This window comes from Somniosus microcephalus, chromosome 1 (assembly GCF_052327205.1).
Source record: "Somniosus microcephalus isolate GS21.2 chromosome 1, FLI_Smic_1.0, whole genome shotgun sequence".
Taxonomy (NCBI): domain Eukaryota; kingdom Metazoa; phylum Chordata; class Chondrichthyes; order Squaliformes; family Somniosidae; genus Somniosus; species Somniosus microcephalus.
This window is the reverse complement of record NC_140987.1, coordinates 31,690,855-32,844,287: the sequence shown is the minus strand read 5'-3', so window position 1 is coordinate 32,844,287 and position 1,153,433 is coordinate 31,690,855. Positions and strand designations below refer to the sequence as shown.

Below are 1,153,433 nucleotides of genomic sequence, written 5' to 3'. Positions count from 1 at the left end.
CCAGCTGCTCCTGCACGGTAACCCTCCTCCATCACCTTCTCCCAGCTGTTACTGCTCGGTAACCCTCCTCCATCACCTTCTCCCAGCTGTTCCTGCGCGGTAACCCTCCTCCTCCATCTTCTCCCAGCTGTTCCTGCGCGGTAACCCTCCTCCATCGCCTTCTCCCAGCTGTTCCTGCACGGTAACCCTCCTCCATCGCCTTCTCGCAGCTGTTCCTGCGTGGTAACCCTCCTCCATCACCTTCTCCCAGCTGTTCCTGCGCGGTAACCCTCCTCCATCGCCTTCTCCCAGCTGTTCCCGTGCGGTAGCCGTCCTCCATCGCCTTCTCCCAGCTGTTCCTGCGCGGTAACCCTCCTCCTTCACCTTCTCCCAGCTGTTCCTGCGCGGTAACCCTCCTCCATCGCCTTCTCCCAGCTGTTCCTGCGCGGTAACCCTCCTCCATCGCCTTCTCCCAGCTGTTCCTGCGCGGTAACCCTCCTCCATCATCTTCTCCCGGCTGTTCCCACGCGGTAACCCTCCTCCATCGCCTTCTCCCAGCTGTTCCTGCGCGGTAACCCTCCTCCATCGCCTTCTCCCAGCTGTTCCTGCACGGTAACCCTCCTCCATCATCTTCTCCCGGCTGTTCCCACGCGGTAACCCTCCTCCATCGCCTTCTCCCAGCTGTTCCTGCGCGGTAACCCTCCTCCTTCACCTTCTCCCAGCTGTTCCTGTGCAGTAACCCTCCTCCTTCACCTTCTCCCAGCTGTTCCTGCGCGGTAACCCTCCTCCATCACCTTCTCCCAGCTGTTCCTGCACGGTAACCCTCCTCCATCACCTTCTCCCAGCTGGTCCTGCGCGGTAACCCTCCTCCTTCGCCTTCTCCCAGCTGTTCCTGCACGGTAACCCTCCTCCATCACCTTCTCCCAGCTGTTCCTGCACGGTAACCCTCCTCCATCACCTTCTCCCAGCTGGTCCTGCGCGGTAACCCTCCTCCTTCACCTTCTCCCAGCTGTTCCTGCACGGTATCCCTCCTCCATTGCCTTCTCCCAGCTGTTCCTGCGCGGTAACCCTCCTCCATCACCTTCTCCCAGCTGTTCCTGCACGGTAACCCTCCTCCTTCACCTTCTCCCAGCTGTTCCTGCGCGGTAACCCTCCTCCATCGCCTTCTCCCAGCTGTTCCTGCACGGTAACCCTCCTCCTCTGTCTTCTCCCAGCTGCTCCTGCACGGTAACCCTCCTCCTTCACCTTCCCCCAGCTGTTCCTGCGTGGTAACCCTCCTCCTTCACCTTCTCCCAGCTGTTCCTACGCGGTAACCCTCCTCCATCACCTTCCACCAGCTGTTCCTGCGCGGTAACCCTCCTCCTCTGTCTTCTCCCAGCTGTTCCTGCATGGTAACCCTCCTCCTTCACCTTCTCCCAGCTGTTCCTTCACGGTAACCCTCCTCCATCACCTTCTCCCAGCTGTTCTTGCGCGGTAACCCTCCTCCTTCACCTTCTCCCAGCTGCTTCTGCGCGGTAACCCTCCTCCTTCACCTACTCCCAGCTGTTCCTGCGCGGTAACCCTCCTCCATCACCTTCTCCCAGCTGTTCCTGCGCGGTAACCCTCCTCCTTCACCTTCTCCCAGCTGTTCCTGCGCGGTAACCCTCCTCCATCACCTTCTCCCAGCTGTTCCTGCACGGTAACCCTCCTCCTTCACTTTCTCCCAGCTGTTCCTGCACGGTAACCCTCCTCCATCGCCTTCTCCCAGCTGTTCCTGCGCGGTAATCCTCCTCCTTCACCTTCTCCCAGCTGTTCCTGCACGGTAACCCTCCTCCATCGCCTTCTCCCAGCTGTTCCTGCGCGGTAACCCTCCTCCATCACCATCTCCCAGCTGTTCCTGCGCGGTAACCCTCCTCCTCCACCTTCTCCCAGCTGTTCCTGCACGGTAACCCTCCTCCATCTCCTTCTCCCAGCTGTTCCTGCGCGGTAAACCTCCTCCATCACCTTCTCCCAGCTGTTCCTGCACGGTAACCCTCCTCCATCGCCTTCTCCCAACTGTTCCTGCGCGGTAACCCTCCTCCTTCACCTTCTCCCAGCTGTTCCTGCGCGGTAACCCACCTCCTCCGCCTTCTCCCAGCTGTTCCTGCGCGGTAACCCTCCTCCTCTGCCTTCTCCCAGCTGTTCCTGCATGGTAACCCTCCTCCATCACCTTCTCCCAGCTGTTCCTGCACAGTAAGCCTCCTCCATCACCTTCTCCCAGCTGCTCCTGCACGGTAACCCTCCTCCATCACCTTCTCCCAGCTGCTCCTGCGCGGTAACCCTCCTCCATCACCTTCTCCCAGCTGTTCCTGCGCGGTAACCCTCCTCCTTCACCTTCTCCCATCTGTTCCTGCGCGGTAACCCTCCTCCATCGCCTTCTCCCAGCTGTTCCTGCGCGGTAACCCTCCTCCATCGCCTTCTCCCAGCTGTTCCTGCGCGGTAACCCTCCTCCTCCACCTTCTCCCAGCTGTTCTTGCTCGGTAACCCTCCTCCATCGCCTTCTCCCAACTGTTCCTGCGCGGTAACCCTCCTCCTTCACCTTCTCCCAGCTGTTCCTGCACGGTAACCCACCTCCTCCGCCTTCTCCCAGCTGTTCCTTCGCGGTAACCCTCCTCCTCCACCTTCTCCCAGCTGTTCCTGCACAGTAAGCCTCCTCCATCACCTTCTCCCAGCTGTTCCTGCGCGGTAACCATCCTCCATCACCTTCTCCCAGCTGTTCCTGCGTGGTAACCCTCCTCCTCCGCCTTCTCCCAGCTGTTCCTGCGCGGTAACCCTCCTCCATCACCTTCTCCCAGCTGTTGCTGCGCGGTTACCCTCCTCCATCACCTTCTCCCAGCTGTTCCTGCGCGGTAACCCTCCTCCTTCACCTTCTCCCAGCTGTTCCTTCGCGGTAACCCTCCTCCTCCACCTTCTCCCAGCTGTTCCTGCACAGTAAGCCTCCTCCATCACCTTCTCCCAGCTGTTCCTGCGCGGTAACCATCCTCCATCACCTTCTCCCAGCTGTTCTTGCGTGGTAACCCTCCTCCTCCGCCTTCTCCCAGCTGTTCCTGCGCGGTAACCCTCCTCCATCACCTTCTCCCAGCTGTTGCTGCGCGGTAACCCTCCTCCATCACCTTCTCCCAGCTGTTCCTGCGCGGTAACCCTCCTCCATCACCTTCTCCCAGCTGTTCCTGCGCGGTAACCCTCCTCCTTCACCTTCTCCCAGCTGTTCCTGCATGGTAACCCTCCTCCATCACCTTCTCCCAGCTGTTCCTGCGCGGTAACCCTCCTCCTTCACCTTCTCCCAGCTGTTTCTGCGCGGTAACCCTCCTCCTTCACCTTCTCCCAGCTGTTCCTGCGCGGTAACCCTCCTCCATCACCTTCTCCCAGCTGTTCCTGCGCGGTAACCCTCCTCCTTCACCTTCTCCCAGCTGTTCCTGCGCGGTAATCCTCCTCCATCGCCTTCTCCCAGCTGTTCCTGCACGGTAACCCTCCTACATCACTTTCTCCCAGCTGCTCCTGCACGGTAACCCTCCTCCATCACCTTCTCCCAGCTGTTACTGCTCGGTAACCCTCCTCCATCACCTTCTCCCAGCTGTTCCTGCGCGGTAACCCTCCTCCTCCATCTTCTCCCAGCTGTTCCTGCGCGGTAACCCTCCTCCATCGCCTTCTCCCAGCTGTTCCTGCACGGTAACCCTCCTCCATCGCCTTCTCGCAGCTGTTCCTGCGTGGTAACCCTCCTCCATCACCTTCCCCCAGCTGTTCCTGCGCGGTAACCCTCCTCCATCGCCTTCTCCCAGCTGTTCCTGCACGGTAACCCTCCTCCATCGCCTTCTCCCAGCTGTTCCTGCGCGGTAACCCTCCTCCATCGCCTTCTCCCAGCTGTTCCCGTGCGGTAGCCGTCCTCCATCGCCTTCTCCCAGCTGTTCCTGCGCGGTAACCCTCCTCCTTCACCTTCTCCCAGCTGTTCCTGCGCGGTAACCCTCCTCCATCGCCTTCTCCCAGCTGTTCCTGCGCGGTAACCCTCCTCCATCGCCTTCTCCCAGCTGTTCCTGCGCGGTAACCCTCCTCCATCATCTTCTCCCGGCTGTTCCCACGCGGTAACCCTCCTCCATCGCCTTCTCCCAGCTGTTCCTGCGCGGTAACCCTCCTCCATCGCCTTCTCCCAGCTGTTCCTGCACGGTAACCCTCCTCCATCATCTTCTCCCGGCTGTTCCCACGCGGTAACCCTCCTCCATCGCCTTCTCCCAGCTGTTCCTGCGCGGTAACCCTCCTCCTTCACCTTCTCCCAGCTGTTCCTGTGCAGTAACCCTCCTCCTTCACCTTCTCCCAGCTGTTCCTGCGCGGTAACCCTCCTCCATCACCTTCTCCCAGCTGTTCCTGCACGGTAACCCTCCTCCATCACCTTCTCCCAGCTGTTCCTGCACGGTAACCCTCCTCCATCACCTTCTCCCAGCTGGTCCTGCGCGGTAACCCTCCTCCTTCACCTTCTCCCAGCTGTTCCTGCACGGTAACCCTCCTCCATTGCCTTCTCCCAGCTGTTCCTGCGCGGTAACCCTCCTCCATCACCTTCTCCCAGCTGTTCCTGCACGGTAACCCTCCTCCTTCACCTTCTCCCAGCTGTTCCTGCGCGGTAACCCTCCTCCATCGCCTTCTCCCAGCTGTTCCTGCACGGTAACCCTCCTCCTCTGTCTTCTCCCAGCTGCTCCTGCACGGTAACCCTCCTCCTTCACCTTCCCCCAGCTGTTCCTGCGTGGTAACCCTCCTCCTTCACCTTCTCCCAGCTGTTCCTAGGCGGTAACCCTCCTCCATCACCTTCCACCAGCTGTTCCTGCGCGGTAACCCTCCTCCTCTGTCTTCTCCCAGCTGTTCCTGCACGGTAACCCTCCTCCTTCACCTTCTCCCAGCTGTTCCTTCACGGTAACCCTCCTCCATCACCTTCTCCCAGCTGTTCCTGCGCGGTAACCCTCCTCCTTCACCTTCTCCCAGCTGTTCTTGCGCGGTAACCCTCCTCCTTCACCTTCTCCCAGCTGCTTCTGCGCGGTAACCCTCCTCCTTCACCTACTCCCAGCTGTTCCTGCGCGGTAACCCTCCTCCATCACCTTCTCCCAGCTGTTCCTGCGCGGTAACCCTCCTCCTTCACCTTCTCCCAGCTGTTCCTGCGCGGTAACCCTCCTCCATCACCTTCTCCCAGCTGTTCCTGCACGGTAACCCTCCTCCTTCACTTTCTCCCAGCTGTTCCTGCACGGTAACCCTCCTCCATCGCCTTCTCCCAGCTGTTCCTGCGCGGTAATCCTCCTCCTTCACCTTCTCCCAGCTGTTCCTGCACGGTAACCCTCCTCCATCGCCTTCTCCCAGCTGTTCCTGCGCGGTAACCCTCCTCCATCACCATCTCCCAGCTGTTCCTGCGCGGTAACCCTCCTCCTCCACCTTCTCCCAGCTGTTCCTGCACGGTAACCCTCCTCCATCTCCTTCTCCCAGCTGTTCCTGCGCGGTAAACCTCCTCCATCACCTTCTCCCAGCTGTTCCTGCACGGTAACCCTCCTCCATCGCCTTCTCCCAACTGTTCCTGCGCGGTAACCCTCCTCCTTCACCTTCTCCCAGCTGTTCCTGCGCGGTAACCCACCTCCTCCGCCTTCTCCCAGCTGTTCCTGCGCGGTAACCCTCCTCCTCTGCCTTCTCCCAGCTGTTCCTGCATGGTAACCCTCCTCCATCACCTTCTCCCAGCTGTTCCTGCACAGTAAGCCTCCTCCATCACCTTCTCCCAGCTGCTCCTGCACGGTAACCCTCCTCCATCACCTTCTCCCAGCTGCTCCTGCGCGGTAACCCTCCTCCATCACCTTCTCCCAGCTGTTCCTGCGCGGTAACCCTCCTCCTTCACCTTCTCCCATCTGTTCCTGCGCGGTAACCCTCCTCCATCGCCTTCTCCCAGCTGTTCCTGCGCGGTAACCCTCCTCCATCGCCTTCTCCCAGCTGTTCCTGCGCGGTAACCCTCCTCCTCCACCTTCTCCCAGCTGTTCTTGCACGGTAACCCTCCTCCATCGCCTTCTCCCAACTGTTCCTGCGCGGTAACCCTCCTCCTTCACCTTCTCCCAGCTGTTCCTGCACGGTAACCCACCTCCTCCGCCTTCTCCCAGCTGTTCCTTCGCGGTAACCCTCCTCCTCCACCTTCTCCCAGCTGTTCCTGCACAGTAAGCCTCCTCCATCACCTTCTCCCAGCTGTTCCTGCGCGGTAACCATCCTCCATCACCTTCTCCCAGCTGTTCCTGCGTGGTAACCCTCCTCCTCCACCTTCTCCCAGCTGTTCCTGCGCGGTAACCCTCCTCCATCACCTTCTCCCAGCTGTTGCTGCGCGGTAACCCTCCTCCATCACCTTCTCCCAGCTGTTCCTGCGCGGTAACCCTCCTCCTTCACCTTCTCCCAGCTGTTCCTTCGCGGTAACCCTCCTCCTCCACCTTCTCCCAGCTGTTCCTGCACAGTAAGCCTCCTCCATCACCTTCTCCCAGCTGTTCCTGCGCGGTAACCATCCTCCATCACCTTCTCCCAGCTGTTCTTGCGTGGTAACCCTCCTCCTCCGCCTTCTCCCAGCTGTTCCTGCGCGGTAACCCTCCTCCATCACCTTCTCCCAGCTGTTGCTGCGCGGTAACCCTCCTCCATCACCTTCTCCCAGCTGTTCCTGCGCGGTAACCCTCCTCCTTCACCTTCTCCCAGCTGTTCCTGCGCGGTAACCCACCTCCTCCGCCTTCTCCCAGCTGTTCCTGCGCGGTAACCCTCCTCCTCCGCCTTCTCCCAGCTGTTCCTGCGTGGTAACCCTCCTCCATCACCTTCTCCCAGCTGTTCCTGCACAGTAACCCTCCTCCATCACCTTCTCGCAGCTGTTCCTGCGCGGTAACCCTCCTCCTCCGCCTTCTCCCAGCTGTTCCTGCGCGGTAACCCTCCTCCTCCGCCTTCTCCCAGCTGTTCCTGCGTGGTAACCCTCCTCCATCACCTTCTCCCAGCTGTTCCTGCACAGTAACCCTCCTCCATCACCTTCTCCCAGCTGTTCCTGCACAGTAACCCTCCTCCATCACCTTCTCCCAGCTGTTCCTGCGTGGTAACCCTCCTCCTCCACCTTCTCCCAGCTGTTCCTGTGCGGTAACCCTCCTCCATCACCTTCTCCCAGCTGTTGATGCGCAGTAACCCTCCTCCATCACCTTCTCCCAGCTGTTCCTGCGCGGTAACCCTCCTCCTCCACCTTCTCCCAGCTGTTCCTGTGCGGTAACCCTCCTCCATCACCTTCTCCCAGCTGTTGATGCGCAGTAACCCTCCTCCATCACCTTCTCCCAGCTGTTCCTGCATGGTAACCCTCCTCCATCGCCTTCTCCCAGCTGCTCTCGCGCGGTAAACCCCCTCCTCCTCCGCCTTCTCCCAGCTGCTCCTGTGTGGTAACCCTCCTCCATCACCTTCTCCCAGCTGCTCCTGCACGGTAACCCTCCTCCTTCACCTTCTCCCAGCTGCTCCTGCGCGGTAACCCTCCTCCTTCACCTTCTCCCAGCTGCTCCTGCGCGGTAACCCTCCTCCTCCGCCTTCTCCCAGCTGCTCCTGCTGGCTCCTCTCTTCTTTGCTGCTCCCCACCCCCCACCCGCCCTCATCCTCCAGCACCAAAGCCAGATCTACCAGGCCACCCATGGCTGCAGCAAGACTGTTTCCAAAGCAGAAAGAAGCTGTCCAGCACCAGCGCAAAGTTGTTCGCGGAAGTTAGAATTCACCAGTGGAACACAGAAAATAGCCCCCCAGAAAATATAGAATTTATGACATAAAAACAGGCCATTCAGTTCAACCAGTCTGTAATGGTGCAAGTACTCCTGATCACTTTTACCCACCTAGTTCTCATATCATTTTCTCCCCTCTTCCTTCATCATAAGACATTTCTGTCTCAACCACTGTGATAATGCCTTTGTTAGAACATCAGACAAAGGTATTAACACATTCACATGCTGTTATTGGATAGTACGATTTCATTCAAGAAGGGTTTCTGCTTTCATTGTTATGACTGACATTTCTTTTCTCCGCTGCAGTAATGTAAGGACCACTTTATTTTTTGCCATATTTTAATGAGTTGGCGAGGATACAAATGTGAAAGTGTTCTCTTAAGTTTCCAGAAGTACTTTTATGTATAAAATTAAATAATTTCTTAAATTGTAGTTATACTGCAATTACCAATCTCAAACTGCGCAGAGCAATGCAAAGCCATGAGGTCAGGGTTGCACTGATAGTTACTCATTTGGCCAGATCACAGTAAGATGAGCTACAGAGGAGGTCTATGCCTTGCATCCTTGAGCACATATGTCAAGTTTTGCTCCCCAGGCTATTAATTTTAATGATAAGACAGAGTGAGTGGAAATGTCTGTACCCTCATAATGTTAAAAAGATCCCATTGCAAAGTTCTAAAAGTTCCAAGACCATCCAATCATCCCGCCTGGGCACTTTTGACAGGTTGCTCCATGCCAGGCCAGAGTTACACTGCAGTCAGTGTGAATTCAAACTGGTGTGAAGCAGCTTCCTCAGTGGGATCTCATACCATTTGGTCTATAGTGCACTCAGGCATCAGACTGGGATCTGACACCAAAATTATACTGCTAATTTTGTGTCAGTGCCAACCTGAAACCACTTCACACTGCGATAGAGAAATTGCAGGTTTAGAGTTGCTGGAATGACAACGAGCCTTGCCTGAGCCATGAAAAGATATCAGGCCGAGATTGGGAATAAGCTGCAGCAAGAAAGAAAGAACTTGCATTTCTCTAGCACCTTTCACAACCTGAGGACGGCCCAAAGCACCTTACAGCCAGTGAAATACTTTTTGAAGCGTAGTCACTGTTGTAATGTAAGAAACGCGGCAGCCAATTTGCACACAGCAAGCGCCCACAAACAGCACGTGGCAATTGACCAGATCATCTGTTATTAGTGATGTTGGTTGAGGGAATAAATATTGGCCAGGACACCTGGAAGAACTCCCCTGCTCTTATTCAAAATAGTGCCACGGGATCTTTTACATCCAGCTGAGAGAGCAGACAGGGCCTTGGTTTAACGTCTCACCCGGAATATGGCACCTCCATCAGTGCAGCGCTCCCTCAGCACTACACTGAGAGGGGGAGTCCAGAACCAGGGGTCACAGTCTAAGGATAAGGGGTAAGCCATTTAGGACAGAGATGAGGAGGAATTTCTTCACCCAGAGAGTGGTGAACCTGTGGAATTCTCTACCACAGAAGGCAGTTGAGGCCAATTCATTAAATATATTCAAGAAGGAGTTAGATATATTTCTTAAGGCTAAGGGGATCAAGGGATATGAGGAGAAAGCAGGGACAGGGTACTGAATTTGGATGATCAGCCATGATCTCATTAAATGGCGGAACAGGCTCGAGGGGCTGAATGGCCTACTCCATCTCCTATCTTCTATGTTTCTATGTTTCTATGTCAGCCTAGATTATGTGCTCAAGTCCCTGGAGTGGGCACTTGAACCCACAGCCTTCTGACTCAGAGGTGAGCTTGCTACCCACTGAGCCACAGCTGACACCCATGTCTACTTAACATCAGCTCCAGAAAAAAGGTGGCTGAGGGGTGACCTCGTCGAGGTCTTTAAAATTATGAAAGGGTTTAATCGGATAGACGTAGAGAAGATGTTTCCACTTGTGGGGGAGACCAGAACTAAGGGTCATAACTATAAGATAGTCACTAATAAATCCAATAAGGAATTCAGGAGAAACTTCTTGACCCAGAGAGTGGTGAGAATGTGGAACTCGCTACCACAAGGGAGTGGGAGATGCCTTTAAGGGGAAACTAGATAAGTACGTGAGGGAGAAAGGTATAGAAGGTTTATGCTGATAGGGTGAGATGATGTAGGATGGGAGGAGGCTCCTGTGGACCAGTTGGGCCGAATGGCCTGTTATTGTGCTGTAAATAATTGTAATTCTATGTCGGTAATTTGTGCCTCTCAAGTTGTTGGTACTGAAAGACTTTGGTGTTGTCATTCTGCTTCATGCACCACTGAGCAACAGGATGGAAACGATCTTTTTCAAACGACTGGGGCCAGGAAATTCAAAAGGAACCAGTCTGCCAACAAGTATAGGACGGAGTTACCTGGAATGGCAGGGCAGGATTGCCAGAGCTGGTCCGTGGGCTACAGGGTGACCGCCCGTGTAATACGGAATTGCCATGTCGGACGAGGCCTGAAGGCCCTTCTCTATCAGGGCACAGACTGTTGGAAATTTTCGCCAGAGTGCCTTCCACGGCCACAGCCCCTTTGCACTGACATAAACTGACCAATGCATAAAGCACTTCAAGGGATGTTTGCAATTATAGAGGAAAGTGAAAGGCAGACAGAAATAAATGGTAAAAGGGTGAGGAACAAAAAACAAAGGGCCAAACTAATTCATAAAAAATGTGAGCATAAAAAAAGCCTGAGGGTTTTATACCTTAATGCGAGAAGCATCAGGAACAAGGTAGATGAATTAGCTGTGGAAATAGAGGTTAATAATTATGATCTAATTGGGATTACGGAAACATGGTTGCAGGGTGAGCAGGGCTGGGAGCTTAACATACAGGGGTATTCAGTATTTAGGAAGGATCGACAAAAAAGAAAGGGAGGAGGGGTAGCATTGCTAGTAAAAGAGGGGATAAATGCAATTGAAAGGAAGGATATTAACTCAGTTAATACAGAATCTATATGGGTGGAGCTAAGAAATAGCGAGGGGCGAAAAACATTAATAGGAGTGGTATATAGGCCTCCAAATAGTAAAATAGAGGTTAGGGAGGGCATCACGAGGGAAATTAGAGAAGCGTGCAATAAGAGCACAGCTGTCATCATAGGTGACTTTAACTTACATATAGATTGGACTAGCCTAATCAGTAAAAATAATGAGGAGGAGGAATTCCTTGAGTGTTTAAGGGATGGTTATCTGGATCAATATGTCGAGGAACCAACTCGGGAACAGGCTATATTGGACTGGGTACTGTGCAATGAGAAGGGACTAATCAGTAATCTTGTTGTACGGGGACCCTTGGGTCAGAGCGATCATAACATGATCGATTTCTCACTCGAAATGGAGAGCGAAGAAATTGACTCAGAGACTAAGGTCCTGAATTTAAACAAGGGGAATTATGATGCCATGAGACGGGAACTGAGTAGGTCTGATTGGACAACGTTCCTGAGAGGACTGGAGGTAGATAAACAATGGCAAACATTTAAAGATAGAATGACAAAATTGCAAAAATTGTTTATACCAATCTGGCATAAAAGGAAATCTAAAAAGGTGACTCAACCGTGGATAACAGGGGAAATTAGAGACAGCATAAAATCCAAAGATAGGGCGTATAAAATAGCCAAAAAAAGCGCCAGAGCGGAAGATTGGGAACAGTTTAAGATAGAGCAAAGGAGGGCAAAGGGCATGATCAAGAGGGGCAAAATAGCTTACGAAAACAAGCTGGCGGAAAATATAAAAACTAACTCCAAAAGCTTTTATAAATATATCAAAAGGAAAAGACTGGTGAAAACCAAAGTTGGTCCATTGCAGTCAGATACGGGGGAATATATAATGGGAAATAAGGAAATGGCAGATCAACTAAATGCATACTTTGGGTCAGTCTTTACGAAGGAAGACACAAAAAACCTCCCTGGGATATCGGGAAAAATAGGGACATTGGCAAAGGAGGAACTGACGCAAATCAATATCTCTAAGGATATGGTGTTAAGGAAGCTAAAGGGATTGAAGGTGGACAAATCCCCAGGGCCTGATAACATGCATCCTAGGGTACTGAAGGAGGTGGCCCTAGAGATAGCGGATGCACTAAGGATGATTTTTCAGAATTCATTAGACTCGGGAACAGTGCCGATGGATTGGAGGGTAGCTAACGTTACCCCACTATTCAAAAAGGGGGGTAGGGAAAAAACAGGTAATTACAGACCTGTAAGCCTTACATCAGTTGTGGGCAAAATGCTGGAGTCCATCATTAAGGATGAAATAGCGGAGCACTTAGCAAATGGGGACAGGATAGGACAGAGTCAACATGGATTTACAAAGGGTAAATCGTGCTTGACTAATCTATTGGAATTTTTTGAGGGAGTAACTGGTAGAATAGATGGGGGAGAGCCAGTAGATGTGGTGTACCTGGACTTCCAAAAGGCCTTCGATAAGGTCCCACATAAAAGATTAGCATGGAAAATTGAGGCTCATGGGATAAAGGGGAAAGTTTTGGCGTGGATAGGGAACTGGCTGTCAGATAGAAAACAGAGAGTTGGAATAAACGGCTCATTTTCTGAATGGCAGGCAGTAACAAGTGGGGTACCACAGGGATCTGTCCTGGGCCCCCAGCTGTTCACAATTTACATTAATGACCTGGATCAGGGAGTCGGATGCAGCATTTCCAAATTTGCAGACGACACTAAACTAGGAGGTGGGGTGGGCTCAGAGGAAGAGACCAGGAAGCTCCAGAGCGATTTGGACAGACTGGGCGATTGGGCGGATAAATGGCAGATGCACTATAATGTGGACAAGTGCGAAGTTATCCACCTTGGGTGCAGGAACGGGAGGGCAAATTATTATTTAAATGGCAATAGATTGGGAGAGGGGGAAGTACAGAGAGACCTGGGTGTTCTTGTACACCAGTCACTGAAGGCGAGCATGCAGGTGCAACAGGCGGTCAAGAAGGCAAACGGTATGCTGGCCTTCATAGCAAAAGGGTTAGAATACAGGAACAGGGATACCTTGCTGCAGCTGTACAGGGCACTGGTGAGACCACACCTCGAGTACTGTGTACAGTTTTGGTCGCCTCATCTGAGGAAGGATGTTCTTGCCATGGAGGGGGTGCAGCGGCGATTCACCAGGCTGATACCAGGAATGGCGGGAATGACCTATGAGGAGAGACTATGTAGTTTAGGGATGTACACACTGGAGTTTAGAAGATTGAGAGGGGACCTCATAGAAGTGTATAAAATTCTGACAGGTCTAGACAGACTGGATGCAGAAGGAATGTTTCCCTTGGCGGGTGAGAACAGAACTAGAGGACATAATTTAAGGATAAGGGCTAAACCATTTAGGACAGAGATGAGGGGGAATTTCTTCACTCAGAGAGTGGTGAACCTGTGGAACTCATTGCCACAGAGGGCAGTGTACGCCAGCTCATTAAATATATTTAAGAGGGAATTAGATATATTTCTACGGGCAAAAGGGGTTAAGGGTTACGGAGAGAAGGCGGGGACGGGATACTGAATTAAAGGATCAGCCATGATCTCATTAAATGGCGGAGCAGGCACGAAGGGCCGAATGGCCTACTCCTGCTCCTATCTTCTATGTATCTATGTATCTATGTACTTTCTTGTCATTGCAAATCAAAAGGAATGTCTAAATAAGCTTTCAGCTGCTAGCAAGTGGGTAGAACCCATGGGTGATGGCATTTTACAAAGTAGCTTTCCAACAAACAAAAATGGTATCGGGACGGTGCAAGAATGAATATTGAAATCAGTTCAATCAATGCTTCATTTTATTACAGGGATTGCGGCTGTTTAAGAGGAAGTGGTGGCGTGTCCGACATAAAATTACACCAATATTAAAATACAACGTATGAAGGTCAATATTAAACATATTCTATTGAAGCATCCATCGGGACGTTAACTCTGTTCCTCTCTGAGTGCCCCCAGCGTTTTCTATGTTTTTGTTTTCAGATTTCCAGCATGTTGCTCCTGTTTTAACGCCAACTCGGTATTTTCCTCTTGTGTGTAACCGGCTCACAGAAGTGAGTGTAACGCGAGGCAAGTGGCCCATTGGCGGTGCTGGTATTAATAACTGGCAATAATTACAATTAACACGGTTACTGTCTCACTCCCACCATGAGAGGCTGAGTTCCTGTGCAGTGAACTAAACAATGAAATGAATAGATAAACTGCAAACGATGGGGTTTTTTTCCGAAGGGTTTCTGTTACTTGGTATTCACGTTTTAGAGTTTATGAATTAAAAAAACAATTGCACTGAATTATTCATTCAACACCATCATCGGAATGCAAACGAATACTGAGACTAATGCCTATGTAACAGATTTGAAAGCGTAGTGGTGATTGCAACAATGTAGAACTACAAAATAGATATTAACGCATTTTCAATAAAAAAATACACTTTACTCTCAATGCACATAAGCAATTTATCAGGATTGCTGAACCGTTTTATGGTTTTGATAGATTTAGTTAAACAAAAATAACTACAGTCGGTTTAACAGATAATATTTTGTGTTAAATTCTTACTGGGAGACACGAAGCGAGGTGGCGAGGAGCCGCCACCGCCGCCTTACAGTAATATAGTCTAAAGACTGCATGACGCTGGGTTCATTAAAACTGGGCCAAGTCTGAGAGGTAAAGGGAGAAAAAAATAAACCCACATTCCGGATTATCGTGGGAATAAAGCTCGCCTGCGGTAACCCGGCTTCAAACTTTTACAACGAAATGTCAAAACACTTTAATCCCACTACATGATAAGCAGCAGCACCAGACTCATTCAGAGGAGTCCGCAATACTGCGCTCTTTAAGTTTATATATAACGTGCCTGTCTGCCCAATGGCTCAGTGAGTACATGGCAATAGTCATTAAAATTCCATTCGACAGCATAACTTTCCACTGACGTTTTATTGAAGGTACTTTCAAGTGGCAAACATTTTTTTTCACCAAAATGTTTATTTCACCAATTAGTATTCCTGGTCCCAAGCAACAACAACAAAAAATCTTTGTCTTGCTGCTTACCAGAAAACGATCAATATGAGTTGTTGATTTTTTTTTCTCGTTCTTGTTTTTTTATGTGCCTCCCAAAAATTAAAGACAGCATTAAGCATTCGCCAAAAGCCTTCTTGATATGCACAAGGGCGTTGATCGTTTAAAGCATGGAAACAGGAGTTACAAATTAATCGTTTCCATTTAGCGTCTGCAGTTCCTGGTGACTTTCAGAGAATGCAGGAATACATCGCTACATGCACATTGCCTTTAGAGTGCGAGGGTCCTCCCTGCCCTTCCAACTCAGTGATCTATTTGATTTCAATCTCACTATCCATTTTAAAGTGTTAGATCTAGTATTAACAATGCTTCCAAGTCTTTTCTATCAAAGGTGCAATAAGGAATATAACTTCATATATATGTATATTGTACCTTTGATTAAAAAAAGAGTTGTAAGCATTTTATGCTCGTTTAAATAATATAAATATATATTATATCTTTGATAAAAAAAAGAGTTGTAAGCATTTTATGCTTATTTAAATAATATGTATACCTTTGATAAAAAATTGTAAGCATGTCAATGCTCATATATTATTATATGTATATATATTGCACCTTTAATAAAAAGAATTGAAAACATTTGTAATGCTTATGTATTTATAAGCATTAAACAGATATATGGATATGTACATTTTTGGTTTTCTCAGTGAACATTTTTGGGAAATCTGTTCAGATCCATCCCCCCCACCCCCCCCCCCCCCCCCCCACCCCCCACCATCTCCAGTCTCCGGCTGATTGTTACTTGCAGTTTGGTTCTCGCATACCACTGTTGTGTTTACGGATTTTAACTTTACTAGAAATTCTGCAGATGCAAAATAAGAAGCTTGATCAAATGGAAGTGAAGTTAGACTGGTCTGCAAAAACGGCTTCTTGTCAATTTCACAACACGGTAACTCACTACGAATCATTAGGAGAAACCGAGGGTATCAGGGGTTGGGTGAAATTGCAAATCAGCAAACACGCAAAGTCGGTTGCAATGGGATACTTGGCTCTCCTGCACTTTCTAATTTCGGCATCGTGCACATAAACCACCAATGGAGCGTCGCACATAGCAAACGAATAAAACGTTAGCAAAAAAAATAAATCGTGCTTTGTTTGAGTGAATCCTTTTTTTCCCGGTTAGCACATTTGAGTGCAAGACATTTTGATCTGCTTCTGAGATTATCTAAGGCGCGTGTTTCTGTGCCACATTTAAACATTAACTTGGTTGTGTTTTGTACTTGATTGAATAATAAAGCACGATTTTTTTCTGAGTTTTGATTTGAAATCGGTGTTTGGACTTTATGTTTAAAAAAAAATAAGCAAATATTCGTTTTGTTTTCCAACTCGCCAGCCATATCTTGCTTTTCTCTATTTGTTTGTATAAAATAAAGTTTGAAAGCACATCAGAGAGAGCTAGAAGAGTGTGTAACAAGAGAATGGCCAAGTGACCCTTGGAGCTGATTACATGTAATTACCTGGAGCCTCAGCCTGTCCGGAGACTGCGAGGGGGGAGTGTGGGGGTGGGAGGGGGGCACCTCGTTCAGGGTAACTACAATGGCGAGAGGGGATGGGAGGAGGGGTTAACAAGGGATAACACTTAATACTGTAAATATCTTTTCAAATCGAAATAGTACAGAGACTACAATTCTACTCTGCTGAAAGTGAAAACAGAGGGTACAAATTCAGGAACAGTGAGCTATAAGTTTGTTTATAGTTTAAAATAACTTTTTAATTACAAACTTTTTTTTTATTTCGTGAAGCCAATCACTATAAATTTTAAACAGGAAAACTTCAGGCATTTGATAATTAGCAGTCAAGGTATCAGCTATTTTAACTCTCAAATGTATATTATTGCTTGCAAAGCGTTGCAGCGATGGATTAGCGTAAATAGGCTTTTTTTTTCCATCGGCCTACTTCTCATGTGCAAAGCAAATTCGTCAACTCAAAATGATTTCACCAACGACCCGTTTGCTGTGTTGGGGAATGCTGTGTATTAGATCACTGCAGTGAAATCTGAGTTTGAACAAACGAATGACAAATATATAAATACATATATGTATATAATTTTTTAAAAATAAATGTTAAAATGCTTTGGCTTTGCTTTTCGGGTGCAACTGCCCAACTGCCTGGAAGAGCTTGTACAATTTTTGATCCTGGCTGGCACATCGTCTCTGCTCGTCCTTACACACTTTGTTAAAAGGTTTTGATTCAGCTGTGTGCTTGTGCATTTAGCAATTTACTCGTTACAAACCACAATTTAGACAGACAGACACATATTGGGTTACACACGGTCATGTATATATACCTATAGATTGGCGTTCGTGTATATAAACCTATAGAATGCATGTGGTTTTATAGCTTGGGATAAATAAGTTCAATATGATATTAACATTTTGGTGTATCTATTCACGTTCGACTCGCAGTCACACATTGAGCAGACTCCTGTCCGGGTGTGTTGAGAACTCTGTAATGCAACAGATAGGAAAAAAAAGTTTACTACAAGTCAAGTACATTTTATTTATCTCAATAAAGTTTCACTAAACATTACCCATCCCGCGGTATTCTGTCAAACAAAACAATTACAGATGCAAATATATTGTGATTTACAAGCCCCTCTCCAACATGCGCCCGTCCAGTCACGATGTTAACCGGTTTTTTTTTAATTCTTAAACAAGGAAAAACGAAGTTTTAGGTTTCAAAAGACAGTGTTGCACGTGATAGCACAAATTACAAACGATTGTCTCTTTTGATGTACCCCCGAAGACTGGTTGTGCTAATAGCAACAGTGAGGATGCTGAATATGTATTATGAACAAGTCAGCGACCCACACACAGTTCCTTTCCAATTGAATAAACTGCCACATGCCTTATATCCGTGTTCAGAATAAATACCATAAAAAGCGAAGCATCCTCACCAGCCGGTGCATGAATAGGATTTGCACTTTTCGCTACACCGCTATACTCTGGTTCTGCTGCACCCAAAGCGGACGGCTTCAACCACGCAAAAATAAAAGGTGTTTTTATTGCAATTGCAGAAAATTCTCGTTAGCAGTTGAAATATCTTGTACTGAGATTTTTTAAAAATCAAGCATTGAACATAAAACGGCCCTAGGTATAAATTTACCAATTTCCCCACGCGTTATTAAGCAGAGTTTCAAATTAAAAGACTATTGATATGTTAGGACGCGAGAGAAGTGGGGGGGGGGGGATAATCTTACTGTATGGTAGCGTGCAATTAAGATAGCCCTGACTGCATTTTGTTCACAATCTCCTGGCGCTGAACTGCGCCACCCCACGAGAACAGTCGGCAGCGCATCTCAATAATTCATCCGCACGCAATACCTGCTATCTCTTAAAGGGACCGTTACTTTTTGTATGCCTGTAGGTGGGTTCAGAGAGGCGGATCCTCTCATCCTTGCTCATATTAAGTCAACATTCGTTCTCTGGCCGTTCCTTTAAACTTTTTTTTAAGATACAACAAGACAAAATCGTGCTCTTAAGTATCACCGTTACTAAAAGCACCATTGCGCCAAAAAGTGATGGGGCACGAAATAGAGTCACATCACAGAAGCAGGCCTGTGTGGGTTTTTTCTCCAGCTAGGCTAACCTCACTCACTGGACAGAATTAGGGCATCGATCTCTACAGGCCTGCATTCCACACCTAGATTTCTGGGCGTGGAATTGAAGCATATGGTTGTGTAGATCCACGTCCAAAAGCTGTTCAGCATTGAGCCAAGAAAAAAAAACTGTTAAGCAATCGGCCAAGCTTTTCATCTGAACTATACTCAGAAGAGATTTTTTTTCTCCCCCCTGATTTTTAGAACAGAATCACAATTTTGAATTTTAATTTTGAAAGGCACTGAATTCTATCTTAATTCTGATATTGGCCCGAAGGGTCGAACCTTCCATTATCGCGTTACCTAAATAACAATTAGAAAGGATGTATTTAACTATGCTAAATAGCCTACATATGTGTGTGTGTGTGTGTGTGTCTGTGTCTGTTTGTGTGTAGCTATATATATTAGATAGATAGATAGATAGGATAGATAGATGTAGATAGACACGGACAGATAGATTGATTTTTAGATAGATTTTTAGATAGATAGATAGATAGATAGATAGATAGATAGATAGATAGATAGATAGAGATAGCACATATGATATCTAGCGAGAGAGGATATCTATGTGTATTTATAATGGTTATATTTAAAATCTCACTTTGCACAGCCACCCTACCAAAATAATAGTGTTTCCTTTTTAAGTGTCGTCCCAAGCTTTTTGCCAGAAGAAAAGCAGTATATTTTTCTCACCGTGCAGTATTTTATATATTTTTCCATATTATATATATATTTATTTCTATTGATTGGGGGAATGTGATTATCTTGGTAATAAAGCGAAGGTGGTACGCGCAGCATCTCGCGTTATGTGCATTTTTTTTTTAATGTATTATTATTCCAATCTGGCCAAGTCTGGGAACAAGTAATGTGAATTGGGAAATCGCTTTTTTTGACAGTTACATGTTTACACTTTTTAAAGTTGATAAACTAAAGTGAGGTGATTATGACCATCGCCTCCTTCTGTGCCGTAAATGTCTATGATTCTAGATTGTCCTGCCATGTTTTTAAACAAAACCTGCACCTTTTCGTTACACAAATTAATGTGAAGGAGGTTGCAGCCCAACAAAGATTTCACCGAATACCGATACATCCACAGTCACTCCGATTCTTTTATTTCTTTCTCAATATACCATTTCCTTGAATTCGTTGCAGCCCAGTTTTAATTTGAATTGGTGAAATCTTTAACACGAGTCTCGCTTAGAAAGACGGAACGAGGTTAAGGCGTAAACGCTGAGCTTGCTGGTAGATTGTATATGCTGGGAAATAGTTAACACTTATTGTAGATGGTGCAAGAAATGCACGTGCAGTCACTGTGGCATTGCAGTTTTTTTATTTCTTCGTTAACAGCATTCGGAATGATGTTTCAAGTGCATTGTTTTTTCGAGTAGCAACTGAAAGGGAAACGTTGAATGTTCAATTGCAGAAACATTAGGGTCTCAGCTTGTTCATTCCATAAGTACATTGGGTGTATTTTTGATGAAAGATGAGAATTGCAGCAACGAGTGGCCCATTCCTTTGTGGCTGCGTAGCCCTGTGTGATTTGTAGGGCAGTGGGCTATGTGGCCGGCTCTATTTGCTGTGCAGAATAAATGCTCTATTGCATATTGCTGGCAACACTCTGTCTGGAACAGTCGCGTACGATGCCACAAAAAAATTGAATTTCAAGCAGTGTACTTAACAGAAAACTGAATTTACTCATGGTTATTTCAAGTCCAAACATGCCAGGTGAATTATGCCAAAGATCAGGATTTCTACAATCGGCAAATACTGTTTTTTTAATCCCTTATTTAATCATACAATTCTTTTGTCTCCTTTTTAAATGTAATATTCCGTTTAAATAGATGGTCCACGCCCCTCGCACTGCTACAAGTAACGTTTTCACAATTTTGTTCATTCTCGCTTCACTTCATATATATTGCACATTATACACTTGTTTCCCGTTTGCTACTTTGTATAGCAAAAAAAATAAATGTAAAATAACAAGGATGATTTGTATATATCTTTATTGATGATTGAAACTGCTAAGTAAGGCTTTCTATTGAAATAAATGCACCAAGCTGCAGTGAAAAGCAAACTGCACTTTTTTTTTAGAAACCGGAGTTTGGGATTTTCCCAAACCGTATATACTAAGAAGCCAATTTTCCTGGATGGAGATATACGATAGGGACACTCAATTTGTTCCTCCATCTAGGGTTTTTGTGGGTTGGACTGGCTTAGAAAAAAGAGCCAAAATAATTAAAGCAAACGGCAAGTAGTCCGTTGCGACCAGGGTTTTAGTGATAATTGAGATAAAGATGATTATAGACAAGGCATGTTACTTAGTTAGACGATGACACTCAAGCAGGAATAGAATAAACCAGTGCGGCTTTAAATTACTTCAATTGATGATTCCTTGCAGAAGTACATATTAAAGGCACGAGGCATCTGTTGACGGAAAAGAGTAAAATAGGCCCATCTATGCTGCAATATTTTGGTAGTCTTCATATTGGCCACGACCAATCTCACAGGATGCTTCAGTATCCTGCCAGTTTTATTTTTCCAGAATTGTGACAGAAAATAGGGACGAATACGGAATCAGCTCGCCCACCCTCCTCCGAACTGAAACACATTCTGGCTTATTTTGTCACCAATGATGAGAGAATGAAGTGCCCACATATACTGATGCATCCCAACCTGCATTATAGCACACAGATATAAAACAACAAGCCACCAGATCTTTCCCTGATCCCTCGAACGTCTATCTGCAGAATCCCGTCTCCCTGGGCATCTTAAGGACGCTGCTCTTGGCTGGGCCCGTTTGGAACTCTGGAAAAGAATCAAAGATATTATCCTCTGTGAGGGTTTTACACTTAGTCCACGCCAGTTATTTTCTATTCAAAATCAAATCAAATTTGATGTCGTAATCTATTAATCCAAGATTCGCTCCTTGGCCCAACTCTGGTTAATTTTCGGTCTGGGAAAGGAAATGATGGTTAGAAAAGTGGGTGTTATCTAGTTCTGCTTTCTGTTTTGATCCGTACCGTATCCCCAGTAAAATACTACTTTATTGTCTTTTAAACTATTTCTATCAGGGAATAAAATGTTCTCATAATATTAATGTTTACTTCCCTCGGTGAAAGACATTTAGGTAGTGTCCTAAACCAGTGCTTGTTTTGTGATGAAATGCCTCCCCCCTGTTTAACCACAACATTTCCCTTTCACGCTCCCATCAGATCAGTTACTTGCCCAGTGTTGAATTTGATCAGTTTCCGTCGCGCTAAATCGATCAGCAAAAAAAACAGGCTATACCAACCTCTGAAAACAAGAGTGAAGAGAGAGAGAGAGAGAGGTGTAGTTACTTTCATGCACGCTCGGCCGATTGCATTTTATTAAATAAAAAAAGAGAAATCTAGCTGGTGGGAAGGAAGGAACGAGATAGAAAATAAAACTGTTCGCTCGACATCTTACTACGACAGGTTTTGCACGTATTAATATGCTTACAGGTTTTGTTTGAATCGTCATGAATTAGGTGTCTCCAGGCTCTTGTTCTAAAAACAAAAAATAGTTATCTTTTAACGACCTTTTCAGAAACAAATCTTTCAAGATGTATGCGAAGAATACCTGTTTACGAGATTTTTTTTTTACACATTGTTAATTTCATGATGGAAAAGAAATTGCAAGCCAATCCAAAAGTGAGCCTCGGCAATTAGATAGGTAAACAAGCCAAAGAAGTTTTTAATGCTGAGTCTGGGGATCCTCCCCTTTCGCAGCCCCATTGGCCACCAGGCACTCTGACGACATATATTAACCCAAGCTGCTCTAAAGATGTAGCTTTACATGGAGATCAAACTCGGAAAATCCGGCTGCTGCTCAACCTCGTCGTGACTGGATCAAAAGAAAAATATTGGAGCACGATTGCTAATAAGTGTGTTTGTGTGTGTGTGTGAGAGAGAGGGAGAGAGAGAGACAGAGACAGAGACCGGTGCTGAATCCTTCCCCAAATCCGTCTGAAGAGGAAGAAGATTATTTTGTGTTGTGTTCCTTGATGCTGCTTGCAGACACCGGAGCCCAACACACTTTCTGGTTTTTTTTTTAAAGAAGGCTTCTTTTTTTTCTCTCTCCAAGTGACATTTCTTTAATGCAAAGGGGGAACCCATCCAGGGAAAAGCTGCACAATGGAGGAAGTCGATTGTAAGTAAAGCACCGCGATATTTAAAAGCCTAAAAAAAAAACATCCTTCACTAGAGTTGGTCAAGAACAAACTAAAAAAAAGGTGCAATATCTGAACAAAATATTGCACCGTTTGTGTTTTCTGTGGTTGTATTCTCTCGATTCTTCCAACAAATTGTGGAGAGGGACAGAGAAAGAGACAGGACTGGGGGAAAAATTGGCTTCCAATCGAAAAATGAGTTTAGTTGGAGGATTCCCTCATCACCCTGTGGTACACGATGGTTATCCTTTCGCCGCGGCGGCAGCCGCTGCAGCCGCCAGCCGCTGTCATGAAGAGAGCCCTTACTTCCACGGCTGGCTCATCAGCCACGCCGAGATGTCTCCCCCCGACTACACAATGGCGCCGTCCTACAGCCCCGAGTACGCGAACGGCGGCGCCGGGCTCGACCACGCGTCGTACGGGGGCGTTTCGTCGTCGTCGGCGGCGGCGGTGGCGGTGGTGGGCGGCCGGCCGACCAAGCGCAGGGGAACGGCCAACCGCAAGGAGAGGCGCAGGACTCAAAGCATCAACAGCGCCTTCGCCGAGCTCCGCGAGTGCATCCCCAACGTGCCGGCCGACACCAAGCTCTCCAAGATCAAAACCCTGCGTTTGGCCACCAGCTACATTGCCTATCTTATGGACCTCTTGGCCAAAGATGAGCAGAACGGCGAGACGGAGGCCTTCAAGGCGGAGATCAAGAAAGTGGATGTAAAGGAGGAGAAGAGGAAGCGGGAGCTGGTAAGGACGATTAAGATTCCTCTTTTATTTTTTGTAAGAAAAAAATCAGGCGTTTTGTCCAGTCCACATTACATTTTATTTTGGACCTCGTTTTTGTTTTCAATTGTGCAGTCAAAAGTCTTAAACCACCAACTGGTTGGTGTTTGCATGCCACATTATTTTGTCACTTTCAAAAAGGCGCGTTAGGCTTCACTGTAAACAGCAAATAGATTAGAGAATGCGGTAGGATTTTTTTTTAACTTTTTTTTAAACACGAAATAGGCCCGGACGAAATGATTGCAGGCACTGTACCGAGTCTCATTTTGTTACAGGGTTTGGGCAGGCCTGCAAAGGCTGGAGCAACAGCATTTTTTTTTTAAAAAAAACAATATTTCACTGGCAGCGAGTTAGTTCTCACTATTCTGAAGTCATTTCCAGAATTTCAATCCTATTTTGTAGGGGGTAGCATTTTCGCAATCTGTCCCTCGTATGGTAAGGTGAAAAGCCACTATGAAAAAACAGTTGTTGTGGGAGGGTACAGCTTTGGGAACATTAGCCCCGAGTTCTGGACATTTCAGTTTAACTCAGTCCGGATTTAAGAAGCTTAACTATTGAAAGAATATTTGCAGCTTAAACGGGCCCTCCCTTTCTCCCGCGCCTAAGGCCAATTTACAGTAACTCTGCCGAATACTATTTCGTCAGTTAGCAATTGTTTTTTTTGAAGCAAGTTTTAAAGAAACTTAATAAATACTATTGGCTTCTGCTACTGACACTGTTCCACGGGCAAAGCTTATTAACACCGAGGAAAATATGGTAAAACGACCACGGTCATAGGCTAAATGTGGAAGGGTTTACTCGAAAAACACATACTATCTGAAAGCTGGAAATATAGATGGCTTGATCGTGGCAGCAGATATTCCACAGTAAGTTTTCTGAGAGGGAAATAGAGGCGGAATCAGCAGATTCTGCAGCAGAACCTAAGCCATAATTGCTTAAAATACCCATTTTGTGTGTGTGTGCGTTTGCGAACAAGTTTTGTGAGGGGGTAGTGTCGAAGAAAGTGTATGTTGCGGGTGCATTTCTTTTTTTTAAATTGCAACGGGGCGGGGTTGCATCCTAAATAACCGTCTTGCATTTTTTCCACTTTTTTTTCCGGCTGGGATTCGGCAGAATGAAGTTTTGAAGAACACGGTCAGCAGCAACGACAAGAAAACAAAAGGGAGGACTGGCTGGCCGCAGCACGTCTGGGCTTTGGAACTCAAACAGTGAAAGTTTGAACCTGAACTTAAGAAGGTGGGGGTGTGGAAGAGACCTTCCAGATCTGTTTCCCCAAGTATTTGTCACACAAACTTACGCACGTCGACAGAAGCTATATATGTTCAGAATCAACTTTATTTATATGTGCAATTTACCCCACCCCAGAGAGAGAGAGAGAGAGAGAGAGAGAGAGAACGGATTGCTGGAAGAAAAAGCATTTCACATTTGGAAGAGAAAGGCTAAGTTGGTAAGGGGTTGTATTGTTTCATAGTAGATGTGAATTTTTGTTTCTTCCCTTTTTAGTGTTAAAAGTTTATAGCACGCAGACACACACACACACACTAAAAGAGTACTCGATAAAGAATTATGTATGTGAAGTGTATCTTTGGAAGTGCCTTGTGCGTATTTTGTTTGGATATAAATATGCAAGGATTTATTTCCTAACGTTGTATTGGAACGAAAAGTAGGTGTGCCAAAGTGCAATTTGGTCATGTTAGTGTGCAGTTTATAGTCATGTGTTGTTGTGTTGTGGTCATGCAGTATTTCGTTCGTTTATTTTCCAATAATTGTTTGACCTGTGCACTTCCGTCCTGCAAGTGGAGATTAATATTCGAGATGTAAACGTTGTAATTATTGTCAATAAAAAAAAACACTTTTTTAACAAAAAAAACCATATACATATACATTTGCATCATTTCGACTTGAGTCTACCGAGGCGAATAGATTAAATTGAGGGTAGGTCAATGAAAAATTACGTTAAAAAAAATTGAGAAGACAAATAACTATGATATTCGCCCTCGATGAAAGCACGGCTCGCCCGACTAATCAATAAATTCAAGTCCCAATAATTATCTTTAAATGATTGCCTTTCGCAAACGAGGGTCGTTCAGGTTGCAAGGCTGAATGTTTTTTTGCTAAGAGCGCTAGAATTACTTTTGTTTTAGTACTTTAAATCGCAAATGGCAGACGTCCAACACATTAATTAGAACAGATTTGTAAAGATTTCCAAACATTCCCCGGCGCTGAGTAAGCTCCTTGTCTGAGGGACGTGAACTGATCCCTATAGGATTTTTAAGCACACCCCCCCTCAAAAAATTAGAACAATTTGTTATTTAATAAATGGACTGAATCCCTATAGGTTTTTTTTAGCCAAAGAAAATACAATTAAAAAAAAAAAAATTAATGTTAAAGCTCAGGGTTATGGGATGAACAGAACATTGAATAATCAGGAGTTGATAAAATAGGGACAAGCAGTCATCAAATCAGCCTGGTCGGATTGGACTTAAAGATTGACCCCTTTCTGTGGGCCCTACCACAACATGAAGCCTCTATATTAAAAAAAAGTATATTTACTTGAACCTTTGTGGGGAGGCGGAGGAGGCGAAATGCTTAAAATTGCTAAGTTTCAAGTAGGCCTATTTTGTTGGCATTCGATGGCTTGAAAGAGATTTTTTTTTCTCGGCTTTAACTCTCGCTGTTAAGATGGCACTGATAGTTTTGTGAAAGAGAAGATTGTTTTTGAAGTTATGTGGGGTCACCTTTGACTTCTGACAGGCCTGAAATGCAGCCGGTGGAGGAGCGATAGTCAGGGGAGCAGTACAGAAACTCACAGCAGTGTTGGTAACTCCACAAGTAATGCACTTTCTGACCCAAAAAAACCAGCCCTCCTTTAAACGTGTGTGTGTGTGTGTGTGTGTGTGTGTTCGGTGTTAACGTCTTAAATGCCACCAGTCGTAAGGAGCCGGTTTGAGCGCTTGCAGGTTTTAAGGCAATTAACAACAACAAAAAGTCAATCGTGCAATTGATCATTTCAGAGCGTTTCCCCCATGCTCAGTAAGTTTCCTAAGTCACTGTGTAGTGAGCCGCAATGTCTCGGTGCTTGCGCGCCGTGGCTGTATCACTATCCCCCCTCTCTCTCTCTCTGTTTTTATGACACGCACCGCCAGTTCGGGTAGGTACATCTGCAATTGCCCATAAAAGATAAGAGGAGCTTTACACCCTGGTGCAAATAGGTTACAAAGGCAAAGGTTGCGGGGTTAACAAAACTGGCTGTGGATGGGGAAAAGTGGTGTGCCCTAAAGGGTCATATTTTATGTTTGCCGTGTTTACATAGAAGTGCATTTGTTGCCAATGCGGTCGATGGTTGCAGTCTGTCTCCCAATTTACAAGGGGACTTTGATGCTCTTTCCCATCCCCTACGTGGCCTTGAGTCACCCCCTTATATGCTCACTGTGCTTATTTTATAAAACTCGCCTAAAATGCTTGAAGATCCCGGTTGAACACATTTTCACCAATTGCAAATAACGCCCCCCCCCCTCCCCAGCGTGGGCTATTGTGATCGAATTCTTGATGGTGGATTGTTAAATGCAGTTCACGGCGGCTCGCTGTCTCTTTAACAAGACACTTGCATTTTTTTTTCATCATCAATTCTCAAAACACATACAATGTTCACACACGCGGAATATATCAGCAAAGGTTTATTCTGAGGAGTAAACTAAAGCGACACAATAGGCGTGTAACTGTGGTCAGTGTCTCCCCAGCCATTTTAAAATATATACATTGAAATCCCCTTCCCCCCCAAAAAAAACTCCACTGTACCCGTGAGGAAATCCATTCTCACTGTCAGCAACAAAGGTGCCCACTTTCCTGGATGCCGAGGGTTGCACCCGAGAGTTAAAATACCAGGCTTCAAAATTAGATATTGTACAAAGTCGTGTAGATCATGGCTTGCACTGTACCTCATGTGTTTATTTTGATTAATCCCTTTTTAAACAGCACTGCTGTTCCTGGGTGCCACTAGGCTGACACATTATGGTTAAGCCTCTGAATAAATAAACAGCAGTCATTTCCTGATGGCCCATATAGCTACTATATTTCAAAAATGAATCAAATATATTCTTTAAAAGAGAGAGATAGGAAGTAAGATTATAGATAGATAGATTATTAGTACATATAATATCTAGCAAGAGAGAGGATATCAATAACATTGTATAGATATAGATAGATAAATAGATGGATAGACAGATATGTAGATTTTAGATAGATTTATTAATAGTACATATAATATCTAGTGAGGAGATATCACTATATATGTAGATAGATATATAGATAGATTGGTAGATAGACTGATTAATAGTACATATAATATCTAGCGAGAGCGAGGATATCAATAACATATGTATAGAGATAGATAAATAGATAGAGATATATAGATTTTAGATAGATTGATTAATAGTACATATAATATCTGGCGAGAGAGAGGATATCAATAACATATATATAGAGATAGATAAATAGATAGATAGAGATATATACTTTTTAGATAGATTGATTAATAGTACATATAATATCTGGCGAGAGAGAGGATATCAATAATAATATATATGTATAGATATAATTGCCAGCTCCTTGTTTAACGGAGACGCTGCCTTCTTTAAAGCTATCATGTGCAGGGTAAAAGCACTTGGGTCCTAGACATGTCGGAGCCGAAGCAAATGTCCGATTTGACGTTAAAAGCTAAATGGTGCAGTGAGAGGTTGTGCGGTAAATTGATGGGCTATCGGGGATGTCAGTGACATGGTCTCGATACAACATGTGGGCTTGGTGTTGCCCACAACATATTTACTCCAGCGGATGGCCCCCTGCATTCTCCACCCTCCCCGCCCCATCCCTTCCCCCCCCCCCCCCCCCCCTTCCACCCTGGGCATCTCTTTTCAAAGAGTTAGTTGGCTGAACGACTAACCCGGGGCTGTCAAGGTCACATTCAGGCTTTTTTTGCCACTCTTATTTAAAGCAGAATCTCTCTCAGCCGCCTCGTCCTTCCCCGCACCTCCACCACCAGTTTAGACCACAACTAACATAACTGAATGCATTTGTGCTGCAGCTGTTACAAGTTCCATCTGAAAAGTATTCCATGCAACCACCATTAGCAATATAGCTCGTTGTTTGATTTGATTGAGGATGTCTTTAATCTTACTCAAGATAGTTCAACTGGATCTCACGTACCAAACATCAGCAATCGTATTCTTTTTCGGAGCCGCTTTAATTGAAGAATTGGATGTAGAATCTGATTATTGAAGGATGCATTTTAAATTTAAGCACGAATTGTTCCCATTCTAATTAATATTATGCTCACTGAGTCGTCAGATTGTAGAGGTGCAGCAGATTAAATAACCTGCGTCTTGTTTCTGGAAGTTTCTCGTCCATTGCTACCTTACAGTTGCATAAAAGATGTCCTTCAATGTCGCTGTGATGTTAATGGCCTGATGAATTCAATGGGTATATGCGGCAGGAACTCCCGCCTTTGAGCAGACTCGAGTTAAAATTTGCAATCGTTTTGCATTTGCATGGGTTCCAGTATATTAGACAACCCACAGGCCCACAAAATCGACGCAGTTACCCTAGGCAAACCAATAGATGTACATGCCCACAGCACACTGGGGCACAAAGGGGACGACCTGCATGCTATAAGGAAAAAGAGGTGCATAATCTGAAGTGTCTCACGTCGCACGATTTGGGACTGCCTGTTGGCGTGTTTGAGCAAAATAAGGTCGGACGGAATATGCAAACCGCGGCAAATGAATTGACTTGTTATTCGCAGAGAAGTTGAGACGTTTTGATTAATTGGTTTTAAATCATAATTACGTCAATTGGTGGGGCCCTCGAACAACCATAATCTCCCTTTTTTTTTAAAAACACAGGCCTAATATTTTTTTTTTTTAAAGCCTCCAGCTGGGAGTCTGGATCACCGGACCTGTAAACAAGACCTGCTCCCCTGTAGCAAAGAAAGCAGAATCAGGCCGGGCCACCACAGTCTTACAGTGGTGCCTTTTGTAAAATCGGTTTAAAACGCCGATGAGTTATAGCATATAAACAATGGTACTGACTGCACGCAGCAAATTGCTCAGGAGTTCAAGAGATGCAGGCTGATGCCATCTTCTAAATGGCTGGAACTGTTTTTTAAAATAATGAGAATTGACATTTATGTAAAGGATGTTTACACAGATAGCCTACGCGTTTGACTATAGGGTGATATCGTTACAATTAATCACATGTGACACGTTTAGTAGTGAATGTTACACAGGCATTTGATTTTAAATATAGCACTTTATTATATAGATAGATACAATACTGTTTCCTAATAACTTTTAGTTCTGAATAGGCCCCAGTAGGCTGAAATGGTTGGCGGGTTTTGAATATAAACGCTCTTCGCAACTTACATCATCTTGAAGCTAATTGGAGAAACAATGGTGTCCTATCTCGACCTCCTGTCTCTTGTTTTTGTTGGGGACATCCACAGACTTTGCCCCTCCGACACACAGATCCCTGAAGGCATACCAATTGATTAGCTTTAACATGATATTAGCAGGTCCCAATGGCTCCAATAAGCAGATAATTGCTGATAATTTGTTATCAGTGTCAAGATGGCGTCAAAGATAGACTCAGGGGCCATTCCCCTCCGATTGAAGCCTCAGATAATCCTTGACCTTGGGACGACCTTTGGGTTGATGCCAGGAGAAGAACCAAAGAAATAAAATTGACCTTACAAGCAGGTGGTTCATTCTCCTCGCTTCCATGCAAAAACATTAAAGACAAACATTGCATACATGTAATTTAAGCGGCTGTGCGGCTTCTGACTTGAACACACAGCTCTGTTTAAACCCCAAATCGTTTCGATCCGATAGTTAAGTTGCATCAAATCCTTGCGTGTTTGGACATTTATTTATCTCCAGTTCGGCCCCACTACAAAAAAAAACCCAAAGATTGCAAAGTTGTTAGAATTCTACAACTGGCAAGATTCAAACAATCTTCTATATACGGCCGTCCTCCGACTTTCCCATTTATCCCCATTGGAAAGCAATAGATTCTGTTCCTCGAGGCAGTTTTTCCGACTTTGTTCGCAGTATTTTATATTGTTGGCTTAAAGTTTGATCTTGCGACACCGTACAAGTTCTTATTTCTGGTATTACAGCCATCTGGGAGTGATTACTGTGCTCAGCCATCCCCCCCGGTTGCATTCTCTATCTTCCCAAAGTTGCCTATAGACATGTTGACGTCAGATCAGACGGCCAGGAGCCATCCTGTTCTCGAATTGGGTGCAATCATCCCAACTCCTTCCAGTTGGAGGCATTGGATTTCAAAATACGGAATGCGGATGCGAGTGTGTGTGTGTGTGTGTGTGTGTTGCAGAAATATACCAGTCTAGGCTAAATTTGTTCCATCGCCGTAACTGGGGGAGTGCAGTGCGTGCTATGTCTTCCTTAGCGACGTTTAAAGGCAATTGCAAGTGTTTGTGTGCGAGAGAGAAAATGTGTGCGTGAGTGAGAAAGCGAGAGAGAGAGAGAGTGTGTGTGTGTAGACCAAATGTGTGTATATATATATATGTTTGTGCGTATGGCTTGAGAGTGTGTGGTGTGTGTGTGGTATGAGTGCGTGTGTTGTGGTTTAACGAATCTATGTGTATATATAACGTGATATATATGTGGGTACATATAATGTGTGTGTATACTGTGTGTGTATATTATATTATATACTGTGTGTATATATTATATATATATACTGTGTGTATATATTATATATATACACAAATAGACTAGACGTTACATATCCAATTGTTTAAGCAATATTTTTCTGTGAAACAATTCTTGGGTAAAGAAAATTGACTGAAATTAAGGATTGTTGCGACGTGATTCATATGTTTCCAGTAGAATGTCGGTCTCCACGGTGAGTCTGAGCAGCACCGGTGGCTTTATAGAAGGCATTAAAGAAACGTGAACGACCCGGTCTACATAATCTTGTTATGGTTGGCAAGCTTTCATTCAGTGCAAACGTAGGTGACCTCAGCTGTAGACATAACCCTGTCTGGCAACGTAAGTCTGGAACTGCCACTTTTATTTAAAATGATAAACCGAGAGTCGTTCAGTGGGGCGAGGTAGTGACTATTGTGATATATTTGTGATAGTCAAATGATAGCATAACACTAGCTGCTGTGCATCTCGAAATTCCAAGTTTGTTTTTGAGTTTTGCAAGGTGAAAGAATGACACACACCAATGTGCCCATTTTAAGGGATTGAAAAGCCTCTATACAAGAAGTCTATACCTGGAGGTAGGTCCCTTTGTTAAAGTCCCCGAGTTTCATTACTAGATGTAAGATGGTGGCCCCTTGTCCTTCCTTCCATTTTGAATTGGCTTCCTAAAATTATGAGCGAGAGGGACTGGTTAATTGTGACGAATGAGGTACTCTCCTTAAAATAGATTTTGGGAGCCTTCAGCAATTTGCATTCCAATTATAAAAGAGACGGCAATCAGGTTCTTCTAGTAAATAATGTTTTTGAATGAATGAATGAATTAAGCTGAGGAAAAAAGAAAGAACGGGTACCTTAACTGATCGCTTTGCTGGGATGTCCTTTATCGAAAAACACATTGCTGAACTGATTCTTAGTCTGACAGATTTTTATGAACAGCTTTTGTTAAGTTTTTTAAAAAATGAGCCAAGGTATATGGAAGCCGACTTGTTTTATGGCCTAAAATGTCTACTCTACTGACCACCCAGTATTTGCCTCATATGTAAAATATTGATAGCTATGGCGATAATTACAGATCCGCCAAATAATGTTAACAGTCCGCGTTAATTATACTTAGTTCGACATTCACGTTGTTAATTATATCCTTGGGTAATCTTCTCTAAACTGTCTGTAATTTGGTGAAAGCAGTTAGGGAAATGAAAAAAAGTAAATCCTAATAGTGCATTATCCAAAATTACAGATATCTGGATTTCGTGCAGTGGTATTATTAGGTGTTTGTCTTCAATGAAGTGAAGGCTGACGAAACAATTGTTCATCATAACCGGACTGGAATAGAAACAAGATTGACTGTGCCAGCATTAAGTATGCAAGGAGCAACCCTGGGGTCAGATAACGATTTCCATATATCAGGACGTTGCCAGGAATGTGCTCATAGCGGGGCTGCTGAATATGTGGAGTGGAGTGTACATGTGATCACAAATGTCTGTATGGGTGTTCTGATCGAGTGACCTGAATTAATTTCTATTGTTAACTCGTTAAATGTCTCTCTAAATATATATAGATATACGCTCACTTGAGGCGCCACCTCTGTAGTCATTTAATGAGTTAACAATGGAAATTTTTTATATATATATATATAGAGAGAGAGAGAGAGAGATTTGTAAGAACAAATCTAATGGGAGCCTGAAAAATTATGAATTATATATTATATATATATTAATATACTTGAGACGCCACCTCTGTGGACATTTAATGAGTTAACAATGGGAATTAAGTTCTATATAGAGAGCGCTATTTGTAACAGCAAACTAATAGGAGCCTATATATATACTTGAAGCGCCAACCGTATGGACATTTAATGAGTTAACAATGGGAATTTACATAAAGAGAGAGCTATTCGTAAGAGCAAACCTAGTAGGAGCCAGAAAGCACATCTATTTGGGCATTGCATCATCCACAAAAACATTGGGTATCATTTGCACTGGTGTATGCAATTTTGGTTACATCTTAATAACTATTTGCGCCAAACGTTAGATTTCCAGAATGCGGTTTGTGATAATGCGGTCAACGGGGTAGGCGAATGAAAATCTAACCGGAGTCCCAGGTCCGTATGGAAAATGCCGAGGGTTTGGCCGGGTGTTAATCCCTGATGGGCCATTGAATGTACAGCCGCGGGAGAGTGGAGTTGGACGCTGTCTAGCAGTGGGTGTATGGTCTGATATTCAGGAGATGCTGTGTTGTGTTTTTGGAGAGTCTGTCTCTAACCTATGGCGCTGTCAGTGTGACAGATCCCAGCTGGATCGGAGGCCTTGCCGCTACTGTATGTGAGATTGGGTTTCCGCACTGTCCTGTACGTCTCCACAGCCCTTCTCCCTTCCAAAGCATATCGTCGCGGGCAAACCAGGCTGGTCTGAAATCATCAGAGGAGGAATTTTATACCCAAACACCCTCACCACGCCTTCCACCCCTCATCTGACCGGACCGGGTTCTTAGTTTATTCTGGGACATTCGCGCGCTCTCTTTCCTGATATTTTGTTTTCAACTAATCAGCAAAATGAATTTCTGTTTCCGAAGTGAGACTCAGATTAATTTGGCCTAAAGATCACCTTTTGTTCTCAGTTCTAAGGTAAGTCGATCGTCGGCAAAATAACAAATTGTATTTCTGCACATATGCCTATGTGTGTGGGTGGGTGTTAAATTACATTTGTTGTGGCACCATTCGTTGCCCTTGGTATTTTCTGATTGTAATGAGTCGCTGTGCTTGACCGGGAACCAGTTTGGGACAGAATCCGACTTTTCTACGTAGTGTTTCCGTGTGTGCATCTTAATCGTGAAACCTCTTCAAATCAGAACCAAAAACAAACAATGGAATGCCTTGAAATCACTCTACTATTACACAGAACTCGCCAGGAATGTGAGCTATTATTTATATATATAATATATATGTGTGTGTGTGTGTGTGTAATGTACATACCATATGTATGTGCAAAATAAAGAAAAAAGAATGTTGCATATACATGTAATATATGTGATATATATGCCATACATGTGGGTCTGTGCGTGTGAAATATACATATATGCCATATATGTGTGTGCAATATATATGCAATATATATGCAATATCTGTGTTTGCAATATACATATATATATGCCACATATATGCAGAAAGGCAAAGGTTAATTTAAGAAAAAAAAGTTCAACTCTATTGTTAAAAACCGTCTTTGTATGAATGGCAAACAATGGCTTGTTGAGACTGAAAGTGAAATGCTTGTTACTCGAGCATTTCAAAAAGAGTCTCGGAGGACAAGTCGTTCAAGCTCCATTAGACGCTTTTCACTTGTGTACAACAGGGACGCGCTCCTGCCAATTTCTCTTTTTTTTTTAAAAATCTGTAACCCACAAAGCCAAAGGCTGCGAGCCGGTGTTGGGGGAAGCTGAGACAAAGCAACAGCCAACTGCAGTGGACGTGGGGGGGGGGGGGGGAGGGAGAAATACCCTCAACATTTAGCCGGTAACTTGCTTGGAATCTGAAGCGGCGATAATGCTGGGCAGGGAAATACATTTGAAAAACAAACTGAAAACATGATTTACATCAGTGTGTGTGGAGGAGAGATGAAGAGATTACACTTGGCAACATAAGCAAAGAGAGTTTCTTCATTTTCTTCCTGGGTGGAAATTTAATTTGATTTTGATGTTAGAACAACAATAAGCGCGCATATTTCTCATTAGAATAGAGGAGCACCTGATTGTGAAAGTGTAAAACAAAATAGTCTCATTAAACATCAAGATACTTCCCGAATTGTCCCCGAAAAACTGAACACGCGGCAGGGAAAACCCCTCTTTAAAAATCGACCTTTCATATTTTGCTTTGCACAACTCGTGTTTTCGACAGGCACGGTGAAACAGATAGGTTCATTGTAATACACGTGCACCTAGCATTTGAACACATTCTTTTGTTACATATTGTTTCTCCCTTGATGTCTATTCAAAAGGCCAGGATAACGAACCAGACCTGTGATATATATATATATTTTTTTATATATATATAAAGACCCTTTCAGTCCTGCGATACGGTGGAGACCTCCCAAGTGGTCGAGGCCTGGGTGTCACAGCCAGTGATTCTGCAGCGTGTCTGTTTTCAGCCCACGGAGCCAGATTCAGTGTTTGTCAATGGATTTTTTTTTGGCAATAACTAAATAGTAAACATTTTGACAAGAAAAGTGGAGCAGCGCATCGAACACCACTTGAAACCCCTTGAAAAGACGGAAACACATATTTCATTGTGGGAGAAAATATATAGGAGGGTTTTTTTTAAACTGTGTCACAAATGTTTTCAGTACCAAGAAAAAGGATTCGTTGATTAATAATTTTGATAACAAGTGCAGCTCGAAGTACTCGAATGAAAGTTTCGCCTGCATTGATCCTCCTTTCGTTGTGTGAGCACTTACATTTCAACTATTCTATTCCATGTTGGTACGGCCACAGGATGCTGGTTTGAAATACGCCCTTAATACTTCATACATAGTATGTCATAAATATTTAAGGATGGGCGTTATAGGAGTGCAATATTCTAACTAATGTTTGAAGTCATGTATATGCAGAATAAACAATAATATTAGTATCTAACAGATGGAAATTTCCCCGCATTTAAAACCCTTCATATTTTACGGTTCATGTGTTTGCAGGTTTTGTGCGACTACACTGTTCAAATTATACTTTGCATTTACTGGCTTTTTATCTTATATAATTTTAAAAACTCCCTTTGAACGAACCGCATTTGCCTTACAGTCTGAAATCTCCGTGGCGGTTTTCCTAAATAATCCAATGTGTGTGCACCGTGTTCCAATTCAAATTTCCGTAAAATGTAATGCAATCGCAGCAAAGAATATAACTTGCAAGGAATGGAGAGTCGTTTATTTCGAATTAAAATAATTGGGTCGGATTTGTTCAGTTGTGGGATGGATGGCTCTGCTGACGGGTCGGTGAATTAGACATGTCTTGCTGCTGTGCTGGGACGTTTCGACACGGTCTCGCCGTTGCAGGCCTCGGAGTTGGTTTGAAGGCCAGAAATATCTTTTGTGCTTGCCTTTCATTTTCTGTAGGAGGCAGAATGTTCGGGGGACTGGGGGAGATCACGGATTGACACTCCAAATTCGGGACGGTGCGTGGCTGTGACTTGATGGGACAGACACGAGCAAGTGGCTGCACAACAAAAAAACATCAGACAGGTTTGTGTCTGGGACTTCTTAGAATCGTTACAGCACAGGAGGAGGCCATTCGGCCCGTCGGGCCCGTGCCGGCTCTCTGCAGGAGCACTTCAGCTAGTCTCACTCCCCCGCCCGTTCTCCATGGCCCTGTATTGTTTTTTTCCTTCAGCTGCTTATCCAATTCCCTTTTGAAAGCAGTGATTGGATCTGCCTCATCAGCCTTTCAGGCAGTGTATAACCACTCGCTGGGTAAAAATATTTCTCCTCAAGTCGCCTTTGGTTCCTTTGCCAATCGCCTTAAATCTGTGTCCTCTGGTTCTCGAGCCTTCCGCCAATGGGAACAGTTTCTCTCTATCTACTCCGTCTAGACTTATTCCAAATGTGGGCCTCGATGGTTTTCATTGCATTGTAAAGGGGTTAATATTTGGGCCTCGTTTGCTGGGCTCGATGGTCAGTTCTATTAGTTCCCTAATAGTTCTGTTGGTTTTACTAAACGTTCAGGACTGACACTCAATGACCCCTCGGTCGTTTAAGTCCACTTTCTATTATTCCATTCGGAAAAACGCTAGACGCCGATAATTGTTAGCATGCCTAATGATATATTGAATACTTTATCTTTATTTGTTCGACATTGGGACGTGGTTCCAATCGGCTATAATAATTATCAAACATCAAGACAGCTTATTCCTCATGGAAGGTAGACAGATGGTGAAATCAATCAGAATTAAAGCCAGGGGTCTTTATTCTCTATTTAAAGTCGTGTCGGGTACCTGGGCAGTCTGGAGGAATAAGGCCAGAATAAAAGAAAATCGTTAGGCTTGTTTTAAATGCAAGTACAGTTTTCAACTGGGGCATTGAATATATTTAAGGTGGAGATAGTCAGATTCGTGAATGGTGAGGGAGTCACGGGTTATGGGGAGTGAGCTGGGAAGTGGAGTTGAGGCCAAGATCAGATCAGCCATGATCTTATTGAATGGCGGAGCAGGCTCCAGGGGCCGAATGACCGACTCCTGCTCCTACGTCTTATGTTAAAACAACACTGGAAACGCACCTTTACGTCCCAATATCGATAAGCACTCTTCGTTTTCCCCGATGGACTGAAAGGTTGTTCGGAGAAGGAATGGTCATTAAAATGAATCAGATGCTGGGTATGGGTGTAACATTACTAATGTCCCGAATGGGTGGATGTGGAAGAAATCTAAACAATTCCAAGAATAACAAGGTGAAAACACGATCCAAAAACAAGGTAGAGTAAGAATGAAAAAATAGACATGAAAAACTGGTGTAAGTTTCCACACAACCTAATTATATCTGGATAATTATAGCTGTACTGCCACTTGTCATTTTAATTAAAAATGCACTGTCCTGTGTCCCGCCTGTCTCGTGTATACTGGAATTTGTTCTCTTAGACTGTCATCTTAGCAGTAAAAATAGGACTGCATCTTTTTGGCATAGGATTGAGGGAACCTTGCAAGTATTAAACCTAATAATCTTTAACTATACTGTACAGTTCAACGGCCTGATTCAGGTCACTGCACTTTGATATTTTAGCAATTCAGCAGAACTTGTGTACCAAGCGCTGTCTCTTAAATGACTAGTTACGTAATATTTCAGTTTTAATAAAGACTGCTGTAACAAAAATAATGTTGACTGATTGAACGAGGTAGTCAAAGGCTCCAAATGACGGTTTCCCTCACTAACAAGAGAAAATGCTTTTTTACTGATTAAGGCAGTGTGGGGTTTTTGAAGATTTCAGTTCCAGACATCAGTAACCTAGTCACACAAAAAAAGATTCTGATTACAAGCAACATTGGAGCTAAGTAACCCGGCTTAATGGGCGTTAGATCTGTAACTTATTATGAAAACCCTGTACTTTGTGATATTTATAGCAGGAACTAGCGGCATCTAGTGGCAAACGTAGGTTATGTATCGCCTTTAGCGTGGTCATTTTATATGTATTTATTATACAACGAGAGAGATAATGGCGTCGAATCCCACTTGAAATTAAAAAGAACATTGCCGGGGCGCAAGCAATTAAAAGTGGAATGCACAAGCAGCTTAAAGTTAACGACTTCAATGACTCTAACGATCACTAACGGTATTCCGATGCGAATTTCCTAATCCGTGCGAAATGTTCCCGCACATGCAAATACCGCTGGCATATCAGTTTTGTTTTGGTTTTATTATTATCTGTAAGATTTTTGGTCGATTGCACGGATTTACTTGCTAATCAATATCAGTATTAAAACGTGATATATTTGGTAAGTAAAACATGTTAATAACTGGCATCAGTCTAATGTTATTAGCGGTGCCTGATAAACATCGTTATCAGATTGGATTGTGATTTTACACTGCACAGTATCTCTCCACATAAGTTTACATATCAACGCGCACGTAAACACAGACATACATGGAACCAGACCATTATAAATGCATGTAGAAATAGATAGATGCATACAGACTATGCAGACTAGACAGACACATGCACACAGAATTACATTCACACACAGGTACAGATATACAGGCATAAATACATTACAGTGCTAAAATACTTCCAAAGGTCAACCTCGTGTAATAGAATTCAAGATCCAAACACGGTATCTCTGCAAACTCTTGATCCAAGGAGAAATAATCCCAATTGTCACGTGCTCGCAAAGTCTAATAACTAGAGACAGAAACGCGTTTTGAAAATTCACTATAAAAAGATTCTGTATAAGTTTTGGTTAATATATTCGTGTTTTGTTTCAATTATTTAGATGGGTGTAGAATGAATAATACCTATGTTTAAATACAGAACTACCTCGGTTCAGACATTGGTATATACAGTCAGACATAGACAGACATGTCCATACAGAGGTAGGGACATATATATGCATACATGAATGTCATTTCAGTTACGGAGAGCAGGTTCAAATTCTGAATTAATGCAGTTGCAGTGAATAAGAATGCATATTTTACCACTTGCAGACAGCGAGATTGTTTTTTTATATGAAGGACAGACTGAGTAACATTGGAAAGGAACTGACAAGTAGAATGCAATTTGAAACTCTTGAGAAATACATCTGGAGGTAAATATAACTCGGAGACTGGCACACTTTCAAAAGGTGCAGCGCCTGTGATGTTCAAACTAACGCGCTCCGCATCGCTTCGGGTTAGTGAGGTGAACGTTAAGAGGTTGTGCGAGGATTAAGATTTAGGAGTAAATGGTGTAAAGTCTGAAGGCGATGTTGCGGAGGGTGGTGGTTAAGCAAGGTTAAGGTTATAGAGCGATAACATTTAATAGGAGAACCCGTGTTGTATAACTTATAGGCAAGTCAGTGTCCTCGGGGTCTCAGGAATGCGAAACACGTCTGCGTTCGGCTCCGGAAATGTGAAGCAGGACATATCACCAGACTGATAGAATTTTAAAAAATGGTTAAAAAAATCAGCACCAAGTTTGGTTCTGCTCACCCACATAACAGTCACTGCATTGTTTGTGTGTGATGCACTTTGAGGCGCTTCCCAGAGATATGATGAGGCGCTGCATAAATGGGGCTTTCTCCCAATTCGTGCACACGCATGTTCTAGCGCTTCCTTAAATAAGGTACCTAATTCAAAATTAACTCGTTAAAACTGGACTTTCCCTTTGTGTTAAGCTTATTACATTGTTTTGAAACAATAGACTCAAAATGGACGATCTCGAAAATGCCATCCGGAGTAGAATATGTTGCAGTTAATTATTTCCCGTACATTCTGCATACAAAGAAAATACTGTTCAAGTGCCCGTGCAATTGTTTGTAAACTGATGTCTCTAATGTTAGCGAAAAAACGTGCAATGCATTTAAGACGAGAATCCTTTTTATAAAAAAAAGTCAAGACTACACAAAATTCAATGTGTAGACAATATAAAGTTGGCAACTTTACACAGAGAGTTGGATCCTAATCAACGCATTATTTGCCTAGAGATAAAATACCTTGATTAGGATTATACTGGGATCAAGATCACTATAAACTGCAGGTAAAAAATCCCCCAGTTCAAAGCTTGTGTCAAAGTTCATTCCGTAATTCAACCTGAAACCGAAAAGAAAACGCGAAATGGCTTAACGAAAACTTTATTTTATATACTTCTAAAGCAGGCTGTTGTAATTAGACGGAGAAGGAGTGGAAAATAAATATTGTTTTGTTTATAGTCAGTAAGCCTGCGATAACGGGGCACCTTTATTCCTGGATCACGAGTCTGCCTTAAAGTGCCATGTTTGGATTCCATGAAACGGGAGTGGAAGGGAAGTGAATTTAGCAGGTTGGAATTGTACAGCTGGATCAGAAACAGGCTTTTGATGAGAGCCGCCTTGTGTACGGGTTGCATTGTATATAGAAAGGGGGGAAAGTGGCTGCTCAATAGAGAACGCGTACAAAGAGATTCATATATAACCAAGTTCCATTAAATAAATAGATGTGGTCATATTGTAAATTTCACGACACTGTTTACACATTACCTCACGTGGCTGTTACAGCAAGGATCAAAAACGGCCAAATCCCGAGAGTCAGGTCGTTCGCATTCGAAACTGATATAATACACATTTTACACAAAAAACTGTTAAGAACACCATATAATCACCGCGGCTCCAGCAATTACAAATCCGCCTGTTATTATTGCCTAAAAAGAATACGAGCGTGACCCTTATAAACCCTAGCCTTTCTACTAAGCAATTAATCTAAAGCCAGCGATATACCCCCGCTGAATGTGCACGATACAAGGCAGATATTTTAGTTTTAGGTCTGGATCGGCGAGGTTTGCCCAGCTGAAGGCATTTGTTGTTAAGTCCCACTCTCAAATAAACGCGATTTCACAGCACCTTGGCCTCATATTCAAGTCCAAGAATCTCTGCAATGCTCATAGTGATCAAACAAGGTAGCCGGTTACGGCAATAAACTAAACACTGACAGGCAACCGCTTCAAAGCGTGAGCCTTACTGTGGAGAACATATTCCAGAATAAAAGGGAGCTTTGGGTTTGTTTGGATTTTTTTGTAGAAGATCATTGCCATAAAACACAAAACTGAGATTACATATAGCCCCAAAATGTCTCCTACATTACAACAGTGACTACACTTCAAAAGTACTTCATTGGCTGTAAAAGCACTTTGGGACGTCCTGAGGTCGTGAAAAGCGCCATAGAAATGCAAGTCTTTATTTCAATAACACAATCACTTCCATCTTTTGATATTATTAATATTTACATTTTGCAGTCTTAATTCGCCCTCTGCTTCCCCGTCTATTCTTGAATAAAGACTAGTAGTTCCGCTGATTTGTCTAAGATACTGATTAACAGCCCTTATTTAAGACCCCTTATTTCCTAATTCTTAATTTAAACCTGGGATGTCTCTTTCACGGTCCCAACACGTCAATGGAGCTCAGTGGTGGTGTCGCTAATTCCCATATCAGGATCCTGTTCCCGGAGCTATGCGCGATCGGCTTGTTTCCTTTAAGCTAAAACTTAAAAGGAAGAGAAAATAAAACCTTAAGAGCAAGTTACAAACATGTCGCACGAGAACATGGCGCGCCGTGGAGTTTGTCGCTCTCTCAAAATCGAGGGCGCGATCCTGTACTTCTCCCCTTCTGTCAAACTCCTAAGCAGTCTTGCAGACTGGCTTAAAACAGTGGGGTACCCCCTGCCAAGCAAGACATTGCATCGGCCTGGCAGAATAAGATGCTCAACACAAAAAAAAACTGACTGAAAGGGCGGTGGAAGCAGATTCAATAGTAACTTTCAAAAGGGAATTGGTGTAAATGCTTGAAAAGGGGGAAATATGCAGGGGCTACGGGGAAAGAGCAGAGGAGTGCGCGATTAATTGGACAGCGCTTGCAGAAAGCCGGCACGGACACGATGGGCAGAATGGCCTCCTTCTGTGCTGTGTGACTCTTCGATAATGGCAGCTCGAAGTTCATTTTAAAGACGAACTGAAAGGGAATATAATAATGTCCCTTCTTAACCAATGCCAAAATTTTAAAAATCCATCCATGTTATTGTCAGTGCGTCTAGCGAACTTACTTCTTCAAACTGTCAGCAGGTCTGTTGATAGCCACACAGGTGTGCATTGTATTTAAGTGTGTCTGTTTCAGCATTTATATATCTCAGTGCACAACATAGCACCAAGTTCACCTCTAGGTATTTATTGAATGACTGCTTTACAGTAACACAAAATCTAATAACCGTTGCTGCAACGCCAGTAAATTCAACGATTCATCTGCAATGAATGAGTCGGCAAGTTCCAATTTCCTCATCTTAGTGGCTCTTGCTCTTTTGCCACAGTTTTCTCCTACGGGTCACCGCTGTACGGGATCTCTGAGGGGAACAGACAGACAGTCTCTTTGTCTTAAGCACGTTATGCCACCGCGCAAAAGGAATTAAAATATTGCTTTCCGAAGTTTATTTGTCTTTTTTTTCCCTCTCTCTCTCCAAGCATTTCGATTAAAGGCAAAAAAAAGGGGGCAGGATTTCCGAGGGTGGAATTCCAGGCGTTAATTAGCAGGGCACGGGCGCCTTCCACTGTCTCCGCTCAGAGACCGTAAATTCCTGTAAAATGTAAACAGTTCTCTTTTTTTTTCTCCTCCACACCCAGAACACATCAGGCAGCATTTCTACAGCGATGGATCTGCTGCTTTCAAATTGCACCTTCTTACAGTCGAAGAAAGCCATTAAAAAAAAGAAAATAAGTAAAGCGAAGCGGAAACCGGATCCCAGTGTTAGAGATGTAAGTGCATCTAATTTGAAAAGGGGCTTTCTTTTATTGCAGGTTATTATTGTCTATTCCACTTTTTAATAACCTCAAAACTTTAAGGAAAACATTTAGGTAAGAGTCTTACCCAGCCTCTCAGAAATAGCTCAAAGAGCTTTACATATAATGAATAACTTTGAAACGCATTGACTGTTAAGCAGGCAACTTGATTCGAATATAGTTCAGGCAGTGTGTCGCTTCATAAAGCGTCTTTCTCTTTAGTTGGGGGACTGGCTTTTGAGCAGTTGGCTATCTCCCACCAAACCTGCTAACAACATCATCTACAGCAACCCGAGTTTATTCTACCGCCTTAAGACAGTAATTGAGTTGAAGTACAAAGTGGAAGAATACCGGCTCTGTACAAAACAGCTATGGTGGTGCGCCACCTACACAGATTTTAGTGAAATCTCCTATTAATTGTACCAACATGTGTTCGACTGCAGGCCTGAAAAGTTCAATGCACTTTGTGCAGTTAGCAGGGCTGTGCATAAACAGGGAGGGGTCATACACCTTGTTATGTCTTTAATAGTTACTTTTATTTATTTGACGATCAATGCATCAGCAACCTTCATGAACTAAGGCACTGTAAGCGCAAAGGAGAGAGGAAAGAGCTGTTTCTGACAACCCGCATCCTGATCTAAGTTTCCTCTTGTTTAAGTTGCCCTTTAAATATCTCAATTCGACCAATCGAATTCAACGATATAGAGAGATTTTTTTCCAAAAAAGGGTGAAGGGTAGACTATTAATTAATCTACCAATACACGTCAAATAATGACTGCACTGGGAAAATGTGATGTAAGACAAGTGGAAGTTTGCTGGGATAAACGGAGAAAAGGGCAAACGATGTGAGGATGGGCTTGACTGAAAATAAGAATCATAGATATTTACGGTACAGAAGGAGGCCATTTGGCCCATTGTGTCTGTGCCGGCCGTGAAAGAGCTATCCAGCCTCATCCCACTTTCCAGCTCTTGGTCCGTAGCCTTGTAGATTACAGCACTTCCAGTGCATATCCAAGTCCTTTTTAAATGCGTTGAGGGTTCCTGCCTCTACCACCCTTTCAGGCAGTGAGTTTCAGACCCCCACCACCCTCTGGGTGAAAAAGGTTCTTCTCAACTCCCCTCTAATCCTTCTACCAATTACTTTAAATCTATGCCTCCTGGTTATTGACCTCTCTGCCAAGGGAAATATCCACTCTATCTAGGCCCTTCATAATTTTTAAAAATCAACGAACTAGGTGGAAAATCAAGGCATGAAAACCTCAGCAAAGAGCAGGTTTAAGAGAGGCTGTGTTGAACACAGCAGCGATAGTGGCCTGTCATTACAGCGCCACCCATCGGACTGCTGTAGCCTTTATTACCCAAGGCTGCAATAAATACAACTAGCAACATAAGTGGGGTCAACTGCCTGGGATTCTGTGTGATATAAAGTTAAAACGAAAATTAACTACGCGACTATTTAACGTTTTTATTAAGGGTCCGCTCTCCTTATCACTGACTTAACCGGTCCCATTACTGAACATGACGAATTGAGTGGTTGGCTAATGGAGTCATCGTAGAGTAGCTTGTCTTCAACTCAGTTCTAAACTTAAATTAATCTGCAGGAGTCGAACAATGGGTGGGTTTTCCGACGGGGCCTGCTAGAATTACGGTTCAGTTTTCAACACAATCTTTGATTGTCAGAGTGAGGAATGCTTGCAATAAATAAAATCCGAGGTCTGGAGCCTTCCCAGCAACATTAATTAAATAGCAGGTAGATGTGTCGCGTTTAAAATTTCATCTTAAAGGAATGATGAAGCAATAACCGTGTTCCTTTTCAGTCCTCTCCCTCAATTCGTTACTTATTCCCCAGTTATACGCTGGCGCAATTATATAAACCCTGGTCAAGTGGGTTTATATTATCATACCTAATATTTCTATATAAATAAAATAAGTCGAAAGAATATATTGTGTCATTTACCTTGTGTATGGAAAACAATCGTGGATATCTGACACTTATCCCACATCTTCATCCGTGTTTTATCGCTTTTCTTCCCCTTGCAGTTCTAAAAGAAATGTATTATAGTTACAACTATATCTATAATGTATTCAACAACTATAATTTTGTTATAAATGCAAGGTGTTGTCGTATAGGTCTGTCTCCTACAGCCTCGTTATGTGTTCGCAAGTACATCAAATCTAGCACATTTTTCGCACTTAACGTTCATTCTCCCAGCTCAGATGCAAAAATGATAAACGACTTTTATCTATTAGAGCGAGAAACACACACAAACACACAATAACTGTGTATCGAAATCACTTGAGTTGAAATCCTGTCTGAAATATGCTAGATTTGATGCACTTGCGCCCGCTAGCCTCGACGTTATGTCTGAATCTGTGTGTGAATGATTTTTTTTTAAATCAAAGAATGATTAGTACATTCGGCCAAACAAATATGAACCGCCGATAGACTCCCACAGGCGTTGTAATTGAGCAAGAGCAATTTATTCTGCGGCTAAACGCGTTGTAGGGCGTCGATGCAGCAGTCATGCTTTGAGTGCGCCACCGGTCACTGAATCAATGAAGCAGTTTCCCTCTCCTGACTAATGTAAGGGATTTTGTGCAATGGGTGAATTGCATGAATTTAATTAGGGGACGCATTCGGCAGTTCAGAACAAGGCAGTTTGCGATTCTTGGCTTGGTGGCATGGACGCATTTCAGTTTGTGTTTCAAACTGAACCAGCCTCTTGTCTCCATCGAACTTGCCACCGACGAATATTTCGGCCGATTCTGCCTCTGATAAGATCGGTGATACAAAAAAAGAAAAGCGCTCAGCTTCTTTTTGACGAGGTTTTTTTTTGCTTTTATATGTTTCTTTAAAGCATCGCCCGTCTGAGATTCTAACTATTAAGGGGCAGGAAAGCGTATAGTGAAAAAATAAAATAAAATGGAACAAATTCAGATGTGTTTATTTAGTGCGTGCATCTCATTTCTTTCGGGTTCTGTGGTGGCAGTTTTCGGGATTTGTCACCGTGAGGAATAGTCCAGTCGTCCTTTAGTGATTTTAAAAGGGGGGGAAATAGTCGTCTTTAAAGAAAAAAATTGGCATTTATACAGCTTCTTTCACGATCCCAGGACGTCCCAATGCGCTTTTCTTTTGATGTCTTGTCACGGTTGTAATGTAGGAAATTTTGCAGTTAATTCGTTTAAAAAACCCAAGCGATGCTGTTCGCTGTACTTATAAAATACACGATCAAATGCAATATTTCAAAGGAATTATGCTCGGCATAAATTTCCTGTGTATTTTTTTAATGCAATTATGTGGAAGTGCCAATTCGTGCTTTGGTAACTGTATTTACCATGTCCTGGACTTCTCTGGTGATTGATTCAATCTTCATGCCATGTGATTATTATTTACTGACCCTTCTGTTCATTTGGTAGAGAGGCTTCACTTTACCAGCTGAGGCATGTGTCCTCCTTTAACCGACGTTTACAGCTTCGTGACTCTCTCATCGGTGTGAAAAATCCACCCCAAAAATATCTTTAGAAAATCGCGGCATGACAAAATACAGAGGCAATTAACAGGCGTAACATCTCTTGGTCAAGTGTCGCGGTGAAATATTTGATTAAAACTGTCTAATGCCATACTGCAGTCAGGATACTTCCGTTTTGAACAATGTTACATAGAATGTACAGCACAGAAACTGGTCCAACCGGTCTACGCCGCACCATAAATGATCATTCCGTGTATACAAATCATGGACCATGCCTTCTCTCCAATTTCTCGGGAGAAATTTTCCATGGGGTATCTCCTGCTAGAACTTGGGTGGATGGAAACCCTGGAGAAATGGTGCATAGGGAAGGGTATATGTTTTTTTGGCATTTGCACCGTTTCTCCAGAGGTTCCGCCGATATTCCGCTGGCGAATTCCTGCAGGAATTCTAGGCATTGTTCACTGATCAGATTAGTTCAACTGCTCATGGTGATAACTTCGAAACTTTCCCCGTTGTGCGGGCGGGGTGGTGACTGTACATACCATGTCCTGGGACTTTCTGCCCCAGCGCTCTCCAATTAACGGCGGTCTGTAAGAAAGGCATTTTCTGCTTTTATTTCAGATTTCCAGCATCCGCAGTATTTTGCTTCTGTAAGGAAGGGACTTGACTCCGGTTTTCTGCAATAGGTCAAATTAAATCTCGCAGTGCAGGTCGCAGGTCGATAACATCTCAAGTGGATGTGGAACTCGTCCTTTAATACTTCGCATTTTTTTTATATAACTGAAATCAATATCCGTGCATTATTCCCCTTCCCCCAAGAAATTAAAATTCGCAGCCCACAGGAAATGTTATAAATAAAACCTTAAACAAGGCATAAAGCTCATTGGAGCATGAAGAATTGATGAAGAGCGACAATTGATCTCAGGAAAAGCTACACTGCTAGACTCTGAATCCCAAACTGCAGTCTGTGTGTATTTCCTTTCATTTGACTCTTCCGTCGACGGAACTTTTTTTGTTGCAGTTTATACGAATTGAAATACACCAATGACCACATTCTGGGTTGACGTCCAACGGGATACTCGCATCCGGTGTGTGCCCCCTGCCCCCCTTGTATGGGTTGTGGGAGACAGGCTGGTGGAATGGGCGGACATGTGACAGATGAAATTTAACCAGAAAAGTACAAAGTGATACATTTTGGTACAAAGTATGAGGAGAGGCAATATAAACGAAAAGGTACAATTCTAAAGGGGGTGCATGAACAGAGAGACCTGGGGGTATGTGTGCAAAAATCATTGAAGGTGGCAGGGCAGGTTAAGAAATGGAGGCATAGTGTACAAAAGCAAAGAAGTTATGATGAACCTTTATAAAACATTGGTTCGGCCTCAACTGGAGTATTGTGTCCAATTCTGGGCACCGCACTTTAGGAAGGTTGTGAAGGCCTTAGAGAAGAAAAGATTTACAAGGATAGACTGGAGAAGCTGGGATTGTTCTCCTTCGAGCATTAGAGCAGAGAAGGTTGAGATTAGATTTGATACAGGTGTTCAAAATCATGAGGGGTCTGGACAGAGTAGATCGAGAGAAACTGGTCCCATTGGCAGAAGGGTCAAGAACCAGAGGACCCAGATTTAAGGTGATTGGCAGAAGAATCAAAGGCGACATGAGGAAAAGCATTTTTATGCAGCGAGTGGTTAGGATCTGGAATGCACTGCCTGAAAGGGTGGTGGAGGCAGACTCAATCGTGGCTTTCAAAAGGTAATTGGATAAGTACCTGAAGGAAAAAAATTGCAGGGCTATGGAGAAAGGACGGGGGAGTGGGACTAACTGAAGTGCTCTTGCAGAGAGCCGGCACGGGCTCGGTGGGCCGAATGACCTCCTTCTGTGCTGCAACCATTCTATGATTCTATGGGAGCCCATAAAAACCCTCCTGCCATATAGGACTAACCACCCTATTGGCTGGTCTAAATATGGTTACGGCCATGGACAGAGCGTTCACTTCGTGGCCTGTTAGATTGTTAATCAGCCTGTGAATCCTGCCATTACTTCACTCTGAACTCCAAGGGAAGAGCGGGAAGATACTGATGATGACAGCCGGGAGAGCATCTAATTGACCGTGCATCTGATTCATTCATATTCCTACTTTCAGTCACCTATTTAACCAATCCCAACAAATTAGGAACATAAAAACAGGAGTAGGCCATTCAGATCCTCCAGCCTCCTCCATTCAATTAGATCATGGTTGAGCTGTATCTAGGGGGTATAGCTACCACTGAGGAAGAATGCAACATAATACAAGACGACATTAGAAAACTTGAGGACTGGGCAGTTAAATGGCAAATTAACTTTAACAGAAATAAACGTGAGGTGATACACTTTGGTAGGAAAAATAGAAGCATCACCTATACCTTAGAAAATAAGAAACTGAATGGGGTAGAGGAGCTAAGGGATTTAGGGATGCAGGTGAACAAATCATTAAAAGCAGCATCACAGGTCAGCAAAGCAATTAAAAATGCTAACAAAGCAATAGGACCCTGATCAGGTCACACTTAAGAGCACTGTTCACAGTGCCGGTCTCCAGACTATAAAAAGGACAGAGAAACACTGGAGAAAGTGCAAAACAGATTTACAAGGACGGTACCAGAACTGAGAACGCTTGAACAGGTTGGGGCTTTTTTCTTTAGTAAAGAAAAGACTTGGAGGAGACCTGATCGAGGTCTTTAAAATGCTGAATGGGTTGGACAGGGTCGATGTGGAGGGAACGTTTCCACTTGTGGGAGAATCCAAAACTAGGGCCCATAATTACAGGATAGTTACTAATAAATCCAACAGGGAAATAAGGAGAAATTTCTTTACTCAGAGAGTGGTTAGAATGTGGAACTCGTTACCACAGGAAGTGGTTGAGGCAAATAGCTTAGATACTTTCAAAAGGAAACTAGACGAGTACATGAGAGAAAAGGGAATATGCTGAAAGGTTGGGATGAGGTAGATGGAATGGGAGGAGGCTCGTGTGGAGTATTAACACCAGCACAGAGTGGTTGGGCCAAAGGATCTGTTTCTTTACTGTATAGTCTATGTAATTCTATGTGATTCCATCTACCTGCCTTGGTTCTGTGTCCCTTAATATCCTTACTTAACAAAAGACTATCAATTTCAGTTTTTTAAATTTTCAATTGACCCCCAGCCTCAACTGCTTTTTGAGGGAGAGAGTTCCAGATTTCCACTAACCTTTGTATGAAAAAATGCTTCCTGATTTCACCCCTGAACGGCCTGGCTCTAATTTTAAGGTTATGCCCCATTGTTCTGGACTCCCCCCACCAGAGGAAATAGTTTCTCTCTATCTACTCTATAAATCCTTTAAACATTTTAAGCACCTCAATTAGATCACCCCTTAATCTTCGATACTCAAGGGTACAAATTGCCCATATATAAATTGGGAATCTACATATCAAAGTCAATTGTAATTACTGAGCCTTTCATGAATCTAATTTGGTATAAAAGTCAACACTTAGCATGAAGGTTACTGAGTTGAAAACAACATTTTGGTTTTGTATTGATTGGTACTGAGGTGTGGAATTTCGTGAAATTGAATCATAAAGTATATAATCGTCATACATATTTTGTGTAATTATATTAAAATATTGAACAATATAATTGTTGGAAATATGAATACAGCATTATACAGAATAAACAGTGTTTCCAATTAGGGATAAATCATTGCTACAGTTTGTAATCATTATTCTAGGTTTACAACACAGTGCACAGTTAAGAAATTAAGGGACTCGCATTTGTTTGTTTTGGAATGAACTTTGAACCTTTAATTACAGTAACTAATTACAGGATTGACCCACACCAAACGTACCTTTGCTCCTAATTTGCTCCACCCTTGTCCCTGCAGTGTTTCAGAACTGCTCCTAAAGATACAAATGTGTGGCTGCCCTTAAGCACTGCATGAATGTGGCGATTATGATGGTCACCTTTCCCATTCCCCCTTTCACCAACGCCCTTTAGTGTCCTTTTTCTGAACTATAATGAGAAGGAAAACGGTCCTACAATTATTGTGGGACGGAAATTAGGACTGAATTCTTACAGAAAGTAAAATAAGGCTAGCGTTCGAGATGACGTAATAACGACTCACTGCACACTTGGTTGTACATAAAGCAAGGCTTTAATCAACTTGTAACAAAACATGGAGGTCTAGTTAGTAGTCACTAGCTTCCTGTTTCCAGACTGTCTCTGGCCAAGGTGGGCCCACGCCCGAGTATTTATACTCCTCGGGTGGCGCCCTCAGCTGGCCGTTCAGTAGTACTTCTTGTAGAAGTTGCGATTTATGACACTCAAATTAAAGATCATTTCTAAGACTTAAACATTCTTCATTTGTCATGGGTCCCGTCTTGCTATTATCGATTATGTTGTCCTATGAATCCTGGCAAACAGCAATAATTCAATGAAAGGGAAATCATTCAATGTAGTTTATATATTAAATAGTGCGTATAAGAACATAACAGAATAACGTAAGAAATAGGAGCAGGAGTAGGCCATTCGGCTCTTTGAGCCTGCCCCGCCATTCAATAAGATCATGGCTGATCTTCGACCTCAACTCCACCTTCCCGCACTATCCCCATATCCCTTGGTTCCCTTAGTATCCAAAAATCTATCGATCTCTGTCTTGAATATAGTCAACGACTGAGCCTCCACAGCCCTCTGGGGTAGAGAATTCCAAAGATGTACAACCCTCCGAGTGAAGAAATTTCTCCTCATCTCAGTCTTAAATGGCCGACCCTTTATTCTGAGACTGTGAGCCCTAGTTCTAGACTCTCCATCCAGGGGAAACATCCTCCCAGCATCTACCCTGTCAAGCCCCTTAAAAGTGTTATACGTTTCAATGATAAATCCGTCAGGGATGGAAATGTCTGTGTGAGCAATGTTTGGGAAACTACCGGGAACAGAGCAGTGGGTGGTGGAGGCAGACTCAATCATGGCTTTCAAAAGGAAATTGGATAAGTACCTGAAGGAGAACAATTTGCAGGGCTACGGGGAAAGGGCGGGGGAGTGGGACTAGCTGAATTGCTCTTGCAGAGAGCTGGCACAGGTTCAATGGGCTGAATGGCCTCCTTCTGTGCTGTAACCATTCTATTCTATGATTCTATAATAACCAAGGGACAGTCTGCATTGCTACATATTGCACTCATTTGACTGACGCTGTTGATTTTTAACAATTAATTATCGGGATGTGAGCATTGCTGGCAAGGCCAGCATTTATTGCCATCCCCAGTTGTCTTAAGACGAAAAAGAGAAAGACTAATATAGTGCCTTTCATGACCTCAGGATGTCCCAAAGTGTTACAGCCAATGAAGGAAATGTTGCAGCCAATTTGTGCACAGCAAGCTCCCACAAACAGCAACATGATAACAACCAGATAATCTGTTTTTTGTTGTGTTGATTGAGAGATAAATATTGGCCAGGACACCGGGGAGCGCTCCCCTGCTCTTCTTCGAAATCATGCCATGCGCACTTTTATGTCCACCTGAGAGAGCAGACGGGGCCTCGGTTTAATGTCTCATCCGAAAGACGGCACCTCCGACAGTGCAGCGCTCCCTCAGCACTGCACTGGAGTGTCAGCCTAGATTTTTGCGTTCAAGTCTCTGGAGTGGGTCTGTGAACCCACAATACTTCTAGACTCAGAGGTGAGAGTGCTACCCACTGAGCCATGGCTGACACTGGCAGAGCAGGTGATGGTGGCCCTTCTTCTTGAACTGCTGCAGTCGCTAATGGGCCCTACATTATTTTCCTATCCTTGTTCTTTGTAGCGTTTTGACAAAACTGAGGGACTTGCTAGGCCACTGCAGAGGGCAGTTAGTGTCACCTATGAGTGTGGGACTGGAGTCACATAGAGGCCATACCAGGTAAGGAAGGCAAATTTCCTTCCCTAAAGAACATTAATAAACCAGTTGGGTTTTTACAACAAAGTAATAACTTCATGGTCACTTCTACTGATACCAGTTTTTTATTTCCCAATTTTTAAAAGTGATTTCAAATTCTCAAAACTGCCAGTTGAACTCATTTGCTCTGGATTATTAGCCCAGCAACATACCACTGCACTGCCCTATCCGTGTGTCTGTTTTTTGTGATTATTGTTGATAAGGTTCTTGCCCATTTGATTTTCAGTGTTTCTGGGACTTTTGTCCTTGTTGACAATGGGACCTGAATTCTACTGGATTTGTTTTCCTGCAATGTACAGGAAACTCTCGTTTAAAAGGCACCTAAATATCCGGAATTCTCTATTAACCGGCAAAATTCACACTCCGAAAACAACACCTCAATAACCGGAAATGTTGCCGGGTCCGAGTCTCCCGCGGTGGCTGAGTTAGTCAGTGGGGGTAGTTCTCCAAACTGCCACTACTCGGCTTCTTGGCGCTGTCGGAAGTCCGAACACCTCAATAACAGGAGTCTGACTCTTTGGCCTAGAAATTCGGTTGGCTTTGCGCCCAGTTTTCGCCCAAAGAGGGCTTTTGCGCCAATAGAGGAGTTCGCGCTGATATTCAGCGCTGCAGTAATGGCGGCGGTAGCCGGTAGCGCAGCGCCGGCACCGATGACGTCATCGGTGTGCGCAGTGCCCCGGTTCCGCCCCGATGCCGGCCCGAATCCCATATTCAGCTGCCGCCGCCTCCTCCGTGGCGGTCGCTACTTACATCCGGAGACCAGGGCCTTACTGCAGCCTTAGTGGGGCGCATAAAGGTGGAGGTGCGGCCGGCCGCTTTTTCGGCGGCCGCCTGCCCGCACCTCCTTCCCCGGCCTCCTCCACCACCCCCCCCCCCGCGGCATTGCCGGCTGCTTTCCGCGAGCCCGGCACTTCTCCGTGGTGCCGGGCTCATTTGCCGGCACAATCCAGCGGCGATCTCCCCGTTGCAGGCACCTCCACCTTAAGAGAAGGAGGAGGCCTGCAGTACCGCAGCCTGCCGCACCGCATCGGGTGGCGCAGCGGCGCCTACAGCGCTGAAATTCAGTTTCAGCGCCCCAAGCGGGGGCGGGCACACCCTGGAATAGCGCCCGGTTCCGACTTGGGGCGCAAAAACCGAATATCTGACGGGCGCAACTGGCTCCGCGCTCAGCGCTAACTTTTGGGCGCAAACCAGCTGGCGGGCCCAAACTGAATTTCTAGGCCTTTGTTTGTTAAAAATAGCCTCGGTAGCTAACCCTCTCCGTCATCCGGAATTTGTAATCAACCGGCACCATCCCGGTCCCGTCGGTGCCGGATACCAAAGAGTTTCCTGTATTCAGGAAACGGGGATACCTCTCCCCAAGGCCCAGGTGATCACCACCTGAAGCTTCACTGAGATGTATCCCAAATAGATAGGATCAGAGAGCGTTCACGAGCTCAACTCCAGCCTGATCACTGTGAGAGTGTTCTGGCTACAGGTACACAGGGGAGGGGAACCCCATTCATTTTATACTTCATCTATACTGCTCTCTTACCTTTAAATAATCGCTAGCACAATCTTTGATCTTACAGTACAATCTTCTAATGTGTCATTCTAGTGCATTGCAAGGCAGCTTCCTGCTATCAACTGTATTGACCCTATGCAATCCTGAATGAACCTGTTGCATGTAAAAATCTGGTTACCTGCAAACTTTTGCACAGGGACTTATTTTGAACCAATGGAATTTTATTGACTATTTCCCCTCTCTCGGCTGGAACGCATTCATTAACACACATTTTAAGCGTCCCAAGTAAATTTCAACAAACATGTCCATCTTGAACCTCTTATAATCCCAATTTTGAGCCCATGTGTTCTTAATTGTAGTTTGTTTTATTCTGAGGGTGTAAAATTGTGCCTATAACTGATGGGACTGTATTTAAAAAAAAGTTGAGATACAGTTAAGGTACAGATCTAACTGAATGGAGGAACAGTTTCGAGGGGCTGAATGGCCTATTCCTGTTCCTAAGTGTTGTTAGATCAGCATCAGTGCTCAGTAAAGGATACCGGCACCAGCCTTTCTCTGGCTTTATTTCAGCTGATTGCACATTGCCCAGCCCTTGTGAAAGTATCGTTTTAAGATATTAAGAAGCTGCCCAATAAGCAGACGTGGACCTCTGCTCAGACTGGCTAACGGTCAGTGCAAGGGAAGAAGGATGACAACAAGATGAGTGTAGCATCAAGGAGCCCTCGTAAATCTGAAGTCAATGGGGATCGGGGGGGAGGGGGGAAACTCGCCACTGGCTGAAGTTATACCAAGCACAAAAGAAGATGGTTGTGGTGATTGAAGGTCAATCATCACAGCCCCAGGACATCGCTGCAGGAGTTCCTCAGGGCAGTGTCCTAGGCCCAACCATCTTCAGCTGCTTCATCAATGACCTTCCCTCCAATATAAGGTCAGAAATGGGGATGTTCGTTGGTGACTGCACAGTGTTCAGTGCCATTCACAACTCCTCAGATAATGAAGCAGTCCATGCCCGCATGAAACAAGACCTGGACGACGTTCAGGCTTGGGCTGATAAGTAGCAGGTAACATTCGCGCCACATAAGTGCCAGGCAATGACTATCTCCAACAAGCGAGAGTCTAACCGCCGCCCCTTGACATTCAATGGCATTACCATCACCGAATCCCCCACCATCAACATCCTGGCGGTCACTATTGACCAGAAACTTAACTGGACCAGCCACGTAAATACTGTGCAGCAAGAGCAGGTCAGGGGCTGGGTATTCTGTGGCGAGTGTCTCACCTCCTGACTCCCCAAAGCCTTTCCACCATCTACAAGGCACAAGTAAGGAGTGTGATGGAATACTCTCCACTTGCCTGGATGAATGCAGCTCCAACACCACTCAAGAAGCTCGACACCATCCAGGACAAAGCAGCCCACTTGATTGGCACCCCATCTACCACCTTAAACATTCACTCCCTCCACCACTGGTGTACCGTGGCTGCAGTGTGTACCATCTACAAGATGCACTGCAGCAACTCACCAAGGCTTCTTCGGCAGCACCTCTCAAACCCGCAACCTCTTCCACCTAGAGGACAAGGGCAGCAGGCACATAGGAACACCACCACCTCCAAGTTCCCCTCCAAGTCACACACCATCCTGACTTAGAAGTATATCACCAATCCTTCATCGTCGCTGGGTCAAAATTCTGGAACTCCCTACCCAACAGCACTGTGGGAGTACCTTCACCACACGGACTGCAGCGGTTCAAAAAGGCGGCTCACCACCACCTTCTCAAGAGCAATTAGGGATGGGCAATAAATGCTGGCATTGCCAGTGACACCCACATATCATAAAAAAAGAATTAAAAAAAAGACAACCTGTAGTCTTGGGTCGACTGCCCCTGTTGATCTGATTCTACTGTCTCGGGTGGTGCTGGGCGATCTGGTGAACAACAGTGGAAAGGGAAGCTATACTGGGGACTGCCCCATCCCTGACCAGTCAGCTAGTCAATCCACATCAGCGTGGAAGTAGGGAGAAGCGAGACATTTATAATTGGGGTAGGTACCTGTAAAGCACCGAGTGGAACATAAAGAAAATCGGCAAAGTATTCCAGTCCGCTGTGAAAAATATTGAAAACATGATACAATTAAATTGTCATTAAGACAGTCTTTTTTCCATCAAAACTGGTTAACTTTTGTAACTGTTTTGAATGTCTCCCAAAATATTTATGCTGTTGTCTATTTACAAACTTTTAGGAAGTATTTTACTCGGCAAGTATTATTTTTAGATTTTAAATATATCATGTTATTTATGAGAAAGAGGACATTGTAAATATTCCATCATACTTTTAAAAAAATAATTATTGGAGGACCATTGCTGTTTGGAAAGTTCTAAATGTCGCTGTTATAATTGCAAGGATTTACTCGAAATTATTGCTTTTATTAATCACAATTTTTAATACAAAAATATTAATGCCCATGGAATTTGCTTGGAATGGATGTAGCCACATATTAAATTCATATTTACTCTGTGCTGCAATACACAGGGGGTACGGATATTAAGTTGTAAACATATGATTATGAATTGAAATATTACTTTTTTCATGTGGTGATTTAAGGTGCATTTACTCCAGCCAGCCTCCAGCCAACTAGCACCAGGAGAAAGCTCACTCTCCGGGTAGAATTTAAATGTTTGGAGAGAAGACCGGGAGTGTCTTTCGCAGTCTCTAAATATTTTAATCTACCCTGCGCACGTATATATAGAAAGTGCTGAGGAAATACAGGGTGAATCCACTGTTAAACTGTGTTGACTCCGCACTGAAGTTATGCTCCATACGTCAAACTGGAGAGATGTGATTCCTTCAGAGAGGCAATCCTCAGGCCTTCCGGCTTCAGGACAGTTGAGACTCAGATTAGCAACTCGATTCCCGAGTTGCACTTCGTGGTAACGCTCACGTGAAACCACTTTGTACACGCAGGACTGGAGAATTTTAGCTATGAGGAAAGGTTGGACAGGCTGGGGTTGTTTTCTTTGGAACAGAGGAGGCTGAGGGGAGACTTGATTGAGGTGTATAAAATTATATGGGGCCTAGATAGAGTGGATAGGAAGAACTTATTTCCCTTAGCAGAGAGGTCATTAACCAAGGGGCATAGATTTAAATTAATTAGTAGGAGGATTAGAGGGGAGTTGAGGAGAACTTTTTTCACCCAGAGGGTGGTGGGGGTCTGGAACTCACTGCCTGCAAGGGTGGTAGAGGCAGAAACCCTCATCAGTTTTAAAAAGTGCTTGGATAAGCACTTGAAGTGCCGTAAACCTACAGGGCTACGGACCAAGAGCTGCAAAGTGGGATTAGGCTGGATAGCTCTTTTTCGGCCGGCACAGACATGATGGGCTGAATGTCTTCCTTCTGTGCCGTAAATGATTCTATGGTTCTGTGATAAAAGTGAAAGTAGAATCGCCCACTTTCAGTGAAAGGATAATTGCTTTCTTTAAAACATAAGCACTGCTTGGCCGCTATGAGATCAGCGGAATAAGATGATGTAAGTGCTTATTCAAGATTAAAGTGGTAGCAAGTTGAGGTTATGACTGAGCAACGCTCCCCCTTCCTCAGTAACGCACAAGGATACTATTGAATAAGTGGATGGAAAGAATTAAAAGGAAAGCTCCTATTGAGACACATTTGCTTTCTATTTGCAGCATGCACACATGTACATTTGTAAAGTATAATGAAAGAAAAACAGTTATAAACTGGACTCTTGCTGGGTTATGGGTTCCACGGGCACTGGAGAGTGCTCTGGCACCTTGTCCAATTGTTCATTCTTCATGCACGAACCCAGATAGTTTCCACTTGGTCCTGTCCTTAATGAAGGCACTCTTGTAGCGGGGCGGGTTATTGAGCAGAAATCGGGAGATGGTCAGATCAGTATAAGATAAAAAAGCAAAATACTGCGGATGTTGGAATATCAGTTCTGACGAAGGGTCATCGACCTGAAACGTTAACACTGTTTCTCTCTCCACAGATGCTGTCTGACCTGCTGAGTATTTCCAGCATTTTCTGTTTTTATTTCAGTATAAGATAAAATGGGTTGGAGGACAAAATAAAACAACCTGAAGGCCTTCCTTTATGCAAGCCTGGCTCAGTGGGTAGCACCCTCACTTCTGGGTCAGAAGTTTGTGGGTTCATAGTCCCACTCCAGACACTTGAGCACAAATATCTAGGCTGACACTCCAGTGCAGTACTGAGGGAGTGCTGCACTGTTGGTGGTGCCGTCTTTCGGATGAGAACACACTAAGTCTCTCTCAGGTGAATGCAAAAGATCCCATGGCACTATTTCAAAGAAGAGCAGGGGAGTTATCCCCAGTGTCCTGGTCAATATTTATCCCTCAATCAACATCACTAAAACAGATTATCTGGTCATTGTCACTTTGTTGTTTGTGGGAGCTTGCTATGCGCAAATTGGCTGCTGCAGTTCCCACATTACAACAGTGACTACGCTTCAAAAAGTACTTAATTGGCTGTAAAGCACTTTGGGATGTTCGGTGGTTGTGAAAGGCGCTATATAAATGCAAGTCTTTCTTTTCTATTCTGTCTTATGATTAAACTGTCTCACTGTTTGTCAGGCTGAAGCATTGGGCCCCCTTCCTGTATGTGCCTGGACGGTGCCACCTCCCCCCCCCAACCCCTCAATTGTTTTTTGGGACAAAGTACATGTAAAATTTACTAAGCAATGTTTGCAATATAAAAAAAACTACTCCAACAAACTTCAAGCACATGACAAGACCACTTCAGTACCTATACAAGGAGGACGGGTGAAAATGGGGGTGGGGTGGCGGGGTGGGAGGCCTTGAAACTTGTTCTTAATTGTATTTCTTTTGCCCCCATTACCATTAAAATCATCTGGAATAAAAACATAAAACATTCTGTAAATACCAAGCAGGCCAGTCAGATACTGAAATAAAAAGATAGGTCCGGTAGTATTGGGGAATTTAAATTCAGTTAATTAAATAAATCTGAACTAAAAAGCTAGTATCAGTAATGGTGACCATGAAACTATCGGATTGTTGTAAAAAGCCCATCTAGTTCACTAATGTCCTTCAGGGAAGGAAATCTGCCGTCCTTACCCGGTCTGGTCTATATGTGACTCCAGTCCCACAGCAATGTGGTTGACTCTTAACTGCCCTCTGGAATGGCCTAGCGAGCCACACAGTTGTAACAAAGGGCAATTAGGGACCGGCAATGAATGCTGGCATTGCCAACGACACCCACACCCTGTGAATTAATAAAAAAAACTGTTTCAGGCGTGACCGCTCACCGGAATGTACCTGCGAAGTTCACATCTATTTCTCTTTTAGATGCTGTGCTTCCCCGGAATTTGCTCATTCATCCTAGATTATCAACGTTGATTGTTTATCTGTATAGCTATACTGTAAACGAATGGTTTTAAGAGCAGGAAAAAGAAAATAATGTTAACATAAAAATAGTAAACAATTTATTTTATCCAAGAGCAGCTTTGTGTTGACATCAACAGAGATCTTTTAGGATGGTTTGGCTTGTACCTCAGTTAGATCTTCAACCATCTTACTATTACACAGGATTACATGTTTTTTTATTCGTTTATGGGATGTGAGCGTCGCTGGCAATGCCTTCATTTATTGCCCATCCCTAGTTGCCCTTGAGAAGGTGGTGGTGAGCCACCTTCTTGAACCGCTGCAGTCCGTGTGGTGAAGGTGCTCCCACAGTGCTGTTAGGGAGGGAGTTCCAGGATTTTGACCCAGCGACGATGAAGGATCAGCGATATACTTCTAAGTCAGGATGGTGTGTGACTTGGAGGGAACTAGGAGGTGGTGGTGTTCCCATGCGCCTGCTGCCCTTGTCCTTCTAGGTGGTAGAGGTCGCAGGTTTGGGAGGTGCTGCCGAAGAAGCCTTGGCGAATTGCTGCAGTGCATCTTGTAGATGGTACACACTGCAGCTGCAGTACGCCGGTGGTGGAGGGAGTGAATGTTTAAGGTGGTGGATGGGGTGCCAATCAAGCGGACTGCTTTGTCCTGGATGGTGTCAAGTTTCTTGAGTGTTGTTGGAGCTGCACTCATCCAGGCAAGTGGAAAGTATTCCAACACACTCCTTACTTGTGCCTTGTAGATGGTGGAAAGGCTTTGGGGAGTCAGGAGGTGAGACACTCGCCGCAGAATACCTAGCCTCTGACCTGCTCTTGTTACCACAGTATTTATGTGGCTGGTCCAGTTCAGTTTCTGGTCAATGGTGACCCCCAAGATGCTGATGGTGGGGGATTCGGTGATGGTAATGCTGTTGAATGTCAAGGGGAGGTAGTTAGACTCTCGCTTGTTGGAGATAGGATTACATAGGATATACGGCACAGAAACAGGCCATTTGGCCCAACCAGTCCATGCCAGCGTTTATGCTCCACTCGAGCCTCCTCCCGACTTTCCTCATCTAAATCTATCAGTGTAACTCTCTAACCCCTTCTCCCTCAGATGCTTGTCCAGCCTCCTCTTAAATGCATCTGTACTATTCGCCTCAACCACTCCCTGTGGTAGCGAGTTCCACATTCTCACCACTCTTTGGGTAAAGACATTTCTTTGAATTCCCTATTGGATTTCTTGGTGACTATCTTATTGATGGCCTCTAGTTATGCTCTTCCCCACAAATGGAAACATTCTCTCTGTATTCACTCTATCAAAACCTTTCATAATTTTAAAGGCCTCTATTAGATCACCCCTCAGCCTTTTTTCAAGAGAAAAGAGACCCAGCCTGTTCATCCTTTCCTGATATGTATACCCTCGCATTTTTGGTATCATCCTTGTAAATCTTATTAATCCAAGCCCTTCTCGTCAGGCTCAGTAACTCTTCAAAGCCAGTACTAATGGTCTCATCAACCTTATCCTTTAAAACAGCAACAAAAGACATGGTTAAAAAATCAGCACAAATAGACCAAAGAAAGTTAGAATTCATTCCAATCTTTTAAAACTTATTTTAAGAAAGTGGTACTTTTTCTTTAATAGTGACCCACCTACAATATTGATTTTATTATAACTTACTTAGTAAATAGTACGCGTTTCACTTAAGTTGCTTTAAACATATTGGCCCGGAATTTGTGGTGGGTTCGCTGTCATTACCCCTCTGAAACTCTCCGCAACTTCAGGATTTAGCGAATGAGCATCTAAACGCGGAAATTGTGGAGTTCCGGTCAGTCATTCACTGCTCCGACACAGACTGCACTGTGGAACTCCCCATAGCCGGCAATCAGTGAAACTGACGAAAACTTTTCCGCGTTAGTATCCCTGCTAAATACCCCGTTAAATGTTAAGCCTTGTTGGAATAGGTGTAACTGGGTTTTTAACAGCTTATTGACTGCTAAACAACCGTTCTGGCCCTGAAAAACAAATTTTTATATTTGTGGCATGTCAAATTTCTCCATTATGCTAAAAAAATGTTTTAAAGTTTGTTCATGATATTTCAGCTTCTACCTTAACCCCATGTCTATGTCCCAATCTTTGTTTTGCTCTCTGTAACTTTTTTTAAAGTACAGATAATCAGTGCTTTTCATTTCCTGGTTTGCTGTCTGTGAGAATTATTCAATGCGATTGGCTGCTTAGATGGCTTGATGACGTCACTACTGCACTGTGCTAGGAATCCCCTTTTCAAAGCGCATCAAGATCTCTGACCGCAAATTACGGGCCATTATATAACATATTAACCACGTTAGATTGGTTGAATCCATGACTGACATAGCTCACAGCATCCTTCAAGATCGTAAACGTTAAGCAGGCCAGCATTACTGGGTGCGTTATTTTCCAGGTGTCAGTTGTGCCTCAGTGGTAGCATTTTCACCTCTAAGTCCAAGTCCCACACTAGAAATTTGAGCACAAAATCTAGGTTGACACTTCAGTGCAGTGCTGATGGAGTGCTGCACTGTTGGAGGGTGCTGTCTTTTGGATGAGATGTTAAACCGAGTCTGCCTTCTCAGGTGGACATATGGCACTATTTCGAAGAAGAGCAGGGGAGTTCTCCCCGGTGTCCTGGCCAATATTTATCCCTCAACCAACGTCACTAAAACAGATGATCTGGTCATTACCTCATTGCCGTTTGCGGAAGCTTGCTGTGAGCAAATTGGCTGCCACATTTCCTACATTACAACAGTGACTACACTTCAAAAAGACTTCATTGGTTAGAAAACACTTTAGGACTTCCTGAGGTTGTAAAACGGGCTATAGAAATGCAAGTACTTTCTTTCTTTTTCTTATCCAACTCTTTGTTGTTTAGTGGTGATTAAGATTTTAAAAAACTGAAAATGCCAAAAATCAGAAGCAAAAACAGTAAATGTTGGAAAAGCACAGGACACAGGACCAGTCAAGAGAGAGAGAGAGAGAAAGAAAGAGAGAAAGAACGAAAGAGAGAAAGAGAGAAAGTCCTGTCATTTATACAGCACCTTTCACAACCCCAGGACGTCCCAAAGTGCTTTACAGCCAATGAAGTACTTTTTGAAGTGTAGTCGCTGCTGTAATGTAGGGATTAATAAACCTTTTCACATGCAGATGTGCATCTCCAGCATTTCTCGATTTTCTTTCTGACCTTCTTTGCTTGTTTGGCACATTATAATTTCCAAGATACATATTTACTGATTATGCTGCGCTCTTGCTTTGGATCGTAATAAAATTAATAATCTCAGGAATATGACTGTGTACTCTCTATTTATTTTTGGGTGCGTATTGCGGATGTTATTTTAGGACCTTAAACGAGCAACGTGACAGCAGTATCTTTTTTTAACAGGATGTCTTGCTCTCATTTCCTGCACTAAATCCAAGTTTGCTTTTATTATTCCAGTGTTTTCTTGAGAATTATCTGCCAAAAATCATTGGAATTCTGCTTGATCACAACAAACAGGCAGCAGCTGCCACTTTTGAGAACCTTTTCAACCCTCTGGTTAATTCTTTAAAAACTTCTGTTATTGACACAGCGCCACCGTTACTCTCTTTATAGTGAGAAATAGCAGCCAGCAATCTCTCGTTTCCCTACACTCAGTACAAACAAATCCTGATAACTGAATAGCTAGTTTGCCAAGAGATATGTTTGTGGCTAAGGATTTTACTTGGACAAGGATTTCTATTAACCTCAGCTAAACGCAGCCAATTTGCATTTTTCGTAGCACAGTTTTAATCCTACGAACTGCAAATCAAAACCAAAAAAAACAAAATTTATGCAGACATGAAATCTGAGGAAAGAGCTTCCAGTTAGATAAATTACTTCATGTACTGATTATGAAATTCTGGAGAGCTGTACAACTTGTGGGTTTTGCTTAGGATTAGTGTCAGACGTGACTCAGTTGCCAGAACTCTCGCCTCTGAGTCAAAAGGTTTTGGGTTCAAGTTCCACTCCAGAGACTTGAGCACGATATCCAGGCTGACACTCCAGTGCAGTACTGAGGGAGTGCTGCTTTGTCGGAGGTGCCGTCTTTTGGATGAGACGTTAAACTGAGGCCTGTTCTACCCTCTCGGGTAGATGTAAAAGATTCCATGGCGCTCTTTCGAAAAATAGCAGGGGAGTTTTATCCCTGGTGTCCTGGCCAATTCCTCTACCAATATCTAAAACAAAAGCTTATCTGTTCGTTTTACATTGTTGGTTGCGTGACCTCACTGTGGGCAAATGCGCTACATTCACTACACTTAAAAAGTACTTCATTGGCTGTAAAACGCCTTGGGACGTATTGAAGTTGTGAACAGCATTATATAAATGCAAATCTTTCTTTCTTTTTAGGATGTTAAACTATGCTTAAATGGGGAATTCTGTACAATGATGATGACTGGGAAGTGATTCGGAATTGTGCAATTGAGTTAAAGTTATGTTTACATGATGTCAGAGGTGATCTGAAGATTTTAAAGTTCTCACCCTTCTTCTCAAATCCCTCCATGGCTTCACCCCTCCCTATCTCTGTCACCTCCTCACGCCCTACAACCCTCAGAGATCTCTGTGCTCCTCCATTTCTGGCCTCTTGCGCATTCCTGATTTAATCACTCCACCATTGGCGGCCGTGCCTTCAGCTGCCTGGGCTCTAAGCTCTGGAATTCCCTGCCTAAACCTCTCTGCCTCTCTACCTCTCTTTCCTCCTTTAAGATGCTCCTTAAAACCTACCTCTTTGACCAAGCTTTTACTCGTCTGTCGTAATATCTCCTTATGTGGCTCTGTGTCAAATTTTGCTTGATAATCGCTCCTGTGAAGCATTTCATTACATTAAAGGCGCTGTATGAATACACTTCAGTGAGATTTAAGGTGGTCATGGAAAAAGACAAGACGGCCCGGAAATAAGGGTTCTAAATTGGGGGAAGGCCGATTTTAATATGATAAGGCAGGATCTGGCCAAAGTGGACTGGGAGCAGCTACTTATAGGAAAATCCACATCAAGACAGTGGGAGACTTTCAGAAGGGAAATAGAGAGAGTACAACGCCAACATGTTCCTGTAAAGGTCAAGGGTGGGACCAACAAGCAAAGGGAACCTTGGATGACAAGGGATATACAAAAATGCATTAGAAATAAAAGGGGGGCTTTTGGCAGTTACAAAAGACTAAAGACGGAAGAAGCCCTAGAGGAGTGTAAAAAGTGCAGGGGCATACTTAAAAAAGAAATTAGGAGGGCGAGGAGGGGCCATGAAATAACACTGGCGAGCAAAATAAAGGAAAATCCTAAGATGTTTTATAAGTATATTAAGGGCAAGAGGATAACCAGGGAAAGGGTAGGGCCCATTAGGGACCAAAGTGGCAATCTGTGTGTAGAGCCAGATGATGTAGGCGGGGTTTTAAATGAATTTTTTGCATCTGTGTTCACTATGGAGAGAGACGATGCAGACATAGAAATCGGGCAAGGGGACTGTGACATACTTGAACATATTAGCATCGAGAGGGAGGAGGTGCTAGCGGTTTTAGCAGGCCAAAAAGTGGATAAATCCCCAGGCCCGGACGAGATGTATCCCAGGCTGCTGTGGGAGGCAAAGGAGGAGATTGCAGGGGCTCTGACACAAATTTTCAGAACCTCTCTGGCCACAGGGGATGTACCAGAGGACTGGAGAACAGCTAATGTAGTACCACTATACAAGAAGGGTAGCAGGGATAAACCAGGGAATTACAGGCCAGTGAGTCTAACATCTGTGGTAGGGAAATTATTGGAAAAAATTCTGAGGGACAAAATTAGTCTCCACTTGGAGAGGCAAGGATTAATCGGGGATAGTCAGCATGGGTAAATCATGTCTGACAAATCTGATTGAATTTTTCGAGGGGGTGACTAGGGGGGTGGATGAGGGAAATGCTGTGGGTGTGGTTTACATGGACTTCAGTAAAGCTTTTGACAAAGTCCCGCATAGGAGACTGGTCAAGAAGGTAAGAGCCCATGGGATCCAGGGTGCCTTGGCGCGTTGGATCCTAAACTGGCTGAGTGGCAGGAGGCAGAGGGTGATGGTCGAAGGATGCTTTTGTGACTGGAAGCCTGTGTCCAGTGGGGTACCTCAGGGATCGGTGCTGGGTCCCTTGTTGTTTGTGATCTACATAAATGATTTGGATGAGAATGTAAAAGGTATGATCAGTAAGTTCGCAGGTGACACGAAAATTGGTGGGGTGGTAAATTGCGAGGAGGAAAGCCTCAGGCTACAGGACGATATAAACGGGTTGGTCAGATGGGCGGAAAAGTGGCAAATGGAATTTAACCCTGAAAAGTGCGAGGTGATGCATTTTGGACGGACAAATAAGGCAAGGGAATACACAATGAGTGGTAGGACCCTAGGAAGTACAGAGGGTCAGAGGGACCTTGGTGTACATGTACATAGATCTCTGAAGGCAGCGGAACAGGTAGATAAGGTGGTTAAAAAGGCATATGGGATACTTGCCTTCATTAGCCGAGGCATAGAATATAAGAGCAGGGAGGTTATGATGGAGCTGTACAAAACGCTGGTGAGGCCACAGCTGGAGTACTGTGTGCAGTTCTGGTCGCCTCACTATAGGAAGGATGTGATTGCTTTGGAGAGGGTGCAGAGAAGATTCACCAGGATATTACCTGGGATGGAGCGCCTCAGCTATGAAGAAAGACTAAACAGGCTGGGGTTGTTTTCCTTGGAGCAAAGAAGGCTGAGGGGGGACCTGATTGAGGTGTACAAAATGATGAGGGGCATAGATAGGGTAGATAAAGAGGAACTTTTCCCCTTAGTAGGGGGGTCAATAACAAGGGGGCATAGATTCAGGGTAAGGGGCAGGAGATTTAGAGGGGATTTGAGGAGGAACTTTTTCACCCAGAGGGTGGTTGGAATCTGGAACTCACTGCCTGAAAGGGTGGTAGAGGCAGGAACCCTCACAACATTCAAGAAGCATTTGGATGAGCACTTGAAATGCCATTGCATACAAGGCTATGGACCAAATGCTGGAAAATGGGATTAGACAGGACAGGGGTGGATGGGCGGCGTGGACACGATGGGCCGAAGGGCCTCTTTCTGTGCTGTAAAACTCTATGACTCTATGACTTCATTGCTGGAGATTGCTGAAGCTAGCACTGTACTGCTATGTTAACAGACCTGAACCACCCAATCAACACAATGCAACCAAAAACAAAACAAAATTACACTTTTAACTGAACTGGCGTCAAATATATACAGATAACACTTGAGCAATTCGCCAAAACACAGTCCTCCGAAATTATCATGTGCAAGAGGTAGAAAGAGACGTAGAGACGTGAGGTTTGCAGCTGTTACTGCTGATGAGGTGTCCTGTTGCGAGCGATGGAATATCTTGTTGTACGTTTACTCCTAAGGCTACAGAGGACTAATCCGCAATTATTTTAATCCCATTCATCCTCGCCCATTCGCTACTTCTTCAAGGAGTTGAACTGACATTTTGATTGACATTACTGAGCACCATACTTTCCAGAAGAGTTGTCATGCCATTCGCTTAATAGCCTGGAGGTTTCAAGTGATTAAGCGTTGTAAAGTTTCTTTGATTTGCAGACATGACTGAGGAAAGCATTCTAATTTGTAGCATTATAACATAATTCCGTCACCTGAATTCAAGATTGCCTTCCAGATTCCATCATTTACATAATTGGTTTCTGGTGGTTATATGTTTAGAGATGCCGGGGTGTTACTTAATGTTACAGAACTACAGACCTGTTAGCCTCACATCAGTAGTTGGGAAAATGCTGGAATCTATCTATCTATCTATCTATATAAAGCGGTTCCTTACGTTTTGTCTGTCCGGCTATACGCTCGAAAGTTATACAGCGTACCTGCGCGCGCGTTACCTCCGAAGAAAGCTTACCCTTCCAGGACGGTCGTAAGTGTATTTACTTTTCGGTCGGACGAAAATTGTTCGCCAAAAACTTTTTATAAGTACTTTCACTTTCATCTTTGAAGGTATTAAAAGGTACAAATGTTGCCCGGCAGCAAATTCACAGAGGGACACAGAGACGGGCCCGAAAGCCTGGGACTCGATTTAAACCGCCCGGCCCAAAACAAGATTCAAGATTCAAGATTCAAGATAATTTTATTGCCATATGTAACTAGTACAATGGAATGCTTACTCCCCACTCACTCCCACAATACAAGCATATAATATAAAAGCAAAAAAATAAAAATAAGTATAAATAAAAACAATAAGCAAATAAGCAAAAGTATAGCAATAACAGTCCAAGATGCAGGATATGATGAATAGTACAAAAAAGCCTCAATTACCACTGGAAATAATAGTAATGTAATATGATAAATATATGGTAATATGAATATAATATATATATTTACATAAACTATAATATATGGGGCAGTGCGATTAGCAGTTCAGTAGGCGCACTGCCTGTGGATAGAAACTGTTCTTAAACCTGCTGGTCCTGGTTTGGATGCTGCGGTACCGATGTCCGGACCGCAGGAGGGAGAACAGTTTGTGCCCAGGGTGATTGGAGTCCTGGATGATGGAGCGGGCCTTGTTCCGGCACCTGGTCTGGAAGATCTCCTCGATGGACGGAAGTGCACACCCGATGATCTTTTCTGCCGTATTCACAACTCTCTGGATGGCTTTCTTGTTCTGTGCAGTGGTGTTACCATACCACACATTGACACCACTCGTCAAGACACTCTCTATGGTGCCGCGGTAAAAGTTCACAAGCCACTGTGTGCTTATGCCGCATTTCCTCAGGCACCGTAGAGGGTAAAGGCGCTGGTGTGCCGCCTTCAGCATAGCCTCAGTATTATGGTTCCAGGCCAGGTCATCAGAGATCTGCAGACCCAGGAATCGGAAGCAACTGACGACTTCCACTGGTGTCCCGTCTATGCTGATGGGGCGATGGTTCCCTCGGTGGCTTCTGAAGTCCATGATGAGCTCCTTAGTTTTGCCAACGTTCAGGGCAAGGTTGTTGTCATTGCACCATCTCATCAGCTGGACTATCTCATCTCTGTACTCCGTCTCGTCATCGTTGCTTATCAGGCCAATTACTGTGGTGTCGTCGGCAAACTTGATAATCCGGTTATTGCTGTGTATGGCTGTACAGTCATGTGTAAACAGAGAGTACAGCCAAGGACTGAGGCAGCAGCCTTGTGGCGCTCCGGTGTTGAGAACCAGAGTGGATGAGGTGTTGTTCCCTATTTTCACCACTTGAGGCCTACCAGTCAGGAAATCCAGAATCCAATTGCAGATGGGGGTGCCCAGGCCTAGGTCCCTCAGTTTCAGGACCAGCTTGGAGGGAATAATAGTATTAAATGCAGAACTGTAGTCAATGAACAACAGTCTGACGTAAGTGTCCCTCCTGTCTAGGTGTTCCAGGGCAGTGTGTAGTGTTAGGGAGATGGCATCGTCCACAGACCTGTTCGCCCTGTATGCGAGCTGGAACGGATCCAAGGAATCGGATATGATGCTGCTTATGTGTGTCATGACCAGCTTTTCCAGGCACTTCATGGCTATGGATGTTAGAGCCATGGGACGATAGTCATTGAGGCCTGTTACCTTGGTCTTCTTAGGTAACGGCACAATGGTTGTCTCCTTGAAGCACACTGGTACAACAGACTGCTGCAATGAGATGTTAAAAATGTCCGTGAACACAGGAGCCAGCTGGTCTGCGCAGGTCTTGAAGACACGGGGTGAAACCCCGTCCGGGCCAGCTGCCTTCCGTGCTTTCACCCTCCTGAAGGTTCTCCGGACCTCAGATTCAGTCAGCTGTAATGTGTAATCCTCTGGGTGGCTGGGGGTTTTGATGGCCGGCTCAGTGTTCTCCCTCTCAAAGCGAGCATAAAAAGTATTCAGTTCGTCTGGTAGGGAGGGATCGGTGTTGGTGACTCCCGCTGAGCTCCCCTTGTAGTTGGTGATGGCCCTTAGTCCCTGCCACATGCGTCTGGCGTCAGAGCCTGTAAGAGCCATAAAAGCTTAAGAAAATACTTTAAAATAGTGGTTAAATGGCATAATAGTTAATTTACCTGACCGACTTATTGTATTAAGAAACCCCCTATTTTCTTGCTCCAGTAGTATAGTCCGAGACACCCCCTTCATTCTTGCCACAATGGAACAGTCCCTAAGCCACACATGGGTGCAGCCATTTTACAGTTTAAACTGCACGTGGTTGAAGGAGGCAGAAGTTGTGAGGTTTGGAGCAGTACAGTTTTTGACCGTGTTCGTTTATACGTGTTTGCTTTGTAATTCCGTTTGTTAAGTGTTATAGTAAACAGTTTAAAAGACAAAGCTACGTTTGGGAACGTTTTATTTTGACACGCGTCTACTCGTTGTTAAAAACCCCACAGCTCAGTAGCTGCCTGTTTGGAAACTAAGAAGCGCCACTACAGAGCCCCTGCCATACTGAGACTCTAGTTTGTTCTTATAGTCTCTTTTTGCTGCTTTGATAGCCTTTCTGAGGTCATACTTGGCCTTCTTGTAGAGTTCGGTGTCCCCTGATTTGAAAGCGGTACGCCGTTCTCTTAGTTTGTTGCGGATGTCTGAGTTCATCCATGGTTTGCAGTTAGGAAATAAACGGACAGTCTTGGTAGGAATGCATTCATCCACCAGTCTGTTAATGTATCCAGTAACGTGACCTGCGTACACATCCAGGTCTGGGTTCTTGAAAACACTCCAGTCCGTTATTTCCAACCCGCCCTGCAGTTGTAATTCTGTGTCCGCTGTCCAGCTTCGCACCGTTTTTACTGTTGTGGGTGTGCTCTTTAACTTCTGTTTGTAAACAGGAAGTAGGAGTACGGAAATGTGGTCTGATTTGCCGAAGCCCGGCCGAGCAATGGCACGGTAGGCGTGCTTTATTGTTGTATAGCAGTGATCTAGAGTTTTTCCATTTCTTGTCGGACAGGAGATGTGTTGAAAGTATTTCGGCAATACTTTCTTTAAACTACAATGGTTGAAGTCTCCTGCAATGATAGGAACTGCCTCGGGATACCAGTTCTGAAGTTTACTGACCTCACTGTAAAGTTCACTCAGTGCAGCGTTTGCATCAGCTTGTGGCTGAATGTAGACTGCTGCCATGAGAATAGCAGAGATTTCCCTCGGTAAATAAAAAGGGCAACACTAAAACAGCCCTGGCTACACTGGGCTCCCCCAGCTAGTATATGAATATAAATGAATACTTTGTATTCTGTGCACACGTAAAGCTGAGCCTAAGGAAGATCTTTTGGTTTCCTGCCTTTGTCATGTGCAGTTTTCAGAAGGTAGCTATTGCCTTTGACTCCCATGCAATATGTTTGTTAAGCCATGAAGACGTCATTTACATCACGTGATCAACACCTTCCTGTGGAATCAGTCAACCTGGAGATGGGACTGTTTGAGCAAACACTATTGTCTACTTGGAACTCACCATGCATTTTAGGCCGTTCAAAGTCTAATGGATCATCTGGGCCTTTGGGCTAGAGAGAGAGAGAGAGAGAGAGAGAGAGAAAGGCTGACCCACAAACCAGGGTTGGCCAGAATGAAACCGAACCAAAAGAAGTGCAGGCGGATATCACACACTGTTGGTTTTCACTGGTACTGGAGTAGACTAAATTTAAAAGACATGGTTGCTTCTGTTGTCATTGTCCATAAGCTTGTGCTGTTCTGTATGTGTCCAATGTGTTAACGTTAATATTACATTTTTGGATCATTTCTGTCCTTATTCTAGCTGCTTTGGCTTCAGAATGTCAGATCACTCTCATAGGTGAGGTCTTGGCTCCTCACAGCCTTGAGAGTATCTTCATTGGCCCTGATATCTATGTTATCTCCAGTAACATGGCCAGGATAATGAACAAAAAAACCTTTCTTTAAACATTTCTTCGGCTACTGGGCCTTTCGCTTGCTTCCACGGAATCTTTTTTCATGCCTTTGAAGATCAGCAGAACATCACAACATCAGACCTTGTTTCAGAATATCAACTGAATTAATTGAACATGGATGAACAAGTGAATGATCAATGGTACAATACACGTCTATCTTTTAAAGACTTACCCAACAGTTATGGATTCGAATAACTAGCAACTGAATTCAAAAGTAACTTCCAGACATACAGATTTGGTATATTTGGTTTGAATGTGGCATGGCTCCTCCTGCTGTAGCTACCAAAACAACAACAACTTGGATTTATATAGCACCTTTAACGTAATAAAACATTCCAAAGTGTTTCACAGGAGCGTTCTGGAACAAAATTCAACAGCAAGTCACATAAGGAGATATTAGGACAGGTGACCAAAAGCTTGGTCAAAGAGGTAGGTTTTAAGGAGCGACTTAAAGGCGGGGAGAAGGGTTGAGTGTCAGAAAGGTTTAGGTAGGGAATTCCAGAGCTTAGGGCCCAGGCAGCTGCAGGCACGGCCGCCAATGGTGGAGCGATGGAAATCGGGGATGCACAAGAGGCCAGCATTGGAGCAGCGCGGAGACCTCGAAGGATTGTTGGGCTGGAGGAGGTCACAGAGATAGGGAGGGGGGTGAGGCCATGGAGGGACTTGAAAACAAGGATCAGAATTTAGAGAACGTTGCTGGACCAGAAGCCAATATAGGTCAGCGAGCACTGGGGTGATGGGTGAAGGGGACCTGATGCGAGTTAGGATACAAAAGCAAAAAGTTGCATCATTTTGATCAAGTTAGGCTGAGGACATGGTCTTGAAAGCTGCTGCTTTCTTGTTTAACCTCTTATAAGATTCTGACTAATAAAGGAAACACTACCAAACCCAAACAAGAAATTTAAAAAACAGCCATCTAGGATTGTGTGAGTCTTAAAGTGTGCAAAGTCTCCGTAGTGCAAGAAAGAGAGCCTGGTCACAACTACCAGCTCATAGGGAATGTGAGGCTTGCTTACGAGAAATGTTCTGTTGTGACTGGGACAGTCCATTGGAATACTCTTAAATTAGACCACAGCGAGCTGGGAAAGATACCTGAACCATCACAAGCACGTTTCTTCTTTCAGATTGTGCAATCCAATCTGAATTTGTGGCAGCAATTTCTGCAACAATTATGTATAGCTTGGCGGAGAGATGGGTGGAAACACGGGAAACAGCTGTCTAGGGCTTACACTAATCTTCCACCGAAGTTGCAACGAGAGATTGGGAAAACCACCACAGAAATTAATGCCGCTTAATCTCTGTCATTCCATAGTGAGTGGGATAACACAGCACGAGACAACATTTCATCCAGTAAGAGGCCAATTGCCAGCAAGGTCGTGACCGAGCAGATGGCAGTGTGACCGATGATGGCAGTGTGGCCGATGATGGCAGTGTGACCGAGCGGATGGTAGTGTGACCGATGATGGCAGTGTGGCCAATGATGTCAGTGTGACCGAGCGGATGGCAGTGTGACCGAGCAGATGGTAGTGTGACCGATGATGGCAGTGTGGCCGATGATGTCAGTGTGGCCGATGATGGCAGTGTGACCGATGATGGCAGTGTGGCCGATGATGGCAGAGTGACCGATGATGGCAGTGTGACCGAGCGGATGGCAGTGTGACTGAGCGGATGGCAGTGTGACCGATGATGGCAGTGTGACCGATGATGGCAGTGTGACCGAGCGGATGGCAGTGTGACCGATGATGGCAGTGTGACCGAACGGATGGCAGTGTGACCGATGATGACACTGTCACCGATGATGGCAGTGTGACCGATGATGGCAGTGTGACCGATGATGGCAGTGTGATCGAGCGGATGGCAGTGTGACCGATGATGACAGTGTGATGGACGATGGCCGTGTGACCGATGATGGCAGTGTGACCGATGATGGCAGTGTGACCGATGATGGCAGTGTGACCGAACGGATGGCAGTGTGACCGATGATGGCAGTGTGACCGATGATGGCAGTGTGACCGAATGGATGGCAGTGTGACCGATGATGGCAGTGTGACCCAGTGGATGGCAGTGTGACCGATGATGGCAGTGTGACCGAGCGGATGACAGTGTGACCGACGATGACAGTGTGACCGATGATGGCAATGTGACCGATGATGGCAGTGTGACCGATGATGGCAGTGTGACCGAGCGGATGGCAGTGTGACCGATGATGGCAGTGTGACCGATGATGGCAGTGTGACCGATGATGGCAGTGTGACCGAGCGGATGGCAGTGTGACCGGTGATGGCAGTGTGACCGATGATGGCAGTTGTTGAGTCTGTGTTTACAAGTGCAGTTATTATGAATAACACGACACAGACAACAGAGAGTAACTAAACAGGTCTTTAGTGATTGAGGGTCAGAGCGGGAACTGAGATACATATTGCTCCACAGGGTTTATATACTGGTGTGGTCACTACCGGTACTACAATGTACAGGAGCTGTTAAAAAGTAGTCCTTCACCTTAAGGTATCCTCTTAAGGTAGTACAGGTTACATACACTACAATTCCTCCCCTTTTAGCTTAACAGTGGACACCCCATTAATACAGTACATGAATATATATACATATATACAATTTACACACGATGAATATTCAAAGGTTCAGTCTCTGAGGAGGCTTCCGGATCCGTGTAGGATAATGCCTTTCAGGGATCTCTTGTTCCCCTTGCTGGGGTGACTCATTCAATTGATCTTCTATGGATTCAACATCATCTAATACAGCCGAGTCTGAGGTAGATGCTACAGGCTCAATAAATTCTTCAACTGGTGTCTCTGCCGCAGACATGGGGTTGACCCTTGTTCTTGATCCCACAAGTTGGTCAGCATGACGTCGTATTACATTCTCCCCAGTGCCTACCGTGTACATCAAAGGCCCCTGCCGTGCACAAATTGTTCCAGGTTGCCATTTATCATTTCTATAGTCCCTGGCCAACACTGGTTGACCTATTTCAAAACTCCGAGTGGCCTTTTCATTTATGTGTTGGAATTGCTTGTGTTCAACTTCCCGTCTCACATTGGGTTTTAACAAATCCAACCGGGACCGCAACCTTCTGTTATAGAACATGATGGCAGGGCTTTGATTTGTCACTGCATGCATGGCGTTTCGATATGCCATTAGGAAATTGTCCACCTTGTGTTGTAGTGGAATATGATCTTCACACATGGCCTTTATTGCCTTTTTGAATGTTTGTACAAATCTCTCGGCCAACCCATTTGTAGCCGGATGGTATGGGGCAGATGTATAGTGTTTCACCCCATTCTTTTTCATGAATTTCTGGAATTCTTCTGACACGAACTGTGGTCCATTGTCTGAACAAATTTGCTCGGGCAATCTATTCCTCGCAAATATAGTTCTGAAGACTGCAATCGTCTTCTCAGTGGTAGTGGTCGACATCTTGATCACTTCTGGCCATTTAGAGTGTGCGTCTACTGCTATCAAAAACATGGAATCCATGAATGGACCTGCAAAGTCAATATGCACGCGTTGCCATGGAGCTGAAGGCCATTCCCACGGATGCAGTGGTGCAATTGGAGGTGCATTCTGAACTTTTTGACACCCTGAGCAGCTTTTTGTCAGGTCCTCTATTTGTTTGTCTATACCTGGCCACCACACATAAGCCCTAGCAAGGCTTTTCATCTTGACTCCCCCCAGATGACCTTCATGCAATACTTTTAAGACTCTCTCCCGTAATTTAGGAGGAATAACCACCCTTGTTCCATACATCAGTGTTCCTTGACATACGGACAGCTGTTCTCGTCTGGCTGAGAATGCTGGTAACAGTGGTTCGCCATGTGCTGGCCATCCCTTTACCGTCAAATCGTAGACCCGAGACAGTGTCGGGTCATTTCGGGTCTCTCTCTCAATACCCGCATTGGGGACTGGCAAGCATTCGATGATGGTCGAGTGGAATATCTTGACAGGATCAACTGCCGGTGCCTCTTCCGCTATAGGTAGTGTCAGGCGCGACAGCCCATCAGCATTACCATGTTGCTTTGTACCTTTGAACTCAATATCGTATTGATGTGCCCCTAGGAAAAGGGACCATCTCTGAAGCCTCTGTGCCATCATTACCGGAACACCCTTCTTAGGATTGAATATGGAAACCAATGGTTGATGATCTGTCAGCAGTGTAAACTGTTGTCCGTGAAGGTAGTGGTTAAATTTCTTCACTCCCCACACGAGGCTGAGGGCCTCCCTATCTATCTGAGCATAGTTGTGCTCAGCGGAGGTCAATGATCTGGATGCAAAAGCGACTGGCCTTTCTGAGCCATCTGGAAACCTATGTGAGAGCACCGCCCCGATACCATACGGAGATGCATCACAAGCCAACCGAATAGGTAGCGTTGGGTTAAAGTGAGCCAACACTTCCTTAGACGTGATCAACGCCTTGCTCTTCTGAAAAGCCCGCTTACAGTCATCGCTCCACTTCCATGGTATTCCTGTTTGCAAGAGGGTGTTTAGTGGGTGTAACACCGTAGATAAATTTGGTAAAAACTTGTGGTAGTAGTTAACCAGCCCGAGGAACGACCTCAACTGTGACACATTTTCCGGTGCTGGAGCCTTGACTACTGCCTCAATCTTGTCAGGGGACTCATGTAACCCCTCCTTGTCAATAACGTGGCCGCAGTACGAAATTTGCTTCTGAAAAAACTCGCATTTCTGACGATTAGCTCTTAGCCCATATTCTTTCAATCTGATGAGCACCTGTTCCAAATTCACGAGGTGATCACTATCGTTATCTCCTGTAACCAGGATGTCATCCAAGTAACACTGTGTCCCTGGAATTCCCTGCAAGACCTGTTCCATGGCCCATTGCCAAATAGCCGGAGCCGATGCCACTCCAAAAACCAGCCTATTATACTGATATAAGCCCTTATGCGTGTTGATCGTGAGATACTGTCTCGACACTTCATCAACTTCCATCTGCAGGTACGCCTGCGCCAGGTCTATCTTGGTGAAGTGCTTGCCGCCAGATAGCGAAGCGAAGATATCTTCAATCCGCGGAAGCGGATATTGCACTGTGTGAAGAACTGGATTAACAGTGACTTTGAAATCACCACAGATGCGAACCTTCCTAGGTTCACCAGGCGTGTTGCTCAACGATCGCTTCATGACAGGAACAATGGGTGTAGCCCACTCGCTCCAGTCCACTTTGGACAGTACTCCTGAACGTTCTAACCCTTCCAGCTCTGCTTCCACAGCAGGTCGTATCGCATAAGGCACCGGTCTGGCTTTGAAAAATTTTGGGCTTGCATTTTCTTCAACCTTGATGGTTGCAGTAATTGCTTTCAGTGTCCCAAGTCCCTGTTGGAACACCTCCTTAGCATCGTCGAAGATTTTGGACAGTTGTCCAGGTTTGACGTCGTCCTCCTTACTGGCATCCACAGTCAGTGCTCGTATGGAATGCCAATCCAGTTGTATTTTCCAGATCCATTCACGTCCTAGTAGTGGCGGACCTCCCTCAGGTAACACATATAAGTCCATTTTCTGACTTTCTTTACCATTGTAGATCACGTTTACTTTTATTTTTCCTTTGGGGTATACTTTTTGCCCCGTGTATGTTTTCAATACAATCTTCATATCCCTCAGGGGAATGTGCGAGAATAACCTTTTGTAGTCTCGCTTATTTATGACCGTTAAGGCCGATCCTGTGTCCAATTCCATCTTCACTTGGACTCCTGCTATCTTGAGCATGACCCAGATAGTTTGGTTGCCCACATTATGTATCTTCAGACAACCCAGTTCCTTGCTGCTGGAGTCTGAATCAGTCTTCTGTTCATCCGAACTGTTCTCTGTCACTTTATGTACTTTTTTGTACTTCTCCTGCGGTGACTTTTTGCTGTTGGTCTTCTTTCCTGACTGGCAGACTCTCGCTATGTGACCAAGTTTGCCACATTGCCTGCATGCTTTGTCTTTGAACCAGCACTGGTTCTGGTCATGCGTTGTCCTACCGCAACGATAGCACTTTACTGCACCCAATGCCATTTCATTGGTGCCGAATTCAGGTGGCTTTTGCTGTATTTCCGCAGCTCCCCGTGCTGCTGCTTCGTACGATACGGCCACGCTGAAAGCCTTGTCCAGTGTCAACTCTTTCTCTGAGAGTAGCCTTTTCTGGGTTCCTTCACTCAGGAGACCGCAGACGAATTTGTCCCGTAGGGAATCTGCCAGTCCTGCTCCGAACTGACAGTGCTTTGATAGCTTGCTTAATTCCGTAAGGTAATCAGCGTTACTCTCATCTTTATGCTGATTCCTCTTGTAGAATTTAAATCGTTCTGCTATCAGCAGCGGTGTAGGGTTTAGGTGCTCCTGCAGGATAGCAACAATATCCGTGAAACTTTTTTCTACTGGTTTATCTGGGGTTATCAGGTTCCTCAATAACCCGTACGTCTTCGCACCCATCAAGTTTAATAGGGTTAGTGCTTTCTTATCATCCGGCACTTCATTCGCTCTACAATAAACTTCGATGCGTTCCACATAAGTGGACCAATCTTCCACATCGTTGTCGAATGCAGTAATGTTGCCTGTTTTTGGCATCCTAGCTGAGTTTTTTCTTTCCCTTCGGATATTATTATTTATTTATTTTTTTTAATTTAAGATGGCGGCTCCCGCGCTCGTCTTCTTCTCCGCTGGCTCAAGATGGCGTCTTTGCCCGCGCTGCTGCTGCCCGCGCCTCACAGCGGTCCTTCCTGCACTTGTTTTTCCCTGTATGTGCGCTTCCTTGAGCTGCTGTTGTTGTTGTTGTTGTTGCCACGCCGCTTTATGCGGTCCTCGTGGCAATGGAGCGCCTTTCTGGCTGCTGCGCGTCTCTGCCCCGCGATTGCATGTCCGGCCCCTGACACCGGCTGCGGTCTTGTTCTCCGCCCTCTATGCTTTCCTCCCCTTCTCCCTCCAACAAGCTCGGCCGTCTTCCCCCGCGCCGCTCGATCGGGCTTACCCGCCGCTGCCTTAGAAGGGTTGCGCACTACCTGTAGCCAGCCCTTATGCTGGACTTCGTGGCCAGGAAACCAAGCCCAGTTCTCGATGGCCTCCCTTGCGATGCACCGCTCTGCAGGATGCTGAGGGCGGATGCCCTTGGTCGGCGCCCGTGTTCCAGGACGCAGCCTCCTTCCAATGTACCCCAGATTCAGTACTGGGGGAGGTGATGCAAAACTGCTGCTAGGTTCGATCAGACTCGTCACCACTGTTGAGTCTGTGTTTACAAGTGCAGTTATTATGAATAACATGACACAGACAACAGAGAGTAACTAAACAGGTCTTTAGTGATTGAGGGTCAGAGCGGGAACTGAGATACATATTACTCCACAGGGTTTATATACCGGTGTGGTCACTACCGGTACTACAATGTACAGGAGCTGTTAAAAAGTATTCCTTCACCTTAAGGTATCCTCTTAAGGTAGTACAGGTTACATACACTACAGCAGTGTGACCGATGATGGCAGTGTGACCGATGATGGCAGTGTGACCGATGATGGCAGTGTGACGGACGATGGGAGTGTGGCCGATGATGGCAGTGTGACCGATGATGGCCGTGTGACCGATGATGGCAGTGTGACCGATGATGGCAGTGTGACCGATGATGGCAGTGTGACCGAGCGGATGGCAGTGTGACCGATGATGGCAGTGTGACCGATGATGGCAGTGTGACCGAGTGGATGGCAGTGTGACCGATGATGGCAGTGTGACCGATGATGGCAGTGTGACCGAGCGGATGGCAGTGTGACCGAACAGATGGCAGTGTGACCGATGATGGCAGTGTGACCGATGATGGCAGTGTGACCGAGCGGATGGCAGTGTGACCGATGATGGCAGTGTGACCGAGCGGATGGCAGTGTGACCGAGCGGATGGCAGTGTGACCGATGATGGAAGTGTGACTGAGTGGATGGCAGCATTAAAAAAACAAGCCTGAAGGCTTTGTGTCTTAATGCGAGGAGCATTTGTAATAAGGTGGATGAATTGGCTGCGCAAATAGTGGTAAATGAATACGATTTGGTTGGGAATACGGAAACATGGCTCAAGGATAGCCAAGACTGGGAACTCAACATCCAGGGGTATTCGATGTTCAGGAAAGATAGGCAAAAAGGAAAGGGAGGTGGGGTAGCATTACTGGTTAAAGAAGGGATTAACACAATTGTAATGAAGGATATTAGCTCTGATGATGTGGAATCTGTATGGGTAGAATTGAGAAATACTAAGGGGAAAAAAACATTAGTGGAAGTGGTATATAGACCTCCAAACAGTAAGGCGGAGGTTGGGGATGGAATTAAAAGGGAAATTAAAGAAGCGTGCAATAAGGGCACAGCAGTCATCATGGGTGACTTTAATCTACATATAGATTGGGCCAACCAAATTAGTAACAATACTGCGGAGGAGGAATTCCTGGAGTGTTTACGGGATGGTTTCCTGGACCAATATGTCGAGGAACCAACCAGAGATCAGGCCATCTTAGGCTGGGTATTATGTAACGAGAAAGGATTAATTAGCAATCTTGTTGTACGAGGCCCCTTGGGTCGGAGCGATCATAATATGATCGAATTCTTCATTAAGATGGAGAATGAAGTAGTTGAATCAGAGACTAGGGTCCTCAATTTAAATAAAGGAAACTACGATGGTCTGAGGAGCGAGTTGGGTCGATAGGCAATGGCAGACATTCAAAGACCAAATGGATGAGCTACAGAATTTGTTCATCCCAGTTTGGAATAAAAATAAAACAAAAAAGGTGACTCAACCTTGGCTAATGAGGGAAATTAGGGATAGCATAAGATCCAAGGAGAGGACATATAAATTGGCCAGAAAAAGCAATAATCCTGAGGATTGGGAGCAGTTTAGGATTCAACAAAGGAGGACAAAGGGATTAATTAAGAAAGGGAAAATAGAATATGAGAGTAAGCTTTCAGGGAACATAAAAACTGACTGTAAAAGCTTTTATAGATATGTGAAGAGAAAAAGATTGGTGAAGTCAAGCGTAGGTCCCTTGCAGTCAGAATCAGGGGAATTTATAATGGGGAACAAAGAAATGGCAGACCAACTAAATACATATTTTGGTTCTGTCTTCACAAAGGAGGACATAAATAACCTCCCAGAAATACTGTGGAACATAGGGTCTGATGAAAGGGTGGAACTGAAAGAAATCAGTATTTGTAGGGAAATGGTGCTAACAAAAATTGATGGGACTGAAAGCCGATAAATCCCCAGGCCCTGATAATCTACATCCCAGGGTACTTAAGGAAGTGGCCCTAGAAATAGTAGATGCATTGCTGGTCATCTTCAAGAACTCGATAGACTCTGGAACAGTACCCATGGATTGGAGGGTAGCTAATGTTACCCCACTATTCAAAAAAGGTGGTAGAGAAAAAGCGGGGAATTATAGACCAGTAAGCCTGACATCAGTAGTGGGGAAAATGCTAGAGTCCATTATAAAAGATGTAATAGCAGAGCACTTGGAAAGCAGTGACTGCATCGGAAAAAGTCAACATGGATTTACAAAAGGTAAATCATGCTTGACTAATCTACTGGAATTTTTTGAGGATGTAACTGGTAAAATAGATAAGGGAGAACCAGTGGATGTGGTGTATTTGGACTTTCAGAAGGCTTTCGATAAGGTCCCGCATAAGAGATTAGCGTGTAAAGTTAAGGCACATGGGATTGGGGGCAAGGTATTGAGTTGGATAGGGAACTGGTTGGCGGACAGAAAGCAAAGAGTTGGAATAAACGGGTCGTTTTCCGAGTGGCAGGCAGTGACTAGTGGGGTACCGCAGGGATCGGTCCTTGGGCCCCAGCTATTCACAATATATATTAATGATCTGGGCGAGGGAATTGGATGTAATATCTCCAAATTTGCAGATGACACAAAGCTGGGTGGGAGGGTATGCTGTGAGGAGGATGTCGTGAAACTCCAGTACGATTTGGACAGGTTGGGTGATTGGGCAAAAACGTGGCAAATGCACTATAATGTGGATAAATGTGATGTTATCCACTTTGGTGGCAAAAACAGGAAGGCAGGTTATTATTTGAATGGCAATAGATTGGGAGAAGGGGAAGTGCAACGAGACCTGGGTGTTATTGTGCACCAGTCGCTGAAGGTAAGCAGGCAGGTGCAGCAGGCGGTTAAGAAGGCAAATGGTATGTTGCCCTTCGTACCAAGAGGGTTTGAGTACAGGAACAAGGATGTCTTGCTACGGTTGTACAGGGCCTTGGTGAGACCGCACCTTGAGTATTGTGTGCAGTTTTGGTCGCCTTACCTGAGGAAGGACATTCTTGCCATGGAAGGAGTGCAGCGAAGATTCACCAGGCTGATACCTGGGATGGCAGGAATGATGTATGAGGAGAGATTGTGTCGATTGGGCTTATACTCACTGGAGTTTAGAAGATTGAGAGGGGATCTCATCGAAACCTATAAAATTCTGTCAGGCCTGGACAGACTAGATGCAGGAAGGATGTTTCTGATGGCCGGGGAGTCCAGAACCAGGGGTCATAGTCTAAGGATAGATATACCTATCAATTCATCCAATGAAAAGCGACGAGTTAAGAAAGTAACTATAGGTTTTTATTGGCTAAATAACAGAGCCCACCCTCGTGGGTGATCGGATCCAACAAGGAGGAATGCCAGCCAGTCGACCACCTTTATACCTGGGCAGGTAGGTGGAGCCATGGGCGGGGTCAGCAGTGGTCAGCCAAGGTATAACAGCGTGACAAGAGGCGACCTCGTATAGTGATACAACAGTGTGAACAGTGATAACCATAGAGTAATGATATAACAGTGATAACTATAGTGTAACGATAGTGAACAATAAAAGTGGTTTACCACATTCACCCCTTGTTTAGATTTGAGTCCGGCGGGGTGAAGTGTACTACCAGTTCTGGTATGTCAGTCTGTCCGGAGGCCCCGTAAGCCTTTCTGATCGTCGCAGCGGCGGTGTTGCGTTATCCGGTGTTAATGCTGGTGTCTGCATGGTCGGCGAAGGCTCGTGGGGCTCCGGCATGCCGTCTACCTGGGCTGGAATTTGGGGGGTGGTTGGGGGGGGGTAAAGGTGGTGTCTCCGGAATGCCCGAGGGTGCGAGGTCTCGTAAGGAGACTGTGTCCTCCCGCCCGTCTGGGTATGCCACATAGGCGTACTGGGGGTTGGCGTGCAGGAGGTTCACCCTCTCGACCAGGGGGTCCGTTTTATGGGCCCTCACGTGCTTTCGCAGCAAGACGGGCCCCGGAGAGGTCAGCCAGGTTGGTAGCGTGGTTCCCGTAGTCGACTTCCTGGGGAAAACAAACATTCGTTCATGGGGGGTGGCGTTAATGGCAGTGCAAAGTAGTGACCGGATGGAATGCAGCGCTGCCGGGAGGACTTCCTGCCAGCGGGAGGTTGGGAGGCCCTTAGACTTTAAGGCTAAGAGGACGGCCTTCCATACAGTCGCATTCTCTCTTTCCACCTGGCCGTTCCCTCGGGGGTTGTAGCTGGTGGTCCTGCTTGCAGCAATACCTCTCGCTAGTAGGAACTGACGGAGTTCCTCGCTCATGAAGGAGGAGCCCCGGTCCCTATGTATATAGTTTGGGAACCCGAACAAGGCGAAGAGGTCGTTCAGGCATTTAATGACCGTGGTACTGGTCATGTCTGGGCAGGGGAAGGCAAAGGGGAAACGGGAGTACTCATCAACAATGTTGAGGAAGTACACATTACGGTCAGAGGACGGGAGGGGCCCCTTAAAATCGATGCTCAAGCGCTCGAAGGGGCGGGTGGCCTTGATCAGGCTTGCTCTGTCCGGCCTAAAGAAGTGCGGTTTGCACTCGGCACAGGTCTGGCAGTTCCTGGTCATGGTCCTGACCTCCTCGATGGAGTAGGGCAGGTTGCGGGCCTTAATGAAGTGGTAAAGTCTGGTGACCCCGGGGTGGCAGAGGTCGTTGTGGAGGGTCTGAAGTCTATCAATTTGCGCGTTGGCGCATGTAATTCGTGATAGAGCATCAGGGGGTTCGTTCAGCTTACCTGGCCGATACAAGATATCATAATCGTAGGTGGAGAGCTCGATTCTCCACCTCAAAATCTTGTCGTTCTTGATTTTGCCCCTCAGCTTGTTATTAAACATAAAAGCGACCGAACGCTGGTCGGTGAGGAGGGTAAATCGTTTGCCTGCCAGGTAATGCCTCCAGCGTCGTACAGCCTCCACGATCGCCTGGGCCTCCTTCTCGACCGACGAGTGTCGGATCTCAGGGCCCTGTAGGGTCCTTGAGAAGAAGGCCACCGGTCTCCCCTCCTGGTTAAGGGTAGCGGCTAGGGCGAAGTCGGATGCATCGCTCTCCACTTGGAAAGGGATGGACTCATCCACCGCGTGCATTGTGGCCTTAGCAATGTCTCCCTTAATGAGGGAGAAGGCTGCGCACGCTTCCTCCGTAAGGGGGAAGGATGTGGACTTCATGAGGGGTCTGGCTTTGTCCGCATAATTGGGCACCCATTGGGCATAGTAGGCGAAGAGCCCCAGGGTTCTCTTCAGCGCCTTTGGACAGTGGGGGAGGGGTAACTCCATGAGGGGGCGCATTCTTTCGGGATCGGGGCCGATGACTCCGTTCTCTACTACGCAGCCGAGGATGGCAAGGCGCGAGGTGTTAAACACACATTTCTCCTTATTGTAGGTGAGGTTCAGCCGTTGGGCCGTACGGAGGAATCTTTCCAGATTAACATCATGGTCCTGCCGGTCGCGGCCGCAGATGGTGACGTTATCTAGATAGGGGAACGTGGCGTGCAGCCCGTTCTGGTCAACCATCCGGTCCATCTCCCTTTGGAAGACCGAAACCCCGTTGGTGACGCCGAAGGGAACCCTAAGGAAGTGGTAGAGGCGGCCATTCGCCTCGAAGGCGGTATACTGGCGGTCCTCGGGGCGGATAGGGAGTTGGTGGTAGGCCGACTTAAGGTCGATGGTAGAGAATACTCAGTATTGTGCAATCTGATTGAACATATCAGATATGCGGGGAAGGGGGTATGCGTCCAGCTGGGTGTACCGGTTTATGGTTTGGCTGTAGTCGATGACTGTGGTAAACCACTGTTTGTATTCCACTGTGTACATGCCTGGACATGCCTCGGCTGACTCCTCCCACAAGTCCTAGTTAAAGGTGACTGCTCCCCAGCCCTTTGTATTTCTGGACCGGTCGACCACTCGAGGCAGACCTTCATTCTTTTGTTAATAAAAGCCTTTAGTTACTCTCTTAACTCTCAGTCTTTTATGAGTAATTGATAGCGCATCAATTTTATTAACAAAATTTTTATAATGGAGAAGACCTCCGGAGAGACTCCAATACACTAACTTTTAATACACCTCACCCCGCCGGACTCAATTTTAAACAAGGGGTGAATGTGGTAAACCACTGTTTGTATTCCACTGTGTACATGCCTGGACATGCCTCGGCTGACTCCTCCCACAAGTCCTAGTATAAAGGTGACTGCTCCCCAGCCCTTTGTATTTCTGGACCGGTCGACCACTCGAGGCAGACCTTCATTCTTTTGTTAATAAAAGCCTTTAGTTACTCTCTTAACTCTCAGTCTTTTATGAGTAATTGATAGTGCATCAATGACCAGGCGGTTTTTATTGCCGGTCTTAACGACTACGACCTGGGCACGCCAGGGGCTGGTGCTCCCCTCGATGATGCCCTCCTTCAGGAGACGCTGCACCTCAGAGCTAATGAAAGCTCTGTCCCCGGCGCTGTACCGCCTGCTCTTGGTAGCGACGGGTTTGCAGTCGGGGGTGAGGTTAGCAAACAGGGAAGGTGGCGGGACCTTGAGGGTGGATAGGCCGCAGGTGTTACGCGGTGGGCGTTTTAAAAGCTGCTGGTTGTCGACTGTGAGTGGGGGGAGGGGTCCACCGTATGCTAGAGTGACACTTTGGAGGTGGGATTGGAAGTCCAGCCCTAGTAGGACGGCAGCGCAGAGCTGGGGCAGGACGAGGAGTTTAAAATTTTTATACTCCGTGCCCTTAACCGACAGGGTCACAACACAGTAGCCACTGATGTCTGTGGCGTGGGACCTCGATGCCATCGAGATCCAGTTGCGCGTTGGCCGGACAGTGAGGGAGTAGTGGCTCACCGTGTCTGGGTGGATGAAACTCTCCGTGCTTCCGCTGTCGAACAAGCAGGTCATGGCGCGGCCGTTTACTTTGATGTCCATCATGGACTTGGACAGGTGATGCGGGCGGGCTTGGTCCAGTGTGACGGAGGCTAGTGTATGGCTGAGCGAGCTGCTGTAGTCTGCGGGTGAGGCGGTGGTCGGGTCTGGAGGCAAGGTGGCGGTCGAGTGTGGTGGGTAAAATGGCGGCGCCCACGAGGTTGGACAAAATGGCGGAGAAGATGGCTGCCCCCACAACTCACATGAGGCACTGCTGGTGTCGGTTGCCTGGATCAAAGATGGCCGCCCCCATAACTCACACGTGGGGATGCTGGCATCTGTGGCCTTGATGGAAGATGGCCACCCCCACAACTCGCATGAGGCACTGCTGGCCTCTGTTGATCTCCCTCTGCAGGCCTTAGCAAAGTGGCCTTTCTTCAGGCAGCTTGAGCACGTCGCGTTTCTCGCTGGGCAGCGCGCCCTCGGGTGTTTCGCCTGGCCGCAGAAGAAGCAGCCGGCGGCCCGATCGCGGGGCTCCGATGTCGCAGCCGGTACCGGGGGTGGCGGTCCCGATCGGGTCCGGGACGCCGACGCTGAGGTAGGTCCCAGGGGCGGCGCTGCGAGGGGTATTGCGGTCGGGGTTGGTCCCGAGTCCCAGGGTCGCGAATTACAGTACCTGGAGTGCGCCTCGAGGTCCCGATGGGCCACTTCTAGGGAGCGAGCGAGGGCTGCAGCTGTGTTCAGGTCGAGGTCCTTTGCTTCAAGCAGTCTTTGCCGTGAGTAGTCGGACCGCAGGCCTTTCACGAAGGCATCGCGGATATTATCTTCAGTATTTTCTGCCGCTGTTACCGCTTTAAAGTCACAGTCCCTGCCGAGTGTTTGTAGCGCCCGTAAAAATTCATCTACAGACTCTCCTGGCTGTTGCGGGCGGGATCTTAGGAGATGTCTGGCATACATGGAATTTACCGGGCTCTGGTACTGTTGTTTCAGCAGGTTGATGGCGGCCTCGTATGTAGTAAGGTCCCGGATGAGTGCGAATACTTTAGGGCTCACTTGGGCAGTCAGAACTCTTAGCTTGGATCTCTGAGGCACGCCGGATTCTCCCAGGTAGGATTCGAAACAGCTCAGCCAGTGTTCGAAGTCGAGGGCTGAGTTTGCTGCCTGTGGGTTTAGATCCAGGTACGGTGGTCGGAGGGCTCGCAGCCAGGCCGGCTGCTGTGGCTGTTGTAGCTGGGCATCTGGCTGGTCGTTTGGCTGGTCGTTTGGCTGCTCAAGTAACGACATTTTAAAATTTAGCCAATAAAATTGATATACCTATCAATTCATCCAATGAAAAGCGACGAGTTAAGAAAGTAACTATAGGTTTTTATTGGCTAAATAACAGAGCCCACCCTCGTGGGTGATCGGATCCAACAAGGAGGAATGCCAGCCATTCGACCACCTTTATACCTGGGCAGGTAGGTGGAGCCATGGGCGGGGTCAGCAGTGGTCAGCCCAGGTATAACAGCGTGACAAGAGGCGACCTCGTATAGTGATACAACAGTGTGAACAGTGATAACCATAGAGTAACGATATAACAGTGATAACTATAGTGTAACGATAGTGAACGATAAAAGTGGTTTACCACAAGGATAAGGGGTAAGCCATTGAGGACTGAAATGAGGAGGAATTTCTTCACCCAGAGAGTGGTGAACCTGTGGAATTCTCTGCCACAGAGGGCAGTGGAGGCCACTTCATTAAATATATTCAAGAAAGAGTTGGATATATTTCTTCAGGCTAAAGGGATCAAGGGATATGGGGAGAAAGCAGGGACAGGGTACTGAATTTGGATGATCAGCCATGATCTCATTGAATGGCGGAGCAGGCTCGAAGGGCTAAATGGCCTACTCCTGCTCCTATCTTCTATTTTTCTATGTTTCTATGTCACCGATGATGGCAGTGTGACCGATGATGGCAGTGTGACCGAGCGGATGGCAGTGTGACCGATGATGGCAGTGTGGCTGATGATGTCAGTGTGACCGATGATGGTACTGTGACCAAGTGGATGGCAGTGTGACCGATGATGGAAGTGTGACCGAGCGGATGGCAATGTGACCGAGTGGATGGCAGTGTGACTGATGATGGCAGTGTGACTGAACGGATGGCAGTGTGACCGAGCGGATGGCAGTGTGACTGATGATGGAAGTGTGACCGATGATGGCAGTGTGACACGAACGGATGGCAATGTGACCGAGTGGATGGCAGTGTGACTGATGATGGCAGTGTGACTGAACGGATGGCAGTGTGACCGATGATGGCAGTGTGACCGAGCGGATGGCAGTGTGACCGATGATGGCAGTGTGACCGATGATGGCAGTGTGACCAATGATGGCAGTGTGACCGAGCGGATGGCAGTGTGACCGATGATGGCAGTGTGACCGAGCGGATGGCAGTGTGACCGATGATGGCAGTGTGACCAATGATGGCAGTGTGACCGAGCGGATGGCAGTGTGACCAAGCGGATGGCAGTGTGACCGATGATGGCAGTGTGACCGATGATGGCAGTGTGACGGAGTGGATGGCAGTGTGGCCGATGATTGCAGTGTGATCGATGATAGCAGTGTGACCGATGATGGCAGTGTGACCGATGATGGCAGTGTGACCGATGTTGGCAGTGTGACCGATGATGGCAGTGTGACCGATGATGGCAGTGTGATCGATGATGGCAGTGTGACGGACAATGGCAGTGTGACCGATGATGGCAGTGTGATGGTCGATGGCAGTGTGACCGATGATGGCCGTGTGACCGATGTTGGCAGTGTGACTGATGATGGCAGTGTGACCGATGATGGCAGTGTGACCGATGATGGCAGTGTGACGGACAATGGCAGTGTGACCGATGATGGCAGTGTGACCGATGATGACAGTGTGACGGACGATGGCAGTGTGACCGATGATGGCAGTGTGACCGATGATGGCAGTGTGACGGACGATGGCAGTATGACCGATGATGGCAGTGTGACCGAGCGGATGGCAGTGTGACCGATGATGGCAGTGTGGCTGATGATGTCAGTGTGACCGATGATGGCAGTGTGACCGATGATGGTACTGTGACAGAGCGGCTGGCAGTGTGCCCGATGATGGCAGTGTGACCGATGATGGCAGTGTGACTGAGCGGATGGCAGTGTGACCGATGATGGCACTGTGACCGAGCGGATGGCAGTGTGCCTGATGATGGCAGTGTGACCGATGATGGCAGTGTGACCAAGCGGATGGCAGTGTGACCGATGATGGCAGTGTGACCGATGATGACACTGTGACCGAGCGGATGGCAGTGTGCCTGATGATGGCAGTGTGACCGATGATGGCAGTGTGACCAAGCGGATGGCAGTGTGACCGATGATGGCAGTGTGACCGAGCGGATGGCAGTGTGACCGATGATGGCAGTGTGACTGATGATGGCAGTGTGGCTGATGATGGCAGTGTGACCGAGCGGATGGCAGTGTGACGGATGATGGCAGTGTGACGGACGATGGCAGTGTGACCGATGATGGCAGTGTGACGGATGATGGCAGTGTGACCGATGATGGCAGTGTGGCCGATGATGGCAGTGTGACCGAGTGGATGTCAGTGTGACCGATGATGGCAGTGTGACCGATGATGGCAGTGTGACCGATGATGGCAGTGTGACGGACAATGGCAGTGTGATCGATGATGGCAGTGTGACCGATGATGGCAGTGTGACCGATGATGGCAGTGTGACCGATGATGGCAGTGTGACCGATGATGGCAGTGTGACCGATGATGGTACTGTGACCGAGCGGATGGCAGTGTGACCGATGATGGCAGTGTGACCGATGATGGCAGTGTGGCTGATGATGTCAGTGTGACCGATGATGGCACTGTGACCGAGCGGATGGCAGTGTGCCCGATGATGGCAGTGTGACCGATGATGGCAGTGTGACTGAGCGGATGGCAGTGTGACCGATGATGGCACTGTGACCGAGCGGATGGCAGCGTGCCCGATGATGGCAGTGTGACCGATGATGGCAGTGTGACCAAGCGGATGGCAGTGTGACCGATGATGGCAGTGTGACCGAGCGGATGGCAGTGTGGCTGATGGTGGCAGTGTGGCCGATGATAGCAGTGTGACCGATGATGGCAGTGTGACTGAGCGGATGGCAGTGTGACCGATGATGGCAGTGTGACTGATGATGGCAGTGTGGCTGATGATGGCAGTGTGACCAAGCGGATGGCAGTGTGACGGATGATGGCAGTGTGGCCGATGATGGCAGTGTGACCGATGATGGCCGTGTGACGGACGATGGCAGTGTGACCGATGATGGCAGTGTGACGGACGATGGCAGTGTGACCGATGATGGCAGTGTGACCGATGATGGCCGTGTGACGGACGATGGCAGTGTGACCGATGATGGCAGTGTGACCGATGATGTCAGTGTGACCGATGATGACAGTGTGGCTGATGATGTCAGTGTGACCGATGATGGCAGTGTGACCGATGATGGCAGTGTGACCGATGATGGCAGTGTGACCGATGATGGCAGTGTGACCGATGATGGCAGTGTGACCGATGATGGCAGTGTGAGTGTGACCGATGATGGCAGTGTGGCTGATGATGTCAGTGTGACCGATGATGTCAGTGTGGCTGATGATGTCAGTGTGACCGATGATGGCAGTGTGACCGATGATGGCAGTGTGACCGATGATGGCAGTGTGACCGATGATGGCAGTGTGACCGATGATGGCAGTGTGACCGATGATGGCAGTGTGACTGAGCAGATGGCAGTGTGACCGATGATGGCAGTGTGGCCGATGATGGCAGTGTGGCCGATGATGGCAGTGTGACTGAGCAGATGGCAGTGTGGCTGATGATGCCAGTGTGACCGATGATGGCAGTGTGACCGATGATGGCAGTGTGGCCGATGATGGCAGTGTGACTGAGCAGATGGCAGTGTGACCGATAATGGCAGTGTGGCCGATGATGGCAGTGTGGCCGATGATGGCAGTGTGACTGATGATGGCAGTGTGACCGATGATGGCAGTGTGACTGATGATGGCAGTGTGACCAATGATGGCAGTGTGACCGATGATGGCAGTGTGACCGATGATGACAGTGTGACCGATGATGGCAGTGTGACCGATGATGGTAGTGTGGCTGAGCGGATGGCAGTATGACTGGTGGTACTAAGGCGCTAGACCTAGGCTCCAGTCTCTTCGGGGGCGTGGATTCCAATTCCACCGCTGCCGTAGTTTGTGTTTATTTGTTATGCTGATAGATTTAGATGAGGAAGGACAGGAGGAGGCTAGTGTGGAGCATAAACGCCGGCATGGACTGTTTGGGTCGAATGGCCTATTTCTGTGCTGTATATCCCATGTAATCCTATGTAAAGGTCAATTTTAATCCTCAGATCATACAACTCTACAAGTGCAGATTAGCACAATCGTAGATCATAGGGAAGCAAAATCTGCTTGCAGGAATTAATGTTGAACCATTCCGAGAGAACATGATTCTATAATATAAAAGGAAATATTTGTATTTATATAAAAACTAATGAAAGGTCATTGACCTAAAACTTTGGAATCCCAACCTGAACCTGCCTACAACCCAGGTGGGATGGGGGATGGGACAGGGGGTGGGACGGGGGCGGGGTGGGAGCCGGGACAGGGAGGTGGGGCTGGGGCGGGGACGGGATGGGGGCGGGATGGGGTGGGACGGAGTCAGGGACAGGAGGCGGGACGGGGCGGGACGGGGGTGGGGGCAGGACGGGGCGGCGGGAGTGGGGGCGGGGACAGGGGCGGGGGCAGGGACAGGGGCGGGGGCAGGATGGGGCGGGACGGGGCATGGACAGGAGGCGGGACGGGGGTGGGGGCAGGACGGGGGGGCGGGAGTGAGGGCGGGTGAGGCGGGGGGTATGGGATGCGGGACAGAGTCAGGACCGGGGGGGCGGGACGAGGCAGAATGGGGGCGGGGGCAGGGGCAGGGACGGAGGTGGGACGGGGCGGGATGGGGCAGGGGCGGGGACGGGAGGCAGGACATAAGAACATAAGAACATAAGAAATAGGAGCAGGAGTAGGCCAATCGGCCCCTCGAGCCTGCTCCACCATTCAATAAGATCATGGCTGATCTGATCCTAACCTCAAATCTTCTATCACTCTGCATCCACCCGAACCCATGTGATCTCCCGGGAGAGGCGAAAAACCAGATAAAGACCCAATGGCCAATTTGGGAGAAAAAAATCTGGGAAATTCCTCTCCGACCCATCTAGGCGATCGAAATTCTTCCAGGAGATCACTCTGTCCCTATATTTTCTACAGTACTTACCTTCTGTAAAGGCGATCTCCACCCCAGTCAGGAACAGGAATAAAACCATCTCCTGAAATCTAACAGAATTAGAACACAGTAGGAGCAGAACAAGGCTACACGGCCCCTGGGCCCGCTCCACTACCCACAGGGCCATGACCATTCCGAACCCAGACTCATGTCCAATTTCCTGCCCGCTCCCCGTAACCCTTTATTCCCTTTACTTCTAGGAAACTATCTATTTCTGTTTTAAATTTATTTAATGATGTAGCTTCCACAGCTTTCTGGGGCAGCAAATTCCACAAACCTACCACCCTCTGAGTGAAGAAGTTTCTCCTCATCTCAGTTTTGAATGAGCAGCCCCTTATTTTAAGATTATGCCCCCTAGTTCTAGTTTCACCCATCATTGGGAACATCCTCACCGCATCCACCCGATCAAGCCCCTTCACAATCTTATATGTTTCAATAAGATCGCCTCTCATTCTTCTGAACTCCAATGAGTAGAGTCCCAATCTACTCAACCTCTCCTCATATGACCACCCCCTCATCCCCGGGATTAACCGAGTGAACCTTCTTTGTACTGACTCGAGAGCAAGTATGTCTTTTCTTAAGTATGGACACCAAAACTGTATGCAGTATTCCAGGTGCGGCCTCACCAATACCTTGTACAACTGCAGCAATACCTCCCTGTTTTTATATTCCAACCCCCTAGCAATAAAAGCCAACATTCCATTGGCCTTCTTAATCACTTGCTGCACCTGCATACTAACTTTTTGAGTTTCGTGCACCAGGACCCCCAGATCCCTTTGTACTACAGTACTTTCCAGTTTCTTGCCATTAAGATAATAACTTGCTCTATGATTTTTCCTGCCAAAGTGCATAACCTCACACTTTCCAGTATTGTATTCCATCTGCCAAATCTCTGCCCACTTACTTAGCCTGTCTATGTCCCTTTGCAGGTTTTTTATGTCCTCCTCACTCACTACTTTCCGTCCCATCTTTGTATCATCTGCAAACTTTGATATGTTACACTCGGTCCCCTCCTCCAAATCGTTAATATAGATTGTAAAGAGTTGGGGACCCAGCACTGACCCCTGCGGAACACCACTAGTTACTGGTTGCCAATCTGAGAACGAACCATTTATCCCAACTCTCTGCTTTCTGTTAGAGAGCCAATCCTCCACCCACGCCAGAATATTACCCCCAATCCCGTGATTTTTTATCTTGAGCAATAATCTTTTGTGTGGCACCTTGTCAAATGCCTTTTGGAAGTCTAAATACACTACGTCCACTGGTTCCCCTTTATCCACCCTGTATGTTACTTCCTCAAAAAACTCAAGCAAATTTGTTAAACATGACTTCCCCTTCATGAAACCATGCTGAGTTTGCCCTATTAAATTATGTTTATCCAAATGTCCCGTTACTGTCTCCTTAATAATGGACTCTAACATTTTACCAACCACAGATGTTAGGCTAACAGGTCTATAGTTTCCAGCCTTCTGCCTACTACCCTTTTTAAATAAGGGTGTTACATTAGCAGTTTTCCAATCTGCCGGGACCTTTGCTGAGTCCAGTGAGTTTTGGAAAATTATTACCAATGCATCCACAATCCCTACCGCTACTTCCCTCAAGACCCTGGGATGCAAGCCATCAGGTCCAGGGGATTTATCCGCCTTGAGTCCCATTATTTTACCAAGTACCACTTCCTTAGTGATTTTAATCGTATTTAGTTCCTCCCCCCCTAGAGCCCCCTGTTTGTCCAGTGTTGGGATATTCTTAGTGTCCTCTACTGTAAAGACTGATACAAAATAATTGTTCAGTGTTTTTGCCATCTCCATGTTTCCCACCATTAATTTCCCGGTCTCATCCTCTAAGGGACCAACATTTACTTTAGCCACCCTTTTTCTTTTTATATAACTATAGAAACTTTTACTGTCTGTTTTTATATTTTTTGCTAATTTACTTTCATAATCTATCTTCCCTTTCTTAATCAATCTTTTTGTTATTTTTTGCTGTCTTTTAAAGACTTCCCAATCTTCCATCCTCCCACTAGATTTGGCTACCTTATATGCCCTTGTTTTTAGTCGGATACTATCCTTAATTACTTTACTTAGCCACGGATGGCTATCTTTTCTTTTACACCCTTTTTTCCTCAGTGGAATATAATTTTTTTGGAAGTTGTAAAATAACTCCTTAAATGTACACCACTGGTCATGTACCGTCTTACCCTTTAATCTATTTTCCCAGTCCACTCTAATTAATTCCGCTCTCATACCTTCATAGTCTCCTTTATTCAAGCTCAGCACGCTTGTTTGAGATCCAACCTTCTCACCCTCTAATTGAATATGGAACTCAACCATGTTATGGTCACTCATTCCAAGGGGATCCTTTACTAGGACATTTTTAATTAATCCTGTCTCATTACACAGGACCAAATCTAAGGTTGCTTGCCCCCTGGTCGGTTCAGTTACATACTGCTCAAGAAACCCATCCCTAATACACTCAATGAACTCTTCCTCAAGGCTGCTCTGCCCAATTTGATTTGTCCAGTTAATATGATAATTAAAATCCCCCATAATTATAGCTGTTCCCTTATTACAAGCCTCAACTATTTCCTGATTAATACTCCGTCCAACAGAGTTGCAACTGTTCGGAGGCCTATAGACTACACCCACTAGTGTTTTTTTCCCCTTATTATTCCTTACCTCCACCCAAACTGTTTCACTATCCTGCTCCTTTGACCCAATATCATTTCTCTGTATTATAGTGATTCCTTCCTTTATTAACATAGCCACCCCACCTCCTCTCCCTTCCTGCCTGTCCTTCCTGATTGGCGGGGTGGGGGCAGGGCGGGGACAGGAGGCGGGATGGGGCGGGGCGGGGGCGGGGACGGGAGGCGGGACGGGGGGCGGAGGCAGGGACAGGAGGCGGGCCTGGGATGTGGACGGGACGGGGGGGTACGGGAGGCAGGACGGGGCGGGACGGGGGTGGGGATGGGAGGCGGGACGGAAGGCAGGACGGGGGTGGGGCAGGGACGGGAGGCGGGATGGGGCGGGGCGGGGGAGGGACGCGGGCTGGACGGGGGCGAGACAGGGCAGGCAGCCATCCCGCTGTCAGGAGGAGACACGTCAATTTAATTATTTTAATGAGGTTGGAAGCCTCTTCAACTTCCATTTTGAGTTTAACTGTACACACTTTGTAAAACCTGACAGTTACAGCAAGGCGGCGACTGCTGCATCTTGGAGGTAAATGTCATTACACCTATCCCCTGGATCCAGGGTACCTGATTAACCCACCCCCTCCCCCGCGATTGGAGACCCCCTCAGACTTCCCAGACTCCCTCCCATCCCCCTGTAACATCCATGTGTAATTGAGACACGGACTGCAGGAGTTGGTTATAACAGGTGTTTACTGAATGGAGACAAAACTGGAACTACTATACAAAAAGTTACTTCACAGGCTTATATACCGGGTTGGTCACTACTGGTACTGCAGTATACAGGGGCTGCAGAATATAGTTCCTTCTTCAAAGTACATACACTACAATTCCTCCCCTTTTAGCTAAACAGTACATAACATTCGATTAATAATTAAATAACATATTTACATTTACAGTTGCTATATACATTAGCTGAAGTTAAGCAATTATAAATTCAGTCTTTGAGGAGGCTTCCTGATTCTGTCCGGATAACGCCTCTTTGGGGTATCAGGTTCTTCTGGCAAAGTTGATTCGGGATCAACGTCGTTGTTTGGTTCGTCTGCTTCCAATATCACCGAGTCTGCGGTAGATGCAATTGGTACTTCAGTTTAATCACCAGGTGTATCGGATCGTGGTGTGGATTTGACGTTTTCCAGTGACTCTAGAATCTGGTCAGCATGGCGCCTTACAATGCTCTCTCCAACGTCCACGGTATACATTAGAGGTCCTTGCCGTGTGCAGCTCGTTCCTGGCTGCCATTTCTCTGTGCGGTAGTCCCGGGCCAAAACTGGTTGACCTATCTTAAAACTCCTGGTAGGCCTTTCATTCATATTCTGAAACTGCCTGTTCTCCACATCTCTTCTGATGTTTGGCTTAAGCAAATCCAAGCGGCATCTTAGTCTTCGATTGAAGAACATCATGGCTGGAGTTTGGTTGGTAACCGCATGTGTCGCATTCCGGTAGGCAAACAAGAAGTTATCCACCTTGTGTTGTAGGGGTATGTCTTCATTACACATTGCCTTGATAGCCTTCTTGAATGTTTGAACGAACCTCTCAGCCAATCCATTGGTGGCTGGATGATATGGGGCGGATGTGTAATGCTTAACACCATTGTTCTTTAAGAACCTCCGGAACTCTTCAGACACAAACTGTGGTCCATTGTCGGAGCAAATCTGCTCAGGCAGCCCATTTCTGGCGAATATGGTTCGTAAGACTGTGATGGTTTTTTCTGTGGTGGTTGAGGACATTTTTATTACCTCTGGCCACTTTGAATGTGCATCCACCGCAATTAAAAACATCGAGTCCATAAATGGACCAGCAAAATCAATGTGTACCCTTTGCCATGGAGGTGAGGGCCACTCCCATGGGTGTAGAGGGGCTTGTGGTGGGGCGTTTTGGACCTTCTGGCATCCTGTACAGCTCTTGGTCATCTCTTCGATTTCTCTATCGATTCCCGGCCACCACACAAACGCTCTGGCTAAGTTTTTCATTTTTACCCCTCCCAGATGATCCTCATGAAGCTCATTGAGCACTCTATCCTTCAATTTGGGTGGAATTACTACTCTGGATCCACACATCAAGGTTCCTCGGCACACTGACAGCTGTTCTCTTCTCGGCGAGAATGCTGGCAACAGTGGTTCGCCATGTGCTGGCCATCCCTTCACCGTTAAATCATAGATCCTGGAGAGTGTCGAGTCATTTCGTGTTTCCTTTTCTATGTTTGCATTCGTCACAGGTAGACATTTGACTGTGGTCGAGTGGAATATCTCCACAGGATCCACTGCAGGTGCTTCTTCCACCGTCGGCAACGGTAGGCGCGACAATCCATCAGCATTCCCATGCTGTTTAGTTCCTTTGTACTCGATGTCATATTGGTGTGCCCCTAGGAAAAGGGACCACCTCTGTAGCCGTTGTGCTGTCATTATCGGGACGCCCTTCTTAGGGTAGAAAATGGAGACAAGAGGTTGATGATCAGTTAGTAGAGTAAATTTCTGTCCGTGCAGGTAGTGATTGAATTTCTTCACCCCCCACACCAGGCTGAGGGCCTCGCTGTCAATCTGGGCGTAGTTACGCTCGGCTGCAGTTAACGAGCGTGACACAAAAGCTATCGGCCTCTCTGAACCATCAAGGGATTTATGTGACAGTACCGCTCCAACGCCGTAGGGAGACGCATCACACGCCAGTCTTATCGGTAGTGATGGGTTGTAGTGAGCCAATACTTCTCTTGAAGTGATCAGGCCTTTACACTTCTGAAAGGCCCGCTTACATTCATCGCCCCATTTCCATGCTACTCCAGTTTGTAGCAGGGCGTTCAGTGGGTGCAGAATTGTGGACAAATTCGGCAAAAACTTATGGTAGTAATTCACCAATCCGAGGAATGACCTCAGTTGCGACACATTTTCAGGCGCTGGAGCCTTAACTACCGCTTCAATTTTGTCAGGGGACTTATGTAACCCCTCTTCATCAATCACGTGGCCACAATACGATATTTGTTTCTTAAAAAACTCGCACTTGGGGCGATTGGCTCGTAGCCCATGCTCTCTTAGTCTAGTAAGCACCTGCTCTAGGTTGGCAAGGTGTTCACTGTCATTTTCACCTGTCACTAGGATGTCGTCCAAGTAACACTGAGTCCCCGGAATCCCTTGCAGGACTTGTTCCATCGCTCTTTGCCATATCGCCGGAGCTGATGCTACTCCGAATACCAGTCGATTATACTGGTAAAGACCTTCGTGAGTGTTTATTGTGAGATATTTCCTAGAGGATTCTTCAACCTCCATCTGCAAATATGCTTGCGCTTGGTCAATTTTTGTAAAACATTTCCCTCCAGATAGTGAGGCGAAATATCTTCTATCCTCGGAAGAGGATACTGTACTGTGTGAAGGACTGGGTTCACAGTCACCTTGAAGTCCTCACAGATGCGAACCTTCCTTGGCTCCTCAGACTTATTGTTTAACGTTTTCTTCATGACAGGAACGATGGGTGTCGCCCACTCGCTCCAGTCTACCTTAGATAACACGCCTGCATTCTCCAGATTCTCCAGCTCTGCCTCGACGGCTGGGCGAATTGCATACGGTACCGGTCTTGCTTTGAAAAACTTCGGAATTGCATTCTCTTCTATTTTTATCGAGGCGGTTACACCTTTAAGAGTTCCCAGTTCTTGTTGAAATACCTCTTTAGCGTTAGCCAAGATTTTTGACAATCGTCCAGACGTGACGTCATCATCCTTTTTACCAGCCACCGTCAGTGCCTGAATGGAGTGCCAGTCTAAACTTATCTTTCTGATCCATTCACGTCCCAATAACGGTGGTCCACCATCTTGCAGTATGTACAGATACAATTTCTGTATTTCCTTGCCGTTGTATTCGACAGGCACCCTTATTTTCCCTCTGGGGTATACTTTCTGCCCCGTATATGTCTTCAAGACAATGGATGTGTCTTTCAAGGGTATGTGTGAGAATAGCCGCTCGTAGTCTCGTCGATTCATGATGGTCAGGGCTGATCCTGTATCCAATTCCATTTTGACTTGGGACCCTGCTATCGTGAGGGTGACCCAAATGGTTCGGTGATCCTCTTTTGTGATTACGCTGTGTAGTTTGAGACAGCTTAGTCTCTTGTTCCCGGATTCACTATCGCTCTTCTGGTCTTCGGAACTACTGTCCGTCATCTTTTGTACTTTCCTGTACTTTTCCTTAGTAGTCTTTTTGTTGTCGTTAGTCTTCTTCCCGGACCTGCAAACTCGTGCAATGTGTCCCATCTTTCCGCATTGCCTGCATGTTTTGTCCTTGGACCAGCAGTCCTTCTGGTCATGGGTTGTTCTGCCGCAGCGATAACATTTTTCAAATCCCCGTGTCATTTCATGGGTGCCGTATTCCTGTGGCTTTTGCTGTATTTCCGCAGCTCCCCTTGCTGCTGCTTCGTACGATACTGCCACGCTGAAAGCCTTATCTAGCGTCAGCTCTTTCTCTGAGAGTAACCTCTTCTGGGTTCCTTCACTCAGGAGTCCACAGACAAATTTGTCCCATAGGGTATCTGCCAGTCCTGCTCCGAACTGGCAGTGCTTTGATAGCTTGCATAGTTCCGTAAGGTAATCAGCATTGCTCTCATCTTTATGCTGATTTCTCTTGTGGAATTTAAATCTTTCTGCTATCAGCAGCGGTGTAGGATTTAGGTGTTCCTGTAGGGTATCAACAGTTTCGTTAAAACTCTTCACCATCGGTTTGACTGGAGTGATCAGGTTCTGCAATAGGCCGTACGTTCTTGTGCCCATTAAGTTTAGTAGTACCGATGCCTTTTTCTCATCGGCTATCTCATTTGCCTTGCAATATACTTCGACTCTTTCCACATACGTGGTCCAGTCTTCTATTGCATTATCGAAGGCAGTGATATTGCCAGTCTTCGGCATCTTGGAGATCTAAGATGGCGCCTCCCGCGCTTTGCCTTCTTCCCCGATTGAACAAAATGGCGCCTCCCGCGCTTTGCCTTCTTCCCCGCTGGATTAAGATGGCGCCTCCCGCGCTTTCTGTCTTTTCTGCCGCTGCTAGCGCTGTTGCTGGCGTTTTTATGCCTTGATGGCGACGCCCTATGGCCTTTGCGCACTTCCCCCCCGCGCTGCTGCCAACGCCGCTCTCCGCGGTCCCCGTGGCAAACTGCAGCTCCTCGCGGCTTTCTGCGCTTCTAATTTATTTTATTTTAATTACTGTTCCCGTCGTCAGAGCAGACCCTATGGGACACTTTCCTCCCTCTTCTCGGGTCTGTACGCTGCCCTGCTTCGTAGCACCGGCCGCGCCCTGTGTGCTCCACCCTCTCTCTCTCTCTCCTCTTCCCGACAACGCTGCTCGGCCCCGTTGAAAAGCCACCCGATCGAGCTCTAGCCCGCCGCAGCCCAGGAAGGATCAGTGTACTACCTGCCACCAGCCCGATTAGCTGGAACACCATAGACTGGATAACCAAGCCCAGCTCTCGACAGCCTCTCCTGCAAATCTTCGAATTCGATGAATCAGAGGGCGGTTGCCCACGGTCGACGCCCGTTTCTTCAGTTTGTTTTTTTTCTTTTTGGATTTCTTCCTTCTGGCCTCGACCTCTAACAACTTCGCTTCAGGGATGGATCCCCGTGAGGTGGTGCAGAACTGTAGGTAAGTTCGGATCTGTTCGTCGCCAGTGTAACGTCCGTGTGTAATTGAGACACGGACTGCAGGAGTTGATTATAACAGGTGTTTACTGAATGGAGACAAAACTGGAACTACTATACTACTATCTGAACTGGGCTGGCTGCTTGTGGGGAAACAGAAGCCTTGAATACAAATCATGCCCTGGCGTTAGAGTCGGCTTGGCCTGCGGGAAACCTGGCCTCCCGGGTTTCCCAACCACCTCGGAAACCGCCCCCCCCCCCCACTCGACCGCCCCCAACCCGCCTTCCCCATGAAAATCCAGCCCACGAACTCTGTTTCTCTCTCCACAGGTGCTGCCCGACCTGCTGAGTATTTCCAGCATTTTCTGTTTTTACTTTAGGTTTCCTGCATCTGCAGTATTTCGCTTTTCGACTTGGATTTGCCCTTCATGTCCTTGCGATGCCCCAAAAGAAACAAGAAAGCAAGAAAGCTGCCCAATTAGTCCCACTCCCCCATCTCTTTCCCCACAGCCCGACAAATGTTTCCTTTTGATGGTGATTGTGTGGGCGGGGGGTTGTGGGGGTAGGATTTAGATGCTGCAATAGTTATAGCATCAACTGGTCCTTGTCAACTATGTGAACTGTGTGGACTTTCAGCTCAGCAGATAGTCCTGGAGCCGGTCTGGTTGAGGGAGTTTGCAGTGGGTGGGAGGCTCGTCTGCATGAAGAGGCCGCATACCTCCCAATGTTTATCTATCTCCGTGCACGGCCTGTACATCACTCGCTTCTGAAATTTGGCGCTCTCGCCTCTCAAAAGGCTGTTGATGCTGAGGGTCAATTGAAAATGTCAAAACTGAGATTGACAGGTTTTTGATGGGCAAGGGGATTAAGGGTTATGGAACCAAAGGCAGGTGAAAGGAGTTAAGAAACAAATCAGCCATAATCTAATTGAATGGCGGAACAGACTCGAGGGGCTGAATGGCCTACTCCTGTTCCTGTGTTCTTGTGACTGGCAATTGTCCACATAGAAAGCATTTCTATAGCGTCTTTCATGACCACAGCAATCCCAAAGCGCTTTACAGCCAATGAAGTACTTTTGAAGTGTGGTCACTGTTGCGATGTAGGAAACATGGCAGCCAATTTGCGCACAACAAGCTCCCACAAACAGCAGTGTGATAATGACCAGATCATCTGTTTCTATTGACGTTTGCTGAGGGATTAATATTGGCCCAGGACACCAGTGAGAACTCCCCTGCTCTTCTTCGAAATAGTGCCAAGGGGTCGCTTACATCAACCTGAAAGGTCAGGCCCGACCTCAGATTAACGCCTCATCTGAAAGACATCGCCTAAGCACTTCACAGCCAATGAATTAATTTTTGAAGTTTGGTAATCGTTGTTTTTGTAGGAAAACATTGGCAGCCAAATGACAGCAAACCATAACTGTTAGCAGATGCAGCGTAATATTTTTTCCTGATGTACGTTTCTACTAGTTACATTTCCCGGCATTTAGCTCTCAAAAGCACCTGATATTTATTCGGCACAACAATTAACCCTTAACTTCTGCACATGGATCTCGACAGGGTGAAGGATAATTTCAAAGGGGGAGAAATTCATTATCGCCCAGGAGTGTGCGCTAACTTTGGAAAAGTTTGAGATTCAGCGCCAGGCGCTAATGAATCTCGCTGCACGCAAAATTCAGTGTCATCGCTCCAAGAAAGGATGGGGGTGCTAAATCAAACGCTAACAGCCTAGCTCAGTGGCGTTAGACTCCAAGCGCAAGCCAATATCAGTTGCAGTCTAATCGCAAGTCATCAGTGCCACAGGGTCTTTCCAGTTCTTAAAGGGGAGGTTCATTGATGCTGCAGAACCTCATTCTCGGCATTGCTGCCTGTGCATTTGTGTCAGCGAGCAGGAGCAGGCCAAGCCCAAGGAGTCGAATGACTCAACCAGCTGTACTCATGGCAGATTCACACCCCAGGGAGAGAGCCCGCAGATATTCGGACCAAGCATTGGAGGAGTTGATGTCCGCTGTGGAGAAACGAAGGGCGGTGCGCTACCCGGCAAGTGGCAGGAGGCCCTCACCGTGAGTCTTCCACGCCATGTGGAGGGAAGTTGCCCATCTGGTCTCGGGTAGCACTGTGGTCCCCAGGACCCACACACAGTGCAGGAATAAATTTAACAACCTTACTCAGGTGGTCAGGGTCAGTAAATGCCTCAACAAATGCTACATACCACCATCTGAACATCAGTCTGCACACACTGCCCAAAGCACCACACCCCCAGCAATCTCCACCTACCAACACTCACACCCACATCTTACACCTTGCACATAATGACAGCTATTCAACTATGGCAGTCACATCACCCAAACACATTGCTCCACACTCACTCATAAACTTTCCTTTCTCTTGCAGGCCAAGGTGGCTCACAACAGGAGGGAGCAGGAGCGCACAGGCGGGGGACAAGCTGACACCCAATCACTGTCTGAGCTGGAGAATAGAGTGCTGCAGATTATTGGATGTCAGATGGTGGGTGCCGCGGCCACTGGTGGCGTTGACCCCCTTGGGGCCAACAACGGTATATTCATCCCTACTCTTTCTTCTCACATCCCACTTCCCCCTCACCCCACAAGCCTTTCGCAATTTCCAGCCAATCATGCTGTACACATGCATTTCTCCCTTCCTGCCCCCCTCCCCTCACCTTAACCCGACTCTTGTGCCTTTATGCTTTAAGATAATGAGCAAACAGCTGAGCAGCCTGTCCCTGAGGGCACCGTAGAGAGCAAGGGGGGAGAAGAGGAGGAGGAACACACCACGTCACTGCATGTCTCACCCACAGGCACCATGCGTTCTTTAGAAGCTTGTATAGTAGCGGGATCTGCACAGGGTGAGGCATCGGGGATGAGTGGGCTGCAGCAAGGCCAGGGGGAAAGGGTAGCTCAGGGGCCAGCTCCCCGGAGGGCGAGTTCTGCTGCACAGGACTCAGATGAGGACCTCGATGGGGAGACCTTTAGAGGAAGGGTGATGGGCATGCACACGGAGATGATAGGTGCAATGGCAAGGGTGCCCGAGAGCCTCTCGGCAATGGTAAGGAGCATGGAGGAGTCCGCCTCCAACATTGCACAGAGATCTGCACACACCATGGAGCCCTTCATTTCCAGCCTGCAAAGGATGGTAGACTCCCAGAGAGACCGTGGCAACCTAGACTTGATGCCGCGTGTGATGGGCAATCTGGCAGCTTCCATTGCAGCATAGGCGGAAGTGATGTAATGTCTCAGTACTGTAATGCAGACTATGGTTGGTGCCATTCAATCTCAGACTGCTCTCATGCAGTCTCAGCTTGATGCCATGCAATCTCTGACTGCTGCCATCGTGGCTGGGTCGACCACCGTCCACCGGGGTTTTCACGGCGTCGCAGCAGGCCAGCAATCCGTGCTCCAACAGATTGCTAGGGATGCTGAGGTGCTGCCCCGGGGGGTGGCAGTGGGTCAGTGGAGCAGGAAGCTGCTGTCCTCTCTCAGGATGACAGCCTTCCTGCTCCCACCACTGCCGCTCCGCCATTGCCCTTGTCGCTGCCTGTCATCCAGCCAGCCCAGACTGCTGCCGCCTATGATGAGGTGGTGCAGTCTACAGCCGGGCTTTCCAGGCCCAGAGCTGGTCGAGGGCGTCCTGCAAGGCCATCTGAAGTCTCCCGTACGGACACTCAGCAGCCTTCCACCAGCCGTGCTGCAGCCACTGGGCCAACACTTCGTAGGAGCATCTAGAGTAGGCAAAGGCACAGTAACCGAGGGCACTAAGGGATTGCAAAAGGGTGAATAGCTAATATTGTTGTTGTAAAGATGTGTTCACTGATTATTGATAAGTTTATTAATTCACTTTGGATAATTTTGTACTGTCTCTCATTTCAGCTGTGCGCTGTGATATGGCCTGCGACAGGGATGGAATGATGGGGATGTGGTGAGCAATGGGGATCTGGGTTGAATTTACTGGAACCACAGTCTGATGAGACGGTCACGGACCGCCCTTACGGAAGGCCAATTGAGTGGCTGCCTCCTCCCTCACTCCTGTTCCTCCTCCTCCTTGTCCTCCTCATCGTCCTCGTCGTCCTCCTCTCCCTCTTCCTCCTCCTGAAGTGGTCCCGCAATCCCTGCTGGCAATGGCTGGGCCCTCATGGTGGCCACATTGTGGAGCGTGCAGCAGACCACGAAAAGATACACCCGCTCTGGCGAGTACCGAGTGGTCAAGGCAGCGGACCCGTTGCTTGAGCACTCCGATGGTCTACTTGATGATGTTCCTGGTGGCAGCATGGCTCTCATTGTACGAGTGCTGGGCATGAGTGTTGGGGTTGCGGAGGGGAGTCATGAGCCAGGTGGAGAGCGGATAGCCCTTGTCTCCAAGCAGCCAGCCGCGAGCTTGACATGGCATCTGTAAGCGTGTTAGCACAGGATGAAGGCATCATGGATGCTGCCAGGATAGCGGGCATTGACATTGAGGATTCGTTGTGTGTGGTCACACACCAACTGGATATTAAGTGAGTGATAGCCTTTGCTGTTGCGGAAGATCTCAGGATTGTTAGGCGGTGCCCGCAAAGCCACGTGGGTGCAGTCAATGGCACCCTGCACCATGGGGAATCCTGCTATCCTGGCAAACCCACATGACACCGAGCCACATAAGAAGAAATTAGGACAGAGCTTGGTCAAAGTGGTAGGTTTTAAGGAGCGTCTTAAAGGAGGCAAGAGAGGTAGAGAGGCGGAGGGTTTAGGCAGGGAGTTCCAGAGCTTAGGGACTAGGCAACAGAAGGCATGGCCACCAAAGATTGAGTGATTATAATCAGGGATACTCAAGAAAGCAGAATTTGAGGAGCGCAGATATCTAGGGGGAGTTGTGGGGCTGAAAGAGATTACAGAGATAGGGAGGGGTGAGGATATGGAGGGATTTGAAAACAAGGAAGAGAATTTTGAAATCGAAGCGTTGCTTAACCGAGTTAGGACACGGGCAGCCGAGTTTTGGATGACCTCAAGTTTACGTAGGGTAGAATCTGGGAGGCCAGCCAGGAGTGCATTGGAATAGTCAAGTCTAGGGGTAACATAGGCATGGTTGAGGGTTTCAGCAGCAGATGAGCTGAGGCAAGGGTGGAGACAGGCAATGTTACGGAGGTGGAAATAGGCAGTCTTAGTTATGCTGCGGATATGTGGTCGGAAGCTCATTTCAGGGTCAAATATGACACCAAGGTTGCGAACAGTCTGGTCCAGCCTCAAACAGATGCTGGGGAGAGGGATGGAGTCGGTGGCTAGGGAACGGAGTTTGTGGCGGGGACCAAAGAAAATGTCACACTCGCCTCTGAGTCAGAAGGTTGTGGGTTCAAGTCTCACTCCAGGGACTTGAGCACATAAAGCTAGGCTGACACTCCAGTGCGGTGCTGAGGGAGTGCTGCACTGGCGGAGGTGCCGTCTTCTGGATGAGACATTAAACCGAGGCCCCGCCTGCTCTCTCAGGTGGACATAAAAGATCCCATGGCACTATTTCAAAGAAGAGCAGGGGAGTTCGCCCCGGTATCATGGCCAATATTTATCCCTCAATCAACATGACGATCAAATCTCCAGCCCACCTGCCCGGGTTCCAACCAGTGGGGGAGGGTGCAGCCAACGACAGCTCATTCTGGGGGTCGGATTTCCAAAGAATCTTCCTCCCATTCATTCCCATTGTGTAGAAGTCCCAGCATTTCAACCATACATTCACTTTCTCAGCTCCCCTTGCCCTCTCTCTGCTGAATTCATTACCCTCCAGTCCTCCCTAAACCTCTCCCTCTGTATAAACTCTCCTACCTATATTCATGGTCATGCCCTTGACTTCACCATCTCCTATGGGTCAATCTAACTCCAGTGGTCTCCTTCAATGAAGAGGCCAATTCTGACCACTTCCCACATATCGCCCACCACCTACAGTCCACCAGCCCCTTCCAACCACACTTCCTTCTGTGTACGCCCCTGGAAAACACTCTCCTCCAAGTCACTTTCAATTGCATTTTCAAACTCTGAACGGCTTTGCCTTTGGCCCTCCATTCACTGCAATACCTCTACAGCTGTCGATTTGCTCAACCACCTCCCCACCTCCACCCACATTAAAGGCACTATATAAATACAAGCTGTCATTGTTGAAACACCTTCTCAATCAACCGAGGTCCAAATTTGGGTAATTAGAAAATGTAAAATACAAAACTATTGCGAAGGAATTCGAGAAAACATTAAAGAACATATTTACATGGCTTCTTCAGAACATAAATAGGTTATTCAGCTCTATATATTGTCACCAAGTTCTTCACCTTCCAACCCTATTACACTGTTTAGTTGAGTGACAGTCAGAAAGAAAGAACTTCCATTTATATTGGCCCTCAGGCGTGCCAAAGTGCTTCATGAGTGGATGTGGCAGGACTGCAGAGCTTTGATCTGATCCGTTGATTGTGGGATCGCTAAGCCCTGTCTATAGCATGCTGCTTCCACTTTTTAGCATGCATGTAGTCCTGTGTTGCAGCTTCCCCAGGTTGGCACCTCATTTTTAGGTATGCCTGGAGCTGCTTCTGGCATACCTTCTGGCTACACTTCTTATTGAACCAGGGTTGGTCCCCTGGCTTGATGGTAATGGTAGAGTGAGGGATATGCCGGGCCATGAGGTTACAGATTGTGGTGGAATACAATTCTGCTGCTGCTGATGGCCCACGGTGCCTCATGGATGCCCCGTTTTGAGCTGCTAGATCTGTTCTGAATCTATCCCATTTAGTACAGTGGGAGTGCCACACAACATGATGGAGGGTGTCCTCAGTGTGAAGACGGGACTTTGTCTCCACAGGGACTGTGAGGTGATCACTCCTACCAATACTGTCATGGACAGATGCATCTGCGACGGGTAGATTGGTGAGTCAAGTAAGTTTTTCCTTCATGTTGGTTCTCTCACTACCTGCCACAAGCCCAGTCTAGCAGCTATGTGTTTCAGGACTCGGCCAGCTCAGTCAGTAGTGGTGCTACCGAGCCACTCTTGGTGATGGACATTGAAGTCCCCCACCCAGAGTACATTCTGTGCCCTTGCTACTCTCAGTGCTTCTTCCAAGTGGTGTTCAGCATGGAGGAGTACTGATTCATCAGCTGAGGGAGGGCGGTAGGTGGTAATCAGCAGGCGGTTACCATGAGACTTCATGGGGTCCGGAGTCAATGTTGAGGACTCCCAGGGCCACTCCCTCGCAACTGTATACCACTGTGCTGCCATCTCTGCCGGTGGGACAGGACATACCCAGTGATGGTGATGGAGGAGTTTGGGATGTTGGCTGAAAGGTATGATTCTGTGTGTATGACTATGTCAGGATGTTGCTTGACTAGTCTGTGGGACAGCTCTCCCAATTTTGGCACAAGTCCCCAGATGTTGGTGAGGAGGACTTTGCTTCTGAATTACTAGTCCAGTGAGGAGGTACATAGATACATAGAAGATAGGAGCAGGAGTAGGCCATTCGGCCCTTCGTGCCTGCTCCGCCATTCGATGAGATCATGGCTGATCCTTTAATTCAGTATCCCGTCCCCGCCTTCTCTCCGTAACCCTTAACCCCTTTTGCCCGTAGAAATATATCTAATTCCCTCTTAAATATATTTAATGAGCTGGCGTACACTGCCCTCTGTGGCAATGAGTTCCACAGGTTCACCACTCTCTGAGTGAAGAAATTCCCCCTCATCTCTGTCCTAAATGGTTTAGCCCTTATCCTTAAATTATGTCCTCTAGTTCTGTTCTCACCCGCCAAGGGAAACATTCCTTCTGCATCCAGTCTGTCTAGACCTGTCAGAATTTTATACACTTCTATGAGGTCCCCTCTCAATCTTCTAAACTCCAGTGTGTACATCCCTAAACTACATAGTCTCTCCTCATAGGTCATTCCCGCCATTCCTGGTATCAGCCTGGTGAATCGCCGCTGCACCCCCTCCATGGCAAGAACATCCTTCCTCAGATGAGGCGACCAAAACTGTACACAGTACTCGAGGTGTGGTCTCACCAGTGCCCTGTACAGCTGCAGCAAGGTATCCCTGTTCCTGTATTCTAACCCTTTTGCTATGAAGGCCAGCATACCGTTTGCCTTCTTGACCGCCTGTTGCACCTGCATGCTCGCCTTCAGTGACTGGTGTACAAGAACACCCAGGTCTCTCTGTACTTCCCCCTCTCCCAATCTATTGCCATTTAAATAATAATTTGCCCTCCCGTTCCTGCACCCAAGGTGGATAACTTCGCACTTGTCCACATTATAGTGCATCTGCCATTTATCCGCCCAATCGCCCAGTCTGTCCAAATCGCTCTGGAGCTTCCTGGTCTCTTCCTCTGAGCCCACCCCCCCTCCTAGTTTAGTGTCGTCTGCAAATTTGGAAATGCTGCATCCGACTCCCTGATCCAGGTCATTAATGTAAATTGTGAACAGCTGGGGGCCCAGGACAGATCCCTGTGGTACCCCACTTGTTACTGCCTGCCATTCAGAAAATGAGCCGTTTATTCCAACTCTCTGTTTTCTATCTGACAGCCAGTTCCCTATCCACGCCAAAACTTTCCCCTTTATCCCATGAGCCTCAATTTTCCATGCTAATCTTTTATGTGGGACCTTATCGAAGGCCTTTTGGAAGTCCAGGTACACCACATCTACTGGCTCTCCCCCATCTATTCTACCAGTTACTCCCTCAAAAAATTCCAATAGATTAGTCAAGCACGATTTACCCTTTGTAAATCCATGTTGACTCTGTCCTATCCTGTCCCCATTTGCTAAGTGCTCCGCTATTTCATCCTTAATGATGGACTCCAGCATTTTGCCCACAACTGATGTAAGGCTTACAGGTCTGTAATTACCTGCTTTTTCCCTACCCCCCTTTTTGAATAGTGGGGTAACGTTAGCTACCCTCCAATCCATCGGCACTGTTCCCGAGTCTAATGAATTCTGAAAAATCATCCTTAGTGCATCCGCTATCTCTAGGGCCACCTCCTTCAGTACCCTAGGATGCATGTTATCAGGCCCTGGGGATTTGTCCACCTTCAATCCCTTTAGCTTCCTTAACACCATATCCTTAGAGATATTGATTTGCGTCAGTTCCTCCTTTGCCAATGTCCCTATTTTTCCCGATATCCCAGGGAGGTTTTTTGTGTCCAGGCCTCTGGATTACTAGTCCAGTAACATAACCACTATGCTACTGTTCCTTGCAGTATTAGAAGCATCACATCTTGCCTATCACATCACGACCACTGTTTGAGTGAGTGTCCTTCAATGTACTCGTACATTGGGAAAAAAAACGTTTTCAGTCTACATGCAGTTCCAGGTATTGACCACCAGGTGGCATTAGAGAGCAATTTTAATTAAACAAATGAAGGAATATATAAATAAATATGTGTCTTTGTTTCTTTCTTTTTCTCTTCTTTGTCAACCCACATGCAGGTTATATTCTTACTCAAAATTGACATTTGGCTAAATATGATCTTCCGACCAGTTAGAACCATAGATTCATAGAGATTTACGGCACAGAAGGAGGCCATTCGGCCCATCGTGTCCGTGCCGGCCAGAAGAGAGCTCTCCGGCCTAATCCCACTTTCCAGCTCTTGGTCCGTAGCCCTGTAGGTTGCGGTACTTCAAGTGCATATCCAAGTACTTTTTAAATGTGATGAGGGATTCTGCCTCTACCACCCTTTCAGGCAGTGAGTTCCAGACCCCCACCACCCTCTGGGTGAAAAAAGTTCTCCTCAACTCCCCTCTAAACCTCCGAACAATTACTTTAAATCTATGCCCCCTGGTTATTGACCTCTCTGCTAAAGGAAATAGGTCCTTCCTATCCACTCTATCTAGGCCTCTCAGAATTTTATACACCTCAATCTAGTCTCCCTTCAGCTTTGTCTTACATAGAAACATAGAAGATAGGAGCAGGAGTCGGCCATTCGGCCCTTCGAGCCTGCTCCGCCATTCAATGAGATCATGGCTGACCATCCAAATTCAGTACCCTGTCCCTGCCTTCTCCCCATATCCCTTGATCCCTTTAGCCTCAAGAAATATATCCAACTCTTTCTTGAATATATTTAATGAACTGGCCTCCACCGCCCTCTCTGGCAGAGAATTCCACAGGTTCACCACTCTCTGGGTGAAGAAATTCCTCCTCATTTCAGTCCTAAATGGCTTACCCCTGATCCTTAGACTATGACCCCTGGTTCTGGACTCCCCGGCCATCAGAAACATCCTTCCTGCATCTAGTCTGTCCAGACCTGACAGAATTTTATAGGTTTTGATGAGATCCCCTCTCAATCTTCTAAACTCCAGCAAGTATAAGCCCAATTGACACAATCTCTCCTCGTACGTCATTCCTGCCATCCCAGGTATCAGCCTGGTGAATCTTCGCTGCACTCCCTCCATGGCAAGAACGTCCTTCCTCAGGTAAGGTGACCAAAACTGCACACAATACTCAAGATGTGGTCTCACCAAGGCCCTGTACAACTGCAGCAAGACATCCTTGTTCTTGTACTCGAACCCTCATGCTACGAAGGCCAACATACCATTTGCCTTCTTAACCACCTGCTGCACCTGCATGCTTACCTTCAGCGACTGGTGCACAAGAACACCCAGGTCTCGTTGCACTTCCCCTTCTCCCAATCTATTGCCATTCAAATAATAATCTGCCTTCCTGTTTTTGCCACCAAAGTGGATAACCTCACATTTATCCACATTATAGTGCATTTGCCATGTTTCTGCCCAATCACCCAACCTGTCCAAATCGTACTGGAGTTTCACGACATCCTCCTCACAGCTTACCCTCCCACCCAGCTTTGTGTCGTCTGCAAATTTGGAGATATTACATCCAATTCCCTCGTCCAGAACAGCTGGGGTCCTAGGACCGATCCTTGCGGTACCCCACTAGTCACTGCCTGCCACTCGGAAAACGACCCGTTTATTCCAACCCGTCTTTTTTTATGATTCATTCACGGGATGTGGGCGTCGCTTGCAAGGCCAGCATTTATTGCCTATTCTTATTGCCCTTGAGAAAATGGTGGTGAGCCACAGTCTTGAACCGCTGCAGTCCATCGTAGCAGTTTTTTTTGGTACGACAGAGTGGCTTGCTAGTGGCCATTTCAGAGGACAGTTAAGAGTCAACCACATTGCTGTGGGTCTGGAGTCACAAATAGGTCAGACCGGGTAAGGACGGCAGATTACCTTCCCTAAAGGAAAGTAGTGAACCAGATGGGTTTTTACAACCATCCTGATAATAGCTTTTTATTCCAGATTTATTTAATTAACTGAATTTAAATTCCCCAACTCACGTCTCCAGATTATTACGATAGCAAAATACTGCAGATGTTGGAAATCCGAAATAACAACAGAAAATGCTGGAAAAACTCAGCAGGTCAGGCAACATCCGTGGAGAGAAATTTGAGTTGACGTTTTGGGTTGAACCCTTCTTCAAAACTGGCCAGTTTTGAAGAAGGGTTCAACCCGAAACGTCAACTCAAATTTCTCTCCACGGATGTTGCCTGACCTGCTGAGTTTTTCCAGCATTTTCTGTTGTTATTTCTCCGGATTATTAGTCCAGGCCCCTGGATTACTAGTCCAGTAACATAAACACTGTGCTACCGTACCTGCGAGTTCCAAAGAAAACAACCCCAGCCTCTCAGTTCTGTAGAAGGGTTTCGACCCGAAACGTTGACTCTATTTCTCTCTCCACGGATGTTGCACTGGCCTGCTGAGTTTTTCCAGCATTTTCTGTTGTTATTCCAGCCTATCCCATCTTTCCTCATAGCTAAAATTCTCCAGTTCTGACAACACCCTCGTAAATCTCCTCTGTACCCTGTCTAGTGCAATCACATCTTTCCTGTAATACGGTGACTAGCACTGGACGCAGTTGGTCTCACCTCTGAGATTAGGGCCTGTAAATTTGGCCACACATCACCTGGTGTTTTTTGGGGGGGACGCTAACTGGCCTACTAAGTCCTCAATATGGCGGGCAGGAAGTGCGAGCACATTTCCGTCCAGAATTGTTCCAGCCGCCTGTAAGATCTTAACGATCTCTGAGTTCTTGGACAAGACACCAATAGGCAGCAGCCAGTATGTTTGAGCAATAGATCAAGATTTATTAAGCATACAACATAATATACTTAATATTAGGCGATAGTTTTAACGAGTAGCTTGCAGCCTTTGGTCTCTGGAACCTCTTGGACACAGATGACGTCGTCTTAAGCCTGTTCCTTTGTCCTCGCAGTACGTCTGTGTGAAGTTGTTCTTTGAGTATCGAGGTTTTAACCCTTTTCTTATCAACAGTTTGTTTGGCCATTGCCAATATATGGTCTTTAACAAAATCACCTTTTTTAATTGGTTCTAATGGCCAAAATACCATTGTCACTCAGACTAAGGTAGCATCCCGCCTTGCCAGTATTTTTCCACCAACTTTGCCATGCTCAGTGTTATCTTGTTTATACTTTTTCACCCCATTGGAATTTACTTTATCTCTTTCATTTCTAGCCTCCCTGGTACAAGGCCTTTACACCAAGGGCCCATATCAGCGCTGTCTCACTGGTCTTGAGGTATCCAAACTATCTCACTTTAATCTACCAGATAAATACCTTATCTCCATGATCTCTTTCATTTTATGTCCTTATACTAATTATTTTTAAAATATCATTGCAATTAGTTTTGTTAAGCGAATTCTAAGTTCTATACAGCATTATAATATGTTATTTAATGATTTAACCTTCACTCGCAGTCTGTGGCTGGTTGTTATCAAAACTTAGTCAAAACTGCTTTTGACTGTCTGCAGCTACATTTTGAACAAGTCTTAGCTTTTTAGTTACCCAGGAGTAATTATGGGTAATATTATTTGGTCAATGGCTACACTTGAAGTTATACATATGTGATTCTCATCTGCTAAATATCTCTAAATATCAGCCTTTTGTACAGCCATATTGGAAAAGGATGACAAAATAAGCGCCCCGGGCCCACGGCTGAAGCAGGAGTTAGCCTCTTTGCCGATGCAAATAAGGGGCCTAACACCTTTTGGAGGCCCCCCACTTCAAGACTGGTTTGTCCTGAGGCACCGGCTGCACTCGGTAACACCAGACCCTCTGGCAGACAAGGTACGTTTCTCACAGTTACTTACCTGGACGTGGAGGCCGGAGGAGCAGGCGCGTTCCACCCAACCCTACATTTAACAAAAGCTCACCGCCACTCCCGACGCCCCCCCCCCCGCCCCCCCTGCCTCCTATTCCTATAATCCCGACCTCCTCTCTGCCTCCACTATCCTGGAAGGAGAAGACAAACTTGCATTTATATCCCACCTGGATTCCAGACCTTGGTCACCCTTTCGATGAAAAAGAACATTCTGACATTGGTCCTAAATTTACTGGTTGCCAGTTTGAATCCATGTCCTGGCCACCTTGTCTAGTTTCTTGGATTATCTTGACTGAGGCAACCTATCCTAAACAAACCTCCACGAATTTCCATGAGCTGCATTGGGAAAACCCACCAAAAGATAGAAAACCCTCCTTATTACTTAGGATACTTCTGGGGGGATGGGGGAAGATCTGGAGACAGGCCTCAGATCGTAGCACATTGTTGGTTTTTGTGATATCCGAGTAGTAAGGTCCAAAACTGAGATAAGCGAGATCTTAGGAACCAAACCCAACTGTTTAATTATACGGTGTAGCAGAGACACATCTCTTACAGGCTGCAAGCAAGACACAGTGGCCTAGAAATTCAGTAAGGTGCTGCCAGCTTTGCGCCCAGTTACCGCCTAAAGAGGGCTTCTGCGCCAATACAGGAGTTTGCGCTGATATTCAGCGCAGCGGTAATGGCGGCGGTAGCCGTTAGCGTTGCGCCGGCACCGATGACGTCATCGGTGTGCGCAGTGCCCCGGTTCCGCCCCGATACTGGCCCGATCCCCATATTTAGTTGCGGCCGCCTCTTCCGCAGCGGCCGCAAACAGCGACCAGAAAACGGGGCCGTACTGTAGCCTTAGTGGGGCGCTTTAAGGTGGAAGTGCGGCCGGCCGCTTTTTCGGCGGCCGCCTGCCCGCACCTCCTTCCCCGGCCTCCTCCACCACCCCCCACCGCAGCATTGCCGGCTGCTTTCCGCGAACCCGGCACTTCTCCGTGGTGCCGGGCTCATTTGCCGGCACTATCCAGCGGCGATCTCCCCGTTGCAGGCACCTCCACCTTAAGAGAAGGAGGAGGCCTGCAGTACCGCAGCCTGCCGCTCCGCAGCGGGTGGCACAGCGGCGCCTAGAGTGCTGAAATTCAGTTTCAGCGCCCCAAGCGGGGGCGGGCACACCCTGGAATAGCGCCCAGTTCCGACTTGGGGCGCAAAAAGTGAATATCTGACCGTCGCAAATGGCTCCGCGCCCAGCGCTAACTTTTGGGCGCTAGCCAGCTGGCGGGGCCATAGTGAATTTCTAGGCCAGTATTTCTAACTGCACGAGCCAAGATGGAGGGTTCAACTCTGAGTCATACCCATAATGCAATGCCACATTACCTTAATAACTGGTGTACCATGACCCATTACCTTAAACACTGGTGAATGTGATACCTTAATCTTTGGCTCCATCTGGTGGATAACTTAAACATTACATCCCAGATTACTATATCCCCCCCCTCTTAAGTTTACATTAATTTCTTAACAACATTCTTAAAAAGTCCCATAAGGAACTCCTTTAACGATAGTCCATACTGAACGAATCTAGCAGGTCGTTATCAATCTCTCTGGCAGCTTGCAAGCCCTTGGTGAACGTCTTACAGTCAAGTCCCTGCTTGGTTGTGGTAGAGCTACCTGCTGCTCCTGAGCAGTACTCAGAGTATCTGACTCTGCTACGATGGTTTCCTCTTGACGAAGGGGTCCAGGTGGAACTGGCTCTCTTCATGGTGTTGGTACCACCGATGCATTTGAATAACTGGGGGCCAACTTGTCCTCCGACATCTCCTCTGGAACCTCCAGTTCGATTTCCCCTTGTCTGGTCAGTATCTGATCTACATGTCTGCGTACTACCTGACCAGTTCCCACCATGACTGTATATGATACTGGACCGGTCATTGAGTCTATGACGCCAGGAATCCATTTTGGACCATAACTGAAATTCCTGGTAAGGACCGCATCTCCTTCTCCAAAACTGCGGCTCTTTGTCCTTCTGTCATGGTTCTCCTTTTGTTTGATTTGTCGGTTTTCCACCTTCCTTTTTAGGTCTGGGTGACCCAGGTCAAGAGTGGAGCGTAGTCGACGTCCTAACAACAGCTCAGCAGGAGAGAGTCCTGTGATAGATTGAGGTGTTATTCTGTAGCTGAACAGAACTCATGACACCTTGGTTGCCAAACTCCCTTCCGCACTTTTTTTTCATCATCTCCTTAAATGTTTGTACGGCTCGCTCCGCAAATCCATTTGAAGACGGATGATATGGAGCTGAGGTCACGTGCACTATGCCATTGTTTCTCATGAACTCTTTTGTTTCTGTACTCACAAAACACGTGGCATTGTCACTTACTACGATCTCCGGTAGCCCTTGATTACTAAAACTCCTACGCAGGCAGTCTATCGTAACAGTAGATGAAGCAGAATTTACAGGATACACATCCATCCATTTGGAATGTGCATCAATGATTATGAGGAACATCTTTCCCATGAATGGACCCGCATAATCTACATGTAATCTTCTCCATGGTTTATCCGGCCACTCCCAGGGGTGGAGAGGAGCCGCTGCTGGTGCCTTCCTGTGTACTTGACAAGTGCTGCATGTCTTGACTAGATTTTCTATCTCCTCATCTAGCTTTGGCCACCACAAGTAACTCCTTGCCAAGGCTTTCATACGCGAAACTCCAGGATGACACTGATATAGTTGCCCTAGGATAGACTGTCGTGCTGGCTGTGGAATAATCACTCATGCTCCCCACAACACGCAACCATCCTGCACACTCAGCTCTGTCTTCCTGACACTGTGTGTGAAATCAGTCCCTTCCAGATGCTGTGGCCAAACCCTCATCACATATTCTCGGACTCTAGACAGTACTGGATCTTTACCGGTCCATGTCCTTACTTGTTCTGCGGTCACAATTGCCGTGTCCGTGTCCTCCAACATCAAAACTCTGTCCTCTGGAGCTGCATGGATAGGTGTACCTGGCAGTGGAAGACGGCTCAAGGCATCTGCGTTCCCATGGTACTTGCCCGCCTTGTAAACGATGACATACTCATATGCCCTCAATGTCACTGCCCACCTCTGGACCCGGGGTGACACCGTCTGTGGTACTGCTTTCATTTCATTAAAAAGAGATAGAAGAGGTTTATGATCGGTGCATATGGTGAACTTCCTGCCATATATGTACTTGTGAAACCTCTGTAACCCAAACATTACTGCTAACCCCTCTTTATCTAACCGGGAATAGTTTTTTTCCGCTGGTGTCAGAGTTCGAGACATAAACCCTATTGGTCTTTCTGTGCCATCTTCCAAGCTGTGTGAAAGAACCGCCCCCACCCCGTAAGGTGAAGCATCACAAGAGAGAATGATGTCTTTCTCTGCATTGTAGTGAACCAGTACATCCGAGGACAGCATCAGTTTCTTGGACTGTTCAAATGAAACCCTCTGTTCCTCTTCCCACTGCCACTGTGTCTCCTTATGCAGAAGTTTGTGAAGAGGTGCTAACACTATTGCCAAGTTAGGTAAAAATCTGTTATAATAGTTTAGCAGTCCCAGGTAAGCATTTAACTCAGTCACATTGGTAGGAGCTGGGGCCTCCTGCAGTGTTTGTACCTTCTCCTTGATTGGATGGAGCCCTGTGGCATCCACTGTGTCCCAGGAACACTGCCTCATTCCCCAAGAAAGTGCACTTACTCCTCTTGAGCCATAACCCAGCCTTATCCAATCTTTGTAGTACCTCTCTCAGAGTGCTCAGATGCTCCTGGTCAGTTTGTCCCATCACCAGAATATCATCCAGATAGATTGAAACATGTGGGATCCCTTGCAGTACCCCCTCGATAGTCCTCTGGAAAATAGCTGGACTAGATGAGACACCGAATGGTAAGCGGTTATAGGTAAACAAACCCTTGTGTGTATTTATGGTTACATACTTCTTGGATTCCTCATCTAGTGTAATCTGCAAGTATGCATGACTCATATCCAGCTTCGTGAATTTCTTCCCTCCAGCCAGGTTCGCAAAGAGATCCTCTGTTTTGGGAATAGGATACTGTTCCAGTTTAGACACCCTATTTACTGTCAATTTATAATCTCAATTCAATTCAATTCAATTTTATTTGTCATATATGCAGCAGACGTGTGTACTGCACAATGAAATGTTGATTTTTACGAGTCCTCCCAACATTGGAATAAATATGGCATAACAATGATAAAAAATACTAATAGAAATACTAATAGAAAGACAGTAATAATAAATAAAACAACAGTAATAAATAATAATAAATTAATCGTTCATGAGTCTTATGGCCTGGGGGTAGAAGCTGTTTCAAAACCTGTTGGTACGAGACCGTATGCTTTGGTATCTCTTACCGGACGGGAGCAGGGCGAAGAGGTTGTGGCTGGGGTGACTCGCGTCTTTAATGATTCTCAGGGCCTTCCCCCGGCACCTCTCGGGGTAGATATCCTGCACAGCAGGTAGTTTAATTCCTATAGTGTGTTGTGCAGCTTTCACTACCATCTGTAGAGCCTTGCGGTCTGTGGCGGTGCAGTTGCCATACCAGGTAGTGATGCAGCCAGACAGGATACTCTCGATGGTGCACCGGTAGAAGTTGGTGAGAATCTGGGGGGCCATTCCAAATTTCTTCAGTCTCCTGAGGAAGAACAGGTGTTGGCATGCCTTCTTGGTTACAACGTTGATGTGATGGGACCACGTTAAGTCCTCCGTAATGAATACACCCAGGAATTTTAAGCTGCTGACCCTCTCCACCTCAGCCCCTTCGATGTAGATTGGGGTGTGTCCCTCCCCCTGCCGCTTCCTGTAATCCACGATCATCTCCTTTGTTTTGCTGATGTTGAGGGAGAGGTTGTTGTACTTGCACCATTCTCCTAGGGCTCTTACCTCCTCCCTGTAGCCTGTCTCATCGCCATCTGTGATCAGGCCTACGACGGTAGTGTCATCAGCAAACTTGATGATGGAGTTGAAGTTGTGCGTGGCCACGCAGTCGTGAGTAAACAGGGAGTACAGAAGGGGGCTGAGCACACAACCCTGGGGAGCTCCCGTGTTCAGGATCAGTGTGGAGGAGGTGTTTCTGCCTATTTTCACCACCTGGGGTCTTCCCGTCAGGAAGTCCAGGATCCAGTTGCATAGGGAGGTGTTAAGTCCTAGCTCACTGAGCTTGTTGACAAGCTTGGAGGGGATAATGGTATTGAATGCTGAACTATAATCAATGAACAACATTCTCACATAGGTGTTCCTCTTATCCAGGTGTGATAAGGCAGTGTGCAGTACAGTGGTGATGGCATCATCCCTAGATCTGTTTGGGCGGTAGGCAAATTGGAGTGGGTCCAGTGTGTCAGGTAGTAACGAGTTGATGTGGGTTTTGACCAGCCTCTCAAAGCACTTCATGATGACAGAAGTGAGTGCTATGGGGCGGTAGTCATTTAAACAGGTTAATTTTGTTTTTTTGGGGACTGGAATAACCGATGTCATCTTGAAGCGGGTGGGGACTACAGACTGGTACAGTGAATGGTTGAATATATCCATAAACACGGCTGCCAGCTGGTCAGCGCATGCTCTAAGGACACGCCCAGGGATTCCATCTGGACCGGGTTCTTTGTGGGTGTTCACTCTCTTAAAGGTCTTGCTCATGTCAGCCACGGAGATTGAGAAGACCCGGTCGTCCTGAGCCGCGGGCGCCCTTGTAACAGGCCAGTTGTTGTTGGCCTCAAACCGGGCGTAAAAAGTGTTAAGCTCATCTGGGAGAGAGGCATTGCTGGGCATGACACAGTTGGGTTTCCCTTTGTAGTCTGTAATAGATTGTAGTCCACTCCACATCCTTCGCGAATCTGAGCTATGATAGTGTGACTCCACTTTGTCCGTGTATTGTCTTTTTGCATTTTTGATGGTTTTTCTGAGGTCGTACCTTGATTTCTTGTACTCATCCATGTCCCCAGAGTTGAATGCGATGGACCGTGCTTTTAGCATAGCACGGATATTGCCATTTACCCATGGTTTCTGGTTGGGAAATGTTCATACAACAATCCTCGGAACAACGTCGTCTATGCACTTGTTTATGAAACTAATGACTGAATCTATATATGTGTTGATGTCATTGTCCGAGGCATTCCGAAACATATCCCAGTCAGTGGAATCAAAACAGTCTTGTAACATAGCGTCTGATTGATCCGACCAGTGTTGTAGAGATCTCATCACAGGCTTTTCCTGTTTTAGTTTCTGCCTATAGGTGGGTAGCAGCAGGATGGAGTCGTGATCTGATTTGCCAAAGGGAGGGCGGGGGAGGGCCTTGTATCCATCCCGGAACGGAGTGTAAACGTGATCTAGTGTGTTCTTGGCTCGCGTTGGGCAGGTGATATGCTGATGGTATTTAGGCAGTACTTTCTTTAGATTGGCTTTGCTGAAATCGCCAGCCACAATGAATGCAGCCTCTGGATGGGAAGTTTCAAGCCTGCTAATGATCCCATACAGCTCGTTTAGTGCCCTATTTGCGTCGGCCTGTGGTGGAATATACACCACTGTAATGATCATGGATGAGAACTCTCTCGGGAGGTAGAAGGGTCGGCATTTGATCATCAGGTGTTCAAGATCAGGTGAACAAGAAGATGTAAGTAGTTCCACGTCGGAACACCAAGAATTGTTGATAATAAAGCATACTCCAGCCCCTCTATTTTTCCCCGAGTCCTTTGTTCGGTCTAGCCGGTGAATGTTGAATCCCTCTGGTTGAATGGCCGAAGCTGGTGTCGATGGATCAAGCCAAGCCTCAGTAAAAATCAAGACATTGCAGTTCTTAATGTCTCGCTGGAAGGTGAGCCTCCCTCTGAGTTCGTCCAGCTTATTGTCCAGTGACTGCACATTCGCCAGGAGAATACTCGGAAGGGGGGGCTGGTTTTCACGTCGCCTCAGCTTCACTAATGCACCTGCTCGTCTGCTCCGCTTGCACTGTCGTCGCGTCCTGATCACAGGAATGAAGTCAGGTAAGCAGGTGGGAGGGTAGATGGTAGTAGCAGCAGAATCCCAGTTCGAAAAATCGGGGGTAGGTCCTATATCTCCGGACGATCTTATGTCCAGAAGTGATTGACGGTCGTAGCGGATAAGTGAAAAAACAGTACTTACAAAATTGTTTAATAATAACAATAAAATAATAAATAAAGTGGAAAGTTGTGGACGAGCTCGTAAAACAGCGGCTACCCTCACAAGCCATACAGGTCGGTTAAACAGTAGAATATTTTTTAAAAAACAACTAAACTACTAATACTAAAACTAGAATGCTAAATACTAAACAGTAGAATACTAAAAAACTAACAGTACGATATATTAAAATACAACATTAAATACATTAAATACAACATTAAAATACCAGTTGGGGAGCTCATAAAACAGCAGCCATACAGGTCGGTTAAACAGTAGAATATTTTTTAAAAAACAACTAAATTACTAATACTAAAACTAGAGTGCTAAATACTAAACAGTAGAATACTAAAACCTAACAGTACGATATATTAAAATACAATATTAAATACATTAAATACAAATAAATAAATTAAATACAACATTAAAATACCAGTTGGGGAGGAGCTCGTAAAACAGCAGCCATACAGGTCGGCACTGATGTCATAATCTCCACAGAGACTTACCGAATTGTCCGGTTTTAAAACAGGTACAATGGGAGCTGCCCATTCTGAACATTTCACGGGTTCCAGAATGTTCTCTCTCAAAAGACGGTCAAGCTCAGCCTCTACCTTCGGTTTCATGGCATACGGCACAGGTCGTTGTTTAAAAAACCTTGGCAGTGCCTCCTTGTCTACATAAATCTTAGCTGGGGGGCCATTAAATGTGCCAAGTTCTTCCTTGAACACGTTCTCATGTTCAATCAACACTTCTTGCAAAGACAATTGTTTGCCTCCCTCTAGTTGATTCATTGCTCCCCAATCTAATTTAAGTTCTTGTATCCAGCCCCGACCTACCAAGTTTGGTCCAGAACCCGATACTACAACTACAGGTAGCTGTTCCACGGTGTCCCTGTGTTGCACAGTTACAGTAGCTGTACCCAATGCCGCCACTCGTTCACCGGTATATGTTTTAAGCTGCATAGAGCACGACTTTAACTCTGGAACTTTTGCACGGTTCCACAATTTTGAGTACTCCTCCCTGTTCATTATGGTCACTCCACATCCTGTATCCACTTCAAAGTTGACCTTAGAGTCATTTACTGTCAGTTACAAAGTGATAGGATCCACTTTTGGAATGTTCTCTACCATACTATGCATTATGAACATGTCATCTTCTTTCTCAGCTTCTCCGCTGATGTGATGTGCTCCCTGTTTTTTCACTTCTCTTCCTAGGTTTTGCTTTCCTCCCCCTTTTGGATTGTATTCCTCCACAGTTGCTTTTGCCCGACATGCACGTTTTATATGTCCTTTTTTCCCACACTTGTGGCACTTTTCCTCCAGGAACCTGCATTCCCTCACCAGGTGATCACCATTGCATCTAGAACATGCCTTTACATGATCACGTTGTGGTTTCTGATGCATATTCAACGTGTGCACAAAAACCTGACTTCCAACTTGCTTTGTAGTAGCCCAGTCTGAACCTTGTATTTCTTTTACATCTCGGTTCGCTGTCTCTATGGCTTGAGCAAGCTCCAATGCTTTTTCATACGTAAGCCCAGTCTCGGACAATAATCTCCTCTGCATTCGATTATCCATTATGCCACAAACCAGCCTATCTCTCAGCATGTCTTTCAGGTTGTTCCTGTAATTGCAATCATGTGCCAATTTTCTCAACACCGCTACATAATCCAATACAGTCTCTCCCGGTTTTCTGTTCCGTGAATTAAATTTGAAACGCTGTACAATCTCACTCGGTCTGGGATTGAAATGATCCTTCAGCAAGGCCACTAAGTTAGCAAATGTTCTGTCTCCAGGCTTTTCAGGACTGCATAAGTTTCTCATTAAACTATACGTCTGACTTCCCACGGAAATGAGCAAAATAGCTCTCCTTTTTCCGACATCATCTATATCATTTGCTTCAAAGAAATGCATCAGCACCTCGCAGTACTCATCCCAGGTCTGAGTCTGAACATCAAAAGCAGAGATCTTTCCTACCATAGCAGCCATGATCGGTTATTCAGCGCTCTTTTATTTCTCTTCTTCAAGATGTGATCTGTTGACCCTCGTCGCCAATATGTGATATCCGAGTGGTAAGGTCCGAAACTGAAATAAGCGAGATCTTAGGAACCAAACCCAACTGTTTAATTATACAGTGTAGCAGAGAAACATCTCTTACAGGCTGCAAGCAAAACACAGTATTTCTAACTGCACGAGCCAAGGTGGAGGATTCACCTCTGAGTCATACCCATAATGCAATGCCACATTACCTTAATAACTGGTGTACCAGGACATTGACTACATGACCCATTACCTTAAACACTGGTGAATGTGATACCTTAATCTTTGGCTCCATCTGGTGGATAACTTAAACATTACATCCCAGATTACTATAGTTTTCATTAAATTGTTTGCTCCACCATCACCTGCTGGGCAAATAAGAACATAAGAAATAGGAGCAGGAGTAGGACATTTGGCCCCTTGAGCCTGCTCCGCCATTCAATAAGATCATAGCTGATCTTCGACCTCATCTCCACTTTCCCGCCTGATCCCCATATCCCTTAATTCACCTGAAATCCAAAAATCTATCGATCTCTGTCTTGAATATACTCAACAGCTGAGCCTCCACAGCCCTCTGGGGTAGAGAATTCCAAAGATTCTCAACCCTCCGAGTGAAGAAATTTCTACTCATCTCAGTCCTAAATGGCCGACCCCTTATTCTGAGACTGTGACCTCTGGTTCTAGAATCCCCAGCCAGAGGAAACATCCTCCCTGCATTTACCCTGTCAAGCCGTGTAAGAATTTTGTATGTTTCAATGAGATCACCCATCATTCTTCTAAACTCTAGCGAATATAGACCTAGTCTACTCAATCTCTCCTCATAGGACAATTCCCCCATCCCAGCAATCATTCTATTTTATTATGACACATTTTATTATATATTTTCAGTGACACCTCAAAAGAATTGATGTACGAAACATTCAGATCAGTCCATTTTACTAAACCTGTCTTGGTGCCAAGCACTCTTTTTAAATTGATTAAATCAAGGGTGCCCAGACTTTTTGCCTTCATGGGCCAGGTAGATGCACATCATGAAGCCCCTACTGGCCACATATAACAAAAAACACCAACCCACCATTACTAAAGTAAATTGAGCTTAGAATCATGGAACGATACTGCACAGAGGGAGGCCATTCGACCCATCGTGCCTGTGCCGGCTCTTTGAAAGAGCTCTCCAATTAGTCCCACTCCCTCCCTGCTCTCTCCCCATAGCTCTGCAAATTTTTCCTCTTCTTGTGGGAACTAGGTTAGACACGAGCCTTTCATCTCTGGGAATTGGATTCAAATCTAGCCCAGGCTGATGTGATGGAAAGAATCCACTGCTGCTGTGAAATTTGGTTTGGGCTGTCGCAATTCAGGTCCTAGCGGACAAGAGTTGACAGCACAAAACTACCCCTCTCACTCAAGACAGGCATCAGGACGGGGCCTGAGAAACATCTCTGAGGCAAAGCAGAAGGAGCTTTATTGTGCCTCCAATTGTGAGATACCTGATCAGAAACTGCCCAATACAAACAATAAGCACCTGAAAAGGAAAGTGTTCCATTCTCCCAGCACTTTTTTCCATTTTTATTCATGGGATGTGGGCGTCGCTGGCAAGGCCAGCATTTATTGCCCACCCCTAATTGCCTTGGAGAAGGTGGTGGTGAGCCGCTGCTGTATACCTCTATGTAGCGGTTTGGTGCAACTGAGTGGCTTGCTGGGCCATTTCAGAGGGCTGTTAAGAGTCAACCACACTGCTGTGGGTCTGGAGTCACACATAGGCCAGACTGGGTAAGGACGGCAGATTTCCTTTCCTAAAGGACATTAGTGAACCAGATGGGTTTTTACGACAAGATTAATTAAGAAAGGGAAGACAGATTATGAAAGTAAACTAGCAAAAAATATAAAAACAGATAGCAAGAGTTTCTACAGTTATATAAAAAGAAAAAGGGTGGCTAAAGTGAATGTTGGTCCCTTAGAGGACGAGACCGGGAAATTAGTAGTGAGGAACATGGAGATGGCAAATACGCTGAACAAATATTTTGTATCAGTCTTTACAGTAGAGGACACTAAAAATATCCCAACACTGGACAAACAGGGGGCTGAGCTAAACACGATTAAAATCACTAAGGAGATGGTACTCGGTAAGATAATGGGACTTAAGGTGAATAAATCCCCTGGACCTGATGGCTTACATCCTAGGGTCTTGAGAGAAGTAGCGGTAGGGAATGCGGATGCATCGGTGGTAATTTTCCAAAACTCCCTGGATTCAGGAAAGGTCCCAGCAGATTGGAAAACTGCTAATGTAACGCCCTTATTTAAAAAGGGAGTTAGACAAAAGGCTGGAAACTATAGACCAGTTAGCCTAACATCTGTGGTTGGTAAAATGTTGGAGTCCATTATTAAGGAAGCAGTAACAGGACATTTGGAAAAGCATAATTTAATCGGACAGAGTCAGCATGGTTTTATGGAGGGGAAGTCATGTTTGACAAATTTGCTTGAATTCTTTGAGGACGTAACAAACAGGGTGGATAAAGGGGTACCAGTGGATGTGGTGTATTTGGACTTCCAAAAGGCATTTGACAAGGTGCCACACAAAAGATTACTGCACAAGATAAAAAATCACGGGATTGGGGGTAATATACTGGCATGGGTGGAAGATTGGCTATCTAACAGAAAACAGAGAGTTGGGATAAGTGGTTCATTCTCGGGTTGGCAATCAGTAACCAGTGGTGTTCCGCAGGGGTCAGTGCTGGGACCCCAACTCTTTACAATCTATATTAATGATTTGGAGGAGGGGACCAAGTGCAACGTATCCAAGTTTGCCGATGATACAAAGATGGGAGGGAAAGCAGTGAGTGAGGAGGACATAAATAACCTGCAAAAGGACATAGACAGGCTAAGTGAGTGGGCAGAAATTTGGCAGATGGAATATAATGTTCGAAAGTGTGAGGTTATGCACTTTGGCAGAAAAAATCAAAGAGCAAGTTATTATCTAAATGGAGAGAAACTGCAAAGTGCTACAGTACAAAGGGATCTGGGGTCCTGGTGCATGAAACACAGAAGGTTAGTATGCAGGTACAGCAGGTGATCAGGAAGGCCAATGGAATCTTGGCTTTTATTGCAAGGGGGATGGAGTATAAAAGCAGGGAAGTCTTGCTTCAGTTATACAGGGTACTGGTGAGGCCACACCTGGAATACTGCGTACAGTTTTGGTTTCCATATTTAAGAAAAGATATACTTGCTCTCGAGGCAGTTCAGAGAAGATTCACTCGGTTGATTCCGGAGATTAGGGGGTTGACTTATGAGGAAAGGTTGAGTAGGTTGGGCCTCTACTCATTGGAATTCAGAAGAATGAGAGGCGATCTTATCGAAACATATAAGATTGTGAGGGGGCTTGATCGGGTGGATGCGGGGAGGATGTTTCCACTGATGGGTGAGACTAGAACTAGGGGGCATAATCTTAGAATAAGGGGCTGCCCTTTCAAAGCTGAGATGAGGAGAAACTTCTTCACTCATAGGGTAGTAAATCTATGGAATTTGCTACCTCAGAGAGCTGTGGAAGCTGCGACATTAAATAAATTTAAAACGGAGATAGAGAGTTTCCTAGCTGATAAGGGAATTAAGGGTTACGGGGAGAGGGCAGGGAAGTGGACATGAGTCTAGGTTCGGATCAGCCATGATCCTATTGAATGGTGGAGCAGGCCCGAGGGGCCGTATGGCCTACTCCTGCTCATACTTCTTATGTTATGTTCTTATGTAATCAAATAGTTCCATGGTCCCCAGTACTGAGACTTGTAAAGTATGTGTCTATACTTAATCCAATAATGAAGAGACAGCTTGGAAGATTCAATGTAGGTCTTTACTTAATACCAACAGGCGGGAAACTGAGGGGAGATCAGTACCCACAGTACTATTTATACCCTTATGGCCAGGAGTGGTACTATGGTATCACTACGCCCTACAAAGTAGTGCTGCCCTGGCCATAGGTTTAAAGTAACATACCTATTACATACACAACATTCCTCCCCTTTTAATTAAAACATACCCGTGCAATTAAGTCAACAGATGCCCCATAACTAGGGCTAATAACATTTGGTAACACAATATACATAACATATTTACATCAAGAGTTGCCTACTTATATATATATATAAACAGAAACATGTTATAGATTCAGTCTCTGAGGAGGCCTCCTATCTCGACTAGGATAACGTCTTTCTCTAGTCGGTCTCGGTGTAGGCGGCAGTACTTCCATCACCTTCATCGCTGGACTCGTTGGTGTCTGATGGCACATCCTGTGCCGTGGAGATCACTGGAGTGCTGAACTCCTCGCAATCCTGAGACCTCTGTAACGACGAGCTGGGCCGTGATTCTGCTGTAACAATGTGCTGAGACGTTTGAGGTAGTGAATCAGTTGGGTTTCTGGACTCCACAAGTTGATCAGCATGTCGTCTGATTATGCCTTCCCCTGTCTCAACTGTGTACATCAAGGGTCCCTGGCGGGCCTTTATCGTACCAGACCGCCACTTTTCATTCCGATAATCACGGGCCAATACTTGCTGCCCCACCTCAAAGCTCCATGTCTGTCTGTCAGGAGCCCTACGAAATACTCGGTTTTCCACATCTCTCCGAATGTTTGGTCTGAGCAATTCAAGGCGAGACCTTAACCTTCTATTAAAGAACATGACAGCAGGGGCCTGGTTGGTCACCGTATGTGCAGCATTACGGTATGCGAATAGGAAGTTGTCCACCTTGTGTTGTAGTGGCAACCTTTCCTCCCCCATCGCCTTGATGGCCTTTTTAAAAGTCTGTACAAAGCGCTCTGCCAGCCCATTTGTAGCCGGATGATATGGTGCAGACGTATAATGTCGCACTCCATTCCTTTTTAGGAATGCTTGAAATTCTTCTGCCACAAATTGTGGCCCATTGTCCGAACAGACTTGCTCGGGCACCCCGTTTCGAGCAAAAATGGTCCTTAAGACTGCGACCGTCTTTTCGGCTGTCGTTGATGACATCTTTATGACCTCCAGCCATTTTGAATGGGCGTCCACTACAATAAGGAACATCGCATCCAGGAAGGGGCCAGCGAAGTCCACGTGGATCCTTTGCCACGGCGTTGAGGGCCACTCCCACGGACGTAGTGGGGCTTGTGGTGGTACGTTCTGTACCATCTGGCACCCTTGGCACGCTTTTGCTACTTCCTCAATGTCCCTGTCAATGCCGGGCCACCAGACGTAGGCTCTGGCGAGGCTTTTCATTTTGACACCCCCCAGATGACCTTCGTGTAAGTCCTGCAACACTTTATGTTGTAATTTTTGAGGGACCACCACCCTGGCTCCGCACATCAATGTGCCCCGGCAGACGGACAACTGGTCCTTCCTTGCCGAAAACGCCGGCAATGATGCGTCACCCTGCGCCGGCCAGCCTTTCACGGTTAACTCGTAAACCCTTGCCAATGTCGGGTCGTTCCGTGTTTCCCGCTCGATACATTGGCTGGTGATGGGCAAGTGTTCCATAACAGCCGTATGATATATTTCCACGGGGTCCTGTACTATCTCTTCGATCTCGGCAGGCAAGGGTAGCCGCGACAGGCCATCCGCATTGCCATGCTGTTTGGTACCCTTATATTCGATAAGGTACTGGTGTGCTCCTAAGAACAGTGACCATCTCTGTAGCCTTTGGGCCGTCATCAGGGGCACCCCTTTTGTTGGATTAAATATCGACACCAACGGTTGATGATCCGTCAGTAGTGTGAAACGTTGCCCATGCAGGTAGTGGTGGAATTTTTTTACACCCCACACCAGACTGAGGGCCTCCCTGTCGATTTGCGCATAGTTTCTTTCGGCTGTAGTTAACGACCTTGAGGCAAATGCTATTGGCCTCTCCGTCCCGTTGGGAAATTTGTGTGACAACACTGCCCCTATACCATACGGGGAGGCGTCACATGCCAACCTCATTGGCATTTTTGGGTCAAAGTGTGCGAGCACTTCCTTTGATGTAATGAGTTGTTTACCCTTTTTAAAAGCAGCCTCACACGCTTCGTCCCAATTCCAGGAGACTCCCTTTTGCAGCAATGAATTTAGTGGATGTAAAATGGACGATAAGTTCAGGAGGAACTTATGGTAATAGTTTATAAGGCCTAAGAATGATCGTAACTGAGATACATTCTCAGGGGGCGGGGCCTTCACTACTGCCTCGATCTTTTCCGGGGACTTATGCAGGCCTTCCTTATCTATAATGTGACCACAGTATGAGATACGTTCCTGGAAAAACTCACATTTCTGCTTGTTCGCCCTGAGTCCGTATTGTTGCAACCGCAGAAGTACTCGCTCCAGGTTAGCGAGGTGGTCGTTATCCGTTTGTCCTGTCACCAGGATGTCATCCAGGTAGCACTGCGTTCCTGGAATGCCCTATAGGACCTGTTCCATGGTCCTCTGCCATATTGCCGGGGCGGACGCCACACCAAATACCAGGCGATTGTACTGGTACAATCCCTTGTGTGTGTTAATCGTTAGGAGCTTTTTCGAGTCCTGTTCCACCGCCATCTGTAAATAAGCTTGACAAAGGTCAATCTTCGTAAAGTGTCTACCCCCAGCTAACGTTGCGAATATGTCCTCGATCCGCGGCAGTGGATACTGTACCGTGTGCAGGACTGGGTTAATAGTTATCTTAAAATCCCCGCAAATGCGAACCTTCTTCGGTTCCCCCGGTGTGTTATTTGCAGATTTCTTTATAACTGGGATGATGGGCGTGGCCCACTCACTCCACTCAATCTTTGTAAGGACACCTGCACTCTCTAAGGCATCCAGTTCTGCTTCCACAGCTGGCCGAATGGCGTAAGGCACCGGTCTGGCCTTACAAAACTTGGGGTTTGCGTCTTGAGCAATAGTTATTTTTGCTGTAATGTCCTTTAAGGTCCCCAGCCCTTGTTGGAACACCTCTGGCGTTTTTGCCAATATTTTCGACAGCCTGCTTGTAATGGTTGTATCATCCTTGGTGGTCTCTACTTTTAACTCGTGTATCGACTTCCAGTCGAAATGGATTTTTCTTATCCATTCCCTACCCAAAAGTGGTGGTCCACCGTTTGGTAGGACGTATAAATAAAGTCCTGGCACTTTTCTGCCGTTGTATTTGTCGTGTCCGTGTGTAGATAAAGACACTGAAGACAGGAGTTGGTTCATAGGTATTTACTAAGCAAGTCTGGGGGGGGTTCTAAAGGATATAAACAATACACAGGCTTATATAACCCAAGTGGCAATTACCGGCATTACGCACACCTGGGGCTCTTAAAGGCACATACACCACAATTGCACTTAAAGGCACATACACCACAATTCCTCCCCTTCTAGCTAACTAGTACATCATATTTTAAGTAATTATTAATTACATGTTATATGCAAAATAATATACATTGCTGTATTAATTCATTATAAGTTAGTCTCTCAGGAGGCTTCCTGACTCGGTCCAGATAACGCCTCGGGGGTGTAGTAGTTTCTGGTGGTGTAGTAGGTTCTTCTGGCAAGTCTGATTCGGCTTGTAGGCCAGTGTCGGGTTCATCGGGTTCCAGTATCACCGGATCGGAGGTAGATATGGGTATCTCTACTTCATCGTTAGATGTATAGCGTGGTGGTGTAGGTTGTCCCTTTTCGGATGACTTGATGATTTGGTCAGCATGGCGCCTTATTATGCTTTCTCCGATGTCCACGGTATACATCAGTGGTCCTAGTCCTGTGCAGATAGTTCCAGGCTGCCATTTCTCGGTACGGTAGTCCCGGGCCAAAACCGGTTGGCCTATCTGGAAGGCCTTAGTTGGCCTTTCATTCATGCCCTGAAACTGACGGTTCTCCACGTCCCTTCGGATGTTGGGCTTGACCAAATCCAGCCGGCATCTTAGGTTTCTATTGTAGAACATCATGGCGGGAGTTTGGTTTGTAACCATATGTGTTGCATTCCTATATGCAAATAAGAAGTTATCCACCTTGTGCTGAAGTTTTATGTCTTCATTACCCATGGCCTTTATGGCCTTCTTAAAGGTCTGGACAAACCTTTCAGCCAATCCATTGGTGGCGGGATGGTATGGGGCGGACGTGTAGTGCTTTACTCCATTGTTCTTTAAGAACTTTCTGAATTCTTCGGACACAAATTGCGGTCCATTATCAGAACATATCTGTTCCGGCAGCCCATTCCTGGCAAATATGGTCCTTAATACTGTGATGGTTTTTTCCATGGTGGTGGAGGACATCTTTATTACCTCCGGCCACTTGGAGTGTGCATCAACTGCGATTAAGAACATTGAATCCATAAATGGACCAGCAAAGTCGATGTGCACCCTTTGCCAGGGAGATGAGGGCCACTCCCATGGATGTAGAGAGGCCTGTGGCGGAGCATTTTGGACCTTCTGGCATCCTAGGCAGCTCTTGGTCATGTCTTCGATGTCTCCATCGATACCTGGCCACCATACAAACGCCCTAGCTAGGTTCTTCATTTTCACTCCACCCAGATGCCCCTCGTGAAGCTCCTTTAGCACTTTATCCTGGAGTTTGGGTGGAATCACCACTCTGGATCCACACATCAAGGTTCCTCGGCACACTGACAGCTGTTCTCTTCTTTGTGAGAATGCTGGCAACAGTGGTTCGCCATGTGCTGGCCATCCCTTCATTGTTAAATCGTAGACCCGTGAGAGAGTCGGGTCATTTCTGGTCTCACTTTCAATGGCAGAATTTGTCACCGGTAGACATTCCACTATGGTAGAGTGGAATATCTCTACTGGGTCTACTGTAGGTGCCTCTTCTATCGTTGGCAACGGCAGGCGCGATAAACCGTCAGCATTCCCATGCTGTTTTGACCCTTTGTATTCAATGTTGTATTGGTGTGCCCCTAGAAAAAGGGACCACCTCTGTAGTCTTTGCGCCGTCATAATGGGGACACCTTTCTTAGGGTTGAATATGGAGATGAGGGGTTGATGGTCAGTCAGCAAGGTAAATTTTTGTCCGTGTAGGTAATGGTTGAATTTCTTCACTCCCCATACCAGGCTGAGTGCTTCCCTGTCTATCTGGGAATAGTTACGCTCAGCTGAGTTCAATGAGCGTGACGCAAAAGCTATCGGCCGTTCCGAGCCATCAGGGAATCTATGGGACAATACCGCTCCTATGCCGTAAGGGGATGCATCGCACGCCAGTCTGATTGGTAGTGATGGGTTGTAATGAGCCAAAACTTTCTCGGATGTGATTAAGTCTTTACATTTATGGAAGGCACGTTTACAGTCTTCGTTCCATTTCCAAATCACTCCTGTGTGTAGAAGATCATTAAGAGGGTGTAGAATAGTTGATAAGTTCGGTAAAAATTTATGATAGTAATTTATTAATCCCAGGAATGACCTCAATTATGAAACATTTTCAGGTGCTGGGGCTTTTATAACTGCTTCAATTTTTTCAGGTGACTTATGCAACCCTTCCTTATTAATTATGTGGCCACAATATGATATCTGATTTTGGAAAAATTCGCACTTGGGGCGATTTGCTCGTAGGCCCCGTTCTTTCAGCCTAGTGAGCACCTGCTCCAAATTGGCAAGGTGCTCGTTGTCGTTTTCTCCTGTTATAAGGATGTCGTCTAGGTAACACTGAGTCCCCGGAATCCCTTGCAGGACTTGCTCCATAGCTCTTTGCCAGATAGCTGGAGCTGATGCTACTCCAAAAACCAATCGATTGTACTGGTACAGGCCTTTGTGTGTGTTTATTGTGAGATACTTTTTAGAGGTCTCCTCAACCTCCATCTGTAGATATGCCTGTGCCAAGTCAATTTTTGTGAAACGTTTTCCTCCGGATAGTGAGGCGAAAATATCTTCTATCCTCGGAAGAGGATACTGTACCGTGTGAAGGACCGGGTTTACAGTCACCTTAAAGTCCCCACAGATGCGAATTTTTTTCTGTTCCTCAGAGTTATTTTTCAATGCTTTTTTCATGACTGGAACGATGGGTGTTGCCCATTCGCTCCAATCTATTTTGGATAATACGCCTGCCTTTTCCAAATTCTCCAGCTCTGCCTCGACTGCCGGACGTATTGCGTATGGCACCGGTCTTGCCTTAAAAAATTTTGGAATTGCTGCATCTTCCACTTTTATTGAGGCGGTGATGCCTTTCAAGGTTCCTAGTTTCTCTTGAAACACTTCTTTGGCGTTGGCCAAGATGTCTTTTAATCGTTCAGGTATGATGTCATCATTGTTTTTTTCCTTACTGGTCAGTGCCTGAATGGAGTGCCAGTCTAAACGTATCTTCCTTATCCATTCACGTCCCAACAACGGTGGACCACCATCTTGTAGAATGTATAAATACAACTTTTGTATTTCTTTGCCGTTGTATACCACAGGCACCTTTATTTTTCCTTTGGGGTATACTTTCTGCCCCGTATATGTTTTTAAGATAATGGATGTGTCTTTTAGAGGTATATGCAAAAATAGCCTCTCGTAATCTCGTCGATTTATTACGGTTAGAGCTGATCCTGTATCTAGCTCCATTTTAACTGGGGACCCTGCTATTATGAGGGTAACCCAAATGGTCTGGTAATCTTCATTGGCAATTACATTATGTAATTTGAGAGAGCTTAGTCTCTTGTTTCCGGAGTCACTATCGCTCTTCTGGTCTTTGGAGCTACTGTCCGTCATCATTTGTACCTTTCTGTGCTTTTCCTTATTGATTCTTTTCCCGTTAGTGGATTTTTTATTTTCAGATCGGCATACACGTGGAATGTGTCCCATCTTTCCGCATCGCCTGCATGCTTTTTCTTTGAACCAACAATCCCTCTGGTCATGGCTGGATCTGCCGCAGCGATAACATCTCTCGAAACCCCGTGTCATTTCATGGGTGCCGAAGTCCTGTGGCCTTTGCTGTATCTTTGCCGCTCCTATTGCACTGAAAGCCTTGTCCAGTGTTAAATCTTTTCCAGAAGATACCTTTTTTTGTGTTTCTACACTTAGGGGATCGCAGATGAATTTGTCTTGCAGAGAATCTGCCAGTCCTGCCTCGAATTGGCAGTGTAGGGTATCAACAATCTCCTCAAAATTCTTGTCCATCGGTTCGGCTGGAGTGATTAAGTTGCGTAACAGCTTGTATGTTTCTGCGCCCATTAGATCCAGAAGCACTGAAGCTTTTTTTTCATCTTCTATTCCATTTGCGGTGCAAAACACCTCCACTCTTTCTACATATGTGGTCCAATCCTCTATCTTGTTATCAAAAACATCAATATTGCCAAAGTTAGGCTCTGTTTCGTTATCAAAAGCATCAATATTGCCAGACGTAGGCATTTCAAAAAAAGATATGGCGCTTCCCGCGCTTTTTTTTTTTCTCTCTGTAGCAACGATATGGCGCTTCCTGCGCTTTCCCGCCGCTGCTACCGATAACAACGCTGTTTTACTGTGGTTTCCGTTTATTCACTGTTGGAGACTCGTTCCCGACGGAGGTCTAAACGCTGACCTGCTTGCCGCACCGGCCGTCTCCCGAGTGCACCCTCCCAGTCCGTTATTGCTTGCCTCCGATTTCGCTGCCTGTCTCAGCTGTAGAGCCCGCCGCTGGAGCCCCAGCCTGACGCCCAGGAAGGATTAGCGCAGTACCTGCCACCAGCTTGGCCAGCTGGTGAAACCACAGTTTCTATTACTTCCTTGAGTCTTCTGGACGCTGGAGGAATCGATGTCCTTGAGGTGCTGCCGAATTGCAGGTAAGTCCGTTTCCACTTCGTCGCCACTGTAGTGTCCGTGTGTAGATAAAGACACTGAAGACAGGAGTTGGTTCATAGGTATTTACTAAGCAAGTCTGGGGGGGGTTCTAAAGGATATACACAATACACAGGCTTATATAGCCCAAGTGGCAATTACCGGCATTACGCACACCTGGGGCTCTTAAAGGCACATACACCACAATTGCACTTAAAGGCACATACACCACAGTATTTAACTGTTACTTGCATTTTCCCCTTCGGGTAAACTTTTTGTCCCGTATATGTTTTAAATTTAATTTCCGTATCCTTTAAGGGAATGCGTTTGAACAGCCTGTTATAATCTTGTTCATTAATTACTGATAGGGCTGAACCCGTGTCCAGCTCCATATTAACTTCGACGCCTGCTACCTTCATTTTAACCCACATTGTGCTGTGGTCCTCCGTTTTGTCTACACCATATAACTTGAGACATCCCAGACCTTTAGGCTCTGCTTTTGTGCCTTCCTGTGACTCGTCTGAGCTACTGTCAGACATCTTATGTATTTTTGTCCTTGCCTTGGTACTGCTCGGACTGCCCCCAATATTGGGTTTCATACCCGACCGACAAACTTTCGCTATATGCCCCTTTTTCCCACACTGCCGGCATATTTTATCATGAAACCAACAATTACTTTGGTCGTGGGTGGTTTTGCCACAACGGTAGCATTTACCTTTGTGAAATGTCACCTCATGGGTGTCATAGCAGGTTGTGTTTTGTCATATTTGAGCAGCACCCTGTGCTGCTGCTTCGTGGACCGATGCTATTTCAATCGCCTGATCTAGGCTGAGCTGTTTCTTGGCTAGCAACCATTTTCGTGCACTCTCATTTAACATGCCACAGACAAATCTGTCTCTGATCGCGTCCGCCAAAAAGGCTCCAAACTGGCAATGTTTGGACAACCTTCTGAGCTCAGCTAAATAGGCTGCCTGCGACTCATCATTCCTTTGGTCGCGTCTGTAGAAGCGGTACCTTTCCGCTATAAATGGTGGCTTAGGGTTTAAATGTTCCTTTAACGTATCAACAATTTGGGCATACGTTTTGTCTGCTGGCTTTTCTGGAGTAAGGAGATTCCTCAGCAGACCGTATGTTTTTGCCCCCATACAATTTAATAAGGTTGCTACCTTTTTGTCATCCTCCACCTTGTTTACTATGCAATAAAGTTCATGCCTTTCAATATAGGCATCCAACTCTTCTGTGTCCTCAACAAATGCTGACAACCACCCTTCTTTAGACATTTTAAACTGCTGAAGAACTTTTCCCGCCTTTCTCCACTAGATGGCGTTTTTGGTTTTTTAAATTATTTTAAACTGAAGAGAAAAAAACTTTTCCCCTTTTGTCCACTAGATGGCGTTTTTCCCGCCTTTTCTCCTGCTGCTGCTAACGACCTCTCTCCAGCTTCGTTATTTTTGGCCCTTGCAGCTCCCGTTATTGCCACCGCTGCTATTAACAACGACCTTCCCCTCTCGTGGCTTGCTAGTCCTCGTGGCTCCGTTTGTTCCCCAGATCGTCTGCCCGTTCTGGCCCTTGCAGCTCCCGTTCCCCGGGAAGGATTTCAGTTTACCTGGCCCTGGGTGGACTTTTGCCCCGTGGCTGGAGCGCCCATTCAGCCTCTTCTCTCAGCTGCTGCAGCCTCCGCTGGAAACCTCTCTCTCTCGCTCCGTTGCTGCCGCTCCTCCCGAACCCGGAGTGCTGGGCGGCCTCCTTCGGTCGACGCTGGACTCTGCAGGCTGGCTGGTAAGAAGCCTCTCTCCTTCTCTCTCCGTACTGCTGCCATTCCTTTGTTGCACCATGTACTGGTGAGTTCGAACCTTACTCGTCGCCAGTGTAAAGTATGTGTCTATACTTAATCCAATAATGAAGAGACAGCTTGGAAGATTCAACGTAGGTCTTTACTTAATACCAACAGGTGGGAAACTGAGGGGAGATCAGTACCCACAGTACTATTTATACCCCTATGGCCAGGAGTGGTACTACGGTATCACTACGCCCTACAAAGTAGTGCTGCCCTGGCCATAGGTTTAAAGTAACATACCTATTACATACACAACAAGACTAGCTCTTTATTCCAGATTTATTTAATTAACTGAATTTAAATTCCACAGCTGCCGTGGTGGGATTTGAACTCACGTCTCCGGATCATTAGCCCAGGTCTCTGGATTAACTAGTCCAGTAATATAACCACTATGCTACCGTACACCATATAATCCTCACTTTGCTGAGCAGTTAAAAAAAAAATAATTTTGCATGATTAAAATCACACGATAGCACTCTACCCAAACTAAAGCCCCGACTCCAACTCGGGGCGAACGGTGAGCATGGGGGCCGGGAGAGGAAAACGTCAATCTCGCACTGGTTTGCCGTCAGGCTCAGCCCATTTTTACTCCCAGGGTTCAATTAAATAGACGAGGCCCAAAGCCAGCATCAAAGGCATCTGGTTGCAAAGTGGCAATCGGGCGAGGGAATGCTTGCCAGCAAGGTAGGTGAAGTGGGGGGGGGGGGGCGCTCCCAGGTGGTTGTGGGATGCTCAAAGCAGGAGACACCAAAGGATTCCTTGAGAATCACTGGACAGTATTAGTACAATCACAGTGCAGTATTAGCACAATCACAGCGCAGTATTAGCAGAATCACAGTGCAGTATTAGCACAATCACAGTACAGTATTAGCACAATCACTGTACAGTATTAGCACAATCACTGTGCAGTATTAGCACAATCACTGTGCAGTATTAGCACAATCACTGTGCAGTATTAGCACAATCAATGTACAGCATTAGCACAATCACAGTGCAGTATTAGCACAATCACTGTACAGTATTAGTACAATCACTGTACAGTATTAGCACAATCACTGTACAGTATTAGCACAATCACTGTGCAGTATTAGCACAATCACTGTACAGTATTAGCACAATCACTGTACAGTATTAGCACAATCACTGCAGTATTAGCACAATCACTGTACAGTATTAGCACAATCACAGTGCAGTATTAGCAAAATCACAGTGCAGTATTAGCACAATCACAGTACAGTATTAGCACAAACACTGTACAGTATTAACGTAATCACAGTACAGTATTAGCACAATCACAGTGCAGTATTAGCACAATCACAGTACAGTATTAGCGCAATCACAGTGCAGTATTAGCACAATCAGAGTACAGCATTAGCACAATCACAGTGCAGTATTAGCACAATCACTGTACAGTATTAGCACAATCACAGTGCAGTATTAGCACAATCACAGTGCAGTATTAGCACAATCACTGTGCAGTATTAGCACAATCACAGTGCAGTATTACCACAATCACAGTACAGTATTAGCACAAACACTGTGCAGTATTAGCACAATCACAGTACAGTATTAGCACAATCACAGTACAGTATTAGCGCAATCTCAGTGCAGTATTAGCACAATCACAGTACAGTATTAGCACAATCACTGCAGTATTAGCACAATCACAGTACAGTATTAGCGCAATCACAGTGCAGTATTAGCATAATCACAGTACAGTATTAGGACAATCACAGCACAGTATTAGCACAATCACAGTACAGTATTAGCACAATCACAGTGCAGTATTAGCACAATCACTGTACAGTATTAGCACAATCACAGTGCAGTATCAGCACAATCACAGTGCTGTATTAGCACAATCACTGTGCAGTATTAGCACAATCACAGTGCACTATTAGCACAATCACAGTGCAGTATTAGCACAATCACTGTACAGTATTAGCACAACCACAGTGCAGTATTAGCACAATCACTGTACAGTATTAGCACAATCACTGTGCAGTATTAGCACATTCACAATACAGTATTAGCACAATCACAGTGCAGTATTACCACAATCACTCTGCAGTATTAGCACAATCACTGTGCAGTATTAGCACAATCACTGTACAGTACTAGCACAATCACAGTGCAGTATTAACACAATCACTGTACACTATTAGCACAATCACTGTGCAGTATTAGCACAATCACAGTGCAGTATTAGCACAATCACTGTACAGTAATAGCACAATCACAGTACAGTATTAGCTCAATCACTGTACAGTATTAGCACAATCACTGTACAGTATTAGCACAATCACAGCAGAGTAATAGCACAATCACAGTACAGTATTACAATCACTGTACAGTATTAGCTCGTTCACTGCCCAGTTTTAGCACGTTCACTGTCCAGTTTTAGCACAATCACTGTGCAGTATTAGCACAAACAGAGTACTGTGGCGGAGCCACCAGAGGATACAGGACAATTGTTTATAATTCCTTTAACAGCAATGTAGTGCAACCGGGGGCTGCACCGTTAATGTATCTGTTAACTGTACTATGGCTTCTTTCCTTTACTCCGCGTGATGACATCATGCCGCCCATCACGTGATCCCCCAACGGCGGGAAGAACGTGATGGCGTCATGACATCAGTGCTCGGAACCTTCTAGCAGTTCTAGAGAGGCTTTCAACCAGACCAGGCCTATTTGCATTGTATCCAGCAGTTTACTCTTTAACTTCATTTGTTCATTAAATTTTTATTGTTTTTGATTCTCTGCGTCGATCTCAATTCTTCCGCCAGGAGCTTCCGTTTCTACGTTGGTGACCCTGATTTCTTCGAACAATTTTCATTGAAGTTACATCATGGACACGAACGCCGTCACCCTCAAGCTGCCGCAATTTTGGGAGCAACAACCAGCCGCGTGGTTTTTCCAGGCGGAAGCCCAATTTGCAATCTGGGGAGTAGTAGCGGATTCGACCCGTTATTATTACATGGTCTCTGCCCTCGACAGTGCCGCAGCCTCGTGGGTCGTCAGCCTCCTCGGGGGTCCTCTGGATGATGGCAAGTACGAAGCTTTAAAAACACGGTTACTTCAGGTTTTCGGTCTGTCCAAGTCGGAGCACGCTCGCAGACTTATCTCCATGCCCGGCTTCGGGGACTCAAAGCCATCAGAGCTCATGAGCCAGATGCTCACGCTCTTGGCTCGGAATTGGAATGTTTTCTGTTCCGGGAATTGTTTCTCTGCCAGTTGCCAGAGCCAGTACAGACGGCCTTGGCCAATTCTACGATCACGGACTGTGCTGAACTCGCTGCAGAAGCAGATAAAATTTTCACCATCACACAACAATGTTGTGCGGCCACGAGGCGCCCATCCCTCACAAGAGCAAAGCCGACTCCTCCGCCAGCAAGCTGGTGTGCATACCACGCTCGTTTTGGCGCGAAAGCCCGATGCTGCCGTCCTCCCTGCAGTTTTTCCCAAAAAAATAAACCTACCTCAAACCAGCGGTTTCTGAGAAGGGCGACAGGGCCTGAGGGACACGCCGGAGTTGCAATGGCCATCGGTTCCGCAGGGAAGCTCCTTTATATCACAGACTCCCTGTCAGGTCGACGTTTTCTCTGTGATACTGGCTCCCAGTGCAGTATCCTACCAGCGTCGAAGCTCGATCTTCAATCCGGCGGTCACGGTCCCTCCCTCAAGGCAGCCAATGGTGTGGCCATCCGCACGTTCGGAAAGCGTAGGGTCCAGTTGCGTTTTGGCTGCCAGCATTTCGTTTGGGAGTTCATCGCGGCGAAAGTCTCTCAGGCCATCCTGGGGTCAGATTTTTTTTGTGCCAATGGTTTTCTCGTCGACGTCCGGCACTGCCGGTTAATCAACGCGGCCACCTTTCATTCGGTCCCCTGCCACCGCAGCACCGCTGTGTCTTGGTCAGTTGCCTGTGCAGTCCCATCTCCAGATGAATTCTTTCGTCTTCTCGGTGAGTTTCCAGAGCTCACCAGGCCCACATTTTCTTCTTCAGTCACGAGGCACGGTGTGGCGCACCACATTACCATGACAGGATCCCCAGTTTATGCATGGGCTCGAAGGCTGGAACCCGGTAAACTCGCAGCCACAAAGGCGGAGTTCCATACCATGGAGCGCCTGGGAATTATTCGACGATCGAATAGTCCTTGGTCTTCACCATTACACATCGTTCCTAAACCAGGCGGCGGATGGCGACCATGCGGCGACTACAGACACCTGAATGAAGCTACTACTCCAGATCGGTACCCAATTCCTCACATACAGGATTTTTCGGCCCACCTGGCAGGGAATTCCATCTTTTCCAAAGTAGACCTTGTCCGGGGGTATCATCAAGTGCCCGTTCATCCTCAGGACATCCCCAAAATTGCTGTCATCAAGCCTTTCGGGCTCTTTGAGTTCCTTCGTATGCCGTTTGGGTTGAAGAGCGCTGCGCAAGCCTTCCAACGTCTCATGGATTCTGTGTTGCGCGATCTGCCGTTCATCTTTGTCTACCCCGATGACATCCTCATTGCCAGTACCAGCAAGAAAGAGCACATTACGCACTTGCGTACCCTTTTTTCTCATCTCAGCCAGCATGGCCTTATTATCAACCCGGCCAAGTGTCAGTTTGGCTTACAAAGCATTGATTTTCTGGGACACAGAATCACCTCAGGAGGCGCCGTTCCGCTGGCTACGAAGGTGGAGGCAGTTACTTCGTTCCTGCGTCCTCAGACCGTCAGGGCTCTCCAGGAATTCCTGGGGATGGTCAGTTTTTATCATCGTTTCGTCCCCAAGGCGGCCCTGTTAATGCAACTGCTGTACGAGGCTCTAAAAGGTAAATCAGGTAAAGAACCCATCGGCTGGACACCCCAGATGGACCAGGTGTTCCTCAACACTAAGGACGCTTTGGCTGATGCGACCATGTTAGCACATCCGCTTCTAGGTGCAACCATCGCCCTTACCACCGATGCATCTGACTATGCCATCGGGGCAGTGCAGGAGCAATTGGTCAACTGCACGTGGCAACCACTGGCTTTCTTCAGCCGCCAATTGCGAAAAATGAACGCAAATACAGTACCTTTGATAGGGAGTTGTTGGCACTTTTCCTGGCCATCCGTCATTTTCGCTTCTTACTGGAAGGACGCCCATTCAGTTTGCCATGGCCAAGACAGCGGAACCATGGTCAGCTCGGCAACAACGTCATCTTACGTTCATATCAGAATTTACAACAGACATACAACATGTGTCTGGCAAGGACAACCTGGTGGCGGATTGTCTCTCCCACGCAGTCCACCTGAGAATCGACTATGTTGGTTTGGCAGAAGAACAGATGGCAGACCCTGAAGTGCAGGAACTCTGAGTGGTTGGCTGTAAACCAGTTCTGCAGAAGAAGATTGCAGGTCGTCCTTAGGAGCCGTGCGAAGACCCAGCAGCACCCAAGGGAGCCTGTCCACCCAACCAGTCCCACGAAGACTAGCACGCAGTGCAGCTTTAAGGGACCTGTGAAATCTCTTGCACAGACCATTTGCCTGTGGATGATAGGCGGTGGTGCAATGAAGCTTGGTACCCAAACCCTGAGCCACGGCATTCCAAAGTTCCGAGGTAAATTGAGGTCCTCGGTCGGAGGAGATATCGGCCGGTGTGGCTGATGTCAGTTTTCAGGACGCAGGGACCACACTCCTTTGCGACATCTCGATGGGCGCCCCCCGACCAATTGTACCAGTCGAATGGCGCAGGAGAGTTTTCGACGCAATCCACGGTTTGTCGCACCCTGGTATGAGGGCTTCACAACGACTCATAGCAAAGAAGTTAGTATGGAAAGGCATGCATCTCGACGTCCGTGACTGGACCAATACCTGCATGAGTTGCCAGAAGTCCAAAATCCGACGCCCTGTTAAGGCCCCAGTGGCCACTTTTCCAGTTCCAGAGCGTTGCTTCGACCATGTTCACGTGGACCTGGTTGGCCCTCTCCCTTCTTCTCGTGGTTTCACGCATCTCCTCACCGTGGTAGACCACACCACCCGGTGGCCAGAGGCAATTCCTTTGGTTGCCACCACAGCGGCGGACGTTTCCAGAGCCTTCATCTCATCATGGGTGGCTCAGTTCGGAGTACCGGCCGATATCTCCTCCGACCGAGGACCTGAATTTACCTCGGAACTTTGGAATGCCGTGGCTCAGGGTTTGGGTACCAAGCTTCATCGCACCACCGCCTATCATCCACAGGCAAACGGTCTGTGCAAGAGATTTCACAGGTCCCTTAAAGCTGCACTGCGTGCTAGTCTTCGTGGGACTGGTTGGGTGGACAGGCTCCCTTGGGTGCTGCTGGGTCTTCGCACGGCTCCTAAGGACGACCTGCAATCTTCTTCTGCAGAACTGGTTTACAGCCAACCACTCAGAGTTCCTGGCGATTTTCTTCCTCCTCACACGGAACCCTGGTCCGCAGCTCAGCAGCTCGTCAGCCACCAAGAGGCGGCTAAGAATTTCATCCCAGTGCCTACGTCTCATCACGACCTGCAGCGCTCCCATGTCTCGGTGGAGCTTAAGAGCGCCGAATAAGTTTTCATTCGTCAAGATGCTCACAGAGACCCACTCAAACCGTCTTACACTGGTCCGTTCTGCGTCATCTCGTCAGGTGACAAGTCTTTCACAGTCAACGTCGTCGGTAAGCCTGACCACATCTCCATAGACCGGTTAAAACCGGCTCATCTGGATCTGAGCGAGCCAGTCGTCACTGCTCAACCGCCTCGTCGTGGGAGTCCACCGTCGACCGTCGGTCCAGTACAGCCACGGTCAGCTGCTTGGTCACCAGTACCCGTCTCATAGGATCAACCACGGCCAGCCACTTCTTCTCCTACGCCTGCGGCACCATCTCAACCACGGCCAAATGCCAGTTCGTCTTCTAGCGCTCCGTTCCAGTTGCCAGAGTATCGCAGTCGGTCGGACAGACTCGTCAGACCCCCTTCTCGTCTTACCTTTTCTGTTAAAGACAATTCGGGGGGGGGCGTATGTGGCAGAGCCACCAGGGGATTCAGGACAATTGTTTATAATTCCTTTAACAGCAATGTAGTGCAACTGGGGGCTACACCTTTAATGTATCTGTTAACTGTACTATGGCTTCTTTCCTTTACTCCGCGTGATGACGTCATGCCGCCCGTCACGTGATCCCCCAACTGCAGGAAGAATGTGATGACATCATGACGTCAGTGCTCGGAACCTTCTAGCAGTTCTAGAGAGGCTTTCAACCAGACCAGACCTATTTCCATTGTGTCCAGCAGTTTAATGTTTAACTTCGTTTGTTCATTAAATTTTATTGCTTTTGATTCTCTGCGTCGATCTCAATTCTTCAGCTAGGAACCTCCATTCCTACAGTACAATATTAGCTCAGAGTACACTATTAGCACAATCACTGTACAGTATTGGCATAATTACAGTGCAGTATTAGCACAATCACAGTACAGTATTAGCACAATCACTGTACATTAGCAAAATCACTGTACAGTATTAGCACAATCACTGTACAGTATTAGCACAATCACAGTACAGTATCAGCATAATCACAGTACAGTATTAGGACAATCACAGCGCAGTTTTAGCACAATCACAGTACAGTATTAGCACAATCACTGTAGACTATTAGCACAATCACAGTACAGTGTTAGCACAATCACAGTACAGTATTAGCACAATCACTGTAGAGTATTAGCACAATCACATTACAGTATTAGCACAATCACTGTACAGTATTAGCACAATCACTGTACAGTATTAGCACAATCACAGTACAGTATTAGCACAATCACTGTGCAGTATTAGCACAATCACAGCACAGTATAAGCACAATCACAGTACAGTATTAGCACATTCACAGTGCAGTATTAGCATAATCACAGTACAGTATTAGCACAATCACAGCGCAGTATTAGCACAATCACAGCACAGTATTAGCACAATCACTGTACAGTATTAGTACAATCACTGTACAGTATTAGCACAATCACAGTGCAGTTTTAGCACAATCACAGTACAGTATTAGCACAATCACAGTGCAGTATTAGAACAATCATAGTGCAGTATTAGCACAATCACAGTACAGTATTAGCACAATAACTGTGCGGTATTAGCACAATCACAGTGAAGTATTAGCACAATCACAGTACAGTATTTGCACAATGTGCAGTATTATCACAATCACAGTGCAGTATTAGCACAATCACTGTACATTATTAGCACAATCACAGCACAGTATTAGCACAATCACAGTACAGTATTAGCACAATCACAGTAGAGTATTAGCACAATCACTGTGCAGTATTACCACAATCAGAGTGCAGTATTAGCACAATCACTGTACAGTATTATCACAATCACAGTGCAGTATTAGCTCAAAGTACAGTATTAGCACAATCACTGTACAGTATTAGCACAATCACTGTACAGTATTAGCACAATCACAGTGCAGTATTAATACAATCACAGTACAGTATTAGCACAATCACAGTGCAGTATTAGCACAATCACAGTGCAGTATTAGCAAATTCACAGCACAGTATTAGCACAATCACTGTACAGTATTAGCAGAATCACTGTACAGTATTAGCAAAATCACAGTACACTATTAGCACAATCACAGAACAGTATTAACACAATCACAGTGCAGTATTAGCACAATCACTGTGCAGTATTAGCACAATCACAGCACAGTATTAGCACAATCACAGCACAGTATTAGCACAATCACAGTGCAGTATTAGCACAATCACAGCACAGTATTAGCACAATCACAGTGCATTATTAGCACAATCACAGTGCAGTATTAATACAATCACAGTGCAGTATTAACACAATTACAGTGCAGTATTAGCACAATCACTGTACAGTATTAGCACAATCACAGTGCAGTATTAGCACAATCACAGTGCAGTGTTAGCACATTCACAGTGCAGTATTAGCACAATCATAGTGCAGTATTAGCACAATCACAGTACAGTATTAGCACAATCACTGTGCAGTATTATCACAATCACAGTGCCGTATTAGCACAAGTACTGTACAGTATTACCACAATCAGACTGCAGTATTAGCACAATCACAGTACAGTATTAGCACAATCACAGTACAGTATTAGCACAATCACTGTACAGTACTGGCACAATCACAGTGCAGTATTAAAACAATCACAGTACAGTATTAGCACAATCACAGTGCAGTATTAGCACAATCACAGTGCAGTATTAGCACAATCACAGCACAGTATTAGCACGATCACTGTACAGTATTAGCAGAATCACTGTACAGTATTAGCAAAATCACAGTACAGTATTAGCACAATCACAGAACAGTATTAACACAATCACAGTGCAGTATTAGCACAATCACTGTGCAGTATTAGCACAAACACAGCACAGTATTAGCACAATCACAGCACAGTATTAGCACAATCACAGTGCAGTATTAGCACAATCACAGCACAGTATTAGCACAATCACAGTGCATTATTAGCACAATCACAGTGCAGTATTAGCACAATCACATTGCAGTAATAGCACATTCACAGTGCAGTATTAGCACAATCATAGTGCAGTATTAGCACAATCACAGTACAGTATTAGCACAATCACTGTGCAGTATTATCACAATCACAGTGCTGTATTAGCACAATTGCTGTACAGTATTATCGCAAACACAGTACTGTATTAGCACAATCACTGTGCAGTATTACCACAATCAGAGTGCAGTATTAGCACAATCACTGTACAGTATTATCACAATCTCAGTGCAGTATTAGCACAAAGTACAGTATTAGCACAATCACTGTAGAGTATTAGCACAATCACAGGGCATTATTAGCACAATCACTGAACATTATTAGCACAATCACTGTACATTATTAGCACAATCACAGCACAGTATTAGCACAATCACAGTGCAGTATTAATACAATCACTGTGCAGTATTAGCAGAATCACTGTACAGTATTAGCACAATCACAGAACAGTATTAACACAATCACAGTGCAGTATTAGCACAATCACAGTGCAGTATTAGCGCAATCACAGCGCAGCATTAGCTCAATCACAGTGCAGTATTAGCACAATCACTGTGCAGTATTAGCACAATCACAGCACAGTATTAGCACAATCACAGCACAGTATTAGCAAAATCACAGTGCAGTATTAGCACAATCACAGCACAGTATTAGCACAATAACAGTGCATTATTAGGACAATCACAGTGCAGTATTAATACAATCACAGTGCAGTGTTAGCACAATTACAGTGCAGTATTAGCACAATCACTGTACAGTATTAGCACAATCACAGTGCAGTATTAGCACAATTACAGTGCAGTATTAGCACATTCACAGTGCAGTATTAATACAATCACAGTACAGTATTAGCACAATCACAGTACAGTATTAGCACAATCACAGTGCAGTATTAGCACAATCACAGCACAGTATTAGCACAATCACAGTACAGTATTAGCACAATCACTGTACAGTATTAGCAGAATCACTGTACAGCATTAGCACAATCACACAACAGTATTAACACAATCACAGTGCAGGATTAGCACAATCACAGTGCAGTATTAGCACAATCACAGCGCAGTATTAGCTCACAGTGCAGTATTAGCACAATCACTGTGCAGTATTAGCACAATCACAACGCACTATTAGCACAATCACAGCACAGTATTAGCAAAATCACAGTACAGTATGAGCACAATCACAGCGCAGTATTAGCACAATCACTGTACAGTATTAGCACAATCACAGTACAGTATTAGCACACTCACAATGCAGTATTAGCACAATCACAGCGCAGTATTAGCACAATCACAGTGCAGTATTAGCACAATCACTGTACAGTATTAGCACAATCACAGTACAGTATTAGCACAATCACTGTACAGTATTAGCAGAATCACTGTACGGCATTAGCACAATCACACAACAGTATTAACACAATCACAGTGCAGTATTAGCACAATCACAGTGCAGTATTAGCACAATCACAGCGCAGTATTATCACAATCAAAGCACAGTATTAGCACAATCACAGTGCAGTATTAGCACAATCACAGCACAGTATTAGCACAATCACAGTGCATTATTAGCACAATCACAGTGCAGTATTAATACAATCACAGTGCAGTATTAGCACAATTACAGTGCAGTATTAGCACAATCACAGTACAGTATTAGCACAATCACAGTGCAGTATTAGCACATCACAGTGCAGTATTAGCACATTCACAGTGCAGTATTAGCACAATCATAGTGCAGTATTAGCACAATCACAGTACAGTACTATCACAATCACTGTGCAGTATTATCACAATCACAGTGCAGTACTAGCACAATCACTGCAGTATCAGCACAATTACAGTACAGTCTTAGCACAATCACCGTGCAGTATTATCACAATCACAGTGCAGTATTATCACAATCACAGTGCAGTATTAGCACAATCACTGTGCAGTATTAGCACAATCAGAGTACAGTATTAGCACAATCACTGTACAGTATGAGCACAATCACTGTGCAGTATTAGCACAATCACCGTGCATTATTAATACAATCACAGTACAGTATTAGCACAATCACAGTACAGTATTAGCACAATCACAGTGCAGTATTAATACAATCACAATACAGTATTAGCAAAATCACATCACAGTATTAGCACAATCACTGTACAGTATTGGCACAATCACAGTGCAGTATTAGCACAATCACAGCGCAGAATTAGCACAATCACAGTGCAGTATTAGCAGAATCACTGTACAGTATTAGCACAATCGCTGTACAGTATTAGCACAATCACAGTACAGTATTAGCACAATCACTGTGCAGTATTAGCACAATCACAGCACAGTATAAGCACAATCACAGTACAGTATTAGCACATTCACAGTGCAGTATTAGCATAATCACAGTACAGTATTAGCACAATCACAGTACAGTATTAGCACAATCACTGTAGAGTATTAGCACAATCACATTACAGTATTAGCGCAATCACTGTACAGTATTAGCACAATCACTGTAAAGTATTACCACATTCACAGTGCAGTATTAGCATAATCACAGTACAGTATTAGCACAATCACAGCACAGTATCAGCACAATCACAGCACAGCATTAGCACAATCATTGTACAGTATTAGCACAATCACTGTACAGTATTAGCACAATCACAGTGCAGTTTTAGCACAATCACAGTACAGTATTAGCACAATCACAGTGCAGTATTAGCACAATCATAGTGCAGTATTAGCACAATCAAAGTAAAGTATTAGCACAATCACTGTGCGGTATTAGCACAATCACAGTGCGGTATTAGCACAATCACAGTTAAGTATTAGCACAATCACAGTACAGTATTTGCACAATCACTGTGCAGTATTAGCACAATCACTGTACATTATTAGCACAATCACATCACAGTATTATCACAATCACAGTGCAGTATTAGTACAATCACTGTACAGTATTATCACAATCACATTGCAGTATTAGCACAATCACAGTACAGTATTAGCACAATCACTGTACAGTATTAGCACAATCACTGCACAGTATTAGCACGATCACTGTACAGTATTAGCACAATCACTGTTCAGTATTAGCACAATCACAGTTCATTATTAATACAATCACAGTACAATATTAGCACGATCACAGTACAGTATTAGCACAATCACAGTGCAGTATTAGCACAATCACAGTGCAGTATTAGCACAATCACAGCACAGTATTAGCAAAATCACAGTACAGTATGAGCACAATCACAGCGCACTATTAGCACAATCACTGTACAGTGTTAGCACAATCACAGTACAGTATTAGCACAATCACAATGCAGTATTAGCACAATCACAGTGCAGTATTAGCACAATCACAGCACAGTATTAGCACAATCACAGTGCAGTATTAGCACAATCACTGTACAGTATTAGCACAATCACAGTGCAGAATTAGCACAATCACAGTGCAGTATTAGCAGAATCACTGTACAGTAATAGCACAATCACTGTACAGTATTAGCACAATCACAGTACAATATTAGCACAATCACTGTGCAGATTTAGCACAATCACAGCACAGTATTAGCACAATCACAGTACAGTATTAGCACAATCACATTACAGTATTAGCACAACCACTGTACAGTATTAGCACAATCACAGTACAGTATTAGCACAATCACTGTGCAGTATTAGCACAATCACAGCACAGTATTAGCACAATCACTGTGCAGTATTAGCACAATCACAGCACAGTATAAGCACAATCACAGTTCAGTATTAGCACGATCACAGTACAGTATTAGCACAATCACTGTAGAGTATTAGCACAATCACATTACAGTATTAGCACAATCACTGTACAGTATTAGCACAATCACTGTACAGTATTAGCACAATCACTGTACAATATTAGCACAATCACTGTACAGTATTAGCACACAGTACAGTATTAGCACAATCACTGTGCAGTATTAGCACAATCACAGTACAGTATTAGCAGAATCACTGTACAGTATTAGCAAAATCACAGTACAGTATTAGCACAATCACAGAACAGTGTTAACACAATCACAGTGCAGTATTAGCACAATCACTGTGCAGTATTATCACAATCACAGCGCAGTATTAGCACAATCACAGCACAGTATTAGCACAATCACAGTGCAGTATTAGCACAATCACAGCACAGTATTAGCACAATCACAGTGCATTATTAGCACAATCACAGTGTAGTATGAATACAATCACTGTGCAGTATTCGCACAATTACAGTGCAGTATTAGCACAATCACTGTACAGTATTAGCACAATCACAGTGCAGTATTAGCACAATCACAGTGCAGTCTTAGCACATTCACAGTGCAGTATTATCACAATCATAGTGCAGTATTAGCACAATCACAGTACAGTATTAGCACAATCACAGTGCAGTATTAGCACAATCACAGTACAGTATTAGCACAATCACAGTGCAGTATTAGCACAATCATAGTGCAGTATTAGCACAATCACAGTACAGTATTAGCACAATCACTGTGCGGTATTAGCACAATCACAGTGAAGTATTAGCACAATCACAGTACAGTATTTGCACAATCACTGTGCAGTATTATCACAATCACAGTGCAGTATTAGCAGAATCACTGTACATTATTAGCACAATCACTGCACAGTATTAGCACAATCACAGTACAGTATTAGCACAATCACTGTGCAGTATTACCACAATCAGAGTGCAATATTAGCACAATCACTGTACAGTATTATCACAATCACAGTGCAGTATTAGCTCAAAGTACAGTATTAGCACAATCACTGTACAGTATTAGCACACTCACTGTACAGTATTAGCACGATCACTGTACAGTATTAGCACAATCACTGTACAGTATTAGCACAATCACAGTGCAGTATTAATACAATCACATTACATTATTAGCACAATCACAGTACAGTATTAGCACAATCACAGCGCAGTATTAATACAATCAAAGTACAGTATTAGCACAATCACAGTGCAGTATTAGTACCATCACAGTGCAGTATTGGCACAATCACAGCACAGTATTAGCACAATCACTGTGCAGTATTACCACAATCAGAGTGCAGTATTAGCACAATCACTGTACAGTACTGGCACAATCACAGTGCAGTATTAATACAATCACATTACAGTATTAGCACAATCACAGTACAATATTAGCACAATCACAGTGCAGTATTAAAACAATCACAGTACAGTATTAGCACAATCACAGTGCAGTATTAGCACAATCACAGTGCAGTATTAGCACAATCACAGCACAGTATTAGCACGATCACAGTACAGTATTAGCAGAATCACTGTACAGTATTAGCAAAATCACAGTACAGTGTTAGCACAATCACAGAACAGTATTAACACAATCACAGTGCAGTATTAGCACAATCACTGTGCAGTATTAGCACAAACACAGCACAGTATTAGCACAATCACAGCACAGTATTAGCACAATCACAGTGCAGTATTAGCACAATCACAGCACAGTATTAGCACAATCACAGTGCATTATTAGCACAATCACAGTGCATTATTAATACAATCATAGTGCATTATTAGCACAATCACAGTGCAGTATTAGCACAATCATAGTGCAGTATTAGCACAATCACAGTACAGTATTAGCACAATCACTGTGCAGTATTATCACAATCACAGTGCTGTATTAGCACAATTGCTGTACAGTATTATCACAAACACAGTACTGTATTAGCACAATCACTGTACAGTATTATCACAATCACAGTGCAGTATTAGCACAAAGTACAGTATTAGCACAATCACTGTACAGTATTAGCACAATCACAGGGCAGTATTAACACAATCACTGAACATGATTAGCACAATCACTGTACATTATTAGCACAATCACAGCACAGTATTAGCACAATCACAGTGCAGTATTAGCACAATCACAGTGCAGTATTAGCACAATCACAGCACAGTATTAGCACAATCACAGTGCAGTATTAATACAATCACAGTACAGTATTAGCAGAATCACTGTACAGTATTAGCACAATCACAGAACAGTATTAGCGCAATCACAGCGCAGCATTAGCTCAATCACAGTGCAGTATTAGCACAATCACAGTGCAGTATTAGCACATTCACAGTGCAGTATTAATACAATCACATTACAGTATTAGCACAATCACAGTACAGTATTAGCTCAGAGTGCAGTATTAATACAATCACAGTACAGTATTAGCACAATCACAGTACACTACTAGCACAATCACAGTGCAGTATTAGCACAATCACAGCACAGTATTAGCACAATCACAGTACAGTATTAGCACAATCACTGTACAGTATTAGCAGAATCACTGTACAGCATTAGCACAATCACAGAACAGTATTAACACAATCACAGTGCAGTATTAGCACAATCACAGTGGAGTATTAGCACAATCACAGCGCAGTATTAGCTCAATCACAGTGTATTAGCACAATCACTGTGCAGTATTAGCACAATCACAGCACAGTATTATCACAATCAAAGCACAGTATTAGCACAATCACAGTGCAGTATTAGCACAATCACAGCACAGTATTAGCACAATCACAGTGCATTATTAGCACAATCACAGTGCAGTATTAATACAATCACAGTGCAGTATTAGCACAATTACAGTGCAGTATTAGCACAATCACAGTACAGTATTAGCACAATCACAGTGCAGTATTAGCACATTCACAGTGCAGTATTAGCACAATCATAGTGCAGTATTAGCACAATCACAGTACATTACTCGCACAATCACTGTGCAGTATTATCACAATCACACTGCAGTACTAGCACAATCACAGTACAGTATCAGCACAATCACTGTACAGTATGAGCACAATCACTGTACAGTATTAGCACGATCACTGTACAGTATTAGCACAATCACTGTGCAGTATTAATACAATCACAGTACAGTATTAGCACAATCACAGTACAGTATTAGCACAATCACAGTGCAGTATTAATACAATCACCGCACAGTATTAGCACAATCACAGCACAGTATTAGCACAATCACAGTACAGTATTAGCACAATCACTGTACAGTATTAGCAGAATCACTGTACAGCATTAGCACAATCACAGAACAGTATTAACACAATCACAGTGCAGTATTAGCACAATCACAGTGGAGTATTAGCACAATCACAGCGCAGTATTAGCTCAATCACAGTGCAGTATTAGCACAATCACTGTGCAGTATTAGCACAATCACAGCACAGTATTATCACAATCAAAGCACAGTATTAGCACAATCACAGTGCAGTATTAGCACAATCACAGCACAGTATTAGCACAATCACAGTGCATTATTAGCACAATCACAGTGCAGTATTAATACAATCACAGTGCAGTATTAGCACAATTACAGTGCAGTATTAGCACAATCACAGTACAGTATTAGCACAATCACAGTGCAGTATTAGCACAATCACAGTGCACTATTTGCACATTCACAGTGCAGTATTAGCACAATCATAGTGCAGTATTAGCACAATCACAGTACAGTACTAGCACAATCACTGTGCAGTATTATCACAATCACAGTGCAGTACTAGCACAATCACAGTACAGTATCAGCACAATCACTGTACAGTATGAGCACAATCACTGTACAGTATTAGCACGATCACTGTACAGTATTAGCACAATCACTGTGCAGTATTAGCACAATCACCGTGCATTATTAATACAATCACAGTACAGTATTAGCACAATCACTGTAAAGTATTAGCACAATCACAGTACAGTGTTAGCACAATCACTGTGCAGTATTAGCACAATCACAGCGCAGTATTAGCACAATCACGGCACAGTATAAGCACAATCACAGTACAGTATTACCACAATCACAGTACAGTATTAGCACATTCACAGTGCAGTATTAGCATAATCACAGTACAGTATTAGCACAATCACAGCGCAGTATCAGCACAATCACAGCACAGCATTAGCACAATCATTGTACAGTATTAGCACAATCACTGTACAGTATTAGCACAATCACAGTGCAGTTTTAGCACAATCACAGTACAGTATTAGCACAATCATAGTGCAGTATTAGCACAATCAAAGTACAGTATTAGCACAATTACTGTGCGGTATTAGCACAATCACAGTGCGTTATTAGCACAATCACAGTTAAGTATTAGCACAATCACAGTACAGTATTTGCACAATCACTGTGCAGTATTAGCACAATCACTGTACATTATGAGCACAATCGCAGCACAGTATTATCACAATCACAGTGCAGTATTAGCACATTCACTGTACAGTATTATCACAATCACAGCACAGTATAAGCACAATCACAGTGCAGTATTAGCACATTCACAGTGCAGTATTAGCATAATCACAGTACAGTATTAGCACAATCACAGCGCAGTATCAGCACAATCACAGCACAGCATTAGCACAATCATTGTACAGTATTAGCACAATCACTGTACAGTATTAGCACAATCACAGTGCAGTTTTAGCACAATCACAGTACAGTATTAGCACCATCACAGTGCCGTATTAGCACAATCATAGTGCAGTATTAGCACAATCAAAGTACAGTATTAGCACAATCACTGTGCGGTATTAGCACAATCACAGTGCGGTATTAGCACAATCACAGTTAAGTATTAGCACAATCACAGTACAGTATTTGCACAATCACTGTGCAGTATTAGCACAATTACTGTACATTATTAGCACAATCACAGCACAGTATTATCACAATCACAGTGCAGTATTAGCACAATGACTGCACAGTATTATCACAATCACATTGCAGGATTAGCACAATCACAGTACAGTATTAGCACAATCACTGTACAGTATTAGCACAAAAACTGTACAGTATTAGCACGATCACTGTACAGTATTAGCACAATCACTGTGCAGTATTAATACAATCACAGTACAGTATTAGCACAATCACAGTACAGTATTAGCACAATCACAGTGCAGTATTAATACAATCACAGCACAGTATTAGCACAATCACAGCACAGTATTAGCACAATCACAGTGCAGTATTAGCACAATCACAGCGCAGTATTAGCAAAATCACAGTACAATATGAGCACAATCACAGCGCAGTATTAGCACAATCACTGTACAGTATTAGCACAATCACAGTACAGTATTAGCACAATCATTGTACAGTATTAGCACAATCACAGTGCAGTATTACCACAATCACTGTGCAGTATTAGCACAATCACAGCACAGTATTAGCAAAATCACAGTACAGTGTGAGCACAATCACAGCGCACTATTAGCACAATCACTGTACAGTATTAGCACAATCACAGTACAGTATTAGCACAATCACAATGCAGTATTAGCACAATCACAGTGCAGTATTAGCACAATCACAGCACAGTATTAGCACAATCACAGTGCAGTATTAGCACAATCACTGTACAGTATTAGCACAATCACTGTACAATATTAGCACAATCACAGTGCAGAATTAGCACAATCACAGTGCAGTATTAGCAGAATCACTGTACAATATTAGCACAATCACTGTACAGTATTAGCACAATCACAGTACAATATTAGCACAATCACTGTGCAGTATTAGCACAATCACAGCACAGTATAAGCACAATCACAGTTCAGTATTAGCACATTCACAGTGCAGTATTAGCATAATCACAGTACAGTATTAGCACAATCACAGTACAGTATTAGCACAATCACTGTAGAGTATTAGCACAATCACATTACAGTATTAGCACAACCACTGTACAGTATTAGCACAATCACAGTACAGTATTAGCACAATCACTGTGCAGTATTAGCACAATCACAGCACAGTATAAGCACAATCACAGTTCAGTATTAGCACATTCACAGTGCAGTATTTGCATAATCACAGTAAAGTATTAGCACAATCACAGTACAGTATTAGCACAATCACTGTAGAGTATTAGCACAATCACATTACACTATTAGCACAATCACTGTACAGTATTAGCACAATCACTGTACAGTATTAGCACAATCACAGTACAGTATTAGCACATTCACAGTGCAGTATTAGCATAATCACAGTACAGTATTAGCACAATCACAGCGCAGTATTAGCACAATCACAGCACAGTATTCGCACAATCACTGTACAGTATTAGTACAATCACTGTACAGTATTAGCACAATCACAGTGCAGTTTTAGCACAATCACAGTACAGTATTAGCACAATCACAGTGCAGTATTAGAACAATCATAGTGCAGTATTAGCACAATCACAGTACAGTATTAGCACAATCACTGTGCGGTATTAGCACAATCACAGTGAAGTATTAGCACAATCACAGTACAGTATTTGCACAATGTGCAGTATTATCACAATCACAGTGCAGTATTAGCACAATCACTGTACATTATTAGCACAATCACAGCACAGTATTAGCACAATCACAGTACAGTATTAGCACAATCACAGTAGAGTATTAGCACAATCACTGTGCAGTATTACCACAATCAGAGTGCAGTATTAGCACAATCACTGTACAGTATTATCACAATCACAGTGCAGTATTAGCTCAAAGTACAGTATTAGCACAATCACTGTACAGTATTAGCACAATCACTGTACAGTATTAGCACAATCACAGTGCAGTATTAATACAATCACAGTACAGTATTAGCACAATCACAGTGCAGTATTAGCACAATCACAGTGCAGTATTAGCAAATTCACAGCACAGTATTAGCACAATCACTGTACAGTATTAGCAGAATCACTGTACAGTATTAGCAAAATCACAGTACACTATTTGCACAATCACAGAACAGTATTAACACAATCACAGTGCAGTATTAGCACAATCACTGTGCAGTATTAGCACAATCACAGCACAGTATTAGCACAATCACAGCACAGTATTAGCACAATCACAGTGCAGTATTAGCACAATCACAGCACAGTATTAGCACAATCACAGTGCATTATTAGCACAATCACAGTGCAGTATTAATACAATCACAGTGCAGTATTAACACAATTACAGTGCAGTATTAGCACAATCACTGTACAGTATTAGCACAATCACAGTGCAGTATTAGCACAATCACAGTGCAGTGTTAGCACATTCACAGTGCAGTATTAGCACAATCATAGTGCAGTATTAGCACAATCACAGTACAGTATTAGCACAATCACTGTGCAGTATTATCACAATCACAGTGCCGTATTAGCACAATTACTGTACAGTATTATCACAATCACAGTACTGTATTAGCACAATCACTGTGCAGTATTACCACAATCAGACTGCAGTATTAGCACAATCACAGTACATTATTAGCACAATCACAGTACAGTATTAGCACAATCACTGTACAGTACTGGCACAATCACAGTGCAGTATTAAAACAATCACAGTACAGTATTAGCACAATCACAGTGCAGTATTAGCACAATCACAGTGCAGTATTAGCACAATCACAGCACAGTATTAGCACGATCACTGTACAGTATTAGCAGAATCACTGTACAGTATTAGCAAAATCACAGTACAGTATTAGCACAATCACAGAACAGTATTAACACAATCACAGTGCAGTATTAGCACAATCACTGTGCAGTATTAGCACAAACACAGCACAGTATTAGCACAATCACAGCACAGTATTAGCACAATCACAGTGCAGTATTAGCACAATCACAGCACAGTATTAGCACAATCACAGTGAATTATTAGCACAATCACAGTGCAGTATTAGCACAATCACAGTGCAGTAATAGCACATTCACAGTGCAGTATTAGCACAATCATAGTGCAGTATTAGCACAATCACAGTACAGTATTATCACAATCACTGTGCAGTATTATCACAATCACAGTGCTGTATTAGCACAATTGCTGTACAGTATTATCGCAAACACAGTACTGTATTAGCACAATCACTGTGCAGTATTACCACAATCAGAGTGCAGTATTAGCACAATCACTGTACAGTATTATCACAATCACAGTGCAGTATTAGCACAAAGTACAGTATTAGCACAATCACTGTAGAGTATTAGCACAATCACAGGGCATTATTAGCACAATCACTGAACATTATTAGCACAATCACTGTACATTATTAGCACAATCACAGCACAGTATTAGCACAATCACAGTGCAGTATTAGCACAATCACAGTGCAGTATTAGCACAATCACAGCACAGTATTAGCACAATCACAGTGCAGTATTAATACAATCACTGTGCAGTATTAGCAGAATCACTGTACAGTATTAGCACAATCACAGAACAGTATTAACACAATCACAGTGCAGTATTAGCACAATCACAGTGCAGTATTAGTGCAATCACAGCGCAGCATTAGCTCAATCACAGTGCAGTATTAGCACAATCACAGCACAGTATTAGCACAATCACAGCACAGTATTAGCAAAATCACAGTGCAGTATTAGCACAATCACAGCACAGTATTAGCACAATAACAGTGCATTATTGGGACAATCACAGGTCAGTATTAATACAATCACAGTGCAGTGTTAGCACAATTACAGTGCAGTATTAGCACAATCACTGTACAGTATTAGCACAATCACAGTGCAGTATTAGCACAATTACAGTGCAGTATTAGCACATTCACAGTGCAGTATTAATACAATCACAGTACAGTATTAGCACAATCACAGTACAGTATTAGCACAATCACAGTGCAGTATTAGCACAATCACAGCACAGTATTAGCACAATCACAGTACAGTATTAGCACAATCACTGTACAGTATTAGCAGAATCACTGTACAGCATTAGCACAATCACACAACAGTATTAACACAATCACAGTGCAGTATTAGCACAATCACAGTGCAGTATTAGCACAATCACAGCGCAGTATTAGCTCAATCACACTGCAGTATTAGCACAATCACTGTGCAGTATTAGCACAATCACAACACACTATTAGCACAATCACAGCACAGTATTAGCAAAATCACAGTACAGTATGAGCACAATCACAGCGCAGTATTAGCACAATCACTGTACAGTATTAGCACAATCACAGTACAGTATTAGCACACTCACAATGCAGTATTAGCACAATCACAGTGCAGTATTAGCACAATCACAGCACAGTATTAGCACAATCACAGTGCAGTATTAGCACAATCACTGTACAGTATTAGCACAATCACAGTACAGTATTAGCACAATCACTGTACAGTATTAGCAGAATCACTGTACAGCATTAGCACAATCACACAACAGTATTAACACAATCACAGTGCAGTATTAGCACAATCACAGTGCAGTATTAGCACAATCACAGCGCAGTATTAGCTCAATCACAGTGCAGTATTAGCACAATCACGGTGCAGTATTAGCACAATCACAGCACAGTATTATCACAATCAAAGCACAGTATTAGCACAATCACAGTGCAGTATTAGCACAATCACAGCACAGTATTAGCACAATCACAGTGCATTATTAGCACAATCACAGTGCAGTATTAATACAATCACAGTGCAGTATTAGCACAATTACAGTGCAGTATTAGCACAATCACAGTACAGTATTAGCACAATCACAGTGCAGTATTAGCACATCACAGTGCAGTATTAGCACATTCACAGTGCAGTATTAGCACAATCATAGTGCAGTATTAGCACAATCACAGTACAGTACTAGCACAATCACTGTGCAGTATTATCACAATCACAGTGCAGTACTAGCACAATCACTGCAGTATCAGCACAATTACAGTACAGTCTTAGCACAATCACTGTGCAGTATTATCAAAATCACAGTGCAGTATTAGCACAATCACTGTACAGTATTATCACAATCACAGTGCAGTATTAGCAAAATCGGAGTACAGTATTAGCACAATCACTGTACAGTATTAGCACAATCACTGTACAGTATTAGCACAATCACTGTACAGTATGAGCACAATCACTGTGCAGTATTAGCACAATCACCGTGCATTATTAATACAATCACAGTACAGTATTAGCACAATCACAGTACAGTATTAGCACAATCACAGTGCAGTATTAATACAATCACAGTACAGTATTAGCAAAATCACATCACAGTATTAGCACAATCACTGTACAGTATTGGCACAATCACAGTGCAGTATTAGCACAATCACAGCGCAGAATTAGCACAATCACAGTGCAGTATTAGCAGAATCACTGTACAGTATTAGCACAATCACTGTACAGTATTAGCACAATCACAGTACAGTATTAGCACAATCACTGTGCAGTATTAGCACAATCACAGCACAGTATAAGCACAATCACAGTACAGTATTAGCACATTCACAGTGCAGTATTAGCATAATCACAGTACAGTATTAGCACAATCACAGTGCAGTATTAGCACAATCACTGTAGAGTATTAGCACAATCACATTACAGTATTAGCGCAATCACTGTACAGTATTAGCACAATCACTGTAAAGTATTACCACATTCACAGTGCAGTATTAGCATAATCACAGTACAGTATTAGCACAATCACAGCGCAGTATCAGCACAATCACAGCACAGCATTAGCACAATCATTGTACAGTATTAGCACAATCACTGTAGAGTATTAGCACAATCACAGTGCAGTTTTAGCACAATCACAGTACAGTATTAGCACAATCACAGTGCAGTATTAGCACAATCATAGTGCAGTATTAGCACAATCAAAGTAAAGTATTAGCACAATCACTGTGCGGTATTAGCACAATCACAGTGCGGTATTAGCACAATCACAGTTAAGTATTCGCACAATCACAGTACAGTATTTGCACAATCACTGTGCAGTATTAGCACAATCACTGTACATTATTAGCACAATCACAGCACAGTATTATCACAATCACAGTGCAGTATTAGTACAATCACTGTACAGTATTATCACAATCACATTGCAGTATTAGCACAATCACAGTACAGTATTAGCACAATCACTGTACAGTATTAGCACAATCACTGTACAGTATTAACACGATCACTGTACAGTATTAGCACAATCACTGTTCAGTATTAGCACAATCACAGTTCATTATTAATACAATCACAGTACAGTATTAGCACGATCACAGTACAGTATTAGCACAATCACAGTGCAGTATTAGCACAATCACAGTGCAGTATTAGCACAATCACAGCACAGTATTAGCACAATCACAGTGCATTATTAGCACAATCACTGTGCAGTATTAGCACAATCACTTTACAGTATTAGCACAATCACAGTGCAGTATTAGCACAATCACAGTGCAGAATTAGCACAATCACAGTGCAGTATTAGCAGAATCACTGTACAGTAATAGCACAATCACTGTACAGTATTAGCACAATCACAGTACAATATTAGCACAATCACTGTGCAGATTTAGCACAATCACAGCACAGTATAAGCACAATCACAGTTCAGTATTAGCACATTCACAGTGCAGTATTAGCATAATCACAGTACAGTATTAGCACAATCACTGTAGAGTATTAGCACAATCACATTACAGTATTAGCACAACCACTGTACAGTATTAGCACAATCACTGTGCAGTATTAGCACAATCACAGCACAGTATTAGCACAATCACTGTGCAGTATTAGCACAATCACAGCACAGTATAAGCACAATCACAGTTCAGTATTAGCACAATCACAGTACAGTATTAGCACAATCACTGTAGAGTATTAGCACAATCACATTACAGTATTAGCACAATCACTGTACAGTATTAGCACAATCACTGTACAGTATTAGCACAATCACTGTGCAGTATTAGCACAATCACAGTACAGTATTAGCAGAATCACTGTACAGTATTAGCACAATCACAGCACAGTATTAGCACAATCACAGTGCATTATTAGCACAATCACAGTGTAGTATGAATACAATCACTGTGCAGTATTCGCACAATTACAGTGCAGTATTAGCACAATCACTGTACAGTATTAGCACAATCACAGTGCAGTATTAGCACAATCACAGTGCAGTATTAGCACATTCACAGTGCAGTATTAGCACAATCATAGTGCAGTATTAGCACAATCACAGTACAGTATTAGCACAATCACAGCGCAGTATTATCACAATCACTGTACAGTATTAGCACAATCACTGTACAGTATTAGCACAATCACAGTGCAGTATTAGCACAATCACAGTACAGTATTAGCACAATCACAGTGCAGTATTAGCACAATCATAGTGCAGTATTAGCACAATCACAGTACAGTATTAGCACAATCACTGTGCGGTATTAGCACAATCACAGTGAAGTATTAGCACAATCACAGTACAGTATTTGCACAATCACTGTGCAGTATTATCACAATCACAGTGCAGTATTAGCAGAATCACTGTACATTATTAGCACAATCACAGCACAGTATTAGCACAATCACAGTACAGTATTAGCACAATCACTGTGCAGTATTACCACAATCAGAGTGCAATATTAGCACAATCACTGTGCAGTATTATCACAATCACAGTGCAGTATTAGCTCAAAGTACAGTATTAGCACAATCACTGTACAGTATTAGCACACTCACTGTACAGTATTAGCACGATCACTGTACAGTATTAGCACAATCACTGTACAGTATTAGCACAATCACAGTGCAGTATTAATACAATCACATTACATTATTAGCACAATCACAGTACAGTATTAGCACAATCACAGCGCAGTATTAATACAATCACAGTACAGTATTAGCACAATCACAGTGCAGTATTAGTACAATCACAGTGCAGTATTAGCACAATCACAGCACAGTATTAGCACAATCACTGTGCAGTATCACCACAATCAGAGTGCAGTATTAGCACAATCACTGTACAGTACTGGCACAATCACAGTGCAGTATTAATACAATCACATTACAGTATTAGCACAATCACAGTACAGTATTAGCACAATCACAGTGCAGTATTAAAACAATCACAGTACAGTATTAGCACAATCACAGTGCAGTATTAGCACAATCACAGTGCAGTATTAGCACAATCACAGCACAGTATTAGCACGATCACAGTACAGTATTAGCAGAATCACTGTACAGTATTAGCAAAATCACAGTACAGTGTTAGCACAATCACAGAACAGTATTAACACAATCACAGTGCAGTATTAGCACAATCACTGTGCAGTATTAGCACAAACACAGCACAGTATTAGCACAATCACAGCACAGTATTAGCACAATCACAGTGCAGTATTAGCACAATGACAGCACAGTATTAGCACAATCACAGTGAATTATTAGCACAATCACAGTGCATTATTAGCACAATCACAGTGCATTATTAATACAATCATAGTGCATTATTAGCACAATCACAGTGCAGTATTAGCACAATCATAGTGCAGTATTAGCACAATCACAGTACAGTATTAGCACAATTACTGTGCAGTATTATCACAATCACAGTGCTGTATTAGCACAATTGCTGTACAGTATTATCACAAACACAGTACTGTATTAGCACAATCACTGTGCAGTATTGCCACAATCAGAGTGCAGTATTAGCACAATCACTGTACAGTATTATCACAATCACAGTGCAGTATTAGCACAAAGTACAGTATTAGCACAATCACTGTACAGTATTAGCACAATCACAGGGCAGTATTAACACAATCACTGAACATTATTAGCACAATCACTGTACATTATTAGCACAATCACAGCACAGTATTAGCACAATCACAGTGCAGTATTAGCACAATCACAGTGCAGTATTAGCACAATCACAGCACAGTATTAGCACAATCACAGTGCAGTATTAATACAATCACTGTACAGTATTAGCAGAATCACTGTACAGTATTAGCACAATCACAGAACAGTATTAGCGCAATCACAGCGCAGCATTAGCTCAATCACAGTGCAGTATTAGCACAATCACAGTGCAGTATTAGCACATTCACAGTGCAGTATTAATACAATCACATTACAGTATTAGCACAATCACAGTACAGTATTAGCTCAGAGTGCAGTATTAATACAATCACAGTACAGTATTAGCACAATCACAGTACACTATTAGCACAATCACAGTGCAGTATTAGCACAATCACAGCACAGTATTAGCACAATCACAGTACAGTATTAGCACAATCACTGTACAGTATTAGCAGAATCACTGTACAGCATTAGCACAATCACAGAACAGTATTAACACAATCACAGTGCAGTATTAGCACAATCACAGTGGAGTATTAGCACAATCACAGCGCAGTATTAGCTCAATCACAGTGCAGTATTAGCACAATCACTGTGCAGTATTAGCACAATCACAGCACAGTATTATCACAATCAAAGCACAGTATTAGCACAATCACAGTGCAGTATTAGCACAATCACAGCACAGTATTAGCACAATCACAGTGCATTATTAGCACAATCACAGTGCAGTATTAATACAATCACAGTGCAGTATTAGCACAATTACAGTGCAGTATTAGCACAATCACAGTACAGTATTAGCACAATCACAGTGCAGTATTAGCACAATCACAGTGCACTATTTGCACATTCACAGTGCAGTATTAGCACAATCATAGTGCAGTATTAGCACAATCACAGTACAGTACTAGCACAATCACTGTGCAGTATTATCACAATCACAGTGCAGTACTAGCACAATCACAGTACAGTATCAGCACAATCACTGTACAGTATGAGCACAATCACTGTACAGTATTAGCATGATCACTGTACAGTATTAGCACAATCACTGTGCAGTATTAGCACAATCACCGTGCATTATTAATACAATCACAGTACAGTATTAGCACAATCACTGTACAGTATTAGCACAATCACTGTAAAGTATTAGCACAATCACAGTACAGTGTTAGCACAATCACTGTGCAGTATTAGCACAATCACAGCGCAGTATTAGCACAATCACGGCACAGTATAAGCACAATCACAGTACAGTATTAGCACAATCACAGTACAGTATTAGCACATTCACAGTGCAGTATTAGCATAATCACACTACAGTATTAGCACAATCACAGCGCAGTATCAGCACAATCACAGCACAGCATTAGCACAATCATTGTACAGTGTTAGCACAATCACTGTACAGTATTTGCACAATCACAGTGCAGTTTTAGCACAATCACAGTACAGTATTAGCACAATCACAGTGCAGTATTAGCACAATCATAGTGCAGTATTAGCACAATCAAAGTACAGTATTAGCACAATTACTGTGCGGTATTAGCACAATCACAGTTAAGTATTAGCACAATCACAGTACAGTATTTGCACAATCACTGTGCAGTATTAGCACAATCACTGTACATTATTAGCACAATCACAGCACAGTATTATCACAATCACAGTGCAGTATTAGCACATTCACTGTACAGTATTATCACAATCACAGCACAGTATAAGCACAATCACAGTGCAGTATTAGCACATTCACAGTGCAGTATTAGCATAATCACAGTACAGTATTAGCACAATCACAGCGCAGTATCAGCACAATCACAGCACAGCATTAGCACAATCATTGTACAGTATTAGCACAATCACTGTACAGTATTAGCACAATCACAGTGCAGTTTTAGCACAATCACAGTACAGTATTAGCACAATCACAGTGCAGTATTAGCACAATCATAGTGCAGTATTAGCACAATCAAAGTACAGTATTAGCACAATCACTGTGCGGTATTAGCACAATCACAGTGCGGTATTAGCACAATCACAGTTAAGTATTAGCACAATCACAGTACAGTATTTGCACAATCACTGTGCAGTATTAGCACAATTACTGTACATTATTAGCACAATCACAGCACAGTATTATCACAATCACAGTGCAGTATTAGCACAATCACTGTACAGTATTATCACAATCACATTGCAGGATTAGCACAATCACAGCACAGTATTAGCACAATCACTGTACAGTATTAGCACAAAAACTGTACAGTATTAGCACGATCACTGTACAGTATTTGCACAATCACTGTGCAGTATTAATACAATCACAGTACAGTATTAGCACAATCACAGTACAGTATTAGCACAATCACAGTGCAGTATTAATACAATCACAGCACAGTATTAGCACAATCACAGCACAGTATTAGCACAATCACAGTGCAGTATTAGCACAATCACAGTGCAGTATTAGCACAATCACACCACAGTATTAGCACAATCACAGCACAGTATTAGCAAAATCACAGTACAATATGAGCACAATCACAGCGCAGTATTAGCACAATCACTGTACAGTATTAGCACAATCACAGTACAGTATTAGCACAATCATTGTACAGTATTAGCACAATCACAGTGCAGTATTACCACAATCACTGTGCAGTATTAGCACAATCACAGCACAGTATTAGCAAAATCACAGTACAGTATGAGCACAATCACAGCGCACTATTAGCACAATCACTGTACAGTATTAGCACAATCACAGTACAGTATTAGCACAATCACAATGCAGTATTAGCACAATCACAGTGCAGTATTAGCACAATCACAGCACAGTATTAGCACAATCACAGTGCAGTATTAGCACAATCACTGTACAGTATTAGCACAATCACTGTACAGTATTAGCACAATCACAGTGCAGTATTAGCACAATCACAGTGCAGAATTAGCACAATCACAGTGCAGTATTAGCAGAATCACTGTACAATATTAGCACAATCACTGTACAGTATTAGCACAATCACAGTACAATATTAGCACAATCACTGTGCAGTATTAGCACAATCACAGCACAGTATAAGCACAATCACAGTTCAGTATTAGCACATTCACAGTGCAGTATTAGCATAGTCACAGTACAGTATTAGCACAATCACAGTACAGTATTAGCACAATCACTGTAGAGTATTAGCACAATCACATTACAGTATTAGCACAATCACAGCACAGTATAAGCACAATCACAGTTCAGTATTAGCACATTCACAGTGCAGTATTTGCATAATCACAGTAAAGTATTAGCACAATCACAGTACAGTATTAGCACAATCACTGTAGAGTATTAGCACAATCACTGTAGAGTATTAGCACAATCACATCACAGTATTAGCACAATCACTGTACAGTATTAGCACAATCACTGTACAGTATTAGCACAATCACAGTACAGTATTAGCACAATCACTGTGCAGTATTAGCACAATCACAGTACAGTATTAGCAGAATCACTGTACAGTATTAGCAAAATCACAGTACAGTATTAGCACAATCACAGAACAGTGTTAACACAATCACAGTGCAGTATTAGCACAATCACTGTGCAGTATTATCACAATCACAGCGCAGTATTAGCACAAAGCACAGTATTAGCACAATCACAGTGCAGTATTAGCACAATCACAGCACAGTATTAGCACAATCACAGTGCATTATTAGCACAATCACTGTACAGTATTAGCACAATCACAGTGCAGTATTAGCACAATCACAGTGCAGTATTAGCACATTCACAGTGCAGTATTAGCACAATCATAGTGCAGTATTAGCACAATCACAGTACAGTATTAGCACAATCACTGCGCAGTATTAGCACAATCACTGTACAGTATTAGCACAATCACTGTACAGTATTAGCACAATCACAGTGCAGTATTAGCACAATCACAGTACAGTATTAGCAAAATCACAGTGCAGTATTAGCACAATCATAGTGCAGCATTAGCACAATCACAGTACAGTATTAGCACAATCACTGTGCGGTATTAGCACAATCACAGTGAAGTATTAGCACAATCACAGTACAGTATTAGCACAATCACTGTGCAGTATTACCACAATCACAGTGCAATATTAGCACAATCACTGTACAGTATTATCACAATCACAGTGCAGTATTAGCTCAAAGTACAGTATTAGCACAATCACTGTACAGTATTAGCACAATCACATTACAGTATTAGCACAATCACTGTACAGTATTAGCACAATCACTGTACAGTATTAGCACAATCACTGTGCAGTATTAGCACAATCACAGTACAGTATTAGCAGAATCACTGTACAGTATTAGCACAATCACAGCACAGTATTAGCACAATCACAGTGCATTATTAGCACAATCACAGTGTAGTATGAATACAATCACTGTGCAGTATTCGCACAATTACAGTGCAGTATTAGCACAATCACTGTACAGTATTAGCACAATCACAGTGCAGTATTAGCACAATCACAGTGCAGTATTAGCACATTCACAGTGCAGTATTAGCACAATCATAGTGCAGTATTAGCACAATCACAGTACAGTATTAGCACAATCACAGCGCAGTATTATCACAATCACTGTACAGTATTAGCACAATCACTGTACAGTATTAGCACAATCACAGTGCAGTATTAGCACAATCACAGTACAGTATTAGCACAATCACAGTGCAGTATTAGCACAATCATAGTGCAGTATTAGCACAATCACAGTACAGTATTAGCACAATCACTGTGCGGTATTAGCACAATCACAGTGAAGTATTAGCACAATCACAGTACAGTATTTGCACAATCACTGTGCAGTATTATCACAATCACAGTGCAGTATTAGCAGAATCACTGTACATTATTAGCACAATCACAGCACAGTATTAGCACAATCACAGTACAGTATTAGCACAATCACTGTGCAGTATTACCACAATCAGAGTGCAATATTAGCACAATCACTGTGCAGTATTATCACAATCACAGTGCAGTATTAGCTCAAAGTACAGTATTAGCACAATCACTGTACAGTATTAGCACACTCACTGTACAGTATTAGCACGATCACTGTACAGTATTAGCACAATCACTGTACAGTATTAGCACAATCACAGTGCAGTATTAATACAATCACATTACATTATTAGCACAATCACAGTACAGTATTAGCACAATCACAGCGCAGTATTAATACAATCACAGTACAGTATTAGCACAATCACAGTGCAGTATTAGTACAATCACAGTGCAGTATTAGCACAATCACAGCACAGTATTAGCACAATCACTGTGCAGTATCACCACAATCAGAGTGCAGTATTAGCACAATCACTGTACAGTACTGGCACAATCACAGTGCAGTATTAATACAATCACATTACAGTATTAGCACAATCACAGTACAGTATTAGCACAATCACAGTGCAGTATTAAAACAATCACAGTACAGTATTAGCACAATCACAGTGCAGTATTAGCACAATCACAGTGCAGTATTAGCACAATCACAGCACAGTATTAGCACGATCACAGTACAGTATTAGCAAAATCACTGTACAGTATTAGCAAAATCACAGTACAGTGTTAGCACAATCACAGAACAGTATTAACACAATCACAGTGCAGTATTAGCACAATCACTGTGCAGTATTAGCACAAACACAGCACAGTATTAGCACAATCACAGCACAGTATTAGCACAATCACAGTGCAGTATTAGCACAATGACAGCACAGTATTAGCACAACCACAGTGAATTATTAGCACAATCACAGTGCATTATTAGCACAATCACAGTGCATTATTAATACAATCATAGTGCATTATTAGCACAATCACAGTGCAGTATTAGCACAATCATAGTGCAGTATTAGCACAATCACAGTACAGTATTAGCACAATTACTGTGCAGTATTATCACAATCACAGTGCTGTATTAGCACAATTGCTGTACAGTATTATCACAAACACAGTACTGTATTAGCACAATCACTGTGCAGTATTACCACAATCAGAGTGCAGTATTAGCACAATCACTGTACAGTATTATCACAATCACAGTGCAGTATTAGCACAAAGTACAGTATTAGCACAATCACTGTACAGTATTAGCACAATCACAGGGCAGTATTAACACAATCACTGAACATTATTAGCACAATCACTGTACATTATTAGCACAATCACAGCACAGTATTAGCACAATCACAGTGCAGTATTAGCACAATCACAGTGCAGTATTAGCACAATCACAGCACAGTATTAGCACAATCACAGTGCAGTATTAATACAATCACTGTACAGTATTAGCAGAATCACTGTACAGTATTAGCACAATCACAGAACAGTATTAGCGCAATCACAGCGCAGCATTAGCTCAATCACAGTGCAGTATTAGCACAATCACAGTGCAGTATTAGCACATTCACAGTGCAGTATTAATACAATCACATTACAGTATTAGCACAATCACAGTACAGTATTAGCTCAGAGTGCAGTATTAATACAATCACAGTACAGTATTAGCACAATCACAGTGCAGTATTAGCACAATCACAGCACAGTATTAGCACAATCACAGTACAGTATTAGCACAATCACTGTACAGTATTAGCAGAATCACTGTACAGCATTAGCACAATCACAGAACAGTATTAACACAATCACAGTGCAGTATTAGCACAATCACAGTGGAGTATTAGCACAATCACAGCGCAGTATTAGCTCAATCACAGTGCAGTATTAGCACAATCACTGTGCAGTATTAGCACAATCACAGCACAGTATTATCACAATCAAAGCACAGTATTAGCACAATCACAGTGCAGTATTAGCACAATCACAGCACAGTATTAGCACAATCACAGTGCATTATTAGCACAATCACAGTGCAGTATTAATACAATCACAGTGCAGTATTAGCACAATTACAGTGCAGTATTAGCACAATCACAGTACAGTATTAGCACAATCACAGTGCAGTATTAGCACAATCACAGTGCACTATTTGCACATTCACAGTGCAGTATTAGCACAATCATAGTGCAGTATTAGCACAATCACAGTACAGTACTAGCACAATCACTGTGCAGTATTATCACAATCACAGTGCAGTACTAGCACAATCACAGTACAGTATCAGCACAATCACTGTACAGTATGAGCACAATCACTGTACAGTATTAGCACGATCACTGTACAGTATTAGCACAATCACTGTGCAGTATTAGCACAATCACCGTGCATTATTAATACAATCACAGTACAGTATTAGCACAATCACTGTACAGTATTAGCACAATCACTGTAAAGTATTAGCACAATCACAGTACAGTGTTAGCACAATCACTGTGCAGTATTAGCACAATCACAGCGCAGTATTAGCACAATCACGGCACAGTATAAGCACAATCACAGTACAGTATTAGCACAATCACAGTACAGTATTAGCACATTCACAGTGCAGTATTAGCATAATCACACTACAGTATTAGCACAATCACAGCGCAGTATCAGCACAATCACAGCACAGCATTAGCACAATCATTGTACAGTATTAGCACAATCACTGTACAGTATTCGCACAATCACAGTGCAGTTTTAGCACAATCACAGTACAGTATTAGCACAATCACAGTGCAGTATTAGCACAATCATAGTGCAGTATTAGCACAATCAAAGTACAGTATTAGCACAATTACTGTGCGGTATTAGCACAATCACAGTTAAGTATTAGCACAATCACAGTACAGTATTTGCACAATCACTGTGCAGTATTAGCACAATCACTGTACATTATTAGCACAATCACAGCACAGTATTATCACAATCACAGTGCAGTATTAGCACATTCACTGTACAGTATTATCACAATCACAGCACAGTATAAGCACAATCACAGTGCAGTATTAGCACATTCACAGTGCAGTATTAGCATAATCACAGTACAGTATTAGCACAATCACAGCGCAGTATCAGCACAATCACAGCACAGCATTAGCACAATCATTGTACAGTATTAGCACAATCACTGTACAGTATTAGCACAATCACAGTGCAGTTTTAGCACAATCACAGTACAGTATTAGCACAATCACAGTGCAGTATTAGCACAATCATAGTGCAGTATTAGCACAATCAAAGTACAGTATTAGCACAATCACTGTGCGGTATTAGCACAATCACAGTGCGGTATTAGCACAATCACAGTTAAGTATTAGCACAATCACAGTACAGTATTTGCACAATCACTGTGCAGTATTAGCACAATTACTGTACATTATTAGCACAATCACAGCACAGTATTATCACAATCACAGTGCAGTATTAGCACAATCACTGTACAGTATTATCACAATCACATTGCAGGATTAGCACAATCACAGTACAGTATTAGCACAATCACTGTACAGTATTAGCACAAAAACTGTACAGTATTAGCACGATCACTGTACAGTATTTGCACAATCACTGTGCAGTATTAATACAATCACAGTACAGTATTAGCACAATCACAGTACAGTATTAGCACAATCACAGTGCAGTATTAATACAATCACAGCACAGTATTAGCACAATCACAGCACAGTATTAGCACAATCACAGTGCAGTATTAGCACAATCACAGTGCAGTATTAGCACAATCACACCACAGTATTAGCACAATCACAGCACAGTATTAGCAAAATCACAGTACAATATGAGCACAATCACAGCGCAGTATTAGCACAATCACTGTACAGTATTAGCACAATCACAGTACAGTATTAGCACAATCATTGTACAGTATTAGCACAATCACAGTGCAGTATTACCACAATCACTGTGCAGTATTAGCACAATCACAGCACAGTATTAGCAAAATCACAGTACAGTATGAGCACAATCACAGTGCACTATTAGCACAATCACTGTACAGTATTAGCACAATCACAGTACAGTATTAGCACAATCACAATGCAGTATTAGCACAATCACAGTGCAGTATTAGCACAATCACAGCACAGTATTAGCACAATCACAGTGCAGTATTAGCACAATCACTGTACAGTATTAGCACAATCACTGTACAGTATTAGCACAATCACAGTGCAGTATTAGCACAATCACAGTGCAGAATTAGCACAATCACAGTGCAGTATTAGCAGAATCACTGTACAATATTAGCACAATCACTGTACAGTATTAGCACAATCACAGTACAATATTAGCACAATCACTGTGCAGTATTAGCACAATCACAGCACAGTATAAGCACAATCACAGTTCAGTATTAGCACATTCACAGTGCAGTATTAGCATAGTCACAGTACAGTATTAGCACAATCACAGTACAGTATTAGCACAATCACTGTAGAGTATTAGCACAATCACATTACAGTATTAGCACAATCACAGCACAGTATAAGCACAATCACAGTTCAGTATTAGCACATTCACAGTGCAGTATTTGCATAATCACAGTAAAGTATTAGCACAATCACAGTACAGTATTAGCACAATCACTGTAGAGTATTAGCACAATCACATCACAGTATTAGCACAATCACTGTACAGTATTAGCACAATCACTGTACAGTATTAGCACAATCACAGTACAGTATTAGCACAATCACTGTGCAGTATTAGCACAATCACAGTACAGTATTAGCAGAATCACTGTACAGTATTAGCAAAATCACAGTACAGTATTAGCACAATCACAGAACAGTGTTAACACAATCACAGTGCAGTATTAGCACAATCACTGTGCAGTATTATCACAATCACAGCGCAGTATTAGCACAAAGCACAGTATTAGCACAATCACAGTGCAGTATTAGCACAATCACAGCACAGTATTAGCACAATCACAGTGCATTATTAGCACAATCACTGTACAGTATTAGCACAATCACAGTGCAGTATTAGCACAATCACAGTGCAGTATTAGCACATTCACAGTGCAGTATTAGCACAATCATAGTGCAGTATTAGCACAATCACAGTACAGTATTAGCACAATCACTGCGCAGTATTAGCACAATCACTGTACAGTATTAGCACAATCACTGTACAGTATTAGCACAATCACAGTGCAGTATTAGCACAATCACTACAGTATTAGCAAAATCACAGTGCAGTATTAGCACAATCATAGTGCAGCATTAGCACAATCACAGTACAGTATTAGCACAATCACTGTGCGGTATTAGCACAATCACAGTGAAGTATTAGCACAATCACAGTACAGTATTAGCACAATCACTGTGCAGTATTACCACAATCACAGTGCAATATTAGCACAATCACTGTACAGTATTATCACAATCACAGTGCAGTATTAGCTCAAAGTACAGTATTAGCACAATCACTGTACAGTATTAGCACACTCACTGTACAGTATTAGCACAATCACTGTACAGTATTAGCACAATCACTGTACAGTATTAGCACAATCACAGTGCAGTATTAATACAATCACATTACATTATTAGCACAATCACAGTACAGTATTAGCACAATCACAGTGCAGTATTAATACAATCACAGTACAGTATTAGCACAATCACAGTGCAGTATTAGTACAATCACAGTGCAGTATTAGCACAATCACAGCACAGTATTAGCACAATCACTGTGCAGTATTACCACAATCAGAGTGCAGTATTAGCACAATCACTGTACAGTACTGGGACAATCACAGTGCAGTATTAATACAATCACATTACAGTATTAGCACAATCACAGTACAGTATTAGCACAATCACAGTGCAGTATTAAAACAATCACAGTACAGTATTAGCACAATCACAGTGCAGTATTAGCACAATCACAGTGCAGTATTAGCACAATCACAGCACAGTATTAGCACGATCACTGTACAGTATTAGCAGAATCACTGCACAGTATTAGCAAAATCACAGTACAGTGTTAGCACAATCACAGAACAGTATTAACACAATCACAGTGCAGTATTAGCACAATCACTGTGCAGTATTAGCACAAACACAGCACAGCATTAGCACAATCACAGCACAGTATTAGCACACAGTGCAGTATTAGCACAATCACAGCACAGTATTAGCACACAGTGCATTATTAGCACAATCACAGTGCAGTATTAATACAATCATAGTGCAGTATTAGCACAATTACAGTGCAGTATTAGCACAATCACTGTACAGTATTACACAATCACAGTGCAGTATTAGCACAATCACAGTGCAGTATTAGCACATTCACAGTGCAGTATTAGCACAATCATAGTGCAGTATTTGCACAATCACAGTACAGTATTAGCACAATCACTGTGCAGTATTATCACAATCACAGTGCTGTATTAGCACAATTGCTGTACACTATGATCACAAACACAGTACTGTATTAGCACAATCACTGTGCAGTATTACCACAATCAGAGTGCAGTATTAGCACAATCACTGTACAGTATTATCACAATCACAGTGCAGTATTAGCACAAAGTACAGTATTAGCACAATCACTGAACATTATTAGCACAAACGCTGTACATTATTAGCACAATCACAGCACAGTATTAGCACAATCACAGTGCAGTATTAGCACAATCACAGTGCAGTATTAGCACAATCACAGCACAGTATTAGCACAATCACAGTGCAGTATTAATACAATCACTGTACAGTATTAGCAGAATCACTGTACTGTATTAGCACAATCACAGAACAGTCTTAACACAATCACAGTGCAGTATTAGCACAATCACAGCGCAGTATTAGCGCAATCACAGCGCAGCATTAGCTCAATCACAGTGCAGTATTAGCACAATCACAGTGCAGTATTAGCACATTCACAGTGCAGTATTAATACAATCACATTACAGTATTAGCACAATCACAGTCCATTATTAGCACAATCACAGTACAATATTAGCACAATCACAGTACAGTATTAGCTCAGAGTGCAGTATTAATACAATCACAGTACAGTATTAGCACAATCACAGTACACTATTAGCACAATCACTGTACAGCATTAGTACAATCACTGTGCAGTATTAGCACAATCACTGTACAGTATTACCACAATCACAGTGCAGTATTAGCACAATCACTGTACAGTATTATCACAATCACAGTGCAGTATTAGCAGAATCACTGTACAGTATTAGCACAATCACGGTACAGTATTAGCACAATCACAGTGCAGTAGTAACACAATCACAGTACAGAATTAGCACAATCACAGTGCAGTATTAGCACAATCACAGTGCAGTATTAGCACAATCACAGTACAGTATTAGCACAATCACAGTGCAGTATTAGCACAATCACTGTGCAGTATTAGCACAATCACAGCACAGTATTAGCACAATCACTGTGCAGTATTAGTACAATCACTCTGCAGTATTAGCACAATCACAGTACAGTATTAGCACAATCACAGTGCAGTATGAGCAGAATCACAGTGCAGTATTAGCACAATCACTGTACAGTATTAGCACAATCACAGTACAGTGTTAGCACAATCACAGTGCAGTATTATCACAATCACAGTGCAGTATTAGCACAATCACAGTGCAGTATTAGCACAATTACACTACAGTATTAGCACAATCACAGTATAGTATTAGCACAATCACAGTGCAGTATTCGCACACAGTGCAGTATTAGCACAATCACTGTACAATATTAGCACAATCACAGCACAGTATTAGCACAATCACAGCACAGTATTAGCACAATCACAGTGCAATATTAGTACAATCACAGTGCAGTATTAGCACATTCACAGTGCAGTATTAGCACAATCACAGTACAGTATTAGCACAATCACAGTGCAGTATTAGCACAACCACTGTACAGTATTAGCACAATCATAGCACAGTATTAGCACAATCACTGTACAGTATTAGCACAATCACAGTGCAGTATTAGCACAATCACAGTGCAGTATTAGCACAATCACAGCACAGTATTAGCACGATCACAGTACAGTATTAGCAGAATCACTGTACAGTATTAGCAAAATCACAGTACAGTGTTAGCACAATCACAGAACAGTATTAACACAATCACAGTGCAGTATTAGCACAATCACTGTGCAGTATTAGCACAAACACAGCACAGTATTAGCACAATCACAGCACAGTATTAGCACAATCACAGTGCAGTATTAGCACAATGACAGCACAGTATTAGCACAATCACAGTGAATTATTAGCACAATCACAGTGCATTATTAGCACAATCACAGTGCATTATTAATACAATCATAGTGCATTATTAGCACAATCACAGTGCAGTATTAGCACAATCATAGTGCAGTATTAGCACAATCACAGTACAGTATTAGCACAATTACTGTGCAGTATTATCACAATCACAGTGCTGTATTAGCACAATTGCTGTACAGTATTATCACAAACACAGTACTGTATTAGCACAATCACTGTGCAGTATTACCACAATCAGAGTGCAGTATTAGCACAATTACTGTGCAGTATTATCACAATCACAGTGCTGTATTAGCACAATTGCTGTACAGTATTATCACAAACACAGTACTGTATTAGCACAATCACTGTACAGTATTAGCACAATCACAGGGCAGTATTAACACAATCACTGAACATTATTAGCACAATCACTGTACATTATTAGCACAATCACAGCACAGTATTAGCACAATCACAGTGCAGTATTAGCACAATCACAGTGCAGTATTAGCACAATCACAGCGCAGTATTAGCACAATCACAGTGCAGTATTAATACAATCACTGTACAGTATTAGCAGAATCACTGTACAGTATTAGCACAATCACAGAACAGTATTAGCGCAATCACAGCGCAGCATTAGCTCAATCACAGTGCAGTATTAGCACAATCACAGTGCAGTATTAGCACATTCACAGTGCAGTATTAATACAATCACATTACAGTATTAGCACAATCACAGTACAGTATTAGCTCAGAGTGCAGTATTAATACAATCACAGTACAGTATTAGCACAATCACAGTACACTATTAGCACAATCACAGTGCAGTATTAGCACAATCACAGCACAGTATTAGCACAATCACAGTACAGTATTAGCACAATCACTGTACAGTATTAGCAGAATCACTGTACAGCATTAGCACAATCACAGAACAGTATTAACACAATCACAGTGCAGTATTAGCACAATCACAGTGGAGTATTAGCACAATCACAGCGCAGTATTAGCTCAATCACAGTGCAGTATTAGCACAATCACTGTGCAGTATTAGCACAATCACAGCACAGTATTATCACAATCAAAGCACAGTATTAGCACAATCACAGTGCAGTATTAGCACAATCACAGCACAGTATTAGCACAATCACAGTGCATTATTAGCACAATCACAGTGCAGTATTAATACAATCACAGTGCAGTATTAGCACAATTACAGTGCAGTATTAGCACAATCACAGTACAGTATTAGCACAATCACAGTGCAGTATTAGCACAATCACAGTGCACTATTTGCACATTCACAGTGCAGTATTAGCACAATCATAGTGCAGTATTAGCACAATCACAGTACAGTACTAGCACAATCACTGTGCAGTATTATCACAATCACAGTGCAGTACTAGCACAATCACAGTACAGTATCAGCACAATCACTGTACAGTATGAGCACAATCACTGTACAGTATTAGCACGATCACTGTACAGTATTAGCACAATCACTGTGCAGTATTAGCACAATCACCGTGCATTATTAATACAATCACAGTACAGTATTAGCACAATCACTGTACAGTATTAGCACAATCACTGTAAAGTATTAGCACAATCACAGTACAGTGTTAGCACAATCACTGTGCAGTATTAGCACAATCACAGCGCAGTATTAGCACAATCACGGCACAGTATAAGCACAATCACAGTACAGTATTAGCACAATCACAGTACAGTATTAGCACATTCACAGTGCAGTATTAGCATAATCACACTACAGTATTAGCACAATCACAGCGCAGTATCAGCACAATCACAGCACAGCATTAGCACAATCATTGTACAGTATTAGCACAATCACTGTACAGTATTCGCACAATCACAGTGCAGTTTTAGCACAATCACAGTACAGTATTAGCACAATCACAGTGCAGTATTAGCACAATCATAGTGCAGTATTAGCACAATCAAAGTACAGTATTAGCACAATTACTGTGCGGTATTAGCACAATCACAGTTAAGTATTAGCACAATCACAGTACAGTATTTGCACAATCACTGTGCAGTATTAGCACAATCACTGTACATTATTAGCACAATCACAGCACAGTATTATCACAATCACAGTGCAGTATTAGCACATTCACTGTACAGTATTATCACAATCACAGCACAGTATAAGCACAATCACAGTGCAGTATTAGCACATTCACAGTGCAGTATTAGCATAATCACAGTACAGTATTAGCACAATCACAGCGCAGTATCAGCACAATCACAGCACAGCATTAGCACAATCATTGTACAGTATTAGCACAATCACTGTACAGTATTAGCACAATCACAGTGCAGTTTTAGCACAATCACAGTACAGTATTAGCACAATCACAGTGCAGTATTAGCACAATCATAGTGCAGTATTAGCACAATCAAAGTACAGTATTAGCACAATCACTGTGCGGTATTAGCACAATCACAGTGCGGTATTAGCACAATCACAGTTAAGTATTAGCACAATCACAGTACAGTATTTGCACAATCACTGTGCAGTATTAGCACAATTACTGTACATTATTAGCACAATCACAGCACAGTATTATCACAATCACAGTGCAGTATTAGCACAATCACTGTACAGTATTATCACAATCACATTGCAGGATTAGCACAATCACAGTACAGTATTAGCACAATCACTGTACAGTATTAGCACAAAAACTGTACAGTATTAGCACGATCACTGTACAGTATTTGCACAATCACTGTGCAGTATTAATACAATCACAGTACAGTATTAGCACAATCACAGTACAGTATTAGCACAATCACAGTGCAGTATTAATACAATCACAGCACAGTATTAGCACAATCACAGCACAGTATTAGCACAATCACAGTGCAGTATTAGCACAATCACAGTGCAGTATTAGCACAATCACACCACAGTATTAGCACAATCACAGCACAGTATTAGCAAAATCACAGTACAATATGAGCACAATCACAGCGCAGTATTAGCACAATCACTGTACAGTATTAGCACAATCACAGTACAGTATTAGCACAATCATTGTACAGTATTAGCACAATCACAGTGCAGTATTACCACAATCACTGTGCAGTATTAGCACAATCACAGCACAGTATTAGCAAAATCACAGTACAGTATGAGCACAATCACAGCGCACTATTAGCACAATCACTGTACAGTATTAGCACAATCACAGTACAGTATTAGCACAATCACAATGCAGTATTAGCACAATCACAGTGCAGTATTAGCACAATCACAGCACAGTATTAGCACAATCACAGTGCAGTATTAGCACAATCACTGTACAGTATTAGCACAATCACTGTACAGTATTAGCACAATCACAGTGCAGTATTAGCACAATCACAGTGCAGAATTAGCACAATCACAGTGCAGTATTAGCAGAATCACTGTACAATATTAGCACAATCACTGTACAGTATTAGCACAATCACAGTACAATATTAGCACAATCACTGTGCAGTATTAGCACAATCACAGCACAGTATAAGCACAATCACAGTTCAGTATTAGCACATTCACAGTGCAGTATTAGCATAGTCACAGTACAGTATTAGCACAATCACAGTACAGTATTAGCACAATCACTGTAGAGTATTAGCACAATCACATTACAGTATTAGCACAATCACAGCACAGTATAAGCACAATCACAGTTCAGTATTAGCACATTCACAGTGCAGTATTTGCATAATCACAGTAAAGTATTAGCACAATCACAGTACAGTATTAGCACAATCACTGTAGAGTATTAGCACAATCACATCACAGTATTAGCACAATCACTGTACAGTATTAGCACAATCACTGTACAGTATTAGCACAATCACAGTACAGTATTAGCACAATCACTGTGCAGTATTAGCACAATCACAGTACAGTATTAGCAGAATCACTGTACAGTATTAGCAAAATCACAGTACAGTATTAGCACAATCACAGAACAGTGTTAACACAATCACAGTGCAGTATTAGCACAATCACTGTGCAGTATTATCACAATCACAGCGCAGTATTAGCACAAAGCACAGTATTAGCACAATCACAGTGCAGTATTAGCACAATCACAGCACAGTATTAGCACAATCACAGTGCATTATTAGCACAATCACTGTACAGTATTAGCACAATCACAGTGCAGTATTAGCACAATCACAGTGCAGTATTAGCACATTCACAGTGCAGTATTAGCACAATCATAGTGCAGTATTAGCACAATCACAGTACAGTATTAGCACAATCACTGCGCAGTATTAGCACAATCACTGTACAGTATTAGCACAATCACTGTACAGTATTAGCACAATCACAGTGCAGTATTAGCACAATCACAGTACAGTATTAGCAAAATCACAGTGCAGTATTAGCACAATCATAGTGCAGCATTAGCACAATCACAGTACAGTATTAGCACAATCACTGTGCGGTATTAGCACAATCACAGTGAAGTATTAGCACAATCACAGTACAGTATTAGCACAATCACTGTGCAGTATTACCACAATCACAGTGCAATATTAGCACAATCACTGTACAGTATTATCACAATCACAGTGCAGTATTAGCTCAAAGTACAGTATTAGCACAATCACTGTACAGTATTAGCACACTCACTGTACAGTATTAGCACAATCACTGTACAGTATTAGCACAATCACTGTACAGTATTAGCACAATCACAGTGCAGTATTAATACAATCACATTACATTATTAGCACAATCACAGTACAGTATTAGCACAATCACAGTGCAGTATTAATACAATCACAGTACAGTATTAGCACAATCACAGTGCAGTATTAGTACAATCACAGTGCAGTATTAGCACAATCACAGCACAGTATTAGCACAATCACTGTGCAGTATTACCACAATCAGAGTGCAGTATTAGCACAATCACTGTACAGTACTGGGACAATCACAGTGCAGTATTAATACAATCACATTACAGTATTAGCACAATCACAGTACAGTATTAGCACAATCACAGTGCAGTATTAAAACAATCACAGTACAGTATTAGCACAATCACAGTGCAGTATTAGCACAATCACAGTGCAGTATTAGCACAATCACAGCACAGTATTAGCACGATCACTGTACAGTATTAGCAGAATCACTGCACAGTATTAGCAAAATCACAGTACAGTGTTAGCACAATCACAGAACAGTATTAACACAATCACAGTGCAGTATTAGCACAATCACTGTGCAGTATTAGCACAAACACAGCACAGCATTAGCACAATCACAGCACAGTATTAGCACACAGTGCAGTATTAGCACAATCACAGCACAGTATTAGCACACAGTGCATTATTAGCACAATCACAGTGCAGTATTAATACAATCATAGTGCAGTATTAGCACAATTACAGTGCAGTATTAGCACAATCACTGTACAGTATTACACAATCACAGTGCAGTATTAGCACAATCACAGTGCAGTATTAGCACATTCACAGTGCAGTATTAGCACAATCATAGTGCAGTATTTGCACAATCACAGTACAGTATTAGCACAATCACTGTGCAGTATTATCACAATCACAGTGCTGTATTAGCACAATTGCTGTACACTATGATCACAAACACAGTACTGTATTAGCACAATCACTGTGCAGTATTACCACAATCAGAGTGCAGTATTAGCACAATCACTGTACAGTATTATCACAATCACAGTGCAGTATTAGCACAAAGTACAGTATTAGCACAATCACTGAACATTATTAGCACAAACGCTGTACATTATTAGCACAATCACAGCACAGTATTAGCACAATCACAGTGCAGTATTAGCACAATCACAGTGCAGTATTAGCACAATCACAGCACAGTATTAGCACAATCACAGTGCAGTATTAATACAATCACTGTACAGTATTAGCAGAATCACTGTACTGTATTAGCACAATCACAGAACAGTCTTAACACAATCACAGTGCAGTATTAGCACAATCACAGCGCAGTATTAGCGCAATCACAGCGCAGCATTAGCTCAATCACAGTGCAGTATTAGCACAATCACAGTGCAGTATTAGCACATTCACAGTGCAGTATTAATACAATCACATTACAGTATTAGCACAATCACAGTCCATTATTAGCACAATCACAGTACAATATTAGCACAATCACAGTACAGTATTAGCTCAGAGTGCAGTATTAATACAATCACAGTACAGTATTAGCACAATCACAGTACACTATTAGCACAATCACTGTACAGCATTAGTACAATCACTGTGCAGTATTAGCACAATCACTGTACAGTATTACCACAATCACAGTGCAGTATTAGCACAATCACTGTACAGTATTATCACAATCACAGTGCAGTATTAGCAGAATCACTGTACAGTATTAGCACAATCACGGTACAGTATTAGCACAATCACAGTGCAGTAGTAACACAATCACAGTACAGAATTAGCACAATCACAGTGCAGTATTAGCACAATCACAGTGCAGTATTAGCACAATCACAGTACAGTATTAGCACAATCACAGTGCAGTATTAGCACAATCACTGTGCAGTATTAGCACAATCACAGCACAGTATTAGCACAATCACTGTGCAGTATTAGTACAATCACTCTGCAGTATTAGCACAATCACAGTACAGTATTAGCACAATCACAGTGCAGTATGAGCAGAATCACAGTGCAGTATTAGCACAATCACTGTACAGTATTAGCACAATCACAGTACAGTGTTAGCACAATCACAGTGCAGTATTATCACAATCACAGTGCAGTATTAGCACAATCACAGTGCAGTATTAGCACAATTACACTACAGTATTAGCACAATCACAGTATAGTATTAGCACAATCACAGTGCAGTATTAGCATAATCACAGTACAGTATTAGCACAATCACAGCGCAGTATCAGCACAATCACAGCACAGCATTAGCACAATCATTGTACAGTATTAGCACAATCACTGTACAGTATTAGCACAATCACAGTGCAGTTTTAGCACAATCACAGTACAGTATTAGCACAATCACAGTGCAGTATTAGCACAATCATAGTGCAGTATTAGCACAATCAAAGTACAGTATTAGCACAATCACTGTGCGGTATTAGCACAATCACAGTGCGGTATTAGCACAATCACAGTTAAGTATTAGCACAATCACAGTACAGTATTTGCACAATCACTGTGCAGTATTAGCACAATTACTGTACATTATTAGCACAATCACAGCACAGTATTATCACAATCACAGTGCAGTATTAGCACAATCACTGTACAGTATTATCACAATCACATTGCAGGATTAGCACAATCACAGTACAGTATTAGCACAATCACTGTACAGTATTAGCACAAAAACTGTACAGTATTAGCACGATCACTGTACAGTATTTGCACAATCACTGTGCAGTATTAATACAATCACAGTACAGTATTAGCACAATCACAGTACAGTATTAGCACAATCACAGTGCAGTATTAATACAATCACAGCACAGTATTAGCACAATCACAGCACAGTATTAGCACAATCACAGTGCAGTATTAGCACAATCACAGTGCAGTATTAGCACAATCACACCACAGTATTAGCACAATCACAGCACAGTATTAGCAAAATCACAGTACAATATGAGCACAATCACAGCGCAGTATTAGCACAATCACTGTACAGTATTAGCACAATCACAGTACAGTATTAGCACAATCATTGTACAGTATTAGCACAATCACAGTGCAGTATTACCACAATCACTGTGCAGTATTAGCACAATCACAGCACAGTATTAGCAAAATCACAGTACAGTATGAGCACAATCACAGCGCACTATTAGCACAATCACTGTACAGTATTAGCACAATCACAGTACAGTATTAGCACAATCACAATGCAGTATTAGCACAATCACAGTGCAGTATTAGCACAATCACAGCACAGTATTAGCACAATCACAGTGCAGTATTAGCACAATCACTGTACAGTATTAGCACAATCACTGTACAGTATTAGCACAATCACAGTGCAGTATTAGCACAATCACAGTGCAGAATTAGCACAATCACAGTGCAGTATTAGCAGAATCACTGTACAATATTAGCACAATCACTGTACAGTATTAGCACAATCACAGTACAATATTAGCACAATCACTGTGCAGTATTAGCACAATCACAGCACAGTATAAGCACAATCACAGTTCAGTATTAGCACATTCACAGTGCAGTATTAGCATAGTCACAGTACAGTATTAGCACAATCACAGTACAGTATTAGCACAATCACTGTAGAGTATTAGCACAATCACATTACAGTATTAGCACAATCACAGCACAGTATAAGCACAATCACAGTTCAGTATTAGCACATTCACAGTGCAGTATTTGCATAATCACAGTAAAGTATTAGCACAATCACAGTACAGTATTAGCACAATCACTGTAGAGTATTAGCACAATCACATCACAGTATTAGCACAATCACTGTACAGTATTAGCACAATCACTGTACAGTATTAGCACAATCACAGTACAGTATTAGCACAATCACTGTGCAGTATTAGCACAATCACAGTACAGTATTAGCAGAATCACTGTACAGTATTAGCAAAATCACAGTACAGTATTAGCACAATCACAGAACAGTGTTAACACAATCACAGTGCAGTATTAGCACAATCACTGTGCAGTATTATCACAATCACAGCGCAGTATTAGCACAAAGCACAGTATTAGCACAATCACAGTGCAGTATTAGCACAATCACAGCACAGTATTAGCACAATCACAGTGCATTATTAGCACAATCACTGTACAGTATTAGCACAATCACAGTGCAGTATTAGCACAATCACAGTGCAGTATTAGCACATTCACAGTGCAGTATTAGCACAATCATAGTGCAGTATTAGCACAATCACAGTACAGTATTAGCACAATCACTGCGCAGTATTAGCACAATCACTGTACAGTATTAGCACAATCACTGTACAGTATTAGCACAATCACAGTGCAGTATTAGCACAATCACAGTACAGTATTAGCAAAATCACAGTGCAGTATTAGCACAATCATAGTGCAGCATTAGCACAATCACAGTACAGTATTAGCACAATCACTGTGCGGTATTAGCACAATCACAGTGAAGTATTAGCACAATCACAGTACAGTATTAGCACAATCACTGTGCAGTATTACCACAATCACAGTGCAATATTAGCACAATCACTGTACAGTATTATCACAATCACAGTGCAGTATTAGCTCAAAGTACAGTATTAGCACAATCACTGTACAGTATTAGCACACTCACTGTACAGTATTAGCACAATCACTGTACAGTATTAGCACAATCACTGTACAGTATTAGCACAATCACAGTGCAGTATTAATACAATCACATTACATTATTAGCACAATCACAGTACAGTATTAGCACAATCACAGTGCAGTATTAATACAATCACAGTACAGTATTAGCACAATCACAGTGCAGTATTAGTACAATCACAGTGCAGTATTAGCACAATCACAGCACAGTATTAGCACAATCACTGTGCAGTATTACCACAATCAGAGTGCAGTATTAGCACAATCACTGTACAGTACTGGGACAATCACAGTGCAGTATTAATACAATCACATTACAGTATTAGCACAATCACAGTACAGTATTAGCACAATCACAGTGCAGTATTAAAACAATCACAGTACAGTATTAGCACAATCACAGTGCAGTATTAGCACAATCACAGTGCAGTATTAGCACAATCACAGCACAGTATTAGCACGATCACTGTACAGTATTAGCAGAATCACTGCACAGTATTAGCAAAATCACAGTACAGTGTTAGCACAATCACAGAACAGTATTAACACAATCACAGTGCAGTATTAGCACAATCACTGTGCAGTATTAGCACAAACACAGCACAGCATTAGCACAATCACAGCACAGTATTAGCACACAGTGCAGTATTAGCACAATCACAGCACAGTATTAGCACACAGTGCATTATTAGCACAATCACAGTGCAGTATTAATACAATCATAGTGCAGTATTAGCACAATTACAGTGCAGTATTAGCACAATCACTGTACAGTATTACACAATCACAGTGCAGTATTAGCACAATCACAGTGCAGTATTAGCACATTCACAGTGCAGTATTAGCACAATCATAGTGCAGTATTTGCACAATCACAGTACAGTATTAGCACAATCACTGTGCAGTATTATCACAATCACAGTGCTGTATTAGCACAATTGCTGTTACACTATGATCACAAACACAGTACTGTATTAGCACAATCACTGTGCAGTATTACCACAATCAGAGTGCAGTATTAGCACAATCACTGTACAGTATTATCACAATCACAGTGCAGTATTAGCACAAAGTACAGTATTAGCACAATCACTGAACATTATTAGCACAATCACTGTACATTATTAGCACAATCACAGCACAGTATTAGCACAATCACAGTGCAGTATTAGCACAATCACAGTGCAGTATTAGCACAATCACAGCACAGTATTAGCACAATCACAGTGCAGTATTAATACAATCACTGTACAGTATTAGCAGAATCACTGTACTGTATTAGCACAATCACAGAACAGTCTTAACACAATCACAGTGCAGTATTAGCACAATCACAGCGCAGTATTAGCGCAATCACAGCGCAGCATTAGCTCAATCACAGTGCAGTATTAGCACAATCACAGTGCAGTATTAGCACATTCACAGTGCAGTATTAATACAATCACATTACAGTATTAGCACAATCACAGTCCATTATTAGCACAATCACAGTACAATATTAGCACAATCACAGTACAGTATTAGCTCAGAGTGCAGTATTAATACAATCACAGTACAGTATTAGCACAATCACAGTACACTATTAGCACAATCACTGTACAGCATTAGTACAATCACTGTGCAGTATTAGCACAATCACTGTACAGTATTACCACAATCACAGTGCAGTATTAGCACAATCACTGTACAGTATTATCACAATCACAGTGCAGTATTAGCAGAATCACTGTACAGTATTAGCACAATCACGGTACAGTATTAGCACAATCACAGTGCAGTAGTAACACAATCACAGTACAGAATTAGCACAATCACAGTGCAGTATTAGCACAATCACAGTGCAGTATTAGCACAATCACAGTACAGTATTAGCACAATCACAGTGCAGTATTAGCACAATCACTGTGCAGTATTAGCACAATCACAGCACAGTATTAGCACAATCACTGTGCAGTATTAGTACAATCACTCTGCAGTATTAGCAGAATCACAGTACAGTATTAGCACAATCACAGTGCAGTATGAGCAGAATCACAGTGCAGTATTAGCACAATCACTGTACAGTATTAGCACAATCACAGTACAGTGTTAGCACAATCACAGTGCAGTATTATCACAATCACAGTGCAGTATTAGCACAATCACAGTGCAGTATTAGCACAATTACACTACAGTATTAGCACAATCACAGTATAGTATTAGCACAATCACAGTGCAGTATTCGCACACAGTGCAGTATTAGCACAATCACTGTACAATATTAGCACAATCACAGCACAGTATTAGCACAATCACAGCACAGTATTAGCACAATCACAGTGCAATATTAGTACAATCACAGTGCAGTATTAGCACATTCACAGTGCAGTATTAGCACAATCACAGTACAGTATTAGCACAATCACAGTGCAGTATTAGCACAACCACTGTACAGTATTAGCACAATCATAGCACAGTATTAGCACAATCTCTGTACAGTATTAGCACAATCACTGTGCAGTATTAGCACAATCACAGTACAGTCTTAGCACAATCACAGTACAGTATTAGCACAATCACTGTACAGTATTAGCACAATCACAGTACAGTATTACCACAATCACAGTGCAATACTAGCACAATCACTGTACTGTATTAGCACAATCACAGTAAGGTATTAGCACAATCACTGTACAGTATTAGCACAATCACAGTGCAGTATTAGCACAATCACAGTACAGTATTAGCATAATCACAGTGCAGTATTAGCACAATCACAGTGCAGTATTAGCACAATCACAGTACATTAGCACAATCACAGTACAGTTTTAGCACAATCACAGTACAGTATTAGCACAATCACAGTGCAGTGTTAGCACAATCACAGTGCAGCATTAGCACATTCACAGTACAGCATTAGTACAATCACTGTGCAGTATTAGCACAATCACAGTACAGTATTACGACAATCACAGTGCAGTACTAGCACAATCACTGTACTGTATTAGCACAATCACAGTAAGGTATTAGCACAATCACTGTACAGTATTAGCACAATCACAGTGCAGTATTAGCACAATCACAGTACATTATTAGCACAATCACAGTACAGTATTAGCACAATCACTGTACAGTATTAGCACAATCACAGTACAGTTTTAGCACAATCACAGTACAGTATTAGCACAATCACAGTGCAGTGTTAGCACAATCACAGTGCAGCATTAGCACAATCACAGTGCAGTATTAGTACAATCACAGTACCGTATTAGCACAATCATAGTACAGTATTAGCACAATCGCACTACAATATTAGCACAATCACAGTACAGTATTAGCACAATCACAGTACAGTATTAGCACAATCACAGTACAGTATTAGCACAATCACTGTACAGTATTAGCACAATCACTGTACAGTATTAGCACAATCACTATATATTATTAGCACAATCACTATACATTATTAGCACAATCACCATACAGTATTAGCACAATCACCATACAGTATTAGCACAATCACCGTACAGTATTAGCACAATCACAGTGCAGTATTAGCACAATCACAGTGCAGTATTAGCACAGTGTACAGTATTAGCACAATCACTGTACAGTATTAGCACAATCACAGTACAGTACTAGCACAATCACAGTACAGTATTAGCAGAATCACTGTACAGTATGAGCAGAATCACTGTACAGTATTAGCACAATCACAGTGCAGTATTAGCACAATCACAGTACAGTATTGCCACAATCACAGTGCAGTATTAGCACAATCACAGTGCAGTATTAGCACAATCACAGTGCAGTATTAGCACAGTGTACAGTATTAGCACAATCACAGTACAGTACTAGCACAATCACAGTACAGTATTAGCAGAATCACTGTACAGTATGAGCAGAATCACTGTACAGTATTAGCACAATCACAGTGCAGTATTAGCACAATCACAGTACAGTATTACCACAATCACTGTGCAGTATTAGCACAATCACAGTACAGTATTAGCACAATCACTGTACAGTATTAGCTCAATCACAGTACAGTATGATATACCTATCAATTCATTCCATGAAAAGCGACGAGTTAAGGTAGTAACTATAGGCTTTTATTGGCTAAATAACAGAGCCCACCCTCGTGGGTGATCGGTTCCAACAAGGAAGAATACTAGCCAATCAGTCACCTTTATACCTGGGCAAGCAGGCGGAGCCATGGGCGGAGTCAGCTGAGGTATGCCTAGGTATAACAGCGTGCGTGGCAAGAGGTAACCTTGTGTAGTGATAACAACAGTGTAACAATAGTGAACGGTTGTGAACGATAACAGTGGTTTACCACACAGTATTAGCACAATCACCGTACAGTATTAGCACAATCACCGTACAGTATTAGCACAATCACTGTGCAGTATTACCACAATCACAGTGCAGTATTAGCACAATCACAGTGCAGTATTAGCACAATCACAGTACAGTATTAGCAGAATCATTGTACAGTATTAGCACAATCACTATGCAGTATTAGGACAATCACTGTACAGTATTAGCACAATCACAGTACAGTATTAGTACAATCACTGTACAGTATTATCACAATCACAGTGCAGTATTAGCAGAATCACTGTACAGTATTAGCACAATCACGGTACAGTATTAGCACAATCACAGTGCAGTAGTAACACAATCACAGTGCAGTGTTCACACAATCACAGTGCAGTATTAACACAATCACAGTGCAGTATTAACACACAGTACAGTATTAGCACAATCACAGTAGTATTAGCACAAACACAGTGCAGTATTAGCACAATCACAGTACAGTATTAGTACAATCACAGTGCAGTATTAGTACAATCACAGTGCAGTATTAGCACAATCACAGTACAGTATTAGCACAATCACAGTACAGTATTAGCACAATCACAGTGCAGTATTAGTATAATCACTGCAGTATTAGCACAATCACAGTACAGTATTAGCACAATCACTGTGCAGTATTAGTACAATCACTGTACAGTATTACCACAATCACAGTACAGTATTAGCACAATCATGGTACAGTATTAGCACAATCACAGTGCAGTGTTAACACAATCACAGTACATAATTAGCACAATCACAGTGCAGTATTAGCACAATCACAGTGCAGTATTAACACAATCACAGTGCAGTATTAACACAATCACAGTACAGTATTAGCACAATCACAGTACAGTATTAGCACACAGTGCAGTATTAGTACAATCACAGTGCAGTATTAGTACAATCACAGTATAGTATTAGCACAATCACAGTGCAGTATTAGTACAATCACAATACAGTATTGGTACAATCACTGTACAGTATTAGCACAATCACCGCACAGTATTAGCACAATCACCGCACAGTATTAGCACAATCACCGTACAGTATTAGCACAATCACAGTGCAGTATTAGCACACTCACTGTGCAGTATTAGCACAATCACAGCACAGTATTAGCACAATCACCGTACAGTATTATCACAATCACTGTGCAGTATTAGTACAATCACTGTGCAGTATTAGCACAATCACAGTACAGTATTAGCACAATCACAGTGCAGTATTAGCACAATAACAGTGCAGTATTAGCACAATCACTGTACAGTATTAGCACAATCACAGTACAGTGTTAGCACAATCACAGTGCAGTATTATCACAATCACAGTGCAGCATTAGCAAAATTGCTGTACAGTATTAGCACAATCACAGTACAGTATTAGCACGATCACTGTACAGTATTAGCACAATCACAGTGCAGTATTTGCACAATCACAGTGCAGTATTAGCACAATCACAGTGCAGTATTAGCACAATCACAGTGCAGTATTAGCACATTCACAGTGCAGTATTAGCACAATCACAGTACAGTATTAGCACAATCACAGTACAGTATTAGCACAATCACAGTGCGGTATTAGCACACAGTGCAGTATTAGCACAACCACTGTACAGTATTAGCACAATCATAGCACAGTATTAGCACAATCACTGTACAGTATTAGCACAATCACTGTACAGTATTAGCACAATCACAGTACAGTATTAGCACAATCACTGTACAGTATAAGCACAATCACAGTACAGTATTACCACAATCACAGTGCAGTACTAGCACAATCACTGTACTGTATTAGCACAATCACAGTAAGGTATTAGCACAATCACTGTACAGTATTAGCACAATCACAGTGCAGTATTAGCACAATCACAGTACAGTATTAGCATAATCACAGTGCAGTATTAGCACAATCACTGTACAGTATTAGCACAATCACAGTACAGTATTAGCACAATCACAGTGCAGTATTAGCACACAGTGCAGTATTAGCACAACCACTGTACAGTATTAGCACAATCATAGCACAGTATTACCACAATCACTGTACAGTAATAGCACAATCACTGTACAGTATTAGCACAATCACAGTACAGTATTAGCACAATCACTGTGCAGTATTAGCACAATCACAGTACAGTATTAGCACAATCACAGTGCAGTATTAGCACAATAACAGTGCAGTATTAGCACAATCACTGTACAGTATTAGCACAATCACAGTAGTGTTAGCACAATCACAGTGCAGTATTATCACAATCACAGTGCAGCATTAGCAAAATTGCTGTACAGTATTAGCACAATCACAGTACAGTATTAGCACGATCACTGTACAGTATTAGCACAATCACAGTGCAGTATTAGCACAATTACACTACAGTATTAGCACTATCACAGTATAGTATTAGCACAATCACAGTGCAGTATTCGCACAATCACAGTGCAGTATTAGCACAATCACAGTGCAGTATTAGCACAATCACAGTGCAGTATTAGCACATTCACAGTGCAGTATTAGCACAATCACAGTACAGTATTAGCACAATCACAGTACAGTATTAGCACAATCACAGTGCAGTATTAGCACACAGTGCAGTATTAGCACAACCACTGTACAGTATTAGCACAATCATAGCACAGTATTAGCACAATCACTGTACAGTATTAGCACAATCACTGTACAGTATTAGCACAATCACAGTACAGTATTAGCACAATCACTGTACAGTATAAGCACAATCACAGTACAGTATTACCACAATCACAGTGCAGTACTAGCACAATCACTGTACAGTATTAGCACAATCACAGTGCAGTATTAGCACAATCACAGTACAGTATTAGCATAATCACAGTGCAGTATTAGCACAATCACTGTACAGTATTAGCACAATCACAGTACAGTATTAGCACAATCACAGTGCAGTATTAGCACACAGTGCAGTATTAGCACAACCACTGTACAGTATTAGCACAATCATAGCACAGTATTAGCACAATCACTGTACAGTATTAGCACAATCACTGTACAGTATTAGCACAATCACAGTACAGTATTAGCACAATCACTGTACAGTATAAGCACAATCACAGTACAGTATTACCACAATCACAGTGCAGTACTAGCACAATCACTGTACTGTATTAGCACAATCACAGTAAGGTATTAGCACAATCACTGTACAGTATTAGCACAATCACAGTGCAGTATTAGCACAATCACAGTACAGTATTAGCACAATCATAGCACAGTATTAGCACAATCACTGTACAGTATTAGCACAATCACTGTACAGTATTAGCACAATCACAGTACAGTATTAGCACAATCACTGTACAGTATAAGCACAATCACAGTACAGTATTACCACAATCACAGTGCAGTACTAGCACAATCACTGTACTGTATTAGCACAATCACAGTAAGGTATTAGCACAATCACTGTACAGTATTAGCACAATCACAGTGCAGTATTAGCACAATCACAGTACAGTATTAGCATAATCACAGTGCAGTATTAGCACAATCACAGTGCAGTATTAGCACAATCACAGTACATTATTAGCACAATCACAGTACAGTATTAGCACAATCACTGTACAGTATTAGCACAATCACAGTACAGTTTTAGCACAATCACAGTACAGTATTAGCACAATCACAGTGCTGTGTTAGCACAATCACTGTGCAGCATTAGCAGAATCACAGTGCAGTATTAGTACAATCACAGTACAGTATTAGCACACAGTGCAGTATTAGCACAATCACAGTACAGTATTAGCACAATCACTGTACGCTATTAGCAGTCACAGTACAGTATTAGCAGAATCACTGTACAGTATTAGCACAATCACAGTACAGTATTAGCACAATCGCAGTACAATATTAGCACAATCACAGTGCAGTATTAGCACAATCACTGTACAGTATTAGCACAATCACTATATATTATTAGCACAATCACTATACATTATTAGCACAATCACCATACAGTATTAGCACAATCACCACAGTATTAGCACAATCACCGTACAGTATTAGCACAATCACAGTGCAGTATTAGCACAATCACTGTACACTATTAGCACAGTGTACAGTATTAGCACAATCACTGTACAGTATTAGCACAATCACAGTACAGTACTAGCACAATCACAGTACCGTACTAGCACAATCACAGTACAGTATTAGCAGAATCAGTGTACAGTATGAGCAGAATCACTGTACAGTATTAGCACAATCACAGTGCAGTATTAGCACAATCACAGTACAGTATTACCACAATCACAGTGCAGTATTAGCACAATCAGAGTACAGTATTCGCACAATCACTGTACAGTATTAGCACAATCACAGTACAGTATGATATACCTATCAATTCATTCCATGAAAAGCGATGAGTTAAGGTAGTAACTATAGGTTTTTATTGGCTAAATATCAGAGCCCAACTTCGTGGGTGATCGGTTCCAACAAGGAAGAATACTAGCCAATCAGTCACCTTTATACCTGGGCAAGCAGGCGGAGCCATGGGCGGAGTCAGCTGAGGTATGCCTAGGTATAACAGCGTGCGTGGCAAGAGGTAACCTTGTGTAGTGATAACAACAGTGTAACAATAGTGAACGGTTGTGGACAATAACAGTGGTTTACCACATTCACCCCTTGTTTAAAATTGAGTCCGGCGGGGTGAAGTGTACTACCAGTTCGTGTATGTCAGTCTATTAGGAGGCCTCGTAAGCCTTTCTGATCGGCGCAGCAGTGGCAGCGGTGGTGCAGTATCCGACGTTAGTGCTGGTGTCTGTGTGGTCAACGAAGGCTCGTGGAGTTCCGGCATGCCGCCTACAGGAGCTGGATTTGGGGGGAGTGGTGGGGGATAACGGTGTTATCTCAGGGGTGCCCGAGGGTGCGAGGTCTCGCAAGGAGACTGTGTCCTCCCGCCCGTCTGGGTATGCCACATAGGCATACTGGGGGTTGGCGTGCAGGAGGTTCACCCTCTCGACCAGGGGGTCCGTTTTATGGGTCCTCATGTGCTTCCGCAGCAGGACGGGCCCCGGAGAAGTCAGCCATGTTGGTAGCGAGGTTCCCGTAGTCGACTTCCTGGGGAAAGCAAATATTTGCTCATGAGGGGTGGCGTTAATGGCAGTACAAAGCAGTGACCGGATGGAATGGAGCGCTGCCGGGAGGACTTCCTGCCAGCGAGAGGTTGGGAGGCCCTTTGACTTTAGGGCTAAGAGGACGGCCTTCCAAACTGTCGCGTTCTCTCTTTCCACTGGCCGTTCCCCCGGGGGTTGTAGCTGGTGGTCCTGCTCGCAGCAATACCTCTCGCGAGCAGGAACTGGCGAAGTTCCTCGCTCATGAAGGATGAGCCCCGGTCGCTATGTATATAGTTCGGGAACCCGAACAAGGCGAAGAGGTCGTTCAGGCATTTGATGACCGTGGTACTGGTCATGTCTGGGCAGGGGATGGCAAAGGGGAAACGGGAGTACTCGTCAATAATGTTGAGGAAGTACACATTACGGTCAGAGGACGGGAGGGGCCCCTTAAAATCGATGCTCAAGCGCTCGAAGGGGCGGGTGGACTTGATCAGGCTTGTTCTGTCCGGTCTATAGAAATGCGGTTTGCATTTGGCACAGGCTTGGCAGTTCCTGGTCATGGTCCTGACCTCCTCGATGGAGTAGGGCAGGTTGCGGGCCTTAATGAAGTGGTAAAGTCTAGTGACCCCGGGGTGGCAGAGGTCGTTGTGGAGGGTCCGCAGTCTATCAACTTGCGCGTTGGCGCATGTACCTCGTGATAGAGCATCTGGGGGCTCGTTGAGTTTACCAGGCCGGTACAAGATATCGTAATCGTAGGTGGAGAGCTCAATTCTCCACCTCAAGATCTTGTCGTTCTTGATTTTGCCCCTCAGCTTGTTATTAAACATAAAAGCAACCGAACGCTGGTCGGTGAGGAGGGTAAATCGTTTGCCTGCCAGGTAATGCCTCCAGCGTCGTACCGCTTCCACAATCGCCTGGGCCTCCTTCTCGACAGAAGAGTGTCGGATCTCAGGGCCCTGGAGGGTCCTTGAGAAGAAGGCCACAGGTCTCCCCGCCTGGTTAAGGGTTGCAGCTAGGGCGAAGTCGGATGCATCGCTCTCCACTTGGAAAGGGATGGACTCATCCACTGCGTGCATTGTGGTCTTCGCAATGTCTCCTTTTATGAGGGAGAAGGCTGCGCATGCTTCTGCTGTCAGGGGGAAGGAGGTGGACTTCATGAGGGGTCTGGCTTTGTCCGCATAATTGGGCACCCATTGGGCATAGTAAGCGAAGAGCCCCAGGGTTCTCTTCAGTGCCTTTTGACAGTGGGGAAGGGGAAGCTCCATGAGGGGGCGCATTCTTTCGGGGTCGGGGCCGATGACTCCGTTCTCTACTACGCAGCCGAGGATGGCAAGGCGCGAGGTGTTAAACATACATTTCTCCTTATTGTAAGTGAGATTCAGCCATTGGGCCGTACGGAGGAATTTCTCCAGATTAACATCATGGTCCTGCTGGTCGTCGCCGCAGATGGTGACGTTATCTAGATAAGGAAACGTGGTCTGCAGCGCGTTCTTGTCAACCATCCGGTCCATCTCCCTTTGGAAGACCGAAACCCCGTTGGTGACGCCGAAGGGAACCCTAAGGAAGTGGTAGAGGCGGCCATTCGCCTCGAAGGCGGTATACTGGCGGTCCTCAGGGCGGATAGGGAGTTGGTGATAGGCCAACTTAAGGTCGATGGTGGAGAATACCCGGTACTGTGCAATCTGGTTGACCATATCAGATATGCGGGGAAGTGGGTATGCATCCAGCTGGGTGTACCGGTTTATGGTTTGGCTGTAGTCGATGACCAGGCGGTGTTTATTGCCGGTCTTAACGACTACGACCTGGGCACGCCAGGGGCTGGTGCTCCCCTCGATGATGCCCTCCTTCAGGAGTCGCTGCACCTCAGAGCTAATAAAAGCTCTGTCCCCGGCGCTGTACTGCCTGCTCTTGGTAGCGACGGGTTTACAGTCGCGGGTGAGGTTAGCGAACAAGGAGGGGGGCGGGACTTTGAGAGTGGAGAGGCCGCAGGTGGTACGTGGCGGGCGGTTTAAAAACTGCTGGTTGTAGACTGTGAGTGGGGGGAGGGATCCACCGTATGCCAAAGTGACACTTTGAAGGTGGCATTGGAAATCCAGCCCTAGTAGGACGGCAGCGCAGAGCTGGGGCAGGACGAGAAGTTTAAAGTTTTTATATTCCGTGCCCCTAACCGACAGGGTCACCACACAGTAGCCGCTGACGTCTGTTGAATGGGACTTCGACGCCATCGAGATCCGATGGCGCGTTGGCCGGACAGTGAGGGAGAAGCAGCGCACCGTGTCTGGGTGAATAAAACTCTCCGTGCTCCCGCTGTCGAACAGGCAGGTCGTGGCGTGGCCGTTTACTTCGATGTCCATCATGGACCTGGACAGATGATGCGGGAGAGCTTGGTCAAGCGTGACGGAGGCCAGTGTATGGCTGAGTGAGCTGCTGTAATCGGCAGGTGAGGTGGTGGTCGGGTCTGGAGACAAAATGGCGGCCGAGTGCGGTGAACAAAATGGCGGCGCCCATGACGCAGATCCCCACGAGGTCGAAGTTGGACAAAATGGCGGAGAAGATGGCCGCCCCCACGACTCACATGAGGCACTGCTGGCGTCTGCGGCCTTGATCAAAGATGGCCGCCCCACGACTCACATGAGGCACTGCTGGCGTCTGTGGCTTTCCCCCTGCAGGCGTTTGCGAAGTGGCCTTTTTTTTTGCATCCGGAGCAGGTCGCGTTCCTTGCAGGGCAGCGCGCCCTTTGATGTCTCGCCTGGCCACAGAAATAGCAGCTGGCGGCCCGATCGCGGGGCTCCGCTGCCGCAGCAGGTCCCGAGGGTGGCGGTCCCGATCGATTCCGGGACACCGACGCCGTAGGAGGTCCCAAAGGCGGCGGTGCGAGGGGTATTGCGGCCGAAGTCCGGCCCGAGTCCCAGGGTCGCGCAGCACTGTACCCGGAGTACGCCTCGAGGTCCCGATGGGCCACTTCCAGGTAGCGAGCGAGGGCTGCAGCTGCTTTCAAGCCGAGGTCCTTTGATTCGAGCAGTCTTTGCCGTGAGTAGTCGGACCGAAGGCCTTTCACGAAGGCATCACGGATATTTCCTTCAGCGTGTTGTGCAGCCGATACAGCTTTAAAGTCACAGTCCCTGCCGAGTGTTTGTAGCGCCCGTAAAAATTCATCTACAGACTCTCCTGGCTATTGCGAGCGGGATCTTAGGAGATGTCTGGCATACATTGAATTTACTGGGCTCCGGTACTGCTCTTTTAGCAGGTCGAGGGCCTCCTCGTATGTAGCAAGGTCCCGGATGAGTGCAAATACTTTAGGGCTCACCTGGGCGGTCAGAACTCTTAGTTTGTCGGCTTCCGATGGCACGCCAGAGGCTACCAGGTAGGATTCAAAGCAACTCAGCCAGTGATCGAAGTCGAGGGCTGAATTCGCTGCCTGTGGATTTAGATCCAGGTACGGCGGTCGGAGGGCTCGCAGCCAAGTCGGCTGCTGGGGCTGTTGTAGCTGGCCGTTTGGCTGGTCGTTTGGCTGCTCCAGTCCATTCATTTCAAAATTTAGCCAATAAAATTGATATACCTATCAATTCATTCCATGAAAAGCGACGAGTTAAGGTAGTAACTATAGGTTTTTATTGGCTAAATAACAGAGCCCACCCTCGTGGGTGATCGGTTCCAACAAGGAAGAATACTAGCCAATCAGTCACCTTTATACCTGGGCAAGCAGGCGGAGCCATGGGCGGAGTCAGCTGAGGTATGCCTAGGTATAACAGCGTGCGTGGCAAGAGGTAATCTTGTGTAGTGATAACAACAGTGTAACAATAGTGAACGGTTGTGAACGATAACAGTGGTTTACCACACAGTATTAGCACAATCACCGTACAGTATTAGCACAATCACCGTACAGTATTAGCACAATCACTGTGCAGTATTACCACAATCACAGTGCAGTATTAGCACAATCACAGTGCAGTATTAGCACAATCACTGTACAGTATTAGCACAATCACAGTGCAGTATTAGCACAATCACAGTGCAGTATTAGCACAATCACTGTACAGTGTTAGCACAATAACTACAGTATTAGCACAATCACCGTACAGTATTAGCACAATCACTGTGCAGTATTACCACAATCACAGTGCAGTATTAGCACAATCACAGTGCAGTATTAGCACAATCACTGTACAGTATTAGCGCAATCACAGTGCAGTATTAGCACAATTACAGTTCATTATTAGCACACTGTACAGTATTAGCACAATAACTACAGTATTAGCACAATCACAGTGCAGTATTAGCACAATCACTGTACAGTATTAGCACAATAACTACAGTATTGGTTGGTGAGTATTTCTCTTTTTTAGACTTTAACTCTGTAGTTTATAGTTACTAGGGTCTTTTCTGGTGTAGCAGGGACTGTTGGTAGACTATACAAGCGCCTTAGAGATATTTTTAATTGGTGATAGTAAATTAATTTAAATTAAGTAAAGGGAAGGTCATGCCAGGTGAGCCCAGCCCTGTGATATGCTCCTCTTGCTCTATGTGGGAATTCAGGGACCCCAGTGCCCCTGATGACCACATGTGCCAGAGATGCATCCATCTGCAGCTACTAGCAGACCGCATTGAGGCGCTGGAGTTGCGGGTGGATGGGTTGTTGAGCATTCACGATGCTGAGAGGTTCGTGGATAACACGTTTAGTGAGTTGGTCACACCGCAGGGAAGGGCTGCACAGGAAGATAGGAAATGGGTGACCACCAGGCGGAGCAATAGAAGCAGGCAGGTAGTGCAGGAGACCCCTGTGACCATTCCCCTCTCAAACAGGTATACCGCTTTGGATACTGTTGAGGGGGATGACTCACCAGGGGAAGGCAGCAGCAGCCAACTTCCTTGCACTGGGGGTGCTCCTGCTGCCCAGGAAGGGGGAAAAAGAGTGGGAGAGCAATAGTGGTAGGGGATTCTATAGTAAGGGGAACAGATAGGCGTTTCTGTGGCCGTAGACGTGAATCCAGGATGGTTTGTTGCCTCCCTGGTGCCAGGGTCAAGGATATCACTGAGCGGCTGCAGGGCATTCTGGAGGGGGAGGGTGAACAGCCAGAGGTCGTGGTCCACATTGGTACCAACGACATAGGTAAAAAGAGGGATGAGGTCCTGCAGCAAGAATTTAGGGAGCTAGGTGAAGGATTAAAGAGCAGGACCTCAAAGGTTGTAATCTCTGGATTACTCCCGGTGCCACGTGCTAGTGGGTATAGGAATAGGAAGATAGAACAGATGAATGCGTGGCTAAAGGGATGGTGCAGGGGGGAGGGCTTTAGTTTCCTGGATCACTGGGTCTGCTTCTGGGAAAGGTGGGACTTGTACAAGTCGGACGGTTTACACCTGAACCAGAGGGGAACCAATATTCTTGCGGGGAGGTTTGCTAGCACTGCTGGGGGGGGTTTAAACTAACTTGGCAGGGGGATGGGGTACAGAGTGGAGCTATAGTAGGGGGTGATTTACAGCCAAATACAGAGGAAAAAACAAGTCAGCTGGGAAGGCAGAGCAAATATGTGAAGGCAAAAGGGAATATGGCAGGGCTGGAAGGCATTTATTTTAATGCAAGGAGTCTTGCAAATAAGGTGGATGAACTGAAAGTGTTGTTGAACACATGGGAGTACGATATTGTTGCCATCACGGAGACATGGTTGAGGGAGGGTCAGGACTGGCAGCTCAATATTCCGGGGTATAGAATCTTCAGGCGAGACAGAGGGGGGTGTAAAAGGGGAGGGGGTGTTGCAATATTAATTAAGGAGTCAATTACTGCTGTAAGGAGGGATGATATATTAGCGGGTTCCTCTAATGAGGCCATATGGGTAGAACTTAAAAACAAAAAGGGGGCAAGCGCTTTGCTGGGAGTGTACTATAGGCCCCCAAACAGTCAGGGGGAGATAGAGGAACAGATATGTAGGCAAATCTCAGAAAAGTGCGAAAATAATAGGGTAATAATAGTGGGGGATTTCAACTTCCCCAATATTAATTGGGATAGTCAGAGTGTGAAAGGCTTAGAGGGTGCAGAATTCTTAAAGTGCATCCAGGAGAGCTTTTTGAGCCAACATGTAGAAAGTCCTACAAGAGAGGGGGCGGTACTGGACCTAATCCTGGGGAATGTAGCCGGGCAAGTGGTGGAAGTATCAGTAGGAGAGCATTTTGGCGACAGTGACCATAATTCGGTGAGATTTAAGGTGGTCATGGAAAAAGACAAAGACGGCCCGGAAATAAGGGTTCTAAATTGGGGGAAGGCCGATTTTAATATGATAAGGCAGGATCTGGCCAAAGTGGACTGGGAGCAGCTACTTATAGGAAAATCCACATCAAAACAGTGGGAGACTTTCAGAAGGGAAATAGAGAGAGTACAGCGCCAACATGTTCCTGTAAAGGTCAAGGGTGGGACCAACAAGCAAAGGGAACCTTGGATGACAAGGGATATACAAAAATGCATTAGAAATAAAAGGGGGGCTTTTGGCAGTTACAAAAGACTAAAGACGGAAGAAGCCCTAGAGGAGTATAAAAAGTGCAGGGGCATGCTTAAAAAAGAAATTAGGAGGGCGAGGAGGGGCCATGAAATAACACTGGCGAGCAAAATAAAGGAAAATCCTAAGATGTTTTATAAGTATATTAAGGGCAAGAGGATAACCAGGGAAAGGGTAGGGCCCATTAGGGACCAAAGTGGCAATCTGTGTGTAGAGCCAGATGATGTAGGCGGGGTTTTAAATGAATTTTTTGCATCTGTGTTCACTATGGAGAAAGACGATGCGGACATAGAAATCGGGCAAGGGGACTGTGACATACTTGAACATATTAGCATCGAGAGGGAGGAGGTGCTAGCGGTTTTAGCAGGCCAAAAAGTGGATAAATCCCCAGGCCCGGACGAGATGTATCCCAGGCTGCTGTGGGAGGCAAAGGAGGAGATTGCAGGGGCTCTGACACAAATTTTCAGAACCTCTCTGGCCACAGGGGATGTACCAGAGGACTGGAGAACAGCTAATGTAGTACCATTATTCAAGAAGGGTAGCAGGGATAAACCAGGGAATTACAGGCCAGTGAGCCTAACATCTGTGGTAGGGAAATTATTGGAAAAAATTCTGAGGGACAAAATTAGTCTCCACTTGGAGAGGCAAGGATTAATCGGGGATAGTCAGCATGGCTTTGTCAAGGGTAAATCATGTCTGACAAATCTGATTGAATTTTTCGAGGGGGTGACTAGGGGGGTGGATGAGGGAAATGCTGTGGATGTGGTTTACATGGACTTCAGTAAGGCTTTTGACAAAGTCCCGCATAGGAGACTGGTCAAGAAGGTAAGAGCCCATGGGATCCAGGGTGCCTTGGCGCGTTGGATCCTAAACTGGCTGAGTGGCAGGAGGCAGAGGGTGATGGTCGAAGGTTGCTTTTGTGACTGGAAGCCTGTGTCCAGTGGGGTACCTCAGGGATCGGTGCTGGGTCCCTTGTTGTTTGTGATCTACATAAATGATTTGGATGAGAATGTAAAAGGTATGATCAGTAAGTTCGCAGATGACACGAAAATTGGTGGGGTGGTAAATTGCGAGGAGGAAAGCCTCAGGCTACAGGACGATATAAACGGGTTGGTCAGATGGGCGGAAAAGTGGCAAATGGAATTTTATCCCTGAAAAGTGCGAGGTGATGCATTTTGGACGGACAAATAAGGCAAGGGAATACACAGTGAGTGGTAGGACCCTAGGAAGTACAGAGGGTCAGAGGGACCTTGGTGTACATGTACATAGATCCCTGAAGGCAGCGGAACAGGTAGATAAGGTGGTTAAAAAGGCATATGGGATACTTGCCTTCATTAGCCGAGGCATAGAATATAAGAGCAGGGAGGTTATGATGGAGCTGTACAAAACGCTGGTGAGGCCACAGCTGGAGTACTGTGTGCAGTTCTGGTCGCCTCACTATAGGAAGGATGTGATTGCTTTGGAGAGGGTGCAGAGAAGATTCACCAGGATGTTACCTGGGATGGAGCGCCTCAGCTATGAAGAAAGACTAAACAGGCTGGGGTTGTTTTCCTTGGAGCAAAGAAGGCTGAGGGGGGACCTGATTGAGGTGTACAAAATGATGAGGGGCATAGATAGGGTAGATAAAGAGGAACTATTCCCCTTAGTAGGGGGGTCAATAACAAGGGGGCATAGATTCAGGGTAAGGGGCAGGAGATTTAGAGGGGATTTGAGGAGGAACTTTTTCACCCAGAGGGTGGTTGGAATGTGGAACTCAATGCCTAAAAGGGTGGTAGAGGCAGGAACCCTCACAACATTCAAGAAGCATTTGGATGAGCACTTGAAATGCCATTGCATACAAGGCTATGGACCAAATGCTGGAAAATAGGATTAGACTGGACAGGGATGGATGGGCGGCGCAGACACGATGGGCCGAAGGGCCTCTTTCTGTGCTGTAAAACTCTATGACTATGACTCTATGACTGTACAGTATTAGCACAATCACAGTGCAGTATTAGCACAATCACAGTTCATTATTATTACAATCACAATTCAATATTTTTGCAGTTTCAGTGCAGTATTATTGCACTCATGGAGATTTTTCCCTCTAGCCCACCAAAAGATTTTCATTTCTGCGTTAAACAACAACTTGCATTTATATAGCACCTTTAACGTAGCAAAACGTCCCAAGGTGCTTAACAGGAGCGTTACAAAACAATATTTGACACTGAGCCACATATTAGGACAGATGACCAAAAGCTTGGTCAAAGAGGTGGGTTTTAAGGAGCGTCTTAAAGGAGGAGAGAGAGGTAGAGAGGCGGAGAGGTTTAGGGAGGGTGTTCCGGAGCTTAGGGCCCAGGCAGCTGAAGGCACGGCCGCCAATGGTGGGGCGACTAAAATCGGGAAATAACAACAGTCGGGGATGTTCAAACCTTCTGATACGTAAATATTCCAGGATATCTTTGCTAACGTTAGCAATGTGATTATTGTTACTGAGAGCCTTTTTATTATTTAATCCAGGAAAATGAATTACACTCACCACCTAATTATGCTAAACCCAGAGTAAGAGTTAATGTTAAAATTGAACACACGGTGGCGCCAAATTCTAACACAGTCGCTAGTTAGAGTCCACAGCTCTCCTGTGGTTCAGTGTAATTGTAGGAGTTTCATTACTACGGCCCTCAATATTTCGATTTTCTTTGCATCCGAATGTATAACCAGAATAGTCTGCACATTCTCTATTCTCCTGATCGTGCTGATGACCACCTTCCAATTTACCATTTCTCGACTGTCCTCGCAGGTGGACGGAGAAGATCCCACGGGCCACTATTTTGAAGGCGACCAGCGGAATTCTACCCAGTGTCCTTCATACCTCAACCAACATCACTACAAAAAACACAGACTATCTGGTCATTATCACGTTGCTGTTTGCGGGAACTTGCTGTGCGCAAATTGGCAGCCGCCTTTCCCCTACATTACAACAGCGACTGCACTTCAAAAAGTACTTCATTTCTTGTGAAGCACTTTGAGACATCCTGAGGTTGTGAAAGACGCTATGTAAATGCAAGTTCTTTCTTTCTTTCATGGATGTTCACCCTAGCTTGAGAAAGAAGGTGCCACATTCCCTCTGACAATATGGTAGGTGACATGAATCAACTGAGCAGCCTGCGGGTGGCGCTGTCCAGGGAGAGTATAAATACTTGGGCACAGGCCCAGTTTGCGCAGGACATTCTTAACAGGAACTAGTGAAGGACACAACTGGGACTCCATGTTGTAAAACAGTTGATTAAAGCTTTGTTTAACGCTTAGACCAAGTGCCTAGTAGTTTTCTTAAGGCAGTAGGTGATACTTCTTTTCTAACAGGGTCTCGCAGAGCCGTACTGGCTTGTTTCAGTTCCACAGTCTCTTACCATGGTCTCTTGCTGTGATAGTTCTCCCCATTCATATCCTTCTAGGAAATAATATCCCACCCTCTCAAGAAGGCCTCTTGAATGTCCTGGGAAGATATTTCAGTCTTCATAGACTAGTTAGTAAACTCAAGGGCATCAGTTAGTTCATGTTGCGTAAGGTTTTTTATTTAGACCACACCAACAAGAAGGAATAAGGAATACAGATATATCAGGGGTGAGACAAAGACATGAGTCAGTACGATAATTCTGGCCTCTTGCGCATTCCCGAATTCCATCGCTCCACCATTGGCGGCCGTGCCTTCAGCTGCCTGGGCCCTAAGCTCTGGAACTTCCTCCCTAAACCTCTCTGCCTCTCTTTCCTCCTTTAAGACGCTCCTTAAAACCTACATCTTTGACCAAGCTTTTGTTCACCTGTCCTAACACCTCATGTGGCTCGGTGTCAAATTTTGTCTGATAATCGCTCCCACGAAGCGCCTTGGGACGTTTTACTATGTTAAAAGCGCCGTACATAGAAACATAGAAGATAGGAGCAGGAATAGGCCATTCGGCCCCTCGAGCCTGCTCCGCCATTCAATGAGATCATGGCTGATCATCCAAATTCAGTACCCTGTCCCTGCTTTCTCCCTATATCCCTTGATCCCTTTAGCCTTAAGAAATATATCTAACTCCTTCTTGAACATATTTAATGAATTGGCCTCTACTGCTTTCTGTGGTAGAGAATTCCACAGGTTCACCACTCTCTGGGTGATGAAATTCCTCCTCACCTCTATCCTAAATGGCTTACCCCTTATCCTTAAACTGTGACCCCTGGTTCTGGACACCCCGGCCATGGGAACATCCTTCCTGCATCTAGTCTGTCTAGTCCTGTTAGAATTTTATAAGTTTCAATGAGATCCCCTCTCATTCTTCTAAACTCCAGCGAGTATAAGCCCAATCGACCCAATCTCTCCTCATACGTCATTCCTGCCATCCCAGGTATCAGCCTGGTGAATCTTCGCTGCACTCCCTCCATGGCAAGAACATCCTTCCAAGATAAGATGACCAAAACTGCACACAATACTCAAGATGTGGTCTCACCAAGGCCCTGTACAACTGCAGCAAGACATCCTTGTTCCTGTACTCAAACTCTTTCGCTATGAAGGCCAAAATACCATTTGCCTTCTTAACCGCCTGCTGCACCTTCAGCGACTGGTGCACAAGGACACCCAGGTCTCATTGCACTTCCCCTTCTCCCAATCTATTGCCATTCAGATAATAATCTGCCTTCCTGTTTTTGACACCAAAGTGGATAACCTCGCATTTATCCACATTATATTGCATCTGCCATGCTTCTGCCCAATCACCCAACCTGTCCAAATCATACTGGAGTTTCTCGGCATCCTCCTCACAGCACACACGCCCACCCAGCTTTGTGTCATCTGCAAACTTGGAGATATTACATCTAGTTCCCTCGTCTAGATCATTAATATATATTGTGAATAGCTGGGGTCCTAGGTATAAATGCAAGTTGTTGTTTTTGATAGAACCCAAGATAAAGTCCAACATGCAATCACATACAGGCTGTGGTATCGGACATTTTGCCAAATTTTTGACAACCTGGAAGAACGGGTTGAATAACCTCTCCCCTTTTGGATGCAGCAAACCCCAAGGACTCACCAAGCCAATTGTTTTCCGCCATTACTTTCTAGGCTCGGGGGGGATTGGGTTAGAAGATAGCTACAGTAGTGCCAACAACAACCAAAACCCAGAAAAGACATTAAGCTGGTCTCGTCGATGAGATTTCACTTAGGAGGAGGTTTGGAGGCTTCTTGAGAGGTCTCCGGAGGATCTGCGCTGGTCAGCTGCTTCTAGGTACTACAGGCGTAGGAGGGTCTTGAGGGACTAATGGCCTATTCTGCTTCTTAAGAATTCTTATGGTGTTGGTGCTTTTAACGGTTGATCAAATAATGGAGCTAAATATTTTGCAAGGGCCCTTTAACACTGTACCAATCATTCCTTAAAGTTTATCAATTGGAAACAGGGATTAGATGTGACCAGTGCACGAATCCTGCTTATTTTCCATGCCCGAGTTGAAATTTGAGATTTTAAATGTTCTTCCCAGAAAGGTACTGCTCTCCCGGGGCAGAGTTAAACTTTAATACAGCATAGCATATTGCTACATATTTCAATTTACTGCCTTTTTTTGGTAAACATAAGAGCAGCTGTTCCGAGAGGCAGGAGGGAGAGGCCCTCTTTATGGGCAGATTGTATTTGAACAGAAATAAAATACTACAATGCAGGATGAACTCATTCACTTCTTCAGGAAACAAAATGTTAAATGTCAAGTTTTTGAACCACTTAACCCCAAAACAAACAACATACATTCACACAGCAAACATTTTTTATTCATTTTTATGGGATGTGGACGTCACTGGCAAGGCCAGCACTTATTGCCCATCCCTAATTGACCTTGAGAAGGTGGTGGGGAGCCGCCTTCTTGAACCGCTGCAGTCCGTGTGGTGAAGGTGCTCCCACAGTACTGTTAGGGAGGGAGTTCAAGGATTTTGACCCAGCGACGATGAAGGATCAGCGATATATTTCTAAGTTATGACTTGGAGGGGAACTTGGAGGTGGTGATGTTCCCATGCACCTGCTGCCCTTGTCCTTCTAGGTGGAAGAGGTCACGAGTTTGGGAGGTGCTGCCAATGAAGCCTTGGCGAGTTGCTGCTGTGCATCTTGGTACACACTGCAGCCACGGTACACCGGTGGTGGAGGGAGTGGATGTTTAAGGTGATAGAGGGGGTGCCAATCAAGCAGGCTGCTTTGTCCTAGATGGTGTCGAGCTTCTTGAGTGTTGTTGGAGCTGCACTCATCCAGACAAGTGGAGAGTATTCCATCAAACTCCTGACTTGTGCCTTGTAGATGGTGGAAAGGCTTTGGGGAGTCAGGAGGTGAGACACTCGCCACAGAATACCTAGCCTCTGACCTGCTCTTGTTGCCACAGTATTTATGTGGCTGGTCCAGTTAAGTTTCTGGTCAATGGTGACCCCCCAGGGTGTTGATGGTGGGGGATTCGGTGATGATAATGCCACTGAATGTCAAGGGGCAGTGTTTAGACTTTCGCTTGTTGGAGATAGTCATTGCCTGACACTTCTGTGGCGCGAATGTTACCTGCCACTTATCAGCCCCAGCCTGAATGTCTCCTATCAACACCTCATGGCTTTTCATGTACAGTGAATTATTTTGAAGTTCAGTGACTGTTGCGATGTAGGCACACTTCTCTGCCTTGACAACTGAACCAATTGTTTGCTTTGCTATATTAGGTATGTCCTCAGAAAGTCATTATTCAGTTAAGTTAATTACAACATCCAGGCTTAAATAAGAACATAAGTCGTAGGAGCAGGAGGAGGTCATTTGGCCCCTCAAGCTGCTCCGCCATTCAATAAGATCGTGGCTGATCTGATCTTGGCCTCAACTCCACTTCCCTGCCCGCTCCCCATAACCCTTGACTCCCTTATTGTTCAAAAATCTTTCTATCTCCACCTTAAATATATTCAATGACCCAGCCTCCACAGCTCTCTGGGGAAGAGAATTCCAAAGATTCACGACCCTCTGAGAGAAGAAATTCCTCCTCATTTCTGTTTTAAAAGGGTGCCCCCTTACTCTGAAATTATGCCCCCTAGTTCTAGATTCCCCCACGAGGGGAAACATCCTTTCAGCATCTACCCTGTCAAGCCCCTTCAGAATCTTATATGTTTCAATAAGATCACCTCTCTTTCTTCTAAACTCCAATGAGTATAGGCCCAACCTGCTCAACCTTTCTTCATAAGACAACCCCTTCATCTCCGGAATCAACCTCGTGAACCTTCTCTGAACTGCCTCCAATGCAAGTATATCCTTCCTTAAATAAGGAGACCAAAACTGTATGCAGTACTCCAGGTGTGGTCTCACCAACGCCCTGTACAGTTGTAACAGGACTTCCCTACTTTTATACCCCATTCCCTTTGCAATAAAGGCCAACATTCCACTTGCCTTCCTTGGGCTGAGAAGTGGCAAGTAATATTCGCACCACACAAATGTTAGGCAATGACTATCTCCAACAAGAGAGAATCTAACCACCTACACTTGACATTCAAAGGCATTACCACTGCCAAGACCCCACCATCAACATCCTGGTGGTCACCATTGACCAGAAACTGAACTGGACCAGCCACATAAATGCCACGGCTACTAGCGCAGGTCAGTGGCTGGGTATCCTGCGGTGAGTGGCTCACCTCCTGACTCCCTAAAGCCTCTCTACCACCTACAAGACTCAAATCAGGAATGTGATGAAATTCACTCCAATTCCCTGGATGTGTGCAACTGCAGCACCACTCAAGAAGCTTGACACCACCCAGCACAGAGCAGTTCGCTTGGTACGTACCTCTGCCACTGGACTCAATATCCACCCCTTCAGCACCAGCACACTGTGGCTGCAATGTCTACTGCAACAACCTAGCAAACTTATTTCAACAGAACTTCCCAGCTCTGTGACCCCCACCACCGAGAAAAACATAGCAGCAATACCATAGGAACACCATGAGCTCCAAGTGCCCCTTCAAGTCACACATGGAATCATAGAAATTTACAGCACAGAAGGAGGCCATTCGGCCCATCGGGTCTGCGCCAGTTGAAAAAGAGCCTAATCCCATTTCCCAGCTCTTGGTCCGTAGCCCTGCAGGTTACAGCACTTCAAGTGCATATCCAAGTACTTTTTAAATGTGATGAGAGTTTCTGCCTCTACCACCCTTTCAGGCAGTGAGTTCCAGACCCCCACCACCCTCTGGGTGAAAAAAGTTCTCCTCAACTCCCCTCTAATCCTTCTACCAATTACTTTAAATCTATGCCCCCTGGTTAATGACCTCTCCGCTAGGGGAAATAGGTCCTTCCTATCCACTCTATCTAGGCCCCTCATAGTTTTATACACCGCAATCAAGTCTCCCCTCAGCCTCCTCTGTTCCAAAGAAAACAACCCCAGCCTGTCCAATCATTCCTCAGAGCTAAAATTCTCCAGTCCTGGCAACATCCTCGTAAATCTCCTCTGCACCCGCTCCAGTGCAATCACACTCGGATATAATATAGTTGTTCCTTCATCACTACTGAGTAAGGCTATTTAAAAACAGTAAGGCTCACAGAACTGATAACCAATTAGTTAGGCGGATTGAAAATTAGCTTCAATTTCTATAAGAAAAAGACTTGCCTTTATATAGCGCCTTTCACGACCACCAGATGTCCCAAAACGCTTTACAGCCAATTAAGTGCTTTTTGAGGTGTAGTCACTGTTGTAATGTGGGAAACACAGCAGCCAATTTGCTCACAGCAAGCTCCCACAAACAGCAATGTGATTATGACCAGATCATCTGTTTTTATTGATTGAGGGATAAATATTGGCCAGGGGGATAACTCTCTTCAAAATAGCGCCATGGGATCTTTTACGTCCACCTGAGAGGGCAGACGGGGCCTCGGTTTAACGTCTCATCCGAAAGACGGCACCTCCGACAGTGCGGCACCTCCCTCAGTACTGCAGTGGAGTGTCAGAGACTCTAGTCTTTGGAGTGGGACTTGAACCCACAACTTTCTGACTCAATAGGCAAGAGGTGCTGCCAACTGAGCCACGGCTGACACTATCCAGCCCCTCTCGATACAAGAGGTCACGATTAATTAACAAGAACAGTAACACTCAAAGAGCGCCTTTCGCGAAATATCCCAAGGCCCTATCATCAGTAACTCGACTCGTGTGCGGCAGGGGTCGTGTTTTCTCTTATTCTGCATAGTTCAGCGGTCAGTAGAGGGCAGAGCGTCCCTCCCCTCCCCTCCCAATCCAATCCAAAAAAAATAGCTCAGCCTTTCCTACGCCTTGTGAGACTTTATAGCGTTTCTCTCTGGAGGATGTGAAATGCTGTTTGCCAAACTGGCTTTCAGTTCACTGTACGGTCTACATTCTGCCGAGCAAGCTGTGCTTACCAGAAATGTAGCCATATTGGGAAAACATGAAACAGATGTAGCAAAAATGTCTGGACAAAGCTTTTGTTCCAGTTGTTCATACTCCGCAGAGAATGGCTTTCTGGTTCGGTCACCAGACACTCGCATGAACTTAACTCTTCTTCCAAGTTTCAGCTGCAATGGCCAGGGTTGTGGGGAAACAATTTAAAATGAGCACATTGCTTCAGGCTAAGAGCCACAACCTGCAGCCACTATGAGGGAGTTAGAATGACTAGTAAATAACCCCAGAAAGCAAGCGACATTCATTGAGAATTTTAAAAAAACAAACCGGCAAACTTAAAATAGAAAACACGTGGGCCACAGGAAACTTCCGCCTTTTGTAAAATTTGCATTTTTTTATTTTCCTCGATTGGGACGGTTGCAATAGAGAATTCAACAAACTCAGAGAATCATGCCATTCGGCCCACCGTGCCTGTATCTGCAGGAGAGTCCCACTCTCCCTGCTCTTTTCCCACAGCCCTGCAAACATTTTTCCTTTTTAAGTAGTTCCCTTTTTTAAAGTAGATAAAATAACTGATCAAAACACAGAAAGCTCTAAAGGATTGAGGAACAAAGGGGCCTGCTTTGAGCTGGACGGGTGTCAAATCTATCTGATTTGAAACCTGAGCTGCAACCATGAATGCATGTCACGAAGCAGAAAATATATATTTAAGACTCGTAACGAGAGGGAGGTCTCTCAATTCTCCTGTTGTGTGCATTCGCTGTTTCCTTCCAAAGTGCACCTATTTTTGTTCCTTTGCTCTCTCTCTCTCTTCACACGTATCCCCCCTCCCTCCCTGGATCCTGGCTGTTGAACGGAGCTAGTTATTCTAATCCCTGGATAGCTGGGGTGGGGGTGGAGAGGAGAGAAGCGAAGCTGTAAGCCTTGGCTACAACCCGGCCAGCACAAAGCCCCGCTTGTGGCTGTGTCGTTACAAACCCACACCCACAGGGAGAGTCTAGTCGCCGTCCTCAGCTACAGCGCGCACACACACCACTTCAGAGAAGGTAAGTGATCTTTCAACCACCTATTCAAACATTTATTTTCCACATATAAAAATAAATCTATATTAAAATCCTGACCAAAAAAAAACAGGGAAGCAGCAACAATGCATCTTGGCGGCCAGTACTCAAAAGTAAAAAATATATATATATCTACTGCTGCCAATCCTCTTTTAAATCTGCACAATTTAAGATCCTCTAAATGTTAAAAGCAAAGTTACTAATTATTTCCAATTTTGGAAATGAAGATTATGGTTAGGGATTTATTCAATTAGGCTGATTTTTTTTTTAAATCTATATTTCATATATGGGTTGCCATTGAATGTGTTTTTTTCTCATTTTATTTCCCACAAAAGCAATCAAGATACTTATATTTTTTTGCTTTTCATGGAATCTGGATTTCTTCATGAATTGGTAACTCATAGCAACCTCCCTGTCTGACTGAGAATGACTGACTATATTGATCGACCCACACGCCTTTCTGGCATCTAAGATTATCATTCTTTAAAAGGTCTGCTCCCAGTTAATAATATACAATTCAGTGGCTTCTTTCGTTCATAGACAATCACAAGCTTACACCTGAGTCGGTGGATGTGGACATTTAATTAATTGGAATTATTCTTAAATTATTTTTTAAAAATTAAATCTGTGAAATTATTTTGGGAAAGATATTGCAAAAATAGGGAAATGGAAAAATAAATTCAATCTCTATTTTGTCCAAAGATTGCAAAGAACTCAGGTTGTTCTATATCAATGTGATATACATGTCGATAATGGACCTTGCATGTTCTGCCCCGCAGGCGGTGTGAGGAATGAAGAAGCTCATTGTTCTGACGCTTTTGAGCAGCTTGCTCGCTGTTCAAGCCATGCCCGCCAATCGCCTGTCGTGCTACAAAAAGCTGCTGAAGGGTCGAAACTGCCACAATATCCCCGAAGGGACCGAGCACTTGCGGCCCATAGACAAGGGGCTGGCGGACCACTTCTGGGCGGGAGACAACTGTGAGGTGGTCTGCTTCTGCAATCTCCGAGAATTGCTCTGCTGCCCCAAGTAAGTCACTCTCTCCCCCACCCTCCCCCCCCCCCCCCGTACCTTGCCGTTAGGGGGCACAGCGCTAAGGCACTAAACCGTGCTGTGCAAACACCGCCAGGCCAAACCTGGTACACACAACTGCAATTCACCAGTGATAAATACCATGAAATATAGAATAGTAAAGGCACTGAATATTTATCAATTCACGATGAAAGAATGGCTCTTCTCTGAGCAGGGGAGTTCTCCCCCCAGGGGTGTCCTGGCCAATATTTATCCCTCAACCAACATCACTAAAAAACAGATTATCTGGACATTATCATGTTGCTGTTTGTGGGAGCTTGCTGAGTGCAAATTGGCTGCCGCCTTTCCTACATTACAACAGCGACAACACTTCAGAAGTATTTCATTGGCTGTAAAGCGCTTTGGGACGTGAAAGGCACTATATAAATGCAAGTCTTGCTTCTCTATAAAATGTGTCCCACGAATTTCACGTGCATGAATTACTTGGAAACAAAGAGCTCACATTTATATAGCGGCTTTCATGGCCTCAGGACATCCCAAAGTGCTTTACAGCCCTTTTGAAGTGTAGTCACTGTTGTAATGTAGGGAAACGTGGCCGCCAATTTGCGCAGAGCAAGCTCCCACAAACAGCAATGAGATGAATGACCAAATAATCGTTTTTTAGTGATGTTGGATAAAGGGTAAATATTGGCCAGGACACTGGGGAGAACTCCCCTGCTCTTCTTAAAAATACTGCTATGAGATCTTTTACATCCAGCTGAGAGGGCAGATCTAGCCTCGTTTTAACCTTGTTGTTTGAGGGATCTTGCTGTGCGCAAAATAGGTGCTGTGTTTACATAAAGTCAGAGGCCTGGATTTTGTGGTCAGCGATGAAGGAACGGCATTCACCGTTCATCAAGCTTACAGCTGCCCACAGACTTTTCGTGAGCTTTTGAGTGGCAACTTACGGTTCCTAGAGATCATTTCCAGCATGGCGCCCTCTACAGGGGATCTGCGACCTGTGTGAGCAGAGCAAGCAACAGCGTGTCTCCTCAACCAATCAGATTGCAGAATCCTCACTGAGACATGCAGAGTCTAAACCAGGAAGTATCAATTAGAATATTTTAATTCAGTGTAAAATCAGATACAGAAAGCAAAGTAAAGAGAGGGAAAGGAAGATGGGATTAAGAGGGAGAGATAAAAGAGACAGAAGGAAAAAGTAAAAAAAAAGTTTAATTTTATTTAAATCTCCAACAATAATTAAATTCCGAAGGAATGCGATGCCACACTTGTAAAATTACATTTTCAGTGCCAGAGAGGTTGGTTGGCAGTTATTATGACTTAATATGCCGTTAAAAATTCACTTACACCTGAATGCACCAGCTCTAACTTTTTCTGGTGAGTTTAGTGGGTAATTAGTGGCTAAGTTCCGTAACTTCATGCCATTACATGGATTTCAATGCCGAGTCTATCGGCGAGGTACCGGTGGAGCGAAGCTTGTGGAGGAATAGGGCAACTCGGATAGCAACCTCCGGATTTCTGCGTTTAACTGCGCATGTGTGGACTCCAGAAGTTGCTGTCTGATTTACTTCAAAATAACGGCGAGCGCTAATAGCCTCACTGTTTCGCAATGCAAAATCTGGCCCACTGCATTTCACAGCCATTATATACTCATGTCCGCCAGTCCTCTGACTCTGACCTTTTGTGCATCCTCCCCTTCCTTTATTCTTTCAACAATTCTATCTCAAGCTCCCTCTCAAAGTTTCTCCACCTTTAAAAACCTTCTCCAAACCCAACTTTCTTGCTGCAGTTGTACAGGGCCTTGGTGAGACCACACCTTGAGTATTGTGTGCAGTTTTGGTCGCCTTATCTTAGGAAGGATGTTCTTTCAATGGAGGGAGTGCAGTGAAGATTCACCAGACTGATACCTGGGATGGCAGGAATGACGTATGAGGAGAGAGTGGGTCGATTGGGCTTATATTCGCTGGAGTTTAGAAGAATGAGAGGGGATCTCATTGAAACTTATAAAATTCTAACAGGACTAGACAGACTAGATGCAGGAAGGATGTTCCCGATGGCGGGGGAGTCCAGAACCAGGGGTCACAGACTAAAGATAAGGGGTAAGACATTTAGGACAGAGATGAGGAGGAATTTCTTCACCCAGAGAGTGGTGAACCTGTGGAATTCTCTACCACACAAGGCAGTTGAGGCCAATTCATTAAATATATTCAAGAAGGAGTTAGATTTATTTCTTAAGGCTAAAGGTATCAAGGGATATGGGGAGAAAGCAGGGACAGGGTACTGAGTTTGGATGATCAGCCATGATCTCATTAAATGGCAGAGCAAGTGCGAGGGGCCGAATGGCCTACTCCTGCTTCTATCTTCTATGTTTCTATGTTTTCCACCAAGCTTTCAGTCGCCTCTTAATTTCTCCCTCTATAGCTTGCTAGCTGCTCACTTACCTATTACTACTTATTTTTTTCTGTCCCCTCTGTAAAGTGCCTTGAGACATTTTCTACTTCAAACATGCTACATGAATGTAGGTTGTTGCATACAAGGCATTTTTGAGAAACAGTGTAAGGGTCTTTCATTATATATTTCAAATTGACAGCCCATTCATGGTGAACTCTTAATATTAATGATGCTGTCAGCACTTAACCAATTGAGGAATGGCCTTCCTTTAAGTAGAGTTGAATAGATTTGAAAACTTGAAAGGACACAAACAGATTCCGAGCGTATGAACAATGACGGACAGAAAAAGGCTCTCTGGTCCACCCAGCCTGTTGCACACAATTACAATGTTTTGTGCATCACAATATACAGACGTTGCACTCCACCAAAAACCTGGGAGTCACAAAAAAAAACAGAATTAAAAACTCAGCCCAATTTGGGAACAAAATCTTGGCTATTCCTCTCCGACCCCCCTCCCTTAGGCAATCAAAGCCAGTCCAGGAAATCACTCTGGCCCTGATAATGCTGTGCAATATCCACCCTTTTGTACCAGGTGATCTCCGCTCCAACCAGAAACAGGTCCACCTCGCGCTTGAAGGAATTCAGCGAATCACCGTCCACCGCACGAGCCGGCAGCCTGTTCCAGAGGTACACTATTCTCTGGGAAAAGAATGGTAGTCAGAAGTGACAAAATTGCATTAGTTTGGGAACAGCTGAGCAGTAAGTGTATGAAGATCAGACTGTAGGCGATGGTAAACTGCCCTTAATCAGACCTGTGGCAGATAAGCACAGTATACTTATACCCTTAACTATCACAGCGAGAAAATGGCGGGGAATATGTTACAAATTACAGGAAACTCTCGATTTACCGGCACCTAAATAACCTGAAATCTCTGTTAACCGGCAAAATTTAGGAGTAGGTTCAGGTAAGTTTTAATTCATTTTAGTGGCCGTTCCTGGATCGTGTGGCCAGGATCCTGCACCTGTTGCTAAGCAACAGGGACGCTTGGATCTTGTGGTCGGATTCCTGCACCTGTTGCTAAGCAACAGGGACGCTTGGATATTGTGGCCGGAGTTCCTGCACCTGTTGCTAAGCAACAGGGAAGCCTGGATTTGTTGCTCTGCATGAAGCTCTCGTACCTTTTAACTATACCTCTCTGTGATCCGGACTTTTTGATAAACCGGCACCACACCGGTCCCGTTGGTGCCGGATAAAAAAGAGTTTCCTGTACAACACAGGCAAAGATTTGAGTGAAATCATAAACTTCCAAGAGTGAAATTCATGGAAATCCAAATGTCCCAAATGCATATACTTAGCTGGCAATTAGATAATATGCTGTATAAGAACCTTAGAACAGCAATAGTTCGCAGAGGAAATTAATTGGGAGTTGATTGAGTCATATCTAATAGCTCATAAATAATATGCCCAGCATGTTGCAGTGTGGTTTCTATCAGATAACAGCCATGTCGTATATATATGTAGACGGTAAGTAAGCAAACAGGAGACTGCAGATATTGGGGTTTATCCAGTTTTACTGAATTCTCTGAAACTGTATTTTTTTTTAATGTGGGGGTTTTTTTGGCAACAGAAAATTGTCTTACCTGCACCTGGTGAAAATGTAACTTTTATAAATTTAAATATCTAACTGAAGATTTTTTTTGTCTCCAGTTCCACAATGGCTTCTTAAAGATGCTTCCAGCACTCAATAACTGTGATGGTGCTTGCCATTAACTTAACATTTTAAAATCATTTACTCAGATTCTACAATTTTTTATGTTACTTTTCCAGTGGTGATGGTTTTCACCAGTTGAGGGATTCCCTTCATTAATGTGTCAGCCTTGGCTCGGTGGCAGCACTCTCGCCTCTGACTCGGATGGTTGTGTGTTTGAGTCCCATTCCAGGGAAGCACAAAATCATGGCTGACACTCCCAGTGCAGTGCTGACACCGAGCCACATAAGGAGATATTAGTGCAGGTGACCAAAAGCTTGGTCAAAGAGGTAGGTTTTAAGGAGCGTCTTAAAGGAAAAAAGAGGGGGAGAGAGCAATGTACCCCGTAACTTTTTTTTCGTGCGGGACCCCTTTAAGGTGCTGCGTGGCCCATTCACGCTTTAACATTGCAAAAGCCAGTCCCGGGCTGCACAGGACTGGCAGAGAGCTGCGCAGATAGGGAACGTTGGTAGAGACCTGCGCGGCCGCGCAGCTTATAGGGAACTTCGGTGGAGAGGTTTAGAGAGGGAATTCGTGAGCCTAGGGCCTCGGCAGCTGAAATCACGGCCACCAAAAGTTATCTCGGAGGGTTGTGGAGCTGGAGGAGATTAGAGATAGGAAGGGGCGAGGCTATGGAGGGATTTGAAAACCAGGATGAGAATTTTAAGATTCTTCCACCTCCTTCCAACCCGTGACATCGTCTGTCGCCGCCCCTGCCTCAGCTCATCTGTCTCTGAAACCCTCATCCATGCCCTTTCTACCTCTAGACTCGTCTATTCCAATGCTCTCCAGGTCGGCCTCCCACCTTGCACCCTCCGTAAACTTGACCTCAGCAAAAATTCTGCTGCCCGTGTCCTAACTTGCACCATGTCCCGTTCACCCATCATCTCTGTGCTCGCTGACCTACATTGGCTCCCGGTCCGGCCGCGCCTCGATTTAAAAATTCTCATCCTTGTTTTCAAATCCCTCCATGGCCTCCCTCCTCCCCGTCTTTGTAAACTCTTCCAGCCCTACAACCCTCCGAGATCTCTGCACTCCTCCAATTCTGGCCTCTTGTGCATCCCCGGTTTTCATCGCTCCACCATTGGCTTATGTGCCTTCGGCTGCCTGGACCCTCAGCTCTGGAATTCCCTCCCTAAACTTCTCCGTATCTCTATCTTTCTCTCCTTCTTAAAACCTACCTCTTTGACCAAGCTTTTGGTCATCTGTCCTGATATTTCTTTATGTGGCTTGGTGTCAAATTGTGTTTTATGACCCTTCTGTGAAGCGCCTTGGGATGTTTTACTACATTAAAGGTGCTATATAAAGTGCTATATATGCAAGTTGTTGGACATAGTGTTAGTGTGAGGGTCAAGGAGGTTCCCCGCTTGCTGGAACACAAATGTGTGATGCAGTCCAAGCATTGGTAAGCGAGATGCTCACGTACAGCACACTGCGTTCATTAGAAGCTTCTTGGGTTGGTTGCAAACTTAATGTTTTGCCAGTAATGTAGTGCTCCCCACGGTGGATGTTTGCAAGTGGACTATCGCTCAGAAAAGCGGCCAAAAAATGCAATTAATTAAAATATCTTGGATATAAGTAAAAACAATGTAGTTGTGGCTCTGGCTCTAGATTTGCTGCTGGTCGGCCAAGATAGTATGGAAGAACTTGGATGTGTTAAAAAATGGTGGCACGCATACAGAAAGAAATGTTCCTATTCATTTATGCTTCCCCCCCCTTTAAAGGGATATGTGACCCAAACCTGCAATGTTTAAATTAGGACAATTTTCACCAATTGATTTAGTTCAGTTCAAGTCACTTAAGTTCATACTTCAGTTCGATGCTCTCCCTCCCATACCCTTCCTCCTGGTAAAAAGAGACCATAAGATATGAATTACTGTTGCCGGTGTTATCGTATGTTTGGAGTCCATTATTAAGGAAACAGTAACAGAGCATTTGGATAAACATAACTTAATAGGACAGAGTCAGCATGGTTTTATGAAGGGGAAGTCATGTTTGACAAATTTGCTCGAATTCTTTGAGGACGTAACATACAGGGTGGATAAAGGGGAACCAGTGGATGTAGTGTATTTGGACTTCCAAAAGGCATTTGACAAGGTGCCACACAAAAGATTACTGATCAAGATAAAAAATCACGGGATTGGGGGTAATATACTGGCATGGGTGGAAGATTGACTATCTAACAGAAAACAAAGAGTTGGGATAAATGGTTCATTCTCGGGCTGGCAATCAGTAACTAGTGGTGTTCCGCAGGGGTCAGTGCTGGGACCCCAACTCTTTACAATCTATATTAACGATTTGGAGGAAGGGACCGAGTGCAACATATCCAAGTTTGCCGACGATACAAAGATGGGAGGGAAAGCAGTGAGTGAGGAGGACATAAAAAACCTGCAAAAGGACATAGACAGGCTAAGTGAGTGGGCAGAGATTTGGCAGATGGAATATAATATTGGAAAGTGTGAGGTTGTGCACTTTGGCAGAAAAAAATCAAAGAGCAAGTTATTATCTAAATGGAGAGAAACTGCAAAGTGCTACAGTACAAAGGGATCTGGGGGTCCTGGTGCATGAAACACAAAAAGTTAGTATACAGGTGCAGCAGGTGATCAGGAAGGCCAATGGAATCTTGGCTTTTATTGTAAGGGGGATGGAGTATAAAAACAGGGAAGTCTTGCTGCAGTTATACAGGATATTGGTGAGGCCACACCTGGAATACTGCGTGCAGTTTTGGTTTCCATATTTAAGAAAAGATATACTCGCTCTCGAGGCGGTTCAGAGAAGGTTCACTCGGTTGGTTCCGGAGATGAGGGGTTTGACGAATGAGGAAAGGTTGAGTAGGTTGGGCCTCTACTCATTGGAGTTCAGAAGAATGAGAGGCAATCTTATCGAAACATATAAGATTGTGAGGGGAATTGATCGGGTGGATGCGGTGAGGATGTTTCCACTGATGGGTGAGACTAGAACTGGGGGGCATAATCTTAGAATAAGGGGCTGCCCTTTCAAAACTGAGATGAGGAGAAACATCTTTACTCAGAGGGTAATAAATCTATGGAATTTGCTACCCCAGAGAGCTGTGGAAGCTGCAACATTAAATAGATTTAAAACGGAGATAGACAGTTTCCTAGCAGATAAGGGAATTAGGGGTTACGGGGAGAGGGCAGGGAAGTGGACGTGAGTCTAGGTTCGGATCAGCCATGATCCTATTTAATGGCGGAGCAGGCCCGAGAGGCCGTATGGCCTACTCCTGTTCCTACTTATGTTCTTATGTTTCCTACATTACAACAGTGACTCCACTTCAAAAATACTTCAATGACAGTAAAGCGCTTTGAGACGTCCTGTGGTCATGAAAGGCGCTATATAAATGCAAGTCTTTCTTTATGGTTAAATGTTGGTATCACATTCCTCCCCACTATTTTAACAGCGGCTTTAAACCCTTTCAAATAAACTGTAAGGAATAAGGAACTGTGTGATGAAACAGAACCATGTCATAAAAACTTAGAAATGTTACTTCAAAATGTTATTTGGGCATTATAGAAGTCATACAGCACAGGAGGAGGCCATTTGGCCCATCATGCCTGTGCTGGCCCTTTGAAAGAGCTGGCCCATTAATCCCACTCTCCTGCTCTTTCCCCATAGCCCTGCAAATGTTTTCCTTTTCAAGTATCTATCCAATTCTAAATTACTGAGTGAATAAATCAAAGAAGCACTTCCGCCCTGGTTATATGATCAGATCTGTTCTGAAAATGGCTGAAGTTCATCCTCCAAGTTGGGGGGTACATCCAATGTCGAGTTAGCTCTGGTGAAAAACAGAGAGAGTTCCGGTGTGGGCTTCGATTCAGACACATCAATAATGCAACCAGGAAACAGATTCCATACTATATCACCACCACCATCATCAATTCCCCCCTCTTTCCCACCTCCTCCCCTGCCCTTCTATTATACATGCACAGTCTTAATCCTTTGCCTACCATCCAGTGTACTTCAGCTGTAATGTAAAGTTTAAAGAACAATGAGAAATATTTTGGTCACTGATAAAAATCTATATATTCCTTACAAGGATACATGAAGCAGTGCTCCCCCCATTGCCTCAGGGAGTAGCTTGGTCATACAGACCAAGTTTCAACCCTCGGTCAATTAGTTGATTTCAGTTAGGATGGCAGTCAGTGTTAGACTTCCCCTCGTCAGCCCCTGGTGTGTGGACATTGAGCTCGTGGAGGATCTGGCTTAGCTGTGATACCCCCACAGTCAATTGCCTTGGTCTGAGCACTCATGATCAAAGCTTACAGATAAATAGAAACATAGAAGATAGGGGCAGAAGTAGGCCATTCGGCCCCTCGAGCCTGTTCTGCCATTTAATGAGATCATGGCTGATCATCCAAATTAGATACCCTGTCCCTGCTTTCTCCCCATATCCCTTGATCCCTTTAGCTTTAAGAAATATATCTAACTCCTTCTTGAATATATTTAATGAATTGGCCTCAACTGCCTTCTGTGGTAGAGAATTCCACAGGTTCACCACTCTCTGGGTGAAGAAATTACTCCTCATCTCAGTCCTAAATGGCTTACCTCTTATCCTTAGATTGTGACCCCTGGTTCTGGACTCCCCACCATTGGGAACATCCTTCCTTGCATCTAATCTGTCTAGTCCTGTTAGAATTTTATAAGTTTCAATGAGATCCCCACTCATTCTTCTAAACTCTAGCGAATATAAGCCTAATCGACCCAATCTCTCCTCATACGTCATTCCTGCCATCCCAGGTATCAGTCTGGTGAATCTTCGCTGCACTCCCTCCATGGCAAGAACATCCTTCCTCAGATAAGGCGACCAAAAACTGCACACAATACTCAAGGTGTGGTCTCACCATAAATAGTGGTCATTTGGGCGAGATACAAGAGGGTGGGTGCTCAGTACAAAATAAAAATGAGAGGGAACATTGGTGTGGTTGAACTATGCCACAACAAGGAGACAACATCTTGGGCAGAGAAGAGCAATGGCAGGGATAATGGAGAGAATAAAAAAGGATGGGCGCAAAACATGTCCATGAGCGCAGCCAAAGGAGAAAGGCAAAAGGTAAATCATGCTTGACTAATCTACTGGAATTTTTTGAGGATGTAACTGGTAGAATAGATAAGGGAGAACCAGTGGATGTGGTGTATTTGGACTTTCAGAAGGTTTTCGATAAGGTCCCACATAAGAGATTAGCGTGTAAAGTTAAAGCACATGGGATTCGGGGTAAGGTACTGACTTGGATAGAGAACTGGTTGGCAGACAGGAAGCAAAGAGTTGGAATAAATGGGTCTTTTTCTGAGTGGAAGGCAGTGACTAGTGGGGTATCGCAAGGATCGGTGCTAGGACCCCAGTTATTCACAATATATAATGATCTAGACGAGGGAACTAGATGTAATATCTCCAAGTTTGCAGATGACACAAAGCTGGGGTGTGTGCTGTGAGGAGGATGCAGAGAAACTCCAGTACGATTTGGACAGATTGGCTGATTGGGCAGATGCAGTATAATGTGGATAAATGTGAGGTTATCCACTTTGGTGGCAAAAACAGGAAGGCAGATTATTATCTGAACGGCAATAGATTGGGAAAAGGGGAGGTGCAACGAGACCTGGGTGTCCTTGTGCACCAGTCGCTGAAGGTAAGCATGCAGGTGCAGCAGGCGGTTAAGAAGGCAAATGGTATGCTGGCCTTCATAGCGAGAGGATTCGAGTACAGCAACAAGGATGTCTTGCTGCAGTTGTACAGGGCCTTGGTGAGACCACACCTTGAGTATTGTGTGCAGTTTTGGTCGCCTTATCTGAGGAAGGATGTTCTTGCCATGGAGGGGGTGCAGCGAAGATTCACCAGACTGATACCTGGGATGGCAGGAATGACGTATAAAGAGAGATTGGGTCGATTAGGCTTATATTCGCTAGAGTTTAGAAGAATGAGAGGGGATCTCATTGAAACTTATAAAATTCTAACAGGGCTAGACAGACTAGATGCAGGAAGGCTGTTCCCGATGGCGGGGGAGTTCAGAACCAGGGGTCACAGTCTAAGGATAAGGGGTAAGCCATTTAGGACTGCAATGAGGAGGAATTTCTTCACCCAGAGAGTGGTGAACCTGTGGAATTCTCTACCACAGAAGGCAGTTGAGGCCAATTCATTAAATATATTCAAGAAGGAGTTAGATATATTTCTTAAGGCTAAGGGGATCAAGGGATATGGGAAGAAAGCAGGGACAGGGTACTGAATTCCAGTACTAAAGCAAATTGAAAAATGTTGCCAATAATAATAACAAATAGATCAATCACACTTAAAATGTCTTAAATCAAAACATATTAATGTGTGCTCTTCAGAAATAAAGATTTGCATGCCAAACAATTTTATTTCCATAACAGATGTCACTTGTCAGCAGATTCAGTTTTGATCTCCTTACCTAAGGAAGGATATACTTGCCATAGAGGGAGTGCAATGAAGGTTCACCAAACTGGTTCCTGGGATGGGGGGATTGTCCTATGAGGAGAAATTAAGTAGACTAGGCCTATATTCTCTAGAGTTTAGAAAAATGAGAGATGATCTCATTGAAACATACACAATTCTTACAGGGCTGGACAGGGTAGATGCAGGGAGGATGTTTCCCCTGGCTGGGGAGTCTAGAACCAGGGGTCATAGTCTCAATAAGGGGTTGGCCATTTAGGACTGAGATGAGGAGAAATTTCTTCACAGAGGGTGGTGAATCTTTGGAATTCTCTACCCCAGAGGGCTGTGGAGGCTCAGTCGTTGAGTATATTCAAGACCGAGGCCGATAGATTTTTGAATATTAAAGGAATCAAGGGATATGGAGATAGTGGAGTTGAGGTCGAAGATCAGCCATGATTGTATTGAATGGCGGAGCAGGCTCCAGGGACCAAATGGCCTACTCCTGCTCCTATTTCTTATGTTCTAGATTCAGCCTCGAAATAAGTTAAATAGAATTTACCTAGATAATTCAGGTAAATTTCAGGTAAAATAGACAAGGGAGGCATGGTGGCATAGTGGTTAGCACTGTTGCCTCACAGCGCCAGGGACCCGGGTTCAAATCCGGCCTCGAGCGACTGTCTGTGTGGAGTTTGCACATTCTCCCTGTGTCTGCGTGGGTTTCCTCCGGGTGCTCCGGTTTCCTCCCACAGTCCAAAGATGTGCGGGTTAGGTTGATTTGGCGATGATAAATTGACCCTTAGTGTTAGGGGATTAAATACGTGGGGATAGGGTGGGATATGTGTCGGTGCAGGCTCGATGGGCCGAAATGGCCTCTATCTGCACTGTGGGGATCCTGTGATTCTGTGAATAATGAATACCTGGTAACGAGTTACCATAATCTAATACATGAGATTACATGATACTACAAATTGAGTGAACAATGCATTATTAGTTTATAGTCTTACCAGTTAGTCTAGCCTTGAATATACTCCTATATTTCATTTGTTTGTCCTCGTTTGACTGAGTAAATCAAAACTTCAGCTAATCTAGTCTGTGCTGGATTAGCTGGCCTTGGGTAGGACAGTGGCACAATCGGTACAATTGGTTGTTGTGACCCTGTGTTAGAGAAGGGAGAAATCAGTCAGGGTTCCCACTCCTAATCACTATGCAGCGACCCCCCACAGCTGTGTGTGTGTGGATACTGCACAAGGAGGATTGCAGTTGGCTGTGACACCCTAGACAGTGGGATAAATCTGCAAACAATAACCAGCTCCACTCATTGACTAGCAGTGATTAGCACCACTCATTGACTAGCAGTGATTAGCACCACTCATTGACTAGCACTACTCATTGACTAGCAGTGATTAGCACCACTCATTGACTAGCAGTGATTAGCACCACTCATTGACTAGCACTACTCATTGACTAGCAGTGATTAGCACCACTCAGTGACTAGCACTACTCATTGACTAGCACTACTCATTGACTAGCAGTGATTAGCACCACTCAGTGATTAGCACTCATTGACTAGCACTACTCATTGACTAGCAGTGATTAGCACCACTCATTGACTAGCAACACTCATTGACTAGCAGTGATTAGCACCACTCAGTGATTAGCAGCACTCATTGACTAGCACCACTCATTGACTAGCAGTGATTAGTACCACTCATTGACTAGCAGTGATTAGCACCACTCATTGACACAGCCACTCATTGACTAGCAGTGATTAGCATCACTCATTGACTAGCACCACTCATTGACTAGCAGTGATTAGCACCACTCATTGACTAGCAGTGATTAGCAGCACTCATTGACTAACAGTGATTAGCACCACTCATTGACTAGCGCCACTCATTGACTAGCAGTGATTAGCACCACTCATTGACTAGCGCCACTCATTAACTAGCAGTGATTAGCACCACTCTTTGACTAGCACCACTCATTGACTAGCAGTGACTAGTAGCACTCATTGACTAGCACCACTCATTGACTAGCAGTGATTAGCAACACTCATTGACTAGCAGTGATTAGCAGCACTCATTGACTAGCAGTGATTAGCACCACTCATTGACTAGCGCCACTCATTGACTAGCAGTGACTAGCAGCACTCATTGACTAGCACCACTCATTGACTAGCAGTGATTAGCAACACTCATTGACTAGCAGTGACTAGCAGCACTCATTGACTAGCAGTGATTAGCAACACTCATTGACTAGCAGTGATTAGCAGCACTCATTGACTAGCAGTGATTAGCACCACTCATTGACTAGCGCCACTCATTGACTAGCAGTGACTAGCAGCACTCATTGACTAGCACCACTCATTGACTAGCAGTGATTAGCAACACTCATTGACTAGCAGTGATTAGCAGCACTCATTGACTAGCAGCGATTAGCAGCACTCATTGACTAGCACCACTCATTGACTAGCAGTGATTAGCACCACTCATTGACTGGCAGTGATTAGCATCACTCATTGACTAGCATTGATTAGCACCACCCATTGACTAGCAGTGATTAGCACCACTCATTGATTAGCAGTGATTAGCAGCATTCATTGACTAGCAATGATTAGCAGCACTCATTGACTAGCACCACTCAATGATTAGCAGTGATTAGCATCACTCATTGACTAGCACCACTCACTGATTAGCGGTGGTTAGCATCACTCATTGATTAGCAATGCTCACTAATTAGCATCACTCATTGACTAGCAGTGATTAACATCACTCATTGACTAGCAATGCTCACTGATTAGCAGCATTCGTTGACTAGCAATGATTAGCATCACTCATTGACTAGCACCACTCAACTACTTACCGCCAACTGCATGTGTCAAAGCTGAAATATGACCTTGGAAGGAACTGCTAACATTTAATGGACTTTCGCGTGACTGTAACCAACAACCTTGTTCTGTTTCAGGGACATATTCTTTGGACCAAAGATTTCTTTTGTGATTCCTTGCAATACTCAATAAAAGGAAATTGAACAGCAGAAGGAAAACCATTCACCGCCTGGAATCAGATGGCGGATTAAGTGCTGCCCCATGTACAGAATTCTTCAATGATTTTTCTTAAACGTTCATGGAATGTGACCCAGTGCCACCCAACACGAGAGGTGCTATTTCCCGTGAGGAAACATAAAATTATTTTCTATGTTTGTAGACGCGCAAAACGACAGTGTAAGCACTAACATACACTCCGTCATATACCTTTCAATCAACAGTCTTTTGTTGTCCATCTTACAAGACAGTCGTACAATGTTATTTAACAGTCACCAATTCTTTTTTTATAAAAACATTCTGGACGCTAAAAAAAAAACTAGAAATGCACTTAAAATACCGATGTTAATCCGAACTAATGATATAAATCTGTACTGATCCTGCACAGTGTATTATCCCAGCAACTGCTAATTCGCCCATTCCAAAATGTACATCCAGTAACATTTACGAGTGCTGATATTATTTAAGTGGGGTCATAAAACTTAATATAGGAACCATTTAACACCCCATTTTACAGAATGTCTTAGTATACATTGAAGCAGTTTTGTTGTTATGTTGTAATTATTTTACATGATTTAATAAAAGTTTCTCAAACAATTCCAACTACTCGAGGTTTATTTTATTGCACAAACATTCCAACTCTAATTATAAGTTTCTCTATACAGTTGCATAAGTCCTCTAAGTAAAGGAGAGTCAATCTCTTTATATAAAAAAAACTCTGGTGCATCTTCCACGGCGCTGCCTGCAGGCTAAGAATGAGGCTGAGCGAACTGTGGTGAATGTGGAGATAGGGGAGCGAGTGGAACAGTAGGACCGAGGCCTTTCAGAGTTTGGGAGGGCAGCAGAGCGAACATTTGGAAAATCCTAAGCTGGTAGTGAAAGGCCTGGATTGTAAGCAGCAGAAAGCCTGCTGGTAGCTATTATAGAAGTTAGAAATAAACTCTTTGGCCCAGTAATTCGGGTCCCAACGCGTGAGTAAGCACCGTGTACTTACGCGTGGGCCCGAGGGATGTGCCGGTTTTCAGCATGCACAGCGCATGTGCGGAAAACCGGCATTTCCTTTCCTCTGAACCAAGGGGTTCAGAGGTGGAATGCGTGCGCACAGGAGTCTGCGCGTGCGCGCTGAAATTCCTTTTTTTTTTTTTTTTTTTTTTAAACAGGGTTGCCCGTGCGATAAGGCCTCCAGTTTTTACACGAGAAAAAAGCAGACGTAAGTACTTAGTTTTAAAAGGTAAGTGGTCTATCAATTAAAGTTAGAATTTTTTTTCCCACAGGTTTATTATTTTTAAAGACTTTACAGTAAGGTAAGTGTATTTTTAGACCCGATTCGTTAAAAAATTATTTTTTTCAAAAATGTGAATAATTGTTTAAATTAGTTTTTTACAGTTATTATTAGTTCATTTAATTAGTGGGATTTTTAAAAACTTTTATTTGAAGTTTAAGTACTGTTTTGGGCACCTGGAGTTTTCATGAGTTTGACCGTTCTTACTATCAAACTCATGAATGAACTTTGCAACCTCCGATTGGTTGCCCAGTGCTCACGTGATCCCAGCCGGCTCATCGAACTAACTACGCCGCTGGATCACGCAAGCACAGCGCGCCGGGAGCTGAACCGGGCCACTGACAGGAAATCCACGCAGGGCCAGGCTTCAACTGTCGGCGCGCTATGTAAGTGTAGGTCGGGGGCTTGCACCCACGGGAAGCCCCCGACACCAATTTCTGGGCCTTTGTCTTTACGTCAGTCGTGGCTCAGTGGGCAGCACTCTCGTCTCCGAGTCAGAAGGTTGTGGGTACAAGCCCCACTCCAGAGACTTGAGCACAAAATCCAGGCTGACGCTCCAGTGCAGTGCTGAGGGAGTGCTGCACTGTCGGAGGTGCCGTCTTTCAGATGAGATGTTAAACCGCAGCCTCGTATGCCCTCTCAGGTGGACATAAAAGATCCCATGGCACTATTTAGAAGGAGAGCAGGTCTCCTGGCCAATATTTATCCCTCAATCAACATCACTAAAAAAAATTATCTGGTCATTATCACATTGCTGTTTGTGGGAGCTTGTCATGTGCAAATTGGCTCCTGTGTTTCCTACAACAGTGACTACACTTTAAAAGTACTTCATTGGCTGTAAAGGGCTTCGGGACGCCGTGAAAGGTGCAAGTCTTTCTTTTCTTTCTATAGAAATTGAAATAAGGAATTGGCATGATGGCTGTATCTTAGAAATATATCCAATCAGAAACAGTAAAAACATTGAACCAGTGAGAAAGCTCAGTCATGTCTTCATTGCATCAATCAGAAATGTAGAATTATCTCCCCCAAAAGGCTGTGGATGCTGGGTCAATTGAAATTTTCAAGACTGCGATCGACAAGATTTTTTTTATTAGTGAAGGGTAAGGGATCAAAGGCGAGAAAATGGGGTTGAGGCCCAGGTCAGCCATGATCCGATTGAATGGTGCAACAGGCTCGAGGGGCTGAATGGCTTACTCCTGTTCCTATGTTCCTGAGACACGAGCCTACACACAAAGTAGTTTTATAGATAATTGGATAGGTGAGAGGATGGACGGAGATAGCAATATATTAATGGTGGAGGTAACATAGAAACATAGAAACATAGAGATAGGAACAGGAGTAGGCCATTCGGCCCTTCGAGCCTGCTCCGCCATTCAATGAGATCATGGCTGATCTTCGTCTGAGATCATAGCTGATCTTACCAGTTCAGTACCCCGTCCCCGCCTTTTCTCCGTAACCCTTAATCCCCTTAGCCTTCAGAAATATATCCAATTCTCTCTTGAAAATATTTATTGAATTAGCCTTCACAGCCCTCTGTGGCAGGGAATTCCACAGGCTCACCACTCTTTGAGTGAAGAAATTCTTCCTCATCTCTGTTTTAAATGATTTGCCCGCTATTTTTAGACTGTGGCCCCTGGTTCTGTGCTCCCCTGCCATTGGAAACATTCTCTCTGAATTCAGCCTGTCCAGGCCTGCCATAATTTTATATGTTTCGATGAGATCCCCTCTCAATCTTCTAAACTCCAGTGAGTACAAGCCCAAACTATTCAATCTCTCTTCGTAGGTCATTCCCGCCATTCCAGGTATCAGCCTGGTGAATCGCCGTTGCACTCTTTCCATGGCAAGAACATCCTTCCGCAGATGGGGCGACCAAAACTGTACACGATACTCCAGATGCGGTCTCACCAGCACCTTGTACAGCTGTAGTAAGGTATCCCTATTCCTATACTCGAACCCCCTTGATATGAAGGCCAACATACCATTTGCCTTCTTAATCGCCTGTTGCACCTGCATGCTCTCCTTCAGTGACTGGTGCACAAGAACACCCAGGTCCCTCTGCACTTCCCCATCTCCCAATCTATTGCCATTTAGATAATAATCTACCCTCCTGTTTTTACCCCCAAAGTGGATAACCTCGCATTTATCCACATTATAGTGCATCTGCCACGTATCCGCCCATTCCCCCAACCTGTCCAAATCGCACTGTAGCCTCCTGACATCCTCATCAGAGCCCACCCCTCCTCCTAGTTTAGTGTCGTCAGCGAATTTGGAAATATTGCATCCAATTCCCTGATCCAGATCATTTATATATATTGTGAACAGCTGGGGTTCCAGGACAGATCCTTGCGGCACCCCGCTGGTCACTGCCTGCCGTTTATTCCAACTCTCTGTTTTCTATCTGCCAGCCAGTTCTCTATCCACGTTAATACTTTGCCCCCAATTCCATGAGCCTTAATTTTGCATGATAATCTTTTGTGTGGAACCTTATCGAAGGCTTTCTGGAAGTCAAGGTACACCACATCCACTGGCTCTCCCCCATCTATTTTACCAGTTACTTCCTCAAAAAATTCCAGCAGATTAGTCAAACACGATTTACCCTTTGTAAATCCATGTTGACTCTGTCCGATCCTTTCCCCATTTGTCAAGTGCTCCGCTATTTTATCCTTAATAATGGACTCTAGCATTTTGCCCACAACCGATGTAAGGCTTACTGGTCTATAATTCCCTGCTTTCTCTCTACCCCCCTTTTTAAATATTGGGGTAACATTAGCTACCCTCCAATCCACGGGTACTGTTCCCGAGTCAATGGAGTTCCGGAAGATGATCCTTAGAGCATCTGCTATCTCCAGGGCCACCTCCTTAAGTACCCTAGGATGTAGTTTATCAGGCCCCGGGGATTTGTCGGCCTTCAGTCCCCTCAACTTACCCAACACCATATCCCTAGAGATACTAATTTCTGTCAGCTCCTCCCTCTCATTAGTCCCTTTGTTTGCCGATATTCCTAGGAGGTTATTTGTGTCCTCCTTTGTGAATACAGAACCAAAGTATGAATTTAATTGGTCTGCCATTTCCTTATTCTCCATTATATATTCTCCCGAATCGGACTGCAAGGGACCGACTTGGGATTTTACCAGTCTTTTCCTCCTGATATACCGATAAAAGCTTTTGCAGTCTGTCTTTATGTTTGCTGCAAGTTTACTTTCGTATTCTATTTTCCCCTTCCTGATTAATCCCTTTGTCCTCTTTTGCTGTATCCTGTACTGCCCCCAATCTTCCGGTCTGGTGCTTTTTTTTGCCAGTTGATATGCCCTTTTTTTTGATTTTATGCTGTCCCTAATTTCCCTCGTTATCCACGGTTGAGTCACCTTTTTAGGTTTATTTTTATGCCAAACCGGTATAAACATGTTCTGGAATTCTTCCATTCTATCTTTGAATGCTTGCCATTGTCTATCCACTGTCAATCCCCCCAGAAACACCACCCAATCAATCTTACCCAATTCCCGTCTCATACCCTCGTAATTCCCTTTATTTAAGTTCTGGACCTTAGACTCTGATTCAATTTCCTCACTCTCCATCTCGACTGAGAGCTCGATCATATTATGATCGCTCTGACCCAAGGGGCCTCGTACAAGAAGATTGCTGATAAGTCCCTTCTCATTGCACAATACCCAGTCTAAAATGGCCTGATCTCGAGTCGGCTCCTCGACATATTGGTCCAGATAACCGTCCCGAAAACATTCCAGGAATTCCTCCTCCTCAGAATTTTTACTAATTTGGGTAGTCCAATCAATATGTAAATTAAAGTCACCCATGATGACAGCTGTGCTCTTATCGCACGCTTCTCTAATTTCCCTTTTTATGCCTTCCCTCACCTCCATATTACTATTTGGAGGCCTATATATCACACCCACTAACGTTTTCCTCCCCTTGCTATTTCTCATTTCTACCCATACAGATTCAGTTTCATCCGAGTTAATATCCTTCCTTTCCATTGCATTAATCCCCTCCTTTACCAGCAATGCTACCCCACCTCCCCTACCTTTTTGCCGATCCTTCCTAAATATTGTATATCCCTGGATGTTAAGTTCCCAGCCTTGCCCACCCTGCAGCCACGTTTCTGTAATCCCAATCAAATCATACTTGTTTACCTCTATTTCCACAACTAATTCATCCACCTTGTTCCTAATGCTTCTAGCATTAAGATACAAAGCCTTCAGGCTTGCTTTTTTCACACTCTCATTATGAATTAGTTTGGCCCTTTGTGTTTCTCTCCTTTGCTTATTGCTTCTCACCTTTCTACCATCTATTTCTGACTTCATATGACTTCCCTCTTTTCCACTACCTAGGTTCCCATCCCCCTGCCAAATTAGTTTAAATCCTCCCGAACCGCCCTAGAAAATATTACCCCGAGGACATCGGCTCCCTCACAGTTCAGGTGTAGACCGTCCCCTTGGTACAGGTCACTCCTCCCCAAGAACTGGTTCCAATGCCTCAAGAATTTAAATCCCTCTCCCTTGCACCACTGCTCAAGCCACGTATTTAGCTTATCTATCTTACTCTCTCTAAACTTATTAGCTCGTGGCACTGGTAGCAATCCAGAGATTACTACCTTTGAGGTCCTACTTTTCAATTTAGCTCCTAACTCCCTAAATTCAGCTTGTAGGACCTCCTCCCTCTTTTTACCTACATCGTTGGTACCTACATGTACCACGACAACTGGCTGATCCCCCTCCCCCTTCAGAATGCTCTGCACCCGCTCCGAGACATCCTTGACCCTTGCACCAGGGAGGCAACATACCATCTTGGAGTCTCGGTCTCGGCCACAGAAACTCCTATCTATCCCCCTTACAATTGAATCCCCTATCACTATAGCCCTATCCCTCTTTTTCCCGCCCTTCTGTGCAGCAGAGCCAGTCATGGTGCCCTGAACCTGGCTGCTGGTGCCTTCCCCTGATAAGTCATCTCCCCCAACAGTACCCAAAACGGTAAACCTGTTTTGGAGGGAGATGACCGCAGGTGACTCCTGCACTACCTTCCTGCCTTTACCCTGCCTTTTGGTCACCCATTTACTGTCTGAGCTAGCCTTTACCTGCGGTGTGACCAACTCACTGAATGTGCTATCCACAACATCCTCAGCATCGCGTATGCTCCAGAGTGAGTCCATTCGCAGCTCCAGCGCCGCCATGCGGTCCGCTAGGAGCTGCAGCTGGACACACTTCCTGCACACATAGTTGTCAGGGACAGTGTCCCTGATTTCCCACATGGCACAGGAGGAGCATGACACGGGTCTGAGCTGCCCTTCCATGACTTACCCCTTACAATACCTTTTTATTTACTACGATTTAGCTTAATTATTGAATTCTACTTAGAATAAGTTTGTGAAAGTACTCACCAACCAGTCACCTACCTGTTTTCTGGTGTTGTATTTTCACTGCCGCCTCCTGTCCTGGAACCTTTTCCACCTAGGTTAGGCTCCTAAAATAAAATAAATTGAACCTACCTTTTCAACTTCCCCTAACCCCTAAAAGGTTAGAGGAGGTGGAAGGGTGGGAGACACTACACTGTAGTGTTTCGGGTTTAGCAACAGCTCCACCTATATAAGAGTTACTGGCCTCCTGCTCTCCCGACTGCACCAGCTGCTCCCTGGTGACGTCACACACTGATTACTATTTACCCCTCTCCTCTGCTGTTGATTTGGTACGCCTCGCAACTGCCGCCGGTTTTTAAGCCGGGCTCCTCCTCGCTGCTCTCTGCTGCTCCGAGTGGTCGGGCCTCGCAACTGCCGCCGGTTTTTAAGCCGGGCTCCTCCTCGCTGCTCTCTGCTGCTCCGAGTGGTCGGGCCTCGCAACTGCCGCCGGTTTTTAAGCCGGGCTCCTCCTCGCTGCTCTCTGCTGCTCCGAGTGGTCGGGCCTCGCAACTGCCGCCGGTTTTTAAGCCGGGCTCCTCCTCGCTGCTCCGAGGTAAATGGTAGTACGAGCAGCCTTGTTCTTGTGGTAGCAAATAGTGTGCAAATGGATGGTCAGATTCATTTCAAATTCAGAGAGAGGTAGGCATTGGCACTGAGATGATCCGATTAGATTTCAGAAACTTCTATTATATAAATTAAGATGTATGATCATTTGAATAACTGAAGATACAGAACTAAAAAAGAGCCAGTGGTCAGTTCAGTTAGTCTAATTTCAGCTGGAGTGAAAATAGAGCTGCTAACATTCTTCAGGGTTGGGGGCACAGGAATTGGCCAGGAATCTTGCTCTTGATCCCTATCCCATGATTCCTGGAAATCAGGTGAAGGTAAATCAGAAGAAAAGTTGTTGCACTAATCGAGCGTCTTTCATGTCCTCAGGACATCTCCAAGTTCTCCACGGCCAATGAGATATCTTGGAACTGTAGTCACTGGTGTTTGGTCGCAGTAAAGCAACAGCCAATTCGTGTGCAGTAAATCCCACAAACATCAAATGACCGGTTCACCGGTTTTAGTGGTGAAGGACAGACGTTGGCTAGCACACGGAGCGTTCCCTGCTAATCTTCAAACCGTGCGACTGAATCTTTCACAACCACCCGAACAGGCAAATAGGGCCTCGAACATCGTCCACACAGTACAGCACAGCACTCCTCAGAACTGCACTGAAGTGCCAACCTTGATTACATGCTCAAGTCCACTGACCCTAACTGTCATGATCAGGCAATGATGCACAATAGTCTGTAGATGCTCATGTCTAGGCTCAACACATGAACAGCCACTTGGCTGAGAGACTGGAGAGTGACTCGTATCTGTACGACCCAACCACCGCAAGGAGTCAATACATTTGGCTTTATCAGGTGTCACACAAGAGGCTATGGGGATAGTGCAGGAAGGTGGAGTTGAGGTAGAAGATCAGCCATGATCTTATTGAATGGTGGAGCAGGCTCAGAGGGCCAAATGGCCTACTCCAGCTCCTATTTCTTATGTTCTTAAACCCACTTCACCTTTTAAGAGCCGTGGCCTTGAACCTTGAAGTAGATGCACACGGTAATTTTTGCAGCAGTTAAATAGAAAAAAGTTCACAAATGGTGTCTCGATTTGGCTTGTACAAGACTCTCATTTACACAGTCAATTCAACTGAATACCACTCTTCCTCCACAATTGTTGCATGCATCAATCCAGTAAACGGAGTGGGATTTAGGTAGGGGGAAAAAAAAAGGTTGCAGCACATTTCTACTGTTACCTTTCAAATGTTCTCCTTTTCCACACTCAAGCGATTGACTCACTGCAGTAAGCGTTCTTGTTCCCAGATACTTCGTTCAAGCGCCCAGCCTTCATGGCGAGCCTAGGCAGTGAGCATCAACTGCAACTGTGGGAGCAGACAACTTGATCCCAAACCTGTTCTGAATGTCCACACAGGGACACTTTTCACCAAGGATCACTGAATACGAATCAGGAATAGAACTCAGGCTGGCTACTTCCTCTCTTTAGCCTGGGACATTAAGACCATCATAGTCCCCGCACTGCAATCCCAAACAAGATCACCTAACTCAGCGCCAAGAACAAAATCTGGGATCTTTCGGCTCTGAATGGCTCAGCACAACACCATGGAGTACACCTCAACTCTGAGGGACATCATAAGAACACTTCTGTTTTTCTAGTATAGATGAATTTCTAGGGGGCTAAAATTGGTTAAGAAAAATTCTTAATAGAGTGCCCCCCCCTACACCTCAGAATGGAGAAAAGGCCAGGCCAGATTGTAGAGTTAGCTCAGGGCAGCAATAGGACCACTACAGTTGGCCTGTCAACACTCATTAGTTTGGCTCACAACAGAAGGAGGGCTAATGGCAAAATATCAAGAGGGCTTCCAGCTCCTGTGAAACTGTACTCCGAACACAAGTCTGCCTTGAGGAGAGGGGACAATTTCCTTACTTTTTCCTTGATCCATTGCAAAATGGTACATTGAGGTCTTGTTAAAATTGTCACAGAGTTGATCTGCTGGGGCACGTAAAAGACTTGTCCTCTTGTGTCCTACGAAAGGCACTTACCCAACCTGACCACGCACCTACTGCTGAAGGTTAAATCTGAAATGTTAGCTGAACTTTCCCTTTTGGAGCTTGCTGTGCACTTCCAGCAGTCCCCATTATTATTTTTTTTAAATCTCCTTTGTCTTTAGTCACTTTAGAGGGGGAAAAATGGCTCTAAATGCACCAACGTTGAATGAATGCTTTGAATTCAACTTTGACAATTACTAACATTTCCTGAGCTTGCCAAATAACAAAAAGCAGAGAATGTGTGCACATCTGTTTAATGCAAAATTAACAATCATGTCTTAAGTAGCCCGTAAGGTACAGTAGTAACAAACCTATACCTCTGCAACCACACCCACCCCCCCCCCCCCCCCAAATCCCACCGAAGCTGACAAGTGTAAATATTACAAAAATTCTGACAGTGTCATTGTACAGTACATTGTGTATTTATGTGCACAGGGGGAAAAAATTAACACTGTAATCAATCTTAAGAGAATCCCAGTGCACAAAAAGTTCAAACTTTACAATCGATCACCATATTGCAGACAGGACAGCATTTCACCTCCAACTACGATAAATGTTTTTTTTTTTTTGTTTTTTTTTTTTTTTTTAAACAGTACAAAAAAAATGGATTAATAAGCACTACAAACTTCTCAATCACGTGCCTTCTTTTTCCAGAGTCGGGTTTTCTTGCGACGAATTCCCATTACAGCCAAGTAAAAAAAAAACCCAGTTGCCACGACCTTACTGCGACGCAGAGCTGAATTCCTGCGCTCTGCAACATTGCCCATCTTCTGCGTGCGGGGAGGAACTGAATCAATCAGAGCCAGGTGGCTTCCAATAGGAAGGGACAAAAAAAACAACCCAAAAGAGTGAGGAGATCTCCGGCTCCGGGAAAACTCCTTAAAAAAAAAAAGCACCGTTTCAAAGCATCAATTTCTCTTTGAGAACTTGGCCTCATTTTACATCAAAAAAAATACATGAAGGGAATCTGTCTTTTTTGTAGCTCTCAGTTAACTATAACAACATATTCTAGACATTAAAACTGAGATTGGGAATCATAATTGCAAAATGAATTTTTTTTTTATGTTATGCCAATTTCAGCTGATGCTTTTAAAGATTAAAATGCTTAAGTAGAACTAACTTTAGAAGTGGAACTCCCGTCACTGCGTGATCGTGTGATCAATAAAAACAGTTAATGTTTGTTTCAGTGAATGCTGCTGTCAGGTTTCTGATCATGTCTGATTTTGTCGTTCTTCACCATGTAGATAAAATAGGCTAGCGTTTCCTTTTCATTGACTGGAATGGTCCTAAAATGACGACTGATTGTCTGGGGGAGGAAAAAAAGTGTTATTTTAAAAAAAAATTGAATTTATTTAGGCATTTTCATTAGAAGTTGGTGCTGCATGTCACGCTCACTTCAGATACTTCCCTCCCATGCCCAACACGTAACTCTGCTTTCATAGACAAATCTTTGCTCCCAGTGAACCTAAACCCGACCTGTTGTGCATGATCAATTAATACTCTGGGGTTTTTTTTTTTTTTTTTTAAATTATGTATGTACTGAAAATTGTACTGGATCTCACCGTGCACTCAAATCTCTGGCTGCACATAACATACTAACAGATCGTAAGACTTAACTGAAAAAGTATGAATCAAATTTATTAAGCAAGATCAATGAAAGCAAGATTAAAACCCACATTCCATTTAGACTCGGTGCCTCTTTTAAAACAATTGAAGTCTTGAGTAATTGTCATAACTTGTATCACACATCTGTGAGGAAAAGCTTTCCGTGAGACTGGTCTCCACCAGCTCCCAGAGCATATATAGCAGCACGAAGAGGCTGTTAAAAAAAACTCAAGAAACAAGACTACCAGCCTGGGTTGTATGGTTCACCTCCCTTTGTGGTGGCAACTTAAGTTCAAAAGGTATCTTGTTAAAACAAAACGATCAATTGAAAGTTGCGTTCAAAAAGTATCAGGGCAGTCTCCCGGAAACCAGGCAAGAAATTCACACATCTTCAGGACACATCCAAAAATGAGGCCGCCGAGCCTTCAGGACTGGGCAATTGTGTAAGCTAATGTATGGAAAGCTCTGAACCATAATGTATCGTCACCAACAGGAAGGTAGAACCCACACCTTAGCATTTAAAAGAAAACGAGAAAGATATTCACAAAACTTGCATAAATCTATGTTGCAGGTGGTTAAATCAATCACTCGAGTTATCAAGTAGAGGCATTGTAAAGCATACAAGATTATGGGTAACTGCACCATTTTTCGACAGCACCTCCCAAACCCACGACCTCTTCCACCTAGAAGGACAAGGGCAGCAGGCGCATGAGAACACCATCACCTCCAAGTCACACACCATCCTGACTTGGAAGTATATCGTCGTTCCTTCATCGTCGCTGGGTCAAAATCCTGGTACTCTTTTTCCGCCCCCCCCCTTTAACAGCACTGTGGGAGTACCTTCACCACATGGACTGCAGCGGTTCAAGAAGGCGGCTCACCACCACCTTTTCAAGGGCAACTAGGGATGGGCAATAAATGCTGACCTTGCCAGCAACACCCACAGCCCAGGATCGAATATAAAAATAACTATATGGTGTGATGCTGAGCCCCACAGACCATGAAGGTCTCACATTTGAACCTTGGACTGTGCTGAATTAGTTCACAGCAAGGTTGACCACGAGGACACGAGAGCTGGTCTCAGCTAGTCGATGCTAGGGAGGGGAGAAAAAAATAATCAGTGTACTGCACATCTAATTTCCAGCAGGGGTCCCTGGATAGTGATGTGTGTGGACATCAGATGATGAGGGTAGGAGCAGTCTCAACTCTGAATCTCAAAGTCAGTAGTGTAGTGGTTATAATTATAGTTGACCAGTAATCCAGAGAATAAGAATGCAAATCACATCACAGCAGTTTATAAAAAATCTGGTACCATTAAAAGTGACCATGTCGTAGAAACCCAATCAGCTCACTAGGGAAGGGAACCTGCCGTCCTTACCCACTCTGGCCCTATATGTGACTCAAGTCCCACACTGTGATCGACTCTTAACTGGACTCTGACGTGGCCTGGCAGGTCGCTCCATTATATCAAAGTGCTACCATGTAGCAGTTCAAGAAGACGGTCCACCACCACTTTCTCAAAAGCAACGGAGGATTGGGGAATAAATGCCAGCCTTGCCAGCAATGCCCACATCCCAAAAATCAATTAAAAGAAAAGGCAAATAGTCCACCGACACTCATTGTCTAGGCTCATACACAAAGAATGGGGGCTTGCAGTGCTGTTGGCACTCAGAACTCAATACGGGAAAAGGGCGGAAAGTGAGGGGTGGGTGAACAAAAAGGGAGCAACTTAAAGACTAGCATTTATATAAAGCGCATTTCACAATCTCAGACATCCAAAAACACTTTACAGCCAATGAAGTATTTTTGAAGTGTAGTCACTGTTGTAATGTCAGAATGGTCCCACAAACAAAAATGCGATAATGACCAGATAAGCTGTTTTAGTGATTTTAGTTGAGAGATAAATATTAGCCAGGACACCGAGGAGAACTTTCCCGCTGTTCTTCAAAATATTGCCATGGGATCCGTTACATCCACCTGACAGGGCAGACGGGGCCTCGGTTTATCAGCGCCTCCGACAGTGCAGCACTCCCTCAGTACTGCACTGGGAGTGTCAGCCTAGATTATTGTGCTCAAGTTATTGGTGTGGGACTGGAGCCCACAACCTTCTGACTCAGAGGTGAGAGTGCTACCCACTGAGCCACGGCTGATACATCAGCGATTTAGCAATTTAGCTTGAACATACTTCAAGAAGTTTCACTGACCAAGACGGCACATGCAACAATTGGATTAGAACTGGCAACGCATCGTTAAAACGTTCCTGCCTGTGAGCAACACAGCCAGAACATAACTTAAAAAAAATAAACCAGCATTTGACAAGAGGAAAAACACTACCTCTAGTGAAGTTGGTAAAAAAAACACACCAGGCTTTTAGTGTATACACTGGTAACAGATGTAAGGAAAAGGGCTATTTATCTTTACATACACCAGATATGGATTACATAGGATACATACAGTACACGAGCCTCCTCCTGTCTTTCCTCATCAAAATCTATCAGCATAACCCTCTATTCCCTTCTCCCTCATGTGCTTGTCTAGCCTCCCCTTAAATGCATCTACACTTTTCACTTCAACCACTCCCTATGGTAGCGAGTTCCACATTCTCACCACTCTGGGTAAAGAAGTTTCTTCTGAATTCCCTATTGGATTTCTTGGTGACTATCTTATATTGATGGCCTCTAGTTTCGCTCTTCCCCACAAGTGGAAACATTCTCTCTGTATCCACTCTATCAAAATTATTCATAATTTTAAAGATCTCTATTAGGGCACCCTTCAGCCTTCTCTATTCAAGAGAAAAGAGACCCAGCCTGTTCATCCTTTCCTAATATGTATACCCCCGCATTTCATGCATCATCCTTGTAAATCTTCTCTGCACCCTCCAGAGCCTCTATATTTTTTTTATAATATGGCGACCAGAACTGTACACAGTACTCGAAGTGTGGTCTAACCAAGGTTCGATACAGGTTGAGCATAACTTCCCTACTTTGCAATTCTATCCCTAGTGCTTGGTTTGCTTTTTTTATGGCCTTGCTAACCTGAGTCGCAACTTTTAGTGATTTGTGTATTTGTACTCCGAGATCCCTTTGTTCCTCTACCCCACTTCGACTCGCACCCTCCTAGTGATATGGCCTCCCTATTCTTCCTACCAAAATGTAATACCTCACATTTAGCTGTGTTGAACTTCATTTGCCAATTATATGCCCATTCTGCAAGTTTATTAATGTCCTCTTGTAACTTGTTGCAGTCCTCTTCAGTATTGTCTATCCCCCCCCCCCCCCGACAAATTTGGTGTCATCTGCAAATTTAGAAATTGAGTTTTTGATTCCCAAGTCTAAATCGTTAATGTAAATTGTGAACAGCAGTGGTCCCAGCACTGACCCTTGTGGAACACCACTACCCACCTTCTGCCACTGTGAATAGCTGCCCTTTACTCCTGCTCTCTGCCTTGAAGCCAGCTAGCTATCCATTCTGCTACTTGTCCCCTGACTCCGCATTCTCTGACCTTGTTCATCAGTCTATTATGGGGTACCTTATCGAAGGCCTTTTGAAAATCTAGATAAATTACATCTACTGCATTACCCTTGTCTACTCTCTCTGTTACCTCTTCAAAAAATTCAATAAGGTTGGTCAAGCAAGACTTTCCCTTTTGAAATCCATGCTGACTATTCATTACTATGTTTTTGGTTTCTAGATGTTCTTCTATTTTCTCCTTTAGTAGGGATTTCATTATTTTTCCTACCACTGATGTTAAGCTGACTGGTCTAGAATTACCTAGACATGTCCTATCCCCCTTCTTAAATATCGGTATTACGTTAGCTATCTGCCAGTCCTCTGGCACTACACCTTTTTCTAACGAATTATTAAATATGCGTAGTAATGCCTCTGCTATCTCTTCCCTAGATAGTTTTAAAATTCTGGATGCAATCCATCCAGACCAGGGGTTTTATCCTCTTTGAGTTTGATTATTTTATTTAATATATCCCATTTTTTAAAATTTAAATGCACTTATCTCATTACTAATTTCATCATCCAATGTCATGCCCACCTGTTCCATCTCTCTGGTAAATACTGAAGCAAAATAATTTAATATTTCTGCCATCTCTCTATCGTTACCTTTGGTATTATCCTGACTATCCCTTAATGGTCCTATTCCCATCCCAACCTTTATTTTTATTGATATACCTATAAAATATTTTACTATTTTTTATGTTCCTTGATAATTTAATTTCATAGTTCCTCTTTGCCTCCCTAATTGTTTTTTTTGACTTCTCTCCTAATCTTTTCGTATTCTCTCTTATCATGCACTCCCCCTGCTGTGTATGTATGCCTCTTTCGTTACCCTCAATTGTTCTCTTATGGCTTTATTCAGCCATGGAGTCTCATTATTGTTGAGTTTGTTCTTGCCTTTTAGCGGAATATATTTTTCCTGCACTCTGTTGAACACCATTTTAAATGTTCCCATTGCTGTTCTACATCATTGCTCATTTCCCCCCCACCCCAATTTCTATTCTCAGCCCTTCAAAATCAACTTTTCTCCAATCTATTAATGTGGTTTTCGTCATACTTATGTCATTCTCAATTATCATCTTAAAGCATATTATATTATGGTCACTATTACCTATATGTTCCCCAACCTTTACTTCTCTTATCTGCTCTGGTTCATTCCCCATTACTAGATCCGATAGAGAATCCTCCCTTGTTGGGTTTTTTTACATATTGGGTTAGAAAGGAGTCCTGTACACATTGTAGGAACTCCATTCCCTTATCCTCTTTACCTACCTTTTCTGTCCAATTAATATCAGGGTGGTTGAAATCCCCCATGATTATTATTCTATGTTTTTTACTAATTTCTCTAATTTCTCCGCATATTTCTTCCTCCACCTCCCTTCAACTATTAGGTGGTTTGTAGACTACGCCTATTAGTGCGATTGATCCTTTATTATCTTTTACTATCTCTATCCATATGGATTCTATTTTTTTCTTGCTGATATCTGCATCACTTTTTTCTACTACCATTATGTTATCCCTAATAAGTACAACTACTCCACCTCCCCTTTTCCCCTCCCTATCTTTTCTAAATATGTTATACCCTACAATGTTTAATTCCCAGTCCTGATTTTTCTGTAGCCATGTCTGCATTGTGGCTGTCCTCCCTGCAGTCTTTCTCCTTGTCTTCACAGGTAGCGAGTACATTGTACCTGTTGGGGACAGGACCAGTGTCTGCGGAACCTCCTTCTCAACCTCTCCTAAATCCCAGCTGCCCGTCTCCTCAACAGTCACACACTCCCTTTCCTGAACCTGTGCTTTCCTCCGGTCATTGGATAGAAGATGATCAGTTTTACCAACACAAAGGCCTTAACCTCAAAGCCTGATATTTTGAGGAGCTAACAGAAGCATTCCTTTTCAAATAAGCCATAACTAGGTCAAGTGATTTGTCATCATTCAAGGGGCAGGGGGGGGGGGGGGGGGGGGGGGAGAAACATTTTCACCTCCTTCAGAATATTTTAATGCAAAATTGTGGTACTTGGGCTGCAAACTACACAATACCCAGGCAGCATAAACATTTGCAGGATTTGCTGCACATGTCCTGCCCCATCTATAACCAAGTTCAAGAGGGTCTCTCTCCAGCACCTAAAAAATTAACTATTTACAATGTGCTTCACCAACTTTGGGAGGATAGAAATTGATCATTACTCTCACTCCACTCAGGCAGAGACGGTGCCTTGAAATTTTAATATTCTGGGGGTTTTTTCCCCAAAATAATCACAGTCAAGGTATCACGTAACCATTGCCAGGCCCAAGGATCAGATCGGAGAAATACAAAAGCCCCAGAATAATCTCCTTAAAGATCAGGTAGCGAAGCACAAACCGAAGTAACGATGAAGCGGTTCCAAGGACCGGTGGACTATGCTTGTATGGAAGTGGAGCAGATAGCCCATCCCCACCCCGTTTGAAACAAACCAATCTGCTAACTTGGCCTACGATCAGAGTCTGGAGCAACCAGATGACTTTGAGAACGACTGTTGCGAGTAATAAAAGCTTTTTTTTTTAATAAAAGGATTAGTACACAGCCCTGGATTCTACCACTAATATTCTATAAGCTCGACCAAAGCACCGTCAAGAAAGAAGATCTTACATTGATGTCGTGCCTTCACTGCCAATGAACAACTCTTGAAGTCCAATCAAGGTGGTTATGGAGGCAACACAACAGCCAATTTGCAAGTAGCAAGGTCTCAAAAATAGGAATGGGATAAATGACCTGTTAATCGGTTTTATTGCTGCTAGAGAAATGGTTTGGACTCGGGCCCAGGAAACACATGAAGCTTTGCTGACAATCGGAGTGGCAGACCTCATGAAGACACAGGCTTGTTAGGAAATCAGCATAGGTGGGAGGATACAATTTAATGTGGAGAAGTGTGAAGTAATACATTTTAGGAGGAAAAAGAAGGAATGTAAGTATACATTGAATGAAAAGACTCCGCAGGGTGTGTATGAACAGTGACCCCTTGGGAAACTAATCCATAACTTCTTTAAAGTGCAGGTATATAAAAGCATTAAAAAAAGGCCAATAACATTGTGGGTTTTGTAAATAGGGACTCTGAGAACAAGAAGCAAGTGTAACTGCCCTTGACATCAAGGAAGCATTCAACCAAGTATGGTACTAAGGAACCCTAGCAAAACCGAGGACAATAGAGGTCAATTAAATATTAGGAAGACCGAAGCTATTGACTTCGGTTCCCCCCACCCCACCCCCACACAAACTCCATTCCCTAGCCACCGACACCATCCCTCTCTCTGGCAACTATCTGAGGCTAAACCAGACTGTTCACAACTTTGGTGTCCAATTTGACCCCAAGCTGAGCTGCCGACCCCATTTTGTCTTCATCACCAAGACCACCTATTTCAACCTCCGTAACAGCGCCCGACTCCACCCCTGCCTCATTCCATCCGCTGCTGAAACCCTCATTCGTGGCTTTGTTACTTCGAGACTCGACTATTCCAACGCTCTCCGGGCTGACCTCCCATCTTGCACCCTCTGTAAACTTGAACTCGTCCAAAACTCTGCTGCCTGTATCCGAACTCACGGCAAGTTCCGTTCCACCATCACCCCTGTGCTCTCTGACCTACATTGGCTCCTGGTCTGGTAACGCCTCGATTTTAAAATTCTCATCCTTGTTTTCAAATCCCTCCATGGCCTCACCCCCTCACCCCTCCCCATCACTGTAACCTCCCTCCAGCCCCACAACCCTCAGATCTCTGCACTCCTCTGTTTTGTTCTGTTTTTTGCACATGCCCAATTTTAATCGCTCCACTATAGGCGGCCATGCCTTCAGCTGCTTAAGCCCCAAGCTCTGGAATTCCCTTCCGAAACCTCTCCGCCGCTCCCTCTTCCTTCAAGACGCTCCTTAAAACCTACCTCTTTGACCAATCTTTTGAGCACGTCCCAATAGCTCGTGTGTCAAAGTTTGTTTGATAACGCTCCTGTGAAGCGCCTTGGGGTGTTAAAGGCGCTATATAAATGCAATTTGTTGTTGTGGTCAAGTGGGGAAACCTTCCAGTGGCTGGAATTACACGATAAACAGGAAGAGTTGCGATTAATCAAAGCCAAGCAACGCAACCCCTGGAAATTGCTGGAGTTTCTCGGGGCAACACCCTTGGCCCAACCATCTTCAGCTGCTTCATCGATGGCTTTCCCTCTGTCACAAGGTCAGGGCCGATGATGATTCGAATATTCAGCTCCATTCATAACTTCTCCGATAACTAAACAGCCCGTGCCACTGGGATCTGGGCAACATGTAGGCTTGGGCCGACAAGTGGCAGTAACATTTACACCAGATAAGTGCCGGGCAGTGGCAGTCTCCAAAAGGTTAAAAGCTCAGCCGCCTCCCCTGACTTTCAACAGCATCATCATTTCTGATTTCCCCCACTAGCTACAAGGCACAAGGTTACTTGACAGCACCTCCGAGCCCCGCGAGCACCATCGCTGAAGGTCAAGAGCACAAAATTTCATGGAACACTATTACCGCCAAGTCACGCGCCATCCTGCGTTGAGCATGCATCACCCTTCCGTCATTGCCACTGCATCAAAATCCTGGAATTCCCTATTTATTATTGGGGGAGCATCATCACCACAAGAACAGCAAGGCTTCAAGAAAACAGCCCACCACCACATCAGGACAACTAGGAATAAACAATAAAGTGTGCTCTTGCCAGTGTCACCCACATCCAGAGAACAAATAAGAAAAATCAAGAGCACCAAGGTTAGAAAATTTACACAGAGCAATGGTTAGGCCGCAGTTACAGCACTGTGCAGTTTTGGGTGCCCCAGTATAGAAAGGATATTAATGGGCCAAAACTTCGGGTCCCCACGGGTGAGTACGTGCTGGGTACTCACGCGTAGGCCCAACGAAAGTGCCGGTTTCGTGCATGCACGGGAAACCGGAACTTCCGTTCCCTTAAAGGAAGGGGCTCACAGGTTGAAGGCGTGCGCCGGAGAGGCAGCGCGTGCGCCTGGAACTTTCGTTTTTTTTTGCAGGTTTCTCCGGGAGGCTAAGTCTCCAGCAGCTGCGCTTATAAAAAGCAGTCGCAAGGCCTGCTTTTAACAAGGTAAGTGGTGAATTAAGTTAAATTAAAACATTTTTTCCACAGGTTTATTATTTTTAAATACTTTAAAGAAAGGTAAGTTTATTTTTAGCCCCATTAGAAACTGTAATTAATTTTCTCAAAAAATAACTATTTTAAACAATAATTTAAATTTATGTAATTTATAGTTATTTTAAAAATGTGATTTTTTAAAAATTTATTTGAAGTTTTAGTTATGTTTTGGGTTAAATTGTATTCCTAGATTTGACAGGTCTTCCTGTCAAATCTATGAATACAGATTCCCTGCTACCATTGGCTCTCCATGGCCCACGTGATCCCAGGGGACGCTTCGAACTAACTGCGCCCCTGGGATACGCAAGCACTGCGTACCGGCAGCTGGAGCAGGCCCAGGATCGGAATCCCACGCAGGCCCACAGCTCAACGGCCGGCGCGCTAGGTAAGTGCAGGTTGGAGGCTTGCACCCGCGGGAAGCCCCCGACCCGAATTTCTGGGCCATTAAAACCATAGAGATTCAGCACAGATACATCAGGATAACACCAGGGATGGGAACGTATTAGTAACGAGAGACTCGAGATTACCAACACTGGAGCTGGGGAGACGAAGAGGAGATTTAACAGTGACCAATTTAAAATGGTTATGAAGAGAATGAGAAGAGCGATTAGGAATAATTTCTTTATGCCGAGTTTTGTTGAAGCAGGGAATGCTTTGCCACAAGGAGTGGCCGAGGAGACAACACTGCACCTTTCAAGGAAAAAAATGGTTAAGTATGTGAAACAGACAGGGATTAGTTCTAGATTGCCGTAGCAAAGAACTAGCACAGACACAAAGGTTAGTAAATTTCTCCAGTTCTATGATTGGCCGAATGGCCTTTTCTCATCCTTCACTTCATTGGTCACATGTAGTCTATATTTTAAAATTCTATCATACCACCCCAATCACTACCATTGCAGTTCATACATGCCTTGGATTTGCAATACCCAAGAAAAAACTAAATGTTGCCAGTAGACTCTCACCATCCACCCCCATTCATTTTTGTAGCCTTTTTCACCCAGTTAGGTATAAATATTACCCACACCCCCCACCCCAGAGTGAGTAGTGACACCACTGTGTCAGCCAATGAGTTGGAGGCAGGGCAGGAACTGACAGCACAAAGTCTATTTACTCAACAGTGTCTACACCAACTACGGCAAACAGAACTCGTGACCGAAACTGCAGCAAAGTCTCCCGATAAAAGCAGGGTTATTTCCCCAGCAAAATGCAGTGAGTGGAGGATAGTTACATATGACAAATTGTGCGCATAAAATCAATCCCAGTCACTTACAGCAGATTGACGGGGCAATTACCCAATCATCTCCATTCTGGCCAGGACTTGTGGTGTCACCATATGTAGCCTTATTTTTTTTTCCAGCTGAGTAAGATATGCTAAAAAGTTATATTTTAAAACCCAAATTGCGGACTTGGGAAGTGGGAGGTTTTACTAACGTAACTTTGCAGCACCCTATTCGCAATTCAGCATCTATATCTATATCTAGAGTGTCAGCTGTGGCTCAGTTGGCAGCACGCTCGCTTGTGGGTTCAAGCGACGCTCCCTTTAAGCTGTGGGGCTGCGCAGTTGTTTGCCAGTCCCGTGAAGTCCGGGATCGGCTTTTTCAATGTTAAGTTTCGCGTAAGCGCAAAACTGAGTGGGCCGCACAACCTCTTAAAAGGGGCCGCGCACCCCCCCAAAAAATTAGGTGGAACACTGGGTTCAAGTCCCACTCTGAGACTGGAGCACAAAAATCCAGGCTGACATTCAAGTGCAGTGCTGAGGGGGCGCTGCACTGTCAGGGGTGCCACCTTTCGGATGAGACGTTAAACTGAGGCCCCGTCTGTCCTCTCAGGTGGACATAAAAGATCCCATGGCGCTATTTCGAAGAGGAGCAGGGGAGTTATCCTTGGTGTCCTGGGGCAATATTTATCCCTCAATCAACGCCTAAAACAGATTATCTGGTCATTATCACATTGCTGTTTGTGGGAGCTTGCTGTGCGCAAACTGGCTGCTGCGTTTCCTACATTACAACAGCGACTACGCTTCAAAAGTACTTCACTGGCTGTAAACCTCCTGAGGTCATGAAAAGCGCTATACAAATGCAAGTCTTTCTTTACTAGCATCACCCACTCTGCAGTTGGCTTATTTTGCTATCATTGCCTAACACGGGCAAATAAATACTATGGAAACAAAAACATCACCAAGGATGTATAATACCTCAGCTAGCTGAGCTTTATTTAGTCCGGGTCTGGTCTGTAGTTTGAAGTGTCTCTTATAACGCCTCAGTGTATTTACTTGCAATTGAAACAGATCAACCTAAAAATGAAATAAAAAAAAGTTGAGCATCTTTTGGCCAAATCAAGTTGGAGATCATAAAACACAAACTGAGAAATAATCTCAAAATACAGAACTGACGACCGACGGTATGAGTGAGGGGGAAGATTATTTCAGGATGCGTAAATTGAAGAAAAAAGTAAAAGCTTATGGAGATGCACAAGACTTCCTCCAATTCTCCCATCTGCAAACATCTACAGGCCTGAACGGAGCCGCAGGCTTGCGACATCTCCCATCACAAGGTCGCAACCATAGACACGTTGCATCAGGACGTTACAGAGCACAGGCTTGGAAGTGGCCACACAGAAAATGCTGCTTCTGGTCGTGCGCGAAGTCCGTGTACTGGTGAACACTTGTACGAAAGGCTGATATTTAAAGATATTTAGTAGACGAGAATCATATATGTAGAACTTCAAGTGTAGCCATTGACCAAATAATATTACCCATAATTACTCCTGGGTAACTAGAAAACTTGTTCAAAATGTAGCTGCACAGTCAAAAGCAGTTTTGACCAAGTTTTGATAACAACCAGCCACAGACTGCGAGTGAAGGTTAAATCATTAAATAACATATTATAATGCTGTATAGAACTTAGAATTCGCTTAACAAAACTATAAACAAGATAACACTGAACATGGCAAAGTTGGTGGAAAAGTACTGGAAAGGCGGGATGCTACCTTAGTCCGAGTGACAATGGTATTTTGACCATTAGAACCAATTAAAAAAGGTGATTTTGTTAAAGACCATATATGGACGCTGGCCAAACCAACTTTTGATAAGAAAAGGGTTAAAACCTCGATACCCAAAGAACAACTTCACACAGACGTACTGCGAGGACAAAGGAACAGACTGAAGACGACGTCATCTGTGTCCGAGAGGTTCCAGAGATCTAGGGCTGCGAACTACTCGTTAAAACTATCGCCTAATATTAAATATGCTGTATGCTTAATAAATCTTGATCTATTGCTCAAACATACTGGCTGCTGCCTATTGGTGTCTTGTCCAAGAACTCAGAGATCATTAAGATCTTACAAATACATCAGATAGAAGAGTGCTAGTAGGAAATCTTACTCAATTACAATATTTATCCACTTATACACTTGGAAAAAGAAACATTTGCACGGCTTTGGGGAGACAGCAGAGGCAAGGGTCTAATCGGACAGCTCTTTCAAAGAGCACGATGGGCCAAATGGCCTCTGTGCTGTAAGATTCGATGATTCTGCACACACTCATGAACAGTCTATCAGAGGGTCCCTCCCCTTTTAATTATTTGCCCACCACGGCAACTCCTGCTGGGTTTAGGTGCATGAGCACAGCTGCCCCTCCAATAGGTTGCAAAAAGTGGCCATTTTCTCTTCCAAGCCCCGACAGGGCAGTGATCGCCATCAGACTATCCGAGCACGAGGAAGGAGAGCATTCAAACAGCTCGGACACATCCTCACCCAAGGTCCCCCCACACCAACGCACCTCTGGACAGTCACAAGGAGTGGGAAACATGAATCATTAATTTTTTTTGACTTCAAGGCACACAAGTATCAGGTTGGGTCAAATATGGAAACCATGAGCACCCAGTCAAAAGGAACAATTCTGTTCCCAGTACTAAACCACACATCCTTCTGGCCATGGTATCGCAGTGCCATATACAGCTATTGAGCAGTTCTGGAGTGCTACTGAATTACTGCAAAGAAAGTAAGACGTGGCATTTATATAGTAACTTTCACTACCTCGGTACGTCCCAAAGCGCAAAACGGCAAACAATGCAAGTGTAGTCACTGCTGTAATGTGGCCGCCAATTTGCGCACAGCAAGGTCCCACAAACAGCAATGTGATAATGACCAGATAATCTGTCTTTTTAGCAATGTTAGTTGAGGGATAAATATTGGCCAGGACACCGAGGAGAACTCTACTGTTCCCCTTCAAAATAGCGTCACCTGATAGGGCCTCGGTTTAACGTCTCATCCGATAGACGGCACCTCCGACAGTGCAGCACTCCCTCAGTAGTGCACTGGAGTGTCAACCTTGATTTTTGTGCTCGACTCTCTGGAGTGGGACTTGAACCCACAACCTTCTGACTCAGGCAAGAGTGCTACCACTTAGCAACAATGATTCTCCCAGAGAGGCACTGACTCATGCTAGTATACGCTTTCATGGGTCTTCCCTCTCAGGTGGATGTAAAAGATCCCATGGCACTATTTTGAAGAGGAGCAGGGGAGTTCGTTCCAGTGTTCGGGGACAATATTTATTCCACAACGTCACGTCACTAAAACAGATTATCTGGTCATTATTGTTATGTCCGTGTATCTTAATGTTGTGTCCTTCAATAATCAGACAACAGACTGCAGGGAACAATTCAACAGGTGTTTACTGAATGAGGGTTACTCTAGTACTAACTATACAGATCACTACTCAGGGTTTATATACAGGTGTGGTCACTGCCGGTACTACAGTATACGGGAGCTGTAAAAAGTAGTTCTCTCCCTTAAGGTATATATACACATTACATACATTACAATTCCTCCCCTTTTAGATTAACAGTACCATAATACTCATTTAACAATTAACATTTTTAATATACAATGTTATATGAAAATAGTCCATTCATATATTCAGTCTCTGGGGAGGCTTCCTGATTCTTTCTGGATAACGCCTTTCCCGAGTGTCTCGCTCTTGGCACGGAGGCGATTCTAGCACCCTGTCGTCAGTTGATTCATCAGCTTCCAATGCTATTGTTTCTGAGGTAGATGCGACCTGTACGTCGGGTTCCTCACCAGGTACGTATGGCCGAGACATGGGGTTGACTCGTTCCTGTGACTCTAGGATCTGGTCAGCATGGCGTCTCACAATGTTCTCCCCAACATCCACTGTGTACATTAGTGGCCCCTGCCGTGTGCATATCGTTCCTGGTTGTCATTTCTCTGTTCGGTAGTCGCAGGCCAAGACTGGTTGCCCTACATTGAAGCTCCTTGTCGGCTTCTCATTGATGTGCTGGAATTGCTTACTCTCAACATCTCTTCGTACATTTGGTCTGAGCAAATCCAGACGATATCTCAACCTTCGGTTAAAGAACATCATGGCCGGGGCCTGGTTGGTGACTGCATGTGTCGCATTTCTGTAGGCTAACAGGAAATTGTCCACCTTATGCTGCAGTGGAATGTCGTCATCGCACATGGCCTTTACTGCTTTTTTAAAGGTTTGTACGAACCTCTCAGCCAATCCATTTGTGGCTGGATGATACGGGGCGGATGTGTAATGCCTTACCCCATTCCTTTTCATAAATCTTCGAAACTCTTCGGACACAAACTGTGGTCCGTTATCAGAGCAAATCTGCTCTGGCAAGCCGTTCCTAGCAAAAATGGTCCGTAGGACTGCAATAGTTTTCTCCGTGGTGGTGGAGGACATTTTGATCACCTCAGGCCATTTCGAGTGCGTATCCACGGCTATTAAAAACATTGAGTCCATGAATGGACCAGCAAAATCAATATGCACCCGTTGCCATGGAGATGAGGGCCACCCTGTCAATCTGGGCGTAGTTACGCTCGGCTGAGGTTAGTGACCAAGATGCAAAGGCTACTGGCCTCTCCGAGCCGTCTGGGAATTTGTGCGACAGCACCGCTCCAATGCCATAGGGTGATGCATCACACACCAACCGAATTGGTAGTGCTGGGTTGAAATGAGCCAACACCTCTTCTAATGTGATCAATGCTTTGCTCTTCTGGAAAGCTCGTTTACATTCGTCACTCCACTTCCATGGTACCCCCGTTTGCAGTAGGGTGTTCAGTGGGTGTAGTACGGTAGACAAATTCGGCAAGAACTTATGGTAGTAGTTCACCAGCCCGAGGAACGACCTCAGTTGTGACACATTTTCCGGTGCTGGAGCCTTGACTACTGCCTCAATCTTTTCAGGGGTCTTATGTAACCCCTCTTCATCAATAACGTGGCCACAATACGAGATCTGCTTCTGGAAAAACTCGCATTTGTGGCGATTAGCTCGGAGCCCATATTCCTTCAATCTAGTGAGCACCTGCTCCAGGTTGGCGAGGTGATCACTGTCATTTTCACCCGTGACCAGGATGTCGTCCAAATAACACTGGGTTCCTGAAATCCCTTGCAGGGCTTGTTCCATTGCCCTTTGCCAAATAGCCGGAGCTGATGCTACCCCGAACACCAGCCGGTTGTATTGGCAGAGACCTTTATGAGTGTTGATCGTGAGGTACTGTTTCGAGGCTTCTTCTACCTCCATTTGCAGGTACGCCTGGGCCAGATCAATCTTAGTGAAGCGTTTCCCTCCAGATAGCGAGGCGAAAATATCTTCAATCCGCAGAAGCGGATATTGTACAGTGTGAAGGACTGGGTTCACTGTCACCTTAAAGTCCCCACAGATGCGAACCTTCTTTGGTTCCCCAGGCGTATTACTCAACGACCTCTTCATTACAGGAACGATGGGTGTAGCCCACTTGCTCCAGTCCACTTTGGACAGTACTCCTGAACGTTCCAAACATTCCAGCTCTGCTTCGACGGCTGGGCGGTCGCATAAGGTACCGGTCTGGCCTTAAAAACTTTGGGCTTGCATTTTCCTCTATTTTAATCATCGCTGTTATGCCTTTTAGTGTTCTGAGTCCCTCCTGGAACACTTCTTGTGCGTCAGTTAGCATTTTTGATAGTCGTCCAGGTGTGACGCCGTCATCCTTTTTGGCTTCTACAGTCAGTGCTTGTATCTAGCTGTATCTTCCAGATCCATTCACGCCCTAGTAGTGGTGGTCCTCCATCTGGCAATACATATAGGTCCATTTTTGGTGGTTCCTTGCCGTTATATATAACGTTCACCCTTATTTTTCCTTTGGGGTAGACTTTTTGCCCCATGTACGTCTTCATGACAATCTTTGTATCTCTCAAGGGTATATGTGAGAATAGCCGCTTGTAGTCCCTTCGGTTTATGACTGTTAGGGCTGATCCTGTGTCCAATTCCATTTACACTTGGACTCCTGCTATCTTGAGCGTGACCCAGATAGTTTGGTGATCCTCCGTTTTGATCACATTATGTAGTTTCAGACAACCCAGCTCCTTGCTTCCGGAGTCTGTATCACTCTTCTGTTCGTCTGAACTACTCTCCGTCACCATATGTACCTTCTTGTACTTCTCCTGTGGAGATTTCTTGCTGCTGGTTTTCTTTCCCGACCTGCAGACTCTTGCTATGTGTCCTACTTTTCCACACTGTCTGCACACTTTGTCCTTGAACCAACAATCGTTATGGTTGTGTGTTGTTCTGCCGCAGCGATAGCACTTCACTGTTCCGTATGACATTTCATTTGTGCCATATTCTTGCAGTCTCCGTTGTATCGCTGCAGCGCCCCATGCTGCTGCTTCATGTGATACTGCAATGCTGAAAGCCTTGTCCAGCGTAAGATCCTTTTCTGATAGGAACCCAGAAACGGCTTCTTCACTTTGAAGCCCACACACAAACTTGTCCCTTAAAATATCTGCTAGTCCCGTTCCAAACTGGCAGTGTTTCGATAGCTTGCACAGTTCTGTTAAATACTCAGCATTACTTTCATCTTTATGCTGGTTCCTTTTGTGAAACTTAAATCTTTCTGCTATCAGCAGCAGTGTGGGGTTTAAGTGGTCCTGTAGGATTGACACGGTTTTCAAAATCCTTTTCTACTGGCTTCTCTGGGGTTACTAGGTTTCGTAGTAAGCCATACGTTTTTGCACCCATTGAATTCAACAACACCAGCGCTTTCTTGTCATCTGGCACTTCATTCGCCTTGCAGTATATGTCGTCCAATCTTCGACTTCATTGTCGAACGCTGTGATACTGCCACTCTTCGGCATTTTTGGGTGTGGTTAGACTGGCTTAAAATGGCGTCTGCCGCGCTTTCCTTTCTTCCCCGCTGCGGCTTAAAATGGCGTCTCCCGCGCTGCTGCCAACGCCGCTCTCGTGGTCCTCGTGGCAAATGGCGACGCCCTATGGGTTTCATGCGCTGCTCCTGCGCTGCTGCCAACGCCGCTCTCTGCAGTCCTCGTGGCAATGGCAGCGCCTCGCGTTTTCCTGCGCGCCTCTCTCCCCCGTTGACGCCGCTCGGTCCTGAACACCGGCTGCGCCCTGCCCCCTCTCTCTCCCCCGTCGACGCTGCTTGGCCTTTTTCTGTGCCGCTCGGTCGGGCTCTAGCCCGCCGCTGTCTGGGAAGGGTCTGCGCAGTACCTGTTGCCAGCCCGTTTCGCTGGACCACCGTGACTGGAAAGCCAAGCCTGGCTCTCGACAGCCTCCCCTGCGATGCTCAAATCTCCGCTGGATGACTGGGCGGTTGCCCGTGGTCAACGCCCGTGCTTCTGGACTCGACCTTCTTCCACTGTTCTCCAGGAGCGAATCCCTGGGAGGTGATGCAGAGTTGCAGGTAGGTTCGAATCTGCCTCGTCGCCACTGTTATGTCTGTGTATCTTAATGTTGTGTCCTTCAATAATCAGACAACAGACTGCAGGGAACGATTCAACAGGTGTTTACTGAATGAGGGTTACTCTAGAACTAACTGTACAGATCACTACTCAGGGTTTATATACAGGTGTGGTCACTGCCGGTACTACAGTATACAGGAGCTGTAAAAAGTAGTTCTCTCCCTTAAGGTATATACATTATATATACATTACAATTATCACAATGCTGTTTGTGGGAGCTTGCTGTGTGCAAATTGGCTGCCGCGTTTCCTACATTACAACAGCGACTACACTTCAAAAAGTACTTCATCGGCCGTAAAGCACTTTGGGATGTCCGGAGGTCATGAAAGGCGCTATATAAATGCAAGTTCTTTCTTTAAGAGGGAGAATTCTAAAAGGAAAGTCTGAATATACAAGATGATAAAATTGTATTTTGACTTATTTCTAATGGGTATCCCGACAGCTAGGTTTAAAAAGAAATGTTTGTCCTTATCAAGGTGATGGAAGATGGACCAGATACATCAGAATAAGGTTCATTCTATTTGTGATAGTGAGAGTTCTTTTAAAATAAAACAGACGGATAAAGTGAAAAAGTGACAAATGTAGGTGTTAAAATATAAATCAAACGGTGTACTTCAAGTATTTTCAAAAACAGTCTTTGGACGATAGCATTAATGCCACAAATAGTCAACATATCATATACCACCTTTCTCATCTCCTTCTCGAGATCAAAACAGATCACATGGTGAGGCGCTGTTCCTTTCCATTGCATCAAATGTGACTGCAGGAAGTTTACTAATAAATTATTCAGTAAAGCCCTTATGTGGGAAATCTGGAGGGAAAAGGCTGAGAGAAAATTTGCAAATAAGGTCTTTCACATGGCATACCCAACGAGTCGCTGAATCATTCAGATCAGCACAGGCCCAGTTTCAAGCCGTGATCCGTGCTGTGTTCGCCACTCAATGGGGGCAGCAGTTGGCATACAATTGGCCACGGCAGCCCTGGTAAGGGGTGCAATTCGAGCTGGGGCACTACAACTGACCTTGGTGCTGTTGGTTTAAGAGAAAGGTTGGGAAGAGCAGCCAGTGCACATGTTCCCAATCACTTATCCAGCAATCTTGGTTAGATGTGCACGCGTGCATCCCGCACGTCGAATGGGGACGTGGCTGGACTTGGCCGTGATGCCTCCCCGCATTGAGCAGACGCTCGCCATCACGTGAACGATAGCCACCCAAATGAGGTACCAGAGGGAAACCTCCGATCGTGAAGAGCAACCCAGCCAGGAATCAGTGTATTGAGGGGGGGTTGGAAAATTTGGATGTGGGGAATTTGCAAATATAAAATTTTAAAGCACTATTTTGAAGCAAAAAACAAGTACATTTTTTAAAACTTGACGAAAATCCCATAAAAAGCACCCCAACTACCAGTGTTGGACACATTTACCTCTGGGGATTCAGCATCGTGGTCTGGTGAATCGCCCCCATCATCATCACTACCTTTTCTCTTTCTCTTATTTCGCACACTTTGTATGAAACTTTTGTGAAAGTCACATATGTACAGATGTCGGACCTGGAAAATAAATGTAAAGAAAAAACAGCACAAGTTACAATACGCTGTAATCAACTCGTTGCAGAGTGGTGGTTGGGCAAATGTAGTGAGACAGAATTGATATTTTGAACTTGAATTAACATCAGTTTTCCCAAATTCACAATGCAGGAGTTCCCGATACTTGTTCTTTATCTAGCGGGACTCAAAACTGTCAGCTGTATCGTGACCACTAGGGACTATCCTGGTTGGGTGGCGGGAGAAAGAGAGGAGATGGGGTAAGTAGGCGAGTCTCTTTGGAATTAAATTGACTGCAAGATTACACGTCTGGCAATTCTCCACAGCAGTCTCAGTAATCAAATATCTCAGCCAAGCATCACTCCAGAGCACTAAGCAACCGGGCTCATTGATGGGACCTGGAGGGATAGGCCCTTCCTTGGGGACTGGGATTCTTTCCACTCAGACAGCCCTGCAGCTAATGCCGTAACCAGCCACTCAAACTCCTGGATGCATTTGGGTGGCTCTTGCCAACCTACTTAGGTAAGTGGGCTGTGTCCCTACAGCACAAAAGTGTACACTCCATAAATCGGGAAACAGAAATGCTCGAATCGCCAAACCAAATTGAGAAACCCACGCAGATGGTGATGATGGCGCTGCTGCCATGTGAATCTATCACTACCACACAGAGAGTCCAGCCTTTTGTTGGAAATGGCATTGCTACTGTGACTTAAAATCAGCAGTGGATCCTCAATGAGGCCCCTGACATCTTGCAAATCAGAGCAATTAGGTAAAGGCACTGAGGACAAGATTTCCACATCTCTGGCAGTATAACTAACAGGGGCTTAGAATAGAAACATAGAAAAATAGGAGGAGTAGGCCATTCGGCCCTTCGAGCCTGCTCCGCCATTCAATATGATCATGGCTGATCCTCTATCTCAATACCATATTCCCGCTCTCTCCCCATACCCCTCAATGCCTTTTGCGTCTAGAAATCTATCTATCTCCTTCTTAAATATATTCAGTGACTTGGCCTCCACAGCCTTCTGTGGTAGAGGATTCCACAGGTTCACCACCCTCTGAGTGAAGAAATTTCTCCTCATCTCAGTCCTAAATATCCCACCCCGTATCCGGAGACTGTGAATGAAGACACATGTACCAAATAGATTTGCGAGGTTGCGCAGTGATAGACTATGGGACATGTGTGATGGAGATGACTGGCAGGAGGGTCAGGAACCAGGGGAGACAGATTTAAGTTAATTGGCAAAAGAACCAGGGACGAGATGAGGACAATTTCTTTTTTACACAGCGAGTTGTTGTGATCTGAATGCACTGCCTGAACGGGCGGTGGAAGCAGATTCAATAGTAACTTTTAAAAGGGAATTGGATATATACTTAAAGGACAAATCTGCAGGGTGGGCTACGGGGAAAGAGCAGGGGCGAGGGGCTAATGGTAGCTTCAGAGAGCTAGCACAGGCACAATGGGCCGAATGGTCTCCTTCTGTGTTGTATGATTCTAATGACAATTGCCCCGTGGTAAAAGTACAGGACCAGTCGATAATAATATTAGAGAGCAAACAACATAGCTTAAGTATTTTCATGAACTTTTCAACTGATGTGTGGAACGAAATTGAGGCTAGGCAACAAACCTGAAGTGGAAGTTTAAGGACGGAATCGTTCAAAATTTCAAAAACAAAATGATAAAACTTTTAGGTCATAAACCAGAAGTTCTTCTCCTTTTTAAAAAAAACAGTAAATGACAAGTAGTGTGCCACACAATTGAAAGCCAAGACTCCCCACACACAGAGGTGTCAGCCTTGGCTCAGTGGGTAGCACTCTCGTCTGAGTCAGACGGTTGTGGGTTCAAGTCCCACTCCAGGGACTGGAGCTCAAATGTTGCTCTAGTCATTATCATCACGTACAGTATTTGCCAATCCTACTCACTGTGATGTCAATTGTACTGGTGCTTGCCGACGATACTTGCAACGCTGTAGCTGTGATTTGGTTTCTACTTGGCCACAGAATCACAACAACTTGCATTTATATAACACCTTTACCGTCCCAAGGGGGCTTCACAGGAGCGTTCTCAGACAAAATTTGACACCGAGCCACATAAGGAGATATTAGGACAGGTGACCAAAAGCTTAGGCCGAAGAGGTAGGTTGTAGGGAGCGTGTTAAAGGAGGAGAGCGAGGTAGAGCGGTTTAGGGAGGGTATTTCAGAGCTTAGGACCCAGGCAGCTGAAGTCACGGCCGCCAATGGTCAGACGAAAGAAATCGGGGATGCACAAGAGGCCAGAACTGGAGGAGTGCAGAGGGTTGTAGGGCTGGAGGAGATTACAGAGGTGGGGAGGGGTGAAGCCACGGAGGAATTGGAATAATCACAAGCAAGCACTGTGAGTGGGAGCTGAACACAGAACAAGTACAGCGACAACACTACAGGTAGAGGCGTTTGCTGCCAGTTCTGTTCTGTGAGCAATCACAGAAATATCTGCGAGAGATGTCCAATTTTTCCTTCTATCCTTTACACATCAGTTCCATAGGCAAACAGCTCATGTTCAGTGTTGCTTGTTCCTCCAAATATTACTCAGTATAGTAAACACCGCAGTGTAACAAAAAATGGGATGCCCTCTGATCCCGAACAGATCTGCTGCTGAATCTAGTCCTCGTGAAGCAGAAGTTGGTCTTGAGGTACTGCACAGTTCAAGAAGTCAACACTGATAGTAATTAAGCTGCTGTCCCAGACGGTCACTGATGCCAAATACTGTAGTTGACAATACCTGACTGTTCTGAATACTAGAAACTTACAGCACAGAATTTTACAATGGAAATTCCCCCCTGCGATTGTCTAGAAATGTCACAGAGCTTCCCTGTCAGGTAGCGGCTGGGCAAGTACTGAACTCAACAGAGCAGGAAGTTTCCAAGTTTGACTCTAACAGGACCAGACAGACTAGATGCAGGAAGGATTTCCCAATGGCAGGGGAGTCCAGAACCAGGGGTCACAGTCTAAGGATAAGGGGTAAGCCATTTAGGACAGAGATGAGGAGGAATTTCTTCACCCAGAGAGTGGTGAACCTGTGGAATTCTCTGCCACACAGGGCAGTTGAGGCCAATTCATTAAATAAGTTCAAGAAGGAGTTAGATATATTTCTTAAGGCTAAAGGGATCAAGGGATATGGGGAGAAAGCAGGGACAGGGTACTGAATTTGGATGATCAGCCATGATCTCATTAAATGGCGGAGCAGGCTGGAGGGGCCGAATGGCCTACTCCTGCTCCTATCTTCTATGATCCCTGCTCTGAGTGTTAGTTGATCTCTGGTAGGGGAAACACTTGTGGTGATAAAACTGGCCACGACCAACATTTACAGGGCACTGGGGGAAAAGGGACTAACTGGATAGTACTCATAGTTCACCAGAGGCTTGGGTGCTTCAAGATTCTAGAACAACCATATTCTCGAGAGGTGGGAAAACACTAGGCAGAACTCGCATTCCTGATCACTATATAAGTGCAATAGTTCAGACAGGTCAAGGTTTGGCTGCGACACCCTCATGATCAAATAGCTTGCCCGCACTGACTAGCCCGACTCCCGCGTCAGAAACTGCCCTCAGAGTAAGCTTCCAAAGGGCTCTCGCTGCCGACGGAAGAAGATGCCAGCTCAAGTCAGCATCTTCAGGAGAGCGAGGAAAAGAATGATCTCCTTTCCCGCACCGTTCCAAAAACCCAGCACGTCATGCCACTCACTGGGCACACGTGGCAATGTCACAAAAAAAATCATACCTCATCACTCAAATACAGCCGCCGAGCCGGTGATTCAGTAAGGTGTCAGCCGTGGCTCAGTGGGTAGCACTCTCGCCTCCGAGTCAGAAGGTTGTGACTTCACAGTCCCACTCCAGAGACTGAATATCACTGCAGTCGGCCGCCGTTAAACCGAGGCCCCATCTGGCCTCTCGGGTGGTCGTAAAAGATTCCACGGCACTATTGGAAGAGCAGGGACGTTCTACCCGGTGTCCCGACCGATATTTATCCCTCAATCAACATCACACAAACAAATTATCCGGTCATTGTCCTCTGTGGAACCTTGCTGTGCGCAAATTGGCCGCCACATTTCCCACATAAACAGCGACTGCACTTCAAAAGTACTTCAGTGGCTGTAAAATGCTTTGGGACGTCCCGAGGTGAGGATAGGCGCTATAGAAATGCATAACTGCAAGTTCTTTCTTTTTAAAATTATTTCTTAATATCCTGTAGGAATCACTCTGCTTTAACATCCCTTGCGATGCAGTTTAGCCCCTTCCTCGCCTCTCTGTACTGCACCAACTCACAGTCGGCATGCGGTTCCATAAGCCTCATTCAGCTCAAGTACCTCAAACAGGTGGCAATCCATCATGTGTGAGCCTTAGACTGTGTGTCAGCGGGCTATTTGACCACGAGGGCAACACATGCCAAAATATATACCTGGCTCGATGCTCATAACACAGGCACGTCCCATCTAGGCCACTGGTGCATCCAGACCCTGGCTGATTTTCCTTTTACTAAGCACGTCACTGAGGCCAGTTGTATACCCCTCTTACTACCTCCCTCGGTGATACCAGCTTAAAGCAGCACAAATCCAAGAATGGATGCTGGAGCTATCCCGATCTGTTGCGGCTCGGTATCCCCAAAACTGGGCTGAGCATTTACCAACATTGCTGCCTGGGCGACTACTTGACTCAACCAGGACGGCTCTGTGGCCACAGATTCCCCAATGTTAAACTGTAGGTCACACTAGACGTACAATTTAGGCCAGTTTAACACGAGCAGTAAGCGAGTAAAAATGCCGGTCCTCTAAAACCAGGCTGTCGGATAAACAGAACTAAAAATCTGATGCTTTAATTTTTTTTTAAAGATTCTCTGTTGCCAGGTTAAGTCGTTACAGGGTATTGAAATTCACTACATTTCAGGCCTCTGATCGACCTCATGACAGTCTCGTTGCACATCCAGTATAATTGCTGAATTGCAGATACTGGAAATTGTTCATCGCCTCCCCGCTTTATTTACAATATTACTTTGGTTACTTTTGCAGAAGCTGAAAATTGCAGGGGATTTATAAAAAAAGTAATAATAAAACTCAACACTTACGTTCTTGTCGGTTTCCAGCTTGAGTTTCTTCTGTGAAATACTTTTCTGGATCCTCTTGCTGAAGCTGGCGTTGCCGGCAGGGCGGTTGCACCTCTCCCCATCATCAACCAGGCAACAAATGTGGCCAAAACCCGGAGCCCCGGCGCCGCCATCCCGGCTGTCTTCTTCTGTACTGAAACCGTTCATCTTTCCTCAAACCCCGCTTCAGAGAACGGGTCTCTCAACTCAGCGTGTGTGTGTAGGTTCGAGACCGGTGGCAGTACTCCCAGTTCCACAACAACAAAAAAACTCTTTTAAAAAAAGAATTCAATATGGCAGAAAGTGTCTCTTTAACAGCGGGTTAAAGAACTCATGTTGCAACTTTCGCAGTGGGTTTTAATTTCGGGGTTTTTTAAACGTCCCCCCCGCAAAAAAAAATGTAACTCTCTCAACCAGCTCACAATGGCCGTGCAAAGCCCTTTAGAACAATTCTTCGCCTTCTTGCGGCGTCTTTGTAGAAGAAAAAATAAGAGGAGGGAAGAGGAGGAGGAGGAGAAAGAGCAGCACAAAAATTAGCTAGCGGGATTAAAGTGTTTTCATTCAGCCTTGGACAATACAAACCTCGAGCTGGTGGATAAATAAACGTATTGCACACGTTTTCTTTCTCTCAACACAAAAAATGGGGGAGGGAAATAAAAACATACACACAACAAATATTAAATTGCAGGAGGTCCGCCCGCTGCAGGCAGGCAAGCTCTGACTGCAGTGCCCAGGTTGCCTCTGCCCAACAGCTGTTGCCATGTATCAGCGTTCCAAATTGGAACCAGGAAATAATGGCCCCGCGATCGCTACATTGCCCCAGAGTTCCAAATTGGAATCAGGAAATAATGGCCCAGCGATCGTTACAGTGCTAGCGTTCCAAACCCTGCGTCAGTGACGCACCGCGGGAAATGTAGTTCCTTTCGGCGCTCTCGCACGCGCGTCACGTCAACGTGCGTCGGCCGACCGGCGGAGAGAAAAACTACAAGTCCCAGAATGCCGCGCGCAGGGGGCGGGAGGGAGAGAGGGCGACTGGTGCGCACGCGCGTGCACACACAACGCGGAAGAAGTGGTGCTGGTAGTAGGGGGCGGGTAAAAGAAACCAAATGAGCACCAGGATTTTTTTTTATTTTTAAAAAAAACTTTTGCACGCATTTTTTTAACTTTCAAAAATATACTTTATTCCTGAAATTCTGTAAAGGTGCATTACAGTACAATTCAAATGTTATAATTGTCAGTACAAATTAAATGCAGATAATGGCGCCTCATTCCAGTTACAGTGCAGTTTATTATCTACATTTACATTGCATTAAACATTTTTCTGCTACATGAACGCCTCGCTTTCGCTGTTTGTTGCGGAGGGGACGGACAAGCACGAGTAAGGTGACTGGCAGGAAACAAATGCATATTTTTCTTTAATGGTGTGCAGCTAAAAAATTGCACGTCCGATTTGTAAAAAGATGTCGCCGGTTCAGAGATCAGTGCTTTCATTTGTGAGAAAGCCAAATGGCAAATAGAAGTGGCAACAAATGTTGCCTGTGATTCTTAAAAATAAAAATTGTGTGGAGTTTTTTTTTGTTCTGATGCTGTACTGGTGGAGTTTAAATCGCTCCTACAGGATGTGTTCTGTGTGTGTGCGCGCATCATTGGTGTTCTCGTTACTGCCGTGTAATCATTCTCCAGTATCTCTTCCTGTTTACTTTGTTCTGCACCAGACATCCGAAAGCTTGGTATTTTAACAGGTAATACGATTCAGGATTTTGTGGAGCACGTCTGAGTAAATTCTGTGTCAAACCCGAACATCTTAAGTGTAATGCTGTACAATCTACATGTATTTCTGTGAGATCACACGTGAACCCAGTAAATGCACGCAGTTTATGTGAAACTTAAGTTTTAAAAAAGGATCCTGCCCCAGCAACGTAGTAAATCACGATTGGATAAAGAAAATTACTGTAAGCTACAAAGTAGGGAACGTCAAGGCGCGTGAGTGACAATTCAATGCACAATGGCAGAGCAGTGTAGTATACCTCCCCCCTTCCCACTGGCTAGGGCCCCAAACACCCCTTCCAGGTGAAACAGCGATTTACTTGTACTTCTTGCAATCTAATATACTGTATTCGCTGCTCAGGATGTGGTCTCCTCCACATTGGGGAGACCAAACGCAGATTGGGTGACCGCTTTGCGGAACACCTCAGTTCAGTCCGTAAGGGTGACCCCGAGCTTCCGGTTGCCTGTCATTTCAATTCACCGTTGCATTCCCACTCAGACCTCACCGTCTGCGGCCTCTTGCATTGTTACACGTAAGCTTGAGGAACAGCACCTCATCTTCTGATTAGGCACTTTACAGCCTTCCGGACTCAATATCGAGTTCAACAATTTCAGATCATAACTTCGGCCCCTATCATATTTTTATATATTTTTTATCCACACTTTTGGTTTGTGCCTTTTCCTTTTTTCTTCTCTCTCCCACATGGCAGCTGTCTCTCACTCTGCCAGCGCATTTCACACTTCATCTAGAGCCATCCTTTGTCTATTACCATCTCGTCTCGCCTTGAATATCTCTTAATGTCTCTTCACCTCTCACAGAACTTCCCTTTTGTTCTTTCAGCCCCTCCCCCATTTCCCAGCCCCCAAACTTGCCTTTTAATCTGTTTCATTTCCTACTTTTTTCTCAGTTCTGAAGGGTTTCGACCCGAAACGTTGACTCTGTTTCTCTCTCCACGGATGTTGCCTGGCCTGCTGAGTTTTTCCAGCGTTTTCTGTTGCTATTTTGGATTTCCAGCATCCGCAGTATTTTGCTATCGTAGTAGGAAGCGGTTTGGGCCTGCAATACCGTACATCATGAATTACAGTCCTTGCTATGACGCTAACAGGAAGCGTTGAGCACAGGGAAAGAGAAAAACTCGAGGCGAGATATTCACATAGTATGCCCTAGTACTGGGGCAGCTGTCTCAAAGTTGTGCTGCCATTGTCCAGATGCACAAAATAAACGCTGAGTGCAAAAAAAGACATGTACCACATGTTAAAGCCTTTTTTGCATCAGTAAAAAAAAACGACTGGGACTAGGAGCCTATTTGGCAACGAGCACAGTAAAATGTGGGAAGAATAAATTCAAAATCAGGCAAAAGTAGCAACTCACCAAGGCTTCTTCAGCAGCACCTCCCAAACCCGCAACCCCCAGCACCCAGAAGGACAAGGACATTAGGTGCATGAGAACACTATCACTGCCAGGTTCTCCTCCAAGTTATACATTAATCACATATCATTGTTCCTTCATTGTGCTTCAAAATCCTGGCACTCTCCACCCAACAGCGTTGTGGCAGTATTTTCACCACACGGACTGCAGCGGTTCAAGAAGGCTCACCAGCACCTCGGGGCAACGAAAGGTTGGGCAATAAATGCCAGCCTTCCAGCGACGCTCACTTTCCGAGAATGTATTAAAAAGACATGACAAATGAAAATGTAGAAAGGGTGTAAGTAAAATATATTGTATTTTCACTGGGAATACTTAGCAGGCCAGGAAACAACTTGGAAAATAAAAGGAGTCTCAGGCTAAGGGCTGGGCCATTTAAGACTGGGATGAGGAGGAATTTCTTCACTCAGAGGGTTGTGAATCTTTGGAGTTCTGTACCCCAAAGGGCTGTGGATGCTGAATCGTTGAGTATATTCAAGGGTGAGAGAGATAGATTTTTGGACTCTAGGGGAATCAAGGGATATGGAGATTGGGTGGGAAAGTGGAAGAAGAGGTCGAAGATCAGCCATGATCTTATTGAAAGAAAGAAAAGAAAGACTTGCATTTATATACAGTAGTGCCTTTCATGACCACCAGACATCCCAAAGCACTTTACAGCCAATGAAGTACTTTTGGAGTGTAGTCACTGTTGTAATGTAGGAATGAATGAATAATGAATGGCGGAGCAAGCTGGAGGGGCCGTATGGCCTACTACTGCTCCTAATTCTTATGTTCTTATGTTATGAGTTAACGTTTGAGGTGTGGAGCTTTCGCTTTCAGATTTTCGGCATCAGCGGTTTTATTTTTGGTTTGTGCATAGATAGTTTCAGTAATTCTGGTTTGCTCCATCTCCACATTCCCTTTTCCAACAAATCAAGTAGGCACAAAAACTTAACGTCAGAATGAACTCATTACAAAACAGCATATTTTTAAAAAAGTAAAGCGCATCATTCCTTGCTGGCAACTAATTGTGCTTGTAATTATTTTTATAAAAGTTTAGCAAATTGCAACTAGCACTGATGTTGCAAACATAGTCACTAAAAACATAGCAGAATCTTGAAATTAAGCTTTTTCAATAAAACATAGCTGAGAATTTGTACATGTTTTATACACAGATTATTTGGGTTAAGCTTACAGACACACTGTTCTTTTTGATGCGGTGTCATCTCATGCCTCTTTCTGTCTGTGTACAGTAGCATAGTGGTTAGGGTACTGGACTAGTAATCTAGTTAGACCTGGATTTAATGATGTGGAGACATTAGTTCAAATCCCACCACAGCAGCTGGGGAATTTAAATTCAGTTAATTAAATAAATCTAGAATAGAAAGCTAGTGTCAGTAATGAAACTACCATTGGTGGCTCAGGGGTAGAATTCTAGCCTTCCATGTGGGAGACCCGGTTTCGATTCCCGGGCAATGCAAACCTCCAAACTTTGTTAATTATGTTCTTATCATCAAGGAATATAGCGATAGGGCCAGTGAATGGAGTTGAGGCAGAAGATCAGCCATGATCTCATTGAATGGCGGAGCAGGCTCGAATGGCCTACTCCTGCTCCTATTTCTTATGTTCTTAACTTAAAACCCAGTTACTGTATTTAGGCAGACACATTTTATTCAACGTCAAGAACTTAAAAAAAAAATAACATAACATTATGTGACTCATTGGTGTTCCAAAATGCTATGTCTAAGAGAAGTAGGATAGCAGTTTATACCCATGCTTCTTCGTGCAGCCAGTTCCTGATCCGAGACTGATTTGGCACAGTGCAGGCTGTGCAGTCCAATGTGACATCCTACAAGTCCCACAAAATTTTACTTACCCCAAATACAGCAATTTTTCATAAAATCTTCCAGAGGCAGTAAAAATGCAAGTTTCTAAGCAGATTGAACTGGCGTGATATTAAATCACTTGCCCCAGCCTTTACCAGGGCCATCTAAATTAAGGCATGGCATTTTACACTAAGGAGGATGTCATCGACCCACCAATTCAAACTCATAAATACATGTTTAGAATTTTATTCAGAACTATCCATTATTACATTGCTGTGCTTCCTACATTACAACAGTGACTACCCTTCAAAAGTACTTAATTGGCTGTAAAGCGCTTTGGGACATCCTGAGGTTGTGAACAGCGTTATATAAATGCAAGTCTTTATTTTCATTATACACATGTACACATGTACATTCTGAAATATTAAACAGTTATACATACTGGCCAGATTATTTCTCAATAAACTTTATAAATCACCTCTCAGCAACATCTTAAAAGGGCTTCCCATACAATGAATTACTTTGAAGTGCATTGCTCGTTATGAAGCCAAATGCCACAACCAATTGGCATGTATCAAGATCTTACAAACAGCAACAGAAAATCGCCTAATCAGTTTTTGACAACATTGGTTGAGGGAGGAATGTGGACTAGGATAGCAGGTGGACCCCTGCTCTTTAATACTGCCATGGGATCTCTAACATCCACCTGAACCACGAGAACAGGGAGACAGGGATGTTGCAACATCGCAACTGCAGACTTCAATCAGTGCTCAAACTCCTGATACTGGGCATGAACCCACAACCTTCTGATTCCGAACTATTTAGTGAAGAAGCTGACAAACCGGTCATGATTATGCCACAATTGTTGACACTGCAATCCGTGCATCAGGCATCTATCTAACAGATTTATCTAAAATCAATACGAAGAATTTTTAGTTACATTAGGAAAAAGTGGGTGGTCAGGAGCAATGTTGGCCCCTTAAAAACTGAAAGTGGTGATATTGTCAATGACAATGGAGAAATGGCAGGCATGTTGAATAATTACTTTGCATTAGTATTTACAGTAGAAGAGAATAGCATTTTGGAAATCCCAAAGAAACAAATATTGAATCAGGGACAGGGACTCAATAACATTAATGTACGTAAAATAACAGTAATGAAGAAAATAATGGCACTAAAGAGTGACAAATCCCCAGGGCCACATAGTTTCCATCCAAGGGTTTTAAAGGAAGTAGGTGAGCACATTGCAGATGCCCTAACTATAATCTTACAAAGTTTTCTCGATTCCAGAACTATCCTCTTAGATTGGAAAATTGTACATGTCACTCCGCTATTTAAGAACCGTGAAAGGGAAACCAGGGAATTATAATCCAGTTAGCCCAACATAGACCAGTTAATTAAGGATAGGGTGACTGAACACCTCAAAAATTTTCAGTTGATCAGACAGAGCCAGCATGGATTTATGAAAGGTAGGTCATGCCTGACAAACCTGACTGAATTTTTTGAAGAGGTGACTAAAGTAGTGGACAGGGGGATGTCTATGGATGTTATTTATATGGACTTCCAGAAGGCATTTGATAAAGTCCCACATAAGAGAATGTTAACTAAGGTAGAAGCCCATGGAATTGAGGACAAATTATTGGCCTGGTTAGGAAATTAGCTGAGTGGCAGGAGGCAGAGAGTAGGGATAATAGGTAGGTACTCTAATTGGCAGGATGTGACTAGTGGTGTCCCACAGTGATCTGTGTTGGGGCCTCAACTATTCACAATATTTATTAATGACTTAGATGATGGCATAGAAAGTCATATATCCAAATCTGCCGATGACACAAAGATAGGCAGCATTGTAGGCAGTGTAGAAGAAAGCATAAAATTACAAAGGGATATTGATAGATTAAGCAAATGGGCAAAACTGTGGCAAATGGATTTCAATGTAAGCAAATATGAGGTCATCCACTTTGGACCTAAAAAGGATAGAACAGGGTACTTTCTAAATGGTGAAAAAAGCATAGGTCCCTTGCAGTCAGAATCAGGGGAATTTATAATGGGGAACAAAGAAATGGGTGACCAATTAAATACATACTTTGGTTCTGTCTTCACAAAGGAGGACACAAATAACCTCCCAGAGATGTTGGGGAACATAGGGTCTAATGAAATCAGTGTTTGTAGGGAAATGGTGTTAGGGAAATTGATGGGATTGAAGGCCGATAAATCCCCAGGGCCTGATAATCTACATCCTAGGGTACTTAAAGAAGTGGTCCTAGAAATAGTAGATGCATTGCTGGTCATCTTAAAAAATTCTACAGACTCGGGCACAGTTCCCATGGATTGGAGGGTAGCTAATGTAACCCCACTATTTAAAAAAGGTGGTAGAGAGAAAACGGGGAATTATAGACCGGTAAGCCTGACATCAGTAGTGGGGAAAATGCTAGAGTCCATTATAAAAGATGTAATAGCAGAGCACTTGGAAAGCAGTGACAGGATCGGACAAAGTCAACATGGATTTACAAAAGGTAAATCGTGCTTGACTAATCTACTGGAATTTTTTGAGGATGTAACTGGTAGAATAGATAAGGGAGAACCAGTGGATGTGGTGTATTTGGACTTTCAGAAGGTTTTCGATAAGGTCCCGCATAAGAGATTAGCGTGCAAAGTTAAAGCACATGGAATTGGGGGTAAGATATTGACTTGGATAGAGAACTGGTTGGCAGACAGGAAGCAAAGAGTTGGAATAAATGGGTCTTTTTCCGAGTGGCAGGCAGTGACTAGTGGGGTACCGCAGGGATCGGTGCTAGGACCCCAGCTATTCACTATATATAAATGATCTAGACGAGGGAACTAGATGTAATATCTCCAAGTTTGCAGATGACACAAAGCTGGGTGTGCATGCGTGCTGGGAGGAGGATGCAGAGAAACTCCAGTATGATTTGGACAGGTTGGGTGATTGGGCAGATGCATGGCAGATGCAGTATAACGTGGATAAATGCGAGGTTATCCACGTTGGTGGCAAAAACAGGAAGGCAGGTTATTATCTGAATGGCAATAGATTGGGAGAAGGGGAGGTGCAACGAGACCTGGGTGTCCTTGTGCACCAGTCGCTGAAGGTAAGCATGCAGGTGCAGCAGGCGGTTAAGAAGGCAAATGGTATGTTGGCCTTCATAGCGAGAGGATTCGAGTACAGGAGCAAGGATGTCTTGCTGCAGTTGTACAGGGCCTTGGTGAGACCACACCTTGAGTATTGTGTGCAGTTTTGGTCGCCTTATCTGAGGAAGGATGTTCTTGCCATGAAGGGAGTGCAGCGAAGATTCACCAGACTGATACCTGGGATGGCAGGAATGACATATGAGGAGAGATTGGGTCGATTGGGCTTATATTCGCTGGAGTTTAGAAGAATGAGAGGGGATCTCATTGAAACTTACAAAATTCTAACAGGACTAGATAGACTAGATGCAGGAAGGATGTTCCCGATGGCGGGGGAGTCCAGAACCAGGGGTCACAGTCTAAGGATAAGGGGTAAGCCATTTAGGACTGAGATGAGGAGGAATTTCTTCACCCAGAGAGTGGTGAACCTGTGGAATTCTCTACCACAGAAGGCAGTGGAGGCCAATTCATTAAATATATTCAAGAAGGAGTTAGATGTATTACTTAAAGCTAAAGGGATCAAGGGATATGGGGAGAAGGCAGGGACAGGGTACTGAATTTGGATGATCAACCATGATCTCATTAAATGGCGGAGCAAGCTCGAGGGGCCGAATGGCCTACTCCTGCTCCTATCTTCTATGTTTCTGTGTAAAAGCTACGAACAGTGGATGTCCAAAGAGACTTGGGGGTTCAGGTACATAGTGTCATTAAAATGTCATGAACAGGTACAGAAAATAATCAAAAAGGCTAATGGAATGCTGGTCTTTATAACTAGAGGACTAGAGTACAAGGGGGTAGACGTTATGCTGCAGCTATACAAAACCCTGGTTAGACCACACCTGGAGTACTGTGAGCAGTTCTGGGCACCACACCTTAGGAAGGATATACTGGCCTTGGAGAAAGTGCAGCGTAGGTTTACCAGAATAATACACGGACTTCAAGGCTTAAGTTATGAGGAGAGATTACACAAATTAGCGTTGTATTCCCTAGAATTTAGAAGGTTAAGGGGTGATCTGGCCGAAGTTTTCAAGATATTAAGGGGAACAGATAGGGTAGATAGAGGGAAACTATTTCCACTGGTTGGGGATTCTAGGACTAGGGGACATAGTCTAAAAATTAGAGCCAGACCCTTCAGGAGTGAAATTAGGAAACACTTCTACACACAAAGGGTGGTAGAAGTTTGGAACTCTCTTCCACAAACAGCCGTTGATGCTAGATCAATTGTTAATTTTAAATCGGAGATTGATAGCTTTTTGTTAACCAAAGGTATTAAGGGATATGGGCCAAAGGCGGGTATATGGAGTTAGATCACAGATCAGCCATAATCTCATTGAATGGCGCAACAGGCTTGAGGGGCTGAATGTTCCTATATTCAACTTGACTCCTTCCTTACCATGTCTCATCAGATTGCTGAATGTTCCTATATTCAACTTGACTCCTTCCTTACCATGTCTCATCAGATTGCTGAATGTTCCTATATTCAACTTGACTCCTTCCTTACCATGTCTCATCAGATTGCTGAATGTTCCTATATTCAACTTGACTCCTTCCTTACCATGTCTCATCAGATTGCCGAATGTTCCTATATTCAACTTGACTCCTTCCTTACCATGTCTCATCAGATTCCTCTAATGTTCCTATATTCAACTTGACTCCTTCCTTACCATGTCTCATGAGATTGCCGAATGTTCCTATATTCAACTTGACTCCTTCCTTACCATGTCTCATCAGATTGCTGAATGTTCCTATATTCAACTTGACTCCTTCCTTACCATGTCTCATCAGATTCCTCTAATGTTCCTATATTCCAAGAGCACACTGGCTGTCAGTTTATGGACCAAAATTTTGAGTCCAGCCATAGATACCTTCACTGGTTCAGTCACTCTTGTAAGCGCATCCAACAGCTTTTATGTGCAGGACTTGACTCTCACTGCCCAGTATCAACTTATAAGATAGCGTAACCCAGTGGCGAGAACAATACACCCACCTCTTGACATGCATACAAACTGGATATAGCATCTTTCACACGTGCCCTCATGTGCAATTTTCCAATCCTTATGAAGGTGGACCAAGAAAATATTATGTAGGACAAGGCCCGATATGAATTGTTAATCTGTTTTATTTCATAGACAGCAAATCCAAATATAGAGCAACAGTTATGATCGGATTCATTTATTCAAATCAATACAACTTGTCTTCACGTATTAATGCAAAATAGTGAACATCAGTGATTTGTCTTGCTTGATGTAAAATCATTTCAGACCATTAGAATCATAGAATGATACAGCACAGAAAGAGGCCATTCAGCCCATCGTGCTTATGCCGTCTCTTTGAAAGAGCAATCTGATGAGACATGGTAAGGAAGGAGTCAAGTTGAAAATGAGCAGAAAGGACAACTGGCATATATGATAATGTGTGCGTGATTAAATTAGCGAAAGACAAAGGCCCTTTTCACCTCAGCAGCTGATTAAATTAGCAGCTTGAAAACTCATTTACCACAGGCCGAAACTGGGAGCAGCTGAGACTGATGCACCATATAAGGCAATGCACAAACTTATAACCAATCACAAAGCTAAGGGAAATAAGTAGGAGATTTGAATGTATAAAAAAGGATGATTCGATTAAAGCTATGGTACTGACTGAAGAGCTCATGCCTAGGTTTGACTGTATTCTGCTTATCGCACTGTAACATTGAAATAAAGGCAAGACAAGAAGCAAGGACCGAGTCTGCCTATCATTTTACCTGACGGATTTAACTTCCAATTAGTCCCACTCCCCTGCTCTTTCCCCATAGTCCGGCAAATCTTTCCCTTCAAGTATTTCTCCAATTCCCTTTTGAAAGTTATTATTGAATCTGGAGTACTGCGTACAGTTTTGGTCTCCTTATTTAAGGAAGGATATACTTGCATTGGAGGCAGTTCAGAGAAGGTTCACGAAGTTGATTCCGGAGATGAAGGGGTTGTCTTATGAAGAAAGGTTGAGCAGGTTGGGCCTATACTCATTGGAGTTTAGAAGAATGAGAGGTGATCTTATTGAAACATATAAGATTCTGAAGGGGATTGACAGGGTAGATGCAGAGAGGATGTTTCCCCTCGTGGGGGAATCTAGAACTAGGGGGCATAATTTCAGAATAAGGGGGCACCCTTTTAAATCGGAAATGAGGAGGAATTTCTTTTCTCAAATGTTTGGAATTCTCTTCCCCAGAGAGCTGTGGAGGCTGGGTCATGAATATATTTAAGGTGGAGATTGACAGATTTTTGAAAGGTAAGGGAGTCAAGGGTTATGGGGAGCGGGCAGGGAAGTGGAGTTGAGGCCAAAATCTGAATGGCGGAGCAGGCTCGAGGGACCAAATTACCTCCTCCTACGTCTTATGTCCTTATGCTTCCACCACCCTGTCAGGCAGTGCATTACAGACTACTCTCCTGCATTCTAACTTTCTTCCAGCCCTTGCCACTTTTGTTTCTTTTTAAATAAGACTACTAAGGTATTGGCCCAGTAATTCCTGTCACAACGCGTGAGTACGGACGGGGTACTCACGCGTGTGCCCAGAGGAATTGCTGCTTTTCAGCATGCACAGCGCATGCACTGAAAACCAGCATTTCCTGTCCTCTGACCCAAGGGGTTAAGAGGCAGAACGCGTGCGACTGCACAGGCAGCGCGTGCGCAGTGAAATTCCTTTTTTTTTCCAGAGTTGCCCGAGTGTAAAGGCCTCCGGTTTTTACGCGTGGAAAAACCAGACGTAAGTATTTAGTTTTACAGGTAAGTGGTCTTTTAGTACAATTTAGAAAAAAAATTTCCACAGGTTTATTATTTTTAAAGAATTTACAGTAAGGTAAGTTTAGTTTTAGACCCTATTTTTAAAAAATTTATTTTTTTCAAAAATTTGATTAATTGTTTAAAATATATTTTTTAAACTTATTTATAGTTAATATAATCAGTGGGATGTTTTTTTAAAATTTTATTTAAAGTTTAAGCAGTGTTTTGGCAGCCCATACTTTTCATGAGTTTGACAGTTCTTACTCTCAAACTCATGAATGAGTTTCCCCTCCCCTGATTGGCTGCAGAGTGCTCACCTGATCCCAGCCGGCACATCGCACTAACTACGCCGCTGGATCAGGTAAGCACATCGTGCCGACATCTGAACCGGGCCAGTGACAGGAAATACAAGCAGGCCCGGGCTTCAGATGTCGGCGCGCAGGGTGAGTGCAGATCGGGGGCTTGCACGCGCGGCAAGCTCCCGATCCTAATTTCAGGGCCATTATACACAATTTATTTTTCTATAACAGTATAAATAATTAAAAAGCATTTTTACAAACATATGCTGAACTTTTTATATTAAAAGGTCACCTAAAAACAAACATTTAAAAGTCTAGTCTTACATTACAAAAATTAAAAAATACTAATGTTGAAATATATCAAGGATTGCAAATGATCATCAGATATTTTGGGGTTTAAATAGTTTTCATATATACACACGACACACACACAGAATCCCCACAGTGCAGATAGAGGCCATTTTGGCCCATCGAGCCTGCACCGACACATATCCCACCCTATCCCCGTAACCCCACGTATTTAATCCCCTAACACTGAGGGTCAATTTATCATAGCCAAATCAACCTAACCCGCACATCTTTGGACAGTGGGAGGAAACCGGAGCACCCGGAGGAAACCCACGCAGACACAGGGAGAATGTGCAAACTCCACACAGACAGTCGCCCGAGGCTGGATTTGAACCTGGGTCCCTGGCGCTGTGAGGCAACAGTGCTAACCACTATGCCACCGTGCCCCCAGACGTAGAAAATGATGAATCTTATAAAATCAATGTCAAGTAAATAAAGTATGGAAAGAGCATGCATACATCTTTTTTAAATCTCCGTGTTCACAAATTGAGGGGAGGGCCTGCATCGAACAAGTCCTGCCATGCGCCCAGGATTAGGGACTTCCCGATATACTGCGTGTGAGCTGTTGATTGATTGCTAAAACAGGCTAATGAATTACTCATTGTTTAAAATGCTGCCTTTCTCAAGTTTTGTCTTGGGGGGGGGGGGGGCTTTTAAAAAAAAACTTGTGTGAATACACATTACTCTAAAACATAACCATCAACTGTAATAATCTTCCCCAAATCTTGTGGAAAATAGTAAAATAAAATCTCAAAACATTATTGACCAAAAACTGTCAAGAGAGACTCAAAACATTGGGCTCTACTCCTTTTGTGTCACAGACATTTTCAGTAAAAAAAAAGCTGCGACAGGTGCAGGAAGCTGCTGCCTGGAAGAAGTGGAAGCTTCACTTAAATACAGAAATATGGGTGGGGATATCCTGTACATAAATTCCCAACATTCATTCATGCAGGACACTCAACGGACATAAAGTTCACCTCATATAGGTACCTAGAGTTGCTTGGGTCTAGGAAGTCATACAAAAGTTCATTTAAAAGGGCACAGTGATATAAAGACCATTATAGTCCATTTCTGCATTGTTTATTCCATTGGCTCAGTTGGTAGCACCCTCGCCTCTGAGTCTGGTTCAAGTTCCACTCCAGAGACTTGAGCACAAAAAACTAGGCTGACACTCCAGTGCAGTGCTGAGGGAGCGCTGCACTGTCGAAGGTGCCGTCATTCGGATGAGACATTAAACCGAGGCTCCGTCTGCCCTCTCAGGTGGACGCAAAAGATCCCATGGCACCATTTCGAAGAAGAGCAGGGGAGTTATCCCCGGTGCCCTGGCCAATATTTATCCCTCAATCAACATCACTAAAACAGATCATCTGGTCAATATCACATTGCTGTTTGTGGGAGCTTGCTGTGTGCAAATTGGCTGCCGCGTTTCCTACATTACAACAGTGAATCCACTTCAAAAGTACTTCATTGGCTGTAAAGCGCTTTCAGATGTCCTGAGGTGGTGAAAGGCGCTATATAAATGCAAGTCTTTCTTTTTCTTATCTTTGACGCAGGTTCTCATGCATCTTTGTGCATATTGTTCAGGTTATCGTCTCTCGCTTTCTCAGCAGTGCCAGCCTGCACCAATCAGCTTCCCGAGCTCCTCCAGTGGTCTGCTTTTTGTCTCACTAGACATAGAGCCAAAAGGAAAGAAGGAAAAAAAAAATGTCTTAAAAAGGTGACAAAATGAGGTACGGAAGAGAAAGAAAAGCAGGAGACAACAGAACCAGAAAGAGAGAGAGAGCGAGAGAGGGAAAGCAAAACAAAAGACAGAAAGGGAAGCAAAAAATGGCGAGGGAATCAAACACGGGGGAAATATTGAGCAAACCAGAAAAATAAGTGAGACATTGAAGAGGACAAAGAAGAAAGGAGGAATATAAAAAGCATGAGAGAACCGTTGCCACTCCGATGTCAGGCCTCCACTGCCAAGTTCCATACTTAACTCTGTTGAATCCGTGTGTTAATGGAGACACGGAATGCAGGAGTTGATTTAACAAGTGTTTACTGAACAAAGTCTGGAGGTGAACTAACTATACAAGACACTATACAGGCTTATATACCCGAGTGGTCACTACCGGTACTACAGTACACAGGGGCTTCAAAAAAATATAGTTCCTCTTAAAGGTACATACACTACAATTCCTCCCCTTTTAGATAAATAGTACATAACATTTTAAGTAATCATTAATTAACATTTTTACAAGAACAATAATCTACACATTTGCTGAAGTTAATCAATTACAAATTCAGTCTCTCTGGAGGCTTCCTGACTCGGTCCGGATAACGCCTCGGTGGTGTAGTAGGTTTTGGTGGTGTAGTAGGTTCTTTTGGCAAGGTCGATTCGGCTTGAATGCCAGTGTCGGGTTCATCTGGTTCCAGTATCACCGGATCGGAGGTAGATACTATGGGTATCTCTGCTTCATCATTAGGCGTATAGAGTTGTGGTGTAGGTTGTCCCTTTTCGGATGACTCTATGATCTGGTCAGTATGGCGCCTTATTATGCTTTCTCCAATGTCCATGGTATACATCAGCGGTCCTAGTCGTGTGCAAATAGTTCCAGGCTGCCATTTCTCGGTACGGTAGTCCCGGGCCAAAACTTGTTGACCTATCTGGAAGGTTCTAGTTGGCCTTTCATTCATGCCTTGAAATTGCCGGTTCTCTACATCCCTTCTGATATTTGGCTTGATCAAATCCAGCCGGCATCTTAGTCTTCTATTGAAAAACATCATGGCGGGGGTTTGGTTTGTAACCACATGTGTTGCATTCCTGTACGCAAACAAGAAGTTATCTACCTTATGTTGTAGATTTATGTCTTCATTACCCATGGCCTTTATGGCCTTCTTGAAGGTCTGGACAAACCTTTCAGCTAATCCATTGGTGGCGGGATGGTATGGGGCGGACGTGTAGTGCTTAACCCCATTGTTTTTTAAGAACTTCCTGAATTCTTCGGATACAAATTGCGGTCCATTATCAGAACAGATCTGTTCAGGCAGCCCATTCCTGGCGAATATGGTCCTTAATACTGTGATGGTTTTTTCCGTGGTGGTGGAGGACATCTTTATTACCTCCGGCCACTTGGAGTGTGCATCAACCGCAATTAAGAACATTGAGTCCATAAATGGACCAGCAAAGTCGATATGTACCCTTTGCCATGGAGATGAGGGCCACTCCCATGGATGTAGAGGGGCTTGTGGTGGGGCGTTTTGGACCTTCTGGCATCCTAGACAGCTCTTGGTCATTTCTTCGATGTCTCCATCAATACCTGGCCACCACACAAACGCTCTGGCTAAGTTCTTCATTTTCACTCCACCCAGATGCCCCTCGTGAAGCTCCTTTAGCACTTTATCCTGGAGTTTGGGTGGAATCACCACTCTGGATCCACACATCAAGGTTCCTCGGCACACTGACAGCTGTTCTCTTCTTTGCGAGAATGCTGGCAACAGTGGTTCGCCATGTGCTGGCCATCCCTTCACTGTTAAATCGTAGACTCGTGAGAGAGTCGGGTCATTTCGCGTTTCCTTTTCAATGGTAGAATTTGTCACTGGTAGACATTCCACTATGGTCGAGTGGAACATCTCCACTGGGTCCACTGTAGGTGCCTCTTCTACCGTTGGCAACGGTAGGTGCGATAAACCGTCAGCATTCCCATGCTGTTTTGTTCCTTTGTATTCTATGTCATATTGGTGTGCCCCTAGGAAAAGGGACCACCTCTGTAGCCTTTGCGCTGTCATAATGGGAACGCCCTTTTTAGGGTTGAATATGGAGACGAGGGGTTGATGGTCAGTCAACAAGGTAAATTTTTGTCCATGTAGGTAATGGTTGAATTTCTTCACCCCCCACACCAGGCTGAGTGCCTCCCTGTCGATCTGGGCATAGTTACGCTCAGCTGAGTTCAATGAACGTGACGCAAAAGCTATTGGCCGCTCCGAGCCATCAGGAAATCTATGCGATAATACCGCTCCCACGCCGTAAGGGGATGCATCGCACGCCAGTCTGATTGACAGTGATGGGTTGTAATGAGCCAACACTTCCTTGGACGTGATCAAGCCTTTGCATTTATGGAAGGCACGTTTACAGTCTTCGCTCCATTTCCAAATTACTCCCGTTTGTAGCAGTGCGTTAAGAGGGTGCAGAACCATTGACAAGTTCGGTAAAAATTTATGATAGTAATTTATTAATCCCAGGAACGACCTTAATTGTGAGACATTTTCAGGCGCTGGGGCTTTTACGACCGCTTCAATTTTTTCAGGTGACTTATGCAACCCTTCTTCGTTAATGACATGGCCACAATATGATATTTGTTTCTGGAAAAATTCGCACTTGGGGCGATTTGCTCGTAGGCCCCGTTCTCGCAGCCTCGTGAGCACCAGCTCCAAATTGGCAAGGTGCTCGTTGTCGTTTTCTCCTGTTACAAGGATGTCGTCTAGGTAGCATTGAGTCCCCGGAATCCCTTGCAGGACTTGCTCCATAGCTCTTTGCCAGATAGCTGGAGCTGATGCTACTCCGAAAACCAGTCGATTGTACTGGTACAGGCCTTTGTGTGTGTTTATCATGAGATACTTTTTAGAGGCCTCCTCAACCTCCATCTGTAGATATGCCTGTGCCAAGTCAATTTTGGTGAAACGTTTCCCTCTGGATAGTGAGGTGAAAATATCTTCTATCCTCGGAAGAGGATACTGTACCGTGTGAAGAACCAGGTTTACAGTCACCTTGAAGTGTCCACAGATGCGAATTTTTCTCTGTTCTTCAGATTTATCATTATTCAACGTTTTCTTCATGACCGGGACGATGGGTGTTGCCCACTCGCTCCAATCTACCTTGGATAACACGCCTGCTTTTTCCAAATTCTCCAGCTTTGCCTCGACTGCTGGACGAATTGCGTATGGCACCGGCCTTCCCTTAAAAAACTTGGGAATTGCCGCATCTTCTACTTTTATTGAGGCGGTGGCGCCTTTCAGGGTTCCTAGTTCCTGTTGAAACACTTCTTTGGCGTTAGCCAAGATTTCTTTTAATCGTCCAGGTATGACGTCATCATCATTTTTTTTCTTACTGGTCACCATCAGTGCCTGAATGGAGTGCCAGTCTAAACGTATCTTTCTGATCCATTCACATCCTAACAACGGTGGACTACCATCTTGCAGAACGTATAAATACAACTTCTGTATTTCCTTGCCGTTGTATACAACAGGCACCCTTATTTTCCCTCTGGGGTATACTTTCTGCCCCGTATATGTCTTCAAGATAATGGATGTGTCTTTCAAAGGTATATGCGGAAATAGCCGCTCGTAATCCCGTCGACTTATGACGGTCAGAGCTGATCCTGTATCTAGCTCCATTTTAACTGGGGACCCGGCTATCGTGAGGGTAACCCAAATGGTCTGGTAATCTTCTTTGGCAATTACATTATGTAATTTGAGACAGCTTAGTCTCTTGTTTCCGGAGTCGCTATCGCTCTTCTGGTCTTCGGAGCTACTGTCCGTCATCATTTGTACCTTTCTGTACTTTTCCTTATTGACCTTTTTACCGTCAGCGGATTTTTTTCCAGATCGGCATACACGTGCAATGTGTCTCATCTTTCCGCATTGCCTGCATGCTTTGTCCTTGAACCAGCAGTCCCTCTGGTCATGGGTGGCTCTGCCGCAGCGATAACATCTCTCGAAACCCCGTGTCATTTCATGGGTGCCAAAGTCCTGTGGCTTTTCCTGTATCTCTGCAGCTCCTCTTGCTGCTGCTTCATATGATACAGCCACACTGAAAGCCTTGTCCAGTGTCAAATCTTTCTCAGAAAGTAGTCTTTTCTGTGTTCCTTCACTTAGGAGACCGCAGACGAATTTGTCTCGTAGAGAATCTGCCAGTCCTGCCCCAAATTGGCAGTGCTTTGACAGCTTTCGTAATTCGGTGAGGTAATCAGCGTTACTTTCATTCTTGTGCTGATTCCTCCTGAAGAATTTGAATCGTTCCGCTATCAGCAGCGGTGTTGGGTTTAAGTGCTCCTGTAGGGTATCAACAATCTCCTTAAAATTCTTGTCCATCGGTTTGGCTGGAGTGATCAAGTTTCGTAACAGCCCGTATGTCCTTGCGCCCATCAGATTTAGAAGTACCGATGCCTTTTTATCATCCGCTACTTCATTCGCCTTGCAATATACCTCCACTCTTTCCACATATGTGGTCCAAACCTCTATATCACTATCGAAAGCAGTAATATTGCCAGTCTTAGGCATCCTGAAAATCAAAAATGGCGCCTCCCGCGCTTTTCCTTCTTCCCTGCCGAGTCAAGATGGCGCCTCCTGCGCTTTCCCGCCGCTGCCGCTGCTGCCAACGCTGTTCCCGTTGCGACCTGCAGCTTTTCGCGGTATTTCTATTTTTTATAATTTTTTTTTTTATTTACACATATATTTTAAACAGTTTCTCCGTCACTTGGAGAATCGTTCCCATCGGACCCTCTGGGACTTTCCCCTCCCTCTGCTCGGTCCGAACGCCGACCTGCTTTGCAGCGCCGGCCGTCTCCTGAGTGCTCCACCCTCTGTCTCTGTTTGCTTCTGCTTTGCGACTCGCTGCCCGGCCCCGCTGCAGAGCCACCCGATCGAGCCCCAGCCCGCCGCTCAGGAAGGATCAGTGCACTACCTGCCACCAGCCCGTTTAGCTGGTGAAACCACAGTTTTTTTTTCTTCGACCTTCGTCTGAGGAATCGATCTCCTTGAGGTGCTGCCGAATTGCAGGTAAGTTCGTTTCTAACTCGTCGCCACTGTTGAATCCGTGTGTTAATGGAGACACGGAATGCAGGAGTTGATTTAACAAGTGTTTACTGAACAAAGTCTGGAGGTGAACTAACTATACAAGACGCTATACAGGCTTATATACCCGAGTGGTCACTACCAGTACTACAGTACACAGGGGCTTCAAAAAACATAGTTCCTCTTAAAGGTACATACACTACAAACTCATACAAAAGCAAAATACTGCGGATGCTGGAAATCTGAAATAAAAACAGAAAATGCTGGAAATATTCAGCAGGTCAGGCAGCATCTGTAGAGAGAGAAACAGAGTTAACGTTTCAGGTCGATGACCCTTCGTCAGAACTTAACTACCAGGTTCATCAGCAAACCACCCCCTCCCCCCCCACCTTGATCTCCCTCCAGCCATTAGGGCCTCCCCAACCCACTCCTGACCTGTACCCAGCAATCAAGTGGACCCTCTTCCCCACTTTAAATACGGTATTTGCTGCTGCCGGCACATACAGTATGCATAAAATGTTCTCTCAAGCTCCCTGTGAGGAGCTGCACTTGCAGGGTGTGCGTGTTGGACAGTCAGAGCTACAATGTTGTAGGCCCATCTCCGACCTGCACTCACTCACTGCAACTACCGTGCAGCATAGGAATCCGACTACAACAGATTTGCAAACAAAAGACTCTTTAAACAGATGACAGTCTAGATGATGTGCAGAATGATGTTAAGATAGCAGGGAATATTAAAATAAATATGAAGCATACCTATTAATACAAATGCAGCAAGTAGGTTTAAAAAGAGCAAGGGGGAGGGGGTGCCACTGACAGATCCCAAAAGTAACATGATATTAATTGACCGTGAGCAGCAAATATCTATAAATATTTAAAAATCTTAAGCCTACTTCTACTTCTGTCAACTTTTTCCAGTATAAATTCCAATGTCGATATTTATAATGGAAACTGTCAATGTTAAATTGTGATTTTTTTAAAAATTCTAGGCCTGCATTTAGTGCCCATCCCTAATTGCCCTTGAGAAGATGGTGGTGAGTCGCCTTCTTGAACCGCTGCAGTCCATATGGTGTAGGTACACCCACAATGCTGTTAGGAAGGGAGTTCCAGGATTTTGGCCCAGCGACAGTGAAGGAACGGCGATACAGGTCCAAGTCAGGATGGTGTGTGGCTTGGAGGGGAACTTGTAGGTGGTGATGTTCCCATGCGTCTGCTGCCCTTGTCCTTCTAAGTGGTAGAGGTCGTGGGTTTGGAAGGTGCTGTTGAAGGAGCTTTGGTGAGTTGCTGCAGTGCATCTTGTAGATGGTACACACTGCAGCCACGGTACGCCGGTGGTGGAGGGAGTGAATGTTGAAGGTGGTGGATGGATTGCCAATCAAGCGGGCTGCTTTATCCTGAATGGTGTCGAGCTTCTTGAGTGTTGTTGGAGCTGCACTCATCCAGGCAAGTGGAGAGTATTCCATCACACTCCTGACTTGTGCCTTGTAGATGGTGGAAAGGCTTTGGGGAGTCAGGAGGTGAGACACTCGCCACAGAATTCCCAGCCTCTGGCCTGCTCTTGTAGCCACAGTATTTATATGGCTGGTCCAGTTCAGTTTCTGATCAATGGTAACCCCCAGGATGTTGATAGTGGGGGATTCAGCGATGGTAATGCCATTGAATGTCAAGGGGAGATGGTTAGAGTCTCGCTTGTTGGAGATGGTCATTGCCTGGCACTTGTGTGGTGCGAATGTTACTTGCCACTTGTCAGCCCAAGTCCTTCTCCCCCTCCCCCCTCCCTTTTGGGGAAGGGTGTAATTATAGGATGACAAGTTTAGATTGGTTCTTTCATTATAAATGTGATCGGAATTTATAACACAAATATAAACTAAGGTCAGAATGTATGACTTTAAAATAGAGACTAAATTACATCTGGAAGCCTTCGTCCAATTATCCCTGCCATCTAACCCTGCTTCACCTGAAGACTACACTTAATCTTGTCAATCTTCTGTGGTGTTGCGCACTGGAAGTCTAGTACTAAATTCATTTTCCCATGTTCATGGAACAGACCATGGGCAGTCTTCCCAACACTGAAGTTAAATGTCCTCCGTGGAAGCGGGGTGGGGCAAGTACTAAAAGAAATAGAAGTCGCAGATAAGATAGTCACTGAGAGGCTGAAGGTGAAGGAAAACAAGTTACCAAACAGCATTACAATAAAGAGTAATTCAGAAATAGCAGGGAATGCGAGTACATGTGCGTAAATGCACATTTTGATCCACGCTCGATCAGCTCCGATGGACGGGCCACGTCGTCCGCATGCCCGATACGAGACTCCCAAAGCAAGCGCTCTACTCGGAGCTCCGACACGGTAAGAGAGCCCCAGGTGGGCAGAGGAAACGCTTCAAGGACATCCTCAAAGCCTCCTTGAAAAAGTGCAACATCCCCACCGACACCTGGGAATCCCTGGCCCAAGACCGCACAAAGTGGAGAAGCATCCGGGAAGGCGCCGAACACCTTGAGTCTCTTCGTCGGGAGCAAGCGGAAGCCAAGCGCAAACAGGGGAAGGAGCGCACGTCAACCCAAGCACCCCACCCACCCGCCCCTTCAACCACTGTCTGCCCCACCTGTGACAGAGACTGTAGGTCCCGCATTGGACTCATCAGTCACCTGAGAACTCATTTTTAGTGTGGAAGCAAGTCATCCTCGGTTCACAGAATCACAGAATCACACAGAATCACAGAAACCCCACAGTGCAGATAGAGGCCATTTCGGCCCATCGAGCCTGCACCGACACATATCCCACCCGATCCCTGTAACCCCTGCACCAACACATATCCCACCCTATCCCCGTAACCCCACGTATTTAATCCCCCTAACACTAAGGGTCAATTTATCATAGCCAATCAACCTAACCTGCACATCTTTGGACTGTGGGAGGAAACCGGAGCACCCGGAGGAAACCCACGCAAACACGGGGAGAATGTGCAAACTCCACACAGACAGTCACCCGAGGCCAGATTCGAACCCGGGTCCCTGGCGCTGTGAGACAACAGTGCTAACCACTATGCCACCGTGCTGCCCGAGGTTCCGAGGGACTGCCTAAGAAGAAGAAGTAAATGCACGGAGCCGGTAAATAAAGTTGGTGAGCTGCAGGCACAAGTAGCCACATGGAACTTTAATATAAAATAAAAACAGAAAATGCTGGAAATACTCAGCAGGTCAGGTAGCATTTGTAGAGAGAGAAACAGAGTTAACGTTTCAGGTCGATGACCCTTTGTTAGAACAGTTCTGACGAAGGGTCATCGACCTGAAACGTTAACTCTGTTTCTCTCTTTACAGATGCTGCCTGACCTGCTGAGTATTTCCAGCATTTTCTGTTTTTATTTCAGATTTCCAGCATCCGCAGTATTTTGCTTTTGGGATTATAATATAGTGGCAATAACAGAGACCTGGCTCAAACAAGAGAAGGAACGGGCACTTAATATTCCTGTCAACAACGTATTCATAAAAGATAGTGGGTGGCAGTATTGATCAAAAATACTGTTTACAGTACTAGAAAGGCAGAATCTATTTGATTAGAATTAGGGAACAATAGAGGAGGTATTATGCTGCTGGGCATAAACTATAGGCCATCAAATAGTGGGAAGGCGATAGAGGAGCAAATATGCAGACAAAATGCGGAAAGGTGCAAGAACTTTAGAGTAATGATAATGGGGGTCTTCGCTTACCCGAATATAGACTGGGAAAATAAAAGTATAAAGGGAAAAGAGGGGGAGGAATTCCTGAACTGTGTACAAGAGAACAAGCTAGATGATGTGCAGAATGATTCAGTAGAACTCTGACCTATTCGTGCAGCAGCAAACCATTGAGGAAGTGGAGTCTCTCATTTGATGTGCTGATGCAGATATCTTTGGGATGCCAATCTATATCGGCGTTAGGCCTGGTCTGACTTTATTATTTGTTTTTCAAAGATTATTCCTTCATCTCCCTGCATCGGATTTTAACTAATCATGGAGGTCCCCGAAAGATCTTTGTTGAGTCACGGCTTTGAAATAGAAGTATTTTCAAAGATGAGCTCGATCTGTTGCTTCAAGTTCTGACTTCAAAATGCGGCCTCCAGATCTGACTAGCTAATGTTCCGACAGTCACTTCATTCCATCTTCTACTTCTTTGACAGCACCTCCCAAACCCGCGACCTCTTCCACCTAGAAGGACAAGGGCAGCAGGCGCATGGGAACACCACCACCTCCAAGTTCCCCTCCAAGTCACACACCATCCTGACTTGGAAATATATCGCCGATCCTTCATCGTCGCTGGGTCGAAATCCTGGAACTCCCTCCCAAACAGCACTGTGGGAGCACCTTCACCGCACGGACTGCAGCGGTTCAAGAAGGCGGCTCACCGCCACCTTCTCGAGGGCAATTAGGGATGGACAATAAATGCTGGCCTTGCCAGCGATGCCCACATCCTGTGAATGAATAAAAAAAGCCCAAGAAAATGCATTTTAATTTCAAGAAAAGTTTCCCTTTGACCATATTAGCGTTATCTCAAATCTGTTTTTTTTTCCAGAATTGAGAAATGTTTTCACCTCCAATAAAATTCGTTAGAAAGATGAATCTGACCTGTGTATACCCATCTTCAGGCACTATTTGTGCCAATCAGCTTTCAAAGTCTTGGCTTTAATGCTGTATATTCCTGGTGTACATTTGGAAAAATTGCTGATGCTCTTAGCATAGAAAACTTAAATGTTAGTGAGAAAGAATATCTCAGCATACAGTGCCACTGGGTCATGCTAAGGGTATGGGTCCCTGCCAAGCCTAACAGAGGATGTAGTGACCGACTCAGATGCAGTCTGGGCTCAGCCATAATATGCAAATGTTTTTTTAAATTTACAGATAATTTTACTATTGCTGTTGACATTAGATTATTAAATACTAGTTGGAGTGCCCGGCGGTGCCGAGGCTTTTTCGAGGACATGTTGTTGGAAGAGAGAGAGAGAGCGACTGGGGGGGGGGAAAGAGAGCGAGCGACTGTGGGGGGGGGGAAGAGAGCGAGCGACTGTGGGGGGGGGGAAGAGAGAGAGCGACTGTGGGGGGGGGAAGAGAGCGAGCGACTGTGGGGGGGAAGAGAGCGAGCGACTGTGGGGGGGAAGAGAGTGAGCGACTGTGGGGGGGAAGAGAGCGAGCGACTGTGGGGGGGAAGAGAGCGAGCGACTGTGGGGGGGAAGAGAGCGAGCGACTGTGGGGGGGAAGAGAGCGAGCGACTGTGGGGGGGAAGAGAGCGAGGGAGGGGGGGAAGAGAGCGAGGGAGAGAGGGGGAAGAGAGCGAGGGAGAGAGGGGGGAGCGAGGGAGAGAGGGGGGAGCGAGGGAGAGAGGGGGGCGAGGGAGAGGGGGGGGCGAGGGAGAGAGGGGGGGCGAGGGAGAGGGGGGGCAAGGGAGAGAGGGGGGGCGAGGGAGAGAGGGGGGGCGAGGGAGAGTGGGGAGCGTGGGAGAGGGGGGGCGAGGGAGAGGGGGCGAGGGAGAGAGGGGGCGAGGGAGGGGGGGCGAGGGAGAGGGGGGGCGAGGGAGGGGGGGCGAGGGAGGGGGGGCGAGGGAGAGGGGGGGGCGAGGGAGAAGGGGGGCGAGGGAGGGGGGGCACGAGGGAGGGGGGGCGAGGGAGAGGGGGGCAAGGGAGGGGGGGCGCGAGGGAGAGGGGGCGAGGGAGAGGGCGAGGGAGGGGGGGCGAGGGAGGGGGGGCGAGGGAGGGAGGTGGGGGTGAGGGAGGGAGGGGGGGTGCCGGGGGGGAAGAGAGAGAGAGAGAGAGAGAGAGAGAAGAGGGGGGAGAGAGTGAGAAGGGGGGGGGAGAGAGTGAGAAGGGGGGGGAGGAGGAGGAGGGAGAATGGGAGGAGGGGAGGAGTGTTTTGAGGGGGTCAGCGAGAGAGCAAAAAAAATTTTTTTTCAAAAACGGGTGTTAAGAAGATGGGAGGCCATGTTGAAAGTGTTTTAATGTTTTTAAAAAGCTGCCACGGAGAAGGAACGCGCAGTCTGTGAAACCAACAGAATTTTTTTTTTTTTTTTAAAGCTGCCACGGAGAAGGAACGCGCAGTCTGAAACGAACAGAAATGTTTTAATTTTTTTTTAAAAAGCTGCCACGGAGAAGGAACGCGCAGTCTGTGAAACCAACAGAAATTTTTTTTTTTTTAATAAAAGCTGCGACAGAGAAGGAACGCGCAGTCTGTGAAACCAACAGAAATTTTAAAAAAAACATTTTTTATAAACGGGTGTTAAGAAGATGGGAGGCCATCTTGAAAGTTTTTTAATGTTTTTAAAAAGCTGCCACGGAGAAGGAACGCGCATTCTTGCTGAAAACACCAAAAGTTATTTTTTTTAAAACGGCTGTTAAGAAGATGGGACACCATCTTCATTGTGTTTTAACGTTTTAGACATTGTGTTTTTACGTTTTACACATTAAAAAAAAAAAAATCGGTCCTAACAAATAAACACACAGGTGAGAATAAAGATGGCGGCCACTCACCTGAGTTCAGAATGATAAGGCCCGCCCACACACGCACTGATTGGTCGATCGTCATGTCACCGAAGCATAGGATTGGTCAATCGTCCTGTCACTCGACTGTAGGAGGGCCCGGCTGCACATGCGACGAACCCGCCCCCGCCACGCATTGATTGGTCGACCATCGGGTTGGTCGACCGTACGATTGGCCGACCTCAATGTCACTCTATGGTAATGAGTGGATAATGAGCGGAATGTTGAAGGTTTTTCGGATACCGCGGGCGCGATTTTAGGCCGGCCGAAACGTAAATACGCTTAAGACCGTTTTGGAAAGGTAAGCTTTGTTTCGACGTAACGCACGCTCTGTAGGTACGCTCTGTAACTTTCGAGCACATAGCCGGACAGACGCACACCCGAGGACAGACAGAAGGACAGACAGACAGAAGTATCCGTTTATATATATAGATATTCAGCACCCCGATGAAATAGATCACATTGGCCAACAGCTCTCAGAACAGAACCATGGATACCTGAATAGAATCGTACAGCTCAGAAGGAGGCCATTCTGCCCATCGTAACTGTGCCGGTTCTTTGAAAGAGCTATCCAATTAGTCCCACTCCCCTGCTCTTTCCTGCAAACTTTTCCTTTTAAAGTATTTCCCACATTACAACAGTAACTCCACTTCAAAAAGTACTTCATTGGCTGTAAAGATGTCCGGCGGTCATGAAAGGCGCTATATAATTTCAAGTCTTTCTTTTATTTATCCAATTCTTTTCTGAAAGTTTCTATTGAATCTGCGTCCACCACCCTTTCAGGCAGCGCATTCCAGGTCACAACAACTCACTGCGTAAAAAAAATTCGCCCCATCTCCTCTCTGGTTCTTTTGCCAATGACCTTAAATCTGTGTCCTCTGGTTACTGACCCTGCTGCCAGTGGAAGCAGTTTCTCCCTGTATACTCTTACCAAAACCCCTAATATTCATTCATTGAGCTATGGAATAAAAACAGAAAGTGCTGGAAATACATAGCAGGTTAAGTCAGTGTTTGTAAAAACAAGAGACAGGTTATGATGTTGTGGGTGTGTACACTTCATCAGAACCGCTGTAAAAAAAAAACACCAGAATGTTCCTGTTGTGGTCAAGACTACAGGATTGCGACATCACAACACAGTGGTTTGACCATCTTGGAACAGTAAAATAATCCTGCCGATCTGAGACTGGACGCATCTGATATTTAGCAAAGTCCACCTTCTAACTGACACTGTAGATACAAGTCCTTTGTTCCAAAATGGTCACGGTTTCTTATCTCTATGGGATAGGTTTCAAATCAGGAATAATTTGGACTTGCAACAAATTGCATTTATATATCGCCTTTAACATAGTAAAACGACCCAATTCAATTTTTATTTGCCATATGTAACCAGTACAAGTACAATTACAATGGAATGCTTACTCCCCGTGGGGACACGTCAGCTATTAATACAGCGCCGTGTTCAGAAAGTCAATACAATGGCTCCCAGTGGCAGTGGGAGCACGATGTCCCTCAGCCGCTCCGTCCTCCTCGTCACCACGGCCTCCTCCTCACTGTTGCCGGCTCCAAGTGGTGGCCTGCCTCTCCCGCTCACGATCCGACCTCTGGCCGCCATGCCCGGCTCCCCTCCTCCCAATCGGACTGCGAGCTTCCCGCCATGGAGCTGCCGGCCGACGTGCTGCAGCGGGTCGTCGTGGCTGCTGCTGCTGCTCGTTGCGCTGTGCTGCCTCCGCCCGACTCGCCGAACACATCGTCGGGATGTGAATGCTCCGGTCGCCGCGGCCTCCTCACCGTCGCCGGCTCCACGGTCCGGGGCCTGCTTCTCCCTCTCACGGTTCGGCCTCTGGCCGCCATGCTCAGCTCCCCTCCTCCCAGTCGGAATGCCTTCCCGCCGAGGAGCTGCTGGCCGACGTGCTCCAGCGGGTCATCGTGGCTGCTGCTGCTGCTCGCCGCACTGCCCTGCCTCTGCCCGACTCGCCGAACACTTCGCTCCGGTTGCGGGAGCGAGCGGCGAGAGCTGGCCGCCCGAAGCAGGGAGAGCTCGCTCAGCACCGGACTGTCTCGGCCGTCGTCAGCCTACATGTAGAACCTGATGTGTTTTTGGATGATTTTACCAAGGGGCAGCATGTAGATAAGGATTTTGAATTCAATACATTGAGGCAATGGGAAACAATGTCAGCGATGGCAAGAAAAACAGTGCCGTCACTGCAGAAAACAGATTATCTGCCTTTTACCTCACTGCTGTTTGTGGGACCTTAAATGTGTGTACACTGACTGCCATTTCCCTATACAGGTAGACTATCCTTTCTCCAAACTTCCGAAAACCGAAAACCTCTGAACACCAAAAGTTTTTTCGTTCAGCTAAGTCGTGTGCACGACATGACCCGAGTGGCACAAAACATGACAGGAGTGGTCCTCCGGGGCCCAGAACAAGAATTCCTGCAGATTGTCGACACGCCGGCCTTCGCTCTTGATGTTAAGTGTGACTGAGGGAGCTCTGCCTTTCCCTGTGAGCAGGGCAGAGGGTCACAGAGTTCCCTCCTGGGTAGGAGATTGCAGGCCGAGCCGGGCAGTGTGAAGGAGGTACCGGGAGAGTGAACCCGACAATACAGCGGCCCGTCCGATAGCTGCAGCGACCCGTCCGATATGCTGCCGTTCTATCCAAACTTCCGGATAGACCAGCGCCAATGTTGTCAGATACAAAGGTTTTCATCTCTGTATCTGACAACAAACACTGTTGCTCAGCAACAGCTTGTAAACACTCGGCCCGTGGCTTGGAAGCGTCTCTGAAGCTGTTGCTAAGCTACAGAGACGCTTTCCAGAGCCTGCCTGTGAAAAGAATGCTAGGAGTTTCCCAGTCTGAAATAATACCTTCTGAAATCCGAAAATTTCCGAAAACCGAAACACAGCTGGTCCCAAGGTTTTCGGATAAGGGATAGTCAACCTGTAGTACAACAGCAATCGTGCCTCAAAAATACTTTGTTGGCTGTGGAGCACTCGGGATCATACAAGGTGCTATATATAAATGCAGGCTCTTTTCTTTAATATTAAAATCAACAAATATCAAAATCAATTCTCAAGACACCATGCTTGCAGTGCATGCATATTATTGCAAGCCCCAGGCAGACATAAACTAATGACCTCAGAAAATCTCACCCCCCCATGCTTTAAGTCGTGGATTTTGATTAAAAAAAATAAACTAGCCTAGATAGCAATTGCTCAACAAAGAAAAAAAAGACATCAATTAAATATCGATAACTATATCAATTTTTCTTTAGCATGGTTGGTAGTTATTCTGGTTGACTAATCATTCCCAATCAATTAGTCATAACAACAGACCTCCAGACAACAATAACTTGCATTGTATATACAGGAAACTCTTTTTTTATCTGGCACCGACGGGACCGGCATGGTGCTGGTTGATCAAAAAGTCCGTTTTACAGAGAGGTATACTTACCAAGGTACGAAAGCCCCGTACACGGCCACAGGTGCAGGAGTCCCGGTTACACGGCCACAGGTGCAGAAGTCCCGGTTACACGGCCACAGATCCAGGAGTCCCTGTTGCACGGCCACAGGTGCAGGAACCCCAGTTACACAGCCACAGATCCAGGAACCCCGGTTACACGGCCACTAATATATAGTAAAGCTTACCTGAACCTACTCCTGAATTTTGCCGGTTAAGAGAGAGTTTCCTGTAGCACCTTCAACATAGTAAAATGTCCCAAGGTGCTTCACAGGAGTGTTATAAAACAAAAAATTTGACACCTAGCCACATAAGGAGACATTAGTGCAGAAGACCAAAAGCTTTGTCAAAGAGGTAGGTTTTAAGGAGCGTCTTAAAGGAGGAGAGAGAGGTATAGAGGTTTAGGGAGGGAATTCTAGAGCTTAGGACCTCGACAGCTGAAGGCACGGCCGCCAATGGTGGTGCGATTAAAATCGGGGATGCTCAAGAGGCCAGAATTTGAGGAGCACAGAGATCTCAGAGGGCTGGGGGGGTGGTTACAGAGATGGGAAAGGGGCGAGGCCATGGAGGGATTTGAAAATTAGAATGAGAATTTTAAAATTGAGGTTTTGCGTAACCAGGATACCCAGTACACAATGATTAAATGTTTATTTGAACAGTTATTATCACCCACAATCAGTAAATTGTGGGTTACAATATGTGTCCAATTCTGTGCACCGCACTTTTGGAAGGATGTGAAGGCCTTAAAGAGGGTGCAGAAAAGATTTACGAGAATGATTCCAGGGATGGGGCTCTCTTGCCGTGTCGGAGCTCCGAGTAGAGCGCTTGTTTTGGGAGTCTCATATCGGGCAAGTGGACGATGTGACCTGTCCATCGGAGCTGATCGAGTGTGGTCAAAGCTTCGATGCTGGGGATGTTGGCCTGAGCGAGAACACTGACATTGTTGCGCCTATAGACGATTCACAGGAGCATTACAGAATACAAATTGACACTGAGCCACATCAGGAGATATTAGGGCAGATGACCAAAAGCTTGGTGAAAGAGGTAGGTTTTAAGGAGTGTCTTAAAGGAGGAGAAAGAGAGGTAGAGAGGTTTACCCGGTACACGATGAGTAAATGATTATTGCTTAACAGGGAGCCAATGTACCCGGTAAACGAAAAGAAAGACTTGCATTTATATAGCGCCTTTCAGTACCACTGGACGTCTCAAAGCGCTTTACAGCCAATGAAGTACTATTGGAGTGTATTCACTGTTGTAATATGGGATACGCGGCAGCTATTTTACGCACAGCAAGCTCCCATAAACAGCAATGTGATAATGACCAGATAATCTGTTTTTTGTTATGTTGATTGAGGGATAAATATTAGCCAGGACACCGGGGATAACTCCCCTGCTCTTCTTCAAAATAGTGCCATTGGATCTTTTACGTCCACCTGAGAGCAGACAGGGCCTCGGTTTACCGTCTCCTCTGAAAGACGGCACCTCCGACAGTGCAGCACTCCCTCAGCACTGCACTGGAGCATCAGCCTGGATTTATGTACTCAAGTCCCTGGTGTGGGACTTGAACCCACAACCTTCTGACTCAAAGGCAAGTGTGCCACTGAGCCACAGCTGACACAATGATTAAATGATTATTTGAACTTAATGCAGAGAAGTGTGAGGTGATCTATTTTGGCAGAAGGAACAGGGAGAGGCAATATACACTTAATGGCACAGTTTTAAAGGGTGTGCAGGGACAGAGGGTTCTGGGAGTTAATGTGCATAGGTCCCTGAAGGTGGCAGGACATATTGAGAGAGTAGTTAGCAAAGCACATGGGATCTTGGGCTTCATAAATAGAGTTATTGAGTACAAAAGTTATGCTGAATCTTTATAAAGTGCTGGTTAGGTCACAACTAGAGTACTGTGTCCAGTCTGGTCATCACACTTTAGGAAGGATGCAAAGGCCCTTGAGAGGGTGCAGAGATTTACCAGAATGGTTCTGGGGATGGGGGATCTTAGCTACAAGGACAGGTTGGAGAAGCTGGATTTGTCTTCATTAGAGCAACGGAGGTTGAGGGTTGATTACCTGACCAGGGTAAAGGATAGCAAAATGAGAAAAACCTTGACAATGTACAGACTTAGTAAACATAGCCTGGCGATCGAAAAAGGTAGACACAGGCAGACCCGGCTACCAAGAGAGGACAGGATATGCTCTCACTGCAGTCAGGGAGTGGTGGAGACAGAGATGCACTTCCTCACAGCGTGTAGAAAATATCAGGGCATAAGGGAGAATTTCTACCCAAAATTCACAAAAATATGCCCGGAATTCAGAAATTTGAATGACGACCAAAAACTCCCATACCTACTAGGGGAAGAGAGAAATTGTGTAACCTTAGCGGCACACTATGTTACAGCTTGCCATAAACAGAGGGACAACCACTAAATATAAGAAAAGAGTATATACAAATTATATGAATGTATATTTATACACTCTGTTTGTACACTGTATGGATAGATCTGTATTTTTGTGTACAACCATGAATGTTTTTCGATGCTTTGGCAACATAAGATGTACCTTGTCATGCCAATAAAGTGATTTGAATTGAATTGAATTGATTTGATAGAGGTGTACAATATTATGATGGGTTTGGATAGGCTAGATGGGGAAAGGCTGTTCCTACTAGTTGATGGCACAAGCACTAGGGGACACAGATTTAAGGTTTTGGGCAAGAGATACAGGGCTGGGGGGAAGTGAGGAAAATATTTTTTATGCAGCGAGTGGTGAGGACTTGGAACTCTCTGCTGATGGAAGTGGTGGAAGCAGAGACACTCCATGTTTTCAAGGGGAGACTGGATAGGCACTTGAGGGAAATACACGTGCAGGGCTACCGGGATAGAGCGGGGGGAATGGGGCTGACTGGATTGCTCTACATGGGACTCGATGGGCCGTTATGACTCTATGCTTGTGTTTCCCAGACGGCAAAGAGAGGGAGCAAGCGGAAGCCAAGCGCAGGCAGCGCACGTCAACCCAAGCAGCCCACCCACCCGCCCCGTCAACCACCGTCTACCCCCACCCGTGACAGAGACTGTCGGTCCCGCATTGGATTCATCAGTCACCTGCAAACTCATTTTTAATGTGGAAGCAAGTCATCCTTGGTTCGGAGGGACTGCCTAAGAGTTCTGTAGAAGGGTTTCGACCTGAAATGTTGACTGTTTCTCTCTCCACAGATGTTGCCTGGCCTGCTGAGTTTTTCCAGCGTTTTGTTTTTGAAGGAGACTGTCCCAGCTCCCTTTGTTTGGTTGGTTTGTGCAGGTTGAATTTTCCCCTTTCTTTCTGTTTTGGGTTTGGTTGGTTTGTGCAGGTTCAGTTTTCCCTTTCTTTCTATTTTGAGTTTGGTTGGTTTGTGCAGGTTGAATTTTCCCTTTCTTTCTGTTTTGAGTTTGGTTGGTTTGTGCAGGTTGAATTTTTACCCTTTCTTTCTTTCTGTTTTGAGTTTGGTTGGTTTGTGCAGGTTGAATTTTCCCCCTTTCTTCCTGTATCTCTGCTTTGTGCAGGCTGTCCCTGAAGCTGCCCTTGACTCGGGGCTCCCCGCACACTCTCACACTGCGGCAGCCTGCCTGCCCACTGGGCCAGGCCGGGCCGGCACCTGGTCTTTTGTCTCCGCCGCGCTCGAGCGTGACTCGAGCCGCCCAACCGTTTTTTTTTCAAAAATAAACACCTTCATGTTTTTTATTGAATAAAACGGCACCGTTGGGGCGTCACCGCCAGCCGCCGACCAATCGGGTGACGAATCGCCACCGTTTGGAAAATGTGCGCGCGTGGGGGGAGGAGTCGGAGGAGAGGAGGGCGGGGCGGAGATGACGAAATCACAAGTCCGCCGACCAATCGGCTTGGCGGCCGCCTGCAATTCAAACTGGTACATCCCGTAGCGAAGGGGGGAAGAGAGGCTCTGCGTGTGTGAAAAGCGAGCGCAGCCCAACTTGCTGACTAGCCCCGCCCCCTCGCTCGATTGACGTAGACGCCAACCAATCGAGCGTCCCCTTCCCACCTTCGGTACCGCCTCCCGACCGGCCGCCCCACCAATCGAGGCGGACGGCTGGGCCTGATTGACAAGGTGGGCAGCCGGGGAAACGTGTAATCAAGTTCGGTTGACGGGTAGCATAGTGAGAACCAGCGCCCTGTGTCGCTTTGTAGTCCATTGAGGCGTTGTGTAGTGCGAGCCTGGTAGGTAACCCTATGTATATAATAGTATGTGTGCGTACGGGGATATATATATTTTTAATTTTGAAAAAAAAAGCATGCTATTTTACTTTAAATAAAATTTGTAACGACTTTATAAAAAAAATGAGATTAACCGCGAAAATTTGTTGTAGTACAACAACTTGTCTTTTTAAAAAAAATTATAAAGTGCAATAACTTAAACGTTCGTTGTAATTAATGTTGGTGTGTGTGGTGAAAGGGGGGGGGGAACTTGATAAAATCAAATTTTTAAAAAATCGCCCGTGAATGGATTTAAAACATTTTATAAGTTTTAATGGATTTAAACTTTTATTTTAAAGTGTGTGGCTGGAGCGCTCCTGGATTGTTGGGGAAGGGAAATAATAATTAAAAAAAAGGGGGTTCTGTTTGGAAATGGCCGCCTCTCGCTATATCAATGTGTCTGCTTCATGCAAGTGCGCAGTAATTACAGCCAGCCAGCAAATGACTGGCATTTGCATCTTTCCTTCCATCCCCCTGCCCAATCTCTCCTATGGAATGCATTAAAAATACATCTATATAAATTATATTTAAAAAATCTGCAATCGAAATGTAAATGCAATCACTTTTTAAAAAATTTTTCTTGTTGTTTTAGTGAAGCTTGTGCAAAGTGCTGCCCCCTTCCTCCTCTCTCTCTCTCTGATCCATTGCTTGCTCCATCTGCTTGGTATTGTATGTGTGTGTAAAATGGAGGTGGCTGGACGGCGAGGCACTTCCACATCTGCTGCACAGGCAGCCCGCCCTTTTTTCTTTTCTTTCTTTCTTCCCCCCCTTTCTCAGATCTTTTATATTTTTTTATGCATACAGTCGTACTATACATAAATATATATATATATTTTTTTTTTTAAGTTGAATCAAATCATGGATAAAAGTTTTACCTAACGTACAGATGGAATAAATCTTTTTGAGTGTGTGTGTGTGTCTGCAATTAAATTAATCTTTTTAGTTAAATAAATCTTAGTTTGTGTGTCTGCAATTAAATACATCTTTAGAGTTTGCATGTATGTGTGTATATTTAAAAAACAATCCGTTTAAGCTGAATTAGGACAAACTTTCTCAGTTTCGAAAGTAGTATGTTCCATATACTGTACATTAGTTTGACGTGTAAGCACTATTTTTAGATGTATGTAATCTTTTGAATTCTACAGAGCACAACAGTTTCCTGACTCGGTTCGATTTCTGTTGCAGGTGTTTTCCCCCTCGCTTGTAAAGCATAAAGTTCGGTTGAATTATAGTTGACCAAAAAGATTGCAAGAATTTTTTTTATTGGATGTTATTTAAAGAGTAGACGGTTTAGTCTGGTAATAAAAGGGGAAGGTGATAACTTTCACACAATGGATAGAATTGTAAAATGAAAGGTGCGCCTGCATTCTAACCACGCTCAGTCATAGAGACAATTTTTTTTAGATGTAATGAGCAGGTGAGGCATTAACTGTTTGCTTGTCTGGGGTGTATTTTGTTTTTCTTGGGATCCACAATGACCACTCTGCTCATTGTGTCTGCGCCATTCAAAACTAATCCTTTATTCAAAACGAATGTCTCTTTATAGTCTTGTATCACCCTCTGATAGAACCATAGACTTTACGTGAAAGCAGTGATCTGTTTCAGAAGTGCGTTTGTAGAGACTGACTTCCCCCATTTAAACGCATAAAATTAAGACTATCTTGGACTAAATATAAGCCATCTTTGTTTACAAAAATAAGTTGCAGTAGTTGCAAATAACACTTCAAATCAAATCCTCCCAAAACTGCCAGAATATAAATTTTCCATAAAAATTGGAGTGCAAATTGAACCATGTGTCATGATAGTTTTACTGATGTCCAAAATTCACCCCTCAATCAACCCCAAAACATTACCTGGCCATTTATCCCATTGCCGATTGTGGTGCGCTAATTGATTACTGCCATTGCCTACACTTCAACGATAATTTACTGGCTGTGAAGCACTTAAGATGTCCTGAAGGCACACATACATGCAGGTTCATTCGTGCTTAAAGTGACTCGATGTGAAAACTGCTGAAGGAAGAATAAGCAATTACCAAATCAGCTTGGTGACTGTTACTGAACGGAGAGAAACTTCTCGGGGCAACATTTGTATCCTTAAACTGAACTCGACGTCAATGTATATACAAAACCATTACATTTTTTAGTTTTACTCATAAATGTCACTGCTGAACATATTTTGTATTTTGTAGCTACAAACTGGTCATGGTTAAAAAGGATCCCAATAAGCCTCGGGGCAAAATGTCCTCCTACGCATACTTTGTGCAGACTTGCCGAGAGGAACACAAAAAGAAACACCCCGAAGCCAGTGTCAACTTTGCAGAGTTCTCAAAGAAATGTTCGGAAAGGTGGAAGGTGGGGTTGATTTTGAGTTTTACGTTTTGCAACGCTTTTTTCAAATTTCTTTTGTGTATCTGTAATCGCTTAAATAGTTTTCTTTTTAGACCATGTCAGGCAAAGAGAAGTCAAAGTTTGAAGACCTGGCTAAGACTGACAAGGTCCGTTATGATCGGGAGATGAAGAACTATGTTCCTCAAAAAGGGGACAAGAAAAGGAAGAAGGATCCAAATGCCCCCAAGAGACCACCGTACGTACTGCAGTTCAAGTGCTTGAGGTTTTTTTCCCTCAACTGAAATCTTGTGTTTTTTTTTAATAACTTGTTCATTCTTGCAGATCAGCATTTTTCATTTTCTGCTCTGAAAAGCGTCCAAAGATCAAGAGTGAAACTCCTGGAATGTCTATTGGTGATGTTGCAAAGAAGCTGGGAGAGATGTGGTCTACAGTGCAACCCAAGGATAAGCAACCATATGAGCAGAAAGCATCTAAATTAAAGGAGAAGTATGAAAAGGTAGGTGGCACATTTGCAAACTTTGGATGTTATGGGTTTTAGATATTTTGGCAGCTGTAAACTGGGAAAGTCCAGTATTTGATTTAGTGATTCATCCTTTCCCTGCCTCAGCCCTTCTGGGGGTAGGGGGGGAAAGAAATATCTTAGCACAAAAAGTAGAAACCTCCTTTAATGTTAACTATGAAACAACTGGGATTTACCAAAAACTTCTTTCTGTGGGATTTACTTTACTTCTCATTCTTACCTAACATGGATAAGTTAACTCTTCATTTTGAGCTGCAGCCATATTTCCAATCTGGTACTTGTAAAGACTATCCATTGGAAATCATCTTGCCAGATGGAGTAGTTTCAGGTCAAAAAATAAAAGTCTAGTTTCATAATGGGAGGAGGTCCTTAGCCCAGTATAATAGACTGAATTTAAGCCCAACTTTGTGTTTTTTTTTTTCCCCCTCGGGTGCTTGTCACCCTCAGGCCTGACAAGACTACAGGTGTAGGGGTTACGGGGATTGGGTGGGATATGTGTCGGTGCAGGCTCGATGGGCCGAAATGGCCTCTATCTGCACTGTGGGGTTTCTGTGAACTGTGGCTGAGGAGCTGAATGTATGCAAAAGTGATGGGGTGTGATCATCACATCTATAATTTAATTTCATACCTGCGGTTAGGGAAGAATAACTTTATATACCTATATTGTATAGCCCTGCATCTAGCGCGTGAATGATGCGCCACATTTTGACCATTACACTGAGAGCATAACGTTTCGTGATTACTGACCAAGATGGCCATTTGACCGTAGAAATGACTAACGGCCAGCTCCTCTCGGGAATCAAGATCGTGCCTGAAGCTTCCATGCTTGTGCAAAATCTGTGCCTCTCTTGTGGATTTTCTGGGGCCTCTACACATTCTTGATCCATTAGTACCCTTAGTGCCAATTTACGCTTGTGAGTTGGGCCCTGGTATACGACTGCTTCCAGGCCCCAGAAATAGACACGTGGATTCTGCCACATCAACGGTATTCCAGATTATTATCCTTTCTCTCCCAAGTTCTACGAAGCGCAATTCCATGACAACCCCAAATGCCTGCAGCTTCAGTACAATGTTTTCTATTTCCTCACCTGCATGTGTTGCACCACCTCGCAGATCTCCATTGGATCCTAGTACTCGGCTCTGAGTCGGTGCATGTTGGCTGTTCGCTTGCTTGCATACCTTTGGTTTATGTATGGCTTCATTACGTGAGGAAAGGTGTATAGGGGCTTGGAGGAAGTTAGAGTTGGGCACAGACTGATAGAAATGACTATGAATGTGTATGATGCACACAAAGGGAGACAGAAAGATTATGTAGTGGAAGAGAATAGATTCTTTAAAAGAAAAAAATTGTCTCTGCATAGGAGATCTACCAGTATATATTACATAAAATTGGTGCGTTTGATTCACTTGTTTGGGATGGGGTAGTAAATTCTGCAGGTCTCCTAAGTAGTTAGACACCTGCCTGGCAAGTTTACTATGTAGTCCAGCATATTGGTCCGTCAGCTGCGAGTTAGATTTTGATTGCTACCTTTGTTTTGAAACAGTAGCCTAGTAAATCGTTGCTGAAGTATAGGGAAGTAGAATTGAATGCACTATGGTAACTTTTTGTGTTTAATTTTGCTCTCTAGGAAGTTGCAGCATATCGTGCCAAATGCAAGGGTGAAACTGGTAAGAAACCTGCTGCCAAGCCAGCTCCGGCTGCAAAGAAGAAGAAGGAAGAGGAGGAGGAAGATGACGACGAGGATGAGGAGGAGGAAGATGATGAGGAAGAGGAGGATGATGAGGAGGATGACGATTAAATAACTACAGATGTAAAAAAATAAGATCTTTGTCTAAGCTTGATCTATTTTTTTTGCAGAGACAGGAAATGTGAACTCATTTGTAATTTGGATCAATGGCTTAGGTGTAAAGAAACTGTACAAAACTGTGTATAGTTAGTGTTGTATTTTTACACTGCATAGCCAGGCCCTGTACTGTTTTAATTGTAAGTAGCTGATTTTTTTTTTTAAGGCACTGCCTTTCAAGAAGAGAGGGACTCCAGAGTGATGGAATGTTATTGCCTATTTAATGTTTTGTGTGAAATTTCCAATGGCAAAAGTAGTGCGGATTTTTTTTTTCATACAGTTAATACCAATTTTTTGCAACTGGTTTTTGTAGATCTTTTGTCACTACATGTGATTGCTAACTTCTCATGGTTAGATCATGATAAGAATCAATACTTTTTTAATAAAACTGAAACATTATCTTGCGGTTGGTGTTTATTTTTGCATTCAGATTCTAAGATGGGCAGTGTTTAGAGAAAGCTGGACACAGTAAATGCCAACTAACCTGGATATAACAGCAGTGTGTTTGAAGTTGAGTATATAGTTTATTATAATAATACATTAGACAAAAATTGGACCTAGTTTTTAAAAAAAAAATTACATGAGAATTTGTGTGCTTTGATAATTAACTGCATACAAAGGTTATGTTGGAAAGCAATAAAAATAATAGTACCCACACAAATAATAAAGGTGTAGCAAATAGTTTTGTATGGAAACATCATACACCCCTTTGGCTGTGACTGTAAAGGATTTGACATTGCTGTACTATGGTGGAAGTGCAATGGAGCAAGAGTCAGCTGCTAACTTTTCAGGCTGTTGATGACCTCTCCAATCTCAAATTGGGTCATTTTTAATATCCTGCACCTTTTTTCTACCCCCCCCCCCCAAGTACTTTAAAGGAAAACATAGTGTTTCATCCAGTGGGAGGAGCCAGATCCTTGTGGTTGGTTGGGTGGGAGACAAATTTGCAGAATTTTTTGTATTCCTGAAGGAAAAATAAGCTTGAAGTACCTATGCACTGAAACATATTTAGGAACTTTGGAACAAGCATGGTTTCTGGTGGACCTAAGGATGCTGTTCTGGATGGTTGAGAAAACTAGCAAGACTTCCAAAAGAGAATCTGTACCAAAATCTGAATGATTTCCAGACTTTGTTGGTCTCCTAGGCTGAGAGTCATGAGGGCTATAAACTATGCCAATAGCAGGTGATCTGCACCACAACTTCCCAGGAAAAGCTGGACCGTTAATATACAGTTGTCTGACTTGAGGGCCTATGACTTTCATAGGCTGTGGTTTTCGTTCCTTTTCTGGGCTCCGTGGGCTGGCAGCTTAATATTCACCAAGTGATTCCTAGCTGAGGGTTGTGTTTTCAAGTGTGAAAAACCTGAGAACTGAGTAAAAACGGTCAAGGTTGCAATTCTATATAGTTGAGCCATACATTTTCTAGTTTATTATCACCTATATCTTATATGGTTACAAATAATCCCAAATTTAGCCTGTCTAGTTAGCTGGCTTGCGTATAGCATTGTTTCCTAACCAGAGTAAGTTGTGTTTGATTCAGTGCATATGTCAATGTTATACACCTATGACCACGCTAACCTGTAACAATCCTTCCAGATCATGGTGCATACGGCTTGCTGGAGGACAGTTTGGTACAGTCCCTCGGCTCCAACTGTAAGCTAAGATGGGGTTAGTAACTGGTGGAAGTAAAGGGTAGTCACAAGGTGGCCGAGGTCACAGTGCAGGACCTATTGAGTGGGGTGTATATATAAGGCCATTTCTGGTACATGTAAAGAACCTGAAAGCCTCCTTATTTGGAGGCCTGGGAAGTGAATTTCCGTGGGGTTCTCTGGCCATAACTTCAGTGGAAGAGTCATGGAAACCCAGGAAAAATGGTGTAAAGTCAGAAATTTACCCCTCCCATATAAAACTAGCAAACAACACATGCACAAGAGTACATTTCTCATAAAACAGACTATAATTCCCAGCTTGATAACTGGCTGAATTTTGTGAGGTATTCCATCCGGTGGAAACTGGTAGCGTCCTGAAATGACGTGGAAGAACTTGCCGCTGCGTTCTCCCGGTCATTGTGGCTGCCTCCATTTTGCTGGGGTCTTCCAAATAGGGTGGATTTAGATATTTAAATCTGGGTCCTATGACACCAATAGGACCCAATGCCATTTTTGGACTGCACTAGGTGGAGCATGTACCGTACACTCCGAGCAGTATCAGCTGGCGCTCGGGCTGAAGAGGAGCCAACGGGTAAGTTTCATTTTATTTTAGTGGGGGTGTGAGTGTGGAGCCACAGGGCCTGGTCAGTGGGCATGAAGATGACAATGGCCCTCAATTTCTGCGGCTCTGGAGACCACTGCAACATCAGCCAAGGAGCTGTAAGGATCAGCAGGTGACAGATGCCCTCCTCCACTGGGCATCCAACCTCACTAAATAGGGCCGGTCTCTGCTCTAGCTCATCGAGGAGGGCCCACAGGTCCTCACCCCCAAAGTCTGCGGCTCTTTCCGACTGCGACATATCTGTGGAAAAGGTGTTTGCAGACACTGGAAATTACTCCACAGCCTTCCAGTCTTTTACAACAATTTTTAACTAAAATTAACTTTTTTAATTGATTTCCCAACAGATTTACCTTCCATTGCCAAGCCTCACTTTCATTTTAAGGAAGAACTTGCATTTATATAGCCCCTTTCACGACCACGGGAAGTCCCAACGCGCTTTACACATCATGAAGTACGTTTGAAGTGTCACTGTTGTAATGTAGGAAATGCAATGTGATAATGTCCAGATAATATTGGCCTGGATTTTGCTGTGGTAATGACGGCGAAACTGTCAGCATTCGCCGTCATTACCGCTCTGAATATCCCCATCCTCAATGATGGTGGAGCCCAGCCCGCGAGTGCAAAAGACAAAGCTGAAGCGTTTGCAACCATCTTCAGCCAGAAGTGCCGAGTGGATGATCCATATCGGCCTACTCCTGAGGTCCCCACCAACACAGAAGTCAGTCTTCAGCCAATTCGATTCATTCCACGTGATATCAAGAAACGGCTGAGCGCACTGGATACATCAAAGGCTGTGGGCCCCAACAACATCCTGTCTGTCGTGCTGAAGAACTAGCCACGCCTCTAGCCAAGCTGTTCCAGTACAGCTATAACACTGACATCTATCTGACAATGTGGAAAGCTGCCCAGGTATAGGAAACTTTCTGGTATCCGGCACCGACGGGACCGAGCTGGAGCCGTTAGATCAAAACTGCCGTAGAAACCAGCGCTAATGTTAAAACATACGGCGCTCAGAGCTCCGTGTGAAGCAACAAACCCTGTTGCTTAGCAACAGCTTCAAAACAGTCGGCGCAGCTTGCAAGCGTCTAGCTGAAGCCGTTGCTTAGCTACAGAGATGCTTGCAGAGCCAGGACTGGAGAAAAGAAGCAACGAAAAGAAAAAAAATGATCTGAACCGACTCCTGAATTTTGCCGGTAGATAGAGCTTTCCGGACATTTAACCTCCGGATAAATGAAAGTTTCCTGTATGTCCTGTCCACAAAAAGCAGGACAAATCCAATTACTGCCCCATCCGTCCACTCTCAATCATCAGCAAAGTGATGGAAGTTGTCATCAACAGTGCTATCAAGCAGCACTTACCAATAACCTGCTCACTGATGCCCAGTTTGGGTTCCACTAGGACCACTTGGCTCCAGACCTCATTACAGCCTTGGTCCAAACATGGACAAAAGAGCTGAATTCCAGAGGTGAGGTGAGAGTGACTGCCCTTGACATCAAGGCAGCATTTGACCGAGTGGCATCAAGGAGCCCTAGTAAAACTGAAATCAATGCGAATCCAGGGGAAAACTCTCCACTGGCTGGAGTCATACCTAGCACAAAGGAAGATGGTTGTGGTGGTTGGAGCACAATCATCACAGCCCCAGGAGTTCCTCAGGGCAGTGTCCTAGGCCCAACCATCTTCAGCTGCTTCATCACTGACCTTCCCTTCATCATAAGGTCAGTAGAGGGGATGTTCACTGATGACTGCAGTATTCAGTGCCATTCACAACTCCTCAGATAATGAAGCAGTCCGTGCCCGCATGCAGCAAGACCTGGACGACATTCAGGCTTGGGCTGATAAGTGGCAAGTAACATTCACGCCACACAAGTGAGCGTCTAACCACCACCCCTTGACATTCAATGGCATTACCATCGCTGAATCCCCCACCATCAACATCTTGGGGATCACCATTGACCAGAAACTTAACTGGACCAGACACGTAAATACTGTGGCAACAAGAGCAGGTCAGAGGCTGGGTATTCTGTGGCGAGTGTCTCACCTCCTGACTCCCCAAAACCTTTCCACCATCTACAAGGCACAAGTCAGGAGTGTGATGAAATACTCTCCACTTGCCTGGATGAGAGCAGCTCAAACACTCAAGAAGCTCGACACCATCCAGGACAAAGCAGTCCGCTTGATTGGCACCTCATCCACCACCTTAAACATTCACTCCCTCCACCACCGGCGTACCGTGGCTGCAGTGTGCACCACCTACAAGATGCACTGCAGCAACTCGCCAAGGCTTCTTCAGCAGCACCTCCCAAACCCGCGACCTTTTCCACCTAGAAGGACAAGGGCAGCAGGCGCATGAGAACACCACCACCTCCAAGTTCCCCTTCAAGTCACACACCATCCCGACTTGGAAGTATACCGCCGATCCTTCATCGTCGCTGGTCAAAATCCTGGAACTCCCTAACAGCACCGTGGGAGCACCATCACCACACGGACTGCAGTGGTTCAAGAAGGCAGCTCGCCTTCTCAAGGGCAATTAGGATGGGCAATAAATGCTGGCCTTGCCAGCGACGCCCACATCCCATGAATGAATGAATAAAAATTGGCTGCTGCGTCACCCTACATTATAACTGACTACAATTCAACAGTTCATAACTGGCTCTAAAGTGCTTTGGGACATCTTAAATCATGAAAGGTACTATATAAAAGCAAGTACTTTCTAAGAGTTGCGAGAAGTTATGGTAGACAACTGATTAATCCCTGCGGAAATTCACCCCGGTAACTAAGAATTCATGTTTTTTTCTAAATTGCTATTTAATATACATAGGGGGTGAAATTGGGTGAGTAGCGCCAGCTGTTAGCGCCTAAAGAGGCAGTCAGTGGCTGTAGTGCCACTGGCTGCGTCTGCGGCGATATTCAGTAGGTGCGGCAATATTCAGTAGGGGCGCTAATGGTGGTGTTAGGCATTTGCGCTGCGCCGCCACCGATGACATCATCGGTGTGCGCAGCGCCCCATTCGTGCCCCGTTCGCGATATTTGGTAGCGAATGCCGCAGTTGCGCCGCTCGCTACCCGCGCCCGGTTCACGGGGCCTTACTGTGCCAGCAGCGGCGCAAGTTAAGGTGGAGGTGCGGGGCGGCCGCTTTTTCGCCGGCCGCCTGCCAGCACCTCTGTCCCTGGCCTCCTAACCCCCCCCCCCCCCCGCAGCATTGCCGGCTGTTTCCCGAGAGCCCGGCACTTCTCCTTGGTGCCGGGCTCATTTGCCGGCACTCGCAGGCACCTCCCCCTTAACAGTGGGAGGAAGGCCTGCAGTACCACAGTGTGCCGTGCCGCAGCATGTTGCGCTGCGATAATCAGTTTCAGCGCCCTAAGAGGGACGCCCCGTGTCCCTCGAGGGGCACTGAAACTGAATTTCTGGCGATCGGTATCACTCCGATCGCCGCGCTAAATCCTGCGCTCCGCCGACTTTTGCGCCACTTTGGCGCCCCAACCCAATTTCTAGGCCCCAGTGTGTTATAAATCTCATCAAGAAACTACTTATGAAATAACACTGGACAGCCAGCTGGTGGCGCCGTCCAAGGAGTATAAATACTCGGGCGTGGGCCCCAGCTTGTCAGGGACATTTTGTAAGACAAGGAGCTAGTGAAGTACAACTAGACTTCCCTGTTCTGAAACAAGTTGATTAAAGCCTTGCTTTATACTCAAACCAAGTGTGTAGTGAGTTTTATTACGTCACAGTGATTCTCCTTTATTCCAGGAATTTAAAGCTATCAGTGCATTTCAAACTGCCACTGGTTGCTTCTCTGAGGATCTCAAAAATAACCTTATAGGATTTTCCAACTGCCTTTCTCTGACTTAACTAGAATTGTCTGTTTTATATCCCATTATTATAAGAATTACAGTATTGGGACATCCTGACTTTTGAATATCTTACCTACCAAATTCAAAAGGAAAGCTGTCAGCCAAATACAGACTTATTGTTTGGTTCAGATTGTATGTATTTGAAAATATTGAATCAGCTTCCACCATCCTTTCAGGCAGTGCATTCTAGATCATAACAACTCACTGCGTTAAAAATTTCTCATCTGATAGGGTAGGGAAGGCAGAGTGATAGGGATGTGATGAGAGGCACAGCAGGATGAAGGCGAGTGTGTTTTTGTACTAACGTTTCGTGATCTAATGATCCTGACAACATCCCTGCTTGAACACCTCTGCGCAGTGATCGTCAGTGTTTGCAGCACTTCAATTCTGTAGAACGCTGACAGCACAAATGTCAAAATAAAGTTGGCCATGGTCTCTTTAAGGAAACCGTCATGAATGACGTCACCCGACCCGCTTCCTCTAATTGGACCGGGAAATGCGCTGGGCGGGCATAACAAGCCCGAACAACATAAGTTCAGTTTAGGCAGCGGGATGGAGACGGCATATAGTACCCCAGGTTCTTTCCAACAAAAACATTTGTGATGTTTATCTTCACTGCCTCCCACATGGGCTGGAGGCAGTCCTTACATTGCATGCCTAAATCTCTGAACCGTGAAGGAGAACTGTTTGAACACACCTATACTCAACCAGCTTAATCCGCATTGCTTCATCACTGAAGAGAGACGAGAAAGAAGAGCTCCCTTCATTCCTTGCCAATGCAGTCCTGAGGAACTGGGTCCAAGCTCAAGTTGGAATTCACCAGAACACTCAGGTACAGATATGAATCAACAATACTAGGCATCCTTTATACCTTCCGAGTCAATACCTTAAAAATGCCCTCGAGCCATACCAGACCAGTACGCTGCTCTGGGTGGGGTGGGGTCGGGGCGGGGCGGGGCATGTGGGGGGAGTGGGAAATAAGAGGACTCACCACACATCCTACAGGTCATCCATTGTTCAAGCTGGCGAGTCTACCAACAACATATCTGGAAAAACCCACCCCTTGGAATATTGAGCTATGTTAAATATGCTATATGCATGTTGTCTTAGTAAATCACACTGCTAAAGTTTTAACTGGCAACTCACATATCTCCTATTGAAGGGAGGTATCACCTAATTAATGTGTGCAGGGCTCTAACTTAATGTGTAGATGGAAGGATTTGTCAACCCAGAGTATTTCATCATAACACTTCAGCTAAACCCGTTAATCTTGCACTATTCTCCAACTGGACAAGTAAAAGTCAAGGGTCATTCTACACAGGCTTGTTTGCTACAAACGACAGTTGATACTGGGTCAATTGTTAATTTTAAATCTGAGATTGATAGACTTCCGTTAACCTGGGGTAATGAGAGATATGGGGCAAAGGCAGGCATATGGAGTTAGGTCGCAGATCAGCCATGATCTCATTGAATGGCGGAACAGGCTCGAGGGGCTAAATGGCCGACTCCTGTTCCTATGTTCCTGCAAAAGAAGGGAAAAAAGAGAACCAAAGACCTGTTAAAGGTTGATGCTGTGATACAGCATCGCATCTTCATCACAGTCCAACATCTCCAGGTTGTGTATGAAGGTTGAACAAATGAGGAAAGCTGTATCCGTAGAATTACATAGAATGTACAGCACAGAATCAGGCCATTCGACCCAACTGGTCCATGCTCCACATGAGCCTCCTCTTCATCCAACTATCAGCATAACCTTCTATTCCTTTCTCACTCATGTGTTTATCTAGCTTCCCCTTAAATGCATCTATGGTGTTCGCCTCAACTACACCATGTGGTAGTGAGTTCCACATTCTAACCACTCTCTGGATAAAGAAGTTTCTCCTGAATTCCCTATTGGATTTATTAGTGACTATCTTATATTGATGGTCCCTAGTTTTGCATATAGCCCCTAGTTTTGGAAACTATCCAAGTATGAGCTCTTGAACAGTGCTGACCAGTCACACTGACAAAGACTATTCAGGTATGTTGTAGTCCGTTTTATTTGGCTTAGTGATATCTCCAGAATAAATGTACAGCAGAACGAACTATTGTTTCATTTTTTGAGAACCATTGTATATCATTTCAATCCCAAATTTTAGTCCATTAAACAGTTCTCCTCAATTATACAGTTTGTACAGAAATTGCCATTTGCAGGAATATTTACAATGGATCAATAGTTTCCGTAACCAAAAGCAAAAAATCTTCTTGCAGGACGATGTTAAGATACAAAGGATGTGTTTTGGCAGCTGAATGTTGAACTTGCCATCTAATAATTTACAAATTGCACTGCGGGAGTGAAGTACAGGACTCAAATAGTACAGTATCTTCAAGGAATTTCAGGGCAGTATGTGGAAGTGCTTAAGAAGAAAAAAAATAAACTTTTTTTTCCTGTGATCAGTTGCTGCAGCTACTACATTAAAGTACTAAGTTAAATACTTTTATTTCTACCCACATTCAAGTACATTATAGAAAAATATATTTCAATGCAGCACAGAGTTTATCAAAGTCAGCTAATTTCCACAACGACAGGTGTCAACACTTGGACACAGAAAATCATTTGGAGGAAACTATCATCTGTGTGAAGGGAACTCGAGGAGCAAACCCGAGATGCTGCCACTAGTTTAGGAATTAAAACAAAACACTCTCCCTTAAGATAAATATTAATCCTTTCAATAAATAGGGTGGTTACAAAGCAGCACCTTGGCTTTAGGGCTCCACTGCTGAAGAGCGGCAAAGTAGCAAAGCTCCAATCCTGGCTTGGGCAAGATCACGGCAGGGATTTAAGCAATTTTATGATTGGTTTCAGACCAATGCTGAAAATCAGAAACACAGGTAGGAACTCTTCAATCTCCTTGAACAATCTGGACCAGGGGGGCGGGGGGGAATCTCCGGAACCAAAGGGATTCCAGGAAGTCCATAAGGTCGCCAAGATATCTGTCTGTATCATATTTCTGTACTTGTTTTAAAAAAGACATGTCATTTCTGTTAGTCTATACTAATCAATGCTTTCCGCAATAATAGCAATGTTTTTCCTTTTAGCAGCTGACACTGTCAGGGTTTCCCCAGGATCGTGTCAATATTTGCAGGGACCCCTCCCCGCACACAGGAAAGTTTGAAAATGACTGAGCTGCAAGATCATTGGAACCTCGCGGATAACCACTTCTGAACGTCTGAGGTGGTGGGGGTGGGGCGGGGAAGAATTAAACAAAAGGCATTGGATAAAACATTATTTAAAAAAAATTCTTCTAGGGCTGTGTATAACAGGACATACTGGAACCTTCAGAACTCAAAATCTAGCGCTTGCCTTATCGGGGGGGGAAATCGATGACCCTGATCACAACGTGCCTATTGAAGCAAACCTATTGAGGAAAAGCCACCATTGTTCAACGCCCCTGAGTGTAATCCCCCAAAAAAATAGGGTTGCACCTTACTACTAAGATACAACATGTCTCAAGATGACAGCAGAATAAGTTGTAAACATCTAAGAACTTTCAAGGTAACAAAAAATGATAGTGTAATTTTGTAATTACATGATTTTGACTATCATATTACATTATCACAGTTTGTCCAGATCCTTCATTGAAAAGGGTGTCAAAAATATTTACACACTGAGCTGTACATGTTTTTTTTGCAGCAATATACAGATAATTCTCCATCTTGTATATATATATGAGCAGCTACTAGTAGCTTCCACCATAGTTCTACACTGCAAGAAGGTTGTTCATCTCCCACTTTTGTGTAGCCTTTGCAGAGTCACAGTCGGAGATGAAAATCTGGTGATTAACCTCGGAGCGGTCTAAGCACTTGCCTGTGGGAATGTGTGTGAATCTGTGTAACGTCTGAAAGGAAAGGTAGACATATCACTTTCAATCCAAGAGTCATGTTGATTAAACTAAGCCGCTTTCAGTCTAGTATTGGCTTAAAAAAAGTCTACAGCCAACATCCCCCTCTCAACCAATACCACCTTAAAATAAAGAGATTGACTGGATGTTCATCTCATGGCTATTTGTGGGATGTTGCGGGCACAGAATATTTGCCGTGCTCACCCCTGTAACAGTCATCTGCCATTTTTAAAAAAAAAAGGTAATTCATGTCAAATGCATCGAGATGTTCCAACTTCAAAAGGTGCCACTGTAAATGCAAATACACTGAAGTTATGATGAAGCTGTACAATGTATTGATTAAACAATATTGGGGTTGGAGAGGAAAGGAGGAGGCTGGGAGATGGGGGCAGGGGAAGAAAGATGTGGTGGAGGTAGAAGATGCTTGGATGATTAGTTTGTGGTGGGTGGAAAAACGGTTTCCCATGGTCCATTTAGACCCTCTGTGGAGGAGGGGGACATTGGCCAGGGATGATTCCCCTAGGGGGGAATTCAGTAGGGGGAGGGGGGACAAGATGCTGTTTATGGAGGGGGTGGAGAGAGAAATGGAAAGATCCTCACTTGTGGGGCTGGAGATAATTGGGGAAGGGGACTAGATGGCAAGGCTCAGTGAGGGTATGGGAAGTGGAGGTACAGATGCTACTCAACGGGCGGAGGGGTGGGCTGACAGTGGAAGGGGTGGGGGGGGGGGGGGGAGGGGAGAGTGGGTTCCCAAAATGCTACTTATGGATGGGACATTAAAAAGCTCAATATACTACTGAGCAGCTGTTTGAACAGCTAATGTTATGTTACATTTAACATTGAACAAACCCATCACTGCACCAGCAACAAGTGTATCAGGTACCGCAGTGACACTTTTAGCATGGGTTTTCCTACTGTGATGCTATGATGTAAAACTTTTCAATGCATTTTGAAATGGACTGTTGTAACCTAGTCAGTGATTTTAATAGGTAATATATATATTTAAAAAAAAATTGAAATAGTAAAATTATAAAAGAAACTTACAGCTAATCATAGGTTCTAATTTGAAAATACAATTGTGCATTAACAGGGACATTAAAGCTGCAGAGAATGACACAGAATGTACAGCCCAGAAACAGGCTATTCGGCCCAAATGGTACATGCCTCCACACACGAGCCTCCTCCCACCCCTCTTCATCTAATATACAAGGCTCCAGGCTCCCTTTCAGCATAACCTTCTATTCCTTTCTCCCTCATATGTTTATTTAGCTTTCCCTTAAATGCATCTATGCGGTTCGGCTCAACTACTCCTTGTGGTAGCGAGTTCCACATTCTCACCACTCTCTGGGTCAAGAAGTTTCTCCTGAATTCCTTATTGGATTTATTAGTGACTATCTTATATTTATGGCCCCTAGTTCTGGTCTCCCCCACAAGTGGAAACATCTTCTCTACGTCTACCCTATCAAACCCTTTCATAATAGAGTCCCAGCCTATTCAACCTTAAGAAATGATAATATTTACTTTACCTTAAAATACTGCCAGTCTTTAAATACATTAATGTTACAGTGTGTAATCATAACCTTTGACCCATCAGTTCCTCTGGTCAAGCATTGGTCATACTGCATCAATTGGTTGGCTTCATTGATTCGGAACAACTGAAAAACAACGTTCAGCTTGTTATGCCCCAAGTTTTTTTTTCTTTTTCATTACTGTAGCACTATGACCAAAACAACTTTGCATTTACATGAATGTTGCCTGTTTTCAGGCGTTAATAACTTACAAGACCATTTTAAAAGAGTTTCTGAACGTGCCAGATATGCAGAAAGTTATACTGTGAATGCAAATTGGTTACAAAACAGTGCTGCAGGGACATTTTGAACCGGATCTGAAGCAGGTTACAGGAAGGAGAACTGCAACCCACTTAACACACAGGACTCCAGTCTCCAGAGTTATCCAGGCTCAGTTACAGAGTCGATGCCTCCCAGCATTCCCCCAGCTATCTGTCACCAAGCTGCTTTCAGATGTTCCTGTCCGAGAATACAGTGCAGTCGAATGATACAGTGTTGTAGGTCCACAGCGTTTTGGGGGCCTGGATGTGAGCATCAGCACTGTGGCCAACAAGGACCAGGCACCACCCACTCACCCCCCACCCTTCCTCAGCGTCATTCCTGTCGGAGTCCTGCTGCAAAGTGATATCTGGCACTACATCCTGTAGGCAGGAATTCTCACGAGAACAGAAGTTCCTCCCTATAGTATGCAGTGACCAGAGTGACTTCAAAGCAGGACTCGGATAGGAGCACCGCTGAAGGGAGGGGTAAATCGAAGGGGGTGGAAAATGGATGGTAATGAAGGACACAGGGAAGGAGAATTGGATGGAGCAAAGAAAGAAAGATGGGGATGAGAAAGAAAGCGGAACTGGTGCTTTGAGGTGAGGGAGAACGGAGAATGCCAATTGGGGATGGGTGGTGGGGGATTAAGTGAAACTGCCAGCATTAAGTGTTAGCGGAATGCCAGTTTGAAAGGCGGGGGCAGAGAGCAAAATAGCACCGGCTTGAGTGGTAGGAGGGTAGAAGAAGAGTACCAGCTTAAACTGGGTTGGAGGCGGAGAAGGTTAAAATGGAGGATGGCGGGTGGGGGGAGGGCTGCGGGGTGGGATAAAGAGGATGTAGAGTGTCAGGGTGAACTGAAAGGACTGGAGGAGGAGAGCATGCATCTGTGAAAGGGTGGGGAGTTGGACTGAGGCAACGGGTTGTGGGAGAATGGCATCACTTGGCACTGCCACACAAACATGGAAGAAAACTAGAACCGATATAGTGGAGGTGATCTCTCAATGCCCATTTCAGTTGTAGTTTACATAAGGTAACATAAGAAATAGGAGCAGGAGGAGGCCATCTGGCCCTTCGAGCCTGCTCCGCCATTCAGTAAGATCATGGCTGATCTTCTACCTCATCTCCACTATCCCCATATCCCTTGATATTCAAAAATCTATCGATCTCTGTCTTGAATATACTCAACGACTGAGCCTCCACAGCCCTCTGGGGTAGAGAATTCCAAAGACTCACCACCCTCTGAGTGAAGAAATTTCTCCTCATCTCAGTCATAAATGGCCGACCCCTTATTCTGAGACTATGACCCCTGGTTCTAGACTTCCCAACCAGGGGAAAACATCCTCCCTGCATCTACCCTGTCAAGCCCTGTAAGAATTTTATGTTTCAATGAGATCACCTCTCATTCTTCTAAACTCTAAGAATAAAGGCCTAGTCTACTCAATCTCTCCACATAGGACAGTCCCGCCATCCCAGGAATCAGTCTGGTGAACCTTCGTTGCACTCCCTCTATGGCAAGTATGTCCTTCCTTAGGTAAGGAGACCAAAACTGTACACAATACTCCAGGTGTGGTCTCACCAGGGCCCTATATAATTGCAGTATGATAATTACTTTCATAGTTTCTTTCATATTTATCACAGTAGTTTTCTTCTGTCACTACAGCTTCAAAACCAAAATTTTACACGGAACCTTTCATTTAACTGGAGATTTTTTAACGATTCAAGAGTTGGGTGATCTCCCACCTCTTTTTTTAAAAAAAGGGAGAGAAAACAGTGTGTCATATGTCGAGAGAACAATGGCTAAGTGACTCATGATCCACCCGCATTTAACTAACTAGAATCGTGAAAATCATCTCGCAAGTTGAACAGTGTTTCTCATGCATTCACGGACCGCCTTGGCTGATTAAATCTCAAGCAAAGGCAAGTGCCAAAATGACCAGTTCTGACCTATCTTTTCCTAAACTTATGGGCTTCTTACTTATTTATGCACGATGTATTGGTTATGCTGAAATTCATTTCCTTTTACTTGTCGCTGTAAAATTGGCAAGAGGGTTACCTGGTTTCCTCCCATTCTGTGGCAAGGCCCCAGCTCGACAAACCCACCGTTCGTATGGCCCATGCTGTCTATGCAGTAATCAGATTCATATCCCCTGATCTGAAATGAAAGGTGAAAGGTCCATGAAGCTGGTGCAGTAAATGGCATGCAATCATTGAACTAGCTCTAGAATAAGGCCCTACAATATTGCCTTATGCTTGAGTGTTTGAGCAAACGTTACTAAATATTGTTTCATATTTTGGAACCGGTACAATTTGGGGTTATTTACTAAGATTCTATATCATCGTTAAAAACTCTCATTTCTAGTCCTCAATGAAGATCTGGGCTGCAAGGTCAGAGATTCACAGCACAGATTCTCTCCTCCCCCTCCCAATTTTCTCCCCAAACCCTCCCTCTCTTGATCCTGAAGGTGGCAAACTCATACTGGGATATGGTCCCAGTTGCCTCCAAGAATCTTACATAAATAGCCATTATTCACATGAAAGTCTACAGGGTGAATGCAGGCAGGTTGTTTGATCATAGGTATCATTATAGAATCATAGAATGGTTACAGCACAGATGGAGGCCATTCGGCCCGTGCCGGCTCTCTGCAAGAGCATTTCAGCTAGTCTCACTCCCCCGCCCTTTCCCCGTAGCCCTGCAAATGTTTTTCCTTCAGGTACTTATTCAATTCCCTTTTGAAAGCCATGATTTGATCTGCCTCCACCACCCTTTCAGGCTGTGCATTCCAGATCCTAACCACTCGCTGTGTAAAAAAGTTTTTCCTCATGTTGCCTTTGGTTCTTCTGCTAATCACCTTAAATCTGTGTCCTCTGGTTTTCGACCCTTCCGCCAATGGGAACAGTTTTTCGCCATCTACTCTGTCTAGACCCCTCACGATTTTGAATACCTCTATCAAATCTCCTCTCAACCTTCTCTGCTCTATGGAGAACAACCCCAGCTTCTCCAGTCTATCCATGTAACTGAAGTCCCTCATCCCTGGAACCATTCTTGTAAATCTTTTCTGCACCCTCTTTAAGACCTTCACATCCTTCCTAAAGTGCGGTGCCCAGAATTGGATACAATACTCCAGTTGAGGCCGAACCTATGTTTTATTAAGGTTCATCATAACTTCCTTGCTTTTGTACTCTATGGGCTGGATTTTGTCAATGGGGAGCTTTTGGAGGCGGGACTCCCACTTTTTGGGTTGTAGTCCCGCCTCCATCGACTTGTGGCCAACCCAAGCTATTTTCCCTTGATTGACCTTGTTAAGCCCGCCCAGCGGGCTCACCAGGCCAATTAAGGGACACCTGGTTACTGGTGACGTCAGTAATTGACATTTCATCTGTCAAGAGCTTTTGACATGAAAAATCAGCGTTTGACAGCTCTGTGAAGTTGTCAATCACTGACAATCTGTCTTCTAACTTGAGTCCTTCTACTCAGACTCAGTTAGGGAGCTCTCCAGACCAGAAAGCAGAGGCTGCAGCTTTTGACAGTTCAGCGGCCATTCTGCTTTCTGTGCCGGTGAACTGAGGGACTCCCGAGAACTGAAGGAAGGAAACCTGCAGGAGAAAGTAAAGGTAAGTAAAACTTATTAAAACACTTTACACTTACCTCAGACACTTACCTCTGCACACATGCACCCATTGCTCACCTGCACAACGGACATCTCAACCCCTCCAACCTGACGGTCCGCCTCGCTAACTTGGCGTGGTTCAGAGCCGTCAGATAGCCCACACTTCAGGGCTAAAAATAGGGATTAGGCAAAAAACTGCCTGTTAACTATCTGTTAACAGGCAGTTAATTGGCACTAATCCCCTTCCCGCCTCGGGGAGGTGGCTCCCAGCACAGGTCGGGTACCCGCCTCCTGGGACATTGGCACGGGGGCGGGATGGGTTCCTGCCCCCCGATTCTGCAATTTTCCCACCACTCCAGCCTCCAAACCCGCCTCCTCGGGGCTTGGAAAATCGAGCCCTATGCCTCTATTTATGAAGTCCAGGATCCCGTAAGCTTTTTTAACTACTTTCTCAACCTGCCCTGCCACCTTCAATGATTTGTGCATATATACCCCCAGGTGTCTCTGTTCATGCACCCCCTTCAGAATTGTATCCTTTAGTTTATATTGCCTCTCTTCGTTCTTCCTACCAAAATGTATCACTTCGCACTTTTCTGTATTAAATTTCATCTGCCAGGTGTCCGCCCATTTCACCAGCCTGTCTATGTCCTCTTGAAGTCTATCACTATCCTCCTCACTGTTCACTATACGTCCAAGTTTTGTGTCATCTGCAAATTTTGAAATTGTGCCCTGTACACCCAAGTCTAAGTCATTAATATATATCAAGAAAAGCAGTGGTCCTAGAACTGACCCCTGGGGAACACCATTGTATACCTTCCTCCAGTCCGATAAACAACCGTTCACCACTACTGTTTCCTGTCACTTAGCCAATTTCGTATCCATGCTGCCACTGTCCCTTTTATTCCATGGGCTTAAACTTTGCTGGCATGGAATAAAAGGGACAGTGGCACTTTATCAAACACCTTTTGGAAGTCCATGTACACCACATCAACCACATTGCCCTCATCAAAAAACTCAATCATGTTATTTAAACATGATTTGCCTTTAACAAATCCGTGCTGGCTTTCCTTAATACACACTTGTCCAAGTGACTGTTAATTTTGTCCCGGATTATCGTTTCCAAAAGCTTCCTCACCACCGAGGTTAAACTGACTGGCCTGTAGTTGCTGGGTTTATCCTTGCACCCTTTTTTGAACAAGGGTGTAACATTTGCAATTCTCCAGTCCTCTGGCACCACCCCTGTATCCAAGGAGAATTGGAAGATTATGGCCAGTACCTCTGCAAATTCCACCTTTACTTCCCTCAGGATCCTAGGATGCATCCTATCCGGTCCTGGTGACTTATCTACTTTAAGTACAGCCAGCCTTTCTAGTACCTCCTCTTTATCAATTTCTATCCCATCCAGTATCTCAACTGCCTCCTCTTTCACTATGACTTTGGCAGCAGCTTCTTCCTTGGTAAATAAAGACAGATGCAAAGTATTCATTTAGTACCTCAGCCATGCCCTCTGCCTTCATGCGTAGGTCTCCATTTTGGTCCCACCCCTCCTCTTACTACCCGTTTACTATTTATATGCCTATAGAAGACTTTTGGATTCCCTTTTATGTTCGCTGCCAATCTATTCTCATACTCTCTCTTTTCCCCTCTTATTTCCTTTTTCACTTCCCCTCTGAACCTTCTATATTCAGCCTGGTTCTCACTTGTATTCTCAATCTGACATCTGTCATACGCCCCCTTTTTCAGCTTCATAGCCAATCCAATCATGTCCTCAACTGCTGGCCCACTCCCAGCATGCTTATCATTTCCTGAGAGAATTGTCAGAGACCGATTAAAGCACTAAGACTGGTGCCCTGGCCTAGACTGTTCCTGCAGATCAAATCTGGCATCTTCACTTTGAATCTCAATGTACAGCAACACCGTCAATTCTGTACCAGTGCTGGTACTGCAGCCAATCACGTAACAAATCTGCACTGTCTCAATAAAGTTGTAGGCAGCAGTGACTTTTTTCTGAGTGTGCTAAAGTTTTGGGGAATATTGCCCAACAATTGCTGGAATAAAAATCCATCATTTAATCTAATGTGAATACAAAACTAATCATTTTACCTCTCCCCATTCTAAATTTTTAGCTGGTAGTGGGTAATTGACTGGAATGTCGTAGGCTACTTCTTCCATGAACCATTTAAAACTCTTGCAGTGGTGTTCCTCACGAAACTTCTTCAGCTCAGATATATCGCCATAAGCCATGGCTTTTGTTTCTGGACGACTTGCATAAAAATAGTCGGCGTATTCATCCCACCAGACTTCTACAACGCGAACATAATTCTGTAAAAAATAACGTCGATAAAATAATTTCATGACTAGCACACGAGATCCAAAAGGGGGAAAACAACTTGCACACATCTGAAATCGAACCAACAGGAGGCAAAATAACTCAGCTTAAAAGTTGCGCCATTATGAAAAATGGAAACCACATTATGAAAATTTAGACTTCATGAGATAACATTGGAGACGGAAACACCAGTGCTCAGTTGTGAGAGAGAGAAGCTCTATATTACCATGTGGTGGAACTAGTATTCTCTTTCAGACCACAGACTGTAGAATGAAAGACTGAATTCCTGAGCAAAATTAAATTCCAAGGCAACTTTGGCTTGTAATTGAAGATGGCGGTCCCCACCCCATGAGTCGGTAGCTAGCTCATGATGACCCATCTAACCAATAGCAATGTTCGAAGCAGAGTGGCCTTCCAATCCAATACTTTTAGATAGTTGATTCTAAAAGGAAGCATCAGAAATTCAGCACCCAAACCATGAGCAAATATTTGAGAGAATGTTAGGTGTACTTTATACTTGTCTGCTGATTCCATCCATTCACCATAATGGGTTAAATTTGTTGCCATCGGAGGTGGGTGTAGATTTATTACCGCAGGTTGCTGTTCAAAGAATGATGGTACTAAATAAGTTGTCCAAACTTAAGGTAAACACATCATTGGTTTAGCATCCTGAAAGACGCTAGGGAAGAAATAGCAGGAGCTCGAACTATAACCTTGGAAAGGAAAATACTGCGAGTACTCTGGGACGGCAAATGTGAACATTCTCTTCAATAAAAAGGGAGAGAAGGCAGGAATTTGTAGCTCAGTTAGTCTTACTTCATTGTTGGTGTACTAGTAGAATCAACAGTACAGGATGAAATTACTAGCAAAGGAGCCTCGTCAGGTGAGGCACTGCCTGACTTAGAATTGCCCCTCCCTATCTCTGTAACCTCCTCCAGCCCTACAACCCTCTCAGATCTCTGCATTCCTCCAATTCTGGCCTCTTGTGCATCCCTGATTTCCTTCACTCCACCAATGGCGGCCGTGCCTTCAGCTGCTCGGGCCCCAAACTCTGGAATCCCTTCCCTAAACCTCTCCGCCTCTCTACCACTCGCTCCTCCTTTAAGACGCTTCTTAAAACCTACCTCATTGACCAGGCTTTTGGTCAACCTGTCCTAAATATCTCCTTATGTGGCTTGGTATCAAATTTTGTTTTGCAACGCTCCCCGTGAAGCGCCTTGGGACGTTTTACTACGTTAAAGGCGCTGTGTAAATGCGAGTTGCTGTCGTTGCGCTCGCGCACGCGAGTGGGGGCGTCGACTTCACTGTCAACAGCAGCTCAAGCTCTGGGTGAACGGGATGGAGCCCGTGATGTGAATGTAAGCTGTTGTGATATTTTATACACCATCCAACTTCAGGAATTTGAAAAAAAATTACCACTGACCTGTAATAGTCACTGACATGAATCAGTCATTCATGAAAGAAAGACTTATGAAATAATACTGAGCGGCCTACGGGTGGCGCTGTCCAGGGAGAGTATAAATACTCGGGCACGGGCCCAGCTTGCACAGGACATTCTTAACCGGAACAAGTGAAGGACACAACTAGACCTCCATGTTGTAAAACAGTTGATTAAAGCTTTGTTTAACGCTTAGACCAAGTGCCGAGTAGTTTTCTTACGTCAGTCACATTGTACTTTAGATAACTCCAGGCCACCAAATTTAGCAAAACAGTCTGGTGATACTCAGTTTTTTTTTCTACCAAGTTTTAGTTGCTTTTTTTAAAAGAATAAAATAAAATCCAATCTTGGATATAAATGTTTAAAAGAAAAACAACCACTGAACAACGCAGCTAGAAAAATATATACAGATTGTAAGGTTGGTGGTGGGATTCCACAGGAAGGACCTGTTGCCATGGTAACACAGCTGGCTTGGTTAGGCAAGTACGGTTGTGCCTCACCTGTCAAAAAGGTCACAAGCCGCCAGCGATTACCAGGCACTTTGGAGACGCGGGAATTAATCAGAGACAGTCGGCACAATTTCTAAAAGGCAGGGTTAAGATTGACCAATGTGCAGCATTGTTGAAATCAGTGCTGCCAGATCTTCCAGATGTTTGTACTTCACAGGTCATTAAAATAAGCCCAAAACTATTCATTTTATTAATAAAAATGGAACACAAGATATCTAAGTTCTGCAACACAACTTTATCTAATATACTCTAGTCAAACAATAAGCGATTGCTGTATTTTCTATCTAATAATTATTCTTTCTCGAGGCTGTTTTTTGTAATATTTTAAACTTATTTCTGTATTTTCTTTCACGGTTTCTGTAGTATTTTCTCCTCCTCTGGTTTCACAGCTGTTCTCTAATTCTGGTCATTCTGTACATTCAATCCCAGTCTCTCCTCCTCATATCCCTAATTTTCTCTCTCTCACCCTTGATTATCTTCCATGTCCCCACTGCCCACGTAATGAAGAAACTTCTCGCCCTCTCCATCATACGCCCATCATTTATGCCTCACCACTCAACTGCTTTCATTTTCAGGTAGCTGCTCTCATCTTTCTGTCTCCTCCGGCTCATTTTCAAAATTAAGTTAGGAGTTTATTCATTGGGGGACAGAGTCTGTTTTTCTCTTTTGTACCTCCTTCATTTCGGTTTCTCTTTCTCCCACTTCCCTTTCGCTCTCTGTGCTTCTTTATTTCATCAATTCTAATCACTTTCCCTTTATCCTCCCCTTTCTTACCCTTCTGTTTTATCTTATTCTTGATTGCATCTTCTTTACCCCCCTTGATGCTCTTGTACTACTTTCTCCCTTATCTTATATTTTTTTGTCACTTTGCCATTTTTCTTTCTCTTCTCTTCTTAGGCAGTCCCTCGGAACCGAGGATGACTTGTTTCCACATTAAAAATGAGTTCTCAGGTGACTGATGAGTCCAATGCGGGACCTACAGTCTCTGTCACAGGTGGGGCAGACGGTGGTTGAAGGGGCGGGTGGGTGGGGTGCTTCGGTTGTCGTGCGCTCCTTCTGCTTGGCTTCTGCTTGCTCCTGGCAAAGAGACTCGAGGTGTTCGGCGCCTTCCCGGATGCTTCTCCTGCACTTTGTGGGGTCTTGGGCCAGGGACTCCCAGGTGTCGGTGGGGATGTTACACTTTTTCAAGGAGGCTTTGAGGGTGTCCTTGAAGCATTTCCTCTGCCCACCTGGGGCTCTCTTGCCGTGCCGAGCTCCGAGTAGAGCGCTTGTTTTGGGAGTCTCGTATTGGGCATGCGGACAATGTGACCCGTCCATCGGAGCTGACTGAGCGTGGTCAAAACTTCGATGCTGGGGATGTTGGCCTGAGCAAGAACACTGACGTTGGCGCGCCTATCCTGCCAATGGATTTCCAGGACCTTGCGGAGGTAGCATTGGTGGCACCTCTCCAGTGCTTTGAGGTGCCTGCTGTACATGGTCCATGTCTCGGAGGCATACAGCAGGGCGGGTATCACTGCTGCTCTGTAGACCATGAGCTTAGTGCCGGGTTTGAGGTCCTGGTCTTCAAACACTCTTTTCCTCAGCGACTGAAGGCTGCACTGGCACACCGAAGGCGGCGTTGGACTTCGTCGTCGATGTCTGCCCTTGTTGACAGTAGGCTCCCGAGGTATGGAAAGTGGTCCACGTTGTCCAAGGCCTTGTCGTGGATTTTGATAATCGGGGGGCAGTACTGTGTGGCGGGGGCAGGTTGGTAGAGGACCTTTGTCTTACGGATGTTTAGTGTAAGGCCCATGCTCTCATATGCTTCGGTGAAGGTGTTGACGATGGTTTGGAGTTCGACCCCCGAGTGAGCGCAGACGCAAGCGTCGTCTGCATACTGTAATTCGACAACAGAGGATGGGACGACCTTGGATCTGGACTGGAGGCGACGGAGGTTGAACAGTTTCCTGTTTGTTCTGTAAATTAGCTCCACTCCAGTGGGGAGCTTACTGAGGGTGAGATGGAGCATTGCAGCAAGGAAGATCGAGAAGAGCGTTGGTGCGATGACACAGCCTTGCTTGACCCCGGTTTGTACGTGAATTGGGTCTGTGGTGGAACCGTTGGTTAGGATCAAGGCTTGCATGTCATCGTGAAGCACTACCTAGTGAGCGGATCACTGAACAATGATCCCAGAGAGCAAAAGGAGGCACTGCTCAATGGCTCCCAAGACAGGCGCGTATTTACATCAGGGCTTTTACATTAGCTCTCTGAACACGGGGCAGGGGACGGCTGTTTCTCTCATGAGAAATGGGCAGTCAGCAGAGGAAAATTGGGGATTGGGGGGGGGGGGTGGTGGGTTAACCTCCACTGCTCTGTGGTTACTGAAGGCCCACCTGATGCAATTTTTAGGTGGGCACTACATAATTGCCCATCTGTGTCACTGGCTCCTCCCCCCCCACTCCCAGGCCCAAAACTGCCGGGCAGCTCAACATAGGAGTCAGCAGATTCCCCGCCCTCCGAAAACTGGCGAGCCGCAGCCCACTGGCTTTGTGTGAGTGGCTCTGCTGTCCCGCGGACTTCAGGCCAGGTCTTGGGCTCATGTTAAAAGGCGCCCGCGGGGAGTCATTTGGTGGGGGTGCAGATTGTGAATTTAGGAAATTGGGTGAAAAGTAGGTGTACGCACGACCCAGGATGTCCAGAGGCAGCTGTGCTGTTACTCGTGGAAAGTGGAGGGGTGGCGGGGAGAAAGAGTGTTTCTGGTGCCAAGTTTGTGACTTTTTAAAATTTGGTTCTGTGGTAAATTTTATTTTCAGGGGTACATAATGGGAAGGGCAAGTAAACTGTGATGATTACAATTTTTTTGGTGAAACGCGACTGAGGGAAAGATTAAAATTGGAGAAGAAAGACTTTCTGTAACATGATTATTGAATGAATATGCAATAAACACAGGAAACAACCAAGACAGAAACACTTAACTAACAACAACAACAACTTGCATTCATATTGCGACTTTAATGTAGTAAAACATCCCAAGGTGCTTTACAGGAGCGTTATCAAACAAAGTTTGGCACATAAGCAGATATTAGGACAGGTGACCAAAGGCTTGGTTAAAGAGGTAGGTTTTAAGGAGTGTCTTGAAGGAAGAGAGAGAGGTAGAGAGTTGGAGAGGTTTAGGGAGGGAATTCCAAAGCCTAGGGCCCAGGCAGCTGAAGGCAGGGCCGCCAATGGTGGAGCGATTAAAATCGGGGATGCACAAGAGGCCGGAATTGGAGGAGCGCTGCTATCTCGGGGGAGCCAATGAGGAACATTGGAAAATATAGAGCCAAAAAAGGCTCTGCAATCTGGCTGTCTGGTCTCAATGGTTCAGTCCCTCAAATATTTAGCCAATTCTCCCTTAAATGTTTCTACAATCTTTGCCTCCTTGGGCAGTCCATTCCACACGATCACCACCCTCTGTGTAAAGTAATTGGCCTAAAAGGTGGTTGGCACTGTGCCTGTTTTGTGGGTGCTGTCTGAGCGCCGAAACCTCCCATATGGTGGGCAGGAATGTAAGCTTGTACTGAGCCTGAAATGCGTATATTGGTGTAGGCAAAAAAAAGGCATCCAAGGCCACGCTTGAGACAAAATTAGGCCCTTTGCATATTCAAATAATGGGCACAACACTGAGGCCCCCACTGTAATACTGAGTAGCCCTGAACATAGTTGGCACTGGGCCGTCTGCATTCAGAAAAACTAGGTCTACATGCAGCCTAACAGACGGTCCTTAAAGGGCTGCTGCTGCTTGCAACCAACAAGGTAGATGGTTAAAATATGCTTACCGGAATGTGAAGCCAGGAGGAGCAGGAGTGTTGTTACCAGCTCCACATTCAAACCACGCCAGCTACTGCCGGCCATCAGCATCCCTCGATCACTGCTGCCACCCCACGCACCCCCCCCCCACCCGATCCCGGCCACAACCCACCCTGATCTCGGTCTCAACCTTCCCCAATCGCCGCCGACCTCTACCCAACTCTTCCCGATCACCGCCATCCATTCACGGACAGGGGTAGTTCCCTGTGCCCTCGTTCTTTGGATCAGATCCCTCTTCTGTGTTGCGCCCTGTAGCCTAGAGCCATTTAGTTTATATTCTCACTATTTATTCCTTTCCTGTAGTCTCATTATCTTGCACTTGACCACATTCAAAACCACTTGGCAGTCAGTCCACCAATCCATCTAGATCCTTTTGTACTGGGGGGGTGGGGGGGAAGAGATAGAAAATGGCAAAAAGGTCAGAATAGACAATAAATGTTATCAAAGATTTGAAGAAGTAGCACAGAAGCACAACTGACAATTACTGTAACTACATCTATATATAATAAATGTTATAATACTCATATGCAAGATAGATGCATAGAAAGGAAGTCGAAGAGAAAGCTGGACATTAAATTATTGAGATCCTTGCCATATTGCAAACAGAGGCCTTCACATTTCCATTTAATATTATTTATAAAAGTCATTCAGGGACATGACTAAAGTTGGGTAATTGGACGGGTACCTACCTTTAATGTCGGGGATGACCCAACATGAGCAGGTGGTGGGTTCCCTGCCCATCCGTGTAGACGATAAATATGTCCAACACGAGAGCAAGGTACAAAGAGCAATTTTCCTCCGCACTGCCATATCTAGAGAGGCGTAGAACAAGAGAGAGAGAAAAAAACAACCATTTGTCGTGCAGGGATAAAAATCCTCGACAACTTTCCTCAACAATTATATCACATGCATTGATTCTGCACCTTCAAAAAGGTAAATCACCCAGATGATATTTTCAGATTAGAACTACAATCCCTAAAAGTAAAACTTTTCATAAATTGTTTAGCACTCACAATAATAAAACTGTGCTGGTACAAAATTTTACTTTGTTGTCGGGCTATAGCATTTCCTGACACAAGTGATGTCATTGTGGATTGTGTCAACATTGACGAGCCCGGCCGGCCAATGATGTTCCAGTGGTAATGGTGCCCTTACATCAGTAATTGGGTTATGAATTTAAGGACAATACCTCAAACATTATCATAATTCTCTGTACATTACCTTATATGATATCTCGAAGTTTTCACCTCCCCAGATTTGAAGGCCAGGATCATACAGCCCCAGTTCAAAGAAGTAATCTCGTTCAATAGCGAACAACCCCCCAGCCATAGCTGGGGACCTGGGAAAGTCATTATTGGACAAATAGATAGCAAATTAGAAGTTTCCAAAAGTTGTTGTACTCTTTCTGCACATAATCGTTTCTGAATTGCAAGTTTTAAATCCCGATAAAACTAATTTTAAGCTGCAGTGCCCTTTTCCAAAGAGGAATACACCAATTTCAGGTCAATTTCCTAAATTAAGATCCAGCCAACTGTTGATCTAGAGATACTAAAATAACAACGGAAAACGCTGGAAAAACTCAGCAGGCCAGGCTTTGAGGGTTAGGAACCATCATTAAGTACAGCAATGTAGCAACATTTTAATAACTTTTAAGTAACACAAGGAGAATAAAATGTGTAGAATCAAATAAACACATTTGGAAGATTTCAGCAAAGGCCCAAAACAAAAGGCCCTGAAAAAGGGTAATGCAACTTAGCTACACAGAAAATAAAACATGGAAAATGCTGGAAACACTCAGCATCTGTGGAAAAAACAGGCAAGTTAGTGCTTCAAGTGTAACCCTTGCCGAGTGTCTCCAGCATTTTCGGTTTTTGTTTCAGATTGCCAGCATTTGCAGTTTTTCTGCTTTTTAATTAATTACGTACAACCTCTATGTACTCGGAAATACAACTCCAACTCAAGGTTTAAAAGCAAGCAAGCAAAGTAATGCAAGAGTCTAATCCAGAACCTGTGATCCGTCTTAACAGGAAGAATTACCTTTACCTTTATCTTGTCCTTCCATCCCCCTCCCCCCATTGACAATACATATCTTGTTAGATCTGTAGACTATATATGCAATGGGACTACATGCTGCTGATTTGAGAACAGGCAAGTCCCTGTGCTTTGTCTTGGTATGGTTACCCATTTACTTTAATCCTGACTACAAATCTGGACCTGTTTGCAATTGGTCTTGCTCCACATCTGTGATTCTAACTCTACTGAAACCTTTATCCCATTTGCCTTTGTACTTTCTCCCCCAGAATGCCATATATAAATTTCAAACATTGCTGGCTTTTTTTCAACACTTTCTATCTACCAGCTGTTTCAATATCTCCAACCATCTCCTCTTATAGTTAATAACATACTCTTTTGTTTAACAATCGAATATAAACTTACGCTTGCAGCTTACATTGCTTTCAATTGATACTCAACTAGACTTGTGCTTTCCACTAAAGGATTCAGATCAGATTTCGCCTCCGCTACATGGTTCGACTTCAGCTTTTCCACTTCACCAAAGTTAAAAAAAAAAAACGGCAGGCGACAGGTAGAACATGCATTTAATATTCATTTTCTTTCAACTGTCGTCACAATCTTAAAGGAAATGACAATCCACGCAATTGTCTGGAGCTAATGTGGCCAAGGCAGTCATACTATGGCCCCCGGTAGCTACAAAAACACCAGAACTTGCCTCGTCGATGCAGGAAATAAGTGTCTGAGTAAAAAGTTACTGGCACCATAGGACTATAAATTCCTTTAACATTGAAAATCCACAATTAAAAACAAATATTCCACCCAGTGCAATCCACCCACAGTCGACTGTGCTCACATTCAAAGCCTGCCAACTGGAGAAATTGGAAATATTTTATTTCAAATATGCTATTGCATTACGTTTACTGTGCTGAACGGGATGGCGAGCTTAACTGGCCTCGTTACTAACTTTAGTTTAGGTAAAGCAGGGAAAAGCGCAGCACAATAACACTGCACTAAGATCAAAGGTGCTACATTCTAAAAAAAAAAGGCCACATCTGATTTGTGCCACTTTAACCAGTTGCTCCTTTCATTAAAATGACATTATAAACAGTAAAAACAATTTCGATTTATCAACTAAATGCTGTAAAACGAAATGTGAGCCAATTTGCAAACCAAGGTTACACAACATTCCGCATAATATTTACAGTATTAAATAAAGCAGGCTCATATATCTATGCTCACGAAAAGCACATTTAAATGCAGAAAAAAAATCCGAAGTTAAAAAGCCTTATAGAAGTGCTTTCTTTTTAAAATAAGGAGAATCATGTCAAGAATACACCTTAAATCATGGGAACACATGCGGCAGCAGAACCCCATGCATGGTTACAGCTTTTCATTTGGTCAGATCTGCAGAGCACCATAATATGTTCACGTAAGGTGGGTCCAAGATGGTCAGAACAAGGAAAGCAGAACCACAGACTCAAACTTAGATTTTTTTCAGGGAGAGGGAGAGCGGAAGAGAATCTCATGTCTTACACGAGAACAGCGCAGTGAAAATCTAAGGGTATTAGAAAGGCAGAATCAGGGAATCAGATTAAAGCCCGCTGCACTCACTTAATGCCAAGGAGCTATAATGTTATCTAATTTTTTGTTGTTGACCATATTGTGCAGACTATAAGATGCATTACAGTGAGGTGGAAGCACTACATGTAACAGTACATTTTTCTTTGGCCTAGATTAGTACTTTTTAATAGTTAGAAATTTCCAGTCAAAACCGTGAAAGTCGGCAATCACGCATTCAGCTGTTCATGCTCACATAAACTGGGTCAGGCCACAACACTGACGATCTAAAGCTAGGCCTTTCCGCAGGATGCAAAAAGAATCCCGAAATCATTTGTGGGTTGGCATGGTGGGGTGCAATATTAGTAACAAACGCTTTAGTGCATTCAGACGAGATTTATCTATTTTAATGAAGGTATTAACCAGTGTATTACAACTAGTCACTAATATCCCACAGCAAAATTGCAGCTGCTAGGGTTTAAATTATTTTTTAAATCTTTACAATGTACCTGCTACAATGGATACAGAAAGGCAGATGTGAGTGATTTGTTTCTATCCAACATAACAATGGAAGTCTAAAGATATTAAAGGCATTTGTACTATGCCATTCATAATCAAGGCTACTTCAGTCAATGGTTTATTTTTCCACATAAAAGTTAGTAGTGCATCTTATTTCCCACACAACAGGATAAACCAGGCGCTATCACATATAACTTTGTTTGTTTTGTAAGGATTGACCAATATTTAATGCTGAGCATAGCAACAAACAACACTACTTCCTCATGGTGACTCACAGTTTAGTACTGCATCTGCACCAGGCTGTAATGGATACTGTACATTCAATAATACAACCAAAGGAATTGGAAACAGCAACCTCATAAAAATACGAATTTCTGGATGGTCCGAGATGGCCATAAAAATACAAGCCAAAGTTAGGATTGTCCAACATAGAAAATCTAAAGGCCAGAACTAGACTGGCGTCTTGCTGTCTAGGTGCTTCTCTTCAAGATATTTGTCTAATTTGACGTATGAAAAGATCTAAGTCCGCTACAACCTCCTTTGGTGAGCTAACCCAAAAACTGTCCACTCTTCAGTAAAGTAATGCTTTCTTGTGTCCTGCCCGAATCCTCCCCTTTTCAACTTATACTCGTGTCTCTTTGTTCTGCTATGCTGCAGCAACTCGAATCGTCCCTGGCTTATCCTCTACATCCCTGTGCCTCATTAATTTGGATACCTCAATCATATCCCTCCTCAGTCCTCTGCTCTCCAACCAAAAGAATCCAAGTTCTGTGAGTGCATCCTCAAACATCTTATTCTCTAGTCCCCAGTCAGTCTCATAGTTGTTTTCTGCACACGCTGAGCTTGGTTACATCCTTTCTGTAGTGAAGGTTCAAGAACCGTGTACAATACTCAAGATGCAATCTGACCAATACTCTGTACAGTGGCAGAATAACCTCCTACAAGCTATAACTCTATTCCTCTTTTAATATAAAACATCCCATTGCCTTCTCGACAACAGCCAGACCTTGTCTTGATGTCTTGAGGGTGGGATCCATCTACTATAACTTAGAGCTCTTTCCTGATTTGTTATGGTCACTATTTTTCCATTAATCCTATAACCCCTCTGCTGATTTTGTATCCCTAAGTGCATAACTTATTAACATTGAACGGCATTTGCTAATTAGCCACCCATCTTTCCCAACAGTCCAATTCCCCGGTAGCTTGTCTCCGTCTTTCATCATGTTAACCACCCTGGTATTGTGGCATTATCTGCAAACTTTGAGATGAAGCCACCGACATCCTTTTCCTGGTCATTTATGAAACTGTTGACCGATACTAGGCCCAACAGCAAACCCTGCAGGAGCCCACTCGTCCAAACCCCTACTTCTCATTTACAAAGACCCTCTGTTTCCTAGCGCCCAAAACGATGAGATCCACACTGTAGCTAATAACGTGCCTGTTAATTTTCTCCACTAGTTTTCTAATCCATTCTAATTATTCACATGGAGCTGCATTTTAATGGCGTCAAAATAAGACTCATGAAAAGTGACGGCTGATTTCATGGTAAATGAACGCCGTTGGGCTAGCACCACTATTGCACAGTATTTCTAACTGAAACAACAGGCTTGGGTGTGGGAACTGATGGCTTCTCACTGATTCAGGAAGGGGTTAAAAGCTGTGCTCTTAGCTCAAGTGCTGTGTGTAATTTTACACTACTGTAATTCAAACCGATTTTCCACCTGATTTCTTCTCAGGTTTTAGAAATGGAGAAATAATAGAAGCCCTTTGTTTACTTACCTAAAGGCGCTCACTCATGTGTACATGTAATAAAGGGAGTGGCTTAAATCCACACTGGATGCCAAGATCTGGTGTGTGTGAAGGAAAATACGTGGCAGTGTGAGGTTATTGTAAAGTTCATATGTACAGAGGTAAAATTGTCCTCAGTGGAAAATACAAAACGACCTCTCAACTTTTTCCCTTTTGAAACCCATCTTCTTCCAAGACATTTATCTCTGCACATTTTGACAGAAGCGTTTAATTCCCTTAATACATTCCATGCCGCGCTATTTCCACCAGTTGTACTACTGGAAAAAAAGTTAAGGCGATTGCAGCCAACTGTGCGGGTTCAGGACACTCCCTCCGCAATGAATACCAGCTCAGAGTGTAAGTAGGAGCGGTATTTCAGCGATTGCATTATGTGCTAAACTGGAACTTCCTCTGGTTTGTAGTATTTCTGGTACAGTCTCCACACAGAAGTTGACAAAACTATTGGTCGATCCCTACTTGGCAACAAGCAATTCATGGCTTAAATGATTTAAAAGTTTTTTTTTTAAAGTTAAAAAAAAAAGCAAAGGTTCTCATGTTTAGATTAGCTCGAAAGATCTTGGCAACATATGTGAGTGCAGCCTGTTCAGTTCATTGTGAACATTATTTTTCAGGTAAAGGAGAGAAGAAATATCTAACATATAAAAATCAAGAACAAAAGCACAAATGGACATTAGCTGGATACAGAACTAGAGCGCAGATTTTTTTTTTTTAGTAAGTAGTGGCAATTATCAAATGTTCTAATGATTACCAATATGGCTCAGTTTTATGTTTTCTCCTTTCCTTCTCCCGCTTGGACAGAGGGACACGCTTCCACAGCATGCTCCAATCCCATGCTCCTCTAGCAAAACCATCTTCGTCACCACCCCCTTGTGGCGATATCTCGTAAGTATTTCCGTTTATGGCATCTATGAGTGGCACAGTACATGTGGTTCTGCAGCATTGGCAATATCGTTGGTGGAGGCAGGAAGGGGGTAGGTGCAAGGATCCATGCGTCAACATATTATTGGAATTAGGGTGAGGGATGCAGCAGGGTACATGGGAAAAATGGAGAGATTATAGGACTTAGAGATATGTTGACAATCGGAACAATAAATAAATTCAACTGCGATTACCGATAAGGCTCAGTTTTATGCTTTCTTCTGGCCTTTTCACGACTGTTTAATGGTATACGCTTCCACAGTAAGCTCCAATCCCAGGCCCCTCTGGCAAAACCATCCTCATCCCCACCTTGCTGTGGTTCAATGGTAAAGTCATTGCCATCTATGTAATCTATAAGGGGAACTGTACATGTAGTTCTGAAACAAACATTCAAGAACACAATAGATACCAAAAAATAGGTGGTTACCAATTTGAACCTTCACATTTGACAATTAGCTGCAAACAAAGCGTAACAAAGCCTGAGCAAACTGAACTACTGGTAGCATTTAACAAAAACAAAAAAAATGCAGTTTTACCATTAATTTTACTGCATTAGGTGTTCGGGATTAGGCACATGGAACCAGTAGCGTGTTTTTAATAACTTAAAGTTGCTTTTGTCTGGAGTCACGCTGCATCATTCAGCCAGGCTACTTTTACATCATAATATTTAAGTGCAGCAATGTTGCTGGTGTTTCAAAGGGGACAGTTCTAGCATCCCAGCTGAGATCTGCTAACTCAGCAAAGACCAGGAGATGGAACCTGTGTCCTCCAGATCTGCTTGGCTCAGTGGTGCATTTATTGATTAAGCCATTAGGGGTCCTACCCACTGGTAGCCTGTATGTGTGTGTCTTGGATCAGATATTAATTAGTCTTGTTGAAAAAATATACCCTGGATACACATTTTATGACTCATTATTTGCATTGCAGCTTTTCAGAATATATCACACACATACAGACAGCAATTCTTTCAAAATAGGCACGTAAACTGACACTTGAAAAAATAATGTTCATTTGAGTGACTCAAGTTAGCTGAGGGGCACATTGCGATTAACAGGATTTCTTACACTTAAAGAGCAATTTGATGCACAATACTTAGGGTTTGTAGCAAATCAAAACATCTTCTACTATAACTAAGGACTGTATTGCAGTACAGCCCAATGAAAAATTATTGTTAGCTTATCTCAACAACAAATACAGATGATTAACAGTAACCCAGCATCATCCAGTCAGAAGTGCATTCTCAACTTGAGTTTTCATGAATAACCGAGCTTTAAGTTACTCACACAATGTGACAAAGGGGACCCGAAGTTAAAAAAAGGTCAAAGTTTTCATTGATCTCATTGTTTTTTCTCCACATCTACAATTAAATTTATGCCCAACAGCAGCACACAGATTCATAATCAGTTCCTGGTACTTGCACTTCTGACTACTTTGCTTGGGGAGGGCGCATGCTCTACTGTTTGTGATCCTGGGCTGCTTGGCAAAATAAAAGATTTACAAATGTCACACTAAGTGCTAGGATGCTTTTGGCACTACAGCTGTGGTGGAGCTCACGTACCCGAGCAAGAAACAAATAAACCACCCACTCCAACACTGTTGTGCTGCTCTGGGGTGGAGCTGGGGCAGGAGATGAAGGGAAACTTGTATTATCCCATTCGAGTAAAATTACAATCCCCAAATTAGTTAAAGCCGCTAAAAGTAGTGGCATGATCTTCTAGTAACTGAGCCCGTCTCCTAGCCCTTCCTCAACCAGTTTTGAAATAAAACAGCTTGCCTTACCTGTCCGCAGCAATGGGGGCTACAAGCGGTGCATACCAGTTAGGCCCAACTTCACAATGAGCATCAAGATATATCAGCACCTAAAAATGTAAGGGACAAATGTTTTATTTAATCAATACCGTAACTGAGTATTGACAGATCCTAGAGATAGTCACCTGAGAACACAAAAAGGAGAAGAATGACCAAAGGCTATTCAGGCCCATCCCCTTTTAAACACAATCATAATAAAAGACTAGTTACAAAGAGAGAAATAGAAGCTCAAAAATTGGGCTACTTACCGCCCTCTGCACTGCAATCCTGGAAGAAAATGGCGGCCGCCGCTCTAACGCCCTTCTCTGGCTCGGGACTCGGCGACCGCCATTTTGGTGAGGATAGCAGCGCTGGCCCTAGAGATGCAAATATGGAGAGCGTGACGTCAGTCTGCGTGCAACGGCTGCGAACTTGAACCTTTGCGCTGAGGTTACCACTGGGTCCTAAGCTCGCTCTGAAAAGCAAGCGTGCAGCAGACTGACAGAGGTGCGCTCAGCACTTTTTAAAGGGACACATACATCTTTCAGGTAATTTTGCATTTAAGCTTTTGGACTTGATTTAAAAAAATATTTTATTGAATTAGTGGCTTGGTGCAATACACGGTAAGTGTGCACGGAGTGCTGCTGAACGCTTGCAATGCCTCGAATGGTAAAGGAAGGCCTCCGAGAAGACAGAAAATACTGGAAACACTCAGGTGGTCAGGCAGCATCCGTGGAGAGTGCAACATAGTTCACCTCTCAGGTCGAGATGCTGCCTGACCAGTTGAGAATTTCCAGCATTTTCTGCTTTTATTTCAGATTTCCAGTAACTGCTCGCAGAGGGAAGAAGAGGAAGACGGAGAAGGGAGGATACAACCCAGACAGCCCCTTTTTGGCCGGGATATCCGGGATGGAATCATCCTCCTGTGGTACCAGTGGCCACAATCCCAATTCCCCTTTCAACATTCGTCCCACGCCTTACCTTCCTTCTGTTACTGACCATCACAGCATCCTCTTGGGAATAAAAGCCACCACAAAGCAAACTTTCTAATTCAACTTTATACATCTCTCCATCCAATATGACATCAAGAAATCAACTAATCACCCGTATGCATTCACTTAATGACTTTTGTGTGTGCCTTTGCCTATCCTACTGACGTCACGCAGTGCTACCCCAGTGCCTGCAGCATGGCTGGTGGAAGGCTGCTGACTTTCAGTGGGGGAAACTGGAAATGGCTTTGCTGGTCGACCTTGAGGAGCTACTGGCTGGGAGCATGAAATCGAGTGACAGTGTTTCTTCTTCTTCTTCTTCACTCTCCCCTCCCACTTCTTGGTAACCCACTGGCCAGGCCGGCTGCATTTCTTGGCTGCGTGAAATGAGGAAGGCACAAGGGTGGAGTTGTGGTGAGGGGAGAGCGGGAAAGCAAGAGGTGCATGCGAAAAGGAGAGGATAACGTATGAGGTTAGCAGCATCTTGTATCCTTTCAGCCTCGCCACTGGCCAAGGGCTCAGCTATGCCCCCTGCCAAGAATGGCCAGCATCGTCTCCTCCAAGGGGGTGAGGTGAAGCTAGGAATGGGAGGTGTGCCTCGTGTTTGGTAGAGATTGTTGGTAGGTGAGTCATTGGCACGAGGGGGCGGGGGATGAGGGAGTTGTGCTTTGAGAATTGTGAAGCTAGTGGTGTGCAGCTGGTAGGAGACGGCTTTTGAAGATGCATTCGCTGACCTTGACCACTGGTCTGAGGTCATGAAGCTTCTTTGGGCACTGGAGCCAGGTCGTGGGGGTGACACTGCTGGCAGTGACGGCCTCGGTGATCTGGTCCCACATCCTTCTTTCTGGAGGGTCTCCTGGCCCCTGTGGGTAGAGGGCCTGTCTTGCAGTGTTGACCCCCTGCACAAAGCTGGGTGTTCCTTCCCTGGCTTACTGAGCCATTTGTGTTAGTGCTGAAGCACTTTTCCCATTTTTTTTTTAGGTGTGGAAGGTAATTCAGCTTTAAGAGCTGAAGACTCCCATTTGGGAATTCTTTTTAACGTTATTTTTTTTTCAGAAGGCAGTTGAGCTGTAAGGGCTAAAAACTGCCTATTTTTACATGATTTTTATTTTTTCCCTTTTAGAAGGCAGTTCCCCTTTAAGGGAAAAGCAATACTTTCTAAAATGACAGCCTTGCTTTAAGAGAAGGTTGTTCTTGCTGCAATGAATCTACGGCCACGCTACATTGGTCCTCCTGCTGGGACTACCGCCACAAAAACGGCCTAGCACGGTAAGTTTAGCGCTGGGCTAACATTAATTGGCAACCAGCGCCAAAATCCCAGTACTGCCGGCGCCATTAATTTCGACGGCAGTTAACTCCGGCCCATGGTGGCACCGGCAGGTTTTTATCGTTCTCGTATTTCTAGGCCAGACACTTTCAGGCAATGCACTATTTTTTGGCGGTCATACACTTAATGTAAACAAACTGTGAAGTAAAAAAAAAAGAGCACATTAAAGTGTTATATAATACCTGGACGTACACGGAAGTTACAACATGGAAACGGGCCATTCAGCCCAGCCAGTCCGTGCCTGCGTGTACCCTTCACTTGAACAAACAGCTCTAATCACATTTACCCACCCTGCTCCCATATCACTTCTACCCCTTTTCCTTCGTACACCTATCCAATCTAATCCTGAATTACATAGCATTACACAGTATTTACAGCACAGAAACAGGCCGTTCAGCCCAACTGGTCCATATGCCAGTGTTTGTGCTCCACACGAGCCTCCTCCCACCCTTCTTCATCTAGCCCCATCAACATATCCTTCTATTCCTTTCCCCCTCGTGTGTTTATCTAGCTTCCCCTTAAATGTATCTAAGCTTTTCACCTCAACTGCTCCTTGTGGTAGCAAGTTCCACATTCTAACCACTCTCTGGGTAAAGAAGTTTCTCCTGAATTCCCTATTGGATTTATTAGTGAATGTCTTATATTTATGGCCCCCCTAATTCTGGACTCCTCCACAAGTGTGAGAGTGTGGTTAGGAATTAATACATTTGTGTAGGAATTTATTAATGAATTAATGTTTATGTGTAGAAACTTGCTGATGAATTAATGTTTAGGAATGTATGTATGAGGATAGATGGGCTCTCGAGTATAGGCGGGCTCTCTAATATGAACTTGTGAACTGTGTGTGACCTTTGACTGCAGAAGGAATTCGTGCTGGAGACAGCACGGTTTGAACAAAGGAGGTGAGCTTGCCGTTGAAATTCCCGCTGGAAGGAATTTTGTTGGACGAGGCCGGTGCTGGAACAAGGAGAACCAATCGAAGGGTGATCACGCAGCTTGGGAACCAATCACTGGGTTCAACAGGATTGTGTACAAGGAACCCTTGCTCCAAGGACTGAACAAAAGAAGCCAGCCGAGTGCTGGACAGACACAGCGGAGAAAAGAGAAGCAGGGAACAGGGAGCTGGAAAGAACAGGGAATCGTCACAACGCACCCAAGTTGAATCAGCGTGGTCCGCCGTCCAAAGTTATATATGGGAAGTAAAGCCTGTTTGAACTTGTTAATTGCTGCCTAGTTTTGTTAAGATATACATATATATTTGTATGTTTAATAAACTTTTCTGACTTGTCATAAATCAGTGATCTTGTCGTCAATTTAAGCCGGGCCAAAAGAACTAAATATCTCTTACACAAGAGGAAACAATTTCTCTACATCTACCCTATCAAAAAACCCGTTCTCAATTTTAAAGACCTCTATTTTTTTTTTACATAGAAACATAGAAGATAGGAGCAGGAGTAGGCCATTCGGCCTCTCGAGCCTGTTCCGCCATTTAATGAGATCACAGCTGATCATCCAAATTCAGTACCCTGTCCCTGCTTTCTCCCCATATCCCTTAATCCCTTTAGCCTTAAGAAATATATCTAACTCCTTCTTGAATATTATTCGCTTATTGGATCTGGCTGTCGCTGGCAAGGCCAGCATTTATTGCCCATCCCTAGTTGCCCATGAGAAGGTGGTGGTGGGCCGCCTTCTGAACCGCTGCAGTCTATGTGATGAAGGTGCTCCCAGGATTTTGACCCAGCAATGATGAAGGATTGGTGATATACTTCTAAGTCAGGATGGTGTGTGACTTGGAGGGGAACTTGGAGGTGGTGGTGTTCCCATGCGCCTGCTGCCCTTGTCCTTCTAGGTGGAAGAGGTCGCGGGTTTGGGAGGTGCTGCCGAAGAAGCCTTGGCGAGTTGCTCCAGGGCATCTTGTAGATGGTACACACTGCAGCCACGGTACGCCAGTGGTGGAGGGAGTGAATGTTTAAGGTGGTGGATGGGTGCTAATCAAACAGGCTGCTTTGTCCTGGATGGTGTTGAGCTTCTTGAGTGTTGTTGCAGCTGCACTCATCCAGGCAAGTGGAGAGTATTCCATCACACTCCTTACCTGTGCCTTGTAGATGGTGGAAAGGCTTTGGGGAGTCAGGAGGTGAGACACTTGCCGCAGAATACCTAGCCTCTGACCTGCTCTTGTTGCCACAGTATTTATGTGGCTGGTCCAGTTAAGTTTCTGGTCAATGGTGATCCCCAGAATGTTGATGGCGGGGGATTCGGTGATGGTAATGCTGTTGAATGTCATGGGGAGGTGGTTAGACTCTCGCTTGTTGGAGATAGTCATTGCCTGGCACTTCTGTGGCGCGAATGTCACCTGCCAGTTATCAGCCCAAGCCTGAACGTCGTCCAGGTCTTGTTGCATGCGGGCATGGACTGCTTCATTATCTGATGAGTTGTGAATGGTGCTGAACACTGTGCAGTCATCAGCGAACATCCCCATTTCTGACCTTATTTTGGAGAAAGGTCATTGATGAAGCAGCTGAAGATGGTTGGGCCTAGGACATTGCCCTGAGGAACTCCTGCAGCGATGTCTTGGGGCTGTGATGATTGACCTTCAATCACCACAACCATCTTCCTTTGTGCTAGGTATGACTTCAGCCAGTGGAGCGTTTTTACCGATTCCCATTGACTTCAGTTTTACTAGGGCTCCTTGATGCCACACTCGGTCAAATGCTGCCTTGATGTCAAGGGCAGTCACTCTCACCTCACCTCTGGAATTCAGCTCCTTTGTCCATGTTTGGACCAAGGCTGTAATGAGGTCGGGAGCCAAGTGGTCTTGGCGGAACCCAAACTGGGCATCAGTGATCGGGTTATTGGTGAGTGAGTGCCGCTTGATAGCACTGTCGATGACACCTTCCATTACTTTGCTGATGATTCAGAGTAGACTGATGGGGCGGCAATTGGCCGGATTGGATTTGTCCTGCTTTTTATGGAGAGGACATACCTGGGCAGTTTTCCACATTGTTGGATAGATGCCAGTGTTGTAGCTGTACTGGAACAGCTTGGCTAGAGGCGCGGCTAGTTCTGGAGCACAAGTCTTCAGCACGATAGCCGGGATGTTGTCGGGGCCCATAGCCTCTGCTGTATCCAGTGCGCTCAGCCGTTTCTTGATATCACGTGGAGTGAATCGAATTTGCTAAAGACTGGCTTCTGTGATGGTCGGGACCTCGGGAGTAGGCCGATATGGATCATCCACTTGGCACTTCTGACTGAAGATGGTTGTCTTTTGCACTCACGTGCTGGGCCCCACCATCATTGAGGATGGGGATATTCATGGAGCCTCCTCCTCCCATTAGTTGTTTAATAGTCCACCACCATTCACGACTGGATTTGGCAGGACTGCAGAGCTTTGATCTGATCTGTTGATTGTGGGATCGCTTAGCCCTGTCTAGAGCATGCTGCTTCCGCTTTTTAGCATGCATGTAGTCCTGCGCTGCAGCTTCTCCAGGTTGGCACCTCATTTTTAGGTACGCCTGGTGATGCTCCTGGCATGCTCTTCTACACTCCTTATTGAACCAGGGTTGGTCCCCTGTCTTGGTGGTAATGGTAGAGTGAGGGATATGCCAGGCCATGAGGTTGTGGTGGAATACAATTCTGCTGGTGCTGATGGCCCACAGCGCCTCATGGATGCCCAGTTTTGAGCTACTAGATCTGTTCTGAATCTATCCCATTTAGCACAGTGGTAGTGCCACACAACACGATGGAGGTTGCCCTCAGTGTGAAGACAGGACTTCGTCTCCACAAGGACTGTGCGGTGGTCACTGCTACCAATACTGTCATGGACAGATGCATCTACGACAGGTAGATTGGTGAGGACGAGGTCAAGTAGGTTTTTCCCTTGTGTTGGTTCTCTCACTAACTGTCGCAGGCCCAGACTGGCAGTTATGTCCTTCAGGACTCGGCCAGCTTGGTCAGTAGTGGTGCTACCGAGCCACTCTTAGTGATGGACATTGAAGTCCCCCACCCAGAGTACATTCTGTGCCCTTGCTACTCTCAGTGCTTCTTCCAAGTGGTGTTCCACATGGAGGAGTACTGATTCATTAGCTGAGGGAGGGCGGTAGGTGGTAATCAGCAGGAGGTTTCCTTGCCCATGCTTGACCCAAAGCTATGAGACTTCATGGGGTCCAGAGTCAATGTTGATGACTCCCAGGGCTACTCCTTCCCGACTGTATACCACTGTGCCGCCATCCCTAGTGGGTCTGTCCTGCCGGTGGGACAGGACATACCTAAGGAAGGTGATGGAGAAGTCTGGGACATTGGCTCCCCTCAGCCTACTCTTTTCTAGAGTAAAGAGCCGCACCCTGATCAATCTTTCCTGATAGGTATAACCTCTCAGTTCTGGTATCATCCTTGTAAATCTTTTTCTGCATCTTCTCCAGTGCCTCTGTACCCTTTTTATAATATGGAGACCAGAACTGTGATCAGTATTCAAGTGTGGTCTAACCAATGTTTCTGTACAACTTCAACATAACTTCTCTGCTTTTCAATTCTATCCCTCTAGAAGTGAACCCCAGTGCTTTGTTTGCTCGAATTTCAAACGCCTATGTAAAGAAGGTTCTCCTGCCCTCTGTTCTAAATCTCTTATATTAATCCTGTATCTATAGTTCCTTGTTCTTGACCACTCAACTACTGGAAACAATTTGCTTCCAAATACAAGCAGAGTTCTGCAAGTGGCGATGCCTGAACGCTTTCACAAAGCCCCGTCTTAAATCCGACATCTCAGGAATAACAAGTGCTTTGACAGTACAAGACAACAACAACTTGCATTTATACAGCGCCTTTAACGTAGTAAAACATCCCAAGGTGCTTCACACAAGCGTAATCAGATAAAAATTGACACCGAACCAAAGAAGGAGACATTAGGAAAGAGGCAAGTTTTAAGGAGCATGTTAAAGGAAGCGAGAGAGGTGGAGAAGTTCAGGGAAGGAATTCCAGACGGTTGACGGAACGGCCACCAATAGTGGTGCGACAGTCTCAATATTCGGCTTTTCAGAATCCCACTGTGAATTTCTGCCCGATTTTGTATGTGGAGGTTGAACAAATGAGCAAGATGTTTATCCATCAATAGGCGCAGGCTTCCCCCCTTCTTTGAAAGGAGCTTAAAGTTTCACATACTTGCTCAACTGTTTTGGTGTGGCTTGGTGTTTCCTTTTTGAATTACGTGCATTACAATTGTACTGTTGAAATACTACCTCCTCCAGTGAAAGAACCAAAGATGCTTATCACAAAGCCTTATACTAAAAGAAAACAGAGAAAGGGAAAGATCACTTTACCGAAATGAAGGCATGTACCATGAATTCGAGAATTCCTCAAACAATGTCACTTAAGTGATATGACAGGAAGCCCTATTAGCACATAGACTTTGAATGAATAAGAATCCAGATTTTACTCTACCTGTCCAAGGGTCGCCTTATAAGCACCAATACTTCTTGCTTGAATTAATCCTTCTCTTCTTTCGTTTCGATGCACCTTGACTAACCCATTCCATTGTTTCAAATATTCCTCCAACCTCTCTTTTAAATGTGCTGGAGACGAGACAACAAAGAGAGCAAATCATCAAAATTGTTAAATTGCTTGGAGCCAGGGAGATTCTCAACTGCAAAAGTCATAGTTTAAGACAAATCCCAATGAACACAGAGCGTTCAAGATTTTTCTACCTCAAACATATGCAGGAGCTGAATCATTTTTTAAAAATGGACTAAATGTGGAAACATGCCAATACCTTCAAGTACTGAACCTGTAGGGGCAAAACAAGGATCATCTGCCACCAGCCTCTCGCTGAGTGATTTATCCGCCTTCTATTCTGACCATATTGAAATTGTCGGAAAAGATTTGGAAGAAAGATTAAAAAAATAAAAAAAAATCTGTGGATGCTTCAATATATGCGTGGCGCTTAAAAAAAAAAAAATTGCTTGCCTTTTGGCCAGTTTAAGGCAAGAACAGTTAAAGCTTCTGAATGGAAGGATGGGATCACCATGGGGAAGCAAACCACGATAAACATTTATATACTGCTTCCCACATTTCAAAGTGCTTTACATTGAGTAAGGAAGACAGCGAATGCCAAGCAGGAGGAAAAATAAAGAGGATTGGGAGAGGCAAAGAGAAGGGTTTTGAGTTTTCTGGAAGCAAGAGGGTGGGTGGTGGCAACACAGAAGGATCTAGGGAGGGAGTTCCAGAGAACAGGAGTTTCATGGCTGAAAAAATGGCTACCAACGGTGGAGCGGAGGGAACAGAAGACCATCTGTAACTCATTATAGAGCAAGGCTATGGAGGGATTTGATAGAGGATGAGGGCCTTGCCGTTGAATCACTGAGACACAAGGAACCAGTGAAGCTTAGACAGGACAGGGGCGATGGGGAAGAAGGATTTTGAGGATACAGGCTGCACGTTTTGAATGATTTGTAATTTATGGAGGGTTGAGGAAGGAACCTGGCCTAAAAAACATGAGAAAAGTTGAGATTTTAGATGATGAAAGCATGGATAAGTGTTTTGTCAACAGTGGAGGAGGGGCAGCAGGGCAGAGGTGGGTAGTTTTGCAGAGGTGGAAGAAAGCAGGCTGGTCTTAATAACTCAACAGGGATGGTGAGGAAGTTCAGCTCAGGGTAGAGCCTGACTTTAAAAAAATTCATTCTCGGGATGTGGGTGTCGCTGCCAAGGCCGGCATTTATTGCTCATCCTTATTGCCCTCGAGAAGGTGGTGATGGGCCTTCGCATTGAACCGCTACAGTCCGTGTGGTGAAGGTACTCCCACAGTGCTGTTAGATTAGGAGTTCCAGGATTTAGACCCAGCGACGATGAATGAACGGAAATATATGTCCAAGTCAGGATGGTGTGTGACTTGGAGAGGAGCTTCCAGGGGGTGGTGTTCCCGTGCGCCTTCTGCCCTTGTTCTTCTAGTTGGTGGAGGTCGAGGGTTTGGGAAGTCTTACCGATGAAGCCTTGACGAGTTGCTGCAGTGCACCCTGTAGATAGTGCACACTGCAGCAATGGTGCGCCGATGGTGGTGGGAGTGGATATTTAAGCCAGTGCATGGGGTGCCAATCAAGCGGACTGCTTTGTCCTGGAAAATGTCAAGTTTCTTGACTATTGTTGGAGCTGCACCCATTCAGGAAAGTGGAGAATATTCCATCACATTCCTGACTTGTGCCTTGTAGGTGGGTAGAGAGCCTGGTGAGTCAGGACGTGAGCCACTCGCTGCAGAATTCCCAGCCTTTGACCTGCTCTAGCCACAGCATTTATGTGGTCAGTCCGCCTCAGTTTCTTGTCAATGGTAACCCCCCAGGATGTTGCTGGTGTGGGGCTCAGTGAAGGTAATGCCACTGAATGCCATATGGAGGTGGTTGCGCTCTCTCTTGTTGGAGATGGTCATTGCTCGACACTCGTATGGTGTGAATGTTATTTGCCACTTATCTGTCCAAGTCGCTAAAGGGTCAACTTGGATTCTAACTGTTGGTCAAGAATATAACACAATTTATTAATGACTTCAATATTAATTTTAATGTACAAAAGCAGCCAGTTATCCGGGAGAAATTAACATGGCTACAGTGAATCTGGTAGTGGTAGTAGTAATAAGAACATAAGAAATAGGAGCAGGAGTAGGCCATTCGGCCCTTCGAGCCGACTCCGCCATTCAATAAGATCATGGCTGATCTTCTACCACAACTCCACCTTCCCAAACTATCCCCATATCCCTTGGTTGCCAGTAATAGTAGTAGTAGAACTTGCATTTATATAGCGCCTTTCACAACCTCAGGATGTCCCAAAGCGCTTCACAGCCAATGAAGTACAATGTGTAGTATAATGAACAATGTAGGCTAATACAAATGACATACATATAGTGATACCCAGTACCACATACCAGCTGTTTTTTTTCTAATTCTCAGTCGGCTATATTCAATTCTACTTCCAAGGGAATGAGAATATCAGCTGATTAAAACACCCATACTAGACAAACAGTATGCAAAAACCCTTCGGGAAATGCACTACGCAACTCCATTAAGCTACAAGGAGGAAACTTTTCACAATGATCAATTTAAGGACTCTATGACAACTGGTTTTGGTCCTTTGGAAGGAAGGTACACTAATCATGCTTCCCTTCCCTAATATTGTACAGATTCTCTTTTCCTATTTTGATAGTTGTGAAGGCATGTTAAACCTTAAAACCCTAGGCTTTATACTTCTTTTATAGCAGTAAAAATGAAAGAGGATGCTTTTTATCGAATTACATTTAGCAACAAATTCTTGTATGTTATTTTTGCATTGCACCACTTCGGTGAGCTGACAGCATAAGAATCCGTAAGATGACTACGAAAGTGCGTCAGGGTTTGGATTTAGTTTCCGCCGAAATCGCCAAACTTAAAACCTGGGATCCAAATGGAGTCGCTCAGGGTCAGGAGTTTAACGCTGCATTCCTTGCACACAATCACCACAGATTCCATCATGATAAAAAAAGCAGGCTCAATGCAATTACAAGCTTGGGAAAGGATGCCCCCTTGTGGGTTCCTAAAAGACTAATAATTTTATTAAAAGCGTTAACTGGACGGCATAAATTCCTGGGCGGGAGGGGGAAAGTGCATGGAAGGAGGGAAGTGGCGGGGGGCGGGGCGGAAACAGGCATAAAGAGGAAAACAAAGCACTGCAGAATTTGGTACATTATATGTATTATACTGTAAAGTATTATATATTGTACCGCTAAACCCTGCTAGGGGAAAAACAGCATTTAAACAACTACAGCCTGCATTTATATAGCACCTTTAACGCAGTAAAGCGTCCCAAGGTGCTGCACAGGAGCGTTACCAGACAAAATTTGACACCGAGCCACATAAGGAGATATTAGGACAGGTGACCAAAAGCTTGGTTAAAGAAGTAGGTTTTAAGGAGTATCTTAAAGGAGGAGAGAGAGGCGGAGAGGTTTAGGGAGGGGGTGCCAATGGTTGGCATGCAAATTCTTACCTTTGTTACTGTAGTCATCAATCATAACTATTTCTGCAAGGTACTTTTTGGGTGTCCTCTTGATCACACTGTGGATAGTCCTCATAAGGGTTGACCATCCTTCATTATGGAAGACAATGATAACACTGGCCGTGAGCAGACGGTCATCATAATTCCAATACTTGCACCTGGCAAGAACAAAATAGAAGTCAGGTACCTGTACTTTACAGAGTTTGCAGCATCAGTTACTGAGAGCACAATACACAAACTTGATGTGCCTCAATTATTCCGAGACTCGAAGTTAGCAGAACAAAAGTAAGGCTTTTATTAACTCAGAACATAACACGTAAAATAGAGAGATGTCTACCTTCAGGAGGCTGATGCCCGACTGAAGTTAGATTACAAAGGAGCCAGGTATGGGCGGAGCCCTGCACACAACCAGTTCCAGCACATTCCAATACATAATACATGAGGACTGGGGGAAGGGAAAAGACACAGAAAGCAGGCAGTTACAAGACACAGAAAACAGGCAGTGATGAATGGAATATATTTCATCACATTCACCCTTTCTATAGATTTAGTCTGTTCGGGGGTTTGATAGTCCTCTGCGACCGACGTGGCTGTTGTGGTGCCGCGGGTGTCGGCTGGGTGTCCCCGGTAGCCTCCTGGGTCTCTGCCGGGGGTGCCGCCGGGGTTGTTGAAGGGGTAGTTGGTGGGGGTGCCGTTGGTCGATGTTCTTCCGGGGGTGATGAAAGAATAGTGGGTGGGTAAGGGTTGCTGTGATCGTCGTCGCTGCTATTGCCGTGGTTGTTGTCGATGCCGGCTGGGGCGACGTCTTTTATGGACACGGTGTCCTCCCTTCCGTCGGCGTGCCGGACATATGCGTATTGGGGGTTGGCGTGGAGTAGGTGTACTGGCTCCACGAGAGGGTCCGTCTTGTGGCCCCTCACATGCCTTCGCACGAGTACCGGACCTGGGGTGGAGAGCCATGACGGCATGGATACGCCTGAGGTGGATTTCCGAGGAAAGACAAACATTCGTTCATGAGGCGTGGCATTAGTGGCCGTACACAATAGCGACCGTATCGAATGGAGCACATCCGAGAGGACTTCCTGCCAGCGGGAGATAGGGAGGCCCTTGGTCCTTAGAGCTAGAGTGACTGCTTTCCACACTGTCCCGTTCTCTCGCTCCACCTGGCCGTTACCCCGGGGGTTGCAGCTGGTGGTACGGCTCGTGGCGATCCCCTTGGACAGCATGTACTGGCGTAGCTCTTCACTCATGAAGGACGCCCCCCTATCCGTGTGGATATAGCTCGGCATACCGAACAGGCAGAACAGGCTTTTGAGGCATTTAATGACCGTGGCGCTGGTCATGTCTGGGCAGGGGAAGGCGAATGGGAAACGGGAGTATTCGTCCACAATGTTCAGGAAGTAAACATTGCGGTCGACGGACGGGAGGGGGCCCTTGAAATCTAAGCTGAGCCGCTCGAAGGGCCGTGTAGCTTTGATTAAGTGGGCTCTATCTGGGCGGTAGAACCGAGGCTTGCACTCAGCGCAAGTGCGGCAGTTCCTGGTCAGAGACCGAACTTCCTCAATCGAGTAGGGTAAGTTACGGGACTTTATGAAGTGGAACAGCCGCGTGACCCCTGGGTGGCAGAGGTCGTTGTGGAGGGTCTGTAGCCGATCCTCGGTGGCGCTGGCACACATCCCTCGTGAGAGGGCGTCAGGGGATTCGTTAAGGGCCCCTGGCCGGTAAATGATGTCGTACTCGAAAGTGGAGAGCTCGATCCGCCACCTAAGAATCTTATCATTTTTAATCTTCCCCCTCTGTTTATTGTTGAACATAAACGCTACCGACCGCTGGTCGGTAAGTAGGGTGAAGCGTTTGCCGGCTAGGTAGTGGCGCCAGTGGCGCACTGCCTCCACGATGGCTTGGGCCTCCTTTTCCACGGAGGAGTGTCTGATCTCGGGCCCTTGGAGGGTCCTCGAGAAGAAAGCTACGGGCCGCCCTGCCTGGTTGAGGGTGGCCGCCAAGGCAAAGTCGGACGCATCACTTTCCACTTGAAATGGAGTGTTCTCGTCCACTGCCTGTAGCGTGGCCCGCTCAATATCCTGCTTAATGCTTTTGAAGGCGGCGTGGGCCTCAGCAGAGAGCGGAAAAGAGGATGCTTTCAAGAGGGGGCGGGCTTTGTCGGAGTAGTTGGGGACCCATTGGGAATAGTAAGAAAATAACCCCAGGCACCTTTTCAGGGCTTTGGGAGTGTTGGGCAGGGGCAGCTCCCGTAGGGGGCGCAATCGGTCGGGGTCTGGTCCGATTTCCCCATTCTCCACCACGCTGCCCAGTATGCAGAGGCGCGTGGTGTTGAAAACGCACTTGTCCTCGTTATAGGTGAGGTTGAGTTTTTGTGCGGTTTTCAGGAACCTCTCGAGGTTCGAGTCGTGATCCTGCTGGTTGTGGCCGCAGATGGTGACGTTGTCGAGGTAGGGGAAGGTTGCCTGCAAGTGGTGGTCATCGACCATGCGATCCATCTCCCTCTGAAAGACCGAGACCCCGTTCGTCACCCCAAAGGGGACTCTGAGGAATTGGTAGAGGCGTCCGTTCGCCTCGAAGGCGGTGTACGGGCGGTCCTCTGGTCTGATAGGGAGCTGGTGGTACGCTGACTTGAGGTCGATGGTGGAGAACACCCGGTATTGGGCGATTTGGTTCACCATTTCTGATATGCGGGGTAGCGGGTAGGCGTCTAGTAGGGTGTACCTGTTGATCGTTTGACTATAGTCGATCACCATCCGTTTCTTCTCGCTACCCCTTACCACTACCACTTGGGCGCGCCACGGGCTGTTGCTGTGTTCAATAATGCGCTCTTTCAGGAGCCTGTCTACCTCGGTCGCGATAAACCGCCTGTCCTCCCAGCTGTACCTCCTGCTTTTGGTCGCTATTGGCCGGCAGTTAGGGGTAAGGTTCGCGAATAGCGAAGGCGGCTTTACCTTCAGGGTAGCCAGACTGCACACTGTGAGGGGCGGCTGGGACCCACCGTACTTGAGCGTGATGCTTTGGTGGTTGCACTGGAAATCCAAACCCAAGATCACGCTCGCACATAGATTCTTCATGATTAATACTTTAAAATGATCATACACAGTTCCGTTAACGCACAATTGTACCGTGCAGTAACCCAGAATGGTCGATGTCTGGGTTTTATCGGCCATAGAGATGGTACCCTGAGCAGGGACCACCTTTAGGGAGAGTTGTTGTGCCAGTTCAGGGTGGATAAAACTCTCCGTGCTTCCACTGTCAATTAAGCATTTAACCCGGCACCCGTTTACCTCGATGTCCACCATTGATTTGGATAGCGGATGCGGCCTGGTCTGGTCCACTGTGACCGATGCCACTGTTGGGCCCTGATCGAGACAAGATGGCGTCCACGCTGTCTGCTCATAAGATGGCGGACCCCACGAGGTCGGGCAAGATGGCGTCCAAGATGGCCGCTCCCACGGCGCACACGCGGCGGTGGCGGGTTTTCCGGCGGTTGGTTTTCCGGCGGGGTTCCCTCTGCACACCTTCCCGAAGTGCCCCTTCTTACCGCACTTAAAGCAGGTGGTGCCTTTCGCCGGGCACAGGTTTCTGGTGTGCTTTGGCTGCCCGCAGAAGTAGCAGTTGGGTCCTTGATGCGTCGCGGCTGTCGTAGGGCTTCTGGGGGGAGAGCTGGGCCCCGCCGGTGTCGGGCTGCCGGGCGGGGAAGGCGCCTTCCAAGATGGCGGCGCCCTCGGCGCACACGTGGCGGCGTGGGCGGCACGGGCTGAAGAGTAGGCGTCCAAGTTTCTCTGGGCCATCTCCAGGGACCGCGCGGTGTCCGCAGCCTGTTTCAGGTCCAACTCCGTTTTTTCCAGCAGTCTTTGCCGGATGTGAGTGGAGCTGAGGCCTGTGATAAAGGCATCGCGAACAAGCTCGTCGGTGTACACTGCGGCTTTTACATCTCGGCACTTACAGTCCTTGCCAAGCTTTTTCAGGATGCTTAGGAACTCCTCCACCGATTCCCCAGGTCGCTGTGCGCGAGTAGCGAGTAGATGCCTAGCATACACCTCATTCGTAGGCTGCTGGTAATGCGCCTTTAAGGTGTTGCAGGCGGCCAGGTACGTATCGGCGTCTTGGATGAGGGGGTAAACCCGGTGGCTTACCCAATTCCGTAGCATTCCGAGTCTCATCTTCGCAGTGTCCGTAGCGTCTTTGACGGCTGCGGAATTGTCCAGGAAGAATTCCATACAGTCAAACCAGTGTCCGAAGCGTGCTGATGCGTCCGGAGCATGTTGATCCAAATCCAAACATTCGGGTTTCAGGAGTTGATCCATAGTGTTGAAAATTGAGTTAATAAAATTGATGTGCCTCAATTATTCCGAGACTCGAAGTTAGCAGAACAAAAGTAAGGCTTTTATTAACTCAGAACATAACACGTAAAATAGAGAGATGTCTACCTTCAGGAGGCTGATGCCCGACTGAAGTTAGATTACAAAGGAGCCAGGTATGGGCGGAGCCCTGCACACAACCAGTTCCAGCACATTCCAATACATAATACATGAGGACTGGGGGAAGGGAAAAGACACAGAAAGCAGGCAGTTACAAGACACAGAAAACAGGCAGTGATGAATGGAATATATTTCATCACAAAACTAAAGAAGCATCATTCTTTACCAACTGTTTCCCCCAGTCCCCATAAGTTTCTCATCAGTTTTCTCCTCGCCCTGCTGATTCCTTCCTGGGGTACAGTTCTGTTCGTCATCCAGTAGTTTTCCTAAGAAATCATGTGCGAGCCTCAACAGCAAGTATCAGCAACTTATTCAAGTGCAGAGGGCATCAGTCAAATCTGATCTCACCTTCACCCCCATGTATATACACACACACACACACACACACACACACTTCCATAAGAACATAAGAAATAGGAGCAGGAGTCGGCCATACGGCCCCTCAGGCCTGCTCCACCATTCAATAAGATCATGGCTGATCTTTGACCTCAACTCCACTTTCCCGCCCGATCTCCATATCCCTTGATTCCCCTAGAGTCCAACAATCTATCTATCTCAGCCTTGAATATACTCAATGGCTGAGCCTCCACAGCCGTCTGGGGTAGAGAATTCCAAAGATTCACCACCCTCAGTGTAGAAATTCCTCCTCATAATAATAATAATAATTCAACTTTATTGTCATTGCACAAGTACATGAACAACGAAATGTGATCTTGCAAGCTCCCATGACTGGGAGAAGCCAAGCCGCTGCGTCGGTGCGCGCCGCCATTCCATTTCCGCCATTCCTCCTGTCTGACCTTCCCCAGCCGGGGGAAACAACCTCTCAGCATCTACCCTGTCAATCCCCCTCAGAATCTTGTGTGTTTCAATGAGATCACCTCTCATTCTTCTAAACTCCAGAGAGTATAGGATCAATCTACTCAACCTCTCCAACAGGGGCTACTGGATAGCTGGGCTCAGGAAGCTCGGCTCATTTCCCCCTCCCTAACCCGAGATTACTGAGGCCACTACTGTCACTCCAGCTGGGGTCAGGAAACTCAGCACAGGCCAGGGATTGGACCCAAAACCGTTCGACATGCATGACTCAGCTACTAACTGGATGAACTTGTTAAGACATCAAGGGTAGGTTACAGCCACTTTTTCATCAACTAAGTTGGAAAAACAGTAACATCACAAAGGAAAGCATACAAAATCTGATTACAAAGGGAAAAAAAACCATTGCGTGGCATAGAGAGAGAGAGATGGAGAGAGAAAGCGCAAGATAGAGAACAGGAGAGAGCAAGAGATAGAGCCTCACCTAAATTAAATCTGCAATTTAAAATGCAGTGCACCCCAGGCACCCCACCCCCCCCAAAAAAAATCAGATTTCAAGAACACAAATCTTCCTTGCTACTTCCTTCAGAGTGAAAAAATGGAATGAATCACTGACACAGTATAAAAGAACTTGTGCTAGCTACAATTTTGATATTCAACTGCCCCACACAGCAGTGCTACAGTATTCAACAGTGTTTTAGTTTAATAGCGCCCGATTAATGTTAAATAAGACAACCAGTGCTCGGATACACGAGGCCCCTTTACCTCCGCCTCGAGCTCAGAACTAGCAAAAGGACAGATACAAACTGGAAAACTGAACAATCCTCGCCAGAAACAAAAAATAGAACCATAAATGCTTTAGATATGCTATCCGAAGAAAATTAGACAAATTTATGTGTTACTGAAAGTTGAAAAAAGCCCGTAAAAATCACACACAAAACAGATTCAATCAGTGCTCTCAGAATTCATTGCACTCAGTAAAACTAGACCTTAGGACTGTCCACTACCAGAGAGGTATCCTTGCCACTGATTCCATCTCCCTACTTGGCCACTGTTTGAGGTTGAATAAGACATTAGATGAAGAGATCTAAAAAGATGTTTGGTACAGTTAGGTTGTGTGACTGGACTAGTAATCAAGAGGCTTGGACGAATGATCTGGCGATATGAGTTCAAATCCCAGCTGGCAGCTGGGGAATTTAAATTCAATTAAATAAATGTAGTATAAAAAGCTAGTATCAGTATTAGTGACCATGAAACTACCAGACTGTTGTAAAAACCCATCTGGTTCACTAATGCCCTTTAGGGAAGGAAATCTGCCATCCTTACCTGGTCTGGTCGATATGTGATTGACTCTGAAATGGCCGAGCAAGCCACTCAGTTGTATCCAAGATGGCGGCTCACCACCACCTTCTCGAGGGCAATTATCCACAATAAATTAAAAAAATATATAAATACATTTAAGATAGAAAGGGGGAAGATAATTGATAAACTAATCAAACTTAGAGAGGATAAAACGCCTGGTCCGAATGGATTGCATCCACGCATATTAAAAGTAGTTAGGGACGAGATAGCAGAGGCACTATTACACATATATAAAAAATTTTTAGAAAATGAAATAGTGCCAGAGGACTGGCGGACAGCTAATGTGATTTTTGTATTTAAAAAAGGAGATAGAACAAGTCCAGGGAACTACAGACCAATTAGCTTACTATCGGTGTTGGGAAAGATAATTGAATCCTTACTCAAAGATGTAATAGAAAAACATCTAGAAACTGAAAATATTAAAGAGTAGCCAGCACGGATTCCAAAAGGGAAGATCATACTTGATCAACCTGACTAAATTCTTTGAAGAAATAACAAAGGGTAGATAAGCAGCATTCCTGCTAAGCTGTGCAGCGGTCTGGAGGTCCCACACAGGCCACTCACCGACTTTTCAGTGCAAGAAACCGCACATGCACGAAAATTTGAATGGGCTGCGCAGCCCGTTAAAGGGACTACGCACGGAAAAAAAATTACAGGGAACATTGCAGATAAGGGTGCCTGAAAGATTGGTGTAATGCAGTAGACGTAATATAATTGGATTTCCAAAAGGCCTTCGATAAGGTACCGTATAGTAGACTCATGATTAAAGTCAGAACATGAGGAGCCAGGGAGCAAGTAGCAGAATGGATAGCCAGCTGGCTACAAAACAGAAAACAGAGAGTAGGAGTTAAAGGTAGTTACTCAGACTGGCAAAAGGTGGGAAGTGGTGTTCCACAAGGATCGGTGCTGGGACCATTGTTGTTCACTATTTACATAAACAATTTGAACTCGGGAATTGGAAGTACAATTTCAAAATTTGCAGATGACACCAAATTTGGGGGTGTAGTTAATATAGAGGACTGCGACAAAATACAGGAAGACATCAATAAACTTGCAGAATGGGCGTGTAATTGGCAAATGGGATTCAATATAGCTAAGCGTGAGGTGGTACATTTTGGTGGAAGAATAAGGAGGCCACATACTCCTTGGAAAATAATTATCTAAATTGGGTAGAGGAACAGAGGGATCTGGGTGTACAGATACACAAATCACCAACAGTAACATAGAAGATAGGAGCAGGAGTAGGCCATTCGGCACCTCGAGCCTGCTCCACCATTCAATGCGATCATGGCTGATCATCCAAATTCAGTACCCTGTCCCTACTTTCTTCCCATATCCCTTTAGCCTTAAGAAATATATCTAACTCCTTCTTGAATATATTTAATGAATTGGCCTCAACTGTCTTCTGTGGTAGAGAATTCCACAGGTTCACCACTCTCTGGGTGAAGAAATTCCTCCTCATCTCTGTCCTAAATGGCTTACCCCTTATCCTTAGACTGTGACCCCTGGTTCTGGACTCCTCCACCATCGGGAACAGCCTTCCTGCATCTAGTCTGTCTAGTCCTGTTAGAATTTTATAAGTTTCAATGAGATCCCCTCTCATTCTTCTAAACTCCAGCGAATATAAGCCTAATTGACCCAATCTCTCTTCATACGTCATTCCTGCCATCCCAGGTAGCAGTCTGGTGAATCTTCGCTGCACTCCCTCCATGGCAAGAACATCCTTCCTCAGATAAGGCGACCAAAACTGCACACAATACTCAAGGTGTGGTCTCACCAAGGCCCTGTACAACTGCAGCAAGACATCCTTGCTCCTGTACTCGAATCCTCTCGCTATGAAGGCCAACATACCATTTGCCTTCTTAACCGCCTGCTGCACCTGCATGCTTACTTTCAGCGACTGGTGCACAAGGACACCCAGGTCTCGTTGCACTTACTCTTTTCCTAATCTATTGCCGTTCATATAATAATCTGCCTTCCTGTTCTTGCCACCAAAGTGGATAACCTCGCATTTATCCACATTATACTGCATCTGCCATGCATTTGCCCAATCGCCCAACCTGTCCAAATCGTACTGGAGTTTCGCTGCATCCTCTTCACAGCACACACGCCCACCCAGCTTTGTGTCGTCTGCAAATTTGGAGAAACTACATCTAGTTCCCTCGTCTAGATCATTAATATATATTGCGAATAACTGGGGTCCTAGCACCGATCCCTGCGGTACCCCACTAGTCACTGCCTTCCACTCGGAAAAAGACCCGTTTATTCCAACTCTTTGCTTCCTGTCTGCCAACCCCCAATCCCATGTGCTTTAACTTTGCACGCTAGTCTCTTATGCGGGACCTTATCGAAAGCCTTCTGAAAATCCAAATACACCACATCCACTGGTTCTCCCTTATCTATTCTACCAGTTACATCCTCAAAAATTTCAAGCATGATTTACCTTTTGTAAATCCATGTTGACTTTGTCTGATTCCATCACTGTTTTCCAAGTGCTCTGCTATTACATCTTTTATAATGGACTCTAGCATGTTCCCCACTACCGATGTCAGGCTTACCGGTCTATAATTCCCCGTTTTTTCTCTACCACCTTTTTAAATAGTGGGGTTACATTAGCTACCCTCCAATCCATGGGAACTGTTCCAGAATCTATAGAATTTTGGAAGATGACCAGCAATGCATCTACTATTTCTAGGGCCACTTCCTTAAGTACCCTAGGATGTAGATTATCAGGCCCTGGGGATTTATCGGCCTTCAATCCCATCAATTTCCTTAACACCATTTCCCTACAAATACTGATTTCATTCAGTTCCTCCCTCTCATTAGACCCTATGTTCCCCGACATCTCTGAGAGTTTATTTGTGTCCTCCTTTTTGAAGACAGAACCAAAGTATGTATTTAATTGTTCTGCCATGTCTTTGTACCCCATTATAAATTCCCCTGATTCTGACTGCAAGGGACCTATGCTTGACTTTACCAATCTTTTTCTCTTCACATATCTATAGAAGCTTTTACAGTCAGTTTTTATGTTCCCTGCAAGCTTACTCTCATATTCTATTTCCCCCCTCTTAACTAATCCCTTTGTCCTCCTTTGCTGAATCCTAAACTGCTCCCAATCCTCAGGTTTGCTGCTTTTTCTGGCCAATTTATATGTCCTCTCCTTGGATCTTATGCTCTCCCTAATTTCCCTTGTTAGCCAATGTTGAGTCACCTTTTTTGTTTTATTTTTATGCCAAACTGGGATGAACAAATTCTGTAGTTCATCCATGCGATCTTTAAATGTTTTCCATTGCCTATTCACCGTCAACCCTTTAAGTAACATTCCCCAATCCATCCTAGCCAACTCGCGCCTCATACCAGCAACACTGGTTAATGGCACCATAAAAAAAAGCTAAAAAGTGCAACACTATTTGAACTACATATTGACTTATGGTTACAGTAAACTGCCGAGCCTCAGCATGGGCATAAATACGATGTTTAATAGATCCCAGTCAATAGACCCACTTCTGCTGACATAATCTTGTGTTCTCTTGTTAATTCGGTTCCTCAGTTATTTTTCCCAATTATCTGACTGACATCTAGTATTCCACTGTCAACTATATTGCTCTTGGGTTCCCGTTTTATCAGATAACACAAGTAATCGATTTGGAAAATAACTGAGAATTGAACTCTTGATTCTTATGTCAAGAGATTAGAGAAGCTGAGATTGTTCTCCTTACAGCAGAGAAGGTTAAGGGAGATTTAATAGCCGTGTTCAAAATTATGAGGGGTTTTGACAGCGTAGACAGGGAGAAACTGTTTCCACTGGCAGGAGGGTCAGTAACCAGAGGACACGGATTTAAGATAATTGGCAAAAAATCCAATAGAGGAAATGAGAATTGTTTTACGCAGCGAGTTGTTATGATCTGGAATTCACTGCCTAAAAGAGCGGTGGAAGCAGATTCAATAGTAACTTTCAAAAGGGGATTGGATATATACCTGAAAAGGGGAAATTTTCAGGGTTTTGGGTAAAGAACAGGGGAGTGGGGCTAATTGGATAGCTCTTCATAGAGCTGGTACAGACATGAAGAGCCGAATAGCCTCCTGTGCTATATGATTCTATGAATTGTATAAAACTGGGGTTTATTTCTAGAGGGATAGAATTGAAAAGCACAGAAGTTAGGTTAAACTTATATAGAACCTTGGTTAGACCACACTTGGGTACTGTGAACAGTTCTGGTCTTCATATTATAAAAAGGATATAGAGGCACTGGAGAAGGTACAAAAACAATTTATTAGAATTATACCAGAACTGGAGGTTACAACCATCAAGAAAGACTGAGGGGTGACCTGGATAGAGGTCTTTAAGATTATGAAAGGCTTTGATAGGGTAGACATCGAGAAGATGTTTCTACTTGTGGGAGAGACTAGAACTAGCGGCCATAAATATAAGATAGTCACTAATAAATCCAATAGGTAATTCAGGAGAAACTTCTTTACTCAGAGAGTGGTTAGAATGTGGAGTGGTTGAGGCGAATAGCATAGATGCATTTAAGGAGAAGCTAGATAAGCACATGAGGGAGAAAGGAATAGAAGGATATGTTGATGGGGATAGATGAAGAAAGGTAGGAGGAGGCTAATGTGGAGCATAAACACTGGCATGGACCTGTTGGGCCAAATAGCCTGTTTCTGTGCTTCAAATACTGTGCAAGACGGTTTGCAACGTCAGCATCTTATTTAACCCTGAGCTGAACTTCCAATCCGATATCCTCTCTATCACAAAGACCACTGACTTCCACCTCTATAACATTGCTCGCCTCAGCTCACCTATTGCTGAAACCGGAATCTATGCCTTTTTCACAACCAGACTCAACTATTCCAATGCTCACTTGCCTGGCCTCCCATCAGCCACTGTCCATAAACTTCAGGTCATCCAAAACTCGGCTGCCTGTATCCAATCCAGAGAGAGGTAGCAAAATTAGTTGGTGAAGGAAGGTTAAGAAGATAGTGTAATGTTATCTTATATCATAGTATTAAGAGGCTTACGAGTAGATATCGTTGAGTACTCTTTATTAGGTCTTGAGTCAGTGCCAGCTCGTGCAGTACTGCCGCATGGCCAAGATGGCTTCCTATTTATCCGACTGCCGTCAAGCAGCTGTCTTTACTACAGCTACCGTCAAGCAGCTGTCTTTACTACAGCTACAGTTATCTGTACATCTTTCCCCCTCAACGATGACATAAACAGTAAACACCATAACATAACACATAGAACACATATTAACAACATATTGTGAGTCCACATCACGGAAGACCTCTCCTGGTCCCTCAATACCTCCTCTCTGGTGAAGAAGGCCCAGCAGCGCCTATATTTCCTAAGGAGGCTGAAGGGATGTAACCTGTCACCCCTGATCCTCTCTAACTTTTACCGCTGCACAATAGAGAGCATCCTGACAAACTGCATCACAGTATGGTATGGCAGCTGTAGCTACTATGACCGGAAAGCCCTGCAGCGGGTAGTCAAAACTGCCCAACGCATTACCGGCACCCGGCTACCGACCATAGAGCACATATACCAGAAACGCTGTTTACGGAGGTCACGGACCATCATCAAAGACCCTACCCACCCCAGCCACAGTCTGTTCGCCCTCCTGCCATCTGGGAGACGCTACAGATGCATTCGCACCCGTACGACCAGATTTAGGAACAGCTTCTTTCCCAGGGCTGTCATCCTACTGAACTCCACAAATAAACTCTAAAGCCTGCACATCTGCCAATGCACTTTATTATGGTTATGTTTATGTTAATGTATTACAAGCCAAATGTATGTTGAATGTTTAAATGTCTTAATCTAAATGTACACTCTCGGGAGCTGCAAGCCTACATTTTGTTGTACTGCACTTGTGCACTAACAATGACAATAAAAGTTGATTTGATTTGGTTTGATATAAAAAGTCAGTGTAACTACTATTAATTACTATTAACAACATGTAAAAACTGGCAGTGTAACTATACCTTGCAATAACTGCCGGTACATATAAACACTACCCACACCCAGAAGTCCATTAGCTGTTTACAGTCTTTCCCTTGTCTACAGGTCGAGTCTAACGACAGGCTTTCTGGTGCGCTGTGACCTGCGTAGCTGAGCGGGTATTTGCTGGGCCAACTCAGTTGTGTCCATTAAGTTCATGTCTGTACCACACGGATCCCTTGTCTTATTGTCACCCCTGTGTACTTCATCACTTTGTGGCATTGCCCGCGTCTCCTCGTTCACTCTGTCAGATTTCCATCATCAGCTCATCCTCTCTGTCCTCCTGCGGCTGATAGGTCTCGGTGGTTTTCAGTAGGTGCCTCCTGTTTCTGCGATACATATTGCCATTTTCTGTCATGACACTGTATGACCTGGGGGCAACCTGTTGTAGAACGGTGGCTCTTTGATTCCATGACCCAGGCCCTTCAATGCGAACTACATCCTTCTCCTGTAGAGGCACTAGTGCAGTGGCTGTGCGGTCATGAAGCGTTTTTTGTTTCCGCTGAAGTTTCCGGGCCTTGCCTGCCCATACCTCATCTCTGTGATCAGGTGTGACATGCCTGGGAAGTCGAGTACGGATTTTGCGACCCAGTAAGAGCTCAGCTGGAGACTTGCCACTTTCCAGCAGGGCCGCCCTGTACGACATCATGGCCAGATATGGGTCAGTGTTGCTGTGTGCTGCTTTCTTTAATAGTCTTTTCACAATCTGCACCCCCTTCTCCACTTTTCCATTGGCTTGAGGGTAGAGCGGGCTGGAGGTTACATGCTTAAACTCATACTCTGTAGCAAACGACTGAAACTCATGACTGGCATAGGGAGAGCCATTATCAGAGACCAGAGTTAGAGGGATGCCCTGCCTGGAAAAGATTGACTTCAGGTGAGTTATCACAGCTCTTGACGTGGTGCTGGGTAGGAGAGCAATCTCAGGATAATTAGAGTAATAATCAATAACTAACAGATAGTCTTTTCCTTCGTAGTGAAAAATATCAGTTCCTACCTTTTCCCAAGGTTGTGATGGGAGCTCTGTGGTAATGAGGGGCTCTTTTGTTTGCTTGTAGTGATACTCCTGACATGTAGCACACTCACTGATCATCTGGTCAATATCAGAGTTCATGTTTGGCCAGTAGAGTGCCTCACGTGCTCTCCTTTTTGACTTTTCCACACCCAGGTGCATGTATCCTGTTAAGCATTTCTCGTCGCATAGAGATGGGCACTACAATCCTGTCACACTTAATCAGTAGTCCATTGACCACAGAAAGCTCAGACTGAATATGATGATATTGTTTACATGACCCTTTCTTCCAACCCTCTTGAAGATTTCTCATCACTTTCCTCAGAACAGGGTCCTTTGATGTCTCTGTGGCTATCTTTGATAGTTGTTCCTGTGAGGCGGGCAATGCTGCATAGACCATATCTACATGAAGGGCCACATCCTCTTCTGTTTCACTGTTTTGTGTGGCACGAGGCGCAGCCCTGGATAGTGTATCTGCAATGAACATTTGTGTCCCTGGCACATATGTGAGCTCAAAATCATAACATTGTAGTCTCATCATTAGGCGCTGTATCCGTGATGACATGTCACACAGATTATTTTTTGCGATCCCTAGCAGTGGCTTATGGTCAGTTTCTAGGATAACCTTGGGAAGTCCATAGATGTAGGTATGAAATTTTTCACACCCAAATGCCAAGCCCAGGCACTCCTTCTCTATTTGCGCATACCGGCACTCTGTAGCCGTCATGGAGCGTGACACATATGCCACTGGTCGCTATTCTCCTTCATCTTCCTGTAGAAGGACAGCCCCTAATCCATCCTTAGAGGCATCTGTGGACACTTTTGTCCTCTTTTCAGGGCAGAAGAACTTCAGTAGGGGTTCACTTGCTAGAATGTGTAGCAGCCCCTTCCATTCATTCTCATGTTCATGTCCCCATTGGAACTCTGTCTCTTGGTGCAGCAGTTTTCTCAAGTGAGCGGTTTTCACTGCCAGATTTGGAATGAATTTCCCTAGGTAATTAACCATGCCAAGGGCCCGCTGAACCCCTTTCTTGTCCTTCGGTTTTTCCATGTCATGTATGGCCTTTACCTTTGACTTGTCTGGCTGAATCCCTTCTGCAGAAATCTTGTCCCTGAGGAATGTGATTTCATTGACGCTGAACTGACATTTCTCTTTATTTAGTTTGAGTCCATACTGCCGTATCCTCTGAAGTGTTTTTCCCAGTCTGGTGTCGTGCTCTCCCTGAGTGGAGCCCCATACTACCAGATCATCCACGTACACCTGCACACCATCCAGGCCCTCGATGATTTGCTCCATTGCTCTGTGGAAGATTTCTGGGGCGGAGCTAATGCCGAAGGGCAGGCGCTGGTAAGAGTATCGACCAAACAGGGTGTTAAAGGTGCACAGCTTAGTACTCTCTTCATCAAGTTTCAGCTGCCAGAATCCATGCGAGGCGTCCATCTTGGAGAAGAATTTTGCTCCTGTCATTTCGCTGACTATTTCCTCTCTCTTTGGGATTTGATAGTGCTCTCTTTTTATATTAGCGTTAAGGTCCTTGGGATCCATGCAGACACGCAATTTATCAGTCTTTTTTGAAGTGACGCAAACCATGGAATTTACCCAGTCGGTTCCTCAGTCTTCTTTATGACACCTAGTCCCTCCATGCGGTCTAGCTCTTTCCGCAGTTTCTCACGGAGGGCCACCGGAACTCTCCTGGGTGCGTGAATCACAGGTTGTGCGTCATCTCTCAGTTTGATGGAGTATGTAAAGGGCAGTGCTCCGAAACCCTGAAATACATCCGCGTACTTGTGTGTTATAGCATCATGCTTTATATTTGTACTGTCTTGGGGGGCACTCTGCACACAGTTCAGTTCATTAATAGTATAGACTCGTTTTACCAAGCCCAAATCCACACATGCCTTATCCCCCAACAGTGACTCATGTCCTTCAGGCACTATAACAAACGTCAATGGGTGAATGCGATTTTTTACCTTAACAGTCAGCCTACACGTTCCTTTTGTTTCAATACTTTGTCCATTGTACGCCTTCAAAGCCACTGTCTTGTTCAGTATTTTTGGTCTCACTTTGAGATTCCGTGCATCACTCCAGCTTATAAGGTTTGCCTTTGCACCTGTATCTAACTTGAAGGGAACAATGGTGCCATTTGCCAGCAAGGGGGCTATCCAAACTTCAGTCTTTAGTCCTACGGAATGTACTTCCTTTTCCATATCTTTACCCTGTTTTAAGTCATTTTGCACCATTCCAACATACAAAGTCTCCGATTCCATGTCTTCAGTCTCAATAGCATGCACTGTCTTTTTACCTTTGGTTTTCTCTTCCCAAAAGCACATTTTAGCAAAGTGATTCCTGCCTTTACATTTTGCGCAGTTCTTCCCATAAGCCAGACACTGTCTTGCCACGTGTCTATTGCCGCACCGTCTGCAATCGTATGGCGTCATAGTCCTGAACTCTGTGCGCCCTCGTGTCCCTTCTGTGTATTACATCCACTGGTAGGTTGTCCAGTCCCAGCGCTCTCACGCCCGTTGCTGTAGATCTCCCATCAAATTTTTGCGTGTGCATGGCTGAGAGTTCACTAGCATGACATATTTTTACTGCAGCATCCAAAGTTAAGTGATTGTCCCTAAGCATTCTCTCCCTCACCTTCTTGTCAAGTATTCCGAAAACGACCTGATCGCGTATCATCGATTCCTTCAAGTCTCCAAAGTTACATGTTTGTGCTTTTGTTTTTAAGTCCGTCAGAAAAACATCAAAGGATTCTCCTTGCTTTTGCCCGCGGGAGCGAAAAACAAATCTCTCGAACGTTTCATTCTTTTTAGGTGTGCAGTATTTATCGAACAAATCTATCACCTTGTCCAGATCATTTTTTGTCACCTTCAGCTGCGAACGTAAATGTATTATACAGCTCGATTGCCTGCGAGCCAGCCACTGTTAGCAACAAAGCTACCTTACGTGTTCCAGAGCTAGTCGTGGCGTCGATTGCTGTGAGGTAGAGAAGAAAGCGTTGTTTGAATTCGCGCCAATTTTCGTCCAGATTTCCTTCAAGTTGCAGGCTAGTCGGTGGTTTTATCCCTTCCATTGTTGTGGTATGCCCGTATCATGCGTTCTATAAATCCTGGTACCATGTAATGTTATCTTATATATCATAGTATTAAGAGGCTTACGAGTAGATATCGTTGAGTACTCTTTATTAGGTCTTGAGTCAGTGCCAGCTCATGTAGTACTGCCGCATGGCCAAGATGGCTTCCTATTTATCCGACTGCCGTCAAGTAGCTGTCTTTACTACAGCTACCGTCAAGCAGCTGTCTTTGCTACAGCTACAGTTATCTGTACAGATAGTTCCAGAGTATGGGGCCAAGGCCGAACACATTACCACCACAGGTAGAGTGGGAAGAGGGGGGGAACGGGAAAGAGCGAAGAAGCCAAAGTCGGAGGACGTGTAGGACTGGGCAAGGGCACAGAAAGATGTGTGGATGAGGATGAGCATTTTAAATCACCCTGTCTGTTTTAATCTCTTCAATCTCACATCACAAGCAGTGAAGAGGGCATTCCACTCCCAGTACAACTGAAACCAGCTACAGGAAACTCTTTTTACCGGCACCTAAATATCCGGAAATCTCTCTTAACCGGCAAAATTCAGGAGTAGGTTCAGGTAAGTTTTACTATATATTAGTGGCCGTGTAACCGGGGTTCCTGGATCTGTGGCCGTGTAACCGGGGTTCCTGCGCCTGTGGCCGTGCAACAGGGACTACTGGATCTGTGGCGGTGTAACCGGGGCTCCTGCACCTGTGGCCGTGTACAAGGCTCTCGTACCTTGGTAAGTATACCTCTCTGTAATCCGGACTTTTTGATCGACCGGCACCACGCCAGTCCCGTCGGTGCCGGATAAAATGAGTTTCCTGTACTACAGGTAGACTATCCTTTATCCGCACTTCCGAAAACCGAAAACCTCTAAAAACCGAAAGTTTTTTCGTGGAGTGTAAGTCGTGCGCACGACATGACCCGAGTGGCGCCAAACATGACAGGAGTGGTCCGGGAGCTCTGCCTTTCCCTGTGAGCAGGGCAGAGGGTCAGAGAGTTCCCTCCTGGGAAGGAGATTGCAGGCCGAGCCGGGCAGTGTGAAGGAGGTACCGGGAGAGTGAACCCAACATACAGCGGCCCGTCCGATAGTCTTTTCTTCCACCCCCCCCCCTCCTCGACCTGATTTGCGGGCCAGCTTAGTGTAAGAGTCAGTCGATATCCGGCTTTCCCACAACTGGCGGCAGCAGTCGAGTCCCAGGCCCCCGCTAAGTCAAGGAATTCAGATACAGAGCAGGGGGAGCCGGAAACCTCGATCTAACGGCAGAAATCAGCAGCCGTTTTGTTAGGTTTTTTTTCTTCCCCTAGCATTTTTTTTCCTCCCCTAGCATTTTTTTAAACAGTCAGGCTGTGGAAAGAGTCTCTGTAGCTTAGCAACAGCTTCAGAGATGCTTCCAAGGCAGGGCCCGAGTGTTTACAAGCTGTTGCTAAGCAACAGTGTTTGTTGTCAGATACGGAGATGAAAACCTTCTGAAATCCGAAAAATGAAACACAGCTGGTCCCAAGGTTTTCGGATAAAGGATAGTCTACCTGTACAAGATGGGCAAGACATGTCCTTCAGACTTCCTATAGGGAAGTTCTTCTTGTTACCTCCCTGTTCAGAAGTTCATCATGTTGGTGTTTGCATTTGTGAACCCCACGTCCCAGAAATATGACAAGGCAGTACGTCACCAAGGGTGACTTTCCTCCCTAATTTTCCCTTGGATTTTCTTCCCTTACCTCTGAAGGCAACATTTAATGCTATTTCAGACTCCGTGGAAGCAAAAAGTACCTCGTCCAAAATGCCATTCCTGATACAGCACAGAAGGAGGCCATCTGGCCCATCGTGCATGTGCCAGCTCTTCTGAAAGAGCGGTCCAACTAGCCCTACTATCTAATTACGTCCGAGCTTGGGCAGTGGGGCATATTGCCTTTCTTGGTGGGGCTGGAGCAAGACGGCATCACTACCAGTAATCGCTGGTGGAAATGAGTGTCTGTGGGCTCTTGAATGTTTGTGTGCATCCAGAGTAGCCGTGGCCCCTCACACACATACTCTCACTCACTTGCACACACACACGCACGCATTTCCGTCATCGATCACCAGATCATAATCAGCGGCAGTAGTAGATATGGATGATTTCCAGAGATCAGCAAATTCAGCGCAATTTAAAACAACATGTTTAAAATCTGGGTTTAGATACATGCAGTGTCAAAATTTAATGGCAGTGCTTGCTAAGAAACACAAAACTGGTTTCAGGGCATTTGGTCCATTTTCAAAAAGGGAGTCCAAATTGAATGGCAAACTTCAATCTCCAGAAGTTACTTACCAAGTTTCTTAAAAATCCAAAGATACCACAAGAGACAAGGCGGGAATTCCAGAAACAATAAATTGCGCCTATGCTCTAAGTGGGCCACGGCAACAAGCCAGAGAGCTTTTTGATGCATAGAAGCAGTTTGAAATGATAAGCAAGACAAGCGCACTTTGTTAGGGTGAAGAGGTAGGCAATAATAAAGTCACTTCCAGATCAGACACTCACTTGTGTCAGCTTGGCTCACCCGGCAGCACTCTCACCGTGGAGTCAAAAGGACATTGGTTCAAGCTCCAATATAGTATTGAGCAAATAATCCAGGCTGACACTTCAGTGCAGTACTGAGGGAGTGTTGTTGCTGAAACCCTCATCCATGCCTTTGTTACCTTTACACTTAACTAATCCAATGCTCTCCTAGTCGACCTCCCAGCTTCCACCCTACTTAAACTTAAGCTCACCCAAAACCCGGCTGCCCGTGTCTTAACATAGAAACATAGAAACATAGAGATAGGAACAGGAGTAGGCCATTCGGCCCTTCGAGCCTGCTCCGCCATTCAATGAGATCATGGCTGATCTTCGTCTGAGATCATAGCTGATCTTACCAGTTCAGTACCCCGTCCCCGCCTTTTCTCCGTAACCCTTAATCCCCTTAGCCTTCAGAAATATATCCAATTCTCTCTTGAAAATATTTATTGAATTAGCCTTCACAGCCCTCTGTGGCAGGGAATTCCACAGGCTCACCACTCTTTGAGTGAAGAAATTCTTCCTCATCTCTGTTTTAAATGATTTGCCCGCTATTTTTAGACTGTGGCCCCTGGTTCTGTGCTCCCCTGCCATTGGAAACATTCTCTCTGAATTCAGCCTGTCCAGGCCTGCCATAATTTTATGTTTCGATGAGATCCCCTCTCAATCTTCTAAACTCCAGTGAGTACAAGCCCAAACTATTCAATCTCTCCTCGTAGGTCATTCCCGCCATTCCAGGTATCAGCCTGGTGAATCGCCGCTGCACTCTTTCCATGGCAAGAACATCCTTCCGCAGATGGGGCGACCAAAACTGTACACAATACTCCAGATGCGGTCTCACCAGCACCTTGTACAGCTGTAGTAAGGTATCCCTATTCCTATACTCGAACCCCCTTGATATGAAGGCCAACATACCATTTGCCTTCTTAATCGCCTGTTGCACCTGCATGCTCTCCTTCAGTGACTGGTGCACAAGAACACCCAGGTCCCTCTGCACTTCCCCATCTCCCAATCTATTGCCATTTAGATAATAATCTACCCTCCTGTTTTTACCCCCAAAGTGGATAACCTCGCATTTATCCACATTATAGTGCATCTGCCACGTATCCGCCCATTCCCCCAACCTGTCCAAATCGCACTGTAGCCTCCTGACATCCTCATCAGAGCCCACCCCTCCTCCTAGTTTAGTGTCGTCAGCGAATTTGGAAATATTGCATCCAATTCCCTGATCCAGATCATTTATATATATTGTGAACAGCTGGGGTCCCAGGACAGATCCTTGCGGCACCCCGCTGGTCACTGCCTGCCACTCCGAAAACGAGCCGTTTATTCCAACTCTCTGTTTTCTATCCGCCAGCCAGTTCTCTATCCACGTTAATACTTTGCCACCAATCCCATGAGCCTTAATTTTGCATGATAATCTTTTGTGTGGAACCTTATCGAAGGCTTTCTGGAAGTCAAGGTACACCACATCCACTGGCTCTCCCCCATCTATTTTACCAGTTACTTCCTCAAAAAATTCCAGCAGATTAGTCAAACACGATTTACCCTTTGTAAATCCATGTTGACTCTGTCCGATCCTTTCCCCATTTGTCAAGTGCTCCGCTATTTTATCCTTAATAATGGACTCTAGCATTTTGCCCACAACCGATGTAAGGCTTACTGGTCTATAATTCCCTGCTTTCTCTCTACCCCCCTTTTTAAATATTGGGGTAACATTAGCTACCCTCCAATCCACGGGTACTGTTCCCGAGTCAATGGAGTTCCGGAAGATGATCCTTAGAGCATCTGCTATCTCCAGGGCCACCTCCTTAAGTACCCTAGGATGTAGTTTATCAGGCCCCGGGGATTTGTCGGCCTTCAGTCCCCTCAACTTACCCAACACCATATCCCTAGAGATACTAATTTCTGTCAGCTCCTCCCTCTCATTAGTCCCTATGTTTGCCGATATTCCTGGGAGGTTATTTGTGTCCTCCTTTGTGAATACAGAACCAAAGTATGAGTTTAATTGGTCTGCCATTTCCTTATTCTCCATTATATATTCTCCCGAATCGGACTGCAAGGGACCGACTTGGGATTTTACCAGTCTTTTCCTCCTGATATACCGATAAAAGCTTTTGCAGTCTGTCTTTATGTTTGCTGCAAGTTTACTTTCGTATTCTATTTTCCCCTTCCTGATTAATCCCTTTGTCCTCTTTTGCTGTATCCTGTACTGCCCCCAATCTTCCGGTCTGGTGCTTTTTTTTGCCAGTTGATATGCCCTTTTTTTTGATTTTATGCTGTCCCTAATTTCCCTCGTTATCCACGGTTGAGCCACCTTTTTAGGTTTATTTTTATGCCAAACCGGTATAAACATGTTCTGGAATTCTTCCATTCTATCTTTGAATGCTTGCCATTGTCTATCCACTGTCAATCCCCCCAGAAACACCACCCAATCAATCTTACCCAATTCCCGTCTCATACCCTCGTAATTCCCTTTATTTAAGTTCTGGACCTTAGTCTCTGATTCAATTTCCTCACTCTCCATCTCGACTGAGAGCTCGATCATATTATGATCGCTCTGACCCAAGGGGCCTCGTACAAGAAGATTGCTGATAAGTCCCTTCTCATTGCACAATACCCAGTCTAAAATGGCCTGATCTCGAGTCGGCTCCTCGACATATTGGTCCAGATAACCGTCCCGAAAACATTCCAGGAATTCCTCCTCCTCAGAATTTTTACTAATTTGGGTAGTCCAATCAATATGTAAATTAAAGTCACCCATGATGACAGCTGTGCTCTTATCGCACGCTTCTCTAATTTCCCTTTTTATGCCTTCCCTCACCTCCATATTACTATTTGGAGGCCTATATATCACACCCACTAACGTTTTCCTCCCCTTGCTATTTCTCATTTCTACCCATACAGATTCCGTTTCATCCGAGTTAATATCCTTCCTTTCCATTGCATTAATCCCCTTTACCAGCAATGCTACCCCACCTCCCCTACCTTTTTGCCGATCCTTCCTAAATATTGTATATCCCTGGATGTTAAGTTCCCAGCCTTGCCCACCCTGCAGCCACGTTTCTGTAATCCCAATCAAATCATACTTGTTTACCTCTATTTCCACAACTAATTCATCCACCTTGTTCCTAATGCTTCTAGCATTAAGATACAAAGCCTTCAGGCTTGCTTTTTTCACACTCTCATTGTGAATTAGTTTGGCCCTTTGTGTTTCTCTCCTTTGCTTATTGCTTCTCACCTTTCTACCATCTATTTCTAACTTCATATGACTTCCCTCTTTTCCACTCGCACCAAGTCCCGTTCACCCATCACCCCTGTGCTTGCTGATCTGCAGTGACTCCCAGTTAAGCAATGCCTCGATTTTAAAATTCTCATCCTTGTTTTCAAATCCCTCCATGGCCCCGACCCTCCCCAGCTCTAACCTCCTCCAGCCCTACAACCCTCTTGAGATATTGGTGCTCCTCCAATTCTGGCCTCTTGCGCATTCTCGATTTTAATCGCTCCACCATTGACGGCCACGTCTTCAGCTGCTGAGGCCCCAAGCTCTGGAATTCCCTCCCTGAACCTCTCCGCCTCTTTCCTCCTTTAAGGTGCTCCTTAAAACCTACCTCCATCTGCCCCAATAGCTCCTTATATGGCTTGGTGTCAAATTTTGTTTGATAACGCTCCTGTGAAGCAGCTTGGGACGTTTTACTACATTAAAGGCGCTATATAATTGCAAGTTGTCGTTGCTGCTGCATTGTCAGAGGTGTGGTTGTCCAGACGTGGCATTAAACTGAAGCCGTCATTAGCTGTGAAACACTTTTGAGACGTCCTGAGAATGTGAAAGGCACCATAATAGATACAAGTTATTTCACTCATTTTGGTTCAAAAAGACATGTATTTTAATTCACTTCTCAGAGTACACAGAACTGTGTTTTCAACAGGCTTGCAACAGGTCTTGCCCTTTGCGATCATATAAATCTCACTCATAACATTTCCCCGATGTTGACACCCCTGGTCTCACATCTCAAATTATTCAACAACAACCATTTTTCCATGAACAAGAATGGAGGAAGTCCACGTAATTTAGCAGAGGTGGTCAGGTTAATTGCCCGAGGATATGGGATTCCTTACCCTTCACTCATTATGTATTTGCACAGACATTCATGACTATACCACTGTACATTTATAGTGACCCAAAAATATCCTGGGAACACAGACATGTCTGCAATTTGCCCTGGCTCCATAGGCAAGGATATTTGAGACAGTGAATTTTATTAGCAAGTTTTCTATTACGCTGCTTTCACAAGTTTAACAAAAAATCTCTAGAGCTCCTTAAAAAATGGTATGGTTCATGTGTCTGTTTTTGTGCGCGAAGAACTCAAGTTAATTTCTGACACTAATGGATTCCGCCCCCCCCCCCACCGTTTGACTTGTTACTTTAATGCTTTGTCTTTCTCACTTTCCCTTCAAGAGTAAGATTTCAGTCTCAGCCACCACTCCTGGCGGAGTCTGCCATCTTTTGAATTGCTCAGAGCCACAGCTGCAGTTATGTGGCCTCTCTGGTCATCAGTGGTAATTAAAAGGCCCGTTCCCCCACCCCTCCCTGCTTCCTGCTGCCGAATACTCAATGCCAACTTTTACTTATTGAGGGCAAACCTCCGGGGAATCGTTTGGGAGGCAAACGCGACCCAGAGAGAACAGGGAGGTGTGAAAGCTATTGGAATTACAATTATTTATGGCTTCGTTTCTTAGTCATGCTCCTAAAGATTTCCATTTTGCTTCTAACATTTGACAGCTGGTAGTGTGCGCGTTTTTAAGCACTGGTTCATGCCAAACTACAGCAAATAAATATTCTGAAAGCTACAGTATACTAACATAAAATCTTCTGATATGCACGTACATTGAATACACAGTGTGTAAGGTTATAAAAATGTTTTGTAGAAAAGCAGTAACTTCTTAAAAAGAAAATGGCAGTATCTAACTGGATACTGTTTCAAGTGCCTGTTCAAAACCAAAACATGTGTCAAAGCACAGAAATCAAACGATGTGCTAATGAAAACACCACAGGGAAAAAAAGTCAAATTTTTGGGTGGCTTGGGTCAAATTTTATTACCGTGGCTCAGTGGGTAGCGCTCTCGCCTCGGAGTCAGAAGGTTGTGGGTTCAAGTCCCACTCCAGACACTTGAGCACAAAATTCCAGGCCGACACTCCAGTGCAGTACTGATGGGAGTGTTGCACTGTCAGAGGTGCCGTCTTTCAGATGAGACGTTAAACCGAGGCCCTGCCTGCCCTCTCAGGTGGACATAAAAGATCCCGCGGGCACTATTTCTAAGAAGAGCAGAGGAGTTATCCCCGGTGTCCTGGGCCAATATGTATCCCTCAATCAGCATCACTAAAACAGATTATCTGGTCATTATCACATTGCTGCTTGTGGGACCTTGCTGTGCGCAATTTGGCTGCCCTGTTTCCTACATTGCAACAGTGACCACACGTCAAAAAGTACTTCATTGGCTGTAAAGCTCTTTGAGACGTCCGGTTGTCATGAAAGGCGCTATATAAATGCAAGTCTTTCTCTCTTTCTTCACAGCTCAAGTTCCTTAAATTCCACTTGCCCTCGAGAAAACCCTTTGATAGGGAATGTGGGGGATGTAAAAAGGCTGGCATTCTTCTCTACGCAACCAATCCCGTATTATTTGCTTCAAAGCTTGGCTTCTGTACAGCAAATGAGGATAGATGGACTTTGGTCTCACCATAGCTCTTGGTTTGTGGTACGTTGGACAGCTTCCCCTTTCCACAGGGTCACTTCCAACAACTTCCTTGGTCCTGGCCCTGCCCTTACAGTTTAATGCACACCGTGGCAGAGATCAGGAAACTGAAATATATAAATAATCATTAACAGTCCTGCAGAGTCTAGCTTTTAAAGGACACATGGTGGGTCCCCTATTGGATCCAAGCCCAGTTCTAGTTAAACAAATGAATCAAAGGCATGTTCAGCTGTTGGAATCGAGTGGTGTAAAAACTTATCCAATAACCTGAAGGACAGATGTTATTTATTGAGAGATTGTATAAAATGGTTACTTATTCACAGTTTAACTTTCTTTAATAACATGGTTTGATTAGACGAGTTGCCTCTAAACAGGGAAAAAATTGTTACGGGCGAAATATCTTTTCTTCAATTATACAAGTTACATTAGTATTTTTGAATCATACAAATAAAATTAACTGGTAAATAAAACCTCACTCTTGAGTACATCTGCTCGGTTTACAAACCTGTTTATGATTATTTTTCTCCGTACTCAAAACAGATCAAGAGTGTGTAATTTTCTTCCTTTAATACAAAGTACTGTACCTTATAACAAAAACAGATTATCTGGTCATTATCACATTGCTGTAGGTGTGAGCTTGCTGTGCGTAGATTGGCTGTCGTGTTTCCTACATTACAACAGTGACTGCACTTCAAGAAGTGCTTCATTGGCTGTAAAGCGCTTTGGGAAGACCCGAGGTCGTGAAAGGCGCTATATAAATGCAAGTCTTTCTTTCTATTTAAAAAAACAGAAAATGAGCCTATGGATAATTTTTTTAAATTAAATCTTTGCCTGCCTAGCATACGCTACTTAATCAGAGTTCACAAACTTGCAACTGGACACACCTGTGGCTTTAAGATGCCTGGCTGCCCTGTGTAAAGACCCTATTCAGCATGTAGCAGACCACAAAACCTCTCTTAAACTGGGAATTTGACAATCATTTATACATTTCCTTTTTCTTTGTGCTCAGCAGACTCGATACCGTACAAACACCACACACAGAGCAGGTCCTGTCAAAGCAGGGGGGTAATTGCCGACAATAAAATTTACAGGTACAGTGTGGGGCCTCGCTCAACAACATAAAAACTGACGATTTAAAAACAGCAGTGCCAGTTAACATCTGAATGCAACAACAGGAAGGTAAAATAAAGAGCCCTCATAATCACTTGCCAAAACGAACACAAAACAGCCTCCCCTTTAAAATAATTAAACAAAGCGGCGCTAGAGTCAATATAATTTCATTTCATTAAGTGGTACAAGAAGCACAGAGGATGTTCCAATACCTTCATGCATTTAGGGAGAGGTAAAAGGTGCTTCACAAAGGATCTTAGCTAATAACGTGAAACCCATTAGCAGGAAACTAAGTTAGAAAAAAATGATAGTACCAATATTGTATTTCATAATTTGTGTTGGATCAAATTTCAAATGTCTAACTCCAGCCATCGATATTGCAAATACTCAAATTTCGGAATAGATTTTTAAAAAAAATCAATAACCACATGTAGCTGTACTGCCAAGTACCAGGCACCACTTCCTATTTCAGCTACGAGCCACACCTGCTGATGTCAGTTGGGTCACAGCTAGAGATCAAATTAGCCCCATGACAAATAAATAGTTTTCACAGCTAATGGAGCAGTTTTGTAAAGCAAGTCGCAAACAGGAAACTAGCCCCAGTCTCCATAGCTCGACTGGATACATGAAAGGAAATAGAAAAGCTGGAGGAGCTCAGCGAGGGAGGGAGGGAGCGAGGGAGGGAGGGAGGGGACGATAGTGCAAGTTATTCCACCATCGTTTGAAAACAAAAATGGAACGATATCGGCCCAGAAATTCGGGTCTCCCCGGGTGAGTACGCACGGGGTACTCACCCGTAGGCCCAATGGAAGTGCCGGTTTCCTGCATGCACTGCGCATGCGCGGGAATCCGGCACTTCCGTTCCCCTGAACGAAGGGGTTCAGAGTTCGAACTCGTGCGCCGGACAGGCTGCGCGTGCGCATCAAACTTAGGTTTATTTTGCAGGTTTTCCCGGGAGGGTAAATCTGCAGAAGTTACACATTTAAAAAGCAGGCGTAAGGCCTGCTTTTTACAAGGTAAGTGGTGAATTAATTAAAATTAAAACATTTTTTCCACAGGTTATATATTTATTATTTTTAAATACTTTAAAGCAAGGTAAGTTTATTTTTAGCCCCGTTAGAAAATAAAATTATTGTTTTCAAAAATTTAAATTATTGTTTAAAATAGTTATTTCATGTAATTTATAGTTTATTTAAAAAATGTGATTTAAAAAAAAAATTATTTGAAGATTTAGTGATGTTTTGGGGCCCGTAGTATTTATTAGGTTTGACAGGTCTGAATGGGCATTCCCTGCTCCGATTGGCTCCCCATGGCCCACGTGATCGCATCAAACTAATTGCGCCCCTGGGATACGCAAGCACTGCACGCCGGCAGTTGGAGCAGGCCCAGGATCGGAATTCCACGGGAGCCCACAGCTCAACGGCCGGCGCGCTAGGTAAGTGCAGGTCGGGGGCTTACACCCGCAGGAAGCCCCCGACCCGAATTTCTGGGCCATTGTATCCCCAACCATTTGGAAATGTTGTGAATTCAGTTTTTTTATGCCTTTCTGATCGTTATCTGCACCCCAAATCTCTGTGTCAGCCTTGGCTCAGTGGGTAGCACTCTTGCCTCGGAGTCAGAAGGTTGAGGGTTTGATCTATAAGGCCTATACTCATTGAAATTTAGACGAACGAGAGGTGAGCACCCTCAATAGGTGTATTTTTCAAAATACTCTGCCCTGCTCTACTGTTCCTCTTCTTTGGAGACATCACAAAGAAGTGCTTGCCCTTCTGCTAAATAGCCACCTTCTTTGGGTGTCCAAGTGAACGCCGAAGGTGTTGGTGGGCTGACTTTGTGGTTGGTCTCTTAGGCAGTCCCTCGGAACCGAGGATCACTTGCTTCCACATTAAAAACGAGTTCTCAGGTGACTGATGAGTCTAATGCGGGACTTACAGGCCCCGATTGTCTGCCAGCCGTCGGGCGGGTTTTCAGGCGGGCGGGGGCCGAAAATCGCAGAAATAGGGGGTCACAGCCCCCCCCACCCGATTCCCCGCCCCGTCCGACTTTCGGACCGCTGTTTCTCCGCGACCTGAATCAGTCCCACCCGCCGCTGGCGGGACTGGCCATCGGAACACTAATCAGCAATTATTACCATCTTTAAACCTATTTTCAGGGGCCGTTGCGATTTTGTGGGGTTCCCCACACTAAACACGCCTGCGGGGAACCCCGCTGATGAAACCTGGCATGAAGCTTGCCGGCTTGCTTGCTCTCAGCTGCAGGTCATTCGGGAAAGCTGCGATTTAATCGGAGAGCATTTGTATGGTGAAGGACCTTGTTGCTGAAGGCTTGGGGCTACTTCTTCAAGGCTTAGGCACAGCTGTGGAAGGTTGGAGCCTCACACACTTCTCCAATGTGATCTCCTGGGAAGCCCCTCTCGCCACCCTCACTCAGCGCTTCCTCAGCGGAGGCATCTACGAGAAGCATGGGACGCCTTTTTTTCCTTCCCTTCTTGCCATTAGAGGATCTCCAGCAGCAGAGGCGGCAGCAGCAGAACCAGGAACAGCAGGATGAGCACCAGGAGCACCAAGCTGCTGCTCACTCACCTGAAGCTGCACAGGCCAGAAGGGGCCAGCGCTTGGAAGTGGCTTGAGAGCACCTTGATGCGTTTTAGGGGGCCATGGGGACCCGTATCTGCACTGGCAGTCCTACTCAGAAGGACTTCCATGAAGGTCTGATTTCTCTGTTCAATAGATGGCCACGCTCCTCAAGAGATGTCATTCTCTTATGAGCACTCACCATGTTTTCCGTACCCTGGCGAGTTATCTCCTCCATGGAGGTTGACAACCTTTCCATGGTGATGCGTTTATGCGCCAATGACTCCACAAAGGCTCTGCTCATGGTCGCTATGGACTCCTCCATTCGCTCCACACTCGCAGCGACCCTGAAGACAAAACCTGCCAGAGACTCCTGCATCTGTGCATGGAGATCCATCACCTCTTCTCTTGCGGATGGACCCAGAGGCAGAGGGTCGACATGCAGCGCAGCTGAGCTGAGCTGGCAGAGTCCTACGCCCTCCGATGAGGACTCTCCACTGCTGTCCCTGTCTCCAGAATCTGCTGAGGCTCACTTGTGAGCTGTGAAACACCAGGTGACAACACTACTCTATGTCCCGAAGGTCCCCCTGAGGTGTGAGTGTCTGCGCTGGTGCTGGGTGCGCTTACTTCTGCTGACGCTGCGCCCTCAGAGGTTGGAGCTTCCTCTGAGGAGTCTGGCTGCACAGCCTCTTCCTCCTCCACAGTGGGGACGGGGGCTCTGGATGGTCCTGTGGGGGAGTAGAGGAAGAAGTTAGGGATATGATGCCAAGGTTACATGCACATTCGAGTTGACATCTGCTGACACCTGCATCCATGCAGCCTTGGTCTCAGTGGGAGGCCTCTTCCTGCCTGACCTAGGGAAGGGGACCTCCCTGTGGGCCCTAACCCCATCCAATAATGCCTGCAGTGAAGCTTCGTCGAATTTGGAGGCAGCTCGGGGTCTGGCACTGGCCACAGCTGCTGCAGGCTCCTCTGCCATCCTGTATGGTTCGTTTGGAAGCCAACAGAGGAAGCAATGCTTGCTGTGGACCTTGAAAGCACCACGAATGATGACATCATACTGTGGGGCTTTCTGACTGGAAATGGACAATTAGCAAGGCTGTCCACATGCTGGAAATTAATTGGCCACTTGAGGGAAAATTGTGTGCAGCTGGCTGACACATTTTTTTGTGTGTCAGAACCCCACATTCGGGGAATCCGACCATTTCCCACACAATTCACAAAATCGGGCCCACAGTCTCTGTCACAGGTGGGGCAGATGGTGGTTGAAGGGGCGGGTGGGTGGGGTGCTTGGGTTGACGTGCGCTCCTTGTGCTTAGTTTCCGCTTGCTCCCGGCAAAGAGACTTGAAGTGTTTGGCGCCTTCCCGGATGCTTCTCCCCCCCACTTTGTGTGGTCTTGGACCAGGGATTCCCAGGTGTCGGTGGGGATGTTGTACTTTTTCCAAGGAGGCTTTGAGGGTGTCCTTGAAGCGTTTCCTCTGCCCACCTGGCAGACACTGTTGGCTAGTGTTGACGCGAGAATCAACCAGACTGATACCAGTTTCAAAGCTGAGACGTCTGCTTTGACACTGGCGGGCATGTCGGAGATGCAGGCGAACACTACGCGGAAACCAAACCTTTGAGACCGGTGTTGGAACGGGTTTGTGTGGGGGCTGGAAACTGCCACCCAGCCTTTTCTTAGCAACGCAAGCATGCACAGAATCTGTCTCAACTGGTTTTTCTTTAAGGGAAGATCTTGCTCTTGTTCAATTGTCTAGCTTGGGAGTGAAGGAATATTTCTATCAGATCGGAGATCCCCCTACGCTGAGAAAAACAAGGACGTTGCATTTTGGTAGCCACAATTGCCTTCAGTCATGTCAATAACTCATGCGTCATCTGCAGCAGGCTTTGCACCAGCAAAAAAGTTAGACAATGATGAAATACAGGCTCCGCAGCAGTTGTTTGCCAAGAATCTACAATAGATAACAAATTTTTTAATCTAGTTGCTGGTACAGGCTTGCAGTTACAATGGAGGGTTGCTTGGGGCTGGTCTGATTGAGCTATTAAAAATGACACGGCAAAATACAGTAGGAGAACTTTGACGTTTATTTTGGTAGCTCAGTCTGCAAAAACCTTCTTCCTGAAAATCCAAAACATTCAGAAGAGGATTTGAATTGTCTGTGTTAAATAAAAGACCAATAATTAATTAGTGACTGGGCTTTTTCTGTTGTGGGAAACAGAGAGCATCTACTACCATTAAGAAAATCTTTTTTTTTTTTACATATAATAATGTGGAAGGAATCAACAAATTTCAAGCAGGATTCTTTCCACCCTGCCAATTTTCTCCCTTCCCCTCCTGTAGGTTAACCTCACTGACTGATTTTAGACACCTCTTGCTGGGTGCAGCAAATTGCCTTTTGCCTGTGTTGCCAGAGTTGGATTTTTTGTTAAACGCATAGGGGGTGAATTTGCGTGCATTTGCGCCTCCGGCGGCACTAACGAGATGCAAATGGCTTTGCGACTGGGCGCGGCCTTGACATCGACTCCCGCCATATTCGGCGGGAGTTTTGCGGTGGCGTTACGCCCCATCTCCTTTGCCCGGAAATCGTGACATCATCGCTGTGCGCATCGCCCCGGACCCGAAACTGACTTCCGCCCCCTGCAGCAGCGCCAGTCGAAAACACCGACAGCTGCAGGAGGCGTGCATCGGGCGGCCAGCCACTTTGGGGGGGCGATGATTAAAGGCGAGGTGGCCGAGGTAAGTAAAAAAAAAAACTTAGCTTTGTTGTTCCAGGTTTTTCCGCAGATTCCTGCCCGCGATCGGTCAGGCTGGCACTATGCTTGAGTGCCGAGCTGATCGCGCGGGATCGTGGCTGCCTTGGTGGTCCAGGTAGGTACTTATTAAATTGCAGAGCCTGCAGCGATGGCCCTTCCCTTTAAAAGAGGGAAGGAGCCTTTGAACGCGGCAGCCCAGTGCAGCGATGCTAAAGTCTCCGCCCCGCTCTCTGACATTAGCGCCCTAAGAAGGAAGTGGAGTGCTTGATTTAGCGCTCAACTTCCCTATTGGGGCGCTAAAACTCAAACGGTCGCCGGCGCTAATTAGCACCGGGCGCTAGTGTTAGCGCCCCAAAATGGTCAATACCGAATTTTTCCCCAATAATATTTCTGTATTGCGAGATATCAGCATTTATTCTTCTCCACAATAGCCAGCAGCCTGAAACTTCCTTCAATCTGACAATGGTGTTTGGAAGTGTTAATTACTTAGACACTGGTGTAGCCATTATATATCTCAAACATTTTGGGCTGTTGTGAGAAGGTCACTCCTTGCAATACCTGGAGGTGCAGGTTGTCCTTCCATTCCATTTGCACACAGGACGGCTTAGCTAAAGCAGGCTCTGGGGAGCCACCTGGCCTCATATCAAAGGGTAGACCTTCACCTTGGTGTAGTAGCTGTGATCGACAGCTTGGTGGACCAAATCCTCATCTCATTGACTCTGGCTCAGTGGGCAGCACCCTCACCTCGGAGTCAGAAGGTTGTGAGTTCAACTCCCACTCCAGGGACTTGAGCACAAATATTTAGGCCGACACTCCAGTGCGGTGCTGAGGGAGCGCTGCACTGTCGGAGGTGCCGTCTTTCGGATGGGACGTTAAACCGAGGCCCCGTCTGCTCTCTCAGGTGGATGTGAAAGATCCCATGGCACTATTTCGAAGAAGAGCAGGGGAGTTATCCCCGGTGTCCTGTCCAATATTTATCCCTCAATCAATATCATTAAAAAAAAATTATCTGGTCATTATCACATTGCTGTTTCTGGGAACTTGCTGTGCACAAATTAGCTGCCGCGTTTCCTACATTACAAGTGACTACACTTCAAAAAGTACCTCATTGGCTGTAAAGTGCTTTGGGGCCTTACAGCCAATGAAGTGAAAGGCGCTATAGAAATGCAAGTCTTTCTTCTAAGGGGAGCAGTTTCCAAAGCTCACTTTCTCTCTCTCTCTCACTGACAAAGCAGTGAGCTGTGAGGTTCGCTGGCAGCAACAGAAAGCTGCCTACATTTTAAAAGTCTGAAGCAGCTTAGCTTTGGGAAGGTAAGCTAGAGAAGGTGAGCTGGCAGTTACAACAAAGTTGCATCTTTATTATTTTCCATAACTGAGGAAATATAAGGAAACTGATTGTACTCACTGGGAAAAGTGCATACTGTTCATTCATGAATAAGCCAATTGATATTTTGAAGCTTGACAAACTGCTATTTAAGCCCACCTTCCGCAGAGAGAACAGAATCCACTGTCGGAGGTGTCGTCTAACAGATGCGCCGTTAAACCAAGTCGGCCCTGTTTGCTCGCTCAGGTGGACGTAAAAGATTCCATGGCACTATTTTGCAGAAAGAGCAGGGGAGCTCTGGTGTGCTGGCCAATATTTATCCCTCAAACAACACCTAAAAACAGATGATCTGATCACCATCTCATTGCTGTTATGTGGGAGCTTGCTGTGCGCAAATTTGCTGCCGCGTTTCCTACGTCACAACCGTGACTGCACTTCAAAATTACTTCGTTGGCTGTAAAGCGCTTCGGGACATCCCAAGGTCGTGAAAGGCGCTATAGAAATGCAAGTCTTTTTTTTATTTTAAAAAGAGGAATGGCACAGGTCATGCATCTGCTCCTCGACCTCTGCCAGTGCGTTTCTTGCCACCTTGAAGCAACGCAACAGCCACCCAGTGAAAACCGGGCCTGTAGATTTCCCCACAGCTGAGGTAGAGAACAAAGCCACAATATAGCCCAGTGCTCCATACACTGGCATTGCCATACACTGTGGCACACCTTCCTAATAATGTTTAATTGATGTTTTCAAACACGTTAATGGGCCAGAAATTCGGGCCCCCCCGGGTGAGTACGCACGGGGTACTCACCCGTAGGCCCAATGGAAGTGCCGGTTTCCTGCATGCACTGCGCATGCGCGGGAAACCGGAACTTCCGTTCCCTTGAAGGAAGGGGTTCACAGGTCGAACGCGTGCACCGGAGAGGCAGCGCGTACGCCTGGAACTTCTGTTTTTTTTGCAGGTTTCTCCAGGAGGGTAAGTCTCCAGGAGCTACGCTTGTAAAAAGCAGTCACAAGGTAAGTGGTGAATTAAGTTAAATTAAAACATTTTTTCCACAGGTTTATTATTTTTAAATACTTTAAAGAAAGGTAAGTTTATTTTTAGCCCCGTTAGAAACTGTAATACATTTTTCAAAAATTTAAATTATTGTTTAAAATAGTTATTTTATGTAATTTATAGTTATTTTAAAAATGTGATTAAAAAAAATGTATTTGAAGATTTAGTGATGTTTTGGGGCTGAATTGTATTCATAGATTTGACAGCTCTTCCTGTCAAATCTATGAATACAGATCCCCTGCTACCATTGGCACTCCATGGCCCACGTGATCCCAGGGAACGCTTCGAACTAACCGCGCCCCTGGGATACGCAAGCACTGCGCGCCAGCAGTTGGAGGAGGCCTAGGATCGGAATCCCACGCGGGCCCACAGCACAACGGCCGGCGCGCTAGGTAAGTGCAGGTCGGAGACTTGCACCCGCGGGAAGCCTCCGAATCGAATTTCTGGGCCAATAAATGAAATGTATACTGTAATCACACTAACATCTGGCTTCCACTGTAGTCTTTAAGAATTCGTCGGAGCGAAAGTGTTTTTTGCCAGAACAATTTTATCTTGTGTTGATAATAGTCAGTCTGGATTAGCAAATTCGTTTATATGCTCAGAACACCTACTGCATAGTAAAAATAAATGCAACCATATTTTAAACTAAATCTGCAGAAATTGTCATAGAATGTTCCAGCAGACGGAGGCCATTTGACTCATCGTGCCTGTGCTAGTTCTCTGAAAGAGCTGTCCAAATAGTCCCTCACCCCTGCTCTTTCCCCATAGCCCTGTAAATTTCTCCTTTTCAAGTATTTACACCAATTCCCTTTTGAAAGTTACTATTGAATCTGCTTCCACCGCCCTTTCAGGCAGCGCATTCCAGGTCGTGACAACGCGTTGCATAAAACAAATTTTCCTCAGCTCCCCTCTGGTTCTTTTTTAAGAGCTTAAATCTCTGTCCTCTGGTTAGCGACCCTCCTGCCAGTGGAAACAATTTCTCCTTATTTACTCTATCAAAATCCTTCATAATTCATGAACGCCTCTATGAAATCTCCCCTTAACCTTCTGTGCTCCAACGAAAAAAATCCCAGCTTCTCTCGTCTCTCCACATATCTGAAGTCCCTCATCGCTGTCAACAACAACTTGTATTTATATAGCGCCTTTAACGTAGTAAAACATCCCAAGGTGCTTCAGATGAGTATAAAAAGATAAAACATTTGACACGGAGCCACATAAGGAGAAATTAGGGCAGGTGACCAAAAGCTTGGTCAAAGAGGTAGGTTTTAAGAAGCGTCTTAAGGAGGAGAGGTAGCGAGGCGGAGAGATTTAGGGAGGGAATTCCAGAGCTTAGGGCCTCGGCAACAGAAGGCACGGCCGCCAATGGTGGAGCGATTATAATCAGGGATCCTCAAGAGGGCAGAATTAGAGGAGCGCAGATATCTCGGGGGGGTTGTGGGGCTGATGGAGATTACAGATATAGGAAGGGGCGAGGCCATGGAGAGATTTGAAAACAAGGATGAGAATTTTGAAATCGAGGCTTTGCTTAACCGGGAGCCTATGTAGGTCAGCGGGCACAGGGGTGATGGGTGAATGGGACTTGGTGCGAGTTAGGACACGGGCAGCCGAGTTTTGGATCACCTCAAGTTGACGGCGGGTAGAACGTGGGAGGCCAGCCAGGGGTGCGTTGGAACAGTCAAGTCTAGAGCTAACAAAGGCATGGATGAGGGTTTCAGTAGTGGATGAGTTGAGGCAGGGGCAGAGACAGGCCTCCTACCAGTGGAAACAATTTCCTTGAGTATTGATGCTTTATAGAAATCGCCTTCACATTAGATCACTCAGAAGCACAGTGACCCTGAGCCAGCATTATCTGCTTGTGGAAGGGTAATGTGTAATGAAGCTCAACTTAAGTAGCTAATAAGGCGCTCAGTGCCCTGGACTAGTTAAGGGAAAAATAAGCCAGTGTTCTGCTTCTGATCATAACCTGGTGATTCCTATTGGAAAGTGCATGTGAGTGGACAGGATTGGGCTTGGCTATGATGTCCTACTGACCTACTGACATGCAATCTAGGTTCACAAATGAAGAACGGCCTCTTCAGAGTGCAGTGACCAAACGAAAGCTAAGGCAGTTACGCAATCCATAGACTTTAATTCTCCGCTCCACTCCTACTTTGATCTCTCCGCCCTCTTACACTGTTCCAGCGAAGCTCAACGTAAGCTCGCGGAACAGCACCTCATCTTTCGATTAGGCACTTTACAGCCTTCTGGACTCAACATCGAGTTCAACCATTTCAGACTGTAACCTCGTCCCCTATATTTTTTTCCCCTTGTTTTCTCACATGGTAGCTGTTGATGATTCTGCCAGTGCCATTTACACCTCATCTAGAGTCATCTTTTGTTTCTTAAGTTGTTCCGTTACCATCTCCTTTTGCCTTGCACCATCCTCCCTTTTCTCATTTAATCTCTCCTGTCTTCCACCCTATCACAGACCTTCCCTTTTGTTCTTTCCTCCCCTCCTCCCTGTCCCACACTTGCTTAAAAATCTGTTATTTCTCTAACCTTTTCCAGTTCTGACGAAGGGTCATCGACCTGAAATGGTAACTCTGTTTCTCTCTCCTCGATGCTGCCTGACCTGCTGAGTGTTTCCAGCATTTCCTGTTGTTAATACATACAGTAGGTGCACCATGTGCACATAATTAATACGACCAAATCATGCTCCACGCCCACAGTGCATGCAGTCCACCAGGAAGAGGTACCCATTCAGACTGACCATTTATGCTGCTCAGCAGTCCAGTACCGCCAGTGTGCGTGAAATGCAAATAAGAAGCACATAATTATGGTGCCTGTTCACTCCGCTATGAAATGGTAGTGGTGGTCAGGGAGAAAGGCTGAGCAAACCTGCTTGCATGGGCTGTCACTGCCCACCCTTCTGTTTAGTTGATTGAAAACAGCCAGTCGGTAAGAAATACAAGAGACAGTACAAGAGGCCATCTGGGTTTTAAATACACTAAATGAAAGGCAGGTTTTCTTCCGGCAGTAGTTACATTACCACTGGTGCGAAGCAAATTCGCTGCAAGACCACTTCTAGGAGGTGGTCTTGCCGAGACTGACGTGGGCTGGCCTCAGTACATAGAAGATAGGAGCAGGAGTAGGCCATTCGGCCCCTCGAGCCTGCTCCGCCATTCAATGAGATCATGGCTGATCATCCAAATTCTGTACCCTGTCCCTGCTTTCTCCCCATATCCCTTGATCCCTTTAGCCTCAAGAAATATATCTAACTCCTTCTTGAATATATTTAATGAATTGGCCTCCACTGTGAACATCACCAAAATGCAATCTCATTAGCACAATGCAACTTGTAGCATGCACAGACTAAGTTAAGAGAAACAGGAGGCAACTTGAAATAAGGAAGGTCTGAAAGATATTTTAGTTCCAAGTTCCTATGCGTGACACAACTTTGGGCTTGCACTGGCCAGTTCGCTCCAGTATGAAAAAACACAAGCCCAAATCTGCTCGAGTGAGTAAGTTCAACGTCATTTCGAACACGTGAACTAAACAAAAAAATCCACAGTGCTTCGAAATGGGCTGTGAAAATGAACAAACAGATTATAGTCAGTGTACTGTAACGCCGGAGAAATGTAGAAAATGAAGTAACAAAGCATGTGATGGATGTACATTTTCAAAAATAGCACTACCCTCTGCTGGCTGTCACTGGAATAGCACAATGTAAAGCAAAAAAAGAGCACTGCTTTATAGTATAAAACAAGAATTGTCTAATTAGAAAGCACTTAAACTTTCGAGACACGAGCACAGTATCACTGAATTCCATCGAGGCTGCATTCAGTGTGTTTATCTTCCTTCCAAAAAATCTGATAAAGTAAGTGATGTAAGAAAAGGAGTCCTACACATCAAGTAACTTTAAGGTAAGCTTTAAGCAACTTACAAACACACTATATACAAGAGAGGTCTTTACCATGCCTCTGGTAGAAGCCCCCTACAATACTGAACAGTCCAGTATTTATACCAGTCCAACAGGAAGTGACATATGACAGGAAGTGAGGTATGTACACAGTTCACAGTTCACAGTAAGTGATGACATAACTTCCCGGAAGTTATTATTATTATCACAGTAAGCTCAGTCGATCCAAAGGTGGATTGTATAATAAAAACAGAAAATGCTGGAAATACTCAGCAGGTCAGACCTGTGGAGAGAGAAACAGAGTTAACGCTTCAGGCCGATGACCATTTGTCGCGGATTGTATAAACCAATTTCATGCTCGTTGCACACAGGTAACCAGCCCAGTTTGCTTATTGTCTGAAATGTGCTGTGTTACTTTTCATATTGAATCGTTGGAAACACACAGAGGTTTATGTTCTGCAACGAGGCAGACAAAGAAATTGAAATAAAAATTTAGGGAAGGGAAATTTCAGGGTGAATACTTTGCTCAAAGTACATCCCATTCTATACAAGCAAATAACTATCCAAGTGCCAGGCAATGACTATCCCCAACAAGCGAGAGTCTAACCACCGCCCCTTGACATTCAACGGCATGACAATCGCCAAATCCCCCAGCATCAACAATCCTGGGGGTCACCATTGACCAGAAACTTAACTGGACCAGCCACATAAATACTGTGGCTACAAGAGCAGGTCAGAGGCTGGATATTCTGTGGCGAGTGTCTCACCTCCTGACTCCCCAAAGCCTTTCCACCATCTACAAGGCACAAGTCAGGAGTGTGATGGAATACTCTCCACTTGTCTGGATGGGTGCAGCTCCAACAACACTCAAGAAGCTCGACACCATCCAGGACAAAGCAGCCCGCTTGATTAGCGCCCCATCCACCACCTTCAACATTCACTCCCTCCACCACTGGCGTACCGTGGCTGCAGTGTGTACCATCTACAAGATGCACTGCAGCAACTCGCCAAGGCTTCTTCGGCAGCACCTCCCAAACCCGCGACCTCTTCCACCTAGAAGGACAAGGGCAGCAGGCGCATGGGAACACCACCACCTCCAAGTCACACACCATCCTGACTTGGAAGTATATCGCCATTCCTTCATCGTTGTTGGATCAAAATCCTGGAACTCCCTCCCTAACAGCACTGTGGGAGTACCTTCACCGCACGGACTGCAGCGGTTCAAGGCGGCAGCTCACCACCACCTTCTCAAGGGCAACTAGGGATGGGCAATAAATGCTGGCCTTGTCAGCGACGCCCACATCCCATGAATGAACTAAAAAAAAACTGACTTGGGGGTAAAAACAGGTCTGTCGAGAACACAGGAAAATGTTTCAGCTGTGAACTCTCTGTTGGGGTCTTTTTATTGGTATATAACTGACTCGAGAGAATTTTGATTGATGTTTAAAAAGAAATCCTCGAGTCAATTTACAAGAAGTCAAGTCAATTCTTACTGGGATGGGGATTCGAGCCAGGTCTGCCTCATTGCCGGAACACTGCAGTGAAGTCACCAATGGAGTGCGTCCCGGAGCAACTTTATAGGAAACGAGAGGGGCCACAACCAACGTTCCCTTTAAGCTGTGCGGCCGGTCCCGCTCAGCCGGTTTTTAAATAGAAAGCCGTTAAAGGGACCACGTGGGCCAAAAATAAATTAGAGGGAACATTGGCCACAACTTCAGAACCAGCCCGAGAAATCTGCACTCCCAGCTGGTAGTATGATTTCCCGAGATTCACGCTTCTCAAGCTTTTTTCCTATGAAGTCACTCCAGGGCACTGCTTGGTGACAACGAGGCTCGAGTGGCTTACCATCTGTGTAAAAGAAAGTCTCGCATTTCACTACCTCAGGACATCTCAAAGTGCTTCACAGCCAATGATGTACTTCTGAAGTGTAGTCATGGTTGTGATGCAGGGAAACGGGATAATTTGATAAGAAAAAGGAGTCAATCAAAATTCACCCGAGTCTATTCATTTCTTCCAAACTATTTACTCTGGAGACTGTCCTTCGCCTTTCAAGTAGAATTCTACCCCCTTCCACACGATCAATAAAGAGACTCCAAAAATTCTTGCCATAGTGTAGCTGTCCAGCCTTGAATTATCTTAACACTTTTCATAAGGCTGAAAAAGAACAGTAACGTGAAACAAACCTTGGCACCACTGCTAGTTATTTTAAAATCCAGTCGGTTAGCCCCACAGGACATTACCTGCAGTTTAGAAACACTGCAATTCCAAGATGCTGGAAGTGCATTTCTATGAATACAAGATAATTCAGGCCTTCACAGGAAACATTACAAAGTTAGTAGATTACAGCAGAGACGTATTTCCTCGGCTGGATTTGGCCCAACTGCAGCATTAGATCACAAACCCTTCTTTTGGTTCCTATTAAGATTTCTAATAAACAAACAGGAACCTACTGCTCTAAAAGTATATACTGTTCAGGTAGGGAATACCGATTCGTCACAAAACAGGTTTTTTTGTAACAGTGGCATTATCTTCAAGGAATTACATTGACTAAAGTCAAGTCAACTTCATTTTGCTTTGAGGAATCCATTTTAGGATTTATAAAAACAGTGGATTGGATTATACTCGCGTTTCACTGCCTATAAATCTCCTTTATGGTTTCTGAACTACTGTGGCTCCTAGTACTATTAACAACTGTTCCTCTTTCCCATGCTGCTACTTCAGACCTCGGCTGCACACTGAGACTCCATTAAACTGCAGCTGTGCTGATGCGGGCCATCCCCAAACAATGTAAACTGATGGCTGCGGTGCAAGGAATGGCTTTCTTCTAGTCAAATGCAAGTAAATTACACTGGTGGAAATTAACCAACTACGGTACAAATATTTGCGTTCTTTGCACCAAAACAGCTGACAGACAGATTTTTCGTATTTTTGCTGTGTTTGTGATCACTGGAATCTTTCTCCCTTCTATTACATTCCTTGTGTGGTTTGAGATTTATGTAGACTTGACAGAGAGCACTGGTTCCTCCCCTCTCAACATATCCCAAACCATGAGATACAACAATAATAACTTGCATTTATACAGCGCCTTTTAACACAGGAAATGGGTCCCAAGATTCCTACATTACAACAGCGACTGTATTTCAAAAAGTACTTCATTGGCTGTAAAGCACTTTGGGACGTCCCATGAAAAGGTGCTGTATAAATGCAAGTCTTTCGATTTGTCTTCTTTCAAGATGCTTCGTAGAGGCATAATACCATGTTTATGTGAAATTTGACTAGAGTCACTGATTGCTTACTTTTTCATATGCAGAATCCCATCATGCAGCTCCTTTACACCAGGAGTCAAAATCTAGACTTAAATAAATAAATAAATAATGAGACATATCGACAGGTTGCCTCACCCACCCCCCGCCCCCCGATGGCTCAGTTGGTAAATGCATCGACCAGTGTCGAGCTGAACCACACAGACCAGGAGGGCTCCAGGAGCAACAAGCAGCCTGTGCTGTATCAGCTGAGCTTAGCCAGGGCGAGAGTGGAGGGTACAGTCACCCTCACTGCCCAGGGACTGAGAACGAGAGTTGGGGAGGGGAACGAGTCAGCCAGAGTTCCCGCTCCTGACCAGCAGTTGGACTTCCACGCGGTGCTTGGATTAGATATTGTTGCTGATTTTTTTTTTAAACCCAGAGCATCAGATTAGCACTAAGCAGCTTATACTCGGGTTACCGACGCTGATTGGACAGCAACAACTTGTACTTATGCAGCGCCTTGAACATAATAAAACGCCCCAAGGCGCTTCACAGGAAAGTGATCAAGCAAAATTTGACACCGAGCCACATAAGGAGATATTAGGGCAGCTCGGTCAAAGAGGTAGCTTTTAAGGAGCGTCTTAAAGGAGGAAAGAGAGGCGGCGGGGTTTAGGGAGGGAATTCCAGAGCTTAGGGCCTAGGCGGCTGAAGGTACGGCCGCCAATGGTGGAGCGATTAAAATCAGGGATGCTCAAGAGGGCAGAAATGGAGGAGCGCAGATAATAATGAGAGGGCACAGATTTAAGGTGATTTTTTTTTTCCATTCACGAGGTGTGGGCGTCACAAGGCCAGCATTTATTGCCCATCCCTAACAACTGAGTGGCTTGCTAGGCCATTTCAGAGGGCAGTTAAGAGTCAAGCCCATTGATTGGCAAAAGAACCAGATGCGGTGAGGAAAAACTTTTTTTTACACGAGTGGTTAGAGATTTGGAATGCGCTGCCTGATAGGGTGGTGGGTACAGATTCAAAAGGGAATTGGATAAATACTTGAAGGAGAAACAGTTGCAGGGATATGGGGAAAGAGCGGGGGGTAGTGGGACTAACTGGATTGCTCTTCGAAAGAGCCGGCGCAGACTCGATGGGCCGAATGGCCTCCTTCTGTGATTCTATCTCGGTGGGCTGTAGGGCCGGAGGAGATTAGAGAGATAGGGAGGGGGCGAGGCCATGGAAGGATTTGAAAACAAGGAAGAGAATTATAAAAATCGAGGACATATTCCCGGAGATCTCATCACATGACCTCCAGCCTCCAACTACCCCGTCCATTGGTCTTGTGGCACATCCATCCTCGCAGTGCACGGGCTCCCCGCACCGACTGGATGATGCTTGACTGTCAGCCAAACAATCTTCATTTCCCATCTCCAATCGTTTTATAACTAAATAAACAGAATTGTTCAAAGCAAGTAAAAAAAAAGCTTTTTTTTTTTAACTTCCCCCTATGACTTTTCTCCCGGGTTTGCTCACAGCGGTGTCCCGGAGATTGACCTTTAATCCCTGGAGACTCCAGGGCGACTCGAGCTTATGCTGAAACGCAAAAAAAGAACCATCTATATTGCAAATCGTTCTCCTGCCGCACATAAACTTTCTCTTGTTGTTGATCTGGCTTGCGTCCAAGAAAGTCCACTCTCTCCCCCCTCCCCCCACAGCCTGCAGAGCTTCTCTGACATACGTGGGGGGCCTCGAATCAGCCTCCTGGGGGAGGGAATTCATTCAGAGCTGAACAGCACAGAAAGGAGCATTTGAATGAAGATTCACCACAACGGTCACTTTCTGAATGCCCGTAGCGAAGAGGCTGGACCACGCACAATTAAGTGACTGAACAGGGCCCCTGTATATTTTAATAGAAGGGTACATTTCATCACTGAACTTGCACTGTTTGTTTCAAACAAAGTACTTGCCCAGACTCCTCTCTTTGAAGCATACTACTGTGCTCGCTTTTAATACAAAAAGCTTTGAAATGGGTAAAAGGTCTTTGTAACTAGTACAACCTTCATCCAATTCAAATTTTAAAAAACTTCCTGTAATTTGATCCATTCTCGGGAGGGCGGGGGAATCCGGTAAAACTGAATACTTATGTTCAAACTGGCTTGAAATAGGGCATTGTATTTCAAAATTCATGAAGCTAAGTGTTTAGAATATATTTGATCCATTGTTCCGAAGTGCTGGACAACAAACTGCACAGAATTAAATGCTTCCCTCCTTCCGGCCCTCACCCCCGAGTATGTCGCTTTAAACCCCCACCGCCCCCCCCTCCCGCGACAATTGTGGGACTGTAACACTACCAACGGATCAGACGCACTTGGATCCAACTATGTAAGCACTTGCATATGACTACATAAATGCTTTCTTTCTTTATGCGCAACACCTCGAGCTTAAAGCTTGTCTTGAGCTCTGATGTGCACATTTCTTCATGGCACAGTAATCAACATTTCCAGCATGGGCTTCTTCTGTTATCAGTTATGTATTTTTATTCTGTAGTTCAGAAGTTGATGCAGCGACCTTTTGGGAGCAGAGAAAACACTCAAAGTTCTTCTTAGGCAGTCCCTCGGAACCGAGGATGACTTGCTTCCACATTAAAAATGAGTTCTCACGTGACTGATGAGTCCAATGCGGGACCTACAGTCTCTGTCACAGGTGGGGCAGACGGTGGTTGAAGGGGCGGGCGGGTGGGTGCTTGGGTTGACATGTGCTCCTTCCGCTGTTTGCGTTTGGCTTCCGCTTGTTCCTGACGAAGAGACTCGAGGTGTTCGGCGCTTTCCCAAATGCTTCTCCTCCACTTTGTGCGGTCTTGGGCCAGGGATTCCCAGGTGTCGGTGGGGATGTTGCACTTTTTCAAGGAGGCTTTGAGGGTGTCCTTGAAGCGTTTCCTCTGCCCACCTGGGGCTCTCTTGCCGTGCCGGAGCTCAGAGTAGAGCATTTGTTTTGGGAGTCTTGTATCGGGCATGCGGACGATGTGGCCGTCCATCGGAGCTGATCGAGCGTGGTCAAAGCTTCGAGGCTGGGGATGTTGGCCTGAGCGAGAACACTGATGTTGGTGCGCCTATCCTGCCAATGGATTGGCAGGATCTTGCGGAGGCTGTTGAATGTAGATCTTTTTCAATGTCTTCTCAGACAGCAGCACGGCTGCTGAGTAGGTAAGTGCGCATTGACAGAACGTACATTGAAACTGGACTGTCTAATCATCCTAGTTTTCAAACAGCTACCTGATGCATTTTCGGTTTTCCTCTGTTCCATTCTGAAGGAAAGAACAACAACTTGCATTCATGCAGCGCCTTTGACCTAGTAAACGTCCTACGGCGCTTTACAGGTACGTAATCAGACAGAATTTGATGCTGAGCCACACAAGGAGATATTAGGGCAGGTGACCAAAAGCTTGGGCAAAGAGGTAGGTTTTAGGGAGGGTCTTAAAGGAGGAGAGAGAGGCAGAGAGGTTTAGGATGGAATTCCAGAACTTAGGGCCGAGTCAAGTGAAGGCACGGCCACCAGCGGTGGGCGAAGGAAATCAGGGAATGCGCGAGAGGTCAGAATTGGAGGAGCGCAGAATTCTTGGATGGTTGTCTGGGCTGCAGAGAAAGGGAGCAGCGAGGCCATGGAAGGATTTGAACCCAAGGGTGAGTATTTTAAATTGGAGGATCTCAAACATAGGTAGTAATTTAAAGTTTCCACACACACCACCCAGTCTGTCGCACCATCTCCTCCACCTGTTTCCCGGGAGTCAAGGGTAGACCCCAATCTTGTAGACATTGCCTTATGTGCGACTTTCTAACTGCTGGGTCAGCGTAAAAAAAATTGGTGACAAACGGGCAACACTTTAGATAGCCGTGCTGCTGTCTGAGAAGCCACTTGGAGAGGCAAGGATTAATCGGGGATAGTCAGCATGGCTTTGTCAAGGGTAAATCATGTCTGACAAATCTGATTGAATTTTTCGAGGGGGTGACTAGGTGTGTGGATGAGGGAAATGCAGTGGATGTGGTTTACATGGACTTCAGTAAAGCTTTTGACAAAGTCCCGCATAGGAGACTGGTCAAGAAGGTAAGAGCCCATGGGATCCAGGGTGCCTTGGCGCGTTGGATCCTAAACTGGCTGAGTGGCAGGAGGCAGAGGGTGATGGTCGAAGGTTGCTTTTGTGACTGGAAGCCTGTGTCCAGTGGGGTACCTCAGGGATCGGTGCTGGGTCCCTTGTTGTTTGTGATCTACATAAATGATTTGGATGAGAATGTAAAAGGTATGATCAGTAAGTTCGCAGATGACACGAAAATTGGTGGGGTGGTAAATTGCGAGGAGGAAAGCCTCAGGCTACAGGACGATATAAACGGGTTGGTCAGATGGGCGGAAAAGTGGCAAATGGAATTTAACCCTGAAAAGTGCGAGGTGATGCATTTTGGACGGACAAATAAGGCAAGGGAGTACACAATGAGTGGTAGGACGCTAGGAAGTACAGAGGGTCAGAGGGACCTTGGTGTACATGTACATAGATCCCTGAAGGCAGCGGAACAGGTAGATAAGGTGGTTAAAAAGGCATATGGGATACTTGCCTTCATTAGCCGAGGCATAGAATATAAGAGCAGGGAGGTTATGATGGAGCTGTACAAAACGCTGGTGAGGCCACAGCTGGAGTACTGTGTGCAGTTCTGGTCGCCTCACTATAGGAAGGATGTGATTGCTTTGGAGAGGGTGCAGAGAAGATTCACCAGGATGTTACCTGGGATGGAGCGCCTCGGCTATGAAGAAAGACTAAACAGGCTGGGGTTGTTTCATTGGAGCAAAGAAGGCTGAGGGGGGACCTGATTGAGGTGTACAAAATGATGAGGGGCATAGATAGGGTAGATAAAGAGGAACTTTTCCCCTTAGTAGGGGGGTCAATAACAAGGGGGCATAGATTCAAGGTAAGGGGCAGGAGATTTAGAGGGGATTTGAGGAGGAACTTTTTCACCCAGAGGGTGGTTGGAATCTGGAACTCTCTGCCTGAAAGGGTGGTAGAGGCAGGAACCCTCACAACATTCAAGAAGCATTTGGATGAGCACTTGAAATGCCATTGCATACAAGGCTATGGACCAAATGCTGGAAAATGGGATTAGACTGGACAGGGATTGATGGACGGCGCAGACATGATGGGCCGAAGGGCCTCTTTCTGTGCTGTAAAACTCTATGACTCTATGACACTGAAAGAGATCTACATTCAACTGTGGAGCAGGGGAGTGGGCATCACAGCCTGAACCCAATCTCGTCTTCACCCAGTGCCTACACACACAGCTTCCTATAGCAGTCACATCAGCAGTGGAAACTCTGACCGATGCCCTCCCCTTTAGCCAATTGTAGAGCCCTCAACTACTGCCCCAGCTGAGAGCAGGCACGTCAGCACAGGCCAAGAACGGAATCGGGATGGACAATTCAAAACCACCCGATGCTTTTTACCCACCGAGCCAAGTGGCACTTCAGGGGTTGCCGTTGCATCTGTGTCAGCCGTGGCTCAGTGCGTAGCACCCTCGCCTCCGAGTCAGAAGGTTGTGGGTTCAAAGCCCCACGCCAGAGACTTGAGCACAAAAATCTAGGCTGACATTCCAGTACAGTGCTGAGGGAGCGCTGCACTGTCGGAGGTGCCGTCTTTCAGATGAGACATTAAACCGAGGCCCCGTCTGCTCTCTCAGGTGGACTTAAAAGATCCCATGGCACAATTTTGAAGAAGAGCAGGGGCGTTATCCCCGGTGTCCTGGGCCAACATCACTAAAACAGATTATCCGTTCATTATCACATTGCTGTTTGTGGGAGCTTGCTGTGTGCAAATTTCTGACAATGCAACAGTGACTACACTTAAAAACTACTTCACTGGCTGTAAAGCGTTTTGGGACGTCCGGCGGTCGTGAAAGTCTTTCTTTCTTTCTGTCACATGCTACACCTAAGTTGCAAGAAATGCCCGAAGACTACACTGGGAGTAACAATAGAAGAGTGTTGCATTTCCCACTGCACAGACCCCTTTCCACCATGAAGAGCACTATACTTGGCCCTACAGAATTGGAAAGGAAGCTCTTAATTTAGAGTCATAAGTTTCTCACATTAAAGTGAACACAAAATCAATCAGTTCCATTTAATTATGATCCTATAAACTGACACAAGGCCACGGGGAAAGAGCAGGGTGGTGGCATTAGTTTTGGATTGCCCTAGCATGAGACAGCACAGACACAAGGGGCTGAACGGCCTTCTCCTACGCTCTAAATCTCTACAGTTAAATAAAAATAGAAATCCTGGAAATACACAGCGGGTCTACTCACTACTAACAAGAAAGATCTGCTGAGTATTTCGACAGCAACAACTTGCATTTATATAGCACCTTTAACGTAGCATAACGTCCAAAGGCGCTTCACAGGAGCGCTATCAAACAAAATTTGACACCGAGCCACGTAAGGAAAGATTAGGGCAGATGGGTCAAAGAGGTAGATTTTAAGGAGAGTCTTAAAAGGAGGAAAGAGAGGCGGAGATGTTTAGGGAGGGAATTTCAGAGCTTCAGGCCTTGGCAGCTGAAGGCACGGCCGCCACCGCTTTATTTCAGATTACCAGCACATTCAATGCAGCTGTCACACGATCTTAGATCGTAAATTGCTCAATTTCCTCAACTCAACCCTTAAATGGCAATAAAATTAACATTACGTAAAAGCTATTGTGCACAATATAACCTGGCAGAGACGTGCTGTCTTTGTCTCATAACTGAATGCACTATTGCAACAAAGATAACCGGCAGCAAACATTTGCACATGTAACAAGGTCCCTTCTAAGCTTTCCTCTTCAAAATGAACCAGTGCTAAGCGCACAGTTTATCACTTCATTGAAAGTGATGAACAGTACTGCTGCTGTCTAAATGGCTACCTGCAACCCCACCATGTATCAAAAGAGGGCGCCAGTGAACAGGTCAACAGCAGCACATCCAGTCTTGTATCTGGTAGTGATTTTCAGAAACGCTCCTTCAAACCAACCTCTTTGACCACCTGCCCGAATATTTCCTGATGTGGCTCGGCGACAAATTTTGTTTAATATCGCTCCTGTGAAGCGACGTGGGAGGTAAAAACGGACACAAAGCATACCAATTTAGCAGTGGGACGGGCTACGCCCAATCTGCACAGGCATTGAACCCACTGCTAAATTCAGGGGAGCCTTTAAGGCATCCCAGGTGGACACCTAAAAAGGCATTAAGCCCCTTAAATATGTAAATTAGGGGCCTAATGCCTGTTTAAAGGCAGGGAATGTGGGGCAGGTGTTGGGTCTGCCCCACTCAGGATTCGTCAGCAGCCACCAATGTAAGGCAAGTCATTAAAACACTATCCTGTGGAACAAAGAATGAGCACTCCCCTCATTATCACACTCCAGTCCCCCCTTCCTGGGTGGGGACTTACCCGAGGGTCACCGCCGGCCCCACACTGATGTCTTGCTCGGGCAAGCTGCCTGTGGAGGCACGACCAGCGTGCGTGGACGAGGCCAGAGGACCGATTTCCATCGATCCTCGGACCTCTTACATAGGATACTAGCTGAAGTGCCCGGCGGTGCCGAGGCTTTTTCGAGGGAATGTTGTTGTTGGAAGAGAGAGAGAGAGAGCGACTGGGGGGAAGAGAGAGAGCGACTGGGGGGGAAGAGAGAGAGCGACTGGGGGGAAGAGAGAGAGCGACTGGGGGGAAGAGAGAGAGCGACTGGGGGGAAGAGAGAGAGCGACTGGGGGGAAGAGAGAGAGCGACTGGGGGGAAGAGAGAGAGCGACTGGGGGGAAGAGAGAGAGCGACTGGGGGGAAGAGAGAGAGCGACTGGGGGGAAGAGAGAGAGCGACTGGGGGGAAGAGAGAGAGCGACTGGGGGGAAGAGAGAGAGCGACTGGGGGGAAGAGAGAGAGCGACTGGGGGGAAGAGAGAGAGCGACTGGGGGGAAGAGAGAGAGCGACTGGGGGGAAGAGAGAGAGCGACTGGGGGGAAGAGAGAGAGCGACTGGGGGGGAAGAGAGAGAGCGACTGGGGGGAAGAGAGAGAGCGACTGGGGGGAAGAGAGAGAGCGACTGGGGGGAAGAGAGAGAGCGACTGGGGGGAAGAGAGAGAGCGACTGGGGGGAAGAGAGAGAGCGACTGGGGGGAAGAGAGAGAGCGACTGGGGGGAAGAGAGAGAGCGACTGGGGGGAAGAGAGAGAGCGACTGGGGGGAAGAGAGAGAGCGACTGGGGGGAAGAGAGAGAGCGACTGGGGGGAAGAGAGAGAGCGACTGGGGGGGAAGAGAGAGAGCGACTGGGGGGAAGAGAGAGAGCGACTGGGGGGAAGAGAGAGAGCGACTGGGGGGAAGAGAGAGAGCGACTGGGGGGAAGAGAGAGAGCGACTGGGGGGAAGAGAGAGAGCGACTGGGGGGAAGAGAGAGAGCGACTGGGGGGAAGAGAGAGAGCGACTGGGGGGAAGAGAGAGAGCGACTGGGGGGAAGAGAGAGAGCGACTGGGGGGAAGAGAGAGAGCGACTGGGGGGAAGAGAGAGAGCGACTGGGGGGAAGAGAGAGAGCGACTGGGGGGAAGAGAGAGAGCGACTGGGGGGAAGAGAGAGAGCGACTGGGGGGAAGAGAGAGAGCGACTGGGGGGAAGAGAGAGAGCGACTGGGGGGAAGAGAGAGCGACTGGGGGGAAGAGAGAGCGACTGGGGGGAAGAGAGAGAGAGCGACGGGGGGAAGAGAGAGAGCGACTGGGGGGAAGAGAGAGAGCGACTGGGGGAAAGAGGGGGAGGGGGGGAGGGGGGGGAAGAGGGGGGGGAGGGAGGGGGAGGGGAAGGGAGGGCGGGGGAGGAGAGGGAGGGGGGGAGGGGAGGGGGGGCGGGGAAGGGGGGGGAGGGGAGGGGGAGGGGAGGGGGAGGGCGGGGAAGGGAGGGGGGAGGGGAGGGGGGAGGAAGGGAGGGCAGGGGGAGGGGAAGGAAGGGAGGGCAGGGGGAGGGGAAGGGAGGGCGGGGGGGAGGGGAGGGAGGGGAAGGGAGGGCGAGGGGAAGGGAGGGGGGGAGGGAGGGTGGGGGGGGGGAGGGCGGGGAAGGGAGGGCGAGGGCGGGGAAGGGAGGGCGAGGGCGGGGAAGGGAGGGCGGGGGGGGGAGGAAGGGAGGGAGGGGGGGAAGGGAGGGCAGGGGAGGGCGGGGGGGGGGGGAAAAAGAGGGCGGGGGTCGCCCCCCCCCCCCCCGAGGTGAAGACCGCCGATTGCGCGCGTAGCAGGAGCTGAGACGCGGCGTCTCTCTCGGCCGGCGGGCCCGGTTGCCAGGGTAACCGGGACGCTGACCAAGCCAGAGAGAGAGACGCCGCGTCTCAGCTGCTCCTGCTGCGCGCGCGGCCCCCCACCCCCCGCCCGAGGGTCGCGGCCCCCCCCCCCCCCCAGGTGAAGACCGCCGATTGCGGCTGTGCGAGACGTCCGGCGGACCCGGTTGCCAGGGTAACGCTGGACGCTCAGCAAGCCCCGCCCCCCGGCCAGCCAGAGAGAGACAGCGCGTCTCAGCTCCTGTTGCGCGCGCACCCTAGCGGCGCTGGGCTGAGGCTCGGCCCTCCAGCCTTCGAGTGGGGCCGGGAGGTGCCTAGCTCGGGCGTGGGTGCGGAGGAGACGCCGAGGCTTCTAGGCCTACCTGGAAAAACGGGGAAAGGTAGGAAAATTAATGAGATTAGATAAGTTAATTACTTTCTAAATCATTTTTTTAAAAAACAATATGTGTTTTAAAAGCAACGCTTTTTTTTTAAGACGCAGAAAGCGGGAAAAAGAAAGGAAAAGTTTGGAATCAAGATGGCGGCGACTCACCTCGGTTCAGAACGATAAAGCCCGGCCACACACGCACCGGTTGGCCCGGCAGCACACGCCAGCAACCCGGCATACGATTGGTCGAGCTCGAGGTCACTCTGTCGCTAATGAGCGGATAATGAGATGCTAATGAGCGGAATGTTGAAGGTTTTTGGGATACCGCGGGCGCAATTTTAGCCCGGCCGAAACGTAAATACGCTTAAAACCGTCTCGGAAGCGTAAGCTTTCTTTGGAGGTAACGCGCGCGTAGGTACGCCCTGTAACTTTCGAGCGCATACCCGCAAGACGCACACGCGATGACAGACAGAATGACAGACAGAAGTACCGATTTATATATATAGAAGATACGGCACAGAAACAGGCCATTCAGCCCAACCAGTCCATGCCGGCGTTTATGCTCCACTCGAGCCTCCTCCTGTCTTTCCTTATCTAACTCTATCAGCATAACCCTCTATTGCCTTTCCCTCATGTGCTTATCTAGCCTCCCCTTAAATGCATCTATCTTCTTCGGCAGTCCCTCGGAACCGAGGATCACTTGCTTCCACATTAAAAATGAGTTCTCAGGTGACTGATGAGTCCAATGTGGGACCTACAGTCTCTGTCACAAGTCGGGCAGACGGTGGTTGAAGGGGCGGGTGGGTGGGGTGCTTGGGTTGACGTGCGCTCCTTCCGCTGTTTGTGCTTGGTTTCCGCTTGCTCCCGGCAAAAAGACTCGAGGTGTTCGGCGCCTTCCCGGATGCTTCTCCTCCACTTTGTGTGGTCTTGGGCCAGGGATTCCCAGGTGTCGGTGGAGATGTTACACTTTTTCAAGGAGGCTTTGAGGGAGAGCTATTCGCTTCAACCACTCCCTGTGGTAGCATGTTCCACATCCTCACCGCTCTCTGGGTAAAGAAGTTTCTCCTGAATTCCCTATTTGATATCTTATTTAGTCACGCTGCATCGAGTTTGGGCCAGAAAGCAGGCAGAGTCCAAAGTCTGCCCCAAGGAATTTAAGGTGTGGGGCGGAGGGGCAACATTTACCACACGTCATATTTCCAAATGAAATATTGAAAGAATTAAGAGGGTGAGGGACCTCCATTTTAACATTAGCAAAAAGGTAATTATGAGGATAAAATAAATAATTGGATAGAAAGAACTTTACTGCAAAATGTGTAAACTTAATACAGGACAATAGTCTATTTCAAACCACATATACCGAACAGATTTTGAGTTTCAGGCTCAAGCTATCGAATTTAAACAAAGAAAAAGACATGCTTTGTAATTTGTAGCCATTTCTTTTTTTTAAAACCATCGATTGCTAGACTGGGCAGGATGTGGCTGGGTTGGAGATGGAGAAAGAAACCATTCCAAAATGTCACAGTGCAGTTATCTGTGTTTCAACATAGGCTTACGCTGTGATGTTTGATACAGTGTGGGAATCTGAAAAATAGGGCAGCACTGCTCAAGTAGGATAGCAGGTTTCCATAGCAAAATACTGCGGATGCTGGAAATCCGAAATAACAACAGAAAATGCTGGAAAAACTCAGCAGGCCAGGCAACATCCGTGGAGAGAAATTAGAGTCAATGTTTCGGGTGAACCCTTTGTCAAGACTAAAGAAGCACATTTCCTGTACTTCTTTAGTCTTGACGAAGGGTTTCGACCCGAAACATTGACTCTGTTTCTCTCTCCACGGATGTTGCCTGGCCTGCTGAGTTTTTCCAGCGTTTTCTGTTGTTATAGCAGGTTTCCGTAGATTGCTCACGCGCAATCCTCTCCCCAGTATTCATCGGCATGGGTTGGGTTGTGAAAATATCTGATTTGTAAAATTGTAATTGAGAGGGCGAGGACAGACAGTGAGGCAAGCGCATTCTGGATAACATTCCAGAGTTTTCGTAGCTAGAGAAGACAACAGCTTGTATTTATATAGCACCTTTAACGCAGTAAGACTGTTATAAAACAAAGTTTGACACCGAACCACACAAGGAGAAATCAGGACTGGTGCCCAAAAGCTTGATCAAAGAGTTAGGTTTTAAGGAGCGTCTTAAATGAGGAAAGAGCGGTAGGGAGGCGGAGCGGTTTAGGGAGGGAATTCCAGAGCTCAGGGCCTCAGCAGCTGAAGGCACGGCCGCCAATGGTGGAGCGATTAAAATGGTGGGGGGTGGAGGAGGTGCAATTGGCCTCAGTGCCCTATTTAGGGAAGGAGAAAAATATAAATCGGAGGTTTCTGCTCCTGAGTGCGACCTGTGTTAGAAGTGCACCCACAGCCAAATAGCCCACTGACATTTCTTGCTGAGGCTTATGCATGAATAATGGTTATTTGGGAGATGTACCGGAAGTTGCCCGGCACCCACAGATCTGGATCCCAGGTCATCAATGTGTTCAGGGAAGGGGAGAACGCTGACCACAGAAAACTCAAAACTGTAAAAAGTACACTGAAAATGCCATTGTCTTACATACTTTACAATGTTCCATTCATCTTTTTGAATCTTTTCTTTTGTGAAATTCCAAGTGACTGGCATTCGCTCCTCCCCTCTCTTCAACCCCTTCGCATACAACATCACATCATTATATGTGGGCAAAATCGTATAGTAATGCATACTTCATGCAAAAAATCAACAGCATGTCAAAACCTCTGAATCGGTCACCTCTTCCAGAGTGCCCTTCCGCTTTCTGGGGCCTGGGTGTACATCCTTCCCACAGGTGGGATAAGCAAAAAAAAGTGCCTGCAACTCAACACACATTGGGAGTTCGGTTCAGGGAAAAGCATAAATTCGTACTTGTATCATAAGGAATGCTTCGAGAGTGGAGTTCAGGCTTGTTGTTGGGGTTTACTTGTGAAAGCATAAATTTGTACCTGAATGGTCATATCTGATTTGGAAGAGCTTAATGGGTGCTAAGTGAGCAGGACTTGATGCAGAATAGGATACGGTAGCACAGTTTTGGATCATTTGAAGTTTGTGTGTGCAGTTTTGGTCGCCTTACCTGAGGAAGGATGTTCTTGCCATGGAAGGAGTGCAGCAAAGATTCACCAGGCTGATACCTGGGATGGCAGGAATGACGTATGAGGAGAGATTGTGTCGATTGGGCTTATACTCACTGGAGTTTAGAAGATTGAGAGGGGATCTCATCGAAACCTATAAAATTCTGTCAGGCCTGGACAGACTAGATGCAGGAAGGATGTTTCTGATGGCCGGGGAGTCCAGAACCAGGGGTCATAGTCTAAGGATAAGGGGTAAGCCATTTAGGACCGAAATGAGGAGGAATTTCTTCACCCAGAGAGTGGTGAACCTGTGGAATTCTCTGCCACAGCGGGCGGTGGAGGCCAGTTCATTAAATATATTCAAGAAAGAGTTGGATATATTTCTTAAGGCTAAAGGGATCAAGGGATATGGGGAGAAGGCAGGGACCGGGTACTGAATTTGGATGATCATCCATGATCGCATTGAATGGCGGAGTAGGCTCGAGGGGCCGAATGGCCTGCTCCTGCTCCTATCTTCTATGTTCCTATGGAGGGTGGAGGCTGGGCAGGAAAGCATTGGAACAGTCAAGTCTGTAAGCGACAAAGGCATGGATGAAGGTTTCAGCGGGAGATGTGTGGGTTGAGGCCGGGGCAGAGGCAGTCAATGTTGGAGGGGTAGAGATAGGCGCTCTATGCAATGGAGAGAATATGGTGAAAAAAACTCCATTTGGGGCCGAATAGGACACCAGGAATACAAACAGTCTGGTTCAAACTAAGATAGTGACTGGAGGGGGGGGGGGGGCGGGTATAATCAGTGGCAAGTGTACGGAGTTTGTGGCAGGGACTGAAGATGATGGCTTCAGTCTTCCTAATGTTTAATTAGAGTGTATTGCAGATCATCCGAGACTCAATGTCAGACGAGCAGTCAGGCAACACTGAAGCAGTGGTGGGGTTGAGAAGAGTGGTGGAGAGGCAGAGCTGGGTATCATCAGTGTACTCGTGGAAGTTGATGCTCTGTCTCTGGGTGATCTCACCAAGAGGCAGCATGTACATGAGGAAGAGTAGGGGGCAAGGATAGATCCTTGAGGGACTCTGGGAGCAGTGGTGTGGTGGCAGAAAAAGAAGCTATTGCTAGAGATGCCAGAGTAACAGAAGGAGTAGACAAGGGTAATGTAGATGTAATATACTTGGGTTTTCAAAAGGCCTTAGTACCGCATAGTAGACTCATGACTAAGGTCAGAGCATGTGGAGCAAGGGAAAAAGTAGAAGAATGGCTAGCAAGCTGGCTACAAAACCAAGAGTAGGGGTTAAAGGTAGTTACTTAGACTGGCGGAAGGTGGGAAGTGGTGTTCCACAGGAATCGGTGTTCGGACCATGACTGTTCACCATTTACAAAAACGATTTGGACTCGGGAATCGGAAGTACAATTACAATTTGCGGATGACAGCAAATTGGGGGTATAGTTAAAAGTAGCAACACAAGTTAACAAGGTCATAAAGCACTGGGGTTCATTGCTAGAGGAATAGATTTGAAAAAACAGGAAAGTTATGTTAAACTTGTATAGAACTTTGGTTAGACCACGAGTACGGTGTATAGTTCTGGTCTCCATGTTACAAAAAGGATAGGTGCAAAAAAATTTTTTTTTTTTTTTTTTACAAGGATGATACCAGAACTGAGAGGTTATTACTATTGGGAAAGACGGAACAGGCTGGGCCTCTTTTTCTCTAGAAAAGCGAAGGCTAAGGAGTGACCTAATAGAAGTCTTTAAAATTATGAAGGGGTTTGAAAAAGGTAGACGTGAGAAGATGTCTCCACTTGTAGAGGAGTTCAAAACTAGGGGCAATAAATATAAGATAGTCACTAATGAATCCAATAAGGAATTCAGGAGAAACTTCTTTACTCAGAGTGGTTAGAATGTGGAACTTGCTACCTCACGGAGTAATTGAGACAAATATCATGGATGCCTTTAAGGGGAAGCTAGGTAAGTACATGAGGAGAAAAGGAATAGAGGATATGCAGATAGGGTGAGATGAAGTAGGGAGAAGAGGCTCGTGTGGAGCATAAACACTGGTACAGACCAGTTGGGCCAAATGGCCTGTTTCTGTACTGTAAATTCTATGTACGTAATGCTCCAGCTTCGATCGGAGTGGAACCTAGCAATAGGCGTTGGAGGAGGAGGATGATGATGTGTTCAACCATGTCAAAGGCTGGAGAGAGGTCCGGGAGGACGAGAAGGAATGGTCACGGTCACAGAGGTTTCATTTGTGACTTTGGTTAGGGTCGCTTCGGTGCTTTGGCAGGGACAGATACTTGATTGAAGAGATTCAGACATGGAATTGCTAGAAAGATGGGCGCGGATTTGGTGGGCGACATCATGTTCAAGGAGTAGAAAGGGAGGTTGGAGATGGAGTGGGTTTGTAAGGATAGAGGGTTCAAGGGTGGGTTTTGTGAGTAGGGAAGGAGACAGTATCTGAAGAGAGGGAACCGTTTACAATGTCGTCTAGCATGGGGGCCTGGAAGGGAAGTTGGGTGGTCAGAAGTTTAGTGGGAATGGAGTCAAGGGAGCAGAAAGTGGATCTCATAGACAAGTTGAGCTTGGAGCAGGCATGAGGGGAGATAGGAGAGAAACTAGAGAAGGATGCAGGTTCAGCGATAGGGCAGCAGGGAGTCTGGAGGAGGTTTGACTTGTTCGGCAAGGGGGAGAAGCAGCAGGGGCAGCTAAATGGATGGTTTCAATCTTAGTAACAAAGCGGTCCGTGAGCTGCTCACTCTTGTTGTTGGTGAGGGTGGAAGGGGCGGGGAGAGGGGTTTAAGGAGATGGTTGGTAGCGGAGGAAAGAAGTCTGGATTATCTTTGCACTCCTAAAATAATCTTGAAGCAGTGACTGGTTTTGGCAGAGGAGAGCGAGACCCGATAGCGTTGGATGTGGTCCAGCAAGATCTGTTAGCTAAGCCAGTTGTGGGCCAGATACACTCAAGTATGGGCCCCATCAACAATATGCAGTTGCTGGAGACCTACTCCTGGGTTAGCAGCTATCAATACTGATGTTAATTCACTTTCCATATAGGCCAGGAAAAAGATTCTCTGTGATTATGCCCTAAAAATTATTAGCACTCTTGTCTTTTAGGAAAAAAAGACAAGAATAAAATTAAAACAAACCCAGGGTTCAATATATACAATTGATGAGATTCCCTGTTTATGATGGTACTGGTAAAACTTTGTGAACTTTGAGCAAAAATGTAGCCCTCATTCCTCTTTCTCCACCACCCCATCCCCCCCGCCCCAATTCCACCACCGAAAAACAGCAGAATCTGCAGTATTCTGAAAACAGAAGTCTGTTGTATTGGCAACCGCTCCACACAACTGGTCTTTCTGAAATGTCTGTTACAGACGGGAATTATGAAGCTTCTTTCCCCTGCAAGCAATGTGCACTCTCTGCTGATCAGTGAGGAGCTTGCCAAGATGAGTTACAGCTCCAGTGAGCCAAGCAGCAAAACAACTTGTCTACAATACTTCATATAGAACAGCTGCACATTTCATTGGCAGTCTCCAACCCATTGCATCTTTACTTCTCCGCTATCGTGCTTTCTTGGTGGCAGACAAAATCACACACAGGTGACGCAGCATACCTTTTTTCCACTAGATCGCATCCAAAGACCGCCCATTCTTTTTTGAAACTACATAGTCAAGTCATACAGCAAAAAAAAAGCATTGGATACTGGGCGGGAAACCATCCAAGTTAAAAGGTCAGCATCACAACATCTGCCGTGTATGAACAATGGCCTTGCAATGCTCTGCAGGCTCCAAAAGACACTTGCGGTGTTGAAAGCACTAGGTTATTACAAATTAGAAGAATCATAGGCCACCCAATCCTTTTCTTCTGAATTTCTACACAATGCGCTGATTTGTATGTCACTCCACTGTTTTGTGAGGTGTGTGCCAAGTTCCAACCACCATTGTGCTGAACCCACCCACATTTCCAGGTTCAGCACGATTAGTAGTTGTGGGCGTGCTCCAGGTAGGAAACTTTCTTTTAACCGGCACCTAAATATCCGGAAATCTCTCTTAACTGGCAAAATTCAGGAGTAGGTTCAGGTAAGTTTTATTATACATTAGTGGCCGTGTAACCAGGGTTCCTGCACCTGTGGCCGTGCAACAGGGACTCCTGGATCTGTGGCCGTGTAACCGGGGCTCCTGCACCTGCGGCCGTGCAACAGGGACTCCTGGATCTGTGGCCGTGTAACCGGTGTTCCTGCACCTGTGGCCGTGTAACCGGGACTCCTGAATCTGTGGCCGTGTAACCGGGGTTCCTGCACCTGTGGCTGTGTAACCGGGGCTCCTGCACCTGTGGCCGTGTACAGGGCTCTCGTACTTTGGTAAGTATACCTCTCTGTAATCCGGACTTTTTGATCAACCAGCACCACGCCGGTCCTGTTGGTGCCGGATAAAAAAGTTTCCTGTACTCTTCTTTCTCTTAGGCAGTCCCTCGGAACCGAGGATGACTTGCTTCCACACTAAAAATGAGATCTCAGGTGGCTGATGAATCCAATGCGGGACCTACAGTCTCTGTCACAGGTGGGGCAGACGGTGGTTGAAGGGGCGGCTGGGTGGGGTGCTTGGGTTGACGTGCGCTCCTTGCGCCGAGCTTCCGCTTGCTCCCGGCGAAGTAATAATAATAATTGAGCAGATGGCAGGCACATTCCTAGATTGTGTGGGGTTTTTTGGTACAGATTTCAATATACACCACGGTACATCAACATTCTTCCCGATCGGTACAGGCGATGTTCCCTGTGCCTTCAAGAAACTGAAACACCTGGGTAAACGAGTGAGTGGGAATTTGTAAAAAAAAAATTCTTTTGAATTTCTTTTTTTTTTTTATTTGTTTTTTTTTGGCAGTGTTTAAGATTAGGCATTTGCCTATTAGTGGGTGCGACACTGCACCTGCTGCAGGCGTTAAAGATCTGTAACAGTTTAAAGGCGTGTTGGTGTTTCTGTCGACAAAGGGGAATGCAAGGTGATAGCGAGACTTTAGCAATCTCAAATAGCAGTTGTGCAAGTAGCAGCGTGCCTCAGTTTCCTGATGGTTGATGGTGAAATGATCAAGTCAGTAGACCTGGCTACAGTGCTGCAAAAAGTTTAAATGACCTCACCAAGAGACTCCCCCTTAATCTAATGTTAATGCAATTGCACCTTCCCACCTACAGTTTTACATTACTTTAAAAGCTTCCTACGGTTACCCATTACGCTTAATGTACCCTTCGCACCAGCTCCTTTCCCGCTAACCACTCCTTTCCTCATATCCTCAACGGCTGTTCCCCCTGAAACGACGACTGCCCCTGCATGCTACTCATTACTGCAATGACACCCACGACATCACGGGCAGGACCTGATTCATGGGTATCTCTGTAATTCCCTCCAATGTCAATGATCCAATCCCTTCTACTTTTTTTGCAGGAGAAAGCCATATAACAAGAGGGAGAGAAGCTCCATGGGAGAACTCCTCAAATTCCATGCTTTTGCTCCCTTTATGATCCGAGGCATAGGCACGATGGAAGAAGCAGGGGATGAGGGAATAGGAAGCCTGGCCCCAGCTCAGGATTTGTGCCAAACTCCTCCTGCTCTTTTTTTTGTTTATTATTATTATTCTAGCATGTGCTCTGTGTTGATGTACAGAGGTGAAATACTGCAGTTCACCAAGGATCACATGGTAAATCCACAGACAGCTGCAGTGGAATCCCTGTGGGTAAGGCCCCCCCAAGACCCTCTCTCGAACGTTCTGACTGCTGTCACACAGGTCTGGATTCCACTGCTGTCTCCTTCTTGGACAAGTTTGGGGAGAGCCGGTGGGGGGTGCTCAGTGCCCTCCCCTCTGGTCATCCATGTTGATTCTTGGTTGTACTGCAAAGTTATGGAAGAGGCAGAAAACAACGATGATGCGCATAACTTTGTCTGGGCTGTAGTCCAGGATGTTCTCGGTCTAGGCTTTGTAACCTTTACTTCGCCACACCCATTGTGTGCTCGATGTTGGCTCTTGTGTATGAACGCACTAAATTAGACTGTGCTCAGCTGCCATCAGGGGTCGTGCGTTGAGGGCTGTAGAGAATAACCTAGGTCTGCAGGAGAAAAGACTGACCTTCACTTCCTGATCAAATAATGGAGACACAGTAGATAACTTTAAAATCTTCTTCTCTTCTTAGGCTGTCCCTCGGAACCGAGGTTGACTTTAAAATAAAAGCATCATGACTGCTGCCAGGGAAGCAGGCATTGACCTAGATGATCCTGTGCAAATAACCACAGGCGCACTGCACAATGATGGGAGTGGTACCCTTTGCATTTCATGAATGCACCGCTAAATGTGCCCAGGAGCATGTAGGACTAAGTGTGGAATGCATGACAGCCTTGACATGCAAACCAGGTCATTGAAAAAATCCCTGCGGCCGTTTCCGGTTATTGTTTAGCCGATGAGGAAAAAGGTGAAGTTTCTTGTTCTGGGAAACAACCTGCTTGCGTGGACTGCAGATTGACTGATATCCCCTGTGATGGTACCGGAATGAGCCAGTGGCAAAAAAGTTCAGAGAGTGGTGAACCTGTGGAATTCTCTACCACAGGAGGCAGTGGAGGCCAATTCATTAAATATATTGAAGAAGGAGTTAGATATATTTCTTAAGGCTAAAGGGATCAAGGGATATGGGGAGAAGGCAGGGACAGAATTTGGATGATCAGCCTTGATCTCATTGAATGGCGGAGCAGGCTCGAGGGGCCGAATGGCCCACTCCTGCTCCTATCTTCTATGTTTCTATGGCCTCAACAAGCACTGGCAGTGCCATTCCGGCCAGTTTGCCACATGTGACACAACTGTTACAGCCTCCCAAGTAAAGCGAAGCCTACGCAAATTAGTCCAGACAAGTCGCACGATCAAGAAGGATTCCCATAGAGACAACTATTCGAGGGGTAGCTTGCATGCAAAAGTGGTGCAAAAGATCCATTCTGTAAACCACCCCGCCCCCCACTCCCTCTGAAAAACAGAGTTGACTACACAAAAAACACAGTTGGAAAAAAGATATTTTAAGCTACACCTGAAAAGTTGCTGGCTATCCCTTTTAAAGATCTTTTAATTGAAAAGGTGCCACCAAGCAACCTTGAATGGGAATTAAATTAAGAAGCTTTGTAATTCTAGTGTAACAGATAGAAAATGGCATTGATAGCTAAACCTGAAATACACGTCTTGCACAAAATAGACAGAGATCCAATGTTAATGATCTCTGCACATCTTTCCACTTCTTTATGCACTTTCTGTCGCCATTCCTGCAAGAAAAAATAAGCGCCAATACGCAAATACAAATCTATACACCGCTGAGTGACCATTCAGCCCATCTAGCTCATGCTTCCATGGAAATCTACCATCTCTCCCGACCCCTCTATCAGATTGTCTTAACTGCCTTGTGAATGATTCCAGAGATGCTGCTTCTACACAACTATCGGGAAGGAATTTTCCAGGTATTGAATACACTTTACTTGAAAAACTGCTTCCTAACATCATTTCTGTGCTTGTGTTTTACTAGTGTGTACCTATAGAGATTCGTTCTGCAGTTGTAGTTTAACTTAAAATAATGTTCCAAATTTACCTTTTCCATTTCTCTGAGTAATGAATATGCTTGCTTAAGACCCCACTAACTCATGTCCTTTCAAGGTGAGGATTCCACATTTTATGAACCTGTCCTCAAAATTCAATCCTGTGCCACGAGAGGTCAGCCTCGTTGCCCTTCTTTGTGGCCTCTCCAGAATTTAGATGCTTTTCTTGCATGTTGGTGACCAGAGCTGAATGCAGTGGTCAAGGTCTGGCCCGAACACCGCATTCTGTACTTTCCACATGAATTAGACTCTAGGGATTCAGCAATATAGTTCAGCATTCACAGAAACATAGAAGATAGGAGCAGGAGTAGGCCATTCGGCCCCTCGAGCCTGCTCCGCCATTCAATGCAACCATGGCTGATCATCCAAATTCAGTACCCTGTCCCTGCCTTCGCCCCATATCCCTTGATCCCTTTAGCCGTAAGAAATATATCCAACTCCTTCTTGAATATATTTAATGAATTGGCCTCTACTGCCTTCTGTGGTAGAGAATTCCACAGGTTCACCACTCTCTGGGTGAAGAAATTCCTCCTCATTTCTGTCCTAAATGGCTTACCCCTTATCCTTAGACTATGACCCCTGGTTCTGGACTCCCCGACCATCGGGAACATCCTTCCTGCATCTAGTCTGTCTAGTCCTGTTAGAATTTTATAAGTTTCGATGAGATCCCCTCTCATTCTTCCAAACTCCAGCGAGCATAAGCCCAATCGACCCAATCTCTCCTCATGCGTCATTCCTGCCATCCCAGGTATCAGCCTGGTGAATCATCGCTGAACTCCTTCCATGGTAAGAACATCCTTCCTCAGATAAGGCGACCAAAACTGCACACAATACTCAAGATGTGGTCTCACCAAGGCCCTGTACAACTGCAGCAAGAAATCCTTGTTAATAAGAACAGAAAATGCTGGAAAAACTCAGCAGGCCAGGCAACATCCGTGGAGAGAATTTTGAGTCGACGTTTCGGGTCGAAACCCTTTTTCAAAACTGGAAAGGAAATGAAATAGATCGAAGGCAGGGCTGCGATCGAACAAAAGAAGTAAAGAGACAGTAAGAGGTATTCAAAACCAGACGAGATGGTAATAGGACAGTGGAGACAAAAGACGGCTCAGATTAGGTGTGAAGTGTACTGGCAGGATGAGAGACAGCTGCCATGTGGGAGAGAGAAAAAAAAGGAAAGGGGGGGGGGGGGGAAGGGAAGACCCAAAACAAAGGGGTGGAAAAAAAAATATAAGTAAAAATGTAATAGGGGCTGAGGTTATGATCTGAAATTGTTGAACTCGATATTGAGTCCAGAAGGCTGCAAAGTGCCTAATCGGAAGACGAGGTGCTGTTCCTCGAGCTTACGTTGAGCTTCCGTGGAACAATACAAGAGGCCAAGGACGGTGAGGTCCGAGTGGGAATGGAGCGGTGAATTAAAATGACAGGCGACCGGAAGCTCGGGGTCACCCTTACGGACTGAACGGAGGTGTTCCGCAAAGCGGTCACCCAATCTGCGTTTGGTCTCCCCAATGTAGAGGAGACCGCATCGTGAGCAGCGAATACAGTAGACTAGATTGCAAGAAGTACAAGTAAATCGCTGTTTCACCTGGAAGGGGTGTTTGGGGCCCTGGACAGTGAGAAGGGGGGAGGTACAGGGGCAGGTGTTACATCTCCTGCGCTTGCACGGCAAGGTGCCAGGCGAAGGGGAAGGGCTGTTGGGGGTGATAGAGGAGTGGACCAGGGTGTCTCGGAGGGAGCGGTCCCTACGGAATGCCGAAAGGGGAGGGGAGGGGAAGATGCGTTTGGTGGTGGGATCACTTTGGAGGTGGCGGAAATGGCGGAGGATGATCCGTTGAATGTGGAGGCTGGTGGGGTGAAAGGTGAGGACAAGGGGAACCCTATCGTGGTTCCGGGGAGGGAGGGGCAGGGGTGTGGGCAGAAGTGCAGGAGATCGAACGGACACGGTCGAGGGCCGTGTCGACCACGGTAGAGGGGAATCCTCGGTTGAGGAAAAAGGAAGACATGTTGGAAGCACTGGTGTGGAAGGTGGCATCTTCGGAGCAGATACGGCGGAGACGGAGAAACTGGGAGAATGGAATAGAGTCCTTACAGGAGGCGGGGTGGGAGGAAGTGTAGTCCAGGTAGCTGTGGGAGTCAGTGGGCTTGTAGTGAATATTGGTCGATAACCTATCCCCAGAGATGGAGACGGAGAAGTCGAGGAAGGGAAGGGAAGAGTCAGAGATGGACCACGTGAAGGTGAGGGAAGGGTGGAAATTGGAGGCAAAGTGAATGAAATTGTCTAGTTCAGGGCGAGAGCAGGAAATGGCACCGATACAGTCATCAATGTACCGGAAAAAGAGGCGAGGGAGGGGACTCGAGTAGGACTGGAACAAAGAGTGTTCCACATATCCCACGAAAAGGCAGGCATAGCTAGGGCCCACGCGGGTACCCATAGCAACACCTTTGATTTGGAGGAAATGAGTGGAGTTAAAGGAGAAGTTGTTCAATGTGAGAACAAGTTCAGCCAGGCGGAGGAGGGTGGTGGTGGATGGGGACTGGTCGGGCCTCTGTTCAAGGAAGAAACTCAAACCCTCTCGCTACGAAGGCCAACATACCATTTGCCTTCTTAACCGCCTGTTTAGCTTTACTGCTTGTTGCTCTGCAATTCCACGATCATTCCAGATCTCTTACAGCCACCACCCGGTTTTGATCCCCGAAGTAACAACCATTATGTTCTCTCTTTCAGCCATTTCCATACCCACCTCTGGATTTACTACCTGTGTAGTTTGTATAGCCTTTCATGCAGAAATTTATCAAAAGCTTTCTGGAGGTCTCGGTACACTACTTCATGGGGCTTCCTACTGTCAACTTGGGATGTTACTTCTCTTTAAGTGAAGAATGTTAGTCAGGCAGGATCTCTCCTTTTGACTGAGATTTACAGTACTAGGTTATTTGAATTCCATTATTTTGCCAATGACTAACGCAGCTGGGTGGGAGGGAGTGCACGAGGCTGCACGTCTTAACAGATAGGGTGAGTATTGATGACTGCAGTTGTCTTCTTTTTGCACCTGTGGCCGTGTACGGGGCTCTCGTACTTTGGTAAGTATACCTCTCTGTAATCCGGACTTTTTGATCAACCAACACCACGCTGGTCCCGTTGCTGCCGGATAAAAAAAAAGAGTTTCCTGTACTCTTCTCTCTCTTAGGCAGTCCCTCGGAACCGAGGATGACTTGCTTCCACACTAAAAATGAGATCTCAGGTGGCTGATGAATCCAATGCGGGACCTACAGTCTCTGTCACAGGTGGGGCAGACGGTGGTTGAAGGGGCGGCTGGGTGGGGTGCTTGGGTTGACGTGCGCTCCTTGCGCCGGGCTTCCGCTTGCTCCCGGCGAAGTAATAATAATAATTGAGCAGATGGCAGGCACATTCCTAGATTGTGTGGGGTTTTTTGGTACAGATTTCAATATACACCACGGTACATCAACATTCTTCCCGATCGGTACAGGCGATGTTCCCTGTGCCTTCGGGTAAACGAGAGAGTGGGAATTTGTAAAAAAAAATTCTTTTGAATTTCTTTTTTTTTTTTATTTGTTTTTTTTTGGCAATGTTTAAGATTAGGCATTTGCCTATTAGTGGGTGCGACACTGCACCTGCTGCAGGCGTTAAAGATCTGTAACAGTTTAAAGGCGTGTTGGTGTTTCTGTCGACAAAGGGGAATGCAAGGTGATAGCGAGACTTTAGCAATCTCAAATAGCAGTTGTGCAAGTAGCAGCGTGCCTCAGTTTCCTGATGGTTGATGGTGAAATGATCAAGTCAGTAGACCTGGCTACAGTGCTGCAAAAAGTTTAAATGACCTCACCAAGAGACTCCCCCTTAACCTAATGTTAATGCAATTGCACCTTCCCACCTACAGTTTTACATTACTTTAAAAGCTTCCTACGGTTTCCCATTACGCTTAATGTACCCTTCGCACCAGCTCCTTTCCCGCTAACCACTCCTTTCCTCATATCCTCAACGGCTGTTCCCCCTGAAACGACGACTGCCCCTGCATGCTACTCATTACTGCAATGACACCCACGACATCACGGGCAGGACCTGATTCATGGGTATCTCTGTAATTCCCTCCAATGTCAATGATCCAATCCCTTCTACTTTTTTTGCAGGAGGAAACCGTATAACAAGAGGGAGAGAAGCTCCATGGGAGAACTCCTCAAATTCCATGCTTTTGCTCCCTTTATGATCCGAGGCATAGGCACGATGGAAGAAGCAGGGGATGAGGGAATAGGAAGCCTGGCCCCAGCTCAGGATTTGTGCCAAACTCTTCCTGTTCTTTTTTTTGTTTATTATTATTATTCTAGCATGTGCTCTGTGCTGATGTACAGAGGCGAAATAATGCAGTTCACCAAGGATCACATGGTAAATCCACAGATAGCTGCAGTGGAATCCCTGTGGGTAAGGCCCCCCAAGACCCTCTCTCGAACGTTCTGACTGCTGTCACACAGGTCTGGATTCCACTGCTGTCTCCTTCTTGGACAAGTTTGGGGAGAGCCGGTGGGGGGTGCTCAGTGCCCTCCCCTCTGGTCATCCATGTTGATTCTTGGTTGTACTGCAAAGTTATGGAAGAGGCAGAAAATGATGAAGATGCACATAACTTTGTCTGGGCTGTAGTCCAGGATGTTCTCGGTCTAGGCTTTGTAACCTTTACTTCACCACACCCATTGTGTGCTCGATGTTGGCTCTTGTGTATGAACGCACTAAATTAGACTGTGCTCAGCTGCCATCAGGGGTCGTGCGTTGAGGGCTGTAGAGAATAACCTAGGTCTGCAGGAGAAAAGACTGACCTTCACTTCCTGATCAAATAATGGAGACACAGTAGATAACTTTAAAATCTTCTTCTCTTCTTAGGCTGTCCCTCGGAACCGAGGTTGACTTTAAAATAAAAGCATCATGACTGCTGCCAGGGAAGCAGGCATTGACCTAGATGATCCTGTGCAAATAACCACAGGCGCACTGCACAATGATGGGAGTGGTACCCTTTGCATTTCATGAATGCACCGCTAAATGTGCCCAGGAGCATGTAGGACTAAGTGTGGAATGCATGACAGCCTTGACATGCAAACCAGGTCATTGAAAAAATCCCTGCAGCCGTTTCCGGTTATTGTTTAGCCCATGAGGAAAGAGGTGAAGTTTCTTGTTCTGGGAAACAACTCGGAGGCAGTCTGGGACACAACCTGCTTGCGTGGACTGCAGATTGACTGATATCCCCTGTGATGGTACCGGAATGAGCCAGTGGCAAAAAAGTTCAGAGTGGTGAACCTGTGGAATTCTCTACCACAGAAGGCAGTGGAAGCCAATTCATTAAATATATTGAAGAAGGAGTTAGATATATTTCTTAAGGCTAAAGGGATCAAGGGATATGGGGAGAAAGCAGGGACAGGGTACTGAATTCGGATGATCAGCCATGATCTCATTGAATGGCGGAGCAGGCTCGAGGGGCCGAATGGCCTACTCCTGCTCCTATCTTCTATGTTTCTATGACCTCAACAAGCACTGGCAGTGCCATTCCGGCCAGTTTGCCACATGTGACACAACTGTTACAGCCTCCCAAGTAAAGCGAAGCCTACGCAAATTAGTCCAGACAAGTCGCACGATCAAGAAGGATTCCCATAGAGACAACTATTCGAGGGGTAGCTTGCATGCAAAAGTGGTGCAAAAGATCCATTCTGTAAACCACCCCGCCCCCCACTCCCTCTGAAAAACAGAGTTGACTACACAAAAAACACAGTTGGAAAAAAGATATTTTAAGCTACACCTGAAAAGTTGCTGGCTCTCCCTTTTTAACAATCTTTCAATTGAAAGGTGCAGCCAAGCAACCTTGAATGGGAATTCAATTAAGAAGCTTTGTAATTCTGGTGTAACAGATAGAAAATGGCATTGATAGCTAAACCTGAAATACACGTCTTGCACAAAATAGACAGAGATCCAATATTAATGATCTCTGCACATCTTTCCACTTCTTTATGCACTATATGTCGCCATTCCTGCAAGAAAAAATAAGCGCCAATACGCAAATACAAATCTATACACCGCTGAGTGACCATTCAGCCCATCTAGCTCATGCTTCCATGGAAATCTACCATCTCTCCCGACCCCTCTATCAGATTGTCTTAACTGCCTTGTGAATGATTCCAGAGATGCTGCTTCTACACAACTATCGGGAAGGAATTTTCCAGGTATTGAAAACACATTTTACTTGAAAAACTGCTTCCTAACATCATTTCTGAGCTTGTGTTTTACTAGTGTGTACCTATGTAGATTCGTTCCGCAGTTGTAGTTTAACTTAAAATAAAGATCCAAATTTACCTTTTCCATTTCTCGGAGTAATGAATATGCTTGCTTAAGACCCCACTAACGCATATCCTTTCAAGGTGAGGATTCCACATTTTATGAACCTGTCCTCAAAATTCAATCCTGTGACACGAGAGGTCAGCCTCGTTGCCCTTCCTTGTGGCTTCTCCAGAATTTAGATGCTTTTCTTGCATGTTGGTGACCAGAGCTAAATGCAGTGGTCAAGGTCTGGCCCGAACACCGCATTTTGTACTTTCCACATGAATTAGACTCTAGGGATTCAGCAATATAGTTCTGCATTCGTAGAAACATGGAAGATAGGAGCAGGAGTAGGCCATTCGGCCCCTCGAGCCTGCTCTGCCATTCAATGAGATCATGGCTGATCATCCAAATTCAGTACCCTGTCCCTGCTTTCTCCCCATACCCCTTGATCCCTTTAGCCGTAAGAAATATATCCAACTCCTTCTTGAATATATTTAATGAATTGGCCTCTACTGCCTTCTGTGGTAGAGAATTCCACAGGTTCACCACTCTCTGGGTGAAGAAATTCCTCCTCATCTCTGTCCTAAATGGCTTACCCCTTATCCTTAGACTGTGACCCCTGGTTCTGGACTCCCCGACCATCGGGAACATCCTTCCAGCATCTAGTCTGTCTAGTCCTGTTAGAATTTTATAAGTTTCAATGAGATCCCCTCTCATTCTTCCAAACTCCAGCGAGTACAAGCCCAATCGACCCAATCTCTCCTCATACGTCATTCCTGCCATCCCAGGTATCAGTCTGGTGAATCTTCGCTGCACTCCTTCCATGGCATGAACATCCTTCCTCAGATAAGGCGACCAAAACTGCACACAATACTCAAGGTGTGGTCTCACCAAGGCCCTATACAACTGCAGCAAGACATCCTTGCTCCTGTACTGGAACCCTCTCGCTACGAAGGCCAACATACCATTTGCCTTCTTAACCGCCTGTTTAGCTTTACTGCTTGTTGCTCTGCAATTCCACGATCATTCCAGATCTCTTACAGCCACCACCCGATTTTGATCCCCTAAGTAACAACCATTATGTTCTCTCTTTCAGCCATTTCCATACCCACCTCTGGATTTACTACCTGTGTAGTTTGTATAGCCTTTCATGCAGAAATTTATCAAAAGCTTTCTGGAGGTCTCGGTACACTACTTCATGGGGCTTCCTACTGTCAACTTGGGATGTTACTTCTCTTTAAGTGAAGAATGTTAGTCAGGCAGGATCTCTCCTTTTGACTGAGATTTACTAGGTTATTTTAATTCCATTATTTTGCCAATGACTAACGCAGCTGGGTGGGTGGGAGTGCACGAGGCTGCACGGCTTAACAGATAGGGTAAGTATTGATGACCCCAGTGGTCTTCTTTTGCCCTTCTTTACATATGTTTGTTTGCAGGTTCTGGGCTTGTTGGTCATGTTTATGGAAGATGGACAAGCATTGGCTTGCTTCCAAAAGATGACATTGGAACAGGAGGAGGCCATTCAGCCCCTCACGCCTGCTCCGCCATTCAATGAGATCACGGCTGATCTGCGACCTAACTCCATATACCCGCCTTTGGCCCATATCCCTTAGTACCTTTGGTTAACAGAAAGCTATCAATCTCCGATTTAAAATTAACAACTGATCTAGCAAGAAATGCCATTTGCGGAAGAGAGTTTCAAACTTCTACCACCGTGTGTGTGTAGAAGTGTTTCCTAATTTCACTCCTGAAAGGTCTGGCTCTAATTTTTAGACTATGCCCCCTAGTCTTAGAATCCCCAACCAGCAGAAGTCGTTTCTCTCTATCTACCCTATCTGTTCCCCTAAATATCTTGAAAACTTCAATCAGATCACCCCTTAACCTTCTAAATTCTAGGGAATACAACCCTAGTTTGTGTAATCTCTCCTCGTAACTTAATCCTTGAAGTCTAGGTATTGACCCCTGACAGGAAACAGCCATTTGGCCCAAATAATCCTGTCCCAGTTACAGAGAAGATCCCAGCTACACCCACACAACACCTTCAATTGTCTCTGGACCCCATTTACACTCTCCCTTTAGTGTCCTTTCCCGGGAACTGCTCCCCTGCTTTATTACCATTTGGGTAACAAAATACCCTTATTTCCCTTCTTACTTCTGACTTTCAATTTTCTCTGTTATTAATTATTTTGGTTATTGTGAGCATGTTTCCTGCACTAATGTTATGAATTCAATTAAAACATTTCAATATATTTTTGTGACTGGAAGGCTGTTTCCAGTGGGGTTCCGCAGGGCTCAGTACTAGGTCCCTTGCTTTTTGTGGTATATATCAATGATCTAGACTTGAATATAGGGGGTATGATTAAGAAGTTTGCAGATGATACTAAAATCGGCTGTGTGGTTGATACTGAAGAAGGAAGCTGTAGACTGCAGGAAGATATCAATAAATTGGTCAGGTCAGTGGCAAATGGAATTCAATCCGGAGAAGTGTGAGGTAATGCATTTGGGGAGGGCCAAGAAGGAAAGGGAATACACATTAAATGGTAGGATACTGAGTAGTGTAGAGGAACAAAGGGACCTTGGAGTGCATGTCCACAGATCCCTGAAGGTAGCAGGCCAGGTAGATAAGGTGGTTAAGAAGGCATACGGAATGCTTGCCTTTTTTAACCGTGGCGTAGAATACAAGAGCGGGGCGGTTATGCTTCAACTGTACAAAACACTAATTAGACCTCAGCTAGAGTACTGCGTGCAGTTCTGGTCACCACATTACAGGAAAGATGTGATTGCACTAGAGAGGGTACAGAGGAGATTTACAAGGATGTTGCCTGGAGTGGAGAATCTTAGCTATGAGGAAAGACTGGATAGGCTGGGTCTGTTTTCCTTGGAACAGATGAGGCTGAGGGGAGACCTTATTGAGGTGTATAAAATTATGAGGGGCCTAGATAAAGTGGATAGAAAGGACCTATTTCCCTTAGCAGAGGGGTCAAAAACCAGGGGTCATAGATTTAAAGTAATTGGCGGAAGGTTTAGAGGGGATTTGAGGGGAAATTTCTTCACCCAGAGGGTTGTGGGGGTCTGGAACTCACTGCCTGAAAGGGTGGTAGAGGCAGGAACCCTAACCACATTTAAAAAGTACTTGGATGTGCACTTGGGATGCTCTAACCTGCAGGGCTATGGACCAAGAGCTGGGAAGTGGGATTAGGCTGGATGGCTCTATGTTGGCCGTCGCGGACACGATGGGCCGAAATGGTCTCCTTCCGCGCTGTAACTTTCTATGATTCGTAGGTTTCCATGACCATCAGCATTTTGAAAATTAGAGACAAAATCTACAGGAACAGACAATATATACACCAGACGGTTCTATTAATAATGTGGCGTTTTGATAGAGTAGGTAAGGAGAAACTGTTTGCACTGGCAGCAGGATTGGTAACCAGAGGACACAGATTTAAGATAATTGGTGAAAAAAATCCAGGGGGCAAATGAGGAATTTTTTTTTGAAGTTGTTACAATCTGGAATGCACTGCCTGAAAGGGTGGTGGAGGCAGATTCAATAATAACTTTTAAAAGGGAATTGGATATATACTTGAGAAGGAGAAATGTGCAGTGGGACTAATTGGATAGCTCCTTCAAAGAGCCGGCACGGACACGATGGGCCAAATGGCCGCCTTCTGCGCTGTATGATTCTATAATTTGTTTTGTGCCCTTTAAGCCTGTCTAGGACCTTCATTCCAATCATGTAGAAATCTTTTTAGTATACTTATAGAATCTTCTACAATGGGTGGCGTGTTACTAGTAACTATACTTGGAGGAAGCAATTTAGCATGCCAACTATTTTTAGTTCATCCACAGTGTCAATTCTATTTGCATCCTTAAAGTTCTCAATTCTTTGATAACTTTCTTCCTGTATAATACTGGAAGAATTTCTTGCTGTTGCTTTTAGCGTCTACAGCCATTTACGATTGTCTCTTTGTGAGTCAGCTTTTATTTTTTTAAATTTTTTTAAATAGTTCCTCTATTCTTCCCAGTGATTATCCTCACCTAACTCAAAACAGAATTATAGACAAGCCGATTATTGAAAACACCTGAAACAAACTCCAGGCTCTTAAAATTAGTTTGGAGGAAAGCTAGCTGAGAACAGATGATCAGTGGTTTTTCCAAGAGTTGGAGGAAAGCTTGCTGAGGTAGGTCAACGAGGTGCTCTGGAAGGAGTTCAGAAGAGCATGATTAAACTTAGTTAAACGTATGGGGTAAAAAATTATCCCCACTTTTCTGGATTATCAGGGGGCGTCTTCACTTTTTAAAGGTATTAATACTCAACTAGTGCACTGAATTCTCAATCTTAAGAATCTAGGGATAAAAATTGGGTGGGGGCGCTACCTTCGCCAGGGCGCTAAAAAGTTATCGCCCCCGTGGCCGATTTTCCCAGGTAGCGCCCCAAGAGGGAGGTGGGGCGCTACTGGAAGCGCCCAGCGTCCCTCTTGGGGCACTGCAAGTCAATATCGCGGTGCCACGCGCCGCAGTACTGCAGGCCTTCCTCCCCTTATTAAAGGGAAGGGGGGGCCTGGCGCAGTATCTCCCGGCGCCCAGCTGGGCCACCAGGGATCGGGAGTGCCGGCAAATGAGCCCGGGGACAGTAACGGGGGCAGGTGCTGGCAGGCGGCCAGCGACAAAAATGGCTGCCCGCCACCTCCCCGTTAACTAGTGCCGCCCCCGGCCGCAGGTAGGCCCCCCCTGACCCCCAGCGGACATAGCATCCGGCGGTAAGTCGGGGGGGGGGGGGGGGCGCCACCCAATATTACAGCCGGGGCACGAGCGGGGTGCTGCGCGCGGCGCTAACGGTTAGTGCCGCCGATATCCTCCCGCTGAATTTTGCGGGAGGCGTTAGCGGCGCCACGCCCAGGCGCTAGTTGATTTGCGCCCCGTTAGCGCCCTCTTATCAACCGAATTTGGTCCCCCCAGTGTTTCACACAGTAAGTAATTACTAGATTCCATCCCAAAACAACAAATAAAATAAAAAATTACTACTGAAGACTGCTGATCTGTAAATTTTTTTATTTTTTTATTTTTTATAAAAGAGTTTATGTAAAAAAAAACACAAGACCTGAACTGTCTGCAGTAACAGTAGAGCTACAGTCATCTAGCTGTACATGAATACAGCTGTAGACACTAATCCTTTTGCCCATTAAGTATCACAGCAAGCTACAGCCAAAGACATCTGCAACAAGACGCACGTCACACAAAACTGACTAGATGGCAGCACAGAAAGACCGAGTTACACAGGCAGGTTCAATTCCTAATGTATCCGGAGTTAGCTGATTTCAGTTAGGCATGTGACCGAGCAGTCCAGTTGGTATCGGTGCCGCTAGGTGGGTAGAAAGAGCGCTAGCATTCCTGCTCCCCTGATCCCTATCCAACAGGCTCTGCTGGAAATTTAGGGAACGGGAACTGAGCAAAAACAGGTGATGCCCGGCTGTGACGTTCATCAGTCAAATAGTGTGCCAACACTTGATGAAGAATTGGCACTAGAGCAAGGCTCTATTGAGAGCTGTCGCCACCTGTTGCACCGTAACAGAGCACAGGGAATAAAGCGGAGAAAATGAAAGTAGCAAAAAGACTTGCAATTCAGGGTATAAACAGAGTAACACATCCATACACACTTACTCTTCATGTCTCAGATCATTGATCGTTCGATCCAGCGAGATCAGATCACTGGCCACCATGTTGAACCCAAACTCCTTGATACTTGCTTGCACCACGTCTTTATATTCAGGACCCAACACAAAAGGTTTTGCTCCTTCTCCAGGACCACTGACAATACCAGGAGGCTCTGGCTCTTTGGCCTCAAAGTTCCCCAGGACACCATCCGTCAACACCGGATCCGGGTAAACATGTTTTTGGGGCTTGAAAGTAACATACTGTTTCTGGATTGCATTTTGTTGGTTATTGCCAGCAGCTTCTTGTGGTGCATTTTTATTTTTCAGTCGAATAGATTCTAGGTCCACCTCCACTCCTTCAACCTGAGGCCAAGGGACAACGGGCTGAAATCTGTTAATCACAGCAGGTCCATTATCTCCAACATTTGGCAGCTGGTTGTTGATATCTCTTCCGGGCTAAAAAGGTAAACAGATAACAAAAATATTAATAACGTGCTTTCAAATAAAATATATACAGAAGAAGAGATGGTGTAGACCAGGGGATGTCGAAACCTCAGGCTGTGCCCCTTGTGGCCTTCGAACTTCAGCCACCAGCCGCTGATGCTCAGGAGCCAGCTCTTTTTAGCATTTATTTGCTGATTTTCCTGTTTGAATTTTGCAGGTCCGGAGATTTGGAAGAGGCTGTTCTTAGCACTGTGAGCTCATTGACAGATAAATCCTAAGTCAGAGCACTAAACATGTGATGTGGGAACACTGATTTAAACTGGCTCTGTGGCCCACGAGGCTCCATGATACGCACCTACATGGCCCACAAAGAAAAAAAAATGCACGGACATCCGTGCTGCAGAGGGAGTCGCAAAGCTCTTCAGGCTCATTAAAGCGGTGGGTTCGGCGCATGTATAATACAAGAAAGGATCGGAGATTCGATGCACAAATTGGGAGTTGGGGGAAGGAACAGAAAAGACACAATTCCTACTATTACATCTACATTACATTGATACAGAATACTATGAAAACATTAATAAATGCCAAAGGGGCTTTTCATGAATTGGAAGATTGGCTGGCTGGCTGGCAGGCATAAATTTAGCTTTGGAAAATAACAACTTTTAGAGGATGTGTCATTTTAATATGGTTTCAGTGTTCATAGAGCAAGTTGGAGGCATTCTGTTCTCCTGACCTATTTCATGATAGAATTCTGTCCTCCTGACCTATCATGAAATAGGTCAGGAGAACAGAATTCTCTCAACCTAATTCTCATAGAATCACACTACAGAGGAGGGCATTCGGCCCATCGTGCCTGTGCCGGCTCTTTGAAATTGCTATTAGTCCCCCTCCCCTGCTCTTTCTCCATAGCTCTGCAAATGTCTCCTTTTCATTGCCTCTGACTCCGTACCATCAGAACTCCAGTACAGATTAGATCCAAAATTTCAACAAGATTTGTTATAACCATAATTAAAATGCACCTTTGCTACATTAAAACAAACAGCTTAAGATTATATAATAGTTAGCACATATGGGGGAGGCAATATATGTCATGGACTATTTAAAACGTGGATGCACTACCTAAGTAGACTTTTAATGATACAAAAACATTTTTAGATGCAGGTTTACAACATACGTGCCAACAGGCAGCTTTTAAAGTGGACAGTCAACATTTTAGCCAGTGTGTCACCAAAAAATACAGCTTTCTTTCAATGAGGCTTCTTCGGCAACACCTCCCAAACCTGCGACCTCTTCCACCTAGAAAGACAAGGGCAGCAGGCACATGGGAACACCACCACCTCCAAGTTCCCCGCCAAGCCACACACCATCCTGACTTGGAAGTATATCGCCGATCCTTCATCGTCGCTGGGTCAAATCCTGGAACTGCCTCCCTAACAGCACTGTGGGAGTACCTTCACCACATGGACTGCAGCGGTTCAAGAAAACGGCTCACCACCACCTTCTCAAGGGCAATTAGGGATGGGCAATAAATGCTGGCCTTGCCAGCGACGCCCACATCCCATAAGCGAAAAAAAATTGGTGCTCATCAATTAGATCAATTGGAGGGCAAAACTGAAAGCTGTTCGAAACTCTCAGCTCATTCCAAAACATTTGCTTCAAGATTCTGCATAACCAAGAGTGGGAGAAAAAAAAACTGCTATTGAGAGCTGCAGTTAGAGATACAGGCCGAGAGTGTCCGGCATGGACACAATCGGCAATCCGGACACACAAGGCGCTAGTTTTCAGAAGTGATTTTTGTTATATGCTCAAGTTTCCGCTCAAACTCATTTGCATATCGCTGACGTAACATCTTCCATGAATCAGTGCGATGGGGCAGAGTTTTAGAATAAAATTTTAAATGAAATTTTACATCAAAATATTCCTTTATATATTAAGAGTGCAGTTTTATTAAAACAGCCAAAAATGGGGGACTGCAAAAAAAAAAGCATTTTTAATCGGCGTCTCATCCACCACCTGTGAGTAACCCGATTTTAAACTGACAATGGCAAACCATACAGAACCATTTACTCTTTCATTGGTGTACAGTAGTCAGTTTGAGGAAATTAAATATTTAATATTTAAAAGCTTATTAGTGTCCTTGCACCTAGAAGAAAAAACAGCTTAATTTTAAGAGCCTCCTCGAAGGCCCGCAATCAGGCGCAATTAGCAGAAACGCGCCATGGTGATTAATTCGATGGGGGGGCGGGGCCAACTCCCAGCGCAATGTTTTATCAGCCAGCGCAAAGGATTGCGGAAACTCTACGCTGGACGCAATTTGAGCTTGAAATTCCTGGATCTTTTGTGCTGGTTTGGCTGATTTCTGGGTGAATTGGGCCAGCACAATCCAGCAGAAACTCCAGGTCACAATCTTTAAAATCTTTTAAAAAGTTACACATGACCAGTAAGCTGCTAAAACACAGTTCTTAAAAATGTCTCAATTTCCTCAACAACAAAAAACTTAGCGATGCACGCATTAACTGTTGTCTCTTGTGGAAGTTTATTTTCTTCAGGGCAAGTTACAGCCGTTTTTCTTTGGAAAGGATAACAACAATTTGCATTTGTACAGCACCTTTAATGTAGGCGCTTCACAGGAGTGTGATCAGACAGAATTTGACACCGAGCCACATATGGATATTATTAGGACAGAGGACCAAAGGCTTGGTCAAAGAGGTAGGTTTTAAGGAGCGTCTTAAAAGGAGGTAGCGAGGCGGAGAGGTTTGGTGGGGGGGGAATTCCAGAGCTTAGGGCCGAGGCAGCTGAAGACACGGCTGTCAATGGTGGAGCGATTTAAAATCAGCCAAATTGGAGGTCTTGGCGGATTGTAGGGCTGGAGGAGGTTAGAGATAGGGAGGGGTGAAAAAAAGAGAATGTTCCCTCGTGCGAATGCATCAACCAACTTTATTTGAGAATTCCCGTCATTGTGCTTACAGAACTGCCTGGGCTTGGAATTAAAAGCTTTACTTAATTTTAAAAAAAATGGCATTCCATATTTAGGATTTTACTTCATGTCCCACTGTGATGTTTGACATGGACCACTGGCATTCTTGTGAAAGTGAGTCGCAATGCCCGGTTAGGTTCTGTAATTTAGAAAGCTGTTTTCAGTTTGTTTACATGCATGGTTGAGGTTTCTTTGTCACCGTGTAGTAACTGGGGCGAGGGATCGCACCATCCGTATTTGGGCAGTCAACATCCATGGGGAATTGTGACAAGTGGCATTAATAATTGCTAAGAGTATAATGGATTGCAAAGCCCCAGCCCAGAGGTCAGTCTGGCCCATCTAACAGCACCAAACTCAGCTCTCTCTGCCTGTTGCACAAACCACACGTCTGTCTACAGTACTTTCTTTTCTTATGATTCATATTTCTAGCACAAGAACACCTTTTTGAGAAGGTAGAAATTATTGTTGGTGATTATAGCAGATAGTGTAAATGCTTCATCTGCTATTTTAACAGAGGATGTCATTTTAACTTTACCCTGTAAAGCTGCATCATTGCTAATCCTCCCAGGCAAAGTTACTCTTGGCTTGACAGACAACATTATAGTGTGCTCCAAAATGCTGGATAATGCACAAAAGGAAGTGTAAAAAGTTAAAACTTTGCGGGGGTGAGTGTGTGGGTTGGGCATTCAATGGCATGACTCTCACCTCCGAGTCAGAAGGTTGTGGGTTCAAGTCCCACTCAAGACTTGAGCACATAATGTAGGCTTGCAGTGCTGAGGGAGTGCTGTACTGTCGGAGGTACCGTCTTTCAGATGAGACGCTAAACCGAGGCCCAGTCTGATCTCTCGGGTGGACGTAAAGGATCACACGGCACTACTTCGATAGAAATTTTCCCAGTGTTTCGGCCAACATTTGTCTCTCAACCAACATGACTAAAACAGATCATCAGGCCATTTATTTCATTGGTGTTTGTGGGTGCTTGCTGTCCACCAATTGGCTGCCACATTTCCTGCATCACAACAGTGACCACACTTCTACAAAGTACTTCATTGGCTGTAAAGCACTTTGGGATGTCCTGAGGTCGTGAAAGACGCTATAGAAATGCAAGTTCTTTCTTTATACTCCCCGAGATCCCCCTAGGAATTAAATCTCTATTACTTCAGCACTCACATAAATCATTCAGTAATTTCTAAATCTTCAGCCACTACAAATGGGAATTTTGTGTACTTCAGTCCTTTCTCCCCTGCAGCTCACATCAGGACAGGTCCATATCCCACTGCATTTCTCATCATAGAAGGAGGCCATTTGGCCCATCGTGCTTGTGCTTGTATGGTCTGTGCTGTCAGCTTTTCAGGTGCTATGTTGGCTTTTTAAATCTGTTGGTCAGTTTTTTCTACCTCTCTGAGTTGGCATATATGTTACAAGCTGCTTCCTTTCAAACTGTAGGGCATTTTATTCATGTCGCACCCCCCCCCCCCCCGCCTTTCTCCACGGTCAGAACAGGGATAGGCCTGGCAGCAAGCCTCTCACATCTGTCGCAGTGCTCATACATCTTCCAGTATCTCCATTCCAAAGTAATGGAATTTTATCGTCGGAGGCAAAGCAGTGCTCGGCCCACAGTTATTCAGGTAAGGACTAAACAAAACAGGGCAGACGTCGATGACGAAGTCCAACACCGCCTTCAGTGTGCCAGTGCAGCCTTCGGTCGCCTGAGTAAGAGAGTGTTTGAAGACCAGGACCTCAAACCCGGCACTAAGCTCATGGTCTACAGAGCAGCAGTGATACCCGCCCTGCTTTATGCCTCAGAGACATGGACCATGTACAGCAGGCACCTCAAATCACTGGAGAGGTACCACCAACGCTGCCTCCGCAAGATCCTGCAAATCCACTGGCAGGATAGGCGCACCAATGTCCGTGTTCTTGCTCAGGCCAACATCCCCAGCAACGAAGCTTTGACCACGCTCAATCAGCTCCGATGGACGGGTCACATTGTCCGCATGCCCGATACGAGACTCCCAAAACAAGCGCTCTACTCGGAGCTCCGACACGGCAAGAGAGACCCAGGTGGGCAGAGGAAATGCTTCAAGGACACCCTCAAAGCCTCTTTGAAAAAGTGTACCATCCCCACCGACACCTGGGAATCCCTGGCCCAAGACCGCACAAAGTGGAGGAGAAGCATCCGGGAAGGCGCCGGACACCTTGAGTCTCTTCGGGAGCAAGCAGAAGCCAAGCGCAGGCAGAGCAAGGAGCGCACGTCAACCCAAGCACCCCACCCACCCGTCCCTTCAACCACCGTCTGTCCCACCTGTGACAGAGACTGTAGGCCCCGCGTTGGACTCATCAGCCACCCGAGAACTCATTTTTAATGTGGAAGCAAGTCATCCTCGGTTCCGAGGGACTGCCCGAGAGAGAAAGAGAGAAACAAAACAGGGTAACTTCTGTGCTTACTGTTCCAAGTTTTCAAATCACTAACTGCAGAACTGGCAACATCAAGTTTTTGGCAGGAAAGCAATCAAATTAAATCCTACTCAACCTACCTTCTTAGCCGCCTTCAGCCCTGGCAAAAACTGACTGCACCATTTTAAACATTCTCTCATTAACTCTACTGCTATGGTTTTTTTTTTGTTATCAGTTCACAGAAATCACAGAAACCCCACAGTGCAGATAGAGGCCATTTCGGCCCATCGAGCCTGCACCGACACATATCCCACCCGATCCCCGTAACCCCTACACCAACACATATCCCACCCTAACCCCACGTATTTAATCCCCCTAACACTAAGGGTCAATTTATCATAGCCAATCATCCTAACCCGCACATCTTTGGACTGTGGGAGGAAACCGGAGCACCCGGAGGAAACCCACGCAAACACGGGGAGAATGTCTGTGTGGAGTTTGCACAGTCACCCGAGGCCGGATTCGAACCCGGGTCCCTGGCGCTGTGAGGCAACAGTGCTAACCACTATGTTGTACAGTTGTACAGTTAAGATTTACTGTCAGGTCATATTTTGGTTTTATTTCATTTACTGCATGCAGTATGGAGTGTTAGCTTTGTTATCTCTTAAATGGCCATTCACCAGAAAATTCAAGTGATCTTGAACATACACTGCTGCAAGCCATTATCTGAGAACCAATCTTAATATTGTGGAAGATTAAAGAGCATAAACAACCGTAAAACCGCAATGCAAGAACATTACAGATATTATTAGAAAACCTTTACTGAAGCGGCTTGGCCCAGATGATTAAGTAGTTAGAAGCACTTGCCACAGTATCAAGCAGCTGTTGGCATGGACTGCATTTCCAATAGTTTTTAACACTTGAACACTCCATGTTTAGTCTGAGCGTGTGTGGAATTTGGTTGAGGAAAGTACTGGATATGGCTGTGATTCCTCTGCTAGGTGAATAGCCTGCTGACACCACCCACACTCTCATGAAAAAACAGTGGTCATTTTAGTGTGGCACCAGAGGGCTGCTTCTGGTAAGATTCTGAGGGGGACTGACAGGGTAGATGCTGAGAGGTTGTTTCCCCTGGATGGACAGTCTAAAACTAGGGGGCATAGTCTCAAGATAAGGGGCCGGCCTGTTAAGACTGAGATGAGGAGGAATTTCTTCACTCAGAGGGTTGTGAATCTTTGGAATTCTCTGCCCCAGAGGGCTGTGGATGCTCAGTCGTTGAGTATATTCAAGATAGAGATTGTTAGATTTTCAGATTCTTAAGGGAATCAAGGGAAAGTGGAGTTGAGGTCGAAGATCAGCCATGATCTTATTGAATAGCAGAGCAGGCTCGAGGGGCCATATGGCCCACTCCTGCTCCTAATTCTTATGTACTGCACCCTGGCAAAAGTCAGTACCTTCAGGAGAACGGAAAAGGAATCGGGGTGAAGGGGGTGCAAGATTTGGACAAAATAAATTGCATCAGTATAAGCACTTTCCAGACTTGGAAGAAAATTCAGACTCATGAAGGGTAAATGACTGAACGTCTCAGTCCATTCCGCCCCCACCCTAATTACATTTACATTTGGCAATCAGCACTCTATGACCATGTAACAGACACTTTTAGGCAGTCAGTGTTCAAGGCCACCAAACCAGAATTTCTGGGAAGGTGGGGAGTACTGTAAACACGATACACGTGCCGAGCTGGCAAATGCAGTTTTACTTGTAATCTCAATTATGCACAGCATTTCTATTTCTTCCTCACGCAGGGAAAGCAAAACATGAGAGGCGACACTATATGTACATTTTGACACACCTTACTTTGCAGGTGTGTGTGTTACCTATCTCCAAACACCGATGCCGCACAGTACGTGCACATATTTTGATTTACTACACTCAAGATGATCAATCTGCTTATGACATTACAATGGGCACTAGAGATAATGCTGGATGTCTGAAATAAAAAAAACAAAATGCTGGAAATTCACAGCACCTGTAAAGATAAGAGGCAGGTGAATGTTTCTGGTGGAGATCCTCTAGTTCTGGATCTGATAAAAGGGTCTTGGATCTAACTGAACCTGCTGTGCATTTGCAGCATTTTGTATTCATTTTTATAAACAGAATGGGGGGAATTTTAACCACCCTCTCCCCCCCACGACTGGCGTGAGGGAGTCAGGGTTAAATTGATAGAAATGTGAAACACAATCCTAACCCGCCGCGAACGCGCCTGCTTCCGGTTTGACAGCGGTGGGTTTGAGGGCGTCCTAGTATCCCGCTCTGGAGAGGCAGGGCAGTAATCTTAAACTGTGATCTTAAACTAGTGGGGTACCGCAGGGATCGGTCCTTGGATCCCAGCTATTCACAATATATATTAATGATCTAGACGAGGGAACTAGATGTAATATCTCCAAGTTTGCAGACGACACAAAGCTGAGTGGGCGTGTGTGCTGTGAGGAGGATGCCGAGAAACTCCAGTATGATTTGGACAGGTTGGGTGATTGGGCAGAAGCATGGCAGATGCAATATAACGTGGATAAATGCGAGGTTATCCACTTTGGTGTCAAAAACAGGAAGGCAGATTATTATCTGAATGGCAATAGATTGGGAGAAGGGGAAGTGCAACAAGACCTGGGTGTTCTTGTGCACCAGTCGCTGAAGGTAAGCATGCAGGTGCAGCAGGCGGTTAAGAAGGCAAATGGTATGTTGGCCTTCATAGTGAGAGGGTTTGAGTACAGGAACAAGGATGTCTTGCTGCAGTTGTACAGGGCCTTGGTGAGACCACATCTGGAGTATTGTGTGCAGTTTTGGTCGCCTTATCTGAGGAAGGATATTCTTGCCATGGAAGGAGTGCAGTGAAGATTCACCAGGCTGATACCTGGGATGGCAGGAATGATGTATGAGGAGAGATTGGGTCGATTGGGCTTATACTCGCTGGAGTTTAGAAGAATGAGGGGATCTCATCGAAACGTATACAATTCAAACAGGACTAGACAGACTAGATGCTGGAAGGATGTTCCCGATGGTCGGGGAGTCCAGAACCAGGGGTCACAGTCTAAGGATAAGGGGTAAGCCATTTAGGGCAGAGATGAGGAGGAATTTCTTCACCCAGAGAGTGGTGAACCTGTGGAATTCTCTACCAAAGAAGGCAGTGGAGGCCAATTCATTAAATATATTCAAGAAGGAGTTAGATATATTTCTTAAGGCTAAAGGGATCAAGGGATATGGAGAGAAGGCAGGGACCGGGTACTGAATTTGGATGATCAGCCATGATCTCATTGAATGGCGGAGCAGGCTCGAGGGGCCGAATGGCCTACTCCTGCTCCTATCGTCGATGTTTCTATGTTTCTATGTTAATGAGGCAGTGTTCCTCAGATTTTGCCAGCCATTTAAATTTAACAGCTGCAAGAGGCGGGAGCTGCCAGATCCAGCAGGTAAAGCACTTTTCCAGCACTGCTTGTGGGCCAGGAGGTGCAAGAGTGTTTCCCCCACAATCATCCCTAATCTGTGGCACTCCCTCCCTAAACCCCGCCACCTTTGTATTTATCTCTTCACCTCTAAAAGCTTCCTCAAACCTATTTTTTCCAATCATCCTTTTGGTCACACCTTCTAACTCTTCTGTTCTTGCTCAATATCAATTTCTCCTCTGTGAAATGCTTTGGACTGTTTTACACTGTTAAATGAGCTATATAAATGAAAGTTGTAGTAAAATGCTAAAATCAACTGTCAAATGCAACTCACAACAGCAGTGAAGAGAATAAAGAGTAAGCCATATACCAAGGCCTAGAAATTCGTTTGCGCCCGAAAGCGGGCGCGGGGATCGCGATGCGCTAGCAACCCAAGCCCGTTTGGAGGACTGCAGGCAGCACGTGAACTTCGTGCTGCCTGTTCATTTCCATGATTGTGGCATTCAGCCCAGCACTGAATGCGCTGCTGCGTGGCTGAACGCTCAGCAGGGGGCCCAATCTTGTGTGAGGCTAGCACCAATTAAAGCTAGCCTGCACCTCTTAATGGGGAGGTGCATTCTGCCTGCAGCAGATCATTCAACTGGCTGAGGAAGATGGTGCAAAAAATCAATTTATGATGGCACAAGAGGGGGGAGATCGTGCACCAAGGTTCTCCGATGCAACACTGGAGGCCTTGGTACAGGAGGTCAATAGGAGAGAGGTCCTCTTTCCACAGGTCGCCAGGAGGCCCTCTAGGCAACAGACCAAAGTGCAGTGGGAGCAGATAGCCACTGTGGTGAATGCCAGCAGTGTAGCCTTGAGGATGTGGACGCAGTGTAGGAAGAAGTTTAATGGCCTTACATGAGTGGTCAAGGTCAGTGAATTCATCTTCAAATGCCATATCCCACAAACTGCACCACTAGCCTCACTCACTGCTCAATTCACCATACCCCAATCACTCACCTACCAACACTCTCCAGCAATCACGGCTCTTACCTCACATTCACATGCTCTATCTCACCCTCACACACTTACCACTGCTGCAAGCCTCACACCCACATCTCACAGCTTTCACACACTGTCAGCTATTCAACCATGACAGGCACATCACCCAAACACATTGTACCACACTCTCTGACGCACTTCCCTTCTACTTGCAGGAAAAGGTGGCGCATAACCGGCACAAGCAGAACTAAGCCAATGGGGGACAGGCTCGCCTGCATCATAAGAACATAAGAAATAGGAGCAGGAGTAGGCCAATCGACCCCTCGAGCCTGCTCCACCATTCAATAAGATCATGGCTGATCTGATCCTAACCTCAAATCTACTATCACTCTCCATCCCACCCGAACCCATGTGATTTCCCGGGAGAGGCAAAAAACCAGGTAAAAAACCCAATGGCCAATTTGGGAGAAAACAATCTGGGAAATTCCTCTCCGACCCATCTAGGCAATCGAAACTCGTCCAGGAGACCACTCTGTCCCTGTATTTTCTACAGTACTTACCTTCTGTAAAGGCGATCTCCACCCCAGCCAGGAACAGGAATAAAACCATCTCCTGAAATCTAACACAGAATTAGAACACAAGAAGTAGGAGCAGAACCAGGCTACACGGCCCCTGGGCCCGCTCCACTACCCACAGGGCCATGACCATTCCGAACCTAGACTCATGTCCAATTTCCTGCCCGCTCACCGTAACCCTTAATTCCCTTTACTTCTAGGAAACTATCTATTTCTGCTTTAAATTTATTTAATGATGTAGCTTCCACAGCTTTCTGGGGCAGCAAATTCCACAAACCTACCACCCTCTGAGTGAAGAAGTTCCTCCTCATCTCAGTTTTGAAAGAGCAGCCCCTTATTCTAAGATTATGCCCCCTAGTTCTAGTTTCACCCATCATTGGGAACATCCTCACCGCATCCACCCGATCAAGCCCCTTCACAATCTTATATGTTTCAATTTCAATAAGATCGCCTCTCATTCTTCGGAACTCCAATGAGTAGAGTCCCAATCTACTCAACCTCTCCTCATATGTCCACCCCCTCATCCCCGGGATTAACCGAGTGAACCTTCTTTGTACTGACTCGAGAGCAAGTATGTCTTTTCTTAAGTATGGACACCAAAACTGTATGCAGTATTCCAGGTGCGGTCTCACCAATACCTTGTACAACTGCAGCAATACCTCCCTGTTTTTATATTCTATCCCCCCAAGCAATAAAAGCCAACATTCCATTGGCCTTCTTGATCACTTGCTGCACCTGCATACTAACTTTTTGAGTTTCGTGCACCAGAACCCCCAGATCCCTTTGTACTACAGTACTTTCCAGTTTCTTGCCATTAAGATAATAACTTGCTCTATGATTTTTCCTGCCAAAGTGCATAACCTCACACTTTCCAGTATTGTATTCCATCTGCCAAATCTCTGCCCACTTACTTAGCCTGTCTATGTCCCTTTGCAGGTTTTTTATGTCCTCCTCACTCACTACTTTCTCTCCCATCTTTGTATCATCTGCAAACTTTGATATGTTACACTCGGTCCCCTCCTCCAAATCGTTAATATAGATTGTAAAGAGTTGGGGACCCAGCACTGACCCCTGTGGAACACCACTAGTTACTGATTGCCAGTCTGAGAACGAACCATTTATCCCAACTCTCTGCTTTCTGTTAGAGAGCCAATCCTCCACCCACGCCAGAATATTACCCCCAATCCCGTGATTTTTTAATCCTGAGCAATAATCTTTTGTGTGGCACCTTGTCAAATGCCTTTTGGAAGTCTAAATACACTACGTCCACTGGTTCCCCTTTATCCACCCTGTATGTTACTTCCTCAAAGAACTCAAGCAAATTTGTCAAACATGACTTCCCCTTCATGAAACCATGCTGAGTTTGTCCTATTAAATTATGTTTATCAAAATGTCCCGTTACTGTCTCCTTAATAATGGGCTCTAACATTTTACCAACCACAGATGTTAGGCTAACAGGTCTATAGTTTCCAGCCTTCTGCCTACTACCCTTTTTAAATAAGGGTGTTACATTAGCAGTTTTCCAATCTGCCGGGACCTTTGCTGAGTCCAGGGAGTTTTGGAAAATTATTACCAATGCATCCACAATCCCTAACGCCACTTCTCTCAAGACCCTAGGATGTAAGCCATCAGGTCCAGGGGATTTATCCGCCTTGAGTCCCATTATTTTACCAAGTACCACTTCCTTAGTGATTTTAATCGTATTTAGCTCCTCCCCCCCTCGAGCCTCTTGTTTGTCCAGTGTTGGGATATTCTTAGTGTCCTCTACCGTAAAGACTGATACAAAATATTTGTTCAGCGTTTTTGCCATCTCCACGTTTCCCACCATTAATTTTCCGGTCTCATCCTCTGAGGGACTAACATTTACTTTAGCCACTCTTTTTCTTTTTATATAACGATAGAAACTTTTGCTATCTGTTTTTATATTTTCTGCTAATTTACTTTCATAATCTATCTTCCCTTTCTTAATCAATCTTTTAGTTATTTTTTGCTGTCTTTTAAAGACTTCCCAATCTTCTATCCTCCCACTAGATTTGGCTACCTTATATGCCCTTGTTTTTGGTCGGATACTATCCTTAATTACTTTACTTAGCCACAGATGGCTATCTTTTCTTTTACACCCTTTTTTCCTCAGTGGAATATATTTTTTTTGGAAGTTGTAAAATAACTCCTTAAATGTACACCACTGATCATGTACCGTCTTACCCTTTAATCTATTTTCCCAATCCACTCTACTCAATTCCGCTCTCATACCTTCATAGTCTCCTTTATTCAAGCTTAGCACGCTTGTTTGAGATCCAACCTTCTCACCCTCTAATTGAATATGGAATTCAACCATGTTATGGTCACTCATTCCAATGGGATCCTTTACTAGGACATTTTTAATTAATCCTGTCTCATTACACAGGACCAAATCTAAGGTTGCTTGCCCCCTGGTCGGTTCAGTTACATACTGCTCAAGAAACCCATCCCTAATACACTCAATGAACTCATCCTCAAGGCAGCCCTGCCCAATTTGATTTGTCCAGTTAATATGATAGTTAAAATCCCCCATAATTATAGATGTTCCCTTATTACAAGCCTCAACTATTTCCTGATTGATACTCCGTCCAACAGAGTTGCAACTGTTCGGAGGCCTATAGACTACGCCCATTAGTGTTTTTTTATTCCTTATCTCCACCCAAATTGTTTCACTATCCTGCTCCTTTGACCCAATATCATTTCTCTGTATTATAGTGATTCCTTCCTTTATTAACATAGCCACCCCACCTCCCCTCCCTTCCTGCCTGTCCTTCCTGATTGTTAAATAACTTGGTATGTTTAATTCCCAGTCATGGTCACCCTGCAGCCATGTTTCTGTAATGGCTGCAAGATCATACCCATATGTAGTTATTTGTGCCGTTAACTCATTCATTTTGTTACGAATGCTACGTGCATTCAGATAAAGAACTTTCAAATATATTTTGTGACACTTAGTTCCTGTTTTTTTCCCCTTTTACTACTTTACCTTTTACTCCATACCTTCTGTCCCTTCCTGACACGTTCTGTTTTTTTATTCCCCCACTGTTATCTAAGTCTATGACCTTCTCCGTTGTCATTTCTATTATTTGCTCTCCAGAAACCTCCCCCGCACTATAATTAGTTTAAAGCCCTCTCTACAGCCCTAGTTATATGATTCGCCAGGACTCTAGTCCCAGCACTGGCCAAGTGGAGCCCATCCCAACGGAACAGCTCCCTCCTGTCCCAGGACTGGTGCCAGTGTCCCAAGAAGCAAAACCCATTTCTCCCACACCAGTCTCTGAGCCATGCATTTAACTCTTTAATTTTATTTATCCTAGCCAAATTCGCTCGTGGCTCAGGTAATAACCCAGAGATTATTACCCTTGAGGTTCTGTTTTTAAATTTGACCTCTAGCTGCTCATACTCCTTTAACAGAACCGCCTTCCTTGTCCTATCTACGTCGTTTGTACCAACATGGACCACGACAACTGGATCCTCCCCCTCCAGAAGAGATGTCCTTAACCCTGGCACCGGGCAGGCAACACAGCCTTCGGGACTCCCGCTCTTGACTGCAGAGAACCCTATCTATCCCCCTAATGATACTATCCCCTACCACTACAACATTTCTTTTTACTCCCTCCACTTGAATGGCCCCCTGTACCACAGTGCTGTGGCCAGGTTGCTCATCCTCCCTGCAGTCCCCGCTCCCGCCCTCACAGGGAGTAACAACCTCGATCCTGCTTGACAAGAGCAAGGGCTGCGGCTCCTTCAACACTTCCTCCTGGATCCCTGTACCTGCCTCACTCGTAGTCACACCATCCTGTCCCTGACCACGGACTACATCTGCATTAATTAATTTCATAGGTGTGACCACCTCCTGAAACATAGGCCTAGAAATTCAGTTGCTTGCGCCACCAGTTTGCACCCAAAGAGGCCACTCAGAGGCTTTAGCGCCACTGGCCGCAACCACCGCGATATTTAGCGCTGCGCCGCCACCGATGACGTCATAGGTGTGCGCAACGCCCCGCTACCGCCCCGAACGCCATATTAGGTCGCGGCCGCCTCTTCCGCGCCAGCCGCAAATAGCGACCGGTACACAGGGGCCTACCTGTGGCGGTAGTGGCGCGAGTTAAGGTGGCGGTGCGGCCGGCCGCTTTTTCGGCGGGGCTGGAAGGCATTTATTTTAATGCAAGGAGTCTTGCAAATAAGGTGGATGAACTGAAGTTGTTGTTGAACACATGGGAGTACGATATTGTTGCTATCACGGAGACATGGTTGAGGGAGGGTCAGGACTGGCAGCTCAATATTCCGGGGTATAGAATCTTCAGGCGAGACAGAGGGGGGTGTAAAAGGGGAGGGGGTGTTGCAATATTAATTAAGGAGTCAATTACTGCTGTAAGGAGGGATGATATATTAGCGGGTTCCTCTAATGAGGCCATATGGGTAGAACTTAAAAACAAAAAGGGGGCAAGCACTTTGCTGGGAGTGTACTATAGGCCCCCAAACAGTCAGGGGGAGATAGAGGAACAGATATGTAGGCAAATCTCAGAAAAGTGCGAAAATAATAGGGTAATAATAGTGGGGGATTTCAACTTCCCCAATATAAATTGGGATAGTCAGAGTGTGAAAGGCTTAGAGGGTGCAGAATTCTTAAAGTGCATCCAGGAGAGCTTTTTGAGCCAACATGTAGAAAGTCCTACAAGAGAGGGGGCGGTACTGGACCTAATTCTAGGGAATGTAGTCGGGCAAGTGGTGGAAGTGTCAGTAGGAGAGCATTTTGGCGACAGTGACCATAATTCGGTGAGATTTAAGGTGGTCATGGAAAAGGACAAAGACGGCCCGGAAATAAGGGTTCTAAATTGGGGGAAGGCCGATTTTAATATGATAAGGCAGGATCTGGCCAAAGTGGACTGGGAGCAGCTACTTATTGGAAAATCCACATCAAAACAGTGGGAGACTTTCAGAAGGGAAATAGAGAGAGTACAACGCCAACATGTTCCTGTAAAGGTCAAGGGTGGGACCAACAAGCAAAGGGAACCTTGGATGACAAGGGATATACAAAAATGCATTAGGAATAAAAGGGGGGCTTTTGGCAGTTACAAAAGACTAAAGACGGAAGAAGCCCTAGAGGAGTATAAAAAGTGCAGGGGCGTACTTAAAAAAGAAATTAGGAGGGCGAGGAGGGGCCATGAAATAACACTGGCGAGCAAAATAAAGGAAAAACCTAAGATGTTTTATAAGTATATTAAGGGCAAGAGGATAACCAGGGAAAGGGTAGGGCCCATTAGGGACCAAAGTGGCAATCTGTGTGTAGAGCCAGATGAGGTAGGCGGGGTTTTAAATGAATTTTTTGCATCTGTGTTCACTATGGAGAAAGACGATGCAGACATAGAAATCGGGCAAGGGGACTGTGACATACTTGAACATATTAGCATCGAGAGGGAGGAGGTGCTAGCGGTTTTAGCAGGCCAAAAAGTGGATAAATCCCCAGGCCCGGACGAGATGTATCCCAGGCTGCTGTGGGAGGCAAATGAGGAGATTGCAGGGGCTCTGACACAAATTTTCAGAACCTCTCTGGCCACAGGGGATGTACCAGAGGACTGGAGAACAGCTAACGTAGTACCATTATTCAAGAAGGGTAGCGGGGATAAACCAGGGAATTACAGGCCAGTGAGCCTAACATCTGTGGTAGGGAAATTATTGGAAAAAATTCTGAGGGACAAAATTAGTCTCCACTTGGAGAGGCAAGGATTAATCGGGGATAGTCAGCATGGCTTTGTCAAGGGTAAATCATGTCTGACAAATCTGATTGAATTTTTCGAGGGGGTGACTAGGGGGGTGGATGAGGGAAATGCTGTGGATGTGGTTTATATGGACTTCAGTAAAGCTTTTGACAAAGTCCCGCATAGGAGACTGGTCAAGAAGGTAAGAGCCCATGGGATCCAGGGTGCCTTGGCGCGTTGGATCCTAAACTGGCTGAGTGGCAGGGGGCAGAGGGTGATGGTCGAAGGTTGCTTTTGTGACTGGAAGCCTGTGTCCAGTGGGGTACCTCAGGGATCGGTGCTGGGTCCCTTGTTGTTTGTGATCTACATAAATGATTTGGATGAGAATGTAAAAGGTATGATCAGTAAGTTCGCAGATGACGCGAAAATTGGTGGGGTGGTAAATTGCGAGGAGGAAAGCCTCAGGCTACAGGACGATATAAACGGGTTGGTCAGATGGGCGGAAAAGTGGCAAATGGAATTTAACCCTGAAAAGTGCGAGGTGATGCATTTTGGACGGACAAATAAGGCAAGGGAATACACAATGAGTGGTAGGACCCTAGGAGGTACAGAGGGTCAGAGGGACCTTGGTGTACATGTACATAGATCCCTGAAGGCAGCGGAACAGGTAGATAAGGTGGTTAAAAAGGCATATGGAATACTTGCCTTCATTAGCCGAGGCATAGAATATAAGAGCAGGGAGGTTATGATGGAGCTGTACAAAATGCTGGTGAGGCCACAGCTGGAGTACTGTGTGCAGTTCTGGTCGCCTCACTATAGGAAGGATGTGATTGCTTTGGAGAGGGTGCAGAGAAGATTCACCAGGATGTTACCTGGGATGGAGCGCCTCAGCTATGAAGAGAGGCTGGACAGGCTGGGGTTGTTTTCCTTGGAGCAAAGAAGGCTGAGGGGGGACCTGATTGAGGTGTACAAAATGATGAGGGGCATAGATAGGGTAGATAAAGAGGAACTTTTCCCCTTAGTAGGGGGGTCAATAACAAGGGGGCATAGATTCAGGGTAAGGGGCAGGAGATTTAGAGGGGATTTGAGGAGGAACTTCTTCACCCAGAGGGTGGTTGGAATGTGGAACTCAATGCCTGAAAGGGTGGTAGAGGCAGGAACCCTCACAACATTCAAGAAGCATTTGGATGAGCACTTGAAATGCCATTGCATACAAGGCTATGGACCAAATGCTGGAAAATGGGATTAGACTGGACAGGGATGGATGGGCGGCGCAGACACGATGGGCCGAAGGGCCTCTTTCTGTGCTGTAAAACTCTATGACTCTATGACACCTCCGTCCCCGGCCTCCTACACCCCCCCACCCCCCCCCGCGGCATTGCCGGCTGTTTCCCGAGAGCCCGGCACTTCTCCTTGGTGCCGGGCTCATTTGCCGGCACTCGCGAGCGTGGATCGCGCTGTTGCAGGCACCTCCCCCTTAACAGTGGGAGGAGGCCTGCAGTCCCGCAGCGTGCCGTGCCGCAGCGGGTGGCGCTGCGGCACTTTGCGCGCCGATATTCAGTTTCAGCGCCCCAAGCGGGGCGCGGGAAGCCTTGTATAGCGGCCGGCTTCCATTTGGGGCGCAGAAACTGAATATCCCGATGGCGCAAGTGGCTCCGCGCGCAGCAGTAATTCTGGCGCCCAGGCGAGCTTGGCGCCCCAAACTGAATTTTTAGCCCATCGAGTCCAGGAACTTCTCCCCCTCCCTGATGTGTCGCAGTGTCTGAAGCTCGGTCTCAAGCTCTTTAACATGGAGCTTGAGTTCCTCTAGCAGCAAACACTTATCGCAAATGTAATCACCGTGAGCCTCAATGGGGTCCACCGGCTTGGAGACGGCGCTGGCCATTCTTAGGAGGGGCACGGGTGAACTTGTGGCCAGCAGCGGGGCTGAAAGAGTACAAGATGCCGGTATCCTCATACGTTATCCTCCTTCTCACATCCCACTTCCCCCTCATCCCACAATCTCTTGATTTACAATCTGCGCCTGGTACAAGCATGCACCTCTTGTTCCCCCCCACCCCACCTCCCCTCACTACAACCCTACCGTTGTGCCTGTCTCATTTCAGATACCCAAGAAATCCAACCAATGAAGTCCCCACTCCTGGCATAAAGAGCATCTGTCACCTCTCTTATGCATCAGTGGACGGCAAACTGGGAGATGTTACAGATGCCGCCTGCTCCAGTCTGGGAGGATCCCGACACAAAGAAATTCAGGGCCAAGGTCACCTTCACAGTCACTGGCAGCGCTGTCCTTGCCCTGGTGTAAGATGCCGGTCTGGATGCAAGAGGTGGCAAAGTTCTGTGAACATCTCCTTCGTAAAGCACAGACGCCGCACACACTGCTCCTGGCTCAGGTTGAGGTAAGAGAATTGCACTCGGAAGACCCTAGGTGGGCAAGGCCTCTTGCTGAGAGCCCTTCTCCCTCTCCTCCCCTCTGCTTACACGCTGGAGAGCCTGTGTTCACTTATACAAATGTCTACTGCATACCCGTCCAGATACCAATTCACAGGCACACATTCGAGGGGGGAAAAAACTGCTAACTGACTATAGAGTACAGTACTCAGCTGGTACTAAATTTTTGCCCCCAGCTCACACACTTCTTGATGAACCTTCAGACTACTCCAAAGTGTCAACTCTTGCAAAATAAACAGACCACAGGGACAGCCCCATAACATACATGATGAGACTGGCACTGGTTCTGAATTCCCAAAATAACAAGTCTGCAAAAGGTGTAACTAGAGAAGTAACACCTACGTTTCATTTTGAATATACATGTGGCAGTGGCATGACGTGTCAATGGGATCTTATGAATGGGAAGCTACTGAAGTGTCGTGACAGTTAACATCAATCATTACTAAAACGAGTGCGCAGACAATGCACTGCAATTGTTACAGTGGGTAAATTCAACAGCTGGTGTACTGTACTGGGCAATGTGAACCAGGGATCTCGGTGGACTAATCAGATAGGAAGAGGCCAGATTTTGCTCGTGAGCAATCTGTTGGACGAGTTGTGGCTTTATACAAGATAGCAAAGCATCATAAGGTTCAGGAGAACCCCACGTAAATTGCTTTCATTGCAGATTCATCAAGCTTTTGACACAGTGCTTTACGCGACCTCACACAAAGGTACTGGAAACTATGGACACCCATATCCAAGGTGAAATCTTGGATATTATATACACAATGGCCTTTATATTGGGCAGCGCCAGCTTTTTGGGCACTAAATGGCCTAAGGCTCCAATATGGCAGGTAGGAAGCGCTTGTTCACTATGAGCTGCAAGTGCGCTGCCCACCATATTGGTATAGACAAAAAAAATTGACGCACAGTGCCCCAGCATCACAGATGCCAGTCTTCAGCCCATTCAATTCACTCCACGTGATGTCAAGAAACGGCTGAAGACACTGGATACTGCAAAGGCTATGGGCCCTGACAACATTCCGGCAATAGTACTGAAGACTTGTGCTCCAGAACTAGCTGCGCCCCTAGCCAAGCTGTTCCAGTACAGCTACAACACTGACACCTACCCAGCAATGTGGAAAATTGCCCAAGTATGTCCTGTCTACAAAAAGCAGGACAAATCCGACCCGGCCAATTACCGTCCCATCAGTCTACTCTCAATCATCAGCAAAGTGATGGAAGGTGTCATCGACAGTGCTATCAAGCAGCACTTACTCAGCAATAACCTGCTAACTGACGCCCAGTTTGGGTTCCGCCAGGGCCACTCAGCTCCTGACCTCATTACAGCCTTGGTCCAAACATGGACAAAAGAGCTGAACTAAGAGGTGAGGTGAGAGTGACTGCCCTTGACATCAAGGCAGCATTTGATCGAGTGTGGCATCAAGGAGCCCTAGCAAAACTGAAGTCAATGGGAATCAAGGGGAAAACTCTCCATTGGTTGGAATCATACCTAGCACAAAGGAAGTTGGCTGTGGTTGTTGGAGGTCATTCATCTCAATCACATGACATCACTGCAGGAGTTCCTCAGGGCAGTGTCCTAGGCCCAACCATCTTCAGCTGTTTCATCAATGACCTTCCCCCCATCATAAGGTCAGAAGTGGGGATGTTCGCTGATGATTGCACACTATTCAGCACCATTCGAGACTCGTCAGATACTGACGCAGTCAGTGTCCATATGCAGCAAGATCTGGACAACATTCAGACTTGGGCTGATAAGTGGCAAGTAACATTCACACCATACAAGTGCCAGGCAATGACCATCTCCAACAAGCGAGACTCTAACCATCTCCCCTTGACAGTCAATGGCATTACCATCACTGAATCCCCCACTATCAACATCCTGGGGGTTACCATTGATCAGAAACTGAACTGGACCAGCCATATAAATACTGTGGCTACAAGAGCAGGCCAGAGACTGGGAATTCTGCGGCGAGTGTCTCACCTCCTGACTCCCCAAAGCCTTTCCACCATCTACAAGGCACAAGTCAGGAGCGTGATGGAATACTCTCCACTTGCCTGGATGAGTGCAGCTCCAACAACACTCAAGAAGCTCGACACCATTCAGGATAAAGCAGCCCGCTTGATTGGCACTCCATCCACCACCTTCAACATTCACTCCCTCCACCACCGGCGCACTGTGGCTGCAGTGTGTACCATCTGCAAGATGCACTGCAGCAACTCGCCAAAGCTCCTTCAACAGCACCTTCCAAACCCGCGACCTCTACCACTTAGAAGGACAAGGGCAGCAGACGCATGGGAACATCACCACCTACAAGTTCCCCTCCAAGCCACACACCATCCTTCACTGTCGCTGGGCCAAAATCCTGGAACTCCCTTCCTAACAGCATTGTGGGTGTACCTACACCATATGGACTGCAGCAGTTCAAGAAGGCAGCTCACCACCATCTTCTCAAGGGCAATTAGGGATGGGCACTAAATGCAGGCCTAGCCAGCGATGCCCACATCCCATCAATGAATAAAAAAACCAGGCATTAGCCGCTTTTTATATGCAAATAAGGGGTCTCGCGCCTGTTTGAGACCACACACCCGCCACCACCCCACACACCCGATTGCAAGATCAGTTTGCTGAGGGAGCCAGACCATGCGGCCTGTGGCATGCACGAAAGGAACAGGAAGCTTTGGATCTATGGTTCCCAATGCTCTCTACCACTGGGGGTTTCCCTCGACTCATGTCTGGGTCTATTTCAGACTAATGGAAAGAGACTTATTGCCATGATGATTAGTCAACAGCTCCATTATTGTTGGATCATGCAACTACCAGGGTGGTAGAAGGCGAACTAGATGGACCTTGGGTCTTCTTTTTGTCTAGCAATTCCTCTGTTCCTATGCATTCTGCCACCCTGACGAACATTGGTGGCAGAGTTTTCTGCCACACTCGGTCCTACTGGAGCTCCCACCCTAAACCTCCACCTTTAAAAACTTGCTTAAAACCAATCTCTGACAGCATTACGGTCAACCTTCCTAACCTCCGATTTTCTCCTTCCTGGCTTAGTGCCTCTTTGCATTACATCTACAGGTGAAGCGCCGTGGGAGGTTTTTCTCTTTAATGCTAAAAGCACTATATAAAAGGTAAGATGTTGTTGAGACCATTTGAACTAGTGTGGATTTATAGCTTGGTCACTGCTGATGGTAGTGCTGGGAGTAAATTTGAGATGATGAAACAAAAGCAGCATTGAACAATATTGGCAGGACATTTTAAAGAGTATTGGTTGGAGTGTGATTCTTTCCTACAATGTACCACTAAATAAGCTTCATGACAATACTGGTAGTCGTGTGACTTTCAGATGCCAGCTGTAGCCTTCGCACCTGAGTCAGAAGGTCGTGGGTTCAAGTCCCACTCCAAAGCCTTGAGCACAAGATCTAGGCTGACACTCCAATGCAGTACTGGAGGTGCTGTCTTTTAGTTGAGGCATTAAACCGATGCCCCGTCTACCCTCCAAGGTGGACGTAAAAGATTCCATAGCCTTATTTCGAAGAAGAGCAGGGGAACTCTCTTGGCCAACATTTATCCCTCAACCAACATCACTGAAACAGATTATCTGGTTATTATCACATTGCTGTTTGAGGGACCTTGCTGTGTGCAAATTGGCTGTCCCGGTTCCTACATAACAACAGTGATTCTACTTCAAAAGTACTTCATTGGCTGCAACGTTCCCTCTAAGCTGCGCCACTGCGCAGCTCTCTGCCGGTCCAGCGCAACCCAGGACTGGCTTTCTCAAAGTTAAAAATGGGCCGCACCACCACCCCCCGCACCCCCCCACTCCCAAAAAAAAAAATTGGAGGAACACTGATTGATTCTAAACCACTTTGGGACGTACTGAGGTCGTGAAAGGTGCTAGAAATGCAAGTCTTTCTTTCATACTGAAAAACAGTTCTATTACATCAGGAGAGTCACAAGACTTCATTCTACAAATGGACACGCTGGACAACATATAGACCGAGAACAGTGAGTGTATTCAAGAAGTGTGCATAACATTGAACCACAGACTGTTTATAGCATCATTTGAACAGAGATACATAAAATAATAATAATATTCTGTTTGTGGTGTATGTGCCTTTAAGAGCAATTATGGTGTATGTGCCTTTAAGAGCCCCAGGTGTGCGTAATGCCGGTAATTGCCACTTGGGCTATATAAGCCTGTGTATTGTGTATATCCTTTAGAAACCCCCCCCCAGACTTGCTTAGTAAATACCTATGAACCAACTCCTGTCTTCAGTGTCTTTATCTACACACGGACACTACAGTGGCGACGAAGTGGAAACGGACTTACCTGCAATTCGGCAGCACCTCAAGGACATCGATTCCTCCAGCGTCCAGAAGACTCAAGGAAGTAAGAGAAACTGTGGTTTCACCAGCTGGCCAAGCTGGTGACAGGTACTGCGCTAATCCTTCCTGGGCGTCAGGCTGGAGCTCCAGCGGCGGGCTCTACAGCTGAGACAGGCAGCGAAATCGGAGGCAAGCAATAACGGACTGGGAGGGTGCACTCGAGAGACGGCCGGCGCGGCAAGCAGGTCAGCGTTTAGACCTCCGTCGGGAACGAGTCTCCAACAGTGAATAAACGGAAACCACAGTAAAACAGCGTTGTTATCGGTAGCAGCGGCGGGAAAGCGCGGGAAGCGCCATATCGTTGCTACAGAAAAAAAAACAAAGCGCGGGAAGCGCCATATCTTTTCTGAAATGCCTAAATCTGGTAATATTGAGGTTTTTGATGGCGAAATAGAAGATTGGACCACATACGTGGAAAGAGTAGAGGTTTATTGCACTGCAAATGGAATAGCAGATGAAAAAAAAGCTTCAGTACTTCTGAACTTAATGGGCGCAAAGACATACGGGCTGTTATGAAATTTAATCACTCCAGCCAAACCAAAGGACAAGACTTTTAAAGAAATTGTTGATACCCTGCAGGAGCATTTAAACCCAACACCGCTGCTGATAGCGGAACGATTCAAGTTCTTCAAGAGAAATCAACACAAGAATGAAAGTAACGCTGATTACCTAACCGAATTAAGAAAGCTATCAAAGTACTGCCAATTCGGAGCAGGACTATCGGATTATCTTCGAGGCAAATTTGTTTGCGGTCTCTTAAGTGAAGGAACACAAAAAAGACTGCTTTCTGAAAAAGATTTAACATTGGACAAAGCTTTCAGTGTGGCTGTATCATACGAAGCAGCAGCAAAAGGAGCTGCAGAGATACAACAAGAGACACAGGACTTCGGCACCCATAAAATGACACAGGAGTTCGAAAGATGTTATCGCTGCAACAGATCCACCCATAACCAGAGGGACTGCTGGTTCAAGGGCAAAGCATGCAGGCAATGTGGTAAGGTTGGACAAAATAAATCCACTGACAGGAAACAAAAAATCAATAAAGAAAAGTACAGGAAGGTACAAATGATGACTGACAATAGCTCCGAAGACCAGAATAGCGACAGCGACTCCGGAAACAAGAGACTAAGCTGTCTCAAATTACATAATGTACTTGCCAAAGAGGATTACCAAACCATTTGGGTTACCCTCACAATAGCAGGGCCCCCAGTTAAAATGGAGCTAGATACAGGATCAGCTCTAACCGTAATAAATAGACGAGATTACGAGAGGCTATTTTCGCATATACCTCTAAAAGACACATCCATTATCTTAAAAACCATATACGGGGCAGAAAGTCTACCCCAAAGGAAAAATAAGGGTGCCTGTGGTATACAACGGCAAAGAAATACAAAAGTTGTATTTATACATTCTACAAGATGGTGGTCCACCGTTGTTGGGACGTGAATGGATAAGGAAGATACGTTTAGACTGGCACTCCATTCAGGCACTGACGGTGACCAGTAAGGAAAGAAACAATGATGACATCATACCTGAACGATTAAAAGACATCTTGGCCAACGCCAAAGTGTTTCAAGAGAAACTAGGAACCTTGAAAGGCATCACCGCCTCAATAAAAGTGGAAGATACAGCAATTCCAAAATTTTTTAAGGCAAGACCGGTGCCATACGCGATATGTCCGGCAGTCGAGGCAGAGCTGGAGAATTTGGAAAAGGCAGGCGTATTATCCAAAATAGATTGGAGCGAATGGGCAACACCCATCGTTCCAGTCATGAAAAAAACATTGAAAAATAACTCTGAGGAACAGAAAAAAATTCGCATCTGTGGGGACTTTAAGGTGACTGTAAACCCGGTCCTTCACACGGTACAGTATCCTCTTCCGAGGATAGAAGATATTTTCGCCTCACTATCTGGAGGGAAACGTTTCACAAAAATTGACTTGGCACAGGCATATCTACAGATGGAGGTTGAGGAGACCTCTAAAAAGTATCTCACAATAAACACACACAAAGGCCTGTACCAGTACAATCGACTGGTTTTTGGAATAGCATCAGCTCCAGCTATCTGGCAAAGAGCTATGGAGCAAGTCCTGCAAGGGATTCCGGGGACTCAATGCTACCTAGACGACATCCTTATAACAGGAGAAAACGACAACGAGCACCTTGCCAATTTGGAGCAGGTGCTCACTAGGCTGAAAGAACGGGGCCTACGAGCAAATCGCCCCAAGTGCGAATTTTTCCAAAATCAGATATCATATTGTGGCCACATAATTAATAAGGAAGGGTTGCATAAGTCACCTGAAAAAATTGAAGCAGTTATAAAAGCCCCAGCACCTGAAAATGTTTCACAATTAAGGTCATTCCTGGGATTAATAAATTACTATCATAAATTTTTACCAAACTTACCAACTATTCTACACCCTCTTAATGATCTTCTACAGACAGGAGTGATTTGTAAATGGAACGAAGACTGTAAACGTGCCTTCCATAAATGTAAAGACTTAATCACATCCGAGAAAATTTTGGCTCATTACAACCCATCACTACCAATCAGACTGGCGTGCGATGCATCCCCTTACGGCATAGGAGCGGTATTGTCCCATAGATTCCCTGATGGCTCGGAACGGCCGATAGCTTTTGCGTCACGCTCATTGAACTCAGCTGAGCGTAACTATGCCCAGATAGACAGGGAAGCACTCAGCCTGGTATGGGGAGTGAAGAAATTCAACCATTACCTACACGGACAAAAATTTACCTTGCTGACTGACCATCAACCCCTCATCTCCATATTCAACCCTAAAAAAGGTGTCCCCATTATGACGGCACAAAGACTACAGAGGTGGTCCCTTTTTCTAGGGGCACACCAATACAACATTGAATACAAAGGGTCAAAACAGCATGGGAATGCTGACGGTTTATCGCGCCTACCGTTGCCAACGATAGAAGAGGCACCTACAGTAGACCCAGTAGAGATATTCCACTCTACCATAGTGGAATGTCTACCGGTGACAAATTCTGCCATTGAAAGGGAGACAAGAAATGACCCTACTCTCTCACGGGTCTACGATTTAACAGTGAAGGGATGGCCAGCACATGGCGAACCACTGTTGCCAGCATTCTCGCAAAGAAGAGAACAGCTGTCAGTGTGCCGAGGAACCTTGATGTGTGGATCCAGAGTGGTGATTCCACCCAAACTCCAGGATAAAGTGCTAATGGAGCTTCACGAGGGGCATCTGGGTGGAGTGAAAATGAAGAACCTAGCTAGGGCGTTTATATGGTGGCCAGGTATCGATGGAGACATCGAAGACATGACCAAGAGCTGCCTAGGATGCCAGAAGGTCCAAAATGCTCCGCCACAGGCCCCTCTACATCCATGGGAGTGGCCCTCATCTCCCTGGCAAAGGGTGCACATCGACTTTGCTGGTCCATTTATGGACTCAATGTTCTTAATCGCAGTTGATGCACACTCCAAGTGGCCGGAGGTAATAAAGATGTCCTCCACCACCACGGAAAAAACCATCACAGTATTAAGGAGCATATTTGCCAGGAATGGGCTGCCGGAACAGATATGTTCTGATAATGGACCGCAATTTGTGTCCGAAGAATTCAGAAAGTTCTTCAAGAACAATGGGGTAAAGCACTACACGTCCGCCCCATACCATCCCACCACCAATGGATTGGCTGAAAGGTTTGTCCAGACCTTCAAGAAGGCCATCAAGGCCATGGGTAATGAAGACATAAAACTTCAGCACAAGGTGGATAACTTCTTATTTGCATATAGGAATGCAACGCATATGGTTACTAACCAAACTCCCACCATGATGTTCTACAATAGAAACCTAAGATGCCGGCTGGATTTGGTCAAGCCCAACATCCGAAGGGACGTGGAGAACCGGCAGTTTCAGGGCATGAATGAAAGGCCAACTAGGGCCTTCCAGAAAGGCCAACCGGTTTTGGCCCGGGACTACCGTACCGAGAAATGGCAGCCTGGAACTATCTGCACACAATTAGGACCACTGATGTATACCGTGGACATCGGAGACAGCATAATAAGGCGCCATGCTGACCAAATCATCAAGTCATCCGAAAAGGGACAACCTACACCACCACTCTATACATCTAACGATGAAGTAGAGATACCCATATCTACCTCCGATCCGGTGATACTGGAGCCCGATGAACCCGACACTGGCCTTCAAGCCGAATCAGCCTTGCCAGAAGAACCTACTACACCACCAGAAACTACTACACCCCCGAGGCGTTATCTGGACCGAGTCAGGAAGCCTCCTGAGAGACTAACTTATAATTAATTAATACAGCAATGTATATTATTTTGCATATAACATGTAATTAATAATTACTTAAAATATGATGTACTAGTTAGCTAGAAGGGGAGGAATTGTGGTGTATGTGCCTTTAAGAGCCCCAGGTGTGCGTAATGCCGGTAATTGCCACTTGGGCTATATAAGCCTGTGTATTGTGTACATCCTTTAGAAACCCCCCCCAGACTTGCTTAGTAAATACCTATGAACCAACTCCTGTCTTCAGTGTCTTTATCTACACACGGACACTACACTGTTCATGCGCAAGTTTCACAGTTGCTGATGGCATGTTTATTGCTGCCAAGGCTGCTGAGGTTTGGCATGGTGACTTTTATCACGGAGGATGCAGTGAAAAGCTTTACAAGATAGTAGGACAGGGAGTTTCAAACTATTCTTTTGAAAGGAAGAAGGTCAAAAGAAGAGATGACTAGGGGTTTATTACAAGGCTGAAACACTTGTTTGGATGTTATAAAATCAAGTGGATTATAAACATCATCTGAATAATACAACTTTAAACATGTTCCTCGAGCATTTCTGCATGGTTTATTTTCTACTCTTTCCCATTCTAACTTTGTGCTTGAGTTCATACTGGTAGTTTTGCTTCACAGCGGTTTACAGCATGCAGTTCGAAAGGTTTTTTTTCACAATTCCGACCATCACACCACAGCACGATTGTAACAGTATCTTGTACTCCTCGACTGTTAGATGTTTCTGTATATCCATAGGTTGAGATTCAAAGTAACGAACCGTGTGTTTCAAGGGTTTAACAAGTGAAGTGTTCGAATACCAAATCACATCAGGAGTTTTACCAGCCTATAATGTTACATGACTGTCACAAAACCAACATTTTTCAAATGCAGATTCACACCCTGTGACAGGATACTGAAATATGTAACTACAATAAAATGCTGTATTAGGGTTACAATGGGGTCAGCTTACAGGATCTAGCATGATGCATCTCTAACTGAAAGTATTTCAATATGCAATCCATCGGTGGCAAAAGCTTTAATCGAAGGGAAATAAAAGAATGACTTTTTGATCTGAAGAATATTTTTATTAAGCTTTCTCACCTCCCTTAAAGAAACACACTCCCTAGTCTGGATTACTCCCGGTGCCACGTGCTAGTGAGTATAGGGATAGGAGGATAGAGCAGATGAATGTGTGGCTAAAGAGTTGGTGCAGGAGGGGGAGGGCTTCAGTTTCCTGGATCACTGGGTCTGCTTCTGGGGAAGGGGGGGACCTGTACAAGTCGGACGGGTTGCACCTGAACCGGAACGGGACCAACATCCTTGAGGGGAGATTTGCTAGTACTGTTGCGGGGGGGTTAAACTAACTTGGCAGGGGGATGGGATATGGAGGGGAGCTATAGTAGGGGGTGATGCACAGCCAAATATAGAGGAAAAAACAAGTCAGCCTGGAAGGCAGAGCAAATATGTAACAGCACAAGGGAGTATGACAAGGCTGGATGGCATTTATTTTAATGCAAGGAGTCTTGCGAGTAAGGCAGATGAATTGAAGGTGTTGATGAACACGTGGGAGTATGATATTGTTGCTATCACAGAGACATGGTTGAGAGAGGGGCAGGACTGGCAGCTCAATATGCCAGGGTATAGAATCTTCAGGCGAGACAGAGGGGGGTGTAAAAGAGGAGGAGGTGTCGCAATATTAATCAAGGAGTCAATTACTGCTGTAAGGAGGGATGATATCTTAGCAGGTTCCTCTAATGAGGCCATATGGGTAGAACTTAAAAACAAAAAGGAGGCAAGCGCTTTGCTAGGGGTGTACTATAGGCCCCCAAACAGTCAAGGGGAGATAGAGGAACAAATATGTAGGCAAATCTCAGAGAAGTGTAGAAATAACAGGGTAATAATAGTAGGGGATTTCAACTTCCCCAATATTAACTGGGATAATCAGAGTGTGAAAGGCTTAGAGGGTGTGGAATTCTTAAGTGCATCTAGGAGAGCTTTTTGAGCTAGCATGTAGAAAGTCCTACAAGAGAGGGGGCGCTACTGGACCTAATTCTAGGGAATGTAGCCGGGCAAGTGGTAGAAGTGTCAGTAGGAGAGCATTTTGGTGACAGTGACCATAATTCAGTGAGATTTAAGGTAGTCATGGAAAAGGACAAAGATGGACCGGAAATAAAGGTTCTAAATTGGGGGAAGGCCGATTTTAATATGATAAGGCAGGATCTGGCCAAAGTAGATTGGGATAAGCTACTTGTAGGAAAATCCACATCAGAGCAGTGGGAGTCTTTCAGAAAGGAAATAGAGAGAGTACAACGCCAACATGTTCCCGTAAAGGTCAAGGGTGGGACCAACAAGCCCAGGGAACCCTGGATGTCAAGGGATATACAAGAATGGATTAGGAAAAAAAAGGGAGGCTTTTGGCAGATACAAAGGACTAAAAACAGTGGAAGCCCCAGAGGAATATAGAAAGTGCAGGAGGGTACTTAAAAAAGAAATTAGGAGAGCGAAGAGGAGGCATGAAAAAACACTGGCAGGCAAAATAAAGGAAAATCCCAAGGTGTTTTATAAGTATCTTGCCCTTAATATACTTATAAAACACCTTGGAAGAGGATAACCAGGGAGAGAGTAGGACCCATTAGGGACCAAAGTGTGTAGAGCCGGAAGATGTGGGTGAGGTTTTAAATGAATATTTTACGTCTGCGTTCACTATGGAGAAGGACGATGTAGGCATAGAAATCAGGCAGGGGGATTGTGATATACAAACAAATTAGTATTGAGAGGGAGGAGGTACTAGCGGTTTTAGCGGGCTTAAAAGTGGATAAATCCCCAGGCCCAGACGAAATGTATCCCAGGCTGCTGTGTGAGGCAAGGGAGGAGATTGCAGGGGCTCGGACACAAATTTTCAGAACCTCTCTGGCCACAGGGGAGGTGCCAGAGGACTGGAGGACAGCTAATGTAGTACAGGAAACTCTTTTATCCGGCACCGACGGGACCGGCGTGGTACTGGTTGATCAAAAAGTCCGGATTACAGAGAGGTATACTTACTAAGGTACGAGTGCCCCGTACACGGCCACAGATCCAGGCGCCCCGGTTGCATGGCAACAGGTGCAGGAACCCCGGTTACACGGCCACGAATATAAAGTAAAACTTACCTGAACCTACTCCGGAATTTTGCCGGTTAAGAGGTATTTCCGGTTATTTAGGTGCTGGTAAAAAGAGTTTCCCGTACCATTATTCAAGAAGGGTAGTAGGGATAAACCAGGGAATTACAGGCCAGTGAGCCTAACATTAGTGGTAGGGAAATTATTGGAAAAAATTCTGAGGGACAGAATTAGTCTCCACTTGGAGAGGCAAGGATAGTCAGCATGGCTTTGTCAGGGGGAGATCATGTCTAACCAATTTGATTGAATTTTGAGGGGGTGACTAGGTGTGTGGATGAGGGTAGTGCAGTTGATGTAGTCTACATGGACTTCAGTAAGGCTTTTGACAAAGTTCTGCATGGGAGACTAGTCAAGAAGGTAAGAGCCCATGGGATCCAGGGAAATTTGGCACATTGGCTCCAAAATTGGCTTAGTGGCAGGAGGCAGAGGGTGATGGTCGAAGGTTGTTTTTATGACTGGAAGCCTGTGTCCAGTGGTGTACCGCAGGGATCGGTGCTGGGTCCTTTGCTGTTTGTAGTGTACATTAATGATTTAGATATGAATGTAGGAGGTATGATCAGTAAGTTCGCAGATGACATGAAAATTGGTGGAGTGGTAAATAGCGCGGAGGGAAGCCTCAGGCTACAGGACGATATAGACGGGTTGGTCAGATGGACAGAACAGTGGCAAATAGAATTTAACCCTGAAAAGTGTGAGGTGATGCATTTCGGGAGGACTAACAAGGCAAGGGAATACACAATGAATGGTAGGATCCTAGGAAGGACAGAGGATCAGAGGGACCTTGGTGTGCATGTACATAGATCCCTGAAGGCAGCAGGACAGGTAGATAAGGTGGTTAAAAAGGCATATGGGATACTTGCCTTCATTAGCCGAGGCATAGAATATAAGAGCAGGGCAGTTATGATGGAGCTGTACAAAACGCTAGTTAGGCCACAGCTGGAATACTGTGTGCAGTTCTGGTCGCCACACTATAGGAAGGATGTGATTGCATTGGAAAGGGTGCAGAGGAGATTCACCAGGATGTTACCTGGGCTAGAGCGCTTCAGCTATGAAGAGAGACTGGACAGGCTGGGGTTGTTTTCCTTAGAGCAGAGAAGGCTGAGGGGGGACCTGATTAAGGTGTACAAAATTATGAGGGGCATAGACAGGGTCGATAGAAAGGAACTTTCCCCTTAGTAGAGGGATCAATAACCAGGGGGCATAGTTTCAAGGTAAGGGGCAAGAGGTTTAGAGGGGATTTGAGGAAAAACTTTTTTCCCCAGAGGATGGTTGGATTCTGGAACATTCAAGAAGCATTAAGATGAGCATTTGAAACACCATAGCATACAAGGCTACGGACCAAGTGCTGGAAAATGGGATTGGAATAGATGGGGCTTGATGGCTGGTGCGGACACGATGGGCTGAAGGGCCTCTTTCTGTGCTGTATAAATTTATGACTCTCTGGGGGAGTAATTTGGTGGGCTGCGCCACCAGTTAGCGCCTAAAGAGGGCACTCAGTGGCTTTAGCGCCACTGGCCACGCCTCCCGCGATATTTAGCTGGGGCGCTAATGGCGGCATTAGCCTGTTGCGCTGCGCCGCCACCGATGACGTCATCGGTGTGCGCAGCGCCCCGCTACCGCCCCGATCGTGATATTTGGCAGCGACCGCCTCTGTAGCGCCGCTCGCTAATCGCGCCCGGTTCACGGGGCCTACCTGTGGCGGCAGTGGCGCAAATTAAGGTGGAGGTGCGGGGCAGCCGTTTTTTTTTTCGGCGGCCGCCTGCCAGCACCTCCGTCCCCGGCCTCCTGTTCTCCCCCCCGCGGCATTGCCGGCTGTTTTCCGAGAGCCCGGCACTTCTCCTCGCTGCCGGGCTCTTTTGCCAGCACTCGCGATCGCTCATCGCGCTGGTGCAGGCCCCTCCCCCTTAAGAATGGGAGGAAGGCCTGCAGTACCGCAGCGCGCCGTGCCGCAGCGTGTGGCGCTGCGGCACGTTGCGCTGCGATATTCAGTTTCAGCGCCCCAAGAGGGACGCGGAGCGCCTCGAGCCTCGCCCCGTGTCCCTCTTGGGGCGCTCAAGCTGAATTTCCGGCGATCGCTGCTGCTCCGATTGCAGCACAAAATCTGGCGCCCAGGCGAGCTTGGCGCCTCGTCTGTGGCTCCACCCAATTTCTCCCCCTATGACTCTTCTCCAGGCAAATTGAAGGTTGATAAAGCTTTCCTTAACCACCTGCAACTCCTCCTTAGCCAAGCTCATTTCAAGAAGTCAGAGGGTTCTCAACAAGCGAAGACACAGCTCAGTGGTAACTGCAGAATGTACACACAGATCAAACCCTGATGTGGTATTGAGCCACATAGATCAGGACGGTCACGGGTTCAATCCATGCTCTGCACTGAGTTACCAAACTCCACCAGCTCAGCAATAGCGACATTACAATTAGCCTCAAGCTGTTGAAAATGAGCTTGGAGTGAAACAATAGCCAATAACCCGTGCCGGAACATGTAGGTGTGTATGTATGTTGGACAAGAACAGGATCAGGGTCAGTTGTGATATTTTCACAACTGAATAGTGTGCCGATACCCATTGCCTAAACTCATGTACAAACAGCCACTGGAGTGAGGTACTTGAGAACTATTGGAACATGAATCAGCATCTTCAGAAGTGGGAGGTGGGGGTAGGAAAGAGAGAGAAAATCTGAGGAGCAGCACAAGCTAATAGATGCTTAGAAAGTACACTCATAAAGTGTTTGATGCCAACAGCAATTCTCAATCCTAAGCAGTCTATATTGAATTCTAATGATTGCACTAGATTCTGGCGATAAATTCTCAATCTTCCAATGTTTTACTTCCAGTGAAATATTCTCAATGTTGTACTGGGTATAAGCAGAGAAAAGCTTTTTGATTTTTCTGGCTTTCTCCAGTCCTTAAAGGGGAGAACTGCTGGCACATGGGTCCACAAGTATTGCTGCATCTAACCTCACCTAAACTGCCATGCTTCATGAAGGAGCTTAGATGGGGAGTGTCTGAGGATTTTTTTTTAACCAGATAGGCCCAACGTGATCTTCATCAGACATCTGCATATGGTACAGTTCTAGCCGGAATCAATGAAAGATGAACAGGTAGAGGAATCCTAGCTAATTTCCCTCACTTACCCAACCCATGGAACCAATTAATAGCATCCCTACCACTTTCCCAGCCGAGATACAACAACAACGTGCATTTATATAGCGCCTTTAACATAGATAAACATCCCAAGGCGCTTCACAGGAGCGTTATCAAACAAAATTCAACACCACGCCACAGAGATATTAGGCCAGGTGGGCGTGTCTTTAGGGAGGAGAGAGAGGCAGAGAGGCTTAAGGAGGGAATTCCAGAACTTAGGGCCGAGGCAGCTGAAGGAAGAGTGCAGAGATCTCAGAGGGTTGTAAGGCTGGAGAAGGTGACAGAGGTAGGGAGGGGCAAGGCCGTGGAGGGATTTGAACACGGGGATGAAACTTTTAAATTCGAGGTGTTGCCGGACCGGGAGCCAGTGTAGTTCAGCAAGCACAGGGGTGATGGGTTTAATGATTGAGCGCTGGACCACTGAATTTCCTTTAGACGTCTTCTCCATTAAAGACGCTATATAAATGCAAACTGATGTTGCTGACATCTACAAAACACATACACTTGATACCAGAATTTTCTCATAGTTAGTCCCTTAAGTTGCATTTTCAGACTTTTTTCTGCATTTTTCTATATTAACAACTTGTGGCTGTAACTGTAAGATTAGCAGTCAGTTAAGCAGAGATGACAGTCTGCAGAGATTTTCCAGCAATTCAGAGAAAGCTTACAATGGCTTAAGTATCCGAACATCAAAACTGAAGAGAATAATCTCATCGGTGTAATAATAAATCTCCACAGGAAGTCAGTCTACCAGATAAGAACCCAGTGAACATAAAAGCTTGATTAGAGAATTTCTACAGCCTCATTTAAACATAGTTTTACAATTTTCATTGAAATAACTGGCAAATATCTGCACTGCTGAAGGCAGTGCAAATTTGTTTTTAGATTATTTTGTACATTTCTGTATTTTATTTGCCGAATGCTGTTGGTCAGTGTAAAATGATGGAGAAAGAGGAAGGTGTTCAGATGACGTCACTATGGGCAACATTTGAAGCCCGAGGTTAAATCGAAGCCTTTTGCTTGTAATATAAAATTTGACACGGTTACCTTCAATAGAATAAAGACAATGCTAAGAGCAAGACTGAAATTAAATGAATTAAAATTTGTAACAAGTTCAGGTTTGCTGCCGTCAGCCCTTTCTCGGATTCAGTGGCGGCAATCACTTCCATAGTGGTCCCAATGTCTTAGCTTTTATGGGAGTTGATTCACATCGACTTGGACCAAGTGGTGCAACAAACCCACGTGACCCGGACCAGATATTCACATCTTTCATGTGCACTTCTTCAATCTATCTGAAGCAAACACTGAGTGAGGCGAGGCTGGATACGAATCATTCAGCTGCGTTATTTCACAGCAAGTGAATATATGAGTAGTGGTCATGATCAGGCTCACTTAGTTCAATCAGTACAACTTATCTTTGCATATTGATACAAAACCAGCAATATACCAAACTTCCTCACATCATAGGAACAGGAGGAGGCCATTCAGCCTCTTGAGCCTGTTCCACCATTCAATGAGATCATGGCTGATCTGTATCCTAACTCCATCCACTTTTAATACCCTTGGCTAGCAAAAATCTATTGACCTCAGATTTAAAATTATTAATTGAGCTAGCATGCTTTATGTGGGAGTGAGTTCCACACTTCTACCACCCATTGCGTGAAGAAGTGTTTCCTAACTTATCTGAGGAAGGATGTTCTTGCCATGGAAGGAGTTCAGCGAAGATACACCAGGCTGATACCTGGGATGGCAGGAATGACGTATGAGGAGAGGTTGGGTCGATTGGGCTTGTACTCGCTGGAGTTTAGAAGAATGAGAGGGGATCTCATTGAAACTTATAAAATTCTAACAGGACTAGACAGACTAGATGCAGGAAGGATGTTCCCGATATCGGGGGAGTCCAGAACCAGGGGTCACAGTCTAAGGATAAGGGGTAAGCCATTTAGGACTGAGATGAGGAGGAATTTCTTCACCCAGAGAGTGGTGAACCTGTGGAATTCTCTACCACAGAAGGCAGTAGAGGCCAATTCATTAAATATATTCAAGAAGAAGTTGGATATATTTCTTAAGGCTAAAGGGATCAAGGGATATGGGGAGAAGGCAGGGACAGGATACTGAATTTGGATGATCAGCCATGATCTCATTAAATGGCGGAGCAGGCTCAAGGGGCCAAATGGCCTACTCCTGCTCCTATCTTCTATGTTGCTATGTTTCTCTCCTGAATGGCCTGGCTCTGATTTTAAGGTTATGTCCCCTTGTCCTAGACTCCACCATCAGCAGATAAAGTTTCTCTCGATCTACCCTTTCAAAATCCTTAAACCGCAATCAAATCACCCCTTAACCTTCTATAATCCAGGGAATACAAGCCTAGTTTATGTAATCTCGCCTCATAATCTAACCCTTGGAGCCCTGGTAACATTCTGGTGAATCTGCGCTGCACTCCTTCCAAGGCCAATATATCCTTTCTCAGGTGCGATGCCCAGAACTATACACAGTGCTCCAGATGTGGTCTAACCAGGGCTTTGTATAGCTCTAGCAAAAGTTGCTCCTCTTTATATTCTAGAAAAGGGGTAACATTAAGAAGTTTGCAGATGATACAAAAATTGGCCGTGTGGTTGATAGTGAGGAAGAAAGCTGTAGACTGCAGGAAGATAGCAATGGACTGGTCAGGTGGGCAGAAAAGTGGCAAATGGAATTCAGTCCAGAGAAGTGTGAGGTAATGCACTTGGGGAGGGCTAACAAGGCAAGGGAATACACAATAAGTGGTAGGATACTGAGAAGTGTAGAGGAACAGAAGGACCTTGGAGTGCATGTCCACAGATCCCTGAAGATAGCAGGACAGGTAGATAAGGTGGTTAAGAAGGCATACGGGATACTTTTCTCTATTAGCCGAGGCATAGAAGAGCAGGGACGCTTGACCTGTATAAAACACTAGTTAGGCCACAGCTAGAGTACTACATACAGTTCTAGTCACCACATTACAGGAAGGATGTGATTGATAGTGAGGAAGAAAGCCGAGAGGGTGCAGAGGAGCTTTACGAGGCTGTTGCCAGGACTGGAGAATTTTAGCTATGAGGAAAGATTGGATAGGCTGGGGTTGGTTTCTTTGGAGAAAAGGAAGCTGAGGGGAGACTTGAGGTGTATAAAATTATAAGGGGCCTAGATAAAGTGGATAGGAAGGACCTATTTCTCTTAGCAGAGAGGTCAATAACCAGGGGGCACAGATTTAAAGTAATTGGTAGCAGGATTAGAGGGGAGTTGAGGAGAACTTTTTTCACCCAGAGGGTGGTGGGGGTCTGGAACTCACTGCCTGAAAGGGTGGTAGAGGCAGAAACCCTCATCACATTTAAAAAGTACTTGGATATGCACTTGAAGTGCTGTAACCTAAAAGCCTATAGACCAAGAGCTGGAAAGTGGGATTAGGCTGGATAACTCTTTCCTCCCCCCCCACCTCCCACTTCTGAAGATGCTGATTCATGTTCCAATAGTTACATAGATACGTGGAAGATAGGAGCAGGAGTAGGCCATTCGGCCCTTCGAGCCTGCTCCGCCATTCAATGAGATCATGGCTGATCATCCAAATTCAGTACCCGGTCCCTGCCTTCTCCCCATATCCCTTGATCCCTTTAGCCTTAAGAAATATATCCAACTCTTTCTTGAATATACTTAATGAACTGGCCTCCACCGCCCTCTGTGGCAGAGAATTCCACAGGTTCACCACTCTCTGGGTGAAGAAATTCCTCCTCATTTCAGTCCTAAATGGCTTACCCCTTCCTTATCCTTAGACTATGACCCCTGGTTCTGGACTCCCCGGCCATCAGAAACATCTTTCCTGCATCTAGTCTGTCCAGGCCTGACAGAACTTTATAGGTTTCGATGAGATCCCCTCTCAATCTTCTAAACTCCAGTGAGTATAAGCCCAATCGACCCAATCTCTCCTCATACGTCATTCCTGCCATCCCAGGTATCAGCCTGGTGAATCTTCGCTGCACTCCTTCCATGGCAAGAACGTCCTTCCTCAGGTAAGGCGACCAAAACTGCACACAATACTCAAGTACCTCACTCCAGTGGCTGTTTGTACATGAGTTTAGGCAATGGGTATCGGCAATGGGTATCGGCATACTCTTTATCGGCTAGCCGAATGGCCTCCTTCTGTGCCGTAAATTTCTATGATTCTATTAGCCTTCCTGATTATATTTTATACCCGACTACTACATTTTAGTGATCTATGTACATGATTAGTGAAGACAAATGTAGGTCCCTTACAGTCAGAAACGGGAGAATTTATAATGGGGAACAAGGAAATGGCTGAGCAATTAAACAAATACTTTGGTTCTGTCTTCACGGAATAGGATGCAAATAACTTCCCAGAAATGCTAGGGAACCAAGGGTCTAGTAAGAAGGAGGAATTAAAGGAAATTAGTATTAGTAAAAAAAGTGCTGGAGAAATTAATGGGACTGAAAGCCGATAAATGCCCAGGGCCTGATAATCTGCATCCCAGAGTACTAAAAGAGGTAGCCATGGAAATAGTGGATGCATTGGTTGTCATCTTCCAAAATTCTATAGTTTATGGAACAGTTCCTGCAGATTGGAGGGTGGCAAATGTAATCCCACTATTTAAAAAAAGCAGGGAGAGAAAACAGGGAACTACAGACCGGTTAGCCTAACATTAGTACTGTAGTAGGGAAAATGCTGGAGTCTATTATAAAGGATGTGATAACAGGACACTTAGAAAATATCAACGGGATTAGACAAAGTCAACACGGATTTATGAAAGGAAAATTGCATTTGACAAACCTACTGGAGTTTTTTGAGGATGCAACTGGTAGAATAGATGAGGGAGAACCAGTGGATGTGGTGTACTTGGATTTTCAGAAGGCCTTTGATAAAATCCCACATCAGAGGTTAGTGTGCAAAATTAAAGCACATGGGATTGGGGTTAATATACTGGCATGGATTGAAAATTGGTTAACAGACAGGAAACAGAGTAAGAATAAATGGGTGTTTTTCGGGGTGGCAGGCGGTGACTAGTGGGGTACCGCAGGGATCAGTGCTTGGGTCCCAGCTATTCACAATATATATCAATGATTTGGAGGAGGGAACCAAATGTAATATTTCGAAGTTTGCTGACGACATGAAACTAGGTGGGATTGTGAGTTGTGAGGAGGATGCAAAGAGGCTTCAAGACGATTTAGACAAGTTGAGCGAGTGGGTAAATACATGGCAGATGCAGTATAACGTGGATAAATGTGAAGTTATCCACTTCGGTAGGAAAAAGAGAGAGGCAGAGTATTATTTAAATGGTGATACTGTAGATTGGGAAATGTTTAAGTACCAGCAAGCAGTTAGGAAGGCAAATGGTATGTTGGCCTTCATTGCAAGAGGATTTAAGTACCGGAGCAAGGATGTCTTACTACAGTTATAGAGGGCCTTGGTGAGACCACACCTGGAGTACTGTGTGCAGTTTTGGTCTCCTTGCCCAAGAAAGGATATACTTGCCATAGAGGGAGTGCAGCGAAAGTTCACCAGACCGATTCCTGGGATGGCAGGACTGTCGTACAAGTAGAGATTGGGTCGACTAGGCCTGTATTCACTAGAGTATATTCTTAAGGCTAAAGGGATATGGGGAGAAAGCAGGGACAGGGTACTGAATTTGGATGATCAGCCATGATCTCATTAAATGGCGGAACAGGCTCGAGGGGCCGAATGGCCTACTCCTGCTCCTATCTTCTATGTTTCTATGTTTAGTGTAGAAGAATGAGAGGGGATCGCATTGAAACGTATAAATTTCTGACAGGGCTAGATAGACTGGATGCAGGGAGGATGTTTCCCCTGGCTGGGGGGGGCGGTCTAGAACAAGGGGTCACAGTCTCAGGATACTGGGTAGGACATTTAGGACTGAGATGAGGAGAAATTTCTTCACTCAGAGGGTGGTGAACCTGTGGAATTCTCTACCACAGAAGGCTGTGGAGGCCAAGTCACTGAATATATTTAAGAAGGAGATAGATAGATTTCTAGACACAAAAGGCATCAAGGGATATGGGGAGAGAGCTGGAGGTATTGAGATGGAGGATCAGCCATGATCATACTGAATGGTGGGGCAGGCTCGAAGGGCCGAATGACTTACTCCTGCTCCTATTTTTCTATGTTCTATGAACCCCTAAATCTCTTTGGACCTCCACTGTTCATAGGTTTTCACCACGTAAAAAATACTCAGTCCAAAATGGATGACCTCACACTTACCTGTGTTGAAATCCATCTGCCACAGTTTTGCCCACTCACTATCAATGTTTCTTTGTAATTTTACGCTCCCGTCTACACTACTTATTATGCCACCAATCACTGTGTCATCGGCAAACTTGGATATATGGCTCTCTGTTGTGTTATCCAAGTCATTAATCAATATAGTGAATAGTTGAGGTCCCAGCACAGATCCTTGTGGGACACCACTAGTCAACTTCCTTCCAATTTGAATACATACCCATTAACCTTACTCTCTGTCTTTTACCGCCTAACCAATCTCCAAACCAGGTCAATAATTTGCCTTCAATTCCATGAGCTTAATTTTGGCTAACAGTCTCTTATGTAGAGCCTTATTGAATGCCTTCTGGAGGTCCATATAAACTACATCCATAGATATTCCCATCTACTACTTTAGTTACTGCCTCAAAAAAATCAATTAGGTTCGTTAAACATGACCTAGCTTTTACAAATCCATGTTGGCTGTCTCTAATCAGCTCAAATTTCTCTAAGTGTTCAGTCACTCTGTCCTTAATTATAGATTCCAACAGCTTCCCCACAACAAATGTTAGACTAACAGGTCTATAATGTCCTGGTTTCTCTCTCTCACCTTTCTTAAATCATAGTTACATTTGCAATTTTCCAATCTAAAGATGGACAATTCCTGAATCGAGAGCGCTTTGGAAGATCATGGCTAAAGCATCTGCAATTTCCTCACCTACTTCCTTTGAAACCCTGGCGTCGGTCCTTGGTGCCATTATTTTGTCTAATACTGTTTTCTTGCTTATGTTAACTTTAGTGAGTTCCAGTCCTTGATTCATTATTAGTTTCCCTGGAATGTCAAGTATATTATCCTCTTCCTCTACTGTGAAAACTGACACACAGTAATTATTCAACAAGGTTGCCATTTCCTTATTTTCATTTGCAATATTACCCCCAGGTGTTTTTAAAGGGCCCACATTAGCCTTGACAACCTTTAAACAAGATGTCTTCTAACTGTTTCTCTCGTATTTTGAGGCTGCTGAAAGTTTTCACAACTCTGTTGAAAAGCCTGACTACTCTCGCAGTCTTCCTGTTACAACAAGCCTTTTTTTCCCTCCCCTCTCTCTCGCTCTTCCCCCTTCACAGATAGGGATCAAAGGACTTTGCAACACTCAAGTGTGAGGTATTTTTCCGATTTTTAAAAATTCGTTCCTGGGATGTGGTCGTCGCTGGCAAGGCCAGTATTTATTTCCGATCTTTAATTGCCCTTGAGAAGGTGGTGGTGAGCGGCCCTCCTTAACTGCTACAGTCAGTGAAGTGAAGGTACTCCCACAGTGCTGTTAAGGAGGGAGTTCCAGGATTTTTACACAGCGCGATGAAGGAACGGCGATATATTTCCAAGTCAGGATGGTGTGTGACTTGGAGGGGAACTTGGAGGTGTTCCCATGCGCCTGCTGCACTTGTCCTTCTAGGTGGTAGAGGTCGTGGGTTTGGGAGGTGCTGCCGAAGAAGCCCTGGCGAGTTGCTGCAGTGCATCTTGTAGATGGTACACACTGCAGCCACGGTGCGCCGGTGGTGGAGGGAGTGAATGTTTAAGGTGGTGGATGGGGTGCCGATCAAGCGGGCTGCTTTGTCCTGGATGGTGTCGAGCTTCTTGAGTGTTGTTGGAGCTGCACTCATCCAGGCAAGTGGAGAGTATTCCATCACACTCCTGACTTGTGCCTTGTAGATGGTGGAAAGGCTTTGGGGAGTCAGGAGGTGAGACACTCACTACAGAATACCCAGCCTCTGGCCTGCTGTTGTAGCCACAGTATTTATGTGGCTGGTCCAGTTACATTTCTGGTCAATGGTGACCCCCAGGATTGTTGATGGTGGGGGATTCGGCTATGGTAATGCTGCTGAATGTCAAGGGGCGGTGGTTGGATTCTCTCTTGTTAGAAATAGTAATTGCCTGACACTTGTGTGGCACGAATGTTACTTGCCACTTATCAGCCCAAACTAGGATGTTGTCCAGGTCTTGCTGCATGCGGGCATGGACTGCTTCATTATCTGAGGATTATCTAGATACGGTAACAAATTGTTTGACATTCAGTCTTTGGGATAAACAACTTTAATTTAACATATCCACCACCTTTTATTTAGGTACCTTTTTTTTTAAATGTGAGAGAAGAAACTTTGCTTAGAAACGATAAAAATATTTTTTTTCTTAAATTCTTTCTGTGGAAAAACAGTCAAAAAATCCTGATGCATGACGAGGGCCGCTTTGTTAATAATTCTAATACCCTAGAGTATGGGGCAGAGGTGAATGAGAACAGTACGCCCTACAATCAGGCTCAATCTAATTGAGGTTCTCTATTCCAGCAGAAGACAGGTCCAAATGTTCATTTTAACTAGCAGCAGATAATTCCAATGACTGAGCCTTAGCTGTGATATTAGAATACGGGCTTTTAACCACACAGTAATACCCACACTCTCTACTAATAGGATCACCAGAATTTAATCTGGTAATACAGTCACATGATTTACAATCATTTCTTTATGTAGTTTGGAAGGACAAAAATATAGGACTGTAAGGCCACAGTACTACACTTCTAAAAATAACAACAGCAAATGCTGGAAAAACTCAGCAGGCCAGGCAACATCCGTGGAGAGAAAATAGAGTCAACGTTTCGGGTGAAAACCCTTTGTCAAGACTAAAGAAGCACAGGAAATGAAATAGATTGAGAGGCCAGGCTGGGAGAGAACAAACGAGAAGAAGAGACATTAAGAGGTATTCAAAACGAGACGAGATGGTGATAGGACTAGTGGAGACAAAAGACGGCTCTAGATTAGGTGTGAAATGCGCTGGCAGAATGGGAGACAGCTGCCATGTGGGAGAGAGAAAAAAGGGGGGGTGGGGGGGGGAAAGGCCAAAACAAAGGTGTGGGTAAAAAATATAAGTAAAAATGTAATAGGGGCCGAGGTTATGATCTGAAATTGTTGAACTCGATAGAGTCCGGAAGGCTGTAAAGTGCCTAATCGGAAGAGGAGGTGCTGTTCCTCGAGTTTAGGGTGAGCTTCCGTGGAACAATGCAAGAGGCCGAGGATGGTGAGGTCCGAGTGGGAATGGGGCGGTGAATTAAAATGACAGGCGACCGGAAGCTCGGGGTCACCCTTACGGACTGAACGGAGGTGTTCCGCAAAGCGGTCATCCAATCTGCGTTTGGTCTCCCCAATGTAGAGGAGACCGCATCGTGAGCAGCGAATACAGTATACTAGATTGCAAGAAGTACAAGTAAATCGCTGTTTCACCTGGAAGGGGTGTTTGGGGCCCTGGACAGTGGGAAGGGGGGAGGTATAATGGCAGGTGTTACATCTCCTGCGCTTGCACGGGAAGGTGCCAGGCGAAGGGGAAGGGGTGATAGAGGAGTGGACTAGGGTGTCTCGGAGGAAGCAGTCCCTACGGAATGCTGAAAGGGGAGGGGAGGGGAAGATGCGTTTGGTGGTGGGATCACTTTGGAGGTGGCGGAAATGGCGGAGGATGATCCGGTGAATGTGGAGGCTGGTGGGGTGAAAGGTGAGGACAAGGAGAACCCTATCATGGTTCTGGGAGGGAGGGGCAGGGGTGAGGGCAGAAGTGCGGGAGATAGAACGGACACGGTCGAGGGCCGTGTCAACCACGGTAGAGGGGAATCCTCAGTTGAGGAAACAGGAAGGCATGTCGGAAGCACTGGTGTGGAAGGTGGCATCATCAGAGCAGATGCGGCAGAGACGGAGAAACTGGGAGAATGTAATAGAGTCCTTACAGGAGGCAGGGTGGGAGGAAGTGTAGTCCAGGTAGCTGTGGGAGTCAGTGGGATTGTAGTGAATGTTGGTCAATAACCTATCCCCAGAGATGGAGACGGAGAAGTCGAGGAAGGGAAGAGTCGGAGATGGACCATGTGAAGGTGAGGGAAGGGTGGAAATTGGAGGCAAAGTGAATGAAATTGTCTAGTTCAGGGCGAGAGCAGGAAACGGCACCGATACAGTCATCAATGTATCGGAAAAAGAGGTGAGGGAGGGGACCCGAGGAGGGAGGGGACCCGAGTAGAACTGGAACAAAGAGTGTTCCACATATCCCACGAAAAGGCAGGCATAGCTAGGACCCATGCGGGTACCCATAGCAACACCTTTGATTTGGAGGAAATGAGTGGAGTCAAAGGAGAAGTTGTTCAATGTGAGAACAAGTTCAGCCAGGTGGAGGAGGGTAGTGGTGGATGGGGACTGGTCGGGCCTCTGTTCAAGGAGGAAGCGGAGCACCCTCAGGCCATCCTGGTGGGGGATGGAGGTGTAGAGGGATTGTACGTCCATGGTGAAAAGGAAGTGGTTGGGGCCAGGAAACTGGAAACTGTTAAAGTGGCGGAGGGTGTCCGAAGAGTCGCGGATGTAGGTGGGAAGAGACTGGACAAGGGGAGAAAAGATAGAATCGAGATAGGAAGAGATAAGTTCCGTGGGGCAAGAACAGGCTGAAATGATGGGTCTACCAGGGCAGTCCTGTTTGTGGATCTTGGGAAGGAGGTAGAAGTGGGCTGTGCGGGGTTGGGGAACTATGAGGTTGGTGGCAGCAGGGGGAAGATCTCCAGAGGAGATGAGGTCAGTGACAGTCTTGGAAACGGTGGTTTGATGTTCGGTAGTGGGGTCATGGTCCAGGTGGAGGTAGGAGGAGGTGTCAGAGAGTTGGCGTTCAGCTTCCGCTAGGTAGAGGTCAGTACGCCAAACAACAGCACCACCCTTGTCAGCGGGTTTAATGACAATGTCGGGGTTGTATCTGAGAGAATGGAGTGCTGCAAGTTCAGAGGGAGGTAGGTTGGAGTGAGTGAGGGGAGCAGAGAAATGGAGACGGCCGATGTCACAGCGGCAGTTAGCGATGAAAAGATCGAGAGAGGGTAAGAGGCCAGGGGGAGCGGTCCAGGTAGAACGGGAATTCTGAAAGCAGGAGAAAGGGTCAGCCATGCGGGGGGGAAGACTCCTGGCCAGAGAAGTGGGCACGGAGACGAAGGCGGTGGAAAAAGAGCTCAACATCGTGCCGAGCTCGAAATTCATTGAGGTGGGGGCGTAAGGGGATGAAGCGGAGGCCTTTGCTGAGGACTGATCGTTCGGGGTCAGAGAGGGGAAGGTCAGAGGGGATAGTGAAAACGCGGCAGGGGGTGAGATTGGGAGAAGGGGGGTCAGAGGAAAGTGAAGGGGAAGAAGGTTCCGGAGGGGCATTGGTGTTTAAGAGTTGATGAAGCAATTTCCACCCTTCCCTCACCTTCACATGGTCCATTTCTGACTCTACCCTTCCCTTCCTCGACTTCTCAGTCTCCATCTCTGGGGATAGGTTATTGACCAACATTCACTACAAGCCCACTGACTCCCACAGCTACTTGGACTACACTTCCTCCCACCATGCCTCCTGTAAGGACTCTATTCCATTCTCCCAGTTTCTCCGTCTCCACCGCATCTGCTCTGACGATGCCACCTTCCACACCAGTGCTTCCGACATGTCTTCCTTTTTCCTCAACCAAGGATTCCCCTCTACCGTGGTTGACACGGCCCTTGACCGTGTCCGTTCTATCTCCCGCACTTCTGCCCTCACCCCTGCCCCTCCCTCCCGGAACCATGATAGGGTTCCCCTTGTCCTCACCTTTCACCCCACCAGCCTCCACATTCACCGGATCATCCTCCGCCATTTCCGCCACCTCCAAAGTGATCCCACCACCAAACGCATCTTCCCCTCCCCTCCCCTTTCAGCATTCCGTAGGGACCGCTCCCTCCGGGACACCCTAGTCCACTCCTCTATCACCCCCAGCACCCCTTCCCCTTCGCCTGGCACCTTCCCGTGCAAGCACAGGAGATGTAACTGATGCGCTATTAATTACTCATAAAAGACTGAGAGTTAGAAGAGTAACTAAAGGCTTTTATTAACAACAGAATGGAGGTCTGCCTCGAGTGGTCGACCGGTCCAGGATACAAGGGCTGGGGAGCAGTCACCTTTATACTAGGACCTGTGGGAGGAGTCAGCCGAGGCATGTCCAGGCATGTACACAGTGGAATACAAACAGGACAAACAGGAATACAAACAGTGGTTTACCACAGTAACACCTGCCCTTATACCTCCCCCCTTCCCACTGTCCAGTGCCCCAACCACCGTTTCCAGGTGAAACAGCGATTTACTTGTACTTCTTGCAATCTAGTATACTGTATTCGCTGCTCATGATGTGGTCTCCTCTACATTGGGGAGACCGCTTTGCAGAACACCTCCGTTCAGTCCGTAAGGATGACCCCGAGCTTCCGGTCGCCTGTTATTTTAATCCACCACCCCATTCCCACTCGGACTTCACCGTCCTCGGCCTCTTGCATTGTTCCACGGAAGCTCACCGTAAACTCGAGGAACAGCACCTCATCTTCCGATTAGGCACTTTACAGCCTTCCGGACTCAATATCGAGTTCACCAATTTCCGATCATAACCTCGGCCCCTATTACATTTTTACTTCTCTTTTTTATCCACACCTTTATTTTGGCCTTCCCCCACCACCCCCCTTTCTTTTTTTTTTCTCTCCCACATGGCAGTTGTCTCCCATTCTGCCAGCGCATTTCACACCTAATCTAGAGCCGTCCTTTGTCTCCACTAGTCCTATCACCATCTCGTCTCATTTTGAATACCTCTTAATGTCTCTTCTTCTCTTTTGTTCTCTCCCAGCCTGGCCTCTTAATCTATTTCATTCCCTGTGCTTCTTTAGTTTTGACAAAGTGTTTTCACCCGAAACGTTAACTATTTTCTCTCCACAGATGTTGCCTGGCCTGCTGAGTTTTTCCAGCATTTTCTGTTGTTATTTCGGATTTCCAGCATCTGCAGTATTTTGCTATCGTACTACACTTCTAGACTGGCTGTTTATCATAGAATCATAGAGTACAGAAGGAGGCCATTCGGATCATCGTGCCTGTGCCGGCTATTTGTAAGAGCTATCCAATTCGTCCCACTCCTACGCTTTTTCCCCATAGCCCTGCTGTGGCGGTACCACCGGGTGTCCCTTACTTATAATGTACATAATTCATTTTAACTTAACTATGTATGTATATAACTTACCTGTTCGGGCCGTTGCCCCTTTAATAACGCGACGTAACGTGGTGACGTCACGTCGCGCATCATGTGACTCACCGAGACGCGAGCCGGCCCAGCTCGGCCTCCCACTCCCGCGGCGGCCGCCAGCCCGGTTCGGCCTTCCGCTCCCGCGGCGGCCACCGGCCCGGTTCGGCCTCCCGCTCCTGACTTCGGCTGCAACGGCCAGCTGCAGTGCCGGGCTAACGCGCTGACGTCATCACGCACATCACGTGACTGCCCTAAGCGTGGGCAAACGTGGTGACGTCACGACGCGCATCACGTGACCGCCCCAAGCGCGGGAAAACGCGGACAACGTGATGACGTCACAACGCAAACGTGATGACGTCATCACGCAATCCACAGGACTGCGAACTCAGTCCTCGTGGCGTCCCCGCTGGGGAAAGACCTACTCCAAGGCTCTCCTACATCCATCTCTCTTACCTGCTGTATTTCATCTGTTTCCTGTACCTACCTGTTGGAATTCGGTTATTCTTGAATTAAAGAACTTCTTGATTGTTCTCATGAAGTCGAACTCGATTATTTAGTAGGAATTCATCCAATACCTACTTAGGTGAACCCGAATACCTACACTGCAATATTTTTCCCTTTCAAGTATCTGATTCCCTTTGGAAAGTTACTATTGAATCAGCTTCCATCACGCTTTCAGGCAATGCATTGCAGATCACAATAACTCGCCGCGTAAAGAAATGTCTCATCTCCCCCTGGTTCTTTTGTTAATTATCTGAAATCTGTGTCCCATGGTTATCGACCCTCCTGCCAATGGAAAGTTTCTCCTTACCTACTCTAACAAAAATAATTTTGAACAGCTCTATCAAATCTCCCCTTAACCTTCTCTGCCAAGGAGAACAATCCCAGCTTCTCCACATAACTGCAGTCCCTCATCCTCGCTACCATTCTAGTAAATCTCCTCTTCACCTTCTCGGTTGGCTGTGGCTCTTGTCTCGGGGTCAGAAGGTTGTGGGTTCAAGTCCAGAGACTTGAGCACAAAATCCAGGCCAACACTCCAGTGCAGTGCCGAGGGAGTGCTGCACTGTCGGAGGTGCTGTCTTTCAGATGAGATGTTAAACCAATGCCCCGTCTGCCCTCTCGGGTGGACATAAAAGATCCCATGGCACTATTTCGAAGACCAGGGAGTAATCCCCGGTGTCCTGCTCAACATTTATCCCTCAACCAACATCATTTAAAAAAGCGATTATCTGGTCATTATCACATTTCTGTTTGTGGGAGCTTGCTGTGCACATATTGGCTGCTGCATTTCCTACATTATAACAGTGACTACCCTTCGAAAAGTACTTCATTTGCTATAAAGAGCTTTGAGTCATCCTGAGGTTGTGAAAGGCACTATATAAATGCAAGTCTTTATTTATTTCTCCAAGGCCTTGACATCCTTCCTAAAGTGTGGTGCCCATTATTGAACACAATACTCCAGCTGGGGCCAAACCAGTATTTTATAAAATGTTTAGCATAACTTCCTTGCTTTTGTTCTCTATGCCTCTATTTTTACAGCCCAGATTCTTGTATGCTTTTTAAAAAAGTCTTATCAACTTGTCCTGCCACCCTCAAAGTTTTGTGTACACCCAGGTCTCGCTGTTCCTGCACCCCCTTTAAAATTATACCATTCAGTTTGTCCTACCTCTCCTCATTCGTCCTTCATCACTTCACACTTCTCTGCATTAAATTTCATTTGCCATGTGTCTGCCCATTTCACCAGTCTGTCTATGTCCTCCCGAAGTCTTCACTGTTTACTACATTATGGGGGAAAAATTCAGTTGCTTTGCGCCTCCCGTTAGCGCCCCAAGAGGGCGCTAATGGGGCGCAAAGCAACTAGCGCCCAGGCGCGGTGATGTTTGCGCCGCTCGTGAAATTGACCAGACGTTTTGCGGCGGCGCTAAACACTATCGCCACGATCTCCTGTCCAGTCGAGCGTGTAATGCCCCGGTAGCGCCGTGGACCAGATATTGAGTGGCGCCCCCTGCCTTACCGCCTGCCGCTAACAACGACAGGTTGAGGGGAGCGTTTTGCAGTCAGGAAGGGACTGGGGGAGCGCTATTTAAAGGCGACCGCTTCCTGCCTTTTTTTGTCGCCGACATTTTTGCACCACGCATTCTGAGAGAGAGAGAGAGAGAGAGACTTCTGGAGAGATTCAACACTGTGTGAAGGAGTTTTGGGTACTGAGCAGCACTTTGCAGGTTCATTTTGATTTGACCTTCCTTGTATCGATTTAGAAGAGATTGTGGGGGCTGCACTCTGAGCTCTTTCCCTGGGCCTCTCCATAGTTCTTTCCAGCAGATTTGATGTACAGGTCTCTCCAGGCCGAGATTCAAGGCTGCAATGAGCAGGGTGTGGATGGAGGGCAAGATCGACCCTCCCCTTTAAGAACTGGCCGGTGCCAGTGTGTTTGTGTTCCATTGCTGACTGACATCACATGAGCTTCGCCAGCGCTCTGAGGTAGCGCCTCGCTCCTCGGTGTTAGCGCTTTAAGAGAGGTGTGTAGCGCCTGATTTAGTGCTCCAATCACCTCCGGGGCGATAGAAGCCAAGTTTGCAGTCGGAGGCGATAATTAGCACCAGGTGCTAAACTTTGCGCCCGGCCAATTAATTGTGCCTCAAACGGGGCGATACCGAATTTCTCCCCCTTTGTGTCATCTGCAAACTTTGAATTCATGCCCTTGATATCCAAGTTTATTTAATTTGTTCTTCCAAGGTGTGTGATGCAGGCAAGACTGCATTTATTACCCATACCCATGTCCGGAGAAGGTGGTAGTGTGCCTTCGCCTTGAACCGCTGCAGTCCTCATGGTGATGGTGCTCCCACAATGGTGGTGTTAGGTAGGGAATTCCAGAATACTAACCCAGTGACGATGGATGAAGTGCACTGCATGTTCAAATCAGGATGGTGTGTGACTTGGAGGTGATGGTGTTTTCACAACACTGCCCCTGCTGTTCTTCTTGGTGGTAGAGGTCACAGGGCAGGGAGATGATGTCAAAGTAACTGGCGAATTGCTGCAGTGCATCCTGTAGATTGTACATACTGCAGCCACAATGCGCTAGTGGTAGAAAGGTTGGATATTGATTCCAGTAGCAGGGACACCAATCAAAGGAATTGCTCTGTCCTGGATTGTTTTGAGTTTCTTGAGTGTTGCTGCAGCTGCAACCATCCAGACAAGTGGTGAATATTTCATCACACTCTTGACTTGAGCCTTGTAGATGGTGGAGAGACTTTGAGGGGTCAAGAAGTGAGCTACTCATTGCAGTGCCCAGCCTCTGTCCTTTACCTTCTGGTCAATGGTGACGCCCAGAATATTGATGGTGAGCGACTCAGCGATGGCAATGCCATTGAATGTCATAAGCTGGTGGTTGGGGTTGCTCTTGTTTGAGATGATCATTACCTGGCACTTGCATGTCGTGAATGTTACTTGCCCCTTGTCAGCCCAAGTCTGGATGTTATTGCCTCCGAGTCAGAAGGTTGTGGGTTCAAGTCCCACTCCAGAGACTAGAATACAAAATCTAGGTTTCTCAAGGGCAACTAGGGATGAGCAATAAATGCTGGCCTTGCCAGCGATGACCAGGTCCCATGAATTAATTTTTAAAAAAGGTAACCCTCCAGTGCAGTACTGAGGGAGTGTTGCACTGTTGGAGGTGGCGTCTTCCGAGGCCCCACCTGCCCTCTCAGGTGGACGTAAAAGATCCCATGGTACTATTTCAAAGAAGATCAGGGACAATATTTATCCCTCAACCAACATCACTAGAACAGATTATGTGGTCATTATGACATTGCTATTTGTGGGACCTTGTGCGCAAAACTGGCTGCCGCATTTCCTACATTGCAACAGTGACACTTCAAAAAGTAGTTAATTGGCTGTAAAGTGGTTAGGGATGTCCTGAGATCATGAAAGGTGCTATATGAAATGCAAGTTCATTCATTCAATTCATCCGGGTCCTGTTGCAGACTAGCATGGGCTGCGTTATTATTAGGAGTTGTGTGCGGAGCTAAACATTATAGAATCAACAGCAAACAGCACCACTCTACCTTATGATGGAGGGAAGGTCATTGCTGAAGCAACTGAAGATAGTTGGGCTGAGGACATTTTCCTGAGGAACATCTGCTCTGGTGTTCTGGGGCTGTGATTGCTCGTCTCTTACATACACAACCATATTCGTTTGCATCAGGTATGACTTCAACCAATGGAGGGCTTTTCCTTGGGATCCCATTGACCAGTTTTGCTAGGGCTCCTTGGTGCCATACTTGGTAGAATTTGCCTTGATGTCAATGGCAGATACCTCTCCTCTAGTACTCAGTTCTTGCATCTATGTCTGTGTTAAGGTCTGGAGCCGAGTGATTCTGGCAGAACCGAAACTAAGCATCAGTGAACAGCTTACTGGTAAGCAGGTGTTGCTTTATAGCACTATTAATGACTCCTTCCATTACTTTATTGATGATTGGGAGAAGGCTCATAACAGGATAGGGAAGGAGGATAGAGGATTGGAAGGGGAGGAGAGAGGACGAGGAAGGAGGGAGGGAAGGAAGAGAAGAGAAAGAGGAGAAGCTATTGAACCAATGATTATATTTTCCCTAAACCAAAATCAGCAAGGACATGTGGTGGAGTTCAGAAATAGTGTGACATTGTACAGTTTAACTAAAGTATATGTGCTATCAACCACTCCTTGAGATCAGAAATATAACTGAAACAAAATATAATGAAAACTACTTACAGTATATGCACAGGCAGCTAATAGCAGTAAAATTAACTGCTCATAACAGATGCCCCATTAATATGAATTTGCCAATTGGAGGGTTTCCCAGTTGAGTGTAAGCCAATTTGCAAACAGCAAACTAAGCACCTCATAATCTTTGCAAAATGAGCGGACACAGGTCCTACAAGATCTTGAGTTTTTACTGGCCCATTTTGTAGAGAAACTGGTTATAATGAATCCACTTACTAGTTTCTGCTTTCGAGTATGTTGGTAAACAACGTTATGCCAGAAGGCACTGAATCCTGGATTTCACCTGAAAGACATGTTGTCCCTACATTACTAAACAATCCAACAAACACACCAGGTGGGCTGGAATGATTAGAAAATGCAACTGTGGTGCAAGTCGGAAGGATTCAGATGAAGAAAACTACACACAAGACGGAACTCTTTAATACATTCAAGTGAGCCCTGCACAACAAAGAAAAAACTGACAAAAGAGCAGAATCAGGTTAATAAAGAGGAACTGAAATCGCGCTTTCCTTTCACATGACTGCAAAATTTTCAAATCTCTTTAATTGTAGAATTCTAGCACCATTAGTGACAGGATTGAGAAGATTGGGCCTATACTCTCTGGAGTTTAGAAGAACGAGAGGTGATCTCATTGAAACATACAAGATTCTGAGGGGGATTGACAGGGTAGACGCTGAGAGGTTGTTTCCCCTGGCTGGAGAGTCTAGAACTAGGGGGACATAGTCTCAGGATAAGGGGCCGGCCATTTAGGACTGAGATGAGGAGGAATTTCTTCACTCAGAGGTTGGTGAATCTTTGGAATTCTCTACCCCAAAGGGGTAGATGCCGAATCGTTGAGTATATTCAAGGCTGAGGTAGATAGATTTTTAGACTCTAGGGGAATCAAGGGATATGGGGATCGGGCGGGAAAATGGAGTTGAGGTCAAAGATCAACCATGATCTTATTGAATAGCAGAGCAGGCCCGAAAGGGCATATGGCCTACTCCTGCTCCTAATTCTTATGTTCTTATGTAGGATGGGAGCAATCTGGATAAGTGGTAAATGGAAATATAGCAGCATGGACAGACAGGAAACAGAAGGCTAAGGTTAACGAGTGCTGCTTGGATTGGAGAATGTTTAGGAGCGGTCTACCCCAGGGAGGGAGGGGGGCATTTCGAGTTCCACTTTTATATAAAGTGCTACATCTGATTTAGACGGGCGTAAAGAGCGTGATATTGAAATTTGCTTAAGACACAAAAGTAGGTGGTTTGGCAAACAGCAAACACTTCAGGAGGACGTAGGTTGGTAGAATTGGCAGACAGGTGGCAAATTCAATTTAATGCAGCACACTGTGAGGTAATGCAGTTTTAGGAGGAAAATATACAATCAATGGAAAGATTCTGAAGGACAAAGATGAGCAAAGACATCTCAGGGTTTAAATACACAATTCCTTGAATGTGCACATGGAAGATAGATCACAATTTATCGAAGATCAACCATTGAGAAACAATTCTTGCAGTGACAGACCCAATCATATTAGGTTTCACAGGTATTGGGGTGATCGCCCAGAAACCAGACAAGTAATGCGCACAACAACTTGTATTTATATAGCACCGTTAACGTAGAAAAATGTCCCGCGGTGCTACACAGAGGCGTAATCAGACAAAAATAGGACACCAAACTAAAGGAAATACAGTATTAGGAGTGCATCCAAAAGATTGGTCAAAAAGGTGAGTTTTAAAGAAAGAACTTGCATTTATGTAGCGCCTTTCACGATCTCAGGACGTCCAAGCCACTTTACAGCAAATTAAGTACTTTTACAGAGCAATCACCGTTGCATTGCAGGAAATGTGGTAGCCAATTTGTGCACAGCAAGGTCCCACAAACAGCAATGAAATAACTGACCAGATCATGTTTTTGGTCATAAGAACATAAGAAGTAGGAGGAGTAGACTACACGGCCCCTCGAGTCTGTTCCGCCATTCAACAAGATCCTGGCTGAACTTCTAAATCAACTCCACTTTCCCGACCTATTCCCATATCCCTTGATTCCCTTAGTGGCTGAAAATCTGTCGATCTCAGTCTTGAATATGCTCATCGACTGAGCCTCCACAGCTCTATGTGGTAGAGAATTCCAAAGATTCACAACCCTCTTGAGTGAAGAAATCTCTCCTCATCTCAGTCCTAAATGGCTGACCCCTTATTCTGAGACTGTGACCCCTGGTTCTAGACTGTCTGGCCAGGTTTAGGGATAAATGTTGGCCAGGACACCGGGAGAACTCCCCTGCTCTTCTTCGAATAGTGTTGAGATCTTTTATGTCCACCTGAGTGTGCAGACGGGGCCTCGGTTTAATGTCTCCAAAGGACAGCATCTCTGTCAACTGACCCAAACACAAGGATTTTAAATTTGAGAAGTTGGAGTGACTGAGGTGAGAAAGAAAGACTTGCACTTCTACAGCGCTTTTCACGACCACTGGACGTCCCAAAGCGCTTTACAGCCAATGAAGTACTTTTGAAATGTAGTCACTGTTGTAATGTAGGAAAGTACGTCAGCAAAGACAAGAGTGATGGGTAAGCGGGACGAAATACATGCATGAGCTGAAATTTATAAAGGGTGGAGTATGGGAGCCCAGCAAGTAAAGCATTAGAATAGTCGAGTTTGGAAGTGACAAAGACATGGATTAGAGTTTCTCCAGCAAAAGGACTAAGGTGGGTGGAGGTGCTCTTTGTGTTGGAGAGCATTTGGGGTCAGAACTTAACTGGACCAGCCACATAAATACTGTGGCAACAAGAGCAGGTCAGAGGCTAGGTATTCTGCGGCGAATGTCTCACCTCCTGACTCCCCAAAGCCTTTCCACCATCGACAAAGGCACAAGTAAGGAGTGTGATGGAATACTCTCCACTTGCCTGGATGAGTGCAGCTCCAACAACACCAAAGAAGCTCAACACCATCCAGGGCAAAGCAGCACACTTGATTGGCACCCCATCCACCACTTTAAACATTCACTCCCTCCACCACCGGCGTACCATGGCTGCAGTGTGTACCATCTACAAGATGCACTGCAGCAACTCACCAAGGCTTCTTCAGCAGCACCTCCCAAACCTGCAACCTTTTCCACCTAGAAGGACAAGGGCAGCAGGCGCATGGGAACACCACCACCTCCAAGTTCCCCTCCAATTCACATGCCATCCTGACTTAGAAGTATATCGCCGATCTTTCATCGTCACTGGGTCAAAATCCTGGAACTCCCTACCTAACAGCACTGTGGGAGTACCTTCAACACATGCACTGCAGCGGTTCAAGGCGGCGGCTCACCACCACCTTCTCGAGGGCAATTAGGGGTGGGCAATAAATGCTGGCCTTGCCAGCGACGCCCACATCCCATAAACAAATTTTAAAAAAAGCTCAGCTTGGTGTTGAATATAATGCCGAGGTTGTGAACAGTCTGGTTCAACCTGAGACAGAGATTGGGGAGTGCAACCAAATGGTGATAGTCTTGTTGATGGCCTCGCTGATGGAACAGCTGCCAATGCCACAGGTGGATGGATAAATGAGTTATCGATAGTCTGGTGATCAATATTAAATATTTCTGTGTATCACACGAGTAGAATTTGTGTTTTCCAACAATTGTTAAACACTCAACATAAAAAGGGACCAGGTAACTTTGAAGTAGCATCTACATACCGGCTAAAGGTGCTGATTTTTTTTTTCTATCCTTCCCACAGATACAGACTGTTCCCAGCCAGCTGCTTCAGCGCAACATTTTAGAAAAACAGCAAGACATCAGATAAATTAAAAATTACTTTCAAAATATAAAATACGGAGATTCCCAAAATCCAAAACTGGACAGATCTCTGGTCTGTCACAGTTTCTGCGAGATGGCAGCCTCTTCCACAACTGTGAGAAACAGCTGCTTAAATCACATTTAGCTTGGAGCCTCCTTACCTTATAAATGATAAACTTTAGCATTTTACTTACAATACCGTTGTCAATCTCATTCATAAATAGTACTTGAACATATTGCTGGCCACTGCTTCCCAAATAGTATTAACACTAGGCACTTTTGTTTTCCTATTACCTAACCTGTTAATCATTCAATTTAGAATATATCTGATGACATCAAGTTGCACTTAAGTTGCAAGTCTTATGTGAACTTAATATTCATATTATTACATGCCCGTACAATGCCAATAAATTGTTCTTCCATTTTAAAAGACATCTGCGAAAAGGATTTTCAAGTTTACTGTTATTTCTTTACTATATTAGTCTTAAGTTTCTGACACTTTTGCCATAGATACCCTGTGCTCACCTAATTTCGCACCTGTAATGAGAGGTTTGTACTGCTGTTACCCAATCTGAAATGCTGATGTTGCTCTGTCTGCTCTCAGCCGTGTGTGTAGAGTGACTTCTTACTGTTCTCTGAAATTCTCTCTTCCCTGCCCTTGAGAGAACACGGTTTCTCAGCTCCGCGGGTGGTGTGGCGCTGAGCAATGCAAATAAGGAAAGTCCAGGTTCAATGCGGAGTTAGCTGGCCTCAACCGAAGTCACAGTTTGGGCGCGGGGGGGAGTGGTGTAATGCAACAGGATTCACAGTCTTCAAGATACAGAAAAAACGCAAACTTGCTTGGGTTCCCGAACATTGGCCGAGATTTTGCAGGGGGTTAGTGGGCAGGATCGGTGGCGGGTCGGGTTGGAAAGTGTTTTTTTTTGACAGTGGGTCAGGAACTCGCTGTTAACCCACTGCCATGCACCTTTCCCAATGTCAGGACTGTCAACGCTGAGCAGACCAACCGGCAGCGACGGGGGACCCAATTAAATTCATTAGCATCTAGTTGACAGATGCTTAACAGGCTTTTTTAACTTACCTTTTGACTTTAACTGCAAGACCACGGGAACCACACTGTTCGGGGACCACGGCTGTCAACCTGAGGCGCGAGTCCAGTGGCCATTGCTGATTACTTGACAACTTCAAGTGTACAGTAAAAGCTCCCACCTGACAGATCATCACTTTCCTCAGCCACAAGCTATTTCTCAGTCCATTTCCAGCACAGCACAGATTCTGCAGGCTTTCCACTTTCCACTCTCCATCCATTCTCACCTCATTAGAAGAACTCTCTCACCATTGACAGAATGCGTGTGTCATCTCTACTTCATCTGCCATCTGTTCCATCAACATGGGTGCCCTTTATACTGTCTCACCTTGGTCCTCAGAATCTGACCATGATCAGCTCCAGCACCAGCAGCACCAACACCACCAACCTTCTCCGCAATCACCTGATGCTGCACAGGACAGAGGGCATCAGCACTCGAGCACACTGCTGCCTGGGAGGCCAGGAATGGCCTCACCATGGCCAGAATTACTTCACTTGACACTGTACACCCTGGCTGCCACATGATGCGTCAGGTTGGCACCACCCCACACCAACACCATAAAGCATCCCTACAATGTCCAAGCCATTCCTTTCACACTCACCACCATTGCAGGGGGGTACCGTTATGTCTCACCATTCACTGCAACTCATTAAGCCACTTCCAAAAGGTGCACACAAATCTGTCCAAGAACGCAAAGTGTTGAAAACAAAGGTTTCAATGTTTGACAGCATGTTAACAGACACTTTACATGAACATTGGATAAAACACCCAAGTGGCTACCCTTGTGTGTTGTTAGTTGGTATGATTGCACTAGGATGAGGGTGAGTGTGAGGGGTGGCTAGTGAGATGGGGAAGTGATAATGTAGATAGAGAGGGATGGGTGGAGGTGCAAGGTAAGTTGGTGTGAGTAAGGATGTGCAGGAGAAGGGTAGGGAAGGCAGAGTGATGGGGATGTGATGAGAGGCACAGCAGGATGAAGGTGAGTGTGGCTTTGTACTAATGTTTCGTGATCTAATGAGATCATCAAAAGGTTTGCGCCACTGCACCCAGGTCCTCCTGACCACATCCCTGCTTGTGACCACCTCTGCAATGTGCAGCCAGGCTGTGTTGGTCTCCTGGGGAGGTCTCTTCCACCCATGGGAAGGGAAGAGGACCTCCCTGCGTGCTGTGACTAAACCCATAAGCATATGGAGGGCGTCATGGGAGAACCTGGGCGCAGTCCTGTGCCTCTGTGCAGTGACTGTCAGTATTTGCAGCATTTCAATGCTGTAGAACAGACAGCACAAACGTGAAAATAAAATTGGCCATGGTCCATTTAAGGAAACCGACTGATGACACGTCACGAATGATGTCACCAGACCCGCTCCTTCTAATTGGGCCGGGAAACGCACTGGGCAGGCTTAACAAGACCCATCAAGGCAAGTTCATTTTCCAGAGCGGGATGGAGCCAGCAGCGGGGTCGGGATCCACCACCGACGTCGCCTGCCCTGGACCCGCCGAAGTAAGGAAAACCTCGGCCATTGTGCAGTCCGCCCTATTGCAAACACCTGGCAATATTGGAGGGTGACAGGGCTACGTTCAGTGATGATTACCTCCCACTGTCAAACTGACCCAATGACACAAATAAAGAATGACAACTTTTGCATGTAACCACTGGGCCTCCAACACAAATATACGTGGAACAATCAGTCCCCTCTCTACTCCTCAGGAACACACAAAATAAGTAATCTGAAAACATCTTTACTTCAGAAATTTTCACTACACATCTCAACCCGTGTAAAATACTGCAAATAAAAGTGCATTTAATTCTTGGTTCCAGCCATACCATTATCTGTAAATTTTCTGTTTCGTCATGCGACCCGAGTTGTCCCAGCACTCTGGGTAAACCACCCCATGAAATTCTCTCTCGTACACAGAATGCATTATTAGAAGCTAAAACTCAGAGGGATTGCTGCAATGTTGGAGATGCCAACTTTCAAATGAAGAATTACACTGAGGATATAAAAGATCCCATGGCACTATTTGAAAAGCAGAGGAATTTTCCTGGTGTCCCGGCCAACATTTATCCCTCAGCCACCACCAAAAATAGATGAACTGGTTGTTTATATCATTGACCCGTATTTTCCAATGCCTAGAAGCGCATGCACTGAAAACCAGCATTTCCAATCTGTCAAGAATGCTCTTGACAGATCGGACGCCTGCCCTGGAGAAGGGCCTCTGCGGGTGGAGAGTTCCACTTTCTGCAGAACCTCCGCCTGCAGAAAACCCTTAGAAATCTTACGCTTGGTAAAAGCGTAAGGCTTGCTTTCACCAGCATAAGAATTGAAAAAAGTTTTAAAAAAAATTTTTTCACTCATTTATAATTTTAAAAAAGTGCTGGGTCCCCAACTCTTTACAATCTATATTAACGATTTGGAGGAGGGGACCGAGTGTAACATATCAAAGTTTGCAGATGATACTAAGATGGGAGGGAAAGTAGTGAGTGAGGAGGACATAAAAAACCTGCAAGGGGACATCGACAGGCTAAGTAAGCGGGCAGAGATTTGGCAGATGGAATACAATACTGGAAAGTGTGAGGTTATGCACTTTGGCAGGAAAAATCGTAGAGCAAGTTATTATCTTAATGGCAAGAAACTGGAAAGTACTGAAGTACAAAGGGATCTGGGGGTCCTGGTGCACGAAACTCAAAAGGTTAGTATGCAGGTGCAGCAAGTGATTAAGAAGGCCAATGGAATGTTGGCTTTCATTGCTAGGGGGATAGAATATAAAAATAGGGAGGTATTGCTTCAGTTGTACAAGGTATTGGTGAGACCGCACTTGGAATACTGCGTACAGTTTTGGTGTCCATACTTAAGAAAGGACATACTTGCTCTCGAGTCAGTACAAAGAAGGTTCACTCGGTTAATCCCGGGGATGAGGGGATGGACATATGAGGAGAGGTTGAGTAGATTGGGACTCTACTCATTGGAGTTCAGAAGAATGAGAGGCGATCTTATTGAAACATATAAGATTGTGAAGGGGTTGGATCGGGTGGATGCGGGGAGGATGTTCCCGATGATGGGTGAAACTAGAACTAGGGGGCATAGTCTTAGAATAAGGGGCTGCTCTTTCAAAACTGAGATGAGGAGGAACTACTTCACTCAGAGGGTGGTAGGTCCATGGAATATGCTGCCCCAAAAAGCTGTAGAAGCTACATCATTACATAAATTTAAAACAGAAATAGACAGTTTCCTAGAAGTAAAGGGAATTAAGGGTTACGGGGAGCGGGCAGGAATTTGGACATGAGTCTAGGTTCGGATCGGTCATGGCCCTGTGGGTAGCGGAGCGGGCCCAGGGGCCATGTAGCCTGATCCTGCTCCTATTTCGTGTGTCTAATTCTGTTAGATTCAGGAGATGGTTCAGTGATAGTAGATTGGCGGTTAGGATCAGATCAGCCATGATCTTATTGAATGGCGGAGCAGGCTCGAGGGGCCGATTGGCCTACTCCTGCTCCTATTTCTTATGTTCTTATGTAAGTTTATTTTAAGCTCCGTAACTATTTTTTTCAAAAAATTAAATTTTTGTTTAAAATATTTAATTTAATGTAATTTTAACTTATTTTAAAAACATGATGGTTTTCTTAAAATGTATTTAATGTTTTGATGTGTTTTTGGGGTGATCTCCATTCATACTTTTGACGGGTTTATCTGTCAAAAGTATGATGGGAGATTCCCTTCTCCCATTGGTTCTCCATGGACCACGTGATCCCAGGGACGCTTGCGAACTGCATGCGCCCCTGGGATACGTGGGCCCTGCGCATTTTGACAGTGGTGAGGCCCCAGGAGCGGAAGTGTCCGGACCTCGGGAGCCCTCAGGTATGAGCGTAGATTTTTTTCCGATCGGAGGCGTCCGCACGCTCCGAAGCCCCCTATCGGAAATTACGGGCCATTGTTTTTTGTGGCCTTGCTGTATGCAATTTGCTGCCACATATGCCTACTAAACAACAGTGATCACACTTCAAGAGTAATTAATTGGCCACAAAGCATCTTGTGACGACCTGTCATAGGGTGTATACACATTTCAGTCACTCATCAAGATGATTTCCAGTAATTTCAAGTGGGAGGCAATGATTGTACAAAACTGGTTCGAATTTCAGTGTTTAATTTGATGGAATCTTTCCAGAACTTTATTTCAGTGAACCAGTAAAGTATTTGAACCGGGGGAACATTATTTTTTTTCTCTGCTATGGACAGATTTAATGGGCCAGCCTACACACTTAATGGAACACACTATACACAAGACTGAATTATGTAGATATAAATATCTTTAAAAAAAAAGAGGAACCATCTACAGGTGTCAAGCCAGTGAAAAACACTACTGCAACATTCTGTAAAGCATTATTAACTTTAGGAACAGATATTATTTGTACTTTGCTCACGACTTCCATTTTAAACAGCTAGTCAGTAAAGACTTAACAAGGTTCTTCTCTGCATCACAGCCTATGGAATGTGCCAAATACTCCATGCCATTGCACCGTAGAAACGTTCTACAGATTGGTTATAAAAAGCCTTCCAACCTATTCACTCAAAATCTACAGTAAAATGAAACTCTAAAATGCCAGAACTGAGATTGTGCAAATACATCATAACCAACTTAGTCTCTTTGTGGTGTACAGAACACAGTATAAGAACATAAGAAATAGGAGCAGGAATAGGCCACTTGGCCCCTCGCACCTGATCCGCTATTCAATAAGATCATGGCTGATCTTGGGCTCAAAGCCACTTCCCAGCCCGCTCCCCATAACCCTTCACTCCCTTATCTTGCAAAAATGTGTCTATCTCCACCGTAAATGTATTTAATGACCCAGCCTCCACGGCTCTCTGGGGCAGAGAATTCCACAGATTTACGACCCTCCGAGAAGAAATTTCTCCTCATCTCAGTTCTAAAAGGGCGACCCTTTATTCTGAAACTATGCCGAGTTCTAGATTTCCCCACGAGGGGAAACATCCTCTCTGCACCTACCTTGTCGAGCCCTCTCAGTATCTTATATGTTTCAATAAGATCACCTCTCATTCTTCTAAATTCCAACGAGTATAGGCCAAGCCTGCTCAACCTTTCCTAAGTCAACCCCCTCATCTCTGGAATTAACCTAGTGAATCGTCTCTGAATTGCCTCCAATGCAAATATATCCTTCCTTAAATAAGGACGCCAAAACTGTACGCAGTACTCAAGGTGTGGTCTCACCAATACTCTGTACAGTTGTAGCAGAACTTCCCTGCTTTTATACTCCAACCCCTTTTTGATTACTTGCTGTACCTGCATGCTAACTTTTTGTGTTTCATGCACAAGGACCCCCAGGTCCTTCTGGATACAGTAGCGTAGTGATTACTGGACTAGCAATAAGCGAGAACGTGAGTTCAACTCACATCGGTGAGAATTTGAGTTCACTTTTTTACAATAATCAAGTAAAAAGCTAACCATGAAGCTGTCAAATTGTGGTAAAAACCCAAACGGTTCACTAATGTCCCATAAGGAATGAAGGAAACTAGCTGTCCTTACCCAGTCTAGCCTGTATCTGACTCCAGTCTCACACCAATATGGTTGACTCTTAACTTGCCTCTGAAGCGGCCTAACAAGGCACACGGTTGTATCAAACCGCAACAAAGAATAACAAGTACAGCAGTTCAAGAAGGCGGCCCGCCACTATCATCGCAGGGCAACTGGGGAGGGGCAATAAATGCCGGCCTTGCCAGCAATGTCCATAATCTGAAAATTAATATATATTTTTAAATGAATGCTTTCTCATAAGTGGGAAATAGGTAGAAAAGCAGTTTTTTTCTCAATTCCACCAAATCCAATATTCCACTTATTTTCTAAAAGCACAAATATAAGTATCTACATTCTCCTTGCATGCTCACCTACACTTCTGATCTGGCACGATAGCTTTGTGATTAAAAAAAAATCTATCACCGGGCTTCCAACTATTACTAGCGGAAACAAAATCTAATTTGATTTTTTTATGAAAATAAATTCCGACTACGAGAATAGAAAAAAAAAAACAATTTTCACTCAAGGTGCATTGATTAAAACTAGCAGTCTGAATCCATGGCTTGATCTGCAGGAAAGGTTTACATAAATGAATACAGAAACCCACATGCACCGACAATTGGGAGGAAAAACACTGGATAGATGTGCACAAAGCGGAAAGACAGTACCAAGAGTAAACATGGAAAATCATTGGCACAAAGTACCAGCAAGTAAAAATAAAACTGTCACCTAACAGGTGCAGATGATCCATACTACAGCAGGGCAAAGTCGCTTATATCCATCAACTGAAGCCCAAAATTAGATTTCAGTCTTGAAATTGTTCCCCATCTATGTAGTTATTTATAATTAGGACAAATGGCTTGTTGCAATAAAAAAAAAAATGCCAATATCATGGGAGCAATTGTAGTATCTCTCAGGCTGGGTCCCAGTCCAATGATAGCTCGCTGCCCTTTGGTCGTCTTCGTGCACTATTCACATCGGCTTTTCTGCTGTTCCAACTCAATCTACCTGCTCAGGCCATCACTGTGCTCACTAGCCCCGGTGACCACTGGGACTTCAAGCAAAATCACACAACTCAGGCAGCATGCCATATATATGTGTAGAAAAGCATGGCATTTGTCGCAGGATGTACCACCAAGGCAAATCACTTGCCTTTTTTTTTGTTTTTAAGTATTTTAAAACAGGGAATGGGGGAGAGGGAAGGAAGATTCTGGATCTGGTTCGTGCAGATGCAAGCTCTCAATTTTTTTGTCCTTTATGCACAGATCACACTATATAATAAATACATGGTAGTACTGTAAATTTAAATACACAATTGACTCCATAGAAAATTCAAAATTAAGTGCATTTAAAAAATGTCTCTCACGCACAGCAAGAGATAGGTTGCCCACATCTCAGAATGACCAACAAGTCAATGTTTCAAGTCTTTTTTTCTACAATTCACACCATAAAAATTCTTTAAGTACATCAACTGATGGACTTCTTCACCTGGTAATCACGAATGCTTGACAATATTTGATATGCCTAAATTACATTTGATATGCCGAAATGACTCGTAGACCCAAGATTAATTCCATGGGGGAAAAAGAACGAATGAGGCAAAACAACAGGGCACAAGGATTACTTATAAGTAAGGCCGACTACACAGTGGTAGGATGGGAGACAGGCTGCTTCAAGCTAAATTATAATCTAATTGAATGCAACAGATTGCAGTGCCTTCTACTGTCCATCGCAGGGAAGTCCTCCAAAAGAATTAAATAGCAATATATAGCAGCAGCATGACTGTCCTCTGGGGAGGGTGAAGGAAACGTTAGTAACTTTCGTCTGAAAGGGGCAAAGCACTATTCCTGAGGGATCAAAGCTAACGGGCATAAGCAGTGGCTCAAGGAATGGGGCAAGGCTGCTGAAGGGAACAGATTTATAGCCATTATTATTATATGCGCAGAGGACGCAAAACAATACTTAATCTTTGTGGATGTGGACCTCTCCGAGTGGAGCACAACCATTCAATTGAACTTGTACAAAGTCCTGCTTGTTAGGGGCATAGCTTGAAAGTTTTAAAAAAAAGCATAATAGATTCCAAAATCTAAAATATTTTAAAGTAAACACCAAGAGCTCCCCATTCAAGATTTTTAAAAAAAACAAGTGCTTACACTACACAACACTGTCAGAGCAGTTATGAAAATGGGGCGGGGAAATTAAATTTAAAAAATCAGTTTAAAATATGAAATTGTAAATCTGACCCTTCAAGACGTTTACACGTCCTCCCCTTACAGTATTGGAACAAATACTTCAAACTCATACCTTCACACACAACCACATCCTGGGGCCTTAAGTCAGGCTTCAGCCTGGTCTGATCTGGCCTAAATTTAACCCTTATTTTTTTGTGTGTGTCTCCCCCCTTCCCCTAAAATAAAATTACTCTGGAGAATGCACCTAGTAAAATCAGGCTTAAAATTAAAAAATACACACACACAAATAAACGAAATATAAAGTCTCTCTGGGTTCACCAATATATAAACACCCTCACTCACTCAAGCCAAAGGCGGCTGCAGAAAAACCCGACTGCTTCAATCTCCATGGCAACCGCGCTGTACAAGGGCCGCAGGCTCCTGCCCGGGGCCCCCCTCTGGCCCACCACCAGCAGCACCAACCCCCCACTCACTCACTCACCATCTGCCGGTCGAAGGGGTTGTTCTCCTCGCTTTGGGATGAAAGCAGCTTGGACCAGAGCACCATCAGAGCCAGGAAAGTCCCGATGATCAGCAAACTCCGTAAGAGAAAGCCTAGTTTCACCCTCATTGCTCGCTCGCTCGCGCTCTCTCTCTCCCTCCCTCCCTCCTCCTCGCTCTGTGTGTGTGTCTGGTAGAACTTCAACTTTCAATGTGTAAAGACAAAAAATCTATCTGCTCCTGGAAATAAATGTTTGCAATTCACCTTGGAGGAAGGGATAGGAATTTAAAAAAAAATTTAACTTACAATATAATAAACTGGTTTGAAATGTGCACTGGGATGTATTTTTAAAATAATAATTTTAAAAAATGAGAGAGGGAGAGAGGAATGGAAAAGGCTCCCGTTGCTGATTTTTCTCTCCTTTCGGTTTTGATCGCCTTCCTACTTAGAGCAGGTTTCACGCACTGCTGCCCCCTCCAGCTCTCTAGCAATATGTGCACCGCCCCTTCCTCCTTTCTTTCTCTCTCTCTCTGTCTGTGTGTGTCTCTCTCTCTCTCTCTCTTTCTTCCACCCACCCCTCTGCCGGTTGTTCCGTTAATTACGTTTGACTCTAGTTCCACACGACGTAGTGCAGTTGGAAGGCTGTACGCCACAAACCTCTCTGTGTGTGAAGGGATGGGGGTTTGCTTTATTTAAAAAAATAAATAAATACAAGTTCAAACCATCGTCAGATAAAGCAACAACTTTCATTTCTAGGTTACCTGCTGTCAAAAGCATGCAATGTTGTTGACGCATTCAGGTGGTTGTTTTCCTATCTTTGCACTCTGCCCTTTGGAGAAGGATGTGAATGAAGTAGTGGAAAGATTCCACCGCCTGACAGGCTACACAACAGGAACACTCCTTCCATCTTTTATACTAGTCAATAGGGTAGATCATCCTAGGGTTACAGCCAGAGGGTGTTATGGGCTTCCACAAGGGCCAGCACAGGCATGATGGGACGAATGGCCTCCTACTGTGCTGCATCCTTCTATGATTCTATAATATAGTGGGGAGGGGGGCAACCCACACCCACACCCACACCCAGCAAACACAAGTATCCCGGTGGATGTTAACACTAAAGTTAGAGCCAGAGCTCCAGTCTCCACTCATCAGGACTGCCCGGAGCAAACATTGAACCCTGCATCTTCTGACACAGAGGCAGGAATGCTACCATGCTCACCTCAAAAATCAGGTGTTCCATTGATACCTTGTTCAGTGGCATCAATCACTCAGTAAGTAGTCTGAATGTGTTACTTTTATTGGAGTTAATTCGTATTGTCCTACGAGGATCGGGTGGGATATGTGTCGGTGCAGGCTCGATGGGCCGAAATGGCCTCTATCTGCACTGTGGGGTTTCTGTGATTTCTGTGATCTACTTTCACGACAGTGTAACCCAGAAGTGTAACAATAGTATCCCCTTATGACCGTCTTTTGGATGAGACGTTAAACCGAGGCCCCGTCTGCTCTCTCAGGTGGACGTAAAAAAATCCCATGGCACTATTTTGAAGAAGAGCAGAGGAATTATCTGTGGAGTCCTGGCCAATATTTATCTCTCAACCAACATAACAGAAATAGATTATCTGGTCATTATCACATTGCTGTTTGTGGGACCTTGCTGTGTGCAAATTGGCTGCTGCATTTCCCACATTACAACAGTGACTACACTTCAAAAAAAGTACTTCATTGGCTGTAAAGTGCTTTGAGACGTCCGGTGCTCGTGAAAGGCGCTATATAAATGCAAGGCTTTCTTTCTGAATCTGATATTTGTGTCTTACACATGAGTACTTCTTCAACCTCCCGGAGGCTGGACTAAGTGAACACTTGGTCAGATCAGGCTAGACAAGAATTATTAAGCTTTTTTTATTTCACAGTAAGCTAACGTACAGAGCAACAGTTATGATCAGATCCAATTAGTTCAATTAGTATTTATCTTTGCAAAATAGCACAAAATAATAAATGCATTACACTTCTGCACATCAGTAGGCCATCTGACTTGGCTTAAAATGATTTTTGATTACTTTCTTCATTCTAACCTTCTCACAGCCTTTGTTGCCTGAATGTCTCGCAGCATTCTGTTTCAAAAATCCGACTGATTGCCTGCTTATGTCTGTGTGTGGCTCAGTGGGTAGCACTCGTGGCTCAGTGGGTAGCACTCTTGTCTCTGATGTCAGAAGGTTGTGGGTTCAAGCCCCACTCCAGCGACTTGAATACATAATCCAGGCTGGCACTTCAGTGCAGTACTGAGGGAGTGCTGCATTGTCAGAGGTGTCGTCTTTCGGATGAGATGTTGAACCGTGGCCCTATCTGCCCAAGTGGACATAAAAGATCCCATGGTGCTATTTTGAAGAACAGCAGGGGAGCTTTCCCTGGTGTCTTGGCCAATATTTATCCCTCAACCAACGTCACTGAAACAGATTATCTGGTCATTATCACATTGCTGTTTGTGGGAGCTTGCTGTGCGCAAATTGGCTGCCGCGTTTCCTACATTACAACAGTGATTGTACTTCATTGGCTGTAAAGCACTTTGGGATGTGGTGAAAGGCGCTATAGTAATGGCAAGTCTTTCTTTCTGTGTGTTATGGGGAAGATCTGCCAGATGCCTTGTGGAGTGCCCAGGTCTAAGTTGTTCAATGATTACCAAGGCAAGCTAATGAACAGCTCATTATCAGCAGTACATGGAGAACCAACAACAAAGTTAGTGTAGTAGTATCTTAAACACTGACCATCTCTGAGCCTTTTGTAAAAACTTAGAAATACAATGGACGTTACAACATAGAAGCTAAAATGCTCCAGCCATCAAGCATTTTGTCATATTCCAAGGTATAACTGGACTTAATGTGGAAAATTTATATCTATACTCTCCTTTTTAAAAAAAAAAAAAAAAAAAAATTTTTTTAAATTTTCTTTTACCTAGCTACCTTTTTTATTAATATATATAAATTGTATAAGCTGAGTTTACCTGGTACTAAAAGGTTGCACTTGTCAAATATTTAGCCTAAGTGTCGTTTTCCTTAATACAATCTCCACGGTGCACTGGCACGTCGACAACAGCTTCAGAAAGTACAATGCCACTGGGAAAGTAAGGAGGAGGAAATATATCTTAATTATGTAAATAACTGAGAAAAATATTTTGGAGGAGGGAGGCGGTAAGCATAGAGGAGGTTTAATAGAGGCGTTCAAAATTATGGGTTTTGATAGAGTAAATAGGGAGAAACTGTTTCTACTGGCAGGAGGGTCGGTAACCAGAGGACAGAGATTTAAGATCATTGGCAAAAGAACCAGGGGTGAGATGAGGAGAATTTTTTTTTAAACATAGCGCGTTGTGATGATCTGGAATGCACTGGCTGAAAGGGTGATAGTAACATTCAAAAGGGAATTGGATATATATTTGAAAAGGAAAAATTTGCAGGGCTATGGGGAAAGAGCAGGGGAGTGTGGGACTAATTGGACAGCTTTTTCAAAGAGCCAGCACCGGCACAATGGGCAGAATGGCCTCCTTCTGTGCTGTATGACATACAAGAGATTTTTAGGGTTACGTAGAAGGTCAATTGCAAGCTACTCAAATGTACATTAGCAGTCGCAGTGTATACTGTGAAAACAATGTGGGCAAATCAACAAATGCAAACCTTTGAAAAACATTGTTAGGGCTCCATGTGTAAATCCATTTGATTAATGGTGCAAAACCAGTTATAAAAGTTCACCCCTCTTGGACCTGCTTGTGCTGCAGTTTCATATTGGCATCAATATTGTAAATCAGGAAATGGGAGCACTGCCAGCATAAAGACTTCAATGTGCAGGCAGTGTAGTATGACAATAGTTACTTTTCACTCTGAAGTAATGCATTGCATACTGCTGAGATTTACTTTGGAAGCAAACCCATTGTGTGCCGAAATGTGTGGTCTGAAGTTATTCCAGCCTGTAGCTGCAATAAATGAGATCACAAAAGCTCCAACTCAGTATATTTAAGAAGGAGATAGATACCTGTAGATAGATTTCTAGTTACAAAAGGAATCGAGGGGTATGGGGAGAGAGCGGGAATATGGTATTGAGATAGAGGATCGAGCTGTAAAGGCTCGAAGGGCCGAATGGCCTACTCCTGCTCCTATTTTTCTATGTTTCAATGTTTCAATTAATGCTATTTTAACCCTTAGACTGTCAGCAGCTCCTGGGAATTCTGTGTTCCCTGGTATAACCATTTTTAAAAGATTTTAGATCACGCATTGTGTGATGCTCCAAAATCCTCCAATAATAATGCAGTAATCCTACTCTGCTGTCGACAGGAGTTTTATGATTGTAATTATAAAAAAAAAGACTTTCATTTATATAGCGCCTTTCATGACCACTGGACATCTCAAAGCACTTTACAGCCAATTAAGTACTTTTTGAAGTGGAGTCATTGTTGTAATGTGGGAAACGCAGCAGCCAATTTGCGCACAGCAAGCTCCCACAAACAGCAATGTGAAAATGACCAGATAATCTGTTTTTGTTATGTTGACTGAGGGATAAATATTGGCCAGGACACCGGGGATAACTCCCCTACTCTTCTTCGAAATAGTGCCATGGGATCTTTCACATCCACCTGAGAGAGCAGACGGGACCTCAGTTTAACGTCTCATCCAAAAGACGGCACCTCCGACAGTGCAGCGCTCCCTCAGCACTGCACTGGAGTGTCAGCCTAGCTTTATGTGCGCAAGTCCCTGGAGTTGGGACTTGAACCCACAACCTTCATGACTCAGAGCCACAGCTGACACTGGTACCATATAAAAGATGTCAGCCATGGCTCACTGGTCGCACACTTGCCTCTGAGTCAGAAGTGGTTCAAGCTCCACTCCAAGACTTGAGCACAACTTCTCGGCTGACACTCCAGTGCAGCGCTGAGGGAGCGCTGCACTGTTGGAGGTGCTGTCTTTCGGATGAGACGTTAAACCGGGGCGCTCTCAGGTGGATGTAAAATATCTCGAAGAAGAGCAGGGGAGTTCTCTCCGGCGATCTGGCCAATATTTATCCCTCAACCGACATCAATAAATCGATTCTACTGTTCATTTAATCTCTCTTGCCTTCCACCCCAGCATAGACCTTCCCTTTTGTTCTTTCCTCCTCTCCCCGCCGCCTCCCCCTTTCCGTGCCTCTGTGCTTGCTTAAAACCAGTTCTGACAAAAGGTCACTGGCCTGAAACATTAACTCTGTTTATCTTTCCACAGATGCTGCCTGACCTGCTGAGTATTTCCAGCATTTTCTGTTTTTATTTCAGATTTCCCGCATCCCCAGAGAACTCTGTGTTCCTCCAATTCTGGTCCCTTGTGCATCCCCGATTTTCATCACTCTGCCTTTGGCGGCCGTGCCTTCAGCTGCCTAGGTCCTAAGCTCTGGAATTCCCTCCCTAAACCTCATCACACCTCTCTCCTCCTTTTAAGACGCCTCGGTGTCCTAGCCAACAGTTATCGCTCAAGCAACATCTAAAAACAGATGACCGATGACGATGCTGTTTGTAGGAGCTTGCTGTGCGCTTTTTGGCCGCCGCATTTCCTACATTACAAGAGTGACTACACTTCAAAAGTACTTCATTGGTTGAAAAGTGCTTTGTGACGTTCTGAGGTTGTGAAAGGCGCTTTATAACTGCAAGTCTTTCTTTTTTTTTAACTTTGCTAAATGAAATTCTCTCCAATCTTCTCACCTCCTCTTCTGAAGCTGTGAAATACAGTTGGCGTACAGCTCTCGGCGTGCTGCCTGCGCAGCTGTACTTCACACTGGTGGCCACGTTTCATGTGTGTGCATAGAGAAATGAGTGCTGGCATGTTCCTACCCTCAATTGATATCCCATCCTCAGCTGACATCTCATTACTGCTGCATGCCCAGGTACAGACATGCAGTGGTTATAGTACTGGCGCAGTAACTAACTTTCAATAATGTCATTCAGGGAAGTGTCTGGACTTCACAGGACGCCACTTCAACACTTTGCGGTTGACTCTTAATGCTCTAGGTTGCAAACGATTGCTACAAAGTTGAAAAATAAGGGCAGAATTTAGTTACTACGGTAGTTCAAGGAGAAAGCCCACCACTTCCGGCAAAGTTACGGTGACACGGCAGCAGAACGTCTAAGGAAATTCAGAGCCAGAACATTCTGTCCTTATTTTTATATTCTTTGATTTTCTATTGCGACTCATCATAGTTATATAGCAAGACTTGCAGCAACATGAGAAGCAGCAAAAGGTTGCTCAGAACATGGGGTTTGGGGGAGGTGGTGCGGGTTCTCTGCAGCGCAAGCTGAGTAGCTGGGAGGTGCAAAACTGAACTGCTACAGTGCCCCCACTGGTGGGAGGGTTTACGTCGACTGTTTCCATTACAGGAATAGGAATTCCTAATGGAAACGGTGACACAAAAAAGTGTGACAATAGGAATTACGTCTTTGTCGACAGGAAGTGCATGCGGACAGAAGACTTAGTGTATTGTAAGTCATTTATTACTCGTGGTTTGCCATTTACTGACAATCTCATATAAATAGCTGAAGTAGGAGCAGCTGCAAGTCATTAAAAATGTCATCACAAGCCAACTGGCTTACTAATGTCTTTTAGAGACGTCCTTACCCGGCCTGGCCTATACGTGACTCCAGTCCCACACCAACATGGTGCCCTTTGAAGTGGCCTAGCAAGCCACTCAATTGTAGGAAGCCACTTGCCCATGGTAGTTAGGGATGTGGGGAAAAAACTGGACCTAGACACCATTGCCCAGATCCTGAGAAGAACTTTTCTTTTTTTTAAAAAAAAAGCTCCCACAATAGCAAGTTATGAAATTGAATCTAATAATTCTTGGTATTTGTGGGTTGGTACCTGTTAAGTCCGTGAATGATTGAGACACGGACTAGCAGGAGAGAAACAAACAGAACTTTACTGGTGAAAGGCATAAACGAATCTAACAAAACAGAGGCTCTCTAGCGCCTTTTATACAGTGGTGGTCACTGCCGGTATTGCAGTCTGAGACCAGTTCTTCTCTTAAAGGTACATACACAACAATTCCTCCCCTTTTAGATAAACAGTACATAACATTCATTTAACACTAATGATAACGAATTACAATCACAATTACTGTTGCTAGATACATTGGTTAAGTTTAAGCAATTATAAGTTCAGTCTTTGAGGAGGCTTCCTGATTCTGTCTGGATAACACCTCTTTGGAGTATCAGGTTCTTCTGGCAATGTTGAGCCGAAATCAATGTCGTTGTTTGGTTCATCTGCTTCCAATATTACCGGTTCTGCGGTAGCTGCAATTGGAACGTCGATTTCATTACCAGGTGTATCAGATCGTGGTGTGGAGTTGACGTTTTCCAGTGACTCTAGAATCTGGTCAGCATGGCGTCTTACAATGCTCTCCCCAACGTCCACAGTATACATGAGAGGTCCTTGTCGTGTACAAATCGTTCCTGGCTGCCATTTCTCAGTGCGGTAGTCCCGGGCCAAAACTGGTTGACCTATCTTAAAACTCCTGGTCGGCCTTTCATTCATATTCTGAAACTGCCTGTTCTCCACATCTCTTCGGACGTTTGGCTTAACCAAATCCAAGCGGCATCATAGTCTTCGATTGAAGAACATCATGGCTGGAGTTTGGTTGGTAACCGCATGTGTCGCATTCCGGTAGGCAAACAAGAAGTTGTCCACCTTGTGTTGTAGGGGTATATCTTCATTACACATTGCCTTGATAGCCTTCTTGAATGTTTGGACAAACCTCTCGGCCAATCCATTAGTGGCTGGATGATATGGGGCAGATGTGTAATGCTTAACACCATTGTTCTTCAAGAACCTCCGGAACTCTTCAGACACAAACTGTGGTCCATTGTCAGAGCAAATCTGTTCAGGCAGCCCATTCCTGGCGAATATGGTTCGTAAAACTGTGATAGTTTTTTCCGTGGTGGTTGAGGACATTTTTATTACCTCTGGCCACTTTGAATGTGCATCCAACACAATTAAAAACATCGAGTCCATGAAGGGACCAGCAAAATCAATGTGCACCCTTTGCCATGGGGATGAGGGCCACTCCCATGGATGCAGAGGAGCTTGTGGTGGGGCGTTTTGGACCTTCTGGCATCCTGCACAGCTCTTGGTCATCTCTTCGATTTCTCTATCGATTCCCGGCCACCACACAAACGCTCTGGCTAAGCTCTTCATTTTTACCCCACCCAGATGACCCTCATGAAGCTCATTGAGCACTCTATCTGTCAACTTAGGTGGAATTACTACTCTGGATCCACACATCAAGGTTCCTCTGCACACTGACAGCTGTTCTCTTCTTGACGAAAATGCTGGCAGCAGTGGTTCGCCATCTGCTGGCCATCCCTTCACCGTTAAATCATAGACCCGTGATAGTGTCGGGTCATTCCGTGTTTCCTTTTCTATGTTTGCATTCGTCACAGGGAGACATTCGACTATGGTCGAGTGGAATAACTCCATTGGATCCACTGCAAGGTCTTCTTCTTCCACCGTCGGCAACGGTAGACGTGACAATCCATCAGCATTTCCATGCTGTTTAGTTCCCCTGTACTCGATGTCATATTGGTGTGCCCCTAGGAAAAGGGACCATCTCTGCAGCCGTTGTGCTGTCATTATCGGTACGCCCTTCTGAGGGTTGAAAATGGAGACAAGAGGTTGATGATCGGTTAGTAGAGTAAATTTTTGACCGTGCAGATAGTGATTGAACTTCTTCACCCCCCACACTAGGCTGAGGGCCTCTCTGTCAATCTGGGCGTAGTTACGCTCGGCAGAAGTTAACGAGCGTGACGCAAAAGCTATCGGCCTCTCCAAACCATCAAGGAATTTATGTGACAGTACCGCCCCAATGCCGTAGGGAGACGCATCACACGCCAGCCTGATTGGCAGTGCTGGGTTGTAGTGAGCCAATACTTCCTTCGAAGTGATTAAGTCCTTACTCTTCTGAAAAGCACGTTTACAATCATCGCTCCATTTCCATGCTACCCCCGTTCGTAGCAGGGCGTTCAGTGGATGCAGAATTGTCGACAAATTCGGCAAAAACTTATGATAGTAATTCACCAACCCGAGGAATGACCTCAGTTGCGACACATTTTCAGGCGCTGGGGCCTTAACCGCTTCAATTTTGTCAGGGGACTTATGTAACCCCTCTTCATCAATCACGTGGCCACAATACGATATCTGTTTCTTAAAAAATTCGCACTTGGGGCGATTGGCTCGCAGCCCATGTTCCCGTAGTCTAGTGAGCACCTGTTCTAGGTTGTTAAGGTGTTCACTGTCATCTTCACCTGTTACAAGGATGTCGTCCAAGTAACACTGAGTCCCCGGAATCCCTTGCAGGACTTGTTCCATCGCTCTTTGCCATATCGCCAGAGCTGATGCTACTCCGAATACCAATCGATGATACTGGTAAAGACCTTTGTGAGTGTTTATCGTGAGATACTTCCTAGAGGACTCTTCAACCTCCATCTGCAAATATGCTTGTGCTAGGTCAACTTTTGTAAAACGCTTCCCTCCAGACAGCGAGGCGAAGATGTCTTCTATCCTTGGAAGAGGATATTGTACTGTGTGAAGGACAGGGTTCACCGTCACCTTGAAATCCCCACAGATGCGAATCTTCCTTGGCTCTCCGGACTTATTGCTTAACGTTTTTTTCATGACAGGAAAGATGGGTGTCGCCCACTCGCTCCAGTCGACCTTAGACAACACGCCCGCCTTCTCCAGATTCTCCAGCTCTGCCTCGACAGCTGGACGAATTGCATATGGTACCGGTCTCGCTTTGAAAAACTTGGGAACTGCATTCTCTTCTATTTTTATCGAGGCGGTTACGCCTTTAAGCGTGCCCAGTTCTTGTTGAAATACCTCTTTGGCGTTAGCTAAGATTGTTGACAGTCGTCCAGGAGTGACGTCTTCATCTTTTTTACCGTCCACCGTCATTGCATGAATGGAATGCCAATCTAAGTTTACCTTCCTGATCCATTCCCGTCCCAATAACGGTGGTCCACCATTTGGCAGTATGTAGAGATACAATTTCCATATTTTCTTGCCATTGTATTCGACAGGCACCCTTATTTTTCCTCTGGGGTATACTTTTTGCCCCGTATACGTTGTCAAGACGATGGATGTCTCTCTCAAGGGTATGTGTGAAAATAGCCGCTCATAGTCTCGTCGATTCATGACAGTTAGCGCTGATCCTGTATCCAATTCCATTTTAACTTGGGACCCTGCTATCGTGAGGGTGACCCAAATGGTTCGGTGATCCTCTTTTGCGATTACATTGTGAAGTTTGAGACAGCTTAATCTCCTGTTCTCGGATTCACTATCGCTCATCTGGTCTTCGGAACTACTGTTCGTCATCTTTTGTACTTTCTTGTACGGTTCCTTAGTAGCCTTTTTGTTGTCGCTGGTCTTCTTCCCAGACCTACAAACTCGTGCAATGTGTCCAATCTTCCCGCATTGTCTGCATATTTTGTCTTTGGACCAGCAGTCCTTCTGGTCATGGTTAGTTCTGCCGCAGCGATAACATTTTTGCAAATCCCCGTGTCATTTCGTGGGTGCTGTATTCCTGTGGTTTTTGTTGAATTTCGGCAGCTCCCCTGGCTGCTGCTTCATACGATACTGCCACGCTGAAAGCCTTATCTAGCGTCAGCTCTTTTTCTGCGAGTAACTTCTTCTGTGTTCCTTCACTCAGGAGTCCACAGACAAATTTGTCCCGTAGGGTATCTGCCAGTCCTGCTCCGAACTGGCAGTGCTTTGATAGCTTGCGTAGTTCCGTAAGATACTCAGCATTGCTCTCATCTTTGTGCTGAGTTCTCCTGTGGAATTTAAATCTTTCTGCTATCAACAGCGGTGCAGGGTTTAAATGCTCCTGTAGAACAGCAACAATTTCGTTAAAACTCTTCGCCTTCGGTTTGGCTGGAGTAATCCGGTCCCGCAATAGGCCGTACGTTCTAGCGCCCATTAAGTTTAACAATACCGATGCCTTTTTCCCCTCCGCTATATCGTTTGCCTCGAAATATACCTCTACTCTTTCCACATACGTGGTCCAGTCCTCTAATGTATTATCAAAAGCAGTGATACAGCCAGTCTTCGGCATCTTGCAAATGTAAAATGGCGCCTCCCGCGCTTTGCCTTCTTCTCCGCTGTTGTTAGCGCTGCTTTCCACGGTTTCCTGCGCGTTAAATATTAATTGTTTTCTTTTATTATCTTCCCGTCGTGGAGCGGACCCTCTGGAACACTTCCCTCCCTATTCTGAGGTCCGAACGCTGCCCAGCTTCGAAACACCGGCCGCGCCCTGTATGCTCCACCCTCTCTCTCTCTCCTTGCTTCCCGACTCGCTGCCTGGCCCCGTTGCAGCCCAGGAAGGATCAGAGCACTACCTGCCTCCAGCCCGATTAGCTGGGAAACCACGGACCGAGGAACCCAGCCTGGCTCTGGAAAGTCGCTCCTGCAAAGCCTTGAACCCGATGATTGACGGTCGACGCCCGTTCCTCGAGTTTCAATGGACTCTTTTTTTTTTTCTTCTTCCGACCTTCAACGTCGTCGGAGCTGCTGCTGAGTTGCAGGTAAGTTCTTTCTACCTCGTCGCCAGTGTTAAGTCCGTGAATGATTGAGACACGGACTAGCAGGAGAGAAACAAACAGAACTTTACTGGTGAAAGGCATAAACGAATCTAACAAAACAGAGGCTCTCTAGTGCCTTTTATACAGGGGTGGTCACTGCCGGTATTGCAGTCTGAGACCAGTTATTCTCTTAAAGGTACATACACAACAGTACCAGTAAACAAAAAAGACCTTGAAAGTTATCTGATTGGAGTAAAAACCCAAAGGTTTATTTTAATTTCCTTCAGTGAAGAGAACCTGCCACCCCTAACTAGTCTGGGCTACCTTAATGACCTCTGAAGTGACCTAACAGCTATGCAGTTGTAAAAACTGGAAGGAGACTTCTTCTCCACGCAACTAGGGATGTGCAAAAAACAAAATCGGGCTTGTCAACATTGCTCACATCCTGAGAATTTTTTTTTTACTTTATAAAATTGAGGTTGTCCCTACATACCTCCTCCAACCCCTCTCCGAAATGAGCCTGTCTCCCACGCTCAACTGTTTTTCCCTCCTCGCCCATCCCTTGGGAAACTTATCACACCCATAAAACATCTGCTTCCTTAATCGCCTCCTGCCCCCAGCTCTGTGCTCATTGACATCATTAATCTGTTCCTAGCTTTGCTGCTATCCTCTTACACTGCGAATATTACAGCCTCAATTTTTCCATTTGTTAAGTCTGTGTGTTCCAGTTGTATTAAGATTAATTACTGACACAGACTACAAGAATAAAGTTCAACAGGTCTTTACTAGTTGGAGGTCAGGACTATACTAAATACAATATCACTACACAGTACTTATATACCGGTGGTCACCACCGGTATTACGTATACAGCAGCCAGAGAAAGCAGTACATCTCTTAAGGTGGAACAGGCTTAAGTTCTCTTAAGGTGGAACAGGTTACATACACCACACCGTTGACTCCAACTACCTACTGCCCTAAGTCCAATCTCCCTTTGTCTCAAGTCCTATACTGCAGTCTCATAAATATGCTCCTTCTTCAGCCACAGTATCCACAGTATCAAATTTGTTCGTGGTCTTGCCCTACCTTATCTCTGCAATATTCTCTAGTCCTGTGTCCCATATAGTGCTCAATATGTTGAGCTACTTCTAGTTCCCTGTTCTCTCCACTCCAACATTGGCAACTGCTCCTTCAGCTACTATGCCCCCATCCACTGGATTACCCTCTGAAAATCCCTCCACTTGTGATCTCCTGCTTTCAGAAACCTCTTTAAAACCTCTTTGAACATGCCTTTGCTTTCCCTCCCTAATCCCTGTTTATTTTAATCTTTCCTTTCTCTCCCTTGTTCAGTTCTATAAAGAAAGAAAGACTTGCATTTATACAGCACCTTTCACGACCTCAGGACGCCCCAAAGCACTTTACAGCCAATGAAGTACTTTTGAAGTGCAGTCACTGTTGTAATGTAGGAAATTCAGCAGCTAATTTCACACAGCAAGGTCCCACAAACAGCAATGTGATAATGACTCGTTAATCTGTTTTTGTTATGTTGATTGAGGGATAAATATTGGCCAGGACACCAGGGGGAACTCCCCTGCTCGTCTTCGAAATAGTGCCATGGGATCTTTTACATCCGCCTAAGAGAGCAGACAGGGCCTCGATTTAACGTCATTTCTGAAAGACGGCACCTCCGACAGTGCAGCCCTCCCTCACCACTGCACTGGAGTGTCAGCCTAGATTTTTGTGTTCAAGTCTCTGGAGTGGGACCTGAACCCACAACCTTCTAACTCCGAGGCAAGAGTGCTACCAACTAAACAAAACATTCTGACTTGTCGGTCTCTATCCCAACAGCTTTATATAAATACAAATTGTTGTTGTGTTAGGGAAGGGAATATTGGATAAATTCCTCACTCCTAATTTCTAACCATTGACTCCTGCTGGAACTGTACGTGTGAATTTGTGCGAGGACAGGAAAGACCTCAGCTGTGATGCACCACCATGTTTGAACAGACTGCCAAGGCTCAGACATGAAGAAGGAACCAGAGAGTCAACTTCAGAACATGGTGAGGTTGTAGAATTTGCAGAAAATTATGGAGTGGAAATAAAAAATGAGACTGACATAGAGTCTAGTCTATGTTGTTATTCTTCAGCAGCAAAGATTGACTGTGCAAACAAAATGGCTCAATACTAAATTTTTGCATTCTGGTCAAGAGACAACAATAACAACAAGTTGAATTTATATAGTGCCTTTAACGTAGTAAAACATCCCAAGGTGCTTCACAGGAGTATTATAAGACAAAAAATTTGACACCGAGCCACATAAGGAGAAATTAGGGCAGCTGACTAAAAGCGGTAGGTTTTAAAGAGCGTCTTAAAGGAGGAAAGAGAGGTGGAGAGGTTTAGGCAGGGAATTCCAGAGCTTAGGTTCTAGGCAACAGAAGGCACGGCCACCGATGGTTGAGCGATTACAATCAGGGATGCTCAGAGGGCAGAATTAAAGGAGCGCAGATATCGCGGGGTGTTGGGGGAGGGGGGGTGGGTGTGGTTGTGGGGCTGAAGGAGATTACAGAGCTAGCGAGGGGCGAGGCCATGGAGGGTTTTCAAAACAAGGATGAGAATTTTGAAATCGAGGCGTTGCTTAACCGGGAGCCAGTGTAGGTCAGCGAGCATAGGGGTGATGGGTGAACGGGACTTGGTGCGAGTTAGAACACAGGCAGCCGAGTTTTGGATCACCAAGTTTACGTAGGGCAGAATGTGGGAGGTCAGCCAGGAGTGCATTGGAATAGTCAAGTATAGAGGTAACAAAGGCATGGATGAGGGATTCAGCAGTGGATGAGCTGAGGCAGGGGCGGAGACGGGCGATGTTACGGTCGTGGAAGTGGGCGGTATTTGTTATGCCGCGGATATGTGATCAGAAGCTCATTTCAGGGTCCAATTTGACACCAAGGTTGCGAACAGTGTGGTTCAGCCTCAGACAGATGTTAGGGAGAGGGATGGAATCAATGGCTAGGGAACGGAGTTTGTGGCAGGGACCGAAATGGCTTCGGTCGTCCCAATATTTAATTGGAGAAAAGTCATACGTGAATATCAACTGGAAGTTCAGGTACAAAACCCAGACCCATAAGGCCTCCTGATTCCGTTCAGCATGAAGCAGGTAGTTATTTTGTTCTCTGATGTGGTCTACAATATATAGAAGAGTGTCCGCTTCGTGTGTGTGAAGAAACAACATAATTATAAACAGCATTTAACATGCTGTGAAATAATCCATCAGAAATGCTAGACTTCTTCCTGTGAGGTAGCAAGACAGTATAGGACTACATTTTAAGATGCCAATTTCTTTTTTTTTGTCTGTTTAGTCTCCCCATGCTGCACACCATTCCCCGAATAAACTTCTTCCAAACCTTTGTCAATATAATCCTTAAAGTGGTCATTGGGAGGTCTTTGAGAGTGTCCAAAAGTGACACTTTTTTTCTATCATTGTGGTAAGCCATTGGTGGCCGTGCCTTCAGCTGCCTCGGCCCTAAGCTCTGGAATTCCCGTTCCCTAAACCTCTCCGCATCTCCAGCTCTCTCTCCTCCTTTAAGATGCTCCTTAAAACCTACCTCTTTGACCAAGCTTTTGATCACCTGTCCTAATATCTCCTTATGTGGCTCAGTGTCAAATGTTGTTTAATAACGCTCCCGTGAAGCGCCTTGGGTCATTTTACTACGTTAAAGACGCTATAGAAATGCAAGTTGTTGTTAAACATGTATGCTCTGTTTAGCCGCTCCCTCCTGCAGCATGAATATGATACTGTATTCTATCTGGCTTAATATTAACTTACATTTTTGACCGATTTCAAGGGCATGATTCAAAGGGTGGACTGAAATTCTGTTTGATGGGTAGAAATTAATAACGCATAGACTGAAATCACACTGTGCAATCATTTCAAAGACCGTGTAAATGGCTTAATCCCTTTGTTAGAATACCATGAAAAAAATTCATACACTTTAACGAGTTACTTCGTCACATCACCCAGCATGATTTCAACCTGATGCAGCTTTTGTCTTTTGGATGAGATGTTAAAACCGAGGCTCCGTCTGCTCTCTCAGGTGGACATAAAAGATCACACGGCACTGTGTTGAAGAGCAGGGAAGTTATTCCTGGTGTCCTGGGCCAATATTTATCCCTCAATCAGCATCACTAAAACAGATTATCCGGTCATTATCACATTGCTGTTTGTGGGACCTTGCTGTGCGCCAATTGGCTGCTGCGTTTCCTACATTACAACAGTGACTACACTTCAGAAGTACTTCGTTGGCTGTAAAGCACTTCAGGGCGCCCTGGGGCCATGAAAGGCGCTATAGAAATGCAAGTCTTTCTTTTCTTTGCCTTTGGATTTAGTTACTTAGGTTCCAATGCTTCATATGGTTATAAGAATAGACTTCATAATGCACATCATACCCATGGGAGGTTTTGATTCCATCGTGTCATCCTACTCCAGTTTATTTTTATTACTGAAATAGCCTCATCATTAGCTGTTCATTCCATTACTCCTGGTTTTAACTACCTCAGCGTTGTTTCCCGTTTTCAAATAATCCTTTTTGTATATGTTCATTTGTTGAATTTGGTTCCCTTTTAATTGTGTACTGTTTCTCTTTTTTATTGTGTGGATTTGCTGTTGTAGGGTTGTCATTTTCTTGAGCTGGCAGCTTTTTTTTTTGCTTAACTCTTTTTTGTTGTTGAGTGTATCCCCTGGATTTCTCCAGTGTAATGTAGTCCAAGGGCCTGAGAAGTAATGCAGGTTTTTGGGGACTGGGGATAGTGATGATGATGATGATGGTGAGGGAATGGGAGCCATCGCTGGTCGAAGTGAGTGAGAGTGGACGATAGATGAAAAAGAACGCTTATTGATTGTTGGATGAAATGCACATTAAAACATGTAGTATGACAAAAGCTATGTATAGAAATTCAGCCGTGCCACGCTTGTTCTTCGGGCGCTAACCAGCCCACTAAACTCCCAATATGGCGGGTAGGAATTGCGCACATATTTCTGGAGAGAATTATACCAAATTGGACAAGGTAGATAATTGGTGGCAGGAACACACATTGGGAACATTTAAAGGGCAGAATCATTTATTTAAATGAGGGCCCTGCGCGTCTAGTAGGACCCGTTCTCAATTTTCGATCGCTCCAGTGCTGCACTTGCTATGTGCTGAACTCGCACAGCACACAACTGCCACTAACATAGAAACATAGAAGATAGGAGCAGGAATAGGCCATTCGGACCCTCGAGCCCGCTCCGCCATTTAATGAGATCATGGCTGGTCATCCAAATTCAGTACCCTGTCCCTGCTTTCTCCCCATATCCCTTTAGCCCGAATCGGTCACTGCTACCTCTTTCCCCCACCTCCCAACTACCCTTAGCCACCGATCGCCCACCCTTCCTCACTTACCCGAGGGCCTCTGCGACACCAGCCTGATCCTTAATCATGCTTCGCCAGTGGTTCTACACAGCTTGTTGGCGCCATGCAAATGAGGCCCGAGGTCCAATATCGGGGTCGGGAGGGGAGGGGGAGCACTCGGCCCTCACATTCAGGCACAGGGATTGGCCCCTGTGCCTCCCTGCCACCCCGCACGCCCAAAATTGGGTGCCCCCAAATTTCTAGGCCCTTGAATAATAAATGTCCACCCAACACTAAATGACAATAAACATAATATTCTTAAGAGAATGAATGAATGAAGCAGTAATTGAGATCTGGTAAATATATCTGGGAGCTCCACAAGAACTAGGCTTGTACCTGATGACTGGGGAATAGGTTATGTGGCAAAAAAGGAGCTATACACGACCCAGCCAAATTACAGACCAATTACTCTAATGGAATTCGACCACTTCTTCTAAGGGGCACAGAGGTGATAAAAGCCAGGTAACAATTGGTATTATTAGTAATATGTCATGGCCCACAAATCCTCTGGGAATCTGACCCTTGTTTCGTTCGTGCTGTTTCGTACTGACTGACACTGTGACTTACCGCAGCTAAGTGCATCTTGCCTAACCTGAAATGGCAGGTCTCCTGATGCCACTGCGCTATGTGCGTGAGGCATAAAAAGGAACAATACTCACTAGTGACGGTATTCCACCATAAATCCGAGAGAAACTGCTTCCAGTAGTTGAGCGGTCTAGAACGAGGGGGCATTGATGTAAAAGTAAGTTTAGGACAGAAAGCAGGAGAAAGTTGTTTTACACAGAGGCTGTGGACTGCACTACCAGAGTTAGCTTAGTTAAGCAAAGACCATGCCAACATTTAAGAATACATTACATAGGTAGCTGAAGGAAAGGCGAATAAAGGGAAATGGGAACAAGGCAGCTACACGGGATTAGGATTACGGCGGATGTGGATGATAAATACCAACATGGATGGTTGGGCCAAACCAGTTTCTGTTGCAATTTCTATATAATTCACTTTTAAATTTTCATAAAGAAAAGAACTTTCTTTTATATAGCACTTTTCATGACATGAGGACGTCCCAAAGCACTTTATAACCAATTTAGAAATTTTGGAGTGTAGTCACTGTTATGATATAGGGAAATACAGCAGCCAATTTGCACACTGCAAGCTCCCACAAACAGCAATGAGATAGTGACCAGATATTCTGTTTTGCCGATGTTGTTTGAGGGATAAATATTGGCCAGGACACCGGGGAGAATGTCCTTGCTCCTCTTCGAACAGTGCAATGGGATCTTTTACGTCCACCTGAGAGGGCGGACTCGCCTTAACATCTCATCTGAAAGTCAGCACCTCCGACAGTACATAAGAACATAAGAAGTAGGAGCAGGAGTAGGCCATACGGCCCCTCGGGCCTGCTCCGCCATTCAATAGGATCATGGCTGATCCGAATCTAGACTCACGTCCACTTCCCTGCCCTCTCCCCGTAACCCCTAATCCCCTTATCTGCTAGGAAACTGTCTATCTCCATTTTAAATTTATTTAATGTTGCAGCTCCTGCAGCTCTCTGGGGTAGCAAATTCCATAGATTTACTACCCTCTGAGTGAAGAAGTTTCTCCTCATCTCAGTTTTGAAAGGGCAGCCCCTTATTCTTAGATTATGCCCCCTAGTTCTAGTCTCGCCCATCAGTGGAAACATTCTCACCGCATCCACCCGATCAAGCCCCCTCACAATCTTATATGTTTCGATAAGATCGCCTCTCATTCTTCTGAACTCCAATGAGTAGAGGCCCAACCTACTCAACCTTTCCTCATAAGTCAACCCCCTCATCTCCGGAATCAACCGAGTGAACCTTCTCTGAACCGCCTCGAGAGCAAGTATATCTTACACTCCAGTGTAGTGCTGAGGGAGTGAGATTTAAAACCACAACTTTCTGACTCGTAGGTAAGAGTGCTACCACTGAGCCAAGGCTGATACCTAAACAAAGCAGAGAACACAGTTGCTCTACTGGATCTCCTGTGGCATTATTTACAGTCAGTCAGAGGTTCTGTGTTTGCAAACGGAGCAGAGATGGCTAGAGAAGGGGTGGTGTGAGATTGTCAGCTGTGGCTCAGTGGTAACACTCTCGAATTTGAGTTAGAAGGTTGAGGAAAAAATCTAGGCTGACACTTCAGTGCAGTACTGAGGGAGTGCTGCACTGTCGAAGGTGCTGTCTTTCGAATGAGACATTAAACTGAGGCCCCATCTGCTCTCTCTGGTGGATGTAAAAGATCCCATTGCACTATTTTGAAGAATAGCAGGGAAGTTATCCCTGGTGTCCTAGCCAATATGTATCCCTCAATCAACACCTAAAAAACAGATAATCTGGTTATTATCATATTGCTGTTTGTGGGACCGTGCTGCACGTAAATTGGCTGCTGTGTTTCCTACATTAAAACAGTGACTTCACTTCAAAAGTACTTAATTACATTTTTTTTTACATTAATTATTTAATTATTATATTAAATTAAAAAGGGAAGTAAAGGTGAAAATTGCGGAGGTACTGGCCATAATCTTCCAATCCTCCTTGGATACTGGGGTGGTGCCAGAGAACTGGAGAATTGCAAATTTTACACCCTTGTTTAAAAAATGGTTTAAGGATAAACCCAGCAACTACAGGCCATTCAGTTTAACCTCGGTGGTGGGGAAGCTTTTAGAAATGATAATCCGGGACAAAATTAACAGTCACTTGGACAAGTGTGGATTAATTAAGGAAAGCCAGCACAGATTTGTTAAAGGCAAATCGTGTTTAACTAACTTGATTGAGTTTTTTGATGAGAGGGTTGATGAGGGCAATGCGGTTGATGTGGTGTACATGGACATCCAAAAGGCGTTTGATAAAGTGCCACATAATAGGCTTGCCAGCAAAGTTGAAGCCCATGGAGTAAAAGGGACATGGATATGAAATTGGCTAAGTGACAGGAAACAGAGAGTAGTGGTGAATGGTTGTTTTTTGGACTGGAGGAAGGTATAAAGTGGTGTTTCCAGTGGTTTAAAAAAAGCATACGGGATCTTGGGCTTGAGAAATAGAGGCATAGGACTAGAATTTCCCAGGGCCGTGGAGGCAGGAATGGAGGCGTGTGGGGTGTTAAAATCACGAAATCGGGGGGCACGAACCCATCCCGTCCCCAACCCGCCTCCATGCCCGTTTCCCAGGAGGCGGGTACCCGACCTGTGCTGGGAACTGCCTCCCCAAGGCGGAAAGGGGATTAGTGCCAATTAACTGCCGGTTAACAGGTAGTTAACAGGCAGTTTTTAGCTTTATCCCTGAAGTGTGGGCTGCCCGACGGCTCCAAACCACGCCAAGTTAGCGAGGTGGACCGTCGGGCTGAAGGACTTGGAGGGTTCGAGATGTCCGGTGTTCAGGTGAGTGATGGGTGCATGAGTGCAGAGGTAAGTGTGTTTGGTGTGGGTAAAGTGTTTAAATAAGTTTTACTTACCTTTACTTACTAATGCAGGCTTCCTTCCTTCAGGTCTCGGGAGTCCCTCATCTCACCGGCACAGAAAGCAGAATGGCCACGAGCTGTCAAAAGTTGCAGTATTCTGCTTTCTGTTCTGGAGAGATCTCTAAATCAGCCTGAGAGGAAGGAATTAACTTAGAGTACAGATTGTCAGTGTTTGACAGCTTCAAAGAGCTGTCAAATGCTGATATTTCATCTGTCAAAAGCTCTTGACATGAAATGTCAATCTGTGACGCCACCTGTTGCCGGGTGGCCCTTAATTGGCCTGCTGAGCCGGCTGGGTGGGCTCAACAAGGTCAATCAAGGGAAAATCGAGTGGGTTGGCCACAACTCGATGGAGGCGGGACTACAACGCCAAAAGTGGGCGTCCCGCCTCCTACTTGCTTCCATTGATAAAATCCAGTCCATAGAGTACAAAAGCAAGGAAGTTATGATGAACCTTTATAAAACACTGGTTCAGCCTCAACTGGAGCATTGTGTCCAATTCTGGGCACCGCACTTTAGGAAGGATGTGAAGTCCTTAGAGAGTGTGCAGAAAAGATTTACAAGAATGGTTCCAGAGATCAGTTACATGGATAGACTAGAGAAGCTGGGGTTATTCTCCTTAGAGCAGATAAGGTTGAGAGGAGATTTGATAGAGGTGCTCAAAATCATGAGGGGTCTGGACAGAGTAGATAGAGAGAAACTGTTCCCATTGGTAGAAGGGTCGAGAACCAGAGGACCCAGATTTAAGGTGATTAGCAGAAGAACCAAAGGCGACATGAGGAAAAACTTTTTTACGCAGCGAGTGGTTATGATCTGGAATACACTGCCTGAAAGGGTGGTAGAGGCAGACTCAATTGTGACTTTCAAAATGTTATTGGATAAGTTCCTGAAGGAAAAAAATTTGCAGGGCTACAGGGAAAGGGCGGGGGAGTGAGACTAGCTGAAGTGCTCTTGCAGAGAGCCAGCACGGGCTCAACGGGCCAAATTTAAAAAAATATTCCTTCCTGAGATGTGGGCATCGCTGGCAAGGCCAGCATTTATTGCCCATCCCTAATTGCCCTCGAGAAGATGGTGGTGAGCTGCCTTCCTGAACCGCTGCAGTTGCTGTGTTGAAGGTACTCCCACAGTGCTGTTAGGGAGGAAGTTACAGGATTTTGACCCAGCGACGATGAAGGAATGGCGATGTATTTCCAAGTCAGGATGGCGTGCGACTTGGAGGGGAACATGCAGGTGATAGTATTCCCAGGCGCCTGCTGCCCTTGTCCTTCTAGGTGGTAGAGTTCGCGAGTTTGGGAGGTGCTGTCGAAGAAGCCTTGGCGAGTTGCTGCATTGTATCTTGTAGATGGTACACACTGCAGCCACGGTACGCCGGTGGTGAAGCGAGTGAATGTTTAAGGTGGTGGATGGGGTGCCGATCAAGCGGGCTGCTTTGTCCTGGATGGTGTTGAGTTTCTTGTGTTGTTGGACTTGCACTATCTCGGCAAGTGGAGAGTATTCCATCACACTCCTGACTTGTGCCTTGTAGATGGTGGAAAGTCTTTGGGGAGTCAGGAGGTGAGACACTCGCCGCAGAATACCCAGCCTCTGACCTGCTCTTGTAGCCACAGTATTTATGTGGCTGGTCCAGTTAAGATTCTGGTCAATGGTGAGCCCCAGGATGTTGATGGTGGGGGATTCGGCGACGGTAATGCTGTTGAATGTCAAGGGGCGATGGTTAGACTCCCTCTTGTTGGAGATAGTCGTTGCCTGGCACTTGTGTGGCATGAATGTTACCTGCCACTTATCAGTCCAAGCCTGAACGTTGTCCAGGTCTTGCTGCATACGCATATGGATAGCTTCATTATCTGTGGAGTTCCGAATGGAACTGAACACTGTTCAATCATCAGCGAACATCCCCACTTCTGACCTTATGATGGAGGGAAGGTATTTGATGTAACAGTTGAAGATGGTTGGTCCTAGGCACTGCCCTGAGGAACTCCTGCGGCAATGTCCTGGGATCTGAGATGATAGACCTCCAACAACCACAACCATCTTCCTTTGTGCTCGGCATATCTCCAGCCAGTGGAGAGTTTCCCTCTGATTTCCATTGAATTCAATTTTACTGGGGCTCCTTGATGCCACTCTCGGTCAAATGCTGCCTTGATATCACTCTCACCTCACCGCTGGAATGCAGCTCTTTTGTCCCTAGGCTGTAACGCGGTCCGGAGTCGAGTGGTCCTGGTGGAACCTAAACTGGGCATCAGTGAGCAGGTTATTGGTGAGTAAGTGCCACTTGATAGCACTGTCGACGGCAACTCCCATCATTTTGCTGATGATTGAGAGTAGACTGATGGGGCGGTAATTGGCTGGATTGGATTTGTCCTGCTTTTTGTGGACAGGACATACCTGGGCAGTTTTCCACATTGTCGGGTAGATGTCAGTGTTGTAGCTGTACTGGAACAGCTTGGCTAGATGAGTGGCTAGTTCTGGAGCACAAGTCTTCAGCACGACAGACGGGATGTTGTCCGGGCCCATAGGCTTTGCTCTATCCAGTGCACTGAGCCGTTTCTTGATATCATGTGGATTGAATCGAACTGGCTTCTGTGATGGTGAGGTCCTCAGGTGGAGGCCGATATGGATCATCCGCTCGGCACTTCTGGCTGAAGATGGTTGCAAATGCTTCAGCCTTGTCTTTTGCACTCACGTGCTGGGCTCCGTCATCATTGAGGATGGGGATATTCATGGAGTCTCCTCCTCCCGTTAGTTGTTTAATTGTCCACCACCATTCACGACTGGATGTGGTAGGACTGCAGAGCTTTGATCTGATCCGTTGATTGTGGGATCGCTTAGCTCTGTCTATAGCATGCTGCTTTTGCTGTTTAGCATGCAAGTAGTCCTGTGTTGCAGCTTCCCCAGGTTGGCACCTCATTTTTAGGTACGCCTGGTGCTACTCCCGGCATGCTCTTCTACACTCCTTATTGAACCAGGGTTGGTCCCCTGGCTTGATGGTAATGGTAGAGTGAGGGATATGCCGGGCTGTGAGGTTACAGATTGTGGTGGAGTACAATTCTGCTGCTGCTGCTGATGGCCCACAGCGCCTCATGGATGCCCATTTTTGAGTTGCTAGATCTGTTTTGAATCTATCCCATTTAGCACGGTTGTAGTGCCAAACAATGGAGGGTGTCGTCAGTGTGAAGACGGGTCTTTGTCTGCATAAGGACTGTGCAGTGGTCACTGTTACCAGTGCTGTCATGGACAGATTCATCTGCAATCGGTAGATTGGTGAGGACGAGGTCAAGTAGGTTTTTCCCTCGTGTTGGTTCTCTCAGCACCTGCCACAGGCCCAGTCTGGTAGCTATGTCCTTCAGGACTCGGCCAGCTCGGTCAGTAGTGGTGCTACCGAGACACTCTTGGTGATGGACATTGAAGTCCCCCACCCAGAGTACATTCTGTGCCCTTACTACCCTCCGTGCTTCTTCCAAGTGGTTTTCAACATGGAGTAATACTGATTCATCAGCTGAGGGAGGGCGGTAGGTGGTAATCAGCAGGAGGTTTCCTTGCCCAGGCTTGACCTGAAGCCATGAGACTTCATGAGGTCCAGAGTCAATGTTGAGGACTCCCAGAGCCACTTCCTCCCGCATGTATACCACTGTACCGCCACCTCTGGTGGGTCTGTCCTGCCAGGGGGACAGGACATACCCAGGGATGGTGATGGAGGAGTCTGGCTGAAAGGTATGATTCTGTGTGTATGACTATGTCGGGCTGTTGCTTGACTAGTCTGTGTGACAGCTCTCCCAATTTTGGCACAAGTCCCCAGATGTTGGTGAGGAGGACTTTGCAGGGTCAACTGGGCTTTGTGTGCCGTTCTCAAGTCCGAAGTCGATGCCGGGTGGCCCGTCCGGTTTTAATCTTATTATTATTTTCTGTTGTGACTTGTTACAACTGAGTGGCTTGCTAGGCCATTTCAGAGGGCAGTTAAGAGTCAACCACACTGCTGTGGGGCTGGAGTTACATATCGGCCAGACCGGGTAAGGACGGCAAATTTCCCTCCCTAAAGGACATTCGTGAACCAGATGGGTTTTTACGACAATCTGGTCACCATTACTGACACTAGCTTTTTAACTCCAGATTTATTTAATTAACTGAATTTAAATTCCCCAGCTGCAGTGGTAGGATTTGAATTCGTGTCTCTGAATCATTAGTCCGAGCCTCTGGATTACTAGTCCAGTAACATAACCACTATGCTATCATTCCTGAATGGCCTCCTTTTGTGCTGTAACCATTCTATGATTCTATAATTGGCTGTAAAGCTTATGGGACCTTCTCCGGTCGGGAAAGGCACTGTATAAATGCAAACCTTTCTTTTACACATGACCGCTGAAATGATTTGGAAATTTTTTTGGGAGAAATGTTCTCACAGAAGATGAATTAAGTGTTTTTTGATTAGTCCCTAGAAAATCAATAAATAAGTAAATGAAATAATTAGGGTTTCGTTAAGCAGTGCGGAAAGATAAGTAAATGCATTTGTTCGTGTCACGGACCACAGTTACATAAATAAATCTGTGCATGCAACGTGCTGTGGTTACATAAGCAACCGTCCGTATATAGCTGAATTGATTTTCCTGATGAAGTTACCTTGGATAAAGTTCTAAAGTTCATGCTTTAATGTTGTAATACAATGGCTTTTATTCCACAGACCTTTTCCATTGCCGAAAGAAATCTCTCTCTCCTCAACACTTCCATCTCCAAGATGTGGTTATGTTCCTTAGACTTGGGAAGGAGTTTCCTTTGTGGTACATTCTGGAGCAAAGAGGGAAGCGCTTGCTCTGGTTGACATGGGCTGTGGCCAGTTGGGATAGACCAAGGCATCGATAGAAAAACAAATCAATGATTTGAAGCCCTGGACTTCAGCAAGAAAACATTTTAAAGCAGTTTACAACACTGCTACAGGCAAACCTGAGTCAGGGTAGGAATTTTAAGAATGAAAGAAAGACTGGCATTTATATAGCACCTTTCACAACCACTGGAATTCAATTTACTTGGAATTATTCATTTTTTATGGGTTTCTTATCTTATAAATATTATTTACAGGGGTGGCTCAAACCAAGTTCACAAAACCATTTGAGCAAGCTGATTACTCTGTTTTTCTGGAGATGCCTTGTTTTGTACTGTACCTGTTGAGTCAAACTGTATTTTATTCATTCACATATACAAATCTTTGAAGGTGGCAGGACAAGTTGATGAGGCTGTTAAAAAATGCACATGGGATCCTTGGCTTTATAAGCAGAGGCATGGAGTACAAAAGCAAGGAAGTTATGCTGAACCTTTAAAAAAAAAAAAACATTGTTTGGGTCTCGGCTGGAGTACAGGTTGAACCCCGGTAATCCGGCACCTGACGGTCCGGCACCTTCAGTGGTCCGGCACGAATTGAAACCGGCGGTCTTATGTTAACGAACTCGATTTTGGGTATACAAGGCATCATTCCCACGTTTGCAGCTTACAGACAGGTGAAAGGGACAGACACGTACAAAGGCACACGGGGTGTTATTTACCTAACCTTCAGTGGTTCGGAATTTTCAATGGTCCGGCACCGGCCTGGTCCCGAGGGTGCCGGATTACCGGGGTCCAGCCTGTATTGTGTTTCATTCTGGTCACCACGCTTTAGGAAGGATGTCAAGGACTTGGAGAGGGTGCGGAGGAGATTTACTAGAATGGCACCAGGGATGAGGGACTTCAGTTATGCGGAAGAGACCGGAGAAGCTGGGATTTATCTCCTTTAGATAAGGTTAAGAGACGATTTAATAGAGGTGTTTCAAATTCTGAAGGGTTTTGATGCAGAGATACTGTTTCCACTGGCAGGAGCGTCCGTAACAAGAGGAAACAGATTTAAGATAATTGGCAAAAAAACAAGGGGGGGAGATGAGGAGTTATTACACAGCGAGTTGTTATGATCTGGACTGCACAGCCTGAAAGGGTGGTGGAAGCAGATTCAGTAGTAACTTTCAAATGATAATTTGATATATACTTGAAAAGTAAAAATTTGTAGGGCTATGGGGAAAGAGCAGGGGAGTGGGATTAATTGGATAGCTCTTTCACAAAAGCTAGCACAGGCACGATGGGCTGAATGGCCTCCTTCTATGCTGTAAGATTCTGAGATCTGCTCCATCACCAGGACTGGCTAATTCCACCTCCGTACCTCTGACTGTCCCTGCCTCAGCTCATCTATCCATGCCTTTGTTACCTCTAGACTTTACTGTTCCAATGCTCTTCTGGCCGGCCACCCATCTTCCACCCTACATAAATTTGAGGTCATCCAAAATTCTGCTGCCTGTATCCTAACTCGCACCAAGTTCCGTTCACCTATCACCCCTGTGCTCGCTGACCTACATTGGCTCCCGGTCCGGCAACGCCTCCATTTTAAAATGTTCATGCTTGTTTTCAAATCTCTCCATGGCCTCGCCCACTCCCTATCTCAGCCTCCTCCAGCCCTACAAGCCTCCGAGATCGCTGCACTCCTCCGATTCTCTTGCGCATCTTCGATTTTAATCACTCCACACTGGACCCCTAGCCCCTAAGCTCTGTAATTCTCTCCCTAAACCTCTCCGCTTCTCCCCCTTTAAGATGCTCCTTAAACCTACCTCTTCTGTCCTAAAATCCCCTTATGTGGCCCGGTGTCAAATTTTGTTTGATAATCACTCCTGTGACGTGCCTTGGGATGTTTTACTACGTTAAACGCGCTATATAAATGCAAGTTGTTGTTGATTTATTCAAACAATTGGATCTCTAATTTTCAGCCTACAAATGTGTGATGTTTTATGTTTGATGCCCTGAGGTCTAATATCCTGAAGTGTGACACTGAGGTGAGAAAGCTCTAAGGCCACACTTCCATGTGTTATGCTTTTGAAAGGCACGATGTGGCGGATGCATGCTAAATTTAAAATGTTTAATTTTCTAGATTGTCAACTTTGCAGACAATAGCTATGTGACCGGTGGAGGTGAAATTGATGCCATACAGCGGGATCTGAACAAGTTAATTGGATGATCTAAGGAATGGCAGATGGCATTCCATTACTCCTTGTTTCACTTGGCACAGAAAAGTACAAGGCAGCGCACACGGGCACAGCAAACACAGAAAATGTGAACGCATATGAATTTGAAATTGGTAAAAATACAATCCCAGAGGGATGCATTAACAAGTCTGATGTGCCTCAATAATTCCGAGACTCGATGTTAGCGAAACAAAACAAGGCTTTTATTAACTTAGAAGGTAACACGTAGTGGAGAGAGGTATCTTCCATCCGGAGGGCTGCAGTACTGGATATGAGGCCAGACTGAGCTTGCTTACATAGGGGCCAGGTATGGGCGGAGCCCTACACACAACACATTCCAATATACAATACAATGGTGAGGAAACGGAACTGGGGGAAGGGAAATGAAACTGAAAGCGACCACAGTCACAGGCAGTGATGAATGGAATATTTCATCACAAAGTCTTTCATTCTTTCTTGAATGTGTTCGTACGTAATCCCTTTGCTGTTTTAACAGGGTTGTTGCCCTGCTTATTTTAAAAGGGTTATGCCTCTGTTGCAATTTAACATAGCTGTGTTAATAGTCACACAGAGTAATAATCAGGATCCAAGAGTGCAATTTTGAACACCTTACTTAAAATGACATTGCAAAGGGTGTTGAGCAGAGCGGCGAGGATAATTCCAAAACTCAAAACTTTAAAGTGCAAGAATAGGCTGATTCAATTAAAATGCTCGTCACTGAAGAAAATTGGGTAATTGAACACGAGATGAGGATGAGAAACTATAGTTATGAGGCGAGACTTCAGATCCTGAGACTCTTTCTGCTGGAGAAGAAAAGGCTGAGGATATCTAATGATGGCGTTTAAGATTAGGAAGGGTTTTCATAGGATGAATAGCAAAAAAAAATGACTTCCTCTGGTTGAAGAGTCCGTGCTAATCAGTTTAAGATTGCCACTAAGAGAATGAGGAGAAAGGTCAGCAGAGTTTTCTTGATGCAGAGGTTTTTTAGAGCATGGAATGCTTTGCTGCAGGGAGTAGTTGAAGCAGAGCCCATTGCATTCGTTACGGGAAGAGTAGATAACTATTTGAAGCAGAAGAAGACGAAGGAGCAGGGATGTAGGATTAATTTTGGATTTCTGTAGCAAAGAGCCAGCACAGACACAATGGGGTAAATTTGAACTTTTAGAGGATCTGCCCTCCGTTTTACACCTCCGCCCGATTTTCCTTTCCATTCATTTCGGCTCGTTTCCCGCCTGCTGGTGAAGGACAATCGGGCGAGGATAAAACGGAGGGCCGATCTGCCGCCACTCGTTTTCTGCCCATCGGTGTATTAAAATCTGCCCCAATGGGTTGAATGCAATGTTCCCTGTAAGTGCTCCAGGGATCCCGCGCAGCCGGCTTTTCATTGTAAAAGCCGCGCATGCGCGGTATTCTGAAAGGGCCGCACAGGGCCAAAATAAATTATAAACAGGGAACATTGGTTGACTGGTCTCCTTCTGTGCTGTAAACCTCTGTGGTCTATTTGTGGTAGAATTACCACCTCCCCACTGATATTTAAAAAAAAATTCATTCATGGGATGTGGGCGTCGCTGGCAAGACCAGCATTTATTGCCCATCCCTAGTTGCCCTCAAGAAGGTGGTGGAGAGCCGCCTTCTTGAACCGCTGCAGTCCGTGTGGTGAAGGTACTCCCACAGTGCTGGTGGGAGGGAGTTCCAGGATTTTGACCCAGCGATGATGAAGGAACGGCCGATATATTTCCAAGTCGGGATGGTGTGTGACTTGCAGGTGGTGGTGTTCCCCTGCGCCTGCTGCCCTTGTCCTACTAGGTGGTAGAGGTCGTGGGTGTGGGAGGTGCTGTCGAAGCTGTCTATGTTTGTTTATAATTAGTGGATGATAAATCACCATGCTGGTGATGCAATTATCTTCCCGCTGTGCTAAACATATTTTCCTTACCTGTGAAGCAGTGCTGTTTTTTATTTCTATAACAATATTACAGTATCTGCAAAAAGATTGCATAATCAGACTGAAGGCATATCACCAATGTGGAAAACCGGTACGGCAGATAAAGTTTCCATTACCATTGAGCGCTTGCTACAAAATCCAAGCTGTATGCAAAATAGTGGCTGTATTTTGCCTACACAAAACAATGACTATACTTCAACTCATTGTACGTAAGGCACCAAGCTGAGGTGGAACCATTTCTGATTTATTTCTCCTTCCCTGGCCTAGAGACACTGAGGCCTATTGCAGCACCCTCCGTGCCATAATGCCTGACCTCAGCTCATTCAGCACAGACCACCCAGCCTTGCAGACCAGATAAAGAGTCATAACGGCACAGAAGGAGGCCATTCAGCACATCGAGTCCGTGCCAGCTCTCTGTAGAGCAATCCAGTCAGTCCCATTCCCCCGCTCTATCCCCGTAGCCCTGCAAGTTTATTTCCCTCAAGTGCCTATCCAGTCTCACCTTGAAAATATTGAGGGGTCGATTTTCCTGGAGCCGTCAGGCGGGGTTTCGGGCGTGTGGGGGGGGGGGGGGAAATCCCGAATTTGGGGGTCCTGACACCATCCCGCCCAAAACTCCACCCCACGCAAGTTTATGGGGCGGCGGGTACTCGCCCCGCACTGGGACCCGCCGAAACCAGGCGGGAAGGGATTAGTGCCAATTAACTGCCTGTTAACAGATAGTTAACAGGCAGTTTTTAGCCTAATCCCTATTTTGTGGGGTTTCGTGTGGGATTCCCGACAGCTCCAAACCACGCCAGGTTAGAGCAGGCGGGCCGTCGGGTTGAAGGGGTCGCGATGTCGGTGCTCAGGTGAGCGATGAGTGCAAAGGTAAGTGTGTTTGGTGTGTCTAAAGTGTGTAAAGAACTTTTACTTAACAGCCTTTCTTCCTGTAGGCGTCGGGAGTCCATCACTCAGCCGGCACTTAAAGCTGAACGGCTGCGATCTGTGAAAAGTGACAGCCTTCAGCTTTGAGTGCTGCTGAGAGTTCTAACTGAGTCTGTGCAGAAGGGCTCAGGTTAGAACTCAGACTGTCAGTGTTTGGCAGCTTCAAACAGCTGTGAAACACTGATATTTCATCTGTCAAGAACTCTTGACAGATGAAATTGCAGTTTGTGACGTCACCTGTTGCCGGGTGGCCCTTAACGGGCTCAACAAGGTCAATCAAGGGAAAATCGCGCGGATTGGCCGGACGTCGAAGTAGGCGGGTCTAAAACCCGAAAGTTGTAGTCCCACCTTCTTCGTGACCGCTTCGGGAAAATCGACCCCTGAGTGTCTCCGCTTCCACCACTTCCGTCGGCAGCAAATTTCAGGTCACCACCACTCGCTGCGTAAAAAAAGTTTAGGTAGGTGCCAAAGTCAATTCCTGGCCTGATTAATCACTCCTGCCCTCCACCTTATCACAGACCTTTCCCTTTTTTCTTTCCTCCCCTCCCACCCCCAGCTCTGTACTTGCTTAAAAACTGTTAAAGCTTTAACATCTTCCAATTCTGATGAAAAGGTCATCAACGTGAAATGTTAACTCTGTTCCTCTCTCTCCACAGATGCTGCCTGACCTGCTGTGAGTTTTCCAGCATTCTCTGGTTTTTCTTTTAGCTTTCCAGCATCCGCAGTATTTTTCTTATTTCTTCTAATTTGGTGCTAGTTTGCTCCTCCCTGCAGACGGCTATAATAATCATCATCTTCTTTCGTATGGTAGTAGCAAAGCAAATGAAATGTCAATATCTAAGTCAGATATCCAGGCCAAAGCTTCCGGTGTAACAGCGTGGATATCTTATAGGCTGCCTGTGAATTTCCTCTGAGGGCAGTGCTCAATGATGTGCTCCAGGGTCTGATTAGGAGCTCCACAGTTGCATGATGGGGATGCTTTAATCTTCCATCTATGGAGAAGGCGGCAGCATCTACCATGACCGGTTCTGAGGTGGTTGCTGGTTGTCCACTGTTTACGAGGAAGGTTGGATCCTGCAGGTTGTACTGTGGAGTCCACTATAAGGAATCTATTCCGTATGTCAGTTCTTCCAAGCATTTTGCCATCTGTCATCAAGGCTGAGGGGAGATCACTGAAGGGCTTCAGCGACAGTCCAAAATGGCCTCCTAGATTTGAGACGGGTTGGTGGTAGGTTGTTCAAGTCGGCCTGGATCGTGTCTTTGCTGGTGTCACGGTTGTATTCTCTGGAGACTGCATATTCGCGGCGTAGGTGTGGTGGTGCGATGTTTGCAAGCATGGGCAGCCAAGGTGTTGGTGTCGATAAAAGCGTACCGGTGATGATTCTCATAGTAGAATTCAGCTGGACATCAATGGACATGCGGACTTGATAGCCACGCCGGAGAGCAGTACTCCGCTGTAGAGTACACCAGGGCGAGTGCTGCCGTACGGAGGGTTTGAGCCTCTGCTCCCCATGTGGATCCAGCGAGGTTCTGGATCAAGTTGACCCTACTCTTTAGTTTCTTCCCAAGAGATGTTGTCTATATGACGAGGTGCGATCAAGCATGATGGCTATAATTGGAGTACCTGTAATGTTTCTATTGGTTGCTATTCAAGTCTATAGCGATTTTCATCTAAATCCATAATAAGAGGATTAACTAGAATCAAAATCAGTCCTCAGTGTATGAAGAAAGTTCTTTCTTAACCAGATATTTATCCTTTTTTTTTAAAAAGGGGTCAACCCACATAACATTAACTGCCTCTATTCCAAATACCCACTACTCGGAGAGTGACAAAAAATCCTTAATTTCTGCTATCACTCAAGCCCTGTTAATTTTGTATGGATAAATACTTGAAGGGGAAACATTTGTAGGGCTGTGGAGAACAGGCAGGGGAGTGGGCCTAATTGGATAGTTCTTTCAAAGAGCCAGCACAGCCACGATGGGCCGAATGGCCGTCTCCTGTGCTGTATCATTCTACGATTCAATGTCTTCTAATTCCTACGAATATAGTCTAAATGCATGTACATTATCCGTGCTTGTCAGCGTTTTTAAAGAGCTGGTTCAGATCCCCTGTCAAATGGTGCATGACAAGTGCACTCAAGATGAATTGCAAATAGGGACATTATTCCTGCTACCTACCCATTTGAATTGTATTTTAACAGGTCCAGGGAGAGGGAGATGCAGAGACAGTTTGCCATCATTAGCAACTCAACAAAAGGCAAGAATAAAGATTCTGAATATGCAGTTTATTAATAGTATGCACCTCCTGTCTTGCTAGCAGGAGACGGAAGACTGCAGATCAGAGAGTCAGTGAACATCAGAGGCATAAATATATTATTTCCATTAACAACAAAAGTGGTCTCGGCAGAGAACATTTAACTATAAAAGACAGCGATCACAAACTGAGCTATGATGATGAGAAAACCAATGGCATCTGAGTGGTTCACACAGTTTTTTGTGCTGAATAGAACAGTGGAAGATGTAAAAACTCAGCCCTCCACTGAAGATATCAATGGTTAATACATATTTAATGCTTTTGGCTAGAAAGAGTTATCAAGCTGTTGAATTTCTGTGTTGTTGACATTTTCTCATCCTGCACTTAATGGCTTCTCTTCCTCTCCTGAAGATGGTGACTCATTCCAAAGGCACTGGCTGGCCATAAGTCCCTCGGCCGAGTGGGCAATTTTCCACAAATGTGTGTGAGTACCAGCTATTCAACTATGGAAGGAACCAAGCTGAACTAGAAAGAAAGAACTTGCATTTCTATAGCGCCTCTCGCATCCTCAGGACGTCCCAAAGCGCCTTACAGCCAATGAAACACTTTCAATGTGTATTCACTGTTGTAAAGTAGGAAACGCAGCAGGTAATTAAAAAAAATTTTTTTTAATTCATTAATGGGATGTGGGCGTCACTGGCTAGGCCTGCATTTAGTGCCCATCCCTAATTGCCCTTGAGAAGATGGTGGTGAACTGCCGCCTTGAACCGCTGCAGTCCATATGGTGTAGGTACACCCACAGTGCTGTTAGGAAGGGAGTTCCAGGATTTTGGCCCAGCAACAGTGAAGGAACGGCGATACAGGTCCAAGTCAGGATGGTGTGTAGCTTGGAGGGGAACTTGTAGGTGGTGATGTTCCCATGCGTACAGCAAGCTCCCACAAAGTGACAAATGACCTGATAATCTTTCAGTGATGTTGGTTGAGGGATAAATATTGGCCAAGACACCAGGGAGAACCCTCCTGCTCTTCTTAGATTCCATGGGACGATTTCATTTACGTTCACCTGAGGGGGGTGCAGACAGGGCCTCGGTTTAATATCTCATCCGAAAGACCGCATCTCTGCAGCGCTCCCTCACTATTGCACTGAAGTTTCAGCCTAGATTACGTGCTCAGGTTGCTGGAGTGGGACTGGAACCCACAACCTTCTGACGAGAGTGCTACCCACTGAGCCACAGCTGAGACCTACGGAGGCTGCACCTCAGGAGGTGGAGCCTTTGCTGATTTCTTTCTCCTTTCCTAGCCTAGGGACGTTGAGTCCTAATTGTAGCACCCTCCGCTGCCACACTGCCTTACCTCAGCTAACTCAGCACAGATCTTTCAGACCATGAAGGTCCCAGGCTGAATCTCCTGGTTTGTGCTGAGATAGCTAGGGGCTGGGTCAGTTCTGGTCAACAGTTTGGTGCTAGTTTGCTCATCCCTGCAGCGTGGTGTAATTGGAGCACCCAGTACACTAATATTTCTATTGGCTGCCATTCAAATCTATGACAACAGCAGCTTTCTTTTATATCGTGCCTTTAAATCAGTAAAACGTCCCAAGGCACTTCATAGGAATGTTATCAAATAAAATTGAACACCGAGCCACATAAGGAGATATTAGGACAGAAAAGAGGTAGGTTTAAGGAGCGTCTTAAAGGAGGAGCTAGAGGTAGAGAAGTGGAGAGGTTTAGGGAGGGAATTCTAGAGCTTTGGGCCGAGGCAGCTGACGGCTCAGCCACCAATGGTGGAGCGATTAAAATCGGGGATGCACAAGAGGCTAGCATTGGAGGAGCGCAGAGATCTCAGAGGATTGTAGGGCTGGAGGAGATTACAGAGATGGGGAGGGGCGAGGCCATGGAGGGATTTGAAAACAAGGATGAGAATTTTCAAATTTGATTTGTTGCCGGATCGGAAGCCAATGTAGGTCAGCGAGCACAGGGGTGATGGGCGAACGGGACTTGGTGCGAGTTAGGACACGGGCAGCAGAGTTTTGAATGAGCTCAAGTTTATGTTGGGTGGAAGATGGGAGACCGGCCAGGAGTGCGTTGGAATAGTCGAGTCTAGAGGTAACAAAGACATGGATGAGGGTTTCAGCAGCAGATGAGCTGAGGCGGGGCGGACGGGCGATGTTACGGAGGTGGAAGTAGGCGGTCTTGGTGATGGAGCAGATATGTGGTCGGAAGCTCGTCTCGCAGTGAAATACGACACCAAGGTTGCAAATAGTTTGGTTTAGCCTCAAGACAGTTGCCAGGGCAAGGGATGGAGTCGGTGGCTAGGGAACGGAGTTTGTGGTGTGGACCGAAGAGCAGTCATCTAAAGCCATAATAAGAGTATTGTTTCGAATTAAAGCCAGTCCTCGGTGCATGATTTATATTACTGGATTTGTCTCTCTACAAAGCTCTGTTATGAAAATGGGGTCAGCTTGTAGGTGAATGGATCCCAGTAGCTGCACTTCTATGCAGGCTGATGTTCTGTCTATTTTTATAGGAATATCTCATTTGAAGAAGTGCGTGAAAGACCATTTGAAGGGAGGTTTCCACTCATTTCTTGAAGGAAAAGTGAGTGTGAATGAAAAAAGAAGTCTATTAGGGAGAAAGTAAGAGAATATTTGTTTAAAAGAACAGTGAATGAGAGCAGGTGTACGACTGAATATGTGAGGGAAAGCAAGAGTGAGGCAGGCCAGTGATAAAGAAGTAAGAGGGGGCTCGAAAATACGTGTGTGTGAGGCAAGAGAGTGTTTTTATTAAAGACCTAAGGGGAAGGGTCAAGGCCTGCAGCTCATGTCGAAAAACTTTTGCTAAGGTCAATCAGGAAGTAGCAATCTGGTGACACCAAGCTAGGGTTTTAAAAGCTTTCACATTGCAAGAAGGAGGAGAGTCTGAGGGAGGAAAGAAGTTTTGAGATCCTGGGCAAGACTGAGTGAGCCTGGAAAATAGCACGACAACTCTTGATTTGAGCACAGGGAGGGAGAAATGAAGAATCCCTGATTTCCTTCACCCCAGCATTGGCGGCTGTGCCTTCAGCGATCTAAGCTCTGGAATTCCCTCCCTAAGCACCTCTGCCCCTCTCTCCTTTTTAAGATGCTCTGTAGACCCTCATAGACAGGTTGACTGAGGGGCAAATGGAATACAGTGTTGGGAAGTGTGAAGTTATCCACTTTGGTAGGAAAAACAAAAAAGCAGAATATTTTTTTGAATGGTGAGAGACTGGGAAATGTTTGTATTCAGAAGGACCGGGGTGTCCTTGTACATGAAACACAGGAAGTTTATATGCAGGTACAGCAAGCAATTAGGAAAGCAAATGGTATGTTAGCTTTTGTTGCAAAGGAGTTAGAGTAGAAGAGTAAAGGGGGTCAAAGTTCGTTTGCTTTGCACTAAGGGCACTAACTGGGTGCAAAGCAACTAGCGCCCGGGCACAGCGCCGCTATCGTCTCCAATGAAATTCAGCGGGAGGTTAGTGGCAGTGGTAACTGGTAGCGCAATGACATCATCGCCGTGCGCACTGCCCCGCTCGCGCCCTGGCTGTGAACTTCAGTGGTGCCCCTTGATTCAGGGGCGTACGTGCAGCTGGGGAGGCAATAATTAAAGGGGAGGTGCCAGGCAGCCCCTGTTGCCATCCCCGGCCTCCTCTGCAGCAGCCCCCCCCAGCTGGGTGACGGCTGCGCTCCATCAGCTCGGCACTTCTATTGCGTGCCGGGCTCTTTTGTCGGCATCCTGATCTGCAGCGGCATGTAGAACTGCGATATTCCCTGGTAGCGCCCCAAGAGGGAGGGGGAGCGCTTCCAGTAGCACCCCACCTCCCTCTTTGGGCGCTACCAGTGAATTTCGGGTGCTAACTTTTTAAGGGTGCTAAAAGTAGCGCCCCGTGAAGTTAGTGTCCCAAAAGGGGCGCGACCGAATTTTTGCCCCAAGAAGCATTACTACCTGTACAATTATACAGGGCATTGGTGAGACCATACCTGGAGTAATGTGTACAGTTCTGTTCTCCTTACCTAAGGAAAGACATACTTGCCTTAGAGGGAGTGGAACGAAGGTTCACTAGACTGGTTCCTGGGATGAGGGGGATTGCCCTATGAGGAGAGATTGAGTAGACTAGGCCTATATTCCCTAGAGTTTAGAAGAATGAGAGGTGATCTCATTGAAACATACAACATTCTTAAGGGGCTTGACAGGGTTAATGCTGAGAAAATGTTTCCCCTGGCTGAGGAATCTAGAACACGGGGTCACAGTCTCAGAATAAGGGGTCGGCCATTTTGGACTGAGACGAGGAGAAATTTCTTCACTCAGAGGGTGGTGAATCTTTGGAATTCTCTACCCCAGAGGGCTGTGGATGCTCAGTCGTTGAGTATATTCAGGACAGAGGTTGACATTTTGGGGAATTAAGGGATATGGGGATAGTGTGGGAAGGTGGAGATGAGGTAGAAGATCAACCATGGTCTTGTTGAATGGCAGAGCAGGCTAGAAGGGCAAAAATGGCTGACTCCAGCTCCTATTTCTTATGTTCTTAAAACCTATCTCTTTGACCACGTTTTTGGTCACATCTCCTTATGAGGCTTGGTGTCAAATTTTGTCTGATAACGCACCCGTGAAGCGCCTTGGGACATATTGCTATGTCCAAGGCGCTAGATGAATGCAATACGTTGTTGTTGTAGAGCAGTTTTAGAGAAACGAGAGGAAAATGCAGAAGAAAAAGTAGGAGCGATTAAAATAGGATGAGAAGGGTTAGAATGGAAAGAGGTTCAGGGCTTCAGGCAAGCGAGGGAATAATTATCATGTAACTGTGGTGTATGTAACCTGTTCCACCTTAAGAGAACTTAAGCCTGTTCCACCTTAAGAGATGTACTACTTTCTCTGGCTGCTGTATACGTAATACCGGTGGTGACCACCGGTGTATATAAGTACTGTGTAGTGATATTGTATTTAGTATAGTCCTGACCTCCAACTAGTAAAGACCTGTTGAACTTTATTCTTGTAGTCTGTGTCAGTAATTAATCTTAATACAACTGGAACACACAGACTTAACAGTAACAATGCAAGTTAGTGTAATATGTGGAATTCTCTACCACAGAAGGCAGTAGAGGCCAATTCATTAAATATATTCAAGAAGGAGTTGGATATATTTCTTAAGGCTAAAGGGATCAAGGGGTATGGGGAGAAAGCAGGGACCGGGTACTGAATTTGGATGATCAGCCATGATCTCATTGAATGGCGGAGCAGTCTCGAGGGGCCGAATGGCCTACTCCTGCTCCTATCTTCTATGTTTCTATGTAATATAGGCCTCGTTTCTGTCTATGATAATGTTTCAGAAATAACAGCAGGGATAGGAGCAACCCATTTTATCCCCACTGACACAAATGGAGTAAAGTTTGTTGACCGTTTGGATGTTCTCTGCCTTGCCCTGGTAGGCCCTTTGGACCTCTCGGAGCTCCGAATTGCTGTCACCAGCATAAAAGGGAAAGTCGAAATAATGGCTGCAGCTTTACTTTCACTTTTACTGCCAGAGTAAATTTTACATAAGCCCCTGGAGTTACACCACACCCAGGTACCAACAGAATGAAAATCCAGACCCGGGTATTTGTATTTGCTAGAAAAACGTTTGTTGTGACACTGTAAGTTGCATACAGCGAAATGAATCTAATTTTAGTACAAGGCAACATTGGAAATATTTCAGATTTCAAAGGCGCTGCCAGTGATTGTAATCTGTGTGAATACGTTTACATAAAATTTACATAACAGAAACAGGCCAATTCAGCCCAACTGGTCTGTGCCGGTGTTTATGCTCCACACGAGCCTCCTCCCACCCCTCTTCATCTCACCCTATCTCCATATCCTTCTTTCTTTACTCCCTCAGATTCTTATCTAGCTTCCCCTTAAAAGCATCACCTCAACTACTCCATGTGGTAGCAATTATCATATTCTAACCACGATCTGGGTGAAGAAGTTTCTCCTGAATTCCTTCTTGGGTTTATTGGTGACTATCTTGTATTCATGGCTCCTAGTTTGGACACCCCCCACAAGTGGAAAAATTCGGTTGCTTTGCGCAAAGCAACTAGCGCCCAGGCGCGGCACCGCCAACACCTCCTGCAAAATTCAGTGGGAGGTTAGCGGTGGCGGTAACCGCTAGCGCCCCACGGCGCAGCGCCGTCGGCAATTATGTCATTGCCGTGCGCAGCGCCCCGGCCGCGATCTTCAGTAGCGCCCCCTGACTTACCGCCAGACGCTGTGTTCGACGGGGTCAGTGGGGTGTACCTGCGGCCGGGACGGCGCTAATTGAAGGCGAGGTGCCGGGCGGCCATTTTTGTTGCCGGCCGCCTGCCAGCACCTGCCCCCGTTGCCGTCCCTGGCCTCCTCTTCAGCCCCACCCCCGCGGCGTGCCGGCTGTGCTCCGTGAGCCCGGCACTTCTCGAGTGCCGGGCTCTTTTGCCGGCACTCCGATCCCTGGTGGCCCAGCTGGGCCCCGGGTCGCGCTGCGCAAGGTCCCCTCCCCTTTAAGAAGGGGAGGAAGGCCTGCAGTACCGTGGCGCGACGTGCCGCAGAGCGTGGCGCTGCAGCACATAGCGCCGCGATATTCCCTCGCAGTGCCCCAAGAGGGAGGCGGGGCACTTCCAGTAGCACCCTGCTTCCCTCTTGGGGTGCTACCAATTAATTTCAGCCGCAGGGGTACTAACTTTTTCGGGGTGCCAAAGGTAGCGAAGTTAGCACCCCAAAGGGGGCGTGACTCAATTTCTCTCCCTTGTTCTTTACATAGAAACATAGAAGATAGGAGCAGGAGTAGGCCATTCGGCCCCTCGAGCCTGTTCCGCCATTTAATGAGATCATGGCTGATCATCCAAATTCAGTACCCTGTCCCTGCTTTCTCCCCATATCCCTTTAGCCTTAAGAAATATATCTAACTCCTTCTTGAATATATTTAATATAAGTTGGCCTCAACTGCCTTCTGTGGTTCACCACTCTCTCTGGGTGAAGAAATTCCTCCTCATCTCAGTCCTAAATGGCTTACCCCTTATCCTTAGACTGTGACCCCTGGTTCTGGACTCCCCCGCCATCGGGAACATCCTTCCTGCATCTAGTCTGTCTAATCCTGTTAGAATTTTATAAGTTTCAATGAGATTCCCTCTCATTCTTCTAAACTCTAGCGAATATAAGCCTAATCGACCCAATCTCTCTTCATACGTCATTCCTGCCATCCCAGGTATCAGTCTGGTGAATCTTCACTGCACTCCCTCCATAGCAAGAACATCCCTCCTCAGATCTACCCTATCAGATCCCTTCATAATTTTAAAGACCTCTATTAGGTCACCCCTCAGTCTTCTCTTTTCTAGAGAAAAGAGCCTCTGCCTGTTCAGTCTATAAGGACCTGTAGTGACTTCCTTTGAAATTATATCCTGCACTATGGAGGAATTGAGACAGCAAAACAATCTCCCGTGGCTGGGATTTTTGCTCAGCACTTAGTTGCAATCCGATCACATAAATCATTAAAAAAAAAGTTATCAACAGGCACAAATCACGTCACTATGGTTATGAGAGACAGGGAATACAGACAAATGCCAGTTGTTACTTATAGAAGGATGAAATAAATCATTTCCTGAAGCAAACCTCAGCTGCAATATTTCATTTCCTGACTGTAACTTATTTCCAGCGTTTAAAAATAAATGCAAGGGCTTGGCGTGAGAGTCCTGACGTGGAAAATCCGTTTGTAATACACAAATTTTTCAATGCATAGCAATAATGGCAAGCAGGAACTTAATCAGCGCATTTACTTGGCTCCCATTTACCTCTATAAATATCATGGCGCAAACTCCCCTCCTTCCTCCTAGGTTATTTTAAACAACAGAAAATGCTGTAAAACACTCAGCAGGTCAGGCAGCATCGAGGAGAGAGAGAAACAGAGTCAGCGTTTCGGGTCGAGGACCCTTCGTCAGAACTGGAAAAGGTTAGAGAAGAGAGATTTTTAAACAAGGGCAGGGAGGAGGGCCACAAACACTGCTTCCAGGTGAAACAGCGATTTACTTGTACTTCTTGCAATCTAGTATACTGTATTCGCTGCTCACGATGTGGTCTCCTCTACACTAGAGAGACCAAGTGCAGATTGGGTGACCGCTTTGCGGAACACCTCCGTTCAGTCCGCAAGCGTGACCCCGAGCTTCCGGTCGCCTGTCGCTTTAATTCTCCGCTCCACTCCCACTCTGAGCTCTCCGTCCTCGGCCTCTTGCACTGTTCCAACGAAGCTCAACGTAAGCTCAAGGAACAGCACCTCATCTTTCGATTCGGCACTTTACAGCCTTCTGGACTCAACATCGAGTTCAACAATTTCAGTCTATAACCTCGGCTCCTATATTTTATTATTTTTTTTCTCCTTGTTTTCTCACATGGTAGCTGTTGATGATTCTGCCATCGCCATTCACACCTCATCTAGTGTCAACTTTTGTTTCTTGTCCCATTACCTCTCTTTTTGCCTTGCACCATCATCCCTTTTGTCAGTCAATCTCTCTTGCCTTCCGGCCTATCACAGACCTTCCCTTCGTTCTTTCCTCCCCTCCTCCCTGCCCCTGTTATTTCTCTAACCTTTTCCGGTTCTGACGCAGGGTCCTCGACCCGAAACGTTGGCTCTGTTTCTCTCTCTCCTCGATGCTGCCTGACCTGCTGAGTCTTTCCAGCAGTTTCTGTTGTTATTTCAGCTTTCCAGCATCTGCAGTATTTTGCTATTGTATTTTAAATATCCCTTTTGTTCTGGTTTGAATGCTGGTGGCAGAAATGATAACTTTAGTTTTCTTCCAGTGGTGTCACAGCAAATGTGAAATCTGTGGCAGGCCAAAATAAAAATTCTGCTCAAGCCCTCCCATAGATGAAGCTGTTTTTTAGGGAACATACATATAGATCCTCCTTGTGTGTGTAAACTTTTATTTTCTGCCAATATTCTTCCTCCCCTGACTCTTTTTCCCGAAGGTGTTGGCTTCTTGCTCAGTTATATTTCCTTGGGTATTTGGGTCATCCCATGATAACTTGTGTAAGTGGCTTTTCTTCATGAGTAAGCTCCTTGCAGAGGGGATCAAAGCCAAGCCCAATCCTGTCCGCTCCTAGCACTCGTACTTCCAACAGGGAGGTCACCGACTAACAATCAGGAGTGCTAACTCTGGCTGATTTTATTACTAAGTCCAGTTGACTTGAATTGGCTCCCTCAAAATGGCCATCAGGTGACTGACCTGTGAGCAGTTTGTAATCGCTTCACATGACTTTTAAACCACATGATCTTTGCTTTCACATTTTATTGTTTGCTTTGCATAACCTGTTAAGAATTCAGACTGTGCTGCAGCTTGCGTTTGAACAGGATCAGATTGTAACACTGCATTGGTGGTTATTATGTCTCTTCAAGTAATGAACAAATTGGTCAAACTAATGAATATTTATTATATTTGTGAATGAAAACAATAACCTGCGAGGACGGAGATCACTGTGGTTTAAGACAGCCACGCGATTGCCCTGTGAAGTGATTGCAAGCTGCTTGAGTGTCACCCAATGGCCGTGGATAAGCAAGTGTCTCGTGCGCCATATGGAGGGAGATGGTTGTGGCACAGGTGCCACCTCTTTCACCCCCAGAATGGCAGGCCAGTGCTGGAAAATGATCTGACAAGGGCAGGCAAGGTTCGCTGTTACATGCACACCAACACACCTCTAAAATTAATAGCTGCTCAATTAACTCTTCACACTTCACTGTGGTTAATGGTGGGGGTGGGGGGGTCAATAACCTTAACAATACATATATTGGCAAATAACAACAGAAACCGCTGGAGAAACTCAGCAAGCCAGGGCAGCATCCATGGAGAGAGAAACAGAGTTAACGTTTCCAGTCGATGACCTTTCATCAGATGCTCCACGGATGCTGCCCTGGCCTGCTGAGTTTTTCCAGCGTTTTCTGGTTATTTCGGATTTCCAGCATCCGCAGTATTTTGCTAACATATATTGGCATATCTCCTAACAGCAATTACTTTCATGCAGAATTTTGATACCCCTTTCTGCAGCCCAAAATTAAAATTCTGCTCAAGCCCGCCCATAGATTAAGCTGTTTTTAAGGGAACATACATATGGATCCTCCTTGTGTGTGCAAACTTTTATTTTCTGCCAATATTCTCCCTCCCCCATTTTTTTCCCCCGAAGGTGTTGGCTCCTTGCTCAGTTATATTTCCTTGGGTACTTGGGCCATCCCTCACATAGCAACACACATGCTAACAAATGCCAGCCTTGACGGGAATTAAATTTTTTTTTCCAATTCATTCTCGGCGAGGCTGGCATTTATTGCCCATCCCTAGTTGCCCTCAGAAGGTATGGTTGGACATCCTTCTTGAAATGAATGGTTTGCTAGGGTAATTTAAAGGGCAGTTATGAGCAAATCTACATTGGTGTGGGACTGCAGTCACATATAGGCCAGGCTTTCTTCTCCAGTGAACCAGTTGGGTTTTGTGACAATTCACTGATACCAGCCTTTTCTTCAAATTCTCAAATAGCCAACATGGGATTTGCACTCGCGTTCTACTGGATGATTAGATCAGGCCTCTGGATTACTAGTCTGGTAACATAACCAATACACTACCGTTACACTCTAATATAGACTAAAGGCTCACACCAACTCAGTCCAGGCTCGAAAGCATTTTGGAAAGTAAAATACCAAAACAGGTTTGACATACATAATTTCTGCACTATGAATACTTATACCACACCTTAAACCAGTTCCAAAAAATGATAGCCTGTTTCTGACCTTCATCTTAAGAATAATCTACTGGAATTCAATAGGATCTCTGACAAGGGAGTGTATACCATACTCCACTCCTATAACAATAATGTGGATGAGGTGGATGAATTGGCTGCGCAAATAGAAGTAAACAAATACGATTTGGTTGGGATTACGGAAACGTGGCTCAAGGAAGGCCAGGACTGGGAACTCAACATCCAGGGGTATTCGATATTCAGGAAAGATAGGCAAAAAGGAAAGGGAGGTGGGGTAGCATTACTGGTTAAAGAAGGGATTAACACAATTGTAATGAAGGATATTAGCTCTGATGAGGTGGAATCTGTATGGGTAGAATTGAGAAATACTAAGAGGAAAAAAACGTTAGTGGGAGTGGTTTATAGACCTCCAAACAGTAAGGCGGAGGTTGGGGATGGCATTCAAAGAGAAATTAAAGAAGCATGCAATAAGGGCACAGCAGTCATCATGGGTGACTTTAATCTACATATAGATTGGGCCAACCAAATGAGTAACAATACTGTGGAGGAGGAATTCCTGGAGTGTTTACAGGATGGTTTCCTGGACCAATATGTCGAGGAACCAACCAGAGATCAGGCCATCTTAGACTGGGTATTATGTAACGCGAAAGGATTAATTAGCAATCTTGTTGTGCGAGGCCCCTTGGGTCGGAGCGATCATAATATGATCGAATTCTTCATTAAGATGGAGAATGAAGTAGTTGACTCGGAGACTAGGGTCCTCAATTTAAATAAAGGAAACTATGATGGTCTGAGGAGCGAGTTGGGTAGGATTGATTGGGGAATGGCACTCAAAGGGTTGACGGTGGATAGGCAATGGCAAACATTCAAAGACCGAATGGATGAACTACAGAATTTGTTCATCCCAGTTTGGCATAAAAATAAAACAAAAAAGGTGACCCAACCGTGGCTAACAAGGGAAATTAGGGATAGCATAAGGTCCAAGGAGAGGGCATATAAATTGGCCAGAAAAAACAATAACCCTGGGGATTGGGAGCAGTTTAGGATTCAACAAAGGAGGACAAAGGGATTAATTAAGAAAGGGAAAATAGAATATGAGAGTAAGCTTGCAGAGAACATAAAAACTGACTGTAAAAGCTTTTATAGATATGTGAAGAGAAAAAGATTGGTGAAGTCAAGCGTAGGTCCCTTGCAGTCAGAATCGGGGGAATTTATAATGGGGAACAAAGAAATGGCTGACCAACTAAATACATATTTTGGTTCTGTCTTCACAAAGGAGGACACAAATAACCTCCCAGAGATGCCGGGGAACATAGGGTCTGATGAAAGGGTGGAACTGAAAGAAATGAGTATTTGTAGGGAAATGGTGTTAGGAAAATTGATGGGACTGAAGGCCGATAAATCCCCAGGGCCTGATAATCTACATCCCAGGGTACTTAAGGAAGTGGCCCTAGAAATAGTAGATGCATTGCTGGTCATCTTCCAGAACTCGATAGACTCTGGAACGGTACCCATGGATTGGCGGGTAGCTAATGTTACCCCACTATTCAAAAAAGGTGGTAGAGAAAAGGCGGGGAATTATAGACCGGTAAGCTTGACATCGGTAGTGGGGAAAATGCTAGAGTCCATTATAAAAGATGTAATAGCAGAGCACTTGGAAAGCAGTGACTGGATCGGACAAAGTCAACATGGATTTACAAAAGGTAAATCATGCTTGACTAATCTACTGGAATTTTTTGAGGATGTAACTGGTAAAATAGATAAGGGAGAACCAGTGGATGTGGTGTCATAGAGTCATAGAGTTATACAGCACGGATAGAGGCCCTTCGGCCCATCGTGTCCGCGCCGGCCATCAAGCCCCGTCTAATCTAATCCCATATTCCAGCATTTGGTCCGTAGCCTTGTATGCTATGGCGTTTCAAGTGCTCATCCAAATGCTTCTTGAATGTTGTGAGGGTTCCAGCCTCTACAACCCTTTCAGGCAGTGAGTTCGACTCCAACCACCCTCTGGGTGAAAAAGTTCTTTCTCAAATCCCCTCTAAACCTCCCGCCCTTTACCTTGAATCTATGCCCCCTAGTTATTGACCCTTCTACTAAGGGAAAAAGCTCCTTTGTATCCATCCTATCTATGCCCCTCATAATTTTGTACACCTCAATCATGTCCCCCCTCAGCCTCCTCTGCTCCAAGGAAAACAAACCCAATCTGCCCAGTCTCTCTTCATAGCTGAAGCGCTCCAGCCCTGGTAACATCCTGGTGAACCTCCTCTGCACCCTCTCCAAAGCTATCACATCCTTCCTGTAGTGTGGCGACCAGAACTGCACACAGTATTCCAGCTGTGGCCTAACCAGTGTTTTATACAGCTCCATCATAACCTCCTTGCTCTTATATTCTATGCCTCGGCTAATGAAGGCAAGTATCCCATATGCCTTTTTTACCACCTTATCCACCTGTTCCGCCGCCTTCAGGGATCTGTGTACCTGCACACCCAGATCCCTCTGACCCTCCGTCTTGCCTAGGGTCTTACCATTCATTGTGTATTCCCTTGCCTTGGTGTATTTGGACTTTCAGAAGGCTTTCGATAAGGTCCCACACAAGAGATTAGCGTGCAAAATTAAGGCACATGGGATTGGGGGCAAGGTATTGACTTGGATAGAGAACTGGTTGGCGGACAGAAAGCAAAGAGTTGGAATAAACGGGTCGTTTTCCGAGTGGCAGGCAGTGACTAATGGGGTAACGCAAGGATCGGTCCTAGGACCCCAGCTGTTCACTATATATTAATGATCTGGACGAGGGAATTGGATGTAATATCTCCAAATTTGCAGACGACACAAAGCTGGGGGGGAGGGTATGCTGTGAGGAGGATGTCGTGAAACTCCAGCACGATTTGGACAGGTTGGGTGATTGGGCAGAAACATGGCAAATGCACTATAATGTGGATAAATGTGAGGTTATCCACTTTGGTGGCAAAAACAGGAAGGCAGATTATTATTTGAATGGTAATAGTTTGGGAGAAGGGGAAGTGCAAAGAGACCTGGGTGTTTTTGTACACCAGTCGCTGAAGGTAAGCATGCAGGTGCAGCAGGCGGTTAAGAAGGCAAATGGTATGTTGGCCTTCGTAGCAAGAGGGTTCGAGTACAAGAACAAGGATGTCTTGCTACAGTTGTACAGGGCCTTGGTGAGACCACACCTTGAGTATTGTGTGCAGTTTTGGTCGCCTTACCTGAGGAAGGACGTTCTTGCCATGGAAGGAGTGCAGCGAAGATTCACCAGGCTGATACCTGGGATGGCAGGAATGACTTATGAGGAGAGATTGGGTCGATTGGGCTTATACTCACTGGAGTTTAGAAGATTGAGAGGGGATCTCATCGAAACCTATAAAATTCTGTCAGGCCTGGACAGACTAGATGCAGGAAGGATGTTTCTGATGGCCGGGGAGTCCAGAACCAGGGGTCATAGTCTAAGGATAAGGGGTAAGCCATTTAGGACTGAAATGAGGAATTTCTTCACCCAGAGAGTGGTGAACCTGTGGAATTCTCTGCCACAGAGGGCGGTGGAGGCCAGTTCATTAAGTATATTCAAGAAAGAGTTGGATATATTTCTTAAGGCTAAAGGGATCAAGGGATATGGGGAGAAGGCAGGGACTGGGTACTGAATTTGCATGATCAGCCATGATCTCATTGAATTGCGGAGCAGGCTTGAAGGGCCGAATGGCCTACTCCTGCTCCTATCTTCTATAGGCGGTCCAGGCCCTGATTGTTAGATCCGTGGTTCAGTGGATAAAGAATTACATGGATGCTGTACATAAACAAACAACAGGTCTTTACTGCAGGAGGGTCATCTCTAGGCTGGAGTACAGAGGCATGCGCACAGCTTATATACCGGTGTGGTTACTGCCGGTACTACAGTATACAGGAGCTGTAAAAAGTAGTTCTGACTTAAAGCACATACACTACAATTCCTCCCATTTTAGATTAATAATACCCCCTTAATATTCAAATAACAATTACATTTTTACATGTACATTCAATAACAAAAAGTCCATTTATAGATTCAGTCTTTGGGGCGGCTTCCTGACCCTTTCGGGATAGCGCCTTTCCGGAGGTTCTTGTTCTTGGTGCAGAGGTGATTCTGACCCCTTTTCATCGGGTTCATCCCCAGGTACTCGAGACATGGGGTTGGCGCCTTCCTTTGACGCTAAGATCTGATCGACGTGGCGTCTCACAATGTGTACATTAATGGCCCCTGCCTTGTACATATCGTTCCGGGTTGCCACTTCTCTGTTCGATAGTCACGGGCCAAGAATGGTTGCCCTACATTGAAGCTCCTTGTCGGCTTCTCATTGATGTGCTGGAATTGTTTGTCCTCAACATTTCTTCGCACATTTGGTCTGAGCAAATCCAGACGAGATCTCAACCTTCTGTTAAAGAACATCATGGCCGGGGTCTGGTTGGTAACTGCATGTGTCGCATTTCGGTCGGCTAATAAGAAATTGTCCATCTTATGCTGTAGTGGAATTTCCTCGTCGCACATGGCCTTTATCGCCTTCTTAAAGGTTTGTACGAACCTCTCAGCCAATCCATTGGTGGCTGGATGATACGGGGCGGATGTGTAATGCCTTACCCCATTCCTTTTCATGAATTTTTGGAACTCGTCGGACACAAACTGTGGTCCATTATCAGAGCAGATCTGCTCTGGCAAACCGTTTCTGGCAAATATGGTCCGTAGGACTGCAATCGTTTTCTCTGTAGTGGTTGAAGACATCTTTATCACCTCAGGCCACTTTGAATGAGCATCCACTGCTATTAGAAACATTGAGTCCATGAATGGACCAGCGAAATCAATGTGCACCCGTTGCCATGGAGAGGAGGGCCACTCCCATGGGTGTAGAGGGGCATGTGGTGGTGCATTTTGGACCTTCTGGCATCCTAAGCAGCTCTTAGTTAGGTCTTCGATTTGTTGATCGATTCCCGGCCACCACACATATGCCCTCGCAAGGCTTTTCATTTTCACTCCCCCCACATGACCTTCATGTAGCTCCTTTAGTACTCGCTCCCTTAACTTGGGTGGAATCACCACTCTGGATCCACACATCACTGTCCCCTGGCATACTGACAGCTGTTCTCTTCTGGATGAGAATGCTGGCAACAGTGAGTCGCCATGTGTTGGCCATCCCCTCACCGTCAATTCATATACCCGTGACAGCGTCGGATCATTGCGGGTCTCCTTCTCTATATCCGCGTTTGTTACTGGCAATCGTTCAATTATCGACGAATAAAATATCTCGATAGGGTCCACTGCTGGTGCTTCCTCCACCGTAGGCAGTGGCAGGCGCGATAGCCCATCAGCATTCCCATGCTGTTTCGTGCCTTTATATTCTATTTCATATTGATTCGCCCCTAGAAACAGGGACCATCTTTGTAACTGCTGTGCAGTCATTACTGGCACGCCCTTCTTAGGATTAAAGATGGAGACAAGTGGTTGGTGGTCAGTCAGCAAGGTGAACTTCTGCCCATGCAGATAATGGTTGAATTTTTTTACTCCCCATACTAGGCTGAGGGCCTCCCTGTCAATCTGGGCGTAGTTGCGCTCGGCTGAGGTTAGTGACCGAGATGCAAAGGCCATTGGCCTCTCCAACCCATCTGGGAATTTGTGCGACAGCACTGCTCCAATGCTGTAGGGTGATGCATCACATGCCAAACGAATTGGTAGTGCTGGGTTGAAATGGGCCAACACCTCCTTTGATGTGATCAATTCTTTACACTTCTGGAAAGCTCGTCTACGTTCGTCATCCCACTTCCATGGTACCCCTGTTTGCAGTAGGGTGTTCAGCGGGTGTAGTACCGTAGACAAATTTGGTAAGAACTTGTGGTAATAGTTTACCAGCCCGAGGAACGACCTCAGTTGTGACACATTTTCCGGTGCTGGAGCCTTGACTGCTGCCTCAATCTTGTAAGGGGACTTATGTAACCCCTCTTCATCGATGACGTGGCCGCAATACGAGATCTGTTTCTGGAAAAACTCGCACTTGTGGCGATTAGCTCGTAGCCCATATTCCTTTAATCTGGCGAGCACCTTCTCCAAGTTAGCGAGGTGATCACCGTCATTTTCGCCCGTGACCAAGATGTCGTCCAAATAACACTGGGTCCCTGGAATCCCTTGCAGGACCTGATCCATCGCCCTTTGCCAGATAGCCGGAGCCGAGGCTACTCCAAACACCAGCCGGTTGTATTGATAGAGACCTTTATGGGTGTTGATCGTAAGGTAATGTTTCGAAGCTTCTTCTACCTCCATTTGCAAGTACGCCTGGGCGAGATCAATTTTGGTGAAGCGTTTACCACCAGATAGCGAGGCGAAAATATCCTCAATTCGTGGAAGCGGATATTGCACCGTGTGAAGGACTGGGTTTACTGTCACCTTAAAATCCCCACAGATGCGGATCTTCTTTGGTTCCCCAGGCGTATTACTCAATGACCTCTTCATTACAGGGACGATGGGTGTAGCCCACTCGCTCCAGTCCACTTTGGACAGTACTCCTGAACGTTCCAACCCTTCCAGCTCTGCTTCAACCGCTGGTCTGATCGCATAAGGCACTGGTCTGGCCTTCAGAAACTTTGGGCTTGCATTATCCTCTATTTTAATTGTTGCTGTTATTCCTTTTAGTGTTCCTAGTCCCTCCTGGAACACTTCTTTTGCGTCAGTTAGCATTTTTGATAGTCGTCCAGGTGTGACGTCGTCATCCTTTTTGGCCTCCACCTTCAGTGCCTGTATGGAATGCCAATCTAAATGTATCTTCCGGATCCACTCACGTCCTAGCAGTGGTGGTCCTCCATTTGGCAATACATATATATCCATTTTAGGTATTTCCTGACCTTTATATGTCACTTTCACCCTTATTTTTCCTTTGGGGTAGACTTTTTGCCCCGTATACGTCTTCAAGACAATCTCTGTAGTTTTCAAGGGTATGTGTGAAAATAGCCGCTTGTAGTCTCTTTGATTTATGACTGTTAGAGCTGACCCTGTGTCCAATTCCATTTCCACTTGGACTCCGTCTATCTTGAGTGTAACCCAAATAGTCTGGTGATCCTCTATTTCGGTTACATTATGTAGTTTCAGACAACCCAGCTCCTTGCTTCCGGAGTCTGTGTCACTTTTCTGTTCATCTGAACCACTGTCCATCACCTGGTGTACCTTTTTGTACTTCTCCTGTGGAGATTTCTTACTGTTGGTTTTCTTCCCAGACCTGCAGACTCTTGCTATGTGTCCTGCTTTCCCACACTGTCTGCACACTTGGTCCTTGAACCAACAATCTTTCTGGTCGTGTTGTTCTGCCGCAGCGATAGCACTTCCCTGTTCCATAGGTCATTTCGTTGGTGCCATATTCTTGCGGTCTCCGTTGTATCTCTGCAGTGCCCCTTGCGGCTGCTTCGTGTGATACTGCCATATTGAAAGCTTTGTCAAGCGTAAGGTCCTTTTCTGATAGAAGCCGTTTCTGGGTTCCTTCACTTTGTAGCCCACACACAAACTTGTCCCTTAACGTGTCTGCTAGTCCTGCTCCAAACTGGCAGTATTTCGATAGCTTGCGCAGTTCCGTTAGGTACTCAGCATTGCTTTCGTCTTTGTGTTGGTTCCTTTTATGGAACTTAAATCGTTCTGCTATCAGCAGCGGTGTGGGGCTTAAGTGGTCCTGTAGGATTTCTGCTATGCTTCCAAAATCCTTGTTTACCGGCTTCTCTGGGGTTATTAGATTTCGCAGTAACCCATAAGTTTTTGCACCCATGGAATTTAACAGAACCAGTGCTTTATTAGCATCTGGCACTTCATTCGCCCTGCAGTACACCTCTACGTTCCACATATGTCGCCCAATCTTCGACTTCATTGTCGAACGTAGAGATACTGCCACTCTTCGGCATCCTTGGTTGTGCGTTAACTATCCCCAATGGCGCCTCCCGCGCTTCCCCTTCTTCTCCGCTGGCACAAAATGGCGTCTCCTGCGCTTTCCTTCCTTCCCGCGCTCGCCCGTCTTCTCCGCTGTGACTTCGCAAGATGGCGTCTCCTGCGCTCTTCTTCTCCGCGGCTCAATGGCGCCTCCCGCGCTCTCCCTGCTTCTCCGCGGCTCAATGGCGTCTCCCCTTGCTTCGCCCTGCGGACCCTGATCAGCCCGTGATCCCTGGCTGTGCTCTGCGCGTTCTTCTCTTGATATTTGTCGACGCTGCTCGGTCTAGAACCCGGCTGTTTCTTACGCTCTGTCCGATTTGCAGTATTTTTCCTCGACGCCGCTCGGTGATCAATCCCCGGCTGCGCCCTGCTCTCTTCACCCTCTTTCTTACCCTGTCGACGCTGCCCGGCTCTCTCTCTCTGCCATCGGTCGGCTCCAGCCACCGCTGCTCGGGAAGGGTCTGCTCTGGACCTGTCGTCGGTCTCTTACTGCTCGTTGTGGCTGGGGAACCAAGCCCGGCTCTCCACAGCCTCCCCAGCGAAGTTGGATCTCTGCCTGACTGCTGGGCGGTTGCTTGCGGTCGACGCCCGTGTTCCTGGACTCGACTATTTTTTTTGTTTTTTTTTGTTTAATGTTGCAGGTAGATTCGCATCAACACTCGTCGCCACTGTTAGATCCGTGGTTCAGTGGATAAAGAATTACACGGATGCTGTACATAAACAAACAACAGGTCTTTACTGCAGGAGGGTCATCTCTAGACTGGAGTACAGAGGCATGCGCACAGCTTATATACTGGTGTGGTTACTGCCGGTACTACAGTATACAGGAGCTGTAAAAAGTAGTTCTGACTTAAAGCACATACACTACACTGATATCTGCTGGTTTAGTGCCCCTGAGTTGGGACTTGCACTTGCCGATTCTCTGCAACGCTGACCCCCACCATAATCAGTGGGTCTGTGGCGCAAATGCCATGCACAAACGGCAGTACCGTGCTAGTGGCACTTGGAAACTAGACTGCAACCTAGAAGAAGCCAAATCTGGCTGCAGAATGTAGCAGCAGGCCAGTAAGAAAGTGCTTGGCTCAGTGAGTTATCGGTCAGGTCATGGGGTACGGTAGCATAGTGGTTATGTTACTGGGCTAGTAATCCAGAGGCCTGGGCTAATGATTTGGGGACATGAGTTCAAATCCCACCACAGCAACTGGTATAAAATGCTAGCATCAGTAATGGTGACCATGAAACTACCATCTGGTTCACTAATGTCCTTTTAGGAAGGAAATCTGCCGTCCTTACCCGGTCTGGCCTATATGTGACTCCAGACCCACAGCAACGTGGTTGACTTTTAACTGCCCCTCTGAAAGAGCAGCTCACCACCACCTTCTCAAAGGCAAGAAATGCTGGCAATAAATTCACATCCTGTGAATGAATAAAAAGATAGTCATGTGTGATTTAAAGGATGTCTTCCACTGGAGGATCTGGCAGAGGCAACCAAAGGAAGGGAGAAGGGCACGGACAGGAGGCGGAAAAGAAGAGCGCACAATTTCAGTGAGGTTGAACTGCAAACCCTCCTGGATCAGATGCAGCAAAGGAAAGGAAGACGGCTGGGTCTCCATGGGAGGAAACTGCAAAACCGCGTGTCTGTGTTGCTGGGGCAGTGGCACTGAATATCAGTTACCTGACGAATACACACCTGGACAGTACCCTGGCTTGTATTGCACAGATTCCCCATCCGCCCCGTGGCCGCCTGAAATGATTGGTGGCATGAAAGTTGACCGTAGTCCTAGACACAGACAGCGATGTGCAGACATATGGCTGTAGTTCAGGTCTTCATGCAGCTCCCCTATTGACACCTGGTGGTGAAGTGCACTCTTCTAACATATTACTTCTCATTTTGGTCTGAATATTTCCTGTATATTTTGGCAGGGGAGAGAATATTTTGAAGGACACACCCTCCTCAAATGGTGCCTTACTCTTCATTTCCCCATCCAGTCAAGCTGATCTTCCCCCTCACCCCACCAGCCTCCACATTCAACGGATCATCCTCCGCCATTTCCGCCACCTCCAGCGTGATCCCACCACCAAACGCATCTTCCCCTCACCTCCCCTTTCAGCATTCCATAGGGACTGCTCCCTCCGCGATACCCTTGTCCACTCCGCTATCACCCCCAACACCCCTTCCCCTTCGCCCAGCACCTTCCTGTGCAAGCGCAGGAGATGCCTCCCCCCTTCCCATTGTTCAAGGCCCCAAACACCCCTTCCAGGTGAAACAGCAATTTACTTGTACTTCTCGCAATTTAGTATACTGTATTCGCTGCTCACGACGTGGTCTCTTCTACATTGGGTGACCGCTTTGTGGAACACCTCCGTTCAGTCCGCAAGGGGGACCCCGAGCTTCCGGTCGCCTGTCATTTCAATTCACCGCCCCATTCACACTCAGACCTCACCGTCCTCGGCCTCTTGCATTGTTCCACTGAAGCTCAGTGTAAGCTCGAGGAACAGCACCTCATCTTCCGATTAGGCACTTTACAGCCTTCCGGACTCAACATAAAGTTCAACAATTTCAGATCATAACCTCGGCCCCTATCATATATATATATATATTTTTTATCCACACTTTTTGTCAGTGTCTTTTTTTCTTCTCTCCCACATGGCAGCTGTCTTTCATTCTGCCAGCGCAATTCACACTTCATCTGGAGCCATCCTTTGTTTCTTAACCTGTCCCATTACCATCTCGTCTCGCCTTGAACATCTCTTAATGTCTCTTAACCTCTCCTGCCTTCCATCCTATCACAGACCTTCCCTTTTGTTCATACATCCCCTCCCCCATTTCCTAGCCTCTACACTTGCTTAAAAATCTGTTCCATTTCCTGCTTTTTTCCAGTTCTGACGAAAGGTCTTCGACCTGAAACGTTAACTCTGTTTCTCTCTCCACAAATGCTGCCTGACCTGCTGAATATTTCCAGCATTTTCTGTTTTTATTTCTCCTCCTTATATGATGGAAAACAAAAGAATGCCCAATTGGGGAAACTCATTCCTGCACCTGAGTAGCTCTTAGTATGATTGGGTGCCAAAATACTCCAGGACCGGGGTGTGGGCGTGGTCTCAAAGTTCACAGACAGCCAGAGGCAAGTTAAACACCGTCTACACAGCTTTTGCATTCTTCACGCTCAAAAGTTCCTCACCTCCACCAGTCTTAAGCTGATTCTGGCCACAGGCCTGCCTTATAAATCTCATTCTAAGTAACCTCTAGTGCATTGCAAGTGGAACATCGGGGGTTTGGGTGTGCCGGCGGCACTGGCGTAACTCAGTGGTTGGAGGAAGGGGAGGGCCAAATCGCAATCACCACCTTGTGCACATTGTTCATGGGGCAGAAAATCAGCAGATACGGTTTCTGCTCCGATTACCAGGCCAAAAACAAAAATCACAAGCCGCAGCTATGTAAAGAAAGTACTTGCATTTGTATAGCACCTTTCACGACCTCGGGACGTCCCAAAGTGCTTGACAGCCAATGAAGTACTGTTGAAATGTAGTTACTGTTGTAATGTAGGAAACACAGCAGCCAATTTGCGCACAGCATGCTCCCACAAACAGCCAGTAAACGTAGAAAACGGCCAGTAAGTTTTGAGCCCCTGAACTTTACGGGAAAGACTTGGCCAACTTGATTATGAGCTGAAGCAAAACAACATGGTTTGGGACTCCCGGATGACTGTCTTGTGTTGTCAAAATCTTACCATGGGCTGAAGCATTGTTTGGGAGACATTGCCCGATTGTTACTTGTAATTTCCATTGGGTGGGTGGGTGGGTGGGGGGGGCGGCGGCGGGGGAGTGGTTCTCCTGCTTGTCCACTGTAACCTGGGTGGAATCCCCGGAGTGAACGATTGTTTCCGCCGATTCTGCAATTATGCCAGGTGATTGGGGACCCTCCCCCACCATGGAAATCTGACCCCTCTATCTCTATTATCTAGCAACATATTACAGCAGTTACCCACCCTGCCTCAGAGACATGGACCATGTACAGCAGGCACCTCAAATCAAAGCACTGGAGAGGTACCACCAACGCTGCTTCTGCAAGATCCTGCAAATCCATTGGCAGGATAGGCGCACCAACATCAGTGTTCTCGCTCAGGCCAACATCCCCAACATTGAAGTTTTGACCACGCTCAGTCAGCTCCGATGGACGGGTCACATTGTCCGCATGCCCGATATGAGACTCCCAAAACAAGTGCTCTACTCGGAGCTCCGGCACGGCAAGAGAGCCCCAGGTGGGCAGAGGAAATGCTTCAAGGACACCCTCAAAGCCTCCTTGAAAAAGTGTAACATCCCCACCGACACCTGGGAATCCCTGACCCAAGACCACACAAAGTGGAGGAGAAGGTGCCGGACGCCTCGAGTCTCTTCGCCGGGAGCAAGCGGAAGCCAAGTGCAGGCAGCGCAAGGAGCACATGTCAACCCAAGCACCCCACCCACTCGCCCCTTCAACCACCGTCTGCCCCACCTGTGACAGAGACTGTAGGTCCCGCATTGGACTCATCGGTCATCTGCGAACTAATTTTTAATGTGGAAGCAAGTCATCCTCGGTTCCGAGGGACTGCCTAAGAAGAAGAAGAACAGCAGTTAAATTATTTCCCTATCACTCAATCCATTTTGACTTGGTAAGAAAACATACAGGTTAATAATCACAAAGATTTACAAGGAAGAACAGCGACAGCTTGATTGGAAGCCCTGCCAGCTGCCCTCCATATACCTCAACAAAAGCAAAATACTGCGGATCTCTGAAATAAAAACAGAAAAATACTCTGCAGGTCAGGCAGCATCTGTGGAGAGAGAAACAGAGTTAACATTTCAGGTCGATGACCCTTTCATCAGACTTCAAACCTACCTGCAGCTGCCATTGGTCTCAAGATGGGATGAGGGTGCGTCTAGGTGTTCTGCAATTTTGTAGGAACTTTCTTTGCCTGTTACATTATGATCCGACTGAAAAATGAACAGGGTGGGAAATGGAACATGATGTCCTGAGATTCTATTATGTTACATTTTTTTCCATGTGAATATGTTTATGTCCACCTCATATTCTTGTTATCAGGTAGACAACAAGAATATAAGGTGGACATAAACATATTCTACATTTTTAACAAATAATTTTTTAAGTAAATGGTTTCTTTATGGTTCAATATAGCCAATTTTATACACAATATGAAATAAACTCAGATTGGATAATGGACAAACCAATGGGACATGGTGCCAAGTGCGGTATTATGGCTGTGTATAACTCAATAGGGATATTGATTAGAAGGGTGCCTGTCCTAAACATTAATACAAATCACAACCTGGTACTTTAGTCTTAATACAGCGGATCATATAACTAGGGCTGTAGAGAGGGCTTTAAACTAACTAGTGGGGGGGCGGTTCCTAGAGAGCAAATAATAAAAATGACAACAGAGAAGGTCATAGACTTAGGTAGCAGTGGGGAAGTTAAAAACCAGAGCGTGTCAGGAAGGGGCAGAAGGTATGGAGTAAAAGGTAAAGTAATAAAAAGGGCAAAAGCAGGAACTAAGTGTCACAAAACATATTTGAAAGTTCTCTATCTGAATGCACGTAGCATTCGTAATAAAATAGACGAGTTAATGGCACAAATAACTACATATGGGTATGATCTTGTGGCCATTACAGAAACATGGCTGCAGGGTGACAATGCCTGGGAATTAAACATACCAGGTTATTTAATGATCAGCAAGGACAGGCAAGAAGGAAGGGGAAGTGGGGTGGCTATGTTAATAAAGGAAGGAATCACTGTAATACAGAGAAATGATATTGGGTCAAAAGATCAGGATAATGAAACAGTTTGGGTGGAGGTAAGGAATAATAAGGGGAAAAAAACACTAGTGGGCGTAGTCTATAGGCCTCTGAACAGTTGCAATTCTGTTGGACAGAGTATCAATCAGGAAATAGTTGAGGCTTGTAATAAGGGAGCATCTATAATTATGGGGGATTTTAACTATCATATTAATTGGACAAATCAAATTGGGCAGGGCTGCCTTGAGGATGAGTTCATTGAGTGTATTAGGGATGGGTTTCTTGAACAGTATGTAACTGAACCGACCAGGGGGCAAGCAACCTTAGATCTGGTCCTGTGTAACGAGACAGGATTAATTAAAAATGTCCTAGTAAAGGATCCCCTTGGAATGAGTGACCATAACATGGTTGAATTCCATATTCAATTAGAGGGTGAGAAGGTTGGATCTCAAACAAGCGTGCTAAGCTTGAATAAAGGAGACTATGAAGGTATGAGAGTGGAATTGAGTAGAGTGGATTGGGAAAATAGATTAAAGGGTAAGACGATACATGATCAGTGGTGTACATTTAAGGAGTTATTTTACAACTTCCAAAAAATATATATTCCACTGAGAAGAAAAGGGTGTAAAAGAAAAGACAGCCATCCGTGGCTAAGTAAAGAAATTAAGGATAGTATTCGACTAAAAACAAGGGCATATAAGGTAGCCAAATCTAGTGGGATGATAGAGGATTGGGAAAACTTTAAAAGACAGCAAAAAATAACAAAAAGATTGATTAAGAAAGGGAAGATAGATTATGAAAGTAAGTTAGCAAAAAATATAAAAACAGATAGTAAGAGTTTTTATAGTTATATAAAAAGAAAAAGGGTGGCTAAAGTAAATGTTGGTCCCTTAGAGGATGAGACCGGGAAATTAATGGTGGGAAATATGGAGATGGCAAAACACTGAATGAATATTGTGTATCAGTCTTTACAGTAGAAGACACTAAGAATATCCCAACACTGGACAAACAGGGGGCTATAGGGGGGGAGGAGCTAAACACGATCAAAATCACTAAGGAAGTGGTACTCGGTAAAATAATGGGACTCAAGGCAGATAAATCACCTGGACCTGATGGCTTACATCCTAGGGTCTTGAGGGAAGTGGCGGTATGGATTGTGGATGCATTGGTAATAATTTTCCAAAACTCCCTGGACTCAGCAAAGGTCCCGGCAGACTGGAAAACTGCTAATGTAACGCCCTTATTTAAAAAGGGCAGTAGACAGAAGGCTGGAAACTATAGACCGGTTAGCCTAACATCTGTGGTAGGTAAAATATTGGAGTCCATTATTAAGGAGACAGTAACAGGACATTTGGATAATCATAATTTAATAGGACAAAGTCAGCATGGTTTTATGAAGGGGAAGTCATGTTTGACAAATTTGCTGGAGTTCTTTGAGGAAGTAACATATAGGGTGGATAAAGGGGAACCAGTGGATGTAGTGTATTTAGACTTCCAAAAGGCATTTGACAAGGTGCCACACAAAAGATTATTGCTTAAGATAAAAAATCACGGGATTGGGGGTAATATTCTGGCATGGATAGAGGATTGGCTATCTAACAGAAGGCAGAGAGTTGGGATAAATGGTTCATTCTCGGACTGGCAATCAGTAACTAGTGGTGTTCCACAGGGGTCAGTGCTGGGTCCCCAACTCTTTACAATCTATATTAATGATTTGGAGGAGGGGACCGAGTGTAACATATCAAAGTTTGCAGATGATACTAAGATGGGAGGGAAAGTAGTGAGTGAGGAGGACATAAAAAACCTGCAAGGGGACATAGACAGGCTAAGTAAGTGGGCAGAGATTTGGCAGATGGAATACAATACTGGAAAGTGTGAGGTTATGCACTTTGGCAGGAAAAATCGTAGAGCAAGTTATTATCTTAATGGCAAGAAACTGGAAAGTACTGAAGTACAAAGGGATCTGGGGGTCCTGGTGCACGAAACTCAAAAGGTTAGTATGCAGGTGCAGCAAGTGATTAAGAAGGCCAATGGAATGTTGGCTTTCATTGTTAGGGGGATAGAATATAAAAATAGGGAGGTATTGCTTCAGTTGTACAAGGTATTGGTGAGACCGCACCTGGAATACTGCATACAGTTTTGGTGTCCATACTTAAGAAAAGACATACTTGCTCTCGAGTCAGTACAAAGAACGTTCACTCGGTTAATCCCGGGGATGAGGGGATGGACATATGAGGAGAGGTTGAGTAGATTGGGACTCTACTCATTGGAGTTCAGAAGAATGAGAGGCGATCTTATTGAAACATATAAGATTGTGAAGGGGTTGGATCGGGTGGATGCGGGGAGGATGTTCCCGATGATGGGTGAAACTAGAACTAGGGGGCATAGTCTTAGAATAAGGGGCTGCTCTTTCAAAACTGAGATGAGGAGGAACTACTTCACTCAGAGGGTGGTAGGTCCATGGAATATGCTGCCCCAAAAAGCTGTAGAAGCTACATCATTACATAAATTTAAAACAGAAATAGACAGTTTCCTAGAAGTAAAGGGAATAAAGGGTTATGGGGAGCGGGCAGAAATTTGGACATGAGTCTAGGTTTGGATCGGTCATGGCCCTGTGGGTAGCGGAGCGGGCCCAGGGGCCGTGTAGCTTGATCCTGCTCCTATTTCGTGTGTCTAATTCTGTTAGATTCAGGAGATGGTTCTGTGATAGTAGATTGGCGGTTAGGATCAGATCAGCCATGATCTTATTGAATGGCGAAGCAGGCTCGAGGGGCCGATTGGCCTACACCTGCTCCTATTTCTTATATTCTTATGTTCTAAAGGCTGCTCCGGTCAATTACAGCAAATTCCCAATATAGGTTAAGCCTGTGGCGTATAAGTGCAAACTATTTTTCATGGTTGAGAACTCCTAGACACGGAATAGAATGGCAAGATTCAGGACCAAGCTATGATGTGAATTTGTGGCTAAAAGGGGCAACAGTTGCAGGGAAGGAGGGCTCTGGTCTAAACTGATCTGGAGAGTCAGCCTTATGGTGAGAGTATCTCTGGGCCAACGCACCTCAACACGATTAAGCAAATAACCAGCACTGAACTTGGATATCTAAAACATCAAGGTGACTGATGTGTCATAAAGTGTCCTATGTGGGTCTTTCTACCATGTGGAAAGTGGCTGTCTATCATACAGAATCGCTGAGGCTTGGGACGACAGGTGCTGCAAGGGGTTACTTGGAGGCCAGGCATAAGAACACACATTCATATAACCCGGGATTAGTACCTGCCATGATTGGTTTCCAGAGCGGCAAACAGCTCCTGCTGAAGCTCCGCATTTCCAAGTGGTGGAACCACCGTTCCCTGGAGTATGATGTGTGTCTGTGCTGTGGTCAAGAGGATGGTGGAAATGCATGCACACATTTTGTAGTGAGCCACGCTGCTCATGGCGATGCTTACGAGAAGCTCCTGCCGTCTGCGGCCGACCGAATGAGGGCTCAGACCCACAGTTGTCTAATGATCATTTAGCAACTATCTTCCTTTGAGCAGGTAGGCAGGACCCAGGCGCTCCAGACCGCAACCAAGGCCTAGCCTCGCCCTGAGCCTTGGCCCATTCTGCAGTCTTCAGCCAGACCTGCCTCCTCCACATCTGGCCTTGCCAGACACACAGCGGGCTTCCAACTCGGGCTTGCAAGCAATGCCTCAGAACATGCCCTATACCTTTTTGAATTTCATGCAGTATTTTCTTTTCTGTTTTAGATTGTGCGGTGCATTGACTGGCCCTTGTATGTGGCGGGATCCAAACAAAATGATTCAGAAAGATTTATTGACAGGTAACATGCAGCGATTGCTGGGAAATGCGATGTCCAGTATATATCACAATATATCATTTTAATAATGTTACGTTATTTTAGAACAAAATAGTGCAAAATGTCTCAGAAACCTAATATATATTTCAGTCCTTTATGTGGAAAATGAAGTAATTGATCTGCAATTAAACAGTTCCTGGAATTCCCATCACCCAATGTTTACTTAAGAACATAAGAATTAGGAGCAGGAGTAGGTAATTTGGTCCCTCGAGTCTGCTCCGCCATTCAATAAGATCGTGGCTGATCTTCTACCTCCTCTCCACTTTCCTGCACTATCCCCATATCCCTTGATTTCCTTAATATTAAAAAATCTATCGATCTCTGTCTTGAATATACAGGTAGACTACCTTTTATCCGAACTTCCGAAAACTGAAACCCTCTAAAAACCGAAGGTTTTTTCGTTCAGCGTAAGTCGTGCGCACGACATGACCAGAGTGGCACATGACTTACGCTGAGCAGAGGGTCAGCGTAATTCGTGCGCACGACCCCGACCCCCACCGCCGACCCCCCCCCGACAAATTTCCCAGTCTTATAAAATACCTTCCGAAATTCGAAATTTTCCGAAAACCGAAACACGGCTGGTCCCGAGGTTTTCGGATAAAGGATAGTCTACCTGTACTCAATGACTGAGCCTCCACAGCCCTCTGGGGTAGAGAATTCCAAAGATTCACCACCCTCTGAGTGAAGACATTTCTCCTCATCTCAGTCCGAAATGGCCGACCCCTTATTCTGAGACTGTGACCCCTGGTTCTAGACTCCCCAGCCAGGGGAAACAGTCTCCCTGCATCTACCCTGTCAAGCCCTGTAAGAATTTTGTATATTTCAATGAGATCACCTCTCATTCTTCTAAACTTTAGAGAATGTAGGCCTAGTCTACTCAATCTCTTCTCATAGGACAGTCCCCCCAACCCAGGAATCAGTCTGGTGAACCTTCATTGCACTCCCTCTTTGGTAAGTATGTCCTTCCTTAGGTAAGGAGACCAAAACTGTACACAATACTCCAGGTGTGGTCTCACTAGGGCCCTATATAATTGCAGTAAGACGTCCTTACTTTTATACTCAAATCCTCTTGTAATAAAGTCCCTCTGAACACCAACATTTCCCAATCTCTCACCAGTTAAAAAATACTCTGCTTTTCTATTTTTCCTACCAAAGTGGATAACTTCACAATTCTCCACATTATATTCCATTTGCCATGTTCTTGCCCACTCACTTAGCTTGTCTATATCCCCTTGAAGCCTCTTTGCATCCTCCTCACAACTTACATTCCCACCCAGCTTTGTATCATCAGCAAACTTGGATATATTACATTTGGTCCCCTCATCGAAATCATTGATGTAGATTGTGAATAGCTGAGGCCCAAGCACTGATTCTTGCGGTACCCCACTAGTTACAGCCTGCCAACCTGAAAATGCCCCGTTTATTCCTACTCTCTGTTTTCTGTCCGATAACCAATCCTCAATCCATGCTAGTATATTACCCCCAATCCCATGAGCCCTAATTTTGTTTAATAACCTCTTGTCTGGCACCTTATCGAATGCGTTCTGAAAATCCAAATACGCCACATCCACTGGTTCCCCCTTATCTATTCAGCTAGTTACAACCTCAAAAAACTATAACAGATTCGTCAACATGATTTCCCTTTCATAAATCTGTGTTGACTCTGCCCAATCCTATTATTATTTTATAAATGCCCTGTTACTGATGTCAGTTGCATTCTCCCTACTACTGATGTCAGTTGCCAATAAATGACTCAAAATTTGTTCTCCAATTTAATTAATACAAAAAAAGAGAAAAGAAGACAACTGTTCACAAGGCCCAAACAGGGTCAAAAAAAAGCTCAGTATAATCGTTGGATCCTGGGCAGCTCTCCTGTACGGTATAGTCAACAAGTTTGACCTGGTATCAGCCATGCACCCCTCTGCTGACACGTCAAACTGCGGCCTGCCCTAAAACAAAAAGTGCAATCAGCATCCGCTTAGAGATACACAGGGGCAGGATTGACCTGAGAAGCTACAGAAGTCCCAGCTCTCTTTCGTTCAGTCCGATGCACCAGTAGATTAATCTGTCTGCTCTTGACCAGCAAGGCATTCCCAAGTCCGCTCGAGTCTTTCCACGTCCCGTGACAGCTGGTGTGAGGCTCTTTTTTTTTCTTCTCTCTCTTCAAAGTGCGTCAGTCGTGCTCTTGACTTCGGCTACAGCTGTTACTGATCCTGAGAATAAGCCCACCAACCCCCGCCCCACGCCCCCGCCCCCTCCCGCACCCCCGCCCCCGCAGCTACCAAACCCAACGCCTGAATGAATCGATCCAGACGCCGAGAAGTTCCTGCCAAAGGACCGACTCGCCAAATGTGCACGTTCTCCGCAGCGGTAAAGACATCCCTACGAGCTGGAGTTACTGTTGAATTTGTCTAGAACAGTCACATTGATGTGTTGGAAGACCCATTGCTGGGTGTGCACCGAGGGGTTACATCTGCTCATGAAAATCTTCTTGTCGGCTAGGTTGCAGTCCATGCAGCTGTTGCTCACTGGGTGATACAGGGTTTTGTCCTAAGGAGTCCAAAAAAATACAGAGAAAGAAGAGCTGTCAGTGCCAGTGTACAGGAATAAGCCATCTGTCACAGCACCACGTTCACTCGTCAGAATAAGCAGGATTAAAATATTAGGAAGAATTTTCTGCTATGCCTGCTTTCAATTTGAAGGCTTCAAATACCAAGTTAGGAACATAGGAACAGAGGAGGCCATTTAGCCCCTCGAGCATGTTCCGCCATTCAGTGAGCCGTGGCTGATCTGCCACCTAAGTATACTGCTGAGTGTTTCCAGCGTTTTCTATTTTTATTTCAGATTTCCAGCATCCGCAGTATTTTGCTTCTGCTTTGAGTGAAAAGTCATCACACCGTAAAACAGCTTACATTTCAGAAAATCCTCCATCACACTTGAAACATAAGAATTTTTAAGGACAGGGAAAGACAGCTGAGCCCAACCACCCCATCTCTCTTTTTGATTGATCAAACCCACTTACCTGCTTTTCCAGCACATCTCTCATTCCTTCTCTCCAGAAACACATCATAAACTCATTCATACTGCCCGCTTCAATTGCTTTCTTCATCCGCAAGTCTATTAAACCTCTGCCTGACTTTCCACACCCAACTCTTCCGCAAATGGCAGTTGATGCTGGGTCAACCTGAGATTGATAGATTTTTGTTAACCAATGGTATTAAGGGATGTGGGGCAAAGCCGGGCAGCGTCTGTGGAGAGAGAAACAGAGTTAATTGTTTCGGGTCGGTGACCTCACATCAGAACTAGGCTAAATCTCTAACTTCTTCCAGTTCTGACGAAAGGTCCTCGACCTGAAACGTTAACTCTGTTTCTCTCTCTCCACACATGCTGCCCGACCCGCTGAGCGTTTCCAGCATTTTCTGTTTTTATTGGCCCAGAAATTCAGGTCCCACCCGTAAGCCCAATGGAAGTGCCGGTTTCGTGCATGCACTGCGCATGCGCGGGAAACCGGAGCTTCCGTTCCCTTAAAGGAAGGGTTTCACAGGTGGAACGCGTACGCCTGCAACTTCCGGGTTTTTTCCCAGGTTTTTCCGGGAGGGTAAGTCTCTAGCAGTTACACTTTTAAAAAGCGGGCGCAAGGCCTGCTTTTAACAAGGTAAGTGGTGAATTAATTAAAATTAAAACATTTTTTCCACAGGTTTATTATTTTTAAATACTTTAAAGAAAGGTAAGTTTATTTTTAGCCCCGTTAGAAAATGTAATTAATTTTTTCAAAAATTTAAGTTATTGTTTAAAATAGTTATTTTATGTAATTTATAGTTATTTTAAAAATGTGATTTTTAAAAAATGTATTTGAAGTTTTAGTTATGTTTTGGGGCTTATAGTATTTATAGTTTTGACAGCTCTTCCTGTCAATTTTATGAATGGGCATTTCCCTGCTACCATTGGCTCTCCATGGCCCACATGATCCCAGGGGACGCATTGAACTAACTGCGTCCCTGGGATACGCAAGCACTGCGCGCCGGCAGCTGGAGCAGGCCCAGGATCGGAATCCCACGCGGGCCCACAGCACAACGGCCGGCGCGCTAGGTAAGTGCAGGTCGGGGGCTTGCACCCGCGGGAAGCCTCCGACCCAAATTTCTGGGCCATTATCACTTACAGCAGTTTGCTTGTGGTCGTGGAACTGTAAATACAGAAAATATGTACTTTGAAAAACAGATATATTTATTCACAGGTAATCGCTGCTCAAAATGTCCAGTTAAGCGGAGTCAGTGGAGCAGGTACAGCCAGAAAATGGTTTGGAATGTTTCAACTTCAGCGAAGATGACAGAAAATGTTAAAAAGAGAAACTCTCTGTTCTGATGAAAGATGGCCCAGCCCAAATCTCAAAGCAGCCTTTCTTTTTCAGATAGATCCCCAGCAACCTACTGAGCATTTCCCGCATTTCGTATTTCGAGCGTTTGCGGATTTTTTCTTTCCATGTTTACTTCAGTGCGGGAGGTCAGAGTCAGCTGCTGAAGCAACCAGCTCAACATCCCGAAAGTAAAATAACTCTTCTGAAAGAAAAGATTTCATCAGAGTGAAGCTTTATTTAGAACGTAAGATCAGGAATTGTCAGAGGCTCAACTTTAAGTGGCTAAGCGATGTTTCCAGTGTCGGTTTTACTCGGGGCCACCCATCTCAACAATGTTCTCATTACAATATTTAGCCGAGAGTTGCCTTTGAAGGAGAATGGTTGTTCGACACCACATTCTCTCCCAACATTGGGACAAGGTTGGGATTTTTCCAAAAATTGAAAGACTTACATTTATATAGCGCTATAGTAATCTGGGATGTTACGATTAAGGTTATCCACCAGGTGGTGCTGTAGCCAATGCTGCTGCTAAGGTCAGGGGTTAGCTTCCTGCTAAGGTCAGCAAAGGTGCAATGCCTGGAAGCAGGCCTGCCTGGTTGTCTCACAGTCGTTCAATAAAGTACTCGTCTTAATCCTCATACCTCGCCTCTTCGAGTTCCTTGTCTCACTACATGGATTTATCACATTTGGCGACGAGGTTAGGATCCTGGGGTCTCGCGTATGAAAGCCTTGGCTAGGAGTTACTTGTGGTGGCCAAAGCTAGATGAGGAGATAGAAAATCTAGTCAAGACATGCAGCACTTGTCAGGAACACCGGAAGGCACCAGCAGCAGCTCCTCTCCACCCCTGGGAGTGGCCGGATAAACCATGGAGAAGATTGCACTTAGATTATGCGGGTCCATTCATGGGGAAGATGTTCCTCATAATCATTGATGCACATTCCAAATGGATGGATGTTTATCCTGTAAATTCTGCTTCCGCCACTACTATAGGCTGCCTGTGTCGGAGCTTCAGTAATCAAGGGCTACCGGAGATCGTGGTAAGTGACAATGCCACTTGTTTTGTGAGTACAGAGACAAAAGAGTTCTTGAGAAAAAATGGCATAGTGCAGGTGACCTCGGCCCCATACCATCCGTCCTCAAATGGACTTGCGGAGAGAGCCGTACAAACATTTAAAGAGATGATAAAAAAAAGTGCAGAAGGGAGTTTAGCAGCCAAAGTGTCACAGGTTCTGTTCAGCTACAGAATAACAGCTCAATCCACCACAGGACTCTCTCCTGCTGAGATGTTATTAGGTCGTAGACTACGCTCCACTCTTGACCTTGTCCACCCAGACCTAAAAAGGAAAATGGAAAACAGACAAAACAAACAAAAAGAGAACCATGACAAAAGAACAAAGAGCCGAAGTTTTGGAGAAGGAGATGCGGTCCTTACCAGGAATTTCAGTTATGGACCCAAGTGGATTCCTGGCTTCATAGACTCAATGACCGGTCCCGTATCATACAAGGTCATGTTGGGTGATGGTAGGGTAGTGCGCAGACATGTAGATCAGATACTTCCCAGACAAGGGGAAATTGAAATGAAGGTTCCAGATGCAATGGCTGAGGACAGGGTTGCCCCCAGTTATCCAAGTGCATCTGTGGTGTCACCACCAGGGACAGAGACAATTCCACAAGAACGCATTCATCAAGAGGAAACCATCGTTGCAGAGTCAGATACTCCGAGCACTGCTCAGGAGCAGCTGGTGGCTTCACCACAAAGAAGCAGGGACTTTACTGTCAGACGTTCACAAAGGGCTCGCAAGCCACCGGAGAGATTGATACTGACCTGTTTGATTCATCAAGTATGGAACATGGTGAATGGAGACTTCTTATGTGACCCTTAGGAATGGTTGTTTGTTAAGAAATTCATACTGAAATCTTAAGGGGGGGAGGGATATAGTAATCTGGGATGTTATGGTTAAGGTTATCCACCAGGTGGTGCTGTAGCCAATGCTGCTGCTAAGGTCAGGGGTTGCTTCCTGTTAAGGTCCGGGGTTAGCTTCCTGCTAAGGTCAGCAAAGGTGCAATGCCTGGAAGCATGCCTGCCTGGTTGTATCGCAGTCGTTCAATAAAGTACTCATCTTAATACTCATACCTCGCCTCTTCGAGTTCCTTGTCTCACTACATGGATTTATCACAAGTGCCTTACACGACGTCGCAAAGTGCTTTACAGCCAATGAAGTACTTTTGGGGTGTAGTCACTGTTATAATGTGGGATACGCAGCAGTCAATTTGCACACAGCAAGCTCCCACAAACAGCAACGTGATAATGACCAGATAAACTGTTTTAGTGATGTTGGTTGAGAGATAAATACTGGCCAGGACACTGGGGATAACTCCCCTGCTCTTCTTTGAAATAGTGCTATAGGATCTTTTACATCCACCTGAAAGAGCAGACAGACATCTCATCCAAAAGACAACACCTCCGACAGTGCAGCGCTCCCTCAGCACCGCACTGGAGTGTCAACCTAGATTTATGTGCTCAAGTCCCTGGAGTGGGACTTGAACCCACAACCTTCTGACGCAGAGGCAAGTGAGCTACCCACTGAGCCATGGCTGGCTCAAAAATTGGCCCAAAGTTCAGCAAAACAACCACGTTTTGGCTCAATTTGAACCAGTTGGGAATGGGATGTACCTTTACAAAGATAGTGCCATGCATCGCCACAGCGATCTGGCTTCTTCTGCACATGTATGGTGTCATTTTCAAAGCTGCATCATTTATTTCCCTTTATACTTCTGGTTGTGGGCGGACTGCAGCAGAGGCCTGCGAGGCAGAGATTACAGCATTGTGGAGTAGGATTTTCTTTAATTAATATGGATTTTTTTTTTTGTGTCAGTTGAAGTGGTTGCAAATCCACAGCTCAAAATTACACTTCATTCAGCAAATAATTGGCTCTAAATTAGCGGTGTTGCTCTCTCTGAGACAGCAAGGGGTGCTGGTGTAGGACATGAAAATTCACACTAATGCCACTATTCTGAGGCTGTGGTAAAAGCACAATGTTAGGTTGGAGCAGAGGCAATTTTACCCCGCATGTAAAGATAGAATTACATTTATATAGCGCCTTTCATGACCTCAGAACGTCCCAAAGTGCTTTAGAGCCAATTAAGTACTTTTTATAACTGCAGTCACTGCGGTAATGTAGGAAACGCGGCAGCCAAAGTGCGCACAACACGCTCTCACAAACAGCAATGTGATAATGACCAGATAATCTGTTTTCGTGGTGTTGATTGAGGGATAAATATTGGCCAGGACACCAGGGATAACTCCCCTGCTCTTCTTCAATATAGTGCCATGGGATCTTTTACATCCACCTGAGAGGGCAGACGGGGCCTCGGTTTAACGTCTCATCTGAAAGACGGCACCTCCAACAGTGCAGCAGTGGCCTGTCAGTCAAGATTTTGTGCTCAGGTCTCTCGAGTTCGACTTCAACCCATGAACTTCTGACTCAGAGGCGAGGGTGCTACCACTGAGCCACGGCTGACACTTGTGAGTTTAACCAAGTGTACAGAAATACGACAACGTGGACCACTTTCCATACCTCGGGAGCATACTGTCAACAAGGGCAGACGTTGATGATGAAGTCCAACATTGGCCTTCAGTGTGCCAGTGCAGCCTTCGGTCGCCTGAGGAAGAGAGTGTTTGAAGACCAGGACCTCAAACCCGGCACCAAGCTCATGGTCTACAGAGCAGTAGTGATTCCCGCCCTCCTGTATGCTTCAGAGACATGGACCATGTACAGCAAGCACCTCAAAGCACTGGAGAGGTACCACCAACGCTGCCTCCGCAAGATCCTGCAAACCCATTGGCAGGATAGGTGCACCAACGTCAGTGTTCTCGTTCAGGCCAACATAAGAACATAAGAAATAGGAGCAGGAGTAGGCCATTCGGCCCTTCGAGCCTGCTCCGCCATTCAATGACAGCATAGCTGATCTTCTGCCTCAACTCCATTCACCGGCCCTATCACCATATCCCTTGATGCCCTTACTAGTCAGAAATCTATCGACTTCTGTTTTGAATATACCCAATGACTGAGCCTCCACAGCCCTCTGGGGTAGAGAATTCCAAAGATTCACCACCCTCTGTGTGAAGAAATTTCTTCTCATCTCAGTCCTGAATGGCTGACCCTTTATCCTGAGGCTGTGGCCCCTGGTTCTACACTCCCCAGCCAAGGGAAACATTCTCCCAGCATCCACCCTATCAAACCCTGTAATAATTTTGTATGCTTCAATACGATCCCCTCTCATTCTTCTGAATTCAAGAGAATACAGGCCTAGTTTACTCAATCTCTTCTCATACGACAGTCCCGCCATCCCAGGAATCAATCTCGTGAACCTTCGTTGCACTCCCTCTATGGCAAGTATATCCTTCCTTAGGTAAGGAGACCAAAATTGTACACAGTACTCCAGGTGTGGTCTCACCAAGGCCCTATACCTGGGAATCCCTGGCCGAAGACCGCTCAAAGTGGAGGAGAAGCATCCGGGAAGGCGCCGAACACCTCGAGTCTCTTCGCCGGGAGCAAGTGGAAGCCAAGTGCAAACAGCGGAAGGAGCGCACGTCAACCCAAGCACCCCACCCACCTGCCCCTTCAACCACCGTCTGCCCCACCTGTGACAGAGACTGTAGGTCTCGCATTGGACTCAGCAGTCACCTGAGAACTCATTGTTAGCGTGGAAGCAAGTCATCCTCGGTTCCGAGGGACTGCCTAAGAAGAAAAGTACAGTACAAAATATTTTGCAGTGCTATAGGGGACAGTAATCTTAATAGATCTGCACTGCAAGTGATCTGGCATGCACTGTGGTCAGCCTCTGGCAAGTCTTCCCCATCCTCCTCCACTGCCACAATCTTGTCATTCAGACTTCTATCAAGTCAACTGAGTGCCTTTTTGAAGGGTGACAACTGGTGACACTTTGACCCATGTGTCACCCCATACAGAGGGGACGCTGTGGAGGGTATCTCTGTTGAGGGTTCCTCCCAAAGCTCGTGAAATAGTGGTGTGTAATATCTGCACATAAAACAAAAGTGAATAGTTTTATCAGAAGGGAATTCACAAAGTTATCAGTTAAGATTGTGTGTTAACTCTACATGCAGCTCCTACTTTCAAATGCTGATACTATTGAACTACATAAGAACATAAGAATTAGGAGCAGGAGTAGGCCATACGGCCCTTCAAGCCTGCTCCGCCATTCAATAAGATCATGGCTGATCTTTGACCTCAACTCCACTTTCCCGCCTGATCCCTATATCTCTTGATTCCCCTAGAGTCCAAAAATCTATCGATCTCAGCCCTGAATATACTCAACGACTCAGCATCTACAGCCCTCTGGGGCAGAGAATTCCAAAGATTCACAACCCTCTGAGTGAAGAAATTCCTCCTCATCTCGGTCTTAAATGGCCGACTCCTTATCCTGAGACTATGCCCCCTAGTTCTAGATACTCCAGCCGGGGGAAACAACCTCTCAGCATCTACCCTGTCAACCCCCCTCAGAATCTTGTATGTTTCAATGAGATCACCTCTCATTCTTCTAAACTCCAGAGAGTAAAGGCCCATTCTACTCAATCTCTCCTCACAGGACAGCCCCCTCATCCCGGGAATCAATTTAGTGAACCTTTGTTGCACCGCCTCTAAGGCAAGTATATCCTTCCTTAACATAGAACATATCTGGGACCAAGTCTGGGACATCCTGGTCTGCCTAGTTCAGTACCACGCCAGGCGGTGCCTTTATTCACATACTGTACAAAGATGTTTGCTTAAATTTATATAGGTGTCATGCAGCGAACATTTTACTTAATTTTTAAGTGTAATAGCAGATTTCTTCTTTACTTACCATCGACGCTTTTTCCCATTTTGTTTTGATCTCTCCTTGGTGCTTTGTCCATTTTTCTTGGCCCTAACAGTTTTTTAAATTCACATTCCACATAGAAGTTGCAGATCAGTTCCGACTTGCCAGTGCAAGTTGAAGTGTCTATATTGAACAGCTTCTGAAATCATCTGTCATATGTGTTGCACATGCTCTGAATTGAATCCCTTCTTAAGTGTATGAAAATTATTGGTCATAATTGTACATTTTCAAAAAAAGGTTCCCCCCTGCCCTAGCCCTGAACACGCATCTTTCTCTAGTTTCTCTCCTATCTCCCCTAAGCTCAGCTTGTCCACGAGACCCACCTCCTGCTCCCTCGCTCCTATTTCCACCAAACTGCTGACCACCACCTTCCATTCCTGGCGCCCACGTTAGCTGATATTGTTAATGGTTCCTTTGTCCTCAGGTACTGTTTCCCTCCCTTTTAAATTTGACATCATTAGGTTAGACAATCAGGTTTCCGCCTCACCACAGCACTGAAACGGCCCTTATCAAAGTCACAAATGACATCCTATGTGATTGTGACCATGGTAAACTATCCCTCCTGATCCTTCTCGGCCAACCTGCAGCCTTTGACACGGTTGACCAAACCATCCTCCTCCAACGCCTCTCATCTGTCTTCCGGCTGGGTGGGACTGCACTCATCTGGTTCCATTCTTATCTATCCAGTCATAGCCAGAGAGAGAATCACCTGCAATGGCCTCTCTTCCAGCTCCCACACCATTACCTCTGTAATGCCCCAAGGATCTATCCTTGGCATCCTCCTATTTCTCATCGGTGCTGCCCTTCGGCGACATTATCCGAAAACACGTCAGGTTTCACATGTAGGCTGATGACATTCAGCCATACCTCACCACCACTTCTCTCGACCCCTCCACGGTCTCCGATTTCTCATGCTGCTTGTCCGCCATCCAGTCCTGAATGAGCAGAAATTTCCTCCAACTAAATATCGGGAAGGCCAAAGCCACTGTCTTTGGTCCCCACCACAAACTCTGTTCCCTAGCCACCCACTCCATCCCTCTCCCTGGTCACTGTCTGAGGCTGAAGCAGACCGTTCACAACCGTGGCATCTTATTTGACCCTGAGATGAGCTTACGAGCACATATCTGCTCCATCACCAAGACCGCCTACTTCCATCTCCTTAACATCGCCTGTCTCCGCCCCTGCCTCATTCATCTGCTGCTGAAACCCTCATCCATGACTTTGTTACCTCTAGATTCAATTATTTCAATGCTCTCCTGGCCCGTCTCCCATCTTGCAACCTCCGTAAATTTGAACTCATCTAAAACTCTGCTGCCCGTATCCTAACTCGCACCAGGTCCTGTTCAACCACCACCCCTGTGCTCACTGACCTACATTGGCTCCCGGTCCGGCACCACCTCGATTTTAAAATTCACATCCTTGTTTTCAAATCCCTCCATGGCCTCGCCCCTCCCTCTGTAACCTCTTTCAGCCATACAACCCTCCGAGGTCTTTGCGCTCCTCCAATTCTGGCCTCTTGCACATTTCTGATTTTAATCGCTCCACCATTAGCGGCTGTGCCTTCAGCTGACTAGGCCATTGGCTCTGAAATTCCCTCCTTAAGCCTCTCTGCCTCTCTCTCCTCCTTAAAACCTATCTCTTTGACCAAGCTTTTGGTCACCTGTCCGAATATCATCTTCTTATGTGGCTTGGTGTCAAATTTAGTTTGATAATCGCTCCTGTGAAGCACTTTGGGACGTTTTACTACATTAAAGGTGCTATATAAATGTAAGGGGGCGAAATTGGGTACCTTTGTGCCTCCCGTTAGCGTCCCCGGGGGGTGCTAGCGGGGCGCAAATAGCTTTGCGACCGAGCGCGGCGCTGACATCGACTCCTGCCATATTCGGCGGGAGTTTTGCGGCGGCGCTACGGCGTTGCACCCCAATCTCCTTCTCCCGGAGATCGTGATATCATCGTTGTGCGCATCGCCCCGGTAGCGCCACGGACACGAAATTGACTTCCGTCCCCTGCAGCAGCGCCGGGCGAAAAGACCGACAGCTGCAGGAGACGTGCATCGGGCGGCCGGCCGCTTCGGGGGGTGATGATTAAAGGCGAGGTGGCCGAGGTAAGTAAGAAAAAACCTTACCTTTCTTGTCCCGCTTTTTCTCGCGGGTTCCTGCCCGCGATCGATCAGCCCGGCGCTCTGCTTGCGTGCCGGGCTGATCGCGCTGGATCGCGGCTGCCTTGGTGGTCCAGATCGGTACTGTTTCCATTGCAGAGCCTGCAGTGAGGGCCCTTCCCTTTAAGGGAGGCAAGGAGCCTTTGAATACGGCAGCACGGCACGGCCCAGTGTGCTGCGCTGCTGAAGTCTCCGCCCCGTTTGCTGCTGATTGCGCTCCAAGAAGGAAGTGTAGTGCTTGGTTTAGCGCTCCACTTCCCTCTTGGGGCGCTAAAACTCAATTTCGCAGTCACTGGCGCTAATTAACACCGGGCGCCCAGGCGATGGTAGCGCCCCAAAATGGTCGATACCGAATTTTTACCCCAAGCTGTTCTTGTTGATATGCTGATAGAGTTAGATGAAGTTGGGTGTGAGGAGGCTGGTGTGGAGAATAAACACCGAGAGATGTTTATCTGTGCTGTAATTTCTATGTAATTCTAGGTAATATGCCAGCATCCCGATGAAGGGTGTAGATCTAAAATGTTAACCTGTATGTTCTCTGTCAATGCTGAGTAACCTGTTGTGCATTACCAGAATGTTTTGTGGTTACATTCCAGCATTGTTGGTTTAGCCTTCTGACGTCCTGACGAAAGGTCATTGACCTGAAATGTTAACTCCGTTTCTCCCTCCACCGATGCTGCCCTGGCCTGCTGAGTTTTTCCAGCATTTCCTGTTGTTATTTCGGATTTCCAGCATCCGCAGTATTTTGCTATTGTGCAATGCATTTGCTGTGTTTTGCCATCAACTAATCAGTGCCTAACAGTTTAAACAATTCACACAGTCTCGCTCACCTTGCTTTCGGAGGGCACTTACTACACTATTTGAAACTCATTCTCAGTTATGCAGGTGTCCGCCGGCCAAGCGGGCATTTAATGTACATCCCTAGTCTGGAGAAAGTGGCTTTGTGCCACTGAATGGCTCACTGGACCACCTCAGAGAGCAGTTAAGAGTCAAAAGTTGAAATTTTAGTGCGAAATGTCTTGCTAAAGGTAACAGAAAGTCTGGGAGGAGGCAAACTCCTGTTCTTTTTTTCTGATCATAACCAGGTGGAGAACTTACCAACATCAGCACAATTCTGCCCACTGACATTTTTTTAAGCTATACTATCCCAAGAAGGAGTATTTAACTCCAAAGCAGGCACATTTTTGCCACAACATGATGAATGTAATAAAACTAAAGCCCAAGGTGCATTAACTTCAATCTTTAGAAGCAGTGCTGTTGTTTGACATTTTTTTCCCAATCCTGCCATCTTTAGCATTGTGATTGCCCAATTAGAGCTGAATTATGGTTTTGTGACATAGGCCCACATCATCTTGGGACTGAGTTGACTGCCCTAAGTTCTAGAATTCCCTCCCTAAACCTCTCTCCTCATTAAAACCTACCTCTTTGACCAAGCTTTTGGTCACCTGTCCTCGTATCTCCTTATGTGGTTCAGTGTCAAATTTTGTTTGATGATCGCTCCGTGAGGCACCTTGGGAGGTTTTACTATGTTAAGCTCACTAACATTGTTGTTGTTGTTGAATTCAATTCCCATTTCATTTGGGACCTTTACAAGCCTCGGAAAGAGAAGATATGAATCCTGTAAGCCTAGGCTGGATCTGAACCTGAATTCTAGATGTGAAACCACAGTGTTTGTGCCCAATGAATCGCCAAGGATCTCAAACACCTCCATTCCAGCACACTGAAACTGTTTAAAATTCTAAGAGCAATTGTGTTTTGTTCAAAATAATTCCCCAATGTTTGGTTTAAAAAAAAAAAATGGCCCAGAAATTCCACGAATGCTAGCGAGGGGGTGGCAAGGTCGCTGCTTTGACCTTTCCGTAACCCCGTCCCAAGTGTAAGGATGGGGGTCAGTAGAATAATCGAGGTGGGCAACTTGTGTCTGTAGAGGTGCAACAGTGGTATCCACCCCACTGTGCTGGCAACCGGCCCCATGAACAAAGGGAACCCTCGCCCCTTTATCAGGCTAAAGAAACAGGTTAAAAAAAAGTTATTTTCTTCTCCAAAGGAATTATAGGGTCCCTCTGGGATCATTTACCTTTGAAGATTGATAGCCTTGGGGCAGGCAACCATTGGCCCATCAGATGAAATACATAGGGTAGCCTGGTATGCACCAAGCTAATGCTGAGAGGTAGGTTATGTGGACAGAGATGCACCCGTCCCCATCATGTTGAAATTTGAAACTTAAGTTAGATGGGTTGGAAACCTGAATTCAGCTTCTGCCCCACATTTGACTGTCCCCTCCTCCGCCCCCCCCCCTCCCCCCAGCCCCCACAACAACTCAGAACCCACATGAGAGACTGTGAGGCAGTTGGGACCATGTCTCAGGGCACTCTACTACTGCTACAATCACTGCTTTTGTAGCGGAGAGTTGGGGCAAATGCAAGGAGGAATTGAGATAGGCTCAATCTTGCCTGGCAACAGACTTGAGGTAACTATAGGCAGTCTTAGGTCTCTATGCTGGCCATTGCTTCCCACTTCCCAGAGCCTGACGGGAACCCTGGACATCAGGAGGCAATGGCCAGCGCAAGCGGTACTGCTGCTGGGCAGACGGATCTTATGGTTGGCTCTCAAGTTGGCCACAGGTCTGAGGCCGCTTCACACCATGCCGCTAGTCACAGAAGGCTAGCATATCAGAATGTATGGAGCCCAGGGTGACGTCATGACAACCAAGAAAATCCTTGGCATTGCTGTTGGTGCATTAGCTCTTGTCACCAATAGAGATGCTGCATCTCCTGTCTCCTCAGTGATGCACTTGCATCTGCATTTTGCAGGCCTATTTCCACCAGGAGAATTTTCTCCATAGAAGTTCATATTTCATTAAGGGCATGCACATAAGTAAGCAGTATATTGTATGCTTGCACAGGTTGAGGAATAAAGTAATATTATTGAACTGTTCTGTTCTGTGTTTTTTTCCCCAGATAGAATAATCATTGGCCAGGACATCGGGAAGGACCCCCCTGCTCTTCTACGAAATAGTGCCGTGAGATCTTTCATGTCCACTTTTGAGGGCAGACGGGGCCTTGGTTTAATGTCTCATCCAAAAGACGGCACCTCCGACGGTGCAGCGCTCCCTCAGTACCGTAGAGTGTCAGCCTAGATTTTGTGCTCAAGTCTCTGGAGTGGGTCGTGAACCCAACACCTTCTGACTCGGGAGTGCTATCCGCTGAGCCGCGGTGACACCAATCACAGCGTGCCACACTTTACACGGTACTGCACTAAAAGTTGCGACACAGGTTAGCAAGGCCATAAAAAAAGCAAACCAAGCACTAGGGTTTATTTCTAGAGGGATAGAATTGAAAAGTAGGGAAATTATGCTAAACCTGTATCGAACCTTGGTTAGACCACACTTGGAGTACTGCGTACAGTTCTGGTCGCCATATTGTAAAAAGGATATAGCAGTACTGGAGAGGGTGCAGAGAATATTTACAAGGATGTTACCAGAAATGCGAGGGTATACATATCAGCAAAGGATGAACAGGCTGGGTCTCCTTTCTCTTGAAAAAAGGCTGAGGGGTGACCTAATAGAGGTCTTTAAAATTATGAAAAAGTTTGATAGAGTGGATACAGAGAGAGTGTTTCCACTTGTGGGGAAGAACACAACTAGAGGCCATCAATATAAGATAGCAAGAAATCCAATAGGGAATTCAGAAGAAACTTCTTTACCCAAAGAGTGGTGAGAATGTGGAACTCGCTACCACAGGGAGTGCTTTGAGGCGAATAGTATAGATGCATTTAAGAGGAGGCTAGACAAGCATATGAAGGAGAAGGGAATAGAGGGTTACACTGATAGATTTAGATGTGGAAAGACGGGAGGAGGCTCGAGTGGAGCATAAATGCCGGCATGGACTGGTTGGGCTGAATGGCCTGTTTCTGTGCCGTTAATCCTATGTAAAAAAAAAAAGAAGCCCGTCATGGCTGATTAGCTTAATTTGCCAAGATGCCAGCAACCATTTCTGCTGGCCCATGCACACCTACTTGGCAAAGACCACGGGGAGCTGTCTTCTCAGGGTCTGGGTCAGCAGAGGCCGATGCAGTGCAGTGCCATCTGCTGCAAGGGCGACTGCAGCTACCGTGCAGCACACACACAGGGAAAATAACAGTCAGCCTGGCTTAAAACCAGGCTTCAGCGCTTTGTTGGCATGCTGCAATGCTAAACCTGTGGGGATGGTGCTCTGGAACGGGCACAGGGAACAACCCTCCTCACCAGTATTATCATGCGGCACCACCTATATTTCAACTGGGGATTGAATGCTAGGCTGCTCAGTAGTTTTTTTGCATTGAGGGTTCTGATTCCCTCAAAACAGAAAGGCAGAGTATTTCCTAAATGGTGAAAGATTGGGGAACGCAGATGCTCAAAGGGACCTGGGTGTCCTTGTACATGAGTCACTGAAAGTGAATGTGCAGGTGCAGCAAGCCATTAGGAAGGCAAATGGTATGCTGGCCTTCATTACAAGAGGATTTGAGTACAGGAGTAAAGAAGTCTTACTCCAATTATATAGGGCCTTGGTGAGACCACACCTGGAGTACTGCGTACAATTTTGGTCTCCTTACCTAAGGAAGGATATACTTGCCATAGAGGGAGTGCAACGAAGGTTCACAAGATTGATTCCTGGGATGGCGGGACTGTCGTATGAGAAGAGATTGAGTAAACTAGGCCTGTATTCTCTTGAATTCAGAAGAATGAGAGGGGATCTCATTGAAGCATACAAAATTATTACAAGGCTTGATGGTGGATGCTGGGAGAATGTTTCTCTTGGCTGGGGAGTCTAGAACCAGGGGCCACAGCCTCAGGATAAAGGGTAGGCCATTCAGGACTGAGATGAGAAGAAATTTCTTCACACAGAGGGTGGTGAATCTTTGGAATTCTCTACCCCAGAGGGCTGTGGAGGCTCAGTCATTGGGTATATTCAAAACAGAAGTCGATAGGTTTCTGACTAGTAAGGGCATCAAGGGATATGGCGATAGGGCCGGTGAATTGAGTTGAGGCAGAAGATCAGCCATGGTCTCAATGAATGGCGGAGCAGGCTCGAGGGGCCGAATGGCCTACTCCTGCTCTTATTTCTTATGTTATTATTGCACGCCACTGCTTAATCCCGAGCCTCTTCAGCCTTGTTGAAAGCTGCCAGTGGGTCGAGATGCCCTTTGAAGCTCTTCAAAGGCTTTCTGAAAACCTGTCTCACCGCACCCACCACCGCCCCCCCACCCCACTGTCCCCACTATTGTGACACTCCCCTTTAATTGCCCCAAACTTTTAAATTTGACTTGGATGTAATTTTCCTCCCAAGATCTTTCTGATTTGGTGCTCGGTGCGATGAATAATCATGCAAATGAGCTGACAATAGTGAACTGAGTGCTAAACTTGACCTGGCAGGTGGAATTTGCACCAGTTCTCAATCATTTCGAGCTGACTGTCGATGAGAAGCAGCCTCGGAATGTTACCAACTAATCAACATGCAATCGGACCAGGCTGCTCCCACACCGTTTTGTCTAACCACCTGCAATAGCTGCTAGGGTCATATTTACTATTGTGTACAATCCAGATTACAATGTAAGCAAATGGTAAACAATGAGCTCAGCTGCAGCGCGGAGCTGCCAAGCCCCTTTCCAAGAAGATTGTGACATTGAGTTCCGGGATCACCTGTTACACGAGGTCACTTGCTGCACAGCGCATAAAAGAAAAGAAAGACTTGCATTCATATAGCACCTTTAGGGTCAGCCAGTGGCTCAGCTGGTAGCACACTCGCCTCTGCGTCAGAAGGTTGTGGGCTCATGAGATCTGGGCGTCGCGGGCAAGGCCAGCATTTATTGCCCATCACTAATTGCCCTTGAGAAGGTGGTGGTGAGCCGCCTTCTTGAACCGTGTGGTGAAGGTACTCCCACAGTGCTGTTAGGGAGGGAGGTCCAAGATTTTGACCCAGCGACGATGAAGGAACGGCGATTTATTTCCAAGTCAGGATGGTGTGTGACTTGGAGGGGAACTTGGAGGTGATGGTGTTCCCATGCGCCTGCTGCCCTTGTCCTTCTAGGTGGTGGAGGTCGCGGGTTTGGGAGGTGCTGCCGAAGGGGGCTTGGCGAGTTGTTGCAGTGCATCTTGTAGATGGTACACACTGCAGCCACGGTACGCCGGTGGCGGAGGGAGTGAATGTTTAAGGTGGTGGATGGGGTGCTAATCAGGCGGGCTGCTTTTTCCTGGATGGTGTTGAGTTTCTTGAGTGTTGTTGGAGCTGCACTCATCCAGGCAAGTGGAGAGTATTCCATCACACTCCTTACTTGTGCCTTGTAGATGGTGGAAAGGTTTTGGGGAGTCAGGAGTGTAGTGTATGTACCTTGAAGAAGGAACTATATTCTGCAGCCCCTGTATACTGCAGTACCAGTAGTGACCACCCCTGTATATAAGCCTGTATAGTAACTTTGTATAGTGGTTCCAGTTTTGTCTCCATTCAGTAAACACCTGTTATAACCAACTTCTGCAGTCCGTGTCTCAATTACACACGGACATTACATTGGCGACGAACAGATCCAAACTTACCTACAGTTCTGCACCACCTCACGGGGATCCATCCCTGAAGTGAAGTTATTAGAGGTCGAAGCCAGAAGGAAGAAATCCAAAAAGAAAAAAAAACAAACAGAAGAAACGGGCGTCGACCGTGGGCAACCGCCCTCTGATTCATCGAATTCGAAGATTTGCAGGAGAGGCTGTCGAGAGCTGGGCTTGGTTATCCAGTCTATGGTGTTCCAGCTAATCGGGCTGGTGGCAGGTAGTACACTGATCCTTCCTGGGCTGCGGCGGGCTAGAGCTCGATCGGGTGGCTTTTCAACGGGGCCGAGCAGCGTTGTCGGGAAGAGGAGAGAGAGGGTGGAGCACACAGGGCGCAGCTGGTGCTACGAAGCCGGGCAGTGTACAGACCCGAGAAGAGGGAGGGAAGTGTCCCATAGGGTCTGCTCTGACGATGGGAACAGTAATTAAAATAAAAGAAAAAGAAATTAGAAGCGCAGAAAGCCGCGAGGAGCTGCAGTTTGCCACGGGGACCACGGAGAGCGGCGTTGGCAGCAGCGCGGGGGGAAGCGCACGAAGACCATAGGGCGTCGCCATCAAGGCATAAAAATGCCAGCAACAGCGCTGGCAGCAGCGGAAAAGGCAGAAAGCGCGGGAGGCGCCATCTTAATCCAGCGGGGAAGAAGGCAAAGCGCGGGAGGCGCCATTTTGTTCAATCGGGGAAGAAGGCAAAGCGCGGGAGGCGCCATCTTAGATCTCCAAGATGCCGAAGACTGGCAATATCACTGCCTACGATAATGCAATAGAAGACTGGACCACGTATGTGGAAAGAGTCGAAGTATATTGCAAGGCAAATGAAGTAGCCGATGAGAAAAAGGCATCGGTACTACTAAACTTAATGGGCGCAAGAACGTACGGCCTATTGCGGAACCTGATCACTCCAGTCAAACTGATGGCGAAGAGTTTTAACGAAATTGTTGATATCCTACAGGAACACCTAAATCCTACACCGCTGCTGATAGCAGAAAGATTTAAATTCCACAAGAGAAATCAGCATAAAGATGAAAGCAATGCTGATTACCTTACGGAACTATGCAAGCTATCAAAGCACTGCCAGTTCGGAGCAGGACAGGCAGATACCCTATGGGACAAATTTGTCTGTGGACTCCTGAGTGAAGGAACCCAGAAGAGGTTACTCTCAGAGAAAGAGCTGACACTAGATAAGGCTTTCAGCGTGGCAGTATCGTATGAAGCAGCAGCAAGGGGAGCTGCGGAAATACAGCAAAAGCCACAGGAATACGGCACCCATGAAATGACACGGGGATTTGAAAAATGTTATCGCTGCGGCAGAACAACCCATGACCAGAAGGACTGCTGGTCCAAGGACAAAACATGCAGGCAATGCGGAAAGATGGGACACATTGCACGAGTTTGCAGGTCCGGGAAGAAGACTAACGACAACAAAAAGACTACTAAGGAACAGTACAGGAAAGTACAAAAGATGACGGATAGTAGTTCCGAAGACCAGAAGAGCGATAGTGAATCCGGGAACAAGAGACTAAGCTGTCTCAAACTACACAACGTAATCGCAAAAGAGGATCACCGAACCATTTGGGTCACCCTCATGATAGCAGGGTCCCAAGTCAAAATGGAATTGGATACAGGATCAGCCCTGACCGTCATGAATCGACGAGACTACGAGCGGCTATTCTCACACATACCCTTGAAAGACACATCCATTGTCTTGAAGATATATACGGGGCAGAAAGTATACCCCAGAGGGAAAATAAGGGTGCCCGTCGAATACAACGGCAAGGAAATACAGAAATTGTATCTGTACATACGGCAAGATGGTGGACCACCGTTATTGGGACGTGAATGGATCAGAAAGATAAGTTTAGACTGGCACTCCATTCAGGCACTGACTGTGGCTGGTAAAAAGGATGACGATGTCACACCTGGACGATTGTCAAAAATCTTAGCTAACGCTAAAGAGGTATTTCAACAAGAACTGGGAACTCTTAAAGGCGTAACTGCCTCGATAAAAATAGAAGAGAATGCAATTCCCAAGTTTTTCAAAGCAAGACCGGTACCGTATGCAATTCGCCCAGCCGTCGAGGCAGAGCTGGAGAATCTGGAGAATGCAGGCGTGTTATCTAAGGTAGACTGGAGTGAGTGGGTGACACCCATCGTTCCTGTCATGAAGAAAACGTTAAACAATAAGTCTGAGGAGCCAAGGAAGGTTCGCATCTGTGGGGACTTCAAGGTGACTGTGAACCCAGTCCTTCACACAGTACAGTATCCTCTTCCGAGGATAGAAGATATTTTCGCCTCACTATCTGGAGGGAAACATTTTACAAAAATTGACCTAGCGCAAGCATATTTGCAGATGGAGGTTGAAGAATCCTCTAGGAAATATCTCACGATAAACACTCACAAAGGTCTTTACCAGTATAATCGACTGGTATTCAGAGTAGCATCAGCTCCGGCTATATGGCAAAGAGCGATGGAACAAGTCCTGCAAGGGATTCCGGGGACTCAGTGTTACTTGGACGACATCCTTGTGACAGGTGAAAATGACAGTGAACACCTTGCCAACCTAGAGCAGGTGCTCACTAGACTAAGAGAACATGGGCTACGAGCCAATCGCCCCAAGTGCGAGTTTTTTAAGAAACAAATATCGTATTGTGGCCACGTGATTGATGAAGAGGGGTTACATAAGTCCCCTGACAAAATTGAAGCGGTAGTTAAGGCTCCAGCGCCTGAAAATGTGTCGCAACTGAGGTCATTCCTCGGATTGGTGAATTACTACCATAAGTTTATGCCGAATTTGTCCACAATTCTGCACCCACTGAACACCCTGCGACAAACTGGAGTAGCATGGAAATGGAGCGATGAATGTAAGCGGGCCTTTCAGGAGTGTAAAGGCCTGATCACTTCAAGAGAAGTATTGGCTCACTACAACCCATCACTACTGATAAGACTGGCGTGTGATGCGTCTCCCTACGGCGTTGGAGCGGTACTGTCACATAAATCCCTTGATGGTTCAGAGAGGCTGATAGCTTTTGCGTCACGCTCGTTAACTGCAGCCGAGCGTAACTACGCCCAGATTGACAGAGAGGCCCTCAGCCTGGTGTGGGGGGTGAAGAAGTTCAATCACTACCTGCACCGACAGAAATTTACTCTACTAACTGATCATCAACCTCTTGTCTCCATTTTCAACCCTAAGAAGGGCATCCCGATAATGACAGCACAACGGCTACAGAGGTGGTCCCTTTTCCTAGGGGCACACCAATATGACATCGAGTACAAAGGAACTAAACAGCATGGGAATGCTGATGGATTGTCGTGCCTACCGTTGCCGACGGTGGAAGAAGCACCTGCAGTGGATCCTGTGGAGATATTCCACTCGACCATAGTCGAATGTCTACCTGTGACAAATGCAAACATAGAAAAGGAAACACGAAATGACCCGACACTCTCCAGGGTCTATGATGTAACGGTGAAGGGATGGCCAGCACATGGCGAACCACTGTTGCCAGCATTCTCGCCGAGAAGAGAACAGCTGCCGGTGTGCCGAGGAACCTTGATGTGTGGATCCAGAGTAGTAATTCCACCCAAATTGAAGGATAGAGTGCTCAATGAGCTTCATGAGGGTCATCTGGGAGGGGTAAAAATGAAGAACTTAGCCAGAGCGTTTGTGTGGTGGCCGGGAATCGATAGAGAATCGAAGAGATGACCAAGAGCTGTACAGGATGCCAGGAGGTCCAAAACGCCCCACCACAAGCCCCTCTACATCCATGGGAGTGGCCCTCCTCTCCATGGCAAAGGGTACACATTGATTTTGCTGGTCCATTTATGGACTCGATGTTTTTAATTGCGGTGGATGCACATTCAAAGTGGCCAGAGGTAATAAAAATGTCCTCAACCACCACAGAAAAAACTATCACAGTCTTACGAACCATATTCGCCAGAAATGGGCTGCCTGAACAGATTTGCTCCGACAATGGACCACAGTTTGTGTCTGAAGAGTTCCGGAGGTTCTTAAAGAACAATGGTGTTAAGCATTACACATCCGCCCCATATCATCCAGCCACCAATGGATTGGCTGAGAGGTTCGTTCAAACATTCAAGAAGGCTATCAAGGCAATGTGTAATGAAGACATACTCCTACAACACAAGGTGGATAACTTCTTGTTTGCCTACCGGAATGCGACACATGCGGTTACCAACCAAACTCCAGCCATGATGTTCTTCAATCGAAGACTAAGATGCCGCTTGGATTTGGTTAAGCCAAACATCAGAAGAGATGTGGAGAACAGGCAGTTTCAGAATATGAATGAAAGGCCAACCAGGAGTTTCAAGATAGGTCAACCAGTTTTGGCCCGGGACTACCGCACAGAGAAATGGCAGCCAGGAACGATCTGCACACGGCAAGGACCTCTAATTTATACCGTGGACGTTGGAGAGAGCATTGTAAGATGCCATGCTGACCAGATTCTAGAGTCACTGGATAACGTCAAATCTACACCACGATCCTACACACCTGGTGATGAAACCAAAGTACCAATTGCATCTACCTCAGAATCGGTGATATTGGAAGCAGACGAATCAAACAACGACGTTGATCCCGAATCAACTTTGCCAGAAGAACCTGATACCCCAAAGAGGCGTTATCCGGACAGAATCAGGAAGCCTCCTCAAAGACTGAATTTATAATTGATTAACTTCAGCTAATGTATATAGCAACTGTAATTGTAAATATGTTATTTAATTATTAATCGAATGTTATGTACTGTTTAGCTAAAAGGGGAGGAATTGTAGTGTATGTACCTTGAAGAAGGAACTATATTCTGCAGCCCCTGTATACTGCAGTACCAGTAGTGACCACCCCTGTATATAAGCCTGTATAATAACTTTGTATAGTAGTTCCAGTTTTGTCTCCATTCAGTAAACACCTGTTATAACCAACTTCTGCAGTCCGTGTCTCAATTACACACGGACATTACAAGGCGGTGAGACACTCACCGCAGAATACCTAGCCTCTGACCTGGTCTTGTTGCCACAGTATTTATGTGGCTGGTCCAGTTAAATTTCTGGCGATGGTAATGCTTTTGAATGTCAAGGGGCAGTGATTAGATTCTCGCTTGTTGGAGAAAGTAATTGCCTGGCACTTATCAGCCCAAGCCTGAATGTCATCCAAGTCTTGTTGCATGCGGGCATGGACTGCTTCCCTTATCTGAGGAGTTGCGAATGGCACTGAACACTATGCAATCATCAGCGAACATCCCCATTTTTGACTTTATGATGGAGGGAAGGTCATTGATGAAGCAGCTGAAGATGGTTGGGCCTAGGACACTGCCCTGAGGAACTCCTGCAGCGATGTCCTAGGCCTGTGATGATTGACCTTCAACCACCACAACCATCTTCCTTTGTGCTAGGTATGACTCCAGCCAGTGGAGAGTTTTACCCCCGATTCGCATGGACTTCAGTTTTACTAGGTCTCCTTGATGCCACACTCGGTCAAATGCTGCCTTGGATTTGCCGGATTGGATTTGTCCTGCTTTTTGAGGACAGGACATACCTGGGCAGTTTTCCACATTGTTGGATAGATGCCAGTGCTGTTGCTGTACTGGAACAGCTTGGCTAGAGGTGCAGCTGGTTCTGGAGCACAAGTCTTCAGCACGACAGCTGGGATGTTGTCGGGGCCCACAGCCTTTGCTGTATCCAGTGCGCTCAGCCATTTCTTGATATCACGTGGAGTGAATCGAATTGGCTGAAGACTGGCTTCTGTGATGATGGGGTCCTCAGTAGGAGTACTGCACTGTCGGAGGTGCCGTCTTTCGGATGTGACGTAAAAGATCCCATGGCACCATTTTGAAAAAGAGCAGGGGAGTTATTACCGGCTGCACTATTGCATTGAAGTATTCCTTTCCCATTCCAATTATCAACAGTGATTTTGCCATTTGATTGAGGCCATTTGTTTGAGATCATTTGATCGGGAGCTGAATTATGGCTTTGTGTCATAGACCCAAATCATCTTGGAACTCAGTTGAGTGACCTAAGTTCTAGAATTCCTTCCCTAAGCCTCTCCGCATCTCTATCTCTCTCTCCTCCTTAAAACCTACCTCTTTAACCAAGCTTTTGGTCATCTGTCCTAACATCTCCTTATGTGGCTCGGTGTCAAATTTTGTTTGATTATGCTCCTGTGAAGCACCTTGAACCTTTGACTATGATAAAGGTGCTAGTTGTTGTTGTTATTGTTAGTCATTATGTGTAGTCTAAGAACCAAGATTAACAGTGTAAAAGGTCAGAACTGCTGAAACTGTAAGACAATGTTGATACAACAACAACTTGTATTTATATAGCGCCTTTAACGTAGTAAAACGTCCCAAGGCGCTTCACAGGATTATTTTAAGACAACAAATTTGACACCGATCCACATAAGGAGAAATTAGGGCAGGTGACCAAAAGCTTGGTCAAAGAGGTAGGTTTTAAGGAGCGTCTTAAAGGAGGAAAGAGTAGTGAGGTAGACAGGTTTAGGCAGGGAATTGTAGAGCTTAGGGCCTAGGCAGCTGAAGGCACGGCCACCAAAGGTTGAGCGATTATAATCAGGGATGCTCAAGAGGGCAGAATTAGAGGAGCACAGATATCTCAGGGGGGTTGTGGGGCTGAAGGAGATTACAGAGATAGGGAGGGGGCGAGGCCATGGAGGGATTTGAAAACAAGGATGAGAATTTTGAAATCGAGGCGTTGCTGCACCGGGCGCCAATGTAGGTCAGTGTGCACAGGGGTGATGGGCGAGCGGGACTGTAGGAACATGAGAACACGATAATGGGCAATATAGCAGGACTGCTGAATTGGCAGTTGACTCAGTAATCACAAAAAAGCAGAACCCTTACACAGGTGAAGAAAGACAACTCCTTCCATGGCAACAAAGAACATTGCCTTATTTGGTAATAACTCAAGCTACCACTGATGGCATAAAGAGGACGATGACTTGGGAAATAGGAGGAGAGTGAAAAAGTGTTGATGCAGAGTAGCTAGCTGCTCGGTGCGGAGAACTATCTGCAAGCAGCATCATTGTGCAAGGAGAATAGTCACTCCTGTTCCCTCAGGACAAAGGCCTGATCAACCCACATTCTCAATTGTATTCAGTAGGGTCAGCTGTGGCTCAGTTAGTAGCACACTCACCTCTAGAGTCAGAAGGTTGTGGATTCAAGTCCCACTCCAGGGAGTTGAGCATATAAAGCTAGGCTGACGCTCCAGCGCAGTGCTGAGTGAGTGCTGCACTGTCGGAGGTGCCGTCTTTCGGATGAGACCTTAAACCAAGGTGCTCTCTCAGGTGGACGTAAAAGATCCCACGGCACTATTTCGAAGAAGAGCAGGGGAGATATCCCCGGTGTCCTGGGCCAATATTTATCCCTCAACCAACATTGCAAAAACAGATTATCTGGTCATTATCACATTGCTGTTTGTGGAAGCTTGCTGTGTGCAAATTGGCTGCTGTGTTTCCCACATTACAACAGTGACTACACTCCAAAAGTACTTCATTGGCTGTAAAGTGCTTTGAGAGGTCTGGTGGTCGTGAAAGGCGCTATAGAAATGCAAGTCTTTCTTTTTTACCCAGCAGTCATAAGTATAAACCCTTTGACTGTACAATATTACCGAATGGAACAGCTTGTTTGAATATAAGTTGGTCATACCATTTCACACCTCATGGTCTTATGAACACACAACAATATAAAGTACGTGAAGCTTGCAAAGGCTACATTTCCTACCTATGAACCTGTGCTTGTTTTATGAATGTGAGAAAGTTCTGTAATCACAGGCACACTGACGTTCTAAGGAGTTGAAATTCATTTCAGCTTATTTTCAGGCCTGAAATAGGCGGGGGGCGGAAGGGGGGCAGGGTGGGGGGGGCTGTGTGAGCTTGAAGCTGGAGACATGAAGCTCAGCCGAACTTCAGCCTCGAGCCACATCAGCGTATTGCCAGCGAGCTGTGGGCGCCCGTAAAAAAAGATTCTCCTCATCTCCCCCTCTGGTTCTTTTGCCAAATACCTTAAATCTGTGTCCTCTGGTTACCGACCCTCCGGCCAGTGGAAACAATTTCTCCCTAGGTACTCTATCAAAATCCCTTCATAATTTTGAACACCTCTATTAAGTGGCCCCTTTGGCAGCAGTGCAGTAACATAAATGATGGACCCTCTGCCCTCTGTCTACACAAAGAGAGATGTCAGTGCTGATGAATGGAATATTTTCCCACTTTGTGATAGCAACGGCAAGCCATCTCAGCAAAGGCCAGATTCAGACTAAAGCTTCTTTCATTTCGCCCTTGTGTACGGGCAGCCAATGGCAATATCAAAATAATCTTGCAGGGAGCATTAAAAAAAAACAGGTCTTTTCAGCTGCCGGCCTTAGTATTGAATCTGGCAAGTTTATGCTGGTGTTATCACTAGCTGTGCAATAGGCAATAAATGCTGGCCTTGCCAGCGACGCCCACATCCCATAAAACGAATCTTTTTTTTTAAACACGCGCACATTAGGAGCAGATGGCACTAGGAAGGCACTAGAGTCAGGCAAAAGCAACCTAATTCTCCCAGTACTATGCCCGACAAACTGCTGACTACCCATCTTCCTTTTCTGGCTCCTATATTAGCTGACATTGTTAACGGTTCTCTCTCCTCAGGTACTGTCCTCCTCTCCCTCAAATCTGCCGTCATCACCCCTCTCCTCAAAAAAAACAACCCTTGACCCCTCCATCCTTGCAAACTACCGCCCCATCTCCAACCTCACTTTCCTCTCCAAAGTCCTTGAACGTGCTGTCGCCTCCTGAATCCGTGCCCATCTTTCCCGCAATTCCATGTTTGAATCCCTCCAATCAGGTTTCCGCCCTTGCCACCGTACCGAAACGGCTCTCATCAAAGTCACGAATGACATCCTTTGTGACTGTGACAAAGGTAAACTATCCCTCCTCGTCCTTCTTGTCTTGTCTGCAGCTTTTCACATGGTTGACCACTCCATCCTTCTCCAACGCCTCTCCACCGTTGTCCAGCTGGGTGGGACTGCACTCGCCTGGTTCCATTCTTATCGATCTAATCGTAGCCAGAGAATCACCTGCAACGGCTTCTCTTCCCGCTCCCGCATCGTTGTGCTCCCGCATCTGTGTCCCTCCAGGATCTATCCTTGGCCCCCTCCTATTTCTCATCTACATGTTGCCCCTTGGTGACATCATCCGAAAACACAGCGTCAGTTTCCACATGTACGCTGACGACACCCAGCTCTACCTCACTACCTCTACTCTCGACCCCTCCACGGTGTCTAAATTGTCAGACCAGACTGCTTGTCCGACATCCAGTTCTGGATGAGCAGAAATTTTCTCCAATTAAATATTGGGAAGACCGAAGCCATTGTTTTCGGTCCCCGCCATAAACTCCGTTCCCTAGCCACTGACTCCATCCCTCTCCCTAACATCTGTCTGAGGCTGAACCACACTGTTCACAACCTTGGTGTCATATTTGACTCTGAAATGAGCTTCCGACCACATATCCGCAGCGTAACCAAGAATGCCTATTTCCACCTCCGTAACATCGTCCGTCTCTACCCTTGCCTCAGCTCATCCGCTGCTGAAACCCTCATCCATGCCTTTGTTACCTCTAGACTTGACTATTCCAATGCACTCCTGGCTGACCTCCCACATTCTACCCTATGTAAACTTGAGGTGATCCAAAACTCGGCTGCCCATGTCCTAACTCGCACCAAGTCCCGTTTACCCATCACCTGTGCTCGCTGACCTACATTGGCTTCTGGTTAAGCAAAGCCTCGAATTCAAAATTCTCATCCTTGTTTTCAAATCCCTCCATGGCCTCACCCCTCCCTATCTCTGTAATCTCCTCCAGACCCACAACCCCCCCCCCCGAGATATCTGCGCTCCTCTAATTCTGGCCTCTTGAGCATCCCCGATTTTAATCGCTCAACCATTGGTGGCCGTGCCTTCTGTTGCCTGGACCCTGAGCTCCGGAATTCCCTGCCTAAACCTCTCCGCCTCTCTACCTCTCTCTCCTCCTTTAAGACCCTCCTTAAAACCTACCTCTTTGACCAAGCTTTTGGTCACCTGCCCTAATTTATCCTTTTAAGGCTCGGTGTCAAATTTTTTTCTTTTAATACTCCCGTGAAGCGCCTTGGGATGTTTTACTACATTAAAGGCACTATATAAATACAAGTTGTTGTTGACAACCCAAACTTCCGGAAAAAAAAACCTTTACTGCACTGGTCTAAGTCAAATACTCAACCGAGCCATTTATTCCCAGGTCAGCACATAGTTTAATGAAAAAGCTTTCTTTTTTTTCCCTCTTTTAAGTTTTATTCAGCTTTGGAAAGTACTCTGATTGTATCGCAGTACATTTAGATTGCATGGTACTGACTGGAGCATGCACTTTATATGCTGAGATGTCAGGTTGACGAGACAATTGCAGCAATGCCAACACTTGCAATTTTCCAAAGGATTTATTGAGTTTGCACCATTGTGCTAATGAGCATGATTCATGATCAAAGACAGGAGAGAGCGCGTGAGAGAGAAATATCAATTGCTTTTATGTTGGCTTTGTGCTGACTCAAGTGTTGCTCCCAGCCAGCGGCAACACCAAAGTAAACTTTCCCGATTTGCCGAGGCTGGTGGCCAGGAACGCCCAGTTGAAGAAAAAAAAGGTCCAAAATTAAAGCAGATATTGTTTATGTAACTCAACAAAAAAAAGTGTTCTTGTGATGTGGACAATGCGGGCAAGGTCGGCACTTACTGCCCATCCCTAGTTGCCCCGAGAAGGTGGTGGTGGGCCTTCTTCTGGAACCGCTGCGGTCCCCATGGTGACGGTACTCCCACAATGGTGTGAAGTAGGGGACTTCTAGGGTATTGATGGTGAAGCAACCGTGATAGATGCCCAAAGCAGGATGGAGCGTGATTTGGAAGGGAACTTGGAGGTGATGGTGTTCACATGACATTGCTGCTCCTATCCTCTATGGGGGTACAGGTTACAGGGCTGGAATGTGCCATCATAATGGGTCTGATGTACAAGACAAAAATATTTCTGTGATCCCCTATCCTTTATTTGATTTACTTTGACAATAAATGAACCTAACTTTCCTGCACCCAACCCCCCGAATAAAACTCACACTTCCGTGACGTGTATAGGTGTGGTAAACCACTTTTATCGTTCACTATCGTTACACTATAGTTATCACTGTTATATCGTTACTCTATGGTTATCACTGTTCACACTGTTGTATCACTATACGAGGTCGCCTCTTGTCACGCTGCTATACCTGGGCTGACCACTGCTGACTCCGCCCATGACTCCACCTACCTGCCCAGGTATAAAGGTAGTCGACTGGCTGGCATTCCTCCTTGTTGTATCCGATCACCCATGAGGGTGGGCTCTGTTATTTAGCCAATAAAAACCTATAGTTACTTTCTTAACTCGTCGCTTTTCATTGGATGAATTGATAGGTATATCAATTTTATTGGCTAAATTTTAAAATGTCGACACCTGAGCAGTCAAACGACCAGCCAAGCGACCAGCCAGACGCCCAGCTACAACAGCCACAGCAGCCGGCCTGGCTGCGAGCCCTCAGACCACCGTACCTGGATCTAAACCCACAGGCAGCAAACTCAGCCCTCGACTTCGAACACTGGCTGAGCTGCTTCGAAGCCTACCTGGGAGAATCCGGCGTGCCTCAGAAATCCATGCTAAGAGTTCTGAACGCCCAAGTGAGCCCTAAAGTATTCGCACTCATCCGGGACCTTAAAACATACGAGGACGCCATCAACCGGCTGAAAAGACAGTACCAAACCCCGGTAAATTCCATGTATGCCAGACACCTCCTAAGATCCCACCCGCAACAGCCAGGAGAGCCCGTGGAGGAATTTTTACGGGTGCTACAAGCACTCGGCAGAGACTGTAACTTTAAAGCGGTAACGGCGGCAGAAAATACTGAAGACAATGTCCGCGATGCCTTCGTGAAAGGCCTGCGGTCCGACTACTCACGGCAAAGACTACTGGAAGCAAGGGACCTCGACCTGGACAAAGCTGCAGCCCTCGCTCTCTCTCTAGAGGTGGCCCATCGGGACCTCGAGGCATACTCAAGGTACTGTAACTCGCGACCCTGGGACCGACCCCGACCGCGATACCCCCCGCAGCACCCCCCCTGGGACCTACCTCAGCGTCGGCGTCCCGGACCCGATCGAGACCGCCACCCCCGGTACCGGCTCCGACATCGGACCCCCGCGATCAGGCCGCCGGCTGCTTCTTCTGCGGCCAGGCGAAACACCCGAGGTCGCGCTGCCCAGCCAGGAACTCTACCTGCTCAAACTGCATGAAGAAAGGCCACTTCGCTAAGGCCTGCAGAGGTGGATCATCAGAGGCCAGCACTGCCTCATGCGAGCTGTGGGGGCGGCCATCTTCCTTCAAGGCAACAGAGGCCAGCATCCCCACATGTGAGTCATGGGGGCGGCCATCTTTGATACAGGCAACCGACACCAGCAGTGCCTCATGTGAGTTATGGGGGCAGCCATCTTCTCCGCCATTTTGTCCAACCTCGTGGGAGACGCCATTTTACCCACCACGCCCGACCGCCACCGTGCCTCTAGACCCGACTACCGCCTCAACCGCAGACTACAACAACTCGCTCAGCTATACACTAGCCTCCGTCACACTGGACCAGGCCCGCCCGCATCACCTGTCCAAGTCGATGATGGACATCAAAGTAAACGGCCACGCCACGACCTGCCTGTTCGACAGCGGAAGCACGGAGAGCTTCATCCACCCAGACACGGAAGTCGACTACGGGAACCACGCTACCAACCTGGCTGACCTCTCCGGGGCCCGTCTTGCTGCGAAAGCACGTGAGGGCCCATAAAACGGACCCCCTGGTCGAGAGGGTGGACCTCCTGCACGCCAACCCCCAGTACGCCTATGTGGCATACCCAGACGGGCGGGAGGACACAGTCTCCTTACGAGACCTCGCACCCTCGGGCACTCCGGAGACACCACCTTCACCGCCCCCCCACCACCCCCCCAATTCCAGACCAGGTAGACGGCATGCCGGAACCCCACGAGCCTTCGCCGACCACGCAGACACCAGCATTAACACCGGATAATGCAACACCGCCGCTGCGACGATCAGAAAGGCTTACGAGGCCTCCGGACAGACTGACATACCAGAACTGGTAGTACACTTCACCCCGCCGGACTCAAATCTAAACAAGGGGTGAATGTGGTAAACCACTTTTATCGTTCACTATCGTTACACTATAGTTACCACTGTTATATCGTTACTCTATGGTTATCACTGTTCACACTGTTGTATCACTATACGAGGTCGCCTCTTGTCACGCTGCTATACCTGGGCTGACCACTGCTGACTCCGCCCATGACTCCACCTACCTGCCCAGGTATAAAGGTAGTCGACTGGCTGGCATTCCTCCTTGTTGTATCCGATCACCCACGAGGGTGGGCTCTGTTATTTAGCCAATAAAAACCTATAGTTACTTTCTTAACTCGTCGCTTTTCATTGGATGAATTGATAGGTATATCAATAGGTATTCAAACTGGTTTTGTGTGAGGCTCCCAGTGGTATGCAAGCTGATCAGATTTCCCTGGTTAGTGACCAGGCATATCTGAGAATTCTGCTTTCTATATTTTATCCATATTTCAACAAGAAGAACATCAACTTGCATTTATATAGCATGCTTAACAAAGTAAAACATCCCAAGGGACTTCCAGGAGTGTTATCAGACAAAAATTGACACCAAGCCAGAGAAGGAGACATTAGGACAAGTCACTAAAAGCTTGGTCAAAGAGGTAAGTTTTAAGGAGCGACTTTTAAAAAATTTGTTTATGGGATGTGGGCGTCGCTGGCTAGGCCAGCATTTATTGCCCATCACTAATTGCCCTTGAGAAGGTGGTGGTGAGCCGCCTTCTTGAATCACTGCAGTCCGTGTGGTGAAGGTACTCCCACAGTGCTGTTAGGGAGGGAGTTCCAGGATTTTGACCCAGTGACGATGAAGGAATGGCGATATAGTTCTAAGTCAGGATGTGTGTAACTTGGAGGGGAACTTGGAGGCGGTGGTGTTCCCATGCGCCTGCTGCCCTTGTCCTTCTAGATGGAAGAGGTCGCGGGTTTGGGAGGTGTTGCTGAAGAAGCCTTGGCAAGTTGCTGCAGTGCATCTTGTAGATGGTACACACTGCAGCCACGGTACACCGGGTGCCAATCAAGCGGGCTGCTTTGTCCTGGATGGTGTTGAGCTTCTTGAGTGTTGTTGGAGCTGCACTCATCCAGGCAAGTGGAGTGTTCAATCACACTCCTTACTTGTGCCTTGTAGATGATGGAAAGGCTTTGGGGAGTCAGGAGGTGAGACATTCGCCGCAGAATACCTGGCCTCTGACCTACTCTTGTTGCCACAGTATTTATGTGGCTGGTCCAATTAAGTTTCTGGTCAATGGTGACCTCCAGGATGTTGATGGTGGGGGATTCGGTGATGGTAATGCTGTTGAATGTCAAGGGGCGGTGGTTAGACTCTCGCTTGTTGGAGATTGTCATTGCCTGGCACTTCTGTGGCGCGAATGTTACCCGCCACTTATCAGCCCAAGCCTGAACGTCGTCCAGGTCTTGTTGCATGCGGGCATGGATTGCTTCATTATCTGTGGAGTTGCGAATGGCACTGAACACTGTGCAGTCATCAGCGAACATCCCCATTTCTGACCTTATGTTGGCGGGAAGGTCATTGATGAAGCAGCTGAAGGACACTGCCCTGAGGAACTCCTGCAGCGATGTCCTGGGGCTGTGATGATTGACCTTCAACCACCACAACCATCTTCCTTTGTGCTAGGTATGACTCCAGCTAGTGGAGAATTTTCCCCCCTGATTCCCATTGACTTCAGTTTTACTATGGCTCCTTGATGCCACACTCGGTCAAATGCTGCCTTGATGTCAAGGGCAGTCACTCTCACCTCACCTCTGGAATTCAGCTCCTTTGTCCAGGAGGAGTGAGAGGTGGAGAGCGGAGAGGTTTAGGGAGGGAATTCCAGAGCTTAGAGCCTAAGCAGCTGAAGGTACGGCCGCCAATGGTGGAGCAATGAAAAGCGGGGATGCGCAAGAGGCTAGAATTGGAGGAGCCCAGAGGGCTGGAGAAGGTTACAGTGATAGGAATGGGCAAGGCCATGGAGAGATTTGAACACAATGACGAGAATTTTAAACTTGAGGCGTTGGTGGAACAGAAGGCAATGTAGGTCACGTACAATGTTCTCTCTAATTTTGGGGGGGGGCCCGCGTGGACCCTTTAACAGGCTACAAGGCCCATTCAAAATTCCGCGCATGTCTGGTTTTTCCATTTAAGAGCTGGTGAGCCAGCTGCGTGGGACCTCCAGAGCGCTGAGCGGCTGCGCAGCTGAAAGGGAACGTTGGTCACGTAGCCATTTTTTTCTGACTTACCAGCGTGTTTTTCTATTCTTGTGTAATTAATAGAGACATTTTCTGCAATGATGCCACTGTTTTCCTTTTAGTAGCTAACATTGGGCCAGAAATTCGGGTCGGAGGCTTCCCGCGGGCGCAAGCCCCCAACCTGCACTTACATAGCACGCCTGCCGTTGTGCTGTGGGGCCGTGTGGGATTCCGATCCTGGGCCTCCTCCAGCTGCCGGCGCGCAGTGCTTGCGTATCCCAGCAGCGAAGTTAGTTTGCAGCGTCCCCTGAGATCACGTGGGTCATGGGGAGCCAATCGCAGCAGGGAATCTCTATTCATAGATTTGACAGGAACACCTGTCAAATCTATGAATAGAGATCGGCCCCAAAACCTAACTAAAACTTCAAATAATTTTTTTTTAAAAACATCACATTTTTAAAATAACTATAAATTACATAAAATAACTATTTTAAACAATAATTTAAATTTTTGAAAAAATTAATCACAGTTTTTAACGGGGCTAAAAATAAACTTACCTTTCTTTAAAGTATTTAAAAATAATAAATCTGTGGAAAGAATGTTTTAATTTTACTTAATTCCCCCCTTATCTTGTTAAAAGCAAGCCCTGCGACTGCTTTTTAAACACGCATCTGCTAGAGACTTACCCTCCCGGAGAAACCTGCAAAAAAACCGGAAGTTCCAGGCGTACGCGCTGCCTCTCCGGTGCTCGCATTTGACCTGTGAACCCCTTCCTTCAAGGGAACGGAAGTTCCGGTTTCCAGCGCATGCGCAGTGCATGCACGAAACCGGCACTTTTGTTGGGCCTATGCGTGAGTACCCGAATTTCTGGCCCATTGTCTTTCAGTCAATGGGTCAGTGGGTCCTTGGGAGTGTGTCAATATTAACAAAGGGTCTTCAAGAGTCAGTCAATATTTATAGCATATCTGGCACCAGAGAAAGCTTGAAAACCACTGTTTTGCGTCGAGATAACAGATATAGAGAATAGAATGGCACACAGATTTGATATTGGGTCAGCTTAAATTGTGCCCATGGAGATTAATTAAGAAAAGGATTGAGTTTCTAACACTGACAATGGAAGCATTATCAACATATCAACAAACCTCTCTGGGCTTCTCCACCACTCTCTCTTCCTTCAAGACACCCGTTAAAACTTACCTCTTTGATTACGCTTTTGGTCACCGGTCCTAATATATCCTTACGTGGCTCGGCATCAAATTTTGTCTGATAACGCTCATGCGAAGTACATTAGGACGTTTTACTATGTTAAAGACACCATATAAATGCAGGTTGTTGTTGTTTCAGTGGTAGATGACCACGAGATATTTCTGGCGATGGTAATGCGCAAGGGTGTTGCTTACCTTCCGATAGCGCCAGTACTGATTGCCTTTCATACCGTGGCAGTCATACAGCGTGACAGAGCTGCTGTGGGAGATGGCATCGAAGCAGAACTTCCTGGTATGAAGTGGCTCTCCAGGCCGTATGTCCTCTCGCCAACCAAACGTAAATATCTGAGAAGTCAAAGGAGATTACATTTTTTAAAAAGCAGGCTAAGGACTGGATGAACTCCTGCCAGGGTACTGGAAATCAACGGCAAACTATAAAACCATGAGTTCACCTGATGGCCAATATGTTTGTAGATCTAAGGAATACTGAACAAAACCAACCAGGGAAATTATGGTTACCTCAGAGAGCAGACGGGGCCTCGGTTTAATGTCTCATCCAAAAAACACCACCTCTGACAGTGCAGCACTCCCTCAGTACTACCCCTCTGACAGTGCAGCGCTCCCTCAGTGCTGCCCCTCCGACAGTGCAGCTCTCCCTCAGTACTGCCCCTCCAACAGTACAGCGCTCCCTCAGTACTGCCCCTCCGACAGTGCAGCGCTCCCTCAGTACTGCCCCTCCGACAGTGCAGCGCTCCCTCAGTACTGCCCCTCCGACAGTGCAGCGCTCCCTCAGTACTGCCCCTCCGACAGTGCAGCGCTCCCTCAGTACTACCCCTCCGACAGTGCAGCACTCCCTCAGTACTGTCCCTCCGACAGTGCAGCGCTCCCTCACTACTGCCCCTTCGACAGTGCAGTGCTCCCTCAGTACTGCCCCTCCGACAGTGCGGCGCTCCCTCAGTACTGCTCCTCGGACAGTGAAGCGCTCCCTCACTACTGCCCCTTCGACAGTGTGGCACTCCCTCAGTACTGCCCCTCCGACAGTGCGGCGCTCCCTCAGTACTGTCCCTCCGACAGTGCAGCGCTCCCTCACTACTGCCCCTTCGACAGTGCAGTGCTCCCTCAGTACTGCCCCTCCGACAGTGCAGTGCTCCCTCAGTACTGCCCCTTCGACAGTGCAGTGCTCCCTCAGTACTGCCCCTCTGACAGTGCAGTGCTCCCTCAGTACTGCCCCTCTGACAGTGCAGTGCTCCCTCAGTACTGCCCCTCTGACAGTGCAGCACGCCCTCAGTACTGCCCCTCCGACAGTGCAGTGCTCCCTCAGTACTGCCCCTCCGACAGTGCAGTGCTCCCTCAGTACTGCCCCTCCGACAGTGCAGTGCTCCCTCAGTACTGCCCCTCCGACAGTGCAGTGCTCCCTCAGTACTGCCCCTCCGACGGTGCAGCGCTCCCTCAGTACTGCCCCTCCGAAAGTGCAGCGCTCCCTCAGTACTGCCCCTCCGATGGTGCAGCGCTCCCTCAGTACTGCCCCTCCGACGGTGCAGCGCTCCCTCAGTACTGCCCCTCCAACAGTGCAGCGCTCCCTCAGTACTGCCCCTCCGACAGTTCAGCGCTCCCTCAGTACTGCCCCTCCGACAGCGCGGCACTCCCTCAGTACTGCCCCTCTGACAGTGCGGCGCTCCCTCAGTACTGCCCCTCCGACAGTGCAGTACTCCCTCAGTACTGCCCCTCTGACAGTGCAGCGCTCCCTCAGTACTGCCCCTTCGACAGTGCAGTGCTCCCTCAGTACTGCCCCTCTGACAGTGCAGTGCTCCCTCAGTACTGCCCCTTACAGTGCAGCGCTCCCTCAGTACTGCCCCTTCGACAGTGCAGTGCTCCCTCAGTACTGTCCCTCCGACAGTGCAGCGCTCCCTCAGTACTGCCCCTTCGACAGTGCAGTGCTCCCTCAGTACTGCCCCTCCGACAGTGCAGTACTCCCTCAGTACTGCCCCTCTGACAGTGCAGCGCTCCCTCAGTACTGCCCCTTCGACAGTGCAGTGCTCCCTCAGTACTGTCCCTCCGACAGTGCAGCGCTCCCTCACTACTGCCCCTCCGACAGTGCAGTGCTCCCTCAGTACTGTCCCTCCGACAGTGCAGTGCTCCCTCAGTACTGCCCCTCTGACAGTGCAGCGCTCCCTCAGTACTGCCCCTCTGACAGTGCATTGCTCCCTCAGTACTGTCCCTCCGACAGTGCAGCGCTCCCTCAGTACTGCCCCTCCGACAGTGCGGCACTCCCTCAGTACTGCCCCTCCGACAGTGCAGTGCTCCCTCAGTACTGCCCCTCCGACAGTGCAGTGCTCCCTCAGTACTGTCCCTCCGACAGTGCAGCGCTCCCTCAGTACTGCCCCTCCGACAGTGCGGCACTCCCTCAGTACTGCCCCTCCGACAGTGCAGTGCTCCCTCAGTACTGCCCCTCCGACAGTGCAGTGCTCCCTCAGTACTGCCCCTCCGACAGTGCAGCGCTCCCTCAGTACTGTCCCTCTGACAGTGCAGTGCTCCCTCAGTACTGCCCCTCTGACAGTGCAGTGCTCCCTCAGTACTGCCCCTCTGACAGTGCAGCGCTCCCTCACTACTGCCCCTCCGACAGTGCAGTGCTCCCTCAGTACTGCCCCTCCGACAGTGCGGTGCTCCCTCAGTACTGCCCCTCTGACAGTGCAGTGCTCCCTCAGTACTGCCCCTCCGACAGTGCAGCGCTCCCTCAGTGCTGCCCCTCCGACAGTGCAGCACTCCCTCAGTACTGCCCCTCCGACGGTGCAGCGCTCCCTCAGTACTGCCCCTCCGACAATGCAGTGCTCCCTCACTACTGCCCCTCTGACAGTGCAGTGCTCCCTCAGTATTGCCCCTCCGACAGTGCGGCGCTCCCTCACTACTGCCCCTCTGACAGTGCAGTGCTCCCTCAGTATTGCCCCTCCGACAGTGTGGCACTCCCTCAGTACTGCCCCTCCGACAGTGCGGTGCTCCCTCAGTACTGCCCCTCCGACGGTGAAGCGCTCCCTCAGTACTGCCCCTCTGACAGTGCGGCGCTCCCTCAGTACTGCCCCTCCGACAGTGCAGTACTCCCTCAGTACTGCCCCTCTGACAGTGCAGCGCTCCCTCAGTACTGCCCCTTCGACAGTGCAGTGCTCCCTCAGTACTGCCCCTCTGACAGTGCAGCGCTCCCTCAGTACTGCCCCTTCGACAGTGCAGTGCTCCCTCAGTACTGCCCCTCTGACAGTGCAGTGCTCCCTCAGTACTGCCCCTGACAGTGCAGCGCTCCCTCAGTACTGCCCCTTCGACAGTGCAGTGCTCCCTCAGTACTGTCCCTCCGACAGTGCAGCGCTCCCTCAGTACTGCCCCTTCGACAGTACAGTGCTCCCTCAGTACTGCCCCTCCGACAGTGCAGTACTCCCTCAGTACTGCCCCTCTGACAGTGCAGCGCTCCCTCAGTACTGCCCCTTCGACAGTGCAGTGCTCCCTCAGTACTGTCCCTCCGACAGTGCAGCGCTCCCTCACTCCTGCCCCTCCGACAGTGCAGTGCTCCCTCAGTACTGTCCCTCCGACAGTGCAGTGCTCCCTCAGTACTGCCCCTCTGACAGTGCAGCGCTCCCTCAGTACTGCCCCTCTGACAGTGCAGTGCTCCCTCAGTACTGTCCCTCCGACAGTGCGGCGCTCCCTCAGTACTGCCCCTCCGACAGTGTGGCACTCCCTCAGTACTGCCCCTCCGACAGTGCAGTGCTCCCTCAGTACTGCCCCTCCGACAGTGCAGTGCTCCCTCAGTACTGCCCCTCCGACAGTGCAGTGCTCCCTCAGTACTGCCCCTCTGACAGTGCAGCGCTCCCTCAGTACTGTCCCTCCGACAGTGCAGTGCTCCCTCAGTACTGCCCCTCTGACAGTGCAGCGCTCCCTCAGTACTGCCCCTTCGACAGTGCAGTGCTCCCTCAGTACTGCCCCTTCGACAGTGCAGCGCTCCCTCAGTACTATACTGAAGTGCCAGCCTGGATTATATGCTCAAGTCTCTGGAGTCGGGCTTAAACCCGCAACTTATGTGGCTCGGTGTCAAATTCTGTTTCATAATCACTCCTGTGAAGCACCTTGGGTCGTTTTACTCCGTTAAAGGTGCTATAAAAATTCAAGTTGTTGTGGTAATCTGAATTGGCTGACACACCTTCATCTCTTCTCCTTTACCAAATAGTCTTGCCAAGGAAGGATGCCAATAGGAACAGCCATTGTTGCGATTAGTCTGCAAGTCTCAGTGGGCCCAAACCCTTGCTGCAAAGTCTCTAAATTGGCCTCAGAATAAAAAAAAACACTTAAAAAGAACACTTGCCCAGTAGACATTAAAACTAAAGGCTGCCCCTTTAAAATATGTTCATGTTCAAAGACACAACCCTCTAAAAATAATGTAACGTATTGTTGATCTAAAAGCTGATGTAAAGGCAAGGACCCACAAACGCCTGTGAGATACATGACCTGCTTTTTAGTGATGTTGGTTGAAGGATAAATATTGGCCAAGACACTGGGCAGAAGTCCCCTGCTCTTCTTTGCAATAGTGCCATTGCAGCTTTTATGTTCACCTGAGGGGGCAGACGTGACTTTGGTTTAACGTTCCAACTGAAAGACGACACCTCCGACAGTGCAGCACTCCCTGACTACTGCACTGAAGTATCAGCCTGGATTCTGTGCTCAAAAAATACTGGAGTGGGACTTGAACCCACAACAGCAACAACTTGCAGTTATATAACACCTTTAACAAAGTAAAACATCCCAAGCCACTTCACAGGAGCATTATCAACCAAAATTTGACACCGAGCAACTTAAGGAGATTATAGGACAAGCGACCAAAAGCTTGGTCAAAGAAGTAGGTTTTAAGGAGCGTCTTAAAGAAGGGGAGTGAGGTAGAGAAGCAGAGAAGGAATTCCAGAGCTTGGGGCCTAGGCAGCTGAAGGCACGGCCGCCAATGGTGGAGTGATTAAAATCGGGGATGTTCAAGAGGCCAGAATTGGCGGAGTGCAGAGATCTCGGAGGGTTGTAGAGTTGTAGGAAGTTACAGAGATAGGGAGGGGCGAGGGATTTGAAAACAAGGATGAGAATTTTAAAATTGAGGACGTCAATGATATGGGGTCAGAAGCATAGCTCAGGGTCAACTAGGGCACCAAGGTTGTAAATGGTCTGGTTTGGCCTCAGACAGTTGCCAGGAAATGGGAAGCCTTGCTTCTGACTCAAGGCAAGAGTGCTATCAATTTAGACTTTGTAATCCTAAGGGGGAAAAATTGGGTTGCTTTGTGCCTCCCATTGGGGCGCTATCGGGGTGCAGAGCACCTAGCGCCTGGGCACGACGCCGCTAACGCCTCCCGCAAAATTCATAGCATGACGTCATCGCCATGCGCAGCGCCCCGCTCACGCCCCGGCCGCAAATTCCGCTCACGCCCCCTGACCTACCGCCGGACGCTATGTCCGACAGGATCAGGGTGCCGTGTTTGCGGCCGGGGCGGCGCAAATTAAAGGGCAGGTGCCGGGCGGCCATTTTTTTGGGGCCGCCTGCCGGCACCTGCACCAGCAATCACTCAGCCCGGCACTCCTCTTGAGTGCCAGGCTCTTTTCCTGGCACCCTGCTCCCTGGTGGTCCAGCAGGGCCCCGGTGTACGCTGTGCTAGGACCCTCCCAGTTAGCCTAACATCTGTGGTTGGTAAAATGTTGGAGTCCATTATTAAGGAAGCAGTAACAGGACATTTGGATAAGCATAATTTAATCGGACAGAGTCAGCATGGTTTTACGAAGGGGAAGTCATGTTTGACAAATTTGCTCGAATTCTTTGAGGACGTAACAAACAGGGTGGATAAAGGGGAACCAGTGGATGTGGTGTATTTGGACTTCCAAAAGGCATTTGACAAGGTGCCACACAAAAGATTACTGCACAAGATAAAAAATCACGGGCTTGGGGGCAATATACTGGCATGGGTGGAAGATTGGCTATCTAACAGAAAACAGAGAGTTGGGATAAATGGTTCATTCTCGGGTTGGCAATCAGTAACTAGTGGTGTTCCGCAGGGGTCAGTGCTGGGACCCCAATTCTTTACAATCTATATTAACGATTAGGAGGAAGGGACCGAGTGCAACGTATCCAAGTTTGCCAATGATACAAAGATGGGAGGGAAAGCAGTGAGTGAGGAGGACATAAAAAACCTGCAAAAGGACATAGACAGGCTAAGTGAGTGGGCTAAAATTTGGCAGATGGAATATAATGTTGGAAAGTGTGAGGTTATGCACTTTGGCAGAAAAAATCAAAGAGTAAGTTATTATCTAAATGGAGAGAAACTGCAAAGTGCTACAGTACAAAGGGATCTGGGGGTCCTGGTGCATGAAACACAGAAGGTTAGTATGTAGGTACAGCAGGTGATCAGGAAGGCTAATGGAATCTTGGCTTTTATTGCAAGGGGGATGGAGTATAAAAGCAGGGAAGTCTTGCTGCAGTTATACAGGGTACTGGTGAGGCCACACCTGGAATACTGCGTATAGTTTTGGTTTCCATATTTAAGAAAAGATATACTTGCTCTCGAGGCAGTTCAGAGAAGGTTCACTCGGTTGATTCCGGAGATGAGGGGGTTGACTTATGAGGAAAGGTTGAGTAGGTTGGGCCTCTACTCATTGGAATTCAGAAGAATGAGAGGCGATCTTTTCGAAACATATAAGATTGTGAGGGGGCTTGATCGGGTGGATGCGGTGAGGATGTTTCCACTGATGGGTGAGACTAGAACTAGGGGGCATAATTTTAGAATAAGGGGCTGCCCTTTCAAAACTGAGATGAGGAGAAACTTCTTCACTCAGAGGGTAGTAAATCTATGGAATTTGCTACCTCAGAGAGCTGTGGAAGCTGCGACATTAAATAAATTTAAAACTGAGATGGACAGTTTCCTAGCTGATAAGGGAATAAGGGGTTACGGGGAGAGGGCAGAGAAGTGGACGTGACTCTAAGTTCGGATCAGCCATGATCCTATTGAATGGCGGAGCAGGCCCGAGGGGCCGTATGGCCTACTCCTGCTCCTACTTCTTATGTTCTTATGTTCTCCCCTTTAATCAGGGGAGAGAGGTCTGCAGTACCGCGGCGCTACGTGCCGACATGCGTGACGCTGCTGCAAGTAGCGCCGTGATATTCAACGGGAGCGCCCCAAGAGGGAGGGGGAGTGCTTCCAATAGCCTCCTGCTTGGGGGCACTACCTTTCAATTTCGGGTGCTGGGGCGCTACCTTTTTCGGGGCGCGGGCAAAGTTAGCGCCTCAAAGGCGGTGCGACCCAATATTCCCCCCTAAATATCTTGTGATATTGTTAGAGATGGCCCCATTGTCTCACCGAAGTGCCTTTACAACAACTTGCTGTTTAAGGTGCCATTCTATTCAATTTGCACAGTAAGCCACACAGCAAGGCAGACCCATGGGGCTGGATTTTCATTGAGGAGGCGGGTAGGAGGTGGGACTACAACTTTTGGGATTGTAGTCCCACCTCCATCGAGTTGTAGCCAACCCACACGATTTTGACTTGATTGACCTTGTTGAGCCCACCCAGCCTGCTCAGCAGGCCAATTAAGGGCCACCCGGCAACAGGTGACGTCACAGATTGATATTTCATCTGTCAAGACCTTTTCAAATCAAATCAAATCAAATCAACTTTTATTGTCATTGTTAGTGCACAAGTGCAGTACAACGAAATGTAGGCTTGCGGCTCCTGAGAGTGTATATTTGGATTAAGACATTTAAACATTCAACATACATTTGGCTTGTAGTATATTAACATAAACATAACCATAATAAAGTGCATTGGCAGATGTGCAGGCTTTAGAGTTTATTTGTGGAGTTCAGTAGGATGACAGCCCTGGGAAAGAAGCTGTTCCTAAATCTGGTCGTACGGGTGCTAATGCATCTGTAGCGTCTTCCAGATGGCAGGAGAGCGAACAGACTGTGGCTGGGGTGGGTAGGGTCTTTGATGATGGACCGTGACCTCCGTAGACAGCGTTTCTGGTATATGTGCTCTATGGTCGGTAGCCGGCATGGTAGACAGATGAAATATCAGCGTTTGACAGCTGTTTGAAGCTGTCAAACACTGACAATCTGTACTCTTAAGTTAATTCCTTCCTCTCAGGCTGATTTAGAGATCTCCCCGGAACAGAAAGCTGAATGCTGCAATTTTTGACAGCTCGCAGTCATTCTGCTTTCTGTGCCGTTGAGATGAGGGACTCCCGAGACCTGAAGGAAGGAAGGCTGTAAAGGTAAGTAAAACTTCTTTAAACACTTTACACACACCAAACACACTTACCTCTGCACTCATGCACCCATCACTCACCTGAACACCGGACATCTCGACCCCTCCAAGCCCTTCATCCTGACGGTCCGCCTCATCTAACTTGGCGTGGTTTGGAGCCGTCGGGAATCCCACAATTCAACATTAAAAATAGGGATTAGGCTTAAAAACTGCCTGTTAACTACCTGTTAACAGGCAGTTAATTGGCACTAATCCCTTCCCGCCTCGGGGAGGCGGCTCCCAGTGCAGGTCGGGTACCCGCCTCCTTTGAAACTGGCATGGAGGCGGGTTGGGGGCGGGATGGGTTCGTGCCCCCCGATTTCGGGATTTTAACCCCCCCCAACGCCTCCAATCCCGCCTCAACGGCCCAATGAAAATCCAGCCCTTGGAGTCCCACTGGTCACACATCACAGTATAGGGGCCTCAACCTGGAGCTAGTGACTTTGATTGACAGGTATGTCTGAGCCGGTTTAAAAAGCGAGTGTGGCCCCTGATTGGCTGGAGCACTCTGTGATTGACAGCTCAGTGGACATAAAACCTCTTCCCACAGATTGAGATTAGACGTGAAAACAGTGAATGCCGGAAACACTCAGCAGGCCAGGCAGGCAGCATCTGTGGCGATATATCAGTTTTCAGTCAGAGGCAGGGAGAGCTATCAGGGCATGTGTGACTTTCTCAGCCAAACACCCAAAGTCAAAAGGCTGTCAATGATTCTTAAAGTCTATAACTGTACAGCCAGTGAAAGTTATACTAGTACAAAAGCAAAATACTGCGGATGCTGGAAATCTGAAATAAAAACAGAAAATGCTGGAAATACTCAGCAGGTCAGGCAGCATCTGTGGAGAGAGAAACAGAGCTAACGTTTCAGGTCGATGACCCTTCCCAGTTCTGACGAGGGGTCATCGACCTGAAACATTGACTCCGTTTCTCTCTCCACAGATGCTGCCTGACCTGCTGAGTATTTCCAGCATTTTCTGTTTTTATATTAAAGTTACACTAGTGTCAGTTTGTAGTAAGCAGCATTTGTTTTAAGGCCCATGTTTAGACAGAAAGTGAGTTACATTTGATTTTTAGATATCATTGGTTAAAATATATTTTGTTTTGTTAAACTGTGTAGAATCATAGAATCGTACAGCACAGAAGGAGGCCCTTCGGCCCATCGTGCCTGTGAAAGAGCTCTCCAATTAGTCCCACTCCCCCTGCTCTTTCCCCATGGCCCTTGCAATTTTTTTTCCCTTCAAGTATTTATCCAGTTCTCTTTCAAAGTTAGTATTGAATCTGCTTCCACCGCCCTTTCAGGCAGCGCTGTGGAAAGAAATTTCCTCCTGCTGCCTCTGGTTCTTTTGCCAATCACCTTAAGAACAAAAGAAACAGGAGCAGGAGCAGGCTTAAATCTGTGTCCACTGGTTGCCGACACTTTTGCCACTGGAAGCAGTTTTATTTAGCTATCTCATATGTAAATAAAGCCACTTATTGCTTCGAGTGGCCGCCTGGATTTGGTAGCAGTATTTACCCAGTCCCCTTCTCCGTAGTGAAAGGAGAATTCTAATGTCGGCACGCGATACATTCCAGCAGTAGGTTTCCAGAGAGAGGGCTCTTTCTTATCATCCCTGGGCCATAAGATAGTCACCAAGAAATCCAATCGGGAATTCAGAAGAAACTTCTTTACCCAGAGAGTGGTGAGAATGTGGAACTCGCTACCGCAGGGAGTGGTTGAAGCGAATAGTATAGATGCATTTAAGGGAAGGCTAGACAAGCATATGAGGGAGAAGGGAATAGAGGGTTACGCTGATAGATTTAGATGAGGAAAGACGGGAGGAAGCTCGAGTGGAGCATGAATGCCGGCACGGACTGGTTGGGCCGAATGGCCTGTTTCTGTGCCGTACATCCCATGTAATCCTATGTAATGCTCTCATTTATCCAGATATTGGCCCAGAAATTAGGTTCGGGGGCTTCCCGTGGGTACAAGCCCTCGACCTGCACTTATCTTGCGCGCCGGCCATTGAGCTGTGGGCCCCCCTGGAATTCCGATCCTGGGCCTGCTCCAGCTGCCGGCGCGCAGTGCTTGCGTATCCCAGGGGCGCAGTTAGTTCGATGCGTCCCCTGGGATCACGTGGGCCATGGAGAGCCAATGGTAGCAGGGAATGCTTCATTCATAAGTGTGACAGGAAGTCCTGTCAAACCTATAAATACTATAAGCCCCAAAACATCACTAAATCTTCAAATAATTTTTTTTTAAAAAATCACATTTTTAAAATAAACTATAAATTACATGAAATAACTATTTTAAACAATAATTTAAATTTTTGAAAAAAATAATTTTATTTTCTAACGGGGCTAAAAATAAACTTACCTTTCTTTAAAGTATTTAAAAATAATAAACCTGTGGAAAAAATGTTTTAATTTTAGTTAATTCACCACTTACCTTGTTAAAAGCAGGCGTTGCAACTGTTTTTTACATGTCTAACTTCTGGAGACTTACCTTCCCGGGAAAACCCGCAAAAAAAACATAAGTTCGATGCGCACGCGCTGCCTCTCCTGCGCACGCGTTCCACCTGTTAACCCCTTCTTTCAGGGGAACGGAAGTGCCGGTTTCCCGCGCATGCACGAAACCGGCACTTCCATTGGGCTTATGGGTGAGTACCCCGTGCGTACTCACCCGTGGAGACCCGAATTTGTGGGCCATTGAGTAGTACAAAATGCATGCAGGACCATAACGCGGTCAGCTTAGGGAATGAACTTGAGAAAATATCAAACGTACATACTCAAATGCATAGCAATATGTTAGCAGGAAAGCAATTGCCATGCACTGGCATATTGTCTGAGAGGAGTCGCAAGCACAATATTTCAAGTGAGGAAGATTTATCCAAAACTTGGCTGCCCGTGTCCTAACTCGCAATAAGTCCTGTTTACCCATCACACCTGTGCTTGCTTATAAAATTTTCATCCTTGTTTTGAAATCCCTCCATGGTCTTGCCCCACTCTGGCTCTGTAACCTCCTCCAGCACCACAACCCTCTGAGATATCTGCACTCCTCTAATTCTGGCCTCTTGCACAACCCTGATTTTCATTGTTCCACCATGGGTGGCCGTGCCTTCAGCTGCCTGGGCCCTAAGCTCTGGAATTCCCTCCCTAAACTTCTCCCCCTCGCTACCTCTCTCTCCTCCTTTAAGACGCTCCTTAAAATCTACCTCTTTGGCTAAGCTTTTGGTCACCTGCCCTAATGTCTCCTTTTGTGGCTCGGTGTCAGATTTTATTTGGTAACGCTCCTGTGAAACGCCTCGGGGCATTTTATTATGTCAAAGACACTATATAAATGCAAGTAGTTGTTGTTGTTTTAGTTTACTACCGTCCTTTAGAGAAGGGAACCATGCTGTCCTTACCCGGTCTGGCCTATATGTGACTCCAGCCCCACACCAACGTCGTTAACTCTTAACTGCCCTCTGAAGTGTGCATGCCAGCCACTCAGTTGTTCAAGATGAAGGCCCACCACTACCTCTCAGGGCAACTGGGGATGGGCAATAAATGCCAGTGATGCCCAGATCCCAAAAAGGAATGTAAAAAAATAGTCAAACTAGCTACTAAACCTAACATTGCTCAGAGTCACGTGATAATCAGCAGGAGTCAATCGATACCCAGCTGAAGCAGGACTGGCAGGCAACGCACTCTCCAGTCTCTTGGGAATTTGACTGCATAATAGCTCACCTAAAATTGGCGCCACTGTAGTACAATGAATAAGCACAGGGAATCATACAATAAATCAATACCTGTGGAGTTGCGAATTATCAGAACACAGATTAAAGAAAGAAAGACTTGCATTTATATGGCGCCTTTCACAACCTCAGGGCATCCCAAAGCACTTAACGGCCAATTAATTACTTTTTGTATTGTAGTCACTGTTGTAATGTAGGAAACACAGAGAGTCAATTTGTGCACAGCAAGCTCCCACCAACACCTGTGAGAGCAATGTTCCCTGTAAGTTGCACAGCTGCGCAGTGCTCCAGGGGTCCCGCGCAGCTGGCTTTCCAGTCGAAAACCTGAGCGATATTTTGAATGGGCCACGTGGCCAGAAAAAAACTTACAGGAAACATTGCCTGTGAGATACATGACCTACTTTTTATTGATGTTGGTAGAGCGATAAATATTGCTCAGGGCACTGGGGAGAATGCTACTGGTCTTCTTCGAAATAGTGGCCGTGGGATCTTTTACATCCACCTGAGAGGGCAGACGGGGCCTTCGGTTTAATGTGTTACCCGAAAGACGGCACCTCCGACAGTGCAGCGCACCCTCAGCACTGCGCCGGAGTGTCAGCTGAGATTATGTGCTCAAGTCCCTGGAGTGGGACTGTGAACCCACAACCTGTGGGAGCTCCCGCTAAGGGGAGTATCAGCAGCCACTACTGGATTACGACCTCAGCCACGTGTTGAACAGATCAGGAAAGTAAATGCGTGGCCGCAGGACCGGTGTGAGAAGGGTGGGGTTCCATTTCATGGGACACTGGCACCAGTACTGGGACGGGAAGGAGTTGGACCGCGGGGGTTGGGCTGCACCTGAACCGATTGTCACCAAGCTGAAAGGATCAATAGGGCTGTGGAAAGGACTTTGAGCAGTGCGGGTGGGGGGAGGGGGAAGTATTCGGTATAAATAATAGCAACCTAAAGCTAAGAATGAAAATGGAACACAGTCAAGGTCAGAGTACAAAAGTAATAAAGATAATATAAAAATGAGAGGGTTGATTTATGAGGAAAGATTGAGCAGGTTGGGCCTATACTCTTTGGAATTTAGAAGAATGAGAGGTGATCTTACTGAAGGGGCTCGACAAGGTAGATGCAGAGAGGATGTTTCCCCTCGTGGGGAAATCTAGAACACGGGGGCACAGTTTTAGAATAAAGGGTCACCCTTTTAGAACTGAGATGAGGAGGAATTTCTTCTCTCAGAGGGTCGTAAATCTGTGGAATTCTCTGCCCCAGAGGAGGCTGGGTCATTAAATACATTTAAGGTGGAGATAGACAGATTTTTGCAAGATAAGGGAGTGAAGGGTTATGGGGAGCGGGCGGGGAAGTGGCTTTGAGCCCAAGATCAGCCATGATCTTATTGAATGGCGGAGCAGGCTCGAGGGGCCAAGTGGCCTATTCCTGCTCCTATTTCTTATGTTCTGATGGTTTCTGAGTGCAGCAGTTAAGAGCTGCGTCCTTAGAATAGAATCATAGAATCTTACAGCACAGAGGGAGGCCATTCGGCCCATTGTGCCTGTGCCGGCTCTTTGAAAGTGTTGTCCAATTTAGTCCCACACCCCAGCTTTTATCCCCATAGCCCTGCAAATTGGTCCTCTTCAAGTACAAGTCCGATTGCCTTTTGAAAGTTCCTATGGAATCTGCTTCCACCATCCTTTCAGGCAGTGCCTTCCAGATCTTAACAACCCTCCTTGTGAAGTAAAACCTCATCGTTTGAAAAAAAAACTTTGCTCGAAGGAACTTTCTGATGTGTGCAGAAGCTGTTGTCTCTTTTGAAAGTTTATTTTCTTCAGGACTGGTTTTTTTTCACAACAGCGACTACACTTAACAACAACAACAACTTGTATTTATATAGTGCCTTTAATGTAGTAAACCGTCCCAAGGTGCTTCGCAGGAGCGTTATCAAACAAAATTTATCCAATATTTATCCCTCAATCACCAAAACAGATTATCTGTTCATTATCACATTGCTGTTTGTGGGAGCTTGCTGTGCGTAAATTGACTGCCGCATTTCCCACATTACAGCAGTGACTCCACTTCAAGGTACTTTGTTGGCCGTAATGCGCTTTGGGACAGCCTGAGGTCGCGAAAGGCGCTATATGCAAGTTGTTGTTGTCCAAAATGGGTAAGAAAGGTGAAAAATTTACATAACAATTGGTGACAGCTATTCAGTGAAGAACTCAGTAAGCCAGCACTGGGATTTATTTTCAGGAAAATGAAAGCTGGCTTAGTTGATATTTACTTTAAAATTAAAAAAAAAAAAAATCTGCTTTCATGGTTACATTTTACAACCAGGATGCTCCAATATTTGCCTTTGGAGGGTCTGATTGGGTGGCGGATGTAGATGGGCGTGTGTTTGTGTAGGAGATAGGGAGGTGGTTGGGCAGGCTCGGAATTTGTCTTCTCTCTACCATCTGTTGGAAGCACCGAGTACTGTAGCCACAGTCTCTGAACTCCAGCGCTGTATAAAGACACAGTGAACAGGCCTTGACGGCCCCCTCCCTCGGCCAACAACGGTACAGGTGCTTCGTGTCCGCCGGTACGCACCTGTTCTGAATATGCCGTATTTCCCAACTGCGCGCATTAAGACAAAGCCCAACGCTGTTTCATGCCAAATGGTATCTTATGTAGATAGGGTCGCCAACTCTAGTTGGCCGTCATCCTGGAGGCTTCGTCACATGACCTCCTGCCGCCAACCATCCCTCCCCCACGCTCCCGCCATTGGTCGCCCAACATGCCAATCATGCGGCACTCCATCTTCCCACCCCAAATGGAAAGCGAACGTACTCTTCATTACTCGATTGGATGATTTTCGCCTGTCATAGAAACAGAAGATAGGAGCAGGAGTAGGCCATTCGGCCCCTCGAGCCTGTTCTGCCATTTAATGAGATCATGGCTGATCATCCAAATTCAGTACCCTGTCCCTGTCGGTCCAACAGCTTTTTATCTCCCTCCATCTGCAATACTTTAATAACCAAAAGTATTTGAAGAAAATTTGAAGAAAAACACACATTTTATATAATGTTCCAATGATCTTTCTCCCCGGGGTTTGCTCGCCGCAGTGTCCAGGAGATTAATCGTTAATTCTTAGAGACTCCGGGGCAATCCTGGATTTTTTGGCCGTTTTAACTCTGTCCCACTCCCACTCTTGACCTCTCTGGCCTCGGCCTCCTACACTGTTCTAACGAAGCTTGAGGAACAGCACCTCATCTTTCGATTACAGCCGTCCGGACTCAACATCGAGTTCAACAATTTCAGATCATAACCACCGCTCCCAATTTTTCGGACGGCAGGTGCTGGTAATGGTTCTGCTGTTCATTTAATCTCTCCTGCCTCCCACCCTATCGCAAACCTTCCCTTTTGCTCTCCCCCCCGCCCCCCCCCACTTTCCCGGCCTCTGTACTTGCTTAAAACCTGTTACATCTGTGACATTTTCCAGTTCAGACGAAGGGTCAGCGACCTGAAACGTTAACTCTGTTTCTCTCTCCACAGATGCTGCCTGACCTGCTGAGAACTTCTGTTTATATTTCAGATTTCCAGCCTCCGCAGTATTATGCCTTTGAATTACTTTTGTTGTTTTTTGCAGGCTTTACGCCTCAAAAGCAATTCATTGGCTGCAAAGCACTTTTGAGACATCTTGGGGGTGCCCGGGTTTGCTTGTCCATCCCTTTATGTATCTTATGAATCCCTCTGTTGAGATGCCCTTATTAAAGTTGAACAGCTGCAGCTTATCTTGTTTTCTCACAGCATCCCTCCAACACTGAGGATTGGCCTTTGTTGCTGTTGTGCTGCATGAGGGCAATCGGATTGGTGTGCAGCACCTCCGGTGGCCAGAGCACAGTGCAGCATCAGCAAGGCCTCCAGGGAGTTTGAGAACTCAAACTGATTCGGCAACAGAACACAGCTTCCTTTTTTTTTAAAACTTTGCTTCTCTTACTGCCACGTACCGTTTGGCTGGTGAGTGACAGTCAACGAATGCAACCCCGACCAACGCCTCACCCCACCGCTTCAAAAGAATTTGTTTGCTCTTGGTAACAAAAAGGAACCCAACCCCTTAGCCCACAGGTATGGTGGGGATGAGTGGCGCTTTCAACAGGTTGAATCAGCACCAGTATTCCCACTTCCTTGTGGCCTAAACAAATTCTGGGAAATAGCTGAAGTATGTAGCAATGTGGCTATCTGACCAACCCACTCATTGGAAAATTTAGTTTCTGCAAGTGCTCAAAGAACTTGCATTTAGATAGCGCCTCTCACGACCTCAGGACGTCCCAAAGCGCTCTACAGCCAATGAAGTACTTTCGAGGTGCAGTCACTGTTGTAATGTAGGAAACGCAGCAGCCAATTTGTGCACAGCAAGCTCCCACAAACAGCAATGTGATAATGGCCAGGTAATCTGATTTATTTTTGTTATGTTGATTGAGGGATAGGTTTGTGCTTCGACAGGTGCTTCAACGATATTTTCCCTACCCGGGCGGGTCCGGTGCGGGCGGCCGCCATGGTGGATCGTGAACCCGTTGCTGGTTCCATCCTGCTCCACAAAATGACTTACGTTAACAGAGCCTATTAAGCCCGCCCTGCGTGTTACCTGGCCCAATTAAATGCTGCGGGTCTGCTGATGTCATCCATGACGCGTTTTCAGCCGGGTATTTAAAGGGGCCGTGGCCACATTGCATTTGAAGGTTCATCTAAAATAGCGCTGTCAGTGCACTACAGCATTGGAGTGCTACAAACACTTTGGAAATGACTGCACAGAGGCAGAGGGCTGCACCCAGGTTCTCCGATGACTCCCTCCATATGCTTATGGAGGGAGTCAGAGCACGCAGGCAGGTTCTCTTCCCTTCCAATGGGCGGAAGAGACCTCCCCAGGAGACCGAAACAGCCTGGTTGGACATTGCAGAGGAGGTCAACAGCAGGGATGTGGTCAGGAGGACCTGGGTGCAGTGCCGCAAACGTTTCAATGACCTCATTAGATCAGGAAACGTGAGTGCAAAGCCACACTCAACCTCATCCTGCTGTGCCTCCCATCACTCTGCCTTCCCAACCCTACTCTCGCACATCCTTATTCACACCAACTTACCTTGCACGTCCTCCCATCGCTCTCTCTCTATCTACATTATCACATTCCCATCTCACTAGCCACCCCTCACACTCACCCTCATCCTAGTGCAATCATACCAACTAACAGCACACAAGGAGGCCACTTGGCTTTGGCACCCCACTCCATCATAGTCTCCCTCTAAAGATCTAACCCATCCATTCCTTACACTCATTCCATCACTCTCACTCAACCTTCTCTTCTTTCCCTCCTTGCAGGAAAAGAGAGCCCAAAAGAGGGAGACGGGGAGAACCGGCGGTGGCCCTCCACCATTTGCAAACCTTACAACAGCAGAGGAGGCTGCGTTAGAAATATCTGGAGTGGCCGAGCAGCTGGAGGTGGGAGACGGAGAGAGGGGGCATCTCAGCAACCTGGTGACAGAATTACATATCATACAGCGACATGGCATACATCAGTCACTCATATGGGGACTGATGTCAGCAGCTACTGAATGGCCATCATGTGCATAATGGTATCTGTACCCATTCTTCATATGGCATATTTAACTCATCTCTTTACTCTCCCACAGGTCCATCAAGAGCACCCCCCCCCCACTGTTCAGGAGGAAGAGCAAGACGACTCCTCAGAGGAGTCTCCAGCCTCTGAGGGCACATCGTCACCAGACATAAGTGCACCCAGCGCCAATGCAGAGACACACACCTCGGTAGGTCCCACGCGATATAGTCGTGTTGTCACCTGGTGTCTCACAACTCACAAGTAAGCAAGGGCAGATAGTGGAGACAGGGACAGCAGTGGAGACTCCTCGCCGGAGGGCGCAGGATGCTCCTAGCTCTGCTCAGCTGCATGCAGCCTTGGGGGCCATCCAGAAAGAGGGCGATCCTGGATGTGCAGGAAGACGTGCAGGAGGCTCTGACAGGTTTTGCGAGCGGGATGTCTGCAAATGTTCAGTGGATGGAGGAGTCCATCTCCAACGTGAGCACCACCGTGTCGCAGGCGATGGCGACTGTCGGCTCTTCCTTGGATAGGATGGCCACCTGCATGGAGCAGCTGATGTGCCGCTCACAGGAGCACATGGTCTCTATGGAGAATAGATGGCTATCTATGGAGAATAGATGGCAGATGCTCATAGACCTCCTCTCTAGGAGGGATGTCAGTGTAGACGTGGGTCCTCATGGCCCCACTGATATGCAGCAAGGTGCTCTCCAGCTCCTTGGCAGCAGGGAAGTGAGCAGGCTGCCTCTACCTCTGCTGAAGCCACAGGGGTAGCACCTTGTAGAAGCACGTGGAAGAGAAAGATGACATGCAAGTAGATTCACAAGGGTAGCCACTTGGGTGTTTTATCCAATGTTTATGTAAAATTTCCGTTAATGTGATGTCAAACATAAAAATCTTTATTTTCAACACTTTCCGCTCTTGGACAGATTTGTGTGCACCTTTGGAAGTGGCTTAGTGAGTTGCAGTAAATAGTGAGACATAACAGTACCTCCAGCAATGGTGGTGAGTGTGAAAGCAATGGTTTGGGCATTGTAGGGATGCTTTATGGTGTTGGTGTGGAGTGGTGCCAACCTGGCGCATCATGTGGCAGCCAGGGTGTACAGCGTCAAGTGAAGTAAATGTTGCCAGGTTGAAGCCATCGCTGGCCTCCCGGGCAGCAATGTGCTTGGGTGCTGATGCCCTCTGTCCTGTGCAGCATCAGGTGATTGCGGAGAATGTTAGTGTTCATTGTTGTTGGTGCTGCTGGTGTGCCTGGCGCTGCTGGTGTTGGGGCTCATCGTGGTCAGATTCTGAGGATAAATGGCACCCATGTTGATGGAATAGATGGCTGGTGAAGTAGAGATGACAGAAGCACTCTGTCAATGGTGAGAGAGTTCTTCCAATGAGGTGACACTGGTAGAAACTTTTCTGGAAAGACTTGCAGCCTGCAGAAAGCTCAATCTGTGCTGGGAATGCAGTCAGCAACAACTTCTGCCTGAAGAAAGTGATCAGCTGTCAGGTGGGAGCTTTTATAGTACATTTGATGCTGTCAACTAATCAGCTGGATCAATGGCCACTGAACTCCCGCCTCAGGTTGACAGACGTGATCACCGAGCAGCGTGAGTCCTGTGGGCATCCAGTGAAATTGCAAAGGTAAGGTTAAAAAGACTCTTAAGGGTCTGAGAAGTACTTGTTAATGATTAAAATTGGGTCGCCCGCCTCTGCCGGTTGGGCCGCTGCCGCACTGACAGACATGCCTGAGGGAAAGGCGTGTGGGGGGGCGGGATGATGGCGGGTTCCCGACCCTCTCCAAGAAATGTCAACATTCCCACCCGACCCGCCTCCGATTGTGCCCACACAGGCCCTGGAAAATTCCGGCCCATGTTTCGGTGATGTTGATTGAGGACACCAGGGATAACGCTTCTGCCCTTCAGCGAAATAGTGCCACGGGATCTTTTACGTCCACCTGTGAGGGCAGACGGGGCCTCGGTTTAATGTCACATTCAAAAGGTGGCACCTCTGATATTGGAGCACTTCCTCAGTACGGCACTGGAGAATCAACCTAGATTTGTGTGCTCAAGTCTCTGGAGTGAGACTGTGCCTGTGTGCAAAATTGGCTGCCGTGTTTCCCTGCATTACAATAGTGACAGCACTTCAAAAAATACGTCATTGGCTGTAAAGAGCTTTGCGGTGTCCTGAAGTCATGAAAAGTGCTGCACAAATGCAGCATTTTAATAACTAATAAACACGTGTTGGAAAAAAAATGGTAAAAAAACCCACAATTTTTTTTAATGCCCCTATGATTTTCTCTTGGGTTGCTCGCAGCAGTGAGATTCATTTTTAATGTTTTTTTATTCGATCCTGGGATTGAGCATTGGTGGCAAGGCCAGCATTTATTGCCCATCCCTAATTGCCCTCGAGAAGGTGGTGGTGAGCCACCTTCTTGAACCACTGCAGTCCGTGTGGTGAAGGTGCTCCCACAGTGCTGTTAGGGAAGGAGTTCCAGGATTTTGACCCAGCGACGATGAAGGAACGGCGCTATATTTCCAAGTCAGGATGGTGTGTGACTTGGAAGGGAACATAGAGGTGATGGTGTTCCCACGCGCCTGCTGCCCTTGTCCTTCTAGGTGGTAGAGGTCACGTGTTTGGGAGGTGTTGCTGAAGAAGTAATGGCGAGTTGCTGCAGTGCATCTTGTAGCTGGTACCCACTGCAGCCACGGTACGCCGGTGGTGGAGGGAGTGAATGTTTCAGGTGGTGGATGGGGGGAAAATCAAATGGGCTGCTTTGTCCTGGATGGTGTTGAGCTCCTTCAGTGTTGTTGGAGCGGCACTCATCCAAGCAAGTGGAGAGTATTCCTTCACACTCCTGACTTGTGCCTTGTGGAAAGGCTTTGGGGAGTCAGGTGGTGAGACACTCGCCACAGTATACCCAGCCTCTGACGTGCTCTTGTAGCCACAGTATTTATGTGGCTGGTCCAGTTAAGTTGTTGGTCAATGGTGACCACCAGGATGTTGATGGTGGGGGATTCGGTGATGGTAATGCTGCTGAATGTCCAGGGGTGGTGGTTAAACGCTCTCTTGTTGGACATAGTCATTGCCAAGCACTTGTGTGTCATAGTCATAGAGTCATAGAGTTTTACAGCACAGAAAGAGGCCCTTCGGCCCATCGTGTCTGCGCCGCCCATCCATCCCTGTCCAGTCTAATCCCATTTTCCAGCATTTGGTCCATAGCCTTGTATGCAATGGCATTTCAAGTGCTCATCCAAATGCTTCTTGAATGTTGTGAGGGTTCCTGCCTCTACCACCCTTTTGGGCATTGAGTTCCACATTCCAACCACCCTCTGGGTGAAAAAGTTCCTCCTCAAATCCCCTCTAAATCTCCTGCCCCTTACCCTGAATCTATGCCCCCTTGTTATTGACCCCCCTACTAAGGGGAAAAGTTCCTCTTTGTCTACCCTATCTATGCCCCTCATCATTTTGTACACCTCAATCAGGTCCCCCCTCAGCCTTCTTTGCTCCAAGGAAAACAACCCCAGCCTGTTTAGTCTTTCTTCATAGCTGAGGCGCTCCATCCCAGGTAACATCCTGGTGAATCTTCTCTGCACCCTCTCCAAAGCAATCACATCCTTCCTATAGTGAGGCGACCAGAACTGCACACAGTACTCCAGCTGTGGCCTCACCAGTGTTTTGTACAGCTCCATCATAACCTCCCTGCTCTTATATTCTATGCCTCGGCTAATGAAGGCAAGTATCCCATATGCCTTTTTAACCACCTTATCTACCTGTTCCGCTGCCTTCAGGGATCTATGTACATGTACACCAAGGTCCCTCTGACCCTCTGTACTTCCTAGGGCCCTACCACTCATTGTGTATTCCCTTGCCTTATTTGTCCGTCCAAAATGCATCACCTCGCACTTTTCAGGGTTAAATTCCATTTGCCACTTTTCCGCCCATCTGACCAACCCGTTTATATCGTCCTGTAGCCTGAGGCTTTCCTCCTCGCAATTGACCACCCCACCAATTTTCGTGTCATCTGCGAACTTGCTGATCATACCTTTTACATTCTCATCCAAATCATTTATGTAGATCACAAACAACAAGGGACCCAGCACCGATCCCTGAGGTACCCCACTGGACACAGGCTTCCAGTCACAAAAGCAACCTTCGACCATCACCCTCTGCCTCCTGCCACTCAGCCAGTTTAGGATCCAACGCGCCAAGGCACCCTGGATCCCATGGGCTCTTACCTTCTTGACCAGTCTCCTATGCGGGACTTTGTCAAAGGCTTTACTGAAGTCCATGTAAACCACATCCACAGCATTTCCCTCATCCACCCCCCTAGTCACCCCCTCGAAAAATTCAATCAGATTTGTCAGACATGATTTACCCTTGACAAAGCCATGCTGACTATCCCCGATTAATCCTTGCCTCTCCAAGTGGAGACTAATTTTGTCCCTCAGAATTTTTTCCAATAATTTCCCTACCACAGATGTTAGGCTCACTGGCCTGTAATTCCCTGGTTTATCCCTGCTACCCTTCTTGAATAATGGTACTACATTAGCTGTTCTCCAGTCCTCTGGTACATCCCCTGTGGCCAGAGAGGTTCTGAAAATTTGTGTCAGAGCCCCTGCAATCTCCTCCTTTGCCTCCCACAGCAGCCTGGGATACATCTCGTCCGGGCCTGGGGATTTATCCACTTTTTGGCCTGCTAAAACCGCTAGCACCTCCTCCCTCTCGATGCTAATATGTTCAAGTATGTCACAGTCCCCTTGCCCGATTTCTATGTCTGCATCGTCTTTCTCCATAGTGAACACAGATGCAAAAAATTCATTTAAAACCCCGCCTACATCATCTGGCTCTACACACAGATTGCCACTTTGGTCCCTAATGGGCCCTACTCTTTCCCTGGTTATCCTCTTGCCCTTAATATACTTATAAAACATCTTAGGATTTTCCTTTATTTTGCTCGCCAGTGTTATTTCATGGCCCCTCCTCGCCCTCCTAATTTCTTTTTTAAGCATGCCCCTGCACTTTTTATACTCCTCTAGGGCTTCTTCCGTCTTTAGTCTTTTGTAACTGCCAAAAGCCCCCCTTTTATTTCTAATGCATTTTTGTATATCCCTTGTCATCCAAGGTTCCCTTTGCTTGTTGGTCCCACCCTTGACCTTTACAGGAACATGTTGGCGCTGTACTCTCTCTATTTCCCTTCTGAAAGTCTCCCACTGTTTTGATGTGGATTTTCCTATAAGTAGCTGCTCCCAGTCCACTTTGGCCAGATCCTGCCTTATCATATTAAAATCGGCCTTCCCCCAATTTAGAACCCTTATTTCCGGGCCGTCTTTGTCTTTTTCCATGACCACCTTAAATCTCACCGAATTATGGTCACTGTCGCCAAAATGCTCTCCTACTGATACTTCCACCACTTGCCCGGCTACATTCCCCAGGATTAGGTCCAGTACCGCCCCCTCTCTTGTAGGACTTTCTACATGTTGGCTCAAAAAGCTCTCCTGGATGCACTTTAAGAATTCTGCACCCTCTAAGCCTTTCACACTCTGACTATCCCAATTTATATTGGGGAAGTTGAAATCCCCCACTATTATTACCCTATTATTTTCGCACTTCTCTGAGATTTGCCTACATATCTGTTCCTCTATCTCCCCCTGACTGTTTGGGGGCCTATAGTACACTCCCAGCAAAGTGCTTGCCCCCTTTTTGTTTTTAAGTTCTACCCATATGGCCTCATTAGAGGAACCCGCTAATATATCATCCCTCCTTATGAGGGGCATAGATAGGGTAGACAAAGAGGAACTTTTCCCCTTAGTAGGGGGGTCAATAACAAGGGGGCATAGATTCAGGGTAAGGGGCAGGAGATTTAGAGGGGATTTGAGGAGGAACTTTTTCACCCAGAGGGTGGTTGGAATGTGGAACTCAATGCCTGAAAGGGTGGTAGAGGCAGGAACCCTCACAACATTCAAGAAGCATTTGGATGAGCACTTGAAATGCCATTGCATACAAGGCTATGGACCAAATGCTGGAAAATGGGATTAGACTGGACAGGGATGGATGGGCGGCGCAGACACGATGGGCCGAAGGGCCTCTTTCTGTGCTGTAAAACTCTATGACTCTATGACTCTATGAGCAGTAATTGACTCCTTAATTAATATTGCAACACCCCCTCCCCTTTTACACCCCCCTCTGTCTCGCCTGAAGATTCTATACCCCGGAATATTGAGCTGCCAGTCCTGACCCTCCCTCAACCATGTCTCCGTGATAGCAACAATATCGTACTCCCATGTGTTCAACAACAACTTCAGTTCATCCACCTTATTTGCAAGACTCCTTGCATTAAAATAAATGCCTTCCAGCCCTGCCATATTCCCTTTTGCCTTCACATATTTGCTCTGCCTTCCCAGCTGACTTGTTTTTTCCTCTGTATTTGGCTGTAAATCACCCCCCACTATAGCTCCACTCTGTACCCCATCCCCCTGCCAAGTTAGTTTAAACCCCCCCCAGCAGTGCTAGCAAACCTCCCCGCAAGGATATTGGTTCCCCTCTGGTTCAGGTGTAAACCGTCCGACTTGTACAAGTCCCACCTTTCCCAGAAGCAGACCCAGTGATCCAGGAAACTAAAGCCCTCCCCCCTGCACCATCCCTTTAGCCACGCATTCATCTGTTCTATCTTCCTATTCCTATACCCACTAGCACGTGGCACGGGGAGTAATCCAGAGATTACAACCTTTGAGGTCCTGCTCTTTAATCCTTCACCTAGCTCCTTAAATTCTTGCTGCAGGACCTCATCCCTCTTTTTACCTATGTCGTTGGTACCAATGTGGACCACGACCTCTGGCTGTTCACCCTCCCCCTCCAGAATGCCCTGCAGCCGCTCAGTGATATCCTTGACCCTGGCACCAGGGAGGCAACAAACCATCCTGGATTCACGTCTACGGCCACAGAAACGCCTATCTGTTCCCCTTACTATAGAATCCCCTACCACTATTGCTCTCCCACTCTTTTTCCCCCCTTCCTGGGCAGCAGGAGCACCCCCAGTGCCAGCAAGTTGGCTGCTGCTGCCTTCCCCCGGTGAGTCATCCCCCCCAACAGTATCCAAAGCGGTATATTTGTTTGAGAGGGGAATGGTCACAGGGGTCTCCTGCACTACCTGCCTGCTTCTATTGCTCCGCCTGGTGGTCACCCATTTCCTGTCTTCCTGTGCAGCCCTTCCCTGCGGTGTGACCAACTCACTAAACGTGCTATCCACGACCCTCTCAGCATCGTGAATGCTCAACAACCCATCCACCCGCAGCTCCAGCGCCTCAATGCGGTCTGCTAGTAGCTGCAGATGGATGCATCTCTGGCACACGTGGTCATCAGGGGCACCGGGGTCCCTGAATTCCCACATAGAGCAAGAGGAGCATATCACGGGGCTGGGCTCACCTGGCATGACCTTCCCTTTACTTAATTTAAATTAATTTACTACCACCAATTAAAAATATCTCTAAGGCGCTTGTATAGTCTACCAACAGTCCCTGCTACACCAGAAAAGACCCTAGTAACTATAAACTACAGAGTTAAAGTTTAAAAAAGAGAAATACTCACCAACCAATCACTTACCTGCTCCCTGGTGACGTCACACTCTGATTACTTTTTACCTCTCTCCTCTGCTGTTGATTTGGTGTGCCTCACCTCGCACTGCCGCCGCTTTTAACTGCCGCCGGTCACTGCCCCTTCACAGGTCCGATGCTCTGATCGGGCCTCACCTCGCACTGCCGCCGATTTGAATCTGCCGCCGCTTTTAACTGCCGCCGGTCACTGCCCCTTCACAGGTCCGATGCTCTGATCGGGCCTCACCTCGCACTGCCGCCGATTTGAATCTGCCGCCGCTTTTAACTGCCGCCGGTCACTGCCCCTTCACAGGTCCGATGCTCTGATCGGGCCTCACCTCGCACTGCCGCCGATTTGAATCTGCCGCCGCTTTTAACTGCCGCCGGTCACTGCCCCTTCACAGGTCCGATGCTCTGATCGGGCCTCACCTCGCACTGCCGCCGATTTGAATCTGCCGCCGCTTTTAACTGCCGCCGGTCACTGCCCCTTCACAGGTCCGATGCTCTGATCGGGCCTCACCTCGCACTGCCGCCGATTTGAATCTGCCGCCGCTTTTAACTGCCGCCGGTCACTGCCCCTTCACAGGTCCGATGCTCTGATCGGGCCTCACCTCGCACTGCCGCCGATTTGAATCTGCCGCCGCTTTTAACTGCCGCCGGTCACTGCCCCTTCACAGGTCCGATGCTCTGATCGGGCCTCACCTCGCACTGCCGCCGATTTGAATCTGCCGCCGCTTTTAACTGCCGCCGGTCACTGCCCCTTCACAGGTCCGATGCTCTGATCGGGCCTCACCTCGCACTGCCGCCGATTTGAATCTGCCGCCGCTTTTAACTGCCGCCGGTCACTGCCCCTTCACAGGTCCGATGCTCTGATCGGGCCTCACCTCGCACTGCCGCCGATTTGAATCTGCCGCCGCTTTTAACTGCCGCCGGTCACTGCCCCTTCACAGGTCCGATGCTCTGATCGGGCCTCACCTCGCACTGCCGCCGATTTGAATCTGCCGCCGCTTTTAACTGCCGCCGGTCACTGCCCCTTCACAGGTCCGATGCTCTGATCGGGCCTCACCTCGCAAATGTTACTTGCCAATTATCAGCCCAAACCTGAATGTCGTCCAGGTCTTGCTGCATGCGAGCATGGACTGCTTCATGGAGAATTGGCCTCGCTACCTTCTGGGGACTTCTAAAACTTTGTATCAAACCTTCTTACTGTTAGCACAAAGCTGTCACGCCCACCTGCTCCCTCCCGACATTAAGAATCAACTACCCGTGGAGTGAGTGTTAGAATATGGAATGTTAGGGAGATGTGGGACAGAACCGCTATCCCTGGTAAGGGACGGTTGCGATGAGAAATGGAATATTTTGCCGGGGGTTTCCTATATTGCCTTTACTTTGTTTTCTTTTTAATTTAAAATTGTTTTTTTTTTTAAATATCGCATTCAAAATGGAAGTTACACCTTCAGTGGAAAGCAGCTAGTCTACTTGGAGCCAGCTTGTCTAGGCTGCTGTTACCTAACTGTTTTGAGGGAACAAAGCCTCCTCAATAACAACAGAAAATGCTGGAAAAACTCAGCAGGTCAGGCAACATCCGTGGAGAGAAATTTGAGTTTTCTCCACGGATGTTGCCTGACCTGCTGAGTTTTTCCAGCATTTTCTGTTGTTATTTCGGATTTCCAGCATCTGCAGTATTTTGCTATCGAACAAAGTCTCCTCCTTGTGCTAAGATTTTTATTGCAAAGCTGTTTAGTGCTGACATCCAACTAGAACACTTCCTGATTTCCATTCTAATGATTGGTATCTATTCGACTGTTAACTCACTACCTGCTTGGACAGTTTTTTGTACCAGTTTATCCAGACTAGGGTTGCTGAGAATTAACTCCAAAGTAACCGAGTGAGATCAAAGTAACCTACAGAACGTTATCGTTGAAGGTGACAGGACAAGCCGATCAGGCTCTTAAAGCCGACAGGATCCCGGGCTTTATAAACAGAGGCATCGGGCTGGATTTTGTCAATGGGGACGTGATGGAGGCGGGACTCCCACTTTTTGGGTTGTAGTCCCGCCTCCATCGATTTGTGGCCAACCCACGCGATTTTCCCTTGATTGACCTTGTTGAGTCCGCCCAGTGGGCTCAGCAGGCCAATTAAGGGACACCCGGTTACAGGTGACGTCAGGGATTGAAATTTCATCTGTCAAGAGCTTTTGACAGATGAAATATCAGCATTTGACAGCTCTGTGAAGCTGTCAGACACTGACAATCTGACTTCTAACTTGAGTCCTTCTCCACAGACTCAGTTAGAAATCTCTCCAGAACAGAAAGCAGAATGCTGCAACTTTTGACAGCTCGCGGCCATTCTGCTTTCTGTGCCGGTGAGATGAGGGACTCCCGAGACCTGAAGGAAGGAAGCCTGCATTAGTAAGTAAAGGTAAGTAAAACTTATTTAAACACTTTACACATACCGAACACACTTACCTCTGCACTCATGCACCCGCATCACTCACCTGAACACCGGACATCTCGAACCCTCCAAGCCCTTCAGCCTGGTTAACTTGGCATGGTTTGGAGCCATTGGGAATCCCACACTTCAGGGCTAAAAATAGGGATCAGGCCAAAAACTGCCTGTTAACTACCTGTTAACAGGCAGTTAATTGGCACTAATCCCCTTCCCGCCTCGGGGAGGCGGGTCCCAGCACGTCGGGTCCCCGCCTCCTGGGAAACGGGCATGGAGGCGGGTTGGGGCGGGAAGGGTTCATGCCCCCCGATTCTGCAATTTTCCCCCCACTCCCGCCTCCAAACCCGCCTCCACGGGGCTTGGAAATTCGAGCCCATTGAGTGCAAAAGCATGTAAGTCACGCTAAGTCTTTATAAAACACTGGTTAAACCTCAGCTGCAGTATTGTGTCCAATTCTAGGTACCACAGTTTAGGAAGGATGTCAAGGCCTTGCAGAGGGTACAGAGGAGATTTACCAGAATGATACCAAGGATGAGGGACTTCAGTTAGGCGGAGAGACGAGAGAAGCTGGGATTGTTCTCCTTAGAACAGAGAAGGTTAAGGGGAGATTTAATGGAGGTGTTCTCATCCTTGTTTTCAAATCCCTGCATGGCCTCGCCCCTCCCTATCTCTGTAACCTCCTCCAGCCTTACAAACCCTCAAGATATCTGCGCCCCTCTAATTCTTGAACATCCCCGATTTTAATCGCTCCACCATTGGTGGCCGTGCCTTCAGCTGCCTTGGCCCTAAACTCTGGAATTCCCTCCCTAAACCTCTCCGCCTCTCTAACTGTCTTTCCTCCTTTTAAGATGCTCCTTAAAACATACCTCTTTGACCAAGCTTTTGGTCATCTGCTGTAATATCTCCTTATGTGCCTTAGTGTTTTGTTTGATAACGCTCCTGTGAAGCACCTTGGGATGTTTTACTACATTAAAGGCACTATATAAAAAGGAAAGACTTGCATTTATACAGCACCTTTCACGTCATCAGGGTGTCCCAAAGCGCGTTACAGCCAATGAATACTTTTGAAGTGGAGTCACTGTTGTAATGTAGTAATGTAAATGCTAGTCTTTCTTCTTTCAATAGTTAGTTACAGTGTACTTGGTGGGAGAACAATAATTAGCCGCGGCAGTTATAAGATGCTTGAATAAAATGTAAAACAAGCCCATTATAGGTGTAAAACCTACAACAGGTTTTAGTTTTCCTTGCACGACTATTTGGCATGCAGCATGATTCTAATCAGAATGCAGCACCGTCTTGGTTCGATTTTATTTGGGACTGGGCAGCAGACCTTAGCGTATCTCACTATTTATCAACTGTTACGAATAATGGTGTATACTGGAATATACCTCAGCGACGATTCTGTCTGGTGTTTACAGCAGTCCATTTGGCGAGGAAAGCATTTTTCCCCACAGGGTATCTTGATGTCCATAAAGTCAGAAGGATGGAAATGTTCCACACGGACTATAAAACATCCAGAGCTTCTGGGCCACGCTTTCCAAGAGAGCGAGGGGCAAAAGGAGGCCAGATTTTAATGTAAGCTGCCTTAATAATGGCGGAGCGGGACTTCCACTTGCTGGCCAGTTGTGTCCTGAATTCACAGGGTCGGGGCATTTACACAATACAGTTGGACACCCATGCAGCTTTTGGGAAGGGGAGGAGGGGGAGAGAAAGAAAGACTTGCATTGATACAGCACCTTTCACGACCTCGGGGCATTCTAAAGCGCTTTACAGCCAAGGAAGTACTTTTTGAAGTGTAGTCGTTGTTGTAATGTAGCAAACGCGGCAGCCAATTTACGCACAGCAAGCTCCCACAAACAGCAATGTGCGAATGACCAGATAATCTGTTTTAGTGATGTGGGTTGAGGGAGAAATATTGTCCAGGACACCGGGGAGAATTGGATGATTGGGCAGAAGCATGGCAGATGCAATATAACGTGGATAAATGTGAGGTTATCCACTTTGGTGGCAAAAACAGGAAGGCAGATTATTATCTGAATGGTAATAGATTGGGAGAAGGGGAAGTGCAACGAGACCTGGGTGTCCTTGTGTACCAATCGCTGAAGGTAAGCATGCAGGTGCAGCAGGCGGTTAAGAAGGCAAATGGTATGTTGGCCTTCGTAGCGAGAGGGTTTGAGTACAGGAACAAGGATGTCTTGCTGCAGTTGTACAGGGCCTTGGTGAGACCACATCTTGAGTATTGTGTGCAGTTTTGGTCGCCTTATCCGAGGAAGGATGTTCTTGCCATGGAAGGAGTTCAGCGAAGATTCACCAGGCTGATACCTGGGATGGCAGGAATGACGTATGAGGAGAGATTGGGACGATTGGGCTTGTACTCGCTGGAGTTTAGAAGAATGAGAGGGGATCTCATTGAAACTTATAAAATTCTGACAGGACTGGACAGACTAGATGCAGGATGTTCCCGATGGTCGGGGAGTCCAGAACCAGGGGTCTCAGTCTAAGGATAAGGGGTAAGCCATTTAGGACAGAAATTAGGAGGAATTTCTTCACCCAGAGAGTGGTGAACCTGTGGAATTCTCTACCACAGAAGGCAGTTGAGGCCAATTCATTAAATATATTCAAGAAGGAGTTGGATATATTTCTTAAGGCGAAAGGGATCAAGGGGTATGGGGAGAAGGCAGGGACAGGGTACTGAATTTGGCTGATCAGCCATGATCGCATTGAATGGCGGAGCAGGCTCGAGGGGCTGAATGGCCGACTCCTGCTCCTATCTTCTATGTTTCTATGTTTCTATGAACGCCTCTGCTCTTCTTCAGCCTTCTCTTCCTCCTACAATCAGCAGGTTTTTAACTCCAAACCTTGTCATCTCTAACAGCTATTTCTTGATTTATTTAAATAACATCACCAACAACAACTTGCATCTATATAGCACCTTTAACGTAGTAAAACGTCCCAAGGTGCTACACAGAAGCGATTATCAAACAAAACTTGACTCCAAGACACAGAAGGAGATATTAGGACAGGTGACCAAAAACTTGATCTAAGAGATAGGTTTTAAGGAGCGTTTTAAAGGAGGGGAGAGAGGTAGAGAGAGGCGGAGAGGTTTAGGGAGGGAATTCCAGAGCTTAGGGCCTCGGCAGCTGAAGGCATGGCCGCCAATGGTGGAGCGATTAAAATCGGGGATGCGCAAGATGCCAGAATTGGAGGAGCGTGGAGATCTTGGAGGGTTGTAGGCTGGAGGAGGTTACAGAGATAGGGAGGGACGAGGCCATGGAAGGGGTTGGAAACAAAAATAAAAATATGTATATATATAAATGCAAGTTCCTTCTTCTATTTCACCTGCTCCACTAATGTTTTCATCCTAGGCAGTGCCCTGCACTATGAAGCCTGACCTTTTCACCTTAGGTTTCTCGATGATAAGAGAGCCAACCCTTGACTTTGTGGTACCTGCTCATGTGACCATGTGCGTTCTGAGCCATCCTTGATGCAGACGTCCAGCCTCAGCTCTGCTCCTGTCGCTCCGTGTTTACTGTCCACACATCGGTTGGTAGCCGCGTTACGGATCTAGAACATACAACACCAACATTTTCCTTATTTCAACTTAAATGTCCTCATTAACAACAGGCAGCGCGCTCCCCCCAAAAAAGAAGTAACAAACTGTACGTGAAGGGGCTTTGTGACGTTTAAACCGCTTGAGAAGGCACTATATGAATGCAGATCATTGAGCCATAAAGCACGGAAGGAGGCCATTCGGCCCATCGTGCCTGTGCCAGCTCTTTGAAAGAGCCGTCCAATTAGTCCCACTTCCCTGCTCTCTCCCCATAGCCCTGCAATTTTCCCCCTTCAAGTATATATCCAATTTCCTTATGAAAGTTACTATTAAATCTGCTTTCACCACGCTTTCAGGCAGTGCATTCCAGAGCGTAACAGCTCGCTGCGTAAAAGAAATTCTCCTCATCACCCCTCTGGTACGTTTGCCTCAATAGGAGATTGAGGGGTGATCTGATCGAGGTGTTTAAAATGTTAAACGATTTGATAGGGTGGATACGGAGAAACTCTTTCCTCTGGCGGGGGACTCAAGAACAAAGGGGACATAATCTTAAAATTAGAGCCAGGCCGTTCGGGAGGGAAATCAGGAAGCACTTTTTCCACACAAAGGGTGGTGGAAATATGGAACTCTCGCCCCCAAAAGGCTGTGGATGTTAGGACATTTGGAGCTTTCAAGACTGAGATAGATTTTTGTGAGGTAAGGGTGTCAAGGGATGTGGAGCAAAGGTGGGCCGATGGAGTTGAGATGCAGATCTGTCATGATCAAATTGAAGGCTTGAGGGGCTGAATGGCCTACTCCTGTTTCTATATTCTTGCATTGCCAGCCGTGCTTTCAGCCATCTAGGCCCTAAGCTCTCGAATTCCCTTTTAAACCTCCGCCTCGCCATCTCTCTCTCCTCCTTTAAAACCCTCCTTAAAACCCAGCCCTTTGACCAAGCCTTTAGACACCGTTCCGTTCCTCATCGCTCCTTCTTTGGCTCAGTGTAGATTTTTGTCTGATTACGTTTCTGTGAAGCGCCTCGGGACAGTTTTCTACTTTAAAGCCGTTAAATAAACACAAGTTTCTGTTATATTTCTAGAGTACCCTGTATGTGCATCAATAGTGGATGCTGCCCTTATTATTTCTTCAGAAGCAACCCTGTTTAAACAGGGCGAAGAAGATAATTTAAAGGAAAATAAGGTACTGTAGATTGTCCATTCCCACGCAAATGGAGCCAGGAATGGCTAGGTGCAAACACAAGAGAAGTTATACTAAACTTATATAGAACCTTGAGTACTGTGCACAGTTCCAAGTCTCCATATTACAAAAAGGATTTAGAGGCAATGGAAAAGGTGCAAAAAAGATTTACAACGATGATAACAAATCTGAGAGGTTATAACTATCAGGAAAGTCTGAACAGGCTGGGACCCTTTTCTTTAAATGATTTATTTTTTTATGTTCCTACAATGATGAAGGCACTTACCCTGTGCAGTGCTCGAGAAATTGGGCTGATGGAAGTTAATCTTCATTTATGTTTGCTTTTTACTGCTCGCTGGTTGGAAGCAAGAGTGCCCTATACCAGCCGTACACCAGGTGCACAGTCGGCCCAAGAAAGAAAGACTTGTATTTGTGTACAGGAAACTCTTTTTTTATCCGGCACCGACGGGACCGGCGTGGTGCCAGTTGATCAAAAAGTCCGGATTACAGAGAGGTATACTTACTAAGGTATGAGAGCCCCGTACACGGCCACAGATCCAGGCGTCCCTGTTGCATGGCAACAGGTGCAGGAACCCCGGTTACACGGCCACAGATCCAGGCGTCCCTGTTGCATGGCAATAGGTGCAGGAACCCCGGTTACGCGGCCACAGATCCAGGCATCCCTGTTGCATGGCAATAGGTGCAGGAACCCCGGTTACACGGCCACAGATCCAGGCGTCCCTGTTGCATGGCAATAGGTGCAGGAACCCCGGTTACACGGCCACAGATCCAGGAACCCTGGTTACACAGCCACTAATATGAAGTAAAACTTACCTGAACCTACTCCTGAATTTTGCCGGTTAAGAGATTTCCGGTTATTTAGGTGCTGGTAAAAAGAGAGTTTCCTGTAGCGCCTTTCACAACCTCAGGACATCCTAAAGCACTTTACAGCCAATTAAGTACTTTTGATGTGATGGGAACCAGGCAGCCAATCTACACACAGAAATGTCCCACTAACAGCAATGCGATAATGACCAGGTAATCTGTTCCTAGTGATGTAGGTGGAGGGATAAATATTGGCCAGGACATCGGGGAGAACTCCCCTGCTCTTCTTCGAAATAGTGCCATGGGACCTTTTCGTCCACCCGAGAGGGCAGATGAGACCTTTGGTGTTGCGTCTCTAAAGAAAGACTGCACCTCCGACAGTGCAGTGCTCTCTCAGTACTGCACTGTAGTGTCAGCCTAGATTATGTGCTCAAGTGGGACTCGAACCCACCACCTTCTGACTGAGCCACGGCTGACAGCTCACTTATGTCCTTGATTTCCCAGGCTCCCTAACATCTACCCCCGCCCCTTTCCCCCGATATGCTCACCAGCGTCTCTGTGAAGACGTATTGGGAAATCTACCCTAATATCTTCGACGGTCATGCTCTGGGTGAGAGGCCCCTTTTAAGTGTACTGTGACCTCCAGGGACAGAGAATACTGAAAGATTCTCATGTACTTGCTAAATGTCCATTACCAGCAGCCAAGTGAACTGAGAGAGCAGGTGCATTGATCACTTGGCTGGGCCAACTTTGAACAATGGACACTTGGCACACGCGTAGTCTTGCTTTGGTTGGCTGGTGCAGCATTCAGTGCCTGTGTTCTGAGGAACTTGGAACACTTTCAGTGCTTAAGCAGATGTTTCCGGGGGCGTTGGTGAGAATCTATAAACCAGGAATGGGGAAATTTCATCAGGAAAACTGTAAAATGTCTTCTTTTAGAATGCTTTTGTAGTTTCAGTAGGCGCAGAAAATGTTCTTGCTTATGCTTTCGACGTTGCCAACATGGAGCGACCAAAGGAAATCTCTCCCACCCTTCCCGATGGCTCCAGGTATATTATTGGGCTTGTCCCTTCTTTGCCTAGAAATTGGGGGCTTAATGAGTGTTGCGCAGGCTCGAACCACTGACAGCCCATGGAACTGTACAGTGGGGGTGCACTGAGTAGGCCTCAGGTTTCACCGCTCGATACTGCAGCACGCCAAGTGCCTTCGACTACATTATCAGCCCCAATAAATTGTGCAGGCATGCTTCTGATTTTATTTAACGGGGCACTGTCTTTGTGAGTTTGTGCTTGCCAAAAATTTTTTTTTTCAGTTTCAGGAGAAGAGCTGTGCGTCATTTTTCATCTCACTATTGGCGTTTTCCCCCGGCAAGCTTTACATTGTGTGTCTCGCGTGTTGTTGTTGTTGTTGTTGTAAAGAAACAAAACAGAAGAAATTGGCCAACACTTTAAAGATGATGCATCTCCTGAAGCCGCCCCTTTCGATAGCTGTCTTCACTCTTATCACGGCCTTCTTCCAGCTATTTTGGTCCTGGCTTGCCATTTTGCTCTCCGAACAGCTTTCCAGCTATCAGGCGGCCTCACGGAGAGAAAGCTGCAGTTGTTTTAACGCACTTGACAGGAACACAAAGGGCGTTTGGAGCAATTACAGCGAGGCACATTGGCCATTGTCTCCCACCTGAGCCTTTGACACTGATACAAAAAGAAGCACGGAAGCTTCACTAGCTGCAGGAGTAGTTAATCTAGCAGACAGGGAGCTGGTAACCTAGCCAAAGGGGTACAAAGAGAAACACACACCAGCGCCAAGACATCTGGAATCAAACAAAACAACTGAACAATGGACTAAGCGGGTGAAATGTAATGAAGTGTCTATCGGCAGTCCAGAAGGAGAAAAATCTACCAAATCATAGAAGAATGCTTCAATGTACAAAATGTTAATTCTTCGACTCAGCATCAAAAACAGGTTGTGCACTGACAATCCCGGAATGATTTGAAAGGTGGGAATAAAAAGACACATGGATTGAGGCCAAATGAGCAGATGTTGCTTTTTTTTTTAAACTAAATTAAGTTCAGCTTTTCTTCCTTTTTATTCTTTAAGGAAAGAAAGACTTGCATTTCTATAGCGCCGCGCACAATCTCAGCATGTCCCCGAAACACTTCACAGCCAACGAAGTCATTTTGAAGTGTTAGTCACTGTTGCAATTTAGGAAGCACATAACCAATTTGTGCACAGCAAGCTCCCACAAACATCAGTGTGGCAATGACCAGGTAGTCTGTTTTAGTGATGTTTGGTTGAGGGATAAATATAGGCCAGGACGCCGAGGAGAACTCCCCCCTGCTCTTCTTCAAAAATAGTGCCATGGGATTGATGTAAGAAAACTACTAGGCACTTGGTCTAAGCGTTAAACAAAGCTTTAATCAACTGTTTTACAACATGGAGGTCTAGTTGTGTCCTTCACTAGTTCCTGTTAAGAATGTCCTGCGCAAGCTGGGCCCGTGCCCGAGTATTTATACTCTCCCTGGACAGCGCCGCCCGTAGGCCGCTCAGTATTATTTCATAAGTCTTTCTTTCATGAATGACTGATTCATGTCAGGGATCTTTTACATCCACCTGAGAGGGCAGACGGGGCCTCGGTTTAACATCTCATCCCAAATACGGCACCTCCGGCACTGCAGCACCTCCCTCAGCACTGAGCCACAGCTGACAGGGGTGGAAGTAATGTTGTACGATGTTAGTGATTAGTGAACTTGTATGAAATTCCTCTGCTATGTGAACGAAGGCATGGGAATGCTTCAAATGATGAAGTGTCACACATGCAAATTAATACCTGTTATTTTTTTTTGGTTTCAGGAGAGGGAAGAGCTGTGTGTCATTGTCCTTTCACCACTCTCCCAAGGAGGATCTTCAAAAGTGAATAAATCACTGCGGTAAACCATCAAACAGCAGCAAATGCAGAGGAACTTTTGAGAAGTAAAACGCTAATTAACAGTGCCAAGTTTTAGATTTGAGCTACTGTCACATCCTTTCTAACTGTGCTTTTAAAGAGAAGGAAAGATAGATATAAAAGAGACAGAAAATAATTGAAAATAATTACAAAATTAAAAATTTTAAATGTTATGAATCTCTAAGAACAATTTACTACCTACAGGAATGAGACTCCACAGTTGCAATTGTTCTGTTTCTGGGCAAGGGAAGTTGATTGGCATTGCAGGAACATAAATCTCCTCATTAAATGGGTCCTTACGCTGCTAAGTACCAGCCCTAACTTTCTGCCGTGAATTTAATTGGTAATTAATGTGCGAATGCAGCAATTTCTTGAAACTCACGAGGAGGTTGAGGGCGATCTCCCGTTTACACAAGGCCAACGGTGGAGCGGTGCAAATCGGTCCGCAATTTGTGGTGATTTATAACTCATGGGGTATCTCTTCCTCGTCACAAGTTGCTGAATGATTTATGCCCGAATAAACCTGCCATTATTTTGCCAGCAAATTCTGGCCCATCCTAGGTACTTGAACATTTAACATAGTGAGCAAATTGGCCTGAATCAATTTCCTTCACAATCATGAATTTCTAAACAACAACAATTTGCATTTATATAGCGCCTTTAACATAGTAAAACAATTCAAGGCGCTTCACAGGAACGATTGTCAGACAAAATTCAACACCAAGCCACGTGAGATATTAGGAAAGGTGACTAAAAGCTTGGTCAAAGAGGTAGGTTTTAAGGAGCATCTTAAAGGAGGAGAGAAAGGTAGAGAGACGGAGAGGTTTAGGGAGGGAATTCCAAAGCTTAGGGCCTTGGCAGTTGAAGGCCCGGCCACCAATAGGGGAGGGATTAAAACCAGGAATGCGCAAGAGGTCAGAATTGGAGGGAACGCAGAGATCTCGGAGGGTTGTATGGCTGCAGGAGGTTACAGAGACAGGGAGGGGGCGAGGCCATGGAGGGAACAAGCCCACTTTCCTTGGCCTTTCCTGATAAACTTACATTTCTGACACCCGACAGAATGAACCAACTCTCCAGATTACATTTTAATTAAAAGAAAGAAAGAAAGACGATGTATATTTATTTCTCAACCAGGAAGGGCAGTAACACGGAGAGACACATTTGCGCGGAGAGGCTTGGGTTTGGAGGGCGTAACCTCTCTGCACATCATTGACAAGATCTTGGCAGCTGCCTTCACGGCTGAGTGGTGCCATTAGTCTATCACAAGCTGTCATCATATCTAGACTCCGTGCGCAGTGCGTGGGCTGGACTCTATTAAACAGCCAACAATGTTCTCAGTTGCAGTCTCGGATGGAATGCTGCGTTAGTGGTTTGTCCTCCAGCTACAGGGTAGAATCAGTTAAAACTAAAGTGCCTACAGCAGCACTCCGACAAAACAGCAACAACAACTTGTATTTATATAGCGCCTTTAACGTAGTAAAACTGGGAACACCATCACCTCCAAGTTCCCCTCCAAGTCACACACCATCCTGACTTAGAAGTATATCGGCCGTTCCTTCATTGTCACTGGGTCAAAATCCTGGAACTCCCTTCCTAACAGCACTGTGGGAGCACCTTCACCACACGGACTGCAGTGGTTCAAGAGGGCAGCTCACCACCACCTTCTCAAGGGCAATTAGGGTTGGGCAATCTATGCTGGCCTTGCCAGTGATGCCCACATCCCACAAATGAATTTTTAAAAAAACGTCCCAAGGCGCTTCATAGGAGTATTATAAGACAATAAAATTTGACACCGAGCCACATAAGGAGAAATTAGGGCAGGTGACCAAAAGCTTGGTCAAAGAGGTAGGTTCTAAGGAGCATCTTTAAGGAGGAAAGAGAGGTAGAGCGGCAGAGAGGTTTAGGGAGGGAATTCCAGAGCTTAGGGCCTAGGCAACAGAAGGCACGGCCACCAATGGTTGAGCGATTATAATCAGGGATGCTCAAGAGGGCAGAATTAGAGGAGCGCAGGTACCTCGGGGGGGTTGTGGGGCTGAAAGAGATTGCTTAGATAGGGAGGAACGAGGCCATGGAGGGATTTGAAAACAAGGATGAAAATTTTGAAATCAAGGAGTTGCTTAACCGGGAGCCAATGTAGGTCAGCGAGCACAGGAGTGATGGGTGAATGGGACTTGGTGTGAGTTAGGACATGGGCAGCTGAGTTTTGGATGACCTCAAGTTTACATAGGGTAGAATGTGGGGGGCCAGCCAGGAGTGTGTTGGAATAGTCAAGTCTAGAGGTAACAAAGGCATGGATGAGGGTTTCAGCAGCGGATGAGCTGAGGCAAGGGTAGAGACGGACGATGTTACGGAGGTGGAAATACGCGGTCTTAGTTATGCTGCGGATGTGTGGTTGGAAGCTCATTTCAGGGTCAAATATGACACCATGGTTGCGAACAGTGTGGTTCAGCCTCAGACAGATGTTCGGGAGAGGGATGGAGTCGGTGGCTAGGGAACGGAGTTTGTGGCAGGGACCGAAAACAATGGCTTCGGTCTTCCTAATGTTTAACTGGAGAAAATGACTGCTCATCCAGAACTGGATGTTGGACAAGCAGTCTGACAATTTAGAGACCATGGAGGGGTCGAGAGAAGTAGTAGTGAGGTAGAGCTGGGTGTCGTCAGCATACATGTGTAAACTGACGCTGTGTTTTCAGATGATGTCGCCAAGGGGCAACATGTAGATGAGAAATGGGAGGGGGCCAAGGATAGATCCTGGGGGGACACTAGAGGTAACGATGCAGGAGCAGGAAGAGAAGCCGTTGAGTTGATTCTCTGGCTACAATTAGATCGACAAGAATGGAACCAGGCGAGTGCAGTCCCACCCAGCTGGACGATGGTGGAGAGGCGTTGGAGAAAGATGGAGTGGTCAACCATGTGAAAGGCTGCAGACAAGTCAAGAAGGATGAGGAGGGATCGTTTACCTTTGTCACTGTCACAAAGGATGTCATTTGTGACTTTGATGAGAGCTGTTTCGGTACTGTGGCAAGGGCGGAAACCTGATTGGAGGGATTCAAATATGGAATTGCAGGAAAGATGGGCACGGATTTGGGAGGTGACAACACATTCAAGAACTTTGGAGAGGAAAGGGAGGTTGGAGATGGGGCGGTAGTTTGCAAGGACGGAGGGGGTCAAGGGTTGTTTTTTTTTGAGAGGGGTGACGACGGCAGATTTGAGGGAGAGGAGGACAGTACCTGAGGAGAGGGAACCGTTAACAATGTCAGCTAACATGGGTGCCAGAAAAGGAAGTTGGGTGGTCAGCAGTTTGGTAATAGTCGAGGGAGCAGGAAGTGGGTCTCATGGACAAGATGAGCGCGGAGAGGTCATGAGGGGAGATCGGAGAGAAACTGGAGAAAGATGTGAGTTCAGGGCTAGGGCCAAAAGAAAGAAGAAGAAAGATAGAGCTTGCATTTATATCGCGACCTCAGGTTGTCCCATAGCGCTTTACAGGCAATGAGGTACTGAGACTTCTCACAGCCCACAACCTGGCCCTACCAAAGCGCCTTGGGATGTTTTACTACGTTATAGAATGAGAGAATCTGACAGCACAAAAGGAGGCATTTCGGCCTGTCGTGCCTGTGCCGGCTCTTTGAAAGAGCTGTCGAATCAATCCCACACCCCAGCTTTTTTCCCCATAACCCTGAAAATTAGTCCTCTTCAAGTACACGTCCAATTACTTTTTAAAAGTTCCTATTAAATCTGCTTGCACCACTCTTTCAGTTGGTGCCTTCCAGATCCTAACAACCCTCTGTGTGAAGACATTTCTCCTCATTTCCTCTCTAGTTCTTTTGGCAATTATATAAAATCTATCACCTCTGGTTAGTGACCCACTTGCCAGAGGAAATAGTTTCATAGAAAAGAATCACAGAAATTTACAGCACGGAAGGTGGCCATTCAACCCATCGTGTCTGTGCTGGCCGAGAAAGAGCTATCCAGCCTAATCCCACTTTCCAGCTCTTGGTCCGTAGAACTGTAGGGGGGAGAAATTCAGGATAGCCCCGTTTGGGGCGCTAACTTAGCGCCCCGGCGCCGGAAATTGGTCGGCTGCACCCCAAAGGGAAGCGGGCGCTACTGGAGGCGCCCCGCCTCCCTCTTGGGGCGCTGCGAGTGACTAGCGTGGCGCTACGTGCCGCAGCATGCACGTCGCACTGCAGTATTGCAGGCCTTCCTCTCCTTCTTAAAGGGGAGGGGCCTTGTGCAGCGCGATCTGGGGCACAGGCCCCGGGGATCGGGAATGCAGGCAAAAGAGCCCGGCACCCAAGAGAAGTGCCAGGCTCTTGGAGCGCAGCCAGCACTCCGCGGGGGGGCGGGGGGGTTCCGGAGTCCAGGGACAGGAGCACAGGCAGGTGCTGCTGGCAGGTGGCCAACAACAAAAATGGCCGCCCCGCACCTCGCCTTTAAATTGTGCCTCCCCGGCCGCAGGTACGCCACCCTGACCCTGTCGGACATAGCATCCGGCGGTAAATCAGGGGGCGCTCCCGAAGATCGCGGCCGGGGCCTGAGCGGGGCGCTGCGCACACCGATGACGTTATCGCCAGCGGCGCAGCGCTAACAGTTAGCGCCACCACTAACCTCCCGCTGAATTTTGCGGGAAGCGTGGGCAGTGCCGCGCCCGGGCACTAGTTGGTTTGCGCCCCACTTAGTGCGCTCTTAAGGCGCTAACGGGTGGCGCAACCAACTGAATTTTTCCCCCCTAGGTTTCAGCACTTCAAGTGTATATTCAAGTACTTTTTAAATGTGACGAGGGTTTCTGCCTCTACCACCCTGTCCAGACCCCGACTCAAGTTCCAGTTCTTCTCAACTCCCCTCTAAACCTTCTATCAATTACTTTAAATCTATGCCCCCTGGTTATTGACCTCTCTGCTAGAGGATATAGGTCCTTCCTATCCACTCTATCTAGGCCCCTCATAATTTGATACACCTCAATTAAATCTTCCCTCAGCCTCCTCTGTTCCAAAGAAAACTACCCCAGCCTGTCCAATCTTTCCACATAGCTAAAACTCTCCAGTCCCGGCAACATTCTCGTAAATCTCCTCTGTACCCTCTCCAGTGCATTCACATCTTTCCTGTAATGTGGTGACCAGAACTGCACACAGTACTCTAGCTGTGGCCTAACTAGTGTTTTATACAGTTCAAGCATAACCTCCCTGCTCTTAAATTCTATGCCTCAGCTAGTAAAGAAAATTATCCTGTATGCCTTCTTAACCACCTTATCTACCTGTCCTGTTACCTTCAGGGATCTGTGGACATGCACTCCAAGGTCTCTCTGTTCCTCTACACTTCTCAGTATCCTACCACTTATTGTGTATTTCCTTACCTTGTTAGCCCTCCCCAAATGGATTACCTCACACTTCTTGGGATTGAATTCCATTTGTCACTTTTCTGCCCACCTGACCAGTCCATTGCTATCTTCCTGCAGTCTACAGCTTCCTTCTTCACTATCAACCACACGGCCAATTTTTGTATCATCTGCAAACTTCTTAATCATGCCCCCTACATTGAAGTCTAAATCATTGATATATACCACAAAAAGCAAGGGACCTAGTACTGAGCCCTGCGGAACCCCACTGGAAACAGCCTTCCAGTCACAAAAACACCCGTCGACCATTACCCTTTGTTTCCTGCCACTGAGCCAATTTTGGATCCAACTTGCCACTTTCCCTTGGATCCCATGGGCTTTTATTCTTCTGACCAGTCTGTCATGTGGGACCTTGTCAAAAGCCTTGCTAAAATCCATGCATACATCAAATACGCAACCTTCATCGACCCACCTTGTTACCTCCTCAAAAAAATTCAACCAAGTTAGTCAGAGATGACCTTCCCTTCACTAATCCATGCTGTCTGACCTTGATTAATCCGTGCCTTTCTAAATGATGATTAATACTGCTCCTCAGAATTTTTTCCAATAATTTGCCCACCACCGAGGTTAGGCTGACTGGCCTGTAATTACTCGGTGTATCCTTTTCTCCCTTTTTAAACAACGGTACAATGTTAGCAGTCCTCCAGCCCTCCGGCACCACACCTGGAGCCAGAGAGGATTGGAAAATGATGGTCAGAGCCTTCGCTATTTCCTCCCTTGCTCCCCTTAACACCCTGGGATACATTTCATCCATGCCTGGCGATTTATTTACTTTCAAAGATGCTACACCACTTAATACTTCCTCTCTCACTATGTTTATCTCATCCAATATTTCACACTTCTCCTCCTTAACTACAATGTCTGCATTGTCCCTTTTGTGCAGTCAGACACAAAGGCGGGATTTTCCTTCCCTCGGCAGGTCCGGGGTGGGCGATGTCGGTGGTGGGTCGCAGCTCCGTTGCTGGCTTCATCCCGCTGCCTAAAAGGAACTTACATTGATGGGGCTTGTTAAGCCTGCCCAGCATGTTTCCCGGTCCAATTAGAGAAAGCGGGTCTGGTGACATCATTCATGATGCGTCATCAGCCGGTTTCCTTAAAGGGACCATGGCCAACTTTATTTTGACATTTGTGATGTCAGTGTTCTATAGCATTGAAGTGCTGCAAACACTGACAATCACTGCACAGAAGTACAGGGCTGCACCCAGGTTCTCCCATGACGCCCTCCATATGCTTATGGGTTTAGTCACAGCACGCAGGGAGGTCCTCTTCCCTTCCCATATGCGGAAGAGAACTCCCCAGGAGACCAACACAGCCTGGTTGCACATTGCAGAGGTGGTCACAAGCAGGGATGTGGTCAGCAGGACCTGGGTGCAATGGCGCAAACCTTTCGATGATCTCATTAGATCACGAAACATTAGTACAAAGCCACACTCACCTTCATCCTCCTGTGCCTCTCATCACATCCCCATCACTCTGTTTTCCCTACCATACTCCTGCACATCCTTACTCACACCAACTTACCTTGCACCTCCACCCATCCCTCTCTATCTATCTACATTATCACATCCCCATCTCACTAGCCACCCCTCACACTCGCCCTCATCCTAGTGCAATCATACTAACTAACAACACACAAGGGTAGTCACTTGGGTGTTTTATCCAATGTTCATGTAAAGTTTCTGTTAGCATGCTGTCAAACATTGAAACCTTTATTTTCAACACTTTCCGTTTTTGGACAGACTTGTGTGCACCTTTGGAAGTGGCTGAGTGAGTTGCAGTGAATGGTGAGACATAATGGTACTCCCTGCAATGGTGAAGAGTGTGAAAGGAATGGCTAGGGATACTTTATGATGTTGGTGTGGGGTGGTGCCAACCTGGCGCATCATGAGGCAGCCAGGGTGTACAGCGTCAAGTGAAGTAAATATGGTCATGGTGAGGCCATCCCATGCCTCCTGGGCAGCAGTGTGCTCGGGTGCTGATGCCCTGTGTCCTGTGCAGCATCAGGTGATTGCGGAGAAGGTTGGTGTTGTTGTTGGTGCTGTTGGTGTACCTGGTGCTACTGGTGTTGGGGCTGATTGTGGTTGAATTCTGAGGACCAAAATGAGACAGTATAAAGGGCACCCATGTTGATGGAATAGATGGCAGGTGAAGAAATGGTGAGAGAGTTTTTCCAATGAGTTAAGAATGGATGGAGAGTGGAACGTGGAAATCCTGCAGAATCTGTGTTGGAAATGGACTGAGAAACAGCTTGTGGCTGAGGAACATGATGATCTGTCAGGTGGGAGCTTTTACTGTATATTTGAAGCTGTCAAGTAATCAGCTGGGGCAATGGCCATTCAAGTCCCGCCTCAGGTTCACAGACTTGGTCCCCGAGCAGCATGGACCCTGTGGGCAAGCAGTTAAAGTGAAAGTGTAAGGTTAAAAGCATTATTAAGGGTCTGTCAACAACCCAATAATTGGTTTAATTGGGTCGCCTGCCTCTACGGGTCGGGTTGGGTCAGATCGGAGATCACACGCGCGCCTGTGGGAAAGGCGCGTTGTGGCGGGTTGACAGCGGAGTCCTGACCCGATGTCAAAAAAATCTAATTTCCCACCCGACCCGTCACCGAAACCGCCCGCTGACCCCCCAGAAAATTCCCCCCAAAGTATTCATTAAGAACCATACCCACGTCTTCCACCTCCACACACAGGTTACCTTTTTAGTCTCTAATAGGCTGTACTCTTTCCTTAGTTATCCTCTTGCTCTTTACGTATTTATAAAATATCTTTGGCTTTCCTTGATGTTACTTGCCAGTATTTTTTCATGCCCTCTCTTTGTTTCCTAATTTCCCTTCTAATTTCACCCCTGCACTTTCTATACTCCTTTAGGCTTTCGGCAGTATTTAGCTCTCGGTATCTGGCATAAGCTTTCCTTTTTTGCCTTTTCTTACCCTGTATGCCCTTTGACATCCAGGGGGCTCTAGATTTAGGAGTCCCGCGCATTTTATTGCTCCGAGCCCTCACTACCTCCTCTTTGAATGCCCCCCACTGCTCTGACACTGATTGGCCTTCAAGGAGCTGTTTCCAGTCCACTTTTGCTAAATCACATCTCAGCTTAGTAAAATTGGCCTTTCCCCAATTGAGAACTTTTACTCCTGGTCTATCTTTGCCCTTTTCCATAACTATGCTATGTCTAACTGACGACACAAAGCTGGGTGGGCGTGTGTGCTGTGAGGAGGATGCCGAGAAACTACAGGATGATTTGGACAGGTTAGGTGATTGGGCAGAAGCATGGCAGATGCAATATAACGTGGATAAATGTGAGGTTATCCACTTTGGTGGCAAAAACAGGAAGGCAGATTATTATCTGAATGGCAATAGATTGGGAGAAGGGGAAGTGCAACGAGACCTGGGTGTCCTTGTGCACCAGTCGCTGAAGGTAAGCATGCAGGTGCAGCAGGCGGTTAAGAAGGCAAATGGCATGTTGGCCTTCGTAGCGAGAGGGTTTGAGTACAGGAACAAGGATGTCTTGCTGCAGTTGTACAGGGCCTTGGTGAGACCACATCTTGAGTATTGTGTGCAGTTTTGGTCACCTTATCTGAGGAAGGATGTTCTTGCCATGGAAGGAGTTCAGCGAAGATTCACCAGGCTGATACCTGGGATGGCAGAAATGACGTATGAGGAGAGATTGGGACGATTGGGCTTGTACTCGCTGGAGTTTAGAAGAATGAGAGGGGATCTCATTGAAACTTATAAAATTCTGACAGGACTGGACAGACTAGATGCAGGAAGGATGTTCCCGATGGTCGGGGAGTCCAGAACCAGGGGTCACAGTCTAAGGATAAGCGGTAGGCCATTTAGGACAGAAATGAGGAGGAATTTCTTCACCCAGAGAGTGGCGAACCTGTGGAATTCTCTACCACAGAAGGCAGTAGAGGCCAATACATTAAATATATTCAAGAAGGAGTTGGATATATTTCTTAAGGCTAAAGGGATCAAGGGATATGGGGAGAAAGCAGGGACCGGGTACTGAATTTGAATGAACAGCCATGATCACATTGAATGGCGGAACAGGCTCGAGGGGCCGAATGGCCCACTCCTGCTGCTATCTTCTATGTTTCTATTATGATCACTACCACCAAAATGATCTCCCACTGATACCCCTTCCACCTGCCCAGCTTCATACCCTTCATTCTCCCTACTTCCTCTATCAACACCCCCATAATTTTGAACACCTCTATTAGGTCTCCCCTTAACCATCTCTCCTTGCAGGAGAACAACCCCAGCTTCTCCAAACTCTCCACATAAATGAAGTCCCTCGTCCCTGTTATCATCTTGGTACCCTCTCCAAGATCTTGACATCTTTCCTAAAGCGGGGTGCCCAGAACTGTAAGCAATGCTCCAGCTGAGGCCTAACCAGAGATTTGTAAAGGTTTAGCATGACTTCCTTGTTTTTATATTTAAGGCCCCTATTTACAAAGCCAAGTATCCCACACGCTTTCTTAACCGCCTTCTCAACTTGCCCTGCCACCTTCAAAGATTTCTGAATATGCACCCCCAGGTCCCTCTGTTCTTGCACCCCCTCAAAATAGTGCATTTAGATTACACTGCCTTTCCATGTTGTTCCTCCCAAAGTGTATCACCTCAAAAGTATCCGCAATAAAATGTAGTTGTTGTTGTTGGTTAGTGAACTCCCATATCTGCCCTCCACAAGATCTCCTGCAACAGAGAAAGACCTTTAACCTTTTCAACCCTGAATATTGACTGCCAACGGAAGACCCTCACTGCTGACACCTGCAAGTTACGCTGAAGAAAGAATTGGCTCGGGAAGAGATTTTATTGAAAGAATCAAGATTCTGAAGGGTGTACATAAATTGCACCTTAATGATAGCCCATAATTTGCAGCCCCTCTGGGTGCGTAGGAGGTTTTTTCTACCAAAGTGGATAACTTCACATTTATCCACATTATATTCCATCTGCCATGTTCTCGCCCACTCACTGAGCCTGTTAAGATCCCCTTGAAGCCTCTTCACATCCTCTTCGCAACTGACACTGCCACCTAGCTTTGTGTCATCAGCAAATTTGGAAATGTTACATTTAGTCCCCTCATCCAAATAATTGATATAGATTGTGAATAGCTGGGGCCCAAGCACCGATCCTTGTGGTACCCCACTAGTCACAGCCTGCCATCCTGAAAAAGACCCGTTTATCCCTATTCTTTGTAATATCTCCAAGTTTGCAGATGACACAAAGCTGGGTGGGCGTGTGTGCTATGAGGAGGATGCAGAGAAACTCCAGTACGATTTGGACAGGTTGGGTGATTGGGCAGATGCATGACAGATGCAGTATAATGTGGATAAATGCAAGATTATCCACTTTGGTGGCAAAAACAGGAAGGCAGATTATTATCTGAACAGCAATAGATTGGGAAAAGTGTGCAACGAGACCTGGGTGTCCTTGTGCACCAGTCGCTGAAGGTAAGCATGCAGGTGCAGCAGGCGGTTACGAAGGCAAATGGTATGTCGGCCTTCATAGCGAGAGGATTCGAGTACAGGAGCATGGATGTCTTGCTGCAGTTGTACAGGGCCTTGGTGAGACCACACCTTGAGTATTGTGTGCAGTTTTGGTCACCTTATCTGAGGAAGGATGTTCTTGCCATGGAGGGATTGCAGCGAAGATTCACCAGACTGATACCTGGGATGGCAGGAATGACGTATGAAGAGAGATTGGGTCGATTGGGCTTGTATTCGCTAGAGTTTAGAAGAATGAGAGGGGATCTCATTGAAACTTATAAAATTCTAACAGGACTAGACAGACTAGATGCAGGAAGGCTGTTCCCGATGGCGGGGGTGTCCAGAACCAGGGGTCACAGTCTAAGGATAAGGGGTAAGCCATTTAGGACTGAGATGAGGAGGAATTTCTTCACCCAGAGAGTGGTGAACCTGTGGAATTCTCTACCACAGAAGGCAGTTGAGGCCAATTCATTAAATATATTCAAGAAGGAGTTAGATATATTTCTTAAGGCTAAAGGGATCAAGGGATATGGGGAGAAAGCAGGGACAGGGTACTGAATTTGGATGATCAGCCATGATCTCATTAAATGACGGAACAGGCTCGAGGGGCCGAATGGCCTACTCCTGCTCCTATCTTCTATGTTTCTGTCTGTTAACCAATTCTCAATCCATGCTAGTATATTACCCCCAATTCCATGTGCCCTAATTTGGTTCACCAACCTCTTGTGTGGGACCTTATCGAAGGCCTTCTTAAAATCCAAATACACCACATCTACCGGTTCCCCTTTGTCTACTCAACTAGCTACATCCTCAAAGAACTCCAATAGGTTTGTCAAACAGGACTTCCCTTTCATAAATCCATGCTGACTCTGCCCAATCTTAGTTTCTAAGTGCCCAGTTATTGCATCCTTTGTAATAGATTCCAGCATTTTCTCAACTACTGATGTGAGGCTAACAGATCTGTAGTTCCCCGTTTTCTCTCTCCCTCCTTTCTTAAATAGCGGGGTTACATTTGTTATCCTCCAGTCTGCAGGAACCGTTCCGCCGTTCGCTTCACGAAAACGATATCTTGTCCTTAACCTCCCTGTGAGTTTCATAAATGCGTCACAGAAAGTTAAGTCTAGTAATTAATAGTTTTAACAACGCGATAATTGTTAATGACTGCCAATCAACTTCTCTGGCCCAGAAAGTAAACAATTAAGAGTGTGGAGTCTCATTCCTTCAGGTGGTGAATTAGAACATAAGAACATAAGAAATAGGAGCAGGAGTAGGCCAATCGGCCCCTCGAGCCTGCTCCGCCATTCAATAAGATCATGGCTGATCTGATCCTAACCGCCAATCCACTATCACAGAACCATCTCCTGAATCTAACAGAATTAGACACACGAAATAGGAGCAGGATCAGGCTACACGGCCCCTGGGCCCGCTCCGCTACCCATAGGGCCATGACCGATCCGAACCTAGACTCATGTCCAAATTCCTGCCCGCTCCCCGTAACCCTTAATTCCCTTTACTTCTAGGAAACTGTCTATTTCTGTTTTAAATTTATGTAATGATGTAGCTTCTACAGCTTTTTGGGGCAGCATATTCCATGGACCTACCACCCTCTGAGTGAAGTAGTTCCTCCTCATCTCAGTTTTGAAAGAGTTTTGAAAAATGTCGAAATTTCTTTTTTTTTCTTTTCCTTTCTGTCTCTTTTTTCTCTTTCCTGAACGACTATCGACCTGTCGCACTCACACCCATCATAATGAAGTGTTTCGAGAGACTGGTCCTGGCTCACATCAAAGCCAGTGTTCCCGCCTCTCTTGACCAACACCAGTTTGCCTATCGTGCAAACAGATCAACGGAGGATGCAATCACAACTGCTCTACACTCTGCACTGAATCACTTAGATGGTAAAGAAACCTACATCAGAATGCTGTTCATAAGACTACAGCTCAGCATTCAACACTATCGTCCCCAACAAGCTGGCCATCAAACTCCACACTCTTGGCCTGAACACTTCCCTCTGCAACTGGACCCTGGACTTCCTAACAAACAGACCCCAGTCTGTCAAATTAGGTAACCACACCTCCCCCCCCAACCCTGAACATGGGGGCCCCACAAGGATGTGTGCTGAGCCCCCTCCTCTACTCCCTCTTCACCCACGACTGTGTGGTTGTTCATGGTTCCTACACCATCATCAAGTTTGCGGATGATACCACGGTAGTAGGCCAGATCACTAACAACGATGAGTCAGCCTACGGGAAGGAGGTCCAGCATCTCGTGAAGTGGTGCGCCGATAACAACCTGGCCCTTAACATCAAGAAAACCAAAGAAATCATTGTGGACTTCAGGAAGTCTAAAGGCGGAAGTCACACCCCCATCCACATCCATGGGGCTGTGGTGGAAAGGGTGGACAGCTTTAAGTTCCTCGGAGTCCACATCACGGAAGACCTCTCCTGGTCCCTCAATACCTCCTCTCTGGTGAAGAAGGCCCAGCAGCGCCTATATTTCCTAAGGAGGCTGAAGGGATGTAACCTGTCACCCCTGATCCTCTCTAACTTTTACCGCTGCACAATAGAGAGCATCCTGACGAACTGTATCACAGTGTGGTATGGCAGCTGTAGCTACTATGACCGGAAAGCCCTGCAGCGGGTAGTCAAAACTGCCCAATGCATTACCGGCACCCGGCTACCGACCATAGAGCACATATACCAGAAACGCTGTTTACGGAGGTCACGGACCATCATTAAAGACCCTACCCACCCCAGCCACAGTCTGTTCGCCCTCCTGCCATCTGGGAGACGCTACAGATGCATTCGCACCCGAACGACCAGATTTAGGAACAGCTTCTTTCCCAGGGCTGTCATCCTACTGAACTCCACAAATAAACTCTAAAGCCTGCACATCTGGTTATGTTTATGTTAATGTATTACAAGCCAAATGAATGTTGAATGTTTAAATGTCTTAATCTAAATGTACACTCTCGGGAGCCGCAAGCCTACATTTCGTTGTACTGCACTTGTGCACTAACAATGACAATAAAGTTGATTATTATTATTATTAATAATCAAATCTTTCTTTGCCTCTCTTACTTACCTAATTTGACTAGTTTACCCACTCTAATTCACCCTCCTTCCCAGTCTTCCCTCTGTACATTTCTCAATCCTTCAATCTCATTGGTTAAGGAGATACACTGTCGGTCCTGTCATTCACCGAGGTCCCAGGTGCCCCATTGTCCTCGCCGTGGTGTCATCAGCTCGCACTTCCAGCATCTTACAGGGCAAAGGCTTTTTGAGGTGAAGGGGGTAGGAAAAAGTCTAACTCACCGGGCACGACACGAGATGCCCTGCTCCAGCAAGTTCCGGCCTAATAATTGGACTTCCTTTTGATCTGAACTAGATATCATCATGGGGTAAAACGGGTGCGTAGCATGCCAATGTAGCAGTGGGACAACCTTTGGTCCCACTGCAAAAATTCATGGGGCATCCCGGGCTCAACACCTAAAACATGTGTGAGGCCCCTTAAATATGTAAGTTAGGGGAGGAACACCTGTTGAAGGACCCCGTCCAGGAGCAGGGCAGGCGCGGGCTCGAACCCACGGGGGTAGAGTTTCCGCTTTAGGCACAATCAGCAATTCCGGCACAAATTGCACCCAACGTCTTGAAAAGCGTTTCCCCCCCCCCGAAATTCCGCCGCATGCAAAATCTGCCACGCACCAGCGCAATCGGGCAGCGTTTTAAAACGTAATTCACAACAACAACAAAATTGCTTTAAAAAGTATTCCTTGATCTATTTAAGAGCGGAAACTCGGCGCCGTTTGATTAATGCAGCTGAAAATGGGTTTATCACAAAAAATAAAAGCTTTTAATCAGTGTCTAAGTCCACCAGCTTTGAGTTACCCGATTTTAAATTACTGAAAAGGACTTAAAAAAATTATACAGAACCATTTCCTAGTTATATTGGGGTACAGTAGTCAGTTTCTTAGTAAATTAAAAAAAATGGCATTTAAAACTTTTTAAAACGTGCCTATTCGTGTCCTTGCACCCAAAAGATACTGCTTAATTTTTGGAGCCTCTTCGAAGGCCCCACAAACGAGCACAATTAGCGAAAGCTCCCAATGGTGAAGAATTCACCCTGGGGGCGTGGACAACTTTGTGGGCGCGGCCTGCTTCCAGCACGATGTTTTTTTAAAACTAGCGCAAAAGATCGCAGAAGCTCGAGTGGCGCTAAACGCAATTTGCGCTTAAAATTCCGCGATCTTTCGCCGCTACCGGGCGAACCGCGCCGAAAAAACACAGTGCAACCGAGCGGGAGCTCCAGGCTACAACCTTCTGACTCAGAAGCACCCAACTGCGCTACAACCGACACCTCGGTATGGCAGTAGGGGCCTTGCATATGAGCCTGGGTTCCCCCCCCCCCCCCCACTGTGTTGGGGAGGAGAGAGCTGGCCAGAGCTCCCACTCTTGATGGCTGTCCAGTGCAACTCATGCTAGAAGTCCACTCACATGGTCGTCAGTTGAGGAAAGGCATGGCTGTGATACCCTCTATGGTTCAATAGTCACCATCTAGGCTCCCACATGATGAACGGAGGTACCACAGGGTGCCACAGAAACTATAGGGGTAATCTTAACTTCAATTTGATTGATTCATTGATTGAAGAAAATGGAGAGTAAAAGCGTAAGATTGACGTTAACTTGCCCAGACGGGTTAAGTTAAAATGACCCCTTATACTTACAGCAAAGAGTAAATACCTTCAGGAGAGGAGGAGAAGGGAGATGATTGACAGAAAACAAGAGAAAAAAAAGAAAATGTGTCTTCCATTCTTGGGTAAGGCCTACTGACTCGCCAAGTAGTGCTGTTATCGAGACAATACTTGATCAGTCAAGCCAGCAAAAAAGCTAACAAGAGCCATGCCAGTGCAGTGCTGAGGGAGTGCTGCACTGGCAGAGATGCCGTCTTTCAGATGAGACATTTATCCGAGGCCCCGTCTGCTCTCTCAGGTGGACGTAAAAGATCCCACGGCCACTATTTCGAAGAAGAGCAGGGGAGTTCTCCCCGGTGTCCTGGGCCAATATTTGTCCCTCAACCCACGTCACTAAAAAGCGATTATCAGGTCATTTTCACATTACTGTTGGTAGGACCCTGCGGTGCGCAAACTGGCTGCCGCGTTTCCTACATTACAGCAATGACTGCACTTTCAAAGCATTTTATTGGCTGTAAAGCACTTTGTGATATCCTGAGATCATGGAAGGTGCTATATAAATGCAAGGTTTTAGGACAGGGAAATCATGTTTAACAAATTTGTTGGAGTTCTTTGAGGATGTAACAAGCAGGGTGGACAAGGGTGAGCCAGTAGATGTTATGTATTTGGATTTCCAGAAGGCATTCGATAAGGTGCCACATAAAAGGTTACTGCATAAGATAAGAGCTCATGGAGTTGGAGTAATATATTAGCATGGATAGAGAATTGGCTAACTAACAGAAAACAGAGAGTCGGGATAAATGGGTCATTTTCCGGTTGGCAAACGGTAACTAGTGGGGTGCCACAAGGATCGGAGCTGGGGCCCCAACTATTTACAATCTACATTAATGACTTGGATGAAGGGATCCAGTGTAATGTAGCCAAGTTTGCGGATGATACAAAGATGGGTGGGAAAGCAAGTTGTGCAGAGGACTCAAAGAATCTGCAAAGGGATATAGACAGGCTAGGTGAGTGGGCAAACATTTGGCAGATGGAGTATAATGTGGGAAAGTGCGAGGTTATCCACTTTGGCAGGAAAAATTAAAAAGCAAATTATTATTTAAATGGAGAGAGATTACAAAATGCTACAGTTCAGAGGGACCTGGGGGTCCTTGTGCATGAAACACAAAAAGTTAGCATGCAGGTACAGCAAGTAATCAAAAAGGTAAATGGAATGTTGGCCTTTATTGCAAGGGGTTTGGAGTATAAAAGCAGGGACGTTCTACTACAACTGTACAGGATATTGGTGAGACCACACCTTGAGTACTGCGTACAGTTTTGGTCTCCTTATTTAAGGAAGGATATACTTGCATTGGAGGCAGTTCAGAGACGATTCACTCGGTTAATTCCAGAGATGAGGGGTTTGACCTATGAGGAAAGGTTGAGCAGGCTGGGCCTATACTCATTGGAATTTAGAAGAATGAGAGGTGATTTTATTGAAACATATAAGATACTGAGGGGGCTCGACAAGGTAGATGCAGAGAGGATGTTTTTCCTCATGGGGAAATCTAGAACTTGGGGGCACAGTCTGAGATGAGGAGGAATTTCTTCTCTCAGAGGGTCGTAAATCTGTGGAATTCTCTGCCCCAGAGAGCCGTGGAGGCTGGGTCATTAAATACATTTAAAGTGGAGATAGACAAATTTTTGCAAGATAAGGGAGTGAAGGGTTATGGGGAGCGGGCAGGGAAGTGGCTTTGAGCCCAAGATCAGCCATGATCTTATTGAATGGCGGAGCAGGTTCGAGGGGCCAAGTGGCCTATTCCTGCTCCTATTTCTTATTCTTATGTTCTATGTTCTTATGTAAGTCTTTCTTTCTTTCTCCATTTCTTTCTTTCTTACCACTTCTGCCATAGGGTCAGAAACCCAAGATGACAGTCACTGAATGTGTAAGTTTCAAATTTGAGTCGCCTATCCTTCACTGTTGGAACAAAAGCCAGTATGTCAGTACCAGGTACTGCAATAAAAAAAATCTACCACCTGAACATCAGGTACTAGTCACCCTTCGACATTGCTTCAAATTCTTATGCTTAAAAAAAGAACCGACTCCCTTGACTGCTACCAAGTCATATAAAATTACAGCTTGTTCCACAGCGCAAGGAAGCTGAGTAAGATGCTCCATTCCTGGGGGACCTCGCTGGAGATCTCCCTCAGGCTCACAGCTTCCTCTCTATCTCTGACTCGCTCTCCTCAAACAGTCCACCCTTTGAAGCCCACGCCGTCACCAGCCTGTTTCCTTTTTTTTGTGTCGCGTGCCATCTCCCCTGTTGGCATCACTCTACTCTCTCTCTCATTTCTGACAAAGGGCCTCCACTCACAACGTTAACCTGTGTTTCTTTCTCTTTCAGGCAGGGACTGAGCTGCTCCGTGCCCACATCGGCTGTGTTACATAGAAACATAGAAGATAGGAGCAGGAGTAGGCCATTCGGCCCCTCGAGCCTGCTCCGCCATTCAATGCGATCATGGCTGACCATCCAAATTCAGTACCCTGTCCCTGCCTTCTCCCCATATCCCTTGATCCCTTTCGCCTTAAGAAATATATCCAACTCCTTTTTGAATATATTTAATGAATTGGCCTCCACTGCCTTCTGTGGTAGAGAATTCCACAGGTTCACCACTCTCTGGGTGAAGAAATTCCTCCTCATTTCTGTCCTAAATGGCTTACCCCTTATCCTTAGACTGTGACCCCTGGTTCTGGACTCCCCGACCATTGGGAACATCCTTCCTGCATCTAGTCTGTCCAGTCCTGTCAGAATTTTATAAGTTTCAATGAGATCCCCTCTGAGTGTTTTATTTCCATGTCTTCAACATTTGCAGTTTTAATTTTTTAAAATCTCAAACACTCTTTCTCTCCCTTCTCATCTGTCACTCACTCTCTCGATAACTTATTCTCATCTGTCGCTCACGGTCTTTCTTTACCTCTTTCTCTGTCTCAGTCTGGAAGGTTGTGGGTTCAAGCCCCACACTTGAGCACAATATCTAGGCTGACTCTCCAGTGCAGTACTGGGGGAGCGCTGCACTGTCGGAGGTGCCGTCTTTCAAAAGAGAGTTTACAGCGAGATCCAGTCCACCCTCTCAGGTGGACGTAAAAGATCCTTCGGCACAATTTCGAAGAAGAGCAGGGGAGTCATCCCTGGTGGCCTGGCCAATATTTATCCCTCCAGCAACATCACTAAAACAGATGAGCTGGTTATTTACCTCATTGCTGTTGGCGTTTCCTTGCATTACAACAGTGACTACGCTTCAAAAGTAGCTCATCGGCTGTAAAGCGCTTTGGGACGTCCTGAGGTCGTGAAAGGCGCTATAGAAATACAAGTTCTTTTCTTTCATTCTCTCATTCAGTGCCTTTATCTCTCTTCCTCCCTCTCTATCTGTGAATTATTTGCATCTATCAACAGTTCTGCCACTGTTTATTTGGAAACAGTGACTATTGTGGGACTGATGTCCCGGAGTTTTCGCCCAATTGCTTTTGTGTCAGAGAAATTTCACAGATTACCTTCCTGAAAATTTTACCTCTGGTTATTCACCTCTCTCATTAAATTAAATAACTGGGAGAATATTGGTGGTGGGAGCCAAATTTAGAAAGGATTTCAGGAATTCTTTCCTTCTACACCGAGTGATCAACACACGGAATGGACTTCCGGGGTAGGGTAGGGGAGCCAAAAACCCTGGAATTATTTAAGATGATAGGTGGATGTGTTGAAACTAGGGATCATCAATATACAGTAAGATAGTCACCAATAAATCCAATCGGGAATTCGGGAGAAACTTCTCGACCCAGAGAGCGGTGAGAATATGGAACTCGCTACCACAGGGAGGGGTAGAGGAGAATAGCACAGATGCATTTCAGGGGAAGCTAGATAAACACATGAGGGAGAAAGGGAATACAGGAAACTCTCTTTTAACCGGCACCTAAATATCCGGAAATCTCTCTTAACCGGCAAAATTCAGGAGTAGGTTCAGGTAAGTTTATTATATATTAGTGGCCGTGTAACCGGGGTTCCTGCACCTGTGGCCGTGTACGGGGCTCTCGTACCTTGGTAAGTATACCTCGCTGTAATCCGGACTTTTCGATCAACCGGCACCACGCCGGTCCCGGATAAAAAAGTTTACTGTAGAAGGATTATGCTGGTAGGGTGAGATGAAGAGGGGTGGGAGGGAGGCTTGTGTGGAGCAGAGATACCAGCACGGAGCAGATGGACCGAATGGCCTGTTTGCTGTGCATTCTATGTACGTCTCTGTAACTCGCTGTAAAATGCACCGAATGGCTATCGTCAGCTATATTTATTTTGTGATCTTGTGGAAGTTATGACAGTCCAAACTGGAGTGGACCAAATGGCTCCTCTTTATTTGCTAGGCTTGTGTTTTGAAAGGTTCTGTCAGACGCTGAGTATCTGTGTAACGAATCGAACCTCTGCCGAGTGTGAGGCATTCTCTCACTTGTGGATGCAGTGCAGCTTTATGCACAGTAGAGGACGCTGTTCCACAAGCGACGGAGACAAACCATAATATTACATAAGAGATCATTAGGTTTTATTCCACTTCATTTTCTTCAGCTAATTTTCTTCCCTCTCCTGAGGGTGTTTAATTCCTTCCCTGGGCATGGCCCCCCCACCCAGTTACAGACAAAATTCAAAAGGGGTACAAACAGGATAAAAGGACATTTAAGGGAGAAGGCAACTCTGCAGGTTGATGGGCCAGATGCCCATGCTGTAGCGGGGCATCCAATGACGTCTGCCGTTAGCTGGACTTGTCCCGCGGCACCCTTCAGCTCAAAACATTTTTTTGCCCACAAAGTTGCTGGAAGTGCGAGCCGATAACTGGGCAGCGAGGGCAACCGGGCATCTGGGACCGGAGTGAACAGGGCAACCAACTGGGTATCTCCTTAAGCAATCAGATCGAAGGACTGGGAAATAAAAACAGCGGTCGGACTGAGAGGAGGGTGAATTAGAGTGGGTAAATTCAGCGTCAAATCAGGCACAGAAAGAGGAATAAAGAGAGGGAAAGAAAGCTTGGATTAAGAGATGGTGTGGAGATGCCAGAGTTGGACTGGGGTGGACAAATGTAAAAAGTCACACAACACCAGGTTATAGTCCAACAGCTTTATTTGAAATCACAAGCTTTCGGAGCGCTGCTCCTTCTTCAGGTGAAGTGGAGAAATGCATAAAGACACAGCTTATATAGTCAGAGAATCATGTCAGATGTTTACAGGTAACCTTTCCAACTGCCATTAATCACACCTCGGCAGAGAGATAATCACAGCAGTCAAAGGTGTGAATGGTGTCCAAACAGGTCAGTCAGGGAAACATTACATCAAAGAACAATGAGGTGGGGTCACAAGGGGTCAAATATTGCAGATGCTGGGGTCTGTATGAAAAACAAAAAAAGACAAAAAAACATTTTTTTTTTTTTTTTTTTGGGCTGGAAATCACAGCAGGTCCGGCCGCATCCGTGTAGAAAGAGTCAAATTGGACCCCTCCGGAGGGTCGCTGCCCTAAGCTTGACATGGATGCTCAAGCTGTCAGGAGATGCATCAACGCCAGATTCATCAGCCGCACTCACAAGACAGTCCAGAATGTCACCCGAGCACAACGCAACGCCATCCACGCTCTCAAGACCAACCGCAACATCGTCATCAAACCAGCAGACAAAGGAGGTGCCATCGTCATACAGAACAGAACGGACTATTGCAAAGAAGTATACCGACAACTGGACAACCAGGAACACTACAGACAGTTACCCGCAGATCCGACCAAAGAACACACCCGCCAACTCAACAGACTGATCAAAACCTTCGACCCAGACCTTCAAAGCATCCTACATGCTCTCATCCCACGTACTCCCCGCGTGGGAGACTTCTACTGCCTCCCAAAGATACACAAAGCCAACACACCTGGACGTCCTATCGCATCAGGCAACGGAACCCTGTGTGAGAACCTCTCTGGATATGTCGAGGGCATCCTGAAACCCATCGTACAGGGAACCCCCAGCTTCTGTCGCGACACTACAGACTTCTTACAGAAGCTCAGCACCCACGGACCAGTTGAACCAGGAACACTCCTCGCCACGATGGACGTCTCGGCACTCTACACCAGTATCCCCCACGATGACGGCATCGCTGCGACAGCCTCAGTACTCAACACCAACAACAGCCAATCTCCAGACGCCATCCTACAACTCATCCGCTTCATCCTTGACCACAATGTCTTCACCTTCGACAACCAGTTCTTTACCCAAACACACGGAACAGCCATGGGGACCAAATTCGCACCCCAATACGCAAACATCTTCATGCACAAGTTCGAGCAAGACTTCTTCGCTGCACAGGATCTCCAACCAACGCTATACATCAGATACATCGACGACATTTTCTTCCTATGGACCCACGGCGAAGAATCACTGAAAAGACTACACGATAACATCAACAAGTTCCATCCCACCATCAAACTCACCATGGACTACTCCTCAGAATCAATCTCATTCCTGGACACAAGAATCTCCATCAAAGACGGACACCTCAGCACTTCACTCTACCGCAAGCCCACGGACAACCTCACGATGCTTCACTTCTCCAGCTTCCACCCTAACCACATTAAAGAAGCCATCCCCTATGGACAAGCCCTGCGAATACACAGGATCTGCTCAGACGAGGAGGAACGCGATGGACACCTACAGACACTGAAAGACGCCCTTGTAAGAACGGGATATGATGCTCGACTCGTTGATCGACAGTTCCGACGGGCCACAGCGAAAAATCGCATAGACCTCCTCAGAAGACAAACACGGGACACAACCAACAGAGTACCCTTCGTCGTCCAGTACTTCCCCGGAGCGGAGAAACTACGCCATGTTCTTCGCAGCCTTCAACATGTCATCGATGACGACGAACACCTCGCTAAAGCCATCCCCACGCCTCCACTACTCGCTTTCAAATAGCCGCCTAACCTCAAACAGACCATCGTTCGCAGCAAATTACCCAGCTTTCAGGAGAACAGCGACCACGACACCACACAACCCTGCCACAGCAACCTCTGCAAGACATGCCAGATCATCAACACAGATACCATCATCACACGTGAGGACACCACCCACCAGGTACATGGTACATACTCATGTGACTCGGCCAACGTTGTCTACCTCATACGTTGCAGGAAAGGATGCCCCGGAGCATGGTACATCGGCGAGACCATGCAGACACTGCGACAATGGATGAACGGACACCGCGCAACAATCACCAGGCAGGAGTGTTCCCTCCCAGTCGGGGAACACTTCAGCAGTCAAGGACATTCAGCCTCCGATCTTCGGGTAAGCATTCTCCAAGGTGGCCTTCGAGACACACGACAACGCAAAATCGTCGAGCAGAAACTGATAGCCAAGTTCCGCACCCATGAGGACGGCCTCAACAGAGATCTTGGGTTCATGTCACGCTACATGTAACCCCACCTGATGCAGGGTCATCCAGACTCGAGTCGACATTGGCTTGTTCTCTCTACACGGATGCGGCCGGACCTGCTGTGATTTCCAGCCAAAAAAAAAAAAAAAAATTTTTGTCTGTTTTTTTGTTTTTCATACAGACCCCAGCATCTGCAATATTTGACCCCTTGTGACCCCACCTCATTGTTCTTTGATGTAATGTTTCCCTGACTGACCTGTTTGGACACCATTCACACCTTTGACTGCTGTGATTATCTCTCTGCCGAGGTGTGATTAATGGCAGTTGGAAAGGTTACCTGTAAACATCTGACATGATTCTCTGACTATATAAGCTGTGTCTTTATGCATTTCTCCACTTCACCTGAAGAAGGAGCAGCGCTCCGAAAGCTTGTGATTTCAAATAAAGCTGTTGGACTATAACCTGGTGCTGTGTGACTTTTTACATTTGGATTAAGAGAGAGAGAGAGAAAAGAGATAGAAAGGAAAAGTAATAATAAATTTTAAAATATCGAATTTAACATATTTTAATCTCCCCGAAAAATTCGAAACCTGACGGAATGAGGCTCCACATTTGTAAGAGTTAATTTTCGGCGGTGGAGAGGTTGATTGGCAGTAATTAACACTCATCTCGTCGTTAAAAAGGTACTTACGCTTGTAATGATGAGACTTCAAATTCTGTGGCGAGTTTAATGGGCAGTTAATGATAAATTAATGGGCTAGTTCCTAGAAGAAACAGGGAGGCTGAGGGCGAGATGCCGTTTTCGCGAGGCTAACGGCACAGCGATACAACTCAGGCAGCAACCTTTGGATATTCATAGTTAACCACGCATCTGCCCCTCGCCTGAAGTTGCTGTTCCATTTACTCATAAAAATGGCGAAAGCCATAATTTGCCTTGATGTTATTTTGACAGCAAATTCTGGCCCATCGTTACTGATAATCTTTACCCTTGAATCACATGTCCTTCGCCTTAAAGGAAAATCAAAAATTGCCTTTACACAGCACCTTACCATGTCTCTCGGAAATATCTCAAAGAGCTCCGCACCAATGAATGACTTTTCGAAGGGCAGTCACTGTTTTGTAGCTAAACACAGCACGGCAATTTTTACACAGCAAGGTCCCATCAATAGCTGGGGGATGAATGACCAATCAATCTGTCTTTCATTGGTGTTGGTTGCAGGAGGAATGATGGCCAGGGAGAGTCCCCTTCAGGTCTCAGCGAGTCAGAAGGTCGTGGGGTTCAAGACTTGAGCACAGAAGCTAGGCTGACACTCCCAGTGCGGGGCTGAGGGAGCGCTGCACTGTCGGAGGAGCCCTCTTTCGGATGAGACGTTAAACCGAGGCTTTGTCTGCCTGCTCAGGTGAATGTAAAAGATCTCACGGCCACTATTTGAGGAAGAACAGCAGGGGGAGTTCTCCCCGGTGACCTGGCCGATATTTATCCCTCAACCAACATCACTAAAAAAACAGATTATCTGGTCATCATCACATTGCTGTTTGTGGGACCTTGCTGTGTGCAAAATGGCTGCTGCGTTTCCTACATTACGACAGCGCACAATAGTTTTTTTTTGTAAATCCGTCACTTACTTTGCTGCTTATCTGGCGGACCTGTCCTCACCTGAATTGAGTGCTGCATTACAGTGAAAAATCCACATACAATGCCAGGGGACGTGATCTCAAAGTTTGATACCTGAGAGATAACAGCAACTGTCTGTGCACCTTACCGACCAGAAGGGCCTCAGCTTCGCTTCCTCATCTTTGTTGACCTCTGCCTCAGTGGCCCTGGCCGAGGACATGGATAATGGCCCGGGTTCCTGCTCTTCATCGAAGTCCAGCGACCTCTCTTGGAAGGCAATACCCGTGGCTACAGTCCCCATCTCGTACACCGTCCACACTTATCAGGGGCAGCCGCCTATTGTCCCTTTCCACTGAAGTCAATACGGGGGTATATGTGCACAAATCGTTGAAGGTGGCAGGGCAGGTTGATAAAGCAGTTAAAAAAGCATACGGGATACTGGGCTTCATAAATAGAGGCATAGAGTACAGAAGCAAGATAGTTAGGATGAACCTTTATAAAACACTGGTTCGGCCCCAACTGGAGCATTGTGTCCAATTCTGGGCACTGTGCTTTAGGAAGGATGTGAAGGCCTTCAAGAGGGTGCAGAAAAGATTTACAAGAATGGTTCCAGGGATGAGGGACTTCAGTTACGTGGATAGACTGGAGAAGCTGGGGTTGTTCTCCTTAGAGCAGAGAAGGTTGAGAGGAGATTTGATAGAGGTGTTCAAAATCATGAGGGGTCTAGACAGAGTAGATAGAGAGAAACTGTTCCCATTGGTGGACGGGTCGAGAACCAGAGGACACAGATTTAAGGCAGAAGAATAAAAGGCGACACGAGGAAAAACTTTTTTAAGCAGCGAGTGGTTAGGATCTGGAATGCACTGCCTGAAAGGGTGGTGGAGGCAGATTCAATCGTGATTTTCAACATGGAATTCAATAAGTACCTGAAGGAAAAACATTTGCAGGGCTACGGGGAAAGGGCGGGGGAGCGGGACTAGCTGAAGTGCTCTTGCAGAGAGCCGGCACGGGCTCGATGGGCCGAATGGCCTCCTTCTGTGCTGTAACCATTCTATGATTCTATATCCTAACTGACTTGAGTCGCCATCCACCATAGTGTGCTACGTGCTGCAAGCAACCGGCTTTGCTGTTTAATTTATCACCTTCAGTATTTCCTCTCCCCCTTTTTAACTGGCACTGTGCTGAAGGCAGATTAAAAACACGTGATCCCCCCCCCCCCGAATCTCCAACATTTTAAATCACCCGTAGCAACACAGCAGTCGAGCGCAGTGCCAAGTAGCGGGCTACATTCCTTCACTGTCCTTCCAATGTTGCCTTACACAGTCTGTATCCTGCATCATTAACACTGCATCCTCTGGCCTGTTCACAGTGACTTATTTAAAGATGGAGCGAGATGCTGATGATGTCTGGTGCTTTTGCTAGGAGCCGGACAGTGTTGGAGGACAGAGTCTGTGACATGCCCTGTTTAGTCCCTGCCTTCACCACACATTCCAAGATATGGGACTCATTCCCGCCGACCCCATCCCAAAATCTCAGCATGGTCGCAGGGCTGAGTAAACACCACTCGGGGAGGGGGAGGAGGAGAGGAGGAGGGGGGAGGAGAGGAGGGGGGAAGAGGGAGGAGGGGGGAGGGAGGAGGGGGGGAGGGAGGAGGGAGGGAGAGGGAGGGAGGAGGGGGGAGGGGGGGAGCAAGTAATCTAGCTCGCAAACAGCTGGGCTTGCCAGTGCTTGTAAGCCGTAAAGAAAGCTATAAACCCAAAGCCCTGGCCTCGCTCTGTATAATCACAGCCGAGGGAGATTCTGCAATATCCTCATTCCCAGTTATGTGTTTAACTAACGTCCCGAATTGACCAGTGTCCATGCCTTGCTTTCAAGCCACGTAACACCTAGACTGGCTGAAAATAAAAAGTTAACTTAATAAGACATTTCATAGGCACTCGTATTCCAGGACTGCCTGCTGGATTTCAGTTTAGTTACTGCACTACTCCAACTCAGAAGCAATTAGGTTTAATCAGCACGGAGCCACCGGCTGTTGGTGATTATCAAGCAGTTCGCTGAGCTGGCAGAGCCCCATCGCCTCCAGTAAGGTGAACAGTTAACTCGCGCACCACCAACATGTTTAATATCATTAAACCGAGCTTCCTTCACAGAATATTACACTTCACGTCTACCAGGAAGATTTCCAAATCGTAGAGCGCACAGAAGGAGGCCGTGCGGCCCATCGTGCCTGTGATGGCCTCTTTGACAGAGCGGTCCAATTAGTGCCACACTCACTCCCCCCTCCGCCTGCTCCACCCCGCTCGCTCACCCCCCGCACTCCCCCTGCTCGCTCCCCCCCTGCTCGCTCTCCCCCCCTGCTCGCTCCCCCCCTGCTCGCTCCCCCCCCTGCTCGCTCTCCCCGCTCGCTCTCCCCCCCTGCTCGCTCCCCCCCTGCTCGCTCGCTCTCCCCGCTCGCTCTCCCCCTGCTCGCTCCCCCCCGCTCGCTCCCCCCACTGCTCGCTCCCCCCCCTGCTCGCTCCCCCCTCAGCTCGCCCCCCCCTCTGCTCGCTCCCCCCCGCTCGCTCCCCAGCGCTCACTCCCCACAAACAGTGCTCCCTGTGAACTGCGCTTCGTTCTTCGCGGCTTGTTTCTTGTAGTGCGCGGTTCCCCTATAAATTTACAACGGAGAAGCCAGTGAGTGGCCTGTACGCGACCTTTCCCCTGAAGGAACGTGATCCAGAACCCTGCAATGTTTCCCCTTCCGGTATTCCCCCTTTGAAAGTTACTCTTCAATCTGCTTCCACCTTGCCTTCAGGCAGTGCATTCCAGAGCATAACAACTCACTGAGTTGCAACCGAGCAGATTTCCAAAATGCAACGAGGACATAAAAGAAAGAACTCGCCTTTATTTATTGATAAGGCGCCTTTCATGACCTCGGGACGTCCCAAAATTGCTTTGCAGCCAAGTAAGTACTTGTTAAAGTGTAGTCACTGCTGCGACGTAGTGCTGCCGCAGTGCCAGCCTAGATTACACGCTGGATTCCTGCAGTGGCCTCCTGACCGTCTGACTCGGAAGCGAGAATGTTAACAACTGTGCCGAGCCGATACTGACAGCGTTAAAATAAATCGGTAGTCGTGCCTTCAACCAATGCTCCCGCTGAGGTGCACACGTGCAGCCGCACAGCTATCTGAAAAGGTCCCGCGCAGGCCGCTCGCCGGCTTTTCCACTGTAAATACCGCGCAGGCGCAGAAACTTAAAGGGACCGCGCACTAAAAGAAACAGGCCGACAACAATGAAGTGCAGCTTAAAGGAACATTGCCTTAGAACATAAGGAATCGGAGCAGGAGTCGGCCATTTTGCCCCTCAAGCCTGCTCCGCCATTCAATAAGATCATGGCTGATCTTGGGCTCAGCTCCACTCCCCTGCCCGTTCCCCATAACCCTCAACTCCCTTATTGTTCAAAAATCCGTCTATCTCCACCTTAAATGTATTTAATGACCCAGCCTCCACGGCTCTCTGGGGCAGAGAATTCCACAGATTTACGACCCTCTGAGGGAAGAAATCCCTCCTCATCTCAGTTCTAAATGGGCGACCCCTTATTCTGAGACTGTGCTCCCGAGTTACAGATTCCCCCACGAGGGGAAACGTCTTCTCTGCATCTACCTTGTCGAGCCCCCCTCAGTATCTTATATGTTTCAACCACCTAGACCCCATGCACTGGAATTCTCTCCACCTCCCGCACCTCCTTTAAGAGCCACCTTGAACTCCTTTGGCCACACTTTTGGTCACTCTTCCTAATAGGCCCTTCTTTGGCTTGGCATTCATTTTTGTCTGGTTACCCCTCAGTGACATGACTTGGGACATTTTTTGACATTAAAGACGCTTCCATAAAAGCAAGTTGTTTCCTGTCTCTGAGTGTCAATGGTCCTGTGAAGTTGTTGATGGTTCTCGATGCAATACATTCTGAATAGATTTAACAACGCCTCTCTTCTTTGCAGACACTGACTGACCTGTTGTGCATTTAAAACCATTTTCAGCTTTTAATTCTGATTTGCAGATACTTCTTGCATAACGTTCTCACATAACAATTTTATGTACCTCAGTCAATATATCTTAGCTAAATTTTTATCACAGGCGTTTCGGCTCTCCTTTTGCTGAACTCTAACATTTCTCGCTGAAGCACGTGTATGCCATTGGCCTGGATTTTGCGGTGGATACGGCGGCATACTCTCAGTAAAGAAAGGAAGACTTGCACTTATATAGCGCCTTTCGCGACCACCGGACGTCCCAAAGCGCTTTACAGCCAATGGAGTACTTTTTGAAGTGTAATCACTGTTGTAATGTGGGAAACGCGGCAGCCAATTTGCGCACAGCAAGCTCCCACAAACAGCAATGTGACAATGACCAGATAATCTGTTTATGTGATGTTGATTGAGGGATAAATATGAGCCAGGACACTGGGGATAACTCCCCTGCTCTTCTTTGAAGTAGTGCCATGGGATCTTTTACGTCCACCTGAGAGAGCACACGGGGCCTTGGTTTAACGTCTCATCTGAAAGACGGCACCTCAGACAGTGCAACACTCCCTCAGCACTGCACTGGAGTGTCAGCCTAGATTTTTGTGCTGAAGTCTCTGGAGTGGGACTCGAACCCACAACCTTCTGACTCAGAGGCAAGAGTGCTGCCCACTGAGCCACGGCTGACACACCTCCCACGCCATCATACCTCCTTTGGAATGCACCACGAGTTCAGGATTTTCACAGGCCAGTAATTGCGTACGGAAATGTGAGAGTTGATGCAAACAGCCGCAGGGCCTGTTTGCATCAGTGTAAGGGGATAGCTCGGGCATGTTTTGAACATTTTCATCTTGGAAATCATATAGTTCAACTGTGTCAAATGAGTTTTTCTTGTTTCTGCAGCTATTAGAATTCTAATGATGTCGATAAAATTATCAGCAAAATTAAATTTTTTGTGAATTTGGTGGAATGAAGCTAACTAGGAATTAAATTCCAATCCTGTAAATTGTAATTAAATCTGATTACAGGATTCCATTCTGAAATGATTAAAATCTAATTCTGTTTTCTGATTGGAGGACCAGGCCCAGGTACGCTTCCGCATCGGCTGCGATCCGTGGGCCATTACGCTGCCCTCCGCCTCGCAGCGTCAGACCGCACGTTTTGGCAGGAGGGCCGTCATCAGGTAGGTGCATATTCGTTTTGTAGCTCGGCGGCGTAGCTCCGGAGGTACGCCGCCGACCACAATTTTTGGCCTATTAATAAATAAAATGAAGCTTTTAATGGAATCTCCCTCTGCCTGTGTAAAACTTTGCTGCAGTACCACCAAATGTCTGCAGATGGCGACCCTGAGAACGGTGGCCTCTCATTGTTCTGTGCTGCCACCTGCAGCCACTCCACAGTACTGCAACACATTGCACAGTTCCTGTTACAACATTAAACCTCTGACTGCTGGCAGATCCAAGGAGGTGAATGTCTCCTTGGGCAGGCAAACCCAGGTTTTCAGCTGAACGCAACACTCAAAGAGATGCTAATATTACAGTAAGAAAGATATTCAGATGCCTGGAGTTGACATCAACTTTACTTCTGCTTATTTATCCTCCCTTTTCCCCATTCAAGATCCCACGGCAGTCATACAGCACAGAAAGAGGCCCTTCGGCCCATCGTGTCCACGCCGGCCATCAAGCCCTGTCTGTTCTAATCCCATTTTCCAGCACTTGGTCCGTTGCCTTGTATGCTATGGCGTTTCAAGTGCTCATCCAAATGCTTCTTGAATGTTGTGAGGGTTCCTGCCTCTACCACCCTTTCAGGCAGTGAGTTCCAGATTCCAACCACCCTCTGGGTGAAAAAGTTTTTCCTCAAATCCCCTCTAAACCTCCTGCCCCTTACCTTGAAACTATGCCCCCTTGTTATTGACCCCTCTACCAAGGGGAAAAGTTCCTTTCTATCCACCCTATCAATGCCCCTCATAATTTTGTACACCTCAATCAGGTCCCCCCTCAGCCTTCTCTGCTCGAAGGAAAACAACCCCAGCCTGTCCAGTCTCTCTTCATAGCTGAAGCACTCCAGCCCAGGTAACATCCTGGTGAATCTCCTCTGCACCCTCTCCAAGGCAATCACATCCTTCCTATAGTGTGGCGACCAGAACTGCACGCAGTATTCCAGCTGTGGCCTAACTAACGTTTTGTACAGCTCCATCATAACCGCCCTGCTCTTATATTCTATGCCTCGGCTAATGAAGGCAAGTATCACATATGCCTTTTTAACCACCTTATCTACCTGTCCTGCTGCCTTCAGGGATCTATGTACATGCACACCAAAGTCCCTCTGATCCTCTGTCCTTCCTAGGGTCCTACCATTCATTGTGTATTTCCTTGCCTTGTTAGTCCTCCCAAAATGCATTACCTCACACTTTTCAGGGTTAAATTCCATTTGCCACTGTACTGCCCATCTAACCATCCTGTCTATATCGTCCTGTAGCCTGAGGCTTCACTCCTCCCTATTTACCACCCCACCAATTTTCATGTCATCTGCGAACTTACTGATCATACCTCCTACATTCATATCTAAATCATTAATGTACACTACAAACAGCAAAGGACCCAGCACTGTGGTACACCACTGGACACAGGCTTCCAGTCACAAAAACAATCTTCGACTATCACCCTCTACCTCCTGCCACTAAGCCAAATCTAGTGGGAGGATAGAGGATTGGGAAAACTTTAAAAGACAGCAAAAAATAACAAAAAGATTGATTAAGAAAGGGAAGATAGATTATGAAAGTAAATTAGCAAAAAATATAAAAACAGATAGTAAGAGTTTTTATAGTTATATAAAAAGAAAAAGGGTGGCTAAAGTAAATGTTGGTCCCTTAGAGGATGAGACCGGGAAATTAATGGTGGGAAATATGGAGATGGCAAAAACACTGAATGAATATTTTGTATCAGTCTTTACAGTAGAAGACACTAAGAATATCCCAACACTGGACAAACAGGGGGCTATAGTGGGGGAGGAGCTAAACACGATCAAAATCACTAAGGAAGTGGTACTCGGTAAAATAATGGGACTCAAGGCGGATAAATCACCTGGACCTGATGGCTTACATCCTAGGGTCTTGAGGGAAGTGGCAGTAGGGATTGTGGATGCATTGGTAATAATTTTCCAAAACTCCCTGGACTCAGCAAAGGTCCCGGCAGACTGGAAAACTGCTAATGTAACGCCCTTATTTAAAAAGGGCAGTAGACAGAAGGCTGGAAACTATAGACCGGTTAGCCTAACATCTGTGGTAGGTAAAATATTGGAGTCCATTATTAAGGAGACAGTAACAGAACATTTGGATAATCATAATTTAATAGGACAAAGTCAGCATGGTTTTATGAAGGGGAAGTCATGTTTGACAAATTTGCTGGAGTTCTTTGAGGAAGTAACATATAGGGTGGATAAAGGGGAACCAGTGGACGTAGTGTATTTAGACTTCCAAAAGGCATTTGACAAGGTGCCACACAAAAGATTATTGCTTAAGATAAAAAATCACGGGATTGGGGTAATATTCTGGCATGGATAGAGGATTGGCTATCTAACAGAAGGCAGAGAGTTGGGATAAATGGTTCATTCTCGGACTGGCAATCAGTAACTAGTGGTGTTCCACAGGGGTCAGTGCTGGGTCCCCAACTCTTTACAATCTATATTAACGATTTGGAGGAGGGGACCGAGTGTAACATATCAAAGTTTGCAGATGATACTAAGATGGGAGGGAAAGTAGTGAGTGAGGAGGACATAAAAAACCTGCAAGGGGACATAGACAGGCTAAGTAAGTGGGCAGAGATTTGGCAGATGGAATACAATACTGGAAAGTATGAGGTTATGCACTTTGGCAGGAAAAATCGTAGAGCAAGTTATTATCTTAATGGCAAGAAACTGGAAAGTACTGAAGTACAAAGGGATCTGGGGGTCGTGGTGCACGAAACTCAAAAGGTTAGTATGCAGGTGCAGCAAGTGATTAAGAAGGCCAATGGAATGTTGGCTTTCATTGCTAGGGGGATAGAATATAAAAATAGGGAGGTATTGCTTCAGTTGTACAAGGTATTGATGAGACCGCACCTGGAATACTGCATACAGTTTTGGTGTCCATACTTAAGAAAAGACATACTTGCTAACAAGTCAGTACAAAGAAGGTTCATTTGGTTAATCCCGGGGATGAGGGGATGGACATATGAGGAGAGGTTGAGTAGATTGGGACTCTACTCATTGGAGTTCAGAAGAATGAGAGGCGATCTTATTGAAACATATAAGATTGTGAAGGGGTTGGATCGGGTGGATGCGGGGAGGATGTTCCCGATGATGGGTGAAACTAGAACTAGGGGGCATAGTCTTAGAATAAGGGGCTGCTCTTTCAAAGCTGAGATGAGGAGGAACTACTTCACTCAGAGGGTGGTAGGTCCATGGAATATGCTGCCCCAAAAAGCTGTAGAAGCTACATCATTACATAAATTTAAAACAGAAATAGACAGTTTCCTAGAAGTAAAGGGAATAAAGGGTTATGGGGAGCGGGCAGGAATTTGGACATGAGTCTAGGTTCGGATCGGTCATGGCCCTGTGGGTAGCGGAGTGGGTTCAGGGGCCGTGTAGCCTGATCCTGCTCCTATTTCGTGTGTCTAATTCTGTTAGATTCAGGAGATGGTTCTGTGATAGTAGATTGGCGGTTAGGATCAGATCAGCCATGATCTTATTGAATGGCGGAGCAGGCTCGAGGGGCTGATTGGCCTACTCCTGCTCCTATTTCTTATGTTCTTAATTTTGGATCCAATGTGCCAAATTGCCCTGGATCCCATGGGCTCTTACCTTCTTGACCAGTCTCCCATGTGGGACTTTGTCAAAAGCCTTACTGAAGTCCATGTAGACTACATCAACTGCACTATCCTCATCCACGCACCTAGTCACCCCCTCGAAAAATTCAATCAAATTGGTTAGACATGATCTCCCCCTGACAAAGCCATGCTGACTATCCTTGATTAATCCTTGCACTATTTCGAAGAAGAGCAGGGGAGTTATCCCCGGTGTCCCGGCCAAAACTTATCCCTCAACCAACATAACAAAAAAGATTATCTGGTCATTATGACATTGCTGTTTGTGGGAGCTTGCTGTGTGTAAATTGGCTGCCGCGTTTCCCACATTACAACAGTGGCTAACACTTCAAAAGTACTTCATTGGCTGTAAAGCGCTTTGAGACGTCCGCTGGTCGTGAAAGGCGCTATAGAAATGCAAGTCTTTCTTTTTTTCTTTCATTCTGTCTTTCCTATTTTCTCTGTAACTTTAAATTTCTTTCCTTGCCTGGATGTCATCTTCCTTCCCGACTATATTCTCTCGAGTTTAGAAGAATGAGAGGTGATCTCATTGAAACATAAAATTCTTACGGGGCTTGACAGGGTAGATGCAGAGAGGATGTTCCCCCCCTGGCTGGGGAGTCTAGGACCAGGGGTTACAGTCTCAGAATAAGGGGCCAGCCATTTAAGACTGAGATGAGGAGAAATTTCTTCACTCAGAGGGTTGTGAAAATTTGGAATTCTCTACCCCAGAGGGCTGTGGAGGCTCAGTCGTTGAGTATATTCATGACAGATCGATAGGTTTTTGAATATTAAGGGACTCAAGGGATATGGGGATAGTGCAGGAAAGTGGAGATGAGGTTGAAGTTCAGCCATGATCTTATTGAATGGCGGAGCAGGCTCGAAGGGCCGAATGGCCGACTCCTGCTCCTATTATCTTATGTTCTTCTAACTTTCATCACTCATTGTTGAAGCTGAAGAAATTTACCAAAAAAAAAATGGGTTTTTATTGGCTGAAAACTGGCTGTAGAAGCTAGTTCTGCAGCCATGAAAAACCTTAAGCCTATTGATCTGGTCATGTCACAGAATCACAGAAACCCCACAGTGCAGATAGAGGCCATTTCGGCCCATCGAGCCTGCACCGACACATATCCCACCCAATCCCCGTAATCCCTACACCAACACATATCCCACCCTATCCCCGTAACCCCACGTATTTAATCCCCCTAACACTAAGGGTCAATTTTTATCATAGCCAATCAACCTAACCCGTACATCTTTGGACTGTGGGAGGAAACCGGAGCACCCGGAGAAAACCCACGCAAACACGGGGAGAATGTGCAAACTCCACACAGTCACCCGAGGCCGGATTCGAACCCGGGTCCCTGGCGCTGTGAGACAACAGTGCTAACCACTATGCCACCGTCATAGGAGATTGGTCTGCCATTTTTATAATCATGATGCCACACAACTGGCACCCTTCTACCATGATGCATCCGGAACCATGACTTGGTGCATGTCGCTTGTTTGTAAATAAATCTAATATTTTTCACAAAGACAGTTTAAAATACAGAGCAGGATCCAATATGTTTCCTTTTTGCAAATTGGCTGAATGTCTGTACATAGGAAGAGCAGTCGGCCATTCAGCCCCTCGAGCCTGTTCCGCCATTTAATTAGAACATGGCTGATCTGTATCTTAACTCCATCTACCCGCCTTGGTTCCGTAACTCTTAATACCCTCACCGAACAAAAATCGATCAATCTCAAGTTTTGACATTTTCAACTGGCCCCAGCTTCAACAGCTTTTTTGGGGAGAGAGTTCCGGATTCCCACTACCCTTTGTGTGAAGAAGTGCTTCATGACATCAGCCCTGAATGGCCTGGCTCTAATTTTAAGGTTATACCTCCCTTGTTTCCAGAGGAAATAGTTTCTCTCTATCTACCCGATCACATCCTTTGTATCCATGGTGGCAGCACTTTCACCTTTGAGTCAGAAGGTCATAGGTTTAAGCCTCACCGTCCAGAACTCCACCCGAGGTCCGGCTCTTCCATCATTCCTGACTTCACCAATCCCTACTGGGTCCATATCCCAAACACACTGCAGTTAAAATTCTTGTCCTAGTTTACAAATCCCTCCTTGACCTTGCCCCAACCTACCTCTGTAACCTCCTCCAGGCTTACATCTCACCTGTGCCTTACTAACTTCATGTTGCGGCCAATTTTTAAAAATTTATTAATTCACGGGATGTGGGCGTCGCTGGCAAGGCCAGCATTTATTGCCCATCCCTAATTGCCCTTGAGAAGGTGGTGGTGAGCCGCCTTCTTGAACCGCTGCAGTCAGTGTGGTGAAGGTACTCCCACAGTGCTGTTAGGGAGGGAGTTCCAGGATTTTGACCCAGCGACGATGAAGGAACGGCCGATATACTTCTAAGTCAGGATGGTGTGTGACTTGGAGGGGAACTTGGAGGTGGTGGTGTTCCCATGTGCCTGCTGAGCTTGTCCTTCTGGGTGGAAGAGGTTGCGGGTTTGGGAGGTGTTGCTGAAGAAGCCTTGGCGAGTTGCTGCAGTGCATCTTGTAGCTGGTGGTGGAGGGAGTGAATGTTTAAGGTGATAGATGGGGTGCCAATCAAGCAGGCTGCTTTGTCCTGGATGGTGTTGATCTTCTTGAGTGTTGTTGGAGCTGCACTCATCCAGGCAAGTGGAGAGTATTCCATCACACTCCTGACTTGTGCCTTGTAGATGGTGGAAAGGCTTTGGGAATCAGGAGGTGAGACACTTGCCGCAGAATACCCAGCCTCTGACCTGCTCTTGTTGCCACAGTATTTATGTGTCTGGTCCAGTTAAGTTTCTGGTCAATGGTGACCCCCAGGATGTTGATGGTGGGGGATTCAGCGATGGTAATGCCATTGAATGTCAAGGTGCCATTGAATGTCAAGGGGCGGTGGTTAGACTCTCGCTTGTTGGAGATAGTCATTGCCTTGTACTTGTGTGGCGCGAATGTTACTTGCCACTTATCAGCCCGAGCCTGAACGTCGTCCAGGTCTTGTTGCGTGCGGGCATGGACTGCTTCATTATCTGAGGAGTTGTGAATGGCGCTGAACATTGTGCAGTCATCAGTGAACATACCCATATTTGCATGTTCGTAAGGTACTCCCACACTGCTGTTAGGTAGGGAGTTGCAGGATTTTGACCCAGCGACGATGAAGGATCGGTGATATACTTCCAAGTCAGGATGGTGTGTGACTTGGAGGGGAACTTGAAGGTGGTGGTGTTCCCATGCGCCTGCTGCCCTTGTCCTTCTAGGTGGAAGAGGTCACGGGTTTGGGAGGTGCTGCCGAAGAAGCCTTGGCGAGTTGCTGCAGTGCATCTTGTAGATGGTATATGCTGCAGCTACGGTACACCGGTGGTGGAGGGAGTGAATGTTTAAGGTAATATGGGTATGGTAGCATAGTGGCTGTGCTACTGGGCTAATAATCCCGAGACAGGAGTTCAAATCCCACTACGGCAGCTGGGGAATTTAAATTCAGTTCATTAAATAAATCTAGAAGAAAAAGCTAGTACAGGTACACTATCCCTTATCTGAAAGCCTTGGGACCAGCTGAGTTTCGGTTTTCGGAATTTTTCGGATTTCAGAAGGTATTATTATAAGACTGGGAAATTTGTATTTAATATAAATTTAAAAGTTCAGGCTACCTCTTGCGACTCTTCCGTGTCTCATTCCCCTTCCTGCTTCTCTGGAAAGCCGGATATCGGCTGACTCCTACTAAGCTGGCCCGCAAATCAGGTCGGGGGTCGGTGGGGGGGGGGGGGGGGGGGAGAAAAGAATATCGGACGGGCCGCGGTTCAGGTCGGGGTCGGGGGGGGGTTGGGGTCGGGGGGGGTCGGGGTCGGAGAAAAGAATATCGGACGGGCCGTGGTTCAGGTCGGGGGGGGTCGGGGGGGGGAGAAAAGAATATCGGACGGGCCGTGGTTCAGGTCGGGGGGGGGGGGGGGGGGAGAAAAGAATATCGGACGGACCGCGGTTCGGGTCAGGTGGGGGGGGGAGAAAAGAATATCGGACGGGCCGCGGTTCGGGTCGTGTGGGGGGTCGGGTCGGGTGGGGAGGGGAGAAAAGAATATCGGACGGGCCGCGGTTCGGTTCGGGTCGGGTCGGGGGGGGAGAAAAGAATATCGGACGGGCCGCTGCAGCTCTCGGACGGGCCGCTGTATTGTTGGGTTCACTCTCCTGGTACCTCCTTCACACTGCCTGGCTCGGCCTGCAATCTCCTACCCAGGAGGGAACTCTGTGACCTTCTGCCCTGCTCAGCGTAAGTCGTGCGCCACTCTGGTCATGTCGTGCGCACGACTTACGCTGAACGAAAAAACTTTCGGTTTTTAGAGGTTTTCGGTTTTTGGAAGTTCGGATAAAGGATAGTCTACCTGTATCAGTAATGGTGACCATGAAACTACCAGATTGTCATAAGAACCCATCTGGTTCACTAATGTCCTTTAGGGAAGGAAATCTGCCGTCCTTACCCGGTCTGGCCGATATGTGACTCCAGACCCACAGCAATGTGGTTGACTCTTAACTGCCCCTCTGAAATGGCCTAGCAATCCACACAGTTGTATCAAGATTGCAGCGGTTCAAGGTGGCGGCTCACCACCATCTTCTCGAGGGCTATTAGGGATGGGCAATAAATGCTGGCCTTGCCAGCGACGCCCACATCCCACGAATGACGTAAAAAAAATTACGTATCTTATCCTCCTTCTGCGCCATGATTTGTGGCAGAGTCTACACTCCTGTTGCCCCTACCGTCGGGGATGCCTCCCTAAACCCCCTCTCCCAACATTCAAAAGCCTCCTCAAACCCTATCTCTTCGACCGTGCTTTCAGTCATTCTCCCCTCACTCTCCGACTGCTGCAAGTAGTATAGAAACATAGAAACATAGAAGATAGGAGCAGGAGTAGGCCATTCGGCCCCTTGAGCCTGCTCCGCCATTCAATGAGATCATGGCTGATCATTCAAATTCAGTATCCTGTCCCTGCCTTCTCCCCATATCCCTTGATCCCTTTAGCCTTAAGAAATATATCCAACCCTTTCTTGAATATATTTAATGAACTGGCCTCCACCGCCCTCTGTGGCAGAGAATTCCACAGGTTCACCACTCTCTGGGTGAAGAAATTCCTCCTTATTTCAGTCCTAAATGGCTTACCCCTTATCCTTAGACTATGACCCCTGGTTCTGGACACCCCGGCCATCAGAAACATCCTTCCTGCATCTAGTCTGTCCAGACCTGACAGAATTTTATAGGTTTCGATGAGATCCCCTCTCAATCTTCTAAACTCCAGTGAGTATAAGCCCAATCGACACAATCTCTCCTCATACGTCATTCCTGCCATCCCAGGTATCAGCCTGGTGAATCTTCGCTGCACTCCTTCCATGGCAAGAACGTCCTTCCTCAAATAAGGCGACCAAAACTGCACACAATACTCAAGGTGCGGTCTCACCAAGGCCCTGTACAACTGCAGCAAGACATCCTTGTTCCTGTACTCAACCCTCTTGCTACGAAGGCCATTTGCCTTCTTAACCGCCTGCTGCACCTGCATGCTTACCTTCAGCGACTGGTGCACAAGAACACCCAGGTCTCGTTGCACTTCCCCTTCTCTCAATCTATTGCCATTCAAATAATAATCTGCCTTCCTGTTTTTGCCACCAAAGTGGATAACCTCACATTTATCCACATTATAGTGCATTTGCCATGTTTCTGCCCAATCACCCAACCTGTCCAAATCGTACTGGAATTTCATGACATCCTCCTCGCAGCATACCCTCCCACCCAGCTTTGTGTCGTCTGCAAATTTGGAGATATTACATCCAATTCCCTCGTCCAGATCATTAATCTATATTGTGAACAGCTGGGGTCCTAGGACCGATCCTTGCGGTACCCCACTAGTCACTGCCTGCCACTCGGAAAACGACCCGTTTATTCCAACTCTTTGCTTTCTGTCCGCCAACCAGTTCTCTATCCAAGTCAATACCTTGCCCCCAATCCCATGTGCCTTAATTTTGCACGCTAATCTCTTATGCGGGACCTTATCGAAAGCCTTCTGAAAGTCCAAATACACCACATCCACTGGTTCTCCCTTATCTATTTTACCAGTTACATCCTCAAAAAATTCCAGTAGATTAGTCAAGCATGATTTACCTTTTGTAAATCCATGTTGACTTTGTCCGATCCTGTCACTGCTTTTCAAGTGCTCTGCTATTACATCTTTTATAATGGACTCTTTTATATGTTTCTCCTCGGTGGAGCACTTTGGGATGTTACACTGTTAAAGGCGCTATATAAATGCAACCTGTTGGTGCTGAGGTAGATAACCTTGGCCAAAAAACCTCAGCCTGGTACTGAGGCTAAGGGATCTTTACAACCAATTGGAGCTGTTGTAAACTCAACCTGAGCAGTGAATTCTACAAAAAAGTGAGCATTCAAAAATATAAAAAAATTTAACAACACATTTGCAGACATTTAGGGGGAAATAGACTAAAGAGCGAAGAGATGACCTTCCTTCGCTCTATGGAGTTTAAATATCGTCGTTCCCATTCGAATTAAACGACTGCCAAAGCAACCTAGTGCAGCCAGCCGTCAGATTAATGGAACAAATCCATTCATTGCACATGGACTCGTGCTGTGCGGGCCGAGGGTCTGTCTGCCCTGCGCGTTCTCCCCTCCCAGACGGTGACTTTCAAGCTCCGATGCTCACAGATTCCTGGAGCTCCCTCAGGTCTGAGGAGGTGCAGCAGCCACTTACAGACCAAGACCAAGAAAGCAGCATTACTTCCGACTGAGCGAGTGGCAAAAAAAGAAGTAAAGATGCACTGGAAGAACAAACGTTATGCTCAGCAGTGAGCGACTACCCCTGCCAGGTCGTAGGAACGCAGGAACAGGAACGGGCCATTCAGCCCCTCGAGCCTGTTCCGCCATTCAATTAGATCGTGGCTGATCCGTCTTTTAACTCCATCTACCCGCCTTGGTTCCTTAACCCTTAATACCCCTGCCTAACAAAAATCGATCAGTCTCAAGTTTTGAGATTTTCAGTTGACCCCCAGCCTCAACAGCTTTTTGGGTGAGAGAGTTCCAGATTTCCACGACCCTTTGTGTGAAGAAGTGCTTCCTGACATCACCCCTTGAATGGCCCAGCTTTAATTTTAAGGTTATGCCCCCTTGTTCTGGACTCCCCCCATCAGAGGAAATAGCTTGTCTCTATCTACCCTATCAAATCCTTTAATCATCTTAAAAACATCAATTGCATAGAATTACACAGGATATACGGCACAGAAACAGGCCATTCGGCCCAACCAGTCCATGCCGGCGTTTATGCTCCACTCGAGCCTCCTCCCGTCTTTCCTCATCTAACTCTATCAGCGTAACCCTCTATTCCCTTCTCCCTCATATGTTTATCTAGCTTCCCTTTAAATGCATCTATGATATTCGCCTCGACGATCTCCTTGTGGTAGCGTGTTCCACATTCTAACCACTCTCTGGGTAAAGAAGTTTCTTCTGAATTCCCTATTGGATTTTTTGGTGACTCTCTTATATTGATGGCCTCTAGTTTTGCTCTTCCCCACAAGTGGAAACATTCTCTCTGTATCCACGCTATCAAAACCTTTCATAATTTAAAAACCTCTATTAGGTCACCCCTCCTCAGCTTTCACTTTTCAAGAGAAAAGAGACTCAGCCTGTTCAATGTTTCCTGACGTATAATCTCACAGTTCTGATACCATCCTTGCAAATCTTTTCTGCTCCCTCTCCAGTGCCTCTGTATCATTTTATAATATGGCGGGTAGCACAGGCTGGGGACATACAGATGGAGAAGACCCTCAAATAAGGTGGATTGAAGGAATTTGAAACTGAGGACGATTACCTTAAAGCTGGCACTGCAGGAATGGGGAGCCAGTGGAGGTTGGAAAGTATTGGAAAAAGAAAGAAAGATTTGCATTTCTATAGCGCCTTTCACGACTTCAGGATGTCCCAAAGCGCTTTACAGCCAATGAGGTACCTTTTGAAGTGTAGTCACTGTTGTAATGTAGGAAATGCAGCAGGCAATTTGCGCACAGCAAGCTCCCACAAACAGCAATATGATAATGACCAGATAATCTGTTTTTTAGTGATGTTGATTGAGGGATAAATATTGGCCAGGACACCGAGGAGAACTCCCCTGCTCCTCTTCGAAATAGTGCCACGGGATCTTTTACATCCACCTGAGAGAGCAGACGGGGCCTCGGTTTAACGTCTCATCCGAAAGACGGCACCTCTGACAGTGCAGCACTGGAGCATCAGCCTCAGATCTTTGTCTCAAGTCTCAGGAGTGGGATGTGAACCCTCAACATTCTGGCTCAGAGGCGAGAGTGCTACCCACTGAGCCACAGCATGTGAGAGAGGACTCGGGCTGCAGAATTTTGGATTAGTTGGAGCTGGCGAGATAGGAGGGGAGCAGCTTACTGAGAAGTGCATTCGGGAAAACAGGAATTGGAAAACAGTTCTCTCTCAGTTGTGTGAAAGACCTTATCACTTGACTTTGAAATGAACCATCAACTTCAGTTAGTTCCTATTTTAATAGTACAGCGGAAACATGATTTGCCCTCCAATTATCGACCAGCGTTTTTGCAGTAAAAATCCTTGTGCTAGACTTCGTTTTATTGCACAGCTTGCTGACATCAGTCTTCTACCTGACATAAATCAAACTCAAACCCCCCAGAGAGTTTCAATGGACTTTATATTATCTGTGTCAGCCTTGATTCACTGGTAGCGCTCTCGCCTCCGAGTCAGAAGGACGTGGGCACAAGCCCCGCTCCAGAGACTTGAGAACAAAATCCAAACCGTCACTTCATTAAGGGCGAGCGGCACTGCTGGAGGTGCCTCGAGTGGGCAGGAAAGATCCCATGGCATTATTTGAAGAAGAGCAAGGAGAGTTTCTCCTCATGTCCTGGCCAAAGCCAACACCACCAAAAGCAGCTGATATAGTTATTAAATTCATTGCTGCTTGTGGGAGCTTGCTGTGCGCAAATTGGCTATTATGTTTCCCTATGTTACAACAGCGATCACGCTTAAAAATTCACCCTGCATTCTTCCCTCAGCTGAAGTTTTATATTGAACAGCTCACCATGAAGTATAAAAATGAAAAACTTACATTTATATCGCGTCTTTCACGACCTCAGTTACAAAGCGCTTTACAACCATTGAAGTACTTTTGAATTGTAGTCACTGTTGTAATGCAGGAAACGCGGCAGCCAATTTGCGCACAGCAAGCTCCCACAAACAGCAATGTGATAATGTCTAGATAATCTGTTTTAGTGATGTGGGTTGTGGAATAAATATTGGCCGGGACACCGACGATAACTCCCCTGCTCTTCTTCGAAATAGTGCCAAGGGATCTTTTACATCTACCTGAGAGAGCAGACGGGTTTAACGTCTCATCTGAAAGACGGCATCACCGACAGTGCAGCACTCCCTCAGCACTGCACTGGGAGCGTCAGCCTAGACCTGCGCTCAGGTCTCCAGAGTGGGAGCCAAACCCACAACCTTCTAACTCAGAGGCGAGAGAGCTACCAACCGAGCCAGGGCTGACTCCTGTTGGAGCCCTTCTAAAGTAGAGCTGCCGTGCGGGTTGTCCAGCAGCGTGTGTGGTGAAGGGACAGCGTGAAGTGACATGACGGCGATGTTTTGGTTACAGGCCCCACGCGTGCAGTGGGCGCAGCCGCTGAACGACCGCCGCGCGCCAGCGAGCCGGCGCCAGCCCGTCTCCTGGTACTCACCTCTCCCCAGCCGGCTGGCGCGGGTTCCACGGGCGGGTAGTACTTCGGCAGGTCCCAGGCCACCTCTGTCATGAACCACTTGAAGTCCTTGCACTTAAGGTGCTTCCGCAACACTTTCTGGGCTGTGAGGTCGCCCGTGGAGAGGTGCCGGTACTCGGGCCTGCGCTGGTAGATGTATTCTGCGTACTCGCCCATCCAGGTCTCTGCCACTCTCTTCAAGTTCTGTGAACAGCGTTAAAAATCCAGTTATCACCCCGGCGCTATCATATCAGAATAAACTGCCTTATCTGTATTGAAGAGATAAAGCTCCCCATTGGCTATATTATAGAATGATATAGTACAGGAGGTCATTCGGCCCATCGTGCCTGTGCCGGCTCTTTGAAAAGCTCTCCAATTAGTCTCACTCCGCTCTTTCCCCATAGCCATGCAAGTTTTCATTTTCCAAATATTTACCCAATTCCCTGTTGAAAGTTATTATTGAGCCTGCTTCCACCGCCCTTTCAGGCAGTGCGTTCCAGATCACAACAACTTACTGCATTAAAAACATTCTCCTCATCTCCCCCTCTGGTTCTTTTGCCAATTACCTTCAGTCTGTGTCCTCTGGTTACCGACCCTCCTGCCACTGGAAACAGTTTCTCTCCATCTGAACCCCTCCTAATTTTGAACACCTCTTTAAGGTTTTGGGCAGGAGATACAGGGGGGGAGGGGATGAGAGGAAAAACTTTTTTACACAGCGAGTGGCGAGGACCTGGAACTCGCTGCCGACGGAAGTGGTGGAAGCGGAGACACTCAATGTTTTCAAGGGGAGACTGGATAGGCACTTGAGGGAAATAAACTTGCAGGGCTACGAGGACAGAGCGGGGGAATGGGACTGACTGGATTGCTCTACAGAGAGCCAGCACGGACTCGATGGGCTGAATGGCCTCCTTCTGTGCCGTTTATGACTCTATGAAATCTCTAGAGCAGGACCTAATGAACAGGAAAGATAGAGCAACTGAGTAACATTGGCCCCGATATTAATGGGGAGGTGGGGGGGCGGAGAATCCTGGAAATGCCGGAAATGAGGAGGCCCAGCTGGATTTAGTCACAGAACCTCATTATCATTTTTTTTTTACTCTGTTTCTTGTTCGGCAGTTGGACAGATTGACATGATGGCCAGCCGCCGGGCAGGAAAGCCTGCGGGCGAAGGCCGCAGCCTGAACAGTCCCCGGCAACTGGGAGACATTGCGGGTTGGTTGAAGGTGGGCCGGGGGTGGGGGGTGAAGAGTCGGACTGGCAATCGGGAAAGAGAAGGGGGGGGAACCAGGAAACATCGCAGGGTTTGGAGGGGTGGATAGGGGGGGTGGGTTATCCGATCGCAGCGGAAGATTTGCTTGAGGGGCCACGGGGGAGGGGGGACAAGTGGTCCTGCTCCTCTCAGCCCACAATCAGTGCTATAAAAAGCTCCTACCTGCTGGATCCGGCAGCTCCCGCCTCCCTTTAGCTGCCGGGTCTCTCAGGTCCTGGGAAACCTGGCCAGCGTTAAATTTAAATTGAACTGCCAAAAATAACGTATTATAATGAGAGACCCGCCTCTCCAGAGCGAGTTACTGGGATGCCCCCAAACCTGACGCGGTTAAATCGAAAGTAGGCGCGTTTGCGGCGGGTTGGGGTCGAGTATAGGCAAATTTGCCGATTTACCACCCACCTGACCCCTGACCCTCTCCTGCCCATCATGGGGGTTACCCCCATTATCTTGCAACAACAAAGGATTTGCAGGAGCGTTACCAGACGAAATCTGACACCCAGCCACGTAAGGGGATATTAGGGCAGGCGACCAAAAGTTTGGTCAAAGACGTAGGTCTTAAAAAAGAAAAGAAAGGCTTGCATTGCTATAGCGCCTTTCACGGCCTCAGGACGCCCAGGGCTCTTTACAGCCATTGAAGTACTTTTACAGCGTAGTCACCGTTGCAAAGTAGGAGCATCTTGAGGGAGAAGAGGGAGGTGGAGAGGTTTAGGGAGGCACTGCCCGATTTTCATTTCCACAGATTGCAACAGAAACGGAAACCGGGCGGATTCTACAACGAGCGGCTGATCCGCAACGCTAGACTTCCGCGCGGGCGACGAGTTGAAAATCTTGCCCTCTGTCTTTTACTTCAGATTTCAAGCACTTGTGGTTTTTCCTTCCACCAAAGCAAATAAAACAAACGACGATAAGCGACTAGCTGTCACGATGACATTGCTGAGTGATGGTCATTTGCCGCTTTCTCTTACTCCCTTCCTAAACGCTCCACGGAACTTTGGACGGTGTACGGCCCACAGCTCGGGTGGGGATTGAAGTGCTTTTCAGAGCCCCCCCTTCCTGCCCCCCCTGCAGCCACCCTGGGTGGGCGGGGGGAGGCGGTACCTCTAAAGAAGTGGTAGTCAACCCAATCCCATCAAAGAGGTGGACATCCGCCTTGCACGGCAACGCGAAACGGGCGACATTGACAGGCTCCGCCCAATATTTGATCCCATTGAAGTCAGGGCCTGTAACGGGCACCCGTTGCGACACCTCCCGTGTTACGATGCCGCCCAGGGTGAACTTCTACCGCGAAGTCTCAGGGTATTTACTACAGCACAGAAACAGGCCATTCAGCCCAACTGGTCCATGCTGCTGTTTATGCTCCACAAGAGCTTCCTCCCACCCCTCTTCATCTCACCCCATCAACATATCCTTCTATTCCTTTCTCCCTCATGTGTTTATCTAGCTTCCCTTTAAATGCATCTGCGCTATTCGCCTCAACCACTCCCTGTGGCAGCGAGTTCCACATTCTCTGGGTAAAGAAGTCCCTCCTGAATTCCTTATTGGGTTTATTAGTGGCTATCTTATATTTATGCAAGTGGAAACATCTTCTCTACTTCTACCCTATCAAACCCTTTCATAACCTTAAAGATCGCTCAGTTTTTTATAGAGTAAAGACCCCCAGCCTGTTCAATCTGTCCTGGTCGGTATAACCTCTCAGTTCTGGTATCATAGGAACATAAGAAATAAGAGCAGGAGTATGTCATACGGCCTCTCGAGCCTGCTCTGCCATTCAATAAGATCATGGCTGATCTTTGAGCTCAACTACACTTTCCCGCCCTCTCCCCATATCCCTTGATTCCCTTACAGGGAGAAATTCCCCTGGAGGGCCGTTTGGGACACTAAGTCAAAAATGTTTGAAAAGTTAGCGCCAGGCGCTAAACTTTTCGAACATTTGAGAAATTCCCATTTTTTGCTCCAAGGGGGAAGTGAAGCGTTTAATCAAGCACTCCGCTTGCCTCTTGGTGCGCAGGAGACGGGGAATGTCCCGGTCCGGGGCGATGTGCTCAGCAGCGCCGCTCGTGGTCACGCGTGGCGCCGCCGCGTTGCAGGGCTCCTCCCTCAATTAAAGGGAAGGGCTCCCCGCTGCGAGCTCTGCCTTTTTTTTGGCATCTGCGGGAATGCCGTGCGATGTTTTTCACGTTGGCCAGCCATCGCGCCTTTAAATGTTCGCAACCCATGCAGCAGTCGGTAACATCGCCCGGCGCTGTTGCGGGGCGCGAGGGGGAATTTTTCTACCGGGGCGCTGCGCCCGGAGATGACGTCATGATCTCCGGGCGCAGAACATCGGGGCAATACCCGGTAGTGCCGCCGCTAACCTCCTGCGGAATTTCGCAGGAGGCGCAGTTCACCTCGTGGGTGGGGGGTGGGGGGAGGCGCTAATGATGAGAATTTCACCCCCTTAGTGTCCAAACTATCATTCAGGTAAATCTTTTTTTGGACCTTCTCCAATGCCTTGGATTCAAAGCCATGCCATATTCACGGGGTGGCACGTCGGTATGGAACTACCCCGCCGTTTTAGTCGGAGCACAGTTTCGGGGCAGAAATCTTCATCAAACAACTGCAGGTTAGACACAAACACAGCGTTATACTTTAATCCATCGAGTCCAGAGTCCGGAGGACTTGTAGATGTCCTGACAGCCTCACACTGAGAGGTGCTGCCTGTAGCTTGATTTGCTTATTGATTATCAGTTACCACCCGATGTGTACATTGCTTCTGCCCCTCAACAGTCTTCGCACCCAGCAGCTCCTGTCTATACACACACACACACATATATATATATATTTTTTGTTGTTGTTGGCTATGGCAATTAAATTGTTACTGCCACATAATTAAAGGAACTCGAAGTCCATTATTTGTACTGAATAATTTACACCCAATTATGATCCTTTTAAATTTTAATGCAAGACAGCTGCGGTGGCTGCCCTCAGACTCATTACGTGTTTCTCTCTCGCTAAAAGTCTGCGCCACACTACGGCGACAGGCCTCAGCCTGGTATCGGCGGAGTGGCATGGACAGCTGGCACACCCACGAGTGCCAGCTGGACCTGGCATCGAGCAGAGTGACAAAGGGTGCGTTCAGGGAATTCCGCTGCTCGACAGCTGATATTTAATGCCGGGAGAGCGCAGGCAAGAGCAGCTGCTCCCTCCCGACATTAACTTCACCGAAAAACGAAAGTTTAGAAACTTTCCACGCCCACGTCACCTCTTCCTGTATTGGCTGAAGGGTGATGGAAAAAGCCCACTGAACCAGGACGAGCACCTATTGTTAATACAACACGAGAGGAGGTGGGAAAAGCACAATTAGAAAGGATGTGGCAATAGCTCAAATCTTAAACTTGGCTAATTAACGTTTTACTTCTCAAAGGTTCCTCTGCATACCTTGGCCCCCATTACATTTTTACTTATTTTTTATCCACACCTTTGTTTTTGTCTTTTCGCCCCCCCCTTTTTTTCTCTCCCACATGGCAGCTGTCTCCCATTCTGCCAGTGCATTTCACACCTAATCTGGAGCCGTCTTTTGTCTCTCCACTAGTCCTATCACCATCTCGTCTCGTTTTGAATACCTCTTAATGTCTCTTCACTTCTCTTTTGTTCTCTCCCAGCCTGGCCTTTTAATCTATTTCATTTCCTGTGCTTTTTCAGTCTTGACAAAGGGTTTGACCTGAAACGTTGACTCTATTTACTCTCCACGGATGTTGCCTGGCCTGCTGAGTTTTTCCAGCATTTTCTGTTGTTATTTCCACTGCATTTGCTGCTGTTTTAATGGTTTACTGCAGTGATTTGTTCACTTCTGAAGAGACTGCCTGGGAGAGTGGTGAAAGGCCGATTTTAGCATTTTTGTCCTTTTTACTCTTTAAGAAAAGAATGAACTTGTATTTTTATAGCCCCTCTCACAATCTGAGGACCTCCCAAAGCGCTTTACAGCTGATTAAGTAATTTTGAAGCATTGCAGTCTCACTCCAATGACTTGAGCACAAAATCCAGACTGACACTCCAGTGCAGTGCTGAGGGAGTGCTGCAGTGTCGGAGGTGCTGTCTTTTGGATGAGACGTTGAACTGAGGCCCCGTCTGCTCTCTCAGGTGGATGTGAAAGATCCCATGGCGCTATTTGGAGAAGAGCAGGGGGAGTTCTCCCCGCTGTCCTGGGCTAATATCACTCAACCAACATCACTAAAAACAGATTATTTGGTCAGTGCTGTTTATGGGAGCTTGCTGTGCGCAATTGGCTGCCATGTTTCTTGCATTACAACAGTGACTACACTTCAAAAAGTACTTCATTGGCTGTAAAGCGCTTTGGGACGTCCTGAGGTCGTGAAAGTCGCTATAGAAATGCAAGTTCTTTCTTTATTTTCCCTGCTCATAACAGAAAGAATCTACAACAGTCTCATGTGGTGAATGCATTCAGATCAAAAAATAGCAAAGGCATGTTATCCCAGGAGCATAAGAACATAAGAAATAGGAGCAGGAGGAGGCCATTCGGCCCTTCGAGCCTGCTCCGCCATTCAATAAGATCATGGCTGATCTTCTACCTCAACTCCACTTTCCTGCACTATCCCCATATCCCTTGATTCACTTAATATCCAAAAATCTATCAATCTTAGCCTTGAATATCCTCAATGACTGAGCCTCCACAGCCCTCTGGGGTAGAGAATTCCAAAGAAATTTTTCCTCATCTCAGTCCTAAATGGCCGACCCCTTATTCTGAGACTGTGACCCCTGGTTCTAGACTCCCCAGCCAGGGGAAACATCCTCCCTGCATCTACCCTGTCAAGCCCTGTAAGAATTTTGTATGTTTCAATGAGATCACCTCTCATTCTTCTAAACTCTAGAGAATATAGGCCTCGTCTACTCAATATGAGTAGTGAGTAAGATTGGTCAGAGAGACATCAGAGATTGCGAGAATCGACACTTGGAACACAGAAGACGCTTATTAGCAAGGTTGGACTTGCAAAGCGCAGCAAAAAAAACAGTACTGAGCACCAAAGGATCAACGTTAAAAAAAACATCCAAAGGTGGCCTTTAGCTGCACTCCTGTGTGGTTACTGTCACCTAGCAACCAACAACACCTCTCAGTATAAGAGGAGGCAGAATCTTCCAGTGCAAACACCAACCGGTGGATGGATGGGTGGTATGGGTCGTGGGTGAAGGAAAATTTCATGGGGCCTTTTACGGGCAGAGATTTGTCACGAGGCCTCATCTGGCCACTTGTCTTTTGAGTTACACAGCCATTTTTGCGTCAATATGCAACCAATACTGCCTTTAAAAAAAAAAGTAATTGTTCTCAGAATGTGGGCAACGCTGGCAAGGTCACATTTATTGCCCATCCCTAGTGGGTGCTAGACCTTCTACCTGAACCACTGCAGTCCTTGTGGTGATGGGCATCCCAGAATAGTGTTAGGAAGGATATTCTAGGATATTGACTCAGTGACTCTGTAGAAAAAGCCTGGCCGTGGTACAAAAGTGGCTCTGTAACTGCAGTTACTCTGTAACGAGTTATATCGCTAGACAGCAGCTACCAGACATAGCAAGATACCCCACATTACAACAATTACTATTATTCATAAATAGCTCATCGACTGAGAAGTGCTTTGGGACATCCTCGCACCAAGTCCCGTTCACCCATCACCCCCTGCGCTTGCTGACCTACATTGACTTCCGGTTCACCAATGCTTCGAGTTTAAAACTCTCATCCCCACGTTCAAATCCCTCCATGGCTTCGCCCCTCCCTAACTCTGTAACCTCCTACAGTCCTCCAAGAGCTCTACATTCCTCCAACTTTGGCCTCTGGCCCATCCCCCCATTTTCTTCGCCCCCCCCCCACCATTGGCGGTCGTGCCTTCAGCTGCCTAGGCCCTAAGCTCTGGCATTGCCTCCCCAAACGTCTTTGCCTCTCTACCTCGCTCTCCTCCTTTAAGATGCTGCTTAAAACCTACCTCTTTGACCAAGCTTTTGGTCACCTGTCCTAATGTCTCCTTCTTGGGCTCGATGTCAATTTTTGGTCTGATTACTCCCGTGAAGCACCTTAGGACATAAGAACATAAGAAATAGGAGCAGGAGTAGGCCAATCGGCCCCTCGAGCCTGCTCCACCATTCAATAAGATCATGGCTGATCTGATCCTAACCTCAAATCTTCTATCACTCTGCATCCACCCGAACCCATGTGATCTCCCGGGAGAGGCGAAAAACCAGATAAAGACCCAATGGCCAATTTGGGAGAAAAAAATCTGGGAAATTCCTCTCCGACCCATCTAGGCGATCGAAATTCTTCCAGGAGATCACTCTGTCCCTATATTTAACGTTTTGCTATGTTAAAGATGATAAATAAATGCAAGTCATTGCTGTTGTCCTGTGGTCATCAAGGGTGCTATATAAACGTAGGTTTGACCTGTTCTTTCAAAAAAAAACTTTTTTCGTAAACAAAAAAAAATTGAGAAAATGGTAACAGCTTTGCTACAGAATAAGCATAACATTCTTGGTAGCACAAGCCTTTTAAGTATTTATGTGTACATCGTGCTGCGCTGGCTGGCTGGTTGAACTCTACGTCCCGTAGAGACTCCCGCTGATTAAGAAGCACGTTTAGCTGACGTGCCCCCAATTAACATGCTTCCTGAAAAGGCAAGGTTGCCATCTTCACCTGACAGGTTTGACAGCCAACTGAGAGATAGCAAAGTTCGCTCCCATCTGGGGAGATCTTATTTAGACCAGATTTTTGGCTTCTGCCTCTATGCATTCGCAAATGTCCCAGAAGAGGTTGTGTAGCATTAGCCGGGTCACAGGGTCCCGACTGGTGCACGAGTTGCCCAGACTTTTCTCTTCATTATTAATTTCAGCCACAAGTGGTCATCATGAATGAGCTCGGATAACCGCATAATTAGGTTTGATAGATGAGTCAAAACTATTCTTATCCCTGCACTAACAACTGAACGCACTCTTATTTGGCAGTATATTAACTGTATACCCCTAAAAAACGTTCCTGATAGTTATTCTGAAAAAAATTATAAAATGTGGGATAGTTGCATTATTCATCACAAAGATTAAAATGAAAATACTTTGTCAATCCCGGCTGCCCATTTTGTTGACTTAAACTAAACAACAAGACTCTTTAAAGTAATTCATTGTACGTAAAGGGCTTTGGGACGTTTGAGCGATGCAATACATGTCTTTCTCTCTTTCATTCTTTCTCAGAAGGCTAAGCAACATACCTATTTTTGACTTGAAAAGATAATTGAACAACAAAGAGACATTTTGTCAAACTCCATGTTATTTAAGGACTTAGCCTGCCAGTATAGGATAGTTAGTGGGCAGGTTCCTTCACGCAGATTCCACTGCTAACAATTGCACAACACAAATCACAGCTGTCATGTTAATGAAAACCCTATTAACTGAACTCCTCTCAAAAATGATGAATATTTGCCCGAGCACGTCATTGAAGGTGGCGAAGATTAGTACAGACACACTCCATTGAACACCAGTCATGTTATGGACCATGAAAGATGTCATCTGTGTAATGCCGACGTTCAGGGTTGAGTAATGTAAATTGTAATGTTAGACTGACGTCCTGGAGTTTACACTCAATTACATTTTGGGGTCAAGGAGAAATTGTGCAGAACTGTACTGGCTTAAAGAGGGAAAGAAAGAACCTGTGCTTCCATAGCGACTTTCACAACTTCAGGACGTCCCAAAGTGCTTGACAGCCAACAAAGTTGTCTAAAACTAATGCCCTAACTTGCACCAAGTCCCGTTCGCCCATCACCCCTGTGTTCGCTGACCTACAATTGGCTCCTGGTTAAGCAACGCCTCGATTTCAAAATTCTCATCCTTGTTTTCAAATCCCTCCATGGCCTCGCCCCCTCCCTACCTCTGTAATCTCCTCCTGCCCTACATCCCTCCGAGATATCTGCGCTCCTCCAATTCTGGCCTCTCGAGCACCCCTGATTTTAATCGCTCCCCCATTTGGCGGCCGTGCCTTCATCTGCCTTGGCGCAAAGCTCTGGCATTCCCTCCCTAAACCCCTCCGCCTCGCTACCTCTTTTTCTCCTCCTTTAAGACACCCCTTAAAACCTACCTCATTGACCAAACTTTTGGTCACCTGCCCTAATATCTCCCTATGTGGCTCGGTGACAAATTTTAAAAGAAAGACTTGCATTTATATAGCGCCTTGCACGACCTCAGGATGTCCCAAAGCGCTTTACAGCCAATGAAGTACCTTGAAGTGGAGTCACTGCTGTAATGTAGGAAATGCAGCAGCCAATTTGCGCACAGCAAGCTCCCACAAGCAGCAATGCGATAATGACCAGATCATCTATTTTGGTGTTTGAGGGATATTTGATAAATTTTGTTTGATGACGCTCTTGCGAAGCACCTTGGGAGGGTTTACTACATTAAAGGCGCTATATAAATACACGTTGTTGTTGTTGTTGTTAAGTGTAGTCGCTGTTGTGAAAAAAAACCAGTCCTGAAGAAAATAAACTTTCAAAAGAGACAACAGCTTCTGCACACATCAGAAAGTTCCTTCGAGCAAAGTTTTTTTTTCAAACGATGAGGTTTTACTTCACAAGGAGGGTTGTTAAGATCTGGAAGGCACTGCCTGAAAGGGCGGAGGAAGCAGATTCCACAGGAACTTTCAAAAGGCAATCGGACATGTATTTGAAGAGGACCAATTTGCAGGGTTATGGGGCTAAAAGCTGGGGTGTGGGACTAAATTGGACAACTCTTTCAAAGAGCCGGCACAGGCACGACGGGCCGAATGGCCTCCCTCTGTGCTGTAAGATTCTATGATTCTATTCTAAGGACGCAGCTCTTAACTGCTGCACTCAGAAACCATCAGAACATAAAGTTCTTGCCTCAAGTTTGTACGCAATCAAAAGTGGGAGAATAAACTGCTACTAACAGCTTTTGCCCTCCGCTTGATCTGATATTACTTTGCTTTCTAATAAAATAATTTAATTACATTTTCATGGCAATCTGGTTATGGAGTATAACGATCCTTCTTCGGGCAGTTCAATGATATGCCTGAGTGCTGTTTCCTGATTGCTTTGGGGCCCTAGGTAGGGAGGCCAAAGCTATATTTATGGTGGTCCATCTGGGAAGGGCACATCCTGGCGGATGAGCAATGAGCATGGATTTCCCTTGTCTGACAAGGGGAGGGATTAAGAAGCCCTGAAAGTTTTGGTAAGGCTTGTGTTTCAGCCGGTACAATTTCCTGCACTGTGTAAGGGGTTTTCTCCGATACCGGTTCCCTGTTACACACATTTCTTGGACGTCAGGATTTATGAGAATAAAATACACACGGCACAGGGTTTTGGCTCAACCTTTGATTCGTTCGTTTATTAAACACACACACACACAATTACTTCCCCGGTATAAATCCCCACGATTTATATTAGACTAACATTATGAAGGGGTTGGATCGGGTGGATGCAGGGAGGATGTTCCAGATGATGGGTGAAACTAGAACTAGGGAGCATAGTCTCTTTCAAAACTGAGATGAGGAGGAACTACTTCACTCAGAGGGTGGTAGGTCCATGGAATATGCTGCCCCAAAAAGCTGTCGAAGCTACATCATTACATAAATTTAAAACAGAAATAGACAGTTTCCTAGTAGAAAAGGGAATTAAGGGTTACGGGGAGCGGGCAGGAATTTGGACATGAGTCTAGGTTCGGATAGGTCATGGCCCTGTGGGTAGCGGAGCGGGCCCAGGGGCCGTGTAGCCTGATCCTGCTCCTGTTTTCGTGTGTCTAATGCTGTTAGATTCAGGAGATAGTCCTGTCATAGTGGATTGGCGGTTAGGATCAGATCAGCCATGATCTTATTGAATGGCGGAGCAGGCTCGAGGGGCCAATTGGCCTACTCCTGCTCCTATTTCTTATGTTCTTATGTAACCCCAAAATAGAAACCCCTACACAAGGGTCATTTGCACCGACACAATCTGACACAGTTAAACCCGTCCACGATTTGACTGTTACATATAAAGTTATACCCGGACTCAATCACAAAACCCTGTGCCATGTGTATTTTGTTCTCACAAATCCTGACGTCCAAGAACTATGTGTAACGGGGGACCAGTGTCGGAGAAAACCCCTTACAGAATCTGGCGACCTCAGCAGGACGTCAAGGTTTAGAACAAAATTATGGACAGGGTTAAGTGCAAGAAACCCGCGATGGAGGATCGGATGTCCTCGTATGTGTTTGGGAAAGTAAAGGTTTCCGAGCACTGGGTGTGGGAAATGTTACGCGCTGACAGTCCGTATGAGAAAGCGGTAGTGTGGACGTGTAGTAGCAGACATAAGAAATCGAAGGAAAAGGCGATTTGGCCAATATGTATGCAGAAACAAATTCAGATGCTCACGGAGAAAGTTGAGTGTTTAGGAATAGAGAAACAGGAATCAGAAAGTAGGGCAAGAGAGAGAGAGGCCGCAGTGAACCGGCTGACAGAAGATTTAAGCTTTGAAAGGCAGAAGAGAAAAGCGCAGGAAGAAACACGTTCGAGTACCTGCAATGTCAGGTCACCGATAGTAGAAGGCAGTGTCAAGCTCAGCGTGAGGAAGGTAATAGGAACTCAGAGAGCGGACAAGGCTGAGGAGCAGTTAAGAGATATAAAGGGGGCAGACAGGGTAGCCAAAAACCGGGTACATGAAGAGGCCGATCACGGGCCCTCTAATGACAAAATCCATAAGTTGACCCTAGCATTATCCAGGGCCAGGGGTATGGTTTGTTCTCATGGTACCGGGGACGTTGGGGTAGACTGGGATGAGGAGGAAAAGGAGCCCGATGATGGGATCTAGTATCGAGAGGTTCGGCCAGCTCCCAAAACACAGGGACCACCGGGACCGATGTGTCCCCTGCGACAGCAAAAGTGCGGTCCACCCCACAAGGCGGCGGTCAGGGGCCATTGCTGAGTGATTCTGGGCTTCCCTATCCGTTGCTTCAGTGGCAGGACATGCTGGCCAGTGTGCCGAGACTGAAGCACGGAGGGGATGCCTCTGTTCATTTTGCCAATGTAGAGCAGATAGGAGGGATCAATAATTGTGACGACGACGAACGGAAAAAGCTGATACTATTCTCTCTAGATGGGAAGCTGTGCCAGGGTTTGTCGGCAGACACTAAGTTAGGAGGGGGGACCCTGGACGGGGTAAAGGACGAAATTTTAATGGTGCTGGGATATAGCCAGGGCAGCTTGTTCTTGCAGGTCGAGCAGACCAGACCAGACACCTGGCTGGTGAGGCACCGGATACATTCGCAGACAGGTTGTGGCCCGTGCATCTGAACGCGACGGGGGGATATCTAGCCCGAGCACTGTTGTTGGGGGCTCCCAGGGATCATTGGTTGAGGATCCTAGTGGCTAACAGCCTGCCACGGGTCAGGGCTAGGGCGGAATCACGGTTCGGCTCCGAGGATGTTAATAATACAGAGCCAGGCGTGTTAAGGAAACTGACTCTGGCTTTTAAATCCGACCGAGGGGAGGAGAATAAACAAAAGGGGAAAGTGCACGAGATGAAGGGAAGCGTGGATGGTAGGAAAGAATGGAAGCAGGAGGGGGGGGTAAGGTGGACAGATCCCAGGCCTGCTTTAACTGTGGGAGAATGAGACACTGGAACAGGGAGTGCAAGTTCCCAAAAAGGGAAAAACCCGGATCCGCGGGCCCCCCAGGGTCAAAACCGTGGGTAGTAGAGGCGGGGAAGGAGAGGGTAGAAGACCCGGTGGAAGCTCTAGTGACCGCGTTACGGCAGGTTATGGGCAAAGACAGGGAAAGCTGGACGCTGCCGTATGCAGTGAAAAGCCCAGCGTGCCCCCACTTCTCCCATGACTAGGACGCACCCAGCCCGAGTACCTGTGCCCGCTCACCTACAATGAGTGGGGCAGACCTTGTGTAGAGATCAGGGTAGGGGAAAGTATCTAGTGGACACCGGAGCTTCCAGTATGGTGGTTCACTCACCAAACCCGACCACTTCTCCGTGGTCGAGCAGGGTCCCGTTTAAGTTAGTGGGTTTCACAGGGAACGAGCAGGCTGGGGTGGAATCGAAACCTTTGTCTCTAGGGTTAGGACCCCTTGTCACTAAGTGGGAATATGTACCTGATGCAATGGGATCAGCCCGGCGCGGGGGTCCTCGGAGCTGATTTTATTCTGGCCCACTATGTGATCGTGGATATGAGAAACCACTGTCTATGGGGGGTGGTTGGTTCTGATAAACCTGAGGAAGTTCTAGTTATCCCCAAGACGGAGAAAGTGAAAGGCAGCGCCTGCACTATGAAACCGAACGGTAGCTATGACTTGGAACAATTGCTCCGTAGCACCCCGGAAAGGTATTGGGGGTAATAATCTCGCAGTGTGCGCCACTTACCGACATGACTGTGGTAGGGTAACGGGGGTAGAGGTGGAGGTACACGGGGACCCAATGTCGCAACCTCAGAAACAGTATAGTTTTCCCCGGGAGGCAGAGAAGGATTTGGAAACTGCACTGAGCAACCTCGTGGAACAAGGGGTACTGAGGCCGATAGCGACCCACGTAAATTCACCCCTAAGGCCAGTTAAGAAGCCCGATCAATCATGGAGAGCCACGGTAGACTACCGGGTTCTCAATAAAGGTATTCCAGCATGTGTGCCCACGGTAGCAGCAGTAGCTGATCTAATAGGGAATATCCCTGCTGAGGCAACGACGTTCACTGCATTGGACATAGCTAACGGGTTCTGGTCTATCCCAGTAAGATGGGAGGATCAGTATAAATTTGTCTGTACATTCAAAGGGCAACAGTATAGGTGGACGTGCCTCCCGCAAGGGTTTCATAACAGTCCCTTGATTTTCCATCAGTGTATGGCTAATGCTTTAAAGAATTTCAGTCAGCCTAGCCAGTTGATCCAGTACGTGGATGACCTATTATTATTCTCAGAAAGAGCAGAGGACCACGGGCCACTACTGGACGAGCTACTGAAGCTGTTGGGGGAGGCAGAGTTTAAGGCAAACCCCAAGAAAGCCCAAATGGGACAGGAGCAGGTGAAATACTTAGGATTGACGATTAGGGCAGGGGAAAGGGCTATAGACGAGGTGAAGAGGAGGGCAGTACAGGAACTACCCGCTCCAAAGAGTGTAACTGGGGTGGGCTCTTCTCTTGGTATGACAGGGTATTGCAGGGATTTTATTGAAGGCTATGCAGCCACAACAGCCCCTTTGCTTAGACTCTTTAGGAAAGGAATAGGGTGGGAATGGGATGAGAGTTGTAAAGAGGCATTTACTCACCTAAAGGAAAATTTACAAACTGCACCCGCACTAGGAGCAATAAATGGGAACAAAGATTTTTATCTGGAGGTAGCAGCTACTGGTGATAGTTTGAGTACAGTGTTGCTCCAAGAACGGCATGACAAGTTGAGGCCAGTGGCTTATACCTCCCGGGTCCTGACAGCTGTAGAGAGGGGTTACTCGAACTGTGAAAGACACCTTTTGGTGAGCTATTGGGCCATCAAACGTTTCCAATTATTTACAGGGTCATCTTTAATAACCTTACTGACATGTCATACCTCGACACAGATGCTATTGGACGGGAGGATAAAAGATGGGACAGTGAGTAGCAGTCGTATTGCCCATTGGACATTGCTACTCTCCCAGATGAACCTGAGGGTGGAAAGATTGGCGGAACCTAAGCTGGCCTTGAACATGATTTATCCAGGGACGAGACACATGTGCACGGTAGAAGGGGTATGGGATGTAGACGTGGGATTCCGGGCCGGGCAACATCCGACAGGGAGAGCTATATATGTGGATGTGTCCAGCTCGGCGACAAGTGGAGAGCGTAGGACAGGGTGTGGGATTTATGACCCAGGGGCTGGGATAGAGAAAGCCATCAAACTCCCCAGCACACTGAGCACACAGCAGGCCGAGCTGGCGGCTGTAGCTTATGTGGTTACGCATCCCGAGGAATTCCCAACCCCCTACACAATATGCTCAGACTCGATGTTCACGTGCAATTCTTGCACTGAGTATCTGGCAATATGGGCTAGACAAGGATTCAAGTCCGCTGACGGGAAACCGTTAGTAATCGCCCCACTGCTGAACACAATCCTGGGCGTTACGGGCAATAAAGGGGAGTATTACATTAAAAAAGTAAAGGCGCACTCAAAAACCGAGCCTAAATGGAAAGGTAACCAGAAGGCCGACGAGTTGGCAAAAAAGGGGGCCAGGGAGGGAGTACTTTGGGACCCGTACCGATCTGGACAGATCGCGGCCATAAGGGATATGGAGGGCCCACAGGAGGTGAAGTTGCCCCCAGGCCTGACCCAGGTTCAAGCACAAGATGCGGTTTTAAAAACTGTGATTAAGAAAAGGGTAGAAGGGGAACCAATGGAGGCTCCTTTTGGAGCAGCAGATATAGTGGTCAAAGAGGGGATGCTGTTTAAAAGGGAAAGGTGGATCGTGCCCACACAGTACCGGGAGGAATTTATGCAGCTAGCTTACGGGGGTCCGGGAGCTGGACATCCAGGGCCGGATACTACCTGGAAGAAAGTGGAGGAGGTGGGTTGGTGGCCTCATCTCAGGGAAGAGGTGAAGGAATATTGCAGTGAGTGCCTAGTGTGCGCTGCGAATAATCCAGACCCCCACCGTTGAAAGGCACCGTTGGGACACGTTAGGAGGGCCGAGGGACCATGGCGTGCTACACAAATAGACTTCATTGGGCCCCTGCCCACCACAAAAGCAGGCAACAAGTATTGTCTGGTGTTGGTGGATGTTTTCTCTAAGTGGATTGAGACCTTCCCTTGTCGAACAGCCACAGCGTTAAACACAGCTAAGATCCTAGGAAGGGATGTGTTCTCCCGATGGGGATTGCCCCAGGTAGTGGAATCAGATCAGGGGAGCCATTTCACAGGACAAGTCATGCAGACCACCCTGAAACTTTTAGGGATACAGGGAAAATGGCATGTGGCCCACAACCCCCAATCATCAGGAATAGTGGAAAGGATGAACCGGACCTTAAAGGAAAGGCTTAGGAAGGAGATAGGAGGGTACCCAAAGAAATGGGACGAGGTCCTGCCTCAAGTTCTCATGAATATCAGGGCCAGCCCCTCCAAAAGTACAGGACACTCTCCGTATGAGCTGATGACCGGTAGGGCAATGAGGATCCTGACTCATGTGTTGGTACCGGTCCTGACCGAATGAGGGAGGTCAACCGGGACAGGTTCGTAAAAGACCTGTATGAGACTTTGAGGAAAGCACAATGGGAAGCGGCAAATAACATGGGAAGCCAGCACCAGAAGAATAGAATGCTGTTAGAGCCACAGAAAGTACTGGAGTGGAAGGTAGGGGACCAGGTCATGGTGAGAAATTATGCCCGGGTAGGGGCTTTCGAGTCACTGTACATGGGGCCGTACAGTATAGTGGACAAGGCAAGCCCTATGGTTTACGCAGTGCAGCTGCCAAAACGGACAAAATGGTTCCACGTCAATCAATGTAAACGTTATGACCCCGGGAAGAGGGGAATAAAACGAACCAGAGCCCAGGAAACGATCCTGAGTTTGACCAATGTAAGTTGTTCTCCCATGTTGTGGGATGATGGCAAAAACCCAGAGAGTGGAGTAGTGAGAAGGAGTGGTCGAACACCCCGACCTATTGTGCCTTGGACCCCTCCTCGCACACCGACCCCGAGCCGCAAGAGGTCCCAACCGGACAGTAAGGAAAAAGGGACGCGGTGATTGCAGCAATCACAGCATGTATAATATGTATATAACCTAAGTTTGACCTGTGGAGGGGAGACCTCTCACAGAGCGCTGCTATTTTTCTTTTATTTGCAGAGGCGCGTCGAACGGAGGCCGCAGGATGGAATGCACTCTGTGGCTGGGCCTGTTGGTAATCCTGATCAGATCAGGACAGAGGGAGCGAGGCGACATCGAGATGTCATTTACTTACGGGTGTATGGGAGGAGCCGGGCCCACGGTAACACAGGGAGGTAGAGCACGGGGCACTGACGGGATAGCTACATACTTCCATGAAGGAGAATGGCTGGGTTGGTTGGTTCCACTAAATATTCCACTGGTTACAAATTCGGTGAAGCCCTGCCCCAAATTAAATATCACCACCAAAAAGGTACTGGTGAACGAGCGAAGGCAAGTGTGCCTAGAATGCTGGGGAAGTATCTCCGTGGGATGGTAGTGGTGGCTACGGAAAACAGACAAGGCAAAGGGTAATGAATCCACGGATTGGGAAACGACTCGTACAGATCGATTGTGGGGACAAAGGAGGGTGTAAAATTATGTTGGAACAAGTGGTGGAAGGAAGAACAAGGGGTTTATGTGTGTGTGGGAGGACTCAGAGTTTCGATTCGTGTGTGGTCCCAGATCCTCCAAATGCAGTCAATGCTACCAAACTAGTAGCGCACGATAAGAAGCCCCGACCATCAGCCCCAAAGACACGGGATAAAGAGGTTAAGTGCCCCATAATGACACCCGGACCTAGGAATGGGTTAGTACTGATTCCAACAGGGAAGGTGTTGTACCATGGCATGCGTTACCAGGTAGCATCTGTTATTCTTAATTTGACAAAGATACAGCTACCCCGGTGGTGCCCAGCTGAAATGGAAAAATTGCACGAGAAACTATTAAAAGAAATGTTCCGGCAATTCTACGAGTTGAACTATGGGGAAGAAAGTCGGAAGGATTTGTATAAACGAGCTGACAACAGTCACATCGGTTTGGGGAGACGGAAGAGGGGATTGATCAATGACGCGGCCACGGTGTTTAATACGGGGATGTCACTGGTCAATAGTATAGATGGTGCCCAGCTGCAAATGCAGGTCAATACCTTACGGGATCAGCTAAAGAGGATACTGGGGGAGGGGAATGAGATAGGGGGATAGGAATTACAAGACCACCAAGTAATGACCATTCACCAAAAAGAATTGATAGCTGAGCTGGAAACTCAAGCCCAGACCATAAACAACTTAATAAAGGACGACCGGAACGCATCGGACTGGTCCGCGCAAAACGATGCGCGTGTTATGTACGGTGCCTGGTTATTAAACGAGGGGCATAGTAATTTAGAGGATCTGGAGCAAGGTTGCATACCATCATGGATTGAAATCAGACACCTAAGTGCCTTGAGCACTTACGACAATCTCATGAATCTGTGCCAGTTACGGTTGGCCTCCGAAGCGTACCCAGTCCCAGTCGTTTGTGATCAGTACAAACAAACCATAATGAGAATAGTTCTCAGGATGCCAGTGATGGGTCAGTCACAACGGCCAGTGCCGGTATATCAGGTGGAAAGTGTTGGTGTTGTCCGAAATGGGGTATATGTGTGGCATCATGGGGCGCCTCCGTATGTGGTTAAGTGGGGGAACTCCATGATCAGCACGGATCTGAAGGGATGTCAGGAAAGGGGTGCACATGTAGTGTTGTGCCCACATCACCTGAATGTGTTTGACCGACCGGTATGTGGTTTTGAATCTGAACGTGCACAACCGATCAACTGTACCATGGAGGTGATGGCTCAGAGGCACGTCCTGCCCCAGGTTGCTTATGAGGGGAACGGAACCTACTGTGTCACCACCAGTGCGAATCAGTGTAGGGTACACAATGATACAAGATGTCCAATTTACGACTCGACCTTTTGTTTTAAACCCCTGATAGAGGTTCAAATGGCACAGGAAAGGATAATCCCTATTTCAGAACACATCTCAGTAAATCTCACAGTGGGTGGTATTTTCCCAAACCTCCAGGAAAACTTAGAAACGCGAGAGGAGATCAGGGAAATGACCACCCCACCTTGGTGGGACATTGGGTTTAATATTGAAATTCCTCCCTGGATCAGAATTGCATCACATGTATTGATAATTGTGCAATTAATTATGGTGTTGTATCTGTTCAGGTTATCGTGTAAAATGAAACAAAGGGTAAAAAGGGAAAAACAGGAAAGACTGTATAATGGGGATTTGGGATTATAGAATCAAATGTATAGACTGTGTAAAAACTGTGAGATTTGGCTGGGACCGACAATGCACCCTCCACGGCAGAAGAATGGACGGAAGTAATATCTCTAAGGTAAGAGATAGTAAAGGGGGGAGATGTTGGATTATGAAATATAAAAACCCAGAACTGCAAAAAGTGCTCGGCAATAAAGGGTTAATTCAAACATTGCAGCCGAAACTACGACTGGATCACAAACAATCTAAAATACGAATGCTTCTGAACAAGAAAATTCTCATATTCATTTACCTTAAGGGATTACATTGTCCAGCTTAGACCATGGCCCCCGAATAACCAGTTTCAATGCAGGCCTAGACAATGGGCCGGGCCTCGAACCTTTTGAATACGAATGCTAACAGAAACCAACAACCTCGCATATGCAGTCACTTTGGGAGGGTTGCATTGTCAGAAAGATATCTCAAATCAATGGACAATTCACACATTTTGAAATGAATCGTACGCTCAGAAGGGGGCCAGGAAATACTGCAAGTTGGTTTTAGTTTAAAGTAAGAGCACTTCGAAGACAGTGGTGTGGGAAGCTGACGGCAGAACAGCGAACAGAAAGATTCGGGCCTACAATCAACTCCAAGAGACAGTCGATCGGGAGTGGTGATTGTATGTTTCAGTCAAATCACAGAGGTGGCTTTTATGATTGAGTCTGAGTAGGTTTGTGAGTTTCAGTCAGATCACAATAAGGGCTTTGTGATCGAGTCTGGGTAACTTTATATGTAACAGTCAAATCGCGGACAGGTTTAACTGTGTCATGTTGTGTCGATGCAAATGACCCTTGCATAGGGGTTTATATTTTGAGGTTGTTAGCCTGATATAAATCATAGGGATTTATACTGGGGAAGTAATTGTGTGTGTGTGTTCAATAAACGAACGAATCAAAGGTTGAGCCAAAACCCTGTGCCGTGTGTATTTTGTTCTCATAAATCCTGACGTCCAAGAACTGTGTGTAACGGGGGACTAGTATCGGAGAAAACCCCTTACAACTGTGAGGCCTCTGAAGCCCCAATTCTAGCAGATCTGTAGTCATCACATTTATAATGTCAAGCCTCGTCGCAAGGCCAGACTTGACTATTGAAATGGAACTACTTCAGTAGGCGATTTAAATTTTGAGCCATTTAAATGGAATCAAAGCATGAGCGACCAGCTGAGGAACGAGGCATTGAGAATGTGATAGCAAAATACTGCGGATGATGGAAATCTGAAATAACAACAGAAAATGCTGGAAACACTCAGCAGGCCAGGCAGCATCCGTGGAGAGAGAAACAGAGTTAACGATTCAGGTCTGGGACCCTTCATCAGAACTGGAAAAAGCTGGAGATGTAACAGATATTAAGCAGGTGCAGAGACAGGGAGAGGTGGAGGGAGGGGAGGAAGGAATTGAAGGAAATGACCTGTGCTAAGGTAGGAAAGATAAAATGTTGCAAATGGGGATGGCAAAATCATACAGCCTGAAAAATGGCAGGGGTTATAGCCTGAAATTGTTGAACTCAATGTTGAGTCCAGAAGGCTGTAAAGTGCCTAGTCGAAAGATGAGGTGCTGTTCCTCGAGCTTACGTTGCGCTTCATTGGAACAGTGTAAGAGGCCGAGGATGGAGAGACCAGAGTGGGAGTGGAGCGGAGAATTAAAGCGACAGGTGACCGGAAGCCAATGTGAGATTGGAGTGAGAAGCGAAGACACGTGCATTACTGGGATTGATACCGGATTGGCCGGTTACTGGACTCAGCCTCCAGCTAGTTTAATTGACTTTTATGCACTGTTTGGATGCTACAGGTGGCGTCAGTGCAATTATACCCAAATCATAGAATCATGGAAATGTACAGCACAGAAAGAGGCCATTCGGCCCGTCGTGCCTGTGCTGGCCCTTTGAAAGAGCAGTCGTGCTTTAGTTCCACGTACCCGCTTTTTGTCCGTAACCCTGTCAGTTCCTCATCCTCAAGAACCTGTTCAACTCCCTTTAAAATTATTGATGGAATCAGCTTCCACCACCTTTTCAGGTCGAGCGTTCCAGATCCCCACAACTCTCTGGAGTGAAAAGATTTCTCCTCATCCCCCGTCTAGATCTTTTGTCAATGATTTTAAATCTATGACCTCTGGTTATTGAACAGTAACACCAACAACAACAGCAGCAGCGTCGGAGCAGGCTCGAGGGGCCGTATGGCCTACACCTGCTCCTAATTCTTATGTTCTAATGTGCATTTATATTGTGCCTTTAACGTCGTAAAACGTCCCAGGGCGCTTCACAGGTAGTGTTTATCAAAAAAAAATTTGACACTGAGTCACATAAGGAGAGATTAGGGCAGACTTGTTCAAATAGGCAGGTTTTAAGGAGCGCAAGAGGCCAGAATTGGAGGAGCGCAGATACCTCGGAGGGTTGTGGGGCTGGACGAGCTCACAGAGATAGGGCGGGGGCGAGGAGGCCATGGAGGGATTGGAACACAAAGATGAGAATTTTAAAATCGAGGCGTTGCTTAACCGGGAGCCAATGTAGGTCAGCGAGCACAGGGGTGGTGGGTGAACGGGACTTGGTGCGAGTTAGGACACGGGCAGCAGATGAGCTTAAGTTTACGGAGTAAATAAAAGCAACATAAGTTGATCAATACATGAAGGAAATGTAAACTGGGATGGGAGTAGAGACAAAGTAAAGCAGTCGAAACAATTGCCTTGTGCCATGTGTCAGCATACATTGTATTTGTTATAATACAGACAGAAAGAAAAGGAAAAAGACTTGGATTTACATGGCACTTCAGAAACGTCTCATAGAATCATAGAAAGTTACAGCGCGGAAGGAGGCCATTTCGGCCCATCGTGTCCGCGCCGGCCAACAAAGAGTTATCCAGCCTAATCCCACTTCCCAGCTCTTGGTCCGTAGCCCTGCAGGTTAGAGCATCCCAAGTGCACATTGAAGTACTTTTTAAATGTGGTTAGGGTTCCTGCCTCTACCACCCTTTCAGGCAGTGAGTTCCAGACCCCCACAACCCTCTGGGTGAAGACATTTCCCCTCAAATCCCCTCTAAGCCTTCACCCAATTACTTTAAATCTGTGCCCCCTGGTTTTTGACCCCTCTGCTAAGGGAAATAGGTCCTTTCCATTTTATTTATGCCCCTCATCATTTTATACCCCTCAATAAGGTCTCCCCTTCAGCCTCCTCCGTTCCAAGGAAAACAGACCCAGCCTATTGATGTGCCTCAATAATTCCAAGACTCGATGTTAGCGAAACAAAACAAGGCTTTTATTAACTTAGAAGGTAACACGCAGTGGAGAGAGGTATCTTCCATCTGGAGGTCTGCAGTACTGGATATGAGGCCAGACTGAGCTTGCTTACATAGGGGCCAGGTATGGGCGGAGCCCTACACACAATACATTACAATATACAATACAATGGTGAGGAGACGGAACTGAGGTAAGGGAACTGAAACCTGAAACCAGCCACAGTCACAGGCAGTGATGAATGGAATATTTCATCACATTCACCCCTTCTATAGATTTAGTCTGCTCGGGGGTTTGATAGTCCTCTGCGACCAACGTGGCTGTTGTGGTGTCGCGGGTGTCGGCTGGGTGTCCCCGGTGGCCTCCTGGGTTTCTGCCGGGGGTGCCGCCAGGGTTGTTGAAGGGGTAGTTGGTGGGGGTGCCGTTGGTCGATGTTCTTCCGGGGGTGATGAAAGAGTAGTGGGTGGGTAAGAGTTGCTGTGATCGTTGTTGTTGCTATTGCTGTGGTTGTTGTCGTTACCGGCTGGGGCGACGTCTTTTATGGACACGGTGTCCTCCCTTCCGTCGGCGTGCCGGACATACGCGTATTGGGGGTTGGTGTGGAGTAGGGGCACTGGCTCCACGAGAGGGTCCGTCTTGTGGCCCCTCACATGCCTTCGCACGAATACCGGACCTGGGGTGGAGAGCCATGACGGCATGGATACGCCTGAGGTGGATTTCCGGGGAAAGACAAACATTCGTTCATGAGGCGTGGCATTAGTGGCAGTACACAATAGCGACCGTATCGAATGGAGCACATCTGAGAGGACTTCCTGCCAGCGGGAGATAGGGAGGCCCTTGGTCCTTAGAGCTAGAGTGACTGCTTTCCATACTGTCCCGTTCTCTCGCTCCACTTGACCGTTACCCTGGGGGTTGTAGCTGGTGGTACGGCTCGTGGCAATCCCCCTGGGCAGCATGTACTGGCGTAGCTCTTCACTCATGAAGGACGCCCCCCTATCCGTATGGATGTAGCTCGGCATACCGAACAGGCAGAACAGGCTGTTGAGGCATTTAATGACCGTGGCGCTGGTCATGTCTGGGCAGGGGAAGGCGAATGGGAAACGGGAGTATTCGTCCACTATGTTCAGGAAGTAAACATTGCGGTCGACTGACAGGAGGGGGCCCTTGAAATCTAAGCTGAGCCGCTCAAAGGGCCGTGTAGCTTTGATTAAGTGGGCTCTATCTGGGCGGTAGAACCGAGGCTTGCACTCAGCGCAAGTGCGGCAGTTCCTGGTCAGAGACCGAACTTCCTCAATCGAGTAGGGTAAGTTACGGGACTTTATGAAGTGGAACAGCCGCGTGACCCCTGGGTGGCAGAGGTCGTTGTGGAGGGTCTGTAGCCGATCCCCGGTGGCGCTGGCACACATCCCTCGTGAGAGGGCGTCAGGGGATTCGTTAAGGGCCCCTGGCCGGTAAATGATGTCATACTCGAAGGTGGAGAGCTCGATCCGCCACCTAAGAATCTTATCATTTTTAATCTTCCCCCTCTGTTTATTATTGAACATAAACGCTACCGACCGCTGGTCGGTAAGTAGGGTGAAGCGTTTGCCGGCTAGGTAGTGGCGCCAGTGGCGCACTGCCTCCACGATGGCTTGGGCCTCCTTTTCTACGGAGGAGTGTCTGATCTCGGGCCCTTGGAGGGTCCTCGAGAAGAAAGCTACGGGCCGCCCCGCCTGGTTGAGGGTGGCCGCCAAGGCAAAGTCAGACGCATCACTTTCCACTTGAAAGGGAGTGTTCTCGTCCACTGCCTGTAGCGTGGCCCGCTCAATATCCTGCTTAATGCTTTTGAAGGCGGCGTGGGCCTCAGCAGAGAGCGGAAAAGAGGATGCTTTCAAGAGGGGGCGGGCTTTGTCGGAGTAGTTGAGGACCCATTGGGAATAATAAGAAAATAACCCCAGGCACCTTTTCAGGGCTTTGGGAGTGTTGGGCAGGGGCAGCTCCCGTAGGGGGCGCAATCGGTCGGGGTCTGGTCCGATTTCCCCATTCTCCACCACGCTGCCTAGTATGCAGAGACGCGTGGTGTTGAAAACGCACTTGTCCTCGTTGTAGGTGAGGTTGAGTTTTTGTGCGGTTTTCAGGAACCTCTCGAGGTTCGAGTCGTGATCCTGCTGGTTGTGACCGCAGATGGTGACGTTGTCGAGGTAGGGGAAGGTCGCCTGCAAGTGGTGGTCATCGACCATGCGGTCCATCTCCCTCTGGAAGACCGAGACCCCATTCGTCACCCCAAAGGGGACTCTGAGGAATTGGTAGAGGCGTCCGTTCGCCTCGAAGGCGGTGTACGGGCGGTCCTCTGGTCTGATAGGGAGCTGGTGGTACGCTGACTTGAGGTCGATGGTGGAGAACACCCGGTATTGGGCGATTTGGTTCACCATTTCTGATATGCGGGGTAGCGGGTAGGCGTCTAGTTGGGTGTACCTGTTGATCGTTTGGCTATAGTCGATCACCATCCGTTTCTTCTCGCTACCCCTTACCACTACCACTTGGGCGCGCCACGGGCTGTTGCTGCATTCAATAATGCGCTCTTTCAGGAGCCTGTCTACCTCGGTCGCGATAAACCGCCTGTCCTCCCAGCTGTACCTCCTGCTTTTGGTCGCTATTGGCCGGCAGTTAGGGGTAAGGTTCGCGAATAGCGAAGGCGGCTTTACCTTCAGGGTAGCCAGACCGCACACTGTGAGGGGCGGCTGGGACCCACCGTACTTGAGCGTGATGCTTTGGTGGTTGCACTGGAAATCCAGGCCCAAGATCACGCTCGCACATAGATTCTTCATGATTAATACTTTAAAATTATCGTATACAGTTCCGTTAACGGACAATTGTACCGTGCAGTAACCCAGAATGGTCGATGTCTGGGTTTTATCAGCCATAGAGATGGTACCCTGAGTAGGGACCACCTTTAGGGAGAGTTGTTGTGCCAGTTCAGGGTGGATAAAACTCTCTGTGCTTCCACTGTCAATTAAACATTTAACCCGGCACCCGTTTACCTCGATGTCCACCATTGATTTGGATAGCGGGTGCGGCCTGGTCTGGTCCACTGTGACCGATGCCACTGTAGGGCCCTGATCGAGACAAGATGGCGTCCACGCTGTCTGCTCATGAGATGGCGGACCCCACGAGGTCGGGCAAGATGGCGTCCAAGATGGCCGCTCCCACGGCGCACACGCGGCGGTGGCGGGTTTTCCGGCGGGGTTCCCTCTGCACACCTTCCCGAAGTGCCCCTTCTTACCGCACTTAAAGCAGGTGGTGCCTTCCGCCGGGCACAGGTTTCTGGTGTGCTTCGGCTGCCCGCAGAAGTAGCAGTTGGGTCCCCGACGCGTCGCGGCTGTCGTAGGGCTTCTGGGGGGAGAGCGGGGCCCCGACGGTGTCGGGCTGCCAGGCGGGGAAGATGCCTTCCAAGATGGTGGCGCCCTTGGTGCACACGTGGCGGCGTGGACGGCGCGGGCTGAAGAGTAGGCGTCCGAGTTTCTCTGGGCCACATCCAGGGATCGCGCGGTGTCCGCAGCCTGTTTCAGGTCCAATCCCGTTTTTTCCAGCAGTCTCTGCTGGATGTAAGTGGAGCTGAGGCCTGTGATAAAGGCATCGCGAACAAGCTCGTCAGTGTACACTGCGGCTTTTACATCTTGGCACTTGCAGTCTTTGCCAAGCATTTTCAGGGTGCCTAGGAACTCCTCCACCGATTCCCCGGGTCGCTGTGCGCGAGTAGCGAGCAGATGCCTAGCATACACCTCATTCGTAGGCTGCTGGTAATGCGCCTTTAAGATGTCGCAGGCGGCCAGGTACGTGTCGGCGTCTTGGATGAGGGGGTAAACCCGGTGGCTTACCCAATTCCGCAGAATTCCGAGTTTCATACTCGCAGCGTCCGTAGCGTCTTTGACGGCTGCGGAATTGTCCAGGAAGAATTCCATACACATAAACCAGTGTCCGAAGCGTGCCGATGCGTCCGAAGCATGCTGGTCCAAATCTAAACGTTCGGGTTTTAGGAGTTGATCCATTGTGTTGAAAAATAAGTTAATAAAATTGATGTGCCTCAATAATTCCAAGACTCGATGTTAGCGAAACAAAACAAGGCTTTTATTAACTTAGAAGGTAACACGCAGTGGAGAGAGGTATCTTCCATCTGGAGGTCTGCAGTACTGGATATGAGGCCAGACTGAGCTTGCTTACATAGGGGCCAGGTATGGGCGGAGCCCTACACACAATACATTACAATATACAATACAATGGTGAGGAGACGGAACTGAGGTAAGGGAACTGAAACCTGAAACCAGCCACAGTCACAGGCAGTGATGAATGGAATATTTCATCACACCTATCCAGTCTTTCCTCATAGCTAAGATTCTCTACTCCTGGCAACATCCTTGTAAATCTCCTCTGTACCCTCTCTAGTGCAATCACATCTTTCCTGTAATGTGGTGACCAGAACTGCACACAGTACTCTAGCTGAGGCCTAACTAATGTTTTATACAGTTGAAGCATAACCGCCCCGCTCTTGTATTCTATGCCGCGGCTAATAAAGGCAAGCATTCCGTATGCCTTCTTAACCACCTTATTTACTTGGCCTGCTACCTTCAGGGTTCTGTGGACATGCACGCCAAGGTCCCTTTGTTCCGCTACACTACTCAGTGTCCTACCATTTAATGTGTATTCCCTTTCCTTGTTAGCCCTCCCCAAATGCATTACCTCACACTTCTCCGGATTGAATTCCATTTGCCACTGTTCTGCCCACACAGATGATTTTAGTATCATCTGCAAACTTATTAATTATACCCCCTATATTCAAGTCAAGAGCATTGATGTATACCACAAAAAGCAAGGGACCTAGTACTGAGCCCTGCAGAACCCCACTGGAAACAGCCTTCCAGTCACAAAAACACCCATCAACCATTATCCTCTGCTTCTTGTCTCTGAGCCAGTTTTGAATCCAACTTGACACTTTGCCCTGGATCCCATGGGCTTTGAACTTCGTGACCAGTCTGCCATGTGGAACCTTATCAAAAGCCTTGCTAAAGTCTCAAAATATTTTACACACTAGTAAGTTGCCTGTGGTGTTGTCCGCAGACATTGATGGATATATTTTTAATATATTTATACAAGGTGGTGACGGAATTGGGAGAGAAAAATTCAGAAACTCGCTCTACAGAGCCACCCGGTGGCTAGAGCCTGGAATTACACTGTGACGGTTGACATTGGAAACTGAATGGGAAATGTTGACATGGCAATTTACAATGGGAAATGTTCACAGGAATGGGTGACGCAAAAACCATGACAACAGGAAGTCGGGTGTGCAGACTGGGAGTGTGCACCCTATGGTGAGTGACTGCTGTTGTCTTGTTAGGGTAGTTAGTGCCCGGTAGGTTTTTGTTATGCCACCAGAGCTTTGGGGGGTGGGTGCAGGGTGGTTACACTATTCAAATGGTTAAGTCCACACCGTTGGTGTGTGAAGCTTTTGTGGAGCATTGTCAGCTTGCTGCTGAAAGCTGGCCAGGAACAGGACCCAGGTTATAAAGGATTCTTTCTGGCGTAGTCTGAGGCAGTACATAACTTTCTTGGCTTGTGCCTCTGCTCGATTTTGAGAGGCAGGGGGTTAGAAGCATAGGAGATTGGGGCACCGAAGGAAGCCGAAGGAAGTTTTCTGTCAGAGGGGAAAGGGTGTACAGGCGGGCTCGGCCTCCTATGGTCATGGTCTCTTGCCGCATATTGTGCGGGTGTGTGTGTTAGTGACAGCCTCGTGAGTTATTTTAAGAATGTGCCTGTCACAATTGAATAGTTTGTATGTTGTGTGGAAGATGTGAAGTGTGGGAAAGTGAGGGTTGCGCAGCACTGACACCCAACTCCACTGTTAGAACTAGTAAAACAATTTTAACAAGTCAACCTCTCTATCTCCTGGGAGCAAAAGTTGTTTAATGGCAGCTGGGGTAGGGGTGGGGACCTTGGCTTATCAGAATGGTACTGAACCTCCGCTCGACCTCAAGCACGTCACTTGTACAAGGAAGTTCGGCTGAGGAGGGAGGTTGGTATTTTTGATTCGTTTATGGGATGTGGGCGCCGCTGGCAATGCCTTCATTTCTTGCCCATCCCTAATTGCCCTTGAGAAGGTGGTGGTGAGCCGCTTTGTTGAACCGCTGCAGTCCGTGTGGTGAAGGTACTCCCACAGTGCTGTTAGGGAGGCAGTTCCAGGATTTTGACCCGGTGATGATGAAGGATCGGCGATACATAACCAAGTTAGGATGGTGTATGACTTGGAGGGGAACTTGGGGGTGGTGGTGTTCCCATGCGCCTGCTGCCCTTTACTTTCTAGGTGGAAGAGGTCGCGGGTTTGGGAGGTGCTGCCGAAGAAGCCTTGGCAAGTTGGTGCAGTGCATCTTGTAGATGGTACACACTGCAGCCATGGTACGCCGGTGGTGGAGGGAGTGAATGTTTAAGGTGGAGGATGGGGTGCTAATCAAGTGGGCTGCTTTGTCCTGGATGGTGTCGAGCTTCTTGAGTGTTGTTGGAGCTGCACTCACTCAGGCAAGTGGAGAGTATTCCATCACACTCCTTACTTGTGCCTTGCAGATGGTGGAAAGGCTTTGGGGAGTCAGGAGGTGAGACACTCGCCGCAGAATACCCAGCCTCTGACCTGCTCTTGTTGCCACAGTATTTATGTGGCTGGTCCAGTTAAGTTTCTGGTCAATGGTGACCCCCAGGATGTTGATGGTGGGGGATTCGGCGATGGTAATGCCGTTGAATGTCAAGGAGTCAGACAAGAGGTCAGCGGCACTGGTAAACAAAACGGGGGCCACTTCTACAATAATCATTTCTAAATAATCTCTCAACTCATCATGAAGTTTGAGCAGGATTGATCATCAACTTTCAAAACATGTCAGAGTGGTCCTTGCGCATTTCTCGGATCTGGGCTTGTGCTGTTTGGTCCCAACAAGGTGAATCCTGATATAACTGATAACGGGGCTAAAAGGGTTAAATTAGGAGGTCAGGTTACATAGACTAGGCTTCTATTCTCTTGAGTATAGAAAGATTAAGGGGTGTTTAGGATAATTAAAGGAGTTGATAGGGTAGATCGAGAGAAACTATTTCCTCTGGTGGGGGAGGGAGTCCAGAACAAAGGGGCATAACCTTAAAATTAGAGCTCGACCATTCCGGGGTGATGTCAGGAAGCACTTCTTCACACAAAGGATTGTGGAAATCTGTAAGTCTCTCTCAAAAAGCTATTGAGGTTGGGGGTCAATTGAGATCGATAGATTTTTGTTAGGTAAGGGTATTAAGGTGACAAAAGAACCAGCGGCGACATCAGGAAAAAGCAATTACGCAGCGAGTTGTTATGATCTGGAATGCACTGCCCGAAGGGGTGGAGGAAGCAGATTCAGTAGTAACTTTCAGGAGGGAATTGGATAAATACTTGAAGTGGAAACATTTGCAGGGGGGAGTGGAACTAATTGGATAGCTCTTTCAAAGAGCCATCACAGGCACGATGGGCCGCATGACCTCCTTCTCTGCTGTATCATTCTCTGATTCTCTGACGAAGGGATATAGAACCAAGGTGGGTAGATGGAGTTGAGATACAGATCAGCCCTGATCTAATTGAAAGGCGGAACAGGCTCAAGGGGCTGAATGGTCTATTCCTGTTCTGATGTTGTGCTCTTTGGTCCCCACAATGTGAATCCTGATATCATTCGGCCCATCAGGAGAGGTGGAATATCAGAGGTTAGGTGAGTCTCGGGGCATGCTTGGGTATGTCTCAATGGTTGGTTGACAGAATGTGATTGTTTAGAGAGTTACGAGCAGCTTCCCTACCTATCGCCGCTGAGGAGATCAGTGTGGGGGAAAAGGAGAGCAGAGAACTTTAAAAATACAAAATGCCAGCAAAGGGGAGATTGGAGCTTCAATTTTGCCGAAAGCACTTTTGATTGAACAAAATTGTACTGGGGCACTCACACCTCTAGGATACCTGGCAGATTTGATGTTAATTAAGGACTGCTTTCGCCATCATTCCTCCTAAGGGTGATTTAACATTTCTGAACACTTTAATAAAAGTACACTAAGCGCTCGGAATCCAGACCTGCGGACGTTTGAGAATTGAAAGGTAATGTAATAAAGGAAAAAACCCATATCAAAAGGAAGGTTTATTTTTGTTTGATTGAGGAGGGGGGGGTGCGGAGAGCAGGAAGGCAAGCACGCTACGAAGCCAAATGTCAGAACTGCAGAATGACCTATTACCTAACATGTTAAATTATGTACCGCATCAAACCGTCAATCATTGATAGATCCAACAGTGACTGTAGGAGGAAGAAATCACATCACTGCTTTGTTAGTCACCCGCCAACCTTCGTTCTGTTGAGGTTGCAGTTGCAAGAAAATGTCAGTCATGGGAAGGGGTGGGGGATAGCAGCTTTGTGTTCAATAAATGGGAGAGCTGGATCAATTGTCACCAAGGAGTGGGACGTGTGTTGAGTAAGTAGCTGCAGCCTTGTGTCCGCTGTGACTCAGTTGACAGCGCACTCACCTCTGAGATAGAAAGTCATGGGTTCAAGACCCACTCTAGAGACATAATCCAAGTCGACAAGCCCAGTGCCGTGCTGAGGGAGTACTTTTGACGTGTAGTCACTGTGGTAATGTAGGAAACGTAGACAGCCAATTTGCGCACTGCAAGATCCCACAAAAGCATCGAGATAAATGTCCGGATAACTAGTTATTTTAGTGATGTTGAGAGATGAATATTGGCCTTGGGCAATTCAGGACAGGATGACTCCCCTATCGCTTCTTCGAATAGTGCCGTGGGATCTTTAACGTCTACCTGAGAGGGCAGACAGGGTTGCGGTTTGACGCCTCATCTGAAAGATGGCTCCTCAGACGGTGCGGCGCTCCCTCAGTACTGCACGAGCGTGCCAGTCTAGATTATGTGCTCTGGTCTCTGGGGTGGGCCTTGAACCCACATCCTTCTGACTCTGAGGCCACGGCTGACTCAGAAGCTTATTAATTGGGGAAGGGGAGACAGGCAAGCTATTTGATCTAAAGTTGTTTGTTCCAGAACATTAACATGGAGCTGCCACTTCCGAAAAGCAGGTGCGAGTAGCCAGTGCTCTCAGTCATGAGGACATGTAGCTCTCCCGGGGATAATCGGTGGGTTGCTTTCTCTCATATGGCGTTTACTAATAGGAATGTTGCAGGTTTCAGCAAAGCAAGTAAATTGAGCGTTTGAAGAAATATTAAAGGGGATGTTAAAAGGGGTCTCTGGCAATTTAAAGTCGTGTAGAGGGAAGGTTTCCTTTGTTATTTATATTGAAATCATTAATTGCGAGTATACGATCATAGTTATAATTTCACTATATTAATGAATAGACAAAATCTTCTTCCATGCGACTTTAAATTGCCACAGGGCCCCATTAATACTCCTTTGCCACACAATTAGATTTTCAAGCATTTTCAGAAAATTCGGAAGATTGCTAATATTGATATTGGGAAAGTTTTCTACAAGCACATTACTGGAAAATGTGCCTAAAACTATAGGAATAGAATCTGGCTCGTTGAAAGACTGTAGTCAGAAGTCCTTTCAAGACTTGATCAAAAAATGCAATCAAACGAATTAAAATGCTTTGATGATAATATATTTCAGATTATTTCTGTGTGGTTCACATAAATCATTTAAATTTGGTCTGCTCAGGTGAAGATATCCCTTTGCCACTCACTTGATTTCAGTCCTTCACGATGCTAACCCCAACTGTCTTAGAATCATAGAATGGTTACAACACGGAAGGAGGCCATTCAGCCCGTCGAGCACGTGCCGGCTCTCTGCAAGAGCACTTCAGCTAGTCCCACTCCCCCGCCCTTTCCCTGTAGCCCTGCAATTTTTTTTCCTTCAGGTACTTATCCAATTCCCTTTTGAAAGCCATGGTTGAATCTGCCTCCACCACCCTCTCAGGCAGTGCATTCCAGATCCTAACCACTCGCTGCGTAAAAAAAGTTTTTCCTCATGTCGCCTTTGGTTCTTTTGCCAATCACCTTAAATCTGTGTCCTCTGGTTCCCATTACAATTATTAACAGTGTATCTGAGCAGATCGGTAGGACGTTTCTTTAATACAGGAAACTCTTTTTTATCCGGCACCAACGGGACCGGCGTGGTGCCGGTTTATCAAAAAGTCCGGATTACAGAGAGGTATAGTTAAAAGGTACGAGAGCTCCGTACACAGCAACAAATCCAGGCGTCCCTGTTACTTAGCAACAGGTGCAGGAACCCCGGCCACAGACCAAGCGTCCCTGTTGCATAGCAACAGGTGCAGGAACCCCGGTTACACAGCCACAGATCCAGGAACGGCCACTAATATGAAGTAAAACTTACCTGAACCTACTCCTGAATTTTGCCGGTTAACAGAGGTTTCCGGTTATTTAGATGCCGGTAAATCGAGAGTTTCCTGTATCTCATCTGAAGTGTGGCATCTCCTAGGAGCAAAGGAGCTCCCAGTGGCCCTTTGACCCACGATCTCGGTTCTTTGCTCGAGCGATACGAGACTAATTCCACTGCCCTGCTCCCTCCCCATGGCTCCTGTGCCATCCTCTGCTTCAAATATTTATCCAATTTTCTCTCAGTCGATGCAAAGGTCTCTGCGTCTGGTACTCTCTGTGCCAAAGCACTGCCTGCTCTAACAGCTCTCTGTGTAAAGACATTTCTCCAAATCCCTCTCTTCATTCACTTATTCATCATTTTAAATCGATGACTCCGCCCCCCCCCCAATGTTCCCTGTAAGCGGCGCTTTGTTCTGTGCGGCCTGTTTCTTTTAATGCGCGGTCCCTTTAAATTTCTGCGCATGCGTGGTATTTACAATGTGAGAGCGGGTGAGCGACCCGTGTGGGTCCTTTCAGATTATTGTGTGGCCGCGTGCGCGCACCTTAGGGGGGTCATCGCTCCCCCCAACACTGACTCCCCAATCAGAGGAAATAGTCCTTCCCCGTCCACGCTATTAAAACACTTCATAGTTTTAAAAGTATCTATTAAATCTCCACGTTGCCTCCTCCGCTCCCTTCGAAATCGCCTCGGTTACAATGCACCACGCCCCAGTAGTGAACTGGCATGTCAGTCAGGATTATGTGCTCAAGTTCTGGCATGGGGCTGAAACCCATAATCTTCTAAAACAGAGCAGGACTACTACCAACTAAAGCAACCTGACAGTTTGGCTTTTTCAAAGGTTTCACATCACTTATCCTCTTACATTTTTAGTTGTTTGAACATAGGAACAGGAGTAAGCCGTTCAGTCCCTTGAGCCTGTTCTGCATTTCAATTAGATCATGCTTCATCTGATTCTTAACTCCATCCTTTTTTACACAGCGAGTGGTGAGGACCTGGAACTCGCTGCCGACGGAAGTGGTGGAAGCGGAGACACTTGATGTTTTCAAGGGGAGACTGGATAGGCACTTGAGGGAAATAAACTTGCAGGGCTACGGGGATAGAGTGGGGGAAAAGCAACTGACTGGATTGCTCTACAGAGAGCTGGCACGGACTCGATGGGCCGAATGGCCTCCTTCTGTGCCGTTATGACTCTATGACCTCAATTAGATCACCCCTTAATCTTTTATACTCAGGGGAATACAAGTCTAGTCTACGCGACCTGTCGTCATAAGTTAATCTGTTTAGCACCAGGTATCATTCTGGTGAATCTGCGCTGCACCCCCCATCTAAGGCCAATATATCTTTCCTGAGGTGCGGTGCCCAGAACTGAACCCAGTACTCCAGACGGGGTCAAACCAGATCTTTATATAACTGAAGACAAATGACAGGGGCCGATTGCTGCATACCAATGGTTTCTATAGTAATCTCGGATGTAATGCTTAAGTTATCCACCAGAGGGAGACAAATGTTAAGGGTTCATTTACCAGTGTTTTAAGGTAATGTTGCATTGTGGGAATGACTCATAGGATCATCCATCTTGGATGCATCGTGCAGTAGAATTAGAAATGCATGCCTGTAGCTTGTAAGAGCTCTGTTCGCTCCTTATTCTGTGTAAATTAAAAGTAAAGTTTTGAGTTCCTGAAGTCTCACTTATATCAATTAATTGGACCTTACTACTCAGATATAACAGTTTCAATCATGTTAGCGTGGTCGGTATGGACAAGAGTAAAATATGTTTTAAAACCCTGGGGATAATGGAGCACCACGCTGGATCTCTGCACCACAGAATGCTGATGTGTCATTCCACGCTGGTGTTGCTTTTCTTCAGGGAGTGTGGGGAGGGAAAATCGGATTGCTTTTCATGCCCCTCCTAGCGGCAATCTCAAGACTGGGACAGACAGAGAGGCCTGGGAGACAGTCGCCCATCTGCCTGCCCTCTCGGGCTGGAAGGAGCTGACAGCAGAGCTGCAGAGGAATGCTGGGAACATAGCCGGTGCAAAGTCACAGCATGCACTTGATGTGCCTCAATAAATCCGAGACTCGATGTTAGCGAAACAAAACAAGGCTTTTATTGACTTAGAAGGTAACACACAGAGGAGAGGTATCTTCCATCCAGAGGTCTGCCGTACTGGATGTGATGCAGGCTGGGCCAGCTTACATAGGGGCCAGGTATGGGCGGAGCCCTACACACAGTACAATACAATGGTGAGGAAACGGAACTGAGGTAAGGGAAATGAAACTGAAACCAACCACAGTCACAGGCAGAGAATACCAATGAGTGATGAATGGAATATTTCATCACAGCACTCTCATCACAAAGACAGAAATGGACACTGAATTATTTTGGACTTTCGATAATCCTTTTAAAGAATCCAGAGGGCAGTGAATCTTTGGGATTCTCTACCCCAGAGGGCTGTGGAGGCTTAGTTCGTTGAGTATATTCAAGACAGAGAACTGTTTAGCACCAGGTCTTCACACTGAGGACACCCTCCATCGTGTTGTGCGGCACTACCACCGTGTTAAATGGGATAGATTCAGAACAGATCTAGCAGCCCAAAACTGGGCATCCATGAGGCGCTGTGGGCCATCAGCAGCAGCAGAATTGTATTCCACCACAATCTGTAACCTCATGGCCCGGCATATCCCTCACTCTAACATTACCACCAAGCCAGGGGACCAACCCTGGTTCAATAAGGAGTTTAGAAGAGCATGCCAGGAGCAGCACCAGGCATACCTAAAAATGCGGTGCCAACCTGGGGAAGCTGCAACACAGGACTACATGCATGCTAAAAAGCGGAAGCAGCATGCTATAGACAGGGCTAAGCGATCCCACAATCAACGGATCAGATCAAAGCTCTGCAGTCCTGCCACATCCAGTCGTGAATGGTGGTGGACCATTAAACAACTAACTGGTGGAGGAGGCTCCAAGAATATCCCCATCCTCCATGATGGTGGAGTCCAGCATGTGAGTGCAAAAGACAAGGCTGAAGCATTTGCAACCAACTTCAGCCAGAAGTGCCGAGTGGATGATCCATATCAGCCTCCTCCTGAGGTCCCCACCATCACAGAAGCCATTCTCCAGCCAATTCGATTCACTCCACGTGATATCAAGAAACGGCTGAGCGCACTGGATACAGCAAAGGCTATGGGCCCCGACAACATCCCGGCTATCGTGCTGAAGACTTGTGCTCCAGAACTAGCCGCACCTCTAGCCAAGCTGTTCCAGTACAGCTACAACACTGGCATCTAGCCTACAATGTGGAAAATTGCCCATGTATGTCCTGTCCACAAAAAGCAGGAGTTTGCACATTCTCCCCGTGTTTGCGTGGGTTTTCTCCGGGTGCTCCGGTTTCCTCCCACAGTCCAAAGATGTGCGGGTTAGGTTGATTGGCTATGATAAATTGACCCTTTGTGTTCGGGGGATTAAATACACAGGGTTACAGGGATCGGGTGGGATATGTGTCAGTGCAGGCTTGATGGGCCGAAATGGCCTCTATCTGCACTGGGGTTTTCTGTGATCTGTGTGTGAAATCCAACCCGGCCAATTACCGCCCCATCAGTCTACTCTCAATCATCAGCAAAGTGATGGAAGGTGTCATCGACAGTGCTATCAAGCGGCACTTACTCACCAATAACCTGCTCACTGATGCCCAGTTTGGGTTCTGCCAGGGCCACTCAGCTCCCGACCTCATTACAGCCTTGGTCCAAACATGGACAAAGGAGCTGAATTCCAGAGGTGAGGTGAGAGTGACTGCCCTTAACATCAAGGCAGCATTTGACTGAGTCCGGCATCAACGAGCCCTAGTTAAACTGAAGTCAATGAGAATCAGGGGGAACATGCTCCACTGGCTGGAGTCATACCTAGCACAAAGGAAGATGGTTGTGGTGGTTGAAGGTCAATCATCACAGCCCCAGGACGTCGCTGCAGGAGTTCCTCAGGGCAGTGTCCTAGGCCCAGCCATCTTCAGCTGCTTCATCAATGACCTTCCCTCCAACATAAGGTCAGAAATGGGGACGTTCGCTGATGACTGCACAGTGTTCAGCGCCATTCGCAACTCCTCAGATAATGAAGCAGTCCATGCCCGCATGCAACAAGACCTGGACGACATTCAGGCTTGGGATGATAACTGGCAGGTAACTTTCGCGCCACAGAAGTGCCAGGCAATGACTATCTCCAACAAACGAGAGTCAAACCACCACCCCTTGACATTCAATGGCATTACCATCGCCGAATCCCCCACTATCAACATCCTGGGGGTCACCATTAACCAGAAACTTAACTGGATCATCCATGTAAATACTGTGGCAACAAGAGCAGGTCTCACCTCCTGACTCCCCAAAGTCTTTCCATCATCTACAAGGCACAAGTAAGGAATGTGATGGAATACTCTCCACTTGTCTGGATGAGTGCAGCTCCAACAACATTCAAGAAGCTCGACACCATCCAGGACAAAGCTTGATTGGCACCTCATCCACCACCTTAAACATTCACTCCCTCCACCACCGGCGTACCGTGGCTGCAGTGTGTACCATCTACAAGATGCACTGCAGCAACTCGCCAAGGCTTCTTCGGCAGCACCTCCCAAACTCGCGACCTCTTCCACCTAGAAGGACAAGGGCAGCAGGCGCATGGGAACACCACCACCTCCAAGTTCCCCTCCAAGTCACACACCAGCCTGACTTAGAAGTATATCGCCGATCTTTCATCGCCGCTGGGTCAAAATCCTGGAACTCCCTCCCTCACAGCACTGTGGGAGTACCATCACCACACGGACAGCAGTGGTTCAAGAAGGCGGCTCACCACCATCTTCTCAAGGGCAACTAGGGATGGGCAATAAATGCTGGCCTTGCCAGCGACGCCCTGATTTCATAAACGAATATAACAAAAAAATCGATAGATTTTTGAATATTAAGGAAATCGAGGGATATGGGGATAGTGCAGGAAAGTGGAGTTGAGGTAGAAGATCAGCCATGATCTTAATGAATGGCGGAGCAGGCTCGAAGAGGCCGAATGGCGTACTCCAGCTCCTATTTCTTATGTTCTAAACCAATTTGCCAACCAAGGTCCCACTAATAGCAATGTGATAATCATAGAATCACTGGAAGTTTACGGCACAGAGGGAGGCCATTCGGCCCATTGCGTCCATGCCGGCCGAAAAAGAGCTACCCAGCCTAATCCTACTTTCCAGCTCTTGGTCCGTAGCCCTGTAGGTTACGGCACCTCAAGTGCATATCCAAATACTTTTTAAATGCGATGAAAAGTACTTGGATATGCAAGTACTTTGATTAGGTAATCTGTTTCAGCGATGTGGGTTGAGCGATAAATATTGACCAGGACACTGGAGAGAACTTCCTCTGAAACAGAGAACATAGAAAAATAGGAGCAGGAGTAGGCCATTCGGCCCTTCGAGCCTGCTCCGCCATTCAATATAATCATGGCTGATCCTCTATCTCAATATCATATTCCCGCTTTCTACCCATACCCCTTGATGCCATTTGCATCTAGAAATCTACCTATCTCCCATTTAAAAATATTCAGTGACTTGGCCTCCACAGCCTTCTGTGGTAGAGACCACAGGTTCACCACCCTCAGTGAAGAAATTTCTCCTCATCTCAGTCCTAAATGTCCTACCCTGAATTCTGAGACTGTGACCCCTCGTTCTAGACCCCCCAGCCAGGGGAAACATCCTCCCTGCATCCAGTCTGTCTAGCCTGGTCAGAATTTTATACGTTTCAATGAGATCCTCTCTCATTCTTCTAAACTCTAGTGAATACAGGCCTAGTCGACCCAATCTCTCCTCATACGACAGCCCTGCCATCCCCAGGAACCAGTCTGGTGAACCTTCGCTGCACTCCCTCTATGGCAAGTACAGTATATCCTTTCTTAGGTAAGGAGACCAAAACTGCACGTAGTACTCCAGGTGTGGTGTCACCAAGGCCATGTACAACTCTGCTCTGCTTCATAATCATGCCGTGGTATTTATGAGGCAGGTGCACTTGAACAGTAGGTGAAGTGGATCTGTTTGGTGTGATCTTCAACACGAGAAAAATGTCATTTTAAATTTCAGTGTAATCAATGTCATTCTCTGCTTAATATTAATGCAGTCTCGTTGTACAGAAGGGATCACATCATTTGCAATTAACAACAGCACATACTCTGGTAAATAGACTGCCAGTTGCTCTTGGTCGCAACAGGAGAATTATGTCAGGTTGAAGACAGCTAAGCACCTAATCCAAAAAGATGGGAGACTTTCCCAGCACTGCAGACAAAGGGCCTGCTTGAAATAAAGCTGCTGCATGAGCTCTTGAACAGCAAGCTCAGTCCCACCTCTTTCCCATCTGCTCAGTCCCACCTCTTTCCCATCTTCAGAGGTACGTTTATCAGGCTTTTTTGTTGTTGTTTTAATAATGGGCCGGATATTCCGACCCCCACGGGTACGTACGTGCCCGTAGGGGCCACGCAAATGCCGGTTTCAGGCACGCGAAGCGCATGCGCTAAAACCTGGCACTTCCGATCTGTTAAGAATCCTCTTGACAGGTCCTCCTCCTGCCCGGGAGAAGGGCCTCCGTGGCGGGGGGAGAGTTCCGCTTTCTGCACAACCTCCGCCCGCTGAAAACCTTTAAAAATCTTACGCCTGGTAAAAATAATTTTTTTCCCACTCATTTATAATTTTAAAATACTTTTAAAATAGCTAAATTTATTTTTAGCCCCAAAAAAACTTTAATTATTTTTGTCAAAAAATTTAATTTAATGTAATTTTAACTAATAAGTGACGTAAATTTTTTTTAAAATGTTTCATTGTGTTTTTTAAGTGATCCCCATTCATACTTTTGACAGATCTATGTCAAAAGTGTGAAGGGGGATTCCCTTCTTTGATTGGTTCCCCATGGCCCACGTGATCCCAGGGATGCTTGCGAACCCCCTACACCCCCTGGGATACCTGGGCCTCTGCCCGCACGGACCAGGCGAGGCCCAGGATCGAAAGTGTCGGGACCTACACAGCCAGCAGGTAAGTGCGTAGATTTTTCCCGATCGGAGGCATCCGCACGCAGGAAGCCTCCGATCGGGAATATCCGGCCCATTAAATTGTGCATAAATTGTGCATAAATAGCGACACTAGCACTGAAGTCTTCTCGTCAGAAGTGAAGCTTAATTTTTTAAAAACCTCAAGCAGTGACCTTGGCATTTAATCAACAGGCGAGCTGTTTATTGCCTCCAAACGGATGTTGTTGCTGAAGTCGGCTCTATTGGGACATTAGCGTGAGTTTTGGAAAAGTGCGGGATAAAAAGATAACCTCCGTCAAATTAATTTAAAAGGACCGACATTGGGGGAGCAGAAGAGTAAAATCAATTGCATTTTCCCCGGGTTGATAGACACATCAGGGAGATTTTGAAAAAACAATGGCCCCGATATTAACGGGGAGGCTGGAGACCAGTGTTTGGGGAGGCCCGAAGCTCCCTGGAGGGGCGCGTTCCTGCTCCTCCTGGCCCACCAGGAGTGCAGAAAGAACCGCTTTACCTTGGACAGTCGGCAGCTCCCACCTTGGGTCAGCTGCTGGGAATCCCACAGCTCGGGCCTCCCCCTCACCTACTATCAAGGGATATGGGGAGAAGGCAGGGACAGGGTACTGAATTTGGATGATCAGCCATGATCTCATTGAATGGCGGAGCAGGCTCGAGGGGCCAAATGGCCTACTCCTGCTCCTATCTTCTATGTTTCTATTACATTTAACTCGCGGCGCCGATGATGTGGTATGTTAGTCAAGCTTTTCGTGGGAGCCTCGTCCATGGCCTGATAGCTGCACTTTAAAATTTAAAGGGGTGGGAATCGGGTCGGGTTGTCTAATCCTGATATTTTAGCCTCTCTCTACCCCCCTGCTGCTCGTCGATGGAGGCGGAGGTGGGTGGGTGTTTTGGGGGTGGGGTGGGGGGTGGGGTGGGTGGAGTTTGGGAGGGGTTGCGGGGGTGGGTGGGGTTTGGGAGGGGTTGCGGGGGTGGGTGGGGTGGGGGTTGTAGGTGGGGTGTGGGGTGTGGGTTGGGGGGGGTGGGGTTGGGGGGGCCGAGGGGGTGTGTTAAAATCGAAGCCAGTGTATCTATATTACACGAAACCACTTATCGTCTCGCTGGCCTTAGCTGCACTGATCCCTGTAAAGGGCGGAAACCAATCTCTGAGGTACTCACCCTGGCTAAACTGGTCCCGGAGGGAACTTTATAAGGGACGTACTTTCTGTAGATGTGTCCTACTCTGGAACAAGGAGCGTCGTACATGTGACCTCCGCACATCCAAACCTATAGAAATGAGGAGGAAAAGAAAGAGGCTGGTAACACAAATTCCCCAGTACACTGCAGAGGCTAGAGGCACCTCCTTTGTTTGTAGTATAATAACATATAGTAACAAATGGGATACGGTAGCGTAGCAGTTATGTTACTGGATGAGGAATTAAGGTAGACCTGAATACTGGATGAGTAATTCAGGTAGGCCTGGTCCAATAATCCAGCTAGGACACTGGTTCAAATCCCACCATGGCAGTCTGAGAATTTGAATTCAGTTTTAAAAAATTTGAATCATTGGAAAAAAAAAATTGGTATCAATAAAAATGACCATGATTGTTATAAAAAACCCAACTGGTTTACTAATGTCCTTTAGGGAAGGAAACCCATCGTCCTTACCTGCTCTGGCCTCTATGTAATTCCAATCCCAAACAGTTCTGACGAAAGGTCTTCGACCTGAAACGTTAACTCTCTTTCTCTCTCCACAGATGCTGCCCGACCTGCTAAGAATTTCCAGCATTTTCTGTTTTTATTCCAGTCCCAACCAACCTGGTCGAATCTTAACTACGCTCTGAAGTGGCCTCTGTTGCATCAAACAGCCCCCAAGAATAGCGGCATGAGAACCACCAGCACTGTTTCAGGGCAACTAGGGGGATGGGCGATAAATGTGGTGGCCTTGCCAGTAACACCCGCATCCCAAGAATGAAAAAACAAATTAAAAACCATCAGAGATTACATATAATGGAACCACCATTATCCTGTTACCCACCAGAATTTTTGCAAGATGTCATAGAAACTTAGAAACATAGAAGATAGGAGCAGGAGTAGGCCATTCGGCCCCTCGAGCCTGTTCCGCCATTTAATGTGATCATGGCTGATCATCCAAATTCAGTACCCTGTCCCTGCTTTCTCCCCATATCCCTTGATCCCTTTAGCCTTAAGAAATATATCTAACTCCTTCTTGAATATATTTAATGAATTGGCCTCAACTGCCTTGTGTGGTAGAGAATTCCACAGGTTCACCACTCTCTGGGTGAAGAAATTCCTCCTCAACTCTGTCCTAAATGGCTTACCCCTTATCCTTAGACTGTGACCCCTGGTTCTGGACTCCCCCGCCATTGGGAACATCCTTCCTGCATCTAGTCTGTCTAGTTCTGTTAGAATTTTATAAGTTTCAATGAGATCCCCTCTCATTCTTCTAAACTCCAGCGAGTATAAGCCCAAGCAACCCAATCTCTCCTCATACGTCATTCCTGCCATCCCAGGTATCAGTCTGGTGAATCTTCACTGCACTCCCTCCATGGCAAGAACATCCTTCCTCAGATAAGGCGACCAAAACTGCACACAATACTCAAGGTGTGGTCTCACCAAGGCCCTGTGCAACTGCAGCAAGACATCCTTGTTCCTGTACTCGAACCCTCTCGCTATGGAGGCCAACATACCATTTGCCTTCTTAACCGCCTACTGCACCTGCATGCTTACCTTCAGCGACTGGTGCACAAGGACACCCAGGTCTCATTGCACTTCCCCTTCTCCCAATCTATTGCCGTTCAGATAATAATCTGCCTTCCTGTTTTTGCCACCGAAGTGGATAACCTCGCATTTATCCACATTATACTGCATCTACCATGCATCTGCCCAATCACCCAACCTGTCCAAATCATACTGGAGTTTCTCAGCATCCTCCTCACAGCAAACACGCCCACCCAGCTTTGTGTCGTCCGCAAACTTGGAGATATTACATCTAGTTCCCTCGTCTAGATCATTAATATATATTGTGAATAGCTGGGGTGAATGCCACCCTACTCCATTTGTTATTTCTATTTCATCTCCTTTTCTGTGTGAATAAAACTTAGTAATGCTTCTTTTTGTTATTTCTAATGTATCTGCCTTCATTCCCATGCTTGGCCAACCAGAGATTTAACACCAACATTTGGGTACTCTCCATTACCTGCCCATTTCCAATACCCACCAGGAGCGTCCCCCTCACCACGGCAGATATCAAAAGTGTCCACTCCACCCGTACACAGAAACCAATGTCACGTTGCTCATGTTTTAAATAGCATGAAATTAAGCAGAATCACAGAAATGATCTGATATCTTCAGCTAAAGATCTGACGAGATCTCTGCGCTCCTCTAATTCTGGCCTCTTGTGCATCCCCGATTTCCATCGCCCCCACCATTGGCGGCCCGTGTCATCAGCTATCTAGGCCCTAAGTTCCCAAGACGCTTCACAGGAGCGTTATCAAACAGAATTTGACACCGAGCCACACAAGGAGATATTAGGACAGATGACCAAATGCTTGGTCAAAGAAGTAGGTTTTAAGGAGCATCTTAAAGGAGGAGAGAGATGGAGAGGTTTAGGGAGGGAATTCCAGAGCTTAGGGCCTAGGCAGCTGAAGGCACGGCCGCCAATGGTGGAGCGATTAAAATCGGTAATGTGCAAGAGACCAGAATTGGAGGACTGCAGATATCTCGGGGGGTTGTGGGACCAGAGAAGGCTACAGAGATAGGGAGGGGGCGAGGCCATGGAAGGATTTGAAAACATGGATGAGAATTTTAAAATCAAGATCCAGTGAAGGCCAGCCAGCACAGGGGGTGGTGTGTGAATGGGACTTGGTGTGAAATAGGATACGAGCAAGGGTGTGAAGAGGTGTTGAAAGAGCCGCTGAACTGCACTCAATCCTTTTGAAGAGTTAAGAGCAGGTGTGGATCACTGCTGCCCTCCACCCATTCCGACAAGTTGGCATTGCCAACACTGCTCATGTGGGCAACTAATGGAAAATGGTGGACTGCTCAGCGTGACTGTATGATAGTAGAATGGTAATAAAACTGACTGAATATCCCACTTTAACTTCTAATCAGAGTGTTTCTTATCAATCCAGCTCAACCTTTTGGAGCAGTGCTAAATCATATTGAACCACACACAGAGAAATGACAATGCAGATCAGTATAATTCACGTGGGATATGGTCATTGCCTCCACAGGTGAGTGACAGCCGCAAATCAGATATGCAGCACATCCAACGCTTGCAATTTCATTAACAATTGATTGATTTTGTGCTAGTATCAAGTGCACCAGTCTCGGGGCGGGAAGAAAAATTCTCTCCCCCTCTCTATTTCTATGCATTAAAATAATATGCCAAATCAATAAATCATCAATGAATTTGCGAATATTGGCAATGCTGGTTGCACTGAGCTCAGCGAGTGCTGATATTTAGCAGGTTCGTCCGCTAATATCCCACGGTGTAATTTCGAGGCCGCGATTTTAATTGGAGCGTTAACATTTTCGGCTCATTTCTCTCCCTTCTAGTTCTTCGCTCCAGCCCCCCACCCCTTAGCCCGCTCTCCCACCCCACCACCCACCCCGCTCCCCAGGACTGAGCTGAGCTGCAATGACAGGGAAGCGAGTAATCTGCTCCCAGGCTAGTGCCATTATGGCCCGGGCAGCAGGTGACACGTGGAACGAACTCCCGCCCTGTGGGCAGTGAACTGACATCTGCTCAACCTCTCCCCCAACGACCCCTGGACCGAGATAAGGAACTCAGTGATCGAAGCTGGTGCTTCAGTCCTACCTACCTACTTCTCCGTGCTGTGAGTTTTAGCTCCATTGATATTTCTTCAGAAAAGCGTTAATAAATAGACTCCAAAAAAAGAAAAATAAATAAATAAACAGGCTGTGAACATGATCAGAATTAAATAAGCCAGTGCTACTTTCTGCACGATCCCAGCGACGTGGAGGATGTATCCCAGTTGCCTCTGTGTGAGTTATATGCCTTGCATAAGTTCTCAACATGGTTCTTACAACCTAACTTTATGCCTCAATTGCTGCCAGATTTCCATCAACCACAATTATAGTCACTGTCAATGTCGCACTGACCTTCATCCTCTGTCACAAATCCTGTCAGTAATGGGCTAAAACTAGTTTCAGAGTTGAAAGAACGGCTTACCCATTACCTCCCTTTATATTAATAAGCACGGGCAGAGCCCTGAGGTCAGTAGCTTTAATGAGACGAACGACAGGAGATGACTAAGATGGAAGCCCCCTGTGACACGAGAGTCTCCCGATGAATCTGTTCCCTGAGCAAAATACACTGAGGCAATTTAGCATCTGAACTCAGTGTGCCGTTACCATGGTTCCCCCCTCAGACACCAGACAAGGAGGTGAGGCCTGCATTTCAATTACAGCGCAGAAAGTGACAGATTACAGGAAAATAGGGTAATGAAGTCTCGGATGATGGCGGGCCTTTGACAGGCACAATAAATAGCAGTTTGACTGCACCTGATATATTCCAGATTCAACGGGGCTCCCACTTCTTCACATGGAAACAAGGCTGTATGTGCGCGGCTAGGTGCCAGCCCTTTGCATTAACGAGCGGAAGTTGTGGAGCAAGACTCCAAATTCCACCCTTTTAAAAAAAAAAACAAGATTTGATGAATTCTGAGCTTCGCGCGGCGGGAACAGGTATGGGGAATTTGGGCCCCCCGCAGCATCATGACCTGCAGGCTTAACGGGGACGCAAAATCCTGCTAGGCCCCACCACTGATCTCCATGCCCAAATTTCCCAAGATGCACTGGGAGCTCAAATTGGTGAAGTCAGCCCGAAGAGTTAAACACGGCTTTGATTTAAAATAAACAATTCATGAGGGAAATGTTAAATTAATTTATTATGTAAGGAGCTTCATTAAGAGGCCCGGGGGTTGCAGCGAGGGCTTGCCTAATGCTGCAGTCGGACTTTAACCCTTGTTGCGCCACAGTCAAATGGCCCCTGTCAATACAATTGTGCAAGATACCAGCACCACAGAGACTTGATCATTCCTGCCGTGTTGGCAACTTTCTATTGGCCTTGTGAAAGTTGTGTCAGAAGTTGCCGTGGTCACACCTGTGCCAATTATTACCCTTCTTGTAATAACAACAGAAAACGCTGGAAAAACTCAGCAGGCCAGGCAACATCCGTGGAGAGAGAAACAGAGTCAATGTTTCGGGTCGAAGACCCTTCTACAGAACTGTTCTGTAGAAGGGTTTCGACCCGAAACATTGACTCTGTTTCTCTCTCCATGGATGTTGCCTGGCCTGCTGAGTTTTTCCAGCGTTTTCTGTTGTTATTTTGGATTTCCAGCATCCGCAGTATTTTGCTATCATATTACCCTTTTAGTACTCAATTGGCTAAAAAAAAGAGCTTTGAATCTGATCTTCAGCTCAGTCAGAGGCCAGTTTCTGAGTTGCGCCCATCTCCAAATAGAAAGTGGGATTTGAGAAAGCCAGAACTAAAGTAAGGTTTAAAGTTTAAAAAAAGGTTTTACTAGATGGATTAAGAAAGAAAGTGAATTTATATAGTGCTATTCATGACCTCAGGATGTCCCAAAGTGATTTACAGCCAATGACGTTATAGTAATCTGGGATGTTATGATTAAGGTTATCCACCAGGTGGTGCTGTAGCCAATGCTGCTGCTAAGGTCAGAGGTTTGCTTCCTGTCAAGGTCAGCAAAGGTGAAATGCCAGGATGCAGGCATGATGTTTGTTACTCTGTTTGTTAATAAAGTACTCGTGCTAATTCTACGATATCGCCCCTTCGAGTCCTTGTCTCACTACATGGATTTATCACATTTGGCGACGAGATAACTAAAAGACCCTGAATAAAGAAGAAAAGTCTGCCAGGACGTTTAAACAACAAAATTATGAGCTACGGTTAGCTACCAGCTGGAAGAGAGCATGGCTGCCACGGTAGGAACGGTTTCCGCTTTTGATATTCAAGCACAAACCTGGGAGGAATACTGTGAAGTGTTGGGTTATTTTTTCGAAGCAAATGAAATAAATGATGCCGGAAAAAGGAAAGCCATTCTGCTTAGTTCAGTGGGAAGCCAAACCTACAGTTTGATGAAGAATCTGCTCAGTCCTGAAAAGCCTGGAGACAAATCATTTGTTGAATTAGTGGCTTTGCTAAAAGAACATTTCAACCCTAAGCCTAGTGAGATTGTACAGCGGTTCAAGTTTAATTCAAGGAACAGGAAAGAGGAAGAGAGCGTAATGGACTATGTAACGGTGTTGCATAAATTAGCACAAGATTGCAATTATGGGAACAACCTGAAGGAAATGCTGCGAGATAGGCTAGTTTGCAGAATTATGGACGACCGAATGCACCATAGATTATTATCCGAGACTGGGCTTACTTAGGAAAAAGCATTGGAACTTGCTCAAGACATAGAGACAGTGAACTGAGATGTAAAAGAAATACAGGGTTCAGACAGAGCTAATGCTACGCAAGTTGCAGGTCAGGTTGTTGTGCACAAGTTGTGCATCAGAAACCACAATGTGAGCATGTGAAGGCATGTTATAGATGCAAGGGCGATCACCTGGCGAGTGAATGCTGGTTTCTGGAGGAAAAGTGCTACAAGTGTGGGAAACAAGGACGCATAAAACGAGCTTGCAGGGCGAAATCACCTGTGGAGGAATCCAAACCAAAAGGGGGAGGACAGCAAAACCAAGGGAGAGAAGTGAAAAAACATGGAGCACACCACATCAGCGGGGAAGCTGAGGAAGAAGAGGACATGTATGTATAGCATGTTAGAGAACATTCCAAATGTGGCTCCTATCACATTGCAACTGACAGTAAATGAATCTAAGGTGAACTTTGAAGTGGATACAGGGTATGGCATGATCATAATGAACAAGGCAGAGTACTCAAAATTGTGGAACCGTGCAAAAGTTCCAGAGTTAAAGCCTTGCTCCCTGCATCTTAAAACATGTACAGGTGAACGAGTAGCGACATTAGGTACAGCTAATGTAACTGTGCAACACAGGGACACAGTGGAACAGCTACCTGTAGTTATAGTATCGGGTACCGGACCAAACCTGTTATGTCGGGGCTGGATAAAAGAACTTAAATTAGACTGGGGAGCAGTACATCAAATAGATGCGGGCAAACAGTTGACTTTGCAAGAAGTGTGGAGTGAACATGAGAATGTGTTCAAGGAGGAACTTGGCACATTTAATGGCCCCCCAGCTAAGATTTATGTAGACAAGGAGGCACTGCCAAGGTTTTTTAAACAACGACCTGTGCCTTATGCCATGAAGCCAAAGGTAGAGGCTGAGCTTGACCGTCTATTGAGAGAGAACATACTGGAGCCAGTGAAATGTTCGGAATGGGCAGCTCCCATAGTGCCTGTTTTAAAACCGGACAATTTGGTAAGACTCTGTGGAGACTATAAATTGACAGTCAATCGGGTGTCCAAACTAGAGCAGTATCCGATTCCCAAAACAGAGGATCTCTTTGCAAACCTGGCTGGAGGAAAGAAATTCACAAAGTTGGATATGAGTCATGCCTACTTGCAGATTACACTGGATGACGAATCAAAGAAGTATGTCACCATAAATACACACAAGGGCTTGTTTACATATAACCGCTTACCGTTTGGTGTCTCATCTAGTCCAGCTATCTTCCAGAGGACAATCGAAGGTGTACTGCAAGGGATTCCACATGTTTCCATCTATCTGGATGACATTCTGGTGACGGGAAGAACCGACCAGGAGCATCTGAGCACTCTGAGAGAGATACTACAGAGATTGGAGAGGGCAGGGTTCCGGCTCAAGAGGAGTAAGTGCACTTTCCTGGGGAATGAGGCAGTGTTCCTGGGACACAGAGTGGATGCCACCGGGCTCCATCCACTCAAGGAGAAGGTACAAGCACTGCAGGACGCCCCTGCTCCTACAAATGTGGCTGAGTTAAAAGCTTACCTGGGACTGCTGAACTATTAGAACAGGATTTTAACCAAACTTGTCAACTGTGTTAGCACCTCTTCACAAACTACTGCGCAAGGAGACACAGTGGCAGTGGGGAGAGGAGCAGGGGGTTTCATTTGAACAGTCCAAGAAACTGATGCTGCCGTCGGATGTGCTGGTTCACTACAATGCAGAGAAAGACATCATTCTCTCTTGTGACGCTTCACCTTATGGGGTGGGGGCAGTTCTTTCACACTGCATGGAAGATGGAACTGAAAGACCAATAGGGTTTATGTCCCAAACTCTAACACCAGCGGAAACAAACTATTCCCAGTTAGACAAAGAGGGGTTAGCAATAATGTTTGGGTTACAGAGGTTCCACAAGTACATATATGGCAGGAAGTTCACCATATGCACCGATCATAAACCTCTTCTCTCTCTTTTCAATGAAATGAAAGCAGTTCCACAGATGGTGTCACCCCGGATCCAGAGGTGGGCAGTGACGTTGAGGGCATATGAGTATGTCATTGTCTACAAGGTGGGCAAGTACCATGGGAACGCAGATGCCTTGAGCCGTCTTCCACTGCCAGGCACACCTATCCGTGCAGCTCCAGAGGACAGAGTTTTGATGTTGGAGGACACTGACACGGCACTTGTGACTGCAGAGCAAGTAAGAACATGGACAGGTAAAGATCCAGTACTGTCTAGAGTTCAAGAATATTTGGTGAGGGGATGGCCACAGCATCCGGAAGGGGCTGACTTCACACCCTACAGTGTCAGGAAAACAGAGCTGAGTGTGCAGGATGGTTGCGTGTTGTGGGGAGCACGAGTGATTATTCCACAGCCAGCACGACAGTCTACCCTAGAGCAACTACATCAATGTCATCCTGGGGTCTCACGTATGAAAGCCTTGGCTAGGAGTTACTTGTGGTGGCCAAAGCTAGATGAGGAGATAGAAAATCTAGTCAAGACATGCAGCACTTGTCAGGAACACCGGAAGGCACCAGCAGCGGCTCCTCTCCACCCCTGGGAGTGGCCGGATAAACCATGGAGAAGATGGCACTTAGATTATGCGGGTCCATTCATGGGGAAGATGTTCCTCATAATCATTGATGCACATTCCAAATGGATGGATGTTTATCATGTAAATTCTGCTTCCGCCACTATTACTATAGACTGCCTGCGTCGGAGCTTCAGTAATCAAGGGCTACCGGAGATCGTGGTGAGTGACAATGCCACTTGTTTTGTGAGTACAGAGACAAAAGAGTTCTTGAGAAAAAGTGGCAAAGTGCAGGTGACCTCGGCTCCATACCATCCGTCCTCAAATGGACTTGCGGAGAGAGCCGTACAAACATTTAAGGAGATGATGAAAAAAAGTGCAGAAGGGAGTTTAGCAGCCAAAGTGTCACGGGTTCTGTTCAGCTACAGAATAACACCTCAATCCACCACAGGACTCTCTCCTGCTGAGATGTTATTAGGTCATAGACTCCACTCCACTCTTGACCTTGTCCACCCAGACCTAAAAAGGAAAATGGAAAACAGACAAAACAAACAAAAAGAGAACCATGACAAAAGAACAAAGAGCCGAAGTTTTGGAGAAGGAGATGCGGTCCTTACCAGGAATTTCAGTTATGGACCAAAGTGGATTCCTGGCTTCATAGACTCAATGACAGGTCCAGTATCATACAAGGTCATGTTGGGAGATGGTAGGGTAGTACGCAGACATGTAGATCAGATACTTCCCAGACAAGGGGAAATTGAAATGAAGGTTCCAGATGCAATGACTGAAGACAGGGTTGCCCCCAGTTATCCAAGTGCATCTGTGGTGCCACCACCAGGGACAGAGCCAATTCCACAGGAACCTATTCGTCAAGAGGGAACCATCGTTGCAGAGTCAGATACTCTGAAAACTGCTCAGGAGCAGCTGGTGGCTTCACCACAAACAAGCAGGGACTTTACTGTTAGACGTTCACAAAGGGCTCGCAAGCCACCAGAGAGATTGATACTGAACTGTTAGATTCATCAAGTATGGAACATGATGAATGGAGACTCCTTATGTGACCCTCAGGAATGGTTGTTTGTTAAGAAATTTGTACTGAAATCTTAAGGGGGGAGGGATATAGTAATCTGGGATGTTATGATTAAGGTTATCCACCAGGTGGTGCTGTAGCCAATGCTGCTGCTAAGGTCAGAGGTTTGCTTCCTGTTAAGGTCAGAGGTTTGCTTCCTGTCAAGGTCAGCAAAGGTGAAATGCCAGGATGCAGGCATGATGTTTGTTACTCTGTTTGTTAATAAAGTACTCGTGCTAATTCTACGATATCGCCTCTTCGAGTCCTTGTCTCACTACATGGATTTATCACAGACGTATTGTTGTAATGTTGGAAACGCAGCAGCCAATTTGTGCAGAGCAAGCTCCCACAAACAGCAATGACCAGATTATGGGGGAAAATTCGGTATCGCCCCATTTGGGGCGCCATTATCGGCCGCGCGCAAAGTTTACCGCCTGGCGCTAATTATCGCCTCCGACAGCAAACTTGGCTTTTATCGCCCCTGGAGGTGATTGGAGTGCTAAATCAGGTGCTTCACGCCTGTCTTAAGGCGCAAAGGCCGAGAAGCAAGGCGCTACCTCAGAGAGCTGGCGAAGCAAGGAAGGGCAAATCAAAATAAAGCTGCAAAGTGCTGCTCAGTACTCAAAACTCCTTCACACAGCATTGAATCTCTCCAGAACTCTCTCTCTCTGTCTCAGAATGCATGGTGCAAAAATGTCACCGACAAAAAAAGGCAGGAAGCGGTCGCCTTTAAATAGCGTTCCCCTAGTCCCTTTCTGACAGCATAACGCTCCCCTCAACCTGTCGTTGCTAGCGGCAGGCGGTAAGTCAGGGGGCACCAACGGGGTGTTGCGCACTCGACTGACGTCACAATCTGCCGGCGCAGGAGATCGTGGCGGTAGTGTTTAGCGCCACCGCAAAATGTCTAGTTAATTTCGCGAGCGGTGCAAACATCGCCGCGCCCGGCCTCTAGTTGCTTTACGCCCCATTAGCGCCCTCTTAAGGCACTAACGGGAGGCGCAAACAACTGAATCTTTCCCCCTATATGTTTTAGTCATGTTGGTTGGGGGATAAATATTAACCAGGACTCTGAGGAGAACTCCCCTATTCTTCATTGAATAGTGCCATGGGATCTTTTATAATTGAGAGGGCAGAAGAGGCCTTAACGTCTTCAGGCTGACTCCACAAATATGTGTCCCCAAGTGCATCTTGGGGAATTTAGTTTAACATCTTATCAGCACTTCCTCAGTACTACACTGGAGTGTTAGCCTGGATTAATGTTTAGCAGGTGTCTGGAGTGGGACTTGAACCCACAACCTTTTGCCTCAGAGGTGATAGTGCTGCTGACTGAGCCACGGCTGACGCCAAGGCTAAATAAAGTACATTATTTGAAGTAATGTGAATGAGGAAGAATAGAGGTAACGGAAAGATGGGGAGCTGGTCAAACTTTTATTCGGGATTGTATTTTAAGCGTTTATTTTGCTTGTGTAAATTTAATATTACAATAATAAATTTACACTTCGCATTTAAAGGAATTGGCAAAAGAATCAGAGGCGACGGGAGGAATTTGTTTTTTTTACGCAGCGAATTGTTGTGATCTGGAACGCGCTGCCGGAAAGGAGGGGTGGAAGCAGATTCAGTAGCAACTTTTTAAAGGGATTTGGATAAATATTTGGAAGGGGGAAGATTTGCAGGGCTGTGGGGAAAGAGCAGGGGAGGTGGGAACAAATTCGATAGCTCATTCAAAGTGCCGGCACAGGCACGATGGGCCGAACGGCCACCTTCTGTGCTCTATCATGCTATCATTCTGTGATTAAACTTGCTTTGATATTAACGTTTGTTCAGTGTCACAGAGCTGAAAAATCGAACAATAAAACGGCTGGAGAATGGAATTTCTCTGGACCTGCCTCACGGTTAAGGATTGGATAATTTATGTGGTGACTAAGATCAAACTGAGAGTCAACGTTACAATATGACTTTTGCCCATGCTTGTTGTGTGTCTGAATTATGTGTGTACACACAGGAGATGAGTATGTAGAAACCTAGCGCTGTGGTAATGAATCCTTTAAGGCCTCACTGGTTGTAATTATACAGAACACAGTCGGATTGCAAGCATATCACTGAATACCATAATAACTGAAGCATGTTGTGATCAGCAAAAGATTGCTCATCTAATACATAAGCCACATCTGCCAGGTACACAGCTGATGTAGCCTGCATAATAATATGTAGATATGTTATATTTTTATTACCTCCAGACTCGACAATTCCAATGATCTCCCACCTTCCACCCTCTGTGAACATTAGTTCATCTAAAAAATACGGTGCCCGTATCCTAACTCGCACCAAGTCCCGTTCAGCTATCACCCCTGGGCTGGCTGGCCTACATTGGCTCCTGGTCTTACAACGCCTCAGATTTAAAATTCTCATTCTTGTGTTCAAATCCCTCCATGGGCTCGCCCCTCCCCATCTCTGTAACCTCCTCCAGCCCTACAACCATTACAGCCCTCCTCCAAAAGGTTGTGGATGCTGGGACAATTGGAGCTTTCAAGACTGAGATTGATGGATTTTTGTCAGGTACGGTGGCATAGCGGTTAGCACTGTTGCCTCACAGCGCCAGGGACCCGGGTTCGAATCCGGCCTCGGGTGACTGTCTGTGTGGAGTTTGCACATTCTCCCCGTGTTTGCGTGGGTTTCCTCCGGGTGCTCCGGTTTCCTCCCACAGTCCAAAGATGTGCGGGTTAGGTTGATTGGTTATGATAAATTAACCCTTAGTGTTAGGGGGATTAAATACGTGGGGTTACAGGGATAGGGTGGGATATGTGTTGGTGTAGGGGTTACGGGGATCGGGTGGGATATGTGTCGGTGCAGGCTCGATGGGCCGAAATGGCCTCTATCTGCACTGTGTGATTTCTGTGAAAGGTATCAAGGGACATGGAGCAAAAGCGGGTAACTGGAGGTGAGGTGCTGATCAGCCATGCTCTAATCGAATGGCGGAGCAGGCTCGAGGGGCTGAATGGCCAACTCCTGTTCCTAATGTTCCTATGAAGAAAATCACTTGGAGTTTGCAAGCTTTTACTGTATCTTGATAGGGATGATAATGAATGATATATAGAGGCACGGGGTTCATACTAAAGAGCATATAGACCACTTTTCTATAGGAAATCTACAAACAAGGCACTTTTCACCATTTAATAATGCAACAACACATTACTGTGCTTTAAGGACTGGAGTAGAAATCTCCATGCTAACTTACCTTGAACGATATTTCATATTGCTCCCCGCCCCAGATTTCCAGTCCTGGATCATAGCCTCCCAATTCCCAGAACCACCGCTGATCGACAGCAAACAGGCCTCCAGCCATAACAGGGGATCTGAAAGATAAAACTGACACTGAGTGCAGTGCATTAATCCTTCCATTTAGCGGAGGTATCAAGGCTTGTGCAATAGAAAAATCGATGAAGAAAAGGGACATGAAACCCTGGTGCTATTTGTCAACTGTAATGTCAGCTGAACTTAAATGAGAATGTAAGAATAAAATACTGGTCTGGACAAGGACATGGTCAGACTAAATATTAAAAAAAAAAACATTTGTAGGGAACTAGATGGTGCAATGTTCAGCTCTGAGCACCACACCATCGCAAGGATATATTGGCCTTGGAGTGCAATGTAGATTTACCAGAATGATACCCGGACTCCAAGGGTTAAATTACGAGGAGCGATTACACAAACCAGGGTCGTTTACCTTAGAACTTAGGGGTTGATTTGATTGAAATTTTCAAGATGTTAAGGGGAACTGACAGGGTAGACAGAGAGAAACTATTTCCGCAGGTTGGGGATTCTAGGACTAGGAGACATAGACTAAAAATTAGAGCCAGACCCTTCAGGAGTGAAGTTCGGAAACACTTCTAAACACAAAAGGTGGAAGAAGTTTGGAACTCTCTTCCGCAAACAGCAGTTGATGCTAGATCAATTGTTAATTTTAAATTTGAGATTGATAGATTTTTGTTAACCACAAGAATTAAGGGATATGGGCCAAAGGCAGGTATATGGAGTTAGGTCACAGATCAGCCATGATCTCATTGAATGGCGGAGCAGGTTTGAGGGGCTGAATGGCCTGCTCCTGTTCCTATATTCCTATGATCTAGTGCACTAGACATTGTCCCTTCACCTCTAGGATCTAGGTTTGAAACCAGCCCAGTTTGCTGGGAAGAAAGTCTCTGTCTGTTTGCTGGAAGGGTCCTATCTCAATCTAGCTCCTACTGGACATGTGCCCACAGCGCAAAGCTGGCACTAATTGGCAATGCCATGCAGACAAGCTGGCATGGGAAATGGGGAAAAATGCTACATTGGCGCGTTAGGGCTTTGTCTTCAGAGATTGGGGTTTATGTCTGTTGTCAGGGCAAAGCGGAGGGAGTTTTACTCTTGCTCTGACCGCACTATACCTCAGCAGGAGTGCTTCTCTATGCTGACACTCCCAGTGAAGTGCTGAGGGAGCGCTACATTGTCGGAGGTGCCGTCTTTTGGCTGAGACATTAAACCGAGGCCCCGTCTGCTCTCTCAGGTGGACGTAAAAGATCCCACGGCACTATTTCGAGGAAGAGCAGGGGAGTTATCCCCGGTGTCCTGGTCAATATTTATCCCTCAATCAACATCACAAAAAATACAGATTATCTGGTCATTATCACATTGTTGTTTGTGGGAGCTTGCTCTGCGCAAATTAGCTGCCGCATTTCCTACATTACAACAGTGACTACACTTCAAAAAGTACTTCATTGGCTGTAATGTGCTTTGAAAGAAAGACTTGCATTTATACAGCGCCTTGCACGACCTCGGGACATCCCAAAGCGCTTCACAGCCAATGAAGTATTCCTGAAGTGTCGTCCTAGAAAACATAGAAACATAGGCAGCACGGTGGCATAGTGGTTAGCACTGTTGCCTCACAGCGCCAGGGACCCGGGTTCGAATCCGGCCTCGGGTGACTGTCTGTGTGGAGTTTGCACATTCTCCCCGTGTTTGCGTGGGTTTTCTCTGGGTGCTCTGGTTTCCTCCCACAGTCCAAAGATGTGCAGGTTAGGTTGATTGGCTATGATAAATTGACCCTTAGTGTTAGGGGGATTAAAATATGTGGGGTTATAGGGTGGGATATGTGTTGGTGTAGGGGTTACGGGGATCGGGTGGGATATGTGTCGGTGCAGGCTCGATGGGCCGAAATGGCCTCTATCTGCACTGTGGGGTTTCTGTGATAGGAGCAGAAGTAGGCCTTTCGGCCCCTCAAGCCTGCTCCGCCATTCAATGCGATCATGGCTGATCATCCAAACTCAGTACCCTGTCCCTACTTTCTCCCCATATCCCTTGATCCCTTTAGCCTTAAGAAATATATCTAACTCCTTCTTGAATATATTTAATGAATTGGCCTCAACTGCCTTCTGTGGTAGAGAACTCCACAGGTTCACCACTCTCTGGGGGAAGAAATTCCTCCTCATCTCTGTCCTAAATGGCTTACCCCTTATCCTTAGATTGTGACCCCTGGTTCTGGACTCCCCTGCCATCGGGAACATCCTTCCTGCATCTAGTCTGTCGAGTCCTGTTAGAATTTTATAAGTTTCAATGAGATCCCCTCTCATTCTTCTAAACTCCAGTGAGTATAAGCCCAATCGACCCAATCTCTCTTCATACGTCATTCCTGCCATCCCAAGTCCTAAGGTCATGAAACACACTGGGGCAGTAATTCCTCCCCAGACGCGTGAGTACGGAAGGGGTACTCACGCGTCTGGCCGGAGGAAATGCCGGTTTTCAGCATGCACAGCGCATGCGCTGAAAACCAGCATTTCCTCTCCTCTAACCCAAGAGGTGAAGAGGCTAGCGCGTGCGCTGTAGGGGGCAGCGTGTGCGTCTTGGATTTCTTCTGTTTTGGGGGATTTGCGTATGTGTAAAGGCCTCCGGTCTTTACGCTTGTAAAAAGCACACGTAAGTATTTATTTTTACAGGTAAGTGGTGTTTTAGTGCATTTTAGAATTTTTTTCCCCCAGAGGTTTATTATTTTAAAGAATCTACAATAAGGTAAGTTTAGTTTTAGACCCTTTTTATTAAAAATTTATTTTTTTCAACAAAAAAAATTATTGTTTAAATTATTTTTTTAAACTTATTTGTACTTAATTTAATGATTGGGATGTTTTTTAAATTTTTATTTAAAGTTTAAATAGTGTTTTGGGCCCCCGTAGTTTTCATGAGTTTGACAGTTCTTACTCTCAAACTCATGAATGAACCTTCCCCTCCCCTGATTGGTTGTACAGTGCTCACCTGATCCCAGCCGGCACATCGCACTAACTACGCCGCTGGGTCAGGTAAGCACATCGCGCTGACATCTGAACCGGGCCTGTGACAGGAAATGCAAGCAGGCCCGGGCTTCAGATGTCAGCGCGCAGGGTGAGTGCAGATCGGGGGCTTGCACGCGCGGCAAGCCCCCGATCCTAATTTCAGGGCCATTATATATAAATAAAAGTCTTTCTTTCCAATGCTGACACTGAGTGGCTGAAATGGGAAAGAATTTATTCCCCAGCTTTGATATTCATCACCTAAAAACTTAAAAGGGAAATAAATTCACTTGTGACAATAATTGATAGTTCCCAATTGAATCAAATGTTTACTGGACTAAAACGAAGATTGTAGGGAGTGAGAATGGTGTCTTTCAAACACACAAAGCTCTGAAAGACTTCGACCACATCCTAGAGAAAGGGTGAGATATTTCAACATCTAAATGACTATTACACTTGAGGTCATGCTGACTCTCCCAGCCGAGCTCCAACAACCAGTCATTTACCGTACAGTTTGCTTCCCCCTCAATCACTCCCATTACAAGAAGAAGCAACACTGTGTTTACCTTTTCACCGGCAGATGCCGGTGACAGGAATTCTTTAACTAAAGCCATTGTGCCAAAATTGTCAACAGAAGAACATGAGAAATAGGAGCAGGAGTCGGCCATTTGGCCCTTCGAGCCTGCTTCGCCATTCAATAAGATCATGGCTGATCTTCTACCTCAACTTCACTTTCCTGCACTATTCCCATATCCCTTGATTCCCTTAATATTCAAAAATCTATCGATCTCTGTCTTGAATATACAGACATATATTGGCCCAGAAATTCGGGTCGGGGGCTTCCCGCGGGTGTAAGCCCCCGACCTGCACTTACATTGCGCGCCAGCAGTTGAGCTGTAGGGCCCCGTGGAATTCCGCTCCGGGGCCTGGCCCAGCTGCCGGCGCGCTGTGCTTGCGTGTCCCAGGGGCGTAGTTAGTGCGATGCGTCCCCTGGGATCACATGAGCCATGGGCAGCCAATCGGAGGAGGGAAAAGCCCATTCATAAGATTGACAGGTAGACCTGTCAAAACTTATAAATACTACGGGCCCAAAATAGCAGTAAACCTGCAAATAATTTTTTTTTAAATCACACTTTTTAAATAAACTATAAATTACATTAAATAACTATTTTAAACAATAATTTAAATTTTTGAAAAAAATAATTTTATATTATAACGGGGCTAAAAATAAACTTACCTTGCTTTAAAGTATTTAAAAATAATAAACCTGTGGAAAAAATGTTTTAATTTTAATTAATTGACCACTTACCTTGCAAAAAGCAGGCCTTATGCCTGCTTTTTAAATGTGTAAATTCTGCAGGCTTACCCTCCCGGGAAAACCTGTAAAAAAAAACCTAAGTTCAAAGCGCACGCGCAGCCTCCCCTGCGCGCGCGTTCGACCTCTGAACCTCTTCGTTCAGAGGATCGGAAGTGCCGGTTTCCCGCGCATGCGCAGTGCATGCAGGAAACCAGCAATTCCATTCGGCCTACGGGTGAGTACCCCGTGCGTACTCACCCGGGGAGAGCCGAATTTCTGGGCCAATCTGTCTCCACAGCCCTCTGGGGTAGAGAATTCCAAAGATTCACCATGGTGCCAATGAGATCTAATATCCAGAACCCCGAGGAGAGATGTGAAAAACTCATCACAAACCATTGCAGACAAATATTTGCTTGAGATTAAACTTAAACTTTTCAGGTTTCAGGCAGAATGCTGTACCACAGTATCAGACTTGAAGCTGTTTGCTGTGAATGCAATATGAATACAAGGACACTATTAACTCCCCAGTACGTTATTGGAACGGTAATTAAAATATGATTTATTTTTAATAACTGCGGATAATTTTGTTATAATTAATATGATTTCCTATCACTGCGCATCATACATTGAAGTTAAACCTGCCTTTGCAGCCCCCACTCCACCCAACTCTCCCGTTGACCTAATAGGTACAGGCACTGTCTGCTGCTGTACAGAGTCATACAGAACAGAAGGCCGCAGGTTCAACCCCAGGCCAGAAGTCGGGGCTATGAAAGTGGGGGTGGGAGTCCCAGTCAGTGATCACGCGCCAGTGACCATGCTGGCAAGTGCTTTTGCGTATGGGCATCAGGCGAGGGCACCATTGGAGGTGGCTGTGACACCCCCATCGGGGAGACTGCCTGCTGACACTCTCTGTCTGGGGCCAGACAGGAGGAATATGTAGGGAAAATGCTAGAATCTATTATTAGGGACGTGGTAACAGGGCACTTAGAAAATCATAATATGATTGGGCAGAGTCAACATAGATTTATGAAAGGGAAATCATGTTTGACAAATCTGTTAAGAGATTTTTGAGGTTGTAACTAACAAGGTAGATAAGGGGGAACCAGCGGATGTGGTGTATTTGGATTTTCAGAAAGCATTCAATAAGGTGCCACACAAGAGGTTATTACACAAAATTAGGACTCATGGGTTTGGGGGTAATATACCAGCATGGATTGAGGATTGGCTAATGGACAGAAAACAGAGAGTAGGAATAAATGGATCATTTTCGGGTTGGCAGGCTGTAACTAGTGGGGTATCATAAGGATCAGTGTTTGGGCCTCAGCTATTTCAATCTATATCAATGACTTAGATGAGGGGACTGAGTGGAATGTATCCAACTTTGCTGATGGTACAAAGTTAGGTGGGAAGGTAAGCTGTGAGGAGGATGCAAAGAGGCTGCAAAGGGATCTGGACAGATTGAGTAAGTGGGCAAGAACGGCAGATAGAATATAATGTAGAGAAATTTGAAGTTATCCACTTTGGTAGGAAAAATAGAAAAGCAATATTTTTTAAATGGTGAGAGATTGGGAAATGTTGGTATTCAGGGGGACCTGGGTGTCCTTGTACACAAATCACAGAAAGTTAACATGCAGGTACAGCAAGCAATTAGGAAAGCAAATAGTATTTTAGCCTTTATTACAAAGTGATTAGCATATAAGAGTAAAGAAGTCTTATTACAATTGTACAGGGCCTTGGTGAGACCACACCTGGAGTACTGTGTACAGTTTTGGCCTCCTTACTTAAGGAAGGATATACTGGATATACTTGCCTTGTTTTTGGTCCCCGCCACAAACTCCGTTCGTGGCCACTGACTCCATCCCTCTCCCTAACATCTGTCTGAGGCTGAACCACACTGTTCGCAACCTTGGTGTCATATTTGACCTTGAAATGAGCTTCTGACAGCATAACAAAGACCGCCTACTTCCACCTCCGTAACATTGCCCGTCTCCGCCCTTGCCTCAGCTCATCCGCTGCTGAAACCCTCATCCATGCCCTTGTTACCTCTAGACTCGACTATTCCAACACACTCCTGGCTGGCCTCCCACATTCCACCCTACGTAAACTTGAGGTCATCTAAAATTCGGCTGCCTGTGCCCTAACTCGCACCAAGTCCCGTTCGCCCATCTCCCCTGTACTCGCTGACCTACATTGGTTCCCGGTTAAGCAGCGCCTCGATTTCAAAATTCTCATCTTTCTTTTCAAATCCCTCCATGGCCGCGCCCCTTCCTATCTCTATAATCTCCTTCAGCCCCACAACCCCCCGAGATATCTGCGCTCCTCTAATTCTGGCCCCTTGAGCATCCCTGATTATAATCGCTCAACATTTGGTGGCCGTGCCTTCTGTTGCCTAGGCCCTAAGCTCTGGAATTCCCTGCCTAAACCTCTCCGCCTCGCTACCTCTCTTTCCTCCTTTAAGACGCTCCTTAAAACCTACCTCTTTGACCAAGGTTTTGGTCACCTACCCTAATTCATCCTTATGTGGATCGGTGTCAAATTTTTTGTCTCAAAATACTCCTGTGCAGCATCTTGAGACGTTTCACTACGTTAAAGGTACTATATAAATACAAGTTGTTGTTGTGGTGTATGTGCCTTTAAGAGCAATTATGGTGTATGTGCCTTTAAGATCCCCAGGTGTGCGTAATGCCGGTAATTGCCACTTGGGCTATATAAGCCTGTGTATTGTGTATATCCTTTAGAAACCCCCCCCCAGACTTGCTTAGTAAATACCTATGAACCAACTCCTGTCTTCAGTGTCTTTATCTACACACGGACACTACAGTGGCGACGAAGTGGAAACGGACTTACCTGCAATTCGGCAGCACCTCAAGGACATCGATTCCTCCAGCGTCCAGAAGACTCAAGGAAGTAATAGAAACTGTGGTTTCACCAGCTGGCCAAGCTGGTGACAGGTACTGCGCTAATCCTTCCTGGGCGTCAGGCTGGAGCTCCAGCGGCGGGCTCTACAGCTGAGACAGGCAGCGAAATCGGAGGCAAGCAATAACGGACTGGGAGGGTGCACTTGAGAGACGGCCGGCGCGGCAAGCAGGTCAGCGTTTAGACCTCCGTCGGGAACGAGTCTCCAACAGTGAATAAACAGCGTTGTTATCGGTAGCAGCGGCGGGAAAGCGCGGGAAGCGCCATATCGTTGCTACAGAGAGTAAAAAAAAAAGCGCGGGAAGCGCCATATCTTTTCTGAAATGCCTAAATCTGGTAATATTGAAGCTTTTGATGGCGAAATAGAAGATTGGACCACATACGTGGAAAGAGTAGAGGTTGATTGCACTGCAAATGGAAAAACAGATGAAAAAAAAGCTTCAGTACTTCTGAACTTAATGGGCGCGAAGACATACGGGCTGTTACGAAATTTAATCACTCCAGCCAAACCAAAGGACAAGACTTTTAAAGAAATTGTTGATACCCTGCAGGAGCATTTAAACCCAACACCGCTGCTGATAGCGGAACGATTCAAGTTCTTCAAGAGAAATCAACACAAGAATGAAAGTAACGCTGATTACCTAACCGAATTAAGAAAGCTATCAAAGTACTGCCAATTCGGAGCAGGACTATCGGATTATCTTCGAGACAAATTTGTTTGCGGTCTCTTAAGTGAAGGAACACAAAAAAGACTGCTTTCTGAAAAAGATTTAACATTGGACAAAGCTTTCAGTATGGCTGTATCATATGAAGCAGCAGCAAAAGGAGCTGCAGAGATACAACAAGAGACACAGGACTTCGGCACCCATAAAATGACACAGGAGTTCGGAAGATGTTATCGCTGCGGCAGATCCACCCATAACCAGAGGGACTGCTGGTTCAAGGGCAAAGCATGCAGGCAATGTGGTAAGATTGGACACATTGCACGGGTATGCCAATCTGGACAAAATAAATCCACTGACAGAAAACAGAGAATCAATAAAGAAAAGTACAGGAAGGTACAAATGATGGCGGACAGTAGCTCCGAAGACCAGAATAGCGATAGCGACTCCGGAAACAAGAGACTAAGCTGTCTCAAATTACATAATGTACTTGCCAAAGAGGATTACCAAACCATTTGGGTTACCCTCACAATAGCAGGGTCCCCAGTTAAAATGGAGCTAGATACAGGATCAGCTCTAACCGTAATAAATCGACGAGATTACGAGAGGCTATTTTCGCATATACCTCTAAAAGACACATCCATTATCTTAAAAACATATACGGGGCAGAAAGTCTACCCCAAAGGAAAAATAAGGGTGCCTGTGGTATACAACGGCAAAGAAATACAAAAGTTGTATTTATACATTCTACAAGATGGTGGTCCACCGTTGTTGGGACGTGAATGGATAAGGAAGATGCGTTTAGACTGGCACTCCATTCAGGCACTGACGGTGACCAGTAAGGAAAAAAACAATGATGACATCATACCTGAATGATTAAAAGACATCTTGGCCAACGCCAAAGAAGTGTTTCAAGAGAAACTAGGAACCTTGAAAGGCATCACCGCCTCAATAAAAGTGGAAGATACAGCAATTCCAAAAATTTTTAAGGCAAGACCGGTGCCATACGCAATACGTCCGGCAGTCGAGGCAGAGCTGAAGAATTTGGAAAAGGCAGGCGTATTATCCAAAATAGATTGGAGCGAATGGGCAACACCCATCGTTCCAGTCATGAAAAAAACATTGAAAAATAACTCTGAGGAACAGAAAAAAATTTGCATCTGTGGGGACTTTAAGGTGACTGTAAACCCGGTCCTTCACACGGTACAGTATCCTCTTCCGAGGATAGAAGATATTTTCACCTCACTATCCGGAGGGAAACGTTTCACAAAAATTGACTTGGCACAGGCATATCTACAGATGGAGGTTGAGGAGACCTCTAAAAAGTATCTCACAATAAACACACACAAAGGCCTGTACCAGTACAATCGACTGGTTTTTGGAATAGCATCAGCTCCAGCTATCTGGCAAAGAGCTATGGAGCAAGTCCTGCAAGGGATTCCGGGGACTCAATGCTACCTAGACGACATCCTTATAACAGGAGAAAACGACAACGAGCACCTTGCCAATTTGGAGCAGGTGCTCACTAGGCTGAAAGAACGGGGCCCACGAGCAAATCGCCCCAAGTGCGAATTTTTCCAAAATCAGATATCATATTGTGGCCACATAATTAATAAGGAAGGGTTGCATAAGTCACCTGAAAAAATTGAAGCAGTTATAAAAGCCCCAGCACCTGAAAATGTTTCACAATTAAGGTCATTCCTGGGATTAATAAATTACTATCATAAATTTTTACCGAACTTATCAACTATTCTACACCCTCTTAATGATCTTCTACAGACAGGAGTGATTTGGAAATGGAACGAAGACTGTAAACGTGCCTTCCATAAATGTAAAGACTTAATCACATCCGAGAAAATTTTGGCTCATTACAACCCATCACTACCAATCAGACTGGCGTGCGATGCATCCCCGTACGGCATAGGAGCGGTATTGTCCCATAGATTCCCTGATGGCTCGGAACGGCCGATAGCTTTTGCGTCACGCTCATTGAACTCAGCTGAGCGTAACTATGCCCAGATAAACAGGGAAGCACTCAGCCTGGTATGGGGAGTGAAGAAATTCAACCATTACCTACACGGACAAAAATTTACCTTGCTGACTGACCATCAACCCCTCATCTCCATATTCAACCCTAAAAAAGGTGTCCCCATTATGACGGCACAAAGACTACAGAGGTGGTCCCTTTTTCTAGGGGCACACCAATACAACATTGAATACAAAGGGTCAAAACAGCATGGGAATGCTGACGGTTTATCACGCCTACCGTTGCCAACGATAGAAGAGGCACATACAGTAGACCCAGTAGAGATATTCCACTCTACCATAGTGGAATGTCTACCGGTGACAAATTCTGCCATTGAAAGGGAGACAAGAAATGACCCTACTCTCTCACGGGTCTACGATTTAACAGTGAAGGGATGGCCAGCACATGGCGAACCACTGTTGCCAGCATTCTCGCAAAGAAGTGAACAGCTGTCAGTGTGCCGAGGAACCTTGATGTGTGGATCCAGAGTGGTGATTCCACCCAAACTCCAGGATAAAGTGCTAAAGGAGCTTCACGAGGGGCATCTGGGTGGAGTGAAAATGAAGAACCTAGCTAGGGCGTTTGTATGGTGGCCAGGTATCGATGGAGACATCGAAGACATGACCAAGAGCTGCCTAGGATGCCAGAAGGTCCAAAATGCTACGCCACAGGCCCCTCTACATCCATGGGAGTGGCCCTCATCTCCCTGGCAAAGGGTGCACATCGACTTTGCTGGTCCATTTATGGACTCAATGTTCTTAATCGCAGTTGATGCACACTCCAAGTGGCCGGAGGTAATAAAGATGTCCTCCACCACCACGGAAAAAACCATCACAGTATTAAGGACCATATTTGCCAGGAATGGGCTGCCGGAGCAGATATGTTCTGATAATGGACCGCAATTTATGTCCGAAGAATTCAGAAAGTTCTTAAAGAACAATGGGGTAAAGCACTACACGTCCGCCCCATACCATCCCGCCACCAATGGATTGGCTGAAAGGTTTGTCCAGACCTTCAAGAAGGCCATCAAGGCCATGGGTAATGAAGACATAAAACTTCAGCACAAGGTGGATAACTTCTTATTTGCATATAGGAATGCAACGCATATGGTTACTAACCAAACTCCCGCCATGATGTTCTACAATAGAAACCTAAGATGCCGGCTGGATTTGGTCAAGCCCAACATCCGAAGGGACGTGGAGAACCGGCAGTTTCAGGGCATGAATGAAAGGCCAACTAGGGCCTTCCAGATAGGCCAACCGGTTTTGGCCCGGGACTACCGTACCGAGAAATGGCAGCCTGGAACTATCTGCACACGATTAGGACCACTGATGTATACCGTGGACATCGGAGACAGCATAATAAGGCGCCATGCTGACCAAATCATCAAGTCATCCAAAAAGGGACAACCTACACCACCACTCTATACATCTAACGATGAAGTAGAGATACCCATATCTACTTCCGATCCGGTGATACTGGAGCCCGATGAACCTGACACTGGCCTTCAAGCCGAATCAGCCTTGCCAGAAGAACCTACTACACCACCAGAAACTACTACACCCCCGAGGCGTTATCCGGACCGAGTCAGGAAGCCTCCTGAGAGACTAACTTATAATTAATTAATACAGCAATGTATATTATTTTGCATATAACATGTAATTAATAATTACTTAAAATATGATGTACTAGTTAGCTAGAAGGGGAGGAATTGTGGTGTATGTGCCTTTAAGAGCAATTATGGTGTATGTGCCTTTAAGAGCCCCAGGTGTGCGTAATGCCGGTAATTGCCACTTGGGCTATATAAGCCTGTGTATTGTGTATATCCTTTAGAACCCCCCCTCAGACTTGCTTAGTAAATACCTATGAACCAACTCCTGTCTTCAGTGTCTTTATCTACACACGGACACTACAGTTGTTGCCTTAGAGGGAGTGCAACGAAGGCTCACTAGACTGATTCCTGGGATGAGGGGATTGTCCTATGAGGATAGATTGAGTAGACTAGGTTTATATTCCCTAGAGTTTAGAAGAATGAGAGGTGATCTCAATGAAACATAAAGTTCTTAAGGGGCTTGACAGGGTAGATGCAGAGAGGATGTTTCCCCTGTCTGGGGAGTCTAGAACCAGGGGTCACAGTCTCAGAATAAGGGGTTGGCTATTTAGGATTCAGATGAGGAGAAATTTCTTCACTCGGAGGGTTGTGAAATTTGTAATTCTCTACCCCAGAGGACTGTAGATGCTTAGTCATTGAATATATTCAAGACAGAGATCAATAGGTTTTTGGATACTAAGGGAGTCAAGGGATATGGGGATAGTGTGGGAAGGTGCAGTTGAGGTAGACGATCAGCATGAACTTATTGAATGGTGGAGCAGGCTCGAAGGGCCTACTGCTGCTCCTATTTCTTATGTTATTAATAATATCAACTTAAGATCGCCACCCAGGTTGGCTAAGAGGGCAGACGGGGCCTTGGTTTAATGCCTCATCTGAAAGCTGGCACATACCGACAGTGATGCGCTGCCTCAACGCTGCACGGGGAGTGTCAGCTTAGATTTTTGTGTTCGAGTCTCTGGAGTGGGACTTGAACCCACAACTTTCTGACTCAGAAGGCGAGAGTGCTACCCACTGAGACACGGCTGACACCTTTAGGCAATTGCAAGTAGATGCAGTTTATATTGAACGAAGCAAGTAAGGAATAGTATTGTCAGCAGTGGTTGTGGTAGAGTAGATGGAGCACTCTTTCTCTTGGGGTTGAGGCTTACACTGTTACTGAAAGATCTTTGAGCTGGAGGTGGAGTGATGGCAATATGGTTTTGCTAGACAACGTGATCCGTTCTGTCACTATGGCTTCTGGAGGGAGTGCAGATTAATCATTGCCATTGCTGCTACCTTTATCTTTCGCAAACTTCACTCTTTGCCTAATGCATGCAGATACACAAAGTAATAGGTAAGCCAAACTGTCAAGTCTTCAATCAGCGTCACAATCACAGCGCACTGCAAGTCAATCTGATTGATGGTTTATTGTATTAAATTCTGGAAACGCGCACCGTATTACAGTCCAGTGCCATAATTCACAGCTCATTCGGAGTGCCATTATACTACAAAGACCCGTATCTGTGTAGTACGATGGGCAGCTGCCAAGGCTTGCAGTCGACTGCATCTTGCTGTGTGTCACACTAAGCTTAGTGACAATACAGCGTGCACAGAGCTACGTGCGGACTTTAGAAAGGCACTTTTTAAACCTGGAGTTACACTTTAGACTCTCAGGCCTAGAAATTCATTGTAGCCACTTTTGGGGCGTTAAAGTCGGGCGGCCGCTAAAGTTTGCGCCCGCCGCCAAAACGAGGCCACTTCTGCAATATTCATTAGCTTCGCCCTAAGAGTTTGCTCGAGCGCTAAAACTGGTGCTGGACGCCTCTCTTTAGGCGCTAAGCCGGAGGTGCTGAGCGAGAGCACCCAGGCCGGGCGCAGCGCAGGTGCGGCCATCTCGTGATTGACAGCAGACACCCTGGCGCCGGCCAGCTCTTAAGGTGGAAGGGTCGACTTTGTCTGCTGCCACGCCCTGGATAGTGGAGCCCTCCAGCTAGGCCTGAACACTGCTGCTGGACCCAAATAGTGCCTGAAGCCATGCAGAGGGCCCGTGAACGAGCACAGCGCTTCTCAGAGCGTGGTCTGAGTGTGCTGGTTGGTGGTGTGGAGAAGAGGCGCCATATTTTGTACCCGGACAATGGCAGGAAGGCGCCGGTCCGCGCCTACCGGAGAGCCTGGAGGCATGTCGCCAGCAAGGGGTCAGCCAACAGCGAGGTCCCCAGGACCGGTGTCCAATGCCGCAAAAAGTTTAATGACCTCACGCGGATTGTCAGGGTGAGTACCCTTTCCAGTGACCTCCTCATCCTTGCATGTGCACCTCACATTATGGGCAAAGGGACCTGAAAGCCCTAATGGCCAGCCCTCATCCAGCAGCTATGGGACAGGCATGAACATCAATTGCACATTCTGCACTTCACACACTGGCCAAGCTATTCCACCATGGGAGGCAGTGCACACAAGACCAGGGCGACACACTGGCCAGGCTATTCCACCATGGGAGGCAGTGCACACAAGATCAGGGCGACACACTGTACTTAGAGGCCGTCTTTTCTCTTGCAGGCCAAGCTGGCTAATAATAGGAAGAGCCGGACTGCGACCGGGGGAGGCCGACCCCAGATCCAGCCGCTCACCGAGCTTCAACATCGCGTGGAGCGCATCATGGGTGCCCGGGTGATTGGCCCCGTTGCATGTGGAGATGCCGACCCTGTTCTGGGCACCAATGGTAAGGACATCAACGTTTGGACCTCTCTCGTCCCACTTGCGCATCAGATCTACATCCTTTGCCACTGTCCGACCAAGGCGCTAAATGCCACCACTCATGCATCCCTCACTGACGCCCTCTCCTCACTCTAAAGCTACTCTTGTGCCTTCCTGCTTTCAGATGGTGAGGAGGAGGTCCCTGAACTTGCCAGTGACAGCCCCTCAGAGGAGGAGGAGGAGGAGGAGCAAGAGGAAGGCGGCCCATCAGGGGAACCCTCAGCCGTGGCAACCCATGCCAATGTAGGGGACACGTCTTCCCTGGAGGGGAGCGTCGCGGAAGTGTCGGAGGGGAGGGGAGCTCATGGGACCTGCGCCCTGCAGAAACGCGGGAGGGGGGTGCCAGCTTGGCGGCCTTCTCCCCAGAGGGGGGAAGGGTCGGAGGGGAGTCCAATTGCTGGGCCCAGCGGCCTCCAGCAACGCAGGAAGGGTCGGCCAGCTCGGCGGCCTTCTCCCCAGAGGGAGAGTCCGGCCTCCAGTCCGGAGATGGTCTTCGCCGAGGAGATGGAACGCCTCGAGGACTTGTCCGCGGACTCGGAGCGCCGGCACACGGAGCTCATGGGGGTAGTGGCACGGTTGCCTGAGGCCATCGAGTCCCTCTCTCGGAGTGTCACCGATGTCGGGGCCTCACAGGCCATCAGTTTGGCGGAATTCGGGGCAGAGCAGGCAGCGAGTCGGGCGGCATTCGGGGCAGCTCAGGCAGCGAGTGGGCAGCTGATCAGTGGTGCCGTGCAGTCACTGGGTGCTCTGATGAGGTCACTGAACAGGTCAACACGGGCACTCACTGTTGCCACACTCGCTGTCAGCCAGGCATCGCCAGGGCACCCGGCGCGCTGCAGCAGCACAGCGGTCTGTCCCTCGGCAGATTGGTGCGCATGCTGCAGTGCTGGCCCGGGCGAGTGCCAGTGTCTCAGGCGACCAGCGAGCGCCTGCCATCCGCCAGCTTGCCCCCATTCCTCCAGCCGCCACTGCCACTCCCCCAGTGGAGCTGCCAGGAGCTGCTGCAGCGACTGATGCTGGCCAGCCACAGCTGCAGCATTCAACAGCCGCCCGCTCGACGGCCAGACCTCGACTAGGCCGACCCCCAAGGGCATCTGCCGTCACGACATGTGCCCCTCTGGAGCCTGCCCCCAGCCTTGCAGCAGCCAATGGCCTTACTTTGAGGAGGAGCAGCAGGGCGGGCAGGGGCCACACAAAGATGGCCAAGGCATCGACATAGCGGGCCAAAAAGTCGAATGTGTGGCCAGTTGTGTTTGTTTTTTGAGGCCGAGAATTGGATGTTTGTTTTTTGAAGGCCGAGGATGTGATGTTTGTTTTTTACGAAGGCCGAGGATGACGGACATTTTAGTTGCACTGTTTTGTTAATCCTCTCAAGGTTGTGGGAGCGAGTAATGTGTTTGAGTGTTTTTTGGGGGTTTCGTCTGTTTTTGGTTTTCATGTGGGAAGGGCCCTGAGTTTGTACAATAAAGCATTTTATTTATTAACATTGTCCATGTTTGATCTTTGAAGTGTTTGTTGCCTTAACCGGCTGAGGGCTTGCGGAGCGGCTGCAATCATGTTCTTTCATTGGCACAAGCCATTCCCTGACAGGGGGCCTAGAAGTGACGTTCAATAAGCCGCCGACGGACGGCCCTTGGACCTTGTGCCTCCCTCCTGGGCTGGTACTCCTCGTCCTCCTCCTCCTCATGCTCCTCCTCCTGAGGTGGGGGTCCAACGTGAGGTGGCAGTGCCCGAGTCCTGCGGATAGCCAGGTTGTGCAGCATGCAGCAAACGACGACGAATTGGGAGACTCGGTCCTGCGAATACTGGAGGGCTCCCCCGGAGCGATCGAGACAGCGGAACCATTGCTTGAGGACGCCGATTGTTTGTTCTATGATGTTCCTAGTCGCTTGATGGCTCTCGTTGTATGCCTCTTCAGCGGGGGTCGTGGGCGCACGGAGCGGGGTCATGAGCCAGGTACACAAAGGATAGCCTTTGTCCCCGATAAGCCATCCTCTTGGGGGAGGCTGTGCCTGGAACATGTCAGCCACAGTTGTCTGTCGCAGGATAAAGGCATCGTGGCTGCTGCCTGGAAAGCGGGCATTGACAGCTAGGATGCGCTGCCTGTGGTCACACACCAGCTGTACGTTGAGGGAATGGTAGCCCTTCCGGTTGCGGTAATCCTCGGCATGCTCCAGAGGTGCCCGCAAAGCCACATGCGTGCAGTCAATGGTGCCCTGCACCATGGGGAAGCCCGCTATTCTTGCAAATCCCACTGCACGCTGCTGCTGCTTGTCCAGGGTCATGGGGAAGGAGATGAATTGATGTCTCCTTCTGAAAAGGGCTTCGGTCACCTGGCGGATGCAGCAATGCACGGCGAACTGGGAGATGTTAGCGATGTCCCCAGCAGCGGATTGAAAGGAGCCGGTGGCATAGAAGTTGAGAGCCACCGTCACCTTCACTGCCACCGACAGAGACGTCCTGCGCATCAGCTGTGGCTGCAGATCTCTCTGAAGCAGCTGGCAGATGTCTGCAACCACCTCCCTTCTGAATCGCAGCCTCCTTACACACATCGCGGCAGACATGGTCAGATAGGAGGACAGCTGGCGGTATACCCTGGGTGGGTAAGGCCTCAGTTGGCGACGCCTGTTGCCCCCTCTGCATCTAGCCAGGGCTGCCACTCTCTCACGGCGTCTGTAAGCCCTTCTGGCATAAGGCTGAAAGTCAGCGTTGGCACTCAATGCAGCCCCCATTATATGCTGGCAAACACTGAGATCTCAATGAAGGCAAAGATAATTGCTAAGCTCTGGCCTGAGCCAAAAATACCTGTCCTAGTGTTGGTCCAAACCAGTAAGCTCTCCTCCTTGGTCTCTCTCCAAAAAACCGTTGCACAAGAGTGAATGCTGCAAAATGGCTGGCCTTTATAGTGCAGGGTAAGTGCCCTTTAATTAGCGCTCCCCGTGGCCCGCCTCGGCTGTGTACCGTTCCACTTCACAGTCGTTCGGGCCGCCCGGCGCACAATCGGGCGGCGCGAGTGAAGTTCCGGTTTGGGGCACACAAAGGGCGTTGCACTGGTAAATGACGTCATGATCTGCGCGCGCAGCAGGGCGCGCGCTAAGACTTTGCGCCAGCACTAAATGTGTACTGAAGTTGGGGCGAGGCGCAGATCGCGCTGCGCCCAGGCGCTAAGCGCCTAGCGCTCGAGATCTACTCCTCCTAAGGCGCTAACGGCTGGCGCGCCCAACTGAATTTCTAGGCCTCAGTGTGCTCGGGGGGTCAGATTGGCACCTTAAATTTACACTCATGCTCTGTGCAGCAATATGCGTCAGAATCTGCTCTGTTTTGACGCTAAAGTGGGTGTATTGTGTCACCGTAAATCACTGTTCCCATTCCAATATGACTCTTTACTTTCCTCAATTAAGTACACATTTAAAAAAAACACGTACATGGTGATGAAATGGGCTACAGGCAAAAATGCCCAATGATCAAAGCATCTATTTCATACTCAAAGAGGCTCTAGTACATGCAGAGAGAAGTTGAACAAGAGAAAAGGCCGACCAGTAGAAAACATGATTAGATTAAAAGGGGCAAATAGGAAGATTGTCACATACGATACAAATTGTGTTAAGAGATTGAAACATAGAAACATAGAAGATAGGAGCAGGAGTAGGCCATTCGGCCCCTCGAGCCTGTTCTGCCATTTAATGAGATCATGGCTGATCATCCAAATTCAGTACCCTGACCCTGCTTTCTCCCCATATCTCTTGATCCCTTTAGCCTTAAGAAATATATCTAACTCCTTGAATATATTTAATGAATTGGCCTCAACTGCCTTGTGTGGTAGAGAATTCCACAGGTTCACCACTCTCTGGGTGAAGAAATTCTTCCTCATCTCTGTCTTAAATGGCTTACCCCTTATCCTTAGACTATGACCCCTGGTTCTGGACTCCCCAGCCATCAGAAACATCCTTCCTGCATCTAGTCTGTCCAGACCTGACAGAATTTTATAGGTTTCGATGAGATCCCCTCTCAATCTTCTAAACTCCAGTGAGTATAAGCCTAATCGACCCAATCGCTCCTCATACGTCATTCCTACCATCCCAGGTATCAGCCTGGTGAATCTTCGCTGCGCTCTCTCCATGGCAAGAACATCCTTCCTCAGATAAGGCGACCAAAACTGCACACAATACTCAAGGTGTGGTCTCACCAAGGCCCTGTACAACTGCAGCAAGACATCCTTGCTCCTGTACTCGAATCCTCTTGCTATGAAGGCCAACATACCATTTGCCTTCTTAACCGCATTCAGTTATTATTGTTTAATTCTTTTTTTATCTGTTTATTTTGGCCTCTCCCATGGTTTTGGATGGGGTGGGGCGTGTATCTATTGTGATGCGTCAGGTATCACAAATTGTGTGGGAGAGGCTGGATGGACCAGAGGGTTTCTTTCTGTTCACCATTGCTTGTTTGTTTGTCATTGTAAAAAGCATCAAACACGTGGCTGCTTGTAAGAAGTTCAAAGGGATGCTATTTTCAGATTATGGAGCTAAACCGTCGCTCTGTTGCGTAATTCCATGTAACCATATTCAAAGAAGTGCTGCCTCCTCAAGGGACTTATGTTACATCCGTGGTGAATTACCAATGGCTCAAAGATTTTTTCTTGGTTTATACAGAGTGAGGAGGGCATGCGAAAGCTGAACGTCAATCAATAGTCCATTAAATGGACTCTGTTCCACCGAAAACTCACAAAAGTTTACGCAGCCATTACCATCGGCACCTTCTAAAGCTGCTTCCATCTTCAGCCTTCCGGCGAGAAGCCTCACCTGCTGGAAGAGCGCATTGGAATTTAAGGTGGTCACCCCGAACTGCCGATGTGTCTGGCGAGCGGGGCGAGGCGCCCCACAGAACAGGAAAAGTGGGAAAAAATCGCACAGCGATGATGTCATCGCTGGAGGTGCAGCGCTACGGGGCGCTACTGCCTACGCCGGGGGTGCCAACAGGAGGCGCAAAGCAACCCAATTTTCCCCCCTAAATCTTTCCTTCTTCAGAGTTGAAAGTTTTCTATTCTCCAGCGCTAACATGCCTCACTTTAATCAACACAAAATTCATACAAAAATGGTTTGGTGGTGAGGGAGGCCTTTAATTCATTGTGTCTCTGTAGCTTATTGCAATATCCTCTGCATTTACTGCACACCTTTGACCCAGTAATCTCAAGGCATTCTACTAATGAATTCTATTAATAACACTAATTACAGTAGGTAACTAATTACAATATAATTCATATCAATACATTTATAATTCTATGTAATTTTATGATCAAGCAGATTATCACAGTAATTATTTTGCAATGAATTTATAAAAACACTCCTATTGTTTCATGCTGTACATTGAATTTCACACTATCCACATTGGGAAGATATGCAAAATGAATTTACTTTGTAATGACTATCACATTTGTATTCCCAAAATCCTTATCAGTATGGCGACAAATCCGGAAGGAATTTGCTATTTTAACTGAATTATTAATTGTCGTGAATTCATAGAAGATAGGAGCAGGAGTAGGCCATTCGGCCCCTCGAGCCTGCTCCGCCATTCAACGAGATCATGGCTGATCATCCAAATTCACTACCCTGTCTACTCATGTGTAATTCTTCATTTCCTTAATGTTATTCCCTTTCAAAGTTACACAGGGGGTAATTTTAACCCCCAAAAATGGGTGCTTTGGGTTGGGTGGGAAGTTAAAATGTAAAAATCTCAAACCCGAACCGGCCTCGAACCCACACACTTCCGGTTTTAAGGAGGCGGGGCGGGAGAGAGGGCGACCAACCCGCTCCCAGGAGGCGGGCTGGTCATTTAAATATTTTAATGAGGCTGCGTGCCTAAGATTTTATCTGTGTTTCAAGCTTAGTGCTGGCCGGCCGGGATTGTCGGGACTTAGGAAACCCGACCGCTAAAGGGAGGCGAGGAATACTAACAGTCCAACAGTGCAGCGTTCCCTCAGTATGGATCATCGGACAATGCAGCGCTCCCTCAGTACAGATCATCAGACAATGCAGTGCTCCCTCGGTACAGATCATCGGACAGTGCAGCGCTCCCTCGGTACAGATCATCAGACAATGCAGCGCTCCCTCGGTACAGATCATCGGACAATGCAGCGCTCCCTCGGTATTGACCATCTGACAATGCAGCGCTCCCTCAGTACCGATACACTGACAGTGCAGCACTCCCTCAGTACTGACCGTCCAACAATGCAGCGTTGCCTCAGTACTGACCCTCCAACCGTGCAGCTCTCCTTCGGTACTGACCCTCCGACAGTGCAGCACTCCCTCAGTACTGACCGTCCAACAATGCAGCGTTGCCTCAGTACTGACCCTCCAACCGTGCAGATCTCCTTCGGTACTGACCCTCCGACAGTGAAGTGCTCCCTCAGTACTGACGCTTCGACAGTGCACAGCTCCATCAGTACTGCCCCGTCCGATAGTGCACCGCTCCCTCAGTACTGCCCCTCCGACAGTGCAGAGCTCAGTAGTGCCCCACTGACAGCGCAGCACTCCCTCAGTACTACCCCTCCGACAGTGCAGTGCTCCCTCAGTACTGCCCCTCCGACAGTGCAGTGCTCCCTCAGTACTGACCCTCCGACAGTGCAGCGCTCCCTCAGTACTGCCCCTCCGACAGTGCAGTGCTCCCTCAGTACTGCCCCTCCGACAGTGCAGCGCTCCCTCAGTACTGCCCCTCCGACAGTGCAGCGCTCCCTCAGTACTGCCCCTCCGACAGTACAGCGCTTCCTCAGTACTGCCCCTCCGACAGTACAGCGCTTCCTCAGTACTGACCCTCCGACAGTACAGCGCTTCCTCAGTACTGACCCTCCGACCGTGCAACGCTTCCTCAGTACTGGCCCTATGATGGTGCAGCGTTGCCTCAGTACTGCCCCTCCGACAGTGCAGCACTCCCTCAGTACTGACCCTCCGACAGTGCAGCACTCCCTCAGTACTGACCCTCCGACAGTGCAGCGTTTCCTCAGTACTGCCCCTCCGACAGTGCAGCGCTCCCTCAGTACTGCCCTTCTGACAATGCAGTGCTCCCTCAGTACTGTTCCTCTGACAGTGCAGCACTCGCTCAGTACTGCCCTGTGACAGTGCAGCGTTCCCTCAGTACTGCCCTTTGACAGTGCAGTACCGCCCTTTGACAGTGCAGCACCGCCTTTTGACAATGCAGCACTTCCTCAGTACTGCCCTTTGACAGTGCAGCCCACCCTCATTACTGCCCCCCTGACAATGCAGTGCTCCCTCTGTACTGACCCTTCGACAATGCAGTGCTCCGCAGTAGTGCCCCTCCGACAGTGCAGCGCTCCCTTAGTACTGCCCTTCTGGCAATGCAGTGCTCCCTCAGTACTGTTCCTCTGACAGTGCAGCACTCGCTCAGTACTGCCCTGTGACAGTGCGGCGTTCCCTCAGTACTGCCCTTTGACAGTGCAGTACCGCCCTTTGACAGTGCAGCACCGCCTTTTGACAATGCAGCACTTCCTCAGTACTGCCCCCGACAATGCAGTGCTCCCTCTGCACTGACCCTTCGACAATGCAGTGCTCCGCAGTAGTGCCCCTCTGACAGTGCAGTGCTCCCTCAGTACTGCCCTTTGACAATGCAGCACACCCTCAGTACTACCCTTTGACAGTGCAGTGCTCCCTCAGTACTGCCCCTCCGACAATGCAGCACACCCTCAGTACTGCCCTTTGACAGTGCAGTGCTCCCTCAGTACTGCCCCTCCGACAATGCAGCGCTCCCTCAGTACTGCCCTTTGACAGTGCAATGCTCCCTCAGTACTGCCCCTCCGACAATGCAGTGCTCCCTCTGTGCTGCCCCTCTGACAGTGCAGTGCTCCCTCAGTACTGCCCTCTGACACTGCAGCACTCCTTCAGTAGTGCCCCTCTGACAATGCAGTGCTCCCTCTGTACTGCCCCTCCGACAATGCAGCGCTCCCTCTGTACTGCCCCTCCGACAGTGCAGCGCTCCCTCTGTACTGCCCCTCCGACAGTGCAGCGCTCCCTCTGTACTGCCCCTCCGACAGTGCAGCGCTCCCTCAGTACTGCCCCTCCGACAGTGCAGGGCTCCCTCTGTGCTGCCCCTCCGACAGTGCAGCGCTCCCTCAGTACTGCCCCTCCGACAATGCAGTGCTCCCTCTGTACTGTTCCTCTGACAATGCGGCGCTCCCTCAGTATTACACTGGGAGTGTTGGCCTGGGGAAAAGAAAACGGTTCGCAGGTACCATTTTACAAAGCGACCTGAGAGAACATCTTGAAGAAGTTTCCGCTGCAGCGGGGATACTGAGCAGAGCCTTCTTATCCCTGTGACAAGTATTCAAGCCGACAGCAGCCGTACACTTGGCTGAGTGAGTGCGACAGGCAGCTAATGATTTGGCCTGCGCACTGCCACCCCAGCTGGGCGATAAGAATTCGAATCAACCCTTTGATCAGCTCGTCGCTGCATCTGCCGCCTTCAGCTACGTTAAAATGGGGGGTGGAGTGAAAGAAGGTAATTATAATATTTCATTTACTTCAAATCATAGGGGATTAAATCATAGTGAGACCCAAAGGCAATTACTTGGTGGCAACAGGAGGATTCAATTCCTCATCAGTTTGCAGCTAAAACTACAAGGTTTGGGGTTGGGGAGGTCGAAGAATCGGAACTGGGCAGTAATTTCCACTAAACTATGTAATTAGGTTGCGGAAAGACGGCAAACAAGATGAGGAGCGGGGCCAGCTGTGACTGCCAAAAGCAATTTGCTGCCCTGTAATAGGCTGCAGCCTATTTATTGCAGCATTGTAATGTACAGTGTTACTCAATTACGGGGCCTAATTGAAAGGTGAGCACTTAACTGTAATGAAATTAGACTTTCTTGCCTATTACAAGAGCAGCAGCAGTAGTGTGCTCTTGTAGAGGTCTGGGAGATACATTCCTCTTGCTCTCTCTCGCTCCCAATCCTGTGTCTGTTCACCGCAGATACAGCTTGTCCCAGACGCAGACTGCTCGCAGAGTTTTATCCGCACATGCTTGTCCCTGGATCAACACATGCACACACGCACACCCATACACATATCACACACATGAATCACGCAGTTATACACACATGCACCCAAAAACACACACTCACACTCATACACATATGCACACACACAAACACACACACCGCAAACACATACACATGCACATTACACATGCAAATACTCACACACATCACACACACACTCATGCTCACACACACACAGACCATGCACGTATACACACACATGCACATGCTCATACACACATACACACATGAAAACCCCTTATTTTTTTTGAGAGCATTTTAATTGCTTTGCGATCCCTTACGGAACCAGAGTGTGTCCCACTACAGGAATTAAAAAACGACAAGAGACTTTATTGCTGTGGGCAAGGGTGACGATCCTTCAGGAAGAAAGATCTTCTCTCTACCAGCACGGAGTCGGAGAGGGTGGCCTCGTGGTTGTGAAGCTTTAGCCTCGCTTCCAGTAATCGGGAAAGTGACTTCTCTGCTTATCGGAGTGCAGTTTTCCGCAGACAGCACTGCAGCCTATATAAGTCTACTTAATGTCCCCAACCAGTACTCAAACTGCTATGTCAATAAACTAGAGAGGACTGTGCTGACACTCAATGTTGGAAAGCCGCACTGCGTTTCAGTTTTACCTTCAACGCTGCAAAAAAAACAAGTCAGCGTTTAAGAATATGGTTGGAAAGTGAGATAAAGGATATAGGAACAGGGAAGGCACATGAGATTAGGACCCTGGCTATCTCTGCAACCTCCTCCAGCCCTACAACCCTTCCTTGAGCTTTCCGTTCCTCTGACCCTGGCCTCTTGTGCATCCCCTCGCTCTTTGACCCTCTTAGCCATTGCCTCCCGACCGTTTGCAACCTTGGTGTCCTATTTGACCTTGAGATGAGCTTCCGACCGCATATCCGATCCATCACCAAGACTGCCCATTTTCACCTCCATAACATCATCAGTCTCCGCCCCTGCCTCAGCTCATCTGCTGCTAAAACCCTCATCCATGCCTTTGCTACCTCTAGACTTGACTATTCCAACGCTCTCCTGGCCGACCGTCCATCTTCCACCCTCCATAAACTTGAACACATCCAAAACTCTGCTGCCCGTATCCTAACTCGCACCAAGTCCCGTTCACCCATCACCCCTGTGCTCGCTGACCTACATTGGCTCCTGGTCCAGTAATGCTTCAATTTTAAAATTCCCATCCTTGTTTTCAAATCCCTCCATGGCCTCGCCCCTCCCTATCTCTGTAACCTCCTCCAGCACTCCTCCCAATTCTGGCCTCTTGCACCTCCCCAATTTTAATCGTGCCACCATGGGCGGCTGTGGCCCTGAGCTCTGGAATTCCCTGCCCTAAGCCTCTTCGCTTCTCTAGCTCTCCCTCCTCCTTTAAGACGATCTTTGACCAAGGTTTTGGTCACCTGTCTTAATATCTCCTTATGTGGCTCGGTGTCAAATTTTGTTTGATAATCGCTTCTGTGAAGCGCTTTGGGACGTTTTACTCCATCAAAGGAGCTATATAAATGCAAGTTGTTGTTGTTGTTTTGCCCCACCATTGGCGGCCGATTTTTTCAGCCGTCTGGGCACCATGCTCTGGAATTCCCTCACTTCAGCTGCTCCGCCTCCCTTTCCTCCTTTTCGACAAAATGTCTGGTCATGCCTCCTAATACCTCCTTGCTCTCCTCTACACTGAAACGGTCCTAGTCATGACAAATGACATTCTCTGTGATTGTGGGCAGGGTGCACAATCCTTTCTCGTCCATCTCAACCTCTCTGGAGTCTTCGACAGGATCAACTACACCATCCTCCTCCAATGCCTCTCCTTTGTTGTCCAATTGACGGGGACTGCCATTGTTTGGTTTTACTCTCAGCATAGTATCATACTGCGCTGAAGGAGGCCATTCGGCCCATCATGCCTCTGCCGGCTCTTTGGTAGAGCTATCCAGTTAGAAACATAGAAGATAGGAGCAGGAGTAGGCCATTCGGCCCCTCGAGCCTACTCCGCCATTCAATGAGATCATGGCTGATCATCCAAATTCAGAACCCTGTCCCTGCCTTCTCCCCATATCCCTTGATCCCTTTAGCCTTAAGTGATCCCTTTAGCCTTAATTAATCCCACTCCCCTGCTCTTTCCCCGTAGCCCTGCAAATTTCGTCTTTACAAGCATTTATCCAATTCCCTTTCGAAAGTTACTATTGAATCTGCTTCCACCACCCTTTCAGGCAGCGCATTCCAGGTAATAACAACTCGCTGTGTAAAAAGAAGTCTCCTCATCTCCCCCCTGGCTTTTTTGCCAATTACCATAAATCTGTGTCCTCTGGTTACTGACACTCCTGCCAGTGGAAACAGTTTCTCCCCATGTACTCTATCAAAACCCTTCATTAGTTTGAACACCTCTCTTAAATCTCCCAGTAACCTTCTCTGCTCTAAGGAGAACAATCCCAGCTTCTCCAGTCTCTCCACACAACTGAAGTTCCCCTACCCTGGTACCATTCTGGTGAATCTCCTCTGCACCCTCTCCAAGGCCTTGACTCACATTAAAGTGTGGTGCCCAGAACGGGACACAATACTCGAGCTGAGATCCTACCCAGTGATTTATAAATGTTTATCATAACTTCCTTGAGTTGCCTTACCTATCCAATCATAGCCAGAGCACTGGCCGGATCAACTCAACTCAGCTCAGGGCTGACTAGAATGCCGAGGATTCAAACAACCTTGTTCAACCTGAGGCACTGGCTGGGTGGGGGGGTGGAATTAGTGGCAAGGGTACGGAGTTCGTGGCAAGGACTGAAGGTGATGGCTTTGGTCTTGCCAATACTTAGCTGGAGGAATTTGCAGCTCGTATCAAGACTGGATGTTGGACAAGCAATCTGACAACACAGAGTCTGTGGAGAGGGTGAGAGAAGTGATGTAGAGGCAAAGCTGGGTCTGGTCAGTGTAGCTGTTTAAATAGATCCTGTGCCTGCAGATGATGACACCAAGGGGCAGCATCTAAATGAGGAAGAGGAGAGGGCCAAGGAATAGATTCTTGGGGGTGGTGGGGGGGGGGGAGACTCCAAGAGGACAAGGTGTGGGGGCGGAAAGAGGAACTTCTTCTTCTTCTTAGGCAGTCCCTCGGAACCGAGGATGACTTGCTTCCACATTAAAAATGAGTTGTCAGGTGACTGATGAGTCCAATGTGGGACCGACAGTCTCTGTCACAGGTGGGGCAGACGGTGGTTGAAGGGGCGGGTGGGTGGGGTGCTTGGGTTGACGTGCGCTCCTTCCGTTGTTTGCGCTTGGCTTCCGCTTGCTCCCGGCGAAGAGACTCGAGGTGTTCGGTGCCTTCCTGGATGCTTCTCCTCCACTTTGTGCGGCCTTGGGCCAGGGATTCCCAGGTGTCAGTGAGGATGTTGCACTTTTTCAAGGAGGCTTTGAGGGTGTCCTTGAAGCGTTTCCTCTGCCCACCTGGGGCTCTCTTGTCGTGTCGTAGCTCCGAGTAGAGCGCTTGTTTTGGGAGTCTCGTATTGGGCATGCGGACGATGTGACCCGAACATAGGAACAGGAACAGGCGATTTAGCCTCTCGAGCCTGTTCTGCCGTTCATGGCTGATCTGTATCTCAGCTCCATTTATCTGCTTTTGTTCCATATCCCTTGATACCCTTAACTAACAAAAATCTATCAATCTCAGTCTTGAAAATTTCAATTGGCCCAGAGCTTTTTTGGGGAGAGAGTTCCAAATTTCCACTGTCCTTTGTGTGAAAAAGTGCTTCCTAATTTCACTCTTAAATGGCCGAGCTCTAATTTTAGGATGATGCCCTCTTCTGGATTTCCTCACCAGAGGGAATAGTTTCCATGCACCTACCCTATCGAATCCCTGTATCATTTTAAATACCTCGATTAGTTCATCCCTCAATCTTAAAGAACACAAGCCAAATATTTGCAAACTGTCCTCATAATTTAACATAATTGATTACACATATTAGGAAAGTTTGAACAGGTTGGGGGGCTTGTTTCTTTAATAAAGAGAAGACTTAGAGGAGACCTGATAGAGGTCTTTAAAATTATTGATGGGTTGGACAGGGTCGATGTGGAGGGAACATTTCCACTTGCGGGCAGCACGGTGGCATAATGGTTAGCACTGTTGCCTCACAGCGCCAGGGACCTGGGTTCAAATCCGGCCTCGGGTGACTGTCTGTGTGGAGTTTGCACATTCTCCCTGTGTTTGCGTGGGTTTTCTCCGGGTGCTCCGGTTTCCTCCCACAGTCCAAAGATGTGCGGGTTAGGTTGATTGGCCATGATAAAAAATTGGCCCTTAGTGTTAGGGGGGATTAAATATGTGGGGTTACAGGGATAGGGCTTGTGTGGGATGGCTGTCGGTGTAGGGACTGGGTGCTAGGGTTTGGATGATCAGCCATGATCTCGTTGAATGGCGGAGCAGGCTCAAAGGGCCGAATGGCCTACTCCTGCTCCTATCTTCTATGTTTCTATGTTTCTAAAACTCGGGGCCATAAATACAGGATAGTTACTAATAAATCCAACAGGGCAATGAGGAGACATTTCTTTACTCCGAGAGTGGTTAGAATGTGGAGCTCGCTATTACAGGAAGTGGTTGAGGCAAATAGCTTAGATGCTTTCAAAAGGAAACTAGACGAGTACATGAGAGAAAAGGGAATAGAAAGTTATGCTGAAAGGCTGAGATGAGGCAGAAGGAGTGGGAGGAGATTCGTTTGGCCTATAAACACAGACTAGTTGGGCCGAATGGACTGTTTCAGTGCTATATATTCTGTGTAATTCTATGTAACCCTTTAAAGGAAGCCATTGCTGGAGATACTCTGGCTCTGATTGGATAGGTAAGATTCGAAGCATGTGAGGGTAATCCACTGAGCTAGCCGATGGAAGAGATGCCTTGGAGGAGGACGGTGTGGCTGACCTTGTCAAAGATTGCAGAGAGATCAAGGAGGAGAAGGAGGGAAAATGCACCACGGTCACAGCCACAGAGGATGCTATTTATGACTTTGGTTAGCGCTGCGGCCTGGGCGGAAACCTGATTGGAGAGGCTCAAACAGGGAGTTGTGGGAAAGATGGTCATGGATTTGGGAGGCGCAAATACAATCCAAGACTTTGGAAAGGAAAGGGAGATTGGAGACGGGAAGGTAGTTTGCAGGCACACAGTGGTCGGAGGAGAGGGTGGGGGGTTTGAAGAGGGTGGTGATGATGGTTGAAAGGAAAAGGAACAGTACCCAAAGAGCGGGAACCATTTACAATATTAACTAGCATGCGGGCCTGGAAGGGAAGCTGAGTAGTCATCAGTTTAGTAGGAGTGAGGTCAAAGGAGGTGGGTCTCATGGACGGGATCAGCTAGGAGATGGCATGAGTGAAGATGGGAGAGAAACTAGAGAGAGAGAGACGCGCGTTCAGGGCTGGGGCAGGAGGGAGCTGGGGGAGCTTTGGTTTGGTGGGAAAGGGGACGGTGGGGGAAGAAGCAGAGGTGACTGAACGGATGGTCTCCATCTTAGTGACAAAGAAGTCCATGAGCTCCTCAGACTTGTGGTTGGGGGTGATGGTGGAGGGGGCAAGGGGAAGGGGTTTAAGGAGAAAAGAGTCCAGGGTTTCCCCTTGCTCTCCAGAATGATCCTGGAGTAGAAGGTGGTTATGGCAGGAGAGTCAGGCCTCATAGCGTCTGATGTGGTCCAGCCAGTTCTGGTGCTGGATGGCTAACCCAGTTATGCATCAGATACGTTCCATGGACTCGATGGAATGAAAATGGGGACAATACCAAGGGGAATGACCAAGCTGGGATAAAGTGAAGGTTTTACTGGGGTACAAGGGCATTAAAGGTGAAGGTGAATGAGTGGTTGAACAAATTGACAGCTGCAGAAGTACTGTGGTGAATGGAAGGCCAAAGGCTAGGCAGTTGGGAGTTTGAGAGTGCCATTGTAAGTGTCTTGGGGGAGAGTGTTTTCCAAGGACGGATGTAGAAGGAAGTGACGTTGGTAGGGGTATTGGGTGTGAAGGACACAGGAACGTGGTCGGAGATGACCTTGTCTCTGATCAAGACGACAGGTATCGAGTCGCAGGAGATGGCAAGATCGAGTGGGTGGCCACTGATATGGAGAGAGAGAAAGAGGTTTAGGAAGGACAAGGGGGAAATTAATTCAGAGGAGAAGGGGGCAAAGGGAAGCTGACATGAAGGTTGAAATTACTGAGGAGGAGGAATCACTCAGATGCTGAGGGAGGAAAGGAGGAAGGATATCTCGGTGTAAAACTAGAGGTGAGCTTTGATAGGGTGGTAGACAATGAGGGTTGTAAAGGAGAGGTAAGAGGGGTGGAACTGGTGATGTTCTCGTAGGAGGAGAAGGTACTGGAGGATAAGGGGTCGGCCATTTAGGATGAGATGAGGACAAATTTCTTCACTCAGAGGGTTGTGAATCTTTGGAATACTCTACCCCAGAGGGCTGTGGATGCTCAGTCGATGAGTATATTCAAGACTGAGGTTGACTGAGATTAGGCACTAAGGGAATCAAAGGATATGGGGATAGGGCGGGAAAGTGAAGTTGAGGTAGAAGATCAGCCATGATCTCATTGAATGATGGAGCAGGCTCGAAGGGCCGTATGGCCGACTCCTGCTCCTATTTCTTGTGTTGAGTAGGGAGGGGAGCCCAAGGCATGACTTGGCGATAAGGGCCACACCACCAACGCAGGGGTTTAGGTGGGACAGGTGGCAGGGAGGCTTCAGTAATGGCCAATTCTCGGTTAAAGCCAGGATGTCAATGCACTCAGCCACAGTAAGATTGTGGACGGCAGGAGTCATGGAGTCATAGAGTCATAGAGTTTTACAGCACAGAAAGAGGCCCTTCGGCCCATTGTGTCCGCGCCGTCCATCCATCCCTGTTGGTCCATAGCCTTGTATGCAATGGCATTTCAAGTGCTCATCCAAATGCTTCTTAAATGATGTGAGGGTTCCTGCCTCTACCACCCTTTCAGGCATTGAGTTCCACATTCCAACCACCCTCTGGGTGAAAAAGTTCCTCCTCAAATCCCCTCTAAATCTCCTGCCCCTTACCCTGAATCTATGCCCCCTTGTTATTGACCCCCCTACTAAGGGGAAAAGTTCCTCTTTATCTACCCTATCTATGCCCCTCATCATTTTGTACACCTCAATCAGGTCCCCCCTCAGCCTTCTTTGCTCCAAGGAAAACAACCCCAGCCTGTCCAGCCTCTCTTCATAGCTGAGGCACTCCATCCCAGGTAACATCCTGGTGAATCTTCTCTGCACCCTCTCCAAAGCAATCACATCCTTCCTATAGTGAGGCGACCAGAACTGCACACAGTACTCCAGCTGTGGCCTCACCAGCATTTTGTACAGCTCCATCATAACCTCCCTGCTCTTATATTCCATGCCTCGGCTAATGAAGGCAAGTATCCCATATGCCTTTTTAACCACCTTATCTACCTGTTCCGCTGCCTTCAGGGATCTATGTACATGTACACCAAGGTCCCTCTGACCCTCTGTACTTCCTAGGGTCCTACCACTCATTGTGTATTCCCTTACCTTATTTGTCCGTCCAAAATGCATCACCTCGCACTTTTCAGGGTTAAATTCCATTTGCCACTTTTCCGCCCATCTGACCAACCCGTTTATATCGTCCTGTAGCCTGAGGCTTTCCTCCTCGCAATTTACCACCCCACCAATTTTCGTGTCATCTGCGAACTTACTGATCATACCTTTTACATTCTCATCCAAATCATTTATGTAGATCACAAACAACAAGGGACCCAGCACCGATCCCTGAGGTACCCCACTGGACACAGGCTTCCAGTCACAAAAGCAACCTTCAACCATCACCCTCTGCCTCCTGCCACTCAGCCAGTTTAGGATCCAACGCGCCAAGGCACCCTGGATCCCATGGGCTCTTACCTTCTTGACCAGTCTCCTATGCGGGACTTTGTCAAAAGCTTTACTGAAGTCCATGTAAACCACATCCACAGCATTTCCCTCATCCACCCCGCTAGTCACCCCCTCGAAAAATTCAATCAGATTTGTCAGACATGATTTACCCTTGACAAAGCCATGCTGACTATCCCCGATTAATCCTTGCCTCTCCAAGTGGAGACTAATTTTGTCCCTCAGAATTTTTTCCAATAATTTCCCTACCACAGATGTTAGGCTCACTGGCCTGTAATTCCCTGGTTTATCCCTGCTACCCTTCTTGAATAATGGTACTACGTTAGCTGTTCTCCAGTCCTCTGGTACATCCCCTGTGGCCAGAGAGGTTCTGAAAATTTGTGTCAGAGCCCCTGCAATCTCCTCCTTTGCCTCCCACAGCAGCCTGGGATACATCTCGTCCGGGCCTGGGGATTTATCCACTTTTTGGCCTGCTAAAACCGCTAGCACCTCCTCCCTCTCGATGCTAATATGTTCAAGTATGTCACAGTCCCCTTGCCCGATTTCTATGTCTGCATCGTCTTTCTCCATAGTGAACACAGATGCAAAAAATTCATTTAAAACCCCGCCTACATCATCTGGCTCTACACACAGATTGCCACTTTGGTCCCTAATGGGCCCTACCCTTTCCCTGGTTATCCTCTTGCCCTTAATATACTTATAAAACATCTTAGGATTTTCCTTTATTTTGCTCGCCAGTGTTATTTCATGGCCCCTCCTCGCCCTCCTAATTTCTTTTTTAAGTATGCCCCTGCACTTTTTATACTCCTCTAGGGCTTCTTCCGTCTTTAGTCTTTTGTAACTGCCAAAAGCCCCCCTTTTATTTCTAATGCATTTTTGTATATCCCTTGTCATCCAAGGTTCCCTTTGCTTGTTGGTCCCACCCTTGACCTTTACAGGAACATGTTGGCGTTGTACTCTCTCTATTTCCCTTCTGAAAGTCTCCCACTGTTTTGATGTGGACTTTCCTATAAGTAGCTGCTCCCAGTCCACTTTGGCCAGATCCTGCCTTATCATATTAAAATCGGCCTTCCCCCAATTTAGAACCCTTATTTCCGGGCCGTCTTTGTCTTTTTCCATGACCACCTTAAATCTCACCGAATTATGGTCACTGTCGCCAAAATGCTCTCCTACTGACACTTCCACCACTTGCCCGGCTACATTCCCCAGAATTAGGTCCAGTACCGCCCCCTCTCTTGTAGGACTTTCTACATGTTGGCTCAAAAAGCTCTCCTGGATGCACTTTAAGAATTCTGCACCCTCTAAGCCTTTCACACTCTGACTATCCCAATTTATATTGGGGAAGTTGAAATCCCCCACTATTATTACCCTATTATTTTCGCACTTTTCTGAGATTTGCCTACATATCTGTTCCTCTATCTCCCCCTGACTGTTTGGGGGCCTATAGTACACTCCCAGCAAAGTGCTTGCCCCCTTTTTGTTTTTAAGTTCTACCCATATGGCCTCATTAGAGGAACCCGCTAATATATCATCCCTCCTTACAGCAGTAATTGACTCCTTAATTAATATTGCAACACCCCCTCCCCTTTTACACCCCCCTCTGTCTCGCCTGAAGATTCTATACCCCGGAATATTGAGCTGCCAGTCCTGACCCTCCCTCAACCATGTCTCCGTGATAGCAACAATATCGTACTCCCATGTGTTCAACAACAACTTCAGTTCATCCACCTTATTTGCAAGACTCCTTGCATTAAAATAAATGCCTTCCAGCCCTGCCATATTCTCTTTTGCCTTCACATATTTGCTCTGCCTTCCCAGCTGACTTGTTTTTCCCTCTGTATTTGGCTGTAAATCACCCCCTACTATAGCTCCACTCTGTACCCCATCCCCCTGCCAAGTTAGTTTAAACCCCCCCCAGCAGTGCTAGCAAACCTCCCCGCAAGGATATTGGTTCCCCTCTGGTTCAGGTGTAAACCGTCCGACTTGTACAAGTCCCACCTTTCCCAGAAGCAGACCCAGTGATCCAGGAAACTAAAGCCCTCCCCCCTGCACCATCCCTTTAGCCACGCATTCATCTGTTCTATCTTCCTATTCCTATACTCACTAGCACGTGGCACCGGGAGTAATCCAGAGATTACAACCCTTGAGGTCCTGCTCTTTAATCCTTCACCTAGCTCCCTAAATTCTTGCTGCAGGACCTCATCCCTCTTTTTACCTATGTCGTTGGTACCAATGTGGACCACGACCACTGGCTGTTCACCCTCCCCCTCCAGAATGCCCTGCAGCCGCTCAGTGACATCCTTGACCCTGGCACCAGGGAGGCAACAAACCATCCTGGATTCACGTCTACGGCCACAGAAACGCCTATCTGTTCCCCTTACTATAGAATCCCCTACCACTATTGCTCTCCCACTCTTTTTCCCCCCTTCCTGGGCAGCAGGAGCACCCCCAGTGCTAGGAAGTTGGCTGCTGCTGCCTTCCCCTGGTGAGTCATCCCCCTCAACAGTATCCAAAGCGGTGTACTTGTTTGAAAGGGGGATGTCCGCAGGGGTTCCCTGCACTACCTGCCTGCCTTTGATGCTCCGCCTGATGGTCACCCCCTGTGCTGCCCTACCCTGAGGCGTGAACAACTCGCTAAACGTGCTATCCACGAGCCTCTCAGCATCGCGCATGCTCCAAAATTCATCCACCCGCAGCTCGAGCGCCGCAATGCGGTCTACAAGTAGCTGCAGCTGGATGCATTTCCCGCACACATGGTCGTCAGGGACACTGGCAGCATCCCTGACTTCCCACATGGAGCAAGAGGAGCAGAACACGGGTCTGAACTCTCCTGCCATGACTTACTCCTTTAATTAATTTTAAAATTTATTCAATACCCCAGTTACAGGTATACTCTAGGGCGCTTTATTTACCAACTATCCCCACTACACCACAGAAATTTAACACCACAGAATTCAAGCTTGTATTGAAAAGAGAGAAATACTCACCAACCAATCACTTACCTGCTCCCTGGTGACGTCACACTTGGATTACTTTTTACCTCTCTCCTGGAACCTGGATTGGTCGGTGCCTCTGACTGCTCCCTCTCAAGCCTTTAAGCTCTCCCGCCTCGGGCTGCTCCCGCGCAGGTCCGCTGCTTCTCCGGTCTCGGGGCTGTGGGCCTCGGTGCCTCTGACTGCTCCCTCTCAAGCCTTTAAGCTCTCCCGCCTCGGGCTGCTCCCGCGCAGGTCCGCTGCTTCTCCGGTCTCGGGGCTGTGGGCCTCGGTGCCTCTGACTGCTCCCTCTCAAGCCTTTAAGCTCTCCCGCGCAGGTCCGCTGCTTCTCCGGTCTCGGGGCTGTGGGTCTCGGTGCCTCTGACTGCTCCCTCTCAAGCCTTTTAGCTCTCCCGCCTCGGGCTGCTCCCGCGCAGGTCCGCTGCTTCTCCGGTCTCGGGGCTGTGGGCCTCGGTGCCTCTGACTGCTCCCTCTCAAGCCTTTAAGCTCTCCCGCCTCGGGCTGCTCCCGCGCAGGTCCGCTGCTTCTCCGGTCTCGGGGCTGTGGGCCTCGGTGCCTCTGACTGCTCCCTCTCAAGCCTTTAAGCTCTCCCGCCTCGGGCTGCTCCCGCGCAGGTCCGCTGCTTCTCCGGTCTCGGGGCTGTGGGCCTCGGTGCCTCTGACTGCTCCCTCTCAAGCCTTTAAGCTCTCCCGCGCAGGTCCGCTGCTTCTCCGGTCTCGGGGCTGTGGGCCTCGGTGCCTCTGACTGCTCCCTCTCAAGCCTTTTAGCTCTCCCGCCTCGGGCTGCTCCCGCGCAGGTCCGCTGCTTCTCCGGTCTCGGGGCTGTGGGCCTCGGTGCCTCTGACTGCTCCCTCTCAAGCCTTCAAGCTCTCCCGCCTCGGGCTGCTCCCGCGCAGGTCCGCTGCTTCTCCGGTCTCGGGGCTGTGGGCCTCGGTGCCTCTGACTGCTCCCCCTCAAGCCTTTAAGCTCTCCCGCCTCGGGCTGCTCCCGCGCAGGTCCGCTGCTTCTCCGGTCTCGGGGCTTCACAACTTCACGGAGGGATTTAAACTCACTCCCCAAAGTCCCAAGAGAACATTTTAACAAAAAGGAGGGCCATTTGCGTATTTAAAAAACATAAAATATTTCCCTTCAGAAAATTACACCTTGTGAACTCACTGTACAGCTTAACTGTAGGCCGAACTGATCACGTTAGGAGAAACCTTGGACCAGTTCCCATCATCTTAATTGTTATTCAATTCTTTATGAAATGTATTCATTCATATTTAAATGTAGACTTGATACCTTTGTGTCACCATGCACATCATTGAGCACACTGCTGTACACAAGTAATGCGATGTGCCTTGAAATCTCCTTTACCATGGCAACAAGGTCCCTTTAAAAATAAGAAATTAGTATATAACCTGCAGCTCATCAACACAGTTCCGGCCCTGCATTTATTTTTACTTCATTCATAGAGTTCATAGAATCACACAGCACAGAAGGAGGCCATTCAGCCCATTGTGCAGGTGCCGGCTTTAGAAAGAGCTAACCAATTCGTCCCACTCATCCGCTCTTTCCCCGTAACCCTGCAAATCTTTCCTTGTCAAGTATTTCTCCAATTCCCTTTTGAAAGTTACGATTGAATCTGCTTCCTTCACCCTTACAGGCAGCGCGTTCCAGATCACGACAACTCGCTGCGTAGCTGCATGTTCGACAGGTCCAGAAGCCCCAAACAATTGAGAAAACAACAGAGACGGGACGAATTTCCACCCGGGACTTCTCCCGATCAGCAGAAACCCGCGTAAACGGCCACCAGTGCCCTTTTAAAAAGAAAGACTTGTATTTCTATAGCGCTTTTCAGATCCTCAGGACTTCCCAAAGCGCCTTACAGCCAATGAAGTACTTTTTGGATTGTAGTCACTGTTGTAATGTAGGAAACGCGGCAGCCAATTTGCGCACAGCAAGCTCCCACAAACAGCAGTGTGATAATGAGCAGGTAATCTGTGTGTTTTTTCCTGGGGTTTTCGCGGATCTTCCGCTGAGGTAACAGCGGGAGATCGGGAGAACCCACCCGCCGAAATTCCAGCCCCAGAGTTTCCGTTTGCTTGATATGGAAGTGCAGGCTATCCCTGCAGGGGCTCACCCCACTCACCCAGTCTCCAGAGAACATGGAAGCATGTTGGTGAGGGTCTACTCTACCGCCAGAGAGCAACTGGGCAGCAAAAAGCACTGCTAAGCTTCCCACTTCTTCTTCAGCTGGGGTTGCCTGACCTGCTAGGGTGCTTGTTACCAGGAGCCATGTAGGAAGAGTTCCAGCCTCTGTTGACTGGTCCAATCCTTCAGGTTCCATCAAAGAGACATGCTGGTTGCCAATTATCAACAGCTCCCTGGATTACTGCGAACCACAACTCAGGTATCAGATTCTCAAGTCTAAACAGAGGATTGACTTCCAATGTCAGGTGTGTCATCTTGGAGTAGAAACATAGAAACATAGAAGATAGGAGCAGGAGTAGGCCATTTGGCCCTTCGAGCCTGCTCTGCCATTCAACGAGATCATGGCTGATCATCCAAACCCTAGCACCCGGTCCCTACACCGACAGCCATCCCACCCAAGCCCTATCCCCGTAACCCCGTAACCCCACGTATTTAATCCCCCCTAACACTAAGGGTCAATTTTTTTTATCATGGCCAATCAACCTAACCCGCACATCTTTGGACTGTGGGAGGAAACCGGAGCACCCGGAGGAAACCCACGCAAACACGGGGAGAATGTGCAAACTCCACACAGACAGTCACCCGAGGCCGGATTTGAACCCGGGTCCCTGGCGCTGTGAGGCAACAATGCTAACCACTATGCCACCATACTTGACCCCCCTCCCCGCCCCCCAAGGAAGATAGTCACCAGTTGGCCAACACAACATCTCAGAACGTAGGATCATAATCGAGTTAAGGGCAGAGAAGGGGAAGGATTTCTAAAGTGCGTTCAGGAGAATTTTCTTGATCAGTATGTTTCCGGCCCGACGAGGGAGGAGGCATTGCTGGATCTGGTTCTGGGGGAATGAGGTAGGTCAAGTGGAGCAAGTGTCAGTAGGTGAACATTTAGGGAACAGCGATCATAAGGTTTAGATTAGCTATGGAAAAGGACAGGGCGTTATCTAGAGTAAAAATGTTTAACCGGGAGAAGGCCAATTTCAATGGGGTGAGAACGGATCTGGCCCGGGTAAACTGGAATCAAAGACTGGCAGGCAAACTCCAGCGGAACAATGGGCTGCCTTTAAAGAGGAAATAGTTCAGGTACAGTTGAGGTACATTCCCACTAGGGGGAAAGGCAGGGTAACTAAAGTCAGGGCTCTCTGGATGACGAAAGAGATAGAGAATATGATGAAACAGAAAAAGAGCGCGTATGACAGATGTCAGGTTGCAAATACATTGGAGAATCAGGCTATATATAGAAAGGTCAGAGGAGAAGTGAAAAAGAAAATAAGAGGGACAAAGAGGGGTATGAGAATAAAATGGCAGCCAACATAAAAGGTAATCCAAACGTCTTCTATAGGCATATAAATAGTAAAAAGGTAGTAAGAGGAGGGGTGGGGCCGATTATGGACCAAAAAGGAGACCTACGCATGGAGGCAGAGGGTATGGCTGAGGTACTAAACGAGTACTCTGCATCGGTCTTCACCAAGGAAGAGATGCTATCATAGAAATAGTAAAGGAGGAGGTAGTGGAGATACTTGATAGGATAAAAATTGATAAAGAGGAGGTATTAGAAAGGCTGGCTGTACTTAAAGTAAATAAGTCACCAGGAGCGGATGGGATGCATCCTAGGATGCTGAGGGAATTGAGGTGGTGTCAGAGGACTGGAGAATTGCAAATGTTGCACCATTGTTCAAAAAAGTGTGTAAAGATAAACCCAGCAACTACAGGCCAGTCAGTTTGACCTCAGTAGTGGGGAAGATTTTAGATACAGTAATCAGGGACAAAATTAACAGTCACTTGGATAAGTGTGGATTAATTAATGAAAGCCAGCACAGATTTGTTAAAGGCAAATCGTGTTTAACTAACTTGATCGAGTTTTTTGATGAGGTAACAGAGAGGATTGATGAGGGCAATGCGGTCAACGTGGTGTACGTGGATTTCCAAAAGGCGTTCAACAAAGTGCCACATAATAGGCTTGCCAGCAAAGTTGAAGCCCATGGAATAAAGGGGACAGTGGCAGCATGGATACGAAATTGGCTAAGTGACAGGAAACAGAGAGTAGTGGTGAACGGTTATTTTTCGGACTGGAGGAAGGTACACAGTGGTGTTCCCCAGGGGTCAGTTCTAGGACCACTGCTTTCCTTGATATATATTAATGACTCGGACTTGGGTGTACAGGGCACAATTTCAAAATTTGCAGATGATACAAAACTTGGAAGTATAGTGAACAGTGAGGAGGAGAGTGATAGACTTCAGGAAGGCATAGACAGGCTGGTGAAATGGGCGGACATGTGGCAGATGAAATTTATTGCAGAAAAGTATGAAATGATACATTTCGGTAGAAAGAATGAGGAGAGGACATGTAAACTAAATGGTACAATCCTGAAGTGGGTGCACAAACAGAGAGACCTGGGGGTATGTGTGTACAAATCGTTGAAGGTGGCAGGGCATGTGAGAAAGCAGTTAAAAAGGCTTATGGGATCCTGGGCTTCATGAAAGAGGTATAGAGTACAAAAGTGTGGAAATTATGATGAACCTTTCTAAAACAGTGGTTCGGCCCTGACTGGAGTATTGTGTCCAATTCTGAGCACCACACTTTAGGAAGGATGTGAAGGCCTTAGAGAGGGTGCAGAAAAGATTTACGAGAATGATTCCAGGGATGAAGGACTTCAGTTACGTGGATAGACTGGAGAAGCTGGGGTTGTTCTCCTTGGAGCAGAGGAGATTGAGAGGAGATTTGATAGAGGTGTTCAAAATCATGAGGGGTCTGGACAGAGTAGATAGAGAGAAACTGTTCCCATTGGCAGAAAGGGTCGAGAACTAGAGGATGCAGATTTAAGGTGATTGGCAAAAGAACCAAAGGCAACATGAGAAAAAAAAAATTTACGCAGCGAGTGATTAAGATCTGGAATGCACTGCCTGAAAGGCTGGTGGAGGCAGATTCAATCACGGCTTTCAAAAGGGAATTGGATAAGTATCTGAAGGAAAGAAATTTGCAGGGCTACGGAGAAAGGGCGGGGGAGTGGGACTAGCTGAAGTGCTCTTGCAGAGAGCTGGCATGGGCTCAAGGGGCCGAATGGTCTCCTTCCGTGCTGTAAACATTCTATGATTCTATAACATCAGTCTACGAGCATCACTGGTAGATTATACTGATTGACATATGTCTCATTATTGCCTGACCCTATGGAAGTATTCAACCTAAGTGTTAAGAAGCGAACCTGTAATGCTCTAACTGCTCTGGATTGAAGGCTATTTCCCTGCAAACTGTAGAATCCTACTAGGGTAGCTGCCATTTAAAAACCTCTGGTGGAGGGTTAGTGAGCGGTTTCACCAGCAGGTGGCGGTGCAGGCCCAGCATTGCTGTTCAGAGCCTCTTCTAAGATTGTCGAATTTCCGCGCACGCTCCTTTTATTTCCAGACCATTTGCTTGTCAACTCGAAATGTTACAACAGTGTCCAATACAGCAGTTTACACTTATTAGAATATGCACAGGAGTGTTATACCTTCCATAATAATCACAGTAAACATCCTCTCTTCCTATCAAGAATTCAGAATAACACCCGTATCCTAACTCGCACCGAGTCCCGTTCACCCTTCACCTCGCTGAACTGCATTGTCTCCCCGGTCCGGAAACGCCTCGATTTTAAGATTCTCATCCTAGGCCCTCCATGGCCTCGCCCCCCTCCCTATCTCTGTAATCACCGCCAGCCTTACAAACCCCCCCCCGAGATCTCTGCCCGCCTCCAATTCTGGCCTCTTGCGCATCCCCGATTTTCATCGCTCCACCATTGGCGGCCGTGGCTTCAGCTTCAGCCTGGGCCCTAAGCTCTGGAATTCCCTCCTTAAACCTTTCCGCCTCTCGCTACCTTTCTCTCCTCCTCTAAGACGCTCCTTAAAACCTGCCTCTTCGACCAATTTTTTTGTCACCTATTATCTCCTTCTGTGGCTCCGTGTCAAATTTTGTTTGATAATTGCTCCTGTGAAACGCCTTGGGATGTTTTACTACTTTAAAGGCGCTGTATAAATACAACTTCTTGTTGTTGTTGAGGAAAGAGATAAACATCAGTGATATAACCCCAGTGAGGAAGTTAAGAAACAGTAGGAGTAGAGGAGAGGGGAGGGGAAGGGGTTGAAGCACACCAGGTACATGTCTGTTTGGTTCAGTTGGGAGCATTCATGCTTCTGGTCAAGCACCAGGCCAGGACTTGTGTAAAATCTAGACTGACACTCTGGTGCAGCAGAGCAGGATTGCCCTGGAGTCTCCAGGAATGGAAGCTCAGGGCTGGATTTTCTCAGCCCCGAGGAAGCGGGTATGGAGGCGGGACTACCGTGAAAGTTGCAGAATTTCAACTCGCCCCCCTTCCCGCCTCTGTGCCCTCTTGCCAGGAGGCGGGAAGCCGTCCTGCCCCGGGTCCCGTCTCCTTGGATGCGGGAAGGGATTAAAGCCTATTAACTGCCTGTTAACAGGTAGTTAACAGGCAGAAAATAGGATTATCCCCATTTTTCGTCCTGAAGCGCGGGCTTCCCGACCTGGGGGAACCCCGACGGGGTGTAGGGGGTGAGTAGGAGGTCTGCGGGGGTCAGAGGGGTTTGAAAGTACGATGTAGAGGTGAGTGATGGGTGCAAGTGTGGTGTGGTAAGTATGTGAGGTGAGTGTAAAGTGTTAAAAAATGTTAACTTAGCTTTGTTTCTACCTACAGCCTTCAGCCGGTGTGGAGCCGGAGTCCCCGACATCTCCATTGTAGAGATCACAGACTGGCTGTTGCATCCTCCGACCCAGCAGCCAGCTGATTTCTGCAAAGTAGAAAGGTTTGATGAGTCCTGAACATAAGGACTCATCAAACAACACAGAATGCCAGTGTTTCACAGCTTCACAGAGATGTCAAACGCTGACATTTCTTCTTTCAAAAGTGCTTGACAGATGACACATCAGACATTGACGTGCTCTCTCACTGACTTCCCCCTAATTGGCCTGCTGAGCCCGCCGGGCAATCAGGGGGAAATTCCCGCTGGTTGGCCAGAAGCTGATGGAGGCGGGACTGAAACCCGGCCAGCAGCTGTCCCGCCTCCAAAAGCTTCCCATTCAGAAAATCCAGCCCTCAATCTCCAGGACACTGCAGCGAGCAAAACCCTGGCGAAAAATCATAAGGGCGTTGGGGAAAAAAAAGCATGTTTTAAAAAAAAAAATTTCTTTCACCATTTTTGTTTCTTCCTCATAAAAACATCAGAGACGATGAAGAAAGGCTGTTTGACTGGGCGGGGCAGCTGGAGGCAAGCTGTCAGGTGATGAAGCCTCCATTGATACTTTGAACCAGTGTTGGTATCCCCTGGTGCAGCGCTGAGGGAGGCTCGACCAGCGGGCCCACTGGATGAGATTATAAACCTTTGCCGCTGGACCTGCCCTCTCTTCTGTACCATATTTTAGCGAAAGGAAAAAAAACAAACTTTATATAAAATCTTTAACTTTTTCATCCTGGCTCTCCCAGTGGCGGCGGCGGCTGTGGAAGAGCTGAGCCCTGAAGCTCCACCGTGAGATACTAACCTACAAATACTTAAGCAGGCTTTAGATGAATTCACACGGAGGTATGCTGTTTGCGTGCTCGGGTGAGATGAAGGAGGGGTGGGAGGAGGAGGCTCGTGTGGAGCATAAACGCCGGCACAGACCAGTTGGGCCGAATGGCCTGGTTCTGCGCTGTGGTTTCTAGGTAACTCTACGCAACCTTGCACGCACTTTTCCCTGATCAGCACAGATGCAGAAACATAGAAGATAGGAGCAGGAGTAGGCCATTCGGCCCCTCGAGCCTGCTCCGCCATACAATGAGATCATGGCTGATCATCCAAATTCAGTACCCTGTCCCTGCTTTCTCCCCATATCCCTTGATCCCTTTAGCCTTAAGAAATATATCTAACTCCTTCTTGAATCTATCTAACTCCTCCTTCTGGACACACTACTGGTGGGAGTGGAAAACTGCATGTAATTGAGATTTAAAGGGTTGGGGAGTCAAGCGGTTAGAATAGGCAGGGCTTGATGGCCGGCGCAGACACGATGGACTGAAGGGCCTTTTTCTGTGCTGTACAACTCTATGACTCTATGGGTAGGGTTTTCATTGGGCCGTGGAGTCGGGATTGGAGGCGTGCGGGGGGTTAAAATCCCCAAATCCGGGGTCCTGACCCCTTCCCGCACCCAAACCCACCTCCATGCCAGTTTCAAAGGAGGCGGGTACCCGCCCCGCACTGGGACCCGCCTCCCCGAGGCGGGAAGGGGATTAGTGCCAATTAACTGCCTGTTAACAGGTAGTTAACAGGCAGTTTTTAGCCTAATCCCTATTTTTGATGTTGAAGTGTGGGATTCCTGACGGCTCCAAACCACGCCAAGTTAGAGGAGTCGGGCCATCGGGTTGAAGGACTTGGAGGAGTCGAGATGTCGGTGTTCAGGTGAGTGATGTGTGTATGAGTGCAAAGGTAAGTGTGTTTGGTGTGTCTAAAGTGATTAAATAAGTTTTACATACCTTTTCTTACCTTTACAGCCTTCCTTCCTTTAGGATCCGGGAGTCCCTCATCTCACCGGCACAGAAAGCAGAATGGCTGCGAACTGTCAAAAGTGACAGCCTTCAGCTTTCTGTGCAGGAGAGATTTCTAACTGAGTCTGTGGAGAAGGACTCATGTTAGAAGTAAGACTGTCAGTGTTTGACAGCTTCAAGCAGCTGTGAAACACTGATATTTCATCTGTCAAAACCTTGACAGGTGAAATTTCAGTCTGTGACGTCACCTGTTGCCGGGTGGCCCTTAATTGGCCTGCTGAGCCCGCTAGGCGGGCTCAACAAGGCCAATCAAGTTAAAATTGCATGGATTGGCCGCACCTCGATGGAGGCGGGACTACAACCCCGAAAGTTGCAGTCCCGCTTCCTTCCTGACTCCTGAGTTAAATTCCTGCCCTATGACTCTAAGGGGAATTTTGGCCGAATAGGTTGACAAAAATTCTGAAACCCTTCGGAAAGGCTCAAAAGGGATCTGAATCCATTAGCCGACTTTTGCCAAGGCTAAAGGGGGAAGAGAACTAAGAAGTGAGAGACAAACGGGCAGGAAAAGGAAACCCAAAGTTCAGGTTTGAGTCGGCCGGCAAGTGAGAGTGCAGCCAGCTCCCGACAGTTTGTGATGAAAACTCAATTGGCTGGAAGACTTCCAGCAGGTCCGGCAACGTGTGCGGGGAGAGAAACAGAGTTAAGGTTCCAGCTCGACGGCCATTCGGCAGAACTCCGGCAGTCCGTTGCCGGGCAGGTGCGTTAATGGCTGCCCGTGGGGTTGGTGGCATCTTGGCAGATGCGACCAATCAGGCCGTTCTTCCTGTTCTCCTTGGTGCAGCTCGCAGGGCTGAGGCCTCCAGATCAGGCCGGGGCAGTCACCAGCACGGTAAATGGCAGAGTGTGTGGGGGGGGGCGGGGGGATGCGGGGGAAGGACGTCCCGATCACGGCGGTGACCCAGATTATTTTTTGTGGGACCCAGGGAAGCGTTCCTGCTCCTCCCGGGGCCCACTGGAAAAAAACCAGTCGAACCCTTACCTCTACTGGGCCTCTCGGGTTCCCATCACTGGTGGAACTGGTTGGGAGTGAGCACGGTGCAGTTCTGACCGAAAATGGCGACCGGGGTCCTTTTTACCTCGTGGGACCCCGATTAAAAGGGGCCCGTCGCCAGATACATTTAGGCGCTTTAGACACCCGGCGGTAGGACCCTTTTCAAAATGGAGCCGGCTGCATCGACGGCACCACCCGTCCCATCTTTAGGCCACTACTGCCCCGTGAACACCAGGGGGAGAGCAGTCAAAATCAACCCCCTTGCACGGTGGTGTCGTATGGTGTGACCTCAGGGCCTGGCTTCCCATCGGCTGGAATTTTAACTTGACGCACCAATTTTGTCCAGCCAATCAAGAAAGAAAGAAGGCGGAGCTTCACCTGGTGGCGTTACACCTGCCACCACGGCAACCCTTTGACATGTAAGGCGGTGGCAAACTTGGAAGCCCTGTGTGCCAAAGCAAGCTCACCGCCCATTGCACCACCGAGCCCTTCGAAGTGGGCAGGTTGGAGGACCTCCTCGTGGGACTGATCCTGGGCCTGGCCAAAGTGGCCATTAACAGGTCCAGGCAGCGGGCAGTCGAGGGGGTCGTCCGGCCCGATTGCCTGCCTCTCTTCCGCGGCTATGTTCGCGCCCGGGTGGCCTTGGAGATGGAGCACGCGGTGTCCACCGGCACGCTCAAGGCCTTCCGAGACCGGCGGGCGTCGCGGGGACTGGAGTGCATCATCACCCCGGCCGATGCAATTTTAATTTAATTTGTTAAGTTTTATTTAAAGTTTTATTAAGTTACAGTCAATTTGTTTTAACCAAACGAGCACCAAGCCCTTCGATGGTGCTGGGTCAAGTCATCTGTAAAGGGTCCTGCCGCCGGGTTCAAAACCGAGTGAGAGCACGCAGTGCTAATGAGGCAAGCAGTGACGCTGGAGGAGGTCACCACAGTGTCAGCCAGTGAGTGGCTCAGTGGGTAACATCCTTGCTTTTGGCGTCAGATGGTTGTGGGTTCAAGTCCCACTCCAGGGACTTTGAACACAAAAAAAACCCATCTAGGCTGACAGTGCTGAGCGCTGCACTAGTCGGAGGGGCTGTCTTTCAGATGAGACGTTAAACCGAAGCCCTGTCTGCTCTCTCAGGCGGATATGAAAGATCCCATGGCCACTATTTTGAAGAAGGGCAGGGGAGTTATCCCCGGTGTCCTGGACCAATATTTATCCCTCAACCAACATCACTAAAACTGATCATCCGGTCATTACCATGTTGCTGTCTGTGGGAGCTTGCTGTGCGCAAACTGGCTGCTGCGTTTCCTACATTACAACAGTGACTACACCCCAAAAAGTACTTCATTGGCTGTAAAACGCTTTGGGACGCCCTGTAGTCGTGAAAGGTGCTATATAAATGCAAGTCTTTCTTTCTTTACAGCACTGGTTGCTTTCCTGGACTGTCCCCATTGCTCTCCCATCCAGCAACGCTCCTTTAAATCGGCCAGCGTGGGAGATATTAAAATAGAAGGAAAATTTGATGCGACACGATCAGCTTTTACTTCTGTTCTGCTGACGAGAATGGTCTGTCAAGTCACGTCGCTGTACTGCACGCCAGGGATCAAAGGCAGCATCCAGTCACCGAGCAGAGTCAGATTTCCTTCTCCGGCGCCTGAGACGTCAGTCACGCGGGCTGGGGCATGTCGGACACGGCTGGTACGGGAAGGGCTGCTGTCCGCCACCGCAGGGGGGAATCCGTCAGCCTGCAGCCTGCAGCGTCGACTGGCCAAACTCCGCGTTGGATAGTGTGGCGGTGGCCCCGGCCTGCTATTCCTATCCGAAGCTGGCGCTGAAGACACGTTTTAATTTTTTTTTGTTACACACACGAATATCAGCACTTGCTGCCTGAGGGGAAATACACAGCCGAGGTTTTCGCATTACTGACTTTCAAAAGAGTTCAAGTCCCGCCCGGGGACAGCTAATGTGTGATAGCTTTTCACGAGCATCTGTTACAGGACTAAGTGAAGGAAAGTTTTGGCAGCTTCTGTGTGTTGACTAGTGTCCACATATCAAAGTTATCCCTAAAGCAATGGAATGAACTCGCCTCTATATATTATTAGAATTATATAAGAGAATCTTTACTGGTTTTTTTTGGATGGCCCTCATAGGAAGTCTTTGCTTCCCCGCCCCCTTCTTCCGACAATCTACAGATTCTTAGAGAGGAGGGGGTGAGGTGGGCAGAGGAGGGGAGGAGGGTGAGGGAGGGGAGGAGGGTGAGGGGGGGGGGAGGGAATGGGAGGGGATGAGGGAGGGGAGGGGATGAGGGAGGGGAGGGGAAGAAGGGGAGGGGAGGGTGAGGGAGAGGAGGGCACGAAGGGGTGAGGGGTGAGGGTGCGGTAGGGGAGGGCAGGGAGGGAAGGAGGGTGAGGGAGGGGAGGGCAGAGAGGGAATGGAGGGGGTGAGGGAGAGGAAGGGGAGGGGTGAGGGAGGGTGAGGGAGAGGAGGGCAGGAAATGGAGGGGTGGGGGAGGGGAGTGGGAAGGGGAGGGGCGAGGGTGAGGGAGGGGAGGGGAGGAGGGGTGAGGGAGGGTAGGGTAGGGAGGGAATGGGAGGGGAGGAGGGTGAGCGAGGGGTGAGGGAGGGGAGGAAGGGGAGGGGTGAGGGAGGGGAGAGGGAAGGGGAAGGGCGAGTGTGAGGGAGAGGAGGGGAGGGGAGGAGGGTGAGGGAGAGGAGGGGAGGAGGGTGAGGGAGAGGAGGGGAGGGAGGGAAGGGGTGAGGGAGGAGAGGGCAGGGAGGGGAGGAGAGGGGTGAGGGTGGGGGGGAGGGGTGAGGGAGGGGAGGAGGGTGAGGGTGAGTTGGGGAGGGAGGGACGAGGTAGAGGGAGGGAGGGGAGGGACAGGGAGAGGAGGGCAGGGAGGGAATGGGAGGGGAGGGGTGAGAGGGAAGGGAGGGCAGGGAGGGGTGAGGGAGAGGAGGGGAGGAAGGGGAAGGGTGAGGGTGTGAGACGGGAGGGCAGGGAGGGGTGAGGGTGAGGGAACGGAAGTGGAGGGGGGAGGGAAGGGGAGGGGTGCGGGAGAGGAGGGGAGGGCAGGAAGGGGAGGGGAGGGGTGAGGGAGAGGAGGGGAGGGGTGAGGGAGAGGAGGGAGATAAGGGGAGGGGTGAGGGATGTGGTAAACCACTGTTATAGTTATCACTGTATATTGTTCTCACTGTTCTCACTGTCACATCACTACACGAGGTCGCCTCTTGTCGCACTGTTATACCTGGGCTGACCACCTCCGACTCCGCCCATTACCTGCCCAGGTATAAAGGTAGCTGACTGGCTAGTATTCCTCCCTGTTGGATCGGATCACCCACGAGGGTGGGCTCTGTTATTTAGCCAATAAAAACCTTCAGTTACGTTCTTAACTCGTCGCCTTTTATTGGACTAATTGATAGGCATATCAATTTTATTGGCTAAATTTTAAAGATGTCTGATAATGAACAGCAACAGCAAGGAGCTCACCCAGCAGCACAGCAACAGCAGCCTCCAGACAACGGGCCACACCAGCCGGCTTGGCTGCAAGCCTTGAAACCACCATACCTGGATCTAAACCCACAGGCACCAAACGCAGCCCTCAACTTCAAACACTGGCTGGACTGCTTCGAATCCTACCTGGAAGAATCCGGCGCCCCGCAGAGATCCAAACTAAGACTTCTGAACGCCCAAGCGAGCCCGAGAGTATACGCACTCATACAGGACACGACTACGTACGAGGCCGCTATCAACCTACTGAAACAGCAGTACCGCAGCCCGGTAAATTACATGTACACCAGGCACCTCCTAAGATCCCGCCCGCAACAGCCAGGAGAGTCTGTAGCTGAATTTTTACGGGCGCTAAGAGCACTCGGCAGGAACTGTGACTTTAAAGCGGTGACGGCTGTTGAAAATACGGAAGATAATATCCGCGATGCCTTTGTGAAAGGCCTACGGTCCGACTACTCACGGCAAAGACTGCTTGAAGCTAAAGACCTCGACCTGGACAAAGCTGAAGCCCTCGCTCTCTCCCTGGAGGTGGCCCATCAGGACCAGGAGGCGTTTTCCAGGTACTGCTCGCGACCCTGGGACTCGGGCCCGACCCCTACCGCAATACCCTTCGCAGCGCCGCCCCCGGGACCTACCTCAGCGTCGGCGTCCCGGACCCGACCGGGCCCGCCACCCCCGGTACCGGCTCCGACATCGGGCACCCGCGATCGGGCCGCCGGCTGCTTCTTTTGCGGCCAGGAGAAGCACCCGAGGTCGCGCTGCCCAGCCAGGAACTCTACCTGCACAACCTGCAGGAAGAAAGGCCACTTCTCTAAGGCCTGCAGGAGCGGATCTTCAGAGGCCAGCAGTGCCTCATGCGAACTGTGGGGGCGGCCATCTTCTTTCACGGCAACTGAGGCCAGTATCCCCACACGTGAGTCATGGGGGCGGCCATCTTTGATCAAGGCAACCGACCCCAATAGTGCCTCATGTGAGTTATGGGGGCAGCCATCTTCTCCGCCATTTTGTCCTACCTCGTGGGAGACGCCATTTTACACACCACGCCCGACTGCCACCGGGCCCCCGGACCCGACGACCGCCTCGCCCGCAGACGACAACGACTCGCTTACCTACACGCTAGCCTCCGTCACTCTGGATCAAGCCCGCCCACACCACCTGTCCAAGTCGATGATGGACATCAAAGTAAACGGCCACGCCACGACCTGCCTGTTCGACAGCGGAAGCACGGAGAGCTTCATCCACCCAGACACGGTGAGCCACTACTCCCTCCCTGTCCTGCCAACGCGCAACCGAATCTCGATGGCATCGAGGTCCCACGCCACGGACATTAGCGGCTACTGTGCTGTGACCTTGTCGGTTAAGGGTACAGAGTATAAAAACTTTAAACTCCTCGTCCTCCCCCAGCTCTGCGCTGCCGTCCTACTAGGGCTGGACTTCCAATCCCACCTCCAAAGTGTAACCCTAGCATACGGTGGACCCCTCCCCCCACTCACAGTCGACAACCAGCGAAGGTTAAACCGCCCACCGCGTAACACCTGCAGCCTATCCACCCTCAAGGTGCCGCCACCTTCCCTGTTCGCTAACCTCACCCCCGACTGCAAACCCGTCGCTACCAAGAGCAGGCGGTACAGCGCTGGGGACAGAGCTTTCATTAGCTCTGAGGTGCAGCGTCTCCTGAAGGAGGGCATCATCGAGGGGAGCAACAGCCCCTGGCGTGCCCAGGTCGTGGTCGTTAAGACCGGCGATAAAAATCGCCTGGTCATCGACTACAGCCAGACCATAAACAGATACACCCAGCTGGACGCATACCCCCTTCCCCGCATATCTGACATGGTCAATCAGATTGCACAATACCGCGTATTCTCGACCATCGACCTTAAGTCGGCCTACCACCAACTCCCTATCCACCCCGAGGACCGCCAGTACACCGCCTTCGAGGCGAATGGGCGCCTATACCACTTCCTTAGGGTCCCCTTCGGTGTCACCAACGGGGTCTCGGTCTTCCAAAGGGAGATGGACCGGATGGTTGACCAGAACGGACTGCAGGCCACATTCCCCTACCTAGATAACGTCACCATCTGCGGCCGCGACCGGCAGGACCACGACGTGAATCTGGAGAAATTCCTCCGTACGGCCCAACGGCTGAACCTCACCTACAATAAGGAGAAATGCGTGTTTAACACAGCGCGCCTTGCCATCCTTGGCTGTGTAGTAGAGAACGGAGTCATCGGCCCCGACCCCGAAAGAATGCGCCCCCTCATGGAGCTACCCCTCCCCCACTGTCCAAAAGCACTTAGGAGAACCCTGGGGCTTTTCGCCTACTATGCCCAATGGGTACCCAATTATGCGGACAAAGCCAGACCCCTCCTGAAAACCACATCCTTCCCCCTCACGGAAGAGGCGTGCGCGGCCTTCTCCCTCATTAAGGGAGACATAGCCAAGGCCACAATGCACGCAGTGGATGAGTCAATCCCCTTCCAAGTGGAGAGCGATGCATCCGACTTCGCCCTAGCCGCTACCCTTAACCAGGAGGGTAGGCCGGTAGCCTTCTTCTCAAGGACCCTACAGGGCCCCGAGACCCGACACTCGTCGGTCGAGAAGGAAGCCCAGGCAATTGTGGAGGCAGTACGGCGCTGGAGGCACTACTTGGCAGGCAAACGATTTACCCTCCTCACCGACCAACGCTCGGTTGCCTTCATGTTTAATAACAAGCTGAGGGGCAAGATCAAGAACGACAAAATCTTGAGGTGGAGAATCGAGCTTTCCACCTATGATTATGAGATCTTGTACCGGCCCGGTAAACTGAACGACCCCCCTGATGCTCTTTCACGCGTTACATGCGCCAGCGCGCAAAGTGATAGACTTCAGACCCTCCACAATGACCTCTGCCACCCCGGAGTCACCAGACTCTACCATTTCATTAAGGCCCGCAACCTGCCATACTCCATCGAGGAGGTCAGGACCATGACCAGGAACTGCCAGATCTGTGCTGAGTGCAAACCGCACTTCTATAAGCCGGACAGAGCAAGCCTGATCAAGGCCACCCGCCCCTTCGAGCGTCTGAGCATCGACTTCAAGGGGCCCCTACCGTCATCCGACCGTAATGTGTACTTCCTCAACATCGTTGATGAGTACTCCCGTTTCCCCTTTGCCTTCCCCTGCCCAGACATGACCAGTAACACGGTCATTAAATGCCTGAACAAACTCTTCGCCTTGTTCGGGTTCCCGAACTATATACATAGTGACCGGGGCGCCTCCTTCATGAGCGAGGAACTCCGTCAGTTCCTATTGGAGAGGGGTATTGCAGCAAGCAGGACCACCAGCTACAACCCCCGAGGGAACGGCCAGGTGGAAAGAGAGAACGCGACGGTATGGAAGGCCACCCTCTTAGCCTTAAAGTCTAAGGGCCTCCCAACCTCCCGCTGGCAAGAGGTCCTCCCGATTGCACTGCACTCCATCCGGTCACTACTTTGCACTGCCATTAACACCACCCCCCATGCCCGAATGTTTGTCTTCCCCAGGAAGTCGACTACGGGAACCACCCTACCAACCTGGCTGACCTCTCCGGGACCCGTCTTGCTGCGAAAGCACGTGAGGGCCCATAAAACGGACCCCCTGGTCGAGAAGGTGAACCTCCTGCACGCCAACCCCCAGTACGCCTATGTGGCTTACCCAGACGGACGGGAGGACACTGTCTCCTTACGAGACCTCGCACCCTCACCCCCCCCTCCCAACCCCCCGAGTCCAGCCGAGGTAGACGGCATGCCGGAACCCCACGAGCCTTTGCCGACTACGCAGACACCAGCTTTAACACCGGATAATGTAACACCGCCGCTGCGACGATCGGAGAGGCTAACGAAGCCTCCGGACAGACTGACATACCAGAGCTGGTAATACACTTCACCCCGCCGGACTCTAATCTAAACAAGGGGTGAATGTGGTAAACCACTGTTATAGTTATCACTGTATATTGTTCTCACTGTTCTCACTACACGAGGTCGCCTCTTGTCGCACTGTTATACCTGGGCTGACCACCTCCGACTCCGCCCATTACCTGCCCAGGTATAAAGGTAGCTGACTGGCTAGTATTCCTCCCTGTTGGATCGGATCACCCACGAGGGTGGGCTCTGTTATTTAGCCAATAAAAACCTTCAGTTACGTTCTTAACTCGTCGCCTTTTATTGGACTAATTGATAGGCATACCCAGGTATAAAGGTAGCTGACTGGCTAGTATTCCTCCCTGTTGGATCGGATCACCCACGAGGGTGGGCTCTGTTATTTAGCCAATAAAAACCTTCAGTTACGTTCTTAACTCGTCGCCTTTTATTGGACTAATTGATAGGCATATCAATTTTATTGGCTAAATAACAGAGCCCACCCTCGTGGGTGATCCGATCCAACAGGGAGGAATACTAGCCAGTCAGCTACCTTTATACCTGGGCAGGTAATGGGCGGAGTCGGAGGTGGTCAGCCCAGGTATAACAGTGCGACAAGAGGCGACCTCGTGTAGTGATGTGACAGTGAGAACAGTGAGAACAATATACAGTGATAACTATAACAGTGGTTTACCACAAGGGAGAGGCGAGGAGGGAGGGGAGGGGCAAGGGTGAGGGAAAGGAGGGCAGGAAGGGGAGCGGAGGGGTGAGGGAGAGGAGGGGAGGGAGGGAAGGGGAGGGGTGAGGGAGAGGAGGGGAGGGAGGGAAGGGGAGGGGTGAGGGTGAGGGAGGGGAGGGAGGGAAGGGTAGTAGGTTGAGGGAGAGGAGGGCATGGAGAGGAGGCTAGAGTAAGGGAGTAAAAGGGAGTGATAAGGGGAGGGAGAGAGAGGGAGCAGAGAAGGAGGGGAGGGGAGAGAAGCAAGAGGGAGAGGAGGATGTATAAAGGGGGAGGACAGGTGAAAGAGATGGGGAATAGAGATGTGTAGGGGAATAAGTAGAGGAGGAAGGGGATGGAAGAAATGGGGAATAGCGGAAAGGGTTATAGGGGAGGCTCGTGGAGAAACGTGTCATCAGGGGAGGGGTGCTCCGTCTGAAATAGAACATTAGTGGTGGGGGAGGGGTTTCAGGCAAGGTCTGGGGGTGTGGGGTGGGGGAGGAGCGGGAAATGGTGCCGGGAGCAAAAACAGTGCCAGTCAGTGGGCAGCCAAAGGGGCCTGCAGGGCAGGCGGGATACAGGGCGGGCGGGATACAGGGCAGGCGGGATACAGGGCGGGCGGGATACAGGGCGGGCGGGATGCAGGGCGGGCGGGATACAGGGCGGGCGGGATACAGGGCGGGCGGGATGCAGGGCGGGCGGGATGCAGGGCGGGCGGGATGCAGGGCGGGCGGGATGCAGGGCGGGCTGGATACAGGGCGGGCGGGGTACAGGGCGGGCGGGATTCAGGGCGGGCGGGATACAGGGCGGGCAGGATACAGGGCGGGCTGGATACAGGGCGGGCGGGATACAGGGCGGGCGGGACTCAGGGCGGGCGGAATACAGGGCGGGCGGGATGCAGGGCGGGCGGGATACAGGGCGGGCGGGATGCAGGGCGGGCGGGATGCAGGGCGGGCGGGACGCAGGGCGGGCGGGGTACAGGGCGGGCGGGATACAGGGCGGGCGGGATGAATAGCCAAAGCAACTGGCAGGGCAAGAGGACAGCTACCCAAAGTGGCTTTGAGATGGGCGGGCAGATTACTAACTGTTCTGTGGAGAGACGAGAGAAGCTGGGGTTGTTCTCCTTAGCGCAGTGAAGGTTAAGGGGAGATTTAATAGAGGTGTTCAAAATTATGAGGGATCTTGATGGAGTAAATAAGGAGAAACTGTTTCCAGTGGCAGGAGGGTCAGTAACCAGAGGACACAGATTTAAGGTAATTGGCAAAAGAACCAGAGGGGAATGAGGAGAATGTTTTTACTCAGTGAGTTGTTGTGATCTGGAATGCACTGCCTGAAAGGGTGGTGGAAGCAGATTCAATAGAAACTTTTGAAAGGGAATTACATATATACTTGAAAAGGAAAAAATTGCAGGGCTATGGGGAAAGAGCAGGGGACTAATTGGACTGCTCTTTCAAGGAGCCAGCACAGGCACGATGGGCCGAATGGCCTCCTTCTGTGCTTTAACATAAGAACATAAGACGTAGGAGCAGGAGTCGGTCATTCGGCCCCTCGAGCCTGCTCCGTCATTCAATAAGATCATGGCTGATCTGATCTTGGCCTCAACTCCACTTCCCTGCCCGCTCCCCATAACCCTGGACTCCCTTATCATTCAAAAATCTGTCTATCTCCACCTTGAAGATATTCAATGACCCAGCCTCCACAGCTCTCTGGGAAGGAGAATTCCAAAGATTCACGACCCTCTGAGAGAAGAAATTCCTCCTCATTTCCGATTTAAAATGGTGCCCCCTAGCTCTAGATTCCCCCACGAGGGGCAACATCCTCTCTGCATCTACCCATCTAAGTTTCTATGACTCTAAGAGCACTCAGGAGAAAAAGGTGGACAAAATAATAAAAAGGGCAATTGAGATAATGTAACGGCGAGAAGAGACCGAAATCTTGTACAAAGGCAAAACTGCCCTTTACACATGTGTAGCATGTGGAGCTCTCCCTCCGTATTAGCTAAAGGTCACTGTCCTCGGCACGTTGCTGCCTTACTTGGCCTGCGATCTCTGCCGCTGTCTGTGCTACTTACTCAAACGGGTCACTGGGGTCGGTCCGCTGGAGCTCGGGCGGGATGGGGATGCGCTTGTAGTACATCTCCCAGTCGAAGGCTCCCCTCATGGCGTCTCCGGCCTGCATCTCGTAGCCAAAGTGATTGTGGTCAATCACATCGATCATCGGGCACACGATCGTCCTGCGGTTCTGCGCAATCTGGTCTGAAAGATGAAAAAAAAGGGGGAGGCCAGGAAGAAAAGCATGGTTAACCAGGCCCATCCATCATAACCGCACTGCAGCGCTCCACTCTATCCCGGAGGACTGTCTGACATTGCCTGCCTTCAGTTCCCCAACAGTCCTCAGTTCCTCGCAACTGTTCCATCCACGCATTCCACTCGCTGAAATTGGACATTATGCAGCTGGGCAGTGATTAAAAATGATTAGATTTCTTTGGAAGTGGGTCTTCTCCAGCGAGGCTAAAGAAACCTCAGCCATCTACATCTCTGTCACTCAGGCTGGCTATACTGTTCCAAATCTGTCAAGCAAACAGCCCGCTGATTCCTCATAAAATATCGCAGTCACGCAACTTTTCAACATCCTTTGCTGCAGTGTACCGTTCCTCTTTTTGTAATGACTAAAAGCTTATCTTTGTTTTGTGGGTGGCTTGAACTAGAATGAAAAACATTCAACAGTTTAAACATAGGTTAACGGCCAGCTCAACCGCAACATCAACATCACAAAGAGCAGTAGAAGATACTTGAATGACGGAACAGGCTCGACGGGCTGAATGGCCTGCTCTCGTTTCTATGTTCCTACTTTCAGTCAGTTCCAACCATGTGGCTCAGTTGGTAGCAGTCTTGCCTCTGAGTCAGAAGGTTGTGGGTTAGAAACATAGAAACATAGAAGATAGGAGCCGGAGTAGGCCATTCGGCCCTTCGCGCCTGCTCCGCCATTCAATGAGATCATGGCTGATCATCCAAACTCAGTACCCTGCCCCTGCCTTCTCCCCATATCCCTTGATCCCTTTAGCCTTAAGAAATATATCCAACTCCTTCTTGAATATATTTAATGAATTGGCCTCAACTGCCTTCTGTGGTAGAGAATTCCACAGGTTCACCACTCTCTGGGTGAAGAAATTCCTCCTCATCTCAGTCCTAAATGGCCTACCCCTTATCTTTAGACTGTGACACCTGGTTCTGGACTCCCCTGCCATTGGGAACATCCTTCCTGCATCTAGTCTGTCTGGTCCTGTTGGAATTTTTTAAGTTTCAATGAGATCCCCTCTCATTCTTCTAAACTCCAGCAAGTATAAGCCCAATCGACCCAATCTCTCCTCATACGTCATTCCTGCCATCCCAGGTATCGGCCTGGTGAATCTTCGCTGCACTCCTTCCATGGCAAGAACATCCTTCCTCAGATAAGGCGACCAAAACTGCACACAATACTCAAGGTGTGGTCTCAGAGTCCCACGCCAGGGACTTGAGTGCAAAGAATCTATCTAGGCTGACACTCCAGTGCAGTATTGAGGGAGTGCTGCACTGTTGGACGGGGCTGCCTTTCAGCTGAGGTATCTGCTCTCCCATGTGGACGTAAAAGATCCCATGGCACTAACAGATTATCACTAAGCAAAAACATGGAGGTGGGAACAGACTGAATATAAAGAATATAGATAAGACATATATATATATACTAGCTGGGGGAGTCCGGCTTTGCCAGGGCTGTTTTGGGCCGGGCGGTTTAAATCGAGTCCCAGGCTTTGGGGCCTCTCTGTGTCCCTCTGTGAATCTGGTGCCGGGCAACATTTTAAATCGAGTCCCAGGCTTTTGGGCCCTGTCTCTGTGTCCCTCTCTCAATCTGCTGCCAGGCAACATTTCTACCTTTTAATACCTTGAAAGATGAAAGTGAAAGTACTTATAAAACGTTTTTGGTAAATCTTTTAAAATAACATAAGAGATACTAACTTTTTCGAAGCTGGATGAGCAGATTTTGAGCTGGAAGTAAATGGGGTTTTTAGCTTGAGGCAATGGCTGCCACATCCCTGAGATGAAAACGATTAGTCCCGCCCACAGACACAGCGATTGACCAACCATCAGGCGACGGAGCTGTAGGATTGGTCAATCGTGACGGCACAGGATTGGTCGAACCTTGACGTCAGTCAATCAATGCTAAGTAGCAGATAATGAGTTTAATTTTGAAGGTTTTTTGCATAAGGCGCGAACAATTTTCGTCCGACCGAAAAGTAAATACGCTTACGACTGTCCCGGAACTGTAAGCTTTCTTTGGAGGTAACGCACGCGTAGGTACGCTCTATAACTTTCGAGCGCATAGCCAGACAGACGCACACCGGAGGACAGACAGACAGACAGATAGACAGACAGACAGATGTATCCGTTTAATGGCCCAGTAATTCCGTTCCAAACGCGTGAGTACGGTCGGGGTACTCATGCGTCTGGCCGGAGGAAATGCCGGTTTTCAGCATGCACAGCGCATGCGGAGAAAACCGGCATTTCCTGTCCTCTGAACGAAGGGGTTCAGAGGCACAGCGCGTGCGACTGCACAGGCAGCGCGTGCGCAGTGAACTTCGTCGATTTCATTCATGGATTCAGTGAGGGTAAGTCCTTGCAACTTACACATGAAAAAAGCATGTGTAAAGTTACTCCAGAGGCTGCGGAGGAAGATATATTTTATCGTGGAGCTTCTGAAAGGCAATATTTTTGTTTGGGAAAGGGAGGAAAGTTATTTTAAGAAATGATGAGGTAAGTTTTAAAGTTTAATTTTTTTTTTTAAACGGGTTTTCAGTACTGTAGGTAGAAGGAGCAATTGTGGCTGTGTGAATTGAATTTGCTGTGTTTAATGTGAAAATGACTGTTCTAAAATATATTCTTTTAAGTAATTATGTATGTATGTCCGTATATATTCCTTTACGTATATGTATATATTCCTTTACTTATGTGTATGAATGTATGTATTTAATTATGATTTTCCAATAAGTTACTTTCTCTGAAAGTCATAATTAAATAAATACATTCATACACATAAGTAAAGGAATATATACATACACGCAAAGGAATATATACAGACATACATACATAATTACTTAAAAGAATATATTACTGATGAAAAGTTTCTTTCTTAAAAATGTTGGAGTCATTTTCACATTAATAAACACAGCAAATTCAATTCACATAGCCACAATTGATCCTTCTACCTACAGTACTGAAAACCCGTTTTAAAAAACAAAAATAAACTTTAAAACTTACCTCAGCATTTCTTAAAATAACTTTCCTCCCTTTCCCAAACAAAAATGTTGCCTTTCAGAAGATCCACGATAAAAAATATCTTCCTCCGCAGCCTCTGGAGCAACTGTACTCATGCTTTTTTCATGTGTAAGTTGTAAGGACTTAACCTCACTGAAAGCATGAATGAACCCGGCGAATTTTACTGCGGACGCGCTGCCTGTGCAGTCGCACGCGTTCTGCCTCTGAACCCCTTCGTTCAGAGGACAGGAAATGCCGGTTTTCCCCACATGCGCTGTGCATGCTGAAAACCGGCATTTCCTCTGGCCAGACGCGTGAGTACCCCGACCGTACTCGCGTGTTTGGAAGGGAATTACTGGGCCAACATTTTACATGTCAATAAAATGAAAAATTTAAAAATTGCACGATTTGCCCCCTCGCATCTGCAACTGAGGGTCCAAGGAGGTGCATTGCGCAAGAGGTCATCGTCGTACGTATCCTCACACTGTTCCCTTTCGGGAACTGTATGAAGTGGTGGAAGGATTTCTGGCCACGTTAACGCTCCTTCCATGACCATAACCATCTTCATACCAGCCATTAGGGTGGTTAGTCCTATGGCGCGAGGGTTTTACGGGCTCCCACAACCCATCCGAGGGGGGGGGCCACCCACACCCGTGGACGCAAGTATCCCGCTGGATGTCCACCCAGAATTTATAGTTGGAGCTCCGACTCCACTTGCGGGTTCGAAACCCTACTCCTTCTGGTCCAGCGGCGGGGATGCTTACCGCTACGCAAAAGGCCCACTCTGCGCAAAAGATGACACCCTTACGTTTCCTGCACCTTTTCCCTCCCCGTGACTGGAGCCCTATGCTGCCACTTGAAAGACCAAGCTATCATCTGTCCTTTTTGCGGTGCCTCGGACTTCTCATTACCAATGATGAGCAGGCGCTGCACCTCCAACTCATTGAGGAGATTGCTGAGGTCATCATCAGTTCAATTGTGAGTTCTTTTAATGCCGTGAATTGTGCTCATTCCAGCCATTTCACGTTGCTAATCTGAGTGGGCCTTTTGCGTAGCGGTAGCATCCCCGCCGCTGGACCACACGACGTAGGGTTTCGAACCCCGCTCCAGACAGTCCCGGCAAGTGGAGTCGGAGCTCCGGCTCTAAATTCTGGGGAGATAACCAGTGGGATATTTGCGTCCGTGGGTGTGGGTGGCCCCCCCCCCTCGTATAGGTTGTGGGAGCCCATAAAACCCTCCCGCCATAGGACTAACCACCCTAATGGCTGGTACAAAGATGTTTACGGTCACAGAAGGAGCGTTAATCACAGCCAGAAATCCTTCCACCACTTCATACCGTTCCCCAAAGGGAACAGTGTGAAGACACGTACGATGACGACGTTGCTAATTAAATAAATGGAATGAAAAAAATGCTTTCAGGGCTTTTAAAAGTCTTGAAATCGCTTTAATTCTGTTTAAAACTACTTCAGATTCTTCAAAATAATGTAAACGTTTTTAAAAGTTTATAAAAGTTACCAAAAGCTTCTTAAAAATACAAAAAACCTATTTAAAATGCTGCTCTACATGTAAAAATGCTTTGCAGCTTGTGAGAAACATTGGGGGCGTGTCCTTTTAAACTGAGACCTCAAGGGGCGTGTCTCACTTGCACAGCGCGCTCCAGGCTTCGCGTTGGCTGCACTCCTGGGCGGCGTGACGTCAGACGCTGCCCGGGAGTCAACATTTTAAAACAGGAATTCCAGGCGTCCCTGAAGCTCAATGGCCGGCGCGTCAGGTAAGTGCATATCGGGGGCTTGCACGCGCGGCAAGCCCCCGACCCGAATTTCTGCCCCATTATATATATAGATAAATGAGTCTGTCTGTCTGTGTGTATGCACGCGGTAAACTCAAAAGTTATAGAGCGTACCTACACATATGTTATATCAAAAGAAAGCTTATGATTAGGGGAGTGTCATAGACGTGTTTATTTTTTGGTCAGACAGAAATTGTTCGGACAGTTTACAAAAAACGGACAAAATCCGCTCATTTTAACAAAGCTTCTTCGGCGTGACTGACGAGTGGATGGACCAATCGACGGGCCGCATTAGCGTTGAGTGACGTGATGGTTGACCAATCCTACGGGGGAACCGTGGTATGATGCATCACAGGGGGCGTTTCATGGCGTGTGTGGGCGGGAAGGAGAGAGAGAGAGAGAGGGGGAAGGAGAGAGAGAGAGAGAGGGGGAAGGAGAGAGAGAGAGGGGGAAGGAGAGAGAGAGAGGGGGAAGGAGCGAGAGAGAGAGAGAGGGAAGGAGAGAGAGAGAGAGAGAGAGGGAAGGAGAGAGTGAGGGAAGGAGATAGAGAAGAGAGGAAGACACCCCGGGGAAGGGGTTGGACTCAGAGCCCGGCCGCGGTGACCCGGAGCCCCCGTGCGTGGCCTAGCGCCTCAGGCCTGGCCCGACTCACCTCAGCTCAGCTCCTGCTCTGGCCCGCCGCTGCCGCTCCCCCGCTCGCTGTCTCTCGGGAGCTGAGCTGAGGTGAGTCGGGCCGGAGCCAGCAGATGCACTCCTGCTCCTCCTGGCTCCACTAAGGGAAAGTCTTTGTTAACCTTACCTTAGCGGGCCTGGCAGATTACCGACAGCTTTAACTGGTGAGGGCGGCAGGGGTGGGCTATCGGGTCCCGCGTATGGCATGGTGCCTCCCATTTGCATTTATTAATGAGGCTCCCGACAGGAGCCTGATCCGCTGCTCAAAACCAGTGGTATTAAAATGGAGAATCAAGAACGGAGAACCCTTTCATTTTAACTGCTCCTTCCCCGCCGAGTGGAGGGAGTTAAAATCACCACCTTGCGTGCGGGCGCTCAGTGGGGTCCATCATGACAGCGCCCAACACCTGTCCCCACACCTTTAGAAATAAATAATTCTTGGGTGGTGGATGTCACTGGAAAGGTTGGCGTTGGTGGCAACATAAAGTGCTGTAAGTGACTGGGATTGACTTTATATAGAAATAAATACATAAATACATAAAGAAAGAGGAAGAAGGAAAGAAAGAGGAAGAAGGAAAGAAAGGAAGAAAGGGAGGAAGGAAGGATGGAAGGGAGGGAGAGAAAAAGAAAGAACGAAAGAAAGAACGAAAGAAAGGGCGGAACGAAGGGAGGGGGAGAGAGCGAGAGAGGGAGGGAGAGAGCGAGAGAGGGAGGGGGAGAGGGACAGAGGGAGTGAAAGAGAGAAAGAAAGAGAGAAAGAAAGAGAGAGAGAAAGGGAGAAAGAAAGAGAGAAAGAAAGAAAATAAATAAATAAATAAATACATTTTCAATTGATCAGAGAGAGCCAGCATGGATTTGTGTAATATATGTCACGCCTGCCGAACCTGATTGAATTTTTTGAAGAGGTGATTAAAGTAGTGGACAGGGAAATGTCTATGGATGGTATTTATATGGACTTTCAGAAGGCATTCGATAAAGTCCCTCATAAGAGACGGTTAGCTAAAGTTGAAGCTCATGGTGGGGGTCTGGAACTCACTGCCTGAAAGGCTGGTAGAGGCAGAAACCCTCATCACATTTGAAAAAGTACTTGGATATGCACTTGAAGTGCTGTAATCTACAGGGCTGGAAAGTGGGATTAGGCTGGATAACTCTTTTTCAGCCAGCACAGACACGATGGCCTGGATTTTCATTGAGGAGGTGGGTAGGAGGCGGGTCTACAACTTTTGGGGTTGTAGTCCCGCCTCCATCGAGTTGTAGCCAACCCACGCGATTTTGACTTGATTGACCTTGTTGAGCCCACCCAGCGGGCTCAGCAGACCAATTAAGGGCCACCCGGCAACAGGTGATGTCACAGATTGATATTTCATCTGTCAAGACCTTTTGACAGATGAAATATCAGCGTTTCACAGCTGTTTGAAGCTGTCAAACATTGACAATCTGCACTCCAGGTTAATTCCTTCCTCTCAGGCTGATTTAGAGATCTCCCCGGAACAGAAAGCTGAATGCTGCAACTTTTGACAGCTTGCGACCATTCTGCTTTCTGTGCCGGTGAGATGAGGGACTCCCGAGACCTGAAGGAAGGAAGGCTGTAAAGGTAAGTAAAGGTTAGTAGAACTTCTTTAAACACTTTACACACACCAAACACACTTACCTCTACACTCATGCACCCATCACTCACCTGAACACCGGACATCTCGACCCCTCCAAGCCCTTCATCCTGACGGCCCGCCTAGCTAACTTGGCGTGGTTTGGAGCCATCGGGAATCCCACATTTCAACAATGAAAATAGGGATTAGGCTAAAAACTGCCTGTTAACTACCTGTTAACAGGCAATTAATTGGCACTAATCCCCTTCCCGCCTCAGGGAGGCGGGTCCCAGTGCAGGTTGGGTACCCGCCTCCTTTGAAACTGGCATGGAGGCAGGTTGGGGGCGGGATGGGTTCGTGCCCCCTGATTTCGGGTTTTTAATCCCCCACAGGCCTCCAATCCCGCCTCCACGGCCCAATGAAAATCCTGCCCGATGGGTCGAATGGTCTCCTTCTGTTCCGTAAATTTCTGTGATTCTATGGAATTGAGGGCAAATTATTGACCTGGTTAGGAGATTGGCAAAGCATCAGAAGAGTAGGGATAATGGACAGGTACTCTAGTTGGCAGGATGTGACAGGTGGTGTCACACGGGGATCTGTTTTGGGGCCTCAACAAGTCACTGTATTTATTAAAGACTTAGATGACAGGATAGAGAGCCACATATTCAAGTTTGCCAATGACACAAAGGCAGCATTGTAAGCAATCTAGATGGAAGCATAAAATTACAAAGAGATATTAATAGATTGAGTGAATGGACAAAACTGTGGCAAATGGATTTCGATATAGACAAGTGTGAGGTCATCCACTTTTGACCTAAAAAGGATAGATCAGAGTACTTTCTAAATGGTGAAAAGCTAGAAGCAGTGATGGACAGGTACAAAAAATAATCAAAAAGGCTAATGGAATTCTGGTCTTTATATCGAGAGGACTAGAGTACAAGGGGGTAGATGTTATGCTGCAGCTATACAAAACCCAGGTTAGACCACACCTGGAGTACTGTGAGCAGTTCTGGGCACCACACCTTAGGAAGGATATTAGCCTGGGAGGGAATGCAGCGTAGGTTTACCAGAATGATACCCAGGCTCCAAGGGTTAAGTTACAAGGAGAGATTACACAAACTATGGGTTGTATTCCCTGGAATTTAGAAGATTAAGGGGTGATTTTATCAAAGTTTTCAAGATATTAAGGGGAACTGATAGGGTAGATAGAGAGAAACTATTTCCGCTGGTTGGAGAAATCTAGGACTAGGGGACATAGCCTAAAAATTAGAGCCAGATCTTTCAGGAATGAAATTAGGAAACACTTCTACATACAAAGGATGGTAGAAGTTTGGAACTCTCTTCCGCAAATGGCAATTGATGCTAGATCAATTGTTAATTTTAAATCTGAGTTTGATAGATTTCTGTTAACTAAAGGCTATTAAGGGATATGGGGCGAAGGTGGGTATATGGAGTTAGTTCGCAGGTCAGCCGTGATCTCATGGAATGGTGGAACAGGCTCGTGGGCTGAATGGCCTCCTCCTGTTTCTATGTTCCTATGTCCTACGTTCATTACGTAGGAACTGTTGACTCAAGCACATTGAGCCATGAAAGGAATTCCTTTAATGGCAAGAGTAGAGGTTGTGAAAGAGGCCGAGTCACAAGCATACTTGCCGTGCTATGTGCTCAGCAAGGCCTTCCCAAACTAGGCACCTCAGTTACCATTGTCACGGTCTTGCTCAGGAGCATTCCAATACCACACAAGCCGTGCAGCTCCCTGACACTGCCACTGCCTTCTGACCTTTGCTTCCCATCAAGATTCTTCTTCCATTCACAGGACATGGTGACATCCAACGCGAGAGAACAGATTCAAGTAGAATGTAAGCATAGACTCCACCGCTGGCACTGCATTCCTGTTTCGCAAGGCTCCACTTTTGTGGAGTGTTACCTTCGCTAGATTTGCCCTGTAGACCCCGTACACTGTTTGTAGAGGCCACCCTTGAGCTAATTGAAAGGGAGAACATAGAGGGGAAGCTGGAGGCCATTGTAAAGCTGCTGGCTAGTGCCCTCATGCATTATGCACGTTTCAAGTAATGCAGCACAGCTGAATCTCAGTGACACATCGACCTGCAGCCACATCACCATAACTATGCAATGTCACTGAGGCTGCAGTCTGCCTCCGTGACTCCACATGCTGACACTTTGCCCTCTTTACCTTTGCAGAAACAGAGTGAAATCCCAGCCAGCGACGGCCAAGGGGGCTCACATTTCACAGCAACCTTCACAACATGCGGCACCTCGGCCTAGCACCAACACCGTGACACACACCGTGGGCAAGGATTGCCGACCCTCTGGGACACTGCCGCGAGCAAACCCAGGAGAAAAATCATCGGGTGCGTGAAGATAAATGGTGTGTTTTCGTCATTTTCTTTGAACAGTTTCGCTTCTTACTAATAACAATATTGGAGATGGGGGAGAAAAAAATGCAGTTTGACCAGATGAGGCGGTTGGGGGCAGGAGGTCATAAAGAAGAAGCAAGAAAGAAAGACTTGCATTTATATAGCACCTTTCCTGACCACCAGACGTCCCAAAGTGCTTTACAGCCAATAAAGTAATTTTTGGAGTGTAGTCACTGTTGGAAACATGGCAGCCAATTTGCGCACAGCAAGCTCCCACAAACAGCAATGTGATAATGACCAGATAATCTGTTTTAGTGATGTTGATTGAGGGATAAATATTGACCAGGACACCGGGGATAACTCCCCAGCTCTTTTTTCAAAATAGTCGCCGTGGGATCTTTTACTCCCATCTGAGAGAACAGACGGGGCTTCGTTTTAACGTCTTATCTGAAAGACGGCACCTCCGACAGTGCAGCACTCCCTCAGCACTGGCACTGGAGAGTCCACCTAGAATTTTGTGCTCATGTCCCTGGAGTGGGACTTGAACCCACAACCTTCTAGACTCAGAGGTGAGGGAACTACCCAGTGAGCCAAAGCTGACACCTGTGATGCCACCTCCAAGAATACGCCCAACCAGAGTTAGCGACCCTGACCGCGGGTGAGGGAGACGGTGAAGCTGACAGAAGTGTCATTGGCCGAGTGCAGGTGAGGCAGGATAATTGTCGCTGGCTGCGTGAAGGCTGGGCGTAGGTCTAGTAATGGAGTCTGGGCCTTGCTGCAGTACCTGGGATTCATGGCTCACACGGGGCCCTGCACATTGGCATCGGAGCAGGATTGACTACGTAAATCGGTTGTCCCCACAAGTAAATCACATTGCTGGGTTTGGGGAGCAGTGTAGGGGGGGGGGGCGCGGGGAGGGGTGACCACCACCATGATTGCGCAGCCAGCTATGACAGGTCGGGCGCACTGCAGTCTGTTGCTCCAACTGACTTGCTTGTCTGAAGCCGTTGGACAGAGAGAGAGAGGGACAGAGTAAACTGCAACATCAAGGTTAATATTCAGGGATCTTGAGGCCAGTCCAGTTCACAATGCAATTCACCATCACCGACACAGCTGCTTGTTATTGTCTATTGGCCAAGAATAGATATAACGGCTGTAATTCTACAGTGTGTTCTTCTGTTCACTTATCCGTTTACTGCTTAATAAATCTGTTTTTTTTAAACTCGGGTCACAATCCACTGAAGTGTTTATTTAACTGCCTTGGGGAAGATTACGTGAGGGCATGTGATATAATCAGTGAACCAAAATGCAGTATGTGGATTTGTTGTTGCTCAGTCCATCAGCTTGCTACAAATTCCACAGATATCAGTACAGGCACGCTCTGGGAAGATAGGAACAGGAGTAGGTCATGCAGCCCCCTCGAGCCTGTTCCACGAAAGACAGGAGTGAACCAGTTGGGGTTTTTAACGACAGGGTCACTTTGACTGATACCTACAACCCTCCGAGATCCCTGCACTTCTCCAATTCGGGCCTCTTGCATGTTCCCCTCAGTAATCAACGCCTCAATTTAAAAATTGTCATCCTTGTTTTCAAGGTGACCCAACCGTGGCTAACAAGGGAAATTAGGGATAGCATAAGATCCAAGGAGAGGACATATAAATTGGCTAGAAAAAGCAATAATCCTGAGGATTGGGAGCAGTTTAGGAGTCAACAAAGGAGGACAAAGGGATTAATTAAGAAAGGGAAAATAGAATATGAGAGTAAGCTATCAGGGAACATAAAAACTGACTGTAAAAGCTTTTATAGACCTGTGAAGAGAAAAAGATTGGTGAAATCAAGCGTAGGTTCCTTACAGTCAGAATCAGGGGAATTTATAATGGGAAACAAGGAAATGGCAGACCAACTAAATACATACTTTGGTTCTGTCTTCACAAAGGAGGACACAAATAACCTTCCAGAGATGCCGGGGAACATGGGGTCTGATGAAAGGGAGGAACTGAAAGAAATCAGTATTTGTAGGGAAATGGTGTTAGGGAAATTGACGGGATTGAAGGCCGATAAATCCCCAGCACCTGATAATCTACATCCTAGGGTACTTAAGGAAGTGGCCCTAGAAATAGTAGATGCATTGCTGATCATCTTCCAACATTCGATGGAATCTGGAACAGTACGCATGGATTGGAGGGTAGCTAATGTTACCCCACTATTCAAAAAAGGTGGTAGAGAGAAAACAGGGAATTACAGACCGGTAAGCCTGACATCGGTAGTGGGGAAAATGCTAGAGTCCATTATAAAAGATGTAATAGCAGAGCACTTGGAAAACAGTGACAGGATCGGACAAAGTCAACACGGATTTACAAAAGGTAAATCATGCTTGACTAATCTACTGGAAATTTTTGAGGATGTAACTGGTAAAATAGATAAGGGAGAACCACTGGATGTGGTGTATTTGGACTTTCAAAAGGCTTTTGATAAGGTCCCGCATAAGAGATTAGCGTGTAAAGTTAAGGCACATGGGATTGGGGGCAAGGTATTGACCTGGATAGAGAACTGGTTGGCAGACAGAAAGCAAAGAGTTGGAATAAACAAGTCTTTTTCCGAGTGGCAGGCAGTGACTAGTGGGGTACTGCAGGGATTGGTCCTTGGACCCCAGCTATTCACAATATATATTAATGATATAAACAAGGGAACTAGATGTAATATCTCAAAGTTTGCAGACAACACAAAGCTGGGTGGGCGTGTGTGCTGTGAGGAGGATGCCGAGAAACTCCAGGATGATTTGGACAGGTTGGGTGATTTGGCAGAAGCATGGCAGATGCAATATAACGTGGATAAATGTGAGGTTATCCACTTTGGTGTCAAAAACAGGAAGACAGATTATTATCTGAATGGCAATAGATTGGGAGAAGTGGAAGTGCAACGAGACCTGGGTGTCCTTGTGCACCAGTCGCTGAAGGTAAGCACGCAGGTGCAGCAAGCGGTTAAGAAGGCAAGTGGTATGTTGGCCTTCATAGCGAGAGGGTTTGAGTACAGGAACAAGGATGCCTTGCTGCAGTTGTACAGGGCCTTGGTGAGACCACATCTTGAGTATTGTGTGCAGTTTTGGTCGCCTTATCTGAGGAAGGATGTTCTTGCATGGAAGGAGTTCAGCGAAGATTCACCAGGCTGATACCTGGGATGGCAGGAATGACGTATGAGGAGAGATTGGGTCGATTGGGCTTATACTCGTTGGGGTTTAGAAGAATGAGAGGGGATCTCATTGAAACTTATAAAATTCTGACAGGACTGGACAGACTAGATGCAGGAAGGATGTTCCCGATGGTCGGGGAGTCCAGAACCAGGGGTCACAGTCTAAGGATAAGGGGTAAGCCATTTAAGGCAGAAATGAGGAGGAATTTCTTCACCCAGAGAGTGGTGAACCTGTGGAATTCTCTACCACAGAAGGCAGTAGAGGCCAATTCATTAAATATATTCATGAAGGAGTTGGATATATTTCTTAAGGCTAAAGGGATCAAGGGATATGGGGAGAAAGCAGGGACAGGGTACTGAATTTGGATGATCAGCCATGATCGCATTGAATGGCGGAGCAGGCTCGAGGGGCCGAATGGCCTACTCTTGCTCCTATCTTCTATGTGTCTATGTTTCAAATCCCTCCACGGCCTCACCCCCTCCCCATCTCTGTAACTTCCTCCAGCCCTACAACCCTCCGAGATATCTCCGATCTTCCTATTCTGGCCTCTTGCGCATCCCCCGATTTTAATCGCTCCACCATTGGCGGCCTTGCTTTCAGCTGTCTAGGCCCTAAGCTCTGGAATTCCCTCCCTAAATTTGTGTAGAATGGGCCTATACTCTCTGGCGTTTAGTAGAATGAGAGGTGATTTCATTGAAACATACCAGATTCTGAGGGGGATTGACAGGGTAGATGCTGAGAGGTTGTTTCCTCCGGCTGCAGTGTCTAGAACTAGGGGGCATAGTCTCAGGATAAGGAGTAGGCCATTTAAGACTGAGATGAGGAGGAATTTCTTCACTCAAAGGGTTGTGAATCTTTGGAATTCTCTACCCCAGAGGGCTGTGGATGCTGAGTCTTTGAGTGTATTCAAGGCTGAGACAGACAGATTTTTGGACTCGAGGGGAATCAGGGGATATGGAGATCGGGCAGGAAAGTGGGAGTCGAGGACCAGCCATGGTCTTATTGAATGGCAGAGCAGGCTCGAGGGGCCGTATGGCCTACTCCTGCTCTTATTTCTTATGTTCTTATGTTCTAAACCGCTCCACCTCTACCTCTCTCTCTTTTTAGGACACTCCTTAAAACCTACCTCTTTGATTAAGCTTTTGGTCACCTGTCTTAATATCTCCTGATGTGGCTCGGTGTCAAATTTTGTTTGATAACGCTCCTGTGAAGCGCATTGGGACGTTTTACTACGTCAAAGGCGCTATATAAATACGAGTTGTTGATACTGTTGGATTGCAAAAGTAGGCCTGTGAATCAAAGCCTGAATCCTCTAGTCTTTAAATATATTAATCAAAGCTGCAGGGAGGGCTGTAGTACTAGAAACCATATTCAAACTGTTTAGCTTCACGTATTAGGAAATATATATAAACTGAACATGTAGCATTTAGGTAGCTGCGAAGCATGATGGGATACTTGACCATCATATTAACCCTCTTAACCAAGTACTGTAGAAATAACATATTTACTGGACTCTTAGGCCTAGAAATTCAGTGGGCTGTGCCACCCGGTAGTGCCTTAAGAGGGCGCTAAGTGGGTCAGAAGCCACTGGCCACGCCTCCCGCTAAATTTAGCGGGACGCTAATGGCGACACTAGCCGTTAGCGCTGCGCCGCTACCGATGACATCATCGGTGTGCGCAGCGCCCCGCTATCGCCCCGATCGCGAAATTTAGTTGTGCCCCCTGCTTTAACGCCGGTCGCTATTTGCGACCGGTTCAGGGGGGCGTACCTGCGGCGGTAGAGGCGCTGAAGTGCGGGGCGGCCATTTGTTTTGCTGGCCGCCTGCCAGCACCTCTCCGCGCCGCCGTCCCCGGCCTCCTGAGCCTCCCCCCCGCTGAGTGCCAGCTGTGTTCCAAGAGCCCGGCACTTCTCCTCGGTGCCGTGCTCTTTTGCCGGCACTCACGATCTTCGATCACGCTGCAGCAGGCCCCTCCCCTTTAAGAAGGGGAGGAAGGCCTGCAGTACCGCAGCGCACCGTGCCGCAACGTGTGGCGCTGCAGCACGTTGCGCAGCGATATTGAGTTGCAGCGCCCCAAGAGGGAGTCGGCCATTTCTATCTCTGCCTCAAACACCTTATCTTCCTTTGTAATGTCTGTTCGCAACCAAAAGCGGACATTGTTTATCATCTCAAGAATTAAGCGACATTGCTCACAGAAGCTAGAAACTAGATGTTATGCTGTATGTCAGAATACTTTAGGGCGGCTCCCGACATTGAGTGACTAATCACGCCAACCAATAAGGGAGTGACGGTAGTGACGCTGTTTGTATGCGTACGCCTACTTTTGCAACTTAATGGGCGTTACCTATTGAAAGGTATATCAAGGCTTGTAGATTGTATTTTGTTGAGAGGAAAGGTTCGAGGAAATCAGCCTCTCTCCCTTGTGCACAAGCTTTCTAGCTATTTACTAATAAAACTTTTACTTTGTCAGCAGTTCCGTCTCCGTGTGGTTTTGCTCCAAAAAATTCGAATCTAACAATACCAGCTTCTTATTTCCATATTTATATTTTAACTGAATTAAAATTCTCAAACGTGCCACAGCAGGATTCTAACTTTTGTAGGCTGGATTATTAGGCCAGGCCTCTGGATTACTAGTCCAGCAACATAACCAATGAACTACTGTACCCACAGGCCGATAGCAGTGGTCTGTGAGCTTGAACCTGAAATAAATATCCAGAGGGGAAAAAACTCCCCAGAAAAAAACACAACAAGAGACACAACAGGCATGAATCATGACCATTTGGGAGGGGCATTGAAAACGGTGCCTGGTGGCAGTGGAACCGTACCCCAGCAAGGAGCTAATAAGGAGGGAAGGGGAGAAAATCGGTAGTAACAAAAAAACAAAAACAGCAAATGAAAAATGCTTACTTTGACGTAAAAACAGAGCAGGGTGGAAAAGCAGGCCCGTCGGCAGGTGACTGAAAGATGCTGCAATCCCATGCTGTGCTGAATGGAAACATGTGTCAGAGAATTGGGCCCGCAGTCATGCGTTAATTGTTAACTTTTAGCTTTTGCCTGTTTCAATGTTCAGCGGGAATTAAAAGTTGCTAGACGGAGAACGCAGCTGATCAGCGCTGGGTGACAAGCTTTCTTTGTCCGAGCCCCATAGATATCTCAGCTGCCCATTAACAACTCCAAGGACACCGCAAGGATCGGTGCTAGGACCCCAGTTATTCACAATATATATTAATTGTTAAGTCTGTGTGTTCCAGTTATGGTTAATATGAATCACTGCACACAGACCACAAGAATAACTTTAACAGATCTTTACTAGTCGAAGGTCAGGGCTGAACTACTCAGCAAATTACTACACAGCACTTATATACCGGTGTGGTCACCACCGGTATTACCGTATACAGCAGCCAGAGAAAGTGGTACATCTCTTAAGGTGGAACAGGTTTAAGTTCTCTTAAGGTGGAATAAGTTACATACACCACAATCCTCCCTTTTTAGCTTAACAGTTATATCCCCATTTAACATAACATAATAACATATATACATATAAAACTTCATGTAGAAACAGTTCAAAGGTTCAGTCTCTCAGGAGGCCTCCTGATTCGAGTTGGAGAACGCCTTTCAGGGGTCTCTGATTCTTGTTGCTGAGGTGACTCCTCTAGTTGATCTCTTATGTCTTGGACATCATCATCAGGTACATTCACTGCCGAGGTAGATGCTTCAGGTTCACTAACTTCTTCCACGGTTGTCTCTGTCGTAACCATGGGTTCGACCCTTGTTCTCAATTCTACCAGTTGGTCAGCATGACGCCGTATTACATTTTTACCAACATCTACCGTGTACATCAGGGGTCCTTGTCTGGCCCGAATTGTTCTGGATTGCCATTTCTCGTTTCCATAGTCCCTGGCCAACACTGGTTGTCCTACCTCGAAACTCCGAGTGGTCTTGTTATTTATATGCTGGAACTGTTTGTTTTCAACTTCCCTCCGCACATTTGGTTTTAACAAGTCCAACCTGGACCGCAACCTCCTGTTATAAAACATCATGGCAGGACTTTGGTTTGTCACTGCATGAGGGGCGTTTCGATATGCCAGTAGAAACTTGTCCACCTTATGTTGTAGTGGAATCTGATCTTCGCTCATGGCCTTTATTGCCTTTTTGAATGTTTGTACAAATCTCTCGGCCAACCCATTTGTAGCCGGATGATATGGGGCAGAGGTATAATGTTTCACCCCATTCTTCTTTAAGAATTTTTGGAATTCTTCTGACACGAACTGTGGTCCGTTGTCGGAACATATTTGTTCTGGCAATCCGTTCCTTGCGAATATCGTTCTTAACACCGCAATTGTCTTTTCTGAAGTAGTGGTAGTCATCTTGATCACTTCTGGCCATTTAGAATGTGCGTCCACCGCAATTAGAAACATGGAGTCCATGAATGGACCAGCAAAGTCAATATGTACGCGTTGCCATGGGGCTGAAGGCCATTCCCATGGATGCAGCGGTGCAATCGGAGGTGCATTTTGCACTTTTTGGCACCCTGAGCAGCTTTTCGTCAGCTCCTCTATCTGTTGGTCGATACCCGGCCACCACACATAAGCCCTAGCAAGGCTTTTCATCTTGACTCCCCCCAGATGACCTTCATGCAGTTCCTTTAGAACTCTTTCCCTTAACTTAGGAGGAATAATCACTCTCGTTCCATACATCAATGTTCCTTGACAGACGGGCAGCTGGTCTCGTCTTGCCGAGAATGCCGGTAACAGAGAATCACCATGTGCTGGCCATCCCTTCACTGTCACCTCGTAGACTCGGGACAGTGTCGGGTCGTTCCTGGTTTCTCTTTCAATACTTGCATCGGTGACTGGTAAACACTCGATGATGGTCGAGTGAAATAACTCAACAGGGTCAACCTTCGTTGTCTCCTCTTCTTCAGGTAGTGGCAGGCGCGACAGCCCATCAGCATTACCATGCTGCTTTGTACCTTTGAATTCTATCTGATATTGATGTGCCCCTAGGAAAAGGGACCATCTCTGGAGTCTCTGTGCTGTCATCACCGACACACCCTTCTTAGGGTTAAAAATGGATACCAACGGCTGATGGTCTGTCAGAAGCGTAAACTTTTGGCCCTGCAGGTAATGATTAAACTTCTTTACTCCCCACACCAGGCTGAGAGCCTTCCTATCTATCTGAGCATAGTTGCGCTCAGCGGAGGTCAATGATCTGGATGCGAACGCGACTGGCCTCTCCGTGCCATTTGGCAACTTGTGTGAGAGTACTGCCCCAATACCATATGGAGAAGCATCACAAGCCAAACGAATAGGCAGTGTTGGGTTGAAGTGAGCCAACACTTCCTCTGAGGTTATCAATTCCTTGCTTTTGCGAAAGGCCTTCTTACAGTCCTCGCTCCACTCCCATGGTACTCCCTTCTGCAAAAGAGCGTTCAGCGGGTGCAGCACCGTGGATAAATTTGGCAGAAACTTATGGTAATAGTTAATCAATCCCAGAAACGACCTCAACTGAGATACATTAACCGGAGCAGGAGCCTTCACAACCGCTTCGATCTTGTCAGGAGACTTATGAAGTCCCTCCTGGTCAATGACATGGCCACAGTACGAGATCCGCTTCTGAAAGAACTCACATTTCTGCCGATTAACTCGAAGTCCATATTCTTTCAATCTGATGAGCACCAGTTCCAAATTGGCGAGGTGTTCCTCGTCACCATCTCCTGTAATCAGAATATCGTCCAGGTAACATTGTGTGCCTGGAATTCCCTGTAATACCTGCTCCATGGCCCTCTGCCAAATTGCTGGAGCCGATGCCACTCCAAAAACCAGTCTATTATACCAGTACAAGCCTCTATGCGTGTTGATCGTGAGGTACTGGCGTGACTCTTCCTCAACTTCCATCTGTAAGTACGCCTGCGCCAGGTCTATCTTGGTGAAGTGTTTCCCGCCCGACAATGAAGCGAAGATATCCTCAATCCGCGGAAGCGGATGCTGCACCGTGTGAAGCACCGGATTAACAGTGATCTTGAAATCTCCACAGATGCGAACCTTCCCTGGTTCTCCCGACTTGTTGCTCGAAGGACGTTTCATCACGGGAACAATGGGCGTAGCCCACTCACTCCAGTCTACCTTAGACAGTACTCCTGAACGTTCTAGCGCTTCCAGCTCCGCTTCCACAGCAGGTCGTATCGCATAGGGTACCGGTCTGGCTTTGAAAAATTTTGGTTGTGCATGTTCTTCAATCTTGATGTTTGCCGTAATTCCTCTCAGTGTTCCCAGTCCCTGCTGGAACACCTCTTTAGCATCGTCCAATATTCTGGACAATCGTTTAGGTTTGACATCTGTTTCCCTGGCATCTACCGTTAGTGCTTTTAAGGAATGCCAGTCCATATTCATTTTTCTAATCCACTCCCGTCCCAGTAGTGGTGGACCTCCTTCAGGTAGCACATATAAGTCCATTCCTCGGTGTAAGAGCCATGAAAGCTTAAGAAAATACTTTAAAATAGTGGTTAAATGGCATAATACAGTTAATTTACCTGACCGACTTATTGTATTAAGAAACCCCCTATTTTCTTGCTCCAGTAGTATAGTCCGAGACACCCCCTTCATTCTTGCCACAATGGTACAGTCCCTAAGCCACACATGGTGTGCAGCCATTTTACAGTTTAAACTGCACGTGGCTGAAGGAGGCAGAAGTTGTGAGGTTTGGAGCAATACAGTTTTTGACCGTGTTCGTTTATACGTGTTTGCTTTGTAATTCCGTTTGTTAAGTGTTATAGTAAACAGTTTAAAAGACAAAGCTACGTTTGGGAACGTTTTATTTCGACACGCGTCTACTCGTTGTTAAAAGCCCCACAGCTCAGTGGCTGCCTGTTTGGAAACTAAGAAGCGCCACTACACTCGGCTTTCTTTGCCCTTGTGGACCACCTTTACCTCTATCTTTCCGATGGGGTATACTCTTTGCCCCGTGTATGTTTTCAATACAATCTCCGTGTCCCGTAGGGGAATATGTTGGAATAACCTTTTGTAATCTTTCTTATTCATGACCGTCAATGCCGATCCAGTGTCCAATTCCATCTTCACTTGGACTCCTGCTATCTGAAGTGTGACCCAGATAGTTTGTAGGTCAGCTTCATTACTCACATTGTGAATTCTTAGACTACCCAGTTCCTTGCTGTTGGAGTCTGAATCCGAATTCTGTTCATCCGAACTCTTCTCAGCCACCTTATGTACCTTTCTGCACTTGTCCTGCGGTGACTTTTTGTTGCTGGTCTTCTTTCCTGACCTGCATACTTTAGCTATGTGACCAAGCTTGCCACATTTTCTGCATTCCTGATTTTTAAACCAGCACTGGTTCTGATCGTGTGTTGTCTTTCCACAACGATAACATTTCACTGTACCCAAAGCCATTTGGTCTGCGCTGAGTACCGATGACTTCAGCTGCATGTCCGCAGTGCCTCTCACTGCGGCTTCATGTGCTGCTGCAATAGTGACAGCCTTATCAAGTGTAAGATCATTCTCTTCAAGCAGCCGCTTTTGTGTTCCTTCTTTCGACAATCCACACACGAATTTGTCTCTCAGCGCCTCTGTTAGTCTTTCCCCAAACTGACAGTACTTCGCTAGCTTACGCAGTTCAATTAAATACTCCGCGTTGCTTTCCTCTTTCAGTTGCGTTCTAGCATAAAATTTAAATCGTTCCGCTAACATCAGCGGTGTGGGGTTCAAATGATTCTTTAGGACAGCAACAATATTCGCGAAAGTCTGATCCGTCGGTTTAGCTGGTGATAGAAGATGCTTCAATAGCCCGTATGTCTTCGCACCCATTGAGTTTAGTAAGGTTAGTGCTTTATCCTCATCTGATATCTTATTTGCTTTACAATAAACTTCTATGCGTTCTACATACGTGGCCCAATCTTCAACATCGGCATCGAAATCGTTGATGTTACCACGCTTAGGCATCCTTGCAATCTTCTTGAGAAACAAAAAAAAATTTTCTTTTATTTTTTTTTCTTTTATTTTAAAATGGCGGCTTCCCGCGCTTGTCTTCTTCCCCCGCCTATGAAAATGGCGGCTTCCCGCGTTTGCCTTTCTCCCCCGCTGGCTGTAATGGCGATTGCCGTATTGCTGCCGTTCGCGCCTCCCCAGCGGTTCTCAATTCGTGCCTCCCAGCCCCTCTTGCAGTCCGGTCCTTTCCACCGGCTGCGGCTGAGTTCTCCGCGGTTTTTTAAAAATTTTCTCCCGCGCCTTACGCTGTCCCGGTCGCTGCGCCTCGCGGCCTCGGTAGCTGCCCGGCCTTTTTCACCGGTCGCGGTCGAGCTCTCCCTCGACGCTGTTGCGTCTCCCAGCCCGCTTGCAGCCTGGTCTTTTACACCAGCTGCGTTTGCATTCACCGCGGCTCCCGTGCCTTACGCTGCCCCAGTCTCAGCGCCTCTGGCCCCGACTTCTGTCCGGCTCTTTTCCCCGGCCGTGGTCGAGTTCTCCGCCCTTATATCCTCCGTTTTCCCTCCCCTACTCCACAGCCAACGTGGCCGACTTGCTGCTCGTCGCTGATCGGCTTACCCACCACCGTGGTAGAAGGGATGATCACTGCCTGTCGCTGATGGAAGGCTTCGTGTCAGGATTCTTCCTTTGCTCTTCAGACCCGAGTCTTTTCTCAGCAGGATGATGAGGGCAGATGCCTCTTCTCGACGCCCGTTAAACTGCCTTGGATGTATCTCTGCCGCAGGGTAAGATCGTACTCGTCGCCACTGTTAAGTCTGTGTGTTCCAGTTATGGTTAATATGAATCACTGCACACAGGCCACAAGAATAACTTTAACAGGTCTTTACTAGTCGAAGGTCAGGGCTGAACTACTCAGCAAATTACTACACAGCACTTATATACCGGTGTGGTCACCACCGGTATTACCGTATACAGCAGCCAGAGAAAGTAGTACATCTCTTAAGGTGGAACAGGTTTAAGTTCTCTTAAGGTGGAACAAGTTACATACATGTAACATTAATGATCTAGACGAGGGAACTGGATGTAATATTTCCAAGTTTGCAGACGACACAAAGCTGGGTGGGCGTGTGTGCTGCGAGGAGGATGCCGAGAAACTCCAGTATGATTTGGACAGGTTGGGTGATTGGGCAGATGCATGGCAGATGCAGTATAATGTGGATAAATGCGAGGTTATCCACTTTGGTGGCAAAAACAGGAAGACAGATTATTATCTGAACGGCAATAGATTGGAAAAAGGGGAAGTGCAATGAGACCTGGGTGTCCTTGTGCACCAGTCACTGAAGGTAAGCATGCAGGTGCAGCAGGCGGTTAAGAAGGCAAATGGTATGTTGGCCTTCGTAGTGAGAGGATTCGAGTACAGGAGCAAGGATGTCTTGCTGCAGTTGTACAGGGCCTTGGTGAGACCACACCTTGAGTATTGTGTTCAGTTTTGGTCATCTTATCTGAGGAAGGATGTTCTTGCCATGGAGGGAGTACAGCGAATATTCACCAGACTGATACCTGGGATGGCAGGAATGACGTATGAAGAGAGATTGAGTCGATTAGGCTTATATTCGCTGGAGTTTAGAAGAGTGAGAGGGGATCTCATTGAAACTTATAAAATTTTAACAGGACTAGACAGACCAGATGCAGGAAGGATGTTCCAGATGGCAGGGGTGTCCAGAACCAGGGGTCACAGTCTAAGGATAAGGGGTAAGCCATTTAGGACTGAGATGAGGAGGAATTTCTTCACCCAGAGAGTGGTGAACCTGTGGAATTCTCTACCACAGAAGGCAGTTGAGGCCAAATTATTAAATATATTCAAGAAGGAGTTCAATATATTTCTTAAGGCTAAAGGGATCAAGGGATAGGGGGAGAAAGCAGGGACAGGGTACTGAATTTGGATGATCAGCCATGATCTCATTAAATGGTGGAACAGGCTCGAGGGGCCGAATGGCCTACTCCTGCTCCTATCTTCTATGTTTCTATGACACATATGCACAAGGCAAGTGATAACTCGCCCATAGGAAAGTCTTGGGTCGCTGTAACTGTCTCCAGTTGAATGATTTGATTGATAACTCAGTCAAGATAAAGCCTTGGTATATGGGAGGCCTTCTTGTTAAAACTGAAATTTATTAAGTGAATAATGTGACGGGGTAATCCTTTGATAACATATGAATATGCACTGGAGAAAAACATATATAGAAAGAAAGACTTGCATTTATATAGCGCCTTTCACGACCACCGGACGTCTCAAAGCGCTTTACAGCCAATGAAGTACTTTTGAAGTGTAGTCACTGTTGTAATGTGGGAAACGCGGCAGCTAATTTGCACACAGCAAGGTCCCACAAACAGCAATGTGATAATGACCAGATAATCTGTTTTTGTTATGTTGGTGGAGGGATTAATATTGGCCAGGACACCGAGGATAACTCCCCTGCTCTTTTTCGAAATAATGTCATGGGATCTTTTACCTCCTCCTGAGAGGGTAGACGGGGCCTCAGTTTAACATCTCATCCAAAAGACAGCACCTCCAACAGTGCAGCACTCCCTCAACACTGCACTGGAGTATCAGTCTAGCTTTATGTGTTCAAGTCCCTGGAGTGGGACTTGAACCCACAACCTTCTGACACAAGTATGCTACCCACTGAGCCACAGCTGACACCATGGGATTTTTTATGTCCACCTGAGAGAGCAGACAGCTCTTTGGTTTAATGTCTCATCCGAAAGACGGCACCTCTGACAGTGCAGCGCTCCATCAGCCTAGCTTTATGTGCTCAAAGTCGCAGGAGTGGGACTTGAACCCACAACATTCTGAGTCAGAGGCGAGTGTGCTGCCCACTGAGCCACAGCAGGGTGTTAGAGCGGATGCTTCAGAATTCAATTAACTGTTAACCCTTTGAGCTCGAGAACTGTACACAGGAACAGGAGGAGCCCATTTAGCCCCTCGAGCCTGTTCCGCCATTCAGTGAGATCATGGCTTACTTTGCCCCATATCCCTTAATACCTTTGGTTAACAAAAATCTATCAATCTCAGATTTAAAATGAACAATTGACCCAGCATCAACCGTAACGTGTAAATTCTCGTCAGTGTGAGCTTAAGTATATGTGTAATTATTATTAATAATCGTGATCATGGTATGCGTAATTCCAATGAATGCCTTTGAAACCTATTATCTTGTGGAATAACTCATAAGTAAGAACATCCTTTCCCTAACACTCCCCTTCAGATGTGGCTTCCGCGCTATGCAGTGCCTGTTTTTTTTTATTCGTCCCTGGGATGTGGACGTTGCTGGCAAGGCCAGCATTTATTGCCCATCCGTAATTGCCCTTGAGGAGGTGGTGGTGAGCCGCCTTCTTGAACCGCTGTAGTCCGTGTGGTGAAGGTACTCCCACAGTGCTATTAGGGAGGGAGTTCCAGGATTTTGACCCAGCGACGATGAAGGAATGGCCGATATAGGAAACTCTCGTTTAAACGGCACCTAAATATCCGGAATTCTCTATTAACCAGCAAAATTCATACTCCGAGAACAACACCTCAATAACTGGAAATGTTGCCAAGTCCGAGTCCGAGTCTCCTGCGGTGGCCGAGTTAGTCAGTGGGGGTAGTTCTCCAAACTGCCACTACTTGACTTCTTGGCGCTGTCGGAAGTCCGAACACCTCAATAACAGGAGTCTGACTCTTTGTTTGTTAAAAATAGCATCGGTAGATAACCCTCTCCGTCATCCAGAATTTTTAATCAACCGGCACCATCCCGGTCCCGTCGGTGCTGGATACCAAAGAGTTTCCTGTACTTCCAAGTCAGGATGGTGTGTGACTCGGAGGGGAACTTGGAGGTGGTGGTGTTCCCATGCGCCTGCTGCCCTTGTCCTTCTAGGTGGAAGAGGTCGCGGGTTTGTTAAGAAGTTAGGCTCATATGTTGTTGTGCCCAGATGGCAACAGACCCTCAAAATATTTGGTTGCCCCTGACCTCCCCGGTGTCTAATGTAAGTTTTAACTTTCTTTTCGTTTTGGTGTCTGGGAAGTGCAGTTTGAGCACGGCAAGCAAAGAAAGAGGAAACGATCCCGCGAGTGGGCTGGCATGATTTACGTTTGCGCTGTCAGCCTTCAAAAACAATCTTTGTTCCATTTTACTGTCGATTTGAAGAGCCGGGTTTACTGCTAACAGAAGCGATTGATCAGCGTGCTTTCTCAGCCACTGACAGTAATAAATGAAATTGCGTAATACAAGTATTCGCACCATGAATATTTAATGCCACACAGCTTGGGTGAAAATTGCTCCGAGCTTGACAACTGACTCCACTGTGAATCTTGAAGCAGTTTCGTATGTGGTTGGCTCGCAGAAGGCTGGGCAGCCGAATGTTAAATATTGCTGACGATACTCTTGAGTTAAATTTCACCTGGATTCCTGGGCTGCGACTATGTTCATTATAAATATTTGGATTTTTCCCCTCCCCCCCCGAAACCTCCGCTGGTTATTGCGAATTGCCTTGGTGTAATGGAATAAATGAATCACCATGAGCAGGGAGTTTTCTTTATAATGCAGTGAAGACGCTGCGCATACATAAAGACTCTCTCTTTATAGGGCTCACCGGGGATGGTTTACTCTGTGTTTGTTTGGACTCAGTGCGAAGGGGGAATGCTCAGACCTCCGACAGAGAGCCATCAATCTGTTTTATTTGAAGGCACGAGGCAGGGAGGTCGTCGCTGTTCCTTCATCGCCGCCGGGTCAAAATCCCAGAACTCCCTCCCTAACCACACCGTGGGGGCGCCTTCACATAGAAACATAGAAGATAGGAGCAGGAGTAGGCCATTCGGCCCCTCGAGCCCGCTCCGCCATTTAATGAGATCATGGCTGATCATCCAAATTCAGTACCCTGTCCCTGCTTTCTCCCCATATCCCTTGATCCCTTTAGCCTCAAGAAATACATCCAACTCCTTCTTGAATATATACTTTCACCACACGGATATGAGGGAGCAGCAGCTCACCCTGGGATTGAAGGCTTCTTCGGCAGCACCTCCCAAACCCGCGACCTCTTCCACCGAGAAGGACAAGGGCAGCAGGCGCCTGGGAATACCACCGCCTCCAAGTTCCCCTCCAAGTCACACACCATCCTGACTTGGAAGTATATCGGCCGTTCCTTCATCGTCGCTGGGTCAAAATCCTGGAACTCCCTCCCTAACAGCACCGTGGGAGCACCCTCACCGCACGGACTGCAGCGGTTCAAGAAGGCGGCTCCACCACCACCTTCTCAAGGGCGATTAGGGATGGGCAATAAATGCTGGCCTTGCCAGCGACGCCCACATCCCATAAACGAATAAAAAAAATAAAACCTCCCACCAAGCGAAAGACATCCCCCCTCCCTGGAGGACTGGAGTCTCTGAAAGTTTTTAACGCCCCTTCCCGCTACCGCCAGAATCGCAACAGAGCTTCAGGTAGAAATGTCCAGGCGGCGGGAGGAAGATTGTGGAGCCATTTCTGTGTGGCGGATTGATACTCATGAACTGTGACACCTGCTGCACCTTAACATCAATAGAAACATAGAAAAATAGGAGCAGGAGTAGGCCATTTGAGCCTGTTCCGCCATTCAATATGATCGTGGCTGATCCTCTATCACAATACCATATTCCCGCTCTCTCCCCATACCCCTTGATGCCTTTTGTGTCTAGAGGTGGGGTGCGTGACCAATATAACGCATTTTACGGCTCATATATCAGCCTGGAGATGACACCGGCCCAGAATTTGCTGGAGTGAAGCATCTCGCCGTGTGTCCCGTGAGTTGGAATTTTTTTCCCTCGCCCCCTTCAGCTCCAATACGGGTTGCGCTGCAAATTGTTGAACAGCAAATTGTCGAGGGCATCTGGGCCCTCGGGGAATGACGGGACCGACAGTCTACCTCCTTAACCAATGAGATTTAAGGATAGAGAAAGAAACAGAGCGAACGACGGAGAAGGAAATAGGGTGAATTAGAGTCAAATCAGGCACAGAGAGAGAAATAAAGAGAGGGGAAAGAAAGATTGGATTAAGAGAGAGGGAATAAAAGAGACAGAAAGGAAAAGTAAGAACAAAAATTAAAATAATTAAAATTTAAGTTGTTTTTATTCATTCATGGGATGTGGGCATCGCTGGCAAGGCCAGCATTGAAAAACTTTGAGGAACAATTTACTACCTACAGGAATGAGACTCCACAGTTTCAGCCGTTCCCTTTCTGGGCCGGATAGTTTCAGTGGTTTTGCAGGAACATAAACCTTTGTCATTAGAAGGGTCCCGACATCGTGAAGCACCAGCCCTAACTTCCTGCGGCAAGTTTAATTACGGCGCAAATCGCGGGGAGGTTGACGGCAAGATCCCGTTGTAGGAACCTAACAGCAAACTGTCCAGCAACTTGTGACGATTCCCAACTTGCGGGATATCTCTTCCTCACCACAAGTTGCTGGGTTTTTTTTACGCCCTAATAACGGCGAAGCCCATCAAACTCGCCATTATTTCCCCAGCAAATCATGGGCCACTGTCTGAACATACGTTGGAGTCAAATTCTTCTGTTTTGCTATTTGAAGAGGTGCTGACGTCGACATCAAAAATGGATGGACTTTGAACACATTGAGATTTGTTTTATTCACTCTTGGGATGTGGGTTTATTTATTCCCCAGTGCCTAGAGTCAGCTACAAGGTGTGGGCGATGAGGGTTTCTGCCTCTACCACCCTTTCAGGCAGTGAGTTCCAGACCCCCACCACCCTCTGGGTGAAAAAAGTTCTCCTCAACTTCCCTCTAATCCTTCTACCAATTACTTTAAATCTATGCCCCCTGGTATCTATAACATCTATAGGCCCATTCTGCAAGTTTTATTAATGTCTTCTTGTAATTTGTTGCAGTCCTCCTCAGTATTGACTATCCTCCCACCCCCCACCCCCCCAATTTGGTGTCATCTATACTCCCTAGTATCCAGAACGAGCTTGGGATGCAAGATTTAACAAAATGTAAGCCGTTAATTGTTACTGAGCAAATCCAGACAGGCACTTACCAAGTAATGGCGGTAACCAGTTCACGTTGGCTTCACAGTGAGAGTCCAGGAAGGTCAAAACTTCACCTTTGGCCACTGAAGCCCCTAGCAACCGAGTTCGAATCAGGCCTTCTCTCTTCCTGGTGCGCATGATCCTCACTTTTGGAAATCTAGCCATGTATTCCTCTAACCGTTCTTTCAAGTGCTCTGGAAAGAAAAATAAGTAAACACTTGAACCCTTTTGGAGAGGATTTTTATTTATATAAGAACATAAGAATTAGGAGCAGGAGTCAGCTCAACTCCACTTTCCCGCCCAATCCCCATATCCCTTGATTCCCCTAGAGTCCAAAAATCTATCTATCTCAGCCTGGAATATACTCAAAGACTCAGCATTCACAGCCCTCTGGGGCAGAGAAGTCCAAAGATTCACAACCCTCTGAGTGAAGAAATTCCTCCTCATCTCAGTCCTAAATGGCCGACCCCTTATCCTGAGACTGTGACCCCTAGTTCTAGACACTCCAGACATTCATATGTTCTTACTTCAATGTGGAGTGAGCCTTTGGCATAGTGGTAGCATCCCCACCACTGGGCCAGAAGGTGTAGGGTTTCAAACCCTGCTCCAGACAATCCCGGCAAGTGGAGTCAGAGATCCAGCTCTAAATTCTGGGTTGACATCCAGCAGGATACTTGCATCCGTCCGTGGGTGTGGGCGTGGGTGGCCCAACCACCACCTCCCCCCCCCATCGTATGGGTTGTGGGAGCCTGTAAAACCCTCCTGCGATAAGACTAACCATCCTAATGGCTGGTACAAAGATGGTCAGGGAAGGAGTGTTAATTGCAGCCAGAAATCCTTCCACCACTTCATACAGTTCCCCAAAGGGAACAGTATGAAGATATACAACGACAACTTCAATGTGCAGATTTCAGTCAATTGATCAGGATGGTAGAAGCTCTTTTCATGTTAAAAAGAGATTGGGCCCTTTCAGTAATTTATTTTTGTACCTATTTTCTCCCTTCACCTACACTTCCATCCCCCTCTACTGAAGCCGTTATCTCCTTACTGGGACACAGGTCCATGAAGGCTGCTCACCCAGCAGTACCTCACTCAAATGGCCATTGATCACACATCAAGCTAGACAGCGAGTGTCAAAGGCCACTTGACTGTCCTCTCCCAATGTCCACATGTGCACTGTCCCAGCAAGGGTCAGTGGATAGTGATCCAGTGTCCATTTTCCCTTCACTAACCCAGGGGCATTGAGATCAATGGTAGCACCTCTACTGATGAGAAAATCTAACTCAGAGTGGAGTGCGGACTGAATCTTGGCCCCTCCAGGTTTGTCCGGTGCACTCACTGCAGCTGCAATGTTTTACTTGTCATCCAGTCTGCTCCCACAAGGTGTTAAAGTTTAAAAGTAATGCTGCATTTCAATGTACCAAGCATGATTGCACCCACCCCTATCTCCTCACACACACGCACTCACACACATCCACATACTCACACACGCACTCACACACACACAGTCTCACACACCCACCCCCTGTAAGATATAATTCGCTGTTTGTTGTGACTTGGCTGAATTTAATGTACCAGCATGCTTCGAGAGTTCTGCAAACAAACCTTTGAACAGATTTAGTTAACTTCTGTAACCCTGTTAGACATGGCATAAGCAGCCCATTGTCTACAGATTTAGTTAACTTCTGTAACCCTGTTAGACATGGCATAAGCGGCCCATTGTCTACAGATTTAGTTAACTTCTGTAACCCTGTTAAACATGGCATAAGCGGCCCATTGTCTACAGATTTGGTTAACTTCTGCAACCTCATCAGACAGGACCTCGAGAGTTCTGCAAAACAAACCTTTAAGCTGATTGAACAACAAGGAACTTCTGCAACCCCTTCAGACATGGCGCAAGTGGCCTTGAGGCCCATTGGCTACAGATAAGGAGAAGAGATACCCATGATTGAACAACCGTCAACATGGTCTGGTACAGAAGAAACACCAATGTTTGAACAATCGTCAACGTGGTCTGGGATGTGTGTGCATTGGGAGGCCTGCCAGGTTTTGGGTATAAAGGAAACAGTTAGGGAACGCTTGGGGGCTGCTGCAGTGAGTCGGGCGACTTGACCGGTCGCACAGAAAGAGGGCCTACTGGTCACTGCTGAACTGGTCACTCGCTGGTGTTAGTACGTATGTATGCTTATGCTTGCCCGTTGAAGCTTATGCTTGCGTGTAAACGTGATTAATTTTAACGTGTCAATTATGGCTCAGTTGGTAACACACTCGCCTCTGAGTTAGAAGGTTGTGGGTTCAATTCGCTACTCCAAACACTTGAGCACATACATCCAGGCTAACACTACAGTGCAGTACAGTGCACTGTTGGAGATGCCGTCTTTCGGATGAAACATTAAACCAAGGTGGATGAAACATTAAACTCTCTCAGGTGGACATAAAAGATCCCATGGTACAATTTTTGAAGAAGAGCAGGGGAGCTCTCCCCAGTGTCCTGGCCAATATTTATCCCTCAATCAACATCACCAAAACAATACAGTCATAAGCACTTTTACAATGCTGCTGGGACTCATGAACTCTAAGCACTGCACTCTTCTTTTCCTGCCCATGTCCCCATACGAAGGGGAGGGAGGAAGGAGGTGGCGAAGGCGGAGGGATCCAAAGAAGAAAGAGTTTGTTTCTAGACATCCAACCTCTGCTCCTGGGATCCATGAAAAGTTGGATCATGAGTGTCATCTCGGGCATAAAATTTACCTGCTTTATATTAAAAGGCAGCGTGAAGCACAGTACTCATAGTCAGAGAGTCATAGGGGGTGATTTTATCAATGGGGACGTGATGGAGGCGGGAAAGCTGCTTGTCGGGTTTTAGTCCTGCCTCCATCGATGTCTGGCCAACCCACACTATTTTCCCTTGATTGGCCTTGTTAAGACCGCCCAGCGGGCTTAGCCAGCTAATTGAGGAAAGCCAGTGACAGAAAACGTCAGCGTATGACTTTTCATCTGTCAAGATTTTTTGACAGATGAATTGTCATCGTTTGACAGCTCTGTGAAGCTGTCAAACACTGACAATCTGCCTTCTAAGTTGAGACCTTGGATACAGGCTCACTTAGAAAGCTTTCCTGAGCAGAAATTTAAGATTACAGCGGGCATTCTGCTTTCTCTGCTGGTGAGGTGAGGCAGCTCCGCAGCCTAAAGGGATGAAATCTGGAGGAAGAAGCAAAACACTTATTAAAAAACTTTAGACTCACCTCACACGCTTACCTCTCCACACTTGCACTCATCACTCACCTGCACACCAGACATTTCAGCCCCTCCGACCCCTGCAGACCCACGGCTCGCCTCGCTGACCCTGGCGAGGTTTGGAGCCGTCGGGAAGCCCATACTTTAGGGCTCAAAATAGGGATTAGCCAAAAAACTGCCTGTTAAATACCTGTTAACAGGCAGTTAATTGGAACTAATCCCCTTCCCACCTCGAGGAGACGGGACCCGGCACAGGTCGGGTACACGCCTCCTGGGAAGGTGGCATGGAGGCGGGTTGGGGGCGGGATGGGTACCCGCTCCCAGATTTTGCCATTTTCCTGGCAGTCCCACCTCCATACCCGCCTCCCCAGGGCTGGGAAAATTGCTCCCTTAGAATCATAATGGCACAGAAGGAGGCCATTCAGCCCATTGAGTCTGTGCCGGCTCTCTGTTGAGCAATCCAGTCAGTCCCATTCCCCCCGCTCTATCCCCGTAGTCCTGCAGCTTTGTTTCCCTCAAGTGCCTATCCAGTCTCCCCTTGAAAACATTGAGTGTCTCCGCTTCCACCACTTCCGTTGGCAGCGAGTTCCAGGTCCTCACCACTCGCTGCATAATAAAGTTTTTCCTCCCGCCATCAACAGCAATCTATCAAAGCAATAATGCCTGATATACTGAGTTCCCAACTGCGTAGGAACATAGGAACAGATGTAGGCCCTTCAGCAATCTCAAGCCTGTTCCAGCATTCAATTAGATCATGCCTAATCTGTATCTTAACTCCACTCACCCGCCTTTTCTCCATATTCCTTGATACCTTTACCTAACAAATATCTATTGATCTCAGTCTTGAAAATTTCAACTGAGCCAGCATCCACAGCCTGCTGGGGGAGCGAGTACCGGATTTCTATTACGTTTTGTATGAAGAAGTGCTTCTTGATTTCACTCCTGAACGGCCCGGCTCTAATTTTAAGCTTATGCCCCCTTCACTGTGGTTCGTTGGAAGGCACACTCCAGTAGTTCATTAGTGTTTTCAGTTACCTGTCAAATACCTTCTTACAGAGTCTCACATAATTTCACTTCACTAATAAATAACTCTTAACACTTCTTTCTCGAAGGCTTGTTTAATATTCATTAAATCGATCAGAGGCATGATTCATTCCAACGTTAACAAGTTGCATTTGTGTAGTAACCTGGCTGTGGAAAAACATCTCAGGGTATTGTACAGGGCAGGGGGGGAGGAACATAGGAACAGGAATAGACCATTCAGCTCCTCGAGCCTGCTCTGCCATTCAATGAGATCATGGCTGATCTGTGACCTAACTCCATATAGCCGCCTTTGCCCCACATCCCTTAATACCTTTGGTTAGCTCCATATTGGCTGTGTGATGGTCTTATTGATATGTGTCAGCCGTGGCACCCTCGCCTCTGAGTCAGAAGGTCGTGGGTTCAAGTCTTACTCCAGAGACTTGACCACAAAAATCTAGGCTGACACTCCCAGTGCAGTGCTGAGGGAGTGCTGCACTGTCGGAGGTGCCGTCTTTCAGATGAGACGTTAAACCGAGGCCCCGTCTGCTCTCTCAGGTGGACTTAAAAGATCCCATGGCACAATTTCGAAGAAGAGCAGGGGGTGTTATCCCTGGTGTCCTGGGCCAATATGTATACCTCAACCAACATCACCTAAAACAGACTACCTGGTCATTATCACATTGCTGTTTGCGGGAGCTTGCTGTGCGCAAGTTGGCTGCTGCGTTTCCCACATTACAACAGTGACTACACTTCAAAAAAGAAGGTACTTCATTGGCTGTAAAGCGCTTTGGGATGTCCGGTGGTCGTGAAAGGCGCTATATAAATGCAAGTCTTTCTTTCTAAAATGGAAAACGCTGGAAACACTCAACGGGCCAGGCAGCATCCGGGGAGGCAAAAGAAAAGCTCCGGGTGAGGACAGTCACATCGAAACAGGCGCTGCCTGTCCTGCCGTGTGTTTCTCGCATTTCCTGTTATTAAGCTAGTTTCACCAGTGCTTTAGGGATCAGATCAGCCATGATCTTATTGAATGGCGGAGCAGGCTCGAGGGGCCGATTGGCCTACTCCTGCTCCTATTTCTTATGTTCTTATGTTCTTATTGAACAATTTGCAGCCCCAAGATGAAATGGATCGAGACGAGGGAGAAAGGAATAGAAGGACATTTCGATAGGGTGTGATGAAGAGGGGGGGGTGGAAGGAACATAAACACCGGCCATGGACCAGTTGGGATGAAGGGCCTGTTTCTGTGCTGTAATTTCTATGTAATTCTATGCAAAGCAATCTCTGCTCTTCCGAACCTTGACAGTTTTAAACATCTGTCTTGGCATTGCAAGTAGCTCTTAAAGAACAAAGCCAATGTTATTAAGTGGCTGTCAGATGTCACGTTGCCAAAGCCCTTTAGCCATAACCATGGGTCCCATTGCAGTAAAACCACTCCAGTTTACTTTTGCGTTTTACGAGGAGGCTATTAAACATGAGGTAGGTTTATATGGCCATTAATGGGTGATTAATGGGAGCTACCAGAGAACACTGGTGAACCTGCAGGCAGATCGCTGCGATAAGTTGCAGTAGAAAAAAAATAACTTCTTCATGTGGCAGCTTTGCTGTCATTTTCCCCACAAATGTATTTTCTCTCTCTTTTGCCAGTCCTGCCCAGCCATGTGCCCATTGGCACCGATTGCGTGGCAGGAACCCTGCCGGCCGGACTGCTGGCATTGCCAGCCTATATCAGCACTTCAATGAGGAGGCACGTCTCAATTTCTCCCCTTACCCCCAACCCCACCGTCCTTTCTTTGGACTTCAATGGAGCGTTTAATCGGGCAGGTACTAAACCGGGCGTTCGACTCAAACCCGCCAAGGGGGGTTAGGTTAAAATCGGGGCTTGAGTTACTAATCCAGTACGGTAACCACCACATTACCATACTTAGATGATCATACTTTGGTTTAGTACCTCCCTTCACTGTGCCGCTCAGATGAATCGAGTGGAGCGAATCAAAGCTGAGCAGGGGAGTTCTCCCCGGTGTCCTGGGGCCAATATTTATCCCTCAATCAACATCCCTAAAACAGATTATCTGGCCATTATCACATTGCAGTTTGTGGGAGCTTGCTGTGCGCAAACTGGCTGCTGCGTTTCCTACATTACAACAGTGACTGCACTTCAAAAAATACTTCATTGGCTGTAAAGCACTTCGGGATGTCCTGAGGTCGTGAAAGGCGCTATATAAATGCAAGTATTTCTTTCTTTTTAGCCTGCAGAGTGCAGCACCACAATGTTGCTGCTTCAGTACGCGACAGTACCAGTAACGTGTTTATAACTCAGCGTTCTTACCATTAAGAGAGTTCTACATTCTCACCACTCTCTGAGTAAAGAAGTTTCTCCTGAATTCCTTATTGGATTTATTAGTGACTATCTTATATTTATGGCCCCTAGTTTTGGATTCCCCCACAAGTGGAAACATCTTCTCTACATCTACCCTATCAAACACTTTCATCATCTTAAAGACCTCTATCAGGTCTCCCCTCAGCCTTCTTTTTTCTAGAGTAAAGAGCCCCGGCCTGTTCAATCTTGCCTGATGGGTATAATCTCTCAGTTCTGGTATCATCCTTGTAAGTCTTTTCTGCACCCTCTCCAGTGGCTCTATATCCTTTTTCGTAATATGGAGACCAGAACTATACAGAGTACTCCAAGTGTGGCCTAACCAAGGATAACTGGCAGCACGGTGGCATAGTGGTTAGCACTGTTGCCTCACAGCGCCAGGGACCCGGGTTCAATTCCGGCCTCGGGTGACTGTGTGGAGTTTGCACATTCTCCCCGTGTTTGCGTGGGTTTTCTCCGGGTGCTCCGGTTTCCTCCCACAGTCCAAAGATGTGTGGGTTAGGTTGATTGGCCATGATAAAAATTGGCCCTTAGTGTTAGGGGGGATTAAATATGTGGGGTTACGGGGATAGGGCTTGGGTGGGATGGCTGTCGGTGTAGGGACCGGGTGCTAGGGTTTGGATGATCAGCCATGATCTCGTTGAATGGTGGAGCAGGCTCGAATGGCCTACTCCAGTTTCTATGTTTCTATATATACAAGTTTAACATAACTTTGGGAACAGCACCTCATCTTTCGATTAGGCACTCTACAACCCTCTGGACTCAACATAGAGTTCAACAATTACAGATCATAACCTCGGCCCCTATCACACACATATATTCCCTTTCTTTTTTTTAATCCACACTTTTGTCTGGGCTTTTTTCTTCCCTCCCATATGGCAGCTGTCCTTCATTCTGCCAGGGCCATTCACACTTCATCTAGAGCCATCCTTTGTTCCTTGAAATTTCTTAATGTCTCTCAGTGTCTCTTAATCTCTCCTGCTTTTTATCCTATCTCTGACCTTCCCTTTTGTTCTTTCATCCCCTCCCCCTTTTCCCAGCCCCCACTTGCTTTAAAATCTATCCCTTTTTCCTGCTTTTTTTTTCCAGTTCTGCCGAAGGGTCCCAGACCTGAAACGTTACTCTCTCCACAGATGTTGCCTGACCTGCTGGGCATTTCCAGCATTTTCTGTTTTTATTTCAGATTTCCAGCATCCGCAGTATTTTGCTTTTGCATTCTGTTGTTTTTGTTTGTTACCGCCACTGCATCTTAATTAAAACCAGGTATTTAAATTCCACGGCAACTAATGAACGAAGGCAGTCAGATGTGAAAGTCAGCACCCCTGTCAGGTACGCTGCGAAAATGTGCCTAATTGTTAATTTAAAAAACAAAATCTATCATTGTATCTTTCTCGCAGTTGATTAAATAAGGTAATAAATCACATGCACGACACATGCCAAGGCAACACCTAGTCATCTGTCAGAACAGGAACCAGACTGTCGCTGAGTGACAAATAAATAGTAATTGAGAAACAGGAGTTTTACATTCTTGTCAACAGAACTGCAACATATGATAAAGGGCAGCATCAAAGCTTTCTCTGGTGCTGGTTAATAAGCAAAAGTTTTCAACTCAGTTTTTCTTTCAGGCTTTATAACTTTACCTAATCTGAAGAGCTCGGTGGTCCATAAGTACTTCTATTCAGTCTTGATGAACAACTAGAAGAAGTCATTCAGTGGAAATAGCACTTGCAACTTGACCTCTTTACTCAGACAAGTACATCTTTTATTTTTAATTGTCTGTGTCCCATCGTGCCTCAGTACTGCACCACAAGCCACCTGACCCTTGAACCGGAAGTGAACTAACATTGCGAGATCGGTGCCAGTATAGCTGTCAATAGATTGTGCCTATCCCTTTCACTGAGAAACTAAGCCGAGTCAACAAAAAAAAAGCCAGAGGGGAGATGAGGAGAATGTTTTTTTTCCCCCTCAGCGCGTTGTTATGATGTGGAATGCCCTGCCTGAAAGGGCGGCGGAAGCACATTCAGTAGTACGTTTCAAAATGGAATTGGACAAATATTGGAAAAGGAAAAAAAATTGCAGGGCTGTGGGGAAAGAGCAAGGGGGAGTGGGACTAATTGGAGAGCTCTTTCAAAGAGCTGGCGCCGGCACGATGGGTCGAATGGCCTCCTTCTGCGCTGTGCCATTCTCTGATTCTATGATAGAGAATCTGCAGGCCATTGATCCCAGTAACTACGGCAGGAGCACTTCCACTGCTGACTCTGGCGGGCTTTATTTTGCTCATAACCTCGGCCCCAATTACATTTTTACACATTTTTTATCCACACCTTTGTTTTGTGCCCTTCCCCCTTTTTTTCTCTCCCACATGGCAGCTGTCTCTCATTCTGCCAGCGCATTTCACACCTAATCTAGAGCCGTCCTTTGTCTCTCCACTAGCCCTATCACCATCTCGTCTGGTTTTGAATACCTCTTAATGTCTCTTCACTTCTCTTTTGTTCTCTCATCCCCATTTCCCAGCCCCCAAACTGGCCTTTTAACCTGTTTCATTTCCTGTGCTTTTTCAGTCCTGACGAAGGGTTTCGACCTGAAACGTTGGCTCTATTTCTCTCTCTACGGATGTTGCCTGGCCTGCTGAGTTTTTCCAGCATTTTCTGTTGTTATTTCGGATTTCCAGCATCTGCAGTATTTTGCTATCGGGCTTTATTGTGCTGGGGGAGGTTCTCTGATTTGCCAATGTCCAGTGCTGGCGTAATTAGAGGCCCATTTATGGCATCCGCTGAAAGACTATTCTGCCACATGTTAAATCTGTATCGAATATGTATTTTGTGAAATCACCTTTGTATTAACCAAATATGTACCTGATGACTATTAACAGATTGTAGGTATTGTTGTAACCTCACATGTAGCTTGACTCATTGTTCCACACGTATTTTTGACATGCAGCTTTTACAGTTCTTTATATGATCACCTTCATGTATTAATTAAACAAGCATACAGTAACCATAAAACCTAGAGCCTGATAAGCTTTGCAAAACTGTTAGAGAAGACGCATTCTGCCTTAATGCAATTAACAAAGCGTGAGATTGCTAACATAAGCCGTCACACTAACAGTGGCCACGAGATAAGAAACTGTCTCTACTTACAATACGGGTCTTAGAATTAATAGCCTGAGACCAGGCAAGGAATGTGAGATAACAGGCCTGAGACCAGGCAAGGAATGTGAGAGAACAGGCCTGAGACCATAGAAACATAGAAAATAGGAGCAGGAGTAGGCCATTCGGCCCTTCGAGCCTGCTCCGCCATTCAATGAGATCATGGCTGATCATCCAAATTCAGTACCCTGTCCCTGCCTTCTCCCCATATCCCTTGATCCCTTTAGCCTCAAGAAATATATCCAACTCTTTCTTGAATATATTTAATGAACTGGCCTCCACCGCCCTCTGTGGCAGAGAATTCCACAGGTTCACCACTCTCTGGGTGAAGAAATTCCTCCTCATTTCAGTCCTAAATGGCTTACCCCTTATCCTTAGACTATGACCCCTGGTTCTGGACTCCCCGGCCATCAGAAACATCCTTTCTGCATCTAGTCTGTCCAGACCTGACAGAATTTTATAGGTTTCGATGAGATCCCCTCTCAATCTTCTAAACTCCAGTGAGTATAAGCCCAATTGACACAATCTCTCCTCGTACGTCATTCCTGCCATCCCAGGTATCAGCCTGGTGAATCTTCGCTGCATTCCCTCCATGGCAAGAACATCCTTCCTCAGGTAAGGTGACCAAAACTGCACACAATACTCAAGGTGCGGTCTCACCAAGGCCCTGTACAACTGCAGCAAGACATCCTTGTTCTTGTACTCGAACCCTCTTGCTACGAAGGCCAACATACCATTTGCCTTCTTAACCGCCTGCTGCACCTGCATGCTTACCTTCAGCGACTGGTGCATAAGAACACCCAGGTCTCTTTGCACTTCCCCTTCTCCCAATCTATTGCCATTCAAATAATAATCTGCCTTCCTGTTTTTGCCACCAAAGTGGATAACCTCACATTTATCCACATTATCGTGCATTTGCCATGTTTCTGCCCAATCACCCAACCTGTCCAAATCGTACTGGAGTTTCATGATATCCTCCTCACAGCATACCCTCCCACCCAGCTTTGTGTCATCTGCAAATTTGGAGATATTACATCCAATTCCCTCGTCCAGATCATTAATATATATTGTGAACAGCTGGGGTCCTAGGACCGATCCTTGCGGTACCCCACTAGTCACTGCCTGCCACTCGGAAAACGACCCGTTTATTCCAACTCTTTGCTTTCTGTCCGCCAACCAGTTCTCTATCCAAGTCAATACCTTGCCCCCAATCCCATGTGCCTTAATTTTGCACGCTAACCTCTTATGCGGGACCTTATCGAAAGCCTTCTGAAAGTCCAAATACACCACATCCACTGGTTCTCCCTTATCTATTTTACCAGTTACATCCTCAAAAAATTCCAGTAGATTAGTCAAGCATGATTTACCTTTTGTAAATCCATGTTGACTTTGTTCGATCCTGTCACTGCTTTCCAAGTGCTCAGCTATTACATCTTTTATAATAGACTCTAGCATTTTCCCCACTACCGATGTCAGGCTATAATTCCCCCAGGCAAGGAATGTGAGAGAACAGGCCTGAGACCAGGCAAGGAATGTGAGATAACAGGCCTGAGACCAGGTAAGGAATGTGAGAGAACAGGCCTGAGACCAGGCAAGGAATGTGAGATAACAGGCCTGAGACGAGGCAAGGAATGTGAGATAACAGGCCTGAGACCAGGCAAGGAATGTGAGAGAACAGGCCTGAGACCAGGCAAGGAATGTGAGATAACAGGCCTGAGACCAGGCAAGGAATGTGAGAGAACAGGCCTGAGACCAGGCAAGGAATGTGAGAGAACAGGCCTGAGACCAGGCAAGGAATGTGAGATAACAGGCCTGAGACCAGGTAAGGAATGTGAGAGAACTGACTAAAATTGCTGATTAAGGCCTTGAGAAGAAGCAAGGCCGGATAAGATGGAGAAGCAGCCCTTTTCAGTGTTGTAGGCTGATGATTGGTCAATCAAAGTGGTATGGCATCTTGAGGACCACTCAATCCCCCCCTTGTCCATAAAAGGTAGAGATAAGAAGTGGGCCAACTCTCCTTCCTTTGCTGGAAGATACTCAACACCCTATTGGTCTTTCAAAAGACCCCAATAGGGTAGACATCCATGTCAGTATAAACCCCTGTACATGCCCGAGAGTGGCATGAACGAGAGGTCAGTTGCAGGGGCTAGCTGTAGAGAATCCAGGACAGGAGCAAGGGCTGACCCTGCAAAGGAACCAGGCAGCAGTGGCCCACGAGAAGAAGATCCGGATCCTAACAGAGGATATCCCAGGTGGGGTTGGGCCAACGGATGGAAGAGACCCCAGGCGGGGTGGAAGCTTCCTTCAAGACTCCTACCAAGTGGGCATAAACTCTACCCAGGACAGCATGGGTGGTATAATTCCCGTTCTGTACTGTAAACTACTGCAAGGCACTGATAGGTGCTGGCCCTTGCGTGAAACTTAATAAAATACCACTGTGCCATACTGGAGTCCCGTCGATCATTGGGAAAGTGTACAAAACAACCTGACACCACCATACTGGGACCGGCAGGAAATTCAGTGCAAGGTTCCTGACCACAGCAGGGACGGGTGCTGCTGGGTTTTTCCCACTAGGAGCAGCATTCCCTGCCTCAGCTTATAGACTCATAATAGAATGGTTACAGCACAGAAGGAGGCCATTCGGCCCATCGAGCCCGTGCCGGCTCTCTGCAAGAGCACTTCAGTTAGTCCCACTCCCCCGCCCTTTCTCCGTAGCCCTGCAAATTGTTTTCCTTCAGGTACTTATCCAATTCCCTTTTGAAAGCCACGATTGAATCTGCCTCCACCACCCTCTCAGGCAGTGCATTCCAGATCCTAACCACTCGCTGCGTAAAAAAGTTCTTCCTCGTGTCGCCTTTGGTTCTTCTGCCAATCACCTTAAATCTGTGTCCTCTGGTTCTCGACCCTTCCGCCAGTGGGAACAGTTTCTCTGTCTCTACTCAGTCCAGACCCCTCATGATTTTGAACACCTCCATCAAATCTCCTCTCAACCTTCTCTGCTCTAAGGAGAAGAACCCCAGCTTCTCCAGTCTATCCACACAACTTAAGTCCCTCATCCCTGGAATCATTCTTGTAAATCTTTTCTGCACCCTCTCTAAGGCCTTCACATCCTTCCTAAAGTGTGGTGCCCAGAATTGGGCACAATACTCCAATTGAGGCCGAACCAGAGGTAGGTCTGTTGCCAAAATCCTCCTCTGTGCCTTTGTTACTCCAACCCTCTCCTGGCCGACCTCCCACCTTTCACCCTCCGCAAACTTGAAGTCATCCAAAACTCAGCTGCCCGTATCCTAACTTGCACCAAGTCCTGTTCACCCATCACCCCATGTGCTCGCTGACCTATATTGGCTCCCGGTCCGGCAACACCTCAATTTTAAAATTCTCCAATCTTGTGTTCAAGTCCCCCCATGGCCTTGCTCCTCCATATCTGTAACCTCCTCCAGCCCTACAACCCTCCGACATCTCTGCGCTCCTCCAATTTTGGCCTCTTACACATACCTAGAGTCATAGAGTCATGGGGAAAAAAATTCAAAAATTCAGTATCGCCCCATTTGGGGCACCATTATTGGCCATGCGCAAAGTTTAGCGCCTGGCGCTAATTATCACCTCCAACGGCAAACTTGGCTTTTATTGCCCCTGGAGGTGATTGGAGCGCTAAATCAGCCACTTCACACCTGTGTTAAGGCGCAAAGGCCGAGGAGCGAGGCACTACCTCAGAGCGCTGGCGAAGCAAGGAAGGGCAAATCAAAATGAACCTGCAAAGTGCTGCTCAGTACCCAAAACTCCTTCACACAGCATTGAATCTCTCCAGAAGTCTCTCACGTTCTCAGAATGCGTGGTGCAAAAATGTCACCAACAAAAAAAGGCAGGAAGCGGTCGCCTTTAAATAGCACTCCCCCAGTCCCTTTCTGACTGCAAAAAGCTCCCCTCAACCTGTCGTTGCTAGCGGCAGGCGGTAAGGCAGGGGGCGCCACTCAATATCCGGTCCGGGGCGCTACCGGGGCGTTGTGCACTCGACTGACGTCATGATCTGCCGGCGCAGGAGATCGTGGCGGTAGTGTTTAGCGCCGCCGCAAAATGTCTCGTTAATTTCGCGAGCGGCGCAAACATCGCCGTGCCCGGGCGCTAGTTGCTTTGCGCTACATTAGCGCCCTCTTAAGGCACTAACGAGAGGCACAAACAACTGAAGTTTTCCCCCATAGAGTTACACAGCACAGAAAGAGGCCCTTCAGCCCATCGTGTCTGCGCCGGCCATCAAGCCCTGTCTATTCTAATCCCATTTCCCAGCGCTTGGTCCATAGCCTTGTATGCTATGGCGTTTCAAGTGCTCATCTAAATGTTTCTTGAATGTTGTGAGGGTTCCTGCCTCTACCACCCTTTCAGGCAGTGAGTTCCAGATTCCAACTGTCCTCTGGGTGAAAAAGTTTTTCCTCAAATCCCCTCTAAACCTCCTGCCCCTTACCTTGGAACTATGCCCCCTGGTTATTGACCCCTCTTCTAAGGGGAAAAGTTCCTTTCTGTCTACCCTATCTATGCCCCTCATAATTTTGTACACCTCAATCAGGTGCCCCCTCAGCCTTCTCTGCTCTAAGGAAAACAAGCCCAGCCTGTCCAGTCTCTCTTCATAGCTGAAGTGCTCCAGCCAAGGTAACATCCTGGTGAATCTCCTCTGCACCCTCTCCAATTCCTGATTTCCATCCCTCCACCATTGGCGGTCGTGTCATCAGCTGCCTAGACCCTAAGCTCTGGAATTCCCTCCCTAAACCTCTCCCACTCTCTACATCTCTCTCCTCCTTTAAAACGTTCCTTAAAACCTACCTCTGTGACCACATGTCCTAATATCTCCTTTTGTGGCTCATGTCAAATTCTGTCTGGTAACGCTCCTGTGCAGCGCCTTGTGACGTTTTTACTTCGCTGAAGGCGCGATACAAACGCAAGTTGTTGGTGGTGTTGTTGTGGTGCCCCATGTGAAGAGGGCTGCATTAAAAATGAATTATTAGTAATTCTGCTGACCATACTTCGGGTCCCACCGAGGGTCACTTGGATGAGGTACTGCGAAGTGCCCATGCAACTGTCTTCTGGTTAGAAAAAGGGGGAGAGGGAAGAAAAATTATGGAATAAAATAGAAGAGCTTTTCATTACACATTCAATGATTTGCTCGAGCAGCTTGGGGGATAATAAGGAGTCTTCTTTGCGTTTGATGGATATCGGCACTGCTTCGCCTGCCTCATTATAATTAATGGAGAAACCTTGGCGGCTTCAAAAGGCAGTGAATGTATATGTTTAGTCTAATGAAAAGTTCTCCTATATAATTAATGAGTTAGCTTTCCTGGCGGACTGTGGATTATGCTTGTTAAGGCACTTATTCTAAATCTTTAACATAGTCTGAAATGCTTTGAAAGATTTCTCATCTTGGTGATTAATGGCTAAGCTGTGATATTAGGATGTAAAGTATCGCACAGACTAGGTAATTGGCTTGAAAAGCAGGAAACAAAGGGTAGACACAAATAGGAACCTGCCAGTTTTGGGAAGTGGATATGAATGGCAGACCCTCAGGAGAGTCAGTGTGGTCACCCTCACTACTTGTTTTTATATTAATGACTTGGATACAGGACGTTGTAAACCAACTTTTCAGATGAAACAATAGGAGGCACAGCAAATAATGAGGAACAATGCAAGTCCGAAATGGCAAAATAATTATTATGGGGGCTAGGATTACCACCATTTTGACAACAACAACTACAACTTGCATTTATGCAGCTCCTTCTGTGTCCCAAGGCGCTTCACAGGTACGCTCCACTGGCTGGAGTCATACTTAGCACAAAGGAAGATGGCTGTGGTGGTTGAAGGTCAATCATCTCAGCCCCAGGACATTGCTGCAGGAGTTCCTCAGGGCAGTGTCCTAGACCCAAACATCTTCAGCTGCTCCATCAATGACCTTCCCTCCAACATAAGGCACTATTTAGGCTGACACATAAATGCAGCACTCCCTCAGTGCTGCATTTACGTGTCAGTCTAGATAGTGCGTTCAGGCCTTTATCTGGCCAAATTGCACTCTTAAGGTTAGATTTTGACTTTGTGCTGTTGTGTAAAATGGGTGATAGCAATTTGGCAGATCGTTTTACATCTCTCTCGATTTTTATTTCTGTTGAATTCAATACAAATAGAAATTGGGAGAAATGGGCTAAAAGGGTTAGATGAGGGGTGGGAGGAAGCTCGTGAGGAGCATAAACACCAGCATGGACCATGTTAGGCCGAATGGCCTGTTTCTGTGCTGTCAATTCTATGTAATGTAAAATGGGCTGCCGATACACTATCATCAATTTTACACTATTGTACAAAGTTAAAATCAACCCAATATATATTTCTTGGAAGCTAAAGTTGCTAAATTTATCTAAATATTAGTCGCTCACCACACACAAAAAATGCTGAGCTAAGCTCTATCACACAAATATTTTCACCTTGATGTAGTCGACAGGATTTCGAAACACGTAAAAAAAAAGCTTTTAAACCAGATTGCGCTAATCCTCCACGGTATATGTCAAAAGTGTGAAGGAATAAGCCATATTCAGAAAAAGACACCATTCTATCGAAGAATTCTAGCCTTATTGAAACATGACATACTAGGTCTGGAAATCTGGCAGCCTCAACAATCTAAAGCTGTAAACAGCATACAGGCTATTGAGATAAGATAAGTTGTTGACACTGAATCAATAGCCTTATTGAAACAGGAGGTTGGAGGCTCCTGAAGTCTGCAGCATTGGAAAAAAGACAATGGTATGTTAAGGTGTCCTAAATTACACTTCGGAAAGAAACGCAGAAAATTAAGAAACATATGCCTTCGTAAAAATGACATTAAATGAAACACAGGAGACATGATTCTGTGTTGCAACCAGCTGAGGTAAATAAGAATTGCATAGATCACCCTAGTTGAGGTTTTTTAATTTACACGTCGTAAAAAGACACAAACAGAAGACCTTGGCAAAAATGACATCAAATAGATGCACCTGCTGGTTACACCATTTTTTATGATAAGCTTCGAACACCTAGGGTAGAGACATAATTCTTAATGCTACCAGCTGATCTAACTGTAAGAATAGCAGGGGTCAGCAGAAAAATGACTAGAGATAATTAGCTTACATCAGCAGAAAACATCAAAGGAAATACCACTGCAGAAGGGTATAAAAATTGAACTTTCAAATGGGATGATAGACTCGCTTGAAGGGGCAAAGCGATTCTCGGCTTCAGAGGCAGGCTCTGTAAGTCTACATCTCTTTGTACCTCGGGTATAAAAGGTATTTGATTTTGGTGGATATCCTGGAATAAAGACCAAGAAATGTAAAAATGTAGCAAAGTTAAGATTTGAGAATAAGGATCTCTGATAATAGAATTGTAAGATTTCTGTTTTTGGGACTGTTAATGTTGCGATTGAAACACCTACTGTAATTACATGTCGGTTCTTTAATAAATCTATATATTTTTAGAATTGTCTCACATAATACTTCTGTATCAAACTCGCGAACTCAATCTCTGTATGCTCCTTGGTGAGGAGTTGCAGAATTCTGGGGGGTGTTTTCCGGACCCACATAATATCCGGAACGTTACAGTCTAGCCAAACTTATTAAAAGTGCTATCTGGAGGACGGTAACATCTTCAGGTTGTTCCTTTCCTTTAGGGAGAGATAGTCCGGACCTTTAGACCCAATTAAGCGTCTTTAGGATTCGGCTACTTCAAACTTTAGTTGAAAGTGAACGTCTGAGGAATATGCCTGATCCGGGGTAGCCCTAAAGGGGCTAGGACTGGTAATTATCCCTTCAGAAGCACATAAGACGACAAAGAACAAGAAAGGAAGATTTAAGAATGTTCAAAAGACATTTAAAAGAACATTTGTTCTGTCACACTCAGGCCTGAGTTAAAATTACAATGATGTCATCGGACTGCAACGTGCCTATGTAAAGAAGGACCCTGTTGGGCTCCGGCCGTCTATCCTTGCTGCCTGCTCGGGGAGAGCAGGTTAAATTTGCAGATGTTGCAATCATGGCGGCTTTTGGACAGGTGAGAGCCGGGGCGATTTTAACTGCCCACCCGCCAGGTTTCTGCTGAGCGATGAGGGTTCAAATCGCCCCCCTGGTATATGTCTTAAAATAAAAGGTAAGTGAAATTGTAGTAGTAAATGAAATGAAAGCAAAGCACTGTGGATGCTGGAAATCTGAAATAAAAACAAGAAAATGCTGGAAACACTCGACAGAAGCACATAAGATGACAAAGAACAAGAAAGGAAGATTAAGAATGTTCAAAAGACATTTGAAAGAACATTTGTTCTGTCACACTCTTGGATCATCGAATGTTCAATTGTTCTTGATGGTAGAAAAAGTTAAAAAAAAAATGGTTCACCTATTTTACTTACTGTGATTTTTTTTTAACACTGGCTACGGCCCCGATTGTAAATCCAGGTGGATTCCCCGCTCAGGCCTGAGTTAAAATTACAATGATGTCATCGGACGGCAACATGCCTATGTAAAGAAGGACCCTGTGGGGCTCCGGGCACGTGTGTCCTTGCTGCCTGCTCAGGCAGCATCTGTGGAGAGAGAAACTTGCTTAAAAGCTGTTCATTGCTAACTGCTTCCAGTTCTGACAAAAGGCCCTCTGCCTGAAACGTTAACGTTGTTTCTCTCTCCACAGATGCTGCCCGACCTGCTGGCTGTTTCCCAGTAAATGAAATTGCTCAGCTTCCGGCCGGTATCTCCCAGCTGGGACGATTTCGACTTGTGCCACCAGTTCTGTTGTGGCACATTCTCTTTAAAGGAAAGAGAAATGCTTACATGAATAAAGGGCCTTGCCGTGGGCTAGATTTCCACCTTTACTGCCTGGACGTCAAACATTGCACAGGAAGGAACCTCTGGCGGGGTGGATCGCACACCGGAAACAGAAGCTGCCGGATTTTCTTTCCATCGAAACTGATGGAAGGAAAATCCAACGGTTTCTGTAAGGGGATTGCCAGATTTTCCTTTCTACCAGATTTTCCTTTTTTAAAAATTCGTTCATGGGATGTGGGCGTCGCTGGCAGGGCCAGCATTTATTGCCCATCCCTAATTGCCCTCAAGAAGGTGGTGGTGAGCCGCCTTCTTGAACCGCCGCAGTCTGTGTGGTGAAGGTACTCCCACAGTGCTGTTAGGGAGGGAGTTCCAAGATTTTGACCCAGCGATGATGAGGGATCAGCGATATACTTCCAAGTCAGGATGGTGTGTGACTTGGAGGGGAACTTGGAGGTGATGGTGTTCCCATGCGTCTGCTGCCCTTGTCCTTCTAGGTGGTAGAGGTCACGGGTTTGGGAGGTGCTGTTGAAGAAGCCTTGGCGAGTTGCTGCAGTGCATCTTGTAGATGGTACACACTGCAGCCACGGTACGCCGGTGGTGGAGGGAGTGAATGTTTAAAGTGGTGGATGGGATGCCAATCAAGCGGGCTGCTTTGTCCTGGATGGTGTTGAGCTTCTTGAGTGTTGTTGGAGCTGCACTCATCCAGGCTAGTGGAGAGTATTCCATCACACTCCTGACTTGTGCCTTGTAGATGGTGGAAAGGTGAGACACTTACCACAGAATGCCCAGCCTCTGACCTGCTCTTGTAGCCACAGTATTTATGTGCTTGGTCCGATTAAGTTTCTGGTAAATGGTGACCCCCAGGATGTTGATGGTGGGGGATTCGGAGTTGGTAATGCCATTGAATGTCAAAGGGCAGTGGTTAGATTCTCGCTTGTTGGAGATAGTGATTGCCTGGCACTTTTGTGGCGCGAATGTTACCTGCCACTCATCGGCCCAAGCCTATATGTCGTCCAGGTCTAGCTGCATGCGGGCATGGACAGCTTCATTATCTGAGGAGTTGCAAATGATACTGAAGACTGTGCATTCATCAGCAAACATCCCCACACCTTATGATGGAGGGAATGTCATTGATGGAGCAGGTGAAGATGGTTGGGCCTAAGACACTGCCCTGAGGAACTCCTGCAGCGATGTCCTGGGGCTGAGATGATTGACCTCCAACCACCACAACCATCTTCCTTTGTGCTAGGTATGACTCCAGCCTGTGGAGAGTTTTCTCCCTGATTCCCATTGACTTTAGTTTTACTAGGGCTCCTTGATGCCACACTCAGTCAAATGCTGCCTTGATGTCAAGGGCAGTCACTCTCACCTCACCTCTGGAATTCAGCTCTTTTGTCCATGTTTGGACCAAGGCTGTAATGAGGTCTGGAGCCGAGTGGTTCTGCGGAACCCAAACTGAGTATCGGTGAGCAGGTTATTGGTCAGTAAGTGTTGCTTGATAGCATTGTTGGGTAGATGCCAGTGTTGTAGCTGTACTGAAACAGCTTGGCAAGAGGCGCAGCTAGTTCTGGAGCACAAGTCTTCAGCACGACAGCTGGGCTGTTGTCGGGGCCCATAGCCTTTGCTGTATCCAGTGCGCTCAGCCGTTTCTTGATATTACGCGGAGTGAATCGAATTGGCTGAAGACTGGCTTCTGTGATGGTGGGGACCTCAGGAGGAGGCTGATATGGATCATCCACTAGGCGCTTCTGTCTGAAGATGGTTGCAAATGTTTCAGCCTTGTCTTTTGCACTCACATGTTGGGCTCCGCCATCATTGAGGATGGGGATATTCATGGAGCCTCCTCCTCCCGTTAATTGTTTAATTCTCCATCACCATTTAAGACCGGATGTGGCAAGACTGCAGAGCTTTGATCTGATCCGTTGGTTGGGGGATGGCTTAGCTGTGCTCGGCGCTCTACCCAGTTGCTGCTTAGCATCCAGGTGGTAAAGAAAAAATTCTCCCCCCCCTTAGAAACGTGCAACCAAGATCTCGTTGGGGTCAGGGTAGCTCCAAGGTGGTGACGGCGATGGAAGTTCGGAACAGAGTCAACCATGGCAGCATCGGCAATCTGAGCCAGGTTTATTGATGGTTGCAGTGTTACCTGTGATTGTGCAGCTAACTTGGCTCAACAAGGGAATCTGGAGGGGCAGGCCTGTGACGGGGAGGTGAGATTCTTCCCCCCTGGCTCCAGATGACCCTGCACACCGATGTGCTAATGGATAGAGTGGTCCTGACTGCACAAATAAGAGGAAGTTCAGGAGGAGGTTTTAGCTGGTTAAAGACTTTTAGCCCACAAGCCTTGCCAAGCTTGGCTGCGGGCAGAGAGTGTGCAACAGAAACTCTGCCTGTGTGGGCTTCTCTATAGCTTGGTTTTTAAACCAGCTTGTGCTAATCCTGCCTGGTATATGTCATAAGCACACAAGACGACAAAGAACAAGAAAGAAAGATTAAGGATGTGCGGAAGATATTTGAAAGAACACTTGTTCTGTCACACTCTTGGATCATGCCTTTGTTACCTCTAGACTTGACTATTCCAATGCATTCCTGGCCGGCCTCCCATCTTCTGACCTCCATAAACTGAAGGGTCATCCAAATCTCTGCTGCCCATATCATAACTTGCACCAAGTCCCGTTCACCCATTACCCATGTGCTCGCTGACCTACATTAGCTCCCGGTTAAGCAACGCCTCAATTTTAAAATTCTCATCCTTGTTTTCAAATCCCTCCATGGACTCGCCCCCTCCCTATCTCTGTAACCTCCTCCAGCTCTACAGCCCTCCAAGATATCTCCGCTCCTCCAATTCTGGCCTCTTGTACAGCTCTGTTTTTAATCGCTCCACCATTGGCGGCCGTGCCTTCAGCTGCCTGGGTCCTAAGTTCTGGAATTCCCTCCCTAAACCTCTCCCACTCGCTACCTCTCTTTCCTCCTTTAAGACGCTCCTTAAAACCTACCTCTTTGACCAAGCTTTTGGTCACCTGCCCTAATATCTCCTTATGTGGCTCGGTGTCAAATTTTGTTTGCTAATCGCTCCTGTGAGGCACCTTGGGACGTTTTACTATATTAAAGGCGCTGTATAAATACAAGTTGTTGTTGCTGCTGTTCTGTTCAATCCTGCAAAACGTCTCACTTCTCACTCAGTTTCCAGCTCTCATGAAAAGTCTACGCTTGAAATATTGTCCTGTCTTCACTCGATTCAAGCGCTGACAGGCCCGCTGTGTATTTTCAGCATTTTCTGTTTTTATTATTACAATAAATGATCTTGTTACCATATGTCAGCTGACAACTTTTAGCAAATGCCTATCAGAAATTTTAACCACTTTTCTCTTGAATGGAGCAAAACATATTAACAACAGGAATGTGTTGCAACATTGGCAGATACTTACAGATGAAGAAAGCAATTTGGTCCATCTAAAGTCATGGGGGAAAAATTCGGTCTCGACCATTTTGGGGCGCTAACATCGCCCGGGCACTAACTTTAGCGCCAGTGCGACAACTGCGAAATTCAGTTTTACCGCCCCCTAGAGGGAAGTGGAGCGCTACACACTTCTCTTAGGGCGCTAATGTCGTGGAGCAGGGCACTACCTCAGAGTGCTAATCAAGTTCCGGCGCTGTCAATTAGAGAGTCCTCAGACAGACTGGCGCCTTCCAGTTCTCAAAGGGGAGGTTCAGTAATGCTGCACAGCCTCACCCTGATCATTGCTGCTTGTGACCTGGGCCTGCAAGGAGCTGCAACCCATCAACCACAAATCTCAGGGCTGGTCAGAGGTCCGGGGAGAGAGCTTGCCAATTCGGCGACCAGGCATTAGAGGCTCTGGTTGCGGCTGTAGAACGCCGATGGGCAGTGCTGTTCCCAGACACTGGCAGGAGGCCATTGCCCCGGGAGTTCAGAAGGGGGTGGAGGGAGGTGGCCCAGTATGTCTCGGCCAGAAACCTGGTCCACAGGACTCACACCCAGTGCTGCAAGAAGTTCAACGACCACACTGGGGTGGTTAGGGTGAGTACATGCTGGAAAAACCTCTACGTGCCACCATCTCAACCTCACTCTGTGCACAGACAGCATAAACCGCCTAATCCCCAACACTCACCCACCAACTATGCCCACTTACTAAAAGTCACATCCACATCTCCCGCCTTGCAAACATTAAAAGCTATTCAACTACGCTAGGCGCATCTGCCAAACACATGGCTGCACCCTCACTCACACGCTGTCGTTGTTCTTGCAGGCCAAGCTTGCTCATAACAGGAGGGAGGAGATTACGCGGAGCTGCACCCCCTTACACAGCTGGAGGAGCGAGTGCGCAGCATCATCGCGGCCCAGGTCGTGGGCGCCGTGGCAGTTGGAGAGGTCGACCCCCTTGGGGACAACAAGGGTATGTTCATCACCTCTCCCTCTTCTCTCTTACCACTTCCCCCTCAGAACACAAGCCCTTCCCACTTTCCAACTGTTGTGGAGTATTTTAACCCAACACTCGACACAAGGTTTTAGATCGATAGTCAAGTTGTCTTTATTGCACCGGTGCGGAAACAGTCTGCTCTGTCTTAGCCAGATTTTTCCAAATTGGTACAGCAAACACTACATTTTTATACATTACAACACATATGTCCAGCTCATTCAAAATTCATTCCTGCCACCTGATTGGACCTTGGCCCGCATGCATCTTCACTGATTGGTTGCCTATGCCGCGTTACATTAAAGTACCGCTTTTATTATCGGAAAAGTATATGTCCGTTATCCCCCAAGCTGTTGTTGCACCTATGACCTTTGTTTATGCCAGCTGGGGTCTCATCAACATTGTACTTCTGACTCATTGTCCTCCTTTCCTGCCTCTCTAGGCCTCTTTACTTCCAACTCATTGTTTTACTTGCCTGCCAGAACAGAACTTACATCCTCTTGGGCCTCTTACGGTTTCCACGTCTGGCTAGGTTATCTCAACTGCCAGTTCAGCAACTTAGAAAAAGCTTACTACTGCAAAGGCCCATTAGATTATTGTCTTTATTACACCATTCATTGAAACTGCCAGCGATATCAGTTTAACTCTTTCCCCACTGCACCATCTAAGTATACTGTCTCCATTCCTTGCTCCCTTCCTGCCCCCTCCCCTGAAGTTAAATCCACTCTGAAGGGGCACTAATGGGGCACAAAGCAACTAGCGCCCGGGCGCGGCGCCACTAACACCTCCTGTGAAATTCAGTGGGAGGTTAGCAGCGGTGGTAGCCGGTAGTGCCCCGCAGCGCGGTGCCTCCGGCAATGATGACATCGCCATGCGCAGCGCCCCACTCGTGCCCCGGCTGCAAACTTTGCTCGCGCCCCCTGACCTACCGCTGGACGCTATGTCTGACAGGGTCAGAGGGGCATTTTTGCGGCCGGGGTGGCGCAAATTAAAGGGCAGGTGCCGGGCAGCCATTTTCTTTTGGGCCGCCTGCCAGCACCTGCCCTCTCGCGCCTCCTCCTGTGGGGTGCCGGCTGCAATCGGTCAGCCCGGCACTCCTCTATTGCGCTGGGCTCTTTTGCCGGCATGCCTTTCCCTGGTGGCCCAGCAGGGAGGCTGCGCTAGGCCCGTCCCTTTAATCAGCGGAGGGAGGCCTGCAATACCATGGTGATACGTGCTGGCGCGCGTGGCGCTGCTGCACGTAGCGTTGCGATATTCAATGGGAGCGCCCCAAGAGGGAGGGGGAGCCTTTCCAGTAGCACCACGCCTCTTGCTTGAGGCGCTACCATTCAATTTCGGGCTCGGGGGTGCTAACTTTTTTGGGGCGCTCCCGGCAAAATTAGCGCCCCAAAGGGGGCGCGAGCCAATTTCCCCCCATAGAATGATACAGCACAGAAGGAGGCCACTTGGCCCATCGTGCCTGTGCCAGCGCTTTGAAAGATATATCCAACTAGTTCCACTACCTCCCCCACTCCCCCGCCCATTGCTGCTTCTAATTATTTCTAAAATGACCCCCCACCCTGCTTGGAAGTCCATTCCGAGTGTGAAGAAGAACCTCCTGATATCAGACCTGAGGTTACAATTTAATAGCTTGAACCTGTGTCCCTTTTGTCCACCACCCACTTTTTCATTTAAGACCGTATTCCAATTTTACCCTTTCGATACCTTTTCCATTTGGTCCTGGCCAACATTTATCCTGTCAACCAATTCAGAACAGATCTAGCAGCACAAAACCGGGCATCCATGAGGTGCTGTGGGCCATCAGCAGCAGCAGAATTGTATTCCACCACAATCTGTAACCTCATGGCCCGGCATATCCCTCATTCTACCATTACCACCAAGCCAGAGGACCAACCCTGGTTCAATAAGGAGTGTAGAAGAGCATGCCAGGAGCAGCACCAGGCATACCTAAAAATGAGGTGCCAACCTGGGGAAGCTGCAACACAGGACTACACGCATGCTAAAAAGCAGAAGCAGCTGCTGTAGACAGGACTAAGCGATCCCACAATCAACGGATCAGATCAAAGCTGTGCAGCCCTGCCACATCCAGTTGTGAATGGTGGTGGACCATTAAATAACTAATGGGAGGAGGAGGCTTCATGAATATCCCCATCCTCAATGATGGTGGACCCCAGCACGTGAGTGCAAAAGACAAGGCTGAAGCGTTTGCAACCATCTTCAGCCAGAAGTGCCGAGTGGATGATCCATATCGGCCTCCTCCTGAGGTCCCCACCATCACAGAAGCCATTCTTCAGCCAATTCGATTCACTCCACGTGATATCAAGAAACGGCTGAGCGCACTGAATACAGCAAAGGCTATGGGCCCCGACAACATCCCGGCTATCGTGCTGAAGACTTGTGCTCCAGAACTAGCCGCGCCTCTAGCCAAGCTGTTCCAGTACGGCTACAACACTGGCATCTATCCGACAATATGGAAAACTGCCCAGGTATGTCCTGTCCACAAATCCAACCGGGCCAATTACCACTCCATCAGTCTACTCTCAATCATCAGCAAAGTGATGGAAGGTTTCATCGACAGTGCTATCAAGCAGCACTTACTCACCAATAACCTGCTCACTGATGCCCAGTTTGGGTTCCGCCAAGACCACTTGGCTCCCGACCTCATTACAACCTTGCTCCAAACATGGACAAAGGAGCTGAATTCCAGAGGTGAGGTGAGAGTGACTGCCCTTGACATCAAGGCAGCATTTGACCGAGTGTGGCATCAAGGAGCCCTAGTAAAACTGAAGTCAATGGGAATCGGGGGGAGTGGGGGGGAACACTCCACTGGTTGGAGTCATACCTAGCACAAAGGAAGATGGTTGTGGTGGTTGAAGGTCAATCATCACAGCCTCAGGACATCGCTGCAGCAGTTCCTCAAGGCCCAACCATCTTCAGCTGCTTCATCAATGACCTTTCCTCCAAAATAAGGTCAGAAATGGGGATGTTCGCTGATGACTGCACAGTGTTCAGCACCATTCACAACTCCTCAGATAATGAAACAGTCCATGCCCGCAGGCAACAAGGCCTGGACGACGTTCAGGCTTGGGCTGATAAGTGGCAGGAAACATTTGTGCCACAGAAGTGCCAGGCAATGATTATCTCCAACAAGCGAGAGTCTAACCACCACTCCTTGACATTCAATGGCATTACCATCGCCGAATCCCTCATCATCAGCATCATAGGGGTCACCATTGACCAGAAACGTAACTGGACCAGCCACATACTGTGGCAACAGAAGTAGGTCAGAGGCTGGATAATCTGCAGCGAGTGTCTCACCTCCTGACTCCCCAAAGCCTTTCCACCATCTACAAGGCACAAGTAAGGAGTGTGATGGAATACTCTCCACTTGCCTGGATGAGTGCAGCTCCAACATCACTCAAGAAGCTCGACACCATCCAGGACAAAGCAGTCCGCTTGATTGGCACCCCATCCACCACCTTAAACATTCACTCCCTCCACCACCGGCGTACCGTGGCTGCAGTGTGTACCATCTACAAGATGCACTGCAGCAACTCACCAAGGCTTCTTCGGCAGCACCTCCCAAACCCACGACCTCTTCCACCTAGAAGGACAAAGGCAACAGGCGCATGGGAACACCACCACCTGCAAGTTCCCCTCCAAGTCACACACCATCCTGACTTAGAAGTATATCGCTGATCCTTCATCATTGCTGGGTCAAAATCCTGGAACACCCTCCCTAACAGCACTGTGGGTGTACCTTCACCACACGGACTGCAGCGGTTAAAGAAGGCAGATCTCCACCACCTTCTCAAGGGCAATTAGGGATGGGCAATAAATGTTGGCCTTGCCAGCGACGCCCACATCCCATAAACGAATAATAAAAATACCAACAACAGCAATAACTTGCATTTATATAGCACCTTTAACGTAGTAATACGGTCCAAGCTGCTTGAAAACCTGAAGCAAATGATCTGGTCATTTATCTCCTTTGCTGTTTGCGAGACTTTCCTGTGCACAAATTACCTGCACAAACAATTGTGACTGCTTGAAAAATAATTAATTGGTTGTGAAAAGCATTGAGGGTGTGAATGGGACGATAAAAATGCATAGTCTTCCTCTTTCTTAAATTTGCGCTAACTCGGTTGTCTTACCTGAAGAGGTGAGATGGATTTTGGTGTGGGAAGAACATAAGAGCATAAGAATTAGGAGCAGGAGTAGGTCTTACGGCCCCTCGAGCCTGCTCCGCCATTCATTAAGTTCATGGCTGATCTTTGACCTAAACTCCACTTTCCTGCCCGATCCCCTCTCCCTTGATTCCCCGAGAGTCCGAAAATCTATCTACAGGAAACTCTCGTTTAAACGGCACCTAAATATCCGGAATTCTCTAGTAACCGGCAACATTCTCACTCTGAAAACAACACCTCAATAACCGGCAATGTTGCCGAGTCCGAGTCTCCCGTGGTGGCCGAGTTAGTCAGTAGGGGTAGTTCTCCAAACTGCCACTACTCGGCTTCTTGGCGCTGTCAGACGTCAGAACGCCTCAATAACCCTGTAACAGGAGTCTAACTCTCCCGCGCTGCCGGTAGTCTCTTCTGATCTGCCATTTTACAGGGGTACTGTGTGTCTCCCACGCTGCTGGTAGTCATTGCATTGCATTACCCTCAACTGGCAGTACTGTACTTAATCAAGCATCTTCCACCATCCATTTAACACAACATTCTGTAGGTGAGTACCTAATTACTGTATACTGCACATTTCTTGATTTTTTTATTTTTCTTTGTTAAAAATAGCCTCGGTAGATAACCCTCTCCATCATCCGGAATTTTTGATCAACCGGCAACACGCCGGTCCCGTCGGTGCCAGGTACCAAAGAGTTTCCTGTATCTCAGTCTTGAATATGCTCAACGGCTGAGCATCCATAACCCTCTGGCACAGAGAATTCCAAAGATTCACAACACTCTGAGTGAAGAAATTACTCCTCATCTCAGTCCAAAATGGCCGACCCCTTATTCTGAGACTGTGACCCCTCGACTCTCCAGCCAGGGGAAACAACCTCTCAGCATCTACCCTGTCAATCCCCCTCAGAATGAGATCACCTCTCATTCTTATGAACTCCAGAGAGCATAGGCAGAAATGCTCCACTGGTACAGTTAGAAAACTCTTCTCCGTGAACAGCAGCTTCCTTGCCCAACCGCCACAAGAAAAAAATTAACAAGCTGACCTTTCAGATCTCTCTCAATCCCAGTGGAAAACTAGAAAAATTATTTATTCCACAGCACTGGGAGATCCCTTGCTATAATGAGAACAGAAAAAAAAGTCACATCTTTCACTCCTCAGGAAATAGTTTCAGAAGCTTTCATTTTGGGCCTTTAAGACACCAATGGTAATTTTCCTTTAACAGATCGCATCTAGATGAGTGATCCGGCACTCCCAGGGAAAGCACATTGAGAAATCAGGGTTACAAATACTTTGTGTTCCCGATATGCTCTCCTTACAGGCATCGCTCCCCACTGGGAGCAATAGATTGCAAAAACGTTCCCTACTGTAAGATTATCATGGATTAGTTGGCTTTTATAATACTTGCTTTACTATCTTATAATCATCAGTGTCTTATAATCATCAGTAATGGATCTATAATTGTGTGTAAGGATTAAATGTAGAAATTTGTAATCATCAACTGCATGCAATGATAGCCTGAATTATGTATAACATGGAACCCTTTTTCTTATGCTTAAAAGTCTGTGAGTGAGCTGTAACCAGACAACCTGGGGTGAGGAAGAGATTCAGCAAAGGGGGATAAAGGGATTAATTAAGAGGGGGGAAATAGAGTATGAGAGTAAGCTTGCTGGGAACATAAAAACTGACTGTAAAAGCTTCTATAGATATGTGAAGAGAAAAAGATTGGTGAAGTCAAGCGTAGGTCCCTTGCAGTCAGAATCAGGGGAATTTATAATGGGGAACAAAGAAATGGCAGACCAATTAAATACATACTTTGGTTCTCTCTTCACAAAGGAGGACACAAATAACCGCCCAGAGATGTCAGGGAACATAGGGTCTAATAAGAGAGAGGAACTGAATGAAATCAGTATTTGTAGGGAAATGGTGTTAGGGAAATTGATGGGATTGAAGGCCGATAAATCCCCAGGGCCTGATAATTTACATCCTAGGGTATTTAAGGAAGTGGCCCTAGAAATAGTAGATGCATTGCTGGTCATCTTCCAAAATTCTATAGACTCTGGAACAGTTCACATGGATTGGAAGGTAGCTAATGTTACTCCACTGTTCAAAAAAGGTGGTGGAGAGAAAATGGGGAATTATAGACCGGTAAGCCTGACATCAGTAGTGGGGAAAATGTTAGAGTCCATTATAAAAGATGTAATAGCAGAGTACTTGGAAAACAGTGACAGGATCGGACAAAGTCAACATGGATTTACAAAAGGTAAATCGTACTTGATTAATGTACTGGAATCTTTTGAGGATGTAACTGGTAGAATAGATAAGGGAGAACCAGTGGATGTGGTGTATTTGGACTTTCAGAAGGCTTTCGATAAGGTCCCGCATAAGAGATTAGCATGTAAAGTAAAATACAGGGCCTTGGTGAGACCACACCTTGAGTATTGTGTGCAGTTTTGGTCGCCTTATCTGAGGAAGGATGTTCTTGCCATGGAGGGAGTGCAGCGAAGATTCACCAGACTGATACCTGGGATGGCAGGAATGATGTATGATGAGAGATTGGGTCGATAGGGCTTATACTCACTGGAGTTTAGAAGAATGAGTGGGGAACTCATTGAAACTTATAAAATTCTAACAGGATTAGACAGACTAGATGCAGGAAGGATGTTCCCAATGGCGGGGGAGTCCAGGACCAGGGGTCACAGTCTAAAGATAAGGGGTAAGCCATTTAGGACTGAGATGAGGAGGAAGTTCTTCACCCAGAGAGTGGTGAACCTGTGGAATTCTCTACCACAGAGGGCAGTTGAGGCCAATTCATTAAATATATTCAAGAAGGAGTTAGATATATTTCTTAAGGCTAAAGGGATCAAGGGATATGGGGAGAAGGCAGGAACAGGGTACTGAATTTGGATGATCAGCCATGATCTCATTGAATGACGGAACAGGCTCGAGGGGCCGAATGGCCTACTCCTGCTCCTATCTTCTATGTTTCTATGCCATGGTCGAGTAGACTGCAGTTAGCCTGGGAACCAAGGTTAGACGCAGTTACCATTGTGCTGGAACGTTATAACATCCACAGTGAATTAAAAACAAAGGTCAACAGCAAAGGTCGTATCTCAACCCGTGGAGACATGTTCCTTTTGTACGGCCAGAACTACCCCAGATATGAGTCTTGATGGTCAAACACAGATGGTGTAAGAGTGTCATCAGAGCAAAAACCAGCGTAAGCCAGGGTGCTACCAACGTGGCATCTTTATGATTGGATTTTGAGTTTGGGTGTCAGCCAGTGATTGGTTCAGGAGGACTCCATAGGTTTTGAATGAGAGTAAGTGTATAAGAAGGGGCTCTTAACAGCCACAAAGTGTAGAAGATTTCAGGAGTAGAAGATTTCAGGAAGAATTAAGGAGACACCTGGGAGACGGAGAGAGAGAGAGACAGGAGACATGGGGTGCAGCCTGCTCACAGTTGCGGCTTCTACCCAGAGGATAACAGGGTAATATAAGTCTCCATTGTCCAATGGAAACTGCTGCTCGAATACTGTAATGGATTAAGTCTTGCTTGTGCTGAATAAAGTTAAATCACTGTTCCCAATACGGGTCAACCTCGAAGCATTTGGAACCAGGGTCCGTCTGGGATTTTGTACCACTCCGCCAACTCTTCGCAGATTTTCTTTTCATTTTTGGTATCTCCAGTACTGCAGATGTTTACATTTTTTAAAATTAAATCGTCAGCTGGGTTGGAGTAACACCAGCTGCATGTGCAACTCCGGCTGTGACTCAGCAGGGCTGCAGGAGAGTCAGTTCCTTCCCCTGTGTAAACCAGACAGAGGTCGGGCCTTGTAGCAGAAAAAGACCCAGGGAATGCGCAATTTGGAACAAGTGTGATCGGCAAGATAGTGGCCAACCTTGAGCAGTGCAGGCTGTACTAGGTGGTTCCTGCAGGACCCTCACACTTCCGTAAGGATCCCACCCAGCGTGTGCGTCGTTGGCAAGGCCAGCATTTATTGCCCATCCCAATTGGCCTTGCGAAGGTGGTGGTGAGCCTTCTTCTTGAACCGTTGCAGTCCGTGTGGTGAAGGTACTCCCACAGTGCTGTTAGGTAGGGAGTTCCAGGATTTTGACCCAGCGACGATGAAGGAACGGCGATATATTTCTAAGTCAAGATGGTTTGTGACTTGGAGGGGAACTTGCAGGTGGTGGGGTTCCCATGCACCTGCTGCCCTTGTCCTTCTAGATGGTAGAGGTCACAGGTTTGGGAGGTGCTGCCGAAGAAGCCTTGACGAGTTGCTGCATTGCATCTTGTAGTTGGTACACACTGCAGCCACGTAATGTGATAGATGGGTTCTTGATCAAGCGATATTGCCCCTGAAGTTTCTGTTACAAAATACTTGATTGGATCAGCAGACCTTTGTGTAAAGGAATTTCAGAGGCTGAAATTCGATATTTTACTGTCTTTGGATGAGAAGAAAAATAGCGAAAGGTATAGGCAGTAACTGAAGGGAATAAATTGCTCAGCTGCATCGGTGTCGTATCTCCGGCAGGAGCCCGCTGGAACAGCCACAAAACTTGGCTGCGGAACTTTGGTATATAAAGGGAAGGGTCGAGGTGGGAAGCATTAGGGAGCTCCCTACCTTGGGAACTCCTGCGCGTTGGCCTCACAGGGTGCCAGAGTAAGGTTGGAAGTTCGTAGGCCGAGGTAGAAGCGGGCTGGGGGGAAGCGAGGGGTACAGAGAGGTAGGTGGTTGTGGTTGTTGGAGGCTAATCATCTCAGCCCCAGGACATAGAAACATAGAAGACAGGAGCAGGAGTAGGCCATTCGGCCGCTCGAGCCTGCTCCGCCATTCAACGCGATCATGGCTGATCATTCAAATTCAGTACCCTGTCCCTGCTTTCTCCCCATATCCCTTGATCCCTTTAGCCTTAAGAAATACATCCAACTCCTTCTTGAATATATTTAATGAATTGGCCTCTACTGCCTTCTGTGGTAGAGAATTCCACAGGTTCATCACTCTCTGGGTGAAGAAATTCCTCCTCATCTCAGTCCTGAATGGCTTACCCCTTATCCTTAGACTGTGACCCCTGGTTCTGGACTCCCCGACCATCGGGAACATCCTTCCTGCATCTAGTCTGTCCAATCCTGTCAGAATTTTAAAAGTTTCAATGAGATCCCCTCTCATTCTTCCAAACTCCAGCGAGTACAAGCCCAATCGACCCAATCTCTCCTCATACGTCATTCCTGCCATCCCAGGTATCAGCCTGGTGAATCTTCGCTGGACTCCCTCCATGGCAAGAACATCCTTCCTCAGATGAGGCGACCAAAACTGCATACAATCGCTGCAGGAGTTCTTCAGGGCAGTGTCCTAGGCCCAACCATCTTCAGCAGCTTCATCAATGACCTTTCCTCTATCATAAGGTCAGAAGTGGGGATGTTCGCTGATAATTACACAGTGTTCAGTTCCACGAGCAATTCCTCAGATAATGAAGCAGTCCGTGCCCACATGCAGCAAGACCTGGACAACATCCAGGCTTGGGCTGATAGGTAGCAAGTAACATTCGCGCCACACAAGTGCCAGACAATGACCATCTCCAACAAGAGAGGGTCTAACCACTTCCCCTTGACATTCAATGGCAGTACTATCATTGAATCCCCCACCATCAACATCCTGGCTGCCACCATTGACCAGAAACTGAGCTGGACCAGCCACATAAATACTGTGGCTACAAGAGCAGGTCAGCGGCTGGGTATTCTGCGGTGAGTGACTCACATCCTGACTCCCCATAGCTTTTCCATCATCTACAAGGTACAAGTCAGATGTGAGGGAATAGTCTCCACTTGCCTGGATCAGTGCAGCTCCAGCAACACTCAAGAAACTCGACACCATCCAGGGCAAAACAGCCCACTTGATTGGCACCCAATTCACCGCCTTAAACATTCACTTCCTCTACCACCAGTGCAACGTGGCTGCCGTGTTTACCATCTACAAGAATCATAGAATTATAGAAAGTTACAGCATGGAAGGAGGCCATTTCAGCCCATTGTGTCCGCGCCGGCCAACAAAGAGCTATCCAGCCTAATCCCACTTCCCAGCTCTTGCTCCGTAGCCCTGCAGGTTAGAGCATCCCAAGTGCACATCCAAGTAATTTTTAAATGTGGTTAGGGTTCCGGCCTCTACTACCCTTTCAGGCAGATATACTGCAGCAACTCGCTTAGGCTTCTTCGGCAGCACCTCCCAAACCCACGACCTCTACCACCTAGAAGGACAAAGGCAGCAGGCGCATGGGAACACCACCACCTCCAAATTCCCCTCCAAGTCACACACCATCCTGACTTGGAAATATATCGCCGTTCCTTCATCGTCACTGGGTCAAAACCCTGGAACTGCCTACCTAACAGCATTGTGGGAGTACCTTCACCACACGGACTGCAGCGGTTCAAGTAGGCGGCTCACCACCTCCACCTTCTCAAGGACAACTAGGGATGGCCAATAAATGCTGGCCTTGGCAGCGACGCCCACATCCTGTGAATGAATTAAACAAAAGACACCATCCAGGGGATGCTGAATTTCCCAGCAGCTGGGTGCCTGAGATGTACTGCTGGTGCCGCCATTCAAATGTAGTGTTCGCATATACTCTGGCAGTGGCTACACTGCAGTGAAGTGCCAAATGCAATCCCACAGAACTTCAGCCCCAAGCAGTTTAACTTGGACAATGAGGCTAGGACTAGAGGACTCAGGCACAATATCCACAAACCTGGAGCTAGGATAGAGGTTAGAAAAAAAGTTTGACCCACAGGATAATGGACAAGCTGAACAGAGGCCCAGACAAGGTGGTTAATTAGGGATCAATTGACACCTTTAAAAAGGAACTGTGTCGATATCTGCTGAGAGGGCGATTGGCCATTTCTGATTGTCGACTTTGTTATGTTCGTATTTTATGGGTGAATTGCAAATGGGATCCTGGGTTTTACATGTAGGAGCACTGAATACAAAAGGAAATTATGTTGAATTTGTCATTGGAATATTGCTTGCAGTTCTGGACACTTCATTGTAGGTCGGATATTAGATCCACATAGAAGATTGAGAGGTTAAAGTTATGAAGAAATGCTTGGAAAATCAAACCTTTTTTCACTGGAATAGAGAAGGTTAACAAGGAATCTAATTAAGGTTTCCAAAAAGGTTTTGGGAGGCTAAATAATGAGAGACCTTTTTCAACAGGTTGGTATATCAGTAACAAAGAGGATATAGACTGAGGAATATCTCAGGAGGAAGGAAGGAAAGGGGAAGTATAGGGGAAAAAATTCACACTAAGGGTTATTAAAACATGGAATGCTTTACCTCAAGTGACTGTTCAGGTTGAGACAGAAACATTTAAAATGGAATTGGATAGTTATTTCAAAAAAGATATGGGGGAAAGGCCGTGAAATGGCATTATATTAGATAGCTCCAGTTGAAGATCTCACACTAGGACAGGAGCAAGAGTTGAATGGCCTCCTCGATTTTAAAATTCTCATCCTTGTTTTCAAATCCCTCCACGGCCTCGCCCCGACCTCCTCTAGCCCTACAACCCTCCAAGATCGCTGCGCTCCCCCAATTCTGGCCTCTTGTGCATCCCCGATTTCCATCGCTCCACCATTGGTGGCCGTGCCTTCAGCCGCCTGGGCCCTAAGCTCTGGAATTCCCTCCCTAAACCGCTCTAGTTCTCTCTCTCCTTTTAAGACACTCCTTAAAACCTCCCCGATTTCCATCGCTCCACCATTGGTGGCCATGCCTTCAGCCGCCTGGGCCCTAAGCTCTGGAATTCCCTCCCTAAACCTTTCCCCTTCTTTACCTCTCTCTCTCTCCTCCTTTAAGATGTTCCTTAAAACCCACCTCTTTGACCTAACTTTTGGTCACCTGTCCTAATATCTCCTTATATGGCTCGGTGTCAAATGTTGTCTGATAACGCTCCTGTGATGCGCCCTGGGATGTTAAAGGTGCTACATAAATGCAAGTTGTTGTTGTAATTTCAATGCTTCAGACTGATTCAATGATCAGTAAGGTTATTACTAAACCAGCCGAGCTGCAGAGGGATTATAAAATTTACAATGGCACTAGGTTTTTTAAAATTCGTTCCTGGGTGTCGTTGGCAAGGCCAGCATTTATTGCCCATCCCTAATTGCCCTTGAGAAGGTGGTGGTGAGCCGCCTTCTTGAACCGCTGCAGTCCGTGTGGTGAAGGTACTCCCACAGTGCTGTTAGGGAGGAAGTTCCAGGATTTTGACCCAGCGACGATGAAGGAGCGGCGATATACTTCCAAGTCAGGATGGTGTGTGACTTGGAGGGGAACTTGGAGGTGGTGGTGTTCCCATGCGCCTGCTGCCCTTGTCCTTCTAGGTGGTGGAGTTCGCAGGTCTGGGAGGTGCTGGCGAAGAAGCCTTGGTGAGTTGCTGCAGAGCATCTTGTAGGTAGCGGAGCACTTCACTTGATTTTAGAGACGATTGATTAGGGCTCCCAATTGTTTTGTGCTATTGCGTATTCTAGTCGCAAGGACAGAGGGAATTGAAATTAACAGATAAAGTGAGAGGTTCGAGATTCCTTGCTCCGTAACAGAGATTCCTCACACCTTATCGAGTTGAAGATATAAATCATACAGCTGATTAACAAATAGATGTGTTTCTACCACCTTTAGCGGGTTACATTTTGTTTGAATTGCTATACTTACAAGGTGTAAATTGATAACTATTGAACAGTGGAAGGGTACCTAAGCATCAAATATATTGATAACCATTCCCCTGATGATGCATAGAATTACATAGAATGTACAGCACACAAACAGGCCATTCGGCCCAACAGGTCTCTCTCACCCCTCTTCATCTCACCCTCTCAGCATATCCTTCTATTCCATTCTCCCTCATGTACTTATCTAGCTTCCGCTTAAATGCATCTGTGCTCCTACTATCCACCCCATCCATACCTCCCTGTCCATCCTCATCCTTTGGCCCTGGGATAAGACTCACACAGCCCCCTCACCAACATACACTCTAACTCCAAACTTCTCTACTTGCTGCGGTACTGTTGCCTCTGTTGTCCTGCGTAACAGGTTTTACTTTTGATACCTCCCTCCCCGTCAAGCCACTCGTGGTCTCCCAGCTCCGCTGTACATAGAAACATAGAGATAGGAACAGGAGTAGGCCATTCGGCCCTTCGAGCCTGCTCCGCCATTCAATGAGATCATGGCTGATCTTCGTCTGAGATCATAGCTGATCTTACCAGTTCAGTACCCCGTCCCCGCCTTTTCTCCGTAACCCTTAATCCCCTTAGCCTTCAGAAATATATCCAATTCTCTCTTGAAAATATTTATTGAATTAGCCTTCACAGCCCTCTGTGGCAGGGAATTCCACAGGCTCACCACTCTTTGAGTGAAGAAATTCTTCCTCATCTCTGTTTTAAATGATTTGCCCGCTATTTTTAGACTGTGGCCCCTGGTTCTGTGCTCCCCGGCCATTGGAAACATTCTCTCTGAATTCAGCCTGTCCAGGCCTGCCATAATTTTATATGTTTCGATGAGATCCCCTCTCAATCTTCTAAACTCCAGTGAGTACAAGCCCAAACTATTTAATCTCTCTTCGTAGGTCATTCCCGCCATTCCAGGTATCAGCCTGGTGAATCGCCGTTGCACTCTTTCCATGGCAAGAACATCCTTCCGCAGATGGGGCGACCAAAACTGTACACAATACTCCAGATGCGGTCTCACCAGCACCTTGTACAGCTGTAGTAAGGTATCCCTATTCCTATACTCGAACCCCCTTGATATGAAGGCCAACATACCATTTGCCTTCTTAATCGCCTGTTGCACCTGCATGCTCTCCTTCAGTGACTGGTGCACAAGAACACCCAGGTCCCTCTGCACTTCCCCATCTCCCAATCTATTGCCATTTAGATAATAATCTACCCTCCTGTTTTTACCCCCAAAGTGGATAACCTCGCATTTATCCACATTATAGTGCATCTGCCACGTATCCGCCCATTCCCCCAACCTGTCCAAATCGCACTGTAGCCTCCTGGCATCCTCATCAGAGCCCACCCCTCCTCCTAGTTTAGTGTCGTCAGCGAATTTGGAAATATTGCATCCAATTCCCTGATCCAGATCATTTATATATATTGTGAACAGCTGGGGTCCCAGGACAGATCCTTGCGGCACCCCGCTGGTCACTGCCTGCCACTCCGAAAACGAGCCGTTTATTCCAACTCTCTGTTTTCTATCCGCCAGCCAGTTCTCTATCCACGTTAATACTTTGCCCCCAATCCCATGAGCCTTAATTTTGCATGATAATCTTTTGTGTGGAACCTTATCGAAGGCTTTCTGGAAGTCAAGGTACACCACATCCACTGGCTCTCCCCCATCTATTTTACCAGTTACTTCCTCAAAAAATTCCAGCAGATTAGTCAAACACGATTTACCCTTTGTAAATCCATGGTGACTCTGTGCGATCCTTTCCCCATTTGTCAAGTGCTCCGCTATTTTATCCTTAATAATGGACTCTAGCATTTTGCCCACAACCGATGTAAGGCTTACTGGTCTATAATTCCCTGCTTTCTCTCTACCCCCCTTTTTAAATATTGGGGTAACATTAGCTACCCTCCAATCCACGGGTACTGTTCCCGAGTCAATGGAGTTCCGGAAGATGATCCTTAGAGCATCTGCTATCTCCAGGGCCACCTCCTTAAGTACCCTAGGATGTAGTTTATCAGGCCCCGGGGATTTGTCGGCCTTCAGTCCCCTCAACTTACCCAACACCATATCCCTAGAGATACTAATTTCTGTCAGCTCCTCCCTCTCATTAGTCCCTATGTTTGCCGATATTCCTGGGAGGTTATTTGTGTCCTCCTTTGTGAATACAGAACCAAAGTATGAGTTTAATTGGTCTGCCATTTCCTTATTCTCCATTATATATTCTCCCGAATCGGACTGCAAGGGACCGACTTGGGATTTTACCAGTCTTTTCCTCCTGATATACCGATAAAAGCTTTTGCAGTCTGTCTTTATGTTTGCTGCAAGTTTACTTTCGTATTCTATTTTCCCCTTCCTGATTAATCCCTTTGTCCTCTTTTGCTGTATCCTGTACTGCCCCCAATCTTCCGGTCTGGTGCTTTTTTTTGCCAGTTGATATGCCCTTTTTTTTTATTTTATGCTGTCCCTAATTTCCCTCGTTATCCACGGTTGAGTCACCTTTTTAGGTTTATTTTTATGCCAAACCGGTATAAACATGTTCTGGAATTCTTCCATTCTATCTTTGAATGCTTGCCATTGTCTATCCACTGTCAATCCCCCCAGAAACACCACCCAATCAATCTTACCCAATTCCCGTCTCATACCCTCGTAATTCCCTTTATTTAAGTTCTGGACCTTAGTCTCTGATTCAATTTCCTCACTCTCCATCTCGACTGAGAGCTCGATCATATTATGATCGCTCTGACCCAAGGGGCCTCGTACAAGAAGATTGCTGATAAGTCCCTTCTCATTGCACAATACCCAGTCTAAAATGGCCTGATCTCGAGTCGGCTCCTCGACATATTGGTCCAGATAACCGTCCCGAAAACATTCCAGGAATTCCTCCTCCTCAGAATTTTTACTAATTTGGGTAGTCCAATCAATATGTAAATTAAAGTCACCCATGATGACAGCTGTGCTCTTATCGCACGCTTCTCTAATTTCCCTTTTTATGCCTTCCCTCACCTCCATATTACTATTTGGAGGCCTATATATCACACCCACTAACGTTTTCCTCCCCTTGCTATTTCTCATTTCTACCCATACAGATTCCGTTTCATCCGAGTTAATATCCTTCCTTTCCATTGCATTAATCCCCTCCTTTACCAGCAATGCTACCCCACCTCCCCTACCTTTTTGCCGATCCTTCCTAAATATTGTATATCCCTGGATGTTAAGTTCCCGCTAGTACAGTTGGCACCTCCACATTTTCATATCCGAGGGTTGATGTGAGAGCACCTGGCACATGACTGGCCAAGTCACACATCACCACATCTGGCTGGACCAACTCAAGATACACTACCTCTCTCTCCCAATGAGCAAATCATCCTGGTATTCCAGCATCATCCTGGAGGGTAAAAACAATCCCAAACTCCCCTCTTCAATGACTAACTCCCCCCTAAAATCCTTCCACCTCTACCTCACTCCTCATCTAGGATGACTACAGGGTGCCTTAACCAATGTGGAGTACATTCCAGTACAGAATGAGCGTCTGCGTGCCATTTTGGACTCTTCAGGGCCTGTTTTTCACCTGATGGACAGGTACCTCCACATAGGCATGATCCAATTTATGGCCAGCATCTCATACGATGCTCCATTCCTCAGTATTGCTTTGGACTATGTGCTGGCGTCTGGTTTGGGAAATGACGGGGATGGGATCTACCGATCTCCATCACTTTCAAGACTGAGATCGATAGATTTTTGTTGGGTGAGGGTATCAAGGGATATGAAGCAAAGATGGAAAAATGGAGTTGAGGTGCAGACCAGCCATGATCTAATTGAATGGCGGAGCAGGCCCGAGGGGCTGAATGGCCAATGTACAGGGAGAATGTTTCCACTTGTGGGGAAGAGCATAACTAGAGGCCATCAATATAAGATAGTCACCAAGAAATCCAATAGGGAATTCAGAAGAAACTTCTTTACCCAGAGTGGTGAGAATGTGGAACTCGCTACCACAGGGAGCGGTTGAAGCAAATAGTATCGATGCATTTAAGGGGAGGCTGGACAAACATATGAGGGAGAAGGGAATAGAGGGTTACGCTGACAGGTTTAGATGAGGAAAGACAGGAGGAGGCTCAAGTGGAGCATAAACACCGGCATGGACTGGTCGGGCTGAATGGCCTGTTTGTGTGCTGTATATTCTATGTAATGTATGTAACTCCTATTCCTAGTTTCACTATGTTACTCGGACATCAGTGGAACCCCAGGGAAAGAGTAGAAATGGCGGTTTACACCACTTCTCTGAGGTCTTGCCAGTATCCCGCTGGAGTTACTATGGGAGGCTGGTAGAACTCATACAGAACCTCAAGGCCAAGATCTTTTATCAGCTGGGCCCTGCTCCTCGTAGTATTATTCATGTAAGCAGTGCTTTGGCTTCTGCCAGTGAATGCATGTAAATTATTTTCTCCTCACAAAACATTGCAGTGACAAATTTTACCCATTCAGAATAATGCAATTATAGAATGTAATGCTAATGGATTCGTTACGCATATTAGACCATGGAGCAATAGCAGAAAATGTCAATTATCTTGCTTCATAATGAATTGTAATTTACAAGATGGACACGGACGTGGAAGATCATTTGGACCACCTTAGTTCATCCATACAGAATCTTGCTGCAGGCGGCCCATTGTAGCATCCAATTGTTTCTTAAAAGATTGAGGGTTTTGACATAGAATTCACAGCACAGAAACAGGCCATTCAGCCCACCTGGGCTATGCCGGTGTTTATGTTCCACACGAGCTTCCTCCCACCCTACTTCATCTAACTCTATCTGCATATCCTGCTATTCTTTTCTCCCTCATGTACTTATGCACCTTCCCCTTTGCCTCCTTTCCTTACCAAAAAATCCATTCCAGTATTGAACATTTTTCTATGAAGTTAAGTGTTTCGATGCCAGTCCTAAATTTGCCTTTTATGAGTTTGAGCCGGCAGCCCATTGTCCTACTGTGAGCTTTCAGTTCAAATTAATTAATTTTCCATTGCTGTTTACTATTTTATATCTCTCTGTAATGTCACCTCTCAGTTGCCACCTTTCAAGGTTGAAAAGACCAAGTTTCTCCAGTCTTTCCTTATTACTCAGTCTTCTGATGCTGGGAGATCAGCCTTGTGGTTCTTCTCTGAACCTTCTCCAGGGCCTGAATTTCTACCTGGTGTTTTGGCACAGAATTCCCAGCAGGCTACTATGTAGTCAGCTGTGGCTCAGTGGGTAGAACACTTGCTTCTGAGTTAGAAGGTTCTGGATTCAAGCCCCACTCCAGAGACTTCAGCACCAAATTGAGGCTGATGTTTTGATACAGTACTGAGGGAGGTGAATGTCTTTGGGATGAGATGTTAAATGAGGTCCAGCTACTGTCTCTTGTGGCTATAAAAGATCCCATGGCATTATTCAAAGAAGAACAAGGGAGTTGTTGGTGTCCTGGTCAACATTTAATCCTCAACCATTGCCACTGAAAAGCAGATTACTTGCCTGTTTTTTTTGGGACCTCATTGTGTGCATATTGGCTGCTGGGTTTGCCTGCTACATAACAGTGACTGCACTGCACTGGCTGTGAAGGGCTTTGGGATAACCTGAGGATGTGGAAAGAATTATGCAGAATGGATGCAGCATTTAAAGGAGGCCATTTGGCCCGTTGAGCCCGTGCCGGCTCTCTGCAAGAGCACTTCAGCTAGTCCCACTCCCCCGCCCTTTCCCCAGAGCCCTGCAATTTTTTTTCCTTCAGGTACTTGTCCAATTCTCTTTTGAAAGTCATGATTGAATCTGCCTCCACCAGCCTCTCAGGCAGTGTATTCCAGATCCCTGTAGGATTTAGTAAACATTATTAAGATTCTATAACCATTTTTATATAACTATAATATGTGAAATTGTATGTTAAATGCCTAAAAGCCTGTATAAAATGGTGAATGGCTGAGAGTAAAGCAGGATGGGAAATTTGCCAACCTGACTTAAAATCTGCTGTGTTTTCAATTACTGAAGTAACGGAATGCAGTGCTAAGTTTAGGGAGACGAGGAATTTAGCAATATTATGCTTAAAGAGCTAAAAACTAGAGAGAGAGATAGGAGTTGGAGACTTCCTTCATTGGTACAGCTATAGGATGGACAGACTATTTAGAAAAGATTTTAGGGAATGTTCCGTGAAAAGTGAACATCTAAGATAAGGATACTTAGTTATGCATAGCGAAAAACCTAATGGGATCAACAAGGGCATAAGATGGCTAATGAGGGAAGCAAGACTTTTTACCAGGTGTCAGAGGGTTAATTACTGCCACGTAGGAAAAATGAGAGGAAAAATGGTATAAAGATACAGGTTTTGAACATCAAAAGCGCACACTGTGTAACCAGAGATTGATAGGAGCTTCAGTCAACAGAACACAGCAAGATCCCAAGGAAGCGAGCTTCGGTCAACAGAACACAGCAAGATACATCAGGAGACCGTGCCACAGTCACTCAAAAGGAACGCTGGGGTTCGAACGAACAGACTGTGACTATCTTCTTGTTAAGTATTACTTCTTTGTACTGGATGTTAATGCTTAATAAACCTGTTTTACTTATACACAATTGGGGCAGAAATTCGGGTCTCCACGGGTGAGTACGCACGGGGTACTCACCCGTAGGCCCAATGGAAGTGCCGGTTTCCTGCATGCACTGCGCATGTGCGGGAAACCGGCACTTCCGTTCCTCTGAACGAAGGGGTTCAGAGGTCGAATGTGTGCGCGGGGGAAGCTGCACGTGCGCATCAAACTTAGTTTTTTTTTTACAGGTTTCCCGCGAGTGTAAGCCTGCAGAAGTTAGAAATGTAAAAAGCAGGCGTAAGCAAGCAGGTGAATTAATTAAAATTAAAACATTTTTTCCACAGTTTTATTATTTTTAAATACTTTAAAGCAAGGTAAGTTTATTTTTAGCCCCGTTAGAAAATAAAATTATTTTTTTCAAAAATTTAAATTATTGTTTAAAATAGTTATTTCATGTAATTTATAGTTATTTTAAAAATGTGATGTTTTTGAAAAATTTATTTGAAGATTTAGTGCTATTTTGGGGCCGTAGTATTTATAAGTCTTGACAGCACTTCCTGTCAGACTTATGAATGGAGCATTCCCTGCTCCGGTTGGCTCCCCATGGTCCACGTGATCCCAGGGGATGCATCGAACTAACTGCGCCCCTGGGATAGGCAAGCACTGTGCGCCGGCAGCTGGACCAGGCCCCGGATCGGAATTCCACGGGGGCCCACAGCTCAATGGCCAGCGCGCAAGGTACAGGAAACTTTTTTTTATCCGGCACCGACGGGACCGACGTGGTGCCGGTTCATCAAAAATTCTGGATAACCGAAAGCTATAGTAAAAGATACGGCGAGCTGAGAGCTCCGTATAAAGCAACAAACCCTGTTGCTTAGCAACAGGTTCAGAACAATGGCCACAAGTTCCAAGCGTCTCTGTAGCTTAGCAACAGCTGCAGCCACACCCTTGCACAGCAACAGATCGAGGAAGGCAAGTACAATATGAAGTAAAACTTACCTGAACCTACTCCTGAATTTTGCTGGTTAACCGAGATTTCCGGTTATTTAGGTGCCGGTAAATCGAATGTTTCCTGTAAGTGCAGATCGGGGGCTTACACCCGTGGGAAGCCCCTGACCGAATTTCTGGGCCAATATAACTGTACCCGGAGTGGTTTGTGTAGTCACGGACAAATTATTATAAGAGCTTTTGAAAGCTACATCCTAACCACTTGCTGCGTCAAAACGTTTTTCCTCATGTTGATAAGTTAGATTAATCATATACTGCCTTACAAATGCCTTGCAAGGCATGATGGACTAGTTGACATGGGTTAAAAGTTTAAATGTAAAAAAACTGATGCAGGGCTATTGGAATGCAGTAGAAGTAGATAAGAAGGAACAGAAGGAGCAGAATGTTCTACTCCCTAACCACACTCAAGGTGACATAAGATAACTGGTGTAGCAGTCTCATGGTCACTATCTGTTGAAAGTTCGCCCACTTATGTCTAAAAAAAATGTGAAACTTAAGCAAAACTCTGTAAAAAAACAAGTAACTCACGGAACGCGTGATCGTCTAGTTTCCTGTTTTCCCATGACTTGCAGTGTATGAAAATGTATAAATGTTGTAGCTCCGTGGGTCTCGGGGCTCACTCTTGGGAAGGCATACTTGTGTGCAGACACAAAGGGTTTCTCAGAGTGAGTCCAGGTACCGGATTACCTTAATAAAACTTTACTTATTTCACAGTTTCTGACTTTGTGTATTACTGAGAAAGTGATAGACTGACCGGCGTGTTTAGTCTCCTAAAGCAGCGAACCTGATCCCCCAAGGTAGGGGTAGATCCTCCTCATTGACGGCGAGGAGTTAACAATGTCGCCTTTGGTTCTTCTGCCAATCACCTTAAATCTGTGTCCTCTGGTTCTCGACCCTCCTGCCAATGGGAACAGTTTCTCTCTATCTACACTATCCAGACCCCTCATGATTTTGAACACCTCTATCAAATCTCCTCTCAACCTTCTCTGCTCTAAGGAGACCAACCCCAGCTTCTCCAGTCTATCCACGTAACTAAAGTCCCTCATCCCTGGAATCATTCTCGTAAATCTTTTCTGCACCCTCTCAAAGGCCTTCACATCCTTCCTAAAGTGCGGTGCCCAGAATTGGACACAATACTCCAGTTGAGGCCGATCCAGTGTTTTATAAAGGTTCATCATAACTTCCTGAATGCCAGTTTTTTCTTTACTCAAAGCGTGGGCTGACCAGAGAGTTTCAGCATGGCGTTCCCTAACGTACTCTACCATTCAGGACTCATAGTTCAAAGGTCAAGGGGGGAAAAGATTTGTGGCCGCCACGAGAGTTGCCCAGCAACTCGGCTGCTGAAAATGGACAAATTGCTACTGGAGAGAAATTTGCGCTGCGGGCCAAAGATTTTTAGCCCAGGGATAGCTTACCGTGTATTGCCCTCCTGGCGGCGATAGTGCAGGCATGGGAGACGAAGTTCCCATTCTGGTGGCGTTCCAGCTTCTAACAGCCTCTGGGAGCGAGGCTATGGAGTTCGCAAGGAATTGTGGGCAATGAAAAGGGCAATGAATTAAAGGGGCAATGAATTAAAGGGGCAATACCTTCGGAACTAATAAAAATTAAAATGAAGTGAAAAATTGCTGCAGTTTTCAGCCCTTGCTGCCTTTTAAAAAATAACATTAACAAGAATTCCCAAATGGGAGTCTTCAGCGCTTAAAGCTGAATTCCCTTTCAAACCTCAAAAAAGGGGAAAACTGCCTCAACACTAACACAAATAGCTCAGCAAGCCAGGGAAGGGGCACCCAGGGTCTCACACGCAGCACTCCAGCTTTGTGCAGGGGGTCAACACTACGAGAGAGGTCCTCTACCCACAGGGGCCAGGAGGCCCTCCAGAAAGAAGGTTGAGGAACCACATCACTGAGGCCGTCACTGCCAGCAGTGTCGCCCCCACCACCTGGCTCCAGTGCCCAAATAAGCTTCCTGACCTCAGACCAGTGGTCAAGGTCAGTGAATGCATTTTCTAAAGCCGTCTCCTACCAACTGCACCACTAGGCTCACACACTGCTCAATGCATGACCCCCACCCCCAATCACTCACCTACCAACAATCTGTACCAATCACAAGGCACATCTCCCATTCCTAGCTTCAGCTCGCCCCCTTGGAGGAGACAGAGCTGGCCATTCTTGGCAGGGGCTTGGATGAGCCCTTGACCAGCGGCAGGGCAGAAAGGATGCAAGATGCTGGTATCCTCATACGTTATCCTCCTTCTAGCAAGCACCTCTTGCTTTCCCGCCCTCCCCTCACTACAACTCCACCCTTGTGTCTTCCTCATTTCACACACTAAAGATATCCAGCCTGTCCAGCCAATGGTTGGCCAAGAAGAGGGAGAGGAGAGGAAAAAAGAAGAAACACCATCACTTGATTTGATACTCCCAGCCACCAGTTCCTCAAGGTCGACCAGCAAGGCCATTTGCAGTCTCCCCCACTGAAAGTCAGTAGCCTTCCACCAGCCATACTACAGCTACTGGGGTAGCACTGCATAGCATCAGTAGGATAGGCAAAGGCACACACAAGACACTCACTAAGAGAATGCATACAGGTGATGAGTTTATTTATTGATATCATATTGGATGGATAGATGTATAAAGTTGGATTGGAAAGTTTGCTTTGTGGTGGCTTTTATTTCAGCATCTTGGCCAAGAGGACACTTTGATGGTCAATAGCAGAGGGAAAGTAAGGTGTGGGACTAATGTTGAAAGGGGAATTGGGGTTGTGGTCACTGGGACCGCAGGTGGATGATTCCATCCTGGATATCCCGGCCAGAAAGGGGCTGTCTAGGTTACATAAGAACATAAGAACATAAGAAATAGGAGCAGGAGTAGGCCAATCGGCCCCTCGAGCCTGCTCCGCCATTCAATAAGATCATGGCTGATCTGATCCTAACTGCCAATCCACTATCACAGAAGATTGGCATCCTTCCTTCTACTTCCTCCTCTTCTGCCTCCTCTTCTTCTGTTTCCTCCTCTTTGGCTTCTTCCTCTTCACTCTGTGAGTGGAAACTGTAAATCTGAAATGACAGCATAAAATGCTGGAAACACTCAGCGGGTCAGGCAGCATCTTGACCGGAGACGTGAACTCTGTTTCTCCCTCCACGAATGTTGCCTGGCCTGCTGAGTATTTGCAGCTTTTTCTGTCTTCTCAGAGGCCTTTCTTTACCATACGAGGTCTTGCAAGCATCCAGCAGCACTCGCTGCCCACTTAAAAAAAAACTTTTAACATCTATTGCAGCAAGCCGCCACTTCAGTAAAATGAAAAAAAGTCCAAAAGCTTAAATGCAAACTTACCTGAAAGATGTGTGTGTATCCCTTTCAGAGGTGCTGACAGCGTCTCTGTGACTCTGCTTCCATGCTGGATTTACCTGGCATGCTTAGGACCCAGCGCTGAACTCCGCGCAAAGGTCCAAGTTCACCGTGGCGACGTTAAGTCGGCGTTGCACGCCAACTGACGTCGCCACTCCCTCATTTTACTTTGCAGGGCGATACGTCTTACTGACAGCGCTGCCGGGCTTAGGAAAATGGACAATGCCGCGGGACCTGCCACCAGCTGGCGAAAGAACGGTGGCCGCCCTCTTTTGGCCATTTTTTGACGGTAACGGGTGGCATAAAGCCCCCTGAATTTTTAGCCCTATGTCTTTGTTGATTATTGCTCTACATTGATTGGCCATGTGAAATGGTAAGTCTATTAAAGCCTTTAACTTGATCCGTACGTGGACACCATTCGTAGAGTACTTTGCACCAAAGTGTCAGAAGTGGCTCAGTGGGTAGCATATGCACTTCTGAGTCAAAGGTGCTGGGTTCACAGTCCCACTTCAGGGACTTGAGCACATAATCTATGCTGACACTCCAGTGCAGTACTGAAGGAGTGCTGCACTGTCGGTGGTGCTGTCTTTCAGATGAGACGTTAAACTGAGACCCCAATTGCCCTCTCTGGTGGACATAAAAGATCGCATGGCACTATTCGAAGCAGAGCAGGGGAGTTCTCCCAATGGTCTGGACAACATCTACCTCTTAACCAACACCAGTAAAAATAGATTATCTGGTCATTATCTCATTGCTGTTTGTGGGACCTTGCTGTGTGCAAATTAGCTGCCACGTTTCCCTACATTATCACAGTGACTACTCTTCGTCGACCTGAAACGTTACGTGGGGGCGCAATTTTAACCCTACTCGCTCAGCAGAAACCTGGCGGGTGGGCAATTAAAATCGCCCTGGCTCTCACCTGTCCGAAAGTCACCACGATCGCAACATCTGCAATTTTAACGAGATACGATAGCAAAATACTGCGGATGCTGGAAATCCGAAATAACAACAGAAAACGCTATCTGCAATTTTAATCTGCTCTCCTGAACAGGCAACAAGGACAGGCGCCCGGAGCTAACAGGGTCCTTCTTCACATATGCATTTTGCGGCCCGACGACATCATTGAGACCCAACTGTCATTTTAGCGCAGGCCTGAGCGGGGAATCCACCTGGAGCTAAAATCGGGGCCAGTTCCTCTTCCTCTCTCCACAGATGTTGGCTGGCCTGCTGAGTATTTCCAGCATTTTCTGTTTTTATTTCAAAAAGTTCTTCTGTAAAGTGCTTTGGGACATCCCGTGATCGTGAAAAGCGCTATAGAAATGCAAGCCTTTTTTTCTTTTACTTATGTCACCAATTTTTTCCCCCTATGCGTAGCACTTTACATTTGTCCTTATTAAGCTGCATATGCCATCATTCCACCCATCAACTCATCTTATATTTCCTGAGCAGCCTCCTAAGATACAAATTTTTTTATTGGCTATTCTGTTTTAAATTAAATTACGAAGCCCACTTGGATTGTGATTTATAGGGTTGGCACAATAAAGCAGTTTATAAATGTTACAGAATGAAATACTAAGTAAAGTGAAGTCAATCTACCCCATAATAATTGACTGAATTGGTGCGTTTATTCTTGTATTTATGGCTGTCTTTTATTTAATATTGGAAAATATAAGCTGGGGATAATATTGCCGAGCACACGTTTCCTGCTTTAGAGTGACCTTTCTGACTGAAGTTAAATAGGTAAATGGGTAAATTACTGGCTGGAGAGAGGGTCCTTTGTGATTTTAATTAAGGCACGCAGCTCCTAAAGAGGTCAAAAGAAAGAAAGAACTTGCATTTCTGTAGCGCCTTTCACGGCCTCAGGATGTCCCAAAATGCTTCACACCCAATGAAGTACTTTTGAAGTCTAGTCACTGTAGTGGGAAACGTAGCAGCTGATTTGCGCACAGCAAGCTCCCACAAACAGCAGGGTGATAATGACCAGATAATCTATTTTAGTGACGTTGGTTGAGGGATAAATATTGGCCCAGGACACCGGGGAGAACTCCCCTGCTCTTTTTCAAAAGAGTGCCGTGGGACTTTTTACATCCACCTGACAGGGCAGACGGGGTCTTGGTTTAACATCTCGTCCGAAAGACGGCACCTCTGAAAGTGCAGCACTCCCTCAGTTCTGTACTGTCGACCTAGATTTTGTGCTCAAGTCTCCGGAGTGGGACTGTGAACACACAACCTTCTGACTCAGAGGCGAGAGTGCTACCCACTGAGCCGCAGCCAACCACAAAACCAACAGAGCAACAGCGACAGCAGTTAACGGCAGTGATGCAATTATTCTTTATGAGTGTTGCTGTTTATTCAGACTAATTAGAAGCAAATGAGACAGACAGATATGTTAACAATGACCATTTATGGGCCTCCCCTTGGTGGCTCAGTCTGTCACACAGTAGATTAAGACATGCCTCCTGTTTGATCTTAGATCGGGGCTGAGTTAGTTGGCTGGGAAGCTGAATGTGGCTTCATCACACCTGGGTCAGGCAGGAGGTAAATCAGCTAGGTTTCCCATTCTTGCTTGTTATCCAGTGACCCTGGCTGGAAGTTACGTGTGTGGACACTGGGTGAGGACAAGATTGGGCTCGGTTGTGGTGTCCCTTGTGGTTGAAACACTTGGCCAACTCTCACCATCTTGGCTACATGGACAAGGCATGAGAAACGTACCTAATGCCGATGGAACCATTCCCCAGCTAAGAGTCAGAATCTGTAGGAGGAGGTGGGGTGGGGGTTCGGGGTGTGGGGGGGGGGGCGGACTTGAGCGGAGAAACTAGTGACATGAAGAAGCAACTTTCCTATGTAGAATCAAACTCATGCAGTAGCTCCTTCTACAAGCACACTGGAACACATAATGAGCAGGTACTCTCTCCTTCCTCCTCAAGGACATAGATTGAATTCAGTCCAAACTGCTGGAAGTCTCCTCTCTTTTCTTTCTACAAGAACTTTGCACAAAATAAGTTTGGCCATTCTCAACCCAGTACCTAGGAAAGTGCACTTAATTTGCTGCTAATTGGCAACTTCACCCAGAAATGCTACGAACATGGCTGATGTCTTTGCGGTGAGACGTTAAACTGAGACCCTGTCTGCCCTCTCACGCGGATATAAAAGATCCCACGGCCACTATTTGGAAGAAGAGCGGGGGAGTTATCCCCTGTGCCCTGGCCAATATTTATCCCACAACCAACAGATTGCCTCATCGTTGTTTGTGGGAGCTTGCTGTGTGCAAATTGGCTGCCACGTTTCCTACATTGCGACAGCGCTTCAAAGGTACTTCATTGGCTGTAAAGCGCTTTGGCATGTCCTGAGGTCGTGAAGGGCACTGGAATTATTGAGGTTATGTGCGCAAGTGCTGGATCGGGGCTTGAGGCCCACGACCTTCTTACTCAGCAGTGAGAATGCCACCACCAAGCCAAAGCTGGCATTTATGCAGTAAAACCCCAATTCCCAAGCTTTCAGGTTATTGTGAAAGAAAACAAATCATTGCATATTGACAGATACAAGCTATCTGTGAAGGAGAATTTAAAGTCTAAACTTGGAGAGGACATGCAGAGGAAAGCATCAATGTGCTTGGTCAATGATTGGAGGATAAAATACAAAGTTGACAGTGACTGTGAAGCATTATTGATTATGTGAAAGCGAGAGGCAAACAGTGAATCTTAAAACTGCAGTTAAATGCGTGCCATTTTGGGGACCCACATACTGCAATAATTACCATCAAATCTGGATTAATCATCCAGAATTTATGGAGGATGGAAGATTTCAAAGATTCTTCAAGGTCACATACAAAATGCATTGTGTTAAGTTGAAAAATATTATTTAAGTGCCTTTCAATGGATATTTTGTAGATTTACCGTCACGTTTCCAAATAACTTGCATTTTCTAAACAGGATTGAGCGGCCGAGGTTAGATATCAACAAATATTTTCCCATTTATTCAGCTATTTAACAGTCTTGACCTTCATGTCTGAAAAATTTACAGTCTACGTCTTACAATAAAAAGGGGAAAAAACTGCAAGTGCAGGGAATCTGAAATAGAAGCAGGTTCCAGGTCATTCATTACTCCCTCTTGTGATCCATGTAGCTGTTGATTCTCTCCTCCTCCCCCTCTTACCTAAGGAAGCATATACTTGCCATAGAGGGACTGCAACAAAGGTTCACTAGACTGATTCCTGGGATGAGAGGATTGTCCTATGAGAAGAAATTGATGAGGATGGGCTTATATTCCCAAGAATTTAGAAGAATGAGAGGTGATCTCATTGAAACATATAAAATTCTTACAGGGCTTGACAAGGTTGATGCTGGGAGGATATTTCCCCTGGCTGGAGAGTCTAGAACCAGGGGTTACAGTCTCAGAATAAAGGGTTGGCCATTTAGGACTGAGGTGAGGAGAAATGTCTTCACTCAAAGGGTTGTGAATCTTTGGAATTCTCTACCCTTGAGGGCCGTGGATGCTCAGTCGTTGAGTATATTCAAGACAGAGATCGATAGATTTTTTGATATTAAGGGAATCAAGGGATATGGGGATAGTGCAGGAAGGTGGAGTTGAGGTCGAAGATCAGCCATGATCTCACTGAATGGCGGAGCAGGCTCGAAGGGTTGAATGGCCTACTCCTGCTACTATTTCTTATGTACTTATATTATGCTCTCTCATTTTATTCTTTCTTTTCCCAAGCTTACTAAAATGGTTCTGATGAAAGGTCATCGACCTGAAACGTTAACTCTGTTTTTCTCGCCACAGATGCTGCCTGACCCGCTGAGTGTTTGCAGTATTTTCTGTTACTAAATTTGTTGATTCATTTTCAGTCTTCAGTTGTGCTGAAGGGGTAACACACCCTTAACGTCATAACCTCTTATTTCATGTTGCATATGCTGACTGACCTGCGCTGTCTTTCTAGCATTTTCATCGATACAAGATTAACTTTAAGAGATTTAGAACAGAGGGAAGGGTAAACCTCTTTACGCAGAGAGTTGTGAGGCCGTGGCATTCACTTCTAGGGTTAGTGATTGACGGGGAGATTATGCCAACAACAACAGCTTGCATTTATGCAACACTTCTAATGCAATAAAACATCCCAAGGCGCTTTGACACCCAGACAAAATTTGACACTGAGTCACATGAGGAGATTTAGGATGTAAAGCTTTGTCAAAAAGGGTAGGTTTTAAGGAGCGTCTTAAAGTAGGAGAGAATGTTAGCGTGGTGGAGAGGTTTAGGGAGGGGCCTAGACAGATGAAGACATGGCAACCAATGGTGGGGCGAAGGAAACTGGAGATGTGCCAGAGGCCAGCATTAGAGGAACACAGATTGTAGGGTTGGAGGAGGTTACAGAGATAGGGAGGGACTGAGGTCATGGAGGGATTTGAACACAGGGATGAGAATTTTAAAATCGAGGCGTTGTCGGACCGGGAGACAATGTAGTTAGCGAGCACAGAGGTGATGGGTGAATGAAACTTGGTGCAAGTTCGAAATATAGAAACATAGAAAAATTGGAGCAGGAGTAGGCCATTCGGCCCTTCGAGCCTGCTCCGCCATTCAATATAATCATGGCTGATCCTCTATCTCAATACCATATTCCCGCTCTCTCCCCATATTAAAATTTTTTTTTTTTAATTCATTGATGGGAAGTGGGCGTCGCTGGCTAGGCGACACCTTTTGTGTCTATAAAACTATCTATCTCCTTCTTAAATATATTCAGTGACTTGGCCTCCACAGCCTTCTGTGGTAGAGAATTCCACAGATTCACCACCCTCTGAGTGAAGAAATTTCTCCTCATCTCAGTCCTAAACCCCGTATCCTGAGACTGTGACGCCTCGTTCTAGACTCCCCCAGCCAGGGGAAACATCCTCCCTGCATCCAGTCTGTCTAGCCCTGTCAGAATTTTATATGTTTCAATGAGGTCCCCTCTCATTCTTCTAAACTCTAGTGAATACAGGCCTAGTCGACCCAATCTCTCCTCATACGACAGTCCTGCCATCCCAAGGGTTGGGTAACAGGCAGCAGAGTTTTGTATGAGCTCAAGTTTACGGAGAGTTCAAGATTCAAGGTTCGACTGGATAGGTAGATGAATGAAAAGGAGTTGAAGAAATATGGGAACAGGGCGGGTAAAAGTGATTAGGACTATTTGCTCACACGGAGGGTAAACGCTAACACAGACTGGTTGGGACAAATGACCTTATTCCATGTTGTAACTCACAAGTATCTATGTATTTCCATGTATTGCATTTCTGTTTCTATTTTAAATCCTAGGGCAAAAATCCCACAGTGATGTTGCACCACAGAAGTCCTTGGGAAAGGGAGTTCCACCCATCCCTTTCACCTGCTGATGACCCAATCCCAAATATTGTTATGCAAATGGATTTGGGTGTCCTTGTGCACGAATCACTGAAAGTTAACATGCAGGTACAGCAAGCAATTAGGAAGGCAAATGGTACGTTAGCCTTTATTGCAAAGGGGGTTGGCATATAAGAGTCAGGAAGTCTTGCTGCAATTATATACGACTGTTGAGACCACACCTGGAGTACTGTGTACAGTTTTGGTCTCCTTACCTAAGGAAGGATATACTTGCCTTAGAGGAGGTGCAACAAAGGTTCACTGGGTTGGTTCCTGGGATGAGAGGGCTGTCCTATGAGGAGAAATGAGAAGAGTAGGATGGGCTATGTTTTCTGGAGTTTAGAAGAATGAGAGGTGATCACATTTAAATGCGTAAAATTCTTAGAAGGTTCGACAGGGTAGATGCTGAGATGTAGGGGTTTTGCAAAATTCCCCTAATTTCCCTGAAGATAAAAGAAACATTGTTCCACATCGTGGATGAAGATTTATGTGTTTTGAATTGCCTCTGGGTCAGATCAATGTTTTAAAGCATACTCAGAACCACAAAAGACTGCTGAGCTGCGCTGAGCTGGACTACAACGGAATCGAGGAAATTCGTGGAAATATTCACACACATTGAGACAGTACATCTTGATTAAAATTTGTGCCTTTGAGCCCGGTCAATCACAAAGGTTTTAAAATGGCCATCAGCAAAAAGCATGGCAAAAGCAGCTAGGCAGCTTGTAATGTGTCTGTGTGAAAGACTTGTCAATCAAACCAGGGAGGTCAGGAGTTGCCCACTTGACCCGAGGCCGCAGAGACAGGTTATTAAGACTGGCTATGTTTAAACAAGCAATTCAGCAACCAATCACAGTCCTTTTTTTTGTGCACTGGAACTTTAGGCGGGAATTTTCTGGACAGAACGGCAGGAGCACACAGGTATAAAGATAGCTGCTGAGAAGCTATCTTTCCCTTTTTTACTTCGCTGGACCACAGGTGAGCAGGGTGTTCTGACTCCTCAACAAGACAACCTAGCAAGGAGTTTGGGGTGGTGATTTAAGGGAATTGCTAAGATTGTTTAAATAACATTGTAGCCATTGTATCCCTAGTTTTCGCCATCTGTACCCCACCACCCCCCGTTATACACTTTTACTGCATTTACTGTGTTCGTGTGGTATAGTTTATATTTGATTATGGTTTCTTTAGTTTAATAAATTTTGACTTTTCTCACATCCAAACTAATTGTCTGTTTTAATATCATTAATTATAAGTCCTCCAGTCAGAACTGAAAGGTGGGGTAGCGATTCGGAACCGCTGTTAAAATTGGTTTACAGTGCAGCAGGCAAAAAGGCTGCTGGCCAGGTATGTTACCATAAACCAGTTAATAGATGCCCCCCTACAGAGAGGCAGTTTCCCCTGGCTGGAGATCATAGACTCAAGATAAGGGGTCAGCCATTTAGGACTGAGATGAGGAGAAATTTCTTCACTCAGAGGGTGGTGAATCTTTGGAATTCTCTACCCCAGGGGGCTGTGGAGGCTCAGTTGTTGAGTATATTCAAGACAGAGATCGATAGATTTTTGGACACTAAGGGAATCAAGGGATATGGGGGTAGGACAGGAAAGCAGAGTTGAGGTAAAAGGTCAGCCATGATCTTATTGAATGGCGGAGCAGGCTTGAGGGGTTGTATGGCCTACTCCTGCTCCTATTTCTTATGTTCTTATATCCAATTAACAATATGCAAGCACGATACATATCATTGGGGACAGGGGTCATCTGAAGAATGGAAGTTGGCACCTGCGCCTGTACCAGGGGTGCACACCCCACAATGCCACTGGGATCTCCGGCAGGAGCCAGAGGATCAGAATGAGCCAAAGAAATATATTCCTCCTTTCCACCTCAGGATACAAGAAATTTGTTATCTTGGACTGTTTATCGTATGAATCTTCAGTGCTGGAGCCTTTAGTAGGCCTGAATCAGTGCCTACACTCAATAGGCTCAGGTCCCATTAGTCCTATCAAAGATTCCCGTTTTAGCCTGGGAAGAGCCCTAGAAACCCGTCCACCCCCGCTCCCCCCCCACCACCCCGCCCCCCACCCCCTCCACCGAAGTTCTGGGACTATGTAAGTAGCGTGGAATACCCGGAATCACAATTTGCTTAGTATTTGTGAATGGGACAGAAACCCAACGCATCCAAGTTCCACCCCAAATTCGTCTGTCTTTTGTCTTCTGAGCTGTCGGCAGGTGAGACTCCCTACTTGGAATGCAAAGTCAGAAAATTTCCTCTGGCTGGAGAACCGTGAGCTGCAGAGAAAGAAAGGGCTTGCATTTATACAGCACCTGTCACGACCTCAGGACATCCCAAAACGCTTTACAGCCAATGAAGTGCTTTTTGAAAAGTAGTCGCTGTTGTAATGTAGGAGACGCGGCAGCCAATCAGTGCACAGCAATGAGATAAATGACCAGATAATCTGTTTTTAATGGCCAGAACACCAGGTAGAACTCCCCTGTGCATCTTTGAAATGGTGCCCGTGGGACCTTTTACGTCCACCTGAGAGAACAGATGGGGCCTCGGTTTAATGTCTCATCAGTGGGAAAGCTACGGTGGAGGAAAAAGTTGCAGAAAATGAGGGAAAAATGAAAAAAGAAATGCTCACAAATAAGGCCCTTCACACGGAGCCGGAGCACAAACATATTCTGCCCAGTGTTTTCGGCTGAAGGGGTATCAATAAACCTTTGCTCGAGTTGTAATGTGCTGGCCCATGTTTTTCCCTCTCTCATTTGACAAAGTGATTTTTCTTTCCCACAACTTTCAAACCACTTCTCCTGCAATTACACAGCACTGTCTTAAAGCAGACCTAAATGAACCGACACCGAGCCAAATTCATTACATAAGAACATAAGAATTAAGAGCAGGAGTCGGCCATTCAGCCCTTCGAGCCTGCTCCGCCATTCAATAAGACCATGTCTGATCTTCTACCTCAACTCCACCTTCCCGCACTATCCCCCTATCCCTTGATTCCCTTAGTTTCCAAAAATCTATCGATCCCAATCATGAATATACTCAACGACTGAGCCTCCACAGCCCTCTGGGGTAGAGAATTCCAAAGATTCACCACCCTCGGAGTGAAGAAATTTCTCCTCATCTCAGACCTAAATAGCCGGCCCCTTATTCTGAGACTGTGACCCCGTGTTCTAGACTCCCCAGCCAGGGGAAACATTTTCTCAGCATTAACCCTGTCAAGCCCCTTAAGAATTTTGTATGTTTCAATGGGACCACCTCTCATTCTTCTAAATTCTCGGGAATATAGGCCTCGTCTACTCAATCTCTCCTCACAGCGCAATCCCCTCATCCCGGGAATCAGTCTAGTGAACCTTTGTATCACTCCCTCTAAGGCAATTATGTCTTTCTTTAGGTAAGGAGACCAGAACTTGAAGCAAAGGAGTTTCGTACATGGCTGCAGTCCCTGTGGTATTGATGCATCTGAGCATCGTGTGTTTAAAACCATCCACTACGGCAGTAAATGTAAGATGTGAATACATTTACCCACTGTGACCTTTTCTGATTCCAACAGTGAACCCTGGGTGCATGTGAAAGTGAATTTGGTCAAGCACTGAATTAAAATTCAACGGCACCATCCTCATTTTTCAGGCACAAAACGGGTGCCTAAGTATCCAATATGGTGGGGGGGGGGGGGGGGAGGTCTGCCCGCCATATTGGTAAAGGCAGAAAAAGAGGCGCTCAGGGTCCATGCCTGAATGAGGCGTTAGGCCCTTTCCATAGGAAAATGGGGGGGGGGGGCCTCACGCCTGCTTGAGGCTCCATTTGTAATGTCAGGCTGCCCTGGGCTGGCTGTGTTCAGGAAAACCTGGTCCACACACGGCTTTAAAGGGACGGCTGGAGGCCGCCACCACAAAGGTAAGCTTGTTAAGGAACACTTTCCTGAATGCGGAGCCAGGAGGTGCAGGAGTGCTGCTCACAGCTCCACTGCCGTAACGTCAACCATTGCCGGCCCCCTCCTGATTGACCCCTCCCTCTCCCAAACGTTGTAAGGTAGGCTCGAATTTGTTGTAAGGTAGAAAGAAATGTTACCTACATTACAACGGTGACTACACTTCATTGGCTATAAAGCGCTTTTGGGACGTCCTGTAGACGTGAAAGGCGCTATAGAAATGCAATTTCTTTCTTCCCTTTTTCCCATTCCGATGCAGGGATTGTTCCCAGTTCGCATTGCCCTGCTGGCGCGAACCAACTTCTAGGCCACCGAATCAATCTGATGTCACACAAGGTAACATTTAAAAGCTTTCAAGCCTGTCAAAAGTTGAATCATTGGCAACATTTTTTTTTCAGGTTGATTCCAGCCGCATTTGCTTAAGGATGCAAGCTGTGTCCATTTTGTTTTTAGACGGGTTTTGAGCTATGTCTTTTGTGATCATTACAACAGTTTCCTGGGATTTTGATTCTCTGTTGTAGTGGCTGTTCTTTCGTAGCAGTGTTAACGGCAATTGAGATTCCTTTTCGAATTCCCCCAGCATCACCTTTATCCTCGCTCTCTGACAGGGCCGCTGATTGCCATCCAGAAGCTGCCAACAATGAATCACAGAAGCCACGACAGCTTCGCGCCCTGTCATCCGCTGTCCACATTCAGTCTTTCTTTTTCTGTCAGGTATTTTATTTTGTATGTGCGGGGTATTATTTTTGTGCTGAGTGTCCTTGGCACAGTGGAAGTTATTCATTGCACCAGCATTATATGTACATTGTACTCTAAAGTCCATGGAGTAGCATTTCTGCTTTGAATGCGGTAACATAGTGGTTATATTACTGGGCTAGTAATCCTGAGGCCTGGACTAATGATCCAGAGACATGAGTTCAAATCCCACCATGCCAACTGGGGAATGTAAATTCTAGTTCATTAAATAAATCGGGAATAAAAGGCTAGTAACAGTAATGGTGACCATGAAACTACCGCATTGTCGTATAACCCATCTGGTTCAATAATGTCCTTTATGGAAGAAAATCTGCCGTCCTTAACCGCTCTGGTCTATATGTGAATCTCCAGACCCACAGCAATGTGGTTGACTCTTAGCTACCCTCTGAAATGGCCTAGCAAGCGACTCAGTCGTATAAGGCGTCTTCCCACCATTTTCTCAAGGGCAATTAGGGATGGGCGATAAAATGCTGACCTTGCCAGCGACGCCCACATCCCATGAATTAATTTTTTTTTAAACGCGAAATTGCGCCCAAAACGCGCTTGAAATTGTGCTGGTTAGGTTAGGCTTCACATTTGCGCTAAAATTCATTTGCATAATTACAATTATAAAATCTTCCACGAACCAGCGCAATCAGGCAGCATAACAGAACGTAATTGACATGAATCGTGTCATTCATGTGGAAATGACTTATGAAATGATACTGGGCGGCCTGCTGGTGGCGCTGTCCAGGGAGAGTATAAATACTCGGGCATGGGCCCAGCTTGCTCAGGACATTCTTTAACAGGAACTAGTGAAGGACACAACTAGATCTCCATGTTGAAAAACAGCTGATTAAAGCCTTGTTTAACGCTTAGACCAAGTGCCTAGTAGTTTTCTTACGTCAGTGATCGTTTCTTTCTTTTTCTTTCCATTAAGTAGTATTCCTCGATGTATTTAAGGGCGGTAACCTGGCGCAGTTTTATTAATGCAGCTGAAAATGGGTTTATCACCAAAAAAATAAGCATTTTTAATCCGAGCGTCCACTCCCAGTCCTCGACCTGCGAGTAACCTGATTTAAAATCACCGAAAACTATGCTGAACAATTTCATTGGTGTACACTGGTCAAGCTTCTTGGTGAATTAAATACATTTTGACATGAAAAATCTTTTAAAACGCCCCGACCAGCGCCCATGCACCTCAGATAATGAACGCAATTTGAAGAGCCGTCCTGAGCCAACGGAATCAGTGGAACCTCTCAGTGTCGACCTGGAGGGCGTGGTCAGCTTTGAATCGTGAACCAGTGTAAACAATCACAGAAAACACGGGCGTGAGTTTTGGGCTTAACTCACTTACGTTTAAAATTCCCTGGTCTTTTGTGTTGGTTCTGACATAAGAAAACTACTAGGCACTTGGTCTAAGCATTAAACAAAGCTTTAATCAACTGTTTTTCAACATGGAGAGCTAGTTGTGTCCTTCACTAGTTCCTGTTAAAGAATGTCCTGCGCAAGCTGGGCCCGTGCCCGAGTATTTATACTCTCCCTGTACAGCGCCACCCGCAGGCCACTCAGTATTATTTCATAAGTCTTTCTTTCATGAATGACTGATTCATGTCAGGTTCGGCCCTTTAGATTCATCACAATTATCAAATAAAAGAGAGGAAAGCTACCAAATTTCTCAAAGGATTTCACCCAGCGAATTGCTTTTTGTATTGCAGTGTTCTAATTCTGTGTTAGATTTCAGGAGATGGTTTTATTCCTGTTCCTGGCTGGGGTGGAGATCGCCTTTACAGAAGGTAAGTACTGTAGAAAATATAGGGAAAGAGTGATCTCCTGGAAGAATTTCGATCGCCTCGATGGGTCGGAGAGGAATTTCCCAGATTTATTTCTCCCAAATTGGCCATTGGGTCTTTTATCTGGTTTTTCGCCTCTCCCGGGAGATCACATGGGTTCGGGTGGATGCAGAGTGATAGAAGATTTGAGGTTAGGATCAGATCAGCCATGATCTTATTGAATGGTGGAGCAGGCTCGAGGGGCCGATTGGCCTACTCCTGCTCCTATTTCTTATGTTCTTATGTTCTTATGACTGTTTATACGTAGGGGACAGTTATGCTGAAAGATATAAAGCGCTGGTTAGGCCACAACTGGAGTATTGCGTCCAGTTCTGGTCACCACACTTTAGGAAGGATGTGAAGGCCCTTGAGAGGGTGCAGAGGAGATTTACCAAAATGGTTCCGGGGATGGGAGATCATAGCTACAAGGTCAGGTTGGAGAAGCTGGATTTGTTTTCATTAGAGCAAAGGCGGTTGGAAGGTTTCCACCTTTGTCACAGTACCGAAACAGCTCTCATCAAAGTCACAAATTCCATCCTTTGTGACTGTGACAAATGTAAACTATCCCTCCTTGTCCTTCTTGACTTGTCTGCAGCATTTGACATGGTTGACCACGCCATCCTTCTCCAACGCCTCCCCACCGTCATTCAGCTGGGTGGGACTGCACCCGCCTGGTTCCATTCTTGTCTATCTAATCGTAACCAGAGAATCACCTGCAACAGCTTCTCTTCCTGCTCCCGTATCGTTACCTCTGGTGTCCCCCAAGGATCTATCCTTGGCCCCCTCCTATTTCTCATCTACATGTTGCCCCTTGGCGGCATCATCCGAAAACACAGAGTCAGTTTCCACATGTATGCTGACGACACCCAGCTCTACCTCACTACCTCTTCGCTCGACCCCTCCACAGTGTCTAAATTGTCAGACTGCTTGAGCAAAAATTTTCTCCAATTAAATATTGGGAAAACCGAAGCCATTGTTCTTGGTCCCCGCCACAAACTCCGTTCCCTAGCCACCGACACCACCCCTCTCCCGAACATCTGTCTGAGGCTGAACCACACTGTTCGCAAACTTGGTGTCATACTTGACCCTGAAATGAGCTTCCGACCACATATCCGCAGCATAACGAATACCGCCTACTTCCACCTCTGTAACATCGCCCATCTCCGCCCTTGCCTCAGCTCATCTGCTGCTGAAACCCGCATCCATGCCTTTGTTACCTCTAGACTCGACTATTCCAACGCACTCCTGGCTGGCCTCCCACATTCCACCCTACATAAACTTGAGGTCATCCAAAACTCAGCTGCCTGTGTGCTAACTCGCACCAAGTCCCATTCATCCATCACCCCTGTGCTCACTGACCTACATTGGCTCCCGGTTAAGCAGCGCCTCGATTTCAAAATTCTCATCCTTGTTTTCAAATCCCTCCATGGCCTCGCCCCTTCCTATCTCTATAATCTCCTTCAGCCCCACAACCCCCCCGAGATATCTGCGCTCCTCTTATGCTGCCCTCTTGAGGATCCCTGATTATAATCGCTCAACCTTTGGTGGCCGTGCCTTCTGTTGCCTAGGCCCTAAGCTCTGGAATTCCCTGCCTAAACCTGTTCGCCTCACGACCTCTCTTTCCTCCTTAAAGACGCTTCTTAAAACCTACCTCTTTGACTAAGCTTTTGGTCACCTGTCCTAATTTATCCTTATGTGGATCGGTGTCAAATTTTTTTTGTCTTAAAATACTCCTGTGCAGTGCCTTGGGACGTTTTACTACGTTAAAGGTGCTATATAAATACAAATTGTTGTTGTTGTTGTTGAGGGGTGATTTGATAGAGGTGTACAAGATTATGACGGGTTTGGATAGGTTAGACGGGGAAAGGCTGTTCCCAGTAGTTGATGGTGCAAGGACGAGGGGACAAGATTTTGGGCAAGAGACACAGCTGTGGGGGACGTGAGGAAAAACTTTCTTATGCAGCGAGTGGTGAGGACCTGGAATTCGCTGCTGACGGAAGTGGTGGAAGCGGAGACACTCAATGTTTTCAAGGGGAGACTGGATAGGCACTTGAGGGAAATACACTTGCAGGGCTATGGGGATAGAGCGGGAGAATGGGACTGACTTGACTGCTCTACAGAGAGCCGGCACGGACTCGATGGGCCGAATGACTCCTTCTGTGCCATTATGACTCTATGAAAGCATTAATGGGAGGAGATTAATTGTCAGAAACCCCACTGGAAAATCCATTATTATATCTGCGACAGTCAGATAATAATTCTACCGTAACTTGATAGTGTTGGAGGTTGACACCTCACAATCATATTTTTAAAAACTTGGTACGGAACAGTGCTGTTATATACACTTACTAGCAGGGGGTGCCTGGCGTTGCCAGTGCAATTTTGGGCCGCGCGGTCTCCGTGCCCCTGTCTGTCCCCTCTCTCTGTCCCTCCCTCTCCCCCTCTCTTCTCCTGTCCCTCCCTCCCGTCTCTCCCCCTCTCTCTGTCCCTCCCTGCCCTCTCCCTGCGTAGCGCCTCAGGCCCGGTGTCGTTGTGATAGTGGCTGTGCGGGGCCTAGCGGTTGAGGGCCGGCCGGGATGTCGGGCCGAGACGGACCCGAGCTGAGCTCCCCAGGGGATCGCGCGGTTGACGGCCGGCAGCTGACGCTCCCCCGCCCGCTGCGTGTGTCGGGCCTAGCGCTTGAGGCCCGGCTGGGCTCTTGGGGCGAGACGGACCTGAGCTGAGCTCCCCCACGGGTGGCGCGGTTGACGGGTGGCCGCTGCCGATGAGCCGCCCGCTGTGTGTAAACTTACCTGCCGCTGCCGGAGTCGCAATGTGGGGGTTTGTTTGGCTGGTGCTGTCCCTGTGGGGATGAAAAAAATGGCGGCGAAGTTTAGGGAGACTGGGGGATTAGGTCCCACCCGTGACGCACCGATTGGTCAACCATCAGGTCACTGAAGTGTAGGATTGGTCAAGCAGCACGTCACTCAACGCTAATGAGAGGTAGGATTGGTCAACCGCTAATGAGTGGATTTTTGAATGTTTTTTGTATACTCTCCGAACAATTTTTGTCTGACCAAAAAGTAAATATGCCTATGAGAGTCCCCTAATGATAAGCTTTCTTTTGATATAACGTATGTGTAGGTATGCTCTATAACTTTTGATTGTATAGCCGGACAGACAGAAAGACGGAAAGACAGACGGAAAGAGAGATGGACCGTTTTATATACATAGATAGAAGAAGAAGATAGAAGATTATATAGTTGAATTCACTTAGATTTATTTCTTGGCCTACGATTTGCTGATCAGGCCCAGCTGAACCAAATGATGCAAATCTGCAATTTTTGAACGCTGTCCTTCAACAATTGTTATAACTAAACAAATCCACTCCTTCAGAGAAAGCAAGGCAGAGATTTCATTATCAATGGGGAAGTATCAACCCAGTCCGATTTTTGAGGTGATGTTCAGCGAAAGAGTTCATTAAATTGTCAGGGTGTAAACCTCACCTGAACTTCCTGGGCTTTTAGCTTACTAAACCTCCCGAGCTTTGTCCTGCAATAATGGTAACAAGGAATGAAGCTCGTACAGAGTCTATTTCAAGTTTATCCAGTTAAAGAAAGAAAAACTTGCATTTCTATAGCGCCATTCACGACCACCGGACATCCCAAAGCATTTTACAGCCAATAAAGTACTTTTTTGAAGTGCAGTCACTGTTGTGATGTGGGAAACGCGGCAGCCAATTTGCACACAGCAAGCTCCCGCAAACAACAATGTGATAATGACCAGATAATCTGTTTTTAGTGATGTTGATTGAGGGATAAAGATTGGCCCACAGGACACCAGGGATAACTCCTCTGCTCTTCTTTGTAATAGTGCTATAGGACCTTTTACGTCCACTTGAGAGAGCAGACGGGACCTCGGTTTAACATCTCATCCGAAAAACAGCACCTCAGACAGTGCAGCGCTCATTCAGCACCGCACTGGAGTGTCAGCCTAGATTTTTGTGCTCAAGTCCCTAGATTGGGACTATGAACACACAACCTTCTGACTCAGAAGCGAGTGTGCTACCCACCGAGCCACAGCTGACTATGCTGTGCCTGCTAGCTATGTATTTACAAATCTAGGCCCGGAAAAACTGCAGGGGTGGGCTCCCAGTAGTTACCCCGGGATCGGGCCTGCCATGGAACTCTGCCCTTTGCCCAGATGGAGTTTGTGGGGTCAGAGGAGGGACCTCCACAGATGGGCCTTTGGTGTTTTGGGAGCGCATCTAATGATCAACCTGGAAATGCTGGCGTAAGTGAGCTGGCTGGGATAGCAGTGGAGTAATGGGTGACCCGCTCCGCGGCTTCCTGGGTCAGACGGCTACTTTAAAATGTAAAGACAAAAAATCCAACGTGACCTTGTCCTTCTGAAATGACACGGTGAGACACTAGTGTACCAACGTGACCTTGTCCTTCCGAAATGACACGGTGAGATACTAGTGCACCAACGTGACCTTGACCTTCTGAAATGACACGGTGAGATACTAGTGTACCAAAGTGACCTTGTCCTTCTGAAATGACACGGTGAGATACTAGTGTACCAACACGACCTTGTCCTTCTGAAATGATACGGTGAGATACTAGTGTACCAACGTGACCTTGTCCTTCTGAAATGACACGGTGAGATACTAGTGTACCAACGTGACCTTGTCCTTCTGAAATGATACGGTGAGATACTAGTGTACCTACGTGACCTTGTCCTTCTGAAATGACACAGTGAGATACTAGTGTACCAATGTGACCTTGTCCTTCTGAAATGATGCAGTGAGATACTAGTGTACCAATGTGACCTTGTCCTTCTGAAATGACAGTGAGATACTAGTGTACCAACGTGACCTTGTCCTTCCGAAATGACACAGTGAGATACTAGTGTACCAACGTGACCTTGTCCTTCTGAAATGACAGTGAGATACTAGTGTACCAACGTGACCTTGCCTTCCGAAATGACACAGTGAGATACTAGTGTACCAACGTGACCTTGTCCTTCCGAAATGACACAGTGAGATACTAGTGTACCAACGTGACCTTGTCCTTCTGAAATGATACGGTGAGATACTAGTGTACCTACGTGACCTTGTCCTTCTGAAATGACACAGTGAGATACTAGTGTACCAATGTGACCTTGTCCTTCTGAAATGATGCAGTGAGATACTAGTGTACCAATGTGACCTTGTCCTTCTGAAATGACAGTGAGATACTAGTGTACCAACGTGACCTTGTCCTTCCGAAATGACACAGTGAGATACTAGTGTACCAACGTGACCTTGTCCTTCTGAAATGACAGTGAGATACTAGTGTACCAACGTGATCTTGCCTTCCGAAATGACACAGTGAGATACTAGTGTACCAACGTGACCTTGTCCTTCCGAAATGACACAGTGAGATACTAGTGTACCAACGTGACCTTGTCCTTCCAAAATGACACAGTGAGATACTAGTGTACCAACGTGACCTTGTCCTTCTGAAATGACACAGTGAGATACTAGTGTACCAACGTGACCTTGCACTTCTGAAATGACACGGTGAGATACTAGTGTACCAACATGACCTTGTCCTTCTGAAATGACACAGTGAGATACTAGTGTACCAACGTGACCTTGTCCTTCTGAAATGACACAGTGAGATACTAGTGTACCAACGCGATCTTGTCCTTCTGAAATGACAGTGAGATACTAGTGCACCAACGTGACCTTGTCCTTCTGAAATGACACAGTGAGATACTAGTGTACCAACGTGACCTTGTCCTTCTGAAATGACACAGTGAGATACTAGTGTACCAACGTGACCTTGTCATTCCGAAATGACACGGTGAGATACTAGTGTACCAACGTGACCTTGTCCTTCCGAAATTACACGGTGAGATACTAGTGTACCAACGTGACCTTGTCCTTCTGAAATGACACAGTGAGATACTAGTGTACCAACGTGACCTTGCCCTTCTGAAATGACACGGTGAGATACTAGTGTACCAACGTGACCTTGACCTTCTGAAATGACACGGTGAGATACTAGTGTACCAACGCGACCTTGTCCTTCTGAAATGACAGTGAGATACTAGTGTACCAACGTGACCTTGTCCTTCTGAAATGAAACGGTGAGATACTAGTGTACCAACGTGACCTTGTCCTTCTGAAATGACACGGTGAGATACTAGTGTACCAACGTGACCTTCTCCTTCTGAAATGACACAGTGAGATACTAGTGTACCAACGTGATCTTGTCCTTCTGAAATGACACAGTGAGATACTAGTGTACCAACGTGACCTTTCCCTTCTGAAATGACACGGTGAGATACTAGTGTACCAATGTGACCTTGACCTTCTGAAATGACACGGTGAGATACTAGTGTGCGAACGTGACCTTGTCCTTCTGAAATGACACAGTGAGATACTAGTGTACCAACGTGACCTTGCCCTTCTGAAATGACACGGTGAGATACTAGTGTTCCAACGTGACCTTGTCCTTCTGAAATGACACAGTGAGATACCAGTGTACCAACATGACCTTGTCATTCCAAAATGACACGGTGAGATACTAGTGTACCAACGTGACCTTGTCCTTCCGAAATGACACGGTGAGATACTAGTGTACCAATGTGACCTTGACCTTCTGAAATGACACGGTGAGATACTAGTGTGCCAACGTGACCTTGTCCTTCTGAAATGACACAGTGAGATACTAGTGTACCAACGTGACCTTGCCCTTCTGAAATGACACGGTGAGATACTAGTGTACCAACGTGACCTTGTCCTTCCGAAATGACATGGTGAGATACTAGTGTACCAACCTGACTTTGTCCTTCTGAAATGACACAGTGAGATACTAGTGTACCAACGCGATCTTGTCCTTCTGAAATGACACAGTGAGATACCAGTGTACCAACGTGACCTTGCCATTCCGAAATGACACGGTGAGATACTAGTGTACCAATGTGACCTTGTCCTTCCAAAATGACACGGTGAGATACTAGTGTACCAACGTGACCTTGTCCTTCTGAAATGACATGGTGAGATACTAGTGTACCAACGTGACCTTGCCATTCCGAAATGACACGGTGAGATACTAGTGTACCAATGTGACCTTGTCCTTCCGAAATGACACGGTGAGATACTAGTGTACCAACGTGACCTTGTCCTTCTGAAATGACACAGTGAGATACTAGTGTACCAATGTGACCTTGTCCTTCCGAAATGACACGGTGAGATACTAGTGTACAAACGTGACCTTGTCCTTCCGAAATGACACGGTGACATACTAGTGTACCAACGTGACCTTGTCCTTCCGAAATGACACAGTGAGATACTAGTGTACCAACGTGACCTTGTCCTTCTGAAATGACACAGTGAGATACTAGTGTACCAACGTGACCTTGTCCTTCCGAAATGACACCGTGACATACTAGTGTACCAACGTGACCTTGTCCTTCCGAAATGACACAGTGAGATACTAGTGTACCAACGTGACCTTGTCCTTCTGAAATGACAGTGAGATACTAGTGTACCAACGTGACCTTGCCCTTCTGAAATGACAGTGAGATACTAGTGTACCAATGTGACCGTGTCCTTCCGAAATGACACAATGAGATACTAGTGTACCAACGTGACCTTGTCCTTCTGAAATGACACGGTGAGATACTAGTGTACCAACGTGACCTTGTCCTTCTGAAATGACACGGTGAGATACTAGTGTACCAACGTGACCTTGTCCTTCTGAAATGACACGGTGAGATACTAGTGCACCAACGTGACCTTGTCCTTCCGAAATGACACAGTGAGATACTAGTGTAGCAACGTGACCTTGTCCTTCTGAAATGACACGGTGAGATACTAGTGTACCAACGTGACCTTGTCCTTCTGAAATGACACGGTGAGATACTAGTGTACCAACGTGACCTTGTCCTTCTGAAATGACACGGTGAGATACTGGTGTACCAACGTGACCTTGTCCTTCTGAAATGACACAGTGAGATACTAGTGTACCAACGTGACCTTGTCCTTCCGGAATGACACGGTGAGATACTAGTGTACCAACGTGACCTTGTCCTTCTGAAATGACATGGTGAGATACTGGTGTACCAACGTGACCTTGTCCTTCTGAAATGGCACGGTGAGATACTAGTGTACCAACGTGACCTTGTCCTTCCGGAATGACACGGTGAGATACTAGTGTACCAACGCGACCTTGTCCTTCCGGAATGACACGGTGAGATACTAGTGTACCAACGTGACCTTGTCCTTCCGGAATGACACGGTGAGATACTAGTGTACCAACGCGACCTTGTCCTTCCGGAATGATACGGTGAGATACTAGTGTACCAACGTGACCTTGTCCTTCTGAAATGACACGGTGAGATACTAGTGTACCAACGTGACCTTGTCCTTCTGAAATGACACGGTGAGATACTAGTGTACCAACGTGACCTTGTCCTTCTGAAATGACACGGTGAGATACTAGTGTACCAACGTGACCTTGTCCTTCCGGAATGACACGGTAAGATACTAGTGTACCAACGTGACCTTGTCCTTCTGAAATGACACGGTGAGATACTAGTGTCCCAACGTGACCTTGTCCTTCTGAAATGACACGGTGAGATACTAGTGTACCAACGTAACCTTGTCCTTCCGGAATGACACGGTGAGATACTAGTGTACCAACGCGACCTTGTCCTTCCGGAATGACACGGTGAGATACTAGTGTACCAACGTGACCTTGTCCTTCTGAAATGACACGGTGAGATACTAGTGTACCAACGTGACCTAGTCCTCCTGAAATGACACGGTGAGATACTAGTGTACCAACGTGACCTTGTCCTTCTGAAATGACACGGTGAGACACTAGTGTACCAACGTGACCTTGTCCTTCTGAAATGACATGGTGAGATACTAGTGTACTAACGTGACCTTGTCCTTCTGAAATGACACGGTGAGATACTAGTGTACCAACGTGACCTTGTCCTTCTGAAATGACACGGTGAGATACTAGTGTACCAACGTGACCTTGTCATTCCGAAATGACACGGTGAGATACTCGTGTACCAACGTGACCTTGTCCTTCTGAAATGACACGGTGAGATACTAGTGTACCAACGTGACCTTGTCCTTCTGAAATGACACGGTGAGATACTAGTGTACCAACGCGACCTTGTCCTTCTGAAATGACACGGTGAGATACTAGTGTCCCAACGCGACCTTGTCCTTCTGAAATGACACGGTGAGATACTAGTGTACCAACGTGACCTTGTCCTTCTGAAATGACACGGTGAGATACTAGTGTACCAACGTGACCTTGTCCTTCTGAAATGACACGGTGAGATACTAGTGTACCAACGTGACCTTGTCCTTCTGAAATGACACGGTGAGATACTAGTGTACCAACGTGACCTTGTCCTTCTGAAATGATACGGTGAGATACTAGTGTACCAACGTGACCTTGTCCTTCTGAAATCCCTCTTTCTCCTATTTTAATAGAGATGTTAACCTGTTTCAAATGGAATGGGTTAATAACTCCACTGAAAGAGGAATTTCAGACAAATGTACACTATTATCCCACCGTGTCATTTCAGGGAACCTAATTTCTTGTTGAATCTTCAAATAGCACAAAATAGGAAACAGAGTGAGTGGGGGGAAACAAAAAGAGTTTCTTTCTCGTGCTACCTTCTAGACATTTTTTTGAGTTCCATTGTAAAAAATGTCGCTGTATATGAATATAAATCAGTTTTCACAGTATTCCTGACAGGAAAGTGCTGCTCTATGTTATCAAAAGTATTGTGTCTTTGTCAGGTAAAAGCTCATGAGGAAGAAGGAAAATAAGAAAATAAGGAAAATGAGAGACGAGACAGTCGCTGTTCATTGGGGACAGATGGAGCAGTCCAATGAGGATAATTTCCTTCCCTTTCTGTCCATCTCTGCTCAGTGAGGGATGAGGCCCAGCATGATTTATTATCAACGAGACCATGATATGACAGCAGTGCGGCTCCTAGCTTGTACTCGGTTCCTCAGCCCTTTAGGGACTAATGAAGCATCCACACTAAGCAGTTCCACAAAGAGACAGAAACCAGCTTGCGCTCACTGTTTACTGCCTGTGTGCCTTTGACTTTCTACCCCTTCCCTACGACTTCACTTATGAGCGCACAAAGGCAGTAATAGCGTAGAGATCATGATTCAATCCCTACACGTTACAACGGTAATCTGGGCTCATACTGACAAGGTCGTAGTTTAAGAGGATTTGCTTCTGTGTAGATGGTAATTAGGGCAAGTGCATCTGGATCCGAGTTGGTACCGCCACAAAGCAGTGCAAAATTTTTGCTATGGAATCGTGGTCGAGTTTATCTCTGTTTTGAAATGTACACACTCAGCTCAGAGCCTTTTGAAAGCTAAAGCTCCAAAATCGAGAGACTCTCTCATCCACGGAGAGCTAGGCGGAGAGAACAGAGTGAAAGAGAAAAGAAAGGCTTGCATTTATACAGGGCCATTGTCATACTGAGGGCCCCATCTAATGGTTCAGATGGACGCTAAAGATCCTATTGCACTACTTGAAGAACGGCAAGGAGTTCAATCAGCGTCCTGGTCAACATTCCTCCCTCGGCCAAAACATGTCATTCATCTCATTGCTGTTTGTTCGGCTATTGCTGTGCACAGAATGGCTACCGAGTGTACCTACAGAGCAACAGCCATTATATGTGAAATGTTTTGAGACGTTTGAGAGAAATGATGAGGTGTTGTATTAATCATAGGATCATAGACTGATACAGCACAGAAGGGGGGCCATTCGGCCCATCGTGCCTGTGCCGGCTCTTTGAAAGAGCTGTCCGAATAGTCCCACGCTCCCTGCTCTTTCCCCATAGCCTTGCAAATGTTTCCCCTTCAAGTATATATCCAATTCCCTTTTGAGCATTATTATTGAAGCTGCTTTCACCACCCTTTCAGCCAGCACATTCCAGATCATGAATGCAAGACTTTCTTTTGAATCCGAGGCAATAGTTTAATGATCACTTATGAACCTGCCCTGAGGCTTCCTTTTGATCAGTGCATTGGTGTAAAGGGAAGATTTTATGAAGGACCACAGGCAGCATTTGACTGAGTGTGGCATCAAGGAGCCCTAGTAAAACTGAAGTCAATGGGAATCGGCGGGGCGGGGGGGGGTGGGATGGATACTCGCCACTGGCTGGAGTTATACCTAGCACAAAGGAAGATGGCAAAGCGAGAGTCTAACCACCGCCCCTTGACATTCAACAGCGTTACCATCGCCGAATCCTCTGCCATCAACATCCTGGGGGTCACCATTGACCAGAAACTTAACTGGACCAGCCACATAAATACTGTGGCAACAAGAGCAGGTCAGAGGTCAGGTATTCTGCGGCGAGTGTCTCACCTCCTGACTCCCCAAAGCCTTTCCACCATCTACAAGGCACAAGTAAGGAGTGTGATGGAATACTCTCCACTTGCCTGGATGAGTACAGCTCCAACAACACTCAAGAAGCTCGACACCATCCAGGACAAAGCAGCCCGCTTGATTGGCACCCCATCCACCACCTTAAACATTCACTCCCTCCATCACTGGCGCACTGTGGCTGCAGTGTGTATCATATACAAGAGGCACTGCAGCAACTCACCAAGGCTTCTTCACCAGCACCTTCCAAACCCGCGACCTCTTCCACCTAGAAGGACAAGGGCAGCAGGCGCATGGGAACACCACCACCTCCAAGTTCCCCTCCAAGTTACACACCATCCTGACTTAGAAACATATTGCCGATCCTTCATCGTCGCTGGGTGAAAATCCTGGAACTCCCTCCCTAACAGCACTGTGGAAGTACCTTCACCACACGGACTGCAGCAGTTCAAGAAGGTGGCTCACCACCTTCTCAAGGGCAATTAGCGATGGGCAATAAATGCTGGCCTTGGCAGCGACGCCCACATCCCATAAACGAATTTTAAAAAAAACAGAGGTCTTGCACTTATTGAGAATTTCAATGACTTGGAACAATTGTCTGCCTATTAAAATGAATGGACAGAAACTGGTTAGGGTTTATTACGACACCCAGATCTGTTCACACTGGAATCCTTTCGAACAGCACTGGGTCTCGGCTGTTGAGTAATCTGTCAACAGGGCTTCGCTTGCTAATGGCTTTCATTTTAGCAAAGCGCTTGTTGACTTACAACCATTCCCTCCATAAATATCGTCACACGAGTGGAACGCTTTTGTTGAATTAATGGCTGAAAGAAGCTGAAGGAATTGAAGTGAAAGGTTCACCTGGGTTTGTAGTTGGCTTAAGAGTATCGTCCTGTGAGCGTGATGGCATTAAAAGGCCACGGAAAGCCGTTAGAAGTAGTGCAAAATAGGTTTTCAAAAAAACTTGGGATTCCAGGGGTTGTAGTCTTCTATCCTAGCAAGCAAGATTTCTGTACCGTGATGTTGCTGGAATAATGGTGATGGGTGTGGGAGGGGTGAGGTGGGTGAGGAAGCTGCAACGAAAATGCTGGAAATATACAGTATCTAGGGCTCCCAACCCTCCAGGGTTGGCCTGGAGCCTCCAGGAATTGAGAATGAGTCTCCAGGACACCGCTATGAGCAACTCCCGGGAGAAATTTAAAAAAAATCTTTCTTTGAACACTTCCGTTTTATTAGTTCTAAGAATATTGGAGCTGGGAATAAAGGCTGCTTGACCGACAGTCAAGAATCAGCTAATCGGGTAGTGAAGAGTCTTTTCGCTCTCCAATGGGCCGTGGGAAGGCGGGGCTCCGCGAGGATGGACGCGTCGGGCGACCAATGGCGGGAGAGTGGGGGGGGCGGGGCAGGGCAGTTGGCGGCAGGAGGTCATGTGATGAAGCCCTCTGGAACATGTTCATTGAGTCTTGGCGACCCTATTAGCTTCTGAAAAGAGGAAAAAAGTTAACGTTTTGAGATGAGGCACTTCGTTAGAACTTGGAGCATTTGCATTTTTATTTCCTTTTACCTATGGTGATCTGATGGTCAAGAGCTCAGGAATTTTTACGAGTGGGAAAAGGCCTTTAGTGCCTCCACAAAACCTGTGTCGATGCTAACTTTTCAACAGGAGCTGCCTATTGTAATCACTTGCCCCTGCTCTTTCCCCTACTTTTCTTTTATATTCTATAATACTGCCCTGCAGAACGCTTTCACTTTGGTCATTCTATAGGGCTACACCCAGAGACACTATAATGATGCTATAACCGTGATTGAGAAAACAACTGTTCACATCTCGAATGCTGTTGCATCAAACGCAAAGGTTTACCAGTGCAATACTGAGGGAGCACTCCACTGCCTTTGGTGCCGTCTTTCAGATCAGACTTTAAACTGAGGCCCTGCCTGTCCTCTCAGGTGGATGTAAAAGATTCCATTTGAAGACGAGCAGGGTAGTTCTTCCGGTGTCCTGGCCAACGTTTATCCTCTTAGCCAACAGGAGCATAACAGATGATCTAGGGTCATTTATCACTTTGCTGTTTGTGGGACCTTGCTGTGTGCCAATTGGCTACCTACATTACAACAGTGACTAGACTTCATAAGTAATTTGAGCCCGATTCCAGACAGCCTCGGCAAGTGTAGACTGGAATATGGTCTCTAAATAGTAGGTTGATATCTGGCGGGGTACTCACATCCGGACAGAGTGACCACTAGCTCAGTGGTACTAGCACCCGCTCTGAGTGTTGGGTTCCAGCCCCACTCCAGACTCTGAATACTAGATTGATGTCCAGTGCGGGGGGGGGGGGGGGGTACGGGTACCTGCGTCCGATGGGGTACCTGCGTCCGATGGGTGTGGGTGTTGGAGGCCCCCATCTCGCATTGTAAGGGTAGGTTGGGGCTCGATGGCTTCGGTTGCAGCCCACCTTGGAGAAGGCACTCCGAAGCTCAAAACCATGAGGAGGGCAGTGGGCGACCGCCTCAGCTACCACTCCCTAATTAAGTGGCGCAAGAGTCTTTTGTGTGAGACCAACGTTCCCGCTCAGCTGCGGGATCGCGCAGCCGTGCAGCGGTCTGGATGTCCCACGCAGGCCGCTCGCCGGCTGATACATTGAAGAAACCGCGCATGCGTGAAAACTTGCGTACAGCCAGTTAAAGGGACCACGCACCTAAAATAAGAATTAGAGGGAAAATTGTGTGACACTGAATTTAAGACCTGCTTGAGGGTAGAATACAATGGAAATATTAGAGGTTGTGTGGCACTTGATATTTCTCTGTCATCTTGAGTTTAACATTTAACAGCAAAAAAAATGCATATGAAAATATTTGTCAATGGTTACGAAGAGAAAAGACTTAGAAAGTTGAATATTTAAAGGGTCTTTTCATATCAAAAGATGATGGCCCAGAAATTCGGGTCTCCACGGGTGAGTACGCGCTGGGTACTCACCCGTAGGCCGAATGGAAGTGCCGGTTTTCTGCATGCACTGCGCATGCGTGGGAAACCGGCACTTCCGATCCTCTGAACGAAGGGGTTCAGAGGTCGAACGCGCGCGCAGAAGAGGCTGCGCGTGCGCTTTGAACTTCGGGTTTTTTTGCAGGTTTTCCCGGGATCATAAGCCTGCAGAATTTAGAAATGTAAAAAGCAGGCGTAAGTGGTCAATTAATTAAAATTAAAACATTTTTTCCACAGGTTTATTATTTTTAAATACTTTAAAGCAAGGTAAGTTTATTTTTAGCCCCGTTAGAATATAAATTTATTTTTTTCAAAAATTTAAATTATTGTTTAAAATAGTTATTTAATATAATTTATAGTTTATTTAAAAAGTGTGATTTAAAAAAAAAATTATTTGAAGGTTTACTGCTATTTTGGGGCCCGTAGTATTTATAAGTTTTGACAGGTCTTCCTGTCAATCTTATGAATGGGCTTTTCCCTCCTCTGATTGGCTGCCCATGGCTCACGTGATCCCAGGGGACGCATCGCACTAACTGCGCCCCTGGGACGCGCAAGCACAGCGCGCCGGCAGCTGGGCCAGGCCCCGGAGCGGAATTCCACGGGGCCCTACAGCTCAACGGCCGGCGCGCAATGTAAGTGCAGGTCGGGGGCTTATACTCGCGGGAAGCCCCCGACCCGAATTTCTGGGCCCATGTTTTCTGAATTTTCCTGAACAGGATTGGGAAACGGGGACAGTTCCTTTCTAATTTGTAGCAAAGCAGAAAAAGTGTTCATGATTTCATGGCGAGTAGCAAAGAAAGAAAATCCCCCCCCCCCCCCGCCGCCCGCCCCACCACCTCTCCTGCGTACAATGGTTTCTACATTTGACATTAAGCCGCTCTCGTGCGTCACATCCAACGGTCACGGCCCTTTGCGCACACAGAGTCCAGCAAAAAATTCAACTCAAGCCCCAGCAGCTTGGGCTGTCAGCACGAAAAGTTGAGAATAAATCACACTGACCATCATGAATCAGTTCCCACCCCCGCCGAACTGAAGAGTCAGAAGATAAGTTAGAAGTTACATGTTTCATGGGATTTTATATGGCTTTGACATTAACTCTGGGCCATCATTCTAACAATGTATCAGGTCCTCTGGGCAGAGATGACTGCTATCTATTTGCTTCGACTCATGAATCACACAAACTAACCCTTCGCAACGATCTATTCTTGCCACCACTTAAAAGTAAAATGAAATATGCTGCAAAAATGCCTGTTAACTCATAACCCAAACGTTATCTCAACGATCGTGGACCTTTTTACAGGGAATGCAATTAAGATGCTCTTGTAAAGCGCACAAATTGTAACCAGTAAAGCTATAACGTTTCGCTCTTGCACACCTTCCCATTAAAACCCTGTGTTGGTGGAGCGGAGCGGAGTCTGCACCCTTGGTGCTGACCTACTTTTTTCTCTGCTCAGACCCTGGGCTGCTGAAGCCTGTTCCACTTTGCCAATATTTAACGCTTCCCATTCTACTTACATACCCTCTTTTAGCTCCTCTCATACACTCAGTGTCTCATATATGTCTTTTATTTATTTGATTTCTCTCATAATGCCTCTTTTCCGGCCTCCATAAGCCTGAGCTCATCCAAAACTCCGCTGCCCGTATCCTAACTCGCACAAAGTTCCGTTCACCCATCACCCTGGTTGACCGACATCAGCTATCGGTCCACCAACACCTCGAATTTAGATGTCCATCCTCGTGTTCAAATCCCTCCATGGCCTCGCCCCATCCTATCTCTGTAACCTCCTCCAAGCCCTACAACCCTCTGAGAACTCTGTGTTCCTCCATGTTTGGCCTTTGTGCATCCCTCACTTTCTTCGCCCCACCATTGGTGGCAGTGTCTTCAGCTGTCTATGTCCTAAGCTCTGGAATTCCCTCTCTAAACCTCTCTGCTTTTTCGACTCCTTCTCCTCCTTTAAGTCACTCCTTAAAACCTACCCCTTTGAACAAGCTTTTAATGACCTGTCCTAATATCTCCTTTTTTGGCTTGGTGTCAATATTTTTTTCTGATTACGCTATTGTGCAGTGCCTTGGGAGATTTTATTACATTAAAGGCGCTATATAAATGAAAGTTGTCTCTATTTTTGTCATCTGCGCATATCATATCTGGCCTTTCCTGATCCCCACCTTCGCACCTCACAGATCATTCATTCTCTGTATTTTCCTGTGCGTCTGGTCATTGTGTGTTTTTCCCTCACCTTCCCCCCCTTCCCTTTTTCTGTTCCTTTTTAAACAATGTTCCTCTGTAATATCTTCCAGTTCTGAGGAAGGGTTTATACCTGAAACATCAACTGACATGTGTTTTCGCCACAGATGCTGCCTGTCTCCAGCGGTTTCTGTTTTTGCTCTTGTTAGATTGCGTAGTTGCGAATCTCACCCTGCCGACCAGGAGAGGGTACTGCCCGCGTGTACGCAGGGCTCTACCCCCGTGACTGGTTCCGACAGTGCGAATGGGAATGGCACTCTTAAAACATTATAAAAACTTTGCTGGCATATTTTATATGGACCCACGAGATCCAATGAATCATCTGAGCCTTTTGTTTGACCTCACACTGGAGTCACGCTCCACACTGAGTTCAGTCCAAATGTGCGAGATAGCCTCCCAGAGATGGTGTTTCACACCGCCTGGCTTTCGAGCCTGTTCTGCCATTCAATGAGATCATGGCTGATCTGCGATCTAACTCCATATACCCTGCCTTTGGCCCATATCCCTTAATACCTTTGGTTAACAAAAAGCTATCAAGCTCCGATTTAAAATTAACAATTGATCTAGCATCAACAGCTGTTTGTGGAAGAGAGTTCCAAACTTCTACCACCCTTTGTGTGTACAAGTGTTTCCTAATTTCACTCCTGACAGGTCTGGCTCTAATTTTTAGACTATGCCCCCTAGTCCTAGAATCCCCAACCCTTGGAGTCTGGGTATTATTCTGGTAAACCTGCGCTGCACTCCCTCCAAGGCCAGTATATCCTTCCTAAGGTGTGGTGCCCAGAACTGCTCACAGTGCTCCAGGTGTGGTCTAACCAGGGTTTTGTATAGCTGCAGCATAACGTCTACCCTCTTGTACTCTAGTCCTCTCGATATAAAGCCCAGCATTCCATTAGCCTTTTTGATTATTTTCTGTACCTGTTCATGACATTTTAATGTTTCATGTACCTGGACCCCCAAGTCTCTTTGGACCTCCACTGTTTTTAGCTTTTCGCCATTTACAAAGTACCCTGTTCTATCCTTTTTAGGTTCAAAGTGGATGACCTTACATTTGCCTACATTGAAATCCATTTGCCGCAGTTTTGCCCATTCACTTAATCTGTCGATATCCCTTTGTAATGTTATGCTTCAGATCTACACTGTCGCCTATCTTTGGTGCATTGTGGAATCGGATCGGGAGCTTCCATCAAGCGTTTGTGCCAACGTGCAGCGAAACCTAACACGGAAGTGGCGGTATAACTGTGGCCTAACACTTCAGAATTGGCATTATTTGGTAAAGTGAACCACTGTCATAAATATCCTCGTCTTACAAAGCCTTTCAGGCATTGGAGGCTAAAAATCACCATTCCCAAGGTCCATTGGGTGTTTTGTGCAGGATTATCAGTGCATTTTATACACTGTTAAAAATGTAATATAGAAAACACTCTGGCCCTGATAATCCGTGATTGAGCACTCTCAGCCTAAGCACTCGACCATCAGGAACCTCTGCCAATGATCCTTGCGATCTTTATGGGATATGGGGAGGCTCCTTGATTTGTATACCAATGGACGGTGCCCACGCTACTCGGGATGTATCCAGGCTACCCGCCATACTTGGAAGACAGGAATGTTCAGGGGAGAGGCCCATTGGCAAAGTATTGAAAAAACTAAAAATAAATCCAGGACCTCTTTGGGAGTCCAGTCCTCAATTCCGGCCTGGACCCTCAGGTGGGTCCTACCTAGGTCGAGTCTCACTGAAGGTCCAGAATATGGGCACTTTGACAGTTGGACCATCCCCCATACGATGGTGGCCATGTTTGGACAGTTGGAGGCTTTTGAGGAAACCTCACTGCAAGGCTGGGATGAAGTTGCATAGACTATACAGCACAGAAACAAGTCATTCGGCCCAACTGGTCTGTGCCACACGAATCTCCTCCCATTCCATCTGCCTCATCTCAGCCTTTCAGCATATCTCTGCCTGAACTCACTGCCTGAAAGGGTGGTAGAGGCAGGAACCCTCACAACATTCAAGAAGCATTTGGATGAGCACTTGAAATGCCATAGCATACAAGGCTACGGACCAAATGCTGGAAAATGGGATTAGATTAGACAGGGCTTGATGGCCGCCGCGGACGCGATGGGCCGAAGGGCCTCTTTCTGTGCTGTATAACTCTATGACTCTATGACTCTATCTTTCCAGTCCCTTCGCTCTCAGGTACTCGTCCAGTTTCCTTTTAAAAGCTTCTAAGCTATTCACCTTGTTGCCACATGGGGGAAACACTGTGTGTATGTAGATAAACCTGTATAATCCCCTTTTAACTGCTGTATTCCCCTCCCCCCGCAAGACAGTTGCAAGCTGAGAGGAATAAGGCATGTTCAGACTTGCCTGCTGCTGAGAGAAGGAAGACCAATCAGGTTCCAGCAGGTGACCAATCCGTGAGTCATCACAGGTTCGCGGGCTGTACGAATTCAGTACTGTATTGTGAGAGTTGGAGTAAAGACCTATTTCTTGTAGCTCGCTGTGTTGCCTAATTCTTTACGTGGGTCTCCCACATTGGTGACCCTGAATGTCGGCAGCCGAAGCTTCTGACTCACGTAGCCCTACAGAGGCCAGCAACGACCCGACGGCAACCAGCAGCAGCCCGATGTCGGCCGGCACCGTGTCCTTGAAGCTCCCCACCTTCTGGGAACACCAAGCACCGGCTTGGTTCGCGCACACGGAGGCCCAATTCACCCTTCGCAGGGTTCAAGACGATGAAGAAAGGTACCTCCACGTAGTCTCAGCACTAGCAAGCTCCACCGCCGCCGAAGTTCTCGACCTGCTGGGGAACCCACCACAGACCGGCAAGTACTCAACCATTAAGGGCCGCTTGCTGCAGGCTTACAGCCTGTCCGGGGAGGAGAGGGCCCGCAGGCTTCTTTCACTACCAGGCCTCGGCGACTCTACCCCGACCCAGTTGATGAGCCGGATGCTTGCGCTCGTGGGCTCTGAACCACAGTGCTTCTTGTTTTGGGCCCTTTTCCTCAGCCTGCTTCCTCAGCAGGTACAGACAGCCCTCACGGGGTCCCCGATCACGGACTGCGTACAACTGGCAGCCGCCGCGGACAAAGTCTTCGCCGTCGCCCAACTCGGCTGTGCAACCGCGAGGCTCCCCGACACCACCGAGCGCGCGCCGCCACGCCAGGCCACAGAACTATGCTACTACCACACGCGTTTCGGCCACAAGGCCCAATGCTGCAGAGCACCCTGCTCTTTCGATCAAACCAAGATGGCCACCCGGCCCAACGCGCCAGCCCCGCGCCACCGTCTAGGCCTGCTCGACCGCACCCCCGCCGCCACAATGGCCATCGGCACCACAGGTAAACTGCTGTACATAACCGACTCCCTTTCAGGGCGCAGATTCCTTTGCGACACTGGAGCCCAATGCAGCATAATTCCTGCCTCCCAGCTCGACATCCAGGCAGGCTGCAGCGACCCACCCCTCGTGGCAGCAAATGGCGCAGCCATCGCTACTTTTGGAAAGCGACGGGCCGAGGTTTGTTTCAACGGCCAGCGATTTACGTGGGATTTCGTGACGGCCTCGGTGGCACATCCCTTGCTGGGCGCCGATTTTCTTTGCGCCCACGGACTCCTGGTCAACGTCCGCGACAGGCGCCTGATCGACGCAGCAACTTTCGCTTCACTGGCCTGCCAGCAGAGCAACAGCCCGGCCCTCATCGGGTCCTGCTCTGCCCCAGCGGATGACGACTACGCCCGCCTACTCGCAGATTTCCCGAGGCTCACACAACCGACCTTCTCAGCCGCGGCAGCCAAGCATGGTGTCGAGCACCACATCGCCACTACGGGACCGCCAGTGTTCGCCCGAGCCAGACGCCTGGACCCAGCCAAGATGGCGGTGGCCAAGGAAGAATTTGCCACGATGGAGAAACTGGGCATCATCCGCCGCTCGAACAGCCCCTGGTCGTCCCCCCTCCACATTGTGCCCAAGCCGAGCGGTGGCTGGCGCCCCTGCGGCGGCTACAGACGGCTCAACGACGCCACCACGCCCGATAGATACCCCATTCCGCACATCCAAGACTTCTCGGCGCACCTAGCAGGAAAGTCCGTCTTTTCCAAGGTCGACCTGATTTGCGGCTACCATCAGGTCCCCGTCCACCACGCAGACGTCCAGAAGACGGCGGTCATCACCCCCTTCGGACTGTTCGAGTTCCTGCGCATGCCCTTCGGGCTCAAGAACGCCACACAGGCCTTCCAACGGCTCATGGATTCCGTCCTACGGGACCTGAGCTTTCTGTTCGTCTATCTGGACGATATCCTCGTGGCCAGCACCAGCAAGGCCGAGCACATCGCGCATTTGCGCTCACTTTTCCAGCGCCTCAGCCAACACGGGTTAATCGTCAACCCGGCCAAATGCCAGTTCGGAGCAGCCCAAATTGACTTTCTCGACCACAGAATCTCGCCAAGGGGAGCCATTCCCCTACCTTCCAAGGTGCAGGCGGTGGTGGACTTTCCCCAACCCACCTCGGTCAAGGCGCTGCAGGAATTTTTGGGGATGGTCAATTTCTATCACCGTTTCGTGCCCAAGGCCGCCTCACTCATGCGCCCCCTCTACGAAGCCACCAGGGGCAAAACGGGCAAAGAGCAACTCACCTGGTCCAGCGAGATGGCGACAGCCTTCCACCAGACCAAAAGCACCTTGGCCAACGCCACACTACTGGCCCACCCCATCCCGGGCGCCAAGACCGCCCTCACCACGGACGCCTCGGATTACGCCGTCGGCGCTGTCCAGCAACAGTGGGTCGAAGGCGCGTGGCAGCCACTGGCATTTTTCAGTCGACAGCTGCGCAAGAACGAGCAGGCCTACAGCACGTTTGACAGAGAGCTCCTGGCCCTGTTCCTGGCAATCCGGCACTTCCGTTTCCTCCTGGAAGGCCGGCCGTTCACCGCATTCGTGGACCACAAGCCGCTCACTTTCGCCATGGCCAAAGTAACCGAACCCTGGTCCGTGCGCCAACAGCGCCAACTCAACTTCATCTCGGAGTTCACCACGGACATCCGCCACGTCGCCGGCAAGGACAATTTGGTGGCCGACTGCCTCTCAAGACCCTCGCTCCATGCAGTGCACCTGGGCATCGACTACGCCAGCATGGCGAGAGACCAGGCCGCCGATGCGGAGATCCAGGCCCTCAGGACCAGCCTCACTCTGGCCGACATCCACTTCCACGCAGCCGGCACAACCCTCCTGTGCGACGTCTCAGTCCCCTCGCCTAGGCCGGTCGTCCCATCCGCCTGGCGCAAGCAAGTTTTCGACATCATCCATGGCCTCTCACATCCAGGGATGCGTGCGTCTCAGAAACTCATGTCCGCCAAGTTCGTCTGGCCTGGACTCCACAGGGATGTGAGAGACTGGACCAACACATGCGTGGCATGTCAGCGCGCTAAGGTCCAGCAGCACACCAAGGCGCCATTGGAGTGTTTCCCGGTGCCCGAGAGGCGTTTCGACCACGTCCACGTCGATCTGGTAGGCCCCTTGCCGCCGTCGCACGGTTTCACACACCTGCTCACGATCGTCGACCGCACCACCAGATGGCCCGAGGCGGTTCCCCTCGCCTCCACCACCACGACCGACGTCGCGCGAGCATTCGTCTCGACATGGGTGGCCCGGTTCGGCATGCCGACCGACATATCCTCGGACAGAGGCCCCCAGTTCACCTCCCACTTGTGGAATGCCATCACCGCCGGCCTCGGCACCAAGTTGCACAGGACAACAGCCTACCACCCACAGGCCAACGGGCTCTGCGAGCGCTTTCATCGTTCCTTGAAAGCCTCCCTCCGCGCCAGCCTGGCCGACACCAGCTGGATCGACAAACTACCCTGGGTCCTCCTGGGATTGCGCACCGCGCCAAAAGAGGACCGCCGCGCCTCCGCGGCCGAGATGGTCTACGGCCAACCGCTCAGAGTACCAGGTGACTTCCTCCCCCTGACAACAGAGCCGTGGTCGGCCGCCAGACAGCTTTCCCTGCACCAGGACGCGGCCCAGCAATTCCGCCCAGTGCCCACTTCGCAACACAGCCCGCAGCCGTCCTACGTGCCTCGAGACTTACGACATGCAGAGTTCGTCTTCGTGCGCCGGGACGCGCACAGAGGCCCGCTGCAGGCACCATACACCGGCCCCTTCTCAGTATTGGAGACGGGGGACAAAGCTTTTCTTATCGATGTCGGCGGGAAGCCGGACCTTATTTCAGTAGACCGCCTCAAACCGGCGCACCTGGACCTCAGCTTCCCATTTCGTCCGGCTCTCCCCCCACGGCGGGACAGACCTCCCGCATTGGCGGCGGCCCCACAAGAGGACCAAGACATGCCAGAACCTTACTTCCCGGCCGCCGCCCCACCTTCGCCGGCAGCCCGTCCAGCCAGCCCACCGGCAGACCAGCCGCCAGACCAGCCGACGAACCAACCGGCCGACCTCCCAGACAGCCCTCCTCACACGCCAGATGGCTACTACAGTCGCTACGGCCGTTTGGTCAAACCTCCGCAGAGACTGACTTTTACAGTTAACGAGGATTCTGGGGGGGCGTATGTGGCGTTGCCACATGGGGGAAACACTGTGTGTATGTAGATAAACCTGTATAATCCCCTTTTAACTGCTGTATTCCCCTCCTCCCGCAAGACAGCTGCAAGCTGAGAGGAATAAGGCATGTTCAGACTTGCCTGCTGCTGAGAGAAGGAAAACCAATCAGGTTCCAGCAGGTGACCAATCCGTGAGTCATCACAGGTTCGCGGGCTGTACGAATTCAGTACTCTATTGTGAGAGTTGGAGTAAAGACCTATTTCTTGTAGCTCGCTGTGTTGCCTAATTCTTTACGCGGGAGACTGTAGTCTCCCACAGCCTCAACCACTTCCTGCGGTAGCGAGCTCCACACTCTGACCACTCTTTGAGTAAAGCCACGGTGGGAGTACCGCAGAACGGACGCAGATTCCTCCGCCCCTGACTTGCAGCACCCGCTTTCATGGGCTGCAGTTGCGCTGCAGCTATTCCACTCTGAATGGTATCTGTGGCGTGTGAGGCGGAACTGGCAAACCGCAGTTATACTTCCAGCTGTGCAATCCATCCATTCGCAGGAAACTCGGCTACAAAATGAGCTTTGCCTATTTGGGCTTGGACAGGGGTGCATGGCTCCCCTTCCTGGGCCACTAATTCTTACCGAGTGGGCAAGCCAAGTGCTTGTTCTCTGGTAACAATGAACCCTTTCTGCAGAAGATTTTAGAAGATCCCAGGAGGTTATCATCGACTCATACAGCATAGAAAGAAGCCACTCAGCCCTTCATGCCAATGTAGGCTCTTGTGAAAGAGCTATCCAATTAGTCCCTGTGGTAAACCACTTCATCGTTACACTATAGTTATCACTGTTGTATTGTTATCACCGTTGTATCACGATACGAGGTCGCCTCTTGTCGCGCTGTTATACCTGGGCTGACCACCCCCGACTCCGCCCATGGCTCCACCTACCTGCCCAGGTATAAAGGTAGTCGACTGGCTGGTATTCCTCCTTGTTGGACCCGATCACCCACGAGGGTGGGCTCTGTTATTTAGTCAATAAAAACCTTTAGTTACGTTCCTAACTCGTCGCCTTTTATTGGACGAATTGATAGGTATATCAATTTTATTGACTAAATTTTAAAGATGTCTACTACTGGCCAGCCAGAAGCCCTCCCAGAAGCACAGCCACACCAGCCGGCTTGGCTGCAAGCCCTCAAACCACCGTACCTGGATCTAAACCCACAGGCAGCAAACGCAGCCCTCAACTTCAAACACTGGCTGGACTGCTTCGAATCCTACCTGGAAGAATCCGGCGCCCCGCAGAGATCCAAACTAAGACTTCTGAACGCCCAAGCGAGCCCGAGAGTATACGCACTCATACAGGACACGACTACGTACGAGGCCGCTATCAACCTACTGAAACAGCAGTACCGCAGCCCGGTAAATTACATGTACACCAGGCACCTCCTAAGATCCCGCCCGCAACAGCCAGGAGAGTCTGTAGCTGAATTTTTACGGGCGCTAAGAGCACTCGGCAGGAACTGTGACTTTAAAGCGGTGACGGCTGTTGAAAATACGGAAGATAATATCCGCGATGCCTTTGTGAAAGGCCTACGGTCCGACTACTCACGGCAAAGACTGCTTGAAGCTAAAGACCTCGACCTGGACAAAGCTGAAGCCCTCGCTCTCTCCCTGGAGGTGGCCCATCAGGACCAGGAGGCGTTTTCCAGGTACTGCTCGCGACCCTGGGACTCGGGCCCGACCCCTACCGCAATACCCTTCGCAGCGCCGCCCCCGGGACCTACCTCAGCGTCGGCGTCCCGGACCCGACCGGGCCCGCCACCCACGGTACCGGCTCCGACATCGGGCACCCGCGATCGGGCCGCCGGCTGCTTCTTTTGCGGCCAGGAGAAGCACCCGAGGTCGCGCTGCCCAGCCAGGAACTCTACCTGCACAACCTGCAGGAAGAAAGGCCATTTCTCTAAGGCCTGCAGGAGCGGATCTTCAGAGGCCAGCAGTGCCTCATGTGAACTGTGGGGGCGGCCATCTTCTTTCACGGCAACTGAGGCCAGTATCCCCACACGTGAGTCATGGGGGCGGCCATCTTTGATCAAGGCAACCGACCCCAATAGTGCCTCATGTGAGTTATGGGGGCAGCCATCTTCTCCGCCATTTTGTCCTACCTCGTGGGAGACGCCATTTTACCCACCACGCCCGACTGCCACCGGGCCCCCAGACCCGACGACCGCCTCGCCCGCAGACGACAACGACTCGCTTACCTACACGCTAGCCTCCGTCACTCTGGATCAAGCCCACCCACACCACCTGTCCAAGTCGATGATGGACATCAAAGTAAACGGCCACGCCACGACCTGCCTGTTCGACAGCGGAAGCACGGAGAGCTTCATCCACCCAGACACGGTGAGCCACTACTCCCTCCCTGTCCTGCCAACGCGCAACCGAATCTCGATGGCATCGAGGTCCCACGCCACGGACATTAGCGGCTACTGTGCTGTGACCTTGTCGGTTAAGGGTACAGAGTATAAAAACTTTAAACTCCTCGTCCTCCCCCAGCTCTGCGCTGCCGTCCTACTAGGGCTGGACTTCCAATCCCACCTCCAAAGTGTAACCCTAGCATACGGTGGACCCCTCCCCCCACTCACAGTCGACAACCAGCGAAGGTTAAACCGCCCACCGCGTAACACCTGCAGCCTATCCACCCTCAAGGTGCCGCCACCTTCCCTGTTCGCTAACCTCACCCCCGACTGCAAACCCGTCGCTACCAAGAGCAGGCGGTACAGCGCTGGGGACAGAGCTTTCATTTGCTCTGAGGTGCAGCGTCTCCTGAAGGAGGGCATCATCGAGGGGAGCAACAGCCCCTGGCGTGCCCAGGTCGTGGTCGTTAAGACCGGCGATAAAAATCGCCTGGTCATCGACTACAGCCAGACCATAAACAGATACACCCAGCTGGACGCATACCCCCTTCCCCGCATATCTGACATGGTCAATCAGATTGCACAATACCGCATATTCTCGACCATCGACCTTAAGTCGGCCTACCACCAACTCCCTATCCACCCCGAGGACCGCCAGTACACCGCCTTCGAGGCGAATGGGCGCCTATACCACTTCCTTAGGGTCCCCTTCGGTGTCACCAACGGGGTCTCGGTCTTCCAAAGGGAGATGGACCGGATGGTTGACCAGAACGGACTGCAGGCCACATTCCCCTACCTAGATAACGTCACCATCTGCGGCCGCGACCGGCAGGACCACGACGTGAATCTGGAGAAATTCCTCCGTACAGCCCAACGGCTGAACCTCACCTACAATAAGGAGAAATGTGTGTTTAACACCTCGCGCCTTGCCATCCTTGGCTGTGTAGTAGAGAACGGACTCATCGGCCCCGACCCCGAAAGAATGCGCCCCCTCATGGAGCTACCCCTCCCCCACTGCCCTAAGGCACTTAAGAGAACCCTGGGGCTCTTCGCCTACTATGCCCAATGGGTGCCCAATTATGCGGACAAAGCCAGACCCCTCATGAAGTCCACATCCTTCCCCCTTACGGAGGAAGCGTGCGCAGCCTTCTCCCTCATTAAGGGAGACATTGCCAAGGCCACTATGCACGCAGTGGATGAGTCCATCCCCTTCCAAGTCGAGAGCGATGCATCCGACTTCGCCCTAGCCGCCACCCTTAACCAGGAGGGGAGACCGGTGGCCTTCTTCTCAAGGACCCTACAGGGCCCTGAGATCCGACACTCGTCGGTCGAGAAGGAGGCCCAGGCGATTGTGGAGGCGGTACGACGCTGGAGGCACTACCTGGCAGGCAAACGATTTACCCTCCTTACCGACCAACGTTCGGTCGCTTTTATGTTTAATAACAAGCTGAGGGGCAAAATCAAGAATGACAAGATCTTGAGGTGGAGAATCGAGCTCTCCACCTACGATTATGATATCTTGTACCGGCCAGGTAAGCTGAACGAACCCCCCGATGCTCTGTCACGAATTACATGCGCCAGCGCGCAAAGTGATAGACTTCAGACCCTCCACAACGACCTCTGCCACCCCGGGGTCACCAGACTTTACCACTTCATTAAGGCCCGCAACCTGCCCTACTCCATCGAGGAGGTCAGGACCATAACCAGGAACTGCCAGACCTGCGCCGAGTGCAAACCGCACTTCTTTAGGCCGGACAGAGCAAGCCTGATCAAGGCCACCCGCCCCTTCGAGCGCCTGAGCATCGACTTTAAGGGGCCCCTCCCGTCCTCTGACCGTAATGTGTACTTCCTCAACATTGTTGATGAGTACTCCCGTTTCCCCTTTGCCTTCCCCTGCCCAGACATGACCAGTACCACGGTCATTAAATGCCTGAACGACCTCTTCGCCTTGTTCGGGTTCCCAAACTATATACATAGTGACCGGGGCTCCTCTTTCATGAGCGAGGAACTCCGTCAGTTCCTACTAGCGAGAGGTATTGCAGCAAGTAGGACCACCAGCTACAACCCCCAAGGGAACGGCCAGGTGGAAAGAGAGAACGCGACGGTATGGAAGGCCGTCCTCTTAGCCTTAAAGTCTAAGGGCCTCCCAACCTCCCGCTGGCAGGAAGTCCTCCCGACAGTGCTGCACTCCATCCGGTCACTACTTTGCACTGCCGTTAACGCCACCCCCCATGAACGAATGTTTGTTTTCCCCAGGAAGTCGACTACTGGAACCACTCTACCAACCTGGCTGACCTCTCCGGGGCCCGTCTTGCTGCGAAAGCACGTGAGGGCCCATAAAACAGACCCCCTGGTCGAAAGGGTGAACCTCCTGCACGCCAACCCCCAGTACGCCTACGTGGCTTACCCAGACGGGCGGGAGGACACTGTCTCCTTACGAGACCTCGCACCCTCGGGCACTCCGGAGACACCACCTTTACCCCCCCCCCACCACCCCCCCAATTCCAGCCCAGGTAGACGGCATGCCGGAACCCCACGAGCCTTCGCCGACCACGCAGACACCAGCACTAACACCGGATAATGCAGCACCGCCGCTGCGACGATCGGAGAGGCTTACGAGGCCTCCGGACAGACTGACATACCAGAACTGGTAGTACACTTCACCCCGCCGGACTCAAATCTAAACAAGGGGTGAATGTGGTAAACCACTTCATCGTTACACTATAGTTATCACTGTTGTATTGTTATCACCGTTGTATCACGATACGAGGTCGCCTCTTGTCGCGCTGTTATACCTGGGCTGACCACCTCCGACTCCGCCCATGGCTCCACCTACCTGCCCAGGTATAAAGGTAGTCGACTGGCTGGTATTCCTCCTTGTTGGACCCGATCACCCACGAGGGTGGGCTCTGTTATTTAGTCAATAAAAACCTTTAGTTACGTTCCTAACTCGTCGCCTTTTATTGGACGAATTGATAGGTATATCAGTCCCATTCTCCTGCTCTTGCCCCGTAGCCCTGCAATTTCTCCTTTTCAAGTATACTCTGCATCCAATTCCCTTTTGAAAGTTACTACTGAATCTGCTTCCACCGCCCTTGCAGGTGGTGCATTCCAGATCACAACAACTTGCTGAGTAAAATAATCTCTCCTCAGCCGGTGCGACTTTTAACCTGCGTTGGTGGGTAATTTCCAGGTCATACCCCGACAAAGCAGCAAGTAATCAAATCAGGTTATCGTCGTTAAGTTTTCTTTCCGTCTTTTGTCAGTCATCGGGAATTTGTTTGTGCTTTTACTGTTGTCTCTATAATGTGTTCTAAATCACTTCTGGTTACATGGACAAAAGGATGTGAAAGATTTGAAGGCTGCTTAATGGTCATAGGTTTGCTAAAATGCTTGGGTCATTCTCAGCATTGCAAATCAAAGGAGTCTTTCAAGCGTCAGATCATACTGTATGATTTGCACTCTGTGTAGCGTACAAAGCTAATGGGAGAAATCCAACCTAAGGATTGCGATGGAAGTGGCAGAGGTCTGTATTTTATTGCACTTCATGTTAGATGGTTATGGCGAACCCAATTTAAAAATTTGCTTCAGTCAGCTGTACCTCTGAGAGGATCCCATTCTTCTGTGGCTGGAGTGATCGATACACGTGACTGGTTGTACAACCGGACCTTGACAACAAACCAACAATGCACTTTAATGCAGAAAAACGTCCCAAGGTGCTTCACAGAGGCTCAAGAAGTAGCTGCATGCGCGAGCCAAAAGGAGGAAAGGTTAGGACGTAGTGTGACCGAAAGCTTTGTCAAAGAGGTGAATTTTAAGGAGGGTCTTAAAGGAAGAGAGGGAGGTGGAGAGGCAGAGGGGTTTAGGGAGGGAACTCCAGATTGTGGGCTGTAAGCGGCTAAAGGCATGGGTGCCACTGGTGAGCTGAAAGAAGTGGGGCGGAGTCACAAGAGTTGGAGGAATGGAGAGTTGGGCAGGGGTGTAGGTCTGGAGGATGTTACAGAGATAGGGAGGGCTGAGGCCATTGATGAGAATTTTAAACTTGAAGCATTGGTGCACGTGGAGTTAATGTAGGTCAGTGAGGACAGCAGCGATGGCCAACCTGAACTTGGTGTGGCTTAGGATACGGGCAGCAGAGTTTTGGATGAACGTAAAGCAAACTACTGCAAGGAGTCCGCTAGTTATGTCAGCGCGAACCGGGCAGAACCGGCCGAACCGACGCAAAAGATCGGGGAATTTTAGACGTCAGTGAGTTACGTCCCAAACCATTTACGCTCGTGTTTTCCATGATCTTTTCTGCTGGTTCAATTCACCCGGATCAGGCCCCGCCCACAGAAAAACTACCCCCCCACCCCTGGTCAAAATTGCGAGATTTTGCCGATTGCGCTGGTTCAGGGAGGGCTCTTCAAATCACGCTCATTTCCTTAGGCACATTTTAAACGTTTTGAATAAAAAATATTGAATTTACTAAGAAGCTGACCAGTGCCCAACAATGAAACTACTAAATGGTTCAGTGTAGTTTCTAGTGATTTTGAATCGGGTTACTCACAGGTGGAGGACTGGACATCCTTATTAAAAATGCGTATTTTTGCTGAAAACCCATTTTCAACTATATTAATGAAACGGCGCCAGGTTACCGTTCTTATACACAGGAAGGAATAATTTTTAATTAAAACAATTGCATTCTATCACGCTGCCCAATTGCACTGGTTCGTGGAAGATTTTAACTTTGTGATTATGCAAATGATTGTTAGCGGAAACCTGAAGTGTAATCAAACCCGCGCAATTTCGTGCGCATTTTGGCCGCAATTTCCCGTTTGCGCCCAAAACGAATACTCTACCTCCGAGGCCTACATTCTCTGGGGTTGGAAGAATGAGAGGTGATCTCATTGAAATGGATAAAATTCTTTGTGGGCTTGACAGGGCAGATGCTGGGAGGCCATTTCTGCTGGCAGGAGAGTCAAGGACTAGGGGGCCACAGTCTCAGGATGAGGGGGTCGGCCATTTAGGACTGAGATGAGGAGAAATTTCTTCACTCAGAGGCTGGTGAATCTTTGGAATTCTCTACCCCAGGGGACTGTGGAGGCTCAGTTGTTGAGTATATTCATGATTGGGATCGATAGATTTTTAGACACTAAGGAAATCAAGGGATATGGGGATAGTGCAGGAAAGTGGAGTTGAGGTAGAAGATCAGCCATGATCTTATCAGATGGTGGAGCAGGCCCGAGAGGCCCTATGGCCTACTCCTGCTCCTATTTCTTGTGTTCTTAAATGTTGAAAATCTGGCAACATTTTTCACTAGAAATTGATATAATTTTACAGATATTTTTGATATTAAGAAAGCACAGATCTAGCACTCAAAGTTTAATAAGACAAGGTGAAACTTTACTGCTCAACTGCGAATGACAAATAAAGCTCAGCACCTGCCTTTCTTTGGCACAAAGTATCCCCTCAGGGACTAAATTAGACTCCGAGCTGCACCATGTTCATTAAATTGCTGCCAAGATACCCTGACTGCTCACACTGAATGCACGAAGATGACACCGCAAGCTCTGAGACAATAGCTAGAGGAAAGATAGACAACCTTCAAACAGCCGTCAGCAGTGAGGCACTTTGAGCAGCTAACCATTTGAGTATATCACCGTGTCCACCAAAACACAAGGTAATGGGGAGCCACTTTCTGCACGAGCCTTCTGTATTTCTATCACTCGTAGTTGGGGACAGACAACTAGAAAGGGCTGGAAAGGAGTGAATCTTCAGATACCAAGCTACTTGCTCTAGTGAAGAACAAGTTAAAATAAAAATCGACCAAATTAATTTATTTTGTGAGGCAGATTTCCAAATGGGAGTTACTTTGAGATAATTTGTGGCCCATTCATTTGACTCATCCGCATGGAGGACTTTATATAGGCCCCTAGTAAAGAAAGCACTTGTATTTTATAAAGTACCTTATCAGTTCCTCATAATGCCTCAAAGCGCTTCACAACCCAATGACTTCTGAAGTGCAAACACCCTTGTTATGTAGGAAAATCTCGTAGCTAATCCGTGCACAGCAAGATTCCACAAACAGCAAATTAAATGAATAACCAATGGGATTTGTTTATTTTTGACGGTGTTGATTGATGGGGGAATATTGTCCAGGACAGCAGGGGAACTCCCTTGCCTTTTTCAAATAGTGCTGTAGGATCTCCACCACCACAAGATGGTAGGGCAAGGTGGACCTCTGATGACCCTCCCTATCTCTGTAACCTCCTCCGGCTCTACAACCCTCCGAGATCTCTGTGCTCCTCCAATCCTGCCTTCTCGCGCAACCCCGATTTTCATCGCAGTAACATTGGCGGCCGTGCCTTCAGCTGCCTAGGCCCTAGGCTCTGGAATTTCTTCCCTAAGCCTCTCCGCCTCTCTCTCCTCCTCTATACCTCTCTCTCCTCTTTTAAGACGTTCCTTAAAACCTACCTCTTTGACCAACCTTTTGGTCACCTGTCCTAATATCTCCTTATGTGGCTTGCTGTCAAATCATATTTGATAATCGCTCCTGTGAAGCATCTTGGGAGGTTTAACTACATGAAAGGCGCTATACAAATGCAAGTTGCTGGTGTTGCGTTGGGCACTGCGGCAGACTACCTCCCTCTCTCACGAGCAAAGAGCTCGGTCCACCAACAAGGTTAAACTGTAAAAAAGGCCTTCTTCCTAACATCAAACATTTTGTGCATTAAAAGCTCAAATAGTTCCTGGCAGGTATCAGTGGACCACTTGTATAAAACTATAAAACTTATACCCACACAAAGCTGGAATGATACTACATCCAGTTTGCTTGGGCTGGATTTTCATTCAGGGGACATGATGGAGGCAGGACTACAACTTTTGAGGTTGTTGTCCCGCCTCCATTGAGTTGTGGCCAATCCACGCGATTTTAACTTGATTGACCTTGTTGAGCCCGCCCAGCGGGCTCAGTAGGCCAATTAAGGGCCACCTGGCAACAGGTGATGTCACAGACTGAAATTTCATCTGTCAAGAGGTTTTGACAGATGAAATATCAGCGTTTGAAAGCTCTTTGAATCGGTCAAACACTGACAGTCTTACTTCTAACATGAGTCCTTCTCCACAGGCTCAGTTAGAAATCTCTCCTGCACAGAAAGCTGAAGGCTGTCACTTTTGACAGTTCACAGCCATTCTGCTTTCTGTGCTGGTGAGATGAGGGACTCCCGAGACCTAAAGGAAGGAAGGCTGTAAAGGTAAGTGAAGGTAATTTAAACTTCTTTAAACACTTTAGACACACCAAACACACTTACCTTTGCACTTATGCACACATCACTCACCTGAACACCGGACATCTCGACCCCTCCAAGTCCTTCAACCCGACGGCCCGCCTCGCAAACTTGGCGTGGTTTGGAGACATCGGGAATCCCACACTTCAGCATTAAAAATAGGGATTAGGCTAAAAACTGCCTGTTAACTACCTGTTAACAGGCAGTTAATTGGCACTAATCCCTTCCCGCCTCGGGGAGGCGGGTCCCAGTGCGGGGCGGGTACCTGCCTCCTTTGAAACTGGCATGGAGGCGGGTTGGGGGCGGGATGGGTTTGTGCCTCCCGAATTTGTGACTTTAACCCCCCGCATGCCTCCAATCCCGCCTCCATGGCCCAATGAAAATCCTGCCCAAGGTGTGAGCAACTCCTGAGTGTCAGCTCAGCTCAGCTGGTAGCACTCTTACCTCTGAGTCACCAGGTCAGGGTTAGGCCTCACTCCAGCCCTTAAATATGTAATTTAGACTGACACTGCGAGAGCGCTGCATTGCTGGAAGGGCCATTTTTCAGATGAGGTACCTGCTCAAGTAGATGTACGATTTCATTTAAAACCCTCCTTTGCTCTAGATATTTTTTTAAATTCAATGGGCGAAAAATTGAGTCACGCCCCCTTTGGGGCGTTAACTTCGCCGGGCTGCTACTTTTAGCGGCCCAAAAAAATTAGCAGCCAAAATTCATCAGTAGCGCCCCAAGAGGGAAGTGTGGTACTACTGGAAGCACCCCACCTCCCTCTTGGGGCGCTGCGAGTGAATATCGCGCTGCTACGTGCCGCAGCTCCATGCTCTGCGGCACGTCACGTTGCGGTACTGCAGGCCTTCCTCCCCTTTTTAAAGGGGAGGGGCCTTGCGCAACGCGACCCGGGGCCCAGCTGGGCCACCAGGGATCGGAGTGCCGGCAAAGGAGCCCGGCACTCAAGAGAAGCCGGAGCTCAACAGAGCGCAGCTGGCACTCCGCGGTGGGGGGGGGGGGCGGGGGGGGCGCTGGTCAGGAGGCCGGAGACGGCAACGGAGGCTGGTGCTGGCAGCTGGCCAGCAACAAAAATGGCCGACAGGCACCGCGTCTTTAATTAACGCTGCCCCAGCCGCAGGTAGGCCCCCCTGACCCCGTCGGACATAGCATCCGGCGGTAAGTCAGGGGGCGCTATCGAAGATCGTGGGCCGGGGTGCGAGCGGAGTGCTGTGCACGGCGATGATGTCATCACCAGTGGCACAGTGCCGTGGGGCGCTAACGATTACCGCCGCTGCTAACCTCCCGCTGAATTTTGCGGGAGGCGTTGGTGGTGCTGTGCCCGGGCGCTAGTTACTTTGCGCCCCATTAGCGCCCTCTTAGGGTGCTAATGGGAGGCGCAAAGCAACCGAATTTTTAGGCCAATATGTCTCAGACCACTCGCATAAGTGAGCTTTCTCTTCCTATGTTCCAGAGCATGCTTTCACTAACCCAGTTAGCGCGGTATTTTTTTTACGCAGCAAGTTGTTGTGTTCTGGAATGCAGTGCTTGGCAGGGAAGTGGAAGCAGACTCAATAGAAACTTTCAAAAGAGAATTGGATAAATACTTGAGAAGGAAAAATTTGCAGGGCTATGGAGAACGAGCAGAGTACGAATCAATGTTCCCTCTAATTTTTTTTAGGCTGCGTGGCCCATTCAAAAATCCTCGCATGCGCGGTTTCGCATTTAAAGGCTGGCTCACCAGCCATGCAGCATAAAGGGAACCTTGGGACTAATTGGCTAGCTCTTTCAAAGAGCCGGCACAGGCACAATGGGCTGAACGGCTTCCTCCAGTGCTGTATGATTCTATGATTCTATCCCAAGGTACTCTTCGAAAAAGAGCAGTGAGTTGTCCTGGTCAGCATGTCTAACTAAGTCAACACCACCAAAAAAAAAGATTAACCACTCTTTCATTTGCCGTTTGTGGGGTCTGGCTGTGCAGAAATTGCCTGCTGTGTCTGTCAACAGAACAGCACTTCAAAAGTGATTGATTGGGTCGGAGGCTCTTAAAAAATCCTGAGGCACAATCTGACGCAAGTTCTTTCTTCACCTCGATTGGAGATTGTACAGTGATTGCCTTCAGTAAGGCCACTGACTTGACGCTCGAGTTACACCACAGCCTTTATGTCAATGTGCAGCTGAAACGTCCGTACTAAAATGGGAGCAGAGTGGCTTTGTGGTAAACCATTCCTCCCAGCAGGACCTTGGACTGACACTTTAATCGTTCACTGAGCAGTTTTCATGCAGTCCAGTGTAAAATCTGTGACTGTTTTTCTCCTAATCTACCTTTGTGTCACCTCCCTTTATTCCCTCTACCTTTCAGATGGTTCCCTCTGATGTCGCCCTGTTCTTTTGCTGAATTTGTTCACCAGCACGCTGTGAATATCTGGCGACCCAATGAACTGCACAGGTTACGTTTATGAATACAAATTGGATCTCTCTTTTTATGGTGGAAGTGTTTCCTGGCCTATTTAATGCCTTCCACTCCATGCTATTCTAACCTGTTTATGCCTCAGTTTTCCGATCAGTATTGTTATCTGTTTAATTATTTCAAAGTCAAACCATCATAGATCAGCCTCAGATTTTCGGTTCAAATCCGATTAAACTTGATAATTAGCCACAGAAAGATGCAATTCCAAAATTAAGATTGAGCCTGATTATATCTGGATATAATGTTGTAAAGAAAGACTTGCCTTTATATAGCGCTTTTCACGACCACCGGACATCCCAAAACGCTTTACAGCCAATGTAGTACATTTTTTTAAAAGTCTAGTCACTGTTGTAATGTAGGAAACGTAGCAGCCAATTTGCGCACAGCAAGCTCCCACAAACGGTAATGTGATAATGACCAGATCATTTGTTTTAGTGATGTTGATTGAGGGATAAATGTTGGCCAGGACACCGGGGATCACCGGGTGCATGGGAACACCACCCCTCCAAGTTATACACCATTCTGACTTGGAATTATATCGCCATTCCTTCATCGTCACTGGGTCAAAATCCTGGAACTCCCTCCCTAACAGCACTGTGGGAGCACCTTCACCGCGCGGGCTGCAGCGGTTCAAGAAGGCGGCTCACCACCACCTTCTTGAGGGGCAACTAGGGACGGGCAATAAATGCTGGCCTTGCCTGCGACGCGCATATCCCATGAACGAATAAAATAAAAACTCCCCTGCTGTTCTTTGAAATAGTGCCACGGGATCTTTTACGTCCACCCGAGAGAGCAGACGGGGCGTCGGTTTAAGATCTCATCCGAAAGACGGCACCTCCGACAGTGCAGCACTCCCTCGGCACCGCACTGGGAGTGTCAGCCTAGATTTTTGTGTTTCTGTCTCTGGAGCGGGACTTGAACCCACTGATGCCTCTGACTCAGATGCGAGGGTGCTACCAACTCAGCCAATTGATGTTGATGGCATACTACTCTGGTGCCTGCAGTAACTTTGCCTGTTCAGTACAGTAAACACTTCATTTTCTCTCTGTATCAATAGGCAATGTTCACATCTTCAGTCAAGTGCAGACTGTTCCGTGATGGGGAAGGGATGAGGTGAGGCTAATGATGCCCGACAACTCCTTTCAGCATTGCGCTTGGAGGGTATCTATTATTTAACTTCAAATATGTTCCTTCTGAAAGTATTTTACTGATTAAACCTATAGAATTCGGATTAAAAACATTGGAGAAAGGCTTCTTCTGACAGCTGTGTATAATTCAATTTCAAAGATGTTTATGATTTCACACAGGGGAAATCTTCCCTCCATTCTGCTTATCACAGCTGATTTCACTTAATTTGTTGGACCTGGTTTTACTGGTATTCACAGCGCCGGAGGGAATCAGCAATGTGACAAAGAAAATTGGCACCTTTTTACTTTCCAAATGACACTGGCTCATCTCAGGTTGGTCTGTCTCATGAGGGCATCCTCGATCATCTGAAGGTGAAGCAGTTGAAGGAGGTCATTCAGCCTCTCATCGCTCATCCATCAAGAAGAACAAAAAAAAAGAAAATTCCCCTGTTACAGCGCCCAACTGGCTCTTTAACTCAGCTTTTCACCTTCATTACTCTGCTCAGGCGTCTATGTTCGTCATTGCTTGTGTGGGAAAAATTCTTCCTGACATTGATCTAAGTTTGCCTTTCACCAGTTTGAACCCCTGCCCCCGAGTGCTACTGCCATGGCTAACCATGAGACCGATCTCTAGCATTAAGTTTTCAATATCTTGTGTGCTCTCGCCTCTGAGTCAGGAGGTTGTGGGTTCAAGTCCCACTCCAGAGACTTGAGCACCAACTCCAGGCCGACGCTTCCAGTGCAGTGCTGAGGGAGTGCTGCCCTGTCGGAGATGCTGGGTAGGATTTTCATTGGGCTGTGGAGGCGGGATTGGAGGCGTGTGGGGGGTTAAAATCCTGAAATTGGGGGTCCCGAACCCATCCCGCCACCAACCCGCCTCCATGCCAGTTTCAAAGGAGGCGGGTACCCGACCCGCACTGGGACCCACCTCCCTGAGGTAGGAAGGGGATTAGCGCCAATGAACTGCCTGTTAACAGGTAGTTAACAGGCAGTTTTTAGCCTAATCCCTATTTTTAATGTTGAAGTGTGGGATTCCCGACGGCTCCAAACCACGCCAAGTTAGAGGAGGCGGACCGTCGGGCTGAAGGGCTTGGAGGGGTCGAGATGTCCGGTGTTCAGGTGAGTGATGGGTGCATGAGTGCAAAGGTAAGTGTGTTTGGTATGTGTAAAGTGTTTAAATAAGTTTTACATACCTTTACTTACCTTTACAGCCTTCCTTCCTTCAGGTCTCGGGAGTCCCTCATCTCATCGGCACAGAGAGCAGAATGGCCGCGACCTGTCAAAAATTGCAGCATTCAGCTTTCTGTTCCGGGGAGATCTCTAAATCATCCTGGGCGGGCTCAACAAGGTCAATCAAGTCAAAATCGCGTGGGTTGGCTAGAACTCAATGGAGGTGGGACTACAACCCCGAAAGTTGTAGTCCCGTCTCCTACCCGACTTCCCAATGAAAATCCAGCCCGCTGTCTTTCAGATGAGACGTTAAACCGAGGCCCCGTCTGCTCCCTCAGATGGACGTAAAAGATCCCATTGGCACTATTTCGAAGGAGAGCAGGCGAGTTATCCCCGGTGTCCTGGTCAATATTTATTCCTCAACCCACATCACTAAAACAGATTATCTGGTCATTATCACGTTGCAGTTTATGGGAGCTTGCTGTACACAAAATTGGTTGCTGTATTTCTTACATTACAACAGTGATTATACTTCAAAAGTACTTCATTGGCTGTACACGCTTTGGGACGTCCTCAGATTGTGAAACGTGCCATATAAATGCAAGTCTTTCTTTCTATAAGGTCACCTCTCAGTTGCCATCTTTCAAGGCCAAAATACTTCCAGATTCTCCAGTCTCCCGTCATTGATTAATCTTCGGAGGTTTAGAATCAGGCTCACGGGCCTTTTCTGCACTCCCTCCAGGGCTTAAACTTCTTCCTTGTGCCTCATTGACCAGCAGTGGGCAGCGTATGCCACAGATTCAACATGACATCATCCGACTCATGCCCTACCGACTGAGCAATATGGTTCAACATTGGGATTGCAACGTCATTCGGCACTCTACAGTGTCTTTGACGTGTTAATGTCAACTCTGCTAACTCCCGAATCTCTTTCAACCTCAGATTTAGCTAGATGGTAAACACGGTTATCAAAATGAAAAGCGACGACAATCTGGTTTGAAATCAATGTTCCATTCAGTTTTCACATTAAAATAAGAGTTTTCACGATGCCAAGGAAGCGATGGAAACTGCCTATTGCTACTTCCCCCTCTAGTGGACTTTGGTTATAATGACTGATTTGAACAAGTCCACCGTTGGCCATTATGACCTATTGATCACGACATCCAAGGCTGTTCTGCCTGCAGGTTCTTGGATCACAGAAAAAGCATTGTCAGTACTGGCATATAGCTGCCAGTGAGTATAGCTGAAGGTAATACTAGCTGGTTACTGCACATGCAAATCACACAAGCTGCCCGTATTGGCACCTTAAACGTGTTAAAGAATGAAGAAAGAATTGTATTTATATAGCGCCTTTCATGACCTCAGAAGGTTCCAAAGTGCTTTACAGGCAAATAAATACTTTTTGAAGTGTAGTCGCTGTTGTAATGTAGGAAACGCGGCAGCCAATTTGTGCAAAGGAAGGTCCCATAAACAGCAAGGTGATTTTAGTGATGTTGGTTGAGGGATAAATATTGGCCAGGACGCCAGAGGGAACTCATAAAAACATAAGAACATAAGAAATAGGTAAGCGCTACCCTTCTTTGAATAGTGCCGTGGGATCTTTTACGTCCATCTCAGAGGGTAGACTGGGCCTCAGGTTAATGTCTCATCTGAACAGACCGGCGCCTCCGACAATACAGCACTCTCTCAGTGCTGCAGAGATCTTAAACTGAGGCCCCATCTGCCCTCTCAGGCGGACATAAAAGATCCCTTGTTCTCCTGGTGTCCTGGCCAACATAGCTCCCTCACGCCACACCACCACGTACAGATGATGTGGTCAGTTCTCTCATAACTGTTTTTGGGACCTTGCAGACCGCAAATTGGCTGCTGCATTTCCCAACATTACAACAGTAACCACACTTCAAAAAGTACTCCATTGGCTGTGAAGCGCTTTGTGATATCATGAAAGGAACTATATAAAGGCAAGTTCTTTTGTCTAAAAGCCAACATGGACTGGCCGGGCCAAGTGGCCTGTTTCCATGTTGTAACCGTTATATTAATGTCCCACCTGAGGTATAACATCTCTGACAATGCAGCTGTCCCTGGAATACCAGCCAAAGTCGAGAGCTCCAATGTTGCTTCGGGTCCAAGCCCACAACCCTCTGACCCAATTTAGTCAACTTCGAGGAGATTATACTGGAGCTTATCACTGATGCGTACATCAAAAATGGTTTGAAAAATAGTAGGAAAAAGTTGAAGTTCTTTTCATTGAAGGAAAAAAAAGAAGAGGAAGAAGAACGAATGGCTTTCCTCTCCTTAAAAATCAATCTATCCTTTGGCCTTTCTTCTGGACAGAAAGTCAATAAAGCACAACGCAGAGAGAGAAGCAAGTAAACTTTTCCTGACGGAGATTAGGAATAATTTTAAATAGGTAATCGGGTTGAAATAAATAAAAGATAAGGTGGTTTGTCCACCCTTGTTAATGGTGATTGATGTTAAGGTTGTGAACTAATGTAATAATGAAATAAGTTGCAAAAGTTCTGCATAAAGGAAAGTGCCACAAGAAAGGCGAATGAGTGATAATAAATCTACTAAGATCATATGCAAGGATAAATGAAGATGAAATCAGTACTGGTACAATTATTGCTCACGGGTTTAGAAACATAGAAAAATAGGAGCAGGAGTCGGCCATTCGACCCTTCGAGCCTGCTCCGCCATTCAATATGATCATGGCTGATACTCTATCTCAATACCATATTCCTGCTCTCTCCCCATACCCCTTGATGCCTTTTGTGTCTAAAAATCTATCTATCTCCTTCTTAAATATATTCAGTGACTTGGCCTCCACAGCCTTCTGTGGTGGAGAATTCCACAGGTTCACCACCCTCTGAGCGAAGAAATTTCTTCTCATCTCAGTCCTAAATGTCCTACCCCATATCCTGAGACTGCGACCCCTCGTTCTAGAGCCCCCCCGCAGCCAGGGGAAACATCCTCCCTGCATCCAGTCTGTCTAGCCCTGTCAGAATGTTATACGTTTCAATGAGATCCCCTCTCATTCTTCTAAACTCTAGTGAATACAGGCCTAGTCGACCCAATCTCTCCTCATACGACAGTCCTGCCATCCCAGGAATCAGTCTGGTGAACCTTCGCTGCACTCCTTTCTATGGCTAGTTTAACACTCGACAGCAGCGTTGAAATTTGCCACTTCCAAATAACAGTGTCGGAAACTTTAAACAGCTGAGGCTGCACACGTTGTTTTTGGAGAATTACGTTTTGGGGTGTCAGCATTGATTGATATGCTGGTTACCTGCGCAGAACTGGCGGGCTGAAAACCAGTAAATTGAGCCAATTATAATTGATGACAAACACACCATTAAGTACTTGCAAACAACACATTAAACAAACAGCACCGACGTTTTTGTTAACGTGAGCTAATGTAATGAGCACAAGGAAGTGGAGGATGTCATATAAAAATCCCTAAGAGCCTCTTCCATCCACATAGGTTTTATTCCCGGACCAGGTAAAGTTAACATAGAAACATAGAAGATAGGAGCAGGAGTAGGCCATTCGGCCCCTCGAGCCTGCACCGCCATTCAATGAGATCATGGCTGATTATCCAAATTCAGTACCCTGTCCCTGTCTTCTCCCCATATCCCTTGATCCCTTTAGCCTTAAGAAATATATCTAGCTCCTTCTTGAATATAGTTAATGAATTGGCCTCAACTGCCTTCTGTGGTAGAGAATTCCACAGGTTCACCACTCTCTGGGTGAAGAAATTCCTCCTCATCTCTGTCCTAAATAGCTTACCCCTTATCCTTAGACTGTGACCCCTGGTTCTGAACTCCCCCGCCATCGGGAACATCCTTCCTGCATCTAGTCTGTCTAGTCCTGTTAGAATTTTATAAGTTTCAATGAGGTAAAGTTGCACTTGATTTGGAGCTACTTGCTCAATGAACAGGTTATCCAATCTACTGAATCTATTTCTACGAGGAGCTGAGTTAAGTTTGAATCCACATCTGCCAGAGGTCATACTCTGCCTGTACCTATGAAGATCACAGCATCATTGACCTTTCATTGCTTCTGGCTCGTACCTTTCCTTGGCAGAGGCATCCGTGCCACAATGCAGGTCGCTGCTAACTTGTTGCTCTTGTCAGAGAATGAGGCTGCGGTATGTTTATCTGTGATCAATGCATCAGCAAAAAGTAGGTCAAACGAAAGTTCAACCAAACAGCTGTCATTCTGCTTCTGTTGAGAGGCCATGAATTGCAGTGATGGGATTCATGCAGCGTCTGTAGCGCTAAATGTAAAATTACCCCCACTCACTGAGTGCCTACGAAGCAAATTACAGGGCTGTGGGGAAAGAACAGGGGAGTGGGGTTAAATGGAGAGCTCTTTCAAAGAGACGGCACAGGCACGATGGGCCGAATGGCCTCCTACTGTGCTGAATCGTTCCATGATTCTATGCTTTTCCTGGTGAATAGCCCACCTTCAGTGTCTTATTCTGACAGGTACACCGCCTTTGTTTTTAGGGAGCAGTTTTGGGGGGGGGTTGGAGATTGCACTGAATAACGTGTCAATGCATTCCACACCTGCTTATGGAATTCCTCGATCAGCCTAAAGAAAATGCTGACCCATTTAAATTGAAGTGGTTAACCCCTATGTTAAAATAACAAGCAGATGAAATTCATGGAAATCATAACTGAACAGGTAGGCAACCTATATAGAATCTTACAGCACAGAAACAGGCTGTTCGGCCCAACTGGTCTGTGCCGGTGTTTATGCTCCACACGAGCCTCCTCCCACCTTACCTCATCTCACCCTATCAACATAAACCTTCTATTCCTTTCTCCCTCATGTGCTTATCTAGCTTCCCCTTAAATGCATCTATGCATTATGTAACAGAAGAGGTTTGTTTCAACAATTGTGATAAAAGCGGGTTGCTAAGTTTCCACTTAAAAAACTATTAAGGACTTATGAAAACAAATAGATCCCTGGATTACTACCAGTGCCACGTGCTAGTAAGAGTACAGAGAACAGGATAGTTAGGCTAAATACGTGGCTTGAGCAGTGGTGTAAGAGGGAGGGTTTTAAATTTTTGAGGCATTGGAACCAGTTTTGTGGTAGGTGTGACCTATACAAAAGGGACGGTCTACACCTGTGCAGAGATGGAACTGATGTTCTCGGGGTAATTTTTGATAAAGCAGTTCGGGAGCATTTAAACTAGTATGGCAGGGGGCTAGAAACCTATGTAGTGAAATAGAGGAAAGTGAAAGGCAGACAGAAATAAATGGTAAAAGGGTGAGGAACAAAAAACAAAGGGCCAAACTAATTCATAAAAAATGTGAGCATAAAAAAAGCCTGAGGGTTTTATACCTTAATGCGAGAAGCATCAGGAACAAGGTAGATGAATTAGCTGTGGAAATAGAGGTTAATAATTATGATCTAATTGGGATTACGGAAACATGGTTGCAGGGTGAGCAGGGCTGGGAGCTTAACATACAGGGGTATTCAGTATTTAGGAAGGATCGACAAAAAAGAAAGGGAGGAGGGGTAGCATTGCTAGTAAAAGAGGGGATAAATGCAATTGAAAAGAAGGATATTAACTCAGTTAATACAGAATCTATATGGGTGGAGCTAAGAAATAGCGAGGGGCGAAAAACATTAATAGGAGTGGTATATAGGCCTCCAAATAGTAAAATAGAGGTTAGGGAGGGCATCACGAGGGAAATTAGAGAAGCGTGCAATAAGAGCACAGCTGTCATCATAGGTGACTTTAACTTACATATAGATTGGACTAGCCTAATCAGTAAAAATAATGAGGAGGAGGAATTCCTTGAGTGTTTAAGGGATGGTTATCTGGATCAATATGTCGAGGAACCAACTCGGGAACAGGCTATATTGGACTGGGTACTGTGCAATGAGAAGGGACTAATCAGTAATCTTGTTGTACGGGGACCCTTGGGTCAGAGCGATCATAACATGATCGATTTCTCACTCGAAATGGAGAGCGAAGAAATTGACTCAGAGACTAAGGTCCTGAATTTAAACAAGGGGAATTATGATGCCATGAGACGGGAACTGAGTAGGTCTGATTGGACAACGTTCCTGGGAGGACTGGAGGTAGATAAACAATGGCAAACATTTAAAGATAGAATGACAAAATTGCAAAAATTGTTTATACCAATCTGGCATAAAAGGAAATCTAAAAAGGTGACTCAACCGTGGATAACAGGGGAAATTAGAGACAGCATAAAATCCAAAGATAGGGCGTATAAAATAGCCAAAAAAAGCGCCAGAGCGGAAGATTGGGAACAGTTTAAGATAGAGCAAAGGAGGGCAAAGGGCATGATCAAGAGGGGCAAAATAGCTTACGAAAACAAGCTGGCGGAAAATATAAAAACTAACTCCAAAAGCTTTTATAAATATATCAAAAGGAAAAGACTGGTGAAAACCAAAGTTGGTCCATTGCAGTCAGATACGGGGGAATATATAATGGGAAATAAGGAAATGGCAGATCAACTAAATGCATACTTTGGGTCAGTCTTTACGAAGGAAGACACAAAAAACCTCCCTGGGATATCGGGAAAAATAGGGACATTGGCAAAGGAGGAACTGACGCAAATCAATATCTCTAAGGATATGGTGTTAAGGAAGCTAAAGGGATTGAAGGTGGACAAATCCCCAGGGCCTGATAACATGCATCCTAGGGTACTGAAGGAGGTGGCCCTAGAGATAGCGGATGCACTAAGGATGATTTTTCAGAATTCATTAGACTCGGGAACAGTGCCGATGGATTGGAGGGTAGCTAACGTTACCCCACTATTCAAAAAGGGGGGTAGGGAAAAAGCAGGTAATTACAGACCTGTAAGCCTTACATCAGTTGTGGGCAAAATGCTGGAGTCCATCATTAAGGATGAAATAGCGGAGCACTTAGCAAATGGGGACAGGATAGGACAGAGTCAACATGGATTTACAAAGGGTAAATCGTGCTTGACTAATCTATTGGAATTTTTTGAGGGAGTAACTGGTAGAATAGATGGGGGAGAGCCAGTAGATGTGGTGTACCTGGACTTCCAAAAGGCCTTCGATAAGGTCCCACATAAAAGATTAGCATGGAAAATTGAGGCTCATGGGATAAAGGGGAAAGTTTTGGCGTGGATAGGGAACTGGCTGTCAGATAGAAAACAGAGAGTTGGAATAAACGGCTCATTTTCTGAATGGCAGGCAGTAACAAGTGGGGTACCACAGGGATCTGTCCTGGGCCCCCAGCTGTTCACAATTTACATTAATGACCTGGATCAGGGAGTCGGATGCAGCATTTCCAAATTTGCAGACGACACTAAACTAGGAGGGGGGGTGGGCTCAGAGGAAGAGACCAGGAAGCTCCAGAGCGATTTGGACAGACTGGGCGATTGGGCGGATAAATGGCAGATGCACTATAATGTGGACAAGTGCGAAGTTATCCACCTTGGGTGCAGGAACGGGAGGGCAAATTATTATTTAAATGGCAATAGATTGGGAGAGGGGGAAGTACAGAGAGACCTGGGTGTTCTTGTACACCAGTCACTGAAGGCGAGCATGCAGGTGCAACAGGCGGTCAAGAAGGCAAATGGTATGCTGGCCTTCATAGCAAAAGGGTTAGAATACAGGAACAGGGATACCTTGCTGCAGCTGTACAGGGCACTGGTGAGACCACACCTCGAGTACTGTGTACAGTTTTGGTCGCCTCATCTGAGGAAGGATGTTCTTGCCATGGAGGGGGTGCAGCGGCGATTCACCAGGCTGATACCAGGAATGGCGGGAATGACCTATGAGGAGAGACTATGTAGTTTAGGGATGTACACACTGGAGTTTAGAAGATTGAGAGGGGACCTCATAGAAGTGTATAAAATTCTGACAGGTCTAGACAGACTGGATGCAGAAGGAATGTTTCCCTTGGCGGGTGAGAACAGAACTAGAGGACATAATTTAAGGATAAGGGCTAAACCATTTAGGACAGAGATGAGGGGGAATTTCTTCACTCAGAGAGTGGTGAACCTGTGGAACTCATTGCCACAGAGGGCAGTGTACGCCAGCTCATTAAATATATTTAAGAGGGAATTAGATATATTTCTACGGGCAAAAGGGGTTAAGGGTTACGGAGAGAAGGCGGGGACGGGATACTGAATTAAAGGATCAGCCATGATCTCATCGAATGGCGGAGCAGGCACGAAGGGCCGAATGGCCTACTCCTGCTCCTATCTTCTATGTATCTATGTATCTATGTATCCCGATTTACCAGTTAGGAGAAACTACCGCTGAACGAAAGAATGTGAACCAATCAAATTACTCAAAATGTTTACACAAAAACCTTTCATAACCTAATCTTTGAAGGTGGCAAGGCATATTAATAAAGCTGTTAAAAAAGCACATGGGATCCTTGACGTTATAAATAGAGGCATAGGGCTGGATTCTGCCAGCCCTGGGGAGGCGGGTTTGGAGGTGGGACTGCCAGGAAAATGGCAGAATTTGGGGGCGGGTGCCCAACCCGCCTCCATGCCATCTTGCCAGGAGGCAGGTAGCCGACCTGCGCCGGGTCCCGCCTCCTCGAGGCGGGAAGGGGATTAATGCCAATTAACTGCCTGTTAACAGGCAGTTTTTTGGCTAATCCCTATTTTGAGCCGTGTGGGCTTCCCGACGGCTCCGAACCTCGCCAGGGTCAGCGAGGCGGGCCGTCGGTCTGCGGGGGTTGGAGGGGCCAAGATGTCCGGTGTGCAGGTGAGTAATGGGTGCATGTGTGCGGAGGTAAGTGTGTGAGGTGTGTGTACAGTGTTTTAATAAGTTTTACTTACCTTTACTTCTTCCTGCAGGCTTCCTACCTTCAGGTCTCGGGAGTCCCTCAGCTCACCGGCACAGAAAGCAGAATGGCCGCTGAACTGTCCAAAGCTGCAGCCTTCTGCTGTCTGGTCAGGAAGGCTTTCTAATTGAGTCTTGAGTAAAGACACAACTTAGAAGACAGATTGTCCGTGTTTGACAGCTTCACAGAGCTGTCAAACGATTACATTTCATCTGTCAAAAGCTCTTGACAGATGAAACGGCACTCGCTGATGTCACCTATAACCAGCTTTCCCTTAATTGGCCTGCTGAGCCCGCTGGGTGGGCTTAACAAGGTCAATCAAGGGAAAATAGCATGGGTTGGCCACAAGTCGATGGAGGCGGGACTACAACCCAACAAGTGGGAGTCCCGCCTCCAAAAGCTCCCCATTGACAAGATCCAGCCCTGAGTGTACAAAAGCAAGGAGGTTATGCTCAAACCATTGTAAATCACTGGTTAGGCCTCAGCTAGAGTACTTTGTCCAATTATGTGTACAGCACTTTATGAAGGATGTCAAGGCCTTGGAGAAGGTGCAGAGGAGATTTTTCAGAATGGTACCAAGGATGATGGACTTCAGTTATGCGGAGAGACCGGAGAAACTGAGGGGGCGATTTTGCCACTCGAGGTGAGATGCAGGTGGGTTTCAGTTTGGGTGTGTCAGAAACTCGCCTCCACTGATAGGTAGGTTTAAAAAAATTGCGATTTTCCCATGATTGGCCACTTGATTTTAGAGGTGTGGGATGCCCTTGCTCAATTAGTGTTTGGGACTGAAACTCGCCTCTGTTGACAGCAATTTTCCAGTCTGATTTTATGGCTTCTTGCTCCCTTGGCTCATTCCACAGTATTTCTGCATCTCCTGCACCACCTCCAACATCGTTTGAGAAACCATTATGTCCAATTCCATGGCAAGGGCCTCCCCGAGGCTCTTGGATGAGACGCTGCAAGTGTTGTTTGAGGGGGTGACAGCTAGCATCGAGGTGCTCTTCCACTCATCTCGGAGGAAGAGGCCTCCCAAAGAAACCAAGGCTGTGTGGGTGCAGCTGGCAAGGGATATAACCTCCAGATCTGTGTGCAGATTGGGAGACTGTTTATGTGTATTGATGAAATGCCATCCCTGTTGGAAAGCATTAAAATGATTTGAAGCCAAAATGTTGGCGTTATGCCATCTGTTCTTTCACCTTAGGCAGCTCCACATTGCGGGCAATGCCACACTTTCGTTGTCAGGTTGGTGGCCTGAGTGATAGGAGGCCAGAGAGTCATGTCCATTGTCAATGATGTCCTAGGATGAGCAAAGGACATGTGCCAACTTGGGCAACCTATGCAAATCTGGCCATGATAAGTTCATCCCTTGCATTCCGGACTCTGACCTCTACCTCCTCCTCCTCCTCCAGATCCTCCTCCTCCTCCTCCTCCTCCTCATCCTCATCTGAGGTCCATGCAGAAAGAAAACGAATGGTTCCCATGTTGCTTGTAGATGCTTACTTTGGGGAAGCGCTCATTGCAAGCGGGGAGAGGGTCTTCCAAAGAGGTCCCATAGTTGATGGAGTCAAGCTACAGCACCTCTGACTTCAGAAGGCCTTCTAAAAGTGCTCAGAGACCTTTTAAAGCCAAGGTCTGGCACCTGTAAGTAATCCTTGCTGCAATAAACAATGTCTTGTTAGACCTGCAGCAGTGAGGAGGCCACCCACGAGTCAACCCGCCAGGTTTACCTGGCGTGGTTTAGGAGGTGCGTGGATCACACCAAAAAGCTGGAAAAATCACGAGGGCCTCTCAAAATAGGCTTAGAGAGGCCCTTAACGAGCATTTAAGGATGTTAAATAGTGCAATGGCCAGCTGGAGGCAGGAGCGTTTCCCGACCTCCAAAACCGGCACCGGCAAAATCCCACGGAGGCGGGTTGGGGGCGGGTTCCGAACCCGACCTCTTTGAATCTGATTTTCCCGCCTTTCCCGCCTCCAAACAAGCCTCCTCCGACGTCAGGAAATCGCCCCCTGAGGTTGTTCTCCTTCGAGCAGTGATTTAATAGAGGTGTTCAAAATTGAGGGTTTTGCTAGAGTAAATAAGGAGAAACTGTCTCCACTGGCAGGTGGGTCGGTAGCCAGAGGACACAGATTTAAAATAATTTGCAAAAGAACCAGAGGGGAGATGAGAGAATAAAAAAATTACGCAGTGAGTGGTTATGATCTGCAGTGCACTGCGTGAAAAGGTGGTGGAGACAGGTTCAATAATAATTTTCAACAGGGAATTGGACATGTACTTGAAAAAGCAGGGCTATGGGGAAAAAAGGACGACTTTCATTTATATAGACTTTTATGGACGTCCCAAAGCACTTTACATCCTATGAAGTACTTTTTGAAGTGTAGTCACTGTTGTAATGTAGGAAACGCGGTAGTCAATTTGCGCACAGCAAGCTCCCACAAACAGCAATGTGATAATGACCAGATGATCTGTTTTGGTGATGTTGATTGAGGGATAAATATTAGCCCAGGACACCGGGGAGAACTCCCCCTGCTCTTCTTAAAAAAATGAAAAGCAAGGGAGTGGGACTAATTGGATAGCCCTCTCAGAAAGCTGACACAGGCATGATGGGCCGAATGGCCTCCTTCTGTGCGGTGCGATCTATGAAACCTGTTAACATGCCCATGTGCTAAAACTGCACAGGGGAATTTCATCCAATCTCTAACACCCTAGCTGACTATGATCCATCTCTTTCCTTGCCAAGCAGTGTTAATTATCTTATAATCTTTCCGACAAAAATGACTTTTAGTGTTCCAAGGACATTCTGAAACAGCCACGCTCAAACAGCTGCTCCAAGAGATCTTGCTCTTCGTTCTATTGTCCCTCCTTTGTCTAGGTGCAGAAGCTGCAACAGATACTTCAAAGACGCTGGGCGAGAATTTAATAGAAAAGAGAGAGATTCCTGAATTGAAAATTGATACGCAGCTCCAGTGCTTATTATGCTGTTATATGTACAAGCGGACAGATGACTGTCTATGCTTTGCAAGCAAAGAAAGACTGCCGCATAGTGAAGAGAGTTTTCAGATGACTTCCTAGGGTAAAATAATAGGTGCATTGCGCCAGTTATTAAGGGTTTTGAAATGTTACCCTTCATGAACTGTATGTTCGGAAACTAATAATTACATCTATTTACAATGCAATGCTGTTGGAGTGGATGAAATGATAACAGATGGAGCATGCAATTCGACTCTTAATAATCGCTGAGTAATATGAATTCATCACTCTCAACCAAATTTCAGTTTTACTCCCTGCAGGTTAGGCTTAAACTAATACATTTTAAGCAGCAGGATGCACGCTTGAAGCAATACACTCAGCTTAAAATCTTTGTCGGTTACGAGTGCAAGAGATAACTTTTCACATCATCCAAAATGCTTACTCCGTTGAATTTTTCATCTGGGGGACACTGACACTATTGACAATGCAATCGGCTGCTGCTGTGGCAAGGCTGAGCCCATGTCGAGTAGATAAGGGAAAGTTGCTCACGTTAAGAACAGCGCTGATATGTAAGTGCCTAAAAGTCCACTTTTAAAACAGGAGTAGATTTTTAAAAAAAAGCTATTTCAGACTGTATGGAGGTGATTTTGCCAATGGGGAGCTTTTGGAGGCGGGACTCCCACTTGTCGGGTTTCAGTCCCGCCTCCATCAATTTCTGGCCAACCCACGCTATTTTCCCTTGATTGACCTTGTTAAGCCCGCCCAGCGGGTTTAGCAGGCCAATTAAGGGAAAGCCGGTTGCAGAGAACGTCAACGTATGATGTTTCATCTGTCAAAATGAATTGTCATCGTTTGACAGCTCTGTGAAGCTGTCAAACAGTGACATTCTCTGTAGTTTGATGAGGTCTTGAATTCAAGACCTCATCAAACATCTTTCTTTTGCAGAAATTATATGGTTGCTGCATTGGAGAATGCAACGGCCATCTGTCATCCCCAACGCGGAGGTGCGAGACTCTCCGCATACCCAGCGACTGAAGCTTGCAGGAAGAAACAAAGGTAAGTACACTTTTTCTAACACTTTGCACTTACCTCACATACTCACCTCTTCACACTTGCACCCATCACTTCCCTTCACAGCGCACTTTTGCACCCCCCCGGCCCCCGCAGACCCACTACTCGCCTCGGTGACCTGGCGGGTTTCGGAGCCTTCGGGAAGCCCGCACTTGTGAGGGCAAAAAGAGGATAATTCTATTTTCTGCCTGTTAACTACCTGTTAACAGGCAGTTAATAGGCTTTAATCCCTTCCCGCCTCCAAGGAGACAGGACCCGGCGCGGGTTGGGCAGCCGCCCCCAAATTCTGCCATTTTCCCGGCAGTCCCGTCTCCCCAGGGCTGGCAGGATTGCGCCCTTTGCGTTAGGGCACCTATCCGTTGTGTCGGACATGAATTGGGCAGTTTAGTGCAAACAGGACAAAAGTGCAACTTTCTGAACTGACCACATTAAATGAATGGAATATTGGACACGATCCCATAGGGGTGTAAGACCCTCCCTGTTCGATTCCTAGACACCACTCCACCCTTGCAATGTCTTACGGCCAAGGGCTAAAGAGAAAGAAAAACTGCCCTGAAATGTTAAGGAGCACTTAAAAGATAAACATAGAATTAAATAGGATATACAGCACAGAAACAGGCCATTCAGCCCAACCAATCCATGCCGGCGTTTATGTTCCACTCGAGCCTCCTCCCGTCTTTCCTCATCTAACTCTATCAGCATTCCCTTCTCCCTCATATGCTTATCTAGCCTCCCCTTAAATGTATCCTGTCACCCCAAAGCCCTTCCACCATCTACAAGGCACAAGTCAGGAGTGTAACTGAATACTCTCCACTTGCCTGGGTGAGTGCAGCTCCAGCAACGCTGAACAAGCTCGACACCATCCAGGACAAAGCAGCCTGCTTGATTTGCACCCCATTCACCACCTTAAACGTTCACCCCCCCCCACCACCACTGGCGTACTGTGGCTGCAGTGTGTACCATCTACAAGATGCACCGCAGCAGCTCGCCAAGGCTTCTTTGACAGCACCTCCATAACCTACGACCGTCAACATCGAGAAGGACATGGGCAGCAGGCGCAGGGGAACACCACCACCTCCAAGTTCCCCTCTAAGTCACACACCATCCTGACTTGGAAGTATATACCTTCTCAAGGGCAACTAGGGATGGGCAATAAATGCTGGCCTTGCCAGCGACGCCCACATCCCAGGATTGAATATCAAAAAAAAATATTACAACTGTTATACATTACAGGACATACATTTGAACTGATACCATCAGCTAGAATCAAACAGCACAGAAGGAAGCCATTTGGATCATCGTGCCTGTGCTACCTCTCTGAAAGAGCTATCAATTAAGAACATAAGAAATAGGAGCAGGAGTAGGCCATTCGGCCCCTCGAGCCTGCTCTGCCATTCAATGAGATCATGGCTGATCTGATCTTGCCCTCAACTCCATTTTCCTGCCCACTCCCCATCACCCTTGACTCCCCTGTTTTTCAAAAGTCTGTCTGTCTCAGCCATGAATATATTCAATGACCCAGCCTCCACAGCTCTCTGGGGTAGAGAATTCCACAGATTCACGACCCTCTGAGAGAAGAAATTCCTCCTCATCTCCGTTTTAAATGGGCGACCCCTTATCCTGAAACTATGCCCCCTAGTTCTAGATTCCCCCACGGGGGGAAACATCCTCCCTGCATCTACCTTGTCGAGTTCCCTCAGAATCTTATATGTTTCAATAAAATCACCTCTCATTCTTCTAAACTCCAATGAGTATAGGCCCAACCTGCTCAACCTTTCTTCATAAGACAACCCCTTCAACTCAGGAATCAACCTCGTGAACCTTCTCTGAACTGCCTCTAATGCAAGTATATCCTTCCTTAAATAAGGAGACCAAAACTGTACGCAGTACTCCAGTTGTGGTCTCACCAGCGCCCTGTACAGTTGTAGCAAGACTACCCTACTTTTATACTCCATCCCCCTTGCAATTAGTCCCACTTCCCTGCTCTTTCCCTATAGCCATGCAAATTTTTACTTTTTAGGTAGAGATACAATTTCCTTTTGGCGGTTACTATTGCATTGGGTTCCACCATCCTTTCAGGCAATGCAATCCAGGTCATAACAATGCTCAGAGTAAAAAAAAATTCTTTTTATCTCCCCCCTGGTATTTTTTGCCAATTATTTTATATCTGTGTCCTCTGGTTACCGACCCTCCTGCCAGTTTTTCCCTATCTACACTATCAAAACCTCTCAAACATTTCAGCAAAAAAAAAATATTTTAATGCAGATTGCAATGAATCTTGCGCTCAGGAAACTCTAATATAGGAAAATAAGAACAGGAGTAGGCCATTCTGCACCTCGAGAGGGTGAACACAGTTTGATGACGATCTATGATACGGTTAGCTAAGCTTGTAATCTCAATAGATCTATGGTCACTCATGGTCAAATCTAACTTGGCACATAAATTCATTCCTGGAATTGAAACTAATAGTTAAAAAAGAGGTTAATCCTTCTCAGAATACGTCGACACTAGAGTATCTCTCATTTAGCATGAATGCAATAAACCCGGTTTTGCACAGTTCAGCAGGTCATGTTACATAGCATTACATAGTATTTACAGCACAGAAACAGGCCATTCGGCCGAACAGGTCCGTGCTGGTGATTATGCTCCACACAAGCCTCCTCCCACTCCTCTTCATCTCACCCCATCAGCATATCCTTTTATTCCTTTCTCCCTCATGTATTTACCTAGCTTCCCCTTAAATGCATCTATGCTATTTGCCTCAATTAATCCTTGTGGTAGCGAGTTCCATGTTCTAGCCACTGTCTGGGTAAAGAAGTTTCTCCTGAATTCCCTACTGGATTTATTATATTGTGTTTTAATATATGAGGGTCCTGTTCAGCGGCAATTTTTTTCTGGCTTGCATAAACTGTAGCTCTTTCCATTTATTTTGTCATCTCAGAATTCCAGCACAAGTAAGTGAAAGCGAAGAGGTGAGAGTCTCCAGTTGCTGGCCACTGCAAAGATTTACCTCTAATGCATATTGTTGGTTGGAATCACAACACGAGACTGCCCAAAGCTCCTGCCCAAATTGGATGTCTTGAAAGCTAAACATCTTCTCCACATCTCCACCAGGTCAGCTCTGAGCCCTCTGCCCTCCAGAGTAAAGAGCCCCAGCCTGCTCAGCCCCCCGCCCGCCCCTCCCACACCCCCTGACCTCCCAACAGCCACAACCTCTCAGTTCTGGCATCAACCCTATAAATCTTCCCTGCACCTTCTCCAGTGATTCCACATCTCCACCCCACCGCCCCCCAACCCCCACGCAACATGGAGCCCAGCACTGTTCACAGTATTCCAAGTGTGGTCCAACCAAGGCTCCCATACAAGTCCAATACAACTTTCTCCTCTCCCCACCTCTTTGAGCTATGGTACAATAGAGGTGACCTTCACCAAATGGGATATGGTGCAATGTTTTTCGGCTAGAATACAGGGAGTTAAATTCCTAGCATTTATTATTAAAATGACCGCCAAGCCCTAGTACTGTCATTGAGGGCCTCATGAAGACCATCTCGCTGTTTTGGCAATGTCATTTTTCAGCCTACTGAGCATCTAAATAGAACAGCTCATCTAATTATCATCACTATTGGTGTAATATTCTCCCGCTTTTATTGAAATACGCACTACAATTTGCCTAGGGAGCATTTTTATACGAGTCTATAAAATCAAATTTGCTTACACGGCTAAATATAAAATCATGAAATTAAAGTCACTGAAGCATGGAATACAGTTAAAATAAGCTTCCACACCACAGGCTGGTTTTACATTTAAATTACTGTGTACCACTGCAGAATATTTAAACCGAGAGTCAATTGATTACTAAAATACCTGTGTGTTGGAAAGGGGACAAGATAGTTGCTAACCAATTCATGATATGAGAACGATATTTTTTTGGAATGTTTCTCTTTTACTCTTCATGCACAGCATTGTACGTTTTTAAAATTTATATCTAAACTAATACAGCGATTGCACAGCAACATAGCGATGCAACTGCCAACATTAAACAAATTGCTGGTGTCTGATTTGTCCTCTAATTTCATTCCAGTTGTGCGTGCTTGTGTACTGATGATTGGTTTGCTGATTATGTGAATAGAAACATAGAAAAATAGGAGCAGGAGTAGGCCATTCGGCTCTTCGAGCCTGCTCCGCCATTCAATATGATCATGACTGATCCTCGATCTCAATACCATATTCCTGCTCTCTCCCCATACCCCTTGATGCCTTTTGTGTCTAGAAATCTATCTATCTCCTTCTTAAATATATTCAGCGACTTGGCCTCCACAGCCTTCTGTGGTAGAAAATTCCACAGATTCACCACCCTCTGAGTGAAGAAATTTCTCCTCATCTCAGTCCTAAATGTCCTACCCCGTATCCTGAGACTGTGACCCCTTGTTCTAGACCCCCCCAGCCAGGGGAAACATCCTCCCTACATCCAGTCTGTCTAGCCCTGTCAGAATTTTTTTACGTTTCAATGAGATCCCCTCTCATTCTTTGAAACGCTAGTGAATACAGGCCTAGTCGACCCAATCTCTCCTCAGAAGACAGTCCTGGGGGAATGGGGGAGTGCCATATACGTTCTGGGGTGGTTTAACGAGGCAGTACCATTTATGGGGACGTGGTGCTCTGCCGACCTCCAGGTGCCCCCCACCCCCACAACTCCATCCCCTTGGTCTGATTACATTTCCACCCAGCAGAAGCGGAACCGACGAATCTGGCAGTGGCTGGTCGGCAAAGTGGGCTTCTGTTGCCAACGGAACAAGGCAAATTCAGCTCTTTGTATTTCTGACTGCAGCTGGAGGTGAAAAAATTGCACATTTGCCATCGACTCATTTTACCAGAGCTCATTTAAAAACATTTTTTTAATTCTGCGGGACATGTAGTGACACTGGCAAGGCCGGCCTTTATTGCCCATTCCTAGTTGCCCTTTAGAAGGTGGTGGGTGGGCCTGCCTTCTTCACCGCTTCTTCCTTGAACCACTGCACGTCCGTGCGGTGAAGGTAGCTTCTCGCAGTGCTGTTAGGGAGGGAGTGCCAACGACGATGAAGGAACGAAGATGTACTTCCAAGTCTGGATGGGGTGTGACTTGGAGGGGAACATGGAGGTGGTGGCGTTCCCAGGCAACTGCTGCTGATGCCCTTCTCGGTGGTGGAGGCCGCGGGTTTGGGAGGTGCTGTCAAAATTGATCAGAGTTCCTCTGTAGTTATATATGCAGGAGTGGAGATTGCTTTCCAGGGGATCTGTTCATAGTTTGGGTTTGGGTCATAGAAACATAGAAGATAGGAGCAGGAGTAGGCCATTCGGCCCCTTGAGCCTGCTCCACCATTCAATGCGACCATGGCTGATCATCCAAATTCAGTACCCGGTCCCTGCTTTATCCCCATATCCCTTGATCCTTCTAGCCTTAAGAAATATATCCAACTCCTTCTTGAATATATTTAATGAATTGGCCTCTACTGCCTTCTGTGGTAGAGAATTCCACAGGTTCACCACTCTCTGGGTGAAGAAATTCCTCCTCATTTCTGTCCTAAATGGCTTACCCCTTATCCTTAGACTGTGACCCCTGGTCTCCCACATTTTACTAGACAATGATGCTATACTGGATTCACCAGATTGATACCAGGGCTAAAGGAGTTAAATTATGAGGACAGGTTGCATAGACAAGGCTTGTATTCCCTTGAGTATAGAAGATTAAGGGGTGAACTAATCGAGGTGTTTAAGATGATTAAAGGAGTTGATAGGGGTAGATAGAGAGAAACTATTTCCTCTGCTGGGGGAGTCCAGAACAAAGGGGCATAGCCTTAAAATTAGGGCTGGGTCGTTCAGGGGTGATTTCAGGAAACACTTCATCACACAAAGGGTAGTGGAAATCTGGAACTCTCTCCTTCAAAAGGCTGTTGAGGCTGGGGGTCAATTGAAAATGTCAAAACTGAGATTGACAGATTTTTGTTAGCCCAGGGTATTAAAGGATATGGAACCAAGGCGGGTAAATGGAGTTGAGATACAAATCAGCCATGAGCTAATTCAATGGTGGAACAGGATTGAGGGGCTGAATGGCCTACTCCTGTTCCTGTGTTCCTACTATCGACTTAATCTGGTGTCCAATCCGCAGGGGCCCCCGTTGCATGGTCCCAACTCTGCCCCAGAAAATATGGTTTAATTTCATTATTCAGGGTAGGTGGGGTGGGGAGGAATGCAGTGCTAGATTTATACATGCGACTTACATGTGAATCCTGGCTTGTTATGTTATGTCCAATAAAAGTGAGCGGGATTGTTTAAACAAATCGACATATGGCATTGCCTCCACACTGGCCTGGCAATGGACAGTCTTGTCCTAAAAGAAAGATTTTCTTTTATATTGCTCCTTTCACGACCTCAGGACATCTCAAAGCGCTTTACAGCCAATGAAGTACTTTTGAAGTGTGGTCATTGTCGTAATGTGGGAAACACGATAGCCAATTAGTGCATAGCTAGGCCATGTCAGAGGGCAGTTAAGCGTCAGCCACGTCACGTTGGTGTGGGACTTGAGTCACATATAGGCCAGACCGGGTAAGGATGACAGGTTTGCTTCCCACAGGACATTAGTGAACCAGTTGGGTTTTTACAGCAACCCGACAGCTTCATGGTCATTTTTACTGATACCAGCTTTTTCTCAAACTGCCACGGTGGGATGCGAACCCAACCTCCTATTATTATTTAATCTAGGCCTCTGGATTACTTAGTCCAGTAGCATAATCACTATGCTAACGGACCCCGTTTCTATTAACCCTGATTAAATTGTAATTTAATGATGAATTGTAAATCATTGAGCGCCCATTGACTCCCATTTATTCTCATCTCTTTCAACTTCACAAATCTTCAATCCTGGCTTCTTGCGGATGCCCGACTTCCTTCGCTCCACCATTGGCGGCCGTGCCTTCAGCTGCCTAGAACCTAAGCTCTGGAATTCCCTCCATAAACTTCTCCACCTCTCCGTCTCTCTCGCCTCCTTTAAGACGCTCCTTAAAACCTACCTCTTTGACCAAGCTGACCCAATATCCCCTTTTGTGGCTTGGTGTCAATTTTCCATGTCTGGTTACGCTCCTCTGAAGCACCTTGGGACCTTTTACTACGTTAAAGGCGCTATATAAATGCAAGTTGTTTTTGTCTTGACAAAGTGCATTTTCCTTTGTTGTCTGCTTTAAACAATTAGATTTCAAAACTGTGCAAAACTGAACCCAGATGCCACTCTTGAGGAATTTTAGAAAATAACCAGAACTAATTATCTGCAATTAACGTATAAAAAATTCAAAGATAATGGAGGAAAATCATGCAGGGACGATCCCAGTGCCAGTGGGTCCGATGCGCATTGCGTGCACCGTGTACAGGTAGCGTACACGAGGTTAGCTCATTTTACTGATTGCCACACGTCCCCTGAACAGATTGGCTAATGTGGGCGGTCGCAGAGTGGGACACTTGGCGAGGCAGCAGCTCTTAAAGGGCTGCTGCTCACAATTAAGGCAAGCTGCATATTTGCCAAATTCAGATTATCAGTTGGCCACGGCAGCGAGGAGGTGGGAGGAGTGGCACCCACTCCCTTTGAGCAAGCCGCTCTGCGGCTGCTCCTCCGGGGAGGTGCTGCAAAGGAAAGTTGCCCCCTTTTAGATTGAGGGCCGCCCTCCGGCCAGCAACCTGTCTCAAAATGCGTGGGCGGAGGCAGTGGAGTGAGTCAGTGCAGCCTCCCATGTCCATAGATCATGGGATTAGATGAGCAATACATTTTCTGCATTCAGGAAGACTGTCTAGGTAAGAACATTTACACTTTGTCCATGCTGATGTGACAGCTTCACCTTAGCGTACAATGCGCCCTGGCAACCTTTCAGTTAGTTAGCACGTGCTCATCCACGGCTATGTTGTTGCAGGGCCCATTTAGGTACTGGCAAGCAAATATGTTTCCAGTGTCGCCCATAAATCTTGCATGTTGGGACCACCAAGGACGATGCCAACCCAAGCTGTGTGCTTGCTGCATGTTCAAGGATTCGCATAACATGTAGACTTGGGGTGGCATTGTCTCTGCTCTTCTAAATGCCAAGAGCTGTAGGTTTTGTGTTTGCTTACAGGAATAGGCCGCATGTAACAATGGCTCTGTGTCCGTGAATGAGTTAGTGAGAGTAGGGGAGAAAGAATATTTAAGCAAAGGACGGTGCCAGTCATGAGGCTGGGGGAGGTGTCCGCCTTCACTCCCGAAGAAGGATCTCCCAACTATCGGCCATTGACGGGAGGACCCAGCAATTTATGTGGGCTGAATGCCACAGGAGGAGGGCAGTTGGAGGCCTCTCTTAAACCTGAGGCCTGGTCCCATCCTACGCTTGTTCTTCTTTCACTCATTCATTCACTGACACATTCAGCACTGCAGCAGTATTACAAACAATATCTTGCCATGCAAGCTCTGGTTGAAGGGGTGCCTTCCTGCCAGTGTTGTAGTATATCTTCTGATCGTAGAGGTACCCATAAGACCCCGGAGGCCAATTTCTACCCCAACACTTCACAAAGTCCTGCCTCACACATTCCAACAGTGACAAGCACCAGCCCAGAAAACACTTACTCCAGAGGGGTTCCATCAGTGACTGACTGAAGGACAGCAAAGGGTGACATAATGAATGAGTTAGAGGCAGCAAGTGGAAGATGAGAAATGTGCTGGTTAAGGGCCAGCTCAATTCTTTCTTCCACTGCTGAGGCTAAGGATTGGGGCCTTACAGGTCTGACTGATGAAAGAAGTCTGATTTCCGGCACCAATATTTTGTGCAGTCATTTCAGAAAGCGTCAGGTACCCTGTAAAGTCTGCCACTATGGAGAAGTCCGCTAGCTGCATCTGTGCAGTGACGTTTGAACTCCTAGGCCAATTGTAGAGCACAATACAGAGAGAAGCCAATCCAAACCCATTTGCAGTGCAGCCCCCAGTGTCAGAGGTCGAAGCTCAGGGGCAGCTTCTCGATTCTCGAATAAAGGCTGCAGGCACCTTGGGTTCCGAAGGTACAGCAGTCTCCCCATATTTGGCTTCAAAATGCTTGGGGATGGATTGAAAGAGCCGCAATGCAGAGCTCTGACAACCTCCCTGCTGCTCCCACACTGAGGGGGTTCCTAGCAGCAGAGATTGGAGGGAACTGAGGCAGCTGTCTATCAAGTTGATGCCACACCCACCCCAGCCAGCCAACTCGCTCAAGTGGCTTAGGATGCGCCAGACATCAGGTGCAACCAGGCAGCCACTGCAACATTCGATGTGGCATCAGGATAGAAACATAGAAACATAGAAGATAGGAGCAGGAGTAGGCCATTCGGCCCCTCGAGCCTGCTCCACCATTCAATGCGATCATGGCTGATCATCCAAACTCAGTACCCTGTCCCTGCTTTCTCCCCATATCCCTTGATCCCTTTAGCCTTAAGAAATATATCTAACTCCTTCTTGAATATATTTAATGAATTGGCCTCTACTGCCTTCTGTGGTAGAGAATTCCACAGGTTCACCACTCTCTGGGTGAAGAAATTCCTCCTCATTTCTGTCCTAAATGGCTTACCCCTTATCCTTAGACTGTGACCCCTGGTTCTGGACTCCCCGACCATCGGGAACATCCTTCCTGCATCTAGTCTGTCCAGTCCTGTCAGAATTTTATAAGTTTCAATGAGATCCCCTCTCATTCTTCTAAACTCCAGCGAGTATAAGCCCAATCGACCCAATCTCTCTTCATATGTCATTCCTGCCATCCCAGGTATCAGTCTGGTGAATCTTTGCTGAACTCCTTCCATGGCAAGAACATCCTTCCTCAGATAAGGCGACCAAAACTGCACACAATACTCAAGGTGTGGTCTCACCAAGGCCCTGTACAACTGCAACAAGACATCCTTGTTCCTGTACTCAAACCCTCTCGCTACGAAGGCCAACATACCATTTGCCTTCTTAACCGCCTGCTGCACCTGCATGCTTACCTTCAGCGACTGGTGCACAAGGACACCCAGGTCTCGTTGCACTTCCCCTTCTCCCAATCTATTGCCATTCAGATAATAATCTGAAGGATATTTGTCGAACCATCTCGTAACCCAACGCAATGAGATGCTAGACCGCTCCCATTCTAGCAGCACAAGCTGACATCCAGCAGCCACCCACCGCACTTCCTCCTCCCACTGAGAAAAGAAAGACTTGTATTTCTATAGCGCCTTTCATGGCCTCAGGATGTCCCAAAGCGCTTTACAGCCAATGAAGTACTTTTAAGGTGTAGTCACTGTTGTAATGTAGGAAACACGGCAGCCTATTTGCACACAGCAAGTTCCCACAAACAGCAATGTGATAATGACCAGATAATCTGTTTTTTTTGTACTGATGTTGGTTGAGGGGTTATTATTGGCCACAACAGCGGGGATAACTCTCCTGCTCTTCTTCAAAATAGTGCGGTGGAATCTTTTACGTCCACCTGAGAGAGCAGACGGGGCCTCATTCGAAAGATGGCACTGCCGACAGTGCAGCACTCCCCCCAAACCTGCACTGGAGTGTCAGCCTAGATTTTTGTGCTCAAGTCTCTGGAGTGGGACTTTGAACCAACAGCCTTCTGACTCAGAGGCGAGAGTGCTGCCCACTGAGCCACGGCTGACACTATCGCTTACATCTGGTGCACTCGGTTAGACTGTAGAGGACAAGTGCCACAGGTTTGCTGGAGTTCTTTGAGGAAGTAACATATAGGGTGGATAAAGGGGAACCAGTGGACGTAGTGTATTTAGACTTCCAAAAGGCATTTGACAAGGTGCCATACAAAAGATTATTGCTTAAGATAAAAAATCACGGGATTGGGGGTAATATTCTGGCATGGATAGAGGATTGGCTATCTAACAGAAGGCAGAGAGTTGGGATAAATGGTTCATTCTCAGACTGGCAATCAGTAACTAGTGGTGTTCCGCAGGGGTCAGTGCTGGGTCCCCAACTCTTTACAATCTATATTAACGATTTGGAGGAGGGGACCGAGTGTAACATATCAAAGTTTGCAGATGATACTAAGATGGGAGGGAAAGTAGTGAGTGAGGAGGACATAAAAAACCTGCAAGGGGACATAGACAGGCTAAGTAAGTGGGCAGAGATTTGGCAGATGGAATACAATACTGGAAAGTGTGAGGTTATGCACTTTGGCAGGAAAAATCGTAGAGCAAGTTATTATCTTAATGGCAAGAAACTGGAAAGTACTGAAGTACAAAGGGATCTGGGGGTCCTGGTGCACGAAACTCAAAAGGTTAGTATGCAGGTGCAGCAAGTGATTAAGAAGGCCAATGGAATGTTGGCTTTCATTGCTAGGGGGATAGAATATAAAAATAGGGAGGTATTGCTTCAGTTGTACAAGGTATTGGTGAGACCGCACCTGGAATACTGCATACAGTTTTGGTGTCCATACTTAAGAAAAGACATACTTGCTCTCGAGTCAGTACAAAGAAGGTTCACTCGGTTAATCCCGGGGATGAGGGGATGGACATATGAGGAGAGGTTGAGTAGATTGGGACTCTACTCATTGGAGTTCAGAAGAATGAGAGGCGATCTTATTGAAACATATAAGATTGTGAAGGGGTTGGATCGGGTGGATGCGGGGAGGATGTTCCCGATGATGGGTGAAACTAGAACTAGGGGGCATAGTCTTAGAATAAGGGGCTGCTCTTTCAAAACTGAGATGAGGAGGAACTACTTCACTCAGAGGGTGGTAGGTCCATGGAATATGCTGCCCCAAAAAGCTGTAGAAGCTACATCATTACATAAATTTAAAACAGAAATAGACAGTTTCCTAGAAGTAAAGGGAATTCAAGGTTACGGGGAGCGGGCAGGAATTTGGACATGAGTCTAGGTTCGGATTGGACATGGCCCTGTGGGTAGCGGAGCGGGCCCAGGGGCCGTGTAGCCTGATCCTGCTCCTATTTCGTGTGTCTAATTCTGTTAGATTCAGGAGATGGTTCTGTGATAGTAGATTGGCGGTTAGGATCAGATCAGCCATGATCTTATTGAATGGCGGAGCAGGCTCGAGGGGCCGATTGGCCTACTCCTGCTCCTATTTCTTATGTTCTTATGTTCTTATGTTATGTAGGTTTACACAAAAGAAGCATGGGCATAAGTCACACTGAATGCACATGCACCTCACAAGATTATGGTGTATATAGACTCATAAGATGCATATTATCTAAATGGTGAGAGATTGCAGAGCTCTGAGATGCAGAGGGATCTGGGTGTCCTAGTGCATGAATCACAAAAGGTTAGTATGCAGGCAGGGCAAGTAATTTGGAAAGCTAATAGAATGTTATCGTTTATTGCGAGGGGAATTGAATACAAAAGTAGGGAGGTTATGCTTCAGTTATACAGGGCATTGGTGAGACCACATCTGGAGTACTGTGCACAGTATTGGTCTCCTTATTTAAGGAAGGATGTAAATGCATTGGAAGCAGTTCAGAGAAGGTTTACTAGACTAATACCTGGAATGGGCGGGTTGTCTTATGAGGAAAGGTTGGACAGGCTAGGCTTGTATCTGCTGGAGTTTAGAAGAGTAAGAGGTGACTTGGTTGAAACATATAAGATCCTGAGGGGTCTTGACAGGGTGGATGTGGAGAGGATGTTTCCTCTTGTGGGAGAATCTAGAACTAGGGGTCACTGTTTAAAAATAAGGGGTCGTCCATTTAAGACAGAGATGAGGAGAATTTTTTTCTCACAGAGGGTTGTGAGTCTTTGGAACTCTCTTCCTCAGAGGGCAGTGGAAGCAGAGTCTTTGAATATTTTTGAGGCAGAGGTAGATAGATTCTTGATAAGCAAAGGGGGTGAAAGGTTATTGGGAATAGGCAGGAATGTGGAGGAATCAGATCAGCCATGATTTTATTGTATGGCGGAGCAGGCTCGAGGGGCCGAGTGGCGTACTCCTGCTCGTAATTCGTATGTATCATTGAAAGAACCACACTGTGTTGCTATGACCTAATTTGACCCAATAAGTGTTAAAATTCATAATTTGTCCATCTCATAATTGTTTTGAATAGTCACGGCTTTATTGAGCTCGTCTCTCCAGTGCCTTTACTGAAACGGTGTTCCTGCAAGCAGGCGATAAGACTGGCCTACAGGCAGCGTGTTGGCCCTGGCCACCGTGTTCAATGGGGAGCGGGGCGGGATGTGGGGGGATTGGCGTAGCTTGCATTGCCTTCCTTTCCCGGTTTCAGCAGTGGTTCCGGCAGGAGGGCCTCGAATATCCCAGCAAATTATGCCGTGGCTATGACAGAGGCGCTGTTCACGAACGGCATAACATCCCGAGACCTCAGCGGCGATGGTGGCGGTGTTCACGGTTATTTCCCCCCACTGCTATGGCGACGCGGCCCAGCAAATTCCGTGCCAATTTCTTCTTCAAACGCATTTGTAGATTTTGAATTTTAGGCAATTTATTTTGCCATTTCTCCGATTGTTCTTTCTCACTCTCTGCAACAAGATCCCAAGTGTAAAAGAGATGAACTGCAAGGAAAGATAAGCCAAGCTCAAGTTCTAATTATGGAGAGAAGAAGATTATGGGAAGATCTCACCGAGGTATGTAAAGTATTAACTAGTACAGATAAGGTAAACCCAGAATATTACTTCAAAGTAAGCCAGGGAAATAGAACATAAATTAATTAGTGAGAAATAAATTTACAACAGTTATGAGGAAGAAGTTCTTGTTACAGTACCAGCGTACTGTGGCTGCAGTGTGCACTATCTACTGGACACACTGCCACAATTCGCCAAGGCTCCAAAACCCTTAATACCCTTTCCCAACAAAAATCTATCAATCTCAGTTTTAAAATTTTCAATTGACTCCCACCCTCAGCAGCTTTTTGGGAGCGAGAGCTCCAGATTTCTACTACACTTTGTGTGAACAAGATTAAAGAAGGCATGCCAGGGAGATCAACAGGCACCAGAAACCAGGTTACTGGCACTTGCCATTATGCAGCCAACGGTATCTGGAGGCCCTGGCACACCTACCTGGCAATGATTGTGAAGAGCTGGCTTGGCAGGCTCAAGGGGCAGTGCTGGCCAGTTGCTGCCTTTGCCATCTGCTGTAAAGACACCTGCAGCCAACCTGCCCCGTCGGGGCTGCCCTGCCATTGGCAGGCTACATGGAGTCGCCCCCCACCCACCCCTCCCTTTAACACTGCCACAACTTCCTCTCAGTCACGTTGCATTAATGTCCTCAGGGGGAGGAGTCCCTGCTGTGCCAAACTCCTCACACCCGCCTCATGTAACAACACCTCCAGATTGCAAGGCATCGAACAAGGCTTTTGGATTCTCTCCACTCCCAACACTTGCCAGTTTCCTGCTCTCACATTTATTTTGCCAGACATTTCTTTTCCCTCCTGCCCAAACTCACGCTCCGAGAATGCATTAAAAATATTTATGTGTTTGAAGGCTAAGACTCAATGCCACTCCACCAGCGTAAGTGTGGAGGAGCGGGTGCCCTGTGACCTCTGCTCCTGACCTCGCTGGGGGTATGCAAGGGTCAGAGCAGGGTCACTTCATCAGCATCTCTTCAGATGTCTCTTGTCCCAGCAAGGGCGCATCTTGAGCATTTACTGGAAGGGGGAGGGCAGGAAACAAGGGGCTGGGCGGCCGACTGGGAGGGTCGCAGGCAGACAAGTGGGCCAGCCCTCTTTACAGGAGGATTTCTGGGATCTTCCAGCTCAGGACCCCGGTTTGAGACCCCAGTGAGCCCCAGGTCCACTCCTTGGCTGATCCGTATGGTTGATTCATCCTGACGTCTGGGTCACTGGGGCGGGGGGGGGTGGTGGCGGGGGAAGCAGGCCTTAAGCCAAGGGAAAGTTGTAGCGAGGAAAATCTCACCCTTTACTCGGCCTCTTCCAAAGGCTTGGGCCATATTGAGGGTGGACAGTGGTTCTGCCTGCCTGGGCCCCATCAGAGGTTAGGTGCTGCTGTGATTTTGGTTGGAGACCTGGGCCCCGATTTTCGGCTTGTGTGGGGAATGGTCGGATTTCCCCGAATGTGGGGTTTCTGACACACATAAAAAAGTGTTAGCCAGCTCCACGCAATTTTCCCTCAAGTGGCCAATTAATTCCCAGCATGTGGGAAGCCTTGCTAATTGTCCAATTCGAGTCAGAAATCCCCACAGTATGGTGTCATCATTCGTGGTGCTTTCAAGGTCCATAGCAAGCACTGCATCCTCTGAAGGCTTCCAAACGAACCATACAGGATGGCAGAGGAGCCTGCAGCAGCTGTGGCCAGTGGCAGACCCCGAGCTGCCTTCAAATTCGACTAGGCTTCACTGCAGGCATTATTGGATGGGGTAAGGGCCCACAGGGAGGTCCTCTTCCCTAGGTCAGGGAGGAAGAGGCCTCCCACTGAGACCAATGCTGCATGGATGCAGGTGTCAGAAGATGCCAACTCGCTGGGAGTCACCAGAAGAACCTTGGCATTACATCTCTAACTCCTTCCTTTACTCCCCCACAGTACCATCCAGAGCCCCCGTCCTCACTGTGGAGGAGGAAGAGGCTGTGCAGCCAGACTCCTCAGAGGAAGCTCCAACCTCTGAGGGCGCAGCGTCAGCAGAAGTAAGCGCACCCAGCACCAGTGCAGACACTCACACCTCGGGGAGACCTTCGGGACATAGGGTAGTGTTGTCACCTGGTGTTTCACAGCTCACAAGTGAGCCTCAGCAGATTCTGGAGACAGGGACAGCAGTGGAGAGTCCTCGTCGGAGGGCGCAGGACTCTGCCAGCTCAGCTCAGCTGCGCTGCATGTCGACCCTCTGCCTCTGGGTCCATCCGCAAGAGAAGAGGTGATGGATCTCCATGCACAGATGCAGGAGTCTCTGGCAGGTTTTGTCTCCAGGGTCGCTGTGAGTGTGGAGCGAATGGAGGAGTCCATAGCGACCATGAGCAGAGCCTTTGTGGAGTCATTGGCGCATGAACGCATCACCATGGAAAGGTTGGCAACCTCCATGCAGGAGATAACTCGCCAGGGTACGGAAAACATGGTGAGTGCTCATAAGAGAATGACATCTCTTGAGGAGCGTTGGCCATCTGTTGAACAGAGAAACCAGATCTTCATGGAAGTCCTTCTGAGTAGGACTGCCAGTGCAGAAACGGGTCCCACTGGCCCCCTAAAGCACATCAAGGTGCTCTCAACCCACTTCCAAGCGCTGGCCCCTTCTGGCCTGTGCAGCTTCAGGTGAGTGAGCAGCAGCCTGGTGCTCCTGATGCTCATCCTGCTGTTCCTGGTTCTGCTGCTGCCGCCTCTGCTGTTGGAGATCCTCTAATGCCAGGAAGGGAAGGTACCAAAGACCTCCCATGCTTCTGGCAGATGCCTCCGTTGAGGGGGCGCTGAGTTAGGGTGGTGAGAGGGGCTTCCCAGGAGCTCACACTGGAGAAGTGTGTGAGGCTTCAACTTTCTACAGCTGCTCCTAAGGCTTCAAAAAGTTCCCCCAAGCCTTGATCAACAAGGTCCTGCAGCCTGCAAATGCTGCCTATTTAAATCTCTTCAGCCCTCAGCGACCTGCTGCTGCAAGCAAAAAAGCCAGCTGTTTTCACGCCAGCTCTCATTGGCGGGGTTCCCCGCAGGCGTGTTTCAGGTGGGGAAAGCCCCAAAGCCGCAACGGCCCCGGAAAATCTTCCTTAACAAGGTGATCATTGGTGATTAGTGCTCCGACGAGCAGTCCCGCCAGCGGCGGCCGGGACTGAAGCGGGGCGCGTGGAAACGGCGGTCTGAAAGTCGGACGGGGCGGGGAATCAGGCGGGGGGCGGTCCCGACCCGCTTTTTCGCCGATTTTCGGCCCCCGGCCGCATGAAAAGCCGCCCGACGGCGGCCAGAAAATCGGAGCCCTGTTCTTTCTAGGTCCTGCTGAGCCTATTGCACCCAACTTGTGCATCCGGCCTGCAGTTACACCTCAAGGATTTACAGGCCCTCTACTAGTTTTACCCTTAAAAGCGCTATTCACTCCTGAATTTGAATTTTCCGGGGTATTTTTTCCCTTATTGGCCCTGGGTTTTTTCTGTTTCCCCCCCCCTCTCCCAGGAGATTACATGGCTGTACACAATGGGGCGGCAGGGGGTGGTGGCAAGAAGGGAGGAAGTGTTCCGTCATGATATGGGCCTGTACTCTCTGGAATTTAGAAGAATGAAAGGTGATCTCATTGAAACATATAAGATTCTGAGGGGGTTTGACAGGGCAGGTGCGGAGAGGTTGTTTCTGGTAAGTCTGTGTGTTCTAGTTATTGTTAATAAGAATCACTGCACACAGACCACAAGAGTAAATTCAACAGGTCTTTACTAGTCAGAGGTCAGGCTGAACTGCCCAATAAATCATTACACAGCACTTATATACCGGTGTGGTCACCACCGGTATTACAGTATACAGCAGCCAAGATAAAGTAGTGCATCTCTTAAAATAGTTCTCTTAAAGGTGGAACGGTTACATACACCGCAATCCTCCCTTTTTAGCTTAACAGTATATATTCCCCATTAAACATAACATAATAACATATATACACAACTTCATGTAAAAACAGTTCACAGATTCAGTCTCTGAGGAGGCCTCCTGATCCGAGACGGATAACGCCTTTCAGGGGTCTCTGGTTCTCGTTGCTGGGGTGACTCATCTAGTTGATCCCCTATGGATAGGACATCATCATCAGGTATATTCACTTCTGAGGTAGATGCTTCAGGTTCACTAACTTCCTCCACGGTTGTCTCTGTCGTAACCATGGGCTCGACCCTTGTTCTCGATCCCACCAGTTGGTCAGCATGACGTCGCATTACATTTTCACCAACATCTACCGTGTACATCAGGGGTCCTTGTCTGGCCCGAATTGTTCCAGATTGCCATTTCTCGTTTTTATAGTCCCTGGCTAACACCGGTTGTCCTATTTCAAAACTCCGAGTGGGCTTGTTATTGATATGCTGGAACTGTTTGTTTTCGACTTCCCTCCGCACATTTGGTTTTAACAAGTCCAACCTGGACCGCAACCTCCTGTTATAGAACATCATGGCAGGACTTTGGTTTGTTGTTGCATGGGTGGCGTTTCGATATGCCAGTAGGAAATTGTCCACCTTGTGTTGCAGTGGAATCTGATCTTCGCTCATGGCCTTTATTGCCTTTTTGAACGTCTGTACAAACCTCTCGGCCAGCCCATTCGTAGCTGGATGATATGGGGCAGAGGTACAATGTTTCACCCCATTCTTCTTCAGGAATTTCTGGAATTCCTCTGACACGAACTGTGGTCCGTTGTCTGAACATATTTGCTCTGGCAATCCATTTCTTGCAAATATCGTTCTTAGCACCGCGATCGTCTTCTCCGAGGTAGTGGTAGTCATTTTAATCACTTCTGGCCATTTAGAATGTGCGTCCACCGCAATTAAAAACATGGAATCCATGAATGGACCAGCAAAGTCAATATGTACACGTTGCCATGGGGTTGAAGGCCATTCCCATGGATGCAGCGGTGCAATTGGAGGTGCATTTTGGACTTTTTGGCACCCTGAGCAGCTTTTCGTCAGATCCTTTATCTGTTGGTCGATACCCGGCCACCACACATAAGCCCTAGCAAGGCTTTTCATCTTGACTCCCCCCAGATGACCTTCATGTAGTTCTTTTAGAACTCTCTCTTAACTTAGGAGGGATAATCACCCTTGTTCCATACATCAATGTTCCCTGACAGATGGACAGCTGTTCTCGTCTTGCTGAGAATGCCGGTAACAGTGGATCACCATGGGCTGGCCATCCCTTTACTGTCAATTCGTAGACCCGGGACAGTGTCAGGTCATTCCTAGTCTCCCTTTCAATATTTGCATTGGTGACAGGTAAACATTCGATGATGGTCGAGTGAAATAACTCCACCGGGTCAACCGTCGGTGCCTCCTCCTCAGTAGGTAGTGGCAGGCGCGACAGCCCATCAGCATTACCATGCTGCTTTGTACCTTTGAATTCTATCTGATATTGATGTGCCCCTAGGAAAAGGGACCATCTCTGGAGCCTCTGTGCTGTCATCACCGAAACACCCTTCTTAGGGTTAAAAATGGATACCAACGGCTGGTGGTCTGTCCGCAGTGTAAACTTCTGGCCCTGCAGGTAATGATTAAACTTCTTTACTCCCCACACAAGGCTGAGAGCCTCCCTATCTATCTGAGCATAGTTGCGCTCAGCGGAGGTCAATGATCTGGATGCAAATGCGACTGGCCTTTCCAAGCCATTTGGCAACTTGTGTGAGAGTACTGCTCCAATACCATAAGGAGAAGCATCACAAGCTAAACGAATAGGTAGCGTTGGGTTGAAGTGAGCCAACACTTCCTCTGAGGTGATCAATGCCTTGCTTTTGCTAAAGGCCTTCTTACAGTCCTCGCTCCACTTCCATGGTACTTCTTTCTGCAAAAGAGCATTCAGCGGGTGCAGCACCGTGGATAGATTTGGCAGAAACTTATGGTAATAGTTAATCAACCCTCGGAACAACCTCAACTGGGATACATTTTCCGGAGCGGGAGCCTTCACAACAGCTTCGATCTTGTCAGGTGACTTGTGCAGCCCCTCCTGGTCAATGACATGACCACAGTACAAGATCCGTTTCTGAAAGAACTCACATTTCTGGCGATTAACTCGAAGTCCATATTCCTTCAATCTGGTGAGCACCAGTTTCAAATTTGCAAGGTGTTCCTCATCGTCATCTCCTGTAATCAGGATATCGTCCAAGTAACATTGAGTGCTTGGAATTCCCTGTAATACCTGCTCCATGGCCCTCTGCCAAATTGCTGGAGCCGAAGCCACTCCAAAAACCAGTCTATTATATTGATACAAGCCTCTGTGCATGTTGATTGTGAGATACTGGCGCGACTCTTCCTCAACTTCCATCTGTAAGTACGCTTGCGCCAGGTCTATCTTGGTGAAGTGTTTCCCGCCAGACAATGAAGCAAAGATATCCTCAATCCGTGGAAGCAGATATTGCACCGTGTGAAGCACCGGATTAACCGTGATCTTGAAGTCTCCACAGATGCGGACCTTCCCCGGTTCCCCTGGCTTGTTACTCGATGAACGCTTCATGACGGGAACAATGGGCGTGGCCCACTCACTCCAGTCCACCTTAGACAGTACTCCTGAACGTTCTAGCCCTTCCAGCTCAGCTTCCACAGCAGGTCGTATCGCATAAGGTACCGGTCTGGCTTTGAAAAATTTTGGGTTTGCATGTTCTGCAATCTTGATTTTTGCCGTAATTCCTCTCAGTGTTCCCAGTCCCTGTTGGAACACCTCTTTAACCTCATCCAATATTCTGGACAATCGTTCAGGTTTGACATCTTTTTTTTCCGGAATCTACCGTTATTGCTTTTAGGGAGTGCCAGTCCATATTTATTTTCCTGATCCACTCCCGTCCCAGAAGTGGTGGACCTCCCTCAGGTAGTACATATAAGTCCATTCCTTGGTGTTCTTTGCCCTTGTGTACCACCTTGACTTTTATCTTTCCGATGGGGTATACTCTTTGCCCCGTGTATGTCTGCAATACTATCTCCGTATCCCGTAGGGGAATATGTGTGAATAACCTTTTGTAATCTTGCTTATTCATGACCGTCAACGCCGATCCGGTGTCCAATTCCATCTTCACTTGGACTCCTGCTATCTGAAGTGTGACCCAGATAGTTTGTAGGTCAGCTTCCTTACTCACATTGTGAATTCTCAAACTACCCAGTTCCTTGCTGTTGGAGTCTGAATCCGAATTCTGTTCATCCGAACTCTTCTCAGCCACCTTATGTACCTTTCTGCACTTTTCCTGCGGTGACTTTTTGTTGCTGGTCTTCTTTCCTGACCGGCATACTTTAGCTATGTGACCAAGCTTGCCACATTTTCTACATTCCTGATTTTTAAACCAGCATTGGTTCTGATCGTGTGTTGTCTTTCCACAACGATAACATTTTGCTGTACCCAAAGCCATTTGATCTACGCTGAGTACCGCTGGCTTCAGCTGCATTTCCGCAGTGCCTCTCGCTGCGGCTTCGTGCGATGCTGCAATAGTGACAGCCTTATCAAGTGTAAGATCATTCTCTTCAAGCAGCCGCTTTTGTGTTCCTTCTTTCGACAATCCACACACGAATTTGTCTCTCAGTGCCTCTGTCAGTCTTTCCCCAAACTGACAGTATTTCGCTAGCTTACGCAGTTCAATTAAATACTCCGCGTTGCTTTCCTCTTTCAGTTGCGTTCTCGCATAAAATTTAAATCGTTCCGCTAACATCAGCGGTGTGGGGTTCAAATGATTTCTCAGGACAGCAACAATATTAGCGAAAGCCTGATCCGCCGGTTTAGCTGGTGATAGAAGATGCTTCAATAGCCCGTATGTCTTCGCACCCATTGAGTTTAGTAAGGTTAGTGCTTTATCTTCATCTGATATTTTATTTGCCTTACAATAAATCTCTATGCGTTCTACATACGTGGCTCAATCTTCAACATCGGATCGAAATCGTTGATGTTACCACGCTTAGGCATCCTCGCAATCTTCTTGAGAAACAAAAAGAAATTTTTTTTTTTTCAAAATGGCGGTTTCCCGCGCTTGTCTTCTTCCCCCGCCTACGAAAATGGCGGCTTCCCGCATTTGCCTTTCTCCCCCGCTGGCTGTAATGGCGATTGCCGTATTGCTGCGTTCGCCCTCCCCAGCGGTTCTCAAATCGTGCCTCCCAGCCCCTCTTGCAGTCCGGTCCTTTCCCCCGGCTGCGGCTGAGTTCTCCGCGTTTTTTTAAAATTTTATCCCGCGCCTCGCGGCCTCGGTAGCTGCCCGGCCTTTTTCCCCGGTCGCGGTCGAGCTCTCTCTCGACGCTGTTGCGTCTCCCAGCCCGCTTGCAGCCCGGTCTTTTACACCGGCTGCGTTTGCATTCACCGCGGCTCCCGTGCCTCACGCTGCCCCAGTCTCAGCGCCTCTGGCCCCGACTTCTGTCCGGCTCTTTTCCCCGGCCGTGATCGAGTTCTCCGCCCTTATATCCTCCGTTTTTCCCTCCCCTACTTCACAGCCAACGTGGCCGACTTGCTGCTCGTCGCTGATCGGCTTACCCACCACCGTGATAGAAGGGATGATCACTGCCTGTTGCTGATGGAAGGCTTCGTGTCAGGATTCTTCCTTGCTCTTCAGACCCGAGTCTTTTCTCAGCAGGATGATGAGGGCGGATGCCTCTTCTCGACGCCCGTTAAACTGCCTTGGATATACCTCTGCCGCAGGGTAAGATCGTCATCGTCGCCACTGTTAACTGTGTGTTCTAGTTATTGTTAATAAGAATCACTGCACACAGACCACAAGAGTAAATTCAACAGGTCTTTACTAGTCGGAGGTCAGGCTGAACTGCCCAATAAATCATTACACAGCACTTATATACCGGTGTGGTCACCACCGGTATTACAGTATACAGCAGCCAAGATAAAGTAGTGCATCTCTTAAAATAATTCTCTTAAAGGTGGAACGGTTACATACACCACAGTTTCCCCTGGCTGGAGAGTCTAGGACTAGGGGTCAGAGTCTCAGGATAAGGGGCTGGCCATTTCAGACTGAGAGGAGGAGGAATTCTCTTCAGGCGAGACAGAGGGGGAGGTATAAGAGGAGGGGGTGTCGCAATATTAATTAAGGAGTCAATTACTGCAGTAAGGAGGGATGATATATTAGCAGGTTCCTCTAATGAGGCCATACGGGTGGAGCTTGTGGTAAACCACTGTTTGTATACTGTTTGCATTCCATTGTGTACATGCCTGGACATGCCTCGGCTGACTCCTCCCACAAGTCCTAGTATAAAGGTGGCTGCTCCCCAGCCCTTTGTATTTCTGGACCGGTCGACCACTCGAGGCAGACCTTCATTCTTTTGTTAATAAAAGCCTTTAGTTACTCTTCTAACTCTCAGTCTTTTATGAGTAATTGATAGCGCATCAATTTTATTAACAAAATTTTTATAATGGAAAAGATCCTCACACCAGCATGCCTGGACTTAGATCATCGGGAGGCGGACTCATCCACCAAGTTTACTCACTGGCTTAAGTGTTTCAAAAAATTCCTGACCGCCTCCGAAGCAATCAAATCGGAAGAGGACAAACTGGATGTCCTGACCTCCAAAGTGAACCACCGAGTGTACTCGGTCATCCAAGACGCGACCTCGTACGCGGATGCTATCAAGCTCCTCAAGGACCAGTACACGCGCCCAGTGAACGAAGTGTACGCCAGGCACCTTCTGGGGAGTCGTAAACAACAACCTGGGGAATCGACCGTGGAATATCTTCAGGCACTGTCCGTGCTTGGCCGGGCCTGTGGGTGTAAGGATGTAAAGGCCGCCGTGTACACAGAGGAACTTATCCGGGACGCTTTTGTAGCGGGCCACAGATCCAATTACACCCGACAGCGACTGTTGGAGCAGAGTGACCTCAACCTCAACAAGGCCTCTGAACTCGCACTATCATTGGATGCAGCCTACCAGGGCATGGATGCCTACTCCTCTGCACCGTGGACGCCGCGGGGAACGACAGCCTGGGACACGGTAGGACCGCCTCATAGCGCCGTGCCACCCCAGCCACACCCCAGCAACGGCCCAACTACCGCAGCAGTGTCCCAAGGCCAGACAGCAATGCCCCAAGGCCAGAAATGCTACTTCTGTGGCCAGGCAAAACACCCCAGAGCGCGCTGCCCGGCGAAAAACGCGATCTGCTCGGGCTGCGGGAAGAAGGGACACTACGCTAGCATCTGCAGGGCCAAAGCCACCCCGAACCCCAGCAGCGCAGCGTGTGGGCCATGCGGGCCGCCATCTTGGGCCTCCTCGGCCATGTGCGAATCACCGGTACAGCAGCCATTTTGGACGCCTCCAGCCACATGGGGATCATGGACACCGCCATCTTGGACGACAGCTGGGATGCAGCAGGCCCCCGACACCGCCTCATCTGATACCCGCAGCGACACACCGACCCCTACGCTGGCATCCGTTACACTGGACCAAGCGAGACCGCACCAACTGGCCAGTTCCACAATGGACATTAAGGTAAATGGTCACGATACAATGCCTTTTTGACTCTGGGAGCACGGAGAGCTTCATCCACCCTGACACGGTGCGGCGTTGCTCTCTCCCAGTCCTGCCTGCGCACCAGCGGATTTCTATGGCCTCCGAGTCCCAGTCAGCGGACATTGGCGGCTACTGCGTGGTGACACTCATAGTAGACGGGACTGTGTACGATAATTTTAAACTTCTGGTCCTGCCCGACCTCTGCGCTGCCGTTCTACTGGGGTTAGATTTTCAGTGCCACCTTAAAAGTGTTACGATGGCGTACGGTGGACCCCTCCCCCCACTCACAGTCCGCAGCCAGCAGCTTCCAAATTGCCCGCCGCGCACCAGGTGCAACCTCTCCACACTCCGAGTCACCCCCCCCCCACTGTTTGCTAACCTCACCCCCGACTGTAAGCCCATCGCCACAAAGAGCAGGCGATACAGCGCCGGGGACAGGGTTTTCATTAAAACCGAAGTGGAGCGGCTCCTGAAGGAAGGGATTATTGAGGGCAGCACCAGCCCCTGGCGAGCCCAGGTTGTGGTCGTTAAGACCGGCGAGAAGCAGCGCCTGGTCATCGACTACAGCCAGACAATAAATCGCTACACCCTACTGGACGCTTACCCACTCCCCCGCATAGCTGATATGGTCAATCAGATCGCGCAGTACCGCGTCTTCTCGACCATTGACCTGAAATCAGCGTACCACCAGCTCCCTATCTGCCCTGAGGACCGCCAGTATACTGCCTTTGAGGCAAACGGCCGCCTCTATCACTTCCTTAGGGTTCCCTTTGGCGTCACCAACGGAGTCTCCGTCTTCCAAAGGGAGATGGACCGGATGGTAGATCAAAATGCGTTGCAGGCCACTTTCCCATACCTGGACAATGTGACCATCTGCGGCCGTGACTTGCAGGACCATGACGCAAACCTCGAAAAATTCCTCCGCACCGCCCAACTCCTGAACCTGACATATAACAAGGAGAAGTGCATATTCCGCACAAACCGCCTCGCCATCCTTGGCTGTGTTGTGGAACACGGAGTCATCGGTCCCGACCCCGACCGGATGCGTCCCCTTATGGAACTCCCACTGCCCCACTGCCTCAAGGCCCTGAAGAGGTGCCTAGGGTTTTTCTCCTATTACGCCCAGTGGGTCCCCTACTATGCGGACAAGGCCCGTCCGCTGATCAAGTCCACCTCTTTTCCCTTGACGGCAGAGGCCCGCTTAGCCTTCCACCGTATCAAGGAGGACATCGCCAAAGCCTCCATGCACGCAGTGGACGAATCTATCCCCTTCCAGGTGGAAAGCGACGCGTCCGACTTTGCCCTGGCCGCTACCCTCAATCAGGCGGGGAGACCCGTGGCCTTCTTTTCACGAACCCTCCAGGGCCCGGAGACCAGACACTCCGCTGTTGAGAAGGAGGCCCAGGCTATTGTGGAGGCTGTGCGTCATTGGAGGCACTACCTGGCCGGAAAACGATTTACCCTGCTCACTGACCAGCGTTCAGTCGCTTTCATGTTTAACAACAAGCAGAGGGGCAAAATCAAAAATGACAAGATCTTGAGGTGGAGAATCGAACTTTCCACCTACAATTATGAGATCTTGTACCGGCCCGGGAAGCTCAACGAACCCCCGGATGCTCTATCGCGTGGCACCTGCGCCAGCGCGCAGATCGATAGACTGCGGGCCCTCCACAATGACCTCTGCCACCCGGGGGTCAACAGGTTCTTCCACTTCATCAAGGCCCGCAACCTACCTTACTCCATTGAGGAGGTCAGGACCATGACCAGGAACTGCCAAGTCTGCGCTGAGTGCAAACCGCACTTTTATAAACCAGACAGGGCTCACCTGATAAAAGCCACTCGCCCCTTCGAGCGCCTGAGCGTCGATTTTAAAGGGCCTCTCCCCTCCTCCGACCGCAACGTGTACTTCCTCAATATTATTGATGAGTACTCCCGTTTCCCGTTCGCCATCCCCTGCCCGGACATGACCAGTGCCACGGTCATTAAATGCCTAAATGACCTCTTCACCCTGTTCGGTTTCCCCAGCTATATCCATAGCGACCGGGGCTCATCGTTTATGAGCGACGAACTCCGTCAGTACCTGCTAACTAGGGGTATTGCCACAAGCAGGACCACTAGTTACAACCCCCGGGGGAACGGACAGGTGGAAAGAGAAAATGCGACAGTTTGGAAGGCCGCCCTGCTAGCCTTAAAGTCTAGGGGCCTTCCAACCTCCCGCTGGCAGGATGTGCTACCCAATGCGCTCCACTCTATTCGGTCACTGCTCTGCACCGCCACTAACGCCACCCCTCATGAGAAAATGTTTGTCTTCCCAAGGAAGTCCACATTGGGGACATCGCTACCGCCATGGCTGACGTCCCCAGGGCCGGTCCTACTGAGAAGACACGTGAGGACCCATAAAACGGACCCCCTGGTCGAGAGGGTCGACCTCCTCCACGCCAACCCCCAGTACGCTTACATTGCGTACCCGGACGGGCGGGAGGACACAGTCTCCATAAGAGACCTTGCACCCTCGGGGGCTGCAGTAACCCACTACCCACTACCACCCCCCCCCACGATCCGATATCCAGCCCCAGCAGACGGCAGGCCTGGGTCCCGCGACCCGCTCAACATCTACAAGGACGACATGCCAGCGCCACAGCCTACGCGGGACTTGATGCCGGAAGCTTCACTACCCCTGCCGTCGCCACGCCGATCACAGCGGCAGACAAGACCTCCGGAGAGACTCCAATACACTAACTTTTAATACACTTCACCCCGCCGGACTCAATTTTAAACAAGGGGTGAATGTGGTAAACCACTGTTTGTATACTGTTTGCATTCCATTGTGTACATGCCTGGACATGCCTCGGCTGACTCCTCCCACAAGTCCTAGTATAAAGGTGGCTGCTCCCCAGCCCTTTGTATTTCTGGACCGGTCGACCACTCGAGGCAGACCTCCATTCTTTTGTTAATAAAAGCCTTTAGTTACTCTTCTAACTCTCAGTCTTTTATGAGTAATTGATAGCGCAAGGGGTCAGAGTCTCAGGATAAGGGGCTGGCCATTTCAGACTGAGATGAGGAGGAATTCTCTTCAGGCGAGACAGAGGGGGAGGTATAAGAGGAGGGGGTGTCGCAATATTAATTAAGGAGTCAATTACTGCAGTAAGGAGGGATGATATATTAGCAGGTTCCTCTAATGAGGCCATATGGGTGGAGCTTAAAAACAAAAAGGGGGCAAGCACTTTGCTGGGAGTGTACTATAGGCCTCCAAACAGTCAGGGGGAGATAGAGGAACAGATATGTAGGCAAATCTCAGAGAAATGTGCAAATAATAGGGTAATAATAATGGGGGATTTCAACTTCCCCAATATTAACTGGGATAGTCAGAGTGTGAAAGGCTCAGAGGGTGTAGAATTCTTAAAGTGCATCCAGGAGAGCTTTTTGAGCCAGCATGTAGAAAGTCCTACAAGAGAGGGGGCGGTACTGGACCTAATTCTAGGGAATGTGGCTGGCCAAGTGGAAAAAGTGCTAATAGGTGAGCACTTTGGTGACAGTGACCATAATATGGTAAGATTTAAGGTGGTCATGGAAAAGGACATGGATGGGCCGGAAATAAAGGTTCTAAATTGGGGGAAGGCCGATTTTAATAGGATAAGGCAGGATCTGGCCAAAATGGACTGGGATCAGCTACTTGTAGGAAAATCCGCATCGGAGCAATGGGAGGCTTTCAGAAGGGAGATTGAGATCATACAATGGCAACATGTTCCCGTAAAGGTCAAGGGTGGTTCCAAAAACCACAGGGAACCTTGGATGTCAGGGGATATACGAGAATGGATTAGGAAAAAAAGGAGGGCTTTTGGCAGATACAAAAGGCTAAAGACGGAGGAAGCCCTAGGAGTACAAAAAGTGCAGGGGGATACTTAAAAAAGAAATTAGGAGATCAAGGAGGGGCCATGAAATAACACTGGCGAGCAAAATAAAGGAAAATCCTAAGATGTTTTATAAGTATATTAAGGGTAAGAGGATAACTAGGGAAAAAATAGGGCCCATTAGGGACAAAAGTGGCAATCTGTGTGTGGAGCCGGAAGATGTAGGAGGGGTTCTGAATGAATTTTTTGCATCTGTTTTCACTATGGAGAAGGACGATGTAGACATAGAAATAGGGCGGGGGGACTGTGATATGCTCGAACATATTAACATCGAGAGGGAGGAGGTATTGGCGGTTTTAGCTGGCCTAAAAATGGATAAATCCCCAGGCCCGGATGAAATGTATCCCAAGCTGCTGTGTGAGGCAAAGGAAGAGATTGCGGGGGCTCTAACACATATATTCAGGACCTCTCTGGCCACAGGGGATGTGCCAGAGGACTGGAGAACCGCTAATGTAGTTCCATTATTCAAGAAGGGAAGTAGGGAAAAACCGGGGAACTACAGGCCAGTGAGCCTAACATCAGTGGTAGGAAAATTATTGGAAAAAATTCTGAGGGACAAAATTTGTCTCCACTTGGAGAGGCAAAGATTAATCAGGGATAGTCAACATGGCTTTGTCAAGGGAAGATCATGTCTGACTAATTTGATTGAATTTTTTGAGGGGGTGACTAGGTGTGTGGATGAGGGTAACGCAGTGGATGTGGTATACATGGATTTCAGTAAGGCCTTCGATAAAGTCCCGCACAGGAGACTGGTCAAGAAGGTAAGAGCCCATGGAATCCAGGGTGCCTTGGCACATTGGATACAAAACTGGCTTAGTGGCAGAAGGCAGAGGGTGATGGTCGAAGGTTGTTTTTGTGACTGGAAGCCTGTGGCCAGTGGGGTACCACAGGGATCGGTGCTGGGTCCCTTGCTGTTTGTGGTCTACATTAATGACTTGGATATGAATGTAAAAGGTATGATCAGTAAGTTTGCGGATGATACAAAAATTGGTAGGGTGGTAAATAGCGAGGAGGGTAGCCTCAGTCTGCAGGACGATATAGATGGGTTGGTCAGATGGGTGGAACAGTGGCAAATGGAATTTAACCCGGAAAAGTGCGAGGTGATGCACTTTGGGGGGACTAACAAGGCAAGGGAATACACAATGAATGGTAAGACCCTAGGCAAGACGGAGGGTCAGAGGGATCTGGGTGTGCAAGTACACAGATCCCTGAAGGCGGCGGAACAGGTGGATAAGGTGGTAAAAAAGGCATATGGGATACTTGCCTTCATTAGCCGAGGCATTGAATATAAGAGCAAGGAGGTTATGATGGAGCTGTATAAAACACTGGTTAGGCCACAGCTGGAATACTGTGTGCAGTTCTGGTCGCCACACTACAGGAAGGATGTGATAGCTTTGGAGAGGGTGCAGAGGAGGTTCACCAGGATGTTACCAGGGCGGGAGCGCTTCAGCTATGAAGAGAGACTGGGCAGATTGGGTTTGTTTTCCTTGGAGCAGAGGAGGCTGAGGGGGGACATGATTGAGGTGTACAAAATTATGAGGGGCATAGATAGGATGGATGCTGAGGAGCTTTTTCCCTTAGTAGAGGGGTCAATAACTAGGGGGCATAGATTCAAGGTAAAGGGCGGGAGGTTTAGAGGGGATTTGAGAAAGAACTTTTTCACCCAGAGGGTGGTTGGAGTCTGGAACTCACTGCCTGAAAGGGTTGTGGAGGCAGAAACCCTCACAACATTTAAGAAGCATTTGGATGAGCACTTGAAATGCCACAGCATACAAGGCTACGGACCAAATGCTGGAATATGGGATTAGATTAGACAGGGCTTGATGGCCGGCGCGGACATGATGGGCCGAAGGGCCTCTATCCGTGCTGTATTACTCTATGACTCTATGACTCTATGAATTTCTTCACTCAGAGGGTTGTGAATCTTTGGAATTCTCTGCCCCAAAGGACTGTGGATGCTCAGTCGTTGAGTATATATTGAGTAGATAGATTTTTGGAGTCTAGGGGAATCAAGGAATATGGGGATCAGGCGGGAAAGTGGAGTTAAGGTCAGAGATCAGCCATGATCTTATTGAATTGCGGAGCAGGCTCGAGGGGCCGTATGGCCTACTCCTGCTCTTATTTCTTATGTTCTTATGTTATGATATTCTGGCCATCATAAGTGTGGGGCAGACTTGATAGACTGTCTGTGTGGAGTTTGCACATTCTCCCCGTGTTTGCGTGGGTTTTCTCCGGGTGCTCCGGTTTCCTCCCACAGTCCAAAGATGTGCGGGTTAGGTTGATTGGCTATGATAAATTGACCCTTAGTGTTAGGGGGATTAAATACGTGGGGTTACGGGGATAGAGTGGGATATGTGTTGGTGTAGGGGTTACGGGGATCGGGTGGGATATGTGTCGGTGCAGGCTCGATGGGTCGAAATGGCCTCTATCTGCACTGTGGGGAAGGGGGCATAGATTCAGGGTAAGGGGCAGGAGATTTAGAGGGGATTTGCGGAGGAACTTTTTCACCCAGAGGGTGGTTGGAATGTGGAACTCAATGCCTAAAAGGGTGGTAGAGGCAGGAACCCTCACAACATTCAAGAAGCATTTGGATGAGCACTTGAAATGCCATTGCATACAAGGCTATGGACCAAATGCTGGAAAATGGGATTAGACTGGACAGGGATGGATGGGCGGCGCAGACACGATGGGCCGAAGGGCCTCTTTCTGTGCTGTAAAACTCTATGACTCTATGACTCTATGACCAGCTGGTCTTTACTTGCCTGTCAATTTTGTATATTCATATTTCCTGCCTTCACTGCAGTTGATCCTGGAAAACTCCCAGGGGAGCTCAGCCCAGTTTGAAACAAGTGAGCCTTAAACTAGCCGCTCTGCTAGATTGTGGTGTTACTTTATGGAGTCACGTAAACTGTGACCTGACCAGTCCTGGTTAGAATGACCATGCTCCCGAAATGTCACGGGCAGCAGTCCAAGCGGTTACGGTGGAATCACTCCCACCGGTGCCCTCCAATCCAGCACTGACACTGCTGGAGTTTGGGTGTGTGGGTGGAGGGGTGAGGGTCAATGGAAGGGCATTTCATTTGAATGGGGCAGACGGGGCCCAGCACAACTTTGGGTGCATCTTTGGTGCCCCTCTGCCCGACACCAGCTGAAACGCCAGCTCAGGCCAGTCCCCTTCCCCCTGAACCTGCTCTGATCATCCCCCCACCCCCAACAAGAGGAGGCTGATGTGCAATCATTTTAATATATCCCCCCTCCTATTCATGGGTCCGGGGCACTTGCTAGGCCAGCAGCCTAGGGGTGGGGCCCACGTGTGTTCTTATGAAGGCTGCTACACCTCTTCTCACTGGGCACACCTGCTTCCAGTACTAAGGCTCAGGAGTGGGAACTCCGGTTCAAGAAGTCCCTCCCCCTGTCCCATCATTTGCCTCATAAGGGATGGATGGAGGTTCTGCCCCTGACAAGCCAGCAAAGCAACTATCTATTGTTTCTGAGGAGGTTCCACTAGGAGGTAAGGCAGACGATCGAAGGACCCCCTGAGGAATTTTAAGGCCTCTTTCTCCTTTTATATATATCAAAGCTCCTCACCTACTGTGCACAGTTCTGGTCTCCATATTATAAAAAGGATATAGAGGCACTGGAGAAGGTGCAAAAACAGATTGACAAGGATGATACCAGAACTGAGAGGTTATACCTATCAGGAAAGATTGAACAGGCTGGGGCTCTTTTCTCTAGAAAAGGGAAGGTTGAGGGTGACCCGATAGAGGCCTTTAAAATTATGAACGGGTTTGAGAGGGTAGATGTAGAGAAGATGTTTCCACTTGTGGGGGAGACCAAAACTAGGGGCCGTAAATATAAGATAGTCACTAATAAATCCAATAGGGAATTCAGGAGAAACTTCTTGACCCAGAGAGTGGTGAGAATGTGGAACTCACTGCCACAGGGAGGGGTTGAGGTGAATAGCATAGATTCATTTAAGGGGAAGCTAGACAAACACACGAGGGTGAAAGGAATAGAAGGATATGCTGATAGGGTTAGATGAGGAATGATGGGAGGCGGCTCGAGTGGAACATAAACACCGGCTTGGACGTACTGGGCCGAATGGCCCGTTTCCGTGCTGTACACTCGATGTCATTCTTTGTAAAATCACTTTGATGTGTGCTGCCTGTTCTGTGGGCAAAAAAAAGGTAGCCATTTTGTAGATGCCGAGCTCTCGCAAGCAGCAATCAGATAAATGACGGCTCTCCACAGATGCTGCCTGACCTGCTGAGTGTTTCCAACAGTTTCTGCTTGTATTTTAGATTTCCAGCATCCGCAGTAGTTTGCTTTTGCGTTGGTGTTTAATTCACGGCCACTTGCCTTCCAGGAATGGCCACCTTGAAGAGGTTCTGCTCTTCTCTCAGACGGAATTTCCGTTTGCCTCTTTTACCCTTTGTTTTAGTTTTCTTTGTGGGCCAGGAGGGAACAGGGATGCTCCCACCCCACCCCAGGCTTCACAAGGAAGCTTTGGGCCTCTCTTCACCCCAGGCTTTGCCCCCGCACCCCCCTCTCCCATCGCGTCATGAGGACCACCCCCCCCAACACCCCTCACTACTTACCTGATGGCCAGGGACCTCCTCCCGTTGAAATCCTGCCACCGCCCGCCGGACCAGGGTTTGGATCTGGTGGTTTGAAGTGGGACCTCTGGAGCATTTACGGAAACGAATGACCGCTTAATCTGTTTTTTTTTTGGGGTGGTACTGGCTGAGGGAAGAACGTTAGGCAGGACTCTCGGAGAACTCCTTGCTCCTCTTCGAATAATGCTGAGGCGTCTTTAACATCCAACTGAACCACTGAAGTGGAAAGGCCTTGATCGAACATCACGTGCTAAGCCCAGCACCTCCGACAGTTCAAGCCTGACATTCCAGTGTTGAACTGTGAGCTGAAACTCTTGGTGCGGGGCCCGTACTGACAGCTTTCTGACCGATAGGTGGGACTGCTAAAAAGAAATTGTACCATTAAGATGCCGCTTCTCAGCACAATCCAAGACTTGCTCAATGAACTAGGCAGCAATAGACAAGTGGGAGTAAGGTAACTTGTAATTGAGGGCAGGCAGGTTGATGTGAAGGACAAGACCGCACATTGTCATAATATCAAATGCTGTCCCTGGTTACAATTCACTGTATTCTCAAAGCGTTGCTTACCTCTTGCTCCTGTTGAATTCTATATATTCTTTTCAAAGAATATTTAAAGAAATAATTTGTAGAGCAGTTGAAAAAAAATAACTCCTCCCACACTTCTTTGGTCTGAAGTGGGTGTTTGAAGCAGTTTTAATGGGATCAGAGGCAACTGTCTAAGACGGCAGTTTTATGCATGTTGGCTGCCCACTGCCAGTGCACATAACATATTCTGGAAACATCTAACAACAGAGCCGCTGTCAGCATTAATAAATTTACCGTTTCATATTACTGCCGCTAACTCTCCCGAGCTGCACCAGCCACTAATGGGTAATCGAGTGCAGAGTGCAGATATCCTTCAGTTGGGAGATGGATCACAGACATGTGATCATACATCAAGCAATGTAGCAAAGTTCAATCAAGTTGAGTATTGTTGTTGTGCGCGCGCGTGTACTACAGTCAGGTCATGCGGTGCGAATGTCTGATGAACAAAATCCGAAGGGGATTTTATTCGTGGCGCATTGACAACTGGGAGGCGATTTCGCGGTGGACGGAAAAGAGAGAGATAAAGGCTGATTAAAAGCGACCCTGAAACAGTGCAAAAATAGACGTCCATAAGTGGGAACTACTTGCTCGAGGTAAAGAAAGTCTAGCGAGAAAGCATCCATGAGGGCAGCTCCTACTATGAGGCCCGTCGCATTGTAGATGCTGAATGTAAATGCCAGCTGAGGAAGTCTCGTCTGAAAGATCAAGATCCCCAACCGGTGTAAAGAAAGAAAGTCTTGCATTTCTATAGCACCATTCATGAGCTTTACAGCCAATGAAGTACTTTTGAAGTGTAGTCACTGTTGTAATGTAGGAAATGCGGCAGACAATTTGTGCACAGCAAGCCCCCACAAACAGCAATGTGATAATGACCAGATAATCTGTTTTTGCGATGTTGGTTGTGGGATAAATATTGGCCGGGACACCGGGGATAACTCCCCTGCTCTTCTTCGAAATAGGGCCATGGGATCTTTTACGTCCACCTGAGAGAGCAGACGGGACCTCGGTTTAATGTCTCATTTGAAAGACAGCACCTCCGACAGTGCACCACTCCCTCAGCACTGCACTGGAGTGTCAGCCTGGATTTTTGGGCTTAACTTTCTGGAGTGGGACTTGAACCACACAACCTTCTGACTCAGAGGTGAGAGTGCTACCCACTGAGCCACAGTTCAATCTGTGGATGCTCATTCCGAGCAGAAATAGGTTCCATCAGCCATCAAAGAGCTCACTGTGGAAAATGAGATGATATTCTGGCTGTCTTCTTCTTCGATATTGAAAGACGGACGACTAGGACTACAGTGAGGAACTCAAACCTATCCCAAGTGCAAGGTTTAGTATATCACAGAATTCACTTGAATGGTGTCAAGTATCCCAGATTAACATTGCATCTACCAGCCAAATGATCCAGGCCCTGAATTTTCATAGGGGTTCTCGAGATCTGCTGCTGCAACTTTGATAGATCGGCAGAACCCCCGGTCAAATGGTTGTTTACACTGCTTCCCTGAGGGTTCTAGCGAACTCTCGGCAATCGGGAGAACCCACTCTGGGAGTTCAGGGCGCCAGCATTTATCCAGCTTTTTGCCTGGACTCTCAGCAAAAATGATTTTATACAGTGCTGAACAGCATCACGTCTCATTAATAAGATAGAGTTGACACAGGCTCACAACCATGGTTTAAAAGGTGGAAGCCAAAACATTGAAACACTTTGGTAGATAGAAAATATTGGGCAATGAAAAGGCCAATTAAACACATCTCCACAACAGCTTATAATCGGAGAATTAAAAAGCATGCCATTAGCTTGTCAGAGATACAAGCCTAAGATTCGCTGCAAACTCCATGAATCTCAGACAGGTTCCAAGGACTAATGGAAGGTACTGAAACCAATTCTTCCATTGGAGGAAGCCTAATACAGGAAACTTTGGTTTATCCGAAGGTTGTATGTCCGGAAACCTCGATCTACCGGCAGAAATCAGGAGCCGTTTTGTTAGGGTTTTTTTTTCTTCTCGTGGCTTTTTTTTCAACAGTCAGGCTCTGCAAAGTCTCTCTGAAGCTGTTGCTAAGCTACAGAGATGCTTCTAAGGTACGGCCGACTGTTTAGAAGCTGTTGCTAAGCAACAGTGTTTATTGCCAGATACGGAGCTGCAAATCTCCGTATGCTTCAACATTAACGCTGGTATGTCCGGCAGTTTTGATAGATCGGCAATAGCTCGGTCCCGTCGGTGCCGGATATAACAAAGTTTCCTGTATAACTTCTCTTCAAAAAAAGAAGGACTTGCATTTCTACATCACCTTTCACAGCCTCAGGATGCCTCGAAGCGCTTTACTGCCAATGAAGTACTTTTGAAGTGTTGTCACTGTTGTAATGTCGGCAGGACTCGTGCCCTACCTCTGTGGCTAATGTTAAGACGTTGAGCACTATATTGATGAAAAGTCATTTGAAACCCAAAAATGTACAGGTACACTATCCCTTATCCGAAAGCCTTGGGACCAGCTGAGTTTCGGTTTTCGGAATTTTTCAGATTTCAGAAGGTATTATTATAAGACTGGGAAATTTGTATTTAATATAAATTTTAAAAGTTCAGGCTACCTCTTGCGACTGTTCCGTGTCTCATTCCCCTTCCTGCTTCTCTGGAAAGCCGGATATCGGCTGATTCCTACTAAGCTGGCCCGCAAATCAGGTTGGGGGTTGGGTGGGGGGGGAGAAAAGAATATCGGACGGGCCACGGTTCAGGTCGGGGTCGGGGGGGTGGGTCAGGGGGTCAGGGTCGCGGGGGAGAAAAGAATATCGGACGGGCCGCGGTTCGGGTTGGGGGGGTGGATCGGGTCGGGTCGGGTGTGGGGGGAGAAAAGAATATCGGATGGGCCGCGGTTCAGGTCGGGGGGGGTTGGGGGGGGGTCGGGGGGGAGAAAAGAATATCGGACGGGCCGCAGTTCGGGTCGGGGGTCGGGTGTGGGGGGGAGAAAAGAATATCGGGCGGGTCGGGGGTCGGGTCGGGTCGGGTGGGGGGGGAGAAAAGAATATCGGACGGGCCGCTGTATTGTTGGGTTCACTCTCCCAATACCTCCTTCACACTGCCCGGCTCGGCCTGCAATCTCCTACCCAGGAGGGAACTCTGTGACCCTCTGCCCTGCTCAGCGTAAGTCGTGCGCCACTCTGGCCATGTCGTGCGCACGACTCACGCTGAACAAAAAAACTTTCGGTTTTTAGAGGTTTTCGGTTTTCGGAAGTTCGGATAAAGGATAGTCTACCTGTACTAAGAATTCCATCAAAGGATTCAATTTTCCAAACCAAGACTGCATACAAGAAAGTTCACATCTTCAAAAGCTTAATGCCAGAAAAGTTACAAACTATGATGCCTTAGTGACCAGGATCCTGAGATTCCCGATCTTAGGGACAACCTACTTCCCTGGCTCGTCTGTTTCAATTATCCCTGCCGACTAGTGTTAATCCATTGGTTCAGATAAAACAGTAAATATCTGACCACAATTGATTGGAACGTATGAGATCCTGAAGGGTCTGGACAGGGTGGATGTGGAGAGGATGTTTCCTCTTGTGGGAGAATCTAGAACTAGGGGTCGCTGTTTAAAAATAAGGGGTCGCCCATTTAAGACAGAGATGAGAATTTTTTTCTCACAGAGGGTCATGAGTCTTTGGAACTCTCTTCCTCAGAGGGCGGTGGAAGCAGAGTCTTTGAATATTTTTAAGGCAGAGGTAGATAGATTCTTGGTAAGCAAGGGGGTGAAAAGTTATCGGGGGTAAGTGGGAATGTGGAGTAATCGGATCAGCCATGATCTTATTGAATGGCAGAGCAGGCTCGAAGGGCCGAGTGGCCGACTCCTGCTCCTAATTCATATGTTCGTATGTTCCACTAGAGCTCTGCTGCTTTCACACATGCCCTGTGCGCAGCACTACCAGAACTCATGTTAACTCAACACAACTGCACATACATCAGAACAAAGGATCATGACAACTCCTACAATATGAAACAAGCATTGAAACCCAACTTTCCTGAGGAGCAGTCCTCTATTTCGCTCTGTGAGTTTACTTGGCCTCATACGCAAACCTATGGTCTCCTCTACATTGGGGAGACCAAACGTAGATTGGGTGAACGCTTTGCGGTACACCTCCGTTCAGTCCGTAAGCATGACCCCGAGTTTCCGGTTGCCCATTACTTTAATTTTCCGCTCCACTCTCACTCTGACCTCTCTGTCTTCGACCTCTTACGTGGTTCCAACGAAGCTCAACGTAAGCTCGAACAACAGCACCTCATCTTTCAATTAGGCACTTTACCACCTTCTGGACTCAACATCAAATTCAACAATTTCAAACCATAACCTCTGCCCCTATTTTTTTCACATGGCAGTTGTTGATGATTCTGCCATTCCCATTTATACCTCTTCTAGACTCATCTTTTGTTTCTTTACTTGTCCCATTACCATCTCCTTTTGCTTTGTACTATCATCCCTTTTGTCTTTTAATCTCTCCTGCCTTTCATCCTATCACAGACCTTCCCTTTTGTTCTTTACTCCCCTCCCCACTTTCCCTGTCCCTACACTTGCTTAAAACCTGTTACATCTCCAACTTTTTTCAGTTCTGACGAAAGGTCATCGACCTGAACCGTTAACTCTGTTTCTCTCTCCACAGATGCTGCCTGACCTGCTGAGGATTTCCAGCATCCGCAGTATTTTGCTTTTGTATTAGTGTCCTATAGACCCTCTTCCTCATTGGCGACATGCAATGAAGTAACAATTGTTCACAGAGAGAGTCAGTGAGAAAGTATGAACGAAAGAGAGGGAGAGAGCATGAGAGAGAGAAAGAAAGAAAGGAGAGCGAGAGAGTGAGTGATTGATTGAAAGAGAATAAAAAAGAGTGGGAGAAAGGAAGAGTGGAGAGAAAGAGGGGGAGAGAGAAAGAAAGGGAGAAAGAGTGAGAGAGAAAAATAAATATAGAGAAAGAGACTGAGCGAATGAAAGAGAGAAAGAGAGAGTGAGTGAAAGAGAAAGAAAGAGAGAACGGGATCGAGAGAAAGAGGGGGAGAAAGATAAAGAAATAAAGAGAGTGAGTGAATGAAAGAGAGAGAGAGAGAAAGAGATTATGTGGGAGAGAGGAGAATTGGTGTATGTATTCAATTTTATAGTCAACACATAGGCTTGAGGCAATGCAGTCTGTTGCTATGGTGGAGGAACCAAAAGCTCCACATTTTCTGGACTCGAAGGGCCACCATACTGGAGTTGGGGACACTCTACTCGTTCACTACATGTGGGCCCGATCCTTCTACAAGTGCTGGTCTTCCTTTCAGATTTCAGGCTCCCTTCAGCCTCAGTTCTGAATTATTCTATTTTCTGCTCAGTCAGTTTCTCAAGAAGAAAAAAAATAAGTGACAGTGTCAAGCTTACATCAGGGGTTACGATTGCAAAATACTGCAGATGCTGGAAATCCGAAATAACAACAGAAAACGCTGGAAAAACTCAGCAGGTCAGGCAGCATCGGTGGAGAGAGAAACAGAGTCAACGTTTCAGGTCGAACCCCTTCTTCAGAATTGTTCTGGAAAAGGGTTTCGACCTGAAACGTTAACTCTGTTTCTCCCTCCACGGATGTTGCCTGGCCTGCTGAGTTTTTCCAGCGTTTTCTGTTGTTATTTTACATCAGGGGTTCTTCTGCTTACAGCACTTCCAACTAAAAAAAAAAACACCTCTCCATTTTGGCAGAATTTTTGCGGCACTGCAATGCTTGTTTCTGGGTGCCGAGTTTCTCAAGCGCTGCAGCAATATTAGCACAGGACGGCCAAACGTTTGCTGATGTCGTGTAATTGGTACATAGTTCTTATTGCATTAGTTTTCCCATTACCTTTTCCAATCTTACAAGCCAGCCCATTTGTCGGCTCTGATTAATGGCTCCAATCATCGATCGTGGAGACGCGCACTTTCACAAGAAACCTTTTTTGCAGAAGTTTAAAAAAACGCGAGATTGATCTGTAAACAAGTGCTATCAGACACAGGCTCATTATGCCTCCTGTTTGAACATTATGATGCCCTTTTGGAAGATGAATTTTCTCTCTGTCGTCTTTTCGTAGCAATTCTCCTTCATTAATTATCTCCAACCCTGTACAAAATCCACCCTGATGGATGCCTGCAAGCATCAGTGTAATTACTGGCTATGAGCACTGACAGCTCTCGTCATGGCCCGAGCGACCATCTCACCGCGGCTCAGGAAGCACTTAATAAGGAGGACCAAACCGTAAGCAATCAGATGTGGCATGCCGCATGAACTGGGCTCCTTAATTTTAATGGGATGCTGTAAAAAGAACGCCTGATTGCAGAAATTTCTCCACAGCAAGAGGGTCACCAATCCTGCTAGTCTTCAACATTTAAATGACTAGCCAGTGCATGTCTCCAATAATTCCTTATTAACTGAAGCAGATTGAAAAGTACAATAAAGTATTATCAGACCCATATGCTTCCTGATATTCTGATGTGAGATGATTAAGACGCAAAGAGGAGTGCAGGTGAGGGAAGCCATTTGGCCGATCTAGCTGGTCCTCCAATAGACTATTCAGTTCCTCCCTACCCCACCCCAACAGCATCTCATTATTGCTTAAGTGATTCCAAAGGTTTTTCCTCCACCCCCGTACCCAGAAGATCATCCCAGTAATAATCACTGTTTCTGTGAAGAGGTTTTTTTTAATAATCATTCTTCGGGATATGGGCATTGCTGGCAAGGCCAGCATTTATTGCCCATCCCTAGTTGCCCTTGAGAAAGTGGTGGTGGGCCTTCTTCTTGAACCTCTGTAGTCCGTGTGGTGAAATGCTGTTGGGTAGGGAGTTTCAGGATTTTGGAGTTCACATGCAGCTGTTGATCTTGTCCTTCTAGATGCTAGAGGTCGCGGGTTTGGGAGGTGCTGCCGAAGAAGCATTGACAAGCTGCTACAGTGCATCCTGTAGATAATACACACTGCAGCCACAATATGGTGGAGGTCAAAAAACTGCTACAGTCAAAAAACATGTTGACGTACTTTCAAGGGTCACACATGAATAATGGCTACTGATGAGGTTATTTTCTTCATATCTTCACTTGGAGAACAGTGTGAAGTAGGAATGGGTGCACCAGTGCTTCTGTGAATGGGGGAGATGGTCGGCTGGTGTTTGCGATGGAGGTCCTGATGTAAGAAAACTACTAGGCACTTGGTCTAAGCATTAAACAAAGCTTTAATCAACTGTTTTACAACATGGAGATCTAGTTGTGTCCTTCACTAGTTCCTGTAAAAGAATGTCCTGAGCAAGCTGGGCCCATGCCCGAGTATTTATACTCTCCCTGGACAGCGCCACCAGCAGGCCGCCCAGTATTATTTCATAAGTCATTTCCACATGAATGGCTGATTCATGTCAGGTCCCATATTGGTACATGGCCGGTGGGCTGATCCTGTACCCTGGTGTCTATTTATCTTTTCTTCCGCCACACTCCCAGGCCACCGGAGCTTTCTTCGCTTTGCCAGATGTTCCATGCATCCCTCCTCCTCTGCTATTCCGCTGTGACCATTCACACATCTTCTGGGTCTCAGCTACATCTTCTGCTGCTCTTATTTTTTGCCACCCGTGTCTTGCACCATCATCTAATCATCTCCTGTCCTCCACCTAAATATAAAACCGTTCATTTTTTTTCCTGCCTGACCCCTTTGTTCTTGACTCTGTCCCTTGCCCCTCAACAGCTGTTCATGTGGAACCTCTGCCGGTTCTAGGAATGACTATCGACCTGCTTAAATGCACCTTCCTCTCTCCACAGATGTTGCCTGATCTGTTGAGTGTTTAACAGCATGCTCTGCCTTTATTCCACTTTAATATACAAAAATCTATCAGTGCATCTTTGTCGTCCACAATAAGAGGGGAGTAAGGAGCATGCATTAAAAGTCTTTCTAGTTTCTAGGTTACCTTAAAGAAGAATGAAACTACACTGATATTTTTCGCTATCAAAGTAAGCACTGCAGCATTAATCAATGAGAAATCCCTGTGAAATATAATGGAGTCTCATTATCTGCAGTTTTATTAACTGCCTTTCTTATTATTTGTTGTCATTTTCTCAGGAGAAAGCCTTGTGTGAGACATGTCCTGATCGTACGATATCTTTTGTTATTTGTGTTCCATTTCTCTGTCATTAAAGCAACATGATGTTTCTTTTGTTATTTGCAGAGCATTCATCTTAATTCTTGTGCCCAGGCGTATTGCTGCACCGCACGTGTCGGAGCAGAACACTCGATTATACATAGAGAAGGGCCTGGAGTTTCCGCTCGATTGCGCTGGTTTTTTTTGGGGGCGTAATTCGGCCAAAACCGGCGTAACCGGAGCAAAAGATCGCAGAATTTTAAGCGGCGAATTACGTTCAGCGCAACTCGAGCTTCCGCCATCTTTCGCGCCAGTTTAAAAATACACCGTGCTGGAAGCCGGCCCCGCCCACGAAACTGGCCGCACCCCCAGGATGAATTCATCACCACTGGGAGTTTCCGTTAATTGCGCTCGTTTGTGGGGCCTTAGAGGAGGCTCTAAACATTAATCTGGTTCTTTTTGGGCGCAGGGGCACGTTTTAAAAGCTTTCGCGTAGCATTAAAAAAAAAAATTTGCTAAGAATCTGTACCTCAATATAACTAGGAAACGGTTCTGTATATTTTTTGAAAATCATTTTCAGTCATTTAAAATCGGGTTACTCACAGGTGGGGGACTAGACACTGACTAAAATTGCTTATTTATTTGTGATAAACTCATTTTCTGTATTAATCAAACTGCACCGAGCTACCACTCTTAAATGTATCAAGGAATATTTTTTAAAGCAAATTTAAAAAAGAAATTACGTTTTAAAATGCTGCCCGATTGCGCTGGCTCGTGGCAGATTTTGTGCTCGGCGATATGCAAATGAGTTTGAGCAGAAACTCGAGAAATAAAAACATTTTTCAAAACGGGCGCAATTTCGGGCACAAATTGTGCCCAACGCAGAAATTCTACCCCAAGATGTTTCCACTTGTGGGGAGACCAAAACTAGGGGTCAAAAATATGAGATAGTCACTAATAAATCCAATAGGGAATTCAAAGAAAGAAAAAAAAAGACTTGCATTTCTATAGCGCCTTTCATGACCTCAGGACGTCCCAAAGCGCTTTACAGCCAATGAAGTACTTTTTGAAGCGTCGTCACTGTTGTAATGCAGGAAACGCGGCAGCCAATTTGCGCACAGCAAGCTCCCACAAACTGCAATGCAATAATGACCAGATAATCTGTTTGATTGAGGGATAAATATTGGCCAGGCGAAACTTCTTTACCCAGAGAGTGGTTAGAATGTGGAACTTGCTACCGTGTGGTGTAGTTGAGGCGAATAGCAGAGATGCATTTAAAGGGAAGCTAGATAGGTACATGAGGGAGAAAGGAACAGAAGGGTATGCTGATAGGGTGAGATGAAGAGGGGTGGGAGGAGGCTCGTGTGGAGCATGGAGCAGGTGGGCCGAATGGCCTGTTCCTGTGCTGTCCATTCTATGGAATACATTCATTTCCCTATACCGCAATAGTGCCCACTCTTTAAAAATACTTAATTGGCCGTGAAATGTTTTGGGACGTCCTGAGGTTGTAAAAGGCACCATAAAAATACAAGTTCTTTCTTTCCATTATACACAAGGAGGGTTCCCTCTATTCTGGTGGGTAGTGGGGGTTCCACTATAATCCTCCGGGGGCGAGTAATTTGCTTACACTGAAATATGGCTCAGAAGTACTCTTCAATTAGATACTTTGTCAGAAGTATGGTGGTGGATGCAGATTCAATAGTAGCCTTCAAAAGGGAATTGGATGAATACTTGAAGGAGAAAAAATTGCAGGGATATGGGGAAAGAGCGGGGGAGTGGGACTAACTGGATTGCTCTTCGAAAGACTCGATGGGCCGAATGGCCTCCTTCTGAGCTGAGCTATGATTCTATAAGTAATTCAGGAATTACTTGCTATATATAGCTGACTTCACTTATTTGAAAGCGGTTTTATCTAAATATTCTCTTGGCTGATATTCAGAGACATGTTTTCAATTGGTTTCTATCACATTTTCTCATGATCAGTCGTAATTTATTCAAACACAATTTGCGTCGTATTGGAAGCATGGAGTACAGTTAAGTATTTTAAACTGTGTCGATGGCACAGATTATTACTTCAGAGTACACTTAAAAAAAGAAGGCGCAGAGGTCGACAAATGGAAATGAAGGAGCAGGAAATGTAACAAATATTATTCAATTTGTTATTCAAATTACAATTAATAGGGTACTAAGCAGCACGACTGTGTTCGGGTACCAGCAAATGTGCTCTGCATTCAAAATGAAAGCGTGGCACTAATCAGAATGACATTGCATTTTTGCACAGCGAGAATGGAGACTCAATAGTCCCAGCTATGAAAGCTATAAGAGCAATAGAAAGAATTAATTTGCATTTATAGACTGCCGTTCATGTCCACAGGATGTCCCAAAGTGCTTCATTGCTTTTGATTTGCTCTTGAAGTGTAATGACTCTTGTTATCTAGGTAAACACAGCAGCCGATTTTGCAGGCAAGGGTGGTCCCACAAACAGCAGTGAGATAAAGGACTAGATCATCTTTGGTACTTTAGCTGTAAAACGCTTTGATATATCCCAAGGTCATGAAAGGTGTTATATAAATGCATGCTCTTTTTTTCACTGTCCCAAAATTGATTGGGATATGATAACTGGCCAGATAATCTGTTTTTGGTCTGTCATTGGCTGTAAAGCGCGTTGGGAAACTCCCAAAGTCATATAAATTTAAATTCTTTGTCTATCCTAAAGTTGGTTGGGATATGACAAATGTTTGTGGTGAAAATGCATCCATGGCTATTTTCTTAACCAGTTTGTTGCACGGCTAGTTCTGCGGTAACGAATTGATCTGAAGGCCAGAGGATACTTAGGAAATGATGCCCACAACCTGATTAGGTTTGCAATTAAAAGAAAGTAAAAATGGAGCTCAAGATAAAGGTATTAGAGTGGAAATTAAATAATTTCAGTAGAATGGAAAGGGACCTAGACCACCTTAATCAGGAGTAAAAATTCCAATTAAGCAACCACTCAACATTCTGACTAGGTGTGAATGGGATATGTCAAAGCGAACGGTTTCATGGATAAATAGAGAGGTTTGAGCAAAAATTAGATTTTTATGAAAAGCATGGGTGGGGGGAGGGGAGGGGTAGGGGAGGGAGGAATCACAAGGTAACGGCAGATGAGGAAGGCCATTTAGCCCACCCAGATGGGGATGTCGCTGGCAAGGCCGGCATTTATTGCCCATCCCTAGTTTCATTGGACCGGATAAGGATGACAGGTTTCCTTCCCTAAAGGACATTAGTGATCCAGTTGAGATTTTACAACATGAGCTTCATGGTCACTATCACTGGTATCAGCTTGTTATTTCCAGATTTTCTTCAAAACATGAACTCAAATGCTTAAACTGTGAAGGTGGCATTATAGAGTCAGTGGCCTAGAAATTGGGTTGGGGCGCCAAAGTGGCGCAAAAGTCGCCTGAGCGCAGGATTTAGCGCAGCGTTCGTGGCTTTAGCGATCGTCAGATATTCAGTTTCTTTGCTCCTCGAGGGAGACGGGGCGAGGCTCAAGGCGCTCCGCGTCCCTCTTAGGGCACTGAAACTGAATATCGCAGCGCAATGTGCCGCAGCGCCACATGCTGCGGCATGGCACGCTGCGGTACTGCAGGCCTTCCTCCCACTGTTAAGGGGGAGGTGCCTGTAACAGCGCGATCCCCGCTCGCGAGTGCTGGCAAATGAGCCCGGCACCAAGGAGAAGTGCCGGGCTCTTGGGAAACAGCCGGCAATGCCGCGGGGGGGTGGTTAGGAGGCCGGGGACGGAGGTGCTGGCAGGAGGCCGCCGAAAAGGCGGCCGCCCTACACCTCCACCTTAACTTGCGCCGCTGCTGGCACAGTAAGGCCCCGTGAACCGGGCGCGGGTAGCGAGCGGCGCAACTGAGGCGTTCGCTACCAAATATCGCGAACGGGGCACGAATGGGGCGCTGCGCACACCGATGACAACATCGGTGGCGGCGCAGCGCAAATGCCTAACGCCACCATTAGCGCTCCTACTGAATATCACGCGAGACGCAGCCAGTGGCGCTACAGCCACTGACTGCCTCTTTAGGCGCTAACAAGTGGCGCTACTCACCCAATTTCTCCCCCAGTGAGTCATAGGGCTGGATTTTGATACTGGAGGCGTGTAGGAGGCGGGACTACAACTTTCAGGGTTGTAGTCCCGCCTCCATCGAGTTGTGGCCAACCCACGCGATTTTCACTTGATTGACCTTGTTGAGCCCGCCCAGCGGACTCAGCAGGCCAATTAAGGGCCACCCGGCAACAGGTGACATCACAGATTGACATTTCATCTGTCAAGAGCTTTTGTCAGATGAAATATCAGCATTTGACAGCTCTTTGAAGCTGTCAAACACTGACAATCTGTACACTAAGTTAATTCCTTCCTCTCAGGCTGATTTAGAGATCTCTCCAGAACAGAAAGCTGAATGCTGCAACTTTTGACAGCTCGCGGCCATTCTGCGCCGGTGAGATGAGGGACTCCCGAGACCTGAAGAAAGGAAGGCTGTAAAGGTAAGTAAAGGTAAGTAAAACTTATTTAAACACTTTACACACACCAAACACACTTACCTCTGCACTCATGCACACATCACTCAACTGAACACTGGACATCTCGACCCCTCCAAGCCCTTAACCCGACGGTCCGCCTCGCTAATGTGGCGTGGTTTGGAGCCGTCGGGAATCCCACGCTTCAGGGATAAAAATAGGGAGTAGGCTAAAAACTGCCTGTTAACTACCTGTTAACAGGCAGTTAATTGGCACTAATCCCCTTCCTGCCTCGGGGAGGCGGGTCCCAGCACAGGTCGGGTATCCGCCTCCTTTCAAACTGGCATGGAAGCGGGTTGGGGGCGGGATGGGATCGTGCCCCCGATTTTGCGATTTTTACCCCCCACACGCCTCCAATCCTGCCTCAATGGCCCAATGAAAATCGAGCCCATAGCGTTATACAGCACAGAAAGAGGCCCTTCGGCCCATCGTGTCCACACAGGCCATCAAGCCCTGTCTATATTCTAATCCCATTTTCCAGCACTTGGTCCATAGCCTTGTATGCTATGGCATTTCAAGAGCTCATCCAAATGCTTCTTGAATGTTGTGAGGGTTCCTGCCTCTACCACCCTTTCAGGCAGTGAGTTCCAGATTCCAACCACCCTCTGGGTGAAAAAGCTTCTAAACCTCTAAATCTCCTGTCCCTTATCATGAAACTATGCCCCCTGGTTATTGACCCCTCTACTAAGGGGAAAAGTTCCTTTCTATCTACCCTATCTATGCCCCTCATAATTTTGTACACTTCAATCAGGTCCCCCCTCAGCCTTCTCTGCTCTAAGGAAAACAACCCCAGCCTGTTTAGTCTTTCTTCATAGCTGAAGCGCTCCAGCCCAGGTAACATCCTGGTGAATCTCCTCTGCACCCTCTCCAATGCAATCACATCCCTCCTATAGTGTGGCGACCAGAACTGCACATAGTATTCCAGCTGTGGCCTAACTAGAGTTTTGTACAGCTCCATCATAACCTCCCTGCTCTTATATTCTATGCCTCGGCTAATGAAGGCAAGTATCCCATATGCCCTTTTAACCACCTTATCTACCTGTCCTGCTGCCTTCAGGGATCTATGTACATGCACACCAAGGTCCCTCTGATCCTCTGTCCTTCCTAGGATCCTACCATTCATTGTGTATTCCCTTGCCTTGTTAGTCCTCCCATAATGCATCACCTCACACTTTTCAGGGTTAAATTCCATTTGGCACTGTTCTGCCCATCTAACCAACCCATCTATATCGTCTTGTAGCCTGAGGCTTCCCTCCTCGCTATTTACCACTCCACCAATTTCCATGTCATCTGCGAACTTACTGATCATACCTCCTACATTCATATCTAAATCATTAATGTACACTACAAACAGCAAAGGACCCAGCACCGATCCCTGCGGTACACCACTGGACACAGGCTTCCAGTCACAAAAACAACCTTCGACCATCACCCTCTGCCTCCTGCCACTAAGCCAATTTTGGATCCAATGTGCCAAATTGCCCTGGATCTCATGGGCTCTTACCTTCTTGACCAGTCTCTCATGCAGGACTTTGTCAAAAGCCTTACTGAAGTCCATGTAGACCACATCAACTGCTCTACCCTCATCCTCACACCTAGTCACCCCCTCGAAAAATTCCATCAAATTGGTTAGACATGATCTCCCACTGACAAAGCCATGCTGACAATCCTTGATTAATCCTTGCCTCTCCAAGTGGAGACTAATTCTGTCTCAGAATTTTTTCCAATAATTTCCCTACCACTGATGTTAGGCTCACTGGCCTGTAATTCACTGGTTTATCCCTGCTACCCTTCTTGAATAATGGTACAAGACTATCCTTTATCCGAAAACCTCGGGACCAGCCGTGTTTCGGTTTTCGGAAAATTTCGGATTTCGGAAGGTGGGTCGGCGGGGGTCCGCGGGGGGGTCGGCGGGGGTCCGCGGGGGGGTCGGCGGTGGTCGGGGTCGGCGGGGTTCCGCGGGGGGGTCGGCATCGGCGGGGGGGTCCGCAGTCGTGGCTTGTCCGTCGCTGCTAGCCTGGAATGCAATGAAGTTCCGCATTTCCACCAACAGGTCTGCTCAGCGTAAGTCGGCGGGGGTCGGGGTCGGCGGGGGTCCGCGGGGGGGGTCGGCAGGGGTCGGGGTCGGCGGGGGGGGTCGGCGGGGGGGGGTCGCCGGGGGTCGGGGTCGGCGGTCCACGGGGGGTCGTGCGCACGACTTACGCTGACCCTCTGCTCAGCGTAAGTCGGCGGGGGTCCGCGGGGGGGTCAGCGGGGGTCCGCAGGGGGGTCGGCGGGGGTCGGGGTCGGCGGGGGTCGGCGGGGGTCCGCGGGGGGGTCCGCGGGGGGTCGTGCGCATGACTTACGCTGACCCTCTGCTCAGCGTAAGTCGTGCGCCACTCTGGTCATGTCGTGCGCATGACTTACGCTGACCGAAAAAACCTTCGGTTTTTAGAGGGTTTCGGTTTTCGGAAGTTCGGATAAAGGGTAGTCTACCTGTACTACGTTAGCTGTTCTTCAGTCCTCTGGCACCACCCCTGTGGCCAGAGAGGTTCTGAAAATTTGTGTCAGAGCCCCTGCAATCTCCTCCCTTGCCTCACACAGCAGCCTGGGATACATCTCGTCTGGGCCTGGGGATTTATCCACTTTTAAGCCCGCTAAAACCGCTAGTACCTCCTCCCTCTCAATACTAATTTGTTCAAATATATCACAATCCCCCTGCCTGATTTTTATGCCTACTTCATCCTTCTCCATAGTGAACAGATGCAAAATATTAATTTAAAACCTCACCTACATCTTCCGGCTCTACACACAGATTGCCACTTTGGTCCCTAATGGGCCCTACTCTTTCCCTGGCTATCCTCTTGCCCTTAATATACTTATAAAACACCTTGGGATTTTCCTTTATTTTGCCCGCCAATGGTTTTTCATGAAGCCTCTTCGTTCTCCTAATTTATTTTTAAGTACCCCCCCTGCACTTTCTATACTCCCCTAGGGCTTCCACTGTTTTTAGTCCTTTGTATCTGCCAAAAGCCTCCCTTTTTTTCCTAATCCATTCTTGTATATCCCTTGACATCCAGGGTTCCCTGTGCTTGTTGGTCCCACCCTTGACCTTTACGGGAACATGTTGGCGTTGTACTCTCTCTATTTCCTTTCTGAAAGACTCCCACTGCTCTGATGTGGATTGTCCTACAAGTAGCTGATCCCAGTCCACTTTGGCCAGATCCTGCCTTATCATATTAAAATCCACCTTCCCCCAATTTAGAACCCTTATTTCCGGTCCATCTTTGTCCTTTTCCATGACTACCATAAATCTCACCAAATTTTGGTCACTGTCACCAAAATGCTCTCCTACTGACACTTCTACCACTTGCCCGGCTACATTCCCTAGAATTAGGTCCAGTACCGCCCCCTATCTTGTAGGAATTTCTACATGCTGGCTCAAAAAACTCTCCTGGATGCACTTTAAGAATTCTGTACTCTCTAAGCCTTTCACACTCTGACTATCCCAGTTAATATTATGAACTCTCATTCTCTAGATTATCTGTCCAGGCCTCTAGGATTGCTAGTTCAATGACATTACCACTACACTAGCAGATCTGGTTTAATTTTTTTTAAATTCATTCACGAGATGTGGGCGTTGCTGACAAAGCCAGCATTTATTGCTCTCTCCCTAATTGCCCCTAACTGAGTGGCTTGCTTGGCTATTTCAGAGGGCCGTGGGTCTGGAGTCACATATAGGCCAGACCGGGTAAGGACAGCAGATTTCCTTCCCTAAAGGACTTCAGTGAACCAGATGGGCTTTTACGACATCCGGAAGTTACATGGTCACTATTACTGGTGCTAGCTTTTTATTCCAGATTTATTTGTTTTTTATTATGAACTGAATTTAAATTCCCCAGCTGCTGTGGCAGGATTTGAACTCATGTTCTACCAGATCATTAGTCCAGGTCCTACTGGATTACTAGTCCAGTAACATCACCATTATGCCACCATTCCCTATAATGACCCTAAAATTCCTCCCATTGCAGCTTACAATTGCTTCTTAAATAGTCCAGGTTTCTTGCCTGAACTACTCCAGTTGGAAGTCCATTCCATGTTTTGAGCACTCGGAGTCCTGGGGCCAATATTTATCCCTCAGTCAACGTCACTAAAACAGGTTATCTGGTGATGATCAGATTTACTGTTTGTGGGATCTTGCTGTGCACAAATTGGTGGCCTCGTTTCCGACATTACAACAGTGACAAGAGACAAAGGTTCGAAGGATGCCTGTGGTACACAGACAAGAGAGATCAACATTGATCAAGCAACAGTGATGAATTTGACATGCACTGTGCCACTTTTGCCTACATTTGCACGCACCCTCCAAAATCATTCTGCGTTGAGGGAAAATGGACGTGGAAAATCGAACAGGTGAAAAATTGGGCGTAACAGCTTTCCAACCTATTCTTTGACTGGGTGCACCCGATTAGTGCGCGCAATTTGGGTGAAGCCGATCTGAAAACTTACTCCTGGCTGTCCATGTGAGTAAGGAAAGGTGACAGCCACCTGTGGAACTGCGCTTCATCCAGCATCATAGGCACTAATTGAAGAAGGGAAGAATATCGGGAAGGTAAAAAAATAACTTGCAGAAAGATTCACAAGAATGGTTCCAGGGATGAGGGACTTCAGTTATGTGGATTGACTGAAGAAGCTTGGGGTTGTTCTCCTTCGAGCAGAGAAGATTGAGAGGAGATTTGATGGAGGTGTTCAAAATCATGAGGGGTCTGGACAGAGTAGATAGAGGGAAACTGTTCCCATTGGCAGAAGGGTCGAGAACCAGAGGGGACAGATTTAAGGTGATTGGTAGAAAGTCCAAAGGCGACATGAGAAAAAACTTTTTTATGCAGCGAGTGGTTAAGATCTGGAATGCATGGCCTGAGAGGATGATGGAGGCAGATTCAATCGTGGCTTTCAAAAGGGAATTGGCTAAGTACCTGAAGGGAAAAAAAATTGCAGGACTATGGAGAATGGGCAGGGGAGTGGGACTAGCTGAAGTGCTCTTGCAGAGAGCCAGCACGGGCTCGATGGGCCGAATGGCCTCCTACTTTGCTGTAACGATTCTATGATTCTAAAAGTTTATGTCTGGCTTTAGGTGTAGGCAAGGAACTTAATTCCAAACCTCCTCTGAAGAAGCTTAAGTACAGCCAACATGTAGTTAATCATCCACTTCAGCCAAAAACGTAGAATATTACTTTTTGCAACAAGAAATATGGATTAGATTGATCTGAGCACAGTGAACATGAAATTCACTATTTTGCAAATTAAGCAGCATAAATTTCCCCGCGAATATACATTTCTCATAATTTCTCCTCATGCTTGACCTCTCTTCCTTCGTTTAATAATAACCATTAATCAGGCAACTCCCCAGCGACATTTAACAATCTCTTAGATATCTGATAGCCGTAGAATGTCAAGGACACCACAAATTGATCTACATCCTTGATCCTATTCAGTTCATTGCTCACAAAAGAATAATTCACTTGTTCAATTCAGTGCCTCCTGTTCTCTTACGGAGAGCACTTTTCGAGCTGGAGGATGCCTTTACCAGGTATGTGAAGAGAAAACTCAACTGCCCACCACAGTGATACTGAACCACTTTCAACCTCGCACTTGGGCAACTGCAAACTGGGATGTCGAAGGCTGTTTTTGCCCATTTGTTCGCAATCCTTCCAGAGGACCATCCCAACTTCCCATTTCAGCTTTAATCTCCATGTGAGTGATGGCTCATCAAATATAAATTGTGGACTCCAAGCAATGCATTAAAAAAAAAAAATCCTGTGATTTTTTTCTGATGCTTAAAGACCCTTTGACTCACGGTTGGAGAATTCTCTTTGATCCATCCCTCTTGGTAGGATGGAACAGGTGCAAATATAATTTCCAATTATGGTCAGGTATCAAAAATGAGCAGACAACTAAGCCACATGAAAGCATGCAATCAGTAATTTGTCGAGCAAATTGTTTAAATGGGAGCCTTTTGATTGTTAATTTTAAAAGAAAAAGCTTTAAGAAGGAAGAAAGAACTTGCATTTATATAATGCATTTTTATCCCGGCAGAAGGGTCGGTAACCAGAGGACACAGATTTAAGGTAATTGGCAAAATTATGGCCAGAGGGGGCAGTCTCGGAGCTTCAGGATTGCTTCGAACGCACTGATTGGGGCATGTTTGCCCATAATGACATCGAGGAATACGCATCCACAGTGCTATTCTACATTAACAGTTGCGTCGAGGTCGTCACGACCCATAAAAATATCAGGACATACCCCAACCAGAAACCCTGGATGAACGGAGAGGTCCGCTTGCTGTTGAAAGCACACGACGCAGCATTTAAATCTGGCGACGTGGTGGCTTACAGTGCAGCTAGGACCAACCTAAAAAAGGGTATCAGGACTGCCAAAGGAAACAGACACTGCGGATAGAGGATCATTTCCACAGCAACTCGGACCCCCGGCGCATGTGGCAAGGCATCCAGTCCATCACTGACTACAAGAGCAAAAACACCAGCCCCCCGGTTAGCGATGCCTCCCTTCCGGAGGAGCTTAACAACTTCTACGCTCGCTTCGACAGGAACAACAGGGAGCCGGCTACAAAAGCCTTGCCACCCCCGGAAGACCAGGTGCTCACTCTGTCGACCTCCGACGTAAGGGGTGTTCTACGCGGAGTGAACACACGAAAGGCTGCTGGACTGGATAGCATCCCTGGACGGGTACTCAAGGAATGTGCTGATCAGCTGGCTGATGTCTTCACCGCCATCTTCAATCTGTCATTGGCCCAGGCAGTAGTCCCTACATGCTTCAAGACCGCTACCATTATTCCTGTGCCAAAACAAACGGCTGTGACGTGCCTGAACGACTATCGACCTGTTGCACTCACACCCATCATAATGAAGTGTTTCGAGAGACTGGTCCTGGCTCACATCAAAGCCAGTGTTCCCGCCTCTCTTGACCAACACCAGTTTGCCTATCGTGCAAACAGATCAATGGAGGATGCAATCACAACTGCTCTACACTCGGCACTGAATCACTTAGATGGTAAAGAGACCTACATCAGAATGCTGTTCATAGACTACAGCTCAGCATTCAACACTATCATCCCCAACAAGCTGGCCACCAAACTCCACACTCTTGGCCTGAACACTTCCCTCTGCAACTGGACCCTGGACTTCCTAACAAACAGACCCCAGTCTGTCAAATTAGGTAACCACACCTCCCCCCCTGACCCTGAACACGGGGGCCCCACAAGCATGTGTGCTGAGCACCCTCCTCTACTCCCTCTTCACCCACGACTGTGTGGCTGTTCATGGTTCCAACACCATCATTAAGTTTGCGGATGATACCACGGTAGTAGGCCAGATCACCAACAACGATGAGTCAGCCTACAGGGAGGAGGTCCAGCATCTCGTGAAGTGGTGCGCCGATAACAACCTGGCCCTTAACATCAAGAAAACCAAAGAAATCATTGTGGACTTCAGGAAGTCTAAAGGCGGAAGTCACACCCCCATCCACATCAATGGGGCTGTGGTGGAAAGGGTGGACAACTTTAAGTTCCTCGGAGTCCACATCACGGAAGACCTCTCCTGGTCCCTCAATACCTCCTCTCTGGTGAAGAAGGCCCAGCAGCACCTATATATCCTAAGGAGGCTGAAGAGATGTAACCTGTCGCCCCTGATCCTATCTAACTTTTACCGATACACAATAGAGAGCATCCTGACGAACTGTATCACAGTATGGTATGGCAGCTGTAGCTACTATGACCGGAAAGCCCTGCAGCGGGTAGTCAAAACTGCCCAACGCATTACCGGCACCCGGCTACCGACCATACAGCACATATACCAGAAACGCTGTTTACGGAGGTCATGGTCCATCATCAAAGACCCTACCCACCCCAGCCACAGTCTGTTCGCCCTCCTGCCATCTGGGAGACGCTACAGATGCATTCGCACCCGAACGACCAGATTTAGGAACAGCTTCTTTCCCAGGGCTGTCATCCTACTGAACTCCACAAATAAACTCTAAAGCCTGCACATCTGCCAATGCACTTTATTATGGTTGTGTTTATGTTAATGTATTACAAGCCAAATGTTTGTTGAATGTTTAAATGTCTTAATCTAAATGTACACTCTCGGGAGCCGCAAGCCTACATTTCGTTGTACTGCACTTGTGCACTAACAATGACAATAAAGTTGATTATGATATTATGATTATGAAAAGAACCAGAGGCGAGATCAGGAAGACATTTTTTACGCAGCGAGTTGTTGTGACCTGGGAAGCACTGCCTGAAAGGGCGGTGGAAGCAGATTCAATAATGACTTTCAAAAGGTACAGGAAACTTTCTGGTATCCGGCACTGACGGGACCGAGCTGTTGCCGTCCCATCAAAACTGCTGTAGAAACCAGCGCCAATGTTAAAACATACGGAGCTCAGAGAGCTCCGTGTGAAGCAACAAACCCTGTTGCTTAGCAACAGCTTCAAAACAGTCGGCTGCAGCTGCAAGCATCTCTATAGCTAAGCAACAGCTTCAGCTAGACCTTGCAGAGCCTGACTGGAGAAAAAAAGCAACGAAAAGAAAAAAAACTTATCTGAACCGACTCCTGAATTTTGCCGGTGGATAGAGCTTTCCGGACATTTAACCTCCGGATGAACGAAAGTTTCCTGCAACTCTTTTAAAGAGCCGGCACAGGCATGATGGGCCAAATGGCCTTCTTCTGCGCTCTATCACTCCCATAACTTGCATCGGAGTCCCGCCCGAATCCAGCCGAATGCACCACCTGGCCGGTGGGCGGGAGCGGAAGATCAGAGGCAGGAGGCCGCAGCCGGGGACAACCAGAATCACTCCCTGGCAGTCATATAAGTGGGGTAGTGGGTCCGGGGGTGGAGGGTGGGGGAAGGCGTTTGGGAGAGGGAGGGGAGCCCTGGATAAGGCCTCCTTGTGAGGCCCAGGGGAACACTCTGTGGTGCTGTTGGTTGAGGGAGGAATATTGGCCGAGACATCGGGGGAATACCCTGCTCTTCTTTGAACAGTGCCATAGGATCTTTAATGTCCCAGCTAAGCCACTGGACCAAGCAGGCAGGGTCTTAGTTTAACATCTTATTTGATGGACAGCAACTCTGACAATGCAATGCTCCCTCAATACTGCACTGAGGTTAGCTCAAGACCGCAACTACCTAACAGCACTGTGGGAGTACCTTCACCTATTGGACTGTGGCGGTTCAAGAAGCTGTTGCCTTTGGAGCAGAGAAGGTTAAAAGGAAATCTGAAAAAAGGTGTTCAAAATCATGAAGGGTTTTGATAGAGTAAATAGGAGAAACTGTTTCCAGTGGCAGAAGTGTCAGTAACCAGAGGAAACAGATTTAAGGTAATTTGCAAAAGAACCGGAGGTGGGACGAGGAAACATTTTTTACACAGCGAGTTGTTGTGATCTGGAATGTACTGTCTGAAAGCAGATTCAATAGTAACTTTCAAAAGGGAATTGGATAAATACTTGAAGGGGAAAATCTGTGGAGCTATGGGGAAAGAGCAGGGAGGGTTGGGACGAGTTGGATAGCCCTTTCAAAGAGCTGGCACAGGCACGATGAGCCGAGTGGCCTCCTTCTGTGCTGTATTGTTCTATGATTTGACTCACAACCTTCTGACTCAGAGACAAGAATGCTACAACTGAAGACACATACTATTGCCCTTGAAAATGTAGAGACGGCATTGTCGGAAGAATGTAAGTTGTGAGCAAAGAAAGTCGGGGTCGTTTCTTTGAAAAATAAAACACTTTTAATAAAAAAATAAAAAAAAACCCTTCAAGGTTATAAAAGGAATTAATAAAAATGAACCAGGCAAGTAACAGGGAATATAGTGAAAAATTAGGAAGTTTAAAGTAAGCAGAGGTCAGGCAGAGCAATTCACTCAAAGGGTAAGGCATCTCCCAACTCTCTTACAACTGCACTGACGAAATCCCAACTGTCCAGCCCTTGGCCCTCCATTCACCACGACATTTCTGCAGCTACCGATCTGCTCAACCACACCCTCACCACCACCTTTGATGCCCCAGTCCCTATTAAAACAATTATTCTCTCTCACCCTGGCCGTTCCACTTGGTGCGGCCCTCATCTTAAGCTCAAGGGCCTCAGACTTGAACGGATATGGCGAACAATTGGTTTAGCCATTCACCGCCAGATCTGGCTGGACCACATAAAGCATTATCAGGTCCTGCTCTTGTCTGCCAAAATTGCTCACTATTCCAGAATCATTCTGGAATGCAAAGATAAACACCGGCTTCTATTCTCCATGCTAACCATCTTCTTAAACCCCTCTCCTCTGTTTCCTCCACCCTCACCTCCGACAACAAGTGTGAGGAACTCATGGACTTTTTTGTCTCTAAGATTGAGACCATCCATTCAGCTGCCTCTGCCACTTCCCTTCCTTTCCCTAGCCCACCGGGCCAAACTTCTTCTAAGGTTCCCCCCCCTCTGCCCTAGCCCTGAACTCACATCTTTCTCCAGTTTCTCTCCGATCTCCCCTCATGACCTCTCTGCGCTCATCTTGTCCATGAGATCCACTTCCTGCTCCCTCGACCCTATTCCCACCAAACTGCTGACCACCCAACTTCCTTTTCTGTCTCCCAAGTTAGCTGACATTGTTAACGGTTCTCTCTCTTCAGGTACTGTCCTCTCCCTCAAATCTGCCGTCATCACCCCTCTCCTCAAAAATAAACCCTTGAGCCCTCTGTCCTAGCAAACTACCGCCCCATCTCCAATCTCCCGTTCCTCTCCAAAGTCCTTGAATGCGTTATCGCCTCCCAAATCCGTGCCCATCTTTCCCGCAACTCCATGTTTGACTCTCTCCAATCAGGTTTCCGCCCCTGCCACAGTGCCGAAACGGCTCTCATCCAAGTCACAAATGACATCCTTTGTGACTGTGACAAAGATAAACTATCCCTCCTCGTCCTTCTTGACTTATCTGAAGCCTTTGACATGGTTGGCCACTCCATCCTCCTCCAATGCCTCTCCACCATCGTCCAGATGGGTGGGACTGCACTCGCATCGTTCCATTCTTATCTATCTAATCGTAACCAGAGAATCAACGGCTTCTCTTCCCGCTCCCGCATCGTTACCTCTGGTGTCCCCCAAAGGATTTATCCTTGGCCCGCACCTATTTCTCATCTACAATCATCCGAAAACACAGCGTCAGTTTCCACATGTACGCTGACAACACCCAGCTCTATCTCACCACCACTTCTCTCGACCCCCTCCACGATCTCTAAATTGTCAGACTGCTTGTTCAACTGAGCAGAAATTTTCTCCAATTAAATATTGGGATGACCGAAGCCATTGTTTTCAGTCCCCACCCCAAACTCCGTTCCCTAGCCACTGACTCCATCCCTCTTCCTAACATCTGTCTGGTGCTGAACAACACTGTTCGCAACCTTGGTGTCATTATTGACCCTGAAATGAGCTTCCGACCACATATCCGCAGCATAACTAAGACCGCCTATTTCCACCTCCGTAACGTCACTCGTCTCCGCCCCTGCCTCAGCTCATCCGCTGCTGAAACCCTCATCCAGCCTTTGTTACCTCGAGACTTGACTATTCTAACACACTCCTGGCTGGCCTCCCATGTTCTACCCTATGTAAACTTGAGGTGATCCAAAACCCTGCTGCCCGTGTCCTAACTCGCACCATGTCCCATTCACCCATCAACCCTGTGCTCGCTGACCTACATTGGCTCCCGGTTAAGCAACGCCTCGATTTCAAAATTCTCATCCTTGTTTTCAAATCCCTCCATGGCTCTGCCCCTCCCTATCTCTGTAATCTCCTTCAGCCCCACAACCCCCTCCCCCCGAGATATCTGCGCTCCTCTAATTCTGCCCTCTTGAGCATCCCTGATTATAATCGCTCAACCATTGGTGGCCGTGCCTTCTGTTGCCTGGGCTCTAAGCTCTACAATTCCCTGCCTAAACCTCTCCACCTCCCTAACTCTCTTTCCTCCTTTAAGATGCTCCTTAAAACCTACCCCTTTGACCAAGATTTTGGTCACCTACCCTAATTTCTCCTTATGTGGCTCGGTGTTGTTGTGTATGTAACCGTTTACCTTTAAGGGAACTATAGAATGTGACCGTTCGCCTTTAAGAGCACTACTTTAGGGTGGCACTATTTATTGGCTCATGTATACTGTAATACCGATAGTGACCACACCAGTATATAAGGGTTGTGATACGTTAACTAGATCAGAAATCGCCCAGACCACTGAATAGTAAAGACCTGTTTTGTTTGTACTTCTAAAGTCTCTGAAGTTATTTACTGCACAACCTACAGACTTTACAGTGGCGACGAGTCCGATCGTACCCTGCGGCAAGACTAACCAGTAGCAGAGAGCTTCAAAAAGAAAACACGAGGCTCCGTCTACTAAAAGTATAGTACTTACTGGAAGCTGGAAGATTAACAGCAAAGCTGCGGCAGCAACAGGCACAGATTACCCTGCTACCACATCTTGAGCGAGCCAATCAGCCTAAAACAAGGCGGCCGAAGAGACTGTGAGTAGTTAAAACAAATACATTTTTAAAAAAACGGGGTAGAAGTATTTGGAGGAGAAGGGCAAAGCATTCGGGTCCAACGGCGTCGGGTGACAGCCGGACCGCGGGCAATGTGAGAAGCCGTGCAGCAACCGCTGCCACGAAGCGCTGAGCCTGCGAGTAGGCGTGGGAGTGTCAGAGCCGAGAGCCGCGCGAGCGGGGGAGCCAGAGCCGAGCGGGAGGCGTTGCAAGCCAGCGATCGCATCTCCAGATAAGGGCCGAGAGCCGCGAGAGCGATCGGATCTACAGATAAGGGCCGGCAGCCGCTTCGCGATCCAGCGATCGCATTATAGATAAGGACCGCACTCGGGCTGACAGACGGCGTCGGGGGACCGGGTGAAGACCGCCAAGCGCGGGAAAACCGCCATTGAAGTGGGCGGGGAGAGCGAGAAGCGCGGGAAAGCCGCCATTTTTCGGGGAAAACCGCTGAAGAAGAAGGAAGAAGCGGGAAACCGCCATCTTGGAAATTATTAAGAATTTCAGAAAAGTAATAAGATTTTTCAGAAAGGCTGGTGTGTTCTCAAGAAGAGAGAAGAAAATTAATAATAAGTAAAGTAATACTTGTACTGTTCTCAAAAAGAGAAGAAGATGCCTAAGCGAGGAAATATTAATGACTTTAATGCAGAAATAGAAGACTGGGCCACGTATGTGGAACGCATAGAAATATATTGCGTAGCCAACGAAATTGAGGATGACAACAAGGCAATAACTTTGTTAAATTCGATGGGAGCAAAAACATACGGGCTTTTGAAACATCTAATAGCACCAGTTAAACCAGTGGACCAGACCTTCGAAGAGATCGTAACAGTGTTGAAGGATCACTTGAACCCCACACCGTTGATGCTGGCTGAACGATTTAAATTTTACGCCAGAACCCAGAGGCAAGATGAAAGCAATGCGGAATACTTAGTCGAACTGCGTAAGCTAGCGAAATACTGCCAGTTTGGAGGGAATTTGACAGAGGCGCTGCGGGACAAGTTCGTATGCGGCTTGGCCAAAGAAGGAACGCAGAAGCGACTTCTGGAAGAAAACGACCTCACACTGGACAGGGCTGTCCTCATAGCTTCATCGCACGAAGCCGCAGCGAAAGGGACGGCGGAAATGCAGCTAAAGGCGGCGGCACTCGGGGTGGACCAAATTACAACAAGCACTCCCAAATGCTACCGTTGTGGAAAGACAACGCACGACCAGAATCAGTGCTGGTTTAAGAACCAAGAGTGCAGGAAATGTGGCAAACTGGGTCACATCGCGAAGGTATGCAGGTCCGGAAAGAAGACCAACAAGCAAAGGAAGCCACCACCACAAGGAAAGTACAACAAGGTGCATCAGGTGGCTGAAAAGAGTTCAGACGAACAAAATTCAGACTCAGACCCAAACAGCCAGGAGCTGGATAGTCTGAGAATCCACCATGTGGGTAAAGTAACTGATCTACAGTTGATCTGGGTCACACTAAAAATAGCGGGAGTCCAAGTACGAATGGAGCTGGACACGGGATCAGCTGTATCCGTCATCAACCAAAAGGACTATCACCGGCTATTCTCTCACATACCCTTAAGAAATACCAAATTCGTATTACAGACATACACGGGGCATCATGTATACCCCCTGGGAAAAATACGAGTCAAGGTGAGAGATAGGGGTAAAGAACACCCACGAATGTATCTGTACGTACTACCTGAGGGAGGACCACCACTTCTGGGACGGGAGTGGATCAAGAAAATAGACATGGAATGGCACTACCGACAAGCAATGACGAGTGAGGACTCGGTGCAGACAAGCAGCTCAGACTCCGAGCCGGAAGACGATAAGTCCAGCTTATGTATGAAAAACAAGATTAACATGAACTCACGGACTAAGGTTGGGAAATCGATGGCGTGCATAAAGACAGAGAATTCTGAGTCTGTTCAAGCTACAGACAGATGCATTACGGAGGAACACCGGGCTAGAACTCAACGTTATGTCAAAGTACAACGACAATTAGAACAGTTGAGTGCCCGTCTCCTACAAGAGATGGAAAAGGTGAAAAAGTTCTGGGACACCGAATGGGAGTCCCTGGAAAGACAACAGAGACAGCTCACTCAAGCAGAGAGCGACCATAGAGCCATCGTGGCCAAGTACCAATCACATCTCCCTGAGGCTGTTCAGGAACTAGAATATACACAGAACGATCCAAAGGAAGAGGAATCTTCAGGAAGTCAGGATGGTATTCCAGTTCACCTCTACGACCTGTTGCAAGCAGAGTGTAACGAGTTGAAAGAACAGTATGAACAGGCTCGGACTACAATCCTGGAAGGGGTTAACTTGGCAACTTCCGAAAAGCTCGTGTTAGTGAAAGAACATGAACGACTAAAGGTTGACCATAAGCAAGAATTACAAAGTCTGCAGGAAATGTTTGATGAGCTTCAGGCCAAGGCTGACTCATCGTTAGGGATTCAATCCATAGGAAAAAAATTAGTGGTGGAAGACATACCAGAACAGGGAATACAGGATGTCCAAGAACTCGTTAAATTATTAAAGGAAACACAAAATAAATATGAAGCGGCAATGGCCGAGGTCCAACGACTTGAAGAACAGATGCGACTGGAAATCTTTTCAGTGGAAGAAAAGGGAACTGTAAGAAACACAGAGACCGTAAGAATGGGCCATGAACATGAGCTTAAATCGTCAGAGGAGAAGGGTTTGGAGCTCTCAAAAGTTATTGAAATAGCCGAGGTTGCAACACAGACTGAGAAGATGGCAGCAGAGCAACCCTTAGATACCAAAAGTACGCTGACTCATGTCAAGGTTGAACAACAGAACGCTGAAACAACTGCTCCGGTAGAGGGATTGAATAGTCCGATCAATCAATCTCCAAAGGAAGTTGAAGTATTAAAATCACAAATGAGGTCATTAGTAAACAACTTGCTGAAAGCCCAGAAAAAGTTAGAGGAAGCGGAACACGTGAAGAAGTCTCTTCAGGAAAGATGTCTGGATTTGGAACAAAAGCTGGCTGACGTCCAGCTGGGTAGGGAGGACATAGAAGACCCTCTCGCTGGCCTAGCTCAGGACGACTCCGAATATTACTATGTCCTGTCCTGCCCAACTTGTAACTTCGACTCCCACCATACAGAAATCATGGAGGAGCACCGAAAGTCTACGGAACATCGGGAGAAGGTGGCTCTACTACGGAAAAAGGAGGAAGAGAAGGAGGAACTGCGCATGCAGCTGGCAGCTGACAGTGGAGCCCAGAGAGTCTCCAAGAAGCAGAAAAGGAAAAGTCGAAACAGAAGATGACCCATCTGAACCATTATTACCTCTACCAGATCACACACGTGGTCCCTCCGAACGGAGCCAATTCAGTTCGGAAGTTCAAACTGTTAAACCCATGGAAGGACTATTGAATGAGTCACTCCAGCAATGTGAACCGACTACACCACAGAGACTGAATCTATGAACTGTTTTCCACAGAGACTGAATCTGTGATCTGTTTTGACATGAAGTTATATATGTTATTATGTTATGTTAAACATGAAGTTATATGACGTTGACTCCATCGAGAGTATATCTGTAAATTGTTATATGACGTTGACTCCATCGAGAGTATATCTGCAACCTGTTTATATAAAATTGAAGATTGTATGTTTAACGGGATTCTGTAAGTAATAAGCTAGGAAGGGAGGAGTGTTGTGTATGTAACCGTTTACCTTTAAGGGAACTATAGAATGTGACCGTTCGCCTTTAAGAGCACTACTTTAGGGTGGCACTATTTATTGGCTCATGTATACTGTAATACCGATAGTGACCACACCAGTATATAAGGGTTGTGATACGTTAACTAGATCAGAAATCGCCCAGACCACTGAATAGTAAAGACCTGTTTTGTTTGTACTTCTAAAGTCTCTGAAGTTATTTACTGCACAACCTACAGACTTTACAGGTGTCAAATTTTTTGTCTTTTAACACTCCTGTGAAGCGCCTTGGGACGTTTTACTACGTTAAAGGCGCTATATAAATACAAGTTGTTGTTGTTGAATATGTTAGCAGGGAAGGATGTTGAAAGGTATAAATGAGTTCAAGAGACAATTGGGTGTGAACAGAGAAAGGATTGAGCAATATGGCAAGAAATTAAACAGGCGGGAATAATTTCTGAAGAGCAACTGTCTTGGTTTGCTTTTTTTTTATGGCCTTATTAACCTGTGTCACAACTTTTAGTGATTGTATGTCAGGATAGCAATATTTCACAAATGTGATACCTTTGATCTTCATACAAACATCTGAAAGTAACTGGCAGGAAAAGATCAGCTGGTCCATGAAGCCTAGCCCACAATCATGATGCCCAGAGCATCATGACTAGACCCTTCCCATCACCCAACAGCCATGTAATCTCCTGGGAGAGGTTAAAAAAAACCCAGAGAAAACCATAGGCCACTAAGGGAACAAAATACTCTAGGAAATCCCTCTCCGAGACCCTCAGGGGATCAAAACCAGTCCAGGAGATCACATGGACCATGTGTTATCTGTTAAGCCTCTTATATGTCGGAGGTGCCGTCCTTCGGATGTGACGTTAAACTGAGGCCTGTCTGCTCTCTCAGGTGGACGTAAAAGATCCCATGGCACTATTTCGAAGAAGAGCAGGGGGAGTTATCCACGGTGTCTTGGCCAATATTTATCCTTCAACCAACATAACAAAAAAACAGATGATCTGGTCATCATCACATTGCTGTTTGTGGGAGCTTGCTGTGCGCAAATTGCCTGCTGCGTTTCCCACGTTACAACAGTGACTACACTGCAAAAGTACTTCATTGGGTGTAAAGCGCTTTGAGACGTACGGTGGTCGTGAAAGGTGCTATAGAAATGCAAGTCTTCCTTTCTTTCTTATATGATGCAATCTCTTCCCCAGTCAGAAATGGTCCGGCTTCCTCTTGGAGGCAGACAGGTAGTCAGCACCCACCACACCAGCCGGCCATGTAGTCCAGAGGCTCGCTACTCTCTGGGAGTTAGAAGATCCGCCCAACATCCAGTCTGTTCCTGCTCTTGCGTAGTTTAAGTTTATGTCCCCGGTCCTCCCCAATCTGTTGAACTGGAATAGTCTATCTTCAGATGAGAAAGAAAGTGTTGCAGAGTGCCGTGTGACTTCTGATGCTGAGGGCTTGCCTCCAATTAGTCACACTTCTCTGACTTTTCCAAGATTATGGCAGTGCTGTTTGCTTCTCTAGTTAAACCTAGCAAGTTGCTGATAGGAAGTGGCGAGTCTCTTCCCAGGTAATTTGATGCCGCACAGGGAACAGCCTCAGTCCAAGCCCACAAGTGTGAACGGTTGGGAATGTTTGCAGCTAATAGTGACAATGGAGGATTGCGTTAAAAGAAAGAAAGACTTGCATTTATATAGCACCTTTCACGACCACCGGACATCTCAAAGCGCTTTACAGCCAATGAAGTACTTTTGGAGTGTAGTCACTGTTGTAATGTGGGAAACGCAGCAGCCAATTTGTGCACAGCAAGCTCCCACAAACAGCAATGTGATAATGATCGGATAATCTGTTTTAGTGATGTTGATTGAGGGATAAATATTGGCCAGGACACCGGAGAGAACTCCCCCTGCTCTTCTTCGAAATAGAGCAATGGGATCTTTTACATCCACCTGAGAGTGCAGACAGGGCCTCGGTTTAATGTCACATCCGAAAGACGGCACCTCCAACAGTGCAGCACTCCCTCAGCACTATACTGGAGTGTCAGCCTAGCTTTGTGAGCTCAAGGCTCAGGAGTGGGTACTATGAACCCACAACCTTCTGACTCAGAGGCGAGAGTGCTGCCCACTGAGCCACAGCTGGACACAAGAAGCGCAAAACCCTGAAAAAAGCAGCTGCCACTTTTTTAAGTGTTATGTAAGTTTTCCGCACCGTGAAAGGAAAGAATTTATTAGCAACAATGCTCTGTCATTATTTTCACAACCGTTGCTTAATAAAGCCTATTAAGGGCTTACTAATGGCTCTCAGTGCCAGTTGGTTTTTGTATTCCATCGAGCGCAATAAATTCACTGATGGCTGTTGTTGCTCCAGATCTGAGGTGAGTTATTTACATCTCCAGTATGGGTGTAAACAAGCTGGTGAGCTGCGGCACGTGCTGCCCGGCATCAGATAGAAAAAGCAGCGGGCGGCCCATTATGTGGCAAGTGTCACAGCAGCAGGGTAATCAAGAAAGTCATTAATGCCAGAGTGATTAATGCCGGCTAAAACACATGGGGCTTCGTACGGAGGAATAGCTTTAATAAACCCACAAAATAGGGATAATAATAGCGATCATAAAAGTGAATGCCAAAAACATACTCGAAAGAACTATGACAACAACTTGCATTTATACAGCGCCTGTAATAGAAACATAGAAGATAGGAGCAAGAGTAGGCCATTCAGCCCCTTGAGCCTGTTCCGCCATTTAATGGGATCATGGCTGATCATCCAAATTCAGTACCCTGTCCCTGCTTTCTCCCTATATCACTTGATCCCTTTAGCCTTAAGAAATATATTTAACTCTTTCTTGAATATATTTAATGAACTGGCCTCCACTGCCTTCTGTGGTAGAGAATTCCACAGGTTCACCACCCTCTGGGTGATGAAATTCCTCTTCATTTCTGTCCTAAATGGCTTACCCCTTATCCTTAGACTGTGACCCCTGGTTCTGGACTCCCCCGCCATCGGGAACATCCTTCCTGCATCTAGTCTGTCTAGTCCTGTTAGAATTTTATAAGTTTCAATGAGATCCCCTCTCATTCGTCTAAACTCTAGCGAATATAAGCCTAATCGACCCAATCTCTCTTCATACATCATTCCTGCCATCCCAGGTATCAGTCTGGTGAATCTTCGCTGCACTCTCTCCATGGCAAGAACATCCTTCCTCAGATAAGGTGACCAAAACTGCGTGCAATACTCAAGGTGTGGTCTCACCAAGGCCCTGTACAACTGCAGTAAGACATCCTTGCTCCTGTACTTGAATCCTCTCGCTATGAAGGCCAACATACCATTTGCCTTCTTAACCGCCTGCTGCACCTGCATGCTTATCTTCAGCGACTGGTGCACAAGGACACCCAGGTCTCGTTGCACTTCCCCTTTTCCCAATCTATTGCCGTTCAGATAATAATCTGTCTTCCTGTTTTTGCCACCGAAGTGGATAGCCTCGCATTTATCCACATTATACTGCATCTGCCATGCTTCTGCCCAATCACCCAACCTGTCCAAATCATACTCTCATTAGACCCTATGTTCCCCGACATCTCTGGGAGGTTATTTGTGTCCTCCTTTGTGAAGACAGAACCAAAGTATGTATTTAATTGGTCTGCCATTTTTTTGTTCCCCATTATAATTTCTCCTGATTCTGACTGCAAGGGACCTACGCTTGACTTCACCAATCTTTTTCTCTTCACATATCTATAGAAGCTTTTACAGTCAGTTTTTATGTTCCCTGTAAGCTTATTCTCATATTCTATTATCCCCCTCTTAATTAATCCCTTTGTCTTCCTTTGCTGAATCCTAAACGCTCCCAATCCTCAGGTTTGCTGCTTTTTCTGGCCAAATTTATATGTCCTCTCCTTGGATCTTATGCTATCCCTAATTTCCCTCGTTAGCCATGGTTGAGTCACCTTTTTTGTTTTATTTTATGCCAAACAGGGATGAACAATTTCTGTAGTTCATCCATGCGATCTTTAAATGTTTGCCGTTGCCTATCCACCGTCAACCCTTTAAGTAACATTCCCCAATCCATCCTAGCCAACTTGTGCCTCATACCATCGTAGTTTCCTTTATTTAAATTCAGGACCCTAGTCTCTGAGTCAACTACTTCACTCTCCATTTTAATGAAGAATTCGATCATATTATGATTGTTCCTCCCCAAGGGGCCTCGCACAACAAGATTGTAGTGAAACATCACAAGTCACTTCACAGGAGCTATTATCAGGCAAAATTTGACACCGAGCCACATCAGGAGGATATTAGGACACAGGTAGGTTTTTTGGAGTGTCTTAAAAGAGGAGAGAGAATTTTTTTAATTAATTCCTGGGATGTGAGTGTCGCTGGCAAGGCCAGCATTGATTGCCCATCCCTAATTGCCCTTGAGAAGGCGGTGGTGAGCTGCCTTCTTCAACCGCTGCAGTCCGTGTGGTGAAGGTACTGCTGTTAGAGGAGGGAGTTCCAGGATTTTGACCCAGCGACGATGAAGGAACGGAGATATATTTCCAAGTCAGCATGGTGTGTGACTTGGAGGGGAACTTGGAGGTGGTGGTGTTCCCATGCGCCTGCTGCCCTTGTCCTTCTAGGTGGTAGAGGTCGCGAGTTTGGGAGGTGCTGTCGTAGAAAGAGGTAGAGAGCTGGAGAGGCGTAGGGAGGGAATTCCATAGCTGAGGCCAGTGGCAGCTGACGCCACGGCCGCCAATGGTGGAGCGATGAGAATCGGGGATGCGCAAGAGGCACATTGGAGCAGCGCAGAGATCTCAGAGGGCTGGAGGAGGTTACAGAGATAGGAAAGGGCGATGGTGTGGAGGGATTTGAAAACAAGATGAGAATTTAAAAATTGAGGTGTTGCTGGACCGGGAGCCAATGTAGTTCAACGAGGTGGGTGAACGGGACTTGGTGCGAGTTAGGATACGGGCAGTAGAGTTTTGGATGATACAACTCGAAAGCTGGCATGGCGCCCTTCTTACACATCCACAAATGTATGCCTGTTCTCCTGTGAGGCAGGTCAACTGCGACATGCAACTCTTTATGGTTGGTATTCTTCCTTACTGTTTGTTGACCTAGTTTTGCCATGTGCCTGTAGCATCCAACTTACTGCTCGTCTCTTCTCAATCGCTGAGTTTTCATTTTTCTTTTCTGATTTAATACACTATCCTCAAGGGGTTTACTGTGATACACGAAGAATAATGATCTACATTAGTCTTCAGTACGGCAATAACAAGGATTTTAATTAGGGGAAAAGATCATATCAGAAGTAGCACTCGAGTAATTGCAGGGAATACAATTTGCTGAATGAAATGAAAAGTAATCAACTTACAATAAAGTAAATTGCATGGGGTGCGCAGAAATACTGAACTGGTGTCATGCTCAATTTATATCCCCGGTACCAAATGCATTAGCATGTGAACTGAGACTATAAGCAGACAGACTGATGTGGATACAACTGAGGGACATTAATTGTTCGAGACAATATTTACCAATATTTTTCAGTGCTACCGAACAGGGCTCTTCTTCTGAACCTGTCTACTTAACTGTTACAATGAAGAGGGCATTTCTATCTGACTGAGAGGATCGGGAGGCTAGGGATTATAGGAACAGTTCAAAGGAGCTTAAGCGAGAACACTGTTATTTCTCACTATTACTTGGGGAGTTTAAGCATACAGTCTCCACAAGGAACTACTTAAGCTCTTAGGTAATTAATTTTTTTTTTTAACGTCAAAGTGGGTGGAATCGGACATGATCGGGGACAATATCACTTCGGTCGCCCCTTATACGCACCGCCCGATATTCAATTCCGTTAACTTCAACAGAACCAAATATCAGGCATGTGCTAAAACGGGCAGCAAATAGGGGTACGGTAGCATAGTGGTTATGTTACTGGACTAATAATCTAGAGGCCGGGACGAATGATCCAGAGAATACGCGTTCAAATCCCACCACGGCAGCTGGGGAATTTAAATTCAGTTAATTAAGTAAATCTGGAAGAAAAAGTTTGTGTGTCAATAATGGTGATCAAGATTGTCGTTAAAAACCCATCTGGTTCACTTTAGGGAAGGAAATCTGCCGCCCTTACCCGGTCTGGCCTACATGTGACTTCAAACCCACAGCAATGTGATTGACTCTTAACTGCTCCTCTGGAATGGCTGAGCAAGTCACTCAGTTGTATCAAACCGCTACAAAGAAGCTGTGGGAGTCACTTCACCACATGGACTGCAACAGCTCGCCGCCACCTTCTCAAGGGCAATTAGGGATGGGCCAGAAATGCCAGCGATGCCCACATCCCAGGAACGAATTTTTAAAAAAGTGCGATTCTGCCTGCTTTGCATCATTCGGCCAATTCCACTATCACATTTCAAAAGTACTTCATTGGCTGTAAAGCGTTTGAAAGGCCTCTTTTTTTTTTTTACATTTTCAACCTGCTGGCCCAGGCGTAAAAGTATCGTAGCAGATCAGCTGCCCGTGATAGAAATCAATGGAAATAGAAATCGGGCGGTTTCTATAACAGTCGGTCAATCTGAAAAGCCAGGGCGGCGAGTTGAAAATCTACCTCAGTATATTAACTCGCACAAGATCTGTCTTTTCTAGGTCAAGCACAGTCTTTAAAGAAAAAGAAAATACTGCAGATGCTGGAAATCTGAAATAAAAACAGAAAATGCTGGAGATACTCAGCAGGTCAGGCAGCATCTGTGAAGTGAGAAACAGAGTTAACGTTTCAGGTCGATGGCCAACTCTGTTTCTCACTTCATAGATGCTGCCTGACCTGCTGAGTATCTCCAGCATTTTCTGTTTTTATTTTATATTATTAAAGTCTTTAAAGAGTTTAGCATACCGGCTGTGAGAGGTAAACTTTACTAAACTTAACAATGAAAGACAAGGCTCCATATCTGCTCGTCTTGTTATCCATATTTGTACAAATTCTGCAATGTATAGTAGAAAGCCATTAACACTGTGAAAATTGGCTGCTGTCATTATCGACAACCTGGTATCTTACCACATGAACACTAAGGTTACGAGGCCTCAAAAATGATGGAGCAAAATTGGTGTTCTTTAGAGCATTATACAGTGCATTTGGTCTAACAACTCCGAGCTAGCTATAAGGCTTACCCATTTTCTGACTGCTTTAGTAATGGGAATCATTTTCCGAATGCCTTTTGGTCCAAGTACAGAACATGTCTTTAACAGATGAGATGTTTGCATTTTGTTTTTTTGTATTTTCTGCTTCATCAGGTTCCCCAGCGTTATGTATTTCTACGCATGATTTGTGTAGCTACATTTTCTACAGTTTTACAACAGTGCATCCAATCGACAGTACATCCAATCAGGAATCGGATGCTCATTATCCATAATCTCCACAGGATAGTCCAAGAACAGAATCTGTACAGGACTCAGAACAGGTTCAAGGTCAAAACCCCTCAGCTTACCTCAATACAGCACCTGGAAAACTATTACATATCTTCAACAGTGATACTGACCTTGCGCTCCTGTACTAATATCTTCAGTACTAACACTAATGTAAATTACATAGGCCTACAGCAGAGAAACAAGCCATTCGGCCCAACTGGTCTATGCCGGCGTTTATGCTCCACTCGAGCCTCCTCCCATCCCTCTTCATCTCACCCTATCAGCATATCCGGCCACGGACGACCTTGTTTAGCGGGGAACAGACATTTCCACGGAAACTGGCCGGGGAGGCCGTAACCTGGTCTATCCGGCCCTTCCACCTCACCCCCTCCAGACTTACAGTGGGAGACACTCAGTACAGATAGCGATAAAGCTGCAGTATGAATACCCTTAATACTGACACTGGGACAGGTTTAGTATTAGCATTCTTAAGAACATAAGAACATAAGAATTGGAGCAGGAATAGGCCACTTGGCTCCTCGAGCCTGCTCCGTCATTCAATAAGATCACGGCTGATCTTGGGCTCAAAGCCGTTTCCCTGCCCGCTTCTCATAACCCTTCACTCCCTTATCTTGCAAAAATCTGTCTATCTCCACCTTAAATGTATTTAATGACCCAGCCTCCACAGCTCTCTGGGACAGAGAATTCCACAGATTTACGACCCTCTGAGAGAAGAAATTCCTCCTCATCTCAGTTCTAAAAGGACGACCCTTTATTCTGAAATTATGCCCCATAAATATTGGCCAGGACACGGGGGATAACTCCCCTGCTCTTCTTCGAAGTAGTGCTATGGGATCTTTTACGTCCACCTGAGAGAGCAGACGGGGGCCTCGGTTTAACATCTCATCTGAAAGACGGCACCTCCGACAGTGCAGCACTCCCTCAGCACTGCACTGGGAGTGTCAGCCTAGCTTTATGTGCTCAAGTCCCTGGAGTGGAACTATGAACCCACAACCAACTGAGCCACAGCTGATACCTTAATATAGATCATGATACAGATTAAATATTAGTACCTTCAATACTGGCAAAGGTTATAGCTCTAGTATTTGTACATTCACTTCCAATATAGGTAAAGGTCGAGTACAAGAACATTGAGTACTGAAACTGACAGTGCTGGTAATACTACCAGTATTAGTATGTTGAATACTGACACTGATACAGGCCCAGTATTATTGGCCCAGAATTTGCAGTCAGTGGCGAAGCAAAGGCGTTTGCCGCTGGCCCCGAAGAAAGCTGCCCGCAAAGATCTCGTGATCCCTGTGGCGTGAAGTTTGGCTTTTCCGACGTTCAGTTGAGATCAGTGTACATTAATGGGGAATCCCGAACGCGAGCTGCTGTGACGTCAACAAGCTGTCTAAGCAGCCAATCGCAATGCAGAATTCTCACAGACCGGGAACCAGGGAGTGAAGAACCTGCTTTTATTCTGACTTTTTAAAAATGTTACAGAGAGCAAAACGAAGATTGGGGCTCTCACATGGAGCAGAGGTAAACATGAAATAAAGATGAACAAACTTTTAAAAAATATAATTTTTTTTTACATTTTCTTAAAAATTGTCATTTTTATTAAAATGGAGAAATTTGACACTCCACAAAATTCAAATGAGTTTTTCAGGGGCCATAACATTTGTTTAGCAGTCAATACACTGTTAAAACCCCAGTTACACCTCATCCAACAAGGGTTTAACATTTAACGGGGTATTTAACCCCAAGTTTTCGTCAGTTTCACTGATTTCCTTGATTTCACCGGTTGCCGGCTAGGGCGGTGGGGGGGGGGGGGTGTAGGATTCTCAAAATTTACAGATCCCCCATTATGAAAGAAAAACCATATTAAAGTAGCTTTGGACCCTTGCTAAAAACCTCAGAAGGATAAAAAGCATGTTGGGCCCAGCAGGGAGATTCAAGGTCAAGAACAGACTTGGCATTTTTTTTAAAAGGACACGTTCAGGCATGTTTTGTGAAAAAGGCTGCAACAAAGAATTTGGGATCTACCTATGCAGTAGCCAGTTTTGAGTATTCGAGGTAATCAAACTGTCTGGGGGAACTGGAAAGCATCACTCAGCCGCTATCAAGAAATTTACATGCTAACAATAGACCCACGGAAGAATAACCTTACAGAACCACCCAAAATCTTGCATAATGCAAAACACGCCACCAACCAACAAAAGAACCTTGGCCCCCACAGGAAAAGACAACTTTACTGCAATTAAACAAGAGGTTAACCAATCGATGGGACCATCCCACAACCACTTCACACGTTCTTAAAACAACTTAAGATCAATGGAACCACCCCGAAACCACTTTAAACAATTAATCAGATTTGGAGGCCACAATGAGTATAATTAAAAGCCTGTTTTCTAAAGACAGAGAAGTCAAGAAGTTCGAAAGACTCGTCAGGAAGGTTTCATAGAAACATAGAAGATAGGAGCAGGAGTAGGCCATTCGGCCCCGCGAGCCTGCTCCGCCATTCAATGCGATCATGGCTGATCATCCAAATTCAGTACCCTGTCCCTGCTTTCTCCCCATACCCCTTGATTCCTTTAGCCTTAAGAAATATATCCAACTCCTTCTTGAATATATTTAATGAATTGGCCTCTACTGCCTTCTGTGGTAGAGAATTCCACGGGTTCACCACTCTCTGGGTGAAGAAATTCCTCCTCATTTCTGTCCTAAATGGCTTACCCTTTATCCTTAGACTGTGACCCCTGTTTCAGCAGAACAGTTCGAACAGTACACAGTTCAGCAAGGTGGGCATTCAAGAAGTACAGAGAGTTCCAAGTTCGAGTTCAATACTCTCTGCAGTTCGAAGGAGTCTTGCAGAAGTTCTCTCTCTCTGGAAGCAGTTCAAACGCAAGAAGAAACCAGAGCAACAGTTTCAGTGATCATCAGACACCTCGCGGCAACAAGGGCCTTACGAAACAACCAATCGAACATTACCATCAGCCAACCAGGTAATTAATATTGGACCACCGCGACCAAAGAAAACCAACTCGGAAGAAAACCGAAGATTCACAAGTTTTTCCAATCTACAAACTATTCCTGCGTTTGGTGAGCATTATCCCTGGTCCTTCAAAGCCTAACTTATCTAGTAAAGTGGGATTGGGAGGGGTGTGAGATTTTGTCCACTGTAATTTTTCCCTCGTGTATGTCGAAGTGTTTCCCCATTTTACTAGTGTGTTATTATTGTGTTGTATTTTCTTCCTCAAATAAAAATCAAAGTTCTTGCACCAAGATCAGTTGTTTGCTGCACTTTTATCACGACCTCCAAATAAGTCCACGGTCTAGAACCAAGGGAATGGGAGCGATTCGAACCGCTCACAAGTCAGAGGTGAAGCTGACTCCACACACCACCCCTTAAAGGGGTGGGCGGGGTGGAGGCAGCACAGCCAGTGTCGGAGCAGTGAATGATTAGTGATTGCAGTAGAGAGGGTACAGAGGAGATTTACAAGGATGTTGCTGAGAGTAGAGAATCTTAGCTATGAGGAAAGACTGGATAGGCTGGGTCTGTTTTCCTTGGAACAGAGGAGGCTGAGGGGAGATCGTATTGAGGTGTATAAAATTATGAGGGGCCTAGATAAAGTGGATAGAAAGGACCTATTTCCCTTAGCAGAGGGGTCAAAAACCAGGGGGCACAGATTTAAAGTAATTGGTGGAAGGTTTAGAGGGGATTTGAGGGGAATTGTCTTCACCCTGAGGGTTGTGGGGGTCTGGAACTCACTGCCTGAAAGGGTGGTAGAGGCAGAAACCCTAACCACATTTAAAAAGTACTTGGATGTGCACTTGGGATGCTCTAACCTGCAGGGCTACGGACCAAGAGCTGGGAAGTGGGATTAGGCTGGATAACTCTTTGTTGGCCAGCGCGGACACGATGGGCCGAAATGGCTTCCTTCTGCGCTGTAACTTTCTACGATTCGATGATTCTATGAATGACTGACCGCAACTTCAGGATTTCCGCATTAGGATGTGCATGGCGCTACATCCTGAAGTTGTGGTCAGTTTCAAAGGGGTAATAACAGGGACTGCTGCTCGTTCGCCGTTATGACCCACCACAAATTCCCGGGCCAGTATGTTGAATACCGACACTGATACAGGTCCAGTATTAGTATGTTCAATGCTGACAGTATGTGTACAGGTCTTGCAATCGCAGACCACCCAACATGGATGCTGATGCTGATGATAGCTCAATTTAGAAATTTCCAGAGCTCAGAGGAACCTTGGTGTATATAAGGAAATAGGCAAGAAATCAGCCCAGTACGCAGCTTTCCGTGCTTTTTTAAAATTTCTATGCACTCAGTTTGTACAATGATTGCTCAGTTTTATATTTTTTCTTGCGTTAGGGGAGACAGGGGAAATCAGCCTTCGGAGACTGCCGCCAGTAAAGGCAGATTTATTATAAGCTACTCCCACCTCCAAAGTGGGAGTAGCTTATCAAAACCTTCGATCCAGACCTTCAAAGCATCCTACATGCTCTCATCCCACGTACTCCCCGCGTGGGAGACTTCTACTGCCTCCCAAAGATACACAAAGCCAACACACCTGGACGTCCTATCGCATCAGGCAGCGGAACCCTGTGTGAGAACCTCTCTGGATATGTCGAGGGCATCCTGAAACCCATCGTACAGGGAACCCCCAGCTTCTGTCGCGACACTACAGACTTCTTACAGAAGCTCAGCACCCACGGACCAGTTGAACCAGGAACACTCCTCGCCACGATGGACGTCTTGGCACTCTACACCAGTATTCCCCACGATGACGGCATCGCTGCGACAGCCTCAGTACTCAACACCAACAACAGCCAATCTCCAGACGCCATCCTACAACTCATCCGCTTCATCCTTGACCACAATGTCTTCACCTTCGACAACCAGTTCTTTACCCAAACACACGGAACAGCCATGGGGACCAAATTCGCACCCCAATACGCAAACATCTTCATGCACAAGTTCGAGCAAGACTTCTTCGCTGCACAGGATCTCCAACCAACGCTATACACCAGATACATCGACGACATTTTCTTCCTATGGACCCACGGCGAAGAATCACTGAAAAGACTACACGATAACATCAACAAGTTCCATCCCACCATCAAACTCACCATGGACTACTCCTCAGAATCAGTCTCATTCCTGGACACACGAATCTCCATCAAAGACGGACACCTCAGCACTTCACTCTACCGCAAGCCCACGGACAACCTCACGATGCTTCACTTCTCCAGCTTCCACCCTAACCACGTTAAAGAAGCCATCCCCTATGGACAAGCCCTGCGAATACACAGGATCTGCTCAGACGAGGAGGAATGCGATGGACGCCTACAGACACTGAAAGACGCCCTTGTAAGAACGGGATATGACGCTCGACTCGTCGATCGACAGTTCCGACGGGCCACAGCGAAAAATCGCATAGACCTCCTCAGAAGACAAACACGGGACACAACCAACAGAGTACCCTTCGTCGTCCAGTACTTCCCCGGAGCGGAGAAACTACGCCATGTTCTTCGCAGCCTTCAATATGTCATCGATGACGACGAACACCTCGCTAAGGCCATCCCCACGCCTCCACTACTCGCTTTCAAACAGCCGCCTAACCTCAAACAGACCATCGTTCGCAGCAAATTACCCAGCTTTCAGGAGAACAGCGACCACGATACCACACAACCCTGCCACAGCAACCTCTGCAAGACATGCCAGATCATCAACACAGATACCATCATCACACGTGAGGACACCACCCACCAGGTACATGGTACATACTCATGTGACTCGGCCAACGTTGTCTACCTCATACGTTGCAGGAAAGGATGCCCCGGAGCATGGTACATCGGCGAGACCATGCAGACACTGCGACAACGGATGAACGGACACCGCGCAACAATCACCAGGCAGGAGTGTTCCCTCCCAGTCGGGGAACACTTCAGCAGTCAAGGACATTCAGCCTGCGATCTTCGGGTAAGCATTCTCCAAGGTGGCCTTCGAGACACACGACAACGCAAAATCGTCGAGCAGAAACTGATAGCCAAGTTCCGCACTCATGAGGACGGCCTCAACCGAGATCTTGGGTTCATGTCACGCTACATGTAACCCCACCTGATGCAGGGTCATCCAGACTCGAGTCGACATTGGCTTGTTCTCTCTACACAGATGCGGCCGGACCTGCTGTGATTTCCAGCCAAAAAAAATGTTTTTTGTCTGTTTTTTTGTTTTTCATACAGACCCCAGCATCTGCAATATTTGACCCCTTGTGACCCCACCTCATTGTTCTTTGATGTAATGTTTCCCTGACTGACCTGTTTGGACACCATTCACACCTTTGACTGCTGTGATTATCTCTCTGCCGAGGTGCGATAAATGGCAGTTGGAAAGGTTACCTGTAAACATCTGACATGATTCTCTGACTATATAAGCTGTGTCTTTATGCATTTCTCCACTTCACCTGAAGAAGGAGCAGCGCTCCGAAAGCTTGTGATTTCAAATAAAGCTGTTGGACTATAACCTGGTGTTGTGTGACTTCTTACACCTCCAAAGTGGGTGGAGGTCAGAACCAGAAGAAAGGAGGGACTATAGAGTATAAAATTATGAGGGGCCGAGATAGGGTCGATAGGAAGGACCTATTTCCCTGAGCAGAGGGGTCGATAACCAGGGGGCATAGATTTAAAGTAATTGGTGGAAGGATTAGAGGGGAGTTTAGAGAACTTTTTTCACCCAGAGGGTGGTGGGGGTCTGGAACTCACTGCCTGAAAGGGTGGTAGAGGCAGGAACCCTCAACGCATTTTAAAAGTTCTTGGATATGCACGTGAAGTGCCGCAACCTACAAGGCTACGGACCAAGAGCTGGAAAGTAGGATTAGGCTGGATAACTCTTTTTCAACCGGCACAGACACAATGGGCCGAATGGCCACCTTCGGTGCCGTAAACGTCTATGATTCTATGACTGAGAAAGGAAAGTGTTTTAAAGGCACTATTACAGATAAAAGGGTTAGAACACATGAGGTTAGATCTGATATGCTGTTAAAATAATAAAACGAAAGGCACTGATAAAGTAGGGAAAATGGGTGGGAGAGTGAAGATTGTGAAAGGAATGGTCTATTTTGTTTGTTTTTTTTTTAGCCAGCATTTATATTTTGTAGTCTAACGTGAATGTCGTAGTAGTTAAAAAAATACTCCTGATATTTGAGTAGGTTTTATTACTGGAATATTATATGATACCAGGGATGAGGGATTTCAGTTACGTGGAGTGACTAGAGAAGCTGGGGTTGTTCTCCTTAGAGCAGAGAAGGTTAAGGGGAGATTTGATAGAGGTGTTCAAAATCATGAAGGGTTTTGATGGAGTAACTAGGACAAACCAAGGAGGGTCGGTAACCAGAGGACACAGATTTAAGATAATTGGCAAAAGAACCAGAGGAGAGATGAGGAGAAATTGTTTTACTCAGTGAGTTGTTATGATCTGGAATCCTCAAAAGTTTGCATTTACACTACACCATGAAAGAAAGACTTATGAAATAATACTGAGCGGCCTGCGGGTGGCGCTGTCCAGGGAGAGTATAAATACTCGGGCACGGGCCCAGCTTGCGCAGGACATTCTTAACAGGAACTAGTGAAGGACACAACTACACCTCCATGTTGTAAAACAGTTGATTAAAGCTTTGTTTAATGCTTAGACCAAGTGCCTAGTAGTTTTCTTACGTCACGTAGTATCCGTGCAAAATGGTTTCTCTTTGTGCCAACGTTGCAGTCACAGTGTAAACACAGCCTAAGTTTGGTGTTAGGGCTTCAGCTAATAGAAGCAGAGGAAGATCTCCTGGAGCAGGGAGCCTCGCTCCCCTTTGTTTTGGCTCAATTTGGCCCTTCACACCTGGTTTACCCTCGAAGTTCAGCAACACTGTGAAGTGAGTTCGGTTTCACAGTGGTGCTGAAGAAAGACTTGCATTTCTATAGCGCCTTTCACGACCACCGGACGACTCAATGCGCTTTACAGCCAATGAAGTACTTTTGAAGTGTAGTCACTGTTGTAATGTGGGAAACGCGGCAGCCAATTTCCGCACAGCAAGCTCCCACAAACAGCAATGTGATAATGACCAGATAATCTGTTTTAGTGATGTTGATTGAGGAATAAATATTGGTCAGGACACCGGGGATAATGCCCCTGCTCTTCTTCGAAATACAGTAGTGCCATGGGATCTTTTCCGTCCACCTGAGAGAGCAGACGGGGTCTCGGTTTAACGTCTCATCTGAAAGACAGCATCACCGACAGTGCAGCGCTCCCTCAGCACCGCACTGGGAGTGTCAGCCTAGCTTTATGCGCTCAAGTCCCTGGTGTGGGACTTGAACCCACAACTTTCTGACTCAGAGACGAGTGTGCTGCCAACTGAGCCACAGCTGAGGGTGTGTTGAAAGCCAGATAAGTCCTTTAAGGAAATGGCAGATGTGTCAAGTGACTTTTTTTTTTAACCACAAATGAAGACTGTAGATAAATTCTGGCTTCCAGCATGCTGGCGTAGGAATCTATGTAGGAGTTGCTATAGCATCGATTACAGAATCCTCAGGCAAATTAGAGAGGAAATTGTCAAGGATCTGGTTACTATTTTTAGCAGTGCAACCAGGAACTAGAGCAGGGAATTGAAAAATAGCCAATGCTATCTCAATATTCAAAAACAGAGTGAAAGAAAGACATGTTTGCAACAATAAAACATCTTGAAATTCGATGCATTTGCACCTCTCGTTAGCATTAATGACTTTTCGCCCTGGCGCGGCGCCGCTAACGACTCCCGTCAAATTCAGCGGGAGTTTAGCGGCGGCGGTAACCGGTAGCGCCCCGCCCCACTGCGCAGGCGATGGCAGTGCTATGTGGCCCAGTGCGTAGCGCTGCAGAACACACCGCCCCGATATTCAGGCTTCGTGCTCTAAGAAGGAAGTGGAGCTCTTGAATTGGGGCGCTAAAACTGAATTTTGTGGTTGCCGATGCTATGTACTGACGGGCGCTAAAGGTAGCGCTGAGGCGATGTTGGTGCCCCAAAATGGTCGCTAACAAATTTTTTCCCCCCTTGTCACAAGAAAATTTTTCAAAACATTTCATTCAGTTAGTTGCTTTTAGCGTTTCTTTTTAATTCATTCACGGGATCTGGGCGTCGCTAGCAAGGCCAGCATTTATTGCCCATCCCTAATAGCCCTCGAGAAGGTGGTGGTGAGCCGCCTTCTTGAACCGCTGCAGTCCGTGTGGTGAAGGTACTCCCACGGTGTTGTTAGGCAGGGAGTTCCAGGATTTTGACCCAGCGACGATGAAGAATCGGCGATACACTTCCAAGTCAGGATGGTGTGTGACTTGGAGGGGAACTTGGAGGTGGTGGTGTTCCCATGCACCTGCTGCCCTTGTCATTCTAGGCGGGTTTGGGAGGTGCTGCCGAAGAAGCCTTGGCGAGTTGCTGCAGTGCATCTTGTAGATGGTACCCATTGCAGTCATGGTACGCCGGTGGTGGAGGGAGTGAATGTTTAAGGTGGTGGATGGGGTGCCAATCAAGCGGGCTGCTTTGTCCTGCAGTGACTGCTGTTACATAGGGAAAAGTGGCAGCCATTCTGGCTCGTGATGAGGTGAATAACCAATTAAAATGCTTAGAGGTGCTATTTTGTTGAGGGAGAAATGTTGGCCAGGACACCAGGAGAACTCTCTGCTCTTCTCCACATAGTGCCGTGGGACCTTTAACATCCACCTGAGCAGGCAGCCGAAAGGTCAGATTAATGTCTAATCCATAGGATGGGTGAATGACTACATAGAATTTACAGCACAGAAACAGGCCATTCGGCCCAACTGGTCTATGCCGGTGTTTACACTCCACGTGAGCCTCCTCCCACCATACTTCATCTCACTCTATCAGCAGACATTCCTTTCTCCACCATGCACTTGTCTAGTTTCCCCTTAAATGCATCACTACCAGAAGGTGAATGTAAAAGATCCCATGGCACTATTTCAGAGAACAGCAGGAGCGTTCTCGCCGGTGTCTTGGCTAACATTCACCCCTCAATCATCATCACTAAAAAAAACAAATTAACTGCTCATTATCTCGTTGCAGTTAAAATTTTAAAAGTGGATGTTCATTCCCAGTGAGGGCTTTGCCCAGAGGATGGAAAACCATTGGGAGTGCATGCCTGGATTCCAATTTGTGTGCTCTTAGTGGACAAGACTCCACTTTGGGAGTGTGTGTTCACAAAATCACTTTTGATATGTTCAGTTCCTGGTGTGAGCTAGAACCTGCTGCTTTCTAATCGCCAGGTATGAGCGCGAGCAACTGAGCCAAGCTGATACTCCAGGATGTGTAAACAGGAATTATCAGACAGTTGGCCTCACACACGTAATGCGAAAAAAGCCCGAGAGTTCGACGAGAACACATTGTCATTCATCTAAAGAGCACACAGGCCTTATCGAGTTAAGAGATATAGAAGTACCCCAACATGCCTCAAGATGCCAATGGAATTCTTTGAGACTGGAGCTGAACCAGTGTACGAGGGTTTATTTATTGGATACAGCTCGCTTGTTGCACTGTCGGAGGTGTCGTCTTTCGGATGAGACGTAAAACCAAGGACTTGTCTGCCTTCTCAGGTGGACGTAAAAGATCCCATGGCACTACTTCGAAGAAGAGCAGAGGAGTTATCCCCGGTGCCCTGGCCAACATTTATCCCTCAATCAACATCACTAAAAAAAAACGAATTAACTGGTCATTATCTTTGCTTTGGAGAAATTGGCTGCCGCGGGTCCTACATTGCAACAGTGACTACACTTCAAAAGTACTTCATTGGCTGTAAAGCGCGTCGAGATGTCCTGAGGTCGTAAAAAGGTGCTATATAAATGCATGTCTTGGTTGTTTTCTTTACCTCTTGATGACACTAAGCTGCCAAGTGACAAATGTATGAGCAACTGCTGGCATTCAAAGGGATGCACATTAATCAAGTGACTAGGCAGGTAGATTTTAATGCAAGGACCAGGAAACATGAAACTACTGCAACAAGCCTATACTGGAAAAGATGCTGCAGTGTTTAATTTCCCAAACAGGCTGGAAGGCCCAGAGTGCTTGATAGCAGTAGAATGGTGTCAAAATCACCTGCAATCCAAAAAGAGGGTCCGATGTTGCTCAGCTGCAAGCATGAAACATTTCATGTCGCCTCTAAAGGGGCCAACAAGTGCTGTGATCAGTGCTCCTTCCTGATACTTTACAGAGAGTCATCTGTAATTGGTCCGATTTTGCCATTTTCGAGGCCATTGTGTAGCCAGAAGTACAAGTATTGTATTAGGAAATAGAGTTCTTGGTTGCGAATTGCTGCTGGACTTTGTGAATACGTAGCCATGCAGAAACAAGTAAAATGTCACATTTCCATCTCATGTTGCTCAAAATTGATTAAGGAGGGTTCTGTGGAATATAGATTCTTGCATCATTGTGCTCTTTTGCCTTATTTTTGTAATTCCAGATTGAAGATTATTGATTTTTTCATCCAGCAATTGTTTTTTGTAATTTGTTTTTATGGGATGTGGGCGTCGCTGGCAAGGCCAGCATTTATTGCCCATCCCTAATTGCCCTTGAGAAGGTGGTGGTGAGCCGCCTTCTTGAACCGCTGCAGTCCGTGTGGTGAAGGTGCTCCCACAGTGCTGTTAGGGAGAGAGTTCCGGGGTTTTGGCCCAGCGACGATGAAGGATCGGCGATCTACTTCTAAGTCAGGATGGTGTGTGACTTGGAGGGGAACTTGGAGGTGGTGGTGTTCCCACGCGTCTGCTGCCCTTGTCCTTCTAGGTGGAAGAGGTCACGGGTTTGGGAGGTGCTGCCGAAGAGACCTTGGTGAGTGCTGCAGTGCATCTTGTAGATGGTACACACTGCAGCCACGGTACGCCGGTGGTGGAGGGAGTGAATGTTTAAGGTGGTAGATGGGGGTGCCAATCAAGCGGGCTGCTTTGTCCTGGATTGTGTCGAGCTTCTTGAGTGTTGTTGGAGCTGCACTCATCCAGGCAAGTGGAGAGTATTCCATCACACTCCTTACTTGTGTGTAGTTTTGGTCGCCTTATCTGAGGAAGGATGTTCTTGCCATGGAGGGAGTGCAGCGAAGATTCACCAGGCTGATGCCTGGGATGGCAGGAAGGACGTATGAGGAGAGATTGGGTCGATTGGGCTTATACTCGCTGGAGTTTAGAAGAATGAGAGGGGATCTCATTGAAACTTATAAAATTCTGACAGGACTGGACAGACTAGATGCAGGAAGGATGTTTCTGATGGTCGGGGAGTCCAGAACCAGGGGTCACAACCGAAGGATAAGGGGTAAGTCATTTAGGACAGAGATGAGGAGGAATTTCATCACCCAGAGAGTGGTGAACCTGTGGAATTCTCTACCACACAAGGCAGTTGAGGCCAATTCATTAAATATATTCAAGAAGGAGTTGGATATATTCCTTAAGGCTAAAGGGATCAAGGGATATGGGATATGCTCCTATCTTCTATGTTTCTATGTTTGCCTTGTAGATGGTGGAAAGGCTTTGGGGAGTCAGGAGGTGAGACACTCGCCGCAGAATACCTGTTTGCCGTTGAGTCGTTTCTCTCAGCTAATGCCTCTTGCATCGCGATTTCATGCCAGGACGCACAAAGCACTACAGTGACATCCAGGGTTTGTCCACATTAATTGCCCACCCAGGTGTTGGCTGTCCTTGGATCTCCTGCAAAGGCGCCTCCCAATTAGCGGCTCAGCCAGCTGATCAAATTTACAGGCATGAACCTCGTGCGGATAAACTACAATAATAAGCACAGTAAATGCGCCTAAGTGGTGGACTAAGGCAGCAGGACAAGGCGTCACAGGCTCGGGATTGTGAAGGGAAAGGTCAAGACAGCCACCGGACAGTCTTCCTTTACACAGAACAGAAACTGGAAGTAATTGCCAGGAAGGGTGGCTGAAGCCAGGAGAGTGGACTCACTGAAAAAGTCGCTGTAATGCCGTAATAAAAAAGTTAGAAGGGCTGGTTTTCTGGAAGGATAGATCAGAAAGGGCTCCAAAGGCCTTCTTCATCCGCATCTGTCTTGCTTCAGAAAGGAGGCACCTCGGATGTGCGATTTTTCTCTTCCAAACTGCCACAATCTACCTCGGAAACCCTTCACTTGCTTCCTCATTCGACTAAAGTCACTTTCCTACTGCACTAAGGGGCCTCAGAGTCAGATCCATTTTCACAATGGTGTGCCAGCAGAGGCACATTTCCACCCTTCAGTTACATCACTATGAAACTGGGCGGGCCAGCGATGTTCCTCCTAAGGTGTGCGGCACCAATCGGGAGGTCCCGCGCAGGCCGCTCACCAGCTGGAAGAGATATCGCGCACGCGAGGCTGCGCAGCAAGTTTAAAGGGACCATGCACGCAAAAAAAAAAATTAGAGGGGACGTTGCAGGCCAGAACTCCTGGGAGTAAAGATTCGCCTTGGCCGATAGCGCAAAACGATTTCAATGGACCTGAATAGCGGACGGGTGTATAACAGGCAGCCCAGCTATCGCTCAAGGCAAATTTCTACCCCCAAAGCTTGTGCGCTCGAACATATTCTGGAACACAGCTCCACGGCAACAACAACAACTTACATTTATATTGCACCTTTAACGCAGTAAAACGTCCTAAAGCGTATCACAGGAGCGTTAACAAACAAAACCCAACACCGAGCCACATAGAAAGAGAGAAAGACTTGCATTTCTATGGCGCCTTTCACGACCTCAGGACGTCTCAAAGCGCTTTACAGCCAATGAAGTCGTTTTGAAATGTAGTCAACGTTGTAATGGAGGAAACACGGCAGCCAATTTGTGCACAGCAAGCTCCCACAAACAGCAATGTGATAATGACCAGATAATCTGTTTTTTTAGTGATGTTGTTTGAGGGATAAATATTGGACAGGACACCGGGGATTACTCCCCTGCTCTTCTTTGAGATAGTGCCGCGGGATCTTTTACATCCACCTGGGAAAGCATTGGGACAGGTGACCAAAAGCTTGGTCAAAGAGGTAGGTTTTAAGGAGCGTCTTAAAGGAGGAGAGAGGGGCGGAGAGGTTTAGGGAGGGAATTTCAGGGCTGAGGGCCTAGGCAGCTGAAGGCACGGATGGCAATGGTGGAGCGATTATAATCAGGGCCAGAATTGGAGGAGTGCAGAGCTCATAGTCCTCTGGATAAGGGTGAAATTTTGAATGACTGTAAAGAGTTGATGAGGTGATCAGTCTTTTCAATTAGTAAAATGCGGTCAACAGAGATTATTTTCACTTTCAAACACTTTTTGGCACTTTGATAATCCACCCATACCAGGTGGTCTCGGACCCAATACACCAGTGGCTATTTTACAATGTGTATTTTTGGAGGAGATAGTCCTCTTTTAGTCAAACTTTTACTGTAACCAAACGTTCTTCTGACTGAATCGTATTCTTAGAAGCAAAAGAGCACATCCACCTGATTTCTTTAGCTGGTAGTTAATCATGGACAAGTGACTTGTAACAGTGGATGAATTTATATCTGCTCAGAAACCAGCTTCATCATTATTTCTGGGGCTTTTATGCAAAAAAAAATTGTGGTACTCAATTGTGGCAGCACGGTGGCATAGTGGTTAGCACTATGCCTCACAGCGCCAGGGACCCGGGTTCGAATCTGGCCTCGGGTGACTGTCTGTGTGGAGTTTGCACATTCTCCCCGTGTTTGCGTGGGTTTCCTCCGGGTGCTCCGGTTTCCTCCCACAGTCCAAAGATGTGCGGGTTAGGTTGATTGGCTATGATTAATTGACCCTTAGTGTTAGGGGGATTAAATACGTGGGGTTATGGGGATAGGGTGGGATATGTGTTGGTGTAGGGGTTACGGGGATCGGGTGGGATATGTGTCAGTGCAGGCTCGATGGGCCGAAATGGCCTCTATCTGCACTGTGGGGTTTCTGTGATTCTGTGATTCAAGCAACAAATTGCACCTCATACAGTAAGTGTAGTAATCGGTGGTATCTATTGCAGGGTGTCACGCCCTGTCATACAAGGCGACGCCACACAATGCCAAGTTATATCAGGCTATGCTACGCCACGCCACACCATGCCTCCCCGACCCCAGGCCACGCAAGTCATACCACGCCACGCCACACCATGACTTCCCGACCCCAGGCCACGCAAGTCATACCATGCCATGCCACGCCATGCCTCCCCACACCAGGCCACGCACGCCATGCCACTCCATGTCATACCATGCTATGCCACACCATGCCAACCATTCCACCCCATACCACGCCAAGCATGTCATACCACGCAACGCCATGTTATATCCTGCCACCCTGCACCACGCCACGCATGTCCTACCACGCCGCCGTGCCGCACCAACATAGTTGTCCAAACTGTGGAGCAAACAGACGCCCTCCTGCTTTTCACTAGTGTTGAACTAGTACGTAACGGGATGCTGCAGTAACAATAAAAGCGTAGCATAAAAGCAGCTCGATTCTCTTGTCATAAAAAAAACCCTTCCAGGATTTTCTTGAAGGTTTCATAAATATTCATTAAACTTACAATGGGTTGTTTCTAACATCTTTTCGCACGCTCATTAAATATGGAACTGTGCATCTGTACTGAAATGTTATGGATATATTAATTATGAATGTGAATGTATTAATTATCCACATGAATATATTAAATAATCGCACTTTAAATGTGCAATAGCTCTCATCAATCTTAAAATTCCTCTCAACTATCGACATGTCTTCAGAACTGCATTTGAGTAGGTTTTTCAAACATAGGGGCTGATTTTCATCCCCTCTGCCAGGCAGGAACGGGTCCATCGCACAATTGAAATAGCAGTGCAGCACTTTCAGCTGATTAAAGGATTTGACAGGGTAAATAGAGAGAAACTTTGGTGGGGGGAGTCCAGAACATGGGGGCATAACCTTAAAATTAGAGCTAGGCCATTCAGGGGCGATGTCAGGAAGCAGTTCTTCACACAAAGGGTCATGGAAATCTGGAACTCTCTCCCCCAAAAAGCTGTTGAGGCTGGGGGGGGGTCAATTGAAAACATTTCAAAACTGAGATTGATAGGTTTTTGTTAGGTAAGGGTATTAAGGGTTACGGGACCAAGGCAGGTAGATGGAGTTAAGATAGAGATCAGCCATGATCTAATTGAATGGTGGAACAGGCTCGAGGGGCTGAATGGCCTTCTCCTGTTCCTATGTTACCGCACTGTCTCCGCTGACATCCGGGTGGCGGCCATTTTGGTTGAGGTCTTGAAATGGGCAGCCCAGGCAGGAGCCTCATTAGGCCACGCAAATCATTGCCCTATGATGTCAATTGGATCCCGGTGCAATATTGAAGAGCCATTGGGTGGATTGAGCTCCACTCATTGGTATTTGCTGTTGAACAGCCTAACCAGCCATCCTTTAAAGCGACCGCCGCAGGACGCTCCGAAAAAGTTTTTAAAATGACTTTTGTGTGGCCTACAAAAATTGACCAGCATGACAAACAATCCTTCCAGCCTCTCCCTCGAGATCGCCTCACCTCCCCGCCCCCCCTTTAAATTACCCGCATTAGCTGGGCTCCGCCGTGGAACCGATGGATTTCTTGGCCTCTTCCAATTGGCGAGCTGCATCAAATGTGCTACGATGTACTTAATTGTGATTCCGGCTGCACTTGCGCTGCAGCTACTGAAAGCGGAACACTTTGCAGCTCAGAATCATTTGGCAGACTGAGTGGGACTGAAATTCAACAGCAGCTGGGCTCTACATATGCACTCAAATTATTGATGTTAGCAATGGGTTTTAAAGAAAGATTTGCATTATACAGCACCTTTCACGACCTCAGGATGTCTCATAGCAATTACAGCCAATGAAGTACTTTTTGAAGATAGTCACTGTTGTAATGTAGGAAACATGGCTGCCAATTGCGCACAGCAAGCTCCCACAAGCAGCAATGTGATAATGACCAGATAATCTGTTTTAGTGGTGTTAGTTGAGGACTAAATATTGGCCAGGACACCGGGGAGAACTCCCCTGCTCTTCTTCAAATGGTGCCATGGGATCTTTTATATCTACCTGAAAGGGCAGATGGGGCCTTGGTTTAATGTCTCATCTAAAAGACGGCACTACCAACAGTTCAGCACTCCCTCAGTACTGCACCGAAGTGTCAGCCTGGGTTATGTGATCAAGTCACAATTTTAAAGGCGGTGCAAGAACAGAGAGACCTGGGGGTGTTTGTGCACAAATCTTTGAAGGTGGCAGGACAGGTTAACAAAGCAGTTAATAAAGCAGAAAACGCTGGAAAAACCCAGCAGGCCAGGCAGCATCCGTGGAGAGAGAAACAGAGTCAACGTTTCAGGTCAAAGACTGAGAAAAAAGCAGGAAATGAAACGGATGAAAAAGCAAGTTTGGGGGCTGGGAAATGGGGGAGGGGATGAAAGAACAAAAGGGAAGTTCTGTGAGAGGTGAAGAGACATTAAGAGATATTCAAGGCGAGACGAGATGGTAATAGGACTGGTAAAGAAACAAAGGATGGCGCTAGATGAAGTGTGAAATGCGCTGGCAGAATGAAAGGCAGCTACCATGTGGGAGGGGAAAAAAAAGGAAAAGGCACAAACCAAAAGTGTGGGTAAAAAATATATAAAAATATAATAGGGGCCGAGGTTATGGTCTGAAATTGTTGAACTCGATATTGAGTCCGGAAGTGCCTAATCGGAAGATGAGGTGCTGTTCCTCGAGCTAATAAAGCACATGGGATCCTGGGCTTTGTAAATAGAGGCAGAGAGTACAAAAGCCAGGAAGTTATGCTAAACCGATATAAAACAATTGTTCGGCCCCAGCTGGAGTATTGTGTCCAATTCTGGGCACCACACTTTAGGAAGGATGTGAAGCCCTTGCAGAGGGTACGGAAGAGATTTACTAGAATGGTTCGAGGGATTACAGTTACGTGGACAGACTGGAGAAGCTGGGGCTGTTCTCCTTGGAGCAGAGAGGCGAAGAGGGGATTTGCTAGAGGTGTTTAAAATCAGGAAGAGTTTAGATAGAGTAAATAAAGAGAAACTGTTTCCAGTGGCAGGAGGGTCGATAATAGTGGGCACAGATTTAAGGTGATTGGCAGCATGAGGAAAAACTTTTTTACACAACAAATGGTTAGGATTTGGAATGCGCTGCCTGATAGGGTGGTGGATACAGATTCAATAGTAGCCTTCAAAAGAGAATTGCATAAATACTTGAAGGAGAAAAAAATTGCAGGGATATGGGGAAAGAGCGGGGGAGTGGGACTAACTGGATTGCTCTTCGAAAGAGCCGGCGCAGACTCGAGGGGCCGAATGGCCTCCTTCTGTGCTGTGCTATTCTATGATAAGTCTCTGGAGTGAGATGTTGAACCCACAACTTTCTGACTCAGAGGTAAGTGTGCTATCAACTGAGCCACAGCTGACGTGTTACGTCCCACTGGTGTGATCCTCTTGGTGGTGGGGGTCAGACCGTTTTCGTGTTCTCAAGTGTCATATTGGAGAGCTAACATTTGATTTATACTACCACTTGGCGCATCGGTGTGCCCCTGAAATGCTTTTGTATTGATACAACAGCGGCGGTGAAACTGTGGAAATTTCCCCAAACAACTCCAGATCCCCGCTTTTTATTCTTTTACCCGATTTCTATTTTTTCCTTCTGCCCTTTGCATGCCTTTCAAAGTGTCAGGCTGTGTACACTGATGATGGACCCTCAGCTGCGGTGCAGCTACTTCTCGAGTAAGCTGCCGACATTCCTTGAGAAATGTCCAGTGTCACCTTCAAGCACTTCTGCCCTCACAACCATCTTATTAGATTCAACACCCGATAGAGGTCTTTAGAATTATTGTTGTGTATGTAACCTGTTCCACCTTAAGAGAGCTTAAGCCTGTTCCACCTTAAGAGATGTACTACTTTCTCAGGCTGCTGTAGACGTAATACCGGGGGTGAACACACCGGTATATAAGCACTGTGCAGTAATCTTGTATTCAGTATAGTCCCTACCTCCAACCAGTAAAGACCTGTTTTTATTGTTACTCATTAGTCTGTGTCTTAATTAACTAAATAATTCACAGACTTAACAATTATGAATGGGTTGGACAGGGTCGATGTGGAGAGAATGTTTCCACTTGTGGGAGAATCCAAAACTAGGGGCCAAAAATACAAGATATTACTAATAAATCCAACAGGGAACTAAGGAGAAATGTCTTTACTCAGTGAGTGGCTAGAATGTGGAACTTGCTGCCACAGGAAGTGGTTGAGGCAAATAGCTTAGATGCTTTCAAAAGCAAACTAGACGAGTACATGAGAGAAAAGGGAATAGAAAGACATGCTGAAAGGCTGAGATGAGGTAGATAGAATGGGAGGAGGCTTGGTGGAGTATAAATCTTGTTCACGAATCATTGAAACCTCGTCCTTGTGCACGAGTCACTGAATGTTAACATGCAGGTACAGCAAGCAATTAAGAAAGCGAATGGCATGTTGGCCTTTATTACAAGAGGATTTGAGTATAAGTCTTACTGCAATTATATCGGGCCCTGGTGAGACCACACCTGGAGTACTGTGTACGGTTTTGGTCTCCTTACCTAAGGAAGGATATACTTGCCATAGAGGGAGTGCAACGAAGGTTCACCAGACTGGTTCCTGGGATTGGGGGATTGTCCTATGAGGAGAGATTGAGTAGACCAGGCCTATATTCTCTGGAGTTTAGAAGAATGAGAGGCGATCTCATTGAAACATACAAAATGCTTACAGGGCTTCACAGGGTAGATGCAGGGAGGATGTTTCCCCTGGCTGGGGAGTCTAGAACCAGGGGTCACAGTCTCAGAATAAGGGGTCGGCCATTTGGGACTGAGATGAGGAGAAAATTCTTCACTCAGAGGATGGTGAATCTTTGGAATTCTCTACCCCAGAGAGCTGTGGAGGCTCAGTCATTGAGTATATTCAAGCCAGAGATCGATAGGTTTTTGAATATTAAGGGAATCAAGGGATATGGGGATAATGCAGGAAAGTGGAGTTGAGGTAGAAAATCAGCCATGATCTTATTGAATGGCGGAGCAGGCTCGAAGGGCCAAATGGACGACTCCTGCTCCTATTTCTTATGTTCTTAAACACCAGCACAGCCGAGTTGGGCCGAATGCCCTGTTTCTGTGCTGTATATTCTGTCTAATTCTATGTAATACTCCATGGTTAGGCTCACACATGGCGAGTGGCTACTTGGGTGGGGTACTGGAAGGGGTTTGGCACCGAGGGAGTCACAGCTCTGTAAGGACTGGGCAGGGGGGAGTAAATTGTCAGTGAAAGGAAAGTGCTGAACGACTATCGACCTGTCGCACTCGCACCCATCATAATGAAGTGTTTCGAGAGACTGGTCCTGGCTCACATCAAAGCCAGTGTTCCCGCCTCTCTTGACCAACACCAGTTTGCCTATCATGCAAACAGATCAACGGAGGATGCAATCACAACTGCTCTACACTCTGCACTGAATCACTTAGATGGTAAAGAGACCTACATCAGAATGCTGTTCATAGACTACAGCTCAGCATTCAACACTATCGTCCCCAACAAGCTGGCCACCAAACTCCAAACTCTTGGCCTGAACACTTCCCTCTGCAGCTGGACCCTGGACTTCCTAACAAACAGACCCCAGTCTGTCAAATTAGGTAACCACACCTCCCCCCCCCCGACCCTGAACACGGGGGCCCCACAAGGATGTGTGCTGAGCCCCCTCCTCTACTCCCTCTTCACCCATGACTGTGTGGCTGTTCATGGTTCCAACACCATCATCAAGTTTGCGGATGATACCACAGTAGTAGGCCAGATCACCAACAATGATGAGTCAGCCTACAGGGAGGAGGTCCAGCATCTCGTGAAGTGGTGCGCCGATAACAACCTGGCCCTTAACATCAAGAAAACCAAAGAAATCATTGTGGACTTTAGGAAGTCGAAAGGCGGAAGTCACACCCCCATCCACATCAATGGGGCTGTGGTGGAAAGGGTGGACAGCTTTAAGTTCCTCGGAGTCCACATCACGGAAGACCTCTCCTGGTCCCTCAATACCTCCTCTCTGGTGAAGAAGGCCCAGTAGCGCCTATATTTCCTAAGGAGGCTGAAGGGATGTAACCTGTCACCCCTGATCCTCTCTAACTTTTACCGCTGCACAATAGAGAGCATCCTGATGAACTGTATCACAGTATGGTATGGCAGCTGTAGCTACTATGACCGGAAAGCCCTGCAGCGGGTAGTCAAAACTGCCCAACGCATTACCGGCACCCGGCTACCGACCATAGAGCACATATACCAGAAACGCTGTTTACGGAGGTCACGGACCATCATCAAAGACCCTACCCACCCCAGCCACAGTCTGTTCGTCCTCCTGCCATCTGGGAGACGCTACAGATGCATTCGCACCCGTACGACCAGATTTAGGAACAGCTTCTTTCCCAGGGCTGTCATCCTACTGAACTCCACAAATAAACTCTAAAGCCTGCACATCTGCCAATGCACTTTATTATGGTTATGTTTATGTTAATGTATTACAAGCCAAATGTATGTTGAATGTTTAAATGTCGTAATCTAAATGTACACTCTCAGGAGCCGCAAGCCTACATTTCGTTGTACTGCACTCGTGCACTAACAATGACAATAAAGTTGATTATGATTATGATTATGATTAAGTGGAAAGGTTCTTTGGGGTAGAGTTTCCGCTTTGGGCACAGTCGGTGAAACGGGTGCAAATTACGCCCAACATTTTGAAAAGTGTTTTTTTCCCCCCGTGTTTCTGTTCAAACTCATTTGCATATTGCCAAATGCAAAATCTGCTTAATTTTTGGAGCCTCCTCATAGGCCCGCAATCGAACGCAATTTAGCAGATGTTCCCAATGGTGATTAATTCACCCTGGGGAGGGGGGCGGTGCGGCCAGTGTTGTGGGCGGGGCCAGATTCTCGTGTGATGCTTTTTTGAAACCAGCGCAAAAGATGGCGGAAACACGAGTTGCGCTGAACGCAATTTGCGCTTATAATTCCACTGTAGGAATTGATGTATTCCTAACTAATAACTGAGGTCGACTCAGGAGAACAATCAAACAGCTCTTTAATGTAGGATTTGACGAATTCCAGAAATGAGCAGAGATCGACACAGGAGAACCATTGTACAGGTCTTTACCGAACGGTGATGCCACGAGGACTGCCTGGGCAGCCCCGTGGATTGCAACATGACGTCATCACGTGACGTGATGTCATCGCGTTTGCCCGCGCTCTTAAAGGGGCCACGCCCCATACATGCAAACTCTATATGCAAAACCCAGTAATGCCTAACACAATGGTACAGGTTTAGGCTGGTGTTAGAACATCTTAAGACAGTGCTTTTAGTAATAAAATTGTTCCCTGCAGTTTGGGCAATCACAAAAGGTTTTAAAATGGCCACAGAAAGCTTAGCTAAAAGGACAAAGCAGCAAAACAGCTCGCAGCGAGTTGTCTGTGTGAAAAAGTGGGAGGATACAGGGGCTGTGAGTCAGACCTGCCAATCAAAGGGAGGTTCCCTTCAAAGCACTTGAAGTTGTTTATTGACTTAAGCAATTGCCCACTTGAGAATTGAACGCAGGACAATCGATTTGAAACTGCTTCTGTTTACACAGCCATTCAGAGCTCTCTCACAGAGAATGAGAGACTGAAACCCTGAAATGCACTTTTGATCTGCAACAGTTTAAGCATTGAATGGGTTTAAATCACCCAGCATTCTGGACAATAGGGCTGTTGTATTCCCTTTTGTTTTAGCTCAGGTGAGCTCCGGATGTGGGCGGGAACATTTCAGCCCCACAGTGCAGACACACTAACCCAGTCCAACCACTTTGAGTTAGCCAATCACAGCTTTTCTCTTGTGAATTGGAACTTTTTGGGCGCGAATCTTCCAGACAGGCAAACAGCAGGGGCGGGGGGGGGGGAGCTTACCAGGTATATATGATAGCTCCTGAGAAGCTATCGCTCTCTTTTTACTTCCTGGGACCACAGGTGAGCCTCTCTCTCTCTCTCTCTCTCACTTCGCTGGACCACATGTGAGCAGAGTTTCTGACTCCTCAGCAAAGCAACCCAGTAAGGAGTTGGGGGATGGTAATTAAGGGGATATTGCTAAGATTGTTTAATTAACATTGTAGTCACTTACCCCTCATTTTTACCGACTGCATTCCCCCATTTAAGCAATTTTACTGTAATTACTGTGTTCGTGTGGTATAGTTTGATATTTGATTATAGTTTCTTTTAGTTAATAAAACTTGATTTTTCTCTCATCCAAACCACGTGTCCGTTTTAATATCATTAATTATAAGTCCTGCAGTCAGAACTGGAAGGTGGGGTAGCGATTCGAAACCGCTGTTTTAAAATTGGTTTATTTGGAATTGGTCTGAGTGCAGGCAAAGGCTGCAGACCAGGTGAATTACCTTAAACCAGTTAAAAGAAGCCCCCCCCTACAGTGAGGTGGTCTGACGAGCCTGTCCGAACGACTCCTGTAGTCTCGAGGCAGAGGCGGCTGGCGGTCTGTCGCACTTGGTCTGCCGTAACGACGATGGGTGTCTGACCCCGTCTCGGCGGCTGTGCTGTCTCGACGTGGCGGGCGAGGTCCAAAGGTGCTGGCCCCAAGCGGTCGACCGAAATGTGGTCCGGTAAATGGGGTCTGGAGCGGATCCCTATGTGCGTCATGGCGAATAAAACGTATTCAGCCTTGTGAAGGACCGTGGAAACGTGTGACCTCTGCAGCCCGTCGTTCAAAGCGGGCGCCGGTGCAAAACATCTGGCCGCCTCTTAGTGACTGGCAAGCTGGGCAAACGCAGACCATGGCTCTGTCGATGATGGTAGGAAGTCCCCACTCTGACGAAATCTGCGGGAACGCTGAAATGGGCGATCCAGGAGGAAATGAACGTGGGTCTTGTCGGTCGGGGAACTCGTTGAGCAGGCGAGCGAACTCATCAGAAATCGGGAACGCACGGGAGACGGTGCGCGAAGTAGTGTTACTGCGGTAACACAGAAGAGAGTTAACAGTTGCTGCGTTGATCATTGATCAGGGATGAACAGCAATTGTCCCGCGTGGCCGATCGCGGCCGCGGGATGCCCGTTAGAACCATACCTCGTTGGTCGCAGTATCAGTGGTTGTTTGGTTTTATTGGGGAAAAACTGTAGGGAGGGTGGCAACGCTTCACCTTCGCGCCGGAGTGCGCGTGGTAGAAAACACAACCCAGCAGGCTGACGAGCTGGGGCGGCGTCTGTGGGGGCCGAGTCCTCGTGGCTTGTGAGGGGTGAGTCCTTGTGGTTTGTGAGGGGTGAGTCCTCGTGGTTTGCGAGGGGTGAGTCCTCGTGGTTTGCGAGGGGTGAGTCCTCGTGGTTTGCGAGGGGTGAGTCCTCATGGTTTGTGAGGGGTGAGTCCTCATGGTTTGTGAGGGGTGAGTCCTCATGGCATCTCCGCTGGGGCGCGCTCCGATCTTGTGAGCCCGAAAACCTGCAGTACCCGCGCTTTGAGGGTTTCATACTTGCGCTCCGATGGGGGCTGTCGAGGAGGCTGACGATCCGAGAGGTGGTAGAGCTGTCGAGTGCGGAGACCACAGAAACGTACCTGGCCTGAGCTGCATCGATGTTCTTCAGGGCGAACGAGGCTTCTACCAGAATAAAGCACAAGGGTGCTTGCTGCTCCCAGAACTGCGGTAGCTTTAGCAAAACGGCTTTCGCTTCCATGCTGTGCTCCTTTTGTGAAAAACGTTCACAAAAAACGGGGTCACCAATGTAGGAATTGATGTATTCCTAACTAATAACTGAGGTCGACTCAGGAGAACAATCAAACAGGTCTTTAATGTAGGATTTGACGAATTCCAGAAAACAGCAGAGATCGACACAGGAGAGCCATTGTACAGGTCTTTACCGAACGGGGATGCCACGAGGACTGCCTGGGCAGCCCCGTGGATTGCGACATGACGTCATCACGTGACGTGACGTCATCGCGTTTGCCCGTGTTTTCCCGCACTCTTAAAGGGGCCACGCCCCGTACATGCAAACTCTAGATACAAAACCCAGTAATGCCTAACACAACGGTACAGGTTTAGGCTGGTGTTAGAGCATCGTTAAAGGGAATTATACACAATTAGCTAGATTAACTCAGTGGTACCGCCACACCGCGATCTTTTGCGCCGGTTATGCTGATATCGGGCGAGTTGCGGCGGAAAAAATCCCAGCGTTTACTCTGCCGTGGGCCCCTTGCCTTGACCTCAGCGGCAGTTTTTCCTCTTCACCACTGTGGGGTCAAAGGGGAACCAGCCCAGGTGGATTAACTGAATAGAAGCTTAGCTTTGAATGGGCGATTTTAATTCCGCTCACATGGTCCTGATGCAAATCCATCACAGGCTGTTAGAACCCAGCTCCAAACTATTTAAAATGCCACTCACCATTGCATTGATGAGCAAGCTGTTTACTTGCTCATAAATTCATGAGAATTTCAGAAACGGAGAAAGAATAAACTGAGGGTTTACAAAAAATGGCAATCATCCTCATTTGCAGACAGTGAAGCTCGATTGGACTGGGGCGGGTGGCGACGGGGGTGCGGGGGAGGAGTGAGGAGTGGGGCGGGTGGGGGTGCGGGCGGGGGGAGGGGTGAGGAGTGGAGGGGGGAGCGGGCGGGCTGGGCAGGGCTCACAGAATCCCTAGACCAGTCCTGACGGATTTTAATTCTCTGCTTACATTGGTAGTTAATGGAGGATCATCAGAATTAAATGCACTTGAACAGGAAATATATTTTTGCCTATTTTGCTTGAATTCATAGAATCGTAGAACGATACGCCACAGAAGGAGGCCATTTGGTCCATCATGTCTGTGCCAGCTCTTTGAAAGAACTATCCAACTAGTCCCACTCTCCTACTCTTTCTCCAAAGAACATAAGAACAAAAGAAATAGGAGCAGGAGTAGGCCATTGTCCCTTTGAGCATGCTCTGCATTTGCATAAGACCAGGGCTGATCTTCTTTCTCAACTTCACCTTCCCCGCAAACTCTTTCCCTTTCAAGTATTTATTAATTGGCTGACAGGTGGCCGTGTTTCCGACATTACAACAGTGACTACACTTTGGGATGTCCTGAGGTTGTGAAAGGTGCTATATAAACACAAGTTCTTTCTTCTTATCCAATTCCCTTTTGAAAGTTATGATTCTCTTTACATTCTTTTTAATTTATAGGATATTTCTGAAAGGTCTCTCAGAAATGTCTCAACGATAATAAGTTGTGTAAAAGTGCCATGACTGTCGCTATGTAAGCAAAGGCAGCAGCCATTTTGCAGACAGCAACAGCAGAACTCCTCGCTCTTTGCAAAGATGCCAAGGGATTTTATTTTTTAATGCCGAGCTGACCATCCAGGTGGGGACATGTTTTAGCATCTCATCTGAAAAATGGCACCTCCAACAATGCAGACCTCCCTTAGTGATGCACCTAGAGTGTTACTCTAGAATATCCTCATTCACAGGACGTGGGCATTTATTGCCCGTCCCTAGTTGCCCTTGAGAAGGTGGTGAAATAACAGAGGGGCTCGTTAGGCCACTTCAGAGGGCAATTAAGAGTCAATCACTTTGGTGTGGGACTGGAGTCACATATCGGCCAGACCGGGTAAGGACGGCAGATTTCCTCCTCTAAAGGACATTAGTGAACCAGCTGGGTTTTTAAAACAATCCGACAGCTTCATGGCCACTTTTTTACTGACACCAGACTTTTAAAAGGCTGAAATCAAATTCTTAAACTGCCAAGGTGGGATTTGCACTCATATGTTACTGGATTATTAGTCCAGGTCTCTAGATTAGTAGCCCAGTAACATAACCACTACTCTTTCGTACCCTACTCTTTAGGGAGGAGCCTGTACCCACAACGTTTGTCAATGTATTTAACTCATTCCACATCAATCCGGCAGGAAAGTGTCAGCTGTGGCTCAGTGGGTAGCACTCTTGCCTCTCCGTCAGACGGTTGCGGTTCAAGCTTCCGCTCTGGAAACTTCACCACAAAATCTAGGCTGACGCTCCAGTGCAGTACCGAGGGAGTGCGGCACTGTCTTTCAGATGAGACGTTAAACCGCAGCCTCGTCTGCCCTCTCAGGTGGACGTGAAAGATCCCATGGCAATATTTTGAAGACGAGCAGGGGAGTTCTCCCCGGTGTGTGAGCCAATATTTATTCCTCGGCCAACACCTAAAAACGGGTTATCTGGTAATGATCATATTGAAAAAATTGCAGGGATACGGGGAAAGAGCGGAGGAGTGGGATTAGCTGGATTGCTCTTCGAAAGAGCCCGCGCAGACTCAATGGGCCGAATGGCCTCCATCTGTGCTGTACTATTCTATGATTCTATGCTGTTTTGAGACCTTGCTGTGTGCAAATTGGCTGCTGCATTACCAGTGACTACGCTTCAAAAGTACTTAATTTTTCTTTTATTTGTTCATGGGATGTGGGCATCGCTGGCACGGCCAGCATTTATTGCCCATCCCTAGTTGCCCTTGAGAAGGTGGTGGTGAGCCGCCTTCTTGAATCACTGCAGTCCGTGTGGTGAAGGTACTCCCATAGTGCTGTTAGGGAGGCAGTTCCAGGATTTTGACCCAGCGACGATGAAGGAACGACAATATACTTCTAAGTCAGGATGGTGTGTGACTTGGAGGGGAACTTGGAGGTGGTGATGTTCTGATGTGTCTGCTGCCCTTGTCCTTCTAGGTGGTAGAGGTCGCGGGTTGGGGAGGTGCTGCCGAAGAAGCCTTGGCGAGTTGCTTCAGTGCATCTTGTAGATGGTACACACTGCAGCCACGGTACGCTGGTGGTGGAGGGAGTGAATGTTTAAGGTTGTGGATGGGGTGCCAATCAAGTTGGCTGCTTTGTCTTGGATGGTGTCCAGCTTCTTGAGTGCTGTTGGAGCTGCACTAATCCAGGCAAGTGGAGAGTATTCCATCACACTCCTGACTTGTGCCTTGTAGCTGGTGGAAAGGCTTTGGGGAGTCGGGAGATGAGACACTCACCACAGAATACCCAGCCTCTGACCTGCTCTTGTTGCCACAGTATTTATGTGGCTGGTTCAGTTAAGTTTCTGGTCAATGGTGGCCCCCAGGATGTTGATGGTGGGGGATTTGGTGATGGTAATGGCATTGAATGTCAAGGGGTGGTGGTTAGACACTCGCATGTTGGAAATAGTCATTGTCTGGCACTTGTGTGGCGTGAATGTTACTTGCCACTTATCAGCCCAAGCCTGAATGTCGTCCAGGTCTTGCTGCATGTGGACATGGACTGCTTCATTATCTGAGGAGTTGTGAATGGCACTGAACACAGTGCAATCATCAGCAAACATCCCCACTTCTGACCTTATGATGGAGGGATGTTCATTGATGAAGCAGCTGAAGATGGTTGGAGCTAGGACATTGCCCTGAGGAGCTCCTCCAGCGATGTCCTGGGGCTGTGATGATTGACCTCTAACCACCACAACCATCTTCCTTTTGTGCTAGGTATGACTCCAGCCAGTTGGTTGTAAAGTGCTTTGTGACATCCTGAGGCTGTGAAAGTCACAATATAAATGCGAGTTATTTCTTTCTTTCAAGCTATGCTGTATTTTTTCACAATGTACATCAACTTTGTGGGAGTGCCTTCAACACACGGACTGCAGCGGTTCAAGAAGGCGGCCCACCACCACCACCTTCTCAAAGGCAATTAGCGATGGGCAATAAAGGCTGGCCTTGCCAGCGATGCCCACATCCTGTGAACGAATAAAAAAACCATTCTGAGATACTTTACAAGTTTGAATGAAAATATTTCTACTTAGTAATTAATTTCTTTTTTTCCAATTCATTTCTGCTCTTGTAGCTTTGATCCTGAAACCGACAGGTATCAATGAAAAACTGTTCAATCCACATCGTAACGCAGCATTGCCTTGGTTACTTCTTATTTTTTTTTAAATCCCTCTGCCTTAGCCTTAATTTGCAGTCGCTGGAGTCAGAAGCTGCCAACACCTTTTTGACCTCCACCTGAGCCCCATCTAGATAACGTTGCCATTTATATCTACACAAAGGGTAACAAGGCACATGATCTGGGTCTGACCTATACTGATGGATACGCGAGAGTGACAGTGATGGGCCATCGCAACCTGCTTCAGCAGGAATCTCCTTCTCCATTAAACTGACTGGAACACTGTAAAGGAGTTAAACCATAGCTTCAGCCAATTAGCAAAGCATCGGCCCCCGCTGCTTATAGTGACCAGGTTGGCGTGAACGCGATTTTCCCGCTATACGCGGTGGACGGCAAAACCAAAAAAAGCAAAATGCATAGAACGTATAGCACAGAAACAGACCCTGAGATCACAATATATCTGAAAACATGGGGAAATAGATTGATTAGAATCACACAGAATTTACAGCACAGAAACCGGCCATGCGGCTCAATGGGTCTGTGCCGGTGTTTATGCTCCACCTTAGCCTCCTCCCACCCTACTTCATCTCACCATATCAGCATATCTTTCTGTACCTTTTTCCCTCATGTACTTATCTAGCTTCCCCTGAAAGGCATCTATGCTAATCGCCCCAACTAGCGAGTTTCACATTCTAACCACTCTCTGGGTAAAGATGTTTCTCCTGAATTCCTTATTGGTGACTGTCTTATATTTATGACCCCTAGTTTTGGATGGTGTAAATGGCAGGGTCTGTATCAGGCCCTATAACAGATGGAATACAAACATTCCCACCCAGTCCTGGGAAGCTCCATTCTGCAAACTACGAGAGCCAATTTGCGCACAGCAAGGTCCCACAAACATCAAGTTGATGATGACCAGATAACCTGGTTTTCAGTGATTGGTTGAGAGTTAATTATTTGGCGGGACACCGGGGAGAACTCCCTTGCTCTTCTTCAAATAGTGCCGTGGGATCTTTTACACCCACCTGAGAGGGCAGACGGGGTTTAACGTCGTATCTAAAAGGCAGCACCAACGGCAGTCCAGCACTCGCTCAATAACTGGAAGCATCAGCCTAGGTTTTTCTGCTCAAGTTTCTGGAGTGGGACTTGAACCCACGACCTTCTGACTCAAGATGCCAGAGGTGCTACCCCACTGAGCCACTGGCTGACATAACAGGCCGATAAAGTCTCACTGAAACTTTAATTACAGTGAGTAGGTCATTTAACACCCAGACAGGTGGAGCCTCAGTTTACTTTTTCACCTGAAATACGGCAAATATTAGAGTTATGCTAGAACTGTATACAACACTGGTTAGGTCACAGCTTGAGTACTGTGTGCAGTTCTAGTCACCACATTACAGGAAGGATGTGATTGCACTGGAGCGGGTGCAGAGGAGATTTACGAGGATGTTGCCAGGACTGGGGAACTTTAGCTATGAGGAAAGACTGGATAGGCTGGGGTTGTTTTCCTTGGAACAGAGGAGGCTGAGGGGAGACTTGATTGAGGTGTATAAAATTATGAGGGGCCTGGATAGGAAGGACCTATTTCCCTTAGCAGAGGGGTCAAGAACCAGGGGGCATAGATTTAAAGTAGTTGGTAGAAGGATTACAGGGGAGTTGAGGAGAACGTTTTTCACCCAGAGGTTGGTGGGGGTCTGAAACTCACTGCCTGAAAGGGTGGTAGAGGCAGAAACCCTCGTCGCATTTGAAAGCTGCTTGGATGTGCACTTGAAGGGCCGTAACCTACAGGGCTACGGACCAAGAGCTGGAAGGTGGGATTAGGCTGGATAGCTCTTTTCCGACCGACACGGACACGATGGGTCGAATGGCCTCCTTCTGTGTAGTAATTTTTCTATGAAATGGAGTTCAATTTCCTCATACAAAAGGAGCACTCTGTTGCCCCGATTTTCCACTTCTCCGTTTGCCAGGCTGTGATTTTTACACCTGTCACTGTGGGCTGGTGAGCAAAGGAAAAGAAAATCATAGAAACATAGAAGATAGGAGCAGGAGTAGGCCATTCGGCCCCTCGAGCCTGCTCCGCCATTTAATGAGATCATGGCTGATCATCCAAATTCAGTACCCTGTCCCTGCCTTCTCCCCATATCCCTTGATCCCTTTAGCCTTAAGAAATATATCGAACTCCTTCTTGAATATATTTAATGAATTGGTCTCAACTGCCTTCTGTGGTAGAGAATTCCACAGGTTCACCACTCTCTGGGTGAAGAAATTCCTCCTCATCTCTGTCCTAAATGGCTTACCCCTTATCCTTAGACTGTGACCCCTGGTTCTGGACCCCCCGCCATCGGGAACATCCTTCATGCATCTCGTCTGTCTAGTCCTGTTAGAATTTTATAAGTTTCAATGAGATCCCCTCTCATTCTTCTAAACTCCAGCGAATACAAGCCCAATCGACCCAATCTCTCCTCATACGTCATTCCTGCCATCCCAGGTATCAGTCTGGTGAATCTTCGCTGCATTCTCTCCATGGCAAGAACATCCTTCCTCAGATAATCCCGGCCCTTCAGCGCTGCACTGGATTGTCAGCTTGGACTATGAGCTGAAACATCTGGCACTGGGCTTGAAGCCACAACCTTCCAACTCAGCGAGTATTACCAACTGAGCCAAGCGGGGTTCAACAGTCTTTCAAGACTGAGGTGGGTGGAGTTTTGTTGGGCAAGGGTATCAAGGGATTATGGAGCTAAGGCGGGTAAGTGGAGTTGAGATTCAGCCGCGATCAAATTGAATGGAGTAGCAGGCTCGAGGGGCTGAATGGCCTATTCCTGTTCCTGTGTTCTTATAACTAAGGGCGGTATGAAAGTGCTCGCAGTCGGGGTGCTTTTTGATTAGTGTTTAAAGTTGTTCAAATTGAATGAGGTCAGTTCTTTTACACCTTTAAGTACTGAAGCAGCCTTGCCAAAAAAGGCTTAATCATTAAACTACAAAATGTAGCTTTATTCCAAGGGGAATTTGTACAGGCACTCTCCGTGCTCACCATTGAGGCAGCCTTGCCAAGGGACTTCAAAATTCAGTTCCAATATTTGAGAGAAATCATGCTGTTCCCAGAGGATCGATGGAAGTTAGACATAATGACTAATAGAGGAAGTAAATCTCTCTGCTTCCCCAGACAAATGCAGATTAGCAATCTCCTTTGCATCAAAATCAAGGAGTAATTGGATCAGCACGCTGTAGAAAAATTATGTTTTACGACATGTACCCTCCTCCATAAAATTCAAAGCGCTTACTTAACCTTTTATCCCTTTTGTATAAATATTTACTTTGTAACAGGCGAGTTGCTTCCATTAATAACTTAAAGCACCACAAAATAGGGCTTGGGTTAAGTCTTCTGTATTTGCAATCGGTTGACATTTAATAATATCCTTAGGGTTTACATCACTTAAAATCTCTGCCTCTTTCTCCCCTCCTGCTGCCCCGGTATTTTCATCACTTTACTTTCCTCTCAAACATGGGAAGTGCCACCACACGCAAACAGCCAGTGAACTGAGTGAATATGTGATGATTTTTAGGAACAGGAAATTGCTTTTTGGCTCTCGGCTTCAGGTGTCAGCCGTGGCACAGTTAGTAGCACTCTCGTCTCTGAGTCAGAGATTTGAGCACAAAAATCGCGGCTGAAGCTTCAGTGCAGTACTGAGGGAGCGCTGCACTGCCGGAGGCGCCGTCTTTCGGATGAAATGTTAAACCGAGGCCCCATCTGTCCTCTCAGGTTATCTGGTCATTATCACATTGCTGTTTGTGGGAGCTTGCTGTGCGCAAATTAGCTGCTGCCTTACTTACCTACATTACAACAGTGACTACACTTCAAAAGTACTTTGGGACATCCTGAGGTGGCAAAAGACACTGTATACAGAAAAATAGAAAAGCAGAGTATTTTTTAAATGGTGAGAGATTGGGAAATGTTGGTGTTCAGAGGGACCTGGGTGCCCTTGTACACGAATCACTGAAAGTTAACATGCAGGTGCAGCAAGCAATTAGGAAAGCAAATATTATGTTGGCCTTTATTACAAGAGGATTTGAGTATAGATGTCTTACTGCAATTATATAGGGCCCTGGTGAGACCACACCTGGAGTATTATGTACAGTTTTGGTCTCCTTACCTAGGGAAGGATATACTTGCCATAGAGGGAGTGCAACGAAAGTTCACCAGACTGGTTCCTGGGTTGGGGGGATTGTCCTATGAGGACCGATTGAGTAGACCAGGCCTATATTCTCTAGAGTTTAGAAGAATGAGAGGTGATCTCATTGAAACATACAACATTTTTACAGAGCTTGACAGAGTAGATGCAGGGAGGATGTTTCCCCTAGCTGGGGAGAACCAGGGGTCACAGTCTCAGAATAAGGGGTCGGCCATTTATGACTGAGATGAGGAGAAAGCTCTTCATTCAGAGGGTGGTGAATCTTTGGAATTCTCTACCCCAGAGGGCTGTGGTGCCTCAGTCGTTGAGTATATTCAAGACAGAGATTGATAGATTTTTGAATATTAAGGGAATCAAGGGCAATGGGGATAGTGCAGGAAAGTGGAGATGAGGTAGAAGATCAGCCATGATCTTATTGAATGGCGGAGCAGGCTCGAAGGGCCAAATGGACAACTCCTGCTCCTATTTCTTATGTACACCTAAGTCTTTCTTTCTTTATAAACCAGTCATATTCTCGTAGATCAATGAGCAATCACTTTCATATTGTAAGTGAGGAAGTGATGCTTCACTTGTCAGACCCCGTGTGAAGTGTTGCATTCAGTTTTGGGCACCGCATCTCAGGAAGGCTATACAGGAAACTTTGTTATATCCAGCACCAACGGGACCGAGCTGGTGCCGATCTATCAAAACTGCCGGACATACAAAGTTAATGTTGAAGCATACGGAGGTTTTCATCTCCGTATCTGACAACAAACACTGTTGCTTAGCAACAGCTTGTAAACAGTCAGCCCGTACCTTGGAAGCGTCTCTGTAGCTTAGCAACAGCTTCAGAGAGACTTTCCAGAGCCCGACTGTTGAAAACAAAGCCACGAGAAGAAAAAAAACCTAACAAAACGGCTCCTGATTTCTGCCAGTAGATCGAGGTTTCCAGACATACAACCTCCGGATAAACCAAAGTTTCCTGTATTAGCCTTGGAGAGGGTTGCAGTGCAGATTAAGCAAAATGAAACCAGGGCTTAAATGGTTAAATTATGAGGACCGCTTACATAAACTCGGCTTGTATTTCCCCTTGAGTTAAGGAGGCTGAGGGGAGTTCTGATCGAGGTGATTAAAATGATAAAGGGATTCAATAGGTTAGATACAGAGAAACTATTTCGTCCGGTGGTGGAGTCCAGAACAAAGGGGCATAATCATAAGATTAGAGCTAGGTCATTCGGGGGTGATGTCAGGAAACACTTTTTCACACAAAGGGTAGTGGAAATCTGGAACCCTCTCCCCCAAAAAGCTATGGATGCTGGGGGACAGCTTTCAAGAATGAGGTCGACAGATTTTTGTTGGGTAAAGGTATCAAGGGATATGAGGCAAAAGCGGGTGAACGGAGTTGTGGAACAGAGCAGCAATGATCTAATAGAATGGCGGAGTAGGCTCGAGGGACTGAAGGGCCTCTTGGAGGCAAACAAGCCACAAGCCGTGCTTCAGTTTTCATCTCACCCGCTGTAAAAAAAAAGTGCTTATCTGGTGTTGTCGTGACTGTCTGCCTAAGAGGTAAAACTCCCTGGAGAATTTCAGATGCAAATTGGTGTTTTTGCACAGTACAGTCCACCACTACACCAGGCTGTTCACACTGCTTCCCTGCTGAATCCGATTTTTACCACAGGAGATAGCCACCAGTCCATCAGAAGATAAGAAAAATCATTCGGCTTCTATTTCTGTCCTCTGCGCCTATTTGCTTGGTGTGGTTTGAAGTACAAATCGGTCGTGCCTTATCTGTACTACTTAATATTTTACATCCTACAACAAGGTGCTCCCAATGAGGCCTTTCTAGCCTGTAAAGCTTAACCTTGGCTATTCTTTCCTCCCAGTCCTTCAACACTTGGGATCAGCCTTGCTGCTTTCTTTTCAAATGCAAATAAGAACATAAGAATTAGGAGCAGGAGTAGGCCATACGGCCCCTCGAGCCGGCTCCGCCATTCAATAGGATCATGGCTGATCTTCGACCTCAGCTCCACTTTCCCGCCCAAACCCCATATTCCTTGATTCCGCCTAGAGTCCAAAAATCGATCGATCTCAGCCTTGAATATACTCAGCACCTACAGCCCTGTCGGGTAGAGAATTCCAAAGATTCACAGCCTTCAACAATATAACACAGACAACTTCATCGGACCACGTTCATGGTAGCAAAAGCTCACTTCCATTCCCCTTGGCCTCGTAATGCTTTGCCGATGTAAACTTAACTAACAATCAAGAATGGGACTGATGAAAGCACAGCAGGACTCATCTGACCTCTAACTACGCTACGCTGTACACTGGCATTACATGCGGTCTGCTGAGTACCATCACTTTAGGGCATGACATCACGATACATGTACTGCTGTTTGACTCAGCCATGGCTCAGTTGGTAGCACTCTTGTCTCTCAAGTCAGAAGGTTGTGGGTTTAAGTCCCCCTCCAGTGACTTGAGTACAAAAATCTATGCTGACGCTCCAGTGCAGTACTGAGGGAGTGCTGCTCTGTTGGAGGTGCCGTCTTTCGGATGAAACGTTTAAACCGAGGCCCCCATGCCCTCTCAGGTGGACGTAAAAGTTCCCATGGCACTATTTCAAAGAGGAGCAGGGGAGCTATCCCTGGTGTCCTGAGCCAATATTTACTTCTCAATCAACGTTACTACAACAGATGATCTGGTCATCATCACATTGCTGTTTGTGGGAGCTTGCTGTGCGCAAATTGGCAGCCACGTTTCCTACATTACAACAGTGACAGTACTTCATTGGCAGTGAAGTGCTTTGGAATGTCCTGAGGTTGTGAAAGGCGCTATAGAAATGCAAGTCTTTCTTTTTGAGTACACTCGCGTGAGCAGTTCCTAGCTTGCTCTCAGTGACGAGATCTTAGGGCAGGTTTTGCCAGGCTGCGTTGCTGGCACAGTGCCTCACTTGGCAGGGATGTAGATTGGTGAATTAGGCATGGATTCACAGCACTCCTGGTTTTCCTGGTGATTAAATGACACAGGCTGGGGATCATTCTTTTATGACTTTGGGCGATAGTGTAACATAGGCAATATTGATTCAGTCACCAGTTATGCATCTCTCCTGATTTTGCCTCAGCTCATCTGTTGCCAAAACCCTCATCCATGCTTTTGCTACCTCTGGACTTGACTATTCCAACGCACTCCTGGCTGGCCTCCCACATTCCACCCTACATAAACTTGAGGTCATCCAAAACGCAGCTGCCCGTGTCCTAACTCGAAGTCCCGTTCGCCCATCTCCCCCTGTGCTTGCTGGCCTACATTGGCACCCGGTTAAGCAACGCCTCGATTTCAAAATTCTCATCCTTGTTTTCAAATCCCTCCATGGCCTCACCCCTCCCTAGCTCTGTAACCTCCAGCCCCACAATCCTCCGAGATATCTGCGCTCCTCCAATTCTGCCCGCTTGAGCATCCCTAATTATAATCGCTCCACCATTGGCGGCCGTGCCTTCTGTTGCCTCGGCCCGAAGCTCTGGAACTCCCTCCTTAAACCTCTCCACCTCGCTACCTCTCTTTCCTCCTTTAAGATGCTCCTTAAAAGCTACCCCTTTGACAAAATTTCTCCTTATGTGGCTCGGTGTCAAACTTTTGTCTTATAACACTCCTGTGAAGCGCCTTGGGACGTTGAAGGCGCTATATAAATACAAGTTGTTGTTGATTTTCATTGCAGTCAATGGAAACCGGGAGAGATATATATCGGGTAGCTGAATCAATATCGTCCGATATACACTATCGCTCAAAGTCAAAATGACTTCCATTGAGTGCAAGCTGCGGCAGGGAGCCTTTTCCAATTGACTGGGAAATTGGATGATAATGTTCCTGTCCATTCCCTGTTCCACTGACGGTAGACATCTGCCGGTCAGGTAATCGACCCTTAGATGGACTTATCACATGTGATGAGACACCACATTCTCTCAGGTGCAGCATTCACTCATTCACTAAATCAAATCATTTCCACTTTAATATATATTGTGGAGTCTGTCATTCTTTCATCAGCGCCGGGAATTTTCCTCGGGGGTCACCTCGACTGACTGCTGCAACTTTGGCGGAAGATCGGCGGAAACCCTGTTTATCTGGTTTCTCTGGGATTTCTGCCGATCTTACACCAAAGTTGTGGCGATCGATCAGGAGAACCCCCCTCCCAATGGAAGTACCCGATGCAGATGCCCTAAAGCCAGACCAAGGAAGTGGCTGACTTCCGCGGTGTCTCCAATGGTCACCTGGAAGGTCCCTGCGACATAAACGTTGAGGGCAGTGGTGACTTGCACCATCACTGCTCGTGCGTCGCAAGTATTTGACGATCTCTGTAGCTCTTCAAGGTCCAGGTGGCATGCCTAAGCTACAGCCTGCCTGTAGAGCTGAAGCCTCTTAATACACGGCTCTACCACCATGACTAGGTAGGTGATTCTGTTGTGGTATTTCCATAGCCTGGGGTGGTATCAACACCAATAACAACAACTTGCATTTATATTGTGCCTCTGAAGTAGTAAAATGTCCCAAGGCGCTTCACGGGAGTGTTATCAGACAAAATTTGACACTGACTCACATAAGGAGATATTAGGACAGGTGTCCAAAAACCTGGTCAAAGAGGTAGGTTATAAGGAGCGTCTTAAAGGAAGAGAGAAATCTCTGCTCTCCTGCAATTCTGGCCTCTTGCGCATCCCTGATTTTCATCGCTCCACCATTGGCGGCCATGCCTTCAGCTGCCGAGGCCCTAAGCTCGGGAATTCCCTCCCTAAACCAGATAAACAGGGTTTCCGCCGATCTCCCTCTCTCGCTTCACCTTTAAGAAACCTTGCACCCGGGGGACAATACGGCCCTAAAGCAGTTGCAAATGTACTACTTGTGGCAATCACTGGTGCCTGCAGGAGCACGACACACATTTACATTTACATTCCTCTTCTGCTGCTTTCTGCACCAGCAGTCTTCATAATAAGACAGCAATTACATTACCTCGTTCCATTTGAATTTCAAAGCAAAACTACATTTGCATTCTTCCACTTATATGAACATGTACATTTCAAACAAACACCCCCCCCCCCCGCCCCGCCAAATAGTCTGGTTTTCTACAGCTGAGCGGCTGGCTGATTGCATGTAGAAAACATCAAATTAATGTATGAAAATGCTTTATTAAAAAAAAAGTTATTTGTTTTTAAATTGGCCATATTAAAGAAAGAAGAAAGAAAGTCTTGCATTTGTAAAGTGTCTTTCATGACCTTAGGGCATCCTTAAGCACTTTAGAGCCAATGAAGGCAGAAGGCAGTTGATTCTACCACAGAAGGCAGTTGAGGCCAACTTATTAAATATATTTAAGAAGGAGTTGGATATATTTCTTAAGGCTAAATGGATCAAGGGATATGGGGAGAAAGCAGGGACAGGGTACTGAATTTGGATGATCAGCCATGATCTCATTAAATGGCGGAGCAGGCTCAAGGGGCCGAATGGCCTACTCCTGCTCCGATCTTCTATGTTTCTGTGAAATAGTTTTTGAAGTCTATGGGAAACGCGGCAGCCAATTTGAGCACAGCAAGGTCCCTCAAACAGGATTGTGATAATGGCCAGATAGCCTGCTTTTTTGGCGTTGGTCGAGGGATAAAGGTTGGCCCGGAAACTGGGGAGAACTTCCCTGCTCTTCTTCGAAATAGTGGCCACGGGATCTTTCGCATCCAACCTGAGAGGGCAGAGGGGGGGGGTCACGGTTTAGCATCTCATCCAAAAGGTGACACCTCCGCCAGTGCAGCACTGGGAGCATCTGCCTAGATTTTCTGCTCATATCTCTGGAGGGGACCCACAATCTTCTGACTCAGAAGCAAGAGGGCAACCCACTGAGCCATGGCTGACAGCAAAACATTAGAATGCGCGTGATGAATCTTGAAAGAGTCACACGCCAGCCACTGAAGTTAACCTTTCAACCAGGAGCACTGTCATCTCGAATAACTACATACTCCTTGTTGACCGGTTGCTAGGCAACAGTTACGCCGGGGGGGGGGACTTGACTTTTCTTGACATTTTGTCATATTTATATGGGGCGATGCTATCGTAAATGATACATGAACTGGACAGGAGAATCATACTGAAGGATGTAAAAGAGAGTCTTGACTTTTATCGGAATCATTTTAATTCAAGAACATGTACCGGGGTTTCTTCTACTAACACTCCTGTTGGACAAAATGAAGAGTGACTTTCAATCAGTGTGATGTCTGCTACCTTTTATGTTACAAAGAATGTCTAATAGATTCATAATGACTACATTGAATCTGCCGAGTTGAATGCATTCAGCTACAGTGAACCTCAATTATCCGAACTCCCATTATCTGCACTCTTGAATTTTCATGGGAGTCGGAGTTTGGTTTTTGCTCAAATGCAATTGATTGTTTTTGAATGTTTCCTGGGGAAGCCGGGTACTGAAGAGAATTTACTATCCGCGCAGCTCTAATGTTTATGTCTTGGGTTTAAGAGGCTGGTGAGAGTCAGGCACCTCCCTCGGGTCCAGGAGACCAGGAGCAGTCTTGTTCTATTTATTTAATGGACCTACCTTTTCCGTTTTCTCAGAGACCTTCGTAATAAGTAACCTCGCGGGTACCTCGGGGGTTTAATTTGACTTTTGAGCGATCGACGGCGGGGGTGGGGGGAGGGAGGCGGAGCGTACTGTTTAGCCGCCTGTTACCATGGCGACGAGCACTCCCGCCGCCATTTTGAGGGCCCTGGGCCTCATTTAAATCGATGAAGGGTCCCAGACCTGAAACGTTAACTCTCTTTCTCTCTCCACGGATGCTGCCTGGCCTGCTGAGTATTTCCAGCATTTTCTGTTGTTATTTCTCATTTAAATCTGTCAGGCGAGCTGCGGGGAGCCAAACAGGTGTGTTGGTGCAGCTCGCCAGATTGAGGCCTCAAGATCGGCTGCCAGCTAAGTAAGTTGGAGTGTGTGTGTGTGGCCCGGGACGGAGCGGCCAAGATTATATTTGTGGGCCCCGGGACAAACACCCGGGCCTCTTCGGTTCCATCACCCGTGGAACTGGACAGAGCCTGCCTGCGCAGTTCCGACTTAATACGGCAATCAGAGGAACCTGGGAATTGCGAGTAGAGAAAAGACCCAAGGTCCATCTAGTTCGCCTTCTACCATCTTGGTCGTCGCATGATCCAACAGTAATGGAGCTGTTGACTAACCACAGCAATCAATCTCTTGTCAATCAGTCTTCAACAGACCCAGACATGAGGTGAGGAAAACATAGAAACATAGAAGATAGGAGCAAGAGTCGGCCATTCGGCCCCTCGAGCCTGCTCCGCCATTCAATGAGATCATGGCTGATCATCCAAACTCAGTACCCTGTCCCTGCCTTCTCCCCATATCCTTTGATCCCATTAGCCTCAAGAAATATATCTAACTTCTTCTTGAATATATTTAATGAATTGACCTCAACTGTCTTCTCTGGTAGAGAATTCCACAGGTTCACCACTCGCTGGGTGAAGAAATTTCTCCTCATCTCTGTCCTAAATGGCTTACCCCTTGGCCTAGAAATTCAGTATAGCCACATTTGGGGCGCTACAGCATGGCGTTTGCTAACTTTTGTGCCCGGCGCAACTTCGCGCCTCCTTCGCCGATATTCAGTTGCATGGCCCCAAGAGGTTGCTGCTGCGCTAAAGCAGGCGATGCACGACTATCATTAGGCGCTAAGCCGGCGATCCGGGGCGCAAACACCGAAGGCGGGCGCAGCGCAGGTGTGGCGAGTTGCTCATTGAGGGCAGACAGTCAGGCGCCGGTCAGCACTTAAAAGTGGAGGGTGGAATTGTTAGGTTGCCACGCCCTGCACACTGCAGCCCTAAGGCAAGGGTTGAACACTGCTTCTGGAACTGCTGCACGCCCAGGAGAATGGAGAAGGCCAGGAAGAGAGCGCAGCGCTTCGGCGAGGGTGACCTGAGGCTGCTGGTTGGCGCAGTGGACCGCAGGCGCCATATCCTCTTCCCTGAGGGTGGCAGGAGGCCGCTGCCCGCCGAATATCGGAAAGCATGGAGGGATGTGGCAAACAGGGTCACGTCCAACAGCATGGTTGGCAGGACACCAACCCAATGCCGGAAAAAATTCAACAACCTCACTCGGGTTGTCAGGGTGAGTACCCTTTCCAGTATCCTCCTAATCCCTGCATGTACACCTCACTTTATGGCCAAAGGGGCCTGAAAGCCCTAATGGCCAGCCCTCATCCAGCAGCTATGGGACTGTCATGAAAAGCACTTGCACATTCAGGACTTTACGCACTGTCAGGGCTAATCGACCATGGGAGGCAGTGCGGGCGAGATCAGGGCTTGACACTGTCAGGGCTAATCGACCATGGGAGGCAAGATCAGGGCTTAACACTGTCAGGGCTAATCGACCATGGGAGGCAGTGCGGGCAAGATCAGGGCTTGACACTGTACTTAGAGGCTGTACTTTCTCTTGCAGGCCAAGCTGGCGCATAACAGAAGACAGCAGCGACAGACCAGTGGAGGCCGCTCTGACCTGAAACAGCTGAGCGACCTCGAGCAGCGAGTGGAGCGGATTATGGCAGGCCGGCTGAGTGGTCCCGTCGCCACTGGAGATGCTGACCCTGTTCTGGGCACCAATGGTAAGGTCATCACCTTTTTGACCTCTCTCTTTCCACTTGCGCCTCACACACCAGCATCCTTTGCCACTGTCGAACCAATGCAGTGCACAGCAGCACTCATGCCTCCCTCACTGCCGCCCTGTCCTCACTCTAAAGCAACTCTTGTGCCTCCCTGCTTTCAGATGGTGACTCGCCAGGTGAGGAGGCGGCCCCTCAAGCTGGCACTGTGTCCGAGTTAGACATAGAGGAGGAGGAAGAGGAAGCCAGCCCATCAGGGACACCCTCAGCCGAGGCAGCCCATGGCCATGATGGTGACACGTCTTCCCTGGAGGGGAGCAGGGGGGAAGGGTCGGAGGATAGTGAAGCTCCGGGGACCAGCGGGCTGCAGCAACGCGGGAGGGGTGGGGAAGCTCCCATTGAGGAGGAGCTGCAGGGCGGGTAGGGGCCAGTCACGGCAGCGAAACAGATCACCCTCGCAGGGGAAAAAGTAGAAGGTGTGGCCAAATGTTTTGTTTTATTTATAAAGGCCGAGACTGCTGTATTTGTTTCATATTTAAAGGCCGAGACTGGTATATTTGTTTTACTTATAAAGATTGAGACTGGTGTATTTGTGTTTTTGGGGGGGGTTTCTCTCCATTAGTTTGTCATGTGGGAAGGGCACAGAGGTATCACAGTAAAAAATGTTCTTAAATCGCACTGTCCATGTTTTCTTTTGGAAGTCCTGGTTGGCCTGCTCGGCTGAGGGCTTGTGGAGTGGCTACATTCATCTGCCATTGGCACAAGCCATTCCCTGAGAGGGGGCCTAGAACCGAGTTGCAATAAGCCGCCGACCGGCGGCCCTTGCACTTTCTGCCTCCCTCCCGTGCTGGTCCACCTCCTCCTCCTCCTCCTCCTCCTCCTCTGGTGGTCCTCCAATGTCTGCTGGCAGTGGCTGAGTCATGCGGATAGCCAGGTTGTGCAGCATGCAGCACACGACAATGAAATGGGAGACTCGCTCAGGCGAGTACTGTAAGGCTCCCCCGGAACGATCCAGACAGCGGAACCGTTGCTTCAGCACGCCAATTGTTTGCTCAATGATGTTCCTGGTTGCTTGATGGCTGTCATTGTATCCCTCTTCAGCAGGGGTGCTGGGTGCACGGAGCGGGGTCAGCAGCCAGGTGCACAAAGGATAGCCTTTGTCCCCGAGAAGGCATCCTCGTGGGTGAGGCTGGGCCTCGAACATGTCTGCCACAGAAGTCTGGCGCAGGATGAAGGCATCGTGGCTGCTGCCTGGAAAGCGGACATTGACAGCTAGGATGAGCTGCCTGTGGTCACACACCAACTGGACGTTGAGCGAATGGTAGCCCTTCCGGTTGCGGTAATCCTCGGCATTCTGTAGAGGTGCCCGCAAAGCCACATGCGTGCAGTCAATGGCGCCCTGCACCATGGGGAAGCCCGCTAATGCTGCAAAGCCCATTGCACGCTCTTGCTGCTTGTCCACGGTCATGGGGAAGGAGATGAACTGACGTCTCCTTTTGAAAAGGGCATTGGTCACCTGGCAGATGCAGCAATGTACCGCGAACTGGGAGATGTTGGAAATGTCCCCAGTAGCGGATTGGAAGGAGCTGGTGGCATAGAAGTTGAGAGCCACCGTCACCTTCACTGCCACCGACAGAGACGTTCTGCTCCTCAGCTGTGGCTGCAGATCTCCGCGAAGCAGGTGGCAGATCTCAGTGACCACCGCCCTTCTGAATCGCAGCCTCCGAACACACTGCTCCTCCGACATGTTCAGATATGAGAACTGCTGGCGGTATACCCTGGGTGGGTAAGGCCTCCTTTGCCGACGCCTGTTGGCCCTTCTCCGTCTGGCCATGACTGGCACTCTCTCTCGCAGCGTCTCTGAGCCCTTTGAATGCAATGGAGAAGCCCAACGTTTCCACCCATTGCAGCCCCCATTATATGTTTCCAATCAATGCTATGACACTGAAGTTAAAGACAAGTGCAAAGCTCTGGCCTGAAGCCACAAGTACCTGTGCGAGTGTTGAGCCAAACCAGAAAGTTCTCTACCTTTGTCTCTCTCCAAAGATCCGTCTCTCACAAAGAAGGAGTGGTGCAAAATGGCTGCCATTTATACTGCAGGAGGAGTCCCCTTTAATTAGCGCCCCGCAGCGACTGGGAACCATTCCCCTCTACCAGTCGCTAGGGACGCCAGGTGCACAATAGGCCGGCGGCACTGAATTTCCGGTTCGGGGCGCAGAAAGGGCGTTGCACCATGAAATGACGTCAGGATCTGCGCGCGCAGCTGAGCGCGCGCAAAGGTTTTGCACCATCGCTAAATTTTAACTGAAATTCGCGAGAGGCGCAGATCGCGCCACGCCCGGGCGCTAGCCGCTTAGTGCCCCACTTCTCCTCCTCCTCTTAAGGCGCTAGCAGCTGGCGCAAACAACTGAATTTCTAGGCCATCTTTAGACTGTGACCCTTGGTTCTGGACTCCCTGGCCATCGGAACATCCTTGCTGCATCTTGTCTGTCTAGTCCTGTTAGAATTTTATAAGTTTCCCCCTAGTGGGGGAGAGCTTTGGGAACCATAGGTCCAAAGCCACCTGTTCCTCCCAAGCCACGCTACACTCCCCACATGTCCTCTATGATTCTATGTCATGTCTCAAATTACTCTTACATTGTATCCGTAAATGTTATTTTGTGAAAGACATCTAATTTCCTGGGAGGAGAGGGCTGTCCTATGAGGAGAGGTTGAGGAGAATGGGCCTATACTCCCTGGAGTTTAGAAGAATGAGAGGTGATCTCATTGAATCTCATTGAAACATGTAGGGGGCTAAATTCGGTTGATTTGCACCTCCCAACTAGCGCCTGGGCGCGGCGGTGCTAACTGTTAGCAGCGCTGCCGGTGAAGCCACCGCTGTGCGCAGTGTCAGGCTGTGATATTGGGTGTCGCCCCCCCGACTTACCGCCGGACGCTATGTTCGCCGGGGTCAGGGGGGCCTACCTGCGGCCGGGTCAGCGCTAGTTAAAGGGGAGGTGGTGGGCAGCCATTTTTGTTGCTGACCGCCTGCCAACACCTGCCTCTGTTGCAGTCCCCGGCCCCCGTGAAGCCCCCACGCGGGGTGCTGGCTGTTCGCCATGAGCCCGGCATTCCTCTTGAGTGCCGGGCTCGTTTGCAGGCGCTCCCCGATTCCCTGGTGGCCCAGCTGGGCGCCAGGATGTGCTGCGCCAGGGCCCTCCTGTTTAATAAGGGGAGGAAGGCCTGCAGTACTGTGGTGCGACATTCCGCAGCGCCACGTAGCGCTGCGATACTGGCTCGCAGCGCCCCAAGAGGGACGTGGGGCGCTTCCAGTAGCGCCCCTCCTCCCTCTTGGGACGCTACCTGGGAAAATCGGCCGCGGGGGCGCTAACTTTTTCGGGGCGCTAAAAAGTACCCAATTTTTACCCCGTAAGATTCTGAGAGGGCTTGACTGGTTAGATGCTGAGAGGTTGTTTCTCCTGGCTGGAGAGCCGAGAACTAAGGGGCACTGTCTCAGGATAAGGGGTTGGCCATTTCGGACTGAGAGGAGGAGAAATTTCTTCACTCAGAGGGTGGTGAATCTTTGGAATTCTCTACCCCAGAGGGCTGTGGATGAACAGTCATTGAGTATATTCAAGGCTGAGATCGATAGATTTTTGGACTCTCAGGGAATATAGGGATCGGGTGGGAAAGTGGAGATGAGGTTGGAGGTGGAGCAGGCTCGAGTGGCCCTATGGCCGACTCCTGCCTCTCTTTTTTCTGTTTTATGTCTTAATTTACATTTAAATGAATCGATAATAACTTCTCCCACTGTCTCCATAGCGAATCTGTTCCATAGATTGACCACTCGCTCACCAAAATATTGCGATATTAACCCCCCCACGATGAGTGGGAGTAGGTCGAGTGGGGGGTTGGTTAAAACATAAAAATTGCGAAACGCAACCCCATCCTGCCGCAGATGCGCCTGCTGCCATTTTTATGGTGGTGGGTTGCGTGGCGTGCCTGTGTCCTGCTGTGGAGAGGTGGGCACCTCATTATCATATTCAAATCAGGTTCCCACAGTGCAATTGGGAACCTGATTTCAATTTAAAAGTCAGCATCCGGGTTGCTCAGGGCTCGGGAAACTCGGCAGCGAAATGGAAGCCGGGGGCGGAGGCGGGGAGCCGACTGCAGGAGGTAATTGCTTTTTGGAGCACTCAATGTGAGCCAGGAGGAGCAGGAGTGCTCCCCACCGACCCCGCCCCCCGGCCCCTCAAGCAAACCTCACCCTCGCTGCCATGATGGGCCGACTACCCCACCCCACAACCAACCTCCGAGCTCGAGCCCCCTGCCCCGGGATTGGCGACGCCCTCCTCTCCAATCCCTGATCTGCCCTGCCCTCCCGCCCAATTGCCGGGCTCCAACGCGCTTTCCCCCCCCCCCCCCCCCCCCCAATTAACCCCCGATCCTTCACACACTGGCGTTTCCAGGCTCCGAAGCCCCCATCTCCCCCACCCCCCCATCTTTTCCAGTTGCCGGGGACTGTCCCTGAATGGTCCCCATGTGCGGCCTTCTACCGCAGGCTTTCCCACCCGGCAGCTGACCAACCTGAAATGGAATTATAAAATGATACAGTAATGAGGTCCAACCGTTAACATTTCGGCAGGACCTCCACGTCCCCGGGATCTTCGGATTTCTTCATGTCATAAGACCCCGACATCCATATTAAAAGGGGCCCATCACCTGAAACAGGCAGGCGCTTTGGACACCTGGCAGTAAGTCCCTTTCAAAAATGCGCCGGCCGCATCGCCGGTGGTAACGTGGGTGGTAAGGCTACCGACCCCATTTTGAGGCTGTTAACACAGACAAAGCCAGTCATAGCTTTAAAATGAATGGGTCAGACAAATGTGCCCTGTGCTAAAATCAGCAAACAGCAAATTCTGGGTTATAATTGCCTGATTCCAAATGTATAAGCAATCGATCATCAACATGGCCTGGGCCCCGAGGCTGCAATGCTGTTTACAAACTCACTGAGACAGATACCTCTTATAATTTTATATAAATTTTTGTTTCAAAGAGGAATGTTCTTATCATCGTGGTGCAGTGCAGTAATCCATTTATTGCAGGTGGTGTTTGGAGATCTAAGCGATGCTTCAGTCACAGAGAAGAAAAGGCATTACATGATTTTCTGACACTAGATCAGAAGGTGTAATCACAGAATCACAGAAACCCCACAATGCAGATAGAGGCCATTTCGGCCCATCGAGCCTGCACCGACACATATCCCACCCGATCCCCGTAACCCCTACACCAACACATATCCCACCCTATCCCCGTAACCCCACGTATTTAATCCCCCTAACACTAAGGGTCAATTTATCATAGCCAATCAACCTAACCCACACATCTTTGGACTGTGGGAGGAAACCGGAGCACCCGGAGGAAACCCACGCAAACACGGGGAGAATGTGCAAACTCCACACAGACAGTCACCCGAGGCCGGATTCGAACCCGGGTCCCTGGCGCTGTGAGGCAACAGTGCTAACCACTATGCCACCGTGCTGCGTAATGGATCAGGCCAGGTGACCAAGTCTGTTTTCTTTAACACAATCTTCACCGTTGGAATTTATTATACATCTGTATCCCTTATGCTGCCAGTTAATTGTTCAGTTTATAAGTCGTGACAATCGTATACACTTGATTACCTTCAAAACGGCAAATACATACAGAGTGCTCCACCAGAACATAAACCCTGACTGTTGGGTGCACACTGCAGGTTATTATTAGGTTGAACAGCTTGGATTATCCTTGCTTCCTTGGGTTTTAAAGGATTTTCCATTATAACGTTTTGTAACATAAGCTCCTGCTCTTTGCATGTATTCAGTGTCCAGTTATCACGCGGGGAAAGCACTTTTTTTTTAATCTTGTTGGATATAGTCTTGAGGAATTTTTATTAGCAGGACTCAGAACGCTGACACGAGAGATGAGATAGCAGCTGCCTGAGTAACAAATCGAGTAGTATTACATTGTGCCCGAGCACTGAGTGTACTTGTGATCAATCGTCTGCTGCTGCCCTGTCGGGGTGATACCAGGGATGATAGTCATGGGGACAGACTTAAGATACTGCGACTACTTCCAGTGGAGCAGTGAAGCCTAAGAGGAGATTTAGTAGAAAAATGATGAAGGGTATTGATAGGGTGAGAAGGGAAAGACTGCTTCCTCTGGCCCTTAGCAACAAGGAGGCCATCAATTTAAGAAAGTGGGGGGAGAAGGCTCTTTATGCAAAGAGTTGTCGGAGCATAGAATTCTTTACCTCAGGGGGTAGGTGAGGCTGAGACTGGTGCAACTTTGAGGAGAAACTTGACTTCAATGGAAAACAATCAGGAGAGGTCTGAAACGGGCTGCCGACTCGCTATCACCCGTTTTACACCAATGCACAAAGTCAAGATCTACCCCTAGGAGTAGAAAAGGCCATTTGGTCCATTGAAATCCATCCTTTTATAGAATGATAGAGCACAGAAGGAGCCCATTTGGCCCATCGTGCCTCTGCCAGCTATCTGGTAGAGCTATCCAACTACTATTCAAAAGTATAATACTCTTAACTTTCCCAATCTAGCATGCAACTGCATTTTTAATGTCCCTAACATTTGTGTTTCTACTACCCTACCGGCAGATTATTCCAGTCACTTATAGAATCAGAATGGTTACAGCACAGAAGAAGGCCATTCAGCCCATCGAGCCCATGCCGACTCTTAGCTAGTCCCACTCCCCTGCCCTTTCCCCGTAGCCCTGCAATTTTTTTCCTTCAGATACTTATCCAACTCCCCTTTGAAAGATAAAATTGAGTCTGCCTCCATCACCCTTTCAGGCAGTGCATTCCAGATTTTAACCACTCGCTGTGTAAAAAAGTTTTTCCTCATGTCGCCTTTGGATCTTCTGCCAATCACCTTAAATCTGGGCCCTCTGGCTCTCGACCCTTCCGCCAATGGGAACAGTTTCTCTCTATCTACCCTGTCCAGACCCCTCATGATTTTGAACACCTCTATCAAATCTCCTCTCAACCTTCTCTGCTCCAAGGAGAACAACCCCAGCTTCTCCAGTCTATCCACGTAACTGAAGTCCCTAATTTCTGGAATCATTCTCGTAAATCTTTTCTGCACCCTCTCTAAGGCTTTCCCATCCTTCCTAAAGTGAGGTGCCTAGAATTGGACACAATACTCCAGTTGGAACTGAACCAGTGTTTTATACAGGTTCATCATAATTTTCACGCTTTTGTACTCGATACCTCTATTTGTGAAGCCCAGGATCCCGTAAGCCTTTTTAACTGCTTTCTCAACCTGCCCTGCCACCTTCAATGATTTGTGCACACATACCCCCAGCTCCCTCTGTTCGTGCACCCCCTTTAGGATTGTAACATTTAGTTTATATTGGACTCATCAGTCACCTGAGAACTCATTTTTAGTGGGAAAACAAGTCATCCTCGGTTCCGAGGGACTGCCTAAGAAGAAGATATGTCCTCTCATTCTTTCTACCAAAATGCATCACTTCACACTTTTCTGCGCAGAGTTTTTTTCCCCTATAACCGCCCTAATTATCGTGTAAGTGCAAAGGTGCAAATTTACCAGGATAAAGTGTGGAAATAAAAATTGACAACTATAACAGCAAGGCTTACGTGCTTCCTGGGCGCATGGAGTTCAATTCTCCAGCAACGCAACATATAAACTTCTTTTATAAAAAAATTTAAAAAAAAATCTTTCTGGGGTTTAGGGTGTTGCTGGCAAGGCCAGCATTTATTGCCCATCCCTAGCTGCCCTTGAGAAGGTGGTGGTGAGCCACTTTCTTGAACCGCTGCAGTCCGTGTGGTGAAGGCACTCCCACAGTGCTGCTAGGGAGGGATTTCCAGGAATTTGACCCAGCGACGATGAAGGAATGGCCGATATATTTCCAAGTCAGGATGGTGTGTGACCTGGAGGGGAACTTGGAGGTGGCGGTGTTCCCAAGCACCCGCTGCCCTTGTCCTTCTAGGTGGTCGAGGTCGTGGGTTTGGGGTTGGAATCAATGTCACTTTGGTGGCAAAAACAGGAAGGCAGATTATTATTTGAATGGCAATAGATTGGGAGAAGGGGAAGTGCAAAGAGACCTGGGTGTTCTTGTGCACCAGTCGCTGAAGGTAAGCATGCAGGTGCAGCAGGTGGTTAAGAAGGCAAATGGTATGTTGGCCTTCGTAGCAAGAGGGTTCGAGTACAGGAACAAGGATGTCTTGCTACAGTTGTACAGGGCCTTGGTGAGACCGCACCTTGAGTATTGTGTGCAGTTTTGGTCGCCTTACCTGAGGAAGGACGTTCTTGCCATGGAAGGAGTGCAGCAAAGATTCACCAGGCTGATACCTGGGATGGCAGGAATGACGTATGAGGAAAGATTGTGTCGATTGGGCTTATACTCACTGGAGTTTAGAAGATTGAGAGGGGATCTCATTGAAACCTATAAAATTCTGTCAGGCCTGGACAGACTAGATGCAGGAAGGATGTTTATGATGGCTGGGGAGTCCAGAACCAGGGGTCATAGTCTAAGGATAAGGGGTTAGCCATTTAGGACTGAAATGAGGAGGAATTTCTTCACCCAGAGAGTGGTGAACCTGTGGAATTCTCTGCCACAGAGGGCGGTGGAGGCCAGTTCATTAAATATATTCAAAAAAGAGTTGGATATATTTCTTAAGGCTAAAGGGATCAAGGGATATGGGGAGAAGGCAGGGACAGGGTACTGAATTTGGATGATCAGCCATGATCTCATTGAATGGCGGAGCAGGTTCGAAGGGCCGAATGGCCTACTCCTGCTCCTATCTTCTACGTTTCTATGTTTCCTCTGTAAACAACGCTCCGAGGCTCCCGTGTAGCCGGCTTGTCAGTTTTTCAACGGTATTTTGAATGGACCGTGCAGCCACTTAAAGAGGCCACGTGGCCCAAAGAAAATTACAGGGATCATTGGTTGGAATTATGCTGAGAGATATCAGCAATGAACATGTCTTGAAGCCTTTATTAAAACAGCCGATAATGGAACTTAACAGAAATGTGTCTGTTACTGATATTGCACAAGTGGTTTGGTCCAGCATCATTTTCTGTGATTTTAATTATTACAATAACATGGGACAGGTATAACCATTAGTTTTGGTTCCAATAAAATTTAACGTAGAGAATAACATTTCAGTCATATCAGAATGTGGAAAGTTTCAACTGTTTGCTATTCACTGCGAAATTGTTATTGAGTTCTTCTTACATGTGTGTTAATGATTTTCCACGGTGAGACACGATTACCTCAGTTCTTGTTAAGTGAGCATTTGTTTATAGGCATTTCACACGATATTTGATTGCAGAGTTTTTTCACAATACAAAAAAAAAACATGATTTTCAGAAAAGTTTTTTGAGAACCTCTTGAACTTTCTTTTTCAGACAACCTCCTGGTTCAATCTCTAAACATTTCGGTATGGCTTGGCCTTCAGCTGCAGAGCTCTTTAATTGTCAGCTGTGGCTCGGTTGGTAGCACTCTAGCCTCTGAGTCAGAGGGTTGTGGGCCCAAGTCCCACTCCAGAGTTTTGAGTACATAATCCAGGCTGCCACTCCCAGTGCGGTGCTGAAGGAGTGCTGCACTGTCGGAGGTGCCGTCTTTCGGATGAGACATTAAACCTGTCAGGTTGGCGTAAAAGGTCCCATGGCACTATTTAAAGAAGAGCAGGAGCGTTTTCCCCAGTGTCCTGGACAATATGTATCCCTCAACAAAGATCTGGCCGTTTATCTCATTGCTGTTTGGTTGTGGGTTCAAGTCCCACTCCAGGAGACGTGAGCACAAAATCTCGGCTAACACATCAGTGCAGTACTGAAGAAGTGCCGTCCTTTGGACAACATATTAAACCGAGACTCCTCTTGGGTGGATGTAAAAGATGTAGATTATCTGGTCGTTATCATATTGCTGTTTGAGGGACTTTGGTGTGTTCAAATTGGCTGTCGCGTTTCCTGCAACAGTGACTACACTTCAAAAAGTATTTCATTGGCTGTAACGTGCTTTGGGACGTCCTGAGGTCGTGAAAATCTAAGTTCTTTCTTTTTTCCTGATTTTGTAATGTATCAATTAGAATCAGTAGTATCATTGGAAACATATTTTGAAAGACATAGAAACATAGAAAAATAGGAGCAGGAGTAGGCCATTCGGCCCTTTGAGCCTGCTTCGCCATTCAATATGATCATGGCTGATCCTCTATCTCAATACCATATTCCCGCTCTCTCCCCATACCCCTCGATGCCTTTTGTGTCCAGAAATCTATCTATCTCCTTCTTAAATATATTCAGTGACTTGGCCTCCACAGCCTTCTGTGGTAGAGAATTCCACAGGTTCACCACCCTCTGAGTGAAGACATTTCTCCTCATCTCAGTCCTACATGTCCTACCCTTATCTTGAGACTGTGACCCCTCGTTCTAGAGCCCCCAGCCAGGGGAAACATCCTCCCTGCATCCAGTCTGTCTAGCCCTGTCAGGATTTTATACGTTTCAATGAGATCCCCTCTCATTCTTCTAAACTCTAGTGAATACAGGCCTAGTCGACCCAATCTCTCCTCAAGCAAGGAAATAAAACCTGAAGTACTCCATTACACCTGTGTAAATGGTAACTTGTCTAGAAGGAAAACTAGCATTTATATAGCAGCTTATCTCGTCCCTCAGAAATACCTCACAGCATATCAAAAACCAGGGATCAATTTGAATTGCAGCGATTGTAGTCATGTGGGTAAATGCTACAACCATTTTTTGTACACTGCAAGATCCCACAAACAGCAATGAGATGAATGAGCTTTTGGCGGAATACTGACCAGGATATTGAGGGAATTCCCTGTTCCTCTTTGGATAATGCCATGGGATCGTCTACATCCACCTGAACCCACAGGTAATGGCTCATCTGTTGGTGCAGAATGCAGTTGAATGTGGGACTGAAGGTAAGCAGGATATAATCTTACATGACAGCTGTTAGTGCGCTTCAAAGGGTATGTGAAGTACTTTGAGATGTTTCTGAGAGCTGCAATGAGACACTGTGAGAATGCATATCTTCCTTTTTATCTAGGAATTATAACTTAACGTCTGATTTTTTTTCTCACTGAAGCTTAAAGCAACGTTACAAAATTCTTTTTGATGTACGGGTGCATGTGTGTATTCTTTATCTGCCATATTGTGTTGACCTTGTGCTTTTGGAGCAACGATATGTTTCTTGCTAGCATCGTGCGCTGATAAATTAAAAGGCACAGGGTTGAGAGTCACACGGTACAAGGGCAGAGGACAGCTACATGGCAGATGTAGCTCTCCACTGACCTTACACCAGCTTTGTACCTAGTTAATCACAGGTGTTGTTGGGAAGTGCGCAGTGCACACCCAGGAGACATTTTTCACGTTGAAGAGCTGTTTCCTGCGACTTTAGAAGTCATATTCATTGTACCATGTGAGCCCCATAGTCTACTTCAGTGACAGATGTTTCTGGAGAAGGTCAAGGCACCCTACTGATGTTTGACGCACCAACATTGACATGATCCTTTTGGTGCTGTCAGAATTGGGCTGTAGAAAGAAGACGCTGTCAGTAGGACATGAGCTGAGCTTCTGCAATTGTGACTGAAGTGCAGTTGAACACTTGACCCAGAAATTCGGGTCCCCACGGGTGAGTACACATGGGGTACTCACTCGTAAGCCCAATGGAAGTGCCGGTTTCGTGCATGCACTGCGCATGCGTAGGAAACCGGCACTTCCGTTCCCCTGAAAGAAGGGGTTAAGAGGTGGAACGCATGCGCGGGAGAGGCAGCGCGTGCGCATCGAACTTACGTTTTTTTTTCCAGGTTTCTCCGGGAAGTTAATCTCCAGAAGTTAGACATGTAAAAAGCAGTCGCAAGGCCTGCTTTTAACAAGGTAAGTGGTGAATTAATTAAAATTAAAACATTTTTTCCATTGGTTTATTATTTTTAAATACTTTAAAGAAAGGTAAGTTTATTTTTAGCCCCGTTAGAAAATGTAATTAATTTTTTCAAAAATTTAAATTATTGTTTAAAATAGTTATTTCATGTGATTTATAGTTTATTTTAAAAATGTGATTTAAAAAAAAAAAAAATTATTTGAGGTTTTAGTGATGTTTTGGGGCTTATAGTATTTATAGGTTTGACAGCCCTTCCTGTCAAACTTATGAATGAAGCATTTCCTGCTACCATTGGCTCTCCATGGCCCACGTGATCCCAGGGGATGCATCGAACTAACTGCGCCCCTGGGATACGCAAGCACTGCGCGCCGGCAGTTGGTGAAGGCCCAGGATCGCAATTCCACAGGGGCTCACAGCTCAACGGCCGGCGCGCAAGGTAAGTGCAGGTCGGAGGCTTGCACCTCCGCGGGAAGCCTCCGACCCGAATTTCTGGGCCAAGAACATAAGAAATAGGAGCAGGAGTAGGCCATTTGGCCCCTTGAGCCTGCTCCGCCATTTAATGAGATCATGGCTGATCTGATCTTGGGCTCAGCTTCATTTCCCTGCCCGCTCCCCATAACCCTTCACTCCCTTATTGTTCACTGACGGTCATAGACGCTGTGGCCTACAAAGCTACAAGGAGGGTCGCGCAAATCGAAGACCACAACATCTTTTGTCATTGAAGAAATGTTAAATTTGTTAACATCCCTGACTTGGGACCACAGTTAGCTCCTGGGCAGGTCTGCACTGCAGATGTGACTTATTGGAATATAGGGGTGAGCAATCCTACCCGATTCCCACCACAGCGGCTTTCAAAGGACTTGCAATTTTTTTGCAAAAGGTGTTCTGCAGAGGGCCCGTGACTGCAGCTAACCTCTTCAGAAGACAACAGGGGTTTAATCTCCATTCAGCTTATTCAATGATCATACTATAAATGTTGCAATGCCGCCATGTCTGACAGATTTTCTAATAGTTCTATCCTCCCACCAAATCGAGGATCATTGTTCATTTATAGCGCTTTTGAGAAAATGTATCAGACAGATACAGTGATGGCGGTAATGACTTCTAACGAGGCACTCTCTGAACAAAACACAAATGGGCCTCACACGCTTCAAGAGCCACAGAGCAAAAGAAATTTACAGCACAGAAGGAGGCTATTCGGCCCATCGGGTCTGTGTCAGCTCTTTGCTAGAATCATTGAAAATTAGCTCAACTGCCCGGCTCTATATCCTTCTCGGTTTTAAGTATTTAACAATTTTCCCTTCAAAGGTGCAATCACTCCCCATGACAAAGCATTCCATGCTCCAACAATGCTCTGTACAAAGACATTTCTCCTCACACCTCTCCTCATTCTGTCAGTGATCATCACTGACATCCTAACCAGAGGATATAGGGCTAGAAATTCAGTAGGCTTTGCGCCCAGTTTTCGCCCAAAGAGGGCTTTTGCGCCACTTGCTGAGCTTTCGCCGATATTCAGCGCTGCGGTAATGGCGGCGTTAGCCAGTAGCGCTGCGCCGCCACCGATGACATCATCGGTGTGCGCAGTGCCCCACTACCGCCCCGCTACCGGCCCAACCGCCATATTGAGTTGCGGCCGCCTCTTCCGCAGCGGCCGCAAACAGCGATCAGAAAACGGGGCCGTACTGTAGCGTTAGTGGGGCGAGTTAAGGCGGATGTGGCGGCCGCCTGCCCGCACCTCCTTCCCCGGCCTCCTCCACCCCCCCCCCCCCCCCCGGCGGCATTGCCGGCTGTTTTCCGGGAGCCCGACACTTCTCCGTGGTGCCGGGCTCATTTGCCGGCACTAGCGAGCGGCGATCTCGCTGTTGCAGGCACCTCCCCCTTAAGAGAGGGAGGAAGGCCTGCAGTACCGCAGCCTGCCGCTCCGCAGCGGGTGGCGCTGCGGCACCTAGCGCGCCGATATTCAGTTTCAGCGCCCCAAGCGGGGGCGCCAAAACCCTTGAATAGCGGCCGGCATCGACGTGGGGCGCTGAAACTGAATTTCCGGCGGGCGCAAGTGGCTCCGCGCGCAGCGGTAACTTCTGGGCGCAAGCGAGCTGGCGGGCCCAAACTGAATTTCTAGGCCATAGTCTTTTCCCATGAAACTGCAGCAAATATCTGGCACTGTAGTCCAGGGGTTCTGGTAGTGAACTTACAACCCAGAGTTCAACTTCGACCATGGTAAGTTGTGACAATTGAATGAATCTGTCAGACACCAGATAAAATGGCCATGGAAGCTGCTGGATTGTTGTAAAACATAGAAACATAGAAGATAGGAGCAGGAGTAGGCCATTCGGCCCCTTGAGCCCGCTCCGCCATTTAATGAGATCATAGCTGATCATCCAAATTCAGTACCCTGTCCCTGCCTTCTCCCCATATCCCTTGATCCCTTTAGCCTTAACAACTCCTTCTTGAATATGCTGTATTTAATGAATTGGTCTCAACTGCCCTGTGTGGCAGAGAATTCCACAGGTTCACCACTCTCTGGGTGAAGAAATTCCTCCTCATCTCAGTCCTAAATGGCTTACCCCTTATCTTTAGACTGTGACCCCTGGTTCTGGACTCCCCCGCCATCGGGAACATCCTTCCTGCATCTAGTCTGTCTAGTCCTGTTAGAATTTTATAAGTTTCAATGAGATCCCCTCTCATTTTTCTAAATTCTAGTGCACATAAGCCTAATCGACCCAATCTCTCCTCATACGTCATTCTTGCCATCCCAGGTATCAGTCTGGTAAAAACCCAACTACTTCATTAACGTCCTTCAGGGAAGGGTCATTGACCTGAAACGTTAACTCTATGGGGGTGATTTTGTCAATGGGAAGCTTTTGGAGGCGGGACTCCTACTTGTCGGGTTTCAGTCCTGCCTCCATCAACTTCTGGCCAACCCACGCTATTTTCCCTTGATTGACCTTGTTAAGCCCGCCCAGCAGGCTTAGCAGGCCGATTAAGGGAAAGCCAGTTGCAGAGAACATCAATGTATGATGTTTCATCTGTCAAAAAATTTTGACAGATGAATTGTCATCATTTGACAGCTCTGTGAAGCTGTCAAATAGTGACATTCTCTGTAGTTTTATGAGGTTTTGCATTCAAGACCTCATCAAACCTCTTTCTTTTGCAGAAATGAGATGGTTGTTGCATTGGAGAATGCAACGGCCATCTGTCATCTCTGCTGCGGAAGTGCGAGACTCTCCACATGCCCACCGACTGAAGCCTGCAGGAAGAAACAAAGGTAAGTAAACTTTTTCTAACACTTTGCACTTACCTCACATACTCACCTCTCCACACTTGCACCCATCACTTACCTTCACAGCACACTTTTGCACCCCTCCAACCCCCACAGACCCACTACTCACCTTGGTGACCCTGGAGGGGTTCGGAGCCTTCGGGAAGCCCGCACTTGTGTGGGCAGAATGGTGATAAGCCTATTTTTTGCCTGTTAACTACCTGTTAATGGGCAGTTAAGTGGCTGTAATCCCTTCCCGCCTCCAAGGAGGTGGGACCCGGTGCGGGACGACTACCCGCCTCCTGGCAAGATGGCACAGAGGCGGGTTGGGCACCCACCCCAAGATTCTGTCATTTTCCCGGCAGTCCCGCCTCCATACCCGCTTCCCCAGGGCTGGCAAGATCGTGCCCTATTTCTCTCCGCAGATGCTGCCTGACTGCTGAGTATTTTCAGCTTTTTTTGTTTCCAGCATCCGCAGTATTTTGCTTTTGCACATAAATGTATTACCCTAGCACTGCAGGCTTGAGAGGGTCCTTTAACAAGACTAGTACTCCAGAGGACTGTCTTGCTTTAAGAAAGAGATGAATTTTTTTATTTATGCCTAAAATGATGCAATTTTCTTTGAAAAAAGAATCAGGCTTGTTTAAGACAAATTGTTGAAGGAAGAAAATGGGATCCAAGCTGTAGAAGTTAGAGCTTAGATTGTGAAAAATCCACATTCCATCCTTGTGTTCAAAACCCTCCATGTCCTTGACCCTCCCTAGCTCTGAAACTTCCTCTAATCCTTCAACCCTCTGAGATCTCTGCGCTCCTCGAATTCTAGCCTCTTGCGCATCTCTGATTTTCATCGCTCCACCATTGTTGGCCATGCCTTCAGCTGCCTAGGCCATAAACTCTGGAATTCCCTCCCTAAACCTCTCCGCCTCGCTAACTCTCTCTCTCCTCCTTTAAGATGCTCCTTAAAATCTACCTCGTTGCCCGAGCTTTTTAATCATCTATCCTAATACCTCCTTATGTGGCTCGGTGCCAACTTTTGTCTGATAATGCTCCTGAGAAGCACCTTGGGACATTTTGGGGTTGGACAGGGTGATGCTGAGAGGATGTTTCCCTTCGTCAGGGAATCTAGAACGAGGGGGCATAGTCTCAGTATAAGGGGTCACCCATTTAAGACGGAGATGAGGAGGAATTTCTTCTCAGAGGGTCGTGAATCTGTGGAATTCTTTACCCCAGAAAGCTGTGGAGGCGGAGTCATTGAATATATTCAAGGCAGAGATTGACAGATTTATGAGCAACAGGGCAGTCAAGGGTTATGGGGAGCGGGCGGGAAAGTGGAATTGAGGCCAAAATCGGATCAGCCATGATCTCATTGAATGGCGGAGCAAACTCGAGGGGCCGAATGGCCTGCTCATGCTCCTATTTCTTATGTTTTTATTTTACAACTTTAAGGGTGCTATATAAATGCACGTTGTTGTTCTTGTTGAGATCTGTTGGCTACTATCCTGGTCCTCAAGATATGTGAATAATCCGTTCATTCACCTGGATAAAGCATACATATTAATCAGCTTTATGTTAAACAAACCTCAGGTGGGAAATATAAATGTCATAGAGTCATAGATTTATACAGTACAGAAAGCAGAGTTATACAGCACAGAAAGAGGCCCTTCGGCCCATCGTGTCTGCGCCGGCCATCAAGCCTATCCTAATCCCATTTTCCAGCACTTGGTCCGTCGCCTTGTATGCTCTGGCATTTCAAGTGCTCATCTAAATGCTTCTTGAATGTTGTGAGGGTTCCTGCCTCTAGCACCCTTTCAGACAGTGAGTTCCAGATTCCAACCACCCTCTGGGTGAAAAAGTTTTTCCTCAAATCCCCTCTAAACCTCCTGCCCCTTACCTTGAAACTATGCCCCCTGGTTATCGACCCCTCTACTAAGGGGAAAAGTTCCTTTCTATCTACCCTATCTATGCCCCTCATAATTTTGTACACCTCGATCAGGTCCCCCCTCAGCCTTCTCTGCTTTAAGTAAAACAACCCCAGCCTGTCCAGTCCCTCTTCATAGCTGAAGCGCTCCAGCCCAGGTAACATCCTGGTGAATCTCCTCTGCACCCTCTCCAATGCAATCACATCCTTCCTATAGTGTGGCGACCAGAACTGCACACAGTATTCCAGCTGTGGCCTAACTAGCGTTTTGTACAGCTCCATCATAACCTCCCTGCTCTTATATTCTAAGCCTTGGCTAATGAAGGCAAGTATCCCATATGCCTTTTTAACCACCTTATCTACCTGTCCTGCTGCCTTTAGGGATCTATGTACATGTACACCAAGGTCCCTCTGATCCTCTGTCCTCCCTAGGATCCTACCATTCATCCTACCCTTGCCTTGTTAGTCCTCGCAAAATGCATCACCTCACACTTTTCAGGGTTAAATTCCATTTGGCACTGTTCTGCCCATCTGACCAACCCGTCTATATCGTCCTGTAGCCTGAGGCTTCCCTCCTCGCTATTTACCACTCCACCAATTTTCGTGTCATCTGCGAACTTACTGATCATACCTCCTACATTCATATCTAAATCATTAATGTACACTACAAACAGCAAAGGACCCAGCACCGATCCCTGCGGTACACCACTGGACACAGGCTTCCAGTCACAAAACAACCTTCGACCATCACCCTCTACCTCCTGCCATTAAGCCAATTTTGGATCCAATGTGCCAAATTGGCCTGAATCCCATGGGCTCTTACCTTCTTGACCAGTCTCCCATGCGGGACTTTGTCAAAAGCCTTACTGAAGTCCATGTAGACTACATCAACTGCACTACCCTCATCCACACACCTCATCACCCCCTCAAAAAATTCAATCAAATTGGTTAGACATGATCTCCCCCTGACAAAGCCATGCTGACTATCCTTGATTAATCCTTGCCTCTCCAAGTGGAGACTAATTCTGTCCCTCAGAAGTTTTTCCAATAATTTCCCTACCACTGATGTTAGGCTCACTGGCCTGTAATTCCCTGGTTTATCCCTAAAACCCTTCTTGTATAATCTCCTTCTTAGGCAGTCCCTCGGAACTGAGGATAACTTGCTTCCACATTAAAAATTAGTTCAGGTGACTGATGACTCCAATGCGGGACCTACAGTCTCTGTCACAGGTGGGGCAGACAGTGGTTGAAGGGGCGGGTGGGTGGGGTACTTGGTTTGACGTGCGCTCCTTGAGCTGCCTGCGCTTGACTTCCACTTGCTCCCGGCGAAGAGACTCGAGGTGTTTGGTTCCTTCCCGGATGCTTCTCCACTTTGTGCGGTATTGGGCCAGGGATTCCCAGCTGTCGGTGGGAATGTTACACTTTTTCAAGGAGGCTTTGAAGGTGTCCTTGAAGTATTTCCTTTGCCCACCTGGGGCTCTCTTGCCGTGCCAGAGCTCCGAGTAGAGCGCTTGTTTCGGGAGCCTCGTATCGGGCATGCGGACAATGTGACCCGTCCATCAGAGCTGATCTAGTGTGGTCAATGCTTCGATGCTAGGGATGTTGGCCTGAGCGAGAATACTGACATTGGTGCGCCTATCCTGCCAATGGATTTGCAGGATTTTGCGGAGGCATCGTTGGTGGTACCTCTCCAGTGCTTTGAGGTGCCTGCTGTACATGGTCCATATCTCTGCGGCATACAGTAGGGCGGGTATCACTGCTGCTCTGTAGACCATGAGCTTAGTGCCAGATTTGAGGTCCTGGTCTTCAAACACTTTCTTCCTCAGGCGACCGAAGGCTGCACTGGCACACTGAATACGGTGTTGGACTTCGTCATCGACATCTGCCCTTGTTGACAGTAGGCTCCTGAGGTATGGAAAGTGGTCCACATTGTCCAAGGCCTTGTCGTGGATTTTGATAATCAGGGGGCAGTACTGTGTGGCGGGGGCAGGTTGGTAGAGGATGTTTGTCTTACGGATGTTTAGTGTAAGTCCCATGCTCTCGTACGCTTCGGTGAAGGTGTTGATGATGGTTTGGAGTTCGACCAAGTCTTTGCAAGAATCCTCCTCAATCGCCTTCTCCCAGTGGCCGAAGAGCTCCTCCCAGAGTCGCAATGCAGATTACGCCCACTAAGGGGCACAATGGACATGATTTTCACCGCACGTCAATTACAAGAGAAATGCAGGGAACAGCACCAATCACTGTACATGGCCTTCTTTGATCTCACAAAGGCCTTCGAAACTGTCAACTGTGAGGGATTATGGCGTGTCCTCCTCAAATTCGGCTGCCCTCACAAGTTTGTCACCATCCTCTGCCTGCTTCACGACGACATGCAAGCCATGATCCTGACCAACGGTTCCACCACAGACCCAATTCACGTAAGAACCGGGGTCAAGCAAGGCTGTGTCATCACACCAACGCTCTTCTCAATCTTCCTTGCTGCAATCTCACCCTCAGTAAGCTCCCCACTGGAGTGGAGCTAATTTACAGAACAAATGGGAAACTGTTCAACCTCCGTCGCCTCCAGTCCAGATCCAAGGTCATCCCATCCTCTGTCGTCGAATTACAGTATGCAGACGAGGCTTGCGTTTGCGCTCACTCTTGTATAATGGTACTACATTAGCTGTCCTCCAGTCCACTGGCACCTCCCCTGTGGCCAGAGAGGTTCTGAAAATTTGTGTCAGAGCCCCTGCAATCTCCTCCCTTGCCTCACACAGCAGCCTGGGATACATCTCACCTGGGCCTGGAGATTTATCCACTTTTAAGCCTGCCAAAACCGCTAGTACCTCGTCCCTCTCAATACTAATTTGTTCAAGTATATCACAATCCCCCTGCCTGATTTCTATGCCTACTTTGGTCTTCTCCATAGTGAACACAGATGCAAAATATTCATTTAAAACCTCACCCACATCTTCCGGCTCTACACTCCCTAATGGGCCCTACTCTCCCTGGTTATCCTCTTGTCCTTAATGTACTTATTTAAAACACCTTGGGATTTTCCTTTATTTTGCCCTCAAGTGTTTTTACATGCCCCCTCTTTGCTCTCCTAATTTCTTTTTTAAGTACCCCCCTGCACTTTCTATACTCCTCTAGGGCTTCTACTGTTTTTAGTCCTTTGTATCTGCCAAAAGCCTCCCTTTTTTTCCTAATCCATTCTTGTATATCCCTTGACATCCAGGGTTCCCTGGGCTTGTTGGTCCCACCCTTGACCTTTACGGGAACATGTTGGCGTTGTACTCTCTCTATTTCCTTTCTGAAAGACTCCCACTGCTCTGATGTGGATTTTTCTGCAAGTAGCGTATCCCAATCCACTTTGGCCAGATCCTGCCTTATATTAAAATCGGCCTTTCCCCAATTTAGAAGCTTTATTTCCGGTCCATCTTTGTTCTTTTCCATGATGACCTTAAATCTTACCGAATTATGGCCACTGTCACCAAAATGCTCTCCTACTGACACTTCTACCACTTGCCCGGCTACATTCCCTAGAATTAGGTCCAGTAACCCCTCCTCTCTTGTAGAACTTTCTACTTGCTGGCTCAAAAAGCTCTCCTGGATGCACTTTAAGAATTCCGCACCCTCTAAGCCTTTCACACTCTGACTATCCCAGTTAATATTGGGGAAGTTGAAATCCCCAACTATTATTACCCTATTATTTCTACACTTCTCTGAGATTTGCCTACATATCAGTTCCTCCATCTTCCCCTGACTGTTTGGGGGCCTATAGTACACTCCCAGCAAAGTGCTAGCCCCCTTTTTGTTTTTAAGTTCTACCCATATGGCCTCATTAGAGGAACCTGCTGAGATATCATCCCTCCTTACAGCAGTAATTGACTCCTTGATTAATATTGCGACACCCCCTCCTCTTTTACACCCCCCATCTGTCTTGCCTGAAGATTCTATACCCTGGAATATTGAGCTGCCAGTCCTGCCCCTCCCTCAACCATGTCTCTGTGATAGCAACAATATCATACTCCCATGTGTTCATCAACACCTTCAATTTATCTGCCTTACTTGCAAGACTCCTTGCATTAAAATAAATGCCATCCAGCCTATGTAATAACTATCTCATTCCAAAGTTACCAGCGTACCTATCTACTCTCTACCGATCACCAATCTACCAGAGGAACAACTGAAAACCCACGAAACCTCCTTGGCTGCCAGCTTTGCTTGGGCAGAAAATGGCTGAACTCCCTCGATACGATTGAATGCTTATCTCTGTACCGGCACCTGAGCTCCTTCAGGCATCATGCAGCCCAGAGGTGTTCTTGGATGCAGAGTGGAGTGGCTACGCAATAACTCTAAGACTTGTTTGTGTATCTCCTGCAAAAAAGGTCTGCGAGAGTAAGCCAAAAGCCGTAAGGAAACAAAGGGAATAGAACATGTAAATTGTACTGAATAGCTTCAGGGGCTGGATTAATGTCATTGATGTACCAACCAGCACATCAGAAGAGTATTTATTATTTACATAATCAAAACAGCCATGACGATCAGAAATCCATGGTTTCAATAGATTGCGCACATCAAAGGCTCTCTAGTATTGCACTCAGCAATGTGTGCCATTTTTTCCTAGACTTTTAGCTTTAAGTGATATAAATGAAAGGTTGATTGAAGGGTCTGATGAGCAACTCCAAACAGCAATGTATCTCATAGAAACATAGAAGATAGGAGCAGGAGTAGGCCATTCGGCTCCTCGAGCCTGCTCCGCCATTCAATGAGATCATGGCTGATCATCCAAACTCAATACCCTGTCCCTGCCTTCTCCCCATATCCCTTAATCCCTTTAGCCTTAAGAAATATATCTAACTCCTTCTTGAATATGCTGTATTTAATGAATTGGCCTCAACTGCCTTCTGTGGTAGAGAATTCCACAGGTTCACCACTCTCTGGGTGAAGAAATTCCTCCTCATCTCAGTCCTAAATGACTTACCCCTTATCTTTAGACTGTGACCCCTGGTTCTGGACTCCCCGGCCATCGGGAACATCCTTCCTGCATCTAGTCTGTCTAGTCCTGTTAGAATTGTATAAGTTTCAATGAGATCCCCTCTCATTCTTCTAAACTCCAGCGAGTATAAGCCCAGTCGACCCAATCTCTCCTCATACGTCATTCCTGCCATCCCAGGTATCAGTCTGGTGAATCTTCGCTGCACTCCCTCCATGGCGTTCCGCAGGGGTCAGTGCTGGGTCCCCAACTCTTTACAATCTATATTAACGATTTGGAGGAGGGGACCGAGTGTAACATATCAAAGTTTGCAGATGATACAAAGATGGGATGGAAAGTAGTGAGTGAGGAGGACATAAAAAACCTGCAAAGGGACATAGACAGGCTAAGTAAGTGGGCAGAGATTTGGCAGATGGAATACAATACTGGAAAGTGTGAGGTTATGCACTTTGGCAGGAAAAATCATAGAGCAAGTTATTATCTTAATGGCAAGAAACTGGAAAGTACTGTAGTACAAAGGGATCTGGGGGTCCTGGTGCACGAAACTCAAAAAGGTAGTATGCAGGTGCAGCAAGTGATTAAGAAGGCCAATGGAATGTTGGCTTTTATTGCTAGGGGGATGGAATATAAAAACAGGGAGGTATTGCTGCAGTTGTACAAGGTATTGGTGAGACCGCACCTGGAATACTGCATACAGTTTTGGTGTCCATACTTAAGAAAAGACATACTTGCTCTCGAGTCAGTACAAAGAAGGTTCACTCGGTTAATCCCGGGGATGAGGGGGTGGTCATATGAGGAGAGGTTGAGTAGATTGGGACTCTACTCATTGGAGTTCAGAAGAATGAGAGGCGATCTTATTGAAACATATAAGATTGTGAAGGGGCTTGATCGGGTGGATGCGGTGAGGATGTTCCCAATGATGGGTGAAACTAGAACTAGGGGGCATAATCTTAAAATAAGGGGCTGCTCATTCAAAACTGAGATGAGGAGAAACTTCTTCACTCAGAGGGTGGTAGGTTTGTGGAATTTGCTGCCTGAGAAAGCTGTGGAAGCTACATCATTAAATAAATTTAAAACAGAAATAGATAGTTTCCTAGAAGTAAAGGGAATTAAGGGTTACGGGGAGCGGGCAGGAAATTGGACATGAGTCTAGGTTCGGAATGGTCATGGCCCTGTGGGTAGTGGAGTGGGCCCAGGGGCCGTGTAGCCTTGTTCTGCTCCAACTGTGTTCTAATTCTGTGTTCGATTTCAGGAGATGGTTTTATTCCTGTTCCTGGCTGGGGTGGAGATCGCCTTTACAGAAGGTAAGTACTGTAGAAAATATATGGACAGAGTGATCTCCTGGAAGAATTTCGACCGCCTGGATGGGTCGGAGAGGAATTTCCCAGATTTTTTTCTCCCAAATTGGCCATTGGGTCTTTATCTGGTTTTTCGCCTCTCCCGGGAGATCACATGGGTTCGGGTAGATGCAGAGTGATATAAGATTTGAGGTTAGGATCAGATCAGCCATGATCTTATTGAATGGTGGAGCAGGCTCGAGGGGCCGATTGGCCTACTCCTGCTCCTATTTCTTATGTTCTTATGGCAAGAACATCCTTCCTCAGGTAAGGCGACCAAAACTGCACACAATACTCAAGGTGTGGTCTCACCAAGGCCCTGTACAACTGCAGCAAGACATCCTTGTTCCTGTACTCCTTTTGAGATTAGGATCAATTTTCAAAGGATTTGCAGTTCCAAGGAAGTTACTTATTTTCTCCTCTGAAATATTCCTTAATCTTGCAGCTTTGAGTTTCAAATGCTGGTCTATTACTGACTCTAGTGTTTCCGCTGTTGTAGGTACCTCCAAACTAGCCATTGTCCTTATCCCCTTTGCCACCTAGTTGAGATGGAGCCTCAATCACATCTAAGATAAAGGCACATGGGGGTAATGTTGTAGTCTTACCTCCAACCCACACTCTTTCTGTGTGAAGCTCCCAACCGGGAAAGCAGGTCCCCAGAAATACTCCTTATGGGAATGAAATTCTTCCTGTTAACAATTGCACTGCAAAATTTGGTAGGTTTCCTGTTTTGTATTTGGGTCAACTTTCTTGGTATATCCATCGAGAGCCCCTCACAGCATCCAGCTACTTGTTCAGATTCTAAGGTTTTGGCATCCACTACCCTACCCAGATGTTCATCACGTGTTAACATCTGCCATTCACAGGTCTGAGCTTGTGGCCTACTGTCATATGGTCTATGTTCTAACACAGGGGCAGAAGGTAATCCACGTATATTTGGAACAATCTACTAGTGGGTTTGTAAAGGAAAGGACTGTGCACTTATGTAGTGCCTATCACGGTGTCCCAAAGCAAATTACAGCCAATGAAATACTTTTGAAGTGTAGCCATGTTTGTAATGTAGGGAAAACACAGCAGCCAATTTGTGCACAGCAAGGTCCCACAAACAGCGACATGATAATGACCAGATAACCTGTTTTTTCAGTGATGCTGGTTGAGAGATAAATATTGATCAGGACACCAGGGCGAACTCCCCTGCTCTTCTTTGAATAGTGGCATGGGATCTTTTACGTCCACCTGAGAGGGCAGACGGGGCCTCGGTTTAAGGTCTCATGCACCTCTGGCAGTGCAACATTCCCTCAGAACTGCACTGGAGTGTCAGCCTGGTTTACATGATCAAGTCTCTGGAGTGAGACGCGAACCCACAACCTTCTGACTCAGGATTATTGGTTAGTGTGTTCACGCTAAATTCCATCGTGCTTTATTTTTTAATAAGGCGCCAGCTTGCTAAGAATTAATGATCATAGCAGCCTCATTGCAGAGATCTATCTGCTAAAATGGCAGATACTGCCCATGCTCCTTACTGTAGGGGAAAACCACTGGACAGTCTTATAATAGCAGGCTGCAGCTATACTGCACGACTGGTCTGAGACCTGGGCTTGTCTTTTTAATGTTGGGAGACTGTGGACATTAAGGACATTTCTGGGGACATTAAGGAAAGGGTGCATTAAAGTTTACAATGTGCCCAGGAGGTGCAGTCCAGTCGAGGGAGCTGCACTCTGCAATGAGCCAGACAGTACCTGGCCCGGAAACTGGGGGCCCAAAGTGGAAAATGTACCTTATAACCTCCCCGCCCCCCACCCCCCCCGCCACCATGAACATCTCTCACCTTGATCAGCCCAACATTCACAACAATGGAAAATAACTAAACAACAGCAACTTGCATTTATATAGTACCTTTAACATAGTAAAAACGTCCCAAGGCATTTTACAGGAGCGATTATCAATAAAACTTGACACCGAGCTTAAGTTTAAAGGAGCGTCTTAGAGGAGGAGAGAGAGTTAGAGAGATGCAGAGGTTTAGGGAGGGCATTCCAGACTACAAAAGCAAGGAAGGTATGATGAACCTTTATAAAACACTGGTGATGTGCTATCAATTCTAATAAAAGGCTAGGCAGAGTTCAGAACAACAGGCTTTTATTAACTACTGAATTGCACTTCAGACAGATCAGGACTATGCCTCTAGTGGACGACCGAATGCCAGGAGCTGCCATGCGGCCGCTCTTATACTCGGTAGCCCAGGGGCGGAGTCAGCTGAGGCATAGTCAGGCACAACAGTGAAACAAGAGTGAACGACAACAACAACAACAACAACAGTGAACACAGTGAACTACAGTGGTTTACCACATTCACCCCTCGTTTAAAATTAAGTCCGGCGGGGTGAAGTGTATCAAAAGTTCGAGTAGGCGAGTCTGTCGGGCGGCCTCGTTTGCCGTCGAGATCTTCGTGGCGACGGTTGCGATGGTACAGCTTCCCACGACGCGTCTTGAGCGGGGTCCAGCACCGGCGTATCGTCCCCTTTGGTGTTGGGTGGGCGAGTGGGCTCCGGCTGGTCCTGGGGGCGCGGCATGCCGTCTACTGGGATGGAATGGACAGGGGTGAGAATTGGGTCTACTGAATTTTGGGCCGTGTCGGAGGGGGTCGTGGTGGGGGGCAATGGTGGCGGGTCAGTGGACTCCGAGGGTGCCAGATCTCTAATGGAGACTGTGTCCTCCCGCCCGTCCGGGTATGCCACGTAGGCGTACTGGGGGTTGGCATGGAGGAGGTGAACCTTCTCTACCAGGGGAGCCGTTTTGTGGGACCTTACATGCTTCCTCAGCAGGACGGGCCCTGGGGACGTCAGCCAGTGTGGTAGTGAGTTACCGGATGTGGACCTCCGGGGAAAAACAAACATTCGCTCATGGGGGGTTGCGTTGGTGGCTGTACACAGCAGTGACTGGATGGAGTGGAGCGCATCGGGTAGGACATCCTGCCAACGGGAGGTCGGAAGGCCCCTAGATTTTAAGGCTAGGAGGGCCGTCTTCCAGACCGTCGCGTTCTCTCTTTCAACCTGTCCGTTCCCCCGGGGGTTGTAGCTGGTGGTCCGGCTTGAGGCAATACCTCTCATGAGCAGGTACTGACGGAGTTCGTCGCTCATGAAGGACGAGCCCCGGTCGCTATGAATATAGCTGGGAAAACCGAACAGAGCAAAGAGGTTGTGCAGGCATTTAATGACCGTAGCGGTGGTCGTGTCCGGGCAGGGGATGGCAAAAGGGAAACGGGAGTACTCATCAACTATGTTGAGGAAGTACACATTGCGGTCAGAGGAGGGGAGGGGCCCTTTAAAGTCGATACTCAGGCGCTCAAAAGGGCGGGTGGCCTTGATCAGGTTTGCTCTGTCAGGCGTATAGAAGCGCGGCTTGCACTCTGCACAGACTGGGCAGCTCCTGGTCATGGTCCTGACCTCCTTGATGGAGTAAGGCAGGTTGCGGCCCTTAATGAAATGGAAGAACCTGGTGACCCCCGGGTGGCAGAGGTCGTTGTGGAGGCCCCGTAGTCTATCGATCTGCGCGGTGGCGCATGTGCCTCGCGATAGAGCGTCTGAGGGTTCGTTGAGTTTCCCTGGCCGGTACAAGATGTCGTAATTGTAGGTGGAAAGTTCGATTCTCCACCTCAAAATCTTGTCATTTTTGATTTTACCCCTCTGCTTGTTGTTGAACATGAAAGCAACTGAACGCTGGTCAGTAAGCAGGGTAAATCGTTTTCCAGCCAGGTAGTGCCGCCAGTGGCACACCGCCTCCACAATGGCCTGGGCCTCCTTTTCCACAGAGGAGTGTCTGAGTTCGGAGCCCTGGAGGGTTCGTGAAAAGAAGGCCACGGGTCTTCCCGCCTGGTTAAGGGTAGCGGCCAGGGCGAAGTCGGATGCATCGCTCTCCACCTGGAAGGGGATGGACTCGTCTACCGAGTGCATGGTGGCCTTGGCAATGTCATCTTTTATACGGTGAAAGGCTAAGTGGGCCTCCGCCGTCAGGGGGAAGGAAGTGGACTTGATAAGTGGACGGGCTTTGTCCGCATAATGAGGGACCCACTGGGCGTAATAGGAAAAGAAGCCCAGGCACCTTTTGAGGGCCTTGAGACAGTGGGGCAGGGGAAGTTCCATCAACGGGCGCATCCGGTCAGGGTCAGGACTGATGACTCCGTGTTTCACCACGCAACCAAGGATAGCGAGGCGGGCTGTGCGGAATATGCACTTTTCCTTGTTGTACGTGAGGTTTAGGAGTTGGGCCGTGCGGAGGAACTTATCAAGATTGGCGTCATGGTCCTGCAGGTCATGGCCGCAGATGGTCACGTTGTCTAGGTAGGGAAACGTGGCCTGTAACGCATTCTCGTCGACCATCCGGTCCATCTCCCTCTGGAAGATGGAGACACCATTGGTGACGCCAAAAGGAACCCTGAGGAAGTGAAAAAGGCGGCCGTTTGCCTCGAAAGCTGTGTACTGGCGGTCCTCAGGGCGGATAGGGATTTGGTGGTATGCTGCCTTGAGGTCAATGGTCAAGAAAACGCGGTATTGCGCTATCTTATTAACCATGTCGGCTTTGCGGGGGAGGGGGTATGCGTCCAACTGGGTGTACTTGTTGATAGTCTGGCTGTAGTCGATGACTAGGCGCTGCTTGTTGCCAGTCTTAACGACTACCACCTGGGCTCGCCAGGGGCTGGTACTATCCTCAATAATCCCCTCTTTCAGGAGCCGCGTCACCTCAGATCTTATGAAGGATCTGTCCCCGGTGCTGTATCGCCTGCTCTTTGTGGCGATAGGCTTGCAGTCGCGGGTGAGGTTGGCGAACAGGGGGGGGGGGGTGATTTTGAGGGTGGAGAGACTACAGGTGGGGCGTGGCGGGCAATTTAAAAACTGCTGGTTGCAGACAGTGAGTGGGGGAAAAGGTCCACCGTATGTCAAGGTGACACTCTTAAAGTGACAATGAAAGTCCAACCCCAGTAGAACGGCAGCGCAGAGATGTGGCAGGACGAAGAGCTTTACATTTTTATATACGGAGCCCTTCACCGAGAGGGTCACTACGCAGTAGCCGCCGACGTCTGCTGAGTGGGATTTCGAGGTCATGGAGATCCGATGGCGCGTTGGCCGGACCGAGAGAGAATAGCGCCGTACTGTATCAGGGTGTATGAAGCTCTCCGTGCTCCCGGAATCAAAAAGGCAAGTTGTGGCGCGGCCATTTACCTGGATGTCCATCGTGGACCTGGCTAGCTGATGGGGTCTGGATTGATCCAGCGTGATGGAGGCCGCTGTGGAGTCGGTAGCGTCGCTGTAGAACCCCGGTGAGGCGGCGGTGGGTGAGTCGGGGGCCCGTTGGCAGAATGGCAGACAAGATGGTGGCGTCGGAGAGGAAGGACAAAATGGCGGCGCCCATGACGATCCCGATCCCGATCCCCACGAGGCTGGAGGGAGGCAAGATGGCCGCTCCCACGAATCGCACGTGGCGCTGCTGGAGGTAGGGGTCTTCTGGCTTCTGCAGACGCCAGCGTAGTGTCCCTTCTTACCGCAGGCAGAGCAGACCGCGTTTTTCGCCGGGCAGCGCGCCCTGGGGTGTTTGGTTTGGCCACAGAAATAACATTTCTGGCTCGGGCGGGACATCGCTGCAGCAGTTGAGGCCAGGGCCCGTGGCGGCGCCGCGTCCCAAGGTGGCGGCGGCTGCGGCATCCATGAGGCGGCCGCGCGGTCCGGGGAGTAGGCCTCCATGTTCCGGTGGGCTACGTCCAACGAGAGGGTGAGTGAAATCGCCTTCTTCAGGTCGAGCTCGCTACTTTCCAGCAGTCGCTGCCGTGTGTGAGTGGACCTGAGGCCTGCCACGAGGGCGTCCCGGATGAGCTCCTCCGTATGTTCCGTGGCTGTTACTTGCTTGAATTCGCAGGCTCGGCCGAGTTCCTTCAGCGCCCGTATGTATGCTTCTGTGGGTTCCCCGGGCTGTTGTTTGCGAGACCCCAGGAGATGTCTTGCGTAAACATAGTTGACCGGGCGTGCGTATTGCTCCTTCAAGATGTCGATAGCCCCCTGGTAGCTCGTAGCGTCCCGGATAAGGGCAAAAGCTCGGTGGTTTACTTTAGAGTTCAGCACCCTGAGCTTGTCGGCATCGGCGGCGACGGTCTCGCCGGATGCAGTCAGAAAGGACTCAAAACAATGCAGCCAGTGCGAGAACTTAGCAGTCGAGTCCGGTTCTTGCGGGTCGAGTTCCAGGCACTTGATCTTAAGAATCTGCAGCATCGTTTTTTTTTTTCAGTAGTTAATAAAATTGATGCGCTATCAATTCTAATAAAAGGCTAGGCAGAGTTCAGAACAACAGGCTTTTATTAACTACTGAATTGCACTTCAGACAGATCAGGACTATGCCTCTAGTGGACGACCGAATGCCAGGAGCTGCCATGCGGCCACTCTTATACTCGGTAGCCCAGGGGCGGAGTCAGCTGAGGCATAGTCAGGCACAACAGTGAAACAAGAGTGAACGACAACAACAACAACAACAACAGTGAACTACAGTGGTTTACCACAACTGGTTCGGCCTCAACTGGAGTATTGTGTCCAATTCTGGGCACCGCACTTTAGGAAGGATGTGAAGGCCTTAGAGAGGGTGCAGAAAAGATTTACAAGAATGGTTCCAGGGATGAGGGACTTCAGTTACGTGGATAGACTGGAGAAGCTGGGGTTGTTCTCCCTGGAGCAGAGATGATTGAGAGGAGATTTGATAGAGGTGTTCAAAATCATGAGGGGCCTGGATAGTGTAGATAGAGAGAAACTGTTCCTATTGGCGGAAGGGTCGAGAACCAGAGGACACAGATTCAAGGTGATTGGCTAAAGAACCAAAGGCGACGTGAGGAAAAACTTTTTTAATGCAGCGAGTGGTTAGGATCTGGAATGCACTGCCTGAGAGGGTGATGGAGGCAGATTCAATCATGGCTTTCAAAGGGGAGTTAGATAAGTACCTGAGGGGAAAAAAAATTGCAGAGCTACGGGGAAAGGGCGGGGGGAGTGGGACTGGCTGAAGTGCTCTTGCAGGGAGCGGCATGGGCCGAATGGCCTCCGTCTGTGCTGTAACCATTCTCTGATTCTGTGCCTCGGCTCAGCCAGTGTTGAAGCGTTGTTGGAGAAAATGTTATTTACTCCACTCGCCTGTGGCCAATGCATTATTCACAGCGGAATGGAGAGACATTACTTAGCAAAGGGTGGCCTCGCAAGTAAGTACTTCAGAAAATGAGAGCAAATGGCTTTAAAACATCAGCGCAAATGATATCTCCCTAGGCATTAGGGTTGGATGGTTAATTTGCTCGGGTGGTATTTAGGTGCTTCAACTCTGGCCAAATTTAAATACACGTACACTTAACCAAACATATATCCTAGAGAATAGTAAGCAGCGTTTCGTTAGGAACATAAGAACGGGAGTAGGCCATTAAGCCCTTCGAGCCTGCTCTGTCATTTAATTGGATCATGGCTGATCTTCAACCTCGACTCCACTTTCCCGCCCGATCGCCATATCCCTTGATTCCCCTGGAGTCCAACCTTATGTTTAACTGCATAACAAGTCTCTGCACAGCAAAGTAATTAATTGTATGTGAACCACTTTTGCGATGTTTCAGAAATATCACACGGCACTATATAAATGCAAATCTTTATTGCATTTCAAGCAGTGAAAAAGAACTCATACTTATATACTGTAGTGCCTTTCACAACCTCAGGACATCCCAAAGCACTTTACAACCAATGAAGCACTGTTTGAAGTGTAATCAATGTAGGAAACGCGGCAGCCAATTTACGCACAGCAAGCTCCCACAAACTGCAATGAGGTAATGATAACAACCTGGCCCTTAACATCAAGAAAACCAAAGAAACCATTGTGGACTTCAGGAAGTCTAAAGGCGGAAGTCACACCCCCATCCGCATCCATGGGGCTGTGGTGGAAAGGGTGGACAGCTTTAAGTTCCTCGGAGTCCACATCACGGAAGACCGCTCCTGGTCCCTCAATACCTCCTCTCTGGTGAAGAAGGCCCAGCAGCGCCTATATTTCCGAAGGAGGCTGAAGGGATGTAACCTGTCACCCCTGATCCTCTCTAACTTTTACCGCTGCACAATAGAGAGCATCCTGACGAACTGTATCACAGTATGGTATGGCAGCTGTAGCTACTATGACCGGAAAGCCCTGCAGCGGGTAGTCAAAACTGCCCAACGCATTACCGGCACCCGGCTACCGACCATAGAGCACATATACCAGAAACGCTGTTTACGGAGGTCACGGTCGATCATCAAAGACCCTACCCACCCCAGCCACAGTCTGTTCACCCTCCTGCCATCTGGGAGACGCTACAGATGCATTCGCACCCGTACGACCAGATTTAGGAACAGCTTCTTTCCCAGGGCTGTCATCCTACTGAACTCCACAAATAAACTCTAAAGCCTGCACATCTGCCAATGCACTTTATTATGGTTATGTTTATGTTAATGTATTACAAGCCAAATGTATGTTGAATGTTTAAATGTCTTAATCTAAATGTACACTCTCGGGAGCTGCAAGCCTACATTTCGTTGTACTGCACTTGTGCACTAACAATGACAATAAAAGTTGATTATGATTATGATTATTATTATAGATAACCTGTTTTTTTAATGATGGGGTAAATGTTGGCCAGGGTACCGGGGAGAACTCCCCTGCTAGTCTTCAAAAATAGCGCCATGGGACCTTTTATGTCCACCTGAAAGGTCAGACGGGGCCTTGAGTTAATGTTTCCTCCAAAAGATGACACCTGCAACGATGCAGCACTCCGCTGAGGCGTCGCCTTAGATTTTGTGCTCAAGTCTCTGGCGTGGGACTTGAACCCACGGCCTTCTGTTTCAGAGGCAAGAAAGCTACTCGCTGAGCCAAGGCTGACGTCACAACTTCAACAACAATTTGTATTTATATAGCGCCTTTAACGTAGTAAAACGTCCCAAGGCGCTTCACAGGAGTATTAAAAGACAAAAAATTTGACACCGAGCCACATAAGGAGAAATTAGGGCAGGTGACCAAAAGCTTGGTCAAAGAGGTAGGTTTTAAGGAGCGTCTTAAAGGAGGAAAGAGAGGTAGAGAGGCAGAGAGATTTAGGCAGGGAATTCCAGAGCTTAGGGAACTAGGCAACAGAAGGCACGGCCACCAAATGTTGAGCGATTATAATCAGGAATCCTCAAGAGGGCAGAATTAGAGGAGCGCAGATATCTCGAGGGGTTGTGGGGCTGAAGGAGATTACAGAGATAGGGAGGGGCGAGGCCATGGAGGGATTGGAAAACAAGGATGAGAATTTTGAAATAGAGGCGTTGCTGAACTGGGAGCCATTGTAGGTCAGTGAGCACAGGGGTGATGGGTGAACGGGACTTGGTGCGAGTTAGGACACAGGCTGCCGAGTTTTGGATTACCTCAAGTTTACAGAGGGTACAACGTGGGAGGCTGGCCAGGAGTGCGTTGGACTATTCAATTCTAGAGGTAACAAAGGCATGGATGAGGGTTTCAGCAGCGGATGAGCTGAGGCAAGGGGCGGAGACGGACGATGATAACTTCAGTGAGCTTATCAACCCACTCTCTCACTGTCCCACATGAAGCCTATGGTACCTACAGCGACATGAAAGAGGGAGGAAAAGCAGGGTAATATGGGCATCGCTGGCAAAGCCAGCATTCATTGTCCATCCCTAGGTACCCTTAAGAAGGTGATAGTAGACTATCTTCTCAAACTTATTTTAAGTACAAACGTATTTTAGTGTTTCTGTCACCAACATTGCTCGCAATATCTCCTGTGTTGTTCACTGAATGCGTTCTGTAGTTGGTAAACAGATTTTAAAAAATACGACACTTAATGCAACAATAGATAGTATCACGTTATCTGTACCTGGACTCTCGAAGGCTATACGATCACAAGATAGATATGATGAGAAAGGTCATTGAGCTCACCTTAGCTCATCCATCCAGTGCCCCCATTACAGCATCCAACTGTTTCTTCTCTGTGATTCCTGAATCTAACATGAAAGCGTTAGACACTGGAATGATGGGACTTACGGATTTCCAACATCCGCAGTATTTTGCTATCGTACTAGTGTTTGGTTCACTGCCAAACCTCTTCTAGGAATGCCTACCTTGAAGAAGTTCTGCTCTTCTCTGCGACGGGATCTCCGTTTGGCTCTTCAACCTTGTTAACACCTTTTATTGTCTCTTTTTTACTTCTTTTGTTTCTTTTATTCTTTTGTCCGATCGCAGCCCTGCCTCCGATCTATCTTTTCTTTCCAGTTTTGAAGAAGGGGTCGACCCGAAACGTCAACTCAAATTTCTGTCCATGGATGTTGCCTGACCTGCTGAGTTTTTCCAGCATTTTCTGTTGTTATTTCCAAGAAAAGATTTCCTCTGTTATCCATTTGAAATGAGGTCACAACTGCATTCTTCATACTCCCGATTACGGCATCACAAATAACTTTTAAAAATTCATTCATGGGATGTGGGCGTCTCTGGCAAGGCCGGCATTTATTGCCCACCCCTAATTGCCCTTGAGAAGGTGGTGGTGAGTCGCCTTCTTGAACCGCTGCAGTCCTTGTGGTGAAGGTGCTCCCACAGTGCTGTTAGGGAGGGATTTCCAGGATTTTGACCCAGCGACAATGAAGGATCGGTGATTATACTTCTAAGTCAGGATGGTGTGTGGCTTGGAGGGCAACTTGGAGGTGGTGGTGTTCCCATGCGCTTGCTGCCCTTGTCCTTCTAGTTGGTAGACATCGCGGGTTTGGGAGGTGCTGCTGAAGAAACCTTGGCGAGTTGCTGCAGTGCATCTTGTTTCTTTCTAACGGAAGAAAGCTGCCCTCTCGCTACCTTATATGGCTGAATTATGATAAATACGGAACCAGTTCTAGAAATGCTGTTGTTGATCAATGATGATGGGGTAAGTTTTACAATTTAACCCTCCCAGCAGAGAGTGTCACACGTTGGAGATGCACATTGGGAATTCAAACACATAAATTGGACAGAAATTTGTGCGGGTCTCACTGACTTCTGTGCCTGATTTCCCGATATACTTTTCTGTCAGGAACAGCTCAGTGCCAGGAACACTAAATTGTAAACTTTAGTCCTATATTACATAGAAATACATAGACTTACATAGAATGTACAGTACAGAAACAGGCCATTCGACCCAACTGGGTCTATGCTCGTGGTTATCCTCTACTCGAGCCTCCTTCCATCCTACTTCATCTAAGCAGGAGAAGGGAATAGAGGGTTATGCTGATAGGGTTAGATGAGGAAAGACGGGAGGAGGCTCGAGTGGAGCGTAAATGTCGGCATGGGCTGGTTGGGCCGAATGGCTCATTTCTGTGCTGTATATTCTATGTAACCCTATCAGCATATCCTTCTATTCCTTTCTCCCTCTTGTACCTATCTAGTTTCCCCTTAAAGGCATCTGTGCTATTCGCTTGAACTACTGCCTGTGGTAGCAAGTTCCACATTATCACCATTCTCTGGGTAAAGAAGTTCCTCCTGAATTTCGTATTGGATTTATTAGCGACTATCTTATATTTATGACCACTGGAACATAAGACTTTAGGAGTAATGCAAGGAATTTGCACCTCTCCAGCTCACCAGGTTGGCTGGCTCCTGTTATCTGGTCCAGTCTGACCACTTTCACAGGGAAGATTTGTATCAAGCTTTGTGAATAAAATAAATACATTTGCAAATCTTTGCACCCGTCATTTACTCAACAATCCAGTGACAACACGAGCAGCAGGAAGCACTTAAGAGAGACGCCAACTTGTACAGAAGTGATTAGATTTCAAAATCTGCAGCTGTCTCCGTGAGTAATAAGGCACTGAGTTGACTTTGTTTAGCCAAGCAATTATTCAACAGCAACAGGTAAATATTTCACACTTGGAACATATGCTTATTTCCATCTAAATGTTATGGATCAGGAACTTTTCAGAGGGGCTGAAGACAAAGCCTGAAATATAGAAACATAGAAGATAGGAGCAAGTGCTCTGCTATTACATCTTTTATAATAGACACTGGAACAGTTCCCATGGATTGGAGGGTAGCTAATGTAACCCCACTATTTAAAAAAGGTGGTAGAGAGAAAACGGGGAATTATAGACCGGTAAGTCTAACATCGGTAGTGCTAGGACCCCAGCTATTCACAATATATATAAATGATCTAGACGAGGGAACTAGATGTAATATCTCCAAGTTTGCAGACGACACAAAGCTGGGTGGGCGTGTATGCTGTGAGGAGGATGCCGAGAAACTCCAGTATGATTTGAACAGGTTGGGTGATTGGGCAGATGTATGGCAGATGCAGTATAATGTGGATAAATGCGAGGTTATCCACTTTGGTGGCAAAAACAGGAAGGCAGATTATTATCTGAACGGCAATAGATTGGGAGAAGGGGAAGTGCAACGAGACCTGGGTGTCCTTGTGCACCAGTCGCTGAAGGTAAGCATGCAGGTGCAGCAGGCGGTTAAGAAGGCAAATGGTATGTTGGCCTTCGTAGCAAGAGGATTCGAGTACAGGAACAAGGATGTCTTGCTGCAGTTGTACAGGGCCTTGGTGAGACCACACCTTGAGTATTGTGTGCAGTTTTGGTCGCCTTATCTGAGGAAGGATGTTCTTGCCATGGAGGGAGTGCAGCGAAGATTCACCAGACTGATACCTGGGATGGCAGGAATGACGTATGAGGAGAGATTGGGTCGATTGGGCTTATACTCGTTGGAGTTTAGAAGAATGAGAGGGGATCTCATTGAAACTTATAAAATTCTAACAGGACTAGACAAACTCGATGCAGGAAGGATGTTCCCGATGGCGGGGGAGTCCAGAGCCTGGGGTCACAGTCTAAAGATAAGGAGTAAGCCATTTAGGACAGAGATGAGGAGGAATTTCTTCACCCAGAGAGTGGTGAACCTGTGGAATTCTCTACCACAGAAGGCAGTTGAGGCCAATTCATTAAATATATTCAAGACGGAGTTAGATATACTCCTTAAGGCTAAAGGGATATGGGGAGAAGGCAGGGACAGGGTACTAAGTTTGGATGATCAGCCATGATCTCATTGAATGGCGGAGCAGGCTCGAGGGGCCGAATGGCCTACTCCTGCTCCTATCAATTCAATTCAATTTTTTATTTGTCATATATGCAACAGACGTGTGTACTGCACAATGAAATGTTGATTTTTACGAGTCCTCCCTATCTTCTATGTTTCTGTGTTTCTATAGAATTTTGGAAGATGAGCAGCAATGCATCTACTATTTCTAGGGCCACTTCCTTAAGTACCCTAGGACGTAGATTATCGGCCTTCAATCCTGTCAATTTCCCTAACACCATTTCCCTACAAATACTGATTTCATTTCGTTCCTCCCTCTTATTAGACCCATTAGAAATGTTACTGTGGCATGTTAATAAAAACAGAGGGGGCTCTTAACAACCTTCTTAGCAGGTGGATGTAAAAGATCCCATGGCACTATTTTGAAGCAGAGCAGGGGGAGGTTCTACCTGCTGTTCTGGCCAACATTTACCCCTCAACCCACATCACTAAAAACATCATTTTCTCATTGATATGGTGCCTGATCGGGTGGTGGATACAGATTCAATAGTAGCCTTTAAAAGGGAATTGGATAAATACTTGAAGGAGAAAAAATTGCAGGGCTATGGGGAAAGAACGGGGGAGTGGGACTAACTGGATCGCTCTTCGTGGTGTGGTATTCTATGATTCTATGATCATTTCTATTTGTGGGACCTTGCTGTGCGTAAATTGAATGCCGCGTTTCCCTGCATTATAACAGTGACTATACTTCAAAAGTGCTTCATTGGCTGTAAAGTGCTTTGGGACGTCCTGAGGTTGTGCTGTATGCTCTTTCTTCTTTCTGCTTTCGGAGCAGTTTATCCTGTACTATGGAGAATGGGTATGAACTTTCAGGTAATTCTGCAGTGGGATAAGAGCAATAAGTGACCATTCACACAGGCATTTTGTCCCTCTGTACAAAGAACAACATGAGCCTGAAGTGTATGAACTGGATGAAATTCAGGTATTTGATGAATTAACCAAACTGGCCCACCTTAGATCACTTTAGAAGTACCTTGAATTCTTGCCTTCCTTGGGTCCATTTCCTTGCTCCCATCGCTTCAGTGACCGTTATGTTCCATACAACATTTGATCACTGCCAAACTGCCCATATCCTTGCAACCCTCAGCCACTTTCTTAACTGGAGATTAATACAACAATAACTGCTTCTGCTGGGAGTCTAATCCATATGTTGCGCCTAAGTATAGTTGCCTGTGGCAGATTGTACAATGTGTTATTGGCATGGGATAATGCCAAGGCCATGTTTCAGACGCTAAGATTTCCCATTTGCTTTTAGAGCGGAGAAAAATCTACACAATGACAGTAACCATGGTTACTCATAAATTAGGCACACACTACACTAAATTTATCTTTTACATTAAAAAGACTTCACTCAAGATCCTTCATGCATGCTGGTAAGTGGAGAATATTATTATTTAATCCGTATGTATTTTCCAAAGTTGACCTTAACTTTGCACTGCCAATTAAAAAAATTATAAATGGCTTGTCTCCTTTTTGACATCGAGTACGAGCCTCAACAGTGCAAATCACATGCTCAGTGTCGTAGCGCTTCCCTAGCAACCTGACCTATCTATCCGTCAGCGTGGTGTCAATTAACAAAATAATTTAAGTTTTAATCATTATTGATTTTTTTAAAAATATGTAATTAGTTATTATTTAGTTTATTGCAAATATCTTTTGTTAAATTTATTTAGCGAAAAGTAATTCATTTTTTGTTAATGACCATCTTAATTATCGTTAGATGCAACTCACTCTGTTGCTCAGGAAGTCTTCCAGCTCCCTTTTCACTGCTTGCTGGTGGCTGCTTTAACAGCTTAAATGCCAGCAGGCTGTCAGCTGAATATACTATCCTAGTTACAAGCAGGAGGCCAAAGCAACCCCTTAGAGCAACCACTTGGCAGCAACCTATTAAAGAGAGAAATCTCACCTGCCTGTTGTAGCGGTTCAGGTGGATGTTAATCATCTCACCTGCCTGTTGTAGCGGTTCAGGTGGATGTTAATCATCTCACCTTCCTGTTGTTGCGGTTCAGGTGGATGTTAATCATCTCACCTGCCTGTTGTAGCGGTTCAGGTGGATGTTAATGATCTCACCTGCCTGTTGTAGCGGTTCAGGTGGATGTTAATGATCTCACCTGCCTGTTGTAGCGGTTCAGGTGGATGTTAATGATCTCACCTGCCTGTTGTAGCGGTTCAGGTGGATGTTAATGATCTCACCTGCCTGTTGTAGCGGTTCAGGTGGATGTTAATGATCTCACCTGCCTGTTGTAGCGGTTCAGGTGGATGTTAATGATCTCACCTGCCTGTTGTAGCGGTTCAGGTGGATGTTAATGATCTCACCTGCCTGTTGTAGCGGTTCAGGTGGATGTTAATGATCTCACCTGCCTGTTGTAGCGGTTCAGGTGGATGTTAATGATCTCATGGCCCCATTCAAAGAAGAGCAGGGAGCTCTCCTGGTGTCCTGGCCAATACTAGATCCCTAAGCATCACCACCAAAAACAGATTGCCTGGCCATTCAAGAAAGAAAGAAAGAAAGAGAAACAAAGAGAGAAAGAAAGGAAGAAAGAGAGGAAGAAAGAGAGAAAAAAAGAAAGAGACAGAAAGAGAGAAAGAAAGAGAAAGAAAGAAAAAGATCTTGCATTTATATAGCTCCTTTCTTGACCTCAGGACATCCCAAAGCACTTTACAACCAATGAAGTACTTCTGAAGCGTGGTCACTGTTGTAATAATTGCGCACAGCAAGCTCCCACAAATAGCAACGTGATAATGACCAGATCAGCAGATTGTACAACGGGTTACACTGGTTAATGAGGTGATCCAAAACTCGGCTGCCAGTGTCCTAACTCGCACCAAGTCCCGTTCGCCCATCACCCCTGTGCTCGCTGACCTACATTGGCTCCCGGTTAAGTAACGCCTCAATTTCAAAATTCTCATCCTTGTTTTCAAATCCCTCCATGGCCTCGCCCCTCCCTATCTCTGCAATCTCCTCCAGCCCCACAACGCCCCCCCCGCCACCCCCGAGATATCTGCGCTCCTCAAATTCTGCCCTCTTGAGATCCCTGATTTTAATCGCTCCACCATTGGCGGCCGTGCCTTCAGCTGCCTGGGCCCCAAGCTCTGAAATTCCCTGCCTAAACCTCTCCGCCTCTCTACCTCTCTCTCCTCATTTAGAAAGCTCCTTAAAACCTTGCTCTTTGACCAAGCTTTTGGTCACCTGCCCTAATTTCTCCTAGTGTGGCTCGGTGTCAAATTTTTTGTCTTATAATACTCCTGTGAAGCGCCTTGGGATGTTTTACTACTTTAAAGGTGCTATATAAATACAAGTTGTTGTTGTTGTTCATTCCTGCAACGCAGCACCAGAGTGCAGGAGCAACCAATGTCGGGACATTCGACTGCCCACTAATTTCCATTGTCAACCAGGAGGCGGGGGCGGGGAGGAGGCTTCCCCTCTATTGTTCACGATAAGTGGAGGTTCGACTGTGCTTGAAAGAAGCTGCGTGAACACTAGAATGGGAGGTGTCTGAAAGGCTCCAACTAAAAAAGTACATGGCAACTTAATAAGGTACAATGCAAAACCCATCTCTTTTCAAAATGGTGTTATTCTCTGAGTCGACCTGGGGAATTGCATCAATATTTGCTAATTAAGAGAAAGTGCATAATCCAATCTAACATTGCATTCGGGAGGTAAGCCCCATTCATCACTCGGGACAGCTGAGTCGGACCAGACGTGTGTTACCTTTATGTTAAAGCCTTTTTTTCCCTCATCAAATAAACGCTGTTCTACTGCGAGCACCAAGAGATTTCAATGGTTGTTTGCAGAAGTTGTACTTCTGTTATTACCTTTAAACTAAGCCAGATGCCATTCTGATTGCCCTGGCGCAGAAAGTCAATGAAAACCTCAACAACCAAGTCAAAGAAAGCTCGGCCTCACAGTTGAAAGTACGACAGATGATCTAGTAACCCGCTGTGTACTGGAAAGGCGTCTCTGAGGGCTGTGTGAGGTGCTTTTTTTAATGTCAGCTCTTGGTGCTCCTCAACACGCGAGTAAATTTCAGGGTTTCACTTCACCCTTTTTAATATATTTGTTCTTCCCTTTTTATCGTGACTCCTGACTGCGAGTGTCGGTAGGCCGTTCGATTACTGCCGCCGAACTCCAACCCTGTCCTTATCTGATGCTTGCTTCCTTCACTGCTTCCTGCAAAGCTATGAGCAGAGGGAACACAGACTGATTTGCCCTTCCCTAACCCAGGGGCGGAGGCCACTTATAGCGTACACGCCCCCGTCCCCCCAATCCCCCGACCCCCTGCAATCCTGCTGTGCCAGGCGTGGCTCAGTGGGTAGCACTCTCGCTTCTGAGTCAGAAGGTTACGGGTTCAAGTCCCACTCCCCACACTTGAGCATAAAAATCTAGGCTGACACACCAGTGCGGTGCTGAGGGAGTTTGCAAAATGGGACAAACACCCAATTGAGATCCTACATGCAGAATTCTGTAAAAGTATCCTCCGGACTCAAAGGAAAACAGTAAACAATGCATGCAGGGCGGAACTAGGCCAATATCCATTAATAATCACTATCCAAAAAAGAGCCACCAAATTTTGGAATCACCCACAAATGAGCAACCCCCAATGCTATCACTACGACGCCCTGAAATGCCAAGAGCTGACCATAAAGAAGAATACCCTCAGTCAACTAGTCCTGGGACTCAGTGAAGTAACTACTAACACTACTAACAATAACCAGCCCCAGGACAGTGACAGCGTAACACAAAGAATTCGACCCAACACAATCGTCGCTAAGGAGAAGGAAAAATATCTGACATATTGGGCAGAAACAACAAAAACCCAAAGCAAACTCAATTGCTACTTGGCCCTAAACAGACAATACAACATAGCTGATTACCTGACCATGGTAAAGGACTGCAAACTGAGAAAAATCTTGACAATGTACAGACTTAGTGAACATAGCCTGGCGATCGAAAAAGGTAGACACAGGCAGACCCGGCTACCAAGAGAGGACAGGATATGCTCTCACTGCAGTCAGGGAATGGTGGAGACAGAGATGCACTTCCTCACAGCTTGTAGAAAATATCAGGGCATAAGGGAGAATTTCTACCCAAAATTTACAAAAATATGCCCGGAATTCAGAAAATTGAATGACGACCAAAAACTCCCATACCTACTAGGGGAAGAGAGAAGTTGCATAACACTAGCGGCACACTATGTTACAGCTTGCCATAAACAGAGGGACAACCACTAAAGATAAGATAAGAGTATATATAAATTATATGAAAGTATATTTATACACTCAGGGATATATCTGTTTATACACTGTATGGATAGATCTGTATTTTTGTGAACAAACATGAATGTTTTCCGATGCTTTGGCAACATAAGATGTAACTTGTCATGCCAATAAAGCGATTTGAATTGAATTGAATTGAATTGAATTGAGTGCTGCACTGTCAGAGGTGCCGTCTTCTGCATGAGATGTCTGTCCTCTCATGTGGCTGTTAAAGATCCCGTGGTGCTATTTCGAAGAAGAGCAGGGGAGTTCTCCCCGGTGTCCTGACCAATATTTATCCCTCAATCAACATCAGTGAAACAGATTGTCACATTGCTGTCGGAGGGAGCTTGCTGTGCACAAATTGGCTGCTGCGTTCCCCACATTACAACAGCGACTACGCTCCAAAAAGTCCTGAGGTCAATGAAAGGCGCTATAGCAAATGCAAGTCTTTCTTTAACTCCGCACAAAATGGGGGTGTGGGGTGGGGAGGAATGTGGGGGCCAAACTTGGCACCTTTCTAGTCTGTATGGATCAAGTACTTGCTGAATAAATTTGTTAAGCTGTCAGGGGAGTTTTGTATTTTAGGTTGTTTTAACTCAAGACCTATTGGGGTCTAAGTTTATCAGCGTTGTACCCGTTTTATAGGCCTAAAACAGGCTCACTGATAACCAATCCGAGCAGAGATCCGTGCCCATCCTGCATTTCAGACATAGGATCATAGGAACAGGAGTAGGTCAGTCATTCCCTTGTGCCTGTTCCGCTATTCAATTAGATCATGGCTGATCTGTATCTTAACTCCATCTACCCACTTTGGCTCCGTATCTCTTAATGCCCTTACCTAATGAAAATCTATCAAACTCAGTTTTGAAATTTTCAATTGACCCCCAACCTCAACAGATTTTTGTGGGGAAGAGAGCTCCAGATGTTCACTACCCTTTGTGTGAAGAAGTGCTTCCTGACATCATCCCTGAATGGCCTAGCTCTAGTTGTAATGCTATGCCCCAAGACCTGAGCTCCTGAATTCTCTTGCCCTCGTCGGATCGACCTAACCAGAGACAAACAGGACACAAAAACCTTGAAAACATTTGTGGAGTTGGAAGGAGGAGGAAAGGAACAATTGTGGGTGGATGCCAGGCTGCACTTGCACCCCTCCCGATCGCCTTTCCCACTCCTGAAATTACCTTTGGGCCTTGGCCCGCAGGGCCACATGGGTAACAGCTCGACAGGCCAGTACCTGATTGGCGCCCTCAACAGGCCTGATTTATTCTGATTAGGCCCGAGGACGAATTTTCTTCGGTCCTCTCCCTTTTGGCAACACCCTCGCCATGCGCCACGAATGAATTGCGCCGAGTTTGGGGTGCTAAGGAATTCAGACTCCAGCGAATGCAACACCATATGTAAGAGCCATGAAAGCTTAAGAAAATACTTTAAAATAGTGGTTAAATGGCATAATACAGTTAATTTACCTGACCGACTTATTGTATTAAGAAACCCCCTATTTTCTTGCTCCAGTAGTATAGTCCGAGACACCCCCTTCATTCTTGCCACAATGGTACAGTCCCTAAGCCACACATGGTGTGCAGCCATCTTACAGTTTAAACTGCACGTGGCTGAAGGAGGCAGAGGTTGTGAGGTTTGGAGCAATACAGTTTTGACCGTAATAACAACAAAAAATGCTGGAAAAACTCAGCAGGTCAGGCAACATCCGTGGAGAGAAATTTGAGTTGACGTTTCGGGTTTGACCCTTCTTCAAAACTTTTTGACCGTGTTCGTTTATACGTGTTTGCTTTGTAATTCCGTTTGTTAAGTGTTATAGTAAACAGTTTAAAAGACAAAGCTACGTTTGGGAACGTTTTATTTCGACACGCGTCTACTCGTTGTTAAAAGCCCCACAGCTCAGTGGCTGCCTGTTTGGAAACTAATAAGCGCCACTACACCATATACCAGGTCTGCACTAAGGCTACATAGTGTATTGCCTGTTACTGCATCAATACTGCACATCCCAAAGGGATGATACATTTCTCTTTGGTGCAAGCCTACACCGACCTGCCATTATTGATGTCTGCTGTTCTTGTCCCAGTGCTAACCCCCCTGCTCTTTACACAGGTCAGACTGACTTAATTATTGTCCCAGTCAGAATTTATGAGCTTAAGCTCTTGTTTCCACCCCAAGAGGGAGTAAGATTTCTGCCTTGGGGTCGGTTGCGTTTTTTAAAAATGTCAATTGTTTTCTTTTTAATACTTTCTGTTGAAGTCCACTGAGCTTCCATTATTTCTGTTTTAATCTAAAGCAGTGACCCGGAGCCACAACAATTTCATGTCAGCAAAAGAAAGTGAGGCATTTAAAGGAATTTCTTTTCTAGAAAGAAAACACAGCAAAGCCATTTTGCATGTTATTCTACGGCCTATAACAAGGGTGTGGGGAAATCCTCCCTTTTGTTGTAATGATATGAAATAAGATGGACGCCAGAGGGTCTCATTTTCTTTTATATTCAGTATGCTAAGCAAAGGGTTCCCTTTGATTTCCTCTGTCCTCCTTGGGGTAGAGTTTGACTTTAGGCGGCAGCATAAAATGGGTGATAGCTGTTGTGTATGTACCTTTAAGAGAAGAACTGATTCTATACTGCAGTACCGGCAGTGACCACCCCTGTATATAAAGCCATAGCAGGCTTCTGTACTTCAGTCTTGAATTACTCTCTGTTCAGTAAATACCTGTTTTATTGTTCTCCTGCAGTCTGAGTATTATTTATACCCGGACACTACACTGGCGACGGGCAGGTTCGAACTCACCTGCAGTACTGCATCACCTCACGGGGATCTTTTCCCTGAAGAGAAGCTTCTTGGAGGTCGAAGTCAGAACGGAGGGCGTCGACCGCGGGCAACCGCCCAGGGATCCATCGGAGAGTTGCAGGGGAGGCTGTGGAGAGCTGGGCCTGGCTCCCCAGTCGAGGTGTTCCAGCAAGTCGTGCTGGTAGCAGGTAGTGCGCTGACCCTTCCGGACTGTGGCGGGCTCGGGCTCGATCGAGCAGCTCTGCAAAGGGGCCGTGCAGCGTCGTCGGGAGGAAGAGAGAGAGAGAGGGTGGAGCGCACAGGGCGCGGTCGGTGCACAAGAACAGGGCAGCGTGGAGAGGATAGAATGCGGGGAAGGAAAGGTTAGACGCGCCGAAGCCGCGGGTCGCCGCCATTACCCTGTAGAACGCTAGGAGCAGCGTGGCAGCAAGGGGAAGAAGGAAAAGCACGGGAGGCGCCATTTTATTCCATTGGGGAAGAAGGAAAAGCACGGGAGGCGCCATTTTATTACATTGGGGAAGAAGAAAAAGCGCAGGAGGTGCCATTTTAAATCACCCAAGCTGCCGAAGAGTGGCAGTATCACTGCTTTCGACAACGAGGTAGAAGACTGGACCACGTATGTGGAAAGAATTGAAGTGTACTGCAATGCCAATGAGGTGGCCAATGGAAAGAAGGCGTCGGTATTATTAAATTTGATGGGCGCGAGAACGTACGGCCTATTGCGGAATTTAATTACCCCAGCTAAACCAATGGAGAAAAGTTTTGAAGAGATTGTTAATATCTTACAAGAACACCTAAACCCTACACCGCTGCTGATAGCAGAAAGATTCAAGTTCCATAAAAGAAACCAGCACAAAGATGACAGCAATGCTGACTATCTTACGGAACTACGCAAGTTATCGAAGCACTGCCAGCTCGGAGCAGGACTGGCAGACACCTTGCGGGATAAGTTTGTCTGCGGGCTCCAGAGTGAAGGAACCCAGAAACGACTACTTTCGGAAAAGGACCTGACGCTAGAACAGGCTTTCAGCGTGGCAGTATCCTACGAAGCAGCAGCACGGGGAGCTGCGGAAATACAACAGAAACCACAGGAATACAGTGCTAATGAAATGGCGTATGGAGCAGAAAAGTGCTATCGCTGCGGCAGAACAACCCATGATCAGAAGGACTGCTGGGTTAAGGACAAAGTATGCAGGCAATGTGGGAAAATGGGACACATAGCAAGAGTCTGCAGGTTGGGAAAGAATACCAACACTACAAGAACTACTAAGGAAAAGTACAAGAAAGTAAAGAAATTGACAGACAGCAGTTCGGAAGATCAGGAGAGTGATAAGGACTCTGGGAGCAGGAGACTAAGTTGTCTAAAGTTACACAACGTGATCGCAAAGGAGGATCACCGAACCATTTGGGTCACCCTCAGGATCAGCCCTAACTGTCATGTATCGACGAGACTATGAGCGGCTAGTCTCACACATACCCTTGAAGGACACGTCCATTGTATTGAAGACATACACGGGGCAAAAAGTCTACCCCAGAGGAAAAATAAGGGTGCCAGTTGAATACAACGGCAAGGAAACACAGAAACTGTATCTATATATACTACCAGATGGAGGACCACCATTATTGGGACGTGAATGGATCCGAAAAATACAATTGGATTGGCATTCCATTCAGGCGCTAACTGTGACTGATAAAAAGGATGATGACGTCACACCTGGGCGACTGTCAAAAATTCTAACTGACGCGAAAGAGGTGTTCCAACAAGGACTTGGGACTCTAAAAGGAGTAACGGCAACGATAAAAATCGAAGATAACGCAAACCCAAAATTTTTTAAGGCCAGACCGTTACCTTACGCGATCCGCCCAGCCGTTGAAGCAGAGCTGGAGAGTCTGGAGCGTTCGGGTGTGCTGTCCAAGGTGGACTGGAGCGAGTGGGCCACACCCATCGTTCCTGTAATGAAGAAATCATTGAGCAGCACGCCTGGGGAACCGAAGAAGGTTCGCATCTGTGGGGACTTCAAGGTAACTGTGAACCCAGTCCTGCACACAGTACAATATCCACTTCCACGGATAGAAGATATTTTCACCTCACTATCTGGAGGGAAACGCTTTACAAAGATTGATCTGGCCCAAGCGTATCTACAAATGGAGGTGGAAGAAGCGTCTAGGAAATACCTCACGATAAACACTCACAAAGGCCTTTACCAGTACAATCGACTGGTATTCGGGGTAGCATCAGCCCCGGCTATTTGGCAGAGGGCGATGGAACAAGTCCTGCAAGGGATCCCGGGGACCCAGTGTTATTTGGACGACATCCTGGTTACGGGCGAAAATGACAGTGAACACCTTGCCAACCTGGAGCAGGTGCTCACGAGATTACACGAATATGGGCTACGAGCCAACCGCCCCAAATGCGAGTTCTTCAGGAGACAAATCTTGTATTGTGGCCACATGATTGATGAGGAAGGGTTGCATAAGTCGCCGGACAAGATTGAGGCTGTAGTCAAGGCTCCAGCACCGGAAAATGTGTCGCAACTGAGGTCGTTCCTCAGGTTGGTGAACTACTACCATAAGTTCTTGCCGAATTTATCCACAATTCTGCACCCACTGAACGCCCTACTGCAAACTGGAGTAACATGGAAATGGAGTGATGAGTGTAAGCGTGCCTTTCAGAATTGTAAATGCCTAATCACTTCAAAAGAAGTATTGGCCCACTACAATCCAACACTACCGATTCGGTTAGCATGTGATGCGTCTCCCTACGGCATCGGAGCGGTGCTCTCACACAAATTCCACGACGGTTCAGAGAGGCCAATAGCCTTTGCGTCGCGCTCGTTAACCTCAGCCGAGCGTAACTATGCCCAGATTGACAAGGAGGCCCTCAGCCTGGTGTGGGGGGTGAAGAAGTTCAATCACTATCTGCACGGGCAGAAATTCACCCTACTGACTGATCATCAGCCCCTGGTCTCCATTTTTAACCCAAAGAAGGGCGTTCCGGTGATGACGGCGCAACGGCTGCAAAGATGGTCACTTTTTCTAGGGGCACATCAGTACGACATAGAGTACAAGGGTACGAAACAGCATGGAAACGCTGATGGGCTGTCGCGCCTACCGTTGCCTACGGTAGAGGAAGCACCTGCAGTGGACCCTGTTGAGATATTCCATGCGACCATAGTCGAATGTCTACCTGTTACAAACTCAAGTATAGAGAAGGAAGCCCGAAATGACCCGACACTCTCTCGGGTCTATGATTTGACAGTGAAGGGATGGCCAGCACATGGCAACTCACTGTTGCCAGCATTCTCGCCAAGGAGAGAACAGCTATCAGTGTGCCGGGGGACCTTGATGTGTGGATCCCGAGTGGTAATTCCACCCAAGTTGAGAGAAAGAGTGCTCAATGAGCTTCATGAGGGTCATCTGGGAGGGGTAAAAATGAAGAGCCTAGCCAGGGCGTTTGTGTGGTGGCCGGGAATCGATAAAGAAATCGAGGATATGACCAAGAGATGCACAGGATGCCAGAAGGTCCAAAACGCTCCACTACAGGCCCCGCTACATCCATGGGAGTGGCCCTCATCTCCATGGCAACGGGTACACATTGATTTTGCTGGTCCAATTATGGATTCAATGTTCCTAATCGCTGTGGATGCCCATTCAAAATGGCCAGAGGTCATCAAAATGTCCTCCACCACCACGGAGAAAACTATTGCAGTCCTACGGACCATCTTCGCCAGGAATGGCTTGCCAGAACAGATTTGCTCCGACAATGGGCCACAGTTCGTGTCCGAGGATTTCCGGAGGTTTCTGAGGAATAATGGGGTGAAACATTACACATCTGCTCCATATCATCCAGCCACAAATGGATTGGCTGAGAGGTTTGTTCAGACCTTTGAAAAGGCAATAAAGGCATTGCATAATGACGACATACCACTACAACACAAGGTGGATAATTTCTTGTTTGCTTACCGGAATGCGACACATGCATTCACCAACCAAACTGCAGCCATAATGTTCTTCAACCGAAGGCTAAGATGTCGCCTGGATTTGCTCAAACCAAACATAAGACGAGATGTTGAGGATAAGCAATTCCAGCACATAAATGAGAAGCCAAGCAGGAGCTTCAAGATAGGGCAACCAGCCTTGGCCCGCGACTACCGAACAGAAAAATGGAAGCCAGGAACGATATGCACACAGCAGGGACCACTAATGTACACAGTGGACGTTGGAGAGAGCATCGTGAGACGCCATGCTGACCAGATTCTAGAGTCACAGGAACAAGCCAAACCCATACCACGAGCAGGTGCACCTGGTAATCAACCCGAAGTACAGATTGCGTCTACCTCAGAAGCAGTCGTATTGGAAGCTGACGAACCAACCAATGACAATGAGCCAGAATCAACTCCGCCGCAAGAACAGGATACTCGAGAAAGGCGCTATCCAGTCAGGATCAGGAAGCCTCCTCAAAGACTGAACTTATAAATGGTTATTTCAGTTGATGTATATAGTACAGAGAAAATTGTAATTGTAATTAGTTATTATTTAATTGTTAAATGAATGTTATGTACTGTTTATCTAAAAGGGGAGGAATTGTTGTGTATGTACCTTTAAGAGAAGAACTGATTCTATACTGCAGTACCGGCAGTGACCACCCCTGTATATAAAGCCATAGCAGGCTTCTGTACTTCAGTCTTGAATTACTCTCTGTTCAGTAAATACCTGTTTTATTGTTTTCCTGCAGTCTGAGTATTATTTATACCCGGACACTACAATAGCGAGTCGGCAGCCCACTTTACAGCTCTCCCGATTTTTAGGAATAGGAAGGAGTATAGGAACAGGAGCAGGCCATTCACCCCCTCGAGCTTGTTCTGCCATTCAGCTGTGGCTCAGTTGGTAGCCACACTCACCTTTAAGTCAGAAGGTTGTGGGTTCAATTCCCTCTCCAGGGATTTTGAGCACATAAAGCTAGGCTGACACTCCAGTGCAGTGCTGAGGGAGCGCTGCACTGTCGGAGGTGCCGTCTTTCGGATGAGACGTTAAACGGAGGCCCCATCTGCTCTCTCAGGTAGACGTAGAAGATCACATGGCACTAGTTCAAGGAAGAGCAGGGGAGTTATTCCCACTGTTCTGGGGCGAATATTTATCCCTCAATCAGCATAACAAAAACAGTTTATCTGGTCATTATCACATTGCTGTTCATGGGAGCTTGTTGAGCGAAAATTGGCTGCAGCGTTTCCCACATTACAACTGTGACTGCACTCCAAAGGTACTTCATTGGCTATAAATTGCTTTGAGACGCCTGGTGGTCATGAAAGGCACTATATAAATGCAAGTCTTTCTTTCATTCAATTAGATCATGGTTGATCTGTACCTTAACTCCATTTACCCGTCTTGGCTCCATATCCCGTAATAACCTTCCCTAACAAAAATCCATCTGTCTCAGTTTTGAAGTTTTCAATTGACCCCCCCAACCTCAACAGCTTTTTGTGGGGAGAAAGTTCCGGATTTCCACCACGCTTTGTGTGAAGAAGTGCTTCCTGACATCACCCCTGAATGGACTAGTTTTAAATTTTAAGGCTATACCCCCTTGTTCTGGACTCTCCCACCAGAGGAAATAGTTTCAAATAATTTGCCCACAGCAAGGTCCCACGCACAGCAATGTGATAATGACCAGAATGGCTGTCTTTGGTGGTGCTGGTCGAGGGAGACCAGACACCAGGGGAACTCCTCTACTCTTTTTCAAGTAAGAAGTCACACAACACCAGGTTATAGTCCAACAGCTTTATTTGAAGTCACAACTTTCGGAGCGCTGCTCCTTCGTCAGGTGAAGTGGAGAGATGCATAAAGACACAGCTTATATAGTCAGAGAATAATGTCAGATGTTTACAGGTAATCTTTCTAACTGCCATTTATCACACCTCGGCAGAGAGATAATCACAGCAATCAAAGGTGTGAATGGTGTCCAAACAGGTCAGTCAGGAAAACATTACATCAAAGAACAGTGAGGTGGGGTAATGTTTTCCTGACTGACCTGTTTGGACACCATTCACACCTTTGATTGCTGTGATTATCTCTCTGCCGAGGTGTGATAAATGGCAGTTAGAAAGATTACCTGTAAACATCTGACATTATTCTCTGACTATATAAGCTGTGTCTTTATGCATCTCTCCACTTCACCTGACGAAGGAGCAGCGCTCCGAAAGCTTGTGACTTCAAATAAAGCTGTTGGACTATAACCTGGTGTTGTGTGACTTCTTACATTTGTCCACCCCAGTCCAACTCCGGCATCTCCACACCTCCTTCAAGTAGCGCTAGTTGATCTTTTGCACAGACCTGAGAGGGCAGACAGCACCCCAATTTTTCATCCAAAAGACAGGACCTCCAATGACACAGCGCTCCCTCAGCACAGCACTGAGGGTGTTGGGCTAGATTACACAATCAAGTTCCTGGCGTGGCGCTTCAACTCACAACCTTCTGACTCAGAGGCGAGAGTGCTACCAACTGAGCCACAGCTGACACTTGCTGCCTGTAAGGTGATGCTGGTGCAAGATATATTACTGTGTTTGCCTATACAATAGTCAATGCATTTCAAAAGTAATTCATTGCGCAAAGTGTTGTTATTATCAGGCTATTTGGCATGGGACCGGAGACGTTTTTAGCATTTGTGATAAACAGGTACAATTCTAGTGAGTTTTTAAAAATCCGAAGCAGCTTTGAATGGTAGTGTATGAAAAAGGGACCCAGTGAGTTGTCCATGTGAGACACAGAAACAATGGGATGTGTTGGTTGAACTGTTCAAATAAAAGCATTTGATTGAAGTGACCGACAAAAGAATTTCATGCCAAAGCATTAACGGGTTCACAATCAAGCCTCTCCAATATCTAACGTCTGCACGTTCATTTTCCAGCGAGGCTCATTAGATAGTGATCAGGAACAGGAACGCTGGATGATTCTCCCCTCCCATATCCAAGATACACTCAGGCCAATTATAATGTCCCCTGAACCTCTCCCCACCCCACACTAAGATCAGCTAATTACATAGAAACATAGAAGATAGGAGCAGGAGTAGGCCATTCGGCCCCTCGAGCCTGCTCCGCCATTCAATGAGATCATGGCTGATCATCCAAACTCAGTACCCTGTCCCTGCCTTCTCCCCATATCCCTTGATCCCTTTAGCCTTAAGAAATATATCTAACTCCTTCTTGAATATATTTAATGAATTGGCCTCAACTGCCTTCTGTGGTAGAGAATTCCACAGGTTCACCACTCTCTGGGTGAAGAAATTCCTCCTCATCTCTGTCCTAAATGGCTTACCCCTTATCCTTAGACTGTGACCCCTGGTTCTGGACTCCCCCGCCATCGGGAACATCCTTCCTGCATCTAATCTGTCTAGTCCTGTTAGAATTTTATAAGTTTCAATGAGATCCCCTCTCATTCTTCTAAACTCCAGCGAGTATAAGCCCAATCGACCCAATATAAGCCGAATCGACCCAATTAGCACAGACCAAATTTTACGGGTTAGCTCTTGTATTTATTGACTTAGCCAATGACAGCCCACAAACTTTCTTACTCGTTACAGATTATGAAGATACATCACTTGTGAAGGAATGTGTAAAAAAAAAGCTAGCTCATTTACAGTGTACTCCACAAAACTTAAAAAACTGCCATGTAACAAAATGTGTTGGGGTCGATTCTGATGTGTGGGCGACCGATTGGGGAAAGACTCCCACGATTTTGAGGCCTCGGCCTCATTTAAATCTGGCAGGTGAGCTGCCGGACACTAAACAAGTGTCCCGGAGCAGCTCGCTGGATTGAGGTCTCGAGACCGGGCTGGGGCTGCCGCCACCAAGGTACATTGTCGGGGATGGGGGTGTGAAGGAGTCTTTTTAGAAAAATACACTATCTTATGAAAGAATTATGGCATTATTGAAACAGGACAAGTTGTTGACCCTGAATAAATAACCTTATTGAAACAGAAGGTGCATGGCTCCAAGAGGCTGACTTTTGGGAACAAAAACAATGGTCCACCCTGGATAAGGTGTTTTAATTTAAACTTCGTAAAGATGGCACATAAGTTAAAGGAACATCTGCCCTCGTAAAGATGACATAAAATAAGGGACACCTGCCTTTCACACCGTTTTAAATGGTGAACTCAGAACACCTGGAGATGAGACAAGATTCTGGAATATTACAAGCTGACGTGGCAGTAAAAAATTGCAGAGGTCAGCAGAAAGATGAATAGTGATAATTAACTTGGGTCAGCAGAAACTTTAAAGGAAATGCAACTGAAAAAGGGTATAAATACAGGTGTTGAAGTCTCAAATGAAATAGCAGACTCGCTTTAATCGGGCCAAGCGATTCTCGACTACAGAGGTGGCTCTGTGGTCTTCCACTCTTTGTACCTTGGGGATCAACGGTATTTTGATATTGATGGATATCCTGTATAGAAAACTTTAAGAACTGCAATACTGTAGCGAAGTTAAGATTTAAAAATAAGATTCTCTTAATAATATCATATTTTTCTCTTTTTAGAACTGTTAACATTGTGATTGACTGATTCACCAACTGTAAATTGCACGTCGGTTCTTTTAGTAAATCTCTATATATTTTTAGAATTGTTTCACATAAGTCTTCTGTATCAATAACTCGCGAACTCAATCTCTGTACACTCTTTGGCGAAGAGTTACATTTTTCTGAAGGAGTTCTCCAGACCCTCATAATATCCGGGACGTTACAGTCTAGCTAAACTTATTAAAAGCGCTATCTGGAGGACGGTAACATTCTCAGGTTGCTCCTTTCCTTCAGGGAGAGACAGCCCGGATCTTTAGACCCAGTTAAGTGTCTTTAGGATTTGGCTACCTCAAACTTTAGTTGAAAATGAACATCTGAGAAATACACCTCATCCGGGATAGCCCCAAAGGGGCTAGGACTAGTAAATATCCTTTCAGGGCGGAGGGAGGGGGCGGGTCCAGGAGCGGTAATGGCCCAGATTATTTTTGTCAACCTCAGATGAGCAGCAAAATCATTCGACACTTACCTTTGGCGGGCTTCTTCGGTTCCATCGCCTGTGGAAATGGTCAGAGTGTCCACGGCGCAGGCTCTAACCCGTTCCCACCAAAATTGGAAATCAGGGACCTTTTTAAGTTTTCCATATTTGAGGGGGCCCAATATTCCAAAACAGATGAGTGATTTGGACACCCAGCCGTAGGCCCCTTTCAAAATGGAGCCAGCCGCATTGCCGGTGTTAACAGGTCGGTAAGGCTACTGAGCGCATTTTGAGGGTGTTTCCAGCATATTCCCGTCGTGCAAAGGCAGTGAAAATTGAACCCTTTATTCCGGTACAGAATGCCATCTCATCTTCATTCTTGTTTGGTGGAGTATAGTTTGCAGTGCTCACTCATTCGATTTTTTTTTTGCAGTTGGCTTACTTAGGGTGCATTCACACTGTCGTAGCTTTACGAATCTGGCAGCAGCATAGACACTGCTGTTGCTGCCTCTGCAGATTTGCATCCAACTCCCTAGTGTTCCTAGGACTTGGGACAGAGCCATTGATTGAGCGCAGCAGAGGGAGCTAAAGTTCTGTCCCATTCAATCTACACTTCCATCCCCTCAAAACAGTCCATGGAATTTCCACCCTTAATACTTTGCACTCGACCGACATTAGCATTTTAAACCCTCTTTTCTTCAATAGAGATAAACCACAGACATGTACCTGATAGAGGTCTTTCAGATTATGAAAGGGTTTGATAGGATAGACAAAGAGAAGATCTTTCCCAAACCAAAAATAGGGGCCATAAATATAAGATAGTCACTAATAAATCCAATTGGCAATTTAGGAGAGACTTCTTAATCCAGAGAGTGGTGAGAATGTGGAACTCGCTAACACAGGGAGTAGCTCAGGCGAATAGCATAGATGCATTTAAAGGGAAGCTAGATAAGCACATGAGGGAGAAAGGAATAGAAGGATATGTTGATAGGGTGAGATGAAGAAGGATGGGAGGAGGCTCGTGCGGAGCATAAACAACCGACGTGGACCAGTTGGGTCGAATGGCCTGTTTCTGTGCTGTAAAATTCTATGTAGTTCTATGTAACTAATGCTTTCAGCCTACCAGACCATAATGTGTATTCTTTTCAGCATGCAGAACCAACTCATAGTCACGGACTTTAACGTTGTGTGTGCTGAGACCAGTGAGGAAGAATTCAATAAATAAATCATCAATCCCACTTCATAGTAGCAAGAGGCACATAGATTGTCAGCGACTACAATAGGATAACTATATGGTGGTCGAGGGGTGAAATTCCTCCCGCTGATCATTTTTAACAAATAAAAGTCAGCGGTGGGGGAGGGGGGGAGGCGGGTAATTTTATCTTTGGACGATAGTGTGAAAAGGGCGCTATCGAACCCGGCCACCCATTATACATCTCTCCCGGTTCTCATTTCTGTTGACTTCAATAGAAAGGGCAGTGGAAGCAGATTCAATAGCAACTTTCAAAAGGGAATTGGATCTATACTTCAAAAGGAAAAACAATTGCAGGGATATGGGGAAAGAGAAAGGGTTGTGGCGGGGCGGTGGGGGGGGGGTGGGTGCCACTATTTGGATAGCTCCTTCAACGAGTTAGTAAAGTGTCAGCTGTGGCTCAGTGGGTAGCACCCTTGTCTCTGAGTCAGCAGGTCATGGGTTCAAGTCCCACTCCAGAAACTTGAGCATCAAAATCTAGGTTGACCGTCTGGTGCAGTACTGAGGGAGTGCTGCACTGTCGGAGGTGCCATCTTTCGGATGAGACATTAAACCGAGGCCCCTTCTGCTCTCTCAGATGGATGTTAAAGATCCCATGGCACTATTTCGGAGAAGAGCAGGGGAGTTCTCCCCGGTATCCGAGCCAATAATTATCCCTCAACCAACATCACTAAAAAACAGAAAGGAATAGAAGGTTATTCTGATAGGGTGAGATGAAGAAGGGTGGGAGGAGGCTCATGCGGAACCGACAAGGACCAGTTGGGCCGAATGGCCTGTTTCTGTGCTGTAAATTCTTTGTAGTTCTATGTAATTCATTATCACATTGCTGTTTGTGGGAGCTTGCTGTGTGCAAAATGGCTGCCCTGTTTTCGACATTACAACAGCGACTACACGTCAAAAAAAAGTACTTCATAGGCTGTAAAGCGCTTTGGGACGTCCGGTGGTCGTGAAAGATGCTGTATAAATGCAAGTCTTTCTTTCACAGGGCTGGTACAGGCACGGTGGGCTGAACGGCCTCCTTCTTTCTGTGCTGTATAATTCTAGGAATAGAAATGAAGATCAGGAGAGATGCCTAACGGGCGGCCGATTCGCTATCACCTATTTTACACTATTGGCCAGTCAAAGTTACCCCCAATCATGTGTAAAAAATTGGGACATTCCACTTGGCACTCAAGACATCTCATAGTTGCAGGAGCCATTTCACCCTCCAGTCGACTCGATTAATTTGCCAGAGAATAATGCAATTGTCTGCGTAATTGCTCCATGTTGTCGATAGCAGACAGCCACAGTTGCCGCCGCACAGCACATTTTAATATCTAATTGCATTTGGGGCCAATCCCACAGCTATAATTGATAACTGGAAAGCATGGCCTTAAATTGAATGTTTGCAGTTCAACCGAAGGGAAAACTATTACCTTCTCAAAGTATTTAAAATTGATTGTTATTTCCATACATTTTGGAAATGAATTCACCAACGCACAGGTTGTGAAAATTGCAATATTTAGGAATCAATTTCAAAAGTAGTCGAGAACCACTGGGCCCTGAAATTCCTCGGGCAATCCGCCTGTCTCTTGCCAGACCATCAGCAGGAGACCAGTGGAATTCCCAGGAAAACAGATGCCTGGTGTTTCTGCAATTAACAAAGAAAACAAAAAGAAAGAACTGGCATTTATATAAAGTCTTGCACGACCTCAGGAAGTCCCGAGGTACTTTACAGCCAATGAAGTACTTTTTGAAGTGTAGTCACTGTTGTAATGTAGGAAACGCGGCAGCCAATTTGCGCACAGCAAGCTCCCATAAATAGCAATGAAATAAATGAGCAGGTAATCTGTTTTAGTGATGTTGACTGAGGGATAAATATTGACCAGAACACCAAGATAACTCCCCTGCTCTTCTTCGAAATAGTGCCACGGGATCTTTTACAACCACCACCTGAGAGGACGGCACCTCCAGCAGTGCAGCACTCCCTCAGTACTGCACTGGAGTGTCAACCTACCATACCTGCTCAAGGCTCAGCAGTGGAGCTCAAACTCACAACCTACTGACTTAGAGGGGAGAATGCTATTGCTGACACCTGAATTAGATCCAATTCTGGCCTCTTGAGCATCCCCGATTTCCATCGCTCCACCATTGGCGGCCGTGCCTTCAGCTGCCTAGGCCCTAAGCTCTGGAATTACCTCCCTGAACCTCTCCGCCTCTCCACCTCTCTACCTTTCTTTCCTCCTTTAAGACGTTCCTTAAAACCTACCTCTTTGAGCAAGCATCTGTCCCAATATCTCCTTATGTGGCTCGGTGTCAAATTTTGTCTGATAATGTAACTGTGAAGTGCCTTGGGACGCTTTACTATGTTAAAGGCACAGTATAGAGACAAGCTGTTGTTGTTAATGACTTGATCCAAACACAAGTAACAACAATTTGAATCTATAAATGCATTGGCTCTCATTGTCTGCCCCAATCTAGTTTTTCAGCGTTTTACATAATTCGCGACTTTTGTTTAGCCTCTTCTGTGCTCTTTTCATTTCTTTGTTCTTTCTTTGAGAATGACTTGAACTGGTTATACAGGCATAACAACAGAAAACACTGGAAAAACTCAGCAGGCCAGGCAACATCCGTGGAGAGAGAAATAGAGTCAACGTTTCAGGTCGATGCCCCTTCATCAGAACAGGCAGAATGGTTGTCCTTGCTTTGAGTAGAGTGGCTTGATTTGTACTTGTGGCGCTGTGGATGTCGTTACAAGACAGTCCCCTTGCACTGAAATTTTACAATTCCAAACAGTTTTCCGTTCAAATTTTTCAGGGGATCAAAATTAACTGCATTGTTTTACAGACTGGCAGTAGATTTATGGACTGTTGGAAGCCAGTGAATGGGAATTGGCATCTGTCACAGTTCGCATGCAGCAATAAACTAAAATCCTTTCCTACAGCTATTTAAATTGCTGAAATTCAGCAGCCTCAGAAACGTGTGGCATGTAATCCGCTGCTTTGTGTTACATCACTGTCGCTGTTAATGGACACAGTCCTTGTCCATAAAACTGGTGATTATCAGGGGTTGGCAGTCCTGAATGCCACTTCTTAGAGTGTGAAAGCACAGCTGCCATTATTCTCAATCGAGCACTTGTGTGACAGATAAACACATGGCAATGCTGGTTTCGTTGAAACTTAACACATCAGCTCCCAGGATGGGTTGGCGAGTCTATCCAATGGAAGAATAAGAGGGTCTCTTATTGAAACTTATAAAATTCTAACAGGACTAGACAGACTAGATGCAGGAAGGATGTTCCCGATGGTCGGGGAGTCCAGAACCAGGGGTCACAGTCTAAGGATAAGGGGTAAGCCATTTAGGACAGAGATGAGGAGGAAGTTCTTCACCCAGAGAGTGGCGAACCTGTGGAATTCTCTACCACAGAAGGCAGTTGAGGCCAATTCATTAAATATATTCAAGAAGGAGTTAGATATATTTCTTCATGACGCATGCTGAATTAGCTCACCCCAATTGGAAGTGGTGACAGGACCATTAACATTTGTCCCAACTCACCTCAGTTAGGGAGGGAAAAAAAATATCGGCCAGCCATTTCACTTCCCTTTACTAACAACAACAACAACTTGCATTTATATAGCGCCTTTAAAATAGCAAAACGCCCCAAGGCACTTCGCAGGAGCGTTATCAGACAGAATTTGACACCGAGCCACATAAGGAGATATTAGGACAGGTACTTGGTCATAGAAGTAGGTTTTAAGGAGCGTCTTAACAGAGGGGAGAGAGGTAGAGAGGCGCCGAGGTTTAGGGAGGGAAATCGAGGATGTGCAAGAGGCCAGAATTGGAGGGGGCGCAGAGATCTCGGAGGGTTGTAGGGGTTACATAGAAACATAGAAGATAGGAGCAGGAGTAGGCCATTTGGCCCCTCGAGCCTGCTCCGCCATTCAATGAGATCATGGCTGATCATCCAAATTCAGTACCCTGTCCCTGCCTTCTCCCCATATCCCTTGATCCCTTTAGCCTTAAGAAATATATCTAACTCCTTCTTGAATATATTTTATGGCCCAGAAATTAGGATCGGGGGCTTGCCGCGCGTGCAAGCCCCCGATGTGCACTTACCCGGTGCGCCGACAGCTGAAGCCTGGGACTGCTTGGAATTCCTGTCACTGGCCCGGTTCAGCTGTCGGCGCGCTGTGCTTGCCTGATCCAGCGGCGTAGTTAGTGCGATGTGCCGGCTGGGATCAGGTGAGCACTGGGCAGCCAATCAGGGGAGGGGAAACTTCATTCATGAGTTTGATAGTAAGAACTGTCAAACTCATGAAAACTACGAGCGCCCAAAACACTACTTAAACTTTAAATAACATTTTTAAAAACATACCACTAATTAAATGAACTATAAATAACTTTAAAAAACTATTTTAAACAATTAATCAAATTTTTGAAAAAAATAATTTTTTAAGAAATCTCCGGTCTAAAAATAAACTTACCTTACTGTAAAGCCCTTAAAAACAATAAAGCTGTGGAAAAAATGTTATAATTTTAAATAATAGACCACTTACCTTAAAGAATCAAGTCCTTACGTCTCCTTTATACATTTCTAAAAAGTTCAGGCCCTTACACACGGGCAAACCTGTCATAAAGAAGGAAGTTCAACGCGTGCGCGCAGGCGTTGGACCTCTGAACCCCTTGGAGGAAATGCCGGTTTCCCGCGCATGCGCTGTACATGCTGAAATCCAGCACTTCCAACGGGCCCACGCGTGAGTACCCCGTCCATACTCACGCGTTGGGACCGGAATTACTGGCCCAATGAATTGGCCTCAACTGCCTTCTGTGGTAGAGAATTCCACAGGTTCACCACTCTCTGGGTGAAGAAATTCCTCCTCATCTCTGTCCTAAATGGCTTACCCCTTATCTTTAGATTGTGACCCCTGGTTCTGGACTCCCCCCACCATTGGGAACATCCTTCCTGCATCTAGTCTGTCTCGTCCTGTTAGAATTTTATAAGTTTCAATGAGATCCCCTCTCATTCTTCTAAACTCCAGCGAGTATAAGCCCAATCGACCCAATCTCTCCTCATACGTCATTCCTGCCATCCCAGGTATCAGTCTGGTTGGAGGAGTTTACAGAGATAGGGAGGGGCGAGACCATGGAGGGATTTGAAAACAAGGATGAGAATTTTTAATTTGAGGTGTTGCCGGAGCGGGAATCAATGTAGGTCAGCGAGCACAGGAGTGATGGGTGAACGGGACTTGGTGCGAGTTAGGACACGGGCAGCAGAGTTTTGGGTGAACTGATGTTTACGGAAGGAGCAAGGTGGGGGTCCGGCCAAGAGAGCATTGGAATAGTCGAGTCTGGAGGTAACAAAGGCATGGGTGAAGGTTTCAGCAGCAGACCTAGATGGAAATATGCATGTCTGGACTACATAAGCCGTAACATTAATTATTGCCAGCCTGTTCAACCTGCATGGTTGGATAAGCCACCAACAATCAATGTCATGGCTTATACATAAATAATGGCCACTTGAGTGAGATATTGGATGGTGATTGTTGCTCTGAGAACTGTAGATCTACCAGGACTGAATGGCTCAAGGCAGGAGAGGGAGGAGGCAAACTTGGCAAGGAAAATAAACAAATACATAAATAAGATTTATACCGACAACATGGTAAAGGCCATGCATGAAATAAGCTTTGAGGATTCTGGTTTCTAAATAGAGTTAATCATACCAGAATTAAATGAGTTGAAATGTCTGTCAACGTATTTTTTTTAAGGTCTTTAAATAATCCAACAACACTCCATGACAAAGCAGTCCGCTTGATCAGCAGCCCTTCCACTGGCTAAACATTCACTCCCTCCACCACCGACGTACCATGGCTGCAGTGCGTTATATCTACAGGAAGCACTGCAGCAACTCACCAAGGCTTCTTCAGCAACACCTCCCAAACCCATGACCTCCACCACCTAGAAGGACTAGCATGGCAACACCATCGCCTCCAAGTTCCTCTCCAAGTCACACTCCATGCTCACTTAGACATATGTCGCCGTTCCTTCATCGTCGCTGGGTCAAAATCCTGGAACGCCCTACCTAACAGCACTGTGGGAGCATCTTCACCACACGGACTGCAGCGGTTCAAGAAGAAGGCGGCTCACCACCAGCTTTTCAAGGGCAACCAGGAATGGGCCATAAACACTGGCCTTGCCGGTGACACCCACACACCAGGAATGAATTTTAAAAAACTTAGGTAGTTCTAAAATAAGAGCAAAAAATTCTACAAAGAAAATCAAAAACATGTAAAACAACTGAATTGCACCTTTTCTGATGCTGGAACATTGTGTTCCCAATCAGGCCAAGGCAGATAGTGGATAATTTAAGGCCTTTTTCAGCTGTTAGTGATCCCATGAATACTTATATCCTGCTGGTTAAATCTGTAAATGCATGGAATTGAGAACCAGATACAGGCCAAGAAATCCCCAATGAGCTGTTAGCTTAGCTCAGCTGGGACAATAAGGGTGGAGTAGCTGAACTAATTTGCCTGGGCGCCACTACGGCCTAGAAAACAAAACAGTTTGGCCTCGAATTCCAGTCCTAAAAAGAAAGAAAGACTTGCATTTATATAGCGCCTTTCATGACCACCGGGCGTCTCAAAGTGCTTTACAGCCAATGAAGTACTTTTTTGAAGTGGAGTCACTGTTGTAATGTGGGAAACGCGGCAGCCAATTTGCGCACAGCAAGCTCCCACAAACAGCAATGTGATAATGAGCAGATAATCTGTTTTTGTTATGTTGGTAGAGGCATAAATATTGGCCCACAGGGGGATAACTCCCCTGCTCTTCTTCGAAATAGTGCCATGCGCCTGAGAGAGCAGACGGGGCCTCGGTTTAACGTCTCATCCGAAAGACGGCACCTCCGACAGTGCAGCACTCCCTCAGCACTGCACTGGAGTGTCAGCCTAGATTTATGTGCTCAAGTCCCTGGATTTAGAACTTGAACCCACGACCTTCTGACTCGGGAGGCGAATGGGCTACCCACTGAGCCACAGCTGACACTAGTCAATGTAGAAAGCCCGTATACGGGCCTCATTTCTTGGCATCCGTAGAAAACTTAACAGGAAGGAATAAAAAATGTCACACTTGCAGAGCTGGCGAATGAGCAAAAGAAACGTTGTCACGCCGAGAACTGTGAAGCTGTGGAATTCCCTTCCAGGGTTTTGTGGTTGAGGCAGACATTATGTTGGTATTCAAGATCAGATTGGATAGCTGGATGAAGGGGAAGAGGGTGAATGGATATGGGAACAGGGGAGGGGGAAATGTGATTGGGACTATTTGCTCGCATAGAGGGTAAACGCCAACATGGACAGGCTGTCCTGTTTCCATGTTCTAACGTCAGTGTATATTTCTATAATTCTGTAATGAGAGGAACAAAGTTTCACAAGGCCTGTAAAACTCGAGCAGCTAAAGATAAATTCAAAATGAAGGTTAAAGCAGCGGCTTCCAGCCCCATTATAATACAGGTACACTATCCCTTATCCAAAAGCCTTGGGACCAGCTGAGTTTCGGTTTTCGGAATTTTTCGGATTTCAGAAGGTATTATGAGACTGGGAAATTTGTATTTAATATAAATTTTAAAAGTTCAGGCTACCTCTTGCGACTGTTCCGTGTCTCATTCCCCTTCCTGCTGCTCTGGAAAGCCGGATATCGGCTGACTCCTACTAAGCTGGCTCGCAAATCAGGTCGGGGGTCGGGGGGGGGGGTAGAAAAGAATATCGGACGGGCCGTGGTTTGGGTCGGGGGTCGGGTCGGGTCGGGTCGGGTGGGGGAGAAAAGAATATCGGACGGGCCGCGGTTCAGGTCGGGTCGGGTCGGGGGGGAGAAAAGAATATCGGACGGGCCGCTGCAGCTATCGGACGGGCCGCTGTATTGTTGGGTTCACTCTCCCGGTACCTCCTTCACACTGCCCGGCTTGGCCTGCAATCTCCTACCCAGGAGGGAACTCTGTGACCTTCTGCCCTGCTCAGCATAAGTCGTGCGCCACTCTGGTCATGTCGTGCGCACGACTTACGCTGAACGAAAAAACTTTCGGTTTTTAGAGGTTTTCGGTTTTCGTAAGTTCAGATAAAGGATAGTCTACCTGTAGTTAAATAGACCACCCGTCTCCTGGCAGCTGCCTACCACCCCCACCGTCTCACCTCCGTTAAAACCGGAGGTGGGCACGTTGGAGGCGAGTTCTGGTCGGGATTCAGATTTTTAACACTTTAACTTCCCACACGACCCCAACCCCCCTTTTTTTAGTAGATTAAAATCTCCCCCCCACCCCACCCCACTGTGTTTCTACAGGTCCCTCACAATGCACAGTTCTTAGGAGGTTTGGGGGCAGCAGAATTCTAGCAGCCTTCCATAGAAGAAATGCTTAGCAGGACTGCTAGGATGGGCCACGTGACTGAAACAAGCACCTGTAGGGGTTCGCAAAATCCCTCAGCCCCGAAGATACTGGAGATATTAATCCACATCGTGGACAGAGACTGCGCGTGACTTTAAATTGTCTCTGGGTTGGACAATGTTTAAAAAGTTCCCAGAACCGCAAAAGGCTGCGTTGAGATGGGCAGCACGTGGACAACACCGGAATCGAGGAACTTCGTGGAAAAATTCGCACACTTTAAGACAGCACATTTTATTAAAAAAATGTACTCTTGAGTTTTGAACTGTGTAAATTGCAAAGGGGTTTAAAAATGGCCATCAGAAAAGCATGGCCAAGGATAAAGAGGCTTAGAAAGTAGCTCGTGGATGTCTGTGAAAAGTGGGAGGATCAAGCAGTGGCAGTCAGATTCTGTCAATCAAAAAAAGGGAGTTTCCCTTCCCTACAGAGGCAATGTTTGTTTACAGGAAACCGCTGCCTTGTTGACATAAGGGATTAAACCACTTGAGACTGCAGTTTCGGTGACCGCAGGACAAAGGGGCTTCTGTTTACATAGTAATCCAACTCCATTCAAAGCCCAGCACACAATTGAGACACACCTAAACTACGGAAGAGACTTTTTTTTAGACTAAGAAAAGGAATGAATGGGTTTGAATCACCCATTACCCAGACAATAGGGCAGTTGGATCCCTTTTGTTTTAGCCAGATGAACTTGGATGTGGGCGGGAACATTTCGGCCCCAGAATGAAGACACATTCAAACCACCCCACGCTTTATTCGAAACCCATTCCAGACAAAGGAAGCAGTTTGGCCACTGGGAAATAGCCCGTTTGAATCAGCCAATCAGGGCCTTTCTCTTGTGTATTCGAACTTTTCAGCGCGAATTTGCACACAGACCTTTTCAGTGCCAAAACAGCAGGAGCTCACAGGATATAAAGATAGCTTCTCAAAAGCATCTCTCTCTCTTTTTTCCTTGGACTGCAGGTGAGCTCTTCTCTCTCTTTGGACCACAGGTGAGCAGGTTTCTGACTCTTCAGCAAAGCAATCTAGTAAGGAGTTTGAGGGGTGGTAATTTAAGGGAAATTGCTAAGATTGTAAGACTTACATTGTAGCCATTTATCCCTCGTTTTTGTCATCTGCCTTCCCCTGTTAAGCAATTTTACATTGATCGTGTGGTGTAGTTTCTCTAGTAAATAAAATTTGACTTTCTCACATCCAGACCATTTGTCCGTTTTAATATATCATTAATTATAAGTTCCTCCAGTCAGAACTGGAAGGTGGGGTTTAGCGATTCGAAACCGCTGTTTGGAAATTGGTTTACAGTGCACTGCAAAAGCTGTCTGACCAGGTAAATTACCGTAAACCAGGTAAAAGATTGGAATTGGTCAGAGTGCAGGCAAAGGCTGCTGACCAGGTAAATTACCGTAAACCAGGTAAAAGATGCCCCCCTACACACCGAGGGCCAGCCCACTGCCAAATTAAGCTGCCAAAGATTCACACGCTACACAGTGGAGGAAATAAATGCCCTGCACTTGATTTAAACATTGTGCCAGTTATTTAATTATCCTTGGTCACAGCATTGCAGGAGCCCAGCATCAGATGGCATTTGAAGAACTGATCGCGCCAGCGTGGGACAAGATGCTTGGGGTGCTGTCCCTGGGCAGATGTGCTTTGCTTCTTTAAGAAGCAGTGCGCTCTGTGGAAGGCACCTGTAATTAGTAAACCGGCAAACCAGGCTGCCACCCTGCATTATTATAATAGCAAAATACTGCGGATGCTGGAAATCTGAAACAACAACAGAAAATGCTGGAAATACTCAGCAGGCCAGGCAGCATCCGTGGAGCGAGAAACAGGGTTAACGTTTCAGGTCAGGGACCCTTCATCAGAACTGGAAAAAGCTGAAGATGTAACCGATATTAAGCAGGTGCAGAGACGGGGGGGGGGGGGTGCGGTTAGGAGGGGAGGAAGGAATTGAAAGAACATCCTGTACTTTTGTAAGAGGCAGGAAAGATAAAATGTTGCAAATGGGAGTGGCAAAAATCATACTGCATGAAAAATTGGGGCAGGGATAATTATCTGAAATTGTTGAACTCAATGTTGAGTCCGGCAGGCTGTAAAGTGCCCAATCGAAAGATGAGGTGCTGTTCCTCGAGCTTACGTTGAGCTTCATTGGAACAATGTAATAGGCCGAGGACAGAGAGATCAGAGCGGGAGCGAAGCGGTGAATTAAAGTGACAGGCGACCGGAAGCTCAGGGTCACCCTTACGGACTGAATGGAGGTGTTCCGCAAAGCGGTCGCCCAATCTGTGTTTGGTCTCCCCAATGTAGAGGAGACCGCATCGTGAGCAGCGAACACAGTATACTAAATTGCAAGAAGTACAAGTAAATCGCTGTTTCACCTGGAAGGGGTGTTTGGGGCCCTGGACAGTGGGAAGGGAGGAGGTAAAAGGGCAGGTGTTGCATCTCCTGCGCTTGCACGGGAAGGTGCCAGGTGAAGGAGAAGGGCTGTTGGGGGTGATTGAGGAGTGGACCAGGGGGTCGTGGAGGGAGCAGTCCCTTCGGAATGCTGAAAGGGGAGGTGAGGGGAAGATGTGTTTGGTGGTGGGATCACGTTGGAGGTGGCGGAAATGGCGGAGGATGATCCGTTGAATGTGAAGGTTGGTGGGGTGAAATGCCATCCTGCATTGATTGTTGGTATTATTCACCCTCTTGCCATCCAAATGCAGGGTGAGGTCTCTTTTTCAGGGTGAAGTTGTGAACGATGTCGCGGAAGGTAATCGTTCTGAAACCCTGGCAGCGCCAGGGCTGCGTCCGATTGGTCAGGAGACGTAAAATATTGCCTCAAAGTATCAATGACGCGTTTGGTCAGAAATCTGGCTGGTCCTTCAGTTTTATTGTGCCCGCACTCTCCTTCTGATTGTTGCTGACACCTGGGTGCCAGGAGCCAGGGCCTTGCTCTCCTTGGTAAGTGTCAGCCAGTGACTCAGTGGGTGGCACCCTCCCCTCTGAGTCAGAAGGTTGTGGGTTCAAGTCCCACTCCAGGGACTTGGAACCCATAAATCCAGGCTGACACTCCAGGGAACGCTGCACTGTCGGAGGTGCCGTCTTTCGGATGAGATGTTAAACCGAGGCACCGTCTGCCCTCGAAGGTGGACATGAAAGATCCCATGGCATTATTTCGAAGAAGAGCAGGGGAGTTATCCCCGGTGTCCTAACCAATGTTTATCCCTCAATCAACATAACAAAAACAGATTATCTGGTCATTATCACATTGCTGTTTGTGGGAGCTTGCTGTGCGCAAATTGGCTGCTGCGTATCCCACATTACAACAGTGACTACACTCCAAAAGTACTTCATTGGCTGTAAAGCGCTTTGAGATGTCTGGTGGTTGTGAAAGGCGCTATATAAATGCAAGTCTTTCTTTCTTGGTATAGTGCTTTCATTGCAGATTTCCTTCACGCAAAGGTGGCAAAGATGACTTGTCGCTGTGCCCCGACTAAACCTCAACCTCCTTGGGCAACCCTATACTGTCACAGTAGCGACGGCTGGGACAGAGAACTTGCTGTGTAGCAGAGCGGGAGGAGGGGTGGAGGTGAGACTTGATGCCTTGTATGCCACCTGGCATCCGGCTCATGCGAGGTCCAGTGCTAGTGAAGCACTGAACGCTGTCCCTCAGTGCACTACAGCCTTAGCTGGGTACAATGGGGCACCAGGTACCATATTAGAATGAGTTATTCATTGGCAATCCTGTGGTGGGTCAGGTTGTTGCAAAGCCATTCATTTTTAGTAATTCCATAATATCCATAAAATCGCTCCCCTTCACAAAGCTACGGTATTCCAACGTTCCAACGTTCTCTTGGCCGGCCTCCCATCTTCCACCCTCCATAAACCTGAGCTCATCCAAAACCCTGCTGCCCGTATCCTAACTCACACCAAGTCTTGTTCACCCATCACCCCTGTGTTTGCTGACCTACATTGGCTCCCTGCCTCAATTTTAAAATTCTCATCCTTGTTTTCAAATCCTTCCATGGCCTCGCCCCCCCCCCTATCCCTGTAACCTCCTACATGAGGTTCGGCGCTAAGCTCATGGTCTACAGAGCAGCAGTGATACCCGCCCTGCTGTGTGCCTCAGAGACATGGACCATGTACAGCAGGCACCTCAAAGCACTGGAGAGGTACCACCAACGCTGCCTCCGCAAGATCCTGCAAATCCATTGGCAGGATAGGCGCACCAACGTCAGTGTTCTTGCTCAGGCCAACATCCCTAGCATCGAAGCTTTGACCACGCTCGATCAGCTCCGATGGACGGGTCACATTGTCCGCATGCCCGATACGAGACTCCCAAAACAAGCGCTCTACTCGGAGCTCCAACACGGCAAGAGAGCCCCAGGTGGTCAGAGGAAACGCTTCAAGGACACCCTCAAAGCCTCCTTGAAAAAGTGCAACATCCTCACCGATGTAACGTTCGTGTGTAATTGAGACATGGACTACAGGAGTTGGTTATAACAGGCGTTTACTGAATGGAGACAAAACTGGAACTACTATACAAAGTTACTACACAGGCTTATATACCGGGGTGGTCACTACTGGTACTGCAGTATACAGGGGCTGCCGAATATAGTTCCTTCTTCAAAGTACATACACTACAACCGACACCTGGGAATCCCTGGCCCAGGACCGCACAAAGTGGAGGAGAAGCATCCGGGAAGGCGCCGAACACCTCGAGTCTCTTCGCCGGGAGCAAGCGGAAGCCAAGCACAGGCAGCGCAAGGAGCGCCCACCAACCCAAGCACCCCACCCACCCGCCCCTTCAACCACCGTCTGCTCCACCTGTGACAGAGACTGTAGGTCCCGCATTGGACTAATCAGTCACCTGTGAACTCATTTTTAATGTGGAAGCAAGTCATCCTCGGTTCCGAGGGACTGCCTAAGAGAGAGAAGAAGTACCTTCTACAGTCCTACAATCCTCTGAGGTATCTGCGCTCCTCCAATTCTGGCCTTTTGAGCATTCCTGATTTTAATCGCTCAACCATTGGTGGCCGTGCCTTCAGCTGCCGAGGCCCTAAGCTCTGGAATTCCCTGCCTAAACCTCTTCGCCTCGCTACCTCTCTTTCCTCCTTTAAGAGGCTCCTTAAAACCTACCTCTTTGATCTGTCCTTATATCACTTTACGTGGGTCGATGTCAAATTTTGTTTGATAATCGCTCCTGTGAAGCGCCTTGGGACACTTTACTACATTAAAGGCACTATATAAATGCAAGTTGTTGTTATTATGGACTGATTGAACGTAGCCGGACTATTTATGGCACACAATTAGCCAGTTGTTTCTGTAAGGTCTAGTCTGAGTGCTTTCGTTGATGGATTTAAGATTTCAGGAGAATGTACCCTTGGAACAGGCTGTACGATTGGATTTACTTGTCATGAGTTCTGTTATGATCACTGGCAGCAGGGACTCTTGTGGTAAGATACATAATTCATCTTCTTCTCCAGATGTGGCAAGAACTCAGTAGGGGTCACTTCAGTAATTGGTCTCCAGATTTCTTATGCTCTGAGGGCTCTTATGTGAAGTGCGGAGAGCAGAGCCTCAGTCTGCGCATTTGGTAGGAAAATTGGTTTTCATTTAAAAGTCCCTACACAAGAGGAACCATAAGTAGAGACGCTATTGTGTTTGGGAAATGATTTTAAACCGACGTTCAATCAGACAATCCTGTTGCTGCAGTTGTATTAACCACGGAACTATCTCCACGAGTGCGTGGGCGAGAAAAAGATTCAGTTCTTAAAGGAAAGGATAGATCAAGAAAAAAAAAGAAACCCCTGCAAATGTGAAGTAGGAACAGAAAGTGCTGGAAATCCAAGCAGATTCAAGAGACAAGACAGGGTCACGTTTCGGGGTGGAGATCTTTGCAGACCTCCGACGCAGAGGCTTTTATCTAAAATACCTTTGCTTGCGAGGCATGACCGGGGGTTGCCAACCCTCCAGGCTTGTCCCTGGAGTCTCGAGGAATTAAAGCTTGATGTCCCGGCCACTGCCGTGAGCTAAAGGCGGGAGAAAAATCATCGGGGCGCTAAATAAAAATGGCCGCGTTTTATTTTTCATTTTCTTTCGTTTAATAGTTATCAAAATATTGGAGAGAGGAAAAAAGGCACTGTGACTGGGCGTGACGGGCAGTCGTGTGAGGAAACTTCCAGGAATACGCCCACCCAGAAATGGCAACCCTACGCATGATGTTGTCAGATGATTTTTGTTTTCTTTCTGGCATGGTTAAAACCAGGTTCGCTTACTCAAAATGTCCCAGCTTGTTTTTGATATCTAGTAGCCCCAGAAGAAACGAAGGCGGGGGTGGGGGAGGGGGGGTAGTGGGGGGTAAGTCGATCGAGGGGCGAGAGGCAGATCATGGCAGCTTTGCTTGAGAGACCGTAGGGGAAGCACTGCTGCTCCTCCCGGCCCACAAGCAGCGCTGGAAAAGCACTTGCCTGCTAGATCCAGCAGCCAGTTCCCCCCCACCCCCGCCGACTCCCTTCACCTGCCAGGTTTCCTGCCCCCCCACCCCCCCCACCGGAAAACCCCGGGTTGAGGCGTTATATCCAAATCGCTAACAAAATATGAGGCATGGAGCCTCATTTAAATATTATAATTGCTGACCCGCCACTCCAGAGTGGGTTCCTCGGCCGAACCCAAACCTGCCGTGGTTAAACCGGAAGTAGGCACTTTTGCGGCGGGTTGGGGTCGGGTTTATAGAAACATAGAAGATAGGAGCAGGAGTAGGCCATTCGGCCCTTCGAGCCTGCTCCACCATTCAATGAGATCATGGCTGATCATCCAAATTCAGTACCCTGTCTCTGCCTTCTCCCCATACCCCTTGATCCCTTTAGCCTTAAGAAATATATCTAACTCCTTCTTGGAGTTTCCCATTTTTTAACAATTTAACCCCCCCTCCCGACCCCCTCCCATCCATCATGGGGGGGTTAAAACTCCCCTCGTTATGTCTGCAAAAAGCTACGGGAGGGAGGGGGTGCAGAGCCATTTAATTCAAATCTCAGCATCCTGTGTGTATATTTTGACAACTCCAACTCGACTGGGGAATTTTAGCTCTGAGGAAAGATTGGATAGGTTGGGGTTGTTTTCTTTGAAACAGAGGAGGCTGAGGGATGATTTTAATTGAGGTGTGTAAAATTATGAGGGGCCTAGATAGAGTGGATAGGAAGGACCTATTTTCCTTAGCAGAGAGGTCGATAACCAGGGGCATAGATTTAAAGTCATTAGTAGGAGGTTTAGAGGGGATTTGAGAAGAACATTTTTCACCCAGAGGGTGGTGGGGGTCTGGAACTCACTGCCTGAAAGGGTGGTAGATGCAGAAACCCTCATCGCATTTAAAAAGTACTTGGATATGCACTTGAAGTGCTGTAACCCACACGGCTACGGACCAAGAGCTGGAAAGTAGGATTAGGCTGGATAGGTCTCTTTCGGCCGGCACGATGGGTGGAATGGCCTGCTTCTGTGCCCTAAACTTCTATGATTCTATGAATTACCTCCCCCCACCCCCATCAACCTACTCCTAATCATCAGCAAAGTGATGGAAATAGTCATCATCGGTGCTATCAAGCAGCACTTGCTCATCAACAACCTGCTCAACGATGCTCAAACATGGACACAATAGTTAAATTCCAGATGTGAGGTGAGAGTGACTGCCCTTGACATCAAGGCAACATTCGACTGAGCGTGGCACCAAGGAGCCCTCGTGAGACTGAAGTCAATGGGAGTCAGGTGGAGCCAGAGAGACTCCATTGGAGGTTCAGCTTGAACTTAAGTTGCGTCAGGGATCTTAAGTCAGTTTCTCAGTTTGCACTGAGGTTTAACACAGAAACATAGAAACATAGAAGATAGGAGCAGGAGTAGGCCATTCAGCCCCTCGAGCCTGCTCTGCCATTCAATGCGATCATGGCTGATCATCCAAATTCAGTAACCGGTCCCTGCTTTCTCCCCATACCCCTTAATCCCTTTAGCCTTAAGAAATATATCCAACTCCTTCTTGAATATATTTAATGAATTGGCCTCAACTGCCTTCTGTGGTAGAGAATTCCACAGGTTCACCACTCTCTGGGTGAAGAAATTCCTCCTCATTTCTGTCCTAAATGGCCCACCCCTTATCCTTAATACAGTAGCCACGACTGTGTGTTACTTTCTTTCATTCTGAGGAGAGCTGGTCGAGTCTGTAACTCCGGTAAATCATTTACCCTTTTACTGTTTAACAAATCAGGTCTAGTTTAGTCTATCCCTTTCTGAAATTGAGGAGAATCATGTGAGGGTACACGGAATAACCAGTACCTGAAACACAGCGACCAAAGTTTTCTGTTCAATGTTTGGGCACCCGACAAGTTACTCAGCTTTTTAGGCAGGTAAGGCCACAGTTCAGTTCATATATAACGTGAAGGCTAGTCTACGGGAGTGGCCCAAGGTGCTGAACCCGAGAAGACTATCCAGAGCAAAACGCCAAAAATGCAGTGACGTTAATATGTCTTCTCTTGTTCCAGATTATTGACAGACCTGCTGTGTATTTCTAGCGTTTTTTCATTTTTAAATCAAATTTAAAGGACTGGATTTTACTAGCCCCGAGGAGGTGGGTATGGAGGCGGGACTGCCGGGAAAGTGGCAGAATTTGGGGGCGGGTGGCAAACCCGCCCCCAACCTGCCTCCGTGCCATCTTGCCAGGAGACGGGAAGCCGTCTTGCCCCGGGTCCCATCTCCTTGGAGGCGGGAAGGGATTAAGCCTATTAACTGCCTATTAAGAGGTAGTTAACAGGCAGAAAATAGGATTATCCCCATTATTCGTCCTGAAGTGAGGGCTTCCCGGCCTATAGGAGGCGAGTAGGAGGTCTGCAGGGATCGGAGGGGTCTGATGTAGATGTAGAGGTGAGAGATGGGTGCAAGTGTGGAGTGGTAAGTATGTGAGGTGAGTGTAAAATGTTAGAAAATGTTAACTTACCTTTGTTTCTGCCTACAGCCTTCAGCCGCTGTGGAGCCGTAGTCCCCAACATCTCCATTGTAGAGATCACAGACTGGCTGTTGGATCCTCCGATACAACAGCCAGCTGATTTCTGCAAAGTTGAAAGGTTTGATGAGTCCTGAACACAAGGACTCATCAAACTACACAGAATGTCAGTGTTTGACAGTTTCACAGAGCTGTCAAATGACGACATTTCTCCTTTCAAAAATTCTTGACTGATGACACGTCATACGTTGACGTGCTCTGTCACTGACGTCCCCCTAATTGGCCTGCTGAGCCCGCCGGGCGGGCTTAACAAGGTCAGTCAGGGGAAAATCCTGCTGGTTGGCCAGAAGCTGATGGAGGCGGGACTGAAACCTGACAAGCAGCAGTCCCGCCTCCAGCACGTCTCTATTCATAAAATCCAGCTCAAAGTATTTGAAGTTTTTTTCCTGATACGACTGAAAAATGCTGCTCCTCTCTTCCTCATAATCCTTGCGTGTCTCTTCCTCTTGTTCAACATTTGCTTTAAAGGACTTGCATTTATCTCGAACCCTGTCACATCTCTCAGACAACGTCTGAAAATGCTTCACGTTCAGTGAATTACTTTGAAATACGGTGACTTGTAGTGTGGGCAAACGGGGCAGGTATTGTGCACACACCAAGATCCCGAAACAGTATTGAGGTGAATGAAGGAGAAAGGAAAAAGATTGTAGGGCTGTGGGGAAAGAGCGACGGGAGTGGGTCTAATTGGACGGTTCTTTCAAAGAGCCGGCACAGGCACAATGGGCTGAATGGCCTCCTTCTGTGCTGTAAGATTCAATGAATAACCAGCTAATCATTTTCTCTGACAATGTTGGTTAAGGGAGGAATGTTGGTCACAACACTGAGCGAATGTTCTGCTCTTTGGATAGTGCTGTAGGATCTTTAACATCCACTTGAACAGGCAGAAGACGACACCTTGGTTTAACATCTCATCTCTAGGACAAGTTGTGCCGTCTCTTTTCAGCAACAACTTGCATTTATATAGCTCCTTTAACATAGTAAAACGTCCCAAGGCACTTCACAGGAGCGTAATCTGACAATATTTGACACCGAGCCACGTAACGAGATATTAGGGCAAGCAGCAAATAGCTTGGTCAAAGAGGTAGGTTTTGAGAAGGATCTCAGCCTTGAACATATTCAATGACTCTGCCTCCACAGCTCTCTGGGGTAGAGAATTCCAAAGATTCACGACCCTCTGAGAGAAGAAATTCCTCCTCATCTCCGTCTCAAATGGGCAACCCCTTATTCTGAGACTATGCCCCCTCGTTCTAGATTCCCTGACGAGGGGAAACATCCTCTCTGCATCTACCCTGTCCAACCCCAAAATGTCCCAAGGTGCTTCTCAGGAGCATTTTCAGACAAAATGTGACACAGAGCCATATAAGGAGGTATTAAGATAGATGATAAAAAGCTTGGGCAAAGAGTTAGATTTAAGGAGCATCTTAAAGGAGGAGAGAGAGTTAGAGAGGCGGAGAGGTTTAGGGAGGGAATTCCAGAGCTTAGGGCCTCGGCAGCTGAAGGCACGGCCGCCAATGAGGGAGCGATTAAAATTGGGGAGTGCACTAGGGACCAGAATTGGAGAATGATAGATGTATCGGACGGTTGTAGGGCTGGAGATTGTACAGAGGTAGGGAGGGGCGAAGCCATGGGTGGATTTGAACACAAGGATGAGAATTTTAAATTTGGAGCGTTGCTGGACCAGGAACCAAGGTAGGTCAGCCGCCTTCCTATTTGTGACTCTGCATTTGCCAAAAGAGCTCTGATGAAGGATCTCAACCTGAAACATTAATCTGCCTTTTTTCTTTTCAGGTGCTGATGGATCTGCTAAGCATTTACAACATTTTTGATTTTTAAAGGCAGAATTTCCAATAAATCTATCTGCCACATAACCAAAATCAACAAAAGCTAGAACTGAAAAAATTGACTGATCATAGTCATCGAAACCAAGGTAACGGAACTGCAAATTGTAACACAAGCCGACACAAGTTAAATATAATACTGAACAAAAATGGCCCATGTTCTCCCTCTATTTTAGTCTTTCATCAGTAAGGCAAGAGAGTGAAAGGGGACAGAGAGAAGGGAAAGAGGGGGCAGAGAGAGGGAGGGAGAGAGTGGGGGTGAGAGAGAGAGGGAGGGGACAGAGAGATCGGGAGAGAGGGAGGGGGAGAGAGAGGGGGGAGAGAGTGAGGGGAGAGAGGGTGTGGGGAGAGAGTGAGGGGAGAAAGATAGAGGAGAGAGTGGGGGGAAAGGGCGAGAGAGACAGTGGGGGGAGAGAAGGGGAGAGTGAGGGGAGAGCGCGAAGGGGGAGAGAGTGGGGAGAGAGAAGGGGAGAGCGGAGAGAGAGGGTGAGAGAATAGGGAAAGAGAGAGAGGGGAGAGAGAGGGAGGGGGGAGAGAGTGTGGGGAGAGGGAGGGCTAGAGAGAGAGAGGTAGAGAGGGGAGAAAGTGGAGGGGAGTGAGAGTGGGGAGAGAGAAGGGGGAGGAGAGAGTGGGGAGAGAGCAGAGAAAGGGAGGGAGGGAGAGAGGGAGAGAGAGGAGGGAGAGAACGGGAGGGGGAGAAAGAGGGGGAGAGAGAGGGGGGGAGAGGGAGGAGGAGAGGCAGAGGGGAGAGAATGAGGGGGGAGATAGAGGGAGAGAGACAGAGGGGGAGAGAGAGGGGAGAGAAAGAGGGATAGAAAGAGGGGAGAGGGGGATAGAGCGACGGGGAGAGGGAGGGGGGAGAGACAAAGGGGGCAAAACAGGGGAGAGAGAGGGGAGAGAGCGAGGGGCAGAGAGGGAGAGGAGAGAAAGAGGGTTAATTGTTGGAAAAATCAAGAAGGAATTGCATAGATATTTGGAAGAGAAAGTGATTGAGGGGTAGGAGAATGTATAATCGTTTTTCAGACGTTGGGACTGGCCAGTAGCCTCTTACCGTATTGCTCATTTCTCTATTCAAAACTCCCAAATACAGAAATGTAGGGTACAGGATTGTTTTGGGTCATTTTTAAATGTCATGAATGTTTACCTCTTTGGCTAATGGAAAATCCACCCTAAGTTAACCACAAACAGCAGACTATTGTCTATTGCTAAGAAAGACAGAAAACAGAAAATGGCACACTGGGACAGCCACATAGCGGCGACCGGAGGATGTGTTCGGCGAGTCGGGCAGAGGCAGCGCAGCGCATCGGGATGCAGCAGCAGCCACGATGACTCGCAGTCCGACTGGGAGGAGGGGAGCCGGGAATGGTGGCCAGAAGGTGAGTGGGAGAAGCAGGCCACCACACGTGGAGCCGAGCCGGCAACAGTGAGGAGGAGGCCGCGGTGACGAGGAGGACGGAGCGGCTGAGGGACATCGTGCTCCCACTGCCACTGGATGCCAAAGAATTGACTTTCTGAACACGGCGCTGTAAAAATAGCTGACGTGTCCCCACGGGGAGTAAGCATTCCATTGTACTTGTACTTGTACTGGTTACATATGGCAAATAAAATTGAATTGATTGATACCATAGCCTTTTGTCTAGTGCTAAGGAAAACAGCCACAGAACAGGAAAGGTCACGTCTTTGGACACTGCAGCAAAAACTAACGGTGATAGAGAGGCCCCTCTTATGGGAGTCGGAAACCAGAAGAAAAAACCTCGAGAACAAATTGTGCTATCAGGAGGAGAAGCAATAAGGAGAAGACAAGGGAGAATCATTGTGGTAGACGCTCCTGGCCCTACCCCACCGGAACAAGGGTCTGGTCACTCTGCGCCCTGAACCATAATCCACAGTTGCATTATTTAGAGCGGTTGCTTATTAATGAAGTGTTTAACAATCTTAATACCAGTTTCTGAGGTTGTTGTCTCCGCTCAAGGTTAGAGCTAGTAGAGTCATAAAGTCATAACGGCACAGAAGGAGGCCATTCGACCCATCGAGTCCGTGCCGGCTCTCTGTAGAGCAATCCAGTCAGTCCCATTTCCCCGCTCTATCCCCGTAGCCCAGCAAGTTTATTTCCCTCAAGTGCCTATCCAGTCTCCCCTTGAAAACATTGAGTGTCTCCACTTCCACCACTTCCGTCGGCAGCGAGTTCCAGGTCATCACCACTCACTGCGTAAAAAAGTTTTTCCTCACATCCCCCCCTTGTATCTCTTGCCCAAAACCTTAAATCTGTGTCCCATAGTCCTTGTACCATTAACTAGTGGGAATAAGGTTATTTCCCTAAACATAAAGGGACAAAGTCATAATAATCCGACAAAAAGGATATGATCGCAGTGGAAAAGATGCAGCATGAATTGACCGGGGTGCTACCAGCCAAGAGGAGTTACAGTTATGAAGAGAAATGGAGTGGGACTAAATTGGATAGCTCATTCAATGAGCCAGCCCAGGCGTGACGGGCCGAATGGCCACCTTCTGTGCTGTAAGATTCTATTCCGCGTGCCTTTGTCATCATCCCCCCTCCGTAAACGGCAACTCAGCTTAAAATTCTGCTGCTCAATATTGCGCTGTGCAATATTAGCCATTTGAATAAATGGACTGAAAATAAAAGGGGTTAAAGACTCCATATAAAGGAATTTCATCGGATCACGGCAATTTGCTTGTATGTTGGAATCGCTAGCTTTAAACTCCAAACATACTTAGTCAAAAAGATCACTAGTCCCTGAACCCACACCATTATTATTAACTTAGCAGCACAAAACATTATTTCATGAACTATTAGCTTGTATCCACATCATGGAAGACCTCTCCTGGTCCCTCAATACCTCCTCTCTGGTGAAGAAGGCCCAGCAGCGCCTATATTTCCTAAGGAGGCTGAAGGGATGTAACCTGTCACCCCTGATCCTCTCTAACTTTTACCGCTGCACAATAGAGAGCATCCTGACGAACTGTATCACAGTATGGTATGGCAGCTGTAGCCACTATGACCGGAAAGCCCTGCAGCGGGTAGTCAAAACTGCCCAACGCATTACCGGCACCCGGCTACCAACCATAGAGCACATATACCAGAAACGCTGTTTACGGAGGTCACGGACCATCATCAAAGACCCTACCCACCCCAGCCACAGTCTGTTCGCCCCCCTGCCATCTGGGAGATGCTACAGATGCATTCGCACCCGTACGACCAGATTTAGGAACAACTTCTTTCCCAGGGCTGTCATCCAACTGAACTCCACAAATAAACTCTAAAGCCTGCACATCTGCCAATGCACTTTATTATGTTTATGTTAATGTATTACAAGCCAAATGAATGTTGAATGTTTAAATGTCTTAATCTAAATGTACACTCTCGGGAGCCGCAAGCCTACATTTCGTTGTACTGCACTCGTGCACTAACAATGACAATAAAGTTGATTATTATTATTATTATTATTATTATCTAAAAGCTTGATATGCTCTTATATTTTTTTTGTTGCTTCCCCTTATTCATTCTGGCAGATAAAATGTAACCACCCCAAAATAATGTGCCATTTGCAGTATTCTGATAAAGTGCTGAGTGAAATATCTCGCAGGCATCGGCAGTTGAAGTTTCACTTCAAATCATTAAGTCGGGGTATTTTAGAAACCTTCATGCGGACTTCCTTTGGGCTCTCACCAGGAACAACAGTAAGTGGATTGAAGACACTCTGCTATCGGCTTCACTGCCGGTTCTGATTATTGCTGCCACACTCTCGGTGTTTGAAGCAGAATAGGAAACAAGACCATCAAACCGAAATTGCCCGCTGAATTCCACTTTTAAATGAAAGCTTAGGTTGACAAGAAGAAAAAAAAAACGAGTTCAATTCATTCTGACCATTGCCTCAACATAAATATTCATGCCATTTGCGTTGTCCTCTCAGTCCCCTCACGGCCATCTTACTTTCAATGAGCAGTCGCGAAGCCTGCCGTCACGTTCCTTAGGTTAATCCAGTCAACCAAAAAAAATGAAGAAAATAAACTCAAATCAAAAAAGGAATCAAAAACCATGCACACATAACCATATTCATGGATAACAATTGTTGAAAACACTGCACCAAGTAGCAAATACAATTAGCAGTGATCCTTTCTGCGGTGGGATCTATACCCACTATCCTTAAACCCAACACCACTGCCTAATCATCACATGCAACTGTGATGCAATTATATACTTAAAAAGGAAAAATTTGCAGCACTATGGGAAAAGAGCAGGGGGGAGTGGGACTAATTGGATAGCTCTTTCAAAGAGCTGGCACAGGCAGGATGGGCCAAATGGCGGTATGATTCTATAAGAGTAAAGACGTCTTACTGCAATTATATAGGGCCCTGGTGAGACCACACCTGGAGTATTGTGTACAGTTTTGGTCTCCTTACCTAAGGAAGGATATACTTGCCATAGAGGGAGTGCAACAAAGGTTCACCAGACTGATACTTGGGATGGGGGGATTGTCCTATGAGGACCGATTGAGTAGACTAGGCCTATATTCTATAGAGTTTAGAAGAATGGGCAGCACGGTGGCATAGTGGTTAGCACTGTTGCCTCACAGCGCCAGGGACCCGGGTTCGAATCCGGCCTCGGGTGACTGTCTGTGTGGAGTTTGCACATTCTCCCCGTGTTTGCGTGGGTTTTCTCCGGGTGCTCCGGTTTCCTCCCACAGTCCAAAGATGTGTGGGTTAGGTTGATTGGCTATGATAAATTGACCCTTAGTGTTAGGGGGATTAAATACGTGGGGTTACAGGGATCAGGTGGGATATGTGTCGGTGCAGGCTCGATGGGCCGAAATGGCCTCTATCTGCACTGTGGATTTTCTGTGATGAATGAGAGGTGATCACATTGAAACATGCAAAATTCTTACAGGGCTTGACAGGGTAGAAGCAGGGAGGATGTTTCCCCTGTCTGGGGAGTCTAGAGCCAGGGGTCACAGTCTCAGAATAAGGGGTCGGCCATTTCGGACTGAGATGAGGAGAAATTTCTTCACTCAGAAGGTGGTGAATCTTTGGAATTCTCTACCCCAGAGGGCTGTGGATGTTCAATCGCTGAGTGTATTCAAGTTAGAGAGCGATAGATTTTTGAATATTAAGGGAATCAAGGGATATGGGGATAATGCAGGAAAGTGCAGATGAGGTAGAAGATCAGCCATGAATGGCGGAGCAGATTCGAAGGGCCAAATGGCCGACTCCTGCTCCTATTTCTTATGTTCTTATGAACTAGTGTACTTCCTCCGCAATTATATCAGTACAAGGGGATCCTTCGCTCTCTTTAACATGCCTTCTCTAACAATATTTTGAAACTAAAATGGACTCAGAACCTGTGGTAAGAAAAATGATGGAAATATACTACATGGACATCAGTAACTGAATCGAGAAAAGGCCGGTTGATGTCTTGTGTAGAGTCCCTTCCACGTTTGAGTTCTGATTAAGGGGCTTTGGGATTTCTGATCGCAACGCCAATGGGAGCACCTCTTATTTTAAAAGAATAAAGAAACAACAGCTGGAAACTTCCTCGGAACTGCTCCCGCGCTCGTCGCTGTAACTTCACTGAGGTGGAAACCCCAGTTACAGCGACGGAGCCGCAGCAGCTCCCCGCTGTTGTTTCGTACAGAATATTGGCTACACCCCAGTTAGAGTACTGTGTGCAGTCTTGGGTGCCCCATTATAGAAAGGACATTAAAGCCATAGGGGACTGTAGATTTAGCGGGAGGATGCCAGGGATGGGAAATGATAACTATGACGACAATTGTGCGCGGAGAAATCTAAGAGGACATTTAACAGAGGCCTGCTTCTATCTCTGTAACATTGCCTGCCTCCTTCTCTAACTCAGCCCATATGCTGAGAAGGAAAAATTTGCAGGGCTATGGGGAAAGAGCAGGGGAGTGTTTACTAATTAGTTAGCTCTTTCAATGACCCGGCAGAGGCATGATGGGCCGAATGGCCTTCTTCTGAGTCGTTTGATTTTATAATTCTATTCTATGCGCATTTGTCACCTCCAGACTCGATCACTCCAGTGGCCTGACCAGCCTCAATCCATCATCTACCCTTTGCAAATTGCAACCCAACTTACATAGCCTATTATGCACCAAGCCCCGCTCACCCATCACCCCATCTGGTTCCCCTGTACCTCAAATTTCAAATTCTCATCCTTGTCTTTAAATCCCTCCATGGCCTCACTCCTCCCTAGCTCTGTAATCTTCTCCAGACCTAGGCCTAGAAATTCGGTGGGCTGTGCCACCAGTTAGCGCCAAAAGAGGGCACTCAGTGGCTTTAGCGCCACTGGCCACGCCTCCCTCTGTTGACTGAGTGCGAGTCAGCAGAGAGTGCTGTGAGTTTGGGTAAGTGTGAGAGTTCTTTAATTGTTATTTCTCTTTAAATCATTCTTGATAAGATTACTTAAGCAGTTTAAGTAAAGGGGAAAAGTTAAATATTTGGGATTCTGTTGGTTTAAGAAGAGTAAAACAAGGTTACACTGCAGTAGGAGTAAATTGGCACAGCAGGCAGTGGAAACCAGTTTTCTAACCAATCAGCAGGGGTGACTCATTTGGCTGTAAACAAACAAACAGTATAAAAAGACCAGTCCTAGTGCGAGTCAGCAGAGAGTGCTGTGAGTTTGGGTAAGTGTGAGTTAGGGTAAGTGGGGTGTTAGGTGCTCTTTTCAAACTTTAACTCTGTGGGTTGTAGTTAATAAGGCCTTTCTGGTGCAGAGTGACTGTTGGTAAACCATTTAACTGGTGTAATTAGAGCGATTGATTTAATTTAAATCCAATTAATTAAAGGGGATACTAGCATCTAAAATCGGGCAGAGGGTGTCACGGGTGTGGGGAGCCACGGGGCCGTGTAGACACTGGGCCGTGCTCTCCGGGTAATGTAGGTTCTGGACCCAAGTGCAGAAACCAGGCTGGAGGCAGGTATACAATCTTTAAGGTACTTTACTAGAATCACACATAACTAGATTCATACAAGGAACACAACAATATACATAGAACTCGAGACAAGTTACAAAATGGCTAGTCAAGAATAGGAACTCAGGACAGCTTCCATGAGGCAACCTACTTGTCCATACTGAGCTGGGATAAGCTTACCACAAGCGCAACCAGCTTGCCGAGACGAGACTTGAGACAAGCTATCACGAGGGGCTGCCACAGGGGTAACAGGCTTATCAATACAGAGCTCAAGACAAGCGCCAACATGGCAACACGCTAGTCCAGCCCAGCACCTTATCAAGACTAAGAACAACAAGAACACAGACTTAGATACATCTTAAATACAGAGCTCGAGAACCATGGCAGCCAGCTAGTCAAAGCCAGCAGCCACAGAGCAAAGGCTAGTCCCCGATTAGGACTGAGCACAGAGGAAAGCAACCACAGAACTTATATACCAAGAAAACCAGGTGAAACCCATGAACAGCTAACAGGCCGTTAAGAATTAACACAGGAGGCTAGGAACAATTAACAAAGGGCTAGAAACAAACAAGTGAAGGTGCCATCTAGAGGTTACAGAAGGAACTGACTGGCACCCTCACAGGACCCCCTCCCCTAGGAATGGCTCCTGACGTTCCCTCTGGACAATCAGGATGGCGATAGCGAAAATCCCTGAGGAGTTCAGGGGCGCTAATACACAGGGCTCAAATACACAGGGCTCAAATACACAGGGCTCGAATACACAGGGCTCGAATACACAAGGCTCGAATACACAAGGCGCTAAGACACAAGGCGCTAAGACACAGGGCGCTAAGACACGGCGCTAAGACACAGGGCGCTAAGACACAGGGCGCTAAGACACAGGGCGCTAAGACACAGGGCGCTAAAACACAAGGCTCGAATACACAGGGCTCGAATACACAGGGCTCGAATACACAGGGCTCGAATACACAGGGCTCGAATCTTCTTAGCTTTTCAAGCAATGATATCCCACATTCTGACTTTTCACGAACTGCAGATGTTCAAAAATCTCAAGACAAAATCATCCTCCTCATCCACTAGCGGCAAGGACATGTCGTGGCAATCATATAGCCAAAATCTTTGTAAGCAACGGAGTCATCATTCTCCAGAGTTAGCACGCTCAATGGATTATATTTGTCCAGGAGAACTCAAAAGTATCTTATCCAGGAGAGCTCGAAAGTTATCTCGTCCAGGACAGCTCGAAAATTTCATTTGTCCAGAAGAACTTGAAAGTCTCTCTTTTGTAGGAGAATTTGAAAGCTTAACACAATAAAGGTCCAAAAGACTTGAAAGTTCACTTGAATTTAACATAGGAGACTTGAAAATTTACTCAAAAAATCTAACACAGCAGAGGCCCAGGAAGCTTGAGAATTTACTTGGGGTTTAACACAGTAGAGGCCCAGGAAGCTTGAGAATTTACTTGGGGTTTAACACAGTAGAGGCCCAGGAAGCTTGAGAATTTACTTGGGGTTTAACACAGTAGAGGCCCAGGAAGCTTGAGAATTTACTTGGGGTTTAACACAGTAGAGGCCCAGGAAGCTTGAGAATTTACTTGGGGTTTAACACAGTAAAGGCCCAGGAAGCTTGAAAGTTAACTAGAAAGTAAACACAATGAAGGCCCAGGAAACTTGAAAGTTCACTTGAAAATTTAACACAGAAGACTAGAAAGTTCACTAGAAAATGTAACACAGAAGACTTGAAAATTTAAATACAGAAGACTTGAAAATTTAACACAGTAGGGGTCTTCTTCCTAGGAGACCCAAAAATTAAACACCGACACAGCGGGGAGTCTTAGTCCTAGGAGACCAAATATTTGCCCAAGACAGCTCAAAAAATTAACTCGAGAGTTTCAAACCTTAGCTGATAGGTCTCTGCTGGGTCCATGTATGGCTCAGTCCTACTGTCACGGGTGTGGGGAGCCATGGGGCCGTGTAGACACGGGGCCGTGCTCTCCGGGTAATGTAGGTTCTGGACCCAAGTGCAGAAACCAGGCTGGAGGCAGGTATACAATCTTTAAGGTACTTTACTAGATTCACACATAACTAGATTCATACAAGGAACACAACAATATACATAGAACTCGAGACAAGTTACAAAACAGCTAGTCAAGAATAGGAACTCAGGACAGCTTCCATGAGGCAACCTACTTGTCCATACTGAGCTGGGATAAGCTTACCACAAGCGCAGCCAGCTTGCCGAGACGAGACTCGAGACAAGCTATCACGAGGGGCTGCCACAGGGGTAACAGGCTTATCAATACAGAGCTCAAGACAAGCGCCAACATGGCAACACGCTAGTCCAGCCCAGCACCTTATCAAGACTAAGAAGAACAAGAACACAGACTTAGGTACATCTTAAATACAGAGCTCGAGAACCATGGCAGCCAGCTAGTCAAAGCCAGCAGCCACAGAGCGAAGGCTAGTCCCCGATTAGGACTGAGCACAGAGGAAAGCAACCACAGAACTTATATAACAAGAAAACCAGGTGAAACCCATGAACAGCTAACAGGCCGTTAAGAATTAACACAGGAGGCTAGGAACAATTAACAAAGGGCTAGAAACAAACAAGTGAAGGTGCCATCTAGAGGTTACAGAAGGAACTGACTGGCACCCTCACAGAGGGTGTCCATAACTAACAATAAAAAATTTAATTAATTACATAGAATGGAGCAGGTGGGAGATGTGTTACTGTTGCGAGATGTGGGAGCTGGTGGACCCCATTGAGGCTCATGGTGATTACGTCTGTGACAAGTGTCTGCTGCTACAGGAACTCCAGCTCCGTGTTGATGAGCTGGAGTCTGAGCTTCAGACACTGCGACACATCAGGGAAGGGGAGAAGTACCTGGACTCTGTGTATCAGGAGGTGGTCACACCTATGAAGTTAATGAATTCAGATGTAGCCCATGGTCAGGGACAGGACGGTGTGACTACGAGTGAGGCAGGTACGGGGATCCAGGAGGTAGAGCTGGAGGAGCCGCAGCCCTTGCTCTTCACAGAATCACAGAATCACAGAAACCCCACAGTGCAGACAGAGGCCATTTCGGCCCATCGAGCCTGCACCGACACATATCCCACCCAATCCCCGTAACCCCACATATATTAATCCCCCTAACACTAAGGGTCAATTTATCATAGCCAATCAACCTAACCCGCACATCTTTGGACTGTGGGAGGAAACCGGAGCACCCGGAGGAAACCCACGCAAACACGGGGAGAATGTGCAAACTCCACACAGACAGTCACCCGAGGCTGGATTCGAACCCGGGTCCCTGGCGCTGTGAGGCAACAGTGCTAACCACTAGGCCACCGAGGTTCTTACTCCCTGTGGAGACAGGAGCAGGGACTGCAGAGAGGATGAGCAACCTGGCCACAGCAGCGTGGAATGGGGGGCCATTCAAGAGGGGGGAGTAAATAGAAATGTTGTAGTGGTAGGGGATAGTATTATTAGGGGGATAGATAGAGTTCTCTGCAGCCAAGAGCGAGAGTCCCGAAGGCTGTGTTGCCTACCCGGTGCCAGGGTTAAGGACATCTCCTCTGGGCTGGAAAGAAACTTGCAGTGGGAGGGGGTGGATCCAGTTGTCGTGGTCCATGTTGGTACAAACGACGTAGATAGGACTAGGAAGCCGGTCTGTTAAAGGAGTATGAGCAGCTAGGGGTCAAATTAAAAAACAGAACCTCAAGGGTAATAATCTCTGGATTATTACCTGAGCCATGAGCAAATTTGTCTAGGACAAATAAAATTAGAGAGTTAAATGCGTGGCTCAAAGACTGGTGTGGGAGAAATGGGCTTTGCTTCCTGGGACACTGGCACCAGTACTGGGGCAGGAGGGAGCTGTTCCGTTGGGATGGGCTTCACTTGGCCAGTGCTGGGACTAGAGTCCTGGCGGATCATATAACTAGGGCTGTAGAGAGGGCTTTAAACTAACTAGTGGGGGGAGGTTCCTAGAGAGCAAATAATAAAAATGACAACAGAGAAGGTCATAGACTTAGGTAGCAGTGGGGAAATTAAAAACCAGAGCGTGTCAGGAAGGGGCAGAAGGTATGGAGTAAAAGGTAGAGTAATAAAAAGGGCAAAAGCAGGAGCTAAGTGTCACAAAACATATTTGAAAGTTCTCTATCTGAATGCACGTAGCATTCGTAACAAAATAGACGAGTTAATGGCACAAATAACTACATATGGGTATGATCTTGTGGCCATTACAGAAACATGGCTGCAGGGTGACAATGCCTGGGAATTAAACATACCAGGTTATTTAACGATCAGGAAGGACAGGCAGGAAGGAAGGGGAGGTGGGGTGGCTATGTTAATAAAGGAAGGAATCACTGTAATACAGAGAAATGATATTGGGTCAAAAGATCAGGATAATGAAACAGTTTGGGTGGAGATAAGGAATAATAAGGGGAAAAAAACACTAGTGGGCGCAGTCTATAGGCCTCCGAACAGTTGCAACTCTGTTGGACGGAGTATCAATCAGGAAATAGTTGAGGCTTGTAATAAGGGAACATCTATAATTATGGGGGATTTTAACTATCATATTAATTGGACAAATCAAATTGGGCAGGGCTGCCTTGAGGATGAGTTCATTGAGTGTATTAGGGATGGGTTTCTTGAGCAGTATGTAACTGAACTGACCAGGGGGCAAGCAACCTTAGATCTGGTCCTGTGCAACGAGACAGGATTAGTAAAGGATCCCCTTCGAATGAGTGATCATAACATGGTTGAATTCCATATTCAATTAGAGGGTGAGATGGTTGGATCTCAAACAAGCGTGCTAAGCTTGAATAAAGGAGACTATGAAGGTATGAGAGCGGAATTGAGTAGAGTGGATTGGGAAAATAAATTAAAGGGTAAGACGATACATGATCAGTGGTGTACATTTAAGGAGTTATTTTACAACTTCCAAAAAAAAATATTCCAATAAGAAAAGGGTGTAAAAGAAAAGACAGCCATCCGTGGCTAAGTAAAGAAATTAAGCATAGTATTTGACTAAAAACAAGGGCATATAAGGTAGCCAAATCTAGTGGGAGGATAGAGGATTGGGAAAACTTTAAAAGACAGCAAAAAAACCCAAAAAGATTGATTAAGAAAGGGAAGATAGATTATGAAAGTAAATTAGCAAAAAATATAAAAACAGATAGTAAGAGTTTTTATAGTTATATAAAAAGAAAAAGGGTGGCTAAAGTAAATGTTGGTCCCTTAGAGGATGAGACCGGGAAATTAATGGTGGGAAATATGGAGATGGCAAAAACACTGAATGAATATTTTGTATCAGTCTTTACAGTAGAAGGCACTAAGAATATCCCAACACTGGACAAACAGGGGGCTATAGGGGGGGAGGAGCTAAACACGATCAAAATCACTAAGGAAGTGGTACTTGGTAAAATAATGGGACTCAAGGCGGATAAATCACCTGGACCTGATGGCTTACATCCTAGGGTCTTGAGGGAAGTGGCGGTAGGGATTGTGGATGCATTGGTAATAATTTTCCAAAACTCCCTGGACTCAGCAAAGATCCCGGCAGACTGGAAAACTGCTAATGTAGCACCCTTATTTAAAAAGGGCAGTAGACAGAAGGCTGGAAACTATAGACCGGTTAGCCTAACATCTGTGGTAGGTAAAATTTTGGAGTCCATTATTAAGGAGACAGTAACAGGACATTTGGATAATCATAATTTAATAGGACAAAGTCAGCATGGTTTTATGAAGGGGAAGTCATGTTTGACAAATTTGCTGGAGTTCTTTGAGGAAGTAACATATAGGGTGGATAAAGGGGAACCAGTGGACGTAGTGTATTTAGACTTCCAAAAGGCATTTGACAAGGTGCCACACAAAAGATTATTGCTTAAGATAAAAAATCACGGGATTGGGGGTAATATTCTGGCATGGATAGAGGATTGGCTATCTAACAGAAGGCAGAGAGTTGGGATAAATGGTTCATTCTCAGACTGGCAATCAGTAACTAGTGGTGTTCTGCAGGGGTCAGTGCTGGGTCCCCAACTCTTTACAATCTATATTAACGATTTGGAGGAGGGGACCGAGTGTAACATATCAAAGTTTGCAGATGATACTAAGATGGCAGGGAAAGTAGGGAGTGAGGAGGACATAAAAATCCTGCAAGGGGACATAGACAGGCTAAGTAAGTGGGCAGAGATTTGGCAGATGGAATACAATACTGGAAAGTGTGAGGTTATGCACTTTGGCAGGAAAAATCATAGAGCAAGTTATTATCTTAATGGCAAGAAACTGGAAAGTACTGAAGTACAAAGGGATCTGGGGGTCCTGGTGCACGAAACTCAAAAGGTTAGTATGCAGGTGCAGCAAGTGATTAAGAAGGCCAATGGAATGTTGGCTTTCATTGCTAGGGGGATAGAATATAAAAATAGGGAGGTATTGCTTCAGTTGTACAAGGTATTGGTGAGACCACATCTGGAATACTGCATACAGTTTTGGTGTCTATACTTAAGAAAAGACATACTTGCTCTCGAGTCAGTACAAAGAAGGTTCACTCGGTTAATCCCGGGGATGAGGGGATGGACATATGAGGAGAGGTTGAGTAGATTGGGACTCTACTCATTGGAGTTCAGAAGAATGAGAGGCGATCTTATTGAAACATATACGATTGTGAAGGGGTTGGATCGGGTGGATGCGGGGAGGATGTTCCCAATGATGGGTGAAACTAGAACTAGGGGGCATAGTCTTAGAATAATGGGCTGCTCTTTCAAAACTGAGATGAGGAGGAACTACTTCACTCAGAGGGTGGTAGGTCCATGGAATATGCTGCCCCAAAAAGCTGTAGAAGCTACATCATTACATAAATTTAAAACAGAAATAGACAGTTTCCTAGAAGTAAAGGGAATTAAGGGTTACGGGGAGCCGGCAGGAATTTGGACATGAGTCTAGGTTCGGACCGGACATGGCCCTGTGGATAGCGGAGCGGGCCCAGGGGCCGTGTAGCCTGATCCTGCTCCTATTTTGTGTGTCTAATTCTGTTAGATTCAGGAGATGGTTCTGTGATAGTGGATTGGCGGTTAGGATCAGATCAGCCATGATCTTATTAAATGGTGGAGCAGGCTCGAGGGGCCGATTGGCCTACTCCTGCTCCTATTTCTTATGTTCTTATGTTCTTATGATATTTAGCTGGGATGCTAATGGCGGCGTTAGCCTGTTGCGCTGCGCCGCCACCGATGACGTCATCGGTGTGCGCAGCGCCCCGCTACCGCCCCGATCTCGATATTCGGTAGCGCCCGCCTCTGTATCGCCGTTCGCAAATCGCGCCCGGTTCACGGGGCCTACCTCTGGCGGCAGTGGCGCAAATTAAGGTGGAGGTGCGGGGCGGCTGTTTCTTTCGGCGGCCCCTGCCAGCACCTCCGTCCCCGGCCTCCGGATCTCCCCTCGCGGCAGTGCCGGCTGTTTTCCGAGAGCCCGGCACTTCTCCTCGGTGCCAGGCTCTTTTGCCGGCACTCGCAATCTCCGATCGCGCTGGTGCAGGCCCCTCCCCCTTAAGAATGGGAGGAATGCCTGCAGTACCGCAGCGCGCCGTGCCGCAGCGTGTGGTACTGCGGCACGTTGCACTGCGATATTCAGTTTCAGCGCCCTAAGAGGGATGCGGAGTGCCTCAAGCCTCGCCCCGTGTCCCTCTTGGGGCATTCAAGCTGAATTTCCGGCGGTTGCAACTGCTCCGATCGCTGCGCTAATTCCGGCGCCCAGGCGAGCTTGGCGCCCCGTTTGCGGCTCCACCGAATTTCTCCCCCCTAGTCTCTCACCCAGATCTCTCCCTTCCTCTGACTGTAGCCTCTTGTGCATCCCCACCTCCCTTCGCCCCAGCATTGGCAAACGTGCCTTCAGATGCCTGGGTCACACTCTCTGGAATTCCTGCCTGCCTCTCCACCTCCCTCTCCTCCCTTAGGATCCCCCCTTAAAACACACCTCTTTCACCAAGCTATTGGTCAAAAATGGTCACCCTTCCTAATCTCCCTTCTTTGGCTCAGCATCTGTTTTTCTAATGCCATGGGATGCTTTTCTAAGTTAAAGGTGCTATAGAAATGCAAGTTGTTATTTGCTAGCTTCAGTACCTAAATCTCCCTGTGCTAATTCACTTTCCTTCGTTGCATACACGGGACCCACACTTTTACGACCCATGTGCTAAACTGTACATCTATTGGCGTAGAATTTTGTTCGCCCCATCCCATTGAAAGTCATGGTTCTCTGTGCACCTCCAGTGCTCGAACAGCTGATCTTGCAGCCGTTGGGCCAGCATTTCTGCTTGAAGTGGAGTCGGGTCAGTTAGTTCCTGTTTGAGAGACAATGTTATAGGAGGGAAAGCAGTGAGTGAGGGGGACATAAAAAACCTGCAAAAGGACATAGACAGGCTAAGTGAGTGGGCAGAGATTTGGCAGATGGAATATAACGTTGGAAAGTGTGAGGTTATGCACTTTGGCAGAAAAAATCAAAGAGCAAGTTATTATCTAAATGGAGAGAAACTGCAAAGTGCTACAGTACAAAGGGATCTGGGGGTCCTGGTGCATGAAACACAAAAAGTTAGTATGCAGGTGCAGCAGGTGATCAGGAAGGCCAATGGAATCTTGGCTTTTATTGCAAGGGGGATGGAGTATAAAAACAGGGAAGTCTTGCTGCAGTTATACAGGGTATTGGTGAGGCCACACCTGGAATACTGCGTGCAGTTTTGGTTTCCATATTTAAGAAAAGATATACTTGCTCTCGAGGCGGTTCAGAGAAGGTTCACTCGGTTGATTCCAGAGATGAGGGGGTTGACGTATGAGGAAAGGTTGAGTAGGTTAGGACTCTACTCATTGGAGTTCAGAAGAATGAGAGGCGATCTTATCGAAACATATAAGATTATGAGGGGGCTTGATCGGGTGGATGCGGTGAGGATGTTTCCACTGATGGGTGAGACTAGAACTAGGGGGCATAATCTTAGAATAAGGGGCTGCCCTTTCAAAACTGAGATGAGGAGAAACTTCTTCACTCAGAGGGTAGTAAATCTATGGAATTTGCCACCCCAGAGAGCTGTGGAAGCTGCAACATTAAATACATTTAAAATGGAGATAGACAGTTTCCTAGCAGATAAGGGAATTAGGGGTTACGGGGAGAGGGCAGGGAAGTGGACGTGAGTCTAGATTCAGATCAGCCATGATCCTATTGAATGGCGGAGCAGGCCCGAGGGGCCATATGGCCTACTCCTGCTCCTATTTCTTATGTTCTTATGTTCTTATGCTGGACTGTGTCTAAGAGCTGGGTTTCGTCCTGTCAGGATATTTACCTAAGCAAGGCGGTTGGGTACGGGTTCACACTGGATTAGATTCTGTCTACAAGTGGCATCACGTTGGGTTAGGTCAGGTTAAGTGTGGTTTGGGGTTTTGGATTCTGCTGGAGAGCAGGGTCAAGTCAAGAACACATTTTACGTACACAGGTGGAACTCTCAACATAAGCGGTATTGCTTGGCAGACTGATGAGGAGGTTGGTCTTTGTGTCTGGCGGGACGAGGTATGATGTGTCATTAGGTATTATTGGCTGGTGATAGGGAGCAGTTACCAGAAGCCCACACACACAGAGGAGAGATAGAGTGACACTGTGCCAACAAAAACCAATACGACATGTTGGTAACCAGGGAGCAATTAACTTTTTACTTTTTTAATTAATCCATTAAATATCTTTTTCATTGTTGGTCTTTATAAATTAATTTAAACAGTTGCCACAGTATTATTGCAACAAGCCTGGGCCGTATCAGTCAGTCCTGTCAATGTATATGTTTCTCAGCACTTGGAAGCATTGCATGGCCAGATGGCTTTCAAGCAACATTTGCTTTTACACAATATGTGTCTTCCAGGCTTATTAAAAAGTAGAATACTAGCCTCTATTGGAGAAATTAGGACACTTATTTGACAGTCTGAGCTAAAATCTGTCATTAGGGATAAAGTGACTGAGCACTTGCTCAATTATGAGCTGATCAGAGAGAACCAGCATGTCTTTGTTAAGGGTCAGTCAGGTCTGACTAAACGAGTTGAGTTTTTTAAGGAATCCACTAATAAGGTAGATAAGGGACTGCCGATGGATGTTTTCTATACGGACTTCCAGAAGGCATTGGATAAGGTTCCACATGAGAGATTATTAGCAAAAATGAGAGTGCACAGAATTGGAGGTAGCCTTTTGAATTTGGTTGGAAATTGGTTTCGGGTTAGGAGACAGAAAGTGGGGATTAGGGGTAGGTACTCTAATTGGTGGGATGTGACAAGTGGTGTTCCCCAGGAATCAGTTCTGCGGTCTCAAGTTTTCACCATATTTATTAATGACTGGAGAATTGTGTAGCCAGGTTTTCAGGTGACATTAAGTTAGGAGGGACAGTAAGTAGTGCAGATGAGTGCAAAATGTTACAAAGGGACATAGACACATAGGCCGGAATTTTCTTTGGGGAGGCTGGTTAGAGGCGGGGGTGGGAGTCCGAGGCGGGCGGGAAACCCGAGAGGCCAGGTTTCCTGCAGGCCCTGCTGACTTTACTGGCAGGGGATGGGGGAGATTGGGGTTCAGGGATCGTGGGGTGGGCGGGGGAGAGGGGAGATTGGAGATTGCGGGGGGGGGTGTCAGCCAGGGATCGGGGTGGGGGAATGGAGGATTGGCGGGGGATGGGGGGTGGTTGGGGATGGGGAGATCGGGGTTCAGGGATTGCGGGGTGGGATTGGGGATTGCGGGGGTGGGGAGATTGTTCACCAGGGATTGGGATGGGGGAGAGAGGATTGGCAGGGGATGGGGTGTGGTTGGGGATGGTGGAGATCGGGGTTCGGGGATCGCGGGGGGGGGGGAGAGGGGGGATTGGAGATCGCGGGGGGGGGGTTTGTGTCGGCCAGAAATCGGGATGGGGGGGAGAGAGGATTGGCGGGGGATAGGGTGTGGTTGGGGGTGGGGGAGATCGGGGTTCAGGGATTGCGGGGGGGGAATTGGAGATCACGGGGGGGGGGTTTCAGCCAGGGATCGGGATGGGGGGCAGAGAGGATTGGCGGGGGATGGGGTGTAGTTGGGGATGGGGGAGATCGGGGTTCGGGGACCGCGGGGGGGTGGGGTGTCAGCCAGGGCTCAAGGTGGGGGGAGTGTAGAATCAGCAGAAGGGCCGGAGGATCGTGGCCGGTCTTATGATCATCGTTGGGGGGGAGGCCTAGGGGTGGAGGGGAGAGCTGGGAGTGCGATCGGAGGCCTCATGAGGGGGTTCTCCGATCGTGGGGGTGGGTTTAGGTAGGGCCCCTGGATCCAGGAGTAAAGCCAGCAGCCTCGCTTTAACTGCCGGGTTTCACGAATTGTGTGCAACCCGTCCACAGGCAGTTAAACACAAAATAGAGGCTTCCAGCTTCCTGACAATATTTAAATTGAGGTAACGCTCCCTGGGAGCGGGTTGGTCGCCCGTCGCCCCCGTCCCGCCTCTGGGAAAACTGGAAGTGGGCGGGTTGGAGGTGGGATCAGGTCGGGAATCCCATTTTTAACAATATAACTGCCCCCCACGCTCCAAACCCACCCATATTTTTGACGGGAAAGTTCCGGCCATTAAGTGAGTGGGCAAAATTATGGCAAATAGAGTTCAACATGGACAAGTGTGAGGCCATCCGCCTTGGGCTCAAGAAAGATGAATCGGAGTATTTTCCAAATGGTGTGAAATTAGGAGCTGTAGAGGAGCAAAGAGGTTTGGGAGTCCCAGTACACAAATCATTAAAATCTAGCGCACAGGTACCAAAAAATAATTTTAAATGCTAATGGTATGTTGGCAACAAATTCGGGAATAGGGTGGAGTGTGGCCACAACTCTTCTCATTTAAAGGGCTGCATCTATTTTAAAGGGGTGAGCAGGGCAGCTCCAAGAGGCTGAAAAGGACAAGTGTTGAATTTTTACTGTGGATGATCTCAAAGTTCTGTCAGAATTCAGAGAAAGGAAGAGTGCTGTTGTTGGAAGAGTTGGGAAGAGCCATCACATTTTTTATTATTCGTTCCTGGGATGTGGGCGTCGCTGGCAAGGCCAGCATTTATTGCCCATCCCTAGTTGCCCTTGAGAAGGTGGTAGTGAGCCGTCTTCTTGAACCGCTGCTCTCCATGTGGTGAAGTTGCTCCCACAGTGCTGTTAGGGAGGGAGTTCCAGGATTTTGACCCAGCGACGATGAAAGATCGGCGCTATACTTCTAAGTCAGGATGGTGTGTGGCTTGGAGGGGAACTTGGAGGTGGTGGTGTTCCCATGCGCTGGCTGCCTTGGAAGAGGTCGCGGGTTTGGGAGGTGCTGCCGAAGAAGCCTTGGTGAGTTGCTGCAGTTCATCTTGCAGATGGTACACACTGCAGCCACGGTGCGCCGGTGGTGGAGGGAGTGAATGTTTAAGGTGGTGGATGGGGTGCCAATCAAGCGAGCTGCTTTGTCCTGGATGGTGTCGAGCTTCTTGAGTGTTGTTGGAGCTGCACTCATCCAGGCAAGTGGAGAGTATTCCATCACACTCCTTACTTGTGCCTTGTAGATGGTGGAAAGGCTTTGGGGATTCAGGAGGTGAGACACTCACCGCAGAATACCCAGCCTCAGACCATGCAGCAGTGTGGATCATGTAGAAGGAGCTGCGGCCGTAGCTACGGCTTTGAGTGGCACCTCTACAACACCAAGAGCCCCCCAACAGTGTTGGAAGAGATTTGATGGCTTCACAAGGTCAACAATGGTAAGTGATCCATCAGCTGAATGACAGGAAAGAATACTGAAACACAGAGAGACAAATCATAGAATAGTACAGCACAGAAGGACGCCATTCGTCCCATCGAGTCTGCGCCGGCTCTTTCGAAGAGCAATCCATTAGTCCCACTCCCCCGCTCTTTCCCCAAATCCCTGCAATTTTTTTCTCCTTCAAGTATTTATGCAATTCTCTTTCGAAAGCTACTATTGAATCTGTTTCCACCACCCTATCAGGCAGCGCATTCCAAATCCTAACCGCTCGTTGCGTCAAAAGGTTTTCCCTCATGTCGCAGTTCCCAGCACTAATATTCATGCTGTGCCATTTGGGGTATCACTTGGCACCTTGTTCCTTGCCCCTGAAGCACAGTAACTTGCCATCACTCATGCCAATTGCTGCAAATCCTGTAATACACGCTCGTACATTGAAGCCTTACATCCTAGGTCCTTATTTCCTTCCACCTGCTGTTATTACCATCCGTTCCGTGAATCGTGACAGATTGTGACTGCAGGATGTGTAGACTTCAGCGGCTAATTAAGACGATGCATTACCCCTACGGGGGAAGACAGCACACAATGCCAGGGAACGGCAAGCGAATAGGGGAGGAACTGCACATGAAGTCAGCATGAAGGAGAATTATTCATTGGAACCAACTCTGGCCTGGTGGTTGGAGATGGAGATATGGGATTCGATGCACCTTCAGTGGGATTGTTAGCATGCAGACATTTCTTATTTAGCGCTTCTATGTATTCTTCATTCTCTCCACCAGCTACCAGATTACTCATAAGAGATCCACAAAGTAGTTGTTTGAGAAAGAATGTTTCTCAGGCGGACCCAAGTGAACAGTACTGTTTTTTGTTCTGCTAGAGACTGCAGGCCAGAAAACAGACGAGTATGATGCTAATGAGCCAAACCTTGCTGGAGTGGAGAATCTAGTGGTGTGCACCGTTAGTTAGATTTATTCCTGTACCTTTCAGCTCGACATATTTGCCGTAACTTGCTGGACGTACATAGAACTACATCGAGTCTATAGCACACAAGTCCAACTGGTCCAAGCCAACATTTACATAGATACATAGAAACATAGAAGAGAGGAGCAGGAGTAGGCCATTCGGCCCCTCGAGCCTGCTCCGCCATTCAATGAGATCATGGCTGATCATCCAAGTTCAGTACCCTGTCCCTGCCTTCTCCCCATATCCCTTGATCCCTTTAGCCTCAAGAAATATATCTAACTCCTTCTTGAATATATTTAATGAATTGGCCTCAACTGCCTTCTGTGGTAGAGAATTCCACAGGTTCACCACTCTCTGGGTGAAGAAATTCCTCCTCATCTCTGTCCTAAATGGCTTACCCCTTATCCTTAGACTGTGACCCCTGGTTCTGGACTCCCCAGCCATCGGGAACATCCTTCCTGCATCTAGTCTGTCTAGTCCTGTTAGAATTTTATAAGTTTCAATGAGATCCCTGCTCATTCTTCTAAACTCCAGCGAGTATAAGCCCAATCAACCCAATCTCTCCTCATATGTCATTCCTGCCATCCCAGGTATCAGTCTGGTGAATCTTCGCTGCACTCCCTCCATGGCAAGAACATCCTTCCTCAGATAAGGCGCCCAAAACTGCACACAATACTCAAGATGTGGTCTCACCAAAGCCCTGTACAACTGCAGCAAGATATCCTTGTTCCTGTACTCGAACCCTCTCGCTACGAAGGCCAACATACCATTTGCCTTCTTAACCGCCTGCTGCACCTGCATGCTTACCTTCAGCGACTGGTACACAAGGACACCCAGGTCTTGTTGCACTTCCTCTTCTCCCAATCTATTGCTGTTCAGATAATAATCTGCCTTCCAGTTTTTGCCACCAAAGTGGATAACCTCACATTTATCCACATTATACTGTATCTGCCATGCATCTGCCCAATCACCCAACCTGTCCAAATTGTACTGGAGTTTCTCGGCATCCTCCTCACAGCACACACGCCCACCCAGCTTTGTGTCGTCTGCAAACTTGGAGATATTACATCTAGTTCCCTCGTCCAGATCATTAATATATATTGTGAATAGCTGGGGTCCTAGGACCGATCCCTGCGGTACCCCACTAGTCACTGCTTGCCACTCGGAAAAAGACCCGTTTATTCCAACTCTTTGCTTCCTGTCTGCCAAACAGTTCTCTATCCAAGTCAGTACCTTGCCCCCAATCCCATGTGCCTTAACTTTACACGCTAATCTCTTAAGCGGGACCTTATCGAAAGCCTTCTGAAAGTCCAAATGCACCACATCCACTGGTTCTCCCTCATCAATTCTACCAGTTACATCCTCAAAAAATTCCATTAGATTAGTCAAGCACGATTTACCTTTTGTAAATCCATGTTGACTTTGTCCGATCCTGTCACTGTTTTCCAAGTGCTCTGCTATTACATCTTTTATAATGGACTCTAGCGTTTTCCCCACTACCGATGTCAGGCTTACCAGTCTATAATTCCCCGTTTTCTCTCTACCACCTTTTTTGAATAGTGGGGTAACATTAGCTACCCTCCAATCCATGGGAACTGTTCCAGTGTCTATAGAATTTATGCCCCACATGAACCTCCTCCAACCCCTCTTTGTCTAACTCTATCAGCATATCCTTCTATTCCTTTCTCCCTCATCTAGCTTCCCCTTAAAAGCATCTTGTGACATGCAAAATGTACTGCTAGTAGGGATTATTGTAGATGAGTGTTATAAAAGATTTCAGTTCACCAAGTAACATGTTGTATCGGATGTTATATTCCCAGTGAAAGCAGCTTGTAAATTTGTATTGCAAGCCCTTCATATTTAAAATCTTTTTAACCCTTTTGAAAGGAATTCCTTGGGGTTGAAAAGCACAATTACAGTGGGCTCTAAAATACTTGAAATGGTCAACAATTAAAATTTCCAGGGAGAAGGGGTCCAATTCAAGGCAGGATGTAAATCTCATGTCTTCAGCACTCACTTCTCTTCCAGTAATATCTTAAATTCACTATAGAACTATAGAAGTTTACAGCAGAGTAACAGTGCTGGCTCTTTGCTAACTAATTTCTTCGGCAGCACCTCCCAAACCCGCGACCTCTACCACCTCAAAGGACAAGGGCAGCAGACGCATGGGAACACCACCACCTCCAAGTTCCCCTCCAAGTCGCACACCATCCTGGCTTGGAAATATAGCGCCATTCCTTCATCGTCGCTGGGTCAAAATCCTGGAACTCCCTCAACACCACTTTCAAGCCGCATCCCCATATCCCTTGGTTCCCTTAGTATGCAAAGATTTATCGACCACTGTCTTGAACGACTGAGCCTCCACAGCCCTCTGGGGTAGAGAATTCCAAAGATTCACCACCCTCTGAGTGAAGAAATTTCTCCTCATCTCAGTCCTAAATGACTGACCCCGCCTTACCCATTTCTATCTTGCATGATCTTCCTCACCATTCTCTTTGCTAAGTGAGTGTATTTCAGGTCTGGACCCTGACACAAAGAGAAAAACCAACTGCCAGGAAACAGAATACGAATTAGGGAATAAATAAGCTCTGTTGCCTTTGAAAGACCTTCGAAACAATCAGCGATATCCCTAAGGCCTCCCGCATTCACTGGGACCTAACGCTGAATGGATCTTCCAGCTCTTTAGCTGAACACGAGCAATCCCAGCGCACCCACAGAATAATTGTAACAGGCCTCGGCTTATTTTCCGATTGATGAAGAAAAAAGGAAACAGGTTTCCACTTAGGGAATGATAAGCATAAATCCAGCACTTTAGACAAAAGTCATTTTAAGTCAATAAATTAATCAGTCTCTCGTGTTTGATGAAACTGCTGCGTTTGATCTTTCATTTATGACTAAAAGCTGGAGCCTCCAGTTCTCCAGTGTGTTTTTGATACAACAGCAATTCTATTGCACCCAATTTTAAAGCATCAATTTAGGTTCTATTAACAAAGGACAAATAGACATGGCTTTCTTTCAAGATTAAACAATCCATAAGGAACGGAATCAAAGACCTATACTCGCAAGGGTACAGATTAGCCTTTGCAAAAGATTGTAATCCATCAAGAGATAAATATTTGTACAGTGCAACAGCCTCACGCAGACAAGCAGCCGGAAGGACTTTTTCAATGCACAAATCAGGGGCTCCGCTGGCTTTTAAAGAGACAGCTCCTCTCCCTACCTGCCTCAAAGGCCGTGTGCTAAAGTGGCAATGGACAACTTTCAGAAGGGGAGAGGGCCAGGTGTCCTCTGGATGTTATTTCTTCGCGATGTGGTAACCTCGATGGGAAGATTCCCTCTGACCACAATTTCTACCAGAATCACACGCTTGTTCACTGAGAACCTTTGTTTTTCTGATTCCAGTAGAAACAGTGAACGCTGGGAGTTTTGGTGGCTGATGACACAATGACCAGAGGACATCTTCCGCCCCAGGCACCTGTTGCTTTCCCAGTAGGAATTGGGAATATTGTCCAGTGCTGCTGGTTGAAGCGTTAAAGTGGTGGTGAATGAAAACTAATGAGATATTGCTACTCACTAAGAGTGTAATCAAGGTAAGTTTACCCTACTGTCAACCCTTTGCTTACCTGTGACTAATATATCATTTCATGCGTAAGAAGATGCCATGTTTTGTATGTGAATTCAGATGAATTTTACAATCAGGCGGAAAGGTTTAGGGAAGGAATTCCAGAGCTTAGGGCCTTGGCAGCTGAAGGGACGGTCAAATACGACACTAAGTTTGCGAACAGTCTAGAAGTGAAAGCGTGCGAGCTTGACCACTTTTCCCACTGGTGTCAAGAGATTCATTTCATGCTCACCAAGATGCCAAACAATGGCCCAGAAATTCGGGTCCCAACGTGTGAGTGCGCATGGGGTACGGAGCGGAATTCCACGGGAGCCTAGAGCTCAACTGCCGGCGCGCAAGGTAAGTGCAGGTCGGGGGCTTGCACCCGCGGGAAGCCCCCGACCCGAATTTCTGGGCCATTGGTTATAATCTTCCATATTGATTTAGAATCATAGATATTTCACCACCAAGAAAATATTTTAGCCCCTTATGCCTGCGCTGGTCCTAATTCTACAGCATCCTTTACTCATTTCCTATTTCCTTGCTCTTTCCCAGTATCGTTAATTTATTTTCCCCTTTTTCCTTGCCTCAGTGGGCGTGGGTTCAAGTCCCACTCCAGCGACTTGAGCACATAATCTAGGCTAACACAGGAACGTAAGAAATAGGAGCAGGAGTAGGCTGTACGGCCCCTCGAGCCTGCTCCGCCGTTCAATAAGATGATGGCTGACCTTCATGTTCAACTCCACTTCATGCCCGAGTCAGTGCGGTGCTGAGGAAGCGCTGCACTGTCGGAGGTGCCGTCTTCCGGATGAGACCTTAAACCGAGGCCCTGTCTGCCCTCTCAGGTGGACATAAAGGATCCCACGGCACTTTTTGAAGCAGGGAGTGTTTATCCTTCAACCAAAACCTAAAAGGCTCCAGCAGTGACTGTACTTCAAAAGTATTTAATTGGTTGTAAAGCGCTTTGGGTTATCATGAGGTTGTGAAAGGTGCTGTATAAATGCAAGTCTGTCTTTCTTTCTTTTCCTTCTTAGGATGCATTTATACTCTAAATGCGGTCATTTCATTTTGCACCAAGGCTTCAGTTTTACTGTCAATTCCGCCTGCATCCGGAATCAGGGGTCGACGTGTCACAGGAGCGAAGTAGAATGTCCCTACATGCTTCAAGACCGCTACCATTATTCCTGTGCCAAAGCAAACGGCTGTGACGTGTCTGAACGACTATCGACCTGTCGCACTCACACCCATCATAATGAAGTGTTTCGAGAGACTGGTCCTGGCTCACATCAAAGCCAGTGTTCCCGCCTCTCTTGACCAACACCAGTTTGCCTATCGTGCAAACAGATCAACGGAGGATGCAATCACAACTGCTCTACACTCTGCACTGAATCACTTAGACGGTAAAGAGACCTACATCAGAGTGCTGTTCATAGACTACAGCTCAGCATTCAACACTATCGTCCCCAACAAGCTGGCCACCAAACTCCACACTCTTGGCCTGAACACTTCCCTCTGCAACTGGACCCTGGACTTCCTAACAAACAGACCCCAGTCTGTCAAATTAGGTAACTACACCTCCCCCCCGCCGACCCTGAACACAGGGGCCCCACAAGGATGTGTGCTGAGCCCCCTCCTCTACTCCCTCTTCACCCACGACTGTGTGGCTGTTCATGGTTCCAACACCATCATCAAGTTTGCGGATGATACCACGGTGGTAGGCCAGATCACCAACAACGATGAGTCAGCCTACAGGGAGGAGGTCCAGCATCTCGTGAAGTGGTGCGCCGATAACAACCTGGCCCTCAACATCAAGAAAACCAAAGAAAGCATTGTGGACTTCAGGAAATCTAAAGGCGGAAGTCACACCCCCATCCACATCCATGGGGCTGTGGTGGAAAGGGTGGGCAGCTTTAAGTTCCTCGGAGTCCACATCACGGAAGACCTCTCATAAGAACATAAGAACATAAGAAATAGGAGCAGGAGTAGGCCAATCGGCCCCTCGAGCCTGCTCCGCCATTCAATAAGATCATGACTGATCTGATCCTAACCGCCAATCTACTATCACAGAACCATCTCCTGAATCTAACAGAATTAGACACACGAAATAGGAGCAGGATCAGGCTACACGGCCCCTGGGCCCGCTCCGCTACCCACAGGGCCATGACCGATCCGAACCTAGACTCATGCCCAAATTCCCGCCCGCTCCCCATAACCCTTTATTCCCTTTACTTCTAGGAAACTGTCTATTTCTGTTTTAAATTTATGTAATGATGTAGCTTCTACAGCTTTTTGGGGCAGCATATTCCATGGACCTACCACCCTCTGAGTGAAGTAGTTCCTCCTCATCTCAGTTTTGAAAGAGCAGCCCCTTATTCTAAGACTATGCCCCCTAGTTCTAGTTTCACTCATCATCGGGAACATCCTCCCCGCATCCACCCGATCCAACCCCTTCACAATCTTATATGTTTCAATAAGATCGCCTCTCATTCTTCTGAACTCCAATGAGTAGAGTCCCAATCTACTCAACCTCTCCTCATATGTCCATCCCCTCATCCCCGGGATTAACCGAGTGAACCTTCTTTGTACTGACTCGAGAGCAAGTATGTCTTTTCATAAGTATGGACACCAAAACTGTATGCAGTATTCCAGGTGCGGTCTCACCAATACCTTGTACAACTGAAGCAATACCTCCCTATTTTTATATTCTATCCCCCTAGCAATGAAAGCCAACATTCCATTGGCCTTCTTAATCACTTGCTGCACCTGCATACTAACCTTTTGAGTTTCGTGCACCAGGACCCCCAGATCCCTTTGTACTTCTGGACTTTCCAGTTTCTTGCCATTAAGATAATAACTTGCTCTACGATTTTTCCTGCCAAAGTGCATAACCTCACACTTTCCAGTATTGTATTCCATCTGCCAAATCTCTGCCCACTTACTTAGCCTGTCTATGTCCCCTTGCAGGTTTTTTATGTCCTCCTCACTCACTACTTTCCCTCCCATCTTAGTATCATCTGCAAATTTTGATATGTTACACTCGGTCCCCTCCTCCAAATCGTTAATATAGATTGTAAAGAGTTGGGGACCCAGCACTGACCCCTGTGGAACACCACTAGTTACTGATTGCCAGTCCGAGAATGAACCATTTATCCCAACTCTCTGCCTTCTGCTAGATAGCCAATCCTCTATCCATGCCAGAATATTACCCCCAATCCTGTGATTTTTTATCTTAAGCAATAATCTTTTGTTTGGCACCTTGTCAAATGCCTTTTGGAAGTCTAAATACACTACGTCCACTGGTTCCCCTTTATCCACCCTATATGTTACTTCCTCAAAGAACTCCAACAAATTTGTCAAACATGACTTCCCCTTCATAAAACCATGCTGACTTTGTCCTATTAAATTATGATTATCCAAATGTCCTGTTACTGTCTCCTTAATAATGGACTCCAATATTTTACTTACCACAGATGTTAGGCTAACCGATCTATAGTTTCCAGCCTTCTGTCTACTGCCCTTTTTAAATAAGGGCGTTACATTAGCAGTTTTCCAGTCTGCCGGGACCTTTGCTGAGTCCAGGGAGTTTTGGAAAATTATTACCAATGCATCCACAATCCCTACCGCCACTTCCCTCAAGACCCTAGGATGTAAGCCATCAGGTCCAGGTGATTTATCCGCCTTGAGTCCCATTATTTTACCGAGTACCACTTCCTTAGTGATTTTGATCATGTTTAGCTCCTCCCCCCCTATAGCCCCCTGTTTGTCCAGTGTTGGGATATTCTTAGTGTCTTCTACTGTAAAGACTGATACACAATATTCATTCAGTGTTTTTGCCATCTCCATATTTCCCACCATTAATTTCCCGGTCTCATCCTCTAAGGGACCAACATTTACTTTAGCCACCCTTTTTCTTTTTATATAACTATAAAAACTCTTACTATCTGTTTTTATATTTTTTGCTAATTTACTTTCATAATCTATCTTCCCTTTCTTAATCAATCTTTTTGTTATTTTTTGCTGTCTTTTAAAGTTTTCCCAATCCTCTATCCTCCCGCTAGATTTGGCTACCTTATATGCACTTGTTTTTAGTCGAATACTATCCTTAATTTCTTTACTGCGTCACGGATGGCTGTCTTTTCTTTTACACCCTTTTCTTCTCAGTGGAATATATATTTTTTGGAAGTTGTAAAATAACTCCTTAAATGTACACCACTGATCATGTATCGTCTTACCCTTTAATCTATTTTCCCAATCCACTCTACTCAATTCCGCTCTCATACCTTCATAGTCTCCTTTATTCAAGCTTAGCACGCTTGTTTGAGATCCAACCTTCTCACCCTCTAATTGAATATGGAATTCAACCATGTTATGGTCACTCATTCCAAGGGGATCCTTTACTAGGACATTTTTAATTAATCCTGTCTCGTTACACAGGACCAGATCTAAGGTTGCTTGCCCCCTGGTCGGTTCAGTTACATACTGCTCAAGAAACCCATCCCTAATACACTCAATGAGCTCATCCTCAAGGCAGCCCTGCCCAATTTGATTTGTCCAATTAGTATGATAGTTAAAATCCCCCATAATTATAGATGTTCCCTTATTACAAGCCTCAACTATTTCCTGATTGATACTCCGTCCAACAGAGTTGCAACTGTTCGGAGGCCTATAGACTACGCCCACTCGTGTTTTTTCCCCTTATTATTCCTTACCTCCACCCAAACTGTTTCATTATCCTGATCTTTTGACCCAATATCATTTCTCTGTATTACAGTGATTCCTTCCTTTATTAACATAGCCACCCCACCTCCCCTTCCTTCCTGCCTGCCTCTCCTGGTCCCTCAATACCTCCTCTCTGGTGAAGAAGGCCCAGCAGCACCTATATTTCCTAAGGAGGCTGAAGGGATGTAACCTGTCACCCCTGATCCTCTCTAACTTTTACCGCTGCACAATAGAGAGCATCCTGACGAACTGTATCACAGTATGGTATGGCAGCTGTAGCTACTATGACTGGAAAGCCCTGCAGCGGGTAGTCAAGACTGCCCAACGCATTACTGGCACCCGGCTACCGACCATAGAGCACATATACCAGAAACGCTGTTTACGGAGGTCACGGACCATCATCAAAGACCCTACCCACCCCAGCCACAGTCTGTTCGCCCTCCTGCCATCTGGGAGACGCTACAGATGCATTCGCACCCGAACGACCAGATTTAGGAACAGCTTCTTTCCCAGGGCTGTCATCCTACTGAACTCCACAAATAAACTCTAAAGCCTGCACATCTGCCAATGCACTTTATTATGTTTATGTTAATGTATTACAAGCCAAATGAATGTTGAATGTTTAAATGTCTTAATCTAAATGTACACTCTCGGGAGCCGCAAGCCTACATTTCGTTGTATTGCACTTGTGCACTAACAATGACAATAAAGTTGATTATTATTATTATTATTATCACCTGGAGCAGGGAGTCCCCCTCCACTACAGTCCGGAGCCAACTTTCACCTTTAAACCCGATTTACACTACATAGGTTTAGTGCTGGCATGGACTGAGAACCACTTTGTAGCGATGCAAAACTTGTAGCATAAATGCATCCTTAAATGCCAAGATTGACTCGACTGGTGATAATGCTGTCCGTGTTCTAAAAACGCTTCGGGTGAAAAATTTCCTCTAACCTCCCTTTATGCTACTGGTGCTAATAAATCTATGTCCCTTGTTATTGATTCACGGAGCAATGGAATTAATCACTCACTGTTTCCCCTCTCAAACACTTCCATAGTTCTGAACACATTCATTCTTCTTGGCTGCAGTGAACATAACCCACAGTTTTTCACGCCTCTCGTTATTCGCTTATCATCTTGTCCCCTATATAATTTCTGTAAATCTAATTTTCTTGTTCACTAAACTTCAGAGTTTAGTGGTTATCATAGGGGTGCTCAGTGGAACCCACCACATTCCTACTTATTCAGAAATAATTCTCCTTGCATGACCTGATAGAGGTCTTTAAAATTATAAAGGGGTTTGAGACATAGTGAAGATGTTTCCACTTGTGGGACGAGTCCAAAACTAGGGGCCATAAATATAAGATAGTCACTAATAAATAATGGCCCAGAACTTTGGGTCTCCACGGGTGAGTACGCATGGGGTACTCACCCATAGGCCCAATGGAAGTGCCGGTTTCCTGAATGCACTGCGCATGCGCGGGAAACCGGCACTTCCATTCCCCTGAAAGAAGGGGTTCAGAGTTCGAATGCGTGCGCGGGAGAGGCTGCACGTGCGCATCGAACTTACGTTTTTTTTACAGGTTTTCCCGGGAGGGTAAGTCTCCAGAAATTACACGTTTAAAAAGCAGGCGTAAGGCCTGCTTTTTACAAGGTAAGTGGTGAATTAATTAAAATTAAAACATTTTTTCCACAGGTTTGTTATTTTTAAATACTTTAAAGAAAGGTAAGTTTATTTTTAGCCCCGTTAGAAAATAAAATTATTTTTTTCAAAAATTTGAATTATTGTTTAAAATAGTTATTTCATGTAATTTATAGTTTATTTAAAAAATGTGATGTTTTAAAAAAAAATATTTGAAGATTTAGTGATGTTTTGGGGCCCGTAGTATTTCTAAGTTTTGACAGCTCTTTCTGTCAAACTTATGAATGGGTATTTCCCTGCTCCGATTGGCTCCCCGTGGCCCACGTGATCCCAGGGGACGCTTCGAACTAACTGCGCCCCGGGATACGCAAGCACTGTGCGCCGGCAGTTGGAGCAGGCCCCGGATTGGAATTCCACGGGGGCCCACAGTACAACGGCCGACGCGCAAGGTAAGTGCAGGTCGGGGGCTTACACCCGCAGGAAGCCCCCGACCCGAATTTCTGGGCCAATAATTCACAATAAGGAATTCAGGAGAACCCTCTTTACTCAGAGAGTGATGAGAATGTGGAACTCGCTACCACACAGAGTAGTTGAGGCGAATAGCGTAGATGCATTTAAGGGGACGCTAGATGTGTACATGAGGGGGAAAGGAACAGAACGGTGGCATAGTGGTTAGCACTGTTGCTTCACAGCGCCAGGGACCCGGGTTCGAATCCGGCCTTGGGCGACTGTCTGTGTGGAGTTTGCACATTCTCCCCGTGTTTGCGTGGGTTTACTCCGGGTGCTCCGGTTTCCTCCCACAGTCCAAAGATGTGCAGGTTAGGTTGATTGGCTATGATAAATTGATCCTTAGTGTTAGGGGGATTAAATACGTGGGGATAGGGTGGGATATGTGTTGGTGTAGGGGTTATGGGGATCGGGTGGGATATGTGTCGGTGCAGGCTCGATGGGCCGAAATGGCCTCTATCTGCACTGTGGGGTTTCTGTGATTCTGTGATAAGTTGATAGGCTGCGATGAGGTAAGGTGGGAGGAGGCTCGTGTGGAGTGTAAACACCGGCACGGACCAGTTGGTCCGAATGGCCTGTTTCTGGACTGTAAATTCTATGTAACTATTCCTCCATTTAGCGGCTCAGAAAATCGACCTTTTTGTCTCTCGCGAATAATCAGATCAACTCACTCATGGGATTTAAATTGTATTGCATGACCACACTGATAAAGTATAATTTTTATAGAAATTACATAAAGTTTTTTGTCATTGAAAGGATTTACTTATAAGGAACACTGGAATTACCACTTAAGATGAAGCCTCGCTATTCTCTGTCGCTTCTTCCATTCTGTGTAATGATCAATCAATAAGCGGCATTCTATGGAGATCCAATTCAATTATTTTAGCATTGTTGCTGTTAGATTGAAAATCACTCATTGCCTGTATTGCAGCTCCAGTTTAAAGTTTAAACTAAAATTTTCACTTAAAGTTTACTGATGTTTGTACGAAAACTATGAACATATAAACTTGAACATCCGCTGTCTTAATTGGAAGTGTTAACCCATTTATCTTAACCGGGTTCATCTCTTTGTTAAAATAGCGAACAAAGGAATTTCATATTGCACGAACAGTAAACATGTTCAGAATATTCGCACAACATAATTTCAAGGCTAGTGAGGAGCTTTTTTGATTAGCAAGTACGTATAACAGGACAACAACTTGCATTTATATAGCGCCTTTAACGTAGCAAAAACGTCCTACGCGCTTAACAAGAGCAATTATTAATAAACATTTTGACACCGAGCCACACAAGAAGCTGTTAGGTCAGGTGACAAAAAGCTTGGTCAAAGATGTAGGTCTTAAAGAGCGTCTTGAAGGAGGAGAGAGAGATAGAGAGGCGGGGAAGTTTAGGGAGGGAATTCCAGAGCTTAGGGCCCAGGCAGCAGAAGGCACGGCCACCAATGGTGAGCAACGAAAATCGGGGATGCACAACCCTCACAACATTCAAGAAGCATTTAGATGAGCACTTGAAACGCCATAGCATACAAGGCTACGGACCAAGTGCTGGAAAATGGGATTAGAATAGACAGGGCTTGATGGCCGGCGCGGACACGATGGGCCGAAGGGCCTCTTTCTGTGCTGTATGACTCTCTATGACAAGAGGCCAGAATTGGAGGTGCGCAGAGATCTCGGAGGGTTGTTGGGCTGGAGGGAGGTCACAGAGATAGGGAGGGGGCGAGGCCATGGAGGGATTTGAAAAGAAGGATGAGAATTTTAAAATTGAGGCGTTGCTGGACCAGGAGCCAATGTAGGTCAACGAGCACAGGGATGATGAATGAACGGGACTTGGTGCGAGTTAGTATTCGGAGTTTTGGATGAGCTCACGTCTATAGAGGATGGAAGATGGGAGACCGGCCAGGACTGCATTGGAATAGTCAAGTCTAGAGGTAACAAAGGTATGGATGAGAGTTTCAGCAGCAGATGAGCTGAGACAGGGGTGGAGTCGGGCAACGTAACAGAGGTGGAAGTAGGCCGCTTTGGTGATGGAGCGGATATGTGGTCAGAAGCTCACCTCTGGGTCAAATAGGACGCCAAGGTTATAAACGGTCAGGTTCCGCCTCAGACAGTGGCCAGGGAGAGGAATGAAGTTGGTGGCTGGGGAATGGAGTTTGTGAATATATTATTATACATTATAATTATCCATCCAAAATAGTTAAACATGAGGTACAATGTAAGAACACAAAGAAGAGTTTACTCCTTGATAACAACTTCAACACTCAAGAAGATCGACACCATCCAGGAAAAAGCAGCCCGCTTGATCGGCACCCCATCCACCACTTTAAACATTCACTCCCTCCACCACCGGCGTACCGTGGCTGCAGTGTGTACCATCTACAAGATGCACTGCAGCAACTCGCCAAGGCTTCTTCGGCAGCACCTCCCAAACCCGCGACCTCTTCCACCTAGAAGGACAAGGGCAGCAGGCGCATGGGAACACCACCACCTCCAAGTTCCCCTCCAAGTTACACACCATCCTGACTTGGAAGTATACCGCCGATCCTTCATCGTCGCTGGGTCAAAATCCTGGAACTCCCTCCCTAACAGCACTGTGGGAGTACCTTCACCACACGCACTGCAGCGGTTCAAGAAGGCGGCTCACCACCACCTTCTCAAGGACAGTTAGGGATGGGCAATAAATGCTGGCCTTGCCAGCGATGCTCACATCCCAGGAACAAATTAAAAAAAATGAAAACAATAAGTAGGCCTTAATTGTTACCTTCAGAGACATAAGCAGGAACATATAGATACATTATGAACATTAATATAATGTGACCCATATCCCATGTGTGCAATATCTATTGTATCCTACGGGTCTTCATAATTTATTAAGCTTTATATCAAACCTAATTAGAGTTAGACAAAGAACTTTAATCATAATTAATTTGCGTCAAATGTTTAATGATGAGCGATCTGGTCTGTTATGCGCAGGGTTAAATTCTTTTTACACTGTTTTTTTTTTAAACTGCTGTTTAAGGTGAGGATAAATCTTCAAAGCAAAACAAAAAATGCCTTATGAATCTGAAGATGTCGTGTCCATGAAATGTGAGCAATGATTATGTGGAGAAGATGAGGCCTGTCATTTGGAGTGCGAATGGAATGCAGACGGGATCACTAATGCGTTGTCACTTTTTGATTTGCCACGCTCCGTGTGGGCTTCGTCAATAATTGCTCTTGATTTCACCGCAGTCTACACACGACTGTCGTTTAAACATTGCGGCTGAGCGTTTCTCAGTGAGACTGGAGGGTGCAGCCTCGCTGAAGCTACACGCACTTCGCAAAGTGGGGGGGGGCGGGTGAGAGGGACCGACATCCACTGGCAACCTGGAACCACAGTGATTAAATCAGAAAACGTTAGCAACACTCAGCCCGTCAGGGAGAATCCTGTGGAGAGAGGTGTGGTAGGGCCAGTGCTTCAAGTCGATGACCTTTGGTCAGGGTCCTGCCCTCCGTTCCTTAAAGAATCTGTAGTCTTTCGGGCAAGACGTTAAACCAAGGCCATGTCTGCCCTCTCAGGTGGACGTAAAAGATCCCACAGCACTATTTCGAAGAAGAGCATGGGGAGTTACCCCCGGTGTCCTGGCCAATATTTATCCCTCAACCAACATCACTAAAACAGATGATCTGATCATTATCACATTGCTGTTTGTGGGAGCTTGCTGTGCGCAAATCAGCTGCCACCTTTCCTACATTACAACAGTGACTACACTTTTAAAGTACTTAATTGGCTGTAAAGTGCTTTGGGGCATCCTGAGGTTGTGAAAGGTGCTATTCAAATGTAAGTTCTCTCTTTCTAGTCCATGTGCCTTGTGGACCTTTTACTTTATGGATATCACCAATGAGGGAAATAACTGTGCTTCTTATAACTTCTCCTTTCGTAAGTTCTATCCCACACCTGGTTTCTATTTATACTTCCAACGTGCCTGACTTTGAACGTCATTTGACTGGTGATCTGATCCACTCAAAATCTGGTTCAGAAGCGAGAGTGCCACAAGCTGATGCAGACCTACAACCTTCCAATTATCACCAGCCAATGACTGATTAAATTTACTCTGGCTTTTGCTCTCATTAAAAACAAATTGTTTGAAAGACTTCAGCATACGCATCTCCTTACATAAATGCATCAAAAACTTCTCGTTAGTCACTCCATGTGGAATTAATTGTCTTATTTCATTATCTCATTAAATTTCCCAGTTACATGTCGCAATAAGCCAGATTATTCCAAGTGATTGCTTCTTGTCTATTTAAGTCACTTAATCAGGCACATTAGATAATCCTCAAAATATTTATGATATCCAGGGGTGTAATTTCTTTACGCAGCCCCGATTTTCATCGCTCCACCATTGGCGGCCGTGCCTTCAGCTGCCTCGGCCCTAAGCCTGAGTGTCAGTCGTGGCTCAGTGGTAGCACTCTCGCCTCTGAGTCAGAAGATTGTGGGTTCATAGTCCTACTCCAGAGACTTGAGCATAAAAATCTAGGCTGACACTCCTGTGCAGTACTGAGGGAGTGCTGCACTGTCGGAGGTGCCGTCTTTGGGATGAGACGTTAAACCGAGGCCCTGTCTGCCCACTCAGGTGGATGTATAAGCACTATTTCAAAGAAGAGCAGGGGAGTTATCCCTGGTGTCCTGGGGCCAATATTTATCCCTCAAACAACATCACTAAAACAGATTATCTGGTCAATATCGCATTGCTGTTTGTGGGAGCTTGCTGTACGCAATTTGGCTGCCACATTTCATACATTACAACAGTGACGACTCTTCAAAAAGTACTTCATTGGCTGTAAAGCACTTTGGGATGTCCGGTGGTCATGAAAGGCACTATATAAATGCAAGTCTTCCTTTCTTTAAGTTCTGGAATTCCCTCCCTAAACCTCACCACCTCTCTCTCCTCCTTCAATATGCTCCTTAAAACATACCTCTTTGAATATGCCTTTGTACAGGGCCTTGGTGAGACCATACCTGGAGTACTGTGCACAGTTTTGGGCTCCTTATCTACTTGCCTTGGAGGCGGTACAACGAGGGTTCACTAGATTGATTCCTGGGATGAGAGGGCTGTCCTATGATGAGAGATTGTGTAGAATGGGCCTTTACTCTCTGGAGTTTAGAAGAATGAGAGGTGATCTCATTGAAACATACAAGATTCTGAAGGGGATTGACAGGGTAGATGCTGAGAGGTTGTTTCCCCTGGCTGGAGTGTCTAGAACTAGGGGGCATAGTCTCAGGAAAAGGGGTCGGCCATTTAAGACTGAGATGAGGAGGAATTTCTTCACTCAGAGGGTTGTAAATCTTTGGAATTCTCTGCCCCAGAGGGCTGTGAATGTTGAGTCTTTGAGTGTATTCAAGGCTGAGATTTTTGGACTCTAGGGGAATCAAGGGATATGGAGATCGGGCGGGAAAGTGGAGTTGAGGTCGATGATCAGCCATGATCTTATTGAATGGCGGAGCAGGCTTGAGGGGCCTTCTGCTGCTCTTACTTCTTATGTTCTTAAGCTTTTGGTCACCTGTCCTAATATCTTTATGTGGCTCGGTGACAATTTTGTTTGATAACTCTCCTGTGAAGCGCTTTGGGACATTTTGCTACATTAAAGGCGCTATATAAATACAAGTTGTTGTTGTTGATTGGTTGGTTAACACTTCTTGTGTAAAGTTCCTCTGTATAATATTTTCACATGGTCGTTATCACGCTTCGTCATTTCATTTCCACTAATCGTGCACTGATGAATATGTTGCCATTAAATTCCTTTTTGCATTCATTTATCACAGTCATCAATCCATTTAAAGTAAATTGGAAACACGAGCTCACATAGATCTTGCTCCTGACAGCAACGAGGTACATTCCCCTGCTGTGACACACAAACCTATCATCGAAGCACAAACCTATCCCTCAATCAACATAACAAAAAAAAAGCCAGATTACCTGGTCAATATCACATTGCTGTTTGTGGGATCTTGCTGTGTGCAAATTGGCTGCTACTTTTCCTACATTACAACAGTGACTACACTCCAAAAGTACTTCATTGGCTGTAAAGCGCTCTGAGATGTCCAGTGGTCGTGAAAGGCACTATATAAATGCAAGTCTGTCATTCTTTTTTTCTTTCTTTCCCTCTCTCCCTCCTCCCTCTGTCCCTCTCCCCCTCCCTCTCTCGCTCTCTCCCTCTCTCTCTCGCTCTCTCCCTGTCCCTCCATTCCTTTCTTTCTTTCATCTGTTTCTCAACTCCATTCACCTGCTTTGGTTCCATAAGCCTTAATAATCTTGCCTAACAAAAACCTATCAATATCAGTTTTGAAATTTTCAATTGACCCAGCATCCCTAGAAACATAGAACAATAGGAGCAGGAGTAGGCGATTCGGCCCTTCGAGCCTGCTCCACCATTCAATATGATCATGGTTGATCCTCTATCTCAATACAAGAAACTCCCTTGTAACCAGCACCTAAATTATCCGGAAATCTCTCTTAACCGGCAAAATTCAGGAGTAGGTTCAGGTAAGTTTTATTATATATTAGTGGCCGCGTAACCGGGGTTCTTGGATATGTGGCCGTGTAACCGGGGTTCCTGCACCTGTGGCCATGTACGGGGCTCTCGTACCTTGGTAAGTATACCTCTCTGTAATCCGGACTTTTTGATCAACTGGCACCATGCCGGTCCCGTTGGTGCCGGATAAAAAAGAGTTTCCTGTACCATATTCCCGCTCTCTCCTCATACCCCTTTTGTGTCTAGAAATCTATCTACTTCTTAAATATATTCAGTGACTTGGCCTCCACAGCCTTCTGTGGTAGAGAATTCTACAGGTTCACCACCCTCTGAGTGAAGAAATTTCTCCTCATCTCAGTCCTAAATATCCTATCCCGTATCCTGAGAATGTGACCCCTCATTCTAGACCCCCCAGCCAGGGGAAACATCCTCCCTGCATCCAGTCTGTCTAGCCCTGTCAGAATTTTATACGTTTCAATGAGATCCCCTCTCATTCTTCTAAACTCTAGTGAATACAGGCCTAGTCGACCCAATCTCTCCTCATACGACAGTCCTGCCATCCCAGGAATCAGTCTAGTGAACCTTCGCTGCACTCCCTCTATGGCAAGTATATCCTTTCTTAGGTAAGGAGACCAAAACTGCACACAGTACTCCAGGTGTGGTCTCACCAAGGCCCTGTACAACTGTAGCAAGACATCGTTGCTCCTGTACTCAAATCCTCTTGCAATGAAGGCCAACATACCATTTGCCTTCCTAACTGCTTGCTGCACCTGCATGTTTGCTTTCAGTGACTGGTGTACAAGGACACCCAGGTCCTTTTGTACATCAACCACAGCCTTTTCGGAGGAGAGAGTTCCAAATTTCAGAAGCGAGTGATGTACAGGCCGTGCATGGAGATAGATAAACACTGAGAGGTATGCGGCCTCTTCGTGCAGACGAGCCTCCCACCCACTGCAAACTCCCTCAACCAGACCAGCTCCAGGACTATCTGCTGAGCTGAAAGTCTGCATAGTTCACATTGTTGACAAGGACCTGTTGATGCTATAACTATTGCAGCATCTAAATCCTACCCCCCCCGCCCCCCCCACCCACACACAAGCCCCATCCAAAGGAAACATTTACAGGGCTATGGGGAAAGAGCAAGGGGAGTGGGACTAATTGGATAGCTCTTTCAAAGAGCCGGCACAGGCACGATGGGCCGCATGGCCTTCCTTCTGTGACTATGACCAATCCCTTACCAGGGATGACTCAAGCCTTGTCCCCAAGCACCCCTCAGCCTAATGTTAAGAATTATATGACTATGTGTGATCCTCACGGCTACTATTGTGAAATGTGTACTACAGGAGTGTTGGCCAATTTGTCAGCCACTATCCACATGTGGCTAATTGGGAACCCAGACGTGGCTAATTGCATTTCTGATTAGTGAATAGAAAATGAGTAATAGACACCGTGGTTGTGCATGTGATCTCAACACTCAGATTCTCACAGCATAGGCGTGTGGACTTTCAGCTTTTCTTTTATGTTTGTTAGTAAAATGATAAGACAGAAAACAGTGCGCAAGTGATTTTTGATCACTGCAAGTGCTTTACTTCCTTGGTTACTGCATGGTGGTAGATGTTTGTAAAGTAAATATACACAGGTGAAGTACATTTAGGAGCATAGGAACAGGAGCAGTGCTCCCTCTAAGTGCGGCCGAGCAGCAATCTGCAGGGTCCTGCGCAGGCCGCTCACCCGCTTTTCCATTGTAAATACCGCGCACCCGCAGAAATTTAAAGGGACCGCGCATTAAAAGAAACAGGCCACGCGGAACAAAGCACAGCTTACAGGAGACATTGATCAAGAGTAGGTCATTCAGCCCCCGTTTAGTTTGACCACAGCTGATCTGTATCTTAACTCCATCTACCCGCCTTGGTTCCATAACCCTTACTACCCTCACCGAACAAATATCTATCAATCTTAGTTTTTAACATTTTCAATTGACCCGCCCCAGCCTCATTAGCTTTTTTGCGGGAGAGAGTTGCAGATTTCTACATCCTGTGTGATTGTATGTAAGGCGTTTTCTACTAAGGGAATGATAGCGTAGTGGTAATGTCACTGGGCTAATGTCACTCCCCCACCATCAACAGCCTGGGGGTCACCATTGACCAGAAACTTAACTGGACCAGCCACATTAATACTGTGGCAACAAGAGCAGGTCAGAGGTTGGGTATTCTGCGGCGAGTGTCTCACCTCCTGACTCCCCAAAGCCTTTCCACTATCTACAAGGCACAAGTAAGGAGTGTGATGCAATACTCTCCACTTGCCTGGATGAGTGCAGCTCCAACAACACTCAAGTAGCTCGACACCATCCAAGACAAAGCAGCCCACTTGATTGGCACCTCATCCACCAGCTTAAACATTCACTCCCTCCACCATCGGCGTGCCATGGCTGCATTGTGTACCATCTACAAGATGCACTGCAGCAACTCGCCAAGGCTTCTTCGGCAGCACCTCCCAAACCCGCGACCTCTTCCACCTAGAAGGACAAGGGCAGCAAGCACATGGGTTTGCCTGTACTAAATACTTCAATGCAAGGAGTATAACGAACAAGGCAGATGAGCTGAGGGCACAGGTAGATACTTGAGACTACGATATTATAGTTATTACAGAGACGTGGCTGAAAGGGGGGCAGGTATGGCAGCTCAACATTCCTGGTTACAGGATTTTCAGATGGGATAGAGAGGGAGGTAAAAAGGGAGGGGGGGTCGCGGTATTGATTAAAGAAACTATTACAGCTGTGAGGAGGGTTGATATGTTGGAGGGATCATCAAACGAGGCCGTATGGGTCTAATTGAAAAACAAAAAAGGGCCGATCACACTGCTGGGAGTGTACTACAGCCCCCCAAACAGTGAGAGGGAGATAGAAGAACAAACATGTGGACAAATTTCTGAGAAGTGCAAAATCTATAGGGCAGTAATAGTAAGGGATTTCAACTACCCCAATATTAACTGGGATAAAATTAGAGTGAAGGGTACAGAAGGTGTGGAATTCCTAAAATGAATCCAGGAGAATGTTTTTAGCCAGTATGTAGCAAGCCCAACAAGGGAGGGGGTGGTTCTGGACTTAATTTTAGGGAATGAAGCTGGGCAGGTAGAAGGTGTATCAGTGGGGAAGCATTTTGGTGCTAGTGACCATAATTCTGTTAGATTTAAGGTAGTTATGGAAAAGGACAAGGATAGACCAGGAATAAAAATTCAAAATTGGGGAAAAGGAAATTTTGCTAAGCTCAGAAGGGATTTAGCCATAGTGGACTGGAAACAGCTACTTGAAGTTAAATCAGTGTCAGAGCAGTGGGAGGCATTCAAGGAGGAGATCCGGAGGATTCAGACCAAATATGCGCCCTTAAAGAAAAAAGGTGGGACAAACAAATCTAGAGCCCCCCGGATGTCTAGGGACATACAGGGTAGGATAAAGAAAAAATGGGAGGCGTATGACAGATACCGAGGGCTAAATGCTCCAGAATCTTTAGAGGAGTACAGAAAGTGCAGGGATGCAATTAAAAAGGATATTAGGAAAGTAAAGAGAGAGCATGAAAAATTCTTGGCAAGTAAAATCAAGGAAAACCCAAAGATGTTTTATAAATATATTAAGAGGATAACTAAAGAAAGGGTGGGGCCTATTAGAGATCATGAGGGTAATCTGTGTGTGGAGGCGGGAGACGTCGGTAGGGTTCTTAATGAATACTTTGTGTCTGTTTTCACAAAGGAGAGGGGCGAAGCAGACATTGCTATCAGGGAGGAGGAGTGTGAAATATTAGATGAAATAAACATAGTGAGAGAGGAAGTATTAAGGGGTTTAGCAGCTTTAAAAGTGGATAAATCCCCAGGCCCGGATGAAATGTATCCCAGGCTGTTAAGTGAAGCAAAAGAGGAAATAGCAGAGGCCCTGACCATCATTTTCCAATCCTCTCTGGCTTCAGGTGTGGTGCCGGAGGACTGGAGGACTGCTAATGTGGTACCCTTGTTTAAAAAAGGAGAAAAGGATAGACCGAGTAATTACAGGCCAGTCAGCCTAACCTCGGTGGTGGGAAAATTATTGGAAAGAATACTGAAGTACAGGATAAATCTTCATTTAGAAAGGTACGGATTAATCAAGGATAGTCAGCACGGATTTGTTAAGGGAAGGTCGTGTCTGACAAACTTGATTGAATTTTTTGAGGTGGTAACTAGGAGGGTAGATGAGAGTAGTGCGATTGATGTAGTGTATATGGACTTTAGCAAGGCTTTTGATAAGGTTGCACATGGCAGACTGGTCATGAAGTTAAAAGCCCATGGGATCCAGGGCAAAGTGTCAAGTTGGATTCAAAACTGACTCGGAGACAGGAAGCAGAGGGTAATGGTTGATGGGTGTTTTTGTGACTGGAAGGCCGTTTCCAGTAAGGTTCCGCAGGGCTCAGTACTAGGTCCCTTGCTTTTTGTGGTATATATCAATGATCTAGACTTGAATGTAGGGGGCATGATTAAGAAGTTTGCAGATGATACTAAAATCAGCTGTGTGGTTGATAGTGAAGAAGGAAGCTGTAGACTGCAGGAAGATATCAATAAATTGGTCAGGTGAGCAGAACAGTGGCAAATGGAATTCAATCCGGAGAAGTGTGAGGTAATGCATTTTGGGAGGGCTAATAAGGAAAGGGAATACACATTAAATGGTAGGACACTGAGTAGTGTAGAGGAACAAAGGGACCTTGGAGTGCATGTCCACAGATTCTTGAAGGTAGCAGGCCAGGTAGATAAGGTGGTTAAGAAGTCATACGGAATGCTTGCCTTTATTAGCCGTGGCATAGAATACAAGAGCAGGGGGGTTATGCTTCAACTGTATAAAACACTAGTTAGACCTCAGCTAGAGTACTGCGTGCAGTTCTGGTCACCACATTACAGGAAAGATGTGAATGCACTAGAGAGGGTACAGAGGAGATTTACAAGGATGTTGCCGGGAGTAGAGAATTTTAGCTATGAGGAATGACTGGATAGGCTGGGTCTGTTTTCCTTGGAACAAAGGAGGCTGAGGGGAGACCTTATTGAGGTGTATAAAATTATGAGGGGCCTAGATAAAGTGGATAGAAAGGACCTATTTCCCTTAGCAGAGGGATCAAAAACCAGGGGCACATATTTAAAGTAATTGGTGGAAGGTTTAGAGGGAATTTGAGGGGAAATTTCTTCACCCAGAGGGTTGTGGGGGTCTGGAACTCACTGCCTGAAAGGATGGTAGTCATAGAATCATAGAAAGTTACAGCACGGGAGGAGGCCATTTCGGCCCATCGTGTCCGCGCCGGCCAACAAAGAGCTATCCAGCCTAATCCCACTTCCGAGGCACATAAGGAAATATTAGAACAGGTGACAATAAGCTTAGTCAAAGAGGTAAGTTTTTATGGAGCATCTTAAAGGACGAGAAAGAGGTGGAGGTTTATGAAGGGCCTAGGAACAGGAAAGCATGGCCGTCAATGGTGGAGCGATGAAAACTGGGGATGCGCAATAGGCCAAAATTGGAAGAGCGCAGATAAGATCTAAATTTTAAAATCAAGGCGTTGCTGGACCAATATAGGATAGCGGGCACAGGGGTGATTAGTGAACAGGACTTGGTGCAAGCTAGGATGCGAGCAACAGAGTTTACAGAGGCTGCAAGGTGGGAGACCAGCCAAGAGAGTATTGTAATACTCGAGACTCCTTCTTCTTAGGCAGTCCCTCGGAACCGAGGATGACTTGCTTCCACATTAAAAATGAGTTCTCAGGTGACTGATGAGTCCAATGCGGGACCTTCAGTCTCTGTCACAGGTGGGGCAGACGGTGGTTGAAGGGGCGGGTGGGTGGGGTGCTTGGGTTGACGTGTGCTCCTTCCGCTGTTTGCGCTTGGCTTCCGCTTGCTCCCGGCGAAGAGACTCGAGGTGTTCGGCGCCTTCCCGGATGCTTCTCCACTTTGTGCGGTCTTGGGCCAGGGATTACCAGGTGTCGGTGGGGATGTTACACTTTTTCAAGGAGGCTTTGAGGGTGTCCTTGAAACGTTTCCTCTGCCCACCTGGGGCTCTCTTGCCGTGCCGGAGCTCTGAGTAGAGCGCTTGTTTTGGGAGTCTCGTATCGGGCATGCGGACAATGTGACCCGTCCATCGGAGCTGATCAAGCGTGGCCAAAGCTTCGATGCTGGGGATGTTGGCCTGAGCAAGAACACTGTCGTTGGTGCGCCTATCCTGCCAATGGATTTGCAGGATCTTGCGGAGGCAGCGTTGGTGGTACCTCTCCAGTGTTTTGAGGTGCCTGCTGTACATGGTCCATGTCTCTGAGGCATACAGCAGGGCGGGTATCACTGCTGCTCTGTAGACCATGAGCTTAGTGCCGGGTTTGAGGTCCTGGCCTTCAAACACTCTCTTCCTCAGGCGACTGAAGGCTGCACTGGCACATTGAAGGCGGTGTTGGACTTCGTCATCGACGTCTGCCCTTGTTGACAGTAGGCTCCCGAAGTATGGAAAGTGGTCCACGTTGTCCAAGGCCTTGTCGTGGATTTTGATAATCGGGGGGGGGCAGTACTGTGTGGCGGGGGCAGGTTGGTAGAGGACGTTTGTCTTATGGATGTTTAGTGTAAGGCCCATGCTCTCGTATGCTTCGGTGAAGGTGTTGATGATGGTTTGGCGTTCGACCTCCAAGTGAGTGCAGACGCAAGCGTCGTCTGCTTATTGTAATTCGACGACAGAGGATGGGACGACCTTGGATCTGGACTGGAGGCGACGGAGGTTGAACAGTTTCCCGTTTGTTCTGTAAATTAGCTCCACTCCAGTGGGGAGCTCACTGAGGGTGAGATGGAGCATTGCAGCAAGGAAGATCGAGAAGAGTGTTGGTGCGATGACACAGCCTTGCTTGGCCCCGGTTCGTACGTGAATTGGGTCTGTGATGGAACCGTTGGTCAGGATCATGGCTTGCATGTCGTCGTGAAGCAGGCAGAGGATGGTGACAAACTTTTGAGGGCAGCCTAATTTGAGGAGGACACTCCATAATCCCTCATGGTTGACAGTGTCGAAGGCCTTTGTGAGATCAAAGAAGGCCATGTACAGCAGTTGGTGCTGTTCCCTGCATTTCACTTGTAATTGACGTGCGGTAAAGATCATGTCCATTGTGACCCTTAGTGGGCGGAATCCTCATTGCGATTCTGGGAGGAGCTCTTCGGCCACTGGGAGAAGGCGATTGAGGAGGATTCTTGCGATGACTTTCCCTGTGGCAGATAGCAGGGAAACTCCTCTATAATTACCGCAGTCGGACTTGTCACCTTTCTTGAAGATGGTCACAATTACGGCATCTCTGAGATGCCCTGGCATGCTCTCCTCCTTCCAGATAAGAGAGATGAATTCATAAATTCGCGCCAGTAGTGTTTCTCCGCCATGCTTTAGTGCCTCGGCGGGGATTCGATCTGCTCCTGAGGCCTTGTTGTTCTTCAGTTGTCAGATGGCCTTTTCAACCTCATGCCGGGCTGGGGTTGTGCTGAGATGGTGGTGGGTAGCATGCTGTGGGATGGAACTGAGGACACTCGCGTCGAAGACAGAGTCGCGGTTAAGGAGATCTTCGAAGTGCTCCTTCCAGCGAGCACTGACTGCCTCTCTGTCCTTGATGAGTACCTCTCCATTCTTGGCCCACAGTGGGGATGGGCCTTGGGTGCTTGGGCCTTAGGTGGTCTTGACTGCGCTAAAGAACCCACGCACGTTGTGGTTGTCGGCTAGCTGTTGGATCTCCTGCGCTTTCTCCACTCACCATCTGTTCTTTAAGTCACGAGTTTTTTGTTGGACCTCGACTTTCAAGCGTCTGTAGAGCTGCTTTCTTGCTGTCGAGTTCTGTTGCTGTTTCCAGATCAGGAATGCCTTGCGCTTGCGGCTTATTAGCTCCTGGATCTCCCAGTCGTTCTCGTCGAGCCAGTCTTGGTGTTTCCTGGTCGAGTGACCGAGCGTCTCTTCACAGGTGCTGATTATGGAGGCCTTGAGTGCAGACCAGACGCTGTGGGCACTCTGTGTCTCTGCATCACTGGAAGTCGTCAGGTTGTTTGTGAGGCGCAGGCTGAATAGGGCTTTCTTAGCGGGGTCTTTGAGTGCTCCAGCGTTAATTTTCCTGCGATATTGTTTCTGTAGCCGCCGCTGTTTTGGGGCTACATTGATGGAGATGACAGAGCGGATTAGGCGGTGGTCTGTCCAGCAGTCGTCAGCTCCTGTCATGGCGCGGGTGATGCGGACGTCCTTGCAGTCCCTCGCTCGGACGATGATGTAGTCCAGCAGATGCCAGTGCTTGGAGCGAGGGTGCTGCCACGAAGCCTTGTACTTGTCTCTCTGACAGAACAAGGTGTTGGTTATGACAAGGCCTTGTTCTAAGCATTTTGACAGGAGGAGGGTACCATTGGAGTTGGCTTTCCCTACCCCCTCTCTGCCGATCACACCCCCCCAGAGGTCTGTGTCCTTTCCAACTCTGGTGTTAAAGTCGCCAAGGAGGATCAGCTTGTCACCTGTTGGGACTCGGGACAGGGATTGTTCGAGGCTGGAGTAGAATTCCTTTTTGGTCTCACCTGTGGCTTCCAGTGTTGGGGCGTACGCACTGATGACCGTAGCGCACTGGTTCCGGGCTATGGTGAGCCGAGACTAGAGGTAAAAACACAAGCTGTTGCCGTTTGATCCCCTTCACAGCCATTGAATACACGCCGTCCTTCCAATACTGCTGTGCACTTTTGGCAGTGCATCTTTCAGGGCAACTTCAGAGCAATGTAAGCATTGAAGATGCCACAAATACATGTTTACACTCTGCAATGCTTCTGGTTGCTGTATGTCTGTCACTGTACTTGTGTTCTTCTCGAGTTTGAGAGTTATAAATGAGAGCGATACAGGTTTATCCATGATGTTCTGTCACCTGAAGGACAGAATCAGGTCCGCATAGCCATTCCTTCCTGCTTATTTAAAACACTGTAGCTTTTGCTGCCAAGGCCCTAAGCTCTGGAATTCCCTCCCTAAACCTTTCGGCCTCTCTACCTCTCTCTCCTCCTTTAAGACGTTCCTTAAAACATACCTTTTTGACCAAGCTCTTGGTCATCAGTCCTAATATCTCCTTATGTGGCTCGGTGTCAAATTTTGCCTGATGACGCTCCTGTAAAGCGCCTTGGGACGTTTTGCTACGTCAAAGGCGCTATATAAATACAAGTTGTTGCTGTTGTCATCTCGGCACATACGTCTACTACACCTAACGTCCATGGAGAGGCAGCAGTTGCCTGAAATTGCTTGTTGCTTCTGGGTTTATTGGAAAATGTCCAAATTCTCTTCTCGTTGGGAACCGTTCATCCATCACCTTCTGTGCACAGTTTAACAATCTGAACTGTGCAACGACATGTGATCTTTGCCAGGCATCCAAATGATAAAAACAAAAAACTCCAGTTACCTTCGCTGGTTACCTTGCCACTATCTTGTGAACAGATATTGTTGGACGTAAGAACATAAGAAATAAAAGCAGGAGCAGGCCATTTGGCCCTTCGAGCCTGCTCCACCATTCAATAAGATCATGGCTAATCTTCTACCTGAACTCCACCTTCCCCCACTATCCCCATATCCCTTGGTTCCCTTAGTATCCAAAAATCTATCGATCTCTGTCTTGAATATACTCAACGACTGAGCCTCCACAGCCTGTTTGGGTAGAGAATTCCAAAGATTCACCACCCTCTGAGTGAAGAAATTTCTCCTCATCTCAGTCCTAAATGGCCGACCCCTTATTCTGAGACTGTGACCCCTAGTTCTAGATTCCCCAGCCAGGGGAAACATCCTCCCTGCATCTACCCTGTCAAGCCCCTTGAAGAATTTTATGTGTTTCAATGAGATCACCTCTCATTCTTCTAAGCTGTAGGGAATATAGGCCTAGTCTACTCAATCTCTCCTCATTGGACATTCCCTGCATCCCAGCAATCAGTCTGGTGAACCTTTGTTGCACTCATAAGAACCTAAGAACCTAAGAAATAGGAGCAGGAGTAGGCCAATCGGCCCCTCGAGCCTGCTCCACCATTCAATAAGATCATGGCTGATCTGATCCTAACCTCAAATCTTCTATCACTCTCCATCCCACCCGAACCCATGTGATCTCCCGGGAGAGGCGAAAAACCAGATAAAAAACCCAATGGCCAATTTGGGAGAAAAATCTGGGAAATTCCTCTCCGACCCATCTAGGCGATCGAAACTCTTCCAGGAGATCACTCTGTCCCTATATTTTCTACAGTACTTACCTTCTGTAAAGGCGATCTCCACCCCAGCCAGGAACAGGAATAAAACCATCTCCTGAAATCTAACACAGAATTAGAACACAAGAAGTAGGAGCAGAACCAGGCTACACGGCCCCTGGGCCCGCTCCACGACCCACAGGGCCATGACCATTCCGAACCTAGACTCATGTCCAATTTCCTGCCCGCTCCCCGTAACCCTTAATTCCCTTTACTTCTAGGAAACTATCTATTTCTGTTTTAAATTTATTTAATGATGTAGCTTCCACAGCTTTCTGGGGCAGCAAATTCCACAAACCTACAACCCTCTGAGTGAAGAAGTTTCTCCTCATCTCAGTTTTGAAAGAGCAGCCCCTTATTTTAAGATTATGCCCCCTAGTTCTAGTTTCACCCATCATTGGGAACATCCTCACCGCATCCGCCCGATCAAGCCCCTTCACAATCTTATATGTTTCAATAAGATCGCCTCTCATTCTTCTGAACTCCAATGAGTAGAGTCCCAATCTACTCAACCTCTCCTCATATGACCACCCCCTCATCCCCGGGATTAACCGAGTGAACCTTCTTTGTACTGACTCGAGAGCAAGTATGTCTTTTCTTAAGTATGGACACCAAAACTGTATGCAGTATTCCAGGTGCGGTCTCACCAATACCTTGTATAACTGCAGCAATGCCTTCCTGTTTTTATATTCTATCCCCCTAGCAATAAAAGCCAACATTCCATTGGCCTTCTTGATCACTTGCTGCACCTGCATACTAACTTTTTGAGTTTCGTGCACCAGGACCCCCAGATCCCTTTGTACTACAGTACTTTCCAGTTTCTTGCCATTAAGATAATAACTTGCTCTATGATTTTTCCTGCCAAAGTGCATAACCTCACACTTTCCAGTATTGTATTCCATCTGCCAAATCTCTGCCCACTTACTTAGCCTGTCTATGTCCCTTTGCAGGTTTTTTATGTCCTCCTCACTCACTACTTTCCCTCCCATCTTTGTATCATCTGCAAACTTTGATATGTTACACTCGGTTCCCTCCTCCAAATCGTTAATATAGATTGTAAAGAGTTGGGGACCCAGCACTGACCCCTGCGGAACACCACTAGTTACTGATTGCCAGCCCGAGAACGAACCATTTATCCCAACTCTCTGCTTTCTGTTAGAGAGCCAATCCTCCACCCACGCCAGAATATTACCCCCAATCCCGTGATTTTTTATCTTGAGCAATAATCTTTTGTGTGGCACCTTGTCAAATGCCTTTTGGAAGTCTAAATACACTACGTCCACTGGTTCTCCTTTATCCACCCTGTATGTTACTCCCTGCAAGGCAAGTATATCCTTCCTTAGGTAAGGAGACCAAATCTGTACACAGTGCTCCAGGTGTGGTCTCACCAGGGCCCTATATAATTGCAGCAAGAGCATCACTGCTGCACTGATGCTTCCGTGGACATTCCTGCCCAACCAATGTGTGGTAAAGTGTCCTTGGCCCGCAATTTGGATACTGTTGAGGGGGATGACTCACCAGAGGAAGGCAGCAGCAGCCAACTTCCTGGCGCCGGGGGTGTTGCTGCTGCTCAGGAAGGGAGGAAAAAGAGTGGGAGAGCAATAGTGGTAGGGGATTCTATCGTAAGGGGAACAGATAGACGGTTCTGTGTCCATAGACGTGACTCCAGGATGGTTTTTTGCCCCCCTGGTGCCAGGGTCAAGGATGTCACTGAACGGCTGCAGGGCATTCTGAAGGGGGAGGGGGAACAGGCAGAGGTCGTGGTTCACATTGGGACCAACGACATACATAGGAAGAGGGATGAGGTCCTGCAACAAGAATTTAGGGAGCTAGGTAGCAGATTAAAGAGCAGGACCTCAAAGGTTGTAATCTCTGGATTACTCCCGGTGCCACGTGCTAGTGAGTATAGGAATAGGAGGATAGAGCAGATGAATGCGTGGCTAAAGAGTTGGTGCAGGAGGGAGGGCATTAGTTTCCTGGATCACTGGGCCTGCTTCTGGGAAAGGTGGGACTTGTACAAGTCGGACGGGTTGCACCTGAACCAGAGCGGGATAAATATCCTTGCGGGGAGGTTTGCTAGCACTGTTCGGGGGGGGTTTAAACTAAAATGGCATGGGGTTGGGAACCTGAGCAGGGAGACAGAGGAAAGGAAAACAGGGATAAAAGCAAAAGATAGGAAGGAGAAAAACAAAAGTGGCAGTCAGAGAAATCAACGGTTTAAATCAAACATGGCCACAGTAAATAATAATTCTAATAGGTCTAAGAGCGTTAAAAAAACAAGCCTGAAGGCTTTGTGTCTTAATGCGAGGAGCATTTGTAATAAGGTGGATGAATTGGCTGCGCAAATAGAGGTAAACGAATACGATTTGGTTGGGATTACAGAAACGTGGCTCAAGGATGGCCAAGACTGGGAACTCAACATCCAGGGGTATTCGATATTCAGGAAAGATAGGCAAAAAGGAAAGGGAGGTGGGGTAGCATTACTGGTTAAAGAAGGGATTAATACAATTGTAATGAAGGATATTAGCTCTGATGATGTGGAATCTGTATGGGTAGAATTGAGAAATACTAAGGGGAAAAAAACATTAGTGGGAGTGGTATATAGACCTCCAAACAGTAAGGTGGAGGTTGGGGATGGCATTAAAAGGGAAATTAAAGAAGCGTGCAATAAGGGCACAGCAGTCATCATGGGTGACTTTAACCTACATATAGATTGGGCCAACCAAATTAGTAACAATACTGTGGAGGAGGAATTCCTGGAGTGTTTACAGGATGGTTTCCTGGACCAATATGTCGAGGAACCAACCAGAGATCAGGCCATCTTAGACTGGGTATTATGCAACGAGAAAGGATTAATTAGCAATCTTGCTGTACGAGGCCCCTTGGGTCAGAGCGATCATAATATGATCGAATTCTTCATTAAGATGGAGAATGAAGTAGTTGACTCAGAGACAAGGGTCCTCAATTTAAATAAAGGAAACTACGATGGTCTGAGGAGCGAGTTGGGCAGGAGTGGGGAATGGCGCTCAAAGGGTTGGCGGTGGATAGGCAATGGCAAACATTCAAAGACCGCATGGATGAGCTACAGAATTTGTTCATCCCAGTTTGGCGTAACAATAAAACAAAAAAGGTGACTCAACCGTGGCTAACAAGGGAAATTAGGAATAGCATAAGATCCAAGGAGAGGACATGTAAATTGGCTAGAAAAAGCAATAATCCTGAGGATTGGGAGCAGTTTTGGAGTCAACAAAGGAGGACAAAGGGATTAATTAAGAAAGGGAAAATAGAATATGAGAGTAAGATAGCAAGGAACATAATAACTGACTGTAAAAGCTTTTATAGATATGTGAAGAGAAAAAGATTAGTGAAGTCAAGCGTAGGTCCCTTGCAGTCAGAATCGGGGGAATTTATAATGGGAAACAAGGAAATGGCAGACCAACTAAATGCATACTTTGGTTCTGTCTTCACAAAGGAGGACACAAATAACCTCCCAGAGATGCCGGGTAACATAGGGTCTGATGAAAGCGAGGAACTGAAAGAAATCAGTATTTGTAGGAAAATGGTGTTAGGAAAATTGATGGGACTGAAGGCCGATAAATCCCCAGGGCCTGATGGTCTACATCCCAGGGTACTTAAGGAAGTGGCCCTAGAGATAGTAGATGCATTGCTGGTCATCTTCCAGAACTCGATTGACTCTGGAACGGTACCCATGGATTGGAGGGTAGCTAATGTTACCCCACTATTCAAAAAAGGTGGTAGAGAAAAAGCGGGGAATTATAGACTGGTAAGCCTGACATCGGTAGTGGGGAAAATGCTAGAGTCCATTATAAAAGATGTAATAGCAGAGCACTTGGAAAGCAGTGACAGGATCGGACAAAGTCAACATGGATTTACAAAAGGTAAATCATGCTTGACTAATCTACTGGAATTTTTTGAGGATGTAACTGGTAAAATAGATAAGGGAGAACCAGTGGTGTATTTGGACTTTCAGAAGGCTTTCGATAAGGTCCCACACAAGAGATTAGCGTGCAAAATTAAGGCACATGGGATTGGGGGCAAGGTATTGACTTGGATAGAGAACTGGTTGGCGGACAGAAAGCAAAGAGTTGGAATAAACGGGTCGTTTTCCGAGTGGCAGGCAGTGACTAGTGGGGTACCGCAAGGATCTGTCCTAGGACCCCAGCTGTTCACAATATATATTAATGATCTGGATGAGGGAATTGGATGTAATATCTCCAAATTTGCAGACGACACAAAGCTGGGCGGGAGGGTAAGCTGCGAGGAGGATGTCGGGAAACTCCAGTACGATTTGGACAGGTTGGGTGATTGGGCAGAAACATGGCAAATGCACTATAATGTGGATAAATGTGAGGTTATCCACTTTGGTGGCAAAAACAGGAAGGCAGATTTTTATTTGAATGGCAATAGATTGGGAGAAGGGTAAGTCCAAAGAGACCTGGGTGTCCTTGTGCACCAGTCGCTGAAGGTAAGCATGCAGGTGCAGCAGGCGGTTAAGAAGGCAAATGGTATGTTGGCCTTCGTAGCAAGAGGGTTCGAGTACAGGAACAAGGATGTCTTGCTACAGTTGTACAGGGCCTTGGTGAGACCGCACCTTGAGTATTGTGTGCAGTTTTGGTCACCATACCTGAGGAAGGACGTTCTTGCCATGGAGGGAGTGCAGCGAAGATTCACCAGGCTGATACCTGGGATGGCAGGAATGACGTATGAGGAGAGATTGTGTCGATTGGGCTTATACTCACTGGAGTTTAGAAGATTGAGAGGGGATCTCATCGAAATCTATAAAATTCTGTCAGGTCTGGACAGACTAGATGCAGGAAGGATGTTTCTGATGGCCGGGGAGTCCAGAACCAGGGGTCATAGTCTAAGGATAAGGGGTAAGCCATTTAGGACTGAAATGGGGAGGAATTTCTTCACCCAGAGAGTGGTGAACCTGTGGAATTCTCTGCCACAGAGGGCGGTGGAGGCCAGTTCATTAAATATATTCAAGAAAGAGTTGGATATGTTTCTTGAGGCTGAAGGGATCAAGGGATATGGGGAAAAGGCGGGGACAGGGTTCTGAGTTTGGATGATCAGCCATGATCACATTGAATGGCGGAGCAGGCTCAAAGGGCCGAATGGCCTGCTCCTGCTCCTATCTTCTATGTCTATGTCTATGTCTATGTCCTCTGTATAGGGTTCCTTCCTCTCTTCCATTCTCTCCTTTTCCTCCCTCTACTTTGTGTGTGACCCAAAGCAGCGAAGGCTAAACCGAACTCTCCGCGAAAATGAGATGGTTTTGAATTCACCAACGTGGCCCAGGCTCTGAGCATCTTGGTAATAGCCTGTGACGCAACTTGATTTTTGACTAAACACTATCCGGGAGGTTTTAGGTTATTTTAGTGGAGAATTCTCAATTACTATCCCTAGTCAAAACTATCCCTTAGTAATATTATTAACAGATGTTTGGACAGTGTGGAGATTCCAATAGAAATCATTTAAAGAAATGATCTTTCAAAAAATGAAAGCAAGCCACAGCTTGTGATTCCAGCTGTAAGAACACGGGTTACAATGCACTATATATCTAAGGCCTTTCATGACCTCAGGACGTCCCAAATGCTTTACAACCAATGAAATACTTTTGAAGTGTAGTCACCATTGTAACATTATGAAATATGGCAGCCAATTTGCACATAGCAAGGTCCCACAAACAGCAATGCGATAATGACCAGATAATCTGTTTTAGTGAAGTTTATTGAGGGCTAAATATTGGCCTCAGAGACATGGACCATGTACAGCAGGCACCTCAAAGCACCAGAGAGGTACCACCAATGCTGCCTCCGCAAGATCCTGCAAATCCATTGGCAGGATAGGCGCACCAACGTCAGTGTTCTCGCTCAGGCCAACATTCCCAGCATCGAAGCTTTGACCACGCTCGATCAGCTCTGATGGACGGGTCACATAGTCCGCATGCCCGATACGAGACTCCCAAAACAAGCGCTCTACTCGGAACTCCGACACGGCAAGAGAGCCCCAGGTGGGCAGAGCAACCGCTTCAAGGACACCCTCAAAGCCTCCTTGAAAAAGTGTAACATCCCCACCGACACCTGGGAATCCCTGGCCTAAGACCGCACAAAGTGGAGGAGAAGCATCCGGGAAAGTGCCGAACACCTCGAGTCTCTTCGCCGGGAGCAAGCGGAAGCCAAGCGCAGACAGCACAAGGAGCGCACATCAACCCAAGCACCCCACCCACCCGCCCCTTCAACCACCGTCTGCCCCACCTGTGACAGAGACTGTCGGTCCCGCATTGGACTCATCAGTCACCTGAGAACTCATTTTTAATGTGGAAGCAAGTCATCCTCGGTTCCGAGGGACTGCCTAAGAAGAGAAAAAATATTGGCCAGGACACTGGGGAGAACTCCCCTGCTCTTCTCTGAAATAGTGCCAGGGGATCATTTACGTCCACCTGAGGGGGCAGACAGGGCCTGGGTTTAATGTCTCATGTGAAAGGCTACCCTAGATTCCTTAAGGAAAAGAGGAGCGAATGCTGACAAAAGGTTCATTGTCTTGAGAAGTTAACCCTGCCCTGCTCTCTCCACAGATGATGCCTGCTCGGTTTTAACGTCTAAACCAAATGACGGCACCTCCGACAGCGCGGCACTCCCTCAGTACTGACACGGAAGTGTCAGCTTAAATTTTGTGCTCAAGTCTCTGGAGTGGGACTCTGAACTCTCAACCTTCTGGACTCAGAGGCAGGGAGTGCTGCCACTGAGCCATGGCTGACACCTTGAAGATTAAGTGTAGAGTTACGGTAAATGCTGTAAACTGTAGAGTTACAGCAGTACCACCCAGTGCTAAATGTGCGGTACCACGACCACCGACACCCAGCCAGGTGTTTTGCTTGGATGCTGGTGGTTGAAATCCACATCTGAAAAGAAGGAAAAAATGCCTGAAAGGGCAGTCATTCCGCTTCTGACTTTCGATTCTCCGAGACCCAATACAAAGCATGTTTAATGTAACAGGACCTGCGGTCATGATATGTATTAAACACTGGGGCCAGGCTGAGAACGCTTGGAATCAAAGTAACATCTGCTTCCTTTGAATCCGAGTAAATAGGACCACAACAATAAGGCCGGGTATTTCCCCCGGCGCTGATTCCCCACTTCCGCCGGCGCAACTGTGGCGGAAGTGCGGCGGAATTCCCCGTTTACGTGCGGCAGAGCAGGAGTGGCTCGGAGGAAATTTCTGGCCTAAATCTCTCTTAAGGAGAAGCTGGATAGAGAAGAGAGAAGAGAGAAAGGAATAGAAAGTTAGGCTGCTAGGGTTAGATGAAGCAAGGCGTTTGTGGAGCATAAACTCTGGCGTGGACCTGTTGGGCTGAAGGACCTGCTTCTGTGCCGTAAGATTCAATGTAATTCTTTTGAAGGACACGTTCGGAAACAGCAACGCAGAGTATTAAGATTGATCAGCGCTGCTCTTAATTGGGTTATTAATAGCAATAGTTTCACATGACATTTTGTGCCAGCTTATGATGATCGCTGCAGGCCTCCCTGAAGAAAATACGAGCAGCAGAACTTTCCTGCACAGCATTATTAGCGATCAAACTCTAGACAACCCAATGTTCAGCGAATTCCAGCAAGTCTCCTAATAAATTCAAAATAACAACAGAAAATGCTGGAAAAACTCAGCAAGTCAGGCAACATCCGTGGAGAGAAATTTGAGTTGACGTTTCGGGTTTGACCCTTCTTCAAAACTGGAGAGAAAAGGAACTAGATCGAAGGCAGGGCTGCGATCGGACAAAAGAATTAAAGAACCAAAAGAAGTAAAAGAGATTAGAAGCTAGACGAGATGGTAATAGGCTGTGATTAGGTGTAAAGTGTACTGGCAGGGCAAAAGATAGCTGCCAGGTGTGATTTTGGTTCTTTAATTCTTTTGTCCGATCGCAGCCCTGCCTTCGATCTAGTTCCTTTTCTCTCCAGTTTTGAAGAAGGGTCAAACCCGAAACGTCAACTCAAATTTCTCTCCACGGATGTTGCCTGACTTGCTGAGTTTTTCCAGCATTTTCTGTTGTTATTTCGGATTTCCAACATCTGCAGTATTTTGCTATCCTAATAAATTCAGTTGTACTGTTCAAAAATGATTAAGCGTGACAGCCATATTCAATATTAGTCAGCTTTCGACTAATTTTAAACAGAATAATGGCATGGCCAGAGTTCTTTGGCATTAACTTGGACTTCAGATGACTTTACAAATCACGAGGGCAAAGCTTGAATGGTTCATACATATCACTGGAATCCTCAGATTGCATAAATTTCTCCAGTCTCTTTCTTTGTTGGAACCACAGTATCATCGAGCTTTACCGCACAGAAAGGGAGTTTGCGTGAGAGTGTAAACGGGTAAGAGCAAGTCGGCAGCCCGTTTCACATCTCTCCTGATTTAAGGTTAATGGAAATAAAAATTGGAGAGAGATGCAAAACGGGCTGCTGACTCACTATCACCCATTTTATACGGCCGCATAAAGTCAAGATCTACCCCAAGGAGACCATTCAGCCCCTCTTGCCTGTGCCAGCATTTTGCTAGTATAAATGTTGTGTCTTTTGTTAGAGAGGTGCTTTGTTTTCTATCCCATTGTGTTCTCCCCTTACGGCACTGATTCTCAATGGGGTATGGTCGGGGTACAGGGGTCGGGGAACGGTCGGGTAATGGTCGGGGTACGGTCGGGGGTCGGGGTACGGTCGGGGCATGGTCGGGGTACGGTCGGGGTACGGTCGAGGTATGGTCGGGGTACGGTCGGGGTGAGGTCTGGGTGTGGTCGGGGTATGGTCGGGGTGAGGTCGGGGTGTGGTCGGGGTACGGTCGAGGTACGGTCGGGGTGTGGTCGGGGTGAGGTCGGGGTGTGGTCGGGGTACGGTCGGGGTACGGTCAGAGTACGGTCGGGGTACGGTCGGGGTACGGTCCGGGTACGGTCGGGGTACGGTCGGAGTACGGTCGGGGTACGGTCGGGTTACGGTCCGGGTACGGTCGGGGTACGGTCGAGGTACGGTCGGGGTGAGGTCGGGGTACGGTCCGGGTACGGTCGGGGTACGGTCGGGGTACGGTCGGGGTGAGGTCGGGGTACGGTCGGGGTACGGTCGGGGTGAGGTCGGGGTACGGTCGGGGTATTGTCGGGGTACGGTCGGGGTACGGTCGGGGTACGGTCGGGGGTTGGGGTACGGTCGGGGTGAGGTCGGGGTACGGTCGGGGTATGGTCGGGGTACGGTCGGGGGTTGGGGTACGGTCGGGGTGAGGTCGGTGTACGGTCGGGGTATGGTCGGGGTACGGTCGGGGGTCGGGGTGCGGTCGGGGTGAGGTCGGGGTACGGTCGGGGTACGGTCGGGGTACGGTCGAGGTACGGTCGGGGTACGGTCGGGGTGAGGTCGGGGTACGGTCGGGGTACGTCGGGGTGAGGTCGGGGTACGGTCGGGGTACGGTTGGGGTGTGGTCGGGGTACGGCCGGGGTACGGTCGGGGTACGGTCGAGGTACGGTTGAGGTATGGTCGGGGTACGGTTGGGGTACGGTCGGGGGTCGGGGTACGGTCGGGGTATGGTCGGAGTACGGTCGGGGTGCGGTCGGGGTACGGTCGGGGTGAGGTCGGGGTACGGTCGGGGTGAAGTCGGGGTATGGCCGAGGTACGGTCGAGGTGAGTTCGGGGTACGGTCGAGGTATGGTCGGGGTACGGTCGAGGTGAGTTCGGGGTACGGTCGGGGTATGGTCGGGGCACGGTCGAGGTGAGTTCGGGGTACGGTCGGGGTACGGTCGGGGTACGGTCGAGGTGAGTTCGGGGTACGGTCGGAGTACGGTCGGGGTGCGGTCGGGGTTCGGTCCGGGTACGGTCGGGGTACGGTCGGGGTGAGGTCGGGGTACGGTCGGGGTACGGTCGGGGTACGGTCGGGGTACGGTCGGGGGTCGGGGTACGGTCGGGGTGAGGTCGGGGTGAGGTCGGGGTACGGTCGGGGTACGGTCGGGGTACGGTCGAGGGTCGGGGTGTGGTCGGAGTACGGTCGGGGTGCGGTCGGGGTACGGTCGGGGTACGGTCGAGGTACGGTCGGGGTACGGTTGGGGTACGGTCGGGGGTCGGGGTGGGGTCGGGGTACGGCCGGGGTGTGGTCGGGGTACGGTCAGGGTGTGGTCGGGGTGTGGTCGGGGTACGGTCGGGGGTCGGGGTACGGTCGGGGTACGGTCGAGGTACGGTCAGGGTACGGTCGAGGTACGGTCGGGGTACGGTCAAGGTACGGTCGGGGTACGGTCGGGGTGAGGTCGGGGTACGGTCGGGGTACGGTCGGGGTGAGGTCGGGGTACGGTCGGGGTGAGGTCGGGGTGTGGTCGGGGTACGGTCGGGGTGCGGGCGGTGTACGGTCGGGGTACGGTCGGGGTACGGTCAGGGTGAGGTCGGGGTACGGTCAGGGTACGGTCGGGGTACGGTCAGGGTGAGGTCGGGGTATGGTCGGGGTGTGGTCGAGATACGGTCGGGGTGAGGTCGGGGTGAGGTCGGGGTGTGGTCGGGGTGTGGTCGGGGTACGGTCGGGGGTCGGGGTACGGTCGGGGTACGGTCGAGGTACGGCCGAGGTACGGTCGGGATACGGTCGAGGTACGGTCGGGGTGCGGTCGGGGTACGGTCGGGGTACGGTCGGGGTACGGTCGGGGTACGGTCGGGGTGTGGTCGGGGTACGGTCGGGGTACGGTCCGGGTACGGTCCGGGTACGGTCGAGGTACGGTCGGGGTGAGGTCGGGGTACGGTCGGGGTACGGTCGGGGTGTGGTCGGGGTACGGTCGGGGTACGGTCGGGGTACGGTCGAGGTACGGTCGAGGTACGGTCGAGGTACGGTCGGGGTGCGGTCGGGGTACGGTCGGGGTACGGTCAGGGTACGGTCCGGGTACGGTCGGGGTACGGTCCGGGTACGGTCGGGGTACGGTCGGTGTACCACCTACTTCTACTTTACAGGACAGCTGGGGAATTCATCACTTTTGACCTCACAGCAAGGCAGCAGTGAGATAGGGCCATCCACTTTCATGGTATTGTTGAATTGCTAGCTTCCCCAGGGCCCAACGTGCAAATAATTGCACCTATATTGCTTTACATGCTGGCTCAGAACACCCCCTCAGTGGCATCAACAAGAAGGGCTTCCACCCCCTCAATGTACCGGTTGTGTGTGACAACATTCAACCCGTCGTTCACATTCACGTCCACACCCGATATGCAAGCCGTCACAATCCCTTCATCCTTCGAAATTCAGCTATCCCTGTCCACATCAATGAATGGCTTATGGGTGACAAAGCCTATCCCCCTGCTCCTATGGACAATGACCACAGTAAGAATGGCCCACATGATAGCAGAGGAGTGCTACAATGAAGCATGCACCTCTACAAGATCAGTCATCAAGAGGACCAATAGCGTCTTAAATGCAATTACTAATATGCGCAGCCCTAAAACCCCTTCCTGCACTTTAACAGGTTGATACCCGTATGTTAAACCACCTCTCTCATGCCACTTGGCACATACTCCTCAACTGCCAGCCTTTCCCTTGGTGAGACCACACCTGGAGTACTGTGTGCAGTTTTGGCCTCCTTACCTAAGAAAGGATATACTTGCCATAGAGGGAGTGCAGCGAAGGTTCACCAGACTGATTCCTGGGATGGCAGGACTGTCGTATGAGGAGAGATTGGGTCGACTAGGCCTGTATTCACTAGAGTTTAGAAGAATGAGAGGAGATCTCGTGGAAAAGTATAAAATTCTGACAGGGCTAGACAGACTGGATGCAGGGAGGATGTTTCCCCTGGCTGGGGGGTGGGCGGGGGGGGGAGGTGTCTCGAATGAGGGGTCACAGTCTCAGGATATGGGGTACGACATTTAGGACTGAGATGAGGAGAAATTTCTTCACTCAGAGGGTGGTGAACCTGTGGAATTCTCTACCACAGAAGGCTGTGGAGGCCAAGTCACTGAATATATTTAAGAAGGAGATAGATAGATTTCTAGACGCAAAAGGCATCAAGGGGTATGGGGAGAGAGCGGGAATATGGTATTGAGATAGAGGATCAGCCATGATCATATTGAATAGCGGAGCAGGCTCGAAGGGTTGAATGGCCGACTCCTGCTCCTATTTTTCTATGTTTCTATGTTTCCCCCTCATTCACTCAATCTTCTTGAAGGAGAAATTGGCGCACAATGTGTGTTTTCTTTCTGAACGTATCGGACTTGTTGCATCTTTACATGTAAATTACTGACAATAATACTGAACAAAACACGAACCAACTGAAAAGAAATCAAATGGGTTTAAAATTTAGAGTGAATAAAAAGCTTTGTTGAATAACTCCCTTTTTTTTCAATCACAGGTTTTTGCCAACAAACAATTGACAGGGTTCAATGCTGTCTGGAAGCCTTGTGGTAATATTAAATCATTTTCATCCTCCCAACTATATATTATGGTGTAGGCGGATAAATGTTGCTAAGCGAAGGGTGTTAGCAGAAGGCCTTGCTTGACGGATCAGAGAATCAAGCACATCGGTTTATGCACCCCGATTTGTGATGCTCCCAATTTTCTTGTAATGAATGTTACAAAATGGGTACTGTGTCAGCCAATGCGTTGGAGGCAGGGCAGGACGTATGGCAGGACTTACAGCAAACAGAGTCTATTTTAGAGCAGAGTCTAGTTAAACGGAGTCTGTATGCACAACAGCAAACAGAGTCTATTTACACAGTAAACAGAGTCTCTTTAATCAGAGGGCTAGAAATGAATTTGCTCACCGCCACTCCGTAGCGCCATAAAATGGCGATAAAATGGTGGCTGCTGCTCTTTCGCTAGCTAGCAGCAGCCGCCATATTCCTCTCCTCATTTGCGCTGCTGGTAACTGGCAGCGCCCTAGAAAAAAAGTGGCGGTGCGGTGACGTCAATGGGCGTGCAGCGCCGACTTAACATCACCAACGTGAACTACAACGCTGGCACTGAACTCAGTGCTGGATCCTAAGCACACTGACAGTGGCGAAGTCTGCACCTCTTAAAGGGACAGACACATCATTCAGGTAAGTTTGAATGTAAGGTTTTGGACTTTTAAAATTTTTTATTGAAGTGGTGGCTTGCTGCAATAGATGTGAAAAGTTTTTTACGTGTGTAGGGGGTGCTGCTGGATGCTTGCAAGGGCTCGGATGGTAAATGAAGGCCTTTGAGAAGACAGAACATGCTGTGAATACTCAGCAGGCCACACAACATCTGTGGAGAGAAAAACAGAGCTCACGTCTCAGGTTGGGACGCTGCCTGACCAGCTGAGTATTTCCAGCATTTTATGCTGTTATTTCACGTTCATAGCATCCGCTCGCAGGGGGAAGGGGAAGACACAGGAGAGGAGGAAGCTGAAGAGGAAGAAGCAGAAGAGGAGGAATCCGACGGGAGGATGCATCCTAGACAGCCCCTTTGTGGCCGGGATATCCAGGATGAAATCATCCGCCTGCGGTCCCAGTGACCACAACCCCAATTCCCCTATCAAAATTAGTCCCACGCCTTATCTTCCATCTGTAACTGACCATCACAACGCCCTCTTGGCCATGATGCTGAAATAAAAGCCACCACAAAGCAAACTTTCCAATCCACCTATATACGTCTATCCATCCAGTATTACATCAAGAAATCAACTCATCACCCATATGCATTCTCTTAGTGAGTGTCTTGTATGTACCTTTGCCTATCCTACTGAAGTCATGCAGTGCTACCCCAGTGGCTGCAGCTTGGCTAGTGGAAGGCTGCTGACTTTCAGTGGGGGACACTGCAAATGTCCTGTTGGTTGACCTTGAGGAGCTGGTGGCTGGGACTGTCAAATCAATCTTCTTCTTCTGTTCATGTTTTTCTTCACTCTCCTCTCAATCTTCTTGGTCACCCACTGGCTGGGCAGGCTGCATTTCCTGGGTGTGTGAAATAAGGAAGGCACAAGGGTGGAGTTGTGGTGGTCTCTAAAGCCTTTACATCCTTCCTAAAGTGTGGTGCCCGGAATTAGACACAATTCTTCAGTTGAAGCCGAACCAGTGTTTTATAAAGGTTCATCATAACTTCCTTGTTTTTATACTCTATGCCTCTATTTATGAAGCCCAGGATCCCGTATACTTTTTTAACTGCTTTCTCAACCTGCCCTGCCACTTTCAATGATTTGTGCACATATACCCCCAGGTCTCTCTGTTCATGCACCCACTTTAGAATTGTACCCTTTAGTTTATATTGCCTCTCCTCATTCTTCCTACCAAAATGTATCACTTCGCACTTTTCTGCATTAAATTTCGTCTGCCACGTGCCCGCCCATTCCACCAGCCTGTCTATGTCCTCTTGAAGTCTTTCACTATCCTTCTCACCGTTCATTATATTTCCAAGTTTTGTATCATCTGCAAATGTTGAAATTGTGCCCTGTACACCCAAGTCCAAGTCATTAATATATATCAAGAAAAGCAGTGGTCCTAGAACCGACCCCTGGGGAACACCACCGTGTACCTTCCTCCAGTCCAATAAACAACCATTCACCAGAGAACAGAACTCATGACTGAAACTCTCGTGAGAGTCCCCCAATAAAAGCAAGATTATTTCTCCAGCAAAATGCAGTCAGTGGTGGATAGTTACACAATACTAATTATGTGCGTAAAATCAATCCCAGTCACTTACAGCAATTGCGGTCTCCAGGTGTGATTGAGGGGAAAATTGCCCAATCATCTCCACTCTGGCCTTAATTTGTGGTGTTACCGTACGCAGGCTTAATTTTAATCACTTGGAAAGACACTGTGGCCTCTGTTCCCGTTTTTCCGATCCAAGCTCTCATCGAATTGGAGCCATGTAAAAGTTACCCTCTGTATTTTAGCTCAACAACAACAACTTGCATTTATATAGCACCTTTAAACTAGTAAAATGGCCCAAGGCACTTCACAGGAGTGCTATTAGACAAAATTTGACACCTCTGACCACTCTGCACCCGACCCCCATACAATTGCACTCGATCTCACCTATCAGTACTGAAACTAGAGGCAGGGAGAGTTTCACTTTATTGCCAGAAAGAAACAAGAATTGTCTGTACAGTATCTGTCTGTATATATAAATATAGCCTTAAGCATGAGCCTGTTACATGCTCACTGCAATCTCAACAACTCACATTGCAATTGCACCTCTCACAGTGATAAAAATGCGTGAATGTGGTTCACTTGAAGAGGAAGGCAACGGCGAACTTTGAGCAGGAGTGGGAACGGAAACAGAAATGGCAATGGAAATTGTGGATGAGGGGGTGAAAGTGTGGTGAAAGAGTTTTAAGGAGGTTTCTGAAAAGTGGTGTCCAGCTACTGGGATTTAGGGCATAGAGCTAGCTACAGCCAATGTAGCCAGGAATTACTGTTGGCAATGTTAAAGGACGAATACCTAATGCCTTTTGTATGACATTATTCTGTCCGCTATTTTATTGCAAACATCTACCTGTTCATTTTAAATGGTAAAACAATGGACAAAGCAATATCATACGGATGTGTTAATCATTCATCTGCTGATACTTTTAAGATGATTAAAGGAGTTGATAGGGGTAGGTAGAGAGAAACTATTTTCTCTGTTGTGGGGAGTCCAGAACAAAGGGGCATAGCCTTAAAATTAGAGCTGGGTCGTTCAGGGGTGATGTCCAATCTTCCCTGTAATTTTTTTGGCCCATTCAAAATACCGCGCAGGCGCAATTTTTGCATTGAAAAGCCGGCTGCATGGGATCCCGGGAGCGCTGTGCGCCCATATGACTGTGCAGCTTAAAGCGAACATTGGTGATGTCAGGAAGCACTTCTTTACACAAGGGGTAGTGAAAATCTGGAACTCTCTCCCCCAAAAATCTGTTGAGGTTGGGGGGTCAATTGAAAATTTCAAAATTTTTCCAGTTCTGACGAAGGGTCACAGACCTGAAACGTTAACTCTGTTTCTCTCTCCACGGATGCTGCCTGACCTGCTGAGTATTTCCAGCATTTTCTGTTATTTCAGATTTCCAGCATCTGCAATATTTTGCTATTGTGTTGATAGATTTTTGTTAAGCAAGGGTATTAAGGGTTATGGACTCAAGGCAGGTAAATGGAGTTAAGATATAGATCAGCCATGATCTCATTGAATGGCAGAACAGGCTCAAGGGGCTGAATGGCCTACTCTTGTTCCTATGATATCACCAACAGTAATTTCTAGGCTATGGTGTTTTGCTGCATACAGCCTCGAACAAGGCTGAGTTCAAAATCTAGACTTCTGTGGCTAATTTTCATGCAAGAATTAAACACATTAGTCTTTTCAACATTTACTTGACTGCTGAGTTGTCAGGATGTAAAATGTTTAGTTTGTAAAATTGTAATGTTCGAATTATTGCAAAGCATGATTTTAAACTATCCGTAAAATATTAATACTAATGTACTCATTAAAGAGAATCAAATATTGAAACCTTATTATGGCT

At 46.7% G+C, this 1,153,433-nt stretch overlaps 6 protein-coding genes and 3 long non-coding RNA genes across 11 annotated transcripts; 4 read left to right on the top strand and 5 right to left on the bottom strand.

Annotated features, from left to right (window-relative positions):
• Nucleotides 1-19,612: 19,612 nt before the first annotated feature.
• Nucleotides 19,613-28,948, bottom strand: LOC147124022 (uncharacterized). Its single transcript, XR_015075400.1, has 3 exons — nt 28,531-28,948; nt 21,843-21,889; nt 19,613-21,167 (listed from the first exon to the last, which is right to left on the bottom strand). It is a non-coding gene; the product is annotated as an uncharacterized LOC147124022 (long non-coding RNA).
• Nucleotides 22,171-25,195, top strand: hand2 (heart and neural crest derivatives expressed 2). Its single transcript, XM_085977681.1, has 2 exons — nt 22,171-23,289; nt 24,439-25,195. Exons 1-2 carry the CDS (start codon nt 22,747-22,749, stop codon nt 24,535-24,537), a joined length of 642 nt encoding a protein of 213 aa, XP_085833807.1. The 5' UTR covers nt 22,171-22,746; the 3' UTR covers nt 24,538-25,195.
• A 182,632-nt stretch (nt 28,949-211,580) lies between the features above and the next one.
• On the top strand, nt 211,581-227,155 carry LOC147124021 (scrapie-responsive protein 1-like). Its single transcript, XM_085977671.1, has 3 exons — nt 211,581-211,924; nt 212,719-212,966; nt 226,479-227,155. Exons 2-3 carry the CDS (start codon nt 212,731-212,733, stop codon nt 226,531-226,533), a joined length of 291 nt encoding a protein of 96 aa, XP_085833797.1. The 5' UTR covers nt 211,581-211,924; nt 212,719-212,730; the 3' UTR covers nt 226,534-227,155.
• An 8,937-nt stretch (nt 227,156-236,092) lies between these two features.
• Nucleotides 236,093-262,408, bottom strand: sap30l (sap30-like). 2 transcript variants are annotated; one of them, XM_085977653.1, is made up of 4 exons: nt 261,516-262,402; nt 256,299-256,424; nt 248,310-248,408; nt 236,093-237,161 (listed from the first exon to the last, which is right to left on the bottom strand). In XM_085977653.1, exons 1-4 carry the CDS (start codon nt 261,699-261,701, stop codon nt 237,039-237,041), a joined length of 534 nt encoding a protein of 177 aa, XP_085833779.1. In that variant the 5' UTR covers nt 261,702-262,402; the 3' UTR covers nt 236,093-237,038. The 2 variants fall into 2 exon arrangements, with proteins under 2 accessions (XP_085833779.1, XP_085833786.1); XM_085977660.1 differs by lacking the exon at nt 248,310-248,408 and having other exon boundaries at nt 261,516-262,408.
• A 32,491-nt stretch (nt 262,409-294,899) lies between these two features.
• hmgb2a (high mobility group box 2a) lies at nt 294,900-300,166 on the top strand. Its single transcript, XM_085977642.1, has 5 exons — nt 294,900-295,016; nt 297,244-297,406; nt 297,496-297,638; nt 297,725-297,899; nt 299,552-300,166. The coding sequence occupies exons 2-5, from the start codon at nt 297,257-297,259 to the stop codon at nt 299,720-299,722; spliced, it is 639 nt and encodes a 212-aa protein (XP_085833768.1). The 5' UTR covers nt 294,900-295,016; nt 297,244-297,256; the 3' UTR covers nt 299,723-300,166.
• A 7,743-nt stretch (nt 300,167-307,909) lies between these two features.
• Nucleotides 307,910-482,255, bottom strand: galnt7 (UDP-N-acetyl-alpha-D-galactosamine: polypeptide N-acetylgalactosaminyltransferase 7). 2 transcript variants are annotated; one of them, XM_085977628.1, is made up of 12 exons: nt 481,677-482,255; nt 416,593-417,041; nt 343,222-343,388; nt 339,664-339,794; nt 331,906-331,985; nt 329,957-330,139; nt 324,532-324,649; nt 324,000-324,122; nt 317,310-317,528; nt 313,652-313,750; nt 311,296-311,424; nt 307,910-309,766 (listed from the first exon to the last, which is right to left on the bottom strand). In XM_085977628.1, the coding sequence occupies exons 1-12, from the start codon at nt 481,803-481,805 to the stop codon at nt 309,629-309,631; spliced, it is 1,965 nt and encodes a 654-aa protein (XP_085833754.1). In that variant the 5' UTR covers nt 481,806-482,255; the 3' UTR covers nt 307,910-309,628. The 2 variants fall into 2 exon arrangements, with proteins under 2 accessions (XP_085833754.1, XP_085833684.1); XM_085977558.1 differs by lacking the exon at nt 329,957-330,139 and adding an exon at nt 330,321-330,503 and having other exon boundaries at nt 481,677-482,253.
• On the top strand, nt 481,564-542,616 carry LOC147124017 (uncharacterized). The gene is made up of 3 exons (XR_015075390.1): nt 481,564-481,777; nt 514,724-514,960; nt 542,546-542,616. It is a non-coding gene; the product is annotated as an uncharacterized LOC147124017 (long non-coding RNA).
• Nucleotides 542,617-544,929: 2,313 nt separating this feature from the next.
• Nucleotides 544,930-793,913, bottom strand: LOC147124016 (polypeptide N-acetylgalactosaminyltransferase-like 6). The gene is made up of 8 exons (XM_085977447.1): nt 793,731-793,913; nt 765,897-766,080; nt 711,770-711,887; nt 698,657-698,764; nt 657,566-657,787; nt 609,293-609,409; nt 578,422-578,571; nt 544,930-545,205 (listed from the first exon to the last, which is right to left on the bottom strand). The coding sequence occupies exons 1-8, from the start codon at nt 793,885-793,887 to the stop codon at nt 545,038-545,040; spliced, it is 1,224 nt and encodes a 407-aa protein (XP_085833573.1). The 5' UTR covers nt 793,888-793,913; the 3' UTR covers nt 544,930-545,037.
• Nucleotides 793,914-865,314: 71,401 nt separating this feature from the next.
• On the bottom strand, nt 865,315-867,461 carry LOC147124015 (uncharacterized). The gene is made up of 2 exons (XR_015079512.1): nt 867,038-867,461; nt 865,315-866,297 (listed from the first exon to the last, which is right to left on the bottom strand). It is a non-coding gene; the product is annotated as an uncharacterized LOC147124015 (long non-coding RNA).
• Between the last annotated feature and the right edge of the window lie 285,972 nt (nt 867,462-1,153,433).

Coding starts and splice junctions, on each gene's coding strand:
- hand2 (XM_085977681.1), top strand. CDS start 22,747: ATGAGTTTAGTTGGAGGATTCCCTCATCACCCTGTGGTACACGATGGT. Junction 23,290..24,438: donor AGAAGAGGAAGCGGGAGCTG/GTAAGGACGATT, acceptor GGGATTCGGCAG/AATGAAGTTTTGAAGAACAC.
- LOC147124021 (XM_085977671.1), top strand. CDS start 212,731: ATGAAGAAGCTCATTGTTCTGACGCTTTTGAGCAGCTTGCTCGCTGTT. Junction 212,967..226,478: donor GAATTGCTCTGCTGCCCCAA/GTAAGTCACTCT, acceptor GTTCTGTTTCAG/GGACATATTCTTTGGACCAA.
- sap30l (XM_085977653.1), bottom strand. CDS start 261,701: ATGAACGGTTTCAGTACAGAAGAAGACAGCCGGGATGGCGGCGCCGGG. Junction 256,425..261,515: donor AGCTGGAAACCGACAAGAAC/GTAAGTGTTGAG, acceptor TTTATTTTCCAG/GTCCGACATCTGTACATATG. Junction 237,162..248,309: donor ATAAAGCTCAGCTAGCTGAG/GTATTATACATC, acceptor TTCCTCCCCCAG/ACAATCAGTCGTCATTTTAG.
- hmgb2a (XM_085977642.1), top strand. CDS start 297,257: ATGGTTAAAAAGGATCCCAATAAGCCTCGGGGCAAAATGTCCTCCTAC. Junction 297,639..297,724: donor AATGCCCCCAAGAGACCACC/GTACGTACTGCA, acceptor TCATTCTTGCAG/ATCAGCATTTTTCATTTTCT. Junction 297,900..299,551: donor TAAAGGAGAAGTATGAAAAG/GTAGGTGGCACA, acceptor TTTGCTCTCTAG/GAAGTTGCAGCATATCGTGC.
- galnt7 (XM_085977628.1), bottom strand. CDS start 481,805: ATGAGGGTGAAACTAGGCTTTCTCTTACGGAGTTTGCTGATCATCGGG. Junction 417,042..481,676: donor ACCCCTTCGACCGGCAGATG/GTGAGTGAGTGA, acceptor TTACCTTTTTAG/CCCGGAAGAGATATCAACAA. Junction 317,529..323,999: donor GGTCATCCCCGACATTAAAG/GTAGGTACCCGT, acceptor TATTTTTTACAG/AATTATGTTCGCGTTGTAGA.
- LOC147124016 (XM_085977447.1), bottom strand. CDS start 793,887: ATGGCTAGATTTCCAAAAGTGAGGATCATGCGCACCAGGAAGAGAGAA. Junction 711,888..765,896: donor GACCCCAGTGACCCGTTTGA/GTAAGTAGCACA, acceptor TTTATCTTTCAG/ATCCCCTGTTATGGCTGGAG. Junction 698,765..711,769: donor AATATGAAATATCGTTCAAG/GTAAGTTAGCAT, acceptor TCATTTCTATAG/GTTTGGATGTGCGGAGGTCA.